This window comes from Sus scrofa, chromosome 4 (genome assembly GCF_054392235.1).
Source record: "Sus scrofa isolate SSC_HxYL_T2T_F1_AM1 chromosome 4, Sscrofa_HxYL_maternal_Yorkshire_Landrace_v2.0, whole genome shotgun sequence".
In the NCBI taxonomy this organism is placed as follows: domain Eukaryota; kingdom Metazoa; phylum Chordata; class Mammalia; order Artiodactyla; family Suidae; genus Sus; species Sus scrofa.
In genome coordinates, this window is record NC_139386.1 from 10,552,598 (window position 1) to 11,706,030 (window position 1,153,433).

A 1,153,433-nucleotide genomic window follows, 5' to 3' on the forward strand; every position below is an offset into this window, starting at 1 on the left:
TTGGAGGGTAAACAACTCCCCCAGGTGATTCTAATGCACACCAGAGCTGAGAACCACTGCTCTAAGCCCAGGGTGCTTAGCTGTTCTGGAACCACCTGGATGAGCCCTGGAGGGCTTGTGAAACCCCAGGGTGCCGGGCCCCACCCCTAGGTGCCTGAGTGGGTAGCTCAGGGATGGAGTGGGGACTTTTCCTAATCAGTTCTCAGGTGATGCGGGCACTGTTGATCCCAGGACGAGGCTTTGTGATTGCTGCTCTGAGCGCTTGCCCACTGCAGACCGACGCCCGCTCTTTGATGAGCACAGGGCTTCATAAAGATTGGAAAGTGAGTGTCCAAGGATGGGGGACATGCTTTCCTCGCCACAGTCCCCACCATGCCCTATTGCTCACGGGCAGGTGCCAGTGGCTGGACTTGGCAGGTAAGGTATCGGTATCTCTTCCTTTCTCAGCCACCCATTCCTTATTCAGTGAATCTCTCTCCAGCACCCATCACGTTCTGGGTACTGTCCTAAGGGCTGGGACCTCAGCCCTGGATGAGACACAGTGTCTGCCCTGGAGGACACGGTACAGAAAGGGAAATAGTACTTTCCCACACGCTCCTTCTTTTCTCTGGTGTGGGTTTCAGGCCATCAGTGGCCTCCTGGTCTGTGGTGAAAGGAACATCCTCACATAGAAGTGAATGAAGAAGTGGATTCAAGGGAGCTGCCATTGTGGCTAAGTGGCAACAGACCCAACTAGTATCCATTTGGACATGGGTTCAATCCCTGACCTCGCTCAGTGGGTTAAAGGATCTGGCGTGGCTGTGGCTGTGGTGTAGGCTGGCAGCTATAGCTCTGATTCAACTCTTAGCCTGGGAAATTCCATATGCCATGGATGTGGCCCTAAAAAGCAATAAATAAATAAATAAATAAAAAGACTGAGAGATAGTACATCAAAATGTTAAGAAAGAATATTTGACCCTGGAAAGGGCACTACGGGTGAGTTTTGCTTTCTTATACTTTTCGCTCTTGATTTTTCTATAAAGAACATGTGTTACTTTTCATATGTGAAAAATAACTCACAGAGTTCCCTGGTGGCCTAGCAGTTAGGGATCCTGCATTGTCACTGCTGTGGCCTGGGTTTGGTCCCTGGCCTGGGAACTTGCACAAGCTGCGGCATGGCCGCCCCCCAAAAAACTCGTATAAACCTCTCTTCCCTGTGTGTGTATGCACGTGGGTGTGTGGGCGTGTGTGTCTGTATGTGTGCATGAGCGTGTGCCGGTGAACACACCTATGCTTGTGGACCAGAGTAGAGATGTGTTAAAGCTTAAAGAAACGACTTATATTAAACTGAGGGTGGTTTTATTTCAATGTGATCAGAGGGGGCCCATTTGACGTCCCACAGAACATGTCACTGATACCAGATCACACCTCCTCGTAACTTTTTCTGCACAATGAAAGTTGACCCATTTACACAGCAATTCCCCCGTCAGTAACTGTTTAACAGCCCTGGCCCTGAAACAACTCCCCCCGCTGCCCAACTTCTGTCCAGGATTTGGGCTTTTAGGAGAATGACAAGGGCCGGCTCCCCCTCCACCCGCCGCCACCGCATGATCCCAGGGAGTCTGCAGGATTTTCACTGGGCTCTCTTGCGCTTAGTGGTAATTGTCACTTTCCAACAGGCCAGTGACAAGTCAGGCGTGTCCGGTGATTCCTGGGAGGGGTGGAGAGGGCTCAGGGCAAGCTGTGCCTGCTTCAGGGGCATTGATGCTGCCTGCCATGCGCTGTGTGCCAGCACAGGCAAAATCTCTCCTGCAGATGTGCTTTAGTTTGGGCAGTTCCAAGACTCTATAGAGTCTGGGGGGGGGGGACTTCCTACAGCGCCCCCGAGATCTTCTTTGGTTGCTTTTCTCCACGCTCTGGAAGATGCCATGTTTCACACAGGCAGAGCCACAGCTGCCACTTAGCGGGTATCTTCCAGGTGAAATTGTACCTGTGCTCCGCCCTCAGTCTCCACAACAGCCCCGCGGCGTGGATGTATCACCCCATTTTATGGGACAAGGAAACGCGAGAGGCTGACTACGTTCCCGAGGGCCTGTGGCTGATGAGAACTAAAATCAGGGTTCAAATTCGGATCTCTCCACCTCCACCCTGAACTTTGTCATGATGCCATGCTCTTTTCTCAGAAACACAAATTAAGGTTTAACAAAAATATCAGTACTCCGCCACATTATTCCATACTCGTTCCTTTGACTTTCAATTGTTAAAGCATCCCTTACGTAAACTGGATGCTCACAAGAAGTTACGGCGCCCCTTTGCCCTGATTCTGACATTCGGGTTCATTTGTGGGGTTTTCGTTTTGTTTTGTTTTATGGTCTTTTGTCTTTTTAGGGCTGCACCCGTGGCATATGGAAGTTCCCAGGCTAGGGGTCTAATTGGAGCTGTAGCTGCCAGCCTACACCACAGCCACAGCAAGGCGGGATCCAAGCCCTGTCTGTGACCTACACCACAGCTCATGGCAACCCCACTGAGCGAGGCCAGGGATCAAACCTGCGTCCTCATGAAAACTAGTCGGGTTCATTAACCACTGACCCATGACAGGAACTCTTCCCCCCTATTTTTTTAAGGCAGGTGAAATTCTGATAACCTGTAGTTAATTGTTTTGATTTTTTATTTTTTAACTGAGATATAGTTGACATACAATATATAGTTATCCTTTTTTTTTTTTTTTTTTTTTTTTTTTTGTCTTTTGTCTTTTCGTTGTTGTTGTTGTTGCTATTTCTTGGGCCGCTCCCGTGGCATATGGAGGTTCCCAGGCTAGGGGTTGAATCGGAGCTATAGCCACCGGCCTACGCCAGAGCCACAGCAACGCGGGATCCAAGCCGCATCTGCAACCTACACCACAGCTCACGGCAACGCCGGATCGTTAACCCACTGAGCAAGGGCAGGGACCGAACCCGCAACCTCATGGTTCCTAGTCGGATTCGTTAACCACTGCGCCACGACGGGAACTCCTAGTTATCCATTTTAAAGTGAACAATTCAGTGGCATGTGTGGTGCGCAACCACCACCTTGGTTAGTTCCAGAAGATTTTCCTCACCCCTAAAGAAGCCTCCTATCGATTAAGAAGTTAGCCCCATTCGCTCCTCCTCCTGGCCCCTGGAAACCATCACTCACTAGCCCTGGTTCTGCATGCCCGGGTTAGGATGCCCGCTCCAGCCTGAAGGTAGGTCTCTCCACATCCCTGAGCAGGATTCTCCAGCCTGAAGGGGCTGCCTGAGCCACCTGCAAGCTCCCTTCCAAGTGGCCTCAAACCCTTCCAGGACAAGAACCTCTGGAGGGCTCCAGTTTTGAGTGTCCTCCCTTAAGTCTGTTGGTTCTGGGTGGCCGGAGGTCGAGGGATGCCGATGACCAGGTGAGTAGACTATCACTGAATTTGCTTTTCTCCGGGTTGAATGTGGTATCTGCTTAAGTGCAGAATCCTAAGCAGCAGGACAAAAACAGACACCCTGTGTCTCTGGACTTCTACCTTCTGTTACCTCCTACAGGAAATAGCATTCACTCTGGGGAAAAGGCACATGCTCAGCAGGAAAACACACACACACACACATTTTTTTGGCTGTGCCCTTGGCATTCAGAAGTTCCCGGGGGCAGGAATAGAACCCATGCCACCGCAGTGACAGTGCCAGGTCCTTAACCTGCTGAGCCACCAAGGAACTCCAGGGAAACATATTTACAATTTTTTTTTTCTCTTTATGGCCGTACCTGTGGCATATGGAACTTCCTGGGCTTGGGGTCAAATCAGACCTGCAGCTGGGACTACGCCAGAGCCACAGCAACACAAGATCCGAGACACATCTGCAACCTACACTGCACCTGGTGGCAATGCCGGATCGTTTTACCCACTAAGCAAGGCCAGGGGTTGAACCCGAATCCTCATGAACACTAGTCGGATTCTTAATCTGCTGAGCAACAATGGGAACTCTAGGAAACATATTTTTAAAGGACTTTTGCATATGTGGTGAAAGAGCTACTTTGCTTAAAAGATGCATGGACTTCACAAAAAGATAGGATTCCAAGATTGAAACTAAAAAGTACGTGATGTCGTCCAGCTTATAGAGCAGTGAAAATTCATTATCTCATGTAGCCTTCTCAACATCAGAAAGTAACATTATGAGTCCCATTTTACAGACAAGGAAATGAAAGCAGTCAGAAGTTAAATGACTTGCCCAGGGTTGCACAGCTAGAAATGGCAGGCAGGACTTCCTGACTCCAAAATCCTTGCTCTTCTTAGGATGCTGGGTGTTACGGATTGAATGTGTCTGCCCCAAATTCCTATGTTGAAACCCAGTCCCTCATATGATAGTATTGGGAGGTGGATGGAGCCTTTGGGAGGTAATTAGGTCCCTGAGAGTAGAGCCTTCATAAATGGGATTAATGTCTGTTTAAAAGCACCCCATAGAGCTCCCACCCCTCTTCTGTCCTGTGAGGACACAGTGATGTAGGCTGCCTGTGAACCAGATCGTGGGCCCCCACCAGACACCAAATCTGCCAGCACCTTGATCTTGAACTTCCCAGCTTCCGAAACCCTAAGAAGCCAGTGTTTATTGTTTAAGCCACCCTCTCTGTGCATTTGATGACAACAGCCAAACAGACTGAGTCTGGGGCTTCTACCTGCTGTTGTCAGGATTGATACCCCAGGGAAACAGAGCTTTTCCAGGCATTATCCCTAGCTTTCCCTCTCCTTGAATTTGTCGGATCCATGAGGACCTGACTGAATGAGCCAGGGTCAGAGGGCAGAACCATCCTCTCAGCCTCCCTAGAGCCAGTGTGGAGACCTCTCATCTCAGGCATCTTTGAATACAGTGGAGTGCAAGGGGAGTGTGGTCCAGTCCCTGCCCACACCCTCACCTTACACTTCCTGCTTCCTAGCCCGAACCCTCTGTTATAATCACACCAAACTGTTGCCAAGCATGCCAGAAAGTTCCTACCCCCATGCCTTTAACAATTATCGTGATGATAACTACAACGGCGATAGCTCTCTCCTGGCTCCTACTAATGTCCTGGGTTCCACACATGTGCTATTTCATTCGCCTGTTCTCCCCTCTCCCCACCTAATGATGTGGTTAAGGTCAATCCCATTTCACAGATAAGCAAACTGAGGCACAGTGAGGTTAAGTGCTGGGCTTTGAGCCAGACAATCTGGGTTCATGCCCAGCTCTACCGCTATCTAATTAGTCTGACCTTGGGCAAATTCCATCTCTCTCCCAGCTCCAGTATCTTGCAAAACACTGAGCGTGATGAACCTGCCTCATGGGGCTGTGGTGAGAATTAAATTAGACGGGCCCAGCGTTTGGCACCTGGTCAGCATTTCAAAAATGTTCCGAATTATTCATGCCCACTTTGTAGGCAGCCAAGAAAGCAACTAAACTCAGCTCAGCTGTGTCTGACTCCAAACCCTTTCCCTGCATCTCCTCACGTTCATAGTTCAAGACCCAGCTGTCCCACCCCTCCCCAGTTCACCCTCCACCCGCTGGAGGGTGGGGTAGGGAGGAAAGGCATCTGTTCCCCTCTGTAGGAATGAGCTTCCAGGTGATTCTAATGCCCCTCCAAACTTCTAGAAGGGTTTTCTGATCTGCTGTCCTCTCTTGGTTCCCTCCCTTCCAGGTTGAGTAACCCCCCCTTTCTCCTGTCTCCTCTGCACGCTGTCATCTGTGCTGCTTTCCTGCAGCTACGGAATCACATGGCACCCCATCTCCCCCCAGGACCGGGAGCCCCTTGGAGGTCCTGGTGAAATCCTCTCATCTCAGCTCCTAGCAGAGGGCTTTAGAGGGGGCGCATTAAGAAACGAGTCATAATGAGGTAAGTCGGCCCTCGATATTATTGGGTCACTGCTCAGTCCCCCAGTTCCCCACCACATCCAGGATAGGTGGAGGTGCAGGGTAAAAAGACAATAGACGCTTTTGAGACAACTCTTGATGTCCTTCTAGAAGTCAAGGGAAAGACACTTTCAAGAACATTGTCTATATTCTTAGGAAAAACTTGGCTGAATTTCAAGACAGTGATAGGAGGGGGTCGAGGAACAAGGCAGAGAAGAGGAGAATCGGTTTCCCAGGCATGATGTCTTCTCACGTGGAGAAAAACGCTTTCTTTGCCCTTGTAGACAAGGGGAAATGCGGGGGTCTCATAATACCTGAAACTATAATCTCAGTGAGGAGCATTTTGCGGGGGAATTTCCGTTCTAGAAGTCCTTGGCGAGCCTCTTACAGCGCAGACACCCCCATTCTCTCCACGGCCTGCTTTATTTTTCCTCCGAGCACTTGGCCCCGCAAGGCACATCCGATATTTGTTTATCGCTTGTCATCACCCCACCCCACCACTCTCCGCAGGGATTTTGTTTGGATTCCCAGCTGTGTCCCCAGGGCCTGAACCTGCCCTGGCACTTAGTAGGCCCTCAAAGAGTGTCTGTTTAGGGCTGAATGCATGTTTTGAATGCCCACGCTCTCACCGCCCCCCCGCGGCCAGGTGGGCCGGGCGGGGATCTGCATCCGACCTCCTTCCCCACGTACAGGTGAGGGGCAAGGGGACCCAGGTCCAGGAACCTGGCTGGCCTGAAGGTCCGGGGCACTCGAGCTGGAGCGGGAGCCCTGCCAAAACGGGCTGTGACCTTGGGCCATCCCCGCGCTTCTCAGCGCTGGAGTTTCCTCGTCTACGCGGGGAGGGCGCTCAGCCCCCCAGCGCACCCCTCGCGGCAGCCCGCCCGCCTGCCTGCCGCGACTGGCCCAAGGTCACCCCGGCCCTGGGCCGCAGCGCCCTGGCCCCGGAGGGCGCCGGGGGTCGGCGCCGGGCCCCCCGCGCCCCCCGCCCCGGCCGCGGGCTTTCGGGGTGGGGGCGGGCGCGGGGCGGTCCCGGGGCGCTGCGCGCGCTGACGCCGGGCCCCGCGATGCGGCGGCGGGGCCGGGGCGCGGGGGGAGGCGGCGTCGGCGGGCGTCCTCCTTTTGTGCGAGCGCCGGCGGCTCGGCTTCTCGAAGGTAAACGGCGTTTCCTCTTCCTCCTCGTTGCGTCTCTTCCTTTTATAGTTATTTCTCGCCTGGCACTCGCCGGGGCCGCTGCTGCTGCTGCTGCTGCCGCCGCGGCGGGGGCCGCTCGCAAACCTGTGGCGGTGACGTGAGACCCGCCAACCCGGAAACGGCGGCGGCGGCGGCGGCACCCGAGGCTCCAAGGCTCCGAGGCTCCTGCGCTCCAGCGCCCGCGGCCACTCTGCCCTCGCCGCTCGCCCCGGCCGCCAGGTATGTGCTTGGGGCTCCGCCGGCGCCGCCGCCCGGTTCGCCCGCTCGCGCCCTGGGAGCCGATCCGCACCCGGGGAGGGCGTGGGGTGTGGGGCGCGCGCGTGATGGGTGCGGGGAGAGGTGGGGGTGCGATCCGGGCCGCGCGGGGTGCCCTGCGGTTGGAGATGGGGGCGCCGCAGGGGGGAAGGCCCCCCGGACTGGGAGGGGGCCCGGAGGATGCGGCTCGGGTGGGTTGGGGCGGGAGGATGCGAGGGGTGCACGCCGCGGGGCCGCCGCCCGGGTCCACCCAGCTGCGGGGAGCGCGCAGCGGCTCCCCGCGCCAGGAGGGAGGTGGTTGCCCAGCGTGGCTGCGCCCTCTCGGACCCCTCCTGTGCGCCAGGTGGAAGCGCAGGGTCTCACCCTGGGCGCCCCCTACGCCATCCCGGCTAAGTTCCACTGGGGGCTTGCAAGGCCAGTCTCTTAAAATTGAGGAACTGGAGGGAGTGAGCAAAATCTCCAATGGCTTCAAGACTTCCTCCTGGGGCAACCACCCGCCTATGTTTAAAGAACATTTCCTCTTTACCCTTTATCTTTTCATCATCTTTTTCTTTTTCTTTTTTTTCTTTTCTTTTTTTTTTTTTTTTTTTTTTGGTGGAAGTTCAGTGTTAACGGGAGGATGCCCTTGCAAACTGCAGGGTTTTCCTGGGGCTGCGTACACGCACCGTGGGTCTCGAACCTCTGTGAGCTGTGTAGGGGGTGGGAGGAAAGAGGAACCGAGGACTTCCCTTACCGGAGCCCCAGGGGCGGGGGTAGGGGGGTGGGGGGGTGGGATCTTTGATCCTCACCCCACCGGGGCCAGCGAGGGGGAGGGGTTGAGCGGGAAAGAGATCCCCCCCCCGCCCCGCAGAGGAGTGTCACGTGCATTTGCACCTATGTTTTAAGTCCTGGCGCTGCCACTTACTAGCTGTGTGACCTTGGGCAAGTCGCTTGCCCTCTCTGAGTCTTCCGCGGCGGAGTGTAAAATGGGTTGCTTTGAGTTGGGCTGTAGAAAGTGAGCGTGGATTTCCTGGCCTGGAGAGGATGCAGTGATGGGAAGTGTCATTATCAGTCACCTTTAGTTTCAGCATTTCCCCCCCACCCCACCCCCAGGGAGGCCTGGGCACTTGGGAGGCTCTCCATAGCTATTTGTGAAATGATTAGGTGGATGGTGAATTTTGAGACGTGAGTGGGTGGGTGTGTCCATATTTTGGTTTCCTTGCCCTGTAACATCCATTCTGCAATCCCCAGACAGCCACATCTTGCCACCTGGGATATATATATATATATATATATATATATACACACACACATATATATATATATAAAATATGTAATCTTCCTCCTTTCTGAAGAGGATTAGCTCGTGAAAATCATTGACTCCTTGTGAAAAGGAGCTTAAACTCTGACTTCCAGCCTCTCCTAATTCTTGGAAGATTGCGTTTGGTGAAAATGAAAAGGAGGCGTGGTTTTGATTGCCACCACCAGATGCCTGGCTGGGGCAGGCTGCCAGGGCTGCCAGCTGGGCGGGGGGGTTCCTGTAAACGTTGAGGAAGCTGGGGGAGTGGTAGGTTTTCTCCTTGCTCCACCTACAGAGGTGGTCAGCTGGCCTGAGCTTTCTTCCCAGGGAGGCATGTTGTAATTTGCATGTCTGCATCCTGGCTAAACTTTAGGTTTGGGGCAGGGCAGAGTGTGTGAGTGATGGAGGAGGCTGGTATGGCTTCATGCACATGGGTGCTTGGAAATGGCCTTCAGATCAAGGCCCACTATGCGTTTCTGCACATCACTTTGGGAGATTTTCGGGTAATTTTGCTTTCTCTGACAGCCAGCCGCCTTCTCCTTTCTCAGCTCCCAAAGGCCTGTGTGCACCTCTCTTAGGATCCTTCGCTGTGCTTTCTTTTTTTTCTCCCCTCACATCTGGAGGGCAGCCTGAGTGCTACTCTTATTTTCAGAGGCAACAGCAGGCACCTGTTGGGGGGGAGGCAGCTGTAGTTAAACAGGCGTTGGTTCATATTTAAGATGTAGAGTGACCATAGTACCTCCAAAGGAGAGATTTTTATTCTCATCTTATGACTTTGAGAAAGTGCAGGACTTGGCCCAAGAACCTCAGCCAATTCAGCAGCTTCAAGGTCTTCACTCAAGTCGTCCGTCTACAAGACTCTCCCGCTCTTCCCTGTGGACTGTGCTCCCTTCTGAATGGCTTTTGTTTCCTCTGGCACCTGGCAGGCTGGCTGGCATATGCCGGATACACAGTGCGTGGATTTTTTTTTTTTTTTTTTTTTGACAGAAAGAACAAAAGAGTGATGGTTTTCCCTTTGCTCTTTATGGAGATACAGTCTGTCTCCACCTCAAGGTCAGTGCACTGGCCTGTAGGTGACCTTGAAACTGTTCTCTGGTGGTTCCTCCCAAGTGCATCCTGATTCCTCCTCGTGGAACCCCAGCCTCTGACAGCTCAGGACCCAGAGCCCATGACAGGAGGCACTCCTGAGGGACACCGGTGCCAGGAGGTTGTGGCCTCACACTCAGCACCTCCTTGATTGAAGGAGGTCCTGTGGCTTCTGTGGTCTGGGACATGGCAGGCTCCAGCAAAACCGTCTTCCAGCGGGCATTGTGGAGTCAGTCTTGTATCAGTGAATCATTTAAAATCTGTACACTTTAGCCTGACAAGTATCCATGTGGATGCGGGTTTGATCCCTGGCCTCGCTCAGTGGGTTAAGGATCTGGCGTTGCCATGAGCTGTGGTGTAGGTCACAGATATGGCTCAGATCCAGTGTTGCTGTGGCTGTGACCTGGGCTGGCAGCTGTAGCTCTGATTTGACCCCTAGCCTGGGAACTTTCATAGGCCACGGGTACAGCCCTTAAAGGAAAAAAAAAAAAAAAAAAAAGGAAAAGAAAAAAAAAATCAGTACACTTTAGCTACATGCTGGCATGAAGCCTCAGAGAGGTCATGACCTTCTCGGAACTTTCTTTTCCAATCTGTGACCAGGCAAAATAATGCCTGCCGCATCCCATCCAGTTCCCTGGGCTTCCGAGCATGAGGGCAGGACCCATATCCTCACCTCACTTTCTGCTCTTAGCGCCCCAGTGCCTGTTAGCGGGTTTCTTCACCTTTCAGAGCCTCACGGTTCTCATTTGGAAAACCCGCCGGTGTCTCAGGGGTTGTTTTGCTCACTGCCCTGATGTGAGTCACGCTGCTAGCCCAGGCCCCCAGCGTCAGTAACGACCGCCTGTGTCCTCACCTAGAGCAAGCGAGAGTGCCCGGCCCGTCTCTCCTTTTCAGTTTGAATTGGAGCTTCTGGAGAGAGAAGTAACTGGAGCGCAGAGGGTCGGGGATGGGGGCTGATTTTATTCTTCTTCTCTGGGACACTTGATAAAGGTCTGAGGGGAGTTCCTGCTGTGGCACAACAGGAATGGCAGCGTCACCCCAGGACACGGGTTCGATCCCCAGCCTGGCACAGTGGGCTAAAGGATTTGGTATGGCTTTGTGGCTTGGATCTGATCCCTGGCCTGGGAAGTCTGTATGCCATTGGGGTGGCCAAAAAAAGGGGGGGAATCGCTGATGAAGGAACAGTCGTCCTGATGCTGTTTTTCACCTGTCCCTGAGGGTGTAAGCTCTTCTCAGGACTCTCTCTCATAAAGTCAGCCCTTTGTATGCCAGTGACACTCCCTTTGCATCGTCTCACAACCTTCCTATCCACTCCTTCCAGATTTCACCCGAGACTTGACTCCCCCCCAGGTTCTCAAATGGACAGAGTTCCTGTTGCCTGGGTGAAACTTTGGGAGTCTGATCTTCGATGTTCTTAAACGGGGTTCTTAAACGGGGGATGGTTGGCCTCACCAGGTTGAAAGGAAGATAATAACTTTGTAGCCAAGGATGCATGAGGTTAAGGGCAATTGTATTTTCCCTTCTTGTCTCTTCTGCTTCAGAGGAAGCGTGGGTATGGGTTTGGGGGCCAGACTGTCTGGCTTTCCATCCTGGTTCTGCTGCTTACCAGTTCTGGGACCCTGGGCAAGATACTTCCTCTCTCTCTGGGCCTTCTTCACTTTTTTTTTTTTTTTTTTTTTTTTTTTTGTCTTTTAAGGGCCGCACCCGCGGCACATGGAGGTTCCCAGGCTAGGGGTCGAATCAGAGCTGTTGCCGCCAGCCTGCACCCCAGCCACAGCAACACCAGATCTGAGCCACATCTGCCACCTACACTGCAGCTCACAGCAATGCTGGATCCTTAACCCACTGAGCAAGGCCAGGGAGCGAACGCACAACCTCATGGATCCTAGTCGGATTCATTTCCACTGCGCCATGACGGGAACTCCCTTCCTCACCTTTCAAGTGAGAAATTGGCACCAGCAGAGGTTGCTGTGACAATCAATGCAGAGGTGGTATGGGGAGCCTCCCGGCACAGTGCATGGCACATAGTAGGTGCTCAGCAAATCTCAGTTTCCCCCCCTCCCCGCCCCCTCCCCGCCCGGGCTCTTTCTGTCCCAGCCTCCATCCCAGTATACTGTCCCTCCGTTAACAGAGCTCTGCTTCCTATGAGGGATCAAGCCCTTGGTTGGCAGCTTCTTCCTAGATTCAAGTTCAAGCCACCACGCTTTCCCAAACCGCTAGTGGACCGGCCTCAGAGTGGTGCTTCCACTGAATAGAGAGATCCCGGTACCAGAGCTTGTCAAGGAGAGTAAACTGGGGAGTCATTGAGTTTACGTTTTGTCCCATTGATTTTTTTTTTTCTTCCTCCTTTCCAAAGACTCACTAGCTGCCATCTGCTCCAGGGGAAGGAGACATCATGTTCATAAATACATAAATAATCGAAGGCAACGAGGAGATTTGTTTAAAGAAGCGATGCTGAGAATGATTTTTATAAATATTTAAGATAATCTAAAACCATTAGAGGAATTGCAGGGTTTATTAAAAAAACTGAAAGCGTGTTTTGGAAGGGTTCCTTTTCTTTCCAAGCTTGAATAAATGTCAAGAGTAGGAAATCAGGGAAGAGCATTTTTCTGAGCAGGGACACAGGGCCTGGAAGGGGCAGGTGGGCCTCTGGTCTGTTTGTCTTTGCTGTTGGGTGTTGGCAGCTGTGCAGCCATCCGTTTATGGGGGCTGATGGGTGGGGAGCCCAAGGGCAGCCAACTCCCCAGAACTGAGGGGATTGCCTCACAGTTCTGAAGCTGCCTGAGCTTCCCTGAGACTCGGGGCCAGTGGCACATGCCAGGAATCACCCTGGGGGCTGAACATTTCATCTCACAGCTTGCTTGTGAGAGTCAGTGGCAGGCTTCTGGAAGGTTCCTAAGGTGGAGGTCTTTTGGTTCATGACAGGCTACATTTTCCTGAGCCCTGCTAAGGCCTGCAGGTTGGGAGGCATCTAGGTGTCAAAGTGAAGAATGTGTGGTAGGGGGCACATCAGAGCTGGGGGGCATCTTGGAACACCTCCCAGTTGGAAGTGTGCCCCAAATCCCTCATGGATTCCCTTGCAGCTTCTGAGTCGGAGGCCTGGGGTGGACTGAGAGCCTGCCTTTCTAACAGTGTCCCACTCGATGCTCTGGCTTGTGGACCACATTTTGAGTAGGGGGTGCCTGGAGGTCCCCACTCCCCTCATTCATTTGGGACCCCAACTGACACTGAGGATGCAAATTAGAATATGACCTGGAGGCTCCCGGCAGCTGATGGCTTAGTCAGCAGGGGGGAGAGGGAGAGGCAGACAGGCCCCAAATGACATGATAAGAAGGTGGTGGGAGCATGAAGGATTGGTGGAGAAAAAAGCCCGGCTTTACCGCCTGGGAGGCGCCCCACAGGGCCTGTGGGTGCTCTGAGCAATTAGGTGGGGGTGGGCGAGGGAGGGAAGGTAGGCAAGGTAGGCAGGCAGGGTGAGCAGGCTGGGCCTGCCCACGTGCTGGGGTCTGGAAGGACAGAGCAGGAACCTCTTGCTCAGAGTTGCAGGCATCCTGTGCTGTTAAGCGAACAGACGAGGGAACTGACATCCAGACAGGGAACCGTTCTTGCCCAAGAGGCAAAGTCAGGGCCGGAACCTGGGTCTTCTGGTCCTGGAGCCAGGCTTTTCACACGGCCCCCGGAGCCCCTCCCTGTGAGCGCCTCGGGGCTACCTGACTGCAAGGCTCTGAGGCCAAGGGGATGCTGGAGGCTGGACGCCCTTCCCGGGCCCAAAGGTACCTCTACCATGACCTTCCTTTGGCAGGGGACCAAGCCCTGTAACCCGCAGGGACAAAGAAGGCCCAACACAGGAAAAGTGAGGACTTTGAAGTCACATAGCCCGTCGGAGGCTAGTAGTCTCCTCTCCCCCCCCCAATCCTCAGCCTCTGATTAGGAGGCCGGGGGACAGAGTGCAGTCCTGCGGAGACTTAAGGGTGGGGAGAAGCTTGGGCAGCCTGAGGAAGGAGAACTCCATCCTTGACTCATTTGCTTAGTGGAATCTCGTGGGAACGCCTCTGTCTGGCCCCCTTGGAGCTCTTTGGACTTTAAACCCAGTGTCCACCCAGCAAATGCTGTCGGACTGGGGCGCTGAAGGTGCCCTGGTCCTACCACTCAGTAGCTGTGAGACGTCGCCCAAGTCACAGCACCTGGCTGAGCCAGAACCATCCCGAGTGAAGCAGGGCTGATAATGCCTGCCTCTCCCGATTGGAGAACTAAGTGAGATAATGTGTGTCCCAGATGCTAGGCTAGCCCCTTGCAGAAACACTCCAAAAATACCCACGCCCCTCTTCCCAAGGACAAAGGCACCTCCGGGCGGGAACTGATGTGTCTCGTGCTGATTTCAGAGTGCGACGTGGGGTTACGGATCGGAAGGGAGGGAGGGTAGGCATTTCTGTAAGATAACTTGAAACTGCTGCCGAGCCTTTGTGTAAAACTGAACGCTGGGGTTGGCCCCTCTGGGTTCTGCTTGGAACGATGAAGAGAATGATGTACCTTCGGGCCTGGTACCTCCTGGGTCACATGGGATCCCCTCGCTGGGGAGCCTTCTGCAGGTTGCCCACCTCCCGCCGCCTTCGCAGTGCCTGTGTTGCAACTTTGTTGTGGCTCCGAAGTCAGAAACCGGATGAATCTGCCTGGTGTAGGGCCGGACATCTCACCGATGCCCAAGAATCCGTGTTCCCCCGTCCACTCAGCCTCAGGGTCTGGGATGCACAGAGGAGGAGCGTGTAGACCAGGGGGGTGGGGGGTGGGGGCTGTGTACCCGCCTGGCCCCAGCTTTGCTCAAACCCAGAGTTGAAGTAAAATCCAGAAGACAGTGAGGAAGTGAAACTCAGGCAATAACATCCTAAGATGTCTGCCCTGCTGCCTTGAACTCGAGTTCTGTGTCCTGCCCTGAGCTCCGGAGGTGCCAGAGACCAGCCCCTGGGCACACACAGATCAAACTGGCAGTGAACAGAGGCTGAGGGATATTTCACAGACCTTTCTGAACAGGGCTTCATAGCTGTCGAGGGCTCAGCTCCTTTGGAGGAAACAGATCCACCCTCTCTGCAACGACAGGTACCCCGTGAGAACCCACTGTGCGCTGGCCTGGTGATGGATCCACAAGAGGAATAAATGCTAAGTGTCCCCCTGCCACCCCCACGAGTCCCTAAGGGCTAGCCACTTGAGAAGGAAGGATTGGGGTTGTTCCCTCAGGCTCACCCAAGCCCAGCCCCGCTAGGCCTGTTCTTGTCACGTAGAAATTGGAGAAGTGCTCCAGTGCTGTTTGAAGGTTGTGGGACAGTAGGGAGAGTCACCAGGCACCAGAGGACAGAGTGGCAGGTGACTGAAGGGGCGGCGGGAGCAGGGCTTGGGCAGCGGTTGTGGCCCAGACAGAGGCCTCCCTAATCACAAGGCGCTCGTAAATGTCATATTGTAGGTTTTTGTGATGGGGGTTTTGGGGGTCTCCTTTGTAATAACTTCCCTTACTGAGCACGGACGATGCATGTGTCCTTTGCAGTTACGTTCTCGGTAACCCTGTGAGGCAGGTCGTGTTATCCTCAACTTACAGATGAGGAAACGGAGAACAGTTAGAGGCTAGTAAAAATCAGGCTTGGGGGAATTCGTGTCGTGGCTCAGTGGGTTACAAACCTGACTAGCATCCGTGAGGATGCAGGTTCGATCCCTGACCTGGCTCAGTGGGCTAAGGATCTGATGCTGCCTTAAGCAGTGGTATCGGCCATAGACATGGCTTGGATACCGTTTTGCTGTAGGCTGGCAGCTGCAACTCCAATTCGACCCCTAGCCCAGGAACTTCCATATGCCGAGGGTGCAGCCCTAAAAAGCAAAAAAAAAAAAAAAAAAAAAGCAGGACTTGACGGTACTGCGCCAGCTTCAACGCCCACCTCTCTCTACTACCTCTTCCAAGTGCATCTCGAATATAACTCGAAAAATCTCCAAAGCCAAAAACGAAAAAGGAGTTCCCATCATGGCACAGCGGAAATAATTCTGACGAGGAACCATGAGGTCGTGGGTTCGATCCGTGGCCTTGCTCAGTGGGTTAAGGATCTGGCATTGCTGTGAGCTGTGGTGTAGGTTGCAGACGCGGCTTGGATCCCGCATTGCTGTGGCTGTGGTGTAGGCCAGCGGCTACAGCTCTGATTAGACCCCTAGCCTGGGAAGCTCCATGTGCTGCAGGTACAGCCCTCAAAAGACAAAAGACAAAAACAGAAGAAAAACCTCCAAAGGGAGTTGTGTACCAGCGAGCAGGCACTGCTCCTGCTGGATGCTGCTAGAAGACAGTGGTGGTTCTCTAAGTGGGCATCTCGCTCTGATGGGCACCTCGGCCATCATCACCACCGAGAGGTACCCTGTGAACGCATCAGCCAAGGGAGTTCCGAATTTATAAATTACTCTTGCAGATAGATGACTTGGGCCCATTAGGGTGGTAAGGTTCTTGGTAAATTCATTGTGAAACTGGCTTGTGCTATTAATACACCCCTGGGTGCATTTGGTGTTAGGATGTGTGGCACAAGCATTGTCTGCATTACTCTGCCTGCACACCGCCCCAGAGGAAAATCTGGAGGAAGGAAGTGTGCTAGGAAGGAAGTGTGCTAGGTGTTGAATTGGAGCTGCAGCTGCCAGCCTACAGCACAGCAACACCAGATCCGAGCTGCATCTGCAACCTGTGCTGCAGCTTGGGGCACCACTGGATCCTTAACCCACTGAGCGAGGCCAGGAGTCGAACCGGCGTCCTCATGGAGACTACGTTGGTCCTTAACCCACTGAGCCCCAGGGGGAGCTCCAAGGGTCCACCCTTTTAACCAGCATTCTCAAGTGATTCTGATGCAGTGGTCCCCGTCACCCACCTAGAGGAACGCCCGCATAGCATCTTTTGGCCGTGTGCCATCTGTGTCTAATTCCGGGTGTGCCTGGGGGCGGGGCAGCTGGCGTAAGGTGGGAAGGTGTTAAAGGTCATCTAGTCCTATCCTTTCTGGTCTTTTTCAGGCCACAGCCCCCACAGGAAATAGAATTTGTAAGGCGTGGGTTGGGGGATGGGCAGTAAAAGAGGAAGCATCTCTGAGCTGGAGGTGACTGACCCCAGGGCCACCTGCCCAGAGCGTTGAGGAGGTCCGTATCTCAACACAATGTGACCTTCCCACTTGGGAAGCGCTGATTCTTACCCCAGGTGGGACCTTGCTCAGACGGCCCGGATTGGTGATGTGGGGTGCCCAGATCACCCGGGCAAAGTCGTCTAGGCCACTCATGGAAAGAATGAGCACCCAGCCAGGGAGGTGAAGGGCCTACTAAGGACCAGCTCATGGCCCAATGAGAATTTCTTGTGACCAGAGGGCCTGTCCTTGGCAGGTGGGTTATTGAGAAAGGCCACCATGAGGTGGCCTTGCTGGCACTCCCCAGCCTCGGAGGCCCGGTTTCCTGTTCTTATCCGAAACTGATTTTCTACTAGTTCCCAACAGACAGACACATCCTTCAAGACCCAAAAGCACCAAAGGAGAAGAAACCTTACACAGCAGTCACATCTCAGCTGTGATGCCCAGAAGTCAGCACAGCAGGCACAGCTGGAGGGCAAAATGACTCGGAACTTGCACATGCGTGGTTTGTGTGTGTGATGCGGTGCAGTAACGTGTGTGTAAATTTTGAAGCATGAACAGTAGTGTATAGCGTCCAGTAAGGTACAATGTACGGTATCCAGAAAATAAAACAAGGACAAATGCAATGGGCAAAGGACACTTTTATTAAAGTCTTCTTAATTTGGAGCTCCCTGGTGGCTCAGTGGGTTAAGGAGCCAGCGTTATCACTGCTGTGGCTCAGGTTCAATCCCTGGCTTGGGAACTTCTGCATGCTCAGTGGCCAAACAATATTTTTTCTTAATTAAAAAAAAGCATTTGGGGAGTTCCCATTGGGGTGCTGCAGAAATGAATCCAGCTAGCACCCATGAGGATGAGGGTTCGATCCCTGGCCTTGCTCAGTGCGTTAAGGATCTGGCATTGCTGTGGCTATGGTGTAGGTCACAGATGCAGCTCGGATCTGGTGTTGCTGTGGCTGTGGTGTAGGCTGGCAACTGTAGCTCTGATTCGACCCCTAGCCTGTGGAACTTCCATATGCCGCAGGAACGGCCCTAAAAAGAAAAAAAAGCATTTGGCCCTTCGAATGTAGTTGAATTTGGCTAAGTTAAATGAGCGAGCTCGGGGTCTTGAGGACATTGTGGTGCATTGAGGGCACCTTGAGTGTGTGTGGTTGCATTCCATATATTCCATATGTCTGGCTAGTCATTCCTGCTTGATTGTGACCAACTCCGGAGAGAGTTTTGGGGGTTCCAGCTCCTTGTGAGAGACCCAGAGGGCTGGAAGGCACAGCCTCTCTTGGCCTAGTGAGGCCTGACTCTTTTCTTTTTTTTTTTTGGTCTTTTTAAGGCCTCACCCGCGGCATATAGAAGTTCCCAGGCTAGGGGTCGAATCAGAGCTGCAGCTGCTGGCCTACACCACAGCCGCAGCAACACAGGATCTGAGCCCTGTCTGGACCCACACCACAGCTTGGGGCAATGCCGGATCCCTAACCCACTGAGTGAGGCCAGGGCTCGAACCCAGTTCCTCATGGGCCCCTCAGTGGGTTCCTTACCACTGAGCCATGACGGAAACTCCCTACTGTTTTTTTGAATAAAAGCCATCTCTTTGATCACAGCAGCTCCTAAATTGAAGACTTTTACGACTGTCCTTGTTTCTGCCCATCTCCCATCTGGGGTTGGGTGCCCCAGCACAGAGGAGATTTGAGAGGGCCTCCTGGGCCCCTGGGGGACTCCTGCCTCTGGAGAGGACCCTGCCCCCCCCCCCCCCCCGCCCGGGGAACTGTCTGTTTCTCAAGCCTTGTTTCTCAAAGTTTCAGCGGCGAAAGGCAGGGGAAGTGTAGAAAAACGAATTTGCATCCTTGTGACTGCGCCCTGGCCCTCGCCCTCTTGGAGGCAAATGCAGAGTAGAACCAGAGGTGTGACTTTGGACGGTCCTCCAGCCCCTTCCCCCAGGGACCCCCCACCCCCAGAATCATGGCTGGGAACGTCGTGGGAAAGTGCTTCTCTCCAGCTAAACTGACCTTTGTCTCAGGACCTGGGGTAGTTAACACCCAAAGAAAAGGCACCTGATCTTTTGTTCTTGAGTGGTCATGTTACATGGGGCAAGAGGGAAGGTGTTTGATTTCACCTTGGAACTTGTTCTCCTACCTGTTATGGAGCAGCCACTCCGACAGGGAAGGTTGAAGGGCAACTGAGAGACACCTGCTGGTGTGCAGAGACCAGAATGTTCCATAGGCGCTCGCTCCAGAGAAAACCCAGCGGGTGCCCTGGTTCCCCCCACCCCCCTGGGTGCCTGGGAGTCCAGTCATCCCCGGAAAGCACCCGAGTTTTCTTGCTGGTGGCCAGCTGGGTCCTTGATCAACCCTTCTGGGCAATCATGGCAATTTTTGTCAAGAGCCATGCAGATCTTTGTAAGCTTTGACCCAGTGACCCCACTTTGGGAACGCTCTCTCAGGGAAACAATAGAAAATCCGGACAAAATGTTGTACGGAGGTGGTCAGCTCAGCTTTTTTGGCAATAGCAAAATAAATTGGAGATACCCAAAGCCTCTGACCATAACCAAAGACCTGAATCATTTCTGCTGTAGCTGCTAAGGGGAAGGCCAGGGAGGCTGGGTGAAGCTGAGCAAAGGCAGTTGTTTATTGGGGAAAAGGTGAGAGGGAAATACACCCCGAAATCGTGTCAGAGTTGTGGCCAGGGGACCAGAATATGGTTGTCTTTCTTTTCCCTTCTCTGGTTTATACCTTTTCTGTGATGTGGTTATGGCACTTCTACTGGAAGAGGAATTCTTTCCTCTCTTTTCTGCTAAGAAACCAAGTGCTCGGCTGTTTCCAGGGAAAGCGAGAAAACCAACGTTGAGCTCCCTTTCTGCATGGCGCTCGAGAAAACAGACCAGTTCCTAAAACAAAGGCCTAGGTCCCAGTGCTCCTTGGCCAGTTAATAGGAATATAAGAGGACAGCTCGCAAAATCCTCCAGTATAATAGCCGCCGTGGATCAGACCCCCAGACCCGGGCAGAAGGCATTATTGTTGCCATTTATTAATACTAATAATAATGGGGTCATGGGGGAGGGGGAGTCAGGGAGAAGTCACGTGACTCTCTCCACTCTCAGCGCTGTCTCCCAGAGCTGCTGATGGGGTTCAGGGTGTTTAGAGACCCCAGTACCAGGACCTCTTTTCAAGTCATTTGGAGATTATTTTCTGGGAAAGCTAAGGTGAGGGACAGCTACCAGGGCACAGCAGCAAATTGTTTTCCATGTGGGTGATGTTGTCTTTGTAAGTGGGAAGCAGACGTGTAGTCTGGTTTAGATGGAGGGGGTACTGCCCTGGTGTGTGCTCAGTGGCAGATCTGGAACCTTCTGTCCGCGGGTGGGCATCTGAGCTTCCGTCACTTTGGGAGGGCAAATTTCCAGACTGTCTCTGTGGTATTTAAAATGCTATTGTCGGGAGGTCCCATTGTGGCTCAGTGGTAACAAACCTGACTCCTATCCGTGAGGTTGTGGGTTCGATCCCTGGCCTCGCTCAGTGGGTTAAGGATCCAGCACTGCCGTGAGCTGTGGTGTAGGTCACAGATACGGCTTGGACCCAGCATTGCTGTGGCTGTGGTGTAGGCCGGCAGCTGAAGCTCCAATTCAACCCCAGCCTGGGAACCTCCATATGCTGTGGGCGCGGCCCTAAAAAGACTAACTAACCAACTAAATAAAATGTTGTCTCTCAAGTCCTGTGTTTGTCCTGCAGCTCACTTGTCCCCTTTGCCTTCATTTTGGAGCAGTTCTGATTCAAAACTCCTCAACCAGTTTTTAAAAGGAGGCACAAAAAAAGGTGCCAGGGACTTTGGTGCCAAAGGTAGGTTTGAGGAAGAAGCGTATGAATTAATTTTCAGCTTTAGGTGGAAAATTGAATTTGCCGTATTTTATTCTTTTTTTGGCCACTCCTGCGGCATGTGGAAGTTCCCGGGCCAGGGGTTGAACCCTCGCCGTAGCAGTGACCACACCAGATCCCTAACCCACTGAGCCACAAGGGAACTTCTGAAGTTGCAGGGGGATGTGTTTGAACTTCTTTCTACACAGCCGTTTATTTATTTACTTGTCCTTTTTCTTTTTTCTTTCTTTTTAGGGCTGCACCGTGGCATATGGAAACTCACATCAGAGCTACAGCTGCTGGCCTACACCACAGCCACAGCAATGCAGGATCCGAGCCGTGTCCATGACCTACACCACAGCTCATGGCAATGCCGGATCCCTAACCTACTGAGCGAGGCCAGGAATTGAACCTGTGTCCTCATGGATAGATACTACTCAGGCTTGTTACCACTGAGCCCTGACAGGAACTCCAAATAGCCATTTATTGAGGGTCAAGAAAAGCCCTTGTTTTCCTCATTCCCGGTCTCCTCCGCTCTCCTGTTGGGCCTCAAGCCCGGGGCCCTCTGCTCCGAGGCACCTTCTGGAGGAAATGACAGGCAGTTGTGCGGAAAGAATGGAGCAGGGAAGCTCCAGCCACCTGCCGAGTCACACCTGCTCCCCCCACCTGCCCCCACAGGGTCCGGGGAGGGAAGTGCAGCCCAGAACAGAGTGGGAAAGCTGCTGGTGAGAGAGGTTTCTGCCTGGGCACATTATCTCATTTAATCTCCCTCGCCCTCTGCGGGGACGTGTCATTGTCGTCAAGGGTGGCTCAGGTGTCAAGCAGTTTCAGTAAAAGGTTTCAGCTGCTCCCCAGCCAGGAAACCTTGCCTCTGCTGGGTGTGTGTGACCAGTCCTGCCAGCTGCTCCACGTCCCCTCGCTCCTCTCTGGAGGAGGGGTCATGAAGCATCCTTACAGGAGGGGGACGTCGGGGAAAGGCCTGTCGCCTCCGTGGTCCCTCTGCCTTCCCCGAGGGGTGTGGCTGCGGCCTGGGCGGCAGGGGTCTGTTCTAGGTCTTCCTCCCTGGCCCCCACGCCTCTCTCAGAGCCTGAGGCAAGCCCTCTGTTGGAGAAGAGTTGAGAACTAACTCTAGGAACAGGCATCCATGGGTAGATGAGCTGGGAGGAGGCGCTGGCCTGGTTCGAGCCCAGCTGAGTGTTGTCAGCGCTGAAGTAGCCATGAGCTTCCTGGCGCTCTGTTCTGCTTCACGGTGACAAACACTATGTCTTGAAACTTAAGAGAAAAAAGAAAAAAAAAAAAAAAAAAGAAAGGAAGAGAAAAAAAGTCAGAAAGGGGCTTCTATGACAGAACGTAAAGTCTAATGACAACACCTTACATCCGTAGAGTGCTGTGTGTTTATGCTGTGGCCTTATTCCAGTAAACATCCCCAAGCCCCGGGCTTGGCTTCTCTCTCTTTGAGGTCTGTAGGTCAAGCTCACAGCAGGCCTTGCTCTGAGAGTGCTTGGAGAATGAATGCGCAATTTTTCTTTCTTTTTTTTTTTTTTCTTTTTTCCGAAAATTGAAGCCCAGAGAGGTTGAGCGATTTGCTTTAAGGCTGCACAGCCAGCGAGGGCCGGAGTTGGGACTTAGTCCTGGCTCTTCTTCAAGTTCCCTTGGTGGCCTCCTCGCAGATGCACATCAGGCTGGCAGAGGAATTCAGATGCCAAGAGACACCCCTGTTGAATGACCAGGGCGTTTACTGAGACCTCATTCCCCCTTTATTCTGAAGGCTGGTATCCTGGTCGTCTCGGTCAGCCTGCTCTTGTGGCCACATGCACTGTCCTCCCTAACCCCTTGCCTGCTGAAGCATTTTCTCCTTTGTATGACACTCTTGGGTCTCCTCCAAAGCTCCTGGAAGCCCCCTGGGGCCATATTCTTGAGTAGCTGAAAGTCAGGGTGCAGCCTGTGGCTGCTGCCGTAGCAGCTGGAGCGGAAGGAGGCCAATGCTGGTCCCCGAGCGAGGCCTGGCTGTCTGCTGGGTGGTCTCAGGTCACGTCTCCTCTGGGCCATCACACATTCATGTTCCAGCCTCTGCTGTTTTCATCTGTAGACATGGTCATTCGTGCATCAGACACGTCCCATAGCCCCTGTGCATGCCGGGTACAGTACGGGGGCTTCTGGTCGTCACAGTAAATGCTGGCTTATCCCTTCAGCCGGCTCTGGGTCGTGTCTTACTTGGGTCCTGTGCACCTCCAGGCTCCGAGGTTTGGGGGGCATTGGGGAGGCTTCCCTGAGAAGGCCTTCTGCACCCCTCTGCCTGCTCCCTTTTGGGGTGCAGGGGGGGACCCTGTGCTCAGTGTTTTTCTTCTTCTTCTCCTGTTCCTCTTCCCCTCCCCTTGCTCCCCTTTCCCTCCTCCCCTCCCCCTCTGTTTTCCATTTTCAGCAAGCTTGAATTAAGCATGAGCTGTTGCCCAGGTTTGGGTTGAATGTCCCGATAGAAAGATTAGCAGCATGCCAGCCCCAGTCCCAGAAGGTCCTCGACTGTGGGAGGAGATGGATTTAGACACCAACAGGGAGTTCCCATCGTGGCTCAGTGGGTTAAGAACCCCACATGGTGTCTGTGAGGATGCGGGCTTGATCCCTGGCCTCCCTCCGTGGGTTAAGGATCCAGCCTTTGCCGTGAGCTGCGGTATAGGTCACAGGTGTGTCTCGGACCCTGTGTTGCCATGGCTGTGGCACAGGCCTGCAGCTGCAGCTCTGCTTCAGCCGCTAGCCTGGGAACTTCCCTATACAGCAGGTGTGGCCTTAAAAGAAAAAAAAAAAAAAGAAGAAGTCATTATATTAATATGCAAAGTCTTAAGGTTTATGAAATTTTAAAAGTTGCAAAATAAGGATATTCATGGTTTAAGGGGCACAACCCCATGTAGTAAAAGTATCAAGAAATGCGTGACAGTGATTAATCCCAAATTTAAGATAGTGTGTACCTCTAGGGAACTGGGAGACAAAATAGTGTTGGGGTGGGATACCCAAGGAACCTAGTAGTTTGCGTTCGCTGTATTTTTGTTGTTGTTGTTCCTTTAGTTGGGTGGTGGGCACCAGAGGCAGTTTCATTATTCTTTACATATTTTTTTGTGTATCTGCAATATTGCAGAGTAAAATTAAAAAAAAAAAAAGTAGGAATTCCCATTGTGGCTCAGCAGGTTAAAAACCCAACTAGTATCTGTGAGGATGTGGGTTCAATCCCTGACCTTGCTCAGTGGGTTTAAGGATCTGGCATTGCCACAATCTGTGGCATCGGTCACAGATGTGATGCACATCTGGCTTGGCTGTGGCTCTGGCTGTAGCCGGCAGCTGCAGCTCCAATTTGACCCCTAGTCTGGGAATTTCCATATGCTATGGATGTAGCCCTAAAATAAACTAATTAAATAAAAATAAAGTTGTAGGCAAGAGGTTTTGGGGGAGACTGGCCGAGGAGGGTCTGCAGCCAGATATGGGGAAATTTCTCTGCACATCTAGCCAAGCACAGGGCTTGGCCAGGCTCATGCACTCAGGACATCTTCAACTCTGCCCTGAGGGGCTGGGGCAGGCTTTATACAGAAGGTCACAGCTGGAAGTGAATTTTGAAGGCCCAGTGTTGGGAACAGCATTTCAGAAAGAGGGAACAGCATCTGCAAAAGCCGGCAGGCAGGCCAGCGTTCAAGGAACTCCGTGCGAATGGGTGCATTGGCCCAGCTCTGGAGTGGTCCTTCAGTGTATTTGGCTCTTGATCATGTGTGCTCAGAACGGCTCAGAATCCAGGTTGATTTAGAGTTGTCTTGGGATGGGTTCCACTCGGTGTGAAACCAAGTCAATTTCCCAAGAACATTTTGATGTTCATCAGGGCCTTGGCTTTGTGAGACATCGGTCCCAGCCCAGCTTCAAGTGCAGAAAGCCTCGGTAAACTGAGGCTCTGATAAAGGAGTTGGACCAGTGGAGAGCCAACGCTGGCCAGAAAGATCATCTCGTACAGACAAAGAGCCAAGGTGCCATTGTCTGACTCTCAAGACTCTTGGGAAACTGCTCTGTGGTCCAAGGGAGGAGGAGACAGGAGGCAGAAGGGCCAGTCTCTGTTTAGCGGTTTGGGGGATCATGTACATTCAAGATCGTTTTCTTTGAAAACATTGCAAAGCCAACGAAACTCTCGGGGGAGCCGGATTAAAGCAGTGAGGGGGAATTTCATCCGCACTTAATCAAAGACATTGACTGTTTTCTGGGCCTCGCTGGTTACCCTCTGTTGTTGTCTTTAATTGTGGAAACTTGGCGATGAGGGTTTCATGAAGGCTGGCCCAGGGCGTCACCCCCTCGTCCTCCCACTTTGATCTCTGGGAAGTCATTGGCTTTCTGGGGGACCCTTGGGGGCTCCTGGCCATCTCTGCCACTCACGTTCAGACTTGCACCCAAATTAAGAGGAGAGGTAATTCTCCACACCCCAGGTCCCTGCCTGGCTGGAGGAAGGACAGAGTTTGTGGACAGCTGTCACTGACAGGGAAGGGAGCTTCGCCAGTGTCTGGTGCAGTGGCCAGAGGAGGAGACTGAAGCCTCCTGATGAGAGTGAACGTTCTGGAAGCGGTGGCTTCAGCTTCTGAGCTTCGTTACGTACATCTTTTTTTTTTTTTTTCCCCTTCTTTTTTGGCCGCCCCGTGGCATGTGGAGTTCCCCAGCCAGCGATCAGATCTGAGTTATAGTTGCGACCTAAGCCACAGCTGTGGCAACACTGGATTCTTGACCCATTGTGCCGGGCCGGGGATTGAACCTGCGACTCAGTGCTCCCAAGACGCTGCCAATCCTGATGCACCCCAGTGGGAACTCCCATTCTGTGTGTCTTTTAATCTCCTTAAGGCTGTTCCTGATGAACCTGCAAGTCCACAGGATTTTTAAATGCAATCCTGACGAGCTGTGTGACAGCCTCGTGGCAGGAGGGGGCGGCGAAACCCTCCTGTCCAGAGGAACTTAGCATAGATCTCCCACTGGGGACCAATTAATTCTGCAGGAAGTTATGGTTTACATTTTGTCCTGGAAACTCGGGCGCTGTGCACATTCATGCATCTTGGCCCTGAGAGCATCCTCCTTGCAAGTTTTGTTTAATTGCAGTCATGGTTGAAAACTCCCAGCGTTGTTTCCCCCTGATTTCATTAGTCAGTCCTTACCCACATTTCATCTGCTTTCTCTTAAACACTTTTTTGGGGGTCTGTGTTTATAAACCCTGAGTAAACACAAATCCTTGACTTTAATTAGGAAGCCAGCAGCGGCCAGTAAAGGAGGCTCCTTCTGCGTATTTCTCTCTCTTGTACTGTGGCTGTTGAAAGAGTACGTTGGTGTTCCCTGGTCTCTCAGTGGGTTAAGGATCTGATGTTGTTACTGCTGGGGTGCAGGTTCAATCCCTGGCCGGGGAACTTCATGCCACAGGAGTGGCTGAAAAAAAAAAAAAAGAAAAAGAAGAGTAAGTGAAGGCAGGGACCTCCCCAGTAGCTAGTTGACTGACCTCAGGGTGAAGAACCGTGTGGTCTTTCCACCTCCCAAGGTATCAGGTGCCCTGAGTCAGCTTCAGTTACAGTAACCTTGCCTGTAATAGATCACTGGCCATGACCTCTGATTCATTCATTCATTCACTGACCACAGGGGCATCCCATTTTATAATACTGTTTCCCCATCAGACCTTAGAGGGCAGTGATTTTTGCCTGTGTTCATTCCTGCTTCTCTGCTCCTAGACTAGCACCTACTGTGGGTGTTCAGTAAATATTTGCTTCATGAATCAATCAGTACCCATTATTAGGGATCTACTTCTCAGTTTTAATCACAGGCTCCAGCCTCCTTGTATCTTTAAAAAAATGTCTCGGGAGGGTTTAGAAGACATGAGGTGCCAATGGGAACTTGATCAGAGGACGGTGGATGGAGCTCTGTGGCCGCTGGAGAGATGGTGAGCCAGAAGCTGGCCAGGGTGTCGAATGCATATGGAAATTGGTGCGAAGAGATCGGGGTTAGAGGCACAGCTAGTTGTACGAGCAAGGACGTCTTGGGCAGGTCACCTGAGCTCCTTGCTTGCCCTGTCCCCTCAGTTTCCATTTCCCTGATGGCCACTCTGCCCTCCTGGTGGTTCCCATGGGTACCTCCTCAAGGCATTCATCTGATCCCACTGTGTCAGGCACCACGCTGGGCTCTGAGGTACAGCGGTGTAGGAGGTAGCGGATTCCCTTTTCCATCTAAGCCAGGGGGGTTAGATGGAGGGCCAGACAGTGATGATACAGGAAGCTGGGGTGGGGGGACATGCTGGGGTGGGTGACATGGAACCCAGCCTGAGAAATCAAGGAGGGCTTCCCAGAGGAAGTGGCATCCAGGAGGGTAGAGAGGGGCTGCATCTTCCTACTTTTTGGATTCCTAGCTTTCAGCAGAGCACGTGTAGCAGGTGTTCGGGGAATGCATGGTGACCGAGAGAATGCGTGTAACAGTGTTTTTATAAACCAGGAAGTGTAGGATGAGTGGCAGGTGTTAGGATTATGATTTGTGGACGGTAGAGGAGGGACAAACTTTATCTCCCACTTTCCTGAGGACCAGCTGTTGCCAGGAGCTAGGGTCTGCCTAAGGGCACAGATAGCCCTGTGACATGTCTGTCTCTGCCTTTTGTCCTCACCCCAACCTCACCCCTGCTCGGGGAAGGAGACTGCCCAGAGCTGGTTATTTTAAACCAACTCAGGAGCCAGCAGCCCCTCCTAACGGGATGCAGATTTGGACATTCTGACTTTGTGCTCAGGACCACGGTCCTAAGGCTGGTGGCAGACTAAGGAGGTAGCTCATCGTGTGTGTGTGTTGTGTAAACAGAGTGAGGCCCCACAATTGCTAAGAAAGCTCTGCAGCTCATATTGAAATCACTAACCTCTAACCCCTCACTATAGTTGCCATCCCCAAAGCAAACCTTGCTCTTTTTTTTTTTGGCTTTTCAGGGCCACATCTGTGGCACATGGAAGTTCCCAGGCCAGGGGTCGAATTGGAGCCATAGCTGCTGGCCTACACCACAGCTACAGCAATGCGGGATCCAGGCCGCATCTGTGACCTACACCACAGCTCATGGCAACGCTGGATCCTTAACCCACTGAGCGCAGACAGGGATTGGACCTGCATCCTCATGGATGCTAGTTGGGTTTATAACCTGTTGAGCCACAACAGGAATTCCAACTGATTCATCTTTGTAACCCTAGAGCCCAGCATGGGGCCTGGCAAATCAGAGTCTTGGGACAGTTCGCGGAATGAATGAATGATCTCCAGTTAATGCCCATTAAGTTATCCAGGGTACAGCTGAAGCCTCGTATCTTCAGAGGGCAGAGAGAGGGATGTTTCCGGAAATGACCTTTCGCTACTTGCTTGACGTGTTTTGCAATAACAGGGCTTGAACTTCTGCTCGACACTTGCTCTCTGTGGCGAGAGATGAAGAAACACTTCCTTTGTTCACACTTGGCTCTGGGGCTGTGTAGCTGGGCAGAGGCCTCGCTCACTTCCGCTGCCCTGGGAGCCCCTGGGTCTGCCTTGTGGACCAGGCATGGTGAGATAGGTCTCGTGGAGGTGGAGTCACCTAACTCCACAGTTGAGTGAATTGGGCATTTTCTATATTTTGGGGTGCTCAGCATTCTACTTACTTTCCTGTTTGGGGGCATCCCCAAGATGTAAGTCTTGAGAGAAGCAGAGCTCTACCTCTCAGTACAGAAGCTAAGGTGGACCAGATGTGCATTTTTCCCACCTCCAGCTGCTTGGGCCCTGGTCTATGGCATCCATGCAGGCCCACAACTTAGATTCCGGCTTGAGCGCTGCAACAATGGAGCTCAGTTGGAGCTTCCTCAGAGTCAAAGAGTATCCCACGAACATCATGTGACATGACCTTGGCCACGTCTCCCCTCTGCCCAGTCTTCCCTGGTTCCTTATCCCAGCCTGGTTCCCAGAGTGGCTGATGATTCTGGGAGTTTCCCATTATTTTCTCATCCAATTCCCTTTTTTCTTTTCTGCTGTCTGTGATTAGCAACCCTGACTGACAGTACCTCCGAGGTCAGAGTAAGGCACCCAGTCCCTAAGGTGGACCCAACATGGTGAGATGGGTGAGCTCACTCTGGATGCTTCCCTTCTCCTGCCTCCCTTTTTGGGGTGTCAGTGCCACCTAGCCTGATCTCTGGTCCACTGCAGTGCAGGTCCATAAACATCAGGTCACCTACTCTGTGTCAGGCATTGTTCTTGGAAGGACAGGGATGCAGATCAGGTGCCTCCAGTGCAAAGGTGGAGATGGACACATGGGTGGGTCTTTCTGCCCAGGCTGGTGGAAGAAGAGGGGCAGGCAAAGCCACTGCCATTGCACAAGACACTCTTGACCTTGATGAGAACCTGCAAAGAAGAGGTGATACTGGAGCTGATGGTAGGGTGCAAGGAGTGAGCTAGCAGACTACGCTGACAGAAGAAGGTGTTTCTGCTCTGTTTCTGCTCAGAGCATCCGAGCCAGGGAGATAATAGGTGTTACAGGCAGGGAGAGGGTGGTGGCTGGTCAGTTAGGAAGGGAAGGCAGGATGACCTGGATGCCAGTGGTCAGCAAATGTCTTCTATAAAGAACCAGATGGTAGATTTCTAGGTTTTATAGGCCAGGTGGTCTCTGTCACAACGGCTCTACTCTGCCATCGGGCTGCCCAAGCATCCTGAGACAATCCATGAGTGAGTGGGTGTGACCATGTTCCAATAAAACTTTATTGATAGAAGCAGGTGGTGGACCTGATTTAGCCCACCGTAGTTCGTTTTGCCAATCCCCGGTTGTACACTATGCTAGAATTTGTACTTTGTGTTGAAGATTATAGCAAATAGATGTACTTCTGATTTTTTTTTTTTTTTTTTTTTTGTCCTTTTGCCATTTCTTGGGCCACTGCCACAGCATATGGAGATTCCCAGGCTAGGGGTCTAATCGGAGCTGTAGCCACCGGCCTACGCCAGAGCCACAGCAACGCGGGATCCGAGCTGTGTCTGAGATCCACACCACAGCTCACAGCAACGCTGGATCCTTAACGCACTGAGCAAGGTCAGGGATCGAACCCGCAACCTCATGGTTCCTAGTCGGATTTGTTAACCACTGAGCCATGACGGGAACTCCTACTTCTGATTGGTGATAGCAGTAAACTCAAGCCAGCTCAGCTAGGGAAAGGAATTTATGAATACATGCAACTGAAACATCCAGGGGTATGGCAAGCTTTAGGTGCAGTTTGATCTGGGCACTGGCCCATTTCTCTGCTGTTCTCTCAGCTCTGCCCTCCCGGGTGAACATCCTCCTCAGGCTTCCTCCCTCGTGGGTGGCAATGAGGCCGCAGCTATTCCAGCCTTCACGTCTAATTCTCTTCCACAATTCTCATTGGACCACCTTAGGTCACGTGCACACCCTGGAGCCAATCCCCATGGCCAGGAGAATGCGTGCTGATTGGCTTAGGCTTGGGTTCCTGCCTCCTTGTATTGCCCACTGTGACAAAGGAATTAGGACCCCTGGGGCTGCTTGCCTAGGCCAGCTGGGAGCTGCCTGCAAAGAGAGATAGTTCTGCCAGACTGTGTGCCCTCTACCCAGCAGGACAGGGCGGAACGAGGCCACTCATGAGAGGGTTGGAAGAAGAGCAGTGCAGAAATGTACCATTTCTAGAAAAATCACTATGGTGACATTGGGGAGAAGAGCCAGCCTAGAGGCAGGGACACCTTGGGAAGTGTTTCTGAGACCGGTAGTAAGGCAGTGGGACTGGGTGTTGAAAAGAGAGAATGAATTTGAGAACAGTTTGGGAAATGGAATGGCTAGCACGTGTGATTAGTTTACTGTGTGTGAAGTGGATAATGGAGAGGGAGGAAGAAAGACATAGTTGTCGAGGAATCCCCGTTTCTATTAGTTTGGTCACTCGTAGAGCTAGATGAGGGACACGTTTGTAAGGGACAATGTGGAGTTCTTGTAAGGAGCGTGATGAGTTCCGAGGCTGCCTTTCTTTTTTTGGTCTTTTTAGGGCTGCACCCGAGGCATATGGAGGTTCCCAAGCTAGAGGTCGAATCGGAGCTGTAGCCGCTGGCCACAGTCATAGCCATGCCAGATCCAAGCCACGTCTGTGACCTACACCACAGCTCACGGCAATACCAGATGCTTAACCCACTGAGTGAGGCCAGGGATCAAACCTGCAACCTCATGAACACTAGTCAGATTCGTTCCTGCTGAGCCACCATGGGAACTCCCGTGGCTGCCTTAATGTCATCCCAGCCTTGCCTGCCAGAAGAGCCCCACCTTTGACCTGCAGAATTTAGGGACAACCAAGAAAAGCTGTGTTCCCATCGAGGAAAGGTTGTTCTCCCTCCTTGCTCTGTATTCCTCTTTGCTCTGGCTGCCAGGAAGCTCAGAGCCAGATTCATGTTTAATCACAGCAGCTGTAACCTGTCCTTAGGTGCAGTCTATCTGCTTTACTTCCATTGTCATTGCCCCCTTTCAAAGGTATTGGTCTGGGAGTTCCCATTGTGAGTCAGCAGGTTATGAACCCGACTAGTATCGATGAGGTTGCAGGTTCGATCCCTGGCCTTGCTCAGTATGTTAAGGATCTGGCATTGCCACAAACTGTGGTGTAGGTTGCAGCTATGGCTCAGATCTGGCATTGCTGTGGCTGTGGTGTAGGCCGGCAGCTGTAGCTCTGATTCAACCCTGAGCCTGGAATTTCCATATGCCACAGATGCAGCCCTAAAAAGAAAAGAAGAAAAAAAAAAGTGTTGGTCTGAATTAAATTCCTCTAGTCTGTGCCAAGCTTGTCCTTTGCACATGTACATACATAGACATACTCATATACACAGATATAGCATTCACTGAATGCGTGTGTTTTCTATATAAATGTATGTATAAATAGCGTAAAACATGAATATATGTGCATGTGCATGTATGTGAAAATAAGTATATCTTGATGCCAATTGCATGCTACAAATAAAACACATGTTTCTGTACATGTAACATGCACGTACAGTGTATGCAGACAGCTGCATGTATATCCACGTGTTTACTGCATACCTGCTTTGTGCCCACACTGAGCTAGGCATGCAGGGAGCACAGCCTAGTAGAAGAGACTGAAAAGAAAACACCATTGTCATTTGCTGGGAAGGGCCCTGACCTTGGTGAGGACCAGGCAGAGCGGTGACGCTTGGCAGGGTTACCGGAAGGCGTGAAGGGTGAGCGGTCACCAGGCCGCCGTGCTCTGGGCGCAGCCCGCCACCCGCGCAGAGCCCAGCCCTGGCTGCTTTGATGAGGACAACCTGCCTGCTGAGCAACTGACTCCCACTGGCTCCTTACATACTGATTTAGGCGCGTGCCAAAACCAGAGAGCATCTGGGAACTAGCCTTAGGTTCTTTTAAAGTAATCCATGAGATGGAAATTTCAGAACACCGGGAGACTCCTACCTATGCAGACATGAAACTTCTCCTCTTCTTTAGAATTGATAAGGGGGTTGGGGGTGTGCAGTGGGTGGAAACTAAAGGCATTTCTGCTCCTCTCCCCATCCCCTTCCTCTTCTGGAACTTGACTAGGTGTCCAGGTCTTCTTTCCAGGAGTTATCATTCTCTGGCCCCCTTCCCTCCTCAGTTTTGAAGCCAAAATGAGGACCCTTTCAGTTTGTTTATGCCGCATGTGCGGCCCTAGGACAGGGCTCCCCAGGGCTGCTTCCAGACAGGTCACCCGCTGCCCACATCCCGCACTGGCTGGTTTTTGTTTTTGTTTTTGTTAACAGCTTTATTGAGGTATATGGTAGACACAGTCATGACCTGCCAAAGATGACCGTGTCCCCATCGCCAGAACTGGTGAATACTCACCTTCCATGGCAAAAGGAACTTGGCTGATATGACTGAGTTAAGGGTCCTTTTTTTTTAGGGCCGTACCCGAGGCACATGGAAGTTCCCAGGCTAGGGGTCCAGTTGGAGCTGTAGCTGCCAGCCTACACCACAGCCACAGCTATGCCAGATCCGAGCCACATCTGCAACCTACACCACAGCTCATGGCAATGCTGGATTCTTAACCCACTGAGCGGGGCCAGGAATTGAACCTGTATCCTCATGGATGCTAGTCAGGTTTGTTACCGCTGCGCCACAACGGGAACTCGAGGTAAGCATCTTGAGATGGGAGATCATCTTGAAAGAGGGAGATGGAGGGGTAGAGTCAGAGAAGGAGGTCTGATGATGGAAGCAGAGCGTCTGAGTCGGAGATCTGAGGATGCTAACAGTGCTGGCTTTGAAGCTGGAGGAGGGGCCAGGAACCAAGGCATGCTGGCCTCCACCAGGAAGGGAGAACAGGTTCCCCCCTCGCGCCTCTGGAGGGAGTCTGGTTCTGCTGATGCCTTGATCTCAACCCAGGGAAGCCCAGTCTGGATTTCTGATCTCCAGAATTGCAAGACAATACATTTGTGTTATGTTAAGCCACTAAATTTGTGGTAATTTGTTACAGCAGCCATAGGAAACTGAGGCAAGGTATACTTAATGCATCATCAAGATCTTCCCATGTCACGTGTACAATTCAGTGATTTTTTTGTCACTGTACCAGTGGTGCAGCGATGGCCATAAGATGGTTTTTAGAACATTTTTGCACCCCATTGAGTGTCCCTTCCTGTCCATTTACAGACACCCTCTGTCCTCAGCTCCAGGTAACCACTAATCTACTTTTTGTCTCCATAAATTCTTCTGTAAACTTGCCTTTGGGGCATCTCATATAAGTGGAATATATGATTTCCTATGTCTGGCTTCTTTTACTGGGCATAATGTTTTTGAGGTTCATCCATGTTGTTGAGTGTGTTAGCACTTCGTTCCTTTTTTCCTTTTTTTTTTTCCTTTTTTTCTTTTTAGGGCCACGCCTGTGGCGTATGGAGGTTCCTAGGCTAGGAGTTGAATCGGAGCTATAGCTACAGCCACAGTGACGCCAGATCTGAGCCTCGTCTGCCACCTACACCACACAGGTCATGACAACGCTAGATCCTTAACCCACTGAGGGAGGCCAGGGATCAAACCTGCATCCTCATGGTTACTAGTCAGATTCATTTCCACTGAGCCACTATGGGAACTCCTTGTTCCTTTTTTTCTTAATTTTTTAAAAATTATGGTTGATTTACAATGTTGTAAATCTGCTATGCAGCAAAGTGACCAGTCATACATATAAATATATAAGTAAACACACACACATTCCCTTTCTTATTTTATCTTCCATCATGGTCTATCCCAAGAGACTAGATACAGTCCCCTGTACTTTACAAGTAGAACCTCGTTGCTTATTCATTCTAAAGGCAATAGTTTGCATGGACTCACCCCTAAACTCCCAGTCCATTCTACTCCCTCCATCTTCCCCCTTGGCAACCACAAGTCTATTCTCTATGTCTATGAGTCTGTTTCTGTTTTGTAGATAGATTCATTTGTGCCACATTTTATATTCCACATATAAGTGATATGGTATTTTTCTCTTTCTGACTTACTTCACTTAGTATGAGAATCTTTAATTGCATCCATGTTGCTGCAAGGTGGCATTATTTCATTCTTTTTTATGACTGAGTTGTATTCCATTTGTATATATATACCGCATCTTAATCCATTCATCTGTCGATGGACATTTAGGTTGTTGCCATGTCTTGGCTATCGTGGGTAACTCCTTCGTTCTTTTTTACTGTAGAAATAGATTCTGTTGTGTGGCTGTATCACATTCTCTCTCCACTCAGCAGCTGGTGTTCATCTGTATTGTTTTGTTTGGGACTATTATGATAAATACTGCTACGAGCATTCGTGTGCAAGCTTTTGTGTGAACATGGATTTTCATTTCTCCTGGTTATAAACCTGGGCGTAGTCTTTTTGGGGTTGTGCGGATTTTTATATTTAACTTTTTAAACTGCCAAATTGTTTTCCAAAGTGGTTGCACTATTTTTCATTCCTACCGGCCCTTTATGAGGGGTCCCCTCTGACCCCAGCATAAGCCCCACAACTCATGAAATTATTGTTCACAGTCTATTGGGGTTCTCGATTCGTGATCCTTGACCCATCCTACGTTCTGTTATCCTCAGGTGTGTTTTGGGCATTTGCTAAAATTTGGGGTTTCCCACTGGGTGAGACCTGACGTTGATACTTTTATTTATTTATTTATTTGTCTTCTCTGGGGCCGCACCCGTGGCATATGGAGGTCCCCAGGCTAGGGGTTGAATCGGAGCCATAGCTGCTGGCTTACACCACAGCCACAGCAACTCGGGATCCGAGCTGTGTCTGCAACTTACATCACAGCTCACGGCAACGCCGGATCCTTAACCCACTGAGTGAGGCCAGGGATTGAACTCACAACCTCATGGTTCCTAGTCGGATTCATTAACCACTGAGCCACACCGAGAACTCCGATGTTGGTACTTTTAATAGAAGCAATGAGGTAGAAAGCTCAGGTCATCTAGACACAGGTAAGTCAAAGGGTTAGCTCGCTATGCGTTTCTACTTTACCCCATAGCATCCCCACCCGGTTCCAGCTTCTGCTTATGAGGTCTTCTCTCCGCTCCCCCCCACCCCACGTCTGAGCCTGTCTAGACTCCTCACTGGGCGGGGGTGGGGTGGGGTGGGGTGGGGTGTTGGGCCCTGGGGAGCACTGAAGGTTAGGTCTATAGTTAGATGTCAGCCCAGAAGGAGTTGGGGGAGGGGAGGCAGGCTGGACAGAAATGAGATCCAGCCGGAAAGCCTCATCATCCAGGCTGGGCTTGGTGGGCAGGCAGGCTCCTCTTGTTTTCTCAGTGACAGCGGTAACCAGGACACAAGCTTAATTTCGGACAGAGACAGGTCAAGGAATCTTGCGGGCATCACACCTTCTGCGTGAGAAAGGGCTGCGTAAGACTTTAGTGACTTTAAATTCCATTGGGTCCCACGAGGTAAAAAGTGAGTCATTTTATGGTGACCATTAGAGGTGGTCAGGCCTCGGCAGAGAAACTTGACTGTGGGGCTTCGAGGCCAGACCTGGGTGACCAGGTTGTAGAGAGCTGGACCCTGGAGCTGACAGGGACTTGGCGGTGGGGGAGATCTGGCCAGTGAGCAGAGGGTCCCCAGGCAGGAAGGCAGCCACTTAGGACCTGACTGTGCCAAAGCGGGTATGGGTGAGTTGGCATTGGCCGGGCTGGGCTGAGTGAGTTGGTGAGAATCGTGCCGCGTGAGTTGAAGAGTTGATGGGCAGCGGGAGCGGGGAAAACGTAGCAAATTTAAGGTGATGACCTGGGTCAGCAGAGTGGCCAAGCCCTAAAGTAGAGCTTGAGGGACTCCAGCGCTGTTCCGTGGATGACGTTTCTGCCATCTTTTGAAGATAAACCGAGGCTCAGAGAGGTTAAGCGCCTTGTCCAAGGTCACACAGTGAGTGAAAAGAGCAGCCAGAAATTCAAACTCCAGGCTGTTTCTGAAATCACTGTGCCCTTGCAGGATGCTTTCTCTTTACAGATGAATGGAATATACACGGTCCAGGGGAGGGTAGACACTTTTACAGAGCATCCCCGCCCCCACCTCGCCATCCCCCACTGCCTGGGCCCACATTAGGAAGTAGAGACTGCTTCTCATTGCACAACCAGCAGCTGTTATTGTCTGTGTTGCACACCCCCCGCCCCCCGCCGGCCCTCCCCTTTGGTGTTGTTTATGGGCAGCAGAGAGGGTGAGAAACCACACAAAGTCTAAGGCCTGGAAAGCTCCAGCAGCTCTGCCGGGAAACAGAGACTGCATTTTTCAGACACCCAGTGTGATGTGGTGCAAAGAGCGAAAGATGCATGCAGAACTTCTCCAGGGCTCCCACAGTTACGTGAGCAGGTATGAATGAGTGATGTGCTAAAGTGAAATGGAGATAAGATTATCGTTTATACATTGTCACGGGGGTGGGGGGAGGTGAGCCGCAGAAAGCAGAGAACCCTGCGGCACTTGTCCTGGCTTCTCTGCCTCCTGGCTGTGTGACCAGGGTGTCATTTCCCTTCTTGGAATCTCAGTTTCCACTTCTGTAAAATGGGAAGGTGGCACTGGAGGTTCTCTAAAGCGCCTCTTGAATGACCTCTCTGTATAGTGTTTTATAAGTGCTGTCAGTTTAGATTCAGTGTCAAGAGGAGTTTTGTCCACAGACTGTTTTCTATGGTTTTGGATGAAATTTTCACAGCTGGCTGATTTTTTAGATAAAATGGGGATGGGGCCGGGTGGGGGGGACTTTAATGTACATAACAAAGGCTTGACTCAGAGCCTCCCTTTGGCCTCAGGGGGTTTCTGAAAGCTTTTGGGAGGGCCTTGCTTGTCCTCTGCGGGGGAGGCGGGAGGCGGTGGCATTTATGCGTTCTTTCAACATTGACTTAAGCCCTGTGAAGACTGGGGGCTCTGACCCCAGCAGACAGGATGTGGGTTACAGAGCACGAGTGGTCACCCTTGTCCTTGAAGAGCTTAGGGGGTCAGTGGGGTGATTCGAGAGCACTGTTCATAGCTGGTGGCGTAGGTCTGCGTGGCTGGACCAGAGGTGCTCGGGCCTGTGATGGCAGCCTTGTGAGCTGCATTAAAGGAACTTGCATCATCACAGAAGGGGCCACTGCAGGATCTCTGTGTTGGAAGAGGTACCCAGGGGCAGCAAGGGAGATGGAGGGCAAGAGACCAGAGTCCGGGGGTCCAGTGAGAGTGATGCTGTGTTTGCAGGAAGCGGAGGGTACGGGGCCTAGAGCCAGCCTCCCAGGTGCCATCCGCAAGCCACCAAGTCACATGAAATGGCAGCCAGGGCAGGAAATGGGGCCTGGAAGCAACCGGCATCTTCTCATGCACCCACTGAGGAAATGTACCAGTCAGTGCTCTGGGCCGCAAGTGACAGAAACCAAACTCAAGCTGGCTTAGGTTTGAAAAAGGTTGACATTTACTGGGTTATGCTGGCTAGGTTTTGTCTCCCTCTGTCTCTTGGCTTTGCCTTTCCCCCTCCTTGTTTCTCAGGTGGCCTCTCCCTGTTGGATGGCAAGAGGCTGCCAGCACCTTAGATGCAGGCTTTCAACTCTTATGTCAACAACCACATGGGGGGAAAAGCATACCCTTTCCTGGTGGCTGCAGTCATAGTGCCAGAGAAGGTTCTTATTGGCCAGTTAGGGTCACATGACCATTCTCAACCCTCAAGAGGGCTCTTATTGGCTAGTTTTGGTCACATGCTTGTTTTGCTTTTTTTGTTTTGTTTTTTGCTTTTTAGTGCCTCACCTGTGGCATATGGATGTTCCCAGGCTAGGGGGTCTAATCGGAGTTGTAGCTGCTGGCCTACGCCACAGCCACAGCAAGAGGGATCCGAGCCATGTCTGTGACCTGCACTACAGCTCACGGCAACCCCAGATCCTTAACCCACTGAGTGGGGCCAGGGATGGAACCTGTCTTCATGGATACTGGTCGGATGCATCACATCGGGAACATCCCACGTGCTTGTTCTTGAAGCAGCCATTGATTCTGGATTCTATGCTTTGACAGCTCCTGGAGCACATTGTGCATGTGTGTGGGGGGGGGGGGGTTGTCAGGGGCAGCCCCAGAGGACACTGGTGCCATTCCCAGAGGGGCCGAAGCCTGGACAGAGCAGGGCCCCAGAGGTTTCGTTTTGCCTGGTCAGGGAGGCTTCTGTGGCATTGGTGGCCTGAACTTGGATGGAGTGGGAGGCCCAGCGGGAGGAGGGGGCTGTGGTTCCATGGCCTGTCCTAGGTACCACGGCCACAGGGCTCGGGCCCTCCTTCCCTCCCTCTAGCAAACATTCATCAAGGTGCTTATTCCTCTTCTGAATCTCTCAGTATGTTACTTGCCTTCTTCACACCCCTTAGCTGACACCCATCAGAGTACTTTCTGGATGCTTCCACCGTGTCTGGTGTTGATCCTTCCCTAGCTGGATGCTGGGGGAGGACTGGGAGCTCTGGGGGAGGGCGGCTCCAGATCGAAGCCCTTTCCCGCCCGGTATGAGTGATTTCCAGAGGGCCTCCTGCAGAGCGCATGTGCCATTGATTTCTGTGGAGGTCCGTGGAGAAAGGCAAGGGCAATTGCTGTTGGCAGTTTTCTCTGCGCGCCCTCCGCTGGGCTGTGTGGTTATTCACAGCCTCTGCCCCTTCCTCTGGGGCTTGATGAGGCCACCTCAGCCCACCCTTACTCTCTTTGCACCTAAATTCTTTGTTGTTGTTCTTCCTGTGAGCGATTCAGGTTTATTTCACTTTAATTAAGGAAGTCTGGAGGTCCCATTGTGGCTCTGTGGAAATGAATCTGACTCGCATCCATGAGGATGCAGGTTTGATCCCTGGCCTCTCTCAGTAGGTTAAGTAAGGATGCGGTGTTGCCGTGAGCACTGGCGTAGCCAGCGGCTGCAGCTCTGATTGGACCCCTAGCCTGGGAACCTCCATGTATCTTGGGTGTGGCCCTAAAAAGACTAAATAAATAGAAAAGGAAGTCTAGAATGAGGAATAGAAAGAGTTACTTCTTGTTTATTGTTCTGGGGGACCCGGAGATTGGGGGGGGAATGACATGGTGCTTCCAGCCACATGGTAAGTCACCTGGTCCTCCAGGGTGGCGCGGGCACCCAAGAGGACAGGACAGGCCAGGGGCGGTGGGGTGGGTCAGCTGGCCCAGGGTGGCCTTGAGAAGAGAAAGGAGGCACAAGGGCACACAGTTTGGAGGCTTCTGTGGGCCTGAATCTGGAGTGTGGAGCAGGTGATGGGAGGGGTGGGGCTGCCACCGGAGAAATCCCTGCCAGCTGTTAGTACCCCCCCTGCCCCTGCCCCCCGGCCAGGCTGCCCAAGGTGCCTGCCGATCCACTCCTTTGGATAATCCACACTTAATAATCCTCACCACATACCTAAGTGCTAAATGTCACCATTCCCCGCTTTACAGCCGAGGAAGCTGAGCCCAGAGAGGTTAAGACATGTGTCCAGGATCGCCCAGCTCCTCAGTGGCCAGGGGATGTCAGGCTCCAAAGTTGTGCTAAAAGCACCCCGCTGTGTAGTATCTAAGGGGCGTTCTTAGAAACCCTGGGGACTGTTTTGAGGATGCGCAGGGCCCTATAAATTCGAGCCTGAGGAGATGAGTGAGCGTTTACCCCGAAGGTCAGAGCCTGCATCTTGGCTGTGGGCGGGAGGGAAAAGGGCGTGGGTAAAGGTGCACAGGGTGGGGGGGAGCACAACCTGGGGCATCAGAAAGGGAGTGAAGCCGGGAGCCCAGAGTTCCTGTCCCAGCCCTGCCCCAGCATCGTGGGGCTTGGTGAGTCATACCGTCTCTAGATGCTGGTTTCCTTTTCGGTGAAATGAGTGTAACGACCATAATAATAGCATTTATTGTGGGTTTCCTCTGTGCCGGGTCCAGCCCTGCGACACGAGGGCGGAGAGGTGTGTGGAGCAGGGCTTCTGCCCTGGGCTGCTCGGGGCTCTTGGGGTGGAAGGACCCTCCCCCACCGATGCCACACGTGAGACGTGGGACGCGTTGGTCCTGGTGAACCGGAAACGCCTTCTCGGCCAGTTGGGGCACAAGGGGGGAGCAAGTTGAGTCCCGGCTCTGGTTTGAGGGTGCAGCCGCCATCTGCCTGTTGTCCCTGCAGCCAGACGGAGGGACTTGTAAACAAGGGGACTTCTTCCCCAGCCCTAGGGCTGCCGTAGATAGATAGTCCCCACTGTGGCTGGTCATCAGAGCCACCTTCCCAGGCCCTCAGATGACAAATACCAAGTCCCAGCCAAGCAGTGTAGGCACCTGGGAGCTTTCGGCAAATAGATTCCCAGTCTGGGAAATGGTGTTTCTAGAAAGCTCCCCATAGTCCCCACTGTGGCTGGTCATCAGAGCCACCTTCCCAGGCCCTCAGATGACAAATACCAAGTCCCAGCCAAGCAGTGTAGGCACCTGGGAGCTTTCGGCAAATAGATTCCCAGTCTGGGAAATGGTGTTTCTAGAAAGCTCCCCACGTGGTTCCGAAGCTCAGCCTGCTTCTCCTGGGACCCGCTGCCCATTCCTGCCAAGGAGATGGATTCATTAAAGCCGAGGGAGAGCTTCCAGGAAACTGGATGCCTCAGGGGCTTCGCAGCTGCTCCTGGTTCCCAGCTCATTACTGTGTGCAACCCTTGTGAGAGGCAGCAAGGGTGGCATTCTCTGTAGACATGCAGGATGTGGGCTGTCCCCTCCTTCCCTTGCCCCTGGGCACCAGTGACCAGCCTGGGGTGCACCTGAGCACTGCGGGGGCACCTGGGCTTCCTCTGGGCATTGCCTCTTCCTGCTCTGGGAAGGGCCTGGGTCCCTGCCCGCGGGACTGTTGAAGGCCACGTTCGGGTGACCTAACGCAGTGTCTCCCAGTGCAGCTCAGCGACACCCAGCCCCAGGCCGTTTAGAACCCGCACTTGAACCTCACAGGGATATTGGAGATCTGGCCGAGATGATGCTCTTGCCCTCTGTTTGGTCCAAAATCAAGTCTTTCTCACATTTTTACATAGACTTGGTTTCTCTGCGTCTACGGAAACCTTGTTTCTTGAAGTTCTACTGTGGGCCGGCCACTTTCTGAACATTGTCTCATAGTAAATTTGGAAGGATTACAGATGGAGAAACAAGCTTCCCTAAGGAGTTGTGACACGCTTTCAAATGACTGAGTCCAGATCCGGACAAAGGTCAGTCTGCCTCCGGCGCTCATGCCTGTGCACAGAGATGGACCGCAGTTCCCATTATGTAAAAACAGAGCCGAGCTGTTCCATACCAAAACTGCGAGCCACGTGGGGCTGTTTACGTAGAATTGAAGCTTACGTACAATTCAGTCTCGGTTCTCCTGCTAGAGTTGAGGTGCTCCAAAGCCATGTGGATCTGGTGCTACCATATTGGGCAGTGTCGATATAGACCCATCTCCATCACTGCAGAAGGTTCTGTCATCATGGCACAGACAGGGCTCTGGGCTGGGCTTGGTTGACAGAGGATGGTTAGAGGAGGGGACGTGGGGAGCAGGCCGTCTCACTTGTTGGCATCGGTTGGCCCTCTGTCCTGGATTGCTTGAGACTGCAGAGTTTCCCAGGACTTGGCACCTGCTTTGCTAAAGCTGGGAAATTCTCTGGCAACTTGAGTCGAGGTGGTCCCTCTGCTCTCTGCCCAGTGTCCGTGTCGATGTCACGCCTGTGCTCAGGTCCAAGACACAGAGTAGAACAGAGAGTTGCTCAGAGGTCAGGGAGGCGTCTAGCACCTGAGTGACGTCATCATTCAGGTAAGGTGGGAGGAGTGCTCAGAGAAAGGGGAGCATCAGGTACCGCATATCCTTGACGTCTCCTGGAAGCAGGGACACCTGAGCTGAGGGCGGACCCCTGGGACGCAGTTAACCAGCTGAAGGAGTTGGGAGTGGGCGGAAGCTGAGAGACCAGCCCTGGGCGGTTGGGAGTCGGTAGCTCCAGAGCTGGTTCGGACTGCCGCGATCCTGCTGTCTTCGCTGCAGGCAAGTTCCTTTCTTTCCATGCTCCAGATTCTCTCACCTACAAAACCAGGCAGGTAGACCAGACAACCCCAAATAACATTTCGTACCTCCCCAGGGTCACTTTTTCAAGGAAATCAGGAGATGTCTTTAAGGTGACACAGCCCTGCACTGACAAGGTGTTTGATAACTGGTTCTCTGCTATTTCAGAAACACTGTCTTTACCTTGCTTGTCTGTTAATGAAGCCTCTTGCCGTTTCTCCAGTTGGAAAAGGGCAGGGCCAGGGTGAGCCCACACGGTTGAGGTTTCACTGAGATGGGCTTGAGTCTGGCTATTTCCTTCCTCCTTTATTTATTTTTTTAATTGAAATATAGTTGATATACTCTGTTACGTTAATTTCTGCTGCATAGCAAAGTGATTCCATTATATGCATGTGTATTCTTTTTCGTATTTTTTTCATTATGATTAATCACAGGGTATTGAATATAGTTCCTTGTGCTAAACAGTAGGACCTTGATGTTTATGCATGTATGATAGTTTGCACCTGCTAATCCCAAACTTCTGGTCCTTTCCTCCCTCTCCCTCCCCCTTGGCAACAAGTCTGTTCTCCATGTCTGCCTCCTTCACCTTCTTAATAAATTTTGTTTTTTGGTCTTTTTGCCTTTTTCAAGGGCTGCACCCACGGCATATGGAGGTTCCCAGGCTAGGGGTCTAATCGGAGCTATAGCTGCTGGCCTACACCACAGCCACAGCAATGCAGGATCCTCAACCCACTGAGCAAGGCCAGGGATCGAACCTGCAACCTTGTGGTTCCTAGTCGGATTCGTTAACCACTGAGCCATGACGGGAACTCCAGATTTTTTTTTTTTTTTTTCATTTTAGGGCCACACCAGCAGCATATAGAGGTACTCAGGGGTCAAATTGGAGCTGCAGCTGCCGGCCAGCGCCACAGCAACATGGGATCTGAGCTGCATCTGTGACCTACACCACGGCTCACAGCAACACCGGATCCTTAACCAGCTGAGCGAGGCCAGGGATCAAACCCGCATCCTCATGGATACTAGTCAGGTTCATTACTACTGAGCCATGATGGGAACTCTTTGATTAGATTTCTTAACTCAGTGGTGTGCTGAGCTTTGGCATAAGAAGAAAAAGGCTGCTTATTAAAGTACACAGTAATAATGTTATTAGTTCAAAGAAATGATTGGTTAAAGCTTTAAACTCTTTCGAATCTTTACCAATATATATCTCTTACCTTCCCCTAAAGTACAGAGAATTTCTTAAGGTCAAAGGCAAATTTATCACTTGGACATAGGGTTGCAAGTAGTACAGCTTCATTGAAAACATGGTAAAATATAGAAGCAGTAGATCATGATATTCTGGGAAAACGTAAGATGCGGTTACATCTTAGCTGAACTCAGCTCGTACAAGGCGAATGGTTAAGCAAAATGTAGAAACTGTATTTTGGATTTTTATCCTGCTTGAGAATTTGACCCTAGAAATGGTCCCTTGTTCCAGGAGAGAAGGGATGTAGCAGGCAGTGATAATAGTGATATTATAGTGATATTATCAATAATGATCATATTGCCAACTATGATCTTTGAACGAGAACGGTCCAGTTCACTAGCAGTAGCTCCCCAAATCCCAGGCCCTGGATCTGGGAAAAGGTGAGCCCCAGAGCTTTGTCAGAGTCCTTCCGCTTAGAGGGTTACCTTCTCAGGCAAGAGGGTGTGTGCATCAGAGAAGCTCTCCCACCGGCACGCTTTCTGTTCTTGCACTTCGAACATGATTGAGGTTTTTTTTACAAAGATTCGTGGTGATCCTGTGTTGTCATCTGGTACAAAGCAGCATATGATGAAGTGTCAAGTTTGGGTCACGGGACTTGAGAGGGCAGTGGGATTGATGAGAGCGGCAATAGTTACCTTAACACTGTTGTCCACAGTTGTTTATCTCCTTATTTACGTATTTATTTTTGTTTTCTAATTTCTGATTCTGAAGATTCCGGGCTGCGCCGTGACCCTCTCCTTTGGGTCTCCTTGGTCAGGGTCACACTGTGTTGCAGTGACCAGTCCACACTCTCCTTGGAGCCTGAGATCCCTTTGGGATGGGAACTCTGCCCTCATCTCCATCTCCCTGGCACCTTCGGAGCTGCCTGGCATGTGGCGGGCGTGACATTCTCTTGAGCAAACCAAGCCATCACTAGCCTACGGCCCACGTGTGATCGCTTTGTTGTTTTAGTTGTCAGGGCTGCTGTAAAAAATGCCACAGACTGGGAGCTTATCAACAACAGGCATTTATTTCCCACCATTCTGGAGGCTGAAAAATCTGAGATCGGGGTGCCAGCGTGGTCGCCTAAGAGCCCTCCTTGCGTTGTGTGCTCATGGAGTGAGGGAGCTCTCTGGGCTCTGGCCTATAAGGGCACTAATCCTGTTCATGAGAGCTCTACCCTCATGACCTCCCGAAGGCCCCACCTCTTAAAACCATCACGTTGGGGGCCTAGGATTCCAACGTGTGAATTTGGAGGGCACCCGAACATTCAGACCCACGGCACCTGTTGTTAATGTGTAATGTACGTGTAACGAAGCCCACATACCTCATGGTTACTTTTGCACGTGTGTTGGTTTAAAACCTGACGTGGGAGTTCCCGTGGTGGCTCAGTGCTTAACGAATCTGACAAGGAACCATGAGGTTGCGGGTTCGATCCCTGGCCTCGCTCAGTGGGTTAAGGATCCGGCGTTGTGTAGGTGGCAGACGTGGCTTGGATCCCGAGTTGCTGTGACTGTGGTGTAGGCCAGAGGCTACAGTTCCAATTCAACCCCTAGCAGGGGAAGCTCCATATTCCGAGGGTGCAGCCCTAAAAAGACAAAAATAAATAAATAAATAAAATCTGAAATGGCAGACGCTTGGAGACAGATGGGAGAGGGGAGTGAAGGGAGCTTGCCCCGGTGTGGGCCATGGAAGGTCTCCTGGTAACAGTGTGAATCCTGGACCAAGCACAGCAGATCTTCCAGCCTCGCTGGTGCATGTCTCCCGTGTTGAACATGAACTCCCGACAGGTGAGGTCTGGGTAATTCATCCAAGCAGGGCCACAGAGGTTTGGAAATGTCCTTAATAAAACCTCCTCATCTTGGAGTTCCCGTCATGGCTCGGCGATTAGCAAACCTAATGAGCATCCATGAAGATGCGGGTTCGATCCCCGGCCTTGCTCAGTGGGTTAAGGATCCGGTGTTGCCATGAGCTGTGGTGTAGGTCACAGATGTGGCTCGGAACCCACATTGCTGTGGCTGTGGTATAGGCCAGCGGCCACAGCTCCAATTCGACCCCTGGCCTGGGACCCTCCATATGCCGCAGGTGTGCCCTAAAAGACAAAAACAAACCAAAAAGCCCTCCTCATCTTATGAAAGTGTATTTCTTTTTTTTCAAACACAGTTTGGTTAGAGCTGAGGGGTAACATGAACCTATAGGAAAGTCGCCTTTCCTAATTGAGGCTCAGGGAGGCAGTGGTAGGGAAAAAGTTGGATTAGGAGAGCACTTTGAACTAATTGCAGTGTTAGCATTTCCAAGTGACTGTGGAAACAGCTGAGTGTTCACAAGTAGTGTCTGCAGGGCCCCCTTGAATGTGCAGATAAGCTAGTTACCTGTGCAGTGATCACACTGAATATTTTCTCACGAGTTTATAAAAGGAATTGAGGAGTTCCCGTTGTGGCTCAGTGGTTAACGAACCTGACTAGTATCCAGAAGTACGCGGATTCCATCCCTGGCCTTGCTCAGTGGGCGAAGGATCCTGCACCACATGAGCTGTGGTGTAGGTCGCAGACGCGGCTCAGATACTGAGTTGCTGTGGCTGTGGTGTAGACCGGCAGCTATAGCTCCAATTTGACCCCTAGCCTGGGACCCTCCATATGCCGTAGATGCGGCCCTAAAAAGACAAAAAATTAAAAAAAAATTTTAAAAAGAATTGATGTTCTTTACAGTCTATTTTCATAAGTTTGGTAAACATTGCCCTGGTAATTTTTTTTTACATTCTTGCTAAGTCCTCCGAATAATATAAATTCCAGCCTAAGTTAGAAGGATCATTGCATTGTAAATCAACTATAATAGAAAAGTAAAAATCTTAAAAAAGAATTATCGTGAATTCTGAATAACAACTACCGTGGTAATTAGCTAACATTGGTTGAGTGTTTAGCATGTTTTAGCCACTGTTCTGGGGGAGATTTTTATTAAATAAGTCATTAGGAGTTGGACGTATTACAGAGCTCTTGTAATTGAACAGGGTTATGGGTATATATGTTTATAATTTTATTAATAGGGAGAGAATGAATCACGGCTAGGAAAAAACAGCAGGTGATAAATAAGCCAATAAAATTGTAAGATGAATTCACTAAGGAGCAGGAGTAATTATTTGAATTATTATTTTTTGGTTTAATTAACATATATTAAGTGTCTTCTGGGTAACAGGCCCTGTTAGGTACTTTCACATTTGCTGTTTTATTTAATTACGATGCCTTCTTCACGTCCAGATAAGATTTCCCATGGGCTTCCTTTGACTAATGAGTTATCCTACCTGATGTGTCTCAGTCCCATTTGTGCCCTACAGTCACCTGGGGATCTTTAGAAAACGACAGTGCTGGTGTTTCATCCTTAGAGAGTGTTTAATTGTGCGGGCTCGGGACCCAGCAGCAGTGTTTTTGAAGATTTTCCTCCCTCCCCTGGTGAAGTCTGGTTGAGCTGGGGTGAGAATCACTGGGCTAGGCTGTTTGAGATGCTCTTTCTCTGGCAGAAAAGCATTGCCTTCAACTCTTCAGCGATAAGCTATTCTTGCAAACTTGGGGGAGTTGGCTGTGCCAGGTGGATATGAGTAAAACACCTGTTTTCCTTTGTCTGTTTCCTATTAATTGGGACGTGGGAAGTGTCAGAATAAGTATTGAATGAAGCAGCCTGGAAAAAGTTGCCCTCAGTGTCTGAGACCCGGAATTTCTGGGTGCCCTTATTTGTTACCTGGGTTTTGCTCTGGGGTGGTTTCAGAAACATCATGCCAGGGACCTGCATATTTTTTTTTTTTTCTTTAAGAAAAAAGGGACTCTATTTAAGGAACTTCTACACTAAAGGTAATTCCTTTAGATGAAATGCATTCATTTGTACAGAGTATAGATCTGTGAATAAAAATGTTTAAGAGGCTATGGGAATTATGAAGAATTTTTTTTTTCTTTTTGTTTGGGGCCACACCTGTGGCATATGGAAGTTCCTAGGCTAGGGGTCAACCTGGAACTGCAGCTGCTGCCAGATCCGAGCCGCATCTGTGACCTACACCGAAGCTCATGGCAACACTGGATCCTTAACCCACTGAGCAAGGCCAGGGGTCGAACCCACATTCTCATGGATACTAGTCGGGTTCTTAACCTACTGAGCCTCAATGGGAACTCCTTTTTTTCTCTTTTTTCTTTTTTTAACGGCCACACCTGCAGCATATGGAAGTTCCTGTGCCAGGGATTGAACCTGAGCCACAACTCTGGCAACCCCAGATCCTTAACCCACTGCACCGGGCTGGCGATCAAACCTGCACCTCTGCAGCAACCTGAGCTGCTGCAGTGAGATTCTTAACCCATTGCACCATGACGGGAACTCCCTGGGTGCATTTTTGAGGACCAGGTTCTGGGGACACCAGGATAACCAAAACAGTGTCAGCCCTCGGTTGGCTTAAAGTGTCCTGGGGGAGACAGTTCCAGCATTTCTTCAGCGAGGTCTGGGGCTGGGTGGAGGAGGTTGTTGGTCAAGTGACTGACTGTGTGTGAGCCCTGGGTGTTGTCGTTGTTGTTATTTTTAGAAACAAATGACAAGCAGAGGACAGCTCCCTCCATGAGTCACTGCCCAGTCACTCCCGAAGGGAAAAGAAAGAGGAACGAGGGCCCACGTGGGCTGGTTGGGACTTCCCTTGTGGCCTGGAGTGGCTCTGGGACTTGGCCAGGCTGGTGAAAGGGCTGTCAGGGGAAGAGGAGCATCTGGGCTCTCAGAGGACCACAGAGTCAGCTCTTAGGGCTGGGAGGGCCCTCAAGAGGTCACCAGGTCCAGGCAGGTTACCCCTGCAACCCACCTGCCTGCACATCCTGCATCTCTCTTCCCGCCTCTTGTGCTCGACCTCGTGAACCAGCAATTTGGCCTGCGGGCCTTTGCCTGTGCTGCCAGTTCTGCTTGGATCTCCCCTGCTGGGCAGATTCTAACTTGTCTTTTAGTCCTCAGCTTCAAAATCACCTTCTTAGGAAGTCTTTTTTTGTTTTGTTTTGTTTTTGGTCTTTTCTGGGGCCGCACCCGTGGCATATGGAGGTTCCCAGGCTAGGGGTCCAGTCGGAGCTGTAGCTGCCAGCCTATGCCAGAGCCACAGCAATGCAGGATCCAAGCCGCGCCTGCGAACTACACCACAGCTCACAGCAATACTGGATCCTTAACCCACCGAGTGAGGCCAGGGATGGAACTTGCAACCTCATGGTTCCTATTCGGATTCGTTAACCACTGAGCCACGCTGGGAACTCTGGGGAAGTCTTTCTTATACCCATCACTCTCCATCTCCTGCTGAATTAATTAAGACCCTTTTCTGTGAGTGTCCAGCACCTGTATTCACCCCTGTTGTAAGTCTTTTTCTTACTCCATTGTAATTGCCTGTCTGCCTGTAATTGCCCCTCTAATTGATGAGAACCCTTTGTGGCTGAGACAGTTTAATTCCTGGAATTATTCCCATGGCCACATGCTTGGCACAGTAGATAATTCTTGAAGGAATGTCCTCATTTGACAGCAGAGGCTGCAGGAGCTCGGAGAGGTTCGGTGACTGGCCCAAAGTCACACAGTTCTGGGAGACTGAGAAGGGACCGGAGCCCATGCTGTGAGTCTAAAGAGGACACAAAATCAGATCCAGTTTCTAGAGCCATAGTCTGGGTTCTCTCTGCCCATCTAGAGGGAGAAAGTCACCCTTGTCTTGAGATGACTGCTTTCCTTCTTGGAGAGACATATTTCTATCTTCTGGGTTTGTCTCTTAAGTGGTGAAAAGACCAGCCTACTTCTTGTTCTCGAAATAAAATCAGAAGAGTTTTGTGAGAGTAAGTATGCTTTTTGTTAATTTCTAGGACTTTTTCCCAGGGCCCTAAAATTTTTCCCAAGTGTAGAGCTTGTCCTGTTTTCTGTGTTGTAAGTCTGGTCAAAGAATCAGAAAGGAAGGAAAAAATCCTTTGTGTGGCTGGAAGACATAGCGAGCGGAATCGGGAGAACTGTCCTTTTCCCGTGTGTACACCTGTGCTTGGTGGTGTGTGTCATGTGGTATGTGCACCTGTGTTCCATGGTGTGTGTTCTGTGCTGTTCCTGTGTGTGCACCTGTGCTTGGTGGTGTGTGGTGTGTGCACCTGTGCTCCGTGGTGTGTGTTGTGTGCTATTCCTGTGTGTGCACCTGTGCTCCATGGTATGTGTTGTGTGTTGTTCCTGTGTGTGCACCTGTGCTCCATGGTATGTGTTGTGTGTTGTTCCTGTGTGTGCACCTGTGCTCCATGGTGTGTGTTGTGTGCTGTTTCCGTGTGTGCACCTGTGCTCGGTGGTGAGTGTTGTGTGGTGTGTGCACCTGTGCTCCATGGTGTGTGTTGTGTGTTCTTCCTGTGTGTGCACCTGTGCTCGGTGGTGTGTGGTGTGTGCACCTGTGCTCCATGGTGTGTGTTGTGTGGCGTGTGGGGCATGTGCACACGTGTGAAGTCTTTGCTTGTGAATATACTTAGGTGGTTCTTAAATTGAAATCTCTTTTTCTTTGGCCACTGAGCAGTTTTGTGATTATTCTTGAAAAGGCAATTTTAAACCTCACTCAGAAAACCTGTTCCGGCAAACTGGGGGCTGCTGGCTGAGCAGCAGGAGTGGTTGACAAGATGGGCTGATAACGCTCTCCCACGACAATTGGGCATGGCCCCCAAGCCTTTTGTGAATAAACTGGGGCTGGTTAAGTGGCTTCCGGTAGTCTCAGCACCTGATGAAAAGCAGAGAAAACACTAAGGCAGCTAAAGATTTAATCAGAATAAAGACCAGAAAGCGACATTCTTTACCTCTCCCAGACAATAATAAGAGTCTCTAGACACTGCAGACCTTGCTCCGGTCTTCACACTAAGTGCTGGTGAATGGGTTTGAATGGGATATTGTCTGCCTATGGTTTTATGAAGGCTCCTTTTGATTCATAAGTTTTTGTCACTCTGAGAGATTTTGAGGGTGAAAAGGATGGGGTAACGTACATGCTTGTTTTCCTTTCTCTGTGGTGTAGAAACCTAAACCAGGAAGTGATTCAGGGTTAGAGTGACTAAGACCCGTTCAGATTCAAGTTTGAGCCGAGCGTTTTGCTGAGACCAAGACTCGCTGCTGTAACCCAGAGTCCAGCATCCTTCGTCTTAGAATTCTGAGCCTGAAAGGACAGCCTGGCCCCACCCTCCCACCCCCACCCCGGACAGTGTGGCTCAGCCAGGCTGTGCCTTAGTCAGAGACGAGTTTGATTTGGGTTTGTTCTTTATTTACTTGCTGTGCACCCTTCAGCAAGTTACTTAACTTCTCTGAATCTCCATTTCCTTTTTTTTTTTCTTTTTTTAAATCTCTGTTTCCTCATTTGTAATATATAAGACTATTTTGAACATTAAATGAGGAAAATGTTTGTGAAACACGCTCTGTAAACTCTAGTGGCCTGGGGAAATGCTGTTTAGATCGAAATGCTATTGGACAGAAATGCTGCATTGGGTCGTTATTCCTGGGACAGGAAAAGATAATGGTGTTAGGATTAACTGGGGGCTTTTTATCTTCTGGGGACTTGTGAGGTGCTTAATCCTTGCTTTAACTCTCTTTTACAGGGGAAGAAACTGAGGCCTGGAGTTTGAGTCATTCACTCAACGTTACCAAGTTGGTAAGTAACAGAGCTGAATTTGACCGTGGCTGTCTGCCTTCAGAACTAAGAGCTTCATCTGAATTATCTTAAGCTTTGCAACAGCCCTAGAAAGGTGAGGTTCAAAGAAGAGAAGTAACTTGTTCAAGTTCATTCCCCTGATAAGGGGTTGTCTTAGTCCACCCAGGCCGTCGTAACCGAGTGCCATAGACTGGGTGACATAGAAGCAGTGGAAATTTAATTCCTGTGGTTCTGGAGGCTGGGAAGTGTGAGATCAAGATGCTGTCAGATTTGGTGTCTGGTAAAGGCCAATTTCCTGGTTCTTTGTGCTATTACCTCACATGCGGAAGGGCAAGGGAGCTCTGTGGGGTTTGTCAGGGCACTAGTCCCACCCAGGAGGGCTCCACCCACATGACCTAATCCCCTCCCAAAGGCCCCATGTCCTAATGCCATCATATTGGGGGTTAGGTTCCAACATATGAATTTGAGGGAGACACACACAGTCCACCGTAGGGGTTGAGTCAGTATTCTTATCCAGCAGCCTGGCCTGAGAGCCTTTCATCAGAAAGGGAGATCCATGAGCGTCAAAAATGAAGAGAAATCACAACAAAATGGTTATGTGAGCTCAAGATATGACAGCATATGGGGCTTCTGCATCCAGGTGGAGACTGTAGAGTCTGGGATTTAAGGTTTCAAGGCCACAATGGGTTTCAAAATGGAACCTGGGCTCAAGGGGGAACTGAACACAGGAGCCTTAAACATTACATGTCTTCATGAAAAGGGGCTAGAAAAACTCCATTACTTTGAGAAACAGAGAGGAAGCTTGTTTTGAAAGAAAGAAGTCACCAGCAAGAAATTTAAAACCTGGGGCTGTACCAGATGTGGCTGTGGAATCTATGTTGTTATGGCCGTGAGATATGAGACCCCCTGCAGCTGAGAAATTAACATAAAAACTGGTCATCTATTGTGGAAATCCCTAGCACAAACACATAATCACTGCACAGGGATGCTTCAATAACCCATACCTAACAGGAGGCCTACAGGATGAACTACCTCCTCTGAAGATGAGTTCACAATCAAATCATATGGACTATTCAGGAAATGAATGGCTTTGAGTTGAAAGTAATAGAACCATCTAAAAGAGATGTTAAAATAGTATATTTTATTGATTAAATGATTAAAGATGATACAAAGATGTAACAAAAGAAGGAAAAAGAATAAGTTGATTGGAAGAGCAGTCACATGGAAATGGGAAATGGTCACTGAAATTAAAATCCAACAAAAAGATTAACTGACAGAGTGAAAGAGAGAATTAGTGAACTGGAAGATAATAAGAGTTTACATTTGTGAAGACCTTAGTATGTGCCATATATATATACTGTTCTGTGTCCTTGCACTAAGTTATTTAATCCTCGGAACAAAATTAAAAGGAAGGTATTACCCATTTGTATTTGACAGATCAAGAAACTAAGGCATAGTCATTTAAGCCACTTGCCCAAGGTCATTGAGCTTATAATGATGGAGCTGTCTAGCATAGCTGTCCAGCATAGCTGAGAGTCTGTGCTTGCAGTTATTACACTGAAGAAAAATCAAAGAATAAGCACTACGTGATAAAGAGGTGGGAATATGGTAGAGAGGCATGGAGGAAAGAGAGAGAGGGTACTTCTAGTCTCAACAGAGGGACTAGAGGGGGCCGTATGAGAAGACATAATGTTTAGCCCTCTCTTCAGATCACCTCCTATCCTTAGGTTCCAAGAATTTGTGGTCAAATCACAAGTTTGTGACTCTTAGCAGGGGCAGAAATATTCTAAGGAGGGTAGCAGAGCCTCAGTTTCCTCTGTAGAATGCATTGACAGGCTGATGTTTGCCAAGGGTCTCAGGTGGGGGGGCGGGGGTAGGGGGAAGAAACCCTGATTTGTGGCATTTGCTGATTTCTATGGTATAAATATTTCCGCCGTGACCAACTTCAAGCTGTCCACATGATGTCGCTGAACACAGGCTTGGGAAAAGACGTGCACAGTTGGCTCTTTTGAGCCAGGCCGAACCAGCTCCAGCACACCAGTAGCTCTGAGGCTCGGACGTTCCTTCTGTTTTAAGCTCTGATCGCTGGGTTGTGTATCTAAGGAGCGGAATTTTCCGTAATACGTGTGACATCACAGGGGCAGGAGGAGATGATGGGACAAGAGTGGAGTCTGTCCCCCTTTCTTTCCTTGAATTGAAAAAAAGGGAAAACATTTCGTGAGTGGGCGGAGAGACTGGCATACTTACGACGCTCTTGATGCCAGTGAAAGTGAGTCCTAGTTCTTAGAAGGCAATTCAGCAGCATCTGCCAGCATTTTGGGTGCATGTACCCTTTGACCTCGCAATTCCCCTTCAAGGATTTGATCCTAGCAATCTTATTTTTCCTCTAGTTACACATGTGTGTGAAGGTATGTGTAATGTATGTTCATTGCAGCATAATTTATAATAGCAAGACCCTGGATGCAACTGACATAAATGCATGTCAGGAATGGGTTGATTGAAGGAATTCTGGTATATCCTTGCAAGAGAATTCTGGGCCACTGTTTAAAATAGTTGGTTGTATATCCCAAGAAGGAAAGAAGGAATCATCTCCACAATATAGTCTCTTTTTTTTTGGTCTTTTTAGGGCTGCCCCTGTGGCATATGGAGATTCCAAGGCTAGGGGTCGAATGTGAGCTGTAGCCACCACGCCATAGACACAGCCATGCGGGATCTGAGCCACGTCTGCAACCTACACCACAGCTCACGGCAACACCAGATACTTAACCCACCGATCAAGGCCAGGGATCAAACCTGCATCCTCCTGAATACTAGTCAGGTTGGTTTCCACTGAGCCGCCATGGAAAACGCCTATTCTTCTTCTTTTTTTTTTTTTTAAATTATTTATTTAATTAATTTATTTATTTATCTTTTTGCCATTTCTTGGGCCGCTCCCGCGGCATATGGAGGTTCCCAGGCTAGGGGTTGAATCGGAGCTGTAGCCCCCGGCCTACGCCAGAGCCACAGCAACGGGGGATCCGAGCCGCGTCCACAACCTACACCACAGCTCACGGCAACGCCAGATCGTTAACCCACTGAGCAAGGGCAGGGACCGAACCCGCAACCTCATGGTTCCTAGTCGGATTCGTTAACCACAGCGCCACGATGGGAACTCCCCCCCCCTTTTTTTTTTTTAATTGAAGTGTTTTTTTATTGTTGACATATAACCTTATATTAGTTCCAGGAACATAACATAATGACTGGGATGTATTGTGAAATGACCACAAGACGTCTAGTTAATTAATACGCATCCCCACACAGTTGCAAATTCTTTTTCTTGCAATGAGCACTTTTGAGATTTACTCTCTTAGCACCTTTACAAATGGACACAGTTTTATTAACTGTGGTCACCACACTGTACATTTCATGCCTGTGACATTTATTTTAGAACTGGAAGTTTGTACATTTGACCCTCTTTAACTTGCTTCCCCCAACCCCCAACCCTGGCAATCACCAGTCTGTTCTCTGCATCTATGCTTAGGGATTTGTTTTTGTTTTTTAAATTCCACATAAAAGTGAGATAATACGGTATTTGTCCTTCCCGGATTTATTTCACTTAGCATAATGCCCTCAAGGTCGATCCTTGTTGTGGCAAATGGCAGGATGTCCTTCTTTTTTATTGCTGAATAACAGTCCACTGTGTGTGTATATATATATATATATATATATATATATATATATATATATAGTGATATATATAACAGTCCACTGTGTGTGTGTATGTATATATATATATATATATATATATATATAGTGATATTTATATATGTCACATTTTCTTTATCCATTCATTCCAGGATACGTTTTTAAGTTTTTTAAAAAAATGCTATATGCAGAAAAAGTGTTTGTGGTATGCTCCCTCCCACGTGCGGGAGGAAAAAAAGGCGAGGGGCGGGGGATTAGTGCTTTATGCAATCCACACACATACACGCTCGATTCCATATAGACTTTGCTGGAAGGACACTGAAAAAGACAGTGATTGTGGGCAGTACTGTTTAACTCTTGAGGAAAAGCCTAGGCAGTGGTAGGTCTGGGTGGGTGGAAGATATCTTACTGAATATCCTCTTTTTTTAAATTTTTTAAGCATAAGCATATGGTGTATATTTGTTGGTAAAAACAAACTAACCAAGGAGTTCCCGTCTTGGCTCAGTGGTTAATGAATCTGACTAGGAACCATGAGGCTGTGGGTTCGATCCCTGGCCTTGCTCAGTGGGTTAAGGATCCGGCGTTGCCGTGAGCTGTGGTGGAGGTTGCAGATGTGGCTCAGTTCCCGCATTGCTGTGGCTGTGGCGTAGGCCGGCGGCTACAGCTTCGATTCGATCCCTAGCCTGGGAACCTCCATATGCCGCAGGAGTGGCCCTAGAAAAGGCAAAAAGACGAAAAGAACAACAAAAAAAACCCCAAACTAACCAAAACTTCACTTTGGGAGCTTTCCACATGGAAGCCCTATTATTATTATTATTATTATTTTCTTAGTTGCTCCGGGGCACGGGGACTTCCTGGGCCAGAGATCAGATCCAAGCCACACTTGTGACCTACACCGCAGCTGTGGCAATGCAAGATCCCTGAACCCACTGTGCCGGGCTGGGTATCAAACCTGTATTCTGGCACTGCAGAGCCTCCACTGATCCCATAGCCCCACAGTGGGAACTCCTTATTTTTAGAGGAGATTGGCAGGTCTCTGTGGGGTTGCTGATCCCCAGCATCTATCGAGCACATGCTAAGTGCCAGGCACCTGCCCACATTGTCATCCGCTGCAGGTCTCTCCATTGCCTGATGCTGCCTGGACCCTACTGGCAGCCTGGTCAGCATGAGATGAACAATAATCCTATTTGCAGGAAGGCGGGGGGGTGTCTTTGTGTGAAGTCATGTGGCAAACAAGTAGGGGAAGTGGAATTCAACAGCAATCTTAAAAGCGCTTTGGGAAGACAGGGGACCCAGCTGCTGCTTAGAAATCCCAGTTGTCCCGAAGGCATCTCAAGCCTCTCCCTCCTGCCACTCGTCGCTGGCATCTCTCTTGGGACCACATGGAAGTGTTGTCTCGGTGTGAATGTTTCCAGCTCTAAGGTTCTTTGCTCTGGAGAGCCGGAGCTGTGTTTCTGGGCTGGATGGATGAATCACGGGTGTGTTTAGAAACCACAGGGGCAAGGAGAATTTGTCCTGCCATGTCCTCCTTTTTTGGCCTTATCTTTTCTTCACCACTCTCTCTTGTTGAGTTCGCATCATCAGAGATCTAAGCAACATTAGCTCTGTTCACTTAAAAAGAGTGACCTTCGGGGCCTTTCTTAGCAAAATAGATGTTCCCAGAGATGCTTTTAGTGTTGCCCTTGTTGTTTTCCGCAATCAGCCACTTTTCTAACCCACCGGGAAATGTTTTATGGAACCGGAGGCTTGTTTTCTTTTCTCTCTCTCTTTTATCATTTAGTAGTAAATTCAGTAAACAGGTGATTCATTTTGAGAGGGCCGTTGTTAGGATGTTTTGTGATTCGATCAACAGTAATTCAAATGGGCAGGAAGACTAGAGTGAAAACTTGAGTTCACAGACTCAGAATCGAAGAAGCTGACCTATTATTTAAGAGTGTAACACCATCTGGGACACTGGGATGAAATTCTTGCAAGGGAGGGCTGTCTGCCCCTGCTCTTGGCTGTTGCTGTTTTGTGGGTCCATTCAGAGAGCATCCTTGAGCGCTTTAAGTATCACTGCCCATTGTGCAGTGTGCGATGTAGTGGTTTTAGTTTACTGTGAGATGACTGTATATCGACAGTACTATCTCTGCTCCCCTAACAGTAATTCTATCTTCGCTGCCTGAATGAAGATACAGAGTAGGTTGAAGTGCTATTTCTTGCGTGAGGCCTGTCCTGACTCCTCCCTGTGCTCCCATGGCTCTGTGTAGCACTTAATTATAGCAATTATTTTATTGGCTTTAAATAATTGTAATTGTTTGTAGCTCTCTCCACCTCAGACCGAGTGCCAGGAGACATGGCTTGGATCATCTTGCTTCCTCTGTGCATATAAACCGGCATGCAGCTTATGTCACAGCACTTCCAGTTTCATGAGTTAGGATTCTTTTGATGCTGTAATAGAAGCCCAACCTGAACTGGCTTCCACAGTAAGGGGATTTGCTGGTTTATGCAGCTGCAAAGTCCAGGGATGGAACTTAAGGCATGGAAGCTTAAATGGTGGTGCTAAGGCTTACACAGGTTTTCTTCATCTCTCAGTGCTGCCTGCTGTTTCTTTTCAGATTGTGGTGGCAAGTTATCTGTCAGCAGTTCTAGAGCAGAAAAAAAGGCCACTTTCCCACCAGTTCAGTGAAAGTCTCAGAATTGAGTCTCGAAGTCGCTGATTGGGCTTCCTGGGTAACATGCCTGCTCTGATTGGTCTTCCCTGTGTAACATGCCTCTTCCTAACCAATCCCGTGGCCAAGTGAATGCAATGATCCTATTGGACCCCTCGGGTCAAATGCCTGCCCCCTGAAAAAGCTTGAGTAGGGTCTGCACCTCCCAGAGCCCAAGGACTGAGAATGGGAGGGAAGGCAGACCTTCCCCAAGAAAATCTGGGACCCATTTGTGAATGGACGGTAGACAAGAGCAAGGAAGTCCGATAAAGTAGCTTTTTAATCAGTGTTTACTCAGTGAATGAATTAACAGATGAATGAGCAAACAAGTGCTGCTGATGATTGTGTGAGCTGGTTATACAATACTCAGAGTGGGGTTTTAACAGATGGAGCCTTTGCAGAGAAGAAGATAAAAGAGAGCATTGAAATCAAGTCATATAAGGGTGACAATAAATTAGCTGAGATGTTTAACAAGAAATAGGAGACATAGGATAGTGTTTCCAAATGTCTGAAGGGCATTCATGGGGATGGAACATTTGCTGGATTCCTGCTTTGTGTCATAAGTGCTGAACTAGATGCTCTAATTGCCATCACCCTATTTTGATTTTCATTTTATTTTTATTAGACCACCAATTTATGTTCATTATAGAAAATGCATCAATTCCCATTGTGGCTCAGTGGAAATGAACCTGACAAGTATCCATGAGGATGAGGGTTCGATCTGTGGCCTTGCTCAGTGGGTTAAGGACCCAGCCTTGCCTTGAGCTGCGGTGTAGGTCACAAATGTGGCTTGGATCTGGCATGGCTATGGCTGTGGCCAGCAGCTGAAACTCCAATTTGACCCCTAGTCCAAGAACTTCCATATGCCGCATGTGCGGCCCTAAAAAAAAAAAAAAAAAAAAATCACAGAAAAGAAAAAAAAGATCTTCCATAGTCTACTTAGGGCTAATTGTTATTAATATTTTGATATATATTCTTTCAATCCTTTCTCCCTGCTTTTAGATGCATTAAAAAATTCTTATTCAATCTTGATAGTTGTTTTTGTCAGAGACAAACTGTGGCTTAGAGAGTTTAGGAACTTGTCTGACTGAGGTCCCAGGCCTAGGCATTAGAATTCTAGGGCCAGAATTTGGTCCACATCTATCACCCTCAGAACCCCCCTCTTATTCCCTGGTCTTTGATTTACCTGCTGCCTAACCAGCAATCTGTGTAGTAACTAATAAGATTTTTTTTTAATGGTTCTATTCTGAATCTTGATTTTTATCATTCTTGGTTTATCCATGCACTCATCTTTTTTTGTGTACTCAGAAAATATTTCATTGGGTGCTTTGTGGGTGCTGGGGGTAGCTCGGTGAACGGGGCAAGGACCCTGCCCCTCCTGGAGCTGACAGTCTGGCTGAGTTCCACATCACTGTAAATAGCTAAATCCACAGCCTCTAGGGATGTGCAGATCTGGGATCCTGTCAACTACACCAGTCTCGCTCCTCTTTCAGGAGCAACCAGCAAAGCAATCCTGTTCTCAGGTTGACTCCCTCCATAATAGTGAGAGGGCTGCCAGCAGGGCTTCTGTATTGTCCAACACCAGGAGACACCACATAGAATACACATGCTCCAGGAAGTACAGAAGCACCATAGCCAGAAAGCTCGTCAACCTGGTTTTATATATGCCCGCTGCCCAAGACCCCTTTCCTAGAGGGAGTGTGTTTGTGCTGAAGGATGGGAGGTTTAGGGTGTGTGTTATAGGTCTGCACCCTCCCAGGGCTCTGCCCACTGATCCAGGGTGTGGCACAGCATGGTGTGCATATGACGACCCTGTCTGCTGAACTCCAGATCACAACCCATGGCGTGAAGCAAGCTTAGCTCAACAGGAGGGAAATATACGTTCCTTGCATATGGCCTACCCTAGGTACTCTCCATGGCTCCCCTTGCCCGGGAAGATGGGCATTATTATCCTCGTTTTACAGGAAAGGAAGCTGAAGCTCATTGGGAGCTGTGACTTGACCTCAGGCCTATCTGGTGGCCACAAATCCTACAAGCTTCCTCTTGATGCTCTTCTGACCTGGACACGTCTGGGGAGTGGGATCTGAAAGGTTCTGGGAGTTCCTGTCATGGCTCAGCGGAAACAAATCTTGACTAGGATCCAGGAGAAGGCAGGTTCGATCCCTAGCCTCGCTCAGTGGATTAAGGATCCGGCATTGCGAGGAGCTGCGGTGTAGGTCATAGACTCGGCTTGGGTCTGGTGTGGTTGTGGCTGGCAGGGACAGCTCCGATTCGACCCCTAGCCTGGGAACCTCCATATATCAAGGGTGCGGGCCTAAAAAGACAAAATAAAAATAAATAAAAGCTTCCGAATTTGGGTGATCTGATAAGTTTCATTCCATTCATTTATTTTAAATGCCTGGGTCCAGAAAGTCGGTCAGACCCTGGGGTATGGGATGGATGACTAAGGCCAGTGAGGGCCCCTGCTCCCAGGGAACTTGATGCCTGAGTTAAGTCAGTGGAAGAGCAATGATGTTTCTGCACAGTCCTTTGCTCAGGGATTCATTCAGCCTTGCAGGAGGATGTGTTAGGATGCTTTGAGGTGCAAGGGACAGAAAACCCAGTTCAAAGTGGATAATTGAAACTGACAGCGCTGAACCTAGCTAGAACACAGATTGGGACTTAAACCCACAGTTTTAAATTAGAATTACCCTGTGTCTGGACTCACCAAGATTCAGGTTCTTTATGCGTCCATGCAGGAGGAATTCAGCAAGAGACAAAGTGATTGGCAAGAATCAGATTTATCAGGATAGGATGCTTGTGAGAGATGCAAGCGGGCAGGAAAGGAAGCTTTGGCCTAGGATCCTGTGGGCTACAGATTTTATCATCCAAGGGGACTGGGAGTGGGCTTCCTTTCTGGGAGTAGTATCTCCTCCTTAGCATCCAGTAAGGCGTGTATTCAAATCAGCTGCAGGGCCCTCTTGGCGTTCTTGTCCTTGGTCTGAATCGGAAATCAGGCCTCATCCCATCCCCCACCCAATGACCTGAGGCAATTTTCGCACCTCCGCTTGTTAAGCAAGCCTGCTTTTTCTTTTCTTTTTTTGTTTGTCTTTTTGCCTTATCTAGGGTTGCTCCCTGGGGCATATGAAGGGTCCCAGGTTAGGGGTCTAATCGGAGCTGTAGCCTCAGGCCTACGTCAGAGCCATAGCAATTGGGGATCCAAGCCACATCTGCAACCTACACCACAGCTCACGGCAACGCCCGATTCTTAACCCACTGAGTCAATGCCAGGGATCGAATCTGAAACCTCATGGTTCTTATTCGGATTCATTAACTACTGAGCCGCAATGGAACTCCAAGCCTGCCTTTTCTTGAACTTGCAGGGGTCTCCCAGCATCCCCCATGTTTCCCTCTTTATCTGTGATCCCCTATTGTGACTTCTACAACCACCTGTGCCTACTCTGGTCCTATCAGAAGCAGTTGAGTGGTTCGTATAATCAAACATTGGTGAGGCGGGGTAGGCTTCAGGCACTCGGATTGGGCTCTAGCTTCATTTCTTTATGATTCTCTTGGCTCTGCACCTCTGTTGGCTGTTCTCAGGGCAACTCCCTTCATAATAGCGAGAGGGCTGGCAGCAGGGCTTCTGTGTTGTCCAACAGCAGGAGACACCACATAAAATACATATGTTCCAAGAAGTACAGAGGAGAGCAGCCCAGTGTGGTGGCCTGGCTGCTGGTACCTCTCAGACCTCAGCTTGCTTGTTCACATCCAGGGGAGAGAGAGTTACTGTCTCTCCCCAGAGCCAATGAACAAAATTTCTGAGCTTGCTTTGGATTGGATCATCTCAGGACACACCTCTGTCTGTCAACCAATCATGGTGATTGGCTTAGACCATTCCAGACCCACCCCTGGAACTGGAGAGGAGGTCTGAATGAATGATGCTGCTTGATGGGAGAGGAGTGGAGTAGATATTGAAGAGGCAACTACTGTTGGTAAGTGGAAGCGGTTTAGGATTTGGCTATAGAAGGATGAATAAGGTGTTGCCCTTCTCTTAAAAAGTTTATGTTCTGGAGTTCCCGTCGTGGCGCAGTGGTTAACGAATCTGACTAGGAACCATGAGGTTGCGGGTTCGGTCCCTGCCCTTGCTCAGTGGGTTAACGATCTGGCGTTGCCGTGAGCTGTGGTGTAGGTTGCAGACGCGGCTCGGATCCCGAGTTGCTGTGGCTCTGGCGTAGGCCGGTGGCTACAGCTCCGATTCGACCCCTAGCCTGGGAACCTCCATATGCCGCGGGCGCGGCCCAAGAAATAGCAACAACAACAACAACAACAAAAAAGACAAAAGACAAAAAAAAAAAAAAAAAGTTTATGTTCTAATGAGCTTCCTGAGATTTTGACAGTGATCAGAGGAAGGGACATTTAGTTTTTCGGTGTTTTTTTTTTTTTTTTTTTTTTTCTTTTTTTCTTTTTTTGGCTGCCCAGTGGCACATGGTGTTCCCAGGCCAGGGATCAGATCCACACTGCAGGTACAACCTACACCACAGCTGTGGCCATGCCAAACCCACTGTGCGGGGCTGGGGATTGAACCTGTGTCCCCGCGCTCCCAAGACACAGCTGATCTCCTTGCGCCACAGTGGGAACTCTTAGATTTGTGGACTTCTAAGCACATTATGTGTTTTCTCAGTTCTGATAATGGCCTTGTCAAGTAGGTATTTCCATTGTACAGATGAGAAAACAGGTTCAGAGCGGTTAATTGGCTTACTGGCTGTCACCCACCTCGGAGGGGAGCGAGGTGCTTTGAGGCTTGGATCCCGCATTTCTTCCTCTCCTTTTTGTGATAGTCATAGAGAAAATAGATTGTTCACAGAGACTCTTCTAAGCTTCGCCTAACGATTCCTCTACAATAAACAGGGCCTTGGGAGTAGTTATTGCTTTTCATTTCGGGCTTTTATTAGAGGGATCCTGCCTGCTTTTTTCTTCAGCTAACTCTAGATGGGAGGGAAAACTCCTCTCCCTGATCCGGATAAGCAGCAGATAATTGAAGGAGCTTCTGAGAAAAGCAGAACCGCTGTCAGCTCACAATGCATTAGAAGCGATGCTTGCATTCAGATAATTTTACAAAAACGATTTCTCTCTCCTTTTGACTTTGCTGCCTGAGGCTTCCATTTGGTTTTAAAGGAATAGAGTAACTATTATGTAATCGTACACAATGCTTCTTTGCCCTGAGCCCGAGTTAACCCGAACGTTCACAACACAGAGTACATTTTTTGGTAAAGTGTTTATGTAAAGCCAGTGTGGTTCCTAAATTAAACTACCAGAACAAGGGCAGACATGCTGGATTTTCTGGTTTCCTCCAGACTCTGCAGAGACACAGCATCCAACGGAGCAGGAGATGATTTGCAGAAAATGACTTGTGTGCGGTGACAAAATATCTACATTCGGGGAGTTCCCGCTGTGGCTCAGTGGAAACAAACCCAACTAGTATCCATGAGCATGCGGGTTCAATCCCTGGCCTCGATCAGTGGGGGGAGGATCCGGTGTTGCCGTGAGCTGTGGTGTACGTTGCAGACGTGGCTCGGATCTGGTGTGGCTGTGGCTGTGGCGTAGGCCAGCAGCTGTAGCTCTGATTTGACCCCTAGCCTGGGAACCTCCATATACTGTAGGTGCGGCCATAGAAAAGCAAAAAATAAATAAAATTTTTTTTTAAATGTCATGGTGCCTGCACCCAGCAGGCATGTCTCATGCTTTGCTGCCAGGTGCAAGACCCTGGTCTGTTCATAGGTCTCCTGACCTCATGTCCACCCCGCCTGTTGTAATTTCATCCTGGGAGAAGGGACATCAAATGACGGGCGGTGACGCCTTAACCCATGAGGTTTGCAACTTAGATTCTGTGCTTTTCGAGTTCTTTTGTCTGCTTTTTTTCTTTTCTTTTAAGGTTACTACCGATGGTAATTAATTTACCTGTCCACAATTCCTTTAAGTTGTCTCTTAGGTCTTGGGTCTTGGGGATCAAGAGCTGAACAAATAGTCTCAGTTATGAATGGCTTTTGGTGGCCCTCCTCGGACCAGAGCTCCTCTCCATCTGTCCACACCGGCATCATTTTGGGGTTCTGATTTAATGGGCCTGGCAAACTTGTGAAAGAGGGGATGAGGTCTGAAGGTAAAATGCATAGGTGTCAGTGTTGGGTAAAAGCCAGAAAAACGGGGTTGCTGGGCTCATCTGGTTGACCCTGGAGGGTGCCCACTGTGGCTGTTATTAGGGCTGATATTTAGGGGTTATTCGTTCCCATGCCTCACCTCGCTCACTCGAATGGGATAAACACTCCTGTCATTGAGGTGGCAGGATTCATGGAACCTGGAAGCCGGCCAGCGTGTGTGTGTGTGTGTGTGTGTGTGTGTGTGCGTAGGCATGGACATATATGTACGTATAGATATGAATCTTGCTGCCTCAGGGACAGTGGTTTTCAAACTTGTCTGCAGTGTAGAATCACCTGGGGATCTTTTAAAATTCCAAAGCCAGGGCCACACACCAGATGAATTAATTCACTGATTCTGGGGCTGGGACACAAGCACTGGTAGTTTTTAAGCTTTCCAGGGGATTTTAATATGCAGACTAGTTTAGGGACCACTGGCATATGAGAATTACAGTAATAACATCACCATCATCATCCTTTGAAGATGAGGAGGGGTCGTGACAATGGCAGTGGTACTGGCCCCCGTTATCTTCTACCAACTGCTGCCTATATTCCAGGGAGTGTCCTTGGGTGTCTAACAAACAGGATCACATCTAATCTGCACAACAGCCCCGCCAGATGACTCTGTAGGTGGTTGGAGAAGGAAAGGAGCAGATCATGTCTTTGAAACCCGTGTCAGCTACAGAGTTTGCTTAATCGAGAGTGTCAGGTAACGTCTAGAAAGATGGAGTCATTGGGATCCTCATGCTGATCCCAGCATGACCACCGTGGTCATCATTGGGGTTGAGATTTAGGGGTTATTTGTTACCACACCATAACCTGGCCCATCCTGATGGATGCAACCATCCTTTTAATCACCACAGTGGATTTAGGAGTTGATATGCAAAAACATGTCTTGCAAAGTTATAAATTGAGGGTGAATTTATTTTGGCTTGTGGCTTGGAAAGAGAATTGAGTGTAGTAAGCCAGGCTATTAATCTTGGGTTCGTGAATTCATCCATCAAAATCAGTTCAAGGAATCAGGTGAAATAAAGTAATAAAACATTACCTTCTGTTTTTGTAGCGCTTTTCTCAATGGGGTATTTAGCGCTCTGTAAACCTCATACCATTGCTAGTCTTTCTGACACATCCTAGAAGGACCATCAGGTCTAAGTAGAGCTATGTGGTACTGCAAGGTAAAAATAGGAGCAAATTCATGTTGAAATCCTTATTGAACATCCATAGTGATGCTTGATTGGAGTCCTGAAGGGTAGTTTGGATGGGAAGTAGGTGAGTGGTGGGAAGGGTGTTTGTAGCAGAGGGAACAGCATGAGCAAATCTGGCACTTTGCCACAAGCTTCAGTATAGGTGTCTAATGTGGCTCGGATCTGGTGTGGCTGTGGCTGTGGTGTAGGCCTGCAGCTATAGCTCTGACTCCACCCCTAGCTTGGGAACGTCCATATGCCACAGGTGCAGCTGGAAGAAGAAAAAAAGAAGAGAAAAAAAAGTTAAAAAAAAAAAAAAGGTAAAATGTTGGATTAAAGGTGAATTCCAAGGTTCCTTCCAAGTCTAAATTTGGGTGATTCATTCAGAAACTCTGATGCAGGCACTCATTCTTAAAAGTGGCTTATTAGGTGAAAATGCTAAATAAATGATGAAATGGACACCACATACATTTCCCCAAGTCTGTGGGTTCAAACAAGACCACTGCCGGGGCAAGGTAGCATGCTCTACTCTGTCTTCCTTTGTGTGTTAGAACTAAGGGAGCTGGAGTTCCTGTTGGGGCTGAGTGGTAACGAACCCAACTGGTATCCACGAGGACTCGGGTTTGATCCATGGCCTTGCTCATTGGGTTAAGGATCCCGAGTTGCCTTGAGCTGTGGTGTAGGTCCCAGATGCAGCTTGGATCTGGCGTTGCTGTGGCTGTGACCCCTGGGAACTTCCATATGCCTTGGGTGGGGCCCTAAAAAAAAAAAAAAAAAAAGAAGAAGAAGAAAAAACCGAGGAAGTGTTGCTTTCTCATTCAGCCTGTGTTCTAACACGAAATCGGCACCAGGATTTTAGAGGGGAACCTAAGTATACCAGTTAAGCTGCTTCTTAATTTGGACCATATTGGTTTCCTCTTGGAAAGATTTCCTTCTTGTTTTTTTTTTTAAACCTTATGCAATATCTTTTCTTCTATAGCACTCACACTCAAAACTGAGAATCTAAAATCTTTCCCTACTCTTTTTTTTTGGCTGCAGCTTGCAAAAGTTCCCAAACCAAGGATCGAACCCATGCCATGGCAGTGACCTCAGCCACAGCCCTTAACCTGCTGAGCTACCAGGGAACTCCCTCTTTCCATACTCTTAGCTCCTGTTTGACTTATCCCCATAGTACTATCTGAAGCTCTGTATTTCAACTATTGGGACTTTGTCATTGTGGCTGCCTTGGGGAGGGCTTGAATCTCACCTCCTTGTGCTACTTATCTGATTCCCTGGTTCCAGGACAGTGGACACACTGGGGATTCAAGAATACATGTAAAGCCCAGGCTGGGTTAACTCAGGCTGGACCGCTGCCATCTCTTTGGCCAGCTGCAACTGTTTGAGTGCACGCCTGGTGCCAGGCACCGTGCCCAGCTCTGTGCTGGCACTGGGGATGCAGTGGTGTCAAAACAGCATGGCTTTGGCCCTCGTGGAGCTCACAGGGTTCAAGGTACACAAATCACCAGACAGTTACAACTGTGTTATGTGCTGGCCACAAGAAACACCAGATCGTGACACCTCTCCCAGCAAGGGGTCTGACCTGCTGTGCTCAAAGTTCAAATGCATGGCCATGATGAAGAGCTCAGACCAGCAGTGGGAGGCTGCAGGCATTCAGAATAGTGTGTGATCCCACATGCAAGATGGGACCAGGGGAAGGGTTCACGATTAAGCCCACAAACAGCACTAGGGTTCCGGTGATTTGATAAAGTTCAGGACAAGGCTGTCCCCGGATATCTCCTCCCTGCCCCCTCCCCTCTGACGCCCCCAAACCAAAAGGAATGATTCTTTCCCTTTAATTTCCCAGGCTGTTTGTCTATATCAGTTTCTCTGGCGGTTGTGTTGCTTTGTATTATAATCAGGTAGGGTGTGTTTCATCCTTCCCCCCGCCCCCGCCACCCCATGGAAGGCTGTTTCAGGTGCTCTGTGTTCCCCCATCCCTGTGTGTGACCCTGGATGTGAATGTTGACCCATTGGTTCATGAGAAGCCCTATGGTTTACCAGTTAACCTTAGTATATAGGCCTCGTTCTTCTTGCATCTATAGCCACAGATGAAAAGAAGGCTCAGAACTGGTGAGAACAGTAGCAGGTAACACCCCTAAAAGCCCCTTAAGGCTCAAAGCCACCCAAGCTTCTGTTGACTGAGGCAGTCAGAGGGGAACTTCTATCAACTTGAGAATAGTTTGATATTAGCTTGTAATTAAAAGTTCAAAATAGAAAAAAAAAAAAAAAGGAGTTCCCGTCGTGGCGCAGTGGTTAACGAATCCGACTAGGAACCATGAGGTTGCGGGTTCGGTCCCTGCCCTTGCTCAGTGGGTTAACGATCTGGCGTTGCTGTGAGCTGTGGTGTAGGTTGCAGACGCGGCTCAGATCCTGCGTTGCTGTGGCTCTGGCGTAGGCTGGTGGCTACAGCTCCGATTCGACCCCTAGCCTGGGAACCTCCATATGCCGCGGGAGCGGCCCAAGAAATGCCAAAAAGACCAAAAAAAAAAAAAAAAAAAAAAAAAAAAAAAAAAAAAAAAAAAAAAAAAAAATAGGAGTTCCTGCTGTGGTTCGATGGGATGGGTAGCATCTTGGGAGCACTGGAATGAAGGTTCGATCCCTGGCCCGGCACCACACATTGAGGATCTGGCATTGCTGCAGCTGTAGCCTAAGTGGCAACTGTAGCTCAGATCTGATCCCCTGGCCTCGGAACTCCATATGCTGCAGGGCAGCCAAAAAAAGAAGAAAAAAAAAATGTTCAAAATAGGAATTCCTGTTGTGGCTCAGCAGGTTAAGGACCCACTGTTGTCTCTCTGAGGATGTGGATTTGGTCCCTGCCCTTGCTCAGTGGGTTAAGGATCCCCTGTTGCCACAAGCTGTGGTGTAGGTCAAAGATGCAGCTCGCATCTGGCGTTGCTGTGGCTGTGGCTCTGATTCCACCTGTGGCCTGGGAACTTCCATATGCTGTAGGTGTGACCATAAAAAGAAAGTTCGGAATAAATTGGTTTTTCTCTTCTGCATTGTGGCACCTAGTTTTCTTTCTGCCCATGTGATCCTGCTTCCATTCACAGAGTAACTAACCCCCAAGAGCCTGTGTTCCCTTCTGCCCCTCTGGCCCTTCCTCACCCTCTCCTTCAGCTTCTCCCCCATCTCCCTAGGCCACTTCTTCCACTTCTCCTTCATTTTTTTCCTCTCTACATGCTTCTCTTGTCGATTGCCATCTATTGTTCAGGAGTTCCCCTTGTGGCTCAGCAGAAATGAACTTGACTAGGATCCGTGAGGATCCCCAGCCTCGCTCAGTGGGTTAAAGATCCAGTGTTCAAAGTTCCCATCGTGGTGCAGCGGAAACGAATCCGACTAGTATCCATGAGGTTGCGGGTTCCATCCCTGGCCTGCATCAGTGGGTTAAGGATCTGGCATTGCCGAGAGCTGTGGTGTAGGTTGCAGATGCAGCTCAGATCTGGCGTTGCTGTGGCTGTGGTGTAGGCTGGCAGCTGTAGCTCCGATTAGACCCCTAGCCTGGGAACCTCCATATGCCTTGGGTGCGGCCCTAAAAAGGCAAAAATAAATAAATAAATAAAAGATCCAGTGTTGCCATGAGCTGCAGTGTAGATCACAGATGCTGGTTGGATCTGGTGTTGCTGTGTTGTGGTATAGGCCGACAGCTGCAGCTCCGATTCCACCCCTAGCCTTGGAACTTCATACGCTGTACCTGCAGCCCTAAATAAAATAAAATAGTTCAAAAAATTGAAAATAAAATGATTCCTTCCCTTCTCTCATTGGGTTGTCAGTGAATTTTAACTTCTCTGATCCCAACTGCCATTTCCCTGTGAGGGCAGCTATGTGTTATGAATGGCATTCTATTTTATACATATACTTTTGGACTTGGCTCTTTTAACTCAATATTCACAAATTTTCTTTCTTTTTTAAGGGTTTGTACTATATTTTATTTTATTTCATTATAGCTGATTTATAGTGTTGTGCCAATTTTTGCTGTACAGCAGGATGACCCAGTCACATATATATACACATTCTTTTTCTCGTACTCTTTTCCATCATGTTCTGTCCCAAGAGGTTGGATGGAGTTCCCTGTGCCATGCAGGATGTCATTGCTTAATCAATTCTAAATGTAATAGTTTGCATTTACCAACGTCAAACTCCCTGTCCCAATCCCTCCCCCTCCCTCTCCCCCTTGGCAACCATGAGTCTGTTCTCCAGGTCTGTGAATCTGATTTTCTTTTGGAAATAGGTTCATTTGTGCCATATTTTAGATTGCACATGTGAGTAGTAGTCACAAATTTTCTTTTTTTTTTTTTTTTTTGTCTTTTTGTCCTTTTTAGGGCTGCACCCAAGGCATATGGAGGTTCCCAGGCTAGGGGTCTAATTGGAGCTGTTGCTACTGGCCTATGCCACCACCACAGCAACTCCAGATCCGAGCCGTGTCTGCGACCTACACCACAGCTCACGACAACTCTGGATCCTGAACCCGCTGAGCGAGGCCAGGGATTAAACCCACAACCTCATGGTTCCTAGTCAGATATGTTTCTGCTGTGCCACAATGGGAACTCCCAGTAGTCACAAATTTTCAATCAACAGATGTTAGTTGAGCTCCAGTTATGAGCCAGGCATCACTCTAGTCACGGGATGGACAGATGAGTGGAGAAAGTGGACCTACATCTGTGTTGTTCTGGTGCTTCTGCCTGGTTTACAGAGGTCCCAATAAATACAGTGCAGATTCTGTTATGGAAAAAAGAGTTAATGAAGCTTGGGGTTATTTATAGAATATTTTCTCATGTTGTTACCATCTTTCAGTATGCCTAGGGGTTGCTTATTATCCTTGATGTCAATGGATTATGATTTATTTAGAACTTTAGGAATATAAACTTTATATCTGCAGAGGCTTCTGAGTCATTGAGAGCAGACGTTTCACTTTTGAATGAGGAAACAGATCTAGAAAAAGGAGACGACTTGCTCAGAGGTATACAGCCCTTAAGTGGCAAGACAGGAGCTTTTAAATTTTAATTAAACTGGTTGGCTTTCATTCCAAAGAGTTTTCTCCCAAACCTGACTATGCTGTTTCCCCATCTCAGAAAATTTAATTTGTTTATGGTTTTTATTATATAAATAAGGCTAATATGGGTAACTTCATGCAGATACTGTCTTAATGAAAGTGGCAAGTTAATGAATAGTAACAATAATAATAAAGAATAGAAAAGACTTTTTTTTTTTTTTTCCGTCTTTTTGCCATTTCTTGGGCTGCTCCTGCAGCATATGGAGGTTCCCAGGCTAGGGGTTGAATTGGAGCTGTAGCCACTGGCCTACGCCAGAGCCACAGCAACACGGGGTCTGAGCCGAGTCTGCAACCTACACCACAGCTCACGGCAATACCGGATCCTTAACCCACTGAGCAAGGCCAGGGTTCCTAGTCAGATTCGTTAACCACTGAGCCACGACGGGAACTCCAGAAAAGACTACTATTTATTGAGCATTTACATTTACCAGGCATGGTGCTAAGTGCTTTACTTGAAATAACTTAACTTGGGCCATGAATACCATGACTTTCCTATTTTTTACAGATGAGAGAATAAAGGGATCCAGACGCTTAGTTCCAGAGCCTGACCTCTTAGCTGCTGTGATATACAGCCTTCCTAGTCTGAATACTAAAACAGCAAATTTCAAAAGCCAAGATAATCTGTAATGTACATTTTTCTTACCATTTAAGAGTTTATCGGAGTTTGTGTCGTGGCTCAGTGGAAACGAATCTGACTAGCATCCATGAGGACACAGGTTTGATCCCTGGCCTCACTCAGTGGGTTAAGGATCCGGCGTTGCTGTGAGCTGTGGTGTAGGTCCCAGATGCGGCTCAGATCTGGTGTGGCTGTGGCATGTGTAGGCCAGTGGCTACAGCTCTGATTGGACCCTTAGCTAGGGAACTCCATATAGCTCCATGTGCTGCGGGGGGCGGCCTAAAAAGACCAAAAAAAAAAAAAAAAAGAGTTTGTCAAGATCATGGACATATTAGGTTAAACTGTATGTAATTGTTGTTTTGCGAGTAAGAGGTGGTTGAGTATTAGCGCTCTCATATATTCCGTCTGTTATTGTAGTTAACCTCATGATAACAGTGATTTAGGTGGTTATTGTACCTATTTGCTAGGTGAGTAGTCTAGTAATTTAGATGGAGCTTTGGACATTGAGTGATTTAATTAATGTTTGCAGAGAGAAAGGGCTGGGAAGCAAGGAAGGTGATTCATGCAGCTCGGAGACCTGGGGCCAAATCCTGGCTCGGTCCCTGAGTAGCTTTGTGACCTCCAGCAAAATACTTAAATTCTTTGGACCTCACCTAAGTTTACTCACCTGAAAATGGAAAGCAATAAAATCTTTCTCATGCTGTCATTATGAGGATTGAATTATAAAATGCATGGAAATCATTTTGTTCAAAACCAGCCTAAATGAAGCCATTGATCAGAGATGCTGGTCTTAGTTGTTTTTTCTGTTATTATCGTATTTCAAACCAAACCTCTTTATCTTTGCCTTGACCATGGTGTTTTGGGAAAACATAGACAAAGTCTTTTTTTTTTTTTTTTTTTTTTTAATTGAAGTATGGTTGATTTAGGAGTTCCTGTCGTGGCTCATTGGTTAATGAGTCTGACTAGGAACCATGGGGTGGCAGGTTTGATCCCTGGCCTCACTCATTGGGTTAAGGATCCAGTGTTGCTATGAGCTGTGTGTAGGTCGCAGATTCGGCTTGGACCCAGCATTGCTGTGGCTGTGGTGTAGGCCAGCGGCTACAGCTCCGATCAGACCCCTAACTTGGAAACCTCCATATGCCGTGGGTGTGGCCATAGAAAACACACACACACAAAGTATAGTTGATTTACAATGTTGTGTTTTAGGTGTATAGCAAAGAGATTCTGGCATATATATATCTATCTCTCTATAGACACACACATATGTGTTCTTTTTCAGATTCTTTTCCATTATAAGTTATAAAATATTGAATATAGTTCTCTGTGCAATACAGTAGGTCTTGTTGTTTATCTGTGTTACACGTAGTGGTGTGTATCTGTTCCAAACCCTCAATTTATCCCTCTCCCCCTCTGCTTTCCCCTTTGGTAACCGTAAGTTCTCACGAAACCTCTTTTTTTGAAAATTTATTTATTTTACTTTTTATGGCCATACTCATGGCATATGGAAATTTCCAGGCTAGGGGTCAAATTGCAGCTGTAGCTGCCAACCTACACCACAGCCACAGCAACGAGGGATCCAAGCTGCATCTGTGACCTGTACCGCAATCACAGCAGCGCCAGATCCTTAACCCACTGAGCAAGGCCAGGAATTGAACCCATGTCCTCATGGATACTAATTGGGTTGTTACTACTGAGCCATGATGGGAATTCCAGGAAATCTTTCTTAAATGGCATCTATAAAATAGTGATCCTTGACACAATTAGGGATTCTCTTTCTTTACAGGTAGTTTTTGTCCGCCTCCGACAGGGTACCATACAAGGGGGGTGGAGCCACAGCTTGACCTCTCTTTGGGTTTCTGGGTGGTGGTAGGGGGAGGCCCAGGCATGGTTGGCCCACCCAGCCCTTCCTCTTCCTTCCACTCCTCCGGTGCCATCATTGATTTTATAGCATCTTTTCCCTGCCTTCAGTGGCCCCCCTCTCCCTTTGCCTGTGCATCTTGTTCAGGTGGCACAGCCGCCATGGGGGTGGGCAGGTGGGCCAGGCGGCGGGAGCCCTGGAACACTGACGCGTCCTGCTGGAGTGGCATCAGGTGGGCAGGAGGAGGCCCTTCCTCATAGAGGATGTGACTCTCAGGGCTGAAAAATCCCAAGAGGCTTCCGAACCCCTCAGGGGCCTGATAGAGCTGTTTGTGGGAAACTCCCTCTTGCCCTCTTGAGTTTTTTCTGCAGCCAGCTCTTCCCTCACTGGGGTGGTGGGCTTTGGGCAGCAAACTGCTTCTACCATCCATCAACTCCATGGACCTGCCCATCCCTCTTGGGAAAAACCTGGCCTCAGGACAGGGCTTGGGAAGGAGACGTGAGGCGCGCAGAAAGTATTTCTTTTCCTCTTTTTACCTTAAAGCCTTGGCAAGAAAACATGCTCTTTATTTCTGTCGCCTGTATTAGCAGCAGATTCCCCAACTGAACTCCAAGGCATCGTTCTGGCTTCGTCATACTTCAGCTTTTCTGGCTGCAGACAATTTTGCTTCTCTGGTTGATGCGGACTCTTAATAACTCCAGGTGGTGAATGGGCGGTGGGGAGTTGAGCTCTGCAGAAATACAGCTCCGCGCAATACAAACACGGAGGGGGAAACGGGAAGCTTGTCAAGAGGGAAGTGCTGTATTAAAACACGTTACCTTTATTGACATTGAGGAAACCTCCCCTTGAGCTCAACACTGCGAGACTTGTTTAATACTTGATGGTGTAGCTACACAGGCCAGTCCCTATGTCTTATGGAGCCATTAACAGCAAGGTAGCTGGTACCTTTAAGAAAGGTGATTAAGTTATGAGATGAAACACAGAAGGCAACAATTCCGAATGTGAACCATTTTTATTAAAATATATGCAGGAGTTCCCGTCGTGGCGCAGTGGAAACGAATCCTACTAGGAACCTTGAGGTTGCCGGTTCTATCCCTGGCCTCGCTCAGTGGGTTCAGGATCCAGCGTTGCTATGAGCTGTGGTGTGGGTCGCAGACTCGGCTCAGATCTGGCATTGCTGTGGCTGTGGCTGTGGCAGGCAGCAACAGCTCCGATTAGACCCCAGCCTGGGAACCTCCATGTGCCGCAGGTGTGGCCCTAAAAATACAAAAGACAAAAAAAAAAAAATTAAAAAAAAATAAAATATATGCATTATAGGTGTTTTCTTCATGGCTCAGCTGTTAACAAATGTGACTAGGATCCACAAGGGTGTGGGTTCAATCCCTGGCCTCGTTCAGTGGGTTAAGGATTGGGCGTTGCCGTGAGCTGTGATGTAGGTTGCAGGTACAGCTTGGATCCTGAGTTGCTGTGGCTGTGGTGTAGGCTGGCAGCTGTAGCTCCGATTGGACCCCTACCCTGGGAACCTCCATATGCTGCAGGTGCAGCCCTGAAAAGCAAATATATATATATTTATGCGTTATATTTATACAGATATAGACAAAAAAAAACATTCGGAAGTGTAGCCACATGTTGGGACAGTGTGGGAGGTTGGATCATGGGTGTTTATATTTTCTTCCTTTCACTCATCTGTATTTTCTTTTTCTTTTTTTGCTTTTTTTGCTTTTTAGGGCCACACCCATAGCATATGGAAGTTCCTCGGCTAGGGGTCAAATTGGAGCTGCAGCCAGCCTATACCACAGCCACAGCAACATGGGATCCAAGCTGCATCTGCGACCTACACCACAGCTCACAGCAACACTGGATCTTTAACCCACTGAGTGAGGCCAGGGATGGAACTTACATCCTCACAGATACCAGTCAGATTCGCTTCTGCCGAGCCACGATGGGAACTCCCTGCTCATCTGTATTTTCAATTTTTCTTCTGCAATCAATGTGTATTATTCATATAATTAGAATAAAAGTAAGGTAGCCAGGGCTTGGGACCTCTCTTTTTTGCCCTTTCATTCCACATATCTATTGAGGCTCTCCCAGGATCTGGGTGGGCACAATGACAGATGTAAGGGTGGGCATGAGACCCCCAGCCTCTGCTTCCACTGAGCTGATGTTTTCTTGAGAGGCTATTTTTTTTTTTTTTTTTGGCTGCTCTTATGACGTGCCTTCTGGGGCCAGGGATCAAACCTGCACCATAGCAGTGACAATGTCGGATTCTTAATCCGCTAAGCCACTCAGAAACTCTGAGAGGCTTTTAAAATTTAAAATACTCTTTGTGCTCAAAAAAAAAAAAAAAAAAAAGTACAGGTTATGATTAGTGCTGTGGAGGGAAAAAGCCAGCCACACCCTAGGGAATGATGGAACAGAGGCAGGGGGAATGGTGACCCTTAAACCTGGAGGCTGAGAAAAAGCCACATGAAGAAGCTGGAAACATATTTGAGGCACAGGGAAGGGTCAGCAAGTGCAAGGCAGTGTGAGTCTTCTCCTTTCCTGCAGGTCACTCAGAGGGCTGGTGAAACTTGATCTGCCCACTTGTGAGAAAGGAGTTTTGCTTAGAAATGTGAAGAGGCTCACAGATACACCTTGTAGCTCTGGGAGGAATATGGCCATAAGGACAACTTTATGGCCCCTGACAGACTGATTAACGTTTTGCTAAATAATAGGAACGTGTTAGGTTTAAGCTCTTGGCTTTGTACTTTGGTTCTTTTTAGAGCAGGAGCTCTGATGGCGTCTTTCATGCTGCCCAGGCTTCCTTTCCCCGTCCTCTTCTGCATTCACTGATCTCACTTACTGGGTGCTCATCCGTAAGGCATGACCCTGGAGTCTTAGTCTTCAGCCTTGGCTGTGGTGGAAATATTTGGGAAGGTGCCTCTTTGTTCAAGGATTCCATCTTCATTCATTCCTCAAAGAGGAGGAAGAAAGTAGTTGAGAACAGCTCCTGGATGTTAGATTGAAGACTTAAGACTGGATACAGAGGCAACAAAACCTATAATCGGGGGGCTTAAACATAATCGAATGGTATGTTTGAGCTAACACAGCTGTTCACAGTGTCCTCTCTGAGTACAACTGGGTCATCCAATTCAAGCACCATCACAATGCCCCGATCCAGTCGTTACAATGCACAGAACAGAGGCTGAAGCCATAATTTTTCTGATAGCGAGAAGCCAAGAGAACAGGTCTATAATAGTGGTGATAGTCAATAATGACATAGTGCTTTGGGGTTTGGAACATATTTTCTGATACAGTATTTCTGAGAGCATCACAACATTTCTGTGAAGTACGTTTCCATGTCCATGGCACAGTTGGGAAATGGAAGGTTAGCAAGATGGAGCAGGTGCCCTGCTTCCCTCTGGCAGATTCGGGCTCTAAACTCAGCACATGTGCTGTCACCTGGTGGGTGCGCTCAGAAACGAAGGAAAATACTGGGAGTTCAGGTCGCACAGGGGAAGGACCCAGACTGAAAATAATTATTGAACTTAACGTGTGCTGAGTTTTGTCCCAAATTCTGTACACATTTTATGGAAACGAATTTTTACAACAAACCTGTGGGGAAACTGAGGCTCTGAGAGGTTAACCTGTGGAGGTTCTAGAACAGACTTCAAACCCTGGTGGGGCTAAACCCATGCTTCTGGAAGCTTTCTGCTTTGTGGTCCTCTGCTTTGCAAGATTGCATTGCTCACAGAATGAATGAGTGGACAAAGAAACAAATGGATTCGATGGGTTAGGACTTGAAAACCAGCTTCCATGGAGACTCAGACATCAGGATTCCCATGGTTGATAGGTTCCTTTCAACAGCTCTGCCATTTCTCCATGCAATACAGTTGCTCAAGCCTCAGTCATGAGAATTGTACTTCACTGGCCCTTGAGGCTACGCTTTTCCAACACCCTTCACCTAAAGGCTCTCTTTCCTGACTCAGCTCATCCCTTGCAAAATGCCCAGAGCCAAAGGAGTCTAGGGTTAACCAGATGTGCAGGTTGGGGACCTTTAGCAACTAAAGGAACCTGAGCTATGTCAGCATGATGAAATATGCTGCAGCCATTAAAATGATAAATGTGACTGTAGAAAAATGAAACAAGTTTTGGGAAATAGTTGCACAAATCTGAAGATACCAGTTGAAGCAATGTGCATTTACAGGGATCAAGGTTGGAAGAGAGAGTTCCCTTTGTGGCTCATTGGTTAACGAGCCCAACTAGGAACCATGAGGTTGTGGGTTCAATCCCTGGCCTTGATCATGGGCTAAGGATCTGGCGTTGCAGTGAGCTGTGGTGCAGACTGCAGGTGTGGCTCAGCTCCCACGTTGCTGTGGTTGTGGCGTAGGTGAGCAGCTGGAGCTTCGATTTGACCTTTAGCCTGGGAACTTCCACATTCTGCAGGTGCAGCCCTAAAAAAAAGCAAAAAAGGTTGAAAGAGAACAGGAATGAAAACTGTGTAAAAGTTTTGGGATTGGATTGTTTCACCATCCTACCTATTAATCGTAGGAAGGAACCTCAGGGTCATGCCCATGGCTCCTTTCCTTGGATTCAACTAGCCACAAACTCCTGTAGATTTCACATCAGTAAATATCTTAATTCTGGCTCCCGTTCTTCCTTTTCACTGCCAGTTTCCCAGAACAGGCTCTTATTATCTCTCACCTAGACCCCACAACAGCTTCACTGGTCTGCTGGCCTTCTCTTTCCCACCTAGTCCATAGAACATTGTGGTCAGAGTGATCTTGATATAAAAGGCATCTGATTATGTCTCTCCCTTACTTGGAAGCTTCTACTTATTTGTGGTTGCCTTCAAGAGGCAAGTTCAAACACCTTTTTTTTTGACCACACCTGCGGCATGCACGCAGAAATTCCCCAGCCAGGGACTGAACATGCGCCACAGCAGTGACAACGTGGGATCTTTAACCCATTGAGCCACCAGGGAAATCCTCAAAACACCTTAGCAAGGTATATCAGGAGATCCTTTACAATCTCCCCGCCCCCGACCCCAGTCTTACCCCCAGCCTGCCGTGAACTCCCTTCCTCTATCCATGTGCCTTTTCTTCGTTGCTTTCTCTCCCCCCCCCACCCCCCCGTCTCTTCAAGACCAAGCTCATCCTCTCTGAAGCCTTCACAGCCATTCCAGAGAGGATTAGTTCCGACACCTTCCTGGATTACAGTGAATCATGTTGTGTTGTAATGTGAGGTTGCACTCCTTCGTTTCACTAAATTTTGAGTCCCTCCAGAGCAGGCACCACATGGCTTACTGTCCTTCTGTCCACCTTAACCCCTCAGCATGGTGCCTGGGACATGGTAGAGGGGCAAAAATGTGGACTGAACGACTCAATGACTGAGTTTGTAAAAATCCCAAGAGGAAATGCAAGTAAAGGGCTTAGAGTGCCTGGCACATCCTAGGGACTCCAAAAAGTGTTAGCAAGCCACAGTCATTAAGTCATGATTGGAGCCTAGTGCACTTATGCAGACATCTTTTTTTTTTTTTTTTCATCCTTCTGCTTGTTTTTTCAAAATAAAGCTTTGACCTCAGCTGAAATGTGATTACATTTTTGCAGAATGATGAAGCAAGGACCGTGGAAGAATAAATTCAGCACTTCTTTTAGGGTCTTGTTTTCTGTTCTCTCTTCGAGGACATCCCACATGGGGGAGTGGTAGAACTTCCTGGTGGGTTCTTACTCAGGCCAGGAACAGGTCTAGGCCTGATGAGGAGAAAGGTGCCTCTGAGAGGGGCAGTCCATCCTCCTCAAAGGACTCATCTCCTGTACAGTTGTCACTCATCAGATGGACTCTTTCCGTGGCTGGACTGTAAGCACCTCCAGGCCAGTAACATGTCTGTGCTGCTTCCCAGAAATCAGTTAGGCCAGTGGATGAAAGTTGCTGGGCATCGGATTTCTGATCAGGGTGGAGGGAGAGATTCCTCAGTATTAGAGGAGGCTGACCATTGCAATAATGAGCTCCTTGTAACTGGAGATATTCGAGCTAAACTGGGTGTTCATGTGCTGACTGTATCACAGAAAAGATTTCTATTCTCCGTGGGAGATTAAGTTACAGGTGTGTGGTTGCTCATAGCCCATCGCTAAGGGATTCAGTAGGTGTTTTAACTCTTACTCTGTTTCAGAGAGAGGACAGAGTCAAGGTTATTTAAGAGTGGGCGTCAGTGTGTCAAACAAATGGACCAGAGTTCTTGGATTGTGAAGACTGTTCTATCAGCATCAGCGTTTGCAAAACCTCAGCACCCTATGTTAAATTGAAATTGATGGAGATTATAATGGATATAGCGTAGGACCCCCCAAATCGTCATTAAGTATGGTAATTAGGGTAAAAGTCTGAGGCCTAGGGCTCTTGCTCTTAGTGTATACCTTGAAAAAGCCACCTACTCTCTCCAAATAATATGCCAATGTCATTTATCTCCATGTAACTCAAGAAGAGGACAGAAGGCTAAAATAATGTTGAGGACTGTCCTCTATTTGGAGCAAGGAGTGATTTCTTGGCTACATGTGGTAAGGCCCAGATGGTTACTAGAGTCTTACCTTTTAACTGAAACAAGAGGGTTCATAATCATCCATAGTCTTCCTGAAATTATGTGTAAATTTGTGTGCCTATGTGCATTTTCCTGGAGAGAAGAGCCCATACTTTTATGGGCTTTTCAGTGGGGCTCTTGACTCCAAAATGCTTGGAACCATTTACCTCTAGGTAAAGATCGGCTCTGCAGTCAAATTGAAAATATCCTTGGGAGAGGTAACATTGCAATCACTTACATTTTAGTGTTGATGAAAAAAATCTGAGTTTCATAACAGGATTAGGATGAGCTAGCTAGATGGGATGTTCTGGCTTTGGTTTTGTTTTCTTTTTAATGTAAAGAGGGAGCGTTTATGTTTAGAGTGAAAGGGGAATTAGGGCAAAATGAAGAAGCTGCGCCCTCTGCCACATCTAAATTCTCAGTCCAGCAGACCCCAGAACAAAGTCTCATTTATCTGAAAGAGCTATGCGTGGCACGGTACAAGTCTCAAGTGGCGCCCAATTTCTGTTCTCAGACGGATCCTTTAACACCTCCCAAAGGCGTCTCCATCACAGGTGATAACGGTGTACCTCTAGGATCTGGGGAGCCTGCCAAACACATCTGCCGTGTCTGGAAGTGTGAGGCTCAGTACCTGGCGGAGGGGGCAAGGAGCGCCCACCAGCCCAGCCGTTCCACGCGTGGGGGGCGGGGGCTGGGTTCAGCACAGAGTCCTGATCCGCGAGTCTGTGGTTCCAGTTCCTGCCATTTCCGAGCTCGCTGACCTGAGACAGGTTACCGTCACCTCTGAACCTCACTTTTCCAAGTGTAGGATGAGAAGGCTGCAAGACCCGGACCCACCCAGATGCCATCTTCGCGCGAAGGTGCTGCCCCTTTAAGGAGGGCGGGGAGCGGAGGAGGTGGCCGCGCCCCCTTCCTCTCCGCCCCTAGCCCTCCGGACCACCTGTCTCCAGCCTCGCCCCGCCCCCTTGTGGAGGGACGGGGGAAGGGGGGCGGGGAAGGAAGATTGAGGATTTACCTTGCGGGGCGGGCGCGCGGCGCATGCGCACGGCCGGACAGGTCCGTGGCGCCCTCACTTCCTGGCATTCCCCCCTCCCCCTCCTCGCCGTTACCCTGTACATCCGGGTCACTTGCCCTCCCCGCTCAGAGCAGCCGCTGCCGCCGCCGCCTGGCTCGTCGCGGCTCCGCCACAGGGGCAGGTGCGGAGGGGCTCCCGGTCCGGCCGCCGCCGCTGCCCCGCTCCGGGCCCGGGGCTCCCCCTAGCGCCGCTGAGGAGCCGCCGTCGCGGCTCGAGGAGGACAGAGGAGCGGGGCTGAGAGAGCCTGGAGGTTCGAACGGAGCGTGAGTGCTTTATTTTTTCACCCTTTCCTCTCTCCCCTCACAGCTCTCGCTTTGCTGCTCCGCGACCCCATTTTGGCGGAGAGGCGGCTGCGGTGGGGCGGACGCCGGCGCGGGGCTTCCTCTTTTCCCGGCGCGGGGGCCCGCCCCGGCGCCCACCCGCGGTGCTGCGGCTGTACCTCCGCCGGTGCCCCCGGCCCTCCCCCCGCGTCCCCGGCCTCCCCGGCGCTCATTCATTCGGATCTTCCTTTCTTCCGCCCCTTCCTGCCCCTCGCATCTCCGCGCGCGTGCTCGCTGTCCCCTCCTACCCCCGAATCCTGCCTCTGCCCGTGACCTTTGGCTCCCGGGCTCTTCCCGTCCCGTGTCGGCGTGCGCCCCCCACCCGCAGCTCCCATCTCCCACCTCCCTCTCCTCCTAGCGGCCTCCTTCCCCCTCTCCCCGTGCTCGTCCCCTGATCCACACCCCCTTCTCCCTCGGACTCTGCCACGCCTCGTCCGGACTCGCCGGACACCCGGCCCTCCTGGTCACTCTCGTGGAAGTTGGTCTCCCCCGCCCCCCCGCCACCTGTGCGGCCTGACCGTCCAACTTATGGACTGCTTTGACCTCTTTACTCCCCGCATTTAAAGTCCAGATTCTCAGTCCTAGGGTGTGGTCGTAGTGTGTTTCCACAACACACAGTTTCTACTATAATTACCCAAATCTTTGACTGTCAAACTGTGTGAAAGTGGCAATTGCTGTGTGCGTGCGTGTGTGTGTTCGTGTTCCTCATGGCTATTCTGGGTCCTGCCAATTATTTTCGCCCCCCACCCCACCCCAGGGGTATCTATGATGGTTTAATTTGCCCTGAATGTAAAATTTGGCAGAAAGTTGTTACTCTTTCGCCTCCTCCACAGTCCTCCTCGCGTGGTTCCATGACTGATTTGCAACGTAACCTGTTAGTACTGTTTGTTGCTGAGACTTTTTCTCAGCTCATCTGTCAACAACAGTTACTGAGTGTCTCCCGGTGTGCAGAATACTGATGAAATGCTGAATTCTTGCAGTACCACAAAGTGCCATTCTGGATCAGGCAAAGATTAGGGGCATTTGTTTATACTTCTCCTCTCCTGTAAATTTATTGAGATTGCCATGTTTTTATTCCTTAATACGTAATGTGAAAAATGTACATCAGTCAATTTTGCATTTTTACGGTCTTGCCATTTGGAAGATTGGCATTCCAGAGGAGTGTTTCATATAGCTAAAGGAATGTCAATCTCTTGAGTGTTGAGGGACTTATTGCAAATCATTTTAGACTAATGTACGTCAAGAAAAATAAACCGATCCCTTTAATTCTTTAATTGTACTTAATAATAGAAACAGAAGCTTTGTGTCTGAACACCTTGGTAATTGCAGCTTATTTGGTAGCCTGCTTGTAAAGTGTTGCAGTTAACTAACACTGCCTGATTCAGCTTTCCTAAAATGAAATGACAGCACTTTTTTTTTTTCATGTGACATTGGTAGTCCATAATAATGAACTACAAAGAAGATTTTTAGTCCCGAAGTACACCTACCTGGGTATCGGTGTGATACAGTTGCTATCAATATTAACAGCAGTTTCCTAACATCCCTTTTTTCTAGGAAAGTAGGTACTAAAAAAGGTGCTTGGCTCTTTGTCCCCTTTTAGGTTTTGGATAACGATGTTACATAGTAAGATTACTTAACTCATAGTCAAGATTGCATGTTTTTGGCAGAACAGTTTTGCTAGGTTTGTTTATTTATTTATTTATTTATTTATTTATTTATTTATTTATTTATTTATTTATTTTGCCTTTTAGGGCCACACCAGCGGCATATGGAAGTTCCCAGGCTAGGCATTGAATTGGAGCTACAGCTGCTGGCCTACATCACAGCTGCAGCAAGGCAGAATCAGAGCCGCCTTTGTGACCTACACCACAGCTCACAGCAATGCCGGATCCCTGACCCACTGAGGCCAGGGATCCAACCTGAATCCTCGTGCATACTAGTCAGTATATTTTTTTAATTGTTTAAAATTTAACAGTATGTAGCTACTTGAGGGAAACTCTTGTTTTCTAAAATGCAGGACAGGGAATTTCCGGCGTAGGCTGGCAGCTATAGCTTCGATTCAACCCCTAGCCTGGGAACTTCCATATGCCTCAGGTCCAGGCCTAAAAAGCGGGATCATAACATGAACTGTGAACTTTGGATTATTTGATAATTAGAAGCTAGATTTTTCTCTCCTAAGAAAGTAGTTAATCAAAGGGAGGCATGATTAGTAAACAAATCCTAATCACTCCCAGCAAAAATAAAATTTCAGATAGTGGGTAAAACTAAGTAAATGTAGTTTATTTCTGATAGATTACAGGGGACATTTAACATAATTAAGTTTAAAATTTATTTCTCTGAACTTTCCCTCCCAAAATGGATAAAAAATTATATTAGTGTCACTATTGAGATTATTTGACTCATATTTGAAATGGTCATTTACCTTTACTTAGTAGGTAATTGAGCAGTAGAGAGATGCTTATTTAATCCTAGTCTCTTTGGGGAAAATATTGAACTGTCATTACATGAAGTGACTTAATTCATTAAACATTGATGCACTCAACTGTTAGAGCCTATAATTTGCCCTTTCTCTTTTTAAGGAAAACAAAATTATAAAATTTTGAAATATGTAACCAAATTGTTAGTGGCATGGCCACTGTTAACTCTTGGTCTCTCCTTTGCTGCTGTTGTTGCTGGGTAGTTTAGCATAGTGCCTGTCTGGTGCACAGTGGATAGTCCATAAATGTTTTGACTAATTGAATGAATGACAAGGTCAGGAGAGTTAGACTATAGCATTATTTTGTAATTATGTGGCAAAAGTTTTGGAGAAAGATGTTGATTGCTCTCAGCTGCAGTAATCTCAGCTTGTACATTTTGAAGATTGCTCTGTTTGATTGCTTAAACTGCTTTGAAAGTAAAATAGACATTTTGTCTTATACTTTAGTTCACTGAATGGATTTGTTCACTTAGGATGAGTATTTGGTATGTGTATCTTGTCCATATTCATGAACAGTGGTCAATTCATATAATTTCTTGTGTATTTAAAGTTTCCAAAAGTCAGCATAAAAATTCTCGAATGTGTGAGCTCATCCTATATTATGATCCGTTCACTAAATTACGTTAATTTTTCAAGGAATACTTTTTCATACTGCAGGAATGGAAGGAAGAACCAATAATGTGGCGACAGTTAAGTAATATTTCAGTGGTTGTGATGTAACTAACACTTAGCAAGGGTGTACTACTTGCTACTTCCCAGGCAGGGTTGTAAGACGTTTCTTTAATCTTTACATCGCCCTAATACTAATGGGTGTTGGTATTTCCATTTCACTGGGAAACTAGGGTTAAGTAACTAAAGTGACACGGCTACTAAGGGATTGAACTGGGTCTTGGCTCTTAATTATTACGCTGTGATAGTGAACACCTCTATGTCAAGTTCTCTGTGTCCATTAAGTTAGTTTTATGATAACCCTGTAAGGTGTAGGTCAATTCCTAGTTAATTCTTACTGAACATGAGGAAAGTAGGGCTCGTTGAGCTTAGGTAACTTGTTCAAGTGCATGCCCAAATAGGATGAAGAAAGCTCATATTTAACCCTGGGCCTCCATGGCCTTTACTAAAATTCTACTGCAAAGTACTAATTTGAGGTCCTATATTTTATATTGTATATTTAGTAGGTTTATTTAAAACAGCAAATCTCAGGACTTTTTGAGCCGCCACACAGGATGGATGATGTTCGCCTTTCTGTACTCTCCTTGAGCATATCCGGGATTATAATTTCCTGCTCACTGGCTGTAGCTTCACCCCTTTCCCACTCGTGCAAGTATATTGGAATGCAAATGAGTGGTATTTGTAAAACTTTTTAAACAGGGAAATCATTCTTAGAATTTTGATTCTTTAAATAAACGCGTTTCTTATCACATGTCCCACATCCTGATTGCGGTACCATGGGTGAGAGTGGCTGTTTTCAAAGATCTTAGGTGATTTTGTGTAAATAGAAGACCTAATGCAAAATAAACTTATTTTCAAAATTAACTTATTTTGAAAAGATGATGTCCAGTGGTACTGTTGTATGTAGCTTTTAATCCTGTACAGCTATTTCTGCCATGCAGGTAATCTGTACTTGGTGCCCTGTGTCTGGCCTGTGTTAAATTGAGACTGATACACTTTTCACTGTGTCTGTATAGACTGTGCCTAAAAACCCTTCTTCCAGTCATAAATTGGCATATTCTCAGATAATCCAAATTACACTGAGTTGTACAGTCAAACAATTTCAGTAAACACTGGAAAAATATGACATATTCCCAGATATTATTATTTGGGATTATTTATGTCATCTCTCTGTTCTTATTGAGGATAATGGAGACTTGCAGGCACTCATTTAAATGAAATCTGAGATTGACTAGGTTTTAAAGTGGACTCTTGTAGTTTGTTGACTTGTGCTTTTCTTGAGAGATTCTACTTGTAAAATTTTAGTTTGTATTGACAAAAACATTGCATTTAAGCCCTGTTTTGCTCTTGTCTGATAGTGTGAAGATTCTCAGATAAGATAGGAATAATACTACCTCTACTATTTGCTGCTGTGTTCTACTCTTGTGAAATTTTTGTATTAATTTTAATACAGCATAATAGGAAATGAAAAAGGTACTTTATTTTATTTATTTATTTCGTTTTTAAGGCCACACCTGCAGCATATGAAGATTCCCAGCCTAGGGGTCTAAACAGAGCTGTACCTGCCAGCCTGTGCCACAGCCACACAGGATCTGAGTGATATCTGCGACCTACACCATGGCTCGAGGCAATGCTGGATCCTTAACTGGATGAGCAAGGACAGGGATTGAACCTGTGTCCTCATGGATGCTAGTCAGAGTCATTAACCACTGAGCCATGATGGGAACTCCAGAATGTACTTTTATTGAAGTAATGCATTTCTAAGTCAAATGGTCATTAATTTTGTTTGTTTGTTTGTTTTGATCATCTTTTTCTTTGGCACCTGGCGAAATCCTTGGCATGTGATTGCCATTAATTACTCAGTTAGTGAGCACATAAGCAGGGTTATATGAAGATGAATAAAATATGGGAGTTCCTGTTGTGGTGTAGCGGAAATGACTCCACCTAGTATCCATGAGGATATGGGTTTGATCCCTGGCCTCGATCAGTGGGTTAAGGATTTGGTGTTGCTGTGAGCTGTGGTGTAGGTTGCAGACGTGGCTGGGATCTGGCACTGCTGTGGCTGTGGTGTCGGCTGACAGCTGTAGCTCCGGTTAGACCCCTAGCCTGTAAACTTCCATATGCTGCAAGTGCTGCCCTAAAAAAAACAAGCAAAAAAAGGTGAATAGAGTATTAGTGGTCCCTTTTTACAGTACAAGACAAGAGAGAGGAAAAAGAGTATTAATTCAGCAGGAACCTAATCTTATTTTACGATAAATGCACATGTTGTAGTGCCATCTAAACTAAGATCTGAAGAGTGAACCAGTAGTCATTTGGACGAAAGGGAGGATGCATAGGCACAGGAGGAGGGAGAGGCCAAAGTTTGGAGATAAGAGGGGTCTTGTACATCTTAGAAATAGTCAGTCACTGGTTCTGTACGGCTGTAATGTAGGTGAGAAAGGAGGTGTGGGAAAAAGGTAGACAATAAGTAAGCTCTAAGGCTGTCTGTGTGTCTCGTATTAATTCACATCATATGGGACTGAAGACTAGGGGGAGCCAGTATAGGATTTTAAAGAGGGAGAGCGTGAAATAATGATTTATCTTTTCAAAAGATTGCTCTGATATCTTTTGGAGAATGGATTGAAGGTGAAGTAAGCAAGTTAAGCTGTTGCTCTAGTCCAGGAAAGAACTGATAGTGATCAGTGCTCTGCTATTGACAGTGGAGGGTTGATGTTAAATCTATGAGTTGATGATTTTTTTTTTTTTTTTGTCTTTTTTTAGGGCCGTACCTGTGGCATATGGAGGTTCCCAGGCTAGGGGTGGAATCAGTGCTGTAGCCACCGGCCTGTGTCACACCTCACAGCAACACAAGATCCTTAACCTGCAAGGCCAGGCATCGAACCTGTAACCTCATGGTTCCTAGTCGGATTTATTAACCACTGAGCCATGACAGGAACTCCTATGAGTTGATGATTTATTGGATCTGAGCTCCATTGAGCCAGTAACTCTGTGTCCAGTGGTAAAGCAGAGCAGGCATTTCCCCCAGAGTTCTTGCTACCACTTTTTCATGTGAAGAGATGCTATTGGGGCTAAGGCAATGCAGATAGAGTTTCATAGATGCCTTTTCAGTTGGCTGTCTCTATTGTTAGTCACTGAGTATGAGGTGACCCACCCCAAAGTAGGAATATCAGGCTGGAACTCATGAGGCGTCCATGAGTCAGGCTTTCAGTTTCCATAAGAGCAAGCTAATAGCTGCTTAACAAAAGGAGTGTGCTGGTTAGAAGTGTCTGGGAGGCAGAGTCCACAATGCCTAGGGGCACCTCCAGGTGGTGCCTTTGTCAGGGGCTCCAGTCAGTAAAATCATGAGTCATGGAGATTTAGAACTAGAAATGGTTATTAGGGTTGTGGGGCCCCAAAAGTACTAGCACGTTTCTCCACGCAGCCCTTCCTGATTGGGAGACTCCCCTTTGGTGCTTACAGGATGGGGATGTACAGCCACACTCACCTAAGTTGCTGCTATACCTGAGGATGGGTGTTGAGGCAGCAGCGGGAGGACAGCGAAATCGCCCAAAGTCACTTCATGTCCCTTCTCTACTGTAAGTCCTGCCCAAACCCTATTAGCCGAATCTGGATGTCCCTCCCTTCATGGGACCAGATAGGGTGACAGCCTGGGTGCCTATATCCAAGAGAGCCGTATTCAAGAGTCCCTCTCTGAAGTTTGCTGGGGAGCCTCTGAGGGGCATGTGCGGCCTTCAGTCCCTCTTGGGGGTCAGGGAGACCTCGGCCCAATCCCTTATCATTTTTCTCTGTAAAGCAGAAGAGTTTGGGAATAGAAGTAGAGGCTGATGGGAAGGGGCGCAGAGGGAGAGAGCACCTCTGTACTGTGTGCACTTTTGGTCCTTCCCTTGTAATTCAGCCAAGGGAACTTCTAATACTTTTGGTTCATCTAAAGCTCAATATTGTCAGCAGGTCATCCTTACTTACAGTCTGTTTTGGCTTTGGGGCCTCTGGCTCAGCAGTCACAACCTTTCACCTGGAAATACAGAGCTTGTTTCCATTGTCATGACACATCCCTTCCTCTGCTAGCCCAGGGGAGAATGAATAACAACCAAGTCACCATTTTAATGCCTGATTTCAATCCATCCCACTTTTCATTGCTCAGTTTCTAAACATTAATGCAACTCCTTTCATTAACAGGACAGTGGGGATCCTTATTCCCCTGTCTGTCCACCCATCATTAGCGTGACTCCTATCCCAGTGCTCTTCTCCTTTCCCAGAACTCTGCCCTCAGGGGCCTTTATCCTCTGCTAGAAAGTCGTGGCTCTGTCAGTATCCTACTCTTGTTGCCAAAACTGTCCAGAACCATGATGATCTGAGATCTTTCCGTACTTGCAAGCTAATAAGTTCCCCAGCCACATTTTCGTGGATGCTGGTAGAAGACAGGAGACTCCCGTGTGAGAGATGAAGGACCGTTTATTCCTCTCAGTAATAACAATATCTGGAGTATAGGATTTGTACTACTTTCCTGATCCTCAGGCACCTATAGTGGGCCATGTTATTGGAGAGAAGCCCTTGGGTTTCGGGAACCCAAGTCCTTTGTAGTGAGTGGTAAGCATGCCTGTCCTTTACTCTAGAGGGATATATTATATTATACTGGACAGTAAGCATGACTGTACTTTGCTCCAGAGGGAGACATCGTTTTTATCTTTCAAGACTGTCTGCTACATGGATGTCCTTGAAAATATAGTCTAGAGCAGAGGGCACTTGGTATCTCTGCTTGCAGCACATTTTAAAAAAAGGCCTATAAAGACTTGTTTCTCAACATATATAAATTTTACTTAAATAAATCTGACTTTAAAAAGGTAGCTGGCATGTTGTAAGAGCACAATACATATTGTTATTGGTGTTCATTTCCTTGCTCTGTTTTCTTTTTTTTTCATTCTTTTTTCCCCTTGCTCTGTTTTAAAGGGCAGATGTCTATGCAATGACTGGTATAATTTTGGGATTAATTTTCTTCAAGGCAAGTTAGTAACTAATAATGCTTACTCAAAGAGTAATGTCTAACATGTTCAGATGCCTTTTGATTTGGGGGAAAAAAATCATATGTGCCCTTTTAAGAGTTTCAGTAACATTAAAGTGAAATATGGGAAAACAACCTTGTTGATTGATTACTTTGCTTTTGTTTCTATCAGACTATATTGCTGTACTTAAAATTCTGGCAAATTCTAACAAAACAATATCAATTAAGCACAGTGTTTTTTGTTTTGGGGGGATTTTTTTTTTGGCTGTGCCCAAAGCATATAAAAATTCCAAGACCAGGGATCAAACCCATGCCACAGCAGCAACCCAGGCCGCTGCAGTAGCAACATCAGATCATTAGCCCACTTCATTCACCATAAGAGAACTCCTTAAGCAGTGTTTTAAAGTGAGGCTTCTTTTTCATTAGATGCTGAGACAGTATAGATTTAAGGGAGTAAGAGGCTAGTGTAGTTAGTTAGAGGGGGGTTTAAACTTGCATTTTATTTTATTTTATTTTATTTTTTTTAGGTGTAGGGCTCCATTTTATCAACTTGCATTTTCCCTTTCTTTCTTTCTTTGGTCTTTTATGGCCAATCCCGAGGCATATGTAGGTTACCAGGCTAAGGGTCAAATCAAAGCTATAGCCGCCGGCCTACACCACAGCCAAAGAAACGCAAGATCCAAGCCACGTCTGCATTCTACACCACAGCTCATGAAAACTCCTTAACCCACTGAAAGCTGACTTTACTTGCTGAAGATTGTTCCATTTGAACTTCTTTTGACTTAAATATTTAATGTGTTCTGCTATTAAGCAAATATATTTACCAAGTTGTTTTTGTTTATTTATTTTCTTTTTTTGCCTTGTTTGGCTGCACCCATGGCATATGGAAGTTCCCGGGTCAGGGATTGAATCTGAGCCACAGCTGTGGCAACATCAGATCCTTAACCCACTGCACCAACTTGAACTCCCCAAGTTGTTTTTAAAAGTACAGAGAAGTCAGCTTCATTTATTCCATTCATTCACGTTAAAGTGTACATGAAGTTAGCCTTGGAAATGTAAAACAATCTTTTCGCTATGGTGGTGCTAGTTCTGAGTTGATAGTAAAAGTGGGTTAAATGGAGGGCTGAAGCATTTTGGAAATAATCTTTAGTAAGTGGGACTTCTTATATTAAAATGTGACTATAGTTAAGCTAAAGCCTTCTTTTTTATTTATAGAACAGTATGTTGAAGCAATAGTCAAAATATGTAGCCTGGGATTGGCAACCCTCTGAAATGGGTGTGCCTAAGTTCCATTATAGTATGTGTCATGGTGACAACTGGCTAGTGTTCTGTCTTTGGTATGTGTCACTGACCCTTTCTTAGTAGCCTATTAGCATATTTAATGTGTATCTTTTAAGAACTTCATTTTCCCTTCTTTTCAGTGTTTTTTCTTTATAAGCAACTGTTAGAAAGTTTATATTGTTGTATTGAAATCAAATTTAACTTTTTTTTTTTTTTTTTTTTTGGTCTTTTTGCCTTTTCTAGGGCTGCTCCCACAGCATATGGAGGTTCCCAGGCTAGGGGTCCAATCAGAGCTGTAGCCGCTGGCCTACACCACAGCCACAGCAACCTGGGATCTAAGCCGTTGTCTGCAACCTACACCACAGCCCACGGCCACGCCGGATCGTTAACCCACTGAGCAAGGGCAGGGATCGAAACCGCAACCTCATGGTTCCTAGTCGGATTCGTTAACCCCTGTGCCACGACGGGAACTCCCCAAATTTAACTTTTAAACCATTCTCAATTTGCCTAGTTTGAGTAAGTAGATAGCATATGCATTTAATTAATTTTTAAAAATATTTAAGTACTTTGAAATTGTTCCTAGTTGAGGTATACAAGCAGAATTTTTTGTGAAGTCCTTTTACTACCTCTGGTCTCTCAGACACCTTCTAGGATCTTAGTTGGGCCTCACAAGTAAGAGATGAAAGAACAGGTTTTGAAAAAGTATGACTGGTTTACGGTATTATAGGAAACTGCCCTCAAGTCATAGAGTAAGGTAAACAGGTGCTTTCAGGCAGTTCATCCCAGGCCCTTTTTTCCCTGGTAGCAAGGTCACATTGCACATCAAGGCTTCTTAACTCATGGCCTGTGCCTCATCTTCATATACATTCTTTTCCCTAATCTGTAAACTGGGGACCCTAAATAACCTTTTCACAAGTTAGTTGAGGATACTGGAAAAGAGATTGCTAGGAACTGTTCATGATTTGGATAGTATTGAATAAATTTAAATATTTAATACATTCTGATATTTCATAAATACCTTTGCCAAGTTGTTTTTGAAAGTTCAGAGAAGTTGGCTTTATTTATTGCATTCATTTGGGTTAGATATGCATGAATTACCTTTAATCCCCCTTCTCTGTAGGTATGACCTTGCTGGATTCCAATCCAAAGAGTTCCAGAACAGGCTTTGGATGATTCTGCTTTTTTTTAGTCTCTGGCATAGGAATACATAATAAATACATAATATCCATATGTGTGTATGCTTATATAGCTTTATTCCTATTAAAATTTTGTATAGCAAGATCATATAATTAATGTGGAAGAAGAAGGTGACATTTTTTTTTTCTTTCTTTTTTTTTTTTTTTTTTATTTTCCCACTGTACAGCAAGGGGGTCAGGTTATCCTTACATGTATACATTGCAATTACAGTTTTTCCCCCACCCTTTCTTCTGTTGCAACATGAGTATCTAGACATAGTTCTCAATGCTATTCAGCGGGATCTCCTTGTAAATCTATTCTAGGTTGTGTCTGATAAGCCCAAGCTCCCGATCCCTCCCACTCCCCCCCCCTCCCATCAGGCAACCACAGGTCTCTTCTCCAAGTCCATGATTTTCTTTTCTGAGGAGATATTCATTTGTGCTGGATATTAGATTCCAGTCATAAGTGATATCATATGGTATTTGTCTTTGTCTTTCTGGCTCATTTCACTCAGGATGAGATTCTCTAGTTCCATCCATGTTGCTGCAAATGGCATTATGTCATCCTTTTTTATGGCTGAGTAGTATTCCATTGTGTATATATACCACCTCTTCCAAATCCAATCATCTGTCGATGGACATTTGGATTGTTTCCATGTCCTGGCTATTGTGAATAGTGCTGCAATGAACATGCGGGTGCATGTGTCTCTTTTAAGTAGAGCTTTGTCCGGATAGATGCCCAAGAGTGGGATTGCAGGGTCATATGGGAGTTCTATGTATAGATATCTAAGGTATCTCCAAACTGTTCTCCATAGTGGCTGTACCAGTTTACATTCCCACCAGCAGTGCAGGAGGGTTCCCTTTTCTCCACAGCCCCTCCAGCACTTGTTATTTGTGGATTTATTAATGATGGCCATTCTGACTTGTGTGAGGTGGTATCTCATGGTAGTTTTGATTTGCATTTCTCTTATAATCAGCGATGTTGAGCATTTTTTCATGTGTTTGTTGGCCATCTGTATATCTTCTTTGGAGAAATGTCTATTCAGGTCTTTTGCCCATTTTTCCATTGATTGATTGGTTTTTTTTGCTGTTGAGTTGTATAAGTTGCTTATATATTCTAGAGATTAAGCCCTTGTCAGTTGCATCATTTGAAACTATTTTCTCCCATTCTGTAAGTTGTCTTTTTGTTTTCTTTTGGGTTTCCTTTGCTGTGCAAAAGCTTTTCAGTTTGATGAGGTCCCATGGGTTTATTTTTGCTCTAATTTCTATTGCTTTGGGAGACTGACCTGAGAAAATATTCATGATGTGGATGTCAGAGAGTGTTTTGCCTATGTTTTCTTCTAGGAGTTTGATGGTGTCCTGTCGTATATTTAAGTCTTTCAGCCATTTGGAGTTTCTTTTTGTGCATGGTGTGAGGCTGTGTTCTAGTTTCATTGCTTTGCATGCAGCTGTCCAGGTTTCCCAGCAATGCTTGCTGAATAGACTTTCCTTTTCCCATTTTATGTTCTTGCCTCCCTTGTCAAAGATTAATTGACCATAGGTGTCAGGGTTTATTTCCGGATTCTCTGTTCTGTTCCATTGGTCTGTCTGTCTGTTTTGATACCAGTACCACACTGTTTTGATGACTGTGGCTTTGTAGTATTTCTTGAAGTCTGGGAGACATTTTTTTTTTTAATCTTAGTAAAGATGTGGGGCTAGTAGCTAACTTGGTCAAATAGATGTACTCCCATGACTCTAATACTCACCAGAAAAGTAGAAAGTAAAAATCACCTTAGAGTCCTGATAATGGAGATAAGGGTTACCATGTGTATGCTGTTCTAATATATATTTTCTTTTAATACAGTTTGGTTATGTGACTGAATTTTAACTTTATTTATTTTTTATTTTTGGTCTTTTTTGGTCTTTTCTAGGGCTGCACCTGTGGCATATGGAGGGTCCCAGGCTAGGGGTTCAGTTGGAGCTGTAGCTGCCACGCCACAGCAACTTGGGATCTGAGCCATGTCTGTGACCTACACCACAGCTCACGGCAACACCAGATCCTTAACCCACTGAATGAGGCCAGGGATTGAACCCGCAACCTCATGGTTCCTAGTCAAATTCGTTAACCGCTGAGCCATGATGGGAACTCCTGAATTTTAACTTGGACATCTAGGAGGAAAAAAAAACAAAAAACAAAAAACAGTAATTCCTTTAGTGAAAATAACTCTGTGGCATGTGGAAGAGCCAGGGATTGAACCCGAGCCACAGCAGTGGTAATACCAGATCTTTAACCCACTGTGCCTCAAAGGAATTCTCTCCACTCTTTTAAATACAGTTTTACTAACGTATACATATCATAGAATTCACCCATTTTAAATAATTCAGTGGTTTTTAGGAAATTACTGAATTTGAACATTCACTGAATTTACTGGACCATAGTCCAGTTTTGAAAAATTACCATCAACCCAATAAGTTTCCTATTCCCTATTATACTTTATCTTCATATCTACTCCAGCCTCAGGTAACCACTTACAGTGGTTATCCATGGTTTCAACCTTGTCAGCCTTTCAATGGAAAGTTCCAGAAATAATGCATAAATTCAAAATGTGTGTGCTATTGTAACATGAAATCTTGTGCCTGTTCTGGTCCATCCTGCCTTCCCTTTGTCCTGCATATCCTGCTCCTTAGACACTTAGTAGTCAATGTCTGGGCAGTTAGATTGACTGTCATGATGTGACAGTGCTTCTACTACACAGGTAACCCTTCTTTTACTTAGTAATGGCCCCTAGAATGCAAAAGTGGTGATGGCAATTTGGGCAACTGAAGGGAAGCTGCTGTGTGCTTCCTCTAAGTGAAAGGGTGAAAGTTCTTGACTTAATAAGGTAAGAAAAAATATCCTATTCTGGGGTTGCTAAGATCTAGAGAACAGATCTGTCTATGAAATTGTGAAGAAGCAAAAAGCAGTTTGGGCTAGTTTTGTTGTCACACCTCAAACCACAGTGCATGATAAGAACTCAGTTAAGATGGAAAAGGCGTTAAATTTGTACAATAGGATTTTTTTTTTTTTTTTGGTCTTTTTGCCATTTCTTGGACCGCTCCTGCGGCATATGGAGGTTCCCAGGCTAGGGGTCGAATCGGAGCTGTAGCTGCCAGCCTACGCCAGAGCCACAGCAACGCAGGGATCCGAGCCATGTCTGCGACCTACACTACAGCTCACGGCAACGCCGGATCATTAACCCACTGAGCGAGGCCAGGAATAGAACCCGCAACCTCATGGTTCCTACTTGGATTCATTAACCACTGTGCCACGACGGGAACTCCTATTATTCGTCTCTTAATGGTGCCTAATTTACAAGTTAAATGTTATCAGAGGTATGTATGTATAGAAAAAACACAGTGTTTAGGTTTTGGCACTACCTACAGTTTCAGGCATCCCCTGGAAGTCTTCAGACATACCCCCTTGGATAAGGGAGGACTACACTACCTACTTTCTATCTCTGTAGATTTTCCTCTGTTGGACATTTCTGACAAATGGATTCATACACTATGTGGGTTTTTTTGGGTGTGTGTGGCTCCCTTCACTTAACATGTTTTTGAGGTTCATTGATGATGTTGAGTGAAGTTGATCCTTGAACAGTGCAGGGTTAGGAGATGCTAGCCCTCTGCACAGTTGAAAATCCGTGTGTACCTTTCCAGTCTGCCCTCTGTATCTGCAGTTCTGCATTTTCTCAGGCTTAGCAACCTCTGATCTTGTAGTTCTTGCTCTGTTTTTTATATATATATATATACATATATATATATACATATATACATACACACACACATATATATATATACACACACACACACACACACACACACATATATATATATTTTTTTTTTTTTTTGGTCTTTTTTGCCTTTTTGCCTTTTTCTAGGGCCGCTCCCGTGGCATGTGGAGGTTCCCAGACTAGGGTCGAGTCAAAGCTGTAGCCACTGGCCTACACCAGAGCCACAGCAACTAGGGATCTGAGCTGCATCTTCAACCTACACCACAGCTCATGGCAACACCGGATCCTTGGCCCACTGAGCAAGGCCAGGGATCGAACCCGCAACCTCATGGTTCCTAGTCGGATTCATTAACTACTGAGCCATGGCGGGAACTCCTCTGTTATATATTAATTGAAGAAAAATCCATGTGTAAGTGGAACTATGCAGTTCAAATCCATGTTATTTAGTGGTCAATTGTATAACAATATTTTGTTCATTTTAATTCCTGAGTAGTATTCCATGATACAGATATACTACATTTTGTTTATCCATTCACCAGTTTATGGACATGTAAAAATTTTTTTTATTAGAGTTGGTTTATAATGTTCTGTCAAAGATGCATGGTTTGCACCTATTTTCTCCCAGTCAGCTTGTCTTTGTATTTTCTTTCCTTTTTTGCTTTTAGGGCCGCACCCCTGGTATATGGAGGTTCCCAGGCTAGGGGTTGAATCGGAGCTACAGCTGCCTGCCCACACCGCAGCCACAGCAACTCAGGATCTGGGCCTCATCTGAGCGCTACACCACAGCTCATGGCAATGCTAGATCCTTAACCTACTGAGCGAGGCCAGGGATCGTATCTCCAACCTCATGGTTCCTAGTAGGATTCGTTTCTGCTGCACCACAGTGGGAACTCCTCTTTTTATTTTCTTAATGGTCTTTCTTGAGTTGCAGGGTTTTTGGATTTTGATTCAAAAATGCAGTTTTATCTCTTTTTTCTTTTTTTCTTTTTACGACCGTACCTGTGGCTGGGGGCCAAATCAGAGCTGCAACTTCAAGCCTACGCCATAGCAGAAGTATTGCTGGATCCTTCAGCTGCTGAGTGAGGCCAGGGATGGGACCTGCATCTTCACAGAGACTGTTGGGTTCTCAACCCACTGAGCCACAGTGGGAACTCCTCTTGTTTACTTTTAAGGATTGTGTTTTTGGTGGTGTGTCCAAGAAATCTTTATCCAATCTAAGGTCATGTGATTTATGTCTTTGTTTTCTTCTAAAGTTTTATAGTTTTAGGAGTTCCCGTCGTGGCGCAGTGGTTGGTGAATCCGACTGGGAGCTGTGGGGTTGTGGGTTTAATCCCTGGCCTCACTCAGTGGCTTGGGGATCCGGTGTTGCCGTGAGCTGTGGTGTGGGTTGCAGAGGCAGCTTGGATTCCGCGTTGCTGTGGCTCTAGTGTAGGCCCGTGGGTGCAGCTCCGTTTGGACCCCTAGCCTGGGAACCTCCATATGCCGTGGGTAGCTGCCCTAGAAAAAAAGGCAAAAAGACCAATAAATAAATAAATAAAGTTTTATAGTTTTAGCTCTTATATTTAGTTCTTCGATCTATTATTAATTAACCTTCATATATATTGTGAGGTACAGTTCTAAGTTCTTCTTTTTATGTATCAATATCCAGATTCTCAGCCTCATTTAAGAGACAGTCCTTTCCCTCACTGAATTGCCTTGGTGTTTTTGTTGATAATCAGTTGACCATAGATAGATGGGTGTATTTCTGGGCTCCCACTTCTAAATATCTATCCTTCTGCCAGAACCACATATTTTGATTACTGTAGCTTTTCATATCATATTTTTAATAATGCAAATAGCATTCTTTTCTTATAAAAATAGATGTTCATATTTATAAAAATGGACACTATATAGAAAAGTAAAAGAAGAAAGCAAAAAAATCACCATCTAGGTAGTCCCTGTTTTGGTGAACATGTTTCCAGAGGTCTCTGCACATACATGCGTGTTATGTGAGTGTACATGCACCCTCCTCACTTATACATAAAGACACGTCAGTGTTTGCCCACGCTCCTTGTTCTCGTGTGCTTTTTGAGTGAATGCGTCTATTGTCAACTTTAAGAGAGAACTGATTATTTTTCTTTCTTCAGGCACTTCTGTAATTCTTTGAGTTTTACTGATATATACTTCTGAAAAGAGTGAAGATTCTTTGGATTAAACTCTAAGGCTGTTTTCTTGGTAGCATGTTAAGTGGAATTTATTTCTCACTTCATCTGCTGAAAGATGACTTTAAATTTTTTAATGTGTGCTGTGTGAATGGATGGCAAATTATATATGAAAACTTAAAATTAATCCCCCAATCCAGTTTTAAGTATTTCCATAAATTGCGAGTATTGCATAAACTTTTTGGCACTTGTGATAATGAGTGTGGAGCCAATAAATGAATATATGTATTTGTATGATAGTTTCATTTGCAGTCATGTGAGAACTGATCCCCACTGCAAGCTAGTTTTTACCGTGTTAATAAAGAGATAGCATCGTTTGCTCTTTTCTGCTTTGAGAACTCACTCTCAGAGCCCTGATGAAGCTGGATCCTAAGATACTTTCAGTAGCCATCAGGGAACTGTGACCAAACTCTCAAACACTTCTCATCTGAGTGTAGGTCACATTCCATGATCAGAAACTCTTCTGACATTCACATGTCCCTTGTAGTATGATTTTTTATAATGACTACATGGTTTAAAATTACATTTAGAGGAGTTCCCGTCGTGGCGCAGTGGTTAACGAATCTGACTAGGAACCATGAGGTTGCAGGTTTGGTCCCTGCCCTTGCTCAGTGGGTTAAGGGTCTGGCGTTGCCGTGAGCTGTGGTGTAGGTCGCAGACGTGGCTCGGATCCCGCGTTGCTGTGGCTCTGGCGTAGGCCGGTGGCTACAGCTCCGATTCGACCCCTAGCCTGGGAACCTCCATATGCCGCGGGAGCGGCCCAAGAAATAGCAAAAAGACCAAAAAAAAAAATAATAATAACATTTAGAGATGTAACAGATAGAGGAGGGCATATAGATTTTGCCTAATTTTTAAAGGTTGACGTTTAATTTCTGGCAGCAGGGAGCCATGAAAGGTTTTTGCCTTTGGGGAATAGTGTAGAGAGACAAGTTTCAGAAAGCATTGGTTTAGTGGAAGTTTGGTGTTTGAAAAAAAAACATGCTTCAATTGTATGAAACTGGATTGCTCAGCCGAATTTATATAAAAGAGGTGTTTTTGTACGTGATTTTAAAAAGTTGAAACTTAAAGTTTGAGATGACACGTGGATTCCACAGAATGGAAAGCAGTTAGCAGTGGCTAACTCTGGTGGGATTTTCAATTTTTCTAATTTGCTTTTGGTGGAAATTTTAGAAAAAAATGTTAGCTATATTATGAAATAAGCTTTAAAATGGAACTCTTGGGAGTTCCCCTTGTGGCACAATGGAAGTTAATCCAACTTCTCTCCACAAGGATGCAGGGTTGATCCCTGGCCTAGCTCAGTGGGTCAGGGATCCCATGTTGCTGTGGTTGTGACATAGGCCGGCAGCTACAGCTCTGATTAGACCCCTAGCCTGGAAACTTCCATATGCTGCTGGTGTGGTCCTAAAAAGCAATAAATAAATAATAAATGGAACTCATTTATTCTGAGTTTGGCCCAGAGTCAATAGATGAGTATTTCTGAAGTGACTTGTAAGAATGCCATGCAGGTCTTAACAGAAGAAGGAGCCAGAAAATGGGTCTTGTGACTTCTGACACCTACCCCATCTGTTGGCATACAAAGATTCAGAAAGTTAGAGTTTTTGAACTGAGTTGTTGGAAATTGGAAAAGAGTTTTTGAACCAAGTTGTTGGTGTACTGGGAGCTTCTCATGCACACCCCCCACCCTGGAGTGCTCTCCCTCCCCAGTACAGGAGACACTTGGAGAGCCTGCTGTGTAACACTTTGGTTTGGGGGACACAGTGGGTTGATGCCTGTCACGTTCATGCCTGGTGAAAGAGGCTGTCTGCTCTGGCAGCACAGAAAAACGAGGTTCCTGTGTGGGTGACTGCCCATCCTTCTAGCAGTCTTTGGGGCAAACGGTTCATGTTTCCCTGGACCTGATGATGGTCACTAGTGAGGGAAAGCCCGTAGAAGCAGGGTGGTGTGGGGTGGAGGCGGGCAGAAATAAATGGCTGAGTTCCTAAGAGAGATGCTGAGTTCTCCACCAGGGGAATTGCAGTGATAGATCTCAGTGGGCTGGCGCAGCTGAGAGTGTCCCAGGACCCTGAAAGCAGTTTGTCCCTTGCACCACCCCCTCCCTTTTTTGGCTACACCTGTAGCATGTGGAAGTTCCTAGGCTAGGAATCCAGTAGGCACCAGAAGAAAACTCCTCAAAGCAGTGCCTGACAGATCACTTTTGAGCCAGGAGAGTGCCCATGCCCTACGGAGACCCTTAATTGCCTCCCCCAGGGGTACTAGGGTGGAAGAGGGGGGTGTGTGGGGGGCAGACCACAGTCCCCTGGTACTGCTAGTGGGATGAGGGAGAAGCTGGATCCCGGAATGAAAAATTTTTCTAAACTGGATCTACCAATTTCTAATCGTAGGTAGTTTTTATGTGACCAAAGTCATAGGCTTGCCTAAATAAAAGTTCAGGGACATTAACTATCACCGAAGAGTAACTTAAAATGACAGTGCTATACAAAAAGTGGCGTTATGGTTACATCCCGCAGATGCTGTCTGCTTTTTCAGGTTAGTGGTTACTGTTGTTTTTCTAATAAGAAAAATATCAGTGAAAACAAATTTTTACAAGAAGAATGTGTCCATTGAGGAGTTTTGTTGTGGATAAAATGACATCAAATTTGGGACCAGGCAGATCTGTGCTTGAGTCATATCAACCCCTTAGCATTGACATGAGGTAAATAAACCAATTTTTGAGGTTCATTTACCTCATTTACTTTTTATAAAAAGCATAGCATCACCTGCTTTCTAATGTTTTATAAAGAGATTATGGGAGTTCCCATTGTGGTGCAATGGTTAACGAGTCCGACTGGGAACCATGGGGTTGCGGGTTAGGTCCCTGAGCTTGCTCAGTGGGTTGATGATCCGGCGTTGCCGTGGGCTGTGGTGTAGGTTGCAGATGCGACTCGGATCCCGCGTTGCTGTGGCTCTGACGTAGGCCGGTGGCTGCAGCTCCGATTGGACCCCTAGCCTGGGAACCTCCATGTGCCGCGGGAGCGGCCCAGGAAATAGCAAAAAGACCAAAAAAAAAAAAAAAAAAAAAAAAAAAAGATTATGGTCTCTAGCAAAATGCATGGTATATAGTAGGTATTCAGAAATATTAATAGCCCTCTTTCCTCCTTAAAGCAAATATTTCCTGTATTTTTAAAAGTCTTAACATGTGTTTTACTTCCTCTAAATGTGTTTCTTTAAAATATCAAGTGGGATATATATGACTACAGGATACTTACTATCAAGGATGTAAGAACTGTGAGCTTTTTAGTATAGTGAAAATTAACCTTCAATTTGAATTGTGAAAAGTTTTTAGACAGAACGAAAAGTAGTTTTACTTACATGTTCATTTTTAGTGAGGAAACATGAAATACGGGTCTAAAGAGAAGGTAGGAGTTCCTGTCGTGGCGCAGTGGTTAACGAATCCGACTAGGAACCATGAGGTTGCAGGTTCGGTCCCTGCCCTTGCTCAGTGGGTTGGGGATCCGGCGTTGCCGTGAGCTGTGGTGTAGGTTGCAGACACAGCTCGGATCCCACGTTGCTGTGGCCCTGGCGTAGGCCAGTGGCTACAGTTCCGATTTGACCCCTAGCCTGGAAACCTCCATATGCCGCGGGAGTGGCCCAAAGAAATAGCAAAAAGACCAAAAAAAAAAAAATAAATAAATAAATAAAAAATAAAGAGAAGGTAGACCTAGGTGGAGCATCTTTTCCTTACTATTCTTGGGGCAGTTTGGTTTATATAAAAGAAAAAGACAGCATCTTATTGCAGAGAGAACACTTTGTGAAAACCAATATTGCTACGGAGGTGCGAGTGTGATTCCCAGCCCTGAGCAGTGGGTTAAAGATCTGGCATTGACACAGTTGCAGCTCAGATTTAATCCCTGGCCCAGGAAACTCCATATACCTCAGGTGCGGCCATTAAAAAAAAAAAAAAAAAGCCTTTTTTAGGCAAAGGAACTATTTTTCTTTTCTGGGTTAATGGATGTGCTGATATAAATCCCCCCCCCCAATTGTTTTACTTAATTTAAAGCATATGAAGAATGTTTTTGGAAATTGTTAGTGGTGGTGATGTTTTTAAACATACAGGACAAATTCAAACATCATTACTTCTCTAGCTTTCTCTGGTGCTGTCCTCTTGCATAATTCAGTTACTCCTTCATCCATTTCCCTGTAGCAGTTTATCCACAAACTCTAGTGTAGCATTGTGTTTAATTACACTGTATGGTAGTAATTTGTTTATGTGTCTTCTTATAGACTGTGAACTTTTGGAGAGCAGGTCTTATATTACTCAGCATCTTATGCTCTGCCTTTAACGTGTCATCTGGTGTTGGAAGGCCTCTACTAATCATTGTTGAATTGCCATTAGGAAACACTTTAGCACATTTTTTTAAAAAGATTATGTGATAAAACATTTTTAATAGTTAAAGCATCTATTTATAGCTACTCAAGCAAATAGTTGTGCAATAATATTACATATCAGACATACAGTATCTCTCCAAAGTGGTTATCTATGCTTGTTGCAGTTGAGTTATTTTGTTAGCCTGGAAAAACCATTATCTTTAAAACTGTCGTGTAAAGATATTTAGCATATTTTATTTACAGTCTTTTTATAAATTTAAATTTTAATAGGGGAAATGACACATTTTTCCTGAGTTTTATCAGTTACCTACTACTTTTTCATTGATCTCATTTTCAAACAAATCCTTTTAGCAGAATGGCCAATAATTCCTTTTTTTTTTTTTTTTTTTTTTGTAGTTTTCTAGGGCCGCACTTGCGGCATATGGAGGTTCCCAGGCTAGGGGTCTAATCAGAGCTGTAGCCACCAGCCAACGCCAGGGCGACAGCAATGCGGGATCCAAGCCGTGTCTTCAACCTACACCACAGCTCATGGCAACGCTGGATCCTCAACCCACTGAGTAAGGCCAGGGATCGAACCCACAACCTCATGGTTCCTAGTTGGATTCGCTAACCACTGAGCCGCTGTGGGAACTCCAGCAGAATGGCCAGTAATTCTAAATAATCGTATTTATTCCAGTGTCCTTAAATCATTTATCTAGTTGTTTGCTAAATCCATTCATTCACCGTATTCACACTGGAGACTGTGATGTGTCAGGCATGGTGCTTTCGTGCAGGGAATACAATAACAGTGAACAAGCTTTCAGTCCTGGGAAAGAGCCAAGCACATGGGGCCCATGAAAAGATATTTAATTATCTTGAAATATACCTTCCCTCACACTGAATTTTCTCTAAATTTCTATCATAATTATAGTCAGTAACTGTTCTAGTATGGACAGAATTGTTGAAGACTTGTTACTTTCTACATATGCACGTATTTCACAGGAAATCATTAATTAACCTCTTCAAGGGTGAAGATTGCCTTATTTCTTTCTATATCCATGGCTGGAGACATAGTAAAGATTTTAATAATGATTGTTGAATTGACAAACAGAAGCCCTATAACCCTCTGGTGCTGCTTAAACTCTTTAGACCTTGAAAACTACAAGAATGGTAGTAATAGCACTTACGCAGAGGGAGAGCTGTAGGCTTAATGTGACAGGTTAAGACCTGGGAAAAGAGCCAGGCAATGGCTTGTTATTTGTAAGCAACACAAATTACCTCTTATGCAGATTTTGCAATTCTTAATTTTTAATGTTATGTTAACTGAGATTAAGAAGTTTTAAGAGCAGGATGTGTACATTTGATTTTTATTGGTGGTTCCTAGTTTTCTTTTGCATAGATTTGCTTTTTCATTCTAGTCTTATGGAATAAGGCTTTTTTTTTTTTTAATTGCGAAGATGACTAAAAATATAACCATCTGCATTTTGAAATTAGTGATATTATAGTTCAGGCTCAAAAGTTTGAGGACATGTTGCACTTAGATACTTACTTTTTTAGAGCATTATAGTATTTGGCACTTTGGTGTTGCTGCTAAACACTTGTTTATTACTTATTCCAGCAGTAGGAAAAAGGCTGGAGCAAATTAAGATGTGGACTTAGGTTAGCTTCGGGACTTTGGATTTTCCAACTGTGGACTTGTCTTAATGTTTCCGTTACTGTGAAGTATAATTTTCAGAAGTACTCTGTGAAGTGCCACAGTTGTAGAAAGGGACGTTAGTGAATGCACTTTATATTCTTTGCTTCCAAATGGGGTCATTTTCTTTTTGCTAATGTGAGTTAGATATATTGATGTTTATGTATTTTTGCATATGTTAGATCTCTAATAGTCACTGTAATTAAAAGTGAGAAATCACATGGTTTTTAACACCCTTTGTTGTATAGCTTATAATATGGAGTTGTTTTTTGTTGGTTTTTTTTTGGTCTTTTGTCTTTTTAGGGCCACACCCGTGGCATATGGAGGTTCCCAGGCTAGGGGTCAAGTCAGAGCTGTAGCCACTGGCCTACGTCACAGCCACAGCTCACAGCAACACCAGATCCTTAACCCACTGAGCAAGGTCAGGGATCAAACCTGTATCCTCATGAATGCTAGTCAGATTGATTTCCGCTGAGCCATGATGGGAACTCCCTATAAAGCATTCTGTATTGTCAGTATCTTCATTTCTTATTATATTTTAAAGAGACAACCAGACAGCTTAGGAAAAAATATATTTATAGGTATGGTTTATGTAACAACAACAACAGCTTCCATTTATAGGTATTAGGGACTGTTTTAAGTGTTAAATTTAAGCATATATTCATTTATTCCTCACAAGAACCCAAAAAGAAGTAGGTATCACTGTTTGTTATCCTCTCTCCAGATGAACAAATAAAGGCAGAGATTAATTGGTCCAGTGCTAAGCCTGACAAGTCTGGCTCCAGTGTTCATGCTATAAATGGTACATTTTGTAAACCAGCACTGGTTCACAAACCATTGCCAGTCTACAAAAGAACTTGGATTTGTATTTTGCAAGTCTTTTAAAGACAACTTTTTTTTTTTTTTTTTTTTTTTTTGGTATTCTGAGTTTTTTTCCTTTGTATATTAGATTTCTGGATTTTTTTCCTTTGGACCATCATGGATGGAAGACTTAAAAACAAGTGTCTTTGCCCAGAGAGCTTGAAGACTCTGAGTAGGCTATGCAGGAAATTCTATTCAGTACTCTAGAAGTGACCCATATTCAAAGAATATGCCTTGGTCTTCATAAAAGGATTAGCTAATGAATGTGTTGTTATATTGCATTATATTATATATTATATTATTGTATAGCTCAATCAAGGATTTTGCTGAATTGAGCAACTTCTCTTTCTGATTTTATTTTATGATGGAGAAAAGAGGGCCTTTACTGTAAGCACTTTAGGAAGAGGCAAGGCTTATCTGGAAAGTTTTTGCTGTGTTTACTCATCATTTTGAAAGTGGAGCAGATTCCTAAAAGTCAAGTTACTAAATTGTACCATTCACCTTTGTGGTTTGCATGTGTATTTTTATCAGTTTCTTTAACAGTGATAGACGAAAACATGCTTTTTTTGGGGGGGTCACCATAAGCATGACATGCAGATTAAGACTTCACTGCATCATTTTACCTGAACCATGTTTTAAAGTGCTTCAGCACTTCTTCCTGTTGATCACCTATGGAATTGTTTAGGAGGAAAGAAAAGATTTCCAAAAAAAGAGGGAAGAGAAAAAACACACCTTAGTCTTTGTTTTCTTTTGAATGTACCTTCTCTGTCCCCAGTCTCCCTTAACCCAAGCACCAGAGCATGGGCTAACCTCTCCTGCTAGCCTTTGATTGCTTGCTCATTTGGCATGAAGATTTAGTATTTGATTTATGTAAAATATATGAAAGGATATGTAAGTTATAAATCATTAATAAGCGTATTCATTAATAAGCTTAAGCTCAGCACTAATTAAGATCTAGGAAACTACTTTGTTCCTTCCCTGTACAATTTCCCTGCCTCCCCCAAGGGAAAATACTCTCCTGAATTTTGAGATGATCGCTTTTATAACTTAAAAGTCTATGTCTCTAAGTAATATATATTTTAGTCATGACTTTTTTGAGTTATGTAAAAAAACCATTGCATCTTTTGAGACTTTTAATGAATTCATTGTTTCTAAAAATCTTCCTTTTGCTTCTAGGTGGCTGTGGTTCATTTGGGCTACTTTATAAGTTTTCATTGTGTGAAAAAGCTAAAATTTATTCTCTTGTCAATGAAGGTTTAGGTTGTTTTCAGTGTTCTGTTATTTTGTTTCCCTCTGTAGCAGATAATGTTGCTTTGAGCATGCTGGTACCTTTCCTCTGGTATCCATATACAAGTGTCTTTAGGTGTATATATCTGAGAGTAGAGTTGTTGGATTCTAGGGTATGCAATATTCACTTGAACAAGGTAACTCCAAATTTTTCTAAAATGATTGTAACAATTTATAATCCCACATATTGGGTGTCTAAGAGTACCTACCGATACACATTTTTGTCAACACTTAATGTTGGGTTTCTTAACTTTTACTAATCTGATGGGTGTAAAATGATATTTCATATGGTTTTAGCTAAGTGTGGAGGCTGAGTGTTTGCCTTTCATGTTTCCATGTTTCTTTTTCTTGAACTGTCTCTTCTTGACTTTTTCTTTTTTTTTTTTTTTTTTTTGTCTTTTTGTCTTTTTGTCATTTCTTGGGCCGCTCTTGTGGCATATGGAGGTTCCCAGGCTAGGGGTCTAATCGGAGCTGTAGCCGCCAGCCTACACCAGAGCCACAGCAACGCGGGATCCAAGCTGCGTCTGCGACCTACACCACAGCTCACGGCAACGCCGGATCCTTAACCCAGTGAGCAAGGCCAGGGATCGAACCCGCAACTTCATGGTTCTTAGTCGGATTCGTTAACCACTGCGCCACAACAGGAACTCCCTCCATTGATTTCTTTGTCTTATTCCTACTGAGTTTAGCAGTTCTTTGTATACTAGATATTAACTCTTTTTTTGTTACATATGTTGCCAGTATCTTCCCGCAGCCCAGTGGTTTATATATTCAGTTTCTTTAAAGTGTCTCGATAGAAAATTTTGATATTACTTATGATCAGATTAATCAGATCAGTCTTTTGTGGTTAATGCTTTTTAATATTTTATTAAAATTAATCATTCCTTCCCATTGTTCAGATCGTAAAGAATCATTCTTGTATTTTCTTCTGAAAGTTGGAGTTTTGCCTTTCAATTTAAAGTCTTTAATCCCATGAGAATTGATTTGTGTATAGTATAGGATAGAGATTTTATTATTTTTTTCCTATATGAATAATCAGTTACTCCAGCTCCATTTATGCAGCAGTCCCTTCTCCCCAGTGATCTGCAGTGTGGTCCCTTAGCATTTACTTGCTCTCCATAAAAGTATGTATTTGTCCTTGGACCATGCATTCTGCTTTTGGACTGCATGCTGTTTCATTTGCCAGCGTATGTTAATACTGTTCTGTCTTAATTACTGTGGTTTTATTTTATATATTGATAATCTGATTGGGCAAATTTGTTTTATTTGATTCCTTGAACATTTTGGCTGTTCTTGAGTTTTTGCTTTTTCATATAAAGTTTAGAATCTGCTTATTAAGTTTTATAAAAGAATCTTTTGGGGAGTTCCCGTCATGGCTCAGTGATTAACGAATCTGAGGTTGTGAGTTCGAACCCTGGCCTTGCCCAGGCGTTGCCATGAGCTGTGGTATGGGTCGCAGATGCGGCTCAGATCCCGCATTGCTGTGACTCTGGCGTGGGCCGGGCGGCTACAGCTCTGATTGGACCCCTAGCCTGGGAACCTCCATATGCTGCGGGAGTGGCCCAAGAAATGGCAAAAAAAAAAAAAAAAAGAATCTTTTGGGGATTTTGGTTGGAAATGCATTTAATATTTATGTGAGTTTTTGAGAGAATTGACTTTTTTTTACAGTATTGAGTCTTATTTATGAACATGATGTCTTTACATTTATAGCTTTCTGTTAAGTTTTATGATTTTTTTTCTGTGCAGATATTGCGAGGCTTTTGTTACAGATTTATTTCTAGTTTATTTCTTTTTGCTATTGTAAATTGTGTCTGTGGGAAAAATTATCTTTTGTACTTTTTACTTGAAAATAGAAATCCAGTTGAGATTTTCATATTGATGATAATATGCAGTTACCTTGCCAAACTCATGAATTGTTTTTCCTTAAAAATTTTTAACTTTTCATCTCTTTCTCTTGACTTTTAACATTGTTGAAAGTAGTACTGGTGGACATGTTGTCTCACTTAGATTATAAAGGGAGTGTTTCTAACAGTTTTTTCGTGAAGAATTATGTTTATTATAGGCTTTTGGTAGAGGTAGATACCTTTTTATCCTTTCTATTCTTATTTCGCTAAGTTTTTTTTTTTAATACAAGTAGTATAGCTTTCATGAAAAGCTCTTTCTGCATCTTTGACCTGTTCATATGGGTTTTTTTCTCTTTAATCTGTTAATGTGAAAAACAGTTTCCAGGTTTTCTAACCCAACTTTGCATTTCTGAAATGAGTCAGAGTTGGTCCTCATTTGTTTTTTAAACTTTTAAATTCAGAGTAGGACTAGGAGTGGTGAGAATGGTGGTGGTGGGAGGGTAAAGGTGCTGAAGCAGGTCAAGAAGCTAGAAAAGATAGTCATTTCAGTGCTAAAACAGTGATTTATGCTAATTCTGGAGCATATTTATACTCAGGATGTATAACTAAGTAGGTATTTATTTGATCTTTTCTAAAATTGACCCTGGAGAAGGTAATATTTTCCTTATATATAGAATTGTAGAAGCTTTATTTTTCTTGTTATTACTTCTCTTTTATGTACCATTCCTTTAAAATTAAATCATGTATGTAAATGTCATGAGATTTTGAACACATGGAGTAAATTAAATGAACAACACTAAAAACTCTTATCTTTTCTTTTTAAGCAAGCATTTATTTTCCAGAATTTGAGTTTATGGAACTGCAAAATAGGATGTGTATTTGTTATAGAATATATCTTAAGCCTACGAAATCTTTAGGTTGGCATGATTGCAGCACCTGGTGTCCAAATGCATGTTAGAGTATGTTTATTGCTGCATATTTTCTAAAATATGCCTGAGTTTAGATATTAGAGAAATCCCATTGTAGAAAGTTTGGTGATTAGGGCAAGACATTGACAGTAGCCAGGAGATCTAGAAGAAGGTTCTGTGCACTGTTCTAATGCCTGGTGATCATCTTTATCAAGCCTTTGCCCCAGGCTTTCCAGTTATTGATTGCTTTTTTTAGGAATTATTTTTAATTCTACAGAGGAAGCTAGTGGGGAAGTAGTATTTATTTTACAGAAAGTTAATTTTTAAAAAGGAGTACCGTAACTGTTACGGCTTTAACAGTTTCCTAAAAAATAGTTGTTTCTCTTTTTCCCTGCCCCTCCCAGCTTCCCTGTCTCCCTTTTCTCCTCTCCCCACAACCCCTTGTGACTCTGAGCAAGCTGCTTCTCCCTTTAAAGCCTCATCGAGGAAAAGAGGCAAATAATTTCAGTCTCATTAGTTAGTCTTCAATGAAGTTAAATCTTAACAAAGTGCTTAGCGATGTCTGAAACACAGAAAGTGAAATGGCAGCCTAGAAGAGACAATTTTAAGAGACCATATCTAACTTTATCATGTACATTTATATTGGGTGTCTGATCTAAGATGTTCAGACATGACTGTGACCCTCTTAAAAATAAGTAAAGCCTTAGAAAAGTGAGGAAGGATTAGTTTTACAAATGTGGAGGAAAAATAGTCGACCTCCTTAGTAAGTAGTTCAGTAAGACACACATACATGCACACTTTTGAAACAGTGAAGTTCATGTCTAGGATGCATAGTGCTGAACGCAGTATAGATTGGAACATACCTTTGTATAAAGCAATTTGGTATTAGGTATCAAGACCTAATAATATCTTAAAATTTTTAAAATTATTTCTGTGAGACTCTGTTGGTCATAGCCAGGATAATTATCTACATTGTACTCTGCATGAAGGTGCCACATCTATCTATCAGGCACAAGGTAGAAATGTCACTTCTGGGATCATGGGTGGATTTAGGGATCAGGCTCTTCTGGCCACATTTTGAGCAGTGGTTGCCTGATTTATAAAGCCACAACAGCACCTGTGGCATGCCTGGGGTCAGAAGCACTCATACTCCCTGGCCACACTGGTGCGTGTAAGTGTCTTGTCTGGACTGAACTGAAGCCATCCCCTGAGGTTTTTTTTTTTTTTTTTATCACTTACCTAACCCCTTAGAGGATGATTCTCAAACTCTCCCTTCCTCCCCACTTGGCACGACCTAATGTGGTAGATCTGAGAAGTTTGGAGCAAGCCTGCCTGGCATTGTCTTAGGCATGTTTGTGCCTTGATGTCCAGAGGTTATGTTTGTTAGTATGCAAGAGCGTGACTCATGAGCAGAGATCCATGTATGCATAGCCAGGGCTATTGCTTGCTGGGCTTCTTGAACCCCAACCCTGGCAGAACTACCTTGTACAATACAATACAATAACCAGGTTGTACAGTAAAATACTAGTTCATAGTATGAGGAAGGGATAATTTTTTCTAACCTGCACAAAGTCTTTATGCGCTTTTGGAAGCCCTGGATATAGCAGATCCCTCAGTAGGGAAAAAAAATGTGATATACCTAAATGTTAGGATGGGACATAATGATTTTGGAAGAATTTTTAATGATACATATGATTTGTTTTTTTTGTTTTTTTGTTTTTTTTGTTTTTTGTCTTTTTGCTATTTCATTGGGCCGCTCCCGCAGCATATGGAGGTTCCCAGGCTAGGGGTCCAATTGGAGCCGTAGCCACCGGCCTACGCCAGAGCCACAGCAACGCGGGATCTGAGCCACGTCTGCAACCTACACCACAGGTCACGGCAACGCCAGATCGTTAACCCGCTGAGCAAGGCCAGGGACCAAACCTGCAACCTCATGGTTCCTAGTCGGATTCGTTAACCACTGCGCCAGGACAGGAACTCCTGATACATATGATTTGAATGAGAAACAAGATACATATAAAGAAAGGGTGTTCAATTGTATAAAAGTGTGCATAGAAGAAACAGAAGGAAATGAAATAAATTGTTGCAAGTAGTCAGCTTTGGCTGTGGGATTACAGGTAGTGATTTTTTTTCTTTTTCTTTTCTCTATTTTATTCAGTGAGAGTGCTTTGCTCTTCTAATAAAAGGGAAAATGAAAATTATAAGAAGTTCCTAGAAATGACAAAAACAAAGTCATGTTCTGAGGACCCAGAGTTACTATTCAACTGTTATTGTAAATTTACTTCTTACTGGAAAAAATACAACTTTTTTAGACTAATGACAAATAGTGATAATTTATGCCTTCAGGAGCATGGATTTACAACAGAGGTTAAGAATTTCCTGGGAGTTCCCGTCGTGGTGCAGTGGTTAATGAATCCAACTAAGAACCATGAGGTTGCGGGTTCGATCCCTGCCCTTGCTCAGCGGGTTAAGGATCTGGCGTTGCCTTGAGCTGTGGTGTAGGTCGCAGACATGGCTCAGATCCCGTGTTGCTGTGGCTCTGGCATGGGCCGGTGGCTACAGCTCCGATTGGACCCCTAGCCTGGGAACCTCCATATGCTGTAGAAGCAGCCCTAGAAATGGCAAAAAGACAAAAATAAATACATAAATAAATAAATAAAAATAATTTCCTTAGAGAGCCAGTTTTAAAGTGGGAAAATATACTTGATATTCAAGATATGTAATAGAGCATTATGCAGTCATATAAAGTATTAGTTATTACATAATTTCAAGGTTGATTGTATATTAACTATACCTTGACAGTTTATCTATATAAAAAATGTATTTCTTGGTATAGCACAGAGGAAGGCTCTTAATGTAACCTTTACTCTTTCTTATTATAAAGCCAGTTTTATGGTAGTATTATGGTGTAGGATGACATGCAAGCTTCAAATTTGTATTCAGGTATTTGAGTTCTGGTTTGTCTTAGACATGAATATTTTTAAGTGTTCTTTACTTGAGATAGAATGTTAAAATAGATATGTATGTATTATTGTAATTTTAATATTAAATAAGAAAAGTAGTGACCATGTTCAATAAAATTGGCATTTCTATTGATCTTTACACAATCTTAGAGATTTTTACTATTTTACAAATAAAGGAAACTGATGCTCAGATTACATTTTACAAATAATAATTCAGGAGTTCCTGTTGCGGCTCAGTGGGTTAAGAATCCCACATGGTGTTTGTGAGGATGTGGGTTCAATCCTGGCCTCGCTTAGTAGGTTAAGGATCCAGTTGCCACAAGCTTCAGTGTAGGTTGCAGATGCAACTCAGATCTAGCGTGGCTGTGGCTGTGGCATAGGCCTGCAGCTATAACTCCCATTAGACCTCTGGCCCGGGAATTTCCGTATGCCGCAGGTGCAGCCATAAAAAGAAAGCAAAAAGAAAAGAATAAGTGGATATTCAGCCCAAGTTTATCTCATTCTAGAACGAGTGTTCTAAACCGTTTTGCTTATATTTCCTTTTTATTAAGGTAATTTTTTTATAGATGTGTTTGTTTTACTTTCTCTTATAAATTACCATGATAATCTTTTCCTTTTAATGTGATTTTAAGTATATTTACATGAATTATTCAAGCATTTTGGGTTTCCCTTATTTTTTTATATGACTGACTCTGTCTTTCCATGTTGAATTTCTTACAGTGCTTCAAATTGTTCCTTTAAAGACAAGTAAAATAATTTTTGAGAATTAGTTGTAAGAAATTAAACTCTCTAGAATGTATAGGACAAGAAGTTTGTATCTCAGTTTTCTGTGGGATTATTTCAGCTCTTTTATTAAAGTTTTCTTTCTTCATCACGTACTTTTTACATTGCTCACGTGGACTGTTCTCTTTGTACCTTCTGCCTCCTTTTCCTTCTTGTCCAAATCCTGTTCCTTCTACAGAATTTATCTCAGCTGCCAGAGCTTCATAAAATCTTTTCCTAATACTTAATTTCCATGCTGTACTCTTATTGAAATTTCTTAATTGCCACAGACTTATGTAAATATTTCTGATGATACTTCATTTTTACCTTGAATATTTTAATTGCTCCAGTAAGGCTAGATATTTTTAGAGAGCACAGTTTTTTTCATCATGGTATCTTCTAGGTATCTGTTTTGGTGCTCTACTCGCAAATAGATTTTCTGAGAAATACTTCATAATTTTTTACATTTGTATACAATTGGACCTATCCTGATTTCTGTTTTCTTCCCCCTCGCCCTATAGCTAGCTATACCAGTTCCACAGTTTTAATTACTAATGAGTAGGATGTGTCCCTCTCACATGATTTTCTTTCAAAGATATTTGTAGACCTGCATGGTCCTTTTTTCACAAATGGATACGTAACAACAGTTTCAAGTTCTCAAATTAAAACTTACTCATATACTTGTTGGAAATATGTAAAAATGTCCTTTTATATTATCATCTCATCTGGGAATGCGGTAGGCCTTTAATTTGAAGTGCTCTTTTCTGTTTCTACGATGGCTTTTTAAATTGCTTTCTGTATGTTAAGGGGAACTTAGATTGAATTCAGCTAGAGTTTATCACGTGCTCAAATGAAGGAGGAATGCAATCTAGGTTGAGAAGGTTGCATCTCATTTTTCCATGGGATTATTTCAGCATGACTTATTAAATAAAATTTTCTTTAATGCAGTTAGATTTATGTACCATCATTCAAAATACGGCAAGGCTGTAAATATGGTTGACAGAACGCTCTGAAGTCATAACTTGTATGTTTTATGTTTTGCTGGAGGCAAAGGAATTTTAATACTTGAAGAACCTTTAGGTTTATAGATTTTAGACACTTGGATTATCTAATTTACATATTGTCTAATATTCACTACTTACGACCTGACATTTGATTTCTAAGGATGAAAGCAATTACGGTGTTTTATTGCCTCTTGACTTATTAAGAGTTAGACAGGTGGAGTTCCCACTGTGGTGCAATGGGTTAAGGATCCAGCATTCTCTGGCCTGGGAACTTCCACATGTCATGGATGTGGCAAAAAAAAAATTAAAAAATAAAAAGAATTAAATAGAAACGATAGAGCTTTTCCCCATGGTTTTATTCAAGTGGCACTGGGTTTTCTCCTGTAGTTTATCCAGGTGGCCGGCCAAGCCACTTGTTTTATTTCTGGGTGACTGCAGTGAGCCTCACGGAAGGAAGTTTTTCTTTGTCAGAGAAAGCAAAACTGTTTACTCATTCCATTTGTAGTAGCACTGATCCAAGAGAAGCTTTTGAGGAAAACTAGAGTGGTTAAACTTTGAACATAAATAGTTCCCATTCATCTCCTAACTGATAGAGATAAGTAAAAGATTAGGGATTAATAATATATCAATTATAGTCAGCACAGAGTTCTAGAGCAGAAACTGCACACTGATGGTTCACCAACCATATATAGCCCTCAGACTGTTTCTTTTGGCCTACTGAGTATTTCCAAATTTATTTACTTAGTTGATAACATCTAAAAATTGTTTTACATGAATATCCAGCACTAAATCACCTGCATTTTTACCATGGCATGTTAATAGCACTGGCACTCTATAGATTAAGCCCCAGTTAGCACTTCTGACATGGTGTCAGCATTTAACTTTGCAACCGCTGTTCTAGAGTCTCTTGAATACAGAAGTAGTAGTAGATCTAATACAGCTAATACTGATGAACCTTTAACCCTGAGTAAATAGTAGGTAGAATAGTAGGCATGAAGATTTTAGGTAGTGAGAGTTTGAGTGAATATGAAATGTATGAGAAAGAGTAGTGGCAGAAGAATCCAAGGATTTTACTTGATCGCTGTAAGGATAGAGGTACCATCAACTGAGACAGGGGAGATTGCTGGTAGGTCAGATTTGGGGAGTGAGATGAGGAGTGCAGTTTTGAACATGTTAAGCTTGAGGTATCTATTAGAGCATCCTACTGGAGATACTGAATAGGCAGTGCTATGAGAACGTGGAGTTGGAGAGATATGTCTAGACTGGATAAATAAATTTGAGATCTATAGATGATGTAGAAAATCAGGAGATGGAGTGAGATCCCAAAGGGAGTGGAGGACCTCGGACTGAGCCGTGGAGCATGTCAGTATTCAGGGGTTTGAGAGAAGAGACGTTCAGCATCCGGTGAGGTGGGACAGAAAGGAAGGGGTGTGGTGTCCTGAAGGACAAGTGTCTTGTCCTGGTTTTACCCCCAAAGCAGAGCCTGAAACAGGGATTTTTTAAGCAGGTGATTTGTTTGGGGAAATGTTAAGAAGCAGAAGTCAGAGAACTGGGGCAAGAGAAACAGAAAAGAAGGAAAGTCAGTCTAGGGTGTATTATTGACCTGGTCACTCCTGTGAGCAGTTGGGGCATGATGCTGAGGAAGCCCTCGGATAAGACATGAAAAATATGCCTCCTGTGGGAAGAAGAGGGTATTTATCTACCAGATAGCCTACCCGCATTGGTCATGGGTTGCCTATAGACACTCTCACACTTCCAGGTTCGTTACAACTCAGGATGGCTGAAGAGGTCCTGTAGGCATCTCTTGCTGCAAAGCCTTTGAGCAGGAAGTGAGCCCCACCAGTGCAGCTCGCAACTAAGGGGAGCTGCCTCAGCCGAATGAAAATATGAGACACGGCACAAGAGGCGTCCCCTACAGCCCACCGTCTAGCACCCTCCACCAAGTGCTTGCCACGTTTAGTCCAGCCTGCTACACAGCTGGTCACTAGTCTCTACATTAGACTTAGAGTAGGAGGGTTTGGAATAAAAATGTTCATTATTTCAGTCCTCTACTCATTCTAGATTTTCTTTACTCTCAGCCAGCACATCAACAGATTGCAGCGTTTTCCTGGTAGAGTGACCCAGATCTTCTTCCCCAAGTGATCAGTACCTGTAGTTGCTGTATCCTTGTCAAGGCCTAGTTGTTGCCACTGCCCATTTACAATTGTTACTGCACTTGGCAGCCTCAGTCGAATCCCCTAGGTCCTCCGTATTCTTTCTCCTGTCTCTCTTGTGTAGCAGCAGCTCTTAAGTCCTTGTGTTAGGATCAGTTTGCAGGACCCTCCTGTCGTTTCCGCCCCCCCACGCCATTTGACCGTTGCTTCAGAATGCTTCCTGTGTCTTCTGGCAGAAGCTCCTCCCCTTCTCCCCCAGAATCAGAATCAGAATTTTTAATCCGTTGGAGCCTTATGTTGCTAATCTTGTTTTTGTTTTTAATCTGTCAGAGATACAGTGCCACATTTCAGCCTTGGGAAGACTGTCAGATCACTTACCACTTGGAAGACAGTGCTCAGTTCCCTCAAGATGTTACCAATCTTTTTCTGTTATCTTTTCTTTTTTTTGTCATTTTAGGACCACACTCTCAGGATATGGAAGTTCCCAGGCTAGGGGTCGAATTGGAACTGTAGCTGCTGACCTACACCACAGCCACAGCAGCACCATATCCAAACCATGTCTGCGACCTACACCACAGCGCATGGCAACACTGGATCCTTAACCCATTGAGTGAGGCCAGGGATCGAACCTGCGTCTTTGTGGATACTTGTCAGATTCGTTTCTGCTGAGCCAAGACAGGAACTCCAAGATGTTACCAATCTTTTATACACAGAAATTGTATATTTGTTAAATTCAGAACTCTTGGATTATATAGAAAAAACAACTAGGGAAAGAAATTTTCACACGAAGATGACTAGTTACACCAGTCAGTATTTCTCCTTATTCTGTGTGAACTAAGCTAATTTGTTATACTGGCTAAAGTGCTTAGTTGCTCATTCTGAAAATTTCATTTTGCTTAGAACTGTTTCAGCCTTTGAAATAGTAAAACCAGTCCTAGGGAGCACTTTGTGGTTCACTTGAGTTTTGCCAAATGTGCCTCCGGCTTATAAAGATAAACTTCCAGTGTCTATTTCTACTGTCATAGAAAATAAGGATCTTAGGAGTAAAACCGAGTTTTAATATATTGATATTGAATTAATTAAACTATGATAAGAATATAGAAATGTGCCTCTTTTGATAATTTTACAAAAATAAAGAGGAATTACTATTTTTCCCTTTGTTATCTGAATAAAGAATTACTAATCTTTTTCTCTTGTTATCTCCTGTTTCATAAGCTATGATAACAACTGTGTGCTTTTCTTGTTTCACCTATTAGTTTTTGACTATCTTGAGGGTGACAGGGTATTGTATCACCCTCAAGATACAATGTGTTCCAGGGTTTAACATAATAGCGCCTTACTCTTGGTAAGCCTTCTTTAGTTGTCGAGTTAACGCATGGCTGAGGGATAGATAGTGGCTTATGCACGTGATATGTGATAGCATTGAGGAACTTTGTTAGTTTTAATAAAAATTAAAACTTGTTTTAAACTATAATAATGTTTTAGACTTTCTTCCTTTTTTCTTTCTTTAAACAGATAGAGGGACAAGAACAGAATCACCAGCACTGGCTGAAGGTAAATATGTCTTTGGGGGAAATGATTACTCAAATACAAATAAAAAGTGAATGATTTGAATAAAAACTACATTGGCTAAACATAATTAAAGGAAAATGTTCTGTACGTAAAATTGAACTGCTAAAAATATCTGTAGGAAATAGCCGATGTGTTTACTCTCTGGCTTAGAATAGGAAGTAATATAAATTAATTAGAACTTTTTTTTTACAGCTTCCTTTCAATAGGAGAGGTATGTGTTTTTCTTTGAATTCCTTTTTTAAGCGATTTTAGCTGTCACCAGTATAGTTGATCAGGAAAGATTTAAGTCATAATTCTAGTTTGTTTGTTTGTTTGTTTTAAAGCTAGAAGGAAAGGAAAGGCACTTGCACATTTTTTTTTAAATAGGAATCCTACCTATAATGGGTTTTGGTCCCTTTAGAAAGTCTTAAAAATAAAGAACACAACAACAACAAAAAGATATTATTAAAGGATCCTGAGTACCTAACAGTTTATAATCCTATAATTGTTTTAATTACAAGTTAATAGGTATTAGAAAATGTAAGTTTTCTTATAGACGTGCTTTGTGTTCTTCAAGTGAAAATGGTCAGCTTAAAAAATCTCTGTGTTCTTTCTAATAATAAACAGAGATAGATTTACATTTCAAAACTTCCCTGTCATTTTATTAGAACTGATAATTACAGTTATCCTGATGGTTCATTGGAATTGTAATCACCTCACCTATCCTGTTTGTCATAGTGCAGGAATTTTCAACCATTTTTTGTGCCATGATTCTAATAGTGATCTATGGTTTCATGAAGTAAAATACACAGGATTACAAAGGACTAGTTATATTGAAATATAATTAACATATTAAAAATACAGTTTTTCGATAGAGTAATGTATATGCTTCTCACATTAGAGAATAAGGTTTAGCAACAATTCTGCTAAATACTGTAATTTTAAATAATGCTGAGTTTGCTTTGGGGGGGGGTGTTCTTTAGAGCTGCACCCTCGGCATATGGAAGTTCCCTGGCTGGATTAAGAACTTCTGTTAGTGGAAAGTTCTACAACATATTCGATTAAGTATAGTTTTTTTATGTTCTGAATAACTTATCTTAAAGAAGTAGAGGCATGCATCTGTTCCTTAAGAAATATCCTAACTGAAATACCTTTGAAGAAACTTCTTTTTGCTGATGTAAAAATCACAGAAAGAACAACATGCTCTATAGAAAAGAGGGTGAAAGATAAGTGTTAAGCCTTGGAGAATGCCTGCCTTCAAAGAACTCACATTCTAGTTCAAGGAACATGAACTTTTGAGATGCCAAAAGTTTTAACAAGAGAAATGTCATAATTAATTGCCATGGAAAGATGTAAATAGTAAGTGCTGTGACACTTGTGTTATGGGAATACACAAGAAGGTCAAGACTTGTAAAAAGTCACCAAGCGTTTTCCACTTACTTCGCTAGTTTGAGCTATATATGACAATATGCCACCCTAAGCTAGGAGGAGCCCGGAATGTGCACTCAATTCGAATGTTTGTTCAGCACCTTGTAGCTGATTACTAATAAAGGGAATGGCAGTGGCACTGACGTTTGGTTGATGACAAAAATAACCTTCATATTTGTTTTGAAGGGCACATGGTGGGGTATCTGACTTTTGCAGGGGGTTGGTTTGTATTTTTGTTTTTGGTTGTGATCCTGACTGATGCCATATTTTAAAGATGTTCTTAAAAGCTGCACTGTCAGCATCATTAGTATAAGCCCCACTTTTAAAAACTTATTTGCTCCTTTTGCCCAAGTCACTAAGTTTCTCTAGTCTTCAATTCCCCTTTATAAAATTAAATAATTGAGCTAGATCTGTGGTAAAAATATTCAAAGTAGTTAGGCGTGATTTGACCTTGGTTTTATATAGGTATTGTCCTTATATATGCACTGCAAAACTTTGAAAGCTATAATTATTAGGTAGCATACTTACTTTAAAAAGTTTATATGGTATACACATACTGCATTTTGGTCTTCATGGTTTCAAAAATGCATTTAAAATTTATATGCTCCACTATACTAAGAAAACAGTAGATTGTCTTTTATTTTTTTGTAAATCAGTATTTTTGTTTGTTTTTGGGTAAATCAGCTTTTATAATGGTATTTAGTGAAAGAAATCAGACTATGTCATTTGAATATAATTATGGAGTATACTTGGTGGGTTTTTTGTTTTGGTTTGATTTGGTTTTTTTTTTTTTTTTTGGTCTTTTTTAAGGTTGCACCTGCAGCATATGGAGGTTCCCAAATTGGGGGTCCAATCAGAGCTATAGCTGCTGGCCTGCGCCACAGCCACAGCAACTCAGGGCCTAGGCTGCGTCTGCGGCCTACACCACAGCGCATGGCAACGCCACATCCTTAACCCACTGAGCGAGGCCAGGGATCCAGCCCACATCCTCATGGATACTAGTCGGGTTCATTAACCACTGAGCCACGACGGGAACTCCCTGGAGTATACTTGTTAAATTTACTTAAGGAGTCTGTCTACTCTAACTGAACTAAAATACTGATATTATGACATAAATAATACTGATGTAGGCATTCCCATTGTGACTCAGCAGATAAAGGACCTGACTGTATCCATGAGAATGCAGGTTCCATTGCTGGCCTCACTCAGTGGGTTAAGGATCTGATATTGCTGCAACCTGCAGTGTAAGTCGAAGCTCTGGCTTGGATTTGGCGTGGCTGTGGCATAGGCCAGCAGCTGCAGCTCTGATTTGACCCCTGGCTTGGGAGTTTCCATTATGCCTCATCTGCGGCCCTGGAAGAAAAAAAAAAAAATCTGACATAAATAATGATGTAATTAAAATATATAAGCAGTTATATTACCACCTCTTCTGAAAGATCAAAATGTAATGAATAACCTCTGTCAGAGTCATTTTTAGCATTGTTAAGAGATGCTGGTTTATAAATTTAGAAAAACAAAGTATGTATTTTAAAACTCATATTATCAAGAAGATAAAATTTATATTTTGTTTTGTATTGTTTATGATGAGCCTGGTGGAGTTATATGCAAGAGAATGATTTTAAGTTCAAGAATAAGGAAAACATTTAAATTTAAAATTCCTTTTAAATTTCTTTAGTGTGCTAGGCTCAAACAGAAAGACTTGATAAGGTAGAGTAATATTTAAGTACATTTCTTAGTTAGCATCTGTTATCTTTTCTAATCATTTTTTTCCTTAAAATTTTTTTCTTTGAGAGCTTTATTCCTAATTTAGAAATTTTACTGCTAGTATTGAATTAATTTCTTCCAGAAACACTTGAAATTTTTCTTAACTCCTTTTGGGTCAATTATGTGAACTTTTATTTATGACTAAGAAGCAGTATGGCAGAATGGTTAAGAGAACTGTTGGGAGCCAAATTTTTCCCAGTGAGAATTCCAGCTTCGCTGTTTACTAGTTGTTGCCCTTGAACAAATTATTTAATCTTTCTGACCTTCAAGTTGCTCAGAGATAAAATGAGGATTGTGGTGTGCTAATCAGCCACATAAAATAGTTGAGATTTTATGAGATATAATACTTCAGCATAGAATGTGGATCACAGTTAAGCCCTCTCTCATTCATTGACTTTTACTTTCATTTTGTACTTAGAAGCGTCCAGGGTCTTCTGCAAGTGCTTTGGATATAAAAGTTAAGTTAGGAGTTCCCGTCGTGGTGCAGTGGTTAACGAATCTGACTAGGAACCATGAAGTTGCGGGTTCGGTCCCTGCCCTTGCTCAGTGGGTTAACGATCCGGTGTTGCTGTGAGCTGTGGTGTAGGTTGCAGACACGGCTCGGATCCCGCGTTGCTGTGGCTCTGGTGTAGGCCGGCGGCTACAGCTCCGATTGGACCCCTAGCCTGGGAACCTCCATGTGCTGTGGGAGCGGCCCAAAGAAATAGCAAAAAGACAAAAAAAAAAAACCCAAAAAAACCCAAAACAAACAAACAAACAAAAAAAGTTAAATTATAGTCACTCAGGGAAAAATGATTCTATTGCCCTTAGTTCCTTTAGTCTATAATGTTTAAGAAGGTCCTTATGATGAATATTTCATAAATAAACCCTTCTAAGTTTTACTCTCTTTCAGAAGCTAAATCCTCATAATTATTAGACAGGAAATAACTTGTAATTTTTTGCATATGTGAGAATATGTATATAGTCTGATGCATAGATTTCTCTTACCTCAATATATATTTTAAACTACTTCAGATGTTTAATGAATTGTCAAGCAGCACAGGGATTGTTTGTTTAGTTTGGTTCCAGCAAGCTAGTGAGAACTGAGACCAATGAGAAGTTAACAAGTGAGTTAATTTCAGTATAATACAAGTTTTATTTGACTCCTGAGGGTGGGGATTCATGTTGGAGTAATTTTGTATCATTATAGACTATTAGCTGAAGTTTCTAAAAGAGTTTTAAAAACTTGACTCAAGTCTAAAAATTTGTCATTTGAAAACAAAATGACTTATTCTTTGGGTGTAGTCATTCAGAGTAAAGTAAGTAGAGGCCAGGTGACTATTTGTCATAGACAGATGTAGAGTGACAACTAAGTAACATCTTACTAAGGTTACATGGTCAAACTTGAGCCTTCCTCCTTAATGTGTGTCTCAGTTTGGGCTGCTGTAACAAAATACCATTAAGCTGGGTGGCTTAAAAACAACAGAAATGTATTTCTATGCTCGAAGTCCAAGGCCAGCATGGATGATGATTGAATATAAAGCCATTATGCTTGATGTTTTTCACTACTCATAGTGACTTTTTTTTTTTTCTTTTTACCTTTTCAAGGGCCGCACCTGTGGCATATGGAGGTTCCCAGGCTAGGGGGTCGAATTGGAGCTGTAGCCACCAGCCTGCACCACAGCCGGAGCAAAATGGGATCTGAGCCACATCTGCGACCTACAACACAGCTCACAGCAACACTGGATCCTTAAACCACTGAGCGAGGCCAGGGATCATGGTCCCTAGTCGGATTTGTTAAACACTGAGCCAAGATGGGAATTCCACGCATAGTGACTATTAATGTTAAGAAGAAACCCCAGTTCACCAAAGGAACCAAAAAAACCCATGGGAATTCTCACTTCAGAGAGTACTTTATCTTTTATTTTTTTATATATATGTATTTTTTTCATTACTCAATGAATTTATTACATTTATAGTTGTACAGTGATCCTCACAATCCACTTTTATAGGATTTCCATCCCACAATCCCAGCGCATCCCCCCATGCCCCAAACTCTCTCCTTTGGAGACCATAAGTTTTTCATAGTCTGTGAGTCAGTATCTGTTTTGCAAAGAAGTTCATTCTGTCCTTTTTTCAGATTCCACATGCCAGTGAAAGCATTTGATGTTGGTGTCTCATTGTCTGACTGATTTCACTTAGCATGATAATCTCTAGGTCCATCCATGTTGTTAAAAATGCTGGTATTTTGTTCCTTTTAATGGCTGAGTAATATTCCATTGTGTATATGTACCATGTCTTCTTGATCCACTCCTCTGTTGAAGGACATTTAGGTTGTTTCCATGTCTTCGCTGTTGCAGATAGGGCCACAATGAACATCAGAGTACATGTGTCTTCGTGAGTCATGGTTTTCCCTGGATAGATGCTCAGGAGTGGGATTGCTGGATCACATGGTAGTTCTGTGTTTAGTTTTCTGAGGCATCTCCATACTGTTGTCCACAGTGGTTGCCCCAATTTACAATCCCCCCAACAGTGTCATAGGGTTCCTTTTTCTCCATACCCTCTCCAGCACTTATTATTTGTAGACTTTTTGATGATGGCCCTTCCGGCTGGTGTAAGGTGGTACCATTTCTCTATAATGAGTAATGTTGACATCTTTTCATGTGTTTTTTGGCCATCTTTGTTTTGGAGAACAAAGAAGACATACGTCTGTATGTCTGTTTAGATCTTCTACCCATTTCTTGATGGGGTTGTTTGTTTTTTTTTTGGTATGGAGCTGCAGAAGGTGTTTATAAATGCTGGAGATGAATCCCTTGTCAGTTGATTCACCTGCAAAGATTTTCTCCCATTCTGTGGGTTGTCTTTTCATTTTGTTTAGGGTTTCCTTTGCTGTGCAGTAACTTTTAAGTTTAATTAGGTTCCACTTGTTTATTTTTGTTTTTACTGTCATTACTCTAAGAGGTTATCTGAGAAGATGTTGTTGTCATTTATGTCAAAGAGTGTTTGGCCTATGTTTTCCTCTAAGAGTTTTATAGTGTCTGGTCTTATTTCTAGGTCTTTAATCCATTTGGAGTTTTTTTTTTGTGTGTGTATGGTGTTAGGGAGTATTCTAATTTCATTCTTTTCCATGTGGCTGTCCAGTTTTCCCAGCACTACTTATTGAACAGGCTGTCTTTTCTCCATTGTATATTCTTGCCTCCTTTGTCATAGATTAGTTGGCTGTAGGTGCGTGGGTTTAATTCTGGGCTTTTTTTTTTTTTGTCTTTTTGCCATTTTCTTGGGCCACTCCTGCGGCATATGGAGGTTCCCAGGCTAGGGGTTGAATTGGACCTGTAGCCACTGGCCTACACCAGAGCCACAGCAACGCGGGATCTGAGCCATGTCTACGACCTACACCACTGCTCACGGCAACACCGGATCCTTAACGCACTGAGAAAGGCCTCATGGTTCCTAGTTGGATTCATTAACCACTGAGCCATGACAGGAACTTCTAATTCTGGGCTTTCTATCCTGTTCCACTGATCTATATTTGTCTTTGTGCCAGTACCGTACCATTTTGAGGATTGTTGCTTTGTAGTATAGTCTGAAGTCCAGGAGCCTGATTCCTCCAGCTCCATTTTTCTTTTTCAGGATATCTTTGGCTATTCTGGGTCTTTTGTGCTTCCAAACAAACTGTAAAATATTTTGATCGAGTTCTGTGAAAAATGTACTTGGTAATTTGATAGGGATTGCATTGAATGTGTAGATTGAGAATACTTTATCTTTTAACTCAAATTACCAGGGAAAGAAAGTAGAAGAACAGTTTTTAATAACTTCTTAACTGTTTCAATCATACTATGGTAACTAGAATTGAGGATTATTCCTATGTGCCAAATCCTGACAGATTTCCTTGAGCTTAGAAGTCTCCTGCTTTCCTCTGTCCTGCTTCCTGCTCTGAAATCTCTGAGGGGAAAGAGTGATGGCAGGTACAAATGTTATCCTTCCGCTACTGTGAGGACTCCTTACCTATGAGAGAGGCCCAACTTCCTTGCCCTTTCTGCTGTAGTTTGATGACTGGGGGAGAAATCAGAGGCTCTCATTCCTGGAGAGTGAGGTGGAATGTTTACATGTAGCAGAGAAGAACCTTCTTGTAGCCCTTAATCTCCATGCCCCCAAAAATGTATATTAAAAAGCACTATTTCTGAGGATGGCTGTTGGGTTTTAGGATCAGGATTTGAAGGCTTTTGGCTCTCATTGCTGTAATGTGTAAGAACATTAGAAATACCAGTGAAGATTAGTTCAGTGGTGATGAAGAGTATTGTGGGAAAATATCATTGCTGTCTAGGCCAGCTTTAATGTGTTAGCAGTAAACCTTTGCCCATCAACCTTACCTTTGATGGAGTTTCTTAACTTTTGTTAAGCTTGCATTTGAATTATTCCTTAGTGGCTAACAAATTCATAAGCTTACTCCCTACTTTATAAAGATGCAGTTGTTTTATTTGACCTAAAGCTACACCTTTTATGGGATACACTTAGTTTAGGTTTGTATTTCTTTGATGAGGAAGCTTTTTCTACTTGATTTTTTTTTTTAAACATGTTTTTATTTTTATTTGTCTTTTTGCCATTTCTTAGGCCACTCCTGTGGCATATGGAGGTTCCCAGGCTAGGGGTCAAATCGGAGCTGTAGTCGCCAGCCTACACCACAGCCACAGCAACGTCAGATCCGAGCTGCATCTGCAACCTACACCACAGCTCACAGCAATGCCGGATCCATAACCCACTGAGCAAGGCCAGGGATCGAACCCACAACCTCATGGTTCCTAGTCGGATTCGTTGACCACTGCGCCACGATGGGAACTCCTGTCTTTTGTTTTTTTAAGGCTGCTGTTGCGGCATTTGGAAGTTCCCAGGCTAGGGATTCAGTCGGAGCTGTTGCTGCCAGCCTATGCCGTAACCACAGCAAAGCCAGAGCCAAGCTGCATTTGCGACCTGCACTGTAGCTCACAGCAATGTTGGATCCTTAACCCACTGAATGAGGCCAGGAATCAAACCTGCTGAGTCACAGTGGGAACTCCTTTACTTGACTTTTGATTCATTCATTAATTTAGCTAATGTTTACTGATTAGTGACTGTATGGTAGGATGTCTACCAGAGACTAGAATTTCAAAGATGAAAAAGATGTTTGGAAGACCTTCCTCATAAAACTCATCAAGAAACTGATTTGTTCTGTCTTTTATAAACTGTTTTATAGAATAGAAAGCCAATATATAAATATATATGTAAAATATTGAAATCAGAGGATAAAACCAGACAGGAATGGAGAGAAAAATTATTGGTCAGTTTTATGGAATAATCCAAAGTGAAATATTAGTAAACCAAATTTAGAAATATATATATATATAAAACATATAATTTAGGTGTCTGTGTATGTATATTTAATTTAGGTATATATATGTGTGTATATATGTATCTTATTTATTTATTTATTTTGGCTGCACCTGTAGCATATCAAAGTTCACAGGCCAGGGATCAAACTTGAGCCACAGCAGCGACCCAGCCACTGCAGTGGCAATGCTGGGTCCTTAACCCACAGTGCCACAAGAGAACTCTCAGAATATATGTTTCTTTAAATGACCAAATAGACCTGATCCCAGAAATGCAAGGATGATTTAGAACTAGAAAATGTATTTTTATAATCTACCATACTCATAGATGAAATGAAAAAATGCTTGATATTTTATAAAGATGGCAATTTGCCTCAATTATGTTATATATTTTAATGCAAAATCAAATCATAAATCCCATCAGGTTTTTTTTTTGGTAGAACTTGACAATCACATGAGTGAATAAAGGCCAAGAATTGCTAAGGCAATTTTGAAGATGAAGCATTACTTAAACAATAAGCACAGGGCATAAAGACATGATTAAAAATGGATTATGAGAGGAGGGAGTGGGATGGAGTGGGAGTTTGGGTTAATAGATGCAAACTATTGCATTTGGAGTAGATAAGCAATGAGGTCTTGCTGTGTAGCACAGGGGAACTATATCTGAGTACTTGTGATAGAACATGATGGAGGATAATGTGAGAAAAAGAATGTATCTCTATATATGTATGACTGGGTCACTTTGCTGTACAGTAGAAATTGATAGAACATTGTAAATCAACTATAGCAGAAAAAATAAACATCTTAAAAAAACCCAAAAACAAAACAGAAAAACCAAATTGCAGTTTGCAACCCAGTGGTGAGATTGGGGAATATTTAACAGATACTCAACAATTTCTTTAAAATGAAAAAAAATATATAGGAAAAAATGGACTGCGTGTGACAAACGGCACCATAAACATAAGTTAAGACATATTACAGACAAGGAGAAAGTATTTGCCATGTACACAAGCATCAAAAGATTGGTATTCAGAACTCCTATTTAGAAGTCCTAAAGCCCTGTTGGGAAAAAAACTGAGTGGTGCATCTGTTGAAGTCAGGTCAAGTTAGGAAAACATACTATGAGTATTTCAAAGGGAGTTTAATATGGAGGGTTGGTTATAAAGAAGAACGAAAGGGAGGAGGGGAGGAATAGAGGAGCAGAAAAGATGGGGTGTAGCTCCTACTACCACTCAACTGGACCCACAGACTTCCCCCTCTAATTAGGGCATTGGCTGCCCGAACCACCCTGTCTGAAGTGCTCCTACAGCAACTGCCGGTCTGTCCTGGCTAGAAAAAGTCTGTTTCTCTCTTTCCCCAACCTTATTCTCTCCCTTTAGTCCTCTTATTGAAATAACCTAATAGGAACCCAGCTGGCAAGGACTTCTTGGGAGTGTCACTTACAGATTCCAGGCCCTAGCAGTATGGGGTGGTGTTTCCAAAGGTAGGTGTGGGGCTGAGAGACAGTGGACAAAAAATAAAAGGCATAGGTAACAAAGAAATAGGCATTTTTATTGGTAATCAAGAAAATGCAAATTAAAACATCACATATTCTACAATCTAAAAATTAAAGCTTGAGGTTTTGGAGGAGAGGAGAGAGGAAATCTTTTCCTAGTGTAACAGTGAATTGGTAGAGGTACTTTGGAGAGCAGTTTGGCACAGTCATAATAGCGTTACAGGTGCCCTCTAGTTTTTAAATAGCTGTTCTGTGGAAACTCTTGTGCATGGGCACAGGTATATGTAGTGTGTATAAAGAATAATTTGTTCATAGAGAAAAAATGACAATTTTTTATCCTTCAGAAGAGAAATGAATAAATAAACTGGTTTCTTTGAATAGTGGAATTGTATGACATCTAAAATGACAGAACATGGATAATTCTCAAAGCAGCATTGAGTGAGCAAAGTGAATTTTAAAGGAATGTGGACAGTACATCATTTATGCGAATTGAGAAGCAAACAGTACTATATTGTTTATGAATACATACCTTGGCAGTAAAGATTTTAAAATACACTTGGAAGGGAAGCATGACTTGAAGACACTGAGAACCTTAGGAGATGGCGGGGTCAGGGGAAGAGAGGAAAGAAGAAAGGGGAGAGGGAGGTTGGGAGATTAACTGTACTGAGTGGCATCTGAAGAAAACATGGCAAAAAGTTATTACTGGGGATAGAGTATTGAATATGATATTTTTAAATGTTGGAATTATTTCCCAATAAAGAATTAAGAATCAGCTCCTCTGGGAAGCCTTTGGTTACGTGTTCCCTTTCCTCTATGTTCAGAGTCATTTGCCTGCTTTTGTTTGAAAGCATGCCATACTGTCTTGTCTGGGTTCTTCCAGTTGCATGTAGATTCAGTGCTGTATATTCAGAATGTCACAATGATTGGCAGACAGGAGCTAAGGAAAGATTGTTTGATTTAACACAGCAGCAGCCACCACTAGGCACTGTAAACACTAGATACAGAAGTACTGAAGGTTTTATGGTAAGGTTTTTATTTAATAGACCGTCATGCACCTGAATTCAGGGTTTTTTTTGTTGGGCATCTTTGAATAAGTCACATGTCTTCTGAGCATCAGTGACTACATTTTTTAATTTTTCAAATTATTGATACATACAAAAAGATGTATACATTTATGTGAATGTAAAAGCTTAGAAATACAAGACTCCCATGAAGCCACCAAAAATGGAGGGACTAAAGTACTCCCTAAGCCCTGAAATTTCCCAGTCCTATGGCCCTGCCCCTTGCCAGAGATAACCAGTTTCTTAAATTTTGTGTTTATCATTATTTTGCATTTTAAATATGTATATTTTGCATGTAGAGATGTATATGATTTTTTCATTGATTTCAAAATAATGCTAAGTCTTAAGAAAGATTCAGAATATTGTTTTGGTTCAATGGTCTTTTTTTTTTTGGTCTTTTTGCCTTTTCTTGGGCCTCTCTCCCTCGGCATATGGAGGTTCCCAGGCTAGGGGTCTAATCAGAGCTACAGCTGCCGGCCTACACCACAGCCACAGCAACGCAGGATCCAAGCCGCCTCTGCAACCTACACCACAGCTCACGGCAACGCCGGATCACCAACCCACTGAGCAAGGGCAGGGATCAAACCCGCAACCTCATGGTTCCTAGTCGGATTCACCAACCACTGCGCCACGACGGGAACTCCCTTTTTTTTTTTTTTAAGAGAAGCCTTCTTAATGAATCCTTGTAAAACAGGTAATTTTGAGTTTGGGTCCCTCCCCACCTCTGTATTTCCATCACTTACATTCTGTACACTCCTAAATTACTAAACTGAGAATTTTGTACTAGCCATTCTCATAACGTATTGCCTGTACCTGAATGCAGGACATTAGAGCTGGAAGCATTTTTTTCTGCTTTCTTTTTCTAAATTTGCAACTCAGGCAGCTAATTTGCCTTGGTGGTTTAATTTTTAATGGCTAGATGGATGGAAGAGTGTGAGTGCTAGGAATCTCTGAATCAGACTCAAAGATGCCATGACAGTCTGTAATACTCTTTATTGTGGTTCACTCCCATTTAAGGTGCAGTACTGGTTTCCTAATTTATGATAGTCATTGCACATAGCTAGGCATCCTAGTGAGGCTTTTATTTAAAAATAGCTTAAGTAAGATTTTTCATTTTAAAATACTAAATTTAAGTGTATCCACTAGATGTCAGCATTAGGAAAGATGTAACATTTGTAGAATCATAGAAGCAATGTGAGAGATTCACACTAACAAGTAAACTAACTTATGTAAAGCCACATATTTTGTGATAGAGTCAAAACTACAAGTCTCCCAATTTGCATCTCAATGTTTGTTTATGTCACATTTCTTTATGGCAAGTAACTTAATTCCATGCTTACTAGACTTACAAAATATATTGATCTTGACATGTGCTAGGGATTCATGTTGAGGTTTTCATACTACTATGATGATATTGTAGCTGGGCACCCACGAATACCTGAATCCTGCTTCCCCTTTCAAAAGTCCTTACATTTTGCAAAGTAAGAAGAATAGAAGAATTACTTTATTCAGAGCTACACTAATCCCTTGTTGGTGATAGATTAGATAGTCTTGGTAAAGTTAAGGATTAAGCTACTTTCTCTACATTCCTCTGTATAAGTCAGATTTCAACCAGGAATATAGAAACCTTACTAGCTATTTTAAAACAGGAAATTTAATGTATGGATTTAATTGCACAAATGTTGGAAGCCTGAGCAAAAAGAGGATAATGTGTTTTTACTCATAACAGTTCTGACACCAGTTCTGGACTGTTTTCCAACCCCACCTCTGACTCCAAATGTGCGGGGTTTTTTTTCCCCACACCAGTCAATTTTCCAACTCTCCAGACACCAACTAGGAATCTTACAATTCATTGATTCTACTACGTGGGGTGAGTACAGACCCCACCGGTTAAGTAAGGCTTTAGTCCCACAAGACTACCTGCATTCTGGATGCCAGGCGCAGGTCCCATGCCTCCTTTACTTCTGACCAGCCAGCTATGAATTGGAGGTTCCCATGACCCCCTCCTCAGGTTCGGTAATCTGCTCTAATAGCTCACAGAACTCCGGGAAACACTTTACTTACTCCTTCCAGCTCATTATAAAGAATACAAGTGAATAGCCAGATGTACATAGTACATAGGGTGAGGTCTGGAAGTATCCTGAGCATAAGAGCTTCTCTCCCCATGGAGCTGGGCTGGGCCACCCTTCCAGCATGTGGATGCATTTACCAAGCTGGAAGCTCCTCATACCCTTTAATGGTTTGTTTGGGTTTTTTGGGTTTTTGTTTGTTTGTTTGTTTTTTAGTGGAGGCTTCACTGTGTAGGCATGACAGATGGTAAATCATTGGCTGCTGGTGATCAACTCAATCTGCAGTCCTTTTCCCTCCCTTGAGGTGAAGAGATGGGGTTGAAAGTTCCAACCCTTCAGACATGCCTTGGCCTTTATGGTAACCGCGCCCATCTTCAAGGCTTGGCAAGAGTCACCTAACAAAAACAAGAGGCTCCAGCTATCCAGGAAATCCCATGAGATTTAGGATCTCTGTGTTAGGAACCAGGGATAAAAATCAAGTATATATTTCTTATTATATCACATGATATAACTTAGATATTGGTGGTGACCAGAAATAGTCATCACTTCTAAAGCTGGAGGAACAAAGGACAAGAGGTGGATTAAGCAGAACTTAGGTACTAGAAGGAAGAAGACTGGAAGCTTAGACCTCTGAAGGGGGCCAGGCACTGCACTGTTGCTAGGAGTTCCGCAAGAAGCTGCATCTTGGAGCCATAGCTGGCTTTTGCTCACAGGAAATGCTGACAGGACTTGAAAAACAGAAAGAAGGACTTTCTTTCTTCCCACCTTCCAATTTCCTTGTAGTAACTTCCGTTGATGGAATATAATGAGAAATCAGCTGACAAAGTGGTCTAGAAAATATGCTTAACAGCTTCTTTGTCCCCATATCACAAAACAGATTATAGAAGGATAGGCTTAGGGGTGTGAGAAATAGGAAAATTACCATCACAGTCCACCTCTTTGACTCCTTGGCATTAATTTATCCATGTTGACTTAAGTACAATAGCAGTGTTTTCATACTTCCCCTGAGAGTTTTTGTTCTTGAATACCTCATGCTCTAGGGGTACAGGCAGGAGGGAAAGCAAGCTCTGTGAACCTAGAGTCCCAGAGAAAACGCTGTTTCTGCTTTGCAAGTTCAGTGGAAGCAGGTGTCAGGGGTGAGTGGAAGTCCTGGGAACTCAGGTTCTGCATAAGGCTCAAAAAAGATCAGAAAACAGAAGGGCAAGAGCAGAAGGGGAATCTTGGTTATGCCATTTAATGAACAGGTATTTGTGGCCAATCATTGCATTGTGTTAGAACAGAAAATTCTGGTGGTAGCTTATTTTGTTGGAAAGAAAGGAGGGGAGGAAAGTGGAGAAGTAGGTGCAAAGTTAGGGTGTGATGTGTGTTTGCAGTGCAATTGGGAGAGCAGATAGCATATCAGGATGATTGTTACAGACTTGCCTGAGTTGTTTATTTCTCTCTATTATGCTGACACTCAGCTATTAGAAGTTTTCAGCTTCCTACATAAAATTAGTATGTTTGATACCATTAACTGACTGCTGTGTTCCTAATGTGAGTTGCAGCCATGTCAGAAGCTAAGAAGGAATTGTGATTATACCTTTCCTTTAAATTATTGTGTACCTAACCAATCCTTCAAAGAAATACTATTGGATCCCACCTATTTCCAGTCATTAAGTAAATTCATAAGGTATCGAATATTTATTCTGACCTGTGTTGAATATTGTCTTGATGTGCTTGTATCAGAGGTACACCAAATGTACATTTGGCCAATAATCAATATTCAGCTAAAGCCAAAGATGAAAATCATAGGCTAAACTTCTGAGATACATTAATAAATCTGAAAATGATCAAAATTTAATTATTATGTTATTATAATAATTTTTTGAAAGTTTAACATATTGAAAATTTTTTCATTCTTGCACTGTTGTCAGCCTCTAGATGAGTTCTGGAGTCACCACTGCTGTTCATTTGCAATATTAAATGGAATTTGGCTTTCAAATGGTTATGTTGCAGTTTAGGAGCAGTTCTACAAACCAGACTGTGCTTCGTGCAGTGTTTGAAGAAAATGGTGCCTGAATTATTTTCAGAGGCAGACATGCTAAGTGAGATTGTTGAGATCTTTTGAATTATTTTGAAGTTTCTACTATTTTAGCCTGAACTTCCTGCTTTATGTAATCACTTGAGAAATGCTTATCCTTAACTTTGAGACCTAAAAACGTGGCCCTGGAGGTCAGTAACTGGCTTTCGGGATGGCAAAGCCGTGTGAGTTCCTCCTTCACCTTTTCACTCACCCACAGCATTTTCTGTCTAGTAGATTGATCAGAAGAATCTTTTTAGCATGTGTCATAAAATATTTCTGTAATTGCTCTCTGAGAGCACATCAGTTGGATTCTTTCTGCAGCAGATTCTAGGTGAATTACTTTCTCTGAAAGATATTAGTGATTTTCTTTCTTTTTTTTTGTTTTGCTGTTGGCATTATTGTCTTCAGAGTAGAATATTAATACTTTTTATGCTAAAGTGGATTTTTAAGCATGTAATAACTACTTGGTTAAATACATGACAAAGTGATTCCGAATCTTTTCTGTGTCTCGTAGTTTATCTTTGGAAGGAGAATTATTAAAGCACTTCACTGTTTTTTTGCTTATGCAAAATACTACATTTTGTTATATTACATTGTGTTACAGTTTCTGAATACGCAACTAAAGAGTGTGAACATAAGCATAAACCTGGGATTCTTTAATTACTACTGGCCTTCATCATATGTGTTCCATTGCCAGTGAACATTGTATCATATTTTTCATTACTCATTTCCTACTCTGTTGATACTGCTTCAGAGTCATGGTACATGTATGAGAACCAGAACTTTCTTGGTAGACAAGTAACGCAAAAGCATAGTTGAATTCCAGATTAATCCACCATCTTGTCAGTTTTAAAGACTTTCAGTTTTTCTATGGGTCTGAATGTCTCTAAGGTAAATAGCTTATTTAATTCTCAGTAATATTTTATGCATAACAGAATGTAATTCAGGGAGTTCCTGTTGTGGCTCAGCAGGTTAAGAACACAACCTAGTGTCTGTGAGGTTGTGTTCGATCCCTGGCCTCTCTCAGTGGGTTAAGGATCCGGTGTTGTTGCAAGCTGCAGCATAGGTCACAGATGTGGCTTGGATGTGGTGTTGCAGTGGCTATGTAGTGTAGGCCAACAGCTGCAGCTCCAATTCAACACCTAGCCTGAGAACTTCTATATGCTGCAGTTTCGGCCCTAAAAAAGGAAAAAGAAAAAAAAAAGAATGTAATTCAAAAAAAAGAATGTATGGTATTATGTTTACTAGAAGACCTTCTTGCCTAGGATTCAGAACTTGGATAAATGTAAGAAATTCTTTGTCATCAAGACTAAAAACAGCTGGTTTCCAGGGACTGTTTGGTTTTTTTTTTTTTCACATTCACATTTTTAGTCACCATAAATTGGAAACAGTAGGTTTGTATTAAAAGTATTCTTGTGAAATCTATTGTTTTGAAGTTTTATTAAGAGAGAACAAAGTATGTTTTGGTATCTTCTTTTTCCTGTAACACTTCATATTTCTTTGCATTCTTTATTCAGTTACCTGGTTGAAGGTGATCATGGATATTGGCTTGATTTTAGAGTTTGTCCTTTTAAAATTTTGAAGAGGCAGAATTGACACTCTGCTTTTTTTTTTTTTTCATTTTCTAGGGCTGCACACAAGGCATATAGAAGTTCCCAGGCTAGGGGTCTAATCGGAGCTGTAGCCGCCAGCTGACGCCAGAGCCACAGCAACTCGGGATCCGAGTCACATATGCGACCTAAACCACAGGTCATGGCAACACTGGATCCTTAACCCACTGAGCAAGGCCAGGGATCGATCATGCAACCTCATGGTTCCTAGTCGGATTCGTTGACCACTGCGCCACGACGGGAATTCTGACACTCTGCTTTTAAATTTTTCTCAGAAGATTCTTGGAGGACATATGGACTAAAGGAAATTAAAATTTAAACCCACATTTTAAAACTTACTTTCTTTAATTTTGCGAGTGCTCTACAGGATCAGAATTATGATGTAGGCTAGTTTCCATTCTTATTTGTGTTTCGGAGCAGTATTTATGGCAGTGGGAGGATGGAATGTTGTTCCCAAGTTATCTTGGCAAATTGTAATTTTCTTAATATTCACAGCGTTTGTCATTTTGTTTCCTTAAGAGTTAACATTTCAGAAGTTTTTAATCATATATAAGATTAATGGCTTTTACTGGGGCAGGGAAGGACTGTCTTCAGTTACTTGACTGGAAAGGCAGTGAGCTCTTCCTAAATTCTCAGACTTTTTTTTCCCCCAACTCAGAGCCTTCAGTTGTCAGTATTTATTTTGGTCTTCTCTCCTCCTTGGAATGCTCCTGTAATCTTACAAAGTTTTATTTTCTGTGTGTATGTTTTTTTTTTTCATTTATTTATTTTTGTCTTTTTAGGATTGCTCCTGCAGCATATGGAAGTTCCCAGGCTGGGGGTTGAATCAGAGCTGTAGCCGCTGGCCTACCACAGCCACAGCAATGCTAGATCCGAGCCACATCTGTGACCACCACAGCTCATGGCAACACCAGATCCTTAACCCGGTGAGCGAGGCCAAGGATCAAATCTGCATCCTCTTGGATACTAGCTGGGTTTGTTACCTCTGAGCCACAACGGGAACTCCTGTGTGTGGGGGGGGGTTGTTTGTTTTTGCTTATTAGGGTTGCACCCTCGGCATATGGAGGTTCCCAGGCTAGGGGCTAATTGGAGCTACAGCTGCTGGCCTACACCACGGCCACAGCAATGCAGAATCCAAGCTGCATCTGTGACCTACACCACAGCTCACGGCAATGCCAGATCTTTAACCTAACCTACCGAGTGAGGTCAGGGATTGAACCGGCAACCTCATGGTGCCTGGTTGGATTCGTTTCCACTCTCCCACAAGGGGAGCTCCGTGTGTGTGTGTGTTTTTAATCATGCAGTTATTCAACAAATATTTATTACTGCTTACAACAACCCAGGCATTGCTCTGGGTGCTGGGGATAGAACAGTGTATAGACCAAAGCTCCTGTCTCCTCAAAGTTGACGTTGTAGTAGAAGACAGAGTAAACTGATAAGCAGAGGAATGAATATGTGCCACTTGGAGATAAGCATTGGTTTGGTAGAGGGTAGTGAGGAAGTGGTGTCATGGATGGACTGGGGAAGGGCGCGCTCCCTGAGGTGGTCTCACTGAAGCCCCAACCTGCATGAAGTGCAGTAGCTTGTCATTTAAAGGTCTGTGGACGGAGCATCCCAAGCCCAGGAAAAGCAGCTACAGAGGCTCCCAGGAGAGAGAACTCTTGCTGAGCTAAAGAAGCTGCAACAGGCTGCTGTGGAGCATGAGGGGCAAGGAGACCAGAGTGAGTTAGGCACAGACCATGTGGGGTTTTGTGAGACCTGCTAAGGAGTTTGGATTTTATTCTGATCGTGTGAGTAAGCCATTGCGTGTTTTTGCGTGGAGAAAGGATTTATATAAATATAAAAATATTTATATTTTTAAAATATTGCTTTGCCTCTTCTAATGAGAGTCTGTAGTAGGAGGCAAAGGTAGAAGCAGTTAGGAGGCATTTGAAGTAATCCTGAAAAGAGGTGATGGTGGCAAGAACCACGCTGGTATTGCAGTAAAGGAGGTGAGACAGGGCATCCTTGAAGCTAATGAGAAAGGTGAATTGAAGAGGGAGGAGTGTCAGTTACGTCAGATGCTTCTGATGGGTAAAGTAGAATGGGGGCTCTTTTTTTTTTTTTTTTTTTTAATGGTTTTTATTTTTTCCATCAGAGCTGGTTTACAATGTTCTGTCAGTTTTCTACTATACAGCAAGGTGACCCAGTCAGACATACATGTATACATTCTTTTTCTCACATTATCATGCTCCATCATAAGTGGCTAGATACAGTTCCCAGTGCTCTACAGCGGGATCTCGTTGCTTATCCATTCCAAAGGATGGGGACTTTAGAACTGACCATTGGAAATCACCATGGGTGTTGTTGGATGACCTTGCCAGAGCACTTTGGTGGTAGGGATTGGGCAAAAGCCAGGTGGAGGGGGCTTAACAGAGGGTGGAAGGAGAGGAATAAAAGACAATGAGCACAGGCAATTCTTAAGGGGTCTTGCTGCACAGAGAAGCAGGGAATAGGGTGGGAGCCGGGAACTCCTGTGCCGTGCAGTTGTGTTTCTAGTGGCTTCTGTTATTCTAATTAAGGAAACGTCTTTTCAGATGTTTTGTGGGAAAATGGTGTGATGTGTTTATTAAGTGCCTCTGTGAGCTCAGAAATACATTCCACAGACCAGGGCCAGCAAGAATGTGTTCCTTTCCAGATAAGCCAACAGCTTTGAAACAAAGTAACCTAAGAGCACATAGTCACAAGGTTCTACCAGAAATATCACACGCACTTGAAGTAAACTATATGTGACTTCTGTGTATTAAATGTTTATTTGGTAAATATTTATAATATTTAGTTTAAATCCAAGGATTACAATAAAAAGTAAATCTTTAGCTTTTTCCTCCCAAATTCTGATTGCAAGTTTATTATTCTAAATTATAATATTTATTATTTACTTTGAAATAGTATCTCTAAAATATATCATTATTTGGGACCAAGTGTTATATAATCTGGAAAATCTCTTATATATTTTGTATCATAATATATTTTTGTATCAGAATAGTAATATTCATCTGAAATTTAGAAATCATACTAGGCAGAACTCTTTAAATGAAAATGACAGAAGCCCCACTCAGCTGAAAGGTAAAAAAATTGATTCAAAGAAATTAGGATATCTTATAACCAGATGTAAAAATCTAGCAACTAAACTGAGGGAAATGGCAGCTGAAACTCAGAAACAAATGGAATCAAAAATTAAGGATGTTAGGACACTTTCTGTGACTCTCCACTGCCTGTTGGCTTCCTGTTTTTGTGACAGAGTGGCTCACTCTAGGGCAGAGGATGAGGCTGCCACACGCTGCAAAGCGTCTCATGCAGAGGTGCTGCTGCTGGCTGCAGATCCTCGGTCAGTCGGGTTGCTCTAGCGAGGGCCATACTGATAGATTTATTGCTGGGAACTGTACCCTTTTGCTTGTATTACCCCATTTAATGATTTCATGAACCCTCTGCAGTGGATATTATAATTATTATACACATTTTTCGATGAGAAGATGGAAGTATGGAGAAGTTAAGAAACTTGACTAAAGTCACAAGGAGATGGCAGAGCTAGGGAGTTTGAATCCATGTGGTCTGGTACCTACCAGAACGGACAAGTAGCCCTTATGACGTATGCCATGTGTCATATTTGTTGAAATCAGACACTGAGGGAATGGAGAGGGTTTGTTTTGGTTTTGGCTGAAGAGTTAAACTATGCAAGACAACAAGGAAATGGTTTAAATTTTTTTGTGTATTATTGTAAAAAGCTATGACAACTGTGATAATATTATAACTGTTTTCAGACCTTTGAAAAATTCCATGAGTTTTTGTTCAAAGAAACACACATGACATGGGTTGCCTCCACAGCATCTTTCTTGTGTGTTTTGTGGGATAGAGGTGCCTTCTCCATTAGACTGCATTTTTACCACATCAGCGGCTCTCAGCTTGGGGCGATTCTGCCCCTGAGGAGACATTTAGTGACATCCAGAATCGTTTCTGATTGTCACACCTTGTGTGGTGGGTTACTCCCAGCATCTAGTGTGTAGAGGCCCAGAATGCTGCTGAAGATCTTACAGTGTGAGGTAGACGCCTCTCAACAGAACAGTCACCCAGCCCCAATGTTAGTTAGTAGTGCTGAAGTTGAGAAACCTGTATTAGATAAACTGGGCCATTTTCTAATTAAGAGTCAGTGTTTGGGATGAAAAGGTAAAAAAAATTTTGAGTCTTTGAGGACTTGTGAAGAGGCAATAGGTAAGACCAAGTATGATACAGGGTGCGGGGTGTTAGGGTCCCATTAGGCTGGGATGCCTTGAAAGAAGGACTAAATAGTGGAAGAAATTTGCAGGAGAGGTAGGAAAATGGACCAGACAAACTTGACTAGTTACATCATTTTCTCTGAAGTTCAACTGTGTGCATCCAAGTGCAAAGGTAAGGACACTTAAATCCTTCCCTCCTGTACCTGATGGGGGTCTCAGAGGACGAATTTAAGACAGCATTTCAACAATATTCTTAACGAAAGTGGCCTAAATATGGGTTTTATGACTTCCTCTGCTTTATAACATTGAAATTCATTGTCAGATTGAAGACTCTGTTTTGTATTAAAAGAAATAGAGCCATTATTATTTTTTAAGTTATTTTGTGATTTGGGGGGATATAGTAATAGCCAACATTTTTATTGAATGCTTTCTATGTGGCGTACATGGTGCTATTTTTTTTTTTTTTTTTTTTTTTTTGGTCTTTTTGCCTTTTCTAGGGCTGCTCCCATGGCATATGGGGGTTCCCAGGCTAGGAGTCTAATCAGAGCTGTAGCTGCCAGCCTACACCAGAACCACAGCAACGCGGGATCTGAGCCGAGTCTGCAACCTACACCACATGGCAACACCAGATCCTTAACCCACTGAGCAAGGCCAGGGATTGAACCCGCAACCTCATGGTTTCTAGTCGGATTCATTAACCACTGTGCCATGACGGGAACTCCCTACATGGTGCTATTAAGTCAGTATTTTATCTCATTGAACTCTCATTATGACCTTTTAACATGATTACTATGAAATGTGTGTTTTATTGGTGGAAGAGAAGACTCCCAGAGAGGTTATCTAGCATTCTCAAGGGCAAACAGCTATTTATCTAGAGTTGGAATTTTAGTTTGATTCCATGACTAATAAACTCTTGTAACACCAAATAGTGTGCTGCCTTTTCCTCAAAGACAATTACAGCCCTTTCTCACACTGATTTTCCATCTGTGATTGGAGTTTGATACCACTAGGTAATCCTTTGTATATTTGGTCTTAGTTCTTGTTAGTGAGAGAATTTATATAGGTTTGGAAACAGATATTCTGTGTATGTGTGTATATTTGAAAACTCTTAAAAATTGAAGCTGTGAAATATTCTTTTTTTCCCAAATGGTTCCTTTAAAAATTTATTGAATAAATTTAGTAACCAATTTGATGCAATTATTTGGATGTGATAATTTTGGGAAAATGCTTATGTTTTCCTTATATATGAAAGTTTGGAATTATTACACTTTTTATAGTGTATAAGAATAATTAAAATGAAATATTTCCCTTTTAGTTTTAATCTCAGCTAATCCACCTGTATAAAATGTTATAGAAAATCTTTGCAGTGAAATTCTGTGTAATGGAGATTTAAATATCAAAAATAAGATAGATCCCTACCTCTCCCATAGGGAACATATTGATTTAAAAGAGAGGTGATCATTTAGTATTAACCATATTTGTGAATAAATTAGGTTGCTTTTAACATTTCTAAGAAGTATGTGTCAGTCCCTCAGATTTTGATCTTTAAAGCAAATAACTCTTATACATAAACTGTTATTTCCTCTTTGGGAAGCTTAAAGTTAGGAACATTGGCCGTTGTCCGGAGAGTAGGTGGCAGAAGGGGGCCAGCACAGGTGGCCAGAAGTGCTCACTCTTTTCAGACTTCTTGTAATAGGGGTGAGTGATAAACTATTTTCTTTCATTGATTAAAAAAAATATATTATTACTTTAGTATTTTGTTTCATTTATACTTAACCAGCAGTTCCATGTTTGGATAAAAAGTATGGAGGTTGGGTGAGGGCCTGGGGTACCTGTGATGTCATAGTCTGCCTTCTCTGTAGTTATTGCAACTGCAGGGTTTGAGCCTTGTTTCCTGTTTCCTGGATGTTCCTGACCCCCCCCTTCCACCTTCATCCTCACTGAGTCATGGCAAATTCTTGGGCAAGATTTATACCAATGCATTATTTTTCTTTTACAAACTTAGAAGTTGTGATAATTGATGGCTTTGTGTGTGTTTGCTATGTTAACTTCTAAGTTACATACCATGCGTACAGTTGATATTGTTGAATGATCAGCTTGTGAGTTAAATAATAAAAGGTTTGATTCATCTCAGGAGTATAGAAGATGTGAAAAATACTGGGTTTTGTGTGGTAACAATTTTTAAATGGGTCGTTAATTGATATCTCCCTTTAGTCTTTAATGGTTAAGTGTGGTTTGAATATTGTCTTTCTTATATTCCTGATAGGATTTGATTCCTCAAAGAAGGAAACTATCCCTATTATTTAAAAATTATAATCTCAGTATTTACTTATTTGAGAAGTCTATTTTTGATGTTAATTTAAATTGAGAATATATTCCTCAAACATTTTAAATGAGTAACACTAGCATAGATATTAATCAAACGTAACTATTGCAAGTTTTATGTAAAAATCGAATCTTTTTTTCTAATTTTGCCGTATGTAACTTTTTTGATATGTGGAAAAGAGAGACAAGAGCTGTAAACTCAGAGCCAAATGTGCTTTTGTTGTTCCAAATTTTCAATGTCAGGAGCATATAAACCTGCACCTGTTGGTAATTATGAGCAAGCCAGCCTTTGCCGAATCCCAGGCCTCTGCTTAAAATTTTTTTACTGGAACTAAATGATGTTGCCATTTTTATTTTTAGGTTTGCTGGCATGGGTAATCTCATTAAGGTGCTAACCAGGGACATAGACCACAATGCAGCACATTTTTTCTTGGACTTTGAAAGTAAGTCTCTTAGCCCTTCACAGCTGGTGTATAATGGTAAAGGTGGAAGATTAATTATACTCACACCACAGTGAAGGCCAGCCAGGATATTTGTTAATAAAATATGGGGATCAAACAGTTTTGCATGACTTTTTCCTTAATTGTAGGCAAACATCACCATCATATGTATAATTCTTTAGTTTCTCCATTTGCTAAAATCATGTTGAGTCTGTAGCCAGTGCTGTCCTTTCATTAGTCCATGAAGCAAGTAGCCTTATGATGAACATTCTAATAGTATGCCTTAGTGACTATGCCCGCCAATCCGTTTGCTTATAATCCTGATAATTTTATAAAAAATCAGTTGTGCTGCATATCCAGAATCAATACTTTAAATAACCTCCACAAATTATTGATAACCCAAATTTGGTTAGAAATATATGAGTTATTTAATGGTATATAGGAAATAGCTTAATATTCTCCTATTTTAAGATGAAATGCAAAGGTGAGCTGTGGCCAAAACTCTTAATATTCGGCTTTGAAATAAATTGTTGTTCAATGCAATACTAAACAAGATTACATGTGAGTAATTCCTGATCAGAAGTTTCTTTTTCAGAATACTAGCACTATTGGAATACTTAAAGAATTTTTCATTATAAGGCCATTAATGAAACTTGTTTTGGGAGAATTTTGAGAAGAATTAGAACAACAGTTATGCCATTGTGTACAGGAAAACTGCATTTCACCTCTAGGTCCTCCATATCAGCACCTTGAGAACCTGGTTTGCTGTCTGCCAGAGCGCAGTCTGGGTAACCTGAAGGACGAATTCATGGCCTAATGAACATTTTCCCTGTTACAATTTTTTTTTTTTTAAAGTAAATTTCAGATGTTCTTTTTTATAAAGGGATATTTTCTCTTTTCTCATTCTTGTCTTGACAGGTACCTTAACATGGGGAATCTTCTTAAAGTTTTGACATGCACAGACCTTGAGCAGGGGCCAAATTTTTTCCTTGATTTTGAAAGTGAGAAGATGATTTTATATCTATTTCTCTTTGCCTGCAGTAGACTGCGTTTGTCTTGCACTAAATGAATGTTTCCACTTTGCCATCTTCTTAACTTTTGCTTTGCATGACTGAGCTATGAATTGTTTGAGTAAAATTTCTGGTGCCTTCTAGAACTGGAAGTCATATTTTATAAATTAAATTGTGATAAAATGTTTTTACTTGAATTTTTGTAAGAGATTCAGATCTCTTGGACATTATTTTATAATTTGAGATTGCTAATGAAAACATTTGAGATTCTTGAATGAAAACATTTTTATGAAAAAATTTTGGTGGAAAGGACAAGTGCTACTTCAAGACTTGTTAAATAGAAGCAGTATTTCAGGAAAAATGTATTGCAGTTGAGAAAAATTGACTAGGTTTCAATTACTCTATGTACCTATTGAAGTATTTTAAATATAAAATCTGTTCATGAAGGCCATTCAAAGCTCAGTAATTTGGGCATAATATTAAAAGGTAAGTGTGAACCTTAATTATTTAATCTTTGCAAATAATTAATTTGAAAAGTTAAATTCATTATATGTATTTTTTTCAGGAATTCATTTTTTCTAACTAAATAAAAAGAAAAATAATGGGTTCACAGACCTTTAAGTAATTTGCCTTCTGTTTGTTTTATGTTGCATGACCTATTGTAATATGGTCTAAGAGTGGCAGGTAAGTGTCATTGACCCCCGTGCATGTTGAAAAGCTGTTGCTTTTTTGGCTGTCAGTGTTGCTTTAGCTTGTCTGGTTGTCAAATTGAGAACAATGATATTACGTTGGTGTTTTAGTGTGAATGTTGCTATTTTAACCGATGATTAGAAAATTGTTAGGAAAGGGTGAAGAGATAGCCTTTAGTTTGTAAGTCATGTGATCCCTTGCATTTTTTATCTGAGATTAAACCATTTGAATAGTTTTTGAAATGCTTAAAATTTAATACCTTTTCTGGTTTTTAAAACAAACAAATCCCTGAAAACAAATCCCTAAAGAGACATTACATTTTTCCATCAACTTCAATTTAGTTTATATGATATTATATAGTGTATTCTATTTTAAGAATAATTTGTATTTTTTCTAAAGAACTAGGCCATATGAGCACATTAATTTGTAACATCTCCATTTGATGGGATAATTTGTGGTCTCTGATGTTTTTCTACTTTTACTACATTCCTGTAACTGTTTGGTTACAGTCTGGGTACTGCATGCAGGCTAGCAGAGTAGTGATGTCAGTATGGGGACCATACTGTTTGGTATTTAGGGGAAGATGTTATTGAATGAATATTAGTTTTCTTGACCCTTCTCAACAATTTAACAATGCTGTTTTAAATGCATGTTTAGCATGGATTTTAATCAGCTTGGGGATGTTGAGCAGATTGCTTACTTGATGATTATTCTTTCAGATGAGGCAACTTACATTAGAGCTATATTTTAGTTTATTTGCATCTGTTTCAAACTTGCTCTTGTATATTTTTCTGCTATTCTGTCTCCTTTTTACTCTTTGTCTCAAATTCCTTACATTTGCAGAATCTTGGCTTTGATACAGTCAAGATCTTGTTCAAGACTTGGCACTTGATCTTTTTATAAACCTAGCATTATGTTGTGGTCAAGTGAGAGGCATGAGTTTACTGTCGTTTTAAAAATATTACTTGGTCTTGATTTTCTAATCTGTGGGAGTTTGGATCATTCTCCTTAAAATTTAAATAGCTGGTTTAGTAGCAGGAAAAGGCTAAAATGGCTAACAACAGTAATAACCAACAACAAAGAACTACATATAAAGTATTTAACTTCTTAAAGGCAGATATACATTTGAAAATATTTGTTACTTATATCAGCCAGTGTAGAACTTTTGATGTACTGGTTTACTGTAAATGAAATTTTGTGAAAACAAACTGCAAACTAGGCCAGAATTTGTCCGTAGTTAATTCTTAGATTTTTAAATGTTTTCTTTTGACTCTAACAGAGTCCTTTTAATCAATTTTTATCTCCTATCCATTTGCATATTTGTCTCCTTTTTAGAGATATGCATTTGTTAATGTATTTTATCATTAGGCTACTGTAGTGACCTCTTGGAACTGTTCCTCTCTTTAAACTCTTACACCAGGTTCAGATTTGCCACACAGTTGATTTGCCAGTTCATTATGATTACTGAGAATAAAGTAATATTCTTTTCTTAAACAGTATTTAGTACTTCATTGTTTTATTTCTAGAACAGTAACATTAAGGTTATTAGAATACTTTAGTTTTGCTATTCCCACCATTCTAGTTAAGTCTAGTTCAGTGCATCTCCATGGTTGGGCTATAGAAACTATAGAAATAACTTCATACTAGATAGATACACTGGCATTTCGCATCAAGCTGTATGAAAAGTAACTGTTCTAGTGCTTTTAAAGCGTGGTTTGAGGAAATCCTGTAGTTTATAAGATGAGGACTGTCTTTAAAGTAGACCATTATCCCCTCCTGTGCGTGCGCACGCGCGCACACACACACACACACACACACACACACACACACACACACACACTGGTTTTCACTTCCGTTCAGCTTGCCTACTCTGTGCCAGCCAGTAGGTACTGGGGATGCAAAGATAGCTAAGATGCACCCCTTCCCTTTGGAGAGCTCTCAATCCAGCAGATTAGGTAGAAATGCAGGCTAATTATTTACATAGTTTATATTATTCAAGTGTAGGTCAAGAAGGGGGGTAATTTATCTTAGCTATGGGTAGATTGGGCATGGTGGCAGACATTCCTAGGGTGACATTTGAGTTGGATTGTGGAGGATGAATTTAGGAAAGAATGTAGAAAGAAGAAACAACATATAAAAAACCTTAAGGTGTGAAATGACATTCTGTGTTCAGTGAAACATAATGTTATCTATTCAAAGTACTAGAAAGAGGATCTTTTTCTTAAAACAAATTTTACCTGTATGATTTTAAGAATAATTGTTAATTAAGATGTAAACCCAGGGAGTTCCCATTGTGGCCCACTGGTAATGAGCCCAACTAGTATCCATGAGGATGCCGGTTCCATCCTTGGCCTCAGTCAGCAGGTTAGGGATCTGGCGTTGCCATGAGCTGTGTTATATAGGTCACAGATGCAGCTCAGATCTGGCATTGCCGTGGCTGTGGCGTCCGCTGGTGGCTACAGCTCCAATTAGACCCCTAGCCTGGGAATTTCCATATGCTGCCCTTCTGGCCTTAAACAGGAGAAGAAAAAAAAAAGATGTAAACCCAGAATTGCCCCATAAAATTTGGTGGCAGTTATGTTGATGACAGCATTCAAAAAGCACTGAACCTGTACAGCCTCTTTACCTAACTGCTATGTTTGTTAGTTCACTAAATTATTTTGTAGAAGAAAAGAGACTGACTTATGTCACTTCCCAGCATTAGCATAGTGCTTTGTAATCCCAGAAGTTCAGTCTTCAGTAGGTCACCTTGATTTACTTAGCTCTGGGTAGATCAAAATAAGTGGAGGTGGTTGTCTGTGAGAAATAGAATCCTGCCTTCTCTGATTTTTTTGTTATAATACCTCTCCATTTAGTCATACATTTCCTCTGATTCTTGTGTCTTTTGTGTTACCTGTTCCTCCTGCCCCCCCCCCATTTTAAAAAACTATTGATAATATCCAATCTCTTAGTCTAACTTCGTTTTTCCACTTTATCTCTTGTATATTTTCAATTGCTTTTGTCCTGTACTTTGAAATATCTATTCCGGTGGCACTTTCTTACATTTATTTTTCTAAAGTGATGTAGGATTATATCTGTTTAGAGATTAAAATGAGTAATAGCCTTCTTTAACTCATGCTCCTTCAGAAGTACTTATTATGGAAAATCTAGGTGCTGAGTTTACATGCTGTTAAGTGGTGTGTACAATACGTTGAGGGCCCTGCCTCGATGTAACTTGCGGAGATCAAATTTTTAAATATTTACTGAATAAATGAATGCAAGATTAAAGCAGAAAGACCCCTTGTCACAATTAAAACTTTTATGTCACTTTTCAATTTTTTTTCCTTTTGTAGCTGATCTTTGCCTCCTTTTGTACCAAAATTGCTAAAATTATTTTCAGTGATTCTTCTGTAGGAAACTGGTATGAAATTATAAGTAAAATAATTAATTTTACCTTTAGTAAGAGCAACTGAAGCACACTTCAGTTTCCCTTGAACAGCTTTTAAAACTAAGCTCGATGAATAATCACTATACCTACTCTTGATAGAAGATGCGTTTTGCAATCAAATGAATGTCCTTTTGTTAGTTAGCTAAGTGATACATTTTTCCTCGAGTGATAAAATTTTTCATTTTTTGCTATGAAAAATCAAAGTGACAAGTCTTGGTTGCATTATATGATACCATTTTTGGAAAAAAATGCTTTGTTTTATACAGTCTTCTCCCCTCCTTAGTATTTCACCCTTTTGCATGACTTGCTCTCAGTAAAGTAGTGCTTACCTGTCTGCTCTTTTCTGTTTGTCTTCATTTCTACAGCAGTCTTCAGCAGCTTTCAAAATTATAAATGTGACTTTCCTGTGACAGTCTAAAAAATGTTTAATAAGTGTGGTGCTGGGTATTTTTTCTGCCCTTAGGGGAAACTGGAATCTTCTCCTTTATTTTTAAATTTCTTGGTACTTACTAAACCTTTAATAATTATTAACCACTTCCAAGGTCTATTTAAGTCTACTTGATAATATTTCTTTTGTGTGTAATTCTCAGTGTCATATTTTTCTGTTAATAACTAGTCACCACACCCAAAAAACAGTTTATTTAGTATTCTCAAACTTCACAAATATCTCTTAACATATAATAGTCAAAATATTGTCCTTTGTCATGAATTCCCACTTCATGAATTCAAACTATGATATGTGTCTACTATTGATGTTATGTCTATAGTTTCACGATTCCATATGAAAAAATATAAAATTGCTGTCTTTTGCATGTAAACTGTTTTTCTCTGCTGCATCTGGTGTAAGTATAAAAGTTGTTAAGGTGTACTTTTTTTTTAGAGTGTGTCTAACCATGACTTTGGAGACTATGGTCTGGCTAAATGTGAAAAAATATTACTGCTAAATGACAGGCTCTGATTTTTAAGAAATCATTTAGCTACAATATCAGTATTTGCTCCTAGTCATACTTTTGTAGCTTTGGACACAGAGTCTTTTTAATTTTCAGTTGATTCCTCTTGTGTAATTGTTTTGTCATAGCATTTTCATTTAAAAAATAGCTGATTTCTTAAAGAGAATTTGAAAAATAAGGGAACAGATATGAGAACACACATTCTTAAGTTGGCTTTTGCATGTGAATGTTACTTATTGTTGCTGTAGTACTGTCTTAAGTATGTTAAAATTAAAATTTAGTATTGTAATTGTTGCTTTAAAAATGTAAATGATATATTTTTGACTATTTGGCAAGTTTAATAGATGGAATTGAATTATGACTTGCCCCAAGTGCAAAATAAAGTTGCAGACATCTGAACGCCTAGTTTGATGTGTGAACTAAGTTTTTAAAAATTTTCTAGGGAAGGGAATCAAAAGAGCCTTGTATATTTGTGGAGAGGTGGAGTCTATACAGAGAAGTCTAGGTACTAGTTTTATGTGATTGGTAAACAGAGATTTATCAGAAATATTCTTAATTCATATTATAAATTTAGTCTCTTTCCCCTACCTCCACAGTTCAAGAGAAAATTTTAGCATGGAAGAATTCTGACACCACAAATGCTGTCTAAAACATATGGAAATCAAAATATTGATCATTTTAAGTGCTTTATGCCTTATCTGTAGTATTGAATGGGGTCTTGTTGGAAAGATTTATGGAAAAACTCGGTTTCTTCATAGATCATCCGTTTGTCTCAACAAAATTTATTGACTACAAAGGATTTATCCTTAGAGAAGCAAATTACCAGGGTGTTAAAAATAGGGTTTTTGTCACTTTGAGACTAACAGAGAGAAATCCAAATTTAGTCATCTAGTAACCCATGTTCTGTGGCTAACACCGCAGGTGATGGAAATGCCCATATGTTTGTGTTCCCCATTATGCTTTTTATAAGTTTAATTCTCCCTTCATTTTTCCTCTCTCACTCAGTCCCAAATATGTATAGCAACTCAGTTTTTGCTTTAGTATTTCCACGTTTCAGTGATAGTATCATACCTTAAAGCTTCTAGTTTTCAGCAGCCTAGTAATTCTGGAGCAGTTTCATAATCAGAACTCCTCTGCACAGGAATCTGTACCTTTTGTTCATCAGCAGAGAAGTTCATTGCTACAGAATATAAAGCAGTTTCTAGGAAAGGGGAGCATCTAAAAATCCTTTTAAAAAAGCTTCTAATTTATTATATCAAAACTCAATCATTAAAATAAACTTTTTCAGAAAATAGCTTGTCTTAAGAGATGAACAAGATATATTAGTAGGCCTTTCATTTCTGTTGCATTAAAATAGATCATTACTCAGGCATTTACAGTCATTACACCTAGTGATGAGTGTAGTACAAACAGTGATTATGAGCACTCGGTTTAAATTTTGATTTATAATTCTCAAGTTTATTTAATATACCACATTATAACTTATAACCTAAAATAAACAGTAATATTTGGTGTTCCTTGCCTCTTTGTGATATTTATCAACTTAAGGCTAATTATTCAAGTGCAGAACTATGGAAAAACTATCAGTCTTTCTAAGAAGTGCAAAGTTAGCATGTGGCAAAATAGTCAATGTTAGTCATCCTTAGAAAACTGGATTATTCATTGCTCAGAGTTATTATACATGTACTTAAAAAAAAATCACGTGACTGTCAATTTTCTTGTGCTTTCCTGCTGTTTAGATGCCCAGCCTACAGAATCTGAGAAGGAAATTTATAATCAGGTGAATGTAGTGCTAAAAGATGCAGAGGGCATCTTGGAGGACTTGCAGTCATATAGAGGAGCTGGCCATGAAATACGAGAGGTAAAGCATCTTTATACATTTTCCAGTAAACTCAAAATTACTACGCTCCTCTTCTTTTAATCCTTTGTTTTCTGTACTTGTCTATTGCATCTTGAGTATTGTGTTTAAAGAATGGTCACTTGCACTATTTCAAAAGTGGTTACAGTGATGTAAGTGTAAAAGGAAAACAAGGTTCTATAAATATGTAAATTATGTGTATTTAAAGAAAGTTTTATTTTTTGGTTTACTGTCATCACACCTGAAATTTACAGTATCCGTTGGGGGGTGGGGTGAGACTGCTCGTCATAGTGATCGTGGAGGGAGGTGAGCACATCAAACTGTGCGTGGCTTTTCTGCTTTTCTGTTCCTCCCAAGCTTCCTAGGAGAACGCTGAAACCATCCATGCGGGCTGGACCCCCTCACTCTGTCTAATGACTTTACACCACAGAGCATATGTTTGGTGTGGTCTCTCTCCGCTTGCTTTTCTCCCAAACCTCTGAACTTTTCCAGGTTTCCATCCATTTCTTCTGTTTTTTCAAAAGAAGCTGTGTCCCCGCTTCTTACCAAGACTAACTTCTCTAAGTTTATTCTTCCACTCTTTTCTGGAACTTTACACTTCTAATGTCTTTCTCTTAATTACATTCTTTTTTTTTTTTTTTTTGTCCTTTTGCTTTTTCTAGGGCTGCTCCCGCTGTGTATGGAGGTTCCCAGGCTAGGGGTCGGGACCTGTAGCCACCGGCCTACGCCAGAGCCACAGCAATGGATATCCGAGCCATGTCTGTGACCTACACCACAGCTCATGGCAACACTGGATCCTTAACCCACTGAGCGAAGCCAGGAATCGAACCCACAACCTCATGGTTCCTAGTCAGATTTGTTAACCACTGCGCCACGAAGGGAACTCCTTAATTACATCTTCTTTATGTTTTTCTTTTATTGACTCCTTCTCCTTAGCACGTACACATACTCAGGTGTCCTGTACTACCTGAAGAAACTCCCTGGCCTCTGAACCTTATCTCTTTTTTTTTCTCATTACCACAGTTCTTGAAGGCATAGCTCACACTTTGTTGCTTCATTTTTTCCCACCCTTGTGTTTCTGTGTCTCTTCTCTATAACTTAATAGTGTAGAGGTTATCAAGGATTGATCTCTTGGGTTTACATTCCATATCTAACTTGTCTCCTCTAATGACATTTGGAGTACTAGTGAAGGAAGAATTAAGTGTAGACACCTGAAGATGACAATTCAGTAAGTGTTTTGGACCAAGGGGCCAGAGGTTTGGGTGATAGACTGGATGTTTAATGTGGAGGAGAAAGAGGAGTTAGAAACCATGGTTTCTAGTTAGATTAGCAGTTGGTGGTGTCAGCAATAGGGATTTTTTTTTTTTTTTGGTCTTTTTAGGGCCTCACCTGAAGCACATGGAGGTTCCCAGGCTAGGGGTCAAATTAGAGCTACAGCTGCTGGTCTATACCACAGCTACAGCCACACCAGATCCCAGCCGCATCTGTGATCTACACCACAGCTCACGGCAACACCGGATTCTTAAACCACTGAGTGAGGCCAGGGATCAAACCCACAACCTCATGGTTCCTAGTCGGATTCGTTTACCCTGCGCCACAACAGGAGCTGCTAATAGGGAATTTATAGATGGTGTAAATTCTGTGTTTTACCTCTCCTGCACTGGACTGCTTGTGTCCCAGATGTTTCTTGCACGTGTATAAGTTCCTTGCCTTTGTTTTTGTCTGGAATATGCCCTTCTTTTTTCTTTTCCTGTTCAATTCATACCTTTTCTTCAAATCTCAATAATACTCTTTTTCGCTGCACTCTTTTGCCCTGGCACTTTGCTCATGTTTCTTTTATGATAGCCATCACTTAAAAAAATTTGATATTTGATGTTTATATCTTCACTGCTGCAGCTTTAGCTTGAGGAGGGTACATAAACTTGGTTTTTACCTACTTTTGTGTTATCAGCTCCTAGTACAGTGCAATAAGCAGTTAGTAGCTGTTGAAGAAATAAATGAAAGAGCTTTAGACTAATCTTGCCAGTGTCTTTAGCTTGAGTAAAACCTTAAGATTTCAGTAAGTGAAGGCATGTAACCATTTCTTTGAAATTCTTAATTTCTCTAGAGAGAGAAACAAGTACTTTCCGATAATGTTTTGATATATCCAGAAGTGTTAACATTTTTGAAATGAGTCATACTACCTACTCCATGACAGACCCACTATTGACGCTTTACTGAGTGCCCTTTCACATGTTAAGCTACGGTGGGTACTGTTCCAGAAGTGCTATCTAACAGCAGTAAAACCCATCTGAGAGAAGAAAGACTCAGAATTCTGTAAGGCGAACCATAAAATACTACAATAAAAGAGGAGTAAATGTGTTCAGTTCTAAATGTAAGCAAGGCAAGGCCAGGGAAATAGTTAACTTCATTCAGTTATGAAAATCAGTGACATTTGCTAGAGCATTTTAATATTATGAGAATGGGTTGATGTCTAGAAAATCACTTTTAGATCCTTGCAAGAAAGGTTGGATAGGCTTCTGAAGAGAAGAAAATAAATTTAAAAATTGTGTCTATTTGTTTATTTCCCAAATAGTAAAACATGAATTTTTACTACTTCATGTAAAACCATTGAGACTGGGCTTGAGGCTAAAAGGGTTTTTTGTTTTTTTTTTCCTTCATATACATCAGGATAATATCAAAGTCTCTTTCAAATATTCATATTAATGTGAAATAAGGATTGTTACATCTTGTAATGTGAGGTTTTCTTTAACATTGCACTATTTCTAGGTAGTCATATAAATAGGATTCATTTCAGACTCTTATTTATATTTTAAAAAATCAAGAAAATTTGAATATAGTGGCAAGCTTGTAAAGCAGATTGCTTAAATAATGTTTAGCCCATTTTTTAAGTTTGTAGCTTAAAGTTTGTTTACTTGACATGTCTTCTCCATCTATCTGGTTTCAATTTTATTTTGCTTTCTTATTTTTTGATTTTTGTGGATGGAGTCAGTGCTAGCGTCTTGGAAAGAATCTAAGCCTGCCATTACATCTTTTGATAATGTTATAAACAGGTATTGGCTGTGCATTTCATATCTTTCAAATGGTGTGTTTAGCTCATTCGAAGATGTTAGAGAAAGCAAATCAGGTCGTGGGGAAAAAAAGGATCAAGAAAAGTATCCATAAGCAACAGGAAGGCGAAAGCAAGGAAATATATTTCTTTGGGAGTAACCCTCTCTATTTACAAATGATTGCCTGATGGTTTGGATGTCTGAGGAAAGAAAGAAAGAGCCTGTTCATGTTGATATTAGAGTCTCTAGATTATGTGTTATTTTCTCCACTTTCCCATTTGAAACTGGTTTTTCACCTTATTCAAGAAATCCTAGATTCCAGAACAGAATTTTAGTTAATAGGGAGGGAATAAGCCATAATTTCTAAATCACAGTTTACAGGTTGATTTAGGGTCTGAAGTGTTCGATAACTTTTTTAAAGCTAGTTTGGACCGACCCTGGAATTTGAATTACTGAGAGTACATCAGCCTTTTCCAAGAGTCAAGATCTTATTTCACTTACTGCCTTGCTTTTTTGGTTTCCTTTTATTCCACTAAAATAATCCTTAAACAAAGAATTTCTAAGAAAGCCTATCTGTGATATGGGAAACAATATAAAATGGTTTCTTTTGTGGCTCTAAAAGGTATCAAGGCATATAATATAAACATATTTCGTGTTTGTTTTTATTCCATTCGATCCATAGCCATTGCAACGGTAACAAAGAATGTGTTGTAATAGGTTTAAAGTATCCATGGAGTTGAGAGGGCCACTCTCAGCATTCATGGGTCCATTATTCTGAATTTCATAGATTATACTAGGGTTTCCTGTGTTTGCTGAAACCTGTATTTTAAATAATGTGAAAATAGTACTATTGTGATTTTTAAAAATCTAACTATTTTTATTCTTTGGATTTTGAAGGCAATCCAACATCCAGCAGATGAGAAGTTGCAAGAGAAGGCATGGGGTGCAGTTGTTCCACTAGTAGGCAAATTAAAGAAATTTTACGAATTTTCTCAGAGGTTAGGTAAGTTGAAAGTTTTTGTCATTATGACTTCCCTAGTGAAAAAAAGCAATTATTGATACTAGAAGTTACTTATAATACTTTGTTTACATTGCTGAATGTATATATTATGTAGTAAAGCTTGTTAGACTATAAGATTATAGTCATCCCTTTTGACCACATGCTCTTGAGTATTTTCTCAATCAGTTATATCTTCCATAGGGAAATCTCTGATGCTTTGCAGCCTGAAAGGTCCCGTTACTATCATGAGAAAATCACCTGGTAGACTTTCTCTTCAGTTCTGTAGCAGATCCTTCCCTTATGTGGGAACTCGTCCTTGGGCTTCTGGGTTATTTAGATTTTTATGTTCTGAAGCTCATTGCTGATGACGAGAAGTTCATGTACCTAAAACTGTACAGGATGAGAAATAGGAAGCTAGTGTTGTACGTGAAATTATCTAGGGAGTTATTACGTAACAAGAATTCAGAACCATTTGTTTTTTCCCTTACATGGGAAAAATTACTCAGAAATCAAAATTGTGCCTTTAATATAATGACTAAGCAAAATTGGGGTTCTTGGAGAAGGAGGAGGTAGATGAGGTGAGATTTAGCCATTTGGCTGCTAGTGTAATTTGAAAGAGGTGAATTAGAAGAGCTTGACTCTGTAAAGTTGGGATTGTAGGGGAGGAAAGGTATGGATAGGCATCAGAAATTTCAAACATTTGAATTTAAGTTTTTGACAAATTTTTTCATATAGTTTTGATTTTTGAATCGTAGTAATAATAGGTGTTTTGAGTACATACGTTTAATGGGAAAACCAGTACTTGAAGTCAGGGTCTCAAGCTAAATTTAGACCTGAGATGTTAGTGTGTGTGTGTGTGTGTGAAATCTTTTGGTTGCTTTGGAAAAATCAGTAGCTTAGGCAACAGTTGATGAGTTAATCTGCCCCTCAGTTGGTAAAGCTAAACGGCAGGCCGACTCTGCGCCCCTTAGTTAGGGCACATGCTTTCTAGATTGCAGTAGGTTCCTACTGCATCCTGTTCTTTTATATTTTTCTCTCTTTATATTATATTAACTACTTAGCCATTTGTGTTTGCAACCTCTGCTTTAAAATTGAAATTCTTTTTTTTTTTTTCTTCCCCAAATGGCCGCACCTGCCACGTATGACAGTTCCCGGGTCAGGGATTGAATGCAAGCCTCAGTTGTGGCAATGCCAGATCCTTTAACCCACTGCATCAGGCCGGAGAATCTCAAACCCATGCCTCTGCATTGGCCCAAGCTGCCACAGTCAGATTCTTAACCCACTATGCCACAGCAGGGACTCCGAAGTTTTGGGGTTTTTTTTTTATGCCCATTTAAAAAAAAAAAATTTTTTTTTGCTATTTTTCCTTAGATGCAGTGCACACTAATGCTAAGACAGGTAATAGTTAAGATAGAAGTGTCAGTGTAAATTATCCTCTTTTTTTTTGTTTTGTTTTGGTTTTGTTTTGTTTGGTCTTTTTAGGGCCGCACCCGCAGCATATGGAAGTTCCAGGCTAGGGGTTGAACTGGAGCTGTAGCCACTGGCCTATACCACACCACAGCAACACCAAATCCGAGCTGTGTCTGTGACCTATACCACCACTCACAGCAACACTGGATCCTTAACCCACTGAGCAAGGCCAGGGATCAAACCTGCAACCTCATGGATACTAGTCAGATTCTTTTCTGCTGGGCCACAACAGGAACTCCTTGATTATCCGTTTCTTGCTAGAAATAAGAGTTATAAATTATTTTCTCCAAGCATGACAATCAGTTCTTTCAATCAAGAATTTATGATATCTATAGCTTTAGCTTTGTAACCTCAGAGAGCCTAGGATTTTTCATCTTGGTTATCTTCAATTCTACTTATTTAGAGTTTTTCTTGTGTTGCTCGTTCCTACCTGCTTTTGAAGTTAAATTGCTTTAGATATTGAAGCTTATCTTTGTCTTTTATCATTTGCCAGTAGGAAAAAAAAAAAAAAAAAGAATTGTAAAATAGGCCAAACTAGTCAGACATGTTTTTCTCATATTTTGACTGTTGGAGTTAAATCAGGCTAGTGGTGTGTGTTTAAACACAGGTGTTCTGTTTCATTTCAACAGAGGATATATTAACATAGGTAATAGCAAAAAGCTATCTGTTTTTATTGTCGTGTGAGAGCCTTGAATCTTCATTGTTGTAGTTGAGGGGTTTTTGTAAAGGCATGAGCAACGTACAAATTGAAAATTTGGTGGTTTACTCCTCATCTCTTGGCCATAGTAACCTCGTTCATAATTTCCAGTTTTCTTGCTGACAGGAAACAATATCCTTGTTTGCCTATGATAGGAACTCAGTGTTGAATGAGTAAGTGGTGGATTAATGAAAACATACGTCTGATATATCACATATGTGCTTGGTATTAAGAAGAAGCAGTAATAATGGATTTTAGGCTTTGGAGGCATAATGGCCTGTGTTTGAATTCTGGTGTTTGCTATTAGGAGCTGTGTGGTCTTGGTTACATCATTTAAATTCTCTGAGCTTTGGTATCCTGTCTGGACCTCCAGTCAGTTGAGCTCTCTGCTTTAAGTCCACTTAACCTTTTCGTCTCTTTTCTTCCTACCTCACTGTTGAGCCAGAGATGAGGATAAACACCACAAACAGCACACAGAGCATCTCACAGCCGTGCAGATGCATGCGGCCCTTCAGACTCCCACAGAGAGTGTGGCTTGGCTGGAGCTCTACAAGTAAACCATGGGGTGTCTGCAGAAGGGGGACCCTGATCCCTTGCTAGTTTGCATATTTATAGAAGGGCAGGGAAGGGCTCACTTGACTAATGTGGAAGGTACTGAACTTTGCCAACATAGTTGAACCTTGCTGGCATGGGAACCATCCTGTCCTTGCTTGTTTCAGCCTGAGGCCTTCCCAGTTGAGGCAGCTACCTGAGGGAAGGTTGTGGGATCTGCTTTGTGTATCAGTCTTCCTCCTGTTCCAGGGGCTTCTGGGGGCCACCTCCAGGGGTCATAATGAATGAGTCTATCCAGCACGTTGACACCTTTTCACTAGGCTAAATGTATCAAAATCTACTCAAAAAGTTCTAAAGTGCCCATAATAATTTGGTCTTATCTCTTGGCTGTCTGAAATTCCCCACAGTCTATATCCTTTGGGTTCTCTGCTGAGGATTCAAGGGCTGGTCTTTGACAGTGATGGGTGACAACTGGTGAGAATAAAATGATCTTATCGCTAAAGGAGGCTTCTCTTCCTAGTCATCCAGTCGATCTGCTTTGTGGACTAATCTGTCTTTATTTCTCCCACTCAGTCTCTTCCTTACAGTCTTCCTACGTAGCTTTGGCTTCTGCCCTGGTCAACAGCTAAATTCTTCCAGAATTTAGGGCTTATGTAGCCCACTCATTTCCTCCTTGCCATATACCTTTTATAAGAATCATAACCACATGGTTTTGTTTTAGGAGCTTCATCAGAGATGCCAATCCCAGGAGTTCTTTTATGGCTTAGCAGGGTAAGGATCCAATGTTGTCACTGCAGTGACTCTGGTTGCTGCTTGGCACAGGTTCAGTCCCTGGTAGGGGAACTTCCGCATGCCTGAGTGTGGCCAGTAAAGAGAGAGACCAATCCCTGTGTCATCTCTTCTTTGACCTCCCTTTCTGAGCCACTTTTGGAACCCTGTCTCTGATTCTCATTTTGTTACAGGGCATTATAGTACTGAATTAGCAAAGGCCCCCAGCCTAATCTAGCTGCTTCAAAGGCAAATAAGCAGTGTATCATCTGGAGTTTCTCTTTTCTGGTAGCTCTGCCATTGAGGACTTTAGCCATTCAGGACAAAAGTTCTCCCCCTGTGGTCATTGGCCATCTCAACTCAGCCGCACGACACGACTCCACCCTTTGAGGTGGGTGTGGGAAATGTCTCCCATTCCCCAGGGTGGTAGAGCACTTTGAATGCTGAAGTTAAACCTGAGTCTTGATAAAATCCCTCAGACTTTATTTTCCCCTTACATTAATGTTGACGCATCAATTGAATATTGGGAAAAGTAAACCATTTTTCAAAACAGCCAAAAATTTTTTTCTTCTTTATTGACCATCATGTCCACTCTTGCACTTCTGTAAGCCAGCCATACTCCCATAGTCTGTAGTTTGTTTTTAAGTGGAGTTTTTTTCTTTTTTGTCTTTTTGTATTTTGTTGTTGTTGTTGTTGCTATTTCTTGGGCCGCTCCCGCCGCATATGGAGGTTCCCAGGCTAGGGGTCGAATCGGAGCTGTAGCCACCGGCCTACGCCAGAGCCACAGCAACGCGGGATCCGAGCCGCGTCTGCAACCTACACCACAGCTCACGGCAACGCCGGATCGTTAACCCACTGAGCAAGGGCAAGGACCGAACCCGCAACCTCATGGTTCCTAGTCGGATTCGTTAACCACTGCGCCACGACAGGAACTCCCTTAAGTGGAGTTTTTAAATGCTACTCTGATGATGTCATTACCCTGCCTAAAAAGTTTCTCCAGGGATGTTAGGATAACAAGGCCAGGGTGCTTCATGTGGCGCACAGACGACGTGCATATTGCTTTAGTCTTAGGTTATGCTCCTTTTTTTTTTTTTCTTTCTTTTTTCTTTTTCGGCTACACCCAAGGCACATGGAAGTTCCTGGGCCCGGGATCGAATCCAGGCTGCAGACGCCTGACCCTTAACCTGCTGCACCACAGCAGGAACTCTTGCCTCTCTGTTCCACCTGTGTTGGTCCTCTTGCAGTTTCTCTTCTGTGTCGTGCTCTTCTCAGTTCAGGATCTGTCTCCACTGTTTGCAGACTCTCGCTCATCCTTAGTGCACAGTCCAGTCTCAGCCCGGATGTCATGCATTCAGGGAGATCATTTCCTGAAGTCTTCAACTAGGTGAGGTCCTATTTTTGTACATTTTCATGGTGCCAGATGGTACTTCTCAGCATAGCTCCCAACTGGAATAAGTTGTCTTCCCTCTGTGTAATTAGGCTCTCTGTGGGGCGTAGGGTGTGTCCTCTTCATCTTTGTTTCCCCAGTGCCTGGCACATATTAGACCACCAATACATCTTCTGACTTTCTATTTAAAAAAAAAAAAGATAACTATCATTTAGAGTTACTGTGTGGATTACAAATAATGCCTTTGAAGTGTTCAGCTCAGTACCTGACACATAAAGAGTACTTACTATTGGAGTAATCAATAAATTAATCTTCTATAAGGTTACAGAAGCCTAGTTAGAATGTCGCTTTAGGGAGTTCCCATCGTGGCGCAGTGGTTAACGAATCCAACTAGGAACCATGAGGTTGCAGGTTCGGTCCCTGGCCTTGCTCAGTGGGTTAAGGGTCCGGTGTTGCCGTGAGCTGTGGTGTAGGTCGCAGGCGTGGCTTGGATCCCGTGTTGCTGTGGCTCTGGTGTAGGCCGGTGGCTACAGGTCCAATTCGACTCCTAGCCTGGGAACCTCCATATGCCGCGGGAGCAGCCCTAGAAAAGGCAAAAAGACAAAAAAAAGAATGTCGCTTTATTTGAGAAGCAGTTTATTGGTGGAAAGAATGGGGCTGCGAAATCAGAAACACCTGGCATTTATGAGCTATATCCTTGGGGGTCTAGCTTCTTTGAAATTCAGTTATCCATCTGTAATGCTTATGCCAGAGTTAATGATGAAGGTTAAATGACCGACTGGGTTAAATGCACGATATGGATGTTGTTTTGTAATTGGGTCTTCATAAACGGTAGAGTTAGGTTTTTTTTAGATTAAAGGTTGATGATCTAACGTAAATTTGTTATTAATAAATATTAATCTGGCATTCATTAATGTCAGATCACCATCTAATTCTGTTAAGTTCTTGTTTTCTCTGAGTAGAATCTATCATTGTTTACTGATTCTGTAATCTGTAACTGAATTAGTTTGATATCTGTGTTTAGTTCTTTGAAGTGAAATATCAGTATTTCACTTTTTAAACATAGCATTTATTAACTTGGCATTTCAAAAATATCAGTTGTTTCAAAGGGGGACAAGTTTTATTTATATAATGAGTTAGAATATTTATATTATGGTTCTGAGATACCAAGCTCTAAAACACTCAGGAAGCTGGTTATTAAACTAAATATTTGGTTTCATTTAGTGGCTGAGAGAAAGCACTTGGTGTTTATAAATAAACAGCATGTTCAAAGTATGCCAAGTAATTCGTTCATATCCATTTACAGATTTGCTCCTGTGGTCACAGTGCCACTGAAGAAGTTACTTAGCTGTAGGTGGCAGTTACCATGTCGTAAAAATTAACAGTGTGTAGAATGTGAATGTGTGAGAACTGTCCTTTGGTCCTGGTATTTCATTCAGATTGACATTCTGCATGATTCTGAATTGGGGTTTACAGAAACCAAGTTAGTCTCTTCAGGGTTTTTGTTCTGGTAAACAGTATTCAGTTTGAGTGTTTAGATAATCTGATTTTTAAAGAGTCCTTACTTTTATAGGAATTGAAATCAAAACATTTTAAAATTGCTCACTTTTTAATAAACAAATATCAGAGAGATGCAAACACTCTTTTAATTTTTTTTCTTTTAGAAGCAGCCTTAAGAGGTCTTCTGGGAGCCTTGACAAGTACCCCATACTCTCCCACCCAGCATCTAGAGCGAGAGCAGGCTCTTGCTAAACAGTTCGCAGAAATTCTTCATTTTACACTCCGGTTTGATGAACTCAAGGTAGGGTTGTTCTGCTGGTCCTCGTTGTTACGTAAATTGTGAGTCTTTCCAAGAGCACTAGAAGGAAATGCCTGGAGACCTTGTTAAAAAGTGTTTAAATGCTGTCTACTGGTCCTTAGCAAAAATTTGAAAACTAGATGTAAAAATTAATACAGGTCTTAGAGTTCCCATTGTAGCTCACTGGGTTAAGAATCCAGCTTGTATCCATGAGGATGCCGGTTTGATCCCTGGCCCCACTCAGTGGGTTAAGGGTCCAGCATTGCCATGAGCTGTGGTGTAGGCCGGCAGCTCTAGCTCCAATTTGGCCCCTAGCCAGGGAACTTCCATATGCCGCAGCTGCAGCTGTAAAAAGAAAAAAAAAATTATACAGGACTTTTGATATATTCATAGCAACCAGCAAATTACCCAGTATTCAGTTTTTATTTAATTTTTGTTTAAGAATCATCTCTGGAAGTTCCCTTGTGGAGCAGCGGGCTAACCATCCAGCGTTGTCACTGCAGTGGTTGGTGTCACCACTGTAGCATGGGTTTGATCCCTGGCTCGGGAACTTTGAGATGCCACAGGCACAGCCCCCCAGAATTTAAAAAATAAAAATCATCTCTGAAACAACAGTATTGACCTTTTGTAATTTTTTATTTTTATTTTTTGTCTTTTTTTGCTATTTCTTGGGCCGCTCGCACGGCATATGGAGGTTCCCAGGCTAGGGGTCAAATCAGAGCTATAGCCACCGGCCTACGCCAGAGCCACAGCAATGCAGGATCCGAGCCGCGTCTGCGACCTACACCACAGGTCACGGCAATGCTGGATCCTTAACCCGCTGAGCAAGGCCAGGGACCGAACCTGCAACCTCATGGTTCCTAGTCAGATTTGTTAACCACTGCGCCACTACAGGAACTCCAGACCTTTCGTAATTTTTTAATGCTCATCCCCAGTTTTTCTCAATATTCTTCTAAATAAAAATGTTAAGATATTTTTTCTCTATTTCTTCCACTCCCCCCTTCCCCCTCTCCCTTCCTCTCTCCCTCTTTCTTTCTCCCCCACCCTCCCCCATCCCCATCTGTCTACCTATAAATGTCCTTTTTGTTTTTTTGTTTTTGTTTTTTGGGGGGGATTGTTTTGTTTTGTTTTTGTTTTTTAGAGCCCCACCTGCAGCATATGGAAGTTCCCAGGCTAGGGGTCAAATCAGAGCTGCAGCTGCCGGCCTACACCACAGCCCCAGCAACTTGGGATCCGAGCTGTGTCTGTGACCTATGCACAGCTCCCAGCAACACCAGATCCTTAACCCCCTGAGCCAGGAATCAAACCTGCAACCTCATGGTTCCTAGTTGGGTTCGTTAACTGCTGAGCCACGAAAGGGAACTCCTGAATGTCCTTTTGTTACAAGGAGTCAGTAAAGAAAGAAGGATCAGATGGCACATCAGGAGACCTGAGTTCTAGGCTCTACCACAATAACCAATTTTGAGGAAGGTCCTTTGACTTTCTAGGGTCTCAAGTACCTTGCCTAGAAAACGGAAAACATTACGTCATGGACAACTGTTCTCTTTTGTTACTTTGAGCACAAATGATTTGTGTATAAAATAGACTATTTGACGATTGTCCTGATGACCATACACACACGTGCGGCACACACACATGTGCGCGCAAACACATACACTCTTTTATTATAACAACCCCAAATGAGCGCCTGCCCATTCCTCTTTGTCTTTATTTGGTAATACTATTTTTTGGTTAACAATCTTTCTGTATATTACGTTAAATTAATGAGAAGAAGGGAAGTATATTGTGACTGAAAAACAGTCTGCACAGTCTTCCATGTTCTGTAATGACTGAGGACAGCATGCAAAGAGTCATCTTGGATAATAACAATTTTAGTTCTTAAAATGGTATTAGAAATTGGGGCATGTCAGTTAGTTAAAACTGTATTTAGGAGATCTTTCACTTAATCTTTATACTATCACTATAGTACGTAACACATTTTTCTTTCACAAATATCTTTTTTAGATGACAAATCCTGCCATACAGAATGATTTCAGCTATTATAGAAGAACATTGAGTCGTATGAGGATTAATAATGTTCCAGTAAGTTAATACTTTGAATTAGGGGGTCATAATAATAATTCAACTCTCAGTTTGTTCAGTTTAATCTTTTATTTGCTCATTCGTTCACTCATTCAGATAAAGCCAAAACTAGTAGGAAAATAATTATAGGCAACCACAGCTGTAGGAAGAAAGAGCAAAATGTAGCAAACCATATGGTATTTACCCATTTTTTTCACCCATTTCCTTATCCCACAACTACTTCAGTAAAATTGCTTTTTGTCTGTATAACATTGATACTTACAAATTATTCTCTTTGTGTTCTCATTTTAATTAACTGCACAAAAATTGTGTCGATTTGTGCTTATGAGTTTTTTGTCTCCATAATCTTAGAATGGGGGAATCCTGGAGAAAAATTGCCCTGGGATGAGAGAAATACTAGCATTGGCAGGAAGGGAGTCGTGCGGTCTTGCTCTTGGATCACGTCTGTGTCTGCTCTGACTGTTGGAGAGAATGGCTTCTCTGCCTGCTGCTTGGCGAGCCGAGCACTTCTTCTGGTTCCTTTAGGCTTATTAGCCCTTTGACTTCTCACCTTAAGCTGTTGAATACCCTTTTCTACCTCGGAGATGCCAAATGCCATAAGTAAAACCATAAATAGGAAGAAAATATTTAAATATCTGTCTTCTTCCCTAGATAGTTTCAAGACCATTGTACTAATTGGTATGAAAGACAGGAGATTGCTAGGATCAGCCCTTACCTCAAGTAGATAATTTAATAAAGAAATAGTACATAATTATGTAAGGAGTGTTAAATGGGCTAAGAGGTTAAAAAAAAAAAAAAAAAAACCCAAAGGAGACCATTGAATAACTATTTTGTGAGGTGGTTGCTCTAAGACAGGCCTGGATTGGAGGAGAGATTTCTTTTCCATGAACATCTGGTATATGCATTAGTTTGGTTTTGCGTAGACAAGTTCCTGCCATGAGGCTGACCTTCTCTGTCTTTTTATACTCACCATGTGAAATAGAATAAAATACCCAGTCTTCTGCTGCAGCCATCCTGGCATCACTCAAGGCCAAGCCCCTTGGTGTCATCTTTGTACTGCCTTTTATTCTCAATCATTAGAAGTAAATCCAGTCATTGTCAAGTGAGATCTCTCAGATCTCTTCACCACCGCCCATTTCATCTCTTGGTACTTCTGTCCCAGTTGCGGTCACAATTCCCACTCGCTTTTCGGCAGCTATGGTGTAACTGTGCAGAACTTCCTTTCTGACATACGTCTCTGTCTTCTTGGTACCGTCTGCCCACTGCTGTTAGTTGCCTTTATTTAGAAGATGAACTTTATTGTTACCCTTTCTTCCAACACTGTAACTGGCTCCCTGGTGCAGGTAGAAGAAAAAAACTTAAACTAGCATTTAAGGTGCTCTAGAGTCTGACCCCAGCTTTACTTTCCAGCCCTCTTTCACGAGTGGCTGCCCCTTATTATGCTGGCTAACACTGAATTACACTCTCCCAAGTCGTTTGAAAGCATTTTCTTCCTACCAGCTGGATGGAATTCTTACGTACCTGCCCATCGTCACCTGCAAAAGCCTGACTCTTCCATGAGTCCATTTTAGTTTCTTCCGGTTCAACTTAGTCTTTCCCTGACCCGCCCCCTTTTCTGTCATTGCCTCTTTGCTTGTTCTTGTGGTTGCTCAGTGGATACTTAGTGCTCCTCATGTAGCCAGGTACAATGTCAGGGCCACCCTTCTGACTTCCACAGCATGAGGAGTGATCCCTTGTAGACACAGTAGGCAACCCATCAAGGTTTTTTTTTAATTGCTTAATATTTAAAATATTTTTAAAGAAGTTAATCTTTAAAAATTTTTCTTAATATTTTTAATCTATTTTTTAAAAGTATTTAAGTTTTATGTGCACGTGAGGGTCTATAAGAGTGTTTATTAGATTAATTTAACAAGCATTAGATAGGCATCCTGCCTTGGTCCTTTTATATTATTTAATAGCTTATGAACTGATACCAGGTGTCTTTATTTTCCGTACAGGCAGAAGGAGAAAATGAAGTAAATAATGAATTGGCAAATCGAATGTCTTTGTTTTATGCTGAGGCAACCCCAATGCTGAAAACCTTAAGTGATGCCACAACAAAATTTGTATCAGAGGTAAGCCTTGCTGGGAAGTTACTCCTTGTGTTGTTACTCTTCTGCCCATTTCAAGATGGGATCGCACTGCGTCCCCTGACTTTAAATGCCGTCCAAGCTGGTGGACTCGAGTGTGCGCTGAATCTCCTCTGCCCTGGGCCCCCGTGTGCACATCTGCTGCCTGTTCGCAGTCGCCCTTTGGATGTATGGTCAACACCTCAATGGCATCACGACCAAAGTCTGAATTGTTTTTCTCAACTCTGCCTTTTCTCCAGCCTTCCCTTGTAACACTGGACTAGTAAACAACTTCAAGGCTATCATCCTGTCTTTGTCTCACCTCCTATATCCATCCCATCATGCAGTCTTATTGGCTCTTCCTACTGAATACCTGAAGCTAAAAATGTCACTCTTTGCTACCCCTTACTACCTCTCTAGATGAGCCCACCACCTCTCACCTGGACTACTGCATTTGTGCTCTGACGATTCTTATTTCTTCCGTGTGTTTGGTTTGGTTTGGTTTGGGGATTTTTTTTTGTTGTTTTGTTTTTGTCTTTTTGCTGCGGGCCGCTTCCCGCAGCATATGGAGGTTCCCAGGCTAGGGGTCTAATTAGAGCTGTAGCCACCAGCCAACGCCACAGCCACAGTAATGCGGGATCCGAGCCGAGTCTGCAACCTACACCACAGCTCACGGCAACACCGGATCCTTAACCCACTGAGTGAGGCCAGGGATCGAACCTGCAACCTTATGGTTCCTAGTTGGGTTCCTTAACTACTGCGCCACGACGGGAACTCCTTCTTCTGTTCTTGACCCACTGCAGGCCTTTCGCCAAAGAGCAGCCAAGTAATCTTAGAAATAAACCACATTCCCTTCCTCCTCTGGTTAAAATGTTTGTAGTGACTTCCCAGTGCACTTAGGATCGAACCCAAGTACCTTGTGGCTCATGGGGCGTTATCTGCACGTTGTGGTTGTTTCCCCAGCCCTAGGATGCAAGTGGCTTCTTGGGCGAAGGGTGGATCTTGGCTGCCTTGCTCATAGCTGTGTCCTCAGAGCTTAGAACAGTATCTTGACGCTAGTGCATTTTATCACAAAGTTAAGAGTAGGAACCAGATTTTAAATTAAAAATTTTTATGTTGTGCTAGATTTTAAATTTTTCTTAGGTAATAACGGTTTTTCACTTTGACTTTTTTTGTTCTCCGTACATTTTTACAGAATAAAAATTTACCGATAGAAAACACCACAGATTGTCTAAGCACCATGGCTAGTGTGTGCAGAGTCATGCTTGAAACGCCGTGAGTATTTGCTAATCCTCTTCTCATTAACAGTCCTGTTGAAATGATCACAGCTATGAACAAGTCATATTTGGAAAGTGGAAATCAAGTATATCTCAAGTACATAATGCTAACATACGAACAAAATTAAACTAATTTGACAGTTTAATGTAAGTTCTGGTTAAGAGTAAAGTATCATTGGTGTTCAGGTGCCTCAGACCAGTCATAGACTTGGAGTTTTCCGGAGGGGAGTCCGTGGTGCTTTTCTGGGAGCAGGGACGAGCTCTGAAGCTCTTCTGCTTATGCCTCTTGCAAACATTCTCATTCTCTTTTCGTAGAGAACTTTGCCTTATTGCCAGAGGGCTAGCATTATTCTCCGTATCCCCTTCTCTCAATTTTAGTTCTGTTGTCTTCCCCCCTCCCCAACCCTAACCTGAATTCTGTTCAGGGTTTCTCCTCTCTCTCGAGCCGTTTATAATGTGTACCACAGTATTTTCTGGCTGGATTTTCCTGTCAGTAGGCAGAAAGAATTCCTCCTGTGTTCATGAATAACATATGGTTTTACAAGATAACTGTAGTTTTTGTGGTGCTTTTTATTTTTAAAAGCACTGTTACAAATCTGTCTCATTGGAAGACGTTGTAGATGTAAGAGAGCAGCTATTCCTCCTCCTCCTCCTCCTCCTCCTCCTCCTCCTCCTCCTCCTCCTCCTCCTCCTCATTGTAGGGAGGAAGGTCCTGGGAAATGAAGGGACTTCCGCACAGTGGCTGACCCCACACATGTGCTTGGATGTCACCATTCTGATTCTTGACTCTTTCCGCTGTGCCATGCTGCCTTCTAGGAGACAAGAGTCCTTTTTCCCAAGTGAGAGAAGAATGTGATTGAAATTTAGGAAATTTAAGTCCAGTAATACAGTGATGTGTGTAGATCAAGTTAGCCCCTGAGTAGCAAATGTACTTGCTCTGTTAAGCTCGTGGCTTCTTTCATCACATTGATGATGACAGCCTTTCAAAGCACCACCCCCAGACTTTTGCTTTGGGGCTACTTTTGATTTCTCTGAAACTGTCTGATCTCTGCTGAGCAAAAGCGGTCATAGACCAAGGGGCATATCGAGACAGGAACAGTATGCAGGTGGTAACTGCTCCACTCCCCGCATTGCTCTGGGAATCTCAGTGCAGAGAAGATGGAGGTATAACGTGAGTGTCCCTTTTAGGTCTCGGTGGGAGACAACTGTGAGCATTGGTCAGCTCCTGAGTTGGTGCTGCGCCTCATCCATGCATGTCTTTTCTGCCCTTCAGGGAATACAGAAGCAGGTTCACCAATGAGGAGACAGTGTCATTCTGCTTGAGGGTAATGGTGGGCGTCATAATACTCTACGACCACGTACATCCAGTGGGAGCATTTGCCAAAACTTCCAAAATTGATGTAAGTGACACTGTAATTCCCAGTCACTTCTGCAAAGAGCTGACAAGCTGCACTCTGTCACGGAATTGAGTGATAATGGTGGATTTCGGTCCCCTCTCCTCTCCTCTCCCAGTATTTCTCATAGCCTGTATACAGACGGAGGAGAATGGTTGAAGGATAATTGTACTGTTTTTAAGAGTATCTCCTTGTAGGGAAACCTCAGTACCCATAAGTCGTACTTCTGCATATTTGGCAATATATGTACATAAATTTTTTTTATTCTGTCCTTTCATTCCTTTGGCCAAAGGCCATTTTAAATAAAGATTTACTTCCAAATGTATATTAAAAACTAGTAGAGGTGCCCCAGTGAAAAAAGCTGAAGACTCCATATTTTCCTTCCTCCCCCACAGTCATAATCATTTGTGGCTGTAGCCCGGGGTTTCTCTACTTTGTAATTTCTCTCCTTACACGCTCACATCTGGTTCTTGAGAATTACAACCAGTACTTGCTGAGAACCGTTTCCCTTTCACAGCTAGTTCAGGCTCTTCGCAGTTCTTGTGTAGATTACTGATTACTAGCCAGTCTTCTTGCCTTCATTCATATGTAAATAGAAAAAAAGTCACAATTCATTGAGTGATTACTGTTTCCCAGGAATTTTTTTTTTTTTTTCTTTTTACAGCCGCACTTGCAGCACATGGAAGTTCCTGGTCTAGGGGGAAAGTCTGAGCTGCAGTTGCTGGCCGACACCACAGCCACAGCAACATCAGACCCAAGCCACAGCTGCAAACTGCACCGCCACTTGCAGCTGCACTGGATCCTTAACCCCCTGAACGAGGCCAGGGATCCAACCCTCATCCTCAAAGAGACTGTATTCGGTTCTTAACCCTCTGAGCCACAGCAGGAACCTCCCTGTCCCAGGAATTTTAGCAATTTCTCTCATTTAACTCTGAAAATACTCCTAGGATGTAGATGTTATTTCCCGTATACGAATAGAGACATAAAGTTTAGAGAAATTTGTGATATAATTGTTAGTGACTAACACACCAGGATTTAAACCCACATCCCTGTGGTTTCCAAAGCCTGTGGTATTTTTACTGTGCTCTGCTTTTTCACAGTAATCAGGCTCAGCTTCCTGGAGTCCCATGGCTGTGGAGCTGGCTTAGGTTTTACTCTTTTGAGAAAGAATGTTAGATTAAAAAATGGATATGTTACCTTTTCTGTTTCCTTTTCTTCTTAGATGAAAGGTTGTATCAAAGTTCTTAAGGACCAGCCACCTAATAGCGTAGAAGGTCTTCTCAATGCTCTCAGGTGTGTATGTGTACAGGTACATGTATATAGAAAAACGTCTGTAAGAAAATGCTTCAAATGTGAATCGCACAAAGGATGTGAGTATAAATGTTCAAGTTAGATGTGTGAAGGTCTCATTTTACTTACTGATAATCTTGCTTTCCAGTATCGGTTACTATATTTTTATAGTGTGTGTGTGTGTTCGCACGCGCGCGTGTGCATACCAAGGAAAATAGCTTCATTTATTTGCTAAAGAGTTTGGCTTTCACTTGTTGCCCCTCTTGAAGCAGGGGTTGCTTATTTTTTAATAAAAGTAGTTATAAATAAAATTCAGAAAACAGGAAAATTTTAAAAATAAGGAAGTAATAAAACTTCCCTATTTTGAAATAAACCACTTTTAACATTTTGGTTATATCCTTCCAGAGTTTTTTTTAACACTTGTATGTAGTCATAGCTCTATATAATAGTTATCGTTTTATAAAATAATATCATACAGACTCTTTTATAACTGCCCTTTTCCCTTAAAATAGTATAATTACATTTCTGTGTTCATAAGGCAGATTTCTTATTTTTGTGCATTTCCCGTAATAATAGTAGTCCGTCATTATTCGATGTCTTATCAGCCTAGGCTTTTTTTTTTTTACTTTTTTAGGCCACATCCACGACATGTCTAAGTTCCTAGGCTAGGGGTCAAATCAGAGCTACAGCTGCCCCCATGCGCCACAGCCACAGCAACGTGGGATCTGTGTGACCTACATCACAGTTCATGTAACATGGATACTGGTTGGGTTCATTTCCGCTGTGGCACAGTGGGAACTCCTCAGCTTCACTGATTTCATTAGTAAAGCTCCTAAAAATCCTGATACATTTTAAAATGAAAATCTCAGTACATTGTAACACCTTAACTACAGAGATTTAATTGGTAGTATAATTTCCCTAAATAAAAGATGATTTACGGACTTCCTGACATTGCTCAGTGGTTAATGAATCTGACTAGGAGCCATGAGGTTGCAGGTTCGGTCCCTGGCCTCTCTCAGTGGATTAAGGATCTGGCGTTGCCCTGAGCTGTGGTGTAGGTTGCAGACACGGCTGGATCCCAGGTTGCTATGGGTCTGGCGTTGGCCGGCGGCTACAGCTCTGATAAGACCCTTAGCCTGGGAACCTCCATGTGCCGCAGGTGAGGCCCTAGAAAAGACAAAAAGACCCCTCCCCCCAAAAAGATAATTTGTTCGTTACTTGATTATTTTGTGTTTGAACACAAAAATTATATGAACACAGAAATATTTATTTACTGACTTTTTGAAGTGCTAAGCCATCTTTGCTTCTAATTCCAGTGCATTGTAGTTCGCTTAATAGAGTAAAATGATTTCCAGTTGAGTATTATGTTCCCAACTTGTTTTATGAGCAAAACAGATTATTACTCTGTTTGAATACTTACTTAGTCACACCTGGTACGTCCTAAAGCAAAATCTAGGCTGTGTCGTTTCAACTGCATGGAACCATGAAATTATTTTATTAAGATGATCAAAAGTGGAGTTCCTATCATGGCGCTGCTGAAACAAATCCGACTAGGAACCATGAGGTTGCACGTTCGATCCCTGGCCTTGCTCAGTGTGTGTTGCCGTGAGCTGTGGTGTAGGTCACAGATGTGGCTTGGATCCTGCATTGCTGCGGCTGTGGTATAGGCTGGCAGCTTTAGCTCCAATTGGACCCCTAGCCTGGGAACTTCCTTAGGCTGCGAGTGCGGCCCTAAAAACCAAAAAAAAAAAGATAATCAAAAGTATTCTGTAAGCATTGACCACCCAAACAAAGGAGATCTATTTAAATGAACAGCAGAATGATTAAGGAATATAACAACAACAAAAATCCCTATAACATCAGCCATAAGCCTATCATAAATCTTAAGTTTATAGGAATTTTTTATTCTGAAGGTTTTTCATTGGTTTTACCAATGTTTATGATATTGTGACTCTTTCCTACCTTTTCCCTGTCTGAGGAGTCCTGTATCCCAGTCAGCCTGAGTTTTCTCCCAAGCCCTTTTCATTCTGATTGATTAGACTTGCAAAGTTAGCAAGTGACGGGAAATCTTTTTTTAGAGTAAGAGGTGATAGAGGTCTTAGGGGTTTGTTTTGTTTCGTTTTGTTTTTTTGCTTTTTAGGGCCGCACCCAAGGCACATGGAGGTTCCAAGGCTAAGGGTGGAATCGGAGCTGCAGCTGCCCGTCTACACCACAGCTCATGGCAATGCTGGATCCTTAACCCACTGAGCAGATACTAGTTTGTTAACCACTGAGCCAGGACGGGAACTCCCTAGGGTTTTTTAGTATTACATATTTCTTTACTCTGTGGAGGGACTATGCTTCAAACATTAATTTAAAAACACAGAGTGTACTTTTGGAGTTCCCATTGTGGCACAGTGATTAACAAATCCGACTAGGAACCATGAGGTTTCAGGTTTGATCCCTGGCCTTGCTCAGTGGGTTAAGGATCCGGTGTTGCCGTGAGCTGTGGTGTAGGTTGCAGACTCAGCTCGGATCCCGAGTTGCTGTGGCTATGGTGTAGGCTGGTGGCTACAACTCTGATTAGACCCCTAGCCTGGGAACCTCCATATGCTGCGGGAGCGGCCCTAGAAAAGGCAAAGACCAAAACAAACAAACAAACAAACAAACAGAGTGTACTTTTATTTTTCAAAGTGTAAAAGTAGTTTGGTGTGAGGCAAAGGAGGGCAGTGGCAGTGAGTGAGGGGGGTTGGAGTCTCCTACACGGTGGCCTGCCTTTGAGGGAAGGGGAAGAAAAGCGCCATGACGCAAGAGCTTCCAGTCCGTTTTTAGTTTTCTTTCCAAATGTATAATAGAAATCAGAAAAGAAATGTTTGTTGCAGAGATAACTCAGCTCTTGAACTATTTTTTATTCATAATGAAACATATTGTGTCTGCTGCTTTTTCACCTGGGAAGTTTTGTGAGGTTAACCAGTATACTTGCTGGTATGTAGTAGTGTTATAATGAGTAACTTTTTAAAACTCACAATTTAAGCTGTAGGTTTACAATGCAGTTTCATGTCTGTGACTTTATTGAATCTCTCTCACATCTCAGTGAGGTACGTGGTGGGTTTGGGGTGCTAGGGGTGGCTTCATCCTGCAGTGGTTACCGTAAGCTCTTGAGAGACTTAAAAATTATATAGCTAATAAATGTTGGAATCTATTTTCAAATTTAGGATTTTATTCTAGAAATCCCATGTACCTGATGCTACATCGTTGAGCCGTAGGTTTACTGTGAGGTTGGACTTTAGTGTGCTTTGGCATCATCTGGATGGAAAGGGAAGAGGCAGGTTCCCAGCTTACCACCTCTGGAGAGTCTTTTCACAGGGTCCTGGGGGGCTCAGGCATCTCATCTTAGAAGCCAGCACCCTGTCTGATGTAGATAATCCTGGTACTTTGAGAAACACTGCTCAAACTAAACCAGCCTAGTCCTGAATAGGCTTCACTCAGGATAAAGATATTGTTAAGAAAGTATTTCGGAATCCCCAGTGCTGTGCTAGTGTTATTACTACCTCTAGAAAGTGCAACACATTTTTTGCTGCATTATTTTCTTTTTTCGTGAATAGCTAATTTATTAGCGATGCTCACTCTGTCATTTTCCTTAGAGCCAAGTTTTAAAGGAGTATAATTGCACACATATATACACTGCTTATTTTGAATGCTTTTCTGTGGCAGTGATACACTACCTCCAAGTTACAGTGTGTGATCATAAGGAAGCAGCGAGTCATGTGTACATGTTATAAGTGAAGAAATGGAACCAGGTGCTTTCAGTATTAGAGGACAAAAGCTAGAGCTATGAATTCAGGTTTATTGCTAGATAATTGTCTTCTTAAGTTTAAGAGTAAAGGTAAATGATAGTTGCTTTTCTGCAATAGAGAAGTCATGTGCACTTGGAAAAGGACTTTGTGGGTTTTGTTTTTAGATGGTTTTGCCTTTTTTTTTTTTTTTTTTTTCAGGGCCGCACTCATGGCATATGGAGGTTTCCCAGGCTAGGGGGTCAAATCAGAGCTGCAGCTGCTGGCCTACATACACCACAGCCACGGCAATGTGGGATCCGAGCTGAGTCTGCGACCTTCACCATAGCTCATGGCAACACTGGATTCTTAACCCACTGAGTGAGGCCAGGGATCAAACCTGCATCCTTGTGGATACTAGTTGAGTTCCTTACTGCTGAGCCACAGTCAGAACGTCCCCTTTTCTTGATGAGCGTATGATGATGTGGCATGCCTCTGGATTGGCTCCATCCAAAAGGATGTGAGAAGGGCTGAAGCTCCTGATCATGTCCCGCAGAGGGAGCAAGAGCTCGGGTCTGGGCAGAGGAAAACGCTCACTGCTTATGGACTGGCCTGGCCCCTGCTGAGCAGTAATGATTCACTCTGCATAGACATGTGCTTGTCCATGTTACGTGGCTCTTCCCACTGTCCAGTTGTGTAAGGGAGATGGAAACAGCAGAAATGAAGAGAAGGATGCTGAAAATTCTTATTTCCTGACATCAGTAGGATTATATGTAGCTATATGTACACTCTGTCTGCACTTGGGAAGTAAAGCAGAAAGATCAAGTCTGCTACATCACCTACCACCTAGGGTGAAAATATTCCCTTAGGGAATTTCTTTCAGCCTGGCTGCTTAGCTTCTTGTCTTCCTTCCGCAGATACTCATTGAGCACCTGTTATGTTCCAGGCTGAGGTCTGTTCAATGATATGAGAGCAGTATGGAAGTGACTTAGTAAATTATAGAGAAGATGTATTAGGTACTTGATAAGCATATGTTGTCACTTTACCTCTCCAAAGATTTTACTTAAGCTTAGGTACTTTCTGCAGTTTTTACTTCTATTTGAAATGGACCTAACAAAAATTGAGTTTAAATTTCTTTACATGGAGACACTGTGTGTATTCCTTAATGTTCATAAAACATTTTTCTTTCTCTTTCTCTCTTTTCTTTTTTTAATTGCTGCACCTGTGGCATATGAAAGTTCCTGGGCTGGGGATTGAATCCAAGCCACAGCTTCAACCTGTGCTGCAAGTGCAGCAACACTGGATCCTTTAACCCACTGTGCTGGGCCAGGGACCAAACCTGTGCCTCTGCAGCAACCTGAGCTGCTGCAGTTGGATTCTTAACCCACTGTGCCACAACAGGAACTCCAAAGAGACACTTAAATACTGTATGAGGAATGCTTGTAAGCCAAATTAACTGATCAGCATTAAAGTTCTTTCTGAATTATCTCGGTAATGTATCCCACATTCAGGCATTGAGCATCTATCTCCATTACTCCTAATCTGGTCCATGCCTTGGTCACGGGCTCCCTGGTTGGTCCCTCTGCTGCTTCTTCTCCCTTAACAGCCAGAGTGGAATCACATATCGCTCCCCTGCTCAACATCCTCCACTGGCTTTTGTTGCCCTCAAATTAATCTCCAAATTCTGCACTCTGGCCTGTCTCTAGGATCTGGTCTCTAAGGCCCCGGCCAGTACTTTTCTCCTTTGCTCCTGATACCCCGTCTGTAGTTTTAGTGTATTATTATTCTCTTGCTGATAGGTTGTAAACTCCTAGAACAGTGCCTGACACATATTAGGCCTGCTTATTGAATTTCTGCTATTAAAAAGAATCCTATATGGAGTTGCCGTCGTGGCTCGGTGGTTAACAAATCCGACTAGGAACCATGAGGTTTCAAGTTCAATCCCTGGCCTTGCTCAGTGGGTTAAGGATCCGGCATTGCCCTGAGCTGTGGTGTAGGTCGCAGACGTGGTTCGGATCCCGCGTTGCTGTGGCTCTGGTGTAGGCCAGCGGATACAGCTCCGATTCGACCCCTAGCCTGGGAACCTCCATATGCGGCGGGAGCGGCCCAAGAAGTGGCAAAAAGACAAAATAATAATAATAAAATAAATAAAAAGAATCCTATGGTGCATCTTCTTATAAAATAATAATCACTCTTAGTGATTCTTTTTTAGGTTCTTAATTTGCATTTACATACTTATAACAACAACAACAAAAAGGGAGTTCCCGTCATAGCTCAGGGGAAACGAATCCAGCTAGGATCAATGAGGATGTGGATTTGATCTCTGACCTTGCTCATTGAGTTGAGATCCGGCCTTGCTGTGAGCTTGGTGTAGGTTGCAGGCGAGACTCGGATCCCGAATTGCCATGGCTGTGGTGTAGGCCGGCAGCTGCAGCTCTGATTCGACCCCTAGCCTGGGAACTTCCATATGCCATGAGTGTGGCGCTAAAAAGCCAAAAAATATGTGCACACACACACACACACACACATACACCTACTTATAACAAAACACGTTTGCCTAGAACTAAGGTACTTAGGGAGTTGAAACATTTTGGGATATGAAAGAACTGTAGCAGTTGAACTGTCTTTGAATACAGAATAGAACAGGGGTTGTAAAGAGCCAGAGAACAGGCAAAAATTTAGGTTTCGTAGGCCACGTGGTCTGTCACAGCTATTCAGCTCTGCTGTTGTAGCAAGGAGGTAACCATAGACAATGTTCAAATGACTCCGTATGGCTCTGTTCCAGTAAAACATTACATATAAACACTGAAATTTGAATTTCATATAATTTCCACATTAACATGAAATACTGTTTTGTTTTGTTTTTTTACTTTTTTTCCCAACCATTTAAAAATGTAAAATAATGTTTAGCTCACAAGCCATACAAAAATAGGTGGTGGGTTGTTTGATCCACAGGCTATAATTTGCCAACCTGATAGAGGGCAACAATTATTTTCCTCTGAGTGGGAAGTTACAGCTAATTGTTTACTTTACAGTTTAACCAGAGCATTTTAGTAGGTAGTTCTATAGTTAAACTGCCGTTAACTATTCTGTTTAAAAGTGGGGGCATAAGCTGGCAGGACCTGGACAGGGTTAAAGCTGGAATGAAAAGGCCTGATTTTGTGAGAGGAGGTTGCCTGGCCAGTTGCTTCCTTACCATAATGATAGAACCTGATTCGGGTTATGTTTGTTTTTTAACTCCCTAAAACTGATGTTTTTTCCACTTTCAGGTACACAACAAAACATTTGAATGATGAGACTACCTCCAAGCAGATTAAATCCATGCTGCAATAACAGTTCTGGGCTAAGCACCTGCTGTAGACAGAAGACAGTATTCTGCAGTGACTGAGAATGCACAGTTTTTAGTGATTGCAATTACGATCTCATTTACTCTTGCTTTTTCTTTCTTTCCTCTGTTCCTCTTCCCTCTTTTTTAATCATGTTCTTGTTCTTAAGACTTCTTTTCTGTGCCAAAATCAGTAAAGTTATACTCTGAAGGGATCTTCTCCTTTCAAACAGGCCATCTAAGGCAGCTAATTACGCATTGCATTGGGATCTCTACTGAGAAAACTTCTGTGACTTGAACTAAATATTTTTAAATGTGGATTTTTTTTGAAAACTAATATTTAATATTGCTTCTCCTGCATGGCGAAACTGCCTATTCTGCTATTTAAAAACCCTCAATGGCTTTATTTTCTACTGCCGCTTTTTTCATGTGCAGCCAAAATGAAAAAAGTTTAAATTAACTGTGTTGTACAAATGGTACCCAACACAAACTTTTTTTAAAATTAGTAAGACTTTTGTTTAAAGTTTTAAGTTTGCATTTTGACTTTTTTTGTAAGGATGTATGTTGTGTGTTTAACCTTTATTAACTAACGTTAAAAACTGTGATGTGTGCGTAGAATATTACGTATGCATGTTCATGTTTAAAGAATGGCTGTTGATGATAAAATAAAAATCAGCTTTCATTTTTCTAAGTGTGGCTTGGTTTACCAGTGCTTCTAGAGCTTTCCCCGTGTATGTTTTATAGAGTGTATATACACACACTGCATTATTTTCCCTTCTTTGAGGAGAGAGCTGGGTGTTTTCTTTTTTCTCTTTTGGCTTTTTAGGGCTGCACCTGCAGCATGTGGAAGTTCCCAGGCCAGGGGTCCAATTGGAGCTACAGCTCACGGCAACGCAGGGTCCCCAACCCACTGAGGGAGGCCGGGGATTGCATCTGAGTCCTCATGGATGCTGGTCAGGTTTGTTAACCGTTGAGCCATGTCAGGAACTCCTTTTCTTTCTTTTATTTTAGTTGCTTTTAAATCTTGCGAAGTGCAGTAAGACTAGTGATCTTGTTTATTACTTGGCTTTTATTCTTGATTTACTCTTGTATGGATATAGTAACAGAAGAAAAACTACACTCTGCTTGATGGGCAGATCCCAGGAGTGAGAAACTAGCAACTTGATACAAAGAGTTAGGAGAAAAGAACAGTCCTTAATACGGGGAGGAGAGTGAGTATAAGAAGTCCTTCCCAGGAGAAATGGAAGGCCATGATGTCACTAGTGGTAGGAAACTGACATGCTTAGGATTTTGTGAATATAAAACCTAAATCATGAAATCTGAATGTCCTGATTGGGAGATTGTCTAGTCCAGCCGTGCTGGTTTAATACGAGTATCTGACCTGTAATACAGTCAGGGGTTAACTATGGGGGAAAATCCATCAGAACCTGGCTTAGTGCCCTCTTGGTGGAAGCCCTGCCGACCTCTCTGGCCTCTGTCTCGCTCTCCGACTCCATACTCTACTCCTTGCCAGGCTCAGCTGCCTGCTCCTCAGGCAGTTTCCTGCGTGTCACACTTCAGGACCGGCTCTGGCTGGGCCCTGAGCTGTCATTCCCTTCCTCACATCCATCCCACATGTGGCAGCTCTTATCTCTCAAGGACCAGCTTGTGTCATCTCCTTGATGAAGCCTTTGGGATAACTTGAGCCACCTCCTTCTAGCCACCTTCTAATAAGAGGGTCGTAATGGGTTAAATAGTTCCCCCTGCAAAGCCGTGTGCCCTGGCACCTGGAAACGTGACCTCATTTGGAAAAAGGGTATTTGCAGCTGAAATTAAGTCAAGGATCTGGAGATAAGATCGTCCTGGATTACATGGGGCCCTAAACTCAATATGGGAAAAGAAGGGAAAGCAGACACAGCAGAGGGCCATGTGAAGATGGAGGCGCTATTGGACAAGGAGCCAAGGGTTGCTGGCGGCACCGGAAGCTGGGGACAGGCACAGAACATTCTCCCTCAGAGCCTCCTGGAGGCAGCAACCCCACCAACACCTTGGTCTCAGACTTAAAGCTAACAGGACTGTGAGGATAAATTTTTGTTCTAAGCCATCCATCCAGTTTGGGGTGGTTTGTCCAGTGCTCTAAAAATCTAATTACAAGTATGTCATCCAACACCTCGGCTGTTGGCACTGGATCTCTTTTCCAATACCATGTGAACTTGAGAGAGGAGCCATGACTGAGGCTCAGTGTCGCAAGGATCTTGCCTGGTACCTGAATTTAAATGGGTGCCAGTGCGAATGTTTGAACAGAGTGAAGGAATGTAAGTTGAAGGAGACAGAGCAACACTGATGCCACCTTTGTAGGTACCATAGCTCGCGATCTGCACTTTGGAGCCTAAGTGGAAAGATCTCCCCGCCTCTGATCGGGGCTTAGCAAACTTGTCTGTGAGCCAGGCCTCCCGCCACCTGTTTTGTACAGCCTGTGGATTAAGAACAGTTTTTGCATTTTTCAAAGGTTGTCAAAAGTCAAGATAATATTTTGTAGCATGTGTAAAATACATGAAATTGAAGTTTCAGTGACCATAAATAAAATTTTATTGGAACACAGCCTCACTCATTTGTTTATTATTTTTGGCTACTTTTTGCACTAGAGCAGCAGAATGGAATTCTTGTGACAGTGGCCATATGGTCCTCAGAGGCTAAAATATTTACTATCTGGCCCTTTCCAGAAAGAATTTACTGATCTCTAGTTACTAGAGCAGCTTCTTTGAGAACCACAGTGCTGCAGTGTGATACAAGGAGCCATCTCTGCTGCAGGAAATGGAGTTAATTAGGTCTAATATTTGTCATTCAAAGAGCCAAAGAGAATCGCCTCCCAGACCTGATCTATTCATGTCTGTCCTCAGAACAGATGGTGAGGCTGGCCATGGGCTCATCAGGAAAGAGGATCGAGCATCCTTGTTCCTGGTGGCGTGGGGGGTGGGGGATGCTCCTCCAGGGGGCACTTGGCAGTGACAGGCTGCAAGAGGGGCAGGGTGTGGAGGGTGGACCTCAGGACAGTCCCTGTGGAGGAAAGAGTTCCCTGTGCAAGTTCTGGTCCCCTTCCTGCCCTTCATTGACTTCATGACTTCCCTGGGCCCCCTTTTCCCCATTTGTAAATCTCCATGGTCCCACCTCAGACCTGGATATAGCTGCTAAGGTAACACTGGCTTCCAGGATGTGCCCCCACAAGCTTCTGTAAAGTCCCGAGAAAGGAGAGCCGCTCAGGATGGCCAAAGGTGCCTATGCATAGAGAATGGGCGTCCTTCAGACCCCCACACCACGAGGCAGCCCAGATGCCAGATCTGCTGCTGGCCCCAAGTGCACAGCTCTTGGGGTGCCTGACTCAGATTTCGGACAAGGATCATCCTGTGAGCATTGATGGGTAGACGCTCCAAGGGCCCTGCAAAGGGAGGAAACCACTGTATGTAAGCGTGCTATTCAAAGGGCACAAACACCGGCGCCAAAACACTGTTACCCCTGTTTTACAGATGGGGAAATGTGCTCAGAGAGGTTAAGAAATGCCCACGGAAGTTCCTGTCGTGGCGCAGTGGTTAACGAATCCGACTAGGAACCATGAGGTTGCGGGTTCGGTCCCTGTCGTTACTCAGTGGGTTAACGATCCGGCGTTGCCGTGAGCTGTGGTGTAGGCTGCAGACACGGCTCGGATCCTGCGTTGCTGTGGCCCTGGTGTAGGCCGGCGGCTACAGCTCTGATTGGACCCCTAGCCTGGGAACCTCCATATGTCGTGGGAGCGGCCCAAGAAATAGCAAAAAAAGACAAAAAAGAAAAAAAAAATGCCCACGGTCACAAAGCTACAGCCAGAGCCACCGTTCAGTCTAAATCTACTGGTTTCAGAACCCGCGCTCTGTTACATTATTTTTCTCCATCTTTAATGATGATGATAGAACCCTCATTTTCTAGGACTAGTTTAATTAGATTGTTGGTTCCAATTATGACCACCTCTAATTTCAGGCAAAATTACTTTTCAAGAAAGTTGAACTTAAAAACGTATGTGTTATGGAACAGCATTTATTACTGGGTTCACCAGACCGCAAGAGAGAAGCCTGTCGTTGCCAGTGGACGTCCATTCCCTCCCCTGCAAAAGGCAAGGTTCTTGCTGGGAGAGAAGATTTGCCAATTTGTGTAACGGGGTTCAGAGCAGGGAGGGTGCATGGGGGGAAGGGAGGTGGGAGGGATTATGGAGAAGCAGGTTGGAGGGGTGGTCGGAGGGCCTGGGGCGGCTGCAGGAGGTGAGGGGATGGGAAAGGAAAGTGGGTTTAATGCCCTTTAAGACACGTGAGTTAAACATTAATCCCTTTTAAATTGCTTGCCGCTCACTGATTGATTATTAAAAAGGCATCTCTGAGCCATTAAGAGCATGATACGAAAAGACTTGATTGATCTGCTGGACTGCACAACTCCGGCGAGAGTGGAGAGCATCTGTGTTTTTGGTTTCACCACAAGGAGGAGCCCGTGTCCGTCTCTCCAGACAGAACTGAAGATGCTTAAATTTGGTCCAAGTGTGACACGGGTGCCTTTTTTCCAGAATAGAGCTTTGCAGGGCTTGGTGTGAGGTCTGCAAAGATCCCCTTGCCTAAAACCTCACTTCTCATGTTACAGAGAAGGTTTAATGGCTTGCACATGATATGCTATGGGGTTTTTTGGTCTTTTTATGGTCACTCCTGCAGCTTATGGAAGCTCCCAGGCTAGGTGTCAGAATCGGAGTGGCCACTGCCAGCCTACACCACAAACCACAGCAACTCAGGATCTTAGCTGCATCTGCTCACAGAAAAGCCCCTAACCCACTAACCACCCTTAACCCACTGAGCGAGGCCAAAGACGGAACCTGCATCCTTGTGGATGTCGGTTTGTAAGCTGTTGAGCCACAATGGGAACTCCTGTATTACGTTTTTTTCAAAGCAAGTTTATGAAACTCAAGTTACCAAGTTTTTCTGCAAGATAATTTATATGAATGTGTGGAAGAAATACTGAAAGGGTTGGAATGTCAATATTAGTTATTTCCAAGGAACGAAATTAAGGAGATTCAAATGTTCTTTTTGTCTTTCTGAAACTTTTTTACAGTGACCATTGCTTTGATGGTTAGATAGGTTTTATCAGTAGAGGAAAACTTATCGAGTGATCCTGCTGCGAGTGGGCCAGACCAGTGGCCTGTCTGCCTGTGAGTGCTTCTTCCTGAGGTGGGTTTCTGTGTGGGTGCGCCCTGCTGAGAAGAGCACAGACCTGGGACTGTGACATGTCCTCAGGCTCTCTCTCTCTCTCTCTCTCTCTCACACACACACACACACACACACACACACACACGCACGCATACACACTCCCCCCGCTGCTCACACAAACACGCACAGCCCTTGACCACAGTGGAATCCCTGAACCATGCAGCTGGGTGACACCTGAACAGTTAGACCCATCGCTCTCATTTTATAGACGGAAAACTGAGGCTGAAGGAGAGCCACAGGGAGCTGGAAATGAGGGGAGGTAGCCCAAGTCCTTTGCGAACCTGGAGCAAGGTTTGGCGGCTTCTTCCAGAATTAACAGCAATATCACACAATCATAGCCAAGAGCCAGGCACTGTTCTGAGCACTTTATGTCCAATTTTTAAAATCTCCACTACAATCCTATGAACTGGGGATTCTTATCAGCCCGTTTTCCCGGGTGGGGGTGGGTGGCTACAGGCGAAGGAAAAGGGGGTACGTGCCCAGAGTTACACAGCTGTCGGTGGTGGAGCCCCGGCTGTTCTGGAACCTGCCTCTACTGCCTCTCAAGGAAGAATCCTGATCCGAGGTAGGACCCTAACCTAACGGGTGCCCCTGCAGATCTGGATGGGTGACTAAAGTCTGGGGGCCTGTCTTGACGTGGGGGGAGGGTGTGCAAGCCGGCTGTGGTCCCCTGTGGCCGCTGGAGGGGCAGCTGCAAACTGGTCCTGGGCCCTGCGTGGAGGCGGCCCTGGGCCAGCAGCTCCCGGGGTCAGGATGGCTGGGACCCTCCAGGAGGGAGAGGGAGGCACCCTCTCAGGCACTGGCCTGGAGGGCCGCAGGGCCAGGGTACGCCAGCAGCTGCAGGCCGGCGAGGGACACATAGAGTGCGGACAGCTGTGGCACCACGTCAGGGTCCCAGGCGAGTTGGTGGCCGGGCCCCCCCAGCTGCAGCCCACAGCTCTCCACCAGGCTCCGGGTGAGGACCGCGTCCTCACTCTGCAGGGACGAGAGGACTTGCGGTGGGAGGAAAACTGTTGTTTCCTCCGTGCAGTTAAAATTCGGCTCCAAGATGCTGGCGACCTGCAAGGAGCCACCAGGATGAAGAGACAGGCTTCCCAAGCCCCGGGGCCTCGCTCCCTGCAGAACTGTGGTTCCATGTAACACCCCCACATGTGCCCTTCCCTGTGTCCCTGGAGGCAGTAGTTGCCAACCACCAGTGCCCCCGCCTCTGCAGATGCTGTTCTGCCTGGATCCTGCCCCCCCCATCTTTTCATCTGTTAATCCATGAACCATGTAGGGGGGGTCACCGCTCTGGGTAACGCCCCTGAGCCTGTCTCAGTGCCGCCACAGCCACGGGCACAAGCTGAATCAGGCGCTGTCTGCATCACCTTGACCAGCCTGTGGGGATGGGGCCGCCTTGCCCACCTCTGTTCTCAGGCCCTGGCAGAGGGCCAGGCACAGGTAGGAGCCCAACACAACCAGTGAATAAACCCGGGCAGGATGGAATGCAGCCCACGGGCCTGGGTGCACAGAGGTCAGAGCCCAGCACACGCTGCTCCCACACTCCACCCTGGGCACTCACCAGCTCCAGCTGTTGTGGCAGGATCCCCTTCTCTAGGTACTGGACCAGCAGGCAATGTTGGGTGTCACCCAGCGCTAAGGAGAGACGGGAGGTGAGGGCACCGAGGGTCTGGGGCACCTGTGACCCTCCTGCTGGGCCCTGGAAGCCCCGAGAGGAAAGGCTGGGATACCCGAGACCTGAGGTGGGGAGAAGTCGTGCTAGGTATCTCTGGGCCCTCTTTCCAGAGGAGGTTCTGGAAGGCAGGAAGTGCTCTGTGGTTTGCAGTAAGAGCACTCTGTCCCCTCAGTTTTCCTAAAACGCCATCCTTTAAGGGTGCCTGGTAGGCTTCGCCTACAAAGGGCTTTCGTGTGTATTAGCTTCTCTGCAGGCCCAGTGGCTCTCTGAGCTGGTTCCTATGCAGGATACGGCGACCTCCCCCAGGCTACTCATGGCAGAACCGCAACGAGAACCCAACCCAGACAGTGTCCTTCTCAGACCCCCCGCCCCGCCCCCAGGAGTCCTCTTACCTACGAGCGCTCCGAGAAGGCACAGGACGGCCCTGCCTTTCAAGGGGGAAAGGCTGCCTGAGGGGTCCCGGAGGGCACTTAGGACGAGGCCCCCAGGGCCATCCAGCTGTCCCAGCACCCCGGTGTCCAGGGCCTGTTCCACCTGCAGGGGAGCAGTGAGAAGGACATGGAGAGGCAGCTGTGGGCCCCCCTCTGCCCTCTGTCCACACACTCCACCACCCCAGCTCCCGTCCCCACACCCTGTAGGGCTGGGAAGAGCCTGGCTTCAATGCCAACACTGACCCAAGGCTCAGGCTTCACGGAGCAAAAGCCCAGGGAAGTTCTGACACAATAGCTGGCACAGGCAGCACCCACTCACCCCAGGGCCATCTGAGGTTGTGCCCCACCAAGACCCAGAGCACATCCTGTTCCTGCCTCTCAGCCCCCTAGCCCAGCCCTCTCTGTCCTGGGTGCCAGCCCCCAGCCCGGGTCTGGCCAATGGGCGGGCCCCTCACCATATCCTCGAGCTCCTGCAGTGCCCGAGGGTCCTGGAGCAGCTCTCGGAGGGCGCCCAGCAGCGGGAGCCGCAGCTCCAGGGGCAGCGTGGCCAGGTTGCGCAGCTGGGCCCCTGCCCACATCTGCAGGTCTCGGAAGTCGGGCTTCTCTTCCAGGCTCCTGACAGTTAGGCCTGCAGGAGAGGGATTGGCATCTGCTGGCTCCTGTGCCCAGGCTCCCTGCCCAGTGCCAGCCAGGCCCCCATGTCCTGAGCCTGTCACAGACCTGGCCTCAGGCAGAGCACGCCTTTTCGTGCTCACCTCTCCTCCCACCCTCCCCCCTTCCCTTCTTTCCTTCTGGAAGCATTTACCCAGCACCTACCACAGGACAGCCACGCACGTCTCTCCTTGCCCATCCTCACTCTCCTCGTCCTCTGCCTCTGCCCCTCCCCTGTCACCCTGCCCAAGGCTGATGCTTCGGCTCCAAGAACGGCCACTTCTCTGCCTGAGGACCTGCTCTGCGTCTGTTCCTCGGACCCCCAGGCTGAGCCCCGCCTTCGCCCAATGGCCCTACTGGGACAGCTAAGCCCGGGCTTCTCAGGCCACTTCACAGGTGGGAGGGTGGATCTGGCAGAGTGGCCAGGTGCCCCTTTCTTCCCACTCCCATCCTGTTAACAATACAAGCTCTCTTGAGACCCTTCCAGGCGCCAAACGCAGTCCAGACATCATCCCTGATCTTCCCGGCCTGGTAAGACAAGTGCCCCCCCCAACACCCTGTTGTGGGTGGGAAACCAATGCAGGTGTGCGGTGGACCGGGGTGTGGGGGTGTGACTCCCACGCTTGCCATCCTTCTCCCCACGGCCTGGTCCTGGTTTTTCCAGGTCATCTCCATCCCAGGGAGACAGCACACGGCCCTCCCTCCCCCGCGAGGGAACTGCGTGACCACCTGGTAGAGGGAAGGGACCCCAACCACGGTGTCAGGGCAGTCTCTGTGGGAAGCAGTGCTTTCTGGCTGGTGTGTGGGCCAGGGCGGGGTCACTCACTTCTGTTGGTGTCTCTGCAGGGCTTGCTTTCAGGCAGGTGCCGAACAGCTGTGCGGAGCATGGGTGGGAAAAGTGAAAGTGAAAAGCCCCTGGCCCCTGATGAGCAGGAGCACCCCTGGTCCACGTGATTCTCTGCGCTAATTAGATGACACCACCCCGCCTCTGGTCAAGTGCCCCGACCTCGCCGCCAGGGCCAGTGGGGCACAGGCTGGGTCGTAAGCCCCTCCTTACAGCCGCCTCAGCAGCCTCTAGGAAAGGCAGGTCCCTTTAGGAGCTTCCTGCTGGCTGACTGCTCAGGCCCACAGGGAATGAGCCTCCCTTTCTTCCTCCTGCCCCTCTCCCAGCCCGGCCAGAGGGAGAGTCGCGTCCCCGCTGTGCTGCCCCCCAGCCCCGCGCACCCCAGCGATCGTCCTCCATCACCAGCTGCAGCACCCTGTATGCCAGGACGGTGCCCTGTGGGATGGTCACCATCTTCTCTTTGGCTACGGTGCCCTGGCCCCGGAGCTGGGAAGGAAGAGGGAGAACAGGGCAAGTCCGCAAGGGATTCCAGGACCTGCAGGGAAGAGCCTTAGGGGAGACAGGAGCAGGGGATGGAGGGGGTGACAGCCGGGAGCGACTGCAAGGCTCTCTCTTGTTGACCAGGAACTGCTGGGGTTGCAGGGGAGAGGAAGCTCCAAAGGCAGGGGACTGGGGACGCTTGGGCACAGCAAGGACAACATTCTGCAAAATGTGTTGCACTTGAGAGATTTCCAAAACTCCAAGGACTTCTGGGGTCAAAGCAATACACATGGGCACAGTAAAAGCTCTAAAAGGTCCCACCATAAAGAGCTGAGTTTTATTTTGCCTTACTAAGCACTGTCCAGAGTTTGGAGTGTTCACTTTGGAAAGGGCTGAGATGGAATCCTGGGGCATTGCAGCTGGAGAACCCCCAAGTGATCTCCCTGTCATTCTCTCTCACTCGGCAGGTGGAAACATAGGTGCAGAGGGGCAGCCAAGGGAGGGGGGTGCCCCTGGCAGCTGGGACTCCTGATGTGGGGCCAGGGGTGGCACTGTTATCACCCTGCTCCCACAGTGTTGCTACTAAAAAGCAGCAGTAATAGAATTGGTGTTCCTGCTGTGGCACAGTGGTAACAAATCCAACTAGTATCCCTGAGAATGTGGGTTCCATCCCTGGCCTCCCTCAGTGGGTCAGGGGTCTGGCATTGCCATGAGCTGTGGTGTAGGTCACAGCTGTGGCTTGGATCCCACGTTGCTGTGGCTGTGATGTAGGCTGGCAGCTGTGGCTCCGATTTGACCCCTAGCCTGGGGACGTTCATATAGAATGAACCTCTCCTTTTCACCTGGCACATGGCTGCCCTGAATACCATGAATCTCAGTTCCTTTGCCACTAGATGTGACCATTGAGCCAAGTTCTGGTCAGTGGGGTGCAAACAGAAGGGGTATGTGCAAGTCCTTTTCTCCCTCCTATTGGCTGGACTGTGGACGTGATAACTGGAGCCAGAGCAGCCATCTTGGTCCATGCGGCAGAAGCCATCAATTGAGGATGGCAGAGTGAAAAATTAGAAAGAGCTAGGTCTCTGATAACAATGATCTCCCAGGGCAGCCCTTGGGTCCCATCTGGACCTTTTTGTAAGAGAGATCCTTTTCTTATTTGGAAGGACTGTCACTCTGGGTTTTTCATTTCTCACCGCGAGGGTGACTGTCTTGGTTTTCCTAAGATTCTCCTGGTTTTCTTGCTGAAAGTCCTATGTCCTGGGAAGGCCCTGGTCTCAGACAAACTGGGAAGGGGAAGGTTGGTCACCCCACACTGAACCCAATTCCATGGCACACCTGCAGCCTCCATACAATAAGAGATCAACCATAAATATTTAATCACACCCCCCCTTATCACTCCCTATCGCTTTCCCACAACTGAAAAGTGGGTGAGTCTGCCTGCTTTTTTTTTTAGGGCCACACCTGAATCATATCAAAGTTCCCAGGCCAGGGGTCGAATCGGAGCTGCACCTGCGGCCTGCACCACAGCCTAAGCAACATGGGATCAGAGCTGCACCTGCGGCCTGCACCACAGCCTAAGCAACATGGGATCAGAGCTGCCTCTGTGACCTACACCACAGCTCATGGCAATGCCAGATCCTTAACCCACTGAGTGAGGCCAGAGATCAAACCCGCAACCTCACGGATGCTACTTGGTTTCTTAGCTGGCTGAACCGCAATGGGAACTCCGAGTCTGCATACTTGACACCTGCTCAGATAACCCACAATCACAAAGCCACTCAGCTGTGTTCAGAGGCGGGGCTGCAGTTTCACCAGCTTGATTGAACACAAGGGCATTGGGACAGAAAGGCCCAGGTTTTGCCCCCCCCCCCGCCATTCACCAGCTGTGTGTTCCCCAACAAGGAGCTTAACCTCCTTGAACCCCAGTTTCCACACCTAGAAAACCTGACACATGATACCTACCAGACCGAACCACCAGGAGGAAGGGTGAGAGCATTTTGCACAGTGCTCTCACTCTGGACAGTATTCAGCATGGTGGCCGGGAGACTGGCCTACAGGTGACGAGTACGCACCTGCACTCCTGGGGATGGTGAAAGGTGGGGCCCAGAAGTGATGCTGTGAGTGCAACTTGATTTGTGGGAGATGCAAGCCCCAGAGTCCTAAAATGCCAGTGCGGGGCCCAGCCTTCCTGCATCACAGTGGGGACCAGAGATCCGTGGGTGCTGAATGACCGAAGAACAGAGCTGGTGAGGTGCAGGTTTGAAGGTGGGGGGAAGGAAAACAGGGTCCTTTTTTTTTGGCAGCACCTGCAGCATGTGGAAGTTCCCAGGCCAGGGGTCAAATCCACACCACTGCAATGATCTGAGCCGCTTCGGTGACAACACTGGATCCTTAACCCACTGTACCACAGGGGAACTCCCAAGAAAACAGTATTAGAACCTAGTAGATCTCAGGCACTTTTCTCACATTGCTACTTAATCCGCACACTGATTCTGCAGCCCCGAGAAGTCAAATTCCGAGGGTCAAGCGACCTACTCAAGACCACACAACCAGCCAGAGGCAGAGCTAGAGATTCATACCCAGACATGCCTGGGTCCAAAACTGATGCGAAACCCTCTACCTCATGATACCGTCCCTGACAGCACAGAAGAATCACCTGGGAACGTTCAAGAATACCAGCGACTGGTCCTCGTCCAGACCAGGTAAAACTCTGTGTGTGTGACTGGGTTTTGGTATTTTAAAAAACCTAAACAGGAGTTGCCGTCGTGGCGCAGTGGTTAACAAATCTGACTAGGAACCATGAGGTTGCAGGTTCAATCCCTGGCCTCACTCAGTGGGTTAAGGAACCAGCGTTGCCGTGAGCTGTGGTGTAGATGGCAGATGCAGCTCAGATCCTGAGTTGCTGTGCCTGTGGTGTAGGCCGCCAGCTGTAGCTCCAATGAGACCCCTAGCCTGGGAACCTCTATGTGCCGGGGGGGGACCCTAAAAAGACAAAAAAAAAAAAAACCCAAAAAGGAGGTGATTCTAATGCAGGGTTGAGAACCACGACACAAGACTCAAGCGCCCGGGGACCTCCACTCCTGGTGCACGTGGGTCTTCAGTGGGGCAGCTCTTTGGCTGGCATTCGGGTGGCGGGGTGGGGCTCCTGGCGGGGTGGGGCTCCTCGGTGGCTCTCAGCACCCCCGCACCCTGAATGTGGCCCCCCTGTACCTTGAGAAGGCCCAGCCCGAGGAAGGACAGCTGCCCTGCTCCCTCTGCTCCGCTGAGGCTCTGAAGCGTGGTGGCCTCCATAACCTCCACGGCCTCCGTCACCACGTACAGGCTCTCCCGCTTCTGGCTCAGCAAATCCTTGAGGAACCAGGGCCTCGGAGTCCTCAGTTTCCTGCGGGGTGGTGGGGATGGGGGGCGTGAGAGAAGAGGCAGACTGGTGGGGGGGTGTCTCCAGGGTCCCCAGGGTCCAGGGCCTTTTGAAGGAGGCAGCCTGGGGTCTGTGCGGGTGTAGGTGGCGGGAGGGGACAGCGGGCAGCTGGCCTGCACGCAGGGACGGGAGTTCCCGGTCAGGTCGGGGAGGCTGGGAAGGGAGAGACTAAGGGAACTCCGAGACATCCGTGTCCCACAAGGTTTGAAACAGCCAAACCAGGGGCCCTCCTCGGGCTTTCCGCCAGCCCGACTGGGCAAAAGGCCCATGTCCCTTGGCTCATGTGGTGTTTACAATTTTTGAGATAATATTCAAACTGGTGGGTATCACCCCAAAACAAGAGACGATTTCTAACGTCCCTTGAAACCCAGTGCCACGGAGCGCACATTCCCGCCTGGCAACCGTCAGGTGCAGCTGAGCGGCAGCTGCGGGCTTCAGGCAGGCATGTGTGTCCCCTAGTTTGCCGCAGTCCCCGCCGCTCCCTGTGGCCTCACGCCTGGCAGCGACCACACTTCTGTTTCTTTTCTTGGCCTTAAAAGTTGAGATCCCCGACCTCACACGGGCCCTTCCCACCGCCCGCTGTCTCTTCCCTCGGCCTCTGGGTTCCTGCTCATCCCTGCTCATCCCCCATCCCAGCCCACCCCGTGCAATGGCCTCACTGGAGGCCTCAAGCTGGCAGGAGCCTCGGGCTTTGCTCTCCTGTCCCCCATGCTCCCCTCCAGCCCGGGCTGGGGTGTGGGGGACTACGCCTACAGAGAGGACAGCCCAGCCCGCCTGGTTGATGTGCCCTGGCAGCTCTTACCTCGTCTCCACCAGAGTCTCCCAGGTGCTGGGGGACACCCTGAGAGTCTGCACAGCCAGGGCAGAGCTGCGGGTCGCCACGCCGCCCCCGGTCACATTCCCCAGCAGCCCGCTGGTGCCCATGCTCATGGCCCCCATCATGGCTGCTGCCACCGTCTCCTGGATGTGGATGGGTTCACTCCGGCTCACCTCTGTGGGGACAGAGGTCCAGGCTGGAGTCAGGGAGGGAGGGAGGTGGGGATGAGCCTGGCTAAGCCTCAGCCTCGGGCTCCAGTTTGGCCTCCACCACTTAGTGGCTGGTGTGACCCTGTGCAAGAAGCCACTTAACGCTTGGTGCCTCAGTTTCCCCATCTGTAAAAGGGACAGAAGAAGGACAGGGTCTTCCCCCAAGGGTGGTTTTCAGCATTAACGGAGGAATTGCTGACGTGGCCCCTGGCACAGAGCAAGTGCTTTATCCATGCCAGCCACTGTGGCATCTAAAAGTATTATGACGATTACTCATCACACAGCGGGGACAGGAGGAAGAAAATGGCTCCTCCTTCCCCGACACGGAAGGCGCATGGTGCTTGGGGTGCCCACGGCGAGGCTCCAGGCCAGGCAGACCGGGGCGGGGGGTGTCCTCTGTGTGCCTGGGTGGCGGGTGTCAGCTTTCTCAGCCACGGGATCTGTCCCCTCTGCTCTGCCGCCTGCCAGCCCCGCCTGAAGATACCTGGGATGGGGGAGCCAGGCTCTAAGGCATCCATGAGGGAGAAGTCCGTGGCGATGAGGGGGTCCCAAGGGCAAAGGTGGTGCCTGTGCTTCTTCCTCACCAGGCAGAAGAGGCGCAGGCGCAGGGCACTGGCCAGGCTGGTCACAGGCACCAGTTCATCTTTCCTGCCCAGCTCTCTGACCAAGCTCTTGGTGTCCCTCGAGAACAGGGATGACATGTTCCTGGAGGGGTGAGAAGGGCGGGTGTCATCCGGGGCTGTGGATGGGGGGCCTCGGTGAAGGCTGCCAGCTGGCTGAGCTTCTAACACTGAGGATGGGGGGCCCTGGACAGACTGGGTTCTAAGGTCAGGACATAGGCGGGAATCACAGGTGGTCGAAACCCCTAGAACTACTCCTCCAATCACTCCCCACCTGCCTGCCTGGGACCCCAAGAAACGCCAGGACCAAGGACCCCTGGGTTTTAGATCAGCTGTTTCCTTGGGGGCATTACTCTGCGCCTTGGTTTCCTCATTTTCCAAGTGGAAGTTCGTACACATTTACATAAAATATTTATAGATTGCTATTACCTATAATAATACCTCCTCTGTGGGATTTGACCAGGACTAATGTGTTGTTTGTAAAGCACTTGGACCAGAGCTGGCTTATGCCCATAGGCTGTGACCCTTTGTGGTCTGGCCCCTCCTCCTTTTCCCAGTTGAGCCCCAGACACCCTCTTAAGAGGGGGGAGAAGGAAAGGGGATGGAGCGGGCCGGGAGCAGGGATTTCTCTCCTCTCCCTCCGCCTGACGCACAGAATTGGCTCTTTTCGCAGAGGCATCCAAGAGGGAACTCGAACTCCCCTCCCCCTCGCTCCCTCCCCCGGGGTTCCGCTCAGGCAGAGTTTTTTGTTCTTACTCTTTGATGTACCTGGACTTGGGAGTGGGCACCCTACTGCAGAGGGGGCCGGAGAGCCATAGAGGGTGTGTGAGCAGGGCAGCGACAGGGCACACCCGTGCGTGTTTCAGCAGCGGCGCCCAGTCGGCCGCGAGCACTGTCCAGTGTGGAAGGGGGAGCCGGGAGGAGCTGATACCTTTATCCGGGGGTGCGAAGGGCCTGTCTGGGGGCCGGGGGTAGGGAAGGAGGGAAGTGAGGGGCCCACGTCTCCACCAGGCATGGTGCCTAGGGCCCACAAAAAAGTTTTAATTTATTTAAAATCAGAAGAAACTTTTCTCTCTAAGAAAACGTCATAGTACGTAACTTGAGTATAGCTGTCTGTTTACCAACACGCTTAAGGCCAGAGAGAAACTTACAGATGGTTGGGAGTGGGACAATACGGTCCTAAACGGTAACTTTGAACATTTTGATGGAGGAAGGGGCCGGGAAAGGGGACCACGCGTTGGGGAAACGCGAGGCAAAGGAGTGGCCCCCGACGGCTCTGCGTTGGACCTGCAGGGGGCGCCAGAAGCACGAGGGCGACGAGGCCCTCGAGGCGGGTGGTGAGGAATTCGGGTTGGGACCGTTGAGAGGACACGCGCGGGGGGGGGGGGGGGCTGGGGGCACAGCTTGAGGTTCGGGCTGCCGCAAGCGGGGACTCAGCCCCATGGCGCGCGAGGGAGACAGAGACACGCTCTCCAAGGAAAGGGATCCGGAGCAGGGAAGGGCGGGGAGAGGGCGAGGGACCCGGGGCCAGACCGCCTCCGAGGGGCCGCGGGGGGCGCCCTCGCCCTCAACCCCAGCCATCGCTCCATCAATCACCCCAGTCCCTGGCCTCCCCAGTCTCTACCTGAGACTCCGGGCCGGCTGTCCCCCGGGGCCGTGGTGGGATGCAAGGCCTGGCTCCCAGGCTGTGCCCCACGGAGGGACTCTCTTGGACCCTGCTTAGGGCCACAGGGTTGCCAGTCCTGTCCCTGCCCAAGGGTCGTGGCCCCTGGAGGGCGGGGTCTCTCCCCCTACCTCTGACCCTGACCCTGACTCGTGGTGGTTCTCCAGCTTTCACCAAGGGCCTTTAGACGTAGGCTAATATTTATGCTTTGTTTTCCTGTAGTTTAAAGAATCACATTGCCCCGAAAGGGTTTTTTTTACACCTCAGATACCCCCCCCAGACACCACTTTGAACTCTCTTTGTTGCTTGTTTTTGTAACTAGCTGTTATCTTTCATTTTTAAAAGGCTGCAAGGAGGTGTAATTCACACCCCATTCAATTCATCCATTGAGAGTGTCCAATTCAACTGCTTTCAGGGTAGACACAGAATTGTAGAACCCTCGCATCAATCTTAGAGGACTATTGATGACCCCCTAAAACCACTCCGCCCAACTGGTGTACTTTTCGGATTTGCCTGTTGTAGTTATTTCATCTAAGTGGACCGATACAATATGCGGTCTCTTAAATAATAAGCTTACTCGGCTGTAGGCATTACGGGTGAGCTTACACCGGGGGAGGTGAGAATTTCCAGCCCCTCTTCCTCTACATCCATCACACACGAGCCCCATTCCTCATCTCTCAGTCGCGCAGCATCACAATTCTCTTTGTTCTTGCCTACGATTGTGACCATGTAAACTCTTCTAAGCTGTTCATAAACTGTAATTCTTTTTCCTTTCCTGTAGAATTTTGGTAGGGAAACTGAGCAGGGCCCTGTGGGCCTCCTGGGCACACAAGCATTTCTGTGCCCCCATGTCTTATTTTTGGAGAAGGGGCTTGGATTGGCCTCCCTGACCTTCCCGAGTTCCAAAAAGTTGTTAATTTGGGGGGGGGGATGTGGAGATGGGGAAGAGTCTTCTGGAGTCAATAGTGCAGCCTTGGGGGCAGGGTCCCGGCTCCTCCTCAGGGAACACCAATGGCAACTGGGTTCTTCTGCAGCATTAACCCCCCAACAAAGGGATGTTAATGGAGCAGCCTTCCTTCCGGAAGGATCACCAGCTTTGCAAAACAGGGAAAGCCTGCATCTACCCCATCCTTCTCTGAGGCCCGATTTGTCACTCCCAAACTCCAAAACCAGCTCCCAATCCCTCCCCAAAGTGGGCCCCGTCTTTAAGGCCATAGACTGCTGTGGCCCCCTTTGCCCCGCAAACAATAAGGCATCTTTCTCTCCTTCACCCAAAACTCCACCTCCGCACTGTTCTCTTTGGCAGTGACGGACAGAGGCCAACTTTGGGCAGCGATGGTTGCTCATTGTCCCTTTTTCGTTTCCTGTTCTGTTTTTTATGTATTTATGTCCCAATCCAAACGCTGCCAAATGCTTACGTCTCCTCCTCTCATGCCCAGATTCAGGGTATAATCTCTCTGGAGCCTTCCTTTCCGTTCAGAGGGCGCCGCCCTGCTCTGGTTCTCAGTGTCGTCCAGGGAGCCCCTTCTCTCTTCCACAGTAAACCTCCTTTCCCGGGGGCCAATGTCTGCCTTGTGTTTCCCTCTCTCACTTTGGTGTATCAAGTCCTTTACATCTTCTGAAGAGGGGAACACAGGCGGTAATTTATTTTATTTATTTTTTGCCCCCCCCTTTTAAGGACCCCTCCCAAGGCATGTGGAGGTTCCCAGGCTAAGGGTCAAATCAGAGCTGTAGCTGCCGGCCTACACCACAGCCACAACAACGCAGGATCCGAGCCCCACCTGCAACCTACGTCACTACAGCTCTTGGCAACAGCAGATCCTTAACCCACTGAGTGAGGCCAGGGCTCAAACCTGGATCCTCATGGATGCTAGTCAGTTTTGTTTCCCCGACGAGCCACGATGGGAACTCCCTTGGGGAGTAATTTAAAAAAAAAAAAAAAAAAAGTAAAAAAACTTTGTTTGAAAATGCCCTTCTATCTTCAAAGACAATACAGACTTTTAGATTGGAAATAATTTTTCATCAAAGTTTAGGAAGATATGCTCCATTGCTTTTCGTTTGCTGCGTGGTTATATTTTAAAGTCATTCTCATATCTGATCTTTTGTAAATAACCTTTGTTTTCCCCCCTGGATTTTCTCTTTGTCCCACATGTTCTGAGGTTTGTTTGTTTGTTTTTTGTCTGTGCCAGTGGCATGTGGGCCAGGGAGCGACAATTTGGATCCTTAACCTGCTGAGCCACCAGAGAACTCCCCCAAAATGTGTTTTGGTAGGGGCCCATTTTCATGTATTTGTCTTAGGCGCTCAATGGGCTCTTTAAATCTGGAAATTCGTATTCTAGTTATGGTGTATTTGTGTGTGTGTGTGATATGTATTCTCTTTTTTTGGGGGGTGAGGGGGACTTATTTTATCCAAAGGTTAGGTTTCCTAAACTGCTCTTTTAGATTTCTTTAAGAAAAACTTTATATTTTTAATTCAAAAAGTTTTATTATATTTATAGTTGTACAACCATCATCGCAACCTAAGTTTTCAGCATTTCCATCCCAAGCCCCCAGCCCATCTCTCCCCCTCACCAACCTGTCTCTTTTGGTAACCATAAGTTTTTCAAACTCTGTGAGTCAGTTTCTGTCCTGCAAATAAATTCATTGCATCCTTTTTTTAGATTCCACATGTAAGTGATAGCATATGATGTTTGTGTCTCAGTGTCTAACTTCACTTAGCACGATAATTTCTAGGTCCCTCCATGTTGCTGCAAATGCCATTATTTCATTCCTTTTTATGGCTGAGTAATATTCCATCGTGTATTATGTACCTCATCTTCTTTATCCACTTCTCCATCTAGATTTCTTTTCTTCCTTATAGTTTATCTGGCGGCTTTTTGCTCTACTTTTTGGGAAATTTCCTCAGTTTTTTAGCCTCTAATACTTTTACTGAATTTTCATTTCTACTATAATAGTTTTAATCTCTTTCTTTCTTTTTTTTGGCAGGGCCTATGGCATACAAAAATTCCCTGGGGTGTACAGGTGTTTCAGAGGTAGAGATCTTGCCTGGAACTCGGGAGGCCTGGGTTCGATTCCCTGTCGGTGAGGCAGCACTGTCTCCTTGAAGGTCCCGTTGTGGCTTAGTGGTAAAGGACCTGACTCACATCCCTGAGGATGTGGATTCCATTCCTGGCCTCACTCAGTGGATTAAGGCGTTGCTGTGAGCTGTGGTGTAGGTGACAAAACACGGCTTGGATATGGTGTTGCTGTGGCTGTGGTGTAGGCTGGCAGTTGTGGCTATGATTCCACCCCTAGCCTGGGAACTTCCATATGCTGCAAGTTTGCGCCCCCCCCAAAAAATCCTCTTAGTATTGCAATATTTTTACTCTCATTTTTTTTCTGAGGATGTTAATTTTTTAATTTATTTAATTTTTTTTGCTTCTTTTTTGGGGGGGGTTGCCATACCTGCGGCATATGGAGGTTCCCAGGCTAGGTGTCTAATCAGGGCTACAGCTGCCAGCCAGCACCAGAGCCACAGCAACGCCAAATCCAAGCCGCGTCTGCGACCTACACCACAGCTCATGGCAACGCCCGGATCCTTAACCCACTGAGTGAGGCTGGGGATGGAACCCGCAACTTCAGGGTTCCTAGTCAGACTCGTTTCTACTGCGCCACGACATTTACTCCAATTTTTTTTTTTTAATACAGCATATATACTTCCTTCCTTCTGCATGGCCCTCCCAGTTGCTTTTTGTTTGGTCTTATCTCTTTCTCAGATGTCGAATGGTGCTTGTCCGCACCCGTTTTGGAGCGGGGCATCAAAAATCAGATGGAAGCCCTAAGCAGGGGGGTGGTGGTTATTAACAACGAGCTTCACTAGAGGGCGGTAGTGCTCAACTTGGTTGCCAATTAGAATCAGCTGGGGAGCGTCTGAACCCCCTCCCCCTCACTGCAAAACAATCAAATCAGAGTTGTCGCGGTGGGGCTCTGGCAGCAGCATTTTTAAAAGCAGACCCTTGATTTCCGTGTAGCCTCAAAGCCGAGAACCTGTGCCGTGCGTTTCCTTAGGGAAACTGAGGCCCTTATCAGGAGGTTTTTCTCTTAGGCTTAGTTCTCCCCAGGAAGAATCTTCTAGTCTCCTGCCTGCTACGGAAGCGCTGGGAGAAGGGAGTCAATTTGGAAAGACCACGGTTACAACTCCCAGCTCGGAGAGAAGGTGGGGAAACAGGTGCGGGCTGTCATGGGAGGGGGAGGTGACGCGGAACTTTCTATGAGAAGGGCTCTCTCAGGGCCCTTCTGCGCCCCACCAGGGACCGAGGAGACTTCTGGAGGGTATCCTTTTGTCGTTTTGTGGGACGGAATGAGACAAGGGAGGACTGTTAAGCGCCCAGAGTTAATTATCACCCGCTAAACAAATCTAAAAACCCCAAGGGCCTATCAACAGGGGAGAAAACAAAAAATATGAGTCACACAAGATCTTTGTGGGCTCTTAACCCAAGGGCATCGTTAAAAAAAAAACCCTGTCCCCTCATCTGCTTGGTTGAGACCTTGGAAAGGAGGGGAGATGGGATGGGGGAGGGGAGGGGAAGACTGACCGTGGCCTCTGGGAAGAGGGGCGCAGCACTGAACACCAGGCCGCGTCTGGGGGGGAGCACAGGGCTGGCAATGCCAATAACCACCTCTGTGGCTGGGTTTTCCCGAGGGAGGGCCTTGCCCTGGCCTGACTCTCCTCTTGTCCCCCAGGCAGCCAGGTGACCTCACTCCTGGAAGCTGGGACTCCTGAGCCCCTCCCCCAGCACAGACTGACCTCTCTGAAGACTGGGTGTTAAGCAAATCCACACCAATGGGTTGGAGACCAGGAGTTCCCATCATGGCACAGTGGAAACGAATCTGACTAGCGTCCAAGAGGACCCAAGTTTGATCCTTGGCCTCGATTAGTGGGTTAATTATTAAGGACGTGCAAATCAAACCTACAATGAGGTACTACCTCACACTTGTCAGAATGGTCATCATTAATAAGTCTACCAATGGAGGAGTTCCTGTCATGGCCCAGTGGAAACGAATCTGACTAGGAACCATGAGGTTTCAGGTTCCGTCCCTGGTCCTGCTCAGTGGGTTAAGGATCTGGCATGGCTGTGGCTAGCAGCTGTGGCTTCCCTAGCCTGGGAACGTCTATACGCTGCTGGTGTGGCCCAAAAAAGCAAAAAAATAAGTCTGCAAATAACAAATGCTAGCGAGAGTGTGGAGAAAAGGGAACCCCCCTACACTGTTGGTGGGAATGTAAATTGGTACAACCACTATGGAAAACAGTATAGAGGTTCCTCAGAAAACTAAATATAGAGCTACCATATGATCCAGCAATCCCACTCCTGGGCATATATCCCTATAAAACTATAATTCATAAAGATACATGCACCTCTATATTCATAGCAGCACTATTCTCAATAGCCAAGACATGGAAATAACCTAAATGTCCATTGACAGATGAATGGATTAAGAAGATACAGTGGAATACTATTCAGCCATAAAAAAGAATGAAACAATGCCACTTTGCAGCAACACGGTTGCCACTAGAGATTCTCCTACTAAGTGAAGTGAGTCAGAAAGGGAAAGACAAATACCATATGATATCACTTAAATGTGGAATCTAAGATATGGCACAAATGAACCCATCTAAAAAACGGAAACAGACTCACAGACATAGAGAACAGACTTGTGGATGCCAAGGGAGGGAGTGGGCTGGAGTGGGAGTTTGGGGTTAGGAGATGCAAACTATTCCATTTAGAATGGATAAGCAATAAAGTCCTACTGTAGGGCACAGGGAACTATATCCAATCTCTTGGGAATAGACCATGATAATATAAGCCAGGGAATGTATATATAAATGGCTCACTTTCCTGTACAGCAGACAGTGACACAACCATTGTAAATCAATTATACCTAAAAAAAAAAGTTAAAAATATATATCCCTTAGCCTTACATGCTTAAATGTTATTATCAGGCATTCTCCTTTATTAATGGAAACTTCAGTAAGAACTAGTACTTTTCTTTGGGGTCAAATTGGGAAAAGAAAACACAACAACACTCCCAAGCAAAAACACTTGTACTCATTTCCCAAACCAATCCTGAGCATTTCCGTCTCTGGCCATAGGATCTTTTTATTCATCCCAGTTTCCCAGGTAGAACTTACCAGACTCTGTTACTTGGTCTTGTCGTGAAAAGATTCCACGTGAGTCAGTTCCCGTCCAATCTTCAGACTCTTGCTGTCCAGCAGAGTTTCTCCGACAGACTGCAGAGAACAGATAAATTGGACTCTGATCCCTGTTTCTCTCCGCTGCTAGGTGCCTGACTCAGTTTCCAACCTGGAATCCAAGAGAAGCAAGCGTGTGATGGGCTCTCCTCCCTTCCTGGAGACCCGGGTGGGAGCTGAGTCCTGGATTGTGGAACCTCAGGCTCTTAAGTCGTTCTCGGCCAGAAGTCGATGGAGGAGATTCAGGCAACGTTCACTTATATATTTGCGGGGCTGACTCTGAGCAAGGTAGATCTCTTGAAGCAATGTTTTCCCAACACAAAAAGAACTGGCTGAACAGGTCTTTGATTCTTGGATTTCCAGTCACCAAGATTACCTTACCTCGCCCACATTTTATCCTTTTTTTTTTAAAGGGCTGAACCCTCGGCATGCAGAAGTTCCCAGGTAAGGGGTCAAATAGGAGCTAAGGCCACCGGACTACGCCACAGCCACAGCAACGCCAGATCTGAGCTCGTTTGTGACCAACACCATAGTTCAAGGCAATGCCAGATTCTTAACCCACTGAGAAAGGCCAGGGATCGAGCTTGCATCCTGACATTTCAGAGTCAGATTTGAGTCCACTGAGCCACAATGGGAACGCCTAAATGTTTGTTTGTTTGTTAGTTTATTAAGGGCCTCGTTTTGTCTTAAATGTGCTGAATGTCAAATGAAACCCTGCATCAGCAAGAACTGTAGACATAAACCTCAGGAAAGACAGATACCGTAGGAAGCAGTGCCCTGGGGAGGGCCTCTGACCCTGACGCAGAGAGGTGTGCGACAGGGGCCTACACCACAGCCTCAGCACCTCGGGATCCGAGCCACATCTGTGTCCTTTTTTTAGATTCCACATGTAGTGATGGCATTTGATGTTGGTGTCTCATTGACTGAAGGACTTCACCTAGCATTTAGGTCCATCCATGTCTGCAGGTGGGTTTTTGTTTGTTTGTTTGTTTGTTTCCTTTTCTAGGGCCGCTGCCTTGGCACATGGAGGTTCCCAGGCTAGGGGTCCTATTGGAGCTGTAGCCACCGGCCTATGCCAGAGCCACAGCAACACAGGGATCCGAGCCTCATCTGTGACCCACCCCACAGCTCACGGCAACGCCGGATCCTCAACCCACTTAGCGAGGCCAGGGATCGAACCCGCAACCTCATGGTTCCTAGTCGGATTCGTTAGCCACTGAGCCACGACGGGAACTCCCTGACCGATCTTAAAACACGACAGTCAGAACAGCTCTGCACTCCCACGTGGCCACAACATCAGTTGGATAACCAAAGCCGTGGGCCTGAGTTTGGCACTTTCGAATACAGCGTCTCACTAGACCCTAGGAACTTTCTCAAACGGAATGGCGCATGGTCAGAGGTACCCTGTGCCCAGGCCTGCCGGGCACGTGGGCGTCGACCCTCTCTTGGCAAAGACGGTCCACCCGTCAAGTCCTCTTTGGTTCCCTCTCCCCTCCACCAAAGAAAATGACCTCAAGACCTTCTAGAAATAAAAGCCCCTTAACCCAACCCTCGCCCCCCACTCCGCCCCGATCTTGATTCGGCAGACGAGCCACCCCCTTATTTCTCCAGATCGGGTGCTGCCTCCCCCTGGTCTCCCAATCCCAGTCCCGACCCCGCGCGTTCTCCTCCGGGCGTCCACCCTCCCTCCCCTCCTTGTACTCGATAGGTTTCCTTTCCGGGAGGTGGCCGGACCCGAGGGGCCGCCGAGAGTTCGTGGGCCGTTTCCCGTTTCTGAGATGGGTCAAAGAGAAGGAAAATTGGAGGCATTTTCAGAAACTCCGACAAAATATAGAAAGGAGTTTCTCAGACTCACCCGAGCCTGTAACCTCACTTGGAATGACATCGATTATATTCTATTAAAAGTTATTTTCTCTCTATTCCTCAATGAATTTATTACACTTATAGTTGTGCCATGATCCTCACAATCCGGTTTTGCAGGGTTTTCATCCCACACCCCCAGTGCATCCCCCAAACCGTCTCCTGTGGAAACCAGAGGTTTTTCAAAGTCTGTGAGTCAGTACCTGTTCTGCAAAGAAGTTCATTGTGTCCCTTTTCCAGATGCCACATGCCAGTGAAAGCATTGGATGTTGGTGTCTCATTGTCTGCCTGACTTCGCTTAGCATGATGATGTCTAGGTCCATCGTTGTTGCTAAAAATGCCGGTATTGTGTACCTCTTAACACCTGCGTCCTATTCCACTGTGTATAGATGTACCACATCTTCTTGATCCACTCCTCTGTCGATGGACCTTTAGGCTCTTTCCATGTCTTGGCTCTTGCAGATGGTGCTGCAGTGAACCTTGGAGCACATGTGTCTTTGTGAGTCGTGGTTTTCTCTGGATGGATGCTCAGGAGTGGTGAATTAGACTTTCTGATGAGGACCCTGGGACCCGCATGTTATCTTTCCCCTCAGCTTTATCGAGCTATTAATGACCTATAGTGTGGAAGTTTAAGGTGTCCAGTGTGTTGATTCGATGCATGTATGTATTGGAGAAAGGTGACCACAGTTGGGTCAGTTCACACGCCCATCCCCTCACGCAATTACCCTCTTGGTGATAGCACTCGAGATCTACACTCTGAACAACTTGGAGTGTGTGATGCAGTAGTGCCGATGCCAGCTGACATTAGATTCCCAGAACGTATTCATCCTATAACTAGTAGCCTGTGCCCTCTGGCCGGCATCTCCCCGTTTCCTCCATACCCCCAGCCCTGGGCCACCACCGTCTACTCTGTTTGTGAGTTTGCTGTATTGATCTTGCACGTACAAGCGAGTGGAGATGCCCTGTCTGCATCTGGCCTGTCTCACGTAGCATAGCGCCCTTGAGCTCCGTCTGGCGCTGTGCAAAAGCGACCTGGAACGTGCGTGATCCATGAGCCCCTTGGGCTGGGGCTCGGCAGACGCTCCCGTGCAAGCTAATGTTAACATTATGCACTGTGCCTTCATAAGGAGCGGACGTCGGGGCCCCCCCTTCCCCGCCCCCGCCTGTAGGTTTGCCTTCGTGATGCCCTTGGTGTCTTACTCTCTGGGAAGCGCCTCCCTCGCCCGTCCGTTCCCAACCCTGCCCCCTTCCTGGGCGATTTCCAAATTCCAGTAAGAAATGTGCGGAGGTCTGCGTCTTAGCATCCAAGGTCAAGTGCTCGTCGGGTGCCGGGGTCCAGCCCCAGCACCCAGGAGACGACGAACAGGAGGAGGGACTACAAACAGGCGCGGAAATAATTGGAGCTAACTCCCTCAGCAAGCGCTGCAGATGACCCGTTTATTGAATGGAGAGCATCAGCTTTTATACGTTTTACTCTTACGCATGATTATACAAACAACAATATATGTTAATTTGTTATTCCAAACTCTTCTTTTAGATTTAGATTTTAAATAAAGATGACGTACAAACTGTACTTTTATTCTTAGACAATAAGTAAATGGCAAGCAGAGTAATAGGTATCTGATTTTTACTTTAACAATGATTTGGTATAAGGTGATAAATATTCTTGCCTATGCTACCTATTGTGCTCCTCTAGCAGGCATGAATAGCCATTGGTGGGGAGTGGGGTATTCACACGTGGCTTGCTTTCGAGGTCAGGCTGACCTCAAACCATTAGCAGGTTGTGCGAACATAAACTGTCTTAAATAAACCTTATCTATTATAAAGATCTTTGTTAATTATAAAATCTATATATCAAAAGAATCTTGCCAATGATAATAATAATTTCCACCTGCTGGGTCCCAACAGGTAGTGTTTATAATAGAAAAAAATATGTCTTGTCTTAGAGTATCCACAATTGTTGGGCCATGGGCAACACCCAAACCACCCCCTCATCTGTCTCCATGGGGAGGGACCAGAGTTGAACAACGATATCCAGGCCTACGTGGCAGTTCTGCATAATATTTACTATTACTCCTCTGAAGAGAAACCTCCCATTCTTAGGAAAGTTCTTTATGCATGGTTCAATTGTTTTCAACCTATTTGACAAGGGCTAGGTTTATAAGTAGGTAACGGCCCATACTTGGGTGGAAGCTCAGAAATTTGAGAAAGTTCCCATATTATGAGCCAAGAATGACTGACAACACACATAAGCGTCAGACAGAAAAGAGGCGCAAGAATAGAAGAGGAAATCATATTTCAAAAATTTTCACTAAACAGGATCAGCTGGGGGATTCGTCGAAACTGCTTTGCAGCTTCAGTTTCTTCAGCCTCTGCTGTAGCTTTGCTTACTGTTAGGCCGCACGCAGGATTATTCTACTTAGCCACTTTGTGGCTCCCAGCAGTCGGGGGGCAGGAGCCCAGGAAGGAGGTGGAGTGGAGACGGTCCCGTAAATGGAGACACACGGGGTCGTGATGTCATAACCTCCAGGGAGAAGAGAGTTTGTGGGAGGGAACAGTCAAGCAGGTGTTCGTTGGTGACGTTTGGGGTGACATATGGGGGCTGAATTCCTAGGAGGACAGACTGCTTGAGGTGGGGGCTGAGGGGTGGGTGCCAGGGATGGAGTGTGGACACAGGGCGTAGAAGAGTTAAGGAAGCGTCTGTGGGGGGGGAATGGGTGGAGGAGGGGGACGGGGTGCGGGGGCGGGGGGCACCTGGGTGAGGGGTCTATGGCAGAGACCTGATGTTGCTGTCAGGTCGCGGGGAAGGGTTCAGGAGGCCTGGAGAGGATGAGGATATTTATCTTCAGCTCTGGGGAGAAGGTCTTACTGCCCTTATGACGGATGGGAAGGCTGTGTAAGGACAAATGCAAGTGAAAAATAAGAGACTTATTCCTCCCCGTTGAAACTAAGGGAAGAGATGTCCCTGCCTTCCTTTTCCTTAGAACCTTTATTTTAGAAAACTTGGGTAAAAGCGTGAACACTCTCCTCTCCTTGAAATGTGTATACGTCCTTTTGGAAACTCCGCTTTGGGGTTCCCGCTGTGGTGCAGTGGGTGAAGGATCCAGCTGCAGGGGTTCTCGTTGTGGCGCAGCGGGGGCGAATCCGACGAGCAACCATGAGGTGGCGGGTCTGATCCCTGGCCTTGCTCAGTGGGTTAAGGATCCGGTGTTTCCGTGAGCTGTGGTGTAGGTCACAGTCGCGGCTCAGATCTGGCACTGCTGTGGCTGCGGTCTACACCGGGAGCTCTAGCTCCGATTGGACCCCTAGCCTGGGAACCTCCAGGTGCTGCAGGTGTGGCCCTAAAAAGACAAGGGGAAAAAAAAAAAAAGGGAATTCAAGTGGAGCGGCTCAGGTCGCTGTGGAGGCACAGGTTTGATCTCCAACCCAACACCGTGGGTGAAGTGATCCACTGTTAGCGCAGCGGCAGCTGGGATTCAATCCCTGGCCCGGGATCGTCCATGTGCCACAGGCGCATCCCTCAAAGGACAAGGAACAGACAGAAACCCTTGGGCTCAGGGCCCAGGGGCGTGTGTCTCAAGGACCTGAGACCCATTCTTTGAAAATGTCAGCACCGGGAGAATTAGCACCCCTCCCAGTTTCTGTGGAAGGGCAGGTGCCTAAAGTCAGCACACACCTTCTTCCAAGGTACAAATCTGCCTCCTCTTGTGAACGAGCGAAGTTTTGTTTTTCTTCTGGGTAAAGGCAGTTAGCTGACAGGTGGTCACCGTAGTTGGTAGATAAGATCAGGATAAAGTATGTGGGATCCATGGTGCCAGGGAGTGTTCTCATGGGAGGACTAGGTATCATTTATCTTGAGAATGTGGGGAGTTCCGTTGTGGCGCTGTGGAAATGAATCCGACTAGTAAGCCTGAGGTAGGGGGTTCGATCCCTGGTCTTGCTTGGTGGGTTTAAGGAGCAGTGTTGCCATGAACCATGGTGTAGGTCGCGGATGCAGCTCGGATCTGGCGTTGCTGTGGCTTCATTTCGACCCCTAGGCTGAGAATCTCCAGTCACCATATGGGTGTCGGTAAAAAGCAACAAAGAAAAGAAAAGAAAAGATGTTGTGTGTGATGGGTTGTAACTGCGGGGTTATGTATGAAAGGGGGCGATTTCTTTCTGTCTTTGCCGTCTTTGTGGATTGATTTCTTGTGACACATGCGCCACATTCCGGTTTAAGGCTTATCGAATGATAGCATCATTTCTCCGCTGCCTCCATGGGCAGAATTTTCTGGTTTGGGGGATTTTAACTACGTTTCCCCAACAGCTGAAATTCACTGAGGGAGTCCTTTTTTTTCCGGATTCAAGGCGGGTGCTATGGCAACTGATGGCTCTCTTCTGCACCTGATTTTCCTTTTTGCTTTGCGATTAGGATTCAGTTAATTCACACATGTTCAATGCCAGATCCTTAACCCACAGAGCGAGGCCAGGGTTCGAAGTCGCGTCCTCACGGTTCCTAGTTGGATTCGTTTCCGCTGAGCCACGATGGGAATGCCAAATGTTTGTTTGTTTGTTTGTTTATTAAGGGCCTCATTTTGTCTTAAATGTGCTGAATGTCAAATGAAACCCTGCATCAGCAAGAACTGTAGACATAAACCTCAGGAAAGACAGATACCGTAGGAAGCAGTGCCCTGGGGAGGGCCTCTGACCCTGACGCAGAGAGGTGTGCGACAGGAGTGCACATTCCATTTTTTTATTGTGTATGTTTGACTTTGGGGGCCGTACCGGTGGCACATGGAGGCTCCCAGGCCAGGGGTTGAAGCAGAGCTGTAGCCACCGGCCTACGCCACAGCCTCAGCCATGCAGGATCCAAGGCGCCTCCGCGACCTACACCACCGCTCACTGCAACACCGAATCCTTAACCCACTGAGCAAGGCCAGGGATGGAGCCTGCATCCTCAGGGATCCTGGTCAGGTTCCTTTCTGCTGAGCCATGATGGGCACTCCAGGAGTGAACCTTCTAAGCTAGCCTGCCTGTCAGGTACTCTGCATGGATCGTGTGATGCAGCCTTGCAATAATCTTCATTGTTCATTAAACAGTTGTTTTCCTTCGTGGGCACACCTGTGGCGGCCTATGGACGTTCCCAGGCTCGGGGCTGAATCAGAGCTGCAGCTGCAGGCCTACACCACAGCCTCAGCACCTCGGGATCCGAGCCACATCTGTGTCCTTTTTTTTAGATTCCACATGTAGTGATGGCATTTGATGTCGGTGTCTCATTGACTGAAGGACTTCACCTAGCATCTAGGTCCATCCATGTCTGCAGGTGGGTTTTTGTTTGTTTGTTTGTTTGTTTGTTTCCTTTTCTAGGGCCGCTCCCGTGGCACATGGAGGTTCCCAGGCCAGGGGTCCTATCGGAGCTGTAGCCACCGGCCACCGCCAGAGCCACAGCAACACAGGGATCCGAGCCTCATCTGTGACCCACCCCACAGCTCACGGCAACGCCGGATCCTCAACCCACTTAGCGAGGCCAGGGATCGAACCCGCAACCTCATGGTTCCTAGTCGGATTCGTTAGCCACTGAGCCACGACGGGAACTCCCTGAACCATCTTAAAACACGACAGTCAGCACAGCTCTGCACTCCCACGTGGCCACAACATCAGTTGGATAACCAAAGCCGTGGGCCTGAGTTTGGCATTTTCGAATACAGCGTCTCATTAGACCCTAGGAACTTTCTCGAACGGAATGGCGCATGGTCGGAGGTATCCCGTGCCCAGGCCTGCCGGGCACGTGGGCATCGACCTTCTCTTGGCAAAGACGGTCCACCCGTCAAGTCCTCTTTGGTTCCCTCTCCCCTCCACCAAAGAAAATGACCTCAAGACCTTCTAGAAATAAAAGCCCCTTAACCCAACCCTCGCCCCCCACTCCGCCCCGATCTTGATCCGGCAGACGAGCCACCCCCTTATTTCTCCAGATCGGGTGCTGCCTCCCCCTGGTCTCCCAATCCCAGTCCCGACCCGAGCGTTCTCCTCCGGGCGTCCACCCTCCCTCCCCTCCTTGTACTCGATAGGTTTCCTTTCCGGGAGGTGGCCGGACCCGAGGGGCCGCCGAGAGTTCGTGGGCCGTTTCCCGTTTCTGAGATGGGTCAAAGAGAAGGAAAATTGGAGGCATTTTCAGAAACTCCGACAAAATATAGAAAGGAGTTTCTCAGACTCACCCGAGCCTGTAACCTCACTTGGAATGACATCGATTATATTATTATTATTTTTTTTTTCCCACTGTACAGCAAGGGGGTCAGGTTATCCTTACATGTATACATTCCAATTACAGTTTTCCCCCCACCCTTTCTTCTGTTGCAACATGAGTATCTAGACATAGTTCTCAATGCTATTCAGTGGGATCTCCTTGTAAATCTATTCTAGGTTGTGTCTGATAAGCCCAAGCTCCCGATCCCTCCCACTCCCTCCCCCTCCCATCAGGCAACCACAAGTCTCTTCTCCAAGTCCATGATTTTCTTTTCTGAGGAGATATTCATTTGTGCTGGATATTAGATTCCAGTCATAAGTGATATCATATGGTATTTGTCTTTGTCTTTCTGGCTCATTTCACTCAGGATGAGATTCTCTAGTTCCATCCATGTTGCTGCAAATGGCATTATGTCATCCTTTTTTATGGCTGAGTAGTATTCCATTGTGTATATATACCACCTCTTCCGAATCCAATCATCTGTCGATGGACATTGGGTTGTTTCCATGTCTTGGCTATTGTGAATAGTGCTGCAATGAACATGCGGGTGCATGTGTCTCTTTTAAGTAGAGCTTTGTCCGGATAGATGCCCAAGAGTGGGATTGCAGGGTCATATGGAAGTTCTATGTATAGGTTTCTAAGGTATCTCCAAACTGTTCTCCATAGTGGCTGTACCAGTTTACATTCCCACCAGCAGTGCAGGAGGGTTCCCTTTTCTCCACAGCCCCTCCAGCACTTGTTATTTGTGGATTTATGAATGATGGCCATTCTGACTGGTGTGAGGTGGTATCTCATGGTAGTTTTGATTTGCATTTCTCTTATAATCAGCGATGTTGAGCATTTTTTCATGTGTTTGTTGGCCATCTGTATATCTTCTTTGGAGAAATGTCTATTCAGGTCTTTTGCCCATTTTTCCATTGATTGATTGGTTTTTTTACTGTTGGGTTGTGTAAGTTGTTTATATATTCTAGAGATTAAGCCCTTGTCAGTTGCATCATTTGAAACTATTTTCTCCCATTCTGTAAGTTGTCTTTTTGTTTTCTTTTTGGTTTCCTTTGCTGTGCAAAAGCTTTTCAGTTTGATGAGGTCCCATGGGTTTATTTTTGCTCTAATTTCTATTGCTTTGGGAGACTGACCTGAGAAAATATTCATAATGTTGATGTCAGAGAGTGTTTTGCCTATGTTTTCTTCTAAGAGTTTGATGGTGTCCTGTCGTATATTTAAGTCTTTCAGCCATTCGGAGTTTATTTTTGTGCATGGTGTGAGGGTGTGTTCTAGTTTCATTGCTTTGCATGCAGCTGTCCAGGTTTCCCAGCAATGCTTGCTGAATAGACTTTCTTTTTCCCATTTTATGTTCTTGCCTCCCTTGTCAAAGAGTAATTGACCATAGGTGTCAGGGTTTATTTCCGGATTCTCTGTTCTGTTCCATTCTCTGTCTGTCTGTTTTGATACCAGTACCACACTGTTTTGATGACTGTGGCTTTGTAGTATTTCTTGAAGTCTGGGAGAGAGGTATGCCTCCTGCTTGGTTTTTGTTTCTCAGGATTGCTTTGGCGATTCTGGGTCTTTTGTGGTCCCATATAAATGTTTGGATTGTTTGTTCTAGTTCTGTGAAAAATGTCCTGGGTAATTTGATAGGGATTGCATTGAATCTGTAGATTGCTTTGGGTAGTATGGCCATTTTTACAATATTGATTTTCCCAATCCAGGAACATGGAATATCTTTCCATTTCTTTACATCTTCTTTGATTTATTTGATTAAAGTTTTATAGTTCTCGGCGTATAGGTCCTTTACCTCCTTGGTCAGGTGTATTCCGAGGTATTTGATTTTGTGAGGTACAATTTTAAAAGGTATCGTATTTTTGTATTCCTTTTCTAATGTTTCATTGCTGGTATACAGAAATGCAACTGACTTCTGAATGTTAATCTTATATCCTGCCACTTTGCTGAATTTATTAATCAGTTCAAGGAGTTTTGGGGTTGAGTCCTTAGGGTTTTCTATGTATAGTATCATGTCATCTGCATACAGTGACAGTTTGATCTCTTCTCTTCCTATATGGATGCCTTTTATTTCTTTTGTTTGTCTAATTGCTGTGGCTAGGACTTCCAAAACTATGTTGAAGAGCAGTGGTGAGAGTGGGCATCCCTGTCTTGTTCCAGATTTGAGTGAGAAGGCTTTCAGTTTTTCCCCATTGAGGATTATATTTGCTGTGGGTTTATCATAAATGGCTTTGATTATATTCAGGAATGTTCCCTCTATACCCACTTTGGCGAGGGTCTTGATCATGAATGGATGTTGAACTTTGTCAAATGCTTTTTCTGTGTCTATTGAGATGATTATATGGTTTTTGACTTTTTTTTTTTGTTAATGTGGTGTATGATGCTGATTGATTTGCGTATGTTGAACCATCCTTGTGAACCTGGGATGAACCCAACCTGGTCATGGTGTATAATTTTTTGGATATGTTGTTGGATTCGGTTGGCTAAGATTTTGTTGAGAAATTTTGCATCTATATTCATCAATGATATTGGGCGATAGTTTTCTTTTTTGGTGGTACCTCTGTCTGGTTTTGGAATGAGGGTGATGGTGGCCTCATAGAATGTCTTTGGGAGTATTCCTTCTTCTTCAACCTTTTGAAAGAGTTTAAGGAGGATGGGCACCAATTCCTCTTTATGTGTTTGATAAAATTCACCTGTGAAGCCATCCGGTCCTGGACTTTTATTTGTAGGGAGTGATTTTATGACCTCTTCAATTTCATTTCTAGTGATCGGTCTGTTCAGCTGGTCTGTTTCTGCTTGATTCAGTTTTGGCAGGCTGTAAGATTCTAGAAAATTGTCCATTTCTTCCAGATTGTCCAACTTGTTGCCATACAGTTGTTCATAGTATTCTCTTATGGTTTTTTGTATTTCTGCTGTATCCGTTGTGATTTCTCCTTTTTCATTTCTAATTTTGGTGATTTGGGTTCTTTCTCTCCTCTTTTTAGTGAGTCTGGCCAGGGGTTTGTCAATTTTGTTCACCTTTTCAAAGAACCAGCTCTTGGTTTTATTAATTTTCTCTATTGTTTTTTGAGTCTCTATTTTATTGATTTCTTCTTTGCTCTTTATAATTTCCTTCCTTCTGCTGACTTTAGGATTTTTTTGTTCTTCTTTTTCTAATTCGTTTAGGTGGAGGGTTAAGTTGTCAATTTGGGATCTTTCTTCTTTTTTGAGAAAGGCCTGTATTGCTATAAATTTCCCTCTGAGCACTGCTTTCGCAGCATCCCATAGATTTGGAGAGGTTGTGTCTTCATTATCATTTGTTTCAAGGTAGTTTTTAATTTCCTTCTTGATTTCCTCATTGACCCATTGGTTTTTTAGTCTCCATGTAGTAGGTTTTTTCTCTTTGCTTTTCCCATGGTGGACTTCTAATTTCATGGCATTGTGGTCAGAGAAGATACTTGAGATTATTTCTACGCTCCTAAATTTATTGAGATTCTCTTTGTGTCCCAATATGTGGTCGATTCTTGAGAATGTTCCATGAGCATTTGAGAAGAATGTGTATTCTGATTTTTTTGGATGTAGTGTCCTGAAGATATCAGTGAAGTCTAACTTTTCTATTGTTTCCTTTAGGATCTCTGTTGCTTTATTGGTTTTCTGTCTAGAGGATCTGTCCATTGATGTGAGGGGGGTATTTAGGTCTCCTACTATGATTGTATTCTCATCAATATCTCCCTTTATGTCTGTTAATATTTGTTGTATGTATCTGGGTGCTCCTATATTTGGGGCATATATGTTGATGATAGTAACATCCTCTCCTTGGATGGATCCCTTAATCATTAAATAGTGTCCTTCTTTGTCTCTCTTTATGTCTTTTGTTTTAAAGTCTATTTTGTCTGATATGAGCGTTGCGACTCCTGCTTTTCTGTCATGTCTGTTGGCGTGAAATATTTTTCCCCACCCTTTCACTTTCAATCTATATGTATCTTTTGTCCTAAGGTGAGTTTCTTGTAGGCAGCATATTGAAGGTTTTTGCCTTTTTATCCACTCAGCCACTCTGTGTCTTTTGATTGGGGCATTCAGCCCATTGACATTTAAGGTGATAATTGATAGATGATTATTTATTGCCATTGGAACCTCGTGTTCCAGTTGATTCTATGGTTCTCCATTCTTCCTTTCTTTTTTTTTTTTTTTTTGATTGGATGGTCTCCTGTTATTATCTGCTTGGGTGTATTATTTTTTTCATTTTTTGCAAATGAAATATTTGGTTTTGGCTTGTGGTTGCCCTGTTTTTTAAGTATGCTAACCCCTTCCCATAATTGTGTGTTTTAGCCTGATGGTCCTGTAAGTTCAAACACTTCATTACTATATTAAAATTAAGAAGAGAGACATACAAACAAACAAACAAAAAGGTTTATTTACTTCCTAACATCCCTTGCCCACATTTTATGGTTTTGATGACTCTTTTTTATTTTTTTCTTTTTAATTTTATTTTGTTTGAAGCATGTTCATGATTAAATCTGTATGCTGGCTTATTTGAGTGACTGCTCTCTGATTGCAGTTTCCTCAGTCCTAGTTCTTCCTCTTCTTCTTCTTTTTTTTTTTTTTTTATCTTTTTCTTTTCTTTTTTCTTCCCTTTCCTTCCTTTCTTTTTGGTTTAGAGAAGCCCTTTCAATATTTCCTTTAACCTGGGTTTTGTGTTGCTGTATTCTTTAAGTTTTTGTTGGAAAAAATTTTTATTTCCCCTTCTATTTTAAATGATATTCTTGCTGGATAGAGTATTCTAGGTTGCATATTTTTTCCTTTGAGCACTTTAAATATCTCTTGCCATTCCCTCCTGGCCTGTAGTGTTTCTGTAGAGAAATCAGCTGATATTCTTATGGGGGTTCCCTTGTAGGTAACATTCTGTTTTTCTCTTGCTGCCTTTAGGATCCTCTCTTTATCACTAACTTTTGCCATTTTTATTATGATGTGTCTTGGTGTGGGTCTGTTTGGGTTCAGTTTGTTTGGGGCCCTCTGTGCTTCTTGTATCTTGAACCCAGTATCCTTTAGAGTTGGGAAGTTTCCAGCGATAATTTCTTCAAATATATTTTCCATTCCCTTATCTTTTTCTACTCCTTCTGGAATTCCTATTATGCGCAGATTGGCCCGCTTTATATTATCCCATAGGTCTCTTATATTGCTTTCCAGTTTTTTGATTCGGTTTTCTGTCTGTTGACCGGATTGAGTGATTTCCATTATTCTATCTTCCATATCACTGATTCGTTCTTCCGCATTATTCATTCTGGTTTTTACTGCCCCTAGTTCAGTTTGCATCTCTGCAAATGAATGTTGTAGTTTTTCTTGGCTCCTCCTTATATTTTCTAGTTCCTTTCTGAGGGTATCTGCATTACTGTTCATATCTTCTCTTAATTCCTTCAGTCTTTTCACTATTTCTCTTTTGAACTCCAGGTCTGTCTGACTGCAGAGATCTGTTTCATTGTTGAGCTCCGTCTGGCGCTGTGCAAAGGCGACCTGGAACGTGCGTGATCCATGAGCCCCTTGGGCTGGGGCTCGGCAGACGCTCCCGTGCAAGCTAATGTTAACATTATGCACTGTGCCTTCATAAGGAGCGGACGTCGGGGCCCCCCCTTCCCCGCCCCCGCCTGTAGGTTTGCCTTCGTGATGCCCTCGGTGTCTTACTCTCTGGGAAGCGCCTCCCTCGCCCGTCCGTTCCCAACCCTGCCCCCTTCCTGGGCGATTTCCAAATTCCAGTATGAAATGTGCGGAGGTCTGCGTCTTAGCATCCAAGGTCAAATGCTCGTGGGGGGGGGGGAAGCAGCCCAGGAAGGAGGTGGATGCGGTAAATGGAGACACACGGGGTGTTGATGTCATAACCTCCAGGGAGAAGAGAGTTCGTGGGAGGGAACAGTCCAGCAGGTGTTCATTGGTGACGTTTGGGGTGACACATGGGGGCTGAATTCCTAGGAGGACAGACTGCTTGAGGTGGGGGCTGAGGGGTGGTGCCAGGGATGGAGTGTGGACACAGGGTGCAGAAGAGTTAAGGAAGCGTCTGTGGGGGGGGAATGGGTGGAGGAGGGGGACGGGGTGCGGGGGCGGGGGGCACCTGGGTGAGGGGTCTATGGCAGAGACCTGATGTTGCTGTCAGGTCGCGGGGAAGGGTTCAGGAGGCCTGGAGAGGATGAGGATATTTATCTTCAGCTCTGGGGAGAAGGTCTTACTGCCCTTATGACGGATGGGAAGGCTGTGTAAGGACAAATGCAAGTGAAAAATAAGAGACTTATTCCTCCCCGTTGAAACTAAGGGAAGAGATGTCCCTGCCTTCCTTTTCCTTAGAACCTTTATTTTCGAGAACTTGGGTAAAAGCGTGAACACTCTCCTCTCCTTGAAATGTGTATACGTCCTTTTGGAAACTCCGCTTTGGGGCTCCCGCTGTGGTGCAGTGGGTGAAGGATCCAGCTGCAGGGGTTCTCGTTGTGGCGCAGCGGGGGCGAATCCGACGAGCAACCATGAGGTGGCGGGTCTGATCCCTGGCCTTGCTCAGTGGGTTAAGGATCCGGTGTTTCCGTGAGCTGTGGTGTAGGTCACAGTCGCGGCTCAGATCTGGCACTGCTGTGGCTGCGGTCTACACCGGGAGCTCTAGCTCCGATTGGACCCCTAGCCTGGGAACATCCAGGTGCTGCAGGTGTGGCCCTAAAAAGCCAAAGGGGGAAAAAAAAAAAAGGGAATTCGAGTGGAGCGGCTCAGGTCTCTGTGGAGGCACAGGTTTGATCTCCAACCCAACACCGTGGGTGAAGTGATCCACTGTTAGCGCAGCGGCAGCTGGGATTCAATCCCTGGCCCGGGATCGTCCATGTGCCACAGGCGCATCCCTCAAAGGACAAGGAACAGACAGAAACCCTTGGGCTCAGGGCCCAGGGGCGTGTGTCTCAAGGACCTGAGACCCATTCTTTGAAAATGTCAGCATCGGGAGAATTAGCACCCCTCCCAGTTTCTGTGGAAGGGCAGGTGCCTAAAGTCAGCGCACACCTTGTTCCAAGGTACAAATCTGCCTCCTGTGAACGAGCGAAGTTTTGTTTTTCTTCTGGGTAAAGCCAATTAGCTGTCAAGTGGTCACCGCAGTTACCAGGTGAAGTCAGGATAAAGTATGTGGGATCCGTGGTGCCAGGGAGTGTTCTCATGGGAGGACTAGGTATCATTTATCTTGAGAATGTGGGGAGTCCCATTGTGGCGCTGTGGAAATGAATCCGACTAGTAAGCCTGAGGCAGTGGGTTCGATCCCTGGTCTTGCTTGGTGGGTTTAAGGAGCAGTGTTGCCGTGAACCATGGTGTAGGTCGCGGATGCAGCTCGGATCTGGCGTTGCTGTGGCTTCATTTCGACCCCTAGGCTGAGACTCTCCAGTCACCATATGGGTGTCGGTAAAAAGCAACAAAGAAAAGAAAAGAAAAGATGTTGTGTGTGATGGGTTGTAACTGCGGGGTTATGCATGAAAGGGGGCGATTTCTTTCTTTCTGCGCCGTCTCAGTGGATTGATTGCTTGTGACACATGTGCCACATTCCGGTTTAATGCTTATCGAAGGATAGCATCATTTCTCCGCTGCCTCCATGGGCAGAATTTTCTGGTTTGGGGGATTTTAACTACGTTTCCCCAACAGCTGAAATTCACTGAGGGAGTCCGTGTTTTTCCGGATTCAAGGCGGGTGCTATGGCAACTGATGGCTCTCTTCTGCACCTGATTTTCCTTTTTGCTTTGCAGTTCGGATTCAGTTATTCACTCAGGTTCAAGGTTTCCTGCCGTGGGCCCTGGTGCTGTTTGGTCCCTTCACCCTGAAGCCCTCAAAGTGAAACAGCAAGCGTGCCCCGTTCGCCCCCTCGTGGTCAAGCCCTGACGTGCAGGCATTTTTGGGAGGTTAACCTTTCATCTCATTTAAATCAGTTCACACTTTCCAACACTTTACAAAACATGGTATCGTTAAAAATGAGCATCCATTTTTTTCTTCCCTAAATCAAAAGTGCCGTATCTTTCCCCATGGCCCTGAATAGCCCTACCTTCTCCTTAGAGTCTGACCTCTGTCACAGCCTCAGCACAGACTCTGACCTCTGTCTCCAGTGTGACTCCCATCCTCGGCCCCACGGGGCGGTAGAGAGCGGCTTTGGGCTGGGCTGGCCTTGCCCCAGGAGCAGAGTCCACTGAGCCTCTGACCCTGTTTCTTCCAGGTGAGGAGCATCCTGGAGCCCAACTTCAGGAGCCGCTGCAGCCTTCCCTTCAGCCTGGAGCCCGAGCTCCTCGCCCAGCTGCATGGGGAAGGGGTGGCCATCACCTTTGCCCTGCTGGAGGAGTGTGGCCTGCGGGTGGAGCCCGGCAGCCCCAAGGTGACCTGGGACCTGGAGGCCAAGAAGCCCCTGTGTGCCCTGTAGGCGGCCCTCTCGGGGCTGCAGCAGCCCGTTGGGGCCTGAGCCCCCCCTGGGGCGTTCCATCCAGAGGCCTGGCCCCCCAGTCTATGCTATGAGCGTCGTGGGTGCTCAGGCACCCGAGGCCAAGCCTCTCTGTCCTTCCAGTTCAGGTGGGCAGGGACCAACGAAGACTCCAGGGGACGTGCAGGGGTGATGGGAACACTCTGCATCTTCTTTACGTATTTTTTAATGTTACTCAACGAATTTCTTACCTTTATAGCTGTACAATGGTCGTCACAACCCAAATTTATAGCATTTCCGTCCTAACTCCCCAGCACGTCCTCCCTCCCCCCGAACTGTCTCCTTTGGAAACCATAAGTTTTTCAAAGTCTGTGAGTCAGCATCTGTTCTGCAAAGAAGTTCACTGTGTCCTTTTTTCAGATTCCACATGTCCGTGAGAGCAGTGCATGTTGGTGTCTCACTGTATGGCTGACTTCCCTTTGCATGATAATGTCTAGGTCCATCCATGTTGCTAAAAATGCTGGTATTTCATTCCTTTTAATGGCTGAGTCGTATTCCATTGTGTATATGCACCACATCTTCTTGATCCACTCCTCTGTCGATGGACATTTAGGCTGTTTCCATGTCTTGGCTCTTGCAGATGGTGCTGCAATGAACCTTTGAGTACATGTGTCTTTTCGAGTCATGGTTTTCTCTGGATGGAGGCCCAGGAGTGGGATTGCTGGGAAACACCCTACATGGTGCTAGAGCTTTATGCATTTTGACGAACTCAACAAGTAGTATGCTGAAGAGTGAGGCTTTTACTGTACATAAATTTTACTTCAAAGAAATGTCAAGGAATATTGATCTCTAGTTAATAATTTGCTTTCCTTCTTTTCTTTTCTTTTTTTTTTTTTTTTTTTTGCCTTTTATCTTTTTTAGGGCTGTAACTGTGGCATATGGAGGTTCCCAGGCTAGGGGTCGAATCGGAGCTACAGCTGCCAGCCTACAGCACAGCCCCAGCAACGCAGGATCTGAGCCGAGTCTGCGACCTACGCTTCAGCTCACACCACCACCAGATCCTTAACCCACTGAGCAAGGCCAGGGATTGAACCCACATCCTCATGAATACTAGTCAGGTTCATTGCCACTGAGCCACAATGGGAACTCCTCTCTGCATTCTTGGGAAAACTTGTTTTAGCCGTGTTTTTTTTGAGTATAGCCGTCCTGCTGGGTATGAGTTGGTTATCTCGTGGTTTTCATTTGTGGTGTGCGGATGGCTTATGACATTGAGTGTCTTCTCAAAATCCCATTGCTTCTTCATATACTTTGGAATAATGTCTATTTGTGTCTTCTGCCCTTTTAAGGATGTGATGATGGTTTGACTGTGTAGAGTCATGTAGAGCAACAGTGGGTCAGGGATCTGACTCAACCAGGTTGACGTTTCCGGCTCGTGCCCCTGGGTTCTGGCAGTGCTGTGCTTTGAGGAGCAGTGACTGGCAGTCAGGCCTGTGTGGGGGGATCTGCTGGTAACCTTGGGGCATACTGCATTGGGAAAGTCTGTGAGATTTCCAGTGAGAGTGTCCAATAGGTAGCTCGAAATAATGGTTTCGCAGCTGCGAAGTTGGTTTGATGGTGAGAGTTACTGCGCTATAAATGGTAACTGGAGGCATGGGCTTAGATGAGTAAGATGGGCTCCAGAGGCGGTTTGTGGAAGAATTGTTCTTTCTTCTTCTTCTCCTTTTTTTTTTTTTTTTTTTTGCTTTTCAGGACCTCATGTGCGGCATATGGAAATTCCCAGGCTAGGGGTCAAGTGGGAGCTGCAGCTGTCAGCTCACGGCAACGCCAGATCCTTAAGCCATTGATTGAGGCCTGGGGTCGAACTTGCATCCTCGTGGATACTGGTCGAGTTTGTTACCGCTGAGCCACAACGGGAGCTCCCGGAAGAATGGTTTCTGAGACTGAGTCTGAGGCTCCTCAGCCTTTGGGGGCAGTTGTAGAAGTTGAGCCAGGAAAGGAGACTAAGATAAGGTGGTCTGGTAGGCAGAATCTTTAGCCGTGGTCCCCAAGATCCCACGCCCTTGTCCCCAGGTCCTCTGACCTCACTCCTGTGATGGTGTGTTTTGCATGGCGCAGCTGGTCTTCAAGCACGGAGCTATCCTGATGGGTCTCACCTAATCAAATACGTCCCGAAAAGCAGGGAATTTCCTTCAGCCGATGTCAGAAGAATTCAGAGCAGTTCCCGGCATGAGATGGACTCCATGTGGCGGCGGGACCTCAGTCCTGCAGCCTCAAGGAGCTGGATTCTGCAGCAACCTGCACGAGCTGGGAAACAGATTCTTCCCAGAGCCTCCAGAACCTTGACTTAAGCCGTGTGAGACTCTCAGCAGAGACTGGGCCAGGCATGTCTGGAATTCTGATCTAGGGACCATGAAGTTAAGAGATAAATCTTGTTGTAAGTGGCGAAGCCTGTGCTATTTTGTTGAACAACAAGGGAAATTGCCACCGTTATGGAAGGAGTGGTTTTCTTTCTTCAATTTTTTTTTTTTGGGGGGTATCACTGATGTGCAGTGTGGTGTTAGCTTCACGTGTACGTGGAACGAGGGGTTTTCAGGGAGAAAATGGCTGAAAGATTTAAATGCCGCCGAGAAACAACAGCAACAACAGCAGCAATGAAAGGAAGTAAACATGCCCGTTGGAGCTGAAGACGTAGACGTCATTCGGAGAGTTCACAACATCTGTTTGTGTGGCAGGAAGCCCATCGCTGTGGGCCGAGGAGGATGGGAGGTGAATTCTTGGAGGTGGCAAGTGTGGACATGGCTCAAACTCCCTCCCTGCGGGCGGGGGACGGAGGTGGTTACAAGGCAGTTAAGTAACTCGAGGGGGTGATGAGGTTGGATGAGAGCTTGGTCTTCGTGTGCGTGTGATTACAAACTGATGGGAAGGAAGTTCCCGTTGTGGCGCAGCAGAAACGAATCCGACTAGGAACCATGAGATTGCGGGTTCGATCCCTGGCCTCGCTCAGTGGGCACTGCCAGGAGCTGTGTGTGGTGTAGTTTGCGGAGGCGGCTGGGATCTGGCGTTGCTGTGGCTGTGGTCTAGGCAGGCAGAAACAGCTCCGATTAGACCCCTAGCCTGGGAACCTCCATATGCCGCAAGTAGGGCCCTAAAAACAAACAAACAAACAAAACAAAACAAAACAAAACAAAACCCAAACTGATGGGAAATATCTGTAACGGGGGAGAGGTTGAAGGTACAGGTGAGAGGAGTTCCCGTCGTGGCACAGTGGTTGGTGAGTCTGACTGGGAACCATGAAGTTGCGGGTTGGATCCCTGACCTTGCTCAGTGGGTTGACGATCTGGCATTGCTGTGAGCTGTGGTGTGGGTTGCGGGCGGGGCTCGGATCCCGTGTTGCTGTGGCTCAGGCGTGGGCCAGCGGCTGCGAGGCCAGCCTGGGAGCCTCCTTATGCCGGGGGAGCGCCCAAGAAATGGCAAAAAGTCAAAAAGTCAAAAAAAAAAAAAAAAAAAAAAAAGGACACTTCTCCAGGTGATTCTAATGCAGGGTTGAGAACCACGACACAAGACCCAAGCGCCCGGGAACTCCACTCCTGGTGCACGTGGGTCTTCAGTGGGGCAGCTCTTTGGCCGGCATTCGGGTGGCGGGGTGGGGCTCCTCGGTGGCTCTCAGCACCCCCGCACCCTGAATGTGGCCCCCCTGTACCTTGAGAAGGCCCAGCCCGAGGAAGGACAGCTGCCCTGCTCCCTCTGCTCCGCTGAGGCTCTGAAGCGTGGTGGCCTCCATAACCTCCACGGCCTCCGTCACCACGTACAGGCTCTCCCGCTTCTGGCTCAGCAGATCCCTGAGGAACAAGGGCCTCGGAGTCCTCAGTTTCCTGCGGGGGGGTGGGGATGGGGGGCGTGAGAGAAGAGGCAGACTGGTGGGGGGGTGTCTCCAGGGTCCCCAGGAGGCAGCCTGGGGTCTGTGCGGGTGTAGGTGGCGGGAGGGGACAGCGGGCAGCTGGCCTGCTCGCAGGGACGGGAGTTCCTGGTCAGGTCGGGGAGGCTGGGAAGGGAGGGACTAAGGGAACTCCGAGACATCCGTGTCCCACAAGGTTTGAAACAGCCAAACCAGGGGCCCTCCTCGGGCTTTCCGCCAGCCCGACTGGGCAAAAGGCCCATGTCCCTTGGCTCATGTGGTGTTTACAATTTTTGAGATAATATTCAAACTGGTGGGTATCACCCCAAAACAAGAGACGATTTCTAACGTCCCTTGAAACCCAGTGCCACGGAGCGCACATTCCCGCCTGGCAACCGTCAGGTGCAGCTGAGCGGCAGCTGCGGGCTTCAGGCAGGCATGTGTGTCCCCTAGTTTGCCGCAGTCCCCGCCGCTCCCTGTGGCCTCACGCCTGGCAGCGACCACACTTCTGTTTCTTTTCCTGGCCTTAAAAGCACACTTCTGTTTCTTTTCTTGGCCTTAAAAGTTGAGATCCCCGACCTCACACGGGCCCTTCCCACCGCCCGCTGTCTCTTCCCTCGGCCTCTGGGTTCCTGCTCATCCCTGCTCATCCCCCATCCCAGCCCACCCCGTGCAATGGCCTCACTGGAGGCCTCAAGCTGGCAGGAGCCTCGGGCTTTGCTCTCCTGCCCCCCATGCTCCCCTCCAGCCCGGGCTGGGGGGTGGGGGACTCCGCCTACAGAGAGGACAGCCCAGCCCGCCTGGTTGATGTGCCCTGGCAGCTCTTACCTCGTCTCCACCAGAGTCTCCCAGGTGCTGGGGGACACCCTGAGAGTCTGCACAGCCAGGGCAGAGCTGCGGGTCGCCACGCCGCCCCCGGTCACATTCCCCAGCAGCCCGCTGGTGCCCATGCTCATGGCCCCCATCATGGCTGCTGCCACCGTCTCCTGGATGTGGATGGGTTCACTCCGGCTCACCTCTGTGGGGACAGAGGTCCAGGCTGGAGTCAGGGAGGGAGGGAGGTGGGGATGAGCCTGGCTAAGCCTCAGCCTCGGGCTCCAGTTTGGCCTCCACCACTTAGTGGCTGGTGTGACCCTGTGCAAGAAGCCACTTAACGCTTGGTGCCTCAGTTTCCCCATCTGTAAAAGGGACAGAAGAAGGACAGGGTCTTCCCCCAAGGGTGGTTTTCAGCATTAACGGAGGAATTGCTGACGTGGCCCCTGGCACAGAGCAAGTGCTTTATCCATGCCAGCCACTGTGGCATCTAAAAGTATTATGACGATTACTCATCACACAGCGGGGACAGGAGGAAGAAAATGGCTCCTCCTTCCCCGACACGGAAGGCGCATGGTGCTTGGGGTGCCCACGGCGAGGCTCCAGGCCAGGCAGACCGGGGCTGGGGGTGTCCTCTGTGTGCCTGGGTGGCGGGTGTCAGCTTTCTCAGCCACGGGATCTGTCCCCTCTGCTCTGCCGCCTGCCAGCCCCGCCTGAAGATACCTGGGATGGGGGAGCCAGGCTCTAAGGCATCCATGAGGGAGAAGTCCGTGGCGATGAGGGGGTCCCAAGGGCAAAGGTGGTGCCTGTGCTTCTTCCTCACCAGGCAGAAGAGGCGCAGGCGCAGGGCACTGGCCAGGCTGGTCACAGGCACCAGTTCATCTTTCCTGCCCAGCTCTCTGACCAAGCTCTTGGTGTCCCTCGAGAACAGGGATGACATGTTCCTGGAGGGGTGAGAAGGGCGGGTGTCATCCGGGGCTGTGGATGGGGGGCCTCGGTGAAGGCTGCCAGCTGGCTGAGCTTCTAACACTGAGGATGGGGGGCCCTGGACAGACTGGGTTCTAAGGTCAGGACATAGGCGGGAATCACAGGTGGTCGAAACCCCTAGAACTACTCCTCCAATCACTCCCCACCTGCCTGCCTGGGACCCCAAGAAACGCCAGGACCAAGGACCCCTGGGTTTTAGATCAGCTGTTTCCTTGGGGGCATTACTCTGCGCCTTGGTTTCCTCATTTTCCAAGTGGAAGTTCGTACACATTTACATAAAATATTTATAGATTGCTATTACCTATAATAATACCTCCTCTGTGGGATTTGACCAGGACTAATGTGTTGTTTGTAAAGCACTTGGACCAGAGCTGGCTTATGCCCATAGGCTGTGACCCTTTGTGGTCTGGCCCCTCCTCCTTTTCCCAGTTGAGCCCCAGACACCCTCTTAAGAGGGGGGGAAGGAAAGGGGATGGAGCGGGCCGGGAGCAGGGATTTCTCTCCTCTCCCTCCGCCTGACGCACAGAATTGGCTTTTTTCGCAGAGGCATCCAAGAGGGAACTCGAACTCCCCTCCCCCTCGCTCCCTCCCCCGGGGTTCCGCTCAGGCAGAGTTTTTTGTTCTTACTCCTTGATGTACCTGGACTTGGCAGTGGGCACCCTACTGCAGAGGGGGCCGGAGAGCCATAGAGGGTGTGTGAGCAGGGCAGCGACAGGGCACACCCGTGCGTGTTTCAGCAGCGGCGCCCAGGCGGCCGCGAGCACTGTCCAGTGTGGAAGGGGGAGCCGGGAGGAGCTGATACCTTTATCCGGGGGTGCGAAGGGCCTGTCTGGGGGCCGGGGGTAGGGAAGGAGGGAAGTGAGGGGCCCACTTCTCCACCAGGCATGGTGCCTAGGGTCCACAAAAAAGTTTTAATTTATTTAAAATCAGAAGAAGCTTTTCTCTCTAAGAAAACGTCATAGTACATAACTTGAGTATAGCTGTCTGTTTACCAACACGCTGAAGGCCAGAGAGAAACTTGCAGATGGTTGGGAGTGGGACAATACGGTCCTAAACGGTAACTTTGAACATTGTTGGAGGAAGGGGCCGGGAAAGGGGACCACGCGTTGGGGAAACGCGAGGCAAAGGAGTGGCCCCCGACGGCTCTGCGTTGGACCTGCAGGGGGCGCCAGAAGCACGAGGGCGACGAGGCCCTCGAGGCGGGTGGTGAGGAATTCGGGTTGGGACCGTTGAGAGGACACGCGCGGGGGGGGGGGGGCACAGCTTGAGGTTCGGGCTGCCGCAAGCGGGGACTCAGCCCCATGGCGCGCGAGGGAGACAGAGAGGCGCTCTCCAAGGAAAGGGATCAGGAGCAGGGAAGCGCGGGGAGAGGGCGAGGGACCCGGGGCCAGACCGCCTCCGAGGGGCCGCGGGGGGCGCCCTCGCCCTCAACCCCAGCCATCGCTCCATCAATCACCCCAGTCCCTGGCCTCCCCAGTCTCTACCTGAGACTCCGGGCCGGCTGTCCCCCGGGCCGTGGTGGGATGCAAGGCCTGGCTCCCAGGCTGTGCCCCACGGAGGGACTCTCTTGGACCCTGCTTAGGGCCACAGGGTTGCCAGTCCTGTCCCTGCCCAAGGGTCGTGGCCCCTGGAGGGCGGGGTCTCTCACCCCTACCTCTGACCCTGACCCTGACTCGTGGTGGTTCTCCAGCTTTCAACAAGGGCGTTTAGACGTAGGCTAATATTTATGCTTTGTTTTCCTGTAGTTTAAAGAATCACATTGCCCCGAAAGGGTTTTTTTTACACCTCAGATACCCCCCCCAGACACCACTTTGAACTCTCTTTGTTGCTTGTTTTTGTAACTAGCTGTTATCTTTCATTTTTAAAAGGCTGCAATGAGGTGTAATTCACACCCCATTCAATTCCTCCATTGAGAGTGTCCAATTCAACTGCTTTCAGGGTAGAGACAGAATTGTAGAGCCCTCGCATCAATCTTAGAGGACTATTGATGACCCCCTAAAACCACTCCGCCCAACTGGTGTACTTTTCGGATTTGCCTGTTGTAGTTATTTCATCTAAGTGGACCGATACAATATGCGGTCTCTTAAATAATAAGCTTACTCGGCTGTAGGCATTACGGGTGAGCTTACACCGGGGGAGGTGAGAATTTCCAGCCCCTCTTCCTCTACATCCATCACACACGAGCCCCATTCCTCATCTCTCAGTCGCGCAGCATCACAATTCTCTTTGTTCTTGCCTACGATTGTGACCATGTAAACTCTTTAAGCTGTTCATAAACTGTAATTCTTTTTCCTTTCCTGTAGAATTTTGGTAGGGAAACTGAGCAGGGCCCTGTGGGCCTCCTGGGCACACAAGCATTTCTGTGCCCCCATGTCTTATTTTTGGAGAAGGGGCTTCAGCCTCCCTGACCTTCCCCGAGTTCCGAAAAGTTGTTAATAAGACTCTTCTGGAGTCAATAGTGCAGCCTTGGGGGCAGGGTCCCGGCTCCTCCTCAGGGAACACCAATGGCAACTGAGTTCTGCAGCATTAACCCCCCAACAAAGGGATGTTAATGGAGCAGCCTTCCTTCCGGAAGGATCACTGGCTTTGAAAAACAGGGAAAGCCTGCATCTACCCCATCCTTCTCTGAGGCCCGATTTGTCACTCCCAAACTCCAAAACCAGCTCCCAATCTCTCCCCAAAGCGGGCCCCGTCTTTAAGGCCGTAGACTGCTGTGGCCCCCTTTGCCCCGCAAACAATAAGGCATCTTTCTCTCCTTCACCCAAAACTCCACCTCCGCACTGTTCTCTTTGGCAGTGACGGACAGAGGCCAACTTTGGGCAGCGATGGTTGCTCATTGTCCCTTTTTCGTTTCCTGTTCTGTTTTTTATGTATTTATGTCCCAATCCAAACGCTGCCAAATGCTTACGTCTCCTCCTCTCATGCCCAGATTCAGGGTATAATCTCTCTGGAGCCTTCCTTTCCGTTCAGAGGGCGCCGCCCTGCTCTGGTTCTCAGTGTCGTCCAGGGAGCCCCTTCTCTCTTCCACAGTAAACCTCCTTTCCCGGGGGCCAATGTCTGCCTTGTGTTTCCCTCTCTCACTTTGGTGTATCAAGTCCTTTACATCTTCTGAAGAGGGGAACACAGGCGGTAATTTATTTTATTTATTTTTTGCCCCCCCCTTTTAAGGACCCCTCCCAAGGCATGTGGAGGTTCCCAGGCTAAGGGTCAAATCAGAGCTGTAGCTGCCGGCCTACACCACAGCCACAACAACGCAGGATCCGAGCCCCACCTGCAACCTACGTCACTACAGCTCTTGGCAACAGCAGATCCTTAACCCACTGAGTGAGGCCAGGGCTCAAACCTGGATCCTCATGGATGCTAGTCAGTTTTGTTTCCCCGACGAGCCACGATGGGAACTCCCTTGGGGAGTAATTTAAAAAAAAAAAAAAAAAAAGTAAAAAAACTTTGTTTGAAAATGCCCTTCTATCTTCAAAGACAATACAGACTTTTAGATTGGAAATAATTTTTCATCAAAGTTTAGGAAGATATGCTCCATTGCTTTTCGTTTGCTGCGTGGTTATATTTTAAAGTCATTCTCATATCTGATCTTTTGTAAATAACCTTTGTTTTCCCCCCTGGATTTTCTCTTTGTCCCACATGTTCTGAGGTTTGTTTGTTTGTTTTTTGTCTGTGCCAGTGGCATGTGGGCCAGGGAGCGACAATTTGGATCCTTAACCTGCTGAGCCACCAGAGAACTCCCCCAAAATGTGTTTTGGTAGGGGCCCATTTTCATGTATTTGTCTTAGGCGCTCAATGGGCTCTTTAAATCTGGAAATTCGTATTCTAGTTATGGTGTATTTGTGTGTGTGTGTGATATGTATTCTCTTTTTTTGGGGGGTGAGGGGGACTTATTTTATCCAAAGGTTAGGTTTCCTAAACTGCTCTTTTAGATTTCTTTAAGAAAAACTTTATATTTTTAATTCAAAAAGTTTTATTATATTTATAGTTGTACAACCATCATCGCAACCTAAGTTTTCAGCATTTCCATCCCAAGCCCCCAGCCCATCTCTCCCCCTCACCAACCTGTCTCTTTTGGTAACCATAAGTTTTTCAAACTCTGTGAGTCAGTTTCTGTCCTGCAAATAAATTCATTGCATCCTTTTTTTAGATTCCACATGTAAGTGATAGCATATGATGTTTGTGTCTCAGTGTCTAACTTCACTTAGCACGATAATTTCTAGGTCCCTCCATGTTGCTGCAAATGCCATTATTTCATTCCTTTTTATGGCTGAGTAATATTCCATCGTGTATTATGTACCTCATCTTCTTTATCCACTTCTCCATCTAGATTTCTTTTCTTCCTTATAGTTTATCTGGCGGCTTTTTGCTCTACTTTTTGGGAAATTTCCTCAGTTTTTTAGCCTCTAATACTTTTACTGAATTTTCATTTCTACTATAATAGTTTTAATCTCTTTCTTTCTTTTTTTTGGCAGGGCCTATGGCATACAAAAATTCCCTGGGGTGTACAGGTGTTTCAGAGGTAGAGATCTTGCCTGGAACTCGGGAGGCCTGGGTTCGATTCCCTGTCGGTGAGGCAGCACTGTCTCCTTGAAGGTCCCGTTGTGGCTTAGTGGTAAAGGACCTGACTCACATCCCTGAGGATGTGGATTCCATTCCTGGCCTCACTCAGTGGATTAAGGCGTTGCTGTGAGCTGTGGTGTAGGTGACAAAACACGGCTTGGATATGGTGTTGCTGTGGCTGTGGTGTAGGCTGGCAGTTGTGGCTATGATTCCACCCCTAGCCTGGGAACTTCCATATGCTGCAAGTTTGCGCCCCCCCCAAAAAATCCTCTTAGTATTGCAATATTTTTACTCTCATTTTTTTTCTGAGGATGTTAATTTTTTAATTTATTTAATTTTTTTTGCTTCTTTTTTGGGGGGGGTTGCCATACCTGCGGCATATGGAGGTTCCCAGGCTAGGTGTCTAATCAGGGCTACAGCTGCCAGCCAGCACCAGAGCCACAGCAACGCCAAATCCAAGCCGCGTCTGCGACCTACACCACAGCTCATGGCAACGCCCGGATCCTTAACCCACTGAGTGAGGCTGGGGATGGAACCCGCAACTTCAGGGTTCCTAGTCAGACTCGTTTCTACTGCGCCACGACATTTACTCCAATTTTTTTTTTTTAATACAGCATATATACTTCCTTCCTTCTGCATGGCCCTCCCAGTTGCTTTTTGTTTGGTCTTATCTCTTTCTCAGATGTCGAATGGTGCTTGTCCGCACCCGTTTTGGAGCGGGGCATCAAAAATCAGATGGAAGCCCTAAGCAGGGGGGTGGTGGTTATTAACAACGAGCTTCACTAGAGGGCAGTAGTGCTCAACTTGGTTGCCAATTAGAATCAGCTGGGGAGCGTCTGAACCCCCTCCCCCTCACTGCAAAACAATCAAATCAGAGTTGTCGCGGTGGGGCTCTGGCAGCAGCATTTTTAAAAGCAGACCCTTGATTTCCGTGTAGCCTCAAAGCCGAGAACCTGTGCCGTGCGTTTCCTTAGGGAAACTGAGGCCCTTATCAGGAGGTTTTTCTCTTAGGCTTAGTTCTCCCCAGGAAGAATCTTCTAGTCTCCTGCCTGCTACGGAAGCGCTGGGAGAAGGGAGTCAATTTGGAAAGACCACGGTTACAACTCCCAGCTCGGAGAGAAGGTGGGGAAACAGGTGCGGGCTGTCATGGGAGGGGGAGGTGACGCGGAACTTTCTATGAGAAGGGCTCTCTCAGGGCCCTTCTGCGCCCCACCAGGGACCGAGGAGACTTCTGGAGGGTATCCTTTTGTCGTTTTGTGGGACGGAATGAGACAAGGGAGGACTGTTAAGCGCCCAGAGTTAATTATCACCCGCTAAACAAATCTAAAAACCCCAAGGGCCTATCAACAGGGGAGAAAACAAAAAATATGAGTCACACAAGATCTTTGTGGGCTCTTAACCCAAGGGCATCGTTAAAAAAAAAACCCTGTCCCCTCATCTGCTTGGTTGAGACCTTGGAAAGGAGGGGAGATGGGATGGGGGAGGGGAGGGGAAGACTGACCGTGGCCTCTGGGAAGAGGGGCGCAGCACTGAACACCAGGCCGCGTCTGGGGGGGAGCACAGGGCTGGCAATGCCAATAACCACCTCTGTGGCTGGGTTTTCCCGAGGGAGGGCCTTGCCCTGGCCTGACTCTCCTCTTGTCCCCCAGGCAGCCAGGTGACCTCACTCCTGGAAGCTGGGACTCCTGAGCCCCTCCCCCAGCACAGACTGACCTCTCTGAAGACTGGGTGTTAAGCAAATCCACACCAATGGGTTGGAGACCAGGAGTTCCCATCATGGCACAGTGGAAACGAATCTGACTAGCGTCCAAGAGGACCCAAGTTTGATCCTTGGCCTCGATTAGTGGGTTAATTATTAAGGACGTGCAAATCAAACCTACAATGAGGTACTACCTCACACTTGTCAGAATGGTCATCATTAATAAGTCTACCAATGGAGGAGTTCCTGTCATGGCCCAGTGGAAACGAATCTGACTAGGAACCATGAGGTTTCAGGTTCCGTCCCTGGTCCTGCTCAGTGGGTTAAGGATCTGGCATGGCTGTGGCTAGCAGCTGTGGCTTCCCTAGCCTGGGAACGTCTATACGCTGCTGGTGTGGCCCAAAAAAGCAAAAAAATAAGTCTGCAAATAACAAATGCTAGCGAGAGTGTGGAGAAAAGGGAACCCCCCTACACTGTTGGTGGGAATGTAAATTGGTACAACCACTATGGAAAACAGTATAGAGGTTCCTCAGAAAACTAAATATAGAGCTACCATATGATCCAGCAATCCCACTCCTGGGCATATATCCCTATAAAACTATAATTCATAAAGATACATGCACCTCTATATTCATAGCAGCACTATTCTCAATAGCCAAGACATGGAAATAACCTAAATGTCCATTGACAGATGAATGGATTAAGAAGATACAGTGGAATACTATTCAGCCATAAAAAAGAATGAAACAATGCCACTTTGCAGCAACACGGTTGCCACTAGAGATTCTCCTACTAAGTGAAGTGAGTCAGAAAGGGAAAGACAAATACCATATGATATCACTTAAATGTGGAATCTAAGATATGGCACAAATGAACCCATCTAAAAAACGGAAACAGACTCACAGACATAGAGAACAGACTTGTGGATGCCAAGGGAGGGAGTGGGCTGGAGTGGGAGTTTGGGGTTAGGAGATGCAAACTATTCCATTTAGAATGGATAAGCAATAAAGTCCTACTGTAGGGCACAGGGAACTATATCCAATCTCTTGGGAATAGACCATGATAATATAAGCCAGGGAATGTATATATAAATGGCTCACTTTCCTGTACAGCAGACAGTGACACAACCATTGTAAATCAATTATACCTAAAAAAAAAAGTTAAAAATATATATCCCTTAGCCTTACATGCTTAAATGTTATTATCAGGCATTCTCCTTTATTAATGGAAACTTCAGTAAGAACTAGTACTTTTCTTTGGGGTCAAATTGGGAAAAGAAAACACAACAACACTCCCAAGCAAAAACACTTGTACTCATTTCCCAAACCAATCCTGAGCATTTCCGTCTCTGGCCATAGGATCTTTTTATTCATCCCAGTTTCCCAGGTAGAACTTACCAGACTCTGTTACTTGGTCTTGTCGTGAAAAGATTCCACGTGAGTCAGTTCCCGTCCAATCTTCAGACTCTTGCTGTCCAGCAGAGTTTCTCCGACAGACTGCAGAGAACAGATAAATTGGACTCTGATCCCTGTTTCTCTCCGCTGCTAGGTGCCTGACTCAGTTTCCAACCTGGAATCCAAGAGAAGCAAGCGTGTGATGGGCTCTCCTCCCTTCCTGGAGACCCGGGTGGGAGCTGAGTCCTGGATTGTGGAACCTCAGGCTCTTAAGTCGTTCTCGGCCAGAAGTCGATGGAGGAGATTCAGGCAACGTTCACTTATATATTTGCGGGGCTGACTCTGAGCAAGGTAGATCTCTTGAAGCAATGTTTTCCCAACACAAAAAGAACTGGCTGAACAGGTCTTTGATTCTTGGATTTCCAGTCACCAAGATTACCTTACCTCGCCCACATTTTATCCTTTTTTTTTTAAAGGGCTGAACCCTCGGCATGCAGAAGTTCCCAGGTAAGGGGTCAAATAGGAGCTAAGGCCACCGGACTACGCCACAGCCACAGCAACGCCAGATCTGAGCTCGTTTGTGACCAACACCATAGTTCAAGGCAATGCCAGATTCTTAACCCACTGAGAAAGGCCAGGGATCGAGCTTGCATCCTGACATTTCAGAGTCAGATTTGAGTCCACTGAGCCACAATGGGAACGCCTAAATGTTTGTTTGTTTGTTAGTTTATTAAGGGCCTCGTTTTGTCTTAAATGTGCTGAATGTCAAATGAAACCCTGCATCAGCAAGAACTGTAGACATAAACCTCAGGAAAGACAGATACCGTAGGAAGCAGTGCCCTGGGGAGGGCCTCTGACCCTGACGCAGAGAGGTGTGCGACAGGGGCCTACACCACAGCCTCAGCACCTCGGGATCCGAGCCACATCTGTGTCCTTTTTTTAGATTCCACATGTAGTGATGGCATTTGATGTCGGTGTCTCATTGACTGAAGGACTTCACCTAGCATTTAGGTCCATCCATGTCTGCAGGTGGGTTTTTGTTTGTTTGTTTGTTTGTTTCCTTTTCTAGGGCCGCTGCCTTGGCACATGGAGGTTCCCAGGCTAGGGGTCCTATTGGAGCTGTAGCCACCGGCCTATGCCAGAGCCACAGCAACACAGGGATCCGAGCCTCATCTGTGACCCACCCCACAGCTCACGGCAACGCCGGATCCTCAACCCACTTAGCGAGGCCAGGGATCGAACCCGCAACCTCATGGTTCCTAGTCGGATTCGTTAGCCACTGAGCCACGACGGGAACTCCCTGACCGATCTTAAAACACGACAGTCAGAACAGCTCTGCACTCCCACGTGGCCACAACATCAGTTGGATAACCAAAGCCGTGGGCCTGAGTTTGGCACTTTCGAATACAGCGTCTCACTAGACCCTAGGAACTTTCTCAAACGGAATGGCGCATGGTCAGAGGTACCCTGTGCCCAGGCCTGCCGGGCACGTGGGCGTCGACCCTCTCTTGGCAAAGACGGTCCACCCGTCAAGTCCTCCTTGGTTCCCTCTCCCCTCCACCAAAGAAAATGACCTCAAGACCTTCTAGAAATAAAAGCCCCTTAACCCAACCCTCGCCCCCCACTCCGCCCCGATCTTGATTCGGCAGACGAGCCACCCCCTTATTTCTCCAGATCGGGTGCTGCCTCCCCCTGGTCTCCCAATCCCAGTCCCGACCCCGCGCGTTCTCCTCCGGGCGTCCACCCTCCCTCCCCTCCTTGTACTCGATAGGTTTCCTTTCCGGGAGGTGGCCGGACCCGAGGGGCCGCCGAGAGTTCGTGGGCCGTTTCCCGTTTCTGAGATGGGTCAAAGAGAAGGAAAATTGGAGGCATTTTCAGAAACTCCGACAAAATATAGAAAGGAGTTTCTCAGACTCACCCGAGCCTGTAACCTCACTTGGAATGACATCGATTATATTCTATTAAAAGTTATTTTCTCTCTATTCCTCAATGAATTTATTACACTTATAGTTGTGCCATGATCCTCACAATCCGGTTTTGCAGGGTTTTCATCCCACACCCCCAGTGCATCCCCCAAACCGTCTCCTGTGGAAACCAGAGGTTTTTCAAAGTCTGTGAGTCAGTACCTGTTCTGCAAAGAAGTTCATTGTGTCCCTTTTCCAGATGCCACATGCCAGTGAAAGCATTGGATGTTGGTGTCTCATTGTCTGCCTGACTTCGCTTAGCATGATGATGTCTAGGTCCATCGTTGTTGCTAAAAATGCCGGTATTGTGTACCTCTTAACACCTGCGTCCTATTCCACTGTGTATAGATGTACCACATCTTCTTGATCCACTCCTCTGTCGATGGACCTTTAGGCTCTTTCCATGTCTTGGCTCTTGCAGATGGTGCTGCAGTGAACCTTGGAGCACATGTGTCTTTGTGAGTCGTGGTTTTCTCTGGATGGATGCTCAGGAGTGGTGAATTAGACTTTCTGATGAGGACCCTGGGACCCGCATGTTATCTTTCCCCTCAGCTTTATCGAGCTATTAATGACCTATAGTGTGGAAGTTTAAGGTGTCCAGTGTGTTGATTCGATGCATGTATGTATTGGAGAAAGGTGACCACAGTTGGGTCAGTTCACACGCCCATCCCCTCACGCAATTACCCTCTTGGTGATAGCACTCGAGATCTACACTCTGAACAACTTGGAGTGTGTGATGCAGTAGTGCCGATGCCAGCTGACATTAGATTCCCAGAACGTATTCATCCTATAACTAGTAGCCTGTGCCCTCTGGCCGGCATCTCCCCGTTTCCTCCATACCCCCAGCCCTGGGCCACCACCGTCTACTCTGTTTGTGAGTTTGCTGTATTGATCTTGCACGTACAAGCGAGTGGAGATGCCCTGTCTGCATCTGGCCTGTCTCACGTAGCATAGCGCCCTTGAGCTCCGTCTGGCGCTGTGCAAAAGCGACCTGGAACGTGCGTGATCCATGAGCCCCTTGGGCTGGGGCTCGGCAGACGCTCCCGTGCAAGCTAATGTTAACATTATGCACTGTGCCTTCATAAGGAGCGGACGTCGGGGCCCCCCCTTCCCCGCCCCCGCCTGTAGGTTTGCCTTCGTGATGCCCTTGGTGTCTTACTCTCTGGGAAGCGCCTCCCTCGCCCGTCCGTTCCCAACCCTGCCCCCTTCCTGGGCGATTTCCAAATTCCAGTAAGAAATGTGCGGAGGTCTGCGTCTTAGCATCCAAGGTCAAGTGCTCGTCGGGTGCCGGGGTCCAGCCCCAGCACCCAGGAGACGACGAACAGGAGGAGGGACTACAAACAGGCGCGGAAATAATTGGAGCTAACTCCCTCAGCAAGCGCTGCAGATGACCCGTTTATTGAATGGAGAGCATCAGCTTTTATACGTTTTACTCTTACGCATGATTATACAAACAACAATATATGTTAATTTGTTATTCCAAACTCTTCTTTTAGATTTAGATTTTAAATAAAGATGACGTACAAACTGTACTTTTATTCTTAGACAATAAGTAAATGGCAAGCAGAGTAATAGGTATCTGATTTTTACTTTAACAATGATTTGGTATAAGGTGATAAATATTCTTGCCTATGCTACCTATTGTGCTCCTCTAGCAGGCATGAATAGCCATTGGTGGGGAGTGGGGTATTCACACGTGGCTTGCTTTCGAGGTCAGGCTGACCTCAAACCATTAGCAGGTTGTGCGAACATAAACTGTCTTAAATAAACCTTATCTATTATAAAGATCTTTGTTAATTATAAAATCTATATATCAAAAGAATCTTGCCAATGATAATAATAATTTCCACCTGCTGGGTCCCAACAGGTAGTGTTTATAATAGAAAAAAATATGTCTTGTCTTAGAGTATCCACAATTGTTGGGCCATGGGCAACACCCAAACCACCCCCTCATCTGTCTCCATGGGGAGGGACCAGAGTTGAACAACGATATCCAGGCCTACGTGGCAGTTCTGCATAATATTTACTATTACTCCTCTGAAGAGAAACCTCCCATTCTTAGGAAAGTTCTTTATGCATGGTTCAATTGTTTTCAACCTATTTGACAAGGGCTAGGTTTATAAGTAGGTAACGGCCCATACTTGGGTGGAAGCTCAGAAATTTGAGAAAGTTCCCATATTATGAGCCAAGAATGACTGACAACACACATAAGCGTCAGACAGAAAAGAGGCGCAAGAATAGAAGAGGAAATCATATTTCAAAAATTTTCACTAAACAGGATCAGCTGGGGGATTCGTCGAAACTGCTTTGCAGCTTCAGTTTCTTCAGCCTCTGCTGTAGCTTTGCTTACTGTTAGGCCGCACGCAGGATTATTCTACTTAGCCACTTTGTGGCTCCCAGCAGTCGGGGGGCAGGAGCCCAGGAAGGAGGTGGAGTGGAGACGGTCCCGTAAATGGAGACACACGGGGTCGTGATGTCATAACCTCCAGGGAGAAGAGAGTTTGTGGGAGGGAACAGTCAAGCAGGTGTTCGTTGGTGACGTTTGGGGTGACATATGGGGGCTGAATTCCTAGGAGGACAGACTGCTTGAGGTGGGGGCTGAGGGGTGGGTGCCAGGGATGGAGTGTGGACACAGGGCGTAGAAGAGTTAAGGAAGCGTCTGTGGGGGGGGAATGGGTGGAGGAGGGGGACGGGGTGCGGGGGCGGGGGGCACCTGGGTGAGGGGTCTATGGCAGAGACCTGATGTTGCTGTCAGGTCGCGGGGAAGGGTTCAGGAGGCCTGGAGAGGATGAGGATATTTATCTTCAGCTCTGGGGAGAAGGTCTTACTGCCCTTATGACGGATGGGAAGGCTGTGTAAGGACAAATGCAAGTGAAAAATAAGAGACTTATTCCTCCCCGTTGAAACTAAGGGAAGAGATGTCCCTGCCTTCCTTTTCCTTAGAACCTTTATTTCAGAAAACTTGGGTAAAAGCGTGAACACTCTCCTCTCCTTGAAATGTGTATACGTCCTTTTGGAAACTCCGCTTTGGGGTTCCCGCTGTGGTGCAGTGGGTGAAGGATCCAGCTGCAGGGGTTCTCGTTGTGGCGCAGCGGGGGCGAATCCGACGAGCAACCATGAGGTGGCGGGTCTGATCCCTGGCCTTGCTCAGTGGGTTAAGGATCCGGTGTTTCCGTGAGCTGTGGTGTAGGTCACAGTCGCGGCTCAGATCTGGCACTGCTGTGGCTGCGGTCTACACCGGGAGCTCTAGCTCCGATTGGACCCCTAGCCTGGGAACCTCCAGGTGCTGCAGGTGTGGCCCTAAAAAGACAAGGGGAAAAAAAAAAAAGGGAATTCAAGTGGAGCGGCTCAGGTCGCTGTGGAGGCACAGGTTTGATCTCCAACCCAACACCGTGGGTGAAGTGATCCACTGTTAGCGCAGCGGCAGCTGGGATTCAATCCCTGGCCCGGGATCGTCCATGTGCCACAGGCGCATCCCTCAAAGGACAAGGAACAGACAGAAACCCTTGGGCTCAGGGCCCAGGGGCGTGTGTCTCAAGGACCTGAGACCCATTCTTTGAAAATGTCAGCACCGGGAGAATTAGCACCCCTCCCAGTTTCTGTGGAAGGGCAGGTGCCTAAAGTCAGCACACACCTTCTTCCAAGGTACAAATCTGCCTCCTCTTGTGAACGAGCGAAGTTTTGTTTTTCTTCTGGGTAAAGGCAGTTAGCTGACAGGTGGTCACCGTAGTTGGTAGATAAGATCAGGATAAAGTATGTGGGATCCATGGTGCCAGGGAGTGTTCTCATGGGAGGACTAGGTATCATTTATCTTGAGAATGTGGGGAGTTCCGTTGTGGCGCTGTGGAAATGAATCCGACTAGTAAGCCTGAGGTAGGGGGTTCGATCCCTGGTCTTGCTTGGTGGGTTTAAGGAGCAGTGTTGCCATGAACCATGGTGTAGGTCGCGGATGCAGCTCGGATCTGGCGTTGCTGTGGCTTCATTTCGACCCCTAGGCTGAGAATCTCCAGTCACCATATGGGTGTCGGTAAAAAGCAACAAAGAAAAGAAAAGAAAAGATGTTGTGTGTGATGGGTTGTAACTGCGGGGTTATGTATGAAAGGGGGCGATTTCTTTCTGTCTTTGCCGTCTTTGTGGATTGATTTCTTGTGACACATGCGCCACATTCCGGTTTAAGGCTTATCGAATGATAGCATCATTTCTCCGCTGCCTCCATGGGCAGAATTTTCTGGTTTGGGGGATTTTAACTACGTTTCCCCAACAGCTGAAATTCACTGAGGGAGTCCTTTTTTTTCCGGATTCAAGGCGGGTGCTATGGCAACTGATGGCTCTCTTCTGCACCTGATTTTCCTTTTTGCTTTGCGATTAGGATTCAGTTAATTCACACATGTTCAATGCCAGATCCTTAACCCACAGAGCGAGGCCAGGGTTCGAAGTCGCGTCCTCACGGTTCCTAGTTGGATTCGTTTCCGCTGAGCCACGATGGGAATGCCAAATGTTTGTTTGTTTGTTTGTTTATTAAGGGCCTCATTTTGTCTTAAATGTGCTGAATGTCAAATGAAACCCTGCATCAGCAAGAACTGTAGACATAAACCTCAGGAAAGACAGATACCGTAGGAAGCAGTGCCCTGGGGAGGGCCTCTGACCCTGACGCAGAGAGGTGTGCGACAGGAGTGCACATTCCATTTTTTTATTGTGTATGTTTGACTTTGGGGGCCGTACCGGTGGCACATGGAGGCTCCCAGGCCAGGGGTTGAAGCAGAGCTGTAGCCACCGGCCTACGCCACAGCCTCAGCCATGCAGGATCCAAGGCGCCTCCGCGACCTACACCACCGCTCACTGCAACACCGAATCCTTAACCCACTGAGCAAGGCCAGGGATGGAGCCTGCATCCTCAGGGATCCTGGTCAGGTTCCTTTCTGCTGAGCCATGATGGGCACTCCAGGAGTGAACCTTCTAAGCTAGCCTGCCTGTCAGGTACTCTGCATGGATCGTGTGATGCAGCCTTGCAATAATCTTCATTGTTCATTAAACAGTTGTTTTCCTTCGTGGGCACACCTGTGGCGGCCTATGGACGTTCCCAGGCTCGGGGCTGAATCAGAGCTGCAGCTGCAGGCCTACACCACAGCCTCAGCACCTCGGGATCCGAGCCACATCTGTGTCCTTTTTTTTAGATTCCACATGTAGTGATGGCATTTGATGTCGGTGTCTCATTGACTGAAGGACTTCACCTAGCATCTAGGTCCATCCATGTCTGCAGGTGGGTTTTTGTTTGTTTGTTTGTTTGTTTGTTTCCTTTTCTAGGGCCGCTCCCGTGGCACATGGAGGTTCCCAGGCCAGGGGTCCTATCGGAGCTGTAGCCACCGGCCACCGCCAGAGCCACAGCAACACAGGGATCCGAGCCTCATCTGTGACCCACCCCACAGCTCACGGCAACGCCGGATCCTCAACCCACTTAGCGAGGCCAGGGATCGAACCCGCAACCTCATGGTTCCTAGTCGGATTCGTTAGCCACTGAGCCACGACGGGAACTCCCTGAACCATCTTAAAACACGACAGTCAGCACAGCTCTGCACTCCCACGTGGCCACAACATCAGTTGGATAACCAAAGCCGTGGGCCTGAGTTTGGCATTTTCGAATACAGCGTCTCATTAGACCCTAGGAACTTTCTCGAACGGAATGGCGCATGGTCGGAGGTATCCCGTGCCCAGGCCTGCCGGGCACGTGGGCATCGACCTTCTCTTGGCAAAGACGGTCCACCCGTCAAGTCCTCTTTGGTTCCCTCTCCCCTCCACCAAAGAAAATGACCTCAAGACCTTCTAGAAATAAAAGCCCCTTAACCCAACCCTCGCCCCCCACTCCGCCCCCATCTTGATCCGGCAGACGAGCCACCCCCTTATTTCTCCAGATCGGGTGCTGCCTCCCCCTGGTCTCCCAATCCCAGTCCCGACCCCGAGCGTTCTCCTCCGGGCGTCCACCCTCCCTCCCCTCCTTGTACTCGATAGGTTTCCTTTCCGGGAGGTGGCCGGACCCGAGGGGCCGCCGAGAGTTCGTGGGCCGTTTCCCGTTTCTGAGATGGGTCAAAGAGAAGGAAAATTGGGGGCATTTTCAGAAACTCCGACAAAATATAGAAAGGAGTTTCTCAGACTCACCCGAGCCTGTAACCTCACTTGGAATGACATCGATTATATTATTATTATTTTTTTTTTCCCACTGTACAGCAAGGGGGTCAGGTTATCCTTACATGTATACATTCCAATTACAGTTTTCCCCCCACCCTTTCTTCTGTTGCAACATGAGTATCTAGACATAGTTCTCAATGCTATTCAGTGGGATCTCCTTGTAAATCTATTCTAGGTTGTGTCTGATAAGCCCAAGCTCCCGATCCCTCCCACTCCCTCCCCCTCCCATCAGGCAACCACAAGTCTCTTCTCCAAGTCCATGATTTTCTTTTCTGAGGAGATATTCATTTGTGCTGGATATTAGATTCCAGTCATAAGTGATATCATATGGTATTTGTCTTTGTCTTTCTGGCTCATTTCACTCAGGATGAGATTCTCTAGTTCCATCCATGTTGCTGCAAATGGCATTATGTCATCCTTTTTTATGGCTGAGTAGTATTCCATTGTGTATATATACCACCTCTTCCGAATCCAATCATCTGTCGATGGACATTGGGTTGTTTCCATGTCTTGGCTATTGTGAATAGTGCTGCAATGAACATGCGGGTGCATGTGTCTCTTTTAAGTAGAGCTTTGTCCGGATAGATGCCCAAGAGTGGGATTGCAGGGTCATATGGAAGTTCTATGTATAGGTTTCTAAGGTATCTCCAAACTGTTCTCCATAGTGGCTGTACCAGTTTACATTCCCACCAGCAGTGCAGGAGGGTTCCCTTTTCTCCACAGCCCCTCCAGCACTTGTTATTTGTGGATTTATGAATGATGGCCATTCTGACTGGTGTGAGGTGGTATCTCATGGTAGTTTTGATTTGCATTTCTCTTATAATCAGCGATGTTGAGCATTTTTTCATGTGTTTGTTGGCCATCTGTATATCTTCTTTGGAGAAATGTCTATTCAGGTCTTTTGCCCATTTTTCCATTGATTGATTGGTTTTTTTACTGTTGGGTTGTGTAAGTTGTTTATATATTCTAGAGATTAAGCCCTTGTCAGTTGCATCATTTGAAACTATTTTCTCCCATTCTGTAAGTTGTCTTTTTGTTTTCTTTTTGGTTTCCTTTGCTGTGCAAAAGCTTTTCAGTTTGATGAGGTCCCATGGGTTTATTTTTGCTCTAATTTCTATTGCTTTGGGAGACTGACCTGAGAAAATATTCATAATGTTGATGTCAGAGAGTGTTTTGCCTATGTTTTCTTCTAAGAGTTTGATGGTGTCCTGTCGTATATTTAAGTCTTTCAGCCATTCGGAGTTTATTTTTGTGCATGGTGTGAGGGTGTGTTCTAGTTTCATTGCTTTGCATGCAGCTGTCCAGGTTTCCCAGCAATGCTTGCTGAATAGACTTTCTTTTTCCCATTTTATGTTCTTGCCTCCCTTGTCAAAGAGTAATTGACCATAGGTGTCAGGGTTTATTTCCGGATTCTCTGTTCTGTTCCATTCTCTGTCTGTCTGTTTTGATACCAGTACCACACTGTTTTGATGACTGTGGCTTTGTAGTATTTCTTGAAGTCTGGGAGAGAGGTATGCCTCCTGCTTGGTTTTTGTTTCTCAGGATTGCTTTGGCGATTCTGGGTCTTTTGTGGTCCCATATAAATGTTTGGATTGTTTGTTCTAGTTCTGTGAAAAATGTCCTGGGTAATTTGATAGGGATTGCATTGAATCTGTAGATTGCTTTGGGTAGTATGGCCATTTTTACAATATTGATTTTCCCAATCCAGGAACATGGAATATCTTTCCATTTCTTTACATCTTCTTTGATTTATTTGATTAAAGTTTTATAGTTCTCGGCGTATAGGTCCTTTACCTCCTTGGTCAGGTGTATTCCGAGGTATTTGATTTTGTGAGGTACAATTTTAAAAGGTATCGTATTTTTGTATTCCTTTTCTAATGTTTCATTGCTGGTATACAGAAATGCAACTGACTTCTGAATGTTAATCTTATATCCTGCCACTTTGCTGAATTTATTAATCAGTTCAAGGAGTTTTGGGGTTGAGTCCTTAGGGTTTTCTATGTATAGTATCATGTCATCTGCATACAGTGACAGTTTGATCTCTTCTCTTCCTATATGGATGCCTTTTATTTCTTTTGTTTGTCTAATTGCTGTGGCTAGGACTTCCAAAACTATGTTGAAGAGCAGTGGTGAGAGTGGGCATCCCTGTCTTGTTCCAGATTTGAGTGAGAAGGCTTTCAGTTTTTCCCCATTGAGGATTATATTTGCTGTGGGTTTATCATAAATGGCTTTGATTATATTCAGGAATGTTCCCTCTATACCCACTTTGGCGAGGGTCTTGATCATGAATGGATGTTGAACTTTGTCAAATGCTTTTTCTGTGTCTATTGAGATGATTATATGGTTTTTGACTTTTTTTTTTTGTTAATGTGGTGTATGATGCTGATTGATTTGCGTATGTTGAACCATCCTTGTGAACCTGGGATGAACCCAACCTGGTCATGGTGTATAATTTTTTGGATATGTTGTTGGATTCGGTTGGCTAAGATTTTGTTGAGAAATTTTGCATCTATATTCATCAATGATATTGGGCGATAGTTTTCTTTTTTGGTGGTACCTCTGTCTGGTTTTGGAATGAGGGTGATGGTGGCCTCATAGAATGTCTTTGGGAGTATTCCTTCTTCTTCAACCTTTTGAAAGAGTTTAAGGAGGATGGGCACCAATTCCTCTTTATGTGTTTGATAAAATTCACCTGTGAAGCCATCCGGTCCTGGACTTTTATTTGTAGGGAGTGATTTTATGACCTCTTCAATTTCATTTCTAGTGATCGGTCTGTTCAGCTGGTCTGTTTCTGCTTGATTCAGTTTTGGCAGGCTGTAAGATTCTAGAAAATTGTCCATTTCTTCCAGATTGTCCAACTTGTTGCCATACAGTTGTTCATAGTATTCTCTTATGGTTTTTTGTATTTCTGCTGTATCCGTTGTGATTTCTCCTTTTTCATTTCTAATTTTGGTGATTTGGGTTCTTTCTCTCCTCTTTTTAGTGAGTCTGGCCAGGGGTTTGTCAATTTTGTTCACCTTTTCAAAGAACCAGCTCTTGGTTTTATTAATTTTCTCTATTGTTTTTTGAGTCTCTATTTTATTGATTTCTTCTTTGCTCTTTATAATTTCCTTCCTTCTGCTGACTTTAGGATTTTTTTGTTCTTCTTTTTCTAATTCGTTTAGGTGGAGGGTTAAGTTGTCAATTTGGGATCTTTCTTCTTTTTTGAGAAAGGCCTGTATTGCTATAAATTTCCCTCTGAGCACTGCTTTCGCAGCATCCCATAGATTTGGAGAGGTTGTGTCTTCATTATCATTTGTTTCAAGGTAGTTTTTAATTTCCTTCTTGATTTCCTCATTGACCCATTGGTTTTTTAGTCTCCATGTAGTAGGTTTTTTCTCTTTGCTTTTCCCATGGTGGACTTCTAATTTCATGGCATTGTGGTCAGAGAAGATACTTGAGATTATTTCTACGCTCCTAAATTTATTGAGATTCTCTTTGTGTCCCAATATGTGGTCGATTCTTGAGAATGTTCCATGAGCATTTGAGAAGAATGTGTATTCTGATTTTTTTGGATGTAGTGTCCTGAAGATATCAGTGAAGTCTAACTTTTCTATTGTTTCCTTTAGGATCTCTGTTGCTTTATTGGTTTTCTGTCTAGAGGATCTGTCCATTGATGTGAGGGGGGTATTTAGGTCTCCTACTATGATTGTATTCTCATCAATATCTCCCTTTATGTCTGTTAATATTTGTTGTATGTATCTGGGTGCTCCTATATTTGGGGCATATATGTTGATGATAGTAACATCCTCTCCTTGGATGGATCCCTTAATCATTAAATAGTGTCCTTCTTTGTCTCTCTTTATGTCTTTTGTTTTAAAGTCTATTTTGTCTGATATGAGCGTTGCGACTCCTGCTTTTCTGTCATGTCTGTTGGCGTGAAATATTTTTCCCCACCCTTTCACTTTCAATCTATATGTATCTTTTGTCCTAAGGTGAGTTTCTTGTAGGCAGCATATTGAAGGTTTTTGCCTTTTTATCCACTCAGCCACTCTGTGTCTTTTGATTGGGGCATTCAGCCCATTGACATTTAAGGTGATAATTGATAGATGATTATTTATTGCCATTGGAACCTCGTGTTCCAGTTGATTCTATGGTTCTCCATTCTTCCTTTCTTTTTTTTTTTTTTTTTGATTGGATGGTCTCCTGTTATTATCTGCTTGGGTGTATTATTTTTTTCATTTTTTGCAAATGAAATATTTGGTTTTGGCTTGTGGTTGCCCTGTTTTTTAAGTATGCTAACCCCTTCCCATAATTGTGTGTTTTAGCCTGATGGTCCTGTAAGTTCAAACACTTCATTACTATATTAAAATTAAGAAGAGAGACATACAAACAAACAAACAAAAAGGTTTATTTACTTCCTAACATCCCTTGCCCACATTTTATGGTTTTGATGACTCTTTTTTATTTTTTTCTTTTTAATTTTATTTTGTTTGAAGCATGTTCATGATTAAATCTGTATGCTGGCTTATTTGAGTGACTGCTCTCTGATTGCAGTTTCCTCAGTCCTAGTTCTTCCTCTTCTTCTTCTTTTTTTTTTTTTTTTATCTTTTTCTTTTCTTTTTTCTTCCCTTTCCTTCCTTTCTTTTTGGTTTAGAGAAGCCCTTTCAATATTTCCTTTAACCTGGGTTTTGTGTTGCTGTATTCTTTAAGTTTTTGTTGGAAAAAATTTTTATTTCCCCTTCTATTTTAAATGATATTCTTGCTGGATAGAGTATTCTAGGTTGCATATTTTTTCCTTTGAGCACTTTAAATATCTCTTGCCATTCCCTCCTGGCCTGTAGTGTTTCTGTAGAGAAATCAGCTGATATTCTTATGGGGGTTCCCTTGTAGGTAACATTCTGTTTTTCTCTTGCTGCCTTTAGGATCCTCTCTTTATCACTAACTTTTGCCATTTTTATTATGATGTGTCTTGGTGTGGGTCTGTTTGGGTTCAGTTTGTTTGGGGCCCTCTGTGCTTCTTGTATCTTGAACCCAGTATCCTTTAGAGTTGGGAAGTTTCCAGCGATAATTTCTTCAAATATATTTTCCATTCCCTTATCTTTTTCTACTCCTTCTGGAATTCCTATTATGCGCAGATTGGCCCGCTTTATATTATCCCATAGGTCTCTTATATTGCTTTCCAGTTTTTTGATTCGGTTTTCTGTCTGTTGACCGGATTGAGTGATTTCCATTATTCTATCTTCCATATCACTGATTCGTTCTTCCGCATTATTCATTCTGGTTTTTACTGCCCCTAGTTCAGTTTGCATCTCTGCAAATGAATGTTGTAGTTTTTCTTGGCTCCTCCTTATATTTTCTAGTTCCTTTCTGAGGGTATCTGCATTACTGTTCATATCTTCTCTTAATTCCTTCAGTCTTTTCACTATTTCTCTTTTGAACTCCAGGTCTGTCTGACTGCAGAGATCTGTTTCATTGTTGAGCTCCGTCTGGCGCTGTGCAAAGGCGACCTGGAACGTGCGTGATCCATGAGCCCCTTGGGCTGGGGCTCGGCAGACGCTCCCGTGCAAGCTAATGTTAACATTATACACTGTGCCTTCATAAGGAGCGGACGTCGGGGCCCCCCCTTCCCCGCCCCCGCCTGTAGGTTTGCCTTCGTGATGCCCTTGGTGTCTTACTCTCTGGGAAGCGCCTCCCTCGCCCGTCCGTTCCCAACCCTGCCCCCTTCCTGGGCGATTTCCAAATTCCAGTATGAAATGTGCGGAGGTCTGCGTCTTAGCATCCAAGGTCAAATGCTCGTGGGGGGGGGGAAGCAGCCCAGGAAGGAGGTGGATGCGGTAAATGGAGACACACGGGGTGTTGATGTCATAACCTCCAGGGAGAAGAGAGTTCGTGGGAGGGAACAGTCCAGCAGGTGTTCATTGGTGACGTTTGGGGTGACATATGGGGGCTGAATTCCTAGGAGGACAGACTGCTTGAGGTGGGGGCTGAGGGGTGGTGCCAGGGATGGAGTGTGGACACAGGGTGCAGAAGAGTTAAGGAAGCGTCTGTGGGGGGGGAATGGGTGGAGGAGGGGGACGGGGTGCGGGGGCGGGGGGCACCTGGGTGAGGGGTCTATGGCAGAGACCTGATGTTGCTGTCAGGTCGCGGGGAAGGGTTCAGGAGGCCTGGAGAGGATGAGGATATTTATCTTCAGCTCTGGGGAGAAGGTCTTACTGCCCTTATGACGGATGGGAAGGCTGTGTAAGGACAAATGCAAGTGAAAAATAAGAGACTTATTCCTCCCCGTTGAAACTAAGGGAAGAGATGTCCCTGCCTTCCTTTTCCTTAGAACCTTTATTTTCGAGAACTTGGGTAAAAGCGTGAACACTCTCCTCTCCTTGAAATGTGTATACGTCCTTTTGGAAACTCCGCTTTGGGGCTCCCGCTGTGGTGCAGTGGGTGAAGGATCCAGCTGCAGGGGTTCTCGTTGTGGCGCAGCGGGGGCGAATCCGACGAGCAACCATGAGGTGGCGGGTCTGATCCCTGGCCTTGCTCAGTGGGTTAAGGATCCGGTGTTTCCGTGAGCTGTGGTGTAGGTCACAGTCGCGGCTCAGATCTGGCACTGCTGTGGCTGCGGTCTACACCGGGAGCTCTAGCTCCGATTGGACCCCTAGCCTGGGAACATCCAGGTGCTGCAGGTGTGGCCCTAAAAAGCCAAAGGGGGAAAAAAAAAAAAGGGAATTCGAGTGGAGCGGCTCAGGTCTCTGTGGAGGCACAGGTTTGATCTCCAACCCAACACCGTGGGTGAAGTGATCCACTGTTAGCGCAGCGGCAGCTGGGATTCAATCCCTGGCCCGGGATCGTCCATATGCCACAGGCGCATCCCTCAAAGGACAAGGAACAGACAGAAACCCTTGGGCTCAGGGCCCAGGGGCGTGTGTCTCAAGGACCTGAGACCCATTCTTTGAAAATGTCAGCATCGGGAGAATTAGCACCCCTCCCAGTTTCTGTGGAAGGGCAGGTGCCTAAAGTCAGCGCACACCTTGTTCCAAGGTACAAATCTGCCTCCTGTGAACGAGCGAAGTTTTGTTTTTCTTCTGGGTAAAGCCAATTAGCTGTCAAGTGGTCACCGCAGTTACCAGGTGAAGTCAGGATAAAGTATGTGGGATCCGTGGTGCCAGGGAGTGTTCTCATGGGAGGACTAGGTATCATTTATCTTGAGAATGTGGGGAGTCCCATTGTGGCGCTGTGGAAATGAATCCGACTAGTAAGCCTGAGGCAGTGGGTTCGATCCCTGGTCTTGCTTGGTGGGTTTAAGGAGCAGTGTTGCCGTGAACCATGGTGTAGGTCGCGGATGCAGCTCGGATCTGGCGTTGCTGTGGCTTCATTTCGACCCCTAGGCTGAGACTCTCCAGTCACCATATGGGTGTCGGTAAAAAGCAACAAAGAAAAGAAAAGAAAAGATGTTGTGTGTGATGGGTTGTAACTGCGGGGTTATGCATGAAAGGGGGCGATTTCTTTCTTTCTGCGCCGTCTCAGTGGATTGATTGCTTGTGACACATGTGCCACATTCCGGTTTAATGCTTATCGAAGGATAGCATTATTTCTCCGCTGCCTCCATGGGCAGAATTTTCTGGTTTGGGGGATTTTAACTACGTTTCCCCAACAGCTGAAATTCACTGAGGGAGTCCGTGTTTTTCCGGATTCAAGGCGGGTGCTATGGCAACTGATGGCTCTCTTCTGCACCTGATTTTCCTTTTTGCTTTGCAGTTCGGATTCAGTTATTCACTCAGGTTCAAGGTTTCCTGCCGTGGGCCCTGGTGCTGTTTGGTCCCTTCACCCTGAAGCCCTCAAAGTGAAACAGCAAGCGTGCCCCGTTCGCCCCCTCGTGGTCAAGCCCTGACGTGCAGGCATTTTTGGGAGGTTAACCTTTCATCTCATTTAAATCAGTTCACACTTTCCAACACTTTACAAAACATGGTATCGTTAAAAATGAGCATCCATTTTTTTCTTCCCTAAATCAAAAGTGCCGTATCTTTCCCCATGGCCCTGAATAGCCCTACCTTCTCCTTAGAGTCTGACCTCTGTCACAGCCTCAGCACAGACTCTGACCTCTGTCTCCAGTGTGACTCCCATCCTCGGCCCCACGGGGCGGTAGAGAGCGGCTTTGGGCTGGGCTGGCCTTGCCCCAGGAGCAGAGTCCACTGAGCCTCTGACCCTGTTTCTTCCAGGTGAGGAGCATCCTGGAGCCCAACTTCAGGAGCCGCTGCAGCCTTCCCTTCAGCCTGGAGCCCGAGCTCCTCGCCCAGCTGCATGGGGAAGGGGTGGCCATCACCTTTGCCCTGCTGGAGGAGTGTGGCCTGCGGGTGGAGCCCGGCAGCCCCAAGGTGACCTGGGACCTGGAGGCCAAGAAGCCCCTGTGTGCCCTGTAGGCGGCCCTCTCGGGGCTGCAGCAGCCCGTTGGGGCCTGAGCCCCCCCTGGGGCGTTCCATCCAGAGGCCTGGCCCCCCAGTCTATGCTATGAGCGTCGTGGGTGCTCAGGCACCCGAGGCCAAGCCTCTCTGTCCTTCCAGTTCAGGTGGGCAGGGACCAACGAAGACTCCAGGGGACGTGCAGGGGTGATGGGAACACTCTGCATCTTCTTTACGTATTTTTTAATGTTACTCAACGAATTTCTTACCTTTATAGCTGTACAATGGTCGTCACAACCCAAATTTATAGCATTTCCGTCCTAACTCCCCAGCACGTCCTCCCTCCCCCCGAACTGTCTCCTTTGGAAACCATAAGTTTTTCAAAGTCTGTGAGTCAGCATCTGTTCTGCAAAGAAGTTCACTGTGTCCTTTTTTCAGATTCCACATGTCCGTGAGAGCAGTGCATGTTGGTGTCTCACTGTATGGCTGACTTCCCTTTGCATGATAATGTCTAGGTCCATCCATGTTGCTAAAAATGCTGGTATTTCATTCCTTTTAATGGCTGAGTCGTATTCCATTGTGTATATGCACCACATCTTCTTGATCCACTCCTCTGTCGATGGACATTTAGGCTGTTTCCATGTCTTGGCTCTTGCAGATGGTGCTGCAATGAACCTTTGAGTACATGTGTCTTTTCGAGTCATGGTTTTCTCTGGATGGAGGCCCAGGAGTGGGATTGCTGGGAAACACCCTACATGGTGCTAGAGCTTTATGCATTTTGACGAACTCAACAAGTAGTATGCTGAAGAGTGAGGCTTTTACTGTACATAAATTTTACTTCAAAGAAATGTCAAGGAATATTGATCTCTAGTTAATAATTTGCTTTCTTTTCTTTTCTTTTTTTTGCCTTTTTTCTTTTTTAGGGCCGTAACTGCGGCATATGGAGGTTCCCAGGCTAAGGGTTGAATCGGAGCTACAGCTGCCAGCCTACAGCACAGCCCCAGCAACGCAGGATCTGAGCCGAGTCTGCGACCTACGCTACAGCTCACACCACCACCAGATCCTTAACCCACTGAGCAAGGCCAGGGATGGAACCCACATCCTCATGAATACTAGTCAGGTTCATTGCCACTGAGCCACAATGGGAACTCCTCTCTGCATTCTTGGGAAAACTTGTTACAGCTGTTTTTTTGAGTATAGCCGTCCTGCTGGGTATGAGTTGGTTTTTTTGTGGTTTTCATTTGCAGTTTGGGGATGGCTTATGACATTGAGTATCTTCTCCAAATCCCATTGCTCCTTCATATACTTTGGAATAATGTCTACTTGTGTCTTCTGCCCTTTTAAGGATGTGATGATGGTTTGACTATGTAGAGTCATGTAGAGCAACAGTGGGTCAGGGATCTGACTCAACCGGGTTGACGTTTCCGGCTCGTGCCCCTGGGTCCTGGCAGTGCTGTGCTTTGAGGAGCAGTGACTGGCAGTCAGGCCTTGGGGGGGGATCTGCTGGTAACCTTGGGGCATACTGCATTGGAAAAGTCTGTGAGATTTCCAGTGAGAGTGTCAAAGAGGTAGCTTGAAATAATGGTTTCGCAGCTGCGAAGTTGGTTTGATGGTGAGAGTTACTGCGCTATAAATGGTAACTGGAGGCATGGGCTTAGATGAGTAAGATGGGCTCCAGAGGCGGTTTGTGGAAGTATTGTTTCTTTCTTTCTTTTTCGTCCCCCTTTTTTTTTTTTCCGCTCTTAAGGGCCTCATGTGCGGCATATGGAAATTCCCAGGCTAGGGGTCAAGTGGGAGCTGCAGCTGTCAGCCTAAACCACAGCCACATCCACACCAGATCTGAGCTGCACCTGAAACCTACACCACAGCTCACGGCAACGCCAGATCCTTAACCCACTGATCGAGGCCTGGGGTCAAACTTGCATCCTCGTGGATACTGGTCGAGTTTGTTACCGCTGAGCCACAACGGGAGCTCCCGGAAGAATGGTTTCTGAGACTGAGTCTGAGGCTCCTCAGCCTTTGGGGGCAGTTGTAGAAGTTGAGCCAGGAAAGGAGACTAAGATAAGGTGGTCTGGTAGGCAGAATCTTTAGCCGTGGTCCCCAAGATCCCACGCCCTTGTCCCCAGGTCCTCTGACCTCACTCCTGTGATGGTGTGTTTTGCATGGCGCAGCTGGTCTTCAAGCACGGAGCTATCCTGATGGGTCTCACCTAATCAAATACGTCCCGAAAAGCAGGGAATTTCCTTCAGCCGATGTCAGAAGAATTCAGAGCAGTTCCCGGCATGAGATGGACTCCATGTGGCGGCGGGACCTCAGTCCTGCAGCCTCAAGGAGCTGGATTCTGCAGCAACCTGCACGAGCTGGGAAACAGATTCTTCCCAGAGCCTCCAGAACCTTGACTTAAGCCGTGTGAGACTCTCAGCAGAGACTGGGCCAGGCATGTCTGGAATTCTGATCTAGGGACCATGAAGTTAAGAGATAAATCTTGTTGTAAGTGGCGAAGCCTGTGCTATTTTGTTGAACAACAAGGGAAATTGCCACCGTTATGGAAGGAGTGGTTTTCTTTCTTCAATTTTTTTTTTTTGGGGGGTATCACTGATGTGCAGTGTGGTGTTAGCTTCACGTGTACGTGGAACGAGGGGTTTTCAGGGAGAAAATGGCTGAAAGATTTAAATGCCGCCGAGAAACAACAGCAACAACAGCAGCAATGAAAGGAAGTAAACATGCCCGTTGGAGCTGAAGACGTAGACGTCATTCGGAGAGTTCACAACATCTGTTTGTGTGGCAGGAAGCCCATCGCTGTGGGCCGAGGAGGATGGGAGGTGAATTCTTGGAGGTGGCAAGTGTGGACATGGCTCAAACTCCCTCCCTGCGGGCGGGGGACGGAGGTGGTTACAAGGCAGTTAAGTAACTCGAGGGGGTGATGAGGTTGGATGAGAGCTTGGTCTTCGTGTGCGTGTGATTACAAACTGATGGGAAGGAAGTTCCCGTTGTGGCGCAGCAGAAACGAATCCGACTAGGAACCATGAGATTGCGGGTTCGATCCCTGGCCTCGCTCAGTGGGCACTGCCAGGAGCTGTGTGTGGTGTAGTTTGCGGAGGCGGCTGGGATCTGGCGTTGCTGTGGCTGTGGTCTAGGCAGGCAGAAACAGCTCCGATTAGACCCCTAGCCTGGGAACCTCCATATGCCGCAAGTAGGGCCCTAAAAACAAACAAACAAACAAAACAAAACAAAACAAAACAAAACCCAAACTGATGGGAAATATCTGTAACGGGGGAGAGGTTGAAGGTACAGGTGAGAGGAGTTCCCGTCGTGGCACAGTGGTTGGTGAGTCTGACTGGGAACCATGAAGTTGCGGGTTGGATCCCTGACCTTGCTCAGTGGGTTGACGATCTGGCATTGCTGTGAGCTGTGGTGTGGGTTGCGGGCGGGGCTCGGATCCCGTGTTGCTGTGGCTCAGGCGTGGGCCAGCGGCTGCGAGGCCAGCCTGGGAGCCTCCTTATGCCGGGGGAGCGCCCAAGAAATGGCAAAAAGTCAAAAAGTCAAAAAAAAAAAAAAAAAAAAAAAGGACACTTCTCCAGGTGATTCTAATGCAGGGTTGAGAACCACGACACAAGACCCAAGCGCCCGGGAACTCCACTCCTGGTGCACGTGGGTCTTCAGTGGGGCAGCTCTTTGGCCGGCATTCGGGTGGCGGGGTGGGGCTCCTCGGTGGCTCTCAGCACCCCCGCACCCTGAATGTGGCCCCCCTGTACCTTGAGAAGGCCCAGCCCGAGGAAGGACAGCTGCCCTGCTCCCTCTGCTCCGCTGAGGCTCTGAAGCGTGGTGGCCTCCATAACCTCCACGGCCTCCGTCACCACGTACAGGCTCTCCCGCTTCTGGCTCAGCAGATCCCTGAGGAACAAGGGCCTCGGAGTCCTCAGTTTCCTGCGGGGGGGTGGGGATGGGGGGCGTGAGAGAAGAGGCAGACTGGTGGGGGGGTGTCTCCAGGGTCCCCAGGGGCCAGGGCCTTTTGAAGGAGGCAGCCTGGGGTCTGTGCGGGTGTAGGTGGCGGGAGGGGACAGCGGGCAGCTGGCCTGCTCGCAGGGACGGGAGTTCCTGGTCAGGTCGGGGAGGCTGGGAAGGGAGGGACTAAGGGAACTCCGAGACATCCGTGTCCCACAAGGTTTGAAACAGCCAAACCAGGGGCCCTCCTCGGGCTTTCCGCCAGCCCGACTGGGCAAAAGGCCCATGTCCCTTGGCTCATGTGGTGTTTACAATTTTTGAGATAATATTCAAACTGGTGGGTATCACCCCAAAACAAGAGACGATTTCTAACGTCCCTTGAAACCCAGTGCCACGGAGCGCACATTCCCGCCTGGCAACCGTCAGGTGCAGCTGAGCGGCAGCTGCGGGCTTCAGGCAGGCATGTGTGTCCCCTAGTTTGCCGCAGTCCCCGCCGCTCCCTGTGGCCTCACGCCTGGCAGCGACCACACTTCTGTTTCTTTTCCTGGCCTTAAAAGCACACTTCTGTTTCTTTTCTTGGCCTTAAAAGTTGAGATCCCCGACCTCACACGGGCCCTTCCCACCGCCCGCTGTCTCTTCCCTCGGCCTCTGGGTTCCTGCTCATCCCTGCTCATCCCCCATCCCAGCCCACCCCGTGCAATGGCCTCACTGGAGGCCTCAAGCTGGCAGGAGCCTCGGGCTTTGCTCTCCTGCCCCCCATGCTCCCCTCCAGCCCGGGCTGGGGGGTGGGGGACTCCACCTACAGAGAGGACAGCCCAGCCCGCCTGGTTGATGTGCCCTGGCAGCTCTTACCTCGTCTCCACCAGAGTCTCCCAGGTGCTGGGGGACACCCTGAGAGTCTGCACAGCCAGGGCAGAGCTGCGGGTCGCCACGCCGCCCCCGGTCACATTCCCCAGCAGCCCGCTGGTGCCCATGCTCATGGCCCCCATCATGGCTGCTGCCACCGTCTCCTGGATGTGGATGGGTTCACTCCGGCTCACCTCTGTGGGGACAGAGGTCCAGGCTGGAGTCAGGGAGGGAGGGAGGTGGGGATGAGCCTGGCTAAGCCTCAGCCTCGGGCTCCAGTTTGGCCTCCACCACTTAGTGGCTGGTGTGACCCTGTGCAAGAAGCCACTTAACGCTTGGTGCCTCAGTTTCCCCATCTGTAAAAGGGACAGAAGAAGGACAGGGTCTTCCCCCAAGGGTGGTTTTCAGCATTAACGGAGGAATTGCTGACGTGGCCCCTGGCACAGAGCAAGTGCTTTATCCATGCCAGCCACTGTGGCATCTAAAAGTATTATGACGATTACTCATCACACAGCGGGGACAGGAGGAAGAAAATGGCTCCTCCTTCCCCGACACGGAAGGCGCATGGTGCTTGGGGTGCCCACGGCGAGGCTCCAGGCCAGGCAGACCGGGGCTGGGGGTGTCCTCTGTGTGCCTGGGTGGCGGGTGTCAGCTTTCTCAGCCACGGGATCTGTCCCCTCTGCTCTGCCGCCTGCCAGCCCCGCCTGAAGATACCTGGGATGGGGGAGCCAGGCTCTAAGGCATCCATGAGGGAGAAGTCCGTGGCGATGAGGGGGTCCCAAGGGCAAAGGTGGTGCCTGTGCTTCTTCCTCACCAGGCAGAAGAGGCGCAGGTGCAGGGCACTGGCCAGGCTGTTCACAGGCACCAGTTCATCTTTCCTGCCCAGCTCTCTGACCAAGCTCTTGGTGTCCCTCGAGAACAGGGATGACATGTTCCTGGAGGGGTGAGAAGGGCGGGTGTCATCCGGGGCTGTGGATGGGGGGCCTCGGTGAAGGCTGCCAGCTGGCTGAGCTTCTAACACTGAGGATGGGGGGCCCTGGACAGACTGGGTTCTAAGGTCAGGACATAGGCGGGAATCACAGGTGGTCGAAACCCCTAGAACTACTCCTCCAATCACTCCCCACCTGCCTGCCTGGGACCCCAAGAAACGCCAGGACCAAGGACCCCTGGGTTTTAGATCAGCTGTTTCCTTGGGGGCATTACTCTGCGCCTTGGTTTCCTCATTTTCCAAGTGGAAGTTCGTACACATTTACATAAAATATTTATAGATTGCTATTACCTATAATAATACCTCCTCTGTGGGATTTGACCAGGACTAATGTGTTGTTTGTAAAGCACTTGGACCAGAGCTGGCTTATGCCCATAGGCTGTGACCCTTTGTGGTCTGGCCCCTCCTCCTTTTCCCAGTTGAGCCCCAGACACCCTCTTAAGAGGGGGCAAGGAAAGGGGATGGAGCGGGCCGGGAGCAGGGATTTCTCTCCTCTCCCTCCGCCTGACGCACAGAATTGGCTCTTTTCGCAGAGGCATCCAAGAGGGAACTCGAACTCCCCTCCCCCTCGCTCCCTCCCCCGGGGTTCCGCTCAGGCAGAGTTTTTTGTTCTTACTCCTTGATGTACCTGGACTTGGCAGTGGGCACCCTACTGCAGAGGGGGCCGGAGAGCCATAGAGGGTGTGTGAGCAGGGCAGCGACAGGGCACACCCGTGCGTGTTTCAGCAGCGGCGCCCAGGCGGCCGCGAGCACTGTCCAGTGTGGAAGGGGGAGCCGGGAGGAGCTGATACCTTTATCCGGGGGTGCGAAGGGCCTGTCTGGGGGCCGGGGGTAGGGAAGGAGGGAAGTGAGGGGCCCACTTCTCCACCAGGCATGGTGCCTAGGGTCCACAAAAAAGTTTTAATTTATTTAAAATCAGAAGAAGCTTTTCTCTCTAAGAAAACGTCATAGTACATAACTTGAGTATAGCTGTCTGTTTACCAACACGCTGAAGGCCAGAGAGAAACTTGCAGATGGTTGGGAGTGGGACAATACGGTCCTAAACGGTAACTTTGAACATTGTTGGAGGAAGGGGCCGGGAAAGGGGACCACGCGTTGGGGAAACGCGAGGCAAAGGAGTGGCCCCCGACGGCTCTGCGTTGGACCTGCAGGGGGCGCCAGAAGCACGAGGGCGACGAGGCCCTCGAGGCGGGTGGTGAGGAATTCGGGTTGGGACCGTTGAGAGGACACGCGCGGGGGGGGGGGGGCACAGCTTGAGGTTCGGGCTGCCGCAAGCGGGGACTCAGCCCCATGGCGCGCGAGGGAGACAGAGACGCGCTCTCCAAGGAAAGGGATCCGGAGCAGGGAAGGGCGGGGAGAGGGCGAGGGACCCGGGGCCAGACCGCCTCCGAGGGGCCGCGGGGGGCGCCCTCGCCCTCAACCCCAGCCATCGCTCCATCAATCACCCCAGTCCCTGGCCTCCCCAGTCTCTACCTGAGACTCCGGGCCGGCTGTCCCCCGGGCCGTGGTGGGATGCAAGGCCTGGCTCCCAGGCTGTGCCCCACGGAGGGACTCTCTTGGACCCTGCTTAGGGCCACAGGGTTGCCAGTCCTGTCCCTGCCCAAGGGTCGTGGCCCCTGGAGGGCGGGGTCTCTCACCCCTACCTCTGACCCTGACCCTGACTCGTGGTGGTTCTCCAGCTTTCAACAAGGGCGTTTAGACGTAGGCTAATATTTATGCTTTGTTTTCCTGTAGTTTAAAGAATCACATTGCCCCGAAAGGGTTTTTTTTACACCTCAGATAACCCCCCCCCCCCAGACACCACTTTGAACTCTCTTTGTTGCTTGTTTTTGTAACTAGCTGTTATCTTTCATTTTTAAAAGGCTGCAATGAGGTGTAATTCACACCCCATTCAATTCCTCCATTGAGAGTGTCCAATTCAACTGCTTTCAGGGTAGAGACAGAATTGTAGAGCCCTCGCATCAATCTTAGAGGACTATTGATGACCCCCTAAAACCACTCCCCCCAACTGGTGTACTTTTCGGATTTGCCTGTTGTAGTTATTTCATCTAAGTGGACCGATACAATATGCGGTCTCTTAAATAATAAGCTTACTCGGCTGTAGGCATTACGGGTGAGCTTACACCGGGGGAGGTGAGAATTTCCAGCCCCTCTTCCTCTACATCCATCACACACGAGCCCCATTCCTCATCTCTCAGTCGCGCAGCATCACAATTCTCTTTGTTCTTGCCTACGATTGTGACCATGTAAACTCTTCTAAGCTGTTCATAAACTGTAATTCTTTTTCCTTTCCTGTAGAATTTTGGTAGGGAAACTGAGCAGGGCCCTGTGGGCCTCCTGGGCACACAAGCATTTCTGTGCCCCCATGTCTTATTTTTGGAGAAGGGGCTTGGATTGGCCTCCCTGACCTTCCCGAGTTCCAAAAAGTTGTTAATTTGGGGGGGGGGATGTGGAGATGGGGAAGAGTCTTCTGGAGTCAATAGTGCAGCCTTGGGGGCAGGGTCCCGGCTCCTCCTCAGGGAACACCAATGGCAACTGGGTTCTTCTGCAGCATTAACCCCCCAACAAAGGGATGTTAATGGAGCAGCCTTCCTTCCGGAAGGATCACCAGCTTTGCAAAACATGGAAAGCCTGCATCTACCCCATCCTTCTCTGAGGCCCGATTTGTCACTCCCAAACTCCAAAACCAGCTCCCAATCCCTCCCCAAAGTGGGCCCCGTCTTTAAGGCCATAGACTGCTGTGGCCCCCTTTGCCCCGCAAACAATAAGGCATCTTTCTCTCCTTCACCCAAAACTCCACCTCCGCACTGTTCTCTTTGGCAGTGGCGGACAGAGGCCAGCTTTGGGCAACGATGGTTGCTCATTGTCCCTTTTTCGTTTCCTGTTCTGTTTTTTATGTATTTATGTCCCAATCCAAACGCTGCCAAATGCTTATGTCTCCTCCTCTCATGCCCAGATTCAGGGCATAATCTCTCCGGAGCCTTCCTTTCCGTTCAGAGGGCGCCGCCCTGCTCTGGTTCTCAGTGTCGTCCAGGGAGCCCCTTCTCTCTTCCACAGTAAACCTCCTTTCCCGGGGGCCAATGTCTGCCTTGTGTTTCCCTCTCTCACTTTGGTGTATCAAGTCCTTTACATCTTCTGAAGAGGGGAACACAGGCGGTAATTTATTTTATTTATTTTTTGCCCCCTCCCCCCTTTAAGGACCCCTCCCAAGGCATGTGGAGGTTCCCAGGCTAAGGGTCAAATCAGAGCTGTAGCTGCCGGCCTACACCACAGCCACAACAACGCAGGATCCGAGCCCCACCTGCAACCTACGTCTTACAGCTCATGGCAACAGCAGATCCTTAACCCACTGAGTGAGGCCGGGGATGGAACCCGCAACTTCAGGGTTCCTAGTCAGACTCGATTCTACTGTGACACGACAGGAACTCCAATTTTTTTTTTTAATATAGCATATATACTTCCTTCCTTCTGCATGGCCCTCCCAGTTGCTTTTTGTTTGGTCTTATCTCTTTCTCAGATGTCGAATGATGCTTGTCTGCACCCGTTTTGGAGCAGGGCATCAAAAATCAGATGGAAGCCCTAAGCAGGGTGGTGGTTATTAACAACGAGCTTCACTAGAGGGCAGTAGTGCTCAACTTGGTTGCCAATTAGAATCAGCTGGGGAGCGTTTGAACCCCCTCCCCCTCACTGCAAAACAATCAAATCAGAGTTGTCGCGGTGGGGCTCTGGCAGCAGCATTTTTAAAAGCAGACCCTTGATTTCCGTGTAGCCTCAAAGCCGAGAACCTGTGCCGTGCGTTTCCTTAGGGAAACTGAGGCCCTTATCAGGAGGTTTTTCTCTTAGGCTTAGTTCTCCCCAGGAAGAATCTTCTAGTCTCCTGCCTGCTACGGAAGCGCTGGGAGAAGGGAGTCAATTTGGAAAGACCACGGTTAACAACTCCCAGCTCGGAGAGAAGGTGGGGAAACAGGTGCGGGCTGTCATGGGAGGGCGAGGTGACGCGGAACTTTCTATGAGAGAAGGGCTCTCTCAGGGCCGTTCTGCGCCCCACCTGGGACCGAGGAGACTTCTGGAGCGTATCCTTTTGTCGTTTTGTGGGACGGAACGAGACAAGGGAGGACTGTTAAGCGCCCAGAGTTAATTATCACCCGCTAAACAAATCTAAAAACCCCAAGGGCCTGTCAACAGGGGAGAAAACAAAAAATATGAGTCACACAAGATCTTTGTGGGCTCTTAACCCAAGGGCATCATTTAAAAAAAAAAAAAAATCCTGTCCCTCATCTGCTTGGTTGAGACCTTGGAAAGGAGGGGAGATGGGATGGGGGAGGGGAGGGGAAGACTGACCGTGGCCTCTGGGAAGAGGGGCGCAGCACTGAACACCAGGCAGCGTCTGGGGGGGAGCACAGGGCTGGAAATGCCAATAACCACCCCTGTGGCTGGGTTTTCCCGAGGGAGGGCCTTGCCCTGGCCTGACTCTCCTCTTGTCCCCCAGGCAGCCAGGTGACCTCACTCCTGGAAGCTGGGACTCCTGAGCCCCTCCCCCAGCACAGACTGACCTCTCTGAAGACTCCTGTTCAGCAAATCCACACCCCCGGGACAACGTGTTGGAGACCAGGCCCGGCATCCAGGACTTCTCAGGCCCCAGGTGAGTCCTCTGCCTCCTCATGCCACGATGCGGTGGTCATAGGCCATAGAAACGGGCCCCAGGAGTTCCCGTCCTGGCACAGTGGAAACGAATCTGACTGGCATCCATGAGGACCCAAGTTCGATCCCTGGCCTTGCTCAGTGGGTTAAGGATCCGGGGTTGCCGTGAGCTGTGGTGTAGGCTGGCATCTGTAGCTTGGATTCGACCTGGGAACCTCCATATGCCGTGGGTTCAGCCCTAAAGAGAGAAAAGAAAAGAAATGGGCCCCAAATAATTTGCAGTGGAAGAAAAACAGGTCTCAGTTCAGGTGGTGGAGAAGAAGGAAAAACTTGGAGACCCCCTGTCTTTGTGCAGATAGAGGATTCTGACAGAGCCGCTGATGCTGAGGACGAGCAAGGTGAATAAGAAAGAGCATCTGTGCAAACCCCATAGGAAAGAAAGATGAGAATCTGTTCAGGTAGAACAGTGAGCTTAAAGCCAAGAACACAGGATTTAAATATCTTGTATTTCAGCAAAATAATCTCCATAAAGCAAAGCCTCAAAGATAAGATGAGGGGTTCCCACCATGATGCAGTGGGTTAAGAATCTGACTGCAGCGGCTCTGGTCGATGGGGAGGCGTGGGTTCGATCCCTGGGCCAGTGCAGTAGATTAAAGGATCCGGCATTGTTGTGGCTTGGATTCAGTCCATGGACCCAGGGAACTTCTGTATGCTGCCAGCGGGGCCGTAAAATTTAAAAAAAAGAAAAAAAGAGATGAAACAATAGAATTAAGTGAACAGGGAGATTGCAAAGCTAAGGCAGCAAATTGAATTTCAGAATGACAGTTTCTGAACTACTAAGTTAGAAAAGGAATAGATAGGGTTCCCATTGTGGCTCAGTGGTAACCAACCCAGCTAGCATCCATGAGGACACAGGTTTGATCCCTGCCCCGCTCAGTGGGTTAAGGATCCTGCATTGCCGTGAACTGTGGTGTTGGCCGAAGATGCAGCTCAGATCCCTCAGTGCTGTGGCTGTGGTGTAGGCCGGCAGCTGTAGCTCTGATTCCACCCCTAGCCTGGGAACCTCCATTTGCCACATGTTCGGCCTTAAAAAGGAAAAAAAAAAAAAAAAAGACAGAAAGAAAAATGAAAAGCAATGGAATTAAAGACAGAGGGAAGGCTGCCATGATCAGAGAAGGCGGAGGGGGAAGGGACAGATTATAGGGATCAGACAGAATGGGCTTGGAGGACCCACAGGACAGCGGGGGACTGAAGCAGAGAATGCATAACATGTTCACTGCTAGGAGCAAACCTTCCTTAAATGAAGAAAGAATTGACTCCCCAGCGCAAGAGGCACAGTCAGAAGAACTCTCGGGGCGACTGACGGACACACAGGTGTAATTCTGTGTGTGGGGCTAACTTTTCTTTGGAAACAAATTCCGGACATTCGAAAGCATTTCAAGAGTAAGAAAGGACTCTTGTTTTAAGTATTTTACCACATTTCCTTGGTCCCTTATTTCCTTATCCATCCATCGGTTTGCCTTATTTTCAGATGCATTTCAAAGTCCGTCACAGACCTCAGCACCCTTCACCTCGAACAGTGCAGAGTGTGTGTTCAGGAGAGTGCAGTGTGTGTTTACATTGCTTTGAAGTAAAATGAACATGCAGACAAGGGCGGGTTAATGCCCTGTCGAGACCAGCTCAGCGGAGGGGCTGAAGAACGGGTGCTGTGAAACTGAAGAAAAAAGTTAACAGAAAATAAGACACAGAGACATTAATATTTACTCAATGAATTTATTACATTTATAGTTGTACAATGATCCTCACAATCCAATTTTATAGGATTTCCATCCTGCAATCCCAGCGCATCCCCCACCTCCCTGAACTGTCTCCTTTGAAGTCTGTGAGTCAGTACCTGTTCTGCAAAGAAGTTCATTGTGTCCTTTTTTCAGATTCCCCATGTCAGTGAAAGCATTGGATGTTGGTGTGTCATTGTCTGCCTGACTTCCCTTAGCGTGATGATGTCTAGGTCCATCCATGTTGCTAAAAATGCCGGTATTGCGTTCCTCTTAACGCCTGCGTCCTATTCCACTGTGTATAGATGTACCACATCTTCTTGATCCACTCCTCTGTCGATGGACCTTTAGGCTGTTTCCGTGTCTTGGCTCTTGCAGATGGTGCTGCAGTGAACCTTGGAGCGCATGTGTCTTTGCGAGTCGTGGTTTTCTCTGGATAGATGCCCAGGAGTGGGCTTGCTGGATCAAATGGTAGTTCTATGTTTAGTTTTCTGAGGAATCTCCATACTGCTTTCCACAGTGGTTGCACCAATTGACAATCCCCCCAACAGTGTACTAGGGTTCCTTTTTCTCCACACCCTCTCCAGCACTTAGTGTTTGTGGACTTTTGGATGATGGCCGTTCTGGCTGGTGTAGATGGTACCTCATTGTGGTTTTTGATTTGCATTTCTCTAATAATGAGTGATGTTGAACTTTTTTTTTTTTTTTTTTTTTTTTTTGGTCTTCTTAGAGCCACACTCGTGGCACATGGAGGTTCCCAGGCTAGGGGGCAAATCAGAGCTGTAGCCGCTGGCCTATGCCACAGCAACACGGGATCTGAGCCAAGTCTGTGACCTACACCACAGCTCATGGCAACGTTGGATCCTTCACCCACTGAGCAAGGCCAGGGATCGAACCCACAACCTCATGGTTCCTCGTCGGATTTGTTTCTGCTATGCCACGACGGGAACTCCTTGAACATCTTTTCATGTGTTTTTTGGCCATCCGTATGCCTTCTTTGGAGAATCGTCTGTTTAGATCTTCTGCCCATTTTTTGATGGGGTTGTTTGTTTTTTTGGTATTGAGCGGAAAGAGGTATTTATAAATTTTGGAGATGAATCCCTTGTCAGTTGCTTCATTGGCAAATATTTTCTCCCATTCTGTGGGTTGTCTTTTCGTTTTGTTTAGGGTTTCCTTTGCTGTGCAGAAACTTTTAAGTTTAATTAGGTCTCTCTCTTTTCTTTCTTTTTTTTTTTTTTTCTATTTTTCGTCTTTTTGCCGTTTCTTGGGCCGCTCCCGCGGCATATGGAGGTCCCCAGGCTAGGGGTCTAATCGGAGCTGTAGCCACCGGCCTACACCAGAGCCACAGCAACACGGGATCTGAGCCGAGTCTGTGACCTACACCACAGCTCACGGCAACGCCGGCTCCTTAACCCGCTGAGCAAGGGCGGGGATTGAACCCGCAACCTCATGGTTCCTAGTCGGATTTGTTAACCACTGTGCCACGACGGGAACTCCAGGTCCCATTTGCTTATTTTTGTTTTTACTGTCATGACTCTCAAGAGGTGGATCTGAGAAGATGTTGCTGTGGTTTATGTCAGAGAATGTTTGGCCTATGTTTTCCTCTAAGAGGTTTATAGTATCTGGCCTTATATCTAGGTCTTTAATCCATTTTGAGTTTATTTTTGTGTATGGTGTTAGGGAGTGTTCTAATTTTATTCTTTTCAGAGACATTTATCTTAACTAAAGGTGGGAACCAGGGGACTCAAGGTCTCAGGGACCAAGAGCGCCACCTCAAGAAACCAGACTGCTTTTATTCTGCTCTTCAGGATTCCATCAAGCGAGGAGGGGGCTATAGGTGCAGGATATAGGGGTTTTTTTTAATTATTATTTTAAAAGTCACATAGCCAGTAGTTGGTTAAACTTTTATTCTGACTTTTAGGCATTTAACCGTCAGTAGCATTCAGGAAGCTTGGCGGCAGCTCTCTCTGCATAGCATCTAGAGAATCACCGTTGTGCTTCTGCAGAGGTTGTGCCTATCTGCAGCAGCCCGGCATGCCTAGGTTGGCACCTCAATTCTCCTTGCTGATGCATATCCAGCTAACGACCCCTCATAAACCCCTTGGGGTCACGAGGCTCGTCTTCCTCTTATTCTTAAGAGGACGCATTCTGCCGTTTCCTATCTGCACAGGTCCAGCGTGCCTAGGCCAACACATTTTGCCCTCATTCAGCTGACCCTATGAATAACTTTGTTCTTAAGCTTAAGGCATTTACCAGCACAGCGACTGTTTTTCAAGCAGGACTATGGGGTAAAGTAAAGCAGGACAAGATGGAGTTTTCAGCAGAGAAAACAGAAGCAGAGAGGCTAAGACGAGATTGTAGAAACATGTCTCCCGAGAGTGCACTAGGTGCTATTTTGATGCTCTTTGTTGGGTTTTGACAAATGCTTAAAGTTCTCGCAAGATGCAGAGTGTTCCCATCACCCCAGCACGTCCCCTGGAGTCTTCGTTGGTCCCTGCCCACCTGAACTGGAAGGACAGAGAGGCGTGGCCTCGGGTGCCCGAGCACCCAGGATGCTCATAGCACAGACTAGGGGGCCAGGCCTCTGGATGGAACGCCCCAGGGGGGGCTCAGGCCACAACGAGCTGCTGCAGCCCCGAGAGGGCCGCGTACAGGGCACACAGGGGCTTCTTGACCTCCAGGTCCCAGGTCGCCTTGAGGTTGCCGGGCTCCACCCGCAGGCCACACTCCTCCAGCAGGGCAAAGGTGATGGCCACCCCTTCCTCCTGCAGCTGGGCGAGGAGCTCGGGCTGCAGGCGGACGGGGATGCTCCAGGGGTATCTGAAGTTGGGCTCCAGGATGCTCCTCACCTGGAAGGAACGGGGTCAGAGGGTGCAGGTCAGCCTTTGAGATCAGGAGACAAGACTTTGTGTCCCAAGAGCCAGGGGCCTCTCAGGGTCATGGAAGAGGCAAAGTGATGGAGTCAGGGGGACCAGGAGTCCCAGCCTGTCCTGGGATCAGTGGGACCCTGGACGGGTGACTGGCGATCACTGAGCACGGGCGCCTCAGCTGCTCAATGGCGATGCCAACATTGACCTTGCAGAACAGTGGTCTCTGGAGCCTTATGTTTTCATGTGTACAATTGGTGCGTGTGTGTGCTACGTCTGTATACACCTATGGACACATATGCTTCTGTACAGAGATGGGAAGAACAATTTGTAGATGGCAACTGTGTGAGAACAGTAGGGCTGTTGCTCGGATCCCCTGAGTTCCCCCAGCTTTTATTCCTGTGTGGCCTTTGAGAACTGGGCGCCCTCTGCGGAGACGTCCGTGGAGACGCAGGCCCTCCTGAGGCCAACTCGCACCCACAGGACCTTCCCCCCAGAGGGCGAGGCAGCCAGGGAGTTCCCAGCGGCCACACGGGCTCCCGTGCCCCCCGCCCCACCAGCAGAACCTCATGCCCCCTCTTTCCTTAGGATGACTTCTACTCCTGGTCCCTGCGCCCCCCAGCCGGTACCCCGCCCCTCAACACGGGCCCCTGGGCATTGATTTCTCACCAGCTCCCGCTGCTGGAGCAAGATCCTCTTCTCCATGGACCAGGCCAGCAGCTCATGTTGAGTGTCACTCAGCGCTGGGGACAGGGGACATTTGGGGAGACAGAGTGATGAGTCCGAGTTCCCTTGCCCACTGTGAATGCGGAGACCCTACGTGAGGGGAACTCTGAGGCAGAGGAGTAGAACCTATTAGATTGGAAGGTCGAGGTCTCTCCTCTCGGGAAGGTCTCCAGGATGCTACGAAACGTGGGGCAGAGGGTGGGGTTCCAGGCTGGAGCCTGGAATCTTCCACAGCCAGTGATGTGTTAGATGAACTTGGGCCAGTCTTTCTAGGCTCCAGGCTGGTTCTGTGTCACATGGCGAATGTATCTCACTGAGCCCCCGCCCCGACCTTGGAGACAGGTGGGACATGAGGATGAAGGTCATGCTACTGGAAGGGGTTTAGAGAGGTGGCATCTAACCCTCTCCTCTTGAGTCCAGAGGCCAAACTTGTGCCGTTCCCACAGTTCCCTCAAATGGCTCTTACCCACTATGGCCTCAAGGAGGTACATGATGTGGGACCTTGACTGGAGCCATGGATTCCTTGGGTCCTCTTGCATCTTACTTAGGAAGGTGCCACCAGAGCTGTCCACAGGGCCCAAGGGGTCCCGATCCAGCTGTAGGAGGTGGTATTATTAGTGATACAACAACAGCAGCAGCAGCGATGTTGTCACACAATTGTGCCAGTGTCTTTTGAGTCTAGAAATGATTAACCAGGGCGGGAGGGGGAGGGCTCTTCACGCCCCCCAGGAGACTCCCAGCAGCCTCAGTGTGTGTGTGCCGTGCACTTGGGACCTGGTCATGGTGCCTGGTCCAGTGTTCAGGATCCCTGACCCTCTCCTCCCCCGTGCATCTTGGCAGCCGGATCTCCCAAGCCTGCCCTCTTGACGACTTTGATCAGCTTTGGCAGCGTGGGAGCCCCTCACCATGTCCATGAGGTCCTGCAGGGTCCCTCGGTCCTTGAGCTTCAGGTTCTTGAGGATAGTATGGAAAACATCATTCTGACTGTCCTTCGAGAGCTGGGCCAGTGCCTCCGTTTCCCAGGAAATCTCCTCTTGTAGGTACTGGAAATCTGTCCTCAGGCATCAACATCAACCAGAAAATGGGGACAGTTTTTAGAACATTCGGAGGGTGAGAAGCCAGGGACCTCCATCTCGTTAACCTGCCAACTAGAAGCATCTCCGCAGATGCCATGCGTGAACCCTGGGGCGGCAGCCATCCTGATAGGCTAAAGATGGGCGATCCAGAGCTGGGAAGGGGGCAGGGGTAGGGAGGGAGGAGAGGAGATTCTGGAAGGAGGTCCTGGGACGTGCAAGAAATTGACCAGGTTCTCATTCCTGGGACACAACTAGAGTAACGTGGATCCTGGCGCTGGGCTCTAGAGCTGAGACTCGAAGGAGCTCTGGACTCAGTTTCCTCATCTGTTGAGTGGGAATGTCAGGAGGATTAAGTGAGTTCACATATGTAACATGCTTGGGGAGCATCTGGCACATGGGAATACGCCTTCTTATCATGTAACTGCCTGTATCATCCATGGCCACACAGAACTAGCCAAGGAATGGAGCTGGGGGTGGGGGTGGGGTCTCCGCTTCTCCTAGGAGCCATCAGGTGAACGGAAGGTCCAGAGAGAAGGGCGTTTCTGATGGGCTCACAGCTGTATCCCCACAGCTCAGAACAATGCCTGGGGCCCAATAAATCCGCAGCGTGTTGGCTGCGTGCACGAATGAAGGAATGAACGAATAGGGCTGAAGAAAGCCTCAGTTTGGAAGGAGAGCTCAGTTTTGGACGTTGTGCGCAAACCACCTTTTGGGTCCTTGGCTGGGCAGTTTCCCACCCCGAAGCCCCAGGTGCCCACCTATCAAAGACTCACCTTGGGATTTGGGCAGGTCGATTCTTCCTGGAAAGAGAGTCCCTGGTGGTTGTCTTGGCCCTCATCCTCCGGTTGACTTTTGAGCCATCCTGGAGCTTCCTGCCTTCCCACCGCTTCCTCCCTCTTGCTTAACGCCTTCCTGCCCCCATCCCTGGCCATCCCTCCACCTCCCCGGCCTTCCCGGACCCTTCCCACGCCACAGAAACGAGGGCCAGGCCCTGGGGCAGTGGCGGCAAAGGCAGGGGCTATCTGCCCCACCCTCCAGACAGGTGCCCTCCCTGAGCACCCCACCCCCAGCCCCAGCAAGCACACACTCACCCACTGGAAGGATGGGGCCTCTTCGGGTGTCTAGAAGAGAAATTAAATCCCCCACCAAGAGTTAGCCTCTGAAGGCACTGAGTCCCTGACCCTCCCCACTATCCTCCACCCCTGCCCTTTGCCCCCCCCCGGGGTCAGGCCTAGTGCCTTGGGCGAGGGCAGCTAAGGCAGTCACATGGGAGTTTGGTTCTGACCAACAGATTCCACTTTCCTGGCTCTAAAATCACGCACTCACCTGATAGCACCAATGTTCTCTCTTGGAATTCTATTAGAGGGAGAAATGGACGTATTTATTATTATTCTCCCCACCAACCCTCCCTTCTAACCCCTCAGCCCCCTTCAGGTGCCATGCTGCTTGGAGACCCTCCCCCCCCCCGTGACTCTATTTCAGTGTTCAGAGGGGAGAGGCGGCTGTCCCTGTGGCCAGGGGCCTGTGTCAGGGTCAAGGGCAGGGGAGACAAGGAGGTGGTGCAGGCGCCCCGCTGGGGAATCGTTCCTGTGGGTCTGAGCCCCTTGCACGGACTTTTTTTTTTTTTTTTTTTGGTCTTTTTGCTATTTCTTGGGCCGCTCCCGCGACATATGGAAATTCCCAGGCTAGGGGTCCAATCAGAGCTGTAGCCACCGGCCTACGCCAGAGCCACAGCATCGCGGGATCCGAGCTGTGTCTGTAACCTACACCACAGCTCACGGCAATGCCGGATGCTTAACCCACTGAGCAAGGGCAGCGACCGAACCCGCAACCTCATGGTTCCTAGTTGGATTCGTTAACCACTGCGCCACAATGGGGACTCCCCCTTGCAGGGATTTATCAGCAACAGGGGTCAGAGTTGAGCAGGACCTGAGGTCTTTGAGGCAGAGCCCCTGCCCAGCTCTGGACTCACCGTCCGGGAAGGTCTCCTGCCTCTCATCGGGGATGAGGAGAATGTCTGGATGGGGAAGAAGCCGGGTGGGGAGAGCGCAGGTCACTCCCGTGGGTCCTTCCACGTCCCTTCACCGACAGCCCCGCCCCCAACACCTTTCCTGGGGCGGCGCAGCTTTCCTCAGTGTGGCCCCGGGACCCCTGGCGTTGTGGGAACCACCTGCACTGCAGCATCCCTGACCTCCCTCTGTCTCCTGAGTCAGACTCGAGAGAGAGACCCGGGACCTGCATGTTAAGGAAGCACCTTGCTTGATGGACGTGTTCTCTGACGTCAGAGTTTCTATGGACAGGGTCTCGTGAGTGGAGACGCCGTAGACGATGGCGTCATGACATCCAGGGAGAAGAGCCTTCCCAGGAGGGAATAACGGAGGGTCGGTGGCGGACGTGGTGCCATACGTGGACTGGATTCCTTGCAGGACTGACTGCGGGGGGTTGGGGTGCAGGTGCCAGGGAGGGAGTGCAGACACGAGGTGTAGAAGAGTCTTAAGGAGGCTTCTGTGAGGGGCGAGTGGGTGGGAGGAGGGGACACTGAGGGGTCTGTGGGATGGCAAGACCGGATCTTGCAGTCAGGTCATGGGAGGATCCAGATGAGCAGGGCGGGGGGGGGGGGAATGAGGCTAAGCTTGTGTCCGTCCCTTTGCTGGACCCCGACCCCCCTCCCGTCAGCTCTGCAGAGAAGGATGAGAAGGCTGCCACTCACATCCTAATTGTCTCCAAAGGTACACAGCAGGGGCGATGGAAAATTTTCTTTTTTTCTTTGTCTTTCCTAGGGCCGCCCTAGGGCCGCCCTAGACATATGGAGGTTCCCAGGCTAGGGGTCTAATGGGAGCTGTAGATGCCGGCCTACACCACAGCCACAGCAATGTGGGATCCGAGCCGGGTCTGTGACCCCCTGAGCGAGGCCGGGGATGGAACCTGCAACCTCATGGTTCCTACTTGTATTCGTTAACTGCTGCGCCACGACAGGAACTCCAAGAAAATTCTTTACTTACTATATTCCTTTCTGAATTCTTATGTTGGTTGAATTGATTCCGGTAAGCCTAGTGTTTCCTGCACAGGCAAGACCTACCTATTAATTCCCTTCAGCCTTAGACCTTAATTGGGCAGAGAAGCCCCTCATGCCCCCTAGTGGCCAGGACATGACTTGCAGGCAGGGCTCTCAAGGCTCGTCTTTCTTCCTGAGTCCAACTGCCTTCTGTTCACACTTGCTAACATTTAGAAAGCATATTTTTGAAAACGGGGCTCCTTTTCATCCCCTCCTAAGTAAATTGCACTTTGTCATTCACCCCGATCTTAGTTAGCGCTCCCATCTCCTGGTGTCCTCAGCACAGCCTCTGGTCTCTCTCTGAACTGGCTGTGAATTCCATCCTCCTCTCTGTTCCCAGTAGGGCTGGCCTTTTCCCAGCAGCCGAAGTCCTCTGACCCCACAAGACTGGGGAATTAGTCCCATTGTATTGCCGCAGACAGGAGGTAACTGATGCCAGGGCCCTCCCTCGGCAAGAGGTGGCAGTGAGGATGCTGTAGGGAGCAGCGAGTGTGTGTGTGTGTGTGTGTGTGTGTGTGTGTGTGTGTGAGAGAGAGAGAGAGAAAGAGAGAGAGTGGGGGGGGGTGGCTGGGTGGTGAGGGCAGCCTCTCGTCTTCAAGGAGCTGGACCTTGGCTGTAGCAGGATGACCTCTGGCTGGGCCTCAGCGTTTGGGAGGGGAGAGGCCAAGGGTGTGTCCTGTGCTCACTGCTCCACCTGGTGTGTGGTTGATGCTTGGTGCCAGTGGTCTGCTGACGTGGTGGCGTCAGGACCCAAAGCGAGTGTGTGTGCTGGGGCCGTGCATTTGGAGGCTCGTGAGGGAAGGAGAGATAGAAAATCCTGCATTAGGTTTTTATGCCTGCAGTTTTGTTTGTGATGTCCCCCTGGCTTATGGGCTTAACTGGGGTTCTAGGAAGCCTGGGGAGGGCTCTGGGGCTTCCAGGGGTGAGCTGCTGAGAGTGGCAGGACCTTGAATGCGTGGAGATGGCCAGGTCAGGGCGCACTTTGCTCAGGGCCAAGGATCCTCTGCACCGTGCACCCCTCTGGTCCGTCTCCGTGTGCGAGACTCTGTCTCCCTACGGCAGCCTTTCAGTCTTGCGGGCTTGGAGGGGGCTGGGGGCGCCTGAGAAATCTCGCTGCTCCTCTCCCTCCACCGGGAGAGCAGCCAAGGCTGCCTGTGGCTGGTCTCTCCCCTCTGCCTCCTGCAGGCTCTGCTCACCCCAGCCGGGCTCCTGGAAAACCAGCTGCTTCTTCTTATAGGCCATCACCGTGCCGGAGGGCAGCATCAGTGTCGTGTCTCTCACTCTGCCTCCCTCCACTTTGCTCTGGGGAGAGAAACCATGCGACTGGGTAGATCACGCACGTGATTGAAAGCGCAGATGGAAGCAGAGCTCCCCCAGCCCTCGCCGCCCTCGCCGCCCCCCGACTCTGATGTCCGGTCGCCCTCCTTTTTCCTGTTCTCTCTTATTTTCCTTCGCACCTCCCAATGTCATGTTTATACCGCGAGGGTTTGATTTCCCTCCGGATTTAAGTGTGTCGACGTTCCTTTCTCCTTCGGGTGACGAGGGTGTTGTTTTCCTGTCTCCCCCCCCCCACCTCTCCTTCCCTCATCCTCCTAAAATACTCGCATCTCAGCGTCTGTCTCATTCTCCCGGAACTGCCGGGGAGACCGCTTCTCCCCACTTCAGATCTTCGCTTTCCTTTTTCTTTTTAGGGCCGCACACGTGGCATATGGAGGCTCCCAGGCTAGGGGTCTAATTGGAGCTGTTGCTGCCGGCCTACGCCAGAGCCACAGCAACGCCAGATCCAAGCCACGTCTGTGACCCACCCCACAGCTCACGGCAGTGCCGGATCCATAATCCACTGAGCAAGGGCAGGGATGGAACCCGCAACCTCATGATTCCTAGTTGGGTTAACCACTGAGCCTTGCCGGGAACTCCCAGACCTTTTCTTTAGCAGTTAATTAACATGATGCTTGTGTCCTCTGTGCCTTGTATTTATCTTCCCTGGGGATGTGGGAATACATGTTTTTGAGAATATCTGATGACGTCTTTATTTTACTCTCACACTTGATCGTTGTGTTGGCTGGACACAATTCTAAGCTGGGATTCGACCTTTTTTTTCTTTTTTAGAAATAACTATGATTTTCCTCGTGAGTTACGAATAAAAATTCACATTTTATTCCATGGTGTGTTATCTGGGATGACCCATTAATCTAGGCCTCCTGTTGGTCCTTTTGTCTGAAAATGCATCTCGCATGTCTCATAACTTTTCTTGGATTATTTCTTGGATTTTATGTTATTGCATCTCTGTTCCCTCTTTCTGGAATGCTTATTATCCAGACATTGGGTCACCTGGACTAACCTGCTACATTTAAAAATTAATAAGCTCTTCTCACTTTGCTTACATTTTGGGGAAGTTTCTTGCGCTTTATCTTCTTATTTCTCCAATTTAAAAAAAAAAAATTAAGGAGTTCCCATTGTGGCGCAGCAGAAATGAATCCACCTAGGAACCATGAGGTTGTGGGTTCGACCCCCTGGCCTTGCTCAGTGGGTTAAGGATCCGGCGTTGCCATGAGCTGTGGTGTAGGTTGCAGACACAGCTCAGATCTGGTGTTGCTGTGGCTGTGGTGTAGGCCGGCAGCTACAGCTCCAATTAGACCCCTAGCCTTGGAGCCTCCATATGCCATGGGTACGGCCCTAAAAAGACAAAAAAAAAAAAATAAAAAAAAAAAATTAAGCTCCTCCTTTCCAGTCCAGTATGTAAGGAGCTTGGGTGTGGTTATTCTGTTCTGATAGGAAGTGAAAAGTTGCACAAACTTTATGGAGGATACTAGTCTGGGTTCTCCAGAAAAACAGACTCAGCCTGCTATCTCTCTATCATGTATCCATCTGTCTGTCTGACTCCTCAGCCGTCCAGCTGTGGATCCACCTACCCTTCCCGTTCTCCATCTGGATGTATTAGAAAGAACGGCCTCACCCACCTGTAGAGGCTGAAAAGTCCCAGGAGACCCAAGAGAGCTGATGGTGTAGTTCTGATCGGAATCCAAAGGCCTACGACCCAGGAGAGCCAGTGGTGTGATTTATAGTTCGAGTCAGAGTGCGATGTCAGGCGGAGACTGTCCCAGCTCAGGGACAGTCGGGCGGAGCGTGAACTCGGTCTCCCCCTGCTTTGGTTGTATTCAGACCTTCTGTGGACTGCGTGAGACCTGCCCCCGCTACGGAGGACAGCCTGCTCTGCCCCTTCCAACCCCATCCAGAAACACCCTCAGAGATACACCTGGAGTAACGTTTGACTCCGTAAATGGACCCCCCCCCCCGGGACCAGTCAAGGCTGACATAGGAAATTGACTACCGTGTTGCGTAATTACTATATCCTAGGAGAACCCGAATGACAATTAACATGGATTATCATAAACGTTCATGTAGATGTTATTATTTTAATTTTATGGATAAGGGAACCATTTCCCAGAAACATGAAGAATGTCCTCGGGCAGCCTCGGGAGTAACTGGCTCCCCAGAATTCAATTCTGCACTTCGATCCACTAGGATGCCTACCATCCTCAAGTGCCCAGGACAGTCCAGTGTAGACCAATGGCACGGGGGCGCCCATGTCGTGCAACACAAGCCGAGCCAAAGAGAATCGGTGCCGCCATGAACCGGGGTGACAGGCACGCTGTCTAACAAAGTCATAGCCCAGGAGGTGACCTTTAGAAACTCGCTGGGTGTGAGCAGCTGCCCTAGGTGAGAGGACGTAAGGCTTTCTCCTCCTCTCGTCACCAAGCCCAGTCCTCCAGCCCAAGCAGATGGAAACCCAAAGCTGGACATGGAAATATCCTGCAAGCTGGAGTACTGTTTTCTTTGTTTCAAGCTTCTTTACCCACTGGATTTGGAATCGAATGACCAGGTTCCTCCCCCAGGACAAATTAACAAATTAACCAATTTTGGGAAAGTCAGTTCCTATCTCAGGTTTTGTTTTTGTTTTTTCTTTTTAGTTGCTAAATCTCTCAAATGAGGACAAATTGCTTGAAATACATTGTGGACAAAAGCATATTAATTATAACACACACACGCACACCTCTATATCCCTGAGTTATTGTTGACTGTGAATAAATTAATTAGGTTATATTGATTAGTTGATTAATTTAAATCAAGTTAAAAAATTATAGTTGGCCGTGGAGAGGGAGTTGTGTGCATCGTATGTGCGTGAACATGTTTAAATCTGAATCCATAAACTTTCTGCTCTGAACATCACAGTATTTAGGGTATTTTAACCGCCAAGGTTTGGTTTTGTATTCATGATCCCGTGTTTCCTCCAGCCTTGAACCCAACCGTACATGAATACAGTACAGCAGTCACACTTTAGGAGTTTCCAGAATCGATCATTTGTCCCAAGCAGCATATATAATCTCAACTAGTTACATCTCGTTCCTATTTTCTCAATATTGACTCGTCCCAAATACTGATGATGAGAAATGGGAAATACTGACCCCATTCATCCCGACCCCTGAAGACAGGCCCTAATAGGGTCCAGAGCCCCTGGGCAGGGAGGCGGGGCTGTGCCCCTGGTGCCCCCCCCCACCTTTGGGACAGCTCGTACCTGGACATAGGTGGTCCAAGGGAGAAGGAATTTCCCCAGCGCGGTTATGCTGCTCTTGTCCTGCAGCACAGTTCCGTTGATAAGCTCCACAGCCTCTGTCACCACATAGAGGTTTTGCCCTGCATCCCGATACTTCACCAGCTTTTTCTCCAGCACTTTCCTGGGGGTGTAAAGGGAGGAGAAGGGTCAGAGAGGGAAAGAGATGGCTTCTCAGATGACTCCCCTCCTCAGGACCTAGCGGGGGTGCAGAGCCTTTGGTGGCCTCAGGGGTGGGAAGGTGCTGGCTTCAAGGTTAAGAAGATGTCCTTGAGGGAGTGGCTCTTGTGGCTCACCCGTGAGGATGCAGGTTCGATCCCTGGCCCTGCTCAGTGGGTCAAGGATCCGGTGTTGCCGGGAGCTGTGGTGTAGGTCGAAGACGCAGATTCAGCCCTAGCCTGGGAGCTTCCATATGTCTCGAGTTGTGGCCCTAAAAACAAACCCTGAAATGCCTGGTGGAGGCCGCGTTCTCTGAGGGAGGCCTGGGTGAGAGGATCCATGCCATATTGTTGAAGGCATCTGCGTTCCTAAGACGTTAGTTATGTTAGGGGGCAGTTGATGGATTTCCAGCCCTAGGGCCTCTCGCCGGAAGAGTCGAGAAGTAGACAACTCCAGAACAGCCCTTAGGGGATCCTTCTGTCACAGCCAGAACCTCATGTCCGTCATCGTCCAGAGGCACCGTCGGGGTGAGAAGTGGAGCAGACGGAGAAAGCACAGGAGCTGGGGAGGATTCTGGATGATTTTTCTTGCCGAGCACAGGGGGGTGTTTACAGATCGACTGTCCTCAGTGGGAGTGTGGGTCAGGCTGACTGAAGATGTAGGGTGGGTGGGAGATGTGAGAGCTCTCAAGTACTGAAGGAAAATTTCTTTCTTTTTTTTTTTGTTCTTTTTAGGGCTGTACCTGTGGCATATGGAGGTTCCCAGGCTAGCGGTCTAATCAGAGCTGGAACTGCTGGCCTCCGCCACAGCCACAGCAATGCGGAGTCTGAGCTGCATCTGCAACCTACACTGCAGCTCACGGCAAGGCTGGATCCTTGACCCACTGAGCGAGGCCAGGGATTGAACCCGCAACCCCATGGTTCCTATTTGGGTTCATTTCTGCTGCGCCACGACGGGAACTCCTGAAGGTGAATTTCATCTCCATTTCGGTTCTGAGTCTCATCTCTTATTCCCTCAAGGCCCCCGCTGGGGTTGGTGCCCTGGGTGACAGCCCCTGGGGTACTGAGAGAGCCTCGGTTTGTTTTTTAGTGGAGGGGGTCTCTGAGGATCCAGGGCTGGGCTTTCCCATTGCCTTGGTGTGAAGGTCAAGCCACTTAAGATGTGTCTAAGGCTGTGTCATCTGGCATCTGCTTCCCTCCCAAGCCTCATGATCTTTTCCATTTTTCGTTTTTCTTTGTTCGGATGCACCCATGGCATATGGAAGTTCCTGGGCCGGGGGTCACATTGCAGCCATAGTTGGAGGCCCACACCACAGCTTGCAGCAACACCAGATCCTGAACCCGCTGAGCAAGGCCAGGAATCGAACCCACATCCTCGCGGGCACTATGTAGGGTGCTTAACACACTGAGCCACAGTGAGAGCTCCCCCCAGCCTTGTTTTCTAAACCCTCCACCCTGGCTGGCCAAGCTGCAGCCTCACCGCCCCTTCCCCATCATGAAAACACCCACCTCTGACTTGCCTCATGGCCTTTGAACCCCTGCTCTGGGTCCCTTTCTTCCTGCCAGCTGCTTTTATGCTTCAGTCATTGCCCCACAGAGACACCTAAACAGACCCCCTCCCTCCAGCGTCTCTCAGCTCCTCCTGTCTTGTCTTCAGAGCTTCCATCACACTCTCTACGTACCTTTGTAGCTAAACACCACAGGCTCTGCATCCCATTTATTAAAACTATCTAACGACTTTTTCTTTTCTGTATTTAAAGCATTGACCTCAGAACTTATGTCTTTGACTTGAAACGAGCCAATAAAATGTATCCTGGAAATTGTCTCTTTAATTACTGAAAGAAATATCAAGAGGAAAAAAATTTTTTTTGATGGTCAACATATAATAGCACAGTAATGGGGAATTACTGTTTTAATAAATACACATTGGCTATGAACAGTTAGTTGAATGAGTGAGTGAATATTCAAGAAAGCAGCATAATCCGGAGGTCATTTCTGAGACTCCGTCACAAAGTCCCCTGGATGCCTCTTTGCCCATGAGGGGGGCCCTGGGGCACTCTGACCCAATTTCCCCCCCATTTTCTCACCTCTTCTGGAGGCCTTCCCACGTGGTGGGGGGGATGGCAACAGACCGAAACTCAAGGGAGGATCCATGGGACTGAGCAGCTTCCCCCAGCACACTCACTTCTAGCCCAGCAGTCACATCCATGTGCACGCTCTCCATCGCAATTACTTTGTCTTTGAAGTGGAACGGTCCTGTCACCACAGTTTCTGGGGACAGAAACAGGGACCTTGGGTTTAGCCAGGAATTCACTCTGGAGCAGCTGGTGTGGGAAATGGGATACTCTAAGCCCTGTTTTATCCCCGCCTTCCTCCTCCTTGTGTAAATCTCTCAGTGGGGAAGCCAGCGAATCAAGGTTTTAAGTGAAAAGTACTCCTGAGACAGACATTAGAATCTGTCCAGGGTTTGGACAACAAGGGATAACATCACTCTTACCCTAAGAAATGATGACATCATTTGAACACTGGTCCAAGACACCCATGCCATCGTCTTTCCAGGCACAGCATCAGCCCCAGGAGACAGCGCCAGGAGCAGAAAATCTTTGGGAGCTGGAGCCAGACAGGCTTGGCTTGGATTCTAGTTTGACCACTTCCCAGGTATGTAACTTTGAATAAATTATTTTGTTTGCATCTATCCTTCTGCATATGGGGATAATATTCCTAACTCAAAAGGCTGTTGTGAGTGTTAAATTGTTCTAATAAATGGCTGGGTTCAGATTATTAGTTGATTCGCAAACAGTCGGAACTCCTTGCCCTGTGCCTTCAGGCTGGTTTGAGAGCTAAAAGGCAAGGCTAGTTTGAGAGCTTCCTGTGCGGGTGTCTAAGGGATTCTCGGGTGCTGCACTGCCTCTCTCTGAGCACCCCTGTTTTTCATTTCTTGGCTCCTTCACCACTGGTTGACAATACCTGGGACTAGAGAACTTGGTTCCAGGATGTCCATGAGAGAGCATTCCGCTGAAACATCAGGTTTTTCCCAGAACTCTGTGCGAGTCTTCCTCTTCTTCCGTAATAGTGCAAACTGCCGGAATTTGTTGGTGTCCAGCGGGGATTTGACAGGCTTCAGGTCTTTGTCTCCAAGCTCTTTGACCAGATTCTTGCTAACACGCTCAAACAGGGAGGCCATCTTGCTAGGAGTGCATAGAAGGGGAGCGCACAGTTCACTTGGGAGGGAAAAGAAAGTGGGCAACTTCTCACAGGTCCTTGATGTTTTTCCCCAAGAAAAGGACACACACATAGGAAACGAATTTAGGTTTTTAACCAGACACAGAAAGACAGTGCAGGATCTCATTTGTATGTGGAATCAGGGGCTGGAGGGATGGGGGAAGTGGGGTGATATTGGTCAAAGAGATCAAAGTTTCACTTATACTAGATGAAAAAATTCTGGAGATCCAATGTACAGAATGGTGGCCATAATTAACGGTACTGTACCATGTACGTGAAATATGCTAAGAGGACATAGCCTAAGTGTTACCACACACACACACACACACACACACACAAGGTAGTGTGTGACGTGATGGATATGTTTATCAGTTTGAGCGTGGTGACCATTTGACAGTGTATATATGCGTATCAAAATGTCCAATTGTAAACCTGAAATATATGCAGTGTTTATTTGCCATGTATACCTCAATAAATCTGGGAAAAAAATATTATTTGCCTTTTTGTCTTTTCTAGGGCCACACCCGCAGCATATGGAGGTTCCCAGGCTAGGGTCCAATCAGCACTGTCGCCGCCAGCCTATGCCAAGCCACAGCAATGCCAGATCCGAGCTGCATCTGCCACCTACACCACAGCTCATGGCAATGCCGGATCCTTGACCCACTGAGCGAGGCCAGGGAGTGAACCTGCTACCTCATGGTTCCAAGTCGGATTTGCTAACCACTGAGCCAGGATGGGAACGCCTGAAAAAAACATTACAAGGCTGTATAAAAATAACAACAAAAAAGAAATAACCTGCAGGTATTTGTATAGATTGACACTTAGAGCTGATAACTGCCCTGGTGATCAAAGCGTTTGAGTTATCTGTGCATACGTGGTGATTGAAGCCAATGTAGTATAGATGAAAATATGAATAAATTTTTTTTTTGTCCTTTTTAGAGTTGCACTTGCAGCATATGGAAGTTCCCAGTCCAGGGGGCGAATCGCAGCTGCAGACGCCTGCTTAAGCCACAGCCACAGTAACACCAGATCTGAGCCACGTCTGTGACCTACACCACAGCTCACAGCAGTGCCAGATCCCCAACCCACTGAGCGAGGCCTGGGATGCAACCTGCGTCCCCATGGATACTAGTTGGGTTTGCTACTGCTGAGCCACCATGGGAACTCCTGAAGAAATATTTAATAGCCGGGTAAACAGAAATGTGAAGAGCATTTTGCAGACCACACGGAATGAGAGCGACTCATTGGAACTGCTCTCTCTGGGCAAACAGGAATAAGGTTTCCCAGTTATCTAGAATTCAGTTTTTGAACATTCATCGAGTGTTGAATAGAGACAATTTTCAGCAGTTTGTGTAAAATCCCTGAAATGACTTTGAGTTCTATCTGGTGTGGCCAAAGGGATCAGTAGACGTCAGAGGGTAACCAGAAGCAAAGCTGTTCTCTACGACTGGACCTGGATAAAGATCTAGCAAATAAATCCCTTAGGAGTTCCCTTGTGGTACGGTGGGTTAAGGATCTGGCATTATCACTGTAGCCACTCAGGCCACTGCCATGGCGTGGCTTTGACCTCTGGCCTAGGAACTTCCGCATGCCATGAGCCAGGCTTAAAAAAAGAGAGACGGATACCTATGGTCAATTAATCTTTTAACAAAGGAGGCAAGACTATAAAATGGGGAAAAAGCAGTCTCTTCTGCAGGTGGTACTAGGAAAACTGGACATCTGCATGTCAGTCAGTGAGACTAGAACACACCTTACAAAAATAAACTCAAAATGGCTTAAAGACTTAAACATAACACAAGGCACCATAAAACTAGAAGAGAACATAGGCAAAATATTCTCTGACAGCAACCATACAGTTGTTTCCTTAGGTCAATCTCCTGAGGCAATAGAAAAAAACAAAACAAAACAAATGGGACCTAGTCAAACTTACGCTTCTGCACAGCAAAGGAAACTATACAAAAATGAAGAGATGGAATTCCCGTCATGGCTCAGTGGTTAATGAATCCGACTAGGAACCACGAGGCTGCAGGTTCAATCCCTGGCCTCGCTCAGTGGGTTAAGGATCCGCATTGCCTTGAGCTGTGGTATAGGTTGCAAACGCAGTTTGGGTCCCGAGTTGCTGTGGCTATGGTGTAGGCCGGTGGCTATAGCACCTCCGATTGGACCCTAGCCTGGGAACCTCCATATGCTGCGGGTGTGGCCCTAGAAAAGACAAAAAGCCAAAAAAAAAAAAAAATGGCAGAAGACCTAAATATACATTTCTCCAAAGAAGACGTATTGATGGTCAGTAGGCATATGAAAAAATGCTCAACATCACTAATTATTAAAGACATGCAAATCAGACCTACAATGAGGTACCACCTCACACTGGTCAGAATGGTCATCATTAATAAGCCTACAAATGGAGGAGTTCCCATCGTGGCGCAGCAGAAACGAATCTGACTAGGAGCCATGAGGTTTCGGGTTCCATCCCTGGCCCTGCTCAGTGGGTTAAGGGTCCGGCGTTGCTGTGGGCTGTGATGTAGGTAAAAGACGCAGCTCAGATCTGGGGTGGCTGTGACTGTGGCCAGCAGCTGTGGCTTCCCTAGCCTGGGAATCTCCATATGCCATGGGTGTGGCCCAAAAAAGCGAAAAAATAAGTCTGCAAATAACAAATGCTAGCAGGGGTGTGGAGAAAAGGGAACCCCCCTACGCTGTTGGTGGGAATGTAAATTGGTACAACCACTATGGAAAACAGTATAGAGGTACCTCAGAAAACTAAATATAGAACTACCATATGATCCAGCAATCCCACTCCTGGGCATATATCCCTATAAAACTATAATTCATAAAGGTACATGCACCTCTATGTTCATAGCATAACTCTTCTCAATAGCCAAGACATGGAAATAACCTAAATGTCCATTGACAGATGAATGGATTAAGAAGATATGGTACATGTATACAATGGAATACTACTCAGCCATAAAAAAGAATGAAACGGATGCCACTTTGCAGCAACACGGTTGCCACTAGAGATTCTCCTACTAAGTGAAGTGAGTCAGAAAGGGAAAGACAAATACCATATGATATCACTTAAATGTGGAATCTAAGAGATGGCACAAATGAACCCATCTAACAAACAGAAGCAGACTCACAGACATAGAGAACAGACTTGTGGTTGCCAAGGGAGGGAGTGGGATGGAGTGGGAGTTTGGGGTTAGGAGATGCCAACTATTCCATTTAGAATGGATGAGCAATAAAATCCTACTGTATAGCAGAGGGAACTATATCCAATCTCTTGGGAATAGACCATGATAATATAAGCAAGGGAATGTGTATCTAAGTGGCTCACTTTCCTGTACAGCAGACATTGGCGCAACATTGTAAATCAATTAAAAGTTTAAAAAATATATCCCTGGAGTTCCCATTGTGGCGCAGTGGTTAACGAATCCGACTGGGAACCATGAGGTTTCAGGTTCGATCCCTGGCCTTGCTCAGTGGGTTAAGGATCCAGCGTTGCCGTGAGCTGTGGTGTAGGTTACAGACGCGGCTTGGATCCCTTGTTGCTGTGGCTCTGGCATAGGCTGGCAGCTACAGCTCCAAAACAGCCCCTAGCTTGGGAACCTCCACATGCTGTGGGTGCAGCCCTAGAAAAGGCAAACAGACCAAAAAAAAAAAAAAAAAAAGAAAAAGAAAAAAAAAGAAAAGAAAACAAACAAACAAACAAAATATATATATCCCTTAGCCTTACATGCTTAAATGTTGTTATCAGGCATTCTCCTTTATTAATGAAAACTCCAGGAAGAACTAATACTTTCTTTTGGGGTCACATTAGGAAAAAAACACAACTACATTCCCAAACAAAAACACTTGTACTCATTTCACAAATCAATCCTGAACATTTCCGTCTCTGGCCATAGGACCTTTTTTTTTTTTTGCCTTTTCTAAAGCCGCACTCATGGCATATGGAGGTTCGCAGGCTAGGGGTCTAATTGGAACTGTAGACGCCGACCTACGCCGAGGCACAGCAACGCAGGATCTGAGCCGCGTCTGCAACCTACACCACAGCTCATGGCAATGCTGGATTTTTTTTTTTTTTTTTTTAGATTTTGAAGACCTACCTAGATGAAGGTAGGTCTTTATTTATTTATTTAAATTTTCCCACTGTACAGCAAGGGGATCAAGTTATCCTTACACGTATACATTTTTTTCCCCACCCTTTGTTCTGTTGCAACATGAGTATCTAGACAAAGTTCTTAATGCTATCCAGCAGGATCTACTTGTAAATCTATTCTAAGTTGTGTCTGATAGCAATGCTGGATCTTTAACCCACTGAGTGAGGCCAGGGATTGAATCCCCAACCTCATGGTTCCTAGTCGGATTCATTAACCGCTGCGCCATGACGGGAACTCCCATAGGATCTTTTTATTCGTCCCAGTTTCCCAGGTAGAACTTACCAGACCCTGTTATTTGGTCTTGCAGCGAAAAGATTCCACGAGAGTCAGTTCCCGTCCAATCTTCAGATTCTTGTTGTCCAGCAGAGTTTCTCAGACAGACTGCAGAGAACAGATAAATGGGACTCTGATCACTGTTTCTCTCCGCTGCTGGGTCTTTTTTTTTTTTTTTTTTAAAGGGCCACACCCTTGGCGCACGGAAGTTGCCAGGCGAGGGGTCAAATCAGAGCTGTAGCTACCGGCCTACACCACAGCCACAGCAACTTGGGAGCCAAGCTGAGTCTGTGACCTGCACCATAGCTCACGGCAACGACGGATTCTTAACCTGCTGAGCGAGGCCAGGGATCGAACTCGCATCTTCACGGTTCCTAGTTGGATTCGTTTCTTCTGAGCCACGATGGGAACTCCTAAAATTTTATTTTTCTGCCTTTTTTTTTTTTTAAGGGCCAGGGGTGTGTGTCTCAAGGACCTGAGACCCATTCTTTGAAAATGTCAACACTGGGAGAATTAGCACCCCTCCCAGTTTCTGTGGAAGGGCAGGTGCCTAAAGTCAGTGCACACCTTGTTCCAAGGTACAAATCTACCTCCTCTTGTGGACGAGCGAAGTTTGTTTTTCTTCTGGGTAAAGGCAGTTAGCTGACAGGTGGTCACCGCAGTTAGTAGATAAGGTCAGGATAAAGTATGTGGGATCCATGGTGCTAGGGAGTGTTCTCATGGGAGGACTAGGTATCATTTATCTTGAAAATGTGGGGAGTTCCGTTGTGGCGCTGTGGAAATGAATCCGACTAGTAAGCCTGAGGTAGGGGGTTCGATCCCTGGTCTTGCTTGGTGGGTTTAAGGCGTGGTGTTGCCATGAACCATGGTGTAGGTCGGGGATGCAGCTTGGATCTGGCGTTGCTGTGGCTCTGATTTGACCCCTCGCCTGGGAATCTGCATCCGCCACAGATGTGGCTGTAGAAAGCAAAGAAAGAAAAGATGTTGTGTGTGATGGGTTGTAACTGCGGGGTTATGTATGAAAGGGGGCGATTTCTTTCTGTCTTCGCCGTCTCAGTGGATTGCTTGCTCTTGACACATGCGCCACATTCTGGTTTAAGGCTTATCGAAGGATAGCATTATTTCTCCGCTGCCTCCATGGGCAGATTTTTCTGGTTTGGGGATTTTAACTACGTTTCCCCAACAGCTGAAATTCACTGAGGGAGTCCGTTTTTTTCCGGTTTCACGGCGCGTGCTATGGCAACTGATTGCTCTCTTCTGCACCTGATTTTCCTTTTTGCTTTGCGATTAGGATTCAGTTAATTCACACAGGTTCAATGCCAGATCCTTAACCCACAGAGCGAGGCCAGGGTTCGAAGTCGCGTCCTCACGGTTCCTAGTTGGATTCGTTTCCGCTGAGCCACGACGGGAACGCCTAAAATGTTTGTTTGTTTGTTTGTTTGTTTATTAAGGGCCTAGTTTTGTCTTAAATGTGCTGAATGTCAAATGAAACCCTGCATCAGCAAGAAATGTAGACATAAACCTCAGGAAAGACAGATACCGTAGCAAGCAGTGCCCTGGGGAGGGCCTCTGACCCTGACGCAGAGAGGTGTGTGACAGGAGTGCACATTCCATTTTTTTTATTGTTTATTTTTGTCTTTGGGGGCCATACCGGTGGCATATGGAAGCTCCCAGGCTAGGGGTTGAATCAGAGCTGTAGCCGCCAGCCTTCCCCACAGCCTCAGCAACGCAGGATCCAAGGCGCCTCCGCGACCTACACCACCGCTCACTGCAACACCGAATCCTTAACCCACTGAGCAAGGCCAGGGATGGAGCCTGCATCCTCAGGGATCCTAGTCAGGTTCCTTTCTGCTGAGCCGTGATGGGCACTCCAGGAGTGAACCTTCTAAGCTAGCCTGCCTGTCAGGTACTCTGCCTGGATCGTGTGATGCAGCCTTGCAATAATCTTCATTGTTCATTAAACAGTTGTTTTCCTTCATGGGCACACCTGTGGCGGCCTATGGACGTTCCCAGGCTCGGGGCTGAATCAGAGCTGCAGCTGCAGGCCTACACCACAGCCTCAGCACCTCGGGATCCAAGCCACATCTGTGTCCTTTTTTTAGATTCCACATGTAGTGATGGCATTTGATGTTGGTGTCTCATTGACTGAAGGATTTTACTTAGCATAATAATTTCTAGGTCCATCCATGTCTGCAGGTGGTTTTTTTTTTTTTTTTTTTCTTTTCTAGGGCCGCTGCCGTGGCACATGGAGGTTCCCAGGCTAGGGGTCCAACTGGAGCTGTAGCCACCGTCCTATGCCAGAGCCACAGCAACGCAGGGATCCGAGCCTCGTCTGTGACCCACCCCACAGCTCACGGCAACGCCGGATCCTTAACCCACTTAGCGAGGCGAGGGATCGAACCTGCAGCCTCATGGTTCCTAGATGGATTTCTTGACCATTGAGCGACGATGGGAACTCCTGCAGGTGTTTTTTGTAAAATACTGGAACTGATGCTCCAGACAGCAGCGCTCCTTTCAGTGGGCAGTGTGCACAGTGAAGGAAGGGTTTTTAGCTGTAAGGGCCTTTCTCTATAGGAAGACTGACTCCCGAATATACCAAGGGAAATGCGAGAGACACACCGATTGTCCAGGCCCAGACACCTTTGTTCCCCCAGACCTAACTCGTTAAACTTTAACTGATAAAACAATCCGGCCAAGAAACAGCCTCCTCGGCCAAAAAAAAAATATTTCCATACTTAGCCTCCGTATATATACAAGCCCCCGCCCCCAACGACGACCCTTGACACAGTAGTAGCCTGGCCTTGTGCTAAGACCGACTGCTGCCCGTCTTTGTCTCATGAAGGTGACTCGGCTCTGTTGAGACCCTCTCCACTAGTCAGTCCCCCCGCCCCCACTGCCCCTTCGTTTTCCTTACATTTTTGTTCTTAAATCAGGAACCCCCCCCCCCCTTGTTTGTCCCTTTCTCTTCCTCTCCATTTCTCTCCCAGGTTCGGGGAGCACAGACGCCCTCGGAGCTCACTTTCTTGCCCGGGCTTTCCGGGCCTCCTCGAGAGGACGCCCTGTGCTTCGTGAGTGGTGCAAGCCCCCAATCCTGGGCTTTATCGGTGATCTGTGTACCCCTCAGACTGCGTGAGGCCTTTCACTCATTTCCTAGTTGTCCTCCGTTTTTGATCCCCGGACCAGAGGTCCTGGCCACTCGACGGCTCTGCAGGCACCACGATCCTCTGACCCCAGCCCAGGTAAGTTCCGGGACGGTGCTCTGACGGCGCCTTACACCCCTGCCCTTTCCCGGGTCCCCGGGGGACCCTCGGGCCACCCTGTGGGTAGAGACAGGGGACGCCCTGCTTGCCCACAGCGGTCAGACATGTGCCCTGCTGAGACTGTGGGTGCCGATCCCCGCTCCCAGCAGGACCGCACTTTATTTACCATGGGGTCAAACCAGTCCATCCCAAGGGATTCGCCTCTGGCTTGTGTTCTAAAAACCCTAAAACCTTTACTGCTGACTGATCTTAAAACACAACAGTCAGAACAGCTCTGCACTCCCACGAGGCCACAACATCAGTTGGATAACCAAAGCCATGGGCCTGAGTTTGGCACTTTCGAATACAGCGTCTCATTAGACCCTAGAAACTTTCTCAAACGGAATGGCACATGGTCAGAGGTACCCTGTGCCCAGGCCTGCCGGGCACGTGGGCGTCGACCCTCTCTTGGCAAAGACGGTCCACCCGTCAAGTCCTCCTTGGTTCCCTCTCCCCTCCACCAAAGAAAATGACCTCAAGACCTTCTAGAAATAAAAGCCCCTTAACCCAATCCTCGCCCCCCACTCCACCCCGATCTTGACCCGGCAGACGAGCCACCCCCTTATTTCTCCAGATCGGGTGCTGCCTCCCCCTGGTCTCCCAATCCCAGTCCCGACCCCGCGCGTTCTCCTCTGGGCGTCCACCCTCCCTCCCCTCCTTGTACTCGATAGGTTTCCTTTCCGGGAGGTGGCCGGACCCGAGGGGCCGCCGAGAGTTCGTGGGCCGTTTCCCGTTTCTGAGATGGGTCAAAGAGAAGGAAAATTGGGGGCATTTTCAGAAACTCCGACAAAATATAGAAAGGAGTTTCTCAGACTCACCCGAGCCTATAACCTCACTTGGAACGACATCGATTATATTCTATTAAAAGTTATTTTCTCTCTATTCCTCAATGAATTTATTACACTTATAGTTTGCCATGATCCTCACAATCCGGTTTTGCAGGGTTTTCATCCCACACCCCAGCGCATCCCCCAAACCGTCTCCTGTGGAAACCAGAGGTTTTTCAAAGTCTGTGAGTCAGTACCTGTTCTGCAAAGAAGTTCGTTGTGTCCCTTTTCCAGGGACACATGCCACATGCCAGTGAAAGCATTGGACGTTGGCGTCTCATTGTCTGCCTGACTTCCCTTAGCGTGATGATGTCTAGGTCCATCCATGTTGCTAAAAATGCCGGCATTGCGTTCCTTTTGATGGCCGAGTCCTATTCCACTGTGCATATGTACCACATCTTCTTGATCCACTCCTCTGTCGATGGACATTTGGGCTGTTTCCGTGTCTTGGCTCTTGCAGATGCGAGGAGCATCAGAGTACATGTGTCTTTGCGCGTCGTGGTTTTCTCTGGGTGGATGCCCAGGAGTGGGATTGCTGGATCAAAGGGTGGTTCTATGTTTAGTTGTCTGAGGCCTCTCCATACTGTTGTCCACAGTGGTTGCCCCAATTTACAATCCCCCCAACAGTGTCACAGGGTTCCTTTTTTCCAGACCCTCTCCAGCACTTAGTGTTTGTAGACTTTTGGATGATGGCCCTTCTGGCTGGTGTGAGGTGGTACCTCATGGTGGTTTTGACTGGCATTTCTCTCATGGTGAGTGATGTTGAACATCTTTCCATGTGCTTTTTGGCCGCCTGTATGTCTTCCTTGGAGAACTGTCTGTTGAGATCTTCTGCCCATGTTTTGAAGGGGTTGTTTGGTTTTGTACCATCTCTTCTTTATCAGTTCCTCTGTTGATGGCTCTTTAGGTTGCTTCCATGTCTTGGCTGCTGTAAATAGTGCTGCTGTGACCTTTGCTGTGCATGTTATCTTTCTGAATTGTTTTCTCTCAAGTGTAAATCTTTTTGTTGTTGTTGTTGTTCTTTTGTCCTTTTAAGGCCGCACCTGCGGCATATGGAGGTTCCCAGGATAAGCGTCTAATTGGAGCTGTTGCCCCAGGCCTAGGCCAGAGCCACAGTAAGGCAAGGATCCAAGCCTCGTCTGTGACCTACACCACAGCTCATAGCAACGCTGGGTCCTTAACCCACCGAGCGAGGCCAGGGATCGAACCCGCAACCTTGGGGTTCCTAGTCCGATTCGTTTCCACTGCACCACAACGGCAACTCCAAGTGTAAATCTTTTTGAAAAGTCCCTGCTCAGTGAGGCCTTCCTTCCCTGTCGGACTGCAGGGGCCACCATCACCTCTACCCCTGCAACTGACTTTTTACCATCCTTCTCCTTCTGTCAGGCCCTCCAGTTGATGATAGTATTGAGTCCCTCCCAGGCCTTTAGAGCACTCTTGGGATGGGGTTTGGGAGACACCCTGGCCGTCCGTTTGACCCCAAGTGGTGGGCAGAGTTGAGCAGGGCCCGAGGTCTAGGCAGAGCACCTGCCCGGCTCTGGCACTCACCTTTTGGAAAGGCTGTCTGAGTATCGTCATGTGGGATGAGGAGAATGGAGGGGGAGGAAGCCAGGTCAGGAGAGCCCAGGTCATTACTGTCCCTAGGGCCACCCCCCCCCCCCGCCCCCGGCTCCAGGTTTCCCCTTCCAGGTCAGGGGGGCAGCCTTCCTCAGTGAGGCCCTGAGACCCCTTGATTCAGAACCACCTGTTCAACTTCAGAATCCCTGACCTCACTCTGTCTCCTGAATTAGACTCTCTTTCTTTTTTTCTTTCATATATATTTTTAATTACTCAAATAAATTTATCACATCTGTAGTTGTATAATGATCATAACAATCTAATTTCACAGGATTTCCATCCCACACCCCAGCGCATCCCCCCACCCCCGAACTGTCTCCTCTGGAGACCATAAGTTTTTCAATGTCTGTGAGTCAGTACCTGTTCTGCAAAGAAGTTCAGTCTGTCCATTTTCTTAGATTCCACATGCCAGTGAAAGCATTGGATGTTGGTGTGTCGTTGTCTGCCTGACTTTGCTTAGCATGATGATGTCTAGGTCCATCCATGTTGCTGAAAATGCCGGTATTGTGTTCCTCTTAATAGCTGAGTAATATTCCACTGTGTATAGAGGTACCACATCTTCTTGACCCACTCCTCTGTCGATGGACCTTTAGGCTCTTTCCATGTCTTGGCTCTTGCAGATGGTGCTGCAGTGAACCTTGGAGCACATGTGTCTTTGCGAGTCGTGGTTTTCTATGAATGGATGCTCAGGAATGGTGAATTAGACTTTCTGATGAGGACCCTGGGACCTGCATTTTATCTTTCCCCTCAGCTTTATCGAGCTATTAATGACCTATAGTGTGGAAGTTTAAGGTGTCCAGAGTGATGACTTGATGCATGTATATATTGCAAAAAGTTGACCACAGTTGGGTCAGTTCACACGCCCATCCCCTCACGCAATTACCATCTTGGTGATAACACTTAAGATCTACACTCTGGGAGTTCCCGTCGTGGCGCAGTGGTTAATGAATCCGACTAGGAACCATGAGGTTGCGGGTTCGGTCCCTGGCCTTGCTCAGTGGGTTAAATATCCGGCGTTGCCATGAGCTGTGGTGTAGGTTGCAGACGCGGCTCGGATCCCATGTTGGTGTGGCTCTGGCGTAGGCTGGCAGCTACAGCTCCAATTAGACCCCTAGCCTGGGAACCTCCATATGCCGCAGGAGCGGCCCAAGAAATAGCAAAAAAAAAAAAAAAAAAAAAAAAAAAAAAGATCTACACTCTGAACAACTTGGAGTGTGTGATGCAGTAGTGCCGATGCCAGCTGACATTAGATTCCCGGAACGTCTTCATCCTATAACTAGAAGCCTGTGCCCTCTGGCTGGCATCTCCCCGTTTCCTCCATACCCCCAGCCCTGGGCCACCACCGTCTACTCTGTTTGTGAGTTTGCTGTTTTGATCTTGCACGTACAAGCGAGTGGAGATGCTCTGTCTGCATCTGACCGGTCTCACGTAGCATAGCGCCCTTGAGCTCCGTCTGGCGCTGTGCAAAAGCGACCTGGAACGTGCGTGATCCATGAGCCCCTTGGGCTGGGGCTCGGCAGACGCTCCCGTGCAAGCTAATGTTAACATTATGCACTGTGCCTTCATAAGGAGCGGACGTCGGGGCCCCCCCTTCCCCGCCCCCGCCTGTAGGTTTGCCTTCGTGATGCCCTTGGTGTCTTACTCTCTGGGAAGCGCCTCCCTCGCCCGTCCGTTCCCAACCCTGCCCCCTTCCTGGGCGATTTCCAAATTCCAGTAAGAAATGTGCGGAGGTCTGCGTCTTAGCATCCAAGGTCAAATGCTCGGGGGGGGGGGGGGGGGGGCAGGAGCCCGGGAAGGAGGTGGAGTGGAGACGGTCCCGTAAATGGAGACACACGGGGTCGTGATGTCGTAACCTCCAGGGAGAAGAGAATTTGTGGGAGGGAACAGTCCAGCAGGTGTTCGTTGGTGACGTTTGGGGTGACATATGGGGGCTGAATTCCTAGGAGGACAGACTGCTTGAGGTGGGGGCTGAGGGGTGGGTGCCAGGGATGGAGTGTGGACACAGGGTGCAGAAGAGTTAAGGAAGCGTCTGTGTGGGGGGAATGGGTGGAGGAGGGGGACGGGGTGGGGGGGCGGGGGGCACCTGGGTGAGGGGTCTATGGCAGAGACCTGATGTTGCTGTCAGGTCGCGGGGAAGGGTTCAGAAGGCCTGGAGAGGATGAGGATATTTATCTTCAGCTCTGGGGAGAAGGTCTTACTGCCCTTATGACGGATGGGAAGGCTGTGTAAGGACAAATGCAAGTGAAAAATAAGAGACTTATTCCTCCCCGTTGAAACTAAGGGAAGAGATGTCCCTGCCTTCCTTTTCCTTAGAACCTTTATTTTCGAAAACTTGGGTAAAGCGTGAACACTCTCCTCTCCTTGAAATGTATATACGTCCTTTTGAAAACTCAGCTTTGGCGTTCCCGCTGTGGTGCAGTGGGTGAAGGATCCAGCTGCAGGAGTTCTCGTTGTGGCGCAGCGGAGGCGAATCCGACGAGCAACCATGAGGTGGCGGGTCTGATCCCTGGCCTTGCTCAGTGGGTTAAGGATCCAGTGTTTCCGTGAGCTGTGGTGTAGGTCACAGTTGCGGCTCAGATCTGGCACTGCTGTGGCTGCGGTCTACACCGGGAGCTCTAGCTCCGATTGGACCCCTAGCCTGGGAACCTCCATGTGCTGCAGGTGTGGCCCTAAAAAGACAAAGGGAAAAAAACAAAAAGGGAATTCGAGTGGCTCAGGTCGCTGTGGAGGCACAGGTTTGATCTCCAACCCAACACCGTGGGTTAAATGATCCACTGTTAGCGCAGCGGCAGCTGGGATTCAATCCCTGGCCCGGGATCGTCCATGTGCCACAGGCGCATCCCTCAAAGGACAAGGAACAGACAGAAACCCTTGGGCTCAGGGCCCAGGGGCGTGTGTCTCAAGGACCTGAGACCCATTCTTTGAAAATGTCAGCATCGGGAGAATTGGCACCCCTCCCAGTTTCTGTGGAAGGGCAGGTGCCTAAAGTCAGCGCACACCTTCTTCCAAGGTACAAATCTGCCTCCTCTTGTGAACGAGCGAAGTTTTTTTTTTCTTCTGGGTAAAGGCAGTTAGCTGACAGGTGGTCACCGTAGTTGGTAGATAAGATCAGGATAAAGTATGTGGGATCCATGGTGCCAGGGAGTGTTCTCATGGGAGGACTAGGTATCATTTATCTTGAAAATGTGGGGAGTTCCGTTGTGGGGCTGCGGAAATGAATCCGACTAGTAAGCCTGAGGTAGGGGGTTCGATCCCTGGTCTTGCTTGGTGGGTTTAAGGAGCAGTGTTGCCATGAACCATGGTGTAGGTCGCGGATGCAGCTCAGACCCGGCGTGGCTGTGGCTCTGGTGTAGGCTGGCCGCTGTGGCTGCAATTCGACCCCTCGCCTGGGAATCTCCATCCGCCACAGGGGTGGCCGTAAAAAGCAAAAGAAGAAAAGAAAAAGAAAGGAAAAGATGTTGTGTGTGATGGGTTGTAACTGCGGGGTTATGTATGAAAGGGGGCGATTTCTTTCTGTCTGCGCTGTCTCAGTGGATTGATTTCTTGTGACACATGCGCCACATTCCGGTTTAATGCTTATCGAATGATAGCATTGTTTCTCAGCTGCCTCCATGGGCAGATTTTTCTGGTTTGGGGGGTTTTAACTACGTTTCCCCAACAGCTGAAATTCACTGAGGGAGTCCGTGTTTTTCTGGTTTCACAGCGCATGTTATGGCAACTGATTGATCTCTTCTGCACCTGATTTTCCTTTTTCCTTTGCAGTTCGGATTCAGTTATTCACTCAGGTTCAAGGTTTCCTGCCCTGGGCCTGGTGCTGTTTGGTCCCATCACCCTGAAGGCCTCAACATGAAACAGCAAGCGTGCCCCGTTCGCCCCCTAGTGGTCATGTCCTGACGTGCAGGCATTTTGGGGAGGTTAACCTTTCATCTCATTTAAATCAGTTCACACTTTCCAACACGTTACAAAACATGGTATCGTTAAAAATGAGCATCCATTTTTTTCTTCCCTAAATCAAAAGTGCCGTATCATTCCCCATGGCTCTGAATAGCCCTACCTTCTCCTTAGAGTCTGACCTCTGTCACAGCCTCAGCACAGACTCTGACCTCTGTCTCCAGTGTGACTCCCATCCTCGGCCCCACGGGGCGGTAGAGAGCGGCTTTGGGCTGGGCTGGTCTTGCCCCAGGAACAGAGTCCACTGAGCCTCTGACCCTGTTTCATCCAGGTGAGGAGCATCCTGGAGCCCAACTTCAGGAGCCGCTGCAGCCTTCCCTTCAGCCTGGAGCCCAAGCTCCTCGCCCAGCTGCAGGAGGAAGGGGTGGCCATCACCTTTGCCCTGCTGGAGGAGTGTGGCCTGCGGGTGGAGCCCGGCAGCCCCAAGGTGACCTGGGACCTGGAGGCCAAGAAGCCCCTGTACGCGGTCCTCTTGGGGCTGCAGCAGCCCATTGGGGCCTGAGTCCCCGCAGGGTGTTCAGTCCAGAGGCCTGGCCCCCTAGTCTGTGCTATGAGCATCCTGGGTGCTCAGGCACCCGAGGCCAAGCCTCTCTGTCCTTCCAGTTCAGGTGGGCAGGGACCAACGAAGACTCCAGGGGACGTGCAGGGGTGATGGGAACACTCTGCATCTTCTTTACGTATTTTTTAATGTTACTCAACGAATTTCTTACCTTTATAGCTGTACAATGGTCGTCACAACCCAAATTTATAGCATTTCCGTCCTAACTCCCCAGCACGTCCTCCCTCCCCCCGAACTGTCTCCTTTGGAAACCATAAGTTTTTCAAAGTCTGTGAGTCAGCATCTGTTCTGCAAAGAAGTTCACTGTGTCCTTTTTTCAGATTCCACATGTCAGTGAGAGCAGTGGATGTTGGTGTCTCACTGTATGGCTGACTTCTCTTAGCATGATAATGTCTAGGTCCATCCATGTTGCTAAAAATGCTGGTATTTCATTCCTTTTAATGGCTGAGTCGTATTCCATTGTGTATATGTACCACATCTTCTTGATCCACTCCTCTGTCGATGGACATTTAGGCTGTTTCCATGTCTTGGCTCTTGCAGATGGTGCTGCAATGAACCTTTGAGTACATGTGTCTTTTCGAGTCATGGTTTTCTCTGGATGGATGCCCAGGAGTGGGATTGCTGGGAAACACCCTACATGGTGCTAGAGCTTTATGCATTTTGACGAACTCAACAAGTAGTATGCTGAAGAGTGAGGCTTTTACTGTACATAAATTTTACTTCAAAGAAATGTCAAGGAATATTGATCTCTAGTTAATAATTTGCTTTCTTTTCTTTTCTTTTTTTTGCCTTTTTTCTTTTTTAGGGCCGTAACTGCGGCATATGGAGGTTCCCAGGCTAAGGGTTGAATCGGAGCTACAGCTGCCAGCCTACAGCACAGCCCCAGCAACGCAGGATCTGAGCCGAGTCTGCGACCTACGCTACAGCTCACACCACCACCAGATCCTTAACCCACTGAGCAAGGCCAGGGATGGAACCCACATCCTCATGAATACTAGTCAGGTTCATTGCCACTGAGCCACAATGGGAACTCCTCTCTGCATTCTTGGGAAAACTTGTTACAGCTGTTTTTTTGAGTATAGCCGTCCTGCTGGGTATGAGTTGGTTTTTTTGTGGTTTTCATTTGCAGTTTGGGGATGGCTTATGACATTGAGTATCTTCTCCAAATCCCATTGCTCCTTCATATACTTTGGAATAATGTCTACTTGTGTCTTCTGCCCTTTTAAGGATGTGATGATGGTTTGACTATGTAGAGTCATGTAGAGCAACAGTGGGTCAGGGATCTGACTCAACCGGGTTGACGTTTCCGGCTCGTGCCCCTGGGTCCTGGCAGTGCTGTGCTTTGAGGAGCAGTGACTGGCAGTCAGGCCTGTGGGGGGGGATCTGCTGGTAACCTTGGGGCATACTGCATTGGAAAAGTCTGTGAGATTTCCAGTGAGAGTGTCAAAGAGGTAGCTTGAAATAATGGTTTCGCAGCTGCGAAGTTGGTTTGATGGTGAGAGTTACTGCGCTATAAATGGTAACTGGAGGCATGGGCTTAGATGAGTAAGATGGGCTCCAGAGGCGGTTTGTGGAAGTATTGTTTCTTTCTTTCTTTTTCGTCCCTTTTTTTTTTTTTTCCCGCTCTTAAGGGCCTCATGTGCGGCATATGGAAATTCCCAGGCTAGGGGTCAAGTGGGAGCTGCAGCTGTCAGCCTAAACCACAGCCACATCCACACCAGATCTGAGCTGCACCTGAAACCTACACCACAGCTCACGGCAACGCCAGATCCTTAACCCACTGATCGAGGCCTGGGGTCAAACTTGCATCCTCGTGGATACTGGTCGAGTTTGTTACCGCTGAGCCACAACGGAAGCTCCCGGAAGAATGGTTTCTGAGACTGAGCCTGAGGCTCCTCAGCCTTTGGGGGCAGTTGTAGAAGTTGAGCCAGGAAAGGAGACTAAGATAAGGTGGTCTGGTAGGCAGAATCTTTAGCCATGGTCCCCAAGATCCCACGCCCTTGTCCCCAGGTCCTCTGACCTCACTCCTGTGATGGTGTGTTTTGCATGGCGCAGCTGGTCTTCAAGCACGGAGCTATCCTGATGGGTCTCACCTAATCAAATACATCCCGAAAAGCAGGGAATTTCCTTCAGCCGATGTCAGAGGAATTCAGAGCAGTTCCCAGCATGAGATGGACTCCATGTGGCAGCGGGACCTCAGTCCTGCAGCCTCAAGGAGCTGGATTCTGCAGCAACCTGCATGAGCTGGGAAACAGATTCATCCCAGAGCCTCCAGAACCTTGACTTAAGCCGTGTGGGACTCTCAGCAGAGACCGGGCCAGGCATGTCTGGAATTCTGATCTAGGGACCATGAAGTTAAGAGATAAATCTTGTTGTAAGTGGCGAAGCCTGTGCTGATTTGTTGAACAACAAGGGAAATTGCCACCGTTATGGAAGGAGTGGTTTTCTTTCTTCAATTTTTTTTTTTTTTTGGGGGGGTATCACTGATGTGCAGTGTGGTGTTAGCTTCACGTGTACGTGGAACGAGGGGTTTTCAGGGAGAAAATGGCTGAAAGATTTAAATGCCGCCGAGAAACAACAGCAACAACAGCAGCAATGAAAGGAGGTAAACATGCCCGTTGGAGCTGAAGACGTAGACGTCATTCGGAGAGTTCACAACATCTGTTTGTGTGGCGGGAAGTCCATCGCTGTGGGCCGAGGAGGATGGGAGGTGAATTCTTGGAGGTGGCAAGTGTGGACATGGCTCAAACTCCCTCCCTGCGGGCGGGGGACGGAGGTGGTTACAAGGCAGTTAAGTAACTCGAGGGGGTGATGAGGTTGGATGAGAGCTTTGTCTTCGTGTGCGTGTGATTACAAACTGATGGGAAGGAAGTTCCCGTCGTGGCTCAGCAGAAACGAATCCGAATAGGAACCATGAGATTGCGGGTTCGATCCCTGGCCTCGCTCAGTGGGCACTGCCAGGAGCTGTGTGTGGTGTAGGTCGCGGAGGCGGCTGGGATCTGGCGTTGCTGTGGCTGTGGTCTAGGCAGGCAGAAACAGCTCCGATTAGACCCCTAGCCTGGGAACCTCCATATGCCGCAAGTACGGCCCTAAAAAAAAAAACCAAAACCAAACCCAAACTGATGGGAAACATCTGTAACGGGGGAGAGGTTGAAGGTACAGCTGAGAGGAGTTCCCGTCGTGGCACAGTGGTTGGAGAGTCCGACTGGGAACCATGAGGTTTCGGGTTGGAGCCCTGACCTTGCTCAGTGGGTTGACGATCTGGCATTGCTGTGAGCTGTGGTGTGGGTTGCGGGCGCGGCTCGGATCCCGTGTTGCTGTGGCTCAGGCGTGGGCCAGCGGCTGCGAGGTCAGCCTGGGAGCCTCCATATGCCGCAGGAGCGGCCCAAGAAATGGCAAAAAGACAAAAAAAAAAAAAAAAAAGTGCAGGTGAGAGAAGGGATCCCTGTGATGACTCATTTTATGATTTTTTCCCTTCCTCTTTTGTAAATTGAGTTTTTAAACGAGATGATTTCTAGGTATTTCTAAGGCCCTCCTGTGATTATTGTCTTTACTTAAAAAAAAAAACCTATTAAAAAAGGAGTTCTGGTCGTGGCTCAGCGGTTAGTGAACCTGACTAGCATCCGTGAGGACATGGGTTCCATCCCTGGGCTTGGCCATGGGAGGGGGATCCGGGCGTTGCCGTGAGCTGTGGCGTAGGCCAGTGGCTGCAGCTCTGATTGGACCCCTAGTTTGGGAACCGCCATATGCCAAAGGTGTGGCCCTAGAAAGACAAAAGACCAAAAAAAAAAAAAAATTATTAAAAAACATTTTTTGGCTGCGCCTGAGGCTTTAGGAAATTCCCCGGCCAGGAATGGAACCTGTGCCACAGCAGCGACCCCTAGTGGCTGCATTGACAGTGCAGCTCCTTAACCTGCCTGCCACCAGGGATCTCCGTCTTTACCTTTTGCTGCTCCCCCCCGTTTTTTTTTTTGCTTTTTAGGGATGCATGCGTGGCATATGCAAATTCCCAGGCTAGGGGTTGAATCAGAGCTGTAGCTGCCGGCCTGTGCCCACAGCCTCAGCAACACAGGATAGGAGCTGCGTCTTTGATCTACACCACAGCTCACAGCAATGCTGGATCCCTAACCCACTGAGCAAGGCTGGGACAGAATCTGCCTCCTCATGAATACTAGTTGGATCATAACGGGAACTCCCACTAAACTCTGATTCTTGCTTTGGCCCTTACAAATCTTTGGGAACTTCGTTTTGTTCAAGTCAAGCTTTTCATACCCTCTTGATCATTGCTTTCTCTCCAAAGCATTCCAAGGATTGAGCAGGGCTCTGTTCCCTCCCAGTGCTCTAGGGGAGTGTTCCTGTCTCTCCTGGCTCCTGGTGGATGCTTATAGTCTTTGATGTTTCTTGGCCTGTGGCTGTATCACTCTAGCCTCTGCCTGTTTTCACACGGCTTCTTCCTTGTGTGTCTTTGTCTCCGTGTCTTTTCTTATAAGGACATGGGCATATTGGATTTAGGGTCCTCCCTCATCCAGGATGATGTCTTTAATAAGCTTAACTAATTACATCTGCAAAGATTCTGCTTCTCAAATAAGGGCACATTCTGGGGGTCCAGGTGCAGTGAATTTCTAAATGAGCTTTCCTGACTTTAGGGGGCACATGGGAGCTTATTCTGTGAAGGGGTGTGTGTCTGTACTAAGTGGGGGAGATTGGCAGCTGACTCAGGAGATGGGGTGCATCCCCCCCCAGTAAGGCCATTTCAAACACTGCCCTGGACGTGCACACGCAAAATCTGAGCTGCTGCAGATGGCGCTTGTAGGCTGCCACTTGAGGAGCCCTTCATGGCCCAGAGTAACAAATTTGCCCCAGGCAAAATTTATCTCCCAATTAAAAGTCAGTGGGAACTCTGGCTGCTGGTGGCGGTACCAGCTAGAAGGAGGTGTGCTTGAAGGCAGCAGGTAGAACACCGAAGACGATTCCAGGCACTAGGAGGTAGGAACTTAAAAAGGGAATTTACTTAATTATGGTTTAAATGGATCCCAGGAATACCTCGCAACACATTTTTTTAAAGTTTTACTGATATATGGGATCACATCTTCGTGGTTCAGCTCCTGAGTGGCACTAACTGGCAATATTCTCATGCATTTCCAATTTATGCCAGGAGGTGGCAGCATTGTCAAGCAGCTGGAAGCTTGCTGGTCCTTTATTTGCTCTGGAACCTGCTGTTAAATTAAAGGCTGCTCTTGAGTTAAAGGATCTCCGTTCTCCTGCCTGCCCTCCCCCATTTCTCCCTTCCTCCCAGCTTGCTCCCTGCTGGGTTTACGGGGAATGGGCTGGGAGAAATGGATTGAAGGCCGAGGGCGTCAACACTCATTTCGTTTTATACCCTCAGAATGGAATCTCCCTCTTAAACCCAATGGTGGTATTAATGCCCCCCTTAAAAAATCTCTGAGAAGTTAAGACCTGAATTATGGGGAACTTTGCACTATTTTCAGTGTTTCAGAGAAGCTGTGACTTGGTAAAATGTCAACTGCTTGTGCAGGATTGCTGCAAATTCTGTGATGAATCTGATGGTTTCATGCTGAGCAGAAGCCCAGGTTGAGAGTTTTAAATGTCTTTTGAGAAACAGGGAAATATTGTTTCTAGATAAATGCAGCCAGGCAATAACACTCTTTCAAAGTCCTGGAGCCTTGGTCAGCACCTAGGAAAGCAGGAGTGGTGAAAATCGTGGGATTCGCCGTCTCGTTGAACCTGGAGATAGTCTTCAAATATCTAGAGGGCTGCGGTGATTGGTCAGCAGGGGCAGCTGCAAGGATCTGGGTTTGCAGAGTTCCCACCGGGGCTCAGCAGGTTAAGAACCTGACATCCTCCTGTCCGTGAGGATGTGGGTTCGATCCCTGGCCTTGCTCAGGTTAAGGGTTGAGGATCTAACATTGCCGTGAGCTGTGTGTAGGTCACAGGTGTGGCTCGGATCCCTCGTTGCTGAGGCTGTGGCGTAGGCCAGGGGCTGCAGCTCTGATTCAGCCCTTAGCTGGGGAACTTCCATATGCCACAGATGGGGCTGTTAAAAAAAAAAAAAAAATTCCCATCATGGTGCTGTGGAAACCAATCCAACTAGCAACCATGAGGTTTTGGGTTCGATTCCCTGGCCTCACTCAGTGGGTTAAGGATCTGGTGTTGCCATGAGCTGAGGTGTAGGTCACCGATGTGGCTCGGATCCTGTGTTGCTGTGGCTGTGGTGTAGGCTGGCGGCTACAGCTCTGATTAGACCCCTAGCCTGGGAACCTCCACATGCTGCGGGTGCCGTCCTAAAAAAGAAAAGAAAAGAAAAAGAATCTGGGTTTGCGAGTTGGACAGATCACTAGCTTGGTGACCTCTGGTAGCTAATTCAGATTCTCCAAGCTTCATTTTTTCTCATTTTACTGAGCTGCTGTTAGAGCAAATTAAATAAGGTGCACAGGAACCTGCCACAGCATCCAGTGCACAGCCGATACTCCATGGATTTCCTCGGATGAATTGAAATAATACCAGGGGTAACATGAGGTTTTAGAGGCCCGCTCTGTGCTTGGTATTGTGGCCCGAGGGAGACTCAAAGGCCGCCAGTGTGGAGAAGAGAAACACGTGCTTCTCTGCTTTGGGACCTTTAAATGACTGCTTAAGGAGTTTCCGCTCTGGTGTGGTGGGATCTGCAGTTTCCCTGACGTGCTGGACGCACGTTCGATCCTGGCCCAACTCAGTGGGTTAAGGATCTGGTGTTGCCTCACAGCTTCAACTTGGATCTGATCCCTGGACTGGGAACTCCGTAGGGTGTGGGGTGGCCAAAGAAGAAAAAAAAAATTACTTTCTAAAATTTTTATATACTTTTGGATAATGGAGCATACTTAAAGCTCTCCCCTCCTTTGGGAGGGCTGGGCCAGAGGTAACTGGGAGCCTGAGGCTAGACACTGCTTTTCTTGCACTGTGTCCCAGAGGCGGTAGAGAAAACCACAGTTGTTGGAAAGCAGACTCTGTGATTGTCTATGTGGAATCAGAGAGTGGATATGTGGATACGTATGACTGGGTCACTTTGCTGTACAGCAGAATTTATCACAGCTTTGTAGATTTTTGTTTGTTTTTAGGACTGCACCTGTGGCATATGGAGGTTCCCAGGCTAGGGGTCGAATCGGAGCTACAGCTGCCAACCTACACCACAGGAACAGCAGTGCCAGATCCTTAACCCACCGAGTGAGGCGGGGGGTCGAACCCGAGTCCTTATGGATACTAGTCGGGTTTGTTACTGCTGAGCCGCAACAGGAACTCCCTTTCTACTCTTTTGATAATTTCTAGTAGCTCCTTGTTGATAATTATGCTGTCTGATGGTTCTTTGTTAAAAAGTCTTTTGGGTTGGTGAGTTATGCTCCGTTTCCGTGTGTGACTCTGTCTGTGTGTACAGGCTTCCATATGACATTAGGAACAAGCGTGTCATCAGATGGGCTGTTACGTATGCTGTCCTGAGTGTACACAGGATGACAGGTGTGGGGGACACACAGTGAACAAGACCCCCTTCAAGGCATTTATATTTTATAAGCCGTCATTTCATAAAAGGAGGAGGAAGACTGTATTGCTTTGTAACAAGTTACTCCAGAACAGAGTGGCTTAAAGTAGCAAACATCTAATGTGTATTTGTTTCCCTGTTCTTTTGAGTCAGGAGATTGGGAGTGGCCTTAGCTGGAAGGTTTGGGCTTGCGGTCTTGCCTGTGATTGCCGTCCAATGTTGGCTGAGGCCCCGGTCCTCAGAAGGCTTACCTGGGCTGGAGAATCTGTTTCGAAGGTCCTCTTGCATGGACGGCTGTTGGCAGGAGGCGTTCCTTTCCGAGCGGGCCCCTCCTCAGATGGCTTGAGGGTCCTTGCAGCGTGGCAGGTGGCTTCCCCCAGAGTGAATGGTGAGAGAGAAAGAAGTGGGGGGAGAGCTTCCATGCCTTATGTGGCCTAATCACACCCTGCAAATTCTGCCAGAGTGTATGGGTTAGAAGTTAGTCCCTAAGCTCGGTTCCCACTTGTGTCCCATCTCTTGTGGACTTATTTTAAAACCATCATGTAGATATATAACTATGTTTTTATCTGTCTACCAACGTCATGAATCCCTCAAGATGTGGAAGCAGGCCCTTGTGCCTACATTTTCTTTCTTTTTGTTTGTTTTTGTGTTTTGTCTTTTTAGGGCTGCACCCACTGCATATAGAGGTTCCCAGGCTAGGGGTCTAATTGGAGCTGCAGCTGCCAGCCTGCACCACAGCCACAGCAATGCCAGATCCGAGCTGCATCTGTGACCTAGACCACAGCTCATGGCAATGCTGGATCCTTAACCCACTGAACAAGGCCAGGGATCAAACCCACAAACTCATGGTTCCGAGTTGGATGCATTTCTGCTGCGCCACGATGGGAACTCCCCATGCCTACATTTTCATTCATTCCTTCATTCAATCATTCTTTTTTGTTGTTGTTGTTACTCAATGAATTTATCACATCTGTAGTTGTTTAATGATCATCACAATCCAGTTTCACAGGATTTCCATCCCACAACCCAAGCACATCCCCCACCCCCCAAACTGTCTCCTCCGGAGACCATACGTTTTTCAAAGTCTGTGAGTCAGTACCTGTTCTGCAAAGAAGTTCATTGTGTCCTTTTCTCAGATTCCACGTGTCAGTGAAAGCATTTGACGTTGGTGTCTCACTGTATGGCTGACTTCCCTTAGCATGATAATTTCTAGGTCCGTCCATGTTCCTAAAAATGCTGGTATTCTGTTCATTTTAATGGCTGAGTAATATTCCACTGTTCATTCTGCAAGTGTTCATTGAGCAGCCTCTACTTGCTGGCAGTCCCAGCATTGAAAATAACTCTTTGTGTCTTCACTGGGATTCTGGAAAGAATAAAAGTATGCTCTGCTTGGTTAAAAATTTGAAGACCTGGAGTTTCCATTGTGGCTCAGCAGGTTAAGGACCCAACATTGTCTCTGTGAGGATGTGGGTTCGATCCCTGGCCTCATCCAGTGGGTTAAGGATCCTGGCATTGCTGCAAGCTGCAGTGCAGGTCCCGCAGAGGCGGCTCAGATCTGGCATTGCTGTGGTTGTGGTGTAGGCCTGCAGCTGCAGCTCTGATCCGCTCACCCAGAAACGTCCATATGCTGCAGGTAAAAAACACTTGAAGACCTACCTTCTAGAGGAACCAAGAAATAGACCACCTGGAGTTCCCGTTGTGGCTCAGTGGTAAGGAAACCAGGTGGTATCCATGAGGACGCGGATTTGACCCTTATCCTGGGAACTTCCACATGTGAGGGAGAGGCCCTAAAAAGACAAAAAGGAAAAAAACGAAACCGACCATCCAAGCGAGATGAGGGTGCACTCCAACCAACTGCAAATTAAGAGTGCCAATGTGCTCCGTTCAAGTGTATTTTGGGTGGCTTTTTATTTTGGAAATCCTTCTGCTTGTGCAACGGTTGCCTAGCAACCAGAGCTTTGTTCTCAGATCACTGGGGAGCCGTGGAGCAGAGTTGCTCGGGAGCATTGAAGTTCTTCCCAGGCACCAGAGAAAGTCTGGGTGCTCAGCCCTGCTGGTTACATGGAGATGGGGAGCCCCCGGGGGAGTGGCGTTTGCCTGGGGTGGGGGCAGGGTGTGCGAACGCGGCTGGTATTTCTCCTTATGGACAGCTCAGAATGACACTGTTCACATCTAGGAAAGGATAACACTTATCTTCAAATGTCCTTGGCAGGCGCTTCAGCAGCACTTGTACTGAGACAGGAATGACACGGGAACAACAGCGCCACTTACTGGCCAGCAAGCTCCTCACATCTGTGAACATTCCACAGTGGTTTTTTTTGTTATTTTGTTTCGTTTTAGGCTTTTTATGCCTTCCTGAGGCATATGAAGGTTCCCAGGCTAGGGGTCGAGTCAGAGCTGCAGCTGCGGCCTACACAACAGCCACAGCAACGCCAGATCCCAGCCACGTCTGCGACCTATACCACAGCTTATGGCAGTGCCAGATCCTTAACCTGCTGAGCGAGGCCAGGGATCAAACCCACATCTTCATGCATACTAGTCGGATTCGCTTCCGCTGCACTGCAATGGGAACTCCCCATTCCACAGTTCCATAATTTGAAGCTATCGATTTCAGAGGTGCTGGCACACAGGTGATGCAAATCCAGTGACTTCCCCAAATTTGCGCTGGCCCCAAACCAGAAAACCTTATTTTCCTTTTTTTTTTTTTATATATGTCTTGAAATAAATGAAATGCAGTCAGTGTCTCCTGAGCACATGCTGTATGCAAGGCTCTGGATTAAGTGCTGTTGAGGTGCAAAAAGTAGTAACGTTTGGCTCTTCTCCTGCATTCGTTCAATGGATACACATTTTCAACGGGTGCAGTTTGCCAGGTCCTCTGCTTGGCGCTGGGAGTAGAGACATAAGGTGATATGGCTCCTGTCCTCAGGGTATTACATGCCGGTGGGGCTCATGACCTAGTGGGAAAGACAAAAACTCCTGTGGCTTTCCTGGGGAAGAAGGAAAAAGAGCTTCAATCAGGGAAACAGGGTCTCTCGACAGCTAACCAGGAGACCCTGACCTGCCCAAATCTGTATCTCTAGATTGTTGCTGTGAGCCCAGCCCTTGAGGTGTGGACTCTCATGTAAAAGCGTTGTTTACAAGCTGCCCCAGCCCGAGGAGTCCAGGTGGGCTTTAGGAAATAAAACAAAACTCTTAACTCCTTCCCTCCCAGTGATTCTGTCTTTACAGCATCACCTCTTTCTAAGACCTCCCTCTTACTCTAGGAGGGCTCCGAAATTCCTCACTGAGCCTGCAAAGGGGAGGCGTTGAAGGCTTGTGAATCTGGGGTGGAAATGATCAGCAGTCTTTTTTTTTCTTTTCTTTTTTTCTTTTTAGGGCCGCAGCTGTGGCATATGGAGGTTCCCAGGCTAGGGGTCGAATCAGAGCTATTTCGGCCTGCCTAGAACACAGCCACAGCAACGCCAGATCCAAGCATCGTCTGCAGCCTATACCACACACAGCTCATGGCAACACTGGATCCTTAACCCACCGAGCAAAGCCAGGGGTCGAACCCTCGTCCTCATGGATACTAGTCAGATTCGTTTCTGCTGAGCCACGGCGGGAACTCCATTGTTATTAATCTTTACATGTGAATCTGGGGTTTTTAGCCTATAAAGTGGGTCATGAGCACCCTCCTATTTGTCCTCACCACATCCATGAAGGCACCTGATGTATATGTTGGGAAAAGCATATATTTTGATGTTTGGGGAACTTGGGCTTCTGTTCTGGCTTCTGCCAATTTACTGGCTTCGCTATCTTTGTAATAGTTACATTGCATTATAATAGTGCCTTAGAATAGTTAGATTGTTGAGTGCCTTTTATGTTGAAGTGTTTAAACATTTTTTTTAATTAAAGTACATTTGATTTACAATGTTCTGTCAATTCCTGCTGTACAACATAGGGACCCACTCATACATATTTGTACATTCTTTTTCTCATATCATCCCCTTTCAAGTTCTAGCACAAGAGATTGGATAGTTCTCTGTCCTATACGGTACGACCTCATTGCTTCTCCATTCTAAATGTAGTAGTTTGTACCTACTAACCCCAAACTCTTCGTCCATCCCACTCCCTCCCCCCTCTCCCCTGCTCAGCAACCACAAATCTGTTCTCCATGTCTGTGAGTCTGTTTCTGTTCTGTAGATGGGTTCATTTGTGCCATATTTTAGATTCCATTTACAAGTGACATCATATGGTATTTGTCTTTCTCTCTCTGACTGACTTCACTTAGCATGAGAGTCTCTGGTTCCATCCACGTTGCTGCAAATAGCATTATTTTGTTCTTTTTTCTGGCTGAGTAGTATTCCATTGTGTATTTGTACCACATCTTCTTAATCCATTCATCTGCTGATAGACATTTGGGCTGTTTCCATGTCTTGGCTGTTGTGAATAGTGCTGCAATGAACATAGGGGTGCACGTGTTATTTCAAGAGAAGTTTTGTCCAGATAAATGCCCAAGAGTGGGATTGTTTGGTCATTTGGTAGTTCTATATTTAGTTTTCTGAGGAACCTCCATACTATTTTCCGTAGTGGTTGTACCAATTTACATTCCCACCAACAGTGTAGGAGGGTTCCCTTTTCTCCACACCCTCTCCAGCATTTGTTATTTGTGGACTTAATGATGGCCTTTCTGACTGGTGCGAGGTGGTACCTCATTGTAGTTTTGATTTGCATTTCTCTAATAATTAATGATGTTGAGCATTTTTTCATGTGCCTGTTGGCCATCTGTATATCTTCTTTGGAGGAATGTTTGTTCAGATCTCCTGCCCATTTTTCAATTGGGTTGTTGTTTTGCTCTTGAGTTGTAGAAGTTGTTTGTATATTTTAGAGATTAAGCCCGTGTCAGGAGCATCATTTGAAACTATTTCTCCCATTCCATAGGTTTTTTTTTTTTTTGTCTTTTTGCCATTTCTTGGGCCGCTCTCGCAGCATATGGAGGTTCTCAGGCTAGGGGTCCAATTGGAGCTGTAGCCACCGGCCAATACCAGAGCCACAGCAACGCAGGATCCGAGCCGCAACCTACACCAAGCTCACAGCAACGCCAGATCCTTAACCCACTGAGCAAGGCAAGGGATCGAACCCACAACCTCATGGTTCCTAGTTGGATTCGTTAACCAGTGCGCCTTGACGGGAACTCCGTAGGTTGTCTTTCTGTTCTTTTCGTGGTTCTCTTTGCTGTGCAAAATCTTGTAAGTTTGATTAGGTTCCACTGGTTTATTTTTGTTTTTCTTTCTGTTGCCTTAGGAGACTGACCTAAGAAAACATTTGTCTGGTTGATGTCAGAGAATGTTTTGCCTATGTTCTCTTCTAGGAGTTTGATGGTGTCTTGTTTATGTTTAAGTCTTTAAGACATTTTGAGTTTATTTTTGTGCATGGTTTGAGTGTGTGTTGCAGTTTCATTAATTTACATGTAGCTGTCCATTTTCCCCATCACCACTTGCTGAAGAGACGGTCTTTTCCCCATTTTGTATTCTTGCTTCTTTTGTTGAAGATTAATTGACCATAGGTGTCTGGGTTTATTTCTAGATTCTCTATTCTGTTCCATTGGTCTGTATGTCTGTTTTTGTACCAATACCACACTGTCTTGATTACTATAGCTTTGTAGTATTGTCTGAAGCCTGGGAGAGTTATACCTCTTGCTTGGTTTTTGTTCCTCAGCATTGCTTTGGCAATTCTTGATCTTTTATAGTTCCATATACATTTTTGGATTTTTTGGTCTAGTTCTGTGAAATGTCATGGGTGATTTGATAAGGATTGCATTAAATCTGTAGATTGCTTTGGGTAATATGACCATTTTAACAATATCAATTCTTCCAATCCAGGAGCATGGAATATTTTTCCATTTCTCTGAATCTTCTATTTCCTTGATTAATGTTTTATAGTTCTTACCATATAAGTCTTCCACCTCCTTGGTCAGGTTTATTCCTAAGTATTTAATCTTTTTGGGTGCAATTTTAAAAGATATTGGATTTTTATATTCCTTTTCTAAATATTTCATTGTTAGTATACAGAAATGCGGCTGATTTCTGAATGCTAATCTTGTATCTTGATACTTTGCTGAATTCATTGATCAGTTCGAGTAGTTTTTATGTGGCATCCTTAGGGTTTTCTATATATAGTGTCATGTCGTATGCATAGAGTGACAATTTTACCCTTCTAGTTTGGATACCTTCTATTTCTTCCATTTGTCTGATTGCTATGGTTAGAACTTCTAATACTATGTTGAATAAACGTGGTGAGAGTGGGCATACTTGTCTGACTCCAGATTTTAGTGGGAATGCTTTTAGCTTTTCTCCATTGAGAATTCTATTGGCTGTGGGTTTGTCATAAAAAGCTTTTATTATGTTGAGATATGTTCCCTCTCTACCCACTTTGGTAAAAGTTTTTTTTTTTTTATCATGAATGGATGTTGGATTTTGTCAGATGCTTTTTCTGCATCTATTGAGATGATCACGTGGTTTTTTACTTTTCTTTTGTTAATGTGGTATATGACATTAATTGATTTATGCATGTTGAACCATCCTTGTGAACTTTGGATGAATCCCACTTGGTCATGATGTATGATCTTTTTTATACATTGTTGGATTTGGTTGACTGAAATTTTGTTGAGAATTTTTGCATCTATATTCATCTAAGATATTGGCCTATAATTTTCTTTTTTGGTAGTATCTTTTTCTGGTTTTGGTATTAGGGTGATGGTGTCTTCATAGAAAGTCTTTAGGATTATTTCTTCTTCTTCAAACTTTTGGAAAAATTTAAGAAGGATGGGTATAAGTTCTTCTTTGTATGTTTGGTAGAATTCACCTTGAAGCCATCTAGTCCTGGACTTTTGTTTGTAGGGAGAGTTTTTATTAAATACTCAATTTCATTTCTAGTGATAGGTCTTTTCAGTTGATCTGTTTCTGCTTGATTCAGTTTTGGTGGGCTGTAAGTCTCTAGAAACTTGTCTATTTCTTCTAGGTTTTTCAAATTGTTGGTATGATTGTTCATAGTATTCTCTTATGATTTTTGGTATTTCTGCAGTATCCATTGAGATTTCTCTATTTTCATTTTTTATTTTGCTTATTTGCATTCTTTCTTTCTTCTTCTTGGTGAGTCTGGCCAGAGATTTTTCTTTCTTTTTTTTTTATAATTTTTTTTTTTATTTTCCCACTGTACAGCAAGGGGGTCAGGTTATCCTTACATGTATACATTACAATTACATTTCCCCCCCCCCTTTCTTCTGTTGCAACATGAGTATCTAGACAAAGTTCTCAATGCTATTCAGCAGGATCTCCTTGTAAATCTATTCTAAGTTGTGTCTGATAAGCCCAAGCTCCCGATCCCTCCCACTCCCTCCCCCTTCCATCAGGCAGCCACAAGTCTCTTCTCCAAGTCCATGATTTTCTTTTCTGTGGAGATGTTCATTTGTGCTGGATATTAGATTCCAGTTATAAATGATATCATATGGTATTTGTCTTTGTCTTTCTGGCTCATTTCACTCAGTATGAGATTCTCTAGTTCCATCCATGTTGCTACAAATGGCATTATGTCATTCTTTTTTATGGCTGAGTAGTATTCCATTGTGTGCCAGAGATTTTTCAATTTTGTTTACCCTTTCAAAGAACCAGCTATTGGCTTTATTGTTTTTTTTTCCTATTGTTTTTTGAATCTCTATTTTATTGATTTCCTCTCTGATCTTTATGATTTCCCTCTTTCTGCTGACTTTAGGATTTGTTTGTTCTTCTTTTTCTAATTCTTTAGGAAGTAGGTCAAGTTGTTGATTTAATATTCTTTTTTGAGGAAGGCCTGTATGACTATGAACTTTCCTCTAAGAACTGCTTTTGTGGCATCCCATAGATTTTTAATGGTTGTTTTTTTTTTTTTTTTTTTTTTTTTTTTTTTTTTGTCTTTTTGCCATTTCTTGGCCGCTCCCTTGGCATATGGAGGTTCCCAGGCTAGGGGTCCAATCGGAGCTATAGCCACTGGCCATAGCCACAGCCAGAGCCACAGCAACATGGGATCTGAGCCACGTCTGTGACCTACACCACAGCTCATGGCAATGCCGGATTGTTAACCCACTGAGCAAAGGCAGGGATTGAACCCACAACCTCATGGTTCCTAGTCGGATTTGCTAACCACTGCACCACGATGGGAACTCCTAATGGTTGTATTTTCGTTATCATATGTCTTGAGGTATTTTTTAATTTTCCTTTTGATTTCCTCGTTGACCCATTGTTTTTTTAGTAGCCTGTTGTTTAGTCTCCATGTAATCAATCTTTTCTCATTTCTTCCTATAGTTGATTTCTAGTTTCATGCCATTGTGGTCAGAGAAGACACTTGAAATAATTTCTATACTCTTAAATTTGTTCAGGTTAGTTTTGTGTCCTAGGATGTGGTCAGTTCTTGAGAATGTTCCATGCACAATCGAATGTATATTCTGCATTTTTTTTGGATATAATATCCTGAAAATATCAATGAAGCCTACCTTTTCAGTTATGTCATTTAGGATCTCTGTTGCCTTATTGATTTTCTGTCTAGAGGATCTGTCCATTGATGTGAGTGGGGTATTAAAGTCTCCTACTATTATTGTATTCCCATCTATTTTTTCCTTTTATACCTGTTAGTATTTGTTGTATGTATTTGGATGCTCCTATATTAGGGACATACATATTGACAAGTGTAGTAGCCTCTTCTTGAATGGATCCTTTTGTCATTAAATACTGTCTTCTCTCTCTGCTTTGCCCTCCTCAGTCTGGCAGCTGTGCTTTTCTCCGAGGCTTTGAGGTCTCTTTGTCTCTGCTGATCTCCTGGTCAGTTAGGTGGCTTCCCAGGGTGCAGATTCCTTTCCTCTGTCTCAGCTCCCTCTCAGGAGTGCTGGTCCCATCTTGATTCCTGTTTTTTTTCCCTCTTCTCTCTGTCTCTCTCTGTTTTTCTTCCCCAGTGATGTGGAGGGTTTCTTGTCCTTTTTGGAAGTTTAAGGTCTTCTGCCAGCATTCGGTAGATATTCTGTATGACTTGTTCTAGATGGTTTTTTTGATGTGTTTCTGGGAGAAGGTAAGTGCCCTGTCTTACTGCTCCACTGTATTGATTAGGAAGCCCCAAGGCTTAGTCATTCATGAGCCACCTTTAAGGCTCTTGCAATATATATATATTTTTTTTTGGCTTCTCTGCACCTGCAGTATATAGAAGTTCCCAGGTCAGGGATGGAATTTGAGATGCAGCTGTCACCTGTTCCACAGCTGCAGCAATGCCACATCCTTAACCTACTGCACAAGGCTGGGGATTGAACCCACACCTTAGTTGTGACCTGAGCTGCTGCAGAGACAACACCAGATCCTTAACCTACTGCACCACTGGGAACTCCAGCTTTTGCCATATTCTTAAAAAAGGGGGCTATTCTTTAATTTATAATGACACCCTTCTTTTACATGAGATATGAACAAAAAATTTTTATGTCACTACCTTAGATGAAAAATCAGTATCACTTGCCATATAGAGATGACATCCACATAGTGAAAATGAAACATTATTAGATTCTCTCTTGCTGGCCGGTCTCTGAGCATGTAATAGGTTCTGTCTTTAGAACGAGTCATGCCCTTTGGGAAACACTGATTGGCTGGCTGCCTGGATAGATGGATGAATGGAAACAGACTTTCTGTTTCTTCATTAAATAGAGATTTATGGAGGCTCTGCTCCATGACAGGCACTGGATTGTCTCTGGCATCACAGTGATCATGGACCAGACGAGGTCTGGGATCACATGGCACTTTGATCCAGCATCTCATGTGAAGCAGAGGAGCCAGCCTTGATCCTGAGAGAGCAGGTTTTGATGGAGCAAGAGCTGGGGTAAGCGGACGACTTGAAAAGATGCACAGTGGAAAGGTTGTTGGTGATTGAGGCCCATCCCCAGCAGCTGCAGACTCTCCCTGCCCCTCTGGGGTGTGGTGTCAGTCCCAGCACCTGCCCCCCCCACCCCGCCGCCAACAGCCTGACCTCAGCTGGGATGGGGTGTGCGAGCTGCTTCCTGTGATGTATTTGGAACCATCGCTTAGTAATATAACGGTCTGTTGCAAACATCTTTACTTAGCATTTAGTGAGAGCCCGACCTTTTCCCACCCAAGGCCGTTACTTCTATCAGTGGCTCTGTGTGTGCTCTTAGCCAGAATACCCTCCCGCCCCAGTCAGGAGCAATAGATCATGAGCTCCATCATTTATGGCCTATAAATTAGAGGGTGGCTGGCAGAGCTGGCTTCTGTGCCTGGCTGCCTGCTCCATAAGATACACAGTGTCACCCTTTTATCGGGGGATCGTGGGGGCAGGCTGTTTGGTCTCCTTCTGATCCCCCTGAAAGACAGTATTTACTGGCTCTGGAAATACCTTCACCGCATGTTTATTTCTTTGAGACACTCTGCCCCAGGCTCCTTGGCTCCCTGTTCTTGTCTCTGTCCCGAGCTGTCTGGGCATTTCAAGGCTTGGGTGGTATGCTGTCCACATTTCCAGGGCTCCTCGGAGGCAGCAGAATCCGCTTTTTCAAAGTGCACCACACCCGGAGCGTTTGGGGTTTCGTAATGGCAAAGAGCGGCTGTCTGCCGCGCGCTGGAGGTTGCATTCCTCAGACAGCGTGTTCCTCCCTCTCCACCGAGGCCACAGAGCTCCATTGACGGCCGGGACCGTCCCATCCCTGCTCCTCGAGAGACTTGGCGCCACTCTAGGGGCCCTGGCCTCCCCACGGGCGGCCGTCACATCGCCTGGGAGGACAGACGGGGGGCTGTGGAATCGCACATCTCAGGATGAGCCTTGACCGTGCAGCGAGGTGGCTCTCAAAGACATCTCAGATTTCAGAGTAGCCCACTGTCTCCGTATTTGGAAGGGGAAGCATTATGGTGGAAGCCGTCCTGAGACGCCTCGGTTTAGCCCCAGAATTAACTCATGAGGATCCGGGAGGGGCGGGGAGCAGCAGGGAGGGAGGCTGTTGCAGTCATGGGACGGCAGAGTTGGAAGGTGACTTAGAGGCCGTGTGGGCCAAGAATACCCACCCTGTCTATTTTGACAAGCGCCCATCCAGCTGCAGTCTGAGTAGGTCGGCCCTGCCAGGTTCCCAGCCTCGCCAGGCATCTTCTGGGGTCAGCTGGAGCCTCTGGGCCTCATCTTCACCTCCCCCATGCCCAGCGCTCAGGACCCCTGCTCTCTTCTAAGCTGGAGAGTGTCTGGAACCCTGGCTGAGTTCAACGAAATGAAAGTTCAGGTCCCCGTTGGGTTGTTCTTCTCCCTATCTTTTTTTTTTTTTCCCTTTCTTTTTTGGCCGCCCGTGTGGCACATGGAGCTCCTGGCCCAGGGATGGATCGGATCTGACCTCAGTGGCGACCTAAGCCACAGCTGCGGCAACGGCAGATCCTTAACCTACCGTGCTGGGCTGGGATCGAACCTGCGTCTCAGGGCTCCCATGCCACAGTGGGAACTCCCTCTTCCCCATCTTTGCCCGGCTGTCAGGTAAGTGGGGTGAGGCCCCTGACCCCAGGCACCCACCCCTCCCTCACCCTCTCTTAGACACTTGCCTGCCCCGCCTTATGCCTTATCCAGGCAAGACCGAGTCTCCCCCCCCCCCACCTCCCCCCGCCCCAGGGCTGGCGGCCTTGTCCCTGAGCCTCACACCTGGGATTCCTATGAGGGCCGACCTGCTCCCAGTGTCATGTGCGGTGCTGCTGTCTCTCCCCGGCCGGTGGAAGCCGAGCTGCTCCAGAGTCAGGCTGCTGGGCTAGCTGCCTTCGTAGGGCTTGTCACTCAGCCCAGGCACAAAATGTTCAATTTCAAATACTACCTCCATCTGTTTCATCCAGCTGAACCTACTCCGCGTATCCCTAAGCACCTCCCCGAAAAGTGAGAATCAATCTCCCAAAGTGGGAAACTTATTTAACAATAAAATGTGTCCTGTACTACAAGCCAGACCCTTTCTTACATACATGACATGCGTGAGGTCCCCAAAGCCTAGGAGGTGGGTGACATTATTACTGCTACTGCTACGATTTTATTCCTGTGTTCAGAACACAGGCACTATAGCTGGACCACCCGGCTTGAGACCCCAGCTCTGCCGCTTTCTAGTGTGGGGCCTTGAAAAACACGCATAGCCTCTTTTTTTGGCTTGATTTTCGCACCCAGAGAATGGGACTACTGATGTCCACTTCCAAGGGTTGTGATGTGTGTAAAGCATTAAGACGGTGCCTCACGGGGCCCAGAGATCTTGAGTCACATGCCCAGCAACACACAGGAAATGGTAAAGTTGGGACTGGTGGTAAAAAGGCCCTCCAGTGTGAGGCCGCCCCTGCCTCTGCCTGTCACTGCCGCCTTTCTCAGCCTTGAAACCAAGAGATTAACCTGGGTGATGCCTTAGCTTGTTGCACTTTTTTGCCGTCGTAAATGCCTTGCTTTCATCCATTTTGAACTTGTCCCCTTTCATCAGTAAAGACCATGTTATCAACCTGCTGGTCAGGCAAAAGCAGCGCCTCTTGGTCTCGCGTTTAAGAGAGTGGCATTGGTTTGGGGCACACTCACATCTGGGATCCGCCTCTGCGTCGTCCCAGCTGGGTGACCTCGGGCACGTCAGCAGACCTCTTTCTCCATCTGTTTTCTCATCCGTAAAAGAAGGAGACTGAAATGTACCCCTACAGGGCGGCGTCCGCCTCTTGTGGACCTCTTTACACTTTACTCTCATTTAGAAAGTGGGACGATTAGATCTGCTTGTAAGGACTCGAGCGAGAACCTCCCCCCGCCACACACACACACACACACACACGCCGGCTGGTACAGAGCAGCTTCTCCTTCTCTGTGGATGCTACTAGCTAGCATCATCATCCTTAAGATGTCTTGTGCAAACGGAAACAAGCATTTGCTTGTGTTCCTCTAGATGGAGGCTTTCTGCTAAGCCATCCACGCCCTCCCCTCCCCTCCCGGACATTTGCGTGACTGTGGGAGACGGCTGCCCAGCCTCCGTGCACAGCGTATGGCCGCGAAGTGGATTTGCCCTCTGCCAGCAGATAACGAGTCTCTAGGGGGCCTCAAACCCGTGACCTTGCCTTCATTAGCCATGTGAACTGGCTGGCCCAGTCTGCCCTTGGTAATAATTCTTGCCAGGTCACATAGCATATCTTTACCCCATGAGCCTTGGGTTAATACCACCCTTTGACCTTATTCGCTTAAAAGGTAACAAAGCAACAGAAGCATCCATTCATTTATCCAGCCGCCGTTTATCAAGGGAGAGTCTTGAGTTTCTTAGTTCACTGTGACTCGGTGCCTGCTGCCAACTCCTTCAGGCTGCCGCCTTCTTCCCCAGATAAGAACGAAGTCAGGTAGCTGGGTTTCCCGGTACTGGGGTCATTCACCACCTTTTCTCTTCTTTCCACACCCAGTCGAGTCAGGCACTCACTTTAAAAGGGCTTTGAGTCGATGACTCTGAGAAAAAGCCCAGGACCCAGAATCCCTTTCCTTTAGGATCCCATTAGCGGGCTGATGGGTGACGTCCGTGTGAGGGAGCCAAGCGCAAGAAACCCCGCTGACAAATGCAGAACACATGTTCGCTGGTGTCGGATGGGGCACTTCCTTGACATACGCAGGTCTGCTTAATTCAGTTCAGTCCGGCAAGATTTGGGAAAGTGCCCAAATGCTTGCTCACTCAATGATCCATTCATTCATTCATTAAACATTTTTTGCAGCGTTGTATACAAGCACCATCCTGTACTGCACACAAAAGAAATCTATAGCGCTTATCCTGCCTGCATCCTCATGGGAGATACGATTTGCATTTGCAAAACACCCAGAAAAGAGTACCATGCAGAGGGGAGAAAAAAAAAAATACTTCATTTCGCATCCAGGCACCCATTCACTTAACACGTCCTTATTATTCACTTAACAAAGACGTATTCATTAGCGACTGTGTGTCAGGTGTTGGATGCTGATACCAGAAATGAGCAGCAAATACATCATTTCTACAAATTCAGCAAATTCACCATGGACCCTTGGGAGACCTTCTTAGATGGGGACACTGCAATTAATCTCAGATCTCAGATAAGAGAAGGAGAAGGTTATGCCAAAGCAGGAACGGGGCATTCCAGAGGAATCGGCATATGAAACCGTTCTCCGACTTTGTGTGTGAAGAGGAATTTCATCCGTGTCGTACCTTACGCAGTAGGTGAGGTGTGGTCCAGATTTCCACCTGGCAGTGCTGAGTTGGGGCCAGGAGTGGGCCATGTCTTAGCAGGAAAGCCACTGGCTGCACGGCCAGTGACAAGTGCCTGGTCCCCTCTTAACTCCAGTGCCCTCCTGTTTCGGATCCTGTGGCACCTGTCATCTGCGTGTATGCAGGCCACCCTTTTTGGCTGGGACCCGAATTGCCTGGAGCTCTGAGTCCTGGTGAACCTTGGAATGTCGTCCTGGCCCTTTTCCCCTTTTAGGGTTCAGAGAGGTTTCCCAGAGGCCGGGCTTAGGAGGGTGGCATCTGCTTTCTTCTGCTTCTCTCCCCAGACTCATCTTTAATTCCCCGGGGGCCGCAGAGGCCCGCTTGTCCTCTTGGAAGACCCAGAGTGTTTTTCTCCTGGCTAAGGAGGGTCCCTGAAGTAAGCAGCACCCCCTCTTTATCCAGGCCTCACTGGCTGAATGTGTCTGTGGGCCTCTGGGCTCTTGAGGAGCTGCTGATGCTCAGCCCAGAAGCGGTAGAGAGCTGCGCCCACCTCCGCCTGGATCACGTGGGAACAGGTCCCCTGTGGACAGGTGGTGGTCCCCGAGGCTGCCTTCCTAGTGCTTCCACACCGCAGAAGACCCTTAGAACCTTGAAGTGGCCCTCGTATATTAGGGGGATGTTTCCAGGGACCGAGGGGGAGGAACGTGGTTTAACATGGAAACTGTTTGCTTAGAGAGCCCTACATGCGTAATGGTGTGTGTGACGGCGGAAGGAAGGAAGGAAGGAAGGAAGAATGAAGGCAGGGGGTGGGGGAAGGGAAGGAGGCGAGGAGGCTGGGGGAGGGGAAAGGGATACCAGCCTAGCTGCGGCTCCCTCCCGTCTCCTGGTCCCCACACTCCCCTCGAGGTGAGCGGCAGCCTCCTCCGCTGTCTGACTGCACCCGTGAGCCCGTGAGATCAGGGCTGTCTTGACGTTGGTCACGGGGAGCAAGACCGTTAGCCTCAGGGATTGATCGCAGGTCAGAGCCCGGCACGTTGGGGACCTATCGCAGAAGCCCTTGAAGCTTCGTGATGAACAAGGCACCAGGTACCGCAAAGGGAGATGCTTGGGCTGGGAGCGGCGTGGCACAGGGGGCAGAGCCCGGGCTGGGGGCGCAGCGCGAGGCCGAGCACATCCAGGATCTAGACTCATGGCCCATGTCCCTGGGCAGGTTGCTTCTCCCGGGCCTCGGTTTCCTATCTGTAAAAGGAGGGGGCCGGCCAGAGGACTTTCTTGGGTTTTGGGGCAGAGGTCAGTTCTTTTCCGTGCTCCCCTTACTCTGCTCACCGCCAGCAGCAACACCCTCGTATTCTACTGCATCCGTGGCCCTTGGCGGGATCAGCGATGGCAGGTCACGTCGACGCCACCTTCCTTGCTTCCTTCAATGTCCCTCCGCTTTACATCTGAAGTGCGGCACGGAGCCCTGGGACCCTGGCTGGGTGCAGGCTCGAGCCTCACCTCCCTCTCTGCCGACACCAGGTGCATCTCCTCTCACCCTTTCAGGGCATCTCTGAGAAATGAGGCAGAGAACCTCCACCAACCTGGAATGTTAAAATCTACTTCTACAATCAGGTTATACAGGAGTTTCTGCTGTGGTGCGGTGGGTTAAGAATCCAGAGTCTTGGGTTGCTGAAGGCCCAGTGTGGTGGGGTAAAGGATCCAGTGTTGCTGCAGCTCGGATTCGGTCTCTGGCCTGGGAACTTCCATAGTGTGGCCATAAATTATTATCATTATTTTGTCGTTTTAGGGCCACACCCGCAGCATGTGGAAGTTCCCAGGTTAGGGGTCGAATTGGAGCTGTAGCTGCTGGCCTCCACCATAGCCATAGCAATGCCAGATCCGAGCCGAGACTTACACTACAGCTCACGGCAATGCTGGATCCTTAACCCACTGAGCGAGGCCAGGAATCGAACCTGTGTCCTCATGGATACTAGTCAGATTTGTTTCTGCTGAGCCACGATGGGAATTCCAAAATTTTTTTTAATTAAAAAAAAATCAAACAATATGCAAAGACCCAGAGTCATCATGAGAGGCTCCTTAGTCACAACTGATTTCAAATATTAAGTGTATGTTCAAGCCAACATGGCTCAGCTTCTGAGCAGAATGTGCAATGCATTTAAACTTTAAGCCAAGGCCAGAAACTTCAAAAAAACGTTCTTCTCCCAGGGGGCTAACTGGGGCTCCGGTGTCAGGCGTCTGTGATCACCTACTCATCCTCTCCTGCCACTTGGCCTACTTCCTTTGCAAACTCTGAAAACCTCTTCACTCGATTTCTTCTTCCTGCCAGACCACAGATTTCCGGGATGCCGAGCTCTTCTGGAAGCCTCAGGACTTTCCCTGCTGTGGAGCCTTGGTGGGCAAGGGGCAAGCTTGGGGGGTGATGATTTTTGAGGCTGGGCTGGATCAGGAGGGGCTGGGGTGGAGTTGGGAGAAGGCACCAAACCTGGAGAAGAGATTCTTTAAAAATTTTTTTAAAAAAAAATTATAGTTGATTTACAATGTTCTGTCAATTTCTGCTGTACAGCAAAGTGACCTAGTTATACATATGTATGTGTGTAAATACATATACACATATACACATTCGTTTCCTCTTATTCTATCATGTTCTATCAGAAGCGATTGGATATAGTTCCCTGTGCTATACAGTACGACCTCATTGCTTCTCCATTCTAAATGTAGTACTTTGTGCCTACTAACCCCAAACTCCTCGTCCATCCCACTCCCTCCCCCTCCTCCTCCCCCTTGGCAACCACAAGTCTGTTCTCTATGTCTATGAGTCTGTTTCTGTTCTATAGATAGGTTCATTTATGCCATATTTTGGATTCCAGATATGTGATATCATATAGTATTTGTCTTTCTCTTTCTGACTTACTTCACTTAGTAGGAGAATCTCTAGTTGCATCCATGTTGCTGCAAATGGCATTATTTTGTTCTTTTTTCTGGCTGAGTAGTATTCCATCATATGTATATACCACATCTTCTTAATCCATTCATCTGTTGATGGACATTTAGGTTGTTTCCATGTCTTGGCTATTGTGAATAGTGCTGCAGTGAACATAGGGGTGCATGTATCTTTTTGAAGGAAAGTTTTGTCATATATATGCTGGGTCATATGGTAGTTCTATATTTAGTTTTCTGAGGAACCTCCATACTGGTTGCTCCAGTTTACATTCTCACCAACAGTGTAGGAGGGTTCCCTTTTCTCCACATCCTGGAGAAGAGATTCTTGACTCAAGAGTGGGAGGAAGGCTGGAGTTCTCATTGTGCTTTAGTGGTTAACGGCTTTGACTAGCATCCACGAGGATGCAGGTTCGATCTCTGGCCTTGCTCAGTGGGTTAAGGATCTGGCGTTGCCATGAGCTGTGGTATAGGTTGCAGACGTGGCTTGGATCCTGCGTTGCTGATTCCCTTAGCCTGGGAACCGCCATATGCTGTGGGGGTGGCCCTAAAAAGCAAAAAAATAAAAAAGTAAAAAAAGAGTGGGAGGAAAGGATGCTGGGGGTCCAACAAGCCAAAGGGAGAAACTCGCCAGGCGAGACATTTCAAAGCAGGGTCCTCCTGCAGGCAGGTCTCCTGTGGGCACAGCTCGGCAGGTTTTCTGTCGGGTCCCTGATGAGTTTCAACACTCAGTGCACGCTGGCTGCGCCCAGGGCGCAGGGGAAGCGGAGATGCGCGAAACTGGCTGGATGCTGGGGCAGGAGCTGGGAGTTCCGAGAGTGGGGGCGTTGGCACCTCATGCTAGTGTGGGGTCTGGAAAAGGGGGGCTTTGAGGCAGTGCCCTAGAAAAGGAGCAGCACTTCTTCCGAAAGGAATCATGCAAAAGGGCAATAGAGGCTTTTGAGAGAAAATTGTTCTTCCAGATTAAAAACAAACCCCCCCCCAAAATTTTCCCCAAAGTTACGGGCTTTTAAAATGAAAAGATAAATTTGTTCAACATTCACATGTCTGGGTAGTTAATAAGCACCAAATGTGGTCTAGGGTTGATCTACCTAAAAAATGTCACCTGGGGAGTTTCTGCTGTGGCTCAGCGGGTAAGAGAACCCAACTAGTATCCATGAGGACGAGGGTTCGATCCCTGGCCTCGCTCAGTGGGTTAAGGATCCGGCGTTGCCATGAGCTGTGGTGTAGGTCGCAGACATGGCCCGGACCTGGTGTTGGCTGTGGCTGTGGTGTAGGCCCGCAGCTGCAGCTCTGATTGAATCCCTAGCCCTGTGCTGCAGGTGTGGCCCAAAAAAGGAGAAATAAAGAGTCCCCCAAGGGTGCTTGCTAAACATTTGGGTTTGCAGCGTCTTCGCTGGACCCGGGAAGTCAGTGATTCTGAAGTACATGGAAGACTTAGAACCAGCCGTGAAGCTGATCCGGTTCAGTGGAAAGAAAAAAAGCCCAGGAGAGGGTTATCTTGAATGCAAGTTGGCTCCTAAGTGGAGGAGGCTTCTGGCTCACTACTGGCTGGGAATGGAGGGGCTTTTGACCTTGAAAAGCTCTCTCTTTCTGATAGCATCTCTGAAAACAACCAGCCCAGCACCTGCCGCACACAGTAGGTGCTCTGGGCAAGTGCGAGCCCCGCGGGTTCCAGGGGAACCCTTGGCCTGATTTCCAGCTGTGCCCAGTGCTGCAGGGCGGCGCCTCCTCAGCAGCTGGCCTGCATCCTTCCCCACGCTGTGCGGCCTGCCTTGCCTGTGCTCTGCAAGCATCCCTGGCCCCCTCCAAGGCCCCCGGTAGATAGGCCTCCCCTTGAAGGACCGAGCTGCGCCGAGAGATGATTTTCTTCTGCTCCTCAGCTGGGCCCAGCTGTTTCCAGTGCCCGAAGGACCCTTCTCTTCCCGTTTCTCATTTGTTCCGGGATAAAGCCCAGAGCTTGCTTCAAGGTTTCTGGACCACCCAGGACTTTGGGCCTCCTAGGAAGAGGCCCTGGAAAGGTTCTTGGCTCTGGAGGTCCTCGTGTAGGGGGGACGGGAGGGTCACGTTGGTAGTGGGACAATGCCTGGGGAGAGCGCTGGCCCAGGGTGGCTGGGGTTTGGATCCTGGCTGTGCCGCATTGATCCTTGGGTATCAACCCTGCATCTAGACTATGGGCATGAGAAAATGCAATGAAAGCAGTCATGTGCATGCAGCATCTTAGCTCTGTCTGCCCCCTTGGGAAGGATGGCAGGGTACAGCTCATCACCACGCTGAAAACTGCACAATTAGGTGATGACCCCGAGTGGGAGAGAGTCCCCAGGAAGGGCAAGAGGGCGCTTTCCTTCTCACGAGGACTTGTGCATCCGCGAGTCCCTCCTCCCTGAAAATCTCTCCCTCCTTCCTTCTTTCCCCCAGTCCCTCCGGGTCAGCTCTCTGCCTTCACTCCCACCAAGCCTTCATGCTGTGGTTCTACCAGGCCTGTCTTGTTATCCTTTGACCGTGTTTGGGGTGGAATGAACGCTGTAGCTCCTGTACGTCTCTTTTGCAGCTGCAGCTGCAGGTGCGCCGGGGGGCGGGGGGAGGGGAATTGGGGTGGAGAGTTTCTGTACTCATTTTGACCACCGTTATTGCATAGTTTCAGCATTAACAAAGGCTACAGTTTTCTTCTTACCAAGACACCCTCCCAGGAAAAGATAGGAGGGACGAACCCCATGCCCTGGTCTCATACAGTTTCCCACCAGCACCTGCAGTCAACACGGACTGGCCAGCCGTCGTTATTGTTGGTAGCAGTAGTAGTTGCAGCGGTATTTCCAGTGGGCATGTGAAGGTTCTGATCTCATTTTTCCAGCCCTCCAGAAGGGTGGTGCGTCGATGTGCGGGTGACAAGGTGCCCTGGAGCGGAGGACAGACTCTTAGCCAGGGGGTCCCTGACTCTCACGGGTAGGGGTGGGAGCACTGCTGGGTGGAGCTCAGGTTATCAGCAGACCAGGGTAACAGAAACCAAAATATTATCTCTGGAAAACATACAGTATCTGGGTTGTCAGTCCCAACCTCTAACCGCAATGAGAAGTCAAGTACTTAGAAATGGACAGTGGCCTGTGTCCACCTGAATACCTTTAATTAAAGTGCGGACATGCTGGAGCCTTTAAATCATCAGCTTCTGGGGAGAAGGAGAGAGGGCTCTGTCTTTTTAATGGAAAGAGTCATGCAACTGCTGAGCACCTCCTGTGTGCCTTTGCAACCCAAACTTGAAATCATTATTTTAATGATGGACGAGTGAGGCTCAGAGTGGTTAAGAAACGTACCCAAAGACACACAGTAATGTTTAGAGACAGGATTCAAACCCCAGGCCCGGTGCTTTATCTGCTCTATGACCCTGGGTTTCAAAAGGGACACAGTATAAGGAAATTAGGCTTATGTTCTTACTCAAATCTGGATTGTTTTTCTATTGTTGCTGTGAAAAATTGCCACAAGTGTCTGATGAGATCATAAATTTGTTCTTTACTTTTTTGGCCCGCCAGTGGCATATGGGGTTCCCAGGCCAGGGATCACATCTGAACAGCAGTTGTGATCTACACTGCAGCTATGGCAATGCAGGATCCTTTAACCCACTGTGCTGGGCTGGGGATCGAACCTGCATCCTGGCGCTGCAGAGACGCTGCCGATCCTGTTGTGCCACAATGGGAGCTCCATATTCTCTTATAGTTCTGGAGGCCAGAAGGCTGAAGTGAATCTTAAGTGGTTAAAGTTAAGGTCTCAGCGGGCTTCTCTTCCTTCCAGAGGCTTCCTTGCGTTTCCCAGCTCCTAGAGGCTTCCCACATTCCTTGACTCCTGGCCAAGGAATCACATCCCATGTTCTCCCTCTGCTTCCATCATCTCATCAACTTCTCTGATTCCGCCCTTCCTGCCTTCCTTTAAGGACCCTCGTGATTACACTGGACCCTCTCAGATAATCCAGGCTGTTCTCGTCGCCTTCAGATCCTAAACTTCGTCACATCTTCAGAGTCTCTTTTGCCACAGAAAGTTACAAATTCCAGGGTTGAGGTCATGGACATCTTGGGGACGACTCTTCTGCCTATCACGACATCCCAGTAATGTTTTAAATCAGTGCAAAAATCTCCAGGTAGTCACTCCCCCAGCCCCCTTCAAAACCTATAATCTGTGCCATTCAGTAGTTACTAGGTTAGACTAGAGACCTCAGGACTTGTCATAGGCTAATATGCCTACATTTATTAGCGCTTACCATGACTCTTAGCTACAACCTCGCTTAATCCTCGTCAGCCTTATGGGCTCAGTACTGTTACGATCTGCGTTCTCCAGGTGAGGACAATAACAGCACAGAGAGGTTCAGCAACTGGCCCCAGATCACACAGGAAGTGGCAGACTGGAACCCTGCTGACTGGTCTCAGAGCCTCCCATGGCTGTGAGCTCCAGGAGGACAGATCCTGAGTCTCTCTCTTTTTTTTTTTTTTTTTTTTTTTTTTAAAGACTCCACCCATGGCAAATGGAAGTTCCCGGGGCCAGGGATTGAATCTGAACTGCAGCTGCGGCAGTGCCAGATCCTTAACCCACTGCCCTGGGCCAGGATCAAACCTGTGCCTCTGCATCAACCTGAGCCGCTGCAGTTGAATTCTTAATGCACCGCACCCCAGCGGGAACTCCCTGAGTCTGTTTTACAGACTGTTGTATCCTCTGTGTGTGTCCACACAGTGCCTGACCACAGTAGGCACTCAAGAAACATGCTATATGAATGAAAGCGTTAACACACCCCAAACCAAATGACTCTGTAGTGTCTCTGCACTGGGGTCATTAGGCAAGCAAAGAGAGATCAGGCCTCGTAGACAGACTGAATGTCCATCTCAAGAATTAAATCAGCGGTGCTTTTGCTCACCTTGCCAGTAAGCAGGAAATTAACCCTTTTCTCTTTTACTGGGAGTTTCCATTATCTGCACATGGCGGTTAATGCAGAATCTAGTAGGATGCTCCCCTGAGGGGGAGGTCAGGGTCAAGGCGCTTGGGGGGTATCAAGGGTACCTTGATCTCTCCTCTTCCTCATCCTTGCCTTTGCCAACTGCTTGCTCGGCGATGCTGCCTCTCCCCCGCCCTCCTTCCTGACTGGAGGCAGCTGTCAGGCCCACATCTGTCTGCTTGGCTGCAGTCGGAGCCCAAGAATCATATTAGTGTCAGTGCTTGTATGAAACCAAGCCCAAGAGATTGGGGCTCTAAGCTCACTTTCTGTCTGAGAACCTCCCAGCCTCCCAGATCCGGGGCTCTCAACGGGTCATCTACGTGAAGAGAGACCAAAACACGTCCCATTGGCAGGCCACAGCCAAAGCCTCAGATGTGGCAACATTTTGGGCTGGATCTTGTGAAAGTGGATGGGTGGTCTCATACGGGGGTCCTGGCGGGGTTGGGGAGCAGTGGGGGGGACCCTCACTTCAAACCACTTCTCCCTGGGGGGGGGGGGTCTTGAGGACTCCTTGGGACTCCTTGTCCTCCAGGACCGGCGTCGCCTGGCCAGCCTTCCTCCCTTCCTCCCGTTTGAGGAGGGTAGTTAATCACTCCCTTTTATTACCCTGAGTCTAGAACTTCCTAGGACATCGAGAGACGACACTGGCACTTGGAGGCATAACTGCCCACTTAATTGCTACTGAAAACATTGCTGTGAAATGAGCTGCCAGTGTTCCTCTGCTTGGTGGCAAAGCTGTGACCTTTGGTGGGCCTGGGTCTCCCCTCACTAGCCGCCTGCGAGCTTGGGACTTGTGAGTCCCAATTTACACACCAACATACCAACTTGCCTTTTTGCTATAAGATGGCTTATATCACATCCAGTACCCCTTGCACTCAAATGGGTTCAGACTCCTGTATTCCCTGGTGATGTTTGATGCTGAATTCCTTGTGGCTATGGGGGTGTTAGAGTATTTAATGGGGATGGGGCAAGATGAAGGCACTTGGGGCGGGTGGGGGGGTGGGGGGCGTTAGGCGGGTCTGGGTTCCAAAGTTTATGCGCTCTGGTGATATCACCCACGTCCAGCAGATGGCGATGTTACTACATGCAAGCGGGGTTTTGGACATTGGCTTCAAACTGCCCCCTCCTTCCTTTCTAGAAAAAAAATAAGCAAGCTGTTCCCCCCTCTCCTTGGAAAATGGGGAGAGAGCTTTCTAAAAGGATGTATACTTCTAAGCTTTCGATAGGATATAAAATGAATTTGAAAGAAATTATATCATCTTCTTAGGCTTACACTGCCTCTTCCCCCTGCTGGATTCCTGGATCGCCATGGCTCCGCCCTCCCCCTCCCCCTCCCTGCTTCCTCCCCTTCCTCTCTCTCCCCCCCAATTTCCTTCCTTCCATCCGTCCTTCCTTCCTTCCTTCTTTCCTTCCATTGGCTTTATTCACTTAACACATGGAATTTTAAAACAATGTGATGCAAATTAGGAAAGATTACATTTATATTGTTAACTGCACATACAATTCCATGTCCAAAAATGAGTAAGGGAAAATATAAAACTAGAAGGAAATAGGCAAAAAATGTGAACAGTGGTTTCTTCTGTGGCTAGGAGGAATTTTCCTGTTTTTTTTTTAATTTTAATTTTATCGATTTTATTTTTTTCAGTATTTGTACTTTATTGATTTTATTTCTAAAATGATGGTAGAGCAAAATGGATTTATTTTGGTGTACAATTCTGTGACTTGCAGCATATGTATGAACTTGCCCAACCACCATAGCGCTCCTTTCTCGCCTCCTTTCACCCTCACCAGCCCCTCTGAGCCTTTCCCCAGTCCACCTTTCTGCCCATTCCTTCCTACTCTCCTCACCTGGCTTCTCCTTCTCTAAATGCCTCTATTTCAGATTTTTTTTTTTTTTTTAAAAGAACTCTGTCCCCTAGTGATCTCATCCACTCCCATAATTGCTGTCAATCACCTTCATGACAAATGGCTCCCAGACTGTAACCCAATCCCGATGTCTAGGTTCCACTCTGGATCGATTTGCTTGTGTACCTCTTGGACTCACTTGGATGCCCCCTAGGTGATGCCAGCACTGCGTGTCACAAACCAAACCCGTTTCTCTTCTTGGTTTGGGTATGCCTCTGTTGCACCCCAGACCTCTGTTGATGGTGACACTGGAAACCTGGCTTTCGAGCTAGAACCTCAGAGGCATGTGTAGGCTGTCCTTGCATTTTGCGTCCGCCAGTGACCATACCTGGTGGGTCAGGTGCCTTGATCCATTCCCTGGTCTCCATCCTCATTCTTGCTCTCTTATTTGTTTATTTGTTTATTATTTAAAAATGTTTGTGGTTGCACTGTGGCATATGGAAGTTCCTAGACCAGGGATTGATTGAATCTGAGTCACAGCTGTGACCTGTGCCATAGCCGCAGCAATGCTGGATCTTTAACCCATTGCATGGGGCCGGGGATCTAACCCGCACCTCTGCATTAACCCGAGCTGCTCTGGTTGGATTCTGAGCCCCCTGTGCCATAGCGGGAACTCCCATCTTCATTCTCCTTTGCTCCAGACGGGGCTCTTACCACATCTTGCGTGGGTTCACTTGGAAAACCTCCAAACTGGTCTCTTGTCCCTAGTTTCTCTTCTTTTCTGTCCCTGCTTCCCATTGCTAGCACAGGCTGGAGTTAAACCAGATGTGATCATGTTTCAACCTCTGCCAGAGCCGCAGGGTGGTGGTCAAAGGTTTCATGGGGCCAAGCCTTCGAAATGGCCCCATGAAACCTGGTCAGCCTCAGCTTCCTCTGCTGCCTGAGTCCAGCATGGAGCTTCAGCTCCGTGACACTGGTCGGGACACTCCAGCTCCACTGTGCTCTGAGGAACCCTCGCCCATTCTTCCACCTGGTGTGTTGACAGTAACTAGGTTGAATAATAACCATCAGGAGAATCACCTTCTCTCTGCACCTGTTCTCCACTCCCTTGGGGACACTGAATTGCTCTTTCTTTGGGGGTCTCCTCACTGCCGACTGTTGCGTGGTGGGGGTTACTCCTCAGGAGAGAGGGTCAGAATCTAGAGGACCTTGATCATAGCAGGAACAGTCAGAAAATAACAGAATGAGATTAAGACTGAACGCGACATGGAATGAGAAACCGGGAGGGAGGCAAAGGTTTAAAAACCAGGGGCGATGGCGGTGAGCTATCATGGAATGAACACTTTTTTAAAGGAGGTTAAATTTTATTGATTTACAGTGTTGTGTTAGTTTCAGGTGTACAGCAGTGTGAACTGGTTACGCATAAACATGTATCCATTCCTTTGCAGGCCCTTTTCCCGTGTAGGCTGCTGCGGAGTATTGACCAGACGTCCCTGTGCCACACAGTAGGTCCTTGTTACTCACCGTTCTATACGTGGTAGTGTGTGTATGTCATCCCAACCTCCCATTTTATCCCTCCTGCCAACATTTTCCCTTTGGTGGCCGTCATTTTGGTTTTGAAATCTTTGATTCTGGTTCTGTTTTGTGAACAAGTTACCCTGAAACATTCTTCATTGGATTCCACATATTAGTGATTTCAAATGATATTTGTCTTTCTCTAACTTACTTCAACTTAGTATGGGAATCTCTAAGTCTGTCCACGCTGCTGCAAATGGCATTATTTCCTTCTTTTTTATGGCTGTAATGATACTCCTCCGTGTTTATGTACACATCTTCTGTATCCACGCTTCTGCTGATGGACATTTGGGTTGCTTCCATGTCTTGGCTGTTGTAAACAGTGCTGCAGTGAACATTGGGGTGCGTGTCTCTTTTTGAATTATGGTTTTCTTTGGATAGATGCCCAGGAGTGGGATTGCTCAATCATATAGTAGTCCTCTATTTAGTTTTTAAAGGAATTGCTGTACTGTTTTCCATAGTGGTTGCACCAGTTTACATTCTCACCAACCCAAAAGGGTTCCCTTTTCTCCCACCCTCTCCAGCATTTGTTGTTTGTAGACTTTTTGATGACAGTCACTCTGACTGGTGAGAGATGATACCTCATTGTGGTTTTTTTTTTTTTTTTTTTGTCTTTTTTTTGGTCTTTTTTTTGCCATTTCTAGGGCTGCATCCGTGGCATATGGAGGTTCCCAGGCTAGGGGTCAAATTGGAGCTGTTGCTGTTGGCCTACGCCAGAGCCACAGCAACGTGGGATCCCAGCTGTGTCTGCAACCTACACCACAGCTCATGGCAACGCCGGATCCTCAACCCACTGAGCAAGGCCAGGGATCGAACCCACAACCTCATGGTTCCTAGTTGGATTCATTAACCACTGAGCCATGACGGGAACTCCCCTCATTGTGGTTTTGATTTGCAAACTCAATAATTAGTGATGTTGAGCATCTTTTCATGTGCTTTTTGGCCATCTGTCTGTCTTTTGAGAAATGTCTGTTTAGATCTTCTGACCTTTTAAAAATTTTTTTATTATAGTTGATTTACAGTGTTCTATCAATTTCTGCTATACAGAAAGTGACAGTTATACATGTATATACATTCTTTTTCTCATATTATCTTCCATCATGCTCCATCACAAGTGATTGGATATAGTTCCCTGTGCAATACAGCAGGATCTTCTGACCTTTTTTGGGATTGGGTTCTTAGGTATTTTTGGATATTGAGCTGCATGCGTTGTTTGTATATTTTGGAGATTAATCCCTTAGTCTCTTTGTTTGCAAAGATTTTCTCCCATTCTGTGGATTGTCTTTTCATTTCATTTATGGTTTCCTTTGCTGTGCAAAATCTTTTAAGTTTAATTAGGTCCCATTTTGAACACTTCTTCAGTGCCCCAGAAGTTGTATTATTTAGCTTCACAATAATCATAAAAATCTAATTTTCAGATTAAGAAGGTGACGTTCAAAGAATCTGAGTAACCCAGCCCACGGGACACAATTGGTGTTAGAGCCACTTTTGTGTGAGTCTGAAACCTCATGCTTCCCAGTGAAGGAACTTTCTGGAAGTTCTGACTGAACTCTGGAGGGAGTACTTTCTTTTTTTTTTTTAAATTTTAATTTTTATTAAAATTGAGAAAGTTGAATTATAGTTGATTTAAAGTGTGATCATTTCTGTTGTACAGCAGCGTGATTTGGTGATACATAGACACACACCCATTCTTTGTCAGATCCTTTTCCCGTGTAGGTTATCACAGAATATTACGCAGAGCTCCCTGTGCTCTACAGCAGGCCCCCCTTGACCATCCACTCCGTACATGATAATGGCGTGCATTTGCCAGTCCCAGTCCCCCACCCCCCCTTCCCCTTTGGTAACCCCAGGTCTCTTCTCTGTCTGTGGGTCTGTTTCGTTGATAGGCTCACTTGTGCCACATTTCAGATTCCGCCTAGAAGTGATGTCTGTGATATTCGTCTTTCTCTGTCTGACTTACGTCACTCAGTATGATCATCTTTAGGATGGAGGGAGAACTTTCTAGGTCAGAATGTGTCTTTCCTTGGGGGTGTCCACGGGGCCGAGCAGAGCAGACCCGGCAGTGGTCCTTTGCTCATGGTTTGCATCCTCCGTGGTTGCCGGCATCCAGAGGAAGGAAGCCTCTTCAGCACAAACCCTGTAAAACTCCGGACAGTCAGGAAAGATGAGAAAACCAGCTCATTGGGGCGAGAGTGGTTGCCTGCTGCTGGGGCCAGAGTTTCCTTCCTAGGCTGACCCAGTACCAGCTGGGAAAAGAGAGCAGAGGAACAGGGTCCAGAAGCAGGACCATCGCCTGGTCTTTTTTTTTTTTTTTTTTTTTTTGTCTTTTTAGGGCTGCACTCTCGGCATATGGATGTTCCCAGGCTAGGGGTTGAATCGGAGTTACAGCTGCCAGCCTACACCACAGCCACAGCAACGCGGGATCCGAGGTGTGTCTGTGACCTACACGGCAGCTCGCGGCAACGCCAGATCCTTAACCCACTGAGCGAGGCCGGGGATCAAACCCTCATCGTCATGGATACTAGTTGGGTCATTTACTGCTGAGCTGCGCTGGGAACTCCCCCTCCTGGTCTTACCGGAGTCACTCCTGGCAGGTGGCGTGGGTTGCCAGAACTCCGGGCCCACCTGCTCTCAAGCGCTGGGATCAGTAAACCCATCCAAGCCAAGAAGGCAGGAAGACGGAGCGTAGAAAACCTTCTGTGCTGGGGTTCGGGAGACGTGGATTCCGGCTCCAGCCCTCGCGAGCCCTGGGGTTTGAGCCAAGACCTTAACCTCTCTGGGCCTCAGAGGCCCTCTGTTCAAACGGGGGTCACGGTGCCCACCCCCGCTCATGAGGACTGAGTGAGAACGCACTCTTTGTAATCTCCAGTCTCAACACCTGCGAACTCCTTGAGGACCGAAAACTGCCTTCTTCTCCATAATCCTCCTCCGTAAAACCAAAGAAACAGTTACGGTGAAGGGCTTCACGGCGCTTACACAGTTTTCTTGCGGGACCCCGACCGCCGCACTCTTCTGGGTTGAGTAGTGACTTCATGATTCTGTTCGTTTGGCCCCTGATGTTTGCTGATCACTTACTGTGTACCTGGCCATGTGCAAGGGTTTGGTTGACAATGATGAGAAAAGCCAAGACAGCCTTCATCATCCGGAGATCCAGGTATTAGTGGGACGTACCCATTACGTAGATACACACACGCACACGTACAAATTGAGTTCCAAGAAGAAAAACAAAAAAAAAAAGGAAAAATGGATGAATGTGTTGGGAGGAGGGGCCCAAGTTGGTTTGTGGAGAATGGGCTAGAAGGTGTCTCCGAGGTGGGGCATGGCCGACGAAGCCTGAAGGCTGAGTAAGGAGCTGGCCAAAGAGTGGGGATGGGGTGGGGGGGTGGGGTTCCAAGTAAAATCCTATTTTTTTTTTTAGAATTGCACCTGTAGCATATGGAATTTCCTGGGTCAGGGATTGAATCTGAGCTGCAGCTGTGACCTACACCACAGCTGCAGCGATGCCAGATCCTTTAACCTACTGCGCTGGACCAAGGATCAAACCAGCACCTCTGTTGAGAGCCGAGCTACTGCCATGGATTTTAACCCACTGTGCCACAGTGGGAACTCCCCAAAATCCATCTTCAGGTAAATGTTTGGATTCCATTGGAGGGATCAGTTCTGCCACTACATTTTATTAAGAGAGTTTTGAAGCAAGGGCTCCAAAAGGAATTGCCGCGTCAGGCTCCCGGCCACAGGCAAGCTGGAAGCGGAGATTTTCAAGTCATTGCATAAGGACTGCACATCAGTACAACTGATGTCAAGGTCCCCCAGGGGTCCCCGGAGAGGGGGTTGTCTGCCGAGGGTCTTGGGGCCATGTGCAGGAGCTGCCACTAACAAAGAGACTTCTGTTCTCGCCAGCCCACCCTCCACCCTGGCTCCAGGGCACAGCTGCTCATTTGACCCCTCCTTCTGCCGCATCTGTGCAAAGACCCCCACTCCAAATTACTTCAATGGCAGGAGGCGGCTGGGAACAGCTGGGAGCTGTTGTTAGCTTCTGGCAACGTCCTGGAATTTCTTCCTTGTGGATCCTGTGCCCCTGAGCTGCTGGGGGCCCCTGACTTGACCTGAAGTTGAACTTTGCTGGAGGGTCCAGGGCTAGGAGCTGCCTCCATGTCGGCTCTGATAGCAGCATGAAATTACACAATCTTTCTGAGAAGGGCCGAGGCTGCCTTTCCCGCCATTCCTGGGATGGGCAGACTCTCAGAGGCCCCGGGGTCTGCAAATCCATTCATGTTTTCCAGGGGCAGGATGGTGCAGGAGAGAGCCACCAGATAAGACACTGGCTTTTGTTCACGAACACCCGGAGGAGGTCCTGCAGCAGATAGCAGACCTCCTGGCGGGGACGAGGCGGAGAGGGGTGGCTTCAGATAAGATGCTGGTTGAAGAGAATGGCTGTTTTCAAGGGTGGAGGTGCAAAGCATCCGTTAATGAGTGTATCTAGGGGTGAACTTCTCATTCACAAAATTGGGGAGATGCTGCAATTCTGGTCTTGGAAACCCTTCTTTTTAAGCACAAGGAAACGAGTCCAAGAGAGGGGAAGCGATTTTCCTAGATCACGGAGCAAGTCAGAGGTAAAGCCCTGTGTAGAAGGCGCAGCCTCTGCCATGGAACCCACTGCTTTTCCCACTGTGTACCGGATGCCCCTGAACCCCTGCCTCCCACGACTTCATCTTGCCCTCCTGTGGTCTCTGTGTGCATTTATTCATTCATCGACTAAGCCTTCCATCGATTCATGCCTGCCTTTATGTGTTCACGCATCAGCATTTATTAAGAATACAAAGAGGGCCATGACAGCGCTTCGAAGGGTGGATGGTGGAATGGAGCAGACACCCGTGAGAGCAGAGCGGCGGTACCAGCCACGCAGCGTCGGGGAGGGAGGGGGGATGCGGAAGGCACAGGGGAAGATGGCTCTCAGCTGTGCCTTATGGGAGGAAAAGGATTGCATGTGTTGAAGAAAACAAATGCTTTAGTACTAACCCCCCAGAGGCAGCATGAGGGATGGAGAGAAGTTATATCTTGGCCCCAAAGTGATTGATGAGTTAAAGCAATCAATTCACCTGTCAATAGACACTTTGTGTATATACACATGAAGCAATATACACTTCGTGTCTCTGGGGGCTGTCCCTGGTGCTGGGCCCTCTGGGGATGTCAGGATGGAAAGACACCTCCTTTTCCTTGAGCAGCTTGCCGTCTAATGAGGGGAAAAAAAATAACACAATAAAGAGAAGAACTGGAGGTTCCCTGGCGGCTCAGTGGGTTAAGGACTCAGCTTTGTCACTGCTGTGGCTCAGGCCACTGCTTTGGTGAGGTTCCCATCCCCGGTCCTGCATGCTGTGGGCTTGGCCAAAATAAAATGAAATAATAAAAGGAAGAACTAACAGTGACCTTGAGCTTGTGAGCCTGGTTGGTTCGCCTTGCTCAGCCTTTTACCTGCGTAGTATTTCAGGGCTTTGATTTCCTCACCTATGAAATGGTGAAACTGGACCTGCCTTCCTGTCCTAGTGAAAAGGAGAGGGCAGTGTCCAGTCTTTCTTTTTTTCTTTTTTCTTTTTGTTGTCTTTTAGGGCCACGGGTGTGGCATATGGAAGTTCCCAGGCTAGGGGTCGAATCGGAGCTGCAACTGCCGGCCTATACCACAGCTGCAGCAGGGCGGGATCTGAGCTGTGTCTGCAACCTACACCATAGCTCACGGCAACGCCGGATCCTTAACCCACTGAACAAGGCCAGGGATCAAACCTGCGTGCTCATGGATGCTAGTCAGATTTGTTTCCATTGAGCCACGATGGGAACTCCCTATAATTTCTTTTCCTTTTTTTTTTTTTTTTTTCCTGCAGAAGGATCAAGTGCAAACACCTGCCATTTAAGTGAATCAAGTCTTTTACAGCTTGCTCACAACGAACTCAAGTATAGCATAGTGATTTAGAGTGTGGGCTTTCGGAGTTCCTATCCTGGCATGGTGGAAACATAATCCAACTAGGAACTGTGAGGTTGTGGGTTCGATTCCTGGCCTCACTCAGTGGGTTAAGGGCCTGGCATTGCCATGAGCTGTGGTGTCATCACAGACACGGCTTGGATCTGGCATTGCTGTGGCTTAGGCACAGGCCAGCAGCTGCAGCTCTGATTAGACCCCTAGCCTGGGAACTTCCATATGCTGTGGGTGCAGCCCTAAAAAGCAAAAAAAAAAAAAAAAAAAAAAAAAAAAAAAAAAAAAGTGTGGGCTTTCCATCGATCTTACCTCTGCCACTTACCAGCTGTGTGATCTTGGACAAGTTACTTAACCTCTCTGTGCCTCAGTAGTCTCCCCTCCATACGTTGGGATGATTATACTCCATACCTCACAGGGTTATTTTGAGGGTTAAATGCGATGATACATGTAAAGCACTTAGGATTAAATGAGATAATACATGTAATAAGCTTATTATATGTATTATCTAGCATAGCAAGTCCTTGATCAGTATTCCCATTGCAGAAATCTCCATCCTAACCAAATCCATCTCTGTTAGTGGCCTTGAGTGTGTTTTGACTTTCTTACTGCTGATTTCAGATGCTTCTTGCACCGGCATGGAATGGCTTCTCTTTCCTTTTGCCTGTATCCAAATCCTCTTTATGGTTAAAAGTCAAGGAACTCAGTGAAAGGCCTGGACCCAGGCAGACCCCCACTGCTGCTCTGGTTCTGTAAAGGGGGGAGATCACTTGGCCTCTGGGTTCCAGCTCCCCCCTCTGTGACGTGCAGATATATGTATACTTAATTGAGGTATAGTAGAGTGACAATATTGTGTTAGTTTTAGGTATACAGCCACGTGACTCAGGTGTAGATACATATATACATTTTCCAGATTATTTTCCATCATAGGTTATATAAAACATTGACTCTAGTTCCCTGTGCTCTACAGTAAATCTTTGTTGAATATCTAGTTTATGTATGATAGTTTGTATCTATTAATCTCATACTCCCAAGTTCCCCCACCTCTTTCCTCTTTGGTAACTGTAAATTTGTTTTCAGTGTCTGTGAGTCTGTTCTGTTTTGTGTATAGATTCATGTGTATTATTTTTTAGATTCCACGTATAAGTGATACCACAGAATAGTTGTCCTTCCTCTGACTTAGTTCACTTAGTATAATCTCTAAGTCCATCTGTGTTGCTGCAAATAGGATATTTCATTTTTTATGGCTGAGTAATATTCCATTGTGTATATATCTTAACCTAATCGTCTGTTGATGGACACTCCTATGTTCATAGCAACGTTATTCAAAATAGCCCAAGTCACAGAAGTGGAGACATTTATTCAGACCTGCTGGAGTTGTTGAACGGGAAATCCTCAAACTTTGGCAGGTGGCCAGTGCTTAATACATGATAGATATTATGAAGCGAGGTCTTGCCAGTCCTTCCTGCCTGAACTTCCCCCAAACTCTTCTAGTAATTAGTATTTTTTTTAATTAAAAAAATTTTTAAATTGGAGTTCCCTTCGTGGTTCAGTGGTTAATGTACCCGACAAGGGTCCATGAGGATGCAGTTTCGATCCCTGGCCTCACTCAGTGGGTTAAGGATCCTGCTTTGCCGTGAGCTGTGGTGTAGGTCGCAGACCTGGCTTGGATCCCACGCTGGGGCTGTGGTGTAGGCTGGCAGCTATAGCTCGGATTGGACCCCTAGCCTGGGAACCTCCTCCATATGCCGCAAGTGCAGCCCTAAAAAGAAAAAAAAATGTATAGTTGATTTTCAATGTTGTGCCAATTTCTGCTGTACAGCAAAGTGACCCAGTCATACATTTATATACATTCTTATTCTCATATTACCTCCCATCATGGTCTGTCCCCAGAGATTGGCTATAGTTCCTTGTGCTGCACAGTAGGACCTCATTGCTTATCCATCCTAATCCCAAACTCCCAGTTCCTCCCCCTCCCGTTCCCCTCCCTCTTGGCATTTCTAGTAATTACCGATTCTAACATTTATCTCGTTAGTCACGGACCATGTACGACTTGTATCATCTCCCCCTCCTCCCCTTGGAATTATTAGGGACTCTTATGGCCACTTGGCTTTTCAAACACACCTAGTATCCTCCTCACTGCAGTGGCAGCTCCTTGAGGGAAGACCTGCAAAGACATTCCTAACTTGACCATAGTTTATCCAAGGGTCCTGCAGTTTATCCAGGAGCTGGATGCAGGGCTCAAATTTTCCAGCAGCCCATTGGCTCTCTGTGGTGGTACCTCGGCTTGGCGCAGCCAGGGCTTCAAGGTCCCAGCTCTCTCATAAGTTGCTGTCTCTTTTCATCTTTATCTTGTGTGGGATTCTCTCCCTCCCTGGCTTTGGACTTTTCCCAGCTGCCCCGTTGACCTGTGTGAGGCTGAGGCCGTCCATGGGTCCAGAGCCTGGGCCAGAGCAGATAAGGGCTCCTTCTTAGAAGCTGCCGTGTGATCGTTGTGTGCCTCCTCCTCCTCCTCCCTTTCTTTGTGAAAACTCGAGCCTTGCATTTGTGTTCCAAGAAACGTTTCAACGGTCCCAGGCCCTGGGTGTGGCCTCACCTGAGATAAGGCCTGGGTGCAGGCTCTAAGGAAGGAAGAAGGTAGAGCCAAGATCAGCAGGAAGGTTTCCCAGGCAGGGCCCCCACCTCCGGCAGTGATGGCCCTTGAGACTGGCTGGCCTGCGAGGAGGGACTGCTGGCACTGCCCAGGCCTCCTCTCCTGTCCGAGGCATGCACTGTACCTGGAGAGGTGCTGGGCTATTACACCTGCGGGGAAGCACTGGGCCAATGATGACAGTTCCCTAAGGCCTCAGCCGTGGAGCCACGTGGCTGAGGCTGTGGCTACTGGAGCAGCTGGGCCTTGGATAAAGTCTGATACTGGACATGTCACTCAAGTGGACCTCAGTTTCCTGCCTAGAAATTAAATGTGTTGGATCAGTGTTTGTCTGTCTGTCTATCTATCTATCTATCTATCTATCTATCATCATCTATCTATCTATCTATCTATCTATCTATCTATCTATCTATCTATCCTTTTATGGCCTCATCTGTGGCATATAGACGTTCCTGGGTTAGGGGTTGAATTGGAGCTGCAGCTGCCGGCCTACGCCACAGCCACGGCAGCCCAGATCTGAGCCACGTCTACAGCTTGTGGCAACAACAGATCCTTAAGCCACTGAGTGAGGCCAGGGATTGAACCCTCGCCCTCCCAGGCTCTGTGTTGGGTCCTTAACATGCTGAACCACAATGGGAACTCCTGTATCAGTGTTTTAGACATTAAAAAAAAAAAAAAACAGCGTGTTTTATATGCTTCTCCAAAAGAATCATATGCATCTTCCAAGTTTATAAAGCAGTAAAAAGAGCAGCTCTTTTCCTGCCGTTGACTGCTACCACGTGCCGTGCACCCGAGACACATCTGTGCACACCTGGATTTCCCCCCAGTACAGTTGAAACCCCCCTGGGCTAGTTCCTCTCCACGGTCTGTTCCAGGTCTGCCAGGATGCTTCAGTGATTCAGAATCCCTGTCAGTGGAGATGGCAGCGCAGTGCCTGTGTACAGGGACAAGGGTCACAGTGTTTAACCATCTTGACCGTGATAAACTGATCAGAGAGGATGCTGGTGAGTGACCTGGTTGGATGTCAGTCATGTTTTTGTGTTGGAATCATATGGACAGTGATTTCTAAGAACCTTCAGATTCATTTGAATAAAAATTGGGGCTTATTTTTTTGAACACTGTCCAGAGGAAAGAGGTGAATGCACGCCCCCTAACAACCCTAAGTCAGACACTAAAGCCTTCCTTCTGGACCTTTGGTCGGGTGGGTGGTGTCAGGGAGGAGTGGGCAGAATGAGAAGGGACTCAAGCTGACCCCCAACATCAGGCAAGAATCCCACCGGGGCTGCGCCATAAACACTCCTCCTGGGATGGGTTTCATGCTAGCAGTCCCTGGAATAGGTACGTGTTGCTTTCCTAGGGCTGCTTTAATAAATTACCCCAAGTGTACTGGCTTGAGAAAAAATCCTAGAAGTTTCTTCTCTCCTAGTTCTGGAGGCCAGAATCCGAAATCAAGGTGTCGGCAGGGCCATATGCTCTCAGAAGGCTCTGGGCAAGGCTCTGTAGTTGATGAAGACTCCAGGCGTTCCTTGGCTTATGGCCAGATAGGTGCAGTCTCTACCTTTGTCTTCATACCATTGTCTCTTTTCCCTGTTTCTTCCTGATGGCTCTTACAAAGACACCTATTAGTGGATTCACAGCCTACCTGGATAATTCAGGGCGATCTCAAGAGCTTTAACTTAATTACATGTGTGAAGATTTTGTTTTCAAATAAGGTCACGTTGATAGTTTCTTGGTTTTTTTGTTTTGTTTTTTTCTTTTTATGGCCGCGCTTGCGGTATATGGAAGTTCCCAGACTAACAGTTGAATCAGAGCTGCAGCTGAGGCCTATGCCACAGCCACGACAATGTTGAATTTGAGCCCACTGAGTGAGGCCAGGGATTGAACCTGCATCGTTGCGGACACTGTGTCGGGTTCTTAACCCTCCGAGCCACAGTGGGCACACCACATTGATAGGTTTTGGAAATTAGGCTATGGATCTGTCTTTTGGTGGGGGAGCCACCATTCAACCCACTGTAAGGTGTTAGTAACCCTGTGTAGAGATGAGGACACCCACGTCCAGTGCACGGAGGTATTTTGCCCATGGTGCCCCAGCCGGTGGGTAGCAGCGCTGGGCTGGGACTTGCCCTCAGGTTTGCTTTGTGCAACATCATGGAACATCAGAGAATGCAGGACCATCCTGAGCCATCCGGCTTGCAAGACTCCATCTGGCCCATAGAGGGCGATCAACATCACTCTGTTAGGGAGGTGGTTATTGATCTTGAGGCCTTGACTTGAACGGCGAGGGGGCTGGCAACTCATCCATCTGCCTCTGTATTCCTAGCAAAGTGCAGAAAAAGGCAGAACAATGAAATTTAATGCCTCTAAGGCACTGTGCTCATATGTCCATGTACCTTTATAGTGTCTCCAGCCTGGGGTTCGTGGTAGTGCACAGGTGCGTGGACAAGGGCCGCACGGGAAGGCAGAACTGCCGCAGACCCGGTGCCTGCCGCCCTGCCCTCCTTGCTCACAGTCTACCTAAGTGACTTCGGCTCAGTCACTCTGCCTCGCTTCCCAAAGATGTAAGATGGGCTTTCATAATACTCTTCCCACAGATCCTACGGGGCGTGTCTGTGTTTTGTTGATTTGGATGGGGTGGGGGTGGGGGGTCCTGCCTGAAGGCAGCAGGAAGCAAAAGTTAAACTGTCCAAGCCCTTCCGAGCCCGTGGGTTTTAGGACACATTTTAGTCTGCTTTCTACCTCCAGATGCAAGCGCATATTGTAACTGTGAGGGCGACGTGAAGCAAAGGACAATCACGCTCTTTTACTTAGATCAGAGCAAGGAACTCTGCTTACACTTCGATGGGAGGGAGACAAAGATCTCTTTGTGATGTCAGGGGATCTATTTCATGGGAATGGGGCCCGCCAGCGACTTCTCAGAGGAGGCTTTGGGAACCAGGAGGGAGGACCGTGGGGTACAGAGGGCAGGAATTAAGGGGGAGGAAACATCTTGACGCAAAGAGACTTTCCCAAAGTTGACGGCTCTCTGACTTTACAGTGGTTGACCCGGGAGTACGAGCCGGCCTCGGTGTCAACCGAACGGGGGCCAGGTTCATGCTCGTCTGCAGGCGTGGAGGTCTTTCTGCCTCCACCCATCCGACCTGTCTGAGCTCTCACTTTAAAGACCCGGCCGGAGTTCCTCCCCTGTCACTGACCAGTTGTCGACTTCGTAGGAGTTGCCTCACCATGCCAGGTCCCCCGGCTGTCACAGCCATGCTAGTAGCCACTCCCGAGGTGGCGTGTGAGATGGGCTGGATCAAAGCATGGCAAACTTCCGGCACAGTGCTTGCTTGGCCCACGGCAAGCGTCCAGAGGTTTTGACTTGTACGTGGGACGTCTTGCCATCCTCCTGTGTGACAGTTGGGAAAAGCTCCAGGTTGGGGCAGGAGCATCCCAGTGTGATGTAAGGACAGATGTGCTCTTGTGTTTCAAAATGAAGGCAATCTGAAATTTTTTTTTTTTTTTTAAATCCTTAAGTCCCGGCGAGGCTTGGTGCCGTACCAGAAAGTCCTTGTTTTCTGTGACCGTGGGTCTTGGGCCAGGTGTTGGAATGCCCCCACTCACCCCCCCCCCCGCCCCGGACTTCCTTCTACTGACTGCCTGCAGACAGGCCAGCTCCCAGGCATCTGAAACACCCCTCAGAAAGCAGGAATTTGCAAATCCGTTCCAAGCTGGAAGTGACTTTCATGGGATGGGGCCGCCCCGGCTCTGTGACTCTGTAACGAATTCCCCCAGTCCTGGCGGCTCTCCCGGAGCCTGGGACCTGATCAATGGATGAAAGGACTCGGGTCAGATTCAGGAGAAGGCCGTGTCTGGAATCTGGTGTGTGAGCTCCCAGCATGTGGAAACCTCAAGTCCTCAAGTTTCTTTATGATTTTCCGTATTCTTTTCTGGCAGCTCTTTTTAGGGAAGGACAATGTACCACCCTCCAAGTCAAAAGAAATTAAGTTTAGACTAGAAAAAATCAGAGATGCAACTTAGCAGCACACCTTCATTTTTCGGGGACCCACATCGATGGAAATGAACAGAATTGCCTGCTACACGTTTCTGTGCATGTGTTTGGACATCGATGGCTGTAAAGGTGGCCTGAAAAGAGGAGCAGTGCCCTCTGGATCCCAACACTGGCTTCTCGCATGAGCTGGGGATCCTGACTCGTTATGGAACTTGGAGCAGGCCTCCTAAATTCTCAGGAAGTCACTTTCCCTATTTCTAAAAGGAGTTGGCTTCAGAGTTTCCTTCCCTATTTACAATTCTTTGATGTATTTTCCAGCGTTAGGTAGAATTCACCGTTGCTGGATGCATTGTGAGAGTCTCTGCTGTTTGCAGGGTGCTTCCTCGCCTCATTGGTTGTTTGGAAGCTTCAGAGGAGCGTGGCAGAGAGGTGGTGTTACCCCAGCGTATAGATTAGGAAACAGGCTCGGGTCAGTTGAGTGTCAAGGCCAGATGACACTTTTGGCTGGTCAACGCGGGAGGTGAGACAAAGTCTCAGATCTCCTGAGATCCATCTCTTCCAGATATGAGAGTTCTTCCCAGTCGTGGCATGGAAATTGCTGGCAGAGCCAGAAACCATATCTAACCATGGCTGGTCTCTGCCAGAGGCAAAATCCTGCTCCCTTGGCTCTTTTGAATAGTGGTCGCCAGCCACCCCAGGGGGTCTCCTTAGGTTCTCTTTTGGGGTCCAGTTTATAATCAGACACGCCACGTGATAAAAACGCGGGTTTCCAACATGGGTCTTATGACCAGGTGTGCTGGTGGGAGAGAGCTCCAGGATGGACGCAGGGCAGGCGGGCGTCTCTTCTCTACCATTAACTGGCGGCTCCTGTATCTCCCCTTTCACATCTTTAAAATGGGCAGTACAATGTCCCCTGTGTAGGACGCTCCTGCCTGAATTCTCCCGCCTTCTTTATCGCTTCTTAATCATTTGTAAATGGAACACTCGGCAGTCATTAAAGGGATGTCATGTAGGAACACTGGACGCGTGAAAGACGGTTGCGGTATGTTGCTATAGGAAACAAATGACACGAAGTAGTATACATATATTTTTTTAATTGTTAAATTTTTATGGCTCCACCCGCAGCACATGGATGTTCCCGGGCCAGGAATTGAATCCGAGCAGCAGCTGCGGCAGTGGGTTCAAACCTGCACCTCTGCAGCGACCCGAGCCACTGCAGTCGGATTCCTAACCCGCTGGGTCACAGCGGGAACTCCTAAAGTAGCGTATTTTGTGTGAACTCTTTTGGCATGAAGATGTAAAGCAAGGCACGCAGTGACAAGAGGCAGATTATCACACACCAGGGCTGGTTATGGTTTTGGGATTCCTGGGGCTACCAGTGCTTTCCACCTCTCTTGACTTTTCTGCCTTTCCTTAGACGTATATACATTGACTCTGTGTTCACATGGTAATTCATTCATTGTTGTTTTTTTTTTTTTTTTTTTCTTTTCTTTGAAAGGTGACCAGGTGAGGATTCTCTTTGGGGAGAAACTCGGATAAACAATTTGCTTCCAGGGAGTTGTTGAATAAGACCCATTTCCCCCCAGTTTTCCAAACAGACCCAAATTGTGTCATCCCCAGTCATGGCTAATTAACCCTCTTTCTGTTCAGTGAAGACAGCCGCTCTCAGCTGCCCATGGGTCAGTGGGAGAGAGGATGCGGCAGCCAAGCGCAGTTGGAGCCCGGGCGCCGCATCTGCTGCTGGCCTTTGCCAAACAGCTGTGCTCTGAGCAAGCCGCGTGATGACACTCAACCTGCAGGAAATGTGGGTCGTGAAGCTGGTCTGCAGGCTGGGGGACAAAGGGCGGACGGTTCTACTCCAGCAGGTGGGCCGGCCCGGGGAGAAGGGGCTCGAGCCATGCAGAAAGAATGTCTGTTGCTCTTAGTAATGAGCGAGGGTGGCCCAGCTGTTGGATAAGACCCTGGGCAGGATGCTGTTGCAATTTGGCCGAGAACCCACAGTCCCTGGGCTCCAGGCTTTCAACACAGAGAATCCTGAGGGGCGTTTTCCCCCCAGCTTTCTGGTAGAGCTGGAGAGAGAAAGAGCGGAAAAAATGGCACACGTACATGCAGAGCCATCAGTTACACACGTAGAGGCATCAGCTAAGCCCACATAGTCCTGCTCTTGGGTGTATCTCAGTCTCAGTTGCTTCAGTCTTGTCAGGAACTGAGAAGGGGAACTTTCTTTGCTCTTAGAACCAGTAGCTCTCAGCGTAGAAAATGAAATAACTTTGTTTCATACGTGACTGCATGTTTTTATTTTAATCTTTGTATTTAAGTGCATTTCCTTTTCTGGTTGCATTCTGTTCTGTGGCAAGCGCTACAGGCTTTCCACGTCGGAAAGTAAGAGCGTTCTTTTAAAAGTACATGGATGCAGGTAAAATGGAGGCATTTGGTACGTGATTAATAATACAGTTAGAACAGGGAAGTGGCCAAAAGCTTCAAAGCACGATGCAAACCACTGAAATGTGGGCATCCTTATTCCTCGCTGGCCTGGGGGGTTGAGAGGTCTGGGGCTTTGCTGGCTCACCTGCTAGTCGGTTGGATGTAAGTCCGTAGCTGTCCAACTTGTCTGTCCATTGGAATCACCTGGGGAGGGGGTGGGGCCGGCTTCAAAAACTACCGCTGAGCTTGTATCTCCTCCCCAGAGATTCTGCTTGAGCAGATCTGGGGAACGGCCTGGGTTTTGGAGGCTGTGAAAGATCCCCAGGTGATCCTAATGTCAGGCGGTGGACCCACCGCTCCAAGCAAAGGCTTTGATTTCCCCGGGACTTAGTTTCCTTGCCTGTGATACTGGGTTGTTTATCTCATAGCCAGGATCTGCCCTGCCCCCCACATTCTTAAACATGCAGGCCAAGAGCTTCCAGTGAGGGGTTCAACACTTGCTTGCTGAAAAGGGTCACTGGATAGTGGGATGACATTGACTGGTCCTCAGTGCCTTTAACTCAGCTTTCGTCTCTGCAAATGAATTTTCTAATTTTTCTTGGCTCCTCCTGATAGTTTTTAGTTCCTGTCTAAAGTCATCTGTATTACTGTTGCGATCCGCTGTTAATTCCTTCAGTATTTGCATTACCTCTTTACAGAAATTGACAGAATATTGTAAATCAATTACACTTTAATTTTTAAAAAGACATGAGGTTCTAGGAGAAGAAAATATCAGGTCTAGTTGGGGCTGTTGGTGCAAAAGGAAGAAGGTGGAACAGAAGATGGAGGGGAAAGGGGTGCCTCGCAGGACCTCATTTCTCCAAGCCAGCTTGGCTGAGAGTTCGTATTTTCCGATGGGAGCGGAGTGGGGGTGGGGAAGATCTAGTGAGATCTGGATCTAGGAGCTGGGGTGGCCGTGGGCTAGAGGGAAGACCTCAGACAAGTCACTTCACCACTTTGGTCCTCAGTTTCTCCCTCTGGAAGGTGAGGAGGTGGACTGATGGGTCTGTAAGTTTCTCTCCATTGAGCCCCGAGTGACCGTGACCGACTAAAACTTCCCATCCCCCACCCCACCTAGCCTTTCTTGGCTTTTTGCCAGCAGAGTCCCCAGTGGGTCGGTAGATGGCGCTAGAGACCTTTGCATTCGGCGTTTAGGGTTGCTTGACCCACCTGATTTCATCCTCTCACCCTGGCAAGGCTGGGATGGTTTTTCTGGCTGAGCTCAACAGCTGCTGTCCGAGTGCAATCATTTGTGAGCCACAAAGGGGCAAAATTGAAAGGAAAAGCATTTCTTTGCCCCACTAGGGCCCAGCACAATAAGACCAAGCTGGTGCTTGGAGCCCATCACCTCTTTCCTGTCTCCCTGGGGTGAGACTTCACCTGTGTCTGATATTTGGTAGATGTTACTTCCGTGATGAATGCATAAGGAAGCCTGGGCGTGCTTAAGACTTTGGGGGGAAGGGAGGAACCTGGGCCATTTTTAAAACCAATTTCTGGGACGGACCTCAATTTGGATGTGCCATACTCCGTCTCCATGAGTGAAGCATGGAGCTGTCTTCTACAGTCCAAGAGTTTTGCTGGCACGTAGGTAGGTGATTACATTGCAGTGCAATAAACACGGCAGCAGTGGGGGCCCAAAGGACACGTGGCCTAGAGTGTAACACAGATCTTCAACAGCAGGGACTTGTATCTGGAGACGGAGAGAGAGAATTGTTTTTCTGAGTTTTCTGCTCATAACGAGAGTGGTGGATTAATGCACCAAATGCTTCTAGAACCTAAAATGATTTTCATAGAGGGGATGCTTGGAACTGATATGCTAGGTGTAGTTACTGGGATGTTATCCCACCAGCTGGAGACCCCGTTCCGCCTCTGGGGGAAGAGGCTGGGAGGGCAAGGAGATGGGGCACAGGCGGTCTGGGAGAAACGGAGGCGGGTGAAGAGCCCCAAGTGCCTGGTGACTTAAAGCTGCCACGTGGTAACTCGGTTGGCTTCCCTGTGACTTCCAGGGTCAGTCTGCTGTGATAAACTTGACCAGCGCGCGCATTGATCTAGGATACGCTTTATCTTGGAAGTTACAGAAACTTCCAAAGAGCAGCCAGGGGACCGAGGAGCCCCGAGCTGGGCTCTCCGTTGCGCCTGGTATACACAGTGCTGCCTCCGCTTCTCGGAGTTTATGATGTTTATGAAGATCCCCAACAGCTGGCTTCAAACCCAGCCCCTCCGAGAACCGTTTCCAGGACTCTGAAGCCCGCATTTCAGCTTCAGGAACGGCGAGACAGTAAGTTGAAAGATCTCATTTTCGTTATCTTCGCAGGAATCACCATAGCTGCCATTAATTCAGTGCCTTCCAAGTGCCAGATGGTGGGTGAGGGAGTTTTCACTTAGTGCGCAGAAATCTCAAGCTAAACCCGCCAGGTCCTACTCTTCCACCTGCCCGAGTGGAGACGTGGAGCACGAGAGGGGCACTAGGTTGCCCTTGGCTCCCGTTGCTGGAAGGCAATGGGGCTGGAATTCGAACGAGGGCGCCCACTTAGCCCAGTTTGCCGGGCGCTTTCCCAGCGTTTTAAGATGAAAAGCCCTGTGTCCCAGGAACGACCATGGTCCTGGGCAGCCGGGAGGGTTGGGTAGCCTACTATGCAGGTGCATTGGGTTCTTGCTGTATAGAGCCATGTAGATGCTGAGAAGCGTCCTGGGCTCCCCTTTCGGCACCCAGCGGTACGTGGTTGAGCTCCCCCTAGAAGCCCCCTTCATGATGTGCTGTGCTCCTCCTTGTCTGTCCCCGAGTGCCAGCTCAGGGCTTGTCCCCTCCCAGCTGTTTCCTGGCCCCTGCATTGCCTGCTTGCTCTTGCTTTCAGTCCGTCCTCCACCACCATCTGCCTGGAGCTTCCCCCCAGTCCCCAGTCCATGGCTGGCTAAAACCATCTGAAGACTTGGACTTGAGTTACAGCTGAGCCACCTCCTGGCTCTGCCCCAGGGATCCCTGGAGCCTTTGCTGTCTCATCCAAGACGGGATGTCAGCTGTACTCACCCCAAGACACTGCCGTATAGTTTAACATAAACGCAGGGTAGGAAGTTGCTCTTGACCCCGAAAGGCATTGCACACACTGGCTGTTGTTACTGTCACTGTGGTCCTACTTTCCCTGCATAACCCTGGAGCTCAGTGGCAGCGTGGCCTCTCCAGGCTGGGAAGGTTTGGGTACCTGCTGGCCGGACTTGTGTGTCTTGGGTTTCTTCTCCACATTTTGTGGATTTCAAATCAGGGTTTTGTGAGTGCCCGAGAAATTGGTTTGTGAAAGGCGTAGTCTTGTATCTGGCCCGGCGGTGAGCTGAAAAGGAGATTGGAACATTGAGGCCTTCAAGTCAGCCCTCTAGACCCAGGCCTGGGAACACTGGCTCACGGTGTTGTCAATAAGTATCCGGGGGCACAAGCGAATCAGTGCACGAATGTGACAGAGAACCTGCTGAATAAGTGATGGGGAGACATCAGAATGGGCGGTGGCTTTGCTTTGTGAGGCCAGGAGTAGTCAGTGCAACAAACAGGTTGATTTCTTATAAACGTTTTTTTTTTGTGTGTGTGTGTGTGTCTTTTTAGGGCTGCATCCATAGCATATGGAGGTGCCCTGGCTAGGGGTCGAATTGGAACTGTAGCTGCCCACCTACACCACAGCCACAGCCATGCCAGATCTGAGCCACATCTGCGACCTACGCCACAGCTCACGGCAACGCCAGATCCTTAACCCACTGAGCGAGGCCAGGGATTGAACCTATGTCCTCATGGATGCTAGTCAGATTCGTTTCCGCAGAGCCATGACAGGAACTCCTCTCATAAACCCTTTAAATCTTTCTAGAACCAGAGGGCTTGTGAAGAAACACATTAAATAAGGAGTGTCATAATTGTCCTTTTCTTCTCTGCTTTAGTTCTTTTCACTCTATGCCATGGTCACATCCCCGCCGTGACCTCATTCCTCTTGTCACCAACTAAGCACAGGTAGGAGCTGTGTGTACCATGTCTCCTTTAGAAGTATTGAAGTAGGTTATTTTCCCCTCCTCTCTAGACCAGTCCAGAGCACGGCATTTTCAGTTATTTGTGTTATTTCATCATATATCACTGGTTACTTCTCAGTGTCCCTGGCTGGTTTCTTTTTTCTGCTCACATGTCTTAGATGAGAAAGCCCAGGGCTCCATGCTTAGGCCCCCTCTCTCTACCCACCCTCCTTCCCTTGGTGGTTGGGCTCCTTCAGTCTTTTGGCTTCAGTTGTTATTTATATCCCATGACTCTCAAATTTGTATTCGACTGCCTACAGGGCATTCTCACTTATATTTTTATTTTTTTTTTAGGGCTGCACCTGAGACATATGCAAGTTCCCAGGCTAGGGGTTGAATTGGAGCTACACCATGGCCACAGCAACATGGGATCTGAACTGTATCTGTGACCTGTGCTGCAGCTTGCAGCAATGCAGGATCCTTAAGACGCTAAGCGAGGCCAGGGATCGAATTCTCATCCTCATGGACACCATGTCAGGTTCTTAACCCGCTAGGTCAGAACAGGAACTCCTCACTTGCATTTTTTTTTTTTATTACTCAAATGAATTTATCACATCTGTACTCACTTGCGTTTTAAATAGACATTTAAACACAACATGTCCCAAACTGCACTCTGGGGCTGCACCTCGCCTGCCTACCCTGCCCCCCAAACCTGCGTGTCCTGCGGTCGGTCATTCTCATCTCCGTTGAGGGCAGCCCCATCCTTCCCTTCAGGCCACAAACCTTGGGGACATTTTTTACTCCTCTTTATCTCTCATTCCCACTTCAAGTCTTCCAGAAACTCTTTAGTTCAACTTTGAACTGCCTTATTTCCTGGATACCAAGATTCAGATTATGTCATTAAAAAAATTTTTTTTTTTTTCCTGGCTGTACTGCAGCATATGGAAGTTCCCAGGCCAGGGATTGAATCCGAGCTGCAGCTGCGACCTACGCCACAGCTGCAGCAATGCCAGATCCCTTCACCAGCTGTGCTGGACCAGAGATGGAAGCTGCTGCCGTTGATCCCGCCTGCGGGGGACTCAAGCGGCTGCAGTCGGATTCTTCACCCACTGTGCCAGAGTGGGAACTCCGTCTGCTACCTTTTAATGTCTCCAGATCAGGAATGTGTCCCACAACCTGGCATCTTCAATTCAAGGAGACATGGTAGGTCAAGAATGTGGCCATTTCACAGCCCTCTGCTGTTAATACCGGCGTCACCATCATTTCTCACTTGCATGACTCTCACAGCTCCTGGATTGGTTCCCCTGCCTTGCCTTTGGTAAGATATTGTCTGTTCTCAAATGATAGCTGGGTGACGCCTTTAAAACATAAATTAGAAACCTTCCAATGACTTTCTGTCTCGTGAAGGAAAAAAGCTGGTGTCCGCCTGGCACCTGGCCGCTCTTTCATCCTTCTCTATTCACTCCCCCCACCCCCCGCCCCAGCTTCTCAGCCACACTAGCTTCACTGCTGTTCCTCCAGAAGTTCAGACATGCTTCCACCTTTGGGCCTTTGCAGTGAACGTTCCTGCTTCTTAGAGCTCGCTTCCCTCAGTTATCTGTCTCTTTCAACTCCTTTATCTCTTTCAAGTTTCGCTCAAACACTGGTTTATCAATGAGGTTGACTTTGACTCTGTAATTAAAATTGCAGCCCATCTCACACCCACCCCAGAGCGTATCTGCAGTCTCTGCTCTCTTATTCTCAGAGCACTTTCTAGCATGCTTCCCAGGGCACTTATTCATACCTACCTTCCATTCCCGGGAGGGAAGCTGCACCAGGGCAAGAATTATTCTGTCTGCTTTACTTACTGGTACCAAGCATGTAGATGAGGGGCTTCTCTGTATTTGTTGAATCAAATTCAACAAAAGCAGCAGCCAGCAGAGAACCCAAAGTCGAGCCTGCAGCCTTGTCTGAGACCCTGGTGTCGTTTCAGGGATGACAACAAACGGTTTCCCCTCCCTTCCTTCAAAATAAGACCCCCAGAGCCGAGGCCGTTCCCGAGAGCGTGGTGGGGAAAGGGTGGGAGAGATGGCTTGTGGAAAAGAGCAGCGTCGGCATCTTCGGTACCCTTAGGTGGGTCGGAAGCTGGGTGGCCACGGGTGACTGTCATTAATCATCCTCTTCGCACCACCTCAGTGTAAGTGACGGCTTTTGTCTGCATCTCCTGCTTCCAGGGCCATGATGTATGGCCCGGGAAGAGTCTTGGGCACTAATAGTTGGAAAACCCGGAAAGATAAATGCTCACGTCCTGGGCCTGTGAAGGAGGAGTTAATCATGATCAAGGCTGGAGGGATGTGCAAACCGGCATTGGCCTTGACCTCCCAAGTCTGGTCGGGCTGTTGTCCCCATGCAGGGTCCTGGTGACCGTTATCCTGGCAGAGGAGATGGCACGTAGGCATGGCTCTGTGAGAAGTCATCGGTTGCAAGGCTGTCTGAGACATCAGCTTGAGAAGAGAACCGATGAGGACACAGGTGTAAGACAGGCAGTGAGATTCGGAACGCTGCCTCCAGGCAGCGTCTTCCTCCTCGTGTCCCCTCTTTGCCACCTCGACAGAAGGCTCCAGGCGGGAGCGTGTTACATGGACAGAGATGAGGACGTGCATCACGAGTTTCATTTTGCCGTTTCCCACACTCTCTGGCAAATTCTTCTTCGTTTTCTCAGTGATTTGTAAAGTGAGCCTCTCTTGTAGCCGGGCAGAAGTTTAGATATCACCAAGGGCTTTAACTCGTATTAGCTAATATGATCCTCTCAATGCTGTAAGGTTGGAGAGGGTATAATTATCTCTCTTTTCCAGTTGAAAAAAGCCCCCTAAAATTCTGAGCACTCGAGCCGTTCGTCAGAGGTCACAAGGCTAGTAAACATCAAAGATGAAATAAAAAATCAGCTTCTTATTTCCTGGCCCTTTAAAATGCCAAGAATCTCTTAGGCACTCGTATCGAATTCGTTGACATTAAAATCCAGTAAGCAATGATAACCTCCCAAGGAAAGAACACAGAGGAAGGGCCTCAAGACAGGGGGTGCCTGGAGCAGCTGAATCCTGAGTTAACACGTCTTCATTCATTCATTCATTCATTCCAAAGGGTGTTTTGAGCACCAGCTTTGTGCTGGGCGCTGTTCTAGGTATTTGAATCCTAGGTCCCATGGCACCTGACTACAGAAACATCTTTGTGACGTGAGAAAAAGGACCTTTCAAGTCCTGGAAAATCGGACCACCCCACATGGGTATTCACTGTGGTCAGTGCACAAACCCTAGAGCATCTGTGATTCCCAGGAAAAAGCCACGCCTTTGTTCCTGCTGTTCCCGCTGCATGCTGTGCTCCTGCCTCAACGGATACTCGTCTACCTCTGCTCCTTGTTGAAGCCTTGACTCAAACATTGTCCCTGGATGAAAACCGCCTGGACACCTCACCTCTTCCCGGAGAGTTGATGGTCATCAGTTCTTTGAACTCTGCAGATCCCGTCACGCACTTGCATTTCTTCCTCACGTTGGTTGACGTGTCCATCTGTCTGTCTCTACCAGCCTCTGAGCCTCTTGAAGGAAGAGAGCATCCATTCAGAAAATTTTGTAGACTGTCCAAAAAAAAAATACAAGCAATCTGGAGAAACCATCAGTAACATTTCCGAGTGTTTCGTTATATTATTGTCTGATGTATACTTAAGTATATTATTTTTCAAAATCTGAGATCAGATGGCTTTATTTTCTCTCTTCTAGCAAAGATGAATCCCCCCCTATACTTTAATGCTTTTGAAACTGGGACATATTTCACAACCCGCATTCCATGGTTATTAACATCATAGTGTTTATCAACACCCAGATTTGATACTAAATGGACGGTGCATTTAAAATTTTTACCGTCCCTGCTGTACAGCACGGGGAACTATGTCCAGTCCCTTGTGATGGAATGCGATGGAGGATAATGTGGGAAAAAGAGTGTATGTATGTATGGACGACTGGGTCCCTTTGCTGTACAGTGGAAATGGATAGAACACTGTAAACAAACTATAATGGAAAAATAAACTTAAAAAATAAATACAGCAAAAAAAAATTGTTACCATCTGGAATTGAGAGCATATGATGTGTGCATGTGTGAGTGTGTGTGTGTGTATACTGTACTTTCTCAAATACACGTGTATATGTAGAGTTTTCTCAAGTACACATGTACAGGTGTATGTGATATTCTGTGACGCGTGTTGACCATATAGTATGATGTGGTGAGCACTTTCCCATGATGGTGAATAGTCCTTGGAAATATAACTTTTAATGGCTGCCTGTAGTTAAATGTATGGATGGATATCTGGAATCTAATGTACAGCACAGATAAACCTTTCCACAGAAAGGAAACTCATGGACTTGGAGAACAGACTTGGTGGTTGCCAAGGGGGAAGGGGAGGCAGTGGGATGGACTGGGAATCTGGGGTTAATAGATGCAGACTATTGCCTTTGGAGAGGATAAGCAATGAGATCCTGCTGGATGGCACAGAGCTGTATCTAGTCACTTATGATGGAGCATGATAATGTGAGAAAAAGAATGTATACGTGTATGTGTGAATGGATCACTTTGCTGGATACTAGAAAATTGACAGAACACTGTAAACTAACCAGTGTAATGGAAAAAGTAATCATTTAAAAACGTGTATGGATGAGTCACACACTTTAGACATTTTTTTGATTTTAATTTTTTAATGGAAGCATAGTTGATTTATAATGTCGTGTTGATTTTTGCTATATGCCAAAATGATTGTTACACACACACACACACATATGTATACATATGCTTTATATTCTTTTCCATTATGGTTTGTCAGGACATTGAATAGAGTTCTCTGTGCCCATATTGTTTGATTATCATTGGCCCTTTAAGCTGCCTCTGGTTTTTCGCTAGTATACGTGTGTAATTCTGTTTGAACATCCACGCACGTATATCTGGTTATATCCTTCAGATAAACCCCAGAAGTAGCATAACTAGTCCAAAGCAAACATCTTTTTATTAGCCACAGAACAGATTGTCTGAGCAACTCCTATCCAGTCCCCACCGGCCTTGTTCTACCGCAGTTCTACCTTTGAGGAGCACAGAGAGACAGAGAGATGGTAGTTCTAGGCCCCTCGGTGGCTGCCTCAGGGCACGCAAACCTTGTTTTGCAAAAGGTATGTCAGCAATTTTAAGAAACACATCAGGTCTTTTATAAAAGACAAAATAAGTAAGCTTTAAGCAAAACCCTTGCACAGTGACTGTATCTTTGAACCCAAGTTATTTGAGTTTGCAATATGCTACAGGCTCAGACTTGGGTTTGCATCCTGAGTCCTTGACTCCTCAGTACCACATGTTCAAAACTACCCAGAACTCTAAGGTCGGGCGGGTTTGAGACTAATCCATCCAGACTGGCTTGGACCAAGGAAAAAAATCATCAGATGAGAGAGCAGCTTTTGTGAAAGCATGTTCTAGTTCAGCTTTTAAACTTGCATTAGGAGTTCTTGTTGTGGCTCAGTGGGTTAAGAACCCAACTAGTATCTATGAGGTTGCAGGTTCAATCTCCAGCCTTGCTCAGTGGCATTGCTGCAAGCTATGGTTTAGGTTTCGGATGTAGCCTGGGTCTGGTGTTGCTGTGGCTGTGGTGCAGGCCAGCAGCTGCAGCTCTGATTTGACCCCCAGCCTGGGGACTTCCATATGCTGCAGGTGTGGCCCTAAAAAACAAAGACAAAAATGAAGCATGAATTAAACACCTTCTCTATGTTGGCACCTTGTTGGTTCTGGAAACATCGTGATGACCAAGATCCAGTCCTTACCTTCAAGAGGCTCAGAGACTAGTAGGGGCGTCAGACTGGTAAATACATGAGTTCAGTAAAGTCTCAACAGTCGTTTTGTCGGGTTTACAGATAACAGCAAGAGCAAAGGGGAGGAAAAGTTAATTGCACGTGGGAGAAGGGGATGGTCGGGAAAGATTCAGAGTGAAACTTGAGCGGAGTCTGGAAAGATGCTGAAAAAATTGTGATTTTTTTTTTTTCTCCTTTCATTGCTAGTACCAAACACTCCCATTTTAATTTTTTTACTCAAGGTCCAATTATGTCGAGGGAGGATACCTTTGTATTCTTCATCACATCAAACCCTGGCCTGAGGGGAAAGGCGGGCAGTGGAGGCCTTTTGGGGCTTGGTCAACAAGAGTGATCTCAGGCAGATCGCAGAGGCTGGGATGACACTGACAGAGTTCCCGCTGTGGTGCAACGGGATCAGTGGCATCTCTGCAGGGGCCTTTTGCAGGATACAGGCTCAATCCCTGGTCTGGCACGGTGAGTTAAGGATCCGGTGCTGCAGTTGTGGTGTAGGTCACAGCGGTGGCTCGGATCTGATCCCTGGCCCAGGAACGCCATGTGCCGTGGGGCGGTCAACCAAGAAAGAAAGGAAAAAAAAAAAAAAAAAAAAAGAATGGCTCCCTTCTTGTAGGATGGCAAGAGAGCTCCTTCCCCAACATATTTGCTTCCTGTAATTATTCAGTTTTGCTAAGAAGGCAGAAAGGGAAGGAGAAACTTTCTGGAAGGTGCCCCTGAGGTGTGGGAGCAGGTGTGAATGGTAGGCTGAGCAGGCACTAGGGGATCGCACCCGGTAGTTTAGTAGGACGTTGGTGAGACCTTCCTCATTCAGAGGTCACTTACTTGGCTGTGTTGACTGTGTGACAAACCTTTGAGAACCAGGAAATGGCGGGGGGGGGGAGGGAGGGGACTCCAGTCTCAAAGCCAAAAATCAGAAAAGGCCGTGGAGTAAAGCAAAGTGCTTTCTTTCTGGCTGAGGCACAAAACCTATTTTTTCTTACTTAAGAAACTGTTCTAACATGGCAATCTAGTTTCCCAAGACATAGCTGATTAGATATAGAAAATTAAAAGCATGAAGAGGAGGGGGCTGCAAGGTTCAGCTCAAGCAAGCTTCGTAAAATCCAGAGACCCTGCTGATCAACCAGGAAAAAGCAGCGAAAACTCTGTAAGTGCCCATCTTAGGGCATTTCATGGCGCTCGTGGTCACTAACGCCCTTGGCTGTTGGAGTGATGACCTTGGTCACTGAACAGGGCAAAAATTACCCTTGGTGCCCTCAATTCATACAAGCAGGAGAGGCAAGACGCTTCCTCCCAAGATAGTTAAGGTATTTAATTCGTATTTAAAAGGCCTTTTGGAAAAGAATAATTTGGAAAATCCACCATCCTTTTCTGGTTCTCCTAACTCTGCCCACACTTTTGAAAACAGTCCCTCATGGAACTTTCTTCTCTTTCTCCTATGAGCATGATATCCGTCTTACGGCACTACTCTAGCTTATGCAGATGTCACAGGACTTGGTCTAATGTCTCAGTTCAAGTTCACGGAAACTGTCCAGAAGGCTACTTTTGCAGCTGAACTTTCAACCAGTTTGAGAGCTTCTGTGCTGAGGTTTCAGTTGTCTCTGAATCTATTATATTGAGCGTTGTACAACCTGTGCTAAATGCCCCAGCAAATCGAGCATCCTTCCCCTTTTATTTTTTATTTTAAATATGCTTTATTGAGGTATAATGTCAATGCCAGGAAATGTGTCTGTTCAAATGTTCCATTTGGGGAGTTCTGAAAAACGTACCTGTTCCATCCATCGTGGTAGTCAAGACATTACATCTCCATCGCTGCAAAAGATTTCCCGGAGCCCCTTCCTCCTCAGTCCCAGTGCCAGGCAACTGCCCGTGTGCTTTTTCTCACGTCGGTTACCTCTGTCTTTGCTAGTGATTCATATTAATAAAATCACAAAGTATTCTTTCATGGTTTGTCTTCTCTCGCTTAGGATAATGTCTTGGAGTCGATTCCATTCTGTTGAAGGTATCAGTAGTTCATTCTTTGTTACTGCTTTGTGTTGATTGATTTACCTATGGATGGGCATTTGGGTTCTTTCTGGCTTTTTCCTCGTGTAAAGAAAGCTCATATTCTGTGCAAGTTTTTGAGTGAACATGGTTTCATTTCTGTTGGCTAAACATCTAAGCATGGAACTGTTGGGTTGTATGGTCAGTGTATGTTTAACTTTTTAGTAACGTGCCAGCTAGTTCTTCAAAATGATTGTGTCATTTTGCACACTCTCTCACCAGCAAGGTGTGAGAATCTCAGTTCCTTACCAGCACTTAGCATTGTCAGTCTCCTTAATTTTAGGCATTGTCATGTAATAGTGTAATAGTGTCCATTGTCACATTAATTTGCATTTCCATGATAATGGATACTTTTGAGCATTTTAAAAAATGTGCTTATTAGTCATTTGTATATTTGCTTTTGTGAAGCCTATCTGTTCAAGTGTTTTGCTCTCACCCCCACCAATGTGGCTGATTTGTTTATTGTTAAATTGCACATTTCTTTATATATTTCTGAATACAAATCCATCATATATATGTTGTGAGTATTTTTTTCTAGGCTTGTCTTTTCATTTTTTTCCAATGGTGTCTTTAAAAAGCAGGAATTTAAAATTTTGATGGAGTCTAATTTATCAAAATTTCCCCTTATGCCTTGTTTTTTTTCCCTAAGAAATCTTTGCCTAACCCAATGCTGCAGAGTTTTTCTCTTATGTGTTCTTCTAAAAGTTTTATAATTTTAGTGTTGCTTTAAGTCTATAATCTATTTCAAATTAATTTTTTGTGAGTAGTATATGGTGAGTGTTGAGGGTGATTTTTCCCCAGATGAATATCCGGTTATTCTAGCACCATTTGTTGAAAAAGACGATTCTTTTACCATTGAATTATCATGGCTTCTTGGTCAAACACTAATTACCCAGCTCAAGGATCTATTTATTTATTCCCTTCTCCTCCTCCTCTGATGAGTTCTAGGTCTATTCTAATGCCAGCAACTGTCTCAATTACTGTAAATTTATAATAATTCTTGAGCTTTGATATTGCTGGTCTCTGTGTTATTTTTCAAGATGGTTTTGACTATTCCAGGTGCTTTGAAGTTTTTTATAAAGAATCAGGTTGTCAGTTTCTGCACACACAAAAAATGCCTGCTAGGCTTAAGACTGGAATTGTGTGAATCTATTGATCAATTTTGGAAGAATGGCCATTTTTAACAATATTGAAGCTTTCAATCCATGAAAATCAGCACATATTTCTCTTTATTTAGATCCTTTTAAAATTATAATCGTCAATGTACAGGTCTTGTGAGTAGTTTAACTTTATTCCTACATGTTTCATGTTTATGATACTCTTGTAAATGGTATTTTTAAAAACTTTACCTACCGCTGGTATATAGAAGTAAATTATTACCATTTTCTTTTTTTAAAGCTTTTTTTTTTTTTTTTTTTTTGCCACGCCCATGGCATATGGAAGTTCCAAAGGCTGGAGTTTGAACCCGTACCAACCATAGCGGCAACCCGAGCCTCCGCAGTGACAATGCAGGATCCTTAACCCACTGTGCCACAAGGGAGCTCCAGTAATTATTTTCTTAATGTGACCTCCTACCCCGTGACCTTTCTAAACTCCCTTATTAATTCCAGTACATTTTGGTTTTTTTAGATCCTTTTAAGATTTTTATTTTGTGAATAATCAGGCCATCAGTAAATAAAGATAGTTTTACTTCTCCCTTCCTAATAGTTTTGCCTTTTGTTTCTTTCTTTACCTGTGACCCCTAGTAAAGTTTTTTTTTTTTTTTTTTTTGCCTTTTCTAGGGCCACTTCTGCGGCATATGGAGGTTCCCAGGCTAGGGGTCAAATCAGAGCCGTAGCCACGGGCCTACACCAGAGCCACAGCAACGCAGGATCCGAGCCGCTTCTGCAACCCACACCACAGCTCACGGCAATGCCGGGTCCTTAACCCACTGAGCAAGGCCAGGGATGGAACCCACAACCTCATGGTTCCTAGTTGGATTCATTAACCACTCCGCCATGACAGGAACTCCTCTAGTAAAGTTTTGATTAAAAGTGGTGAGAGTAGATATTTTTGCCATGTTTCCAGATAGAGACAAACATTCATCCATTCATTATCACGTATGATGTTAGGGTAAGTTTTTCACAGATGTTCTTTATCTGCTTGAGGAATTTCCTTCCAATCTTTGTTTGTCGAGAGTTTTTATCACCCATGGGTGTTGACTTTTGTTAAATACTTTTTCTGTGCTGATGAGTTGGCCATACTTCTTTTCCCTCTTTAGTCTATTGATGTGGGGACTGGAATTGATTAATTTTGAATTCCTAGGATTGGCTGTTGGTACATCCTGTTTTAAATTCCTACAGGGTCCTGACCCCTCTTTAATGTAGCTGTAAGAATGGTTATTGTTGGGATCTTACAGTTGCACACATGACATGGAATAGACCAGGCTGAGTTAGGTACAGCTTCTCATCATCCCCGTAGCACCCTATTACTTTACATTGCTGAAAAGAGGATGAAATTATCCTGGCATGATTATTGTATTACAGGAGGATGGTAAGTGAAATTCCCATAATCACTGTCCTCTTTTTCCTTCGTCTCTTCCCTCGCCAGATTCGAATGTTCTAAGAGCTGAGACTTGGTTTCATTTCTGTAACCCTGGTGCCAAATACAAGACAACGTGAACAATGAAGAGGTGCTTTGCTGCTCTTATCTCGGATCCTCTCTAAACCCTGCTAGGTTACCTTTCTTAGCCCACTTAAGAGATCCCAGACCCCTGAGACGGTAGGCGCAAATCCATGACTTGAAGCTTATTCTCTTTCCTTCTTGTTCCAGAATCTCTTACATGGTAGGCTATTAAATGATTAATTGTTGGCTGATTGGCTGAATGAGTAAATGAATGAATGAATGAAAGTAACCCCCCCCCTTTTTTTTCATGAATGGAATAGGTCCACCTAATGAGAGAAAAAAAAAAAAAAAAAAAAAAAAAAAAAGCTTGGAGCCTGGCCTGTTGGCAGCGTGTGAGGGAGGGGGACAGGAAAGGGCAGGGAGTTCTTGCTAAAAAAGAGAAAAGGAAGTAGAAACTATAAATTTACTTGACAGGGTTGCATCTCTGCGGCTTAGACGTTGGGCACTTCATCTTGGCATGATTATTATATAACAGGAGGATGGAGAAATGCCCGGAAAGTATTGCTTCCTATTACATAACTCTCACTGTGTGCCCGACAGCATTTCTGATAATGAGAGAAGAGAGCGTCTGCCCCTGTCCGGGTGAAAGGCTTTCGAGCTCCTTACGGTGGAATCAGCCTGGTCTCCAGCCGTTTGGAGCGTTAGAGCAGCCACTGGTTTCCTCAGACAGCCTCAGGCTGTCTCCCTGGTCCCTTGTCTCTGTACCTCCTTCCCCAGGAAATGGGTTATATCCACATTCCTTATAATCACCTCTAAGATCTTCTAAATATGTGGTCCTGCCAAACCCAAAGAGGGACTTCTGGGGGAGAACGCCCTTACATGCTTGGGTTTATGTTACTAGGTCAGATTAGCCCCAGCCGAGTTCATTGGCTGTGAACGTTCTTCTTCTTCTTCACAGTTTAGTGTTTTGGTAAATGAGACATTGGAACAGTCTTCGAATAGTTCCTACTTGTCTGGTTTCATGTTTCAAAACGCTGTATGATACAATAAGCATTACCTGGTGGCTCTGCCATGGCCTCTTAGCAGATGGCTCTGAGTTGAGCCATCGTGAAGTCAGTTAGGGTCACCCTTCGGAGCACCCGAACCCATTGGTCTCTGCACCTGCGCCACTGCCTGTTGACCTACAGAGCGTGTGGTCGTTGCCCAGCAGTTGTCCTGTGTCAGTATATCGAAGCAGATGATCGCGGCTGGAATCCTCCATTGTCCTTGCCCTTGATGCAGTTAGTTCTCTAGCAATTTCCGGCGGCTCTACCATCTCTAAAATCTCTCTGGAATCCAACCACTTCTTACTCTTCGCCCTGCGACCTCCACCTGCCAGCCACCTCCGTGCTTTTCCTCCTTTGCTTTTGCAGCTCCGGCACTGGCTTACCAAGCAGTGACTGGAGTGAATATTTTCCAGCTTGGAAAGTAAAGCGTGTCGTATGGCTGCTAAAAATCCTCCCAACACTTTCTGTCGCAGATTAGAAGATCCCACGCCCTCTGCATGCCCTTAAAGCCCGAAGGCTCTGGTTCTGCTCACCCCCTTGACAGTATCTTCTACAGCTCTTGTTCCAGACCTGCCGGCCTTCTTTCTGTTTCCCAAACACCTTTTGTCTTAGGCTCTCTGTTCTGGCTCTTCCTGCTGCTTGGAAGATTCTGTCTCAGGATCCTGGCATGAGTGGTTCATCAGTCCTGGTCTCACCTCAAATTTCTTCTTCTCCTGTGCTTCCCAGTCTAAAGTCGCCTCTCATTTTCTCTCTGGATTATTAATTGTACTGCCTTATTTATTCATAGAACCTGCCTTGGTCTCCAGACTTTTTGTTCATCTCCATTTATTTCCATGCTTATTGTGGATCTCAGGAACTGACCATCCCAGGGGCGGGCAAACTGCTGTTGGGCAAATGGATCCTGCTTGTTTTTGTGCATAAAGTTTTATTGGAACCCAGCCATGCCCATTTGTTTACATATTTCATTTTTTACTTTTTTTAGGACATTTTTGGTATATCATTTACTCTGATTTTTTTGTTGTCTTTTTGTCTTTTTAGGGCCACACTCGTGGCATATAGAGGTTGCCAGGCTAGGGGTCCAATGAGAGCTGTAGCCACCAGCCTACACCGCAGCCACAGCAATGCGGGATCCCAGCCGCACCTGCGACCTACACCACAGCTCACAGCAATGCTGGATCCTTAACCCACCAAGCAAGGCCAGGGATCAAACCCGCAACCTCATGGTTCCTAGTCAGATTCTGTTTCCGCTGCGCCATGACGGGAACTCCTGTTTACGTATTTCTAGTGGCTGCTTTGGCTCCGTAAGTACAGATTTGGAGTTGTGACAGACACTTCAGCCTTCAAAGCCTAAAATACTTTCGGGCCCTCCCCAGGAAGCGTCTGCGGACGCTGCTCTGTCTCCCTGCCTGTCTTGTTCACTGCTGATTCCCTGCCTGTTCCAGGCACGTGGTGGTGTTCAATAAATATTCATCAAATGGGTTTAAGGAGTGAGGGAACACAGGACGTTGTGACTAGGTTTGCCTCTAGGCGGGTATGTCTTTTGAGTCCATACATCTTGCAGGCAAATGAACTCATAGGGCCATTTGTGTGTATGTATGCATATGCGTGTTTGAGTGTCTGGGAACAAGAAGGCAGGGAGGCCAAATGAGGCAGGTTTTGCATCCATACAGACCATCATTCCGAACCTGGCTCTGTCGCTTAGTATGACTTTGGAAAAAATATTCAACCTCTTACGCTTCAGTTTCTTCATCATAAAAAAGGAGAAAGTGGAGTTCCCTGGTGGCTCAGTGGGTTACTGACCCAGCGTTGTTGCTGCTGAGGCTCATGTCACTGCTGTGGCACAGGTTTGATCCCTGGACCAGGAACGTCAGCATGCCTTGGGTTTGGCCAAAAATAAATAAATAAATAAAAAATAAAATAAAAAAATAAAAAATACAAAAGGATGACGTGATGCCTACCTTTTGGGATAACACCGGCTGACTTTAGATGCACAGCCAAGGTCATGGAGTGCATAGCAGACTGCACTTAGCTTCCTTGAAGGAGTTTGAAAGGATGTCGTGGGAGGGGTCTGAAGTACAGCAGCAGCATTTCGGCAGTTCAGTCAGCTGACCCGGTGGACGTGCATCAAGTGCCTCCCGCCTCCCAGGCCCTACGCTGTGTTCCAGGAAGGTAGACGCTATCCAAGAAGAGCTTCATAGCGCTCAAGTTCATAGGCACCCAACCTGACAAGGTCCAGTGCTACACGCCGGGAAGTGCGGAGCCAAACAAGACGCCATCCCCTTCAGAACTTCCAATCTTAGAAGAGGTCAGCGGAGTTGACCTGCCACAGCTTAGCCGTAGAAGGTTGTTAAGAACCACAAGAGATACGTAGATGCCAAAGAAGATCTAGAGAAAGGGATAGGAGCACATCAAATTTATTTTGAGGTTTGAACAGAGAGGCTTACAGAATGGGCAACCTTTTTTTTCTTTCTTTTTTAAAAATTTTAATGGGGTATAGTTGACTTACAATATTAGTGTCAGGTGTACAGCAAAGTGAATCAGTGGTACACATATTCATTCTTTTTTTCCCATATAGGATTTTACTGAGTAGACCTCCCTGTGCTGTATGGTAGGTTCTTGATAGTTTTCTGTTTCATATATAGTAGTAATATATATGATTATATATAATATATACTCATATGTAATAAAAACAGTCAGTATTTTATGACTCTGTATGTGTTAATCCCATCCTCCGAATTTATCCCTTCCCCCAGTGGTTTCTCCTTTGGTAATCGTAAGGTTGATTTCAAAATCTGTGAGTTTGTTTCTGCTTTATAAATTCTTTTGTGTCATTTAAAAAATTAAATTCCACATATAAGTGATATGTGATATTTGACTTCACTTAGTATGATAATCATTAGGTCAATCCATGTTGCTGCCTATGGCTCATTCTTTTTTTTATGGCTGAGTAATATTCCATCTGTACTACATCTCCACATCTTCTTTATCCAGTCTTCCATTGACGGCGATTTAGGTTGCTTCCATGTCCTGGCTACTGTAAGCAGTGTCAGCTTTTGTTCTTTAGATGATCTCCAGTACCTCAAGATTTTATTTTTAATGGACTATTTTTGTATATCATTTATTCTGATTTTTTTTTTTTGGTCTTTTTAGGGCCGCACCATGGCTTATGGAGGCTCCCAGGCCAGGGGTCCAATTGGAGCTGTAGCTGCCAGCCTGCGCCAGAGCCACAGCAATATTGGATCCGAGCTGCATCTGCAACCTGCACCACAGCTCACGGCAACACTGGATCCTTAACCCACTGAGCGAGGCCAGGGATCAAACCCGTGTCCTCATGGATGGTAGTTGGGTTCGTTAACCTCTGAGCCATGACAGAAACTCCTGTACTGATATTTTAAATCCTACACTTTTGTCCTCAATTAGGTGAGCAATATATCTTTAATGAAAATAATCATACACAAGTCTAGTTTTCTTGTAGCTTGAGGGCAAGATAGGCAAATGTGATTCCTGGTAGCACACTCATTTTTTAGGAAGAAGTCTTAGGGAATTTCTGTAGAAAGAAATCTGAGAGATTGGTTTTGGGTGTTAGTTCATTAGTCACCTTGTGGCTCAGTTAGGCAGACCCATCTCCACCTGTGTCTTTCACCCCAGGTTTTGTGTCTTAACTGAGGGACCAGTATGAGCGTGGCCATAGAGGCGACTGAAGAAACCTCTTCTTTCCGTCTCTTTCCTTTGCGAACATATTAAATTACCTGTAGACCCAGTGCTAGGACCTGAAGGTCCAGAGATGAACAGCTGGTATTTTATAACTCTGAGTTCTGTGCTCATTGAATACGATGAACATTTCTTAGAAGCGAAAAACTAAGAAAACTACACAAACCAAGCCCCTCTCATCTCTCAGCCATACACAGAGCACAAGCCCTGCCTGAGACCTCAGGTGTCGGAAACACAATCAAACACAATCCCTGTCCTCGAGGAGCTTACAGTTTTGTAGGGACATTGATTGGCGAATACGCGCCGTGAATTTGTGTTATGATTGCGAGTCAGTATCTTGTAGTTCCTATGTTGAAATCCCAGGTCTACCCCTGATGATCTGTTTGACCACAGGCAGGTTATTTAATCTTTCACCTCCTCAGTTTCTTCATCTGTAAGATGGAGCTAATAATAGCGACGGACCCATAGTATTGTGGAAAGGTGTGCATGAGTACAGCAGGGCTTAGCACATAGTGGGTGATCATCACTGCTGCTGTGATGACAGAAAACCACGCGGAACTGAAGGAATGTCACGCAGAGGGTAGGATGTGCAACCGTGGCTTCTCCACTTTTCAGAAAGGACCTTTCCTAGACTTTCCCCTTGTGATCTAAGAGTGATGTGGCCTCACCTGTACTGGATTGAGCCTCTGGGGTGTCTATTCACCTGTGCTTCCTCATTTTCCCTTTTCCTCATTGGATTTCTCAGTCCAGTGAGTCTGGCGTATTTCCGACGTTGCCTAAGGGGGGCATCTCTAGCAGCTATTTAACAAGTTGAACTTTTAAACTGTCATTCCGTTTTCATTAACTGAGTTCCTGGAACCTAACGTTTCCCTCAGAGAGGGAGAAGGTCACAGGTAACATTCTATACTCGCTTGGCATATTCAACTCATGGAGTAACATCATAGGGTGTTAGCCTCAGTCATCCTGAAAGAAGCCATGGGAAGAAGTGATGCTTTTTATGCCCGGCGCAACTGGCTACAATGTATTTCTAGCAAGCCATGGTTAGAGAAGAGAAAGTGTCTTCTTTCACTGGCTTGCAGCTAGGTACCAAGTCTTACAGAAGTCATTGAGTATAATGTGGTGAATGGGACATTTTATGTCTCCTGCCTTTGCCGTAATGCAAAGAGAAGTCTGTCTAGTCCTTATTGTTTGGGGGCGGGGGTTCAAACAATTTAATAACCCCTGTCTCAGGAGTTCCCATTGTGGCTCAGTGGAAATGAATCTGACTAGTACCCATGAGGATGGAGGTTCGATCCCTGGCCTCGATCAGTGGGTTACGGATCCAGAGTTGCCGTGAGAGCTATGGTGTAGGTCACTGAAGCGGCTCGGATCTGGCATTGCTGTGGCTGTGGTGTAGGCCAGTGGCTGCAGCTCCAATTCGACCCCTAGCCTGGGAATCTCCATATGCCACGGAGGCGACCCTAAAAAACTAAACTAACAAAAAACCCCCCCAAAATCCCCTCCTGTCTTGAATTCATAACTTTGCACTTCAGTTCATTCCAATCCAATTCATTTCAGTTCAGTTCAGTTTAACTCATTTTTTATCGATGACCTAACCTGATCCGCTTTGAGACTGGTCCAGTTTGAGGCCGGGCAAAGGTGCCTTTGAGGGCTTTCCAGGGGCTTGAATCAGGTAGAGGAGTTTTCTTTTCCCTGGCCAAACACTTTGGGTTACAGGAACTAGAAACCCAACTCCAGAAATTTTAGGAGGAAAAATTAGTTGGGGGGGAGGGCAGCATGTATTAAAGTCAGCCACAGATAAGCGGAGCAGTCCCAGAACTCACTCTCCCCCAGTGTTACCGCTCTTTCCTGCATCCTCATCACCTCCTACACCTGCTGTAAAGGTCCACTTTTTCCGTCACCGTAGAGGCTTTGTCCCATGGGTCTCTACTTGTAAAGTACTAGGTAAGTGCTCTGATTGGCTCATTTTATGTCAGCTGCAGCCAGCCAGTCCAACTCCTAAAAGGACTGAATTGACTGTCTTTTACAATTATCCTGTAGACTGCGCTGGCACTCACATGTCACTTTCAAATGGGAAAGAGGCGAGGTTCCCAGGTAACTTCTGACTATAATGAATTACTTGTCTGATTAAAAAAACAAGGCATATTCACGCTAGAAAAATCAGAGAATGAAATTTTAAAAGCACAAAGAAGTGCACTCTCCAGAAACAACTGCAAAGGTAGTTTTAAAACCCTTTTTATTTTGGAATAATTTCAGATTTACAGAAAATTGCAAAAATAATATGGAGTCTTTCTTTAGACCCTTTACTTCACTTCCTCTAATGCATAATCATGGTGCATTTGTCCCACTAAGAAATGAAAATAGGAGTTCCCATCGATACTAACAAATCTGACTAGTATCGATGAGGATTCAGGTTTGATCCCTGGCCTCGCTCAATGGGTTAAGGATCTGGCGTTGACATGAGCCGTGGTGTAGGTCACAGACACAGCTTGGATCTGGCATTGCTGTGGCTGTGGTGTAGGTTGGCAGCTACAGCTCCAATTGGACCCCCAGCCTGGGCACCTCCATGTGCCATGGGTGAGGCCCTAAAAAGACAAAAAAGAAAAAAGTACAGTTCTGTTAACTCACTCAAGACTTTATTTGTATTTCAACAGTCTTCCTCCCTTCCTTCCTTCCTTCCTTCCTTTTGCTTTTTAGGGCTGCAGGTGCAGCATGTGGAAGTTCCCAGGCTAGGGGTCGAATTGGAGCTGCAGCTGCTGGCCTATGCCACAGCAACGCCGGATTCGAGCCGAGTCTGCGACGTACATCATAGCTCATGCAATGCCGGATCCTTAACCCGCTGAGTGAGCCGAGGAATGGAACCTGCATCCTCACGGATACTAGCTGGGCTTGTTACTGCCGAGCTACAACAGGAACTTCCAGCATGACTTATTTTTTTTATCAAGTTTCCCCACTTTAAGTTAACCATCTCTCTGTTCCCATACTCTGTTCTTTGGAAATGAGTCACTAAGCCCAGCTGGCTCTCAAGGAGGAATTAAGCTCCACCTCCTATTGTGGGGATGAGCTCCACAAATCAGCAAAGGCAGTTTTTAATACAGATTTTTCTGGACCAAAAAGGAATCACACTGGATGTGCTTTTTCTATAATCTGCTGCTCTCCTCTTAATAATAGAGTCTGAATGGACTTCAACATCAAATATTCCTCTAGGGCATGGCTTCAAATATGCCTCTTGGGCATGGCTTTTCACAGTTCGGTATTTAGCTGTCTGGATATATCAGAATTTAACTCATTTGTTGGTCTGGGCATTTAAATTGTCTCCAGTTGTTTTTCCTGGGTATTATGAAAATCGCTGTCGTTAACATCCTTCAGGTGATGTCTTTGTACAGTTATAGTTTTCAAGGTAAAAATCTAATTAAAATAAATGTATCAAAGCATCTGCGTGTTTAAAAATTTGGGAGTGTGTGTTGTCCAGTTGCCCCCTTTGGAAAGTAATGTCATCGTTACCTGCTCCGTTTGGCTGCTTCCTCATGAGCTTCTCTGGAGGGAGTCAGGCAGGGAGGATGTGCTGGGCAGATGTGGGCTGGGCTGCCATTGTTAAAGGCAGCTTAAAACAGAGGAGTTGAAGGTGAAGGTTAAACCTTGTTGCTCGTTTTCCAAGCCTGAGATCATTTATTAATGCTGAGGGCAGTACCACAACTGATTTACACATTTTAAAAAGTCTTATTTATTTATTTTTTGTCTTTTTGCCTTTTTCTAGGGCCACACCTGCAGCATATGGAGGTTCCCAGGCCAGGGGCCCAATCAGCTGTAGCCACCCACCTGTGCCAGAGCCACAGCAACGCCAGATCCGAGCCATGTCTGCAAGCTACACCACAGCTCATGGCAACACCAGATCCTTAACCCACTGAGCGAGGCCAGGGATCGAACCCGCAACCGCATGGTTCCTAGTCGGATTCGTTAACCACTGAGCCACAACGGGAACTCCAAAAAGTCTTATTTAGGAGTTCCCATTGTGGTGCGGTGCCTTAAGAATCTGACATGGGCAGCTTGGGCTATGCTGCAGAGGCAAAGGTTCTATCCCCGGACCAGTGCAGCGGGTTAAAGGATCCAGCATTGCCGTAGCTGCAGCATGGGTCACAGCTGTAGCTTGGATTCAGTCACTGGCCTGGGAACTTCCGTATGCTGTGGGTGCGGTCAAATAAATAAATAAGTCTTATTTAAGTATGCATTGCAGAGGGAAGAATTAAGAGGGTGAGAATAACAAACACACTACTATCTAAAATAGATGATTAACAAGGCGCTACTGTTTAGCACAGGAAAATCGACTCGATGGTTTGCAATAACCTATATGGGAAAAAAGAATGGATATGTTTATATGACCGATTCGCTTTGTTGTACACCTGACGCTAATACAACATTGTAAGTCAACTATATTCCAATAAAATTAAGTAAAAAAAATACAAGCAATTAAAATTTAAAATAAAAAATTATAAGTTGCATAAAACAAATTTCACTATTATAAAAATATAAGATGGAGAGTGTGTATATATATGTATATACACACTATCCATCTGTCTATAGTTATTAGGAATGGGAAAATCAATTTCTTCTGCTGAGCATCTGTGCCCAAATATTCTATTGCCAGTGTCTTGAAAGTCTACCCTGAATCCCTTCCAGATAATCCCCCCTTTCCCTGGGGGTAGTAACTATTATTCTGTCTTTAATGGTAATCACTTCCTTGCGGGATCTTTATTTTTAAAGTTATAAATAAGATGCACGCTCATGGCAAGATAAACACCATGACAGTTTGCAAAGTGAGCGTTTAGGCTTTCTTTCAGCAGCCATCCTCTTCCCAGGGATAGCGGCTATTCAGTGTGGTTTAGAATATCCTTCTAGGTCAGTGCTAGCCACTGGGACTTCCAGCAATGATGACATGTTCTATTTCAGCACCGTTCAATGCACTGTTTAATGCAGTAGGAACAAGGCACATGTTAATAACGAGCATCTGAAATGTGCCTCGTGTGACTGAAGAACTGAATTTTACTTTTTTCCCCCCTTTTTTTAGGGCCACACCTGTGGCATGTGGAAGTTCCCAGGCTAGGGGTCGAATCAGAGTTGCATCTGCCAGCCTTTGCCACAGCCACATGGCATCCGAGCCGCGTCTGTGACCTGCACCACAGCTCACTACAATGCCGGATCCTTAACTCACTGAGCGAGGCCAGGGATCAAACCTGCATCCTCATGGATACGAGTCGGGTTCATTACTGCTGAGCCACAATAGGAACTCCCTACATTTTACTTCGTCTTAGGTAATTTAAGTTTGGGAGGGGCATGTGTCTAGTGGGTACCATATTGGACCACACTCTCACCTGCTGACATACGGGATCCTCTCAGCATCTTACACGTGAGTACATATGCATCTTAGTGAGATGAAGCATTAACCCCGGGTCTTCCAGCCTGCGGTTACGGAGGCCCTTTCTTGACGTCATGCCTAACACCCTCTCCACACCGCCATTCTAGACAGAACACCACTACAAAGGCCAGCTGTGCATGTGATTTTTTTTTTAAAACATGTGTCTCAGCCAGAATTTGAGCTGCCCCTTTCAAGGTTCTGTGTGGTTTGGTTTCCAAAAGAGCGGGGTGAGTGGGATGCTTCCTTCCCCCAGTGTCCTTTTTTCCCTCTGGTTCTATGTTTCTATAAGCTTTTTCTATTTCTTCTGTGTTTTGGAATGCGAAATTTTGTATGGGCTCGTTTATGCCGAAAGTGATCTTAGTTTTAAAATCATCATAATCTCTCTTTTTCTTTTGAGACAGAAAACAAAATGAGTGCCATGCCTGTTTGAGTGTGAATTAAATGGCGCATTTGAAAATCATGGCTCATGACCGTTTAATTAACTGTCCTCATGTCACATTGAAAGAACTTGGACAAGGAATCACTAGATGTGACCTCCTGGTCTCACTGTGGCCCTGGTAGCATGTAGGGATTATCTGAACAATAACTTGGTGAATTACAGATGCATCATCTAATACACTTAGGGGGAAGGTGTAATTTGGTGCGTAATTCCTGTTGCTCTTATCACACAATCAAAATTGTCTCCTCATTGGACAAGAAGGCCGAGGTGGTGTAATACTTGCCTTGGTAAATTTAGCCTTTTGCAAAATCACTTGCCCAGAGCAGGTCCTGCAATTTGAGTTCAATGGAAAGAAAGAGGAAGAGAAGGAAGGAAAGAAGGAGGAAGAAAGTTCGGGACAAAGGAAGGAAACAGCACTTTAGTTACCAATTACTTACTTTCCATACCTTATATCTATTCCTTCTGACAACTGGGTAAGAGAGAAACTGTTGAAGCACCTGTGACCAGAGAGGTCCAGTAACTTTCTGAAGGCCACACAGCTGGCAAGCAGCGGAGTTTTTGTTCTTGAGGCGACTCGTAAAGCTAGAATCCAGACTCCCAAATGATTGTGCTCATTGCAAAGGTTGTGAGGGACTGTGAAATCAGCATCTTTACTGAGTACCTGGGCCCCAAGGGAAGTCCCAGATGACTTGAGAAAGACAAAGGCCTTGGATCAGTTCTCGCCTGTAGCCCTTTCTCTTCCTGACATTAAGCCGGTTTCAAGCCAGGTTCCTGGGCTGCCATTCTCATGCATATGGATTTAGAGGGTAGTCGCTTTCCCAGCAGGGCCTAGGGAAGTGTATTAATTTCACAGAGGGCCCCTCGGCAATAGAGGGACGTCCTCTGAACCATTTAATCTCATCTTTTGTCTGAGGTGAGAATGGGCATCATCTCCCCCACCCCCCATCACATTCTTTGTTGGCGAAGATCAGGCCCGGAGGGGAGAGGGTGCTGGCCCACCAAGCTTGGGAAAGGCCAAAAAGGAGGGCTTTGCGGGAGGTGACCCAGCCTTGGGGTCCCCTGAACTCTGAGGCCTAATCCCCTGTAATGACCTGTGTCGGAGGGAGTCTTTGTGAAGCTGATGAAAGGAAGTGGGCCTGGGGAGGGGTCTGCCCTTCTCGCCCACAGTTCTCAGAGGGGCTTGGGTGGCTTCTAATGAGGAGGTGGGGCGAGGATGCTTTTAGCTGGAGGACTGCGGGGCCGTCACATAAATGGGATGCCTAGAGAGGCTTCAGGATTCCCCTAGTTTCAAGTTTAGCCCCCACTGTCCATGCCTTTGGGACCCCCCTCCCCCATCCTTTCCTTTGCAGGAAGCTGCTGGGACTTGACACTTCCATCCCCAAGCCTGTAATGGGGTCTCAAGGGTCTCAGCCCAGATCAAGAAGGGATCAGGAATCAGGGACTTGTTGAGCAAAATTAAAAAAATGTTGAATATAGAAAAGAGCAGATCTCTCAAGATCATGTAATAATGTATGCGATGGAGAACCCTGTCACCCTGGGGTTCACAGCCGCACAGAATCTTGTCAAGGCTGAGGTCTCTGGGTCTGTAGTGAGAATCAGAGATAAAAAGCATCAGACGAGGAGGCTCTTATTAAGTGGTGGCCACTGGGATGAATGCAAGCAATCAGCTCGTCTACTCCCACACGTCTTGGATGAAGACAGTGAGTCCCAGAGAGGGGAAGTGACGTGGGGAAGGTTGCACAGCAAATGAATAGCAGAGCAGAGATGGAAACACTTTGGGCACTAAATTCAAAAGGAGCCCTATGATCAAAGCCCATCTTTATTTTAAAAACTGGATTTGCGGTGCGTGCAAATCGGGAGGTAGGATCACAGGCGTGGGAGAGATGTAAACAAATGACTACATGTTCCCTTTGGAAGATTGCGATCGTATTTCTGGATGGTGTTTTCCTTGGAGCAGAAATGAAAAGCCTTAAGTTTTAAACCCAAGAGCTGACATGCTGGGTAGTTATTACTGCTTGAGCATGGGGCATGGCAAGGATGAGTTCTGTTTCTGGGAAAGAAGGAAAAAAGAAACAGGAAGAAAGCTTCAGTGACAGCGAGAAGGGAGCTGTCTGTTCTTGGAGTCTGAGGCCACCAAAGTCAAAGATCTCCAGTTTGATTAGAAATAATTTGATATGGTTTCTTTAATTGAATTAGGGGCTGGTTTGATGAGGGTGGGGGGGTTCTTAACATTTTGTATAGTGAGTCAGATACTTTGCTCAGTCCAGGGTTGCCAGAGACTTTTTTTTTCCTTTTTAGGGCTGCACCTGCGGCATATGGAAGTTCCCAGGCTAGAGGTCGAATTAGAGCTACAGCTGCCAGCCACAGCCACAGCATCACAGGATCCAAGCTGCATCTGCAACCTGCACCACAGCTCATAGCAATGCTGGATCCTTAACCTACTGAGCGAGGCCAGGGATCGAAGCCATGTCCTCATGGATACTCGTTGGGGTTGTTACTGCTGAGCTATAGTGGGAACTCCAAGAGAGGCGTTTTTTATACTGGCATTTTTCAGATGAAGAAATCAAGGCTCAGAGGAACCTTGCCAAGTGCCTTAGCTCCGGAAGAGGCCATGGTGGGCACTGAACAGAAGTCTTCTGACCTTGTATGGAGCATTCTTTGTGCTCACCTCAAGAATGCTCTAGAGTGAAGTCAGTCACGCTGCTTCTTGCTTTGGGGTTTTGAGTGGAAAGTAGGGTTTATCCTGTGCTTGTAGATAACAACACAGGTTGGGACTGACTGATTTTCCTTTCCATGCAACCATCCTAGCCAGTCCTCTCTCTCATTCAAGTCAGGGCAGGCTTTGCCTACATACGATGGCCGGTACCTATTCTTCAGGCAGCCCTTTTGGCATGTATGTCCCCTTAATTTCGCCATAATAATGGAGATTCTTTTTTGCTCCCAATTCCTGAGATTGTGCTTCCTGCTTTTTTTCCTTCTTCCTATCACTGGGCTTTAGTTTACTTAGTCTTTTTTTTTCTTTTTAGGGCCACATCTGTGGCATATGGAGGTTCCCAGGCTAGGGGTTGAATTGGGCTGTGCCTACGCCACAGCCACAGCAACGCCAGATCTGAGCCAAATCTGCAAACTACGCCACAGCTCATGGCAATGCCGGATCCTTAACCCACTGAGCAAGGCCAGGGATCAAACTCACATCCTCATGGATGCTAGTCAGATTTGTTTCCGCTGAGCCACGGCCTAAATTCCAGCTTACTCAGTCTTTAGCGACACTGTTGGCTGCCACTACCCAATGGCCATGACGCTCTCTTTGTTGCTAACAGAACTCTGCTTTTGCTCAGCTCTACACCCTCTATGGCCATCGAGGGAGGCTGGCCTCAGCACCAGCCCCAGGCTTAGAGAATGACTCCTGATTGGTCTACGCCAGTTATCACAGGACCCATCCCGAGACTGGTGTAGGCATGTCGTCGTTTTGGCTAATGAGACATGAGTGGATGGTGTCTCGGGGCCCTCTGGAAAGGTTTTCCTCCTTTTCAGAAAGGACCTTCCGGGGGCTCTGCTGCTGCTCCTTGCAACACCAATTTGCCTCCCTAAGACGACTGGAACTGCAGCCATCATGGTGGGGGCCATAAGGGGTGTGAGCCCGAGGAGAAGATGCTGAGCATGGCAGCATGGAAGGGTGGAGGTAATCTGTGTCCTTTATGAAGTTACTGAGTCACTGGGTTAATTAACCCTGTTAACACCCCCTCCTCCAGGCGATCCCTTAATATTTGACTGCTTGGATTTTTTTCTTTCCAGTGGATTTTTTTTTTTCAAGTATTAACACGTAGCTCAAAGCATCGCCCCTGAAAAGTTACAACATCCCCCAAATCTGTCTTTTCCCAGCTCCTTCCTAGAACTGTGCTTCTGACATCCCCCACTCTGTGGTTCCTGACATCCCTCTTCTCAGGAGCGTAGCCCTGAGAGGTTCAAGGTCTCAGGAGAGGAGCTGGGAATAGGGCGGGGGGCATGGGGAGGGGTGTCCTGAAAAAGTACTGTCCTTCTACATCTTGTCTTTCAAAAAAATTTTTTATATTAGATTGTAGTTGACTTACAATGTCGTGTTAGTTTCAGGTGAGCAAGGTGATTCAGATACACATGTACAGATATCCATTCTGTTTCAGATTCTTTTCCCGTATAGGTTATTATGGAATATTGAATAGGTTTCCCTGTGCTGTGCAGTAGGTCCTTGTTGGTTATCTGTTTTATATGTAGGGGCGCGTGTGTTAATCCCAAACTCTTGGTTTATCCCTCCCATTTTTCACCTTTGGTAACCATAAGCTTGTTTTCCAAGTCTGTGAGTCTGTTTCTATTTTATAAATAAGTTCATTTGTATCATTTTGAAAGCTTCTCCATATAAGTGATATCATGTGATATTTGTCTTTCTTTGCCTGACTGACTTCGCATACGATGATTAATCTCTAGGTCTGTCCATGTTGCTGCAAATGGCATTCTTTTTTATGGCTAATGTTTCAGTTATATCTTCTTTAGCCACTCCTCTGTTCATGGACATTTTGGTTGTTTCCATGTCTTGGCTATTGTAAATAATGCTGCAATGAACACTGGGGTGCATGTAGCCTTTTTAAATTATAATTTTTTTCTCCAGATATATGCCCACAAATGAGATTACTGTATCATATGGGAGTTCGATTTTGAGTTTTGTATTAAACCTCTGTACTGTTGTCCATGGTGGCTGCAGCAGTTTACACTCCCACCAACGGGACATGGGGGTACCCTTTTCTCCACACCCTCTCCAGTGTTTATTGTTTATAGGCTTTTTGATGATGGCCATTCTGACTGTACACCTTGTCTTAGGTCTCTCAGTTCTGACTCCCCTCACCTCTTGATTTAGTGTCTTTTAATTTTTAAAATTGCTCTTTTTAGAAAGTGGATCTAGGGCAGAGAACATCATGACCCCTGCTATTTCCTGCCTGCTGTTCCTCTGAGGAAACGCTTCCCTGGAATTGCCGCAAATCCTATAGACTGTAGCCCCATCTCCCTTCCCCCACGTATCTGGCTGCCCTGTCCTATTACCAGCTGTCTCTATGGTCAGAGCTGCCTACCCTCTCCGTGCGTGCCTTTTCTACCAGATGCTTCTGGCTCTTGCCACCCAACCTTCATTTGCATACGAGGGCCGAGCATGACCCTGCCAAGCCCATCCAACTGAAGCAATAGGCTGTTATGGATTGAATGATACCCTCCAACCCCCACATTTGTGTACGGAAGCACGAACCCCCAGTGCGGCTGTATTCGGAGAGAGGGCCTTTAAAGAGGTGATTAGGTTAAATGAGGGCATAAGGGTGGGGATTTAATCCAATATGATGATGTGCTTATAAGAAGAGGTGGAAACCCCAGGGATGCACACACAGAGATAAAAGGCCATGTGAGGACATAGCAAGAAGATGGCCATCTGCCGGCCAGGGAGAGACATCCCGGGAGAAACCAGCCCTGCCAACACCTTGACCGTGACCTTCCAGTCTCTAGGACTGTGAGAAAATAGATTTCTGTTGTTTAAGCCTCCTAGCCTGTGGTATTTTGTTAGGGCAGCCCTAGCAAACGAATACCTATGTTATGCCTCATAGCCCAGAGCTGATACGCAGCGGTTGCTGCTAGAGTACTGAATTCCTTCCTTCCTTTGCCCTTTCATTCTATTCGCTCATCCATCAGAAAGGTAGGATAACATCAAGTGGAATCCCCCAGCGTGTGCTCCACTGAATACTAGCCTGCAAGATACTCTGTGACGAATGGGCTCTGAGGTCATAGAGAGGTAAGACAGCTCCTTGCAAAGTGGTCATACGCACTGTGATATTAAAGACTCTGAGAAGTCCTGCAGGAGAGAAACCTGTCTCAGGTTATTGCAGCAGGCATTTTTCAACACCGACATTCCACTCTGTAGCCCTTTATTGACTAACCTCTGCTAATATCCACGGGGCCTGTGGTGAGAAGAATGCTGATCTTGGGTTTCAAAGCAAAGCCTTGACGTTGGACCCTTCTGCCCCTTCCTTGGTGAACTGAAGTTTTCTCATTTGCAAAATGAGGCCAGTAGTCACTATCTAACATATCATTTTGAGGATCCAAAAGAGCATCTATGTCAAGGGCCAACACAGAAACATTCTGTTCTTGTTCCTTACCCTCTTCTCTCTTTCATTCATTTGTTTATTCAGACACTCAGTAAGTACGTTTATTGAGTGCCGACGTGTACGATTCTTGCTGGATGGAAATAGTGAGTTTCTTGATGCTCTTGCTTCTCTGAGCTGTGCTTTGGCCTTAAAGACCTGGAAGAGCTCAAACTACACCTCTTGCAACTCTTGTCCTCCTTCTGTGTTTTTTAATAAACGATGACATGTGATTCCAGGCCTCCCCTGATTTCATGCTGGCCACTGGGAAGGCAGGCTCGCTGCATCTTATTAAGTGTGTAGGTTCTGTGTGGGCCCCTGGCTTTGTGGAGAGTGAAACTCAAAATCTCTGGTGGTGCAGCAAGCTGCCAGGTGAACCCACACCCATCATCCAGGCCAGGTCTGTTTGATCACGGTTGGAAATATATGGCGAGGCAGCTCTGCTGTGGGTCTTTCAGCTTGAAATTCTCGAAAGCCCAAGGCCTTCTGTAGCTTTCATTTGGGCATCTGTGAGTAGATAAAGCTCTGAATGAATCGTAATGCAGTGTGAATTCTACCGAGTCAGAAATTACCAGCAGAGCCAGGCTTGCCGAGTAAATTCTTGGTGAGAGGCTCTGTGTTAAACTCTCCACTTACACCGCCTTATTGAACCTTCTCGAATGACCCAGTTATTATCCCCATTTTATAGGTGAGGAAACTGAGGCATAGGGAAGCTAATTTGCTCCAGCCACATTAGAAAGTAGTGGATCCAGAATTTTAAGGTGGGCAGTCCACCTCCAGAGCACAGGCTCCTAACTGCTGTAGTTTTCTCAGTTCAACTAACGATGACCTCAAGTTTACAGGTGTCAATAGTGAGGCCCAGGGAAGTGAAATTATTTGACCAAATCCCACAGCTAGTAAATGGCAGAGCCAAAACCTGATCCCGGGTACCTCTGGCTCCAAAGTGTTCATATTTTTTAGAGTTCCTGTTGTGGCCCAGCGGTAGCAAATTCAAGGTTCCATGAGGATGTGGGTTCCATCCCTGGCTTCACTCAGTGGGCTAAGGGTCCAGCATTGCCATGAGCTGTAGGTTGCAGATGTGGCTCAGATCCCGTATTGCTGTGGCTGTAGTGTAGGCTGGCATCTGTAGCTCGGATTCGACCCCTAGCCTGGGAACTTCCATATGCTGCACGTACAGCCCTTAAAAAAGCAAAAAAAAAAAAAAAGCAAAAAAAAAAAAAAAAAAAGGCAGAGAAATAACTGAAGTGTTCATACTTTTTACTGTGGACCAACTCCCCAGCCTCACCCTGTTTCATGTAATGCTACACGTGTAATCCAGAGTAGCTGGTTGCAGCGAAACAACCGCATGTACTATGTTTTGTTAGTTTCCCTTCTGCAGATGAGTTGAAGTAACTTGCTAAGAACACAGAGCTGTATGTGCAAGGGGCCCCTACTGTGTTGGCCTCTAGTTTGAAAAACTCTTCCTTCTACCCTTCCCTTTGCTAAATCTTTCTTATCACTCAGATCTCAGCTCAAGTGCCGCTTTCTTAGGATGGCTTCTCTGGTCCTCCAAACTGGTTCAGTAGCCTCACTCTGGAGATTTTTAGGGCAATCTTTAATTATATTTTCTACTTTTTTTAATTTTTGCTTTTTAAGGCTGCATCCAAGGCATATGGAAGTTCCCAGGCTAGGGGTTGAATCGGAACTTGTAGCTGCTGGCCACACCACCACCAGATCCAAGCTGCATCTGACATACACCAGAGCTCATGGCAACACCGAATCCTTGACCCACTGAGCGAGGCCAGGGATTGAACCCGCATCCTCATGGATACTAGTTGGATTCGTTGACCACTGAGCCACAACAGGAACTCCCTCTTTTCCACTTTTTAATGATCAATTTGTGTGATTATTTTATAAATACCCACCTGCCCTTAATTGTCCACACTCTGAGGCCAGAGTCCACATCAGTGGTACTCAGCAATGTTTTTAGTGTTTCACCCAGTGTTTGACCCATAGCTGAAAAATGGTAGCTATTGATGTATACACTAATATATATCTATATATCCGTATATGTTGGTACATATAAATGATAGTGTTATATATGTGCATATGCATGCATATACATATATACATTACAGCCATTAGGTCCATCCAGTTCCTTCTCATTAGTGTATCAGTCATAGAGATGTCAATTAGCAGCATGATTATCGAAGCTCCGATTATTTGTTCTTATCAGACATCGCGCATCAATCACCATCCTCTCTTCTGCGGAGACACAAGGATCCTCCTCAAGGCACTGGACTTGATCCAACAAGTGGCCATCCGAAGTGGGGAACCCATTCTCAGATATTAGGAATAGTTGTATAACCATAGTTTCCTGCAACTGAAATCACCTGAAGAATTAAACAACACTGACACTTGGGGTCCTTTTCTAGAAATTCTGATGAATTGGTGGTGATGTTGACAGGCTAAGAACCACTGGCAAACCAGACGGTGTCTATTCTGATTGGTTTTTGTCAGGATTCTGTGTTTTCTTGTGTTGTACAAGTTCTGTTTACATTCTTTTACCTGCAGTGTATAGCATCTCTACAAGGGAAGATTGGGTGTTGAGGATACAAAAATCATGGAAAGATTGGTCTCAGTTTTCCCATAGCTCTCACCTGAATGAAGGAGACAGGCAAGCACGAAGAACTCTTTTTTTTTTTTTAGGGCCACATCTGTGGCATATGGAGGTCGCCAGGCTAGGGGTCCAATTGGAGCTGTAGCCACCGGCCTACGCCACAGCCACAGCAACTCGGGATCCAAGCCACATCTGCAGCCTATACCACAGCTCATGGCAACGCCAGATCCTTAACCCACTGAGCAAGGGCAGGGATCGAACCCGAAACCTCATGGTTCCTAGTTGGATTCGTTAACCACTGTGCCACGACGGGAACTCCCAAAGAACTCTTAAATGAAGAGCTGGTTATGTGTTAATTTATTGATGCATGAGAGCACTAGGGAAAGTGAGTCAGAGGAGGAAAGAAGTTCTACCTGAAAGGATCTGGGAAAACTTTTTGAAGGAGTTTGGGATTAAACTTGGAAGACAGGTGGGCTGGAAAGTGGTGGCAAATCCACACTGTGGATGAATTTGAATACCAGGCAAAGCCACATGGAAGTGAGGGAAATAACACAGTTTTCAGAGTTGATTGATCCTTAGCAAGTAAACTGGCCGGAAGGCAGAGGATGCATTGGAGAAGGATGATGGGAACTAGAGGGTTGGTGCAGAGTCTAGCCTGATTTATAACGGTGGACACGGGCTCCGTCAAATATATTCATGACAGTGAATCAGAGGTGGAATGGGATTTTGGCCATATGGGAGAAATATTGAATACTACTCAAAGAAATATTGAATACTACTCTATGAGAATTAATTGTATACTTGCTGTAGTTGTTTTGTATTCTACTGTGAGCTCCTTGGAGAAAGATTTGCATTCCTAATCTGGGGCAGGTACTGTGTCAAATATTTTACATCTGTCTTCTCATTAATCTTCATAATATTTCCACAGAGTCATTTCCGTTTTATGGATGAGGATTGTCTTGTTTTTTTCCACTTTATGGAAGAGGATCCTGAAGTTAGAAATACATTAAAGAACGTTCCCAAGGTTACACACCAGTAAGTGGCAGGTTTAGGATCCAAGTACAGAGTGTTTTGCCCCAGAGCACAAGCAGTGACCCGTGATAATTCTGTCTTACCTGTTGCTCTATTCCAGTGGTTCTCAGAAAGGGACATTTTGTACCCTCTCCCCCAATTTCTAGCCATTTCTTGAGGTGATTTTGTTGTCCCACTGGACTGGGGGTTGCTACTAATATTTAGTGGGTAGGGGCCAGGGATGCTGCTAAAAATCCTGCAATGCATAAGAGAGTTTGCAGCCCATCGCCCCCCAAGAAAGAATTATCTGGTCCCAAATGTCAGTAGTGCTGAGGTTGAGAAATCTGTTCTCTTCCCAGGGCCTAGCTCAGTGCCTGGTACCTAGGAAGCTCACTCTGCATGCTCGTTGACTGAAATCAAACTACTGAATATATTCTTTTTTGTATATATTTAAATTTATGTGAATATAGCTCTTTAAAAACATGCATTCTTTAATCCTGATGTAGGCTCCTGATCACAGAAATTTCACTGTGTGTGTTATCTTTATATCCTGTCAAATCTGTAACTTTGGGGCTATGTTTCTAATTTATCCTATTCCAAGTCTTATCTCCTGTAATTATGCTGTCTCCTGGCTTGGCCCTTGTCCCACGGATAGGAATTTCATTTTAAATCCTCCAGTTGCTGTACTGACTTAGGAAAGATTTGGGGGTTTGGGGAGTGTTTTTCTTTCTTGTTCCTACCCCATCCTGTTGGAATTCATTGCATCACCCTGTACTTTTCTCGCTTGATTACATGGTATGGGCTAGCCGAGGGGCTTAGCATTCACTTTGGAGGAGGGGCTGCCTGCTCTGGCCCACCAGAGAAACTCCCTGAATAATCAGATCCATGTCAGAGCCTACTGAATGAAGTGGTTGCGGCTGGAAACCTCGGTCCCCATCCAGAAGACAACAGTTTCCTGAACCTGGGTGATGTGGGCTCAGAAAGTTCTATGCCGTGTTGTAAACCAAATGGGCTTTGCAAATCCAACCTGATGACGTTACCCTGTATTAGATTTCCAGCCGACAGCTGTTGCTCTGTGTTCTCCTCCCCCCAACCCCTGATAGGCTCTGGGATTTAAAAAAGAAAAAAAAGATAGCCACTTAAGAGCTTTGCTCATTTCCCCAATTCCTAAATTCCACATTTTCAGTCCCTTCTGTCATCACTGCTTTTGGCACAGCTGCAGTTAGAAAGGGGGGTACCTCATCGCACGGCCCGTTTGAGCGCTAGGATCATCTTAAGGAAGGAGCTGAGGAGGAGGGGTCATTTAGGTCTGCATCTTGATGAGAGGTCACTTAGCTTCTCCAGTAAACCCCAAAGTCTGATCCAGCCGGACTCACCAAAGATGCACAAGAACAAACCAGTGAGCATGGAGGGTCCTTACCATCTGCTCATACCTACGTTGTCGCTTCCATTTGACCTTCGTGAGCCTTTCAGTGGTTGAACACTATTGTGTATCATCCATCTACTGGTTCAGAAGGGCAAGTGTGACCAGCAGCTGAACAGTTAAGGAAATCCCTTTGAACCCTCTCCCACCCATCGCTCCAGATGTGATTTTGCTTGATAAGCGATGCTGCTATCAGTTAGGCTGCATTGCACTATAAACAGTAGGGAAACACACAAACAACTAGCTGAAAAGTTCAGAGACAAAGCTTCAGTCTCAGGCAGTGTCATCACCAGTGAGAGTTTTTCTCCTCCATCTTTCTATGTGGTTTCACCTGAGTCTGCTTCTTTCTTGTTCCCAAGCTGCATACCAACAGTTTTTGGAGTGAGATGACTTCTTGTCTCATCCCTCAGATGTGAAAACTACTTTTCCCTGAGATTTCTCGGCCTAAGTCTTGAGATTCATTCTGAATGGGCTAAGGCTGCAGAATTTCCGTGAATCAACTTTCCGGCTAGAGCCTGGAATGGGCTGATTGGCTTGGTCTTAAGTTATGAACTCTGCTCTGAGAAAGCAGATGGAAGTCAGACCATTAGCAAGGAGGCTGGTGGACAGTAAAGACATCGTCAACCCATGTCCGTTAGGAGATTGATGCTTGGTCCTCTTGGCATTTGAATGTCACCAGTCTATTCAAATAATGGATTGATCTACTGCCTTCCTTTGTATTTGAGGAGCTCCCTTCCCAAATTCCTGTCTCAATGAAATCCATTCACTGTGGCTGTCTGCATGGCCATTGGCCAAAAAATCTAGACCTAATTCTTTTTAACAAGGCAGAAAGTGCGATAGGATTTTGATGACAATCTTAACTGTAAAGCTATTATTGTTCAGTGAAATATTACTGAAAATGCGTCCATAAATGTACTCACTCCATTCATTTATTCTAAAATCTCTTTATTTAAAAATTTTTTTTCATTTATTTATATATGTATATTTTTCTACTGTACAGCATGGTGACCCAGTTACACATACATGTACCCATTCTTTTTTCTCACATTACGTGTTCTATCATAAGTGACTAGACAGAGTTCCCAGTGCTACACAGCAGGATCCCATTGCTAATCCATCCCGAAGGCTCCATTCTGCATCTATTTACCCCAAGCTCCCAGTCCCTCCCCCTCCCTCCCCCTCCCCCTTGGCAACCACAAGTCTATTCTCCAAGTCCATGATTTTCTTGTCTGTGGAAAGGTTCCTTTGTGCCATATATTAGATTCTAGTTATAAGTGATATCATATGGTATTTGTCTTTCTCTTTCCGACTTCCTTCACTCAGGATGAGATTCTCTAGTTCCATCCGTGTTGCTGCAAATGGCATTATTTCGTTCTTTTTTATGGCCGAGTAGTATTCCATTGTGTATCTGTACCACATCTTCCTAATCCAGTCATCTATCAGTGGACATTTGGGTTGATTCCATGTCTTGGCTATTGTGAATAGTGCTGCAATGAACATGTGGGTGCATGTGTCTTTTTTAAGGAAAGTTTTGTCTGGATATATGCCCAAGAGTGGGATTGCTGTGTCACATGGTAGTTTTATGTATAGTTTTCTAAGATACCTCCATACTGTTCTCCATAGTGGTTGTACCAGCTTACATTCCCAGCAACAGTGCAGGAGGGTTCCCTTTTCTCCACACCCCCTCCAGCATTTGTTCTTTGTGGACTTATGAATGATGGCCATTCTGACTGGTGTGAGGTGGTATCTCATGGTAGTTTTGATTTGCATTTCTCTAATAATCAGTGATGTTGAGCATTGTTTCAAGTGCTTGTCGGCCCCAAATCTCTCTTTTTTATCTATCATATCAGCATAAAACATACATTAACTATCCTCCACATGCCAGTTACTGTGCAAAGTACTAAGATGTAAGGATAAACAACATGCTAATCTCAAGGAGTTCCAAATGAAGTAAGAGTAGTACGTGAATAATTAACAGTCATAGATATATTTTTATCAACTAAGAAAGAAGTTTTTCAAAATAGCTCCTTACCTAAACTCCAAATCATTGTGTTTTTGTTTTTGTTTTTTAGGGCTGTACCTGTGGCATATGGAGGCTAGGGGTCGAGTTGGAGCTGCAGCTGGCAGCCTACCCCGAAGCCACAGCAACGTGGGATCCCAGCCGTGTCTTTGACCTACACCACAAATCACAGCAGCGCTGGATCCTTAACCCACTGAGTGAGGCCAGGGATCAAACCAGCATCTTCATGGGTCCTAGTCAGTATCCTTAAGCACTGAGCCATGAAGGGAACTCCTCATTGTGTTTTTTGTGTATTGTGAGTCCATTTCTACTTTCCCCCTACTTTCCTAGTATAAATGTCCTCAACTTGTCACTATTCCTCACCATACTTATGACTACTGTATTTCTTTTCACTCCTGAAGGTCAATTTTCCCTCTACTCCTATGACTCCACAAGACTAGTTAAAAAAAACCCCCAAAACTGCAGTTAGTTGCATGTGTACTTGGGGTTGCCTTCATAAACATATGGTAGATGACCAGAATAGCATGGATACTTTCTTTTTTCTTTTCTTTTTTTCTTTTTATTACTCAATGAATTTATTACATTTGTAGTTGTGCAATGATAATCACAATCCAATTTTATAGGATTTCCATCCCACAACCCAAGTGCATCCACCCACCCCCCTAACTGTCTCCTTTGGAGACCGTAAGTTTTTCAAAGTCTGTGAGTCAGTATCTGTTCTGCAAAGAAGTTCATTGTGTCCTTTTTTCAGATTCTACATGTCAGTGAAAGCATTTGATGTTGGTGTCTCATTGTATGGCTGACTTCACTCAGCATGATAATATCTAGGTCCATCCATGTTGCTAAAAATGCCAGTATTTCGTTCCTTTTAATGGCTGAGTAATATTCCATTGTGTATACGTACCATATCTTCTTGATCTACTCCTCTGTCAATGGACATTTAGGTTGTTTCCATAACATGGATACTTTCTATATAGTTTCTCAATTTCACTGTGGCAAAGACCTCTTAAGCAAGGAGTTTTGGATTCTGCTATTGCTAGGAAAGTCACACCTATATTTTTCTTTGATTGAATTTAGATTTTTATTTTTTTGTGTCTTCTTCTTCTATTTTTTTTTTTTTTTGGGCCCTACCTGTGACATATGGAGGTTCCCAGTCTATGGGTGTTATCAGAGCTGTCGCTACTAGCTTACACCACAGCCAAAGCAATGTGGGATCTGAGCCGCATCTACGACCTACACCACAGCTCATGGCAACACTGGATCCTTAACCCACTGAGCAAGGCCAGGGATCAAACCCGCAACCTCATGGTTACTAGTTGGATTCATTTTCCCCTGTGCCACAACGGGAACTCTGAAGTATGTAGAAATAAATTTAATGAAATAGTTGCAAGACCTTTAAAAAAATGAAAGCAACTCTTTGCTTCCTTTCTCTTCAAGAAGAAATGTTCAATGAAGAAATGCTCTAAGAGTCGCACAGGGATATACCCGCACAGGGAAAAGGGAATGAGCTTTGGAGTCTTAAATTGGGACCCTTGATTTGCTCTGCTGCCCTGATTCCTAATGTCCTTCCGCCATAGATTCTTCTTCAGTCAAATGGGACCACAGTTCCTACTGCAGGTAGGGGAGTTTCACATCTGACCCGTGGAGAGCACTCAGCACAGCGCTGGGGGTGGGGCCGGCGTGGGAGGGCTTCATTTCCTCCCTCCATGTCTCCTTTCTTCTTTCTTTCTTTCTTTTGACCACAATCATTAACTGTCTGTATAAGAAAGGGTCTTGGGGGTGAAGAAGATTTGGGCAGGGATGTTTAGCATATTTTTTTTTTAACTGTGATGTTAATCCTTTTTTTCTTTTTTAAAAAATTATGGTTTGATTTACACTCAATTTCTGCTGTACAGGGAAGTGATCCAGTTATACATACATATATATATATATACACATTGTTTTTCTCATACTGTCCTCCATCGTGTTCCATCACAAGTGACTGGATGTAATTCCCTGTGCTGTGCAGGCGAACCTCATTGCTTATCCACTCCAAAAGCAATAGTTTGCATCTACTAACCCCATTGCTGCTATTTAGCTTCTAATGTAGATGACTCTATAGTCTTTTTTTAAAAAGTTTGGAAGCAAATACACAGCCAGTATAATTTTTATCATTCATTAGGTATGTTGCCATGAAAATGAATACAGCAAATGGTGTGCTCTTATCTTAAGCAAAGTGACATGTTCTGAACACATAGAGCTAATGAAGCTCTCAGCATTTTAGTTTGACCTTAGTGGTTTGTACTGGGAGTGAACCAACAAAGAAGTAGCTATTGTCATCAAAGGTAATGAAAAAAGAACAGTATTTATTCAGTGGCCTCTATGAGCTGGAGACTGTGCTATGTGCTTTCTGCCCTCACATAAAGTTTTTAATCCTTCCTAATAAAGTACCCCCGATGCTTGGACCTCAATGTCAAGAGAAGAATGAGGATTTGCTGTTGGCTTTGCGAGCTTTTCTCTTTCATCACTGGCATCTTTTAGCAGTTGTTGTGGGAAATCTCTCCAAAAAGCCAGGCAGAACAGTTGGTAATGCTTCACACATAATGGGCCAATTTGCAGATGAGGTTACAGTTTGCTTCTGACAGCGATTCTGAGCGCTGCAAACCTTTCCTTTTGCCTGTTTTCCTTATCTAGACTTCCATGTAACGTTCAGTATACAACAATCTGAATTTGTAACAATTTCTAAAAAAAGATTCACAAAATACCTTACTTTTACAAGCTCTCATTTCAACATCATTTTCGAAGTTACTACAAGGGAGACAGTTTCCATGCCTTTGGCTTTTGCTAAAGTTCTGTGGCTTTTGCCACAGGAGCATTCTCCTAAACACATTTTTTGTTTTTTTTGTTTTTTTGTTTTTTTCTGATCATATCATTTCTTTTTTTGCGCCCCCCACCTTTTTCCCTTAGGGCTGTACCTGCAGCATATTGAAGTTCCCGGGCTAGGGGTCGAATGGGAGCTGCAGCTGCCGGCCTACGCCACAGTCGCAGCAACGCCAGATCCGAGCCACATCTGCGACCTACACTGCTCCACATCTTGCAGCATCTTGGGTCCTTAACCCACGGAGTGAGGCCAGGGATCCAACCCGCATCCTTGTGGATACTAGTCAGGTTCTTAACCTGCTGAACCAGGACGGGAACTCCTGATCACTGATTTCCAGCTGCCCTGCTACAAGAGCCAGTGATGTTTGGTGTACTAAGTTACTAGACACTGTTTTCAGTGCTTGATGTGTATGATTGCCTTTGATCTTAATAACCGCTCTGGAAGTAGGAAGTTTTCGTGAATTTATCTTTCGATTTAGAAACTAAGGCAACAAAACGTTCAGTGTTTTGCCCATACCTCTTAAGTGGCGGAGCTCGGAATCAAATCCAGGCAGAGCTCATCCACTCAAGAGCGTATGCTTGGGACCACTGCCCATTGTTCTCACTCTGACATTTGTGCAAGAGTTTCCTAAGCGGTTTGGCTGCATCCAGTCTTGACCTTCTAGGAATCTTCATCCTGCAGCTTGTTCAAAACTTTGGATCATATCATCCTCTTGCTTGAAACTCCCAATGGCTTTCCTTTGTCTTAAGTATAAAGTCCAAACTCTTTTTTTTTTCTTCTCCTTTTGTCTTTTTAGGGCTGCATCTGCGGCATATAGAGGTTCCCAGATCAGGGGTCTGATTGGAGCTATAGCTACCAGCCTATACCACAGCCACAGCAATGCCAGATCCGAGCCACATCTGCGACCTACACCACAGCCTATGGCAATGCCAGATCCTTAATCCACTGAGGGAGGCCAGGGATCAATCCCACAACCCCATTGGAGCCTAGTCGGATTTGTTTCTGCTGTGCCACAATGGGAACTCCTGAAGTCCAAACTCTTTATCACAGCTCACAGGATTCTGTACGGTCTGGCCTTGCCCACCCTCCAGCCTCATCTTGCTACGGTCGGTCTTACTCTTCTGAGCCCCGTTAGGTATCTGATCATGTAGTGGACTATGGAGTTCTCTGCCCTCTCACAAAGACCCTTGCAAAAGCAGCCTTCTACCTTTTTCCCCACCTTGTATTCTTTATTTTTATTTTTATGGCCACATCCGCGGCATGTGGAAGTTCCTGGGCCAGGGACTGAATCTGAGCCTCAGCCGCCACATATGCCACAGCCGTGTGGCAACGCTGGATCATTTAACCCCCTGCACTGGGGCTTGGGATCAAACCTGCACCTCGGCAGTGACCTGAGCTGCTGCAGTCGGATTCTTAACCCACGGCACTGCATCGGGAGCGCCTCTCCTTGTATTCTTCTGTTCTGAGTTTTGGATCTTGCTGCTGGACTGGGGCATCAGGGTCGCCTTCCCTCTTTGTTTTTCCCCCTTCCTGGTTCTCCTTTTCATCTCCTCGCAGGCTTCTTTCCCGCTTCCTTTTGCACCGGTCCTCGTTCGTTCCTTCTCAACTTACACATCCTCCTTGATTAAGCAGACCTATGCCCTACATGAGTGCTGCTGGGGATTATTGCCAAAAATCATTCTCGGACTCAGGCTGGGCTTCAGACCCTTAGGTTTGATGGACTTCCAGAGGTATCTTCTAGAAACGTGCCCATGGACTTCAATTTCGACATGTCAGAAACTGTGTCTGTTACCGTCTCTTGTAAACTGCCAATGGCTCCTACAGTCCCACAGTAAATTTTTTTCCCATCCACCCAGTCCCTATACCTGAAACCTGGAGGCTCGCTTTACCATTTCTCTTTCTTTTGCCAGGACTTTGCGTCCTCTCAAATCAATCTTTAACGTGTCTATTGAAAGCGCTTTGTCTTCTCCACTCCTATTTTCTTTGACCTGCTTTAGACAAGTATAATCTCTCACCTGAAATATTGCAAAAGCCGTCCAAATGGTTTGCCTTCTGGTTCCTTCCCTATACTTTCCCTAGTGTGGGTCACATCACGGGGCCCGCTTCAGTGTGGTCAGTATCTCTGAGAGATGCAGGAAACTAACTAGACTAGAAGTGGTTTTGATAGACTGTCAGTAACTTGGGGATATAAATTCCCTAACCTAGTCCTGGCTACTAGTTCTGGTCCTACAATTTCTTTTCTTCTCTCCTTCTCCTCCTCCTTCTTTTCTTTTCTTTTTTTCTTTTTTTTTTTTTTTTGGCTGTGTCTGTGGCATGTGGAAATTCCCAGGCCAGGAATTGACGCCGCACCATGGCAACCACCCAGGCTGCTGCAGAGACAATGCTGGATCCTTAACCTGCTGCACCACAAGGAAACTCCAGAATCTTACAGTTTCTGTCGAGTATGACAACAATCGTGGAAAACGCATCAGGGACAATAGCGGCCACCACCACCTTCTTAAAACAATCTCCAACATTTACGGCACCCTGAGTGTAAACTGGGCCCGGCTCAAACTTTGCATACATTTTATTAATCTATACAGTCATCTGAAAGGGACCGTCCGTGTAGCAGCGGATTAAGAAAAATCCATACCGCTCTTCTGGAGTTACCGCTGTGGGGCAGTGGAATGAGTGGCATCTCTGGAGTGCTGGGACGTGGGTTTGATCCCCTCCCAGCACATTGGGTTAAGGATCTGGTGTTGCTACAGCTGCGGCTGGGGTCTGATCCCTGGCTTAGGAACTCCATATGCCCTGGGGCAGCCAAAATAGGAAAAAAAGTCCATACCCTTTTGTCAGAACCCAGGTTCTCGTTGAGACCCACCCCTGGTGGTGTGATTGTCAGTCAGGTGTCCTGCCCTCCCCTGGCAAGGGGTGGTTACTTGACTCAAGCAGAGCCGATCAGTGTACTTTCTTTGGGACTTAAATCTTAAAGAAGGACACAAGAATGGAGCAGATTTTGAGGGCTCCTTTGTCCTCTTGGTGGCCCTTGAGTGAGACAGTTTAGTTGTCTTTTCAGCCAGGCCCTCAGCCCCATTCTGATTCCTGTCCTGCAGCAAGTTGTGTTTCCAAGCTTGTCTTTCCAGCCTCTAGCTTTTTGTCCATCCTATGAGCTGCCTACATATCCTGCCAATGAATGCTTCCTCATTTTCTTCCTCCTCCTCCCCTTCCTCCTCTTTCTTTGACCTAAATTAGCTAAAGTGGGTTTCAGTTGCCTATAATCAGAGAACCCCAACACCTTTTGTTTTAGAGGTTGGAATATTGGGGTCTATCTGTAACTTAATGACTGAATCTGGACAAAAAGGCTATATCATAATTTATACCCTAGTATTCTTTTTTTTTTTTTTTTGGCTGTTTTTTAGGGCTGCACCCATGGCATATGGAGGTTCCCAGGCTAGCGGTCTAATTGGAGCTACAGCTCAGCTGACGTCTGCCACAGCCACAGCAACTCGGGGTCCGAGCCGCATCTGTGACCTACACCACAGCTCACGGCAACGCCGGATCCTTAACCCATTTAGTGAGGCCAGGGGTCAAACCTATGTCCTCATGGATACTAGTTGGGTTTGTTACCTCTGAGCCACAATGGGAACTCCTAGTTTAGTATTCTTTATAATATAGTGTTTCAAGAATTATTCTTTGGCCCAGAGCTCCTTAGTTTGAATATTTGGTTCCACTACATATTTATCGATGAGATTTTTGGGTAAGTCACTTAATCTCTTTCTGCCTGTTTTCTCATCCGTGAAGTGGGGATAATAATAGCATGTACCCTGTAGGTTTGTTCTTTAGATTATATTGCTTAACACGGCACCTGTAAGAACATACAGTACCTGGCGCATGGAGAGAGAGAGAAATGTTATGACTGCTGTTTTATTTCTACCACAGCCACTGGCCGCTTCAGAGTAGTGTTGGCGTTTCATTTAGCTTGTTTTTCCAACCCTGGTAAAGAATATTTTAATTGTATCATCTAAGTCTCTCTCTCTCTTTTTTTGTCTTTTTAGGGCTGCACCTGCGGCATATGCAAGTTCCCGGGCTGGGATTGAATGGGAGCTGCAGCCACAGCAATGCAGGATCCGAGCCACGTCTGCGACCTACACCACAGCGCACAGCAATGCGGGATCCTCAAGTTTTTCTTGTAAAGGAAGTCCATTTCAGATACCCAGTGTTCTCCTTTAGTGAGGAAGGGTACTTGTGTCTTGGTAGCTGATAGTTTATTCTCTCTCTCCTCATTCTGGAAAAAAAAATTATTAAAAAGGACTGTTATTTTCTTCTTTTTTTCTCCTAACCCATGAAACGGACATTAAAGTGCAGTGTTTGCCAAGAGGACCAGTTGGTTCCATTCAGGGGCACGTTCTGAATTGTTCCTTTTTGACGGGGGAACAATTCATCTCATTTTGTTTATGTAGCACCTCCCGAGGGTGCATTTCTAACTGGTTCACAAAAGGCTCGTTCTCCCTGGAACACACTTGTCCTTCAGGGTTCCCAGGGACTGGAGATCATGTGTGCAAATAAAATAAACTCACCCCGCAGGCCAGTCATTTAGATTAATAAAGAGCTATGTTTATACAACTCCATTAACAAAATTCTACATGGCAGGTTGAACCCAATTTTCTCCGACTGCACAACCATTTCTAAACAAGACTTGATGAAGAATGGCTAGTTTCGGGTACACAAAGCGAGGAGAAAGCCTTTTCAGAGTCCTTGGACCCCAGAGATGATTTCTCTGACCCCTGTTTCTCAAGAGATCCTTCAGAAGTTGAAACAGCTTGGATCTGGAAGATTCTGTCTCTATAAGAAGTAACTCAGACCCCTCCATCCATCCATTCATCCTCTCATCCTTCCATCATGCATCCATTCATGCGTTTATTTAGAAGTCTCTCTCTCAGGTTTGTAAGGGTACCAGCATCCCAGCATCCCAGCTCTTTTGCTTACCTCCAGCTCCTCCAATAGGAGATCCAGGCAGGGAAATAGCATATCAGGGGTGAGAGATACCTGTATTAACACCACCAGCTTTGATCTGGATCCTCCATAACCATGAGAGACAGGTAGCACGTAGTTTAAAATAGCTTCTAAAAGAATGGAGACCTGAAGCAGTTATGTGACTTGACCAAAGGAAAGGAAGCCCCCATCTATTGGGTACCTATTATGTGTCAGACACGATGTGAAAGGTATTCATACTCATAATTTTATTGCATTTCCTAGAAAACAGTGAGAAGTGTGTGTGTGTGTGTCTCCATTTGATAGATGCAGAAGCAGAGGCACAGAAAGATACAGAATTGCTCATGTCGCTAGGAAGCAAGATGCTGAACAAGATGTATGGTCTTCCTATGGCCTCAAGCTGCCTCCTCAGAGACACCCCCCCCCCCCCGCCCCGACCCCGTCAAGGTTAAGGCCCCCACCCTCTGCCAACCCCAGTCCCTCTGTGACATCCTGGCTTTCTTCCCCTTTTCTTCCAGTTTCAAGAGGAAGGGTCAGGAAGGAAAACCACAGCATCAACACCAATGGCCGGGAAGGGCTCGGGTGGGAGAAGGGTCCGTGGGAGCGTGTGGTCAGGTGAAGATAACATTTTTCCGCAGGGCTGGGGGCCCAGGGAACCCTCACTCCCCCGGGCTGCCTGTCCTGCGGACATTTCCTGACCAGTGCTGGCTCAGTCTCTCTCTCCTCCTTTAGACCCTGACTCACCAGTGATGGAGCTTTCTGCTCCGAGACATCTTCTCAAACACTTGCTAGAGTCGGTTCTCTTTTCACGCCTGTACTGGCGCTCAGGATTTCCTTTCTTTTCCGCACACCTGCCTCGGTTGAGTTCCCATCTCTAGGTGATTGCAGATCTGTGCTTCCTGCCCCTGCCTGCGTCTTGAGTGCCGCTCCTCCCTGATGGAGGTGCCCCATGGTCCTCTGCCTCTGGAGGTTCCCACTCTTGCATCCTATTCTCTACATCTATGGTCCTCTGGTCAAAATGGTTGGAGGTGGAGTTCCCATCGTGGCTCAGCGGTTAACAAACCCGACTAGCATCCATGAGGACGTGGGTTCAATCCCTGGCCTCGCTCAGTGGGTTAAGGATCTGGTGTTGCCGTGAGCTGTGGTATAGTTTGCAGACGTGGCTCGGATCCCGCGTTGCTGTGGCTGTGGCATAGGCCGGTGGCTACAGCTCCAATTGGACCCCTAGCCTGGCAACCTCCATATGCCACAGGTATGGCCCTAAAAAGAAAAAAAAGGACAAAGCGGATGAGGGTAGTTATCAATTCACTTATTCCACAGGCTCCCCCTCCCCTTTTTAGAGTGCCTCCTTGAGTATTAGACAATATGCTGAATACTGGCACACAAAACAGAAAACAAAGCCCCAATATTCGTAAAGCTTCCAGCCCACAGTAGTATAGAGGGTGTGTGTGTGTGTGTGGCCAGCCAACAGGCAGCATTAGCTTTCTCTTTCCCAAGTGCTTATTCCTCCACTATAACTACCTTCTCCTGCCAGTCGTATTTCTGCACATTTGTCATCCCCTTCAGCGTCTGAACTCCCAGAGGCTGTCTTATTTGTCCCTGTGGCCCTGCCTGTTCTAGCCAGCTGGTCCAGCACAGAGTTGGCGCTCAATAAATGTTGCTTGACTCAGTGAATGAATACAGAGGCGAAGGTGTGAATGAGTAGAAACCCCATCCCTTACTCACGGCCGAAGTGAAACAACCTACCCTCTAACTAACTAATATTACTAGTGGTATTGCTTTAATCTTAGGTGTGTCTTAAACATTTGTATCTTAAACAAGCCATGAAACCAGTTCCTTGGAGGAAAGGAAGCATTGGTCATGTATTTTAAGGGTTTATCCTTAGGCGAGGCACTGTCTCTACATGCTGTGAAATCTAATTTCATCTTGCCATGGATCCTAGGAGGTAGTATTATCATCCTTTGGAGGTAAAGATGCTAAAGCTTAGCATTAAGGTATAACCTATAGCAGGCAGCAAAGCTGGGCTTCATCTATGAGCCTGTCTTAATTCAGTGCTTGAGTGTTTTCAAAGCCACCTCACAATATTTCTAGTTCATTAAAAGCTGAAATTTTTGGAGTTCCCTCTGTGGCGCAGTGGGATTGGCAGCATCTCTGCAGCTCTGGGTGCAGGTTTGATCCCCTGCCCGGCATAGTGGGTTAAGGATCTGGTGTCGCCACAGTGCTGTGGTGTAGATTGCAACTGTGGCTCAGAGCTGATCCCTGGCTTGGGAACTGCCTATGCCTTGGGGCAGCAGAAAAAGAAAAAAAAAAAAAAAAAAAAGCAAAAAAGAACGAGATTTTAAAAGCTGAAATTTGCATCTGGCTGAGAATTCAATCATCATTTTACTGATTGTCATTCCATTTTTGTGTCATAACAGGTCCTTGAACTGTCCTTGTGAAGGAGAGTGCAGGCCTGTGAGACTTGAGTTTATTATGTCTATGTTTTCACATGTTTAGAAAATACATTTCCTGTGGAACGAGGCAGACTTTTCAGCTCTTTCTGGTGGAACTGTGTGTTCCTAAGGATGCTGCTGCTCCATCTGCAACCAAGGGATGTCGGCCCTCCCCCCTCCCGCCCCGCAAGCTCCAATCTGCCTGTGGCCACCGTCAATAAAGCCCTTTAAGCAGATCTGTACATTCGGGGGCCGGCTGGCGAGGCACGTGCCATGAAGCACCCCCTCCCCGATAATCAGACTCTTGTAAGCTGCACTGAATGAGATTCTTTCTCCCAGGAGAAGTATATGTTTGTTTGTTGGCATGGTCCTAATGACTTAAAGAAAAATGCCGGAAACCAGTCCTGCGCTCTTCCCTGAAAGAAACATTGGCCCTTTGTTCAAGAAATGCATTTGCCGAACAGCTTCTGAGTCAGTCCTTGGAATTCCTACATGGTTTATAGGTCTTTGTAAGCTCCCGGCATTGAGGAACCAAGGGTTTTTTTTTTTTTTTTTTGCTTTTGCTTTTTTTCTCCCCAATGAATCCAACATTGTATTGAACACACTCTGACTCAATTTTGATAAAACCAACAACTCACACAGCCAACGGGAGTGGAAAGAGGAGGAACCTGAATTCGCTACTGTTGTAGGCGCTTTAGTGTTGAAGGGTTAGCAATGTGAGCATGGAGGCTGGAGCCCCGATATTTTCCGACGTCCCCTTTGTTTGGGAATGGCATCGGATCTGTTTTAGTAACTGCAGTGCTACTCAGATCCACAGCGTTTCAGAGTACTTTCCATGGCGCCGTTAAACTGCCTACCTTTTGATTTTTGCAACAGGCCCGTGATTTTGACATTCGGAGAGGCAACCTGGTATAGCCTAGCGCGTTGAGGGTCTGTGTGGTCGATGGGGGTGGTTGTAAACCGGCTTCCTCGACTTCTCGCTGTGATGGAGGCAGAGTTCTTCATCGCTCTGACGCTTCACTTTCCTCTCTCTCTAAAAGGGGAACCTGTAGCTATTTATCCTACATGCTTGTGATGAGGGTTATGTAGGATGAGGGTCGTTGCCTAACACGATCACATCGGAGGTGTTTCACAAGGAACTACCTCGCACCTCCTTCTCCTGCTTTGAAAGGCAAGGACCCTGAGTGGCGGAAAAATTAGTAGACAAGGTATATTATTTTGCTAATGCTGCCATAGCAAGCTGCAGACGGGGTGGCTAAGGGAGTAGAAGTTTTTCTTCACAGTTCTGCAGGTAGAAGTCCAAGATCAAGGTGTTGGCAGGCTTGGTTTCTCCTGAGGCCTCTCTCCGTGGCTTGTGGGGGGTTCTCTCTTCCCTCTCTTCTTACATGGCTTTCCCTTTATATGTCTGGGTCCTAAATTCTTATAGGGACACGAGGCAGCATGGATGGGGAAGAACCCCAATTACCTCTTTTAAACTTAATTACCCCCTTAAAGACCACCCTCCCCATCTCCAAATACAGCTGCAATCTGAAGCAGTAGGGGTTAGGACTTCAGCATATGCATTTGGGGGGACAAAATCAGCCCGTTAACACAAGAACATTCTGGTTGGCCCCAGTGCAAACACTCTGGCTGATGCCGCAAATGAAAGAGCAGTGAATTCCCGCTCGCTCTCCCTTCTCCAGATTCTCCGAGGGAGCAGCAATGCAAGCTGGCCCTTGACTGTTCTCCCCCAGGTTTCCTTTGGCCTAACTCCCATCCCGGGCCTCATCACCCCGACTCGGTACAAAGCCCCTCGAGGCCAGACTGTGTCTGCCACGTTGTGACTCATGTTTTCCCACGGTGGATACATGAGAAATACTTAAGGGTTTGTTCATCTTGTTCACCATGTATCTGGAATATGTAGCATGTATGCCTATAATATATCAGGGTTCTCAGGAAAAGTTCATGCATTCTTTCAGCAAACTTTTTTTTTTTTTTCGTAGCTTCCTTTATTTTTTTATTTTTTTATTTTCCCACTGTACAGCAAGGGGGTCAGGTTGTCCTTACATGTATACATTACAATTACATTTTCCCCCCACCCTTTGTTCTGTTGCAACATGAGTATCTAGACAAAGTTCTCAATGCTACTCAGCAGGATCTCCTTGTAAATCTATTCTAAGTTGTGTCTGATAAGCCCAAGCTCCCGATCCCTCCCACTCCCTCCCCCTCCCATCAGGCAGCCACAAGTCTCTTCTCCAAGTCCATGATTTTCTTTTCTGAGGAGATGTTCATTTGTGCTGGATATTAGATTCCAGTTATAAGTGATATCATATGGTATTTGTCTTTGTCTTTCTGGCTCATTTCACTCAGTATGAGATTCTCTAGCTCCATCCATGTTGCTGCAAATGGCATTATGTCATTCTTTTTTATGGATGAGTAGTATTCCATTGTGTATATATACCACATCTTCCGAATCCAATCATCTGTTGATGGACATTTGGGTTGTTTCCATGTCTTGGCTATTGTGAATAGTCAGCAAACATTTAAAAAATTTTTTGGTAGCACCTGTGGCATATGGAAGTTCCCAGGCCAGGGATCAAATCTGAGCTGTGGCTGCGAACTGCGTCACAGCTGTGGCAACCCCTGTTCCTTAACCCACTATGTCAGGGCAGCGATTGAACCCATGCCTCCATAGCAACCCAAGCCGCTGCAGTAGGATCCTTCACCCACAGTGCCACAGCGGGACCTCCAACAAACATGTACTGAGCATGAATAATAGAGTCATTGCTCTTGAGGGTTTCAGAGTCTCCTGGTGAATACAGACTAATCAAAATCATTTCAGGTTAATAAACATAATTCATTGAAGTGTGGCAGAGGTAGAGAGAGCTGTAGGAGGGTTGGAGTTTGGGAGGAGGGGCAGATGGTCTAGGAAGGCTGGTACGCTGGAGTCTTGCTAGCGAAATTCTGGTCCACGGATCAGCATCATGACATCACCTGGGAACTTGTTATCAATGCAGACGCTCAGGCTCAAGACCAGACTCTGGAAGCCGCATCTGCTCTGTTTCTGGATGCGCAGTTCAGACATTGAAAACTAACGTGCCGACAAGGGGTAGGATAGAAATGAATACAGTAAGTGAGTGTAAGAAAAATCATATAGTTCTTAGTCTATATTTTATGTCCCCTGACTTTCCCTAGAGCTGTGGGATGGCAGAGACTGATGGCGACAAAAAGTAAATGCTCCCTCTTCCATACTCGAGTTACTGTCAGAGATGGTTTTGCAGCTGGAGTTTGTATTTCTCTGCCCACCTAGCATCTAGTGGGACCATGTGACTAGTTCTGCCCCATGAGGTATGTAAATAAGGGATATATGCCCCTCTGGGCCTGGGCTTTTAAGAAGCAGATTGGATTTTTTTTTTTTTAACTCTCTCATTCCCCATTTTCTGGCTGAACGCCAAATCTGAAAGCCTGAGGGAATGGCAGAATCGAAGATGGAAGGAGCGTGGGTCCTTAAATGACCATCTAAAGGAAAGCCATCATCATCAGCAACTGCTGTAAGACCATGAAATAAATATTTATTGCATTAGGCTGCGGACATTTGAGGGTGTTAATTACAGCAGCTAGTGTTACCCTAATGCACATGGGACAGGATATTTACTATGAAAACAATGCAATGACAAATGGAAATGACATTGAGTGTTGATGAGGCAATGGGGAGGGGGTGGGGGCTGTGGTGGACAGGAGCCACTTGCCCTATATAAGGAGACAGGCGTTATCAGATCTATCTGATCGCTCCCTTGTATACATAGAGGCTCAGTGTAGTCGGAACTTCCAATTCTTTTTTTTCCCATTTTTTGGCTGTACCCGTGGCACATGGAAGGTCCCAGGCCAGGGATAGAATCCAAACCACTCTGTGACCTATGCCACAGCCGTGGCAATGCTGGATCCTTAACCCACTGTGGCACAGTGAGAGCTCCAGAACTTCCAATTTTTACATTTGGGCTCACTTTAAAAATATTGGTGCCAAATAAAACATATCTATGGGCTCAATCTGTCACGCTGGTAGTCAGATTGCATACTCTAGACTAACTGGTAGCTATCAACGAGGCCACCTCTATCATTTGGCGGATGAGAAAGCTATGAGAGCTTCTGGAATAAAGCACCGTGGTTTTGCTTGTGTGATGGATCAAAGTGGAGGAGTGAGGCTGGTGTTCCGGCCACCAGGGCTGCAGGAAGTTTATTGTTACTACCCCTGCTACTGTCCCTTGTACCAGTGTTGGCCCAGCAGTGGCTGCTGCAGTATAGCTGGTGTTACTGCTTTGTTCCCATTGGGTCATTGTATCCCTTTCACTTAACCCTTCCAGCACCCTGTGAGGTATGATCAACGCTGTCACCTGACCAGAGGAAAAAAGAGGCCCAGAGAAGTGGTTTGCTGAAGGTCACTTTGCTCATAGTTCCAGAGTCGAGTCATTCGAGCTTTCCTCCTTGAGCCTAAGGAGCATTCTGGGCCACTGTACATTGTCCAGCCAAGGCCACACTGAACACATCAGAGATGCTTAGGTTCAGCATGTTATAATGAAGAAGGCCACCTTGACCCATCAGCCTGGTGCCAGGCTCCATTCTTTTTTTTTTTTTTTTTTTTTTTTTTTTGCTATTTCTTGGGCCACTCCCGTGGCATATGGAGGATCCCAGGCTAGGGGTCCAATCGGAGCTGTAGCCACCGGCCTACGCCAGAGCCACAGCAACGCGGGATCCGAGCTCACGGCAACGCCGGATCGTTAACCCACTGAGCAAGGGCAGGGACCGAACCCGCAACCTCATGGTTCCTAGTCGGATTCGTTAACCACTGTGCCATGACGGGAACTCCCAGGCTCCATTCTTTATTTGACGGGGGCTTTGTTGAGTGTGGGAAGAATGCATTTGAGGTGAGGCCAAGAGGAATCCATTCTTCGCCCCTTTTATCCTACACCTGGACAGAAGGGTATGGTATTTAGCATCTAGGCTGGTGGGGTTATGTTCCCTCTTTGTGGCTTAGCAGATGCTAAGATGATGGGGGGAGCGGCGAGCATCTGTGAAGCTATGGGTATCTCTGTCTGGGTCTTTGCGATTGTGTAGTTACTTTGCCCCTTGAGCCTCTGTTTCCTCAGTTATCAAATGGAGAAACTAGAATGGTACCCAGAGTGGAGCCTAATCACGAGATCAGGGAGAGAGTAGATGGTGAGGGCTGTGCTAGGCACAGAGTAGGTCCGCAGGAAATGTCAATCCAATGAGCCAGCGGTGCTGAAAGCATTTTGTTGACGGAGTTGAATGAGCTGTACACATACAAGCAATAACCATTCTCCACGGGCTGGGGCATCTGCCAGCTCGCCCATGAATCTGTCCCCAAACTACCAGGCCTGGGTGGCGCACGCCTTTCTGGATGCCCAGAGGCCGGCTCTGCAAAGAGGAGCAAACAACACCATCTATTCACAGTCTCGCAGGCTCCTCGTGCCAGAGCCCACGAGGGGCTTGGATTCAGAAAGCTATTGAAGGGAAGCCACAAAGACACGTTTTTCTCCCCTGTGGCCTGGAGAGAGGACAGAGCCGCCGAGGCACAAGAAGAGGGTTGTTTTGCATCGGCCGGCAGCCGGCAAATTCTGTCAAAGCCGCCGAAGGAGAGAAGTCGTCAAAATGCCCAGGACAGACAGGAGCCCTGGCGCAGGCAGGAGATAAAAGATAAGGAGGGCAGCCGCCCGGGCACACAGGCCCCCTTCTCTGAGCCCTGGCAGCCACGCTCTCGCCATTGTTTGGCCCTGCGGGCTGTGATGACGGAGGCTTTCTGATTTTCCTTCTTAAAGAAAGATTTCACGTCAGAGGAAAGAGAGTTTGTGTTGTGTGCAAAGCGCCTGCCAAGGGAAAAATCTTTGGTGCTTAAAATAGCGAGGCCCGCATTCAAACTGGCCCTTTGTCCCTGGCAGTGGAGAGGGTGGGCGGGCGGGGTGGGAGGCCCGCTCCCTTTCGGGTCTGGCCCCCTTCTTGGCTTTGCTGCTCTGCTGTCGCTCTTGCTGCCCTTCTGCTGGTGCTTCGGTGGCCGTGCCTGCTTCGATCCAGGCTCTCCTCCGTCCCCTGAGGCCGCGGCCCCCCCCATCTCTGTGAGCGTCCTTTGCCCTCCGTGCTTTGGTCGGCAGAGCCCCCTTTGCTGCTGTCTGGAAGGCAGAATGCCCTTCTCCCCTCCCCTGGCATGTCCAGCGGGCATGTCAGTTCAACACAGGCACGGTGGATCTTAGCGTCGTAAACCCCTAGGCCCTGCATCAGAAGCATCCCCTGAGTTCTGACCTTGGGGGCATTAAAGGAGGCAGCCCAGGGTAGTGAAGGAACCCGGGGTGGCGGTGGAGGGGGTATCTTAAGTCTGAATGTGCGACTACCCTACAATCTTCCGTGTCGGAAAACTGGGGAGGGGGCTGTTGAAAGTTGCAGACGGAGGAACTAACGACTTCTTCCCAAGTAACTCCTTGGAAGTGATGGTCCTGCCCCTGTCATTTCTCCTCCTAGGCTGGCTGTCCGTGTCGGTTTGGGTGGAATCGGTGTAGAGGTGGTGGTACCCAAACCAGCTCAGTGCCGGTGATTTCCAACCAGCATCTTTTGAAGGCACACTGTGTGCATCGCCATCAAGCGCTGAGCAACAGCAAGCTGCGGATGCTCGTCGGCGAGAGCTGGAGGTAATTTCAGCCTCCTAGACCCCAAAGCAGCATCTCAGCCCTGAGAGACAGGCAGGTGGAACCTCGGTGACTGTCCATTGAGGGACAGTGAGAACGCCTTTTTCCCAGGGCGCAGGGAGTTTTGGTACCCTGTCCATGTCTGGTCCACAGAGGGCCAAGGCCCTCGAGGGTGAGTCGGAAGCAGGGTGGCGAAGCAGGGGCCCACCCAGGCTGGTGTAGAACTCAGCATGAGCATTTTCTTTCTTCCTTAATTTCTTTTCTTTCTTTCTTTTTTTCCTAAAGGAGGATCAGCTCTAAGTTGTAATCTCAGGGTGGACATTGACATCATCCTCTTGGACGGGAGCAGGTAGAGGAGGTGAGGAAGGGGCAGGGCGGGTCCAGGACCTAACTCATGGCAGCGCAGGGCATTCTGCACTGTGGTCAGAAGGCAGTGGGTCATTCTGCGTGGGTAGAACACAGCAGAGGTGGCGAGGGAGGACTGAAGCCAGGGTGTCCAGAGCTTGGCGGCTGATGAGTAAATCGGAGTGCCTTTCCTTTCTTTCCTTATGCCTAAGCCTCACCTGAAACTCTTCTGGCGAATCACCCTCGCTGTCAGCCTGGTGGTGTTTTAGGACGTGAACTTTTAGTTGAGGCTTTTGTTGTTTTCATGCTTAATAAATCTTTTAAATTATAACCAAGTCCCTTTGGTTAAAAAATTTAACCAGGGCAAAACGTAGTATCCTTTATCCCCAAAATAACTACTGTTAAATTTTCCTTAGCGGTTTTTCAGGAACTTTTATGTATATATCAGTGTGCGTCTGTTTTCCTTCTTTTCAAAAGCCATCATATTATAAATGTTCCTCTGTCTTCTGTGCTTCATTAAATAAAATAATGAAGAGCTCTCTCCCATCAGCATATAGAAATCTACCTCAATCTTTTTTAACAGCTGCCCGGCCCTCTGTAATTTAGTCTATTAGTTTCAGTAATTTTCAATTAATCACATTACATCAGTGAAAATCAGGATACATGCATCTTTACAAATATATCTGCACAAAGAATTTCATAAAGTAGAAGTATTGAGTGAAATAGTATTAAGCATTATTATTATTATTATTTTTGGAGAGTTATTGCTAAGTTGCCCTACAAGAATAGTGTCTTTAACAGTGAATACCTGTTTGCCACATACTCATCAATGCTGGGTATTATCAGATTTCTAAGATATTTTCTGATATAATGATTGAAAACTTGTACCTCATTGTTTTAATGTACATTTTTTCCTGCATGAGTGAGATTGAGTCTTGTTCATGAGTATTAACCTTTCCAATGTATTCTTCTCTCAAGTGACTTCAACTCTAGTTTTCTGTTGGACTTTGTATCTAGTTTTTATTGATTTTTAAGCCTACATGGTGGTGGGCAGCCGTTAAGGGGGTGCTCGATGATTTTCACTTCCTGTTCTCCATGACCTTGTGTAATCCACTCCTCCTGAGTCTAAGCTGGACTTATTGACTCACTTGCAAAGAACACAGCACAGCAAAAGTGATAGGATCTCCGAGTTCCTGCTGTGGCTTAGTGGGTTAAGGACCCGACTAATATCAATGAGGGCGTGGGTTTGATCACTGGCCTCACTCAGTGGGTTCAGGATGCGGCATTGCTGCAAGCTGTGGCACAGGTCACAGACTCCGCTTGGATTTGGTGTTGCTGTGGCTGTGGCATAAGGCCGATAGCTGCAGCTCTGATTCGACCGTGGGTCTGGGAACGTCCATAGGCCACAGATGCGGCCCTAAAAAGAAAATAAAAAGAATAGGCTCTCACTTCTGATATTAGATTGTGGAAAGAAAAAGACTTCGATTTTGAGTGCTCTTTTCTAATTGCTGGCATGCTTTCTACCTCTTTCCGTATCGGAGCCCAGTAGCAATGGAAAGTAGTCCAGGGAGTCCTGAAGTAGAGGTCATGGGCATGAGACCATGGAGGATGAGAGACAATATGGGGAAAATGCAGGCAACCCAGCTACAACCAGGACCAACTGCCTCCTATCCTGGGAGAGGATGCTACCGCCGCAGTCAAGCCTTTGGATGACAGCAGCCCAGCTGGCACGTTGACTGCAACCTCATGAAAGACCTTGAACTAGACCCATCCAGCTAAGTAGCTCCCAAATTTCTGACCTGCAGAAACTGTGAGATAATAAATGCTTGTTTTGAGCCACTGAGATTTAGGGGCAATTTGTTCAACACCAATACATTAATAATACATATGTATTTCAAATATTTTCCCAGAAAATCTATGGTTTTTTTGTTTGTTTTGTTTTGATTCACAGTGATTTTTGTGGTGCCGGAATTTGAAATTTTTATGACTTCAAATTGATTGACCTATTCACCTGTAACTTCTAGTGTGTTCAATGAAATTAAGCTGATAATCTTCTAATTTGATAAAGGTTTCTTGATTAACATTTTTTATTGAAGTATAGTTGATTTGCAATGTTATATTAGTTTTGGGTGCACTGCATAGTTATATTGAATATTGAATCACTGCAAGTGATTCAATATTTTGATAGTTTATCCTTCAAGTTACTATAAAATATTGGTTATATTCCCTGTGGTTACACCCTTGTATTTTATTTATTTTACACTTAGTAGTTTGTATCTCTTAATCCCTTCTCATCTTCCTCTGTCCCCACCCCTCTCCCAAAGGGTAACCACTAGTTTATTCTCTGTACTTTTAATTAGAACATGAATTTGTGCATGTTCGAGAAAACTATTGAGAAAAATTGCTTGTTACAGTTTTCTAATGGAAAACTGTAAAGATTGATCATAGTTTTTTTATTTTCCGATGTATTTCATCGTAGGGGAGATCAATTTTACATACAGTTTTGCATCATCCTTTTTGCAGTCAGTAATTCTACTTGCTGCTACTTATGTTTTCATCATAGGTTAGACACTGTGTTATCTTTTAACATGTACATTTCTTTTAGTCCTTACAAAAACTCTGTAGGACAGACACTGTTCTTATTATTTTAGAGATCAGGGAACTGACACTCAGAGAATATAGTTTGTTGGAGATTTAGGTTTGGTAGGTGAGTCAGAATATACATGCAGATCTGTTTGATGCCAGGGCTGTTATGGGCGGAATTGCGTTCAGCCCTCCCCCTCCCCCTCCCCCACCGCCCCGCTCCCAAATTCACCTGCTGAAGTCTTCAGAATGTGACTCTATTTGGAGCTAGGCTTCTAAAGAGGTAATTACGGTTAAAGGGAGTCACTGGGGTGGATCCTAATCCAGTATGACTGGAGTCCTTATAGGAAAAGGAAATTTGGACAGAGAGGGAAGACTGTGAGGGCAGTAAGAGGAAGGCCACTTATAAGACAAAAGACAACTCTGCCAGCACCTTGACCTCAGACTGACAACGTGAAGAAATGGCCTCTAGAGTTGTGAGAACATACATTTCTGTTGCTTAAGCACCTAGTCTGTGGTATTTGTTTGGCAGCCTTGGAAAACTAATACAAAGGCTAAAGTGCCTAACTCTTAGGATATGTTGCCTCTTAACATTTAGAGTATTTTGGAAGCATTTTTAATTTTTTTGATATCATTAAAATTCTTTGAAACTGTCATTTGACTCACTAGATAATATTACTTCCAATAGATCTGCCAGAGTTAATTTGACTCTCCTCTCTGGCTGGACATTTGAAGGGCTTCGATTGCTTTGAATTTTTAATAATGGTGTAATGAATTGTCTGTATTATAGAAATCTTCTCATTTCTGTTTTATGTTTCTAGAAGGAGAATTACTTGGTCCAGGGACCTACTGGTATACACAGAGAACTATACCCAATATTTTGTGATAACCTATAAGGGAAAAGAATGTGAAATGAATATATATATATATATATATAAAACACAACATTGTAAATCATCTACACTTTAATTTTAAAAAAAGGCCAATTGAAGAGATAGTCTGGCTACTTTAGCCATCCCAGCCAAGGTCTCAGACGTAGAAGTGAGCCCTGTCAAGAAAAGCTGAGCCAAAAAAAGAAAAGAGATACAAATGAACTTATTTCCAAAATAGAAAGGGACTTACAGACATAGAGAACAAATTTATGGTTACCAAAGGGGAAAGAAGGAGAAGGACAAATTAGGAGTTTTGCGATTACAAACAGATACACACTACTATATATAAAATAAACAACCAAGGCCCTACTGTATAGCACTGGGAAGTGTACTCAGTACTTTTTAATAATGTGTAATGGGAAAGAACCTGAAAAAGAATATCTATATCTACACACACACACACAAAAGTGAATCACTTTGCTGTGCACCTGAAACTAACACAACACTGTAAGTCAACTATACTTCAATTTATTATTTTTTTTTAATTAATTTTTTTTGGTCTTTTTGCCATTTCTTGGGCAATTTGATACCATAGTGGAGAATCCAGGAAAGGAAGGGAGTCAAACAGACCTGCAGTCAACCCCTGGCCCTTCTCTTCTTCTCTGTGTGGCCTTAGCAAGGGAATGAGCCACTCTAGATCCCAGATTCCTCATGTGTTGTTGTGAAGATTAAACCAGTAAATGAATATAAAGTGCCTCATACAATTCATATATGCTCATCTAAAAAAGAGAATAAATGCATCTTGCCGGGGTAAAGACTTACTTACCTAAAATTACCAATACTCCCCGGATATGGATGGTGAGGTTTTGGATCCAGGCTGAAATAAAACCCCTTTCTTTGTTTTTTGGTTTTTATTTTTTTTGCTTTTTAGGGCCGCACCCTTAGCACATGGACGTTCCCAGGCTAGGGGTCAGATCAGAGCTGTAGCTGCCTAACTACACCACAGCCACAGCAATGCAGGATCTGAGCTGCATCTGTGACCTGCACCACAGCTCACGGCAATGCCCACTGAGCGAGGCCAGGGATCGAACCTACATCCTCATGGATACTAGTCAGGTTTTTTACTGCTGAGCCACAGTGGGAACTCCAAACCCCTTACTCTGAATAGATGAATAGGACTTATTTTGAGACTGGCACTGTCCTAGATAATTTTATATTTAGTATTTTCCATAATCCTAAGAAATTTTTTGAATAGGTACTATTATCTTCATTTCACAGATGAGGAAGCCAACCCTCAAAGAGGCTAAATAACCTGCCGTAGGGTCACGGGGACACTAAATGGCCTAATCAGGATTTGAACCCAGCTCTGTCCGATTCCAGGTTCCATGTGCTTTTCCTTCTTTGTGTTGCTCCCGACTATTAAGACAACACCCCTGAGTGCGATATACCTACATATTCCGTGTAAAGGTGTATACTAAATTCATCATTTATGCTTCAGTTCTTTTATTATCCATTTTGCCTAGATTTCCCCTTTCACACAGAATCTTGCTTTGTTCATCAAGTTGAGGTCGAGTAAGTCAGGCAGAAGTTAGAATGATTTAACTTTTGTGCACATAAGGCTCTAGAATAGCTGGTTATAAATTTCTTCCTATCCCTTCCCCCCTGAACCCTCTTTGGAAAATAAAAGGGCTGCAACCTGATCCTATCTCTTGCTCTTTGATTCTCATTGCATTCTTTTTGGATTAAAGGTGTCCAGTTTCCTTGGGAGGAATAAAAGATGGCCATCTAAGTGACAAGGGTACAAGCCCCTTCAATAAACTCCATAATGGGAGTGTTTATGAGATGTATTTCCACCTCACTGAGCTTTTTATTTCACTGAGATTCTGTCATCCACCCAAGCAGGTGAAGAAAATGGGGAAATTATGGCAGAGGAAAGAAGGGCTTTAGGGAACTTGAAAGAGAAAACCAAAAGAAGCTGTCCCATATTTGTTTACTTCTGAGGTCTAACAAGCCATCCGACCAGTAACAAAATGGCAAACATTTTTACTTGTGATGATCAGTGTGCGTGTAAAAGAGGTCAGTTACTAAGAGAAATAGCCAGTTTATTTAGTCATTCATTTCATCATTCATTTATGCATCGCTGTTCATTTTTTCATTCAGTAGCTTGAGCATCTATATTCGAAGTCCTGTCTTGGGAGTTCCTGTTGTGGTGCAGTGGAACCGAATCCAACTAGGAACCATGACGTTGAGGGTTTGATCCCTGGCCTCGCTCAGTGGGTTAAGGATCCGGCATTGCCGTGAGCCGTGGTGTAGGTCACAGATGTGGCTCGGATCCCGAGTTGCTTTGGCTGTGGTGTAGGCTGGTGGCTACAGCTCTGATTAGACCCCAAGCCTAGGAACCTCCACTATGGGTGTGGCCCTCAAAAAGACAAAAAAAAAAAAAAAAAAAAAAAAAAAGAGTCCTGTCTTTAACATGAACAGGACTTGTATTTGACCAATTAATCAAGAAGATTTTAAAGGACGGGAATTATTTTTAAAAAGTACATTTTTTTTTTTGAGCACTGGGCAGGTCTAAGTGCTTTGCATAAAGTAATTAATCTTCTAGGCAACTCCATGTGATTTGTATTACTGATGAGAAAGCGAGGAACAGAGAGGTTGAGAATTTCTTTTTCTTTTTTTTTGTCCTTTTGCCTTTTCTGGGGCCGCTCCTGTGGCATATGGAGGTTCCCAGGCTAGGGGTTGAATCGGAGCTGTAGCCACCGGCCTACGCCACAGCCACAGCAACACAGGATCCAAGCCTCGTCTGCAACCTACACTACAGCTCATGGCAACGCCGGATCCTTAACCCACTTAGCAAGGCCAGGGATCGAACCCGCAACCTCATGGTTCCTAGTCGGATTCGTTAACCACTGAGCCACAACGGGAACTCCATAAAAAAAAAGTACATTTATTTTGGAGTTCCCTGATGGCTCAGTGGGTTAAGGACCTGGCATTGTCACTGCTGTGGAGCAGGTTTGATCCCTGGCCCAGGAGCTTCTGTATACTATGGGTTCAGCCAAAACCAAACAGACACAGTAAAAATTTTGTCTGTTTTTACTTAAAACTTATGTCTGTATATTCATTCACCCGTCTTTGGATACAATCATTTATGTATTGGTTTTCATCTTTCTTGCAAAAAAAAAAAAAAAAAAAGACACTCAACATTATTCATGTTTCTAGTTCTATTTTCTCTAAAGTGGATCAGGAGCTTAAAGATACTTTTGAAGCAATTTGATTTCAGACAGCTAACTTTTTACAATTTCCTCCTCCCCCACATTTTATGGTTGTTTAGTCCATAATTAATTCAGCAAAAATTTAAAAACCAATATGACTTTATCAATTTTTTTCTAAAGGTTTCAGGGAAACAATCATTTAAAAAAATTCAGATTCTTTTTTTAATACTGAGATTGAATCAGGCTTACAGATTCATTTATGATGAATTTTTGAGATGCTGACACCCCTATGATATGAGTTAATATTAATAAAATATGAGCTAACTTTGAGGGCTAGTGCTGTGCCAGGTAGTACTCTGTTCAGTGATTGACCTAAATTCACGTATTAATCATTACAGTCAGCTTGTAAGGCCAGTGGTATTATTACCCCCACTTCCCAGGGGAGAAAATGACATGAACTGGTTCAAGAAAGCCACACTGATGACTCTTAGTAAGAATATAACCCAATGGTGAGTACAGAAGTGTGTGATATGATAGCATGTAGCCTACTAGCTGTAGCCTTGTGGGGGGCGAGGGCGGGGGGGTGGGGTGGGGGGGGAACTCCAAGGTGTTATCTAGACAAACTCCCAGACTTGCCCAGGGGGATGGAGTCTGAGTTGCCCCCAGAAACAACTTGCTTGATGACACACCTTTATCAGCTGCCTTCCCTTCTCTCCCACTTCCTCACTCCCCTGTTGGTATTTCCTGGTCAGGCCCAGCTCTGTAATTGGGAAGGTCTAATGCAAGCTGAAACTGTAGGGCCCCTTGTTGGAAAATGACAATGAATTTCAAGATGCTGAGGGCAGAGCATTAAGCCAAGCACAGACCCCTTCCGAGACCGGCCCTGAGGGACCGCACAGGTTCCTGTGAAGCTGTGAAGCTGGGGCGGGAGTTGGTGATGCCTCTTCTAGCAACTGCTTGTACTTTTTCTGCATTGGGATTTGCATCTGGGGGAACCCAACCTAAGTCACAGGGATATTCCACAAATACCTCAAAATGAAGACGACTGCATTTTTATCAGTTTAATGCTTCACCCACATTTATAGTATTTCCCCTAATTTTTGGATTATATATCCTTTGGTTATTTCTACATGGCAGTGGTTTTGTGATTTTCTGTAAGGAGAATGGAAAGATACTTCAGCCTTTCCTCTAACGTGATCGCACAAGTTAAAAAAAAATATGGAAATCTTAAAAAAAGTTTTGACTTTTTTTCTTTTTAGAATTTTATGGCTGCACCTGTGGCATATGGAAGTTCCCTAGCAAGGGATAGAATCCGGATACTTTAACCCACTGGGCTGGGCCAGGGATGGAACCCACTCCTCTGCAGCGACCTGAGCTGCTGCGGTTGGATTCTTAACCCACTGTGCCACAGGGGGAACTCCTTGCCTTTTCTTCATTGTCCATTATGAATAATGCCCTGTGAATTTTTAGGATGGTTATCAAGTTTTGTGAAATCCTCACCGTGTCCTCCCTACAGAGAGCAATCAGATTTCAGGACGTTTCTTGTGCGCTGTCTAACCTCAAAGGCTCTTTTTGTTCGTGTTCTGGTGCTGCCGTAACACATTATCCTAAAGGTAGTGACTTAAAACCATACAAATGTATTCAAGTTCTTAGGTCAGAAGTCCCATACGGAGATGACTAGTGTAAAAATCAAGGTGTCAGCAGGATTGCACTTGTTTCTGAAAGCTTGAGGGCTGAGTCCACATTCTTGCCTTTTCCAGCTTCTAGAGGTGCCTCGCATGCCTTGGCTGGTAGCCCCCTTACTCTCCCTTTAAAGCTCAAGTTGTTTTGTAATTGAATTTTCCTCACGTCCACTCTTCTGCCTTCTTCTCCATTGTTAAGAGCCCAGGTAGTTGGATTGAGTCCACCTAGATCATCCAGGATAATATCCCCATCTCAAGGTCTGTGCCCTTAACCTCATCTGCCCAAACCCCTTGTGCCATGGAAGGTAACATATTCACAGATTCCAGGGATAAAAGAGGCATCTTTGGGGGGATGGGAGCCACTTTTCTGCCTACAACGCTCTTTTCACTAATGACGTGATTAACAGATTTGTCCTCTCTTTCTCTTTCTTCTTCTTCTTTTTTCTTTTTAAGGCCACACCTGCGGCATGTGGAAGTTCCTGGCTAGGGGTCCTGGCAATTTACTTCCTGAAGTCAGAATAATTTCTATCGATTTTATCAACCTTCTGTATTGCGTTTGTTCCATATTCCATTTTTTATCTGCACTTTCTCTCCATAATTTAATGTATAAAGGTGACACAAGATGCTTTTCGTCGTATTCATATCAGGAGTCTCTCATTTCTGACTTCTTTAATAGTTATACAATGTTGCTCCCTTTTGCTGATTAAGTGACATTTCCACCCTTACCTGCCCCAAAGCTATTCTGGAAATGCTGGCAGCCACAGCAATGTGATCGGCATGAAGGAACGGAGAACAGGAGGGAAGAGTTTTCTAACTGATTCAGAGAAAATATCTTATTTTCTGCCAACTTTACAAAAATGTGTGACCCTGTGAACACAGTGCTAGAAGCCTGCCCGAGGCCTTCTTTAGCTGAAGGAAACTACCGTTCTTTAGACATTTACATATGTCTTGGGCACTGGGAGGGAATGAAATGAAGAACGCAGCCTGCAAGTGTCCAGAAAGACTTGACAGAGGAAACCTAAGCTTAAACCCAGTCTTGAAGGACCAGTGCGATTTAGCTAAGCACAGAAAGAAAGGAAAAGTCTTCTAAGCCAACGTCATGATCGGCTTTGGCACAGAAGCGTGAGCGGGCATGGCCTGTTCTAGAACGTGCCAGTGACTCAGGGTGGGTGGAAGGGAAGGGGGAGAGGGAGAAGATTCAGCAGATACGAGAGGCTTGAGAACACCACAGGCTTTATCCCGAGGGCAGGGGGCGCCCACCAAAGAGCTGTAAGCAGATGACAGAGGTGTAGATCTCTGCCTCTGGTTTTCTTGGGTGGCGGGGCTGCCTTGAAGAGAATCAGATGGGAGAACAAAAGTGACTGCTTCAAACTTTTTTTTTTTCCAAACAAAACCGTAGCTACTATCCCATTAGATCAGGAGAACTTCCTGTGATGATAGTTCTTTATCCGTACTGTCCAATATGGCAGCCCCAGGGGCTATTGAGTGTTGGAAATGTGACAAGTGTTGAGTGACTACATTTTAAATTTCATTTAACTTTAATTAAAAAAATTTAAATAGTCACACACATGGCTAATGGCTACCATATGGAAGAGCATAGCCCTAGACCCTCAAAGAAAGCCTCTGAGATTGACAGGCTCATCAGTCCAAGCTTAATGAGAAATTTCAAATTTTAAGGACTCTCTAGACTTTGAGGAGGACTCTAGGCAGGACAAACATTGGTGGATGTCAACTAAATGGAACTTAGGATCTGGACAGGACTTTGTACTAAGGAAATATTCGAGATGTGCAAAAACCCCAAAAATAGCTGTGTTGCAATACTGGTTGTAAACAACACAAATATGCAAATGTACAAGACTGATTAAGAAAATGCATTCATGCAATGGAATAGATCCCATCTATGCAACGGGATGATATAAATAATGCAAAAGCATATTTATTTTAATAGAAAGATGTGCAAAAAGCATATTACAAAATGGTTATAAATTTTTTTAATGAAAATACGCTTATGGAAAGATTTAAAAGTACATGCATAAAATGCATGTATTGAGTGGTTATCTCTGAGTTTAGAGCCATTACATCATTTTTGTCTTCCTTTTTTTTTTTTTTTTTTTGGCTTACTGATATTATCACATTTTTTTGCAATATGTATATATTGCTTTTATAAGCAGAAAAATGAGAAAATAATAAAATAGCTGATTTTAGATACTTACAAAAGTGAAATAAGTAGCAAAATCTACTTGGTTCAGAGAGTAGATCTCCCAGTTGGTGAGGGATAGAGGAGGCAGGAAAGGCTTCTCATCAAAGATGAACTTGGAAGGAGGAGGAAAGTAGGGCCAGAAGAAGGGAACAAACATTCCTTGAGCACTTGGTGCTGAGTGTTTACATAAGTTATCTATTTTAACCTACCAGATAAGGTAGGTACCCTCATCATCCTATTTTACAGATGAGGAAATCGAGACTCTTCTAGGTTAAGTGACCCTGTAAATAAAACCGGAAACCTTAATGACAGAAGACTGGGATTTGAGCCATGGCTTTCGTGCTTACTAGCTATTATTAGCTTTTGTTAGTGGGGGAATTTCATAACTTGTGGGCTCTCATTCATATATTGGTTTGTGTAATACCTGTGTTTGTGTAATGTCTGTACAATGACTAGACTAGGAGCTCCATGCAGCAGGGATTATGTGTGTTTAGTTCACTGTATCTATAGCCTTCAGCGAAGAACCTGGCACGCAGCAGGCTCTCAATTAATGTATCGGACTGAATGAAGGTGTGAAGTTATAGCAGGCATCGTGAACTCCTGACCGGTTTACCTCATAAAGTGTCAGGAGAGGCTCAAATGAGATAATAGGCCTGACAGGACTTTGTAAACTGTAGAATCATGTTTGCAGGTCAGGGGCTTTGAATTTTGCAGATTTTTCTTTTATTGCCTTTTTTTTTTTCAAGCCGAACGAATTTGGAATTGCTGATGATACTCCTGCAAAGGAGATTTAATCTAGAAATTCTTGGAATGTAGCAAGAAAACACCAAGCAATTAATTTGTTCCTAAACTGAGTTCTTAAAGAGATTTTTCTTTTCTTGTCTTTTTGCTATTTCTTTGGGCAGCTCCCACGGCATATGGAGGTTCCCAGGCTAGGGGTCAAATCGGAGCTGTAGCCACTGGCCTACGCCAGAGCCACAGCAACGCGGGATCCGAGCCTCGTCTGCAACCTACACCACAGCTCAGGGCAACGCCGGATCGTTAACCCACTGAGCAAGGGCAGGGACCGAACCCGCAACCTCATGGTTCCTAGTTGGATTCGTTAACCACTGCGCCACGACGGGAACTCCTTAAAGAGATTTTTCGATGCCTAATGGGAACATCAGAATATGCTAAACACATATTATTAATGTATATTTTTCAAAATGTTTCTGGACCATCTCTTATTTTAGCCAAATGATGAGATAAGTTGAGACCCGGGAGGTGAAACCTATGTGTTATTAGTTGCATAATCACTAATCATCATCTCCTCACCCAGATATTGGGAAATGTTGATTATGCTCTTGCTGTGGTCAAGTTGAAGGAGAGCTTTTGCAGGACTGGATGAGAGTGAAAGAACAATTGGATGTGTCCTTGGTTCCCAGAGGATGCTGTTGATCAAATTGCTAATCACATTCAGAAAAACCATCATTTTATTTATTTTTTCCTGTCGTGGCAGTAAGAACATCACCCTGGTGTCGAATGAACTTGGTCTGAACGTGACTTTCACTTTTGACTTTTGACTTTGGATAATGCTTCTTGCCTGCTGACAGCCTGGGTTTCTGCAATTTGTAAAATAGGAACAATGATGCTGACCCTCCAGGACTGTTAGGAGGGATTAAATGAAATCATGTGTGCAGCTTGCCTGGTGGAGTGCTTGGCTCCAGACACCTTAGTTAATGTAAATTACCTTCTTTGTCTACTTTCCAAACTCATGGTTGGCAATGAACAGACGTTTCTGAACAGAAACTTGTCCTTCTGAATATCAGGGTATGGAATTATGGAAGTGAAGTGATTTTTATGGGTGGAAAAATGGCTTCTGTACCTGGAGGTGGAGGAAACAGACCATAGATGAGACCCCGTTGTTTCCAGCAACAGAAAGAACCCAATCAAGTCTCAGGATCCTGGATGGCCAGAGCAGTGGAAGCCATTGCTCTGGAAAACCGAACGCAGTGAGGAGAAGGGACCCACCCAAGGTCTCACGACTGAGTTCACAGTACATTTAAGGAAGCCTTTTTAAGATTGTGAGGGACATTGAGAAAGAAAGCTTCCTGGAGTGAATTCAGGTTAGTTTCACGTCTGAGCCTCTGGGACAGTAAGCCCCCTCTGAATCTTATCTGTTTAGCTTGGTGGATCAGCCAGTTGATGATACCTCCCTCCCCTCCCCACCCCCACCTGATGTGTACAGGAAATGCAAAATCAAACTTTAGAGAGTTAGGAAGGGCAAGCTTTCCAAAACCAAAGAGGTGAGGGAGACATGCTGACTGCTGTCCTGAGACATCTGGGTTGCTGTCCATCTCCTAGAAATCATTCTGGAACCAATGGACAGGTAGGCCACTGGTTTTTTTTTTTTTTTTTCTTTAAGGTGTTTTTTTTTTTTTTTTTTTTTTTTTCTTTAAGGTGTTTTTTGGTTTTTAAATTCACTCATTCGTTCACTCGCCGGAAGCTCACTGAGCCCAGGCAATGAATCAGATACTTTGTTAAGTGTGGAATTTACAGAGACGAACAAACACCTCCCTTCTCTAGGAACATCACGGGCTTTTTCTAGATCTTTCCTCCTTTCTTGCAGTCTTCCCAGGTCTCTTACGCTGAGCTTTGGGAGGCGCCCAGGCTGAGGCCGCACTGCCCACCTCTTAACAGTTAGGACTGACCTAACAGAGAGCTGGAAGACACACTGAGAGTCCTCTGGCTCCTCCCATCAGTTGTCCTGTTACTTGGATGTGCCCAGGTCTATAGGTACCTTCTTTTCTCCTTCTTGCTTCCACTCTTGTGTCTGCACCACGAAAGCAGGGCTTAGCACCACTCTTTACTCTGTAATCCCTCAAATAAACTCCATCCTTACTGAGTTTTTCACTTTTTTTTTTTTTTTTTTTTTTTGTCTTTTTGCTATTCGTTTGGGCCGCTCCCACGGCATATGAAGATTCCCAGGCTAGGGGTCAAATCGGAGCTGTAGCCACCGGCCTACGCCAGAGCCACAGCAACGCGGGATCCGAGCCGCGTCTGCAACCTACACCACAGCTCACGGCAATGCCGGATCGTTAACCCACTGAGCAAGGGCAGGGACCGAACCCGCAACCTCATGGTTCCTAGTCGGATTCGTTAACCACTGCGCCACGACGGGAACTCCCGAGTTTTTCACTTTTAGCTGGCTCTTGTGAACGCAGAGGGGAAGGTTTGGTTGCATTGCACATCACCCAGTTAATTGATAAAATTCTTGCAGTGGTCCATGCCCTTTCCCATAAAATCTCTTCCCTTGGCTACACACGCTGAGTGTCTCCCTCTCTCTTACCTTCTGTCTCCATCATCTTTCCTGCACACCCTTTCTCCTCAAGTTCATTGGGTCCAGCCCTTTTCCTGCCATCTCATCTCCAAAGTATAGTATAATTTTGGGATACAAAATATTTTTGAAAGAAATTTTAAAAAGTCCAAATAAATGAGAAAATATGTCATGTTTTTGGATTGGAAGACTTAATATTCTTAATTTATTTTTATTTATTTAAAAATTATTTATTTATTTTTTTTGTCTTTTTGCCTTTTCTAGGGCTACTCCTGCAGCATACGGAGGTTCCCGGGCTAGGGGTCTAATCGGAGCTGTAGCCACTGGCCTATGCCAGAGCCACAGCAACCCCAGATCCGAGCCATGTCTGCGACCTACACCACAGCTCACGGCAACGCTGGATCCTTAACCCACTGAGCAAGGCCAGGGATCGAACCCTCAACCTTGTAGTTCTTAGTTGGATTCGTTAACCACTGAGCCACGACGGGAACTCCGACTTAATATTCTTAAGATGGCAGTGCTCTCCAACTTGATCTGTGGGTTAAATATACTCCCTGTCAGAACCTCAGCGGGCTTCTTTGTGGAAACTGACAAGCTGATCTGAAAATTTATCTGGAATTTTAAGGGATCTTGAATTAAACAATCCTGAAAAATAAGGACAAAGTTGGAAGACTCATAATTCCTCATTTCAAAACTTACTAAAGGAGCTCCCGCTGTGGCACAATGGGATTGGCAGCATCTCTGCAGCACCATGATGCAGGTTCAATCCCCGGCCAGGCACAGTGGGTTAAAGGATCTGGCATTGCCACAGCAGCAGCATGGGTCCCAGCTGCGGCTGGGATCTGATCCTGGCCTGGAAATCCATGACATGGGGAGGCCAAAAAAGAAAAATAAAAAAATCTTTCTAAAAAGCAGCAGTGATCAGAATGAGATGGAACTGGCATAAATGCAGACATGTAGATCAGTGGAATAAAACTGAGAGTTCAGAAATAAACCTATGTTATTTGATAAACATTCTGTTTAATTGATTTTTTTTTTTTGTCTTTTTGCTATTTCTTGGGCCGCTCCCGCGGCATATGGAGGTTCCCAGGCTAGGGGTCCAATCAGAGCTGTAGCCACCGGCCTACGCCACAGCCACAGCAACGTGGGATCCGAGCTGCGTCTGCGACCTACACCACAGCTCACGGCAAAGCCGGATCGTTAACCCACTGAGCAAGGGCAGGGACCGAACCCACAACCTCATGGTTCCTAGTCGGATTCGTTGACCACTGCACCATGACGGGACTCTGATTAATTGATTTTCAATGAGGATGCCCAGATCATTCAATGGGGATAAAAAATAGTCTGTTACAGGAAAACTGAAGAGCCACATGCAAAAAAATTACATTGAACCTTTATCCCACACCATACACAAAAACCAACTCAAAATATCTTTTTTTTTTTTCATTTTTCTGCATGATTTTAATACACTCAGGGACAGATATTTTCCCTCTTGAGTAACATTCCTCTAGCACAATAATGTATGGGAGAATAAAATATATTAATTGAGCCTACTTAATAACGCTGATTGCTAGTACCTATCTGTTTTTGTATAGATATTTAGCAATTTCTTATAATGGATTCTTCCGCCTTTACTCCATACCCCAGAGAATGTCTTTTGATGGTAATTTATTGGAATATTTGATTGGTTAAATAATTTCGTATGTCAGACAATTTTGTAAATAACATGTTTTTCCCCCAAAGAATCAAGTTAAGGATGGAAACCTTCTCAAAATTAGCCAGAGTTATAATTATCATCTAATTCAAAATATCTTAAATACCCAAATGTAAGAACTAAAATTATAAAGCTCTTAGAAGAAAATGTAGAGATAAATGTGTATGACTTCTGATCTGGCAGTGGATTCTTAGGTATGATATTGAAAGTATGAGCAAAGACGTGTGGTTGCCAAGGGGGAAGGGGAGGGTGTGGGATGGACTGGGAGTTTGGGGTGAGTAGATGCAAACTGTTACATTTAGAATGGAAAGTAAAGAGGTCCTGCTGTATATAGCTCTGAGAGGAACTATATCCAATCACTTGTGATAGAACATGATAGAAGATAATATGAGAAGAAGAATGTGTGTATATATTTGTGGGTCACTTTGTTCTACAGCAGAAGTTGACAGAACATTGTAAATAAACTATAATAAAATAATGAAAAAATAGGAGATCTCACTGGGGCTCAGGGAAAACTCTGACTAGCATCCATAAGGATGCAGGTTTGATTCCTGGCCTTGTTCAGTGGGTTAAGGACCCGACATTGCCGTGATCTGTGGGGTAGGTCGCAGACATGGCTCAGATGCTGTGTTGCTGTGGCAGCTGCAGCTCTGATTTGATCCCTAGCCTGGGAACCTCCATAAAAATAAAAATAAAATAAAAGCTCTTTCTCAGACGGCTACAGTCGTGTGGGTCTCAGCCCACTGGGTTTTCACAGCTAGATGTTTGGAGGGGCTTGTCTCTCAGTTGCAGGTCTTAAAAGTTGGGGTGCCCCACGTGGGGTTCAAACCCTTCCCCCTTCAGGGAGACGCTCCGGATTTTGAGTCACCCTCCGGATGCTGGGTCACAATGCGAGGGACGGGGTTTATGGCAATTTTGTGTCCCAGCCTCTCCTGCCTGCTTCTCTCCTTTGCCTGATGCATAGTAGTTGGTCAGACAGTTTTTCGGATTTTTTTCTTTTCAGAAGTTGTTTTATAGGCAGCTGCAGATTTGCTGTGTCTCTGAAAAGGGATGAGCCCAGGATTCTCTCTCTTAAACTGGCTCTGAAGTGTTTTAAATAGAGAGCCCAAACAGACAAATGCCTCTGACGGCTGTGTAGAGGATGGATCTACACTGAGCAGGGGTGAGAAGCGTGGTGTCAGCCCAGCTCTGGGGCTTTTGTAGGTTGTCCTAAAGTAGGTCAGGAGGTCAGTAGTTTAAAGGAGAACAAACACATAGAATCATGAAATAATTAATCTTGGTAACTGAGAGTAGGTGATATTTCCGTGGGTGAGGATGACTTGGTCTGAAATTAGAAACAAAAGATGGACGGGGTAGTGATCTTGAGAAGTCTGTCATGTAGCAAGCTGGAGGTGTCAAATGGCCAGCTGACCATAGAGCATAGGTGAGACGTGGGTGCTGGAAATGCAGACTTTGAAGACATGAGCATAGAAGGACAAGAGTAGATGCTATGAACCAAGCAGGGTGCCTATGGAGAGAAGAAAAGTATGCCAAGGATTTCATTCTAGTATTTAAAAAGTCGAAAGAGGAGAAGAAGGTCATGCCTCCTAACAGAGAGGAGTGACCAGCAGGAAATGAGGCTGCAAAAGAGCTGTGAGGAGTCAAATAGTCCAGTGCAGCAGAGGGTCCACTTAGAGGAGGGTGGGAAAATGTTCACGGTCTTGGTGATGCTGTGGCCCCTGGAGACCTTCCGAGGAGTAGTTCCAGTGGACTGGTGGGGGCAGAGGGAGAGTGTCGTAGCCTTGGGAGTGAATGGGAGGTGAGAAATTGGGCTGGCAAGTGAAGAAAACTTTCTGGAGCTTTCTAGAAGAAAAGTAGACTAGGAAAAAATAGCAATTGTTTGGAAAGGAATGTTAGATCCAGAATGTTTACTTTTTTTTTTTTTTTTTTTTTTTTTTTTTTTTTTTTTTTTTTTTTTTTTTTTAGGGCTACACCCACAGCATATGGAGGTTCCCAGGCTAGGTGTCCAGTCGGAGCTGTAGCTGTCACAGCCACAGCAACTCCAGATCTAAGCCACATCTTTGACCTACACCATAGCTCATGGCAACCTACTGAGTGAGGCCAGGGATCGAACCTACATCCTCAGGGATGCTAGTCATATTTGTTTCCGATGAGCCACGATGGAAACTCCCAGAGTGTTTACATTTTAATATGAGAGGCATTTAATTCTCTCTATAGGCTTATGGGAGAGAGCCCCTGTGGAATGGAAGACCTGGAAAACCAAAGGAGGAGCCAGAAAGAAGGGGAGCAACAGAAACCATGAGGGGTGCAGGGGTGGCCATGCAGAGGAGGGCCTCCACCTCGTATTCTGTGCTAGGCTGAGTAATGACCCCCAAATGTCTAGTTCTAGTGCCCGGGATCCATGCATATTACCTTCTATGGCAGAAGGGACTTTGTGGATATGATTAAATCAAGTGGATCTTTAAAGAGGAGGTTATCCTGGATATTCTGGGTGGGCCTTAAATGTAATCATAAGTATCCCTTTAAGAAGGAGACCAAGGGAGAATTGATTATGGAAGAAGAGAAGGCAGTGTGTGCACATCAGCAGAGACTGGGGTGATGTGGTCATAAACCAGTGGATGCCGGCGGCCACCAGAAGCCAAAGGAGCCAAAGAATTGATCCTTGTCTGGCTTCTCCAGGGGGAAGTACCTCTGCCAATGTCTTCATTGTAGCCCTGTAAGACTCATTTTGGACTTCTGACCTCTGGAACTGTACAAAAATACATTTGTGTCATTGTAAGCCACTGAGTTTGCGATAACTTTCATATCAGCAGTAGGAAATGAATAATACTGATAGGTGTATTCATAGGAGGTAGGAGAAGATTTAGGAATGCAAACAGTTAGTTTGGGGGGAGGCTGGTCAGGGATTCATGTCATCTGTACCCATGGCCTCAATTCTTTGTTGGGTTAGGAAGCCAGGTTATGTGCTTGGATGGTGAGGAGTAAATAGGGGAGTTGCAGGGTCTTGGAAGTAAATGGCAGAGGTTGCTTGAACTAGCTGAAGTAAAGGAATTGACTGGTGACCTTGATTCTTGAAAGTTTCAGGTGTTGACGACAACACCCTTGAAGTCTGGCCGTGGAAACGGGGTGTTGCTTCACGGCTCGGTGATGCTCTTAGCTCAGTCACCCCATTAGAAGACCCACTTGATTCCATCAAGAAAGCGACTGTGAGTTTAACTTGGGTTTCGGGTTCTGCCAGGTTGGGGGATGTGTAGACATAGGGTGGTGAGTAGATAGTGGTTCCTGGTGACCCTCCTGATTGTGAGAAGGGGAGAGGGGAGGAGGGGAAGCCGCTCCTGAAAATACTTCTGGGTCAGGTGGTTTTATTTCTTTTTCTTTTTAAAAAAATTTTTTGGAGTTCCCGTCATGGCTCCGCAGAAACGAATCTGACTGGAAACCATGAGGTTGCAGGTTCTATCCCTGGCCTTGCTCAGTGGGTTGAGGATCCGGCATTGCTGTGAGCTGTGGTGCAGGTTGCAGATGTGGCTCGGACTGGCATTGCTGTGGCTGTGGTGCAGGCCGGCAGCTGTAGCTCCGATTCAAGCCCTAGCCTGGGAACCTCCATATGCCTCGGGTGTGGCCCTAAAAAAGCAAAAAAAAAAAAAATTATTATAATTGATTTACAATGTTTTACCAATTTCTGCTGTGCAGCAAAGTGACCCAGTTATACACACACACACACATTCTTTTTCTCATATCTTCCATCATGTTCCATCACAAGTGATTGGATATAGTTCCCTGTGCTGTACAGCAGGACCTCATTGCTTATGCACTGCAAATGCCATAGTTTGCATCTGTTAACCCTAAACTCCCAGTCCATCCCTCCCCCTTGGCAACCTCAAGTCTGTTCTCCACGTCCATGAGTTTCTTTTCTGTGGAAAGGTTCACTTGTGCCATTTATTAGATTCCAGATATAAGTGATACCATATGGTATTTGTCTTTCTCTTTCGGCTGGGTCAGGTTTAATTTGAGGAGGCAGACGAGGAAGAGTGGGCATTCAGTGGACAGGTTAAAGGGAAATGAGGTTCGGGGGCGGGGTGGGGAGCAGTGGAAACGTGTGAGGGAGGAGAGAGTGCTGGGTGGGGGACAGTGAGGCAGTGGGGATGCCAGAACAGAAGACACCACTGATAAGGCTTGTGCCTTGGGAGGCAGACAGACACCATGGGGAAAAGAGGTGACTTGGATGCACAGCCTGTCCTAAGGCTCCAGGTGGTCGTGTGGGGTCAGGCTTCGGGACAGGCATGGTGGAGACCTCTCCCAGCAAATGGGGATGGGGGCGGGGGAGGGGGGTAAAGTGGTAATAGAGTCCCGTCTAGCTGGAGGGTTCTGAGTGTGGGATTCCCAGCCCCACTGTGTCTGCTTGTACAGGGTTTCAGGGTTGGCTCAAAGCCCACCCTGCACTGGGTGGAGCTCAGAGCAGACCCTGGTCCCCTGTGTCCCATGGCCAAATGCTTTGTGCCCAGTGTCCTCTCCTCCTGAACAATTACAAACCTTCCTCGCTCCAGGCAGTTTTATGTCTTCATGTCTTTACATGTGCTATTTGTTCCTGTCACCACTGGCTTTGCTAACCTGCACTGCCTGGTGAATTCCAAACCTAGTTTGACTGCTGTCTCCTCCAGGAAGGCTTCCCTGATGTTCTCCACCGCCGCTGGAGGGGTGCTTACTGTCCTTTGCGGCGGTCATCTTAGTACATGGAATTGGGGTCTTCTCTTGGTCAACATTTTTTCTTCTCTCTCTCTCTCTTTTTTTTTTTTTTTTGTCTTTTTGCCATTTCTTGGGCCGCACCCACGGCATATGGAGGTTCCCAGGCTAGGGGGTCGAATCGGAGCCATAGCTGCCAGTCTACACCAGACCCACAGCAACGTGGGATCCGAGCCGCATCTACGACCTACACCACAGCTCACGGCAACGCCGGATCCTTAACCCACTGAGCAAGGGCAGGGACCGAACCCGCAACCTCATGTTTCCTAGTCGGATTCGTTAACCACTGCGCCATGACGGGAACTCCTTTTCTTCTCTTTCACTAGACCCAAAGTTCACTGTGTCTTGGTTGCCTGTGTATTCTCACGGCTCAGGAGAGAAGATTGGAAAACAAATGGAAGTAAACATTGAGGGCTGCTGAAGTGAAGGAGTCATTCTTTTTTTTTTTTTTTTTTTTTTTTTTTTAGGGCTGCACACCCAGCCTATGGGAGTTCCCAGGCTAGGGGTTGAATCGGACCTGCAGCTGCCGGCCTACACCACAGCCACAGCAACTTGGGATTTGAGCCTGGTCTGTGACCTACACCACAGCTCACAGCAGCGCTGGATCTTTAACCCGCCAAGCAAGGCCAGGGATCGAACCCATATTCTAACGGATACTAGTTGGGTTCTTAACCCACTGAACCACAACGGCAACTCTGTTTGAAGGAGTCGTTCTAATCAGGGAGATAATTGGGGATATGAGTTCGTGGCATATAGAAGCTCCAACTATGTTTTAGTCCTTCTTGGTTGAGTTAATTTGTTCTCTGAAACCAGTTGCTTAAAATCTCACCATCCCAAGCAAAAAGGAGATTGGATCTACCACAGACCAGCCCTAACCGATCACTGGGAAACTTGCGTTTTTGAGTGGAATCGCCTGTGTCCTCACCCACCCCAAAGCCCGAGCCTGTTGCTCCTTAGCTTGTTTATCTGCATCTCTGTCATTGGACCGGCCGCCTTCCCTGCTCCTTCATCCTTTCTCCCTCCTAGATCCTGCCGCCTATTTTCCCAGGCACGAAAGACTACAGTCTGGGGAGAGGCCGAAACGCTTTGTGAACCTCATGTCGAATCTCATAGTTTCAGAAAACCCAGATGCAGTTTGAAATTACAGTTAAGAGCCCATGGAAAAGAAATGACACCAGCAGCTGAAAGCCCCGCCCCCACTGCCACCTTCAACCCTGTCGTCTCCCGTCCCTGCTCCCCACCCCCTCTTCGGCTCTTCAGAACAAAATTTGTTCCCTGGCGAAACCTGAGCCTTGCACAAGAGTGCACACCACAGAGTGGGGCGTTGATTTGGCTCATCCCAGGCCAGCAGCTGCTGCATGGGGGGGGGGGATGGGGGTGCGAGACGCTTGAAGAGCCTCTGGAAGGTCCTCAGGAGAGTTGCTGTTGGAGGGTCCTTGGGGGCTGCCCCCTCCCGTTTTGCGCAATCTATCTTTAGAGAACTGCAAGTTCATTTCTCAGAAGGGCCCCAGGGCTGAGAGGACTTCTAAACGGACAAACCACTTCCTGCAATCTTTAACTGAATTGGGGCTGGGGGGGGGGTGTGACCCTTGGAGGGGGGGGCTCATTCAGACTTGTCCACCCTCAGGTCTTTGCACAGCCCACCCCTGGCTCCAGGCCAAGAGGGGCCCCAGGATACGGATTGGGTGTCACCACCGAAAGGGCAACCTTGCCTCAGGGGCTGGTCACTCAGGGGACTCTGAACAGGGGGGACAGGAGCCTGTCTGGATACCCCATTTCAGGTCAGACCCTCCTGCACTTCGTCTCTGAGACCAAACGGTCTGTTTCCCCCCCTCCCCCCCCCACCGAGGCAGGCGTCCGAAGGCTGTTCCAGAAAGGAATGGCTTAAGCCTGGTGAGTGCCAGGCACTGAACAGGCTCTCGTTAGGCCAAGATCCCCAAAGGGTACTTTGAAACCGCTTGGTGCAGTGGAGAAAAAGAACCTTCAAGCATAAGGAGACCCCGGTTCAGATCTTGTCTCCACTGCTTAGCATCTGTGTGACCTTGGGCAGGTGGCAGCTCTTCTGAAGCTTAGCACCTTGCAGTTTATATCAGTAACTACCCTGGATGATTGCTCTGAGGTTTGCCTGAGATCACCTATGTGTAATTCTCATGTCAGTGCTGGACATGTGCAATACAGTCAACAAATGCTTCTTCTCCCTCCCTCCAAAGTAAGAATAATACCTAAAGCTACTTTTGGGAGTTTGCTAAGTGCCAGGCCTTCGCACGATGCATCCCTGGTCTCACTTGATGACTGCAGTTGACGGTGTGAGATGGTCATGTTATCACTGCAGCTTTCTGCGTCTCCAGATGGGGCAGTGGCAGTGTCTCGATGGGATTCTGGCTGTAACCACAAAGTCCTTTGCCTCTCTCTCTGCCGCTACTCATCCTGCCTTTCTGGATGCCTCTTCTTCAGCTGCCTGGAGCAACTCTCCATGGCGTCAGGGACCCGAGAGCTTCCCACTTAGCATCCCACTGTCCTTCCTTTCTTGTCCCCATCACTTTCATAACAAGGGCCACATCATCCAGGTGACTGTGGGCCAGTGAGTTAGGTCCATGTTGGAGTCTGGGAGCAGGGCTGCCAAATTCACAAAAAAAATTACAGGACACGCACTTAGAGTCTAATCTCAAATAAAGAGTAAAAAGTGGTAGATGTATATCCTAAGTACTGCCTGGGATATACTCATGCTAAACATTATTTGTTGTTTATTTGAAATTCAAATGTAACTGGGCAGCCCTCTCTGGGAGGAGATACTTGGGGGTAGAAGCAACACTGGTTTTGGGGCGGAGGACCTTTGTATGGTCAGGTCACTCAAGATGGCTGTTCTCTTGCTCTCTCTACATCTCCTGCCTGACCAGGCCCTGCTTCACTCACAGGGCTGTCTGATCCTCTTAAGTATAGGGCTTAATCAGTCACAACACGCCAGGCCCCACCCCAGCTGTGGTCTCCTTGGTAACTGACGAGCCCAAACGGACGTCAAGTCCCCCTATAAAAACTGTAGCCTCCTTCCCCGCGGAGCGAAGGCTGTTACTGTGTCCTGTGCGCCAGCTGCAGTAGATGGTGAGGTTTTGCTCCAAGGTCTTTTGCTTCGGGCTTGTAAGATCCGCCTGTCCAATAAGCCATGGATGGCTATGGCACTATCTCTGGGTTCGCGCCTCCGTCTCGTGGCTGGGCAACCACAAGGCTTGCAGCCCTACAACCTCGGATGCGAGCTGAGCTCTGCCAGCAGCTCTCTCTTCTGAGGAGAGTCGCCTTCTCTGCCTGAACTTCAGCATCGTCTTTTTTTTTTTTTAAAGGGCATAAGACTCTTTCCTTGCACTCTTAAGTTATCGTGCTGGTTAGTGACTAAACAGTCGTCTCCTGTTGGTTATTCTATTTTCAGTCAATGATTTCCACACGTGTTTTTAGTATTTATTCATTGTCTTTTTAGGGCCGCACCTGTGGCATATGGAGGTTCCCAGGCTAGGGGTCCAAATGGAGTTTTCATGGCCGGCCTACACCATGGCCACAGCAACGCAGAAGCCGAGCCGTGTCTGTGGCCTACACCACAGCTCACGGCAATGCCGGATCCTTAACCCACTGAGTGAGGCCAGGGATCCAACCAGTGGCCTCATGGATACTAGTCAGGTTCATTTACCGCTGAGCCACGACGGGAACTCTCCCATGTGTGTTTTTAACTGAATGATCTGTGCTGAGGGGTGGAGACAGGGTTCATGAGACATCATGATCCTGGCCTTTGCATCGTGATCTGGTTGGAGGCTTGTAGGCAGGTGGACAAATAACTGCCTCTGAGTTTGCTGGACTGAGTGCATGGATGGACTGCCGGACAGTCTGGGTCAGGCTGGGACAGGCGCCTCAGCTCTGCATGAGGGACTCGGAGAAAGCGTCCCAAGGGGATGGTGCCTAATCTGGGGCTTGAATGAGGCCACCTGTTCTCTAGGTAACCCAGTCTCTCCTTCTACATAGTCAAAAATGACAGTTAACGCAGTATTGCTGCTTCATATGAGCATTGATTAGCATGCTGTGCTTCACACATGCTGCTTAGTTAAGCCTCTGAGTATCATTATTCCCATTGTGCAGATGAGAAGGCTGAGGCTCAGAGGGGCCAAGGAATTTTTCCAAATCACATAGCTGGGATGTGGTAGAGGGAGAACCAGACCTGTGGCTTCTTACCACCTAGGAGTTCATGAAGCTTTCCAGCCTACCCTGAACACCAGCTAAGAATAAGGAGAAAATAAAATGCCTGTGGAAAAAGCAGCAAGGTGGTGCTTTGGAGGCCAAGCTGCGTTTTAGAGCCAGCCTTAGAAATTCAGCATTCCCCAGGCCCCTTTCCTCCAGCGTGGCAAGGTGGAGACAGGTGCCCATGGCCTTGTGTAATGAAAGGTTATCTGATGACACTGGTTATTTGATCACAAAGCCCTCTGATGGTTCCCGTCGAGCCAGAACCTTGGCAATGCAGAAAATGGATCCGATTTCAAAACTGACCTTTTCTGAGTACCCAGCACTGATGGAGAAGGAGCTAGAATTGCTCCTCAAAGACTATTCTCGCTGCAATTCACAGGGCTGTGGAGGGGTGGCAGGTGCGGAGATGTGGCAGGAGCCCAATACCCAAGGAGCTTCCACAGTTTCTGAAGACAGGTGCCTGGCATCCATCTTATATGGAGGGGCTGCTACGTGATGGTGATTGCTCTTGTCTTAGTCTTATTCTCGTGTCATTCCCTCTCTTTTGGACACACGCACATATGTTACAGACACAAATACACATACACCGTAATGCATGGAACACCCACTTCAAATTGGGAGAAATGGTTTTTGACTTTATGAGCATGAAACAATCATATCCCACGTGTTAGGCACGTTGTGTTTAATAGCATTTGCAAGTGCATCAGTGGTTTCTTAGCTCCTTCATTTGTTGAGTCTCAAATTGTTTCCTTCAACAAATACGTGTTAAAAAAAAAAAAAAGATGGAGTTCCTGTCGTGGCTCAGCAGTAACAAACCTGACTAGTGTCTGTGAGAATTTGGGTTCGATCCCTGGCCTCGCTCAGTGGGTTAAGGATCCCGCATTGCTATGAGCTGTGGTGTAGGTTGCATACGTGGCTTGGATCTGGCGTGGCTGTGGCTGTGGCTGAGGTGTAGGCTGGCAGCTGTAGCTCTGATTCGACCCTTAGGTTGGGAACCTCCATATGCTGTGGGTGCGGCTCTAAAAAGACCAAAAGAAAAAAAATCCAACGAAGACGTGTGATAAGCCACCTATCTGTGCTATGATATGGCAGGTGCTGGAAGATGGGACTAGTGATGCCTGGAGTTCACATCATCAGTGTCAAACGCCAAGGGACAGTAGGACCTGGTGGCCTGGCAGGTACTGAGACATTGCAGCCACCTCCACCTGCATTTAGATCTGGGCTCTGCCACTCCCTTGCTGTGCGTCCTTGGGTAATAAATTTAACCCTTTGGCCCCCAGTTTTCACATGTGTAATCTGGGGCTAATGAGAACTATTTTATTCGTTTCCTAGGACAACCTTTTGCCTACACATTGGCATCATACCCATTTTATAGATGACAGATAGGGCTCAGAGAGGTTGGCTGTATTGCTTACGTTCACACAACGAGTGAGTAATAGAGCTGAGTGTGGAACCCTGGTCTTCCATTTCCAAGTGTAGTATTTTTTTTTTCCCTGTTCCTCCTCAATTCATTTTTTTAGCCCAGATGATGAGTCACTCCCTCTCAGCTCTTCAGCAAAACATTTCTTTATTCTGGTAGCATTATCAGCTACAAACAGACCCTGTTGGGTCTGTGTATGTTGAGCTTTCAAAAGGAAACCGCCACTACAACAAACGTCACCATTTTTGAAGGGGAACACAGCCCTGGTGGAACTTTACGGGAACCTTCCCCAGTGGCTGAGAAGAGTCCTTGGACTTGAGGGGCTGCAGGCTCCACCCTCTCCCAACCATAGAGCATCAGCTCCTAGAGAGTCCCAGTTTGGTCCTTGATGTTTTTCTCTTTCTGCAACACACCTCCTGTAACCAGAACCCTTTTTGGGCTTTCTGCTTAAAAGTACGATTCTAGCCATCTTCAGCCTATGTGTAGGTGATCTCAGAAAGCTGGACCCCTGCCTCCGAATACCTGTGTCTACACGGAAGACTGAGAAAGCGGCCAGCCCTGAAGGGCCCACTGTGCTTGTGGGGGTGAGAAAACACGCCTGCATTTGGAGCCCCTCTTTTTACCGCACCTCTTAGGGCGGAAGTGCGCATGCGCGCACCCCCACATGCGCACGTCGTGGGGGGTGAGCTTGTGGGGTGGCAGTTAAGGGTGGATGTCCCTCCCTCCATTCTGAACCAGGCCTTCCTGTTGTACAGTGCATGGTACATACTGACCACACTTGGACTCAAAGGGATTCAGAGTCATTTTCTGGTCCAACAGTCTGATAATTTGGGTCCATTTTCCTAAACTCCCATCAACAGATTGAAGTGCAAAGCTTCCTATGGAGGTGGATTTTTAATAGTAGCTGTGGTTACTTGTCTGGGAGAAACTAAAGCTGTCTCCACGTCTGGGTTGATAATTGAGGTGTCCAGTAGAAATAGTTTGACTTTGAAGAAAAATTAGCATTCCCTTGCATATCTAATCCATAAAAATATCTTTATATGGTAATATAGTAAAAATGTTACAGGTAAGACTGAGCTTTTCCCACAGGAAATCGTTATTGACATTTTGGTGCACATCCTTCTGGACTTTACGTCTTTGTAGACATAAAGGCTTTGTAGTACCTTGGTGTGTATGAGACTGGGACGTGGGCTCTGTGTAGCTCAGATCTAGTGACTTTTCTCTAGACCTGCTAGACATCTCCATTCTGGCAACTTTCACTGGGGGGAGGGAGAAAGGAAGTGGATTCAGGGGGAACCCAGAGGAGAACCCTAGCCAGGTCCCATCCCGACAGGAAAATTAAGTTGGTATTTTTGCTTTGTAGTGACCCAAATCCTTGCGGATTGTCCCTCATGGCAGTTTTCCATTCTTTCGTTTGTTCTGTCAGAGATGGTCCAGAGTCTCATCTGTATTCTTGGGGTTGCAGGGCAGTTTGGAAGCCATTCTTCACAGCTGCTGAATTTGAAGGATGGAGGCATGGCGGAGGGTCCTTCTGACCTTGGATAGGTAACATTTCTGTCGATTCAGTCATTTTTTAGGGGATGTAATGATCGCTGATCTGCTTGACTCTTGAGGTCACGGAAGAGATAACATGAAATGGTAAAGGTGAAATCTTACCGTAGATGTTACACGTCGATTTAAGCGACAGCTGTAGCATGATGTTGAAAAACATGAGCTCTGGAGCCACGTCTTTTGGAAGGCATGATTTTAAGTCCTTTTGAGACTGAAATGTGTGAAGGGCCAAAGAGAAGGATTCCAGTTCTGGGCAGAAGGGGGCACTCTTGCACTTTCTGTAGACCAACCCGGTGTAGGGAGGGGACAAAGTCTTACTCCTATTGTCCTGTTTAATCCTTGAGTCACTCTAGGGGTGGTGGGTTACATCGTGTCCATTCTCGACTCCCCAAAATGCAAACGGCCCAGGGTTGGGTTGATTTTCCCAGTGTTTTTTTTTTCCGCAGGACCGATAGAAGCCGATATCTGGCCCAGCTGGCAGGGGAAGAATCCAGCACAACAACCATCAGATGGTGGAAAGAGCACCAGGGGCCAAATTGCCACCTGATTTCTGCATGGTCTGTGTGTGTTGACCTGCAGCACTGCAGTAGCAATATCCTACTGCCTTCCACCAGCAGCAGAAGAGATGGTGGTGGACTCTGGGTTCCTGGAGATACATTTTTAAGGCCCCAGCCGGCTCGGCAATGACAGCCAGTTCCAATCATGCTGCTCTGTTGTGTGGGTGGGTAGTTATGGGAAACCCTCACTGAAGGAATACACCCATTTAGCCTCATCTCTCTTCTTGTTGTGAATATCAGAAGCCTTGATGACAGAAATGAAAAATGGGTGAAACACTTTTGGCATTTGGGGTTTCCAGAAAGTGCAGCCAGACTTCTCTGTAGAATAAGACAAGGAGTTCCCCAGTGTTAATAATTCTCTCAACTTTGTTTAATTGCTGCTCCCACCTCTTTCTCTCTCTCTCTCTCTGTGTGTGTGTGTGTGTATAATTGTTTTCCTGAATTACTTGGGAGTAAATTTAGGACAAGATGCCCTTTACCCCTAAATACCTTTGTACGTTTTCTAAAAACAAACACAGTCATTCACAAAACCACGGCATCATGATCAAAACGAGGAAATTAACATTAATACAACTATTATCTAACCTATAGACCTTGTCTAGATTCACCAGTTATCCTCATGATCTTCTGCAAAAGAAAACAGTGGGTCACGCTTTGAATTTGCGTCTCCTGAGCCTCTTTTCCTGTGGACCCGCTCATCAATCTTCCATGCCTGTGACGGTTTAGAAAAGTGCAGGTCAGGTTTTTTGTAGAATGTTCCTCAATCCGAGTTTCTTCAGCATCTCCTCATGATGAGATTCAGGTTATGCATTTTCAGCTGAACTACCGTAGAAGTGATGCGATGCCTTTTTCTCTGCATTAAGTCAGAAGGCGTGTGATGTCAATTTCTCCCCTTGCTGGTGATGCTGACTTTGATTAAGGGGGTGTCTGCCAGGTTTCTCTACTATCAAGTTACTGCCTTTCTTATTAATTGGTATCTTATCAAAAGATACTAGACGTAAACTTTGTTATTTGTCACACCTTAAGGCCACTATTTTTATTATGCAGCATCAATGATTCTTGCCGGACTTATTATTATAATGGTTGCCAAGTGCTGTTTTTGTTTCCATCATTCTCTCTACATTTGTTAGCTAGACTTCCCTTCTGTATTTACTTACTTAAAAGACTGGTCCACAGTGGTCCAAATCCTTGAGCACAGTAATACGAGATGGTAATCAGGTGCTGAGGTTGTGCCTTGGGGTTTGTAAAGAATGTTTGCATCCATTTGTCCCGCTCGTTCCTAAAAGCTAGTCAGTGTGGAAGTTAACAGGATCCTTCTGTTACAAAGGAGGAACCTGAGGCCTGAGAGAGGGGCCCTTGAATCATCACATGTGTTGCTCTGGAAGGTCAGGATTTGGTTTCGTGAGCTCCCTAAGGATAGGGAGGTATGTTAGTGACATTTAGATGTTGGCAACACTCAGAGCGGAAGGGACTCGGTATTGGTTGATGATATGAATGGGTGAATGAATGACCAAGAAAGCATTCTGTTTGTCCAGATCCGTCTGCTTCCTTTTTGTGATTTGTGGCACTCTTTTCCTCCCTGTACAGCAAAGCCTAATGCTGGAACCTCCTGGGGAAAGGCAGCCAGGCACCACGCACAGAGCTAGATCTTTCCCGACGGCTGTGAGAATGGTTAAGAAATGGAACAGCCTGAGCCTTGGCAAGTCCAAGAGGGGGGGATGGAGGCTTGAACCAGATGGAAGGCGCACAGAGGGTAATGCTGCTGGATCCCCAGATTTTTCTAGTATAGCTCGCCCCTGGCGACAGGTCAGGCCAGGCCACAGCCCCAGGGAGGGAGGGCGGCAGACAGACTCATCATTTCCACCCCGGTCCCAAATCGAAACCCCACCAACCAAGCAAGACGAGAGGTTTCCACCAGTTCCCAGTGAAACCTGGTGGTTTTACGGTTTCCACCTGAACTCTGGTGAAGCCTGAGGTCCTGAACCCTGTTTGCTTGTTCAAGCCTTTGGCCACAAAGGCAGCTCGGGGTGGGTCCCCAGTGAAATGGCATCAAAGCCCAAATAAAAATAATTCTGAAATGTCACCAGGAACCCGACCCTAGAGTATCAGGGAGGCTTGGCCACCAGGTTGCATTAGGAGGAAGGACGGGCCTTTGGAAAGTTGATTCCTTGAGGTTTTTACTTTTTAGCCTTTGCATTTTTATGGGGGTGGCTGGAAAGCACACATTCTGATTTTACGACTGAAGACTCTGCTATCTTCTTCAGTTGAGGCCTCAATTATCTATATTTCATATACAAAGTATTAGCTCAGATGAGGGCTTGACAGCTTTAGAGCTATAATGAATGAAATGGGCCGGAGATAAATAACAGTAAGTGAGGGGACCTGGGGGCACGGGGGACCAGCTACCTGATATATGCAGAGAGCCACTAATAAGCTCCAGCTACCTTGGAATCCAGGCTTGGTATTGCCAGATAGACTCGGTGGGGCCAAATACACTTTTATAGAGAAGCAAAGAATACAATTTTTTTGGGTGTGTGCCATATCCTGCAATTACATAAGAAAATTTTTTTTTAAAGCTGTATAGTTCAAACCAAACGTACGTTGTCAGTTGGATTTCAGCCTGTGAGCCACAGGTTAATCCCAGGCCTGGCCCATCTCTAAATGACTTTCTTGATTCAGAATCATGATTCTTATCTGGCTGGTTGCCATTCATGACCTCTAACCTCACCTTCTCATCCTTACTTGTTAGAATTTGGGGGAGAGTGTGGCACAGGCCACAGGGCAGGGTTTTCTCTGAGCGTGTTCAGGGTCTTTCTCCCCCCTGGTTTCAGGCCTTCAGAGCAACAAACAGCAGTTCCTTCTGTCAAAGAGGCTGGTGACCCTGCTCAAAATGAACTGACCGATCGCCTTGAGAGTCCCCCCACCCCCAGTCTATGCCATCACTGAAATAATGTGTGCTCACTCTGTCGTGATTTAAAAAAAAAAAGATCGCATTCCATAAAGCATTACGGGTGGCCAGCTCAGAGGGCTAGAGCATGTACTAATGGCACCCGGGAACAGACTAGCCCTTTACCCTTCTGCGTTCTGAGGGCATTGACTGCACAGAGCTAGTGGTCCTTGGAATCTGCCTCTTTTTGGTCACAAGGAAGTTTGAAGAAAGGAAGAGGGAAGGACTCAAAGTCATTTCATCTGTAGGAAAATAAACTACAAATTGTCACTTTTTTTTTTTTAGGGCCACACCTGTGGCAAATGGAAGTTCCTGGGTTAGGGGTCGAATTGGAGCTGCAATTGCTGGCCTACACCACAGCTCCTGGCACATCAGATCCAAGCTGCTTCTGTGACCTACACCACAGCTCACAGCAACACCGGATCCTTAACCCACTGAGCGAGGCCAGGATGGAACCTGAATCCTCGTGGATACTGGTCAGGTTCTTAACCTGCTGAGCTACCCTGGGAACTCTCACCTTAACTCTTGGTGGGCGATTTGAATGATTTAAACCATGTTGTTAAGCACACAGGCTCTGGGCCTCCCTGCCCTCCCCACCCCTCTCAGGCCAGGATGGGGTGGCCTGTAGGTCTTCTGACTTGACTCAGAAGCTTGTAGGGGCCTCCAGAGGAGGAGGATCTACTATCTGGAGAACCTGAGGGTGTTCTCACTCCAGAGTGAGCCTGGTGCTGAATGGTCGGATTCTGCAGAACAGCAGCGGCTACCCTTGCATTTATTCTAAAAGCCCAAATCCTTCCAATCAGCTGCAGAACCCTACCTGTTCCGGCCCGTGTCTCTCAGACACCATCTCCCCTCTCCCTTCTCTTGTCCCTCGCTTCTCCCACCCTGACATCTTCTCTTGTCCCTTGAACTCACTGGGAGCACCCAGACTTTTGACCTTTGCTTGTCCTCCAGATGGTCACGTAACTGGCACCCTTTCTTTTCTTCAAGGCTTGGCTCAGATGCCATCTTTTCATACCCCGAACCCCATTTAAAATTGCAATGGGAGTTCCTGTCGTGGCACGGTGGAAACCAATCCAACTAGGAGCCATGAGGACCCAGGTTGGATTCCTGGCCTTGCTCAGTGGATTAAGGATCTGGTGCCGCTGTGAGCTGTGCTGTAGGTCGCAGATGTAGCTCAGATCCTGCGTTGCTATGGCTGCAGCGTAGGCTAGAAGCTGTAGCTCTGATTAGACCCCTAGCCTGGGAACCTCCATGTGCTGCAGGTGTGGCCCCTAAAAGACAAAAAAAAAAAAAAAAAAATTGCAATGCACACTTCCCCTCCCCCGTCACTCTGTACTTACTCTGCTTTTATCCATTGCACTTATCACCTTCCAACACACTTTTAATTTACTAATTTACTCTTGTTCATTCTGTGTCCCTTCACTGGCAGAGGAGTCCACCAGGGTAGCATTCTTCGCTTGGTTTACTGACATATTAGTACCTAGGATGGTGGGCACCCACTTAGCACTTGTTGAATGAATGAATGGACTGGACTGTCCTGCTGGACTGGTCCAATGGGGTGTGGAGCTGAGGCCAGCAACAATACAAAAATACAACCAAGAGCTTCCTGCCCTGCTCCTCGGGGGTGGGCCATTCTCAGGGGCGAGCAGCCCATTTACCTTCTGATGAGAAACCCCCCTTGAAGGAAGGAGGTTATGTAACCCCGAAGCTTTTCCTAATCAGTTGTACCCTGGGAGGGTGAGGAAACTCGACTGCTCAGAAGAGAGTCTCCCACCTAAATTTCTCCAGCTTCCTGTTCTAGGAATGATTAGCCACAGAAGTCGGAGAGAAACCAACGGAAAAACAAGTTTCCTCCAATCTCCCTCTGCACCTTGAGCATTGAGGTTTATGAAGATTACGGTAAAGCTTATCCAAGAGAACGGCGACCGCTGCCCCGGCTCCTTCCCCCAGTTGGTGGTGATGCAAGGGCCTGGGCTGAAAGGAGGGCACTGGGGTATCCGGAGTGGGGGACCTCAAAACAAATGCATCTTGAAAAAAATGTGAGCTGCTCTGAACGATCCAGCCTAGCAGCTTCCTGAAAAGGAACCACATTTTGTTGGTTTCCCATCCCCTAAGCCTCCTTCTCCTTTCCAGCTCTCTTCCTGTACCCTCCACCCCCCAGAAAAGAGAATTGCCTTGTTTCCAGGCTAGGGTCTGTTGCAAAGAGATAGTCTGGGGACTAGGATCCGAAGGCAGGCACACACTTGGAAGCGGATCCTTGCCGAGGTTCCTGCGTTCCACATCTGCTTGGGACGTCGAACAGCCGTGTTGAGGGCGGCCCACTGGGGTTGAGGTTGTGGCAGGCTTTCAAATGAAGGGAAAATTTAGTGCTCAGGGTGTGGCCTAGGTGCAGACAATAACAAATGCTTTCACGTGCTTGCTGGTTGGCCAACGCGCAGCACCTGTTCAGGAACTGAGTGGTTTGGCAACTGAGGATTTACCAGTTCACGAGCAGAAGAGAGGATTTTGTGACTTTCCTGTGTTTTTTTTTTTTTTTTTTCTTTTGAGATTTTCAGCTAGCTTCCGTGTTGAATCTGGAGAGTTGGACCTGAAGGTCCCTGGCATGTAATTTAGGGGAAAATTTCGGGAACTTTCTGTGTATTGTTCTTGGTTTCCTAATATTTGTATAATTAGTTGTAATCTTTTTTTTCCTCCCTTTTAGGGCGGCACCTGCAGCATACGGAGGTTCCCAGGCTAGGGGTCGAATCAGAGCTATAGCTGCTGGCCTACCCCACAGCCACAGCAACGTGGGCTCTGAGCTGAGTTTGTAAACTACACCATAGCTCATAGCAATGCTGGATCCTTAACCGACTGAGCAAGGCCGGGGATTGAACCCGAATCTTCATGGATACCAGTCGGGTTCATTACCATTGAGCCACGTTGGGAACTCCAGTTGTAATCCTTTTATTTTCTTAAATTTTTAAAAAGTCTTGCTCTCCATGTTATATATGGAAAAATGTATATGATACTTGACATTCGTTTTCATTTATTCTAAGTGGGGGCATTTTTATTCTTTGAAAAAAAAGAGCGAGAACTTCCTCTTGCTCAACAACACAAGACATATTAGGCATTTAGTTGGGGGGAGTCTCTTGGATAAACAGTATTTGAAAATGAGGTGCAATATTGTGATTTATAGGAAAAACATATGTATTTGATCACTCAGATGACCAAAATATATTTCTCACATATATTTGGTCTTCACCTGCAGTTCCTGGCTCTTAAAACCATTGAAATATCCCGGGCCGTAAGAGCAATGTCTTGTGTTGTAATATTTGGTGTTTTGTCCTTGGTTGCCTGAAAACTTCAGAACCATGAAGCTGAAACAGGTGTCTTGATATTCATAACAATCCCCTTCCCACCACTGCTGGGTTTATGTTAGTAGGTGGCTTTGGGAAAGCACTTAAGGATGGGAGCTGGTTGCCAGAGGAACCAGCTATGAATAGGGGTGTGTGTTGGGCCACTAGAATGGCTGTTCGTTTGCTCTCTCTCCATCTCCTTGCTCCCTGCACATCTCCAGCTTCACCTAAAATCTTTTCACGTGATTATCCAATCCTCTTACTCATAGGGCTTCTTCAGTAACTACCTGCATGCTTGCCCTCACCCCAGCTGCTGGTTTCTCTGGTAACTGATGAGCCAACCTGATATCAATTCTTCCATAAGTGGTAGCCTCCTTCGCCGCTGCCGCGTCCTGTCTGTTGTCTGCGGTATACGGTGGGGTCTCACTCCAGGACTTGTTTCAGACTTGTAAGCTTCTCCTGGCCAGTAAACCATTGATGTTTTTGTCACTGAATCAGGGCTCTTTCTTGGTTCTGGTGGCTGGGCAACTACAAGGCTTGCAGGCCTGTGGTGCAGCCCAACACGGGGGGTTTGGAACTCTCAGTCGTGTGCCCTGTGCAAGGTCAGGGATCAAACCCGCAACCTCATGGTTCCTAGTTGGATTCGTTAACCACTGAGCCATGACGGGAACTCCATAAGTAAACTTCTCAGTGAAAAAACCTTGCATAAATAACATCAGAAAAGCATACAAAGCATGAAAGTGCAGCATGATTTCAAAAATAAACACTCCGCGGTGCTTAGCCACTAAATCCAGGACCAGCATGGGGGGCATTCCTGTTACGGCTCCGTGGAAACGAATCCCACTAGGATCCATGAGGATGCAGGCTCCATCCCTGGCCTTGCTCAGTGGGTTAAGGATCCTACGTTGCCACGAGCTGTGGTGTAGGTCACAAATGCAGCTTGGATCGCATGTGGCTGTGGCTGTGGCTATGGCTGTGGCTGGCAGCTACAGTTCTGATTCAAGCTTGAGCCTAGGAACTTCCATATGCTGCAGGTTCGACCCTAAAAACAAAAACCAAAAAAACAAAAAGGCAAAAAAAAAAAAGCAGTATGTGACCAGACCTCCAGATGACTCCTGCTCTCCATCCATCACTCCATCCCCCAGGAGAACCACTACCCTGACTTCTAATTGTGTTTGTTTTGAACTTTCTGTAAATGGAATCATAGAACATATACTTTTTGCATCTGGCCTCTTTTGCTCAACGTTCTGTTTGTGAGAATAAGTCATGTGGTTGTATGGAGCAAAGGTTTGTCCATCCTCCTTATTGTATGAATATTATTTCATTGTATGAATATAAAATTTTTTAATCTATTCTGTTGAAAACATTTGTTTCTTGTGTATGCAGTTATGAACATGTCATGCTACCGACATTCTTGTTCACATTCTTTGGGACACTTATGTACTCATTTTTATTTGCTTTATACCTAAGAGTGAAAAATGCATCAGAGGATACATATGTGTTTGACTTAGGGAGATATCACCAAGTGGGTTTCTAAAGTGGTACCTAGTTGTAGCCCTGCCAGCAGAACCGGAATGTTCTGATGGCGCCACATCCTCACTAATGCGTCTGATGAGCATGTAATGCTATCACATGGTAGTTTTAATTTACATTGTCCCGATGACTGGTGATTTTGATCACCTCTTCATGTGTCTATTAGTCACTTGGGTATCCTTTTTTGGTGAAGTGCCTATTTAATATTTTACTCATTTTTCAAACTCTATTACTTGGCTTTTACTTATTGATTGAAGGAGTTCTTGACAAAATCCAGAATTGAGTCCTTTGTCCAGCGCATGAATTTCAAATATCTCCTCCCACATCGTGGCTTGCCTCCTTAGACTCTTTCTTTTGATGAAAAGATTTAAAATGTTTATTGGTCAGACTTGTCCTATGTGGTTAGTTGTTTGTGTTTTTGTTCTATGTAAGAAGTTTTTGTCTGCTGAAGGTATCAGTATGTTCCTCGAGGGTATTTTGTAGAAGCACCACTGTTGTACCATTTTCCATCTAGATCTATAATCCATCTGAGATTTTTGTGTCTATTGCAAAATAGGGAATTAGGATGATTATAGCAACATTTATTAAAGGGGCCATTCTTTCTCCACTTAACTGCAGTGTCACCTTTGTTGGGAAAGACTACGTGTGTGATTTTCTGTTTCCTTGGTCTACTTGTCCATCTTCGTGCTGCCGTAATTACCCATAGTGCCATATAAATCTTGATACCTGGTAATATAATTCCTCTAACTGCTCTTCCTTCCAGATGGACTTGGCTTTTTCTGACCCTTTTCATTTCTCCTAAATGAAAATCAGCTGGTTAATATTCACAAAAAAACCGTGGTTTGGATAGGGATTGCAAAAAATATATATGTTGATTTGGAAGAACTTGATATCTTTATATATTGAGTTTTCAGGTCCATAACCATGGTCTATCATCCCTCTGTTTGCTTAGGTCTTTTTACATTTCTTTAAATAGTATCTTGCCGTTTTCAGTTTAGAAGTCCTCCATATCTTTAGTCAGTTTTACTGCCAGATATATGGTTTGATTTTTCATCAATGGTATTTTAAAGTTTTTAATCATTAAAAATCATTTATTAATTTGAGTAGGTTGTTGAATCTTATGGATTTTTAATGTACACGATCACATCATCAATGAATGATATTTTTTATTTCTACCTTATCACTCTTATGTCATCCATTTCATTTTCTTGCTTTATTACACTGGCTAGGGCTTCCAGTACAGTGTTGAATAGAACTATTGATATCAATTGAAATAGATCTTTGTCTCATTTTCAGTTTTGGGGGGATATATTTCAGTATCCCATCATTAATATGATGTTTGCTGTGGGTTTTTTTTCAGACCATAAATATAGAGATACTTGTAGGTTTTTTCGTAAATGCTCTCCATCAGACTAAGAAAGGTCTTTGGTATTTCTAGTTTACCAAGTTTTTAAAAATAATTTTATCCTCTATAAAGATGACTGCATGATTTTTCTCATTTTATCAAGCTAGTACATATTATTGATTATCTACATCAACTGCATTTCTGGAGTAAGTAAATTTGGTTGTAACATAGTTTTCATTATTTATGATTTTGAAATAATTTAGGATTTTTCTTCTGTGTTCTTGAGAGATAATTATCCATAATATTATATTGTCTTAGTATTCTTGTTAGGTTTGAAAATTGAGTTATAATGGTCTTATAAAATAAGTTTGAAATTGTTTTCTCATTTTTTTTCTGGAAGAGTTTCTACTGGTTTTTTCTGGAAGAGTTTCTACTGGTGTTCTTCTTTAAGTATCAAAGAATTCAGAAGTGATCATCAGGACTTATAGATTTCTTTGTGAAAATATTTTAAATTATAAATTCAATTCAGTATAGTATTCACATTTTCTATTTTATTATATACCTGTTTTGGTAATTTGTATTCTTTAGAAATTGGTTAATTTGTCTAAATTTTAAAACTTATTGACACAAAATAATTTTTTTATTATATTGCATTTTAATATCTTTAGATATAAAGTAGTAAAGAACTGAGAATTTGGGGTTAATAGATGCAAACTATTGCCTTTGGAATGGATAAGCAATGAGATCCTGCTATATAGCACTGGGAACTATGTCTAGTCACTTATGATGAGGCATGATAATATGAGAAAAAAGAATGAATGCATGTATGTGTGACTGGGTCACCTTGCTGTACAGTAGAAAATTGACAGAACACTGTAAACCAGCTATAATGGAAAAAATAAAAATCTTAAAAAAAAAAGTAGTATCTATAGTTTCACTTCTTATATTGGTTATTTTCCCTATGTTTCTCTCATTATAGATTCATCAGTTTATTAGTTTTTTCAAAGAATCAACTTTTTTTTTTTTTTTTTTTTTGTTTTTTTTTGTTTTTAGGCCTGCACTTGCGGCATGTGGAAGTTCCCAAGTAAGGGGTCAAATCAGAGCTGCAGCTGCTGGCCTATGCCACAGCCACAGCAACGTGGGATCCGAGCCTTGCCTGTGACCTACATCACAGCTCACAGCAATGCTGGATCCTTAACCCACTGAGTGAGGCCAGGGATCAAACCCACATCCTCATGGATACTAGTTGTGTTTGTAATCCATTGAGCCACAGCAGAAACTCCAGCAAAAAATCAACTTTTGAATTTATTGATTTCTCTAGTCCATGTTTGTTTTTATTTCATTAATTCTGTCTGGATTATTTTCTTCCTTTTGTTTTCTTTGGGTTTAATTTGTTGTGTTCAAAATTTAAACTTGTTGAGGTGAATAGATTATTTTTCAGCTATCCTTTTCTAACATATACTTTAGCTAGAGGCCACACAAGTTTAAAAATGTCAAATTTTTAATAGGACTCATTTAATGTATTTTCTAATATCCAATCTGATTTATCACTGAATGTGTTATTTAGCAGTTCTTGTCTAATTTTCAAATATCTTAAGAATTTTCTAGTTGTCTATTATGGAATTTTATATCCAGTGCCATCATAAAATATATTTCAAATGATTTAATTCCTTTGAATTGTATTGGAGCTTGCTTTATAGCGTAGTGTATGGTCAATATTGGTAAATGTTCCATATACACTTGAAAATTGTGTAATCGTCAACAATACCTTTTTCTTCCTGTTGTAGAATTTCATTTACATTTATGTATTACTTTCTCACTATTGCCATATATATCTTATGCTGTTTTGGGTTTTTTTTTTTAACATTTTTTTTTTTTTTTGGTCCCTCTGTACCTCAACCTGAGTGACTTCTACTGACACCTCTTCTGGTTCACTCATCCTTTTTGGAGGTGTATGCAATCCATTGTATCCATTTATTGAATTTCCAATTTTAGTTGTATTTTTTTTTTTTACTTCTAGAATTTCCATTTGATTCTTTCTTGAAGATGCTAATTATTTAATTGTGTTCTGCATCCTGGCATCTATTGTAAAAGTTCATGTCTATTAAACCCAATAAGTGGGTCCATAGTATTTCAGGTGTTTTTATTGTCAGTTTCTTTTTTCCTCAGTCCTGTTTCTTTCTTCTTCTTCTTAGTCATTATTAAGTGAATGCTGGACATTATATGTATATAAAATATAGACACTCTGATTGTATCACCATATTGAATGTGGCATTTCCTTCTTCTTGAGCTGCTTGGCAAAATTAATAATGGACTTGGCAATGTCATCCATGGTAGGAAGATGACACCTCGGTCAATACTGGCGATACAGAGAGATAAATGAATGTTACATGTACATATTTCTTCCCTTCCTTTCTTTGCTTCTCCATTGCTGCAACCCTGGATTGGACCTTAGTGTGTCTTATCAAGAGCACTGACCAATTTTTCCCATTTCTCTTCTCTTAATTCATTGCAACCTGGCCATAGCCACTTGATTAAGATTTGCAGAATTCCTCTTGTTACATCCCTTTTTTTATACAAAGCTTTCAATAACTGATTCCAGAGAACTGAGATCCAGCAAGAAAAGACCAGTGGATTTTTCCCTTCCAGAGGATTTCCAAGTGTAAGAGAGAGCAAAGAAAAGACAAAATTGGGAGCTGGCCAAATGTCCCAACATTGCAGTTTTGTTTCCAGTATGATTGTGAATGGTAGTTCACCCTTATTTACTGATGACTGACTGTTTTTCCAATAAGAGAATATTCTCATAAGCAAATTCTCTTTTGGTATAAAATTTCACTTCTTTGTTACAGTGAGCATTATTTATTAGTTATTCTAAATGGAAAGATTTTTTTATTAAAATGTAGATATCATAATCATTCCTAATTGTACAAATTGTCTAGGGTTTAGCAGTATTCAGTGGTTGCATATAATATCTCAGTTTTGAAGTATCCTTGCCCCCAAGTAAAGGGAAGAGTCACACCATAGGAAGTAAATAATTCAAGGTAACTTTTTTCTTCTAATAAAAACACGTTCCTCTCTTCACCTCTATGAGTACAGATTTGATACTGTGTGTAAATGTGCCTTGTAAACTCTATAAAGTGCAATAAAAATGAAAGCTATTTTGCTTAATAATTAACATTAATGCTAGCAAAATATTGTCCTCTGTTAAAATGGAAATGCTCTTGGGAGACGAAGACATTAAACCAATTATGTGTGACTTGATGAGAAATATTTCATCAGCAACTTCCCCGAGCAATAAATGAAGTGGTGTGGAGGAGAGACGGAATGCATGAGAGAGGGAGGAAGAGCAAATGTGAGATGGACAGGAGGGAAAACTACAGTCCTGTACACCTGGAGCATGTCCTAGGGAAGGAGGCACTCGTAGAAAGTAAGAGGCAGGACACGTAAGCAGGAAGGAAGTCATGTTGGGCTTTTTGGCCATTGTAAGGAGTTTGTTTGATAGTATAAAAGCAATGGTGAATGATATTTTTTTATTTTTGATTTTTGTCTTTTTAGGGCCACACCTGTGGCACATGGAGCTTCCCAGGCTCAGGGGTCTAATCAGAGGTGTAGCTGTTGGCCTACACCACAGCTCACAGCAACACCAGATCCTTATGCCACTGAACAAGGCCAGGGATCGAACTCGCAACCTCATGGTTCCTAGTCAGATTCGTTTCCTCTGTGCCACGACGGGAATGATGGGTTTTAGGTAGGGGCCTTTTAGGAGCAGTGAAAGGGAATCAGAGTGACCCAAATGGAGATTGTTTTATTTTATTTTTGGGATAAAATTGTCACTGTTTTGGTCAAAGTTAAAATTTCTTCCTTCAAAATTAAGAAGACCTAGGTGGGGGTCCAAGGTTCAAATAGAATAATATATAAACCTTCCAGCCTGGTGTCTGTTATATAAAAGGCTTTCAGCAAAAGCCAGCTTTGAGGCTGGCCATGATGAAGCAACTTGGGCTACTTTGACAGCCTGTGACATTTCACCTCTCATCCCTCAGGGATATAGGGCAAACTAGATTTTTAGAGACCATTATCTCTCTTTTTTCTTTTTTTCTCTCTCTCTCTCTCTCTCTCTTTTTTTTTTTTTTTTTTTTTTTTAGGACTGCAGGTGAGTCATAAGGAAGTTCCCAGGCTAGGGGTCGATTGGAACTACAAATGCCGTCCTACACCACAGCCACAGCTTTGTGCTGTATTTTAGATTCCACCTATAAGTGATATCATACGGTATTTGTCTTTCTCTTTCTGACTTCAGTTAGTATGAGAATCTCTAGTTACATCCATATTGCTGCAAATGGCATTGTTCTTTTTTCTGGCTGAGCAGTATTCCATTGTGTATGTGCACCACATCTTCTTAATCCATTCATCTGTTGATGGACATTTACGTTGCTTCCAGGTCCTGGCTATTGTGAATAGTGCTGCAATGAATATAGGGATGCATGTATCATTTTGAATTATAGTTTTGTCCAGATATATGCCCAGCAGTGAGATTGCTGGAACATATGGTAGTTCTGTATTTAGTTTTTGAGGAATGTCCATATTGTTTTCCGTAGTTGTACCAATTTCCATTTCCATCAACAGTGTAGGAGGGTTCCGTTTTCTCCACACCCTCTCCAGCATTTGTAATCTGTAGACTTGTTAATGTGGGAACATGGATATTTTAATCCATTCATTATGGATGAAAAAAACTGAGGCTCATCTAGGTTAAGACAGAGCCCACATTTACATAGATAGGAATAAATCAAACTGGAATTCCATCTGATAGAGAAGGAATCTATATTCTTTCCCTTTAAGATCCATTTGGATGCTAGAAAAGATTTCTATGCCGAAGAGTGGGATTTGCCTATAGTTATTCACATTTCGATGTGGGGGTGAGGAGTTAATATCCTATCATTATTTTTGCATTGTTCCTTTTGAATTTGACTAAAGCCACTGGGACTCTCTGTGCCTCAGTTTTCTGATCTCCAAAAAGACACGGTGGGATGAGATGAGTAATTTTTAACTGTTAATGTAGAAGCCTAGGTCACCTTCCCAGGATCTCAGAGGCTGATAGAGGAATAGGAGCGCAGAGAGGGGAGGTCACAGAAAAAAGCTGAATACACTTACTACACAGGAGCCCACAGGAAGGGCTCATACGTCAGCAAGCTTATCTTCTTTTATCTCATTTATGTATTGGACTTCTGGGTTTGAAGAAAGGGTTTCATGGCTATTGAAGTAAAAGGGAGGCCGACAACTAGTCTACACTACCTGGTCTGCCCTCTTCAACTTTGTTATGCTCCAAAGTCAGGTCAACAAATCTGAATTGACAAGCTTTAGGTCTCAAAGGCTCCAACAATGAAAACATGCGGCTGCCAATGGACTCATTTATATGAACAAAGAACGAAGCAGTGAGGAGGCAGAGAACACGGGAGAATCGTGTTGTCCGCTGGCTCTCAGTCAATCTGCTGAAAATCCATTTGCCAAAAGGCAGTTCACAGAGTTCCCATCATGGCGCAGTGGAAAGGAATCCAACCAGGAACTATGAGGTTTAGGAGTCGATCGCTGGCCTCGCTCAGTGGGTTAAAGATCCTGCATTGCTGTGGCTGTGGCATAGGCCGGCAGCTATAGCTCTGATTAGACCCCTAGCCTGGGAACCTCCATATGCCACGGTGTGGCCCTAAAAGGGAAAAAAAAAAAAAAAAAAAAAAAAAAAAAAAAGGCAGTTCACCCAAACACCAATTCCCTGTAAATTTATTCAGTGAAAATAATTTTGCTGAAAGATCAACTAGCTTAATTCCCTGAAAACTGCCAAAGATCTAAGCCAGTTTGCTGCAACAGTCCTAGCAAGGGCAGCTGATTTTTCTTAAGGACTATCGCCATGTAGAGGCAGGGTTAGGGAGGAGAGGGGTTGGGGAAGGACGTAAGTCCGCAAAAATAGCCAAATTGGTAAAATTAAAGTCTCATCTTTAGAATACGAAATGTTGAGTATTTGAAGTGTTCGGAGAAAAATGCAAAATGGTAGAGAAGCTGACATTCAAATTGGATGGATTAACAAATCCATATAAAAAATGTGCAGTGACATTTGGAGTTTTATTTTATTCTTGCCTATTATAATGCTACTATGAACAGTCACATACAAGAGTTTTGTTTTGTTTTTTTTTTTTAGATGCCTGCTTTCATTCCTCTTGGACAATGCTTAGGGGTGCAATTGCTGGCCATATGGTAAGTTTACTTTAACTTTTTAAGATCTCATCAAATTGCTTTCCAATGGGGTTGTACCATTCTATATTTCGCCAGTAATGTATGAGCATTCCAGTGTTTCCACATCCTTGCCAGCACTTGTTATTATCTGTCTTTTAGATTCCAACCGTCCTACTGGGTATGAAATGGTACCTTGTTATGATTTATATTTCCTAATGAGTAATGATGTTGAACATTTTCTCATGTGCTTATTGGTCATTTGTTTGTTTTCTTTGGATGAATGTCTATTCAAATACTTGCCCATTTTTTTAAGTTGGGTTGTTTGTCTAGTTACTACTGAGTTGTAAACTTTTCTACATTCCTGATCGAGATGCCTTATCAGATACATGATTTACAATTTTCTCCCATTATGTGCATGTCTTCTCACTTTTTGGATGATGTCTTTTGACTTACAAAAGTTTTAAATTTAAATTTAAAATTTTACTGATTTTTAACAATTTACATTTAAAAATTTTGAATTTAAATTTTACTGATGAAGTTTAAACTTTACAATTTTACTAATTTTTCTTCTTTCATTGCTTGTGATTTTGTGTTGTGGCTAAGAAATCATTGCCCTGCCAAAGATCATGAAGATTTTTCTGTGGTGATTTTCTTTCCTTTGTAGTTTTAGATCTGACACTTTGGTCTTTGCTCAGTTTTGAGTCTGTATTTGTGAATGGTGTGGGGTAGGTGTTCAAATTAATCTTTCTGGAGGTGCCTATTTCAGTGTACCAGTAACATTTGCTGAGAGAATTTATTCCTTATTGACTTTTCTTGGTATTTTTGTTGAAAATAGGTTGACTGCAAATGTAGGGGTTTGTTTTTGGGCCCTCAATTCCATTGAGTTATATGTCTCTTCTTATGCCAGGACCTCACTGACCACAGAGTTTATATGGTTTGTCCAAGGTCACAGAGCCAGTAAATGACGCCAGCTGACTAGTCTCTTTAATGACACATGCTATGGTTATAAAGAAAATCAGACAAATATGCTAGACTGATACTGGTTAAGTGTGTTTAAATGACGTTTTGGAGACTGATGATCCCACTCTGATCTGAATGTGCACAAGCCGTCTGGAGCAACTAACTTTTTGAGAAGCAGTGGAAGGCCCTAAGAGCAGGATATTTGTTTCTCTTATTAAAGAAGAGTGGGAGTTTGCCAATACGTGGCAGGGGCAAGGAGAGGTCCAGCGTTTCACAGGAGAGGAGCTGCACAGACAAGGGCAGAGAGATGCAGAAATCACCATCACCTTCAAAGAGCAGTGAGAAGTCCTGAGCAAAGCTGTGCAGGGTTGGATGGGCGAGGAGTGGGCAGCTGTGCTCTAGAGGCTGAGTGGAGCCAGGAGCCAGGCTCTCAAGGGCCCAGACCAAGATTTCAGAACCAGAGCACCATTTTCGAGCGCGATCCGTTTCGACTGAACAGCACTGTCCCAAGACAGTGGCCAGGAGACTAATCTGGCAACAGCAGGGAAGGAGGTAGGAGGCGGGGGCAACGTGGCTCTAATTTGTTACTTTGACTACAAGTGAACTGGAGGCAATAGAATGTTCCTGTTTTGGGGACATGATGAAGCAAATTGTGTACAGGACTTAGAGGTGGGCCCAGAGCACTTCCTTTCCTAACTTCACTGAGCACTGGATGTGTATCTGGACTAATTGCATTCTCTCCCTGAAGGTGGTTTTTTGGAACAGTGATAAAGTGCCTGGCTCTTAGGAGAGGCTCAGTGTAAGGTAGCTGTATGACATTATCTTCAAATACCTCCTGTTTACCTGGATTGAAAATATGTGAGGTGTGTGTGCACATGTGTTTGTTTTAATAGTTTTATTGGACTGTAATTTCAGCATCATAAAATTCACCCATTATAAGTGTTCAGTTTAATTATTTTAGTAAATTTATAGAGTTGGGCAACCATCAGCACAATCCATTTTTAGAACATTTCCATTACGCTAAGAAGTTCACTCGTGTCTGTTTGCAGGTAACTTCTGCCTCCACTTCTAGCCATAAGCAGCCATGATCTATCTATTTGCTATCTGTACAAATTTGCCTTTCATAGATGTTTCTTACAGATGGAATGGGTAGTCATTCTAGACATTTTATGTAAATAATATGTACAGTCTTTTGCATCTGGCTTCTTAAACTTAGCTTAATATTATTAAGGTTCTTAACCTGTCTATAGTCACCATAGATTGTTGCTTTTCACTGCTGAGTGGTATTCCATCTTGTGGATAGATGACATTTTATAAATGCATTCCCCAGTTGATGGGCATTTGCACATAAAGTTTTTTTTTTTTTTTGCACAACGTGGTGGGTTTGCTACTTGATTCAAACTATCAGAACTTTCAGATTAACTAAGACTTATTTTCCTTTGATTAAATATTTTGTAGAAAGCGAATAACCATGCAGCAAAGACCATATCAGTGATATAAAGGGGGGAGTTTGTTGTATATTGTATCTAGCAATCTTTTTGTCTGTCCGTCTATCTCTATCTATCTATCTATCTATCCATCTATCTATCATCAATCTATCATCAATATAGCTATCAAAAAATCATCAGTGTCTATTTTAGCCTTGAAGAGCAAAGGAGGAGGGAGTTTCCATTGTGGCTCAGTGGTTATGAACCTGACTAGTATCCATGATCATGTAGGTTTGATCCCTGGCCTTGATCAGTAGGTTAAGGATCCAGCATTGCTGTGGTTGTGGTGTAGGCTGGCAGCTACAGCTCTGATTCGACCCCTAGCCTAGGAACTTCCGTATGCTGCTGGTACGGCCCTAAAAAAAGACAAAAAAAAAAAAAAAGAGCAAAGGAATAAAACAAGCATTCCCACCTCTAGGTCTTAAATTCCTGAAACAAAATTCTTTTAGTTTTATATAACTACTGCTGAATAATTCAATTTCATTTATTTTACCGTAGCTACTAACCAGCATAGTGATCTTGTTTACCTTAGGAATATTTTTAACAATGAGGCTGGAGACCAAAAACATATTTGATGCTAAAGCAAGTTGGAAATGAAATCTACCAGGATTCTTCCATTTTTCATACTTCAGGCTGATGACATTTTGACTGTAAGAAAAAGCCTGTTCCCATCCAGTTACTTTCAGGCGTGGCTTCCCAGGGTCATGGAAGTTTCAGCCTTTGCCTGGAGAAAAATTGTTCCTCTGCTCTCATCCCCATCAGAACTCCCGGTGCTGGGATTCTGAATTCAGAACCCCGGGTTCTGAATTTCCTGTTCACTTGTCTGATTCATTCGTCAAGTCTTTACTTTTCAGGGGTCTACTTTCTAATTTTTGTGAACCTAACCCCTTGTGTAGAGGCAGTAGATGCTCATTACGTTTTCCTGGGTAAATGAATGTGTGTTAAATAAACTGTTCAGAATTTTGAGATTTTTTTTTTTTTTTTTTTTTTTTTTTTTGCAAGCGGCGGCTATTTTGAATGTATTCTAGGTGGGTTGAAGAGAAAGGGACCACTTCCTGATCCCGCTTATATCATTTCCAAAAATTTCAGTTATTGGGAAGAAACACCACGTAGTTCCTTTCATTTGCTCAAGTGAGTTCAGTGGGAACCAGCTACTTCTCACCCACCAGCTTTCTGTGCTCCAAGAATCTAGAGCCCTAAATAGCCTCTCTTTTGTGCACTGGAGTTCTAAAACTGGCATCCGCTTTTCCCTTCAGCTCTAAAACGTTGCCTTCATATCCATTTCATGTGAGGCTTGGTCTCTTGAGGAGAACCTGAAAGAGAAGCCAGTTTTAGACACAGTGATGGCAGCATCCTCCTTGCTTGCCTGCATTCTGACCTACACCCAAATCCCCATGGCCTCTGTGCCCTTCTTCACAGTGAAACCAGAGCAGTCTCTTCAAAGCCCAAATCTCGTGATGCCATACCCGACTCGGAACTCTCTCCAGTAGCCTTCCTCCACTCCAAAGTCTAAACGCATAGCTCCATCACAGCCCCTTGCTAACATGCCCCCTGCCCCCTTCTCTAGTGTCATTTCTGGTCCCTCACCCCTTCTCTTGTGTCTTTGCCCCATCAATACTTAGCATCAGGGGATGTTTTCAGTTACAAGTGGGAGGAGATGCGGATAACGCTGATCACTGAAGATAAACAGTGTTAATAGTGAGGAGAAGCTGCCATATGTCCCCGAGAAAACCAAAGATGGGAGAGCGGACTCTTGTGGCCACAGTTCCCTTGGACCTCTTGGAACATGCTGTCTTTGTTCTCAATTGTTAACGACCTCACCTTTCTCAAATAGTGCTGTGATCCCAGCTCTGCGGGGAAATAAGTTGTGATGGGCCCCCTGACAAATGGCATATTGGGGCACCACAAAGCTCTTTCCAAAGGGATATTCTAAGGAAAAATTTGACTCTCTGCACTTTTCAGGTTTCTTGCTGATGCTGGATCTCTTGACTGGCTAACCGTCCCTCCTTTCAGGACGAGTGCAGATCCTCAAGCTTTTCCAGGATGTGTATCCCTCCATCTACAAGTCCTTCTCCTGCCTTCTTGATCTGTGACTCCGTTCACATTCAGTGACTCCCTGGAAGCTTTGTCTGACTGCGCTTAATTCCCTGCACTTCTGTGCTAACAGAGCAGCCTTCCATGGCTGAGGATCTATTAGGAGTGAAGTGTTGACTTTATAATTCTGACATTCCGTCTCCATTTATTGCTTGACATGCTTCCAGTAAAACAGATCTCTCTGTCATAAATGGGTCTATTTGCCCTGAAATACAGTTTTTACAGACAAGGTAGGATGAATACTTAATTACTCCTCTCTAATTACTGATTTGCACAGGAAGATGTTACTTTAATAACCACTTCAAATGCTGACAAATTTTTGTTCCTAGTTTTCTCTCTCTCTCTCTCTCTTTTTTGAGTATCCTTGTGGATGCATGGCTTTCATAGGTCCAATGCATTTCAATCTGCTCTAATCGCTATTTCTTTCAGGGCTCGAATCATCACAATTTTGGGCAGCATGAGCTCCTTCTGGCTGGTTTTTGTGTCCTTTCAACATACCCAATTACTATTTGAAAGCATCTCTGCTTTTGAACACGACAGCATGTTCCAGGCTCACCTTGTACTTTCCCTAATCCAGTCCTGAAAGCAACTAGTTCTCTAAGAAATCCTGATTTTATAGAGCAAAATCTGAGTGTATGATTATAGCTACTTTGGTGACATCATTGGCAGGCCATTTCAGTGGACTGACTAAGGGAGATAATATGGAATTAATAAAACCACTCATTCCTTTAACCATTTTCACTTCAATTTCAATGTGAGCTTTAGAGCTAATTTTTGATTTTATAACCAGATCTTTTATTCTCATTGACCATCGTTCATAATTCCTCATTTGCTTTATCGTATGACACGAAGAGAATAGTTTCAAAATAGCAATATCAGTTTTATCACTAACATACAGTAGTCAGGTTTCATTTCAGTTACTCTGTAGTTCTTTTTGTCCATGGAACGTATCCCATAAAGGATGTTTGATCAAAGTACTGTGGTCGAAGCGTCTTGGGGGAAAAAATAATCGTTTCTCTGTGTGGTTATGTTACTAAATTGATAAATGGTTAGGTTTTTTTGGTCTTGGTTTATTTCAGTTTTTAGAAAGGCTTTTAAAAATTAGCTTTACTTTTAATAGTTATGAACGTACATCAGTCCAAGGGCATGACAGCGTAGAAAGGCAAACACAAAGGAGTTCTGCATCCGTCTTTTCCCTCCATACCTTCTCCAATGCGTTTCCCATAAGGGGACCATTTTTGTTAGTTTCTTGTTTGTTTCTTGTATTCTTTTGTTGTTGTTTTTTGCCAATGTGTGAAACATGCGGATTCTTATTTTCTTCTCTTAGACAAGAGGAAACATGTAACTATTCTACACTCATTCCTGTTTTCACGTAGCAGTACACCCTGGTGACCTCTCCATTATTACTCCACAGAGATTGTCCTCATTCTTTATTAAGTCCACAGAGTCCTCCATTGGGCGGAGGTACCATGTCTTATTTAACCACACCTGATGGCCGGACACTTCAGTTGTTTTTGATGTTTTGACTTTCAAACAACACTACCATTAATGGCCTTTCGCATATTTCATTTCATGCTTTATCGAGTGTTCTGCAGAATTAGAATAGAAGCAGAATTAATGCATCAAAGCGTAAATGAAATGTAACTTTGGTAGATACCGCCAAAACCTCTGAAGTTTTATCTCTTTGCATTGTTGGCTCCCCAAACTGATTCAAAATGAAAGAAGAAATGAATTTATTTTCTCAAAGATATGTTGAAAACAGGCATTTCAATATTTTAAAATATGAGGTTGCTTTAATTTTTTTTTTAATTTATCATTCTTCTCCCTTTAAAAAAATAAAACGCAAACAAAAGTAAACTCAGATATGCCGAAATACATCACACCCCTTGACGATAATGATGGAAATAATTAACCACAATATTAATGAGAGGCAGTTGTGTTCCAGTGCTTGATTAAATGGTAGGGGCACTGGAGTGGGTTTGCCCTTCTGGAGCTTACATTCCGATTGAGTTGCTGATATAGATGTTCATACTAGTTTCCTTGTAGTTGTGATAAGGCTTGCAAGAAGAAATAAAGGGTGAGATAAACACATTGTAACAGGAGGACACGTCCTATTTCTGGGTGATGTTTGTGCTGAGACCTGAAAGATAAGTGATGAGAAGTGAGGGAAGTTGTGAAGCGGGTGGAGGGAAGGGGCACAGGAATCATCCATAGACTGTAGAATGTGTAGCTTCTGAGGTCAGGAAGGAGGTGGTGGCAGGTAACAAAACAAGGTCGATGCAGGTGGAACACAGAGAACCAGGGTCAGGGGTGTGTGTTGCTGCTGAAGAGAGATAGTCAGGAGGTAGCTTTTTAAGCATCACCAGGGAGGCACCACATGTTCTGAATCTTTTGCTTTTTCCCACCATGTCTAGGATACAGCTGGGTACAGAGTTGGAAAGTACTAAGGCATTTCTGAGTTAACTGGGATGGATCATTTGCGCATCGATTTCTTAGGTTAAGATTTGGACTCTTAAGAGAGAATGGAATCATTAGGAGGGCGCTTGTGTCCAAGAACTATTACTCTTTCATACCATCTGAAGTCTGTAGACAGACACATACGAAAACAGACATGGCTCCATTTGAAGAGAACTGGAGCTGGGAGACCTTAGGTCATCTATGGCGATGTTCTGTAACACCTGTTTAGTTTGTGAAGCATCAGGAAGTTACAGGGCACCCCACCCACCACTGTGATCTTTCAAGGAATTGTCCCATCTCATCCTCACAGCAGTCCTAGGAGGTAAATACTAAACAGATGTACTCTGTCTTTTTGTATCCTTAGCAAGATGGACTCCAATAAAGAGAACTACCACCTTCTTCACCTCCCCCAGGAATAAATAAGTACATTTCGTAGGAAAGAAACCAAACCAACCAAACAAAAATACTATTCTGGTTAAGGTGTGAAGGTTTCATAACAATTCAGGGAGGATAAGCTCTTCCAGGAGATGTGTGCTTTGGTGTTTTATTATCACCATCCCCAGCACTCCTGCTATGAGATGAAGCTAAGGAACACTTACTAGATGGTTCCAGTATGTGTGGGACACCATGCTAAGCATTTCTAATGGATTAAATCACTTAATATTCATAACAGTAAGAACTGTTGTTATTCTCACATGGAAATAATGGAACTTGATCACATCATGGCAAAAGGATGCCAAGCACAGGTCTAAACGTGTGCCCAACAAAAACTTTTTTTTTTTTTTTGCTTTTTAGGGCTGCACCCATGGCATATGGAAGTGCCCAGGCTAGGGGTGGAATCAGAGCTGCAGCTGCCAGCCTATGCCACAGCCGCAGCAATGTGGGATCTGAGTGGAGTCTGCGCCCTATACCACCGTGCACAGCAACACCGATCCCAACCCACTGAGTGAGGCCAGGGATCAAATATGCATCCTCACGAATCCTAGTCAGGTTCGTTACTGCTGAGTCGCAACAGGAACTCCCCCAAATAACTTACTTAACACTAATAACAACAACATGAGTTTCGGGACTATGGCTGTCTGTCTTACAGATGAGAGAACTGAGTTTCACAGTTAATAAGCAGGGCTGGCATTTGGACTCAGATAATTTTAACCATGGTCTTGGCCTTCACTGCACTGGCGCCATAGACATTGTGGGGTGGAGAAGGGTTATGCTTGCCTCTTTGTTTCAATGTGTGAGCGCCTGGGTTCTGGTCACCTTATTGCTTTGAGGTCAGTCTCCCCACTTTGGCATCTGTGCTCCCTACTTGGCTGGGTTGCTCTGAGGATCAATGGAGGTAAAGTGAAAGTCTGTAGCATTTGGTTGAGCATTTAAGAGGTCCTGAGCTGAGTTCTGTCCTATCTCTGGCGTCTGCTCTGTGTGACCTCATCCAAACAGGTGGCACTCTCTGGACTCTTATTTGGGACTAAGTCCAAGCTCATACTGCTTGCTACATGACAGGCCAATAAGTTGAAAGATTGTCGGGGCAGGGAATAGTGACTTTATTAGGAAAGTCAGTAGATGGAGAAGAGAGTGGACTAGGGACCCAAAGAACCCTTTTACCTGAGTTGGAATTCAGTCTTTTATACTAAAAGGGGAGAGGGTGTGGCTGATTGTTGCGAACTTCTTAGTGCTGGAATCCTTTGTTCTTGCAGCTGTCCCTGGTGGTCTGGTCACAGTGTTCCTATGAACCTCCAACAAAACAAATGCTCTTCTCTGTCCCACAACTTTTTCTCTCTATGGGAAAGGAAAAGTGTTAACACCTTTAAAGGTCGGGGACTTGAGAATGAGCCATCCTGTATATTTCTGGCTGTAGACAAGATTCTTTTATAAAAGGTACAGAACTCGCATGGCTGAGCACAGGCAGCAGAGCACAGGGTTGGAGCTAAAGGAATAGATCCAGTATGGAACCAGGTTCCTTCTTCTGTTACATACTTGCTTCTTTCTTCTGTCAGCAACACTCCATGGGATTATTGTTAGTAGCTAACCGCTATGATTTGCTGTTTATGTGGTTTCATGTTCTTTTCATGCCTATTTTATGAGATAGGTGCTATTTGACAGATAAGATGGAGAAATTTAAGAAACTTACCAAGGCTCTCTCCTAGTACATGCAGGAGCCAGGATATTAACCCAGGCAGGGTACCTCACACTTGCTCCACAAACACCAACATCTTTGAAACCAGGCACTTCCAGGTTTGAATCCAAGCTTTGCCACATGCCAGATGTGTGTCAGAACAGTCACTTAACTTCGCTGAGCCTCAGTTTGCACATCTGTAGCACAGTGGTCACTGGGAGGACTGACACAGATCCTCCATGCAAATGCTTAGGCTGACAGCCTGGTGTGTAATGAGCGGGTAACAAGCGTTAGTCTCCTTCGGGTGGGGATGTGGGGGAGATAAATTGCTCCTCGAAGGCTGACACAGGGAGAAGTGCCTCCCTCAGTCCACCAAATGAGACTTGGAAGAATTAAACCGGGCCTCTTTCGTCGATCATCTTGTAGTTTCCCCAACTGGATGCAGAATTGCCGCACTATATCATAGAGTCATTACATTCGTCCCTGCATAGGGCCGGAGGAATACGTTGTGTATCTTTGCTGTTAAAATGGGGTTTATCTAATCAAAATCAAGGAGTTCTGCAAACAGCCGATGGTGTTTTAATTCCTGCAGGCTGTGTTTAATCAGAACAGTTGCCCATGCGCCTACCGATTGTGTTTCTTTTGGATCAAATTCTCCACTTAATGTGCCGTAGGATTGCACATTGACCGGAGTCGATGGCAGACAAGTCTGGGAGGGTGCGACCCTTTGCTGGGAGCTGAGTGGTTGCAGTTTTCACAGCTAGTTATCTCAGCTGGTATTCTTTCTATTTAAATAAATCCTTAATGGATAGGAGACCATTGTTCTGTCTTTTCCCCATTGATTTGGACGTGTGTGAATTCATTCGACTCTGATGTATTAGGGCTTACGATGAGCCAGGCAGCCTAGGTACGGGGTAATACAGTGACCATGCTGAAGAGCTGGCTCCTAGTGTTTAGGGGGAAAAAAGATCCCAGGATGTGGAAGGTTAAGGATAATGCAGTGAGTCACAAAGTTCTTGGAAACTTGAAATTAAAAGCTCTTATGATTTATGAGCCAAAGGAGAGTCTGGGGAGGATGGAGTTGGCCTTGACCTGGGATGAAGTTCTTATCGCTCCATTTTCTGGCTGTGTGCCCTTGGGCAGTTCCCAACTGTATTCAGCTTCTAGGGCTTCAGTTGCAGGTTTGGGATGACAATGCTTACTTCAAAGAGTTGGGAAGCTCTAAGGAGATGAAGTATGCAAACTGCAAATGTTAATGTTGCAATATTTGTCTTTATTTCTATTAGTATCAATACCTGGGTGATGCTGGGCAAGTTACTGAATTCTGGAGGAAGATTACTTAAATTTGCAAGAAGATGTACTACTTATTTCATTTGTTACCGTGTACTCATTACTGTCCTAATGTTATCTGAATGATCTAATTTGATTCTTTTTTATTTTTATTTTTATTTTTTGCTTTTTAGGGCTGCACCCATGGCATGTTTAAATTCCCAGGCTAGGGGCTGAATTGGAGCTGTAGCTGCCAGCCTACACCATGGCCACAGCAACGCCAAATCCGAGCTGCATCTGCAACCTACACCACAGCTCATGGCAATGCCAGATCCTTAGCCCACTGAGTGAGGCCAGGGATTCAACTCTCATCCTCATGGATACTAGTTGGATTCGTTACCACTGAGCCACAACGGGAACTCCCTCATCTGATGCTGAGAAAGAAAATATTGCCTGTCAGTCATCAGCCGTCACAGCCACTTCTGAAGGTGAGCCTAGCCTGAGGAAACTCAGGAAGGAAACAAAGAATACCCAGCAGCCATCAGACTGCAGCCACTCCCAATGGGGAGCTCCTGGTGTGTAAAAGCACAGACTACTGGCCACAGAGAGCTGAGGTGCATCTCAAAGGAATGGTTTCAGTGAACCCAGACCTTGCATCTTCCCGGACCTAGAATGGTGCTAAATTCCTTACCTGGAGATACCTGGTTTTCTTTTATTAAAGTAATCTTTTGTTCTGACCACCTGTCCTTTATTGCAAAACTTCTGTATATCCTAGCTCCCCCCTTGCCTCATCAGATCAGTCTCAGAATTATCTGAAATGCTACCTCCTGGGCTTAAGTCCTCAGTTTTGCCCACTGAATAAAAACGTAACTCTCAACTTTTAGGTTGTGCATATTTTTTAGTTGACAGTTCTCGGAAAATAACAACAGGAATGAATACTAGTTTTAAGTCTATTTTTTAGCTGGAGACGCTGAGGTACAGAGGCTAAGTGACTTTCCTAATATAATGCTATTAGTACATGGCAAAGCCAGGATTTGAACCCTGGCAGCTGGCTCCAGAGGGCTTTAGTCTAACCAGTATGCTGTAATCTCCCTGATATATAATGAGAATGGAGTATACAAGGCCCATTACCCTGGTCTGGTGCTTCAGATAAAAACAGTTATTTTATCTGACTCTTTAGGAAAGCCATGGCAAGTATTGTGATCTCACCACTTGACAGATGTGGAAATCGAAGTTCAAAAAGTTAGCTGATCTGCCCAAGGTCACAAAGGTGATGTACAATAGAGTGCGACATGCATTTTTCTTTTTCTTTTACTTTTGGCACATTGAAATAGTCCACAAATTATTTGACATATTGCATTTCAGTTGATTTTTACCGTATCATGCAGTCATTAAAAAAACCCCACAGGGAGTTCCCGTCGTGGCGCAGTGGTTAACGAATCCGACTAGGAACCATGAGGTTGCGGGTTCGGTCCCTGCCCTTGCTCAGTGGGTTAACGATCTGGCGTTGCCGTGAGCTGTGGTGTAGGTTGCAGACGCGGCTCGGATCCTGCGTTGCTGTGGCTCTGGCGTAGGCTGGTGGCTGCAGCTCCGATTCAGCCCCTAGCCTGGGAACCTCCATATGCCGCAGGAGCGGCCCAAGAAATAGCAAAAAAAAAAAAAAAAAACCCCACAAGTCATGTAAACTACGTAATGTTGTAGCTTTCCCCTTACTGTTGTTGGACTTTTTGGCCTTCACTTAGCTGGGGAAATGGTGTTACTTTTGCTGTCATTAACAGCAAGGCTTCCTTAGAATAGATGAATTCCTACAAGTAGAGTAACTGGGTCAAAAGTTGTGAACTCTTGACTATTATCCAGTTGCTCTTTCCGACATGTGAATGACCTGATGAAGATTCGTTGAAAGTTGAATGGAAGAGGAAGGCATTTATCCCAGCAGTGAATCCCTTCTGTATCAGTCTGGGTGTGGTCAAGAAAATAGGACCATTCATTACAAGTTAGTTAGGGAAAAGAGTTCAATAGAGAAATCAGGGCTTACATGATGAGTGTGGGGTGAGTGGGTGGGTGAGGGTCTAGAAGGCTGCAACCAGAGATGGGAGAAACTATCACCTCGGACTTCAGCCCACAGCACTGGAGCTGGTGAAGTTGGAGCTTACAGAGATGTCCAGGAAATTATCACAACTGGTCACTGCGATCGCAAAGTGGAAAATCATGGAAAGGTCCAAAAAGTTCCCACCTTTGACCACTAGAGCCTCTGGCTTCTGCTTCACTTGTGCCTTCCAGATCCCTCATGACTTCTTCCCTTTGGCAAACTTGAACTCTGAACTTCACAGGGAGGAGGATTCTGAGAAACACAGCCCACGCCTTGGAAGGGAGTAGTGGGTGCTGAGCTGAGCATTGACCATCCACGACACCTTCTCTTTATAACTCAGCAGAACGCGATGGAACCGTTTATGATGCTTTGCCAGTATGAAAAAGATGAAATGATTATCTTATTTAATTTGCATTTTTAAAATCATGACTATTTATTTATTTATTTCTACAGCCACACCTGCAGCATATGACGTTCCCAGGCTAGGGGTTGAATTGGAGCTGCAGCCTTGACCCACTGAAGGAGGCCAGGCATCAAAACCACATCCTCATAGAGACAACATTGTGTCCTTAAGCAGCTGCACCAGCACAGAACTCCTAAATTGTGACTGTAAGTGAAAGTAGAGTGGATTTACAGTATTACATTGATTTCAAGTATACAAAATAGAGATTCAATGTTTTTATAGATTATACTTTGTTTAAAGTTATTATAAATATTGGCTATAGTGCCCGTGCTCTAGAGTATATCCCTGTAGCTTGTTTTATACATAGCAGTTTGTGCCTCTTAATCTCCAGCTCTGCTTGCCTCTCCCTCCAAACATCATCCCACTGATAAGCAAGAGTTTGTTATCCGTCTGTTTCTGTTTTGTTGTATCATATATAAACATGTTCATTCGTTTTATTTTTTTAGATTCCAAAGATAACATATAGTGGTTGTCTTTCTCTGACTTACTTCACTAAAACCCAAACAGTCTGATTAAAAAAGTGCCTACCTGAATAGAGGTACTGATGGCCAACAGACACGTGAAAAGATGTGCAGCATTGCTAATCATCAGGAAAGGCAAGTCAAAACCACAGTGAGATATCACGTCATACCTGTCAGAATGGCTGTCATCAAATACCAACAAATATCGGCAAGAATGTGGAGAAAAGGGAGCTCTAGGACACTGTTGGTAGGAATGTAACGTGATGCATCCACAGTGGAAGATGTTTGAAGGTTCCTCAAAAAATTAAAAAATAGAACTACCATATGATCCAGCAATTCCACTCTGAGCATATATCTGAAAGAAACACAAACGCTATTCAAAAAGATACAACGCACTCCAGTGTTCATAGAAACATTATTTACAGTAGCTAAGATATGGAAGCAACCTAAGTATTTATCAACAAATGAATGGATAAAGAAAATATGGTGTGTGTGTATGTATATATATGTATATAATATATATACACACACATAAATATACACACACATGTATACATATATGAAATTTTGCCTTTTGCAGCAGCATGGATGGACCTGAAAGGCATTATGCTTAGTGAAATTATGACTTTTAGAAAGGTACTCATTGGCCCCCTATTTATTCACCAAAATATTCCTGAGTACCTAGTATAAATCAGTTATGAATTAGGGCTTTGAGGAAACTCTGGTGAGTAAGGCTGGGATGTTTCTGCTTTCATATTCCAGGCAAGAAGATTATAAAAAAGCAAGAAGTAAAGGCAAAAGACAATTTCAGAGAGTAATAGATATTACAGGGAGAAACTGTAGAGGATTTTGCAGTGGGCGAAAGAGATGACTGCATATCCTGTCACTGGATCTGAGTTTCTGGAGATTATTTGATACCATAGGGTGGGGGTTTTTGTTTGTCTTCGACTGGGTTCCTCAACTCTGTAGAAATAGAAGTTACCTTGTAGAAAGCGGTTCATAATGCAATTAATTAATTCCCGCCCGTAGAATTGCAGATGGTGTCAGGTGCGAAGCAAGCAACGGATGTATCGCCTTGTCGATACGGAGTGTATTTGCCAGTTTGACACCAGCTTGTAAATCCATTTCCGCATTCCTTAGCTGAATATCTGCCTGTGGCACTTGACCTCTGCTGAACTGGTTGTAACATCTCGCTGCGGTTACCTCGTTCGTTATCGAGTTAAACGAAATCTTTGCTCTCTGTTCATTTTACATGTGTATGAGAGTCGTGATTCTATCTTCTGTTAAAATGCGTAACAGTTGGGGACATACAGGAACAAGATAATTTCAGATAGGATGAAGTATCATCAAGACAACAAGGCACCTCTTGTTCTGGAGGGTGACTGTGAGGAGAGCGGGGCGATGCTGATTTGATGGGGTGTCAGGAAAGGCCCTGTCGAGGAGGTGGCGTTGGCGGTGAGAGCTGAGCGGATAAGGGAGGGCAGGGTGTTCCGTGGCAGAAGGCATGGCTTGTGCACATGTCCTGAGACAAGGATTAGCTGTCATATTCAAAGACCAATTGCAGTGAATGGAAGGTGGATGGCAGGAGAGGTGACAAAAAAGGCCAGTGGGGGCCAGATTATCTTGGGCCTTTTAGGCGCTGACGAGGAAATAGAGTTTTACTCTAAGTGCCCTGAGAAACTGTGTGGTTTTACTCAGTGACTTGCGACCTTCTGATTTGTATTAGAGAATGGAGTTGTATATTTTCTTCTATGAGAGCCCTGTTCTCATTTTCTTCCTCAAATTATTATTAAACCTGACATTTTAGTGAACTTATCAAGTCTTATCAGAGTAAAAAAAATCACTTTATTTTGATTAATCATTGTAAACAAATATAGTCACGAAGGCTACACATCATCATTGTATAAAACAAGAAATGTTACCAGAAGAAATAAAAAGACATTTAGCTTTTAGAAACATGAAGCATTGATCATGTTGTGTTTTTTTGTTTCTATTTGATCTCAGGGTGTTGGAAACCTCATGCCAGGCAAGATAATTTATAAATCTTCTAAGCTGACTGATCTACTAACATGTAGAGATTTATTAAGTTTCTCTGTAGCATCTGCTCATTGGGCTATGGCGGCTAGTAGGTAATGCCTGCAAGCAGCAGGTGCCAGCGACACCTGAGGCTTCTGCCCCAAACCCAGTTCATTTCAGGTCACACATCTGCTCTTCCTTCCTCTAAAAGACCCTCAGTGGAAAGGCTCTTCCGGCCTGGCAGTCCCAGGGGTCGGCGGTAATCTGCACCCCGCTCCCCTCAAGAAGGGACACACCTGGGAAGAAATTAACCAGTGGAAAGAAAGCCTGTACAAAGAAAGGAAGAGGAAATTCGGCGGTGGCCAGAGGTCTGTATGCTAGGAAGCAGAAAATGGACAGGTTTCCCCCCAAGGCTTGCTGTGAACTAAAGTTCTCTTCTTGCGCTTCAGGGGAGCTGGTTGCCCCTCAGATGGGGACATGAGGTCGGAGAAAGTCCTCTGTTTCGGGTGGATCCTACTTCATCTTATCAGGGATGAGAACAGCCAGTGGAAAAGGGACTGACCCTCTCTTTATTTTTTCCCCTTAGGGCTGCACCTGTGACACACGGAAGTTCCTGGGCTAGGGGTCAAAACGGAGCTGCAGCTGCTGGCCTACACCAGATCTGAGCCGCATCAGCCACGTCCACCACAGTTTGTGGTAATCCCGGATCCTTAACCCACTGAGCGAGGCCAGGGCTCAAACCCACATCCTCATGGACACTAGTTGGGTTCTTAACCTGCTGAGCACCAAGGGGAACTCCTGACCTTCTATTAATAGAATCTCTGGGGTCCAACTTTCTCTGGATGAATGCAGTGTGGGAAATAGCTCCACGGGCCATCTCTCTGGATGATCTTTCTTTGTTCAGGCAAGACTTTCTGTGTAAAGTTTTGGCATTGGGGGAACTTGGGAATCATTGAAACATAATTGATGATGACAAGACCTTATGGTCAAGACTTGATCCTAATGATAAAAAGCTGTGACTTAACTATTCTAACATAGAGGTTAAGGGCCTGGGATTGGGCAGTCAGATGGACTTGAGCTTCGCCGTGTAGTAGATGCGTGATTTCAGGCAAGTTAATTAGCTTCCCTGAACTTCGATCTCCCCATTTGTAAAATGGTGATGATAATAGGGTCTGCTGCATAGAACTGAAGTAATTTGAGGACGAGAAAGCACACCTTCTGTGCTTAGTGCAATGGCGGAAGAACCTAGTCTGCACTCCTGTAGGGAAAAGGAATGAAGTCCTTGGAAATCAGCAAGGTTTATGTAACCCCATCTAGGAGAGAGGAGCCCAGAATAGGGTGCACGAGGACATTCCCTGGACATGGGTTTTACTGGGGTGGGAGCAGAATGAATTCTTCAGGAGGAGCAAAATAGAACTACAAATCCCATGCATTGCTCTGATTGGCTCTGCATTAAGTTTCTTTCTAGTTGCTGATTCAGTATCCCAGGAATTTTCACGCAGGTTAAAGTCAGCAACTGGAGAGTGAACTCAGGTAATCTGGGCACTGGAAATAGTATTCCCCATCCTAAAGGAATTTATTGGCTGAAAGTGAACAAGGGGACATTATTCCCTTGAACATACAGGTCAGCGCCTCTCTGCAAGATATTCGAGACCTAGAATTAAAGTGGATCCCACCAAAGATACTTGCCTTTCTCTTCACCCATGTTTGTTACTTGAAAACTAATTAATTGGCTGCTTGGAACTTGGGACTTGAGTTGCAACTTGAGTTGCTAAACTAGGCTAGTGACCATATGTCCTGGTTCTTGCAGGACAGGCCTGGGGCATGCATGGTACCCCTGAGTAATTATTCGCAGAACTACCTTTCATTCTGAACTCTGTCTTGGTTAGGTGATTAATTATGTAGTCACTCTACCCTTAACACATGGGATTTGGCCCCAGCCTGGGGGAACTCATTCACTGTGTTTCTGGATGTCAGTGTGAGTGGACACATGTTCCTTTTAGTGATATTTCCCTTCTTTTTTGGTCAATTGGGATTACATTGTATTTAAAGCTTTGAAATGCTATCTGGTTGGGTAAGGGCCATTCAATAAAGAGTAGCAAGTATTGGCGTTTCCTGGTGGTGCAGCGAGTTTAAGGATCCAGCCTTTCACTGCTGTGGCATGGATCACAGCTGTGGCATGGGTTCAATCCCTGGCCCTGGAACTTCTGCAAAAAAGGAAAATAGAGAGAGTAGCAAGAATTATTATTTTTGTTGTCGTGGTTGTCCTCATCTTCTGTGGGGATAAAGATTTCTGCTGATGAAAGGGCCTGCATTTTGTAGAACCGCCAATTAACCAAAATGTTTCCTTTTCTACAGGAGGGAAAAAAATAATTTTGGATGCCGACTCCAAGCCAGGCTCTGTGCTTGATATTCTCTATGCATTTCAGCTCAACAGTGTTTTTAAATTCATGTTTCTAGACAAGGCGTTTTCTCCTCTGAGTTGCAGTTCTGGCTCGGGCACTTGTTAACTGGGTAACGTCCTGCAGATCACTGACCCCCGTGGACCTCATTTTTCTCTTTTGGAGAAGTTTGTCAAAGTGAGAGTTCATGTACAACTGAGGTGCTCGGAGAGTGGGTTCAGAATAAGGATTGTAATTAAGAAAAGCAGTCATTGTATGGTTTCTCTTGTTGGCTGAAGAACGAGTGTTTACAGAATAGGCTTTGAGATCATGCTGCTTGGCCCCCACGGCCACCTTCAATGTGTAAGAGGACTTCCCACTCCAGCCCTGCCTGTGAATCATAACCAGGGGCAGGGGCTTGACCACAGAGCCCAACACCACCCCTGGACTCTAGCATTTGGGATTCAGAAGCCGGTCAAGAGTGAGAAGTGGTTTTTCTGCTGGCTGCTCTGTTGTTGCTTTGTTTTCTCTCTCGAGCACATGACAGGATCTGGCGGAGGTAGTGGTCAGGGGCGTATGATGGAGGAAGTAACCTTTTCTCTCATTGGGGGAGCTCTGCCCCATTGAAAGATGAAGTGCAACTTCACACGCTGGGCTGGAAAGGACAGCGTGTGAGCCAACAAAAGTGTTCTTATTTTTTTGTCAATGAAAACTCAGTAAACCGCAGGAAGAGATGACAGCACTTTCCCCCACTTCATTCACATGAATGATAATGAACTCCATTGTAGAGCGAGCCTTCGGACATTATCTGATGCCGCTGTTTCTGCTGGTCAGAATTTGCCTGTCCCACATGACTCAGCCTCACACAGCCTCTTTCCCAGTGGGCGACTCTGGCTGCTTAGCATTCTGCAGATTCTCAGCTCTGGCCTGGAGAGCCCGCCACTCAAAATGAGCATATGGCCAAGAGGGTCCCAGACCTTCTGACATGGGAAACAGTTCCAGGGGGCATTTGGATGACAATGGGCTTTTTCTTAGGGTTTTTAAATGGACACTGGCTTTTTGGCAAATGAAATTCACACACACACACACACACTCCTCAGTGACTATAATTTCCAGTGAACTAGAATTTATAAAAATAGTTCTGTAGGGTTAAGGGAAATAGCCATGTTTAAGTACATACCATGCTGTAGACTCCAGGTAGACAGTTCCCAAATGCTGTCTTGCTAACGCCTCACCTAACCCGTCAAGGTAGGTGTTATTCCTACTCTATTGGTGGGAAGACCAAAGTTCAGACAGGTTAAATTATTGGCCTCAGATGATTACAAAGAAAAAGGGTGGGTCAGGAAGACGATACCATTTGAAAAGCAATTACTTGTCAGCTGCAGTGGCGGGCAGGCCATAGATAGTTAGTTCCCTACTGAATTCTTATACTAACTTTATGAGGGAAGCAGTATCCTCATTTATAGATGAAAAATCAGAGTTCCAAGATGGTAGATGGTACTGTTTTGTGTCGCAGCCAGGATTGGGAACATGTTTTATCCACATCATGAGGCCATGTGATTCCAATTTTAAGAGCCGGAGGCTGTTCACAAGCAAACAGGCTTATCTCAGGCATATGATCAAAAAGGGAAGCTGGCTGGAGCTGACTTAGCACAAGCTCCCCTATCTATGTCAAGGGCCCTGTTCGATCTTTACTCTCTAGCAATCTTTGAGGACGTACTGTGTGCAAAGCATCACAGACGGTAATGGTGTTCCAAACAATGATTTTAATGCTTGTGTAACCAAACAACATGCATATACGTTCACTGAGGCAGTAAGCAAAGTGATGCCGTTTAAAAGAATTGAAGAATAATATGATGTTAGTTTCAAGTGTACAGCATAGTGATTCAGTATTTTTATACTGACGATATGCCATTAAAAGCTACTGCAAAATAATGGATTCCTGTGCTGTGCAATATATCCTTGTTGCTTTGCTTAGCTAATTTATACACAGCAGTTTGTATAAATCCAACAAATAAATAAATAAATTAGTGTACCCCAATCCCATACTCCAGTCTTGCCCTTTTCCCTTTCTCTCTTCCCTGGTAACCAGTAGTTTGTTTTCTATATCTGAATATATATATATATATATATAATTTTTTTTTTTTTTTTTAGGGCTGCACCTGCAGCATATGGAAATTCCTAGCCTAGGGGTTGAATCAGAGCTACAGCTGCCAGCCACAGCCACAGCAACACTGGATCCCAGCCATGTCTGTGACCTACACCACAGCTCACAGCAACGCTGGATCCTTAACCCAATGAGTGAGGCCAGGGATGGAACTCGAAATCTCATGGTTACTAGTCGGATTCGTTTCCACTGCACTACAACGTGAACTCCCTGAAAACATTTAAAAAATTAAAAAACTTAAAAAATTTAAGTCTGTTTCTTTCATTTGTTTCATTTTTCAGATTCCACATATAAGTGATATCATAAAATATTTGTATCTCTTTGTCTGACTTATTTCACTAAACATAATATTCTCTAGGCCCATTGCTGCAAATGGCTGAATTGCATTCTTTTTTATAGTTGAGTAATATTCCCCCCCCATCTTCCTTATCCATTTGTCTTTTGATGGACACTTAAGTTACTTCCATGTCTTAGCTCTCGTAAATAGTACTGCTATGAACATTGGGGCATATCTTTTCAAATTAGTGTTTTTATTTTTTCTGGATATAGGCCCAAGAAGTGAAATTGTTGGATCGTATGAAATAATATAATTTTAAAAGCACTTCAGAAACAAGGAATTGTTGGTTAGTGGACATGTGCTTGATAAGATCCTCCATACTCATCAAGCATTTCAGGGATTGGTACTTCTGTCTTTTTACTTGGAAAATGTTCTTATTAGCAATGGTTGAATTTCCAAATACAGAGTGTAACACCCTCTATCCAATACCAACCCAGGGTCAGTACCATACTCTATGTACTATCTCTAGTTTTTACGACAACCCTGAGATGAGGTGTTATTTTCCACATTTTATAAGACAAGAACCTGAGACTGAGAGAGATGAAGCAACTTGAAATATCAAGTCTTCACCTAGAAATGGATGGAGCTAAGACTGTGAGTTCAGTTCTGTTTCAGAGGCTGGGAGATTTCTACTCCTTCAGTCCACCGGTGTGTGCAAAATGTAGCTTACAGCTCAAGTTTTTGAACCTCCTTATTAGGCTTTGTTTTTTTAAAAAAAACCCTTAAAGCACTTTGCAGTCGTCTCAAACATAAGCCCTAGGATCTGGGGGCCTAGGTATTAGTCAGCTAGTGACTATTTTTATTTTATTTACAATTTTAGATTGTGACCCCATTAAAGACTGCAACCATGTGCCTTCTCTGTCTATGCTTTTTCTTCCTCTCTAGGAGCCCAGGGTGCCTCACAACGGGTAGGTACTCAGGAAATATTTATTGAGTGTAACCTGACTTTTACTCAATTCTTTTTTTTCCCCCCTAAAAGAAGACTAGAAGCAGCCACCAAGAAGGGAGAAACAGTCAAGATAGCAAGATGTGGCAATTAACTAGAAGGAAACAAAAAGAGAAAAACTCTTAAAAGTAGATGTACAATTTCAAAAGCATAAACATTGGGTTATTTGAGGCTGGGGAGATAACCCCAGTTCATGTCAGTAATCTCCATCACGCTCCTCCTGGCCTTTTTCCACAGTCCAGCCCTTGAGAAAGGATGCTATTTGTTCAGCACACAGGATAAACTGAGGAGGTTGCTCACTGCAGAGCTGACCACCCTTGGGTCCAGCCAACTCCACCCTGCCCACCCCCCGAGGACTGAGGGGAGTTACCATCTTGGCACAAGTGTCCCGTGGGCCCCAGCACATTGGTTAGGAAGCACCAACTTAGAAAGTTCCACACGACAATATAATGAGGGGTGACGTCTTTTGCTTCTGTCGCCCCTAAAAGCAGTTGCTGCGTTGAACAGAATGATGACTCGGCATTTTCCAGAAAAGCGAGTACTTGGCATCCTTTGTTCCAGAAGACAGGGCAGGGCATAACCATGTGAGAAATGCTGTGAAAAGGCAGCTAAAGAAACAGTGAGGTGGACTTGCCAGGCCTCCCTGCTAACCAGTGGCAAAACTGGGGGAAGGCACATTTTCTTTTCTTTTTTTTTTTTTTTCAGTTAAATGGTACACTGCAGTTCTTCTGCTTGGGAGGGTCACATTGAGTGACCAAAGCTGCCAGATGTTTCCAGCAGATAGACCACGGTGAAGAGTGTGCCATGCAGACACCCGGGGTTTATTTCTGTGTGCTGAGAGGTGGAAAGGAGGGGCCAAGAAGTATTGCAAGCTGCATGGTCTGGGTTCTATTTTAGATTTGCCATGAGACGGTGCTGTTTTGTGATCGCTTACGTTCTCTTTTAATCTAAAAATTTTCATTGATATTTCCAGTGGCAAAATTAGAGGAGACCTGTGTGCGTATGTGTGGTTTCTCTGCTGGGGAGTAACTTGGAAACCATTGCAAGCTGATGATAGCAGCCGTTACAATTTGACTAGTCTGGCGTGAATTTTTCCCAAAGATATGCAACACTGATCATCCGAGGACGACTCACTTACCGAAAAAAAAAAAAAATTAAATTTTTTAAAAAAAGGAAAGAAAAAACTGATCTTGAAGGAAAGGGAAGGGCTGAAGCAAGCCTGCAAGGTTTTTTTTTTTTTTTTTTTTTTTTTTTTTTAATGGCCCAAATTTCCTTCTGCAAGAGCTACCTTCTTGAAAGTGATACAGAAGGGCTGAGGTTCTATTTTTTTTTTTCTTTCTTTCTTTCTTTTTTTTTTTTTTTTTTTTAAAAAGCATGGTCTTGGGAAATTGCAAAAGCTGAACAGAAAGTATGAAATCTGGAAGTTTAAAAAAGGCACACAACCTCTCCAAAGTGGCCAAAAAAAAAAAAAATGATACTGAGAAGCAGAGGATATTCGCTCTCTTGTAATTGTTCCAAATCTCACTCCTTTAGTCCACTGTTCTTTTCCTTATGACCTTAAGAAATAAGAAAGCTTGCCAATTATTGACCCAGGAACTTTCTCATAAATGCTCCTTGGGTATCATGAGAATTTTTCTTGTAATTTATCATGAATAACAAAGGTCCAGAGAGAACTGCCCTGAGAAGAGCCAGTCACATGGTCGTATCACTTGATGTGCCGGAGATGCTGGCGGATGTAACTGAGTGGGGTTGCAGACAGGTTCACTCTGGGGCATGTGGAAGCTGTCCGGCTTCATCCAGGTGTCACGTGCCGAGCAAAGTCACCTGAGGTTACCTCGGTTTTATTTCCGGAATGGGCTTTTCTGGAGGACCCGAGTGGACCCCTCACTGGTCTAGATCCAGAGTCAGTTGCTAACTCTGCTGTTTTAGTAGCTGCATGGCCTCAGACATCGCTTTAGGTCTCTGCTCCTCAGAATTTCTCAGATGTAAAATGGAAATGCATGACAGCTGGCTACCTCATTTGGTGGTTGCGAAAATTAAATGAGGAAATAGAGGCAAAGTATTTGGCATGCAGTGAATGCTGTTATTGTTCTTTTTCTGCTTTTAGTAGACCCAGTAGCTATGTGGAGGTCGATAAGTGTTTTGTTTTTGTTTTTGTTTTGATGGCCACACCTGTGGTTGTTTCTGGGCTAGGAGTCGAATTGGAGGGGCAGCTGCCAGTCTACACCACAGCCACAGCAGTGCCAGATCTGAGCTCCATCTGTGACCTACACCACAGCTCATAGCAACACTGGATCCTTTAACCCACTGAGTGAGGCCAGGGATCAAACCTGCATCCTCATGGATACTTGGTTGGATTCTTGACCTGCTGAGCCATGACAGGAACTCCGAGGTTGATAGGTTTTTAAGCCAAGAATACATGAATACCTACTGTGAGCAGGATGTGCACACTGACTCAAGGGGATGGGAGGATGCTGGGGGCTCACACTTGTTCATTGTCTACTGGGTGTCAGGCACTGTGCTAGACCCTCTCCTGCATGTCATGTTTAATTCTTAGGGTAGCCTGTGAGTGGGAGTTATCACTCACTCTCTCTCTCTCTCTCTCTCTCTCTCTCTCTCTCTCATTCACTCACTCTCTCCTCTCTCTCATCCTCTTTCATGGATTAGGAAACAGGTTTAGGGAGTTTCTTACCTTCCTCCAGTTCTGCAGCCAAGCAAGTGGCTGCTTGGGAAAGACATTCAACTTTCCCTCTAGTTTATTGTGCAACTGACCAAGTTCACAATCTCAGACATGTATTTTAGGAAGTTCCCTACAGATGGACGCTATCTAATTGCTTTCATTCTTAACAATGGCTGGATCATAGGTTTTCTGATGTGCTGATTAACTGTGACCCCACTTGTAGCTCTCTTCTGCCTGAAGACAGTGTTTGTCCCCCAGCCTTTATGACATCAAGAGCAGAAAGCTGCCTTTTGAGGCCTCTGCCCTGCATGCAAGGCAGAGAGACAAAGAGATGGTGAACAAGGCTCTTGGCTGAAAGCATTTAGATTTAGCCAAGTTCTTTTTCAAGTTTTCCAAGCCTTCCTTCCCTTGACACCTCTGTGCCTTTGCATGAGCTCATTCCTCTGTTTTACAGAGTCCTGCTCATCATCCTTCTATGTTCTGCTTGACTGTTTTTTTTTTCTTTCTATGTCAAGGCATTTTTTCATTCACAGGTAGAATGAAGCATTTCCTTCTTTTTCTTATATCTTAGCAGTTCTTGCAATGCAGTAAGTCTGATTGGTTCCCAGCCTGCTCCATTATGCTGGGAGATTCTTGAGGAATTGCGTCTTTTTCCTTTTAGTATCCAGTGCCTGGCAGGCACAAAAATTGGTATATTAATACTAGTAATTAGTGAATCAAAAGAGGCCCGCACTGGCCTCTGAATCATTGTGGTGTGTCTGAGAGCAGTGTTATCCTCTTAAGGGGCTAACCGTTTATGCCCACTTTCCCGGCCTTTGCCTGGTCTCAGCATCCTTGCTGTTACTCTTCTGTGGTCCAGGCCATCTCCGAATACCTCTCCCTGATGACTCTTTTGGTCCAAACTCTACCTCGACTGTTTATTTCTATTTTCTGCCTGGGACCCTTGGAAATCCTGCTTGAACTGGCTTGGCACTTGCCTCCCAGAGTGAATTGTTTAAAAAATAATCAGCGCGAGATACAAGTTGCTCAGATTACCGGCATTTGAGGAAGAGATACACATGCGTGCCAAAGCGAGAAACCATTCACGAAGCTGGGGGTGGGGGAGGGGATAGCAGTTGCAAAGGATATGCAAGCCACTTCCCTTTCTCCGGTGACTAGAAACTCTGGCAAAAGTTATCAGAACCATCATCTCTCTGATCATTCCTTTATCTGTGCGTTCATTCATTTGTCCTGTGGAGCCCAGATTACTGAAGGAGCCTCTCATGGTCTCTCTCCCTCTCTTTTGGCTCCTGTCTAGATTATCATCTAATGCAGCACAGACCATGACCTTTCTTCTTCTTCTTCTTCTTTTTCTTCTTCTTTTTTTTTTTTTTTTTGTCTTTTTAGGGCCGCACCTGCAGTGTATGAAAGTTCCCAGGCTAGGGGTCCAATCAGAGCTGCATCTGCTGGCCCACATCACAGCCATGGCAACATGGGATCCGAGCTGTGTCAGCACCTTACACCACAGCTCATGGCAGTGGTGACTCCTTAACTCCCTGAGCAAGGCCAAGGATCGAACCCCTGTCCTCATGGATACTAGTCAGGTTTGTTGCTGCTGAGCCACAATGGGAACTCTGACTATGATTTTTCTACGGTTTCCCATTATACACAAGATAAAAGGAAAAGCTCCTTGGCATGGCATCTAAGATCGGTGATCTAGTCTCTGCTACTGGAGCCCTCTCATCTCCTGGAGCTCTAAACCTGGCCCCAGCAATATTGGACTCTTAAGAACACCTACGAAATGCCAGTTTATTTTGTCTCCAGGCTTTTTTTTTTTTTTTTTTTTTTTGTCTTTTTACCTTTTCTAGGGCTACTCCTGCGGCATATGGAGGTTCCCAGGCTAGGGGTCTAATCGGAGCTCTAGCCACCAGCCTACGCCAGAGCTACAGCAACGCCAGATCCGAGCCACGTCTGTGACCTACACCACAGCTCACAGCAACGCCGGATCCTTAACCCACTGAGCAAGGGCAGGGATTGAACCCGCAACCTCATGGTTCCTAGTCGGATTCGTTAACCACTGAGCCACGACGGGAACTCCATTGTCTCCAGGCTTTTCTGTGTGCTGCTCTGTCTTCTTGATTTCTTTCTGTTCTTCTCTTACTTAGTTTTCAAAACTCATCTCAGCTTTATCTCCACTGTAAGGTTTTCTCTGATACTTCCAATCTAAAGGCGCTATGAGCCACTTGCAGCAACATGGATACAACTAGAGAGTCTCATACAAAGTGAAGTAAGTCAGAAAGAGAAAGGCAAATACCATATGATATCACTCATATGTGGCATCTAAAATGTGGCACCCATGAACCTATGTACAGAATAGAAACAGACTCAAGACATGAAGAATAGACTCGTGGTTGCCAAGTGGGAGAGGCGGGGTGAGAGGTGGGTTGGGAGTTTGGGGTTAGTAGATGCAAACAATTACATTTGGAGTGGATAAGCAATGAAGTCCTGCTGTATAGCACAGGGAACTATATCTAGTCTCTTGGGATAGACCATGATGGAAGATAACATGAGAAAAAGAATGTATAAATATGCACAATTGGGTGACTTTGCTGTATAGAAGAAATTGACACAACATTGTAAATCAACTATACTCTAATTAAAAAAAAACAAAGGAGCTATGAGTCCTTTTCTCCACTCTAGTATTGAAGGCACAGACCCGTCATCGCTCTGACCCTATTGGGCTGAATGTGCTTGACATTTATCTTTCTCCCTACTTGTCTGTGAACTTCTCACAGTCAAAGCCCATATATTCATCCTTACAAGAGCAGTTCACGATGACGTATAGTAGGCACTAAATAAATGCATATTGGATGAGTGCATTAGTTGTATGTTGCATGCTAGGGCATTTGAATATTACCCTGAATCCAAATAGAATCATTCATAGGTTTTAAGCGATGTTAGTGTCAGGGTTGGGGTAGTGCTTAAGGATAGAATGGAGAATGGAAGTGGTTGGACCATACTGGAGACAAAGAATCAAGCCCGTCTTCTCACCCTCATCTCTAGCTCCCTCATCTCTTCTCCATCCATCCTGGAGACTGTCACCTCATGAACCTCTTTTTTTTCCCCTTCTTTTTATGGCTGCACCTGCAGCATATGGGATTTCTTGGGCTAGGGGTCAGATAAGGGGCCTACACCACAGCCATGGAAACACTGGATCCGAGTGGCATCTGCGACCTACACCATAGCTTGCAGCAAGGCCAGATCCTTAACTCAATGGAGGAGGCAAGGGATCAAGCCTGCATCCTCATGGACATTATGTTGGGTTCTTAACCCACTGTACCACCATGAGAACATCATCTCATGAACTTCTTTCCTCCTTCAAGACACAGATAATACATCATCTCCTCTCAGGAGCTGTCTCTGACCTATTTTCATAGTACTTTGTAATGCTCTCAATTGTAATATCTCTAATATTTATTGAGCATTTGATTATGTACTGAGCACTTTGCACTTAAAAAATTAATCATCACAGTGGCCCAGTGAGACCCTATTATGACACTTTGACACTTGAGTTGCAGCTGAAGCCCAGAGAGGTTAACTCACTTGCTCAAATTACCCAGCTAGGAATAGTGGATGACATGTGAGTGCAGGTCTGATTCAGAGTCACTGCACTTCCCTATGACAATATCTGTATCATGGGTTCTTTCTCTGCCCACATCTCATATTGTTGGAGAACACCAGACACAAACCCATTGGCTTTAACTTAGTTCTGTACCTCCAACCAGTATGTTGGTTGGCATGCTGACATTGGGAGACCTCAGGATTGTTTGTAGTGTTTTCCGTCTAGTTTCCTCTGGGTAATGCTGGTGACCCCCATTCTTTGTTTCTTTTCTTTGTGTCCCTAAAGACTCTTTCATGAAGCTCGGTTTTCAGCTGTCTTGGATCACTTTCTCTCTTCCTTTGATGTTTTGATTTGAATTCTTCCTCCATTTCCCCCATTGCCCCATGAAGCTGTTGTCCCTGTTTTTTGACGAGTTGGTGCCCTCCGCTTCCAGGGACCCATTGTTCTGACATGGTGAACTGTGATCCCCACTTCAAAGCGCCATTGCCAGTTCTGATAGCAGGTCCGCACCTCCCAGCTGCACCTTTCCCAAAAGGTCATGCCCTTCAACTTGAAGAAGAGAGGAGAGGATTAACTGGGTCTTTAATTCTTTCAATTCTCTTACCCTGGGCTTGTGTTATGATGGAAGGTTAGGTTGAATTAGGTTCAGATTCTGCCTCTCTTGCTTCTCAGCTGTGAAACGTCTATGAAATGGGAGCACCGATGCCTGCTTTGCTGAGCCATGGGGAGGCTTCAGTGTGGTAATGGTATGCAGGCTCTTTGTTCAGTCCCTGGTGCATAGTCCTGCTGAATGCTAACCATTTCCTTTCCCTTCATAAAATCACCACCGAGGGGCCTCATGATCAGCTACTTTGTGTAAATCAGCCCAGTTGGGTAGAGGCTCGTGGGCTTGATGGTGATTCGGGTAAAATGAATTTTCCACCTATTTACCATATAACCAGACACTGGATAGGCGTTTCGGTATATGTCTTGTCGCATGATCTTATCACAAGAAGTTGATATAGGTCTTTTGTAAACGGTCAGATAGTAAACCTTTTAGGCCTTTCAGGCATGGGGTCTCTCACACGTCTCCTTAACCCTGTCTTTGTAATGTGAAAACAGCATAAATAGTATATAAACCAGTGAGTATAGTTCTGTTTTGCTAAACTTTTACTTGCAAAAAATGTCGTGAGTCAGATTTGGTGCACTGGTCAAAGTTTACTGACCCCATTTCTAAAATGTTTGTGGCCAATTCTCACTCTCCCATATTGTAGCTGCCACCCTTCCCCCCCAACCAAAGATAGTGCATTCATCCAGTGGCTTCATTAGCCTTCATGCAGTTGTCTCTGCTCTCTAGGTAGGCAGGTGGCAAACATGATGGCATTTAGTAATGGAGGCCCTCTGACCCAACATGGTAATGCTGGCACATCATCCTTTGTGCCTCAAGGACCACCTCCTGCTTCTGAGCAGGTCCTCCCTCCCACTCTGGCCAGAGTCCCCTTTTCTGTTTCACTCCAGTTGGGAAGACACAACCTTCTTCCACTTGGCATCCTCTTGATTTCCCTCCATTCTATGAGAATGTTTACTCTCTGATTTCCTCCTAGAATTACCTTCTCTGTCCCTATCACATATAAGAATAGTTGATTCTGGAGTTCCCATGTGCTGCAGCAGGTTAAGGACCCAGTGTTGTCACGGAAGTAGTTCAGGTTGCTGCCATGGCATGGGTTCAGTCCCTGGCCTGGGAACTTTTCAATGCCATGGGTGTGGCCCCCTCCCCCCAATAGCTGATTCTAAGGCAGAAATTTGAGATTCTGTTTTTGGAATTGGACAGATTGGGTTCGAGTTCTGGCTTTTTCCTACTTAATAGCCATGTGACCGTGTGAAAGTTATGTAAACTCTCTAAACCCTAGTTTTTAAAAATTTATGAAGTAAGGGCAACAGTCGTACCCACCTCATAGGAAAGCAAGTACCCTCAGCTCTTTGCGTGACCCATAGGAAGGATTCATTCATTCATTCATCCATTCCCCCATCTGGTATCTACTGAATATCTAAAATGTGCCAGTCACTGAATGTCAGCCTTTATGATAACAGCAATGGTCACTCATTGTGTCAATAGCAGGACCAAGGCTAAAGTCAGATCTACCAAACTTCCCATGCTTCTTACTCAATAATGACTTTGAGCATCAGTCGTTTTAGGAAATTTATGACTTTTCATCAGTATTACAGTTTTTGGTGCACCCTTTCCACCCAATCTCTTTTTTCACATCAAAGTCCTTTGTAGGCTCCATAGTACTTCCCAACTCACAAAAAATTCAAGCTTGGTAAATATTCACCAAATGAATGGATTTGGTGAGCAAACCAGTATCAAGTAGATTTTTAAAAAATAATGTAAAATTCTGCAAAGGACTTATGTAGTTTTTGCTCATTCCTACCCTCTCTCTGACCATTGATATTTCTCCTATTTTTCCTTTTTTGCCTTGAGATTGATCTTTTCAATCATTTCTCACAAGTACCCAAATTCTATCCAGAACTCTCATTGCTTTCCAGTCTGTGATGGTCAGACCACACTTCGCACGCCATGCATTTGAATATTCAGTGGCTTAGGTTGCTGCCAAGCCTAATTTTCCCAATGTCCCTTGCTGTCTCTCTCATTGCTTTTGACAGGAGCCAGGCTCACCACAACATATTCGGCCTGTCAGGAAGGCTGAAGAAGTTGCCCCAGACCCAAATTTTTGGTGGCTGAGTTGGTATCCTTTGCCTTACAAAGCCTTTAATTGAAAATAACACAGGGATTCTAACTTGTTTAAAATGTGTCCAAGTCCTGGGATTCATTGAACCGAACCCAAGACCCAAGACCTATCATCCCTAGAGAAACACAACATTAGAGGGGACAGAGCTTAGGGTGGAAAGACCTGTAGGAATGCAGAGGTCTGTAAAAGGGCTCCAACACATTCTATGAGGTTTGGCAGAAACCAGAACTCTTGTAGCCAGACACGTTCTGCATGAAGTTTAAACTGATCTGACATTATGGCAGGGGATGTCCTTGCTCTCAAGGTTTATTAATTCATGATTCACTCGTTAGGGTTGTGTTTTGTGTAAGGTGTCCAAGATATCTAATGATTCCTAGTGAGTGCTGCTGAAGCTTTACTTTCTCACTCTCTCTCTCCTTCATATTCATGGCCAAGGTCAAACAGCAAATGAATCTGGTGTGTCTTGGAAGTCAAATCAGGGGACAAGATATACATTTTGCAAGATCTTTTCCCCACACTCTCTAAAGCAATTCCTGTAACCATCTATTTTAGATATTCAATTAAGTCCTTCATGTTAGGCTCAGATATCATGTGCAGTGGAACTGTCAAAAACATTATTTTTCATTTAAAAATTATTTGAATGGTGTCAACAAAGACGCTATTCTGAAGTTCAGCTCCTTACGTTCTCAGGGACCTATGCTGCACTCTGAGAAGGTCTTATTTTGGTGAACATCCCATTATGACACCAATAACCTTAGTTGGAATGTTCAGAGTTATTCTTGACTCTTCCCTCTCAATAGCTAACCAATCTCCAAGACATAACGGATTCTACTCATTCATATTATTTGACTGCATTCATTTCCCCCAAACACATAGTTCCGACCCTTGTCATTTCTCTTCTAGAGGATCACCACAGTTAGCTGTCTAGTCTCCTTGCTCTCAGTCTTGTCCTTTTCATTCCACCAATCAACAGTCATGGTGATCCATCCAAAGCATACACTTTTTCATGTCGGTCGGTTGCTTAATCAGTCTCAGTGGTTTCCCTTTTCTCTTAGGATAATGCCCAAGTAGCAATCACAACCTACATGTCCAGCATCACTTGGTCTATGTTTTCTTTTACTCCGGCATCACTTTCATTCTTTAGGAATCTACCACATTGAACTCGTGGCTCTGTTCAAGACAAACCATGCTCTTTTTACATGCTGTGCCTTTAATTTGATTCTCTGCCCATCTGAATGGTTCTATTGACTGTCTTCCAATAGCCTTATTCATTCTTCAGGACCCTGAACCCTGCGTAGCTACCACTTCTTCCAAGAAGCCTTATGTAAACCTGGATTATGAACTCCTCCTCTTTGCTTCCTGCAACATCTTTTTTTTTTTGGTCTTTTTGTATTTTTAGGGCCACACCCATGGCATATTCCCAGGCTAGGGGTCCAATCAGAGCTGTAGCTGCCGTCCTACACCACAGCCATAGCATAGCCATAGCATCACAGGATCCGAGCCATGTCTGTGATCTACACCACAGCTCACGGCAATGCCAGATCCTTAACCCACTGAGCAAGGCTAGGGATTGAACTCGAGTCCTCAAGGATGCTAGTCGGGTTTGTTAAGTGCTGAGCCACAATGGGAACTCCAACGCTTCCTGCAATATCTCGATCTTACTCCTATCAGAGCACTTATACAATATTGTAATTACCTGTTTCCCTTTTCATTTAAGCAACTAGAATATACGTTCCCTGAAAGCAGGACCATGGGATGGTCACCATTGTATTTCCAATGCCCTAGAAGGAGTCTGAGGAGGGAATGATTTATTCTGTCTTTTACCTCCCTTGCCATGTATGTTCAAGGTATAGCAGATGGATTCCCTTTTTTGAACACACTAAGCTTATTTATTTCATGTCTCTAACTTTGTTCTAGATGTTTCCTTAGCCAGAAATGGCTTTCCCCCTCCTCTTCTTTCTCTGTATTGATGAAAATAGATTGTCACATGGTAAATGTAAGAGGATTAAAAGAGGAGCTGCTTAGCATAGTTACTTCCATATGGTGAGCGTTAAAAAAATACTGCTGATTGACATGGCGCACTGCACCTAGCAGGAACTGAGTAAGTATTTGCTCAATATGCAGGAGGGAGAATTTCCTTTTTTTGTGGATAGTGAGAAAACAGTCCTGAGGCTTAACTCTGGCTAAAGATTTGGAAGCAGTGCTTCTCTGTTAGAGATGTTTTGAGTTCTCAGTGAAATAAATGTCCAAAGGGCCACTTTAGTTGTTCCTTTGAGGCAGACCTTTAAGCCAAGATTTCACCACCACTCCCAAACCAGCCCTTTATCAGGCATGTTTCAAACACATACAAATCCAAATCTCTTTAATTTTCAATGTTGGTATCCTTTCCAACTAAAGCAAACAGTAGCTATAGTTGATACACAGATTTTGAGAAGCATTGGTATAGGGGCCAGAAAATAGGATTTGGAGGATGGGCCTAGATTAAGGTGCTAGTTCTGTTCCTCATTATCTGAGCACCCCAAGACAAGGGAACCAGCATCTCTCAATATCCTTTTCCTTATGTACAAAATGGAGTGAATAATATTTACCATGTCATGTTTTTATGCTAAATCAAATGAGATCACTCTATGAGAAAGTGCCTAGCTCAGTCCTGGGCACATAGCAGATAAATGCTAGTGCCATGGAAGGGCACTCACTGGCCTTTCTTTTGAAAAACCTATGACTAGAAGTTGTACAATGCATTTGGGGGCTGACTTTTCAAAGACGGGGGAGTGCTGTCAGGTCAAAGTGTGATATGACCCAAGCTTTGAAGAGCGAGTAAAGATGCTCCAGGTGATGGGCTTGGAAGGTCCTGATGCAGCTAGGAGGTATCATGGCTATTTATCCAAAACTGGGTTCATTGGACTTGGAAGGTCCTGATGCAACTAGGAGGTACCATGGCTATTTATCCAAAACTAGGTTCATTGAAAACGAAGTTGGGGAGTACCAAGAATTATTTCTCAGTATTCCATATTTACACATATAGAAAATGGGTATGCTCTGGCAAGTGTCTGATCATTTGTGGTGCAGTCTGTCTCCATACCCCTCACCTGCCCCCATTCCTGGGACAGAGGGCTCCCTGGAGGTGGCTATTTCCAACAATCATGGTTGGATTTCAGGTTAATTTGGCTCCAGCTGAATTTCAATTTAATTATTCAGCAAAGATGAGCCCTGTTATTCCTCTGTTTTCGTTATTCTGATTATTCCTGCTAGAACTAGGCATGATCCTCTCCAAGAACCCTCAACCACGTTATGATTCTTTATGTAAATGCTCCTCTCCTGCTCTAAATGGCATCCAGCCCCATGTCTGACAGATCGCTTGTATAATAAATGATAAATGACTCACAAAGCTATACTTGAATGGAAACATGTAGCTACAATTTTCACCAATCATCAATAACTATGTTGAGAGTCTCGTGCACTTCAAATTAAAAACTTTATGGATGTATGGAGTTGCTTTTGTGGCTCAGCGGTTAACAAACCCAACTAAGATCCATGAGGATGTGGGTTCGATCCCTGGCCTTACTCAGTGGATTAAGGATCTGATGTTGCTGTGAGCTGTGGTGTAGGTCACAGACACGGCTTGGATCTGGCGTTGCTGTGGCCGTGGTGTAGGCCAGCAGCTGTAGCTCTGTTTTGACCCCTAGCCTGGGAACCTCCATATACCATGGATGCAGCCCTAAAAAAAGCAAACAAACAAAAAACTTGACATCATTATCTGGATAATGACTTGCAAGCCCCATGAGGGCAGTGTTGGTGACTGCCGCGGTCATCACTGCATCCTCAGTGCTTTGCTTAGCCCTGTACTCGCACATAGTAGGAACAGGGTGCATGTTTCTTTAATCTGTGTGCGTGAACTAAAACTGCAAATGCAATAAAGAGCTGTGAGATAGGTCTGAAAAGGATGTAATGTTGGTGCAATATTTAGTATCCTGGAGCACATTCTCGCTTCTGGAAAAGAGATTTCCTCTCCAGTTTAAATGTCCTGAATTGTATGTAGCCACATTGCCACCTTCATAGGCTGAGGGATTGCTGGACCATAAGCACAATTCCAAATGGAGAGACATTCCTGGCACCCGGAGGAACGCCTGCGAAAGTCAGAGAGACTTTCTCCAAATGGACCAGATTTATAGGGTGAGAAAGATGTGTGAATCTAGGCCAGAGGCCAAGGTTCCTCATTTAGTCTGTCATTGGCAAGGGAAGACCTTAACGAGATCTAAAAACAACTGGCTTCTGCATACCTGCCCTTGAAGGACACTTAGCCCAGAAACCTCCGTACACAGCCTTTCTGCTACACTACCCTGGGAGGGCATAGGCTAGTCCCTCGGTGTCCTAGAAGGAACACGTGCATTATTAGAGTGGCTTCAACTGCTTCTCCCTTTGGCTGTACAATGAGGAGGGTGGGGCCCTCTGATGTCCAACACAGCTGTGATGGAGTGTCCAGAGACTGAAACTCACATCCTAAGTGCAAGACTCAGCTCAGCCACTCTGCTTCCTGGCTGCGGTTTACTAGTGGGCAGTTCCATTCTGTATGGTCCAAGGGTATGGTTCCATTCCTCCTTCTGCCAGAAAGCAGGTCTTCCTTTGGACACTGCAATCGATCTAGAATGTGAACGCCCCGCTGCACTGTGAGCTCGCTGAGGGCAGGGGCTGCACTGTGTGTGCCCCGTACCCGTGGTGCAGGGTTCAGAGCAGATGCTCAGTGCAGGTTAGGGAAGGAATGAACTTCATCTCTGTTCTAGGCGCTCCGGTGGGTGTTGGTGACTGCCTGTCCAAGGATGTCCTCTAGATGGCAAACTCAGCTCAATTTTGAATGGGAGTCAGAGCCTCTGGCTGGGCGATGCCCTGGCAGGGAATAGTTTGTTGGAAATCCAGTTTCATCCAGTGCACATGGAATCTTCAGAAGGTTGGGAGACTTCTGGAATGCCAGCCGGTCAGGATGAATCTCTTCTTTTCCAGGGAGACGATGGGTGTGGGTTTGTCATCTCCCGGCTCCCACCAGTGTTTTCTGATCAAGGGAAATGGTACTTCAGAGGAGGGGAAGGTGGGGATGAAGCCAGCCTTTCTTCATAGGCACTGTTGAGTGACTTCATGTGTATTTTCTCATCTAATTCTCACAATGATCCTACAGTCTGCGTAGTGAGTGTTATTATTTCCCCTTTATAAATGATGACGCAGAGACCCGGAGACGTTAAATCATCTTATCAAAGTAGCGTAGCTTTTTTAGAAGCCCAGGGTTGCTAAGTTATGTCATGCCAATGTCTCGACCACTTTCCCCTCCCTGTTTAACTAGGGAAAGAAAAGATTGAAAAATCAAGGGTGAGGTGGCTTTCCCCTTGTGGCTTGGTGGGTGAAGGGCCTGATGTTGTTTCTATGAAGATACCGGTTTGAGTCCTGGCCTCGCTCGGTAGATTAAGGATCTGGCATTGCTGTGGCTGTGGTGTAGGTTCACGGATGCGACTCAGATTCAACCCCTGGCCCAGGAACTTCCATATGCCACAGCCGGAGCCATAAAAAACAGAGATGTGATAGCTTTAATTAAGTATGCAGATGTAGGGGGAGACGGTAAGAATCCTCAGCTCTAGGCAGTGATGCCTACTCTAGCCTAAGAAAATGACCAGTATCTCAGGTCCTGGCAAGACAGGGCTTTATATGTCTGTGGAATTCTGTCACAGCTTCCAGGGAGCCTTTATTAAAGAGCTGCAGAAGTTTTAGTTGCTTCTGCCTTCAAGAATTCTTGTCTGAAACGAGGCTAGTTTTCTCCCCAAACAGATGTCTAATTCTCTCTCTCTCTCTCCTACTCTGGCATTGGATGGTGCTTTTGGGAGAAAGGTGAATGGGAAAATTCATCACTCGTTTATATCACAGATACGATTGAACTCCCATTATGGTTTGAACCATGTTTTGTTAGGCATAATAATCCTTACAAAGTTGAAGCATATGGAAGCCTTGCCTTCGTCAAAGGAGACATTAAGATATGAGAAAAAAAAATTAGAATTTGAGGTAGAAAATACCCAGGGTCTTGGTCATATTTCTGAATTTGAGAGGAATTACATATTCTCAGGGGAATCTGGGAGGGCTTCATGGAGGTGGTGAGCTGGGGCCTTGAAGACTGTGTAGGCTAAGTGGGACTACTTGAAGGTCATGAAGAGAAGTAGTGGTATGTAAAAGCCAATAAATGTTAAAAACCAATATATTTAGATGGGGAACAATGAGTTTGAGTTCTGTAATTCCCCCTGCATAAAGAAATGGGGAGTTACAGTCAGAGGAGAGGGATTGTCTTCAGATTGGAAAGGTCTTATACACCACATTCACTTCCCATTTTGATTCTATATCTGTTTGTCCTTTTTCTGTAAAGTTTTGCTTTATACAGTTGATGTTATGTTGTAGGGTATATGCAAATTTAGAATTATTACATCTGGCAAATTGACCTTGTATCATAAAATATGTCTCTTTATTTCTCATAATGCTTCTAAACTTAGAGTCTGTATTATGCGGTTATAGCTATACTAGAGTTCTTTGATGAGTTTTCACATAGATCATCTTTTCAAACCATTTGAATGTTAACATTTCTGTGTCCCTATATTTACGGTATATCACATGTAAGCAACATACAGGATTTTTTCCCCCTAGTCTGATAGTGTGGTTCTTTCAATTAGAGGATTTGGCATTAAATGTAATTGCTTATATATTTGTGCATTAAATGTAATTACTTATATATCTGTGCTTTTAAATCTTCTTGTTTATTTTCTATTTGACTCACTTGTTTTAAATTTTTTTTCTTTCCTGCTTTACCTAGGAACGTGCAAATATCCCTATTTCCCCTCTTTACTTAGTTATCCTTCAAGCAGTTATGCTAGAGATTAAAAGATGTATTATAGATTTATTACATTTACCATAAGTTAATATTTTTACTCCCCCCCCATTAATGCTAGGGCTTTGGACATTTTACGTTAATTTATGCTCTCTTTCTTTTTTGTGGTTTACATTTATTATAACTTTGCATACATTTTAAGCCATAGAGTTTTAATTTTTGGTACAGTCTATATTCATGTTAGTCTCTCCAACATATTTGCCATTTTCTATTACCCTTCATTTCTTTCTCCATTTCTGTGATTCCCTCTAAGATCATTTTCCTTATACTTAAGCATGTCTCTTTCTCTGAAGATTTCTGGAGACAAATTATTTCTTTTCGTTTATCTAGGACTGTTTTCATGTTGGCTTTACTTTGAAGGTTATTTTCTCTGAGTACAGAATTCTACGTTTGTGTTAGTTTTTTGTCTTCCAGTCCTTCGCAGATATTCTTCCTTTGCCTTCTTGCTTCTGTTGTTTCTGTTAAGCAGGTCTGAAGTCTTATTGTTTCTCATTTGAAGTAAGTGTTTTTTTTTTTTTTTTTCTTTCTGTATTTAATTTGCATGTCTGTGTGTGATTTTCTTTTGTTTGACTGTAATAGGCTTAGATGTGATTTCTTTTGAATTTATCCTGCTTAGGTTGCTTACTATCTTTTTAAAAAAATTGTCAGCCATTTTTTTCTCTTTAAATAAATATTCTTTCACATTCTTTCTTCAATTATATATATATGACTTTATACCTTATCATTCATATATATATATATATATATATAGAGAGAGAGAGAGAGAGAGAGAGAGAGAGAGAGATGGATGCAATATGTATAGATCTATCATTTTATCTTACCCTCTTTATGCATTTTACATATTTGTTTACTCTCTTTGCTTCAGCCTATGTATTTTCTACTGATCTATTTTCCATTTGACTAATCCTTTCTTCTGCTGCACCTAATTTGCTGCTAAGGCTACCTATTGAGTTCTTAATTTCTGTTATTGCATTTTTCAGTTCTAATATTCCTCTTTGAATTTTTGTTGTTTAATTTCTTTGATGAAATTGCCAATTTTGTTACCCATTTTTTAATGTATCAATCATAATCAGAAACAACATTTGGGTCATGCAGCAGGCCGGCAGCACTGAAAGTTCCACCCCTTCCTCCGCCCATGTACATTGGGTGTATAATCCCCTCCCTCTTCAGTGTGGGTGGTACCATGGATATCAGCATATCACTCCCTGATTAGATTCTGTTATGTAACAAATGTGATGACACAGTAACTTCTGTGATAAGACTTCTTCATAGCACATGGAAGAGAGACTCTTCTGCTATCTTGAAGGAAGTAAGCTGCAGTTTGTGAAATGGTCACATGGTGAGGACCTGAGGGTGGCTTTTAAGAGCGGAGCAGGAGTTCCCATCGTGGCTCAGTGGTTAATGAATCCGACTAGGAACCACTAGGTTGTGGGTTTGATCCCTGGCCTTGCTCAGTGGGTTAAGGATCTGTTGTTGCCATGAGCTATGGTGTAGGTCGCAGACACTGCTCAGATCCTGTGTTGCTGTGGCTCTGGTGTAGGCCAGCGTCTACAGCTCCAATTCGACCCCTAGCCTGGGAACCTCCTATGCTGTGGGGAGCAGCCCTAGAAAAGGCAAAAAGACAAAAAAAAAAAAAAAAAAAAAAAAAAAGAGCTGAGCAGCCAACGAGAAAATGGGACCCTCAGTCCTTCCAGTAATTCGAGGGAGCTTGGATGAGGATCCTAAACCCCAGATAAGAATGAAGCTCATTGATTTGTGCCTTGTGAGGTCCTGAGCGGAGAACTCAGCTATACTGTGCATGGACTTTCGACCTTTAGAAACTGTGAGATAATGTTTAAGTCTCTGAATGTGGGTGGTTTGTTAGACAGCAAGAGAAAATGAATACAGGTCCCTGATGGGTCTATTTCTGCCTCTTTTTACATTCATCTTGGTTTTGGGTTATGTTTGTAATTTTTGTATTGAAGGCCTGGCAGTGCATGCGAAAAATTGTGGAGGCTCTTGATGTTGTTCTTTTCCTTTGTGGGAACAGTCATTCTATTCTTGAATCAGCATCTAAGGTAGCAGCAAATCATCATAATCCAGTCACTAGTGAGACTCATTCAAGTCTTGGTTGCAGTGTTTGTACAGCTATATCTGAATTTGTATTTGCCCCTATTCTTTGTGTAGCCCTCTTAAGTTTACAAACTAAAAGCTGAGGTGTTCCCAGGGCTTTCCTTCAAAGGAGGCACCAAGCTGCTTTGGACCCCTCAAGATCTTGGTGAATGTTTGTGACCCCAAATTCATATGTTGAAGCCTAATTATCCAGTGTGGTGGTATTTGGGAGTAGGGACTTTGGGAGGTAGTTAGGTCTTGGGAGTAGAGCCCTAGTGAATGGAGTTAGTGCCCTTTTAAGAAGAGACAAAAAAGAAATGATACCTTTCTTCATGTGAGGATACAGCAAGAAGGTATGTATCTGAAAACCAGAAAGAGGGTCCTTACTGTGAATCAAATCCATTGGCAACTTAACCTTGGACTTCCAGCCTTCAGAATTGTGGGAATAAATTTCTTGTTGTTTAAGCCACTCAATCTACGATTTTTTAAAAATAGCAGCCCAAAGTGATTAAGATTTCTGGTATTGGCAAAAATTCTGCTCTGTTTTGCAATGGCTTATTTACATGTACACTTGGCTTCCTGCCTCCTTTAGCAATTGGTATTTTTCTACCATGCCCTACATTTCCCTCTGAGCCCTCACTAGCAGAATCTTTGACATTCATTGTTCTACTAACAGTGTGTTCAAGTCAATGGATCCCTTTTCTATGATGCTCCTCAAAATTATTCCAACTTCTGCCCATTGCCAAATTCCTAAGCCACTTTCATATTTTTAAGTATGTGTTATAGGAGCACTCTACTTCCAGGTACAAAAATTTGTTTTCGTCAGAGCTCATCCAGAGAAGTGGAAGTAGCAGGAAATAAACCTTAAGAGATTCACTGCAGTGAATTGGCTGACGTGATTGTAGGTGCTGGCTAAGCAAGTCCAAAGTTCACAGGGCAGGCCATCAGAGAGGGCAGACTGGAAATTTTGGACATGGACTGGAACTTCTGTCCACATGTGGAATTTTTCCTTCTCTCGAGGAAGCTCCAACACCACTTTTCATTCAACCAATTGAATCTAAGAAAATTTCCCTTACTTAAAGTCAACTGACCAGGAATTTTAGTCACATCTACAAAATACTTTCATTATGACACCTACATTAGTTTTATACGGAATAACTGAGGGCTGCAGGCTAGCCAAGTTATACATCCAAAAGACTATCAGAACTGGATATGAACTTGTCCTGCTTTTGCAAATATTTATCCTAGTTTCTCTTCTTTCTTTCTTTCTTTCTTTTTTTGCCTTTTCTAGGGCCACTCCCACGGCATATGGAGGTTCCCAGGCTAGGGGTCAGAGCCATAGCCACCGTAGCCACCAACCTACACCAGGGCCACAGCAACTTGGGATCCGAGCCGTGTCTATGACCTACACCCAGCTCACGGTAACGCCGGATCCTTAACCCACTGAGCAAGGCCAGGGATCGAACCCGCAACCTCATGGTTCCTAGTCGGATTCGTTAACCACTGAGCCACGACGGGAACTCCCTAGTTTCTCTTCTTGATCAAATATCTTCAACTCTTTAAGTGTCGCCTCTTCAGTGTCTACTACCCTTGCCCTCCATTAATTGCTTAGAAAGTAATTTCTTTCTCTATTATGCTCTTCATATGCTATTCTCTTACACCATTTACTGTGTTTTCTTATAATGAGGTCTACAGTTATTTACCCACGTACTGGACTCTGAGCCCTGGAATGCATATTCTATGTCTGATACTGAGCTGATGCTCTGTAAATGTCATTTAAATGTTTACTGATCTGTACTGAAATAGAAGGTGTGTTTTTATCTGTTTGCTTTAAAATCATAATCGAAGGAAGTGAACTTACTTGTGAAGCCTTATTTGAGCGGGGCACTTAATTATGCAAACATACAGTGAGAGAGACACAGCCACTGTGCTGAGAGCATGGATAGCGGAAACTTTTACAACTTTATCAGGAGTGCCACTCTCTGGATCAGTGGTCTGCAAAGTTGACCTTGGCAGAGGTGGAGGTGAACACTTGTGCCTGGGGATCCCATGGCTTTTTAAAAGAGGAGGAACAACAAACCGGCTCCTTCTGTCTGAGATTCTAATTAAGAGAGAATTGTTAGAGTGAAGCTGGGTGGGCTCTTTGAAGATCTAGTTGTAGGAAAACAGCAATAAAATTTTCCTTAAGGATGGCAAAAGCTAGGCTGATAGCCTGGATCTAAATCACCTTGGAGGTGAGCTGGTCCCCTCCCACCATGGTGAGTGATGTCAGAATCTCTTCCAAATTCAGCCCTCTTGACCAGAGTCATGCTCTGGATAACAGGAGCTGAACATGGTGATAAACTGAACACTGGAAACCCTTTGGATAATATTGCCCCTGAAGAAGTAAAATAGTTTTCCTTTGAAGAACAGTAGTGCTGTGAGCAAGGAGCTTGACCAGTGAGGGCGTGTTGCTGTGGTGGCCAGCGTTCCATGACAACAACCTAGAACAATAAGGTCTGGCCAGTGGCAGCTGGTTAGAATTTGTCACCTTGCTTACTCTGATATAACTTATTTTTACAGTTTATTTTTATAATTTATTTTTTTTACAGTTTCCTGTATAACTGATACACAAAAAGAAGCGCATGTATTTAAGGTAGACAGTTTGATGAGTTTGGACATATGTGTGGACCTGTGAAACCATCATCCTGTCCATGATGATGGTTTCCTGTGTCTCTTTGATTTCTGGTAAGAACACTCAACAGACCTACCCTTTTTTCAAAATTTTAGGTACATGATACACTGTGGTTGACCATAGGCATGATGCTCTATGGCAGATCTTCAGAACTAATTTTGGAAGAACTATCTTTTTGGGCAATGTGTGCTCTGGGTTTGGGTGCAGTTTAGTGGAAGAAGAGTCCCAAGGGAAATGACTTCTTACTGGGAGGTGAGGGATCATGCCTATATAAATTATGTAACTGAGGTGGGTCGAACTTGTCATGTCAGTTTGAGATGGAGTTGGTGACTAGAGAAGTGAATGGACATGTATATTATCCCCCGGCTGCAAAATTTGACAGGGTCAATATGGCGTCAGAAAGACCAGGATTAGGAATCTGATCCCAACACTTATTCCCTGTATAAAGGTGAGCAGTGATTTAACCTCTCTGAGCAACTGTTTCCATTTCTGTCACATGTGGATGTCATATCTATCGCAGAAGATGGCTTTTTATGAGACAGCACAGGCCCCCTGATTCCCACGTAGACCTGTCCCCACTTTTTGCTGTATGTCATTGTCATATGGAAACCATTCACAGACCACTGTCTTTCAAATCCTGCTCCACATGTAACGGTAGATCCAATAAAAGACTCTTCGCTGCCAGTATGCACAGGAATGTGTTCTCCACCCAGAACTGAGCGTGAGAATATCACTCTTACGCATTTTCTACAAAGTTCTATTTCCTCTCTACAGCTAAAGATTGTCCTCCTCTGTCAAATGGAGACAGTACTTGGGATCAAAATAGGATGAAAATTCAGAAGGAAACAAAACAAACTGAAGAGAAAGTTCTCTCAAAAGGAAGTGAAAATACAGGAGGCTCTAGATTGCTCAGGATTGTGGTTTTAGGTCCTAGAAGACCTATTCTTACACCTTGCCTTTTTATGTATTTATTTTAACAGGGGAAGGGCTGGTGGGAATTTGCTGCACAAAATCATTTTTGAATGGTACTGAATTTACTGTGTAGATAGCCATTAAATTTATATCCTGTGGTCCTGATGGTTCATTTTGGCTGCTTCTGTAATGTAAGCTCCAAGAGGGAAAGGGCTGGAGTTTACCTTGTGGTGGTTTTTTGTTGTTGTTGTTGTTGTTTGCCACACTTGTGGCACATGGAAGTTCCCAGGCCAGGTATTGAACCTGAGCCGCAGCTGTGACCTACACCACAATCGAGGCAATGCCACATCCTCAACCCACTGCACCACAGCAGGAACTCCTGGAGTTTATCTTGTTGATTCCTAATCAATTCATTGTCTCACTCACTCATTCATTCAAAAATACTTATTTGTGATCCTGCTCTTTTATAGGACTGTGCTACAGGGAAAGACATAAAATATTCTGCCTTAGTAGAACTTTCCTTCTAACATTGGAGGCAGATAACATTAATACTTTCTGATATTATTTCTTAACATATAGGGGGTTATGGATGATTTGGGGATGTTATCCTTTAGAGATGTCAGGGAAAAAGTAAGCAACTTAAAGAAAGACACATGCGCACAAAACATGCAAGACGGAGGGTACATGAAACACAAAATTTTGAGACTGAGAAAAGCTTGTCGCAATAATCTCATGAGTTAGATATTATTATTGAGCTCGTTTTAACAGATAAGGAACGTGAGGTCAAGAAAGTTTAAACAATCTGACTGAGGCTGCTTGGCTAATATGAAACAGAAGATATATTGCTTGTATATGGCTGCATGACAGCTTACCCCCAAATGTAGCAGCTTAAAACAGCAAATTAATTATCACACCATTTCATGGGTAAGCAGTCTTGGTACAGCTTAGCTGGTGCCTCTGGTTGAAGATCTCTGATGGGTTGCAGATAAGCTGTTGACTGGGCTGCAGTCTCATCTGAAGGGTTGACTGTGAGGCTGGGGAATTCACCTCTAAGCTCATGGTTGTTAGCAGGCCTCAGTCTCTTTCTTTGTGGGCCTCTCCACAGGGTGGACTCATGATACAGGAAGAGAGATCTGAGAGAGAGTGAGAGAGAGCAGTATCAAGAGATCATGGTTGTATGCAGGAGAGAGAGGGAGAGAAAGACAGAGAGACTAAGCTGGAAGTCACTTTTTGTAACCTGATCTCAGAAGTGACACCCTATCACTTTTGCTGCATACTCTTTGCTGGATGTGAGCCCCTAAACTCAGTGCACCTCCAGGAGGAGGACAAAGACATGAATTCCAGCTGGTGAGGCTTCTTGAAAGCTGCCATCTTGGAAGCTGCCTACTACAGCCAGCAATCAAACTCATGTGGTCAGAGTGCATCTCATACTAGCTAATTCTTACACTTTACAGACTGTCTAATGTCCTGATCTTACAGGGTCACCCCTCTCTCAGAATTCCTTCATGCATCCATGACACATCCTAGCACTAAAGACATCCCAGTCCATCTCCCATGAACCTGCCCAAAATGTCTCTTAACTCTCTAACAAAACACAACTAGACTCGACACTGTCAGGTGAACTTCTCTAACATGTCCTGATGTCTGGTAAAAGTGTTATAATAATAGCTAGCAAGACCCAGATATTCTTTGATCCTGGAAGAGTCCCTGTATTTTCTCACTACCATGTTTTTGCCCTTGCCATCAGTTCCTCCCTGAATCCCTTTGAAATTTCTCTCCCCACTATTTGTGCAGGTTCTTTCTATGGCAAAGCTCCTGCTCACCTCTGGTTCCTTTTGGGTGATGTCTCTGATTTCTACCACTGTCTGTGCCGGGATTGATCTCCTTTTCCCTTACTGTAATGTGGTCATTCTTGTCTCCTTTTTAGATCATTCATAGTCTTCCTCTTGTTTGAATTACGGGACCATTTGTCTGCTCCTGATAAATTCCTAGGATGCAGAGACTGTGTCCTTGAAGAGCAAGGTGGGGACAGTTGTATCTGTAAGACAGTATTTGCTTCATGGGCTGTTGTGAGGATTAAATGAGTCTCACTCACTGGATAGACTCAATAAAAGGGTGATATATATGTATTTTTTTGTCTCTTTGCCTTTTCTTGGGCCACTCCCGTGGCATATGGAGGTTCCTAGGCTAGGGGTCTAATTGGAGCTGTAGCCACTGGCCTACGCCAGAGCCACAACAACGCGGGATCCGAGCCAGGTCTGCAGCCTATATCACAGCTCACAGCAATGCCAGATCCTTAACCCACTGAACGAGGCCAGGGATCAAACCCGCAACCTCATGGTTCCTAGTCGGATTTGTTAACCACTGAGCCATGACGGGAACTCCAGGTGATCTTTTCATTGATAACAAAACCAAGGCAAACCAGTCTCATACTGACCTCTTTACTTGTTCTGCTCAGGTCTTTAACCTGAAATTTCTCCAGGGACTTTGCTGCTTACATTTCTCCTGTTATTTAGTGCCTTTTAATTTTATTAAGCTGGATGTCTCTGAGTTTCTTTGGGCATGTTTTGTCTCACTTCATTTTCTTCTGGAGCCAATTCTCTTACACTAGAAGCGGTCTCAGTCAGGGTAGGTGAAGTTATGGTGTAGTAACAAGTTGCAATAGCTGAAGACAATAAAAATATGTAGTTTTTACTCACATTACATGTCTATTAGGAATAGGCTCCATGTTGTTCTCCAGAACCCAGGCTGACAAAATTGATATCCCCTAGAATATTGAAAGGAAACATATAGAGGATGAAAGAAATGCATCAGGTTTTGTAGCAGTAATCAAGTACTGTAGACTGGAAGAAACAAATATTACTTCTACTCACATATTTTGGCAAAACCCAAATATGTGGCCTGTGATGGATTTAACTGCACCCCCCTGAAATATATGAAACTTGTGAATATGATCTTATTTGGAAATAGGTTCTCTGCAGATGTAATCAAGTTAAGATGAGGTCATAATCAATTAGAGTGATCCCTCACCCAATATCAATGGTGTTTTTTGTTTGTTTGTTTGTTTTGCTTTTTAGGGCCATACCAGTGGCATATGGAAATTCCCAGGCTAGGGGTCGAATCGGAGCTACGGCTGCAGTCTATACCACAGCCACAGCCATATGGTATCCAAGCCACTGAGTGAGCCCACTGAGTGAGGCCAGGGATCATGGATACTAGTTTCTGCTGTGCCACAATGGGAACTCCTCAGTTGTGTTCTTATAACAAGAGGAGAAAACCCAGGCACAGACACATGAAGGAAGAAGGCCAGATGAAGCTGGAGGCACAGATTGCACTGCTGCAGCTGCAAGCCAAGGAATGCCAAGGATTCCTCGAATTTTAATACTAATCAAAGGCATTTCAATGTCATTATAACTACCAGAAGCTAGGAAGAGGCAAGAAAGGATTCTCTTCTAAACGTTTCAGAGGGAGCAGGGCCCTGATGACACCTTGATTTTGAACTTGTAGCTTCCAGAACTGTGAGATAGTAAATTTCTGCTCTTTTAAGCCATCCACTTTGTGGTACTTTGTTACAGCAGCCCTGGGAAACTAATAAGTGTCCTTAGCCAAACACAGAGAGATCAGGAAGTTCAGTCTTCAGTGAGCCTGATAAAGAGGAGGGCTACCCAGCAGCACTAATGGCTACAAAAAGAAGCATCATTACAAAGTAAATTTTACTGAATATTTTATGAATCTCATCACGACATGTAGCAAAATCTTGTCAAAATATCTACCTGAGATGGAACTTAAATTCCTGTGGTGATATTTTAAAATATATACAAATATCAGATCATTATGTTGTACACCTGCAACTCATGTTATAATGTTATAATGTCAATTATACCTCAGTTAAAAAACCTATGTGTTTATGTATGTGTGTACGTATGTATGTATGTCTCTATCTATGAAATGTCTCTTTTCCTGTGTTTTTCCTAGCAACTACTCTTTCCTTCTGTTTATATTCTGCAAATAAATCCCTTTTATTTTTCTTGCAATTGAACTCTCACCTCTTTCAGTTAAATAAAAGCCCAGTGATGAGCCAGACATGAGCCCCGCGTTCCTCTAACTGGAATAATCCTCCTTTTGGAGGGTCTTACACTAACACAAGCATGGGACACTGGCCAAGGGTTGCTTTGGTCCTTCCAACAGCAATCACAGGACTTGATTTTACTACCTGTACATGTTCACAGTACATTTCTACTTTCTGGTAACTTTAGGTCTTCGATTGCATCACCTGCACTCATGAGTTGAGGCTGCAGTACAGCAGAGACTTTTCTAGCTATGCATTCCCATTGCTTTGAATATTACTGGCACATGGTGCCAGTTGGGCTAAATTATTGGATAATTTCTATTTCATATTATTGGTGTAGTGCCTTGCCTGAAGGTATAAACGCCAGCTAATGAGTTTTTGCTGTAGGCAAACCTATTCTAGTAGTAGATGTGCATCAAATCATGTTGTAGGGTAGGATTGTACTTTATTGACAGTAAGAATGGTGTCCTCTTTGTCTTCTCCTTGGTTTGCTAAAATTATAAAAAAGATCTTGCTATTCTGATTTCCCGCAACAAGACAGGTAGGAGCACATCGAGGAGCTGTGATCTGAAGTCAGGTCTCATATCGGCTGAAGGAGGATCCGAGGCGAGGTGGCAAGGATACTGGACAGAATGTTCTACCTGTCTCCTCTCTAGTTCCTTCAGCACACATAATGTTATTAGCACATCTTTAATTGAAGGCCTAGCCCCATAGCACAGAATGCTTTTATTCTCCAGGTAGCATATGATCCATAAATATTTCATATGTACTCAGCAATCACAAGTCATTGCTTCTTCCCAGCAGGTCAAGTCGCATAAATTAGTTAATGTTTGCCTTGGATTAATATTTATTACATTACCATTTACATTAAATTATATTAAAATATTAATTTAAGCATACATTGAGCAAATTCAATTCCCAACTATGGGATATTTGCAACGTGTTTGTTGAGTAATTAGACTTTTATAAATCATTACAAACTGTCCCTTTATATATGGCCAGAGAGGCCAAAGGCACCCTTTGAGGAAAACAAGTTATATTTCCTAAAGGTGATTTTGACCTTTTGGTGCATATTTGAAGTAAAAGATGTAATCACAAACACGTGCACTGCTTTCTTTGAAAACATCAATAATGTAACCCAAAGATTGGGCTGTATATAAGCAGTAGTGTACACACACACACACACACACACACACACACACGAATTCTACGTTTCCTATTTATATATTGAGTACTTAAATATGCTAGGCCTTGCTCTAGGTAGTTCACATGATTTTCATATTTAATACTTATTATTCCCCTTAAGGTAGGATTGATAATTTTATTTTGTAGATGAGGAAACTAAACTCTGGAAACTTTAAGTAATTTGGTAAAAGATAATTAATGGTGAATGATTACTAGAGACACTTGATTTTTCGTGAAAGTTTCTCTAACTCCACAGCCCTTACTTTTAAGCACTAAATAATAAAGCCTCCAGTGTAAAGTGTTCTTAGCATTTATTCTCAAGAATTTGTGGAGTTCCCGTCGTCGCGCAGTGGTTAACGAATCCGACTAGGAACCATGAGGTTGCGGGTTCGGTCCCTGCCCTTGCTCAGTGGGTTAAGGATCTGGCGTTGCCGTGAGCTGTGGTGTAGGTTGCAGACGCAGCCCGGATCCTGCGTTGCTGTGGCTGTGGTGTAGGCCAGCGGCTATAGCTCCGATTGGACCCCTAGCCTGGGAACCTCCATATGCCGCAGGTGCGACCCTAGAAAAGGCAAAAAAACAGAAAAAAAAAAAAAAGAATTTGTAAAATCCTCTCAGGAGGGAACCTTAGCAGTCTTGTCTAACATCACCATGTTACAGAGAAAAAACTGGAAGCTTAGCACATTAGGCATATTTCACCTGAAACAACTGAAAAGTCCTACCCTAAATGCGATTCTTAACCTATCCAGGACAGGGGCTATGTGTTTTCTATCTTAAATTGCCCAAGACTAATACAACTCCTAGTGAATTAATGAATGGAATTACTCCCTACTGTTAATTCTTAGGTGTTTTCCCCATCACATTCAGGGCAGAATCCTGGCTTTTTGTGCCATCAGTACAGACGTCCTTGATCTGTCCTGCTGGGCGGTCCAGCTGATCTCCCATATTTGAGGAACAGGTGCTGCATGCTCCAGCCGGGGTGAGCTGACTGATGGGAGCTCCCAGAGCATGCAGTGCTTGCCCCCGTCTCTGACTTTGTCCAAGCTCTGATTGGCTGTCTGGATGCTCCCTTCCTCCTCATGCTGGCTCATTGGAGTCTCAAACTCCCGGAAATGTTCTCAGTGTTTGTGTGGTGTCTTTGCTGTCTCAGTCTCGGTGTTTCCATACTGTAGGGCAAGTGAAACCATTTAACTGAGAGTTTGTAGGGGGCAGAGCCCAGGACTTAGCCGCAGGCATGGTAAATGTAAATTCTACTTACTGAGTGTCTAACCAAGTGTCAATCCCTTTACCTAAATGATCTCATTTTATTCTCTTAAAATCATGAGAAGGATGTGCCTAATTTTGGACATTTTGTGTATATGAACACCATCTTTATATCCTCAAATCCATTGATTCGAAGCTTGGACTCTTCCTTTAATTAGAATAATAACATTAACATTTATGTATTGGGAGTTCCCGTTGTGGCTCAGTGGGTTAAGAACCAACATAGTGTCAGTGAGGATGCAGGTTGGATCCCTGGCCTCGCTCAGTGGTTTAAGGACCTGGTGTTGCCGTTGAGCTGTGGCATAGGTTGCAGACATGGCTCAGATCCCGCATTGCTGTGGCTGTGGCATAGGCTGGCAGCCACAGCTCTGATTTGACCCCTAGCCTGGGAATTTCCACATACCGCAGGTATGGCCATAAAAAGAAAAAAAATGTATATATTGAAGTTGCCTGTAATTTTCAAGTGTTTGGATAACTTTTCTTCTGCCTTTTAGAAAAAGTGTCCTATTAGATGATCACTAATACTTGTTAAATTTAATTTAGAAGTGAGAAGAAAATGCCTTTTACTGGGAGTTTGGGGTTAGTAGATGCAAACTATTGCATTTGGAATGGATAAGCAATGAGGTCTTGCCTGTCTTGCCTTATAGCACAGGGAACTATATCCAGTCACTTGTGATGGAACCTGATGGAAGATAATATGAAAAAAATAATGTGTACATATGTATAACAGGGTCACTTTGCTGTACAGCAGAGATTGACAGACCATTGTAAATCAACTATAATAAAAATTATAGAAAGAAGATGTCTTTTAAAAAGCCCCCAAATACATTTATTTTATACCGTATTTAATTTAAATATACTTAAAAACTAAGCTTATGTCTTTATTCAACCTGTTTTCAAAGTTGAATAAGTATTTACCAAATAATGAGAATTAAAAGGAGAGAAAAAACAAACACAAAAAAATCAAAGCTAAATGTATTTTTAATTAATTCATACTAAACATCATGCTAATGTATTCTTGTTCATTCCACTGAAAAGAATTTTTTTTTTTTTTGGCCATTCCCATGTCATGTGGAAGTTCTGAGACCAGAGATCAAACCTGTGTCATAGCAGTGACCTGAGCCATAGCAGAGTGACAACCCTGGGTCCTTAACCTACTATGCCACAAGGAAACTCCTTAAAAGATTCTTAAGTAGGAAGATACTTTAAACATCAAACTCTTGGAGTTGTAGTGCAGCGGAAATCAATCTGACTAGCATCCATGGGGATGCTGCTTCAATCCCTGGCCTCACTCAGTGGGTCAGAGATCCGGCATTACCATGGGCTGTGGTATAGACTGCAGATGTGACTCGGATCCCATGTTGCTGTGGCTGTGGTACAGGCCAGCAGCTGCAGTTCTGATGCAACCCTTAGTCTGGGAACTTCTGTATGCCACAGGTGCGGCATTAAAAAGCAAAAAAAAAAAAAAAGAAGTCAAACTCTTTCCCTATGAAATGTTTAATTGAGCACCTAGTAAGTGCCCACCACTATGTTAACCCTGATATTTTGGAAAGGCTGGGTTGAGGAAAGTGTTAAACAAAGAATACGCTATAGGCGAAAGCCTTTTTGTAGTGTAAGCAGTAAAAAAATTCCAAAATAAAGCTGACAATCAAAGCTGGAAATGAAAAGCAAAGAAAGGCAGGTTTTTTTTTTTTTTTTTGAGTATTTACTAGGTGATTACCATTTTACACACTTTAGGACATTCAGCTCTTATAACAATGCTATGAAGTTGGCTGTTATGGGTTGAATCACGTCTCCTCAAAAAGATGTGTTGAAGTCTTACCCCCCAATATGTCAGAATGTGACCTATTTTGGCCCAGGGTCTTTACAGGGGTGATCACGTGAAAATTATGTCATTAGGGTGGGCTGTAATCCAGTTTGACCTCTGTGGGTTTTTTGGTATTTATTTATTTAGAATATATATTTTTAAAATTTTGTCTTTATTTTACCCCTTATGTGTATCTCTTCCTCTTTTTTATTTTTTTTATTTTTATTTTTTTTATTTTTATTTTTTGGTCTTTTTAGTGCTGCCCTTGCAGTATATGGAAGCTCCCAGGCTAGGGGTTGAATCAGAGCTGTAGCTGCCGGCCTATACCATAGCCACAGCCACACCAGATCCGAGCTGTGTCTGTGATCTGCACCACAGCTCATGGCAATGTCGGACCCTTAACCCACTGAGCGAGGCCAGGGATCAAACCCATGTCCTCATGGATACTCGTCGGGTTTGTTATCACTGAGCCATGATGGGAAGTCCTGTTTTTAAAAAAATTTGATTGGAGTATAGTGGGCATCCACTGTTGTGCCAGTTTCAGGTACACAGCAAAGTAAATCAGGTTGCCAGGAGTGAAGAGAATCATGCAGGAAAGTCTCCCTCATAGCCCGCAGAGGGAATCAGCCCTACTGAGGCCTTCATCTTGGACATCTAGACCCCAGAACCATGAGACAACACATTTCTGTTTTCTGGTTTTTTTTTTTTTGTCTTTTTGCCTTTTCTAGGGCCGCACCTGTGGCATATGGAGGTTCCCAGGCTAGGGGTCTAATTGGAGCTGCAGCCGCTGGCCTATGCCACAGCCACAGCCACACCAGATCCGAGCCACGTCTGCGACCTACACCACAGCTCATGGCAATGCCAGATCCTTAACCCACTGAGTGAGGCCAGGGATCGAACCCACAACCTCTTGGTTCCTAGTCAGATTCATTAACCACTGCACCATGACGGGAACTCCCACATTTCTGGTTTTAAGCTGCCCAGTTTACGGTTCTTTGCATGGCAGCCCTCGGAAACCAATCCATTGGCATTTTGATCCCTGTTTTTTATATGACTGAAACTGAAACTCAGTCACGGTAATATGATCCAGATGGGACAAAGCCTGGGCTGGAACAGTGACTTTAGAAACCCCCAGATATTGGCTCTTAGCTATAAAGGATGCTGAGAAAGTAGGATAAGCAAGAAACCATCCGAGTTGAATCAATGAAGAGGAAGGGGCAGTCCCAGGAGGAACGAATGTCCAGGGAGCTTGTATTGCTTCAGTCACTTCTGTTTCTCCCCACATGGCTGATTAAACCCAGTCTGATCATGAGTATTGCCTTTCACTTAGAGAATTTTCCTTTTCCTGGGTCACAAATTGACCCTTTTCCATGTTCCTGGGGATTCTCTATGTCAAAGGGAATTTGAGCTGCTTATTCAAATGTGTCTGATTTGCACGGGGCGTCTGCCTGAAGGATGACAGTACAAACCTGATGGGACCACCTCCAATTAATCACAGTGATTGGTAAGTCAGGTTTAACCTTCCCCGAGTTTCACAGAGCACGTCATGATCACATCTATTGATTACTGCTCAGAGGATGCTGCGGCTCAAAAGGCTCCAGGTAAGACAAGGGAACAGAGCCTTTGTTCTCGTTGCTACCAGAGAGTTCCATCCCTTTAAGGAAGTGCTTATTCCAGACATTCTGTTGAGAAGACAGATACCTATTATACTCCAGCCAGATAATGTTGAAGTTAGGTTGTTGTTTCAGCATGATCTTTGGGCCACTTAGACAATATCTTAGATCAAATACGTTACAAATACGTATATATGTTAGTAATGTATCCTAGGCATTGTGATGGCTGCCACCTGATTGGCTTCTTCTGTCTTGCTTGCCCTCTGTCTATAGCAGGTGGCATAGAGCCATGTATGTAGCAGAACCTCTATCAATATTTGTTGAATAAATGGAAGAGGCCAGGGTTTGGAATCACATAGGTTGAGTTTAAATTTGAACTCCTGGTAGTCTGAAAGGCACTGGGCTACGTATGGGGGAAATTGAGATGGGCAGATCTAATTCCTGTCTTCAGAAGCTCATAATCAGGGTGGGGGTGCAAGTGAGGAGACAGAAGACTAATACAGTAACAGATCTCGAGGGGTCCCTACGTAAGCTCAGAGAGAGCATTTTAGCAAGTCACCTTCGCTGGGAAGGAACTTGGGTGAGAGATACCAACTGGAACCTCAGTTGTACCCGACAGAGCTGGGCTCAGAAGAGGAATTCCTTTTCTAGGCCTTCTGCTTAGAAGCAGACATGATCACATTGCCCATGAGAGAAGGCGTGTTTATGGGTCGGCTCATTCACTGCTGAGAAGGCCCCATGAGAAAAGCCGATGCCCTGGGACTCCCTGGCAGCCACTGGCATGTTTTGCTCTAAGTCCTTATCATGAGCACTGCTGTCTATAATTATACCCAGTCTCTGTAGGGTACTGTGTGGGCACCTCAGTGATCAGCTGGCTGGTTTAGTTTTTCCACAAGCATTTATTGCTTACCTACTGTAGGTCAGGCTCTTATAGTTGGGTCCTAGTGGAAGACACAGAAAAACACACTCCCTGCTCTTAAGACTCATTGTGCAGAGTCAATAGCCATTAGTACATGTATAGTTACATAGATAATAGTCTCTCATAGGAACATAGAGAGGAGTAGTTTATGAAGAAAGATGGAACCACAGCTTAAATGAACCCTAATGAATCTAATGAATGGCTATAAACAATAGAATCTGCAGTTGATGTAAACTTATGGTGTCCTTAAAAATAAGGAGTGATGTATAAATAATTTGGAAAATGCCCTGTTGTAACAATAGGTTAACAGTTACATATTGAATATTTTAACCAGGAAAAACAAGAATCAAAGCAAAATAAGAAAATATAAATGAAAATTTGGAAGGATTTACACAGATATGGAAACAAAATCATTTCTTCGTGTGTGAGACTGCTTTCGCTTTTTTTCTTCTTTTTGGTATTTTCTAAAGTGTATAAAACTAGCATTTATAATTTTAAAAATTGGCAAAACCACCCATCAGCTCTTTAAAAAAATGTCCTGTTGCTACAAGTTATTTCTAATTTATAGCATTGTAAGTGTGAGGTGTGAGTGGGGTTGTTTTTGAAGTGAATGGAATGAATGATGGGAATCCACTGATCCATGACAATCCCTATTAGATAGAAACCTCATTAGATACAGATGAGACCAAACCCAGGCTGCAGAATGCGCCAGGATTGTCTCCCAAGAGCAATTGCCAAACCTGAAATGTTAAGGAAAAAAATTAGTCAAGGTGGAAAAAGAAGTGATAAAATCTGCTGTATCAATTGAATCATAATCTGTTTTTCTCTTTCTTGATCAGTCTCTTTCTTTCTTCTCCCCTCCTTCCTTTCTGCCTTCTTTTCTCTTTCCCCAGTTTAACTAGAGGGCATAAAATATTTCAGGATTTAACAGGATGCTAGGTACCAGGATTTATTCACATTTAACTGACACCTGGACATTATCTAAAAAACCTTTTCTTCTGTTCCCTTACTATCATAAGAGGTTAAAAAGGGTCTCAATATCTGTGGAAAACATGGCTAATTCACATTGTCCATGCTCTGCTCCCCCATGATTCCTGCTGTTTGGCATTCACATTATTTATGGCTCGAAGACTGATATGAAAATACATTTTTCAGATTGGTACAGTGTTCCTCCCCTGTTTACTTTCTTCTGGATTTCAGGCTATATTGGTGGGATGGTGACAAGGTCAATGAGTCAAGGTATCCTTGGGGGAAGAAGGGCTTTCCTGGGTGAAGGAAAGAGCTATGGAGAGGCAGGTTGGGCTTGGAGCTCCGCTCTTCTGACTTTTAGCTGAATGGGCCCATGACATAGTGTCGACTAGACTGTTAGCTTCTTAAGGTCAAGGATGATGTCATTCATTCATTCATTCATTCATATATACCTATTTAGCTCTTAGCATGATGCTTGACACATGATATATACTGGATGAATGAATACATAAATACACCTTTGGCATTTTACAAGTGTTTAGTACCAAGTAAATGCCAACATTTTCACAAGACTTTATTGGCCAGAATTCTAATTGCTTAAAATGTATGAAAATTGAATAAGTGACTTTTTATGCCATATTTAATAGGATCAGTCTTAAATTTGATGTACTGATGATGGTGATTTATTTATTCATGTACATGTTTGTGTGTTTTAACATGGATTGGGTGCCACTTTAACATCCCTCTTTATGTTGGGGGTTGTGGAGATAACTATTACAATTTTTAATCACTTCCTATCATGTGCAAGGAGGTTCACTAACTCTTGGATTCTTTTCATCCCTCACTCACTTTTGCACAGAAAAGGAGGACGTGTTTAATCTGATTGGTTACTTTTGAATGCCTCCATAAGACCCCCTTGTACTCAAAGCATTGTGGCAAATAATGATGCTATATGGAGTCTCTGGAAGGCCTCCAAAGACAAATCACAGAGCAAATCCACCAAGGGCTTTGGAGTAAAGCCTTGCCCACCTGGCTAATAACTATTCTTTTGATAAAAACTCATTGAGTTGCTACTGAGGCCTGGTAGAAACTAAATATTTGACCATGAACCAAAGAGAAACTACTCATCATGAACTTGGTTATCTGACCCACTAAGACATAGGGTTGGTTGTGTGAAGTAGCAATCCATTATTAAGAGGAAATGGGAGATAACAGCCTGGACTGGAAGAGGTCAGGAAGTCACAGTAAATTGTATGAGCAGCTAGATTAGCATTCTCAGACACCTATATTGATGTACTGTTGCCCCATCCCCTGGATTTTTGGTTTTAGAAGAGTTCCCTATGATCAATTAAACTTGATTACTGAGATTTGCAGCTTTTGCTAATGATGAAGTAGTTGATTGGACTAAACTTCTGTAGATAACAGTGATACAATATGGAAAAAATTATATATATATATATAGCTATTTGATGGTACTGGAGAACAAACTAAAAGAGGTGAAAAATGCAGAGAGGAGGAAAGAGTTCAGAGCTAACAGAAGAGCCAGATAGGTCGGAGAGATATTCTGGAAGGTAGTGCACATAAAATATGCACATAAAAATTTTCCCAGTCCTTAGCAGTTTGCTAAATAACACGTGTATTAATGGGAGACGATCCCAGTGAACCTAGTGAAAAAGCTATAGCTGTAGTTGAAAACCCTACACAAGGATTTTAGCTTCTGTAAACTGTAAGGGAAATGTTTGGAATTTGAATCCAGCCTGATTAATTGCTTGCTGGAACAAATGCAGAGACAGTGTATGAAGTGTGACATTCAATAAAATAAGAGAATGTGACTCATAGTCCAGAAAAATCATTCAGTAGAGTTAAGGTGAGGGTTTGGGTTAGGGCTTGGGTTTGTATTTGTGTTTATGTTAGTAGTAGGGTTAGGGTAGGATTAGGACTAATGTTAGAGTGAATGTGAGGCTTGGGATGAGGGTGATGGTGAGTGTGAGGTTTTAGTGCTATAAATTTCCCTCTTAGCACTGCTTTAGCTGTGTGCCACAAATTTTGATATGTAATATTTTAATTTTCATTTAGATCAATGGATTTTTAAATTTCCCTTGAGATTTCCTCTTTAACTCAAGGATTATTTTTAAGTGTATTGTTAGTTTATTAGATTGGTAAAATGATAACACTGTGATATCTATCTATCCATCCATCCTCTATTATCTTTCTATCATCTATCTATCTATCTATCTATCTATCTATCTATCTATCTATCTATCTATCTATCTATCTATCTGTAATTTATCACAGACTACTGATGTTGTCATTTTACTAGTTTGCGTAAAATATAAAAACATTGCCCACCTTTTTGTCCCTTGGATATTTTTCTGTTATCTTTCTATTATTGGTTTCTGTTGGAGTCTATTGTGGTCAGAGGATAATTCTGTATGATCTCTATTTTTAAAAAACCGTTGAGATTTGTTTTGTAGCCTAGGATGTAATCTATTTTGGCAAATATTCTATGGGCACTGGAAAAAACTGTATTCTGCTCTTGCTAGGTCAAATGTTGTATATAAATGTCAATTAGATTCTGTTAGAGGTATTTTTTGAATTCTTCTATGTCTTGATGATTTTCTGTCTAGTTCTATCAATTGTTGAAAGGGGAGTGTTGAAGTATTCAATTTACATACATACATATGTATGTATGTATGTGTGTATACACATGTACTTTTGTTTTGTTTTAGGCCACACCTGCAGCACATGGAAGTTTCTGGGCCAGGCGTCAAATCAGAGCTCCAGCTATGGTCTTTGCCACAGCCACCACAACAGCAGATCTGAGCAGCATCTGTGATCTATGCTGCAGCTTGTGGCAATGCCAGATCCTTAACCCACTGAGCAAGGCCAAGGATTGAACCTGCATCTTCCAAGAGACAGTGTTGGGCCACAATGAGAACCACTCCAGTATAATTTTTGATTTGTCTATTTCTTATTTTAGTTCTAAAAGTTTTTGCTTTTCATATTTTTCAGTTCTGTTGTTTAGTCTGTACATTTTAAGATTGCTATGTCTCCTTAGAGAATTGGCCTTTTTTTCTTTATGCAATGTCCCACTCTGTCAATGATAATTTTTTGTTCCAAAGTCTACTTTGTTGTATATTGATATTGTTGCTCCTACTTTTTTAAAAGTTTGTATAATATGTCTTTTTCTATCCTTTTACTATTTATATTTGAAGTGACTTTCTCATGGCTTGCCTATTAGGTGTGTCTTTTTTTTTTTTTTTTTTTTTGGTCTTTTTGACTTTTCTAGGGCTGGTTTCCATGTCATATGGAGGTTCCCAGGCTAGGGGTCAAATCGGAGCTGTAGCCACTGGCCTATGCCAGAGCCACAGAAATGCGGGATTCGAGCTGCATCTGCAACCTACACCACAGCCAATGGCAACGCCAGATCCCCAACCCACTGAGCATAGGCCGGGGATTGAACCCACAACCTCATGGTTCCTAGTCACATTCGTTAACCACTGTGCCACAACAGGAACTCCAGGTGTGTCATGTTTTTAATCCACTCTGCTAATCACTGTCTTTTAACTGGCATATTTGTATCATTTAAATTTAATGTAATTATTGATAAGTTAGGGCTTATGTGTGCTGTTTTTTTTGACTTCTGTTTTTTCCTCAGTTTTTAATTTTCCTCTTTTCTTTTCTTACCTCCTATGGATTACTTGATTACATGTATATTTTTTAGAATTCCATTTTGAGTTATAGTGTTTTTGAGTGTATGTCTGTGTGGTTTTTTTAGTGGTTACTCTAGGTATTTTGTTTTATAATACACCATGTATACATATACATAGCCACTAAAATATAAATATATAATACATCATAGTCTATTTTGAGAGCTTGGACTTCTAGGTTAGAGGTTTAGGCTTCTTTGAAGGGGAAATAATGTTTTCCAGTTTTATTATTCTTTTATTTGTCTTTTCAGTAAGCCAGGTTTCATAGGCCCACTCAATAGATAAGGATCCCTATGTTTAATATCAAGTTCAAATGTCTAACATTATCCAATTTGTTAACAGCCCTAAAAAGAAAAAAGAAAAAAAAGCAGATAATACATTTTTTGAGTGGATAAATGACTCGGCACCAAATTTCTGATTTCTTGACTAACAGAGGTCTGAGAGATTTCATAGTTCTGGGCAGAGAAACTAGAGGCACTTCTTTTCTGCCAAAATTGCAGAACTTCTCCCACTTTTCATAAACAACCCTTGGGAGACCTTGACAAGCACAATGGTCTAATGGAAAATTATTTACCAGTGCTCCCTCCTCTTCTGCAGATGCTTACAGTTGTTTTATAAGGTCTTTGACATTTAGAAACATGAAAACATACTCTAATTTAGTGCTAATGTGACACCACCGCATTTCAACAGTAACCAAATATAGACAACTATGAAAGTCATCTCAAGGTCAAGTGCATCACCATCCCTTGACTCAATCCCAGGGGATGCGGTTTCTCTATAGTAAATTTTACTCGTTGAAAGGGCTGAGATATGAGGGTCCAGAAAAACTGTATATTGTAAACTCTATTAGATGAATCCCTATTTTTCACTATGACCTGCGCTTTGGGGAAATACTTATAAAAGTCAGCAGTTCTCATCAAGCCTTCCTGTTAGTGGCATACTCTGCCTCTGAAGAGGGTCCCAGTAGTAGTAAGCACGGGACCCAGGTTAAAGGAAGTATGAGGCAGTGTTTGACTTTCCCATGTCCAGTGGTCCTTACCTCAATCCCCCCTTGTCTACCTTCTTCCTTGGTCATTGCCATGGCCAAAGTCTTCTCCAAATCTGGAACTCCAATCCCACTCTCCATCCTCTACTTTAAGCTCTTTTATGCCACTGCTTCCTCTGTCTATCGTTTAGACCTCCAGAGCCTGGATCTTCTGTCTTCTTCCAGTATCACCCTGCTTCTTGCTTCACACCGCTTGCTGTCTGGCTTAGCTAAAGTATGTCACTGTGGCCCAGCATTTCACTCATGTTTTCATGAATAGCCTTTAATTGTTCCCTTGTCTGAATGTAAAACCCAACCTTGCACCAACTTAACCTCTCGATTTCTCACTTCAATAGCTAGATAGCTGAATTCTGATAGCAACATCCAGCTTACCATGGATATTTGATGTCATTACAAATTCAGAGCCTCAATTGGCTTTCAATGCTTTCAGCCAGTTCTACATTTCTCCATGGTGCATACTGTCTTCCACTCCTGAAAAAGCTATTTTTTTTTTGGTCTTTTTAGGGCTGCACCTGCAGCATACGGGGGTTCCCAGGCTAGGGGTCAAATCAGAGTTGTAGCTGCTGGACTACACCACAGCCACAGCAGCACTGGATCTGAGCTGCATCTGCGACCTGCACCACAGCTCATGGCAACACCGGATCCTTAACCTACTGAGCGAGGCCAAGGATTGAACCCAAGTCCTCATGGATACTAGTCAGGTTCGTTAACCGCTGACCCATGATGGGAACTCCCTGCAGAAGCTGTTTTAATCTTTCATGTCTCCAACTTACCACCACTCTTCTCAGACTCAGCACATTCAACTTCACTGGGAAAAAAAAAATCAAGGCCAAAAGTGGGATTTTCATCAGTTCCCTTGTTTGACATTTGTACACTCATCTTTATATAATCCACTCCCTTCTCTTTCGGAGCTCAGTGAATGTGATGAAATTACTTCTGACCCAGGTATTCACATTAGAATGTATTCTGGATCTCATACCATTCTGCTTCCGTAATCTCATACCGTTATGATTCTTTTGTGGATCACATAGATCCATAGTCTCATACTCCACTAAAGACTTCTTTTTAAAATTTGTGTTTTATGGCTTTTCCACTTTCCCCTCAGAATAGAAATATACACACATTCGAAAACAAGCAAGCAAACTAAAAAATTAAAATCTTAACTTTTGGCTATTACTTATGTTTTTATTTTCCCCTTTAGCCAATTTTCTTGAAATATCAGTCTCCTTTTAAGGTCCTCATTTTCTAGAAATTTCTCTTCTATGGCATTAACTGTAATTTGGCTTCTATTCCTACTATATCACTAAAGCCCTCTTTCTAAGGATACCAGTGGGCTGAGTGAGCTGAGTATTTCTCCCTAAACAGCTGATTCTTTCTGAGTGTTATTTTATTTTTATTTTGTCTTTTATCTATTTAGGGCTGCACCCCTGGCATATGGAAGTTCTCTGGCTAGCAGGTAGAATTGGAGCCACAGCTGCCAACCTATGCCACAGCCACAACACCAGATCTGAGCCACATCTGCCACCTATACCACAGCTCATGGCAATGCCAGATCCTTAACTCACTGAGCGAGGCCAGGGATTGAACCCGCATCCTCATGGATGCTAGTTGGGTTTGTTAACCACTGAGCAACCATGGGAACTCCATTTTTTTTTTTTTTTTTTAGTCTTTTTAGGGCCGCATCTTCTGGCATATGAAAGTTCCCAGGCTGGGGTCAAATCAGAGCTACAGCTTCAGGCCTTTGCTACAGCCACACCAACCAGGGATCTGAGCCACGTCTGTGACCTACACCATACATAGATCATGGCAATGCTGGATTCTTAACCCGTTGAACGTGGCCAGGGATCCAGCCTGCATCCTCATGGATTCTAGTTGGGTTTGTCACTGCTGAGCTACAATGGGAACACCTCCTCTGCCTTTTTTTTTAAAGGACATAAACATTTACTAACTTAGCACTACACATTTTAAGAAAGGGTATATACATTAGTCATTTTGATAGATATTCCACAAAAATTCTTCAGGGAGTTTATGCAGTTTATAATGCAAACAAGCCATGATTTAGGAGTGCCTAATACAGTGTTACAAAAATTTTAATTTTGCCACATGATAGGTAACATTTGCATCTCCGTATACTTTTGATCTGCATTTATTTTGTAAGGGAGAGGTGGGGCGTTTTTTCATATGTCTAAGTGCCATTTATACTTTTTCCTGAAAAATATTCAATTTTTTTCAGTGTGGGTCTTTTAGGTCTTTAATAGCTTTCTCATTGAATTTTAGGGGATCTTCAGGGAAATTAGATGTTTGTCTCATATGACTTCCCAAATAGCATTTTTTTCACTGTAGCAGTTTCCTCCTTGAAACCTTCCACTTGTCTGCTGAGGCCCATTCTCTCTTAGCTTTCTACTCCCTCATTGGCCCTTTCTCTCCAGAATCCTCTGCAGGCTCCTGCAACTTTGCGTATTGGGATTTTCTGGGGCTTTATTTGTAGCCCACTCCTCCCCTTTCCATCTTTTAGAATGAGCACATTAATCATATCCGGTCATGTGGGTCAGTGGTCACTCATATGCTGATGGACAGACCTTATTAAGCTTCAGAATGACATCACCACCTTCCTACAGTTTAGCTGGTTATCTTCATGGGATATCCTCCAGGCATCTCAAACCCAACTGGTCCATACGAGAACTTACCATCCCCAGCCTCTCCTTTCCTTCCGCCAATGCTCCCATCCCTAGCCACGTATCGCTAAGCCCTTGTACATCAAATTGATGTGAATATCATCAGTACTAATCCAGCCAGAAATCCATGGGTCTTTTCAGATGTCTTCTTTTCCTTTCTTTCCCAAATTCTAATAGTCTCAGGTCTTCTTGATTTAGATGTTCATAGTAATTCCTTCCTTCAATTTCTAAAATCCCCTTTTTTCAAAAAAAGTTCAGGTAGTTCCCGTCGTGGCGCAGTGGAAATGAATCTGACTGAGGTTGCGGGTTCGATCCCTGGCCTCACTCAGTGGGTTAAGGATCCGGCGTTGCCATGTGCTGTGGTGTGGGATGCAGAGTAGCTCAGATCCCACGTTGCTGTAGCTGTGGTGTAGTCCAGAGCTATAAGTCCTATCAGACCCCTAGCCTGGGAACCTCTAGATGCTGCAGGTGTGGCCCTAAAAAGCCAAAAAAAAAAAAAAGTCCAAATTCTTATTTTTTTTACTCGAATTATTGCAAATGTGGCTACCCCTCTCTCTTCTTGCTCCTTTGATTTCTCTTCTACAAGGTGAGCTTCCCCAAATCTGCTTTAGCCCTCTCCTGCTTAAAACCTTACCATGGTTTCTATAGATTTTAAGAAGAAACCTCATTTTAGCTCACAATGTTCTTGTGGTAGGTGAACGAATGTCCTCCAGAGACACCTATGTCCTCGTCTTTGGGAACTTTGGATGTTACTTGTATAGCAACGTGGACTTTGTAAACATGACAGCTAAGGATATTGAGATGGGGAGCCTGTGCTGGATTACCCATGTGGGCCCTAAATGTAATCGCAAGTGTCCTTAAACTGGGGAGGCAGAGGGATATTTGAATACAGAAGAGAAGACGGTGATGTGACCAAGGAATCCTGGTGGCTTTAGAAACTAGGAGAGTCAAGAAATGGATTTTCCACTAGCGCCCCCACATGGAAACAGCTCTGCTCACATCTTGGTTTTAGCCTTGGGAGATACATTTTGGTAATATGACCTCCAGAACAGTAAGAGAATAAAACTTTTGTCATTTTAAGCCACTAAATTTGGTAATTTGTTATAGAAATGGTAGAAATCTAGGACAGTCCTTTTCATTCTTAGTTCTTGCCCCTTTATTCCATAAATCCACCAGTCCAGCCATACTGATTTCTTTCTATCCCTGAGAACATATGTGCTTTTAAGCACATATGTGTGGAAAGTTATCTGCTTTGTGTGGGAAGTTACTTCTACTAAGGGTTTTTCTTAATTTTATCCAAATAAACTTTATTCATCTTTAGAAGTCATCTCAAAAGTCAGTTTTCTTAGGAAGCATTTTCTTACCCCCAAGCTGATTTTTTATTTTATTTTATTGTCTCTTTTTGTTTTTTGTCTTTTCAGGGCCACACCTGAGGCATATGGAAGTTCCCAGTCTAGGAGCTGAATCGGAGTTGCAGCTGCTGGCCTACTCCACAGCCACAGAAATGCCAGATCGAAGCTGCATCTGAGATCTACATCACAGCTCATGGCAATGCCGGATACTTAACCCGCTGAGAGAGGCCAGGGATCGAACCTGCATCCTCTTGGATACTAGTTAAGTTCATTACGGCTGAGCCACGACAGGAACTCCCCCAAGCTGATTTAAATTCTCTTGATCTGTGTTCCCAGGGAGGCACCTACCTGCACTCTGTAATTACTGACTTGCCTTTCTGGCTCCCCTGTTAGCCTAGGACTCCTCAAAAGTAGGTGGTGTATCTTAGCTGGGCTTGTAACTTCTGTGCTGGTTGCTGCATAGCTTGGCACATATCTGACCCTTAGTGATGCTTGTTGAGAAAAGAAATCAAACATAATTGAGCTGGGCGTCTGCTAATGCTGTTCTTTATTTCTGTCGCAAACTTCCCTTTTGTCCAAGGAGACAAACTGGGAGTAGAAAAGTCCCTTTCAGGAAGGATGCACTCACCTACCTGCTTCCTTGTTTATCACTTTTGCAGGTGGTTGTGCTGCCATGAGATGTGGTTAAAACAGGGGATGTCTTGAATGATGGTGAGCTACTATAGAACTGCATGCATATTATTGGTGTGTAGGTGGGGTTATGCAAGAACTCTTTGGGGCTGGGATCAGGAGACCCCAGTTCTAGTTGTGAAATTTGACACAGACCTACTATCAACTCACTTATATGAAAATGGTCTCTTTGTTCCTTATAGCCTGTTATTTTAATCTTTGGGTAGAATATACTATTTCTTGAAGACTTAAGACTTAGTTTATATTTATTCCTTTTATTCGCTAGACTAGACATTTGGATGAAATGAAACATTCACATTTCCCCCAATTACTTTAATAAGGATAGCACAGCTGCTTCCTTGTTTATAAGATTTTCTACTGGCTCCTTCCATTTCCAATAAAGCTCATCTTCCAGCTTTTTTCACTTCCCTAATGGTTTTCAGAAGTTCTTTGCCTTTATATCCTGGGAACTTAGAGAATTTAGAGAAAATGCTTCATGCCTGGTTTCCTTAGTTTGCATAGCTTTCTCCCTTCTTTCTTCCTGTGTCTCCTATATTCCCTGGCACACGCGTCCAAGGGAAGAACTTATCCCTTAGAAGCCTTGAATTGCCTTTGGTGTTATTATTACTGTGGTTTATTATCAGTGTTTTATTTCTTCTGTATCCCTATAGCTGTGTTGTGGTGGGCAGTCTCCAAGATTGTTTCCAGTAGTTCTTGCCTCTTGGTCTTCACGACCTTGTGAAATCACCTCCCCTTGCGTGTAGGGTGGACATAGTGACTTACTTCTAATGAGCAGGAGTGGTGGGTTCCTGCTTCTAAGATTAGGTTACAAGGGGACTGTGGCTTCCCTCTTGTTTGCCTCTCTCTGTATCTTGCTCATTGGCTTCTTCTGCAGGGAGCCAGGTGCCATGCTGTAAGCTGCCCTATGTGACATGCGCGCCAGGAACTGATGTCACTGGCCAATAGCCAGTGAGCCCCTGAGACTTGCTAACAGCCAGAGAGGAAGTTTGGAAATGAATCCTTTTCTAGTCGAGCCTTGAGTTGACCTCAGCCTGGGCGTAATTTCTGACCCACAAAAAGTGTGAGATAATAGCTGTTTGTTGTTTCAAACCACTAAGATTTTAAGCACTATTTTATGTGCAGTTGACTACGAATATGTGTATGCTGCCATACTTAACAGTGGGTGCAATCGTACACAGGGGTCTCCTGTTAGAACCTTTTTACCTAGCTCATTTATTTTTTCTGGAGCCAGAGTTATAACTGAAATAGAAAAAGCCTTCAGAAGGAGACAAAAGGCTCAGAATCTATCTAGACTTCATCCTGCCACCAACGAGATAGTCATGGTTTCCTCACCTGGAAAATAAACCGGTTGTTAAGATTGGCTGCACATTGGAATCATCTGGGAAACCTTACAAATAACTGAATATTATGGAGTTCCCGTCGTGGCTCAGTGGGAATGAATCTGACTAGCATCCATAAGGACGCAGGTTTGATCCCTGGCCTCATACAGTGGGTTAAGGATCTGGCATTGTTGTGAGCTGTAGCGTAGGTTACAGACGCGGCTCCGATCTGGCGTGGCTGTGGCTGTGGCAGGCAGCTGCAGCTCCGATTTGACCCCTAGCCTGGGAGTCTCCATATGCTGCGGGTGCAGCCCTAAAAAGCGGAAAAAAAAAATACTGATATTAGGTCCTACCCCTAGACATTCTGACTTATTGTTTTAAAATATGACTTGGCGATGAAACTTAAACATTTCTCTAGGTGATTCTATCTAAAATGCAGCAGATTGGGAACTATGGCTCTGGACCAGTGATTCCCAAATTGTGGTCCCCTTCCCAGTAGATCAGCAGTATCCTGCGAACTTGTTAGAAATGTGAACCTCACGCCCTTCTTCATATCTATTGATTCAGAGACCCTGAGATGGGGCCCAGCATCCTGTGTGAAACAAACCCCGCCAGGGATTCTGATGTAGTCTAAAGTTTGAGGACCATTGCTCAGTCTAGATGATTCCCAAGGTTCTCTCAGATCAAAAGTGCACACGTCCATGTTTTCCTGCTCTTGGGCTCCGTATCAGTCTCTCCCAGCCTAATCCTAGTCACTTAAAGCACATGGCCCGTCCCCTTTGTAGTTGTATGTTCCCATTACTCTGAACTTGAAGATATGAGTCCCCCTTCTCCTCTGGCCACCACATTAGTTTCACCTTCATGCCTTCTTCCCAGGGGTAAGGTGATGGTTATTTACCTATTTCCCTATCTCCAGGTGTCCTCTATTCCCCCTTCTTCTGAGATGGTATTAGAGCCCAGGTAATCTTTTTTTTTTAAAGTATAGTTGATTTACAATGTTGTGCCAATTTATGCTTGTATAGCAAACTGACCCAGTCATACATACATCTATATGTATGTATGTATAATGTATGTACACACACACACACACAAACACACCTTATCTTCCATCATGGTCTAGCCAAAGAGATCAGGTATAAGCCCATGAAATCTTACTCAACTGCTCAGATCTTCATCACTCTTTTCCTGTCCCCGAAAAGGACAATCCTTTATTCTAGATCGCACCTGCAGCCAGTTCAAAATAGAAGTCAGCTAATTACCTCATTCCTTTTACTCTACGGCTTTTTCCAACCCCTTCTATTCACTGGACCTGTGAACACATTCCCAAAGCTGGTCCTTACTTTTTTCCTGGCGAAACAGCACGGTTGAAAATCCTTTGATCATCTATCCCAGGACCTATTTTCCTTACATGGAGCCGTCTATCCTGGTATTCTTCATCACCTGAATGGCAGTGGAATGGGGCACCCAACCCAATACCTCTGCACTGTTTCAGCCTCTGGAGAGATGCTTGCTGTAGCAACAGGTGTCCTTCCACTGGCTGGTTTCTGCTACCTCCCCGTATTATGGAGTCTTCTCTTTGCAAGGTACCGATTTGCAGTGCTTCCTAGCCTCCAGGTACAGATTAAATGCAATTACACTATTTATTACTGTATAATCATTATTTACCTCAGGCTTTCCAAACAATAAACCCTAAATTGCATTCCCCAAAGGTCAAGAGCAATTTTTCTTATCCTTGCAATGTATTTAAAGACTTTGTATGGAACAAAATGCATGTGCATGAGGAGTGAATTTGGAAACTAACTGGTCATTTTGAAATGCAAGTTGGCTAAATTCTTGATTTTTAAAAAAATTCCATCTGGTCCCTGGATTTGCATGAAGTCTGCTGTAGGGAAACCTGCTGGACAACAATAGTGGTACATGTTTTATTATCAAGTTTAGAACATCTAGTTTTTAATTTTATTTTTATTATAGTTGATTTACATTGTGTCTATTTCTGCTGTACAGAATATTGACCCAGTCATACACACACACACACACACACTCTTCTTCTCATACAGTCTTCCATCATGGTCTAGCCCAAGAGATTGGATATAGTTCCCTGTGCTGTACAGTAGGACCTCATTGCTTATCCATTCTAAATGTCCAAACTCCCCATCTATCCCACTTCCTCCCTGATCCCCCTTGGCAACCACAAGGCTGTTTTCTGTATTTGTGAGTCTGTTTCTGTTTTGTAGATAAGATCATCTGTGTCTTATTTTAGATTTCATATGTAAGTAATATCTGGTATTTGTCTTTCTGTTACATCACCTAGTATGAGACTCTCTAGTTGCATCCATGGTCCTGCGAATGGCATTATTTTTTTCTCTTTAATGACCGAGCAGTATTCCATTGTGTATATGCCCCACATCTTCTTAATCCATTCGTCTGTAGATGTTTACGTTGTTTCCTTGTCCTGGCCATTGTGAAAAATGCCGCGGTGAATATTGGGCTGCATGTATCTTTTTGAATTGTAGTTTTGTCTGGATGTATGCCCAGGAGTGGGATTGCTGGATCATATGGTAGTTCTATATTTACTTTTCTGAGGACCCTCCATACTGTCTTCCATGTTGGTTGCACCAATTTACTTTCCCACCAGCAGTGAAGGAGGGTTCCCTTTTCTCCACACCCTCTCCAACATTTGTTATTTGTTGACTTGTTAATGATGGCCATTCTGACTGGTATGAGGTGGTACCTCATTATAGTTTTAATTTGCATTTCTCTAATAATCAGTGATGCTGAGCATTTTTTTCATGTGCCTACTGGCCATCCACATGTCTTCTTTGCAAAAATGTCTGTTTAGGTCTTCTGCCCATTTTTCAATTGGGTAACATGTTTAGTCAGCTCAGGCTGCTATAACAAAATTTCAGACTGGATGGCTTGAACAATGGGCAATTATTTCTCACAGTTCTGGAGGTTGGGAGGTCCAGGATCTTTTCCTGGTTGCAGATGGCCACCTTGCTGTTTCCTCACATGGTATCAGAGCTCTGATCACTCTTTCTCCTGTAGTGAGGACACTAATCCCATTACAGAGGGTCCCGCCCTTCTGATCTCCCAAAGGCTCCACCTACACATACCGTCAAGTTGGGTTGTAAATAGCATTCCCATCACCTTGGGTTATAAGTTGGGCCTTGACACATGCATTTTTGGAGGGATACAAACACCCTGGAATAGATGAGACTGAGGAGGCCCAACTAGGTGAAATGGCATGAAGGGAGAAGCCTTAGAGACAGAACTTCCATGCCCAGTTGCCTTAGAGCAAGCTGAGCTCTAAGCTCCTGGTGAGAGCAAGCTCTGTTTCTTCTAGGCTCTGTAGAGGGATTGAGACGAGTTTCAAAGAGAGGTCCTGTGCTGAAAAAGGAAATACTGAATTTAGGATAAGAAGGACTTGGAGTTCCCTGGTGGCCTAGTGGGTCATAAGGACCTGGCATTGTCACTGCTGTGGCTTAGGTGACTGCCGTGGTGCGAGTTTGATCCCTGGCCCGGGAACTTCTGCATGCTGTAAGTGTGGGGGGAAAAAGAATAAGAAGGACTTGTGCTTAGGTTTCCTCAGGCCTCCAGCTGGAGGATCCCTTGGGGCTGGGACGGCAGATATGGAACAGGTGTGCCACCCTAGCTCCTATCTCATATCTCTGACAGTCACCACAAAAATTCACTTTTCTCTCAATCTCTATGTAGCCTGAGAACCATTTCCATCCCCATTCTCTAGTTATTATTATTGTTGTTGTTGTTTCTTTTTTGGCTGCCCCGTGGCATATGGAAGTTCCTGAGCCGGGGATTGACTCTCAGCCACAGCTGTGACCTATGCCACAGCTGCAGCAACACTGGATCCTTAACCCACTGTACCAGGCCAGGGATTAAACCTGCATCCTCATGCTGCAGAGACGCCACGGATCCTGTTAAGCCACAGCAGCAACTCCTCTAGTTATTACTATGTAACGATCAGTAAATCAGGATTTGAAAAATGAAACACTGGTTTCTGAACCAACCCTGACACACAATTCTTTATAAACATTTGTTCCAAGTTCTTCCCTCTTGGTTCCTTGGAGGGCTGCTCTGGTCGCTTCCATTTGCTTCTGGAATGGATGGCCTCAACTGGCCTTGCACCCTTCACCTCACGGCCTCCCGACTTTCCCACCATCATACACCCTCACCCCCAGTTTTGAGGATGGAAAAAGTTCATTCCCTCGGGGTGACTCACTATTCTCTTAACATCTCTCCGCGGTCTAACAGCACATCTGCCCCAGTGATGGAGGCACTCTTTGCCTCTCTCAACGTTGCTTTCTTGTGGATACTAATGAACAGGGAAAGGAAGGGGCATATGCCACAGCACAGCCAAACATCAAAATCACTACGCTGAGTGAAAGAAGCAGATTAAGAAAAAACAGTACCTACCGTCTGATTCCATGTTTACAAAGCCCTGAGAAATGCAAGCCAATCTCTGATGAGGAGAAACCAGATCACCGATGGCCTGGGGGCGGGGGCGGGGAGGGGGAGCCAGGAGTACAGACAGGGGAGGGAGGGGTCGTAAAAGGGAACCGAGGAAACTTCCGGGGCTGATGGTCATGATGGAGCTGGATACTTTCACAGGTGCATACATTTGTCAAAATTTAACGAATTGTCTAAACCCTTTGGGTTTTGCTTTAAAGCTCTGTTAAGCAAGATAGAGCCACATTTCAGCCAGCACTATTTTTCCCCGTTACGGAGGCAAAAGTATTCCAAATATTTTACCCAATACTCCATGAAATATGAGATTTTCCATTCTGGCTATTGGGAAGGGGAATTATTCTTGGCCCTTGTCAGCTGTGGGGAATGAGTCCCCCTCTCCCTCCCCCACTGGCCTCAGGGATTCTCCTCCTGCCTGTGCTCATTGATGCTCGCCTAATGACATGGGCGACTCCGTGGAAACCTCCAGAGCTCTGTCTCTGCAAGTCTCCCTGCTCCAGTTCTCTCTCCTCCAAATTCCGGCCATACTCGTCCTCGCAGTCTCAGCCGCATCACCTCTGCTCAGTGAGACCCCCCGGGATCCCCTTGGCTTCCTCTCTCTGTGTCAAGCCCTGGAAACTCTTTGTGGGCAGTAGGCAGGGACAGTGGTAGGGCTGGCCTCATTCTCCTCTCTTCTCTCACAGATCACTCTCCTTTATTGCCTTATTTCAGTGTCTTAAAAGATGCTGTTTCATGTGTATGTTGGTTTCTTAGATGTTTCAGGTGTGGGTGCGTGTGGGGGGCTCTGGTCCCTGTTACTCCAACTTGGACTAGAAACATCCATCTCTTTTCCCTTTGGATTGATAAAATGGTTGGGATCCTTTGAAAAGGTATTTCTTTTGAATTCTGCTCCTTGAAATTGCCTTTAGATAGCAGTCTCTGAGATACTTTCTCCTTTCCCGTCCTTGTTGGTTAGAGAAGAACATTGGGGCGTTGCACTAAAAATTTCCCTTCTCTTATAACTGATGGTATAAGGCAATGTTCTCAAGCTGGAAGCCTGTAGACCAAATCTAACCCAAGGCTCTGTGTGTGTGTATTTTTTGCCTACACGGTGCTTTTAAAAAACTGAATTATTTTCCGGCATTAAAGCACTGGAATTTTCCCTTGGATGTCTGGATTTCTGGCTTCTCTGGAAAAGTCTCTGGCTTCTCTGGAAGACCTGACATCTTTGGCTTGTGTTCCTACATGGTACCATTTGTCTAAACACATTAGCAGCTGTCGCTTTTTGAAAGGCTACACACTTTCCACCTTGACACAGGCCTCCTCAGGCACCCACCCTTCAATTCTGTTGCTTGACTGGTCCCAAGGGGCCAGAGGATGTGTGGCCCCCGGGGTGGAGGTCAAGAGCATAAGCTCTGGAGTTCAAGGGGTGCCGGTCCAAGTGCCTCCTCTGCATTTTGGTGACTCGGCTGTAGTGCTTTTCTTGCCTGCATTCTCCTGACATTACAGAAGTGGTTCTCGATTCTTCTATGCTCCGTATTATCCTCTTCTCGCTTACAGATTCTGGCTGTGCTGCCCCAGGGGTTTTGCTGTGTGTCTAGTCTGTACTTTGGCGTCTAATCCCATGACCAGCTGTTCTCCCTTTTACAGCTCTCACATCCAGACTTCCTTTCCAAAGGCTTTCTGATGGATTCAATAAATCATTAGTATTCCTTTTGGGCAAAAGCTTTGTACAAAGAGAACTCAGGAGCCAGAAGCCACTATAGATGACTATTCATGGGTCAAGTGCCTATTTTTGGGTCAATCAGCTTTGTTCACAGTATCGAGAATTGGATGATTGGCTTTCTTCAGAAAAGACTGTGGCTTGCCAGGTCTTTAGAGTGGGATAGATTTCTCTATGCTACCATGTCTAATTCCCTTTGAATGCTTCCTAGGACATGGAAAATGGTCAAACACTAACTTTACAATAAGAATGATCACAAAAGTAATAATAGTTACACTGACAAGAGCTACCCTTTTGTCAAGCATTTACAATATTCCGGGTATCATTTTAAGCATTTTACACAAGTTAGCTCATTTTATCCCACTAATAACTCTAGTAATTAAGGACTTTTTTTTTTTTTAAATGAAAACACTCAGAGAGGTTGAGTGGCATTCCCAGGCTCGTGTTGGGGCTAGGAATGAAATTCAGCACAGGCGAGGTCAGTTTCAAACACTTTTTGCAATGAGAGAGAAAGCCAAGGACCATCAACAGGGGTGTCTTAGCCGGAACGAGACTGTGGGGTAGGATTTATCTTCGTGTTGTGGAGGCCTCTCAGGGGACCTGGGGAGGGCCTAGATTCAAAAATGGAAAGGGCAAGCAGGGCATTCAGTGGAATCGAAGTGGCTCCCAAGGAACGCAGTAGTTTTGCATCATGGAAACAGCACAGCTTCTGGTACCAACAGTCCAGGGTCCCAGCCCTGCCATTTACTCGTTACACAACCTTATGAGAGCCACTTAACCTCCGTGAACCTCAGCTTCCTGTCCTCAAAATAGAGAGAACACTGTCCTGCCACAGTGTTACAAGGCTCACTTAAGGTGGCCTACGTGAAAGTGTATCAGAGCGTTCAGTAGCAATAAAACAATGGTTTACTTTGAGGGGCTGTTTGGAGGGTAAGATGTCAATTTCCTGGGCCATAGAAGACACCCACTAAACCATGACAGGGTTCCTCAGTTGCACAAAAGTGCGTTTACTTCATCTTTTAAGTTCTCTCTTGACTTGAGAAACCTGTGAGTCTCTCTCTATTCACTTAATGGAAGATCTTTCTTGTCTGAAGTCATGAAAGATTTGGGCCACCTCATATTCTGCCTGTGTTATAACATCTCCCTTTTGGAGTTCCCACTGTGGCTCAGCAGGTTAGGAACCTGACAGAGTGTCCCTGAGGATGCAGGTTAAATCCTTGGCCTCGTTCAGTGGGTTAAGGATCTGGTGTGGCCGTGAGCTGTGGTGTAGGTCGCAGATGCAGTTTGGATCTGGTGTTGGCTGTGGCTGTGGCGTAGGCCGGCAGCTGTAGCTCTGATTTGACCCCAAGCCTGGGAACTTCCATATGCCACAGGTTATGGAAAAAGAAAAAAAAAAAAAAAAAAAAGCTCTCAGTAAATGATAAAAGAGTTCCACAATCCTGTATCGATAATTCCTAAACATAAAAGGCTCTGATATGGAAAGTTTGGTGCCAAAAAGAATTTGGGGGCATCTGACCTGAAATGAAATGAGGCTACTTCTCTTATTACGCCAGTTAGAGTCGATATTGGGGTTCTGTGAAATACACAATATGGAGCTCGTCATGTCTCTAAGGCCTGAAGCTTTCTGAATTCTGAAACTCCCCTGGCCTCAAGCGTTTTGGATAAGAGTCTGTGGATTGGTATTATTGTCATTATTATCTCATATCTGCTTCCCTCTTGCATCCCTGCAGAAGTAGCAGCCTGCCTTATTCAGCTTGTTTTCTCCAACGGTTAGCATAAATGCCTGGAACGTGGTTGGTGATTTATAAATGTTTACTGATTAAAACGAATGGATGATAGGGTCTTGGTGATGAAGGAAATACAAACGGAGCCCCAGACCTAGAGATTCTCATACTAAGTGAAGTTAGTCAGATGGTGAAAGACAAACATCGTATGATATCACTTCTATGTGGAATCTAAATAAAGGATACAAATGATCTTGTTTGCAGAACGAAAACAGACTCACAGACTTTGAAAACAAACTTATGGTTACCAAAGGGGACAGGTGGAGGCGGGAAAGGACTGGGGGTTTGGGATTGGCATACGCACACTGATAGATATGGAATGATTGGCCAGTGGGCACCTGCTGTACAGCACAGCGAACTCTGCTCAATATTCTGTGATCATCTATATGGGAAAAGAATGAATATATGTATTTGTATAATGGAGTCACTTTCTTGTACAGCAGAAATTCTCACAACATTGTAAATCTACTATACATCAATAAAAGCATTAAAAAAATGGAGTCCCAGAGACTGGGAAAGGAAGAATATGCATTGCGCCCCCCCCTTTCTTTTCTTAGGTTTTTTTTTTTTTTTTTTTTTTTTTTTTTTTTTTTTTTAAAGTATTCTGAGCCTCTCGAAGGCCTGCATCATTAACCGGTGGAGTGGGGAGGAAGGGCTGGAAGCAGCCCCAGAATCCTGAAAAGGCTGCTGGAGGAGCGGGGCTGGCAGCAGTGCCTGCTTCGCGATTCTATCAAGGAGCACAATTGCCTTTTTTGGAGGGCTGGCTCAGACACAGCTAGTGTTACAAGCTTTGCAACCATAATGCAAGGAAAAGCTGGGAAAATCCCACAAAGTGAAATCGTATCTGCTTGTGGTCAAGTCAGGGCTCCAAATTTGGACAGTGGAATTTGGTGGGAAAATGGGAAATGCATCAGGGGTGACATAGTGAACCTAAGATTTATCACTACGGCAAGCGGCTCTTTCCAGAGAAACCAGCAAGTTGTGGTAAGGCTTCTGTGAAGGAGGAGAGAGGGGGAGGGACCCGCAGCTTGCTGCCGATGTGATCAACCTGTTAAAATCTTTGAACAAATGGAAAAAATCAAAGTTTTTTCCATGATACCTTTTTAGATCACTACACACCAGGATATATACGAACATTTAAAAGGCATGAAACCGATTGATTAGAACATAAAATACGAGAGGCCGTCGAAGCAGTTGGACTAGGTGCCAAAATTGTATGATGCCAAGCTTCTATTTAAATCTGTTTGAACGTATCCCAGTGAGAGTTTCCAGAGGCCAACTCAAGCCAGGGCTGGCTCTTAATTGACCTCCCAGGGGCATTTGAGGTAAGCGAGGCCATCAGAAACCTGAGACGTAGACCAGCTGGTTCCCTTCAGCTTGTGATGTTGGATTTATCAGGTAGCCACGCTGAGCCTCAGTTTTTAATCTGTAGAATGGATTTAATCTGTAGAATGGCCTCTTGCACTACTTCTTTAGGGGCACATGTGATCGTGCATAGGAAAGGCTGCTCTCAAAGGCTCTTCAGACATTGTAGCCAAGAGGAATCTGGGGAAGCCAATATCAATATAATCCATCCTTTGGGGTAGGAATGTCCTCCTGGCTCGTGTGTCATTAAGCCAGAGGCTGGCAGCTCAGGTGCTGGCTGAACATTGTTTGCAGCATTTAAGAATAAAATGCTGGATTTCTGGTTTGTGTCGGAAGATTGGAGGCTCTGGAAACACTGGTCATCATTCCCACATAGCAACACACAGACTCAGTGTCCAGAAGAGAATGAGGGGGATGGAACAAGGCCTTTGGAGACCCCCTGAGTGCATGGCAGTGTGTCACAGAGATCCCAAGCCGGCTGGTTTCCTCCTTCCTCCCTCCCTCCGTCACATCAGCTGCTTAGCCCACGAGGGCATTTGAGACTTTGGCCCTTGCTTTAAGCTACTTGAAAACCTCAGTTAAGATGCTAATGACCTTGGAGAAAGTTAAAACATCAAGCAATTATGAAGCCCAACCATCCTAATTGAAATCAACTGGATGAAAAATCTGGCAATTGAGCTAGGCTAGTCACAGACAAAGGAGGGAACAGAAAACCCACATTCTACCTGGGAACTAAAATGGGCTGAAGGTCATTTACTTTTGCCAGTGGGCCATTGGGGAGTCTAACCAGTAGCTGCAGATTGTTCGCTGGGCAGCAAATAGCCCACACCAGCTAGGCCTGGGCCCAATAAGAAACTATTTTATACTATCCTTATACCAGGATCTTGTTTGAGAATTGAAGGACAGTTAGTGATGTTAACCCACAGAAGCCTGTCATTCACTGTTGCCGTCTACATGAACTCACACCTCTGGTTTCATATCTCCCCTGACCCATGTGTCTTTTCCCAGCCCTCCTTCCTGCAAAAACTGTTTTTTTTTTTTTTTTTTTTGGCTTTTTAGGGCTGCACTTGAAGCATATGGATGGTTCCAGGCTAGGGGTAGAATCAGAACTGGAGCCACTGGCCTGCACCACAGCCACACCAATGCCAGAGCTCAGCTGCGTCTGCGACCTACACCACTCACGGTAACTCCGGATCCTTAACCCACTGAGCAAGGCCAGGGATTGAACCTGTGTCCTTATGGGTACTAGTCAGATTTGTTTCCGCTGAGCCACGATGGGAACTCTGTTCCTGCAAAAACTTCAGAGGTTCTAAGCCATTTTTGTCTCATGCATCTCTTTGCTATTCAGTGGACCTCTTTTGAGGATATTTTTATTATTTAAAAATGTGTGTATTTTTTTACTCTACCTGCAGTGTATGGAAGTTCCCAGGCCAGGGATCAAATCTGAGCCACATCTACGACCTACACTACAGCTGTGGCCATACCGGATCCTTAACCCACTCCACTGGGCTGTGGATTGAACCCATACTTCAACAGCATCATGAGCCATTGCAGAGACAATGAGCAGGATCCTTAACCTACTGTGCCATGGCAGAAACTCCTAGGATGGCATTTTTAAATGAATAAAATACTATTTATTGTATTTTAATAAACATGAAATAATATGTATTATGTTCAAATACACATTGTACAATTCAAAACAAACCATTTTATTTATTTATTTATTTATTTATGTTGCACACTGCCATCTGTCTTTTTTTTTTTTTTTTGAGGTCACACTTAGCTTTATTTTTTATTTTTTATTTATTTTTTATTAAAAAAAATTTTTTTTCCCACTGTACAGCAGGGGATCACGTTATCCTTACATGTATACATTTTTTTCCCCCACCCTTTGTTCTGTTGCAACATGAGTATCTAGACATAGTTCTCAATGCTACTCAGCAGGATCTCCTTGTAAATCTATTCTAAGTTGTGTCTGATAACCCCAAGCACCCGATCCCTCCCACTCCCTCCCTCTCCCGTCGGGCAGCCACAAGTCTCTTCTCCAAGTCCATGATTTTCTTTTCTGTGGAGATGTTCATTTGTGCTGGATATTAGATTCCAGTTATAAGTGATATCATGTGGTACTTGTCTTTCTGACTCATTTCACTCAGGATGGGAGTCTCTAGTTCCATCCATGTTGATGCAAATGGCATTATGTCATCCTTTTTTATGGCTGAGTAGTATTCCATTGTGTATATATACCACATCTTCCGAATCCAATCATCTGTTGACGGACATTTGGGTTGTTTCCATGTCCTGACTATTGTGAATAGTGCTGCAATGAATATGCGGGTGCATGTGTCTCTTTTAAGTAGAGTTTTGTCTGGATAGATGCCTAAGAGTGCGATTGTGGGGTCATATGGAAGTTCTATGTATAGATTTCTAAGGTATCTCCAAACTGTTCTCCATAGTGGCTGTACCAGTTTACATTCCCACCAGCAGTGCAGGAGGGTTCCCTTTTCTCCACAGCCCCTCCAGCACTTGTTATTTGTCGATTTATTAATGACGGCCATTCTGACTGGGGTGAGGTGATATTTCATGGTAGTTTTGATTTGCATTTCTCTTATAATCAGCGATGTTGAGCATTTTTTCATGTGTTTGCTGGCCATCTGTATATCTTCCTTGGAGAACAGTCTATTCAGGTTTTTTGCCCATTTTTCCATTGGTTGATTGGCTCTTTTGCTGTCGAGTTGTAAACGTTGATTATATATTCTAGAGATTAAGCCCTCGTCCGTTGCATCATTTGAAACTATTTTCTCCCATTCTGTAAGTTGTCTTTTTGTTTTCTTTTGGGTTTCCTTTGCTGTGCAAAAGCTTTTCAGTTTGATGAGGTCCCACTGGTTTATTTTTGTTCTTATTTCTATTGCTTTGGGAGACTGACCTGAGAAAATATTCATGATGTTGATGTCAGAGAGTGTTTTGCCTATGTTTTCTTCTAGGAGTTTGATGGTGTCCTGTCGTATATTTAAGTCTTTCAGCCATTTGGAGTTTATTTTTGTGCATGGTGTGAGGGTGTGTTCTAGTTTCATTGCTTTGCATGTTGCTGTCCAGGTTTCCCAGCAATGCTTGCTGAATAGACTTTCTTTTTCCCATTTTATGTTCTTGCCTCCCTTGTCAAAGATTAATTGACCATAGGTGTCAGGGTTTATTTCCAGGTTCTCTATTCTGTTCCATGGGTCTGTCTGTCTGTTTTGATACCAGTACCATCCTGTTTTGATGACTGTGGCTTTGTAATATTTCTTGAAGTCTGGGAGAGGTATGCCTCCTTCTTGGTTTTTGTTTCTCAGGATTGCTTTGGCGATTCTGGGTCTTTTGTGGTTCCATGTAAATGTTTGGTTTGTTTGTTCTAGTTCTGTGAAAAATGTCCTGGGTAATTTGCTAGGGATTGCATTGAATCTGTAGATTGCTTTGGGTAATATGGCCATTTTTACAATATTGATTTTTCCAATCCATGAACATGGAATATCTTTCCATTTCTTTACGTCTTCTTTGATTTCTTTGATTAAAGTTTTAAAGTTCTTGGCGTATAGGTCCTTTACCTCCTTGGTCAGGTGTATTATGAGGTATTTGATTTTGTGAGGTGCAATTTTAAAAGGTATCGTATTTTTGTATTCCTTTTCTAATGTTTCATTGCTGGTATACAGAAATGCGACTGACTTCTGAATGTTAATCTTATATCCTGCTACTTTGCTGAATTTGTTAATCAGTTCAAGTAGTTTTTGGGTTGAGTCCTTAGGGTTTTCTATGTAAAACCATTATATTTAAATAGAGCCACCAAACTATTGAAAAAGCATGTGGTTATAGAAGTATGTGGGCTTCCCTAACATATCAGATAAGATCTAGCAGCAAGTTTAATAACTGCTATAACTTCAAAGTGATAACGGGTATAAATGGCACTTTGTGGTGTTTACAGTGGCGGTGTGATATGAAAATACCTGGGATTTCCACTGATGATAGAGTTACTGTTAATAGTACTGTGGTTTGTTGCCTATATTCAAATTTGAGCGAAATGCCAGATTTCAATTAGCGATGAATACAAATGAAGATGTAGTAATTTTCCTAGCCAATTACACGGCTCTCCTAAATTCGCTCTCTAGACCCTCCTTTTATGCCTGAGAGGTAAAGATGTGTCAGTGTTCATGCCGAGCTCTTCTACTTCTGCTACTAGGACCTTGGCCATGGGTCTTGATGGTGCTTTTCTTACCTCTGTGGTTAACAGTCACATCACTATCTGTGCTGTGATTATGATACAGTCACTGTCTGTGCTGACATTATGATACAGTTGCTGCATCACAGCAGCACAGTTGTGCTGATACTCTCAGGGGTATCTGGGCTGGGATACCCCCTACCCTGTGCAGTTGACCAGCTGCATATGGTCTGTTTCAGTAGGACTTAGCACTGGCTTTACATGCTTCAGATGTGCAGGATGGGCACTCACCAAGCTTCAGAGCTCACCACTGAATGAGGCGCTGAGTATTTAAATCATCTGGCTGAGTGTGTTCAGAGACCCTCACATGAGAAGCCTGGCTCTGGCTTGGTGGTGAGTGTGAAGAAGGTTCATTGTCCAACAGGCATCCTTGAGCCTGAACTGAGAATCAGAAATTCTGGGCATGCCTAGTATGCAGATGGTATGAAACAGCAGGTGCTCTTTTTCTTTCTTTCTTTCTTATTTATTTATTTATTTATTTATTTATTTATTTATTTATTTATTTATTTATTGTGTGTGTGGAGTAAAGAAGGGAGATGGTGTGTGTGAACTGTCCTGGCCTGTTTGAGGGAGAACTGGACATCATGGTGTCCTTTGCAGAAATCAGTTCCTGTGCCAACCTCAAGTCCTGTGCAGAAGCCCTGACCTAGTCTGCCTTGCCTGCTGGGACAGGGTACCAGAGACAGGGCAGCTTAAACCACAAACATTGATTTCTTTTTTTTATTTTTTATTTTTATTTTTTAGGGCTGCACCTGCAGCATATGGAAGTTGCCAGGCTAGGGATGGAATCGGAGCTATAGCGTCAGCCGACATTACAGCCACAGCAACTCAGGATCTAAGCTACACCACAGCTCACAGCAACACCGGATCCTTCACCCACTGAGTGAGGCCAAGGATCGAATCTGCATCCTCATGGATATTAGTTGGATTTGTTTCTGCTGCACCATAACGGCAACTGCAAACCTGGATTTCTTATAGTTGAGAGTCTGGGAAATCCATGATCCGGATGCCAGGATGGCTGAGTTCCGGTGGGAGCTCTCTTCTTGGCTTACAGATGGCTGCCTTCTTGCTCTATCCTCACATGACAGAGGGAAAGGGGGAGGAGAGAGAGGAGGAGGGGGAGGGGAGGGAGAGGGAAAGAGGGAGAATCTTTGCAAAAATTATTTATTTTAAAAAGATTAAAAAAAAATTTATGGCCTCACCTGTGGCATATGGCAGTTCCCGGGCCAGGGGGCCAGATGTTGAACCCCATGCTGTAGCTACGGCAAAGCCTGATCCTTTAACCCACCGTGCCAGGCCAGGGATCAAACCAGCACCTCTGCACTGACTGGAGCTGCTGTAGTCAGATTCTTAACCCATTGCTCCATGGTGGCAACTCCTTTTGTGTCTTTTTACAAAGGCATTGATCCCACACCTCAAGGCTCCACCTCCCAAGGCCCCACCGCCACACACCATCACACTGGGGGTTCGGGCTTCAACCTACACGTTTTGGGAGGACACAAACATTCAGCCTGCAGCAGGCACCCGGGAAGAAGTGATGGGATCTCTCCTTAAAGCACGCTGTGAGACAATGGGATACAATGTCAATGTCCAGTGTTCTCACTTCTGGAAAAGAAGCCGAGGAAGGCAAGGGCTGGCTACCAACAGAGGCTGGGTGCCATATATTTCTGATGCATTTTCATGCTTGTATTTTCCCTGTTTATTTCTCATTCCAGCTCAGTGGGGTAGGTATTTTTCAAGCCTATTTTACAACTAGATAAATGAGGAGACATGAAATAACCTGCTTGAAGCTCCCAGCCAGTAAGTGGTGGGAACTGTGAATAGAGTAGGGTAGGACAATATATTTTTTTTTGCTTGGTGATCCACTTGTGTGGGGCACACAGCCTTCCCCGGGCACTTTGAACGCTGGCAGCTTCAGGAGCATTCGAAGCTGTACCCCTGTCATGGCCATTACTGCTGTCTCCCAGAACACTGGCAGCAGATGCAATGCTGAGGTTTCCTCAGTTGGTTCTGCATCCAGCAGCAAGATAAGGGCACGTGTAGGGGGTGGAAGAACACGGCAATGCTGAGTGCAATGGAGATAGATGGACATGGTCAAGGGTAGGGGGAGGCACTTTTGCTGGGGTCTCTTAGTCATGAAGAGTGACATTCTCAATGGAGGTGAAGTATTGTGCAAGCCAGGAAGGCAGTGGAGTGAGCCATGAGCTGTTAGCACTCCCCCAGTCTCACCTGTGCCCCTGGGATAGGGGAGGCCGGGAGAAATTGGAGCTGCATTAATTTAGAGCCCCTACTACATGGAAGACCCTACGTGAAGCACTTTCGCCTGCAGTACTGATTTTTATCTTAGGCCAAACTTGCAAGGAAGGAATGATAGCTCCCAATTTACAGACAAGGAAACTGTGATTCAGAAAAATCAGGTACATAATCCAGGATTAAGAATCTGTTAGGGATTAGGGAGTGGGGTGGACTGAGAATCTGAGGTTAATGCATGCAAACTCTTGCATTTGGAGTGGATAAGCAATGTGATCCATTAGAACTATATCCAGTCACTTCTGATGGAACATGATGGAGGATAATGTGAAAAAAAGAATATATATATGTGTGTGTGTATATATATATATAATGTATATATGTGTGTATATATATATATGTGTGTGTATATATATATGTATATATGTGTGTGTGTATATATATATATCACTTTGCTGTACAGTAGAAATTGACAGAACACTGTAACTCAACTATAATGGAAAAAACAAAAATCATTAAAAAAAACCCCTGGGGGAATGATGGTTTTCCCGATTTAGGTATGCTGTAAACATTCAGACTCAATCTGTATGGCTGGGGTTTTGCATATTCCTGTGGGTATATTTGGAGCAGGTAAGGATGGCCCCATATTTCTTTTTATGTTTGCTCTTGGTAATATTTATCAACGTCCCATGGCGCTCACTATTCTTGGCAATGGGGAAAATAACAGTTAATAGATAAGTTCCTGTCCCTATGGAGCTAATCTTCTGTTGCAACTGGAAAGTAAATACGTAAAGTGCACGTAATGGTTAATTTTATGTATCAATTAGCTAGGTCATGGTACCCAGTTTTTGGTCAAATGCTAGTCTAGATGTTACTGTGAACGCTTTTTAGATTTGCTTAACATTTAAGTAGTAGACGTTTTGTAAAGCAGATCACCCGCCATAAGGTGGGTGAGCCTCATCTAATCAGTTGAAGGCTTCAAGAGAAAAGAATGAGATCTCACAAAGAAGAAGGGATTCTGCTTGCACACCACCTTCGGACTTTAGTCTGCACCATCAGCTCTTTCCTGGGTCTCCTGCCTGTCAGCCTCCTCTGCAGATTTCAGACTTTTCAGCTCCCATAATTTCTTGAGCCAGTTTGTTAAAATCTCTCTTCTGTCTGTCTGTCTGTCTATCTACCTACCTATCTAATCTATCTTTCTATCTGATTTACATCCTTTTGGTTCTGGTTCTCTGAAACACTGTCTGGGGGCTATTAAAGTGATATGAAGACAAGGCAGAATTATGGGATGGGTGAGTGATACTTCAGAAAGAGCCTTCAGAAAGGCTTTTTGAATTCAGTAGCATTTGAGCAGAAATCTGAATGAAATAAGAACAAGCCTATGAATGCTTAGAAGACAGAATAGCAAACACAAATGGCTGAGTGAGTGTGTGCTTGGTGTCCAGGAAACAGCAAGGTGGCTATGTGGCTGGGGCAGCTTGTGCCAGGTGGCCAATGATTGGTGATGGGCGCTGTGGTCACAGAAGTAGATGTGTTCAAGGGCCTTGATTTTTACTCCAAGTGTGATGGGAAACCACAGGACAGGTCTGAACAAGGTGGTGACATGAGCTGACCTTTCTGGCTACTTTGTGAAGAATAGACTAAAGGAAGGAACATGGAAGCAGAGAATCAGATGGGAAGCTGCTGGGTACCAGGTGAGAAGTGATGGTCCCTTGGACTAGAGCAGGGCCTCTAAAGCTCAGAACTATTGGCATTTTGGACTGAATGATTCTTTTACCAGGACTGTCCTGTGCCCCGTAGGGGGCTTAACAGCATCCCTGGATGCCTTTCTTATTCCTTCCGCCCAGAGTGACAACCCAAAATGTTTCCAGACATTGCCAAATATCACCCAGCTGTAAATCTCCTCTAGTTGAGAACCACTGGACCAGGATGTTGGATTTGGAGGTGTCTCAGAAGGAGCTGGATTTGAGTAGTACTTCCCTTAAAACTAAACAACTCTCATACTTATTGCTATTTTTCCTTGGATTAAACAAAATCATCTCAATTTAGAAATTTTTGAAATTGTAAAGAATCAAGAAAATCACCCATAAACCATTACCTCGAGGCAGCATTGTTCAGTGAATTAGGTGAGTGATTTAAATTTTTTTTCCTAATTTCTAATACGTTTCACTCAAAATTGTAATTTAAATGGATTTATCTTTAGATAGGAATAGTAATCTTGCGAAAAATATTTCACCTATCTTTCCCAGTTGTTTCCCTCATTTCTTTTCTTTTTTTTTTTTTGTGTTTCAGCAAAGCATTTTTATTTTTATTTTCCCACTGTACAGCAAGGGGGTCAGGTTATCCTTACATGTATACATTACAATTACAGTTTTTCCCCCACCCTTTCTTCTGTTGCAACATGAGTATCTAGACAGTTCTCAATGCTATTCAGCAGGATCTCCTTGTAAATCTAAGTTGTGTCTGATAAGCCCCCTCATTTCTTATTCATTTCCTCCCTGTCCTCTTTGTTTTTCCTTTGGACAGTTTCCCTTTTCCTCTTCAAGCCCCCCTCTCCACCCTGTTTCTTTAGACGCTTCTATTTGAGGCCCTCAGCCATCCCACACAACTTCAGTTTGGTTCTGATTTAGAGCAATGAAGATAAAATATGAATGGGCTTAGGAAATGATCTTCCACTTTCATAAAAGAAAAAAAAAAAAAGTAACATTACTGCCAGGTCACCCAGAACAAGTTCCAATTCCCAAGCGCCAGGGAAGAATTTTCAAAGTAAAAAATCAATGGCTATGAAATTACACATTAGTCCAGGGGAGAGTTCTCTGTCTGTTTTCCCAGCGAACATCCATCTTGCTATAGTAATAGTGGCACAGACAATTTGCTGCAGTGAAGTTGATCTATAAGTGTTTTAATTAAAGTTCTGACAGCCAATTGAAGCCTTTTTTATTTTTGGGATGTATGGTATCAATCTTCTTCTGTCCGTGAGCAACTGTGCCTGGGAGTTTAATCCATTAGGGAGGTGTAAGTTCATGTTCCTGGATGCATGAACTGATCGGAGAGGAAGGGACATCCATGGTTTTCTTTTAGTTTTAAACTCCCCAAGCTCAACGTTCCCTAAAGGTATCTCTTAATAAATGTTTGTTGGCTTTGATGCAGATTGCTTGGAGGCCGTGGTAGAGGAGATGAGAATTGAATTTAGTCATTCTAGGTCTGTTTGCTGGCATTGTCTCTTATAAGCCATGGGCTCTTGGGCATGGTGCTCACACCTTCAAGTTTCACTCTTCTCAATCAATTACCTTGCCCATAGGATCATTTTGCATTTGGCATCTCTATCGCTGCCATTGTTTAACCGCTATTCTCTGGTTACACAATTGATGAATTTGGGGATGGAATGATCTGAAATAAAGGATAACACATATACTTTAGTGACATAACTAAGAGTTCATCAACAATTCTACGTAAACCATAGATTCAATACTACGAGTGCCAGTTTTGGCTTTCTGTGAAAATGTCCACTTAGTCTTCTCTGTTTCAATCACTGACAGTTTTCCTTGTTCCGAGTGGGGACACGAGACCGGAATGGCTATTGCGTGTGTGTTTAGACTCTCATCTTTCTCTTCTGCCAAGCTTTTGACATGGCTTAGCCTCCAACAAGAATCACACCCATTCCCAACTGGCCTCTGATTCTGGAAGCCGTGATAATTTCAATTTCCACCTTCTGGGGAGGCCTGGACCACACGATGTGTTGTCCTCCCAGCAAACAAGCTACCATAGGCATCAACTACAGGGCAGGGAAGTGGCTTTTGACTGGTCTGTAACCAGCCACTGTGTCTTTCTTCTTTGACTTAGCTACGGCCTTGGCTAAAGTACAGCTTCCTGTTCCCACTGAATCTTAAGTTTCTCTCTATTCAATTGTCTTTTCCATGCTTCAAGAAGATGGCATGAAATCATACATGGGAATTGGCCATGTCAGCTGTAAAACATTTTCTGCTTCTAAAACTATAAAATTATTATTAACCCATTGTTTGCTTCATGGCATTGTTCTCAGTAGAAAAAGGGAGCATGAGATGATGGGAAGGATTCAGGCCCATCCTGTCACAGCAGGGAGGGTTGAAATCAAGATAAAGAAATTAGATGCTTAAGGCAGAGATTGAGTTTTTATTTTTATTTTTTTATTATCCCCATTTTATTTTATTCTTTTGCCTTTTCTGGAGGTTTAAGTTCTTCTGCCAGCATTCAGTTGATGACCTGTGTGAGTTGTTTTGCATGTAGATGTGTTTTTTTGATGTGTTTGCGGGAGAGGGCAAGCTGTGTCCTCTTCTGCCAACTTGCTTCCTTCTATTTTTTTTTTAAGATTTTAATTTTTTCCATTATAGTTGATTTACAGTTTCTGTCAATTTCTACTGTACAGCAAAGTGACCCAGTCATACATATACATATATATATTATTTTTTCACGTTATCCTCCATCATGTTCCATCACAAGTGACTGGATACAGTTCTCTGTGCTGCAGAGTAGGATCTCATTGCTTACCTACTCCAGATGCAATAGTTGGCATCCATTAACCCCAAACTCCCAGTCTATGACAGATTTTATGTTAGGCAGAGGGGATATAGAGAAACTAATCTCGGGACCTGTCCTTGAGGTGATCCAAATTTAGAAAAGGAGATAGAGCACACTTAATGAAAAAAAAAATTAAAGAGTCTGTTCCAAGTGAGACATAGTACCATGGGAGACCCAAGGGCGGCAAAATGGACTTTGCTGTAATGAGAGACAGTGCATGGCAAGGCTTCTGAGAGGTGATGTAAGAACATAAAGCTCCACTGACGTGGACTAGTCTCTTTGGCTCAGGATTTGAATAGTGCTTGGTATACATTAGGCACTCAAAAATTTGTTGAATGAATACATGACTGATTTTGAACTGTGAACTGAAAAAAAAAGTACACAGAGGCAACTGACTTGGGGTAAAAGAGTAGTTTAGAACAAGGCATTTCTGCCTACTGTGTAGGGCCTTAGACTTTTCTAGCACCTGCTAGGTGGGGCTTTTCCTCCCCTGAGCAATTGCATCTCTCTAGGCTGCTCTGTTCTTACCCCAAGGGTTTGTTCCAAAGATTGTGCCAACTCTGATTATATCAATCTGTTTCAAACACTTGTTATCATTCCCTAGTTTGGGTTTCTGGAAGGTTGAATTCTGACAAGGATTAAAGGAAGTAGGAAGAAGTTAGCTGCTATTCCAGTGTCACCAAGGGCGTTAGCTAGGCACCGGCAAAAATCTGACATTCCTGATGGTTACTATAGTTCAAAATCTTGCAAGCAAATTTTTGCACAACCAAAGAGAGCCAAGCTGATGGTCACTGCCCCACTGAGAACTGGCTACATTTTTGGCTGTTGATGTTAAAAGCAAAATTCAAATCGACGCTTAATAAATCTTTGTTGAATAAGTGAATATTGCTTATTTGTTGCTCTACAGTTTCAGATATTTTTGGTAAGGATGGAGTGGAGAGTGGTAGTGCATTATCACTGAACACTAATGTGTGTGCCAAGAAGCAGTGGCTCTGGAATAAACGATGCAGGATGGGCAGTCTGGAGAGTTGCTTGAAGTTCAAAGTTTCCCAGGATATGAATTTGGGGTGAACACTTTGACTCGAGGAAGCTAGATGGCCTCACTCTCTAAACAGAAGTTCCTTCAAGCTCCAAGATTCCATGATTCCACCATCATCAGTTCCATGTGCACAACTCTTGTCAAAGGCAGTGAGATTTTTTTGGTTTTTAAGGGATGGATGCATTCACATTTGCATTTCAATTCCCAAATAATGGAAACCCAGATAATTAGAACTGGTCTAGAGAGTCCATCTGTGTATGCACGGGTAAGCAGAGATGGGAAGTGATTACCCAGGATCATGGAGGAGGTTTGGACATGCCTAGAACCTTGAGTTTCTGACCCTTGGTCCAAGAAATTCTTTAGATTTTCACCGTAACAATAATCAATAATAGTGGCATTGTGTTGAGGAGGTCACACTGAAGTGTACGGAGGTCAATGGCTTGTCTAAATGATGTATTGGTCTCTGTGACCTTGAATGAATTGATTGTAGGTTGTGGAGATCTATCAGTCTGGTTTTCCTACAGTCATTTCACTGTGCATCATGAGATTAGCTCACCTTGAATGTTGGGTGTATGTCTATGGCATCCAGAAGACCAGGAATAACCAAACACAGGCTTTTCATGCTGAACTGGGTCTCCAGGAGCATTTATGTAGCCAGTGCCCACACCATGGCCAGATCTGACATGGGCCACTCACACCGCAAATTCCCCTTATTCTCATCTCAGGGAAAGCTGTGATTCAGGACACAGAAAATAAAGTGTAAATCAAAGAAATTTCCCCCCCGCCCCGGGGTTTGGGTAGAATTGACATAAGATCCTGTGCTTGTCTATGGTTGAGATAACTGGGCATATTACCCAGTCTCTCTGAGAGCAACTCAAGTTGAAGTAATTTAGAGAATCCAAGGTCATTTTTGGATTTGTTGATGTCCAATGGGGGACATGGGCGGTTCTTGAACATCTCAAGGCTAATTATGTATCTGCATTGGCTATAATCCTATGTAAAGTTTCAGATCACCTAATGGATGAATAGAGATGGAGGCAAAGAAGGAGGTTTTATGAAATAAAGGAACTGTTACTCAAGGAGTCTGTGCATACACATGCACCGTCTGTCAATTTGGAGAAAGCCAGAAGGACCTGGGTTTTCAGTCAAGGGCTGTGCTCACTTTATTTAACTAAATTCAATAAGTGACAGACACAATAATCTATAATGGGAAGATGGAGGAAGGAGACATTCAATCGAGTTGGCAGTGGCATTTTAGAAAGTCATCTTACAAGGCGTGGATTAGACTAGTTTCTTATAATGGTTAGGTATATAGGCTGGGAGTTAAAGATGAATTCTGAATGACTTTGAAAACACCTGACCTGAGTTTTTTCTTATCCATAAAATAAAAATGATGATGTCGATACCTCTGATTGTGAGGATTAGTAAACTAATCTAGGTTGCATGCATAGTGTGGTACTTCACATAGATCAAGTACTCAATAAATGTTAACCATCCTCAGTGTTCCGAATTTATCTGATGCGATGACTTTCAAAACAATTTTGCCACCTTGCTCGGCAGACTACCTTCAGATGGACGGCTATATGCTGCTTTTTAAGCTACTGTCTCTCAGCTCCAAATCCATAATTCCATCTTCTGCTCTGCGATGTTAGCATTTGACATCTGCAAATTCTTTCTCCTTTGCTGTTGGCTCCCTGTTAGTTTCTCCCCCAAGGGGCACTTGAGAGAAACCAGAAGTCAGGAGGGGAGCATGGGGACCTGCTTCTTTCTCTTTGCTGCTGTTCTTCTCTGTGCTACCCCAGCAACTGCCCTCCACCCCAGGAGTAGCAGGTAATTCCAGGGTCCAGTCTCTTTCCACACATTCGTAGTTTCACTGCACTCCTTAGGGGAAGCCTGGCAGCATTTCTTCCTTACAGGACTGAAATTTAGTTCTAGAGGACTCTTCCTCTAAGCTCCTGAAGGGAAGAAGCAGCCAGGCAGGATGCTCTCTTCAGAGGATCTGAATCCTAGCTCCTAGTGGCTGAATCCTGCAGCCACTTCTCTGAGCTGCTGGTTTCTGATAACCCCAGCGTCTTCCCATAAATCAGTCTGAATATAGCTGCTCACTGCCACATTTTCATTGTATTAACATTCTTATTTTTATTTGTCAATCCACTAATAACTTTTTTGGGGGGCCGTGTCCAAGGCATGTGGAAATTGGAAGGAAGTTTGTGGGCCAGGGATTGAACCCATGGTACAGAGGTGACGAGCCACCGCACTAACAATGCCGAATCCTTAACTGCTAGGCCACCAGGGAACTCCCTGCAATAACTTTTTAACCAACTCCCCGTATTCATTTTCTCTGTTAAAATCTGTTTTCCCAACTGGGGCCTGATACAGAGTAACAGCACACCTAGAAAGAACTTTTGACTTTCCCCATGAAACGGGCCATGCTATCTCACTGCTTTCTGGCCCGGGTCTAATGAGCTCAATCTCTGCCACTGTCCCTTCCTTTCTTCCCATAACAAGGTCTCTGCCATTTTTTTTCTGTTGGAGTTTTTTCAAAGTTGATGAGTTAAGAGTCTTTTACCATTTCAGGCGATTATGAAGCATATTTCTTGTCCTGGATCAGCCTGATAGATTAGCCAGAGAAAGACAAAAATAAAGCCACTATCCTTTGGAGGTCTCATGAGTGGTGTTTCTCAACAAGTTGTTTTAAGCTTGGCTCCAGATCTCAGCAAACTGATCTTGGCTGTTCTTAATTTTTCCCTCTGTGAATTATAGAGGAATATAACAACACAGGACTCTTTCTGTTTTAAGGGACAAAAGTCTAGTTTGGTCTCTCTGAATGAAAAGAGAGACTTTGTGCCTAAAAAGTTTAGGCCCTCTGGTCCAGGCATAGCTGGACCTTATCATCAGGAATTTGCGTCTCATAGACACACAGTAAACTGAGCAGGGAGAAGAATCTCTGATTGGCGCAACCTCAGGCACATTAGTGAGGCTACGGGAGGATTGGCACATCACATGGAAATCAAGGTGTTGTGTCTAGAATAAAAGGAATAGATTCTGAGCAGGCAAATACAGCAAATGTCACCTACCACAGTATTGGTACAACTGGGTGTCAACACTGAGGCTTGGGAGATTTTTTTCTGGAAGATGCAATGCTTCACTTTCCCAGTAATGGCCACCTCTCTACACACATCCTTGTGTCCAGGGCAAGCCGCCTTGATGCTGGACACAGGAGTAAGTCCCTGAGATGACCCACCTGCCTGTTCTCTCACTCTCTGAGGGACTTTCTTTCCTTTTTTATTTCTCCTTCTGGAAAAACAATATGGTGAACGGGCTGATGGCCTGGGCTCTGACGCTAAATAGCCTATGTTTGAATCATGGCACCATTCTTAAAAAAAAAAACAAAAAAAACAAAAAAAAACAACTCTTTTGGCTACACCCATGAGATATGGAAGTTCCTGGACCAGGGATGGAACCCGCACCACAGCAGCAACCCAAGCTGGAGGACACCAGATTCTTAACCTGCTGCACCACAAGGGAACTCCATGGCACCGTTCTTATTAGTACCGAGACTTTGAGCAGGTTGCTCAGCCTTTTACATATCTGGATAATGGTACTTTTCTTTATCTTATCTACTTTTCTTTATCAAATACTACACTAATATCTTTACCATGAAGATGAAATAATTGTAAGTGCTCCAGCAGTGCCAGATATATGGTAAGTGATCAGTAGGTATTATTATGATTCTTATCCTCCTGCTGAAGCCCCTTCTAGAAAGCTAAACCACTGGTGGGCCGGACTGATCTTGTGGATGCTTTACTGGAACCATCCTCCTGTCTTCCTTAACATCCCCCAGACTTGGTCCCATCGGTCCTCTTTCCTCTTGGGAATACAGGCATTCTAATGAAGCATGTGAGTTTGGAAGGCAGGCCTCCCTGGGAATAAGTCCTGGAATTACCGGAAGGAATCAAAATACCAACCACGGTCATGGATGTCAGCCCTCACACGGAGGGCAGCATCTTGGAGACCCTCTGATGCACCGTGTGTTAATCACTGAATTACTGTGTCATGGGTGGGCCAGGTGTCCTGGTTTAGGGAACTAGGTGTGTGTGTGTATGCTGGGTTTAAATGCAGGAAGCACTTAAGGGCACTGCTACTTACCAGCCAGAATGGAAATACCCCAATATTCTAACAATTGGTAGGGCTCTCTCCGTGCATGCCTCCTGGTAAGAAATCCTGACTCCGTCACCTACTCATTCTGTGATCTTGGAGGTCCCTTACCTACCAAAGCCTCAGTCTGCACAGCATTTAGCATCACATGGGTTAGCATACAGGAGGTGCCCAATAATATGAGTGCCCAACAATACCTACTCTCGTTACTGTAGATTCCTCCATTCTCTGCCTCCATGTTTGTTCCAGCTTGGATTTTGAAAAATTTATTTGTTTTTTAATTTAACTATAGTTGACTGACAATTTTTGTGCCAATTTTGGCTGTGGGTTCCAGCTTGGATTTAAATCCTGTGTGTCCATTGACATTTTGGTACCAGGTATCCTGATTTCTGCCTTCAGCTGAGGAGATATTCTTCAGTAAGGATGGCCATCGAGGCTTCAGAAATAGAAGCTTACACTTAGCTTCTCAAATGTGGGTTTCATTCCTCCTCTCAGATTATTAACGTGCTCTGGCATTCAGATCCTCCTTCCCCTCCACGGTGCCCTGGCACAGACTTCGCAAGGTTCAAGCCAGGTCTGCATCACACTCTCAGATAAATCTCTGGCTTTGTCACACTGTCGAGCTGCTAATAAAGAGAGCGGGCGAGCATTGTAGCAGGGCTTTCTTTGGTCAGAGAGCCCTAATGGTGTGTCAGGATTATATAATTCACCCTCCTAGGGAATCCAAAAGAAAGATAAATTGTTTGGTTGGGAGAAATTAACCGTGGATTGATCCTATCTGTTTTAATTTAGCAGAGGATGGCTTAGACCCCTCCGAGGAGCAGATGGGCTATTGATCTAACAATAGGATAATCAGAGCGTCAAAGCTGGGTGAGGGTGAGGGTGGGGGTGGGGAGACTCTGGAGCACTTGGGGCTTTGCCAGGGTGGCCTTCTTGGAAGGAAAGTTATCCCTTAATTGAGCAAATGCCCATGCTTGCTAACGCCTCTTACTAGGGCAAGTGCCCCCGAGGTCCGGACCTGGCATGGGCTCAGAGGTCTCGCGCAAAGAGGCCACCTCTTAGGCTGGGTTTGCTGGCAGAGAGATGCAACTTGGCAGTGGAAGAAGGATAAACTGTGGGGGAGGGGATGTGGGGGGCTACCCCTGGGAAGACACTGTAGAAAGATGGAGACAGACAGAGGAGAGCTGGAAATTAGAGTCGGCTGGTAGAACTCAGGGACTGCAGGGTCTCTCTTTTCTGCCCGCCTTTTCTTTAAAGATGTGTCTGGGCCCCTCCCCCTGTCTCTTTATTTCTGCCTCATCTCTGGGATTACACCCCCAGGCCCCTGCAGCTGCACTGATGCTGTGGTCGGCCTGGAGGGGCTGTGATTACCCCGAGGAGCCAGGCTGAAGCTATGTCTCCAGCTGGGTCCGGGGCCCAGGCTGAGCAGGGTCACGCTGTCCCATGATCCTTGGTTTGTGACTAAGATTTCTCCTGCTGCTTCGGGAAGCTCCCAGATGGGTCAGGCAAGGTTCTTGGGCTGCCGCAGGGACTGCAGTGTCAGGACACCCTGACTCGTGAGCCCGCTGAAAACCCAGCCAAGGCCTGAGCATCAGAGGGCAAAGAGAGACATGTGGCCCCAGAGAAAGGGCAGATGATTCAGAAAGCGACACTTGGGGAGTGGAGTTTTACAAGCTTCCTGTGCCGAACTGGCCAGACCCTGGGTTTCCTTATTCTAATGACCCCTTTTTGGAGGATGGGAAGGATGGTGATAGGGGTGGAGTAGGCATAGGTGGTTGTAGAAGTCCCAGTAAGGGGCCATAGATAGAGAGGGAAACTTAGGGGACTTTGGGAGATCACTGTGAGTTAATAACTGCTCAAGGAGATCCCGTCGTGGCGCAGCAGAAACGAATCCGACTAGGAACCATGAGATTGAAGGTTTGACCCCTGGCCTCGCTCAGTGGGTTAAGGATCTGGCATTGCCGTGGGCTGTGGTGTAGGTCACAGATGCGGCCCGGATCCCGAGTTCCTGTGGCTCTGGTGTAGGCTGGCAGCTGTAGCTCCGATTGGACCCCTAGCCTGGGAACCTCCATATGCCGTGGGAGCAGCCTGAAAAAAGACAAAAAAACCCCCCCAAAACCCCATCCTGCTCAAGAGGGCCATCAGAAGGCAGGCTTGCCTGACTAATGGAGGCCCGAGTTATGCCTCAGGTTGTTGGGTGGGGGATGCGGTGAGGTCTGCATTGGGGTTCAGACCAAGGGCAGGAGTTGAAGCACCACCCTCTGCTGATTTGAATAAGCACCTGACCGTCCTAGTCTGACCCTATAGGGTCAAATACTCTCTTAGCGGTACCCCTGGGTTTCCTTACTCCAAAGACCCCTTTTTGGGGGATGGGAAGGATAGCAGGTCCAAAGAGCTGTGATCAGCTCTGGGTGATCGTTGATCAGACATCTGGATTCTGGGGAAAATGCAGGAACCTCACTGGGCTCATGAAACTTGCATCCTAGTGCGGAGAGAATGGCGAAAGAAAAACATATCTGACGTGTTGAGTGCTGGGAAGATTCTTTTTTTTTTTTTTGAGATCCTAATATATAAGATTTTTGATCTTCATCTGAATATCAAAACGAAACTTTAAAATTAAGCATAGATGCTTTATATCATTAAGCTCTAAGTACTATATATCATTCTAGCTCAGGTCAGTTGAAGGGGCAGTTTTATAAATTTGTCTTTTCTGTTTTTTATTTTATCTATTTATTTATTTTGCTTTTTAGGGTCACACCTGTGGCATATGAAAGTTCCCAGGCTAGGGGCTGAATCAGAGCTACAGCTACTGGCGTACACCACAGCCACAGCAATGCCAGATCCAAGCCGCGTCTGTGACCTACACCACAACTCACGGCAACACCGGATTCTTAACCCACTGAGCAAGGCCAGGGATTGAATACACATCCTCATGGATCCTAGTTGGGTTCGTTGACCGCTGAGTCATGAAGGGAGAGTTCCTCTTTTCTGTTTTTTAATTCAATTTTATAGGTGGGAAAAAAGAGACAAGACAAGCCTATATACTCAGTCTGGATTTTTCACACAGCAAAGCCAGCTTCTGCTTCCATTTTCTCTGTGCATTTGAAGGAAAATAGGATTTTTTGAAGCCTGAAATGATAATGATTTCTTTTTTTCCATCTCAGAGAGATATCAACTGAAGGAACAGTGAGATTCTTGCCATAGTGGGAAAATAATAAAGTATATTAATAGCTGAACAAATGGATCTTGCTGGGAAATATTTTAGACTTTCAATGGTCCCACAGAGACAAAATATTCCTTAATTCTAAAGACTTTTTTTTTCTCTTTTGGATTTTTTAACAAAAAGACTAAACACGCCTTTCAATTAAAATGGCCCAATTCCTTGAAGTTAAGCTGTTCAAACCCCAGTGTAACCGAGGCCCTGAATACATGGAACACTGAAGCCCACACACTGGTGTCTTTTGCTAAGAACCCTCGGTTGACCTCTCTCTGCTTTCCCTCCCTTTTCTTTTTCTCCTTTTTTTTTGGCTGCACCTATAGCATGTGGAAGTTCCGGGGCCAGGAATCAAACCCATACTATAGCAGTGAGCCACTGTGGTGACAATGCCAGGTCCTTAACCCCCTGAGCCACAGGGGAGCTCCTCCCTCCATTTTCACCAAGCTCACTGGGGCTCAGGGCTGTCAATCTGTGGTTGTAAAAGCCATGATTCTTAAGCAAACAAGGTGAGTGGGAGAATGAAGACAGACTGTTTTTCCTCTGTCTGCATGACTTAATAGTGAAGGGGAGTTCTTGCGGCTCAGCAGTAATGAACCTGACTAGTATCCATGAGGATGCCCTGCTTAGTGGGTTAAGGATCCAACACTGCCAAAAACTGTGGTATGGGTCTCAGATGTGGCTCGGATCTGGCATTGCTATGGCTGTGGGGTAGGCCAGCAGCTGTAGCTTCGATTCTACCCTTAGCCTGGGAACTTGCATATGCTGGGGGCGTGGCCCTAAAAATAAAACAAAAAACAAATAGGGACGGGGATCTCCTACCTGAGATTTCCAAACTACTTAATCTGAGGGAAAATAGAAATCAGGCCCGTTAACAACCGCAGAACTTTGCATAAGGGTTTCATGTGGGATGGGGTGATCTAAAGACAGCTTGGTGCAGGGGAAATACAGATTTTGGACACGACAAGCCTGGTTTGAGTTCTGGCCCCAAACTGGCTTGCTGTGTGACTTTAAGCTGTCTGACCCTGAACAGTGTATCAGTCAGAGGTCTCCTGAGGAATAGAATCAATAAGATACATATTCTGTTAAGAGAAGTCCTACAGGAGTTCCCGTCGTGGCTCAGTGGTTGACGAATCTGACTAGGAACTATGAGGTTGCGGGTTCAATCCCTGGCTTTGCTCAGTGGCTTAAGGATCCAGCGTTGCTGTGAGCTGTGGTGTAGGTCACAGATGTGGCTCGGATCCCGTGTTGCTGTGGTTGCGGTGTAGGCTGGCAGCTACAGCTCCAATTTGATCCCTAGCCTGGGAACCTCCATGCGCCCCAGGTGTGGCCCTAAAAAAGACAAAAAAAAAAAAAAAAAAAAAAAAAAAGGAAAAAAAAAAGAAAATTAATGCAATCACATAAAACAGGTAATAGTGGCTAGAACATAAAAAAGTTAGTTATTACTCACTCTGGATCTCAGTTTCCTGAGTCGTGGAAGGAAGTTATCACTATGCAGCTCAGGTTGTTTTAATGTCATGAAATAGTGCAGTGTTTTGTAAATAGTAATGTGCTAAGCAAAATGGAGCCTAATTTAGCCCCTGTAATGCTTTTAAGTTTAAACTTTCCCATTTAGAAAGTTTGATTTTTTCCCCACTAATTTAATCCCTATTCAATTAATTAAAAGAAAAATAACCTTTAAATAGGCCCCGATCTATTTTAACATTTATTACTGGTGGTTTGGCATTGAGAGACTTCAGAAGGATTTTCATTAAAAATGTTATGCAAAAATCAATACAATGCATTAAAACAATTATGAAAATATGACAAATGAGCAAAACAGCTCATTATTTATTAGTAGAGCTGATGGCTATGGGAACCTTACTGGGAACACTTAGAGGTAGACTTCAGGAATAATTCAATGCAATCTAATCATTCATTTGAATTATTCATTGAGCGACTACTACATATCAAGTACTGCACTAGAGCAGGAGAGGTTAACATTTAAATTTCTCTGCCTTCAAGTAATTCTCAATTTAAAAGGAAGTTTTTTTTTTCAATGTCTTTTTTCTTTTTACGGCCTTACCTGGAGCACACGGAAGTTCCCAGGCTCGGGGTTGAATTGGAACTGCAGCTTCAGGCCTGTGCCACAGCCATGGCAACAGCAGATCTGAGCTGCACCTGTGACCTATGCCACAGCTTGCAGCAATGCCAGATCCTTTAGCCCACCGAGTGAGGTCAGGGATCGAACATGCATCCTCACGAAGACAACATCAGGTCCTTAGCCTGCTGAGCCACCATGGGAACTCCAAGAGGGAGATGTTATAACAAGGCAGAACATGAGGTGGCCCGAGTTTTTCTATGACACTGGAGAAGAAAGATCTTCCATTGAGTGAATAGGAATAGAATTGTAGATTCTAATCAGTAAGTCAGAGGAGAACTTAAAAGAATGAACCAGACTCACCTTTTGTGCAATTAAAAATTCTGTCCATAATAGCATTCCTTCATATATCAATTTATTTGCTTACTTATGCCACACCTCCTGAGTGACTGCTGTACATCACAGATGTAGGAGGAAGAGAGGTTAATAGAACCTTGTGTCAGGGTTCTCTAGAGGAACGGAACTGACCGGCTGGATGTATACACACACACACATACACATCTCAATATATATATATAGGAGAGAGAGAGATTGATTTTAAGTAATTGGCTCACAAGATTGTGGAGGCTGGCAAGTCCAAAACTGGCAGAGTAGGCCTGCAGGCTGGAAACCTAGGAAAGAGTTTGTGGTTCAAGTCCAAAGACAAAATTCCTTCTTGTTCCAGGAGGTCAGTCTTTGCTCTTGAGGCCTTCAGCTGATTGGATGAGGCCCTCCCACATAATGGAAGGTTCTTGGCATTGCTGAAAGTCTATTGATTTAAGAGTTATATCATCAAAAATACACCTCACAGAAACATCTAGAATAATGTTGGCCCACATACGGGTACCAGAACCTAGCCAGTTTGACTCACACAATTAACCATTACAGACATCAATCTTGCCCCTGAGGGCCTCACACCATTGAGTGAGAGACGTAAGTGAAAAAAGTTACTGCTCTGTGTAATTATTGTTAGTGATAGAAGACAATTCCAGGCACCACTGGCAGCGTGAGGAGGGGACAGCTAATCTAACCTGAGGGTATCAAGGAGGACTTCTCAGAAAGTGGACATGCAGGCTGGATCCTGAAAGTTGAGATGCATGAAGACTTGGCCAGCTGGGGAAGAGAATGGCATATGACAAAACACAGGAGTTGGAAAGGAGAAACACACACACACACACACACACACTCACACACATTTCTATAATTACAGATTGAACGTTGAAAGTTCTCGAAGACAGTCTGGCTGTTGTGACTGACCATTATTTTATTTGTATTTATGACTGAAGTTCTAGCAGCGGCTATATGTTCTCCTATAAAGTTCAGGTCTTATGTGCTGAAATTGCTCTATTGAGAATTTCTTTTCCCCAGTCCTTACATTCCTATCATTAGCAATACCTTCCTTTTGTTGATTTTCTTCCAGTATGAATTCCATTTCAAATAATAGGACATCTTTTGATGAATATGTGCCTAATGCTATACAAACCATATATCTAAATCTCCTCAAACACTACAGAGTGGATAATTTTATGTCCAAATGAAAAGTGAGAAGATGGATAATTTCAGATGTGTTAATTACCTGCCCATAGTCACCTAGGTATCAAATGGAAAAAAACAAGATTTGAATTTAGGATTTTCTTGCTCTATTTTGCCTACTCTAGAAGGTCATGAGAAAAATGGCTACTGGATCCAGGCCATTAGCCAAAATGAAAGAAACAGGTGTGTGTAAATGCACATATACCTGTGTGATAGGTGGGGATGCTGGTGAATTATAGAGCTCATGACTTATCCAAAAGGGCAGGTGCTGCTTGGCTTCAGCCAAATGTTATCTCTGGGAAAGCACTCCCTGCACTGATAGAGTTCCAGTTTTCAAAACAAACACACAAAACAAAGCACTGGAGTTCTATTTGTTTTTTTTTTAATCAAATCTATTTATTGTTAAGTACTGGCTCCAATATATAAAACACCACATGGGCCAAATAAAACACATCTAGTGGCTGGGACTTTCCCATGAGTCCCCAGTTTTTGACTCTTGCTCTGTACTATTATTCCTCCCAAGATGTAAATATTTCTAACCCATTAGCATTGAAGCACCTCAGAGTGTTTAAATATGTAGGAATAATATTTGTGAAGCTCAATGGGGTCTCGTGACTTTCACAGTGATCACGTGAGGCAGACGGGGAAGTGATCGTTGCCCTCCTGCTGTCCTTAAAGCACCTGGGGATAAAGCGAATTAGCAGACTTGTCCTAGGACACTCACCACGGAAGAAGGATCCACATTTTCCAGCCTAACGCCATCCCCATTATGTCACATAACTTTCTTCAACATGGTTCAACCGGTATGAAGTTTCAATTATGTAAGAAGCTTAAATTCTAGAGGTCTCCTTCCCAGCATTGCGTCTTTGTTAACTGTACTATCTGTGCACTTGAAATTATGTTAAGTGGGTAGATCTTATGTTAAGATTCTTACAACACACACACACTCACACTTGAATGCGCGCACACGCACATGCACGTGCAAACACATGGACACACACACACACACGAAAGAATTCAACCAAACAAGTGTCTAGAGTGAAAGGGAAAAAAGTCAATGGTGTGTCATAGGCTGGTGTTTGAGGAAATTAGAGGAATAGAAACACAGACAGAAATGGACAAGGATCAGAGCTAAGTTGGGAGCTAAGTCGGCTAATCAGACCCCTTAAAAAGCTGTGGAGTGTGAAACGTCCAGACCCCAGGCCAGAGCCCCTCGGAAATGGCCATCAGTTCAGGGGTCTGATGGAATCTCCTTGCTTACACTGGTATTGGAGTTGGAAGTAATCTTATGAGTTCTAATGATTCATTCATTAAACACACAATTACCAAGAGCCTACCGTGTTCCAGGTGCCCTGTGGCTTTCCTCCTCTCTCCTCTCCGCCCACCCCAAAGTGAGACCTATAAGTCATGGCCTGGGAACTTGGTAAAGTGACGAATGATTGGTTATATTTGAGAACATAAACCACTTTTTGTTCTGTTTTTCCTTTTTTCTTTTTACAGCCACATCTGTGGCATATGGAAGCTCCTGGGCTAGGGGTTAAATTGGAGCTGCAGCTGAGCCCTACGCCACAGCCACAACACCACCAGACCCGAGCCGCAGCTGTGACCTACACCACAGCTTGTGGCAACGCCAGATCCTTAATCCACTGAGTGAGGCCAGGGATTGAACCTGCATCCTCACAAAGACAATGTCGGGTATTTAACAGGAATTCCTGTGTTTGTTCTAATTATGGAAGTCATTGGGAGGGAGGGAGTGGGGAGATGGGAACTGGGTACTGAAAACACCCGACCCTCCTGCTTTAGGAGACAATGGTACCCCCAGCAGCTTTCCACTGACTCCTTTAGGCCAATATGAAATAGATGAGAATTTAAAAATCTGAATAATTTGTGAATTGTGTATTGTAGTGTTAATTGGCATACATGCACCTCTCTGCCTTCTGTAAACTACAGTACGATAGGACACAGCCTGAGGCATTATCCTGTGATGCAGTACAGGCTCTGCTGTTTGATGGGATTCTGGACCTCTTAGAAAAGGGAGGGCTTTGATCAACAAAGTCATATTGGTGTCTTCTATTTGCCAGCTACAGTGGTCAGCCTTGGGGCTACAGAAGGGACAAGATTTCTCCCTGCCCTCGAGGATGCTGGGAGGGATGACAAATCTGTAAGATGGACTTTCAGCACTGTAGAATAAGTGATGGCTGGGACCCCTGGGGCTCATGGGCATAATGGGAGCTTCCTGGAGCCTGGTGGGTCAGGGAATGCTCTAGGAGGAGGGAGCTCTGGATGTTGGACATGGCAGCGGTAATCATCCGAAGCCTTAGTTGGGGGAACATGCACCTTGGGGACTGCTTTAAGGTAATGTTGGGCCTGTGGACAGTGACACATGTGGAAACCGGGCAGGATCCTGGGCTAGGGCACGGCGACACTGCGGAAACACACAGGAAGTAGACAGAGGCGGAGGAAAGGAGCTGGACCCTGCCTGGACAGGGAGCTTTGGGGGAGGGTGGCATTCAGATGCACTCAGACATGACAGCTGAGGAACAGCAAATGAGAAAAGGACCTGAGGGTGAGGTAAAGGGCCGCCAAGAAACCGAGCAGGGACTAGAGCCCACAAAGAGCACAACCCAGAGCAGCCACGCAAAAATTAGACAGCTGGTTCCAGTGTCAGCATCTCCAGGACTCGATTCCGAGGAAGGAAGCGTGTCCTCCTTGTGTCCTTCCCAGGAAGATAGGACGAGAGTTAATCCCTTGCTAAGATCACAGGAGACTGGTGGGAACAGCTGGCTGGCATGGGCTGTCACACGGGCAGGAGTTAGAGGACATTTCCTGTGGACAAGTTACCTAACATTCTCATGAGTGATTCTAGGCTGTGTCATCTCAAGTGACCTCAGGTGATATCAAATGGCTTCGCAGAGGAAACTTTTTCTTCTGATTTTTTTGCCACATGCCATGAGCTATTCATGAGCCGCAATATCCCAGATCTGTTTTATGTAAACATTTTTATGTATAAATAGTTAATATGTCAAATGACAACCCAAGTCATTATGAAAGGTGATCTCCTGGGCTGATGGTGGCTTTGGCTTTTTTCCATTTATGACAGAGAGATGCAAAGCCAGCCAGTGTTTCCTCTTCATGTCTCATGGCAGAGGAATGTTCTATGGGAAATATACAGAGAAAATATTAAAAACAGTAAAGGATTGTGGTATGGAGGGGCCAGGGGATGCAAAAAATACATAATAAATGCTGCCCACTGTTCTCCACACAAATCGTAATTTTTTTCCACATTCTTGGACATCTTTCTCAGTGTTGGTGGTTGGAATTTATTTAGTTGGGAAGCTATTAAGGCAGCTCCAGGTAATTGGAAAGCCTCTCCTAGAAAATATAATTGAAACAAACAACTTTAATATTTGTTTAAAAGTTGAAACAAATTTAGGGTTACCAAAGGGGAAAGGAGAGGGAGAGAGGGATAAATTAGGAGCTTGGGATTCACAGATACAAACTACAATGTACCAAATAGATAAACAAGATCCTACTGTATAGCACAGGGAACTATAGTCAATATCTTAAAATAAACTATAATGGAAAATCATATGAAAAAGAATATACACGTATATGTATAACAAAATCACTTTGCTGTTTGCAAGAAACTAACAGCATTGTAAATCAACTGTACTTCAGTTTTTTTTTTTTTCCTTTTTATGGCTGCACCTGTTACAAATGGACGTTCCCAGGCTAGGGGTTGAATTGCAGCTGCCAGCCTATGCCACAGCAGGAGCAACACAGGGTCCAAGCCGCATCTGTGACCTACGCCTCAGCTCGTGGCAATGCGGGATCTTTAACACACTGAACGAGGCCAGGGATCAAACCTTCATCCCCATGGATACCAGTCAGGTTCTTAACCCACTGACCCACAATAGGAACTCTTCTACTTCAGTTAAACACAAACAAATCCCCAACAAAATAAAACATTCTCCACTTGCAGCCAGATGGTAAGTTTTGGCCCCAAATCTGATTCTATAACCTCCCCCATTTACAATCTTTGTACGGTTCTCTACAGCCCTGGAGATAAAATCCAGGATTATTTTTTTTTTCTTCTTTTCTCTCTCTCTTTTTTTTTAAATTACTCAATGAATTTATTACATTATAGTTGTACAGTGATCATCAGAATTCTTTATATGCTTAACAAAGTCTTGTATCTGCCTCTCCAGACCCATCTCTGCCACATCCCCTCTTTTCCATGTTTCAGCCCTTCTGGGCTTTTCTTCAGTACCTCAGATGGGTCACACACCCTTTCCTATCACATAACCTTCACACTTTCTTTTTTCCTTCTACCTGGAAAGCTCTGCTCCCCACTCCCCTTTTCCTTTGTCTGGCTTCTCATCCCTTGGGTAATCTTGACTATTGAGCTGGCTCTATGATTATGTATCCCACAGAACTCTGACCTTCTCTCTCCTGATACTCACATGTTATTTCTTGTTCAGTGTATGTCTTCCCTAAATGGATTGTAAGTTCCAGGCTCGGGGCTATAGGTTTAGTGCTTAGCACATTGCAGTTGCTCAGTAAGTACTGAAGGAATGCATATTTAAATGGAGATATTGCAAAATTAGCTAGGTAAATGCATAATATAGATCCTAGAATGTAGCAAACATTTAATAAAAGTAGCTCATACAACATCGTATTTGCTATTAATTTTATTGAAGTATCGTTGTCTGCAGTGTTAATTTCTGCTGTATAGCAAAGCAATTCAGCCATATACATACACACATCCATTCCCATATGGGTTGTCACGGAACCCTGAGTGCTCTACAGCAGGTCCCCTTTGATCATCCATTCCAGATACAAAAGTGTACATTTGCCAATCCCAACCCTCTAATCCAACCCTCCCCCGATCCTTCCCCTTTGATAACCATACGTTTGTTTTCTATGTCTGTGAGTCTGTTTCTGTTTTGTAAATAAGTTCATTTGTATCATTTTTTAAAGATTCCACATATAAATGATATCATGATATTTTTCTTTCCCTCTCTGACTTAAGTATGATAATTTCTAGGTCCATCCATGTTGCTGCAAATAGCATTATTTCATCTTTTTTATGGCTGAGTAATATTCCATTGTATATATGTACCACATCTTTATTCATCTGTCAGCAGACACTTGGATTGCTTCCATGTCTTTGCTATTGTAAATAGTGCTGCCATGAACATGTATCGTCTTGAATTATGGTTCTCTCTGGATATATGCCCAGGAGTGGAATTGCTGGGTCATATGGTAGTTCTATTTTTAGTTTTTTAAGAAACCTCCATGCTGTTTTCTATACTAGCTGCACCAATTTACATTCCCACCAGCAGTGGAGGGTTCCCTTTTCTCCATACCTTTTCCAGCATTTATTGTCTGTAGACTTTTTGATGATGGCTATTCTGACCAGTGTGAGGTGATACCTCATTGTAGTTTTGATTTGAATTTCTCTAATAATTAGTGATGTTGAGCATCTTTTCTTATGCTTTTTGGCCATCTGTACATATACCATACTTCAATCTCAAATTTATAATACAGAATAGAAAATGGAACCTTGATTTCCCTATTAAAAAAATGTCATTTCCAACCCACTTCCTCATTTGCAGTTCTAACTTAAAGGTCAATGCTTGTTGTTTCAGTTTTCCAAACTTAGTAGAGTGTAGTCCTCTTTTTGTTGTAGGCTTTCCAGGAATTAGACTTGCCTTCTGAGAAAAGAAATGATCTACCTTTAAATAGAATTCAATAAATTGCTTGGTCCAGGTCAGGTTGACCAGACTCCCTAGCAGGCATGAGAAATCGCCTCATTGGCCAAAACTATGGAAGAGACAAGTGAGGGCTATTGGCCCAAGAAGGTGTTGAGTCCATGGGGTTAGGGTTAAGTTGAACAGACAGAGGGGTGGTACAATCTTTGAAGCAGACACATGTATAATTTACACATAGCTGGATGGGTCTGGCTCCCATCGCTTCTAGCAAAACATCTTTTCTGACCTGGCTTATGATTGTTTAATTGCTCCACGAAGTCTGGTTTCCCTCACACTTGACAAATGTGAAATCTGCAGGCAAACAATGGATCAGTTAACCCAGGCTCCACCAGTATTGTAAAGACTTGTGATGTGTATTAAGAACAGGAGACATCTGAAATAAGAACAGTGGGACAATAAAATCTTACATTTATTCAGCACTTTTTAGTTTATATATACATATCTATCATCTATCATCTATCTATCTTCTCCTGTAATCTGTACAAAATCTAAGCAAATTAGGACCGTATAGTCTAAGAGTGCTTAGATGGTACTCCTGTACTCCATATGGGCGATGGAGTTTGTGTAGTTCAGGAGAAGATAATGGAATAAATTTGTCACGGGAGAAGAAACATTTAAAAGGAGTCTGAAGGTCTGGCGTCTAGTGCTGCTTTAAATTTTTTTCAGCTGGGTTGCTCTCAAAGATCATTTCACTTTTCTTTCTTTTTTTTTTCTTCCTTCCTTCCTTCCTGCCTTCCTCTGTCCATCTTTCTTTCTCCCTCTCTCTTTCTTTGCTTTTTAGGGCTGCAGGTGTGTCATATGGACGTTCCTGGGCTAGGGGTCAAATTGGGGCTGCAGCTGCAGGCCTAAGCCACAGCGACTTGGGATCAGAGTTGCATCTGTGACCTACACCACAGCTCAAGGCAATGCTGGCTCTTTAACCCACTGAGCTGAATGAAGCCAGGTATTGAACCCGCATCCTCATAGATACCAGTGGGGTTTGTTACCCCTGAGCCACAACAGGGAACTCCCATTTCACCACTCTGAACTTTGATTTCCTCACCTAAAGTGAGGATTATAATATCTTCCCTGATGACCTGATAGGGCCATTTTGGGATTTAATAAGTTAATAAATAGAAATTATTTATCACTGTAAGTTAATAGTCTGAAATATTGTTTTTTTGTTATTATAAATGTTAGAGGATATGTAATATAATGACAATTATTATTTTTTAATATAAATAATAAGAAAATAATATAATCATTGGTGTTGACTAATAACAATCATTAATATTATGCAGGAGAAAGAGAAAGGGCTGGCTTACTCCTTCCTTCCCTCCTTCCTAATTTCCTTCTTTCATTTTCAAAGCACGATCACATTCGTTTGATCTTGGCAACAGCCTTGGGAGAGAGAAATAGTAGTTACTCTCATCCTCATTTTTTAGATGAAGAAAATGAGACCCAGATTTGAGTGATTTGCCCCAGATCCCAGAAAGTGGCCGTGGCTGAATTGCAATGAGTATATAAATCTCTGACTCCTGGTCCAGGTCCCTTCCCAGTAATCGCATTGCTCCTTAGGGGTTAGAATTACAGCTTACTGGCAGTTAGGTTCTAAAGGGAGCCCTCACTGGGGCATTGAGTAGACTCAGGAAGGACCTGGATCTCTGTGGGTTTGCATTTAAGGGCGTGATGTATTCCTGGACCACAGTGTCACCCTGAGAAGTCTGATGTCTTCCCACCATGAGGTCCTCTGGCGCTGAGAAAGGCTTAGGGAACCAGATCCAAAGAGGCGCCTCATCACTACTGAGGGGATACGTTCTTAGGGGGATGGAGGGCAGACCTATCTGCATCATGAGAGCACACACTTAGAAGCACTTCCTATGTTCTAGGACCTGCTCTGAACCACTGTACATGCGTGATATCATTTAATCTTCATCGCAATTATGAAATACATGCACTTAGCTATCCCCATTTTTCAGATTTGAGAATTCAGGCAGAAGAGCTTCATTGATTTGTCACAAATCTTTCAGTTAGAGTTCATTGGGGCTGGGATTTGCATCCAGAAAATCTGGGTTCAGTGTTAATAAGAGTGTAGCCAACGAGCCCAGCTGCCTGTACAGTTAAGTACACATGTACACGTGTGTTTGCATTGTTTTCTGGTATGTTTGAATTAAGTGAGTTTAATATGTTTATAATGTAACCTTTTAGTCAATCCTCTTATTTCTTGTTTTAAAGCCCCAGCTTTGGGAATTTTTAATCTCTCAAGGTAATTTCTCAGTAATGATTCCCATTAAATGGCAGAGACAGCCTCTTTTTTTGTCCCCCCCATAGGGCTGCAGGTGAGGCATAGGGAAGTTCCTGGGCTAGGGGGTCGAATCAGAGCTACAGCTGCAGGCCTATGCCACAGCCATAGCAACGCCAGATCCTAGCCACGTCTGTGACCTACACCACAGCTTACGGCAATGCTGGATCCTTAATCTACTGAGCAGGGCCAGGGAATGTACCCGCATCCTTCTCGATACTAGTTGGGTTCATTTCCACTGAGCCTCAAAGGGAACTCCAACATCCTATTTGTCTTCATAACACTTTCAGATCCCCAGCTCCATGCCTGCCCCTTAGTATAGTCTCCTGCATGAAATATTTGCTGAATTCATTTATGGCTTTTTCTCTACTATCATTTTTTGCAGTCTTTTTCGAAATATACATGGATATATTTCTTAGAAACCTTCTGTGCTTATAAAAAGCTTGATGAGAAGGAAACTTGTCTCCCTTGAAACAGTTATTTTATTGATCTCTGAAATTATGGTTGTATTAGTATTACTCCCTGCACCTGGGTATTTGGGAACATAGCAGAGTATTATTAATGTCTTCAGGAGAGTCAATAAATGTTTGATCATCTCACATTTCTGGTTCCCAATTTATTTTCTCATCTGGAAAATAAGAAAAATGAGACAGCATTTCACTTGCCAGCATTAAAATTTCATGATCTGACTCAGATCACTTAGGTTTTTCCAAACACCCTGATATTTGGCAGCGCAGTCTCAGCTGTCTGGATATCAAATTGGCTTTCCCAATTTTTATTTACATTACTGAAGAAGTTGCTAAGAGGGGCATAGAGGGTGACTTTTTGCCCGGATGGTCTTCCTCAGGAAATGAAAGTCATCCATCAGGAACTGGGTTTGACTTCACTTCCCTTGGAAGGTCCAGGCTTCTCTTATCATCTCTCCCAATTCCTCCCCGAATTTTCCATGTCGAGTATGTTTCTCATCACCATGGGTCCCATTGCACCCCGAATGTGTCTCTTTTGTTGGACTTCTATCTTTGATTTGTAGTTGTTTATTTAAACTCTTTCCTTCAGTCTGTGATCCCTTGGAAAAGGGTATATTTCTTCCTCTTGAGGTTGCTAAAGCTCACCACTTTTATTTCTTAATAAAGAAGCCTGCATGGAATAAAGCGGAGCCAAGAGAGGGAGAGAAGTGTGTGTGGACAGCATCATTTGTTTTTCTTTTTAGGGCCACACCTGTGGCACATGGAAGTTCCTGAGCCAGGAGTCTAATCAGAGCTGCAGCTGCCAGCCTATACCACAGCTACAGCAATGCCAGATCTGAGCCGCATCTGGGACCTACAGAGCAGCTTGCAACAATGCCAGATCATTAACCCACTGAATAAGGCCAGGGATCAAACGTGCATCCTTATGGAGACTGTGTCAGCTTCTTAACCTGAGGAACCACAGCAGGAACTCCAAAAGCATCATTTGATTACTTGAATCCAGCTGTTTCTGACGCTAGATATTTCTGGACTCTTCATTCAGTTGATTATGCCAAAACATCCCTCTCCCTTTCCTTCGTTCTAGACTCAGTTGGATTTTCATCACTTGCAACTGAAAGATTCATTGTGTCTGACCTCCAGGGGTCTTGTTTACGGGTAGAGAGAAAGTGTAACTGAACCATTGTGAGAGTTCAATGTGCAGGGCGCTGCTGCAAGCGTTCAGCCGAGGTCTCCTGAGCTACCGAGTCTTAGTACCCGAACTGTGGTCCATAGATCAGCAGCATCAACATCACCTGGGGATTTGCTGGACCTGCAGCCCCCATCTCAGCCCTATGGATGGGAACTTGCATATTAACAAATTCTGCAGGTGATTTATTTTTACATTAAAGTCTGAGAGGCGCTGCTATAAAGGACAAAGGGTCATGGTTCGTGCTCACCCCAGGAAGAATTGTGGGAAACAGGAGTGGGGCAGAGAGTTTCCAGGCAGACAGAGCAGTCGTAAGAGAAACCAGAGCGGCAGCCACTTGGGACCTGAGGTGAGCAGGAAATGGCGGGAAAGGAGGCTGAATAAGCAGATCAGATGAGGTTGGTAATGAGTCACAGGAGGCCCTTTATAACAGCGACATGTTATTTGGAGGGTCTTCAGGGCAACCCGATGACTTTAGTGACCGGAAATCCATGGTGGGGGAGGAATTTACTATACGGCTCTCTTAACAGCCTTCTCTCGGAGGAATGATTCACTTGCTGGCTTTACCGTCACTGTAGTTAGAAAACCTTACAAATGACCATTGATCTTCCAAACACAAGCTGCCCATATTACAACCTCAGTAGTCAAATGTCTTCTTTTCCAGATTGCCAGGGTTTGCCTCTGAATGGCTAGTCTTGAATTGATTCAGAGGATTAATGGTAAATCTTACGCCTTCCCCTTAAAACGGCTTCTGATGGAGTTCTGATGTTCTCAGCAGTCAGGTACCACCATCCCTGAGTCATGCTCCACCATCTCCCAAAGATTTGGTTTGGCAGAAAATGTCTCTTCGTACTTTCCTTCATGCACATCTCTTGGAGTCTGTGGCAAGATGGGCGAAGATGGAAATTAGAATAAAGCTGTGGCTAAAAAATGAAGCAAGATGAGATTACATTAAATTTATGACATGACAGGGCAGGCTCATTTTGCTGAGTGAATAATGGTTAATCACTGTTTGAATCAGAAACTATTTACTGGCTGGTTCTCATAAATCAGGGTTGGGGAGTAGAAATATTTATCATGGGCGAATGTCATGTGACTTTAATACAGCCAAATATTTTAATAAGGTTGAAGATTCTCAGACAGAAAGGTTTTAAATGGTAGCAGATTTCAAGGCATTAAGAGAGGAACCAAAAGATTTTTGAAGCCAAAAGCACAGCCCTTTAAACACTGAACTTTAACACTCACTCTGCTGTCCGCCCGACCTGGTTCCTCCAGCCTCCTCTGCCCTCGGCTGTTGCGATGTGGCCAGATTTATGGTACCTCAGTCATTTTTTTTTCTTGACTACTCTTTCCATTTTATACAAGCTCTTAACTGTAATTTATGAGAGTGAAGGATACATTCTAAATGTGAACACTTTTACACCGGTTGGGGTGGGTCAAATGAAGGAGGCTGCTCGATGTAGAGGAAGAAGTACCGGCTGATGAACTGGCTAGAGTCATCAGATTTAACTTCAGTCCTAAAACTTGCTGTGTGACCTTGAGCAAGTCACTGCTCGTCTCTGGTCTTCATCCATAAAATAAAGGGGTTACGCTATCAAGCTCACCCTCTGCCCCTGCTCAGATGAGCTCATCTCAAGGACATGACTTGTACCCATCATCTGTGTACGTACCAAATACATAGACTTTTGGGGGAAAAGATTGGCAGTAAAAGGGAAGCGTAATCATGGGTCTCACTGGAAGGGCCAGTGTGGGGTTGGGGTACATTTCTTAAAAGATGGGGTGTATTCCATGTATTCAGTTGCTAATGGGAAATGATCTGGCAGAAGGCGACTTTATGTAGGGAGAAGATAGTTGTTAGTGTATGAGCTTCTGAGGAGGAAGGAGATGGGACCCCCTTGTAAGAGGATCAATGGTGCTGCACGGGAGAGGCAGCTCATCTCTTAGGGTGGGAAGAGGGTTGGAGAGGATGGCTTGGATGGCTTTTGAGGATTTGTAGCAGAGAAACTGAAAATGTTCTGGTGGCTTTTGTAAAAATTAAGGTGTAGTTGATTGACAATGCGGTGCCAATTTCTGCTGTACAGCAAAGTGACCCAGGTGTACATACATATATGTGTGTATATATATATATATATACACATTCTTCTTCTCATATTATCTTCCAACATGTTGTATCCCAAGAGATTAGATATAGTTCCCTATGCTGTGTAGTCAGACCTCATTGCTTATCCATCCTAAATGTAATAGTTTGCATCTACTAACCCCAAGCTCCCAGTCTATTCCACTCCCTCCATCTTCCCCCTTGGCAACCACAAGTCTGTTCTCTATGTCTGTGACTCTGTTTCTGTTTTGTGGAAAGGTTCATCTGTGCCATATTTTAGATTCCATGTACAAGTGGTATATATGGTGTTTGTTTTTTTGTCTTACTTCACTTACTATGAGACTCTCTAGTTGCATTCAGGTTGCTGCAAATGGCATCATTTTGTTCTTTTTTATGGCTGAGTGGTATTGCATTGTATATATATACCACACCCTCTTAATCCATTCATCTGTTGATGGACATTTAGTTCATTTCCATGTTTTGGCTCTTGTCAATAGTGCTGCAATGAATATGCTTTTGTTTCCTCTTCTGAGAAACCAGATGCCAGGTCATCTGCTAATAGTGCAATGGGACAGAGGGTGGAGTATGGAGTTCTGAAGAATAGAGAAGTTTTGAAATTAATTGTGAAAAGTTGGTGAAAATGTTAGCAAGCATAAATATTTTTAGTGTCCAGTTGGTATGATGATTATTAATTTACAGTTGTGTCTTGGTGTTCCCTGGTGCCTCAGCCAGTTAAGGATTTGGCATTGTTACTGCTGTGGCTCTGGTGACTGCTGTGGCACAGGTTCAGACCCTGGCCTTGGAATTTCTGCGTGCCACTGGCATGGCCAAAACAATATATGTGTTCATTGGGAAGTTCTGCCGGTGGGAAATCCCAGCAGGAGATCAGAGGCAAGAAGGATGTAGTGTTCATTCCACTGACTCCTTCTTTGTAGAGGCTGCCAGAGTTTCACCTGTATCTCTCACCTGAAGGTCATGGATCCTGCCAGGTAGCCTTGTCTCTGGGATTGAGTAGCTCCTTCTCCTTTATCACCTCTCAGGCCTTGGGAGGGATCAGTTCACCTTGGTTGTTACTAGTCCTAGTTTTCCAAGATCCTTTGTGGGTTTCTCAATACACTGCTTACAGCTTTGTAAATAGTATCTGTGTTATATATTTTTCTGGAATAACCCAATTTGTTTGCTATATGTTTCTTTCTGGGACCTTGATTGAAATAGCCTATTAACTCTTTCTCAGAGTTCCCATTGTGGCCCAGTGGGTTAAGGACCCAGTGTTGTCTCTGTGAGGATGCAGGTTTGATCACTGGTGTTGTAGTGGGTTGAGGATCTGGTATTGCTGCAAGCTGTGGTATAAGTCACAGATGCAGCTCAGATCTGGTGTTGCCGTGGTTGTGACATAGGCTGGCATCTGCAACTCCAGTTCGACCCCTGGCCCAGGAAGGAACTGCCATATGCCACAGGTGTGGCCATTTAGAAAAAAACTTTCTTCCCAGTAATGCTCAAGTACTCATATATAGATAGAGAAATGTGTTCAAGAATTGAGTCTTTGTAGTTAAATATAAAAAAAGGGGGCAAATGAGAAAGGAGGAACAGAAGAACTTGGAATATTTTTTTCCAGAGTTATTGAAATGATCGGTCATATGAACTGTCTAGGGCAGGAAGTGAACTGCTCCTGGTTTAGGTCAGTGAGGGCAATTTACAGTGTTTCAATGTTGGAAAATAGGAGAAATATAAAGAGGTGATTGTGAAGATGGAGAAGAAGAAGTTGTGATCGGATCAGTGGCTGAGTCAGTAACTTCAGAGGTAGAACATGGTTAGGAAATAACCATAACCTGGCAGTCGGGTGCTGATAACCTGGGAGTTAGTGGTAGGGGTGGGGAAAGCTGAAGGTGAGAAGTAAGTTCAAGTTGTTGAGAAGCCAAGTTATGGGATAACTCATCTGTGTTGTCACTGAAGTTGCAAATGACAAGGTTGTGCTGAGTTTGAGGGAAACACTCTGAGTCAGAATCCAGATTCTTTTAAAATTTTTTTTAAATTAAATTTTCTTTAAAAATTTTTTGTACAATTTTTAATGGTTACTTTACAGTCAGAGTCATTACAAAATATTGGCTGTATTCCCTGTGTTGTATCATGCATCTTTGAACCTATCCTATACCCAACAGTTTGTGCTACCCATTCTCTCACCCCTACATTGTACCCCCCAGCACACTCACTGGTAACCACCAGCTTGCTCTCTGTATCTGTGAGTCTGCTTCTTTTTTGTTATAGTCACTAGTTTTTTTTGTATTTTTCAGATTCCACATGTAAGGGATATCATACAGTATTTATCTTTCTCTGTCTGACTCATTTCACTTAGCCTAATGCCCTTCAAGTCCATCCATGTTCCTGCAAGTGGCAAAATTATTTTATTTTATTTTATTTTCCCACTGTACAGCAAGGGGATCAAGTTATCCTTACATGTACACATTACATTTACATGTTTTTCCCCCACCCTTTGTTCTGTTGCAACATGAGTATCTAGACAAAGTTCTCAAAAACTGCTTGAACTGATTAACAAATTCAGCAAGGTAGCAGGATATAAGATTAACATTCAGAAGTCAGTCACATTTCTGTATACCAGCAATGAAATATTAGAAAAGGAATACAAAAATATGATACCTTTTAAAATTGCACCTCACAAAATCAAATACCTCGGAATACACCTGACCAAGGAGGTAAAGGACCTATATGCTGAGAACTATAAAACTTTAATCAAAGAAATCAAAGAAGATGTAAAGAAATGGAAAGATATTCCATGTTCATGGATTGGAAAAGTCAATATTGTAAAAATGGCCATACTACCCAAAGCAATCTACAGATTCAATGCAATCCCTATCAAATTACCCATGACATTTTTGACAGAATTAGAACAAACAATCCAAGTGGCAAAATTTTATTCTTTTCTATGGCTGAGTAATATTCCATTGTGTTTATCTATACCACATCTTCTTTATCTATTCATCTGGTTTTTATTATTATTATTTTTAACAATTCATCTGTTGGTGGACACTTAGGTTGCATCCACATCTTATAAGCCAGATCCTTTAGTGAATGAGACCAGAGGTTCAGTAAAAGAAAGTAGTGGGCAAGAATGGTTGAAGCAGATTATCTTGAGCATTAAATGAACTGAGCCATCAGAAAAGAGACAAGAAGCCCCAAAGTGAACAGAGATGAGTAGATTCACTTGCTTCATGTCTTTGTTCAAACAAAAATGGCTGTTGAGAAAACTCTAGGAGCAGCGATGTCTTGAGAGGAGAGGGACGGTTCTGTTAAGGAAAGAAAAGGGAATGAATGACCTGAGAAGATGTATACGTTACAGAGGAGTGTTCTTATTATGGAGCTGCATTTCCAGAGGGCAGAGCAGACATGTGGAGGGAGTAAGGAGCTCTGGGCTGGGGGCCACGGCCAGCCTTGGAATTCAAAGGCATGGCTTCAACTTGGAACTTTTACATATGGAGACTGGTAATCGAGGCCAGGTGGGATTTTTCCTCATGGCGTGTTTGTGGAGGATGCGCATTAGGCACCCTGGATGGAGGGCCAGCATCACCAGGCTGGAGAAGCTCTCTGTGGTCTCAATATCCAGGGCTTGTGGAAATGTGGGTGTCAGGTTGACCCCTCTTCTGGTTTGTGCTATTTCACATCCCGGGATTCAAATCCTGTCAGCACATCTGCTTTGGGATAATGTATTCCTGTACCTGTTCATTGGCTCAGTCCTTTATTTGATGACTGTACTAGGTAAGAATCAACAGGTAATTCACTCATTAGGTAGAAGTTGTAGGAAGCTTGCTAATGATTCAATGAAACAAAACCAAACCCTTACACAATTGCTCCCACTCTGTTCCAGCCGCATTGGCTTGCTTTCTGCTACTGGAACTAACAATCCAGTTTGTTTACTTTTTGGGCTTTTAGCATTGTATGTTTTCTTTCCCTGGAATGTTCTTCCTTCCAAGTCTGTGCGTGACTCACTCCTTGACTTTAGATAAAATTTTTGCTAGTATCACCTCCTCAGGGATTCCTTCCTCTACCTATTAACCCCCCACCCCTTTTTGTTTCTCTTACAATGCTTTATTTTTCTTTGCTTTTTTATTTTCTAATTTTTTTTATCAGTTAACCTTTATTTTGAATTTGCGCAAATGGTTTCAAACTTCAAAATAACTCTTTGTTGATTTTAGCTGAGTCAAATGGAACAGTTTGATTCTTTGCATATATCTAGCACGATCAACAAATCTCTACTTAAACATGTAGATATAAATACAGGATTTGCCTTTTTTTTTTTTTGTCTTTTTAGGGCCGCACCCATAGCACATGGAAATTCCCAGGCTAGGGGTCGAATCAGAACTATAGCTACCGGCCTACACCACAGCCGCAGTGATGCGGAATCTGAGCCACATCCGTGACCTACACCACAGCTCATGGCCATGCTGGATCCTTAACCCACTGAGCGAGGCCAGGGGTCGAACCCGAGTCCTTATGGAACTAGTTGTGTTCATTACTTCTGAGCCGGGACAGGAACTCCAGGATTTGCTTTTTAAATATATGTATTGGCTTAGTTTAAAATTTTTTTCTACTGGCGTATAGTTGATTTACAGTGTTGTATTAGGTTTAGATTTACAGCAAAGTGAATCAGTTGTGTATATACATATATCTATTCTTTTTTCCCCCATATAAATTATTACAAAACATTGAATAGGCCTCCCTATGCTGTATAGTACATCCCTGTTCGTTATCCCCTTATTGTCTGTCTCGCCCACCAGAGTGTATGCTCTGTGAGGACAGGAAATTTTGTCTTATTGGTTTTTTTACCCACAATGCCTAGGAGAGTCCTGCGCTACAGTAGGTACTCAATACATGTTCATTGTTGCTCTGTGCATGAAGGAACACACTGGAGCTCTTTTCTGCGGTACCGAGTCACTTCCTCCACAGGTGTCCACCTTTGCTTGATCACCTGTGAGGGATTTATCATGATGATTTTTGTATTGGGTGGGATGTTTGATAAGATCTGAGTTTTCTTTCCACTCTGGTCTCCTTTGATTATTCCTTTGTCCATTTATTACGATTATTTCTTGGGCAACTGGAGACAATTGTACAAAGTGAAAAGGAGGCTTAAGAAATTGGTCATTTTTTTCATGAAACCTCTCATCCAACACAAAAGCCATGACTTGCTTGAGCCACTGGTGCACCATCAAAGGTGAGGGGTGAAGAGTCTTGTTAAGTGCCTTGTGGCATTTCTGATATTGCTGCTCCTGTGAGCACTGTGACTATAGCCTCTGCCTCCTGCCTGCTACCTCCTAGACATGAGTCAGGCCACCATCAACCACCAGCAGACTGCAAATGCACTAAAGAGCCCTGTCAACCCCATGTAAACCAAACACGAGTCATCCCAACTGAGTTCAGCTCAAATTCCTGAACCACAGGATCATGGCCAAAAAAAAAAGATTATTGTTTTAAGTTATAAATATTTGGGCTGGTTTATTACACAGCAAAAGCAAACTGATACAAGTATAAGTGAATTAATTATTTTTTAAGGAGTGGAAGAAACCCAAGGCAGCAAGAGACCACCAGGAAAGGATGGGATTTATCAATACCAATTTTATTTTATGTTATGTTATTTTATTTTTTTAATTTTATTTTTATTATTTATTTATTTGTTTATTTATTTTATGCTTTTTAGGGCTGCAGGCACAGCACATGGAGATTCCCAGGCTAGGGGTCGAATCAGAGCTGCAGCTGCTGGTCTGTGCTACAGTGCAGCTGCATCTGCAACCTACACCACAGCTCATGGCAATGCCAGATCCTTAACCCACTGAGTGAGGCCAGGGATCAAACACACAACCTCATGATGACTAGTCAGATTAGCTTCCACTGCACAACAGTGTGAACTCCCTCAATACCAATTTTAAATAATTTGCACAAGAACCATCCTGCCTTTCTCTAGTTAAGGATAAATTAGCCAGTCTGGACCCATTTTTTTTTTTTTGGGTGGGGGGAGTAAAGCTCCTGGATAGAATAAACTAGGACACGTTTATTTTATTTTATTTTTTTGTCTTTTTAGGGCTGCACTGGTGGAGTACAGAAGTTAGATTTGGGGACATTTATGCAGCAAATGAGGTTTCTGTTCATGACTGGTTGCCAGGGTAGATGACAAGTACCATAATGGTTACATGCCCCCGCTGAAACTAGAACATAGGCCACTGGGCTTAGAAAAGGCCACATGTCAACAACTTCCTATTTTTCTCCATTCTAAGATAAAATCTTTCAAGTTATATATCACCCTGGAAAGGCCACCTGTCTAGAATTGCTTAGGCTTGGGAAAGAGGTTTTTAGGTCAGATGTATGACTCTTATTCCACTTGAACTTTATTTTTTTCCTCTCCTCTTGAGATCTGAAACTCAATGGTCTTTGTCACAATTCATGATCCCAGGAAAATCTGAAAAACACTATAATATCATAACCCAGGAGCAGCACCTCTAAGTGGAGGATTTCTCTATCTGGAGCTCTGAAAAGCACACACAAGAGAAAGCCAGGTAATCCTCAGTGGATAGGGGGACAGAGAGGATTTCTAGTTGTGCTCTTCCAGAGGTGATTTCTTTTGGAACTGCAGCTACCGCGCTCTGAGAACCGCCCATTCCCCAGTGCACAGGAAAGGGTGGTCCATGCCAGCCCCTTAGGAACTGCAAACCCACTCTTGCAGCCCCAGGTAATTGGGTCAGTGGTAGATGCTGCCTTGGGATGGCTTGCCAGGTTCTCTCCCTTGGGAGCTTACATTCCCTTGGGAGGCAAAATGCTGGCCAGTCCTTGCTGGTCACTTGACATAAAGTGCTGAGGGATGGCTACCTTCTTTGAGAACTGAGATGCAGAAAAAGATGATTGGCAAGAGGAGGATAAACATGCTATGTGTTAAGTCACTGCAGTCTGAGGTTGTTTATGACTGCAGATCATATTTTTTCACTAATGCAGATAAAGGAAATATATCATCAAGTAAATTGAGGACATTTGTACCTTGCAACCCAACAATTCCGTTGCTAGACATATACTCAAGGGAAAACCTTATATATTTGCAAAGGCAAAGGAATGAGATTTTAAAAAGAAGAAAACTTAATGTGTATCAATGGAAGAATGAATACATAAATTGTGATACAAATGGATCACTATGCAGCAGTTAAAAATAAATGAAATAAAGGTATATCTGTCACCATAGGTAAGTGTCAAAAATGTAATATTAAGTGGAATAAGTTATAGAAAGATACACCTAAAAGTTAAATTTGTTTTAAAATATGAGGAACAATTATAGCGTAATATTCAACTTGAGGAGTTCTCATTGTGGCACAGCAGAAATGAATCCGATTAGGAGCCATGAGATGGTGAGTTTGATCCCTGGCCTCGCTCAGTGGATTAAGGATCCAGCATTGCTGTGAGCTGTGGTGTAGATTTCAGACGTGGCTGAGATCTGATGTGGCTATGGCTGTGGCTGTGGTACAGCTGTAACTTTGATTGGACCCCTAGCCTGGGAACCTCCATATGCCATGGGTGTAGCCCTAAAAAGCAAAAAAAAAAAAAAAAAAATTGATAAAAATCAGGTCCATGATGACATTTGATGTCTTTCACACCTTAAAAAATGAACAAGATATTTTTAGATTCCATGTTTAAGTGCTATCATGCAATATTTGTCATTCTCTGAATTATTTCACTTAGCATAATGCCCTCCACTTAGCAAAAGTCTATCCATGTTGCTGCAAATGGTATTATTTCATTCTTTTCATGGCTGAGTAGTATTTCATTGTATATATGTATATATATAAATATATATACCACATCTTTAACCACTCATCTGTTGATGGACACTTAGGTTGCTTTCATATCTTGGCAATTGTAAATAATGCTTCTATGAATAGTGGGGTGCATGTAAATACGACAAACTAGTGAATATAGCAAAAAAAGAAGCAGACACAGATATAGAGAATAAGCCAGTGGTTACCAGTGTTTTGGGGAGGATATCGGGTAGGGGAGTGGGAGGTACAAACTATTGGGTGTAAGATAGGCTACAAGGATGCATTGTACAACACGGGGAATATAGCCAATACCTTGAAATAACTGTAAATAGAGTGTGACTTTTAAAAATTGTATTAAAAAAGTGGCTGAAAAACTATTTATAATACCACCTTTTCTATCCCAAAATAGAATTCAGAGATGTATCTATAATGTTTATTTAAACATATTAGACACATAGTAAAATATTTAAAGTATAAAATATAATTATATAATATAAATCACTGAAATGCCCTATCTATAGAATAAAGAGGTAAGAATAGCTTTAGTTAAAAAAAAAAAAAAAAGATAAAGCCCCATTACCTATACGTTCTGTACTTAAGGACACCATTGTTGGATTTGGGTCAATTCTTAGCCACTCTATTTCTTTAGCCGTAGTCTAAATAATTATTAGAAGCAAGGAGTTTGGTTCCATAGTCAGAAAGAGAGGTTCAGGCTCAACTAATAGTTTTTACTGAAAATTTCCTTACCCTCTCAGAGTTTAATTATTTTATCACTTTCTCACAGAATAAATTGAAGATTATGTATTGACAGAAATGTAATTAAATATTATACATTTTATGTAAAATGGCACAGTGGCTGGTATACATGTTTAATATACTGTAGGTATAATTTACATCAATTTTTTCTCCACATTTATAATAGAAGTATTTTCTCATGTATTAAAAACTCTTCATTCATAGCAATTTAAAGACTGAAAAAAATGTTATTAAATATTACACAGATTACTTCTTTTGAGCACTTTAATTTCAAACCTGTATTTGTCTCTATAAATTACTCCTGAAGACACATTTTTTTTGGTGCCAGTAGTTTTTTCCACAGTTAATATTATGTTTGTAGAAAATCATGACTAAAATAAGAATTAATGGGTCAAATGGCACTTATGCTTCTGATGCAGAGTTTTCAAATTGCTCTGTAATAGTACTGTGCATTTTATAGGCTGGGTGACTCTAAGTAAATGATAAGAAAGTATCTTTAGCCCTCCTTTTTTTCTTCATCTTAAAAGGAGGTTTAAAATAATAGCTAGGAATTCCCATCATGACTGTGGTAACGAACCTGACTAGTATCCATGAGGATGTGGGTTCGATCCCTGGCCTCACTTAGTGGGTTAAAGGATGTGGCATTGGCATTGCTGTGAGCTGTGGTGTACGTTGCAGTCGTGGCTTGGATCCTGCGTCACTGTGGCTGTGGTGTAGGCCGGCAGCTATAGCTCCCATTAGACCCCTAGCCTGGGAACTTCCATATGCTACATGTGTGGCCCTAAAAATACAAAAAGTAAAATAAAATAAAAGCTATATCACAGCATAAGTATGAGGTCAAAATGGTACAATATAGGCAAAGCACTTACGACTGCCCCCTAGATGTAGTTAGTACTCAATAAATATTTATTTTATTAGTACCATACTCTGAATAGCAGTATGCATCTCTTACCCCACCTCTTAGCTAATATACAACAATGTAATTTCAGTACTATTTTAACTTGTATTTATCTGATCACAACATAAATTAAATATTTTTTTCATTATATTGGTCAACCGGAATTATTTTATGTACATTTTTGTGAATTGTCATATCTATTCCACCAATGAGGCCTTATGGTTTCTTATTGATTTCTGTCTGCTCTTTGTCTTGTGAACCTATTAACACTTTGTTGGCAATATTCATATAAATACTTTTTTCCCTGGCATATAGTTTAGACTTTTTTCCCTTAAAATAACTTTTCAAATACTTACAGGAAATAGAATTATGTGGAAGCAAATTTTATTTCTCAAGGGCAATTACATTCTAATTTCCAAAGTCTGGGCCAGAGTCCAGACTCTTACCGGACTTCGTTCTTTCCATTCCCTTGTTTCTCTCTTCCATGATTTTGTTTCTTTCATTCATTGGTATTTCATTAATGGACCACACTGTCATTTCTCTGAAGGAGACTAGAAATCCCTTTATTACTACACTAGGATTTGAACGTAAGAGACTCCTCTTGGTTCCTTCTTCTGAGATTTGTTTCACTTCCTCCCCCCAGTACCATAAGTTTGTGCTTCATTCACAACTGGCTTATAGTGCAAAGGTGGCTGACACCCCAGACACTTGGTGTAGGCTCAGTATGGCTGCTTTAAGGTCCTGTAGGGTGAATACCCAGGATCAATGCACACACCTCTGATTTAATTCATGAGGTTTAGGGTGATGTGAGACCAATATTATGATCCTGGTAGGATCCTGCCTAGAGATGGAAGTGTGGGAGCGTAGAGGTAAGGCTCTGGAACTGTATTAGTTTCTTGTTGCTGCTGTAATAAATTACTACAAAGTTGTGTCTTGAAATGACCCAAATTTATTGTCTTACGGTTCTATCGTAAGATACAATACAGGAGGGCAAGAGCCTAAACTACGTTTCATGTGGCTAAAATCAAAGTGTTGAGAGGATTGTGTTCTCTCTGAAGGCTCTGGGGAAGAATCCCTTGCCTTGTCTTTTCCAGCTTCCAGAAGCTGCCTGCATTCTTTGGTCTGTGGTCCTTTCCTCCATCCTCGCATCCAGAAGCAAATCATCTTCAAGTGACCGCCGCTTCCATCTTCCCATCCCGTTGAACAAAATTCCGATTATCACTGAAAAGTGAATATATTACCCAAGGAGTCTGTTCAATAAGTTTCAAATATACATGATTGTACTGCAGTACTCCTCAATGCCATAGTATTTATCCATAGTTTTCAGCTTATGTCAATATGCGGAAGTAGTGTTAACTCAGTGAAAGAAATGATGAGAGGATTTACTTTTCTAAGAAAAATTATACATTCTATTAGTACTTTGTTCCAGACACCTTTTGTGCCCTATTTTTAACCCTCCCAAAGTGCTCTGGAAGATGTCTTTTTCTTCATGCTATAGATGGGAAAATGGAGGCTCAGAAGGAATTGCCCAAGATCTTTGCATAAAGAAGCCAAATTAGATTAGAGATCATTCTTGATTTTAAAGCTGTGCTCTTTCCACTATAGCACATTTCTGTTCTCAACATAGATCAAGAAAGTTTCATTTCACTCTAAGCAACCTGAGGCTCACTTAAGAAGCCTATCTAGCAAAAGGCATATTTAAAACTAGAGCTAAAATCTTCTCATTCTTAACTCTGACACTTTCACTGTGTCATCATGGACATTATGTACACAAGGAGGAAGTTGAACTTGTATAATCTACTTGATAATGAACATTAAAGAGTTAAAAAAGAGAAATTGTATCTTCTGCAGCCAAAAATGGGAAAAATCATGAAATTACTTTTCATTATTGTTCGTCCCAATGCAAAAGAGGAGAGAAGTAAGATATACTATGTTCCTGCAAAACAGAAAGAAATTTTAGAAGGCAATTTATTTATCAATTTTCCCAAGTATATGGAAGAAATAAAACCTTCCTAAGAACCAGTTGGTGAGGGATTCAACTAGGTGATTTCTGGTAGAAATTGAGGATAAACATCTTGATGCAAATTACTGATAACCAACCCCCCCCAACTACTCTGAGATAAATCAAGTCTAATATGCAGGGATTTAACAGCAAAATCCAAGGGAAGAAAACTTTGTCCCAGGTTTGGACAAAGTTAGATCTTTTATTCCTACCCAGTTAAGGCTCACACCAGCTCTCTGTTAGTGAAATAATATCAGGATATCTCATATACAGCCTGTAGTATATTTTATACAGGTATGCTTAGGTTAAGAATACAGTAAATGGCACATATTTTTCATTTTAGAGTGAGGGCTCATTTGTGCATGATATGATCCACTGCTGGCTTCATAAAGTCACAGCTTAAAAATTCCCTTTGTGTACTGAAACATTATCATCATCACCCTAGTCATCATCCTTTATATTATCCTATTATGTTATCAAAGTTTGCAAGGAAATGTGAAAAATGCTCTTTTTTTGTTTTTTAACTCATTGAATTTTATTACATTTATAGTTGTACAATCATCACAACCCAGTATTATAGCATTTCCATCCCAAACTCCCAGCCCATCCTCTCACCCCCAACCTGTCTCCTTTGGAAACCATAAGTTTTTCAAAGTCTGTGAGTCAGTATCTGTTCTGCAAAGAAGTTCGTTGTATCCTTTTTTTAGACTCCACACGTAAGTGATAGCATGTGCCGTTGGTGTGTCTAACTTCTATTAGCATGATAATTTCTAGGTCCATCCATGTTTCTGCAGATGCTATTATTTCATTCCTTTGTATGGCTGAGTAATATTTCGTTGTGTATAGGTACCACATTGTCTTTATCCACTCCTTTGTCAATTGACATTTAGGTTACTTCCATGTCTTGGTTATTGATATAGTGCTGCAATGAACATCGGAGTGTGGGTATCTTTTTGAGTCATGGTTTTCTCTGGATAGATGCCCAGGAATGGGATTGCTGGATCAAATGGTAATTCTATTTTTAGTTTTTTGAGGAATCTCCACACTCAAACATAAAATGCACCAATTTACATTCCCACCAACAGTGTAATAGCATTCCCTTTTCTTTACACCCTCTCCAGCATTTATTGTTTGTAGAATTTTCGATGATGGCATTCTGGCTAGTATAAGGTGGTACCTTATAGTGGTTTTGATTTGTCTTTCTCAAATAATTAGTGATGTTGAATATCTTTTCATGTGTTTCTTTGGCCATCTGTATGTCTTCTTTGGAGAATTGTCTGTTTAGATCTTCTGTGCATTTTTGATGGGGTTGTTTGTTTTTTTGTTTTGTTTTGTTTTGTTTTGTTTTTGCTATTGAGCTGTAAGAGGTGTTTATAAATTTTGGAGATTAACCCCTTGTCAGTGGCTTCATTTGCAAATATTTTTTCCTATTCTGTGGGTTGTTTTTAAATTTTGTTTAGGGTTTGCTTCGCTGTGCAAAAACTTTTAAGTTTAATTAGGTCCCATTTGGTTATCTTTGTTTTTATTGTCATTACTCTAGGAGGTAGATTTGAGAAGATATTGCTGCGCTTTATGTCAGAGAGTGTTTGGCCTATGTTTTCCTCTAAGGGTTTTATAGTATCTGGTCTTATATCTAGGTCTTTAATCCATTTTGGGTTTATTTTTGTGTATGGTGTTAGGAAGTATTAATTTCATTCTTTTACATGTAGCTGTCCAGTTTTCCCAGCACCACTTATTGAAGGGACTGTCTTTTCTCTTTTGTATATTCTTGCCTCCTTCATCATAGATTAGTTGACGTAGGTGCGTGGATTTAATTCTGGGCTTTCTATCCTGTTTTACTGATCTATATGTCAGTTTTTATGCCAGTACCATATAGTTTTGATGACTGTAGCTTTGTAGTATAGTCTGGAGTCAGGGAACCCAATTCCTTCAGCTCTTTTTCTTTCTCAGGATGTCATTGGCTATTCTGAGTCTTGTGCCTCCAAACAAACTTTAAAATGTTTTGTTCAAGTTCTGTGAAAAATGTCCTTGGTCATTTGATAGGGATTGCATTGAATATGTAGATTGCCTTGGGTAGTATAGTCATTTTGACAATATTGATTCTTCCAATCCTAGAGCATGCTGTCTTTCCATCTGTTTGTGTTATCTTTGATTTCTTTCATCACCATCTTATAGTTTTCACAGTGCAGGTCTTTTGTCTCTTTAGGTAGGATTATTCCTAGGAACTTTATTCTTTTTCATGCAATGGTAAGTGGATTGTTTCCCTAATTTCTCTGTCTAATCTTTTGTTTTTAGCATATAGAAATGCAGTCGATTTCTGTGTAGTAATTTTGTATCCTGCAACTTTACAAATTCATTGATGAGCTCTAACAGTTTTCTGGTAGTGTCTAGGATTTTCTAGGTATAGTATCATGTGATCTGTAAACCGTGATAGTTTTACTTCTTCCTTTCCAATTTTGATTCATTTTATTTCTTTTTTCTTCTCTGACTGCTGTGGCTAGGACTTCCAAAACTATGTTGAATAGTAGTGGCAAGAGAAGACATCCTTGTCTTGTTCCTTATCTTAGAGGGAATTCTTTCAGCTTTTCACCATTGAGAATGATGTTAGCTGTGGGTTTGTCATATATGGCCTTTAACATGTTGAGGTAGATTCCCTCTATGCTCACTTTTTGGAGGTTTTTTATTTTTTTAAACAGAAATGGGTGTTGGATTTTGTCAAAGGTTTTTTTCTGCCTCTTTTGAGAGATCATACGGTTTTTATTCTTCAGTTTGTTAATGTGGTGTATCACACTGATTAATTTGCAGACATTGAAAAATCCTTGCATCCCTGGGCTAAATCCCACTTGATCATGGTGTATAATCCTTTTAATGTATTATTGGATTCAATTTAAGGGTATTTCATTGAGGATTTTTGCATCTATGTTCATCAGTGATATTGTCCTATAATTTTCTCTTTTTTTGTGGTAAGTTTGTCTGGTTTCAGTACCACAGTGATGGTGGGCTCATAGAAGGAGTTTGGGAGAATTCCTTTCACTGCAGTTTTTGGGAATATTTTTGGAAGGATAGGCATTAGCTCTTCTCTAAATGTCTGATAGAATTCACCTGTGAGGCCGTCTGGTCCTGCACTTTTTTCGTTGGAAGGTTTTTTTTTTTTTTTTTTTTTTTTTTTTTTTGTCTTTTGTCCTTTTAGGGCTGCACCCATGGCATATGGAGGTTCTCAGGCTAGGGGTCTAATCGGAGCTGTTACCCTGGCCTACACCAGAGCCACAGCAATATTAGATGTGAGCCACATCTGTGACCTACACCACAGCTCACGTCAATGCTGGATCCTCAACCCACTGAGTGAGGCCAGGGATGGAACCTGCAACCTCATGGTTCCTAGTCGGATTTGTTTCTGCTGTGCCGTGATGGGAACTCCCTGTTGGAAGTTTTTTAATCACAGTTTCAATTTCATTACTTGTGATTTGTCCATTTACCATTTCTTTTTTTCTTTCTTTTTTTTTTTGTCTTTTTGCCTTTTCTAGGGCTGCTCCCACAGCATATGGAGGTTCCCAGACTAGGGGTCTAATCAGAGCTGTAGCTGCCGGCCTATGCCAGAGTGACAGCAACTTGGAATCCGAGCTGCATCTGTGACCTACACCACAGCTTATGGCAATGCCGGATCCTTAACCCACTGAGCAAGGGCAGGGATTGAACCCGCAACCTCATGGTTCCTAGTCAGATTTGATAACCACTGAGCCATCATGGGAACTCCCATTTACCTTTTCTATTTTGTCTTGGTTTAGTCTTGGAAGATTGTACTTTTCTAGGAATTTGTCCATTTCTTCTAGGTTGTCTGTTTTATTGGAATATAGTTGCTTATAGTAGTCTCTTAGGATCTTTTGTATTTCTATGATGTCCATTGTAACTTCTTTTTCATTTTTAATTTTATTGATTTGAATCCTTTCTCTTTTTTTCTTGATAAGTCTGGCAAAGTGTTATCAATTTTGTTGATCTTATCAAAGAACCACCTTTTGGTTTCATTAATTTCTTCTATGGTTTTCTTCATTTCTATTTCATTTATTTCTGTTCTGATCTTTATGATTTCTTCTGTTAACTTTAGGTCTTGTATGTTCTCTCTATGGTTACTTTAGGTGTAAAGTTAGGTTTGTTTATTTGAGCTTCTTCTTTTTCCTGAGGTAGGCTTGTATTTCTGTAAACTTCTGTCTTAGAACTACTTTTGCTGTATCCCATAGGTTTTGGATTGTTGTGTCTTTGTTGTCATTTGCTTCTAGGTATTTATTAATTTCCTCTTTGATTTCTTCAGTGATCCATTGGTTGTTTAGTAGCATGTTGTTTAGTCTCCATGTGTTTGGGGTTTCTTTTGTGTTTTTTTTCTTGTTGTTGATTTCCAGTTGTATAGCATTTTGGTTGGAAAAGATGCTTGATATGATCTCAATTTTCTTAAATTTACTGAGGCTCGATTTGTTGCCCAGAATGTGATCAGTCCTAGAGAATGTTCCATGTGCACTTGAGAAGAATGTGTATTTTGCTGCTTTTGGATGGACTGTTCTATAAATATCTACTAAGTCCCTCTGGTCTAATGCATCATTTAGGGCTTATGTTTCCTGTTGATTTTCTGTCTGGATGATCTGCCCATTGCTGTAAGTGGGGTGTTAAAGTTCCTGCTATTATTGTGTTATTGTCAATTTCTTCCTTAAGGTTGTCAGCAGTTACCTTATATATTGAGGTGATCCAATCTTGGGTGCATATATATTTACAACTTTTACATCTTCTTCTTGGATTGATCCTTTGATCATTATGTAATGTCCTTCTTTGTCTTTTACAATATTCTTTATTTTAAGGTCTATTTTGTCTGATAGGAGTATTGCTACTCAAGCTTTCTTTTGATTCCTGTTTGCATGGGATGTTTTCTTCCATCCTCTCACTTTCAGTTTGCACGTGTGCCTGGAACTGAAGTGGGTCTCCTGAAGTCAGCATATGTATGGGTCTTGCCTTTGTATCCATTCAGCCAGTCTGTGTATTTTGGTTGGGGTATTTAGTCCATTTACATTTACAGTAATTATTGATAGTTATGTTCTTATTCCCATTTTATTAACTATTTTGGGTTTGTTTTTGTTGCTCTTTTTTCTTCCTTTCTTCTTTCATTCTCTTCTCTTGTGGTTTGAGGACTGTCTTTAGTGTTGTTTTTCAGTTGCTTTTTCTTAATTGTGTGTGTATCTATTGTAGATTTGTGGTTTGCAGTTACGCTGAAGTTTTGATATAGGAGTCTGTATATATACAGAATTGTTTTAATTTGTTGGTCTCTTAATTGCCAGTGCATCTCCACTGTCCTGCATTTGTACCCTCCTCTTCTCATGATTTCTGATTTTGGTAGCATATTTGTGTGTGGATGATTACCTACCTTACTATATGTATGCCTTTACTGGTGAGCCTTGTCATTTGTAGTATTTTTATTTCTAGTTGTGGCCTTTTCTTTTCCACCCAGAGACATTCCTTTAGTATTTGTTGTAAAGCTGGTTTAGTGGTGCTGAATTCTCTTGGCTTTTGCTTGTCCATAAGCTTTTGATTTCTCCTTCAAATCTGAATGAGAGTCTTGCTGGGTAAAGTAATCTTGGTTGGAGGTTTTTTCCTTTCATCACTTTAAGTATATCATGCCACTCCCTTCTGGCCTGCAGTTTCTGCTGAAAAATCTGCTGATAACCTTATCAGGGTTGCCTTGTATGTTATTTGTGTCTTTTCCCTAGCTGCTTTCCATATTTTCTCTTTGTCTTTAATTTTGGTCAGTTTGATTAATATGTCTTGGGCTCTTCCTCCTTGGGTTGATTTTATATGATACTTGTTGCACTTCTTGGATTTGAGTGAGTGATTCCTTTCCCATGTTAGGGAAGTTTCTGGCTATTACCACTTCAGATATTTTTTCTGGACCTTTCTCTCTCTCTTTTCCATCTGGCACCCTATAATACAGATGTTGGTGTGTTTAACAGTGTCTCAGAGTTCTCTTAGACTGTCTTCATTTGTTTTCAATCTTTTTTCTCTTTTCTATTCCACATCAGTGATTTCCACTATTCTGTCCTACACCTTGCTTATTTGTTCTTCTGCCTCCTGTTTTGTGCTGTTGGTTGCTTCTAATGAATTTTTTATTTTGGTTATTGTATTTTGCATCTGTGCCTGCTTAATCCTTAAATCTTGTATTTCTTTGCTCAGTGTTTCTTGTAATTTATCAATCTATGCCTCCAGTTTATTTCCAAGGTCTTGAATCATCTTCACTATCATCAGTCCAAAGTCTTTTTCATGGAGGTGTATAGTCTCCAGATCACTTATCTGTTTTTATGGGTTTTTTTGTTGCTCCCTTATAAGAGTAATAGTTCTCTGCCTTTTTATTTTTGTATAGATTTTTGGTGTGGTCTCCTTTTTTCAGGCAATAGAGTTGTAGCCTCTCTTGCTTCTGATGTCTGCCCCCGCCCCCATAGCTGATGTTAGTATGTAGCTTTCTGTAGGTTTCCTGATGGAAGGGACTGCTGCCTGCCTACTGATAGTTGGAGCTGATTCTTCTCCCTCTGGTGGGTGGGGCTTTGCCTCTGGGTGAGATGGGAAGCAGCTGTGTGCCTTGGGGTCTTTAGGCAGCTTGTTGGTGGATGGTGTGGCTGTGATCCCACCCAGATTATTGTTTGGCTTGGGACTTCTCAGCCCTGATGGTTGGGGCTAGAGTTTTCCAAAATGGCCACCTCTATAGGAGCACATGCTGATGATTATTCCCCAAACCTTTGCCTCCAATGTCCTTCCCCCACAACAAGCCACTGTCACCCCCTGTTTTCCCAGCAGATCCTCCAATAACTGCAGTCACGTCTGACCCAGGTTTCTGTGGAGTCTCTGCTTTTCCCTGGGACCTAGTGGACATGAAACCTTGTGTGTATCTTTCAAGAATGGGGTCTCCATTTCCTCCAGTCCTATGGGACTCCTGCACACAAGCCCCACTGGCCTTCAATGCCAAATGCTCCTGGGGCTCCTTCTCCCAATGCCAGATCCTCAGGCATGGGGACCTGATGTGGGGCTCAGAACTCTTACCCCTGAAGGTGAGTCTCTGTAATATAGTTACTTTCCAGTCTGTGGGCTGCCTACCTGGTGCCTAGGGGATTGCTTATATCATGTAATCACCCCTCCTACCATCTGGATGTGGCCTCCTCTTTGTTTTCTGGAGTAGGGTATCTTTTTTGATGGTTTGCAGTCTATTTGGTTGAAGGTTGTTCAGCAATTGGTTGTAATTTTGTTGCTTTTATGATAGAAGGTGAGCTCCAGTCCTTCTACTCCACCATCTTAATCCCATCTCCAAAAATGCTTTTCTTATAATTTTTCATTCTCTCCATATTATGAGGGGTTATGATTGTCCTTATTTCTCAGCTAGAATGGATAAGATAAGTACATTTCTAAGGTCACACAGGTAGGAAATAGCAGTTAGGATTTGGACCTTCATTGGACTAACTGTAGGGTCACTGCTTGTCAATAGAGTGGATATATGACAGTTTACTTATCTAGCCTTGATACAACAAGTGATTGAATATTTTTGTGAAAGGGGTTCACCTTTGCTTTGATAACCACTCCAGTTCCACACTATCTTCTTGTTCTCTAAACACATCAAGCTTGCCTCCTGCCACAGGGGCTTTGCACTTATTCTCCTTTCTGCAGGAACTGTCTACCCTACTATATGCAGCCATAGTTTGGTCCCTCATTGCATTCATTTGTTTGTTTGTTTTTTGTCTTTTCAGGGATGTGCCTGAGGCATATGGAGGTTCCCAGGCTAGGGGTCATCTCAGAGCTGTAGCCGCTGGCCTATGCCACAGCCACAGCAACACCAGATCTGAGCTGCATCTGTGACCTACACAACAGCTCATGGCAATGCTGGATCCTTAACCCATTGAGCAAGGCCAGGGATCAAACCTGCATCCTCATGGATGCTGGTCAGATTCGTTTCCACTGAGCCATGAGGGGAACTCCTCATTTCTTTGTTAATCACTTCCTTTGAGATGTCTGCCCTGGCCTCTCCCTTCGTTGTCTCTTTTCTGGCTCATTTTCTTTCTAGCACTTATGAATAGTTGGTATTATTGTATACTTAAGTATGTATTTTTATTTTTCTTACTAAAAATCAATTTCCATGAGAATGTAATTTTGGTTTCCCTTACTTAGCTTTGCTTCCCTAGTGCTCCAAAATCCATCTGCCTCAGTAAAAGAAGCTGACTGATATTTGTCTAGTGAATGGATAATGGAAGCCTTTTCTCTATTTTAAAGTGTTCGATATGATGATTGGAATCAATATGTTGATAGGTATGGACAATAGAAGTTTCTTTATACATTCTGTGCAGTTACATTTCAAAAAAGTAAGTAAGGACTGGTTTAAATTTCCACGAGCAATAGAGGAATCTGCCCCATTCACTCTTCCCGAGACTGACTGGACCTGACCCAACTGTGATAGTCAAGATCACCATATCCTGAGCTAGCAAACTCAGACATGCACCCCATCCCTCCAGAAGTCTGTCCTAAGGTAGCCATTGGTTTTTCTATGTCAGAAGATGTTACAGGTTACACTCACTGCTTCTTATTTATACTTTTCCTTGTCATTTCCTACCTTCTCCAGGGAGGAAATGCTGGGCATTATAATTAGTTCTGGGGAAGGGTTTGGAGTGGAACTGAGATGATAGAATAAGCTCTGTGCTGGTTTAAAGCCTGAACTTTTTGACGGGGAGCTAGGATTTAAGTCCTGCCCTGCCCTTCCAGTTCTGCATCTGGAAATATGAGATAATCACCCAGTGTCCACTTCACAGATTGCTGTGCGGTAGAAATGCAGTCATGTGTGATGTTTGTAGTACCATGATAGGTTCATGGTAGGCCTGCAATTTACCTTAAAGCGGCGTAATCAACACCCACTCCACAGAAACACTGAGCAATTTCTTTGGTCCCAGCCTGTTCTCTGATGGTGTCCAGGATGGGAAGATGCTATAATCTTGCTTTGCTGCAAAGTTGGCAGGAAGGGCAGGAGGCCAGTGGTGTCACTGTCCTGGTCACTGCTTGTAATGGGGCAAGCACATTGGAAGAGTGACAGATCTATGGGAAACGAGAAGTCAGTGAGGCCTGACATCTAAAAAGGACCTCAAGAAGGGACAGAGAGGAAATGGGGTGTCAGCTGTGGTGCTGAGTAGGTTGTCTTTTAATAGAGCCATATTCCAGGAAAGAGCTTCTTGAGTAAGGAAGTTCCCCGAACCCAAGCCCTGAAACATTTCAGCAGCAGGTTTTGAAAGCAGCTTTCTTTGGCTGGTTGTGATAGCTCGTGTTGTAATGTCTCTTCAGTTAGTTTTAGAAGGCTGCATTTCTTTGGAAAAAAATTTGACTAATATTTATTAAGAACTTCCTCTAGGCCATATGAATATCAAACATTTTTAATGAATTCATTCACTGAAGAGATACTTCCTGCATGTCAGCCATGTCCCAGGCATTGACCTGAGTGGGAATATAGCAATGAAGCAAAGACAACATCCGTACCATCATAATAGAGCCTACTTCCCAGAGCACCCAACCTGCAACTGGTATACATCTGAAGATAAAATTTTAAAAATAATGCTTATATAATCATAGAGATCTTTCCAAATTAGGACAGATAAAAATGTGTTGTCTGAAGCCACATTGGATTTCCAACAGATCTATGTATTGCAATTTATTTAACCATTGTCTTGTTAATGAAAAGTGGATTGTTTTTAGTCTCTCGTTATCACTAACAGCATCACAGCTACCATCCTTGAAGAATATGTCTTTGCACACCATTCTGGATGTTTACTGCATTCCAGAGCATCCTCCCTCTTCCATTAGAAAGGGGTTGTGTGGGCTCTTAGAGTCATCTTCTTTGATAGACGTTCCCAGATGCCTTTTTCATTTTGAATTATCTTTGTCATGTACAGTCCTAGCTGAAACTATTCCATTATAAATGTTATTTTTTAGACAAAGACTACACCCACATGTCTCCTTGAGACAGGTTCTTTCCACCTTTGGTTCTCTGGGACAATGACTTATAATTCTTAAAATCCTCTCCCTCTCTTTAAGAGTGTCTTCTCCCATGGAAAATTTTGTAACATAAACCTTGACATTTCGTGTTACTATGTTATGAATGAGATTCTCTTACATGATACATTCTAACTGGTTGTTAGTTGTTTGTTGTCTTCAGCAATCTTACCGTTGTCTGCTAACTCTAATAGTTATTCAGTTGATTCTTTTGGGTTTTCTGGATACATAGTCATAGTACATATAAATAATGCTAATATCCCTTCTTCCTTTCATCTTAGGGTTTGACTTATTCTTTCCCTAAGTCAATCTTGGCCAGTGATATTGGGGCAGAGCAGAGATAGCAGCAGTAGGGTAAGTAGCATCAACTTGATTTTATCTGTGCGAAGAGATGCGATGTATAAACTGGAATCCATGTAAAACTGGAGGACATGGGATTTCTACCAACATCCCCAAACCATAAATTATTTCAAGGTTTAGAGCAGCTTGGATGACTTGAAAAATGTCCTTTACATTAAAGATGACTTTGGCAAGTTGTAAGGCTGCAAGTTATCTGGCAAGTTTGTGGCCCCCACTATGTGTTTTGCATAATTCTATTAGCAGGCTTTTCATAGCATATTGCAGTCATTTGTTCAGTTGTCATTCATTTTTTTTTTCAGTCATCATCTGCCGCTCAATTGTACAGTGAGCTCCTTGAGGGCAGGCATTTGTTTTTTTCCTCTCCATACGCCCAGTTACTAGCAGAATGTCTGAAAGTGTTGATTCTTGACATGTGCTTGCTAATGAATTATTAAATTGCCAAATGTGTGAATGAAGATGCATAGACAAGGTCATGCATTTTTGTTGGATGTTGAATGAATGAGCAAATAGAGTCATGACTCCACTGGGTTTCTCATGCCCCCAAATGGAAGGACTAAATGAAAATGAGGCTGAGACCTTACTTCTTCTTCCTTGGGTTCAGAGTTGAGGAAGTCAGTGGGTCAAATGAGCTGGCTTAGTTCCTCTGTCAGACTTCCTTTCTTCTTTTGGGATGGATGGTTTGGTAGAGACTTGATTTAGCAAGAATGTCTCCTTTACATTTTGCTCAGGAACAGCTTGTACTTCTGGAGGCTGAATCAGGCATGGACTCTTTTCCTTTTTTTTTTTTTCTTTTTCCTTTTAAAGAACCCTAAGCAGGTTTTTGCAGATTTGATTCACTAACAGTACTGTTGATCTGAAACTACTAGTCTCTTTAGGGAAAAATATCAGCTTTATTCAGGAACGGAGCATCAGCTGTGGAGGTGGTGAGTCTAAAAAGACCCCTCTCCTACCATTCAAAGCTCATCATGTAATGATTTTGCAATTACTTGACTCTCTGTGGATAGTTTACACACACACAGAATTTCATGCTTAGATTTCCTATGAATTCCGTCAAACAGTAGATTTACCTGATTTCATGTAATTTTTAAATTTTTTTCCACCAGAGAGGCCAAGTCATTGAGCCCCTTTAACACGTTGCAGATTCAGCCTCCCACCTTGAGATAATGAATATAGATTCTATCTTTTATGCCAAGTGTGACTGACGACTAACAGCCGTGTTATGTTGTGGAGTGCTGTGTTTTGAAAGATGCTGAGGTTGTATCTGGGACTAAGTGCAAAACAGTTCTGCTGTGGTTGTGGGAAGGGGGAAAGTGTGGCTCATATACCCTGTGTTTATTTATATTTTATGTTCTAACACTTGAGGACAGGAATGTTTCCCGGATCAAAATCACCCCTCTCTCAGTCTTTTGGCCACTTTGGTCCACAACATTGTCATTCATCTCAGAACCTTTGCAGCATGTGCTGCCTGACCCATTTAATCATCCCAGTTTTCTGAGGGTTTTAGTGATCTGGTCAAGCATGTTTCATCTCCCCAAGTGGATGGTGTCAGAAGTGGACTTCCACTGGAAGCTGTACATGGGCTCCAGATGCCTCAGAGAATCCCCACTTTGCCATCTAATGGTGTATTTCCTGAAGCAAGTTATCTAGACTCTCTAAGACCTGGTTTATTTTCTCACATAATTATGAAGATTAGATGAGATAATATAGGTGTTTAGTCCAGCATAGGCTCACCAAGATCCTACCATTATCATGGTCACCTTGAAGGAATGTAATGACCTCCAGCCTTGCAAGTGTTGATGGCAGTTTGTTTGAATGGCATTTGGAAACAAAGAGGAAAGACTGTCCAGGAGAGGGTGCTTTAGCTCATGTCTTTGATTAGTCTGGTTCATTGTATGAGGCCATGGGTAAAGTGGCAGGTCAAGTTGTGTTGACTGGTTCTGCTGGTGCAGTTGTCCCAGTGGAGAGGGAATGTGTCTGGCCAAGTTCTGTTAAACACTGGATACCTTACCTCTTTTACATTTGCTGACTTCTTCTCTTATACAGGAAGAAAATAGTCTGATGATGGGGACGTGAGTGTTCTGGCCACCGTGACAATTATTTGTACTTTACTAAATTTGAGAGAACAGATTGACGATGAAAGGTTAAAGTTATAGTTCCCATAATGGTAATTTCTTGTTACAAATTAATCCGTTGTCATTCTAGTGCTCTCACAAACTAGGCTGAAGCAGGGCTGTGAGTGATGGCGCTTGTTTAACAAAATAAACCTACAAAGATGACCAGACTTTGAACTATGGTAACTTTATTAAAATGCTAAATGCAACACTGTGAGGTATTATGTAGGGCAGACTGTTGCATTTTTCCCCTTCGTGTATCCAGCGTAGCCATTGGCAGAGTTCACTGAGATTCTTTTCTTGGAATGTCTACAGGTCAAAACTCCATGAGGTCATGGACTGTGAATTTGCTGTCTCTGTGCGTTTACTTTCTCCCTCTGGAATATGTCCCTCCTACCTTCTCCCCAAAGCATGGGAGGGTATGAGAATCAAAATTAATAATGGATCCAGTGTTCCCAGGATACTTTGGAAATACAGCGGTGAAATAAGATGGATAAGATCTTGCTTTTATGAAGCTTATTTTCTAAGGGAGTGGATCTGGAAGTACTTTGCATTGTCTAGAATGTTCTACAAATGTAGCTCTTATTAGAACTCATCTTTCATGAGTCAGTTCAAATGTTGCCTCTCTGATGCCATCTGTGACTCGGCTAGGGAAACTGAAATCCTTTCTGTGCTTTCACAAAACCTCATACTTTTTTTGAATAGAACAAGCAAAAGCAAGCTCCACAGTTTGTCTATTTATGTGTCTGTCTTCGCCATTCCTTTCTAATTTCATTAAAGGCAAGAACATTGTCTGGTTCTTATTAAATCATTGGTGTCCAGCACAGTTCTTGGAAACATAGTAGACACTCTCATATGTTTGCAGTGCAGTTTAAGAATGCGATTTCAGGAGTTCCCATGGTGGCGCAGTGGTTAACGAATCTGACTAGGAACCATGAGGTTGCGGGTTTGGTCCCTGCCCTTGCTCAGTGGGTTAACGATCCGGTGTTGCCGTATGAGCTGTGGTGTAGGTTGCAGACGCGGCTCAGATCTCGTGTTGCTGTGGCTCTGGCGTAGGCCAGCAGCTACAGCTCCGATTTGACTCCTAGCCTGGGAACCTCCATATGCCGCGGGAGCGGCCCAAGAAATAGCAAAAAGACAAAAAAAAAAAAAAAAAAAAAAAAAGTGCGATTTCAGTCCCATTATGGCCAATGACCAAACCATTTTCAAATCAGGCCGACCAATCATCATTGGACTCACAGGATTTTACATAAAGAATACATACTAAATGAAATACTATTTAATATACCTGAATAAGCACTCAGTTACCCTCAGTAGAGGGCCCTCTGCTCAGTGATGTAGATGACTTAGAATTGAGGACAATGTGGAATTTCTTCTGCTCTCACCTGCACACCATCACTCACACACTCAATTCCAATATGAGGACTAGGATATTCATTTGTTTCTAGACAAAGTCAAAAGGTCAGGCTCTAAGAAGACCCCTGTGTTCCAAGATCCACCTTGCCAGATAGAATGAGTGGAAGAGAGAAAAGAGAATAACTAACCAACCATGAGTGGCCAGCACTGTCTTAGGTCTGAGGCAGCAAGCTTAAAAGAGCAGCAGCCACAAGTGCTATGATTTTAAAAGCCATCCCACACAACTACAATTGCTCACTGTTGATGGCTCTGATATTCACTTGTCAGCTTAGCCAAACATTCTCGCCAGTGCCAGATCCCTCTAAATGAACCACTTGAGATCCTCTCAGTGTTGACTCTTTCTGGATAGTTGGTCACTCATTTTAGTCAAGCCACAGTCATGGCCACCAGTTTGGGGTGGGCTCCTGCTAACTTCACATGGCCTCACCCGAGAGTACCTCACCCCATTGCCCAATTGTACCTCTTGCTCCTGCCTCTGGGTTCCTTTTGAAACCAGAAATTCTGTGGAACACAAGGCTGGAGGAAAAAATTCTTCCCCCAGCCACTTCCTGTTCTAGGATGCAATTGTTCATACAGCCTCTCCCAGCACAGTCCCCAGAGATCGATCCATCAGTTGTGCTTGAGACCAAATAGGGGCCAGCTCTATAATAGTTTCATTGGCTCGCCCTCCTTTCCTGTCTTAAGCTTTGGGGAGCTATGAAAGAAGCAAGTCTAGCTTGGGAAGAGAAAGCTAGATTATGCTCCCTCTAGAGATGGTTCATTAATTAATGATGAGACCAATATTTAATGGAATTCCCAAACTTCTCCGCATATTAGAATCACCTGGGGAATCTTTAAAAACCTTCTAAAGCCTAAGCCTACCCCCCAGGCTCTTTCAATCACAGTCTATGGGAGTGAGACAAAGACAGTGATACTTTTTTTTTGAAGCTCTCTAGTGGTTCCAATGTGCAGAAAAACTAAGGAACCACTGAGTTAAATGATAGCAGAAATAAACCAAAATAATCCACAGCAAATTTTAATCAAAGTATTATTCAAAAATTAAAAGACTATAAGCTCGTCATCTTTGTATATGATGTAAGGGGAAATACACAGAGCATTGACGTAAAACACATTAGAAAGGGGAAAAGGAGCATAGGTTTCTGCAAAAAGCCTTGAGCTGCTGCACGATAATATCTATCATCTGGTGTCTGCTCAAGGTGACCATTGGCATGGAAAAAGGAAGGGCTGATTGAGAAATCTAAGTGCCTTAGGATATCTGTGGCTTTCTTTAACATTTGGAAATGCCCATTCTGACTCACCTCCTGTACTTGGCATTCAGGAAAGACATCTTCATTAAAAATCAGCTGATAAGATCTTTTGGCCAGGTCATCTGCTTTCAAGTCTCCATGGCAGCCAGCTGTGCTAAAGAAGACATTTTAAAGCTACATGCTTAAGAAAAAAAAAGAGGGAGAAGTAAAATAGCGAGTTTGATATTTTCTATTTGTGGACAGGTGGGGCTGGGAGGAGGAAAGGTCATGTTATCTACCCCACTGCCTTTGTGGAACTTTGAACCTAACCAGAATTTATCTAGTGATTAATGCTTCAGATGCAAAGAATTAACCCTATTCAGAGATTTCACTAGTGATTGAGCTTTGAAATCAACACGGGAGAGAAAAGAAGTTGGGCTTAAAATGCAGGGCTCGAATGTAGATTGTTTTTTTTGTTTGTTTGTTTGTTTTTTTTTTGCTTTTTGGGGCCCCACCTGAGGCATATGGACGTTCCCAGGCTAGGGGTCAAATCAGAGTTGCAGCTGCTGGCCTACACCACAGCCACAGCAATGCAGGATACGAACCTCGTCTGTGACCTACACCACAGCTCACAGAAACCCTGAATCCTTAACCCACTGAGCAAGGCCAGGGATTGAACTTGCAACCTCATGGTTACTAGTCAGATGTGTTTCCACAGTGCCACGGTGGGAACTCTCTAGATTTTTTTTCTATTTACTATTTTATTCTACTTATTGCAAATTTGTGCAAAATTATTTTAGAAAATTTGAGCCTGTGTCATCATTTAAGAAAAATGGCCAAAGAGTACATTCAATAGGATTATTTGGGAGATTTCCCATCGTGGCTTAGCACTAACGAATCCGACTAGGATCCATGAGAATGCAGGTATGATCCCTTGTCTTGCTCAGTGGGTTAAGGATCTGGTGTTGCCGTGAGCTCTGGTGTAGGTTGCAGACTTGGCTTGGATCCCATCTTGCTGTGGCTGTGGCATAGGCAAGCAGCTGTAGCTCCGATTGGACCCCTAGCCTGGGAACCTCTATATGCCACGGGTGTGGCCCTAAAAAGCAAAAACAAAAACAAAAACACCCAAAGAAAGGATTATTTGAAAGACTCCTTGGAACAGTGGGGATGAATCAGCCCAGTACCTGGTACCCCGAAGCAATGGTTCATTCTCTCTTCCCTCTTTGCCACTCTTTCGCCTATTCCTGGGACTCCTAAGAGTGACTTGATGAAGTTGCAAGGTTGTCTTGGGACAATATGATCCTTGCACAACTAAATAGGGAATGATGCCTGTTTTTCATGTTGCTCGAAGGAATGCCTCAGCTTTATAACTGGTCTGTGCAGTAGGGTGTAGTGAGAAGAGCACAGGGCCTGGCACAAATGTTTCTGAATCCATGAGTGAAAGTGTATTGTATTGGGGCCGAAGAGATGCAGAGTCACGTTCAATGCCTGGGAAGCTGTGAGACATTGCGTGAGTCACTGCTGCTCTCCAGGTAACATTTTCCTCATCTGAAAGTCAAGACAGTTGGAGAAAATTCTCTCCACTTCATTCAGATCCATAATTGTGAGAGATTTTTTACGTGCGAGCACCCTGATCCCTCCAGCTGCACCTGTTCCTCCCTCAGTGGGATGCTCATCATTGTTATCTTGCATCTAGGTGCTTGATCCCTGGTTGAGACATGGCAAGAGAGGAGGTTCTCCAAACAGGCTTTGGAGCCAACCTGCCTCAGCAGAATATCCGGTCTTTGACTTTGTGGGGCTGTGACCTTACCTTATGTTTTGTGCCTCAGTTTTCTCATCTGTCAAATGGGGGTGATGCTGATAATTTGTCTTTGCCTTCACTGGTCATTAGGATAATGAAGTAGGTCACCCCTTAGGAGGCACATGGCAGGCTCTGTACGTGTCAACCCTCCATCCTGGGTGGTATCTTTCGGTCTCTAGCACTGAGTCCGGTGTGTGGTGAATACGAACCAGCAGATGTTTGTTGGACATAAGAATGATTCACTTAAAAACAGGCTTGTGGCCTATGTGCACTTTATGCAAAAGATGTGATTTTTGATATGAAAGAGTTGTTCAGGTAACTGAGACCCAGGAATTCCTGGCAATCCTGAAAACTCATGAGTTTGGAAGCCCTGTTGGGGGGGCAAGGGTTTTTTATCTGACAACCTGTCATGCTACTGTTTGGACTGAGTCGGTGGATAAAGAAATGGAACGGAATGTGGACTCCTGGCTGTTCCACGTGGGTTCTTTATCGGGCTGGTTTTGCGAAGAGGAAAAGTGCACATCTTCAGGAGGTTGGAACTGTGGGGGGGGGATCTCTTTCCTGAATGGGACATGCAATCCTTCTCCTCACTCCCAGCCCTTTTCTCCCAGTTCATTTGCTCACCAGCTATTCAGATCGCTGTGTCCATTTCCAGGCTAAACATGGGGGCTCATGAATATGTACCATTTGGAGGGGTTAAGTCAAGTGGTTTCATGGTGATATAATTCACAAACCGTGTAATTCACACATTGAATATGTACAGCCCAGTGCATTTAGTGTATTCACAGAGTTGTGCCACCATCACCATCATTAGTTTAAGAACATTTTTAACCCCCTCCAAGGAATCCCTGGGCTCCTTAGCAGTGGCTCCCTGAGTTATGCAATGGCTGTGCAATCAACTTTTCTTTTCTTTTCTTTGTCTTTTAGGGCTGCACTCATGGCACATGCAGGTTCCCAGGCTAGGGGTCGGAGAGGAGCTGTAGCTGCCAGTCTATACCACAGCCACAGCAACGTGGGATCTGAGCTGTGTCCGTGACCTGCACCGCAGCTCACAGCAATGCCGGATCCTTAACCCACTGAGCAAGGCCAGGGATCGAACCTGCGTCCTCATGGATGCTAGTCAGATTTTGTTTCTGCTGAGCCACAATGGGAACTTCCAACTTTTCTAATCCTTCTATACAGGGTTCCGGAATGCAAACCCTCCGTAAGTCATCCAATCTTTATCAAAACAGGTATTCTAGGTTCCAGTGATGGGAGACAGCCAAGGGGGAGAAGCATGGGATCCCAGCTTTCAGGGACCTTATGTTCTGGACTAGGGTCTACAGAGGGGCCCCACATGAAGCAAAACAAACCCTGCATTAGTAACAGAAAAGAGAGGGGAGGCGTATTTGTTACATTCCTACTATGTGTCAGGCTCTCTGCCAGCTCACTCTGCTTGTAAGAGGTGTTCTGGCATCTGGCTGACTTCAAAGCCTGTCTTCTTAAAAGGAAAGTGTGACAGATAAAAACTCAGTTGAATAAGACTACTAGAAGTTTCACTTCAGCCAGCTGTGCAAATCCCTGGATTTGCTGGATCCCAAGGCCAGCTGCCTCCTAAAACATTACTTCCTGTTGTTTCAAGCAAAAATATAAACAACCCCAAGACCTTTGGCCATCAGTCTCCAATATAAAGGCTTTTCTGCCCTGGAGACAGTCGGCTTAACCAATGACATCTTTGTTTGTGAAATTATGGGGGTGGGAGCGGGGAGCGGAGAGTCAAGGGGTAATAAAGTGACTTACATTTCTCTCTTTGCCTGCCATAATCCCGAGGATTTGAATTCTCCAACAAATCAAATTCAGTTTGAGTTTGAACCTTCTTACATGAAAAGCCAGGTTTAAAAATAGCTATTCATGCTCCGATGATTGTAAACAAACATTGGAGTATGGAGTCGACTGAAGGGCAACAGACATTACATAGCCCTGCAGGAATGTGGAATTTAATATAAACGGAGTAACTTTCATACATATGTGCTGTGTCTTTGCTCTGTACTGCCAGCACAGTTCTTCGGGGGAAAGAATCACCATAAAATGTTAGAGCCGAAAAGGGCTTTGTTAGAAATCATGCAGACTCACTGCTTTGTTGTGAAAACGGGGGAACTGATAGCAAGAAAAGGGCAGTGATTGCATAGCTAGTCAGTGACAGAGACAGGGGGAAAATGTAGTTCTCCAGTCTCTCTTGTGATGTTTTAAAAATATGGAAAAATGCATCGAAACACCTGTGAGCTTATTTCCTGATTCATTGAGACGCCACATAGGACAGTTCAGGGCAATGGGTTTGGGATCGAGGGACCTGAACTTAAATCTCAGTTCTGCTATTGACCATATGGTGAATCTGAACAAGCTGATTAGCTTTTCTAAGCTTTCGTTTACAGTTTTGGGGGGAAAAATCATGGTATCTTCTGTATCACATTGTTGGAATGGTTAAATGGGATAAGGAAGTACATTTTATAGCTCATATTTGATATTTAATAAATGTCCTCCTCCTTCTCACTGTTGCTTTTCTCTTCCTTCAGGATGCTTTACATGCCTTTTCACATGTCTTGGAGTCCTTAAGTGGATCCAATGGTACTTTCTGAGAACAGGGATGCCTCCTTCTGCAATGCAGGTCGGGAATGAGCTTACATCCTAAATGTTGTTGCTCCCATTTGTTGGGTAACTCCTGCATTCCAGGAACTTTATACGTGATGTCTGACCTTCATCACATCATTGAAAACTAGTTCTTATTTTTGCCACTTCATGGTTGAAGAAAGTGATGTTTCCAGAGGATAAATAGCTCAGTTTCCCATGACTTGAATTCAGGTCCTCCAAGCCCATATGCTCCTTTCTGCACTGATGCTGACTCCCTAAGGCTATGATTACAGACCTGTTGATTGTAAAAATATTATTTACCATAAGGAGTTCCCATTGTGGCTCAGTGGGTAATGAACCCAACTAGTATCCATGAGGATGCGGGTTTGATTCCTGGCCGTGCTCGGTGGGTTGAGGATTGGGTGTTGCCATGAGCTTCAGTGTAGGTTGCAGATACGGCTTGGATTGGCATTGCTGTGGCTGGGGTTTAGGCCAGCAACTATAGCTCCGATTTGACCCCAAGCCTGGATGCTTTCATATGCCGCAGGTTTGGCCCGAAGAAAAAAGCATTCATAAAAAAATGAAAATATTCACCATAATATCCTGGAAAGGTTTAAGGTTAGGAAAAAGTATCAATCTTTGAAACTGAGTGCAGAATTCAAACCACATCTCTGTAATCTATGAACTCTATGGCTTTGGGAATGTTACTTGAATTCCCTTTGCTTTCTATTCCTCACTTATAGCAGATTGATAATAATAATTACATCAACAACACAGATAATGAAAACTGGGGAGCGATGATTGAATGAAAGATGGTGTGTACAGCATTCTTAGTGCAGGACTGGAGATAAATGTCACTCATTTATGCTGTAACCTTGCCCTTTGCACACTTGGCCCATGAAGATTAGCTGATGGTTCTTGCAAAGACTGCGTGAATGAGGAGCCTTTTATATTGTCCCTTGCAATATTGGTCTTGTTTTGCCCACCACCTGCTTCTGTAATAAATACAGCTAAGATGTTGACATTGGAGAAGGAAATTTTGAGGGCTCAATTCATCTTCTTTCCTAGAGATTTTCTAGGCAATTTTCTTTTTTTAAATCCAGGTCACCTGGTTCATGTCCCTCAGACTTGTGGATTGATTTGGCAGAGCAATAAGAGAGCTACAATGTGGACACTTGGGAATGGCCCCTTAAGGGGTGGGGGTGGGGAGGTTGCTGCAACAGACATCAGTTGCTATGTCACTCGAAACTTCTATGAAAACCACCCTCACTGATAAATTAGTATCAGAGTTTAGGGCTATAAAATAAACAATAACAAAAATGAAACTATTTCCTCCAATGAGTCATATTTATGTGGACAATGGGTCATATGATTCTTTATATTTTTTTTCTGTTCTCCCTGGGTTCTAGGAATATCAGAACTAAGTATGTAGCTATTGTATCCTCCTTAACTGAACTGTATGGATGCAGAATTTTCTCTGCTCTTATAGTGAATTTCACACACACACACACACACACACACACACACACACGCCTTGTTTGAAAGTTTTCAACCTGATTGCTTTTATTATAAGCTGTCTCAAACAACTCCCTGCCAGGAATATAGAAGTACATGTGGGATAGATAAACAGCCATTTCATGATTCTGAAGCCTGGGATACCTAATTCAAGGAGAGAAAGTTTAAAAATCGGAAGATAAAAGAGGATGTTGCAGAGGCATGGATTCGATCCCCTGCCCTGTGCTGTGGGTTAAAGGATCCAGCATTGCCACAGCTATAGATCAGATACAGTGCCTGGCCTGGAAACTGCCCATATGCCTTGGATGCAGCCATGAAAAGAAAAAAAAGGAAAAGAGAAATAACTATGATGAAAAAGCATTGATATAACTAAGGTAAAACCTAAAAGAAGTCACAGACTTCTCTGCAAGTGCTCATTAAGGGGAAGGTACTCTAATGATTACGATGACCATTAATAATAGTAACACACGCAGTCTCCATCCTGTCAGTTTACTTGGTACAGAACTCTCCCATAAAGTATTCGTCCCTTGCTTTTCTGTTATCCATCAACTCAGAGAGGCAGGAATAGGAGGAGAGATCTGGAATCAAGGCAAGTTCTGCGAGGTCAGAGTCCTTGTAATTCTTAGGGTTCTACCTCCAGGGCCATGCTTGACACATGCTCTAAAAATATTTCTGGAATGGATGGATGGTAATGACGGCTTAACTTGTGTGTTCATTATGTAGCAGACATTGTACTCACGGATTTACATAGATTATTATGGTTAACCTTTACAACAGTCTTTTGAGTAAAGAATTTATAAGATTATTACTACCTTTTACAGATGAAGAAATTGAAGCGCAAATAGATTAAGTAACTTGTTATTAAGTATATGGCAGGATCCACACTCTTGGTGCAGGGTAGAATGAAGGAATAAAGAATAAATGAATAAAGAAATAAATAATTTATTTCCCCTGTGGCGCCAGGTATAAATTGATTGGGAATGTCAAAGGCTGTTGATCAACTGGACCCATACCAGTGACAAAGAATTCCTTACTGTATGTGGTCCTCAGTAGATAGCGAGTGACCCAGTGATGGGAATTCCTACAGACAGAGGTGTTCCTCGGTGGGGGAGGGGGGTGTCAGAAATAAAAACTGAATTGTCCAAAAAAGCCCAATGCATCAAATTTCATTCAACATCTCCTTTATCAACTGAGACTTTTATGACTCTTCCATACATGCAACAATCTTTGCCTGTAGGTTTCTTCGGTGCAATACCTACCGATAAGCTTTTTAAGTCCATTCTTTTATGCTGTTGTCACCATCTCTGTAAAACTAGGAAATCTGAGAGAAAGCTGAAATTCATCTCAAGAGTTAAGAATCTTATATAATTCTTTTATCCAGGGACCCATAAAAAGCATTACAATTTAAGAGACTAATATAAAAATGAGTGTAATTTCACCTGGCTTGAGATTCCTTTGCATTCTGTGGCTCCATTTTAATTTTAGTACCACTTAACTTTGCAGTGTTTAATTGGAGCGCTGAATACTGATCACTGCAGCCTGGGGGTTTACAATAGACCAGCTCCCTTTATAAATACCGCTCAGCCTCCATGGCCTCCTCCTCTGCGACGCGGGGAGCAAAACATCATTTAGAGGAAGAAGGGTGATTCAGATTCTTGCCATTCCCGTGGTGGTTTGAGGGACATTGTTTGCAGTGAACAAATAGAATTCATAGCGACCCTGCAAGAACTCCCATCTTGTCACCTTGCTTTAGTGCCTGTGTCATCAGTAACCCAACAGAATGTATTGTGTAAAATGTATCCTACTCTCTCAGATCCCCAAACCATCTGGCAATTCTTTCGTCTATTGCTTTTGCGAATGGCAGGCTGGCTCATGAGTAAATTGCTATGGAGGAAAGAAACTGACAATAGCGAATACTCCTTGATCATTTGCTTTATTAAATGAGATAATACAGGTGAGCCTGGTGTACAGCAGGGAGTGGAATTCACAGCAGAATGGATGCTGAGGCATGTTTGAGTCTTTCATAAGATTAAGCACAAGGATGAATAGTTCCCCACTGAACTGTACGGACCTTCCCTGTTCAAAGTTTTGTGACAAGTTTGATTTGTTGCAAGGTGATAGGGTTAAACTGTCTGCCCTAATGACCTTTAATTTATAAGGAATACAGGTGCCATTTTTCCCCAGCCATGTCTTTCTGACACTAGAAAAAGCCGCATATGAAATTAGAGGGTTTCCCTAACACTGAGATGTGAACCTGATTTATTTCTTCACAACGTATTTCCTTAAAGTGAGCCTAGATTCCTTCAGGTACCTAACTTGCTTACAGGGAGGTAAGGTCTTTTGACATTTTCTAGGGAAAGACACTATATGGGATGCAAATGGGGTGCCGGTAGAGCATTTCCTACCCACCTGACTCAGGCAAGCTGTTCATTCTGCAGGTTCCCTCAAATGAAGGGAAGCACAACATGCACTGAACAGAAAGAAAGCTTCCCTGGGTTAGTCCACTATTGACAAGTCAAGGTTCTGAACAGAAACCTTCATAGGGGAGCTGCCATGGCAAATTATATGGGGTACATGTTCTGCAGTCAGGAAAAAACTAGGTTTGAGTTTGAGGTTTGTCCGATTATTAGTGTGATGGTTCTTTTTTTTTTTATTATTATTTTCCCACTGTACAGCAAGGGGGTCAGGTTATCCTTACATGTATACATTACAATTACAGTTTTTCCCCCACCCTTTCTTCTGTTGCAACATGAGTATCTAGACAAAGTTCTCAATGCTACTCAGCAGGATCTCCTTGTAAATCTATTCTAAGTTGTGTCTGATAAGCCCAAGCTCCCGATCCCTCCCACTCCCTCCCCCTCCCATCAGGCAGCCACAAGTCTCTTCTCCAAGTCCATGATTTTCTTTTCTGAGGAGATGTTCATTTGTGCTGGATATTAGATTCCCGTTATAAGTGATATCATATGGTATTTGTCTTTGTCTTTCTGGCTCATTTCACTCATTATGAGATTCTCTAGTTCCATCCATGTTGCTGCAAATGGCATTATATCATTCTTTTTTATGGCTGAGTAGTATTCCATTGTGTATATATACCACATATTCCGAATCCAATCATCTGTTGACGGACATTTGGGTTGTTTCCATGTCTTGGCTATTGTGAATAGTGCTGCAATGAACATGCGGGTGCATGTGTCTCTTTTAAGTAGAGTTTTGTCCGGATAGATGCCCAAAAGTGGGATTGCGGGGTCATATGGAAGTTGTATGTATAGATTTCTAAGGTATCTCCAAACTGTTCTCCATAGTGGCTGTACCAGTTTACATTCCCACCAACAGTGCAGGAGGGTTCCCTTTTCTCCACAGCCCCTCCAGCACTTGTTATTTGTCGATTTATTAATGATGGCCATTCTGACTGGTGTGAGGTGATATCTCATGGTAGTTTTGATTTGCATTTCTCTTATAATCAGCGATGTTGAGCATTTTTTCATGTGTTTGTTGGCCATCTGTATATCTTCTTTGGAGAAATGTCTATTCAGGTCTTTTGCCCATTTTTCCATTGATTGATTGGTTTTTTTGCTGTTGGGTTGTATAAGTTGTTTATATATTCTAGAGATTAAGCCCTTGTCAGTTGCATCATTTGAAACTATTTTCTCCCATTCTGTAAGTTGTCTTTTTGTTTTCTTTTTGGTTTCCTTTGCTGTGCAAAAGCTTTTCAGTTTGATGAGGTCCTATGGGTTTATTTTTGCTCTAGTTTCTATTGCTTTGGGAGACTGACCTGAGAAAATATTCATAATGTTGATGTCAGAGAGTGTTTTGCCTATGTTTTCTTCTAGGAGTTTGATGGTGTCCTGTCGTATATTTAAGTCTTTCAGCCATTTGGAGTTTATTTTTGTGCATGGTGTGAGGGTGTGTTCTAGTTTCACTGCTTTGCATGTTGCTGTCCAGGTTTCCCAGCAATGCTTGCTGAATGGACTTTCTTTTTCCCATTTGATGTTCTTGCCTCCCTTGTCAAAGATTAATTGACCATAGGTGTCAGGGTTTATTTGCGGATTCTCTGTTCTGTTCCATTGGTCTGTCTGTCTGTTTTGGTACCAGTACCACACTGTTTTGATGACTGTGGCTTTGTAGTATTTCTTGAAGTCTGGGAGAGTTATGCCTCCTGCTTGGTTTTTGTTTCTCAGGAGTGTGATGGTTCTTAAGCAACTCTATCAACTTGTCTTGGCTTCCCTTCCCTTTGGTCTAAATGGCAGGTGATATTACCTGTGCTGTGTGGTCCTATAAAGAGTAAATGACTTAGCTCATGTGTAGTAGATGCTATTTGGTGCCCTGCATGACTCTGTGGCATGGATGGGTTCCCATCCTTTAGCTCTTGTGACATTTGGGTGCCAGTAGTTCATTAGTACCCTGCTGATGGGAACTGCCTTTCTGGAAATTTCTGGGGTGCTCACCTCTCTTCCTGAGTTTGGAGTAGCTTTTTACCTTTTAGTCACTTTCAGCCTTTTAACTTTTAGTCACCTTACTGACATGGGAGTTCAAAATGTCTCGGAGTACTCTATGATGCCATTCATACTTCAGAGCACCCTCTGGGATCAGAAAGAGGTTGTACCACCACTGAACTCACATCTTTGCTTGACTTTTCCCATCGCCTGTCCTGAGGGCACTGCTAATAAATTATTACCCTAATAATATGTATCTCAGACTCTTCTATGGGACCTGGCTGAGATGGCTTGTAAATATCTGCCATAAAGCAGGTGCTTGAAGATGGCTAGTTCCTCTCTCCTCTGTCTCTTTTTCCCAGATAATGATTTCTGAGTACTAGATTTGTTTTGCCTGGGAAAAAAATTACTATAAAATAATGGAAAGTTTAAAAAAATTTAGTGAATAAAATATACTTTAAAAAATAGAAAGTCAGGCAACAGATACTGTCAAGTTATTTACTCTACAAATAATAAAAGGTTTGTATCCAATATAAAAAACTACAAGAGAAAGAAAAAAGAGTGAAAAACAGTGGAGAGTACAGTCCATTGATTCACAGAAGAGGAAACTAGAATGGCCAATACATACAAGAAAAAAATTTAATCTCAGTGGGGAAAAATGAGACTTTGAACCCATTCCATAGGCAAGATGAAATGTCTGATAATATTAGTGTTGGCAAAAATGTGAAGCAAACATAGACTCATATTTGCTGGTGGGAACGTTCATTAGCATCACTGTTTTGGATTGCAATTTCGCGGTATCTAGTAAGTTTGAGGATATGCATATTTTAGAACTCATCAATTATGCTTTCAGGAATTTACCATTCATAACTGTCATCCATATACAAGACTGTTCCTGGCAACATTATTTGTTAAAGCAAAAGCAAACAAACTAACAAAACTGGAAAACAACCTAATGTTTGTTATCAGGAGGATGAATAAAGCAGATTTAGCATATTTAAAGAATGAATGCCAGAAAGCCCTAAGAGTGGGTGCAACTAGCATGATAGATATTCATAGGAAAATCTGGGAGACAGTGTTGAGCAAAGAGCATAAGCTGCAGAAAGATATTACCGGGTTGATGCTAATAATTAATTTTTTAACTCTTTTTACGTCAGAAAGAGAAAGACAAATACCATATGATATCACTTATAACTGGAATCTAATATACAGCACAAATGAACATTTCCACAGAAAAGAAAATCATGGACTTGGAGAATAGACTTGTGGCTGCCCCAGGGGGAGAGGGAGGGAGTGGGAGGGATCAGGAGCTTGGGGTTAACAGATGCAAACTATTGCCCTTGGAATGGATTTACAATGAGATCCTGTTGTGTAGCATTGAGAACTCTTTCTAGATACTTATATTGTAACACAACAATGGGAGGAAAAATTATGTATACATGTATATGTAACTTGGTTCCCATGCTGTACAGTAGAAAAGAATTAAAAAATTTAAAAAAATAATTTTGTAACTCAAAAAAGTTCTCTACATTTCTTCTTCTGAATACTTTTAAATGTAAAATTATTCACACATAGACTCGAAGATAGAGACTAACCTTACAAGATATTAACCTAGAAGTAGGAAGAATCATCAGACTGAAGTTGGGAGAGATGCAGGTTTTAAGTGCATCTCTAATGTTTTCATTCTTTAGGATTCTGAAACAAAAATAAGAAAATGTTAAAATGTACTGTATCTGCCTATGTATGTTATACATATAAGAATGTTTGTCATTTTTAAGTTTCTTCTCTATGTTTGAAATATTAAGGAAAAAGAATGCCATTTCCTTGGTCTGTTTGAGCATTGTAGGCTCATAATAACATGGCAATATTTTAATCTGCTTGCTCACATCCTATGCTTGATTTCAGGGTTGGGTGTGCTAAGCCTCCCACCTATCTGTGGCCTTTTCAAGTCTTTGAGAATAGACTTGTGGTTGCAAAGGGGGAGGGGGGAGGAAGTAGGATGGGCGGGGAGTTTAGGGTTGATAGGTGCAAACTATTACATTGAGAATGGATGGGCAATGAGATCCCACTGTATGGCATAGGGAACTCTATCCAGTCTCTTGGGACAGACGATGATGGAAGATACTATGAGAAAAAGAATGTATGAGGTGCACCCGCATGTTCATTGCAGCACTATTCACAATAGCCAGGACATGGAAACAATCCAAATGTCCATTGACAGATGATTGGATTCGGAAGAGGTGGTATATATACACAATGGAATACTACTCAGCCATAAAAAAGGATGACATAATGCCATTTGCAGCAACATGGATGGAACTAGAGAATCTCATAATGAGTGAAATGAGCCAGAAAGACAAAGACAAATACCATATGATATCACTTATAACGGGAATCTAATATCCAGCACAAATGAACATCTCCTCAGAAAAGAAAATCATGGACTTGGAGAAGAGACTTGTGGTTGCCTGATGGGAGGGGGAGGGAGTGGGAGGGATCGGGAGCTTGGGCTTATCAGACACAACCTAGAATAGATTTATAAGGAGATCCTGCTGAATAGCATTGAGAACTATGTCTAGATACTCATGTTGCAACAGAAGAAAGGGTGGGGGAAAAAACTGTAACTGCAATGTATACATCTAAGGATGACCTGACCCCCTTGCTGTACAGTGGGAAAATAATAAAAAAAAAAAAAAAAAAAAAGAATGTATGAGGGTCACTATGCCGTATAGCAGAAATTGACATAACACTATAAATCAACTATATGCTAATAATAATAATAATAATAATAATAATAATAAAGACCTAGCTTAAGTCCTGCCTCTTCCAGGCAACTTTCTGGATGATCATTGCCAGGTTTGGTCAGATTCCTTAATGACAGCTGTTGTACCCCTGTTTGACCAATGACATGATTTGCTTGTATATTATTGCTTTCAGTGCTTCAAATGTTTAAATATTGTCTAAAAGTATTATCTATATTTAATTTGGAAAGGTAGAGACCTTCTCCTATGCTTCTTATAAAATTATCTCATAAATAGCTCCCTATAGTTGTCATAAGTTATGTCTAGAACACATTTAACTTGGAGTTCCCTGGTGGCTCGGTGGGTTAAGGATCTGGTGTTGTCATTGCTGTGGCTTGGGGTCCCTGCTGTAGCATGGGTTTTATCCCTGGCCCTGGAACTTCCACATGCCATGGGCACAGCCCCCCCAACAAAATTTAACACATTTCATTCAGGAAATTAATTTTTAATAATTAGAATTAGTTAATTCAGCATTTTTGGACCGTGGTTTTTGTGCTAGTAGCTGAGAATCCAGAGAAAAAGATGCAAGGATCCTGTCAGAGATCTCATGGCTAAATTAAACTGTAGCATAGATGTCTGTTTCTTGTCATATTCATTCACTATGTAACCAACAGATAATCATTGAGCAGAACTCTGGACCAGTTACTCTGACAACAAGGGAATGAAAAAACAAGTCAGGCATATTTTTCTTGTATGTATGATTGAGCCTGTCTTGAACTAAAAATAGTCTCAGGTCTGACAAAAGACTTCCAGGCTGTGTCTGGTACAAAAAGCCATTTGGAGATTTAGCTTGTAAATGGAATGTAATTTTCAGAACATGTGAATGACACAAGGATTGCCATGTGTCTTGAGACCGCCCCAGAAAATCCTGGAACTGTGGTTGTAGTAAATATATATATTTATATGTATTAGGTGGATCTGATTTCCTCTCCTGTTTGCTCACCGTTGAGCAATTTATTTTCAGTGAATCAATTATTTAGTAACACCAGTGAACAACCATTTTTGATAACTTTTCATCAAAAACATATTTTCCTTTTTAAGTACAACCCCTGAAACAACAGCGTTAATGAATTCTTGCCTTTTTTAATTAAGAGCCCCCAGACATCTACAGCTGATCCTCTCAAGAAGTATGAGGACACCCAGGTAAGTTTTCCTGTCCCTATATGATCAAGCGAGTGTCCGTAAGTGGGGGTGACATGGACGAGGCCACACACAGGAGCTGAGAGGAGAACCAGGGACTTCTGACTCTTAGACAAAAACTCTTTGCACTCTTGAGTCTACATATCAGAAATCCCAGATAGAGGGAATTGAGAGCAGGATTTCTCAACCTTGATACGCTACCTTCTGCGCCAAATGATTCTTCGTTGCAGAGGAAGGGGGCTGTCTTGTAGACCAGTGTAGAACCCTGTGGAATAGTTTGGCAGCAGCCTTGGCCTCTACCCACTAGATGCCAGTTGTACACCCCCACAAGTCATGACACTCAAAAATGTCTCCCAAAGTGGCCCAATGTCACCTGGTAGGCAAGATCACCTTCTATTTGATAACCACTGAGCATTACTCAATAGCATGTTTTTTTTTTTTTTTTTTTAATGCCCATACAAGGATAGTGCCAAGCTCAAAAAATCAGTGTTAAAAAAATCCTGAGTAGGAAGGGAGAAGGAGTGCAGATCTCAGTGCCACTGCGGTAGACGTGGATCACGTAATGGGCTCTGACATTTGAGTAGACATGATGTCCACAACTTCCAGCTTGATCACTAACCCCCAAGTCCTCTTTTGCTTTCTTTTCATTCTGCAGCAAACCTGGGGAGCATGTTTGAAAGGTCAAGGAGCTGAGAGATGGGGGAATCTTAGATTCCTGAGTGACTGAGGGGTACAGAGCCCTGGGCAAACTGAATGGGACTGACAAGAATGAGAAATAAATCTTCACTGTGTTAAAGACACCAAAATTTGGGGGTTGTTTATCACAGTGGTTAGCACACTCCGAGCCTTAGAATGTTTATAGTTTAATTGTCTCCCTTTTAATTTTTACCAAGGTGGTGCATGTACATAATACAGGGCAAATAATAATAAAACTTTTTAGCAACACTCTCCTTTTCCACAAATGCTTTCTGGAAGTTGGGGACGGAACCTTTCTACTCCTTTCCACCACACCGTCCCCTGCATTCTGCTTGCATGTGTGTTCTCTGATGATCTGTGCCAGTATTTTCCCCTGCTAAGCCAGGTAATGTAAACTTGCTGCATCCTTATGTGACCTTTATTTTCCTGGTCAGCAACTCTCTCTGGTTCTATAGCATTTCTCTACATTGCCTTGGTTTTACTATGGTCTTATTATGATATATATATTTTAATATATCTCTGTATATTACATATATATTTATTTCTGGAAGGTCAGAAAATCTCTGCTATAAGCCTACTAATAAGCTCAAAAAATCAGTTTTTTTAAAAAAATATTCTTCAGACCTCTCCCCAAAAGCCTTTTGATTTTGCAGGACATTGTATTACATGGAGTTATTTCTTTTTAGAGCAGTTACACAGCTACCCTCCTTATTAGTTCTCTTCATTTCTTTTCCCATATGGAATCTCCTATTTCATGGATCCCACATGCTTCTTTCTCTGCAGTCATGTGAACTTTAACTAGAGCGCATCCTCAAGTAGCTTTTTCTGGAGATAGATGTGCGAAGAACAGCATTTTTGAGATCTTGCGCATGTGAGATATCGTGTACCTATTTATTCTTCTCCCACATTTGCCCGAGAGCTTGAATGTCTACATTACAGACTTCTTAAAAACTTAGACTTTTGATCATTTATCCATCACCTTCTATTTTATAGTATAGCTATTGAGAAATTCACTGTTGTTCTCATTCTTTTAAAATTATTTAGATAATTACATTTTAAAGATCTTATATATTTTAAAAATTGAAGTATAGTTGATTTACAATGTTGTATTAGTTTCAGGTGTACAGCAAAGTGATTCACTTTTACGTACATGTACACATATACACATATGTATGTGCATGTGTGTGTATATACATATACATATAATATATGTATATAAATATGTTCAGATTCTATTCCATCATAAGTTATTACAAGATATTGAATATAATTCCCTGTGCTATAGAGTAGGTCCTTATTGTTTATCTGTTTTATATATAGTAGTGTGTATCTGTTAATCTCAAACCTAATTTATTCTTCCCACCTTTCCTCTTTGGTAACCATAAATTTTCTAGGTCTGTGAGTCTATTTCTGTTTTCTAAATAAATTCCTTTGTATCATGTTCCACATATAAGTGATAACATGATCTTTGTCTTTCTCTGTCTGACTGACTTCACTTAATATGTTAATCTCTAGGTCCATCCATGTTGTTGCGAATGGCATGATTTTCTTTTTCATGGCTGAGTAATATTTCACCACACACACACACACACACACACACCCCACCCCCCACCCCATATGTTCTTTATCCATTTCTCTGTTGATGGACATTTAGATTGCTTCCATATCTTGGCTATTGTAAATAGTGCTGCTCTGAACATTGGGGTGCATGTATATTTTTTACATTTCTTTTTTTTTTCTTTTTTTTTTTTTTTTTGCTATTTCTTGGGCCGCTCCTGCGGCATATGGAGGTTCCCAGGCTAGGGGTCGAATCGGAGCTATAGCCACCAGCCTACGCCAGAGCCACAGCAACGCAGGATCCGAGCCGCATCTGCAACCTACATCACAGCTCATGGCAACGCCGGATCGTTAACCCACTGAGCAAGGTCAGGGATCGAACCCGCAACCTCATGGTTCCTAGTCAGGTTCGTTAACCACTGCGCCACGACAGGAACTCCACATGTATATTTTTCAGTTTTTGTCTTTTCCAGATATATGCCCATGAGTGGGATTGTTAGATCACATAGTGGTTCTATATCTAGTTTTTTAACAAACCTCCATATTGTTCTCCACAGTGGCTACACCAATTTACATTCCCACCAACAATGTATGAGGGTTCCCTTTTCTGCACACCCTCTCCAGCATTCATTGTTTTGTAGACTTTTAGTGATGGCCTTTCTGATCTGTGTGAGATGATACTTCATTGTAGTTTTGATGTGCTTTTTTTTTTTTCTTTTTTTGCTTTTAAGTGCTGCACTGGCAGCATATGGAGTTTCCCAGGCTAGGGGTCAAATCAGAGCTGCAGCTGCCAGCCTACACCACATCCACAGCAACGTGGGATCCGAGCTGCGTCTGTGACCTACACCACAGCTCATGGCAATGCTGGATCCTTAACCCACAGAGCAAGGCCAGGGATTGAACCTGCATCCTCATGGATGCTAATCAGATTCATTAACTACTGAGCCATAATGGGAACTCCTGCATTTCTCTAATAATTAGCAACGTTGAGCATTTTTTCATGTGCCTGTTGGCTCTATGTATTTATTCTTTGGAGAAATATCTTGGTAGGTCTTCTGCCAATTTTGTGATTTTTTTGGTATTGAGTTGTATGAGCTATTTGTATATTTTATAGATTGATCCCTTGCAGCATCATTTACAAATATTTTCTCCCTGAAATAGCCAAAACAATCTTGAGAAAGAAGAACAGAGCTGGAGAAATCAGCCTTCCTGACTTCAGACTATACTACAAAGCTAGAGTCATCAAAAGAGTATGGTATTGGCACAAAAACAGAAACATAGGTCAATGGAACAGGATAGGAAGCCCAGAAATAAACCCACACGCTTATCGTCAATTAATCTATGACAAAGAAAGCAAGAATATACAATGAAGAAAAGGTAATCTCTTTAGTAAGTAGCGTTGGGAAAACTGAACAAGCTACATATAAAAGAATGAAATTCTCTAATCCATATACAAAAATAAAGTCAAAATGGATTAAAGACCTAAATGTAAGACTGGATATATAAAACTCCTAGAGGAAAACATAAGCAAAACACTCTTTGACATAAATTGTAGCAATATTTCTTGGACTGTCTCCTAGAGTAATAGAAATAAAAGCGAACATAAAGAAATGGGACCTAATTAAACTTATTCTAATTCTTGATGTTCATATCTGCTGTGCCTTTTTTCCTCTGGATTTTCATGTTTTTCAATTTCAGGGAATTTTCTTGCATTTTAAAGAATTTCCTAGTTACCATTTTCTCTCTTCTTTCTTTCCAGAACTCATTTTCATGGAGTGTTGACCTTTCTCACAAAACCTCTATTTAAACATTTTCCTCCTCTTTCTTTCTCCTTTTGTTCTACACTCCTATAAATTCATTTGATTTTATTTTACAACTCCCCTATTCATTTATTTTGACTGTGATGTTATTAATTTCTAAGACCGCTTCATTTTTCTCTGAGTTTTCCTTGTCAGAGGCAGGTTGTTCTTATTGCAAGGAGCCAGTATATTCTACACTATTATCTCCAGATATTCCACTGAAATTTCACAGATAAGTCGTTAAACTTTCATTTAAGACCCTATTTAAATCATCACATAAGCCTGGCTGTGTCTGGTGGTCTTGAATCCAGTGTGATCCTTCTTGGATTCAGTTATAAACCCCTGGTGTAGAGGAGGGTCTTATAGTTTTTACTGGGCTTGATTCAGCCTTTCCTAAAGACAGTATTGCTGTCTTTAGACCAGCACCCAACTCCCCAGGCCTTCCGTCATTGCTGGTGCTTCTAAATGCTGACGTTTAGGGATTCCTCACACAAAACTGGCTCACTTCTGGGTAGTATTTTCATCTGTAGACACTTAGGTTGGAACTTTCTCTGATCTGCTGAGTCAGATACTAACTCTCTACCCACTTTCACTTTTTCAGAATGTAACTGAAATCGCTGATATGCTGATACTTCCTCTCTTGATTCATTTGTCTTGTATTCCTTGTCATGCATTTGCTTTTATGCTGGCTGGATTTTGTGTGGAATAAGTGATAAATGTCTGTGGTCTATTCACCATTTTTCACCTGAAGCCTCCCTCAGGATAGTAACTTCTTTGATTTACTTTGTAATGTAAAGAAGATCATAAAAAAGGATTTTTGATGGTTAGGATATGTTTTAGATTCTTTAAGTCCTCATGAATTTTGCTGAGATTTCCCTCTTCATCAACCTGTAGGAGACAACTGGCTTGTCCAAATCACCTCGAGTAAACAAGATATTCACACCAAAGACTGTGAAGCCAGGCCACCTCCAGGGGTGTGTGACCTGTGTGGTCACAGACAGGTCTGCTCTCAGAAGGGTCCTGTGCTCCCTTTAATGCTCTGTTGTCCCTGTCTTAAAAGTCCTAATATTTTATGGGGACCCACAGGGACCCATATTTTTTTATTGTGGTGGGCCCTGCAAATTATGAAACTGATCTTTCTTTGAAGTGTAAATACTCTGATGTCTAAATATAATTTGCAGGATCACGCTGTCTTGGGACTATCAGCTCCATCTTTCCTTTTATAAATTCTCTGCCCGCCTAGCCATGCAGCTGCTGTTGGCTTATTACCCAGGATGGGTAGCTTACTGCCTTCTTAGCAATTTTTTTCTCTCTGGACTTCTCTGACAGAACATTCTTTCTTCCTCTGAAATGAAATACATCATATCTGTGCTCATTCCATGTTTTTCTATGAATAATTTGGTCATTTATATGTGTCACTAAACAAATGTGTATTTGCCTTGGTTATAAAAGAATGAAAACCGTGAAAATACTGGAAAATGATGGAAAGCATAAAAGATAATGACCAGTAATCCCTCTACTTAGAAATAACCATTAATAACCTGTTACCATGTGCATTTCTTTTCTATCTTTTTCTGTGCATGTAGAGTAATAAAAACAATGCTAAGGATGATAGATGGCTTATTTAGTGCTTATAATGTTATAGGAATTGTGCTAAGTGTTTTAAATGAGTTATTGCCCTCAGCAGATAGACAGGTGTAATTAGAGAGATAGGGATGAATGTTAAGATGGGAATGTGTACCCAGTTTTTTGGTTTGTTTTGCTTAACATTATATTGTGAGCACTTGTACTTATAAATATGAGAGAGTTTAAGACAAAATGTGCTTACTACATGGACAGATAATGAAGAAGGGTCATTTCATTCCTTTTGCAGAGAGTGTCAAGAGGTGTGACCTTGGGTAAGTCATTTTTCCTTTTAAAGATTCAGTTTCTTCTTGGGTAAAATACTCATAAGAATATCTACCCTATGTACTTCACAGGATGACAGGATCAGAAACAACAGCAATAATAAATCGCTGCCCCTGAAACTCTATTACGTGTCTGATTTTCACACATTTTGTCCTTATGATGATTTTACCAATTGCATAAAGTGGGTGAAGTCTTGTTTTCCTTATGGGGATACTGAGCCTTAAAGATATTATGTGGCTTTTCCAAGGTCACGTGGGAGCAGGTGGTCAGCTGGGTGATAATCTGAGAGCCCATATACCTCCACTGCTCTGTGCTGTACCAAGCCCGTGGAATTCTGAACGTGGGGGAGCCACTCCCCCTTCACAGGGCTATCATGACTTAGCAGCACACAGTTGCTCTTCTCATTTTCTAGGATTAACTGTTCAAAATTTTCATTCCTCAGAAGAACCCCTTCTTGTTCACGTTTGGTTCTGTAATATGTGTCACTTGATGCAAGAACTCTGGAACTCCATTTAAGCAGCATCCGCAGAGAGGTGAACTTACTCAGATGTACCTCTGACCATTCAGGATTTCCAACTTTTAAAAAGCCGAGGGAGGAAAAGAATACATTGTAACTTTTGCCGGGATGTCACTTATTTATCTCTTGCCACAACCTCAATTTTCTTGACCTGTCTCTCAAAATCCATAATGAAATGTGACTTGAGTGACTAATTATGTGAGGCTCTAGTGGAGGCAGAGAGTTAACTCCTTGATTTTCCCTCTTGCTTCTGCCTTCAGAAAGTGTAGAGATCTCTTTTCTCTTAAAAAACCAAATCTTCATTCAATCCTTGTACTTTGTCAAGTCATTATTATGGCTTTGGTGTCTGAAGTTTTCCAGTGAGAGCTTTGAGCTTTCTTAACTCCCTAGGCTGTACTCAGCCTTACTTTGGCCATCGAAAAGGGAGAAGTCACATAGACCAGCCCTGAGTGGAAGTCTAAGAATGAATGCAAGGTTCTGCTATCTTCCATTCTCTCTGTCCCCAGATCATCATGTCCCTGACAGGCGATGTTCCCTCAGTTTTTGTCCCGGGATGAGGAAGACAGGATCAGAACCACAGTTCATGAGTTTCAGCAGGGATGAGAAACCTTTACTATTCTAAGCCACTGAGATGGTTTTGGGCTTATTTGTTACTATGCATGGCTTATACCATTGCTGATTGATACAAAAGGTTTAATCTATGATTTTTCTCTCATTTGATCATTTGTCATTATTAAAGCCCTTAGAATACTTGTGAGGGTGCACTGTGGGATGCTCTATGCTATAAAAAATGGTTTGTGACCTTGGCAACCCACTAGAATAATCTGAGGAAGTTCTGTCTGTTTGGTTTAATATGGATCCCCTGGCTGAATTCTGGATTAACTGAATTCAAATCCCTGAGTGTAGATCAAAGCAGTGGTATTTTAAGAAGCTTTTTAGGAGCTTGTAAAGTGCAGCCAGGAGTAAGGTCAGTTACTTTTGAGAGAAAGAAGTCTCCGAATCCTTCAGGAATAAAGGTGGTCACTGAGAAAGATCTTCTACTTGACAGAAAAGGGGTAGAGAAGGAAACTTCCAGAGAAAAGGAAAAACAAAAATACTTACTACCTATACTGTACACCTGAAGCGAATATAGTATTGTAAATAAAGCGTACTTCAATTAAAAAAAAAAGAAAAGAAAAAGACTCCAACCACAACTGAAGAAAGGAGAAGAAGTTCTCTGTTCTTAAGTCAGTTTCATAGAAAGAGATGTTCTGAATTCACCTGGGGCAACTGACATATAGTAAAGAAAGTGATGGATTTCAGGTAAGTAGGAAGTAGAGTCCCTCAGAAATCCATCCTAATCTGATTATGAAGGATCCCCATGACATCAAGAAAGACCAAAAGAAAAGATTTTCTGTATGTTCAACCATTACAGTACAGCTAGGATATACCCACAAGGAACTGGTAGAATAGAGGAGAAAAGTAGATTTCCAGTTTCATGTATCATCCATTATGTCAATATTATTTTATGTTAAAGATTAATTGTATAATTTTGGATTAAAGCACATGCTGTGGATTTCCAGTTTTTCCAGCAGAGTTGGGAAAGAGGTGAGTAGGGTATTCCAACTTTTGGTTTTCCATGAATATTACTATTTTCAAAAAATGCATATAGAAATCCACTAACATTAGTATTACCAGTTTTTTGAGAGTATTACCAGTTTTTTGAGACGAAGGAATTGTGACACATAGAGTGACTATAAAATTCATCCTCTTCTTACAAAGAGGATAGCAATAAAGTTGGGAAGATAAGATGGCCCTAGCAAATAAAACTGTATAGACTCTTTCTCTTGACTAAATTATATCCATCCATCCACCATGACAACATTTATTGAGCACTTAATATTCATTCATTTAATTCATTCAGTCAACATTTATCGAGGGTGAACCTCACTCCAGGCACTAATGCCAGTTAAAAAAGTCCCAATCTGCTTATCCCTGGAGATGTTGTGAAAATCAAATAAGCTAATGTAGATATAAAGGATATATGTATACTTTGACATGTTATTAAGACATGAAGGATTATTATTATCCAATCTTTAATATTACTGCTTTGTAATCCAATGTTCTGATATTTTTCAGCCCATTGACAGTTACAAATATTTCCCAGGACTCCACAATCCTGCAATTAAGAAACTGGAAACATTCATAAATATACAAGTTGACTAATTAGTCCCTAATTAGTTAGCAGATTGGGTATTGTAATCACCCTAAGATATATTGGTTAATGTCATGGAATAGAAAGAAGCGTTTTGCTACATTATATTATGTCAAAATTTGCATAAAGATTTCATTAAAATACTTAATGGGACCTGCCAGTTCTGAACCATGGCCAACCAGCCAGTCGTTTATGATATCTTACTGGTCTCTGACAATTTGGACATCACATTAACAAGTGATATTTCAATTCAGTCAAAACTGGAGCATTTTCAACACCTGTCATATTCCCAGATTTTTATTGACCACTCAATGAAGACATATAAACATTATTAGTTTCTCTTGCCTTTGAAGAGAATAAAGCACAGAGAGGTCAAGAAACTAGCCCAAGGTCATTCAGGTGGACCTTAGGTTGACTGGATTTTGCTTGGCTTTAAAATCCTTCATTTCTAGACCTCTGCTCATCACAACTGCCTGAAAAGTTCCAAGAATTAGATGATAGTTCTGCTGTCATTTTCACTTTCACTACGTTATGGTAGATTTAGAAGCTCTTACATTTGTTTGTTTTAATCCAACATCTCTGTGGCTCCCCATACAATAAAGAGGAGTTCATGGTTTCCTGACAGATGCTTTTCAATTTCTTGAGATTGACTTAGTTGTTCTTCCCTTCGAACTCTCGCATTTATTGGTTCATTCCTCTCTGGTAGTATCTCAAGATATTGGAGTGAACCATTGATATCTAAAGTATGTTAAAGCCTGGAAAATGCTTTGTTTTTAGCCGCTATTGATTTATGAAACTTGAATAATCACTGGCTCAACAGAACTCCTCCCAAAGAAAAACCTTTTCCTTGTAATTTATTATGAAATGTCAGTGGAGCTGCTGCCTGAGGCCTCTGGCTTCTAAGGTGGTGGTACCACTGTGTTGCTTATTTTCTTTAGGATTTGGTTCTTGGGTTTTCACACTTGGAATCTGGTGTGTTCGTGATATGCACCCATGCTACCCAAATTAGATGTGACTAATGCACATACTAGGATGCCTATGATTAATTTAAAATATTTTTAAAAAATTGATTTATTTTTAATTGTTATTTCCCCAATACAATCTTTTTTTCTATTGTACAGCATGGTGACCCAGTTACACATACATGTACACGTTCTATTTTCTCACATTATCTTGCTCCATCGTAAGTGACTAGACATGGTTCCCAGTGCTACACAGCAGGATCTCATTGCTAATGCATTCCAAAGGCAATAGTTTGCATCTACTAACCCCAAGCTCCCAATCCACCCCACTCCCTCCCCCTCCCCCTCGACAACCACAAGTCTTTTCTCCAAGTCCATGATTTTCTTTTCTGTGGAAAGGTTCATAAAAATAAAATTGGCCTGACGGTATAGGATTCTTGAGTCTTCTGGTGAACATGTTTCTTGCTGAAACAGCAAGCCAGATGAATCTGGGGTCTCCTTAACACACTTAGGGCATCTCAGTGGCTCTTAGCATCAAACTATGTACCCTGAATATAACCCTCTTCAAAATAAAAAGATACTATTAAGGGGGACTGAATATTTAAACTTCTGATCAAAAGTCTCTTCCTTTGGACTGTGTAGGAAACTCTCAATTATTGCTCTTGGTTCTTTGTGACCTTTCATTGACACTGTGCTGGTGATAATAAGGAAAGTCAAGCTAGGACAATCTTGAATTTCTCTCATTCTTTATCGGGTCTACTTTCCTTTAGAACCTTGCTTTTCACTTCCATTTTAGTACATTAATATTTTACTTGCTATTGGTCTTTGAACTGATTTTGGATTTCTCAGCTCTACCCTTGGTTTCCTCAGGACTAGATCTTAGACTGACAATGTCAGTCAACCTTCCTGACCTTGTCTTATCTTTCTGGCCTTGACCCAGCTTCCCCTAAATGACCTAAATAACTGGTGCTGCCCCTGATTCCTCCTAGTTAGGTAGCAGTGGAGGTGACATTCATTTCCTTTCTTCTCCCAAGAGTCCTCTCGTAGCAGACCCATTTTATTTAAGCAGTCTTTCTTCATATACATTTAGGACTTTGATTTTCACTGTATTTTTGTATAGTTAAGAGGATAGTTGATTAGGTTATCAAGATCTGCCTTCTGTCTTTGCCCTGGGAGATGAGTCAGTTGCACAGAGTCTTCTAAAGATATCTGATCTCATGCATTACATGTTGATTTTCCTTGGCTCTATCTCAGAGTTTAGGGATGTCTTATTTTTGCCCTTATGCCATTGAATAATTAGAACATTACCTTTGAGGACATTAATTACACTTTGAAGCATTTTCATGCCCATTTTTCACATCTCCTCCCCAAAGGCCCATGAGGTAGAAGTTACCATGGAGAAAATAGCTCATTTTGGCAATTTTTTGGATTTCCCCTTACATCTGTGCTTTCATGACTTGGCTGGAAAAATCAGAGTAACGGACAGAGCCAGCTAGTGTCTCTAGACAAGGAGATTGGGGGAAAGCAAAAGAAGCGTAAAAACAAAACTGACATTACCAGAAGCCTAATTTACAAAAGGATGAAAGTTGGGCGCACAGTAGGGCCCTGCACATGTTGCGTCAGACTCAGAAAGACAGCCTCTTGGCCAAAGCATGTAAAGTCAGAACCTTTGCCAAGAGGCCCCTCAAATGAGGCTTTGGATACACAAAAAGCACTGCTGGTGAGCCACTGGCACATTGCTGTGTTTTCTAGGTCACTGGAAATGCTTTCTCAGACCTGTTCCTAGAAAGAAAGATGAATCATTCTTCAACAGCAAAGACCTGGCTTTGATGTGACTGTTGTGAGGTCACCTGTCCTGACCACTTAGGCATCACTCCTGGGACCCCACTGGGCCACTGATGTATCCTCCTCCTCTTACTGCTTCTTTCATTGCAGGTGGCATTTACCCCAATCTGGGCCCCCAGCTCAGCTGTAGCGGTTGACAGTGACCTTTGGGGTGGGAGGTCAGAGAATCCTGCTGCCTCCCAAGGGAGCCAGTGCTCCATCCTTCTCTAAAGCTCTGTATGGCTGACTAGTCTTTCTGCTTCTGGCTTCCCTTCTCCCTTATTTACAAACATATTGTTTAAAAAAATTGACAGACAGCGTCCTTGATCACACCATGTCCTTGTTGAGAAACATTCTGTGGCTTTCCATTGTCTGTAGCTGCCAGAATTCTGGGTATGGCAGCCTTGGCTTCTCATGATCTAGCATGTAAATTAGGCTTCTAGCATGAGCTAACATAGCATGGGGCCAGAGTATCTCTTTTGGAAAATATTGTTCCTTGTTATGTGTGATGCTACTTGCATGTGAACCTCTTTTCTCTTGCCTGCCTTTAAGCCTCTGGAGGATAAAGTCCACCTCTGCCTGTCTGCCCAAATCTGATACTTCTCTCAGCACCAACCAGAGCACCCAACTCAGAGCAGATGCTCAGCGAATATTGACTGCATGCAGTAAAGAATGAATGCGTTTCATGAGTAACAATTTTAGTCTGCGCAAAGCAGTGAACCTAGTGTTGACTGTATAGCCTGGGTGATTGCCTTTTTTTTTTTTTTTTTTTGAGTATGCTTTTATTTGGAGAATTTTATTTTATTTTATTTTATTTTATTTTATTTTATTTGTCTTTTTGTCTTTTAGGGCCTTACCCGCAACATATGGAGGTTCCCAGGCTAGGGGTCCAATCAGAACTGTAGTCACTGACCTACACCACAGCCACGGCAACGCGGGATCCAAGCCACATCTGTGATCTACACCACAGCTCACGGCAACACTGGATCTTTAACCCACTGAGCAAGGCCAGGGATCAAACCCACATCCTCGTGGATGCTAGTTGGGTTTGCTCACTGCTGAGCCATGATGGGAACTCTGAGAATTTTATTTTAAAAAGCAGAAAAGTATGAAGAATAGTAACAAAGTATCATGCATCCATGATCCCAATGAAACACTGGTAACGTGGGTTGTTTTTTTTTTTTTTTTCATATTTGCCTCAGATTTGTTTTTTCTTTTTTTCTAGGGCCACACCCATGGCGTATGGAAATTCCCAAACTAGGGGTCGAATTGGAGCTACAGCTGCTGGCCTATACCACAGCCACAGCAACGCCAGATCTGAGCCTCGTCTGAGACCTACACCACAGCTCACGGCAGTGCTGGATCCTTAACCCAATGAGCAAGGCCAGGATCGAACCTGCAACCTCATGGTTCCTAGACAGATTTGTTTCTGTGGCACCATGATGGGAACTCCTGCCTCAGATTTTTAATGAAAGAAATAAAACATTTCAGATTAACATAACCCTTTGTTTTACATCCCATTCCTAGTCTGCTTCCTCTCTTTTCAGAGATAAATACTAGTATGAACCTTCTATGAATGCATTTTGTGTCTTCTTATACTTTTTTCTTTTTTTAGGGCCTCATCTGCAGCATATGGAAATTCCTGGGCTAGGAGTTGAATTGGAGCTGCAGCTGAGGCCTAGGCCACAGCCACAGCAACACCAGATCTGAGCCACATCTGCAACCTACGCCGCAGCTTGTGGCAATGCCAAGCCTTATCCACTGAGCAAGGCCAGGGATCGAACCCGCATCCTCTTGGACACTATGTCAGGTTCTTCACCCACTGAACCACAGTGGGAACTCCTTTTCTTATCCTTTTATATACAAAGATATGTATCAGCCGACACAGACCAGGAGTTAACAAACTATGGCCCATGGGACACATCCAACCCATGGCCTGTTTCTCTAAAGACAGCAAACTAAGAAAGTATTTTACATTTTAAATAGTGGTAAGAAAAAGCCAACAACCAAGATAATAATATGTGACAGGCATCAAATGTAAAATATTACTGTTTGTCTTTTGCCAAAAAAGTTTGCCAACCCATGATATATAATAATGGCTTTGTTTTAAGTTATAAAGGAGTGTTATATCCTACAATCATTCCGAAGCTCGTTTTAATATTCAGCCCCATATTTCTTGAGTTCCATGTTTGTTCACATACACATCTATTTTAATCCTTTTAATGGCTGCCTGATATTCTATCATATTAACATAGCACACTTTTTTTTTTTTGGTATTCATTCCCCTGCTAGATGGGCAGTTACGCTGGTTATACCCTTTTCACTATTAAAAAGTCAAGAAATATTATGTACCTTGTGTAAATGAAAATTTCTCAAGGGCTCCATCCTTGGCTGCATGATCACTGGCTTAGAGGGGATGTGCATTCTTAAGAGGTGGAACAGAACCAAAGTATTCTTGGCAGTCATTATAAATATTTCAGCACTCATCTTCACTTTGAGATAGATTCTTAATTCCTGCGAGCTTCCACTCTCTCATTGTCCCACCAAGTGGGAAAGATGGCCCTTGCCCTAATGGCCTTAGGTATTCTACTGCCTTCAGGTGACAGACAAAACATCGGAAGCCAAAGCCCTTTCAAAAGCTGAAAAGTGCAAGTCAACTAAGAGTGCTGTGACTTTAAAGAGGTTACCTGCAAGCACATCAAGGAAGAGTCTTGGCAGCCTGAATAGAAATGACACGGGCAGAAGGCACTCTCCGGGGGACTTTGTCAAAAGGATGCTGAACGACCTTCCACTTCAAACGACGACGTCTGGTGACAGGTGTTCTGCTCTGTGGCAACTTAGTTCCCCGCAAGACCCCCGCTCCCCAGGTGCTGTCAGTGAACACAGTGGTCGGGCACCCTTTCCTTCTAGGTCTATACCTCCAGGCACAGACACGGGCGGACGGGACCCCCGTGAGGCCGTTGCGATTGCCCCGAAGAAGCATGGATTGAGCACTTACTGTATTGAGCGACTCATCCTGAGCCAGGGGCTGAGACCGAGCAGGGGAAAGGAGCACACAAGAAAGAGACACAAATGAGAAAGGGTCCTTGTTCCGAGTTGCTGGTGGTCTAGCGTGGATAAATCTTCCACATCAGGTCAAGGTGTTGGGGTCTGCTCAGGGTTTCTGAGGCTTCTCCTCCTTCACAAAACCATGTGTCTTCCCAGCGTGCGTGTGTGTGTGTGTGTGTGTGTGTGTCTGCACATTGTGCTCCAGCCCCACAGAATGCTTTAGTTTACTCAATACTCCGTGGTAGCATTCTCTCCTGTTGGGTATGTTATCCCTCTGCCTTATTTTCTTTTCTTTTCTTTTTTTTTTTTTTGTCTTTTTGCTATTTCTTTGGGCCGCTCCTGTGGCATATGGAGGTTCCCAGGCTAGGGGTCGAATCGGAGCTGTTGCTGTGCCAGAGCCACAGCAACGCGGGATCCGAGCCGCATCTGCAACCTACACCACAGCTCATGGCAACGCCAGATCGTTAACCCACTGAGCAAGGGCAGGGACCGAACCCGCAACCTCATGGTTCTTAGTCGGATTCATTAACCACTGCGCCACGACGGGAACTCCTGCCTTATTTTCTTTTTTGCCTGTTGTCAGTCCTTGGAGAAGCCGTCCCTCACCCCCCCTTCAAACCTATACCCATGTACACTGATGACTCTGGCAGACAGGGTCTGGTCTCTCTCATCCCTGTTTCTGTAGCTCCTGTGCTAATGTTTCTCATGAACAGGCATCTCATCATGTTATCATGGTCTGCTTATTGTCCAGTTTTCTCCAGTCCACTGGGAGGTCTTTGAGTCCGGAAAAGGAGTCACTCCTCTCAGGACCCAGCACTTCTTTGCTAAATGAAACTCCTATTTCTTTGGGATCACCTTGGGGAGAGGCTGGTCAAGAGCTGGTCAGTTTTCCTAAGGCAATGTTTGATTAGAAGAGGGAAGAAGGAGGGAGTTCCCATTGTGGCTCAACAGTAAGGAACCCGACTAGTAACCATGAGGACGTGGGTTCGATCCCTGGTTCCGCTCAGTGGGTTAAGGATCTGCTGTTGCTGTGAGCTGTGGTGTAGGTTGTCAGTTGCAGCTCAGATTCTACCACTAACCTGGGAACTTCCATATGCCTCGGGGGTGGCCCTAAAAAAAAAAAAGTTGAAGGAGAGGCAGAGAGATGGGTAAAGCTGTTGGGACATAGAGCTGCGGGATCAGCTGTGATAAGGAGGAAAAGTTCAGATGAGGCCTGTAGGGACCAGATTGTAGAGATGAGTGCGTATCTCTAGTGGTTTCTATAACATGGCTTTTAGGGATAGGCAAAAGGAAGAGCAAAAACAGACATCTTGGATGTTATTCCAAACCTCATTGAGAGGAATGGAATTATGATCGGAGATTTCTGCGCTGGATACCAGGCTTCTCCACTTGGAAGGCTGAAAGTGGGTGCATGAAAAGACAACCAGCTCAGAAATCCAGAGATGTGAGTGCTAGGCTGGCAAACACCATGTGATCTGAACTCATCAGCTCTCTCCTTGAACCTCAGCTCAGTCATCTGTTAGCTAAAGGGGCAGGATTAGATCTGGATGGGTACATCTATGGCACACATGTCCTTTCTCCCTTCCCCCTTGTCCTTGACAGACATTATTAATTGATTTTGGTCCTGTTTCACTGAACCTCCTTCCAGGAAGCCACTACCAGCCGATCAGAGATGGAGCCTGGTGATCTTAACCAAGATTTCTTAAAGCTCTCCTACCCTGTAAATCTCAAGAAAAATAAGGAGAGCTTTTGTGATGAGAAAATCACCCTGATTCTCTTTACCTTTCTTTGCTAGCATGATGACGCTTCTATGACATGCTACTCCAGCCCCAGACCAGAGTCACAGAGGGAAGGCAGGCAGCAGCACCACCAGGGACTCACGGGTGTCTTTTTGTCATCAGCTAAGATGCTTGATCTGGCTTCATTTGGCACATGGCACTGATACTTAATTCAGAAATCATCTCAATCGCCAGCAGCTAACAAAAACCAAACAGCACAATTAAACACAAACCAACAAAACAAAGTCAACCCACCCTCCAAAATGCAGAACTCATTCCTTCTAAAGGACATAATCAACTCGAAATTTGACATTTTTACTAGTGCTAATAAAGAAGGGAAAAGATACCTTGTAGGTTTTCTAGTATTCATATGAAGTAATAGGTTTGGTCACTATAATTTTATTTCTCTTTGGAGTTTCTGCATTTAGTATAGCCTATCACCTGCTCTGAGAAATGTTTACACATCATGAAGCTGCAAAGAGTAGAGGCAACAGAGACCAGGCCAGTGTTCTAATTTAGACTCAACTTTCCCCTGGCAACAATGCTCCCCAGGAAAGCACTGGCCATTTTTCTAGCACTTTCACAAATAATTGACCCCCATGATTATTGAAGAAGAGAGAGCGAAGAGATTGTGTCCATGTTAGGGGAAAAACAGTTCCCTATTCATGCAGAAAAGTTGTTGAGGATTTAATGATGTGCCACCCTTTGGGAACACACACATGAACCAGACCAAAGCCCATTGACCAGTCCAGTGGGGAGAAGAAGAGTTGAAGTTCAGTTGGCACACGCCAGCATGACTGTGTTGGTTACTTCCAGCCACCATCAGTTAGGATGAGTTAGGATTCCTGCCACACCAGCTGGTTAAGTCTTTTCAATATTCCACCTGCATGTCTGCTAGCCATCATTGCCCAAGTAGCAAGCACTATCAAAGAGGTAAGAACAGTGTGTTCTGAGAGCAGGATGCCCAGTTCTGGCAATTTCTAGAGAAAACAAGAGAGAGGGGGACTGTGGAAGATGAGGAGGGTTTCATCAGCTGGTAAGGATGGAAGGACATTCTGAGAAAAGAAAATAGGAGGTCTGCAAGCTGCACGTCGGATCTCATAGAGCCTTTGGTGAACTGGGTGGAATTTATCGTGGCTACATTATGTGCATTTGTTTGTGTTAGCAAATCATTGTCACGAGGGAGGGACCATGCCTCTGGTTGCACCCTCACTTCATCCTACACCTGCAGTATAGATGCTTCTGACTAAATTTTTGTTAAGTGGGCGATCGAATGCATGAGGAGATGCAGCCAGGGAAGATTGGGCACTGGGTATTGAGGGACCCCACTTGCCACTTTAAAGGACTTTTCAAATATGTTATCCTGCAGGTAACAGGGAGCATTTGGAAGTTACTGGTGGGTTAGTGAAACTAGAGGCAGCGAACAATGAGGACATCGATGTAGGGATTCATCAGCTTGTCATTTCGGAGAAAAGACAATAGGATGTACAGCTGGCAGGGACATGACCTCCAGTGTCAGCTGCCCCTTCATATCCTTGGCTTCTGTCTTAGCTATGTTGAAGTCCAAGGCGTGCCCAGCTGGTTCATGTCTCCCTTCTGTACCTGTTTAGTTTCTTCTCACTGACATGTTCTCCCCATCCTCCCCTTCTCATCAATGTGAACTTCTTACTTGTGTCTCATAACTCAGCTCAAATCTCTTGTCACCTTGTAAGGCATTTATGAACTCGTACCTCTTTTTCCCAGCCCAGCAGTGCTGGTGGAATTAGAATTTCCTTGAGTCCTCATGGTACCCAATACAGCTTTCTTCCCTGGCATCAACTTACGGACATTATTCATTTTTCTGGATTCTTCATTTCGTGACCAGTTTTAGAACACGCACTGTGTCATACACGAATGTGTAACCGGCTTCTGTAGAAAGCATGGTGCTTGGCCTTAGCAAGTACTCAGTCATGAGTAATATGTTTAAAAAATTAGTTGAATTGTAAAGAGATAACTAACAAGTTGGTAAATGGAACATTTTCATGGGAGGTTGCCTACCTACAGAAGGGCTGTCCAGCTGCTAATGGTAGAGCCAGAAAGCAGTGGATGGCTGCAATCTGACTTAGGTAAAATATATAACAAGCCAAGTAGCCTGAGGCAATGGAATCTCTTTCTTATGCCCAGATATAAATGATTAGCCTGCGTTATACGTGGCATCGAAAGAGCTTCTTTTGGATTGAGAGCACCTTTTGAAAAGGAGCTGTAAGCCTAGCGATTTTGGAGAGTGTGAGAGACCCAGCATGCATTTTTGTTACTTAGTTTAAAGGATGTTTGGTTGGACCATCTTATTTCAGTTCAGAATACTTCTCTATACCATATAGGAAGCAGTGACTCAAGAGGACCAAGGAAGGAGATTTCACACACCTTTATTCTTTTTCTTTTTTTATAGCTGCACCCACAGCATATGGAAGTTCCCAGCCTAGTGGTTGAATCAGAGATGTAGCTGCCAGCCTACACTAGAGCCACAGCAGTGTGGATCTGAGCTGCATCTGTATCCAACCTTGCAGCTCTCAACAACACCAGATCCTTAACCCACTGAGCGAGGCCAGGGATTGAACCTGTGTCCTCAAGCACACTATGTTGGGTTCTTAACCCACTGAGCCACAACAGGAACTCCACCTTGTTTTTTTTTTCTTTTTTTTTGCCTCATGGCCCTTCTCATGCATCCATTCTCCTTTGTATTTCTCTTGTTTTGCAAAGATTGGAGGACATTTTCCAATATTCTTCTCTTTCAGAAAGGGTGGGAACACAAGGCATGAAGTGTGCCTTTCCCTTGGCATTGCTGTAGAGAGCACTAATTGCTCATAGAAATCTTTCCACATGAACCTGGATGCAAGTTAAAATCTTTCCTGGCAACCATTCTCAATCAGAGGTTGCCTAAAAAACGATCTCCGTTCTCTATTTTGCAGCCTTAAGGCTCTAGGAGATCCCCGCTAAATATTAGATTGACTCCTACAAAATTACCATTTTTTGGTAATAATTAAAAATGTTCAGGAGTTCCCATCGTGGCTCAGTGGGTTAAGAACCTGACATGGTGTCCGTGAGGATGCAAGTTCAATCCCTGGCCTCGCTCAGTGGGTTAAGCATCCAGTGTTGCCGCAAACGGTGGTATAGGTTGCAGATGTGGCTCAGATCTGGTGTTGCTATGGCTGTGGTGTTGGCCAGCGGCTCCCGTTTGACTCCTAGCCTGGGAACTTCCCCACAGGTGTGGTCCTAAAAATAAAAAAAGGGAAAAAAAAGGTCAAATATTGGGGATTTCATACATGTCAATGCAGAGAAATTTGATAGCTCGATCTGACAACCCAGAGTTTTTTTTTTCTGAGGTGCATGCAGGCCTTGATTTATATTTCATTATTTTCTTTACGTGTTCCTTTTCTCTTTTTAGAGGGTGGAGGGTCAGACCCGTGTTCTACTGGCCCTTTGCTCCATGACTTGGAGCAGAACATACCCCTTCCTTTTCCTATTCACATTCTGGGTAATAGCAATTCTTCCACTCAGTCGTCCCAGCCAGAGAACCCTCTGAGTCCATAAGGCTTCATTTAAAGGTCCTGTCTGGGAGTTCCCAACATCGCTCAGCAGAAACAAATCTGACAAGTATCCATAAAGACACAGGTTCCATCCCTGGCCTTGCTCAGTGGGTCAAGGATCTGGCATTGCTGAGAGCTGTGGTGTAGGTCATGGACACGGCTCAGATCTGGCATTGCTGTGGCTGTGGCATAGTCCAGCGGCTACAGCTCCAATTAGACTCCTAGCCTGGGAACCTCTATATGTTGCAGGTGCAGCCCTAAAAAGACGAATAAGTAAGTAAATTCCTGTCTGGGTGCTGTGGGAGATTTAGCATAGACCTTGCCTCCCAGGAGGCTCCAATGACAAGACAAGACAGGCAGTGTTCATAGGAACTTATCAAGTGTGTTTCCTACAAAGTTTTGTCCTCATTCTAGCTCCCCAAAGATGGCTCTCCTAAGACCATCAAGGAAATTGATCCATTTCCTCCAGGAAACGGAGTCCAGAGTTTGAACTGAAATGACAAGTCTCAAATTCAAGTTTTGGAGCAGCTACTGCATATCTGTATAATCCGGAGTCGCGTGTAAATGTGCTGTGTCTTCCTTTACTCATTGTCAGCCTGTAATAATGAAAACGTCCATGGTGGGGCTGAGATAAGGATTTGATGAGAAAACGTGCCAGAGGTGCCTAGAATGGTGACTGGCTGATGGCAAGAGTGCCACAAGTTGTGTTTACTCCTACAGGGTTTTTGATACGTTTGTGATATTTAGTGACATTTAAAGGGCTCTACAAACTGGCTACCACAAATACCTATTTGATGTAAAGAGAGAAGATTGACTGCTCAGGTATGCTTCAAATAAAAGCAAACTCATGAATGGTTCTTTCCGGAAGACAAGGGGTGGGCGAGGGAGGTTTGTGTTCCCGTGAGGGGTGGAAATTTTGTTCCCAGTGTGGGAATTCCTAGACGTTGTCTGTGCCTGACCCACCCCCACTCCACCACCTGTTCAATTTAATAATTTAACAAGAGGGAGTGCAGAAGAGGTCCCTGGAAATATTTCCTTGTTTTTGCCCAGTTATAATGTTATGTCTGGTAGCCCTGTTCACTGGAGAGCTATCAGGGATTACTGCCAATATTGAAACATAAAGAGGGAGAAACTGCAAAGTGTTACCTGAAAGGGCTAGGAATTTAATTAGGCGTGATTTGGTCTGCTAAAATGACACTCGTTAGGGTAAATAAATAAACTAATAAGGAGTCGAGTTGAAGCTGGTAGCTGTTTTACAGGGTAAAATATGAAATGCAAAATTCTACTCTTAAAATATAAGTGTAGAACAGGTCAGCGATGTAAGAAACAGACACACAGTTTTAAATTGTGTCGTGTGTTATGGAGGCACCTTCACTTTACCTCAATCTTCACAGCAATCCTCCAAGGCAGGCGTCGTTATCTTCATTTTGGAAGAGATGAATTGCTTTTTAAAATCTATGTGGTTAGTGAAAGAGAAGCTAAAATGCCACCTCTGAATTTGGAGGGATTTCAATCAAGATCTCACTTGGTTATGTCCCATGCAGGAAAGAATGGGGTTCAGCCGACGTCCCCAGGTAAACTCAGAACACTGGGCATCCCAGAGCTCAATCTTCCTACAAAAGTGATTTCACATCCAAACATTCCCCAATAATTTCTCTTAGGATAAATAATCACATTCGGACTCTGAAGCCCCATTTAAATTGATTCTCTTCACTTGATTCTCATCGGAAACTCTGAAGCAGCAGCGTGTGTGTTGTGGGGGGAGAAGAGGAAAGTGATGTGTCCCTGAGTGTGCACATGTGTGTTCATGCATGCCCATAGGTGTGTTTTGAGGTTGACGGTGGAGCGGTGTGTGTGCGTTTTGCAGGGCATGAGGTTGAGATGGGGGGATGAGGGGGTGGGCGAGGGGGGTTCGTGTTCCTGTGAGTGGCAGAAACTTTGTTCCTGGTGTGGGAATTCCAAAACATTGTCTGTGTCTTACCCGCCCCCACTCCACCACCTGTTCCAAAAATCCTAATGACCCCCTCCTCTCAGGAGTTGTAACTGAGAAGCTTTAAGTCTGAGAAATTTTAGTGAACTTGGAGGGCTTCCGAGAGGTAAAATGAGTAAACATGATGTCACTTTTTGATCCCTGTGATTGAGATGTAAGACTTGGGAAACCTAGCCGTAGAAAATCTAAAAGGAGGGGAATATTCTCCAGGTTGGGTCTCATTTAGTAGGCACCAAAAAGATGCAGGGCTGGCATTTTCTCACCGAAGAGGCTGCACTTCACTGAAAATTGTGAACTCTCAGAGTCAGCAAATTTGCTACAACACATTGTTATATTAGTTTTATATGCTGTGAAACAAATTACTGCAAATCTGTAGGCTCAAAACAACACCCATTTATTGTCCACAGTTTCTGTGGGTCAGGGGTCCAGGCATCACTCAGCCGGGTCCTCTGTGCAGCATCTCACAAAGCTGCAATGAAGGTGTTATCTGGGATGCCTTCTCTTCTGGATCTTGGGGTCCTCTTCCAAGCTCATATAAGTTATTGATAGATTTCTGTTCCTTGTGGTTGTAGGAGTGAGGCTTTCAGCTTCTAGACTAGACAGCATCATTCTTCGCAGGAAATTCACAACAGGTTGTTTGCTTCTTCAAGGTCTGCAGGAGAGGGTCTCTCCCGCTTCAAGCGTGTTCCTCCACTTTTTTTAAAAAGCTCACTTGATATCCTGGTAAGACTACCCAAGGTCATCTCCTTTTTGGTGAATTCAGAGTCTACCGATTAGAGAGCTCAATTACATCTGCAAAATTTCTTCTTCTTTACCATATTCTATTGCAAGAATAATACAGATTATATACTCTGCCCCATTCAAAGATAGGAAATTACATACAAGTATAGATATCAGGGCATGGAGATCTTAGAATTTTGCCTGCCACACCACCAGTGGATTCCAAAACAAGGTGTATGTATCTATATATATATATATATATAATATATATATATATTCAAGTTATACATGATCCATCAAGTGTAGGGGACAAATGTTAGAACCCCAATTTATAATTACTTTTCATTTCATCCATTTTATTTTTATTTTTTGTGTGACTTATGATAAATACAACCTATTAGAAAAAAAGTAGTAGATGTATGTAATTTATAACTATCTTTTGAAAAGCGATTTCTTTTTTCTCAATGAAAAAACAATGAAAAATTTGGGAGGCTGCTGATTTAAATAGGTGGCCTAATAACCTAGTGTGACATTGTTTTTGAGTTTTGAAAATTGACATGTCAAACCAGATATATCTGTATTAAAGGCATCACAAATCTTTAGTTGTTTCTTTTCTTGACTTTTAGTATGCCTTGTCATTTTTTGTCACAAACCAGACATGATATATTGGGCAATGCTTTGTGTTAATCTGGTGAGGCACTGAGCTGTATGTGATGTCTGCTGCAGTTGTTAGAGACTTCCCATTCCTAAAGGAAGTCCTTCCTCTGTCTCCTCTGTTGTTTTTGGGCTTCCCTAAGGACTCCTCCTCTGATAGGATCTGTGTCTTGCAGTTCTTTCAGCTGTAATTTGCAGTTATTATGCTGGAGTCCTGGTGTTATGGGGGTAAGGTGTGTGAAGCGGAGGGTTATATAATCTTATTATTCCAGATCAGTCTTGTGGAGATCCTGTCCCTCCAGGCAGTGACCTTAGCTTCCTTCTTCCCCACACTTTGGTGACACAGGAAGTCCGGAGGATGTTGGAGTCAGAGAAATGGCTTCTTCCATGAGGGTTAAGGCTCTGGAAAATCTTTTCCCTTGAAGAGTAAGCTTTTGTTATGGAGAAGATTCTGTGGCTATTTCACAATTTTACTCTTCACTCTGCCAGACACTCAAGGAGATCCTTCTTGACTCTTTACCATGAGAACCTCGTATGTTTCCTAGTGATAAAATCCATAAAAATTGTGGTCCTCAGGAACTTCTCACTGTCAAAATAGTCCATACTCAGGCTTCAGGGATTTGTCATAACTACCATTGAAATGTCCCTACCAGTTTATAGTCCCATGAGCTTCTGCTCCTGGTAAAGAGGTTTTGTCTGTGACTCTAGATTTCCCTGTCTCCTCAGATTTGGGAGGTGGTAGTTTGCCCTGTGATCTCAGTCCTCTGAAGGGTCCATGAAAAGTCCTAGATTTTTAGTTTATTCAGCTTTTTCTTGCTATAAGAATGGAAATGATGGAGTGGAAACCATTAATTCCACTGCTTTTCTTTTATGCTTTTCTTATTTAATATGGAAACAAATCTGGAAGCAGAGAGATCCAGGTTGGACTTCCATCTCCACGACTTATGTATTCTTACCTTGAGAAGCTAGGTCAATCTTAGCACTGTGGGAGGATTACTTACAGGTACATAGGTAAGTATGGCCTAGGAGTTAGCACTGAGTGCTCAGGGTTGTTGGAAGTGACCTCAAGGCTACTCCAAATCTCCACTGCTTGCTTGACTCTCCTCTGTATTATCCCCACTAAGTGGCTGTCTAGCCTCTGCTTGAAAACCTTCGATGACGTGGAATTTACCAGCTTCCAGAGACCCTCTGGATAGTCCATGAGAGCGTACACAAGGACTAGTGTGCATCAAAGTGCAGTGTGAGATCTCTGGACCTTTTTTCCGGGGCTGGAGTGGGCCATGATGGGGGGTAAGATGCTTTTCACAAGCAGGTTGCGGGAAGGTTCATAAAGGGTTTAAGCTGCATTTTGAGGGGGACATAATCTTCCAACCTTCGCTCATGAGGCTGAGAGGCATTTGGGGAAAAGTAGTAGAATGACAGGAAAGGACCTAGAAATGAAACCAGAGGGGAGGAGGAGGGAGGATGGGCACTCTGTTGAGAGAGGGTTGACTGTGGGATTATATATGTTCTGGATTCCCAAGGAGAAGACCTAAGGAGAGGCTGCTTTGAAATCCTTTTCTACGAGTTAGTTTGAAATGAGAAATATTTATTCTTGGTACTTCCACACCCCTATGGCAGATACTCTTAGTTGCCAGCTCAGTACCTGCTATCTCCTTTCTTGCTAAACAAAACTGTGGTTTTCATGTGGTTTTAACTTGGAGCGTTTGCTCCAAGCCATGCAGCAGATCATAATTGGTCTAAGACTAAGCCAGTTGGGAAGATCCTATCATGTTCCCCTGTTCCCAGTAACCCTTGCAGTTAGAGATTCCATGTGAGGGAGTCTGGTATGAGGTATAAGAGGAAGATGACAAAAAGAAAACTCCTGATTTCCAAATAAATAGTACACATGCTCCTGTCACTTTTTCCCTGCCACTTCTCTCTGCCTAGAAGGAGGATCTGGTGCTGGGACCAGCAGTAATCACCTTGCAAATGTCTGATTCCCAAATGCTTATCAAGTTAGAAAATGAAACTCTAATTAAACTCACTCTTAATAAGGGGCTTTGCTTATATCTTAGAGCTTTTCTAACCAATATCTCATAATTCATCTTTTTAATTTTCTTCTTTCCCTCATTCTACATAATCTTCAATTTTTTTTTTTTTCTCCTGAAGAGCAACAGCAGGAGAGAGAATATCTGATCACTCTCATTTAGGCACACTGGTAGGAATTTACATGTTATCTGGAAGCCACCACCCGTAGAGTAGAAATGCAAAGTTTCCTTCTATGATATGCAAATTGGGTTTTATTATGAGAAGGGGGAGCAGAGAGAGAGAGAGAAAGAGGGCAAGCTACTGACACTCATTGGGAAGCAGGACTTAAAAGACAATAAACAACTTAGCTAAAGGCCCCAGTGTAGAGTCCATAGCTATAGTGGTGCCAAGGTGTAAGACTTTCTAAATCTTATAATTATATAAGATTTTTTTTTTCATTTTTAAAAGGTTTATTGAAATGTAGTTAATTTACAAGGTTATGATAATTTCTGCTGTGCAATAAAGTGATTCACTTATACATGTACACACATCCATTCTGTTTCATATTCTTTTCCCGCATAGATGATCACAGACTATTGGGCCGAGTTCTCTGTGCTATACAGCAGGTCCCCGTTGGCCAATCAGTGTGCATATGCCAATCCCAAACCCCCAGTTCATCCCTCTCCCCTCCAACCTTTCCCCTTTGGCAACCATAAAGTTTTTTTTTTTTTTTTTTTTGTTTTTTTGTCTTTGAATCTGTTTCTGTTCTGCAAATAAGTTCACTTGTATCCTCTTTTTTTTTTTTTTAATTTAGATTCCGCACATAAGTGATATCATATGATGTTTGTCTTTCACTGTCTGACTGCCTTTACTTAGTATGATAATTTCTAGGTCCATCCATGTTGCTGCAAATGGCATTATTTCATTTTTTTTGGCTGAGGAATATTCTGTGGTATATATGCAGCACATCATCTTCATCCGTGGCTCTGTTGATGGACATTTAGGTTGCTTCCATGTTTTCACTGTTGGGAAGAGTGCTGCCGTGAACATTGGGGAGCATATATCTTTTCGGATTATGCTTTTCTCTGGATAGGTGACTGGGAGTGGGACTGCTGGATCATGTGCTAGTTCTATTTTCAGTTTTTGAGGAACCTTTATTCTATTTTCCGTAGTGGTCATACCAGATATAAGACTTTTGAAAGAGCCATAATAAGGCTTGCAACTGGGAAATGAGCAGGAGCCCCCCCCCCGCCTTTCTGGCACCACGGATGAGCTTGCACAATGCCGCTGACCTCACCCTTTGGATTCCCAAGGGGCAGAAGTTCTCCAGAAACTCATTTCTGGCTCTGAATTCTTGCTGTTTCTGAACTTGTTTACTTTACAAATTCTGCTGCCTTCATGAAGGGAGTACCTCTCTTTCCATTGAGCAAGAGTTGTAGAAATAAGCCTCTATCCATAATTTTCAGAAATAAAACAAGAAGAAAAAAAAAATAACAGAACTTATCCGGAGAATTTGAGTATCTGGCTTTACTGTTGGACAGGGGAGCCTGAGGTGTTACCTTTGCAACATATACGACATTGGAGTAAGAGAAATATTTAATCTGGGGATAAGTATCAGGTGATGAGGGGAATCTGGCATTTTGGACATCTTGTGGGAGCCGAAATCAATGGGATATAAAAAAGGAAGAGTTAATCTTGAGGATCTCTTAGGGATGGTAGACAAAAGGGTGCAGAATGCTGTGATAGCATTAAATTATTTTCTTTCTTTTTTTTTTTTTTTTTTTTTTTTTGTCTTTTTGCTATTTCTTTGGGCCACTCCCGCGGCACATGGAGGTTCCCAGGCTAGGGGTCAAATCGGAGCTGTAGCCACCGGCCTACGCCAGAGCCACAGCAACCACAGCAACGCAGGATCCGAGCCGCGTCTGCAACCTACACCACAGCTCACGGCAACGCTGGATCGTTAACCCACTGAGCAAGGGCAGGGACCAAACCCGCAACCTCATGGTTCCTAGTCGGATTCGTTAACCACTGCACCACGACGGGAACTCCTAAATTATTTTCTTAAATTCTGTGAGCAGTACGAGCTGCAGTTAGGGGGGATTTTTGAGCAATTGCGGAGTCCTATGATCCTCCCCTAAATGATGGTGAAGGGACAGTCAAGGCTGAGGGTGTGGGGTTTCCTTAAATTAGGGAGCAGGAAAGTCCTTAATTTTTTGTTTTAACCACCCATCAAGTTGCTCTGTTCACCTTTAGCTCTCCTCTTTCCTCATTTTTCCCTCTTAGGTTCTTTCTACTTCTCTTCCCTTTGGAAGAAAAAGAACAATCCCCTCATTTTCGCTACAGTGGCTCAGCTTTGGTGTCCTTTTTTCCCAAAGACTTAATCTGTGTTGACATGCTTAAGGTGCTACTAGATAAAAGTTTGTTTTTGTTCATTTGTTTGTTGTTGTTGTTGTTGTTTTTAGCAATGCCTTTATTGAGGCATAATTCACATTCCATACAATTCTCCTATTAACAGTGCACAATCCAATGCTTCTTTTGGTATATTCAAGGGTTGCGCAACTGTCATCTCAGTCTAATTTTAGAACACTTCAAACATGTCGTCTTCCTATTTTCTCTCCAGAGTTGGGAAAAGGAATGCTGAATGTCAGGCATAATTACATATGGTAGCAGTTATTGCACTGCATACACACAGACACACATGCATATGCATGTATTTGTTGTTGTTTTTCTTAGAACATTTAAATTTCTGTTAGCAAATTGGTAATGGAGGAAGGAAGGAAAGACTGAAGAAAAAAGAAAAGTGAGTTGATGGAAATATAATTTCTAAATGTCCTGGAAGATATCTTGCAGTTTCTCATGAAGGTAGCAGTGTGATTTGACCTTGGACAGATTTTGCACAGTGTGTTTTTGTTTGGTGATGATTTAAATCAACTTTACATAAAAATATCGAATGGCTATTGTATTTGTGGTTGGTTTACACAAGTCATAATATTCTCTCCTTTCCTACATGACCCTGGTAAAATATTTTTAAATGGTGACTGGTGCTCATTGTTTAGCTTCCATGAGTACATTTCACAAGGGAAATGAATAGGTTAGTGGGTTATGAATGGTGTCTAGCTATACGAGGCCTGCAGTGCTCCAGTGCAGAAATTACGGCCTAGGTTTGCATGGAGCAGATGTAAAAGACAAGGCTGCTTTTGACTTAATTTTGAGCACATGTACAAGTACTTAGCAGACCATGAAGCTGAATAGGCTTTTGTCAACCTTTCAGAAAAAGGGGAAGATGAAAGAAAAAGAGAACTCATATTGAGTGTCCTGAGGGCAACAATTTCAGAACTATCGCCAAGTCAGATCTTCAAGCTATACAAGCCCTGGGCCGTAGCAACAGTTGCCCAGAGAGCATCCTACCAGAGCTTCTGATCCTGCTTCCTCTCCCCTCTTTCCCTTTCCTCATATTGTGATGCAAAGAACCAATCTTGGTAGCCAGTTTCTGCCTCCATCCCTTACAAGCTTTGCCACCTGGCACAACCTATCTCTATGAACTCGAGCTTGTTTACTCGACAGAAAATAGGAATAATAATGAGAGAGCTAAGAACATGACTGCAAATATTATAGATATTATACCTCGAGTATCTGTATATCACACACAATAAATAGTAGCCTTAGATCTCATGTTGGCAGTATCCCAATAGTTAATAACCAGTTTATTCACTAGCCAAACTGAAATGGGGGTCAGATAAGTTAAATGGTGGCTCTTTCTGCAACAAAAATGCATGTGTTACGTGTTTTTTTTTTTTGTTTTTTTGTCTTTTTTGCCATTTCTTGGGCCGCTCCCGTGGCATATGGAGGTTCCCAGGCTAGGGGTTGAATCGGAGCCTACGCCAGAGCCTACGCCAGAGCCACAGCAATGTGGGATCCGAGCCGCATCTGCAACCTACACCACAGCTCACGGCAACGCTGGATCATTAACCCACTGAGCAAGGGCAGGGACTGAACCCGCAACCTCATGGTTCCCAGTCGGATTCGTTAACCACTGCGCCACGATGGGAACTCCTGTTGCATGTTTTTTAAAGAACTATGTCCATTAAGGGCAAAACAGTTTGAAATTGAATGCTACAGTTATTAAAAGAAATGTAAAACTTGGCTTTCTGGACTGATTTGTTTGCCCAGGGGTCAGAATAACAAGACTATTTTAGTTTGTTTGGGGTGGGGCAGGCAGAAGAATGGGGACCAAAGATTTAAAAAATAAGGAAAAGAAATAGCATGTTTAACAACCAAATTAATGGCCAGTTTCCAGTTCAATGAATTCCATCATTTCAGTAAAGCACTCTAATTAGTTCATGTTGAAAGTCATATTGCCTGACAGGGTTTGAGGTTTTAAATGTGTTTATTTGTAATTTGTCATGTATTTTAATTTTTTCCCATTATTCTAGGCAGCTCTTTAGTGAGCACCTGCCTCTCACCTCTAGGGTTTATGATTCTTTGGGGGGGAAAAAAAGTCTACAAATAAGCGATGTGCCTAAAACAAAGACACCAAAAGACTTGAGTTGATGCTATCTGGTTCCATAACCCTAGCCTCAGTGCACCTTCTGATGGTAACAAGACCGTGTCCTTTGATGGTAACATCCACGAGGTCTCCTGCATGTGTGGGATGAAAACCTCTTGAAACCGAAGAACTGAGCCTGGTGGGTTGGTTTGTCCGCATCATGTAACTTCTCAGGGTATAGTCAAAGCGGATATCTGATCATTAACAGAAATAACAAGAGTCAGGGAACCCAAGCCAGATGGAATATGCAAGAGCTTCTGCAAGTGTGCGTGTGTGTACGTGTGTGATCTTGCACCTGTTAGGTAAGCAACCATCTACCCCAGCCAGATGGAGCCTCTTGTTAACAGACTTCTTTAGCCACAGAGGAGTGCCAGGGTCTCCCTTGCATTTTTTTCTAGTTTTGTGTTGCCATTCTTGCATAGTTTCAAATACTAGCGTACTTTTGGCCTGCGAGACACCTGCTACAATGGCATACCTGAGTAGTTAAGGGACGTTTCATGGAAGGTGAAGGATGAAAGTGAGTGTACTTAATTCTGGAGCACGGCACTCAGTGTTATTTTTTGTTTTCTTTTGTCCTCAGCAAGGCCTGAGGACAAAAGATATAGTCATGGAGACTGAATCAGATCCTCCAGAAATTCCTGATAGAAAGATAAAACCCATCATCCCCAGAATTGTAAAAATATTTACTCACGTGTCAATTGCTTCTCCAACTTTCTGAATCAGGACTCACCGTTTTGTAACTCGGGTCCAGCCTAACTTAAATTTCAATGAATGTCTTCATTTAAGGAGGAGGAAGTGGAGGAGGAGGGGAAGGGAAGGCGGAGGAGGAATAGAGTCTAGTTTCTTATGTGGGGACCCTAGTGATTGTTGCCAGTTGTCATGGTAACTTTCCTCCTGGTGATCAGTCAGCCACTATCGCTTCAATTTTTATTCCAACAAAGACAAGGCTCCTTCAGTCAGACACACACCAGATAAATGCTTTTTTTCTCAGTGTAAACGGATGGCCAATCGTTTCCATCATTCAGAGGCATCCTCTATTTAAACGGCCTTCTCTGAATTTGTTTATTCCTTGGTAAGGACCATGGCAACCGCATCTAGAATTTATTTTTTCAGAGTAATATTGAACTGTTAGAACACCAGGAGTCACTAGAAATAAAGGAGCAATTTAGAACCAAGTCTTAATGCTTTGTCAAGAAGATGAAGTCCAGCTGAGCAGTTGAATAGCAAGTTGCAGAGAACACAGCAGAGCAAATCTTTCCTGCCTTCCTAGCACTGTTCCTGGATGCGTGTAATTGGGGCCAGGCCCTGTCCCCTTCTGGGGCTCACTTTGCTAATTAGTAAAGTAGGAAGGCTGGACTCCAGGGTTTCAAGAGCCTTTTGATGTTTCAGAAGGAGGCTCTTAGGAAGGTGTATGCATAGGCTCTTGAAAGCAGGTGAAAACAAAAAAAGGAATGGGCAGCAGACCTATGACCATCATATTGGGAGGACTCTCCACAAGGCAGTGGGCATGGGTTTTATTTTATGTGTGACCTTGTGACAAAATTGTGGTGTGATAAACACATTGTGGATTTTAACATGTCTCTATGTGGGAGATTTTGTCTCCTACCTCTTCAGTGGAGAGTGAGATAACACTTTGGGCTATTAAGATGTTTAGGAGAGGAGCTCCCACTGTGGTGCTTGGGGATTGGTGGTGTCTCCGCAGCACCAGGACGCAGGTTCAATCCCTGGCCCAGCATGGTGGGTTAAAGGATTCAGTGTTGTTGAAGCTGTGGCCTCGGTCGCAACTTCAGTTCCCTGGCCTGGGAATGCCATGGCCACGGGGTGGCCAAAAAAGAAAAAAGGAAAAGAAAAATAAAGATGTTTAGGAGATACGATAATGCTCCCTCCATGACAACTTTCTCTTTTCTTTTTAACCTCTTCTTCTCAGCACTTTGGGGACACTGGGGGACATAAATAACGCCCCTAGCCTCCCCAACCTGCCAAACAGAAGGCTGCAGGCTGCCCTTGGAGAATTTGGATCGGACCATCTAAATCCCAAATTCTCTCGTGGGGATTTTACTGGAATCAAGGCCGAGTCATTCAAATAGTATTTTATTTCATCCCGGCTTCTGCCTCCTCTTGGTCCTATTCTGTCTTGCTCAGGAGGACTCCTTTCAAAGTGAACTAGGGATGTACAAACTCATTCAGCTTTTTTTTTTTTTTTTTGTGGGTAAAACATTCAGGACACTTTACTATCTCAGTCTTTAGGGAATCTTTGAATGATGTACCTTGCTCTTCTGAAGGTTCACATATTATCCTTATTTCATTCAACCAGCTATCGCGTTTCTGTGAGGCACAACCTGGAGTTTGAAAGAAGTGAATCGTATTCAAACTAGTCTACAGCAAAGCCAGATACCATAGTGATGAAATCAAAGAGACCCAAGAATTGACATGTTAAAACTTGGTGACACTTTTCCAGCCATACCCCACTTGGATCAGTTTCTTCATCTGTAACACAAGCAGGTTGTATTATATGCTCTGTCCCTTCCTACCTAGCCCTAGCCTTCTGGGGATTTTTTTTTTTTTTTTTTAAGAAAGATACATTAAGAAAAGCAATGTAATTTAAGATATATTTAGTTTTATTGTCTTTTACATGATCAGTCTAATTATCTCTAGATTGTTTTGAATCTCCAAAGACATTGGCTCAAAGTGTTGTCTTTTTTCTAATGCTCTGTACTGGGGGTGTTCTGGACACCGACCGGTTGTAAAATCCCAGAATGACCCATCGGAGGTGTTTGTTGGCTATTGGGGTATCCTTACTTACTGCTGTATCCTGGCTTCTGACTGGTAGAAACACATAGTCCCACAAAAGCAAAGGAGAATGAAACCGTCTGCTTGGTGAAAGTGGCTCCATCACCCCAAATGTTCAAGGCTTTTCAGTAAATCTTGCAGCTGACAACCAAACCCAAAGCTGGTTTCCGTTTCGTTGTCTAAATACAAACTTCAGACTCTGACTTGAGAACGCCTGGATCTGAAAAAATAGAGTCTCTGTGTTACCCAGATGGCCCTCATGGAGGAACTATGGCGTGGCCTACATCGCAGTCTTTGGTAAAATGAAATATACGAGAGCAAGGGCCACTTAACCTTTTCAGTAAAGTGACCCTACCTTAAGTTTAAAAAATGGTTCAGTGGATTCTAGACTTTCCACATGTAATTTACTGCTCCTTTTCCTGTCATGAATAATGAATAAAGAAAAGACTAGAGTAAAGCAGAAAAGATGTACCCTTCTCTATGGCAGTGGGCCAAGGAGAGATGGGAGTCCCCCTCCCCCAAAATCATAGGCTTGGAATTTGACAAACATGGGCTGGAGTCCCTGTCCCATCATTTATTAATGGTACAACGTCGAGTTATATGCTCTTTTTGTATGATCTTAATCATTTTATTTCCCAAGGTCTAATTTTTCCACATCTGAAATGCAAAGAATGTATTTCCTATCTTGGAAGGTTCTTGTGAAAATGAAATAAGGTCACATATATGAACTGCTCAGTTAAGCAACTGGCGTATAGTACTTTCTCAACACATAATAGCTGTTTTTATCATGATTTAGCGAGGCATGCCACTGCTCAGGACCTCAATAATCTCACCTAAAAAAGAGATGATTCATCGTTCACAGAGGTCCTTCCTAAAGCTAAAACAACTATGGTAGAACTTCCCACACTTATTTGGCCACAGAAACTTTAAAAAATGATAAAGTACTAACAGGACCAATTGCCATTCTTGAGGACATAAATATTTGATGAATAACAAACACCGAATCATGTTCAAATGTGTTGAAACCAGCGATCATCACCTACTGGCTACACATTTATGCACTTGGCCTTGCCCTGATGATTTCCAGTGTCCCATAGCCAAGCATCTCAGGCAAATTCTTTTTCTTCCATGAGAGAGCCTGCCACTTCTCATAGTATAATGTCAATTTTAGTTATAGACATGCATCTAGCTGCTTGTGTTCTTTAAAAAAATACAGGTAACTTGTATTTGAGAAGAAAAACTTGCTAGCTTCAATTTGTGTGTGTGTGTGTGTAAAACATCTATTAACAGTGTACCTCAGCACCTAACAGGTCCAGCTTCACATCCTGTTTCACCCAAAGAAGTGTTTTTCAAACTTTTGAGACAGACACTCATAGCAAGAAATGCATTGTGCCTTGCAAATGCGTGCACGCGCACGCGCACACACGCACAATTGGAATAAAGTATTTCATGATATAATGCCCTCTTCTAAAGCTAAGCTCTCTATTTTTCATTCTATTCTATTCTATTCTATTCTATTCTATTCTATTCTATTCTATTCTATTCTATTCTAATCTTAAAGTACTGCTGATCAAAGCCCACTACTTTGATTTCCAGACTCACTAATGGGTGGTGCCCCCAGTTTGAAAAGGACCTAGGGATTAAGCTAGGAAATGCATGGTGTTTGTGGCTCTCCTTTACCCAGGTGGGGGTACTTCTTAGGTTACACTTCAAGTGTATTTGAAATGGAACCTTCTCTAACCTCCAAAAAGCCTCTGGAGGGGCCATTACCTTGGAAGGGTCATATTGCTCAGCTGATGAGAGGCAGCTGCAGACTCCTAGGCTCAGAGAAGGGAGGAGCCCAAGGGAGCCTACAGTTGTCTTAGGGAAAAGCTCAGGGGCAGTAGGAAGAGGGTTTGGGGGCTACACCTACTCCCTTGGGGCTCAGGAGGACTGCTGCAGGGTGTCCCCTTCCATAAGACTCACAAGACTTCCAGTCAGCCCTCCTAGTACCCAACCTCGTCCCCCACTTCTCTGCTCCTGGCAACCAGCCCACAGCTTTCCTTTGCCCAAACTTTCCACATGCTCATGACTGGGCTTAAAAATAGTGCTCTGTCAGAGTTCCCGTCGTGGTTCAGTGGTAAATGAATCCGACTAGGAACCATGAGGTTGCGGGTTTGATCCCTGGCCTTACTCGGTAGGTTAAGGATCTGGCGTTGCTGTGGCTCTGGTGTAGGCTGGCAGCTACAGCTCCGATTAGACCCCTAGCCTGGGAACCTACTTGTGCCATGGGTGCGGCCCTGGAAAAAGACAAAAAGACCAAAAAAAAAAAAAAAAAAAAAAAAAACCCCAAAAAACCAGTGCTCTGTCTCTCTTTCCCCTTCTAAGGTCAAAAGCCTGCTTCCTATTGATCCGTTATACCTTGCCTTGAAAATTCCTTACCAGCCCCCAATATCAACATCAACCCCCCCCATACCAGGGCTGAAATAGATGTTTCATTTCTGCCTGAGGCATCCTTTTTCTTAACTTGTTGCATTGTATTTAATTATTTTTCTTTTTCATAAACTGTAAACTCCTCCCAGAGGTCAGGGACCTATCTCTTTGTCATTGTTTTATCCCTGCTTCCTAGCACGTGCCTTCACCTATTATCCTGTCCACAATCTGTGTTGAATAAGTGAAGTCATGAATAAAACATACTTATTTTATAAAGTGCTTACTATGGGCCGATGGCGCTTATTAGGAGCCATCTGCCTTCAACCTTATCACCTCATTCAATCATTATAACTAAGCTGTGCGGTGGCGACAGAAGATAAACGGAACGTTGCTTGTAGCTTAAGAAACCGAGGTTCAGGGAGGTGAGGAGGCTTTTCTGAGGTTGCACAGCTGGCTGGTTGTAGAAGGGCGAGCCTCGAGGCTTTGAATTCTATGCACACACAGCACCATTCGCGCACACAGGGCTCTCCCAGTCAGCCCTATTGTCACACATGACCTTCAGAGGTGGCAGCAAAGGTCTCACTGATCTGTCCTCATCAGGAGCCTTAGGGGGACACTGACACACAAGCTTGGGTTCAAGACCGGACCGTTTTCCTGAGAATGGAAATTACATCCCCTGAGAATTCTAGAAGACACTGATTTCAGAGGCATTGCCGAAAAAATGTCTTCTTCCCATCTGGTTCACCCTGACATCTGATTGCATCGAATTTGGAGTAAGAGTTACCTGCAAACATTAAGGAGACGAAGGGCGTCTGTGTTGACACGCATCCTGCATCCGAAAAGTTCAGATACATAAAGAGATGCTTTTGTATAATTCATATTATTTACTAGAACGATTTTACTGGTCCTCTGAACATCGTTGTGCTTTTCTACTATAAATATGCATTCAGACCCTTTCCAAACCACTAGTCATTTGCCCAGCGGGCCATAAAAGCAATGTATCATGTAACCATGCATTGGGATGAAATTTCAAAAGCTCTCCATTTAGGCAGCAGGCCTTAGTGGGTTTGGGGAGCTGTAACATTATCCATTTAATTATACATTTGGACACACTGAAAAAAAAAAACCTGTATTATTTACACAATTGCCTATAATATTCTCTCCAAGCTGTTAGACCTGAGTCAGAAACCATTAGAATGCTAATCAAGAGGAGAATATGAAATATATTTCCTTGGTGCAACTGCAGCACATTTTGTAGACACTTTTATTTCAGCTACAAGTTTTTTTTTTTTTTTTCCCCTTTCCCTAGACCTTCTATCTGAAGAGCCCTCCCATAGCCTTGGGTATAGGGGGTACTACCTAGACTGCTAATTTGGTAACATAACATAATCTGCCTATATTGGCTCTATTTCTCAAAGTCAATGTCTTGCACCAGGCATGGCACCTCATATTTGAGAAGAGCAAAACTGTTGGAATGGGCAAGTTATTATATTTGAGGGGGAAAAGTTGCTCAAGGACATGATCCTGCCGGGGATAAACATCGTGTTAAATAGTCTCATTTAGATGAACGACTTGAGAGATGTCTAGAATGTCTCTCTCTGGATCCCAGGCATTCTAGAACGCAGTACAGCAGAGGCAGGTGTGTGCAAGAAAGCCCAAGGGTCTACAAAGGTCTATATTTCTTTCTCAATATTTTTGGGCAGCTACAGAGTTCCATGTACTCGAGGGTTGCAGGCAACACAGAGGCAACGAGAAATAGTACTTGTTTTATAAAGCTATAACCTTTATTGCTTTAAAATTATTTTTATTCTAGTTGATTTACAATTTCTGTCAATTTCTTCTGTACAGCAAAGTGACACAGGTATACATATATACACATTCTTTTATCTCACATTATCTTCCAGCACGTTCCATCGCAAGTGAGTACATATAGTTCCCTGTGCTATACAGCAGGATTTCATTGCTTATCCCCTCCAAATGCTGTAGTTTGCATCTACTAACCCCAAACTCACAGTCCATCCCCATCCCTCCTCCTCGGCAACCACAAGCCTGTAGAACTACAGTCTTTAGAGTGGAGGCGGATATCGAAGTAGAAAATTATGCACATTGATTAAGACTCTGACAAAAGAACCGAGACACTAGTGGCATTGCCCAAGCCCAGAAGTTTTTGGACGAGGTCTTTCTTTTTCTTTTTTTTCGCCCCAGAATGTCCTCAGGGCCTCTCAGGGAAGCTTCCTGTCTCTCTTGCCTGCATCCTGCCCACCTTGGCCAGTCATTATCTTGCTTGAGTCATGGGTCCCCCCCACCCCTTTGCTCAAGACACGTTATTGTTACATGGCTGTGCATGCGGCTTCAGCTTTCCCCCCACCACCCTGTCTTCTCCACTCTGAATACTCAGCTTTGACTTTTCTGTACTCCTCACTCCCCCTGTAAAGGATTTTTTTTTTTTTTTTTTTGCCATACCCATGGCATATGGAAGTTCTCAGACCAGAGATCAAATCTGATCGGCAGCTGCAACCTACGTCATAGCTGTGGCAACGTAGGACCCTTAACCCACTTCACTGGGATCAAACCTGTGCCACAGCAGGGACCCAAGCTGCTGCAGAGACAACTCCAGATCCTTAACCCTCTGTGCCAGTGGGAACTACAAGGATTCTTTTTTTTAAAAAAATTATTTTTTTAAAGATTATTATTTTTTCCATTATAGTTGATTACCAAGGATTCTTAAGTTAAGCTTGTTAAAATATCACATGAGGTCAGAGAACTCAGAAACCTCTGCTTCTAGTGTCTGATTTATCTCCTCTAAGCAGTGGTAACTTAGATAGACTTCCAATGGCCATGCATTTGCGTAATTGATAGAATATCCTTTTTTTTTATTTCACTGATGTTTTCCATATTCTGTTGATACATATCATCTTGATACACTGGCGGATAACATTTAGGAAGCTGCTTTATCAAAGCACAGTGCCCTTCTGTGGAATCCTTGGAATACAGAAGGAGACCTGGGAGTTCCCGTCGGGGCGCAGTGGTTAACGAATCCGACTAGGAACCATGAGGTTGCGGGTTCGGTCCCTGCCCTTGCTCAGTGGGTTAACGATCCGGCGTTGCCGTGAGCTGTGGTGTAGGTTGCAGACGTGGCTCGGATCCCACGTTGCTGTGGCTCTGGCGTAGGCCGGTGGCTACAGCTCCGATTAGACCCCTAGCCTGGGAACCTCCATATGCCGAGGGAGCGGCCCAAGAAATAGCAACAACAACAACAAAAGACAAAAAAAGACAAAAAAAAAAAAAAAGGAGACCTGGACCATGGAAGATAATATCAGAAACCTGTCTTCCCACCTCTACCACAACTGGAATTGTCATGGGGCTGGGAGACCCAGCAATAGTGCTCTCAGCAAAATGTGCTGAACTTGGGAGAATGGCAAGTGTGGACTCACGGTCGGTCACAAAGAGGTCATCGGATTTGGGAGGAATATACTATATATTTTAATCCCTTTAACGTGAATGAAAAGAGATTTGCTGTTTTACATTAACCACGGGGGATCATGGATCTGTCCTTCCTGGAAACGTCTTTGAACTCAAGTGCTTCTTGCCGACATTGACATTTGCTTTTGTGGGTATTTTAGAGCTTTGAAAATCAATGCATAGATGGTTAAATTGATCCTTCCTTTCAACTGCAAAATAGATCCTACCCTTCCATAAGCATATGATATCGTGGAAATCACTCAAGAACTTCTCTAGGATTCAGGCCTTGCTTCTATATCATAGGAATAGTAATAACTGCCTTGCAGAGCAGAATTAAATGCGGTGACTTCAGTAAAATACCAAGTCCAGTTCTTGAATATAGTAGGCCTCATATACAGGGCATTGCTATAAGTAGGCTTTGCTTATCAGGTAGGATCTAGTTCACAAAATTCTATTGCCAACCATAGGAGATAATTTTGCTATCCAGTAGTTTTCTTTTAATTCCGCTCCAAAGGAAAGAAGGAGGGAAGGTAGGAGGCAAGGAAAGAAGGGAGAAAGGGAAACAAAGAAGGTGTTAGATAACAATGAGAACAGGGAAAATATTTCAAAGTGTGTGAAAGGTCACATTTCTTTGCACAGACATCTGTTCTGCCCATCTCTTGGTCTCACAGGCCAGGCTGGCTGTGCTGTAGGGATCAGAGCTTCAGTGTTTATTTGTGCAGTCCTCAACGTTAGCTGGCAGCTGCTCCAGTGCAGGAATTTTATGGCAGGAAATATAAAGTGCTGTTGGATCCGGGTGCTTTACAGTCCCGGGTAGCATTGTTCTTTCTGAAGAAAAAAATATGAAAGAAAGAAAAAAAGGAAGAGGGTGACAATCAGCTAAGGACTATTAAGCTTCATGGCCTTGATCTTATCATATTGCATCTACTCTTACCAGTTCTTAATGACTACAATGTAATAACATCTTTAAAATTTATTGAGACAATTAGAAGCAAATAGTTCTTTTGACCCTCAGCTCTTTCAAAGTCGCATGATGCTACGAGAGAAAGTGGAGCCAGGAGGCAAAAGTCCTTTTCAAGGTGTTTGTAGTTTAATGTGCATTTTAGATTCCTGAGTGCCACGTGGAAAATGGAGTTAGATGGTAGGTCGAAGACACCAGAATTCTGGTCTCAGCTTTTCCTTTAATTTGTGAACGGTCTTGGTTTAAGGCTGTGGATTATCTGCCCTGACCTTAATATGCTTATATGCAAAATGGGAATGCATCCATCTCTAAAATCCTTTTTTTGGACCAAAAATAAAGAACTCTCTTGGGTGATTGAAAACAAATGCTTTGCTTTGGTTTGCTCCCTACACTCTTGACTTCATCCTTTATGGGACACTGCTGAGTCCACAGCACTGGCTAGATTGGTAGTGGACCATGTGACTTTTGCCCATGTCCAAGCCACAGCCTACAGGACAACAAAACTGAGCACCCAACTGAAAGCAGATCAGGAGGCCAGTGTCCTTGAGCCTGCATGAGTCAGTCCGAGCTGGGGAGTCTGTGACTAGGAAAATGACAGGCAGGGCTGACTCACTTGGAAGCTGAAGCCCAAAGCCTCAAGGTCAATTCAGGATCGAGACAGAGAGTGTAGTTCCTAAAACGCTGTTATGGCACAGCTGGCTGTATTGAGTGTCTCAGAGAGCAGGTAGGAAAAAGCCAGGAGAGATGCTATTACTGCAATTTTAGGAAAACCTTGAGACACATTCATGTATGAATGTTTGTGTGCGCGCGCGCACACACACACACACGCATTATTTCAGGGCCACTTAATTTAGGCATGAGGGCTCTGAAGTTATACTGCCTGAATTTAAATTCTAGCTCTGTGACCTTAGGTAAGTCATTTAACCTCTCTGGGCCTCAGTTTTCCCACAAGTGACATGGAATGGGAGCTAATAGTACCACTGATCCTGTGAGATCGTACATAAAGTTCTTAGCATAATTCCTGGACCATACTAATAGCTTGAAAATTCTGTGCCTGTTCTATTCATTATTTATTTTTATTTATTTATTAATTATTTATTTTCATCTATTATTGTTTAATTTATTTACATTTACATTTACCTCTACAATAAACCCCTTGTCCTTGAGGTAACACCAACAGGCCTTTCTTTCTTTGCAATTAATAAGTCTTGTGTTAACTGAGATAAACTCCTATTCTTTCAGTACAAAGAATTTTATGGCAGGGCATGCTGTCTGTCTGTCTCTCTACTCCTCCAGCTTTGAAAAATGTTATTTCCTCTGTCAAAAGAAATGATCCTTATACTTCAAAGCTGATCTTTCCTTCTCCATGAGACTTTCATTGATTACCGTTTTCATTGATTTTCATCTCTGCTGAATTTTGTCTGCATCCACATAAGACTTTCTAGAGTCATATCTGAGAGCTCTTCCAACCACCATAGCACGTAATTGATGCTCTTTGGATTGTGGTGGTCATAATAGTTCATGCTTAAATCCACTCTCCCCCAACAAAGTATAAGCTTTTTGAGGGTCAGGGCTGTGCTTCTTATTTATTTATTTCCCAAAGTGTCTAATATAATCCTGGAATTACCAAAGGAATTTAATAAATTGATATTATTGGAAAAACTTGGGTAAACCATGACAATTTCCTCGATAAAGCGGTTCTTCCATTCCTGACGTCACCTTTGGCGAGCTCATCCAGCAATTTCACAGTAGTTATTTAATAGTGGAAGACTTGAAAGTAAACAAGTTTAAAGAAACCCAAGTGCATCTGGTTCTCCTATTAGATGTGCAGTTAATGACCTGCTCCAGGTTGGGCAAATCATGTCTCCTTTCTGAACCTGTTTGAACAGGGACTAATTGAAGCTGATAAATGTTTTGACCTCTACTTTTTCTGCCATATTGGCCCCACAGTCCGTGAAAGACTATGACTGATTTCCTAGGATTCGTTCTCTTGTAAAACGCTTTCACAGGTTTTCTTTGTGCATAGAACTTTAGAGCAGTCCCAGAGGCAATGTAAATATGATGGTTAAATTGAGGGCTTTTGAGTCTCAGACCTGGGTTTGAAGTCCAGCTCTGCTTACCTACTAGCTGATTTTCAGCAAGTGACTGAACTTCTTTGATTCTCAGGAATAAAACTACCTGTGATCATTGGTATGAGGAACAGAGACAATGATATAATTAAGCACAAGCACTTAGAATATCATGGTAAAAGACAGAGCTTGGACCAAAACCTGAACTTCTCTCTCACACCCACATGGCTGAGCATCAGCCATCCCTCACTGGCCACTGTGTTTTAGGGAAGATTTTGCTTTCTACCTGGTTGTATTGGTGAAGGGTAGACAAAGCTGCTCCTTAAAAACTTTGCTTGTTGAACGTGGGGACTAAGAGATGCTGGGGAGGCAATAGTTGGGGGAGAGGGAAGCTCTGCCTGAGACCAGATATAGACAAATGGTAAAGCATCACTGACAGCCTTGGTCTTTGTAATTAGCCTTTACTGAATGTAATGCCTCTGTTGTACTCACAGTCTACGGCCTTGGAAATGACTCTCACAGGGTCTATTGGAAGTCAGCTTATGCAAATGAACAAGCTATGGACCAACTTTGTAGCCCTGAGTAGATTTTCCCATGTCTATAATTCTCTATTTCCTTACATATGGAATGAGGATGATAATAATTACCCACCTCATAGGAACTTACATAATGTAATGAATACGGCTCCTAGTGAGAGCTCAGAAAATACTATCTTTTATTATTATTATTATATCCATGTAATACAATAGCTTTGAATGAAGAGGGATGACTAACCTCCAGGAGAGGACAGGGAGGAGCTGGAGGCCAGATGCCTGTGAAAAGCCATCCTGGGCTGGGGAAACAGCACGTGTGAAGTTTGGAGAGACGGAAGAGCTGGGGGTTGAGGGATCTCTAAGAGTTTCATACACTGGAGCTTAGGCTGGACACGTGCTGAGGATATGGAAGGAAAGAGACAGAAAAAGTAGGGCAGGAGCACATCAGGCTTTGGTTGACAGGTTTCCTTTTTCTGTCTTTTTTTTTTTTTTTTTTTTAAGGGCCGCACCTGCAGCATATGGAGGCTCCCAGGCTAGGTAGCAGTTGAATCTGAGCTGTAGCTGCCAGCCTACACCACAGCCACAGCAACGGGGCACCTGAGCCTCATCTGCGACCTACACCACAGCTCACGGCAACGCCGGATCTTTAACCCATTGAGTGAGGTAAAGGATCGAACCTGAGTCCTCATGGATACTAGTTGGGTTCATTAATCACTGAGCCATGAGGGGAACTCTGACAGATTTTTTAAATTACATCTATTCCTTCTGCTTATACCAATACTTATACCAGCCTTCAGTTTCTCAAGCAGCCCCTGACTTGTGGTCCGCTGCTTGATGGGTCACTTAAACTCTCTGAGGCTGAGTCCACCTGGCAATAACATATTCTGCTTCTTTATGGGGTTGTTGCCCCAAAACTGTATGTTAAGAGCACATGTAGGAGTGTCCGTTGTGGCACAGCAGTAACAAACCCTACTAATATCCATGAGGATGTGGGTTCAATCCTTGGCCTCGCTCAGTGGGTTAAAGATCTGGAGTTGTGGTGCAGGTTGTAGATGCAGCTTGGATCCTGTGTAGCTGTGGCTGTGGTATAGGTCGGCAGCTGCAGCTCCGATTTGACCCCTAGCCTGGGAACTGCCATATGTCACAGGTGTGGCCCTAAAAAGACCAAAAAAAAAAAAAAAAAAAAAGCACACGTAGATTGTAGATGCTATGTAAGTACATATATCTAATTAAATGTTGCTTTATGATGCTATGTATTATATTAAAAACAAAATGCATCTTGTCATCTAGATATTTGATGGCTATAATAGACACAGATATTTGAAATGTAATAGTAATAACAAAACCACTACAATAGCAACCATCTTTTGAGCATTTAGCAATGCCCTGGAAATAAGCCCTTTATAAATACGGTCCCATTTAATCCTCACAACAACTCCATTCGATAAATACTTCTGTTACCACTTTATTTATTTATTTTTTGTCTTTGCTATCTCTTTGGGCCGCTCCTGCGGCATATGGAGGTTCCCAGGCTAGGGGTCGAATCGGAGCTGTAGCCCCTGGCCTACGCCAGAGCCAAAGCAATGCGGGATCCGAGCCGCGTCTGCAAACTGCACCACAGCTCACGGCAACGCCGGATCATTAACCCACTGAGCAAGGGCAGGGACTGAACCCGCCACCTCATGGTTCCTAGTCGGATTATTCGCTAACCACTGCACCACGACGGGAACTCCTGTTCCCACTTTATAGATGAGATGACTGAAACTTGGGATGGTGGAGAAAACTGCCTATAGCCACACAATTCTCAAATTCACAAATAATGCAGGATTTGAATCTGGGCCTCACCTGAGTCTTTTGGCTTAGTTATTGTAAAGGAAGCAGAAAGATTGGGAACCTGGATGTTCTGAAAAAAAAAAATGTGGAAAACATCTATGTAAATATAGGGAGAGGTATAATGCCAGAGGGGGCACATTCAGTCTAGCAACTAGATACTTGTAAAAGGAATCATTAGTAACTGGTAGCTTGATTAAATTCTATCTTGTCTATTTTTCTTTTATCCTTCACCCCTTCATAGCCTTCGTTATTGGCTTTAGAATAGAGCATAGAAATAAGAAAAGAGAGAGATCCTATTATATTCACAAGAATATAGATGCATGATTCCTATGTTACCAGGGAGAAAATGGAACTTAGAATAGGAGCCTCTCAAGGTCACGTGGTTTGGCCAGTGACTGAGATCGGATCTGAACCCTGCTTCCAAGCCTCTTTGCAGTACAGTGTGCTCTTTCCTCAAGACATCATCACCAACAGCCCCATTCTTGTGGCTAAGTACCTGTGTTTCTCCAATTCCCCAATTTTCATTCGAAAATAACACTTGGCTCCACTAAACTGAACGCTGAAACCACCATTTCCCAGATGGGAGAGTTAAATTCATTACAAAATGCTTAAAACTCATTTCAGGTATGCTCAGCTACCAACCCAGGTGCTGAAGTGAGATACCTATGATCATCTCTTTATTGTTTGCTCGTCTCTTGGAGCTCTCCCCTTGTTGCCTCCCCTCCCTGCCCCCCACTTCTTCTCCTCCCTCCCCTCCCCCCTCCCGCCTACCATCAGGAATTCACATCATGGAGGCTCCTCTGTGGCAGCGTGGGCGAGCATCTCAATTTCCAAACAGCTGGCGGGTTTCAATCAATGAGCCTCTATACGCATCCCTCCTGGGGCTCAGGGGTGGTGGTGGGGATAGCTGGATTCAGGATGCACAGCCAGCAATAAGCAGCCAAAGGGTCTCCGCATCCTTTATTCATGAAAACCTAGGCTTCCAAGGCTGGGCTGGGCAGAGAGAAACATGAAAGTAAAGCCTTACTCAGCTACCAGGGCTGACAAGCAAGCATGGTATAGGGCAGGAAAGTCTGCTACTTCTGTCACAACCAAAATTCTAGTTAGTGACTGCAAGAGGCCCGAATCCAAACAGATTTGCAGAGCAATCAGGGCAAGAACTGGGTGTCTGAAGCAGGTGAAATATATCTTTTCTAAAAGAGAAGTTAATAAGTTCTTTTCTTTGAAGAGTGTTTTATAATCAACAAAATGCAATCATACGTGGAGAGGTGGTTAAAAATCAAGGACTCTGTAGCCAAACTGCTGTGTTCAAATCTGGCTCTTCCCAAGGATAAGCTCAGTGAACCTGGGCAAGATACTTAAGCTTTTAGTGTGTCAGTTTCCTGGGGATGATAAACCCTACCACCTTCCTCTTAGGACTCTTGCAAAGATTAAATAAGCCTATGCATATGAACTGTTTAGAATGTGTCTGCTACATGGAAATGCCTCCTAAGTGTTTGCTATTATGATTTCATTTGTTCTTTGCAAAGGGCCTGCAAAGAAAGTCCAGTAGACATTACTAAAACTGTGAGTAATTGTTAGCCAAATCCAATTCACCTGCCTTCACTAATCATCGTCGTCTACAAAAGACTTGCATGCTCTCCAAGCAGCGGGCAGCCTAAGCAATGTTTGCCTGAATTTTACAGCAACTTGGCGTCAGCTGGTCTAGTTCAATCTGAGCTGGTTAAGACTGAGCATGCTCAAGTGTCAGCGTGATGCCCTCTTGATGGCAGAGAGCCTCAGATGGTGCTAAGAGCCTCCATTTTTGAAGGTGCAGAGGCCTGTAGCTTAGTTACAGGACATTGGTCACTGCACCTTTTCCCAGTCACCTCTCCCTGAGTTCCCCATGGCTCGGATCACCCATACATATGCTTTATCCCATAAATAACCCAAGGTCCTTGCCTTCAGGGAGGTGGATCTGAGACTAGTCTTTCCGTCTCCTGAACTGGCTGCCTTGTGAATAGACTCTTTTTGCTGCAAATCTCGCCATCTCAGCATTTTGGCTTGCTCTGAATCAGGCACAAGGAACCTGTGCCTGAGGTTCAGCAATATTACCTCCGTCGGAAGGAATGGAAGCTCAAAGTGGTTAAGAAGATTATTTAGGAGTATGCCAGTAGTAAGTTGGAGAGGTAAGGTTAAAACCTGCCTTCAATGCTTTTCTTTAGTAATTCATTAATCCGTGTTTTAAATTCCTTCACTCAGTGCGAATTGAACCCTTGCTATGTGTGAGCCACACACACTGTTAGGGACACAGAGATATATCTTGACCGAGGTATATCCTGAAAGCTATTGGGGGGCCCTGGTTACTGCCTGATAAAAGCACTGGCTTGAGGAAAGCTGAAAGTGGTTTTGGCGGTGGGGATGGGGTTAAGTTTTCAGCTAAGATCAGGCTCACACTACAAAGCTAGGGTTTTGCAAGGTTTCAGTGATGGAACAGCTAGAAGTCATGAAGTTTTGCTCTTCCTTGGAAACACCACGAACTATTGATCTATTCTATTCATGAAGGAGACGTGATCAAATTCCTATTATACTTGGAAAGTCAAGCAGTAACATTTCATGCTCAGGAGCTGAACTCTCCAGATTCAAAACCCATTCCATCTTTTACTGGCCATTGGATTCGGAGTCTATTAATGAATCCCTCTGAGTCTGTTGGCAGCTTTTTGATTTTTTAAAATTTTGGGTTTTTTTTTTTTTTAGTTCTGCACCCCTGGCATATGGAAGTTCCCAGACTAGGGGTCGAGTCAGCTACACTGCCAGCCTACACCACAGCCACAGCAATGCCAGATCTGAGCAGCATCTGCGACCTACACCACAGCTCACGGCAACGCCAGATCCTTAACCCACTGGGTGAGTCCAGGGATCGAACCCACAACCTCATGGATACTAGTCGGTTTCATTACTGCTGAGCCACAACGGGAAGTCCTGTTTACAGCTCTTTTAACAGCGGATATTGGTCAGACCTCCTACTGAGGGAGAACAAGATGATTTAGCGTTTTCCAATAGTATTTGAGCACTGTATCCTTTTTCCTGAGAACACCAATGGACAGCTTGTAGAGAGCCTGCAAGACACCTGCAGAGAAAATGACCCTGCTCTTTTGAGTTTTCAAAAGTTTGTTTTTAATTTTTCCTCGCGGCTGTGCCTGAGAAGGAGTGTGGGCAGGGACGTAGGGCTTTGATGGGGCTGCAACTTGACCCTGCCCAGTCATGGGTTAAACAAGCTGCTGTTTAGAAATCTTTGGGGCCTCTTACTGGGTGTGTATTCTAAAATCAGCTCTCTGATGAAGTTTTAAAAAAGAGTTTATTTAATGCATATGATGTGTTTAATACTGTTCTAGTCATTGAGGAAACATGCGATTAAGCCAGATAAGGCCTACCCTCTCATGGAACTTACACCTTAGTGGAGTGACAGAAAACAAACCCACAGACAATTTAAAGCAGTGATATATACCATGAAGGCTGGGCGATACTACCACATAGTAATAATACTGCATAATAATACTGCTGAAACTGACAGCGCTTAGGACTTGAACCCAGCCTAAACCCAGACTGGGACTTGAACCCAGGTTTTTCAAATTAGAACCACTCACCTGGTGTCTGGACTCCCTGAGGTTCAGGTTCTTTGTGCCTCAGCACAGAAGGAATCCAGTGAGAGACAAAGTGATAAGGGAAAAATAGATGTATTAAGATAAAATGCTTGTGAGAGATGCAAGCTTCGGGCAAGGAGCCTCTGCCCTGAGGCTTAGGTGGGCTACAGTTTTATAAACCAGGGGGAGTGGGGGAGGGAAGAGACCACCTCCTCCTCCTCTTTCTTCCAGTAGTAGCTCCTCCTTGGTATCTGCTAAGAGAGTATTTGGTCCTACAAGGTCAAACTAGGACTGCCCTGGTGCTTATTCAAGTCAGCAGAAGGGTGGTCCTTTACCTCCTGCCCTTGGTCTGAACCTGAATGCAGATGTCACCCCATCTCCCACCCAATGACCTGAGGCAGAGCTCATGCCTCCAGGAGTCAATCAAGCCTGCCTTGTTCTGATGGCCCCGCCAAGTGATCACCAACCTGCCGTGATCTCCCAAAGCTCCCCAGGCCTCCCTCTCCATCCGTGGTCCCCCATGGGGCCCCCACAACCACCCGTGCAACTGTCCTACTCCGTCTCTCTCACTACTACAGCTACTACGACCAAAATGGTATGGATAGTGATAATTAAAGAGAAGAGAGGCTTCAGTTTGTAATAGGCACCCGTGTGAGCTGCATTCATTTACTTGTCACAAGGTTTTTTTTTTTTTGTTTTTTTTTTTAATGGGCACGTTTAACATCTCTTAGGCTAGTGCTATGGGGCCTAGGGTTTGGAAAACAAATGCTCCTCATTTCAGGCCAATAAGCTTCAAGCACACCTTTCAGCCCGCCTGCCCCTACCCTCTGTAGCATCCAGGTCAAGAGTCCAAGTGGAAGCCCACATACCATGTGTCTAAATATTTAAGTGTTACAAATCAAGCTAATAAACTTTTAAATCTATCCTCCTCGCTTGACAAATATATTGTCATAACAATCTGGAAGGCTAGGTTTGGATGTAGAACTCGCAGAGCCTTGGGTTTTTGTGCTACAAGGAGGTGGCCCCGGGAGCGGGGCATGTTGGCTCCTGAGACCCTCCTTCCTTCTCAACCCACAAACAATAAGAGGCTTTGCTCGAAAGATGTGGGCCCCAGTCCACCCCCACGAAGAGTCATCACTTGAAACCTCTTGGCATGGACTTGGGTAGTGTGGATGAGAAATTCCGGGGTTCTGGGTACCCAGCAGACAAAGAAACATCAGGTGCAGATAGGATGACGAATGACGAAGGAACCTTAAAATTACTTCCAACCCTGCCATTTCATGGTTCATTTTTTAGTGCTGGAATGTGGATGACCTGAAACCTGAAAAATATTGATAACATGCTCCACGTGGACAAGGTGTTTGGTCTAGAAAGCGGTGTGCCTTGTGGAAAATTCTAAACAATGGCATAGGAAACCCAGAATTGGGAACAATTGTATAAACATGTCTTGACGATAGTATTATTAATTGATTGCCCTAGAATCCAAACAAATGTCAAATCTCAGCGCAGGTAAGAGGAACCAAGTTCAGAATTATATGGGCAAAACATTTTCCTTCCTTGGACTTCAGTTTCCCAAGTGAAAATATTAAGTTTTGGATTCTGAGTTGCTTTCTAGCACATTCTTTGATGATTTTAAGACATGATGCTCAAGAGCTTTTCCCTTAATAGAAGGCAAAGATATTTAGTAAGGGGAAGGGTCTGAACAATGAGCTGTTTATCAAGAGCAATAATTACATATTATGTTCCAGTCCTTTTACAGCCTACGTAAAAGGTTTTTGAATGCATTATCTCATTGAATTTTCTTCCCTGGCCTGTGATGCTGGTATCTTTTCCTGCATTTGCCGCTGAAAAAAATGAAGCTGAGAGAAGCTAAGTGAATTACCCACAACCTCTCCACTTCGAAGGGTCAGAGCTGGGTCTCAAATCCATACACAGCCTTTAATTTTCATTTTTTAGGGGTTTCAAACCCTTGCATTCAGGAAAGAAGGCCTTGCAGGTGTGAAATCCATTCTATCTGAAGGAAGGGGGATACAAAGTAGCAAGCATAAGCTTAGCTCTTACGACTTGTCAACTTAAGGAGGACCTTTATTTCAGACGGGAAAGCATTACTGCAGCTGCTATCAGGCCGACACACACACACACACACACACACACACACGTGCCCTCACTGCAGCATTGTCTCATTTTGCCCGAGACACCCAGGCTCTGGAATAATGCAGCCAGTGGGACACTTGCCTGGCGCGTATGTTGCCGAAGGCATAAAAGCTTGAGAGCGTGTTTCTGAGCACCGCTTCTGTTTCCATCCGTTAAACAGATTGTGTGAGCCGCCAGGCCTGAAGCCCGCAGCATTTTACCTGTGCAACGCGAAAGGCTGAGCCTGGATGGAGAAGAGAAGGAGGCGCCGCTCTGCGGAATGCTCTCCGCGGCGCATGCTCGGCGAGATTTCGTGCCGGAGAACACAAACTACTCCGTTAATTAAATAGCAAAGGTGAGTGGTGAAAGGGAAAGAGGGGAGGTGGTGTATGAAAAACTACACATGCGGAGCCCTACAAAAAAAGCAAACCTCAATGGAGATTCCCTGGAATGAATCAAATGAAAGACAGCAAGTCAAAACAAGGGAACAGTGCTGAATTCATCAAATGGAAACACATTTAGGGATAAGATCTTGCTTGTGTTAACCCCCAAACCGTGGTGGACAGTGATGTATCAGGCCCCCAAAACAGTTTCTGGGTGGCCAAGCCCTGTGGTGCATTTCCATCTCTGTATGATGGTGGGTCAGTTAACTTCTAAGTCTTAGTTTCTTTGTCTGGAATGTGGGCGTGACTATGCCTACCACTCAGGGGTTTTTTGGTGACACGTGTGTTACAGGTTCTATCTGAACTGGCCTACATCAGCATTTGGAAGGTAGATGTTGAACCGGACTCTGGTAGCTGCCATAGGCGGATGGCCACCATCATTAATTTACATGTCCGCCTCCCACGCATACCACAGAATCCTCATTCAATGTTGAGTGCACTTGTTACAACCTTTAAAATCAAACTTAATGGGGCAGAGTTTACATACAATAAACCATTCAGTTCAAATGTAAAGTTCAATGAGTTTCAAGGACTCTAGACTTTCATGTAATTGCCACTACCATCAAGAAAGGGAAGATTTCTCATATCCTAAATTGTCCTCTGCTGTCTCTTTGTGATCCCCAACCCTCAATGTCCAGCCCAAGCAAGTATTGATTTGCTTTCTGTCGCTACGCGTATTTCACATTGTTGATTTCCTTCCTTTTCATGTACTTTGCCTTTAATTGGCTCTTCTACATATACAGCCTTTTAATATGTGAGTTTAGGTAGCGATTTTTGTGCTTTCTTTTCTGCTATAGCTGCATCTCAAAAATTTGTTATGTTTTAATTTTCATCCAGTTTAAACTATTTTATAATTTCCCTTTTTATTTAAAAAATTTCCCTGTATTTATCTTTTTATTACATTTATGAAATTGAGATATCATTGCATATAATAATCTTATTTCATTTTGAATCTACGGTTTATTCAGTAGTGTTTTGGTGACGTGGGAAATTTAGCAGTGTACTATTTATGTGGGAAATTTCAAGTTATCTTTCTGTTAACAATTTCAGTTTTAATTCTGTTATGGTCAGAGCATGCCAGCTTTATTTCAGTTGCTTAAAATTTGAGACTTCTTTTATGGTTAAGGGCATCGTGATAAAAACGTGTGTATTTTTTAAAAAATTGTTAAGAGGGTAGATCTCATGTGAACTTTTCCTATCGCAAGAAACCCCAAAAGACAAATTGGCAAATACCATTTATATTTACCCATATGTTCATCATATTTGGCACTCTTCATTCTTTTGTGTTGATCTAGCTTTCCTTTTGGTATTATTTCCATTCTTCCTTTATTTATTTTTTTATTTCTTTATTTTTTTTTTTTTTTAGTGCTAGGCCTTATCTGTGGGCAGAAAACTCTTACAACCTTTATCTAAAAATGTCTTTATTTTTACCTGAGTTTTAAAAATTATTTTTTCTGGATATAGAATTATTGGTTGCCTGTGTTTTTCTTTCAGCAATTTAAAAGCCATAAGCCATTTTTTCTGGTTTACATAGTGTCAGCCAGTCTCATCTCTTATTATTTCTGTTCCTCTATAAATAACGACTCCTTCGTTTATAGAATATTTTGAGATTCTATTACTCTTTTTTGCAATTTGGTTACGGTTCGTCATGGTGTCATTTAAAAGTTCAGCCGTTACTTCCTCAAATACTTTCTCTGTTCTCTCCCCTCATGAGCTTGTATGTTATTCTACGCTGCTTTATATTCTCCCACAAATCACTAAAGTCATGTTCACTTTTTTCCTCTGTGTATTACATTCTGAATAGTATGTAGCTATATCTTTGAGTTAACTAGCCTTCTGTTCTTCACTGTCTAATCTGCCATCTCATTTAGTGAAATTTGCATTCCAAATGTTATCTTTTTTATTTTCCCAAGTTTCACTTGGATTCTTTTTATATCCTCCATTTCTTTCTTCACTGTGTTTATATTTTTCTTTAAATTGTAGAGCATATTGAATGTGTACTTTATAATGGCTACTTCAAGTCCTTGTCTGTTAATTCTATTACCTCTGTCTTTTCTGGGTATGTCTCTACTGACGGATTTTTTTTTTTTTTTCTCTTCAGATGGGTCCATTGTCTTGCTTCTTGGCCTGTCTGATAGTTTCTTGAGTGGATACTGATATCATATATTTTGTGGTGTTGAGCACTGAATTTTTTTGTTGTTTTATTTTAAAGAGGGCTTTCATTTTGTTCTGCCAGGTGGTTAAGTTATTTGGGGATTAACTTCATCCTTTTATGCCTCATTTTAAGTTTTATTGTAAGATACCTTTTATTCTGGGCTGCTTTCCTTTTATTCCTGGCTGCTAAGTCAGATCCTTCTGTGAATATTTCCAAATGCTCCTGTTTTTTTTCCCCCCCTGGAGAACTCTTCACTGTGACTGGTTAGAACTTGAACATCTCCTATCCCTGTCTAATATGATTCAGCTTACAGTTTCCTAGTCACTCTTTTTTTTTTTTTTTGGAGCACAAAAAAGTTGAATGTTTTAATTCTTACAATTACAAATATCAAGTGTTTACATAATTTAACTGATTCAGTTTGGGTTATTATTACAAAGTGAAATTGTATAAATTCATTAGGTTGACAGAATCCAAAGCCATTTCATTATCTACTTAATTGTTCTTTCTCTAATTTCACACTTGCCAAGTGTCATTCTGATTTTAATTTGCCTTTTTATTCTTTCACAATTTTTTAAATTATTATTTCCCCAATACATTTTTTTTCTACTGTACAGCATGCTGACCCAGCTACACATACGTATTCTATTTTCTCACATTATCATGCTCCATCATAAGTGACTAGACAGTTCTCAGTGCTACACAGCAGGATCTCATTGTTAATCCATTACAAAGGCAATAGTTTGCATCTATTAACCCCAAACTCCCAATCCACCCCACTCCCTGTCCCTAGCTCTTGGCAACCACAAGTCTATTCTCCAAGTCTATGATTTTCTTTTCCCTGCCATATATTAGATTCCAGTGATATCATATGGTGTTTATTTGTCTTTCTTTTTCTGACTTAATTCACTCAGGATGAGAGTCTCTAGTTCCATCCATGCTGCTGCAAATGGCTGATTTTGTTGTTTTTTTTATGGTTGAGTAGTATTATTCTATTGTGTCTATATATCACATCTTCCTAATCCAATCATCTATCGATGGACATTTGGGTTTCCATGTCTCCTAGTCACCCTTTGCTTGGCTTCTCTGAGCCTTGATTTGGTATTTAGTAGTAGATTCCAGAGAGCCTTTATGGACAGGTCTGATGCTTCAAAAAACTCTTCCCCACCTCTCTAGTCGCATCTGCGACCTACACCACAGCCCATGGCAACGCCAGATCCTCAACCCACTGAGCAAGGCCGGGGATCGAACCTGAAACCTCATGGTTCCTAGGCGGAGTCACTTCTGCTGCGCCACGACGGGAACTCCACTCTGATGAATTCTAAATATCCTATAGCCCTAACTTTTCTCTCTTCTCTCGAACTCCAAACTGGGTGTTTCCACTTGAATGTTCTACAGGTATTTCAATCTTAATTATGTCCAAAATGATCTTGTTCTTCTTTTTTTTTTTTTTTGTCTTTTTAGGGCCGCACCTGTGGTATATGGAGGTTCCCAGGCTAGGGGTCAAATCGGAGCTGTTTCTGCCAGCCTAAGCTAGAGCCACAGCAATGCCAGATCCGAGCTGTGTCTGCGACCTACACCACAGCTCACGGCAATGCTGGATCCTCAACCCACTGAGCGAGGCCAGGGATCGAACCTGCAACCTCATGGTTCCTAGTCGGATTCGTTTCTGCTGTGCCACAACAGGAACTCCTGTTTTTTTTAATCATGTATTTGGTAAAGTCCAGAATTCTCAGCATAGCATACAAAATCTTTCCATATCTTGTCTCTGGTTCAACATTATTTCTCATATCTCCTCTGCCCTGGAGTGATGTGCTCTCATACCTCCCAACCCTCCGTAAGATTTTACAACTTCATTTATTCTATTCATTTTTCACATATTAATTCTTTCAACCTCCTGTGATGGAAGTTTTCTGGCTTCTCCAGTTGCATTCTCCAGGCTTTGCACCTGCTCTGTGCCCAGGACACTTTTCTGCAGGGTTTAGTCCAGGAATGTGTCTCTCCTAAATTTGTATGTTGAAGCCTCAGTTCTCAATGTCATTATATTTGAAGATAGGGCTTTTAGAAGGTAATGAGGGCTAAACGATGCCGAAAGGAAGGGATCCCAGCTGGACAGACATCATGGCCATGCAAGAAGAGAGCTTACTCTCTCCATGTACACACACAGAGGAAAGACTGTGCGGGCACATGGTAAGAAGGTGGCCGTGTGCAAGCCAGGGAGAGAGGTCTCACTAGACACTGGCCCCTCTTGACACCTTGATCTCAGACTTCCAGTATCCAGAACTTCAAGAAAATAAATTCCAATTGTTTGTCCCTCCATCTCTGGGATGCTGTTAAGGCAGTTTTTAGCTAAGTAATACAGGAGCAGACTAATACTAATATATATATATATATATATATATATAATATATTCTTCAAAGGAAGCACACATCTGAATCAAGCTCCATAATTGAAAGTATGTGGATGTATGTGTATATACACACATAGTGTATATGCTTGGCACACTAGACATTGCGATAAATAAGACAGGCATGCTTCCTGTCATCATATAGTTCAGGGTATGGTAGATATATAGTCAGATGTTTGTGAATTTTCCTCACTTGCTTCACCCAGTTCTATATTTATGGGGATCAGGAAAGAGAAATCAGAAGGTCGTTAGCAACAGAAATACTGAGTTTCACCAAGAGTACTGCCACTTACTGTATGAGGTCCTCAGCTATAAAACGAATTAAACGAGATTGTGTATATTCACTGAACACATACTTACTGAGTGTTTGCAAATGCTGAACTAAAAGATACAGAACACTGAGCAGAAACTGAAATAGCATTCCTCCTCGTTGAAAATCTAACCAGGTAATTAGCAAAGACTATATTAAGAACTCAATTCATTTTTCCTATTATAATACCTTTATAAATGTTATTTATCTTAAGACTTACATGTGTCTTTCCCTCTGTTCTCATAATTTGGAGCTTCCCCTCCATCCTCAAAGTCATATATCATTTTCATTCATTCTTTCTTTCTTTCTTTCTTTTTTTTTTTTGTCTTTTTGCTATTTCTCTGGGCTGCTCCCACGGCATATGGAGGTTCCCAGGTTAGGGGTCGAATTTGGAGCTGTAGCCACCGGCCTACGCCAGAGCCACAGCAACGTGGGATCCGAGCCACGTCTGCAACCTACACCACAGCTCACGGCAATGCCGGATCATTAACCCACTGAGCAAGGGCAGGGATGGAACCCGCAACCTCATGGTTCCTAGTCGGATTCGTTAACCACTGTGCCACGACGGGAACTCCCATTTTCATTATTTCTGTATCTGATAGTCTGTATAGTTCCTGGTGCATTCTCAGTGAATGAATGAGTGAAGGAGTTAAGGTATCTTAATAAACACTGTTACTCTATGGGCTGTTTCTACAGATAGTGCTACAGCTATCCATGCATAAAACTTTTCCCAAGACTCTTGCCAAGTGAACCAGATATGCGTTTATTACCTTTTTTGAGTACGTGGCCTTGTCTTAACCCTTAGTCACTGTTGAGAACTATCCTCTTCAAATGGGGAGAATTGCCTGAGGGGTCAAGGGAGATTAAAAAAACCTTCTGCACCATGTATATGACCCAGTCTAGAACTTGGCACATAGTTCAGACTCCATAAATGGTTGATGAATTGATTCTGCATAAGAGACTATCATTTGGAACCTTTATATAGCTACCCAACTCCCTTAACTTGGAGGTCTAGAAAGGTTAATTGTTCAAGTTCATCAGCTATAGTAGAAGCAGGGCTATAGACCAAGTGTCTTTATCTCTATCCCTTAACAGGCACATTACTGAAGGAAAGCTATTCTCTCTGCAGAATGTCAGCAGGGAGTTAGGCACTCCAGCACCTACTACAGTCATTAAGCCAAAGAAACATGTGCTCTGGGGGTGTCATAGTTATGCAGCTTCTAAAATGAGCAGCCCTTTCTGAACACACGCCAACAGCAATGGAGGAGAAGACCAAGCTGTCCATCCCCAATAGACGCCAGACATTCATTGACTTAGGGTGGTTTGATTCAGGGTTTTTATTTTTTATTTTTTGACTTTGTGTGACATTTAGTAGAAAAGTTAGTAGAAACTGTACTTCAAATTTTGAAACTTGATTTACTCCCCCTACCCACTAGGCTAGGTCGATAATCTAATTGATCCAGCACGCAAGTGATGCTGGGTGGTGACAGTGAGCCGAATTTCCCAGTCAGCCCCGTGATGGTGAAGGTAGACAACTGGTCCACTGACAGCCATCCAGTACGTGGACAGCAAGTCTGCTTGTCACTTTGGTGCCGTGGTGGATCAATTACACAAGACCTTCAGCACTTCTTTGCAAAGTAAGCATCGTATTAGATGGTTTTACCCAATGGTAGGCTAGCATAGGGGCTCGGAGCACATTTAAGGTAGGCTAGGCTAAGCTATGGTGTTTGCTAGGTTAGGTATATTAGATGCACTTTCCGTTTGGGATATTTTCATTTATGATGGGTTTATCAGATTCTAATCCCATTGTGGGCTGAGGGGATCTGTAGTTAGTTTTCCTGGTGAGGCTTTGGCTGGCCCAAATGCTTTAGAAATGGAATATGGATCTTAGAGTAAAGCAGATCGGGGTCCTATACTGTTTAACCAGGACAAGTAGCTTACCTTCTCTAAGCCTGGCTTACCTTCTGCATGATAAGAAACCTCCTCCTCTTTCACAATTTTGTGTAAGTACAGCATTTAGAAAAAATTCTTAGTAAATGCAATGACCCCATGACTGCCCTCCAAACAAAAGATAGGCCCAAATGAACGTATTTGCAGAACAGAAACAGACTCATAGACTCTGAAAAACTCACCATTACCGAAGGGGGAGGGATGGTCTGGGGGGTTGGGATGGGCAAATGCACATTCGGGTATGTGGAATGATTGGCCAGCGGGGACCTGCTGTGTAGCACAGAGAATTCGGCCCAATGTTCTGTGATCATCTATGTAGGAAAAGCACCTGAGGAAGAGTGGATGTATGTAGACACATAACTGAATCACTTTGTGTATAGCAGAACTTATCACAACATTGTAATTCAACTTTATTTCAATAAAATGTTAAAAAATGAAAATAACAAGATAGGCTCAGAATTATGTTGAGGAAGGTAGACAATTCAACACAATAGCTAAGATTTAGGAGTCAGGCAGATCGTGGGTTCGAATCCCTATTTTGCCATTTGCAATTTTGAGGCTTGGGGAAGTTAGCCTCTCCATAGAAGTCAGAACTGACCAAGTTATACTGCTCCAGCCTGCCATGATACATTTCCCAGATCCCTTTTCAGGACTGAAAAAATTTTTCCAACTGCTGGGATGGCTCTCAGCTCAGAGTCTTCTGCAGGAACCCCTTGGCTGAGAGCTGCCTCACCTAATATCCCAACTTCTGCCCAGGGCAGCTTTCATTCAGTGACTAATTGATTTGGGGGCTTAAAGTCCCAGCCCCCCCCCCTCCAACTTGGGCCAACGGTAAGAGGCAGGGCAGCTTCCGAGCATCCCATGGAGCCACTTGAGCCCTGTGGGGACCGTACTATAGCTCATCTTCTCTCACTGCCCAATTCTGGTTCTTTCCCACTAAGGGATTTTTAATGCCTCCCCGCTAATTTACCTTCTTTTGTTTACACACACACACACACACACACACACACACATTTTAGCCCTCAAACCTAAAAGAGCTGTACAAAATCCCACTGGCTTCAAGAAGTTTTTAATGGTAAAATATTTACAGAATAACATTACAAGACATTTTAGATAGTATATGCACTATGACAGTAATTATATAAATGCGAGTTTATATGGATTCTTGTCCCAGTGGGTGTTTATTCTGACAGCTCTTCCCAGTATATGTTCTATATGCCAATCGCAGTCTCAGATCATCTTCCCAGGGGGGAGAATTTGCAACAGATCTGCAGGTAACCAAAACATCCCTGAATCGAGGTGGCTAAATAAAATGAGTATTGACACAATTCAGCAGAAGGCTTTTTTCCACATGGTCACTTGGTAATTTAGGCTGATCAAGTCTGTATCTTTTTTTTTTTCTTTCTCATTTTGAAAAGTTTTATTAAAGTTTAGTTGATTTAGGTGTTCCTGTTGTGCCTCAGTGGAAATGAATCTGACTAGTATCCGTGAGGACTCGGGTTTGATCCCTGGCCTTGCTCGGTGGCTTAAGGATCTGGCGTTGACATGAGTGATCATGTAGGTTGCAGACGTGGCTTGAATCTGGCGATGCTGTGGCTGTGGTGTAGGCCGGCGGCTGTAGCTCCAATTTGACCCCTAGCCTGGGAACCTCCATATGCCGTGGATGTGGCCCTGAAAAAAATAAAAATTGAGCGATGGTAACTTACCCTTTCAGGCATTTAAGGAACTTGTCTTTAGAAAAACAAAAGGCAGTGCTTTTTGGAGATGACTTTAAATACACTTTGCTCTCTGGTTAATGCTGCCCTCTTTTGAAATTTTCTTCTCAAAGTTTGACACCAAGAGGACTCCTCAAGCAAGGGAGGTGCGTGTTGAATCATAAGCCCCTAGCTTGTGATTCCACTGTTCACACCAATGGCTTTTGGGGCCAGGGGCCATGCACCCTATGAGGGAAACAGTTCAAAGGCAAGGATGCTTATGCCCAATACAAAGAAGACGATGAGGAGTTCCCATGGTGGCTTAGGGGGTTAAGAACCTGACTAGTATCCACGAGGATGCGGGTGAAGAATCCAACATTGCTGCAATCTGTGGGGTGGATCACAGATGCGGCTTGAATCTGGGGTGGATGTGGCTGTGGCACAGGGCTGCAGCTGCAGAAGCCTGAGAAATTCCATGTGCTGCAGGTGCTACCCTAAAAAAAAAAAAATAGTGATGATATGATGAAAGGAAAAGAGAAAGGAGAAGGGAGGGGAGAGAAAGGGAGACAGGAGGAGAGGTGAGGAGGAGAAGAAATAGGAGAGGAGGGAGGGAGGAGGGGGAGAAGAGGACCATGGGAATTGAATATGCAAATGCCCTAGTTAGTTAGGTTGTCCCAGGGAATTTCAGTGGAAAAAAATGAAAACATTATAAGCCTGAATGACTTTGTATTATAGGTGTTGTTCCTTTCTTTCCCTAAAAAGAAAGTGGCTTTGCTTTTATTTTGACTATCGAAGTATTCACAAGGAAAGAGAAGTAATTTTTAAAAATTTATAAGTTGGTTTTAAAATTTAAAAAAGAAGAAGAAAAAAATAAGCTCTCCTAGTTCTGTTGCTCTGAGGTGGCCGTTGCTCAGTCCTCTCGTGCCCTGTTTAGCTCTTCAGATTTTGTTTACCAAGCTGTGGGCACCTTGAGGTTAGGGGCTGTGTTTTAGTTCAGTGGTTAGAACAGTGTCTTACACAATGTCGATGATACACTTTTTTTTATTACACACAATAGACGGTATGCTTTTTTTGTTGTTGAGAGAGAGAATGAAAATACATCCTTGTAAGTGTAAATTGTATTTTATAAAAACGAGGCATTCCCGTCATGGCTCAGTGGTAGCGAATCCAACTAGGAACCACGAGGTTGCGGGTTCGAACCCTGGCCTCACGCAGTGGGTTAAGGATCCCACGTTGCTGTTGCCGTGAGCTGTGGTGCAGGTAGCAGAAGTGGCTCTGATCCCGCATTGCTGTGGCTGTGGCGTGGGCTGGCAGCTACAGCTCTGACTGGACCCCTAGCCTGGGAACCTCCACATGCCAAGGGTGTGGCCCTAAAAAGACCAAAAAAAAAAAAAATGAGATCACATTATAGCTAGAATATTGCAACCTGGCCTTTTTCACTTAATAATATAATGCATATGATTTCGCTATGTCAATCAGTGAACATGTACCTCATTTGTTAGATATTCCAGAATAGTCTACATTTTGCCTCCAAGGACATATAATCCTTTATTAAAACAATCTTTCATTAATGTGTATTAAAAATTCCACTTTTCACTTTTAAAAACAATATTGCAAGAAATATTTTTGAAAATACTTTTGCTGTCATCTGATTTCCTTGGGATAAACTGTTAGAAGTGGAAGTGCAGGATATAAATCCCATAGTCTTAACGGTGTTTAATTCAGATTGTCAATAGCATTTCAAAAAGATTTGACCCGTTTACTTTTCCACCAGCTCTATACGAATGTATATTTCAACACTTTTGATAAAAAAATTTGGCATTGCCAATCTTTTAAAATATGCATTTCTAGAACTGTGACAATAATGAACTCTGTTTTTAATCTGTTGTCCTTTCATCTTTTCTTCCTTCTTGTTATTTGCATTGCCTCCTTTTGTTATTACTTTTGTATCCTTTGACCTTTGAAAATCTACCCCTATGTCTTTCCGTTCTGATTTTAAGAGTTCTCTTTATATTGGGAACATTAATCTTTAAGTTATCTTATATATTGCAAATACTTCTTCTTTCTGCCCTTTGCTTTTGAGTTCTGTTTTTAACAGTGGTAATGGCGATAGGCATGCCGCTGGTGTTAGTTTTTGTGTGGCTGTTGGTGATGTTGCTTGGTGGTGGATGGTGGTGGTTTGGGGTAACGACCATTGGATCATTTTCCCTTAAGTTTAAATTCTACCTGTATTTACTGTTACAGCTTCTGCCTTTGATACCATTCCAACAAACAAAAAACAAACACAAAAACATTGCTATGGCAAAATGATACATTTTTAAAAGAGTATATGTTGTCCTAATGCTCTTATGATTGCATTCATACACCTACACTCATAGGCATTTTCATCTTTATCTGGAATTAATTTGATATAAAGCGCATAATAGCGTTAAATGCTCGGAAGCCTGTCACTTAAATGAAAAGATGAGCCTGACTGTGTTGTTCCCAGCTGGGGAGAGTGGTGTCCCCATTGTGAGATTAGAGAGGCAGTGGCTCCTGCAGGGTGCTATAGGGAAGTGAGTAGTTAGGGCTGGTGGATTTAGGGATAAACAACCCCATCCAAAAATGGGCAGAAGATCTAAACAGACAATTCTCCAAAGAAGACATACAGATGGCTAAAAAAACACATGAAAAGATGTTCAGTATCACTCATTATTAGAGAGATGCAAATCAAAACCACTCTGAGGTACCACCTTACACCAGCCAGAAGGGCCATCATCCAAAAGTCTACAAACAATAAGTGCTGGAAAGGGTGTGGAGAAAAAGGAACCCTAGTACACTGTGGGTGGGATTGTCAATTGGTGCAACCACTGTGGAAAGCAGTATGGAGATTCCTCAGAAAACTAAACATAGAACTACCATTTGATCCAGCAATCCCACTCCTGGGCATCTATCCAGAGAAAACCAAGACTCGCAAAGACACATGTACTCCAATGTTCATTGCAGCACTATTTACAATAGCCAAGACATGGAAACAACCTAAATGTCCATCGACAGAGGAGTGGGTCCAGAAGATGTGGTACATATACACAATGGAATATTACTCAGCCATTAAAAAGAATGAAATACCAGCATTTTTGCAACATGGATGGACCTAGAAACTATCATGCTAAGTGAAGTCAGCCGTACAATGAGACACCAACATCAAATGCTTTCACTAACATGTGGAATCTGAAAAAAGGACAGACAGAACTTCTTTGCAGAACAGATGCTGACTCACAGACACTGAAGAACTTATGGTCTCCAGAGGAGACAGTTTGGGGGGTGGGGGGATGTGCTTGGGCTGTGGGATGGAAATCCTGTGAAATCAGATTGTTATGATCATTATACAACTACAGATGTGATTAAATTCATTTGAGTAATAAAAAAAATGAAAAAAAAGTGCTCTGGCATCTGCATGAGGGAGGTTATTTGCAGAAAATTGCTGTGGACTGACTCTCCAAGTGTGTTTCCTGGAATGAATCAGTTCCTGATACGCTGTCTTTCCAGAGCTGGAAATTTGTCACTGATTGATTGGCTTGAAAAAGGAAGTTCCCTGAGGGGAGTTGTCCTTGATCAATGCAGCAGGTTTAAAAGCAGTCTTGGTGGTTACCTGTTACCATGGCTATGGACAAAATCGGTCTTTTCTTATGATTGCAGGAACTTTGACAATTGTCAGTTGGAATCTATTTTTTCCCTAAGTGATGCGAAGGGAGGGGAGATTTTGATTATGTTTTTCTGCATTTTTAAAAATTGTAGTTGATTTACAGTGTTGTGTTGACTTCTGCTGTATAGGATAGTGACCCAGGCACTCATATTGGTGCATCCTTTTGCTCATACTATCTTCCATCATGTTATATGTGTTTCTTTCTTTCTGCAATGTGATTTCCTCGAGGTTAGGGAGCATGCGTCCTCTTCCTTTTTCTCCTAGCCCCAGACAGAGTGCTAGAACAGGAAATGTTCTGTAAGTATCTTTAACACACAAGTCGCTCATATTCATTGAATGCCAAGATATGTGAGTCATTCTGCTAAGCACCACAGATATTGAAAATTAAAGAGCCATGTCTGATCTCTGCACGTACAAAGATTCCTACAGTCCAGGGCCACAACAAATTAAACAACAAATTAAATACTAGATTCCAGTTGATTGTGGTGTGGCCCATGGTGGAAAAATACAGTAGGCTTTGGAAACACATAGCCTGGAGCCTAAATTTTCGGGAGAAAGGTTAGAAAGCTGAAAAGCTGAGACTCAAGGGATGATTAGGAACCTGCCAAGCAGAAGGGACAGCATAATGTTAGCGAAAATGATCACGAATCTTTGAGAAACTGGACGATCGGCCAACTAGATCTTAACATGTAAAGCAGGGTGTGTGATAGAGCTGAGGAGATGAGATGGTTAGATCATAAAAGGTATTACTGGCTACATACTGAATGATAGTGAACATGCCACAAAGAGCTCTAGATGTCAAGGAGGCTGTTTGAGAGCATTGAGCAGGGAAATGCAAAAAATTGCACCGTCATATTTTAGAGTAGCCGGAAGACTTGTTATCTAGCTCCAAGAACTAAGATGGAAGAGTCACAGGACATATATTCTGGCTTTGGAGCATCAGGAACCCTAGAGTCATTGACCACATTGCAACAGATTTCATCTTGCCTAATGCCATCACGTTTGTGATCTCTTGGGGTTCTATGAGGATGTAAGGGGAGAGTGTTATTGTCCCATTGGGATGACAGAGAGGCTGCATCTCTGGCTGGTTCAGACATATGGCCAAGGTTAATTAAGTGCTGTGTTGCTTTTGTAGCTGAGGCATTCCCAGACATCTGGCTTTCTGTTGTGGTGCATTGCCTTTTCCACAGCGTTTATTGGGTGAACTTTCAAAGGCCCGTGCAAAGCCAGGTCGTTCCATGAAACACTGATTCCTTTTTCTAGTTCAGCCCTCAAAATGACACACTCCCTCCTCCCTGACTGCCCAAGCTGTTCTTAATAATACTTGCACCATGTTACCAATTATGGCAACTTATGGATGAGAAGCAACCCTACATGGTGTGCTGGAAGGGGGCTCTGAAAGGATGCCACTGTCTTAGAAGTCTTCCCAAATTTGCCTCCCATAATTACAAAGCATTTTGCACTTACATTTCTATTTGTTTGGATGAGAAAAAGCAATATCTACAAGAAGAGTCATCTCTCAGATTTTATCACCTCCCAGTCCAAGCTGGGGATGCTTTTTCCACCCACGGTAGAAGCCAGGCAATCCAAGACTTGAAGACACTCATAGTTTGATAAATGAGAAAGCTGGAAAGGACCCTAGGTATCTTATTAGATTTCCACATTCTATAGCTAGAGCAATCGAAAGTCTGAAAGTGAACGTGACAAGTCTAGGGGGGCCAGAGGTTACTGGAGCCTGGGTAATGACTCTACTCTTGGTGTCCTGCCCCCCAGGCCTTATTATCCCTAATGCCAGGCTAGGGTTATAGTAGAGCTAGCACTCAACATGTGTCAGGCACTGTCCTAACTGTTAACAGACAGTAAATACTCATAAGAACACACGGAGGGAGGAAATACAATTATTTCACATGTGAAGCACAAAAATAGAGTTTCTGAAATCTATAAAGCTGGCAAATGTCAGAGGTGGGGTATGATCCTGGGAAGGCCAAGCTCTCAACCATCCTAGTGGACTACCTTCGAGAAGAAGCCTGACAGTTCTGTTCAGGTGGGAGAGATACAGAAAGTTCAAGAACAGCAAGAAAGGAAGGGCGTATCCAAAATACAATCTAGGCTGACTTTTTGATTTTTGTAAAAAGGCTCTAATCTGTCAAAACACTTGAAGGACCATATGATTCTTAATATACCCCTGCTTGTGCCTTGAAGAGAGCGAGCAAAGCCCACAAATTGACCAGAGGACTAAACACAAGCCAAATGAGTGCCATAGCTGCTGAAAAAAATTTAAGCATGCTCTGGCAGAATTAATAGAGATGGAGTGTACAACTCAAGGGAGGTTATGATTCCAATAACACAGCCCACTTTGGAGACATTGTTTCAAGTGTAAGTGGCCTCAAGTGTGTATTGGTCAAGATGGACTGGAGTTCCCATCGTGGCTCAGCGGAAACGAATCCGACTAGGAACCATGAGGTTGTGGGTTTGATCCCTGGCCTCACTGAATGGGTTAAGGATCCAGCGTTGCCGTGAGCTGTGGTGTAGATCGCAGACGTGGCTCAGATCTGATGTTGCTGTGGTGTAGGCCAGCAGCTACAGCTCTGCTTCAACCCCTAGCCTGGGAACTTCCATATGCTGCAGGTGCGGCCTTAAAAAGCAAAAAAAAAAAAGATGGGGACAGGGTCTGGGATTTGCTTCCAATCAGGAATGGTGGAGGAATTTCTATGCTTAACACAGGGAAAAGAGAATGTAGGTGTGTGGGTCCTATAATCCATCCTTGAAGAGCAATTGCACAAAGAATAAATGCTTCCTGCCTTGCTCCAACAGGACTAAGCAGCATATTTCACTTTAATAATTGAAACTGTTATGCAAAATAGAATGGGAGGACTCATAGAACAATCAAATAGTAAAGTTCCATGTCTTTTGGTATATTCAGCAGAAGCTAGAAATCTCCCAGGAATTATTTTAGGGATGGCACATGGTGAGATGGGTGAAAAGAGAAAGTATGTTTGGCTAACATGATCCCTAGTTGTCTTTGAAATTTTACGAATTTGAGAAATCTTTTGCCAATGTGATGTCTTCAAAATTGCTTCCCAGTTACCAAATATATATTACCGTAAACCAAAGATGCCTAATAAAGAGTAGTTTTGCTTTCCAGGATGGAAAGCATGATGCCTACTTTTGATGATTCATTTAATTAACCACCACTAACTCCTAGACCTAAGACAGCTTCTGCAGATGATTGGGTTTCACTTTGTGGGTGGCAAAAAAAAAAAAAAGAAAAACTAGCCTAAAGCAAAATGTGGTGAAAACTAATGGAATGACTTTTTTTTTTTTTTTTTTGCTGCTCTGCTGTCTTGGGAGGAGAATCCTCTCTCGTCTGTTCTGGTGCAATAGACGCAGACGTGAGTTATGATTATGGTCTCTGTGTCATGGTTTCTGTGTCACCAAGACGTGCTCTGTTTATTACTGCACTTAGGAAGCTTTTGAGTATCGGCCACATAAAGTCTCTCTCCCTGGATTCTATTACCACACCCTTCAGTTCTTCCAGGAAGCTGAAACTGTAGAATTGCATCTCTGGGGAGAGCGAGCTCTCAGCCTCTTTCTTTCCTGGTTGGGCAGTCCATGGGGAAAAGTTTGGGATGTATCATGAAAGCAGGAGTGACTCCCAGAGGATCTTCTGATTTCTCCCTGACCTCCTGGCACATTTGAGCAGTTTAGATGCCTGGAGCAGAGGGGACTAGTTCAAAATCATAGAAGACATTCAAGACCTGGACTTCCAATCTCATTCATTCACAGTTCGGTGGATGAGCTCTTCTGGAATCCAGCCAACCTTCTGTAGACGTTCTAAGCATGTATAAGACCAGTGAAGGAAATAGGTGGTGACCAGCTTCCCTGAGGCACCTACCCTGTGAAGGATGGAATGCTCCAGTTTCCATAAGGTACAGGCAGTGAAGGTATCTTTGGGGCGGGGGGTAAAATGGAAGATAGTTGGAATTCCTGTTATTGCTCAGCAGGTTACTAACCCAACTAGTATCTGTGAGGATGCAGGTTCCATCCCTGGCCTCACTCAGGGGGTTAAGGATCCCGGCCTTGCTTCAAGGTGTGGCATAGTTTAGAGATGCGGCTCAGATCCCGCATTGCTGTGGCTGTGGTGTAGGCCTGCAGCTGCAGCTCTGATTCAACGCCTAGCCCAGGAACTTCCATACGCTGTGGGTGTGGCTGTAGAAAGAAAAAAATGAGATGAAAGGCTGAAAGTCATTCTGATTCTGTCAAAGCTCCTGAAAGATGTTCTGGCCTCTACTCTTCTCTCCCTTAGGAAGGAAGACAGACACAAGGGCTTCCCAAAGTAAGTACGTGGAACCTCTGTTTCGTCAGCTATAGAAATGGGGCTGACCTTAGGGACTGTTGTCAGGGTAGAATGGAGCAGCCAGCCCTGCTCCCAGCCCAGGGGGCCCCTCAGTGCCCTCCCTTCTTCCTGTCCACCTTAGAGATGGGGAGCCACATCTCCAAAGGTTGGTTGTGGTTCTCTCTGCCCGGCGGTGGGGTTGGAATTAGGGGCAGGCATTTTGGGAGATGGGGAGCTGACCCAGATTCTGATCTCTTCCTTATGAATTTTAAAAAGCTCCTGATGGACAAGGATCCAGTGAAATCCCTTATTTTCCTTACGGTGGCTCCACATGGCATTGAAAGGAAAGTCAAAATCCTCACCCAGTGCCTGGTTCCCTCTTCCATCTTGCTTCTCTTGCTCTGCTGCTCTGGCTGCGTGGAGCGAGGACCAAAAGTCCTCTCCACACTCCCTCTGTGGGCTTAATTAGCACGAGTGGAGTAGTTCATTAAAGTTAAAATTCTCAAGATTATTTGCCTCCCTGCTAAATTATTCAACAATTAAAGCAATGGTAGCACCCAGTGCTGGTAGGGCTCCGTGAAATTAATGCACTGATGTACTATTGGTTGGTGGGTGTCTGGGAATTGTTTTGTGATTGCAGTTGGCATATGCATCAAAAACCACAGCAAAGATCAGATCCTTTGCTCTCGTAATGTTCCTCATGAGAATTTATCCTAAAGAAAGAAGCGAATTGAAATAAAAAGGCCATATGAATAGAAATTATCTTTGTAAATTTACATATAATGGCAAAAACATTGAAACATTTGAAGGGTCCAACTCAATAAATTGTGGTTTCTCCATTCAGCAAAACATTATGAACACGTAAATACAATAATTATAAACATAATGGTACAATAGTTACAAAATAACATTAAAAGAAATATTAAATAGTATATGCACTATGGCAATAATTATATAAATATGAATTTGTGTGGACAAGAATAGTGGGGACATAGGGAAAATAAAAATTATTGTATTAGGTTATGGCATTTTGCTAGTTTAAAAATCAAACGTATGCTGATTACTTATATCCAAAGCGAACGTGTTTTTTAAAAAGCAGTGAGTGATAAATTAATAAGAAAATGTTATTTATTAGAAACACATTTTAAGTACTACTTAGAGTTTTCAGATTTCTACTTGGGAAAAAAATCTTGTTTCTTATTGAAATAGGAAAATGAGATTTTTTTATTGTTTTTTATATGGGAGATAAAAGTTTCATTTATTTTATTTCTCTCTATGCTTTTCTCTATATTTTCCTTTCAATCAAAAATATCCTGTCCCCAAACTTCACTTCTAATTACTCTTTGTTGTTTTCTACAAATGCCTGTCCTCCAAGAAACATTCTGAAGCCCTTCTCAGTTACTATTCCATTGATTTATTCACAGGAGATAAAATTAAATAAAAAAATCTTGAATACTTATCTATCAGCGGTCATTTGGAATTTAAGATTTTCATTTGAGGAAGTTCTTGTCATGGCACAGCGGAAACGAATCCGACTAGGAACCATGAGGTTGTGGGTTCAATCCCTGTTCTTGCTCATTGGGTTGAGGATTCGGTGTTTCTGTGAGCTGTGGTGTAGGTTGCAGATGTGGCTGGGATCTGAGGTTGCTGTGGCTGTGGTGTGGGCCGGTGGCTACAGATCTAATTAGACCCCTAGCTTGGGGAACCTCCATATGCCGAGGGTGTGGCTGTAAAAAGACAAAAAGGCAAAAAAGATATTCATTGGAGAACAAGTCTGTTTTTGAAAGGCACTGGCAAGAAGGAAAATGATAAAAATCTGGTTTTTCTTTATATTCTTCTCTTTTTTCATGAAATGATGATTTGTTCTGGCCACAGTTCTGGTGGGGCATTTGTCTAATTAAACTATGGTTCTCGTGATATTTAAGCCAGTGGCTGCATGAATTGCCTTTATTGCACTGGAATTGAGCTTTAGCATTTTTCCAATATCTGGTGAAAATATCCATTCACATAAACAGAAACTCCATAATAGCTACATGTGGAAGTTCTGAGGTAATGTCTCCTTTCTCAAAAAAGCTTCAATTTAGAATTTTCCAGAGTGACCCATGAAGCCGTCTGAGATTCTCCATTCCCATTGGGTCAGATGAACTTGTGAGAGCAGACAGGGAAGGTGTTGAATGACTGCCATGTTCCAATCAGTGCAAAGCTTTGAGTCTCTGGTTCACAAAAGGATTCCCAGTCACAGATGGAAAAGAAAATAACAAGGGCCCTAGGAAGAGACAAATGGAATTGCATTTCTTGAGTGTCTACAATGTGCCAAATCTATACATAGGGTTCTTTCTTTTCTTTCTTTTTTTTTTTTTTTTTTGACTTTTTCGGGCCACATCCATGTATAAGGAAGTTTCCAGACTAAGGGTCGAATTGGAGCTTCAGCAATGCCAGATCCTTAACCCACTGAGCAAGGCCAGGGATCAAAGCTGCATCCTCGTGGATACTAGTTGGGTTTGTTACTGCCGAGTCATGACGGTAACTCCCATACACAGGGTTTCTAATATCACCTTTCATTCGTAAAAGAGCTAGATGGTTTCTCAAGGGCTATTAGTCTGTTTTATAGGAGAGCCTGGGACCAGGAAGGGCACTTATCCAGAGTGTGCTAACCTGCAGGATATAAGCAAGCCAAAATGTGCCCAGTCCTGAAAACATGGCCATATTCCATCAGTTGTCCCATGAGTTCCAACCCAAAGATCTTCCTAAAACAGCAAGACCGTCTCCATGGCATGCTATGAATGCCCTAAAGATAGTTGTGTCTTATTCTTTGTTGTAACCCTACAGCTAAATGCTTTTCATTTTTGTCCAATGAAACTTAACAACTTACTAGTTAAATCAATGCATTTGTGTTTTCATCTCATTCTCCAATGAAACATTTGACTGACTTTGCTTGCCATCCAATTCATATATTGTTACATAGTTCTTCATGAGTCTATGCCTCAATTTCACAGTTTTGTTAGAAGATCTAGGAGTTCTTATTGTGGGTGTCCTCGTGGGTTGAAGACCTGATGTAATCACCTTGAGGTGTGGGTTTGAACCTGGCTTCACTCAGTGGGTTAAGGATCCAGCATTGCTGCAAGATGTGGCATAGGTTGCAGATGCTCAGATCCAGTGTTGCTGTGGCTGTAGCATAGCCTGCAGCTGAAGCTCTGATTTGACTCCTAGCCTGAGAACTTCCGTATGCTTCCCGTGTGGCCATAAAAAGAAAAAAAAAACCCCAAAACCCCACTAGATGCCAGAAACAGTGATATTAGCATTTTGCCTGCCCTTTTTTTCCCCAAATTCCAATGTATTTATCAAATTCTGAATGAATATTTGCTGATTGACACATCAGTACATCAAAAAATATATTGATTTGCAAGAGGGCCTCTTAACATTTATATTAGAACAGTATCTTCAATATAAGATAAGACCCTTTATCCATCCATATCTGACTCGCTCCCTCCACTGGCTCCTTCCCTGAAGACCTTATCCAGGTACAGTATTTCAAGACTTTGCTCATCCTTTTTCATCTTCCTGGTGAATTATTTTCATCTTTCAAGTTCTGTAAATTGTCTCTGGATACAGTCTTGGGCAGTCACATTCACTTTGATTCTCAGCACTAGTATTACAAAAAGATCTCTAAAAACATGACATCATTCCCTGAAATAGTAGGTCACGTGTTTGTTCTCAAGAATCAATACATACGGCAATGATTTTCCACATCATGGACACTTTTCTTAGTTGCTGTGTACCTTCCGAAAGTGATGTACCTTCGGACCACACCGTTGTCTACTGTTTCAGTATGACGGTCCCACAGAATTCTCGGGGCAACATGATGTGGTAGAAGATTTGCCACATGCTCTCAGATGGCAGAGTCAATCCACAAGAAAACTCACATTTATATTTTTGTGGTACTTTGACCACAGTTGGGGGATGTGGGGACGTTTCTGGTAGCCGTCTCTTCTGCAAGTTCCTGCAGAGCTTGGTTTTGCATGTGCCAGGGAATGTCACTGCTCCCTTCTGCGTGATCTCATTGTTTCCAGCTTATATAGTCAGATGGCTCTTGGGTACATCCAGTAAAAATGCCAACCACAAAAAATGAGCAGTTGCTGTTTATAAAGTCCACACATTGTTACATAATCCAGATGACAGCACAAATGCGAGATGCTGTTCATATTCAGCTTTAACTGTAGTTTTAACACTTGCAGTCAGCAAATGTGTTGCTGGGGTGTCCGGTTTTACATTAGGAAAACTCCTAGTAGACGTGGAAACTTTATGAGCTGGGTCTGTTACACTGAAATTTTATTGTGCCTGTTACTGGCTGAGGTACCAAGGGGCAGTGAATTAGAGGTGTATGAAGAACCAGAGTGAGTTCTCCACAAAGCCTTGGCTGGGTTCTGCTGTCGTTCAGTGTGCTGAGGTATTTCGATGTGTGTTTATTATGGCACAGTTTCAGCTTCAAAATATGAAGCCGAATATATCTACTCTTGGGTCATTTATAGAAATAACTTTCATCTCTCAAGGAATACATCACCATATTTAGACAACCATTGAAATATGGTAAGAAAAAAACAAACAAAATGCATTAAACACTAAAATAACCACACATTCTTTGCTTTTTTGAAACTTAGGTTGTCTTATAACACCAATACCTCTGTCTCTGCATTTATCCATAGCTTATATAGTTTTATCGGAAAGAAATGTCTTTGGATTGAAGTAACAGGAAATTTGACTGCTAGTGGGTTTCTCCTATAACAAGAAACTTGGAGGTCGTGCTGGCTCAATGGCTCAGTTATGTTGAAGTTCAACAGTGATTTCCTTGGCTTCTCTCTAATAGGCTCAGGTGGCTACCGTAACTCCAGACATCATATTTAAGTTAAAATGATGGGAAGGAACAATCACGGCTTTCTTTTTTTTTATCAGGAAAATGATCTTTTTTTGAAAGCCCTAGAAAGCCACCTATCTTTCACAAAAGTTTGAGTCAGAGCTACCCTGGTGGCAAAAACAAACAGCATAAGATATAAAGACCGGCTTTGACCAATAATGGTTAATCATCCAGGAATGAGTACATCATGATTCAGAACAAAATCTAGGTGCTTTTGGCAGAGAAAGAAGGTGTCCTGGGCACAGGGTAGACATGTGACAATGTCTGCCAAAATACCTGGCAGGTCCAGCTCAAGTCTCTTTTCCTCTTGGTTTCCTCCTTATCTTTGTTCCTCCTTCTTGCTTCTGTTCATCAGAACTGGTCAATCAATTTCTCAGTGAATCTGGAAGTAGTGTCCAAGCCATAAAATTAATACTGAATTATTTATAAAAATGATATACATTTAAGGCTGGGAAAAGAAGGCAGTAAAACAAAGTGAATTCTAGAGTAAGGTCTTTGGAGTTAGGTAGAATAATTTTTGAATCCTCGTGTGGTAGATTTAGCTTCCTTAAATGTCAAATTTATGACAGCAATAATAATAATCAATTGAGAAAGTGGTATTAGGATTAAATGCATGTAAAATGCTTATAAAAGTACCCAGCCCATGGTAAAGCCCTCAAATGTTAGCTATAGTGGAGTAGTTATTGTTCAAGACTTGAAGACTATTTCGATGTCCTAGTTTTAAACAAATTTTAAAAAATATTTAGAGTTATGTATCTTAGTTTAGAGCTATGTTAAATGCCTTGGATTGTTGTGCCTCAAATAAATGTTTTAGTTTATTGAATTAACACCCACGGTAGGCATCATGGGAGCCTAAGATCAGGTGTTGGAGAGTCAATGATGAAATGGTTAAGTTTAACAGTTTAAAAAACATATATAAATAACACATACATAGTAAGGCATCCATACATAAGGTGGTTCATTTGGTTGTTTGTCATGTTAGAGTGGTTTGATATGATATAAGAAAGGTCAGCTGTGTTTCAAACCCAATTTCACACCCAGCATTGTTGCCTAGAAAATTTAAGAGAACCGCTTAGACTATATTGTCTGACCAATTAAAAAGTCTTACCTAATATTTTTTATGCTTTAAAAGAGTTTCTATTTGCATAGACTGCAATGTTGACGCTCCATGTCTGTAGATTTGGTACTACAGAATTATAGAATATCACCTCCAGTAACAGATGCCAGAAAGCCCTTCATATAAGGAATAAATATAATAAAGATGATAAAAATGATAATATGTGACCAATGTTTATCAGGTGAATGAGCCACGTTCAAAAGTTCTTTTATCTGTGCAAAGTTCTTTGCTTGTATTAGTTCATTGAGTGCTGATGTCAACTCTATGAGTTCTGGTATTCTCCCATTTCAGAGGTGAGAAAAACCAATATTCAGAAAGAATAATAACTTGTCCAAGGTTACACATCTAGTAAATGCTGTAATGAAATGCAAACCAGGTTTATGTCACCCTGACCTTAAGGTCTTATCTCCAGTGATATTTGGACTCCTCTTCTTATTGTTTACCAATTACTTCACATATTAGTATTCGTTCAGTAAATAAATACATCAAATAAGTCATGGTAGGAGACGTTCTAATGGAATATGTTCCCTCCTGGTCACTATTTTACTAAAGCCATGGAACTGTGTTTCTTTTATTTTTACAAGACTTAAGAAGGGAGACACAAATTGGTATGTCTCTGATGAGATCATTTATTTTCTAAAGTGGACCTGGTTCCCCACTTTTATCTCTCCATTTAAATTTCGCAGTGTAAGTAACAGGTGCTCTTACTGACTATTTAACAATCAATACTAACCAAAAATTAGGTTTAGTAAAAGAAAACCATGTCCTACACCGTGACCAGCTCTCTCTGGGACTTTATGATTCCTAAATGCTTCTATGGTCACCTCATTTAAAATGTCCAGTGATTGCACTGTCCATTCATCCACCCAAAGGGAAAGGAGAGGACTAATTTTGATGGTAACCCATATGATATTCCAGTTTTCAGCAACTGAGCTTCCCTGGAAGTTGAACCAACTTTAACTAACAGAAGATAGAATTAAGGAAAAAATGTTAAGAAATTTGTGATGCTGCTAAGGAACCCATGCTTTTGGTGTTTACAATCCGTAGAAATGAGAGGTTATGGGAGTTCCTGCTGTGGCACAGCAGGTTAAGAATCTGGTGTTGTCTCTGCAGTGGAGTGGACTTGATCCCCCCCAGCTCCCATGTTGCTGCAACTGTGGTGTAGGTTGCAGCTGCAGCTTGGATTCAGTCCCTGGCCTGGGAACCTGCCTATGCCAAGGGAGCAACCAAAAGGAAAAAAAAAAAAAAAAAAAAAAAAAAGAGAGAGAGTGAGAGAGGTTATAGGGTTATAGAGTCACACCTGGTTCTACCAAGTTCCCCAAGTAAACAGCTCTTTATTCTGTATATCCATTTCATTTTTCCATGAGTACCTAAAATCCAGCGTGTTCCCAAACCGAGCCAATCACTTTCGACCTCCTTCCCAACTCTCCCTGTAAACAAATGCTCCTTTTTGCCATCGTACTCTTCGCACTGATGAGCATTTCTATCCAACCCATTTCCCAAGCCAGATATCTGAAAGTTACCCTTGACTCTATTCCCTCCCTTCCTACAATCTAACCAAATCTTGAAAAATCTAGAAGTAATAATTTGCACATCTCTATTCTTGCCACCCACCCGGCACTGCCTTGGTTCCGACCACCATCCTTTGTCAACTTCACTTGAATTATTGCAATGGCTTATTGTCTCCAGTGTCGAGTGTCCTCTTTCAAGCTGTTCTGTAAACTCTAGCAAGTGATCTTTGGTTTAACGAGGCTGATAGTGTTGCTTGCCTGCTTATCAGTCTTCAGGGATTTCCCTTGACTTCAGCAAGAGTTCTAATTCCTTGGCAGGAGCTGACTACCAGTGGTCTCTACGCACCACCTCCTCCCCATGCCAGGCAGGCTTCGGTCGGGAAGGCTGCGTGGTTCTTCCAGCCGGTCCTGGTCTCCATCACTCAGTGACCTGCACGTGGTATTCTTACTTCCTGGAAACACTTGCTTCCCTTCACAGCCTCCTGAGTGAGTAACTTTTCAGGATTCAGCTGAAAAACGACTTGCTCTTGGAAGCCTTTCCTGATTTCTAGCCTTCCCGCTATCTCACTGCTCACCCTCTTCGAAGAACTCTGTATTTATTACTCACATTACATCCTGCGGTCTGCCCTAGAGCCCAGCATACAGTAATTGTTCAATAAATCCTTATTGAAGACATGGCATGCTGATTGGAAAAAGGAAATTGGGAGCATTTGCTGAATTACTTCAGCAAATTACTTTGCTTCAATTATTCTGCTATTTTGGGGGGAAGCCTGTGTGTGTGTGTATGTGCGTGTGTGTGTTTAACTTGAGTGATTAGAGTTATTACTGTCAATCTTTGCTTATCTAGGCTTGGATGAATAAACGAAGCTCTCGCAGATGCCAGAAGACTCAGAGCAACTTTCAGCTTTTGAGGCATTCAGACCACTTGTATTCGTTTTCTGCTGTGTGACCAATTACCACAAAATCAGTGGCTTGACACAATACCCATTAATTAGCTTACAGTTCTCTAGGTCAGAAGTCCAGCATGACATGGCTGGGTTCTCTGCCCAGGGTATTGGAAGGTTGAAATTAAGATGTCAGTTAGATTGAATTTTCATCTTTAAGCTCTAGGGGAAAAAAAAAATCCTCTTCCAATTTCATTCTTGTTGTTGGCAGAATTCAATTCTTTATGATTGTAGAACTCAAGTTCCTGTTTCCTTGATGGCTGTCAGCTCTCAGCTTGTAGAAGCCTTTAGCATTTTTTTTTTTTTTTTGCCATGTAGCCCCTTCCATCTTCAAGCCAGTAATGGTATGTCAAATTATCCACATGCTTTGAATCCCTGACTTTCTTTCCTACTGCCTGCTGGAGAAAACTCCCTGCTTTAAAGGGCTCATGTGCTGAGGTCAGGCCCACCCTCCAACTCTCTCTGTCCTAATAAGGTCAATTGATATGGTTCCTGAATTACCTCTGCAAAGCAACCTTCACAGCAATACCTATATTAGCATTTGGTTGAATAAATGAGAGGTGTGAGTACATCAGGGCCCCGGAGGCTTGGGGCCACTTTAGAATTCTGCCTGCTGCACTCACAGATTGTACAAAAAAATGAAAATAAGTGAAAACCAAATAGAATATCTACAGCACAGTTTAGTGCTGAGAACTGGGTTTGGGTGGAGGGAGACAGGCTGTAATTTTGAAGGGAAACTTGGCTTCCTGATACCAAATTTGATGTTATACCTTGCGAAACTTGTCCAGTGCAAACATCAGTCAATGTAAATTGGAGGCTGGGTTTTAGCTTCAGCTCCCCATTCTGTGGCTTCCTCATTCTCTCTGATTGGCCCTGGACATGTGTTTTACCAAATTCCTCTCTTTCTATTTTCATCATTACTGTCATTGTTATCATTTTTATTGCTACCATTCATGGAACCCATTTTCCGTACCAATGTGTTGTGTGTCTTTTGCTATGTAATTCCTTCTACAAGTCTTATGGTGCCCATTTTATTAATTCACTTAAGACCATTCAGCATATAGTTGCTGAGGCTTCAGTTGTTTGACTTTAAAGTCCATTATTTCATTTCAACATTGTGCCTGTGTCTTTTGAGACTGTGATAAACCAAATTCATTCAGGAGCAAGGATTGGAACTCAGCTTCTTAGAACTTCAAAGCTCATCCTCCAGACCCTTCATAGGCAGAGTCAGTACTTGAAATTTGAGACGTCCCACCTGCCTTCTGAGAGAGTGGCCCGTGTGGGCAAATGACACATCCCACATCTATTTCCTCTGTCGTGATGAGTTGATTGTGAACTAAGTGACCAAATCATCTTAATAAAATTGGCCTTTAAATGCTGAATCGTCAACTTGAGTGAATCAGGATCATGTGCCCTGTAAGACTGTCTTCTTTCTTTTTTAAATCGAGTTTCACTTGAACGTTCTCAGTGCAGTGTAACAATAGGATGCTCTGTTTCAAGAGTTAGTCAGACCCAGCTGCTATGAAAATAATATGTTTGAGAAAATTGACTTGACATTTGATGGCCTTACAATGCTTCTGACAGGATATAATCAACTCATTAGGGAGCAACAGAAGCCTTCCTTGTATAGCTGCGTATTTCTGGGCATGACCACATAGTCCCTCCAAGTTGGGTGGGTGAGCTCTTGGGGCAAACTGGGGCTCTGTTGCCTTCGGGCCAGCCGTCAAAGTGACCGAATTTACTCTCTCTTCCTCTGTCCTCTGCCCTTGATCTGATGAATGGGAAACATTACTTTCTTAAAGCCAATATTTTTTTTCTTTTCCTTTTCCTCCCCTTACATCTAAATTTATAACAAAGGCTTGGATTTGAAAAAGATTCTCTCAGCCTTCCTTCTCAGGAACAGCTGGGACGGCTCTCTTGGGAAAGTGATTAGAAGCAGGAAGTGGCAATCGGGATGCTGGATTTCAGTTCCCAGGCCTCTCCTGAGTGCTCTGTGGGACGCTGAAGGACGCATTGTAACCTCTTTGCTTAGTTCCGGGCTTCCAACTTCCTGCTGCTTTTGCCAGTGTTATTCCCCAAACAGGCAGAATGGAGGGACAGGAAGACCTCCGACTTCAGAGTCGAAATCTCAGCTGCCCAGGACTGAGGAAGAGATCAAATTTCTTTTGGCCACAGTTTTACATCTGTAAAATGGGGACCAGTGATAACCACCTTGACAAGCCCTTGTGAGTGTCAGATGAGGTCACACATAGAACAGGGTTCTTGGCACATATCCCAAATTCTACACTGGATTTGTTTTCCTGGCACTTTTGGCAATGTCTTTAAGTCTCTATTGGATCAGTCAGTAAATATGTGCTTGACATTACGTTTTTAAAAAATGCCTTATAATAAATTAACCATATTAAATATTAAATTGAATCATCACAATGATGGTGATTTTTGTCCATTTCATGACTTTTAGCGTACAAAGCTTGTTCTTAAGGCGCTTCTCAATTTCACACTGGTTTGATTCACTGATTTATAAATGTCCAGCAGAAGAAGAATGATGTCTTGTCATCACTGTGTCCTGAGTATCTAGAATTCCAAGGACATAGAAGACATTCCTTAGGGAATGGGCTAAATTCGTTGTGCATCAACAAATAACTCCTTTTCACTTCCTTGGCTTTTACCTTCTTTGTGCAAACAGAAGCTGCTGGAACATAGCTATCCCGCCCAGAGAGCTGCCTCAGGTTCCAGACTGATTCATCTTTCAATTATCTACTCAGTCTACATATGCGGGTTCCATGCATCTTTGTAAAACTGATGAATTTTGAAGAGCGAACTCATCATCTCTTCCCTAGAATCTTTTCGTGTTCCTGAATTTCCTCAGCAATTTCCAAAGTAGAAACATGGAAGGCATCCTTGATTCATCCTTTTTCCTCACCCAACTTCCCACAGTGTCCAATGAATTCAGTTACCTAAATATTCATTGAATATGGACATTTATTCATTCCACAATTATTCATTGAACACCTGGTATGTATTAGGTACTGTGGCACTTTGCTACTTCCAACACTGTCTTCATTTATGCTTTCATTACATTTCACCTGGATTAATATTTTTTGAGTGACTGTGGCTATTTAAAGGGCTCAGACTAGATAAGCACGGATTAGTTGGATTAGTTGACGAGAAAAACAGTCAGACTAGATCAAACTGTTCATTCTTTTATCATAAGTTGACATCTTTGATTTATAATTAGAACCACATTTGATTCTAATCTATTTATATGGAATCAGTGGTGGGGAAAAAATACACACGGACAGTGAGTGAGAGAGAAAGTTAAAATACACCCGGTTGCCTTACAGTGATTAGAATGGGACAGTTACTCAAAGTATTTTCTACTCATTACAGGCACCAAAACAACCAGATGAATTGGTATAGATTTCCATCTATTCAGTCTGGAAACTTCCATTCTGTTTATTGCAGCAGATAATGTTAGGGTCATTCTTTCCTTTAAACTGTGGTGGAAACATTCATATCTACTCTCTCCAGGTTTATGTTTCTTTCTAAAAATGAGGTAGGTGCTCAAGGACCTTATGTTGAAAGTAATAACAGTGCCTAGAAATAGCCCATTCCTGTGAATTAGGAGTGTGATATAGTAATAAATTGCCCCTATGAGTAACAAGAGACATTACTGTCTTTTGGTGGTGGGTGTATGACAAGGAACAAGTCACTTAAGCCCTCTGAGCCTCAGTTCTGCCTTCTGTAAACTGGGGCTAACTGCCTGTCTTCTTTACAATATGATTCCTAGGATTATGTATTATCAGTGAAAACATTTGAAGGTTATAAGCACTTTACATGAAAAGTCGATATGTCTTTTCTGAGTGCTCTAGTTAGGTCTGTAAATTCAGGCCTCTAGTTAATTTCTCAAATGATGTTTCCTTCCTTTGTTTAATGGAATAATAATTCCTTGAAAATTTGTGATAAAAATTAAGTGAGAAGCTCAATAATTGTTAGTCTGTCAATATTCTCTACTTATAAGATTTGTCATTATGAATGTGACTGGTCAAAATATCAATTGCAAATTTTAGTACTGTTTCTCTTCTTTTAGCCTATGTAGTCTAAATTTAAACAAAGCTAGCATTATTAGAAATAATTGTAGTTCTGTTCGCTTTGTTGGCTCTGCAGAATGTGTTTATTGAACAGATCATTAATTAGTGACAATTTTCCATTTGATTTTGGAGTCAGTTGAAAAGTAGACCTAATAGTTAAGATATATAAAGTGAACTGTCAGCTTTATTATTGATAGATCTATTGGCTTAGGTGCATGAGCAAGTAACTTTGATAGTTCACTCTTGAAATGGAATTACTCAATCACAGACATAAGCAGACAATCTAAAGACTGTCTTTAGTCATCTGTGGGAAATCCCCAAGTAAACTTGGGCACAAAGGGTAGTGCAAAACATGTTTTTCCTTGTGGGCAGATGGCTTTCAATAAAAGAGAGATGAGGTCAAGGGTCTGAAACATATATATCCAACCATTTATCTCAAGTTGATCTACATTCAGTACCTTACAGTAGAAATTCTATCACATGTTTTTGTAGAAATTGACAAGATGATTCTAAAATGTACAGAAAACTCTCAAGGACTTAAAATTGCCAACAAAACTTTGGAGAAGGATAAAGAGGATTTATACCACCTAATTTCAAGATTCACTATAAAGCTACAATAATTCTGAGACTGCAGTGCTGGTGACATAAGGATAGACTTTTACATGAATGGTCAATAAACTTATGACAAAGTTGTGAATCCAATTCAGTTGGGAAAGGAAGGCCATGTGGAACCACAAAAGACCTTGAATTTCCAAAACAGTCTTTTTTTTTTTGTCTTTTTGCTATTTCTTGGGCTGCTCCCACGGCATATGGAGGTTCCCAGGCTAGGGGTCGAATTGGAGCTGTAGCCGCCGGCCTACGCCAGAGCCACAGCAACGCGGCATCCGAGCCGCATCTGCAACCTACACCACAGCTCATGGAAACGCGGGATCGTTAACCCACTGAGCAAGGGCAAGGACTGAACCCGCAACCTCCTGGTTCCTAGTCGGATTCGTTAACCACTGCGCCACGATGGGAACTCCTCCAAAACAGTCTTGAGAAAAAAGGACAAGTCTGGAAGTATCACCCTCTCAATCTTAAGACTGTACTACAAAGCTACGATAGTCAAAACAGCATGCTACTGGCACAAAATAGACATGTAGATCAAGGGAACAGAATAGAGACCCAGAATAATGAACTGATGTTCAATTAACCTATGACATAGGAGGCAAGAGTATATAATGGAGAAAAGACAGTCTCTTCAATAAGTGCTGCTGGAAAAACTGGACAAGTATATGTGAAACAATGAAATTAGAATCTTTTCTTACACCATGTACAAAAATAAACTCAAAGAATTGAAGACCTTAAAGTAAGACCTGAAACCATAAAGCTGCTAAAAGAGAACATAGGAGGAGCATTCTTTGACATAAATTGTAGTAATCTATGTATATTTTTGGATCTGTCTCCTAAAGAAAAGGAAATAAAAAAAATATAGACAAATGGGACCTAATTAAACTTAAAAGCTTTTGCGTAGCAAAGGAAACCATAGACAATATGAAAAGATAACCTACTGAATGGGAGAAAATATTTGCAAATGATAGGAGCAAGAGGGGTTAATATCCAGAATATGTAACAGCTCATAAAACTCAATAACAAAATAAACAAACAACCCAACCAAAAAATGGGCAGAAGACGTGAATAGACAATTTTCCAAAGAAGAAAACACAGATGGATGACAGGCATTTGAAAAAAAGTACAACATCACTAATCATCAGAGAAAGGTAAATCAAAGCCACAATGAAATAATGCCTCAAACCTGTCAGAATGGCTATCGTCAAAAAGTCTACAAATAGCAAATGTTGGTGAGGATATGGAGAAAAGGGTAGCCTCGTATAATGTTTAAAGGAATGTAAATTGGTGCAGCCACTATGGAAAGCAATATGGAGGTTCCTCTCAAAACTAAAAATAGAATAAAAATCTAGCAATTCCCCTCCAGGTTATGTATCTGAAAAAAAATGAGCACACTAATTTGAAAAGATATACACAGCCCAATGTTGATAGCAGCACTGTTTACAATAGAGAAGCTTTAGACACAACCCGAGAGTCAAATGGATAAAGAAGATGTAGTATATAAATACAATGGACTATTACTCAGTTATAATAAAGGATGAAATTCTGCCACTTGTAGCAGTGTGGAGTATCTAATGATACTTCCAGATCTTCTAGAGAAGATTATACTGAGTGATATAAGTCATAGAAAGACAAATACTGTATGATATAACTTATATGAAGAATCTGAAAATATCTTGTTTATTTTTATGTATTTATGTATTTGTTTATTTGGCTGCACCCATGGCATATGTAAATTCCCTAGCCAGGAATCAAACCTGTGCCACAGAAGTGACCTGAGCTGCTGCAGTGACAATGCCAATGCCAGATCCTTAACCTGCTGTGTCACAAGAAAACTCTTTGTTTACTTTTTAAGGTGTGAAATATTTCAAATGGCACCATGGATTCATTACTTGATTTTTGTCAAGTTTAGAATTACGCCGAATTTGTTCCTCACATATTAAAATAAATTTAAATTTTAGCTGTATCTTTCTATAACTTGTTTCACTCAGTATTATATTTCTGTTACTTATCTATGGTGACAGATATACCTCTTCATTTAACTTCTGCATAGGGATCCATTTGTGTCACAATTTACGTGTTCAGTCTTCCATTGATGAACTCTGGGTTTTTTCTTTTTCTTTATCTCATTTCTGTTCCTTTTGCAAATAGATAAGGTTTTCCCTTGCGTATATATCTAGAATGGAATTGTTGGATTATGAAGTATACATGCCCTCAATTTACGTGATGGTACATTTTTCTCCTGTCTGTATTAGTGAGAAAATACAAGCTGCAGTAATGAATAACCTTAGATTGCAGTGGTTTAGCACCTAGCATGCTTCTCCTCTTCTGATCGTCTTTGCATCTCTATTCTCAAAGAAGGTAATTGTCCCTTCGCACTTTATGTGGGGTGAAAGAAGCCACTCACAAAAAACCACATAATGTATGTTTCCCTTTACACGAAATAGCAAGAATAAACAAGTCTGTAAAGACAGAAAGTAGATTAGTTGTTTCCTAGAGCTGACAGAAGGGATAATTGAGAATGATGACTGATGGTCATAGTGTTTCTTATTGGGGTGACAAAATGTTTTAAAATTAGTTTGTGGTGATGCTGTACAACTTTGTGAATATACTAAAAGTCGCTTAATTTTACACTTTAAATGAACTTAATGTGTGGTATATAAATTGTAGCTGAACAAAACTGTTAATAATCAACCCTGAGGAAAAGATAATTCAGGAGTTCTTGCTGTGGCGCAACCAAATCGATGACGTCTCTGAAGCACCAGGACGCAGGTTTGATTCCCAGCCCAGGACAGTGGGTCAAAGGGTCCTGTGTTGCTGCACTGTGGTGTAGGTCATAACGGTGGCTCAGATCTGATCCCTGGCTTGGGAACTCCATATACTGTGGGGCAGCCAAAGAGAAAAATAAAAGATATTCATATTAGTTTACTCACAAGGAAAGTAAGGCCATATAAAGCCCAGTGTGTTGAGCCAGAATTCCAGTGAGACCCTAGCGGATTTCAAAACCCATGCTTTGTGACCATATATCTCATTTGAAGAAATGGATCTTACGCAAATCCCATTGCTTAATGGTAACAAATGGCAGGATCCAGAATGGCAAGTGATGCCCAGGAAGGCAACCACAGGGCATGTCCGTGGCACACTGAATCTCGAGTCCTTAATGAGAAGCCACGGGATGGAGGAGGGAGTTCAGGAAGCGCTTAATAATCCTTCAACTTAATTTGAATGTTTGTCGTCGTCTTAAGGAGGCTGTGAAGGTGATGACCCTGCATTTTATCCCCAGCCGAGAAATAAGGAACTAGATCCTCAGATTTTCTTTCCTCTTTCAAAAAAATTGAAGTACAGTTGATTTAAAATGCTGTGTTAGTTTTAGGTGTACTGCAAAGTGATTCAGTTATACATACCTATATATCTGTTTGGTTTTTTTTTTCAGATTCTTTTCCCTTATAGGTTATTACAAAATATTGAGTACGCTTCCCTGTGCTCTACAGTAGGTCCTTGTTGGTTATCTGTTTGATATTTGGCAGCATGTATCTGCTAATCCTAAACTCCTAATTTACCCCTCCCTCCTTCCCCCTGGGTGATGATAAATTTATTTTCTATGCTTGTGGGTCTGCTTCCGTTTTGTATATAAGTTCATTTGTATCACTTTTTTAGATTCCACAAATAAGCAATATCATATAATATTTGTCTTTCTCTATCTGGCCTCACTTAGTGTGATACTCTCCAGGTTCGTCCATGTTGCTGCCAATGGGATTATTTCATTCTGTTTTATGGCTGAGTAATATTTCATTGCATAAATATACCACATCTTCTTTATTGATTCATCTGTTGATGACTTTTAGGAAGCTTCCATGTCTTAGCTATTGTAAATAGTACTGCAGTGAACATTGGGGTACACATATCTTTTCAAAGTATAGTTTTCTCTGGATGTACACCCAGAGTGGGGTTGCTGGATCATATGGTAATTCTGTTTTTAGTTTTTAAAGGAATCTCCATACTGGTCTCCATAGTGGCTCTACCAATTTACGTTCCCACCAACAGTGTAGGAAGATTCCTTTTTCTCCATACATCAGAGAGTTTTTCTCTTTTTTTTTTTAATTTAATTTTAATTTTTTTGGCTGTGCCCCGCTGTGGCAATGCTGGATCTTTTTTTTTTTGTTTTGTTTTGTTTTTTTTAGGGCAGCACCCATGGCATATGGAAGTTCCCAGGCTAGGAGTTGAATTGGAGCTGTAGCTTCAGGTCTACACCACAGCCATAGCAATGCAGGATCCAAACCATGTCTTGGACCTACACCACAGCTCACAGCAGTGCCGGATCCTTAACCCACTGAGTGAGGCCTGGGATCGAACCCAAATCCTCATGGATCCTAGTCAGGTTTGTTAACTGCTGAGCTACAAAGGGAACTCTCAATGCTGGATCTTTAATCCAGGAACTTTAATCCAGAAAACCTAACTCTGGTTTTCTCAAAGTCACATCATTAGCAAGTGTTTGGACATTATACATTAAATACTATAGTTTTAGGGTTTTCCCATTTTCTCTCTGCAACACATGGTATGGAGACTGTACCTCTTTATCATAGCAGAGTTTACTCATATTTATTACAATTAACTACCTAAATGAAAACATAACTCTAATCGAGTTGTTTCTCATAACAAGCCACAATATATCATGTTTTATTTCCTTATAGAAGGGTGACCTTCAAATGGTGCAAGTGACTAAATAGGTAAACAGATTTAAGCTATTATAAGGACAGTAAAGATAGCCGGAATGTTCCATGACACAGACCCTGTAACAACTCTCTTCATCAAGAATGTTCTGCATTCACAAGCTTATTGTCCTCTATTTCTGAGCATGAGTGTTTAAAAATAGATCCTCATTAAGTCTGTAAAGACTCGCCCTTCAAGTATTAAGGTCTCAGATGTTCTTGGCACATACTGTTCTCGTGACGTAGACAAGAGTTGGGTGTGCCAGGCAGGTCAGCCAGTGGACCGTTCTGGCAGGCTGGTTGCCCTTGTTGGGTGAAATGAGAGAAGAAGATTGGTGTCAGAAGCCTGCAGATAGGATTTATAATCTCAGGGAAATTGCTGTGCCTGCTGAAGCCCTCAGAAGAGGAGCCCGTGCTGAGAGAGGTCACTTTCACTTCTCGTGTCTCATTTGCCCTGGGTAATTTTGGAGACGCATATTGCTATCTTGATTTTAAAGACAAGGAAACCGAAAGCCAATGACGTTACAGAGCTTGGTCAATCTTGCAGAGATATCAGTGGCAGCCTTAGCTATTGAACCCAAGTCTGTCGAAAACTGCAGACGGTGTTCTGAATGGCTCCATGGCCTCCCCCACTGCCTCCTGAATGCTATGACCTCAGCAGTGTCCTGGGTCCCAACACTCTGAGCAACAACTGGATCACTATCCAGATAAGAGTACATCTTTTTTTTTTTTTTTTTTTTTTTTCTCCCATTTTTGGCTGCCCCACAGCATACGGAGTTCCCAGGCCAGGGACTGGATCAGAGCTGCAGTTGCAGTTGTGACCTAAAGTTGCAGCAACGCTGGAGGATCTTTTTCTTTTTCTTTTTTTCTTTCTTTCTTTCTTTCTTTTTTTTTTTTTTTTTTAGGGCCGCACCCGTGGCATATGGAGGTTCCCAGGCTAGGGGTTGAATCGGAGCTGCAGCTGCCCGCATACACCACAGCCACAGCAATGCTGGATCCAAGCCGTGTCTGTCACCTACACCACAGCTCACAACAATGCTGGAGCCTTAACCCACTGAGCGAGGCGAGGGATCAAACTAGCATCCTGGTGCCCAATCCCATTGCAACACAGTAGAACCTCCCAGAAGCACATCATTTATCTTGCTATCTCAAGCTATCTTGTCTTCAAAGGAAATAGCCTTGAAAAAGCGGGAAACAGACAAAGTTCCGTCTCTGCCTCTAACCACATGTAGCCTTGGGAGAGAAAGTCAGTCCCTCTCTCGGAACTTTGATCCTTTCATCTTCTGACGTGGATCTGCTAGTCTTTCCCTGCTAATGTCACGAGGTTATTGTGAGGACTAAAGAGAGTCTCAGATGCGGAGGGAAGGTCAAAACAGGGGCTGTCCTTGATTCATTCAGATCCATGACTCGACACTGACTCAGACACATCTGGGGGTTGGCGGTGATGACCACTTCTCCAATCCCCGCTCGGTGCTTTGTTTCCTCCTGTGATCCCATTTCCTGCCCCGTGGCCACCACATGGCAAGTGCTTCAGCTCTACTCCCTGTTGCAGTGTGAGAGGGCAGACAGCCAACTAGCAGTGTTGGACGCTGACAGACTAATTCTAGGTCATTAACAATCGACAATCCAAACGTCACAAGTGCTTTTGCCTTGAAATTCTTCTTATAAAACGGGGGCTCGTGATCTGGAGTCCCATTCATGTATGGGCTCAGAGAGCTTGTGAAGCACCTGAAATTGCATGAAAAATTGTCTATGTCCCTATGTGACTTTTTCTGGGTAGGGGCGTGAGTTTCTGTCAGAGTCTTAAAAGATCCACTATAAACCTTTGTTCTCGGAGATGCAGTTTCACCACCATGTGACAGCCACCTAAATGGACCCTCCATCTCCTCCAGCGGTTGCTACTGTCTCCAGACCAATATCCAGCGTATCACTGAGTCCTGATGTCTGATGTCACCTAAAGCCGAATTTCCTCCAGGTCCCCTTTTGTGGTTGAGACTTTCATCATCCATTCTCAGGAGTACTGGAATCTTTGAAAGGGTCTTCCTGACTCTCCTTTGTTCCCTCTGAACCATCTTCTTCAGTTGCGTCACAGAGACCTTTCCAAAACACATGTGTAACCTGGTGCTTCCTGGATTCAATTGTCTTTCTAGTATCTCAGTGCCAAGCCTGACCTCCTTACACTTCATCATGGCCTTCAAGGCCCCCAACTTCCCGGCTTCATTCAGCTTTTTAGCCATATCTCTCCCCACCTCTCGTCTGCGGGCCGTAGGAACTCTGTGCCAGGTAATTTCATACAGTTCTATGCTGATTTTGCTGTTTCCTCTGTCTAGGATGCCCTCTACCTTATGCAGCTAACAAACTCCTTCTCAGTCTTCAGGACCCAGCATCACAATGTCGTCTCCATCATGAAGCCTTCTCTTTATCCCCACAACTTCCCTGCCCTAGAATAGTGGGTCACTCCTTCCTCCATGTCCCAAATCTCATCTCTCTCTCTTTTTTTTTTTTTTTTGGCTGCCCCACTGTATATGGAATTTCTAGGCCAGGGATCAGACCTGAACTGCGGCTGCAGTCTATGCTGCAGAGGAAGCAATGCTGAATCCTTTTATCCCACTGTGCAGAGCCAGGGATCGAACCTGTGTCCTGGGGCTACAGAGACGCCTGCAGGTCCTGTTGTGCCACAGTAGGGACTCCCCAGATCTCATCTCTTATATGAGTGTTTCTACCAGGTTGTGTTTCCTTAATTCCGTGGAAACTTCTTCTGCTGTTGTGCTCAGTCTTTCACATTGTCAGAGGTCAGGATGAGCAAGACCAGTCTTCGGCAATAAAAAACTCACAGTGCTATATAGTTTGTAAATAAACATTTGTTGAATAAAAAAAACCAATAGTTTCATAATTAGTGTTGAAATAGGCAACACTGTAGACAACAGGGAGTGGGACCTGGGGTCAGTGTGAAGATTTCACCATGCTTGACAAGTCACATCTCCCATTGGTTACTGCTTTGATCTGTAAAATGGGAGTAGAAGGTCAATAATCATGTATTGCAAATAATTGGATCATTGGATATGGGCTAGTGTATTGGAAAGAGCGTCAAGTTAGGAGTTAGGAACCCTAGGTCTTAATATCAGCCCTGCTATCGACACCTTTTGCGTTGGCCAAATTGGCTCTTGTCTACGGGTCTCCGTGTTCTTAGCAAGATAATATTGAATCAGAGTATCTTTGAGATCACTTCCAGCACTAACATTTTATGAGTCTAAGGAAACAAACTGTCACTCTACATTCTGGGCTGGTTTCCTGACCCTGCTTGTCAAAGAGAAATGGAGCTATGAAAACGACCACACCTCAATAAAAATACATATCTTTTTATTCCAGGGCCCTTAGTCAGGAGGCAGTGGGGAAATAACATTTGGTGGTATTGATTGGGGATTCTATAAGGTTTCACAATTGCGTGAAACTCTGGAATTTGTGTCTCACTTCCCAGAAGAGCTTTTATGAGACTCTCCTGAGTCAAAGATCCCCTGTATAGACCATCCAGGATTATGACTCAAGCTTGGTAAGTTAATAGGAGGGTCAAGAAGCCCAAAGGCCATGGCAGGAATCAAGATCTTTAATCTGGCTGAGGTCCTTAGAGAATATAAGCATGAATCAAGTGTCCTCTTAAAGAGGATGGGCAGAGGGTAATATTTATCTTTCATGATGATAAAGCAGCTTAGTATTCATGGTTTAGCAAGAGGATACTAGACCTGTTTCAACTACCTCTGTCAGTTCTCTTTGGGCAGTCATATGATCTCCCTGGGCCTTAGTTTCCCCATCTGCATAATGGGAACAGCCTTCCTTTAACATCTTTCTGTTGTTGATAGAAACAGATGCATCTTTGCATGTGAAGGTGCTTTGTAGATTGTGAGATGAAAGTGACTCTGGAAGGGTTGGTGATAATAGGAAAACGTAAAAGAAAATTATATCCTTAACTCTTGACTCATTATATTCCTCAATTTGATTGGCTTTTCTGCTGAAAGTGACCAATTTGGAACTTATACTCAAGTTGCTTGGTCTCTGAAGGAGGCACAGAATGCTAGAATCCGGACTATTTAGACCTGAAGTTATAGTGACTACTAAGCCTCAGCATGTAATAGTGGAAGTGTGATAGTGGAAGGGAGAAATGGTCAAGTCAGTTAACAAATACAGTTTACATTTCATCAGACACTGATTCCAGACGAATGTCAAAACAAATTTTTTTTTTCTTTTTAGGGGTGCAGCTGCGGCATATGGAAATTTGGGGGCTGGGGGTCAAATCAGAGCTGCAGCTGCTGGTCTACATCACAACCACAGCAACACTGGCTCCAAGCTGCATCTGCGACCTACACCGTAGCTTGCAGCAATGCCAGATCCTTAACCAATTGAGTGAGGCCAGGGATTGAACACCCACATTGTGATGGATGCTATGTCTGCTTTTTAACCCACCAAGCCACAATGGGAGGTCCAAAAACAATTTTTTTTTAAGATTTTATTTTTATTTTATTTACTTATTTTTTTATTTTTATTTTTTTTTGTCTTTTTAGGGCTGCATCTGTAGCATATGGAGGTTCCCAGGCTAGGGGTCGAATCGGAGCTGTAGCCACTGGCCTACACCACAGCCACAGCAACGCCAAGTCTCATCTGTAACCTACACCTCAGCTCATGGCAACGCTGGATCCTTAGCCCACTGAGCGAGGCTGGGGATCAAACCTGTGTCCTCATGGATGGCAGTCAGATTCATTTCTGCTGAGCCGCCACGGGAACCCCCCAAACAAATATTTATTCACCTGTGGTTCGAGTGATATATTTCAAACTCATATGAAATTACAGGTAGTAGGAACTAGTCCATTCAGCTTCCCACCCCCACCCTCACCTGACCTAACTCCTATGCTTCTAGTCGTGCACCTGTATGAGTTTCCTAGAGCTACAATGACACATTATACACACAGAGCGGCTTAAACAGTAGAACCTTATTATCTCACAATTCCGGAGGCCAGAGTCCAAGATGAGGTGTTACCAGGGCCGTACTCCCCCTGGGGGTTCCAGGGAAGGATCTGCACAGACCTCTGTGCTAGCTTTTGGTAGCTCTTAGGTTTGTGGTGGTATAACCCTAACGCCTGGCCTGGCGCTCTCTTCCCAATGTGTGTGTCTACAATTTCCCTTTTTGTAAGGCCACTAGTCTTTTTGGGTCGGAGACCTACCCAACTTCAGGATGACCTCACCTTAACTAACTACGTCTGTAACAACCCTATTACCAAATGAGGTCACAGGCTGAGGGTCTGGGCATTGGGACTTTCACATACGAAATGTATTTGGGAGGGGGAGGCGGCACAGTTCCACCTGTAAAATGAGAAACAGTTTTTTTTCTGTCAAAGGAGAAAACACTTTTTCCTTGGATTTTCTCTCATCTCCACCTCCCAATCGACTTAGGTGCCTGGTCTCTTTCACCCCTTCAAACTCTCTCCTGGTTTCCCTCCTCCTCTCTGGCCTTGAACTTAGAGAATAAGTTCATTGGAATTTCTGTGAAATAGGATGAGCAATGTGCCATGAATCCTATCAATAGAGAGATGGAGAGAATGAAGAGTTATTTGAGGTGGACGGGTGTCAGGATGGAGGACATATAGTTGGCAGCGTTGGCTTTCTATCAGGACATTTCCAGTGATTTAATATGATAAAAATGTCTTCGTTCTTCCTCCATATGGATTTACGTGGCTCCCTTCTATAAATCTCCTTAGGCAGGGGGAGAAGGGTAGACACCATATCCTACAACATTTTCACCACTTTCGTCTATCTTCCCATGCTGGAGAATTGAGGAAGAGACTCACCCGTATTTATTTCAGCATAGGTCAGTGGTTTTCAAGTAGGGTTGATTTTGTCTCCTAGAAGACATCTGGTTATATGTGGAGCAATCTTGACTGTCTTAACTGAGGAGGAGTTGCATTTAGTGTGTATAGGCTGGTGATGCTTTTAAACATTCTACAATGCACAGGCACGTCCCATCTCTATCTCCTAAAGCCAGCAGGTGCAAGATTGGGAAACTTTGGCCTTGGTGCATGATTTTGTCTTTTAGAATGACTCTGAGCAAGAGTTCCAAATGTCTCTCTGCTTAGCTGGGGTCTTCTGGCTATCGATCCTCTTAGTATTTGATCTTTCAATCCCTTGTAGGGACCACTAAGAACCTTCAGGACTCAGACCCACTTGGTATCTACCATTGTGCACATTTTTCTATTGTCTTCATGTATAAGAGGTGAGACTAGAACTTGTCACTCTCTAGGTCCTTGTTGGTTCTGAAGCCAGTGAGTTTCTAGCTTCAGAAAGAAGGCTACGTTCTACCATTGTATTTTGGAATCCAATAATCACACCATCATCTTTCTACAGATAGGTCTGTAATATTTTGAAAGGTCGATCATCTTTAAGGGGGTGATACCATCAAGTCTGTAAGTGTAACACTTTGTGAGTTACCTATTACTTATTGACATGAAGATTACTCAGATTCAGTTTAAAGAAGCTGAGTAGTAGTTAAGTCAAATCTTCTGGCAACCCCTCAGAAATCAGACTGGCCTGGAGGAAGAATGGTTTCTTCTTGTCATACAGAAACTCACTATTTTGGATGATGGTGACGGTAAGAGCGGTAACTATTGAGGTCTTTTTATGTGCCAGACATAGTTACATATACTCCCTCCTTTAATCACCACCACAAATCCATGTGGAAAGTACTGTTCTCATGCCCAGGACACGGAGGTCAGTAACGGTCATGACATATTTGTGGTTACATGGCTAGTAAGTGACAAAGCATAATTTTAGCTCAGGTTTATGTGACTTTAGAATCTCAAACTATAGGTGAGAATTCAGTTAATGAATTTAGTGTATATCAAAGAATGGTTTAAAATAGAAAAAAATTAGAAAGTGATGAAAAAGTATAATAATAAAGAAATGCATAAAGAAATTATGAAATATATCCCTACTATATACTACAGTGCAGCTGTTGAACCTTATGTTTTGAATAACAATAAAAATAAGAATATAGACCGAGGACTTACATTCCAGGCATGTGAAAATTACCATGATATATTGATAAATGAAACAAGCAGGATGGAGGCAAAAATGTACGGTGTGATTTCAGTTTTTAAGAAATGATTACCTGCTTATGACACATATCCTACATACTAAGACTGTATGTGGAAAGTACTTGCACAGTATATGCGCCAAAGGAGTTAATAGTTATGTCCGAATGATAGGAGGCTAGGTCATTTTTATTGATGTTTTTCCTGTAGTTACCAAACTTAACCTTGGGTACCTTTTTGTAATTAGACGAAATGTTTCATGTACATGAGTGTCTACCTGGATACCTATCTCCAAGTCTGTATGGATATTTCTACTCGGGGAACTTTGTGCATGACTACTGAAGTGAAATATTTTTGTTTTCTATTTGGCAGTCATTTCCCTTTTCCCTCTTCTTAGTGATTACTCAGATCTATGCACCTTTCAATTAGCCCATTTACCTTTGGGGAAGTTACCCCCCCCCAGTTCCATGGGGGGATTTCTCATTGATCTTAACAAGTTAGAGTAATTTCTCCTCTTTGCAGAGTGATTGGTGTAGGTAATATAGACCAATGCCAATCTGCTCTGGGGATTACCAGATAGGATTTGGGTCCAAGTTGAGCATATGTGACCCAATTAAAGCCAATTAGATGAAAGAAGAGGATTCGAATGGGAATCTGGGAAGGAATGTTGCTTATCATTCTAGACAGCTGCTGAAAGAGAAGTTTCTTCTTCTGGAAGGCATGGTGTTTGAGTATGAACCATAGTACTTCTCCAGGCACTTCATTAAGGGGTTGACCTACCTTTGGATGAAAGTAGACCCACAGAGGCGGGAGAATCATGCATGTACACACACACACATAGGTAAACATACAATACACACAAGTCCTTGATGATATTGTTAAAGCTCTCAATCATACCAACCCTGAATTGATCTTATTTTTGGGCTTTTAACTATGCAAATAAAATTTGATTTCCTATATCTTTTAAGTCAGTTTGAGTTGGGTTTTCTCTCATTGGAAACAAAATGAGTCCAATGCAATAGTTAGAAAGTTGGAAACTCAAAACACAAGCCAAGAAACAAGCCTCAGTTGAGGTGTTTTATAAAATGAACGGCCTCTATGCTATTGTTAATGCTATCATTTCCAGAATACCACATTGGGGCAACATCTAAATTGGTAACTTGGATATTCAGTACAGTGACATAACAGTCATGACTTTGACACAAAGTCAGTTTTCAATATCTTGTTTCCATTTTTATGCCTTTTCTAATTGAGAGACGGGCCTAGTTGAATAAAGGCAGGGGAGGTACATTTTTAGGCATCTTCCCCCCCCCATAAAAGGTACTTTAACCCAATCTTATTTTATTTTATAACAATACACTATGGTGGTGATTAAAACCTTTTTTTTTATAGATATGAAAACCATGGTGCAAATAAATTATATAATTTTTTCAGTATCCAAGACTGGACTTGCATTCCTCCTTGCACCGTAATCAACATGTCCTAGTTTTACCACATTGTTTCAATCGAGGGGGAAAGTATCCACTGCTTCCAAGAAAGTAATTATAGTCCTTTTATGTTTGTCTAATATCCAAACATAAAAGGAAGGATACTAGGAATATTAAGTGCATCTACCTTAATATTCCTGAATTAATTTTTAATCCCTGTAGAATTTGCTCCTCTTTAAATTGCTGCTTTTGATATTTTAAAAAGTTTGGTCTTTTAAATAGAATATAAACACTTAAAATCAACTCATTACAGACCTATATTGAAATTCCGGCTCTGACACTTAATAGTTGTGTATCTTTGCCAAGTCATCTGCCCTCATTGGGTTTCTCATTTCCCTACAATGGAAAAGTCAAAATAATAATACTGTCAATATTGTGAAAGGTAAAAAAAAAAATAGTTTGGAAATACCCAGCCCAGGGCTTGACATAGGAAAAGTTGTCAATGAGTGTGTAAAGGAACTATAAAAATAACAGTGGAGATAAAAAAAATATAGAGTTTTGATTGTTCAAAAGAGGTAAGCCTCAGTCTCCTCAATGTGTATATTAATCTTAACTACTTTAGGTGGTTATGGTCATTTTTGCCTGAAGTAATTTGAGATTCTGTAGGATACAAGGTTCCATGGAAAATTCCAGTGTCCTAATACTAATTTCATAATATTGCAACATAAAATATGAAACCAGTTGGAATGGATGGAAAGTTCCTAGGAAATCTAGTGTCTTTTTTTTTTTTTTTTTCCACTTTTGAATTCATTTGCTTTAAACAAAGCACTAACCATATGCCTGGAATACTATTTCTGTCTCCCTCTCTATATTTGAAGCATGATAGTCTTTGGAAACTTTTTGGATTTTTGAATGTATAATTTCTTTGATCTATTGTTTATAGTGTCAAAAATGCTCATGCCTGCTGTATATTATTATTTAAATGTTTCATGCTTTTATCCAACGGCTTTGTTATCTAAGAGATATTAATCGAATACTCAATTGCTCAGAGTATTCTGAAAGGAAAAAAAAGGTGAACTGTGAATGATACCCATTTGTGTGGATGTTATTTTTGCTTCCTCTGTTTGGAACATCTGCAGCCACTCTGCAACTATAACAGATGTCGGCCCGAAGAAGAAGCCAGCACACTTGGGAGGCTAAACCGAGAGAATGGTGGAGAAATGCAACCAAACCCGTTGTATTACACCAACTCTGAAACCGACTTTATCTCTGGATTCCTATTCCCATGAGCTTCATGAACTGTTTCTGTATTATGCCGACTAAGCTCAGTTTGATTTTCTCTTATTTGTAGCCTGAGATGTTTTAATTGGTATACCTCCTCTTATCTCTTGTGCAAGACACTAAGTTCCTGAAGAAGGGGGAATGCTTTATGAGTCCCTTCACTGATGGACACAGTTTTGAATCTGGGCACCACGAATTTGAATCAAGATATTTCAGATTCCGGGGTTCCCGTTGTGGTTCAGCAGTTACGAAGCCGACTAATATCCATGAGGGTGTGGGTTGGCTCCGTGGCCCTGCTCAGTGGGTTAAGGACCTGGTGTTGTTGTGAGCTGTGGTGTAGGTTGCAGATGTGGCTTGGATTCTGTGTTGTTGTGGCTGTGGTGTAGGCTGGCAGCTGGAGCTCTGATTAGACTCCTAGCCTGGGAACTTCCATATGCCACGGGTGTCGCCCTAAATATATGTATTTATATTTTTTCTGATTTCATAGACCATGACAACATATATCATCATTAACACAATAAACCATCATTAACAAAATGATTCTTAGTGTTTTTAGGGTCATGTACCTTTCAACTTCTGATAAAAACTATGGGCTATATCCCCAAGAAAGATAAATACGCAAACACACACAGGCTTCTGTGTGTAACAAACAAAATATTCACGTGGAATTTCAGGGTTTCATAAACCTCTGAAGCTATGCATGCGGTCAAGGACCACTGCTGAGAATTCCACTCTGGGTGAAAACTTTGGTCTAGAAATGTACATTTCCTCACTCTCCACTTCTTTGAAACCCACCTAAAATGAAACCCTCCAAACCGATGTAAAAAGGGCACTGCTTTTGCTTACCAGTTAGTGGCAACAGTATTTACACACATCCCCTGGTGTTCATTTGAGAGACATTCGATTAATTTAGTGCCCAATTCTAATGAAATAAGTTCTTTAGAAAAGGAAGGCAATCTTCAAAATTCGAAATGACAAGGGTTGTAGGGATACTTAGTTTTCTCATAAGTTCTGAAAATAATAATAATCATATAACAATGAATATTTGTATAGTGGGCTTCAGTTTTCAGAGCCTTTGTCTCTGATTTATTCCACTCACAACAACCTTGCGAGTAAGAGTGGACGTTTGTTGATTTATGACTGTCCAGCATCCATTAATTTGAGGGACCTAAGCAGCCCCCACTTGGTACAATCTCAGTGGGACTATAAATCACTGTCCACTGCCCTCCTAATAGAGGACTAGAGGCTCTGGGAGGCAGTGCAGTCTCCTCCCTCTGGACTTTCTCTTACTGCTTCAGAGAAGCCAAAGGGTTTGTAATCTGCGCTTCGTTGCTTAGCTTCTTTCTCCTACAATTTTGCCTGTTGTGTCGGGTGACTCACAGCAGGAAAAAAGGGCCTGACTCCTTCCTTCCAGGTGAGGCCCCCGCTAAGGTGGTAGGATGCTCTTGTTACCTTGATCCTCTTCTGATGTTTCATCCTGGTTTTTGCCTTGTTTCTAAGCCTGCTGGTCTATCAGTTTACTTTGTGACATCTTTGACTACACTCCCATAAATTCCCTTTTTAAGCTAACTAGATTTAGACTGAGCTGCTGCCAGGAAAGAACATCAACAATGGAGATAACATAGCACTGCTTAAATCTCCATATTGCATATGAGAATGTAGAGCTGCAATTAAACAGTAAGAAGTGAAGCCAGACCTTTAAGTCTTAGAGTGTTTTGCTATTTCTATTGCTCTTTTAGGTAGCTCTTTTTTAAAAAAATAAATACATGCATATATATATATATATATGTGTGTGTGTGTGTGTGTGTGCATGTGTATGTATATATATACACATATATAAGTGTGTGTGTGTGTGTATCTGTATCATTTGGGTGTTCCTGGTGTCCAAGTAAGGATGGAACAGAATTCCACCTTGAACTCTAAGTTAAAATTAAGTTCAGCTGAACGAACCTAAAAATCCAAAACAAGAGTGTTTTAAACAAGACCCCACGTTTCCCCCTCTTTCTCATGTAAACTAAATCTAGAAGTAAGGACTGGTTTAGCTTTGGGAAAAGTTGTCAGGCAGAGCCAAACTTCTTCTAGTCAACCTTCCAATATCCCTAAGATAAGGCTTTTGTCCTTATAACCCAAGGTAGCCTGACATTATATGTGTCCCCTGGTCTAGGGGAGAGGAGAGAACTGGGAAGGAACCTGTGCATATCCCTTTAAAAGACTTACTGGCAATACCTATCAGCCTCTGAGTTTATACTTCCTTGCTGAAACCTCAGTCATGTCACATCCCTGGCTGCAAAGGAGTCCTAGAATGAAATTTTTAACTGGGCAAAAAGAGTCCCAGACAAAATCGAAGATTAAAAAAATTTAATTTCCACTGATGATTTTACATATAAAATCATAATGTGCACCATGATTAAGTTTCTCAAACTAAATACATGTCTATAAGCAACATCCAAATCATTGAACAGAACATTATCAGCATTAAAATGACAAGAATTCTTTTCATTAAAAAAAGAAGGAAATTGAGAGTTCCTGTAATGGGTTAAGAATTCGACTGTAGTGACTCTGGTTGCTGTGGAAGGCATGGGTTTGATCCTCTCCTGGTGCAGGGGCTAAAGAGTCAGTGTAGGTTGCAGCTGTGGCTCAGATTCAGTCCCTGGCCTGGGAACTTCCAGATGCTGTGGGTGTGGCGAAAGATCGTGAGAAAGAAAAAGAGAGAGAGGAAGGAAGGAAGGAAGAAGAAAAAGAAAGAAAAGAAAGAAAGAAAAAGAAAGAAAAAGAGAAAAGAAGGGAATAATACTTGGTAGCAACTAGTAGTCTCTGTCATAAAACCCAAACCACACTGAATCACAGTAATGTGCTGAATATTTGACTTAAGCAAATATTTCTCCCTCTAACTGAGTCACTATCCAATCAGTGTTTTCATCATAGCCTCCCTGGTGGCAGCTTGGTGACCAGCACAGGAAGAGATGCTCAGTAAATTAAATGTATTTTGAATAATTGATTGAACAAATGAACTTCTCAAACTCCCTCAAAGCTGAAATATTGAATTAACCAATTTATACCTGAATTTACAGGAAACATTCCATAAAATGTTTGATCTTGTACAGGAAGGGAAGGTCAAAAGTTACATCAAATTTGAACTAATGGATATTTCCTTGTGGTTCCTGCTGAGTAATTAGTTACTAAGTTTTAGGCACTAAGCATTTTATATACATTGTCTTATTTATTTGCACAGCAAGTTAGGGAGTATTATCTATGTTAAAAACTGAGGCTCAAGGAGTTCCCATTGTGGCTCAGTGGGTTAAGGACCCTTTTAGTATCCATGAGGATATGGGTTCAATCCTTGGGGTTGCCACGTAGGCATGCTATCGCCACAGCAACGCCAGATCTGAGCCACATCTGTGACCTACACCACACCTTGTAGCAAGGCCAGATCCTTAACTCACTGAGCCTAAGTGAGGCCAAGGATTGAACCCATAGCCACATGGGTACTAGTTGGAATCTTAACCTGCTGAGATGTCACATCCTCTAGGAATTCTGGCCTGTCCCTCTATTAATTTCTTACCTTTGTGTCGTTCCATCTTTTGTTGACTCTCATCAGGGCACCTCTCAGCTTTTTTTTGTGATGCTAGTCCCTTAGAAATAACTGTTGGATGGTTGAATGAAGGGAGTTGTGGAGCTATTCAAGGCAATCCCAAATCTTGTGTGTCTATCTAACTCTATCATACGCAGCATCACTTTAGAGCCCTTTGTCAGTAAGCGGAAGCCCTGTCATAGCATATAGAATCCAGGGTGGGCTTTATTGCCTCCAGAGTAGTATTCACCCATCTGGCTTTGCCATAGAACGTGGCTCTCCTCTATGCCATGAAACATTTTCTTTTGCCGTGCACCTCTTCATCTTGACATGAAGGCCACAGAACACTTCTTTGTGTCTTTTGTCATGATGCTTGGTTGTCATTGCATTCCATTTACAAGTCTTCCTTCTCGAGGCACTGGACCTCTACTTGGTGGGACCCATCAGAACTAGTGGGGTGTGTCACCGTAGGGCACCAGTTGTTTGGTCACTTCAGGTGTTGGAGATCTGGACACGGAAGAAGTGTGTCCTGTGGGGGAAAGTCCAGGGCAAGGTGCCGGGAGAGGATCCCTGGTCCCCTGAAGTATTTCCATCTTTAGTTCTTTGGATTCTCTGAGCTGCATAGGCTAGGATTTGATTTGATGTTAAGGGTAGGTGAACTCAATAAATAAAGGTGATTTTCTACTCTTATTGTTTCATTTCCAGCACGGCCCCAATCCAGACGTGGCAGAGGCCATTTATTGTGGATGCAAAGCTGTGACTAGGGCAGCCTGAACAGCCTGATATACGTGCTTTGTCTCAGCTTTTATAGGGCAGCTGTTTCTCTGAGGATCAAGCTCAGGTATCAGGAGTGTGAATTATGAGTCCTAATCAACTTGGTCATGCTTTGTGGCCTGGGAAAAGCCAGAGTGTTTCCCTTTTATGATTGGAGAGTGCACTTTTTGCAGCCTGTGGAGCAATTAGCCAATCTTTGAAATGGATACCCTGTAAACGCAGCGGGTCCTTGGAGAGCCCCTGCGACAGGTTATTGTGGGAGGAGAGGCCATAAGGTGGTCCCACAACTGCTTTAGCACTCACGAAATGGCCTGCAAGTCAGGGGAAAAACTGACTGTAAGAGAAAGAAGATAAAACTTCCAGACAGAAACCTCAGCACATCCATGGCTGTTCTTTCCTCCATGAAATCATCAAAGTGTCAAAGAGATTCTAGTCATGGTTCAAAAGAACCATTTTTTTTTCTTTATTCTGAAAGTTCATCTATTTCTCTGGTTATAACATTGATTTTGTCAGGGCCCAGCATTACATCTGTGTAAAACAAGAGGGTCTCCTGAAAGAGTTGAGGAAGACCAGGAATCAAATATCCCTCGTGTCTAAATAAGATACTGAGCCAAGGTGAAGTAGGACCGCCAACCTTGGTGTAATTATTTCTCCCCTGTGTATTTTTAAAAAAATTATTGAGATGAAATTTAACATAAAATTAACCATTTTAAGCCATTGTAACATAAAATTAATCATGTAAAGATTTTTTTTTTTGTTGGAGTGCAGTTGACATACAATGTTGTGTTAATTTCAGGTGTCTAGCAAGATGACTCCGTTCTACATATACATAGAGCTATTCCTTTTAAAATTCTTTTCCCATGTAGGTTACTACGCAGTGTTGAGTAGAGTTCCCTGTGCTGTGTAGTAGATCCTTGTTGGTTATCTATTTTATATATAGTAGTGTGTATCTGTTAATCCCAGTCTCCTAATTCCCCCTCCCCTGCCACGTTTCCCCTTCAGAAACCATAAGTTTGATTTTGAAATAACTCGAATAAATTTTTTTGTATAATTTTTGTTAGAGTCTACATATTAGTGATCTTATATGATATTTGTCTTTCTCTGTCTGACTTATTTCACTTAGTATGATAATCTCTAGGTCCATCCACATTGCTACAGATGGCATTATTTTGTTCTTTTTCATGGCTTAGTAATATTCACATTACTCCCTTTTCTCCATATCCTCTCCAGTATTTATTGTTTGTTGACATTTTGATGATGGCCATTCTGTCTGGTGTGAGGTGATACCTCATTGCAGTTTTTATTTATATTTCTCTAATAGTTAGTGATGTTGAGCATCTTTTCATGTGCTTTTTGGCCATCTGTGTCTTCTTTGGAGAAATGTCTATTTAGATATTCTGACCATTTTTGAAATAGACTGTTGGTTTTTTGATATAAAGCTGTATGAGACGTTTTTATATTTTGGAGATTAATCCTTTCCCTTGTTGGTCACTTCATTTGCAAAGATTTTCTCCCAATCTGTGGGTTGTCTTTTCATTTTTTAAATGGTTTCCTTTGCAAAAGCTTTTAATTGAGTCACATTTGTCTATTTTTGTTTTTATTTTTATTGCTGTAGTAGGTTGATCCATAAAAATATTGCTGTGATTTATGTCAAAGAGTGTTCTATGTTTTCCTCTAAGAGTTTTATAGTATCCAGCCTTCTCTTTAGGTCTTTAATCCATTTTGAATTTATTTTTGTTAATAGTGTAAGAGAATGTTCTAAAATTCATTCTTTTATGTGTAGCTGTGCAGTTTTCCTAACACCACTTATTGAAGATACTGTCTTTTGTCCACTTTTCTTGCCTCCTTTGCCGTAGATTAATTTGGCCATGTGTGCATGGATTTATTTCTGGGCTTTCTATACTGTTTCATAGATTTATATGTCTGTTTTTGTGCCCGTACTATACTGTTTTGGTGACTATATCTTTGTAGTATAGTCTGAAGTCAGGGAGCCTGATTCCTCCAGTTCTTGTTTTTCTTTCTCAAGATTGCTTTGGCTCTTTGGGGTCTTTTGTGTTTCCATTCAAATTTAAAACTTTTTTCTAGTTCTCTGAACAGTGCCATGGGTAATTTGATAGGGATTGCATTGAATGTGTAGATTGCTTTGGGTATCAAAAATTAACCATTTTAAAGTGAGCAATTCAGTGGTGCTTAGTATATTCATATTGCTGTGAAACCGTCATGTCTATCAAGTTGAAAAATATGTTCTTTCAAGCTCTTGGCAACCACCAACCTGGATTCTGTTTCTATGGACTTACCTATTCTGGATATTTCATATATAAATTGAATCACAATGTGACCTTTTGTGTCTGACATCCTCCCTTGTATATATTTAAGGAATCAGTATTAAATTAGATGACTTCATGTCAGGTGAAAAGATAACTTAGTTTCAGGGCTCTGGTTCCCGAAGGCTGCAAATTATCACTTATTTGTTATGGGTACTAAAAATATAAAAAAAAAAATCCATTAAAAACCAAGTTTTACCGTCTTTAATAAATAGGACTGTTACCTGCCCAATTTCCAAGCTTAAATATTCGCCTTGATTCCTCCCTCTCCTTCAGCTCCAACATTCAATTAACTATCAATTCTTCTCTCCAAATCCTTAGAGATTCTTTATTGTACTAATGTTTTTTAATACACTGCCATTTAAAAAAATTTCAAGACTCTGTCATTTCCTTTCTGGGCCACCAAAACAACCTTCTAATTGGTTTCTAACTTCAATCTTCACTTCCTCTAACCCACTTTCCAACAGGAGCTTATGGGTACTCTTTAACAGCAACAAAAATAGCAACACCAACACCCACACACCCCCACACACACACTCTCTCTCTCTCATCACCCTATTAAAAACCTTCAAAGTTTTTTCTGCCTTCAAAATAAATCTGACCTGTATGACCTGGCCAGCACATAACTCTGTAATTATCTCTCTCCATTCTCAATCTCTCTCTCTCTCTTTTTTTTACTGTGTTAAAATATAATTATTCCTCTATTCAATATTTTATATTGGCTACACATTTTCCCCTGATTTTTTACAATATTGTTTTTAAGAATCCAAATAATAATGTCCCTCTCCTACCCTGTCTCTTTTTTCTCTCTCATTGGAGAGAGAAGCAATTGACAATGAGTTACGGACTGGATAAAAGCTAATAGTTTTGAAGGTTTCATTTTATTTTTTTATTTTTTATTTTTAAATTAGTGAATTTTATTACATTTATAGTTGTGCAGTGATTGAAGGTTTCATTTTATAATTTGACTCAATATTTTGTCTTCCCTATGTTACATCTATTTTGAATTTCTTTAAGGTCTTGTTTTTTGGAGCTTAGAGCCTTAGTTTTTACTACTTCCTTTCCTGAAATGCCCCTTTCCTTAACCCTTCTTTACCTACATATCCCTTGCATTTAATTTCAGGGCTTAGCTTAGATGCTACTTTTTCTAGGAAGTCTTTCCTACCCTTTCCTCCAGTCCAGCACCTAGAATTTGGCAGCCTCCTCGGCTCACATTAGCACTCTGGAATCAGACCTAGTTTGGTACTTGTCTCTTCCATGTTTTAGACAAGATTTGAAGATAAGAATCATTGTTTCTTTATTATTGATCCCCCAGTGCCTAATGTTAAGACCTGGTATTGTTTATTGATGGATCACGTAAAGCTTAATTGACTCATCCTGAGAGGCCAGAGACCAAAGATTCACTATATAAGGCCATGTAATATTATATTATTCTTGATCAGTTGGAGGAAATAATGCTCATCCAGCATTAAATGTCAGAAATCTCTTGCTCAGCTGGTCTGGAAGAAGCAAAGTCTGAGTAGTAAAGCTTTTGTCACTGTTTCCATTGAGACTATTATCCTTGAACCCAGAAATCTTTCCCTGCACATGCAATTATCTTTCCTCCTTGTGAGAAATTTGTGAGACTCAAGAGTTGACTTAATCACATCCTGGACCAGTTTCCTGACCTCAGTTTGTGAAATGGAAGAAGAGAACTAAATGCAAAAGGAAATTCATCACATGAAGCTAGCTTGAGCCAGAACAGGCTGGCAGTTAAGTAAGTCTGTGTGTCTGTGTGGTCACTGAATCAGCCACTGGTCATTGAGTTGGGGTTTGGAAGACCATCTAACAGGACCGAGGCTGATTGATTTTACTGGCCATCCCCACAGCCTCAAACATTTGTTGGATTTCTCTTCACAGATTTGCCCCCCATGCAGAACTGGTCACTCTCACATTTGTTCTAAAATAGCACACAGTGCCAACAACTGCTATGGCATCGCCCCATGGTCTGTACGTAGGGATATATCAGTCTCTCTTTGAGGATGGGCATTGCTTCTCAAACTCTTTATCTCTTGTATGTAGCACAGAACACTGTACTGATTAGGTACTTAAATCAGTAACTTTAATAGCACTGAATAGTTACTTCTTTTTTTTTTTTTTTTTGGTCTTTTTGCCATTTCTAGGGCCACTCCCGTGGCATATGGAGGTTCTCAGGCTAGGAGTCGAATCGGAGCTGCAGCCGCCAGCCTACGCCAGGGCCACAGCAACGTGGGATCCGAGCCGCATCTGCAACCTACACCACAGCTCACGGCAACACCAGATCATTAACCCACTGAGCAAGGGCAGGAACCGAACCCACAACCTCATGGTTTCTAGTTGGATTTGCCTACCACTGAGCCACGACGGGAACTCCTAAATAGTTATTTCTTAAGAATAAAATTGTGTCTGATTCTTTTCTCTGGCGCTATTATAGTTTTTTGAAACTCAGTTGTTGGTATTATTATATAAACTAATAAATTCACCCTTATTCAGAAGCATAATAGTATTACTGATAACACGCTCTCTTCCAAACTCTTGAGTGTTGAATTGTGCTCCTGTATCAGAGATGGTCTTAGGACCCGTGGGCATGGTTTTACTTGCCCATTGGTATTCTATATTCTGTGTTCTCAAAACTCCACTAGGGAGTATATGTTATTATGAACAACTCAACACAAAACATACATTTATTGTGAAATCATATGTGCCTCATCTATCAAATTCTAGTTGTCTGATAAAAATGTTTTGAAGTGAAATTAAAGACTGGCTACCCTAACAATGACTGGAATGCAGTGTGTCTATTCTACTTGACCACAGCCAGACCTGGCATCTGGGGGCCTTCTTTGCAGGGGACCTTGTATGGACTCAGTTGTGCCTTGCAGCAAAGACCACTTCTTTGTGGCAGTGATTCCATTTTCTTGGAAAAGTTAAAGATGCCTCTCAGCTCAGGGTTCCATCGTTGAGAGGCAAGGAGCTTTATTCTCCTTGTGGGAATCTGAGAATGTCAATCAGAGAATGTCCTATCCAGTCAGTTCAGAGGAAGACTAAGATCTTCCCACATTATTTACTCTGACTCGCTTTCCCAGAGGATCTGTCCAGTTATTTTAGTGAGTCATGAAAAATCCCTAGAGGTATCATACTTCTTTGAGTTTTGTGCTTTTTCCCCCTCCTCTGGAGAAAATTAAGGTGGAGGGTGGAGGAAAAGTGATGATGATTTTAAAAGAGCAGAATGTTCTAGGACAAAAGTGGCAAAAGATCTAGTCATACAATCATCAAACTATGTCACTTAGTGGACTCAGGCAAATCATTTAACCTCTAAGAGCCTTAGTTTCTTCAGCAAACTCAGGGAAATTGTGCCTGACTTTTTCTTTCTCTTAAAGGCTCAGAATGAAAACCAGGGATGCTATTTGCTAAACTATGTATAGGCCATGATGAAAGATAATATAAGAAAGGGAGTGTATATATATATATATATATATATATGCATGACTGGGTCACTTTGATGTACAGCAGAAATTGGCACAACATTAAAAATCAACTATAATAAAAAACATTTTTAAAAATTAAAAAATATTTTAATATATTTTTGTGTATATTTTATTTTTTTATTTTTTATTTTTTTTGAATTTCAATGTTTAATTTATTTCAAGAGGCAAGATGCACTTAAAGATAGAGCATTTAGGTTGATCTTAGATTTCATTCTACATCAGTTAATTCAAATTTTCTCTAGATGATGCCATTCAAGTTCTTGCCAGATGATAGGTTTTCATATTTTATTTTTTTAATTTTTTTTGTGTATATTTTAAATGATGAAATGTTGTGAAATAACTCACAAAGAATGGAGTTCATCTTCTTTGCGGTGCACTTAGCTTAGTGAGACCACTGAATCTGCCCAGATGGGGAAAACCTTTTAGGGCTCTTCTTGGTCCTAATTATGAACGGTGGTCCTGCCTAGAAGGGCTTAGGAAGAGCGTGTCTTCCTCACACCCTCTTGTGTGTGAATGCTTGTGTCTCTCCCAAATCCATATACTGAAATCCTAACCCCCAACGGGATGGTGTCAGGAGGCGGGTTAGGACGTGAGGATGAACCCTCTGTTAGTGGATTTGTATCCTTATAAAAGACCTCAGAGAGCTCCCGCCTCACTTCTGCCACATGGGGACATAGCAAAAAGAAGCCTGTCTAGGAACAAGGAAGCAGGGGCCCTCACCCGACACCATACCTGCCAGAATCTGTCAGCACCTTGATCTTGGACTTCCTAGTCTCCAGAACTATGAGAAAATTCTGTTGTGTATAAGCTGCTCGGTCTATGGTCTTTTGTTGTGGCAGCCTGAATAGGCTAACGAGCTAATCCAGCCTTCTACCTCCTTCTTGGTTCCAGATAGGCAACTATAAAACATATCTATGCCATTTAATGGGTTTCACCCTAATTCTTATTTTCAGTTTTACACAAGCCATGGCTTCGCTTGTGTATTAGGGAGAGAACTCTTTAATTTTAGAAGATACTCTGTGTTATCTCTGTGTCTTAGTTTCTTTACCTGTTGGATTGGGTCAACAATTATCAAACTCCTTACCTTAAAGGGAAGTTGTGAGGTCACATGGTAAGATGCTTTGAGAAATGGGAAGCATCCATTCAAGGTGAATCATTTCTCTCTTTTACCTTCTCTTTTGGCACAGCACTGTGCCGGGCAACGATGAGACATACGGTAAAGTGGTTGTTGGATGACCTGAATGGTTCAAATTTCAAATGTTAGATTCAAATGACCATTGTGACTTTCTACAGATGAACAAGGCAGGTTTATTTCTCTGCAAAGATTAAAGAAGGAAAGCTCTATTATATGTATCTATTGTATATGTAATATATAAGTGTATATTTCTTGTCCTTGGATGAGACCAGTACTCTCTCTCTTTTTTTTTATTTTTTTAAAATATTTTAGTGGACTATAGTTGACTTACAATGTGGTATTCATTCCAGGTGTACAGCAACGTGAATCAGTTATACATACACATATATCCATTCCTTTTTCCCACATAGGTTATTACAAACTACTGAGTAGATTTCCCTGTGCTATACAGTAGGTCCTTGTTAATTGTCTATTTTATATACAGTAGTCTGTATATATGTTTTCTTTTAAATCAGTGACAGTCTTCTTCTGGATACACAGGGCAATGGACAGTATTTGAGTTACAGTAGATATATAGCAGATTTCTTGACCTGGCACTACTGGCATTTGGGGTTGCATGTGTCTTTGAAGGGGGCTAGTCGTGTGCCCTCCCAATGTGTAGCCACATCACTGGCTTTCATCCACTATTCCAGTAGCAACTTGGAGAACTAAGTTATGAAAACCAAAAATATCTCCAGACATTGGCACATGTCCCCCTGGGGACAAAACAATTCTCACCAGCTGATCTTTTCTCAAGAGTAATTCTTTAATTGAAAAAATATGTAAATGAATGGATGAATCAATGAATGTAAAGAAAGGAAAAAGAAAACAGACTTGGCAGAGTTGCTGTACTTCATCAAAATAACAAAGTTTCTTATAATCTTTGTTTTTTTCATATTCGAAGTTAACAAGAGAAACAGAAAAAAATACATGCACGTATATGTGTATGCATCCTGCCCCCAGAGACAACATACTTACTGAGCCACAATTTCAGGGGTCTTTTTGTTGTTATTATTTTCTTTTTTGGCTGCACCTGCAGCATATGGAAGTTCGGGCGGACCAGGGATTGAATCTGAGCCTCATCGGTGACCTATGCCACAGCTGTGGCAATGCTGGATCCTTAACCTGCTGCACCACAGCAGGAATTCCAATTTCAGGGATCTTAATATCCCTAATTACAGTCCTGGGAATATAGGTTGAGATGCTAAAATAACAGAGAAATCCACTGTTCACTATTAGTTGGTTGATTGAGTCATTTGTGTAACAACTATTTATGATCACCCACTAGGTCTGGACTAGGCACAGTTTAGTGGATTGAAACACACGAATAGCTATCTATAATATGAGATGATACAACACACACAGCTATAATAGAATTAAGAACAATATTGCTATGTGTACACTGTCTCAGGGTGTGGGTGGTTTTGGAAGGATTCTCTGAGGAACATGAGACGTATCCCATAGTTAATCATTTGTACACGTTCTCCTAGCTGTGTGTATGCCCAAACAATTGCTTGTTTATGTAATTCTATAAACTTTTTAAAGTGCCAAGCCTTTTCCATTTATTGGTTCTCTTTTCCGATACGAATGAGCTTGGTTGTTTGAGACATGACAGGAAGGCTGTTTAAAAGGCATTGTGCTTGGTGTGCCATGTGCTGTGACAATGAACAACACAGACACAGTCCTCCAGAGAACATAGCCTGTAAGGCAAAGTTGTAGGTTTTTGTCCTTCACTCACTTCATGTACATCCTTAGGTGAGTAACTTGATCTCTCTAAGTCTCTGTTTCCTCAGCTGTAAAATTAGGAGATAGGATGAGATGATTTCAGTGTGTTAGCATCTGACCTTCTACTATTCCCTACAATTATATATCCCCCACAGCTCTTATATCACTAAATTCTCAACAAAAGTCAATTGCTCTTTGGTTTAAGGAAAGAAGATGGATGGGAAACACATCTTGTCATGGGCTCAGGTTCTTGAGAACTGGTACCACCTTGGTGAAGACATCCTTGCCTGTTGGATGTATTATTGGAAAGAAAGGGAACTGAGAGGAAATGAGAAATAAGGAATGGCATTGTCCACTTCTGGAAACACTTGTGTGAGTGCTGAGGCTCACATCTGGGAGCGTTATTTCGGCCTTACAAGATTCCTTTTCGGCGTGGGATGTGTAACTAAACGTTCTTTCTCCAAGGGATGTGAACTAAAGAGATCATCCTCATAGGATGATTTATTCCTAAATCCTTTTTCTACCCATCATAGAATGTGATTGTTTTCTCCTCTGATGACAATTTACTTACCACTAATAGTAATAGAAGGTATCTACAATAGTCGCAAACCACAGTTATAGTTCTTTTCCTGGATACTTATGAATTCTTCAAGCTGCTGTGTATGTAGTGTCTCATTTTCCTCCCAGTGACAAGATGATGTAGGTTGGGTGAAGGTTATCCTTTCCACTTTTTATAGAGAAAACTGAGGTTCAGAGAGGCTTGTTAACTCACCTAAATTTGCACAGATAAAAGAAGTTTCAGAGGCATGATCCCACCACATTTGTTTCTATAGAACTATATAAAAGTGAGTAAGAAGATATTTGCTCCACATATGCTAACCAAAGGACTCTACAAAATGCATAAAGAATACTCCATAAGTAAAAGGCCATTCAGTAGTAAATCATGGGCAAACAGCTTGAACGAGAATTTCACTAAAAGTGTATAATATCCAAATGACCAGTAAACTCATGAAAGGCTGCTCAGCTTCATCAGTCATTGGAAAATGAAAATTTTGATTACAATGCAATATCACAGTGTCACTGTACCTTTATCAGAAGGGTTCAAATGTAAAAGATGGAACTCTTCAGAACATGTTGAACAATAGGTATGCTAGCTAGTAGGAACTAACCAATAAAAACAATGATACTAATTAATAGCAAGAATAGCGAGTAAACTTATTGAGCAACAGGAACTCTGTACACTATTTGTGGGAGTATATATTGTCACAACCACTTTGGAAAAGTGACGATATTGACTAAAGTTGGATATTTTCGTTCCCTATGACTCAGTAATTCTAGTCCTAGGTATCCAAAAGAGAAGTGTACACATGTTGACAGAAAATCATATGCAAGAATGTTTTCATTAGTACTATTTATCATAATCCAGAACTGAAGTAATCTAAACATTAATCCGCAGAGGGATAAATAAACCAATTGTGATCTAGTCACATAATGGAATATTATACAGCAATGACAATGAAGGGTAGCACTGCAGCTTACAACAGTAATTTATCTTATAAACATGGAGCTTAGTGAAAGAAGCCCTAAGCAAAAGAGTACTTGTAGTACCCTTATTGGTATTAGAAATAAGGATAGGGAGTTCCTGCTGTGGCGTTGCGGAAACAAATCCAACTAGTATCCATGAAGACATGGGTTCAATCCCCGGCCTTGCTCAGTGGGTCGGGGATCTGGCATTGCCATAAGCTGTGGTGTAGGTGGCAGAATGGCTCAGATCCCATGTTGCTGTGGCCATGCTGTCAGCAGGCAGCTGTAGCTCTAATTCATCCCCTAGCCTGGGAACTTCCACATACTGTGAGTGAGGGCCCAAAAAGCAAAAAAAAAAAAAAAAAAAGAAAAAGAAAATGTTCAATTTCATGATATGAATTCTGGTTCCACAGTTGTGTCAGTTTGTGAAAATCCACTGGGCTGTACATTTATGATGTGCACACTGTTCTCTACATATGCTATTGTCCAATGACATTTTACTAAGCTGAATAAATGGAGCTCTGGAGTCATTAGGACTGAAGAACTATCTCTGTATGCCAGGAAGAGAGAGAACTCCATGGAAAAGCTCAAACAAATTTGAGAGTAGCTGGTGTAAGACCATCTAAGAGAGGAAATGAAGAAGAATGGAAATGAGAATATTGGTGTGTGAACGCACAATTGGCCACCTGCTCAGACGAAGGAAAAAAGCTCTATGTGTTCTAAGGAAATGGCCGAAGTTCCAACAACAGTTCATACTCAGTTGTTGAGCTGGAATTCTAATCAGTCTTTTTATTCCACAGCTCATGCCCCTTCAACTATAGCATCTCAGCAGGCAGTATTTTACTTCAGCCCTGGAACAGTAAAGAAGAGGAAAAACAGAAGGAGCTAGAAGGGTAGACGTCATCAAGAAACAATCTAAAATATTGGCTAAAGGTCTGCCTTTCGCCATAAACTCCATGAGGAGGTGATCCTTATCGATCCTGTTAGCGATTCTTTACCCAAGAAAAGTTCTTTCATGGAAAGAGTGAGTGAATGAATGAATGGAGAGGAAAAAGAAAACAGCCTTGGGAGAGATGTCAGACCGTCAAACTAACACAGTCTCTTATGGTCTTTGGTTTTCATATTCTAAGTGAAGAAACAGAAAAAAAATATACGCTATGTATAAAATATACAGTAAATATACAACGTGTGTGTGTGTGTGTGTGTGTAAACCTCTCCAGCGCATCCACACATAGACTTACTTGGCTTGCAACGTTAGGGATCTCAGTATCCCTAATTACAGCTTATATTGCAGGCTACACAGAAGCACTGCTGATTCCAGCCCTGGCATGACTCCTGTTCAAACTTACTTCCCAGAAATCTTAGGCAGCTTGCCATGGTAAGGAAACAATTTACGTCAGATTTTGAGCAGGGGACTCTGTCGAGGGTGGGGAGGAAGGCGGGGGCGAATAAAGGTGGTAAGAGTGAGGCTTTTCATGGAGAGGCTACAGCTGATCACTCTTTCCCTGGTCCAGGAGAAGGACAAAGCAGTCATTATTCCTCTCTGGCTCACGAGGGCCTCCACAGCTCCGCTCTGAACGCCAAGGACCGCTTGAAGATTCCCTTGGGGATAGGGAATGAGTCTGGCTCTGATGCTAAAGAATTTTCCTCTCCTTTGCTGGCTCTCTTGATGGTTTGCCACAGTTGAAAAGGTTTCTTTTTTTAATTCATTATGGATGGTCTCTAATGTTCTCGTTAGTTCATGCACTGGTATTGAAATGACCTCAGAAATTATATTGAGGCTAATTCATTTGTATTTTTTCATTGTGGCATATGTTGTTGGCTCTACCTCGTGTTCAACTACTCTTCCTTTCTCCTTGCTAACTGCACTCACGTGATTTTTTTTTCTTGTTTTGGACTGGGAGCATTATGTCCACACCCAAGCTAATAAATTTTATTGGTGTAAGCCAATCATGATAATCTCATTTTCACTCTTCACACATTCTTGGAAGCCCTGAGATACCTTAGCTTTGACCAAAGAGGCCTAAGAAAATGAATTTTTTTTCTGCAGAATTCTTCAAGAGGTTTTGATTTTCTCATAAGGAGGGACGGATACACTGCAATGTCCTTTCTCATCTAGCCTTGACTTTGTGACATTTGCCACCTTGTGACCATGAGGATAATGGCAAAAAGCTGTAGACTTTATTGGCTAATTGACCTGCCCCCCCTTGACTCTTGTTTAACTATTGGTCGGAATGGAAATTGGTACAGTCGCTCTGGAAAACAGCATGGAGTTTCCTCAAGAAATTAAAAATAGAACTAAAATATGATCCAGCAGTTCCACATTCCACACCTGGATGTTTATCCAAAGAAAATGAAAACATTAATCTGAAAAGATATATTCCCTTCGGTGTTCATAGCAGCATTATTTATTGTAGCTTCCAAGATACGGAAGCCACCTAAGTGTCCAGGGACAGATGAATGGATGAAGAAGATCTGTATCTCTATCTCTCCCAAGCACTGTATGTTTTCACTTGCAGTAGCATCTTAAAAAGAGAAAAGCAAACAAAACAGATACAGGCTCACAGACACCGAGAGCAAACTAGTGGTTGCCAGAAAGAAGGTAGGGTACGGGATGGATGGAATAGGTGGAGGGGATTAAGAGTTACAAATTACCAGTTATAAAGTAGGTACATCACAGGGTTGTAGTGTACAGCACGGGCAATATAGTCAATAACTTTGTATGGTGCACAATCTATAAAAATAGTTGCACTATTGTACACCTAAAACAAATATACTGTAAGTGAACTATACAAGTTTAAAAATACAAATTCAACTGTACAAACTTAAAACATATAATAAGTCACTGTCCTTGTGCACTTGGGATGAATCCCACTTTGTCGTGGTGTAGGATCTTTTTGTTTAAGTGTTGTTGGATTTGGTTGGCTAAAACTTTGTTGAGAATTTTTGCATCTATATTTGTCAGAGATACTGGCCTATGATTGTCCTTTTTGGTAGTACCTTCACTTTTGGTATTAGGGTGACGGTGGCTTCATAGAATGTCTTTGGGAGGATTCCTTCTTCTTCAAACTTTTGGAAAATTTTAAGAAGGATGGGCATAAGTTCTTCTTTGTATGTTTGGTAGAATTCACCTGTGAAACTATCTGGTCCTGGACTTTTGTTTGTGGGTAGTGTTTCTATTACATATTCAATTTCATTTCTAGTGATCAGTCTGTTCAAATGATATATTTCTTCTTAATTCAGTTCTGGCAGGCTGTATGTCTCTAGAAAGATGTCCATTTTGTCCAGATGGTCAAATTTTTTGGCACATAATTGTTCATAGAATTCTCTTATGGTTTTTTATCTTTCTGCAGTATCACTTGAGATTTCTCCTTTTGTCTTTTCTTATTTTGTTTTTTTTTTTTTGTGTTCTCTCTCTTCTTTTTGGTGAGTCTAGCCAGAGGTTTGTCAATTTTGTTTACCCTTTCAAAGAACCAGCTCTTAGTTTTATTGATTTTTTTTCCACTGTTTTTTGAATCTCTATTTTATTGATTACCTCTCTGATCTTTTGATTTCCTTCCTTCTGCTGACTTTAGGTTTTGTTTGTTCTTCATTTTCTAATTCTTTTATGTGGTAGGTTAAGCTGTTGATTTGAGATTTTTCTTCTTTTTTTGGGAATACCTGTATCGCTATGAACTTCCCTCTAAGAGGCAGTTACTCCTTCGTCAGTGCTCTGGCCCTGCCAAAGGATGATTCTATAGTCTTCTGTGCAATAATGCCTATGAAATTCGCATTAGCTTAGGAATAATGATCATCATTCTTATCACCATCACCAACTTCTAGGAAACATTTTTGGGACCTAAGATTAGGACTTAGAAAATTTATTAGATTTGATGCACATACATGAATTGTTATGTTTTTTTTTTCCATCAATGTACTTGCAATAATGAATGATAATGAAAATATAAGGATTTTAAGACATGACTTAAAATCACATGCCATGACTTTGACTTTAACATTTCTTCACACCTCATGTTTTGTTTTAGAAATTTATGCAAAATTTGCCTTCTATTTTACAAAATATCTATTTATGTCTTATTAGAAAACAATCAATTTGTCTCCAGGTCTTAAAAAAATATTAATGTTCTAGAAAGATGAGTCATACTCGCCTTTTGTCTTCACTTTTACTTTTCACATTGAGTGAATTCACTCCTTGGTGAATCCTTGGATTCATAGATATTATTCTGAAGTGGAACAAAGATGAAAGTAAGAAGAATGCAGTGTACTGATTCCTGTAGAACACTTGTTCAAAGAGAGGATAAAGGGAGAGAAGCCAAGAGGGAGGATGAGACCACTCAGAGGTTATAGAAACTGAGGGAGGGCACCATCAGTTCAGAACTCAGACCTCTTGTGAACTTTGAAAGAACAGTTTCTACAATGCTATGGAAATAAACGATCCTGTGGGTTAAAGAGTGAGTGGAAAGATTTTTAGATTTGACTAAAATTAAAAATTTCTCCATGATACTGTCCTCCAAGTCCATCCATGTTGCTGCAAATGGAAACATTTCATTCTTTTTTATGGCTGAGTAGTATTCCACTGTGTTTATGTATGTATGTATGTATGTATGTATGTATATATATGTTCAGTTCTTCATCCATTCATCTACTGATGGGCACTTAAGTTGCTTCCTTGGAAACTGTAAATAATGCTGCTGTGAACATTGGGGTACATGTATTATGCGAAGTGAAATTAGAGAAACATGAATACTGTATGATAACACACACGTGGACTGTAAAAAAATGAAACAAACTAGTGAATATAGCAAAAACAAAACAGATTCACATATCTAGAAAACAAACTAGGGGTTACCAGTGGGGAGAGGAGCAAGATAAGGATAGAGCACTAAGAGGTACAGACTGTTGTGTATAAAATTAACTACAAGGATGTATTGTGCAACATGGGGAATATAGCCAATATTTTATAATAACCATATATGGGATATAACCTTTAAAAATGGGGAATCACTGGATTGTACCCCCGTAACTTATGTTGTACGTCAACTGTAATAATAAGAAAGACTTTCTCCACGATGAAAAGATAAGGGTCAATAAGGGAGGGACAATAATGAGATGAGTGCAAGAAAGAATGAAGCAGAAGAAGGTGGGAGCAAGACAGAGAATGGAGGCGAGAGACAGAGACAGGATTAAAAGCAAAAACACTTCTCTATGGCAAAAAAATATCACACACTTTAAGGAGCAAATGAAAGATGAAGAAAAACATTGGCAGCACCTATTAAACGGTTTCAAAATCCATTAACATTGAGAGATCTAACACCTAAATAAAGGAAATCCATTGGGTTGTCCTTTTAATATTTTATGAAAGTAGTAGGCAAATCATTTAATTAATGCTTTAAAGGAAGATATATAGGAGGCAGAGGCATTCTGGATGTGCCGCTCCTGCTGGCGGAATTGAACGTACATGGGGTTGCCCTGGGCCTGGTCTGGACCTCTGGATGCTCTGTCTTTCCAGTCAATCAAGAAGCAGTTTGAATCATGGCGAGTCAGCAATATTATCAGATACTGACTTTAGGCAACACTTCATCTGGGAAGTTCCCAAAGAGAGTCAAATCAATAAATAGTTTATTGCACAAAAGCCTCACAACATCTTTTAAAAGCTGTTTTTGGTACCTGTAGAGAAAAGTTGAGCCCAGGTTTCAGGGGATAGAAAGATAAGGATTTGATTCTCAGTTATAGCAATAATTAGAACAATTTTCTCATTTTCTCTGGACCTCAGTGTTTTATTTCGTTGCAAAGCGGTAATGATTTTAAAGATTGCTGTGGGGGATTAAGTGGGAATTCCTGGCACTCCAAATATGGGAGTCCCCATCACTAGGTCATCAAAAGCCTGGGATTGCTGCTTCTTCCTTATCCTGCGCTACTGACCTTGGCCGGATTTCCACCTCCATGCAAACCACATGGATCTATCAATATATCTTCCCTCTGAATGTCCAGTTTTAATCCAATAGATGAACTAACAACTGTTCTTTTGAGATCCGAGGATGTACACTGTTATTTGGTTGCGTGTGGGTGATTTCCAAGTTTCCTGAGGACCTTATCTCTAATGTCATGTCTTAGGAAGGGCTACTCTGGAAAATACTGTTTATCACTCAGAGACTGTTTTTCATTTCTGTCAGGTGCCTTTCCTTCCCTTGTTTCATATTTTATTTATTCAGCACATTCTTGTGGGATACCTATGATGTGCCAAGCACTATATAAAGGGTTGGGATTCACATGTTAATAAGACCTGGTTCAGAAGATGAGGGGTGAGGAAGACTGACATTTCATTCAAAAATGTGGTCAGGGGAGTTCCCATGGTGGTGCAGTGGAAGCAAATCCGACTAGGAACCATGAGGATGCAGGTTCGATTCCTGGCCTCGCTCAGGGTTAAGGATCCGGTGTTGCTGTGAACTGTGGTATAGCTCCCAGATGCGGCTCGGATCCCCCGTTGCTGTGGCTGTGTTGTAGACTGGCAGCTATAGCTCTGATTGGTTCTCCTAGCCTGGGAACCTCCATATGCTGTGGGTACAGCCCTAAAAAAAAAAAAAAAAATGTGATCAGTGTTACAATTATATCGGACATTTTTTATGTCCTTCTCTGCATCACAGTATCTCCTTGAGAAATAGTTAGGGGAAAGTCCACTTTCCTATTAGCATGTTTCCAGAAAGAAACTCCCACTTCCAGGAGAGAAATGAGTTAGGACAGGAACATTTTTGCCTTTTTGGAGCCACTGTCCTCACAAAACAAGGGCCTGATCTGAGTGTGAGATTTGGACACAGCCCTGGCTTGCTTTTCTTTCTCCTTTTTGGAGGAGGCCTACCCTTGTCCAGATTCTACAGGGAGAAAGGTTTACTGTGATGGAGACAGTGGTGCTAAGAGTAGTTGGCAAACTTATTCTGACCCAAGATTAAAGCACTTCCTCGAATTCAGCTTCAGAGTCATGAAACTTTGTTTCGTGTTCATTATTGCCCATCTCCCTGCTGCTTATTCTTTTCTTCAGGTACTGCCTGTGCTGTTCTCTCTGTGTCAAGCCATTCATGTTTGCTTTTTATGTTATTTAAATATCCTACATCCTTGCTGATTTTCTGTCTGCTTATTTATTGTATCAGAACTTGAGTGAGAAATGTGCTAATTTCTGCCAAACGACTGTGACTTTGTCTATTTTTCTTTTTCGTTCTGTTAATATTCACTGTATGTACTTTAAAGCTGTTTTAGATGGACATAAATTTAGAACTGGCACATTTTCTAATAGGTTGATCCTTTTATTATCAAAAACTGTACTTTATCTGTAGTAGTGTTTCTTGCTTTGAAATAACTATGTCAAATATTAGTATGTAGCAAACTTCTTTTATTAATTTTTACATTGTATAAATATTTCCCACCTTTTACTTTCAAACAGTCTATGTCCTTGTATTTAAGGTATTTGTTTCTTAATAAAAATATAGTCAATTTATTTTTAAGTTATACTATTAGTCTTTTTTTTTTTTTTTTCTTTTTGGTGGTCTTTTTGTCTTTTTAGAGCCGCGCCCGTGGCATATGGAGGTTTCCAGGCTAGGGCTCTAATCAGAGCTACAGCTGCTGGCCTACACCACAGCCACAGCCACAGCCATGTGGGATCTGAGCTGCATCTGTGACCTATACCACCGCTCATGGCAATGCCGGATCTTTAACCCACTGAGCGAGGCCAGGGATTGAACCTGCAACCTTGCGGTTACTGGTAGGTTTCTTTAACCACTGAGCCATGACGGGAACTCTAGTCTTTGTTCTTTTAATTGAAATATTTAGCCAACTTACATTTAAAGTAACTACTAATATATTTCTATTTATATGTACCATTTATCTATTTCTATCTACTTAGCTTACTTTTTCAATTTTTGGCCTTTACTCAGAAATAATTTTTTATTATTTAATTTTTCCTTTTATTGTTTTACTATCTCTATGTTCTGTCATTGTCCTAGAGAATTCGACTCCATTGACCCTGTCCCACCTTATTGCGCTATTATTGTCGTGTATTTTAATTCTACGTGTATTCTCTCTATATTTCATAGTTCTTGAAACATTATTTATAAACTCAACATTCATTTAGACTTACCTACTTGTTTACCATTTCAGCTGTTTTTCATTCCTTACAGTTTCCCTAAGCTCCTATCACTTTTCTTCTGCCCTAAACTCTCCCTTTATTAATCCCTTTAGTGTAGGACTGAACATGGTAAATTCTTTTATATTTTGCCTTTTAAAATATCTTTACATTTCACTTTTATTTCTGAGGAATATTTTCACCAAATGTAGAATTCTAGGGTAGTAGTTATTTTATTCTACACTTTGAATATGTCATTTCAATTTTTTTCTGTCTCCCATCTTTTGTCTTATGCAGTCATCTATCACTATGGCTAGTGTTGATGCCTATTTGAAATATCTATCAATTTATCTGTCCATCCATCCTTTTCGTACCTAGGGTGAGGAACTAACACACCCTAGACTCCCCATCCCAGGCTGGAGGTGAGGGTGATGGTGCAACACCCTATGGCTCTGTGCAGTTAAGCTCTTATTCTGTCCTTTTTCTTTTTTCTTTTTTTTGTCTTTTTGCCATTTCTTGGGCTGCTCCTATGGCTTATGGAAGTTCCCAGGCAAGGGGTCAAATTGGAGCTGTAGCCACAGCCTACGCCAGAGCCACAGCAACGCAGGATCTGAGCCGCATCTGCAACCAACACCACAGCTCACAGCAACGCCGGATCCTTAACCCACTGAGCATAGGCTGGGGATTGAACCCTCAACCTCATGGTTCCTAGTCAGATTCGTTAACCACTGAGCCATGACAGGAACTCCATATTCTGTCATTTTCACTTCAACCCTTTTACATCCTCAAGTGAAACCTCCCATGCTCCTCATTTGGTCTCCCATGACTTTATCTAGATTTACAATCTGCCCACAGTTTAGTTCCCATTGTGGCTCAGTGGTAAAGAATCCAGTTAGTATCCATGAGGATGCGGGTTTGATCCCTGGCCTCTATCAGGGGTTAAGGATCTGGTGTTGCCATGAGCTGTGGTATAAGTCGCAGATGTGGCTTGGACCTGGCATTGCTGTGGCTGTGGTGTAGGCCAGCAGCTGCAGCTCTGATCTGACCCCTAGCCTGGGAACTTCCATATGCCACAAGTGCACCTCTAGATAAACAAACCAAAATCCAAAACCAACCAAACAAAAAGAACCCAAACCCCATAATATGCCAACAAAAGTTTTGAAGAAACTACATAATTAACATTAAAATACAACTGATGGCTTTAGACTTACTGAGTAATTTTTAAAATTTTTCTTTAGTTTTCTCTTTTTTCCCAAATATTGTATATTGAACATTTGTTACATTTACAACCAATTTTGTTTTGTTTTTAAAGTGTAGTGAAAATTATTACCTTGAAACATACCCTGAAAGTCTGTTTAGTGATAAAGTACCTGAGTTGGAATTAAGTACCAAAAGTATTTTGTCTTAAAAAAAATAAGTAATCAGTCCTTTCTTACCACTTCGTAGTTTTCCTATGTGTCTCAGAATTAATATGTTGTGCTTTTTATTTCAATGTTGTATTTAAATCAGGTCTGAAGTCTTTCAAGCATCTGCTAAATTAATCACACGATGTATCACTTTAGGCATCCTTAGGATAGACACAGCTTGTTTATTTCAAGTGAGGTCATCAAATAATATACATTTGTTTTTGCCTTTCTCCTCCTCCTTCAGGTCGATGGAGCACCATGGACATTCTCTGAAGGCTGCTAGCCAGGAGACTCAAGAAGAAATTGTTAAAAAGGAGAACTATCCAAACATTGTCCTCTCCCTTTGCAGCCTCAACAGGAAAGAAAACTCATAGGTAAGTAATAATAGGTACTCTGTGTGTTGGAACACTCTTAAGAAGGGTATTGTCTGGACTGAGGAGTTGCGGCTTTGGCTACACACTTAGTGAACCGAGGTCTGCGAGGTTCAAGTTCAGAGAAATGGATTTCTGCCACTGCAGACTCATTAGAGCTGATGCTATCACAGTGCTAAAAGGAAAACCTTATGTTCACCTCCGGGCTGCCAAGTGTCCAGCTGCCATCCGCATCAGCACTAGCAAAGAATGCTCTGAATTTGGGCTAGCGCAAACATAGCCAGAGCCAGGTTAGTCAATGAGCCTAATCATGATAATGCTAATAATAGCAAACCTTTATTGAGCCCTAACTGTGAGCCAGGACTGCTGAGAGCAGTCTGTGTGCATCGCCCCGTGTAATCCTCACTGCTCTAGTCATGAAGCTGTTAGGAGGACTGTTTTGCATGTAAGAAATGAGGCTCGGACAGGTGAAGTCATTTGTCTGTGATCACTGAGCTGGAGAGCAGTGGACCTGGATTTTGCACTCAGATCTGCTGAATGCTGTTGCCCAGAACCCTACTGTGTGACTTTTCTACCTCTGAAGTCCAGTCTCTCTGCAGGGTGCTTGGGATGTGACTCAGAGCCTATCATCCCACGTACTTTTGCTCTGGCCCTACCAGTTCAGACTCCACTCTCTGCACATTCTAAGATTCTTTCATTTTGCTCATTTCTTGTGCCTTTAAGGTACTTTTCCTTTCTCCTGGTAGACCGTGTCTATCATCCACATCATCCATTCATTCTCCGTGTAGATGTCACATCCTTTGTGAATCCTTTCTCAGCTCTCTCCTCCCAACTCTTGACCTCCCAAAGTGTTCCCTCAACCCCCAAGTTCATATTTTAGCCTAGAGGTCAGCAAACCAGGGCCAAATCTGGCCCGCTGACTGGTTTTGCCTTGCCCTGAGCTAAAAATAGTCTTTGTATTTAAAATAAATTTTTAAGAAATCTTTTCAGGGTCACACCCACGCATATGGAAGTTCCCAGGCCAGGGGTTGAATCCGAGCTGTAGCCACTGGCCTACGCCACAGCCAGAGCAATGCCAGATCTGAGCCATGTCTGCAGCCTACACCACAGCTCTTGGCACTACTGGATCCTTTACCCACTGAGCGAGGCCAGGGATCGAACCTGTGTCCTCATGGATACGCGTTGCCACTGAGCCACAATGGGAACTCCTAGTCTTTGTATTTTCAAATATTTGGAGGAAAAAAATCACAAGAAGGAGAATATATTGTGGCTCATGAAACGTAGATGGAGTACAAACTTCAGTGGACATAAAGTTTTATGGGTCTGTCGTCATACTCACTTTTGGACATTTTTTTTGATGGCTGCCTTCATCATACAATGGAAGAGTTGAGTTGTTGCCACAAAGACAGGGCCCGATGTCTACAATATTTGCTGTCTGGCTCTCTCCATAGAAACAGTTTGCGGACTCCTGCACTGGAGTCCTATCAAGTGGTGTGTCAAAACCGTGAGCACCCGTGTGTTACTGATTATTCTATGGCTTGTGCCCCGCACAGGGCCTTTCTCTTAGTAGACAATCATTTAACAAGCATATGAATAAAAGTTAAATGAACATGAAGGACAGATTCCACACCAAGAATCAGGATGCTTGGACTCCACTGTCATTTCTATCTCTGTTACCTGGCAGAACACTCAAAGTAGGGTAATTTGATAAACATTTTTTTTTTTTCCAAAAGAGGACAGTAATTCAGAGCTGGAAGCAGCAAACAGATTGCCATGTATTAACTGGAAGGGCCCAGAGCTGGGCGCAGTTTCAGGATTCCAGAAAGATAAAGTCACGTAGAGTTAGCCTCTTTGGAGGACCTGTAGCATCTGTAGAGAATCACTGCACCTGACAGCATCTTCTCAGGGAAGAAGCCAAGAAAAAGTGCCCTGATCTCATTCTCTTCCCTCTTCCTACCTTCTGCTCGCTCTCCCTGCGGGTGGAAACTATCCAGTCACTGGAGCCTTGTCAATGCCATGCATGGAGATTGACCCCTGGAAAAGCAGAGGATGGAGAAGATAGAAATCTGGAGGGACAAAGGGAAGAAGACATCCGACACAGGAGGTCTTTGGGACAAATCCCATCTGTTCCTCAGGCTTTAATTTCTTCATCTATGAAATGGACAAGTTGGATTATACTTATGATAATAACAACTAAAACCGCAGCAACACTGATAGAAGTTATTTGTTGAGCCCTTATCATGAGCCATATCTTCATTTGTCAAATAGTCTTCAGAATCAATATTATCCCCATTGGACAAACGAGAAAACTGAGGCCCAGAGAAGTGTGGGATGTTCCTTCACAGACTTGATAAATTGCCCTCTTTGAAAAATATACTTTCCTGAGGTCCCTCCATCATTTTTATTTACCATAACTCTAGTCCAGTTGCACTGTTTGGGGCAATAGCTGTTTGGGATTTCTGCTGTCTTTAAAATTAAGCTTGGTACTAACTCGTCAGCCTTGGGTTCCTTGATCAGCTCTTCTGGATTCACTTAGTTTACATAGCCGTCCTTGATCTCACATCATTTCCTGTGGACACCAATTCCAGCCAGGATCTCCCCTGAAAGATCAGAAGTTCCAAGAAAACATGCCCCCCCACCCCCCACCTCTGCCCCACTCCTATCCCCTAGGCCCTTTCTTGTTCTATCCTAGTAAGACTCAGATTCATTCCCTGGCCTGGGAAATCTATATGCCATGGGTGCAGCTACTAAGAAAACAAAAAATTGGCTCTGAAACTCTTGAAAGGTCCAAGGGGCTTGTCTTAGGCCAGCACATCAACGGGAGATGGAGGGAGACAGGAATGACTCCTTTGGTCAGTTTTAGGAAGAGGGATCCTAGAGGAGAGAATGGGAAGCCAAAGCTTTAATTAGGGAAGGGGAGCAGTCACAGGCCTTGAGGTCTATGGCAGAAAGGGGTTGAGCCCTGGACCTGGCACGGGGGGTGGGTGGGGTGGGCAGCCCTCAGGGCAGGGCTGATACCAGGACTGGAGCCCCTGGGCAGCTTTCTCCCCCTTTCATTAGGCCCCGATGTATAAGCCAGCAGGGAGATGTGTTAACTCTGTGCAGGGATTCCCAAGAAGCTTTCCCCCTTTCCCAGAAGGAGAAAGGACGAAGGGGACCCTGTTGGTGGCAAGAAAAGGAGGTGGTTGAAGTGCGTTCCATGATCCTTTGGCCTTTTAAACCTGAAGATGACGAGTTAAATAATTTTGATGCAGAGACCTTGCCCACCATTCTAACGAGCCCTAGGAGCTGGCACAGAAAGTGAATAATAATAAATTAATTCCCGAGAATTCCATTTTTTGTGCTCAATTATTAATGGTATTACAGTGTTATTAATGGTGTCAATTATTAACGGCATGAATAATTAAGAAATCACATCCATGCGATGATGTACAAGGGTTCCAGTGTTGAACAAATTGCCCAGGATAAATAAACAAACATACCAGGGCTCAGACCTACAACATTCATGTTTCTTGGAAAAACTTGGTACATCTGGCATCAGACTAATTATATTAATGAGATCTCTGTTTCCAGGGTTCCTGCCTCAGTCCTGTACTAGGCTATAACAAGAAAGGGCCTAGGAGATGGGGGTGGGGGGGCAGGTGCTCATTCTAGGGAGGAGCGGATACCCAGGTGAAGGGGAAGGTGAGCAGCCATCCTCCGTCGGTCAGTGCCCTCGGGGTCTGCTCAGGTGTGCCGAGCACTGCCTCAATCTGGTATCACAGCCTGCTCTGTTAGGATGACCAAGTCTTTGTTTCCTTTTTTTTTTTTTTTTTTTTTGGTCTTTTTAGGTCTGCATCCACAGCACATGGAAGTTTCCAGGCTAGGGGTCGAATCAGGGCTGCAGCTGCTGGCCTGCGCCACAGCCACAATAACTTGGGATCGGAGCCTTGTCTGTGTCCTACGCCACAGCTCACGGCGACCCTGGATCATTAAGCCACTGAGCAAGGCCACGGGATCCTCATGGATCCTAGCTGGGTTCCTTAACTGCTGAGCCACGAAGGGAACTCTCTCACTTGGTTTCTTGATATTGAAAGTCTGGCATCACAGGATAGGTCTCTGGGCTGGAGTCTGAGTGAGCCCATGGGCACATCCTTACAAGAAGAGACGTTTGCCTTCACTGTCCCAGAAGGCTGACCCTTTGTCATGTTTTGGGGGCATTGTCTGGAACAATGGAGCACAAGGAGTCCACTCTTCTTCCCCTCCCCCACACCAGCTGAGCTGCCTGTAGCTGCCCACTAAGCCCACTGGGATCTTCTGATAAGAAAATTAAGGTGATGTATTTTTCCAATGAATTTTCATCACACTCCATACTTTTCTAATGGTGCTCTCCACATCCTAGGATGTGTTATAGCTGTTGTGGGAATTTGTCTTTCTCTCTCTCCTGGACATGTGAGCCTCAAGCCCCATGCAGTGACTGGCACATTTGTGTGTGAAGAAATGAGCAAATGAATGGTACACTGCTACCTATGCTACCCTCTCTCGTATGCCTATTAAATTTAAGAGGGGTTAAACATACCTGAAAACCTTGTAACATCAAAAATCTAGGTTCTTTTCCCCCCTCCCCCTGAAATCCAAAGATGCCTTTTGCTTAACTTTTAGGTTTGTTTGTGCATTCATAGATATGTTAAATCATAGATGCAAAGTCATTTTAGGAATGATTCCTATGAGGGGTTAAACCTAGAAATACTGTGCCTCTGTCCAAACATAGTCTAATCCCGTTTTTGCTATAAGCTGGAATGCGTCAAAATCGCTATTCTAAATGGTACTGAGGTTTTTCTGACAAAGAGACATAACCAAATATTATCTCCAGCAGATGCTTTTGACTAACCTTCTCTTGGTGGATTGAATGGTTAGTTTTTTAGGATCTCTGAACAATCTTCCCTGTGCACACCAGAGTCTTTTTCTCTTGTGTCCTTGGAGGTATGTATAAATAGATTCCATCATGTGCTCGAGAATGCAAACTGTGGCTGTTTTTCCATCTCTCTGACCTTGTTTAACCCTCCTTCTGGATTTAGTCTTCCTGATTAACCAGAGAGGGAAAATTCAGAGTCTCACCTGGCTGCTTTGGTGAAGGGTACTGAACCCCTGTGATGGAACGCATCTCTTCCCTGATGAAACGTATCAACTATCAATTAGTTCATTCAGCTGACCAGGGATCCATCTGCATCAGATGATATTAAATGTTACAGGAAAAGGAAACACCTGGGACTCAGAGGCCCATGCATTTGAAACTCTTTGCCTTCCTGCCACTGAGGTTTGAAATTGAGGACTGCTCTAAATTAAGTTTAAAACTCAGCTCCAGCTAAAAGTGTTAGGTCTTCGATTAGCAGGTATCATCATCTGACGTATTAAATGTTGATTCATTTCTGTGTTTATTGTCTGTCTCCCTCCAATATAAGTTCTACATGGTTAGGGATTTTTGTGACGAGTACCTAGGACAGCAGTTTTTCGTTGTTGTTGAGGGAATGATGGATTTCTGAATGTTCAGACTCATAAAATCTCAGGTGGAAGGGATTCTCAAAGTCATCTGGTCTAACTTGCATTCTGTACCCTTTTAAACAGTCATCACCTTAAACGTATACCATTCCAAGCAAAGGGGCTCATTACCTCCCAGGATGGCAACCCAATTATTTGGGTTTGTGGTATAGAATTAATTTACTTACAGGGAACTTTTTCCAAAAAGTCACAACTGTTTTGTACTTGTTACAACGGAAGGAGACTTACAACTATACCCGCGTAGAGTTAGTACTTTTCGTAAAGTCAAATGCCACTCTTCACAAACATTTATTAAATCTCTTCTATACTCTAGGCTCTTTGCTTACAGTAATTCATGTACTAGGGCAATGAGGTAATCTCCAGTTTATCCACTTTCCAGATGAGCTAACTGAGCTTCAGGGAGGGTCTTAGAAAGCACTGGGCTGGGAGTTCCCGTCGTGGCGCAGTGGTTAATGAATCTGACTAGGAACCATGAGGTTGTGGGTTCGGTCCCTGCCCTTGCTCAGTGGGTTGAGGATCCGGCGTTGCCGTGAGCTGTGGTGTAGGTTGCAGACGTGGCTCGGATCCTGCGTTGCTGTGGCTCTGGTGTAGGCCGGTGGCTACAGCTCCGATTGGACCCCTAGCTGGGAACCTCCATATGCCGCGGGAGCAGCCCAAGAAATAGCAAAAAGACAAAAAAAAAAAAAAAAAAAAAAAAAGCGGTGGGCTAAAAAGTGTCAGAGAATTCGGTTCTGAAAGCAGGTCTTCTTAGTATTATTATGCCCATCGCTCAAATAATGCATCATACTGCAGAACACTTACATAGCTCACCAAATGCTGTAACAGGCTCATCTTTTTTTTTTTTCTTAATTTTAGAAAAAGCATATAGAAACTCCAGGGCCAGGGACTGAATCCAAGCCACAGCTGCGACCTGAGCCACAGTTGTGGCAATGCTGGATCCTTTAACCCACTGTATCAGGCTGGGGATTGAACCCACGCCTCCCTCTGCAGCAACTCAAGCCACAGCTGTCAGACTTCTACCCCATTGTGTCATGGTGGGAATTCCATCTATCTTAGTCAAGATTTATGGGCACCCCATAAGTAGGGGAGGCATTATTCACTCTGAAACTAGAGCTCGAGAGGCAATAAATAGCTTCAAACAAGTCTGCTGGAAACAGAGCTCATCATTTTTACACTAACACCATACCACTACACACACAAAAAAATTGATCCTCCTACTCCATCAAAAATATTGATATTTAGGAGGTCCTGTTGTGGTCAGCGGAAATGAATCTGACTAGTATCCATAAGGATGCGGGTTCGATCCCTGGCCTCGCTCGGTGGGTTATTAAGTGCATTGCTGTGGCTGTGGTGTAGGCTGGCGGCTACAGCTCCAATTCGACCCCTAGCCTGGGAACCTCTATATGCTGTGGGGACTGCCCTAAAAAGACCAAAACCAAAAAAAAATTATATTTATTCCAATCATTTAATAAACACATTCTTATTGTATTCTCATCATAAGCCATGGCTGGAACTGAAGGAGAAAATGTGAACAAAGCATAGACCCTGTGTGCTATGGGTTCATGGTCTTGGTGGAGAGAAAGGGGCATTCATGGAAAGGTTAGGAACAGCATGGAAGGAGGAGTTAGGTGTCAAGCTTGCTTTGGGAAACCAGGGTGGGTGTTTGATCCTGCTAGTTTTTGCATTTAGTTGTGAACACATCTTTCCTCCCTTGGAGATTGTTTATATTAGCAGGCAAGAATGGTGCCTGGGACATTTTGACATCCTTTTAGCAGATGGCAGAGAACACACACACACACACACACACACACACACTTCAGATGACCTGGAAAAGTTAAAGGCTGTCTCTAGAAGTCCATTGTGCAGATTTAAAGGGACAGCTGGAATAAAAAAGAAAGCTGCTTTCCATTCGTACCCTTTGGCATCCATTGTGATCAACCAAATTTGCTTGTATTGATGGATATAGTGCTTAGGGTGCCTACTGCCTCTATAAAAGCTCGCTGGACAAATGCTGAACGTTATTTTTGCCTTTTTTCCTAAAAGGGAAAATCCTCTTGGAATTTCCTTGGGTCAATGGAAATAGGTAGTGACGTGGTCTTTGGTAAAAGTGAAGCAGTGTAAAGTGAACTTTCAAAAGGGTGGGGTACTTCTAATCCAGGATACACAATTTTGAATCTTGCTTTGTTATTTAGGGTTATAACATGAACACTTCCTCATAGTCAAAAAAAAAGTGTAACTATTTCATGGCTGTATAATGATCCATTCAATGAAGGTGCTTCCCCAGTGATTTTGGGGGTGTTTTGCGTTGCTTCGGGTAATTTACATCTCACACTCGAGAATGATTGCATATGCAACCGTATAAGGCAGCTGGAGCAAGTGAAAGTTGAGTTCTAATTCTTTTTTTCATAAAGCATTGAATTAAGTGACTATCACTGTTCACCCAGGGGAATGGACCTGAAAATTAGATTTCCAAGAAACCTGGGCTTCTTTCAAACAATAGGCTGATTGTCCCACTGGAATTAACTTCTTCAGAATGATGTTCGGAAATAGGAGGAGGCTGTGTCTTGCTCAGAGCAGGGCTCTCAGCTTTCCAGTCAGCTCTGCTACAGCTCCCGTGAAGATATCAGAGATGCTGTGGGTTTCACAGCGAATAAATCCTTTGAATTATTTTGATCCAGGATAGATCGTGCATGTGACCTAAGAAAATACTTCCCCCAGGAGTCATCGGATATATCCTGCATCATTGAGCCCCAGGACCTGCATTGTTTCATTAGGGCTGTAGAGCAACCTGGACTAGTGAGTAAGAAAAACCTCATTGACTCATTAACCCATTTAGCAGATGAGGAAACTGAAGCCCAGACCTTTTCCAAACTCAATCTACTGTTATATAGTGGTGCCTGCGGCCCAGAACCGAGGCTTTCTTTATCCTAATCTCTCCATTCATATATGTATATACACATATATATTATGTATTATTCATATGTAATATAAAATATTGACGCTATTTGCAGTCATCTGCTATTTATGTATACAGATATAAAATCTTGACACTGTTTGTGGTCATCTGGGGTTGGAATGGTTTGCTTGGGTAATGAAGGCCCTGGAATATGATGTGGTCTGATTTCACTAGTATTGCATGTTCTACAATTCTTCAAATTCTTGAATTTCAAGCCAGAGCTGTGCATTTAGCAATTAGGGAAACTCAGTGAAGTAGAGGCTCCCTGAGGGAGAGAGCTTTATTCAAAGTGCTTTTCAGAATATACAGCCTTCCCTTCCCTTGATGAATAAATGCTGTGCTCCAAGCATTCCATCATTCAAACATGGAGCAAATGATCCTAAGGCACCAGCTGAAACTAGTAAGGAGGGGAAAACACTTGGAGGGATTTATAAGTCTTTGTATTTAAACTTCTTCGACCTCTTGTCTCAGAGAAAACATTCCCAAGACTCGATTTGACTCCTTTGCTGCCTGCTGTTTTATTTTCTGTTCGGGTTAGAGTTGCTAAGACATCCCGGCTGCCTCCGCTGGGAGAGGTAGCGGGTTATGGGAATCATCAGAAGCCGAGTTAGTTGGGGAATAGCTGCGGAGCTATTGCCTTCGTCCTGTGGGCACGAGCGCCGGATTCCGCCCTGTAATCCATTCCTTGTGTTGCGAGGCTGAGTCTGATTTGAGCGGTGGGTGTAACCAGAGACCTTTGCCCCCAGCTTCATTGCAAGCGGCTGTGGACAACGAGATCCACTGGAGGGCTGACGAGGGGTCCTCTTGGAATGAACGTAATCCAAAACCCATCACAGAGTTTTATTAGAACCAGGGACGGTGACACCACTCTTGGTCATGACTCCAAAGAAGCTAAAGAAAACCCACAGGCTTCGGGTAGTAATGCAAAGCTATTGCCAGAGCCAAAGGCTCATATCAAATTTTTTTTTTTTCCTCTCTGACTGAGGGCAGAAGAAAAATACTGGTATTGTTGAATTGGGGACACTTATTTTGGCTTTTTTTTTTTCCTTTTTCAACTCCTCTGGAAAATGTGATCATAAACTTCTCTAAAGTAGAGCATCTTCTGCTGGTTTAAATCTGACACACATCACCCAGTATAACTCAAGATGCTTATGAGCACACAGTAGAACTTGGTCTTAGCTTAACTTGCTTCATTTTTGGCAGTACCCACTTATTTTTTTGTAAGGAAGAAGACATTCCCTTAAGAATTAATGGAAAGAGCTGTAGCCTGAGAGTCAAGAGACATCGGTACAAACCTCGCTTTTCTCAGTTATCAGGATGCCACTCCAGGAAAAATTCTTAACTTCTCCAAGCCTTAGAGTTAGTGAATGTTGTCACAAAAAATCTTGTGGGTGGGGGACCATCATTTCCATTTTACAGATGAGAAAACAATGTTGCTGAGAGAAATTCCATACAAACACCAAAAATGGAGCTCATAGGGTACGGAGCTAGACTCTGAAACCTCATCACTAAACCTCAGTGGCAACGCTGAGTCCACTTGGCAGCGTTTTCCTCCCTAAACTCGGATGCGTTTCGTCTAGGTGGCACCATTCACAGGTCATCCTTCCGTCGGTTCCTCTCCAACCATGTGCCTTGTCAGAATTTGAACAGAATCAACACGAGCCTTTTGTTTTTTGAGTTTTACTGAAGTACAGTCGACTTACAAAGTTGTGATCATTTCTGCCGTACAACACGGTGGTTCAGCTACGCATGCACACACATGCATTCTCTTTCAGACTCCTTTCCTGTCTGGATCCTCATAGAACACTGGTAGAGTTCCCTGTGCCATGCAGCAGATTCCCATTGGCCAGTCATTCCATCTTCCTCAGTGTGCAGAGGCCAGTCCCAACCCCCCAGTCCATCCCTCCCTACCCCCACCTGTCCCCTTTGGTAACCATAAGTTTGTCAAAGTCAGTGGTTCTGCTTCTGTTCTGCAAATAAATTCATTTGTATCCTTTTTTTTTTTTTTTAAGATTCCACATACAAGTGATAACATATGATGCTTGTGGTTCACTGTCTGACTACCTTCACTCAGTATGATAATCTCGAGGTCCATCCATGATGCTGCAAATGGCATTATTTCATTGGTTTTTTGTGGCCGAATAATTCTCCATATATGTACCACATCTTTATCCATTCCTCAGTTGATGGACATATAGGTTGCTTCCTTATCTTGGCTATTGTAAATAGTGTTGCAGTGAACACTGGGGTACATGTATCTTTTCAAATTGTGGTTTTCTCCGGAGAGATGCCAGGAAAGGGATGGCTGGATCACATGGTGGTTCTATTTTTACTTTTTTTTTTTTTTTGTGGAAACGTGGAACCTCCATACTTTCTTCCATAACAGTTATACCAATTTACCTTCCCACCAACAACATGAACCTTTTCTTGACAGAAAGACAACCTGATCTGATTCTGAACCCCAGTTCGCTTTCGACTTATGTTCTTGTAGTTTTTGACCTGATCTGGCATCACATGCTCTCTGTGAACCATGGATGGAGGAATTATTTGCTGTTCAGCATATGAGAGCGCTCATAATCCTTTCTCCAGAAACGTGTGACTTTTTGGCCCATCCCAAATAACCTGCCAGAATCATCCTATGTATGATACTGTAATACAGTTTTTACTTTATCAAAAACATTTTCACTTTTATGTTCAAGTCAACTAGATTTCGAACTCAAAGAGGTCAGATGCTTGGTTTTCTTAAGTGTGTTGGTTGAGTTTAATCAGGAACATGAATTGATTCTATGGCTTTTTTTTTTCTCCCAAATCCGAGCAAATAAATATTCACATGGGATACCTACAGACAAAGCCACTTAAACAGATTCATATTCACACTTAAAAATGTTTAATGAGCTCCTCCCCCATACAAGCCGCTCTACTAGACAGGGAACCATCCACATTCGGTCTCTGCCCTCATGAAGCTTTCTGGCCAGCTGGGAAGATGTGTTTGTGCAAATAAGGACAAGGGCACTGGGGGGTAATGAAGTGTGGTGTGTTCTCTGTGGGCATGTCTTTAATCAGTGTGGCAGAGATTGCTGCAAAGACCTTCTGAGGAGTGTAGCATTTAAGCCGAAATGTAAAGGATGGTCAGAAATTAATTAGGTAAACTGGGGGTGGGGAGAAAGATCATTCGAAGCAGAAGTAGCCAGTGTGATGGGATAATCCATGGCAGCTTTATGAAGACAAAAGATAAAAGTTATATCATGGATTGTGATATGAGGCTGAAGGGATGGTTCAAGAATTTGGACCTACCGAAGGTTAATGAAAGTCACTTGAAAGTTTGGAGTGACTGTATCAGATCTGAGCTTAAAAGAACATCAGCAATTCCATGAGAAGAATGCATTTGAAGGGGGAGAAGAATGGATTTGAAAAGACTAGTAAGGATGCAGCTATAACAGAGCCACGTATGCTGGTGGCCTTGACAAGGATGCGAAGGGAACAGCAAAAGAGGGTAGAAAGAAGTGGATGGATTTGAGAAATATTTAGGGAGTAGAATTTATCAGTTGTTGATAATTTATTCTGTGTGAGATGATAGAAAAAAAAAAGATTCAGGATTCAGTTGCAGGTTTCTGATTTTAACAGCTGTTGGCTAATGGGGAAACACATATTATCCGTATGGACAACTAGGGTGGGATGGTCATAAGAAGTATACTATTTATGGAGCATTTACTACGAACCAGAGACTTTTCTGAGTGTTTTATATACGTCTACTCGTGTAATTTTTTTCATGGCTCTAAAGTATATGCATTTATGAATAATTCATATATTTAACTCATGGTCCTATAGCTGGTACATGGTAGGACTGGTACTTTAACACAAATGGTCTGATCCCAGAAGCCTTGATGTCACTCATTACTCTATTTGAGGGTCCACGTGGGAAGGTTGAATAGACAGTGCAATGTACCGTTCTGAAGCTCAGAAGCCAAGGCGGAGCAAGAGATAAATTAGGGAGCCTTTGCAGTAGTCATGATAGGATCTAATATCTCAAAGGTTTTCACACAATACATGTTTATTTTTGCTCACGCAGAACCCAGTATGCATGTTCCAGTCTGAAAGTTCTCATAGGCTGTTCCCCTCTAAGTGTTGACTCCAAGATCTAGGCTTCTTCCAACCCATGGCGTCACCACTCCACAGGGGTCCTTAACCACTTCTTGGAGTCCTTGGCTGGTTTCTGTGTGTTCAACTAGCTGATGAATTAAGAGAGAGAGAGGAGGATTTCTCAGGATGTGTTGAGGGGCCAGGTCCAGAAGTTGTGTGCACGATTTCTATCAAAACGATCGTGGCCAAAGCATTCATGGGGCCACAACTAGCCACGTATGTTTAGCTGTGTGCTCAGAGGAGAATGAAGAGATTTTTCACAAATACATAGATGGTGATTGAACCAAAAGGGGTGAATAGACTCACCTAGTGAATGACTGTAGAATTAGAGAGATGGCCTGTGTCAGGTATCTGACAAGTGATAATGATGATGATTAATAATAACTAAAACTTTCAGAGCACTTTACTGTGTTCCAAGCACATTTACATATGTTAATTCATGCACTCCTTGCAAAAGCCCTTTTATGTAATTCCATTATATATATGTGTGTATATATATGTACATACCTATATATAACACATATACACATACACACAAAGCTGCAAAGATAGTAAATAACTCTCTCAAGGTCACAGAGCTTATAAGTGACAGAACAAGCATTTGAATGCAGGCAATCTGCCTCCAGAGTCTGTGAGTTTAACCTATGTCATATGCTACATAATTACTCTCTTCAAATACTTGAAAAATGTCACATTAATATGTAAGTATCTTTGCTATGGATTCCCAAGGGATAGGACTTGAACTAACAAATGGAATTTAAATGATGATAGATTTCAGGCACAAAGCAGCTAGCTCTTTCTAACAGGGCTGTCTGAAAGGAAAGAAGCTGCGCCCTGAGATAGTGAGCTCAGTGGAGGTACCCAAGCATGAGAGGAACAAACCCTTGGCGAGGAAATTGCAGAGAGGTCTCAAGCATCCACTGAGTGCTTGGGAGAGATAACATTTATGTTATATTCTTCTCCCACCGACGAAAGCTATGAACATTTATAAGTGTGGATTGGCCAGTTTTCTCCCTGTGCGTATATAACCCTGGAACCCATCTAAGTTCTGCATTAACCACGTACAATAAATGTAATGCCTGGATCTTCCAAGTATTGGATGGATCTCTGAAAGTAGGAGGAGAAAGGAAAGAACCCATAAAAGAAGGATCAGCCCCTGCCTTTAAAGTTCTTACAATTTACTTAGACAAAGCACACATAGATGTATCAGCCTTGGGAACCACCGGAGAGCAATTGATTTAGACCCTAGACTGGAAGGGACTGAGGAGGGACCGAGAAGTTTGGCTCAGGTGTATTATGTCTCTGCTCCAAAGGCCTTTGCACTTGTCACTGTCAAGTTAGTTCTACAACTTTACCGTGTATCAGCACCCCTTGAAGAGCTTGCAAAACCAGCCTCAGGCTGCCTGATTCAGTACGTTTGGGTTGGGGCCCGAGGATTTGCATTTCTCGCAAGTTCTAAGGTGATGCTGATGCTGGTCAAAGTCTCACACGCTGGGACTCACGGCTCTAATGCAAGCCTTCCTGCTCCAAACCATAATCCTCTATTTCTGTGTCTCACTCGCCTTCGCAGTGTGCCCTCCTGAAACGGGACCATCTTGTTTGTATTTCCAGGGTCTGACCCACTGTTTGTCTCTCAATAAACTTGTGTTGAGTAAATAATTGGCAAGAAATATGTGGCTTCCTAGACATACAAAGAAGGAAAGAAACCCTAAGAGTCAGCTGGGTGGGGATTGAATCCTATGGCCTCTCCTACAGATTTGGAACCGTGACTCATGCAGCGAGGTGTCTGAACTGAGCAGCAGCGCTCTCCACACACAAACAGCTCCATTTCCTAATTGCACAGGGCAGTCCTCAAGAGAGCCTCAGAATCGTTTCTTCCCACCTCTTTCTGGTCATGTATCTTCCGTTGCCCTCAAGCTACTTCATGGAAGCAAAACAGTCTTTCTTATACACAGAGAGCCGTGTTCCCCCTCCTGAAGCCCATTCCCTTTGGACCGGCTTTGGCTGAACTTTGCAGTCTTCACGGAAGAGGGAACCCTTTCCCACTGTTCTCCAAGAGAGCAGCCCCTTTGAAGTCACAGCTGGCTTGACTAAACTCATTTCCTCTACCCACAATGTGCTTCTGATGCAATGTTGGCTGACGCGGCCTCTTGCCGGCTCCCGCTATTGAACCAGACCCAAGTGCAATGTTGAATGTGAGTGTTTGGCTTGGCTTAAATTTGGCCAAATCATCTGTACTTTGTTTCGTTTGAAAGCCCTGCTTCTCTATCTCTCTCTCTCCCTCTCTCGCGACTAGTTCATTCCAGATGTTTTTGATTTGTTCTTTTGTGGTCGGCTCCACCCAGTTCCTAAAGCAGTAAATCATTTTCATGCTCCTTCCAAAATCTAAGGAACGAAAGTGCTCAATTAGAGAGAGAACCTGATTATAGGTTTCCTAGAGCTTACCCTTGGGGACGGCTGCTCTCCTCAGGAAATACCTTTCAAAGGTAGGAGCAAACGTCGTGTGATTGAGAACATTTGAAGGCGGCTTTTGACTTTTTAGCCTTTGGAATAAGAGTAGACATAACGTTGATGTGCTAATAGTATGAATACCCAAAGTCATCCCTTGTTTCAAGGCCTGATATAATTGCTGTTCTTGTTTGCAGTCCTTCTGTTACTCAAGTGAAGAAGTTCCCATTGTGAGAACCTATATGTGATTGATAAAATAGAGGAAATATAACATTCATGGCCTCTCCTCTCTCCTGTCATCTTTTACGCTTCCCAGCATGCTGATTGTGGTGATGAAGGTCGGGGTAGACAGGCCGCAAGACGGGAGAAATGTTTGCTTTGTCATTATGACCAAGAGCAAAGAACTTCTCCTTGGAGGAAACCATGGATCTGCTAGGCTAGCAAGGGAATTTAGAGAGAAAAGTGAGGGAAGTCCTTCAGTTTCGAAAGAGAGTTTTGGACACTTTTGAGAGTAGAGATGAAAGATAGAGGGCAGCTGACTATATGCAAGATGAGAAAAAAAGTGGACGATTTTAAGAAATTTTGTGTTATGAATATATGCTTTGGTGACTTTTTAAGTGACGTTAGCACTTCTAGTTCTTTTTTTTCTTTCTTTTTTTTTTTTTTTTGAGGGGATGTGGGTTTTCTTTTGGATTTGACACTATCATGAGACCTACTTTTCAGATTACACCTATTAAAACAGTGCTACTTATTTTGTTATTTCATCCTGCCATTCATCTACATTATTGTCTGACACCAATAGACCTTTAGAGCCACACAAATGCTTTTTTTTTTTTTTTTGAGGCAGGGGGAAAGAGGGTCTTTCTAGTTACTCACAGCACAATGCATATAGTTAGGTTAGTGACTTAACCTCTCTGAACCATTTCTGAGAAGTGCGTGTATTAATATCCAACTTGTGGGAACACGATAAAGATTAAATGAGATCATTTAAACTGCCTTCATTTAGTTAAATTTGTAACTGGTGTGTTGAGCCACCAGGCCTCATGGGAAGTAACCAAAACACAGCTTCAATTTTGTCTTCAGCTTTAACTGTGTTTTTTAATGAGGGGCAGCTACATAGGCCAGTGGTTGAGAGTTTTGGCGATTGCATCCTTTTGGGAATATTCTTGGATAATAGAAACTAAGTCACTTTGTATATCCAAAACAGATGAGTCAGAAATGCTCAGTGGATAATGGACCTCTTCCCTCACTCCACGTGCTCGGGTTGCGGCAACTTCAGGGGGCCGGCCTATGTGTGGGCGAATGAGGAGGAGGTATGTTGAACCCTTTCTTTGCCCCTCCCTTCCTCCCCTCCTCCCCTCTCATCTAACGTGTGCTTTCCTCGTCTCTTAAGCTGAAGTTGATGTCCTCTTCTGGGTTAAATACAAGGGGAGAATGGGACGAGATGGGAGAAAATTCTGAGTGGGTCAGTTGCACGTTTGCTTGTTCTCTGAACCTGGCGGATGGGTTCAGCTCTTTCTCTGATGGGCACCTCCGTGGATTCCTTGGAGGCGCTCATGCTGGACTTTATGTGGGACTCCATGGGTCTGGGCCGTGCCAGGATGTTTGGCCAGGGTGCTCCCGATCCCCACTTAACTCTACTCCACATATACTCTACGGAGCACCCTGCCTTCTGGCCATATCCCCCTTTGGTAAGATAGCTCTTGAAATGGCTGATCTTTCCAATGAGATTCCACATCAGGAGACTGCAAGAAAATGGTTTTAATTAAATTGAGTTCCTCAGGTTTGTCCTAATTAACATATAGATAGAGATGTGGTATGATTGAATGTTCTATAAATATTTGCTGAATTAAAGAAAATGAGTACCCACGAGCTCTGACTTCGCCACGAATTGGCTGTGTTATCTCCGGTGAAGGAAGCCTCACCTCAAAAGACAATTTCTTTTTTATCAAGGGGAGATTTTGCTGATATCGCCTCTAAACCCTTTTAGCTTTCAAAGCCCCACAATTTTGTAATTCTACACAAGGATTTTTCTCCTGATAATAGGTTCACATGTGTACCTTCTCTGATCAAGCAGATGGCAAGGCGAATGTGGATCTGGACTGTGTTATCTGGGTGTTTATAGGTGTTAGTTAATAAAATTGGTTTCACATTGCAACCCAAGTGTTCTGGATCAGAGCGGGAATGATGGATCAAGGGCGATGCCAAGAATGCTACTATTGGGTAACCTTTCTGATGGTTGGTGTTTTGGGTGATTAGGAATCTGTTAAAGGGCCTATTATCCCTACAGCGTGGTGTTTGGAGTCTGCTCTTTGATTTCTCTTCTAGAGACTATAGTCTGTGAAATTTGTGCGGCTCTGCAAATAGGGTTTGGCAATTGACAAGTCTCATATAGAAGGGTCATCCATGAAAGCTCAAATGAGGGAGTGGTCCCTTTCCCTGTGGGGTTCAGGAGAGCTTTCACAGAGGAGAGGAACTGAGCTGAGTCTTAGAAAATGGTTAAGTATTTATGAGGCAGAAAGAGGAGAAAGAAAGATTACCTTAGGTAGGAGGAGGAGGAATCATTAATCATCTACCCTCTCCTATGGGATCTGCAATAACTGAGAATCAGAGATTCAAATATCAGCTTCAGCAATATATAGTAACAGTAAAAATGCACTTACCTTAGGATGCAGTAATTCTCCTCTAAGATATGTACCCTAGAGAAACTTTCCCACATGTTCATAAGGAAACATATCACAAAATATTCATAGCAGCCTGTCTATAATAATGAAATATGGGGAACAACCTAAATATCCATCACTGTATATATCACAGTATATTAATTCTTGGAAATACAATAATCAGTTAGGATGAATGTGCTAGCAGCACATCTATCAACATCAGTAAACCCTGACAACATAATATGGAGTAAAATATTTTATTCAGGTTAAAAAAAGGAACTTTTAATGTGAATACGTTAAGATGACACTATTCAGAGATAAAGTATGCAGATAAGCAAAACAAATTAAATGCATATATATATATATATATATATATATATATATATATATTTTTTTTTTTTTTTTTTTGGTCTGCCTGCAGCAGATGGAGTTCCTGGGCCAGGGATCAGAGCCAAGCCTATGCCACAGCTGTGGCAACATCTGATCCTTTAATCCACTGTGCTGGACCAGGGATCCCACCTGTGTCCTGGCGCCAAAGAGATGCTGCTGATCCCATTGTGCCACAGTGGGAATTCCAAGCAAAATAAAATTTGATGTTTAAGGAATACATAAGTAGGATAAATATACAAAGATTCAGGGAATGATAAACACAAAGTTCAGTGGTCATTCTCTCTGCAATAGGGCCTGTATGGGAGAAAAATGGGAATAAGAAAGAGTATCCAGAGAATTGCAATTGTATGGAGAGTATTTTAGCTCTTAAGCCAAGTGGTAGGAGTATTTTCTCTTTGTTCTTGAGCATTGTCTGAATTTGTTGACTATCTGGAATATACATCCCATAGCCACATGCATACACCCATATAATCCTTTTTTTTAAGTAAACTTTATGACTGGCAAATGTACATTGGGCTATGTGGTTTGGGCTCAAACCAAAATGGGCTCCCAGTGTTTCCTCCTAAATTGACTTGGTCCACTGGGTGCAGAACAGAGAATCCCTGCTGCAGTGACCTTATCATAGGACAGCGGCCACAGAGATGAGAGGCTGCACTACTTGTTCCTCTGGCCATTAATCTTCCTTGGACAGAGGCATGAGTGAGAGGGGAAGAAAAGGTAACAAACTTTTCCTCAATATTTCCATGTGTGCAGGAGTTCCTGTTTTAGGGACTCCTAAATAGGGAGGGTTAGGGTTAGGGTTAAGGCCTCGCCCTTCCTATTTTATTTTTTATCTTTATTTTTAACACTTTTGCGGGAGTACAGTTGGCTTACAATGTTGTGTTAGTTTCAGGTGTACAACCAAGTGAATCAGTTACGCCTATCTCCGTTCTTTTTCAGATTCTGTATCCACGCAGGTTACTTCAGAGCACTGGGCAGATCTCCCTATGCTATACCGCAGGTCTTTGCTACTCCTCTATTCCGTATATGGTGGTATGTGTATGTTAATTCCAGTCTCCTAATTTATCCCTCCTCCCAGTGTTTCCCCTTTGGTAACTGTAAGTTTGGTTTCAACATCTTTGAGTCTGTTTCCATTTTGTGAATAAGTTCTTTTATGTCATTTTTATTAGATTCTGCATATGAACAATCTCATGTGATATTTGTCTTTTCTCTGTCTGACTTCACTTCGTATGATAATTCCTAGGTCCATCCATGTTGCTGCAAATGGCATGTTTTCGTTCTTTTATTACAGCTGACTAATATTCCATTGTATATATGTACCACATCTTCTTTATCCATTCCTCTGTTGATGCACATTTAGGTTGTCCATTTAGGTTCCATGTCTTGGCTGTTGTAAATAGTGCTGCAGTGAGCATTGGAGTGCATGAATCTTTCCAAATTATGGTTTTTCTCTGGATATATACTCAGGAGTGCGGTTGCTAGATCATATGGTAGTTCTATATTTAGTTTTTTTAAGGAACCTCCATACTGTTCTCCACAGTGGCCCACAACTTTACATTCCCACCCATAGTATAGGAGGGTTCCCTTTTCTCCCCATCCTCTCCAGCATTTATTGTTTGTAGACTTTTCGATGGCAGTCATTCTGACTGGTGTAAGGCGATACCTCATTGTAGATTTGATTTGCATTTCTCTAATTATTAGTGATGTTGAACAACATGTGGTTTTTGGCTTTCTGTCTGTCTTCTTTGAAGAAATGTCTATTTAGATCTTCTGACCATTTTCTGATAGGGTTTTCTTTTTTAATGTATATAAAGCTGTACGAGATGTTTGTATATTTTAGCAATTAATCCCTTGTTGGTACATTCATTTGCAAAGATTTTCTCCCATTCTGCGGCTTGTCTTTTCATTTTTAAAATGGTTTTCTTTGCTGTGTAAAAAGCTTTTAAGTTTAATTAGGTCCAACTTGTTTGTTTTTGTTTTTGTCATTACTCTTGGAGGTGTATCAAAAAAGATATAGCTGTGATTTATGTCAAAGAGTATTTTGTGTTTTCCTATAAGCGTTTTATAGTATCTGGTCTTATACTTTGGCCTTTAATTCATGTTTTAATTTATACTTGTGCATATTTTAATGCCTGGAACCTTTAATTTCTACCTATGCTATTTAATGTATAAAAAGGTTTTGTTAATATCAAAATGCATCCAAATTATCCATAGCTGCCTTACTTCTATAACCTATGGCTTTGGTTAACATAGTCAGACTTACAAAGAGTTGCAGAATTCTTTTTGGACGGGTAAGGGCAGCAAATACCCTTTGAGTGACCATCATGAGCAATCCTTGTAGCCTCAGGAACTTATGATGCTCTGCTTTGCTTTTCTGAAGAAGCATCTCCAGTTGCCCACAGACTGTGAAACAGGAGAACCTGCTTAGACCACCCAGGTCTGTCTGGGTAGCCAGTGCACCACAGCTTTCTTGAGAAAGATTAATGGAGAATTAAGAAAAACCTGGCAATTTTCTAATTCTTTTAGGCACTGTTTCCATATAAGGCTTTCAAGACACAACATCTTTCCCCTAAATTCTGACCCCTGTAGAGCGCGTTGGGATTCTATAACTGAAAAAATGGCCAGGATGCCTGGAGAGTAGAGTCTGAAGGGGAGTGAGTGTTGGGAGCTGGAAGCTCTTTCCCATTATGTGGTTCTATTAGGTCCCAATGTCAAGAGCACAGAGCCAGTTAATAGTCAGGGATGAGCTATTGGTTGAAATCATCAGGGAACTGCCCAGTTACCACGATGTACCCTGAACAGGTTCCTGAAAACAGTAAGTAGGGTGGAAGTCAGGGATCATAACCATTAACCCACCTCCCAAGATTCTCAGAAGGAGGGACAAATTAGGGCAGCAAGATAAATAAAACAGTTGTGTGGATTACAAAGGATCACTTTAGTACCATTTGATTTGTGACAGGATAAATTCACAAATTTTTCATCAAGCTAGACCAAAAAAAAAAAAAAAAAAAAAGAAAGAAAGAAAGAAAAAAGGAGATTCCACACACTTTATTTGGGAAAAGCCTGCCATGACTCATTAATTTATAAGCCTATTCACATATTTCAGTCTAGAAGCAACTCTAAGAAAGCCAACCAGTCATAGGCGAAGAGGCAGGTCATAGAAGCTTGGAGTTAGACATGGAGGACTCCACATGGGGTTCCCAACCAAGATAGTTCTTTGCCTTTGGGAAGAAAGTTTCTTAATGTCTATAAGTCATACTTATAATCATAAGACCACTGATGGTAAAGGCATTAAATGAGATGACATATATCTCATATATATATATATATATATGGATAAGATATACATATGAAAGGCTAGAATGGGTCATCCCCAATCATCTTTTCCCCATAAATGGTACTCCTAGACAAGACTTCAAAGCTGAGTCAAATTTCTCCAGTCACCCAGCTCTGTCTGAGAATTCTAGTCATGTGTACCTGGAGAGGACTTTCTCATGGCATTTTTGTATTTCTGCTGCTAGTCTTAACCAGAAGCCAAGGAGGAAAATCATTACACTATTTCAGAAATTCTTACTCGGTTTTACTTTCCTTCTCGTGGTAGGCGGACTTGGGTTACTCTTCTGAACACATCTGCCCTGAATTTGCATGTATAATGAAAATGATTCTCTGTTAAAATGTTTTTGTTTTGTTTAAATTTCTATTTCAAAATATTTTGTTGTGGTTAGGATACATGCTTTCCTAAGAGGAACTCCCCTATGAAAAAAACATGGATCACTCAAAGTGGGTGGCTGCTAAAGAACAGCAGACTGGAGACCCCACTGTATTTATAATTCCAGAAATTCCCTGCTGTTGGGAGGAAATGGCCCATTATCATTTAAACAAAATGTTTACTGAAGTGTCGACACACACACACACACACACACCCACACACACACACACGAATCTTAAATGTACAAATTAATGGATTTTTTTTACATTTGTTAAAAAAATATTTTCAACAAAATATTTTTTACATTTGTAAAAAAATATTTTCAACAAAATATATTTTACATTTGTAAAAAAAAATATTTTCAACAAAATATAAAATATTTTCAACACCCCCAAGAGATCCCTCATGCTGCTTCCTAGGTTGATATCCACACTGTTCCTCTCCCGTCCCAAATTAGCTAAAGGATATTCCAACTTCTGTTAGCAAACTTTAGTTTCTCCTATTCTTGATTTATATAATTATGCAGTGTGTACCTTTTCATTTGCTTATTTTATGTTTTAGGGCCACACCCACAGCATATGGAAGTTCTCAGGATAGACGTTGAATCACAGCTGCAGCTGCCAGCTGTCACAGCCACAGCCACATAGTATTCGAGCCATGTCTGTGACCTACACCACAGCTCATGGCATTGCCGAATCCTTAACCCACTGAGGGAGGTCAGGGATTGAACTGGCGTCCTCATGGATACTAGTTGGGTTTGTAACTCGCTGAGCCACAGTGGGAACTCCCAGTAGTGTACCTTTTTGTGCCTAGCTTCTTTCACTCATGCATTGCTGTGTGTGTGTGAGATTCAATTGTGATATTTCTGGCAGTAGATTTTTCTTTTATTGTTGTATAATATTCCACTTTATTAATACTCTGCCATTTATGTATCCACTCTAGATACACATCTGAGTTGTGCTAGGTTTTATTATGAAGAATAAAACTGCCATGGGATTCTTATCCTTCTCATTTGGTAGACAAATATATTCATATCTCTCTCCCAAGGAAGGGGGTTGCAGAGTCATAGAGTAGAAGTATATTTAGCTTTAAAAGTTGGTGGCTTATCAGACACAACCTAGAATAGATTTATAAGGAGATCCTGCTGAATAGCATTGAGAACTATGTCTAGATACTCATGTCGCAACAGAAGAAAGGGTGGGGGAAAAAACTGTAACTGCAATGTATACATCTAAGGATGACCTGACCCCCTTGCTGTACAGTGGGAAAAAAAAAAAAAAAAAAAAAAAAAAAGTTGGTGGTTTCAAAAGGCTTTCTGTAGTCATGATTCTCTTGCAAGAGTAAAAAGTAGACTTTTTCTGAGAAAGGAAGTGGGAGAGAGATTGGACCAGACCTTTATGGGATGCATATGACGCCATTTCTCGGATTTTCTTCTGTGTAAGGTGAGGGAATTTTTGTTCTTAAGGAAAAGTAGCCAAGGGAGGAAGACTGGTCTTTCTCTCTTCCCATTGCTGCTTCTCCTTGCTTGCTGCCTCTCCATAAAGATAAAGGTCACAGCCTGTAGATGGGGATGAAGATATCAGGTGAAATCACAGCGGTAAACTGAAACTAATCCTGATGTCTTCATACTGAATCAAACGGCAAAAAGAGTCAGTGTTATTTTTTTTCTTCGGTGTACTGAGGGAAAGAAGGAAAACGACAAGATTAGTAACAGAAATTAGTGATTAAACTGCCTAATTACACCACTGTGTCACTTTATCTAAAAGCACAGAATGTATGATATTAAAGACAGTTCTAGCAATAATGAGTAACTATTTTTTTTAAACTCTTGGATTTTAAAAAAATTATTCAATGAATTTTATTGCAGTTATAGGTGTACAACAATCGTCACAACCAAATTTTATGAGAGTACCTTCTTTAGAAGAAAAACTATTTCTTGAGGATTCAACTTCCAAAGCTGTATCACAAAAAGTCATAACAAACACTACAATTTACTCTCTGGAATTTCTCGTTGCCTTGTAAAAGGAAAAACAGCTTCAGTTAGCCTCTTCTTAGGAGCCAGGTTGTCTCTTACCATGACACTACAAATCACTACCTTGTTAATTATTCACATATGTTCTTATTCAAGGCTTGATGAGTTTGAGCCATGAATATTTACACATGACAGTCCATCCCAGTCATTCCAAATTTCTCTTAGGATCAGCAATATGAGCACATTGTCAGCTGCAAGCTTTAGAAGGCATTTAAAATGAAGGCTTGGGGGTATTTTTAAATTATTTGACTCTATGCCCCAGTTAAGTGGGGATCTGTCAACAACCTGGCTTGTGATCCGTGCAAGCGTATCAGACAGATAATTCAGGTCCCTTCAGGAAAAGCTCCATAAAACGTCTTGTGATGTGAAGTCAGGCATGTCACTCTTCCTCGCTGATGCTCAGCCTCTTCGTCTGCCAGAAGTGGAGGTTAGAGGAGATCATCTCTAAAGGCACCTGCCAGCCTAATATTCGATGACTTTATAACTTTCATTTAGCAGCGTGATTATTTTATGAGTGGATCTCGGGGACCCAAATCATCAATATCGATCAAAGGAGGCTAATTGGTTCACTTAAACAAATATTGAATGATCACTCTTGGGCTGACACTGTCGAAAGAAGTCAATGAAAAGATGTTGGATAAATAAATGAATGCACAGATGACGACGACACTACAAAACCAAACAGATGGCTTTGAAACAGTTACCATTAATATATGGGGCTGAGTGAAACAGTTGTAAGAGAACTATAAGTCTCAGCCAGTGTCTGAGTGGCTGCTAAAAGGTCAGATGCCATCTGATTACAGTCATCGGGTAGGATGGCAGGAAAGTACATCAGACCAGAAGATCTCAGGACACACCCTGACCCTGTCACCAACCAGCTTTGGGACACGGGAAAAATCACCCACTCCCTTTGACTCTGACTCTTTAACTATCAAGGTGTTAGCAAAATTTCATAGTTTAGCTACCCAGAACACTCTTTCTTAGTGTCAGTTGAAGAGTTAATAAACTGTGAAGATAAAGTTACTTTACTACGTGAAAAGAGCTCTTCAAGTGTTCGTTGCTATTACTGTTAATAAGCAACATAATGTAAAGACGGGGAAGTCGGTACTTCATTAGGGTGGGAAAACGTCAGGGAAGGCTCGACGTGTGTGACATTTGACACAACAGACGCCTTTTCAGCTCATCCCATTTTTTTAGTATAAGTGGGCACATATTCAAGAGCGCGACACAAATGGAGCGTGTATTACATGCCAGCAGCTTGCTAGATTTTAATGATGCCCTAATACTCATATGTGGTTCTTGACCTTGAGACGTTCACAATCCGTGGCGTTTGTAAATGTTTACTGGAAACTTTCTGTGCCAGGCATTGCTAGGGGCCAACAATCATAGTGGTGAATGTGGAAGGCACTGATTTTTGTCTTGAAGAGCTTATATCCAGGCATGAAAGGGAGGCCTTGAAGCAAACTGTTTCAACACAGTGCCACACGTATGTGACAAGGGCCTTGTGAGTTGCTGTGGGAACACCCAGAAGGTCTGCTTACTTCAGACCAACAGGGCGAGATAGGGGAGGTGTGGTATAGTGTGGACCTGTGCTTCTTGAAAGCTGACATGCATAAGCAGCACCTGTGGATCTGGTTCAACGACAAGATCTGAACCAATGGGGATGGATTTGGGTCTGAGAGTCCGCATTTCTTACAAGCCCCAGCGGGGGCTCCTCAATGGCCTTCACTTTGGGTAGCATGGGGTGCCTTAGTGTTGGGTCTAGTACTGGGTAGAGTTCTGTGAGTAGCACAGGTTTAAAAGTAGATCACTCAGGGAGTTCCCATTGTGGCGCAGTGGTTAACGAATCCGACTAAGAACCATGAGGTTGCGGTGTTCGATCCCTGGCCTTGCTCAGTAGGTTAAGGATCCGGCGTTGCTGTGAGCTGTGGGGTAGGCCGGTGGCTACAGCTCCGATTCCACCCCTAGCCTGGGAACCTCCATATACCTCGGGAGCAGCCAAGAAATAGCAAAAAGATAAAAATAAAAAGTAGATCACTCATTAAATTTCTGTGATATGACCTAACTCAGCTGATCTTTCTCCTCGGAGAAACACCCACAAAACAAAATAATAAAACAACCTTCTTAGTTCCCTTTGATCGGTTCTCAAGTGCTACCAAGAAGCAGCCTCATTAGGGAGGTCTAACCTCTGGCCAGACTAAGTGGGTCAGTGGGGAGGCCAGAGCTGGACACTACAGTTTGCATGTGTCTGTAATAAAAATGCAGGAGAGACAGAGGCTGGTGAGGTCTGTTTTCTGTTTCTACTCAGGTCTGTCATCCCCTTCATAGGTGATGGGGCCAGTTCCCCTTTTGCTTGTTACATAAGATTTGGATGAACAAATATAATCCATATTTCTGATTTGCTCCAGCTTTGTTTTAAAATTCCTTCTATGGGGTTCCTGTCGTGGCTCAGCGGTTAACAAATCCGACTAGCATTCATGAGGACGCAGGTTCCGTCCCTGGCCTTGCTTAGTGGGTTAAGGATCCGGTGTTGCCCTGAGCCATGGTGTAGGTCACAGATGCGGCTCGCATCTGGCATTGCTGTGACTGTGCTGTAGGCCGGAGGCTACAACTCCAATTCGACCCCTAGCCTGGGAACCTCCATATGCTTCAGGTGCGGCCCTAAAAAGACAAAAAAAAAAAAAATTCCTTATATATTACAGATCCCAAGTAGCCCCCTGGCTGGCCCGCCCATTAATCCAATGGCCTGGTGCAGATAGATGGGTTAGGATCCAGTGTTCGCCACAGCTGTGGCGCAGGTCACAGCTGAGACCTGGATTCTGACCTTGGCCCAGGACCTTCCATATGTTGCAGGTGTGCCCAAAAAAAAAAAAAAAAAAGTCGTGAAGACAAATAATTACAATCTGTTGTGACAAATATTGTGTGAATGATTTCTGGTTGTCACCTAGCAGTGGTCAAAGAGAAACAAGGTGAAGCCAAGGGGGAGGTCACGCAGGCCACCAGGGTGCTATGGGGGCTGGGTTAGATTTAAAGGGACGTCTAACAGCAAATGGCACATGTCTCGACCACATCAAGTATGAGCAAAGCTGTAGTGCAATATTATTGTTGATGTTTCCTTTCAGCCGTATCATCTTGGGCTGTGATTTTATAGACTGTGCCTGTGAAATAGGAAAGCTACTGATGAAATTCTAAAAAGGAAGTCACTTACTGCTTTCCTCCAGAGAATCTATTGATTTCTTTTTTTTTTTTTAAAAAGGGAGGCCATATTCTGCTGCTTGAAATGTAATAGCTAGTTCCTCCAGGGTGTCGTTCAAGTTCAGAATGAGACTCACTTGGAATCCTTTGTCTAGTGTATCTGTATTAGACTATGTGAGAATACGTCCCCTATTTTTATTTACCTAGTTGACTTGGCCTGTTGATGCGTTCATAGAACTAATATACCCCAGATACCTAGAAAGAAGTAGGATGTGGTCTTTGAAATAGGTTTTTGTGCCACCTTCCCAAGTAGTGCCTTTTAAATCGGTCAAGAGAACATGAACGTGTGTGTTCATAAGGTACCTCACATTTTGATCAGAACAATAGAAGATGGTCATCACTTTAAGCTCCCTTCACCTCCTCCAGTCCTCTCTCAGTGAATGGTGCCTCCTCTCAGGTGCTCACCTGAACGGGAAAGCCAGGACATACCCTCTCCCTGCTCTCTCTCTCTCTCTCTCTCTTACTTTCTGGGTTAAGGCCAGTATTAGCTGATTGGCTGGCCATTCCTGTGCACTTGTCTTGATGACCTACCCTCATGCCACCTTCGTCTCTCATTGGATTACTAAAATTATTCTTTTTTTAATTATAAAAATTTTGAATAGTCAAAAATTAGAGTGTAATAAACATCCATATACTTCCCATCCTGTTACTAACAAACGTTAACCTTTTTATATATGCTTCAGTCTTTGACAAAACCGAATATAAATTTAGTTAGAATTCCTTTCCGTCTATTCCTTTCCTCTCTTCCCTCCTTCATCAGAGACAAGCCACTACCAATTTATGTTTTTAAAAATATTTATTATACAAGCATGTATTATAAATAGGCTTTGATAGTTGATATGTTAAACTCGTTGTGATATCAAGCTGTAGACACCATCTTACAATATACCACTCTATTTTTCTTTTATCTTTTATTGCTTCTGCTGATACATATAGATTTATGATCCCTTTTGTAATAGCTATTGTATTCTTTTTAAAAAGCCACAATGCACTTTTAGGTTCTTTTAGGTTGTTTTTCTTTCTCTCTCTCTTTTTTCTTTTTCTTTTTGCTGGTATAAATGATGCTACAGTAGACAATTTTCTAGGGATCTCCTTTGGTTGATGTATGAGAATTTCTCTAGATTATATCCCTAAATATGGGATGTCTGAACTCTCAACAAGTGCATTTCCAAGCTGAAAAAAAATGTTGTTTATCTTTGTAGGACTATATACATATAATACATAGATTCATTATATATATCTTATATGTATATCATAATATATTATATATATATAATGTAGGAATATATATATTCCATCCCTTTCCTTCCTTCCTTCCTTTCTTTCTTCTATCTAATCTAAAAATCTATCTAGAGAGATAGAAATTTTAAGGAATTGGCTCTCGTTATCGAGGGGATTGACAAATCTGAAATCTATACAGCAAGGTGGCAGGCTGGAGATTCAGGTAAGAAATTACATTGCAGCCTTAAATTCAAAGGCTAGAAACTCAAGTAGAATTTTTATTTTGCAGTCTGGAGACAGAATTCCTTCCCTGATAAAACTGAGTCTTCACTCTTAAACCTTCACCCACTGGGGGAGGTCCACCCACAGGATGGAAGATAATCTGCTAATTAAATCTACTGATTTAAATGTGACACATCTAAAAAATATCTTCACCACAACAATTACATTGGTATTTAACCAAACAAATGGGAACTAAATCTAGCCAATTTAAGACATAAAGTTAGAACCATTACAACATTCTTTGCTATTTTTTGTTGATTTTTTTTTGCTTGCTGTTTTCTTTTTCAAAAATTTTATAATTTTACTTGAAAGAAAAAAAGAATTGTGGAATATATTGTAGAATAAAGTTTGTAAGAGAATTATTTTTCTTAAAACTAAGAATTGAATTTGAATATGACTTCCCTAAAGATAACAATGCTAGTGACTTTAAGATCTCTTATTTATTAAACAAACACTTTATTCAAATTTATTGAAAAATCAAACATTTTTGGGTTTTTTGTAGTGGGTTTAAGAGTATTCTTTGAATACTCATCTTTTATTTGTTTTTCAGATTTCAGATGTTATCACTCAGTGTTTGGCTTGTGTTAAACATTTGTTTACGGTTTTAATTCAAAATTTAAAAATTTTGATGTAATAATTTTATCAGTGTTTTCTTTTATGACTTGTATTTTTAATGTCTTGTTCAGGAAATCCTTTCCCCTCCCAACTTCATATAGGAATTATCCTGTGTTTTTTGACAAAAATTATATGAAAAGTATATAAAATATACTTTTCAAAAATTATATGAAAAGTATATAAAATATACTTTTTCACATTTGGGTCTTTAATTACATCTTGCAGCAGTATGGTACATTTGTTACAATTAATGAGCAAATATTAACACATTTTTTCACTCAAGTCAAGTCCGTACTTTATTCACTTTTCCTTAGTTTTTACCTAGTGTCCTTTGCTTACTAGTCATTTATAAAGTTGATGTTGCGCAAATGTTTTTCTTACTCTGTGGCTTGTCTTGTTCACATATCCCCTGTCTTTGTATCTTTACACCTGCCTGTACCTCTGTCTGGAATGGTATCTCACTTCCAGCTGCTGTAATATAATACCATAAATTGAGTGGCTTTATTAACAAATGTTTATTTCCCATAGGCTGGAGGCTGGAAAACTCACGATCAGGTGACCCCACAATTGGATACTTGGTGGGGGCATCTTCTTGGTTTACAGAAGGCAACTCGCTTGCTGTGTCCTCCCATAATAGACAGACAGACAGACAGACAGACAGAGGGAGAGAGTACGCCGTGATGCAAGCTTTCATATCTTCTCTTATAAAGAGAAGAGTTCCCATCATGGCTCAGGGGTAACCAGACTGACAAGTATCCATGAAGATACAGGTTCGATCCCTGAATGCACTCAGTGGGTTAAGGATCCGGCATTGCTGTGGCTGTGGTGTATTCTGGCAGCTGTAGCTCTGATTCGACCCCTAACCTGGGAACTTCCATATGCCGTGGGTGCGGCCCTAAAAAAATCAAAAAAGGCACTAGTCCTCTTCATAAGGGTTCCTGCCTCACCACCTAATCACTTCTCAAAGGCCCTGCCTCCTAATTCTATCACACTGAGGGCTAAGATTTCAACATTAGAGTCAGCGGTGGGGAGCACAGGTATGTGGTCCTTAACAAATGGCTTTGCTTCCCTAAATTCTTACCTTGAAACCATAGGATCTGTGCCTAGACGTTGCCTTCTCCATAAAGCCTTTCTGGACCTCCCTTCATGGTAATAGTTTCCCCTCCTTTCTACCATTGCGATTATTCCTCCCAAAGCAAGTATCTGTCTGTGTTGTTATTGTCTATTTACTTACTCTTCTTCTTTTCCACTTGGTCTTCAGATGTTTGGAGGCAGGGACTGTGCCTCTTCTCCTTGTAGCTCTGGTGTTTAGCATGGGGTCTGGCACATAATAGATGCTCATCAGATGTTGCCTGAAACAGTCATTATATGAGTCATTATATGAATGGGTCTTGCCTTGAAAAACAAATGTAATTCATTTGGATCAATCAAAGAACAATTGAGCTCAAGCGATATTGACTCCTTAGGTAAAGGGACGTAGAATAGGTGGACATCATGTCTGAAGGTATGGGAATGAGGGGGCCAAACTGGAGGGAGAGATTTTGGTTCACTAACGTGTATAAGATAACTGAAAATCTTGGTTTAGAAAGGCAACTTGAAAATGTAAAGCAAGGGGAGAAATGTAGCAGCATTTTACAACGAGAAACAGCTGGACCTAATGGCAGACTTGTTTCGGTGGAAAAGAGAAGATCATTTAATAATAATGCTGGTATTACCATTATTTTAGCGCTTGCAAAGATGCCATCAAACATCAACCTCTCACATTGCTGGTGGGAGCATAAATTGCCACCAACTTTCCACAAAATACTTGGGCGCTGTTTCTCAAAAGCCTTCACATTCTAACACCATTTGACCCACTATTTCTATGTCTAGGAATGCATCCCAAGGAAATAATCAGAAATGGTAATAAATATTTATGAACAAATATGTGCATTATTTATGAGAGCAAGAAACTGGAAACCACCTAAAAATCTAGTCCTAGGAAAATGATTATGGAAATCATGATATACACGTGAAGGAAGAGAATGCATTCATTAGCAATTATATTTATAATGCCTGTTAATGATAATGAAAATACTCATGATATAGCATTAAGTAAGGAAGGTAGATTATAAAATTATATTATCTCAATTATAGAGAGAAAAATGCTTAGGACAAGGCTAAAAGAAAACATGTCTAAAATATTAATGATGGTTGCTTCTGGGTAGAGAGGTGATTTTCTTCCCCGCTTCACTGAATATGTCTGTAATTTCTGAATTTTTTTAACCTTAAGTATTAGTTTGATGACCCGGAGGGGATTTTAAATTCATTGTTAATGGCGTATTTTGGAAGTAGAGACAGTTTTACACTCAAATCCGAATGCTGCCTCCTCCGTAAAATCGCATGTCTTCTAAATCAAAAAATAATAACCCCCTCTTCTTATCCTTTCCCTCATTTATTAATTTACCCATCAGCAGTCTGTATATTCTACTCAGTGCTTCAAAGAGGATGCATGACACATATTCTCTGCCTTAAAAGAGCCATCTTTATGGGACAGGTAAGCATGTACTAAACAGAGTGATTTAAAAAATGCGCAACTCCCAGCAGATGTGTTTATATGGTCACTTGGGAGCACAGAGGAGGGAGCGACTGACTTCACTTGCCTGAGGAGATCGCATTGGAAGTGGCTTGCACAAGTTTCAGTGGTGCTCATTTGTTAAAGAATAAGCCATGGAAATATAGGGATTGGTGATTGTCAGTAGCAGGAGGTACAAAGACTACGGCTGGGGAGAAATTAGTCTAATTGGATTGGGGTAGGTGATGTATAGACCTGTGCTGGGGCTTTATGGTTTAGGAGCCATTGAAGGCTTGATGTAGCAGGAATTGGCATGACCTCTTTCTTATTGTTTAATGTTAGTTTTCCTTTCAGCACAGTCCAGGGGCTGACACGTCATTGTTGATGTACTTGGTGTTCAATAAATGTTGGAGGAGGATTCCGACTTTGGTCAGGGCCAAGCGTCTGAGGTGGGCGGAGGTCTCTTGTATTTTGGAATTAGAAACTGGAACATGGCAGATAGCGTAGCTCAGTGTTTCTCAATACTTTGTCATTGTGGGCCCCCTAAGAATCCTTGTTGGACTCCTCTCGTCTTCTCCATGGAATTTTAAAACCACAGATGTGCTGTATATTTGTCTATGAATATATGATTTTTTTTTCTTATGGAGATTCCCAGGCTAGGGGTTGAATTGGAGTTGCAGCTGCCTGCCTACGCCACAGCTGCAGTAAAGCCAGATCTGAGCCACATCTGTGACCTACACCACTGCTTTTGGCAGTGCAGGATCCTTAACCCCACTGAGCGAGGCCAGGGATCAGATCTGTTGGGTTCTTAACCCAATGAGCCACCCTGTTTTTTTTGTTTTGTTTTTTTTTTTTAATGTATGCTTATCTGTGCTTTATACATAAAAAGATGAGGGTTTTTTTTTTTTTTTTTTCCCCACTTCCCTTTCTCTAACACAGTTTTTGTCCCCTTGGTAGTGGTATCCCCTTTGGAGAGGACATGAGTTAGAACCTTCCTAAAAATTGTTTAACTGTGGTAAAACATACATAACATAAATGGTACCATCTTAATCATTTTTCGTGTGCAGTTCAGTCCTGTTCAGTTCATTTACATTGTTGGTCATCCAATCTCTTCACGTTGCAAAACTGAAATTCTCTATCTATTAATCAATATCCCATCCCCCGCTCACCTTGGGACCACCCTTCTACTTTCTGTCTCTGTGAACCTGAGCCCTGTGGGCACCTCATCCAAGTGGAATAAATAGTATTTGTCTTTTTTGTGACTGGCTTATTTTGCTTGGTATAATGTCCTTACGTTTCATTAATGTTATAGCATATATCAGGATTTCCTTTCTTTTTAAGGCTAAATCATATTCAGTTGTACGTCTCTACAACATTTTATGGATCTATTCACCTGTCAATGGATACTTAACATTGCTTTTGCCTTTTGGCAATTGTGAATTATGCTGCCATGAACACGAGGGTGCAACTATCTCTTTGAGACCCTGCTTTAAATTCCTTTGCAATATACCCAGAATGGAGTTGCTAGATCCTATGATAATTCAATGTTTAATTTTTTGAGGAACTCCACAGCTGTTTCAAATAATGGTTTTATTATTTGACATTCCCACCAAGAATGCCCAAGAGTTCCAATTTCTCCACATTCTCTCCCACATTTGTTATTTTCTGTTTTTTTGGATAGTAGCCATCTTATTGAGTGTGAAATGATTGATATCTCATTGTGGCTTTGATTTACATTTCTGTGATAATTAGTGATTATTGTTGTCTGTTTGTGTATCTCCTTTGGAAAAATTTCTGGTGAAGCCCTTTGCCCATTTTTAATCGAGTTATTTATTTTTGTTGTTAAATTGTAGGAGTTCTTAATATAGTCTGGGTAATAACTGCTTATCAAATACATGATTTGCAAGTATTTTCTTCCGTTCCAGAAAATTGATGTTATGTGTATTTTACCACTCTGTTGATTGCACGCTTTGATAGGATTAGAGCTTGATTGTTGATTGGCTTGATGTTTAGGTTTTTTCCATGGCCTTTTACATTCTTTTCCTGCTTCTTCTTCCTGTGGTACCTAGGAGATTGGCATCTGGATGGTGTTATCCTAGGCCTGGGCAGACTTTGAGGCCCAACCATATATTTGGGATTTTGGCAGTGATGTCTTAGGAACATCTTCAGTAGAGGATCCTATGGCTTTATGCATCGTTCAGGGAAAGGTGGACCCTATTGGCTCATTCAACCCAAGCAGAGCATGATGGGAAGGGCAACTCACACCACTAGACAGAGGAGTTTAAAACAACAAGAAATGAAAATAAGCATGAGAAGATTAGAAGCAGAAGGACGTAGACTGTGAGCAGACATTCTAAATATTCCTGTTTTCATCCCACTTGTTAATGCCTGGGCCGATTAGCTGTCCTCATGAGGCGCTTTCTGCCTTGTCTGTATAATTTTGTCAACCTGTCTGTCACATTGGTGTTTTTAGCTGGATATCCAGGCAACTTCTCTGAGGTTTCCTTTTCACCTAGAGATGTGGTCAGGATCAACCTTTGGGGTGGTCTCCGGGAGGCGCAGCTCTAGTCGAAGTCCAGCCTGAAATGCAATACCTCTCAAGAAGTGAAAAAGCCTTGACTTTCAGTCTCAATTTACGTATCAACCCATCACCTCGTATAAGGATTAAACTTCTTGTAAGAGGAGGGTACTTCTCTGCTATTCCCTTGAGAGGGTAATGCATTTAAAAATCTTTCTGATGCCATGATCATAAGATTAATGCTGTAATCCAGTTTGTTATCTGTCTGCTGTGTCTCCTTGTGTTGAGCACAAGTCAATAGAGCTTCACTTCTCTAATTGAAATCAGGATGATGATGGAGTCTGTGCACGGACCTGAAAGGTGGCTGCCATATCCGTTGGGAATTAATCCTCTGGAAGTGAGGCCAACCTAATTACTCTGCTCAGAAATACTGGGCTTGCATCAGCTTCTTCAGTATACAGCCATGGAAAAGAGGCCCATGTCCCGTTTGGCAAATCTTTTCTTGAATTTCTTTAAACTCACCTAACATGTCATTGTGAAACCTTTTCATTGGAAAGTGCTGTTTCTTAGGTTTTCTACATTTTTATGGGAAGGTATTCTTAATTTAAATGAAAAGGCCAATTTTTCAGTCACATAGTTAACTTTTTATGTCCTCAATGTGTCACACTCAGGTGTTATTTATAGATGTTATGCCTTTGACACTCAAACATAATGTTTCTTAGAAATGCTATTGGGAGAAATGCTATTAGGAGAAATCTTCTGAGAGGGTGTAGGTCCTCTCAAAAGAAATCCTGTAGTTTCACCCAAATTATTGCAACAACAACAAAAACAATATGCTGAGTGTATATCGTGACTCAGGCACTGCCCTAAGCACGTCTCAAATATTTTCTCAGTTTATATTTGCAATAATCATTTGAAGTCGATGCCATTAGTATTTCCTCTACGTATTTTTTTAAAAGAAGCATTGAATTTTTTTTCCTTTTTATGGTTGCTCCTGCAGCATATGAGATTTCTAAGGCCAGGGGTTGAATCAGAGCTTCAGCTGAGGCCTATGCCACAGCCACAGCAACACCAGATCCAAGCTGCATCTGCAACCTTTGCCACAGCTTGCAGCAACACCAGATCCTTAACCCACTTGGTAAGGCTAGGGATCAACCTACGTCCTCATGGATAGTATCTTGGGTCCTTCACCTGTTGAGCCACACATGATGGAAACTCCCAAGATTTTAAGTTGCTGTCTGATGTCACACAACCAGTAAGTCTTGGAACTGTATTTGAAGCAGGCAGTCCAGCTACAGAATTGGATTGTCATTATAGGATACAGGATACTCATCAGCTTTGAATTTCAGATAAGCAATACATTTTTTTTTGGTAAAAATACAGCTCAAATATTGCAGGAGACATTCAGATACTAAAAACAATTACTTGTTTATTTGAAACTCAAACTTGACTGAGTATATCATGTGGGGTGTTAGATTTGTTTCATTTTTGTTAAAGCTGGCAGTCCTATTTCGAACCCATGCTCTTTTTTGGGGGGATATATTTGATGTAATATTACATAAGTCTCAGGTGTACAGCATAGTGATTTGAAGTTTTTAAAAGTTGTACTCCGTTTATGGTTGTTATAAACTGTTGACTAGATTCCCAGGGTTGTAGAATATATCCTTGTAGCTTATTTATTTATTTTATGCATAATAGTAGGTTCCTTTTAATCCCCTACCCCTTTATTGCCTCTCCCACCCACTTCCCTCTCCCCACTGGGAACCACTGCTTTGTTCCCTATATCCATGAGTCTGTTTTTTCCTTTTGGTTATATTTACTAGTTTGTTGTGTTTCTTAGGTTCCATGTTTAAGTGATATCACAGTATGTGTCCTTCTCTGTCTGCCTTATTTCATTTAGCATCATAACCACCAAGTCCATTCATGTTGCTGCACATGGCAAATTTTCATTCTTTTTTATAGCCCATGTTCTTCAGCGATGCTGCTATAGAGCTACTATGTCTGAGCAGTGAGGGGAAAATGTATTACGTAGAGTCCTACGGCTGGTTAATGATGGAGATAAGCTCCTCCTCTCCCTCTCCCATCCTAGAGAGAGTGAGTCCCTCCGCTGTCTCGTCATTTCCCATCCCAGGTTATGATGCTTGGTGGAATGCTCTTTTTGGTATAGCATAAAACGTGCTGCAAAGACCGTAGGGTCTTTGCTCAGGCAGAGATATCCATGTGCACTATTCATGCAAAATGTCAGTGGTTATTATGGGCACACATTTGGAACACAGAGGGCCTAACATTTAGGGGAGGGGTACAAATTTATCATTCAACAATTATAATATTTCCTCATTCATATATAGGTATATTTATTATTTCTGTGGTCCTTTGAAGTGTTCAATGTGTTGCTGAAGTCATTAAGTAAATGATGATGAAATCACAACTAGCATAGAGGTTCCAACACAGAATGTTGCTTAGTAAAGACTTCAGCTTCATTTAATTCTTTTCTCTGTGCATAAACTATAGTGCCTGAGACATCTGCATTCCTATCCCGGCTGGGCCATGGAGAAGCCTTGGGTGAGCTTCTCTGCATTTTCATTCTGTCCTCTGTAAAGTGAAAAAATGGTCTTGGGTGTTTCCCTCCTAATGGTCCTTTTGTCCTTGATATTGTACGGTCCTGGACCTGAGAAAGATGGGTTCAGGTGTTTCATTACTGATTTTTGTCACTCGTATTGTGATGCCGATCTAGGATTTATCTTGTGTGAGTCAGTTCTTGAATTAAACACTCATTCCTATATTGGCTGCTTACACTGACAGTTAGGCCAATTTGTCCTCTCTTTGGACCTGAATGGTACCTCATAATTCTAGCATCTTTCCTCCAGAATTCAGCACAATTCTGGTCAACTGAAGGTAAATGCAATCTCTTCTGTGGCATGATTGATTATGTAATCGCGTGTAGGTACCAACCAGCTGAAGGATCTATGCAGTCTGGCTCAAATCCACTTTTCTTTTCGTGCTCTCTTATCACCACTCAACATAGTGATTCAGTCACATCAAATGACTTCTCACCTAAATCTGTTGTGCAGCTCCTTGCCTTTGTAGGAGGGCTTCGTCTTCCTTAGTTAGCAGTGGGAGCTACCATGTTGAAGGTTCTCACTACATGCCAGGCATTCTTGTACATCAACTCATCCAGTTATCTCAACAGCCCATTGAGACAGGTGATGTTCTTGTTCCCACTTTGCCGAAGTGGACACTGAGGTATGGAGAGATTAAACCACTCCTCTGAAGTTGTACAGTTGGTAAATGGCAGCACCAGTATTCCAACCCAGGCAACCTAGTTCTGAATTTCATGCTTTTAGCTACTGCCACAGACTGCCTCAGTTACATATATTTCTACCCATCTGTGAGGCCGAATAAAGGCTTCCCAAGATGTCTTCATCATAATCCCCCAAACCTGTGAGTAGGTCACCTTCCATGGCAAAAGGGACCTTTCCGCTGTCATCAAGTTAAGGATCGTGAGATGGGAAGAGTGCCCGAATGATTCAGGTGGGTCCAGTGTCAGTCATCACAAATACGGCAGGAGGGTGAGATCTAAAGAGATGTGTCCTTGGAATCAGGGGTATCATCACAGAGGGATTTGTAGATGCTATGCTGTTGAATCTCAAAGTGGAGAAAGGGGTCACAAGCCAAAGAATGCGGCCTCTAGAAGCTGAAAAGGGCAAGGAGAAAGACTCTCCCTAGGAGGCTCCAGAGAGATTACAGCTCTGCTGACACCGTGACTTGAGACTTCCGACACTCAGAGCTATGCAGGCGTACATTTGTGTTGTTTTTAAGGTGCAGAGTTTGTGGCAATTTGTTAATAGCAGCCATAGGAATTGAAGAGACGGTGCTCTATGACCCAACTGAAATGATTCTTCTCCTGAATTCCTGAATCAGGTAGAGTTGACTGCTCCTCCTCTGGCTCTGCCGTACATTGTTCTTCATCATCTTATTTATTATACTTCATCACCTTTATTTATTATATTTATTGGCTTATGTATCAATGTCTTATGCACGTTGATGAATTATTCATTTTTGATTCCTCATCCTGTCCTGCTGCCTGGTATATAAACATAATCTATGAGGTGTTTGTGGACTGGCTGGCTATTTAAATAGCCCAGAGAATGAACAGGGTCCAAGGGTCATAATGAGAGCAGCTTGGAAACAGTAGCACAGAGAGTAACAGCTTTGATGCAGAAAGACCTGTGTTGCTGACTAGCTGTGTGACACAGCAACAGTGTCCTGATTCCCCTGAGCATCAGATATGGGACTACAGTGTCTACTTTATATGGTAGTTGTTATAAAATATTAGATAAGAAAATATAGAGTCACCTGTTAAGCTCATCACTTAATAATTACCTTATCTGGAGTTCCCATTGTGGCTCAGCAGGTTAAGAACTTGATGTAGTGTCCGTGAGGATGCAGGTTCAATCCCTGGCCTTGCTCAGTGGGTTAAGGATCTGTCATTGCTGCAAGCTGTGGTGTAGCTCACAGATGTGGCTTGGATTCTGCGTTGCTGGGGCTGTGGCTCGGATTCTGCATTGCTAGAGCTCTGATTTGAACCCTAGCCCAGGCACCTCCATATGCCATGGATGGGGCCGTAAGAAGAAAAACATTGCCTTATCTTCCTCTGTGTGAAGGGAAACTTGGTTTGGCGCCCCGGTGTGTTGTAACACTGGGCAGTTTCCCTCATTACCATGTCAGCTCATATAGCATCAGTATAGCATCAGCCACTTAAGAGGTTCTCTTTGAAAGCTGAATGCATGTTACAGAGAGTAGCAGTCACTACTCTTAGAAAACACATACCGTGAGTGGCTAGTGCATGGCTTGACTTTTTCTTCTTTGGCAAGCAAGGATGAGAGTCATAATTTAAAGCCTGAGGGTAATATTGCATTTGGAAAAGTAGACACATCACATTTGTTCCAAGACTGTGTAAGCAGCAGGATTTGTTTCAGTTTGAGGGACAAGCTAGAAAAATTCAATGGCATTTCCGTGCCCATGGTTCTGGCAGCCCTGACAGTCTTCAGGAATGTCTGTGGTTCAAAGGCATGGCAGATCTGTGGTTCTGGACCCTCCCCACTGACTTCCCTAATCTCAGCTCCACGTCTTACTTGTCTCTTTAGAAATGTGGGAACATGAACTCGGTGTGTGGACCAGGGTGGCCTGTCATTGCTCTGTGCCCTTTCCCAGGCTACCTGGGGAGAATAGACATATCAAAAAAAACAATAAGGACAAAAGAAAAAAATCAATGAGGACAAGAGGAAGCAGTGACTTTTTCAGAACAAAAAAGAGAAGGCACAAGTTGGCCAGAAAGGAGAAACAGCAAAGGGGAAGAGGAGGTAAGAGGCGAGAGTTTCCTTTTGAATGAACCCATGGAGCTGCCGTTGCTACTTCTCTGTTCCTCTTTGGTGTCTGCACTTTCACCTCTGCCTGCCTGGTACAACCACCCAGTCACCTCAACAGCTTAACTCCAGCCCATTCCTCAGCAATAAGCTCAGGACTGGGGTCTTCTCTGACCACAATGCTGGGTTTAGGACTTCCTCCATAGTGTCCCCTTTGCCCCTGTGCTACCTCAGCTCATTGCTTCACAGTTGAGTACACTTTGTAGATATGCCTGTCTTCTCCAAGGAACCATGGACAACTTGGGGAGAAGGGTGCATTATCACCTTCAATGTCGAATGACTAAATGCTCTAATTCTAACACACCTGCTGGAATGAATCACTCGGGGATTTTACCAACACCACCAATGCATGTTCTCCTATCTTGGAATTACTATTTAGCATAGCCTAGGGGGTTAACTGCTGGAGAGCTAGTGTACCAGACCCTGAAGAGAATGAAATATCAACACCAGTCTGTCAACATGTATTTCTTGGAGTAGGTCATTCATTTATTCATAAACCAACTCATTCTTTCAATAAAACTTTATTAAGAACCCATGGTTTGTAACTCATTCTGTCTATTCATTTTTTCACTCAACATTTTTTTTTTATTGTCTGTTCCATGTTCAAACTGTGGATATGTTGGTGAAAATAACAGGAGTGCTTCCCCAGTGGGAATCAGATAGCATATTGGAGAAGATGGACAATGCAAATGTAAAGGCACAAATGTAAAATTATGCCTTGTGATAAGTGCTTTGGAGGAAATGAAAAAGGTGCAGTTACAGGAAATAAAAACGGAAGGCTGGTCAGAGAAGATGTCTCAGAGGAGGTGGCAATTAAACCAGGCATTCTCCCAGAAACTGAACTCGGGAGGAACTGAGAGGCTGGCAGGCAATATGCCTGGAACCCTACAGTGGAATACTTCTTGCTGAGGAAGTTGCAGAAAATAGCAGTGGATGGAGAACCAGGAATGGATTACCAGGAAAGCTTTCCCTGAGGAAGTAGTGTTTCAACTGACTCCTGGAGAATGAGAAGGCATTTTTGAAACCTTCCAGGCGAGGAGATCAACATTGGGTCTTAACTTCTCTCAATTCTGGCACTTCCACCCTCCAGTTCATGCTGAAAGAAAGATCATTCTAAACCTAATTAATCCCCTAATTAATAGCTTAGGTAGTTCCCCATCCTCTCTCCAGGAAATACCCGGTGAACAATGGAACATGGCATATTTCCCAACCTGGTCCCCACATCAACAGTGGCCCCCTCCTTGTCTGCAAACTTTAGCAGTGAATTCTCAGATGGACTCCTTCACACACTGATTGTTATCCCGAGTTATTCCATCTGTTTTGTCCAGCTCCAACTTCCAGGCTTCTGCTCTAAGGTCCAGATCAGCTGACCTGAGTGACACCTGCCCCCATCATTCCCCTTGCCCTACCTCACACCTGGAGAGAGCAAATCCTTTCTTTTTGTCCTTCAGCAGCTTCTTGAACTTCACCGTATTTTGGAAGTTGTCTCACTGGACTATAATTATCTTGTGGTCTATCTTCTTTCTTAGAGCGTGTGCTTCACGAAGACGAGAATATTGTCTTCGTGATCTTTGTACTCCCAGGCCTAGAAAGCCCAGTGATTATATTGCAATTAATGGTCTCTTACTAAGTGGATGAGTGGAGAGAAGGGAAATGACTTATTGGTGAATTTGCATAGTAACTGTTTAGCTTAAAGGATGTAGGCTGGCACAAAGAAGAAATGGACATTAAGAAAGACAAAAGAGACTATACTTAATCCTGTGAGGAATGTACCAGAACGTAGGAAGCATGGGTTCCAAATTTCCGATTTTCTGAATTCATGAGAGTCATCAAGGAGAAACAGAATTAACTATTAGCCATGTATGTCCATGGATAAATCCAGGAATTAGCTACAGTGGCCCTCTCTAATTGTTATATAGAGAAAGCCAGTTGTATAATTTTGAATTTTCTAAAAGCCACATTAAAAAGGTAAAAACAAACAGGTTGATTTAATTTTAATTATATATTTAACATCCCATATTCAAAATATTATAATTTCCACATGTAAAATATCAAGATATTTTAATTTTAAGATTCTTGCTGTGAGTCCTCAAAATCTGGTGTGTATTTTGTACTTAAGAAAAGTCTCACTTTGGACCAGCTATATTTCCAGTGATCGATAGTCACATGGGGCTTGTGGCTTCCACATAAGAAAGCTCAGAGCTAGAGCTCATTTGGGTATTTCCAAAAAGGAAAATTTTTTTTCTTTTAAATTATTATTTGCCTTTTTATTTTCATGGCATAGACAAGAAAATGAATATTTGCTCAAGTAGAGGATTTACTGATCATTTTACACAATTTCATCAAGTTGGTTTATATATGCAATTCAGTGTCTTTGGAACTTGTTTTGCCCAGCAGGTGGGGTTGGGAAAAGTAGGGAGAAAATGGAGAGAAGGAATTAAAATTCCTTTTCACAGACACTTATGAGAAAAGTATAAATTTGTAAGGCTTTCTTAAACAAAAGTCACCAAGAGCCTTAAGAATGTTCATACCTATTGTTTGACATAAGAATCTTACTTTGAGGCATCAACCATCAGGAAACTTTTGGAAACGCAGATGGAGGTTGAGGCATCAAGATTTTCATTACCATTTCTTTACACAGATTCATAACTGGAAATGACTTAAAGTCCAGCATTATTGGGTAGGACAACTATGGTATATATGAATAATGAAGTATTGTGTTGCTGCTAAAATTTATGTGTGGGAATGTTTTTGATGGGATGGGAAACTGATAGAATGGTAATCAAAAGCATAGGAAAAACATGGTATATTAAACATTAAACTCTATGAAAGGTGCATGGAAAGACTGGAAGGAAACATCCAGTGTAATGATATCTCCATAGTGGAATTTTGAGTGACTCATCTTTTCCTTCTGTTTTGATGAGTTTTACAATTTTTATCCCAAGGACTGTACACTAGGTCCACAAGCAAGCAAAGAGAAACATGGAGACTATGGAACCTTGTTCGCTTTCTCTCAACCATTATCACTTTAGCAAGGAACACTTCCCCATACCTTCTTTCCCCTCCACACACGTATGTTCTCCCTCTCTGGCTTTGGGCAAGAAGGGAGAGAGAGGAGCTTAAGGGAGGGGCAGCTGAAAGCAGCTAAGTGATGGGGCATTTTCCTGGAAAAGAGGATGGAAGACCAGCCTTCTTGTCTTGTATTTCTGATGCTGACTGGGAAACCTCATCATCCCCCTGGGTTCCAGTTCCTCATCTCTCATTGGCATGAGTCCTTAGCCCCTTCTAACTCTCCACGATGAGTCCTTGACCAAAACCTTTACACCTAACATGTTTTCTCTCTTCCCCACATCTTTTCAGTTCTGGCTTTTCAGATTTTACATGTTAATTCTACAAATGGTAACTAGCTATATGATGGACTCCCCCCTCCCCCCATCTCTAAAGTCTTTCTAATACCAAATCCCGAAATTGCCCCAGATGTCACACCTTCAGTTCAGGAAGCTTCTCTGGTTTAACGTATTTTTAGAATACCGCCTATCTCTTAGGTCAGTAGCAGGAAAGAGGACCTTGGATCCGTTTTAGAAACTGTGATACGGAAGAACATTGCATTGAGAGATGAACAGCCCTGTTTTGGAGATATGGAGTTCAAAGCTAGAAAACCTCTCCCCATATCTCCTCTGCAGGAGTCACTTTTTGGTGGCGGTGAGGAAGGTAACAGTGTTGATGAGCAGTGGTCTGTAGATCCCTAGTGATCTCAGGCTCCTTCTCTGAAGGATTATGCAAAAGCAGTATCTGCAAACGTAGCTCCAGAATGGGGCCTCGTCTGGTTCCTACTGGGCATCATTTTATGATGCCTGTTTTAGGAGATGGGTTTTGCCTTTACATTATAGACTTCATGTCTACATTTCCGCTCTGCAGGTTAAGTTCAAGCACACAATTTGACAAACTAGTCTCTGAAATGCTCAGAGCCTTATGATAGCTCCGTTACTTCACCTGGTACCTAGTATGCGGTAGATTCTTCATATGTATTATTGACCAGTACTGTTCTTAGATGGATAAATACCTACAAATGATTGAAATTCTGGTCTCTCAAAAAATTATGGGGTATAAGATGATTAAATCTCGATGTCACTATCGGTTTCCTGAGCTTTTGCTCCGTGAACTTCTTTTATTAAATTATTTACTCACTTATGAATATTCATTCACCAAATGTTTTGGAGGTATTGTACTAGTTACTACTTTTTAAAAAATTATTTATTTATTTACTTATTTTAATTGTTATTTTCCCAATACCATTTTTTTCTACTGTACAGCATGGTGACCCAGTTACACATACATGTACATGTTCTATATTTTAACTCATATCAATTAGCAGCAGAAACTTTCGGGCTTAGAACATTTGAGATTCAAAGTCAAGTTCTGCCTCTTACCACTTGCCTGAACTTGTGCATGTTAATCTCTCTCAGACTAAGTTCTCTTTTCTGTAAAATGGGGATAACACACACGTCACAAGCTCATTATGAGTATCCCATGAAATCATCTCTTCAAATCACTGTTTCTGCAATGAACATTATTTTTTTAAAATCTATATTTAAAGCATGTAGGGATTGTAAAACAATTTTCACAGATGTGACCTCTTGTCATGCTTGCATCTCCCTGGTGAGAAGATGCATTATTTTCTTTTTTCCTCCTTTTTCTTTTTATGGCTGCACCTGTGGCATGTGGAAGTTCCCAGGCTAGGGGTCAACTCGAAGCTGCAGCTGCCAGCCTACGCCACAGCCACAGCCACGGCAGATCCTCAACTCACTGACCAAGACCAGGGATTGAAGCCACATCCTCATGGACACTATGTTGAGTTCTTAAACCACCGAGCCACAACGGGAACTCCAGATGCGTTATTTTCAGGTTTTGCATCTGGGGAATTGCATGAATGGTCTAGGGGAAATAAATTTGGGGACATGGGGGCCAAGAAAACATTGGTCTCTTGAAATACCCTCTTGATGCTGTGATGATGTGTATGGTTCTTAGTGAGGTGTGTGTGGGGTAACAGGTGCAGAGGTCTTTTGCAGAGTGATATTTCAGAAGTAGCAACACTCTAGATACGGCTTGATGAAGGAGGGAGCTGACATTTGAACATTTACTTTGTACCATAGCCTTCATTATCATCACCACAATCCTCCACCACTAGACACATTAATGAATGCGGAAATATAGGCTCATAGGTGTTTATTTGTACAAGATTTTCCCAGCTCCCAAGTGGCAAAGCTGTGCTTTAGATTCAGGTGTGTATGGTTGAGAAACTCAGCTCGAGCAGAAAATCTGAAATTGCTAGTCAGAGATGTTATAACAAATGCAGATAACATCTACTGAACACTTACTATCGTCCAGGAAATTTCTAAGACTTTTATACATGTTAGCTCATTTAATTCTCATCAAACTCTGATATATAATGTTATATTTTTCATGCTATAGGTGAGGCAACAAAGGTGAAAGTTCCTAACGTACTTTCTCAACATCACATGAATAAGAAATAATGGTGATGAGATTCAACCCAGGCAATCTGATTCTGGGATCCTCTAACTTCACTCTCATAGAATATTTTTAGAAGCCACACCTCAAATAGGGGGGAAGATTTATGACCTTCAAAAAGTATAAGTAAATACTGGCTTAAAGACTCTATTATTTGAAACACAATGGCTCACTGCAATTTTTCATATTTGATTAGAAGTGAGAATAGGAAAATTTGCATTTGGGGGCAACTATGAAACTATGGCTTGATTTGAGTACCCGTATTCTGATCAGCCTTTGCCTTCATCTAATTTTTATGGTTATTATTGGAGGGAAATATGCTCATAGTTGCTGGCTGCAGCCGTTTGGCTGTGCATTTGGAAGGTTTAAAATATGTTCATTTATCTCCATCTGATGATGGTCAGCAAAGCTGTGGGCAATTCATCTTGTTGATCTTCTTCTCTGATTTCACTTGTCTCGTCCACTATCCTACTTCTTAAAATCCTCCTTGCTTTTTATTTTTCTTTCCATTTTGATTTATTATGCTTGCTGAAAGGCAGCTTTAAAGAGGAAAAAGAACCATAGATTTGTGAATGTTTGAATGGGTGAGTGGGCAAGATTGCTATGTTCGGTTGTATAGGTGGAGGACTGCACAACTCTAGGAGACATCATTTGCATGGTCTACGATGTGAATAATACTCCCTAGAGTTGTGCAGTGGGTGTTCATGTAACTGAAGGAATATTGATGCGTATGTGGTTAAGATGGCATTCATGTATGAACATGTCTGTGTATGAATATGTGACTAATGTATCTAAGAATTCCTATTGTGTATGTGTGAATTTGTATGTGTGTTTGCATCTGTGTCTAAGTATGGGTTTTGATGCTGGAGTGGAAGAAATGGGTCAGGGGAGATTGAATACTTTGGTTTCCATAAGATATGTGAGTTTCCAGAAAGAAGTTTCTTTTTGAAGTGTCACTGAAGTATGATATACAGTAGGCTGCATTGACAAAGTGCCAAATAAAAGCTGTGGGTGATTATTCAAAATTCCTCCATTTTTTTCTCCCAATTAATGCGCCTCTCTTTAGCCTGAATAGCATGATTTAATTTTCTCCAGTACAACAGAATATTTGACAGGAATTGCAGTTCTGACCTTTACTTTAGCTTTATAAACTTGTTTCTTTGACATAGCTGCTCTTCCTCACCTGTAAAAATAAATAACCCAAACATATATGTGTATGTATGTGTGTGCAGGTGTATGTGTGTATACATAATTTTCTTGTAACTCAGAGAATTCTGTAAAATTGAATCTGAAGATTTGATAAAAGTATTCTTTTAAAAAAATTATTATGATAATCATTGATTTAAAATGTTGTAGTAACTTCATGTTTATAACAAAGTGAATTAGTTATACCTAGATCCATTCTTTCTTTTTTTTTTAAAGATAACTAACAAGGACCTACTCTATAGCACAGGGAGGTCTACGCAATGTTCTATAATAACTTCTATGGGAAAAAAGATATTTTTAATTTCAACAATTCATACAGCCATATATGAATGAAGTGTATATGAATGAAGTGTATATGAATGAAGTGTAATATATATATACACTTCTCTTCCATATTAATATGTTATTAATTCTGTTCATGCATTCTTCAGTAAACATTTATTGAGCACGTACATACTTCCAGGCATTATGGTAGCTGTTTGGAATGCTTGTATTCTCAGAGTGTTTACTGACTATCAGAGGAGACATGTACGTTAACAAACAAAACAAAACCTATGGGAAGACAAATTTGTGACTTTAACACACTCACATTCTAACTGGGAGAAGAGGCTATAAAGAAAGCACAGGAATCCTGATGGGATAACTACTGCTTTTGACATATTTTGGGGGAACAACTCATTTTACCTGGGAGTGCGGGTACCAAAGTTTTTAAGGAAAAGACAACTTTTTGTTGTATTGTGTTTTGTTTCACTGAGGTATATTTTACAACTAAGGGAATTTACCCATTGTGTCTATTCCATGTTGTTTTGTAAATTTATTGAGTAGTGTAACCATGACTACAATCTAGTTCTAGAGTATTTCCATTTCTCCAGAAAGTTCCCTGATGCTTTGGTGGTGGTAGGCAGTCTCCACTCCAAACCCATTACACACTCATCTGCTTCCTATCTTGACAGACTTGCATTTTATGGGCACCTTGGATAAATGGAATCATACAATACCTAGGTTTTTTGTGCAAGTCTAACTTCTTTCATTTAGCATAATGTTTGGACGTCCATCCTTCTTGTGGAATACAGCGGTGGTTTGTTGCTTTTATTGTGGACTAACATTCCATTGCATGATTATACCACATTTCACTTATTCACTCCCCAGTTGATGGACATTTGGATTGCTTTCAGTTTGGGGGGATCATGGATAATACTGCTATGAGCATTTGTGTACAAGTCTTTGGCAGGACATAAGCTTTTACTAATATTGGGTCGTTATCTAAGAGTAGAAAGAGTAGAATTACTGGATCATTTGGTAATTTTTTAACAGCTCTAATGGAGCTCTGATTTGTATATAAAGTTCACCCTTTTCAAGCACACAATTAAACACATTTTAAATTTAGCTTTTTAAGAAACTGTCAAATTATTTTCCAAAGAGGCTGTCCCATTTTACATTCCCACTAGTAATTTATGAGATTTTCAATTTCTCCACTTCCTTGTCAATACATGGTATTGTCAGCCTTTTTTTCCTTGGAACATATAATTTTTTATTTGTTTTATTTTGCTTATTTTTAAAATTAAAAAATAAACTACAGTTGATTTTCAATGTTGCGTCAATTTCTACTGTACAGCAAAGTGACAGTTATGCATATACATACTTTCTTTTTTACGTTCTTTTCCATCATGGTCTATCTCAGGAGATTGGATAAGTTCCCTGTGTTGTACAGTAGGACCTTATTGTTTATCCATTTTAAATGTAATAGATTGCATCCACTAACCCCAAACTCCCAGCCCATTCCTCTCTCTGTCCCTTCCCCTCCCCCCTGGCAATCACAAGTCTGTTCTCTATGCCTGTGAGTCTGTTTCTGTTTTGTAGGTAGGTTCATTTGTGCTATGTTTTAGATTCTACATATAAGTGATATTATATGGTATTTGTCTTTCTCTTTCTGACTTACTTCACTTAGTATGAAAATCTCTAGTTGCATCCAGGTTGTTGTGAATGGTATTATTTTGTTCTTTTTTATGGTGAATAGTATTCCATTGTATATACATACCACATCTTCTTAATCCATTTATCTGTCAGTGGACATTTAGGTTGTTTCCATGTCATGGGCATTACAAATAGTGCTGCTAGGAACATAGGGATGTATGTGGTTTTTGTTGTTTTTTTTTGAATTATAGTGTTGCCCAAATTATTCCCAGAGTGGGATTGCTAGATCATATGATAATTCTATTTTTAGTTTTCTGAGGAACCCCCACACTCTTTTCCATAGTGGTTGCATCTCTTTACATTCCCATCAACAGTGTAGAAAGATTCCCTTTTCTCCATACCCTCTCCATAATTTGCTATTTGTAGATTTTTTTAGTGATGGCCATTCTGTATTGTCAGCCTTTTGATGACAGGCATTCTAGGGGATATATAGGAATATTTTTACTGTGGTTTTAATTTTCATTTCTTATTTACCAATGATCTCTATTATATTTCTATGTGCTCACTGTCCATTTGTATAACATCTTTAGTAAAGCATCTCTTCATATATTTTACGCTTTAAAAATTTGCAGTGTTAGTCTAATTTTTGAGTTGAAAAAGTTCTCTCTTTGTTATGAATATACATGACTTCTCAGAGATATTATTTGCAAATATATCTGTCTAACTTAGTTACATTAAAAAAAAAACCTGTTTGGCATTATTGATAAATTTGAATCTATTCATACATCTCATATCATTTAGCAATTCTACCCATAGTTATATATGCAACAGAAATGTGTGCACATATGGACCAAAAGATAGAGAAATGTGTTTTTGTGGCTGAACTATTTGTGTTAGCTCCAAAATGGGAAGAGTGCAAATGTCCATCCTCAGTAGGGTAGATGAATGCATTTTGCTTTGTTCATAAAATTTAACTGCACAGCCGTGGGATGCAGGCATCATGAGTGGATAAAGCAAGTAAGTGGATAAATCCCACAAAAGGGTGCTGAATACAAAGGGCTAGGTATAGAAGATTTAACTATAAAATTCAATTTACAAAAATTTCAAAGGCTGTCCAGACAGATAGATGGTGTTAGAAGTCATGTAACTGTTACACTGGGGAGAGGAATGAGTAATGATCTGAAATGGGTGAGAAAGGGGCTTTGGATGGCTGGCAGTAAACTATTTTCTTTTTTATCAAATGATGGTTACATAAATGTGTCCATTTGTGAAAATGTATTATATTTGGTGCTCACAGTTTGTGAACTCTTCCCCTGTAGGTTATGCTTTGATAAAAAGATTTTAGAAAAGAGAAAGGGACATGCACTCTGGTTCCAGATTGGGTACAAATTCTGGCTCTATTACTCCCTAATTGTAGGACCTTGGCTAAGTTACATAATGATGTTCCAGTCTCCTCATTCGTAAAAGGATAATGATAATAGGATCTACTTCCTAGGTTGTTGTGAGAACTACATCACTCAGTCGAAGCATTAAGAGTACTTCTATCTCAGTCAAAGCATTAAGAGTACTTCTATCTAATGTGTGCTTGGTAAACATGGGCTACTGCAGTTATTATGCCCTGAATGTTTCCTTCTTTTTTGTTTTTTGTTTTTTTGCTTTTTAGGGCTGCACTTGCAGCACATGGAGGTTCCCAGGCTAGGGGTTGAATCATAGCTGTAGCTGCCAGCCTATGCCACAGCCACAGCAACGCCAGAGCCGAGCCATGTCTGTAACCTACACCAAAGCTCACGGCAACGCCGGATCCTTAACCCACTGAGGGAGGCCAGGGATTGAACCTGCATCCTCATGGATGCTAGTCAGATTCGTTCCTGCTGAGCCACAGTGGGATCTAGGATTCACCCCAATGCTCCACTCATCTCACTCTGCATACCCTCTTGGATCATGTCATTCTTTCTCATGTTTCCCCTCCACCATTTACTGCTGGTTTCTCAATCCTTCTGAGACATCTCCAAATACTCAGTGGCGTCTTTGACAACCCCAGATCAATCACCTGAATTCCATGCTTCACTTTGAAACCAGCCTTTTCCTTTTTGTCTTCCATTCTTCTCACCATCCTTTGCCAGTGCTGTACAATTGCAATGGTACTAAAATCGAATCGTTCTGGGGTCAAATCCTGGTTTTATTTATCGTAGCTGTGAGACTGTAGGGAACTCAGTTCATCCTTACACACTTGCATTTCTTCTTATTTAATATAAGGAAGATAATATAACCTACCTAAGTCTGGTTGAAAGCACAGAATTTTATCAAGCTTGATGTTAGGGTCAATTTTATTAAGCTTGAGTTAGGGTCTGGAACATGGTAGGCCTTCAGTTGACATTCACTCGTTTTTGTTATCATGCTATTATATTTATTCATCTCTATTCCCATAATTGAACCACATGTATTTCTTGGACAGTGTTCCTCTCCCGAAGAGGAGGTACTTTATTGCCTTAATGCAGAGGTTTGGACTGTACGACTTCATTAGCTCCTTTTTAGACTTGGGAGTCTTGGTGCGGAGAAACACTTCCTTCTTTGTAAGGGAGGTCAGGGAAAGGGCCATACAGTGTTTTCCCCAATGAAATAACAGTTACAGTGGGAGATCCAGTCCCTCAAGGAGGTTGACTCTTATTTTTAGCTCAGCTCAAAGAACTGTAGCTTATTTTAGGCAGTCCTGGAACTTCCTACAGCAATCTGAGAGATGGATGTCCTGGCTGCAGATATGCACAGATATTCCAAGTGAAAGAAAGCCATGTGTTCTAGAGGAGAGAGATGATACTCATCACCAAGCAATGAGAAGTGTTTTTTGTTTTTTTTTTAAGGGCTGCACCTGCAGCATATGGAAGGTCCCAGGCCAGGGGTCACATCGGAGCTGCAGCTGCCAGCCTATGCCACAGCCACAGCAACATGGGATCCAAGCCATGCCTGCCACCTATAGTACAGCTCATGGCAATGCCAGATCCTTAACCCACTTAGTGAGGCCAGGGATTGAATCCACATCCGCATGGACACTAGATGGGTTCTTTCCACTGAGCCACAATGGGAACGCCAAGAGATATGTTTTAATTCAAAATAATTTGGCTTTTGGGGGGGAGCATTTGGCCACTAAAAGTTCTATGATTCATTAAATAAAATATATGTATGTGTGTGTATATGTGTGTGCATGTGTGTGTGTATAAATAAATAAATAAATATATATATATTTGATAGAGGCCTGGGTTCCAACTTCCCCCCACCAGTTATTAGCTGTTTAACATTAAGTACCACAGCTAATCTTTCCAAGCCTCAATTTCCTAATTGGTGCAATGCGAATAATGAGTCCCATTACAAAGTGTTAGTGTGAAAATTAAGAGAGATAAGAAAGACAAGATGCCTGTCACATAACAGGTGCTCAGTGCATGTGGGATCCTTTCCTCCCAGGGGTTAGTGGCCTCTGGTGTGGCCCCATGGAATTTCACTGGCTGCACGGCTGCAACATGACCTTGGACACAGTACTGAACAGGGAGGGACATGGAATTCAAAGCGAGTCCATTCTCTAGACGCGACAATTAAGTGTCCTAGGCTGGCAGCTCAGAGCTGTGAATCGATTTCTTTTGCCATCTATTCCTGCTCTGATTAGGCCTTCACAGGTTGTTCCAGTCCTTGTAAAAGGGTCCCTGCCTCTTTCTACATCTGGATCCTGTTCATGTGAAAGACCACGGGCAGCATATTGGAAAGAGCAGAGTGTTCAATGGCCTCAGATTCAGAATTTTAGATACTGAGTCCTGTTCACCATAAAGTCTAAATTTATATTTTAGGACAGATTCTCTGGTTCTGCAGGTCATTTTGTGTTGAATTTTGCTCATTAACCCAAATCTGTTTACTTGCATTTCATTCAATAAATTCTTGGAGTTCCCATCGTGGCACAGTGGAAATGAGTCCGACTGGGAACCATGAGGTTTCGGGTTTGATCCCTGGCCTAGCTCAGTGGGTTAAAGATCTGGTTTTTCCGTGCGCTGTGGTGTAGGTTGCAGATGCGGCTCGGATCTGGCATTGCTGTGGCTGTGGTGTAGGCTGGCAGCAACAGCTCCCATTAGACCCCTAGCCTGGGAGCCTTCCTATGCCATGGGTGTGGCCCTAAAAGGACAAAAGACAAAAAAAAAAATAAATATAAATAAATAAATTCTTTTGCCCTAAGCTACCTTATAGTACCCTGTGCTAGTTGTTTAACTGTAACATTTCTTTAAAGATGAATAGAAAGTAAAAAACAAAATCTGAAACCAGATATCTGGTTTTGAATATCTAAAGTTTTAAACCCTACGTTAGTAAAAAGGAACATAAATGAATCAAACAATTACCTGGGAACACCATTTGCAACATACTTGGCAGACAAATAATATCGTATACGAAGGTCTCTTACACATTAATGAAAGGAAGATTATCAATGAACAGAATACTAGATGAGATATGAACTAGTAATTATAAAAAATTAACATAGCAAGTAAACTTAAGAAAAATTGAGAAGACTCACTAATAGTTAAAGAAATTTAAATGAACTCAGCCGTAGCATACATCCGTGATATTGTCCTGGGGACCACATAGATAACGCAGTTAAGAGATGCTAATGGGAAGGTCTTTGGATCCGCAGAGGCAGAGGCTGGGTTGGGAAGAATGGCAGTTTGACACTGAATCTCTCATATCATCTTTTTTATTATAATGTACTATCATGGGTTTGGTCCAGACAACTGATGGTAGCAATATCTTGCCAGAAATATAGATTAGATCAAAAGAGATATGAAGAATTTAATCATACCTTCTCTCCTCCAGTGCTACCTGGCACATGGCAGATGTCTGGCTATAGAACCAATTAGTAAAATGTCATGTAAATCTCAGATTAGTAAGATATGAACTCCTCTCACAAAATGGACCAGCATAAAACAAAGTGGGCTTAGTGACAGAAAGAGAAATGGTTGGATAAATAGAAAACAAACTTTTTCTTTTTCTTTTTGTCTTTTTAGGGCTGTACCCACGGCATAGGGACGTTTCCAGGCTAGAGGTCAAATTGGAGCTGTAGCCGCCAGCCTATGCCATAGCCACAGCCACATCCACACAGGATCTGAGCTGCATCTGTGACCTTCACCGCAGCTCATAGCAACACCAGATCCTTAACCCATTGAGTGAGGCCGGGGATCGAATCCACATCCTCATGGATCCTAGTTGGGGTCATTAACACTGAGCCACGATGGGAGCTCCAGAGAACACTGACTGAGCCTAAGGGACCTAAGGGACCTGGCTGAGAATCTTACTCTGCTAAGAATTGCAGTTACTTTATCCTTAGACATAGTTATCCTTATTTAAACACGGAGAAAATGAGGCTCTGAGAGGTTAAACCACTTGCCCAAGGTCTCAGAGCAAGGAAGAACAGAGCAGGGATTTCCAATACCTGGATTTTTAAGCCCACCAACCCATACCAGTAGAGTGGAGCAGTAAGCCAAGTTTTATGTTCAGCTTTAAATTATTCTTCCAACTCTCTGTGCTTCAAGGTTTAAAAAATAATCCTGATATCGTTTTAAGGAAAATTATATTTAAATCTGTACTTTTGGCATATAACTCATGGTTTTTAAAATCACCTGGCAAAAAGTCACAGTTTGTAGCAGCAGAAACAGTCGCCTCCTGCTCCCGGTAACATTTCTGCAAGCAGAAACTATTTGCCGAGTGTAAAAAAAATGTTCTGATTTGAAGCTAGAATCTTCAGTTGTTTTTTTTTTTTTCTTTTTTAAGAGTGACAAAAATTCCATGGGATAAGTCAATGTGCATTTGAAACATCTGAATTTTAAAGTAGAACATTTTAAACTTTCATCTTGACATCTTGAAAAACATAGTTCGCAGCTTTGAGAATGTTCTCCATTTATTACAGCGTATGTTAGGTTACACTGCCCATATTGAGCTGTAATCATCCTGAGCCGTGTTCTCATAGAGAATTTTGTGTTGAAGAGGATTCTTCATTACTATGATAAAAAGCTATTTACAAGAATCCCGGTGGATAACATTGCCATTGGGACCTTGATGGCAAGGAGAAGGACCGAGCCAAGGAAGCTCATTCTTTAGTGGAGGAAGATTTGAGTCAGGCAGACGCCTATCTAGTATATTTTTTCCTGGGGTCTCTGGGTCTCTGCCCTGCTGATAAACCATACGTTCTTTTCTTTCCTTTTCTTTTTTTTTTTTTTTAGGGCCACATGTGTGGCATCTGGCAGTTCCCCGGCTAAGGGTGGAACTGGAGTTATAGCTGCTGGCCTACACCACACCCACAGCAGTGCAGGATCCGAGCCACGGCTGTGACCTACACAATAGCTCAGGGCAATGCCAGACCCTTTAACCCACAGAGCGAGGCCAGGGGTCAAACCTGCATCCTCATGGATCCTAGTGGGGTTCGTTACCGCTGAGCCGCAACGGGAACTCCCACGTGTCGTTTTCTAGCAAATGTCATCTTCCACAGGCGTGGCTCTGAACGACCACCGTAGTTTTACCCTGCGGCCCTATTTTCCCAACACTGCCGGTCCGTATGGGCTGCAGAACCAAGCGTGCGCGCATCATCCCCTCCCAATATCAAACACGGTCTCCCGACGCAGGATTTAAAACTGAAATTCAAAGGTGTTAGATTCTGCTCATCACGTGAGAGAAGCACGTGAACTTGGGAGCGGAGGATGACCATCTCTTGTCAGACATCCAGAAAAAGGAAAAAACAGTTTCTAGAAAAGAAAGAATACAGGAAATGTAAACAAAACATGAGCTGAAGTGTGACGTCATGGGGGGGACTTAACTTTTCTGACAGATTTCCGTTTCTAGGTTTTCATCTTTTCTGACTGTGTTTCCTTCCTTTGGGCTCCTATCTCCTTTTCATAGATTCTACCTTTCCCAGTTTTTCCGCTTACGTTCATTTGTGTAGGGTTTTTAAAAAATTTATTTAATTTATTATGGTAATTATTCTTAGTTTTACTTGCTGTCCAAAGAGCCTTGATTAAAACCTCAAGCTGTCAACCACATGGAGCCAGCAGAGGCTGTCATTCCAGGGCCAGGCCATGTGTCATATGGTTCTAGAAAGTCAGTCAACCAGGAAGTCAGTTTCCAACTTCAAGGCAGCACAACTGACTGCTCTAAGCCTCTGGCAGAGCAGAGACCAAGAGTCAGAGGAGAGCAAATCAAGCTGAAGGCCAAAGGGAAGAAGGCCAGGGAATTGTTGACGTGGCTTATTTCCCAGGGTCATGTGAAGTCAGTGAGACAATATACATAAAAATGTTTTCTTTATTGTAAAGCCTGAGATAGCGTAGTGGTTTGGGGCATAGATTCTAACCTCCCTGAGTTTATTTTATTTATTTTTTAGAGCTAAAATTGCATATAGACTTTTTTCCCCTTTATTTTATTTTATTGTTATTGTTAAAGTATAGTTGATCTACAGTGTTTCTTCAAGTTCGTTTGTACAGCAAAGTGACCCAGTCACACACATTTCCCTGTGCTGTCTGGACGGTAGGGCCTTCATTGCCCATCCATTCCAGATACAAGAGTTTAAATCTGGGCTCTGCATCTGTCTGGCAAGGTGACCTTGGGTAGTTAAACTTTGCCTCCGTTCCTTTGATCTGTACATTGGAAATAGTAAAGATAGTTCCTACTTTGTTGGGTGATTTTGTGGATTAAATGAGTTCGTATATGTAACGTGTTTGGAAGAGCTCCTGGAACGTGGGAAGTGTTGTTAAGTCTATGTTAGTGTTTGTCATTAGTGTTGATGTAACTGTGTTGTTGACCTTGACTGTCATGCAGACATTGTGATGCTTGTTTTATAAGTAACCATAGCATTCTATATTATGGTCTATAGAACGCACTGTATGTGACATAGATTTCTCTTGAGCTAAGGTTTTATGGCATTGAAAAATAAATACAAAAGCATTTATTAAGCTCTTATCTTATGCCAGTCAGTGTACATACATCATTTAGTTTAGCCAACACTCACATGCCCATGCTGCCTTAATTCTTATCTCCATATTCCACGTGAAGACATTGAGGAGGAGGAAAGGTTGAATAGCTTAGTCAAAATTTCAAAGGTGAGATATGGCAGGATTACCCTCAGGTCTACATCCAAGACCAACTGCCTTCAAGTTGGCAAGTCTCATGCTTAAATCTCAGTGCAGAACCATATATAAGGTCATAAAATAAAACTTTATAACGGAGCCTTCTCTTTCTCAAAGTCAAAGCAATTTCTCCTGCAAGGATTCCTCTAAGTAGGCCATACCCTGCATCTGGCTTCTCTTTTCTCTCTACCTGGGGATGAGCCAAACAATACGGAACAAAATGATTTAAAGTCCTGAAGAAACGTGGCTGAGCTTGAAAGGGGGTTGTAGCCGCATGAGAGGATCCAGGAGGGCTGGGTAATGCTCAAGATATAAGGCAGATTTGGGAGCATGGGAGAGTTTCACAAACTCTTGCTATAACCGAATAGCTTTTGATAATTGCTGGAAAGGCTTATCTGATTAAGAGAGGAGCTGTGGGAGTTGGGAAGACATGTAACACCGTCTTTCATATCCTCCAGGACTCTGAACACTATGCAGACCCACCATTCATAATGCAAAACATAACTGCATTCCTAATGGAAAACAAATTTGGGTTGATAGAGCAAAACATTGTTATAATTTAACAGGCATGGATCAATTGATCCTAGAATATTTTTCCCAGTAATATCACACCCTGTGTGTTACCACTTAATCATAAGAAGTCTACCCTTTGGATGCCCTTTGCATCTCCTTTTGTGGGAAGAATGGGCCTCAATGCCCAGTTGAGTTCTGGTGGTTCAACTGCTCAACCAAGTCAAGTCATGAGATCAAGGGATAGCTTTGGGAATTCTTCATCTTCTTCACTGCTGCTCTTCACATGTTGCCCAGAAAAGCCTATACTCAAAGGAGAACCAGTGTATTGTCCATGAAAATGCAGCTTCTAACCAATTTTCCACTCAGGTTTTTTGAACCATCTCTCAGAAAACAAAAGCAACCTTCCTTTGCCATTTTTGCTGACCTTTGTCATGTGATTGCTCTCATTATGGCTGATTTCAAGGATTTAACACCTGACTAGCAGAATTCCCAGTGTGAGATGGCTCGAGTGCACCCGTGGCCCTCCTATGTCATGCCTGGGTAGAAAACCTGGAGCTAACATTACCAAAGATGAATGCAAAACTTTCTCTCTTCTAAGATGTTTGGACAGCTATGGGATGGAGCCATAGAACTGGTATTTCCCAGGCCAGCAAGATTTATTTCTGCTTTTTCCTCCAGCTTTATTGAGATGTAATTGACAGATAAAATCATGGTATTTTTAGAGTACACACCATTGATATATCTATATGTTGTGAAAGGATTCCTTCCATCAAGTTAATTAACATATCTGGAACATCCCATATTTACCTTTTTTTTGTTTGTTTGTTTTTCTTTTGGTGAGAACACAAGGTCTACTTTCATAGCAAATTTCAGTTACACCGTAAAGTATCATTAACTATAGTCACCACTTTCTACATTAGGTCTTCAGACCTGATTCATCTTATAACTAAAATTTGAACTCTTTTACAAACTGCTCTCTGTTTCTTCCACCCCTGTCGTATGGCTTATTTCATTCAGCATAATGCCCTCCAGGTTCACACGTGTTGTTGCAAATGGCAACACTTCCTTCTTTGTCAAGGCTAAATAATATTCCATTGCATGTATATGTATATATACATATACCATATTTTCTTCACTTACTCATCCACTGATGTACCCTTAGGTTGTTTCCTTACCTTGGATGCTGAGTAATGTTGCAATAAACAGCAATAAACACAGGAGTATGTATATCTCTTGGAGACAGTGATTTTATTTCATTTGGATATATACCCAGCAGTTAGATTGCTGGATCATGTCGTAGTTCTGTTTTTAATTTCTTGAGGAACTTCCCTACTGTGTTCTATGGTGGCTGTACAAGTTTACATCCCTGCCAGTAGTGTACAAGGGTTCCCTTTTCTCTGTATCCTCACCAGCATCTTTATCTGTTGTCTCTTTGATAATAGATCTCCTTACAGATGTGCGGTGAGATGCCATTGTGGTTTTGATTTGCATTTCTCCCATGATTAGCCATTTTGATCACCTTTTCATTTACTTGTTGGCCCTGTGTATATCCTCTTTGGAAACATGTCCACTGAGATGTTTTGCCAGTTTTTCATTGAGTTATTTATTTTTGCTATTAAGTACCTTCTTGTATATTTTAGATATTAATCTCTACTGAGTATGTGGTTTGCAAATATAAACTCCCATTTCATAGGCTGCCTTTTCATTTTAGTGATGGTTTTCATTGCTGTGCAAAAGCTTTTTAGCTTGATGTAACTTGTAAAAAAAAAATAAACCACTTGTTTATCTTTGCTTTTATTGCCTTTGCTTTTGGTGTCAAATGCAGAAAGTAATTGCCAATACCAATGTCAAGGAACTTTTTCCCAGGTTTTCTTTAGGAGTTTTGATGGCTTCAGGAGTTTCGTGGTTTACCTTTGATCCGTTTTGAGTTAATTTTTGTGGAGGGTATAATAAGATGGGGTCCGGTGTAAGATAGGGATCCAGTTTTGTTCTTTTGAATGTGGAGATACAGTTTCTCCAGCACCATTTATTGAAGAGACTCTGCTTTCTCCATCTTATATTTGTGGCACTTTCATTGACAATTAATCGACCATAGATTCATGAGTTTAGTTCTTTCTGAACTTTCCTAGCAGAGGTAAGAAAAATGAAAATTGTGGAATAAACAAATTATCCAATTTGTGGCTTCTTTCCCCTTTCCCTTTCCCTGAGTGGATCAGAAGTACCCATCACACTGTGAGAGGAAAACATTTATTTTTATATTCAACAAATATTTGTTGAGTTCTTTCATGTGTCGGATACAGGGCTAGGCATTGGTGGTGGAGTTATTGGCAAGAAGATGGGGCAATAGATGCACTCAGTGTCCTCCTGAATCCTAATCTCTAAAAGCTCATGACTGCAGCCATGACCACTAGACCCTATCCTGGAAACCTACCCCTCCTCATCTCCAGCTTCAGTCCCGCTTCCTCATTTTTGGGGTATTTATTTATTTATTTTATTTTTAAAATGATTTTTATTTTTTTCCATTATAGTTGGTTTACAGTCTTCTGTTAATTTTCTACTGTACATGTGTCTTCGTTTTTAACCTCCTTCTTGCCAACTGTTTTTGCTTCTCATTTAACAAAGATATATTGAGTATCTACTATGAGTGAGGCACTCTTCAAGGTGCTTAAAATGCATCAATGAACAAAATAAAGATTCCATATATTCTATTGGTTGTAGATGCCACCAGCTCATCAAGGCATCATTAAATCCTTAGCTTTCTCAAAATCCCGTGTCATATATAACCCCTTGCGTTTCCTCCACAAACACTTCCAGTCCCCTTTCTGGCTGATAAACACCTAATAATCCTTGAAGACTCAATTCAGTATCTTTTTCTCTATTAAGTCATTCCTGACTCCCTTCCGCCAAACAAAGCTAATGCCTCTTTTCTTTCTACTCCCATAGTGTCATCACAGATTTTCCTGTCTTTGTCCCGCTTAACCTGTAAGCTCTGGGTAGAAAGACATGATTGTTGTTGTTGTTGTATATATCAACATACTCTAGACACAAACTTAAGGGACAGAGAGAATGTGTACTGTTCCAAGGATCTAGTTAAGGCAATTTGTAATTACATGATTTAAGAATATGCTGCTTTAAAACATTCTTGTGTCTGTCTTGCTACATTTTAGGAGGGCTTCAAAAGTATAGTAGTCACACTTAGAGTTGGAGAGTATCTGAGAAATGTGGGACCATTGGGTCCATCCAACACCCTTCATTATAAATCTATTAGAAGCCCTAAGGGATATGCCATTGTTGAACTGGAAACAGAGAAGCAGCAGCCAGAGATAAAGGAGGAGGTGTGATCTCGAAGGCTCTGCGGAATGCATTCATTGAGTAAGCATTTGTCCCCATCCTTCCTGGACTAGATTACACTGTGTCCTGTCCTTATTCAGGATTGTTCAGGACAATGTGTTAAGTCATCTCTGAAATACCAGCACCTAGTATGATGCTGGCCCTCCGTGTTTGATGAATAAATGATACATTAGTTAAATAATAGTTTCAATAACCGTTTATTAAACCAACCAGCTATTTGCACATAATGACCAAATTACCACAGTGTCTTATTATCTAGGCACTACCACAGGCATTACAACCTGCTATTGCTGACGATAGTCAATTATTTAAGCAAATTTCAGATGCCAAAGAAAATGAGCTGCCATGGAGGAAATATGCTTACTACATGAAATATGAAATGAGGGGATATGTTTTACTTGATGTTTAAAGAAACCTTGACTATGATGAGGAGGCGTAATTTTTGTTGGACAAAAATCTTTCAATAGAAGAACAAAACGTTTATTGTCCAATAAAATATTTTTAAAAACAGCTTGGTTTTGAATCAAATGGAAAACACAACACTGTAAAATACAGTTTCCATGACCAAGTCAATGCATTCCAGCAAATATTTACTGAGTACTCACATGTCAGCTCCTGTGATATAAAGATTAATAAAACAGTCCCTTCCCTCCAAAGAGAGTTTTAGAATAATGCAGTTGCCCCTAGGGTTAGACGTGTTTAATTACTAGAAAGCTGAATGTGCAGCGGATTTAGGTTTTAATTTTTAAAGCATGTGCAACCTTAGCCAAGTCATTTACACTATGCACCCACAACATTTCTCCTAGCTGCCTATCTTGTGCCAGACACCAGACTGAGCTTCAACCTGAGAATCTAGGCAATGCTTGGAGCATAGTAGATACTCAGTAAATATTCGGTGGAGGTGTCAACGAGTGAATGAATGAATAAAGGTAGAACATCCAGCAGTGCACTGTTCCTGTTTATTTACAGTCAGGATTTGGTGGAAGGAGCATGATTAGAGAACAATTTAGAAAGCCTTATCTTGCTTAAGGGAAGGTCAGGGAAGACTTAAAAGAATTTTGGCCTAACCTGCATTTCAAAAATGCTAAAATTTCCAGGAAGTTTGGCCATTTCAGGGAGAGGAAGCAAAAGTCTGAAAGTGGTCTCTAAGACGTGTGAATCCTTTGGTTTGCTGGGCAACAGGGTGGGATACATGTGTAAGAGGGTGGGGCTGAACCAAGAAACAGGCGGAGCCAGTTGTGGAAGCTGTATCTCACCTTCATGTAGGCATTTGTTCAAAGCCACCTATGAGTGGTACAGCCACTCTGGCAAATAGTTCAGCAGTTGTAAGTTAAGCCTGCACAAACAGGAAGGCTCATTCCTATTTAACCAAGGATAAGGAGAAACATTGATTCATACATTGCTCCTTACATAGATGTTTCTAGCAGCTATATTGGTAATTGGCCCACACTGTCAACAACCCAAATGCTCTTCAAGGGAGAAGAGAGAAATTGTGTTACCTCCATGAGATGAAAGACTATTTACCAATAAAAAGAAATGAAATATTGATGAGCACAGCCACTGGAACAAATCTCATAGGTCAGTGAAAGAAGCCAGTTTCAGAAAGTTACACAATGTACGATACCAGGTATATTGACAGAAACACATCAGTTGGTGCCTGGGGGTCCAGGGGAGGGTTAGAAGGTGACCACAGAAGGAGAGCTTTGACGGAGTTGTTGAAGGCGCTGAAACTGTTTGTGACTGTGGCGGTGATTGCATGAATCTGTACATCAGTTAAAAATGAAAAGTTCTTTTACGCTATGTTAATTTAAAAATTAGAACGTGCTTACAGGGAGTGTTGTGGCTTAGTGGATTAAGAATCCAACTGGGGAGTTCCTGTCGTGGCGCAGTGGTTAACGAATCCGACTAGGAACCATGAGGTTGCGGGCTCGATCCCTGCCCTTGCTCAGTGGGTTAAGGATCCAGCGTTGCCGCGAGCTGTGGTGTAGGTTGCAGACGCAGCTTGGATCCCCCGTTGCTGTGGCTCTGGCGTAGGCCGGTGGCTACAGCTCCGATTCGACCCCTGGCCTGGGAACCTCCATATGCCGCGGGTGGGGCCCAAGAAATAGCAACAACAACAACAACAACAACAACAACAACAACAAAAAGACAAAAAAAAAAAAAAAAAAAGAATCCAACTGGTATCTATGAGGATGTGGGTTCAATCCCTGGCCTTGCTTTGTGGGTTAAGGATCTGGCATTGCCATGAGCTGTGGTTGTATGTTGCAGACGGGCTCGGATCTGGCGTTGCTGTGGCTGCGGTGTAGGCCAGCAGCTGCAGCTCTGATTCAACGCCTAGCCTGGGAACGTCCATGTGCCACAGGTGTGGCCATTAAAATAAAAATTTTTTTTAAGTGCTTACAAATGAGATGAAACCTATAAAAGGGCTCTTTTTTAAAATGCAAAGTTCCATACAGACAGTCATTTTTATTTCTTGAACGCACAGCATCTTGAGCTTAAGTTTCCCCAAGACCTAGAGTCCTTTTTCTTGTTGCCAGATAATATATTCCGTTTCTGACATGATGTTTCATTTAGAGTACTCACACCCTCCTCCTCCTTTTTTCTTTTTAAAAGTGATACGCATTGGACTGTGTGCTTCTCATTTGTAAATTTGTGGCTTGTAAACACCCTCTTGTGGGAAGTTTATAAGAGGTACCCATGTGTCCTGTGTTGGTGGGAAATGTTCAGACTTGGGACACGCACATGTTAACATATGACAAGGCCCTTTTTCTGTGCTTCAGCTGGATGGGGATTCATAGGAAAAAAGCCTGGAAATGAGAACGGAACTTCCCCTCAATGATCCTTTGACACTGGACTGGGTTAGGAAGAGACCCTGGTGGACTTGTTGACAATAATCTCTTGCCATGAACCCTGACGTTCCAATCCAGAGATGATGTGTGCTCCTGTGCTTTGGAAGAACCTCATTTACCTTCCATATAGTCTCAATTAAATGCTTGCAGAAAGGTAGAACAGCAAGAGACATTAACAGGGCATTTTTTTTTTTTTTTTGGTCTTTTTGCCTTTTTTTCTACAGCTGCTCTCACGGCATATGGAGGTTCCCAGGCTAGGGGTCTAATCGGAGCCGTAGCCACTGGTCTACACCACAGCCACAGCAACACAGGATCCGAGCCGCATCTGCAACCTCCACCACAGCTCACAGCAATGCTGGATCCTTAACCCACTGAGCGAGGCCAGGGATCGAACCTGCAACCTCATGGTTTCTAGTCGGATTTGTTAACCACTGCGCCACGACGGAAACTCCTACAGGTCATCTTTTTGCAGAGGAAGAAACCAAAGCCTAGAGGGGCTGTTTATTGCCCAAGGTTAGCTGTAGAGCAAGATGAAAACCCAGTTTACTCAAATGGCTGCTTGAGTACTTTCTGTTTATACGCTGCTTGTTGTCTCCTTAACTGTTTGCTTGTGTTTTTGGACTATCCTGGTTCTCTGGGGGTAATCCTTTTGCCTTTGTAAAATAGCCTTAAAAAAGTGATAGGAAGTGCACAGTTCATCAACTCCATGCTTCAGAGAAAGAAGAGAAATCTAAGTAGCTTTATTTTCCTTTTGTGGGCGATGGTGAGACAGTAGCTTACTATGAAAGTCGAGGGAGAAAAGCAGCTCAATCCTGATTTAATAATCACTGTTTCTTGCACACAGAGAAAATGCTGTTTTCCCTGATAGGGGGACAAGCCTAGGCTCTGACTTGGTCTTCGAAAAAGTGGAGATGATTTGCTTTGAGTCCTGCAAACGCCTTTGCCCCCAGCTTTGTTGCATTGCGAGGCCGTTTTCCAGATGTCTGTCATGAGTTGTGAGCCGTGGAGTTTGATGGGGCAGCTGGCCCAAGGGTCAGTCTGGTCTTTGACACAGGGCAGCTTGGAGATGCTATAGAAGGCAGGGGTCCATCAACTCCATATGGATCGTGGCTTTGACCCTAGCTTATACTATGTGACCTTGAGCAAGTCATTCCCTTTGTAAGCCTCACTTTCCCACTCTTCCCATATGGAAACCACAAAAGATTTGGACTAGATCAAAATGGACGATGGGCTACTCTTTCCCAATCGTGGGCCTCCATGGGCAGCACTAGATGACAATAGACTAGGTATGTCTCTCTGTGTCCTAGAATCTTCATTCATGGTGATACAACAGTGCTATAAAGGTTCATTGCAATTACTTATTTATATGTCATACTAACACATGGTTGATTCCACAGTATTCTTTGTAGCATGAAAGTTTAAACAAATAAAATTGGAGCTTGTGCTGGAACCAGGAATACTCTGACATCCTGCCTGACTTTTACCTGGAGGTGACTGAAACACCCTTCCTATGGCCTCACCTGGAACCCTGACACCAGCCCCCACTCACTGACGATTTTCCTGCTGTGTCTTCCGCTCTCTTCTCTGAGGGCTTTACCTACTAGAACTGATTCAGAATTTTGTATGGCTCTTTAGACAAAGCTATTTGGAGATCTATGTGAATAAAACAGACTGTCACCAGCATTAAATAACATTATGTTTAGAATGTGCTTCAAACAGGAACTGGCACATGGTTAATAGCCTATTATAATAATCATTATTATTACTGCAGCTATTATTAATAATTTTTTTGTCTTTTTTTTTAGGGCCACACCAGCAGCATATGGAAATTCCCAGGCTAGGGGGTGAATTGGAGCTGTAGCTGCTGGCCTACGCCACAGCCACAGCAACATGGGATCCAAGCCGCGTCTGTGACCTACACCACAGCTCGCGGCAACACCAGATCCTTAACCCACTGGGTGAGGCCAGAAACTGAACCTGAGTCCTCATAGATACTAGTTAGGCTTGTTACTACTGAGCCATGATGGGAACTCCATTATTAATAATTTAGAAAATAGCTCTACTGATTAGGGATTATTATTAAATGTATATTCATTAGCTTCTCTATCTCCTTGACAGTAACCAAGTCTATTGTAGCTTCCAGATCTGAATATTCATCCTCTGCTCTCTGAGGTAGGATGGGCCAAGCCCAGTTTCTTTTTTCTTTTTCTTTCTTTCTTTTTTTTTTTTTCAGGGCTGCACCTGAGACATATGGACGTTCCCAGGCTAGGAGTCAAATTGGAGCTGCAGCTGCTGGCCTACACCATAGCCACAGCAATGCCAGATCCAAGCTGCATCTGTAACCCATGCCATAGCTTGCAGCAATGCCAGATCCTTAACCTTTTGAAGGCCAGGGATCCAACCCACGTCCTCACGGATACTAGTTGGGTTCATCACCGCTGAGACATGACAGAAACTCCAAAGTCCACTTTCACTAGGACTGCTGTTTTATTATTTCTGGACTCTGCTGTTGGGAAGTATGTGAAGCCTTGTTGTCCAGGAATTTTTTTTTTTTTTTTTTTTGCAGTGGGAAATTTTCGTGTTATCGCTTTTATAACCCAAAAGAAAGAGAGAAAAAAAAAAGAGAGAGAAGAAAGAGAGGAAGGGGGAACAGTGGAAAGGAGAAAAGAATCCATATTGCCCTTTGAAATAGTCTAAGAAATACAGTCATTCTCAGAGGCTTTTTCTATGCCCCACTCAGTATAAAGCAGATCTTTCTGTTATTTTCTCATAGCTCCATGTACACGCCTCTCGTGCTTATAATACATTAATTGGGGTGAATTTGTTTTCCTACAGTAAAGCGTAATCTACATGATAGCAGGGGCTTACTTCTAACTCATTTTCTTTCCTTCCGCTTACCTGGCTGAGAGTAGGTGCTTAATAAATATTTGCTAAATGAATGATTCCTAACATGAGGTGAGAAGTGGAAATCATTTGAAGAAGCCCTATTTCATCTCCTAGAGAAGTTGTGTTGATGTCATTTTGAGACATCGAGGTGCAGGCGCCTGTACAAATCCCTCGCCTAAGCCTTTGGAGACTATGATGGTTAAATTTTATGCGCCAACTTGACTGGGCTAAGGGCTAACCAGGAAGTGGGTTGAACATTAATTTCTGGGTGTGTCTGTGAAGAGGTTGGCATTTGCATCGGTGGACTGAGCGAACCAGATGGCCCTCCCCCAGTGTGATGGGCCACGTTAATTCAGCCCTTCGTCACTTATTTATCCAGTCTGTTGAAAACCCAAATGGAACAAAAAGAGGAAGGAAGGTCAAATTCACTCTCGGACCAATTGCTGTGCTGGACCTATAATCATCTCCTGTTTTCATGCTTCTTGTTCTCAGGCCTTCAGATTCTACACCATCAGCTGGAATCTACACCATCAGCTCTCTGGCTCTCAGACCTTTGAACTGTATCATTGGCCTTGCTATTCCTGCAGATGGCAGATCATGGGACTTAGCTTCCATAATCTCATGAACCAGTACCGTAGAATACATCTCTTTATAATACAAAGATTTTTCTGCAGCACCCTAGCTGACAAAGACAGACCTTTAAAAATAATTAGCATTAAAATAGTTGCTCTTCATTTGGTCTTCTTCCTTACAGATGTTCTATTCTCTTCTTTTTCCACTCAAAATATAAATAGACTTTGAGGTTGACAGAGCTGGAAAGTAACCTCTGTGAAAGGTGGATGATGCTGAGCAAAGTAACCGTATCCTCTGTCTCCCTATGAAACAATCAGCAAATTCCACGTTTTCAAGTATTACTTTTGGAATCTATCATCTGCCTATCTACTACCTATTTATCTATCTACCTATCTCTCTCTCTATTTGCCTATCTATCATTATCTTTAAAAAAATGCAGCAATATGTTACTATTAGAGGTGAAGGGCAGGGCTGGTCTTCAGAGACCTAGTCACATTGTGGTTACTTTTGTCACATACTGTGATGCTGTTGCATATATTACATTAAACCTTTGTTCTGGCCCCACATGATATGTTTTGCTCCCATTTTAACATAACAAAACTGAGTCTTAGAACCAACAAGCAATGTGCCCTAGGTTCTTGGTTTAGTCTTTGTCTGCCTCCTAAAGATACTTGATGTTATTGAAATGGGAAAGGGAACAGATTTTTTTTTTGTCTTTTGTCTTTCTAGGGCCACATCCGTGGCATATGGAGGTTCCCAGGCTAAGGGTCTAATTGAAGCTGTTGCTGCGAGCCTTCACCGGAGCCACAGCAATGCCAGATCTGAGCCATGTCTTTGAACTACACTACAGCTCACGGCAATGCCAGATCCCCAACCCATTGAGGGAGGCCAGGGATCAAACCCGCAACCTCGTGGTTCCTAGTTGGATTCGTTTCTGCTGTGCCACGATGGGAACTTCCTAGATTTTTTTTAAAGTCGAAGGATCTACAAGAAACAAGGCATTAAGATGGGAAAGGACACGGTGCATCTAAAGAACCTGGAATTTCAGAGTTTTCATGGAGGAGTGCATCAGGAAGTGAAGGAAAATGGTACCATGGTGGGTACCAAGCACTGATCTGTGAATCTGAGCAATAAAACAGTGATGGAAAACTGGGAGCTATTAATACCACTCAGCTCTCTTTGGGAACAATAGGGTAAATTGCTTCTTCCTAAGAAAATACAGCCTTTCCTTTCAACCTTCAGCTGTGTAATTGATGATAGAAATAATTATCAAAGGGTTTAGAACTGGCTAAGATTCATAGACGTCTCTCTTAAAAAAAAAAAAAAAAGAATTCCATAGTAATCCATGCTATATCCAATCCCTGAGTGGATGTGATGCCAATTACTGCCACCTGCCCTGTCTTGTCTCAGTTACAACACCCCAGGGAGAGCTGCACTTAAGGCCCTGTCAAAAATGTCAGCTCTGCTTCTGGGGCCAGATGCAGTAACTTCCCTTGAAGACTGCTGGGGCTAGGTCCCACATGAAAAGCAGCATTAAATCTTTCCTTAGGCTAACCGGGGACTGCCAATCTAGCTCTCTGTTGTCAGCATACATAGGGAAGCTGATCATTTCCCTCCAAAAGGAATGTGCCAGATGCTGTGCCAGATGCTCTAGATAGGTTATTTCATTTAATCCCCAACACCTGAAAGTCTATTTATCACCATTCCCAATTTACACATGAGAATACTGAGGCTCAAGGTCACTGGTTTTATGTGGGTAAATAAGAACTTTTGCAAAATCATTCTCATCCCAACATCTCTTCTCCATCTCTCCCATTATAGATGGTAAGAATTTACTAGGATTTCATTTGCATTCTTTAATTGGAAACTAACTTTCCTTCTACTTTCTTCAAAATCACTTGTTTCCATCTCCTGCTCCCACCAAAAATCTAACGAAGAGTCTGACTGGCTTGAAACATGCACCACCATCTTGGTTTTTCACAGTGGTACCCATGGAAACAATATGAACACTATGGAATGTCTCTGTTGAGAGGGCCCCACCTGACAAATATAAAAACAAAAAAGGTATTGGCTATATTTGCAAGTTTCAGCCAAAAATGATGCTAAAAAAAGAATGCAAATGATTATTACTAGTTTCTAAGAGTGATGCAATTCTTTATGGCCATGAGCCCATATGCTTGATGAGCACTTTAAAGATTTCAAGTTATTTTTACTGGAATGTCATTAGATGTTCACAAGAGCCCCATTAGGCAAACAGATTAGGAAATATATCTGTCCATCTGTAAAATTCCTTATTCAGTGTCTCAAAGCTATAGGTAGCAGGTACAAATTTTGGTTCTAAATATTCTGAATATCGCCAGTGCTGTTTTCAAAGCTATACAGTTGCTTCCCAAAGCTTGCCTAATACTTAATTATTCAGTATTCATTCAAGTATTTATTCATCCATGTATTTTCTCAACAATGTCAATTTTTTTTTCCATTGGCCAGACATTATGCTAAGTGTATACGACAAAAAAAAAAAAAAAAAAGAAAAAAAATGGCTGACTTTTCTGTTACCAAATAACTCACAATCTTAACTGAAAAACAGGCATGTGCCTAATAATCATACTTTAGTAAAATAAATACAGCAGCCAAAGATTGAGATTGAGATCATCACAGGCAGTTTCAAAGGAGAGATGGAGTTTTGTTTAAATGTTTCACAGAAGCTGCTTCATGTGGATTATGACAGATGATAAGGTTTTGCCAGGTGGCTAAACACGTGAAAAGTGAGTCGTATTAATTTTGCCTAAAAGTCTATTGTATGTAATGAAAACAACAATGGCGTAAAAATATAATGATACCCAAATTGTAATTTAAAAAGTCATACTTGTGCTTTTTGCTGTCTCAGGAAAACTTTTAATTATATTAGGTCTTCCTTGAACCTACATTTGGCACATAGATGCCATGTTTTATCTAAAGGATTATCTTCTTTGTTCATCATTTAATCAAGGCTTTCTTTTCTGATTCTTAATATTAGGAAACATGAGTATTCTTTGCACATTGCAGGAGTAGTTGAATTTCACCCCAGGGAACTTAGGTGGTTCACATCTAATTTCTTGCATTAATCACATCGATCGATAAAGAAATCCTTCTGAAGGGCTTTGATTTACATTGGAAATAAAAGACTACATGCAATCATAAATAGAAACACAGACACATAGGATGGTAGTTCACGCCTTGCTGCATGAATTAGCCACGGTTCAGTCATTAGCTTTGACATAATTATTATTTAGCAGATAGCCATACAAACATGTTGGAGAATATGTAAAGATCAGATATCATCCTTTCCAGTGCCCTAGTCAGGGTTCAGAAACAAATCCCAACTGGGGCCAGACAGATACCTTAAGCGAAATAGCCCACGTGCACAGGAAAAGGAATGTCCCATCTAAGTGGCGTGGCTTCTAGTCAGCTACAGGGAATCGCTGCCATGTGCCATGCAACAAAGTGGGCTGTTGTGGCCAAGGCTTCTGATTCTTGTGAAAACAAGAAATTGATAAAACAGATTTTGATGGAAACCTATGAATATTTATATTTGAGTATATCATTCATTCATTCATTCATTCATTTAAAATAATGAGTTAAGCAGAACACAATATAGGCCTGGCTCTGGTCCACTCGCCATTGCTTAAGAATTCAGCTCCAAATGATGATGCCAAGTCATGCAGCGGCTGAATGACTGCCCACCATGGGGGAGTCAGCCTTAGGGCATCCTGAAAGGAGGACATCACTGACCAATCTGCTTTGGTTTTTGACTGTTCACCCTAATTCTGCTTTTATCTGGGTAGGGCCAAACGGAATATTTCCTAGGCATGCATCCCACAGACAGCCATGGCCCTTGACTGAACTATTGGTGCTATGGGGGAAGAACAGCTGAAACGGGAGCCAGAAGGGCCAGATCTAGTCTCATTGCTACACCTGCCAGGCATCCTCCACTTCTCCAGCTAGATAATGTGATGATGCCTTAAACATTCTCTGAGGTTTTGTCTAAAAGATGCGTTTTTCCATAAGTCGTAGTCATAGAAGCCTTGCTAAACACCAAATCATTTCAATCTGTGTCTTAGTACGAATAAACCCAAAATCCCATTCTTGCCCATTTTGGAGTCAGTGGAGTAGAAAAAGAAACCAATGGGATTATATATAGTTTAACTGACTATGCACACATAGCCTCTTTAACCAATAAAAAACGATGCAAGGATGTCATAACTCCTTAGTGTGAACTCTGGCGTTCCATTTACCTACAAACCATGAAATCTATAGTCTATTCCTCCAGGCTCATTTTCATCCTTCTGGGTTCCCTTCCAGATTAATCTGTATATTCTAGGAGATTAACTGTCCATGCTGACGCCAGGCCAGAGCTCTGGTTTCTTTTCCTGATTCCAGGACACGGAAGGCAGAAGGGGATTTAAAGTTCAGGAGCACAAAAGAAAATAGTGTGAAGGTGGTTGTGTGAATGAAATAAGTGAAAATGGTTAGAGCAGTGTCTGACACATAATACGTTTCAACGGATGTCACCGGTCATAAGTTCCTGGTAGCATAGATGCCCAGGTGATAGGCAACGGATGGTTTTTCTCCTGTCCAATCAGTGGTTTCAAGCATGTATTGATGAAGAAGGAATGTAAGTAGACTAAGACCTTCAGTGGGAAGCCACCCTCAGAGGAAAAGGGCTGTAAAACAGGGGCTTCCCTGATGACCTTCCCCCAAACACCCCATGGGCTCCAGTCCCGTGACACCACCTGGTAGCCACACATTCCCAAACTGAAAGACTGCTCCTCAGGACCCAGCAGTCAGCTCAGTACCATTGACTTTGTCTGGCTTTTATGGAGACCCACAGGGAGCAGTAAGTTCTCCTTCGTGCTCTCCTAACCTGGGTAACACCCCCCTATCATGATAGCACTCAGCCTGTTCAATCGTGTTATGTTTTTGCCTCTCCTCTATTATGAGTGCCGTCCAGAGCAGGGATCGCTGTGGTCCCCTTATACCCCAAGTTCTTTGCAAAGTGTCTGGCATATCTTGAGACACAGAAACTACTGACTCGATGAAAGGATAAAAAAAAAAAAAAATGGGGAGTTCCCATTGTGGCTCAGTGGGTTAAGAACCTGACTAGTATCCACGAGGATACAGGTTTGATCCCTGGCCTCACTCAGTGGGTTTAAGATCTGCGTTGCCACAAGGTGTGGCATAAGTCATTGCTGTGGCTGTCACATAGGCTGGCAGCTACAGATTCAACCTCTAACCTGGGAACATCCATATGCCACAGGTGTGGCCCCTAAAGGGGAAAAAAAAAAAAGAGTGGCTAAAATCCTGATGAAATTCCTATGAATGGATGAGAAAAGAAACCAGGAATGAGTTATACAAACTGTTGGCTCCAAGTGCACACTGCATTTTCTCCTTGGTTTTCCCTAGTGTAGAACAAAGGTTGGTTTAATCTAATCTTTTGAAGACGTGTCAAGTTCAGTAGCACGATGATTATTATAAATGTAAAAAGACACCGGCTTAACAGCTCACCATCAGCGACAAACACATTCCTGTGTTAATTTCATCTCCCCTTCAACTCGCGGCTGCTCAGCTTGGTCTCCCTTCTGCTGCTACTGCTGCTACGTCCTGATCTGGTCCAGGAATTCCTCTCATACTTGAGGTCCTTTCTCCTCCTCTCCAGTGTGCCCAATGCTACTTATTCTCTGAAGCTCAGCCTAATTCTCACTCTTCCCCAAAGTTGCCCTTTCCATCTGGCCTTCATTAATATTTCACTATTGCTGTAATTACCATAACACACTATTTTATATTTTTATTGTCTCCCTGACAATTTGTCCATGTCCTGTGAGGAAGACCCACATAATCTCTTCCCTTTCTCTCTCTTATATTGACAGTGATGACAAATTTCTAAGCAACTGGGCCAAATTTTAGAGCACAGGAGTTTTTTTTTTTTTTTTTCTTTATAAGGGACATCATAACAAGCATAAGCCTTAAATATTACTCATCTTTTATTTTCCTAAAGATCTGAAAATTATGTTTTCTAACTTCCGTCACACTCTAAAATAAATTTTAGATGTATCACATATTTGAGTAAAAATAATGAAATTATAAAAAGGGAACGCGTGCTAAAGTAAATATATTTAAGACACTGGTATTGGACAGGAAAAAGTAAAGAAAAAGATTGATAATGTATACGTAGAAAATAGTATTTTTGCCTATCATACTATCTATTGGCAAATGGTGCATAAGTGACATATGTGTCAGAAAAAATGATATCCTGGATACATAAACCATACTTATAGGTCAATAAGAAAAATGAACATATCAAAAGAAAATTGAGTAAATATATACACGATAAAGAATAAACACAATAATCAGATAAAGTTGTTCATACTGCCTAGTGAGCCAACTGAAAATTAAGTGAACCCTGAGATAAAACTGAAGACTGGGGGGAAATGACTGCCATGTTTGCAGAGGGTGAGTGGTGCTGTGTATCAAAAAGCCTCAGAATGGCTGCATACTCTCATCCAGAAATTCTCCTTACAGAGTGAAAATGGATGTGATTACCAGGGGAAGAATATTGCCAAGATTGTCATGGCTGCTTCCTTTTCTTTTTTAATAGCATATATTTTCATCCTAAGAAGAATTATCATGTATTTACAATAGAAAAGTACTCTGAAAACAACTAAAAATCCAAAGGGCCATTTAAAAAAAAAAATATATGGGCTAACACTTTTTTTTTTTTTGCTTTTTAGGGCCACACTGGTAGCATATGGAAGTTCCCACGCTGGGGGTTGAATTGGAGCTGCAGTTGCCAGCCTACGCCACAGCCACAGCTACGCCAGATCCGAGCTGCAAATGCAACCCTCAGCACAAATTATGGGAACACCAGATCCTTAACCTACTGAGCAAGGCCAGGAATTGAACCCACGTCCTCTTGGGTATTAATTGGGTTTGTCACTGCTGAGTCACAATGGGAACGCCTATAAGGTAAAGCTGTTAAATGTACCCTTCATTTATGGTCTGGGGTGAAAATAGAAGTTTTCTTTCTTTTTCAGTTTATATCATGAAAAATTACATCATCTTTTTTTTTTTTTTTGTCTTTTTGCCTTTTCTGGGGCCGCTCCCATGGCATATGGAGGTTCCCAGGCTAGGGGTCTGGAGCTGTAGCTGCCAGCCTACACCACAGCTACAGCAACTTGGGATCCGAGCCGCGTCTGCGACCTACACCACAGCTCACGGCAACGCTGGATCCTTAACCCACTGAGGAAGGGCAGGGATCGAACCCGCAACCTCATGGTTCCTAGTCGGATTCGTTAACCACTGCGTCACGACGGAAACTCCTGAATATCATCCTAATACACGTTAAGAGAAAGAACAAATTTTGTACAAAAACTGTTAGGGATCTTAAAATTATTATTATGGACTTGGATTGAATGATGGCGTCACTTCTCAGTTCTCTGGTTTGGGGCATTTTCCATAGTCCTTGGAGCTTTAATTTTTCTCATCAGTGACCAAGGTTTCTAATACCTACCTTTCAGGTTGGTTATGAGGTCACATTGAATTAACAAAGAATCTGGCTGAGTTCCTGATGGTTAATACATGGCCATCCCTCCATAAAATGAAACCCTTGGAGCAAGAGACAGTTTTAAATTGGTAAGTCAGTGAATATAAAGGTAGACACACGTGTGGATATGCCTGGACTCTTGTATGGAGGTGTCAGTCTGTGTGCTTATTAGCACGTGATGAGCGTGCTTGAAGTTGTTTTCTTTGGCTGTAGAAGGCAGAGCCTAGATTTTTCTCGCTGTTGGGTGGGGCTCTCGGATCTTGCGCCACTCCCAGTGTTGCACCCGCACCTTTGGCTGACATTCTGCTTGGTGTGTTCCCTCACTATTTCCTTACCAGGATCTCTAATGTGGGGCTAGGCATGGATGGGTGGTAGGACTGATGTTGGTTCTTAGCTTTGCACTCACAGCTCTGCTGACACAGAGCAGTGGGAAGCAAACAGGTGTGGGCACAAGAAGCTTCGATGCCTGTGTGCTGACTCTTTGCTCAGAAACTTTCCCAAGGAAGAAAACTCTCTGTAACCACTGGTACATTGTATCTCTTTTTAACGTTGTCACCTTACCCGCTCTGAATGAGCTTCGGATACTTAGAGCTTCTTGTGGCTTTGCCACATCTCCAGCACACATGCCCTCATCCCCTATCTGACTGGGGTTTTCTCAGATGTGCATGATAGATGCTAGGAGATTTGCTAACAGGTGGGGGGGAGGATCACCCCCAGGTGCTGTGGGGGCCCCCGCATGGCAGACAAAGGCGGTGGATCAGGGAGTCCCTGCCCCAGCTGCTTGTGCACTGAGGAGGGGACCAGGAACCAGTGGGGCCATTCAACATGGTATTTCCAGCACGTGACATAGAGAAGGTGTTGAGAACATGTTTGCCAGTCTCAAGGTAAGCCTTGCCTGGGAAACCTGCCAGGTAGTGTGCTGATGGTCAAGGCTGTAGGAGGAGGCTGTGCTCTTACTAAAACAGTTTGTAAAACCATCCCTTCTCCCTTGTGAAATAAAATCCCTGTCGGGGTTCTTACGTCCCTCCTCAAAGACCTCGAGGGCAGCCCTAAAGACACATGGATTTTTTTTTTTTTTGTCTTTTTGCTATTTCTTTGGGCCCCTCCCGCGGCATATGGAGGTTCCCAGGCTAGGGGTCGAATCGGAGCCGTAGCCGCCAGCCTACACCGGAGCCACAGCAAGGTGGGATCTGAGCCGTGTCTGCAACCTACACCACAGCTCACAGCAACGCCGGATCCCCAATCCATTGAGCAAGGCCAGGGATGGAACCCGCAACCTCATGGTTCCTAGTCGGATTCGTTAACCACTGCGCCACGACGGGAACTCCGAGAAACAGGGATTTATATATGATGTTGGAAGACGACTAACTTGGGCCTAAGTTGAGATGGGTCAGGTTCTCTAGGTTAAATTATTCATATAAAATCCTGACATATGGGAGTTCCTGCTGTGGCACAGTGGGTTAAGTATCTGACTGCAGTGGCTCGGGGTCCCTGCAGAGGTGAGGGTTTGATTCCCAGCCTGGCACAGCGGGTTAAAGGATCTGGTGTTGCTGCAATTGCAGCAGAGGTTTCAGCTGTGGCTCAGATTCAAACCCTGGCCTGGGAACTTCCATATATGCTGTAGGTATGGCCATGAAAAATTTAAAAGTAAAAAAATAAAATACTGACATATGGGAGGCCAAAAGGAGTACGAATTTTCAGCAGGGATCCCCCAGCAGCTCCCCTGCTGCCTCCTCTGTGAAACCACCCCTGATTTTCACAGGCAGCTTTTCCCCCATGTCTCAGATACAGGGGGCCCTCACGTGGACATCTGTCCCTTCGCCCCTCTCCTTAACTCAGGCGCCCCCATAACTGACTTGTTCTGGGCCTGGCCCAGGGCAAGTGCTCAAGGAACAAAAGTGTCTCTTTCATATTATAAAAAAGAGCTCTGGGTTGAGACGTGAGGTAGGGGGAGCGCTCCCAGACTCCGCTTCTCTCCAGCTCTCCAGGCAGAGGAGGGCAGGGGCCGTCTGGGCCCCTTGGTCTGGGTGGTGGCTTAGTGATTGGTCACCGGCTCCCATGGGGGCGGGAGGAGGAGCTGCAGGCATGGTGGCTCGTGGTCCTGGGCACAGAGCCTTGGTGGTGGAGGGCCCATCCCTGGGACACATTTGGTACTTGCTTGTCTTTGCCATTCACGTTTCTTTTCCTCCACGAGCTTCGAGGATGATCCTACCTTCTTCTCACCACGGCTGTCCCCTCATCACCTTGGCTTTGCTCTTTCCAGAGGAGGCCAGAACCGTTTTGATTGAACCATTACATGCTTTGGGGGTAATTCTGAGATACGCGAAAGAGATCGTTCCAGACGTCCCCTGAGAGATCGTGTGAACGATAAAGCAGCTTCCAGGGCATAGGAGGGGGGGAAGAGAGAGGATGGAAGTGAGACTCAGCTGGCCTCCACGCCTCCATCCACGCAGTTTCCTCCTCAAAGCAAAACACTCCCTGGTGACTTGGGGCGGACAGGAGCGAATTCTCCAAGCAGAAAATAGGGAGAGGAATGTGAGCAGCGGAGGACAGCCATCTGTCAAATGTCAACAGAAAGGCACAGACGCCCTTTCTTTTGGTCCATGGTGGTTCAGATTAAGTCCAGAGCTAGTGGAGAGGATGCCAATAACCACAAAAGCAATAATAATTGTCAGCATAAACTCAGCTACTGTAAACATTGCTTAATGGATCATGGACGTGCACTCACTTAAGAGACGCACTGTTATGTCCTATTTACTAATAAGGAATCTGGAACTTGGGGAGGTTAATTAAGTTGTCTGAGATGCTGTGGTTTGAAAATGGCGGCGTTGTAATCTACACCCATGTGGTCTGGCTGCAGACCACATTGTAGGACTTTTGCTGTAAGGGAATAGCAAATATACACTACTCTATAAAATAGATAATTAATAGGAACCTGCATGTATGGCACAGGGAAATCTACTCAAGAGTTTGTAATAGCCTACATGGGAAAAAATGATGGATATATGTGTATGTCTATCTGATTCGCTTTGCTGTACACCTGAAGCTAATACAACATTGTAAGTTAACTATACTCCAATAAAATAAAATAAAGCACGGGCACACATACGTGCACAGTTAAAAAACGAGCAACTCTTTTTATTGCTAAACTGGTCACACACATCTTCCATCATTTCATTTGATGGGAATAGTGGTGGAAACTGAGAAATTCAATGTCCCCACCAGTTTTTCAAATAACAACTTTATTGAGATGTATTTTACCTTTCATAAAATTTGCCCGTTTAAAGTATACGTTTTAGTGCTTTTTGGTATGTTTACAGAGTTTTGCCACTATGACTTCTACTTAATTACAGAACATTTTAATCACTCCCCCAAAGAAGGCCCTTCCCCATTAATAACTACGCCCTATTTCCCTCTTCCTTCAGACTCTGGTAACCACTAAGCTACTTTCTGTTTCTATGCAGTTACCTATTCTGGGCATGTCATATAAATGAAATCATACACATGTGGTCTTTTGTGACTGTTCTTTCACTTAGCGTGTTTCCAAGCTTTACCTACTTTGTAGGATGTATCAATACTTTATTCTTTTTTATGGCTGAATGATATTCTGTTGTAGGGATATACCATAATTTGTTCATAGATTCATCTGTTGATGGTAATTCTGGCTGCATTTTAACTACTGGGAATAATGCTATTATGAATATTCGCTATTAAGTTTTCATGTAGACATATGTTTTCATTTAGGATATATGCCTAGGAGTGGAATTACTGGTTATATGGTAATTCTATGTTTGACTTTTTGAGGAATTACCAAACTTTTCCACATTTTCATTCTCACCAGCAATATACAAAGGTTCCAGCTTTTCCACATCTTTGTTAACACTTGTTGGTTTCTGTTTTTTAAAAAATGTGTATAGCCATCCTAGTGGGTATGATCCTGCATTTCATTGTGATTTTCATCTTCCTAGTGAGCAATGGTATTGAGCATTTGTTCATGTGCTTACTGGTCATATATGTGTATCTTCTTTGGAGAAACGTCTATTCAAATTCTTTGCCCATTTTTAAAATGGCTCTCAGAGAGAAAAGAAAATGCAAATTTCAGCAAGTGAAAAATGACCTAAAATGTAAGAGTTCTCTATATAGTCTGAATACAAGTCTTTTATCAGATACATGATTTGAAAGTGTTTTCTCCCATTCTGTGGGTTGTCTTTGTACTTTCTTGACGATCTACTTAGAAGAACAAAAGATTTTACTTTTTTTTTTTTTTTGTCTTTTTTGTTGTTGTTGTTGTTGTTGCTATTTCTTTGGGCCGTTCCCGCAGCATATGGAGGTTCCCAGGCTAGGGGTTGAATTGGAGCTGTAGCCACCGGCCTATGCCAGAGCCACAGCAACGCGGGATCCGAGCCGCATCTGCAACCTATACCACAGCTCACGGCAACGCTGGATCGTTAACCCACTGAGCAAGGGCAGGGACCGAACCCGCGACCTCATGGTTCCTAGTCGGATTCGTTAACCACTGCGCCACGATGGGAACTCCAAAAGATTTTACTATTAATAAAGTCGAGTTAGTCCATATTTTTTCATTGCTGGTGCTTTAGGCGCCATGTATAGGAAACCATCATCTAATCCAAAGTCACGAAGATTGCCTCCTAGGTTTTCTTCTAGTTTTATGGTTTCAGCTTTTAAATTTAGTCCTATTAAGTTAGTCCACTTTAAATTAGTTACTATATATGGTGTGAGGTAGAAGCTTAGTTTTATTCTTTTACATGAGACTGTCCCAGGACCACTTGAAAATCCACCAGTTACTTTAAATCATACGGTTATTATTTTATAGATATTGTACTTAGCATATCTGAGTACCTTTTCATTTTCTACTTGCTTAAATTTGTCTTTTCTCTATAAGAGCCCAGAACCTATCAGTTTTGTTTACCACTGTTTTTACAATGACTAGGACAGTGCCAGTTATATATTATGTATTCAAATACTTGCTTAGTAACTTTTTGCATTATGTAAGGCTGTTAAATATGCACTCAAATTTCAACCAAATTAGAGCATTGTGCAGTATTTACCTGGTACCAATTGTGTCCCCTGCACTGTGACCTCCCCTCTGGCATCTCAGACGCAGCTAGTAGGAAGTCCCCCTGTGGCACAGTGGGCAAAGGATCCAGTGTTGCTGTAGCTGTGGTGCAGGTTGCCAACTGTGGCACAGGTTAGATCCCTGACCAGGGAACTTCTATATGCTCTGGTGTGGCAAAAAAAAAAAAAAAAAAAAAAAAAAGAGAGAGAAAAGAAAGAAAGAAAAAGCAGCCAATGGAAAGTGGAAGATTCTGTATCTCCAGGTATCAGATTTTCCTCAAAGAAGACCCCACACCTTGTCCTTTGCTAGATAGAACCACCTATTACTTCTTAAGAGTAGCAACAAAGATGTCTTCCACTGCATTTAGCAAAAAAGAAAAATTGAAGTAGAGCTTCAGGAGGTTGAAAAGGAGGGTGTTTTCTTGTGGTTCAGGGCTTAAGGATCCAGCATTGTCACAGCTGTGCCTCTGGTCCCTGCTGTGGTGCGGTTCGATCCTGGCCTGGAAACTTCCACGTGTCGCAGGTGAGGCCAAAAATGAAAAAAAAAAAAAAGAAAAAAGGAATAGAAATATATTTTTAATATACTTTTAATATACTTTTGTGATTTAGAGGTTCTCAAACAGGACAATATTTTTGTGGTTGCCGCAAGGATGCCTGTGAAGTAACATCCTTGTTGATAAATATTAGTGCCGTTAAAAAGAGCACGTGGACCAAATTCTAAGTCTTTGTTTTTGCCTTTTACAATTATATGACTTGGGCATTGGCACCTTTATTTCCTTATCTGAAAAGTGGGACAAAAATGACCTCTGCACAGAATAATTGGAAGATTAAAAGAGATACTGCCTTACTCTGTTCAGCTGCCATAATCAAGTACCATAAAACCAGATAGCTTATCAACAACAGGAATTTATTTCTCGAAGTTCTGGAGGCTGGGAAATCCAAGATCAAGGTGCTGGCAGACATGGTGTCTGGTGAGGGTCCGCGTTCCGGTTCATAGATGGTGCTTTCTTGTTTGTGTACCCACATGGTGGAAGGGGCAAGGGAGTCCTCTGGGTCCTTTGCTGTAAAATCCCTAATCCCATTACGAGGACAGAGCCAAAGGTCCCAACATCTAATTCCATTACCTTGGGCATTAGATTTTTAACTTATGAATTTTAGGAGACACATCCCTTCTACAGCAGATACCATATTCTGCAAATTCCCATTGTCAGGAATATATACATGTCTGCTTTCTCATCCAGTTAGTCTCAGAAGAGAGAGCAAGCAGCGAAAAATGTAAGAAGAAAGAAAATTATAAGAAGTGTCCTTTGAAAATGACCATGGGTTTGTTAATAATTAGTTTCTCTTACACTGTTCCAAATAGAATTCTACTGGTCAGAGAAATTTTCTAAATTGGTCTTTATTTTGTTTTATTCCCTATGTCCGGGCACTAGGCAGACATTTTTCATGGGCTTACTCAGCATTTAATAGCAAGATCAAGTTTCTCAAGCCTCTTTGTGTGTATAGGTCATGAACTCCTAAATCCTGCCTTCCTGTAAGCCGTGTGGTATATTGGAAACGAAGCTGAATTTGCATCTCATGTTTTCTATGTACGCGCTGTGTGACTTTGGACGAACTGCCACAATGCTCTGAGCTTCAATTTCTTTAGTTACAGCTTTGTTTTCAGTGGAATGTGGGTGAATCATAACATTTAAGGAAACACTGAGGAACCAGGACTTAAAATAGAATCAATGTAGCTCTTGGAATCTAAGGAGCCACTGGACATTTAAAAAAATTTTTTGGAAGGCTTCAACCCAGGCATCCAACACTTTCTCTGCCTCTGTATCACCTGGCTTCAGATTCAAATTCTCAAGGAAAAAAATATATGATTGGCCTAGCTTAGATCATGTGCCTACTCCATGCCTTTCTGACTGACAGATGTGCTACAACTTCAATAGAGGCTCGAGAACATGGACTATGCTCTTTTTTCCCAGGAGGAGTATTGCTGGATAGGGGCTTGACTATGGGAAAAGGAACCCAACCAACCCATGGTGATTTAGCAGAAAGAAGACTTCAGTAATAAGGAGCTTGACTTGACTTCTTTCCAGCTCTTCTTCTCTCTTACCAGTATCTCCAACTGCCAGCTCACTGTTACAGTTTATGTGATGTCAGCCTCCCAGGGAAACACAGCAGAGTAGAGAATGATGGAAAGTGGATCTGTGGGGCTAATGAAAAATATATGTAGCTTGTATGTATAAGGTCCCTGCAGCATTCTTCTCTCTTATTTTTTAAAAAAAGGCCTCATGATTACTCTGATCCCAGAAAAAAATAATTATGTACGCCATCCCTGGTTCAGGAAATTCCTGCTAACTTGGAAGTGGCCAAAGGCAGGAGCCAGCACGTTTCCCTCCTCTTCTTCCCTGGTGCCGCCTGGTCTCGGCAGGACCCAGCCCCAGCTGCGGGGTGCCCCCTCCTTGAGGAGCCTCATGGAGGCTGTGGGTGGCATTTCCTCCTACACTGGTGGCTCTGTGAGATCCTGCCAAGACTGAAGGAAGCCACTTCAAAGGACACCACCACACCACTGATAAATGGAATCAGAAGGGCCCTGCTTCAACCCAGACCGTCTCTAAGCACTTCTTACCAGGCCCCATTCTTGAGGGTGCATTCCTCTGCTAAGTGGATTTGGGTAATGATGGGAGACCTCCGTTTGTCAAGTACAAACCCATCTCTTAGAGTTAGGAATGTGGGGAGGTGAGACGCTTCATCTTGAAGGGGGAAAAAACATGGGGTTTCTGCCATGGCCTGTCTATACAGTTCCTAGTCTGCTAAATAAGGTTGGAATTCTTTTCAGTTTACTCTCAGGAAAAAAGATCATTTGTAATCTCCGAATGCATTAAAAATAGAGCAACTCAAGTTAAATTTACATTTTTCTGCCATAGGTTTTTAAGTGAATGTAATCACTGATTCCCTGGTTCAGGAAAATAGACTTGTGGTAAAGGAGTGTTTCTTTTTCTTTATTTTATTATTATTATTTTTTTATTTTCCCACTGTACAGCAAGGGGGTCAGGTTATCCTTACATGTATACATTTCAATTACAGTTTTTCCCCCACTCTTTCTTCTGTTGCAACATGAGTATCTTATTCTTTTTTCTTTCTTTTTTTTTTAGGATAGCTTGATACAATGAGGGAAATGTGGAAATGAGGCTCCCAACCTGGATAATTGTATCCGTTGAATTGGGCAAAGTCATTTCTCTTCTTGACCTCAGTTTCAACACTGGCAGAGAGAGTTGGGTAGGTAAGAAAATGATGATTCAAATCTACACTGTGGCCAAATATACCTAGAGGACTACTTGACAGCAGGTGTGATGGAAAGGGATTAGGTTTCTAGAAGGGGAGGCTTTGCACTGTGATGGGGTGGGTGCTGCAATCATTTGTGATTTAGCTTTTAAACTCCCTGAGTTGCGGATTCCAAGGTTTACATTGCATGTTACATTGTTTTACATTGCTTTCTTCTGTTTTAGTATTTTCATAGCAAGGAACCTGCGATAGGATTGTTTGTGTAACATGATTTGGCTTTTATCTCAAGGTGATAAAGTCATAGCATGCAGTGATGCAAGGAAAGTATGGAACTTTGCATTTAGGTTCAGATCCCCAAATTGCTACACCTGGCATGGATCTTCTTAAATGATGAACATTAAATAGCAATATTTACTTCATAAGCTTTCTCTGAAGAACAGGGGTAAAGATGTGAAAATACCTCTTGTGGAGAAGCACTCCGGCATTTACTAATGAAGACTCTTATTTTCTGTTCACATTTGTCTGCTGACACTCTAAGTTCTTGGGGAGAAGTCTAGGCTACAATGTGTTGATCTTGGCTGGCTGATGAGCCTGCTCTTGTGTGGCTTTCTTCTTTAGAGCAGTTAATACTGAATGTGCCCCTGAATGAACCACAGGGGCATTGTGCAAATTAGTTTCCTCCGGGTGGTCCGAGAAAGGATGGGAGCCACATTTGGGTCTTTAAAAAAATCCCAGTTAAAAGAAGTGGAAACAAAATTCCAAGGGTAAAATAAGAGAGGAAGCAATCAGGAGACAGAACTAAATCTGAAAGGAGCTTCGTGGCCAACTTTGTGACAACATTCCCTACTCTTAGTTGAAAACCAAAAAGCAGCAGAGTAACACAGACTCGAAAGCTACATTGCCTGGGTTTAAACTTTGACTTTTTATTTATTGACTGTGACTTTCAACAAGTTATTTAATTCATCCCTTCCTCAGTGTCCTCGCTTGAAAAATGGTGTTAATAATTATAGCAAAATTAAAGAGTTGTCATGCCACTTCTATACATCAATGAAATTTTTTAAATTGAGGTGGGGTTGATTTGCAATATTATATTGGTTTCAAGTGTACAACGTGATTCAATATTTTTATAGATTATACTCAATTTCATGTTGTTATAAAATAATGGGTATATTTCCCTGTGATAAACAATTTATCCTTATAGCTTATTTTATATGTAGTAGTTTGTATATTTTAACCCCATTATCCCTATTTTGCTCCTCCCCTTCTCCCCACTGACAACCACTAGTCTGTCTCTATAAGTGTTTGTTTTGTATGTATTATTTTTAATAAGTGATAACATACAGTATTTGTCTTTATCTATTTCACTAAGTGTAGTATACTCTAGGTCCATCCATATTATAAATGGCAGAATTTCATTATGGCTGAGTAGTATTCCATTGCGTGTGTGTATGTATCTCATGTCTTTATCCATGCATCTGTTAATGGACACTTAAGCTACTTTCATATCTTGGTTATTATAAATAATGCTTCTGTGAACATTAGGGTGCATGTGTCTTTTTGAATTAGTGTTTTCATTTTTTTTTTTTTTTTTTTGGATACTGACCCAAGAGTATGGTAGTCCTGTTTTTAGTTTTTTGAAGAATCTCCATACTGTTTTCCATAGTGGCTGCACTGATTTATGTTTCCACCAACAGTGGACGAGGGTTCCCTTTTCTCAGATTCTTACAGATAGGCTTTCTGATGATGGCCATTCTGCTGTGTCTGAGGTGCTCTCTCATAGTGGTTTTGATTTACATTTATCTGAGGATTAGTGACGTTGAGCATCATTTCATGTGCCTGTTGGCCATGTGTATCTGTTGTGTGGAATCATGTCTTTCCACTTCATAATCAGGTTAATATTATGTTTTATGAGCTGTTTATGTATTTTTTGATATTAACCCAATAGGTCATATCATTTGCACATATTTTCTCCCATTCAATGGGTTATTTTTTCATTGTATTGATGGTTTCCTTTGCTGTGCAAAGTCTTTTAAGTAGAGCCCCCCTTTTTTTTTTTACCTTTGATTTTGCTTCCCTTGCTGAGAAAATAGAGCCAAAAAAATATTGCTAAAATTTTTTATCAAAGAGTATTCTGCCTATGTTTCCTTCTAGGAGTTTTATAGTTTTAGTTTTAGGTCTTATATTTGTATCTTTAATATGTTTTATTTTTGTATAATAAAAATGTGAGAAAATGTTCTAATTTCATTCTTTTAAATATAGCTGTCCAGTTTGCATAGCACCACTTATTGAAGGGACTGTCTTTTCTCAATTGTATATTCTTGTCTCCTTTGTCATAGATTAATTGACCAAAATTACATGGATCTATGTGACTGTCTATTCTGTTCCATTGATCTATGTGTCTGTTTGTACTAGTACTCTGCTGTTTTGATGCTATACCTCTGTAGTATAGTCCGAAGGAAGTGACCATGATACTTCCAGCTTTGCTTTTATCCCTTGTTTTGGAAAATCAGAGTCTTTAGTGTTTCCATATAAATTTTAGGATTATTTGTTCTAATTCTGTAAAAAATGTCATAGGTATTTTGATAAGGATTTCAGTGAGTCTGTAGATTCCTTTGGGTATTAGTATGGACATTTTTAATAATGTTTAATTCTTTCAATCCATGTATTATGAATATTTTTCCATTTTTTGGTATGATCTCCAATTTCCTCCTTCAGTGTCTTAAAGTTTTCAGAGTATAGGTCTTTCACCTCTCTGGTTAAATTTATTCCTGGTATTCTGTTCCTTCTGATGTGATTTTAAATGGGATTGTTTACTTCCTTTCTCTCTCTGATAGTTCGCCATTAGTGGGTACAGGAAAACAACATATTTCTGTATATTAATCTTGTTTACTGCAACTTTACTGAACTCATAAGTTTTAGTAGTTTTTTGTGGATATTTTTGGGTTTTCTATATATAGTATCATGTCAACTGCAAATGATGACAGTTTTACTTCTTCCCTTCCAATTTGGATCCCTTTAATTTCTTGTCTGCTGTGGTTAGGACTCAATACTATATTAAATACAGGTGGCTAGAATGGGCATCCTTATCTTCTTTAGGATTTTGGAAGAAAAGTTTTCAGCTTTTCACTGTTGAGTATGCTCTCTCACAATGATGAGAGCATTTTATCATGAATGGATTTTGAGTTTTGCCAAATGCTCTGTCTGCATCTGTTGAGATGATAATGTGAGTTTTACCCTTCCTTTGGTTAATGCTGTGTATCACATTGATTGATTTGCAGATACTGAACCATCCTTGCATCTCTGGCATAAATCCCACTTCATGGTATATGATCCTTTTTATATATTGAATTTTATTTGTTTGCTATTTTTTGAGGATTTCTGCATCTATATTCACCAGATATATTGGCCTGTACTTTTCTTTTTTAAAAAAAATATTATCTTCATTTGGGTTTAGTATCAGGGTAATATTTTCCTCCCCTTCAATTTTTTGGAATAGTTTGAGAAGGCTACGTGTTCTCTCTTTATGTTGGGCAGAATTCTCTTGGGAAGCTGTCTGGTCTCAAATTTTTTTTTTCTGGGGTTTTTAAATTATAAATTTAACTTCACTACTGGCAATCGGTCTGTTTGGATTATCTGTTTCTTCCTGATTCAGTTTGGTATTCTGTATGTTTCTACAAATTTGTCCATTTCTTCTAGGTTGTTCAGTTTGTTGGCATACAACTATTTATAGTTTCTCTTAGGATTTTTTTCCCTGTATTTCTGTGATCCTGGTGATAGGGACTGGAAACTGTGGCTGAAGTATGTTTCACAAAGGAGGGTCTGAAAGGAACAATTCAGTTTAGGATGGTAATTGTCCAGGAAGTGGCAACTGTTTCTTCCTTTGGGATCTGCTTCACAGTTTCCATTCCCAGAAGGTTGTTGTTGGTACTCCATGCATGAAATGCTAGTTGTAGATCAGAAGAAAGATTCAAAATGTGAAAGAAAAGAAAAACATATTGACTCTCTTTACAAGTCTTGGAAGAAATTCTAGAAAATCTGCCTTTATCTCTTTGGCCAGAATTTCATCCCATGCCCTCTTCTACCCCCTTAGAGAGGATCAAAAATAGTCTTTTAGATGAGCACATTGTCACGTGATAGAGGTAACTTTTCAGCATTGCCATGTAATTCCCTTGTCACTATTCCCAAATGTCTCAGACCCATGTATGGAGACAGGTACACACTCTCTCTCCAGCTTTCAGAAGAAAAAAAAAAATCCCATAAAGTCTTACTGAAATGTATTACAGGTATAGAGATGTAAGAATCACAGACAAATCATTTGGCTATTTTGGCTTATGTCACTTTCCCCAACAACACTTTACTATGAACCCCCCCTATTCCTTCCAAAAACTTTTTATAAAGCCAGAGCTTCCAACTTGTGACTTTTCCTGCTGTACACAGACCTCTGGAACTGTCCAGTAAGTGGCAACTGTTTCTTCCTTGGGATCTGCTTCGCAGTTCCTGCCTGGTTCCCCCTCAGTTCTTTGAGGGACTCAAGTGACTGATCAGCTAGGTAGAAAGCTGGAGAACAAGAATAAGGACTGCAGCCATTTATCATGTGCTAGGAGCTTCTGTTAAATAACTAATTTTTATAACAACATATTGAAGAAGCTGTCATCTCATTATCACCAATGAGGGAATTCAGGCTCAAGCGACTGTAGTCAACAGCCCAAATCTTGTTTAAGCAGTGCCTGTATTATTTGTGGCTTCTACATGTATTCCCTTGTGCCTTCTTTCATTCAGTATTTCATTATGTTCTCATGAAAGCTCAATGAGAATATAAATGACAGGTTTGGATTACAACCAGGGTCAAACAGTCAAGAAAGTCCACTTCCTTCAGCTGTCTCTGAAGCTACAAGGGTTTCTAGATCTCTTATCATAAAAGCCTCCTCTTGACATGTGCTGGTTTGTCAATGCCATTCTGGAAATACTGCTCAGACTTGAACCTAATTCCTAGATGTGGAGGAAAAGCAAAACTAAATGAACCTCATTTAAGACATTCTGAATTGTGGATAGTCAGATCAAAGTGGAAAACGACTCTAATTTAAAAAGTTGAATTACTAGCAGCAAGTGCTGAGCCTAGCACAAGTTGAATATGGAGATTTTGCAAAAACTAGGGTTGCACAGTTTACTGATGAGTTTATTTAGCAGAATGTGAGAACTGTCTACAGACAACTGAAGGGTTGTCAGGTGGAGTGGATATTTGTGTTGTCTTTATTGCTATAATAACCTTCTACTAACAGTAATAACTTATTTATGGAACACTTTCTAAATATTACCTAAGTAAATGACTTGGAATATATTTTATCTTAAGTTTATTATTTTGGAATTACTAATTCTATAAAACACAAAAGGCTGCTGAGGTTTGGAGAGACAGGGACACTCTCAGAGTAAGTAGTAATAATGAGAATCAAGTCTGTAGCTCTGCTGACAAAACCCAAAGCAAAGAAATTACTGAATTTTGGACATTTTCATTTCTGTCCAGGGCCTCAGTTTCTCATCTGTAAAATAAGCATTTTGAATCCTGAGGTTTATATAAGCAGTGGTGTGCTAGAGCCCATGTGGACTCTGAGTGCTGATGGTTTTACTTTTGAAAAATTTGTGAGCAGTTTTTAAACATAGCCATCACTGACAAGTATACTATATAAAGTATGAATTTAACATGACATTAAAATATAAAATATCCCAATTCATCATTTTGTAACACTTGACTTCATTTGACTATTATTGATCCTCTTTAGGGTATTAATAGCTGTTGCATCTCTGTGGTGGAAATATTATGAAGTGGCTGTGCTACTTCCATCTTTTTCTAGCTTCTCATTCAGTGGGGTCATTTTGTAGCTTGATATCTGCCAGATTTGGGAGTATTTACACCATGAAAATTGGTAAATGCTACAAATTGAGGTTTGGTTCATTGTTTTATTGATTGTATTGGCTTATGTAACTGATGGAAAATATTCAAGTTAGAATGTCACACCTATAGGCATTACATTGGAGGTGCACAAAAAATAAGGAAATGTTCTAATGTCTGGAAACTATCGTCCAATTCAGAAAAGAAAGCACTCAATGTCTTTAATGAATGAAAGAAGTTACAACTTAGGACTTTGTTTTACTTTGTCTCCTTCATTAACACAAATGAATGTTGGTGGATATTTTTCATTGGTCAGGTGTGACCGTAGCTTAACTATAATGAAAAATTCAGTACAGTGAAAATATTCAGTAAAAATCAGTTGGCTATATGGAATGTATAATAAAGAATGCTATTTTATTAACTTGAGCTACATATCCTTTATAGAAATAGTGTATTGTGCACACACACACACGCTTTAAGTTTGTATATAAAGGTAAATATGATTATATATACACAGAGACATACACATAATATGCTGGAGAACTGGTTCTTAAATGTTTCCTGGCACCTATTTAAATTGCTTATAAGGCCTTCCTCATCTTTGATATTTTTAGGAGTCTAACCAGGACCAGAAGGTAGAGACCTCGAGAAGCCAAGCACTGTGAAAAACTAGGTCCCCGTCACTATGCTCATGACAAAGCCACTTCGCAGGGGAAAGGAGGATGTGGATGATGTTGGATGTTCTTCTTCCCCAATCAGAAAGGTTCACAGCAGCTAAAGAGGAGGACACTGGTGGGAAAGGTGAGTGGGCATTGTATTCCCAAGGCAGTAGCCGATGGCTCAGGAGACATAAGAACTTACCAAGAGTCTTATTCTTGATATCCCTACATAAATAGAAACTTTCTGGGTGGCTAGGGGCAGAATGCATAGCCTCTGGAGCCGATTTCTTTCACTTACGTGTATGCTTCCTCACTGGCTGTGCATTTCAGGTGTTTATGTATTAGCCTCTCAGGTGAGTCCTCTTGGGTCTGAGGAGTAGGTCTAGCTAAAAATGAGACTGCTCAAGAAATTGTTGATCGCCGTGCCTTTTGAAGGAACTCAATACAAATTCAATCTGCCCTCCCCTTTAGTTCCTCAAATTCTAGAACGGTGCAGAGATTATAAGAAAACCTTCTCTCAATATATTCTCTCTGAGGCATAGCCGCTCTCCACGGCTCCATCCATAAACACAGAGGGCTTGTCTCTTCATTAAGAGATGTCTTGCCATGTTATCTGTATGTTGAACTGCAGTGGTGTCCTTAGAACTTCAGGACCAGATTCAACTAAAGCAAACCAGTGAGTATGTTTTCTTTAACTTGGTCTTGATTCTCATGTAACATCAGTGAAAAGCCAAGTAGAGAGAATTTGAGTGTAAGGAAGCTAATTTCAATTTAAATGCCGACTGAAATGCTCCAGAAATGTTCTAAACCCATTACGTATACTCTCTATTCTAACCTTCACTATTCTATAAAGGAATAGACAGGCTGAGAGGTTAAGATGGATTACCTGATACCAAACCAAATACCTTTGTAGGTGGCAGACCCAAGATCTGAGCAGCTCATTCTTTCATATAAATCTTAGTGCCTCTTTGTAGAAAGCGTCTATTTGTAAATAGATATTTCAACATTTATCCATAGGATAAACATTCAACTGACATTTCGTAATTATTTCTAGGACTAGAGTATCATAGTGATGAATTAGAGGGCAAAGGAGTATTTTGAAAAAAAAAAAAAAGTGGAGATTGTTTTGGTTGTTTTTCACTGCTTCAAAGACTTAGGAAAAATAGAAACCCAAATGGAGAGGAAACAGACCCATTCTGAACTTGAACCCAGGTACACATGGTATATTCAGCTGTTAGAGACCCCAGCTCCCCACGCCCAGGCTTTCTCTCTAACCACTGTACCCCACAGCCTCCTTGCACACGTGACCATGTTCAGTTTCCTTCATTCATCATCCACTGTCTCTAAGCTCCTCCTGGTCTTCTGGTTCTTCTCACTCTTCATCCTTGCAGAAAACACAACACATTCTAGCCCTCGAACCCCTAATTTTAGTCCCTGTGGCCCCAAGAACAAGCATGAAGGCACTAGTTTCAATATTGTTTTCCTTATCTATTCTGAATTGGTGTCTCTAGAGCTGCTGTCACTGAGGGTATGACATATATACTCTGCCAAGATTTATAAGAATCATGACCTCACAAGAAGCCTAAGGAAGTGTTAGGCTTAAAATCATTCACCAGCATGTGGCAAATCTCCATAGCCCTCATAACTTCCTTATTTATAGATACCTGCTGCATTTTTTCCAAGGAGCCTTAGCTCTTAACATCCTGTAGAGTGATGTATGTGAACCTCTTATTAACTGAAAATTAGGAACTCAAAGTATTGCCTGGAGTTGAGAAACAAGTTCCAGAATTGCTGAAATGACTTTGCATATGCACACACACCACACCCCCATACTCTCTCTCTGGAATTCCGTAATGGAGTAAACACATTTTGATCTAATTAACAGTCTCAGAGATGATGGCATGTATATTGTACTGGTACAACCTATAAGTCATCCTAAATCTCTACGTTGGCAATACTCTATGTGCAAACTGTTCAGGACACTCTCCAAAGAGAATTGAGCAACCTTCTTTTAGAAGGATAGTGACAGCATTGATTTGCGCTTTATGTGCTTATAAGTGATGGAGACAGAAATCATTCTGAGTCATGTTCAGAAGGTATGTATACCTGCTGAGCTTTAAAAAGTGATGGTTTGTAAGTCGACTAGTTATTTTTCCTAAAGATACTTTTTAAAAGTTTTGAGACACAAAAGAAAAAAAATAAACAAAAAAGTCTCTCAAAGCAGTTACCCTTTCTTCTCTCCCTTGTGCATTTCAAAGAAGCTATTCAAAGCTAGTATATGCAAACTTATAACCCAGGACCATGCAACCAGCCCAACTATCAATTTATGTTCTTTTTTGGAAACAGCTTGTATTTTGCAAACCACTTTCCCTTTTAATTATTATAACAATGACTTAGAATAATGTTTCTCTTAACTCAGAGGCTATATTCTCATTACCCACTGCATGGCTGGTCCCTTTTTTTTCCCACCAGTATATGGCATTCTACAGCAGGTATGGGGTTTGTATCTTTCCAGGCCAGCCTGTCTGGAAAGAGCTTTATGGCAACACTACTGAATATTTTCTCCCCTCAGTCTCCATAAAATGGCCACTTTCTTGATTTCCACATCTGCCAAGCTGGAGGGGTGTCACCTTCTTTGGGTGGCTGCTAGGAGCAAATGAAATAGCTCTTGGCACATGCTTCTTTCTCTGTAACAATTATTAATTACTATTCTTGTCCTCATCTTCACTAGGGGGACTCCTGGGAGAAAGACAGTGGACTTTGATTAAGAAGGGCTTGTGCCCATCCCAGGGCTGCTGGTCAGTCTCTGGGCCTGTTTTCTCAATTGGGAAAAGACTTCTGAGTTGTGAGCCAGTCTCATGATCTTAGCATTGTTTATAGTTTTCACATAACCTAACATTTATTTGATTACTTTATGCATATTGAACACTGATCTAAATAATTTACGAATGTTTGTTTCATTTATATATCTTTAACGTGATATTTTAAGTTTTTGAAATCAAAGTAAATATTGCATTATCCCAGATGGCAGATGAGGAAGTGGAAACACACTGTGGATACCCAATTTTCCCAAAGTTTTGCAACAATTAAGAGGGGAACCAAGCAATTTGATCTCAGACTATGAAGCCTTGATGAATATCCTTCTCCACCACCAATTCAACTCACTGCAGTGGCCTCCTGGGCACCAGCATTCCCAGCATCAATTCCCCTGACTCAGTGGTGTTGACCATTCAGTACAGGCCCTGTAGCCATTTAAAACCATTTCCATGGTCACTACTGATTCAATTGCACTCATTTCTACCGACACTGCTTTCCTGCCTTTCTTCTCTTCATTACGCTTCCTCTGTTTCTTTTCCCCTCCAACAAAAATGTATTCCAGGAGATCTACTCAGGATTGAGGATTCCGAGAAGAATGAGAGAGTGTTGCTGATAAGAAACATGGCACAGTGGCATTGAAGTAGGAGGGCAAAGGTCAATTTGACACGGGAAAACTGTAATGTCACACATTAAGTTCCCTCGAGAGGCAGAGAGAATAAGAGAGAGAGTTGGAAACACAGAACACAGGCCCAGAAAGTCACATGTCCAAGCAGGGGCAGAGAGACAGGAAACAGAGTGGACAGAACCATAAACTCTCCCTGGGGAACTTTGGAGACAGCTTCCCAAAGGTGTTCCTATTTGAGCTGAATCTTGGAGAAAATTTTCATGTGAAAATATGGGAAGACCAAGGAAAAGGCCCTGTTTTGTGTCAGGCATGTAGCATTTAATTGGACTGGCCTTTGGGGATCTTATCTTGGGGGCACACTGGAGTAAATGGGAGTGGAAAGCTCTTGTTAAGAAATGATGAGTGAATTGTGGGGGTGAGAGGGCAGATGATTGGAAAGGAACAGATAGAAGAAAGATTTGTTGATGCAGCACTGGCAAGACTTAAGGATGGAAGAGGACAGGGGAAAGATGACTTTAGGAGTTCAAGGTCAGAGAAGATGGGGGTAAGGAGTCACAGTCTCTTATTTCTTCCTCTTCAGTTGTTGACATGAGTCCCCTCCAACCTAACTGCCTCCCTCCCTGCCTTCTTCACACCTGCCCAAGTTACACAGAAAACAGCATCTCCTGTGGGCAAAAAAAGCCCTGAGTCAGCAGATCCAGTCCCAATTCATCCCCTCTGTCTGCAGCCCTTTTGCAAAGATCCTCCAGCCCAACCATGCCTGGAGGCCTGGCCACTGTCTCTGGGTTGGTGACCTCCTCATTCTCTAGTTCTGCTCCTACCTGCTTTCTCTCTGTTCCACAAATCCCACCTGCAGGGTCCACAGACTACTTAACTTCCAAAAAATCACTGTCTTCTATGGAAGAGAGATCAAGAGATATTTGCTTTAGATTATGCTGAAATCAAAGTTCCCTTGTACTTTTGGTACATCAAGTAAACATGAAAAACATTCATTCACTCATAATGTATTCATTGAGCTGGCAGCATGCCAAATGGGTAAATGTAACGTCAACCTTGCCTCTGGGAATACAAGGATGGGCAAGGTCCCTGTGTCATGGGATGGGCACTATAGTATTAGAGAGGCAGATTGAGCAGGATAATGGAATAAGGATGGATGTAGTGATTGACAGGAAGGGAACATTCAGAATGCACTGCAGGAATATTTGGGGATAAGGGGGCAGGGGTGGACTTACTTGAAATAGGCTCATAAGGGAAGACTTCTTTGAGGAAGTGACACTTAAGATTATAAAGGCAGGAGTTCCCGTTGTGGCACCGTGGAACCAAATCTGACTAGGAACCATGAGATCTGGTGTGGGCTGGCAGCAATGGCTCCCATTAGACCCCTAGCCTGGCAACCTCCATATGCTGTGGGTGCAGCCCTAAAAGGAAAAAAAGACCAAAAAAAAATTATAAAGGCAAATGAGAAAGGAGCTACAACATGCAAAAACATAGGCGTAAAATGCTATGTAAATAATAAAGCATAAATCAATATTGACCAGGAATAAAGATAAACACGTAGCTATGCTTTTCATGTTCCTATAGAAAGCCAGTGAGGAAGTCATGAAATCTTGGGGATTTTACTCTGCCACATATGGAAGGGACCCTCCATTTCTAGGAAACCCATGCTCTCCCTGTATATAAAGGCACAAATGGGTCTACAGAAGAGTGCTACTCCAGGGGTATGAAGACAGAGACAGAAACTGTTTTAGGCTTTGTGGGCCACATGCTCAGTTGCAGCCACTTGATTCCACTATGGTAGCATGAAAGCAGCTGTGGATGGTGTATAAAGAAGGAACATGCCTGTTTGTTTATGAATGCTAAACTATGAATTTTCATGTCCCAAGAATTACTCTTTTAATATTTTTTCAGCCATTTAAAAACTTAAAATCTCCTCTTCACTCTCAGGCTTACAAAAACAGGCAGTGGGCTGTCTTTGGTCTGCGGGCCATTGTCTGGCGACCCTTACTCTTCGGCAAGGTGGTTCAAAGTGCAAACCCTTAAGCAGACAGTCGAGTTTGTTTCCAATCTACTCCATTTGCCAGTGCTGTATTTATGTGTCCAGGTCAAAGAGGAATTTACTTTGATCCTGCTTTGTTCTCTTATCTTTCTATCCTTCTCCTCTTAGTCAAGCTTCTTAAAAGAGTAACCTGTACTCCCCTCTCTGTAGCAAATTGTGTTTTACAGAAACGACTTCAATAATGCTGCTTGTCTCTGATGCTCTTCCAGAATCATGCCCCCTCCCTTAACTCCCATCGAGAAGTAGTACTGGTGTTCCCTCCCCTTGAAACTGAACAGCCTTTGTATTTCTTCAACTAATAGGATGCCACATCTATGATGCTAAGGGACTTACAAGCTGGATCATAAAAGGTAATACAGTTCCTGCCCGCCTCTTTAAGGACAGGTGCCTGTGGACCTGGAACTGCTATGCAAGACATATGACTATTCTTCTTCTCTTAAATGCTTTCATTAGACTTCTCCAGAGCAGATGTGGATACGGGAAAGAAAGAGCTGTCCCTGTGCGTTATGTGACAGCAGTGTAAGGAATATGTGGCAGAGAGCTGGGACCTTAGGCCAGGGATGGTAGCAAAAGCCATTTCATGGAAGACTTTAATAACAGGTTAAGGTTCACAGACCAGACCTGAGGGCAGTATGTGGCCATTGGAGAATTTCATGGGTAGGAGCACAATGCATAGGTTTTTGTTTCATAGGGACCTCTCTGATTGCAACGGTAAGGCTGGATTAGAAGGCAGCAACTAAGGTTTTGAGAGACCTGGTGAGAAGTCCCGGGTATAGTCTGAAGGACCACTTCATGAAAGGCAGTGGTAATGCACATGCGTAAAGGAACAGGACTGGAGAGATTCCAGAGACCACCTGGGAAGAAGAGCACTGCCTATGTAGCTAATGGGCAGAAGTCAAAACACCTGTATCTCCTACCACTGTCTTGTAACTGGAATAGATGCCTTGTATACAGCCAAGCCGCCCAGCCTTCCTTTTCATGACGTGTCTTTCTCTCCTGTCAATACGCAGTCTTGTTCCCATGAGGGTGGTTCATCTCTGTTCTCTTTAGCAGACAATGGGGAACTGTTCCTTGAAAGCAAGATGCCACAGATAAGCTCCCAGCTGGCCTTGCACGGTGAGAGGGCTCTGTGCCCCACCCCGTGTAGCACCTGCCTCTGGAGGCCGCAGACCTGGCCCCCTGAAAATACCCTGGGAACCCTGTCCCGAAGCCTCCTCTCAGCTGTTATCTTGACACAATCACCGTGTTCTGGGGTTTTAATCTGGGAGATTAAATCTTAACATGCCTGAGTGGAGAGATCACATCCTTGTAATTTTTCACCTCTATCATTTCTCAGCTGCCTTTCGTTTAACCTGCTGTATTGATGGCCCAACTGCAATTCAGAATAGTTAGAAAATGCCAATTTCAAAGGACAGCTCTTTCAAATTGCCACTCAGAGCAGCTTTCCAAGTGTGTGTAGTGAACTGTGGTAAAACTGATCATTTCAGTCAATTAGATTTTTAGGCTAGTTACTTTTTACGGTTCTGAAAAAGAGAAAGAAAGCATTTGAAAGCTAGAATCTATCAATTATAGTCTAAATGTAGATCAAAGAGGAAGATATACAAAAAGCCATATTTATACTTTTTTTTTTTTTTTTGTGGAGATGAACCTTGTTGAGGTCACTGGAATTCTATTATAGCGTGTTCATTTTACACGGAGTAGGAGTCACTTGAAAAAAAAAAAAAAGTGGGGGGGGTGACTACCAAAATCCTTTGAAGAGAAACTAGGGACAAAGAATTAAGAGATTGATATGGGAGAAGAGGAATGCCTCACCCAGGAAAGGGATGTTGTTTGTTATTACCTAATCGGGTGGATTTTTCCTGTAAGGATATTTTTGATTGTGGACTCAGAAAGTTCTAGATCTTGGAGTTATCGGAGACAGTTTGGGGGGTGGGGGGATGTGCTTGGGCTGTGGGATGGAAATCCTGTGAGATCAGATTGTTATGATCATTATACAACTATAGATGTGATAAATTCATTTGAGTAATGAAAATAAATACATACATAAATAAAAGACTGGAGAGGCTTTTTAGAAAAATAAATAAATAATTGAAATAGGCCCAGAGACTACTAGCTCAGAAAACGTAGAGTAGATATTTTGTGACTGTTCATTGCCTTTATCCCACCCAAGCCTGGATTATTATGTTTAGAGATTTTTTTTTAAAAAGTCCAATAAGAGATTGTGGTCTCCCTTTAGGCAACTGAAAAATCAAAACCATCACCCAGAGTAAAGTAAGATTAAAGACCAACAGAAAGACTCCAAATCTAATATATACTTTGCCGTTTCAAATTTAAAAACCCCTCAAAATATCTTCTCACATTAAAACAATGTCCTACGGACAGTGAAAAGAGGATGTAGGTCAGAATTGGATCGGAGCATCCAGCAGCACTAGCCTTATCGTATTTTTAACTGCTGGAGAATGCTCTGCTTTTAGACACGCCCTTGAGACTTGAGACCTTGTTTAGCCGACACCTTTTGCACAAAGCCATCTATGACCCCGTTCAGACCCTTGTAATCCCTTCCTGCTCTGGCCTCCTGTAGCAGTTGTCTACACCATTCACTTCCTGAAAATAATGCCACTAAGTCTCATATGATCGAGCCAGAGGAGCACCAGATTTCAATTAGCAGGTCTGGATTCTGCTCCTCTTATCACCACTTGCAGCCAAGCATCTTTGGGTCAGTATATCAGCCGGGGGAACACTGGCAAGACAGAGTCCACACTAGGGAGATGGAGAGAGGCAGTTTAACACACAGGTATGGGGAAAGTTAAGGCAAACACGAGCTGATGAGGCAGCCAAAGAGTAGCAACAGAAGACCACTAGAGGCAGCGGGCTTCAAGGGACACAGGGAGCTGGAGACAGTGGTTTATCTGCACAGCACGTGAAGCAGTCAGGCAGGAGCTAAACTACGGTGGCGGGTCTATGATGTGGATGACTGAACCAAAGAGGGAGCGTCTGTCTAGAAGGGATTTTGGAACTGACTTCAGAGGAGATGCAGCTACTGTCAGAGATACTGCCTGAAGCACAGCAAGAGGGAAGAAATTTCCCTGGCTTCTCCCCTTTGTCAGGTTTCCATTTTTCCACCTGTGTCACCCAATGACCACATTTAGCTGGAAGTCAATTGACAAGGACACCTCTCCGGTGCTACAGAGCAGTGAGTGGAGTCAGGGGATGGATTCGAGAGCAATGTGCAAATCGCTGGCACAGTAAGTCAGTACCTGGTGAACAGTTCTACCCTCCTCTGTCAAATTTTAAAGCAATGCCTTTCTAACGTACTTTTGAAGAGTATATCAGATTTTAATTGGCTGGTAGGGGGTAATTAAAACTGAGAATACTTTGGATAACTATTTTAAAGCTTTAAAATATTAGATAATAGAATTTCCACTTCAAGGGAAATAGTCACACATATGCATGCAGAGGTAGGTGCAAATGTTTATATCTCAATGTTTATAATACTGAAAGTTAGACGCAACCTGAAATAGATGTGATATTTTCAGGGCTTTAAAATATAAAGGACAATCTCAGCCTTCCAGGATTTCTTCTTCATGAAAGGCAGTTGGCCTAAGGCTCAGGAAAATAGGATAAAGTGCTACATGGATATTCAGGGGTGAGAGAATGGTGACTACTCATCCATCCTGTTTAGGCTTCTAGACAAATGTGTATATTATATGGAATATAGAGCTACTAGGAGGACTTTTAAAATATATTCAAATAAGAAAATTCTTCCAGATGAAAACAATAAATGAATCTGCTTTCGAATTTTTCAAGCTCGCACCAAAAAGAAACACAGGGGTGAGGAGGTTGGAGGCCTAGGTAGGACAGCAAGAGGTGACCTGAGCATAATGAGAATCCAAGTGACCTGTGAGGTCATTCCAGTTCTGGTTCTGATTCCAGTGGTGACCCTGTCCAGGCCTCCACTCCAATTTTCTGGCACAAATAATGAAAACCAGAGACAGCCCACATCCACTGTTGCTGGGCATTTTGCAAAGGAATGAACTGGCTTTCCCAGGATCTCAGGCCCTGTGTGGAACTCACCCCCAAGCCTGCTTACCCCCCCCCCCCGCCCCACAACTGTCAGACGCCATCATATGGGAATCATGCTTCTCTGAAGAGTTCAATTTAAATGCTTGGCTTTGCACTTAAGACATCCCCTTTGTCTACCCCCGAGGACCCTAAGAGCTTTATCTTTCATAGTCTTAAAATGCATTGTCCTTTGCAAAGGTCAGAACAAATTGTAAATTCTAGCTTTGTGGCTTTTGTTTGATCTTCTGCAATAAACTTAATCTCCCTGGTTAAGTGAGCAGCTTTGCTTGGTTTTTAGGTCATAGTAGATGTTTAATAAACTTTAGGCTTTTTTTTTTTTTTTTTTTAACTTTGATCCCATTCCTTCAGCCTACCCTTGAGGGTATAATTATAAAGGTATAGTTTACCTTGCCTACACAATATCTCATTTGTTCACCCCTTCCTGTCTTTGCTTATACTATTATTCTCTTTCACCTGGAATGTCCATTCTTGTCCTTCATTTGTCTTTCTCTGTGAAGACTTAGCTCATTAACTGAAATGGGAAAGGCATTAAAAAAAAAAAAAAATCCAAGAGCACCTATTCTGAACCTGAAGGCACCAAATCCTTTCAACTTTGAACTTCGTCATTTTAATTTGTTTGTGTCTTACCATCCATCTTCAGTGTTTTACCTCTAAGACCAAATAAAAAACAATGCTTATATTGAAAGAGAATGGACCTTGCAATTCAACAGACATGCCTGGGTTTGGGTTGCAGCACACAGTAAGTGTTTGAGACATTTGGGCTACATGCTGTTGAAGGGAGTGTTTCCTTTTCGGCAGGTTGGGACTATTTGCAGGCATGAAAGAAATATCCTAGACAAAGGAAGAACTATTCCAATGCCAGCCTCAAGCTGGAATGTTTTCTGGTCAGTTCCCTTTTCTTGCTTAGCAAGCACTGAGCTTCCTGTTTCTGGTTTGGACCTGAAGTGGAGGTTCCCAAATACCAACAGGAAGGTCATACTTGTGGTCTCCCGCCCTGGCTGAAACCCTGCTGAAACCTGAAGCACTGGAATTCCATGTGGGTGTCATTTTCCCAAGAGATTTCCAGCTGCACTTCCCAGATCAGAGATGGGTCACTGGATGCTATTAGATCCGTAACCATTCTTCCTCTTTTACTTTTCCTGAGATTCCATAATCATCTTGTCAAGTATGGGTTCCATACTTAAGAAGAGTTCCTGTGGGGAGTGGTGGGATTTTTAAATACCGGATGGAATCTCAACTTGAGTTGCATCAGATTTCTACATAGGAGCATGAGAAAAGGCAAGATTCGTCGATCCACCCATTTGTTCATTCACAAATATGGAATAGTCAGGATATACGAGTCATTGTCCTCAATGGTGGCGGGGGGGGGCTTCCTAACACTGCTTCTGAGAGTCCACTTCTATGAGCTATGGGGAGTCAGACATTCAAATGGGCAAATCAGATTTCTACTTGAACTCTTCAGTTCCACACAGGTTTATAAAGACCTTGGGCACACCAATTACCTATGGTGGTCCCAGGTGCAATAAAGAGGAATATTGTTGAGGGCTAACCATACCCTAGATGCATGTATTTTGGATATATGTTCTTAGGTAATTTTCACAACAATCCCATGGATAGAATCACCTCTATTGTATAGTTAATAAAGTAAAGTTTGGAGAGGTTTTCTAGCGTTCACAGAAAACGTAGTTTTCAAGTCAGTACTTGAACATTAATCTCCTGATGGACATTTGGATGGTTTCCAGTTTGGGGCTATCATAGAAAGTGATGTTATCTTGTCTTTTGTGTGCACATGCAACATTTCTACTTCATATAATACCTGGGAGTAGAATTGCTGGGTCATGAGCTATGCATATATTAAGCTGTAGTACATATTCCTAGTTGATATAGTTTTTTCTCTACATCATTTTTCTCTACATCATTTTTTTATAACTTGAATTTATAAAAGCAGAAAATTCTGTTTTGCAAAGACAAGGCAAAACAATATCTCCTATCCCACACACTTTTTTTTTTCTTCTGGACTTTAACCTTGATGTTTTCTTCAGCAAGTAGTGGAATCTAGCTCCTTCTCCTTGAACCTGAATGAACTTGAGTGGCTTCCTAGATGAGGGCTGTTCAATAGAATATTCTTCAATTATGGAAATATTCTATCTGTGTTGTCTGATACAATAACCACTAGCCACATCGGACACTTGAAATGTAGCCAGGATGACTGTAGAGCTGAATTTTAATTTAATGTAACTTAATTAATTTAAACTTAAGTGGACACACAGGTCTAGTGGCTATTGCACTGGGCAGTGCAGGCTTAGACCAATAGAGTACAGTGGAATTGTTGCTATGCGATTGCTGAAGCTAAACCATTAACATGCTGTGCACCCTGCCTGTTGTCTTGGAACACAGTCATTATGCTGTGAGGAATCTCAATTAATGGGGGAATCTCAAGCCGACTGCAGAAAGTCTCACATAGAGAAAAACCTAGGATTATGGATCATAGGCACAGCTGAACTCCCCAGCAGCCATCAAACCCAGCAAACCATCCTTGTGGGTGAAGCATCATGAAAATGGGATCTGCATCTCCCAGGTGAGCTGCTCTAGCTGATGCTGAGGAGTACAAACAAGCCATCCCTGCTGATCTCTGCCTAAATTGCAGATTCATAAGCCAATAATTGTTTTTGATTTTTTTCTGGTAAGTCACAAAATACAATCAGTTTATTAAAGTTTACGTATAGTCAGGAGATTGGGACAAGATAGTGGAGGATAAGGACTTAAGCTGAACAACCATCAGCAAGATAGATTGGAAACTACCAAAAAAGATATCCTACACCCAAAAAGAAGCCGCATGGACATGGTAGGAAATGCACTTTCATCGTGATACAAGCCTACACACGGTCAGGCTGTGCCTCTGGTTATGTGCATTTTAGATCTTTGTATTAGATTCTTCACAGCACTCATCTTTAACTGTCTGTTCTCTCATTTTACAATATTCTGAACTCTGGACCGATTTCAGAAATTATGCCCAGGATGATGGAATCTTTAGATTTTCCACATAATATGCAACACTTGCTGATAATCTTTTTTTTTTTTTTTTTTTCTTTTCCAGCCACACCCATGGCATGTGGAAGTTCCTGGGCCAGAGATCGAACCTGAGCACAACTACAGCCTACGCCACAGCTACGGCAACACCAGATCCTTAACCAACTGTGTGCTGGGCCAGGGATTGAACCCATGCTGCCACAGAGACAACACTGGATCCTTAACCTGCGGGGGCACAGTGGAAACTCCTCTGCTGATATTCTAAATCCCTTGACCATTTTGTGTATTTTCTGTGAGTTCAGCAATGAATTATGGTTTATCCAGGACTTACTTTTGCAAAGAAGGGGAGCACTTTCGGTGACTGAAGTCTTTTAGACTACCAAAGCAAGAAACAACAACAAAACAAGAAATAGAAGTTATTTTTAGAGCCACGAAATATTTCTTGAGCTGAAAAAAATCCCAGAATATACAAACTGAAATCTTACCATATACCATACTATAAAAATTTAAGAAAATAGAGACTGTGCAAACATATTTTGTGAACTTTTATAATGGAAAATTTTAGATGAATGAAAGTAATTCTAAATGTCTAATGTAGTGAGTCGTGGGTTAGGAAGACACAGATCATATCCAGAGGAACAAAAGTCAGCCTGATCTAGGGCTTTTCCAGAAAATCACGGAATCATGAAAGATAAACTTTATGATTCAAGATTTATATGATCAGGAGTTCCCACTGTGGCTCAGAGGGTTCTGAATACGACTAGTATCCATGAGAACATGTGTTTGATAGCTGGCCCCACTCAGCAGGTTAAGAATGTGCATTGCCATGAGCTGTGGTATAGGTCACAGAGACTGTTCAGATCTGGTGTTGCTGTGGCTGTGGCCAGCAGCTGCAGCTCCAATTGGACCCCTAGCCCAGGAACTTCCATTAGCCACAGGTATGGCCCTGAAAAGCAACAAAAGAAAGAAAAAGAATTCTATTATCAGTATGATGTTGTGTGTTAAAGCAATTGGAAGACATTCTCCAATATATTTGGATTCAGAAAGTCGATCTCATAAAGAACATGTCAAAATATATTCGAAGATAAATCACTAAATAATAGGATTTATCTTGATGTCCCATAGGCCCAGGTCTGAGGAACTACTCTGCTACTCTCTAGTTGAGACCTTAAGTCTCTCCGTTTTCTCATCTGTTCCCAGGTTGATGCTACTCTTACACTTTAATGAGCTATGTACATGCCCACTAAGCTAAGGCCTTTGAAGATAAAGGGAACGTTGGATGTTCTTTTGTTTTGCAACACCCATGTAATGCCCAGGACATCCTAAGTGGACAGTGGATGTAAGATGAACAACAGGTTATATGAGTTATTACCAATACACCTACCTGCTTGAAATACATGTTGGAAAGTGTTAAGAAAAATGACATTGTCTTGTTTCTTTAAAAAATATTGAAATAGACATAACACTGTTTAATCCGAAAAAGAAGATGGCAATAAATATAGAAACAAGTCATCGGGAGGAACAACCACGTGTATTAAGAAGATATGGGGATCCCTTTGCCTCATCTTATGGAAATACATTTGAAATCTTGACTACCAAGCATAATACTCTAGAAAATATCTATAATGCAACAAAAGAGGCTAAGAAACTTATCAAAAGCTATCTGAAGGAAACATCAACATCACTTTATTTCAGAAGTAAGTTTTATGAACTATCTACGGAATGCAATTTAAATTTTTTGAAAGCATAAGGAATGTGAACGTTTCTAAGGGGTTTTTACAAATACAGAACATTAGTACCAAACTTAATAAAGGCAACACAATAAAATGAAACTACAGATGGATTTCTCTAACAGATATTGATGCAAAATCCCTAAAATGTGTTAGCAGATAGAATTCAGCAGCTTATTAAAAGATTGAGAGATACTATTCAGGAGTAATCCATTGAAAAAATTCAAAATTTCAGTGTGTTTTTCCATATTAATTACAGGTCAAGGCAGAGAAGCATTATGTTTGACGATGTTGACAAGGTGCTTGAAAAAAGCCAGTATCATTCTTGAAAAACAAGTTTGATAAATATGGATGCATTGATATTTAATTAGCAACATGGCAATAGTGAAATACAAAAATGTTCCTATTAAGAAATAGAACAAGGAGTTCCTGTTGTGGTGCAGTGGAAACAAATCCAACTAGGAACCATGAGGTTGAGGAGGGTTCGATCCCTGGCCTCGCTCAGTGGGTTAAGGATCCTGCATTGCCCTGAGCTATGGTGTAGGTCATGGATTCAGCCCAGATCTGGCATGGCTGTGGCCATGGCATAGGCTGGTGGCTGTAGCTATGATTGGACCCCTAGCCTGGGAACCCCCATATGCTGAAGATGTGGGCCTAAAAAGCAACAAAAAAAAGAAAGAAAAGAAAAATAGAACAAAAATGTTGATTATCACTACTATTATCTAAAATTCTGTGGAAATTCTTTTCAATGAATTGAAGAAAGATAAGTGTGAGGTACTAAATTTCTAAAAAGAAATTTCAATTCAATTTACAAATACCTGGATAATTTCATAAACCTGGAAAACCCAAAGGAAATCAACTGGGAAAGTATAAATAATGCGAAAATTTAGTAAGGAGAATTCAGAAATTGATGTCTAAAACCCTGTTGGGCTTTACTAGTTCAAAAAAGATTTACTTAGGTTAAAGAAAGATCAATTGGGACTTTCCATCTTGGCGCAGAGGAAACGAATCCAACTAGGAACCATGAGGTTGCAGGTTCAATCCCTGGCCTCTCTCAGTGGGTTAAGGATCTGGTGTTGCCCTGAGCTGTGGTGTAGATCTCAGACACGGGTTGGAACTGGCGTTGCTGTGGCTCTGGCGTAGGCCAGCGGCTGCAGCTCTGATTAGACCCCTAGCAAGGGAACCTCCATATGCCACAAGTACGGCCCTTAAAAGACAAAAAACAAACAAAAAAACAACAACAAAAAAGATCAATTGAACAAAAATTAGAAAATAAATGCCCAGAAATAGAAGTAAGTAGAAATGTGCTAGATTTATCTGAGTAAACTTTAAGATGCTCTAATAGGATATAGAAGGATCTTCAAAACATTTAAACGTGATCCAAGAAACAAAAAATACAATTTGAATTAATGCCCAGTTCTAGTTAAGATAATGCAACATTGTAAAGATGCTCATTTACCCTGTGTAAATCTATAAACTGAATATGGCTCCAATAAAACTATCAGTGGAATTGTTTTATATAAATCCAGACATGTTAAATCTATAGTCAGGTAAAGATTAGGCAGGAAAATTTTGAAAAAAGAACAGTCCACATTTTTACATAGTATAAAACTTTCATAAGTAAGGGCTTACTACTTGTACATTAAATAGAGATAGCAGAGGAAAGCAGCAGAATCTTGAATGAAACAAATAAGATGGATATTTAGATTATGACAATAACAGCCCAAATCACTGTGTTAAAGGCAGAATAATCAAAAAATGATGTTGGGACAGCCCACTGAGAAAATAATTCTCATTTACATAAAGTGTGTCACTTCTACAAATTTATTACTAATTTAATTAATTTGTGATACTAATTTATTATATAAAATTATGATCTAAATAGATAAAATTTTTCAGTTAAGATAAAAAAAGATTTTTTCTTCTATTCTTGCAGCAGTCACCATTTCCTAAGCAACTCACAAAAGACTGATTTTTGTGAATTCACAGAATTCACAACAGGTTAATATAACTTCACAAAAATTTAAATTTCTCCTTGAGAAATACTCTGAACAAAATCAGTACAATATAAATAAGCTGGGACATATTTGCAGCAAATATGATAGATGAATATGAATAAGGTCCTTAAATAAATTTTTCTTATAAATCAATTAACATAAGACACTAGCTCAATATAATTATGGACAAAGGCACAGATAGTGCTCTAGAAAAAGAATACCATTTTTTAAAATTTAATTTTTTGGCCATGACCATGGCACATGGAAGTTCTTGGGTCAGGGATTGAATCTGCGCCACAGCAGCAACCCAAGCCACTGCAATGACAACCCCAGATCCTTAACCCCCCGTGCCACAGAACTTGTAGCAGTTTTTTTTAAAAACATAAAGATGTTTAACTTCCCTCAAAATTAGAAAAGCGTCAAAGAAAAAGAATGTTTATTTTATAGAGTTTATTTTATTGAGATACTTTTACCGCTAGTGAGACTATGTTAAGTAACCATTCTCTCTCCCACATTATTAGTGGGACTATTAATTGGCATAATCTTATTGGAGGACGATTTGACAGTATTTATCAATATTCTAAAAACATTATTTCTTTTTTTTAAATAAAATTTTAACTTTTTTTTTTTTTTTTTTGGCTTGGCAAACTGGGTTTTATTTACATCTTTTCACAGCCATGAGGGGTGGGGTTAAGTTTTATGATGCAGACACTCATGCTTTCCCTCCAAATGGATTAGAGACCTGTTTGTCAATTTTCTGCTGCACAGCAAGGTCACCCAATCACACATACATCTATACATTCTTTTTTCTCACATTATCATGCTCCATCACAAGCGACCAGACATAGTTCCCAGTGCTATATAGCAGGATCCCATTGTTTATCCATGCCAAAGGCTATAGTTTGCATCTATTAACCCCAAATTCCCAGTACTTCCTATTCCCCCCCCCACCTTGGCAACCTATATTAGATTCCAGATATAAGTGAAATCATATTGTATTTGTCTTTCTTTTTCTGACTTACTTCACTTAGTATGAGAGTCTCAGCTATAAAAAAAAAAAAAAGGAGTCTAATATCCAGCACAAATGAACATTCCCACAGAAAAGAAAATCTTGGACTTGGAGAATAGACTTGTGGCCGCCTGGGGGGAGAGGGAGGGAGTGGGAGGGATCTGGAGCTTGGGGTTATCAGATACAACTTGGAATGGATTTACAATGAGATCCTGCTGAGTAGCATTGAGAACTATGTCTAGATACTTATATTGTAACAGAACGAAGAGTGGAAAAAAAATGTACACATGTAAGTGTATCTTGGCTCCCATGCAGTACAGCGGAAAAATAAACAAATAAATTTAAAAAAAAGAATACTCAACACCCTCAATCTAAAGATGGAAAAGTTAAGGAATATAAGTGATATAAAAAAAAGAACAAAATAATGCCATTTGCAGCAACATGGATGGAACTAGAGACTCTCATAAAAACATAGTTTCTTTTAAAATGCATACATAGTCTAACCACTTTTCTTTCATCTTTCAGGCAATGAGCACATGTACAAAGGAATTATATACCATGACTTTTGTGGCCATGTTGGTTTTAAGAGCAAACATTTAGAACGTAGGTGAATATGTGCCAATGGGGAGATTGGGGAAGTGTATTATAGACAGACAGCGTATCTATAACGGAGACAACTTTGGATGTATTTGGATTAATCCCCACTACTGGAAAAATCACAAGATTCAGGGCAGGGTATTTCATTGAATCTAAAAAAAAAAGTGTATAAATGTACATAATACAATTGAGACAAATATCTTTTGACAGACACAGGTAACTAATTTTGCTCTAGAAAGGGGGATGAGGGTTGAAGGCAAAGTTTGTTATCACTCTACAGCCATTTTTATTGCTTGACATGTTTATTACATCCATGCCCTATATTTTTTTTTCTTCAAAACAAAAACTAGTTAAAAAAAAAAAAAGTTCAACTTCTTCACCTTAATCTCTCACTTTAGATTGCCACCCTATCAGAAATTCTATCAATCAGACTTGGGGAAAATTCCACTCTCTCTTTCAAAAGAAAAATCCCTGAAATCCCAGGGTCAGCACCTACGAATGAACTTCACATCGCAGCTCCTTGTTTTTTATTTGTGTGGGTCCCAAACTGAGCAGGTCTGTAAGGAATGCTGCCCCCCCCCCCATATAGAAACTTCTCTGTGCTTTGATGGGTCTTATCCCATTATATGCTCTAAAGATGCTTTACAAGTCTCTGATAGGCTTCTTATCTTATATGTGAAATTTTATCTAGATCGATTATCTATCTTATCTCCCTCTCTCTCTCTCTCTATCTGCCATGCTCATGGCATGAGGAAGTTCCCAGGCCAGGGATTAAACCTGCACCACTGCAGTGACCAGAGCCACAGCAGTGACAACACTGGATCCTTAGCCCACTAAACCACCAGGGAACTCTTAAAGAATTTTGATTTTTTTAATATGCAGTTGATCTTTTCTTTTGAAATTAACAGAGTTGATTTACAATGTTGTGCCAATTTCTGCTGTATAGCAATGACCAAATCACACATATATACATACATTCCTTTTCTTATATTATTTTTCCATCATGGTCTATCCGAAGAGATTGGATATAGTTCCTTGTGGTATCCAGCAGGACCTCATTGCTTATCTATTCTAAATGTAATAGTTTCCATTTACTAACCCTAGATTCCCTATCCATCCCACTCCTTCCCCTCCCCTCCTGGCAACAACCAAGTCTGTTCTTTATGCCTGCGAGTCTGCTTCTGTTTTGTAGACAAGTTCGTCTGTGCCATATTTTAGATTCCACATATAAGTGATATCATATGGTATTTGTCCTTCTCTTTCTGACTTATTTCACTTAGTATAAGAATCTCTAGTTGCATCGGTGTTGCTGCAAATAGAATTCTTTAGTTCTTTGTTATGGCTGAGCAGTATTGCATTGTATATACGCACCACTCTTCTTGATCCATTCATCTTTCGATAGACATCTAGGTTGTTTCCATGTCTTGGCTGTTTTGAATAATGCCGCCATGACCCTACAGGGGCATGTATCGTTTTGAATTTGTAGTTTCATCTGTATATATACGCAGGAGTGGGATTGCTGGATCAGATGGTGGTTCTATATTTAGTTTTCTGAGGAACCTCCATGCTGTTTTCCAGAGCAGTTGTGCCAATTTCTACTCCCACCTAATAGTGCAGGAGGGGGGAACTCCTAAAATTTTTAAAACCAAATTTAATGTAAGGCATGAAATGTATTCTTGTAGCCCTGCCATAATACTTACCATGAACCAGGCAGTGTTCTAAACATTTTACATATATAAAATTTATATATTTTCATATATATTTAATATATAATAGCATATATATTATATATAGTTACTCCATATTTACATATAACATGGAGTGTATATATTCCCACTCACCATCACCCCTTCCTGTCCTCACAGCCGTCTTTGACTAACCTCGATTGCTGAAGGGGCAGGACAAATAAACACAGCCCCGCTCATGGGTCACAATTTTTTTTTTTCTTCCTTTTTAGGGCCACACCCACAGCAAATGGAGGTTCCCACGCTAGGAGTCGAATCAGAGCTGCAGGACTGGCCTACACCACAGCCACAGCAATGCGGGATCTGAGGCATGTCTGCAACCTACACCACAGCTCATGGCAACGCTGAACCCTTAACCCACTGAATGAGGCCAGGGATTGAACCCACGTCCTCATGGATGCTAGTTGGGTTTGTAACCGCTAGGCCACAATGGGAACTCCCACAGTTTTATTTATAACCTAGAAGCCCTAGAGGACCCTTTTCCCCACCTTGCCACACTACTGCGTTTTCACTTTCCTCTTCTCCTAGAGGGCTGCAGACACTGTCTTGCTCTGCATACTCCTCCCCCAGCCTTACTGTTGGCTGATGACTTTGACTCTTATTCTCTTAGAAAAGGTTCCCGGGAGCTTGGTAGCTAACTTAAAACATCAAACTAGAAATACTGCATAATAGGGAGTGGTGGGGATGAAAGCTGCCTGCCAAGTTCAAAAAGCCCATGAGGAGGGTTAAATGGCACTGAGGTCGAGTTTTTCATGGCCATGAAGCCTGGTAGAGTCACATAGTGTCATCTTTTCAAGAGAATTGGAAAATCCATATTTTGATGTAAATTTTCCTGATTTTAAATATCTTGTGAAAATAACATTTCAGCAAACTAGAATGTACCTTGTAGACACCCTCGGTTCAGAACTCTATAGAGAAACATGAATCAAGGAGTCATTCATTATTTTAATGTAATTCAAAGAAAGCAACCAGATTTCTAAGAATAGTTTCAATTTAAGTTACCATTCGTTCTCAAGAATTTTCTCTTTAAACTTCTGGGATCGGTTCAGGGTCTCAGCAGGAATTTAGGATTATTTGAGACTTTAATAAAGAGACTATTTTTAAGGTTCCGGGTGTAGAGAAACCAGGGGAATAGTGAGGAGCTAAAAACAGGATTCTTGTCAACACTGATGAGGGCGATTAGGTGTTATTAGAGAACACGTATAAATTTGTACTATTGTGAGCAGACACTTTTTCTTCCAGAAACACAGTGAGTCTTAAAACCTCAGAACACATTAAAAGAATGAATATTTCTTACCTTGTTCTCCCGCCTCCCCCACTGGAAAAAACCCAACTGGAATCCAGTCAGAAAGCCCCCCCACCCCAGTAATGTGGTCTTTCCATGTTGACCTACAAGGGCCCAGAACAGGGTGGAGAAGCGTGGGGAGTGGACTTGAGGAGGAAGATGAAAGATCAAGCAGAAAGCCCACCATTGGTCTTATAAAATAGCTGCTATTACTACTCTCTCGTTGTCGTTGAGAAAACTGGGACAGACTTAATACACTACTCAACATAACAAACACTAACTGATGAGACAGGCTGCACTTCATGACTCCAAAGTCTAAAAACACTTTTCTGCACTGTTTCTTCACCACGAAATTCTCTAACATATGTAACATTTGAAAAAAAAAAAAAAATGGATCGCTTAATGAATTCAATATGCAATACATGAATTACTTCTTCAGAGGAATTGATTTAGCAGAAGGCTGCAGGTTTATACATTCAGAATATATTCACTGAATGTCCGTGGTGCTGTGCTCAGGGATGAATAGGACATGGTGTGCCTTCTCTCAGAGAGATAGGGCTTAGAATCCAGCACAAGACAGTATACAAACCATGTAAATGCCTAAGTAGATTCTTTTAAGTCGTCATAAGGGATGTAAGGAAAAGAGCCTAAATAAAGCGGTATTGTAGAATAAGAGGTCAGCCAAAGCTAGCCCACCGCCTGGTTTCGTATGGTCTGTGATCTAAGAATGGCTTTTATGTTTTTTCAACTGATGGAAAAACGTCACAAGCCGAATAATACTGTGGGACACATGAAAAAACAGGGAATTCAAATTTCACTGTCTATGAATAAAGTTTTATTGGCTCGCAGCCCTGCTCATATGTTTGCACGTTATCTATGGCTGCTTTCATGCTCCAGTGGCACAGTTTAGAAGTCGTTGCCACAGAGACCATATGGCCCGCAAAGTCCTAAGTATTTACTCTCTGGCCCTTTATAGAAAGTGACTGCTAGGGGTGGACCTATTTAAATGGGGTGGTCAGGAGAAGTATATTGAAATGAATGTGTATTATGACATGGAAGACAGAGAAAATGAACATGTATTAGGACATGGAAGACAGAGAAAGGGGCTTTATTCCACATGAAGTTGAGGTATCCTACAAATTTTTCTTTAAGAAATAGTCTAACAGCCATTCTTCCTGTTCTAGTGCAGCCCGAAAGGAAAATAAATGGCAGACTTGAGCCATCAACCATCCATAGGCCAAGTTTCCAAAATATAGACATTTTGGCTCCAACAGAAATATTTCCAAAAGGTTATATATGAAAACAAGGAGAGGAATTATTGTTATAACACCACGGGTGAGCTTTTTCAGCCAAAGATTGCATATGTTATTTTGATTTTAGACCATTGGATAGATTAATCAGAAGCCTCCATAGAAGTGTTTGAACCAAAGGAAACTTGTCCTTTCTGCCAAAACTCCGCTGAGTCATTAACAGAATATAATAAAGATTTGAGGAAAAGTTGTCATAAATTCTTTACAGGAGGAACATCCATCCAGAAACTTTTGCAAATTCCACCCATATTTTAGGTGGAGACTGGACTGGGCTGTTGTGCGATTTGAAGAGGTCTAAAGAAAACTTCTCTGTCATCTGACTAATGTTTAATAAGAATCAGTTCTCAAACTGAGCAAAGAGAAAGGAGAATGGGCCTCATGACTTTTTAGGGACTGCCACCTTTCAAGAGATTTTTTTTTTTAATTTTTTTTTTTTTTTTGGCTTTTTAGGGCCACTCCCACAGCATATGGAGGTTCCCAGGCTAGGCCTGGTCTAATCAGAACTACAGCTGCCGGCCTATGCCACAGCCACAGCCATGCCAGGTCCGAGCCACGTCTGTGAACTACACCACAGCTCATGGCAACACCGGATCTCTAACCCACTGAGTGAGGCCATGGATCGAAACCAAAACCTCATGGTACCTAGGTGGATTCGTTTCTGCTGCGCCAGGATGGGGACTCCTCAAGTACTTTTCATATGAGGTGAGAACACATGTAACCTTTACAACCTCTAATCTGTATAAAGAGGACATGGATGGGAAGATTGAGGTACCGAGAAGTAATTATTACCGTATCTCCTTTTACAGGTGGAGACAGTGATGCTCACCAAGTTTAAATATCTTGCTGAAATTCATATGCCTTATATATGAATGGCTGGAATCTGAATCCTCCATGAACAGTAATTCCAAGATTGCTTTAGTGACGATACACACACAGAGATACTGCCAATGTCTGTTTCTCAGCACATGGGAAAGTAAGTTTGACTAAAAAGCCTCTGCTTGGAAAGATTCATTAGGGCTGGATTAAAATCCTGGCTAACTAACCAGCATGAAAATTCAGTGAATTCTTTAACTTTTAGCATCTTCATCTGTAAAATAATTTTTAGCATGACTTATCACCCACCCACATGTATTGAGTTACCTTGTCTGACTTTTCAAAACCTACCTTTACCGAACATGTTCAAGCTAATTTCCTTAAGGCACAGTAAGTGTAACAAGTCAGAAATTAAAATACCAACACCAAAATAGAAAAAAAAAGTAGACAAAAAAGTTCCTGGAAGAAAAAAAAAAAAAGAAAAGAGGTCGACTATACTAATACAAAGAGGAAGAGGCGAGGAGGCTATGATGGCAGAGTAGGAGGATGCAAAACTCCCTCCCCCTGTGAACACATCCAAAATACATCTACGTGTGGAACAGCTCCCACTGAAAACTAACTGGAGGCTGTAGAGAAAGTTCTACATACGATCAGATAGGAAGGGAAGAGAAATGATCAGGTCTGGAATGGAATCTCTGAGAGGGACTGAGAGGAAGAGGGGGATTCCATGGGCAGAGACCCTCCCTGGGGAGTGAGCTGTTCTAGCCGCATGTTGGGCTTCCCAGCTCAGGAGTCCAACACAAGGAAGATGAGCCCACCTGGCTGGTGGAAGGGCCAGTGGAACTAACGGGAAGGCTAGAGGAAGCCTGGACGCTGCTCATGAGGAGTATGCACATGCTTGCTTGCTCCCAAAGCAGGGTGGAGAGGGTAGATTGAGAGCTGCCTCAGTAGCTTCTTGGTTTCCCCAACTGAGCCTGCCTTTGCCCCAGCCTAAGCTGGTTGACCACTCCGGCTCCAGTTGCTTCACAAAGCAGCTCCACACTGGGATGAGGGCTGCCACACAGAGGCCAGAGCTTGGCTATGAGACACAGAGTGGCTCAGGCCCAAAGCCATGTCTAAGCAGGGCGGGAGCAGCTATTACTGGTACTTACACTGGCAGCACATCAGAAGCAGCCCTGACCTCTGTTTGTGGCTGGACTACCATGGCCTGTGTCTGGACCCATGCTGAGAGCCTGCACAGGCCCTTCATACCTTGTGGTCCAGTCCCACATCAGGATGAGGGCAACAAAGGCTGAAGGGAGAGCTCAGTCGTGAAAGACAAAGGAAGCTCGGAGCCAACGTGGCATTTGAACAGGGTGGGAGCAGCCTTTACAGGTACTCACAGAGGCAGTGCATCAGAAGTGGTCCAGGTCTCTGCCCCTAGCCAAATTGCGACAGCCCATGCTCCAACCCACACTGAGAACCCATACCATCCATTTTATTCCAGAATTGTTCCCATTTGGAGCAAAGATGAAGGTGCTTGAGGCAGGAGAAAGCATACACTTCTTGTAAACAAAGCCAGCTCAGACTCAACCCTCAGGGCTTCTGCTCCATCAACATAGGACCATAGCCCTGATAGGGTCATGATGACTACTGAGTAGAGGGGCAAACCTGACCAGCCACTCCATTTCCAGCCTTGACCTCCTACCAACATGATAGCTGCCAGCACATGATGAGGAAAGATTTTATTTGTGTTCACATCAGGAACAGTTCTCCTACCAAAGCCACTGTGCACACAGAGATTATACAGGAATGCTCCCATATAAGGACAGTCCTTCAAGACTGCAATGTGTAAATGTTTCACCTAATTTCATAGAGACAGAGAAAGTTAAGCAATGTAAGACAGAGGAATTTGTCTCAATGGAAGAGCAAGAGAACCCCATAAATAAAAAACTAATGAAACAGAAATAAGCAGTTTTCCAGATAAGGAATTCAAACTTTAGTAGTAAAAATGCTAACTGAATTAGAGAAAATAATAGATGAACATTGGTGAGAATTTTAACAAGGAACTAGAACTTATAAAAAGAACAAGTCAAAACTTAAGAATAAAGTTAAAATGAAAAAATGCTGAAAGGAATTAATAGTAGACCAAGTGATATAGTATTCAAGTGTCTTGGAAGATAAAAATCACCTGATCAGAATGGCAAACAGAAAAACATAATTTGAAAAAAGCTAACAGTTTAAGGGACATCCAGCACAACATCAAGTGTTCCAGCATTTACATTATAGGGTCCCAGAAGAAGAGAGATAGAAGGGGTCAAAAATGTATTTTATGGAATTATAGTTGAAAACTTCCGAAACCTGAAGAAAGAAATAGATATCCTGGTACAGGAAGCACTGAGGTCCCCAAACAAGATGAACCAAACAGAACCACACCAAGACACATTGTAATTAAAAAAGCAAAAGTTAAAGAGAGAATTCTAAAGGCAACATGAGAAAAATGAAGTCACATACAAAGGAATCTTCTTAAGCTTATGAACTTTGAAGGCCAGAAGGGAGTAGCATGATACATTCAAAGTGCTGAAATGGATAAACCTGCAACCTAGAATACTCTACCCAGGAAATTCTATCATTTAGAATTGAAGGAGAGATAAGTAACTTCTCAGACTAGCAAAAACTGAGAGTTTATCAATACTAAACCTACCCTAAAATAAATGTTAAAGGCTCTTTTTTTTTTCTTCTCTAGGTAAAAAAAGTATCTTCCCTCAGTGAAAAAGTCTATATAAGAAGAAAGAATCTATAAAAAATAAAATCCCACTAGTAAAGTCTAAAATATTGTAACAGCTGAGAGTCAACTATTTAAATAAACTGGTATGAAGATTAAAAGACAGAAAATTGACAAAACTACCATAATCAGTAAAAAGATAAATGTGAAGATGTAAAATATGGCATCAATAAGACAAAATGCTAGGGAGGGATATAAAAACGTAGATCTTTTAGAATGTGTTTAAGCTTTAATACAAGTCAAAACTACAATGAGGTATTACCTCACAACAGTCATAATGGCCATCATCAGAAAGTCTACAAACAACAGATGCTGGAGAGGGTATAGAGAAAAGGGAAGCCTCCTATACTCTTGGGGAGAATGTAAGTTGATGCAACCACTGTGGAGAATGGTATGGAGACACCTAAAAAACTAAATATAGAACTACCATATGAACCAGCAACCCCACTCCTGGGCAAACTGTAATTCAAAAAGATATATGCACCTCAATATTCACTGCAACACTGTTTATAATAGCCAAGACATGGAAGCAACCTAAATGTCCATCAACAGAGGAATGGATAAAGATGTGGTACATATATATATAATGGAATATTACTCAGCCATAAAAAAGAATGAAATAATGCAATTTGCAGCAACATAGGATGGACCTAAAGATTTTCATACCAAGTGAAGTCAGTCAGAGAAAGACAAATAGCATATGATATCACATATATGTGGAATATAATGAAATGATACAAATTAACTTATTTATAATATAGAAACAGACTCAGTTTTTTCATTGTTTTATTGAAGTATAGTTGATTTACAAGGTTGTGATAATTTCTGATGTACAACAAAGTGATTCAGTTATACATATACACACATCCATTCTCTTTCAGATTATTTTCCCACAGAGATTATCACAGAATATTGGGTAGAGTTCTCTGTGCTATACAGCAGGTCCCCATTGGCCAATTGTTCCATATACTTCAGTGTGCATATGCCAGTCCCAATGCCCCCAGCCCACCCCAACTCCCACACCTGTCCCCTTTGGTAACCCTAAGTTTTTCAAAGTCTGTGAGTCTGTAACTGTGAAACAGACTCACAGTTTTTGAAAAAAAATTTATGGCTACTAAGTAGAAATGTGGAGGGGTGATAAATTAAGAGTTTGGGATTCATATATACACACTACTATATACAAAATACATAACCAATAAGGACTTACTGTATCGCCTAGGGAACTCTACTTAATACTCTGCAATAACTATTTGGGAAGAGAATCTGAAAAAGAATGGATACATGTATATGTGTAACTGAATCACTTTGCTGTACACCTGAAACTAACACGACATTGTAAATCAACTATACTCTAAAATAAAGTAAAAATTAAATTTTAAAAATCACCAACATAAAAAAGATAGCCTCATGTATATAAAGGAGTTTATTTTGTAATAAAGTATTTTTCAAATTTTAAAAATTCACATCAAAAAGAATTATCTACAAATGAACTTAACCAAGGAGGTGAAAGACCTATAATCTGAATAGATAAAACACTGATAAAGGAATTTGAAAATGATACAAAGAAATGCAAAGATATCCTGTGTCCTTGGACTGGAAGAATATTATTAAAATATCCATCCTGGGAGTTCCCGTCGTGGCGCAGTGGTTAATGAATCCGACTAGGAACCATGAGGTTGCGGGTTCGGTTCCTGCCCTTGCTCAGTGGGTTAACGATCCGGCATTGCCGTGAGCTGTGGTGTAGGTTGCAGACGCGGATCGGATCCCGCGTTGCTGTGGCTCTGGCGTAGGCCGGTGGCTGCGGCTCCGATTCAACCCCTAGCCTGGGAACCTCCATATGCTGCGGGAGTGGCCCAAGAAATAGCAACAACAACAACAACAAAAGACAAAAGACAAAAAAAAATAAAAATAAAAAAAAAATAAAATAAAATATCCATCCTACACAGCAATTAGACAAACAAAAGAAATAAAAGGCATCCATATAGGAAGAGGAGAGATAAAACTGTCACTGTATGCAGACGACATGATACTATACATAGAAAACCCTAAGGACTCAACCCCAAAACTACTTGAACTGATTAATAAATTCAGCAAAGTAGCAGGATATAAGATTAACATTCAGAAGTCAGTTGCATTTCTGTATACCAGCAATGAAATATTAGAAAAGAAATACAAAAATACGATACCTTTTAAAATTGTACCTCACAAAATCAATACCTCGGAATACACCTGACCAAGGAGGTAAAGGACCTATATGCCGAGAACTATAAAACCTTAATCAAAGAAATCAAAGAAGACGTAAAGAAATGGAAAGATATTCCATGTTCCTGGATTGGAAAAATCAATATTGTAAAAATGGCCATACTACCCAAAGCAATCTACAGATTCAATGCAATCCCTATCAAATTACCCATGACATTTTTCACAGAACTAAAACAAACAATCCAAACATTTATATGGAACAACAAAAGACCCAGCATCGCCAAAGCAATCCTGAGAAACAAAAACCAAGCAGGAGGCATCACTCTCCCAGACTTCAAGAAATACTACAAAGCCACAGTCATCAAAACAGTGTGGTACTGGTATCAAAACAAACAGACAGACCAATGGAACAGAATAGAGAACCCGGAAATAAACCCTGACACCTATGGTCAATTAATCTTTGACAAGGGAGGCAAGAACATCAAATGGGAAAAAGAAAGTCTATTCAGCAAGCATTGCTGGGAAACCTGGACAGCTGCATGCAAAGCAATGAAACTAGAACACACCCTCACACCATGCATGAAAATAAACTCAAAATGGCTGAAAGACTTAAATATATGACAGGACACCATCAAACTCCTAGAAGAAAACATAGGCAAAACACTCTCTGACATCAACATCATGAATATTTTCTCAGGTCAGTCTCCCAAAGCAATAGAAATTAGAGCAAAAATAAACCCATGGGACCTCATCAAACTGAAAAGCTTTTGCACAGCAAAGGAAACCAAAAAGAAAACAAAAAGACAACTTACAGAATGGGAGAAAATAGTTTCAAATGATGCAACTGACAAGGGCTTAATCTCTAGAATATATAAACAACTTATACAACCCAACAGCAAAAAAGCCAATCAATCAATGGAAAAATGGGCAAAAGACCTGAATAGACATTTCTCCAAAGAAGATATACAAATGGCCAGCAAACACATGAAAAAATGCTCAACATCGCTGATCATAAGAGAAATGCAAATCAAAACGACCATGAGATACCACCTCACACCAGTCAGAATGGCCATCATTAATAAATCCACAAATAACAAGTGCTGGAGGGGCTGTGGAGAAAAGGGAACCCTCCTGCACTGTTGGTGGGAATGTAAACTGGTACAGCCACTATGGAGAACAGTTTGGCGATACCTTAGAAATCTATACAAAGAACTTCCATATGACCCAGCAACCCCTCTCTTGTGCATATATCCGGACAAAACTCTGCTTAAGAGAGACACATGCACCTGCATGTTCATTGCAGTTCTATTCACAATAGCCAAGACATGGAAACAATCCAAATGTCCATCAACAGATGACTGGATTCGGAAGAGGTGGTATATATACACAATAGAATACTACTCAGCCATAAAAAAGAATGACATCATGCCATTTGCAGCAACATGGATGGAACTAGAGACTCTCATACTGAGTGAAATGAGTCAGAAAGACAAGTACCACATGATATCACTTATAACTGGAATCTAATATCCAGCACAAATGAACATCTCCTCAGAAAAGAAAATCACAGACTTGGAGAAAAGACTTGTGGCTGCCTGATGGGAGGGGGAGGGAGTGGGAGGGATCGGGAGCTTGGGCTTATCAGACACAACTTAGAATAGATTTACAATGAGATCCTGCTGAATAGCATTGAGAACTTTGTCTAGATACTCATGTTGCAACAGAACAAAGGGTGGGGGAAAAAATGTAATTGTAATGTATACATGTAAGGATAACTTGATCCCCTTGCTGTACAGTGGGAAAATTAAAAAAAAGAAAGAAAAAACAATATCCATCCTATCCAACACAATTTAAGATTTAATGCAATTCTTACCAAGGTACCTGTGGCATTTTTCACAGAATGAGAATAATCCTATATTTTATATGGAACCACAAAAGAATATGAATTGCCAAACCAATCTTGAAAAAAAGAACAAAGCTGGAAGTATCATGTTCCCTGACTTCATACTATACTATAAAGCTACAGTAATCTAAACAGCCTGACACTGGCAGAAAAACAGACTTAGGTCAGTGGAATAGAGGTCCAAGAAATAAGCCCACACATTATGGTCAATTAATCTATGACAAAGGAGACAATGAAGAAAGTCTCTTTAATAATTGATGCTGGGAAAAATGGACAGCTACATGTAAAAGAACAAAATTAGGACATTTCCTCACACTATACAAAAAGTAAACTCACATTTAGGTCTTTGATCCATTTTAAGACCAGAAACCAAAAACCTCTTGAAGACATTATAGGCAGTACACTCTTTAACAAAAATCAAAGCAAAGCACTTCTCTAAGGCAAAGGAAATAAAAGCCAAAACAATAAATATGACAATTAAAAGCTTCTGAACAGCAGAGGAATTATTGACAAAATGAACAGAAAACCTACTGAATAGGAAAAAAATTTTGCAAGTGATGTATTGATAATGAGTTAATATTTAAAACATACAAATAGCTCATCCAACTCATGTGAAAAAACAAACAACCCAATTAAAAAATAGGTGGACTTTCAGAAGAGAAATTTTTCCAGAGGACATGTGGATGGCTAATGGGTACATGAAAAATTGTTCAACATTGCTAATCACTGGGAAATGCAAATCAAACCAGAATGAGATATCGCCTCACACCTTTCTGAATGTCTATTACTAAAAAGTTTACAAATAACAAATGTTGGCAATGATGTGCAGAAAATAGAACCCTACTACACTGTTGGTGGGATCATAAATTGGTGCAGCCATGTGAAAAACAGTATGTCAGTTCCTCAAAAAAACAAAACTAGAACTACCATATACCCAGCAGTAGAATTGCTGGATCATATCCTAAGAAAATGAAAGCGCTAATCAAAAAAGATATGGGTACCCCAGTATTCATAGCAGCATTATTTACAGTAGTCATATATAGAAGCAAGTTAAGGGTCCATCAACAGAAGAGTAGAAAAAGAAGATATAGTGTATGTAATATTCACGCACACACACACATGCAGTGGAATATTACTCAGCCACAATAATGAAGTTCTGCAATTTGCAATAATGTCTATGAACTTAGCATTATGCTTAGTGAAATACTCAAAGACAAATTATATTATCACATATTATATATGTGGAATGTAAAATATAAAATGGAATGTAAAATAACAAAACAGAAATAGATATAGAGAAGAAACTAGTAGTTACCAGTAGGGACAGTGCAGGGGGAGGGGCAAAATAGGGGTATGGGATTAAGAGACACAAACTACTATGTATAAAATAAATAAGCATCAAGGATACAGTATACAGCACAGGAAAATATAGCTGTATTTTCCTAAAATTTTAAATTCTATGTTGTACACCTGCAACTAAAACAGTATTGTAAATAAACTATTCAATAGAACAAATTAAATAATTAAAATGAACAAAAGACCCAACACAAACAAACAAAATAGAGAAGATCAACCACATTTGTAATTAAGGAAATAGAAATTAAAGCAAATACAATTTGGGGGTTACCTGATGGGTAAAACTTTGCAAGATTAATACTAATAGTACCAGAAAATTGTCATGAATAGGCAGCACTCTTTTACAGTTGGGGACTGATACTGGTATTATTTCAAGCCAAAATCCCGATTTGGGTTTCCTCCCTTTTAGCATCTGCCCATTGAATGGTTGACTCAAGAAAACTGCTGTTGCCCAAGTACATATGTTGAGCCAAGGATTTTATCCCATTAAATTTAATTTTTTTTTTCTTTTTAGGGCCACACCCGCAGCATATGGAGGTTCCCAGGCTAGGGTTCGAATCAGAGCTATAGCTGCCAGCCTATGCCACAGCCATGCAAGATCTGAGCTGCGTCTGAAACAGCTCATGGCAATGCCCGGATCCTCAGCCCAGTGAGTGAGGCCAGGGATCGAACCCACAACCTCATGATTCGTTTCCGCTGCGCCACGACGGGAACTCCTAAATTTAATTTTAATTATCATATTAATCCTATCAAGTGAATGAAATATTCATCTGTTAACTTAAAAAAAAAAAAAACAACAACAACAGCATCTCAATGAGGTCAAGTAACTTATCCAAGATATCCTCCTCCAAGTAGGAGAATCTGTGTTTACCCGACACTACTGATTTGCTGACTATCCTGGGTAGATTGTCTCTACCTCTTCTAACATCCGCACTACTTTGCTATCCTGAGATCATATATTCTCCGTGGGCATGGAATAGTTTTACTCTGTCTCACCCTTGGTATCAAGCATGATTATTTCACATGAAGTTTTTATTGGAAAATATACATATTTGAGAGTAGCCTTTCTGTTTGTACCGTTGCTAATTTAGTTAAGAAAACTTATCTTCAGAGTCGATGTTAATCTTTACAGTATGGCAGGATAGTGCATCAAAATTACTTCACCCAAGATTGTCTTACCCTTTTTTGTCTTTTTTTCTTTTTAAAGCTTCATTGAAATACAGTTGATTCACAGGATTATGATAATTTCTGCTGTACAACAAAGTGATTCAGTTTTACATGTACATACATCCATTATTTTTTCAGATTCTACCTCAACATAAAAAGGCCATAAATGACAAACCCACAGCTAACATCATTCTCAATGGTGAAAAGCTGAAAGAATCCCCACTAAGATCAGGAACAAGACAAGGACGTCCACTCCTCGCACTTTTATTCAACATAGTTTTGGAAGTCATAGCCATGCAATCAAAGAAAAAGAAATAAAAAGAATTCAAATTGGAAAGAAAGAAGTACAACTATGATTGTTTGCAGATGACATGATACTATACCTATAAAATTCTTTTTTTTTTTTTTTTGTCTTTTTTTGCTATTTCTTGGGCTGCTCCCACGGCATATGGAGGTTCCCAGGCTAGGGGTCGAATTGGAGCTGTAGCCACTGGCCTACTCCAGAGCCACAGCAACGCAGGATCCAAGCCACGTCTGCAACCTACACCATAGCTCACGGCAACGCCGGATCGTTAACCCACGGAGCAAGGGCAGGGACCAAACCCGCAACCTCATGGTTCCTAGTCGGATTCGTTAACCACTGCGCCACGACGGGAACTCCTATACCTAGAAAATTCTAAAGATGCTACCCAGAAAACTGTTAGAGCTCATCAATGAATTTGGTAAAGTTTCAGGATTGCCTTACCTTAATAAATAATCAGGGAGAAATAAAACATGATTTCAGATAAAAATCTAGAGTGCTTATTTACCACAGATTATCATGGAAATAACCATTAGAAGAGGTATTTTAGCTAAAAAAAAATGTGACTTCAGAAGTAAATCATGTGATTCAAGAAACAATGGCACTGTATCAATACATATTACTTAAACTACGGAGGCCACAGCTATGGCTCCTGGGCCTCATGCTTCCCCCTGAAGCATAAGCCGGCTGACTCTCAGGTACCTGTGGCTGCCTGGGCTGCAAAAAGTGGGCCCCAGGTGCACAGTCTTAGGAACCCCTGCATCTGCAGCTCCCACACCAGATGTGCCTGGGCAGAGGCTGGCAGCAGGTGAATGGTGGGTGACTACACCTGCAGGGGACTTTGCCATCAGTCTGCCTGACCTGTGGAGGAAGATCCAGCAGCTCACCATCCCCTCCCTCTTCACCACCATTTAGGACACACTTCAGGGACTCATTTGGGGATTCCCAGCAACTTCCAGGAAGGAGGCATGGTCCTCTCTGATGCCAGCTCCATGCCGACCGTCTGCCACTGTGACTCTTCTCCCATAACCTTGCACTGCCTGGCACCCTCCAGAAAGGACTTAAAAGAGACTAAAGCCAGAGAGGGACCTGGGATCAACTGAAGAGAGGTCCCAGGAGGTGGTGCATTGGAAAAAGACCCTGTGAGATTGGAAATAGTTAATACTGGAGCAGTATGACTGTTAATGAAGCCAAAGAGAAATTTAAAAAGTCACGAGAGAGACCTTAATTAGAGACAGTTTACATTCAGATTACCTGTTAACAATCAGGTGGACCAACCAATATACAAAGTAACACCAGATGAGAAATTCAGATTGGATGTGAATCATTAAGTCCAAGTTTCAGCAATTTAACAGCATAGTGCATCTGATCTACTGCTTTGTTCAGGTGTGCAAGGGTAACTGGATGGGCTGGAAGCCCCCCCAGTGACACTGTTCACCTTCATCTGTTCAAAACACTCTACACATCAACACTGGCCTCACTGTATTAGTCAGTTTGTGCTGCCATAACAAAAACCCCAGAGACTAGGTAAATTAAACAAAGAAACTTATTTTCTCATGGATCTAGAGGCTGGCTGGTCCAACACCAAGGTCTGGCAGAGTTTGGCTTCTGGTGAAAATTCTCTTTGTTGTTTTGTAGCTACCTATCTTTTCCCCGAGGCCTTACGTGGAGAGAAAGTGAGCAAAAGAGAAAACTGGAGGAGGAGCTCTCATACTCCTGCATCTTCTTAGAAAATCATGGTTCTGTTCACCCCATGATCTCATTTAACTTTAATTACCTCCTAAAGAAACACATGAAAAAAATGTTCAACATCACTCATTATTAGAGAGATGCAAATCAAAACTACTCTGAGGTACTACCTTACACCAGCCAGAATGGCCATCATCTAAAAGTCTACAAACAATAAGTGCTGGAGAGAGTGTGGAGAAAAAGGAACCCTAGTACACTGTTGGTGGGATTGTAAATTGGTGAAACCACTGTGGAAAGCAGAATGGAGATGCCTCAGAAAACTAAACATAGAACTACTATTTGATCCAGCAAGCCCACTCCTGGGCATCTATCCAGAGAAAACCACAACTCGCAAAGACATATGTACTCCAAGGTTCATTGCAGCACTATTTACAATAGCCAAGACATGGAAACAACCTAAATGTCCATCGACAGAGGAGTGGATCCAGAAGATGTGGTACATATACACAATGGACTATTACTCAGACATCAAAAAGAACGAAATACCAGCAGTTTTTGCAACATGGATGGACCTAGAAACTATCATGCTAAGTGAAGTCAGCTGTACAATGAGACACCAACATCCGATGCTTTCACTGACATGTGGAATCTGAAAAAAGGACAGACTGAACTTCTTTGCAGAACAGATGCTGACTCACAGACACTGAAAAACTTACGGTCTCTGGAGGAGACAGTTTGGGGGGTGGGGGGATGTGCCTGGGCTGTGGGATGGAAATCCTGTGAAATCAGATTGTTATGATCATTATACAACTACAGATGTGATAAATTCATTTGAGTAATAAAAATTAAAAAAACCAAAAACCAAAAAACAAAACAAAACAAAAAGGACTCTATCCAGGTGCAGTCACATTGAGGGCTAGGGTTTCAACTTACAAATTTTGCTTACAACAGAATTTAGTCCATTAACAAATTTACCTTTATCATCTGGGGACTGCCTTTATTTATAGTACCAAAAGCTACTTGGAAGAATATAAATTTCAGCTGTCTATGAATGCAGCCATGTAAAAGAGCACCAAAACTTGAATGACCACGCTGGAATGCTTTCCAAGGACAGCTGAAGTCAATCTAATTTCAGTGCATGAAGTGGTAACTAGGTACTTAAACTTACCCCAAAGATTTTTCCCTGGGTGATTTTTTTTCCCTTCCTAAGGTGGGCTCTAGAAAGGCTATAGGAGTTGTTATCAGAATTACCTGCCTTTCCATTAGGTCAAAGTTCCTATCACAGGCAGTGGATCAAAAGATCTTCATAGGAGCACTGAAGATGTGGAAGGAATCAAGTTAGCATAAGCTTAACTCCAATTTTATATGCATGGCAACCAGAGTCTACTTTTGAACATTTTACATTTTGCATTCTTATGTACCTACAGGTTTTGTTAAACAAATCATGCTTGTGAGTATTTATCCTCATTTTTATACAGTTAACCAAATCCACCCAAAAAGAGGACCATGAAATCCTGTAATTTTTTTGTCTTTTTACTACCGTTATGAACTCTTTCGTGTGAATAAATATGACAACGTGAATGAATACTTTTATGTGAATGGACACTGTAATAAAAGGAGTGTGGTTTGAGAGTTATTTCAAACTTACGGTTTCCTTTGCTTTTTCTTTTTACAGCCACACCTGTGGCATATGGATGTTCCCTGGCTAGGGGTCGAATTGGAGCTGCACCTGCTGGCCTATGTGACCACAGACACAGCAACCCCAGAGCTCAGCTGCATCTGTGACCTATGCTGCAGCTTGCAGCAATGCCGGATACTTAACCCACTGAGCAAGGTCAGGGATCGAATTTGCCTCCTCTTGGACACTATGTTGCATTCTTAACATGCTGAGCCACAGCGAGAACTCTTAAACTTATTATTCCAACAAGAGATTTTCTCTTTTCCTTTCAGGCTACAGACAAGAATGGCATGCTGGGAGTTCCCATCATGGCACAGAGGTTAACGAATCCGACTAGGAACCATGAGGTTGTGGGCTTGATCCCTGGCCTTGCTTAGTGGGTTAAGGATCCGGCGTTGCCGTGAGCTGTGGTGTAGGTTGCAAACATGGCTCAGATCCCACGTTGCTGTGGCTCTGGTATAGGCCAGCAGCTACAGCTCTGATTCGACCCCTAGACTGGGAACCTCCATATGCCACGGGAGCGACCCAAGAAATGCCAAAAAAGACCAAAAAAAAAAAAAAAAAAAAAGAATGGCATGCTGTACAGGTGCAGCTTGATTGCAATAAGTAAAACTAAAGTAACACAGACTCTACCCTGTTGAAGTAGGTGGTCCCAACCTGTTGTCACATCTAAAGTGGTACTTAGTGGTAAATTGATAGCCTAGACATTTATTTATAAATGAGAAGAAATGAATGTACATCATGAAGGATTTAAATCAAATATCTGTTTGACTGGATAAATAGTACTTTTTTAAATTTAAGAGATATGGTAATAAAATGAAGTGGCAGAAATGCACTGAATAGAAAATAAGGAAACAATAAAAAGCATGAGTCTGCTATGCTTGGGTTTACTGTTTCCAACTGTTTTCAACTTTCTTTTTTTTAAAAAAATTTTTTATTACTCAGTGCATTTTATTACATTTATTATCATTGTACAATGATCATCACAACTAAATTTTACAGCATTTCCATTCCAAACCCTCAGTGCATCCCCCAACCCCCAACCTGTCTCATTTGGAAACCATAAGTTTTTTCAAGTCTGTGAGTCAGTATCTGTTTTGCAAAGTACACTGTGTCCTTTTTTTTTAGATTCCACATGTAAGTGGAAGTATTCGATGTGGGTGCTATTATCTGACTGACTTCACTTAGCATGATAATTTCTAAGTCCATCCATGTCAACTTTCTTCTTATGTCTTTTGATTGTTCATTAAGACAATTTTACAAAGAACAGTTACATGAATTGGAAAGAAATGGTGAATATAAAATAGAAGAGGGTCCTAAATAGAAGATAATGTAACTGTCAGCCAAAAAGATAAGAAAATGTGTAAATGCTGTTGACGCATAAGAAGCATGAGGGCATTTTCTAGGCATATGCTAGTCATGTAAAAATCAATAGCATTCCTATCTGCCAAAGTAACCAATTAAGAAACATAACCAGCAAACAGTTTGCATTGTGGACATCTACAAATCAGTAAGATAAAAGCAAACAACAAAGAGAAAAATGTGCAAAGGATATTAACCAGATATTCACAGATGAACAAATCTGTGTACACAATAAATATATGAAAATGTCCTCAAGCTCACTAGTAATCAGATAACTTCCAGTTAATGTAATAAGTTGTTTAATACCCATAACAGTGACAGTATTTTAAAAGGATTAAAGTAGCAAATATTGTTAAGGATGTCACTGTGTGGAACTCATCCACCTTTGGTGGGAGTGAAAAATGGTATAACTGGTTTGGAAACAATTCTGTTTTTTTCTATTTATATTACCTAAAGTAGTTCATTCACAGAAGCACAAGGACCCATGTTTAAAAATGTGTATTCTAGCAGTGCTTGTAATAATGTAAGCTGAGGAGTTCCCATCGTGGCTCAGTGGTTGGCGAATCCGACTATGAACCATGAGGTTGCGGGTTCGATCCCTGGCCTTGCTCAGTGGGTTGAGGATCTGGCGTTGCTGTGAGCTGTGGTGTAGGTTGCAGACGCGGCTTGGATCCTGCGTTGCTGTGGCTCTGGAGTAGGCTGGCCGCTACAGCTCCGATGGGACCCCTAGCCTGGGAACCTCCATATGCCGTGGGAGCGGCCCAAGAAATGGCAAAAAGACAAAAAAAAAAAAAAATGCGTGCTGAAAACAACCTAAATAGTCTTCACTGTAATACTATAACTACCGCTATTATAATTTATAGTGTTTTTATAGAAAGGAATACAGCAGTTAAAACAAATAAATAACTACATGTATTTGTAGGCTGTATTTCAGAGGCAGTGTTCACCCAGGAAAAAGCAAACACAAATTAAAGAATAATGTGTACCACATGATACAATGTAAATGCAATTTAAAAGAGGCGAAGTCATTTCATATACATAAGATCGGTATTAAAAAGGTCTGAGGAATGAGAAACACAAAATTGAGAATGAAGGTTGAGGAGAGCATGAAGAAGGGGGCAGTCTGGAAATCCAAACTTATCTGCTATGTTTTATAATTTAAATATGGCAAAATATTCAAATTTTGGTTCTGGCTACACAGGTATTATTATGTTATGTAATTCTATGCTTGTATGAATTATTTCATAATGAAAATGCTTTTTAAAAGGCAATTAGAACCGTGTTAGCCCAAAGAATTGTTAGCTGTTTCAATCTGTCCCCAAAGCCATAATTTTCCAATTTTTCAAAAATCTATTTACCAATTGAGAGTTTTTCCCCAGTGATCATATAGCAAACTATTGCTAGATGGAACTCCTATAACCAGCTTTCTAGGTCCAAAAGAATTCTGTGCAGCAAAATGCTGAATTTCTGTTTTAGGAATTGACTATATTCAGAGACACTCAAAGAAGAAGAGATTTTAAAAATTATCTAATGACTATTTTTAAAACTGTTTTACAGCAAAGTTTTGTTTTATTTTCAAATGAATTCTTACCCAAACTCCAATCTATAAAGCATATACAAATGGATCTGTTCTGCTCCACTAAACCCCTTCCTGGATAAAAGGAACCAGGGCTCCTTGGAAAAATGGCTAATTCCAGTCTGAGGCAGGGAACATATTTGATAAGCCTGGGACATCTTGTGCCATAGCAAGAACACACTCAAAGGTTAACGGTGTTATATGAAAAGGACACAGGAGACAATTTGAAGGTGCTCTCACTAGCCTAAGATGGGACATTTGGGAATCAAAAACAATAATGACTTCAATGCATTAAATACATCAAATAACCTCAGGATCTACAATTTGCTAATCACACCAAGAACGAAGACAAAACCAAAACAAAATCAACAATCCCCAGTGATGACCGCAGAAAGTGACTGAGCACAAACACTTCTCTGAAAATTTGTTAGGCAATGGATAAGATGCGAACAAACAAGAAACCCAGAAATCTGCTTCTTTACATGTTTTTTCCTGCCCTGCTAGGATTTGAAAATCACTGAAACAGGGCATCCTTCCACAGGACACTTAATCTCCTCTAAGAACGTCCTGCAATGGGCTGCTCTCATAGCTTCTGCCAGTGCTGGGGGTAGGGGTTGGGGGCCCAACCCCTGCTCTCTTGAGCTACCCATTAAAACCTTAACAGCATTACTTTAAAAAATTTTTTTTATTGGGGTATAGTTGATATACAACGTTGTATTAGCACCATGATTACAGCAAAGTGGATCAGCTATACATATATCCATTCTTTCCCCACCATAGGTTATTATAGAACATTGAGTAAACCGCCCTGCACTATACAGTAGGTTCTTGTTAATTATCTGTTTTATATATAGTAGTGTATATTAATCACATCCTCCCAATTCATTCTGCCCCCGCCATGCTTTCCCCTTTGGGAATCCTAAATTTAATTTTGAAATCGTTGAGTTTCTGTTTTATAAATAAGTTCTTGTGTATCACTTTTTAATAGATTACACATGTAAGTGTTATATGATACTTGTCTTTCTCTGTCTGGCTTACCTCACTTAATATGATAATCTCTAGGTCCATCCATGTTGCTGCAAATGGCATTATTTTATTCTTTTTTTTTATGGCTGAAGAATATTCCGTTGCATATATGTACCACATCTTTTTTATCCAATCCTCTGTCACTGGACATTTAAGTTGCTTCCATGTCTTGGCTATTGTAAATAGTGCAACAATGAACATTGGGGTGCATGTATCTTTTCAAATTATGGTTTTCTGCAGATATATGCCCAGGAGTGGGATTGCTGGATCATATGGTAGGTCTATATTTAGTTTTTAAGGAATCTCCATGATTCTCCGTAATGGTTGTAACAATTTACATTCCCACCAACAGTGTAGGAGGGTTCCCTTTTCTCCACACCTTGTTCAGCATTTGTCGTTTGCACACTTTTTGATGATGTTTTTTCTGACTGGTGTGTCAGCATTGCTTTTAAGAACACTTTCCCTCAAATAACTTTAAGGTTTGTGTTTCTACAGCTTGCATCCACTGGGTCCTTTTCTCCAATCAGGCATTAAAAATAAAGATCCCAGGAGTTCCCATCGTGGCTCAGTGGTGAACGAATCCTACTAAAAACCATGAGGTTGTGGGTTTGATCCCTGGCCTCGCTCAGTGGGTTAAGGATCCGGCATTGCCGTGAGCTGCGGTGTAGGTTGCAGATGTGGCTTGGATCCTGCGTTGCTGTGGCTCTGGTGTAGGGTGGCAGCTACACCTCCGATGGGACCCCTAGCCTGGGGACCTCCATGTGCTGTGGGAGCGGCCCAAGAAATGGCAAAAAGACAAAAAGACAAAAAAAAGAAAAAGAAAAAAGAAGACCCCAACCCTCTTCAAAATGACCACATTTTAAGTGTGGGCAGGCCTGTCAGGTGTCCACCTGTCAGAGCCTTGTTACACACCTCTAATTCCTTCCTTTAATGCTTGCTCATATGACACAGTTTTTGCTGCCTTTCCATCTGGGTCTATTGGATATACTATGGTTTATTTCATCTTTCCCTTAGTTATAAATGCACTGAGAATTAAAGATGAAACACCCCCCAGGTGGAACATAACCAATCTGCATGATGAGGAATTACTGGGAGTATCTGTTAACATATCCCATACGATCATTTGGCTAGATAACCAGGGCACAAAAAAGCAGCACGGTGCATAGAACTTTGTAGGTTTGTAAATCTGGTGCTACTCAGTAATCACTGCACAGCTTTAAAAAGTTACCAATAAGGAAGAAGAATGATTTCCCCCTCAGAAACTCATCATGGGTACTTTTCACACACATTGCAAGGGGATAAAAACCTGATGTTGGGAATAGGATTTCGTTTTGCTTCATGCCATGCAATTTGTGCCTGAGACTTAATGGCATGTAAGAGACACTGAGAACATAGCTCTCTCCTATATGTACTTTCTGAAAATAACCTGGCAGGCTCTTAGTGAAATAATTACCGTACTCTATTGCTTCATGAAAAATTGATTTGCTATATTTTCTTCTTAGTTTTTATATGAATAGAAAATAAGAACAAAATGTAATTGGGATGATTGCAGGGTGGCTGAATATTCTCATTTGGGGAAACTTTAAACTTTAGGTCAGTTTTGGAAAATGGCTCATGACTTGCAAAACTTTTCAAAACAACAGTAGGTATTCTGTTGTGTGGCTCTTTGATTTACAGTAAGCTCAGGAAAAATGAGATCCTTTTGGTCTGGGAAGGAAGTGAGAGCAAGGAATAAATGCATCTATGAAGGAGGCATCTTCTACATGCTAGCTATTACATTTATTGTTCTCATTATAGCATAAATAAAGGTCATCAGAAAAGGACCACTTAAGATATATTATGAGTCGTCATGGATTGTGCCCGTACTAATTTTTATACACTCTTTCTGATGCTTTCAAGTGTTTGAAATTATTCGATGTTATTTAAGTGTTGCATTTTTCTCAAAGCATCACTCTGCCTTAGGCAGTTAGAAAATGAGAAAGCATAGGCTTAGGAAAGACATAGCAACAGCAGGAGAAGCAGCAAATGGAGCATTTGAAGGGCTGAAGATTGAGAGGCTACAGTGTCACAGAACAAGCCTAACGATGAATGTTTCATTTATTCAGCAGCTTTTTAAAATTAAACGAATACTATGAGCCAGGTACTGTGCAAGCTGCAGGGTGTAATAATGAATAATGACTACATTTTTGTTTTTGTGTTCATGCAGTTTACCGTCTAGAGGGGAAGACTGACATTGAATGAATACATTATATAAAACATTAATTAACTGCTGTTGTCATACCTGACATGAAATGTACTTTAGATCTGTGATGAGAGGGAAAGACAAGGGCATTCATCTAATCCAGGGAAAAGGGTGACACCAGTCTCCTCTTGGGCAGCTGGAGTTCAACAGAGAACAGGGGCTCCTGAGGGGAGAGGGTAGGCATGTGGGTTATTTAGGGTAATTCTTCTTCAGCCAGAAAGCTAAATGCCCTGACACCAGCTTGGCAGATTCAAGGCAATGTGTCCAGAGCAGACTGAAAAACTTTTATAATTGATAAGAGACATAAAGTGAGGCTGCATGGACAGGAAAAATCAGATCACCCAGGGCTTTGCAAATGATGTAAAGTTTTGCCTTAGACACAATGCAGCCAATGAAGATCTTGGAGTAACGTGATTTCACCTTCAAGTTTAAAATGTCATTTTGGCTATTACAGATTGAAAGGAAAGATTTATTTTTATGTGTTGTTAGTTCTTTCTCTGTGGAGTGACCTGGGGCAAGTAGCTTCAGGTGTATCCACCGAGCCTCAGTGAGACCGCTGGCAGAATCGAGGAAAGAAATGAAATAATTCTGAAGACAAAACAGCTCTTTAAGTCTGTGACCTGAATTACCCTGACATTCTTACTTTGTTCCTGTGCCTCGGCAAATTTGATTTCCTTTAACTGTTAGCAATAACTCCTACGCCAGCTCTTAACATAATTTGCTCTTTAAGAACCACGTCTCAAAAGTGTGATTGTCAAAGGCAGTTATGAATTGGAAAGGAGGGAACAAAATTATCATTTATGCAGATAATGTGATTGTCTCCCTAGAAATTCTAAGCCTCACTTAAAAAAAAAAAAAAGAAAAAACAGTAAGAACTAAAAAGAGAGCCCAGAAAGAAGGCTAGGTACAAATAAATCTTCAAATAATCAAGAAATTTTCCACATAACAGCAATAACCAGGCAGGAAAAAAAGAGATAAAAGCAGTTTATAATAATAAAATACATGTGTAGTGGGTTGAATGGTGGCCCCTCAAAAGATATGTCTAACCAGAATCTGAGAATGTGACCTTATTTAGAAGAAATGTCACAACAACAACCCCCCCCAAAAAAAAAGTGTCACCGCAGGTAGATCTTGAGATGAGTTTACCTGGATTACCTGGTAGGCTCTAAATCCTATTACAAGTGTGTTTATAAGATAGAGACTCAAGGTGACATGAACAGAAAAGAGAGTGAGGCCATCTGAAGACAGAGACAGATATTAGAGTGATGCAGCCATAACCCAAACAATTCCTGGAGCCACCAGAAGCTGAGGGAGGCGGCAAGTCTTCTCCCATAGGGACTTCGGAGGGGGTGCATTCCTCTTGTCACCTCAATTTTGGCTTGGGGCTCGCAGAATAGATTTCTATTGTTTCAAGCTAATAAGACAGTAGTGATTTGTTGCATCAGCCACAGGAAACTAATACAACATCTAAGGCCCCTAACTCCTCTCCTGCTGTGTTCCTTATCCTGATAAAGGGAAAACCTCTTCTCTTTTTTTGAGCATAGGTCACCTGGCTGCTATCTCTGTGGCAAGGACTGAATGAACCAACGTGCAGCCAGAATTATTCTCCGTTCAGAACCTGATGCAAAGGGATGTGGGTTTGAGGACAGTTAAACTTGAAGAAAGAAAATCGCTTTCCAAATATGAGACCGTGCTTTAGTTCCTGTACAAGCACTTAAATTTGGATCTTTGGGTCTCTCCCTGCTGCAGTTCATACCACTGTATTTTCCATAAGGACTCGTGAGGGGAGAGAGATCATATGTTACCAAAACCGAGAAACACTTGTGTGTACGTATGTGTGTGGACAGAAAAAAAGAGTTTGAAGAGTTGCTTTGGAATCCTGCCACTGCTGCTTTTCCCCCCTCATTCTTGGCAACCTCGCTTGTGTCTCCTTAAGCCTCATATTGTTTATTTTGAGCTGGAGTTAATATCTTCTCCAATTTACCTTATAAAGTTAGTTTTAAAGATCAAGGGAATGGTATCAAAGATGATTTTGCAGACTATGAAATTTTAAAAAACAAAAATTAGTTAATATTACCGAGTATTTAGTTTCCAGTAGAACTTCAGTAACTCTTCATCAAATACATATAACTTGAAAAAATAAATAAATGCACCCCAATGTTCATTGCAGTGCTATGCGAAATAGCCAAGACATGGAAGTGGAAGCAACCTAAATGTCCACTGACAGAGGAATGAATGAAGATGTGGCACACATGCAATGGACTATTATTCAGTCATAAAAAGAGAAGGAAATAATGCCATTTGCAGCAACATGGCTGGACCCAGAAATGATCATACTGAGTGAAGTCACACAGAGAAAAACAAATATATGATATCACTTGTATGTGGAATCTTATAAAAATGATATGGAAAAACTTATTTATATAACAAACTCACAGATTTCAAAAACAATCTCATGGTTATCATGGTGAAACCAATGGTGGGAGGAAAAATTGTGAGGGTGGGAATAACATAAACACACTACTATATAAAATAGATGATTAAAGAGAACCTACTGTATAGCACAAGAAAATCTGCTCAGTGGTATGTAATAACCTACATGGGAAAAAACAATGGATATATTTACATGAGTGACTGATTCATGTTGCTGCACACCTGAAACTAATACAACACTGTAAGCTAACTCTACTCCAATAAAATTAAATTTAAATAAAATGCATAAATGTGAGGGTGGTTTTGTGAAGAGTTTGAAATCATGGACCGAAGTGTTCTCATGTGTTCTGTGAGAGAACTGTTCTAGGTCCGTGCTTCTCCAGCTGCCTCACCATGAAAATCATCTGGGGAACTTAAAAAACACACTCTCCAAAAAATCCAAAGAAAATTTCTTAGAAAGAGCCTTACAAAGAGTGTTTTTAATCACTCCTGCTAGTGTGAGCAGGCCAACACTGAGAAGCATTACACTCTATCACTGACGTTTCCGAAACTCAAGTTCAAGGTTGCCTTGGCTTTTTCGCTATTAACATTATTCCCATCCCTTCTGATTTTGCATAATGAAAATGTGGCTGTCTTGAAAAAAATCCCCAAATCACCTAAACAAAGAGTAAAAATGATGCCAACTACTCTGAATCCTCTGTCTTAAATGATTTTAAGCACCCAGATATTCTCAAATATCCAGGTGTTTTTCACTGTGGTTCACAAGACTTCTAACTGCATGGGTTCTGTTTTCATTTTTCATGTGAAATAAAGGAAAGAATGAAACAAAGAGCACCTCTTACGCTTCGGGAATTGTTGAGGCCATTCAACAGGTACAATTCTCAAAATCACCTTATGAGACATTATTAGACGCAATTTACAAAGGACTGGAGTTGAGGGAAACACAGGGGATTTCGCCGGAGAAGTCAGTTATAGGTTGTTGAATCTAAAGTCAAATCAAATATTGCCTGATGCAAAGAATCTGCATATTTACTCTCCACGACACTAGGTTCTGTATAGTGATGCTAAGAGAGAGTCTAGTGTTCCAGGAGACGAGAAAACGATCAAGAGGACAAACCCAGTTTATCTGGATCATTACAACAGGCTTAGCCTTCATCTATCCATTTCTTTATAATTCATATTTACCTCAAACCCCCCCCCCCATGATCCCCATCTATACTTCCTGATGTTTTTAAGAGGACTTCAAACATATGCTTCTATTAGACTTGTGATGCTTTGGAATGATCACAGGCTTTGTCATAAAAATCTAAATTAACTCTCTCTCCAAGATGATCTCCCGTGATACCTATCACCTCCTGCCCTTGTGTAATGTTTTCCCACAATGAATAGGGCTGATCCAACAGGACTAATAACTAATAGGACATTATAGAAATGACAGTTATGACTTTCAATGCTGGGGCATAAAAGGCTCCGTGTCTTCCTCCTATTCTTCTAAATTAAAGTATAGTTGATTTACAGTGTGGTGCCAATTTCTGCTGCACAGCATCATGACCCAGTCACTATACATACACACACACACACCTTCTTTTTCTCTTACTATCTTCCATCGTGTTCTGTCCCAAGAGACTGGATATAGTCCCCTGAGCTGTACAGTAGGATCACATTGCTTATCCATTCTAAACGTCATAGTTTGCATCTACCAACCCCAAACTCCCAGTCCACTCCCTCCCTCCTCTCTCCCCTTTGGTGGGATCACCTGCTTTGTGGTGAAGTCACCATCTATAATGAGTATTCTCAAGCATCCCTTTAGAGACCCACATGGTGAAGAATGGCGGTCTTCTGCTAGGAGTCAGCCCCTGCTCACTAGCCATCTGAGTGAACCATCTGGAAATGGATCCTTTAACCACAGCTGAGCCTTTGGATGACACTCCAAAACCTCTTAAGAGACCGAGCCAGGATGACCAAGCTAAGCCACCTCTGAATTCCTGAACCAAAGACTGTGAGAAAATACTTATCATTTTAGCTACTCCATGTTGGGGACACATTATGCTTTAACTTCTTTTCCTCTTTTCGTCACCTCTCCTTTCTATCTTGTCTTTCCTCCTTTTTTTCCTTCTCTCCATTCATTCTCCTTTGTTCTCATCCTTTGCTCTCTTTTCACCTGCTCCCCCTTTTCCTTTCCTGCTTTTTTGTCCTTCCAACCTTCCTCCCCTTCCTCTTTCCTCCTTCCCAATTCCCTTCCTCCCCGTCACAAAGTTATAATGAGTGCTTCTTTCATGCTGGGTGTCCCGGAGCTATAGAAAAAATAAGAACAAAACAAAACATATAGTTCTACTCTCAAAGGAGAGTTTAATGCTCATTGGCTTATGAACACAAAAACAGACCGTTTCTGTGCCATTTTGTACCTTGTATAATAAATTCACGAAGTGGGAGCTTGGGGAGGAAGTTATTTCCCTCTTAAGGAGTTAACAAAAGTTCACCAGAGGGATGGCGAGGGGCAGTGGAAGGACTCATCTGACCCAAGGTAAGAAAGAATCAGTTCTGGGAGCTGCTAGTCATAGCACTTTTGCCAAAGCACAAGTTATTAAGGATAGAGGAAGAGATTAAATGATCATTTAATCCAGGACTAAACAGTAAGGACCATGATACCATAAAAAGTGTAGATGTGAAATATTCACATCAAGTTCTCTGAGCCTTGGGTGGCTTTCCTATAAGGCACGGGCATAGTAGGCACCTCATAAGTCTGTGTGATGGAGAAAACACCTGATGGAAAACCTGACCTCTAGTAGGTGCTTGGTTGGTGCTTCCCTTCCTCCATAATCATACCTTTCAAACTTTAGATCTCAAATTGTCCTCTGAGGTCTACCTTCCATTCCAGGGTGTGGATAGACTAAGACTCTATGAGAGACATGATAATAAAGCCTCAAGACTTGTTTCTCCATCAATATATATTGAGATAAGTCTTTCCCCCCTTTCGTGGTTACCACTTGGGTAGCTGATAGATATCATTTGACTTTGTATCATTTAACGCTGGGGAGAAAATAGTTGGAAGAGGAAAGGGAAAGAAGCCTTTTGAGAAGTTTTTGCTCTAAGAGCCTCCCTTCCTGAGTGGTGTGATCCTGGATCTTTCTACAATTTAGTGCATCCAGAATGTTCATGCTGAAAGCATTTCCTCTGGATAGGGACGCCCCTGAGAGGAGTGAATTCCAGGTCAGTACATCCCTTCTTTATTAGAATTCACTCAAGTTGCATTTGAAGTCCGGTGTGACTGCCTAGCCTTTTGAACTTTTCGGAAGAGGAGGTGTTGCAGGAATACCAGAAATTCTTCAGTTTTCTTCTGTGAGATACCTATCTGTGCAAAAGAGTTTATATTTGTGTCTCATCTTTTCCTCAGATGCTGTTCCCAATTCTTCGTTTCGACTATTTTTACTCCAGTTTTTTTCCAGACCTGTCTTCTTCATCTTATGCCTGCTGAAGATTTTAGTTTTCTGGCTGTCAGCCACTTAGTCTCATTTGAAAGGAATCTAAAAATTCTGTACATGTCCCAATCAGGTGCAGAGTTCACGTGCTGAAGTTTTCCTTAGATTGTGTTGTTTTTCTCTTAGTCCTTGTGGGTGAGGACAGATGGAAAACCTAAGCTGAGGTTCACATGCTGGGTTTTGGGGGAGACCCGGCTGTGACAACTGTCACCTTGCTGGTTGCCTGCTTGCTTCAGCTAATTGGCTGGCTGGTGGGGAGGCATGGGGAATGAAGTTGCATCCATTCTGCACTGATGTACACAGTGTGAACTAGGGCTCATAAATTGTTGGACCAAAAAATAATATTAAAGATAATTATGGGCATTCCCACTGTGGCACAGTGGGCTAAGAATCTGACGGCAGCAGCTCGGGTCGCTGCGCAGCTGTGGGTTCCATCCTTGGACCAGTGCAGTGGGTTAAAGGATCCAGCATTGCCGCAGCTGTGGTGTAGGTTGCAGCTACAGCTTGGATTCAGTCCCTGGCCCGGCCATAATTTTTTTTTTTTTTAAAAGAGATAATTGTGTCTAATCCCTTCACTGTAAATGTTAAAAAAAAAAAAAAAAAAAAAGAGAGACGTAAAACACAGGCTAGGCTTATCCAAAATCTTACTTAGAAAGAAGCAGAGAAGGAATAAAACTTTTGGTTATTTTTGACTCCAATTTGGAACCAAATTCTTTGTAAGTGTGCAAAACAATGGGGTTTGGCAGAAAGAAAATAGATTTTGCAGTCAGACAGACATGGGCTTTGTATCTCAATTCCGCTCCCTCCTGGGGAGGTGACCTCGTTGACCGAGCTGTTGCATGGATTGCAGATAATTTCTGTACAACACTTTATACATTAGAGACCCTCAATAAAAGTTAGTTTGACCACTGATCAGGAGGAAAATGTCTGAAGAATAGTTTGGAGCGATATGCTGTAAAGCCAATATGCAGCCTAATAATCCATTTTGCTAATTGATTAGCAGAGTTATGTCTGGAAACCTTATAAATGCTTGTTGGAAATCCTTCCTGTGAGTTCTTACTTCCAAGCTGAGATGGATTCGTGGCTTGCCTACCCTGCACAATCAGATTGAACTAGGTTCAATCTTCCATCTTCGCACTATCTTCAGAGAGAAAGATCCTGGAACATGAATAGGGCCAACACTTTTCTTTCCCTTCAGAGAGAGTCCAGGCCACAGCCAAAATTTGGGGGATAAGAGCAATTTCTCAGGGTATCTTGATACCATGTAATTCTTCCCGCAAACGACTTGGTATTGGATGCCTAAGAAAATGAATTCCTCTTCCCCTTTGTCTTCCTCCACAAATCCTAAGATTCCACCTTTGATAGGACCTGCCTTTTCTTTTCTTTTCTTTTTTTTTTTTTTTTTTTTTTTTTGCTGCCCCGTGGCGTATGGAGCTCCCAGGTCAGGGATGAGATATGAGCCAGAGTAGTACCTTAAGCCACAGCTCAGTTGCAGCAACTCTGGATCCTTAACCCACTGTGCGGGGCTGGGGACCAAACCTGCATCCCAGCACTCCCAAGACATCATTGATCCTGTCGTGTCATGGCAGGAACTCCTATAGGCTCATTTTTGAGTTACAAAATAATCCCCTTTGCCCCTTGGGAAAAGATTAGTATCTTTTCTATTTTACAAATAAGAACATTCCCAGTACACCTCTGCATTATTAATCATTGACCCTCAATGCCTGTACTTACGTATTCTTTGTTTTGCCGTCATGCATGTGAGCCCACGTATTTGGTTAAGCGTCCGTGATCTGAATCCTAGTCGCCTCTTTGCTTCGCCTCCTGCATCCATCCCTCCACCTCACATTTCACACCACAACCATGATGAACTCCTCCCAGGGGACCTCAGCTCACCCTGCAGCTGGTGGTTGTGTGGATAAAATGAATTCAGGTATGCTAGTGCTTCAGATACTGACCAACTTGCAGTTAGATTATACGACGTCTTACCTTTTATTACTTTGTTCATGTTCCCTTTATCTAGAAATCCAGGTGACTCTTCTTCACCTTCTGCTTCTCACAGACCCTTCAAGACATGCTGTGTGCCACCTCTTTTGGTGGAACGTTCAATAACTCCATACAAACTGATTATCTGGCCTTGTGTGGTTTCACACTACTTCTTCGTTATTGTGGTCCTAGTACTCAGTGCACTTGTTTGTCACTGTCTATTATCATTTCTCACTTCCTCTCTGGATTCTAATACAGGCCTGTTTTTACTCTATGTCTTGTTCACACTCATGTGCTTGTATCTTTTTCACATTCATACACTGGTGACATCTCTAGTGCCCCTTAGGCAATGCCGAACAGAAACTCTCTGGCTTGAATCAAACCATCTTTTTTTTTTGTCTTTTTGCCTTTTCTAGGGCCACTCCCGCGGCATATGGAGGTTCCCAGGCTGGGGTCTAATTGGAGCTGTAGCCACTGGTCTGCACCAGAGCCACAGCAATGCGGGATCCGAGCCGCGTCTGCAACCTACACCACAGCTCATAGCAGCGCTGGATCGTTATCCCACTGAGCAAGGCCAGGGATCGAACCCGAAACCTCATGGTTCCTAGTTGGATTCGTTAACTACTGTGCCATGGCGGGAACTCCTCAAACCACCTTCTTATCACCAACTGAACTGGAAAGGCAATGAGAGAAAAAGACTGTGTCTCAGTCCCTTTAAGCTCATTTAGCCCAAGGTCTTGGCTTATGGGGCATTTGATCTTTCTTGGATTTCAGGCCCTAAATTAACTTTCCATCACAGGAACCCTCAAGAGTCAGACAGCCCCATGTCCCACAGGAGCTTCCGTGTGGCTCTCCTCAGGCATAGAGGCCATGGCCAGATATCCTGAAGTCCTCTCGTAAGCAGAACAAAATGCCCCCTGTTTCCTTCCCACTGGGAGGCAGAACGTTCATAGGTCTGTGCCCTCTCTTCCCTGCTTCTTTCACCAGAAGAAAGCAACATGCCTGAGGCCTCCTACTCTAAGCACTACTTCTGAGCCTTGTCACTGTGTAGTCACTTGACTTCCCCTGAAGGAGATTAATTAGCCGTGAAGCCAGCCTTTACCTAGGCTCCCTGATTTGGGTTCAGTCATGGTATTTGGGGACTAACTAGAGACGATGCAATAGATTCAGAACATATGTGGGCGCTCAGGAAATCCTCTGTAGAAGTCATCAATAATAACAATTAAGAAACCCTCAGCTTGCAGGCTGACATTAACATAATTATGTGGGTGATTTCAGCTGTAAACACAAGTGCACTTCCTGTTTGGGCTCCCACAACAATCTGTGAGCTACCCATCTAATTATTTCTTGTAAAAGATGTCAGGAATAACGAAATGCTTCAAACAGATTGACGAAAGGACTTGGACTTCAGGAAATGTGGAGAGTAGAGTAGATGCATGTTTACATAATTTTTTCTCCCCAGAACTTATCAGAAGGAGCGCAAAATGACAAAGGTAAAAATAAATAAATGAACAAGTAAAAGCATTGTTAACCCTGGATCTAAGGAATGGGTACCTCCCCATCACTAACATGGAAGAGTATTTTCCAGACATACTTCCACTTGAATCGAACAGAAAAAGAACATCACCTGATAAAACTAAGCCAAAGGAAGATCTGTCTCTGTTAAAAGGCAGAGTTGACTTCTAGCTCACCATTGTTTAACTTTGTGCCAGAAAGCAGTAGTCCATGACATCTGTCTAGAAGAATAAATAATTTTAAAGGCTGATAAAATTGTTATTGTTTGTATGTGAAGTGATCATTAACTTAGAAAAATTAAAATCTAGAATAGAATTTTAAGGAGACACATAAATGTAATTCACACAAAAGTATTTCTTGAAGACAGCAATATAAAGCTTTTAGTTCTCTATTAATACATATGTTTAATAATCTATGTGCTTAATATGAACCCAATAAAAATATCAATTGACTTTACTAGAAACAGATAGAAAAAGGGAGTTTCTGTTGTGGTCCAGTGTCTTAAGAACCCGATGCCTCTGGGAGGATGTGGGTTCAATCTCTGGCCTCGCCTAGTGGGTTAAGGATCTGGTGTTGCTGCAAGCTACAGCATGGGTTGCAGATGCAGCTCAGATCCAGTGTTGCCTTGGTTGTGGCTTAGGCTGCAACTGCAGCTCAGATTCGACTCTTAGCCCAGGAACTTCCATATACTGCAGGTGTGGCTGTAAAATGAAAAAAAAAAAAAAGAAGTAGGTAGAAAAGTAAGAATGGGTAATAATGGCAGAACAATGGTAATAGAATCTAAGACTAACAAACATTTAAATGTGCTGTAACAGCTATGACAAATTTATGTCTCATTCTGGTATATGTATTGTCAGAGAATTTTTCAATCACATGAAATAGAATATTTAATAAAAAGTGCTTGGACACTGATTAATCATTTGGGTTAAAACAAAAAAAGATTAAGCTATATCTTCTAGATCCCACTTACCCTGAATTAAACCTTTGAAATAAGATCACCACAATGGTATCATTAGAAAAATGGGGCAAGGACTTTATAAGAAAATGTCACCCAAATTCTTTAAAAGAAAAAAAAAATATATAAATTTGACTAGGTGATACTTTGAAAGGATTTCTTTGTGGTAAAGCTATAATCCAAGTCAAAAGATGAACAGAAAACCAGAGCCAGCCATTTGCAGCACATGAAGAGAAAAGAATAAACATTAGGATGCTTTAAAATTGATGTATGAAATCCCTTACAAATTACCACGAAATGACTCCAAACTCAAGAGCAAAACAGAAAAAATGGCACACATGGCAAGTCCACATATCCAAAGAAATATAAACAATCCATAAAAGTCACAAGCCTAGAAGGTGGCGTAGCCTCACCTCTTACCTCCCAACTAGTAGCTACTGCTTTTCACCATTGGATTGGCAAAATCAAGTAATTTGACAGTGCAGAATTTAGAATGGTTGTAAAAGCATAAATTGCTTTGGGGTCTGAGGAAGGCAATTGAGAACTATATTTGAAACCGAATACATTTTGATCAACGGTGTTATCGCCAGAAATTGATTCTACGAGTTAAATTTATAGGAGTTTGAAGTCATGGCTAAAAGAATGTATACTGTCATTCTATTGTGTAGAGTTACAGGAATACTGTCTTAATTAGATAAACTAAATCAACTGATAGATGTTAAGAACTCATTGCAACAGAAGTTCATTTCTCATGCATGTAGTCAAGACAGGTAATTCTCAATTGGGAGGGGACATTTTTCCAAATACTAATTCAGGGACGTGGCTCCATTCCACTTTGTAACTCCAACTGTCTTTAATACTGGACTTCTAAGATCTCTACAAAAGATGGGGAAATGTAGTTACATGTGTTATTCATCAAAAGACAACAAGGCTTATATAAATTTTGCCTCCATTCCCTTGGCCAGATATCAGTTGCATGACCGCACCCACTCATAAGGGAATCTAGAAAATGCAGCTGACTTGTCTGCTCAGAGGCAAAATAAACAGATATGGTAAACAACTCTCCAGCTTGATCCATAATTACTAATAAGAAACGAGTTAAAAAGATTCTATCATGGCTCTAAAATGAAATAACATATCTATGAGAAAAAGTGAGCTAGATTTGCATATAACAACGGAGAATAATCCTCAAGAGATATTTTTAACAACAACAACAAAAAAAAGGCAAAAATCATGAATGGCTAAAGAGGCAAGTACTTTAAAGGTAACCACAAAAATAGATAAATTGTTCTGTTTTACTTGCTAACCTGATGGCTGACAAAGAAACTGAAGTGATACAACATTAAGAATGAAGAGATTAAAGTGGTTTTAAGCATATGCTCCATAAGACTCCATAACACATTTATAAATCTATGGTAAATAACCAAAATGTCTTCCATAAGAAGCAGAAAATTTGAACAGGCCAATGATAATGATATTAGAGTGATTAAAGTTACACTCAGGAAAAAAAGATGTGTCATAGCAAAGTAGTTTGAGAGCTGAATTCTATCTAACCTTTAAAGAGCACACACTTGAAAAAAATACAATGCTATTTAAACAAAAATACAAAGGTCAGAAAGATTTGTGGGGTACATTTTCAAGGGTTAAAACATTTTCTGGGTGAATACACAAAATACATGAAAAAGAGATGTTTATGGAATTGGACTCTGTGAATTCAAACAGAAAAGGATAAAAACGACTGCTTTGTGTATCACCTTCGACTCCGGCAATTATTTTTTTCCCCACAATTTTGGAAACCATTTGCATGTAACATGTTTTAATTAAAAAAATAAGATAATGTGAACAAGATGATATTTATCCTTTCTCATTCAGAGCCCAGGGCCACGTGCTGGAGGAGGTGAGTCTGGAAGGCCTAGGTGTTCATGTGTGGGGGGGAGGTAATTCCATTAGCTCCCTTCTGATAACCATTCTACATCCTTCTTTCGTTACATAACCTGCATTTAGAGCTGGCCGTACTATCAAGCAGCTAAAAGACTACACATTCCTCCCTCCCTTTATATAAATTATGGCCATGTATCTAAGATGTTTCCATGTAAAATCAAGTTACATGTTTCGTGTCATTTTGGAGGATTTTTCTTAAAAGGAGGGGCATGTTTTCTTCTTACGTGTTCTCTGTTTTGCTGCTTTGAAAGAAGACATTGACAGCAGACAGCCACATGGCTACCTTGAATCATGTAAACCACATCATAAGGACAGGAGGTAGGAGAAGCCGGGCCCTGATTCTCATAGAATTGACACACAAAGCTTGGAATGGATAATTTTGGACTGTTCCTTAGAAGGAACTATCCTATCCTCCCCTACCCCAACCTCAACCCCAACCTACATTATCCTATCCTTTATAGAAAATCTGTTCTCTTCCTCAATTACCAGCGAAGTTGTCATGCTAAATCAGAGATCATATGGCCATGCGTTTTTTTTTTTTCTCCAACTCAGGTTTCAAAAGCAAGATCAGACGATGAAATTAAGTCTAGGTCAGGAGAGAATTTGAAAGAAATAACTCAGGAGTCAAGTTTGTAACATCAGATTTATTTTACCAGATAGTGAAGGTATATTCCATCCTGCTCACCACGTGACTGGTGATAAGGGATTTAGAAAACCTGAAAGAAGCTACTCCTTCCCCCAAAGATAGAAGATTCCATTGAGGAAAAGGGTTTCTGGAGTTCCTGTCATGACACAGTGGAAACAAATCTGACTACGAACCATGAGGTGGTGGGTTCAATCCCTGGCCTCGCTCAGTGGGTTAAGGATGTGGTGTAGGTCGCAGACGAGTCTCGGATCCCACATGGCTGTAGGCCGGCGGCTACAGCTCCGATTACACCCCTAGCCTGGGAACCTCCATATGCCACAGGTGCAGCTCTAAAAAAGACCAGAAAAAAAAAAAAAGAGAGAGAGAGAGAGAGAGAGAGAGAAAAGGGGGTTTCCACATGTTTTTAAAGAAAGACTATGCTTCTTCATGGCTTCCTCTTCACGTCAGGTATCTGACTGAATCTGGTCCACAAAGCAATAGCCAGCCTTCTCTCCCAGATTCTAAGACAAAGTGCCAGATAGAGCATGAGTAAGCAGCATATGAATGATGCATTGCCAGGACTAATTTGTGGAACAGTTGAAAAATCACTGAATATTTTCCTTGTACTGGCAATATTAATATTTAAAATAATATATCCTGGACTTTTCTACATTCCAGAAACTATGCTGAATGCTTGGACTATCTTTTTTTTATTTTTTGTCTTTTTGCCATTTCTTAGGCTGCTCTTGCGGCATATGGAGGTTCCCAGGCTGGGGGTGAATCAGAGCTGCATCCACCGGCCTATGCCACAGCCACAGCAACGCGGGGCCGAGCCGTGTCGTGTCTGCAGCCTACACCACAGCTCACAGCAACACCGGATACTTAACCCACTGAGCAAGGCCACGGATCAAACCCACAACCTCATGGTTCCTAGTTGGATTCTTTAACCACTGAGCCACGACGGGAACTCCCTATCTTACTGAATGTATATAATCGTAAGAGTTCTCTCTTACTCTTGTTACCCTCATTTGGGTTGTGGGTTATTGTGACATAAGGCTGGGCTAGAGACCTAACCCGAATCATATTAATGGATTTGCAGCAGAGGTAGGATTCAGGCATCAGCACCACCCCAAATCCTCACTTTTACGCTGTGTTGACCCCCACAACGTCCACACATAATGCATATATGTACAGGGGAGCTTAAGTCCGTGTGCAAAAGGAGGCAAAGGTCATGGTCAGAGATGCAAAATTCACTCACGAAATATTATCAGATTGGATCTGGTCTTCTATAAAAAGGGTGATTACAATAATTAAAACCCAAACAATGCAAGCTTAGGCTAACGTCTCACGGTCAAAGTAATCCATGACATTCACAGAGCAGAGGAGTGAAAATAAAGGAACACCATTTTTTTTGGTTGTTTTTTTGGTCGACCCACAGCATAGGGAGTTCCTGGGCTCAGGATCAAATCTGAGCCACAGGTACTGAGGCACAGCTGTGGCAATGCCGAATCCTTCACCCACTGCGCCACAGTGGAAATGCCAATAAACATCTTAATAGATAAAAAAAAAAAAGTTATAAAATTCCTAACAATTCATGGTTTTATAAAAAATCCAACAAATTCTCCATAAACTATTCTCTTAGTTTCCTATGGCTACTGTAATAAATTACCACAAGCTTTGTGGCCTAAAACCACACACGTTTTTAATCTTAGGCTTCTTTCTAGAGATCAGAAATCCAAAATGGGTCTCACTGAGCTAAAGCAAAGCTGAGCTGCTTTCTTTCAGGAGGCTCTAGGGGAGAGTCCATTTGCTTGCTTCTGGATTCTATGTCTGGGCTTGTGGCTCCCTTCCATATTCAAAGCCAAAAACAGCCAAGTGTTTCTCTCACATTGCATCACTCTGACACTCCTAACTCCCTCCTTCACTGCCATGACACTGGGGGCACCCACATGATCCAGAATAATCTCCCTAACTCAAATCAGAATCAGAGGAGTTGGGGAGATCTTAAATCCTACCCTTGCCATGTAATAATCATATTCACAGGTCTTGTGAATTAGGATCTGGACATCTTTGAGGGGAGTGGAATATCCTTATTCTGCTTATCATAGGCAGGAAATAAGGCAACTGCTTTAATATAGTATACATTTCTTAACACTGGAGTTCACTCTAGCCTAAGAAACACTGTAACATTATTTTGCTTTTAAGCAGAGATTTACAGATTCCTTAATCCAAAAGTTATTTATTTAACAATTTTTCTTTCTTCTAAAGAGGATATAAAGAATGATCTCTTTTTGCTATTGTTGGTTGTTGGCACTAACGTTGGTGAAAGAGCGATAGGAGGAGACATAGAGAAAAATGAGATGGGACGATGCAGCCTGGGTGAAGAAGTATTTAGTCTGAAATGCTGCAGGTATTCCATGCCAGATGACACAGATGTTTCCAGAACCAAGTCTACAGTCCAAGCATTGGAAAGCACAACACATACAATCTCAAGCTTGGGCTCAGCCCAGTTCAAACCAAAAGCCATTCCAGAACCTGAACTGTGGAAGCACTTCTTAAATATGTGTTGAATACATGAGATGAAGAAATACGTGAAGGAATGGATAGATTTGAAAAGCTGCTGCTTGAACCAATGAAACTTACCTGTTTCCTAGATGTATTAGTGTTATAGCCCGTGACTGGGCCTTCTGAGAAGAGATGAGCCACAAACCTATAATGTGTAGATAAAGCACTTGTACCAGCCTTATTAGGCCAAAAGGCAGTCACTGGAAGATGCTTGATATTTTTGTAGCCCTATAATTTACTGTGGCTGGAAACATTTGTCTTAAGTAGACACTGCTTCGTGGAAATTTTCCTGAAATACTGGCCAAACTCCTCTAACTCTGAGGATATGTTCCAGAAAAGTTGGGTTCCCGTCAAATTAAATCATAGGTTAAATACTGAACTAGAAAAAAAAAAATGCAATTTTGCAGGCAGACTGTGGTGGCTTCTACAATAACATAAAAATAACTCAGTGCGAAAGGAATCATCATATATTCTAAAATGGAAAAGGCAGGGTACTTTATGCCCTAATCATTTATATATAAAGGATATTCATATATATATAATATTTATTGTTTTATATGATTTGGGGAGATTTTGATGATCTTATTTTCTTATATTTATTTCATAACTTAAAATGAGAACATATATCTGTCATAAGTAAAATCCTATTACATTAAAATAAAATAATTACCTTTCTCTGAGCAATGCTTTGCCTTCAGAAGGCCTTATCCTAAAAGCTTAGGAATCACTGAATCAGGCAACACAATGGCATATGCCCTCTGAGCTTGCTCCAGCCACTACATTCTTTTGCCTTCTTCCAGAGAACATCACATATTTCTATGATCTCATGTTGAAATTGTCTCTCTACCCATCCAGTCCATGTGTCCTTTTTTTTTACTTTTTATTTATTTTATTATAGTCTAGTTGATTTACAGTGTTTCTTCAATTTCTGTTGTACAGCAAAGTGACCCAGTCACACACAATTCCCTGTGCTGTACAGTAGGGCTCCATTGCCCATTCATTCCAAATATAACTGTTTGTATCCCCAAACCCCAAACTACCTATATATCCCTCTCTATCCCCACTCCCCACTGGGAACCACCAGTCTGCTTTTCTTCGCCGTGATCTGTTTCTGTTTTGTAGATGGGACCCCATCTGCACCATATTTTAGATCCCACAATAGCTGAGACATGGAAACAATCTAAATGTCCATCAGTAGATGAATGGATTTAGAAGATGTGGTATATATATATACAATGGAATACTACTCAGCCATAAAAAAGAACAAAATAATGCCATTTTCAGCAACATGGATGGAACTAGAGACTCTCATACTAAGTAAAGTCAGAAAGAGAAAGACAAAGACCATATGATATCACTTATATCTGGAATCTAATATATGACACAAAAGAACCGTTCCATAGAAAAGAAACTCATGGACTTAGAGATCAGACTTGTGGTTGCCAAGGGGGAGGGGCAGGGAGGGGGATGGACTGGGAGTTTGGGGTTAATAGATGTAAACTATTGCATTTGGAGTGGATAAGCAATGAGATCCTGCTGTAGCATAGGTAACTATATCTTGTCACTTGTGATGGAACATAATGGAGGATAATGTGAGAAAAAGAATGTGTGCGTGTGCATGTGTGTGTGTGAGACTTGGTCACTTTGCTGTATAGTAGAATATTGACAGAACATTGTAAACCAACTATAATGGAAAAAATAAAAATCACGCACACACACAAAAGATGTGGTACATATACACAATGGAATACTACTCAGCCAATAAAAAAAGACAAACTAATGCCATTTGCAGCAACAGGGATGGAACTAGAGATTCTCATACTAAGTGAAGTAAGCCAGAGAGAAAAAGAGACAAATACCATATGATATCCATGGGTCCTCTGAGAGCAAAATTTTACAGATTTTTCTCTGCTCAGCACTCAAAGTAGTGCCATTAGCATAACTAGAATTGATATTTGCCTGTTTAAAGTATGAAAGAAGAGCTCTATCTTGCCCTCAGGCACCCCGTGAGAGCCCATTGGATTGCTGACTTTCTCTCTTAGAGGTATATAGCCACTGGTGTCAGATTCCTGGGTTTAATTCCCTGCTGTACTAGAAGGATCGTGTGGGACAAGTGACTTTTATCTACGGGGTCAGAGAAGAGAGGACAAACTCAAAGTGCATAACTGGAGAGGGATTTAATGTAAAAATTGTTAGCAAAGTGTGGGCTGAGAGTAAGAAAGGCACAAGGGATTGTGCAGAATCCCAGGGTTACTACTGGGCGGTTTCCTTTACCACCTAAAACCTGAAGGGACAAAGGGAGGAGGCAAAGAGAAGGGACCTGTGGTTGAGGGTCCCCAGGGTTGAGAGATGTAATGAGTCACATGACTCTACAGGGAGGGATGGAAGATACTTTCCCCTCCCTTGGGTCTCCAGCTGGGGTTTTCTCTTGCTTTGAACCCAGCTGGAAGTTCAAGGGCAAGGAAGCATGTAGAAGCATATTGGCCCACAGACGGAGAAGATGGCGCACAGGTCAGAGAGAGAGCATATGCCACTGGAAAAGCAAATAGAGGAAGTCTAGTGCATCCCCTCATCTCTGGCTGCTCATCCGTAAGAGTAGATTGAGCAATAATAGTACTTTTTCTCATAGAATTGTTAACACACATCAAGTGCTTTGAATAGTACCTGAAACATAGCACACACTCAATAAACATTAAATGTTAATATTGGTTTTCTCTGCTTACCAGGACCGCATGCTACCTATGTTCTGACACCTGCTTTCCAAAGTATTATTTGCCTTGAACTTACCTTTTTAGGAGTTCATCTGACCTTTGACCTCTGGATAATATCTTCATGTTGTGTGTGGGTGTGTGGTGTTTTTTTTTTTTTTTTTTTTTTTTGTCTTTTTGCCTTTTCTAGGGCTGCTCCTGTGGCACTTGGAGGTCCCCAGGCTAGGGGTCCAATCAGAGCTGTAGCCACCGGCCTACACCAGAGCCACAGCAACGCGGGATCCGAGCCACGTCTGCAACCTATACCACAGCTCACTGCAACGCCGGATCCTCAACCCACTGAGCGAGGCCAGGGATTGGAATCTGCAACCTCAACCCTAACCCCTAACCCTAACCATAGCCCTAAACCTAACCCCTAACCCTAACCTTAACCATCAGATTGTGGAGTAGAATTAGGCCTCTTGATTCCACTAGACTTTGGTGGACTCCTAACTGAGAGCTAGAATGGATCCGAGAGATGATATTTTAATGATTGCACTGCTCATTTTCTTGTGCACTGACTATATCTCTGGTACTAAACTGTGTATGTGATCTCTCTCAGTGCTGTGGCAGACACTGTTCTAAGTAACTCACAGAAGTTCTTGAAGTTAGTGGCAGAACTAGAACTCCAGTCCAGACCTTCTCCTGCCTCTGTAAGGCTTCTTATGATTGCGCCTGTATAATCTACAGGTTCCCCAGTTCTCTAGAGACCACGGAATGTTTCATGTTGCACAAGTCCTCCTCTCCCCTTTTCTTGTTCATTCTCTCTGTCACACAGTGTAATCTGGGTTATATATTTATAAAATGTCTATATTTAAGTAGGGGGTATTTTACATCAAAATATTATTGAGTCCAAGAGCAGACCCACACATATAGGGTCAAATTATTTTTTACAAAGGTGCAAAGGCAATTTGATGAAGGAAGAACAGTGTTTTGAACCTAAACATTTATATACCCAGATGCAAAAGGAAACCTCTATTAATTAAACATCATGAAAAAGTTAATTCACAATGAATTGCAGAGCTAAATGTAAAATTTCCATAAGAAAACTTGGAGGAAAATCATTGTCAACTAAGATTAGGCAAATAATTTCTGCACTATGACACCAAAAGCACAATCTATAGAATAAATGATAAATTGGACTTAATCGAACTTCAAAATGTATGCTCCTCTAAAATGGTGTTAGAAGATGAAGAGGGAAGCCATAGACTAGGAGATCATCTTTGCAAATCTAATAAAGGACTTGAAACTACAAAGAATTCTATGAACACATAAGAAAACAACCAAATGAAATATGGGCAAAAAATTTGGACACCAGCTCAGAAGATAATATAGATGGCAAATGATTACATAAAAAAATGTTTAACATCATTAGTCACTGGGAAAATGTATGTTAAGGTCACAATGAGGTACTATTACACATGTACTGAAATAAGACAAGCCATTAAACAAACAAACAAAACCAACCTGACACTTCCAAGGACAAGAGGATATGGAGCAATAGAAACTCATTGTGAATGTACAATCGAAAAGGTACATTGACTTTTGAAACCAATTTAAACCAATTTTTTATCAAGTTAAATATATACCACATATGACTTGGCCGTCTTACTCCTAGGAAAACACCCACATGAAATAAAAACTTATGTTTGCACAAAAACCTGTATGCACATGCTTATAAGGGCTTTATTCCTGTTTAACAGAATTTGGAAACAACCACAAAGCCATCGGTTGGCAAATGGATCCAAAACTTGGGGTATAATCATATAATGGACTATGACTCAACAGCAACAAATACAGAACTGCTGATACTCATGGCAATATAGCTAAATCTCAAAGGGCATTATTCTAAATGAAGTAAATTATATTCCAAAGGCTAAGTACTATATACTTCTGTTTATAAGGCATTTTTGCACAGGCACAACTATAGGGACAGAAAATAGATTGGTGAGATACAAACTACTGCATTTGGAATGGATAAGCAATGAGATGCTGCTGTGGAGCACAGGGGACTATATCTAGTCACTTGTGATGGAACATGATGGATGATAATGTGAGAAAGAGAATGTATATATATCTGTGACCGGGTCACTTTGCTATAGAGGAGAAAATTAACATAACACTGTAAACCAACTATCATGGAAAAAATAAAAATCATTAAAAAAAGAAAAAAGAAAAAATTATATATACTTAAACCTATGCATCAAATTTTTCTGCATGGCCTTAAATTGCTTAATTATTAAACAGTTAGTTTCATTTGAAAAAAAAAGAAAGAAAAAAAGAAAACAGGGAGTTCCCGTCGTGGTGCTGCGGAAACAAATCCAACCAGGAACCATGAAGTAAGTGGTGGGTTCGATCCCTGGCCTCGCTCAGTGGGTTAAGGATCCGGCATTGCCATGAGCTGTGGTGTAGGTCACAGATGTGGCTCAGATCCCATGTTGCTGTGGCTGTGGTGTAGGCCGGCAGCTACAGCTCCGATTAGACCCCTAGCCTTGGAAACTTTATATGCCGCAGGCAGCAAGTGCGGCCCTGAAAAGCCAAAAAGCCAAAAAGCCAAAAATAAATAAATAAATAAATAAATAAATAAATTGGTGATCAGGAATTAATTACAAGCAGCCATGGAGAAATTTGGGGTGGGGGGTGGTGGAACCCTTCTGTATCTTGATGGTAGTGGTATGTATATATCTGTTAAAACCCATAGACTGTAAAGTAAATGGCAATTTTTTTGCATGTAAATTATAGATTGATTTGAAACAATTGGAAAATAGTAAAGGGTGATATGCACATTGAATGAAATCCTCTCAAGAGAAGAAAGAAAAAAAACAGTGAAAAAGGAAAAGAAAAAAGAATGGTGATGAGAGGATGAGTAATCATGGATATTCAAGAAAGATCAGTCCATAGAGGCCAGTGAAGAAGAACCTCCCAACCCCTGCATTCCCAGCTTTGAGGCAGCCATACCAGTCAGTCTAGAGCTTTGAAATCTGTAATGATTAGAACCAAGGGGCTCTCCATTGCACCTTAAAGAATATTTTCAGGAGGAGGGGCGAGCCATCGCCCCTTATTTTAAATACCCTTTTACCTGTACTACCCTTGAGTTTCAAAGACAAGTTTTATTAAGAGAAAGTCATCCATGGTTCACAGATAGTTTCAAAACTGCTGAGCTCATCAAATTCTCTATTTTTTAGAAAGATTTAGAGATTTACCTACATCACCCTAAGTAGTTAGGAGTAGAACTGGCTCTGGAGCAAAAGAGGCAAACTCACATATCTATAGGACCAAATAACCTAAATGAATGATGTGGGTGGGGGGACACTGTAGCAAACAGGAGTGTCCATCCTTCTCGGGGGGCCTGACCGCCACCATGCAGATGTGTAGGTCCAGAGCTACCAGGGATTTGGAGTCATTTTTTTTCCCCAAAAAAGAAACCTGATATCTGGATTTTCTTATGAAAGCTTAGGAGATTTTTACAAGTTGTTGAGCAGTTCCATTTTTGTCCACACAGTCTGGATTAATCAAGCCCATCTGTCTGTTAGCCAGGACTGGCTACAAGCCCCTGGTGTGTAAGCCCAGGTCTGAACTAGACCCGAAGCCCACGCGGCTCTTCACATTTGATGGGCATTAACCTCGCTCGAGCTTGAGCTCTGAAACCACAGAAGTAAAAGGCAGATCTGTTCTTTATCCTTGGAACCATCTGGGCAAATACTCTCAACATCAAACGAAATGGCAGAGCTTCTGGATAGAGGAACTCCCTCATGGTGTGCCCTTTCCCCAGACATGCCTGAAGAGGCCACTTCTTCCACCCACCACCAGACACAGCCTACATGCCTTACACGGCAGCCTGCTCTAGACTGAAATGGCAAAGTTCTTGCCTATGGAGACTGTACATTATGTTTTCTCTTTGAATAGCAGTGCAGCATCCTGGAAAGGGTGAATGCTTGGGAATGAAACAACCACTCACCAGCTCCGTAACCTTGGACAATGGACCTCCAAAACTCTCCAAGCCCTTTTCCTCAATTATCAAATGAGGATGGTGCTACCTAAAAAATGGAATTGTGATAAATATGCAAACCATTCTATTTGGAATGGATGGCAATGGGACCCTACTTTACAGCACAAGGAAATGTGTGTGATTTGATCACTTTGTTGTACAACAGAACTTGATGAAATATTGTAGATCAACTATATTTTAATAATAAAATTAATTAAAAAACCATAATGGCCATTCTGACTGGTGTGAGGTGGTGTCTCATATAGTTAGCAACATGGATGAACCTAGAGACTCTCATACTAAGTGAAGTCAGAAAAAGACAAATACCCTATGATATCACTTATATCTGGAATTTAATATACAGGACAAATAAACCTTTCCACAAAAAAGAAACTCATGGACTTGGAGAACAGATCTGTGGTTGCCAAGGGGGAGGGGCAGGGAGGGGGGTGGACTGGGACTCTGGGGTTAATAGATGCAAACTATTGCCTTAGGGATGGATAAGCAATGAGATCCTGCTCTAGAGCACTGGGAATCATATCTAGTTACTTATGATGGAGGATAATATGAGAAAAAGAATGTATGTGTATGTGTGACTGGGTCATTGCTGTATCGTAGAAAAGTGACAGAACACTGTGAACCTATAATGGAAAAAATAAAACCCACTAAAAAAATAAAGATCCAATCACATAATATTTCAAGAACAGTGGCTTGTCACCTGTGGTTTTTCTTGTCATTGATATCATTACTTTCATTTTATTATTACAATAATAAATATTATCATAAATACTTGGGCCAGAGTCTGGGCTCTGACACTTACTAGCCCTGAACAACTGTAGGCAAGTCCCATGACCTCGCTGAGTCTGGTTACCTCCTCTAAAGAATGAGAAATAAAATAGCTCTTGTATAGTTCTTGTATAAAGCTCTTGCACATTCTTGTCAGTCTTCCTGTATCAGGGCGGGTGAGCGCAGTCTGTGGCCTAAGCTACCTCTCGATAGATACTTTTTATGAATATATCACTGTTGTTGATGTGTCTTTGTCAGTCTCACGCAACAGTGTCAATGATGTGCTTATGGCTTCTTCTCTGCAAGGGATCAAGCTGTGCAGTCCTTCTGCAGGAAGTTAGGACAATGTCCAAGCACTCATTTCCCAAATAAGAGAAATGTTGGCACCAGGCCTGGACATTCAACCTGCACTGGATGTCAGCGGAAGATCACTTTGGAGCATCTGTGTCTTTAATTTTGAAATGGAGCCAGTGTGTTTTTCTCGACCAAGATTCTGTGACTGGTAGAAAGATCCCTGGAGACCCCTTAATCTCTCAAAGATACTAAACTGAATCCATGCATAGATGTTCAGTTGAAACCTGAGGTTGGGATAAAGTCCATTTAAACTTTTAAAGCTCTCTGTGTGGGACTGGACAAAGCTCTTAAACATTTTATGGACCCCTAGACAGCTGCTTAAAGCAACTGTGGCTCCTGAGAGTCAGGCACAGCACTGAGTTGCGAAAACACAGCCTGAAAGATTCTGTCCATTCATTGAGCACTCAACCTGCCGCAGCCCCATGTCATCTCCTGCAGTTTTCTCTCATCTCCACGTGTCTTTTCATGAGACAACCCCTGGTCTCCCCAACTGGAATTTAGCCTCCCCCCGTCTCCCAAACAAGCCCTAACTTCCTGCAGAAGGACTGCACAGCTTGATCCCTTGCAGAGAAGCCATAAGCACATCATTGACACTGTTGCGTGAGACTGACAAAGACACATCAACAACAGTGATATATTCATAAAAAGTATTTATCGAGAGGTGGCTTAGGCCACAGATGGTGCCTAACCTAAGCACAGACTGTTCCAATGTCATGATAATCATTAACACGTATAAGATGACAGTCTTTTATTAAAGAAATATCCTTTCTATCTTCCACCTTAATTTTCCATACCATTCTATCAATTAAATGTATCATTGTTACATTAGCCTCTGCTTATAGATGAGGAAACTCAAGCTCAGAAAAGTTAAGTGACTTTCAAGGAAACACTATTCGAGAAAGGGACAGGGCTAAGTTATGACCCAGGCCTGGCTAATTTCAAAGCCAATGTTTAAGCTCCATGGTGAGTCAATATCCCTTAGGATGTGCCTAGAAGAGTAACTTTTTTCGGTAATGTCGAAGTAGCTTGGCTGTGGTTTATTATGGTCCTGTGATAACTGAGATGGAGTGCTCTTTCTTGGACTCAAATATGTAGATCCTGTGTTAGGGAGGTTGAATGGCTAGGATGGGGTCAAGGGGAAGTGATCCAGCTGACTTTCATGGCCTCTCTTTTAGAGATTTCTTTCCATAATTTCCACAATCACTGGCATTCTGCTACCCATAGACTCAGTCCTAGAAGATATGAGTCCCAAGTAAATATAACACAAGGCCTGTCTCCAACCTTCTCATAGTCTTACACAAAATCACAGAAAATAACTAATCATAAGGATAGATCATTGTAGAGAAAAAAATGTATATCTAGTGGAAACAGATGAGACAGCCAGCTTATTTTGCTGGTAGAGACCGTCAGTTGAGTACTTATATGAGCTTCATGTGTGTGTGTGTTTGTGTGTGTCATGCTACAGCTGGAAGTATTCCTTCCCTCCGACCCCCAGTGCCTGTCTCTCGTAAGCTCTCAGCAGCCTCTGTTGTAGCAGGGTTAGCCATTAAATTACTCATTTGGAAAATTTATAGGGAATACCTTCTGTGAAGAAGGCATTTGCCAGAGGTGAGGAATACAGAGGAAAAGGATCCAGCATCTTTGTCTTCAAAAAAGTTCTGGTCAAATAGAGTTGTCTCAGTTTGTACTGGTTTGACTAATTTTGGACAAAGTAATAAAATACTACAGGATGGGGAGACTGAAGCACAGAGAAAAGAATAACTCTACCATGGCTGCAGAGTTTACAAATCTGGGTCCAGAACATAAACTCAAGTCACCCCTCCTAATCCAATGCCATTGCCATCACACCATGCTGTCTCTTAGACATTCAACAGAGATCTGTTGGAAGGATGCATGGACTCGGCAACTCAGAGGCGAGGAGGCAGGAAAAGAGGAAGGAGAGGGAAGTGAGGTCATCTAAGCCTTTGAAGCTGAGCTTTTTGGCCCCTAAACCCAATGCAACAGGAAGCTACTGGACAGATGTCAGAAAAGTGACTAGGTTTTAAAGGCACAGGGTGGGGCTCCACTTTTATAGACAACTATATTGTTCAACAGTATATTTTTCACATCTTCATCAATATTATTACACTTTCATATGTGAGGATGTACTATTCATTGCATTAAATTTCAATTTTATGCTCCCCACTCCTGAAAAAGAAATTTTTTTGAGGAACTGGATAATAAACCTTTTGAGAACTACCAAAATGCAAACATCAAGAGAATAAGGGGCATTGAGGGAGGTGAGGGGAGATAATCTTCCTAATTTCCTCTGTACTGGGCACTCATACATTTCCTGAATGAATCATTTGGCTCCTCAGAAAAAAGAGATTTGGAAGGATGTCTGCAGCCCAGAGCTGTGCCAGTTCTGTGACCACCTCTTTTCATCTTGCAAGGAAAAAATTCCTTAGCACTTCATTGAGGGTGCAATGTTACTATTAAAAGAGGAACTGACAAGCCATTGAGTGAAGCACACTGAAGAGTTGGCTCCGCTCCCACAGAGCTCAAGCAAGCATTCTAAAAGATGTGGCTGAATAGATTACTCAACATCTGTATACTCACTAGAAGCAGCTCAGTGATTGTGGGAGATAATTTTGTACCACTGTGTTTTATTCTTGAATTAATTGATGTCTTAATCTTTTCCTTGTAGCTAGACAATAGCGTCACAGACCTTAAAGACCAACTGTTCACGATCTACATTTTATTCAAGGGAAAACTGAGAGTACCTGGAAAGGGACCATCATACCCTCAGATATTCAGAACGTTAGTGGCAGAGCTAGAATGTAGATTTCCTCACTCGTGCTTCAATAAACTGTATTTCCACCCCAAGAGCAGGGACCAAGACTCTCAATATTTTATATTTTCTCCCCTTTTCCATAGGACTTACTAGAGTGAGGAACCCACATTAAACACTCCACTAACTGATAGAAACATCCATGTTAAACTGTAGGTTGAAAGAAAACTTTGGGGATCACCTAGTCCAGCTCCCTTAATTTCCACATGATTGAACAGGGGTTTGGAAAGCAGAAATAAGTTGGACCAAGTCAGACAATCAATTAATGGCTGAGGTCTGCTTTATACCTAGAGTGTAGCATCTTGATCTTAAAACATGTATTGGCTGATAGATAATGGTTCTTTCATCACAACCCAAATGCTGGCTTATGATGTGTTTATCATTCCATAGTTGCTGCATAAAGAGAATGGAGAGTTCTGAGTCAAAAGCTTTTGATTTTCCTCCAAAGTGGTAATATCCCTGAATAAGCATCTTTGAATATATCAGACGGAACTTTCCACTAGCTTCTCTGGTTCTTTAATGTCTAAAATCTAATGGTATCCAGAGGTTGGTCACATAGCATAATAGAAAGATCACAGAAGAAGAAATAAGGTTACAAGATAATAACAGATTAAATGTTGGATACCTTGTTTGGGATATGCAGATGGAGATGTGTAGATAGCTAATAGGTACGTGAAAAGAGGTATCACCTCACACCAATCAGAATGGCTAGCATCAAAAAACAAAACAAAACAAAAAAAAAACAAAAAAACCCCACAAATAACAAGTGTCAGTGAGGATGTGGAGAAAAAGGAATCCTCATACACTCTTAGTGAGAATGTAAAATGGTGCAGCCACTGTGGAAAACAGTGTGGAGGTTTCTCAAAAAACTAAAATCGAGTTACCATATGATCCAACAATCCTACTCCTGGGTATCTATTTTAAAAAACCATTAATTCAAAAGGATACGTGCACCCCAGTGTACAGTGCAGCATTACTTACAATAGCCAAGACATGGAAGCAACCTGCGTGACCATAAATAGATGAATGGATAAAGAAAATGTGGTATAAATACACACAATGGCATACTAGTCAGCCATAAAAAAAGAATGAAATTTAGCCATCTGCAGCAATAGGGATGGGCTTGGAGGACATTATGCTGAGTGAAATAAGTCAGACAAGGACAAACGCTGTATGTTATCATTTATATGTGGAATCTAAAAAGTACAACAAAGTAGGAAATGAAACAAAAATGAAGCAGACTCACAGATGTAGAGAGCAAACTAGTGGTTACCAGGGGAGAAGGGGTGGCGATACAGGAATGCGGGAGTGGGAGATGCAACTATTGGGTGTAAGACAGGCTACAGGGATGTACTGCACAGCAGCAGGAATACAGTCTCTAGTTTTTTATAAAACAAGGAAATAATATTCTGATGGAGAAAATCTGAAGAATGGTTGAGGGATGTCTTAGTCAATTTGAGCTGCTATAACAAAATAGCATAAACTGAGTGGCTTAAACAAAAACCGTTTCACACAGTTCCGGAGGCTGGGAAGTCCGAGATGAAGCTGTTGGTAGACAGGTGTCTGGTGAGATATCATTTGCTGGCTTACAGACAGCTATCTTCTTGCTGTCGCCACAGGCAAAGAGAGAAAGAGAGCTTTGGTCCCTTCCTCTTCGCAGAAAGACTCTAACCTGCGAGTTTCCATCGTGATGCAGCAGAAACAAATCTGACTAGGAACCATGAGGTTGCGGGTTTGATCCCTGGCCTCGTTCAGTGGGTTAAAGATCCAGCATTGCCGTGAGCTGTGGTGTAGGTCGCAGATGCGGCTCTGATCTGATGTTGCTATGGCTGTGGTGTAGGCTGGCAGCTGTAGCTCCGATTTGACCCCTAGCCTGGGACTGGGAACCTCCACATGCCGCAAGTGCAGACATAAAAAGCAAAAAAAAAAGCAAAAAAAAAAAAGACAGACAGGCACTAACCCATCATTCCCTCCCACCACCACCACCCAGATCCAATGACTTCAGCTAAATCTAATTACTTCCCAAATTCCCCATATCCAAATGCTATCACATTGACAGCTAGGGTTTCAACATATGAATTTGGGGTGTGGGGCAGGACACAAGGTGGTAGTTTAGGAAGAATGGTGAGAACACATCTAGAAATAGACAAAGGAATCCTTGTATAGCACTGTGCAAGCAGCTGACATCATTAGAGTTTAAAGTGGAAAGGTGTGGGTTTATGTGGCTGTGGCCCCTTTTTTAGCTAGGATGCCTGAGCACCCAAGTGAAAATGTAGCCCAAGGCATGTATCTGGACAAAACTATAATTCAAAAGGATACATGCACCTCTATGTTCACTGCAGCACTATTTACAATAGCCAACACAGGCAAACAACCTAAATGTCCATCAACAGATGAATGGATACAGAAGATGTGGTAGGTATACACAATGGAATACTACTCAGCCATAAAAAAGCCAAAATAATGCCCTTTGCAGCAACATGGATGCAACTAGAGATTCTCACACTAGGTGAAGTAAGTCAGAAAGAGAAGGACAAATTCCATATGGTATCACTTATATACAGAATCTAAAATGTGGCACAAATGAATCTATCTACAGAACAGAAACAGACTCGCATACAAAGAGAACAGACTTGTGGTTGCTAATGGGGAGGAGGAGGGAGTGGGATGGATTGATTTTGGTGTTAATAGATGCAAACTATTGCATTTATAATGAATAAGCAATGAGTTCCTACAGTATAGCAGAGGGAACTATATCCAATCTCTGGGATAGACTATGATGGAAGATAGTAATAAAAAAAGAATGTACATATATGTATAACTGAGTCACTTTGCTGTACAGTAGAAATTGGCACAAGATTGTAAATCAACTATAATAATAATTTAAAAAAGAAATGTAGCCCAAAGATATTAAAGATTCACTGGAGATGTGCCTAGGAGCCTAGGCTGAATAGGACTTAAAGCCAAACTAAGAGAGGGAGAGGAATTTTTCTGGAGCAAAGGAAAATTTCAGAGACTTAGCAGATCCGATGAAGCTAAGGAGCAGGCTTGGTGGAAACATGGCAGAGAGAAATCTCAAAGGAGAAAGACAGAGTTATGGTCAAAGCCTGAAAGGCTGACATTTAAGATTTTTATATATGGGAAAACTCATTTTAGAAGTGGAGTGGTCCCAGTTGACGATAATAGAAAATGTTCCTGAAAAGGAATGGGACATGGTATCTGCCAGAATCGGGGAGGTGAAGGAAAGTTAAAATAAGAGTGTGTGATGAATTATCAGCATAGACGATGATGTTTCTTATAATGATATTAAAGATGTGGGAAAGGAGAGAAAGTCTGTGAGCTGCTTGAGGAAAGTCCAGTTGAATTACAGAGAGCTGTCAAGAGAGTAGCAGGGAGACGGATAGAGATGTAGCCAAAAAGAAGGGCAGGAAACCATTACACATGAATAGGACTCTGACTCCTCTATGCAAAGGGGACCTTGATGGCTACATTCAAGCCAATGTAAATCTGCCTTTTCTTTTTTTTTTTTTGGTCTTTTTTAGGGCCATGCTCGCAGAATATGGAGGTTCCCAGGCTAGGGGTCGAATCGGAGCTGTAGCTACCATAGCCACAGCAGCGCAGGATCTGAGCCGCGTCTGCGGCTTAAACCACAGCTCACAGCAATGCCAGATCCTTAACCCACTGAGCGAGGTCAGGGATCGAACCCGCAGCCTCATGGTTCCTAGTCGGATTTGTTAAACACTGAGCCATGATGGGAACTCCAAATCTTCCCTTGTTAAAGAGCTTGTTCAGAGGGCGGCCTGGAGCATAATTATATTGAATATCAATACAAATCTCTTCTCACGGTGGGACTGCACATCTTCTGGATGTGTGTTATCACTCTGAGTAGACATAGTGATAATACACAGTGTTTGTCTTTCCTCTAGATTTTAAACCCCAAAAGAGCAAAGCTGGCCACTTTCTTACTCCTTGTGTTGCAATAAATCCTTGTAGGTAGTGGAATAATGATACAAGGAAGCATGATAACAAATGACCTTTATCAAACTAGGCTCCTGGCACTTTTCTAATACACACTAACTCAAATATTCCATAGAATCCTGAATGAAGAAATATTAATTCTGGGCATAATACTTTATGAGTGGGAATCTTGCTTTAAGATAAAGATGCTGATCCATTGTGAGAAAAGCATTTGCACATCTACCCAAATTTGTGTCTGATACACATATATTTATGACCATGTTTTGGCTTTTTTTGTATATTTATAAATCTAGAAAGAAATATGAGAGGCATCTGAAATAATTTCCTATTGGTACCGATACAGAATTATAACTTGACTCTTTTTTTTTTCCCCAGTGTGAGAAATCATTTGTGATTGGGTAATAAAGACTAAGTCACTATAACTGTATTTTATTTTTCTTATTAAATAGGTATACAAAGGGAAACTTGAGGCGTTTTGAAGAGTCCTGCCTGCTGGGATAATCCTTGTACTAGATGGAAGAGTCAAGACCCATTGCTAGGCTAATGGAGCAGCTATGGTTTTTTATGTCCGTACAAGGTCACAGCTTGGCTATTATCAGCACAGAACTTATGCGCAGCGAGAAGCTGCACCTCTAATTTATTTTGGATACATCCTTGCCCTATTGGATGAAACTACTGACCGATGAACCCTCAGTTTTCTATATATACCCATGAAGAAGATACTATTTGGAAACCAGAGACCCTGTGCTTTATTTATTGTGAACCACGTTTATTGTTGCTCCATGCTGCCATAGAGGCACAGACTTAGCGGTGCTGGACTCGGGCAGCGTGTTGCAAAGGAGGATGATAAAACTTATTTCAAACCCCATTTATTGTCTAGAGTCTTGGAGTCTTTCCTCCTTGGCAAATTTGCTTTCCCCTGTAAAAGTCTCCATCCTTGAGACGTGCTTGAAATGAAACTCAGTTCTTGCTAGACTTGCAAAATTGCACCACAGGCGGGCAGAGCCCCGGGGAGAGGCCATCTCATCCATCAGACCCACTGGCTTTTGAAAGGGAGAGGCCTGAGCATAGTCAGGATGATGAATCCCAAAGGCTGGCAGCACTCAGGTTACAGCTACTGGAGAGGATGCCCCTGCACATGTGGTAAACTTGACACAGAGCAGTGCAGAACCTTGAGATGCAGACACGGATGCAGCGCACACACAGGTAGAATCCACATTGTCCTGTGCTGCCAGAGGCATAACACCTCATCTGAATGCAGGCAGGGAAAACTGAGGAAGATGGAGCCAGTGTAAGGAGCTGGGTATTTTAATAAGCAAACTTCTGCTTTGATGGCAGGGAAACGCAGCATCAAGAGGATCTTTGTGCCTGCTTCTCGTCTCCTTTCTACCTGTGACCCGGGTCAACCTACTGAGTCAATCGAACCAATCACGAGTGTCTGCGATGGGGGAGACACTGCGCTTGCTGCGAGGGTTATGCCTTGAGCAAGACAGACGTGGTCTCCGTAATCCTGGAGCAGAGTGCCCAGGATTGGGACGCATAAATGAACACCTACAGTGAGTGTATTCAGTGGTACAGGGCATCTCAATGAGGCAGTCAACAAGATACAACCGAGTCAATAAAACCTGAACACCTCTAGGAACATTTGCCTCTATGGTCCCCAGATTACAGGGCAGCCTGAATTAGTCTCCTAGGACTGCTCTAACAATGGATCCCAAGCTGGGTGTCTTATAATGACAGAATTTGTCACGTTTTTGGAGACTAGAAGTCTCTGCATTTGTCCCTTTCTGTGTAATGTCTCCAGTTCTCCTAAGGACCAGAGTCATTGGATTTAGGGCCTAAACCAATCCAGTCATCATAATGTAATTTCATCTCCAAGGACCTCATTTCCAAATAAGGGCCCATTTGGCAGTTGGAGTAAGACTTGAACATATCTTTTGGGGAGACACAATCTAACCCATTAATCAGCCTAAGACTGTGTTGTGTGTGTATGGGTTTTGACATTTTTCATTGTCTTTTTCCAGCTCTGGCTAGAACTTGGGGCCATTTACCTGGCCTGATGCTCAACCCTCTTAAAAGATTTGGAACTTGGCCCTCAATTACATCTGCTGTGTAAGTGTGTCCTCTTGAATGCTGTGAGTGGAGAGTCTTTAGTGGCTCCCTGGATGTTTGTGTCCTAGTCGGGTCCACCCAAGACCCTGGGTGGAGACCACACACTAACAAGCAAATAAGGGCAACGGACAAGCTCCCATGGGCTTAACAAATGACATTCAATGGAAATCAGTCCCTGAAGAAGAGGGTTTTGAAGGACCCTCTCTCCAGCCCCCCTTGAAGATAACCCCCGTTTTACCTAAAGGCCTATAACGCATACGGCCCTGTGAACTCCTGACTATTTAAAAATCTGCAGCATTATCTGGGGAGAGGACTCATCCCATTTGGTGGAGATGTGACCTGTTAACTATAACAATAACAACTACCAAATGTTACTATGGTAATGCACTAGGTAAGCAACATATTTGCCTGATGAACAAGGCTGCAGCCAATCAGAATGTTGTTTTCTAGGATTCGTTTCCACTGTCTTCCAGATTCCGCAGGTTGGACTGCCCAGTCTTCTCCAACATTAGCAAAATGCTCAAGGACTAACAATTCTATTTTCAGCTCCTATCTCTGAATTGCTCCCATGTAAACTTAAAAGCAAAACTACGCCCCAAGCCCCTTTATCACTTTGTAAAAGAATCCCAGTCACACCTAGCATTGGACTGGAATTCTTTTCATTGTAAGGAGAGGCGTCACTCAGCACAAAGAGTTATGGAATTCCTCTCTCTCTTTCCACCCCCCTTCTATCCTTCTCTCCCCCTCCTCTCTGTCTTTCAATCTCCATATATGAACAGAAGTTTTCCCTACATTTAAAGCCACTCTTGGAGTTCCCATCGTGGCTCTGTGGTTAACAAATCTGACTAGGAACCATGAGGTTGCGAGTTCGATTCGGGGCCTTGCTCAGTGGATTAAGGATCCAGCGTTGCTGTGAGCTGTGGTGTAGGTTGCAGATGTGGCTGGGATCCCGAGTGGCTGTGGCTCTGGCGTAGGCCAGTGGCTACAGCTCCGATTCGACCCCTAGCCTGGGAACCTCCATATGCCTCAGGAACGGCCCCAGAAAAGGCCAAAAAAAAAAAAAAAAAAAAAAGCCACTCCATCAGTCCTACTTGCAGTCTCTTCGAAGCTCACCTACATCAAGGGGGTGTTTTTTCTATACACAGGTATCCCTCACTTTTCAAAAGTTTGCTTTACGTCACTTTGCACTTACAAAAGACCTACGTCACCTGCCTTCTCTACCCAAAAGAGACTCAAAGAGACATTTCGCCTTCATAAAAAAATGAAAAAAGTGGTGATGGTATATAGTGTTTCTTTTGCAGGGAGCGTTATTGAGGCAGCATGTACTCAGAAAAGAGGAGCCCTCCAAGCTCCTTCTCCAATAACTACATCCAGCATCTCAGTAATAAGCCCGTATCATCTCTGAACCGTATCTGGAAGTATCTTTATTTTATCTTGATTTATGATGTGTATCTGTTAGTAAGATATGTCCTAAGGCACCAACTTCTTCACATTAGCTGTTTCGGCTTAGGAAAATTTCACAGGAATGTGGGGGATACCTATATCTTCACTCTACTGGCTGGTCTTTTGCTAAGAGGAATCTCCTACAAGTTGCTGAAAGAATAAACATTGTCTCCATCTCATTATCCTGAGATTGAAAGCCATTACCATTTGAAGGGTTTAATTTGCAGGCTTCAATTATTTTACTTTACAGCCTTTTACCATCCTCCCCCCAACAAGTTGTCACTTCCTATTAACAAGGAAAGGGACTTCAAAGGCCTCTATGGCATTGACTACTATTTTGGTAATTTGGGAGTTAAGCATTTAGAAAATACACTTTCACCAGACCCCATTTTAAGCAGCTGTGGAATATGAATGAAAAGCAAAGAAACATTTGACTCCAGCATTTTTTTTTTTTTTTTTTTTTTGTCAGTTGAACTTGGCAAACTGACATCCCTCGTCACTGCCTGGAAGGACGTTAACAGAAACAGATAACCCTTGCAGTTCTGGTGCATTGCAGGCTTCATGGCAACAGCAGAACATGTAACAATAACCCCTGTTTGGATGTACCAAGCCTCTTGGAGGAAGAGGGTTCTGTGGTCAGAAGAACAGTACACAAGAGTCCTTCTTTTTCTTCCTTCCTTCCTTCTTCTAAAGGGGCGCATATGGAAGTTCCCAGGCTGGCAGTGGAATCAGAGCTGCAGCTGCCAGCCTACACCACAGCCACAGCCATACCGAATCTGAGCCACATCTGTGACCTACAGAGCTGTTTGGCCAATGCCAGATCCTTAACTCATTGAGCGAGGCCAGGGATCGAACCCACATCTTTGAGGACACAAGGATGGGTTCTCAACCTGTTGAGCCACAACAGGAGCTCCTCAAGAGTTGTTCTTCATTTTGATTGCACACTGGAGTGGGAGAAGCTTTTAAGACACACTGATGTCCTAGCCTCACCCAGAGATTCTGACTGAATTGGTTTGGGGTGTTTGAAAACTCTCCAACATTTCTCCTGGGCATCTAAAGTGGAGAAACACTGGCATAGCACCGTGCTCCTCAAACTTTCACATCTGCATGGACCACCTGAGGACTATGTTAAAATGGAAGCTTTTGACTCAGTGGACCTGGGGAAGCCCCTGATATCCTTCTATCCTTTCTTCCTCCTATTTTTTTTTTTTGTTTGTTTTTTAGGGCCATCCCTGTGGCATATGGAAGTTCCTAGGCTAGGGGTTGAACTGGAGCTGCAGCTGCCAGCCTATGCCACAACCACAGCAATGCCAGATCCGAGCTACATCTGTGACCTACACCACAGCTCATGGCAATGCTGGATCCCTAACCCACTGAGCGAAGCCAGGATCAAGCCTGCACCCTCGTGGATACTATTTGGATTCATAACCTGCTAAGCCACAAAGGGAACTCAACATTCTGCATTCCTAACAGGCTTCCAGACAGTGCCCTTGCTAGGGTCGTAAGGACCACACTTGGAATGATGAGAGTGTGATGGAATTGGTGTTGTCTTGAAAATGACAAACCTGAGTCTGGGAATCAATCTGCTGTTTGGTTTTGTCTATTACTAAAATGAACTTTAATCCTGTATTATTCTATAGAGTGGAAATAAAACTTATTACATCTTAGGCATGAACAGAGTGAATATGGTATGAAAGCCAGTGGCCGCGGGCCAGGCACTCAGTAGCTATGTGCATGCTGCTTCTGTTTCACTTCCCTCCTCTCTACCTTCCCAAGCTCCTCCAACTTTCAAAAGACAAAAGCAAAGAGCCATTGTCTTGTTGTGGTTGCTATGGGGATGTCATGCTTTAGAGAAAGGGATAGAAGGTATTAGGAACCACAGTGGCTTATTGGCCATCAAACCCATGTGTCTTTAAAAAAAAAAAAAAAAAAAAAAAAAAAAAAAAGCCTTGAGATCGAAATTTTAAGAAGCCTTTGCATATTTTAAATATAAAATCTACATAGAAGCCAGCCTCCTTGTCTTTGATTATACTGATTTTCTTATGTAGAATGCCCTTTCTTACAAATCAGAGCCACTGAATGCATAGCTTCTGATCAAGTCATCTTTTAAAGGTAGCGAAAGGTTGCTATGCAGGTATTTTAAGGAGTGTTGAGTGTATGGGTTATAATAGTGGGTCCAAATCAACCAGGAATAGTGCCAAACCAACCTGGAAAGGATGCTTGAGGCCAGAATTGTAGCACCAGCTTGAGTGTGGACCACATGTTGCAGCAATGGGAAGATTGGAAGGATTTGTGTTTTTGAAACCTCAATCTGCTTGACTGTGGGTGGATTTCAAGAATGAGAATAGCAGGGAATGTCATTCAATCATTTGTCAATATTTATTCCTTGCTGATTGTGTGTGTGAAACACCCTATTTGATGGAGGAGGCATAAAATAAGACACGTATTCTTCCTGCCCTCATGAAACTTTCTTCTGACCAGTGAAACAGAGAGTAACCAGTGATTAATTAAATCTGAAGGAAAAATTCTGAGTGCCATGAGAACAAATAACAGAGGACCTGACCTCTTCGTTGAGGTCAAGAAAATCTGTTCTTAGAAAAGGTTCTTGGGAGTTCCTGTCGTGGCTCTGTGGTTAATGAAGCCGACTAGGAACCATGAGGTTGTGGGTTCGATCCCTGGCCTTGCTCAGTGGGTTAAGGATCCAGCATTGCCATGAGCTGTGGTGTAGGTTGCAGACGTGGCTTGGATCCCACGTTGCTGTGGCTCTGGCGTAGGCCAGTGGCTACAGCTCCCCGATTGGGCCCCTAGCCTGGGAACTTCCATATGCCACGAGAGCAACGCTAGAAAAGGCAAAAAGACAAAAAAACAAACAAAAAACTGTTTCTCAAGCTGAGATCTTAAAGGGTTCCACAAGCTCTCTGAAGATGTGGAAGATGGGGGGAGAAAGGGGGAGCTGTATTATTTACATCCCAACTCTCCCACTTACTAAGCGAGGGGTAGTAGGCAAGGCTGTAAAATGAGGATAATTATATGTCCTTTCAAGACAGCTGTGATGCTGAAGGCGTCAATGCATTGCTAGCAGCACAGTGCTTGGCCCGTAGTGAGGTTCAAAAGCAGTGGCTATCTAGTTCTGTTTTCCAGTCTCATGGACTGAGTGATTAATATGACTCTGTTGCAGAAACAGCCACTGCTCATGGAATATCCCTGGTCTCCCACTTCCCACTGTTTGCAGAGAAGCATGGCATATGCGCATGGAGGTATGTGGTATGACTGGCCAACAGGGGCCTGCTACAGAGCACAGGGAGCGCCACGCACTATCCTGCGATCATCTACATGGGAAAAGAATGGATGTGTGTACGTGTATAACTGAATTGCTTTGTTTTACAGCAGAAAATTTCACAACATTGTGAATCAACTAGACTTCGATAAAATTTGAAACATTGGCGAGGGCCACTTTCAGGTGGGTCTGCCTCCTCCTCCCCTCCCCCCCTCCACGGTGACCATATGGAGAATCTACCTGGGTCTCTGCATTCACAACCTGGGATGCAGCAGCACCCCTCCTCAAACTTCACCGCACATGTAGCCTGAATGATTAGTAAACTTGTTGCAATATGTTACCCTAATCAAAGAGACAGCTTACTTCAGCAGAACCTAGCCTATCCTTGCTGAAAGGAGTGCCCAACACCCAGAATTTGTCATACAGCATTATTTAAAGTAATGTAAGTCAGGAGCCTATTGCATCTATACAAGTATGAGAGAATAAATACCTTACAATTTAGAAGCTTAAACCCAATTGAAAGGTGTAACCCTTTCTTGCTTTTGCTCTCTGGACAATTCAGCTCTGATCAATCACATCAAATGTTGGGAAGAAAGGAAACATCTCCAGTTTAGAACAAATTGCTTTGCATTTTGTGATGCTTTTGTCTTTGCAATTTTGCTATGCTTGAAAGTGACTTGCAGCCTCACCCCCACTCTGACCTTCCACCCCACACATGTGCTAACATTTATCCATAGACTGGGCTTGCCCTGTATTTTTTTTTTTTTTTTTTTTCTTTAGGAATGGATTTGATGCTGTCTGCGCCCCGGGTCGGCACCTGGAGGGCTCTAGCTCTCCATCTTCAACCTTCTGTGCAGGAGAAGTTTTCTGCTTCTCTTCTCTTTGGTTTCTCAATTTGCCCAAGAGGCACCTCAGGACAGTGGGGGCAGTATAGGATGTGGGCTTGTTGCTATGGTGCTAGCCGGTGAGAGAACGTGCCTGCTTTCTTGAGAAAAATAAGGCCATAGGTGTGTGGTGCCAGCATCCGTCTCTATTCCCTCTGCATCCATCTTCGATGCCTGCCTTCCCTCGCCTCCTTTCCCATTGGTATGTTTGTGCTGTTTTAGGTGGATACAGACATATTCTTGTCAGGTTGGAAAGTCTTTCTTTGCAAAAATCTGCTGCAAACTGGATTTTCTATAAACTCCTTCTCCCTGTGTCTCCTGAGATTATGAAAGCAGCTCCAGCATAAACTTAAGCTCCAATGATGGTGCTTTGATGAGCTTCTGACAGTGTGTGTGTGTACATCTTTCTCTTCCTATAGAAATAATACTTTCTACAGATCTTCTCCAGTCGAAAAGATTTATGTATATCAACAGTCAAAAAAATCCAGTATCTTTTACCTTTGAATATAAATGATTTAACTTTTAAAAATTAATTTTAGGAGCTCCCATCATGGCTCAGCAGAAATGAATCTGACTAGCATCTATGAGGACATAGGTTTGATCCCTGGCCTCACTCAGTGGGTTAAGGATCTGGCATTGGCATGAGCTGTGGTGTAGGTCACAGACTCAGCTCGGATCGCACATTGCTGTGGCTGGCAACTGTAACTCCAATTTGACCCCTAGCTTGGGAACCTCGATATGATGTGGTTGCGGCCCTTAAAAAAAAGACAAAAAAAAAATTTTTGTATTGCCATATAATCAACTTATAAAGTTGTATTAGCTTCAAGTGTACAGCAGAATAAATCAGTTATACGTATACATACATCTGTTCCTTTTCAGATTCTTTTCCCATCTAAGTTATTACACAGGGTTGAGTAGATAGATTGCCCCGTGTTACATGTTAGGTCCTTCTTACCCATCTATTTTATGTAGTAGTGTGTATATGTCACTCCCAACCCCCTAATGCATCCCTCCCACCCACATTTCCCCTTGATGTACCTTTTTTTTTTTTTGTCTTTTTGCCATTTCTTGGGCCACTCCCACGGCATATGGAGGTTTCCAGGCTAGGGGTCGAATCTGAGCTGTAGCTGCTGGCCTATGCCAGAGCCACAACAACTTGGGATCCGAGCCATGTCTGCAACCTACACTAGAGCTCAAGGCAACGCCGGATCGTTAACCCACTGAGCAAGGCCAGGAATTGAACCCGCAACCTCATAGTTCCTAGTCGGATTCGTTAACAACTGAGCCATGATGGGAACTCCTTGATTTAACTTTTTAGGTTAGTATATTGGTATTTTTTAATTGAAAGAATATCTTGCAGCCAGATTGTAAAAGAAAATAGAGCTAGGCCATACAGCACTTGTTGAGTACCAGTTTTGGCTGGGCCACCAAGTGAGATGTGTTCATCCATTTGTTCATTCAGCAACTATTGAGTAAATTACTCTTGTATGTCTGATGCAGATCTAAGCCCAGGGATACAGCAGTGAACCAAAAAGTCTCCCTTTCAAGGAGCTGTCATTCTCCATTGGAGGCAAACTACAAATGAGTGGATCTTCAACTTTAGGAAGAACTCAAAGAACCAACTGTTAAAACACAGTTGGCTCATCTCCACACTCAGAGATTCTGCTTTCCCAGGGCTGGGATGGGGCTCAAGAATTTGCATTTCTGGTACGTTTCCTGCTTCCATGGACCACATTTGAGAACAGATATAAAGAAATAGACAGGTAAATGCCTAATATAAAGCCAGATCGTGCTAAATGCTAGGAAGAAAAATAGTGTAAGGAAAGGGAAGAGAGAGAATGATGCAATGCAGTGGGTGCTGATATTTTAGGTCAGAGCATGTGAAAAGGCTTTTTACCGGGCAGAGAGCTGACTGAAGCAAGAGAATAAAGTTTTGTAGGTTTCTTGCAAGAGCATCATGAAACCAGTGGCAGCACATGCAGAAGCCCGCACCCCCACTCCTGCTCCAGGAGGTGGGGTACGCTGACCTGGCTGCAGTTACCCCAGCCATGGTGCTCTTAGGGTGCCGCATGCGTCTCTCTATAACTGTACTTAACCCAATGTATGGTTAGATCTGCTGTGTGTCTTAGCATTTCATGGCAGTGTAACCAAATACGACTCTGAGAGGCTCTCCCAGAGCAGACCCCCCACTCCCCCACCTTATATCCTCCCCCCGCCTTTTTGCTTATGGAAAAACTTTAGTCAGGGAGTTCCTGTCGTGGCACAGTGGTTAACGAATCCGACTAGGAACCATGAGGTTGCGGGTTCGGTCCCTGCCCTTGCTCAGTGGGTTAAAGCTCCGGCGTTGCCGTGAGGTATGGTATAGGTTGCAGATGCGGCTGTGACCCCGAGTTGCTGTGGCTCTGGCGTAGGCCGTTAGCTACAGCTCCAATTAGACCCCTAGCCTGGGAACCTCCATATGCCATGGGAGCAGCCCAAGAAATGGCAAAAAGACAAAAAAAAAAAAAAAAAAAAAAAAAAAACTTTAGTCAAAGAATCAATTTAATCAGAGAAGTGAAAAAATACAGAGAAAAAGGAAAATAGTTAAGCAAGACAGAATAATGATACTTTAGCCATTCTACAAAGTCAGGGATCTTTAGTTCTTCCTCAAGGATGATAGGACAATATTCTGAGCCATGTCCTCAGAGCTGTGTGGCAGGTGCTCAAGCCCCCACCCAGTGGAAGAAGTTAACTGTATCTGCCCACAAGCATGTAGACTGTAGACCCCTAGACAGGTTGGAACCAGAAGGTTGATGACATTGACTCCCAAACACCTCACCAGCAACTCATCAAGAAAAAAGCCCTTGAGATGACCACACCCTGCTCCTCAAACACTGTAAGACTCCTCACTACCCACCCACCACCCCCCCCAAGGAGGGCACAGGCCTTGAGGCAGTAGCCTGCTGTGTTTTCTCTCTGCCTGGCAATTAAAGCTGCTTCTTCTATTTCCTCCAACTCCGTCTCCGCATTTTTATTTGGCATTGGTGTACAGAGGCAGCTGAGATTTTGGCAACAGCAAGAACAGTGCCACTTCTGTACTTGCAAACCCTCCCCCCCAACCCTCCAAATGAGAGGTTGCTCATTAAATGACCAAGGCACTGCACAACAATTAACTCATTTAACCCTCATAACAGCCACGCAAAGGTACGACCTGTTATCTCCATTTTGCAGACAAAGGAACTGAGCCACAGAAAAGTTAAATACTTTGCTTAGGATCATGGAGATAGGAAATAGCAGGACCGGGATTTGAGCCCAGCTCTCAGAGAAATTGGGTGGATGGGGAGGATGGATGAAATGACTGTTGAAATTGAGCCAAGAAGAGTTATCGGCGGGCTTCTGTATTTTAAGAACTGAAATGCAGATGTTTGCCCAGTAGGGGAGGAAGAATGCCATCGAAGAAGTCCAGGTGAGAGGAGGTGGAAGGGAGCCAAGTCTAGAAGGAATATGATCAGGTGTGTGGCAAAGAGACTTGCCCAGGCAGGTCCGGGGCTCCCTCCCTATGAAAGCAGGACGTGCCACTGGAAGCTGGAGGGCAGGAGAAAACGCACTCAGCAAACCCCTTCCTCTCAAGGGATCCTGACAAGTTGTGTTTTAATCTAATTAATACATTCAGGAAGTTGGGCCACGAGGAATGTGATTATTTAATTGTTTTGTTCAAAGAGTATGAAGAAGGCTATTAGTCTGGGGTCAGGACTTCAAGGTTCATTTCAGGTTATTACCTAGGAGGGTTTTGGAACCAGTGCAGCTGATTGATTCTTGCCCGCTGTTCCCCTCATTAATTTACAAAGATCCATTGTGTTGGTGCTAATGTGCAGAGGCTGGAATGAAATGTAAAACAGATTCAGACTGATAAGAACGGTTGCCTATCTGCTGTTCTATCTTGTTCCTTCCCCGACATTTTCCCTTATAAAGATTTTCAGGTACACGGATTTCCAGTCTGATTACAATTAACTCTTTTTCCACATGACAAATATTGTCTCCAATGATTAAGCGGTGAGCAGGAAGTAGCTCTTTGGCATTTCATTTCCATTCTAGTAAAAACCTTGCTGCTCCTATTATTCTCCCTATGACCCAGGAAAAGTCATCTAACCTTTCTTGCTTAGATTCCTCTTCTGGAAATCTAGATAATAAAATGCAAATCTGAACACCTTATGTACACACACACACACCCATTAACAGGTTGAAATGGCTCCCGTGGTCTGGAAAATAAGATTCAAGCTTGATGCTTCATAACCATCCACGACTGAGCCTCAACTTTCTTTCTAGCCTCATGTTCTGCCCCTGACCAGCATGTATTTTCTGAGCTATAGTATCACGTCGTGGTCTGGGTTTGCTCTGCTTTACTCTCTGGAAAGTGTTCCCCTACCTTCAAAGATTTGCCAAATACTTTTTTTGGTTTTTTGGTCTTTTTGCCTTTTCTGGGGCCGCTCCCGCGGCATATGGAGGTTCCTGGGCTAGGGGTCGAATCGGAGCTGTAGCCACCAGCCTATACCACAGCCACAGCAATGTGGGATCCAAGCCGCGTCTGCAACCTACACCACAGCTCATGGCAACGCCGGATCCTTAACCCACTGAGTGAGGCCAGGGATCAAACCCTCAACCTCATGGTTCCTAGTCGGATTCGTTAACCACTGAGCCACAACGGGAACTCCAGCCAAATCCTTCTTCTTCCTTCTTTCCCTTCCTTCTCCCCCCTCCTTTTTTTTGTCACCCCTTTTATGAAGGTTTTCTGGCTGCCACAGGCAAATTACTCCACAGCTTATGTGCCTTCTTGGTTCCTTTATTATCCCTTGGCACATGTTATTATAATTGTCTAATCTATTAGCATGATGTGTACAAGGGTGCCTGTATCAGTGTTTTTGTATCTGTCTATATCCTTGACTCCACTGTGAATCTGAGGGCACAGAAGATCACACCTCTGGCAGTACTCACAAGCTGACTGCAGTAACAGTAATTTAACATGTGTGGATTGAGAGAATACATGAGAAGAGAGTTGGCCTGTCTGACATCTTGGATTATGATGATCCAATCATATATTAAATGCTAAAACTCTACTTACACTCAAAACTACACAATCATGTGCTGATGTCAGGAATCACTTTGGCCAAATTCATGGCCAAATATATATATATGTGTGTGTGTGTATGTATGTGTGTGTGTGTGTGTATATATATATATATATATATAATATATATATAAATATGTTCCTTTCAGGTCTCTAGTTTCTTATCTGCAAGAGATGCTTTGCTTCTGTGATCCCTAGTAACTGCTATGATTTTTTTCACTCCAAACTATCCAATTCAGCAACTCACTAGCTTTCACTACTCTGGCTACGGTGGCCTCTGGCTACGACAAAGTGGTTTCTGATGATCTGATCACGTTCGTGACAAGTGGCCTTTCATTGCCTCTGTCTGGCCCCTGCTCTCCAGCTGCCTCCACTGGAAGGTTAGCTGAGAAAGAGGCGGGGAGGGATGAGGGGTCAAATCTGTTACTTTTTATAGAGGTGGAGTGAGAATAATTTCCTGTGAAAGCCGAGGACATTCTTTCATTAGTTTTTGCTTCCTGCTCTGGGTGAATTTTTTTTTTCTTTTTTTCCCTTTTGGAACTTGTATGGGCCAGCTTCCTGTGCCTGAGGCTGCTCAGAGATGGAGTTTTGCAAGACTGGCCCACCTACACCGCCGTGAGCCTGGGGATAGAGATGGACAAACCTAAGAGAGCCGCCTAAGCCATTCCAAATATTCTAGACACAAATTCCAAAGAGAGGCCTCCAAGAAGTGTTCTGGGAAGCAGCCAATCTTAGAATTTTAGGGTTCAGGAAGACTCGGGGAGGGGAATACGTTCCAACTTCCTGCCCTTGGATGTCAAGGCTAATCTTCCAAAAATTGCTTTTATACATTAGTCAGTGTACATTTGTTGAGAGATAGCTGTAAACAGCACACAGCTCTAGGTGTGGGATGGATCAGGCAATGGCCAGAAATACAACTCAAACAGACTTAAGTAGAAATGTATTGGTCCACATAAGAGTTAGGGTTGTTGAACTGCAGGCCAGGATGGATCCAGCAGTTCGGTATCTTTAGGAATCTACCTCTTTCTGTCTCACAACTGAAATGAGAATTAGCCTTTTTCTTATTCAGACTTTTCCTACTAGGTAACTACATGGCTGCTGGAAACTTCAGGCTTACATTCTCCCCCCCCCCCTCTTTTTTTTTTTTTTTTGCCTCTTTAGGGCAGCACCTCTGGCATATGGAGGATCCCAGGCTAGGGGTCGAATTGGAGCTGTAGCCACTGGCATACATCGCAGCCCCAGCACCGCCAGATCCAAGCCATGTCTGCGACCTACACCACAGCTCATGGCAACACCAGATTCTTAACCCACTGAGTGAGGCCAGGGATCGAACCTGCATCCTCATGGATGCTAGGCAGATTCATTTCCACTGAGCCACGAGGGGAATGGCCCATTCTCTCACTTTCAACCTCACTGAGAAAGCTCTTTCTCTTGTCCAGTCCTTCCAGAAAAAGTCCTATGCCTGCTTCTCATGAACACAGAATGGCTCTTGGGTTCCATCCTGAACTAGTCGCCATGGCTTTGCATGGCCAAATCTGATTCCTATGTCCAGCCCTATAGGAGAGGGGAGATTTGATAAGCTTTACCTTAATAACTTGACCTGAATCGGGAGGGGGCAAGAAGACCAAGTTCTACTGCTGGGAATACTACTAGGCAAGAAACAACATAACATATATCCATTTTAATAAGTGAAGAAATAAGCAAAATGATAGTAATTAATTTGCACAAATTCATAGAACTAGGAAGATTTATTTTAAAGGACCCTCAAATCCAGACTTGTAAGTTTGAGGCAAGTCCCCTTTTATGGTTCTAATGTTTGTATTCCTTGCTCAAACCTTCAACGTGCCTTTCAACTGTGTGAAAGGCAGCCTTCTACTATGGCCCCCAAAGGTGCCCACCCCGGGGTGTTCATGCATATATGTAATTTCCTCAATTGCAGTATGGGTTGAACCCAGTGACATGCTTCCAACCAAGAGAATATAGCAAAGGTACTAGGCTATTAATTATGTGACTTGACTACAAAAGATTGCTAATTCCATTTTGCTAGCAGGTTATCTTTCTCTTGCTGCCTTTGTTGAAACCAGCTGTTATGTTGGAGAGGCCCATGTGGCAGGAACTGAGGACAACCACGAGCTAACACCTAGTAAAAAAAAAATCATCTAACAGCTGCTGGAACTGAGGAATATATCCTTCTTTAATGGATTCCCCCGTGTGAAGGTTAATTTTCTGTGTCAACTTGACTGGACCATGGGGTGGCCTGACATTTAGTCAAATATTATTCCAGGTGTTCCTGGGAGGGTGTTTTGGTTGTGAAGAACACTGAAATCAGTACCTGGACTAAAGCAGATTGCCCTCCCTAATGGGCGTGAGCCTCATCCAATCAGTTGAAGGTCTTTCTAGAACAAAAACACTGACCCTCCCCACAGTGAGAAAGAATTCCTTCCTTGATGATGGCCTTCAGATGGACACATATGATTTTTTTTTTTCCTGCCTTCAGGCTTGAACTGACATGGTGGCACTTCCTACCTCTTGAACCTGGCAGTCTTTGGGTGGAGACCATCAGCTCTCCTGGGTCTCTGACCTTTGAACTCAGACTGTAACTAAACAAAGGGCCTTCCTGGGTCTCCAGGCTGCTGATGCACCCTGAAGATTTCAGGATTCGCCCACCTTCATAATCACAGGTGTCAGTTCCTTATAGTTAATCAATCTCTCTTTGACTCTCTTGTGTGTATGTATTTATACAATATACCCACACACACATATATATACACACTACATATATACATACATACACATGTATATACACATATATAACACATATACCCATATATAAACACACACACATCTATATCGATATCACACATATACACAAAGCCTGAAATAATTATATTTGATATTCATTTTTTGGACACCACACTTGCTCATTCTTCTTAATGATGAAGAGGAGGTTCAATGGCAATTTCGTCATCTCCTCCAACAGAGTAACCTCAGAGTGGAGCAGAAGAGCAGGTAAAACAAAGAGAGGAGCTGTGAACTGCTTCATGAATTCTTAGGTGTGTCCTTTTACTTAATGAGGTCAAGTTCTTTCTACTTAATATACTTCTGGAAGTATCAAACTGGTGATAAATGCCATTTCATTTTTTATGTCACAAACACTTGACCAGAAAAGAAAAAAAGATTTATGCGGAGCATCTCAAGTCAAATTCATAAATAATGTTTTAAAAGGTGAGTAGTTTCTATTCCACACAAATGGCAAATCCCTACATTATTCATTTTGGACTTGATCTTGTCTGAATTCTTATGTTTTTCTCTGGGTAGGAGGGGATAAAAAAACATTTCTTGTGCTTAAAAAAAAAAATCAATTGATTCCTCTGGGAATACGTGTCATGTGATGTTACCATGTTTCAAAAGACAGTCTCCAATAATATGTCTATTGATTCCCCTTATTTACCCTACTAATGGTCATTAGGCATGCTGGGTAAACAGATTTGAACTTCTCACTTGAAATTACTGGAAAAGGAGCACCAAGAATTCAGATTGCAAATCTGAGATGATAAGTCCAAGAAAAGAAAAAAATAAAAAAACATTGAAAATTCTTTAACTCCATAACTATAATTACTGGTCTAAATTCTACTTCTAAATTCATAGACTCAGCAGCTTTTGTTGATTCTGGAGGGGGAGGGGAGCGCAAATGTTTCAACCACTAAAACAATTTGCATTTACTTCATTCCAGACTACCTCAAGCGAGTGAACAAGACATAATAAGGGAACCAGAAACATGTGGGAACCTGGAGAAAGGCATTGAGGTTAGAGACTATTGAAAAGAACCGGCTGCTTAGCGATGGCTGGAATTCTACAAGGAATGGATGGAAATGTGAAACCTGGTGTCTTAGAGAAAAAGCCTGAATGTAAGTGACAAAAGATGTGAGTTGTTTTAGCTGAATTTTAGTTCTTACTAGCTCTGGCATGGGCCTCAGTATCCTCATGTATTTTAGACATATATACATAAAGAGGACACTTTCCATATTGGCTATGCATACCTCTGTAGATGCGTGTCAAAATCCTGAATGTGTATGGATTCTACATTCTGGGCGTACCATTGATGTTGAGCATTTAAACAAGACAATACTGACAGGCATTGTGCCTGAAATGCAATGACCTGTGTAGGGCCTGGGAGATGTGAGAAGCCAGATGTGAGCAGGGTGCTTGAAGATAAACAGAAAAATGCTCAAAATCCTACATGGACTGTGGGCACAAGGTAACACTGGGAATCAGGCCCACTGAGGCTTATGGGGTCTGTGCCAGGTGTAGACTAAGAACACATCACCTTCTTAAAGTAGGCAGGAGCTTCTCAGTCCTAGCCTACCAAGTCCATTGATAGATGAAGGGATGAAGAAGATGTGGTACATATATAAATGGAATACTACTCAGCCATAAAAAGGACAAAATAATGCCATTTGCAGCAACATGGATACAACTAGAGATTCTCATATTGAGTGAAGTAAGTCAGAGAAAGACAAATACCATATGATATCACTCATATGTGGAATCCAAAATATGGCACAAATGAACCTACTTACAAAACAGAAACAGACTCACAGACAGAGAACAGAGTTGTGGTTGCCAAGAGGAAGGGGGAGGAAGGATGGATGGGGAGTTTGGGGTTAGTAGATGCAAACAATTACACTTAGAATGGATAAGCAATGAAGTCCTGCTATATAGCACAGCAAACTATGTCCAGTCTCCTGGGATAGATCATGATAGAAGATGGACTGAAAAAAGGTGTGTGTGTGTATATGTATACATATATATGTATATATTCACTGTAAATCAATTATTTTAATAAAAAAGTAGCAAAAAAAAAAAAAAGAATCTCAGCCAGAACTGCCAACGCCTCCAATTATCCAAGCGAAGGTCTGAATATACATTTTCATGTGCTATAAACTAAATTTTACATTTAAAATTAGAGAAGAGATAGGAATGGAAAATTTCCAGTGAAAGAATGAGAGATAAAATGGGTGCAAATTACCTATTGAGTAAAACAGAGAAGACTGAAGGGGAAAATGAGACATTCTAAGTATAAAACATTGAATCTACCCTGCATCAAAACCAATAACAATTATAACAATAGAAGCCACCTGGCTTCCCTTTAAAATCTATCACATACAAGTGATCTCTACTTAACATATGCCACGTGCTCCCTTTGCTTCTGACACCTTCAATTGCCAAATACTCCTTGGACACAACAGACTTTTCATAGTACTTTGCTTTCTCAAACGCTCTTTCTTCTGCCTGAAATTCTCCTCCACAGACACCATAGCAGAACTAAGAATTTTTCTGTAAAATCCAACTCAGGTCTAACTGTTCCTATCACCCACTTTAAGGTTGCTGTGTAGACTTATTCACTTTGTGTTCCATATTCCCTTAGTTTTTTGCTCATATTCCCTTAAGAGCATTTGGTATGTTGAATTAAAAAGTGAGACATGCTTATTTCAAAAGACTCTGACCTTCTAGAAGTTAGGGAATACCTTTTCAACCTGTTACTCTTGCACACGGAATGTTTATTTTGACACCGCGGGTTCTCCAGAAATATTTGTCGAAAGAATAAATGACCGAGTACCATTTTCTACTTAAGGTATAGCATGCCGGAAAGAGTGCAGAGCACACAATCATAACTTTTCTTCAACCCGGTAAGGCCTGGGGCTGCAGAGAACCATGTAAACTGCAACTAGGGAAAAGCAGCCACTTGGGCAGAGATAAATACAAGCATACATGCTCCCTCTGTCTCTCACATACACATATATTTATCTATCCATTCATTCATCAGTAGACACTTACATTGTTTCCATATTTTAGCTACTGTGTATAGTGTTACAATTAACATGCGGATCCAAGTATCTATTGAGATACTGCTTTTACTTCCTTTGGATATACTCTCAGAGGTGGGATGGTACCAGCTCTGCGGCATAATGGACAGTGTGTGGGTCTTCTAACCTCCAGGTTTTTCTTACGGTGATCCCTTCACCTGTAGTAAAAGCACCCATAATCCTTGCATGACTCTATACAGGACCAATTAGTTGGATGCTATGTGTGTCTGCTTTATTTATAGGTATCTCAACATATTACATCATGCCCTTAACATATATTTTACTTATCTGTGATCTTGGCTTTGGTGAGCCACATTGTAAAAGATCTCAGCCAAAGATGTATGGTCTCTACCATACACGAAACCATGAGTTAAAGATGTTAACATGAGTCAAGGATGTTCTTTAATGGGCAACCTTGTGACTCACTTCATGGGGAGCCACTTTTCCTCCACTTATATTGTACCCTGCAGAATTATTTTTATTTGTTTTTTAATTTTTAAAGTTATGATGGCTAACCAAAGATGTATAAGGTAAGTTTTCAATGTGTTATAAAGTAGCTAAAAGAGCATCGGGTTGGATGTTGGTTTACGTACATGGCTGAAGAAATAGAGGGTAAAGGTGAGAAGGCAATTAGAAATTGGTGACAGTCCTTTGACATCAGGTGTCACGACATCACTACAGTCGGGAACAATCACTCATCAATTATTTTAACCATAGTTGGCAGAAATTCTGGATGGAGGTCGGCTTCAGCCGACTTCAGGGAACTGAAGAGAATCATTTCTGAAACCAGTAAGTGTTCCCATTTTCTAAGACATAACCAATCTCTCTCACAGTTTCCAAACTGCTCATATGGTCACTTGTTGAATAACGGTCCTAATGATCAATTCATGACTGGAGTATGAATAAACAATGAGAGTAGTAGATGGTCACTAAAGATTATGACTATACAGTTAATCTTCATAGGTTGCTGCTTGTGTGTATGAGTTTCAAGTCCTGGTGTGAGGGGATCTGATAATATCTGTAATAAAAGAGTCAACATTAGATTCTAGCTCCTTGACTAATCAGTTATTTGAATTCAATCCTGGCTTTTTTGCTTCATTGTTTTTAAGGTCCCACCTGTGAGAATTTACTTCCCTTGGGTACGTGAACCTCTGATTCTAAACAGGTAATTCCTGAAATGATGGTTTTTTGCCACTTGCCACTCATTTTGTATTAGGGAAGACTCTCATTAGAAAGCTCAGAAACAAAAGGAAAGCCAATGAAAGAGAGAGAAAGAAAGAGGGAGGGAGAATTTTGTGTGTAAATGGGAAGTTGTGAGACTCTGGAGGGTCTCAGGGGTAGGACATCTCTTGGACCTCTTCAAGGTGAAGGGCAGGATTGTCGGCAAAGGGGAGCTGAACAACGTGGAACCAGCATATATGCCTCTATACCTCTCTGATTATGTGACTCCTAGGACCCAAAGGACAACTAGAGTGGGAGTAAAAGTACATTTGCTCATGTTCTTTTCCAAAATATTATAATATTATTCAAGCACTAAAAAGAAGGAAATAATGGCATTTTCAGCAACATAGATCAACCTAGATATTATCATACTATGTGAAGTAAGCCAACGATAAATAAATCACGTGTATGTAGAATCTTAAAAATGTATACAAATGAATTTATTTACAAAACAGAAATAGACCGTAGACAACAAATTCATGGTTACCAAAGCAGTGGGGGGGGGGGGGAGATAAATTAGGAGATTGTGATTAAAATACACACACTACTATCTATAAAATAGATAACCATAGGGGAAATCACAAATGTCTCATGATCTCAGATGCCTTTGCACTCTTAAAAAGAACCATGTATACTACTATCAGTATACCAGTTTTATAGATACCAAAATCAAGGCACAGAAGTGAAATGATTTGCTTCAAGTTCTGGTGTTTAAGTGACAGAACCATGATTTGACCCCGGCAGTCTAGCTCCAGAGTAGGGTTCTTGACCATTTTTACCGCTTCCCAAAGAGAATACCATGTGTTAAAATTGTATACTATATTCTTGGAATTAGACTATTGTTTAATTTTTGTCCCCTTTGTATTCTGACTTACTTCCCTCCCTGCCTTAACTGCGGAGAAATTCAAAAGCCAGTGCTCACAGAGAATCTGACATCTTACAAAGATAATATTCTTCCTAAAATAATAATAATAATAATAATAATAATAATAATAATTAAATAAAGGACATGGTTGGAAAGTTTCTCTTTTCTTAAATACTAGAATCTAATTCTCTTGGTTCCCTTGTATCAGTCTGGAGATAGCATTTCCATTTGACCACATGTGAATTTCACCAAAATACCAAAGACTGAAATGAGAATGTAGCCCAGCGACATTCACTTATACAGAAAATAGGCAGAAATCAGCAAATGCCATGGGATGTAGTCAGAGGTCTCTGGCACAGACCCCCACGAAGCTTTCATCTGCTGGAAGCGCGTCACTCATCTTGGCATTTTGTGGGGAACCACAACTAAAGGGCCGAGGCACATTCCCATAAAATGGTTATCAGATGCAAGTCTGCAGTTTCTCAAAGAGCGCCCTGTGGCTTCGAATTAGCAGTTCACCACAGAGCTAAAGACAATTCCAGAGGCCTCCTTCTCCAACTCTCCTCAGAAAATAGGAAATTAGTCAAACATAGCTGTGGAGATAAGTAGTTCATTCCCTGCGACTGTGAGCTACACGAACTTACCAGAAATACTCTGTTGGAAAGAAGGGAATGTACAATTGGAGACAATTATAGGACAACCTTTAGCTCCCAATGACATTTGAGATATTAGGAAGAAAATGCATAAAATAGGAAGAGAGTTAGGAGAAAAATGGCCATGCTGTGCCCTCAGATACAAAGGAGGGAATGCAGACCTGGCAAGGTAACTTGATGTTCCTGAGATCATACAGACCCTGCCAATAAACAAGGCCTTTAAACACAACCCTCCTAACTCTAGATCCAAAGTTTCTTCTACAAGGCATAGAAGTGTGGTTGCTTGAAACTCACTTTTGCCACTAACCACATGAACCATCAGAATGGTGGGAATGTCCTTTAATATCTCAGAGATTTAGTTTTCTAACTAATATGTGTGTGGGGAGGCGGGAAGGGAGAAAGGGAGGGGGAGAGGAGGTGCTGGTGGGCAGAAGGACTGCAATATTTAAACAGGAAAGTTAGGGAAATCCTCACTGAGATGTTGACATTTGAATATGAAGGTGTGGAGGCATCTAGTGAATTGCAGAGAAAAAAAAAAATGTCAGGAAGACAGCAAAACGAAATATCCTATCAAGAGAGAAGAAATCAGATTCCTGACGAATTTTAGGAGGGGTAAGATGCCAACAAGGGCTAAATGGATGAGCCTGGAAAGAGTGATAGGAAAGGAAACTGGGAGAAGGGGGTACATCGTTTGCACCTCATTCTGCATGAGATGGGAACCATTGGAGGGTTTAGAGGAGGGGACTGATATGCTGTGATTTAGAAGTTGACAACACATAGAGTGGAAGGATGGAAATGAAGAAGGAGGGCATTGAAATCATGCAATGGACAGGTCATTGTTGATCATGGCAAGAACTCGGTAGAATGATGGAGAAGTGGCCATGAACTAAGTATAAAAAAATTGGAGGGGAAAAATTGGTGACAAAATGTGTAGTCTTTAAATAAAATTTTCTGTTAAAGGAAGAAGAAAGGTAGATGGAGGTTGGAGTGGATTCACAAGAGGATTTTCTCTTTTAAACTCAAGAAATATGTAGCATTAAATCTCTTAGATGAAGAATTTTGAAACTTTGAAAATTAAAGAAACATGCCCCAAATCATAGAGCTATGGGCCAACACAACCAGGACTTGGATCAGGCCTTCCTGTCTCCCCAGACTATTTGCAATCTTGGCAAAGTCATTTAACAATAAACACCTAAGAGAGATCAGGATAGTAAAGCAAGAAGATGCTGGGCTTATCTCCCCTCACAAACACGTCAAAATTACAATTACCTCTAGAGTCACTCTTGCTGAAATTAGCCTGGGGACTAGCAGAACAGCTCTTCTACCACCAAGACTGTAAAGAAAGATCTACACAGTCTGGTTGAAAGGGAGAAGCAATGGGATCAGGACCCATCCCCCCAGCAGGGGATGCAGAAAATGAGAAGAATAGCACAGGCTCCAAGAACCTCCTTGGGGAGCAATGTGTTTGAGTCACATATTAGGCACTTCAGCCAAGGGGTCCAACACTGGGCAGACAGGCCCCCTTAGCTGGTTTGAAAACCAGTGGGGTTTACCAGGGGACTCTAAGAAACTGAGACTTCACTCTTGAGGAGTGTGCACAGTGCAGAGGCAGCAGATTGAAAATTACCTGGGGCTCTGGCCATCTTGCCAGGACCACCCCAGTGTGACCCTCAGCCCACAATAGGTTCCTGCTCCAGCACTGATCCCCATTGGGTGGAAGCTGCTATTGCCAATGAGAGTGCACACACTTAGAGGGAATGGAGCCAGCTCAGACCCTGGCCCTGCCCCTGACTGGAGACAGCCATTATCAGCTCCTGTGCACTTGAACAGGCTCTAGAGGGAACAAAGCTAGTTCCATGGTGGAAACCAACATCACCAGAACCCTCATCCCTGTACATACTTAGGAGGGGCAGGGCCAGCTCAGTGGTGTGGCACCAATCCCTCAGTCACCAACCAACCCAGCCTCTCTAACCAAGGCACACACAGCAGGAGTTTGATGGAGCAGGGTAAAGTACAAAATTACAGCCCCAAGCCTGTAGTCACAGGCATACCTTTAACCAAGACAAAAACTGCCAACACTCCTGGGAGAAACTCAATTTGCTCAGGGTACCTGATACTACCCTTCAGCCCAGACTCCCAAAAGGGCAATGACTGCCACTGAGCATAGGAGGAGCCCTAGCTTGCACCTGGCTTTAGCTCTAACCATCTCTAGCCTTATCTACCACCAGGGCAGTGACTGCCAGCACACCTGAGGAGAAATATGATGCAGAATCACTTCAGACTCAGTTCTCTCACCACATCACTGGGCACTTGCAGACTGTACAGGGACATGCCTACATAGCGTTTTGCCTTCAAGAATAGAATAGGTAACTGTTTTACCTCATTTCATAGAGACCAAGAAAGTTAAACAATGCAAAGACAGAGGACTATATTAAAGGATCTACTTTAGCTGAACAAGAAATAAGAAGTTACAGGAAGGGAAAAATCCCACTAGTAAAGGCACACATGTTAATAAGGGCTGTGGATCAACCACGTAAATAAACTAGTATGAATGTTAAAGGAAAAAAGATAAAATCAACTATAACAACAATACAGTTAAGGGGTAGACATGCAGATGTAAAATACAACAAAAATACAAAACACGGTGGGGATGGAGTAACAAGAGTAGAGCTTTTAGAATGTGTTGGAATTTAAATGACTAAATTTAAAACAAGTAGATATATTGTAGATCAGCATATATTAACTACATAGTAACCACAAATCAAAAGAACTATGAAAGAAATGAAAAAAACTGGAGAGAAAGGAACACAAACATAACACAAGAGAAAACTATCAAATCACAAGGGAAGAGACTAAAAGAAAAGGAAAAACTATAAAAACTACCATACAACAAATAACAAGGTAATATTAAGCACATGCCTGTCAATAATCACTTTAAATATTATTGGACTAAATGTTCCCATCAGAAGATACTGACTGACTGATTTGATAGAAGAAAAAGACATATATTCGCTGCCCACAAGAGACTCCCTTCAGAGATAAAGACACACAGATACTGAAAGTGAGGGGATTGAAAAAGATATTCCATATAAATATCTGAAATATCTGAAAAGAAAAACTGGGCTACCAATATCCATATCAGACAAACTAGACTTTAAAACAAAGTATGTAATTAAAAAACAAAAAAGGATGTTATATAATGATAAAGGGATAAAAGAAGATGTAACCTCTTTAAACATATATGTGCCCAATACAGTAGAACCTAAACGTGTAAAGCAAATATTAAAGGAATATACATAAAAAAAATCCTCCTGACAAGCAAAAGTTCAGGAGCAGATGGATTCATAGCGCAATTTTATCAAACATATAAAGAAGAGTTAATACCTATCCTCAAAACATTCAAAAAAATTGAAGAGAAATTTCCCAAATTCATTCTACAAAGCCAGTTACCCTGATATTAAAGACACTAGAAACAACAAAGAAAATTACAATATTCCTGATGAATACAGATGCAAAAATCCTCAAAAAATGATTAGCAAACCAGATCTACAATATATAAAAAATAGGATTTATTCCAGGGATGAAAGGATGTTTCTATATTCAAAAAATCAATGTGATACAGCATTTTAACAAAAGGAAGGATAAAAATCATATAATCATTTAATAGATGCAGATAAAGCATTTGGGAAAATTAAAACCAGGATATAATTAAAAGCTATCAACAAAGTTGATATGGAGGGAATATTTCTCAAGACAATAAAGGCTATTTATGACAAACCTTCAGGTAACATCACACTCAATGGTGAAAAGCTGAGAGCTTTTCCTCTAAAATCAGGAATAAGACAAAGATGCCCACTCCCATCTTCTTTTTTTCTTTGCTTTTTATGTCCATGCCTGTGGCATATGGAAGTTCCTAGGCTAGGGGTCCAAACAGAGCTGTAGCCACTGGCCTACACCACAGCCCTATGGGATCCAAGCTGCATCTGCAAACTATACCACATCTCACAGCAGCACTGGATCCTTAGCACTCTGAGTGAGGCCAGGGACTGAACCTGCATCCTCATGGATACTGGTCAGATTTGTTTCTGATGAGCCACAATATACAGAAAACCCTAAAATCTCCACCAAAGAACCATTAGAACTACTAAATGAATTCAGTAAATGTACAGGATAAAGCATTAATATACAAAAATCAGTTGCTTTTCTATAAACTAATAATGAACTATCAGAAAGAAAAAGCAAATAGATGACTAATGACAACATTCCCAACTAATGACAACATATGTGTATAGCACAGGAAAATCTACTCAATAGTTTGTAATAACCTATATGGAAAAAAAGAATGGATATATTTATATGTATGACTGAGTCACTTTGTTGTACACCTAAAACTAATACAACATGGTAAGTCAACTCTACTCCAATTCGATTAAGTTTTTAAAAAAAGAGAAAGAAAATAATCCCATTTACAATCATATCAAAAAGGATAAAATACCTAGGTATAAATTTAGCCAAGGAGGTGAAAGATTTATGCTCTGAAAACTATAAGACCTTGAAGAAGGAAATGGAAGGTGATGCATAGTAATGGAAAGATATCCCATATTCATGGGTTTAAAAAATACTGTTAAAATTTCCATACACTCAAAGCAATCTACAGAGTCAGTACAATTTATATCACAATATCCATGACATTTTTCACAGAACTAGAACAAATAATCCTAAAATTTGTATGGAACCACAAAAGATTCCGAATTGCCAAAGAAATCTTGAAGAAAAATAATGAAGCTGGAGGTATCATGGTCCCTGACTTCAGACTACACTAAAAAGCTAAAGTTATCAAAATAGTATGGTACTGACACAAAAATGGACATGGATCAATGAAATGAAATAGAAATCCCAGAAATAAACCCACACACTTATTTATGGGCAATTAATGTACAACAAAGGAGACAGGAATATACACGAAGTGGAAAAGACATTCTCTTCAATAAGTGATGTTAAGAAAACTGGACAGCTACATATAAAAGATTGAAGTTAAGACATTTTCTCATACTATGTACAAAAATGAACTCAATATGAATTAAAGATAAAAGTAAGACTGGAAACCATAAAACTCCTAGAAAAAAATACAGGCAGTACATTCTTTGATTAGTCTTAGCAATGTATTTTTAAAAATCTATTCATGCATGGAAAACAAAAGCAAAATAAACAAATGGGACTTTATATGTTTTGCATAGTGAAGAAAACCATCTGCAAAATGAATAATCATTCTACTGAATGGGAGAAGACATTTGCAAATTATATGTCTGATGAGGAGTTAATATCAAAAAAATATATAAATGGCTCATAAAACTCAGTATCAAATAAACAAATCCAATTCAAAAATAGACATTTTTTTCCCGAAGAAAACATACACATGGCCAACAGACACACGAAAAGATGCTCAACGTCACTCATCATCCAAGAAGTACAAATCAAAACCTCAAAGAAAGATACAAGCACCCTTATGTTCATTGTGGCCCTATTCACAATAGCTAAGACATGGAAACAACCAAATGTCCATCAACAGATGAATGGATTAAGAAGATGTGATACAGATACACAATGGAATATGGTTACCTACCTACACACACAAAATATAGTCAAAAAAAGAATGGAGTTTTGCCATTTGCAACAATATGAATGGACCTGGAGAATATTGTACTTGGTAAGTCAGACAGGGAAAGACAAACACTGTATGTCTTCACTTACATATGGAATCTAAATAATTAAATGAATGAATATAAGAAAACAGAAACAGACTTAGATACAGAGAATAAATTAATGGTTACCAGTGGACAGAGAGGTTGGGGAGGGGCAAAATAGAGGAAGGGGAACTGAGAGGTACAAGTACTGGGTATAAAATAACATACAAGTATGTAACATAAAGCACAGAGCATATAGCCCAAATTTATAGTAACTCTAAATGGAGTCTATAATGTATAAAAGTATCAGACCACCATGTTGTACACCAGAAACTAACATTTGAAATCAACTATGCTTCAGCCAATAAATAAATAAATAAATGAGCGCTAGAAGTCCCTGAACCCTTGCATGGGCACTATAATGATAGAGATTTCACAAACCTGAGAACCTAATGAGTATAGGAACTGCAAAAGGACTTGAACGAGGATTTCTTCAAAGGCAGTTTGAATGAGATCATATGAGCAGAGCACCTAGCAGAATGAACAGGGTTCATCAAAGTTCTTGATAACTACTTGTTGGATAAATATTAACTTAGAGGCAATGCCTGTGAGATGTTTTGTCAACTGAGGCATTCAATTATTCATGTGTACATTCTTAGTTGTAATTCCCTTTCAAGCCTCTTAATAGAAAGAGAATGTAGAGGAAACCATGTCTTAAGCTCAGGCTTGACTAGGATCGCAGGCACATTCACCTGGTTTCAGTATAAATGCTTGTAAACAATAATTTGGAAGACTTTGTAAATGAGATGATGTCATAGTGGGTACATTCTCTGTGTGCCCCAAAAGGAAGTATGAAAAATTGCTGTTGGCCTGTGATAGAACTAGGTATTTTCCACTTAGAGAATTAAGTTCATTCTACATCTCATAATGTTAGTGCATTCTCCTAACTAAAGGGATTTTGCATGAGAGTAGGCAGCTGTACCTCTCCAGTTGCACCTTCTCAACCAACTCAGTTGATATTCATGTAGAACATAAGCTCCGATTTGGGGATAATTGCTAGATTAGCTAATAATAGAGGTCCCTTCTTCCTGCTTCTATTACTCCTTAAATAGCTATTCAGATTGTTAAATCCATTTTTATTCCAAACAGAATAACAAATTCCAGCAATTAGTGAACATTTTACAGTTCCTGACCTGTTTATAAGAGCATGTTTCTGCTGTACATATTATATGAAAAATCAGTAAGTAGAGCCTGCTTCATTAATTGCAGCTGCTTTTATGTATGCCAATTTTTAAAAACCACATGCACTAACTTAAAATGCAGTAGCTCAAAGGACAAAATAAAAAAAAATGTTTATTATTTACAGCCAAAGTTGAATAACTAAGGGAAATGACTAAAATTTGGCATGATATTTGGAGGAGAAAATTCAACCTCAGCAATTGGTTAAAAAGACAGTAGTCAGCTAGAGTTTTGATGATGTTTCTACATTCTATCAAGTAATCATTTAATAGTGCTTTGGGAAATGTTTCATTGTTACAAGCACAATGTCAAGATGTCTTTCCTTCCGTGAGTTACACATTTTAATACCAGTATTGAAATATGATTTGCATATAACAAAATTCCCTGAAAGTGAGCAGTTCAATGATTTTCAGTAAATCAATGCAGTTGTGTAGTCATCACCTAAATTCAGTATGAGAACACTTCCATCAACCTTTTGTCCCTGTGCAGCACATTTCACTCTCACCTTTGGCCACCAGTAACCACTGTTACAGGTTTCCAGAGATCTGCCTTTTCAAGAAATTTCATATAAATGTACCCATACCATATGCAGTCCTTTGTGCCTGGATTCTTCCACTTTGAACAATGTCTTTGATGTTCTTCCATATTGTAGCATGTATCAGTACTGCCTTCTTTTTATTGTTAAAAAATATTCCATTATACAGACATGCATTTTGAAAATTCATTCACCAGTTCATGGGCATTTGGATTGTTTCCACCTTTTGTCTACTATAAATAGTGCTGTTGTGAACAGTGTGACTCACTTTGGCCCAAAGCATTTCCCTGTAAATTTCAGTAATTGAAATGTACTTCCTGCTGGTGCTTTGGGTTCATCCATATGACTTGCCTTGGCCACTGGGATATTTACAAATGAGATATAAACAGACATGTGCGGGCATGGTTAGGTTTCTATCTTGCACCTCTGCTGTCACCATGAAGAGTTTTCTGTTAGTTCTTGCCTCTAAGCCTGGGCCTAGGCAAGAACACATGTGGGAAAGACCTGCATCCATACCACAGTGATGAGCCAAGCCCGGATTAACCATCATCCTGAAACAGAGCTGCCCTGTGGAGCCCAGTTAGAGCAGGTGATCCTAAATTTGATAGCAGAGGCATGATGGGTCATAGTTGCTTAAAGCCACTGAATTTTGAGGTGTTTCAGTATATAGCAGTGTCGTGGCAGAATACAGAAGCACATGCAATGTGTCTACCTCTTGCCTCACCAAACTGATTTCATACTATTCTCATTCTTATAGTTTTAGCCACTCTGACAGGCTTCTTCATGTGATTCAAACTTGTCACGTGACTAGTCTTCATCTATGCCATCGTCTCCACCTAGAAGATTGCTTCTCCTCTACCTTGTCTAACTGATCTCCAAGGAGACTTCCTATTTCAATATAAACATCTTTTCATACCAATCAAAATTACCCTATACCCTTAACATCAATGCATTTTTATTTATGTGAATATCTCAGCTGAAAAATAAAAAACAGAAAAACTAAATAAATCTATAGTGATTTAAAAAAAAGCTGTATACAGCTTTGCTGAGTAACAAGCTGCCTCAAAATCTAGTGGCTTAAAACCCTATTTTACTCTCATGACACTGTGGATAAACACTGTTGGCATGGTCCCTAGGATCACTGATGCAGTGTCAGCTACCACATCATCACCTGAGGATAGATAGTTTAAGATTCACCTGCCTGGCATATACAGATTTCAGCTGGGTTACATGTCTCCAGCAGGCTAACCTGAGCTTCTTCACATGTATGCAGTTCCCTGGCAGTGAGAAAGAGCAAGTTTCAGTGCACAAAGGGACTGCTTACATCACATCTTCTGGTGTTCCGTCAGTGAAAACAAGTCACATGACCAAGCCCAAAGTCAACGTGGGAGGGGATTACCCAAGGGCATGTGTGCAGAGAGTCATGGTAAAAAAAAAAAAAGAGGGGGGAGGATTATATGGAATGATTGGCTAACAGGGACCTGCTGAACAGCACAAGAGGACTCTACCCAGTATTCTGTGATAATCTATGTGGGAAAAGAATCTGAGAATGGATATGTGTATGTATGTGACTAGGTCACTTTGCTATACAGCAGAAATCACAACCTTGTAAGTTAACTATACCTCAATAAAATTTAGAAAATAATTAAAAAGGGGTGGGGGGATTATCACAGTTTTCCTTCTGGCCCCAATGATCTATGTCTTTTTAACTTGCAAAAATATTAACTCCCTAACAAGAGTCCCCAAATAGCATTCAATCATGGTATTTTATTTCAAGGTCAAAGTCTCTGACCTTGTAATCTGCATTGAGTCTAGCTACAGATGAAGCTTCTTGAGAGCAGTTCCTTGGCTATGATCCTTATTGATGCAGAGGCATGAGAACTAAAAAGACAAGTTATCTACCCCCAAATAACTAAGCACAATGGTGAGATAGAAACACACTGTGATACAATCACGCAAGAAAGGAATGAACAGGAGGCAAAAAGAATAGCTGCTGGTTTACAGAAATTATAAAGTTCAACCAGGTGCATGTTGTCAGGCTCCCCTATTCTGGTTGTGCATATTAGGACTGGCTCCTTAGACTACTATTTTCCTATGTGATTTGTTCTACCAACAATATTCTTATCTCTATCCCCTGAAATAGCATCTCTTACCTCAAAACAAACAAAAAACACAGCTTTTTTTCCCAACACATTAAAAAAAAAAAAAAAAAAAAGGAGTTCCGAGGAAGGTCCCTTTTCCTTTAATCTTAGATTGCGCAACTTTCTTAAAACCTTTTTGGGTTTGCTATGCATAGCACTGTATCCACTCTATCAGACAAAATCCACAAGCATACTTCCTTCTTGCACTAAGACTTGTTAGGGCTATTTCGGGATTATGCCTCAACAGGCAGATGCCGTTAAGATTCTTAGAAGCGGAGGCAGTGCGCACCGCAGTCCACTGGATCTGTCTCTTGCTTCAACACTGTTGGGAAGGAAGAGACGCATGGACACCCCTGGCTCCAGCCTCCGACTACCCTCCAACCTTTTTTCCAGTTGCAACTTTTGGAATCAACCACTCAACTATCTTCAGTCTCTGGGACCAGCCAGCACCATTTTTTGGACTTAACTCCTTATTACCGATCAACCATGAGCTCCCGGGTTCGTCGGAATTATTCCACCCAGGCGGAGGCCTTCATCAACCGTGTGATCAACATGCATCTGCAGGCCTCCCACGCCTACCTCTCTCTCTGGGCTTCTCTTTCAACCGCGGCGATGTGGCTCTGGAGGGCGTAAGCCACTTAACTCCGAGAATCGGCCGAGGAGAATCGCGAGGGCGAGGAGCATCTCTTGCAAAGGCAAAACCAGCGCGGTGGCCACGCCGTCTTCCAGGACGTGCCCGAAACCACCTCAAGATGCGTGGGGTAAAACCCAGGACGCTATGGAAGCTGCCATTCACTTGGAGAGGGGACTGAATCAGGCCCTTCTAGATCTGCATGCCCTCGGGGCTGCCCGCGCAGACCCCACCTCTGTGACTCCCTGGAGAACCACTTCCTGGATGAGGAGGCGAGGCTCCTCAGGAAGATGGGCGACCACCTGACCAACCTCCGCAAGCTCTCTGGTCCCCAGGCTGGGCTGGGCGAGTACCTCTTCGAAAGGCTCACATGCAGGCACGACTAGGAGCTTCTGGATCCCAGTAGCCCCTGAGGAGTTCCTCTGATGCCTGGGCTTCTGCCGGAAGCCCCTCTCTGCAGCCACAAGGCACCGTTTTCAACCACCCTGGAGCCCTCTCCCACATCTTGGACCAAATGCAAACAGTAAAGCTTTTTGCAGCAAGGAAAAAAAAAAAAAAAAAAAAAAAAAAAGATTCTTAGAAGCGGAGTTCCCATTGTGGCACAGTGGAAACGAATCTGACTAGTGAACATGAGGTTGTGGGTTTGATCCCTGGTCTTGCTCAGTGGGTTGAGGATCTGGCACTGTGCTATAGGTTGCAGACAGCTTGGATGCGGAGTGGCTGTGGCTGTCAGCTGTTGCTCCAATTCGACCCCTAGCCTGGGAACTTCCATATGCTGCAGGTGTGGCCCTAAAAAGCAAAAAGCAAAAAAAAAGAAGGATTCTTAGAAGCAGTTTTATCTATCTGATGAGGTCTATTAACCAGAATTTTAAATGTTTTAGATATAGTAACAAAATTGTATAGGTACATTCTTGATTTGATCTTTAATCTGAGGCAATTTTTTTACTTGAAAATGGGAAAATACCTCTCTTTTCCAACCCAGAATGCCTTGGTTACATTATCATCCCTCTAAACTATTTACAAAGTGACTAATTCTCTCTTTAGCTCACCTCTCTCTTCCAATATCTTACTATATGAACTAAAAGAAGCCAACTGATGCTTTCAACATTCTTTCTGGTAATTTCTTTTGCCATGTCTGCACATTAGGAATATTATTCTCTTCCAGTTAACTCAGATGACAGTTTGGCACTGCAACATAAAACAAATCAACTGTTTCCCAACTTCCTAAAAGCAGTGTCCTTAGCACTCCTCTAGACGCTACAAATTATTTTTCACCATTTTATGACTCTGAAAACAGTTTCCTCACCACTTTCCATCATCTGTCCATTGCCCAGTCCCAAAGCTCCTCACTCATATGTTAGATCTTTCTATGAAAACATCCCACTTCTAAGTTTCTATTTCTTTCTGCCGCACCCACAGCATATGGAGGTTCCCAGGCTAGGGGTCCAATCTGAGCTGCAGCCGCTGGACTACACCAGAGCCACAGCAACGGTGGATCCCAGCTGAGTCTGCGACCTACACCACAGCTCACAGCAATGCTGGATCCTTAACCCACTGAGCGAAGCCAGGGATCAAACCTGGGTGTCCTCATGGATGCTAGTCGGGTTTGTTAACCGCTGAGCCATGACAGGAACTCCTACATTTCTATGTCATTTAGCCTTTTCTACATAACAAACCACCCCAAAGCTTATGTTCAATTTGCTCATGATTCTTGTGGTCAGCAGTTTGGGCTGGGCTTAGCTGGGTAGGTATTTCCCAGTGTCATCTGGGTCAGTCACTGGCATCTCAACTGTAATTAGATAGTTTAAGCTCTCCTCATGCTTTTGCTTGCCCATGGGAGCTAGGTGCTGGCTGGGCCTCATATCTTTTGCAGATCTGCCCGGGCTTTCGTGTGGTGGCAGAATTCCCAGTGTCAAGAGAGGGAAAGCTCCAGTGCATGAGTGCTTTTACACCTCTGTGCACTGCAGGTTTGCTTGCATCCCATTGACCAAAGCTAATCACCTGGCCAAGCTCACAGTCAACAGAGAAAAGGAGGGGGGGGGGCACAGCTCACAAGGATGTGTACAGAGCAAAACACAATTCATTGGTAGCCATGACTCTACCAAGAAGCATTTACCTTTCTGCTTCTCCTTCTTCTTGTCTGAGGAGCCCATGGCATGGGGAAGTTCCCAGGCCAGGGATCAAACTCACACCACAGGAGTGACCCAAGCCACACCAGTGACAACATGGGGTCCCTAACTAAGCCACAGGGGAACTCCCCAAGAAGCATTTCTTGACAGCCTGAGACTAAATTATAATGCCTCATCTTCTGTCTTCTTAGCACCCCTGTACCTTTCCTTTAAAACATTTAATTAATTGTATAATTTGATATTTAACTTTCAATTCCCTAGCTAAATATATGCTTCTGGGACAAGGATTCTATTCTTGTTCACTCCACCATCTTTAGCACAAAAAAAGGGATGTTTGTGCATGGTAAGAACTTAAATGTTTGATGAATGAGTGATAAAATAAAAATAGTCCTAAGGGAAGCTCTAGTAGTCACAGTTTATTTTCTTGTACCACCCAATATATCTGAACTTAGTTGCACATTTGTTTACTTATTTATCTGTATCCTATTCTAGAGTTAGAAGTTCCATAATGTCGGGAACCCCCACCAAGTGTTTTTATAAAAATGCGTGAACAAACAATACACTCAGTAAGTCTTTAGAAGTGAGAAAAGAGTGAAAATAGTAATATTAACTATAAATATATTACTATGAGAATATACGTCTATATATCAATAGATTAATGATATAAGTATATTATATTATAATATTAATGATGTAAGTATAATACACTCATGCTCCATTTTGATAGGTGGTAGGACCAAAACTCAAAGGCCCCCAAACCAAACAACTCAAGACTCAGACAGGATATGGTCTTCCTTGGAATCTGAACCAGATTTACTTACCTCTCTGGGAAAATTTTTCATTATGAGGTGGGAAGAAGAGAGATGGGAAAGCTGTCCTGCAGTGGAATCACAAGTGCAAAGGGCATCTCTGTCCCTCGGGTCTTAGGAGGAACATGCGGGCAGATCACGACAGGCACGGAGACGTGGGCAAGATGAGCCTCCTTATGCAACAACAATGCTGACAGAGAGACAGGCCTTTCTCCTCCTCCCTAAACCCCTCACCAGTTGTGAGCAGGGCAAATTGTCTTGCTAACATCCATGATAGATGAACATTCCCATAGGATGGCAAAGCAGCTGGCAGTAACCCTCTGGCAACCTGGAAGTCATGTGATCAATGAGACGGCTAGAAAGTACAATGTGAATCCAGAGGAAGCTTATAGAGATTGACCAGCACATCTTTACATTTATTTCTTCTTCTTTTTCTTCTTTTTTTGCTTTTCAGGGCTGCATCCAAGGCATATGGAAGTTCCTGAGCTAGGGGTTGGAGCCGCACCTGCTAGCCTACACTACAGTCACAGCAACGCTGGATCCCCGACCCACTGAGGGAGGCCAGGGATGGAACCTGCATCCTCCTGGATACTAGTTAGGCTCCTTTCTGCTGCGCCACAACAGGAACTCCCTCCATTCATTTATTCTTTCATTAAAATTTTAATAGAGGAGTTCCTGTTGTGGCTCAGTGGTAACAAGTGGTGTAGTCACCCCTAGCCTGGGAACCTCCATATGCTGCGGATGCAGTTCTAAAAAGCAAAAAAAAATTTTAATTGAATACTTATTACTCTAGGTGCATAATCTATGTTGTGGAACTACTACGACTCGACTCTAAGGACAGCAGTGGTCTGTATGACAAAAATGCTGGCCACCGACTGAGCACATGAAAACCTTCTCAAAGGAGGATGCTTCTGTTCACCTGGTCCAGGTTTGCTTCACCCTCTCTTGCAAACCTTACCCCATGTACCAGAGTAAGCCTTTGGACGAACAGTTTTCAAGTAATCTGGTTCCAGCAGAGTTGCCAAATTCCAAACCCCTTTAATGATAAGACTTGTGCTCACACGTATTGGCGCCGCCTCCAGTACGCCAGCCTCGGTGCCAGGTACCCATCATACCTGCTCATCTGCCTTTTCAGCCCTGGAAGTGGCACTATTATGCCCAGAACACAGAGAAATGGAGGCTCAGGGGGGTAAAAGACCATCTCTGTGATAGAAAAATGATGGAACCTTTCATTCATGTAGCACATTCTGAGTGTCTATTATATTCCAGGCCCCAAGTTGGGCCTGTGCTTCAGGACAATTATTTTGCTTTCAGTCTGAGCTTTCTGCCAGGTCAGTCTAGTGACCAGAAAGGAGACAGGGGGCGGGGGGAGGGTGTAAAAAGGGAAAGTGGGGCTGGAGGATGTGAAAGACAAACACTCTGGGTTTGTCTGGGAACAGCTCCCATCCCGGCTCCTTTGAGCCCCTCCCAGGCCCCTCCCCGACCCCTCCTTCCATCCTGACCAGAACCTCACCTCCATGACCCAGGCAAGTGTTCTTTCTCGACCATCTCCCTTGAAAGGATAACAAAAGTGTTTTCACTGGCGCTGTTGTCATGTGATCAAAGCATAGCTCAGGAAATGGGGTCCCTCAAGAACTGTTTATCTAAAATCTCTTATTTCACCCGTTGGAGCGTTTTAAGAGAACATTCTGCATCTTCTCTCCCAAGGGCAAATATTTCAGTTACCTGTGTGCTGGGAGCCAGGCTGAGGCCACACATACTTTGCTTAGTAAAAGCAAACATCGCTCTTCTGTCAGAACATTTGTGCTCACGTTCGCTCCCCCACCCCCGGCCGGGCTCCGAGGCCAGGAGGCAGTCCTAATCTAGTCTCTCACAGGAAGTCTGAGGGCTTCAAGGCAGGCAAGATTTAAAGACCGAAAAACCCCCTCTACATCCAAGCTTAGGTGGGAGTGTTTTTTATTACTGATAAAAAACAGAGTCCCTTTTCTGGGTTATTCAGATGAGCCCAGAGTAAATATTTATCCTTTCAGCTAATGGGTCTGTTCTGAGCAGCTCTGGGACTCCCAGACAATCAAGCTGACGGATCACTTTTTGCTTCCCTTGGGCTGAGGGGAGAACGGGGCCAGCTTATTTGGCACTGGGAGCCCTTTTCCTGTGGCACGGCTGTCAGCATGTATGAGACATAACATCCCTCTTTGTGCCAGAATTGGGGGTGGGGTGGGGTGGGGTGGGGTGGGAAGCCCTGGCTGGACCTCCCAGCTCTACTGCTCTGAGAAGATTTAATAGGTATGCTGTCAGGGTTCTCCGGGTAAACAGCCGCCTACAGCTCTGAGAAGAAGAAAGATGGATGGTGGGGTCTCCACGCCCCACCTTGCTCTCAGGTTTGAATGCAGGACTTCAGTGGTTTGGGGGAATGTGGTGGTCACGACACTCACACCCCGAGACGCACACATGAAAATGTGCATATATGAGTAAATGAGAAGGATGCATATGGACACGCTACACAGTGAGATTTTGGAGGGCGGAGGCTGTTCCGTATTCATATTTGTGTTCTCATATTGCCTAGCAATGCCTGGCACAGACCGGACGATTAATACATCATTGAATGAATCCATGAATAACTATAACCATTTACTTAGCACTTAATAGATGCCAGGTGTTGAAGGAAGTGCCTCTTCAACGTTCTTGTGTAGTTTCCACGCCAGACCGTTACCTTTGGGGTTGTTGCTTTTCCCTTTCACAGAGAGGAAGAGTGAGGCTTGTCAAGGCAGTGTTTTTTCCAAGGCTAAGGTGAGTGATAATATGAGACACCTGACTTGAAGACAGCTGGTGCTCCTAACTCATCTACCCAAAGTACACACTCAAAATATTTCTACAAATGTCATAGTGAAGTCGCCAAGGTGCCAAAACACTCCCTGGAGGCTTTGATGAAGCAGTGTGTCTGTCTCAGACAATTCTGTCTTGTCCTTCGCCTCCAGCCCCCATGGTCAGGCCCTCAATAGAAGCATCAGCTTCAGAGCCAAGACTTTGCATTCCCAAGTAGTAGAGCAAGAACCTGGGAGTGAGGTCCCTTCCGACAGAAGAAATACTTTCCTGAAGAGGAAGCTGGCAGCATCCTTTTTCTATCACTGCCAAAGTAAAATGTCACAGACTTAGCATTTTAATGCAACACCCATTCATTACCTTGTGTTGTGCAGGTCGGGGGTCCCGGGCAGGCTAAGCTGGGCTCTTCTCAGGGCATCACAAGGAAGCAGGGAAGTGATGGGCCTGCTGCACTCTTACCTGGAGGAGAGAACTGGATTGGAGGAGAACCTGCTTTCAAGCTCGTTCAGGTGTCGTCAGAATTCGGTTCCTTGAAGGTGTTAGGATGAAAGTCCTCCTTTCCTTGCTGGCTGTCAGCCAGGGGACGGCTAGCTACTAAAAGCTGCTCACAGTCCTTCTCATGTGGCCCCTTCCCTCTTCAGACAAGCAAAAGCACATCCGTGCCTTCTCATGCTCGGAACCCTTCTGACGCCCTCTTCTGCGACCAGCTGAAGGCGGTTCTTGGCTTTTCAAAGTTCACGTGACTACATTGGAACCATCTGGATAACATCTCTTTAAGGCCAACGGTGCCATTCAAAATAACACAATTACAGGGTAATTCACAAGTTCTGGGCATTAGGGTGTGGAGTCCTGGGGGCTATACCTAGAAATCATTCCTGCCCTACTGCCCTGGATAAACACAGAGGGCAAGGACAGGAGACTTATAGGGAGATCAGGGGACCAAATCAGATCACGGCCAATTGTGAGGAAGAATCTGCCAAAGCAGAACGGAGGGATTGCATAAATACATCAACAATCAGGCAAAGCATCAGGACAGAGCCAGAAAAAAATAAGGGGGTGCTTAGCGGACTGGTGATAAAGGTGGATCTGACCACCTGCTGTTCAAAGTGAACACAAAGGAAGGAAACACACACCACGCATTGCTTGGGCACGTGAGAAGAGTTTACAGACACAGAATCCTTTCTGTTTTCCAGGCGCAACTCAAAGTCCCTTATAAGTGTGAATTCGTTTTATCTCCAGATGAGCATAGGTATTAGGACATCATTATTTCCATTTTACAGATGAGGGGCAAGTAGACAATGAAAACTACTAAACAATGCACAGCTTGTGATTGTTATAGACAGGCCAAGAGGGCAGAAGCCTGGATCCTGAGACAGTATAGTGATTACACTAGGTGTATCTGATATCATAGCCTTTTGGGGGTCTGGTCATACAAGAAAGGGCTAGGGAAAAAACTGGAAAAATTGGTGTCTGTGGGTCTGTGACATGGACTTAGGCCAACAGAGGTCAAAGGAGTCTGATGGAGCACTTGGGGTTTCATGTAAGACCATCAGGTGTCCAGACGCAACCGTCAAAGTATGAAGGTTGTGACCTTGGACAAGTCATTTTAGGTCTCTGACCCTCTTGTTGCCTCATTTATAAAACGGGGTTGATAACATCGGATTCTTAACCTTTAGAGGATTGTCATGTGGTCCAGTGGTGTGCAAATATCATGTTAGCGGGCTATTTAAACCTAAGATAGTACTACTTTCTATCTGATATGTGTTTATTTCTTCACAATCCTAGGATTTATGTGCCTTGTTAGGTAAGAATATTTTTTATATCCTTAGTCTTGCTTCTCACTCACCTATGAGTTTCATGTGAATCCTTAAAAAAACCACCACTGATTCTGTCTTCTTCATCGTCTGCCTTTGTTTCCCTTTACACACGTGAAGCCAACAGAAGATAGTGCCTTTAAGGAATTCCATCAGGAATTAGTGGAGGGCATTTTCATGTAGACTGAAGGGGAAAGAGAAAGTGAGTGCAGGAAAGAGTGGGAGCATGGTCTCAAAGTAGACATGTATTAATTAGGGTTCTCTAGAGAAACAAAGCAATAATATAGAGGAATTAACTCATGGAATTATGGAGGACAAGGAGTTTTGCAATCTGCCATCCGTAAGCTAGACACCCAGGAAAGCTAGTGCTATAATTCAGTCCCAGCACAAAGGTCTGAGACCGAGAAGAACCAATGTCTGGGAGCAGGAGAAGATGGAGTCCTAGTTTAAGCAGAGAGCAAATTTGTCCTTTCTCTCCATTTTTGGGCTCCACCCACATCAGTGTGACTTAGTCTGCTGATTCAAATGCAAATCTCTTCCAGAAACACATTCACAGACATCTCCAGAAATAATGTCTTACCAGCCATCTAGGCATTACTTAACCTAGTCAACGTCACACATAAAATTTACCATCACAAGGCAGAAGGGGCCAGAAAGGCTGAGTGAAGTCAGAGAGGCTCTTATTTTTCCCTGTAGATGGATAGAAAGGAGAATAGACTGGAGAACTGGAAAATTCAAGGGAAAAGGTGATGGTTTTGGAACCATCACCTGCTGCTTTGGAAAAAAAGAAAGGACATTGAGAGACACATGCTAAAGAATTATCAAGAAATACTTAGAACCTAGCTAAGAATGGGAACTATAAATTTGTTATGAAGTTAATTAGTATGATTATACAGTTTTCTTCCAGTAGGTCACAGCTGGGGAAGAGAAGCAAAAAAATCCCCAATGTTTGCTTGAAACTCAGCAAGAAACAAATATTTATTAGGCATCGACAATTCCTTCATTTATTTTTACAAAAATATTTAATGAATACCTACCATGTTCCAGAAACTGTTCTAGGCCTTAAGAATGGCAAGACAGAACAATTTCCTTTCCTAAGGGAGCTTGCAATTTTGTGTAAAGAAACAGCATGTGAAATAGGCAAATAATAGTTCCTGTTGTGGCTCAGTGGGTTAAGAACCCAACTAGTATCCATGAAGATAAGGGTTCCATCCCTGGCCTTGCTCAGCAGGTTAAGGATGTGGCATTGCCTTGAGCTGCAGCATAGGCCAGGGATGGAACCCTGGCAAATGCCAAATGCAGATCTGGCATTTCGGTGGCTGTGATAATAGGCTGGCAGCTGCAGCTCCCATTTGACCCCTAGCCTGGGAACTTTCATATGCTACAGATGCGGCCCTAAAAAGAAAAATAGGCAAATAGTTAATTAAGATAACTACAAGTTGTGTGATTTGTATGTCATCAACTATATGTGCACATATATATTTACATATGTACATCTATATATATATAGATCTATACATGTATATACTTATGTATCTGTATTAATGTGTGTGTGTATATATATAGGTATGTCTCCATCTATCTATCTCTAAAATCACATTGAATTACCACACTAGCTTGTTGAGCATCATTCACTCCTTTTCTAGATCAGGCTCAGAGAGATTAAAGATCTTGGTGAAGGTCATGTGGATAAGAAAGGTCAGAGTCAAGATTTGAACTCAAATGTTATGACCCTAGGGCAGTGCTCATTCTAAGGTTTCACTAAGCTGTATTACTGAGCCCCTGGCAGGGTGGAGAAGTGGGAGATAAGAGGGAAAGGGATGGATTGCTTGGTAATGATGAGAAAGAACCGGAAATGGTTGACAAGAAGGAACAAAATATTATGAAGCCAAACAGGGGAAAGAGGACTTGACTTGGACAACAGGAAGGGGGTTTGCAGTTTTCCTGGAGGATTTCTAGGATATCAAGAAAGGTGGAGCGATGGCAGATGGTAGGCTCTGGTCAAGTTCTGATGAGTATTCTTCTGGGAAAGTATTGTTTAGTTTTTCCTTGTGAGTTTCTGCTTTACGCTGGTGTTGCTCTTTCCTTGACACTAACAATTCATTTATTCCTAGTCAAGTTTCTGGGCCCCTCAGAGGGGTACACAGAAAATTTTAATAATTGGTTGAATTGATTCATTCAGATGGGCATAGTGCACCTAGCAAATGGTAAGTGCTCCAGCATATGGTAAGAGCTCCAAAAACATTGTTTTGCCGTTACTACCGTTGTTGCTTTCTTCCTCCAAGTAAGCTCATGACTTAAAAATCAAGAAGTCCTACCTTTGCAGGGAGGGAGGGGATCAGTGGTTTATTTACCTTTGGAACCAGCAATTTCCTAGGCTCTGAGGTATATACAATTAGAGAGAAGAGGATCCCTTTGTGATAATAAAACTCTCGACGAGGCATTTGATGAATACTCTTGAGATCACTTAATGAGATGAAACCACAGCCTCCTCAGTTTGGCTTCCTCTGACTTGAGAAGAGCGATGCTGTTTCTTTTCCCCTCAAAGACCTTCATGTTAACATTCAGACTCACTCAGCATCACCTGAGTCAGCATATCATTGTGAATGACAGTCTGGTTCAGTGAACAAGCGAAATGGTTTATTTATAAGCCTCTTTCCCAACTGGGATCCTGGGAAAACTGCTGTTCTCAGAAGTAAATAAAGGTCAGGATGCCTTAATATATACTCAGTGGAAAGTCTAGTGATGGTTCTTTCTTGATGAGTGAGAGGATGAATGCAGAACTATTCTTGGATACGTTGGCAAAAAATTCTAAGGGAGCATGTGCCATATGGAACTCTTCTCCTCTGTTCTTTTCTTATTCACTGCCCCTAGCTGACACTTTTGCTCTGTGGTCTGTTACAGTAGCTTCTTAGCTGATCTCTCTGCCTTCATGCTCTCTGCCCACTCCTACTCTATGTTACTCACTCAGGATAGATTTATATCCCTTAATCATAGTTCCTACCCTCTTCAGTTCCTCTCCCTCCCATAAGGCTTGAAGCATCAAATTAAAAACTATCATTAATTGATTTTTTTTGCCACAAGATGGACAACTTTACATATTCATGTTTGTCTGTCTATATTTGTACTTCAGTGCCTAGAATTTTTGAATTCTATATGCCCAGTACAATGATGGCATAAAGACTATTGATTGAATAAATAAATGATCCAATTTTATTTCAGTAGACTTTATGTGGTATGGATCACTTACCTCTTTCAGGAAACTGAATTTGATAATGGTTAAGTAAATTATCCAAGTTTATAGGAGAAAACCCATGCTTAAAATCCGGGCTTAGCAGATTTCAGAACTCTTTATTTTTGGCTTTTTAGGGCTGCACCCGCAGCATATGGAGGTTCCCAGGCTAGGGGTTTAATCTGAGCTACAGCTGCCGACCTGCACCACAGCTCACAGCAACGCTGGTTTCTTAACCCACCGAGCGAGGCCAGGGATCGAACCTGAAACCTCATGGCTCCTAGTCGGATTTGTTTCTGCTACACCATGACAGGAGCTCCCAGAATTCATTTTTTAAACCGATATTCAATTCTGGCTCAAACTGCTCTAATGAACCCCCCCCCCATAAGACCATCCTGTAGACAGCTAAAGTTATCCAGAAGACCCTGAGAATGTTAGCATGCCTTACTGCTTGGTTCTCACTTTATTCAATCCTACTCATCCTTAAAGTCTCATCACACTCGCCACTTTCTCCAAAAGCCAAGGCAGATAATCCTTATGATAGAGTCTGCTTTGAATTCTGCCACAAACTCATCCAAGATCATACTTTGATGCTAACTATTAGCATTCGTTGAGTTTAGGGAAAGGAGAGTCTCATTGAATTTTTATGTTCCCCTCAGAGACTGCTCAAGGGCTGGACATCAGAAACGGTCTTAGTAAATGTTTTTAACTTCATCAGATTCAATTTGATATCACCCCCCGTCAACTTCCGGCTTCTCTCATCAGCAGTCATAGCACCCCCCGTCAACTTCCGGCTTCTCTCATCAGCAGTCATAGCACCCCCCCCATCAACTTCCGGCTTCTCTTATCAGCAGTCATAGCACCCCCCCATCAACTTCCGGCTTCTCTCATCAGCAATCCTGGAGGCACATTTACCAGAAAGGACGTTCTCTAGTTTGAGAAAATGTCGTGAACTAGAGAGCATTTTGGACTAATCCCAAGGAGCAAAGTTCCTCGCTGCCTGGATGGAGGCTGAGAAAGGGATTTTTTTTTTTTTTTTTTCCTCTTGTGCTTCTGGGCATTTCTCCCAGACTCCCCTAATTTCTGACATTGAGCTTCTGGGAACACTGCGTGCCCACGTGCCTCTCCAACCCCCCACAAACATATCCACATACCCATTCCATGGAACTTTCTGGCACCCCACCTTGTGAGCAAGAATCTGAAAGTGGGGTGACATGGAGAAATGCACAGTGAAGCTCATCGGACAGTTTCTAGCATGGGTTCTGTGCTACTGAAAACAGGGCAGGAGAGTCATCCTTCTGAGAGAGAGAGAGAGAGACGTAGGAGATATTTCTGGTGCATTGATTTGGAAATCATCAAATAAAATCCTAAATGCCAAGGCCTGAAAACCTACCTCTACAGTCCTTTCCTTCCCTTTTAAGGCTGGCAGAACTGCAAGCTGGGATAACACCAAAGTATTTTTAGCAATGAGTATTGATTTTTTTTTTTTTTTTTTTGTCCTTGGAAGGGTACTAAATGCTTTTATAACCCCAAAACAACAAATGAAAAAAGCCAGCTGTGGCAAAATCTCATTTAAGGCAGCAGCATGATAATGATATTAAAATAATAATATGTTACACAGTATCTGAAGTTATAATACTTGAATCTTCTGGCATAAAGAATCTCCACTGAATGCTCTGCTCTCTGAATAATGCCTTTTGACTGAATGTTCTCTAGCAAAACTATTAGGTAAATAAGAAAATTTAAGATGTGTTGCCCTTACATGCTGGCAAGGCATAAACCGTCTGAGAGGGACAGTCATGAATAACTGACACTGGTGAAACCATCGGGAAAAGCTGAAAGTGTGTATATTTATTACAAACTTTCTTCATTCTCCAGACATTCTATCTGTATGAATACCATCATCATCCATGAATTGAAGTGGCTTGTCTTAAACCTTTGCTGCCCTGTCCCTGTGTAATACCAAGCACTAGACTAAATAGATTTTATGACTTCACTTGGTCTAGTTGAATAGTGAGCCTGGAAACTTCTTTTCTCTTTTTTCCCCATGGACTACATCCACCAGCAAAGCTCTCTTTGTGTCCAGCCTCAAAAAACATCCTATACCTGGCTCCTCACTTAGTGCCTTATTATGTAGAAGGTACTGTTTTAGCTTCTGCTTGGGTCTGTAACATAGATTCTGCATCATTCTCTTGCAAGTAGCACCGGCCCTTCTCTTCACTCCTGTTTTCCTTTCTCCCCATGAGAAGAAGTTTATTTAGTGGGGTCCCTACTTTAGTAAGGGGTTAATATTCATTATCTGCCCCTCCCACTTTATTTTGCAGAGGAGCTTGTTTTTGAGACTCACACCTTCTTGGTTCCTCCATGCTCTCATTTAACCTCTCATTGTGAGGAGGTCAGTGGTTTCACAGAGAGGTCTGTTCTTCAGGAATTACATTAGGAACCTTGATTCTGATAATAGCTCAAGTCATAGTCTGCAACTTAGTTTTATCCACAATAAACAGGCAAGTAAATCTCCACGTATTTCTGCATCAGTCCTCAATACAAAATCACACTGAATTATCATACTAATATGCGAGCCACTGTTCATTCTTATTTTGCAGTAGAGGCTCAGAGAGCTTAAAGATCTGTCTCAAGGTCACACACCTGTCAAAGGCAGAGCCAAGACTTGAATGCAAGCATGATGACCCCAGGGAAATTCATTCCATAGTTTTGCAAAGCTCTACTCTGGAGCTCTCTGGCAGGATGGGGAAGGGGGAGGTACGGGGACAGGGATCCATTTGTCCTCATGAGGGTGAACCAGAAATGGATGACCCAAAGCAGCAAAAGGCAATGAAGAAAGACAAAAAAGGGAAGGAGGGCCTGACTTGAAAAATAGGGGAGGGGGGTCAAGTGTTTTCAATTTTCCTAGAGGATACCCAGGATATTAAGAGAGGGGAGGAGATGGAAGTGAATAGACTTTGATCAAGCTTTTGTCAGTAATCTGGGAAAATATAGTCTAGCCCTTCCTTGTGAGCTTCTGCTTTGAGACTGTCTTCCTCTTTCCTTGGTGATGGCTATTCTCTTGGTCCTGGTTAAGTTTCTGGGTACATCACAGAAGAGCACATAGTAGGTCCTCCATACATTGCTGAATGAACTAGTTAAGGGAGTTCCCAGTGTGGCTCAGTGGAAATGAACCCGACTAGGATCCATGATCCCTGGCTTTTCTCAGTGGGTCAGGTATCTGGCGTTGCTGTGAGCTGTGGTGTAGGTTGAAGATGCAGCTAGGACCTGCTGTGGATGTGGCTGTGGCTGTGATATAGGCTGACAGCTGTAGCTCTAATATGACTTCTAGTCTGGGAACTTCCATATGCCACAAGTGTGGCCCTAAAAAAAAAAAAAGCAAAAAATTTATTCAGATATGCATAATCAACCTAGCAAATGGTAAGTTCTCCAGCATATGGTAAGGGCTCCATAATATTGGATATTATTTCTGTTGTTCTCAATCCACTAGATACAGCCAATATCCAAGTCCAAAAATCTTCTTTTTCAGAATTCCGCTTTGATCACCGAACTGCATCAATCTCCTAGTTACTCTCCAGAAATCTGGATCTTAGATTTAGAGGGGACGTAGGGAACCATCTTGGACCACACTCCATCTGATGGAAGAAGACTTTCTGAAATAAATGAAAAATCATCTCATTTCCAAGTCAGTATATCCAGCGAGGAAGATGCCAGAGCTTTTATTTATGTATCACTGCTCTCTTAGGGTGGGTTTCCCCACCCTGAATAGAAATCGATTTTGGTACATCACTCATTGGTCTTGGTTAACAAGTTTGGATCAACATAGATGGCATTTGTGCTTCCAGGGCTAAGTAATGTGGGTGAATTGATATAGAAAGAATTTGATATAACTTTTAGTCCAGTTTTGACTGACTCCAGAGTTTGTAATTTTTTTTTTTTTTTGTCTTTTTAAGAGCCTCACCTGCAGCATTTGGAGGTTCCCAGGCAAGGGGTAAAACAGGAGCTACAGCTGCCAGCCTATGCCACAGCCACAGCCACACCAGATCTGAGCCATGTCTGCAACCTACACCACAGCTCAAAGCAACGCTGGATCCTTAATCCACTGAGTAAGGCCAGCGATCGAACCTGGATTCTCGTGCATGCTAGTCAGATTTGTTTCCTCTGAGCCATGAACGGGAACTCCTGGCCTTTTCTTAAATCATAGAACACAGGCTTTACTAAATAGAAAATTCATGAAGGCAGGAATCATTTTCTAATGAAAATTTTCTCCCCAGGATGCCTAATGTAAAACCAAAACACAGAATTTAGGAAATAATTTTTGCATTTTTGGCAAAGCTTCGAATCACATTCCAAACCTGTCCAGATGTCTTCAAACATTGATTCCATCATTTGCCCCTTCTTCTGGTTTTATGCCATTTAATAAAGAGCTGTCTACATCTTACAGGATGGAGAGGCATTATGTCATCGTGACATAAGGCATGGATTCTGAAAGCTTGTTGCCTGCTTTTGAAACTTGGCTCCTCCGAGTTACCTTGGGCTCTAAACAATTTTTCTGTTGATAGGAAGAAACTAGTGACACTTCCTAGTGACAGTGTAATAGGTATGATCCACTTTATATAGCAGTCATTTTTATAACAAGTTCATAAGAGCCATTTTTATAACAAGCTCACAAGGCTGTAAGAGGAGACCTTGTCACATATATGGCTAACATCTAAGCAATATGAAGTTCTATCTTCCTTCTCTTCAAATATTCTAATGACTTCATCAAACTGGGAAATAAAACCTTAAGCTGTTCCGAGTGAACTTATGTGGGCTTCCTGGTATCCCCATTTGGTTTGGTGTGTTATAATCATGTATATTTTACATAATCTGTCCTAGAATTTTTCTTGGGATTAACAAAGGACTTCATCTCTTTGTTGGTTCTGTAATCTGCCTTTTTTCTCCTCTTTTCAGTATTCAGGGAAATACGCTTTCATTTCCATTTTTCTAAAACTTTTTCTTTCTACATGATTCTACAATAAGACTTGCAATGCCTCTGTACTCATATTAGTAAGATCTTCTGGTTCCTCGGAATGTCCTCTGTCTGCATCTGGAAACTTGAATGAATATAAAGAAGACAGGGCTTGCTCCCTAATTATCTTCTCACCGATTGCAGCCTTCAATTTCCTTTTAACTACATCTGTTCTATGCCTTTCAGTCTGAAAATTATTCACTTTGATTTAAACAACAGGTGCAAAAAAGCTAAGCAGCTCTGGTTTTCTCTGCCATCTGTTAACATGCCACCTGCCACAAGCGTTGGCCTCGCCTTGCCTTCTTTGTGTGTTCTTTCCTCTCAGTCAGAACTACGGATCGGGAGGTTACTCTGTGAACTTGCTCATTGCATTCCCACCTATCAGTGTTTCATTTCAAATTTTTAACAATATGGATGATGTGCAGCTTAGTTCTCTTAGTGCTTAGGCCTGTTTCTTTTTTTAAGAAAGAAGCTGTCCTATGCTGGCTGCTAAACAATTTTCAAACCTATACGGAATATTTTCTTACATCTTCCCCGTCTCTTGTGTGTTTCCAGTGATCAACTACAATGGTGGGCATATAGGGTGATCCATGTAATTTACTCTTCACACTTTTGATGTATGTACTTTTGAACGTGGAAGAGGCTCTATGACAATTATACTAATGCAATGATTGGGACGCTTCTGGACAAGTGGAATGAATGTATGTAAATTCTAGGTGTATACGGAGGTATTGGGAAGGTAGTCAGAGTAGTTTTTATACTGGAGAGAAATATGGGCACAATAAACTAGAGACCCAGACCCAGACTGATTAAGATCAGTAGCTTAGAATAAAAATGACGGTTACAGAACATCTTTGTCCACATATTACTGGAGCCAACCTCTGTTCTAGACGCTCTCAGGTCACAGAAACGCTATCCTCCAGAAATCTCTCACGCATTCCCGTTGTGGCTCAGCTGTTAACAAACCTGACTAGGATCCAGGAGGATGCAGGTTCGATCTCTGGCCTTGCCCAGTGGGTTAAGGATCCAGTGTTGCCGTGAGCTGTGGTGTAAGTTGCAAATGGGGCTTGGATCCTGAGTTGCGGTGGTTGTGGTGTAGGCTGGCAGTTACAGCTGTGATTTGACCCCTAGCCTGGGAACCTCCGCAGCCATAAATAGACAAAAAAAGAAAAAAGAAAAAGATAAAGAAATCTTTCAGAGGACACTGAATGCTCTTTGTTTTCAGGAGATGAAGGGGAGGGGGTGGGGGCAGGTAGAGAGATAAGGGAATAAGGATCCCAGCCTGAATTTGGTTCTCTGAGTCCCAGACTCCTCTCTCACAGGTGCATCTACCCAGGCACTTCCTAATGGCAGGAAAAATAATGCAGAGAGATGCCTGTGCCTGGAGTTCTGTTTCCTGCATGGAGGGCACTTCTGTTTTTCTTCAATGTCCTGGGTTTGGTGACTGACAAAACATAGGATAGTTCATGTGTGTGTTCAAGGTGGTGCAACGAGTTGGTTTTAATTTTGCCTCTTGTTACCAGGTTAGGATGCAATTTTGTGTCTTTGAGTAGAGCAGACCTGGGTTTGAAGGCTACCTCTGTGACATACGACTTCTGTGGTCCAGCTCTCTAATCCTCAATTTCTTCATCTACAAATGGGGAAAATAATCACTCCCTCATAATAGTATCATGAGACTTGATGAGGTAATGCCCCTAAAACTTGTAGCACACTATCCGACACAAAAATCTGATTTCGTTAGAAAGTAGCAGCTGTTATTGGCATTATTAGACCTTTCATGGTTAGTTTTTCTTGCCTTGCCATCCTGACACAGCTCCCCAGACCTCACAAATCTATGGACTCCAGGACTTTCAGAACTTGTTGGATCATCCAACCTAAACCTCTTGTTTTTATAGGCAGGGAACATGAGGAGTAGAAAGTTTAGATGCCTTGCTCTACATCACACTAGTTAAAATATTATTTGGGGGACAGAAAATAGGTGTACCGATTCCTAACCCAGTGATCGTTCTCACCTCTTATTCCCAAAGACCCCCCCCAATGAACTTTTATTGCCTGAAAGTTTAGACCCCCAGATGAAACATTGCCTTATTGCTCAATGCTGAACAAAGATGTTCAAAACACCAGGTTTTTGTTGATTCTGCAGCTATCAGCAACTAAATTCCCTGAGCAATTTAATTTCATTAATCCAGACAGAACCATGTCTAGGACTAAGATACAGGTGTAAAACCTCTTTCACCTACCTCTCATAACCATCCACAAGTAAAAATGAGAATGCACGTATTCCCAAAGTAGAAACAGGAAATTACACTCCACTTTGGCTATGAGATTACATCTATTGTAGTAATAAAATTGCCCACAGTGCTGTGATTTTTTTTTTTTTTTTGCTACAGTCTTATAGCCTTCACCTTGTACCCCTTCTCCTATCTGCCACACTCTGGAGAAAGCAGGCAATAAAAACTCCTAATTATTTTCCATATATTTTTATTCTTTTAGCAATTCCTATAATAAAAAGATAGCACCGTGGGACAAGTGGTTGCCATGGAAATGGACCAAGGCTAAACAGACTCTCATAGCATAGTGAGAGGCAAGAAGAGAGGAGGAGACCACAGCCCTCAGGAATCGGAAGACAGCTGCAGGTCATGCTGCTCTCCCAGCCCCATCTGCCCAGCTCTTTGAACCTGAGAGAGACATCGTACACTTGTCTATTTTAAGAGACCCTTTACACATGAGGGAAGGGCGTTAGGACACAGCCGTAGGTGTGTCTGACACCAAGAAAAACAGCCCACTGGATCTGGAGACACTAGAGCGTTTCTAAGAAATATAGTTTTCACTGAACTGCGGAATCTTTTCCCCAGGCTGGAGCAAAGCAACAGTGCTGTTAGTTCCAGCACGCTTCTAACTACCTGCCTGGTCAAGGACAGTCAGAAACTAGCAGATTAAATGCACCAGCTCTGTTTCGTATTGGTTAGCATGGTGGTTAATAAAGTTTCAGTCAGCCTTCCTTGGTTCAAATTCTAGTGTTCACTTGTCACTGGATATATCATCCTAAGCAAATTCTTCAGAGCCTCTGACCATCGGCGCCCTCACCTGCAAAACAATGACTCTGTGGCAACACAACTTTAACATCCCCCCAGACATGGTCACTTCGTGATAGATGAAACTTCTTCAGTGGTGCTCTTATCAGACCTACACACACCATCCTTTTTTGCATTATACTGACAATGTGCATAGGTTTGCATGACCTTCAATCTCCTAACCTCCAACCTCCCAGAGAACAGGAGCAACATCCGTGCTATCTGTGTATCCCCGAGGGAAGTATAAGGTCTGGAACATGGGTGTCTTCAATGTTTGTTCACTGAGTTGAATAGACCCTACCCAGTAGAAGATTCTTTTAGGATCTAAACCTTCTTGTACAAATTCCCTAGGAGTTCCCACTGGGGCCCACTGGGTTAAGAATCCAACTGCAGTGGCTTTGGTCACTGTGGAGGTGTGGGTTCTACCCCTGCCCCGGTGCAGTGGGTAAAGGATCGTTGTTACCAAAGCTGCAGTGTGGGTTGAAGCTGTGGCTCAGCTTCAGTCCCTGGCCCTGGAGCTTCCATAGGCTGCAGGTGTGGCCGTGGGAAAAAAAGAAAAAAAAAAAAATCCCTAAAGTCCAGAGGAAAATCTATCAGAACTCAGGCTCATATTAGGAAGTTAGAACCAAATAACCTGGATTTGCTTTGGCTCTTTCAGTTACTAGCTCTATGGTTTTGAGCCGTCCTTTTGCTATTCAAGTATTTATTCTTTTCTTTTTCTCTTTCCTTCTGTTTCTCCCCCCAGCCCTCTTTCTTTCAACATTCTCCTATGCATTTGGATCTATACTAGATGCTGGAGATAAACAAACAAATAAATAGACATAATTCCTACCCTCAACATTACGTGGACCGATAGGGATAGAGTAGGCACGGGTGGTTGTAGAAATCCCAACAGGAGATCACAGATAAAGAGGGAAACCTGGGAGATGTTGGGAGACCACTGTAGGTTCAAGAAAAGGCAGGGCTACTTAACTAGTGGAGGTGTGAAAATCGCCTCCGGTCATTGGCTGGGGGATAGGATGAGGCCTGATTTCAGATTCAGACCAAGGGCAAGAGTCTTAAGACAGCCCTTCAGCTGATTTGAATACACGCCTTACTGGATGTTAAGGAGGAGCTACTATTCCCAGAAAGGAAGAGATGGGCCTTTCCAAACCCCACTCCCCTTGGATGATAAAAACTGGCCCACCAGATCCTCAGGCAGAAGCTTCCTTGCCTGTCTGTTGCATCTCTCACAAGCGTCCTATCCTGATAAATCTGTTTCTTGCCTATCACTTTGTCTCTCCCTGAATTCCTTCTGTGCAGAGGCATAAAGAAGCTGAACTTTGGTGAGTCCAGACACAGGGCGAGTAATTCTATTTTTTTTTATTTTTAATTTTTTTTGTCTTTTTGCCATTTCTAGGGCCACACCTACAGCATATGGAGGTTGCCAGGCTAGGGGTCTCATCGGAGCTGTAGCTGTCAGCCTACACCACAGCCACAGCAACACCAGATCTGAGCCGCATCTGCAACCTACACCACAGCTCACAGCAATGCCGGATCCTTAACCCACTGAGCAAGGCCAGGGATCAAACCCGCAACCTCATGGTTCCTAGTTGGATTAACCACTGAGCCACGACAGGAACTCCCCCAAGTAATTCTAATTTAAAACTATGGGTTTAAGTCCCAATCTGGCTTTAGGCTGGGTTCGAGTCCCGGTACGTGGGTTCAAATCCCAATCTGTTTTCTGACTAGGTTCAGGCTGTGAGGGCTCTCAGTTTCAGACCTAGGCTGGACTAGTGTGATGTTTAATTGAGAAAAAGGAAGTAGAGCCAGTTATATAAGGGTGGGAGGGGCAGTGAAATGAGTTAGTGCTCAGATAAAATGTGAACAGTAATAACGTCTGAAGAGCTATAGGGATTTTAATTCCTCATCCTACTCTTAATGCTACAAGAGGGAGGTTTGATGTGCTTGTATGAGGATCAGAGAGCCCCACTGGAAAAACAGCCGTCTCCAGGCATCATAAAAGAGATTATAATCAGCTACAACTGTGAGACTCCTCTCAGCAACCACTCATTTGCCAGACAACTCTGTGAGCTGGTGAGTACATGGGGCTAGGTCTTGGAAGTCCAAAGAACAGGTCAATGTAATGAAGTGGTCAAAGAAAGGGCTAAGTTCGCTATGCAAGGACTGCTGAGGGAGGGCAATATAATAGCAAAAGGGAGCTACTACACCAGCTGAAGTCTAAGCAACTGCATTGTGAGAATGAATGACGTTCAAGTGTGAATCTACACACCTGTATCTCCAAGCCAACGCTGACGTCTGGGCTCCTTTTGCTCAGTGTGCTGTGGAGTAGGTTTGTGAGTGTGGGGTGTTGTAGGGAGTAGCGCAGGGACAGAGTGAACCTTGCAAAAGATGGAACTATGCTGTTAGGAGACTGCTGGGTATTACATCTTGCAACTTTGCCATATTTGCAAGTATGATGCCTACTCTGAACCAGCACTGGATAGGTCCTCTCCCAAACATCTCTCTTCATGTTCACTTCAGACAGAGAACAAAAGGAATGGTATATCACATTTGCATTCAAAAATAACTGCAATGCAGTGGAGACTGAGTTTTTTTTTAATTTTTTAATTTTATTTTTTGTCTTTTTGTCTTTTCTATGGCTGCACCTGAGGCACATGGAGATTCCCAGGCTAGCGGTCCAGTTGGAGCTGTAGCTGCTGGCCTACACCAGAGCCACAGCAACGTGGGATCTGAGTGGCATTTGCAACCCACACCACAGCTCATGGCAACGCCAGACCCTTAACCCACTGAGCAAGTTCAGGAATCGAACCTGCAACCTCATGTTTCCTAGTCTGGATTCGTTAACCACTGAGCCATGACGGGAACTCTGAGACTGTTTTTATATCCAAGGTAACACAGTCATTAAAAAGTAAAATTAAGACTGCTCTTTTGCTGGTTTCTAAGTCCAGTACCTTATCTCCCAGTCATGGATATAGATACACGTGTCATTTTTTTTTTAACCATTTGGATGGCTTTGGGCAGAAAGCTCAGTTTAAATTGGTGACCTTTCATTAATATCAATAAAGGCAGACCATCTTTTGTACAATTGTATGAATGTTTAAAATTCGGGGGGATGTTTTTATCCATAAATTGCTCTGGAGAGAGTGACAAAATAATCACTAAAATACGAGAAGGGCTTCTGGGGGCCCAGAACAAAACTGTTTCTTTATAAAATTATGTAAGTTTAAATAGTCACGTGTGGCTGGTAATGTCCTTATTTGGGATAATTTTAATCATGTCATCTTGACAGCATGTTTAAGGGTAAAGGACAGGAGAGTAGGAAGGGAGATTTAGAGGAAAGGAAGAGATGGAACTGAAAAATACCATCCTAGGATGTAGAAGCAGAAGAGAGAAATGGACTCTCTTAGATAAGACTCCACAAGACAGCAAAATGCCAAGAGGAAGGTATTCTGTTTTAACCATACCCAAATTTCCATCTGACTAGGTCACAATATATACTTCAAACTAAAAGTACTCACACCTGTACATCTACCTGACAAGTCAACATGCTAGGCGCTCTCCTTCCTGACCACCAAAAAATGGTCAGGAAGGACCATTGGATGGTTAGAACACCATCCAATTCACAGAATAACCAAAGCATCTCTGTGTTTAAAAGGACCAAAGAGATCATTGGAAACAACTTTATACCAGTGTAGGAATTGCCTTGCCCTGCTCCGAGTCATGGCCTTCTGCCCCAGCACTTGTAGGGAAACTGTAACACATCCAACGTATGGGTTTATCTGGAGACCCTGCAAGACCTTCCAGAAATAAGATGGGTTACAGAGCTGAGAAATGAAAGGGCCATATGAGAGTTCGGGAAAAATGTCTAGTTCAGAATTGAAGCATGGAAGAGCGGAAGCTGAGGAAAGTCTCACCTTAGATGGCTTCACAGATCTGTTTTCTAGTGCAGTGAGTCCCAGTTGGAACGCTGCCAAGGATAAGCTTTGCCACATCTTATCCAGTCAATGGAATTTGTTAATTCCACTGCTATAGCCGTCTGGTCTGGTAGACTAGATGCAATTGAAACTGGATGTTTCAATGCAGTTGGAAAACAAAATCTTTCAAAACACAAGAACATGAAAGAGGCTCCAGGACTTTCAGGAGGATGTAATCTAACATGCACATAATGGTGGATGGCAGAAAGAGGAAGAGGGAGAAAATATATTTGAAAAAATAATGGCTGCTTTTTCTCCCAAATTGATGCCAAATAGCACACAAATCCATGAATTTCAGGAACCTTAAAATAATTAAAAAAAAAAAAACCCCAAACCCTTAGACATATGGTAATTAAACCACTAGAAAAGAAAGAAAGATTTCCCACTGTGACTCAGCATAACAAACTCAACTATTATCCATGAGGATATGAGTTCAATCCCTGACCTTGCTCAGTGGGTTAAGGATCTGGCATTGCTGTGGATGTGGTGTAGGCCAGCAGCTGCAGCTCTGATTCAACCCCTAGCCTGGGAACTTGCATGCGCCATGGGTGCAGCCCTTAAAAAAAAAAAAAAAAAAAAATTAAAAAAAAGATAAAAAAGAAAATCTTAAAAGCAGAGAGAATTAAAAAATACAGTATAGGAAAAGAAAAGCAAAGGAACAAAACTAAATGAAACAAACCAACAATTAATAGCAAGAAGTCAGATTTAAACCCAACTACATCAATAATTGCATTATAAGGGAATGGCCTCAAAATGCTGAGCAAAAAGCAGACATTACCAAAAATTTTTTAAAGCAAGACTCAACTATATGCTGCAGAAGAGATATACTTTAAATATGAGTGCACAAGTAAACAGTAAAAGAAATTATACCATTAAGAGAAAGCTAGTGTGACTATATTAATATCAGAAAAAATAGATTCCAATAAAAAGGGTATTACTAGATAAATAGGATATTTTATATTTCTCAAATGGTGAATTTATCAAAAATATATAAAAATCCTAATTGTATATCCACCTAATAAGAGAAATTAAAAATATATGGAGATGAGTTTCTGCTGTTACATTAAGGATCCAGCATTGTCTCTGCGGTGGCATGGGTTCAATCCCCAGCCCATCCCAGTGGGTGAAGAATCTGGTGTTGCCACAGCTATGGTGTAGGTTGCAGCTACAATTCCGATTTGATCCCTGGCTGGTGAACTTCCATATGCCATGGGGGCCACCAAAAAAAAAAAAAAAAAAAAAAAGAAAAAGAAAACGGAAAAGTAATAGAACTAAAGGGATAAATAAGCTATACAGAAAAGATTTGTATATCATCAATCACACCAAAACGAAATATGTAAAAATATAATGAAACTACAGAGAAAAAGTAAATGTTTTAAAAGAAAAAACACATATGTGAAGAAGAAATCAAAGGAAAATTTTTAAGTATTTGAACTAGGTTGTAATGGAAACAAAACATCAAAATCTGTGTCATGAAACCAAAACAATATATATAAATTTATAGTTTATTGTATTTTTATATTAGAAAAGTTGAAAAGATATTGAAATCAATATCAAACCTATTTCCTTGGGCTAGAAAAAAAAAGAGCAAATTCAAGTCTAAAGCAAGTAAAATAAAATATAGATAACATGGAAATCAGTGAAACAGGAAATAGAAAAAATAAATTAACAAAGAAAATATTTTGAAAAGATTGCTAAAGTTGATTATCCTTAGCAAGTCTAATCAAAATATATCTTTAGGGAGTTCCCACTGTGGTACACTGGGTTAAGAATCTGACTGCAGCAGCTTGGGTTGCTGCAGAGGCATAGGTTCTTCCCTCAGCCCTGTGCGGTGGGTTAAAGGATCCAGTGTTGCCACAGCTGCAGCATAAGTCATACCTCTGGCTCAGATTCAGTCCTTGGCCCAGGAACTTCCATATGCTGGGGGTGTGGCCATAAAAAAACATTTAAAAATATATCTCTAGTTAACGTCCAGAATAAAAGAAATGTTAGAATCACAGATTCTACAGATATTAAAATTATAATGATAAAACATTTATGTCAACATTTTCAACAATTTAGATGAAACAGACAATTATTTGAAAGACATAAATTACCAAAATTGGCACGAGAAGAAATAGAAAATATATATTGTTTTTAGACCATAGGGAAACAATTCATAATTTTAAAATTTCTCACAGAAAAAAATCTAGTGTCCCTATTAAATTCAATCAATAGTGAAGTGTCTTAAAAATAAATAATAGTAGAGATACACAACTCTTTCAGAAAATAAACACTTTGCAGCTCATTATATGAGGCCAAAATCACCATGTTATCAAAACCAAACAATGATACTACATACACACAGAAAAAAATCCCCTACAAATATAATGTAAAAACATAATGTAAAATATAATAAAATATTACCAAATCATATATGACAACACATAAAAAGAAGCATGATCAAGTGGAGTTTAGCATCAAGCATGCAAGGTTGGTTTAATAATGACATATCAATCAGTGCAATTGGTATTTATAAAAACAGAAGCAGCAATGCATATGATTATTAGGTGCAGAAAAACCACTTGACCAAATTTAGTATTTGAGAAATCTAAGATTAAATGGGAATTCCTGCTATCTGGTACATATATTATTAAATAAATAACCTAGATAATATTTACTGGTAAAATATTTTTAAGATTTCTCAAAGACTAGGACAAAACAAGGATGTCCATTCTTACTACTTTTGTGCTGGAGATCCTAGAACTGCAATAAGGCAAGAAAATGATACAGATCCTACACAATTTGGACCAGAAGTAGAAAACTATCTTTCTGTTATGGGGGTGGGGAGGGTGGGGTGTAGAACATGATTGTGTACATAAAAAGTCATCAGAAATGTACTAAAACAATAAACTACAATAGTTAATAAGTGACTTCAACAACATTTCAGGATAGAGGATCAATATACAAAAGTAAATTTTTGTATATTGACCTTTTGTCCTGAAATTGAAAATTTTGAATATTTACATAGATATCAAAAGCACAAAATATTTATAAAAATTTTTAACATGATGTGTACAAAAATTCTACAAAGAAAATTTTAAACTATTTGTGAGACAAGTTGACTTGTGAAGTAAATTGAGTAAACATATTAAGAGGTATATCATGCTCATGGATTGGAAAACTCAATACTTTTAAGATGTCATTTCTTCCTAAATCTATATATTGAACAATCGCAATTAAATTTGGAGCAGAAATTTTTTGGTAAAAACTAGGCATTGTTTTAAATTTATATGGAAATTCAAAGATCCTAGAACCTAAAGCCACCTTGAAAAAGAAACATACCCAGGTGCACAGGCACTGAAATAACCCCTTAAATTTGACAGGTCCTGAGTTGAAGTTCTGACTCTGATATTCAAAACCTGTGTGTCATTTGGCAAATTATTTCACTTTTCTAAGGCTCAGTTTTGTCCCTATATAAAAGAACAGACATTCTATGATGCCACCATCATCCTAATTCCAAAACCAGACAAAGATAGCACCAAAAAAGACAACTATCAGCTAATATCTTTGATGAATATAGACACAAAAATTCTCAACAAAATTTTACCCGGTCAAATCCAACAACATATCGAAAAGATCATACACCATGACCAGGTGGGGTTCATCCCAGGTTCATAAGGATGTTTCAACATATGTAAATCAATCAACGTCACATCCCGCATTAACAAAAGAAAAGTCAAAAACCATATGATCATCTCAATAGATGCAGAAAAAGCATTTGAAAAAGTCCAACATCCATTCATGATCAAAACTCTTGCCAAAGTGGGCATAGAGGGAACATTCCTGAACATTAAGCCATTTATGACAAACCCACAGCAAATACAATACTCAATGGAGAAAAACTGAAAGTCTTCTCACTCAACATAGTTTTGGAAGTCCTAGCCATAGCAATTAGACATACAAAAGAAATAAAAGGCATCCAAATAGGATGAGAAGAGATAAAACTGTCACTGTATGCAGAAGACATGATACTATACATAGAAAACTCTAAGGATACAACCCAAAAACTACTTGAACTGATTAACAAATTCAGCAAAGTAGCAGGATATAAGATTAACATTCAGAAATCAGTCACATTTCTGTATACTAACAATGAAATATTAGAAAAGAAATACAAAAATACAATACCTTTTAAAATTGCACCCCAGAAAATCAAATACCTGGGAATACACCTGACCAAGGAGGTAAAGGACTTATATGCCGAGAGCTATAGAACATTAATCAAGGAAATTAAAGAAGATGTAAAGAAATGGAAAGATATTCCATGTTCATGGATTGGAAAAACTAATATTGTAAAAATGGCCATACTACCCAAAGCAATCTACAGATTCAGTGCAATCCCTATCAAATTACCCATGACATTTTTCACAGAACTAGAACAAACAATACAAACATTTATATGGAACAACAAAAGACCCAGAATTGCCAAAGCAATCCTGAGAAACAAAAACCAAGCAGGAGGCATAACTCTCCCAGACTTCAGGCAATATTACAAATCCACAGTCATCAAAATAGTGTGGTACTGGTATCAAAACAGACAGACGAATGGAACAAATTAGAGAGCCCAGAAATAAACCCTGACACCTCTGGTCAATTAATCTTTGACAAGGGAGGCAAGAGCATAAAATGGGAAAAAGAAAGTCTATTCAGCAAGCATTGCTGGGAAACCTGGACAGCTGCATGCAAAGCAATGAAAATAAAACACACCTCACACCATGCATGAAAATAAACTCAAAATGGCTGAAAGACTTAAATATAAGACAAGACACCATCAAACTCCTGGAAGAGAACATAGGCAAAACATTCTCTGACATCAACCTCATGAATATTTTCTCAGGTCAGTCTCCCAAGGCGATAGAAATAAGAGCAAAAATAAACCAATGGGACCTAATCAAACTGACAAGCTTTTGCACAGCAAAGGAAACCAAAAAGAAAACAAAAGGACAATACCTTTTGTCTTGGTATGAATGGGAGAAAATAGTTTCAAATGATGCAACTGACAAGGGCTTAATCTCTAGGATATACAAGCAACTTTTACAACGCAACAGCAAAAAAGCCAACTACCCAATGGAAAAATGGGCAAAAGACCTGAGTAGACATCTCTCCAAGGAAGATATACAGATGGCCAGCAAACACATGAAAAAATGCTCAACATCGCTGATTATAAGAGAAATGCAAATCAAAACGACCATGAGATACCACCTCACACCAGTCAGAATGGCCATCATTAATAAATCCACAAATAACAAGTGCTGGAGGGGCTGTGGAGAAAAGGGACCTCTCCTGCACTTTTGGTGGGAATGTAAGCTGGTACAGCCAATATGGAGAACAGTATCGAGATACCTTAGAAATCTATACATAGAACTACCACATGACCCAGCAATCCCACTCTTGGGCATATATCCGGACAAAACTCTCCTTAAAAAAGATACATGCACCTGTATGTTCATTGCAGCACTATTCACAATAGCCAAGACATGGGAACAACCCAAATGTCCATGGACAGATGATTGGATCAGGAAGATGTGGTGTGTGTGTGTGTGTATGTATATATATATGTATATATATATATGGCATATATACACAATGGAATACTACTCAGCTATAAAAAAGAATGACATAATGCCATTTGCAGCAACATGGATGGAACTAGAGACTCTCATACTGAGTGAAATAAGTCAGAAGGAGAAAAACAAATAGAGTATGATATCACTTATAACTGGAATCTAATATTCAGCACAAATGAACGTTTCCACAGAAAATAAAATCTGTGAATAGACTTGTGGCCGCCCTGGGGGAGAGGGAGAGAATGGGAGGGATCAGGAGCTTGGGGTTAACGGATGCAAACTAGTGCTCTTGGAATGGATTTACAATGAGATCCTGCTGTGTAGCATTGAGAACTCTGTCTAGATACTTACATCGCAACACAATGATGGGAGGAAAAAGTATGTATACGTGTGTGTAACTTGGTCCCCATGCTGCACAGTGGAAAAAATAAATAATAAAAAATGAACATCCATAATACTAAATGTAAGGTCCATTTGAGAAATAAATATAATAATCTATCATCTAGTATTATCCCAGGTACATGAGAGTCTCTCAATAACTATTAACCATTGTCAACATCTATTTTTCCCATCATCTTTAGACTTGGGAGAAATTCACTCTAAAATTAAGAAAGGAGAGTCAAAAGGAGGAGCAACACAATTTAATTTACATTTGTCTTGGAATCAGAAAACTCATGTTCTAGTCTATTTCTATAAAAATTATATTATGGTGTAGCAGGAAGCAACATGGCCCAGTAGGAAAAAGAGCTACTTTGCAGTCACAGAGATCTGGGTCTGAAGCCTGCCTTCACAGCATATAAACTATACACAACAGGTTATAAGATATACAATGTGTCCTTGAGCAAGCAGCTTAATATCTCTGAGCCTTACTTTTATCTCTAAAGTGCAAATAAATATAACTATCCTACAGAGCTGTCTGGTTAGAAGTGTCAGGTAGCACATACAAAGAAAGGGTCTGGCATTTAGCAAGCCATTAATAAATACTTAGCCCATCTCCTTTCCTTGGTACTTTCATTTTAGTAATATAGCTATCGGTACCTAAGCAAATTAGGGGAATTGATCTTCAAGGCAACTTTAAACTTTTTAATTCACCTAATTTTCAATAAGTTTACACTTGCAATAACAATTGTAGGTCTACCAAACTATGTATTTATCTAAATGAACCAAAAGTCCCTACAGAAACACAACCTAACCAAAAAAGCAAAAGTATAGATTCATTCAAATTAAAAAGATCTCTTGGCTCAAGCTCATCATTGCCTGGGTCGCTGTGTTTCTTGTTACTAAGGCTACAAGGGTTTGTTTACACAAGGAGCACATCTTTAACCATTTAAAAAAATAAGACATAGGGACAGAGTGTACTCCACCAAGAAAAAAAAAAAAAACCACCACCACAAGTTCATCTGGGAAGGCTGGATATGATAGACCCTTTAATTTCAAGAGTAGTATGGTCAAGGAGCTCAGTGAAGAGATGACTTAATTTTATATTTGGTTTGAAGATGAAAATCTCCACTTTCCTTCATCAGCTAAGGAACACAATGCAGAAATGTGGGTTTATAAGAGATGTTGGCAAAATATACCCAGTCGTTTTCTACTGTTGGGTTTTTTGCAGACTTAAACTGTCCTAGAAAAACAGAAAGGAAGAAAAAAAAAAAAAAAAAACACTTATTAGTTACCTATTCGAAGCCCCCAGATTGATGAGTAGAAATTGGCAGCCAGTGAGGGAGTATGGCTTGTCCACATTAATGGATACTGGAGGGAGAATGAGATCCATGGTCCTAGGCTCCTTTGATTATACTTCTCTTTTAAACATTTCATCCTGAGAGTAACTTCATGTAGAAACGATAAACCATGAACACATTGGAAATCAGATTTCCTCCCCTGCATATATAGATCCCATTTGCCCAATGGATGGGGCAGTAGATTTTCTCAGCAAGGGCACTGAGCTGGGTCCCTGAGGAAGCCAACTTAATATCACCCCTTGTAGCTTACATCTGCTTTCGGTTTCTTTGACTTAACACTTAATTTCCAAGGGTTACTCACACCTAGGTACGTTGCCACCACACACCATAGTCAAAATGTTGAAAACCACACATAAAGAGAAAAACTTACAAAGAGCCAGAGGGAAAAGAAACACTACATATAGGGAAATTGTAATTTGAATTAATACTCAAATAAGACAACTTGTCAGAAACCATGGCTACCAAAAGACAGTGAAATCAAAACAATTTTATGCAAAGGAAGATGGTAGGAATTTGTCCCAGGAAACTTGCACTGTCAGAAATACCAAAGGAAGTTCTTTGGGCAGAAAGTAAATAATACCAGATACAAATTTGGATCCTCAAAGAAGGAATGAAGGGCATTCAAAGAAGTAAACATTGGGGTAAAAATGGAAGACCGCTACCTCCCTTTTACATTATTTACTTGTACTTATGACTATTTCTTGTTGGAAATATACATATGTGTATAATAAGGAAAATTGTACTATATAAAATAGAAAGGGAGGAGTGAATAGACCTCTGTTATTGCAAGGTTTCTACATTTTATGTCAAATGACATGATATTAACACTGGGTAGAATGTGAAAGATTAAAGATACATATACCAATTCTTAAAGCAATCACTGAAAAATAATGTAAAGAAGTAAAGCTAAAAACACAATAGATACTTTAAATTACTTTCTCAAACTATTCAAATAATTCAAATTGGAAACTAAAAGAACATTGTAAATTACCTATACTCCAATAAAATTTATTTAAAAAACCCCAAAAACCAAATAATTTAAAAGCAGGCAAGAAAAAGGAACAATAATAACAACAATAGAAAGATGATGCAAACAGAAAACAGTAAACTGGTAGACAATTAATTATCAATAATTATAAATAACCATATCAATAATTATATTACATTGGAATATTTCAATATTCCAATGAAAGATACAAAATGCAGCAATTTCTTCTCAGATGTCCCTCCTAGAGTAATGTAAATAAAAATAAACAAATGGGACCTGATAAACTTAAAAGTTTTTGCACAGCAAAGGAAACCATAAATAAGACAAAAAGACAACCCACAGAATGGGAGAAAATATTTGTAAATGAAGCATTTGACAAGAGATTAATCTCCAAAATATACAACCTCCTACAGCTCAATATCAAAGAAACAAACAACCCAATAAAAAAATGGGCAGAAGATCTAAATACACATTTCTCCAAAGAAGACATACCGATGGCCAAAAGACACATGAAAAGATGTTCAACATCAATAATTATTAGAGAAATGCAAATAAAAACTTCTACGAATATATGGAATTCTATGAATATATGAATATGAAAATGCAAATAAAAACTTCTTCTTATACCAGCCATCATTAGCCATCATCAAAAAGTCTACAAAGAATAAAGGCTGGAGAGGGTGTGGAGAAAAGGGAATCCTATTACACTGTTTGTGAGAAGGTACACTGGTGCAACCACTATGGAAAACAGTATGGAGATTCCTCAAAAAACTAAAAAATAGAAGTACCAAACAATCCAGCAATCCCACTCCTGTGCATCTATCCAGAGAAAACCATAACTTGAAAAGATAAATGCACTCCAATGTTCATCACAAGTACTATTTACAACAGCCAAGACATGTAAGCAACCCAAATACCCACTGACAGAGGCATAGGTAAAGAAGATGTGGTATGTATACACAATGGAATATTACTCAGCCATAAAAAAGAATGAAATAATGCTATTTGCAGCAACCTAGAATACTATCCTACTAAGTGAAGTTAGTCAGATAGTGAAAGACAAACATCATATGATATTACCTGTATGTGGAATCTAAAAAAAAAATAAGATATAGATGAACTTATTTGCAGAACAGAAACGGATGTGAAAAGCTTGTTGTTACCAAAGTGTACAGGTAGGGGGATGGGAGGGATGGACTGGGTGTTTGGGATTGGCATATGCACACCGAGGCAGATGGAATGATTGGCCAACAGGGACCTGCTGTACAGACAACTCTACCCAGTGTTCTGTGATCATCTATGTAGGAAAAGAACTTGAGAGAGAATGTGTATATGTATGATTGGGTCAGTTTGCTGTACAGCAGAAATTACACAACCTTGTAAATCAACTAGATTTCAGTAAAAGTTTAAAAAATAATTACATTAAATGGTAAGTTACATATTCCAATGAAAAACTTTCAGACTGGATAAAAATGCATGATTCCACTATATACTACCTAGGAGAGAACCACTTTAAATTTAAGGACACCAGTTGCAAGTAAAAAGATCTTAAAAAGATAAGACTATAAAAACAATGTGGTTGGCAATCTCTGAGATGGCTGCCAAAGATCCTGCCTCCTATTCACACCCTCGTGTAATCTCCTCCTCTTGAGAGTGGCCTTCTCTTACTGACCTGCTTTTGATAAATATGGCAGACATCATAGACTCCATGATTAGGTTATAAAAACCCATGGGGCCTCTCTCTCCCTCTCCCTCCTTTCCTCTCCCCTACCCCAACTTTCTTCCCCTCCCCTTCTTTCTCTCTGTCTCATCAGCTTGCTCTGGGAAAGCCAGCTCCTTGTCATATCTTGAGGACACTCAGAACAAACCTTTCGAAAACCATATGACGAGAAATTAAGGCCCTCAGTTCCACAGGCCACGAAGAACTGAGATCTGCCAACAACCACTTGAGCGGGTAAAAGTGAATTTTTCAGCCCATGCCAAGCTTTAAGATGACTGTAGCCCTGGACAACAGCTTTGCTGCAACTTCATGAGAGACTCTGAAGCAGAATCACTCAGCTAATCTGCTTGGTTAATTCCCTACCCACAGAAGTGTGAGATGATAAATGTTTATTATTTTAAACAAATAGATATTGGGGTAGTTCCCAATGCATAATTATTACAAAGTAAGCTTGAGAAGGTTAGAGAGGCTATATATAAAATGCATACAGTAGGATAAAAGTTAGAGATGGAATCATGGTTAAAACCTAAATTATATTTTTAGGTACTGGCAGCAAATAATCGGAAAGTAGACCAAAACACCATCTCTGTTTATAATACTGTACCTGTCTGAATGCATTGTTCTTAAAATTATCGTTTCACCAAATATCTTAAATTGCAGGGGTAGAGCCCCTGACATGCCCCATTGAGTTCTTGCCTCTAGCTTCCCACCCCAGGTTACCAGTGAGAGCCTGTCACTCTGGGAAATTTCTGTGCTCTATCATCAATGATGGAATCCTCTTTGTAACTTGTCGGGGTAAAACAGCTCTAGTATCCTATTTTAGTATCAGTTTTTTCAGAATGTTCCCGGGGCAGAGTGAGGTCAACATTCCATGGGAAAAAAATTACTAAGGTGGTATTTGCTGGCAGGCGGTTTACCGGGAAGTGTGCTCAGGAATAACATTTGTGAGAATAGGGAAAGCATGTTTAGCAGAGGAAGAAGAGGAATTGTGATGCAGCCACAACAGAGCCCTCAGCTGACCCCACAGGGTGCTCTGAAGTATGCATGGCCGTTTAGCAACATCCCAAACTATGGCATGCGGACCACGACTGCACACCCCTGACCTAACCCGTCACTCGCAGTGAGTTGACATTGAAAAAAGGCCACCTTGGGCAAAGCAATTATCCTTCAGAGCAATTATCAGGAAGACTCATCAGGAACCTCTCAATCAATTTTCACCGCTCCTGGAGGCTGGGAGAATGTTTGTGTTTCTCCTGAAAGGGGTAGCAGGATGGCAGATCATAGAACCCACTACCACTGGTGCCGAGATCAGCTCAGCAGGATGGGGCTGAAGAACGGGTGCTGTGAAACTTAAGGAAAAAGTTAACACAAAACAAGACACAGAGACATTTATCTTAATTGAAGGTGGGAACCGGGGGACTCAAGGTCTCAGGGACCAAGAGCTCCGCCTCAAGAAACCACACTGCTTTTATTGTGTTCTTGGGGATTACGTCAAGTGAGGAGGGGGTGTTGTAGGTGCAGGATATAGGTTTTTTTTTTAAGTTATTTTAAAAGCCACATAGCTGGTTGCTGATTAAGCTTTCACTCTGACCTTTAGGCATTTAACAGTCATTAGCATTCAGGAAGCTTGGCGTCAGCTATCTATGCATAGCATTCTAGAGAATCTCCATTGTGCTTCTGCAGATGGTGTGCCTATCTGCAGCAAACCCAGTGTGCCTAGGTTTGCACCTTGGTTCCTTGATAATGCATATCCTGCTAAGGACCCCTCATAAATCCCTTGGGGCCACGAGGCTCCTCTTTCTCTTCTCCTAAGGGGACATATCATGCTGTGCAAACGGCAGCGTGACAATCTATCTGCACAGGTCCGGTGTGCCTAGACGCATTATGTCCTCATTCAGCTGACCCTATGAATATCTTATGCCTTTAGGTCTTTGTGCTTAGCTTAAGTCATTCACCAGCACTGAGACTGTTTTTCAAGCAGGAAGATGGGGTAAAGTAAAGCAGGACAAGACGGAGTTTTCAGCCAAGAGGCTAAGAAAATATTGTGGAAATATGTCTCATGACACACTGGTTAGGATGCTGCTGTAATAACTCAGTCCAGAGTTGATGAGATTAAAAAGGTAGCAGGGGACATGGAGAGAGGGGAGAAAAGATGGTTAAGAGATAAGACTTGATATGACTTCATAACAAGTACATACATATGGCAGATAAGGAGGCAATCAGGCTGTTTTTGCTGCTGAGGTTCCAACTATCTTTATTCCCATTGGAATATTTAACAAAGTACATACACTTTTTGGGAAATGGAGATAATCCCCACCAGAGAAAGTCAAGGGAGATTCCTAGACTGATAACCTCTCTTCTCTGAAGGCAATGGGTGAGGAAGCCATGGAAAAGATGGAAATTTTTGATGTGTTTAGAACATCATGCTTCATTACTCTTCCATACAGGAGAATTTAATGAAGAAAATACGGTTTGGGGTTTCTGTTGTGGCTCTGTGGATTAAGAACCCTACATAGTGTCTGTGAGGATGCAGGTTTGATCCCTGGCCTCGCTCGTTGGGTTCAGGATCCAGTGTTGCCACAAGTTGCAGCAGATGCGGCTGGGAACTGGTATTGCTGTGGCTGTGGTGTAGGCCTGCCACTGCAGCTCCAATTCGACCCCTAGCCCGGAAACTCCCATATGTCGCAGATGCAGCCCTAAAAAGAAAAAGAAAAAAGAAAAAATAGGGTTTGGGTTTTATATAGGTATATAGTTAACAATTATATTCAAACAATTGCGATTGTCTCGGATTTTCTCTAGAGGTATTGCACAACTCCTAAAGGAAAGTTAAATTTAATCCATGCTCTTTTTTCAGTTTTTTTTTTTTTGAGATGTAATTGATATACATCATGGTATAAGTTTTGCAGCATTATGGTTTGATTTACATATATTTTGAAATGGTTACCACAATAAGTTTAGTTAGCACCCATCATCTCATATAAGAGAAAGCAAAGAAGAAAAAAATATTATGATGAGAACTTTCCTAATTTCGTGTACATCATCCAGCAGTAACTATAATCATGCTCGAGTTTATATTCCTGGTATATAGTTATCTTGTAACTGTTACGCTATTTTTAAAATACGAAATAGATTTTATCACAGAACTTGGGATAGGGATGGTTAAATCATACAAATAATGGCAGAATGTCAAAACTCCCCAAAGGAAGGAAATTACTGTGTTAAGTTTCTAAAAAATGTAGAAAAGAGAAATGATTTTAATTAGTCTCATTTTCTTTTCATCGGAATAGACATGGAATTGGGAAGAGCATGAAATCACTGTTACTATGTGAGGTGTGAGTATCTTTGAGGCTTTAAGAACAATTTCCAAATATTAAAAATACGTGGACTTATACAAAGGGTCACTCTTTGACAAAATGAAGTCCAGTAATAGACACTGAATAGAGCTTAGAACCTTCTCTAGATTATAATTATTCAAAATAAGAGAAGATTCTTGGAGAGCATCATAACTACCTTTAGTATTTAAAGGATTAACTTGCATGACGGCAAGAAGACAGCAGGAATCAGTGTGTATGAGTGTGTACTATGAGCCATGCAGCTCATTTGCATATTTAGCTTATTTCCTCAATGTAGCTCGGAGGGTTCTTAATCCCATTTTACAAACAGGAAACTGAGGCAGAAAGATTAAGGATAACAGTCCAAGGTGGTACAGAGGCAGAATCAAACACACATGTCCTTTCCACATGAGAAATGCTTATATTCCTTCCTATTTCTGTTTGAGCAAGAAAGCTAAGAGCTAGAAGTAGAAACTATACCTATGCAGATTTGACTCACAGCCAGGGAATCCTTTCTGACAATCAGGGCAGTCCAAGCTGAAACCGTCTGCCCTGAATGTACTAATTTTGTGTGTAACATGGTGATTAATTACTATGTTCCACTTCTTTGTGTCTCTCTAAACAGTTCTTCATACTGCATCCATGGAAATCTTTCCAATTTGCAAACGTAACCACCCCATTCCCACGCTGCGACACGCACACCAGTACCTGCACTTCGAAAGACACTTTCTAATTCAACTTTCTTAAGTCATATGGTCAGAGGTCTCCAGGCCTGCAGCTGTCTATGTCTTCTCACTTAGAATTATTTATATGCATCCTCTATGTCCTCCTAAGCCCATGATTGGTGAGAATCCCTTCTAAAAAACAGTATTCTTTTAGAATGGATGAGCAACGAGGTCCTATTGTATAGCACAGGGAACTGTATCTGGTAAACGGGCACAACATTGTAGATCAACTATAATTTAATTTTAAAAATTATAGTGTTGGCAGAACACTGTAAATCAACTATAATGGAAAAAATAAAAATCGTAAAATTAAAAAAAATATAGTGTTTCATTCCTTTATATTTCACATTTATTGCTAGATATCTATTCTCTAAATATATGCATGTGTATGTATATATTCTTTTTCTTAGAATATTGTAAGTGCATTCTACTTGGTCTTTTTACAACCATATTTCAGTCCTTTAGCAGGGTTTTGCTCCCTACCCCACACATACTCATATAACCCCTCAGTCTTACCATTTCTTGGGAAAAAAAAAAATGACCTAACTTTGAAGTACCAATTCCAGCTTCTTTTTGCATGATGGTTTCTCTGTTCGTGGAGTAAGAGGCAGGAAGTGCTGGGGAACCAATGCCACCTAAGAGCAGTCTTGACCACTGACTCTTGGGATATAGTGGACATAACAGTATGATTTTATCTCTGAGGCACGTGCTCTACAATGCCTTCTTTGGTTCTCAGTAAGATTAAGCTCAGAGTGGAATCTTGATTGATACACATTTTGTTGGATGTTTTTCCTTTTTTTTTTTTTTTTAAATTCTTGCATTTGAGAACTTTCTAGGATTGTGTTCCAAAGAAACTAGCACTTGAAGCATTTGAATACAACTCTAGGATCTGCTGGCGGAGGCGGGGGTGGGTCTAACTTAAGACAATTGGTATCACAAGTGGTCCTAAGAATCAGGTCCTCAGAATGGGATTCCATGAAGGATCCCTTGCTGGCCAGATGTCACCAAGGACCCAAATTATCATAGTGAGTGGGGTGACAATAATGCCTGGCAGGCCATAGCCTCATAACACCTAACGTCATCACCCGTGGTGAACTCACGCAAGCTAAAGGTGGAAGAGGATGGATTGTCGTGTGCGATAGCTCTAGTAGTTAAGATATATGTGGACAATGGTAATTATTTCTTGAAAAGTTGGAACGGACTGCTCATTATTTATTATCAAAGCATAAAAAGAAATGGTGTCAGACTAAGATCAGGCTGCTACCATGTGAGTTTCCTAAGGCTCCCTGACAAAGTCCTGCAAACTAAAGGCTAAAACACAAGAAAAACTTATTTTCTCGGAGTTTTAGAGGCCAGAAGTCTAAAATCAAGTTGTTGGCAGGTCTCACTAGCTCCGTAGCACCTAGGAGAGAATCCTTCCCTCTGAAAGCTTCTGGTTGCTCCTATTGTTCCTTGACTTCTGGCTGCATAACTCTAATATCTGGTCTATCTTTCCATTGTTTTCTTCCCTGTGTCTCTCTGTGCCTTTCCTGTTCTTAGAAGGGCACCTGTCACTAGATTTAGGGCTCAACCTAAATCCAGTATGATTTCACTTCAAGGTCCTTACTTGAAATGCATCAGCAAAGACATTTATTCCATATAAGCTCTCACTGAGTTTCCAGGTAGACATGCTTTCGGGGGCTGCTATTCCATTCACAACAATACTAACTCAGGGCATGGAGGAAAAAATGCAACAGTATCTATGGCATTCTTTACAAAGATCTTTCTTTCTTTTTCTTCTTTTTTTTGCCTAAAGAGAAATTTTTTAATTCTCTGTGATTTTGTAATCACTGCACTGAATCCATAATAGAACCCTTCCCACAAATAAAGCACTGTATCCACATGGTTATATAAGTGAGTGCTCCCAAATATTTAAGACAAAAATCATTCTGGTCTTACTGCTAATAATTTCATTTATGAGATTAACAAAACCTTGAATCCAAAGTCAGACCAAAAATAGGAATTTACAGAGCACACTCACTTAGAAATGTGCACACCAAAAAAACCTTTTAAAAACTTTATAGGCAGCCCAAGGACAGATGATCTTGCACATCAGGATCTGATTGTGAACGGAGCAGAATTATAAAGAAGGCCGAGTTGAAAGCTACAGTAAGTATTCTACACTAAATTCTGTGCTCTATGATGGAAAGACTGGGTCCCTGAGACCTGGCCTGGGGACATCTGGATAGACGTGCCTGAGACCTTCCAATCCCTAGGCTCTGCAGAACCCTCCAGATGGCACACGTCTCCTTCCCCAGTGCTACTGATGAGCAGCCTCCACTTGCCTGTACATGACACAAAGACCATACTGGAAGGCACAAGACTCTAAAAATGATGCTTGTCTTCCTTAAGATCTGCCTCCATCTTCCCTCACCACTTCCAGCAGACCAGTCATTAGGGTGGAGTTTTAGTAGGATGACACCGAGGAATTACTGTTTCTGACTCAGGAGGAGAAAGATCATTTATCAATGGTTGTTCAAGATGCAGTTACATGTCTCAGCAGCAACCAAGGAAACATATTTGGGAATGGATTTTGAGACAACTGGAACAAGGCGTGTGGAATATAAGGCTGGATAAGGGACATTTTCCCATGATTCAGATTTTCTTTCTGGCAAGGATTCTTGAAATCTTCTTGAAGCTTGGGAAAATGCTTGTCTATAGTAAATGAGGCTGCAGGATTGCTTTACCAAAGTATTGAGAAAATGGTCAGAAGGCTCAGATGGGGCTGGGGGTGGGGGACACGTTAGAATGGATTTCCTGCAGAAGATCAGAGAATCTATCAGCTGACTTTGTTTCTCAGGAAGGACTGTGGGAAACTCTCTTTACCGAACTAGTAAGAAATGCAATAGTTGGAAAGTCTTGTGTGTCACTGAAACCTCCTAGCTTCTATCTTCTGTTGGCCAGATTTAAGGGAAAGAATGCTGCTACGATACCCATATACTAGTGCCAATGTGTGATAGAATTTTAGAAGAGCCAGCGGGGCAAGTGGCAGCACATTATCACTGGAGGTGAAAGTGAGCAAAAGTCCAAATAGCAGCCCCGGGTCCTGAGCTGCAAGGAACTGTAGTAATATCTAGAACACAGTGAGGTTTTTAGGGGTTAGGTAGATAGTCAGCTGACTGTGGTAATGTTTTATTTATGTAAACAAAAAAAATCAAAGGTGGATGAGCACAAGTCTGGTGTCATCCTGCAATGGAGAAACCATAATCTCTTCCTCAGTTCTTTTCCCAGAAATCATATACTTGCAGTCATACACTATGTAGATTTTTGTTTGTTTTGTTTTAGACAGGCTTCTTTTACTTAGCAATATGCTTTTGAGATTCTTCCGTGTCTCTTCATGATTTGATAGCTCTATTCTATTGAATCATATTTCACTGTCTGGATGTATTTATCCATTCTCTACTGAAAGACATCTTGGTTATTTCCAAGTTTTGGTAATTATGAACACAGCAGCTACACACATCTATATGCAAGTTTTGTGTGGACACAAGTTTTCAACTCCTGTGGGTAAATATCAAAGAAAGTGAATGCTGCATGTATGGTAAAGGTGTTTGGTTTTGTAAGAAACTGCCAAACTGTCTCTCAAAGTAACTCTACTATCCTGCATTCTCCCCAGCAATGAATGTGCGTTCCTGATGTTCCACCTCCTTACCAGCTTTTGGTGGTATCACTGTTCTGAATTTTGACCATCCTAATAGATGTGTAGTGGTTTCTTGGTGTTGTCTTAATTCACTCATGACATATGATGTAGAGCATCCTTGCATATTTTCATATTTTTATTTCCCATCTGTCTATTTTCTTTGGCAAGGTATCTGTTAAGGTTTTTGGTCCATTTTTAAAAATGGGTTTCTTGGTTTCCTATTATTAGAATTTCTTTGTATATTTTATATACAAACCTTTTATCAAATATGTGGTTTTGCAAATGTGGTTTATATTTTCATTCTCTTAACAGTATATTTTTTTCAGAGCAGAAGTTTTTAATTTTATTGTAACCCAATTTACTGATTTTTTTTCTTTCATGGGTTTTGCTTTGGTGTTGTATCTAAAAGCTCATTGCCAAAGGCAGTAGTTTGCAACTACTGCCTTTGGAATGGGTAAGCAATGAGATCCTGCTGTGTAGCACCGGGAACTACATCTAGTCACTTATGATGGATCATGACAATGTGAGAAAAAAGAATGTATACATGTATGTGTGACTGGGTCACCTTGCTGTACAGTATAAAATTGACAGAACACTGTAAACCAGCTATAAATGGAAAAAAATAAAAATCATTATAAAATAAAAATAAATTTAAAAAGCTCATTGCGAAACCAAAAGTCATCTAGACTTTATTCTGTGTTGCCTTCTATAAGTTTTATAGTTCTGTGTTTTACATTTAGGTCTATGATCCACTTTGAGTTAGTTCATTGTGTGTGTGTGTGTGTTCAGTTGTTTCAGTACCATTTGTTGAGAAAAATGTTCTTTTTCCATTGAGTTTCCTTTTCCCCGTTTTTAAAGATTGACTGCATATACTTGTGTGAGTCTATTTATGCAGTCTCTTCTATCCACTGAGTTGTTTTTCTATTATTTTGCCACTACTACACAGTCTTGACTGCTGTTGCTATACCCCATGAACACCGAGTAGAACCACTTAGCATAATCTTCAGAATAGGGAACTCTCAAAGAGTATTAGACTTAAAGTTATGAAGGGTATTACAAGATGAGGAAGCAGCATGAGCAAAGGCAGAGATATAAGATACACAAAAGTCAAAACAATAAACAAGTCCTGGGACAGTAAGCTCATTTGGGCAACAAGATGTATAATCTGTGAACTTAAAAGAACAGTTTCTTTTAGGTTTGGGGAGGAATATATAGATTCATCAGGAGACGTGCCGTCATAGCCACCCTCCTCTGGGGCTGCCCCTCCTCCAACACTGCTCTGTGGCATCCAGTAGCACCTGGAAGTCATGCTGAGGGAGAATGACCTTTGTCCTTCATTCCCCACCCCTGCGGACTCACCCCACCACACAGCACTAGATGGAGCTCTATGGAAGCACTTCTAGGGGTGGAGAGAGGACTGGAAGGGAGCAGTTAATGAGTTTGCAGGATTGGAATTTCTCAACTGGAACTGAGCATTGCTCCCTGGGACATAGCCCTACAGATGGCACCCACTGATGGATGGCCTATTTCTAGATCATTGACACCTCCAGTTTATACATAGAAACACCTAGACAGCTGGAATCACAAGAGTCTTGCTGAGGGCATGATGTGCCAGGGGAAGCATGGGCTCTGAAATTCACTCAGAAGACTTGGGGTGCAGTTCCAATTCTCCCGTGTAAAGCTGATTATATTTGGGCAAGGTCTTTTGCCCCTCGTAGACTTAACGTGCTCATCTCGAAAGCAGGGAAGATGATGAGTCTTCCTCTAGGTTGTGCTTGAGACTAAATGAGGTAGAGAATGCAAATCTAAAATATCTGGCACACAGGAAATAATCCATTGGGCTCTGTGTGAGCATGGGTGGGGTGGGGGAGATAAATATATATGGTAATTAGCCATGCTAGAAAATGCTAATGCACTCATCGATGCCTCCAATGCTTTTTAAATCCATCAAAGAAATGTTAGGCCTGACGGAACTGTAGAGTGAAGAGAATCAGAAAGGATAGTACCATGTTAACTAAAGTTTCAAATCCTCCAAGCACTGTTTTTTTTCATATACTCTTAATCTTAACCTCTTAGTCTTACAACAATTCTAGAAGATATTAACAGGAATACTAGTATTACAGCTGACATTTAAATAGCAGTGAGTTCCTAGCAATTTTCTAACTATTTTGTATGCACACATTTATTGAAGCTTCACAACTACCCTAAGATTGGTTCTATCATCATTCTTATTTTATGTACAATGTTAGAAGGTCATGCATAGGAGAAGTAATTTCACACTTGCACACAAGTATTCACTGGCACCCTGATTTCAGATTTCTAGCCTCCAGAACTGTGAGAAATAATTTCTGTTGCTTAAGCCACCAGTCTACAGTTTATTACAGCAGCCTCAACTGACCAAGACACAGACTAAGTGCAAAAATAAGATAAACAGTAAGCAATGGAGCAACTCCCATATGAAAATTATACTCATCTCCTCTGCACATTCAGAGAGGTAGGAGATTCATTTGAAGCCCTATGGAAGATGTATATGTATATATATACATATATTTTTTTTATTATTATAGTTGATTTATAGTGTTGTGCCAATTTCTGCTGTACATCAGTGACCCAGTCATATATATATATACACATATATACACACACACACACATATAAATATTCTTTTTATCATGCTATCCATCATGCTCTATCCCAGGAGATTATAGTTCCTTGGGCTGTATAGTATTTTTTTTTTTTAATCTTACAGTGGAGGGTCTGTCTAGCACTGATTAGGAATTTTGCATCCTAATCTAAGTTTACAGAAGAGGTTGGCATATGCACACTATGGTATATGGAATAACTGACCAACAGGGTCCTGCTGTAGCACACAGGCAACTCTACCCAATATTCTATAATAATCTATATGGGAAAATAATCTGAAAAAGAATGGATATGTTTATACGTATAATCGAATCACTCTGTGATATTGCCAAAATTATCACAATATTGTAAATCAATTATATTTCAAGAACTTAAAAAAAAAATGTTGGTATTTTATTCCCATTTGTTTTAGACCAGACAATTTTTTTATGGCAAGGTTCAGTAACTTGCGTCCCATAAATTTTGGATCACTTTCAAACCACAGTGAGAAAAAGGCAGAAGCCTTAAAATTGCACAGAGAGCATATTACGGGTGTTCTGAAGAACACGGCTGATTTAGAGGCAGCTTCAGGTCACTGGACAGATATAGAGTAAGGCTTCCTTAGTAAACTGAAAGGCAGCACTTAAGCCTTCACCCCAAGTTAGTTCTTATTTTCTCAGCATGATCCATGCTATTCCAGAAAAGTATGCAGTTCAGGGCAGGAGAATTCATGCTCACTTCTTCTCAAATACACTTTATTGTCCATTGTTTGTGAGGTCGTTTTAAGTCAAAAAGAATAGATGGAGTATGTGTGACAGAATGGTCTCTGCCAAAAATAATTTAAAGCTCAGCCAAGGAGCAAAATAATAGCAGTATCTTATGTTGGCCCAGTGCTGTGTATGGAGCACTTTATCCTAACTCGTCAGGACTTAATGATACTCTTAATGGCACTTTCAGGCTGCACGGAGAAGAAGGACAAGGGGAGGGATAGTGTGGGCACCTTGCTGTGGTCCTGTGTTTCAGCATATGACAGATGCCTATGGGTTGTTATAGCAGCAGTGCATGGTCACTAGAATTCCAGGCAACATATCCATATTCAGGAGTCAGGAGACTGACCTCAAAGAAGATTGGGGAACCCCTGGGAAAAAATACTAACCACAGTGTTAATAAGAGCCAACATTTACTCATTTACTAAATGATAAGAGATAAGCTGATACCTATTTTAATTCTGACAAAACCTGGTCAGTGTTATTACCATCCTTCCAATTTTGCTCAAGAGGAAACTGAAGCGTGGTAGGTTCAGGAATTAGTTCAATATCACACTGTGCCCCGTGGCTGAGATTTGAACCCAAGCCTCTAACTCCGAAGCTCATGGTCACGAGCACAATGTTGCACCAATGCCAACGTCTTGGATCCCAGAGATTCTAAACCATATACCACTTCAGGAGCATCAGACACCATATGTGATGGAATACAGAGATGAAGAAGATGCAGACCCTGCCTGTGGGAAAGAGATGCTTCACAGGGAGAGTCAGCCAAGACACCGTATAAGTATGGTAAATGGTATTATATGCTAAGACTGAGTGGAGAGTCAGCCAAGACACTGTATAAGTGCAGTGAATGGTTTCATATGCCAGGACGGAGTGGGCACAGAGCCAGCAGGACACCCCAGAAGGAGAAAGGAGACCAGCCTTTTCTAAGGAACTTACAGTTCCTTAGGCGTAGGGGCTGCCTCACCTTTAGAGTTCCTGAGATTTCTCTACAATGTCCAGGTCAGAGATGGCCTGACTCCCCAGCACAATCCATCAGGCTTTCTACACATAGCTCTTCTTGAACATTAGCTGCTATTGACCTATTCTCTATGAGGGTGTTTTTTTCCTCATAGAGAAAAAAAGGGTAAGGCTCGAAGAGCAAAGTGCAATAAACAGAACACAAAGGGAATGAAGATAGAGTGCTCTGAAAAGAAAGAGTGAGAAAGTATTGATTTTGTGTTTGGGGTAGCAGAGGTGTCTTCCCAAAGGAGATAACATTTAAATGGGATCTTAAAGAGTGAACCGAAAAGTGGCCAAGAGTAAGAAAATGGCATTTCAAAACAAGGGTCAGCCTAGGCAGTAATTCCCAAACGTGAATTATTTGGAGAACTTGTTACAAAATAAAATCTTAATTCCTGACCTTGAGATTCTAATTCACGTGACCTGGAGTTAGTCTGGGAGCTTGTGTTTGTAGCAAGTCCCTCAAAACTGTCTATGAGCTCCTTGACAAGTTATTCAGAAGTGAAGTCCCCGATACACATGTGTGAAAGGCTGGAAGGTATCAGAGAACAAGGAAGCATGTTCATGAAACTTTTGAGGGGACTGATTGAAAAGAAGAGGTGAGAGATATGGCAGAAAATGTGGGTGGGCACTCGACTGTGGGAGAGTCAGTGGAGTTCTCAGGCAAAGGGCCACTGTCCTCAGGAGGAATTTTTAGCAAGATACATCTGGTTGGATTTGGGGGAATGATTAGATTTGGACACCGAAAGGCAAGGAGAACATATAAGAAGACATTATAATAGTCTTATGAGAAGAGAGCCCTACTGGAGAAAGTGAGGGTGGAGAGAAAAGCATAGGTGCGGAAGACGCTTCTACGATGGAAGAGACAAGGTTATCATCCACCATTTGGACATAGTGTTCTTTGATAAGACATGACATTTATTTTTCATCACTGCCTGGGACTTGTGAAATATCTCTGTTGGAAAAAAACATTTTCTTCCATCTCACTTCCTACCCTATAAAGTCAAGAAAATCAAAGACATACTGAAATTGATTGTTTTGGGGGGGGGGCGGGGTTACATTTGTTCATCCAAAGGCAGCCTACGCAGTTCTTCAGACAATGGCAGACTTGACTGTAGACATCAGTCTGTTCCAACACTTTCCGGGAGAATCAGACAAATCTTGGGAAACAGAATGTTCCATATGTTGAAGACTGAGAAACACGAGTAGAGAAATTTGTGGCATTCATGAAAAATTTTAGTCACCTGTCCCCAAGCATTTTCTTCTTTAGCATATTTCTTCCATTCATCGATCGGGTGATATTTGCTCATTGAGATTCATATTTCAATTAATTTTGGTGCTGTACCCAAAACATCAGAGGGGGTATTTTTGAGGATGAATAATTACTAAAATGTAGGTTGTATGGGAAGAATGAAAGGAGTGGAGGGATTCATCCAACATGTTTCAAATGAAAGTCTAATTTTTACCTGTCTATAAATAGGTCCATACCCTTTAAATAGTCATTTTACTACTAGGAATTTATCTCAAGAACATAATTCTGAAGGAGAAAAAACAGTGAAAACCAAGGCCTTGCAGCAGCATTACATATGTAGCAAAAATCAAGACAAAAAAGGGAAGAAGAATCCCTAAATATTCCAAGCACAAAAATCTAAATATTTAGGTTATGCTAAATAACTGATGGCATAATTAATTTAACTTTTTTTTAACCAAAATTACAGCTGATCAAAGAAGGGAGCTTTTGTTTTTTGCTAGCTGTTTCATACTAGGAGTTAGTAAGTGGATGGCCCACTGCCTGTTTTTGTAAATAAAATTTTTTGAAACATAGCCATGCCCCTTCCTGTCCAGATCTCAAGCTACAGTGGGAGAGTTGAGTAGCTGCACCAAGACCATATGGGCTGAGAAGCCTAAAATATTCATTATCTTGCCCATTATAGAAAAAAAGTTTGCTGACTTCTGTTTTACACTGAAGTAGGAACATTTCTTAGATGTGTTTGCTATGAGCTCTCACAACAGAGTGAGATTCATGAGGAAAGACATGGCAGACACAAACCTGAGTGTTGGCTCTGCCACTTTCCAGGGTATGGCCCAGGGGATCGCACTTACTGTCAGAGTCTCAGTTTTCTGTTTTCTCATCTGTGAACTGAGAATCATTCCTTCCTTAGACTGTTGCTAAGGGGATCGGAGATTTATTTATAGGACACATAATCTGATGGCATAGACATGGGCACAACACAGTCCTAGATATCATCAGGACTTAGGGGTCAGACACACTGCGTTTACATCCCAGATCAACCTTTTTTTTTTTTTTTTTGGTCTTTTTGGGGCTGCACCCATGGCATATAGCCTCCAGCCTAGGCCACAGCCATGCCAGATCCAAGCCACGTCTGTGACCTACGCCACACCTCATGGCAACACCGGATCCTTAACCCACTGAGCAAAGCCAGGGATCGAACCTGCATCCTCATGGATGCCAGTCAGATTTGTTTCCACTGAGCCACGACGGGACCTCCTCAACCCCTTCTTAACTCTGTGACCTTGAGGAAGTTACTTATCTCTCCAAGCCTCCATCTACCCATGATGTAAAAGGAACACAGTGGTGAAATTCTCTTGGGGGTTCACTCCAAACATGAGAAACAAACATGAGAAAATGTTTGTAAAATATACAGCATAGTATTCAGCACCTCTGGCAGTAGTCTAGGATAGGTAGCTACTATCCTGATCCCTCTCTCAGCCCAGTTTCTATCCCATCATGCAAATATGATAATGATGCTCCTTAGCCTAAAGTCATGTGTCACTACTACCTTCTCAGTGAAGTCTGAACCCTTTAACCTTACAAACAGTCATCAAGACTAGTTCTTGCTACCCTCTGCAGTTTTATCTCACCTTGTCTCTGTCCTGTCTCCACCCATCTGCTCTGCAGGTACAACGTTTAGCATAGTTCAGCAGGCCCTTTTTATCCTGAGGGGTTCAATGTCTTTGGATGCAACCAGCCATAGATGGAAAATATTCAAAAAAAAATTCTAGAAAGTTGCAAAAAGCAAACCTTGAATTTGCGATGAACTGGGAAATATTTACGTAGTATTTATGTGGCATTAGGTGTTAGAAATAATCCAGAGACGATTTAAAGTGTGTAGGAGGGTGTGTATAGTTTATATGCAAATACTACACCATTTTATATAAAAGACTTAAGCACCTGCAAATTTTGATATCCATGGCAGTGCTGGACCCAGTCCCCTGTGGATATTGCTGAACCATTGCGTCTAAATAGCCCTGCAATAACCATTTTAATTTTTTCAAGTTAATGGATATTGAATGTGTTTGAATTTTTCAAACTTGACCATATTACTTAAAAAAAAATGCAAAACAACCTAACCCTCAGAGTTCCCGTTGTGGCTCAGCGGAAATGAACCTGACTAGCATCCATGAGAACACAGCTTCAATCCCTGGCCTCGCTCAGTGGGTTAAGGATCCAGCGTTGCTGTGGCTGTGGTGTAGGTCAGCGGCTATAGCTCTCATTCCACCCCTAGCCTGAGAAACTCCATATGCCATGGGTGCAGCCCTAAACACACATACACACACACAAACAAACAAACAAAAAAAACCACCTAAGCCTGATGGCATATGCTATGCACTGTTCTAAAAGCTATACCATACTCACTCATTTAGCTCTTACAACCTCCCTGTAGGGTAAGGAGACCTATTAGCCTCTTTTTGGAATTGAGGAAACCGAAGCACAAAGAGGTTGAATAGTCAAAGTTACATAAGTGGCAAGTAACACACCTAGGATTTAAATTCAAGCAACTGAGTACAGAATCTGCACCGTTAAACACGTTGTTCAAATTCCCCTTACCACAGAAATAGAACTGAAATTAGAGTTGACAGAATAATTTAAAAGACGGATCATTCAAAGTATGGCTGCAGCTGTAGAACAACTAAAACCTTCATGTATTTCTGGAAGGAGTGCAATTTGGTGCAACTACTCTGAAGCACTTCTTTATCAGCATCTATATGCTGACCCTAAGACTCAGCGGTTCCCAAGAGACTGGAATGCACAGGTCAACCAAAGGACATGAACAAAAACATTTACAGCAGCTTCCTTTTATAATAGCCCCCAAACGGAAACAATGCAAACGAATAGGTGAAAGAATAAATAAATCTATTGTGTTTGTATAATATTACCCATCCATATAATTGAATAAACTATGAATATGCACAAAAATAACATGAGTGACTTTCCCTAACATAGTAACGAGTAAAATAAGCCAACACAAAGCATGCATGTTATATGATTCCATTTGTATACATTTTAGGAACAGGCAAAATTAATCCATGTTAACTGAAGCCAAAAGGTGGTTACTTGGGTGTATGGATGGGGGAAGGGTAAAATGTTAGATTAGGTAGGGGCGTTAGAGCGCCTCCTTGCATCCTGGAAATCTTTTGCTTGAGCTAAGTAGTTACACAGGTACAGACATACAGAAAGCCTTCAATGTGCACTCTTAAAAAGTGTGCACATTAGTGTATACAGCTTATATCTCAAAATAAGTTCATGTAGGTCTTAGTACTGGAGACCTGTGAGATTGAACTGAGTAAGAAGAAACTGTTTCTCTCTCTCTCCATCTCTTTATTTCTCAAAACAAACCCTGTACCCTAACCCTCCCAGAAGATTCCAGGTTGTACTATATTTAGAGTAACATCAAATAGTGGACAGCTTCCCCAGCAGAAGAGCACAATTGGTCTGGAATTCTCAAACAGAATATATATATAAAATCCACAAAACACAAAACAAACAAAAAACAAAACAAAAAAACCCAGAAGCAGGTTCCTTCTGCTTGAAATAGTTAAGTAAGTAGATTTCCCTCTTTGCTGCTGCCAGCAACCAGTCAGGCAATTGTTGCTGGCCCAAGAGCGACGGGGTTGTGCAAAGCATCCAAGGATGGAGTCAGTGTTTCATGATCTGCCCCAAGCCACAAGCTCCTGCATTCAATCAATAAAAATCTTCCACAGATTTTTTTGATTTACTTTATGAAAGTAGCATTTCTATAAACCTCCTAGACAGATACAAGGAACAGCTTGATTCTGGCTTGAGGAACATCTTGCAAGTCAGTTCCCATTGTTCAGTTATTCTGGCTGATGAGCCAATGGTTTCACAGCTTGACAGGATGTATGTAGCTATATATTGACTTTGCGCTTAAGAGAACCTCAGGATTTGTTTCTCCATGAGGAAAATCTGGATTATACTGTGACCAAGAGCCAATGATTTTTGATTTATTGGTCTGTATCAGTTGACCGGGAGCAAAGAAGTCTGGAACTTTATCAGAGGACTTAAATGTTATACATCTCTCTTGCTGCTATTAAATATGTGATCTCAGAAAAGAAATCTCAAAACTTGATTTTAGCAAAGCCACACTTGAAAGCTTTCAGACAGCATGTCTTTATTGAGCATTTACTATGCACTTCAAAATGAGATATGAAAACCACAGCTAGTAGATGAGAAACTAAATTTGTCTAAGTGCCCATAATATTCTATCCCAGCAAAGACAGACTTTCAATGAAGATTTTCTGACCTTGGAAAAAACTCGCTAAGTCTCTACTTAATTACAGTTGCTTTTTTAAAGTGAAATAACAACATCTAAGGTCTAGTTACATCTCTGCTGTTAACTAGGTATATGACCTTGAGCTAATTACTTCAATGCTTTTTAGTCTCTTGATCTAAAGGATAAATCAATTGCACTAGTCTGTCTATCCAAAATGTTGTGAGTTTTTATCTACCATATTTAGCTCTAGAAATATGTCCCTTATTTCCTGCCATAGCACAAAAAGAACCACATTAAAACCAAAGACAGTTTCATTTGAACTAGAAATCTGTTGGGAAATTGTAATTCAAACCACTCAATCTATTCTTTTCCATAATAAGATTATTTAAAAATACTCACTCTCACAGAGGAGTTGTGATGAAAGATCTGAGATGTATAACTAAGGCCAGATTTTTAAAATTCAACCTAATTGAAGGGAGTAATGTGCAAAGAGACCTGAGAATGTTTCGGACAGAAAAGTATAAATTGTTCAAAGAACTGAGTAAATGAAGGTTCTAGTAGAAAAAGTCATGATTTTTTTTTTAATAATATGGAAGAAAAAAAAAAAGAGAGTTTTGAGCTTATGCTTTATAAGCTCATAGTTTTATGAAACAATTTTCACAAGAACCTCATACATCTGTGCTTTGTTACAGAATTATGAAGGTGGTAGTTAATCAACTGAGCAGAATCATCTCCTTCTGTATTTCTAGTGAGCAGCTCTTTTCCATTTCTCTCTAAAGCCTTAGGTCTGGGTCTCATCTACCTGAATTCATACAGCTGGAGTAGAAATCCAGGATTCTGGAGTTGCAAGAAAAAAAAAAATTCCTTCCTATTTGATAGAGACATAAATGGTATGTTTTCATCTATTCCAGTTCACGATTGAAATGATGGTAAAAAATGGCCTCTTCATGTTTCAGTTTAGTTTCGCAAGTATTGATTGAGCATATAGGATTTGTTAGTATAACTGCTATGTTTAGAGGATGAAGAGTTTTCACTTTAAGAACCTACTTGTAGTAGCACAGAGGATAGAATAAAATGAAGTAAATGTATCCTAAGCATTGGGACTACATCTCATGAACACCATAAGGGAGCAGAAACTAATAGTCCATGGAAGCCTCCCGGAAAGATGTGACTCACGAGAAGTAAGAGTGACTCAGGCAAAGACGTTTGAAAGGACAATCCTGAAAGGTGGCATGCAAGGGAATTATACTTGACATAGAGAAGTTAAATACCAGAATTAAGCAAATGAAATGAAATACTTGACATAGTTGCCTTCCCGCATGTCATCAGTCCTCTGATTTGGGCAACTTGTGGATTTTCAGCCCAGCGTCTTGAACTCTGAGACTGGTTTGTGCTCAAACGACATTTTTTTTTTTTCAAAGATTTTATGGGTCCTTACTGTATTTTCATGCATAAAGCACAGGATTGGGGTCCTTATAAGAAAGTGAACAAAAGCGATATAAATGGCAAGTGTTAACAAGTTCCCTGTGTGCGATATGTTTTCTTATTGAGGAAAGGGGGCCAGTCCTGTGTAGCCACACCCATCACAGAGTGTGAGCCTAACTTTGAATCTAGTAGCTTCTCCCAGCACAGGGCAATTCCCAGAAAGAGACTCATCTGTGAGCTATCAGTGATGAGCACATCTGGCAGATGGGGGAATAAGTGCCTCAGTCATGAAAGGGAATCTGGTTGGTGTACCACAGCTGTCATATGACTTAGCCCTATTAATCTACTTAAGGGTAGCCGATCTAATCCTAATAACATTTCAACCCTTGCTGAAATTATTTATTGAATCTGTTCTAGGACTGAAGTAACAATATCTTGTAAGACACTAAAGTTATTCCCCTGGCACTTGGAGCAGCCATCACATATCCATCCCTCATGTGCCTTTGAGGAGGGGAGGAAGAGAACGAATCAACCCCTATCACACACAGGGACATCAGCAACATGTGAAGCCATGGATCACTTTATTTTACATGGAAAGTAGCTTCTGATGTAAGGATCCCATCAAGATGGGACATGCATAATTACATCAGGAGATCTCCAACATCCCCTGATTATTGTCACCTCTCAACTCTCCTCCCTTGAAAATCTCCCCTCTAGTTACACTGCAAGGTGTTTTTCATGCCTTATCTAACTTAATCTCCAGAACAAACTTATCAGTTGAGTATTCTCATCCTCATTTTATAAATTAAGAAAACTAAGGCTCAGACAAATTTAGATCTATTATCCCCAAATACCAGAAAACAGAACTGGAACTTTCACACAGACGTCTAGCCCCAAAGCCATACAAAACCATTCCTTTATGGTAAACTGTCTCTGGGAGCTTCAAACTAAAAGGTACCTCTAAGGAGAAAAAAATGAATTCACTAATGAGGAAAAGAATTTTCCAGAAATCTCCTGGGACTGGAAAGAACTAATTATAAACCCAATTTCTTTAATATCTAAGCACTTTGGAAATGAGTTCCTGAGAAGGTGTCATAGTTCCCCAGAAAGTTATTTGGTACCAAAGAAATTCCAGGTGTTTCACTTTACTAAACTACTAGTTAGATTGCCAATAAATGAAAATATATAAATAAATTAACTAATAACACCTCCCTGTCCCTAAGAGGAATCTAATCTTCAGATAATTCATTGGAGGTAAACAGAGGGATAATTCTAAAACTTACTATTGAAATTAAAGTAACACTTAATTCCTTGAATTCTAGTAGTCTTTAAACTGGCCTAAAGGCAGGAAAAAAAAAATTCAAAACCAATCTTGGGAGTTCCTATTGTGGCTCAGTGGATTAAGAACCTGACTAGTATCCATGAGGAGGCGGGTTCAATCCCTTATCTCACTCAGTGAGCTAAGGATCCAGCATTGCTGCAGGCTGTGGCACAGGTTGTGAATGTGGCTGGGATCTGGCATTGCTGTGGCTGTGGCATAGCCCGGAGGCTATGTTTCTGCTTTGACCCCTAGCCTGGCATATGCTGCAGGTGTGGACCTAAAAAGACCAAAAAAAAAAAAAAAACCCCAAACAAACAGACAAAACCATAGGCTACCATAGGTGAAACCACTGGGAGAGGGAAGAATTGGGAGGGTGGAAATAACATACAGACACTACTGTATAAAATAGATGATTAAGAAGAATCTACTGTATAGAATAAGAAAATCTACTCAATAGTTTATAATAACCTATTTTATGGAAAAAAAAAGCAATAAATATATGTATGAATATGACTGAGTCACTTGCTGTACTCCGAAACCAATATAACATTCTCATCAACTATGCTCCAATAAAACTAAACAAAAACAACACACAAGCTTTTTAAAAAAGCAAGGAAATAGGCATAAATGAGGGTAATGATTTCTCATTCATGAAATGTTTACTGCTCAGGAAAAATCTGGGATTATAAGGAATATTATCTGAATAGCAACTATCAACTATTGGGACGTGATGCATAGAACCAAGATGCACACTGGAGGTGACAGTAAGAAAAAGGTCTCTGCTTTACAATCACAGGATCCTCTACCTTTCTGAAACTTAAGCTGATATGCAGAGCCCTTGCGTTTCTGCTTATAAACTGGAGAGGGAATGTTCGCATCACCCAACCACAGTTGGCTTTCCTTTGTATTTGAACATCTAGCCCCATGACTAGAGCTCTTGATGCATTTAACTGGTACAATATCATTTTGTCAGAGACGTTGATTTTTTGGTGTGACGAAAAGTATACAATCTTAAAGTCCGATATTTGGAACATTACTTAGCTTCTCTTGGCCTGAGCGTCCCTGTCACTGGAGGCAGAGGAAGAGCAGGAATCATCTACTTTATGGAAAGGTGGGGAGAACTCAGTGAAATTGTGCATGAGCCAGAGTTAGCGCTCTATTTTGCTTCTTCCTTCCCTTTTTCATGATGAAATTGTGCTCAGGATTTGTTATAATAATAGACCACATGTGAATGAACTTATTATATATGAATTAGGTAGGAAAAAGCAGAAAGTGAATATAGAAATAGTTTAATCATTCAGAGTTATGTTTTAAAATAACTTCCTCCAGAATACTGAGAAAAAATAATAGTGAAATGTATTATTTTTACAAGATTGAGATTGATAGAAGAAACAAATTTCATTGGAGAATATAAAATGTATACAAAGTACCCAGAGCAGGGAGTTCCTGCTGTGGCTGAGTGGGTTAAAAACCTGACATAGTATCCCTGAGGATGTGGGTTTGACCCCTGACCCCAGTGGGTTAAGGATCCAGCATTGCCACAAGCTGTGGTGTAGGCCCCAGCTGCAGCTCTGATTTGACCCCCTAGCCTGGGAACTTCCATAGGCCGCGGTTGCAGCCATAAAAAGAAAAAGAAAGTGCCCAGTGCAGAGCCTGAGTAGAGTAGGTGCTTAGTAAAATTTATTAGTAAATAGTAAGTCTTACTATGCATATAAATATACCCAACTTTTTCTAGATCAGTGGCTTCAGGGTATTTGAAATAGCCAGGATATTAATTCCCGGCTACTTACTAGAGGACTGAAATCACTCCTAGGTTCTCTCTTTTCAGCTCTTTTGGTTCTCCATCTTGACTACTTCTTGTATATGCCTCTTTGATCGGTGATTTAATTTTGTACGTATTACTTTAACATTTCATGCAATCATCCCTTTGAACAAGATTCCTGGCTTCTGCCATCACTTCACAACAGGTATATATTCATACAAGGCAGCTCATATCAGGACACTCTTTCCTTTCATGGGCATCCTGGTCAGTCCTCAGCTAGCCACTAACCTAATGGGGAAGATGCATTTGCCCTTAGGTGTTTCTTTGAAAAGAGCAGGATATTGAACTTGACAGAGACAAGAGAGGAGTGATTATCTACAGAGCACTGCCAGTCAGTGTAATGTCATTGTGGTAGACTGTATTGTGGCTCCTAATTCTAACCCCCTCCCTGTGATGAAAAAACACATCCAAGCTTTTTGCCATGTGACTTTGTAGCACTTCCCACCAGAGCTGGTAGAATATTTGTGCCCCCTCCAATGACGTCGGGCTAGGCCAAGAGGCCTGCTTTGGTCAGAGAGCTGTGAGCAGCCATGATGTGGGCAGATGCTTCACCTGTATGTCTGTGATTAGACGAGGCCTCCTGCACTTCTCCCTCCTCAGTAAAATGAGCATCCTGAGAGCAGCTGGCTCAAAAAGAGTGAGGAGGCAGTATCAACTACAGCTTGTTTTATAGTCAAGTCTTGAAAAAGTGAACAAAATGGTCTAAGACCACAAGACTGGTCATTTAGACCACTGCAGAAAGTCTTTCCCTTATCGAAACACTTTCTACTTTCAGATAGAAAACAGTACTCCATATACAAAGAGTAATTTTAAAAAAGAAAAAAAAATGATATATAATAATAGATTACTTCTGAAACTTTCAATGTGTTGACATATATTATCGGAAACTTTACAAAGTGACCTATGGTGGATTATTATTATTATAATTCCCATTTTTACAGCTGAAGAATCTTAGTCCTCCAATATTTAGTAATAGGTCCAAGGTCACAAACATGAGGAGCCTCTATGAACCCAAGTTGACATAAGTACCAGAGTTCTCAATCACTATGAATATGGCCTCATTTTCATCACCCGTCAAAGAGGACAATGTGGAGGTGATGTACCAAAAACGGAGTCCAAAGGGGAAATACGCGACCAGCTAGGCTGAGTGTATCCTTGTTATCAAGAAAACTGCAAGTGGGAGACTAAAGCGATAAAGGGGGAAGGAATCTCCAAATAATGCACGCCCCCTCCCCCTTAAAAGAGTCAGTGATAAATACCAGAAAAATCCAGAAAATGTGAACCAGTTCAGGCCAACATCAATCATGTAGGAGCTCTTGTGCTCTCTCTCTCTCTCTCCTGGGCTCTCACCAGTCCCGCAGGATCAGAACCCTGGATGCACAAAAAGCCACATACTAAAGAGAGAACAAATGAACCATGTGGCTCCCACAGCAGGAAGCTGAGCTGCAGCATGGCAGGCCTGTTATGGACAGGAAAGGTGGTAGCTGTCACTTTGATATTTACATTTTTCAGTATCCAAGAGATGAAACCCATTGATTAATGACGGAAAAGGCTTTTGTTACCCAAATAAATTTTACTCAGGTGCAGGATAAGCACTGTTGTTTTTTGATTATCTACCATGGGTTCTGCATGTTAAAATGAACAGACCCTTTAGACTATAAGTTTCCTGAAGGAAGGTACTATATGTTGTGTCTGCCAAACTCTATACCTTGTCCAGGCCCCTTACTGCCACTTGCCAATCTGCATAAAGTGATTCCCCTGTTAGGTCAGCCCTATTTAATACCCAGTGTACAATGATCAGAGAAGCCAGTCTATCAAGTAGACCTACTCATATTTAAATAAAAATTATGGAGTTCCCACTGTGGCTCACTGGGTTAAGGACCCAATGTCTCTGTGAGGATGAGGGTTCAATCCCTGGACTCACTCAGTGGGTCAGGGATCTGGTGTTGTGGCAAGCTGCCACCTGGTTTGTAGATGCGGCTCAGATCTGGTGTTGCTGTGGTGTAGACTGAGGCTGCAGCTCTAGTTCATCCCCTTGCCTAGAACTTCCGCATGCCACAGATGTGGCCATAAAGAGAAAAAAAATTAATAAAAAGTATTGATTATTGATTATATAGAGCAAATCAGTGGTTGATTATATACAGCAAACCCAGGTGATAGGAATGAATAAAATTAGGTATAATCTTTGTCCTTAAGGAGTACACATTCTTCTGGGGGAGAACTGTAGGTAGAAATTACAAGTCAGTGCATCATGTATTATCAAAGATATAATCAAGATACCAAGGGAGCCAATCACTTGATTAAAAAGTGGATCAACTGCCAGGCAGCTCAGTGAATGTTTAACAAAAAGAATATCTAAGCTGAGTTTTCCAGGTATGATGGTTGTACCAGGTGGACAAAAAGAGCTTTCCAAAACAGAGACAACATTTTCAAAGGAAAGATTTGTTCAACATAAATATATTAGAGGTGAAAATGTGATATATTCAAGGACTGTTAAGAGTCCTTGACCTTATGTCTGGGTCAGAGCATCTATAAGAGAAGAAGAGAAAGAGCTAGAAGGCAAGCAGCATCCTCAGGATGGTAGCCCTGCCCTGGTTGAGGAAAGGCTCCTTAGATACAGTCTTTCTTTGTCCAGGAAGAGTGCTCTCCTCCCTTACACATGCTGGAGAAAATGCAGTCAGGCACTGTGTGTACCCTCTTATCCGCTGTAATCCATTAATCGGGGGAGAGGTTATTGCATCAAAATTGGACAGGAAAGGTCTGATTTGATCCTCTGCATCTGCCCCCATAGTGCCTACCATTATGAGTATCTTGACTATTTCCAAGTTTCTTCTCATAATATGTTTTGCCACATATTATCGAATTCTTAAAAAATCAGGTTTAGAAGTAGAACAAGCCACACCATTTTCGCCAGTCCAGATTTAGCAGTGATGAAATCAAATAACACTATATTTGATTTGTACTTGGCCCCTCAGGTCCATTTCTCTAAGCAATTAGAACTAGTAAGAGTGGAGAAATTGCTGGAAATATTTATCCCTTATCCCATCACCTCTATTAACGCCAAGAGATCTGAACTGTGATTGTGAGTAAGATAGAGACATAGGAGACTTTTTTTAAAGGTGTCTAATCTGGTGAGATTTGCCAAAGCTACCCAATGAACTAGGTCATGAGGAAGTATTATTCGAGTGTATACTTTGAGTGAACGAGTCTTTTGCAGGTGGAGATAGAGTGGCATTCTAGACAGAGAGGACCAATAAGGAAAGGTGGAGATGATATGTGTTTGCAAGTAATGTGATGGGAATGAATCCTGCAGTGATGGAGAGTGAGTATATATAGAGAGGAATTGGGAAAGGTTGGAAAGGCTAAAAGGTTTGAAAAGTAGATTTGTCTGGGGAAAGGAAAGCATAGAAAACTAAAGGTTCAGGAGTTCCTGTTGTAGCTCAGTGGTTAACGAATCCGACTAGGAACCATGAGGTTGCGGGTTCGATCCCTGGCCTTGCTCAGTGGGTTAACGATCCGGCGTTGCCATGAGCTGTGGCATATGTCGCAGACGCGGCTAGGATCCCGCGTTGCTGTGGCTCTGGCATAGGCTGGTGGCTACAGCTCCGATTCGACCCCTAGCCTGGGAACCTCCAGATGCTGCAGGTGCAGCCCAAGAAATGGCAAAAAGAAGAAAAAAGAAAAAAAGAAAAAAAAAAAAAAGAAAACTAAAGGTTCATGTGCTTGGGGTCAGTAATGGGAAATTATTGAGGGGTTTTATAGAAATATTAACTTAATAAGATTTGTCAGTGTGAAATAGCCCCACCATATCAAATATCATGCTTTGAGTATTTGTGTATTTTTTGTTTGTATTATCAAGTTTGAACATAGGCAAGCCATGATATATTTGTATGTGTACCTGTGTATGTATTTGTGTGTGGGTGGTGTGTGTATGAAAGAGAGAGAATATGCATGCAAAAATAGCAAGATATTTATACACATTCATTATTTTAGCAAGAATGCCCAGGCTTAAACATTTAAAAAGTTATTTTCAGTCTCATTTGTTCTTAAAAGGAGGAACAAACTTTACCAGACTTGGGATTCTCCAAATGTTTTGAGCTATTTTTTTAAAATGCCTTGGGTTTGGCAGGTCTCAAAGCCAAAGTTTGCCAAGTCCTTTTTCCCTTAATTTTTAAACCCACATGTATTCCAAGGGAAACTTAATGCATATGTTTTTTATTCGTTTACACTTAACTCATCAAAAATGTTTTAAGGACATTTGAAATCCAACAAGCCTTCGGTCTTTATTATTAAAACTTAGAAATTGTAGTTAAATCCTGGAAACTCAAGATACGCATTGATTAGAAATTAGGACTCCACATCATGCACATGTACCTGACTAGATGCTATACCATTAATGAATAAATTAGAATCATGTTTTCATGTTTAGTTCTAAGTGTGGAAAGCTGATATGATCAATACTACATCTGTTTCCAAGTGGAGGCTTTTCATTGGACCTTTGAAAGCTTCTTGGCTTCACGTATGACCCGTGAAATACCTCTGTGACATAGACAAAGAGCAGTTTTAACTACTAAATGGTGCTTGAACCTATCATATTTACTTCATTGACATGTGTTAAGTACCTTGCTCAATAGTAAAACTATGAGTTGGGAATCAGAAGTTCCTGTTGTGGCTCAGAGGTGAATGAATCCGACTAGCATCCATTAGGATGTGGGTTCCATCCCTGGCCCCTCTCAGTGGGTTAAGGATCCAGCGTTACCATGAGCTGTGGTGTAGGTTGCAGACACGGCTCAGATCCTGCCTTGCTGTGGCTGTGGTGTAGGCCAGCAACCACAGCTCCAATTCGACCCCTAGCCTGGGAACCTCCATATGCCTCAGGTGCGGCCCTAAAAAGACAAAAAAAGAAAAAATTAAAATGAGTTGGGAATCACTCCCAAGTGGCCACCATGTTAATTTCTTGATAACAGGAACTGAACTTATCCCTGGAAGTGGGATAAGTCAAGAATTTAACATGGTGAGGACAGGGAATATGGGGTTAGCAAATGCAAACTATTACATTTATAATAGATAAGCAATGAGGTCCTATGGTACAGCACAGGGAATTATAGCCAATTTCTTGGGATAGAACAGGATGGAAGATAGTATGAGAAAAATGATCTATATACAAGTATGAATGGGTCAGTATGCCACACAGCAGAAATGGACACAACTTTGTAAATCAACTGTAGTAAAATTTTTAAAAAATTTAAAAAACTGAATTTGTGCAGGCAGAAATCAGCCAATGCTGTACAATTGGGTTTCTGATAACCTGGCTAATTCTCTACACGTGAGGATTCTTCCTTCTTATCAATATCTAAGGGCATTGATTTTTGTGTTTGATTTTTGATTAAAGAAGTGAATTTTGGAATATTTCATTTTTGGATTAAGGACAAAATCAAATGTCTTACCATTTTAACTACTCTGAGATGAGGGCACTGGGCTAGGTTAACGGTGCTCGACCCACAGCTTTTGACTTCAAGTGTTCTATGGAGTTAGGGGTGGGGTCGTGAGTTTTGTTTCAATATTTCATAGGACATGGAAAATGCGATCATTTTTTACTGCTTTAAAAAACATTAATGTCATCATGTATGTTTTGAATACTGTAAAAAAGAAAAGCAATGCATTAGCTTTTCGTAAATGGAGGTTGGTCATCAGAGGTTTTTTTTTTTTTAATGGAAGAATTCTGTATTGTGAAGTAAATAAAGCTGTTCATTGGTGGTAAGCGATGATGCAAACCATTGGGATTTTTAAGCCTCTTCCAGTTTTAAGGCTCATAAGTGCCATACTCCAATACTCAGAATATACTGGAGTTTTTATGTAGCCACTATTTCCTGAGGATCTGATTTGAGAGTTAATGCCATATGCTTTCCTATGCTCATTCCATGGAAAACATAAAAGTCAACTGTCTTAGAAAGTCCTTTACCCATCCACTACCAACTGATTTGACACACTGACGATGTGTTCTACCTCCTCTGTAAACTAGTGACTGGCGTCATTGGCATCTCAACACTCATAGCTATAAGCTTCTCTCTGCTGCTCATTTGCACTGTTGCTCCTCTCCATTGCTATCTACATACCAAGAGTCAGTTGTACCTGTTCCCAATTAATTACAGTTACTCATTTCAATGAAATATTATATAAAAGGATAAAATATGAATACAGAATGATTTATGCTTGATGCTAACAGAACTAAGCGAATCTTTTAGAGAGACTAAGTACAAATTTCTTTTTAAAAGACACTGAGTTATGCAATTTAAGTATGGGTAAAATAATTCTTTTTTTTACAGCTGCACCTGGAGCGTATAGAAGTTCCCAAGCTAGGGGTCAAATGGGATCTGCAGCTGCAGCCTACACCACAGCCAAGCCAATACCAGATCCGAGCTATGTCTGTGACCTATGCTGCAGCTTACAGCAATGCTAGATCCTTAACCCACTGAATGAGGCCAGGAATCAAACCCACATTCTCAGAGAGAAAATGCTGGGTCTTTAACCTGCAGAGCCACAATGCAAATTCTGGTAAAAGAATTTTAAAAGCCCCCCAAAACCATGATGAAACATCTAGAAAAGGTCTGTTATCCAACTCGTTACGAGTCTTCAAACTGGACCTTCATTTTAAATGAGCCAAAATAATAAATTGTATACCTACTCCTATAAGAAAAGCAACGTAAGATTCCTCTTAATAGATCTAACTTGCATGAGAAATACCTGGGTCTAAATAAAATTACTAACCAATAAATATATTTTATTAAGCTTCTGCTAAAGTGAAATGTTTAAGATATTCATGCATCATGTCTTATGATTTCCTCATACTTACTTTTTGATTATCCATCCAACTAGGATACTGATCTTGTAGGACAAGAGGACTTATATTGCAGTTTTTGTCCCCTCAACTGTGAGCCTGTATCATTACTAGCTTTCACATTTACAAGAACTAACCTTTTCTACTGTCTTTTGGATGTGTTCCTAGATGTCTCTCTTTCCTTTTACTGTAGCAGATACATCACTTTTAGACTCCAGGAGATATTTTTTCCAAATAGCCCATAAATTTCTTTTCCTAAGACACCCTCCAACCCATTATTATTTTGCTGTACTTCTACCATTTTCTCTTTGTCAGGACTTCTGGGTCATGTAAGCTTCTGATTGGGAAGGACTGCTAGCAATCTTAACTGAATCAAGAATCAGAGACAAAGGAATACAAATGTTTCAATAAACAATCATTGCAAAGTCATAGAGAGGATAAAGCATGATGGAAAAAAGAACTAGGAAACAATGAACCTAGTTTTGAATTTGAGTAATGCAACTGACAAGCTTTGTGACCTTGGGTAAATCATTTAAATTCATGAGCCTACATTTCTTCATTTGCAGATGATGGACTTTCTGGAAGGCCTTGTGATGGACTTTCTGGAAGGCCTTGTGATAAACTTTCAGGAATCTCTGTAGAAAACAAACAAATTAACAAATCAACTAAAAGAGGTTCTTCAACTATGACACCATGATTGGTTCTATAAGAAACAAATAACATGCTCTATAGACACTAATAACCCTGACCACCACAGACTAAACCGGAGAATAGGGTTTAAGTCAAGAGTCTAGACTGGCAAATGTCCCATGTGGAAAACTAGAGGGAAACTCTATCAAATAAGGATACCCTTTCCTTGGTGGTGACAAAGCTTTATTTGATCTTCTTTCTTGGAGATAATTGAGTGTGAGGCTGGAACAGGTTATGAGGAAAAAATGAGAGGCAAGAACAGCAGAGAAAAGGAGTTGACTTGAGGGCAACCAGATCAATGATGGTGCCATTTTCCCATCCCCGCCCCCGGCACACACTGATACCTAAGTCTTCAACTATTAGGACTCTTTTGGTTTACGTCCTTGTTGGGGGGAGGGGAAGAGACATTTCCTCTACTCTTCTAGTTTCTTCTAGCTGGTCTAAGAATGAAATTGACATGAGATAGATTATTAATAGAAAATCACACAGAAAATTCAGAATGTGTGTACGTGGGAGAAACCCAGGAAAACAGAATAACTTGCCAAAATGTCCAAAACCCTGACCTTAAATCCCATCTTCAGCTAAAGACAAGGGATGTGGAGGGTAGTGTTTGGGGCATCACAGTGGAGGAAGGCAATTCACATGGAGATGGAAAAGCAAATGTCCGGTAAACAGATTTTGCTGGGCCCTGAAGAGACAGTAAGACACAGCGTGGAAATGGGATCTCTAGGCTCTGCTAAGTTTCTCCCACCACACCTAGCCCATATTCTTTGCAGATATCTCTAAGGCTAGTTCTATTCCAGGAACAGCCTCTTTATGTAAATTCTTTTTTTTTTCCACGGCATATGGAAGTTCCCAGGTTAGGGATCGAATTGGAGCTATGGCTGCCAGCCTACGACACAGGGAGAGCAACAGAGGATCTGAACCTTGTCTGCGATCTACACCATAGCTCACAGCATTACTGGATCACCAACCTGCTGAGCGAGGCCAGGGATCGAACCCTCATCCTCATGGATACTAGTCAGATTTGTTTCCACTCCTCCATAATGGGAACTCCCTCTTTATTCTTTTAGGTAATTAGGGAGGAGGTCAAAGTGTCTTCCTGAGTCTTTCAGGGCTTGATTGTTTTCATATGCCAGAGACATTCGGGCATGGCAAGCTTTGCTCCCTTCTATCCTCATGCATCCTCAAAATAAACCCTTATCACCTTGCGTGATCTGGAGTGCCTTTGTTCCTTGCTCTGAAATCCCCCTCCTTTAAGTGCTAATGGGAAGATGAGATCATGTAGAGGGAGGGCAGCCAGGCAACTTAGAGAGGTGTGGAGAATTAAAGATAACTTCCGTCAGGTATCAAGCACAAGTCAGGTGATCAGTAAGTGATTGTTCACAGAATTCTATTAATGTAATATGTGTAACACCTGAGGGAAACTGGAAAGCATTGATAAACTTTAGGTGGGATAGGGAGGGAAGCAGCTTCTAACTGATCATAAGACACTTTTCTGCTGGAAAAAGTGTAAGACATCCCCAAGAAAGGAGAAATCTATACCCACTGAGATGTCTCCCACCCATTCTCCATTATCACCATCCTTATCGACGGTGGCAAGATCAGATAGCCCTACTCTGTACCAAAAAGGCACGGCTCATTTTCAGCTGAAGGCATACCGTCCATCAACATGAAGATTAGCTGTCGGGAGAGTTGATTTCCCTTGGAGTCACCCTCTCCAGAGCCCCAGCAGCAAGAGGGAGGGAGAATGGAAGGGATTGGTAGGAGAACAACAAGCAGCTCAGTGGGTGGGCAGGACGGAGCCTGGAGCTAAGACCTCAGTCACTGTAGAAGAACATCTTTGCTGAATGGAAAGCAGCCTCTGCGGGTGCTGGTTCTGACTCCTTTGGTTGCTTGGCACAATTTGTCCCTGGTGACAGGGATGCCAAACTTGAAGCTTGTTGTTATTATAGGAAATTGAGGGTCAGCTTTTATTGCCTTGCTAGTTTCCAAGAAATAAATCCTTTTTTTGGCAGCTAAAGAGAATAGTACTTCAACCAGAGTCTGCTTTAAGATAATTTGGAGGGCACCCTGCCTTGTGGGTTTATATCCTCATGCATGTATTCTCTGTCTACACTCTTCATTCTGCATCAGTCACTGTGCAGATGCACAGACCTGGTACACCCAGGACAAACTCATTCTCTCTAAGGCATATACGCACATACACACAGATTATAGATGTACATTTCTGATCAACACATAAATACCTAGGGATGGATACGCCAAATCTGACACATCTGCCCAGTCCCAACAGTTGTAACCGTTATGCTATGAAGCATGCTGCTTTTTCTTTGGAATCTAGAGGATTCCTCGAACAGCCAAACCAAGTTGTCATCTCTTCAGCGTGTGTCCCTAGGATGATGACGTGCCGGTCCAGGGAGCACAGAGTTCAGAGTCTGAGAGGGTGACTCACTCTTGGCTCCAGGCCAACTCTCATTCTCCTAGTGACTTGTCAACATGAGCCCTGGGACATAAATCACTCAATCGCCTGTCCACAGATACTCTTCACCTTCCTGACTTGTTTTGGATCCTGCCTTTTCTTCAGGAGATACCAACAGAAAAAACCCTTTTCCTCCTGATTCACATCAGGCACAACAGCCAAGCAGGTGGTAATGGTGAGTTAAGTAATAGTACACAGAGTACAACTTGTTTTCAAAAATAAATGGCTCTTCTTGGAAGGTACGATCTAATAGGACTGACAGAAATCAGAGTCAAATTCAAAGAAATCATTTTAATAGCAGTCAGCAAGCTGCCATTTTCCTCGAACTAGACTGCAAAGAATGCAGAGGCCCTACCCTCCCATTCCTCCTGGAACTAACACTGATACGTCTTACAGAAGAAAGCAAATAAATAACAATGGTCAATCCCAGCCTGTCCATATCAGATGCCACTGCCCATATTTCTCATATCTGATCTCATAAAGTCCTCTCAGTGAAGAATCAAAGAAGCCAGAGAATTCACATTTATCTTTCTGTTGAGAACAGTAAGAGTCCACAATCTTCAGTGATTTTTCCCAAGGTCAAAGAAAAAGTACTATGTACAAGGCTTAGCCCCACTGATTTTTCATTTATGCATTTAAGTCTACTTATATGCTTTATTTACTATGCTCCATGCCAAGAAAACTCTACAATGAATAAGACTATCAGAGTCCCTGCTTTCACTGGGCATCCAATGCAGGAAATATGCAATTAAACAGTAACAGTAAAATACAATATAGGGGGAGTGACTACGGAGGTGATAAAAGAATATTAGGACCCTATAATTGTGTCTGGAGAGAGGGATGGAGAGGAGAGAGGGATAATGTGGGGAAAGAAATGAGTTCTTGGACATTGTGATGCCTAAGGTAAGATCAGAAAAATCAGGGGGAATTATTGTGGCAGAAGTTGGAAGTTGAGGAGGAGAAAGGAAAAAGGAGCAACGATGTATGTGAAAGCGAAAGCAGATGTGTGAAGATGAGGACTTGAATCAAATGATGGCAGTCTGGAGGACCAGATAGTAGTTTGGGATGGATGGAGTGAAGTATGGGAAGGGATGGGTGGTTGGGGATGTGGCACAGAAGTAAGCAAGGCCTGAAGTATGGAATCTCATACCTCGGTAAAAGAACCACTTTCAGTAAAGGAGCTCGAATTGCTCCTTAAGGATAATGGAGGCCACTGAAAGTTTTACTGGCGTGCAACAGGTTGGAAAATGGCTTGTGAAGGATGAAAATTAGAGGCTGCAAGTCCAGTTGGAATCTGTTGAAGGGGCCCAAGATTTGGACTGAGGTAAGAGAGGTTTGAGAAAACTGGATGGATTCCAGTGGTATCAAGAAGTTATATACAGATGGCCAACAAACTCTTGAAACAATGCTCAAGGTCCCAGATTATTAGAGAAATGCAAAGCAAAACTACCATGAGATACCACCTCACACCGGTCAGAATGGCCATCATTCATAAGTCCACAAAGAACAAATGCTGGAGGGGGTGTGGAGAAAAGGGACCCCTTCTGCACTGTTGGTGGGAATATACGCTGGTGCAACCACTGTGGAGAACAGTATGGAGGTACCTTAGGAAACTATACATAGAACTACCATATGACCCAGTAATCCCACTCTTGGGCATATATACAGACAAAACTTTACTTAAAAAAGACACACACACCTGCATGTTCATTGCAGCACTATTCACAACAGCCAAGACATGGAATCAACCCAAATGCCCACTGATAGATGATTGGATTAGTCAGATGTGGTACAGATACACAATGGAATACTACTTGGCCATAAAAAAGAAAGAAATAATGCCATTTGCAGCAACACGGGTGGAACTTCATCCCAAGTGAAGTAAGTCAGAAAGACAAATACCATATGATATCACATATCTGGAATCTAATATGCGGCACAAAGGAAACTTTTCAAAGAAAAGAAAATCAGGGACTTGGCGAATAGACTTGTAGTTGGCAAGGGGGAAGGGGAAAGAGTGGGAGGGGAAGGGGGAGGGACTGGGAGGGACTGGGAACTTGGGGTAAATAGATGCAGAATGTTGCCTTCGGGATGGATTAGCAATGGGATCCTGCTGTGTAGCACTGGGAACTCTGTTTAGTCACTTATGATGGAACATATAATGTGAGAAAAAAGAATGTATACATGTATGTGTAACTGGGTCACCATGCTGTACAGTATAAAATATATATAAACGATAAAAATTTTAAAAATAAAAAAATAAATAAAAAAAAAAGTCCAACAGGATTTGTGGAAGGATGGCATTAGCGGATTGGCATAAAAGAGGTGGAGTCAAGACGACTCTGATATTTGTTGGGCTGTGTGGAGGGTGAGGTGGTTGCCTTACTATTTTCTCTACTCATTCAGTGGGTGGACATACTTCCTGATATCTGTGGGATATTGTGGCTTCTTTCTTTGATTACTCATGGTGCTCACTCCAGCTCTGACACTAAGGGTTACCGTTCCAATCAAAGGGACCTCTGAGTGGCATCCAGGACATCATTTCAGTCAACCTTAAATTGCTTGTGGATTGGACTTAAGGACAAAATATGCAGAAGAAATGTGCTTCCCCTGACCTGGGCTTTTGATGCATATTGAAAAGGTTTTGATCTGCATGTAAAAGTATTAGAGTCCATTTCCTTCTTAGTGCAATAACTCCCCAGTCAACTACCAAATTCTGGAAGCTGAAAAGCCACCCTGAACACTTGACCTGGACTCAAGATAGATTGTTTTAAATGTCAGAGCTAAGGAGGATTCTAAAACTCATCATGTCCCATCTATTCATGTAAATAAAGAGGAAGACCTAGAAAAAATGAAGTAAATTTCTCAACGTTTTCTGAAAAGTCAGTGAAAGGATCATCACCAAAAATCAGTGTTTTATTTTTTATTTACTAATGGCGGGGGGGGGGGTGTCGAATCGGAGCTGCAGCTGCCGGCCTACGCCACAGACACAGCCATGCAGGATCCAAGCCACATCTGCAACCTACACTGCAGCTCAGGGCAATGCCAGATCCTTAACCCACTGAGTGGGACCAGGAATCGAACCAGCATCCTCATGGATACTGGTCAGGTTCATTACTGCTAAGCCACAATGGGAACTCCACTCTTGTTATTCTTAAATTAACATCAAAGGATATCTATTATGTTTGCTGTGCACTAAGTATTATATTTAGCGTTACTGCATACTCTAAAAGGAAGGGTTTGATTTTTGCAATCAAAACTGAGGCTTCAGAAGTTTCCGCTGTTGTGCAATGGGTTAAGAATCCAACTGCAGTGGCTCAGGTCACTGTGGAGTTGCAGGTTCAATCCCCAGCCCCATTGCAGTGGGTTAAAAGAATCCTCTATTCATACACCTGTGGTGTAGATCACAGCTGCATCTTGAATTCAATCCCTGTCCTGGGAACTTCCATGTGCCGTGGGCGCCGACATGAAAACAAACAAACCAAAACCAAAACCAAACAAAAACCCTGAGGCTTAAAAGCCTAAGAAATTTGACAGCACAAAAACTGTCCTAGCCCTCAGCTGAATTCATATAACTTCAAATCCCATGTTCTTTCCACTATATCCTGCTGCCTCTCACAGTCTTCCTAAATAAGGAAAAGTTTCTAACGAAATGTTGCAGATTAGAGCTCCATTCCAGATAAAAGGCTCATGTGCTGCCAGGGAGAATCATTAACCCTTTCCTCTCAACAGTTTTAAATGGAAGCCTGACCACCCTGCAGGCAACCTGAGTATGTGCGACAAGTGTAAAATACCAAACCCCCTCACCAGTAGCGTCCTGTTTCATGTAATCTCTCAGTCTCTATAAGATTAAGAAAACTTAATCTTATAAAGCCTTATAAATTCATGCTGAGGACACAGCATGAATCTAAACCGACTTAAATTTTTTCATTATGAGAGCACACTGTAATTTATTATAACCTTTTCAGTTTATGGCCTTGCCTTTTGTATCTTTATTAGAGAAAACCTTTTTTTTTTCCCTAAGAGAAAAGGTTTAAAGTGGTCTCTCTGTTTTAGTCCATATGGTCCAGTTTGAGAGTAGACTCGTTATTCCTCCAAACACTTGAGCAATGTTGTTTGACAGACCAGCCACATGAAGCCCTAAGAGGGCTCCAGCCATTTTTGGCACCACTCAAATCTGTGACGTACTAGGGCTTCTCTCAATGGCCATTAGGAAAAAATTGACTGCTCATGATCAACAGCTGTTCCTCTAAATAAAACAATGCAGTTTATTCTTTTCTTTTTAGCATGCCGGAGTCCCATGCTGTGTGAGACCAACACTTGCACTTGGCATTCTATGGAACCTACTTAATCCTTGAAAACACATGGGAAATTCAGTCATTTGTTCACTTGTTCATTTGTGTGTGTGTTCATCTGTTCCCCCACCCACTTATCTTTGCATGTATTCACTCATTCATTTGCTTATTCCTTAATTTATTGTTGTAAAAGAGAGTTATCTATGCATGTAATTTGCCATTTTAACATTTTCAATGTATAGTTTAGTGGTATTAATTTCATTCACACTGTTGTGTAACCACCATCAGTATCTCTTTCTGTAACTCTTTTATCGTCTCAAATAGAAATTCTGTAACCATCATCTTTGCTTATTCTTTAATATTGTATTCAACAAACATTTATCAGGGACCTAAATTGGCAAAAGTTCTACCTGTGGGGATCTGGGAGGGTGTCAGTCTCAACCTTTTATGATTTGATATTGAGGAACTTAAATTCTTATAGGGATATATGTGCCCTGCAGAAGCCTAGAGTCTTCACCACAATTACCTGCTCAGAACTGCTATCCTCAGCAGTGCCTTGAACTTCAGGTAGCATTCCAGAGCAGACAGGACATAGTATAAATTTACTAATCTGGTTGGTACTCTGATTTTGCTTTAACTACCCCCCTAACCCTAGCTCCCAGCACCATTTTTATTTTTCTTTCTCTTTCCTTTCTTTCTTTCTTTCCTTCTTTCTATCTCACTTTTATAGTCCGATCAAGTAGAGAAGGGAGCAATTAAAAATTGGTTACTAACCAAAGCATCATCATCATCAACAAACACGACAATGAAACCACCTGCTCTACCAGGATGCAATCCTTAATCTTATAAATTTCCAGCACCTGGGCAACTTTAGCCCTTCTGGTTCTTAGTGAAAAGACTTTGTTACCACCTACTTGTAGATAAACTGAAAATCTGACGCAGAATCTCAGCTATCAAGCACCCCATTCTAGGTCTCCAACAGAATCATGGCAAAAAAATAAGAAAAATCTGGGCTGCCAGAGAGTGACTTTACAAAGGATGCAGTCGGGAGTTCCCGTCGTGGCGCAGTGGTTAACGAATCTGACTAGGAACCATGAGGTTGCGGGTTCGGTCCTTGCCCTTGCTCAGTGGGTTAACGATCCGGCGTTGCCGTGAGCTGTGGTGTAGGTTGCAGACGCGGCTTGGATCCCGCGTTGCTGTGGCTCTGGCGTAGGCCGGTGGCTACAGCTCCGATTCAACCCCTAGCCTGGGAACCTCCATATGCTGTGGGAGCGGCCCAAGAATAGCAACAACAACAACAACAACAACAAAGACAAAAGACAAAAAAAAAAAAAACCAAAGGATGCAGTCATTCTAAGTCAAGTACAGGAAATTCTTCTAGAGTCACAGGGAAATCATTACTCAAGACAGAAGGAAGATACTGCATCAAAGGTTGAACTACTGGTTTTAGAGGCAAACAAATGGCTGATTCACATCGGAGTCGGGCTACTGACTATATTTGTGTACATGGCCCATCAATCACATGACTTCCCTGAGCCTCAGTTTCTCCACCTGTAAAAATCAAAGAGTGGAAGTGATTAACAACTATCTGATGTAAGTGGATGTAGTAATGGTGAAAGCAGAGTAAAATGATCTTGTCTCCTATTTGTGGAATGATTTCCATGTGCTAGGAATTCTTCTAAGCATTTTGCTTGTATTTATTTATTTATCATAGCAAACATCATGAGGTGGTTACTGAGATCACCCCCATTTTTCAGACAAGGAACCATGGTACAGAAAGTTAAAGTAACTACCAAAAACCACTCAGCTAATATGTGACGGAGCATCATAGAAACCTGAATTCTGGCTCTAGATTCTTAGTCATACACATGACAGGAAAGAGTATTTCGCCAATTCTAAGAGTATTTTGCCAATACAAAGTGTTCTTCCTATTAGACTAAGGAAGTTGAATTCATGAAAGGACCACGACCCTTAGCGTTTGCTCCTACTTTCACTAGTATAATCTTTGTAAACTTACATTGTCTCTTCTTTCGGTTGAGGCAATGGTGTTCTAATTGTCCTCCCTGCCTCTAAATCCATCCTCCTCAAAGTGAAGGAGGGTCACTCCACTCTTCAAAATTCTTTAACGGTTCTTCCCCACACCTGCAACATCCAGCCACCCAACCCTGGCACTCACGGCTTTTAAGATCTGGCATCAACCTCTCCTTTAAAGCCAGTTCACCATCCAGCCATGCTGAAGTACTTATGGCCCCTTCAAATCTCCATGCACACTTGTTCCTCTGAATAATTTCTCCCCTCTTCTTTGACTCAATGACCCACCTATTCTTCCAAAGACATCCTGAACATGTTTTTTCTCCCCTGTCATCTTCTCTGACTCTCCTCCCTAAGTCTCATGTGTGTGTCCTCCTTTCCACAAATGTGTTCTAGACATTTCCCTGACACTTACCCTAATGAGTTGCAATGATCTGTCTACAGATCTAAGACCTTCTAATCTGTAAGCGCTTTAGGTTGAAGACTATTCTTACAGCCTTCCTGGGATATTTTTGATCGTAAGCAATTAAAAGTGATGCAAATTGTCTTGAAAAATCACTTACATTTAACTGAGAAGTCCAAGCATATAAATGGCTTCAAATATAGCTGGTTTTAAATTTTCTCACAGTGTAATCAAAATCAGATTCCAAATTTTTGTCTCTCCAGTTCTCACCTCCCCTTCACCTCAATCATATACATTTTTCAGATGGCTCTTTCCACATAGATATAAAATGAATTCCAGTAACTTCTAGGCTCACATCCAGGATCCTCAGGGGAAAAAAAAATCAGTTATCATTGATTTTAATTGGGTTGTGCTTTCAATGTATGAAGCTAAAAGAAAGAGGGATATACTAATTGGCTTAGACTTAAGTTACATGGTCCAATTTTCAGCAAAATGTGGATCCCCTCCAGAACCACTGAGATAGGAGAGGAATTGCATAGATCCCCAGAATAAGATTAGAATATTGTTACTGAAAAGATAAATGTGGGTTGAGCAGCATGTGTACACACATGCGCACACACCCACATCCACCCTACACAGAATGTTTTCTTAATTACACTGTCCATCAGGCTCAGTAAACGACAATGGAGAAGTAAGTGAATGTGTGTGTATCTGTTTACTGATGCATATGTACAAAGAACAAAGCACAAAGTAGAGACTTCTATGCCATTTTTCCCCCAGAAAGAAGATGCTATATTCATCAGACTATGCTCTGTTATCCTTTCTACTCATGGTTTGGCACTAAATGAGCAGTTCCAGATCTACTAATTAAATATACCATTTTCCTTCATGCAGAAGAATATTTGAAGCCTGCTTTCTCTTTTCAAAGGCAACTTATTATACTATATGATTCTCCCCATGAGTCATTGGGACTTGAGGTTATTGTAACTTAATAAAAATTAATAATTCAATGTTAACATACAGGGGAGGCTTTTTATTCTTGGTTTCTATTTCTTTCAACCACCCCATCTCATAGTTACCACATTTTATATTTCAGACTTCTTTTTTAGCTAATATCTAGTAGATTCCTCTACAGCATTCTTTTTTTATTATTATTAATTTTTTATTTTTTTCCCGCTGTACAGCATGGGGATCAAGTTATCCTTACATGTATACATTTTTCCCCCACCCTTTGTTCTGTTGCAACATGAGTATCTAGACATAGTTCTCAATGCTACTCAGCAGGATCTCCTTGTAAATCTATTCTAAGTTGTATCTGATAACCCCAAGCTCCCAATCCCTCCCACTCCCTCCCTCTCCCACCAGGCAGCCACAAGTGTATTCTCCAAGTCCATGATATTCTTTTCTGTGGAGATGTTCATTTGTGCTGGATATTAGATTCCAGTTATAAGTGATATCATATGGTATTTGTCTTTGTCTTTCTGACTCATTTCCTCAGGATGAGAGTCTCTAGTTCCATCCATGTTGCTGCAAATGGCATTATGTCATTCTTTTTTATGGCTGAGTAGTATTCCATTGTGCATATATACCACATCTTCCTAATCCAATCATCTGTGGATGGACATTTGGGTTGTTTCCATGTCCTGGCTATTGTGAATAGTGCTGCAATGAACATGCGGGTGCATGTGTCTCTTTTAAGCAGAGTTTTGTCCGGATATATGCCCAAGAGTGGGATTGCGGGGTCATATGGAAGTTCTATGTATAGATTTCTAAGGTATCTCCAAACTGTTCTCCATAGTGGCCCTTTATAGCATTCTTTACGTACATTATCTCTTTTTGTTTAATCATCACAACTCTGAAATAGACAAACTAACACATTCATTCATTCATGCATTCACTCATCCCACCTACGTGTATTTTAAAGGGCTATATACACTGCCCTTAGACATCAAAGAAACAATGACAAGCATCATATATTTCTTTGCCTTCAAGAAGCTTACAATCTGAGTGAGACAAACAAGAAAGCAAATAATACTATTAGAATACACAGAGTTTGCTTTGAGACCTCACTGATAGCCAAGTACTCCGGTCCAAGGGAATGAGGGGAGACCTGATGGAAGAAGTAAAACCTAATACAGTACTTTTCCTAAATAGTTTATGAATTAGGAGGGTCTGTGTCTGAGAGGCTACATGACACATGCAAGACTACACTGTTATAAAGTGACAGAACCGAGAGAGAAACTAATTTTTCAACATCCCATCCACCCCTTGCATATCAAATATTAATCTTTGAATAACAAGTTATTTGCCTAATTAAAAAGAATACATACACAATGGACTACTACTCAGCCATAAAAAAGAACAAAATAATGCCATTTGCAGCAACATGGATGTAACTAGAGACTCTCATACTAAGTAAGAAAGAGAAATACAAATACCATATGATATTACTTATATCTGGAGTCTAATATATGGCACAAATGAACCTTTCTACAGAAAAGAAATTCATGGACTTATAGAATAGACTTGTAGTTCCCAAGGGGGGGGATGGACTGGGAGTCTGGGGTTAATAAATGCAAACTCTTGCATTTGGAGAGGATAAGCAATGAGATCCTGCTGAATAGTACAGGGAACTATATCTGGTCACTTATGCTGAAGGATAATGTGGGAAAAAGAATGTATATATATCTGTACATATATATATATCTGTATATATATATTGCTGTACAGTAGAAATTGACAGAATACTATAAACCAACTATAATGGAAAAAATAAAAATTATATGAAAAGTAAGAAAGAAACAATGAGCAAAGGTATATAGACAATGGAGAGCTCATCAGAAATCCACCTACCAGCCTCCACCAGCACTCGCTGAAGGATAAATAGGATTTCACACGGTGAAACAGGCAGAGGATGTCATGAACAAAGGCAAAGGCTAGCAGGACAGCATACATAGCATACATTTAGGGGGCTCTGAGTTAACCTTTCTCTTAAGATGATTAATAAATATGAGGGTGAAAAAAGTTCGTTCATATTCAAAAAGCCAAACTTGAAAAGGTCTTGAAGACTGCACTAACATGTTCACATGGAATTCGGCAGATTCTGAGACACTGTTAAAGTTTTTAAGGCGGGGAGTGGCAAAATATTCCTTTGTTCTAAGAAAAAAGTAGGAGGCAGAGGAGATAATGGATTAAGATATGATTGATAGAGAGCTGACAGACCGTAAATAGATTTTATATATATACAATATATATATATATGGTGATCATAAATAGATTTTATATATATATATACATGGTATCTGATTTTTTTCCTCTATGATATTAAAACGATAACCACAGACTATTAAAGTATAAACAGATATTGAAATCTTAAATGTTTTCAAGTTTTTTCACTAATGATCATCTAAGCATAGACTCTTGATCCTGAAGTAGCTATTAACTGTTTTAGCTATTCCTCTGGATCCAAAGTGTGATCTTGTAAATATCTGGTAATAGAGCAAAGTGATTTTAGTAATCACATACACATTCCACTTTCACGAGTGTACGTACAATATACCCTAACGTCTATTACAAAGGAGGACTAAAGCATCAAACCAGTGACTGCACAGATTTTAGCTGTAGAGGGCAAGGTGAAAAATGCTGAGATAAGGGGTATATAGAGACCACAGAGTTGGTGCTTGGGTGACACATGAATTTGGCAAAATTGCAAATATTATGACTAAATGTCTGAAGTTTGAGAAAACAGTGATCCCATTTAGACCACCCAAAATTTAGTTATGTGTCTGTAACCTTGTGATTCAGTGAGTAGTGAGGACAGAACTGGAAAGAAAGGAGACTTCTAGTTCTAAAGCTAATATTCTTGAAACATCCTATGTCCTTTGAATCCTTTATGTAATAGCTGAGGAAGGCGGAAGCCAAAGTTACTTGAGTGTGTTAATACAGAGAGACCCAAAGGGACTGTAGAATGTCTGTCCTAGTTTCTCGATCACAGGAGACTACCTTTAAACAGATAAACACGATGTTGTCTTTATACCTCTATACATAAACCAGATAACTAACAAGGACCTATAGGATAGCCCAGGGAAATCTACTTAATACTGTGTCGTAACCTGTATGGGGAAAGAATCTAAAAAGAATGGATATATGTATGTGTATAGCTGATCCACTTTGCTGTACATCTGAAACTGACACAATTTGTAAGTCAGCTATACTCCAATACAATTTAAACATCAAGGGTTAATTGTAATATACTCCTGCAACTCACAGCTAAAGTCATGTTTTTTATATTCATTGGTATTGAGTGAAAGAATTCCTAAGAATGTTTAAGTACCTTTTTTCTTTCTTACCCCATTATGATTTATTTGAAAGCTCCTTGTCAAATGTTTGATATTCCATGTCCTGGCAGAGTGTTTTTTTTAACTTTAAGTTTCTTAAAGTTAGGAGCCTTATCTTTAATCTTATTTTTATGTATTCTGTGGCTTGGAGTAAGCCTTGAACCAATGAGTGTTCAACCTATATGTTGAATCTCACCTAAAGCCTTGCCAATCCTCTGTTTTTCGCAAATTATATGATTAACACATTCCTTCAATCATACACTCATTCAACAAATATTTATTCAATTCCTATTATATGCCAGATATAATCTAGCCTATCTCTAGTTTATGAATAATTTTGAATCAATACTGTCCTAGTAAATGAGATCCCACAGTGAAAAGGTACATATTGACGGCTAGAAAAATTTATTTACTCCAGAAGTAAAATGATAAATATCAAAATGTTGATAATACGGGAATTTTTTTTTTTTTTTGCTTATTTCCTCCTGGGTTTTTCATAATAAAGATCTATTATTTTTATTTTTTAATATTTTTTTTTGTCTTTTTGCCATTTCTTGGGCCTCTCCCGCGGCATATGGAGGTTCTCAGGCTAGGGGTCGAATCGGAGCTGTAGCCATCAGCCTACGCCAGAGCCACAACAATGCGGGATCCAAGCCGCATCTGCAACCTACACCACAGCTCACAGCAACGCCAGATCCTTAACCCACTGAGCAGGGCCAGGGATCGAACCCACCACCTCATGGTTCCTAGTCGGATTCGTTAACTATTGAGCCACGATGGGAACTCCGAGATCTATTATTTTCATAAGGAGGACAATGGATTATATGGGAAATACACTTGCTGTTGTAACTGTAAAAAGTTTTGGCATTCATTTAACATCCTTCTCCATCTTCCCCTGAAAACTTCCCTCTTGGCAAAAAGCCCTCAGGGTTATAGGTGTCATTTTATCCTTTTAATTTCTGGTTCTCCCTTTATTCCAAGACTAGAAATTTTCATTTTTTTAAAATAAAATTTTCTTTTTAAGAAGTAGCAAGTGCTGTATAGAAAGAGCCCTCATTCAGGAAGACCAGAAGTCATCTCTACTTTCTAGTAGTAACTTGGAGAAATTATTAAATCCCTTTCAGTTCTAGTTTCCTTATGAGTAAATCTGGGGTCAATAATTCCTTCATGATTCTTTGCAGAGGTGATTAAATTTAATAAAGTATGACAAAATGCCTGCCACATAATAGGAATATTCCAGAAAATAGTTTCCTTCTCATTCTACTTCCACAGTGGTATTGAAACTGAGGCCCAGACAAATTAAAATGTTTTCTGAACATCAGTGACTGAGCCAGACTTGAACTCATGGCTTTTTTTTTTTTTTTTTTTTTTTTTTTGCTTTTTAGAGCCTCACCTGAGGCATATGGAGGTTCCCAGGGGTGGGATCGAATGGGAGCTACAGCTGCTGACCTACACCACAGCTCATGGCAATGCCAGATCCTTAATCCACTGAGTAAGGCCAGAGATTGAACCCGAAACCTCATGGTTCTCTGCATCACGATGGGAACTCTGAACTCATGCCTTCTAACAGCAATTCAGCTGTCATCTATATCACGCTGATTTTTCTAATGCAATCAATTATTAGAAGCACCATGCATGGCATTTCCACTTCCCCTAGTCCTCATAGCTCTTATTCCTAAGACGTTTAAGCAGCACCAAACAAAGCACTTACTCCTTATCCTTTAATGATAATTCTGTTCATTTGACAATGGCCTTTTGAGCTGGCCAGGTTACGGCTTTATTGCCTCCCCACCCCACAAGGCTCAGGTACAGAAAGAAAAGAAGCCAACCCATAAGTCACAGAGACAAGAGCTCACTCTATTTAAGTTAATCCACCTTGTAGAACAAAAATGCTAAAGATCACATAACTCACAGTCACTTAATTCTTGGGCTGCTCTTCTTGCTCCCAGGACAAGTCCTTTCCAGCCTTCTCTCTCCTTGAGTAAGACTTAGGGATTTGATAGTGACACTACCTTAGGACACGAAGACGGACATAATCCTAAGCCATGTTTAGAATAAGAAGCAATGGTTGACTATAGCTGTGATGGCTTTACCAGGAAACAATACAGGCCCAAACTACAAAGGTATGTTTACTGGGGTTGACTAGTAGTTTTTTTCAGGGAGAAAAAACTGGGGATTGTTGTCAGAATCAATCAAATTATGTCTTATGTTATAAACTCTGAAATATAGTAATATGTATTTAAAGCTAGAAGGGCTCTGAGAACTTTCTTATCTGAACCTTCCATATTGTTGGGGGGAAAGTTGATAAGGAACATGTGAGGTCCAGACAAATTAAGATATTTTATCAAGGTCAGTGATTGAGCCAGGCTTGAACTTGTGCCAGTAAATACCAGCTTAGTCCTTCTGCCACACATGTCACACTGACTTTAATATTCGAGTCAGATATTAGAAACATCAAAAACAGCATTTGCATTTACTTTATGCCTCATAGCTCATATTATGGGCAGTTTCAATAGTATCAGAGCACTTATTGCTCTCCATACATTTTTTCACAAGTAATTAGTGATCCCTTATGCAACACACACTCACTGTGGAGAGGTGAATTTAACTGAGCAACAAAACATTCTTGCATTGAGGAACCAAAGAGATTTCTCAGTATGCAGATGACGGACTTATTTTTCACCTGGGGCTGAGCCAAAGGGCATTTTCAGTCATAATAAAGAATGACACAGAATGTCTCTGGCTCTCTCTGGAAGAGCGTTTGTAAGTATTTCCAGGAAGTTAGTCATAGCACTTGATAGTGGGTAGGAGCATCTTAAAAAGACAACTGCTTCCATCTTGGACTTTCGTGTTTACTTTAACATTCTGGAATCTGCCCAAGGAAGGGGTTTACTTTCCTTTGGATTTGGCCTCCTGACTGGATAAAAGGGGATTCCCAGTGACTCACCATATCAAATTTATCTTGAATTGTATAAGCCATGAGTAGAGGGGATGGGGAAAGCATTTGAAAAAGAGGTGACTAGAAAGAATCATAAGTAAACACATGAATAAATGGAAGAAAAGAGGTAACGTCCTAACCATTGAGAAAATATGTTTGTGTGACTTAACATTCTGCCTACACTGTAAACAGATGAATAAAGACAAATCATAATTTGTTATAGATTATGTAATCCAGGCCACAGGATCTATTTGTAACTACCACCGAATTATCACTGCCTAGTACCAGTCAGAATTCAACTCTACTTTCTCTACCCTGGGTAGCGTTTTATTTTGGATCAAAGTATAGTGTTTCAAAATGAAGAGACTTACATTGTTTGCAGACACTGCTAATTTGGCCAGTACTCTTTGTCTACCTGGGCTTCAGTTTCTTCCACTTTCAAATGGAAAAATAATGGGTTGGACCACATTATAAGGCAGAGAGATGCTGCAATAATCAACTAGCATTACACTTATGAAAGGAGTTGGTATGTGAAAACTGAGTCATATAAGCAATAGCAATTATTGTCATTATATATGTATACTTTCAGGTTTCCACCACCTACTAGAAATGTGCATATCAGGGTTTTCATTGGTTATATATTTGTATTATATATAACTATATATTTTATATGTATATATATATATATATATATATATATATATATATAGGGCCACACCCACAGCATATGGAAGTTCCCAGGCTAGGGGTCAAATCGGAGAAGCAGCTGCCAGCCTATGCCACAGCAACCCCTGATCTGAACTGCATCTGTGACCTACACCACAGCTCACAGCAACACCAGATCGTTAACCCCTTGAGCATGGCCAGGGGCTGAACCCATGTCCTCATGGATACTAGTCGGGTTGATTACCACTGAGCCACAATGGGAACTCCATTAATAGAAATTATCATCTCTGCCTTTAATCACACCCAGACTTTGTTATAGGATGCTTGGTAATGGAATTCACTGTGTAAGCCTCAGACTATCTACTAGAGTTTATGCTCCTTGAGAACAGGATTCATTCTGAATCCCTCATCATCTACTAGAGTGTAAACTTTTGTTTCCCTTCCGGATGCCCATCTTCTTGAAGGAATTTCTCCTTTCCTTCCTGGTACAGGGATGCTTATCAGGATGGCTTTTAAGAAAGGGCTTGAGCTCATTCTTCGCCTGCCCTCTGCAATTTAATTTTAGCCACGAGTGTTGATGGAAAGGTCACAGAGTTCAAGCCACTCTTCAGTGGAAATGAAACTGGAGAAGGGCAGAAGGCCAAAAATAAGGCCCTTTCTAAGCAGTGTCTGGGGACACAGACTTCGGCACTTCAAGGGCCCACTAGTCCTTCCCTTGCTCCGTCCTCACAGGGCCTTGAGGGTCCTGCTATAGAAAAGCAGAGTTGCCCTTTCCTGACGCCAACGTCAGCAGAAAAGAATGCGCCTCAAATAGCCTTGTTCGCTAATTGCTTATGGGTATCAGAGTCCTCAGGCTCCTCCTGTATTTACAATCAACACATCTCAAGAGGCCAGCTGGGGATGGCGAAGGAACAATGATTTTTTTCTTTTTAAAGGAAGGAATTGTATGAACTGCTAGTACTTGGACCATCTCTGGAATGCCTCCTTGTTCCTGTGAAGGAGGACTACTGGGCTAAGGAAGAAATTTTGTTCTCTGTTAAAGCCAGTATATATATACATATTTTTGGCTGCACCTGCAGCACATGGAAGCTCCTGGGGCAGAGACTGAATATGAGCTGCAGCTGCAACCTGCACCCCAGCTGTGGTAATACAGGATCTTGAAGCTTCTGTGCCCTAGCAGGAACTCCAATACATTCTTATATGTAGTTCCCTGAACTCTTTTTTGGAATCCATTTGTTAAAATCCTTGAGAGCAAAGACCGTCATATTTGTCTTATTTTAAACAGAAAGTGCTAGCCTACTACAGATTGTAGCTTAAATGTTTGCAATTATGATTAACATGGAAATGTATGTTGCAACAAATCTTTTTTTGCTTGATCTTCTAATCTGTGAGTACCCAAAAATCAGAAACGCCACCTTGAATTTCCAACCAATCTTGACATGCTTGCTTGAGCTGGTAGTTCAGTTTAGAAACTATTACTTCAATACTTTTGCAGTTTGGTAATAACTTAGTTTTCATTTACATTTTCTGTACATAGTACTGCGAATTTATGTACCTGCCCATTGCAATTAGGGTGATTATATACCATTCACCTCAACCAATGGCCTGACAACACCATGATGTGCACTATTCTAGCAGGCGATGGAAAACTGAGTGAAAGTCTAAGCTTCTTACCATGATAATACAGGGCCCTCTATGTACTGGCTCAACCCAGATCTCAAGAATTATCCTTGCTGCTTTCTCTCTCTCTCTTCGACCAATATCGATATTTTGCTTATAGTTTTCTCTACACACAAAGTATTTTCTGCCTCCCTGACTTCATTTGTATTGTTCCTTTCACTTGAGTTGACCTTTCTCCACTTCTTTTTTGTTGTTGTTGCTGCTGCTGTTTTGTTTTTTGGGTTTTTCTGGCAGCGCATGTGGCATGTAGAAGTTCCTGGTCCAGGGATCAAACCCATGCCACAGCAGCAACCTGAGTGGCTGCAGTGACTAAACAGGATCCCTAACCTGCTGGGCCACAAGGAAACTCCCTCTCTTCTTTATCAAACTGGATGGCTCTGGATCAACTTCAGGGATCTGCTGACATCACAAAGAATATCTCTCTAGCAATTCTCTTCCACTACTATCTTGTCCAGTCTGCTACCACTGAGCCACAATGGGAGCTCCTACTATCATATCTAAAGTGCCAACATAATTCCTGCCACTTAGTAGACTTTCAAATGACTGTTTATCATTTAAACTGAACTGAAAACACCTAGACCATTCCACTGCTTCCTTCGCCCCAGTCATCTAAGTCCTAAACAGCCGCAAAAGAATCACGTTAGCTGTTCTCACTCTTGGGAAACCTCTCATCAACCCAGACCCTTTTTTATCTTTATTTGCTTTTTAGGGCTGCACCTGAGGCATATAGAGGGTCCCAGGCTAGGAACTGAATCGGAGCTATAGCTGCTGGCCTACACCATAGCCATAGCAACAACAGATCTGAGCCGAGTCTGTGACCTACACCACAGCCGCAGCAATGCAGGATCTGAGCCACATCTGCAACCTACACCACAGCTCACAGCAATGCCAGATCCTTAACCCACTGAATGAGGCCAGGGATGAAACCTGCAGCCTCATGGTTCCTAGTCTGATTCATTTCTGCTGCACCATGACAGGAACTCCCTCTAGATTTTTAAATATTTATAATAATCTTAATTCTAGATGTTCCAGCGTAGTATAATGCATAGCTCGCCCTCTTGAAAGATTTCACATTCTTTGAGGTCTGGAAGAAATTCTATCTTCATGGTCTCGTGTCTCTACTGTATGAATCATTTCACATTCAGCCTATAACATTCATAACTACTTCCCAAAGGGTCCACACTTGCAAATGGTAGTGAGAAAGTAAGGTTGAGACTGAGGAAAGAACGTGCCCAAGACATCAGAATAGGAAGCGGCAGAGATGGGATGGGAACTCAGGCTTATGTGAGTCCAGATTGTGCTCTTTCCACTTCTGCCTTTCTGGAGAGTGGTAACCATTGAGCAAAGTCCTCAGTTGCCCTTGGTGTCACTGAAGAAGAAATCTGAGACTTTTGACCAGCACAGGAGCTGAGCCTACAGATATGTGGGACATGAAGGCCCTGCCAACCTAGAGAGCTAGAAACCAGAGCCAGCAGCAAACACACAAGAGTCCTCTTGTAAGCTCCTGATACGAAGCCCAGTGTCTCCCAGTTTCCCTTGGGATGGCTCACTCTATCTAAATGACCAAAATAGGAGTTCAACTTGTAAGTGCAGGTTGGGTTTCATTTGCAAATGGTAGAAGGGGAAAAAAAATGACATTGAGGAAGTTACCAATAGATTATCTTTATTCTATTTCTAGTCATTATTCTCAGATTCCCCCTTCCCAACATACTCTTAGAGATATAAGATTGGAGAGGGGGACTTGCTTTATGAAAACCAGGAATTCCTAAGCTGTGAAGAAAATATACACCTGCTATTAATGTCTATCATTCTCAAGATAATGTGCCAGAAAGCAGTCAACTTCTAAGAGATAGAGATATTACTTTATAAATATGTACATGAGTTTCTTGATAATTTTTATAGAACCAGTAGTTCTTTTCCATTATATTTAATGAATTATATAAGTTACAGGTATAAAATACAGTGATTCACAATTTTTGTTATACTAAGCCTATAAAACTTATGAAATATAGTTATTATAAAATATCAGCTATATTCCCTATGTTGTTCAATATACCCTTATAGCTTATTTCATTTTTGTCTTTTTAGGGCCACACCTGCTGCAGCATATGGAAGTTCCCAGGCTAGGGTCAAATCAAAGCTACATCAGCTAGCCTATACCACAGCAGCTCTGCATCTGAGACCTAGACCAGAGCTCACAGCAACACCAGATCCTTAACCCACTGAGCAAGGCCAGGGATCGAACCTGCATTACCATGGATACTAGTCAAGTTCATTACCACTGGGCCACAATGGAACACCCTTGTAGCTTATTCTATACTTAAGAGTTTGTACTTTTTAATCCCCTTCTTTATTGTCCCTCATCCCTTCCCCACCTGTAACCACCAGTTTGTTATGTCTGAGTCTGCTTCTTTTTCGCTGTATTCACTAGTTTGTTGTGTTTAGAGTCCACAGATAAGTGATATCAGACAGTATTTTTTGACTCATTTCACTTAGCATAATACCCTCCAAGTCCATCCATGTTGCTGCAAAGGGCAAAAAATTATTTTAAATTTGCCACTGTTAGATTTGTGAAAATAGTGTCTTAGTCAGCTTGGGCTGTTGACACAACCACAGACAGAGTGGCTCAAACAATAGACATGTTTTTCACAGTTCTGGAGGGTGGAAGTTCAAGATCAAGTGCCATAAGTTCCAGTTCCTGGTGAGGACATCTCCCAGGCTTATAGAGCGTCACCTTCTCGTTGGACCCTATATTGTGGAGAAGGGGATCTCGTCCCTCTTCCTAGTATATAGAAACTAATTCCATCATGAGGGCCCTGCCCGTATGACTTCATTTAAACCTCACTACCTCCCAAAGGCCCCACCTTCGAACACAATCACGGTGAGGTTTAGGGCCTCCATATATGCATGTTGAGGGTGGGGCACCTTCAGTCCACAATGCACAGCATGTGATTTGAAACCCTAGCTTTTGCTCTTCTAACACAGTCCTATTCCATAAGGTGAAGAGAAAATAGCACACAATGTTTAATTGTAAGTATTCACAGAAGCATGGAAGTCTTGTTTCATTATTCTAAAAAGCCTAAATATATTTGAAAAATCAAGGTGGTGAGAAACGCGTGTTTTATTCCTGATCCCAGTACTTACCAACCTCATGACTTTGAATAGGTTACAAACCTCTCTGAAGGGCAATGAAATCTTGGAAAGTATATATAACCAAAGATAGCAAAGGATTATAAAGAGGAATCCATGTGTCTTCAGTGATATAAATAAATAGATGGGGAGGGCTCTGTATTTCAGTAAGAAGTGTGAATGAGATGATGGAGTTTACAATTATTTGACAATCATCACAAGTAATCTGGGCGAGGAACATCGGTGGATGCGAACACTAAAGGATGGAAATGAGATGTAAAACAAGATTTTGCATAGACTCAAAGAATCTTGTCACAAGATATTAATTGCAAAAGTAATTGTTGAGAAAACTGGCTAATACCAAGTGACCAAAATTAAGGCCACCAGTAATGGAAGAGTCGGCATCATGTGGCACTTGATGGCAAGTGGTGAGAACGCAGTACCACTGCTGTGACATTCCAGCCAGAAATGATGGATGGCCTGGATCTAATCATGGACACTGGACAAACCCAAATGGAAAGACATTCTGCAAAATAACTGCTTAGTAATCTCTGAAAATGCCGAGATCGAGAACCCCAAGAAAAGCCTGAGTAACCTAATGCAGATTAAAGGAAGTCGGAGGTACGGGAAAACTTGGAACAACATGTGATACCAGACCAGATCCTTTCATCATAAAAACTATTGTTGGGACAACTGGTAACATTCAATGGGGTATCTGGATAACTGGAGATAATAGCAGTTCTTTGCACAGTCTTTTTAGATTTGAAATTGTTTCTAAGTGGGAAAAAAAAAAGTCACCCTGAATTCTGGAAATAACTCCACTTTATGACAAGAGGAAAACAAGTTCCAAATAGAATTGTGAATTGAAAATTAGATTTGGGATGATTTGAGAAACTTTAGTTACCATTGTTCTCTTTCAGAATAGAGGAAGATATTTTTGTTTTTGATAGATTGATGCTAGTGCTTGAAAAAATATCTCAAAAACTTAAAATGATCTGTTGCTTTGATCTTCTAAATCATGGTATTATTCAGAGGAAGCTGGAAAGCAAATGAAATTTTATTTGATCACGTACATGGTACATTTAATTATAGGCATTATTTAGGGGATACATGAAAGCATTCTGTTGGTATCTTTTGTTTCTTCCATGATAAGAACAAGGAAATTGTTTTGTGCATGGGGGAGAGGATATTTTTTTTTTCCAGAGGATAATGCAATTTAGAGGCTCTGTGTGTTTTAAGGGTTTCTCGGGGCTGATTAAAGCCATGCACTTGGATTGGAAAGCGAGTGCTCATCTGCGTAATAAATGTCCTTTCATTGCATGAAAGGAGGACTTCTTAAGTTAGAGGATTACACAAAGACAGGTGGCACCAAATCTATCATTGGGGAAAAGTTAACAGGGAAAGGCTTGGCATTTAGAGTTTGAGAGCCATTTCCAGACTTATTGAAAATTGGATTTTCTTGTGCTTTAATCTATCAAATTAAATACTTTCTTTGAAATGTGTATATATTAATCTCCATTGTATTCCAGTTACCTAGAGCAGTATCAATAAATAACTGATAAATGACTAGAAAACTGAATACATGAATAACAATTAGATGATTGAAATGAATGATTATCTCCTCAGTAATTATCAGTTCTACCCTTTCTTCCTAGACTTTCTAAAGCAGAAGTCAACAAACTACCATTCATGGACAAAATCTGGCTTGCTGTCTATTTTTGTAAATAAAGTTTTATTGGAACATGGCCATGCCCACCTATTTATGTATAGTCAATGGCTGCTTTCCTGATGCAATAGCAGAGTTGGGCACTTACAACAGACTCTAGGAACCATTAACCCTACAATGTTTATTTACCGTCTGACTCTTTACATGCAAATGTTGGTTGACTTCCCTTCTAGCAAATAATCAAGTGTTCAGTTTTTAAATAATGGTAAAGCCTAAGAGAGAGAGCCGGATAGTGTTTGCTTCCAGTTTATAATTCATAACAATTATTACAGATTCTTCGAGCCTCTTGAAGGTGACTCACAAGTAATAATCTTGCTGTTTGATCTTCATGATCTACATCAGGAAAACAATCCTCTCTGGGCATTACAAGATTAGGGGTTTGAAAGACATAACTGCTGACAAAGGTGTTAGAAGGACTAGAATGATCAAAATGAGATAGTTACAAGTTGGTGACTGCAGGAAACTACTACAACTACCTCTAATGCTGCAGAAGAAAGAACATGGTTCTACTTGGAGCTCACCACTGCCGACCACCAACACTGATGTTGGAATCTAGCTGCCTGAGTAGGAAGCCAGGATGGTTACCACTGTTGGAGATACCACCAAAAGATGGGAAAAACATACTTTTTCTTCCTCCCTCCTTCCAGATTCCCAGTTATGCCTCCCAATGATATAAACTAACAAGAAGCTGGCAAGGATGTCTGGCAGATGTAGTTTACAAACTGCTAGCCCCAAGAGTAGAAAGGAGGGAAAGGAATAATGACCATGAGGCTGAGGGACAACAGAAGCTCTCTGCCAAAGGCTCATGCTATTTAACTAGCTCGATCGTCAAGCTTATAGTCTCTCATCAGAAGAGCCTCTTCAGTAGCTGGGGTAGTGAAGGTGAGAAGAGGCACCAAAAAATGATGCAGGGAGAAGACACAGTGCCCATAAGGTCAAATAATTGAAAGAATATAAGAGGATTTGATACACTTTGAAAACATCATGGGAAGAGAGGAACACTACTTGCAGGAGCTAGAGAGGTAAAGTTGGATAGGGAAACATCATGAAGGACCCTAGGCTTGATGTAAGAAGTGGCTTCACTGTGAAATTTCACCAAGTTTTATCTGTTCTAGGCCTGACCTTCTTCATTAGAGGAATCAGATTCCTGATACCTAGGCCAAGGATCTATGAAAGGAACCTCAGGGACGTTTCCATTTTTACGACGATTCAGATTGATTAGCCATGGCTGCTCATCTGCAGGTAGATTGGAAGTGTCAAGGATTCTCACCAGCTCCAGGTTCATTGGGAAAGAGTGCCGTCATGCCTGCCATCCACACGGGAGTGGTACACTGTGTCGCAGGTTTGCTACCACGATGTATAATAATATAGGTACCTGGGACATTCTTTAGGAGTTTCTAAAGAAGCAAAAAGATTTATTGAGAATGAGTGCTATGACCAGGTAAGTCTTTTATAGTTTTGTAGAGGCTGCAATAGATTGTTACATCAGTCTCCAATTGTTCTTGGTGAAAAAAATGGTGATGACATGAATAAGAGTTGCTAAGAGAACAGGTTTTTGGCTGGTCTGACTCAGACATACTTCTGTGGGTTATGTGTTTCCCTGGTTCCATAGCATCTTGCCAGAGCTTGATATGTTGCTTTGGAACATAAAAATTCCTCAGGTAGTGAGACTTTCAGTCCACAAAGTCGTATGAGCAAGAAATGTACATTTTTTTTTATGTGTTAATTTCTATACTGTTTCATTTCAGTGTGCAGTTGTGGATAGGAAAACAAAACTAAGTCAGGGAAGATCACCACCTCATATTTTCCCCAGGTGGATTTTAGAACAACAGAGGCCAGGCGGCGTCTTGCAGGGGCTGATCTTATTTGGTATTTAGTGAGTCTTCCATTTTTGCTGTGCTGTATACAAATCCTCTGTAGGTCCTGGGTGTACACAGTGAATTAACTGGTTCTGTGCCACGCCAAGAAGTGGAAAATTTCTGGGAGGCTTTCTATACACACACACACTCACCTCTTTCTCTTCTTCCGGTTTCTTCTTGTCACCGTGGAGCCTCATCTGCTTATCCTCACAACTGTGCTTCCATAAACTTATCTGGTTTTCATCTACTTCCACTGAAGGGGCCAAAAAATACAGAACCTAGGGGACCCATAAACCTCTGCACTCTCATTAGTTCCCTTCAGCTCTTCTTCCCCATCCATGGAAGCTGGGAGGTACTGGCTATGTGGGGTGGGGTGAAAGGAAGGGTAAATGTAAAGCAATATTCTCACAATATTTGCTGCTTCTGCAGTGACTCAAGGACCTCCATGTGTTAATGTAGGAATTGGTACAAAAAGCCATAGGTTGATGAGTGTATTTTTTCAGCTCTCCCTAGGATTGTCTCTCCTTTCAAAAAAGGGTGTTTTTTCCATTACTTCTTTCTTTGGTTCTCCTCCACACCCACCCACCCACCCACACACAATAAGTAAATTAATGATTGAGGTAGGTCCTGCATTCTGTAGATGAGGAAGCAAATAAGCCAACGTGACCTAAAATTCAGAGCTGATTCATTTCAGAGTGAGTTGAGAACCAAGGCTTTATGGTGAGGTCTGGGCACTTACCTCTAGAGCTGTGCTTTTCCACCCATGGTGAACATGGAGAAAAATGGGCCAAATGACTCGCACTGACTTCACAAAAGACGATCCACCGATAACCAGAAGTACATCATTAACCATCAGGTTAGTTGTCTTTATTGGTCTCCACAGAAATGAAAATAAAGTCCACCTGACATGCTGCTACATACCCACCGGTATGGAAAAATCGAAAAGACTAAGTATGAAACAGGATGAAGGAGCAACTGGAACTCTCACATGTTGCTGGTAGGAATTGAAGAACTCTTTGGCAGTATTATATACATTTAAATCTATACTTACTGTATGATCTACCATTTCTATTCCTAGATATTTATACAATATAAATAAAAATATATGCCCACAAAAATGAGTGTTTATAACGTTCTGATTATAAGAGCCCCAAACTTGAAACAATCCTTCTGGTCATGAACAGGAGAATAGATAAAAATTGGGGCATATTCACACATACTGCAGAATATTTTTCAAAGTAACAAATTACACATACTTACAATAACATGACTGACTCTCAAAAATATTATGTGCAAAGCAGCTCACTCCCCCAACACACATCGTGTATAATTCCATTTATGTGGATCCCAAGAGCAGGAATACATAATCTATGGTGCTATCAGTCAGAAAGAGGTTACCTCTGGGCAGGGTGTGGAGCCGGGAAAAGACATGAGGGAACTTTCAGGCGATGAAAATGTTCCATATTTTGTTTCTGGTGGTGATGGCCAGATGTGCTCAGTTTGGTTGAATCAAATCAGTAAATGGTACACCAAACTTAGGATTTGTACATTTTACTCGGTATAAATCATACATACTGGAGTAAAAACATAGCAGAAATTAAGGAATAAGATAGTGGTGTTTAAAAAAAAAAATGTAAGGTCCGGAGGCAAACCTGGAGAGATTTACAAATGTGTCTTCTTTAACGTGTCCAAGCTGAGATTTTAATCAGATAAGCCCGGGCAGAAATGAGGAATCTGCCTGTTAATTAGCCTCCCCAGGTGATTCTGACACAGGTGTTCAGGGGACCACACTTTAAGAACTACTACTGCTAAGTTTGCTGCCAAGATGTATTTTTAACACTATTTTTAATGAGCTTTCCTTTGATTGCTAATTTTCCACTTCATGTTGTTGGGTAACTTCTTTCAACATCTCAGCACTGATACCGGTTTAAGACAATCCTGTCTTGTAGTCTCCATATCTGGATTGGTTTCTCTGGCTGATTAATTAGGTTTGATTATGTGAGCCCTCATAAAATATTTAAATCTCTTAATTAAAACACTGATGAGAATCAGAGTTCCCTTTAAGGCGGATATTTGCTTTCATCCAGAAACCTATGTACCTTTCCTATACATATTTTCTGTGCTTTTGCTCTTAAGCTGGAAAGTATGAATACAAAAACATTACCTTGTAGGCACAATGCCTGCCAAGAAATGTTGTTCACAATAGGTTTTTGATAAGTGGAGTTTGACAAATGAGATGCTTGGATTCGAATGGATAGTTCAAGGAAAAAAATAAAGCAGCACTTTGAGAGAGAATGAGCTTGAAAAGATTTCAAATAAATGAAGGCACTTGAGACTTTCTTTTTATATTATGTATTATGTCTGGCACAGTGTAGCTACTTTGTTTTCTCATAAAATCCCCATATTTAATTTATAAAGTAGGTATACATTATCCCCATTTCACAGATGAGGAAAGAGGCTTGGAGTGGTTTAGCAGCCAATAAATATTGCATTAGTCATATTTTTGAAATTTGTGAAGCAGAAATGAACCACCAAAATGATTTCAGAGGCTTAAAACAACCCACTTTTTTAAAGATAAGCCTTGGCTTGTTTCATATGTCTGCATAGTCAGAACCAAGGCTGAGAGAGAGACTGGACAGAACTAAGAGGTCCAGAGATCTCTGCTAGATCATCACATCTGTTCTCTCTTTGTTGGCAATGGATGAAACCATCCCTACAACGTCCCTTACAGGATATGGAGATGGAACACCTGTGCTGAGGACTGAATGTCCCTGTTCCTCCAAAAGTCATATCTTGAAATATAATCTCTAGTGTGATGGTATGAGGGGGTGGGGCCCTTGGAAGGTAATTGGGTCATCAGGGTGGAGCCCCTAGGAATGGAATTAGAGCCCTTCCGAGAGATCCTAGAGAGTGCTCCTCACCCTCTTTATGGGCCAGGTGAGGATTCAAGGAGAAAAATGACAGTCTGCAGCCTGGAAGAGGGTCCTCATCAGAGCCTGACCAGCTGGCACCCGGATCTCAGATGCTAGATCCCCAGGAGAAATCGCTTTCTGTTGCTTATAAGCCACTTGGTCTATAATATTCTATTAGAGAAGCATGAACTGACTAAAATACTTAAATAAAATACAATCTACCAACAGTGGTAACTGACAAAACCAAAATCCAGATTTATGTTTGTATGGCATTGAGGCCCTTCTTCCACTAAGATGAATCATTCTTTTATTCACTAATTAATAATTGCTTTTTGATCTCTTAGTAACATGTAGTGGCTAAGAAAGATGTGATTTGGGTCCAAAAAGAACTAATTCTGATCTTCCAATTATGAGCTATGGAAAAGCTAAAATTATTTTCTACCTCATAATGGAGATGAAATTTTAAATATTCATCCTGAAAATAATGACAGATGTACAAAATCCATTTTTGTGAGTGTGAGATCTTATATTCAAAGCCTGCTTCAGAGGACCCCTGGAAGCTTCATTTTTCTTTCTGATGCTTTCTCTGGTTTATATGGGTCCCAAATTTTAGGATTCTGGAGACTAAGAATATATTACCTAAGTAATTTTTGAAACTGATTTTGACATCTAAATACATTAAACAGGCTGCCATCAACTAGAATTACCATTTTATATCAAAAATAAAATAGGATAAATAACACATGTAAAATTTTCAGAATGCATAAAAATATCTAAGAAGCCACATGAAAATTTATTTTACATGTTGCTTTGCTTACAATTGTTTTCTTATTGCAAATTCTTCAGCTTGGAATGCTTCCTTTTAGTGTATTATAAAAAGTCTTCAGAGGTATGATGAAGATCAAATTTCCTAATATTGTTTCACACAATTTGGAATATTATGGGAAAACTGAGAGAAGCCAAAAATAGAATGTCTTACTACCTAAATTCCCTTCTACTGATTCACAAAGAAAGCAGGTCAAATGACTCATGAGAATGCAAAAAATTATTTAGTAGTGTGTTAGCATGTGGCCTAGATTCCCCCAAAATGGGTAGCCAGGAATATATCTGAAAAGGATGCTGGGATCTGAGAACACTTTGTCCTAGACAAAATTGATCTGAGGACCTGTGTATTAGAAGAGTGTCCTGCTGAATTCAAGAGCTGAGGGAAATGTTGGCTCAGGTTATCTTTAGATCTGATTCACTGAATTCAAAAAATTTTATTGAGTGCCTACTATATGTCTCATCTTATCCCTAAGCTCTGGGAATGTGACACTGCACAAGACTAGAATCTGATTTGTAGATTCTAGTGACGGCATAATAGCCTCTGCTGAGCACCAATGCTCATATGTGACTTCTAAGACAGTTTTCTAACAATTCTGTGAAATACCGCAGCGTACTCCAACCATGATTTTGCCAGCATTTCTTTCCTTATTCATTAATTTAGCAAAGGGCTAACAGCAGGACTACCAGGCAATGGTTAGATATTGCTTGTTTAAATCCTGCACTGTGACTTCACTGGATGTGACCTGCATAAAACTGACCCTGCCTCTCTTGCATTAAGATCCTTCCCTTAGCACCTCCATCTTCACTGTTGGTGGGAATGTAAATTGGTACAATCACTGTGGAAAACTGTATGGAGGTGCCTCAGAAAACTAAATATAGAACTACCATATGCTCCAGTAACCCCACTCCCGGGCATATCTTTCTAGCAGACCAGGCATATCTATCTGGCATAGCTGAACAAATCTTTCACTTAAAAAGATACATGATCCCCTATGTTCATTGCAGCACTGTTCACAATAGCCAAGACATGGAAACAACCAAAATGTCCTTCAACAGATGAAGATGTGGTGCATGTACACAATGGAATGCCACTCAGCCATAAACAAGAATGAAATAATGGCATTTGCAGCAACATGGATGCAACAAGAGACTCTCGTATTAAGTGAAGTCAGAAAGAGAAAGACAAATACCATATGATATCACTTATATCTGGAATCCAATACATGGCACAAATGAACCTATCTATAGAAAACAAACTTATGGACATGGAAAACAGATTTTTGGTTGCCAAGGGGGAGGGAGTGGGATGGACTGGAAGCTTGGGGTTACTATACATAAACTATTGCAGTGGATAAGCAATGATATCCTGCTGTAGCAGAATTATATCTAATCATTTGTGATGGATCGTGATGGAAGATAATGTGAGAAAAAGAATGTACGTATAACTGGGTCACTTTGCTGTACAACAGAAATTGACAGAACACTGTAAATCAACTATAATAAAAAAAAGAGGGAAAAAATCCCTCCCTTAGCAACTTCATATAAGGTTGTCCAAAGTTGATAAACAAGGCTCTGCAGGATCTGTCTTGTGACCAAACTCACATTAGTGCCACTTAGCATGCTCCAGACACACTAGACTTTTTTTTTTTTTTCCCCCAATTACTTCAACTGATCAAACATGTTCATCTCTGGATCCTTGCCTGTTTTCTTCTACCTATAATTCTCTTCCCTCCACTCTACATCTGGATTAAGTTCTAGTCATCATTTAGAGCTAAGCTAAATGCAGCTTCTTCATAGCTATTCTCCATGTCTCAACCTAATAGGAGATCCCCCTTCCTCCACTTTTATTTTCTAGCATCCTCCTTTTTTTTTTTTCTTTCCCCACTATGCCCTAACTATAGGCAATAGGCTTGAATTGAATTCATTCCATGGAACACTGGCTCCTGGTATCTAATATGAAAAAGTCCATATTAAGGAAAATTCAGCTTTGAATCATCATCATTAGTTCACACTGTAATGACTAAAGCTAATCTTTCCAAAAGCTTTTCTTCATGTCAGAAACTGGGACACATACATTAAATAGATTATTTCACTTAATCCCACAGTGATCTGATAAAGTAGGTATTATCATCATCACCATTTTACAAGTAGGAAAACCGAGGCTTGCAAAATTTCATTAGGTTGTTCAGTGCCTTGAAGCTAGGAAGGGAGGCAGCAAGGATTTGAGCCTGAAACCCGCATCCGTGTTCTTAACTATTGTACAGACAAAGTGATGCTCATCAGTCACAGTGGAGCATCAGGTCTAGACTGATGCTTTCAATTCTAAGCCTTCCTAGAGAGGGAAACTGGGGGTTCCTGACTCATGCCCTGACCTTCTCTGGTTGGCATAGGAACTGGAGAAGACTTTGATCTACAGGAGAATTCATCTCTGAAAAAGTAGAATTGAAGCAAGGTGAAAAGTGACATGGTCAGGAAGCAATAGGTAAACACACCCAATGATGGGACACCACAGACCCCAAAGCATCCCATTTCATGCTCTTACAGTCTCACCACTCGACAAATGATTTCTTCGGTAGAACCACTATTTGACTTGCTGTATTATGTAGCCATTGGCCATGAAATGGGGTTTTCTTCAGATTTCAGGACAATTATAATCTTTATTTCTTAGTCCGCTTTGACGCTCCCACACATGGAGAGTCCCTTTATTATTTCAATATTAATGTTATTGGATTAATATTTCAGTTGTTCCCTGTTGTCATTTATTTGATCCTCACAGCATTTACAGGGCAGGTGTTATCGTCACCACTTTCTAGATAAGGATACTGGAGACCCCAGATATTCAATGCCTTGTACAAGCTGGTACAGGCAGTGAGCGGCAGAGTGAAGGTTAGTTCTCTAAAATCACCCAGATCCTCCAAAGTGATGTCAAGGCTACTTCATCCTTATCTTATCTCTCAGGCTGCTTATTGGTATCTGGTGAGATATGCCCTGAATCTGACAGGCTAGAGGATCATTTGGGCCAAGGAGGGCAAGATTCTTCTCGTCCACACAGCACTTTCTATATATAAAACTGGCCTGGTTAGGCTGACAGGGCCAGGGTCATAATTTCTCAGGAAAATGGCAGACTAATGGAAGAAAGGTCATAAATATCATCAAATACAAAGGCTGACATTTACCAAGGACACTTGTTTCATCATAAAAATCTCAGGCCTTTTGGAGTCTTTTATTTAAGCCCCTGCAAGACATCCTGACTCCTTACCAAGGAGGAGGGAAAGGGAAGAATAACGAAGTGTGTATGTGTGGGGAGGGATGGGTGGGGATGGGTGGGGGTGGGGAAGAGATGGCAGATGAGAAGAGGAAGACCAAAGGGGACATTCCTGTGGTTTCAGGAGTAAATTGAGCCCCTAATTCTTTGTGACCAGTAGTAGGATTAAGAGTTCAAAAGAGCAGGTCATCCAAGGGTATGAGGTCAGGATGGGTCTTGCAGGGACGTGACCCAGGAAATGCTGGCAGGCTGGGCCCCCATACCTTCCCCAGCAGGCCTCCAATTAGGATTTAATGGCCAAATGTGGAATGCATTAGGAGTTCTGAGCAGAGAGCCTGTGTTCAAAGGAGCCGGATCTTTTTAGCTAAGTAGAAAAACATTCTTCCATGGTCAGTTTCCTCCTGAGCCTTGCTAATTCTGGGGGCAATGGTGACTTACAAAGATCATGTGCAAGGGGCCTAGGCATAACTCTCCTGTCTTCCCTGAAGGTGACATAGAATCAACAGAGACAGATCTACAGTTTCTGTCTGGTATTTGGGACAACGTGGGGAGTAGGAAGAGTTGTCCGACCTGGGTTTGTGGCTCTTGTAGCTGTGTATCCAACTAATGTTGCATTGATAGAAAAAGCAAATGCATCAGTAGATATGGATAGATGCAAGGGAGAGTTAAAACGTATGTTTACCTCTGTATGTATGTGCCCACTGTACACATGTAAGGATGCATGTAAGTATCTACCTATCTATATTTCCCAAAGTTTGTACTTACATGCTGCTTTGTCACAGAGAGGGATTCAAGCAACTGCTCAGGGTATATTATGCATGTGTGTATGTGTATGTATAAGTATGTATGGGTGTGTGAGTATAGAAGTAATATACAAACAGTACATGGTATATGTTATATGATGGTAATGTCTACACATATACAAGCACACTTTTAGTGTGCTTTATCATACTTTGCAAATATAGTGATTTTTACAAATTGAAGGTTTGAGGCAACCCAGGATTAAGTGAGGCTTCTGGCACCATTTTTCCAACAGCATTTGCTCACTTCATGTCTCTGTCACACACGGGTAATTCTTGCACTATTTCAAGCCTTTTCATGCTTGCAGTATTTGTTATGGTGACCTGTGATCAGTGATCTTTGATGTTAGTACTACGATGTACTAAAGGCTCAGAGGATGAATATTTTTAGCAAGAGGTTTTTTTTTTTTTTGTCTTTGTCTTTTCTAGGGCTGCACCCGCGGCATGTGGAGGTTCTCAGGCTAGGGGTCTAATCACCGGCCTATGCCAGAGCCACAGCAACGCGGGATCCGAGCCGTGTCTGTGACCTACACCACAGCTCATGGCAACGCCAGATCCTTACCCACTGAGCAAGGCCAGGGGTTGAACCCACAACCTCATGGTTCCTAGTCAGATTCGTTAACCACTGAGCCATGACGGGAACTACTTTAGCAAGGGTATTTTTAAATTAAAGTAGGTACATTGTTTTCTTTTTAGACAAAATGCTATTGCACACTAAATATAAGGTAGTGTAAACATAATCTATATATGCACTGGAAAGCAAAACTTTGTGTGACTTGCTTTATAAGGATGGTCTGTATCTGAACCTACAATATCCCTAAGGTATGCCTGCAATATATAGACAGATAATATATAGATATATTTTACAAAAGGGGGCTAGTTACACACTCCCAGCAATTTCAATGACAAGCGCTGGTCATCTTCCCCAAGCAACAGCTGTTCCTTGAGATCTCACTGTGGCTGGGCAGTGGGCTAGGTGCCAGTGGGCACTACATAGAACAAAGCAACCCTTCCATGGAAAAATTGCCTCCACCGAATGGTGCAGGACAGATGGCTACAGTTTGTTCTGGAACATAAACCCAAGTGTCAGACATGCAGGGGAGAACTGAAGCAAAATCATGGGTGGGTGAAGCCAGTGTACCCAGAACAATGCCTAGTTCATGCAGCATGAAGCCAGGCACACTATGTTGCTAAGGATCTCAGTCAGTGCCTTGCGCCTGGAGTCTTGCTCTGTGCCAACACTGAGAGTAGAGAAAGTGGGGTCCCTACTGTCCTGGTGGTCACAGAGACTTAGAAATATAAATAATTATAATCCAAGGCCAACGTGATGCTCTAATTAAGGCAAAGAAAGTGGAATAAAATAACCTCTTGAGAGTCTTAAGAGGCTTGTCAGAGTAAAGAAGGTAACAACCCAAATTTACCTTAATAGGTAAATAGATTCACTAGGCAGAAGACTGGTGGTTGGTGGGGGAGAGTTGGCAGTAGACAGCCTGGGAACATGGGGGTATTACAAACCCACACAGAGTTGGGGAAAGGAGGAACCTCCCAATGGCCAGAATATAAAATTCAGGCTATGTGAAACCCCTTTCCAGACTGGACAGTCCTTACACATCAGACCTAGTCACGAGCTTCTCCCCAGCCCTGCACACCAACCTGTAGGCACTCGGTAAATGTCAGTGGATGAAGGGATAACGCAGGGATCAGGCAAGTTATGGACACCTGGATTTTGCCCTTGATCATGGAAGTCATGGGAAAGCATGGGAAGTCGGAAACTGATGTAATTCAAATTTATATTTTTAGAAATGTCACTCTAGCTGCATCAGGACATAGCTGGGTTTTCAGAGATGCAGGGGGTAAAACCTGAGGCAAGGAGACTGGTTAGGAGATGCCTGAAGTGGTCCTGGCCCCACATGCTGGAGGCCTGGGTGTAGACAGTGGGTGGTGGAAACCATGGAGAAGGGGCAGACGCGAACCTTAGCGCCACCAACTCCTCAGATCTCCACCCACATCTGAATATTATGCTCCTTTCCTCCACTCTAAGAGAGCAAGGTCTTTCAACTTGGGGTCTTTGAAAGAACTATCAAGCTTCTGAGCACATTTGACTCATTCACAGGATTACACTAATGGGGTGCTCTAGGGCCTTGGATGGATGGGGTGCTTGGGCTTAACAGACACAGACTACTGCTGTGTAGCACTGGGAACTATGTCTAGTCACTTAGGATGGAGCATGATAATGTGAGAAAAAAGAATGTAAACATGTAAGTGTAACTGGGTCACCATGCTGTGCAGTAGAAAATTGACAGAACACTGTAAATCAGCTATAATGGAAAACAATAAAAATTATATAAAAAAAGAAAAACCATACAGTAACACATGTGGAATCTAAAATATGGCACAAATGAACCTATCTACAAATAGAAACAGACTCAAAGACATAGAGAACAGATGTGTGATGCCAAGGCAGGGGGTGGGGGGAGTGGGATGGACAAGGAGTTTGGGGTTGGTAGATGCAAACTATACATTCAGAATGAATAAGCAATGAGGTCCTGCTGTACAGCACAGGGAGCTACATCCAGTCTCCTGGGATAGAACATGATGGAAGACGATATGAGAAAAAGAATGTTTATGTATGTATGACTAGGTCATTATGCTGTATTGCAAAAATTGACACTGTAAATGAACTACACTCTAATAAAAACAAGTAAACAAACAACAAACCAACACTGGGTCTTACTGCAGCATGTTTAGGGTCTCGTCTCAGTTCCCAGCTCTTCTCCTTGGTAGCAGCCTGACTTTGGCCAAGTCCCTTATTCTAGTTTCCTGTTGCCTAAGATGGAAACAGTAACATCAGGAAGAAGTAGAGGGAAAAAAAATGCCTTGAAGAGCACATGATAGAGAGCAATAGCTGAGGAAAGGATTCATGCCTTTCCCTGGATACCATGCACTGAGACTTCTTCCAACCATTACTCTAAAGGAACCACCATGGCCAGGTGCCAGGCAACCTGATGTGGCATGCCTTTTCATTCAATATTATTAAGCTTAGCTATCACATGATAGGTATTATTAGGCTCTCCTCTTTTCAGAGGGAGAAAGTGATCATGTCTCTTTCCCACTAGATCATAAACTCCTGAAGGCATGGGTATGATCCTTGGGTTCATCTCAGTGAAATCTGTCTAGCACAACACAGGAGTCCAAAGTAAAGTTCTGAATTAATTAGAATAGGCCAATTAAATAAACTGCTCAATATTAAAAGGGGGTAGGAAAGGGGGTTCTGGGATTCCCATCCAGGCCTGTTTGACCCCAAACTCCACAGGCCTTCCATTGTACTACACTGTCTCATCTTAGAAGCAGGAAGAGACCCCTGGAACATCAAGTCCCAGCCCCCCCTTAACTTACTGAGATGAAACTAAGACCCAGACAGGAAGTGACTTATTCCAAGTGTCCCAAGACGTGAACACCATATCTGGCCTGACAATCCACGTCTCCTGGCTCCAATCTCTGTCTTTTCTTCCACCAACCATGAGCAAAAGTCCCCAGGTCAGGCAGACCCAAGCTCCCATCCATAGGCTTCTCTCTTTTGCAATCTATGATCTTGGACAGGCTGTTTCTCAAGGCTCAAGTTTCTCATCTGTACAATGGAGTTCATTAATAAGACTATGTATCAAATAAAGCTGCTGTGAAGATGCTAGGAGATAATCTAGTGCGAGTGTTTGGGACAATGTCTCAGCCACAGAAAGCAGTCTGTAAATGGTAGCAATCTTTCATTTATGGTTCCAGTGGCATAATTACTTTTTTCCAAGCCTTGGTTTTCCTGACCTCAAAGTGGTTCTTCGGAGGGTTAAGTGACATCGTAGTGCTTAAAATGGTACCTGGTAAATATTAGGCACCGATTCTATGCCCAGCTCTCCTCTGCTCAAGCTCCTCCGTGAGTATGCAGGAAACCTTAGCTGAAAACGCCAGTTCTCCTGTCAGGGAGACACTGCTTTGGGAAATATCCCCCATGTTCTCCTTACTTGCTACAAGTAATAAATCCTTCCTTCTCCTGATCTTTGCCTTGGCTGTGTCTTTTGGCTTGACATCCACCAGAAAGCAAACCCAGGTAACTAGATGAGCAGTGTTATGTCAAGTGATCTCCCTACAAATGAAATGGGGAGAAGCGTCTTTCACCCAAATTCTCAAGTATGTGTTGAACACACCTTAAGGAAGTCTGTCTTCACTCTAGTATTAGTCACGTGTATATAAACTGCTTCCCAACATCGATCATAATCTACTATAAGACAAAGATCATTAGTTGTCCCAATGCAGCCAGGCATGAAACCAACTGGCAGACAGCATCACATCACATACACACACAAAACATACTGAAGGCAGACTCAAGGACTTGCATCTGATCTTTCCCACTTCCTAATTTGTCATTTTGACCTACTTAACCTCTCCATACTTCAGTTTTCTCATCTGGGGAGTAAGATTATACATTTTCTGAGCTGCTGTGAATACCAGCTGACATCATCTCTAGAAAATATCCGGAACATAGTAAGTGTTGATTTAATATTGGTTCCCCTTTGCTCTTTCTTTTCCATTTCAACAAATACTTCCTCACGAAGCGGTCTCCTGCCTTTAAATAGCTAAGCTTCAGTTTCCTCATCTATGCAAAAAGCTAGTAATAGCTCTAAGATTTGTGGGGCCAATTAAAAAGAGGAATGTATAAAGTGCTCAGCAAAGTGCCTGATATATCTATAGGGAGCGGGAAAAGTTTTTGCAGTTATAGTGGTCAGATACTTAGGTTTTGCTGTTGCCCCCGTTCCTGTTATGAGTCGAGAGAATAAGGGAGAAAGCTGTCTGCCTAGAAGAGCCTCCTGTCTGTACTCCTTAACATCCCGTTAATCCAAAGCAGTGCGAGTGATTTTGCCTGTAAGGTACAGAGTACATGTCTCTTTAATCACATCTGCTTCTTAATGTCCTAATGGGCAGACTATCTGGAATCATTAATGTCTGCAATGTATTTTATGTTCCTGTTAGCAGAGGCCAAATGTGAGTGCATTTTTAACAAACCGAATCAACAAATATAATCATATCCACTCCAGAAATGTCCAAGCCATTATCCTGTTAAAAAACCATAAAACAGAATGTCATGCCTCGGAGAGTCAAAAGGTAGAAATTTGGGCTGCTGCCTCTTTAGCAAAAGAGAGGGTTATGTATTCAAAGTTCATGACTTGCAATGAAACTTTCTCCCATAGAAACATGCAGCGCAAAAAAAAAAAAAAAAAAAAAAAAAAAAGTCAACTTTTGGAGCAATTGAAATGTAAATGCAGGCTCATTTTTCTACTTTAGGGGGAGAGAGGACGCTCACAATGTAAACACGGTCCTTGAAGACAAAATATCTAAAAGGGAAATGAAATTTCTCATGAGAACATTTAGGCTGATGATGGTTTTCCCAAATACTCCACAGCAAAGGCCAGCGATGCATGTGAGCAGCAGTACTTTAAAAGATCAAGGTGATTCCACGAATGTAATTCTTTCAATTCGGGATGGAAAAGCCAGTACAGGAGACAAAGCTAAACCCTGCTGGTGATTTAGGGGGAAAATACACTTGGCTCTTTGAAGTCCGAAGTCCCCAGAAAATATTGCCTATGAAATCACTCCACTGGACATGGCCAATTAACAATGTTGATAACCCAGGTCAAAATCCCCAATCGCAATTCAAAATCCTAAAGGTGAAAAATGAAAATATTTTTGTCATTTAAGTCGGATTCATTTGATAACTCAATCTGACATGAGGGTGTTTACAGTATCTCTTTCAGAGTGAAATTTTTATGCCTTTCACTGAAGAAATATACTTGGTTACAGAAAACTGTCCCAGGTTGTCCTGGGTAGTTAAAACACACACACATACACAATTATGAATATTCCTAAAAAATTAAAAACTTTGAATTCGAAGAAAAATCTGGAACGATGGGCTTCGGATAAGGAATTGTGGTCTTCAAACAACATGTGTTTATATGTGCTCGAATGGCATGTGTTCAGAAATGGTTATTTTCTTATTGTGTACATTATCTTGTGGAATACTCACACAGCCAGCCATTTGAAATTGTTAGCTATTTAGCCCACATGCAGATGTAGACACTTGGGCTCAAAGCTAACAAAAATTTCTAAAAAGAGACGCTTAGTTCGAATGCCATGCCTTTTATCTTCATCTCCCATACTGCATAAATGCCTTTTAGTAGCACTCTATGAAACTCAAGAAATAAAAATGTCTTCCTTTTCTCTTTCCCAGAACTGTTGGTTATTACCTATATCAACTTTTTTTTTTTGTTTCAGTTTTTTGTTGTTATTTTTTAGCTGCAGCTATTAAAAATTTGCTACCAGTACAGGGTTATTTAAAAATAAAAGCTAGAGCTGGGGGCTTAGCACTAGGCAGCGGTATGATGGAAAACTGGCTAATTTTGGTGGGGTGGAGGAGGCGCTGATTTGCAGTGTTTGCTGATTTCTGGGCTATAAAGGCTCCTCCTATGTCTCACAGAATTCCTGGAGAGTTAGCAATTGATTAGCATCTGTTTACCAGGTTTCTGCTTATTCCTTTCCTCAACCATTTAAGGCTTCTTGGATGCTCAGGTATTATCCAAGTAGACCCCTCTGCAAACCCCAAACTCTCTCAACACTGTTTGAGGGCCAGTAGGAAGACTGTCCTGAGCTCTTATGTCCACATTTCATTTCCCAGTCCATGACACTGGATGGACTGGACCAATCTGCATGCCCTCTGGGGCATCATTATGACTGAGTTCCTCCTAGGGGAAAAGTGGGGCAGCCTTACCATCAGGTGAGTTCTCATTGTACTGGCCCTGCCACTCCTGGATAAGTTACCCTTCCATCTGCCCTATAGGCAAAATAGAGGAGATACTCTATAAGCAAAGCCAAGTACACATATTACCCTTCTTCTCCCCTCCTGCCATTTATTCTGTAAGAATTCACTGAGCACCTCTAGTGTGCCAGATGCCATGCCAAGCTCTTGGGACACGAAGCTGAATATTGCCTTGCCTGCCCCTCTAAGAAACACACATTCTAAACTGTTAAAGGGATTACAAGTGTGTTAATGGAGACAGTGCCCAGATTGGAGCACAGAACAGGAGTGTCTAGGGGGACACTCAAGGCTTCAAAAAAAAAATAGATGCTTGATCTGGATTTTGAATGAGGTGGCATGGTCTTTTCTGTGGATGACGGGGGTGGGGTGTAGAGCAGCAAGCAGACAAGACCTCCTTTACAGCAGGACCATGGAGGCATACACGTAAGCTCAGAGCGCCAAGGTCCTGTGTGAATAGACAGGCACGAAGAACAGGGAAACAATGTTTTCTGTCCTAAAAGTCTATTTTATACACAACCTATTGCAACTTAGTTGAAATCTGGGCATGTTTCTATCTCAGCATCTGGCATGCTGCCTGGCAGTTTTCAATAATTATTGAATAGAATAAATGATTATGAAAAATAGAGATGTAGTTCTTTGTCCCAACAAATCAAGGAGACTTTAAAAAGTAATAGGATATATAAAATCAATCCCAGACAGGAAAAAAAAATATGGACACTTCTGAAAAGCAGAAGTATTTAAAATCAACTGTGTGCTTGGAGCCTGAAAATTACAGTTTAGATTCCCACATTCCTTATTTGGGCAGAAAGTGCTTTATTTCCTAGGAAAGTCATGATGGATTTATGGAAAATTTTGTGCTGTTTGGTGAAAAAAGTCAAATCTAAATAACAGGAAAAAAAACCCATATTGTTAATAAGTGCCAACTTGGAAAAGCGACTGACACTTGGATAAGAATACATACCAGTTTTCCTGGGTTATCCTGTTATCTATCCTGGTAAAGTATGGGCAGCATCACCTTTCCCAATCGGAAATTTCACATTGGTAACAATAACTCCTTGTTAAAATTTCAATTAATGGAACACATAAAAGAAATATAGTATTCACAGCTCAGTATAGAAGGATATTCCTTAGAATGTTATTTGTACTATTTGAAAGTGAGAAACAGCCTAAATGTTCAGCAATGAAGAACTGCCTAAATGAAAAATGGGCATCCCGCTTGTGGACATTATGTTGCCATTAAAAACAATGACTTAGACCTATGCTTATAGAAGATGTACATATGCTACATTGTTCAACACTGATAAAAGCAGGTTTCATGATTTTACTCTTTTTCAATGAAAAAGAGAAAGGGAGAGAGAAATTTGAAGGCAGTCATAGCTATATTTAAAGTTCTGCTCCTCCATTTCAGAGTTGAAGAGATCAACCCAACTCATTTAACCTGTCTGATCATTGATTTCCCTTGCTTTATAAAATGAAGTGTTAAAAAAAAAAAATCGTTGCCTCTTGGTGCTGATCTGAGGAAACGCTATGTTTAACGCATGTTGACCTGGTGGTTTTCAACCAGGGACAATTCTGGTCCCCAGAGGCCATCTGGTCATGTCTAGAGATGTTGGTTGCTAGAGGTGATGGTGGAGAGGAAGTGGTCCCACTGGCATCTAATAGGGGGAGATGGGGAGCTGGGGAAGCTGCCATACATCTTATGATGTAAGCAAGACAGCCTCCACATCAAAGAACTCTCTGGCCCCAAATATAAGTCGTGCTGAAATTAAAAAAACTATTTTAGACATAAGTACTCAATAAATGTCTATGAATGCCACTTTTTTCCTGCACCTGTGGCAAATGGAAGTTCCCCAGCCAGGGACTGAATCTGAGCCCCAGCTGAGACCTCTGCCACAACACCGGGTCCTTAACCCATTGTGCTGGGCCTCTAAACCTTTCCTCCCTAGTGACCCAAGCTGCTGCTGCAGAGACTATGCTGGAATCTTTTTTTTTCTTTTTTTCTTTTTTTTTTTTATTATTTTCCCACTGTACAGCAAGGGGGTCAGGTCATCCTTAGATGTATACATTGCAGTTACAGTGAAGAAACTATGCTGGAATCTTAACCCACTGCATCACAGTGGGAACTTCTGAATACCACCATTAATATGCTAACAGTGTTGAGCTTTCTAGAGTGGGGTTCAGTGTGTATCCGTGCATGTCAGTGTGTTTTCATTGTATTTATCTTTATGTTGCATTACTGCCTGTGTTCCATAGAGACTACTTGAGTACTAAAACAGAAATTTCAACATTCATTTTCGATGTCAATTTTTTAAATGGCAATGACCATGGATAATAACTGGAAGCCCCTTGAAGTTGGAGACCAAATCTCATCTGCACAGGGCAGGATCTAGCACCAAAGAGGGGTTTGATGGTGCTTGCAGAGCCAAATTCAAATACACAAGGCAGTAGGGCTAAGAAAGGGAGAGGAAGCAAGCTTGTATGACTAGACAAATTTTTGCCCCTGCTTTAACAAAGTGGATAGGCTAATGCGTAATCAGTACATCACAAATATGTAAATTACTCTGCAAACATCCTGTCTGGAAAGAGTTTGTCAGCTAAACATTTGTCTGCTATGACGTGCTCTCATCAACTGCCATACCCACGTACTTGACAATTATACACATCATTTTTGGAGGCTGCAGAAGTTAAAATGTCTCCCAATAATGAACATCTTGAAGACATAATGTTTCTTGGTATTTTCCCCCTCATTCTACCCTGTTTTGTAGTGGTTTGATAGGATTTCAAATCAACTTGTTTATGACCAAAAAAATGAAGTTCTATTTATAAGTCATTGTTTTGATAGAAAAGTGAAATTATGTCAGTGGCTCAGTTGCTGAGTGGCCCTGCTGGGGAGCTTATCAATAGAACCGAGGAACTTGGGGTTAATAGATGCAGACTATTGCCTTTGGAATGGATTAGCAATGAGATCCTGCTGTGTAGCACTGGGAACTATGTCTAGTCACTTATGGTGGAGCACGATAATGTAAGAAAAAAGAATGTATACATATGTGTGTAACTGGGTCACCATGCTGTACAGTAGAAGATTGACAGAACACTGACAGAACACTGTAAACCAGCTATAATGAAAAAAAATCATATATATAAAGAACCTAGGAAGAATCAACTATCACCAGGGAATATTTAGACTGTAAATATCCAGCATTTATAAGGACAAACCAAGAGTGTTTGGTCTGGGCAAGGCGACTCTGATGACAAAATAGCTCTCCGAAGACCTTGGGGCATTAGCTTGAGCCTGGGCAAGGCATCTCTGCCTGGCAGTGCTGACAACCATGCAGTGGCCCCTCTAAGGCGATCATCTTGCAGGGCAACACCAGAGCTCTGTTCCCTAGCAACATCTTCAGCAACAAAGGACTTTCATTTTTTGTACAGGCAGCTGGACATCAGCTCTAGGCTGACTACACAGTCTCTCCTGAGAACCAACTCATAGAAAGGTAGGAGAGCTGAGTCAAACTAAATTTGGACTTTATTCCTTTTACCTCTCCTTGCCTGGAACAATAGCATAATTAACCCATAATGATGGGTTTGGAGTATGATTTCTTTATTGGCTTATTAAGAGACTGTATGTTATTGGCTTGTGAAATTATTATAATTCCTTCAGTGAACCTGTCTTAAATAGTGGCAAAGATAATCTCAGTCTCTGAATATAATTTCTCCCCAATCTTTCCAGTTCAACCATATTGTGCCATTTTCTTGCTGAATTATTGGTCCCAAAATATTAAAGAGAGAAAGAGAGAAACTGACTCAGTTCTTAGCCTGGAGAGTCTGTGAGTGCTAGCTTTTGAAAAGTTACATGAGATTGAAGGACACTTCCAAAATTCCACACCTTTACCTGTAAAATGGAGAGCATAACACTTAGGCCTCTGACAATCAAATGAAATGCTAAAATGCAATACATATCATTGACACTCAGTGAAAAGTAGTTGGCATCATCCTTTGTCTTTCCAAAAGAGGGTCCCTTTGCAAAATGCTGCAGTTTCACTGAGAATCAAGTTCACTTTTCGTCCTGTCCTAGGCAGGAACTGAACACATCTGTGATATAAGATTCACTGAAAGCCACCATGGTGTCATTGGTCTACAGTCACCTAGTAACAAAACTTCATTTTATCAGTTATCAACCAGTATTGCTTTTATGTTTTAATATCCATTATCCCTTTAAACGAGAAAGTACTATCAAAGCCGTATTTAGTGTTAGTTGAAACGTGAAAATGAACTGCCACAGCCAACTTGGGGGTGTGGTAAAGCTCCCCTTTTAAGTTATCATCCTTCTAAACTCCTCATAATCTCCTCCACTCCTACTCCAGAGATCTTTTTCTTTTTTAATGTGTTTCTCCTCATGCACCATTGAGAACCATACTTCGAATAATGCCAAAATACTTAGGTGGTCCCGAGGAATCCCTTTTTTTTTTTAAGCCTGGTTTCACAAGGTCGATCAAAGGAAGCCTTCACGGTTCCATCACTGAATAATCAATCAAGTCAAAAACAATTGATTGGCTCCAAGCCTGTCACCAACATATTGATCCACCCATTGAGGTCTGCTCAAAGACAATGAAGGTGATAAAATCCATGACTGCGCTGAGAAATGAGCAAATGAGGGACCCTGTGCTGATGGTTTCCTCCCTCTTAATTATCTTGTTATTTTGTAAATTGATTTTTAAGGCTGTTAACACATGAATCTGTATGCACCATGACATAAAGGAGACAACCGGGTCAAATTTTTCTTGTGGCCACTTGTTGTTGGTATGAGCATCAACACACTTGTTCATGTCTAGTGGTTTTAGCCATAAAACAGGAATCATACAGAACTTTTCCATGGAGAGGCTTACGGTGACCATGCAGAAAATGTAAAGCAGTAGTTGCAAAGGCCTGCAAACCAAATGACCTTGATATGGATCCCAACTCTGCAGCATCACTGATGTCAGATCTTAGGCAATTTACTCTCCTTATATCTCAGTTTTCTTACCTTTAAAACTGTTGTACAAACAGTAACTATCCCATAGAACCTTTATAAGTGATAGAATAAAAACCTACAAATTTTAGAGCATCATACTTTGAAAGCCTTCAGTAAAAACTAGATTTTTTTCTGCCTTTTGAAATTCTTTTCATTATCTCTTTCCTGTGTTCTTTGGTGTTATCTTTTCTATTTTATCTCACACATGTTGAGAAGCTACACTGGCTAAGGCAGCCATGGCTGGTTGTCCAGCAAAATCTGTTCTTTACTGCCCCCCTCCCTTCCACCTCCATATTATTTTGTGAGTAGATCATGAAAACTTGATCTATAAGTTGGAAAATGAAAGTGAAGGATGGCAGGACAGAAAGAAGAATTCTGATGATTATACGGTCACCATAGGAGTCCTGGGTCAAGCTGGAAAGATCATAGTCCTGGATCTCTGCTATAAGAATTCATAGCTGAGAATGAGAAACACTGTCATGTTTGATTGAAGGTACGTCTCATTGGGGTTGAGGAAAGGTCGTATGATCATACTAAGAAGTATCACTTTGGCATCATGGAATCAAGCGATTTCCACAATGCTGGCTAAAAAAAAAAAAATGCCTGTGGATAACAAATAGCCAGGATAATAATTTATTTGTGTGACTATCCTTGGCCCTTGTTCTCTAAGTCCACTGAATGAATATATAAATAAGAGAAAAAATAGAAAAAAGTGAATGAATATACTGTCTTCCAGCTCGATCTATTTCAAGACAATATAATTCAGCTTTTCTCCCTGGAGTCTCTAAAAATTAAATGTAAGTCCTATTTGTTTCATCAACATAAGATTGTTAGAAATAACACAGGGCTGAGAATCAAGGGGCCTGGATTCTGCTCTGATTCTTTGAACTATGCGACTTTGAGAATTCAATTCTTCTGAGCTTTAGTTTATTTCTCTGCACTAGGTCCATCACATATAGCCTGGAAAGTTGTTTACAGGGTCCCAAATATGTATCTTGAAATCTTAACATGTAGAACACATATAAGATACTATTATAACTAGTCCCATTGATGGTTTATGTTGACTCAGAGGTTCCATGGAAGAGAACCACCAAGGGGTGTTTCAGAAATGAAAAATCTGGTGATGCACCAGTTGGCAATACATTCTGAGACTGAGAATATGTATTCATGCGCTTAGGTCTGCCCTTCACACCTGCCCCCAACCCAATCCCTGCCCTCTGTGAGGAGACACAAGCCTGCTATTCATCATAGTCTTTGCATACCATCGAGAATGTGCTGCTGCTCCAGTCCATTGGAACAGGCGGCTGGTTGGCAAAGCCATCAGACACCTGTTGAGGGTGAGTCATCCCTATTCACAGGATGTGCCTCACTGCCTAGGGGTAGAGTGTTCAGCTGAGGATGAGATCCCTGGCTGGCCTGCTCTGGCGCAGCTGATGCTCTCATTCATTGGCAGCTTTTAGGCGAAACCAGAGAGCCATGGTCTAATTTCACTTGCTCCTCATCTTCTCTTTTGACAGATGGATGTTCGCAGTGGAGCTGTCATGCACATTCGTTCAGGCTCGGGAGCCTTACAAGGAATTATGTTGGGCTTGAAGGAAATCAACTATTTCATGGAAATTAAAATGAGTGGTGGCGACATTGATACGGTATCTCCTCGATTCTCTGACATTTTCTTCCAGCATACCCAGCTTTGCTAGCATGACTGCTTAGGTTAAGGTCTAGGCCATTATGTCCATTCCAGAACCAGCTGGTCTTGCAGATTAAATTCATTCCATAGTCAATAAACTCTTGATCCTAACTGGCACTTTTGTATTTGTTAAATTAATCCATGAATATTGAAGTTTTTGCAGGAATTGACTGGTCATCAGTATTGGGGTTTCTAGGACACTTTAAATAATTAAGGCCATCTCCCAGTTGCCTTTCCAGAATTTCTATTTAGAAGGGGTTTAGGAGCTACAACACATGGAAGGAGAAAGTGAGAGTCTTGAAAATAGTTTCCTCTGAGTTTTACAGACTATCGAGAGGTACACATTTCAAAAAATGGTGAATGTCTGATAACCACCCAAGTCCTTACTGTACAACCAGCACTGTCTTACTCTCTCTGCATGTTGAATTTACCGAAAGACAGAAACACAAATAAAACCGAAATTGAAAAATTAGCTTTGTGACTGACAAAGCAAGATTAGAGTAGGCAGTATAGTTTGGAACTGTACACAAAATGAAGCTTTCTTCTCTTTTCCTGCTGAGTTTAACTCACCAGCCCAGTCACGGATACAGTGGTGAAACATACAGGGTATTCACATGCAGTCCTCACTGGTCTCCCCATGGAGGAGAGCGTCTGGCCTGTAGGCAGGCAGGTCTGATAAAAGAAATCTAGAAGATCCACAAAGTGACTCTTTTCAAAAAGTTCCTATTTTATGACAGGTAATATATCAGAGGTGAAGAGAAGGGCAGACATTCTTCACTTAGCATCTGGAAGACGGCAGATGTCTAGGCTAGTGGTTTTGTTAGGAAAAAGCGAATATGGCTACTTCCTACAGTTCCCAGGATTAAATAAAATGGCAGGCATAGTAGGGGGAGTGAGAAAAGCCCTGGATTTGGAACCAGATGAAACTGAATTTGATGCCTAGCTCTATCATTTACAGCTTTGTTGCAATCTCTTTGTTTCTGCCTGCCTTGGTTCCTTTTCCAGGATGGAAGGGAGGGCACTGAGGATACAAAGCTACCTGCAGAACAGCAGAGTGAGAGACTCTGTCATTGAGAGTCCTGGCTCTGGAGCAAGAAGGACCTAATTTGATTAATCCTAGTTTCAGAGTTTCTTGAGCACCAAGTTTTACATGTGCACGATAGAGAATATATGGGAAGGACTCAAGGCAAAATAACTACTAAATAGCTAATTGCCATTAAAAATAAATAATAAAAAACAAAGAACTTCTGTTTAATTTTACTTAATCATTGCCAAGTTATGGAGCTTAGGGGATGAGATATGAGACACTATGATTTATGATTAAAAATGTGTATTTGGTCTTGTCCTTTTCTGGCAGAGAATACCTAAAACTCTTGAGTTTCTTCCATGATGAGAGTGACAGATGTCTTTTATTATGTTACTGAGGTGACTTTTGGAATACCCTTAGATGGGGGTTAAGGATGCCCTAAAGATGGGGGTTGGTCACCAGAGGAATCAACCGGGTGTTTAACAGGTTGGAATCTTCAATCCCGTTCTAACCTCTGGGGAGGGGAGAGGGGCTGGAAGCTGAAGTAACTGGTAATGACCAATGATTAATCAATCATGCCATATCGTGTAATTAAAACCTCCATAAAACCCTGAGGACAGGGCTCACAGATTTTCTGGGGTGGTAAAAACACAGAGGTGTAAGGAGACTGGAATACCTGGAAGGAAGCATCATTTCTCTAAGGCCATCCCATGGTCTGTTAGCTAAGGAAGTCACAGAAAGTTGACCAGATTCAAGGTAGGGAACCAAAGACTCTACCTGGGGGAGTGGCAAGGTTCTAGAAGAGCATGGAAATAGCGTTGCAAGCATTTTTGGAAACACACACTGTGTCACATGTGCGCATCTGAAGAACAAGGACACTGTCCTTCTTTCTGTCAATTGCTGGGGCCAAAAATCAAGTTATTGTGCTGGGTTGCTCTCTTATTTTCACATTCAATTAATCAGAAAATCCTGTCAGTTCAAAACACATCTCAGACCTGAGGTTGTCTTCATCTGAGGACAAACTTCCTCATTCAAGCTGCCATTCTCCCCTCCCTCCAAGACTGTAGTAGCTTCCCAACTGATCCTACATTTCTTTTGTTCCTACATTCCATTCTCTAAAAAGCAGCCCCATCATCATCTCAAGACATGATGCAGATCACATCCCTCCCTGCTGACAAAATCTCCAGTGACAACACGGATCCCTGTCTAGTTGATAACGGGAGCCATTCACCAGAACGATATAAAAATTCTAAATGTCAATGAATCTACTATCCTAAGTACAATACATGAAAAGCAAACACTGACAGAAATGATCTGGCAAGTCTCACTCAGGAACAAAAATTTCTACATAGCTCTCTGTCACTGATAGATCAGGCAGAGAGAAAGTATTAATGGCATATACCTTAAAGGGTTACGAGTAGGCTGAAATGCTCATCCCCTTAGCTAGGTGGATTTTCTCATCTGAATTGTTCTATCTATTGCATACTGCAAAAGATTGGGAAACACTGCCTTAGATTGTCTCTCAAACAATGACATGTGCCAGAATGTTCATTGCTGCTGCGTTTTGGGAGAGTGAACGTTTTAAAATAACCAAAATATCCTATTGTCAGTTGAGCGGGGAAAAAAAAAAAATCTACACAATGGATTACATATATATATATGAACAGTATAAATCTCACAAGTATAATATTGAGAAAAAAACAGTTGTAAGAAACATGCAATATATTATGATGAGAATGTTACATAGTTGCTACACAATACTATCATTATTCATGAATGTATACATATGCTTTAAAATATACAGAAAAAAGACAAGTACAACAACAAAAAATCACCAAATTCATGTTAGGGATTAGGTATAAGGAGGATGGAAGTAAAGAAAAGAGGAAGAAAATTATAGTAATGAGGTCATGAGGGAAATAACACGGATTTAGGTTGTTTTTTGTTTTATCTCTTATGAGGCAATGGTACAAAGGTTCTAATTATACTATTATTTTTACACATGAAAATTAAAAAGCAAAGTTTGAGCTCAGAGCTTATAAAAGCACACGCGCTCGCACACACATGTATACGGGCACACATCTCTAGTGGTTACCCATCATAAACTTTATTCTGGCTTGCAAAGCACCTCTACGACCACCTTTCAGACTCAATATGATATCGCTTTCCTGATGTTAGCTTATGCAGATCTTTTAATAGGTCAAGTTCATTCCTGCCTCTGAACATACTTGCTTTCCCTGGGAACTGTCTGCTTGACACCTTACCAATTAGATTTCAGCTTCCATGTCACCTAATTAAACCGCTTGCCTTGAACGCCCAAGCTCATGTAGTCATTTCACCCCAGGTTACTTCTCCTCAGTCTATACATTTACTGGAAATGTTTTACTTATTTTTTTCTTGCTTGAACTTCCCTTGTCTAGAACTTGAGTTCTGTGAGAGCAGAAACCTGATCTGCTTCCGTCCGATGGGTCTTCCTAGGACCTGGAAGAGGTCACCCCCATTAAAAGCAAATAATAAATGAGTTTTGAACTGCTCAATGAATGAAAAAAAACTACTGGAGGAGTTCCCCTGTGACTCGCGGGTTAAGAACGTGACAGTATCTGTGAGGATTCGGGTCCCATCTGTCAGTGGGTTAAGGATCCAGCATTGCTGGAAGTCGCGGACATAGGTCATAGATGCAGCTCGCATCCAGTGTTGCTGTGGCTGTGGTGTCGGCCAGCAGCTGCAGCTCCCATTCGACCCCTAGCCTAAAAATTTCCATCTGCCACAGGTGCAGCTTTAAAAAGAAAGAAAACTGCTGGAAAAATACCACTTGCTAGTATTGAGGTGTGTTTATGTTAGTTTCGTATTAAGAAAATTGAAGTATTTTTTTTTAAAAAAAGTTTAAATTCTAGGTGACAGTCTTGGCCCTGAGGCCTTATAAAAGTTGCTCGACTTCCGTCAACTTTTAATGTAAATTTCTCCGTGTAAAGAAAGGACACACAATATAAGAGTTGGTCAGTTTCAGTTTTATGCAGGGTCTTACTGAATATCATAGCGTGAAAGATAGCCTCTCAGTTGCCTCTGAAAGAACTGCTCTAAAGACGTCGTGGAAAAGCCATTTTAATTATGATTTTTGGCTAGGCCATGCATGCAGACAAGCACACATCTTGGGAAAAGATTACAGTTAATCACAAGGAACAGCTATCTCAAGTTAATACCTTCAGTGCTTTTCTATGTATGGGAAGATGCAAGAAGCTGGGTTTATTGGAATTCTTCCTGCGACACCCCTCTCTCTCTCTAAGGGACTTGTTTATTCGAAGCACAGCGTGTGCCATCCTGTTCTTCGTCCTGAATTCCCTGTGGAGCGCACTCTGTCAGAGCAGTGGGTCAGGACTTAAGCCGGGTAGGACTGGGGGTTTCACACATCATGGAAGCCTCTCCACCTGGACCATCCTAAGTCTCCCACGGAGCACACTGTCCTCTCGCTGTTGAAAGGTGAGTAGCACTCCTCGGAAAACCATCTGCTACTCAGATCATCCACCCTCTTTATTTTGGGGAAACGTGCCTCTGATTACTTGATCACTTTTATTTTTTCCTTTTAACGATTTTTATTTTTTCCATTATAGTTGGTTTACAGCGTTCTGTCAATTTTCTACTGTGCAGCAAAATGACCCAGTGGCACACACTTACAGATTCTTTTCCTCACATTATCCTCCATCATGCTCCATCACAAGTGACTGGATATAGTTCCCTGCGCAAATCTCCTTGCTTATCCATTCCAAGTGCAGTCATTTGCATCTATTAACCCCAGGATTCCCAGTCCATCCCACTCCCTTTCCCCTCCCGCCCTTGGCAACCACAAGTCTGTTATCCAAGTCCATGTGTTTCTTTCCTGTGGAAAGGTCCACTTGTGCTGTGTATTAGATTCCAGATATAAGTGATATCATATGGTATATATTTCTGACTTAGTGTGCTTTGATAACTTTTTTTCCCTCAATGTTTAGCAAAGTTAACTCTCATTTGAAATATGGAGGTCTTATCTTTAGGAAGGATTCTATACTGTGGAATTTTGAATCCTTTCTCTCTACAAAAAGGAGCAAATAACTGTAGTATAATGTACTCCTCTGCTTCCAAGCCATACTTTCAGACAAGTCATCTAAGCATCAAAGTTAATTTTATCCTCAAAACTGTGATAAAGAGTGGTTGAAGATCCTACATCCTGAGAGACTAAGAGTCTCTATCCTATAATAACATTTTAAGTAATTTTTCCTTAACAGCTAACCTCAGTCTTTCAAGTTAGTACTGTTCAGCCTCTGTGGACAAACTTCCTGGGTTTAGATAGTGTTGTTCTTATTAGTAGCTGTGTGACTTCAGGCAAGTACTTTAACCTCTCTGTGCAAAGTGGAGATGATAATGCTAGCATCCACATCACAGGACTTTTGTGAAGATTCAAAGAGCTACTGTAGGTAAGCACTTAGATCAATGCCCAGAGCATAGTAAACACCATGTGAATGTCAGCAATACATGTTCTTATTAACTATGGGACATTGGCTTTAACCTTTGTGCTAACAAGTAAGAGTTGGTCACCTTCACTCACAGTTTACATAAGATTCCAAACAACTTGACCAGACTTGGGGAGCGCGACATTCTCTGATAAGGTGTAGAAGCTGTGTGCCACCCCTTCCCCACACCTCGCCCTCTGCATCTCTTCCATCTGGATGCTCCTGAGTTATATCCTTTTATAACAAGCCAGAATCTAACGAGTAAATGGATTTTCTGAGTTCTGTGAGCTGCTCCAGCAAATTAATTGAACCCTAAGAGAAGATCGTGGAAACATCCGATTTATAGCCAGTGGATCAGAAGGGCATAGGTAACAACATCCTGGACTTGCAACTGAAGTGTGTGTGGAGGGACAATACCTTAGGACTGAACCCCTAACCTGTGGGATCTGATAGTGTCAGAAATGAGTTGAATTGGCAGACACTCAGCTGTTTTCCTGAGAATTCTTTGGTGGTGGTATAGGACTCTCTCCCCCCCACACACACACATACACCCCCCCCCACAGAAATTGGTGCCAACCCCCCCCCCCAAAAAAAAAGCCAGCCTTAGGATATTTCTTTACAATGCTGACAATATTTGAGTTACTAATTGGGATTGCATACTTGGTGGTAATTAATTCCTTGTACATAAATTTTCCAATGCATTTTCAATTACTTTGACTAGAGTGGCTAAGGACATTACAAATCTGGTCCTGAATTAACCCTCTACTCTCTCCTTTTCTCACTTCTCCCTTATACTCTGTGCAGTTCGACTATTCTTAGAAAATAATGTTTCCAGGTCATGGGAATTCCCCAGTAAAGTTGTATTGAACTCAATTGAAAGGCTGACATAATTATGGTATCAGACAACTGAGTTTTATCCTAGAAGCCCAACGACTTCTGACCTCTGAATCTTTACTAAGTTTTCCCTTTAAATCTAAAGCAATTTTATCTCTAAAATCAGACATGAATGGCAGTTAGCATAGAGAGAGAGAAATTTCTTATGGCTCTGTCCTAGTACCATGCATTCTCAAGTTTTTGCAGTTTTAATTATTTGCTCACACAATAGTGAACATTTATTATGTACATTAGCCTTGAGGTGGCACCACTGTGGGGAGAAAGAACACACAATCTTATTTCTCCTTGAGAATTTCAAAATCTAGTGGAAGTGATGGATAAAGAGAAAGAGAAAAGAAGATTTTAATGAAGGAAAAGAAGCAATATGGTGGAAATAAGAAATAAACACTGGTGGTTTATACAGAGAGTTCAGAGATCCAGAAGAGAGGGCAACTAATCCAGTTTGGGGTTAAAGTTGGAATATTAGTGCCACAGAATAGAGAAAGCTTCTCAGTAGAGCTGACACATGCTGAACGTCAAGGATGTGGGTGGAAGTCACCCATACCCACAGAGGTAATATTTCAGACCATTTATGTGTGAGAAGGCAACTCATGTCGTTACCTGCAATAGAAGGGTTGATCATTCTGTTTCCATCTTACAAAGGAGAAAAATATAGCTCATTATCCGTGGAGAAGTAACATTCTGATAATCCCTCTGGTTCAAATGCCCCGATTAACTAATGGACCATGGCGAGTCTCAAAGAAATGGATTTGCCATTGCGATGCCCCGACTTGGTTCCCTGACCCATGCTTTTAAGCAGAAGCCATTTAACTTCTTCCATCAGAAGTCATCCAGTGAGATGCTCTGGCCTCACTTCCCTTTCAGGGATAACTTCAGGACCCAGTAGAAGAGGAAGGAGCCTGGAAGCTCTGCCATGGGTCAACTTGGCTGATGGTTCTGTGTAATCAGGTCATTAAGCTTTAGTAACCAGACTCTTATAGTGAACCTGCGACTATGCCTCATGCTCAATTCATAGTGCAGCCTTCCTGCATTCAACTATTTATTCTACAAATATTTGTTGTCACTGACAATATGCCAGGTGTTCTACTAGGCATGATGGCTGCAGTGATAACTCTAAGTTATTCCCTGTCATTTAGGAAATCACAGTCTCTCCTCTATTCCTCTGAGCTTGATGCCCTGTCTCAGTTTCCTAGGCAGTTACGCTGCAGACTTTTCCAGACTCTGTTAAGATCTTCGTGAGGTCTCAAATACCATTCTAGGATTGTGATTCCTATGGCAAGATCTCTTCTACCTTCTGACAGAGCTCTAACCTTGCTTTTCACCCCTTTATTGCTGATCCTCTCTCTAGGAATTCTGGATTTCCTCCTTTTAGATGTATCCCAGAGCACTTATCTAGCTTCCAAGTGATGGTCTGCTTCAGACTGGTCCATCCTACCACAGACCAAAACCTCCTCTGGGGGCTCAAGATCATTGAGTTAATGGAGACCTGGGCTTATGATGTCATTTAACATCTACTTACTGAGCACCTGTGTCTGGCAGGTCAGTGCTTGTTACATACCTTGCAAAGCTATTTAAACTCACTTCACTTTCTCCAGCTGGAATATTAACACCTATCTCTTGGGTTGTTATTAGAAATAAGATTTTATACTTGTTAGGTTGGGTTCCCTAGAAGCAGAGCCTGAGACAAGGATTCATATACAAGTGATTGACTGATGGAGTGTTTTGGGGAAGGGGATGAGGAAAGAAGGATAGAGAAGGGGAAGGAGCTGTACGGGAAGTAGTTTCAGCTGACATATAAACTTAACCTAGTATTTTGGGAAGACCAAAAGCCTAAATTGCCCCACAGACTCTGTCTTGGACCCTCAAGTCAGGCCTTGATGCAAGTGGTGAGGAGGGAGACCACAACCTCAGAATCTCTGTGAAGTGGCTTCAGTAGTCCAAGGGGAAGCCTACGGAGAAATTGCAGCTTGAAGCTATGAGCGGAAACACCCACTGTACCTGGAGGATGGGTAACAAGCCCAACAGGTAAAAGGGACCCCAAGGGACCTAAGTAGAGCACCAACATCATTTTTTATAATAATCTTACTCTGAAGACAGAGGAAAACAGGTTATTGTAAATCAGTGAAACTGAAAGACATAAGCAGCTTTCAGTGCTGTCTGCCAAACAAGGGTGAAGAGAGGCTTCTTGGAGGATGATGTAACTCAATGGAGCTTCAAAGAGTAAGCAGGAGGGAGCAAGGCAAAGTCACATATCAAATGTGGTCCTTAAAGGCTCTGATCAAGATCATCCAAAACCAACTCCCTGATTTCACAGCCCCACCTGACAGCGAGCCAGGTCCAGTGAGGAAAAAGCAAGAACTTGCCTTCTGAGTGTCACCAAGGTGCAGCAGGGCAAAATCAAGATTCGATGTGGTGAAACCAGGGGGAGGTTCACTTCTTCCCAGGCAGTCATCCAAACACTCTGTTCACGCCGATACTCTTCCAGCAGGGCCCGGGAAGGCCATACCACAAATATGTAGATTGATATCAGCATGTGCTGGGAACAGTTCCAAGCTCAGCTTTCTGCAGTTTGTATAGATGCTCATGAGACACAAAGAAAAAGATATCGATTGGCTTGACCCCGAAGGAGGGAACACACATACTGTTCTTGTAGGGTGTTGCCACTTGATGTTGTCGAGGCCGCCCCCGAGGCAAATGCATGGACTGAATCCATCTGATGATTCAAAAGATGGGAATCAGAGACTACATATTTAAAACCCCGGCTCTTCGATGGATACAGTTAGGACACTTTTTAAAAGGAGAGCAAGAAGTAGAGAGATTAACTCCCATCTTCAATGCTACTGACTGGGGAAAAGGCATTGATTCATCCGTGAGATGGTTAATAGCAGGTGTCTTGTGTGACATATGCCAACAAATGAAGTTGTTTGGGGCCCTAATCCTTTTCCATCTGTTCCCTAACAGGGAGAGGAAACAGGAGAGGTTGTGAATAATTCTAGAACTTCAAGATCCTTGTCACCCTGGAATGTGGAAGTCCCACTTCCCCCTCACTGACCTGACAATCTCCCAAGGATCCTGGAGTTTTCTGGGAAGGTGTGTGATACCTCAGATATGGACACTTTCTCACCTGCTCTGATCTGTGCTGGTGAAACTTGCCAGATTCGAAAGGGGCCAGTGAGGTGTTAAGCATTTCTCTCAGGAGGGACATAATAGAAAAATCCTTCTGTTCCTCCTTTCCTCTGCTTACCTGGAGTTGTGCCCAGATTTTCTCTGGAAAGAAGCCTCCTGTACTAACCTGGGCAGAAGTATGGGGAAGAACTGAGCTTGAAAACTGGTGCAGAGAGAACAAGTTCAGCACATCCACTCAACAGGCATTTTCTGAGTGCATGTTATTTGCCAGACATGATGCTTTTTAATGAGTCTGAACTTCTGAGTATATTCTAGAACTTGGAAAGGGACCACTCATTAAAAATCCAATTTAAAAAGTATTTTGACAGCTTACGCTGGGCCCACCATTAGCTGAGAAGAGGCTCTAGAGGATTAGATCTTCTTGATAAGAAGGTGAAGTTGGTGTGAAGAACGCCAAACCCAAGTGCATAGCAGGTGGTGTCTGTGTTTCCAACTCTATAAGGTTGCCGAATCATATTAGATCATTTTAAAAGCGGGACATAAAAGGTAGTTTTTATTTTCTTCTTATGCTAAAATCTAAGCAATAGACAAGTAGACATATATATTGTAAATTGTTCTCAGGGTCTTCAGCAGGGAGGTTACTCTGAACTGAGCTACTGGGGTAATTTCTGAGCTGATCCTTGAAGAAGAGGTAAACCTTCAGCAGGTAACGAAGTAAATGTAGTTCAAAGGAGGGAAAGGATGTATATTTGCATCCTAAGGCTGCCTTAAAAAAACCACAAAATGAGGGGCTTAAAACAACAAGGCTTTATTTGCCCACATTTCAGGAGCTTCCAAGTCCAAAACCAAGGTATCATCCAAGCCATGGTCGCTCAAACCCTTCTTTGACTCTCTTTAGCCTCTGGTTGTCGTTGGCACCCCTGACAATTCTCGGCTTGTGGATCAATCACTTTAACCTCTGTCCCTCTGTCTCCCCCATCACATGGTATTTCCCTGTGGGTCTATATTAAAATCTCCCCCACCTTGTAACAGCATCAGTCGCTGGAGTAGGGATCACCCCAATCCAGTATGACTTTGTTTACCTCTTCAAAGACCCTATTCCAAATAAGATCACATTCCTAGGTAGTGGAATTTGAACATATTTGGGGGGTGGCACAATTCCACTTGTAACATGATGTGGATCAAATTCAAAAACAGGAAGGACAATGTACATTGAGAGGAGCAGTGAGTCAAGTCTAGACAGAGTAGAAAATGCGGCAGGTGAGTAGAGAGCAGTAACACCAGCACTGAATTGCAGTCTACAAACAAGAACCACCCGAGGAGCATCCAGCTGCATAAGACACATCTAGAATTAGGGACAGTCTATACATTTTATATATGTTCCCATCGTGAGATGACTGTAGTCTGGGCGGACAGTGCTCTCATGAACTGTGACACCTTGAGATGTAGGCTCTGGGAATGTAGATTATGCCTTTCCTCTCTGATCATTATGGAATGTCTAGAACCTCATTTCTGATGCACAGTGGGCACTAAATAAATACTGCTGAATAAATGAGTGGACATCTGCGACACAGACGAAGAAACCAATTTAGAGAGAAACTTGTTGAAGGAAGCAGATGGTGGCAGAGGGGGCACAAAACCTTGCTTACCTGACTCCAAAGCCCACATTCTACTGCCTGTTTCACTGGCTCTTTGATTACCTTCTTAACTCAGGAAAGCTCATTAGGTCTGACCATGGTGGTCTGTTCTCCCTTGTATGTTGAGGTCAGATAATATGTGGCATCTTGACTTCCTGAGACCACAAGGCTAGGGTGTTCATCAGGCATATGCCATTTGCCAGCGCAGTGGCCTTGATCTGGCTCCGCTCCCTCAAATGACATGCTTACTTTCTCCCACAGATGTTAGGCAGAGCCTAGAGGACACAGTGACATTTGGCTTCTGCAAAAGGCCATTGTAATTCTGCTGTCACAGGCATTGTCTTTCAGCCTTTTAATATCCATTCTAAATAGTGCCATAGCCTGACCCTGGGCTGCTGGAGATAAACACTGTTCAGCAAGATAGGTTTGCCCCCAGGTGTTCATTACCGAGTTAGGAGATAAAATGGAATTGGGGTTCATTAGGTAATAAAATCTCAAGATCGCAAAGAAATTTAAAGTTCATCTGATTTTATCTGTTTTAAACAATGCTTAAAGCACCACTCCCCCATCACCCCTGAACACACACACCTGCACTCACAGGATGGTCTGCGAGACTTTTCCAAATACTTAGCCCCCGCCACATAATCTTGGCCTTTGCATTTGAAGACAAGGATAGAATTCTTTTTGACTTAAAGAGTTTTTAGAAGAAGGGAAATTTAAGATTCAAAAAAAAAAAAAAAATTGAATGATAGGCAGATTTACCCAGATTTAACAGGGTAGCCAGAAAAGCCACAGATAAAAAGACAACAGGAGTTCCCACTATGCCACAATGGGATCAGCAGTATCTCTGGAGCACTGGGATGCAGGTTGATCCCTGGCCCAGCACATGGTGTTAAAGACATGGCCTTGCTACAGCTGCAGCATAGGTTGCAACTACAGCTCAGATCTGATTCCTGGCCTGGGAAGTCCATATGCCATGGAGTGGCCGAAAAAGAAAAAAGGCAACAGATTGTGTTCCTGTTCAGTGTAGATAGGGAAAGAGACAAATTAAGAAGAAAGAAATGGTCATTAGTTCCAAGCCCTGAAGAGGCATCCAATAAGATTTTACAAAGCAGCAGGAGGAGGAAGATGTTGGAGCTGATGAACAGTCTGCCCTTTCCTGGGTGCACCCCACCTTAGGTACCATTAACCCTTTAGCGCACCTTAGGGAGTTACCATTACATGTCAGCGCCCCGTTCAATACCTCGCTCGGGCCCCACATCAGAAAATCATCCACACCTGTTTTACCTGCAACTGACACGTGATCAACGAGAGCCTCTTGTTTTCTCTAATTTCAGTACACTGTTCCCTCATCATCAAACACCTCTCACCACCTCACTGCCCTCAATCCTGACGAGGCTCCCCATCCTCCCACTCCTAGACCACTGTAGTCATCTCCCTCTTGGACCCTAGGCTTCCCTTCTGACTTGATGACAGCCTGTTCTTTACATTGCTGCCAAACAAGTTCTTGAAAATATGTTAATATATTACACCATTTCTCAAAACTCCCAATAGCTTTCCAGCACAATTAGAATCAGCTCCATTATTCTTACCAAGGCCAACAAGACTCCCTGTTACACTCTAGCCCTGGTGTTCCCTCTTTTCTCCTTTCCTCCATCCTCCCTCTGCACCAGAGGCCCTCCTGCACTGCACACTGTGCTAACACTCCTGCATGGGGACTTTTGGGCTTGTGTATTCCAGGTGACATCGCACTTCCCCCCCATGTCCAAATGGTTCATTCCTATGCTTTGTTCAGATCTTACTCTACTATCATGGCATCACAGACTTTTCCTAAGCACCAAAAAATAAAAAAATAAAAAAAAATGAGAGTCTTTCCCCATCATTCTCTATCTCCTTGATTTTGCGCTATCTATCTTTGTAATGCTGAGCGTTACCCGCATCTATATATAATTTTCTTTTATCTCATTCCCTTAGGACATCAGCAAATGAGGACAGAATTATTATTCATTTTGCTCACTCATGAAACTTCTTTGCCCAGGACATACTCAGCAATTATTAGCACCAAGCAATTGCTTAGGGAAGAAGACTGCATTTAGGATGCAACATGCACATCCTGACTGTTTACCTTCAGTCTTAGGAGAGCATTTCTCTTTTGATGATGAGGAGGTTCCCAATAGCTATAAGACTTAGAGCCTTTCTTTTCAGGAAGCTCAGTGAAAAAAAAAACATGTATTTTCTCCCCAATTTGTTCCAGTGGAAATCCCATATTTGAGTACCACTGGACTGACGGGCCGTTTGCCAAGTCCGGAAACAATCTTTTGTGTTCAAAAGAGGAAATATGGCATGAGTTTGGTCTTTGGATCCCGGGACTTGCACATGCAAATAGGTATGGCCAAAAAAAAAAAAAAAATGAAATAAACTGATTACGTAGATCAGGATCTGCTTCCACCACTGGAATTGGGATTGGTCAATCCCCAAGGCATGTGGGTTTAGAATGGGAATGCTATGATCCCCCACCCCCCTCCAAAAAAAACAAAACAAAACAAAACAAAAAAACCCAGCACTGAAATGCTGCTACCGAGAGGCAATCCAGGTTTTAGGAGATCAAAAACTTAATTTAAGAAAATGAGTAGAAAACTGCAAATGCAATAGTAATTATAGGGCACTGAAGTGGCCTGTGTACGCAACAGGCCCTGAAACTTAAAATTGTAGCATCACGGCAAAGCCATTTTTGGGAAAGCAAAACGTGAAAAAGAAGAAAGCAGATGTTCTCACAAGGACACTGAGAGGAAAGAAAATATAGATTATCCACAGAGGAGCGGGTGAGAGGACGACCTGATTAGAGGCAAGGAGAGGGACGCCTGTCAATTAGACCTGACCAAGTTCCCCTCTCTTCAGTGGAACACATTTCCTGCTCAGTGCAGGAATTTTCAGAGTGATTTTGCAGCCAGCAAAAGAGGAATGTGGAATTTGGTCTTAAACTTTCTGTTCTGAACCATTGTCTGCAGCTTGCTCTGAAGAGACTGGTGGAAAGAACAGCTGTGTGTCCCTAGTACAGCTAATCCTTTTGGAAAGAAAAAGAAAAAAGTTACATAACATAAATGCGTTTAGCTCCATCCCTTTCCCCTCCATAATTTAAAACATCCCACAGATGCCAAGTATGGGTGGGGTGTGACGATTAATGGTGAGTCCTGCCCTATACAGCCAGCATCTCGTCACAAGAGGGGGGGGGTCTCACTTCCTGTGCCTGGATGTGCATCTTACTCCCTGAAGCACTGATGGGGCTGAACATGTCCCCATTCGCCACACAAATGGACTCAGGGCTCAAAGGCTGAGCAGTTCTGCCCTGGTGAGTTCATAATGCGTTGCATTAGTGCACTTATGTAAAAGTCAGTGACCATCCCTCCCAGCAGCTGCCAGCATATGCTTCGCAGGTTCCTGGGGGAGAAGCCAAGGAAAGGAATGTGCGTGGGTTGAGAATGAGGATCGCCCTGTGGACTGGCCCCTGCGATGATAAGGCCTGATGACCAGCATCTGTCACACTGGCCGAGTCTTTCTGAACTCCCCCCGATTACGGACAGTGGTGTCACGCACTCACTATAGAGGTCAGAGGTCATTTGGGTCAACTTCCTTTGGTACCCAAGAACAGTCGGGGGTGTCACAACAGTGATCCTGTGTATGACGTATCTATTAGGTGCTAGGCAACATGCTGGCTTTCCCGGAAATAGTTCCAATCCTCCAAACATCCCTCCTCCTAAGTAGCTATGATGACCCTACTTTTCAGCAAGGAAACAAAGTATCTGCCTAGAAGGCACCAGGAGCAGAAGAGCAGACATGGGATTCAACCCCTCAGCGATCTAACCCTTAAGCTCAGGAGTTCCACGAGTAACAGAGCCTAAGAATATACTACTGTGATTATCACCCTTGTTTATAACCAGGGAGCTCCACTAGGTGCCAGACACTATGTTATGCAGTGTGTGTGTTTACCCATGTGAAAGCAGTTACTTTGAAAAATTTGGTAATGTATCCAAGGTCATTGATCAATATGTGATCCTACATCTTTTTTCTTTTTAGGGCCACACCAGGCTAGATGTTGAATCCGAGCTGCAAAGGCTGGCCTAAGCCACAGCCACGCCAGATCAGAGCTGCGTCTGAGACATATTCCACAGCTGATGGCAACATTGGATTCTTACCCCCACTGAGCAAGGCCAGGGATCAACCCTGCATCCTCATGGATACTAGTTGGGTTTTTAACCCACTGAGCCACAGCAGGAACTCCTGAAGCCACGTCTTTGTGATGCTAGAGATTAGAAATTAAGTGCTTTGCTTATATTCACTCACAGGTGATGCTGAAAGCTCAGCATGATCCTGAGGACTTGATGATGTGGACAGCTGGGCTTGTCACGGCCAGCAGCCTGGCAGCCAGAGCCATAGGATTTGTCACAGGGAAGGTTAAGGGGGCATGTCCTCCCCAGAGGACCATTTTACACTTGCTTGATGATTCCAAAGTTGACTCTGAACTGGACCAGCGGCCCCCTAAACCATGCCACACCACGCCACAGCTACACATCATGAGCTTTGCTTACTCCATGGTGTTCAAGTAACCACAGCCCTTGGGTGGATGTGTAGCTGGTCCCACGCGCTGGCATCCTTTCCACTCTCTTGATTGTTAGCTCTTCTGTGGTGGCCCAAGAACACACTGCCTCAGCATTTAGTGCTGCAAGTGAACATTAGCCTCTCACATGTGCTGGCCAAGGAACGCTCAGCTCTGAACTTCGTGTTCATCCAGCTCAAGGCCAGCAGCTCTGTGAGGTCAATGGAGGACTCGCAGGACGCTCTGGGTCCCAGGAGTCCCCAGGGACACTCCAGAGAGAAACGTGACTTGATTTGAGGCAAAGAACCTCGGCCCGTGCCTTGGCAGTCAACTCCCTCAAAAGAGCTGGTCTGAGATAAAAATGGTATCCCACTTGAGAAACCCTTATGTTGGTCTGGTAAGGGCGAAAGTCCAGACATTCCAGAAGTTTGTGGAAGAAAAACTAGATTTTCAGCAACTTGAGGCTTGGGTTTCAAGTCTCCTTTCAAATGAGTCCAAGATGAAAGAACCCTACTAGCTAATTTTAGAGCAGATGGTTTTATACCCCCTGACTGATTCAAAGAAGAGGAAAGGGAATGACAAAAAAATGGAGAGCTTTACTTTAAAACCAACTTGGTCTAGGAAGCTGGTACACACTATGCTTCTATTCTTCAACACTCAAGGTAAAGCATTCCACGATTGGTACGATGGAGTAATTTTGCTATCTCAGATGAAAACAGAGACCTCCTGGATATGCCCAGTTAACTGATTAATGCAGAGACTGTGAAAAAAACCCTCTGTATCTTCAGATCTCTGTTCCCTCTTCTCCTGAACTGGAAGATGGAATCAGAGAAACTCAAGTGACAAAGGATCTTAGAAATCACCTCATTCCCTAATCCTTTAGAAGCACATATGTCTGAAGGTTACAGAATTTGTTCAAGGTCATTGCTGGTTTGGGGCCAAGACAGAACTGAAATTTAGATGTTCTGAACCAAATTCATTACTTTTGTTTTTCTTTTTTTTCTTCTTTAAACTAAACAGCTCTACCAATCCGTCTTTTTCAGGATTCCACGGCATTATTGGAAGAACATGTTTAATGAAGTCACCACCATGGAAGATGTGAAAACTTGGATTTTGAAGCACTGTGCCGATGGAAGCAGGATTTGCCACAAGCCACAAGATGAGAAGGATGGTAATACCACCTCAGCATTTGGGAGGTCTGGCTCTGCTTAAGCCCGGCCACTGCCTCTCAAGAAAACAGGACAGCAAGCCTCAGGCAATCTGAGAAAGAAAGAGCCACCAGCGGCTGCCCTCCGACTACCCTCTACCCTGACACTGTGCTGTTAGGGATGGAAAGAAATACAGTCCTACTCAGGCCTCCCTGGCTTGACTCTTTTGACTCTGAGCTTCCTTCATCTCTCTAGGGCTTAGAGTCTAGAGTCTCTGGAGATGACTGAGGGAAAGATATTTCCAAAGGCATGAGAATTGAGAATCAAAGAGGGGAGAGTGTACAGCCATTAAAAAAAGCAAAAAAAAAAAAAAATGAAATAATGCCATCTATAGCAACATGGATGGACCGGGAGATGATCCTGCTAAGTGAAGTCAGTGAGACAGAGAAAGACAAATACCATATGATATCACTTATATGTGGAATCTACAAATGAAAAAAGAATGACATAATGCCATTTGCAGCTACATGGATGGACCTAGAGATTATCATACTAAGTCAGAGAAAGGCAAATACCATGTGATATCACATATATATACAATCTAAAATATTGACACAAATGAACTTATCTATGAAAGAGACTCAGAGAACAGACCTGTGGTTGCCAAGGGGGAAGGGAGTGAGGAAGGGAAGGACTGGGAGTTTGAGATTAGCAGGTGCCAACTATTATGTATAGATGGATAAACAACAAGGCCCCACTGTATCGCACAATGATCAATACGCAATATCCTGTGATAAACCATAATGGAAAAGCATATGAATAAAAATGTACACATATAACTGAATCACTTTGCTGTGCGGCAGAAATTAACATCATAAATCAACTATGCTTCAAAACATAAATTTAAAATTTTTAAAAAGAGGAGAGTGTTTCTTTTTGCCTCCGCCTTTCATTATAAAATGGAAATCTGATCAGGAAACTCTCCATTAAAAAAAGTCCCTCAGTGCCTCACCCAGTGCACATGCATCATCTTTTTTTTTTTGGTCTTTTTGTCCTCTTTAGGGCCACACTTGCGGCATATGGAAGTCCCCAGTCCAGGGGTCTAATCTGAACTACAGTTGCTGGCCTATGCCACAGCTACAGCCATGCCAGATCCGAGCCACATCTGCAACCTACACCGCAGCTCACGGCAACCCTGGATCCCCAACCGAGCGAGGCCAGGGATAGAACCCACAATCCCAGGGTTCCTAGTCGGATTTGTTTCCACTGTGCCACAATGGGAATGCCTGCATCATCTTGATTCCTACAGGTTTACCTTCTGTTTTTCTCCCTCATGACCTTCCCCTCCCTCACTCCACCCCTCTGAACTTCATTCTGCCCCTCAAAACTGTATGTTGCTCAAAACCCCTGGGGAGGTCTTTCTCCTTCTACCTGGATACTCACCTTCTACCTCTCTCCCAACATCACTCCTACATCATGCAATCATCTATACATCACCTCTTCAGCAAGATCTTCCCTGACTACGGGGTCAGTGTTCTCTCCTTGGATCCCCAGGACACAGGTGTGCTTACCTTTGGCAGAACTTAAGACTCTGTTTTGCTATTACCTATTTAACTTACTTTCTCTTCAATATATCATCAACTCCATGAGCTCATTTATTCAATACATTCATGAACACCAATTCCCTGCAAAGGGAGTCAGCCAGTTGGGATGATGGTGCATTTAAATCCTGGGACACTGGATTCCCATCGTGGCTCAGTGCTAATGAACCCATAAGGATATGGGTTCAATCCCTGGCCTCACTCAATGGGTTAAGGATCTGGCATTGCCATGAGCTGTTCTGTAGATCACAGATATTGCTCGGATCTAATGTTGCTGTGGCTGTGGTGAAGGCCAGCAGCTGCAGCTCTGATTCGACCTCTAGCCTGGGAACTTCCATAAGCTGCACATGTGGCCCTAAACAGCTAAGTAAGTAAATAAATAAAATCCTGGGATACTGATGCCCAATCACGAATATAATTTCAAATCAACATCCAGGGATGAATTTCTATGATCAAGCCTTGGATTCCAATTCTCAGATTTACCTGGTTCCTTTTAATTACACACCGACTCTGTGCCAGTTTGGATTGAGTCAGACAATAGGGTATGAGGACTTTTTTTCACTATTAATATTACTCCTCAGTGTTAATACAGTTAGATATTTTTATGCAAATATTGGTTAAAATATCAAGTGTCAGAACTTCCCAAAGATAGAATAGCCTGCCTTGAGAAGGAGTGAGCTGCTAAGTCACTGGAAGTATACAAGTGAAGATGGATAACCATTTTTTGAGATATTGCACTGAGGGGTCCAGCCTTAATCACTTCTTTAAGTTAAAATAACGAAACAAATAAAACAGATTTCTATTATCTCACTTAGGATTTCATTTAGCCTCAAGTAACACGATGCCTGCCTAACAGCAACTTAAAGAAAAAAAAAAAAACCTTTAACATTTCAAGAAGTCCAAAATTAGGCAGTCCAGATAAATTGGCTCGTCAATGCTATCAAAGACTCAGGAAGTTTCTTCTTACCCTATAAGGATTAGTTAATAGTCCTTTTCCTCATGCTCATGATAAATGATAATGTTACTAGTGATGAAAGTATTGATACTTTGTAGCACTAACCACATGCCAAGAACTGTTCTAATTGCTTTTGCATATTTAACTCATAGTTATAAGAGGGCAGTAGGACCACAGCCCTTACATATGTGTTCCAGTCAACAAAAAAGGAGTATGTATGTGGAAGAGAATCTAGATGGACAAAAGAAACACTTCATCAGTATAAATATTTCCAGAAGCCCACTCCCAAGATGTCTGCTTTAGTTCCATTGGACAAGAGTCTCATATGACCATCCTTAGCTGCAAAGACGCTAAAGGAAAAGGGATTCTGAATGGAGGCTGGGTCCATGAAAAACTGGTTCGTCCACCTGAGTTAAGCCTTGTCACACCCATCATATCAAATGATCCCTTCAACAACGCTATACGCTCTATACCAAAGGAAATTAAGAACAGAGTTTTAAATAACTTGTCATTTAGGTATTAATTTCCAAAGCTGAGATGTGACTCCACCTACAGTGACCTCAGAAAATTTGCTTCCATTGCTTGTCACTACTACACAAGGCTACTGCTCTAGATTGGTTACAATGTCCCTCCCTCCCTGAAATTTGGTAACGGAGATGTGCTGGTCACCTTGAAATAGAAGACGGAGTAGAATTACACAGAGGAAAGCCCAGAGTCAGTTCTTTTCCTGCAATGGCTTTTCATGAATTTGCTGGATCCACCAAAGGTCTAATAAGGTGAGTGCTCAAAGCCACTTAGTCAGGCACAAGCTCAGGCTGGCATCGGAATTAAGAGCACTGTTTCTGCCAGCGCCAAGCGAGGCACAGATTCTCTAGCTGAAAGGTCATTCTCTGGGAAGAGGTGAGGTCTGTTCAACAGTGCATCGCACATATCAGGTGACAGAGTACCACTCATGCAGCCCAGTTTAACGTCATCCATAGCAGGTCCATGACCAAATGGGGATGCCCTTTCCTAGGCTGTCTCACCTGACCTCCCATGAGTGGCATAAGCACCAGGAAGATCCAGATCACTGGAAGATGGAGACATTTCCTTTTTGGCAGGGGCAGCTGGGCTATTCCTGCAGGATTTGTAGATGACAAGGCTAAAGGGGACATTGATGACTCTGTCTAAAATATTCTTGTTATCCTAGAACCACTCCTCCCCATGGGGAGGCAGCAGAGCACAGACAGGAGTAGAGGCGGGCTTGGATGGGAATCCCTGTTCCCCAACCCCCACACCCCAGCTGTGCTACCTGACCTCTCTCAACTCAGGGAGGTGTTTTAGAGAATTAAATAATGTCCTATCTAGGCGTCACTCAGCAAAGTGGTCAGCTGGCATAAAGTGAAGAATCAGGAAATGTGGGCTGCAAATCACTATTGACTGTTGTTGCTGTGGTTGTTGGTTGCATTATCATTTTTCAGAGGTCTTGAGTTTCTTATCATCTGGAGGACAAAATCCTGGAAAGATTCCCAGCTATTTCCAAGGTGAACTTGAGGTCCATGGATGTGGATTACAGAGCTGAGGCATCTAAACCAGTATACTGGTTGAAAACTGAAGCTGGAAGTCTTTTTGCAGACCTCTGAGGGCTCCTGGATACGTGAATACATGTCCGGAATCTAAACATCTTTAAAATTAATTATCTTTCTACTATAATGACCCAATAGAGGGAGAAACACTCAGGACCAGGTGGTAGGGACTCAAAAATCATGCCCTGGTCTGATCTATTTCTTTAAAAAAAAAAGGGGGGGGGGCTGTTGTCCCCACTGAGATGACCAAAAACATCAACCACTAACCTTTTTTAAACACTTAGCCACTCACTCTATGCTCTTCTCACATTCTAAACCTAAATATATCAGCACATGTGAGCCCTCACAGTTCCTTGATGTAGGCTCTATTATCTATTGAAGTTAAAGAGATGGAGACAGAAGTTGAACAACTGGTCCAAGAGTGCAAAGCCAGGTGTTGGGCTTAGTAAGGGGTGCTATAAATGGAGCCCTTCTCTCTGCTTTATTGCACTTTATTCTGAGGGGAGAAGCAGCAGACCTAAATGAGCCGCCCCTACTGATCACTCTCTTCTTTGTTCATTTCTCTCCGGCCATGTTGGCTTCTGGTCATTTCCTAGGACACCCCTAGTTTACTCCCACCCCCGGGTCTCTGCATTTCCTGTTTTCTCTATCCTGGAATGAACCCAGGGGTCCTACATAGGAGAGAGTGACTTCTGAGAGGATGTCATTTGTTAAGAAGACTCAAACTTTAAAATATAACAAAAACATGCGAAAAATTCTTGTGGGCAGTAGTATATTGTGTTTCTCTTGCCTATAATAATTAGGCAATAATTAGCTAAAATAAATAGTTTTCCTTATGGTTGAGCCAATACAATCCTATGTATGTATTCCAGAACGTTTATTATAAATGTTCATGAGGGACTATGTACAAGCCTGTTTTCTTCGTTCTCTCTTTTTTTGTTCCAGTGGCCATATCCACAACATGTCGAGGTTCCCAGGACAGGAACGCCACATCAGAGGATTCCCCCTGTGGCTCAGTGGTAATGAACCTGACTAGCAGCCATGAGGATGCAGGTTTGATCCCTGGCCTTGCTCAGTGGGTTAAGGATATTGGTGCTGCCGTGAGCTGTGGTGGAGGTGACAGATGCGGCTTGGGTCTGGCATTGCTATCGCTGTGGCACATGCTAGCAGTTATCACTCCAATTTGACCCCTAGCCTGGGGACTTTCATGCTATACATGTGGCTCCTAAAAACAGAAACAAACCGAAAAACCCCAAAACAGCAACAGCAAAAACAACAACAAAACAAAACCCACACCTCCACTGTAACCAGAGCCACAGCAGTGACAATGTCAGATCCTTAACCAGCTGAGCCATGAGGGAACTCCTGCAATGTGATTCTTTTAAAACTGGAATACATTTCTAGTTCTCAGCATCCCCACCCCTATCTCCCAGAGGGGAAATATATTTATAAGCATCTTCAAGGTTATCCATTCATCTTAGTCTGCCCAGGACAGTCTTAGTTTATGCCTATCCCTTGTGTAATTATTAAGAGAACCCTCTTTCACTCTCAAAAAGGTCTAAATTTAGAAAATACATAGTCACCCTATTTATAATGGGAATTTCTATCCCTACATCAGCTTCCAAAGTAGAGTGCCTCATTAGTTGAAATTCTTTCCAGATAGCTAGCACAGAAAAAGAAGAATATACCTACTTGTATCCAAGCCTGTGCTTTGCAGAAGTCTAGTTGGCTCTATCCTTAGGTGATTAGAAAAGTTTCCCGGCTCTGACACCTCTCTGCTCACCCCCACCTTCCAACAGCTATTCAACTCTTCTACCAGTTACTGCTTTCTTCCATGAAATTGATAATAACAGACTCACATTTACAAGTTTATTTTACACGTCTTTCCCTTTTACACATATGTTGTCTCCACATTGAGAAATAAGACTAAGAGCAAGGGTTGCCTACCTCTTTTTATTACCCATGGTGTCTAGTACAAAAACTAAGCATAAACTTGGGACACTATAAACAACTGATGGGAAAGACAAAATATAGGAAGGACAGAGAGATGAATGAAATGTGGAAACAGGGGAAGGAAGGAAGGAAAGGAGGGAAGGAAACTTCAAAATATATTTCTTACAACACCAGGACTAAAGGGAAACCAGCTAGTTCCTTGCAACATTGACTTGTCTTAATGCAAACAGATGCATTCCTAACCCTGATGATTTTCTGTGCTGCTGTGAGCAACATGCATTTCTAGACTGAAGGGTTGCAGGCAGGCTGGACTGTAATTGGATTCATCTCATATTAGCGACTTAAGAGAAGCAATGTGAATTTCTATTTGGAAAATCTTAGAAGCCCCCCAAATAAATAAAGGATGAAAGGCAATTTGTTTAAAAATAAGGAGTGCTTTCACCAGGGACTGCTTTCTCCATGAGCACTAAGTTCTTCAAGAACAGCTATGACACAGAGGCTCTTTTCTACACCAAAAACCTTACTGCTGCTTGAGTTGGTGCCTTCTTTTGACTAGTATAACAGAAATAAGGATTTTCCATCTTTTTATAAGCTTGATTTGCAAATAAGATGAATGTTTATCAGATGAAAAGTCTTAATTCCATGACAGTCTCAAGCATTTCCAATTAAAAAAAAAAAAGAATCCTTTCTCCATGTTGATGATTTGTATTTATTACAGGGTTCTATATTAAACCAACAAAACACAAAATTTTATAATTTACATGTGTTTATTTATACTATATGAAAAATGAAGAACGATTTAAGAAAGTAAAAGCGCTTAAACATTTTTCTCTTTACCCTTCAGTTATTTAATTGCTTCCTCATGTAACTTTGATCTATTCATATATATATTATATATATGAATTGCATTTATTATTTAATGAGTAGTTACTCTATGCAAATGATAGTATGAAAGAGCTGCAAAAGACTAAAAAGGCAAAATTCAACACTCCTTTATGATTAAAACACCCAGAAAATAGGAATCAAAGATCACTTCCCTCTACTTACTAAAGGGCATCTACAAAAAGCTTACAACTAACAGCATATGCAAGGATAAAAGAACGGATTTTTTTCCCTCTAAAATCAGGAAGAAGAAAGGGGTATCTTCTGTTACCACTTCTATTCAACACAGTGCCTTAGGTTCTAATGAGAGCAACTAGGCAAGAAATAGAGTCTCCAGATTAGAAAGGAAGAAGTAAAGGCATCTTAATGGTCTGATGAAATCGTCTTATAGAAAACCCCAAAGAATCCACTAAAAAATATTAGAATAAATGAGTTCAGCAAAGTTTCAAGATACAAGATTAACCCATATACAAAGGTTAATTGTATTTTTATACATTTGTAATGAGTGACACAAAAATAAAATTAGTAGAAAAATCAATTTACAAGAGCATCGAAAAGAATCACATATATAGAAATAAATTGTAAAAAAATAAGAGCAAAACTTACACTCTAAAAGCTACAAAACCTCATTGAAAGAAATGATAGAAACACTAAGTAATTGGAAAGGTATCCTGAATAGATGGATTGAAAAACTTAATATTGTTAAAACGGCAATACTCTCCAAAATGACCTACATATTCAATGCAATCGCTATTAGAATCCCAGCTGACTTCTTTGTATAAACTGATGAATGGCTTCTAAAACTCATATGGAATCACAAGGGCCCCAATAACCAAAGTAATCCAGAAAAGAACAATTAGGAGGATTCGCAATTTCCAATTTCAACACTTGCTATAAGACAAAACAGTGATCCTTGAGGAAGTGTGGTACTGTCACAAGACATAGATCAGCGGAACAGAACTGAGAATTCAAAAATGAACCGTCATGTCTGCAGTCAACAGATTTTCACCAAGGGTTCCGAAACCATTCAATGGGGGAGAAGAGTCTTTTCAGGGACCACTGGATAGGCCAACATGCAAGAATGAAGAGGGACCCCAACTTCACACCATACACAAAAATTAACTCCAAATGTATCAACACCTAAAGAGCAGAACTTAATCTGTAAACGTCTTTGAAGACGATATACGCTTACATCTTCATGACCTTAGGTGAGGCAGTGGTTACTTAGATACAACATCAAACGTGAAAGCAAGGAAAGAAAAGAATAGGAAATTGGACATCATTGACAACTCCAGAACAACTAAATCCTGCAAACATCACATAAGTGAGTGTGGAAGCTGATCTTTTTCCTTCATCAAGCTTGATGATAATTTCAGCCACTGCTTAACTGCAGCTTTGAGAGAGGCCTGAGACCAAGGACCTAGTGAAGCTGCACTAAGAATCCTGACCAGACAGTATTTATTTTTATTAATGATGCTTTTAAAAAATAGGCAAATGGGAGTTCTCGTCCTGGCTCAGTGGTTAGCAAACCTGACTAGTTTCCATGAGGTTGTGGGTTCGATCCCTGGCCTCAGTCAGTGGGTTAAGGATCCGGCGTTGCCGTGAGCTGTGGTGTAGGTTGCAGACGCGGGCTTGGATCCCGTGTTGCTATGGCTGTAGTGTAGGCCAGCAGCTACAGCTCTGATCTGACCCCTGGCCTGGGAACTTACATATGACGTAGGTGTGGCCTAAAAAAGAAAAAAAAAAGAGGTGAAGGATCCGAATAGACGTGCATTGATATACAAAGGGCTAATGAGCATAGAAAAGACGGTCAACGGCCTTAGCCATCAGGGAGCCATAAATCAAAATCACAAGCTACTACTTCAGATTCACTAGGATGGCCAAAATAATAACAACAATAATAACAAGAGCTAATAACAAGTTTGGAGAGAATGTAGAAAATTGGAGCTTCATATCCTGCTACTGGAAATACGAATAGTGCCATCATTTTAGAAAACTGTCTGGCAGGTCCCCAAAAAGTTAAATACAGAGTTACCATGTGACCCAACAATTCCATTTCCAGGTATGTATTCAAGACAAGAGACAACAAATGTGTACACGAAATCTTGTATATGAATGTCCATGTAATCTAATTCATTGCAGCCAAAACTAGAAAAACTCCAATGCCCATCAATAGATATGTGGATAAATAGAATGTGATATATTCATATAATGGAATACTGTTCAGTGACACGGATGAACCTTGAAAATGCTATGCTAAGTGAAGGAAGCCCACCATCACAGACCCCATATATATGATTACATTTTATGAAATACCCAGAAGAAGAAACTCTAGAGAGACACAAAGTAGGTTAATGGTTCTTGGGGCTGAGCAGAAGTAGTGGGCGGAGGTGAGGAATGGTAGTGACTACTAATTTTTTTTTTTTTTAACTTTCCGGAATGATGAAAATGGTTTAAAATTAATTGATGGCGGGGTTCCCATTCTGGCACAGCAGAAGTGAATCCAACTAGGAACCATGAGGCTGCAGGTTTGATCCGTGGCCTTGCTCAGTGGGTTAAGGATCCGGCGTTGCCGTGAGCTGTGGTGTAGGTTGTAGACACGGCTCGAATCTGATGTTGCTATGGCTCTGGTGTAGGCTGGCAGCAACAGCTCCAATTGGACCCCTAGCCTGGGACCCTCCATATGCCGCAATTGCATCCCTAAAAAGACAAAATAAGTAAAATTAATTGATGGTTAATAGCAGCGATAGTTACATGGCTCAGAATATTTAAAGAACTATTGAACTGCATACTTGAAATGTGTAAATTGTATGGTGTGTGAATTATATCTCAAAGCTCTCATAAAATAGACTACATTCCTTATGTGCTAAGAATTTGCATTACATAGAAGAGAAACACATTCGGCTGTTCTTAAATATAGCAAATAGTGGAGATATCATAAAGAACGAGAGACACAATGTCATGCTAACAAAATATGGGACCAAGATGTTAAAGATTTACAAAAAGCATAGATATGAACAAGTGATTCTCGAGGCTGAACCTCAGAGGCACAGAAGGAATTCTTGCATAAAAGAAAAGCAGGAATAGATGTAGAGCTATGAGGAAAGAGTTTGATTCAGACTTTGAGACCTTTGCTGACTTTTTCTTTCATTGGTTTTCAGGCGCTATGGCACATACTTTATAATCAAGTGACTTTGAAATAATCAAAATATATCTATACTTGAACACAGGAGACATACCCCCCCACACACATGTCATTTCTCTACTCTGGTGAATGGTGTTTCTATACTGTGTAAGAGGTACTAGAATTGGAGACTTGACAGCCAAAGACTTTACCCTCAAAGAGCCTTTAGTCTAGTGGAGAAGACCAGAAAGGCTGCCATTCAATGTTCTGTGATCAATAGCATGTGACGGCTGTGTGGACCTAAGCATCAAATCTGGACCTGGATACTGAAGACGATGCCCGAGATGATCACTGGGGGATGGATGGGTGATTGTTAGCCAGGAGGATGCAGGATGAACAGAGCCTGTTTTAGTACATTTGCAGAACTACTTCGAAGTCAGTTTGATTGCCATGGGCAAGGTATCTGGATGTAAGGAAAACACTAAAGTGGAGGTAACTCAAGGACAGAATATGAAACCAAAAACAGTATTGAAACAGTTCCTTAAATCATCCCAGCAAGGTGCAGGAGAAAAGAATTCATATACCCGGCTTCTAGTATCAGAATATCCTCTAATCAAACGTGAAGTGCCTTTTGGTCTCAATTTCCTTATATTTATTATGACTACTCAAACTTGTTACAACATCTCTTCAGTCTTACATTTTAGGGTCCTGCATATCTGCAAACAGTCCTCTGGCACAGACCTTTAAGATAGAAACCATATACCTTAAAAGCACACCGTTAAAACCATTGCCCCAAGAATGTCCGTTACTTATGAAACAAGTTGAAGAATGTGTAATTTGAAAACAAATCTAAGTCCACATTTCAAGAAACTTTGTTTATTCCTTTTCCTCTTCTTCCCACTCTGTAAGACATTTTGCCAAGCCTTCTAACCTTCTAACTCTTTGCTGCAGAAAATACAGGAGGCTCTGCTCTTATCCTAACTGCAGGACTTAGCTTCAAGTCCCAGGTACTGACTCTTCAAGTACATCCACATGAAGCCCAGCTCAAGCACATGCAGAATGGCTTACATGGTAGACTGTGTGTTGCACTGATGTTAGACACGGGACTTCCAGGTCAGATCACCTGTAGAACAACTGTATTGTGGTTGAAAAAATCACCCTCTCTTTCTCAGCCTAACTATACCTAGGACATAAATGAATGTATACATATACATGCATGCATATGTCTATATTAATTATGTCTTTTTAGTGTCTGATATTTTGATACCCTTGGGGCCATGCAGATGGTTGCCTCGTCGTGAGCTAGCCAATAACCAGGTTATGAGTGTGCCTTTCATATTCAATCCAACCAATCGAGAGCCCATCCTCTCATCCTTACCTAGCTCTTATACTCCAGGCCACCATCTGCCTGCCCCAATCACCCCAAGACCAGGTACCAGTCAACTAAGGACAGCCCCTACACTCCAAAGCCTGCTGAAATTATTCCTACCTGCTTACCTGGTCTCACGTAGCCATCTACTCCTGCAGAAGCCACAATAAAGGCTCTAGCCACAATTTCTCCCTCTCCCTCCTGATGGACCCCAATACTTCTTGGGGGGGCCCTCTCCTCTCTCCTGTCCAGGGCATGATGTGACCCCTTCCTCTTGAGATCTGCAAGTGTAAGAAATGATCTTTTCAGTGTTAGTCGCCTCCTGATCTATTGGCTTTGTCATACCTAAATAATAAAACATACCTTAAGACACATATATGCATAGTGATGCAAAAAAAAAAAAAAGGCTATGCTCTTTGGCTGCATTTTATGCAAGAATTTAAGGTTCAGTTTGGTTGATCCCATCACATCTTTATTCCCAGCTATTCATGAAACTTCCAGGCACTTGTGACAATTGACGTTTCATATTATAAGAAACAGTGGAAAGAGTTTAGTTGCATTCATCCCATTCAAGTATTTAACCATTCATTTATCCACTCTTGACTTTATTAAAATACTGATTGAAGCCCATTCTTAAGCACTGGCTTAAATTCTGAGAGTTTAGTAATAAGGAAGGAAATGGTGCTTTTCCTCTAGAAGCTTATAATCCAACAGGATTCAAAACCTGGCTTCATGCTTCTAAGTTGGGTGTTCACTGGAAAGTCACTTAAAATCTACTTGAAACAGGAGTTTCTCATGTGTGTAATTGACATAGAAATCCCCACCTCACATGGTGGTTGTGAAAATTAAATTATGCTGTGTACACACAGTGCTTATTCCCAAACCAGTCCTTTTCTGAATATCTTCCCTTTAATCATTCCATCATCTGGAGGCAAAGGAGAAAGAAACAGTCTTCCTTTTGCCTTGGTGGAGTTAAAAGGCTTCCATTCGCTTGTGGAACTTGTCAATTCATCACTTCTCTCAGAGTCTACTCCTTACTAAGCAAAACCTTAACCTGTAGTATATAGTCTATGAGATTTTTTTTTTTTTTCCTTTTTATGGCTGGCACCTGCAGCATATGGAAGTTCCCGAGCCAGGATTGAACTGGAGCTGCAGCTGTGGCCTACAACCCAGCAATGGCAACACTGGATCTGAGCCGAATCTGTGACCTATGCCATGGCTTGGGGCAATGCCAGATCCTCAACCCACTGATCAAGGCCAGAGATTGAACCCACAACTTTGAGGATGCTATGTTAGGTTTTAAACCCACTGAGCCAAAATGGGAACTCCAATGAGGTTCTTCATGATGAAAAGCCCTCTGAATAGTACAGGATTGTTCAACAAAAGCATTCCACTCTTTCAACAATCTCATTATCACCTCTTTTATCACACACATGCACACGCACACAGAGACACTCAACTTGGCACTGCAAAGCTTATAAATCTAAAAATTACTCTTAGTAACGTGTGTATGAGGTGTGTAGCCTCTGTTGGGAAGAAGAACTTTAAGGATTTCTTTGGCTGTCAACAGAGGGAAGAATGAATGTGAACACTGGCCAGTCTCCTGGTCTCCTCCACGGGCCAGTAGTCCTTCGGTGAATACCTCAAAAGGAGCACAGGAATGCATAGGTGATTAAACACCAGGCTTCACACACACATGAACCTGAGCTTCATCCAGTGCGATTATTTCCCCAGAAGCCCCATAAAAGAGTTTGAATCACCTCCTCCATTATACAGATGATATTTCCTCCAGTTGGATATAATAACTCCTGTCCCCTCAGCCAAATGGTTAGGTATCCAGATGACTGGGTAGAGAAGAAAGCCAAGATGCTATTGAACAGGCCACTTTTAATGGAGGGAACACCTTGGAAAGTATTACTTCAGATTCCTTTTAGAAAGAGGAGGTAGAACTTGGCCCATTAACAAAGGCAAAGAAAAGCTTCAGGGACTGAGGGAAATAAATCCCAAGTGCCTGGAAAGAGGAGTCCTGGTGAAGTTAAGAGCAGCTTAATTAACAATGTGTTCACAAGGAGTGACCCAGCTGAGTCACAGATGATGTGCCAATGGTGCTAGAACCCACCATACCACCCATATGGTGGCTGAACACACGTATGTAAATAATCAACTGACTCTTCCATGCATTTGGCCGGCTGGTTTTGGTTTTACATAGTTTTTCAGGACTGACTCATTTTTAAACATATAGGAACATCTGCAAACTGTGCAATGACCAAGAGAAACATTAAGAAGGTGAAGTTCCTTTCAAACACTAATTTAAAACAATAACTTAGAATACATGATGGAAGAGTACTAATGAGTTTCTTTTTTTTTTTTTTTTTTTTTTAAAGGTCAAAGACTTTTTTTTTTTTTTTTTTTTTTTTGGTATTTTCTTGCCTTTTCTAGAGCCGCACCTGCAGTATATTGAAGTTCCCAGGCTAGGGGTCTAATCGGAGCTGTAGCCACCGGCCTACACCAGAGCCACAACAACTCGAGATCTGAGCAGCGTCTGTGACCTACACCACAGCTTAAGACAATACCGGATCCTTAACCCACTGAGCAAGGGCAGGGATCGAACCTGCAACCTCATGGTTCCTAGTCGGATTCGTTAACCACTGAGCCACGATGGGAACTCCCCAATTTTTTATTTCTTTAAGCACACTGTAATGTATGGAATAAAGTGCATTTCAAACGTATTTTGAAATGTTTTCAGTTTTTACACCATGTAACTGTTTACGTAGCAAAATGACACCTTTTTGTTGTTTATTCTTAGATTTTTAAGTATGGAGAGCTGAGCTTATTATCCTAAACCAAATGACACCACCTATCCTTACAGGTGATGTTGGAGTTTAGTCTACCTGTTGCCCAATTCTCTGGTGCTCAGTCCCATTCTCTAGCTCATAGATACTCAACACAAAGCTTTCAATATATGCCATTAAATATTAGTATATCCTATAACATGTCTACTGCTTGACACGTGTTTCAATTTACATAAATGATATTACGTTAACTTGTCTTCTTTTTCTAACACTGTTGTGAGGATCTATCTGTGTGGCTAAGAACATTTAATCTGGGTTTCTTACTGACACCCTTAGTTTCTCAGTGGGCATCTATCACTTACATATTTCCTTAGGGATTAACCTGGGTTGGCTTCAGTTCCCTGCAACCAAAAATAACACTGAGCATCAGGACTGGAGTTCTCACTGTGGTGCAGCAGCTCAAGGATATAGCATTACCTCTGTGGCAGTGTGGGTTTGATACCCAGCCTGGTGCAGTGGGTTAAAGATGGGGTGTTGCCACGATTGTGGTGTAGCTTGCAGCTATAGCTTGGATTTGATCCCTGGCCCAGGAATCTCCATATGCCATGGGTGTGGCCCTAACAAATCAAAAAAAAAATTTTTAAAAAAGCTTCTATGGGGTTTCTAATGAGCATTTATTAAAAATTGTTTTGGAATATATGGGGTTGAGTTGGCTGTGTCACAAGGAAAACATACTAATTTTAGCTTATTATTGCCTCATTACTTCTCAAAATGACTGCACCTGTTGACTCTTCATCAACAGTTCATAAAAATCTTGTCCTAAGTTTTGATAGCAACTGACGGTCCCAACATTCCCATTCTTTGGGTATAAAGCGGTGCCTCATCAGGTCAACACTGCTTTGTCAAATAAGCACAAACATTATTATATATTCTTCAGACATTTCGATTTCAGTTTTTGTAAACTGCCTGGTCACTTTGCCCATTTGCTTATTGGCCTCCCGCTTGAGTCTGTTCATTATATTTTGGATACTAATTCCTTAATTTTAACATTAAAAATATCTTTTAACTTTAGAAATGATAACAAATGTTATCAATTGGTTAACATTACCCAAGATAGGAGGTCCTGCTGTGGCTCAGCAGTAACAATCCCGACTAGTATCCTTGAGGATGCAGTTTTGATCCCTGGCCTTGCTCATGGGTTAAGGATCCAGCATGGCCGTAAGCTGTGGTATAGGTTGCAGACGCAGCTCAGATCCAGCGTTGCTGGGGCGGCTGTGACTTTGGCCAGTAGCTGCGGTTCCAGTGCAACCCCTAGTCTGAGAACTTCCACATGCTGCAAGTGTGGCCCTAAAAAACAGACAAAAAAACTTTACCCAAGACATCCTTCTCAAATAGAGATCTGGAAATGTTTGTAATCATTCTACATATTTGTGGCTTATGCATTAGTCTTAGATTTTCATCACTCTTAAGTCATTTGGATATTCTCACACAAGGTCTATCAGATATATAGTTTATGTAATAAAAGCCAATATTTAGAAACATTGATGATATTCCAGGTACTTTTAAAAGCATTTCACAGGTACTAGCATATTTAGGTCTCCAAACTACCTCCAAACAAATGAGGTTAACAGTTATTATTCCCGTGTTACAAGAGAAAAGTGAAGCATCAAAAATTAAGTAATTTGCCCCACGTTACAGCCTGGAAGTGAAAAGTTCTAGATTTGAACCCATGGTATCGACGCTTCACAACTCGTGCTTTTCCATTTAGATTTTTACACCAGTGCAGGACATCTCTTCAAATCAACAGTCCTGCCTTCCATTCTTCTCTCCTCCCTCCCTCCCTTCCTCTTTTCCTTTTCTTTCATTTTTCTACAAATATTTAAACGTCCACTATGTACTGGATATAAGTTATAAGTTGTAAGCACACAGTTGTTATTTTAAGTCTGGATAATGTCATCAATAAATAGGGCAGGAAGCACCAAGGACCAAGCCCAGGAACACTCAACAGTATGATGGGGCCAAAGAGCAAAAGCTTCTTTGCACAGCCGGCTCTCGACTCTCCATACTCCGATTCCAGGTCCCCTTGGCCCTGAGTGTCCTCCCACCCAGAGGCCCCGCAGAATCTCAGTACATTATTACACATTCCTCCAGCAAAATGAGTCCACTGGCAGGCCCCCAGGAACACAGAGTCGTATATGAGGCTCCCCCAGCAGGCTGGACTGGCTCCAGCTGTGGTCACAGGTAGCCGCAGAGACAGGCATAAATGCAGGTCCTGGAGACTGGACCAAAGGCATGGTGGGTCGGGTGGGTGGAACCACAGGCATCCTACATAGGTGCCAACCAGTGACCTCTACCCAAATGGTGACAAAGGAAAAAAAAAAAAAAAAAAAAGGAGCATCATAAAAACAGAAGGATCCTTTTATCTCCCTGCCCCCATCTTCTCCCACAGAAATGCATGGCTAATTTTTCTGGATTCTTAGCTAGCTACTAGATAACACTCATTGTAACAGCTACCACTGCTTGGGCTAGCCGGAATAAGTTACAGACATTTTGCATTCTCTTTTGGCTTTAGGAAACCCTTGAAACCCAGGTGTGATCATTTCTGATTCAGAAACGGTGAGTTATGTACGTGCCTCATAAACTATGGAATCAGCACGCAGACTCAGACTTCCCTGGCATCAGTACTCGTGATTTGTCTCCTCAACACATCACTATTGATAATCATGTTAACAACAACAAAGCATATTTGTATTTCCTATGCATTGGGCACAGCATCAAGGGGTTTTGACAAATTTCCTCAGTTATCCTGACAGCAATCCTACCTGGGTCAAGGCTTTCCCACTCTATGATTTTTAAAATAATTATTCTTTTCTTCAACAGAGGATGGAACTACGTCTTTGATGTATAAGCAACTTACCCAAGTTCCTCAAGGAGTAAAACCCAGAGACGGAATCTGAAATCAGTGAAACGTGACCCTGGACCCCCAGCTCTTGATGCTCTTGTCTCCCCAGTGTGTGGACAGTCTTCGGCATCCCCATGGTTCAGCCTCCTCCCAGGGATAAATGCTGACAAATTTCCTAAGAGCACCTGAAAGCAGTATGCTTCTCAGGGCTCAGACTATATTTAAGATGTCATGGGAGCTTGAATTATCAAATGAATACATACATATGAGTTTGCCTTCAGAGAGCTGCGTCTCTTCTGAGAGAGACAAATGTCATATGATATCATATATGTGGAACCAAAAAAAAAAGTGATATGAATGCACTTCATTACAAAATAGAAATAGACACACAGACCTAGAAAACAAAGTTATGGTTACTAAAGCAGAGAGTGGGGCGGGGGAATAAATGAAGGGTTTAGGATTAACATACACAAACTACTATAAATAAACAAGGACTACTATAAGGCACAAAGAACTGTACTCAGCATCTTATAATAACCTATGGTGGAAAAGTATGTGAAATAACCTATAATGGAAAAGAATCACTTTGTGGTGTGATTGAAACTAACATAACATTGTAAATTAAATATACTTCAATAAAACCTAAAATCAATTTTAAAAAGGTGTATCTTTGAAGCTCTATGAGAGCTATAAACTCCTTGTCTGGTTTCTTTTTGCCTTTTTTTTTTTTTAAAGGGCTGCACCACAGCATATGGAGGTGCCCAGGATAGGGGTCAAATTGGAGCTGTAGCTGCCGGCCTACGCCGCAGCCATGTCAGATCCAAGCCACATCTGTGACCTACACCACAGCTCACAGCAAGGCTGGATCCTCAACCCACTGAGTGAGGCCAGGGATCAAACCTGCATCCTCACGGATGCTAGTCAGATTCGTTTCTACTGAGCCGGGATGAGAACACCTGGTTTCTTTTTGTGTCCCCTCAACATGCCTGAATTTGTGTCAGCATAGAGAAGTTAATAGCTAAGGATTAAAAAGGAGGAAAGAAAGAATGGGTTAATTTAAACGTGTTCCTCTTGAGGACAATTTCCAACCCTTTCTTCCAGGGAGGAAGAGCTGGAGGCGTCTCCATCTTCAATAACGACCACAGCCCTCCGCTAGCAGATGCTAGTTAAATGAGAGTTTAAAAGGATGACCACTCTGATCTAAACCTCCTGTTCTACCCCAAACGAATGATCTCCATCAAGAGGAAGATGAGTCTGTAAGGCACTTTCTGTGATTTTCAGATACAGTCCTTGGAGCCAGGCCAAGCCAACAAAAGATGGCTGGGGACACATGCTAGCTAGAATGTGGTCCATATGGAAGCCTCATTTCCTAGAAATGCATATGGAATCACTAGAAATTCTAAGACTTCAGGTGACGCCGTGAAACCAATTCATATAGCAGACACTCCTGTGTGTGCACACACATGTGCACACATCCACACACATATGGGAGTCTCATTTCCTATCAGAAAGATGAACTCTTCGCAAGTTCCCTCTCGTATTAACCATGACTTTCATTTTTCTTGTATGCGGAGGCTGTGACACAAGGGGTCTTGCTGACCCTGGAGGGACTACTCTTTCCAGGAACAGCAAATTCCTAGGGATAGTTAACCACCTGCCCAAAGAGCATGCCTTTCAAATGCAAACCAACCAAGCCAGAGCCATCCCCACAACTACCTCCCCTGCTGGACCCTCCCACCCCCACCACCATCTACCTGCCTGGATCACCCTGGGGCAGGCACGGCACCAAGACCTGGGAGAGCTTATATTCCAGGGTTCACCGCCATCATTCAAACCAGCTGAGCCTACGTCTGCTCACCCTGCCTTTCCCGTACCTTTCTGTGGAAACCACAAAATGAAAACCCATGTTTCCCTTTCTCCCTCTGCCCCCTGACCAACCCTGGTGTTCCCCCAAGGGGCCTCAGGCATGCACCTTTCTCTGAGGTTCTGTGAATACAACAAATTATCTTTTCAATGACGGTTAACTCCCGGTCTGCTGGACTCACCATACCCAAGCAGTAATTGTTCAAGTATTTATTCAAGTATTTATTAAAATCTCTGGACATAGTCATTCCGACCTTATTTTCCTAACAAGAAGGCAAGGACTATAGCATTGTTGAAAAAGGAAAAAACTTCCAAGATGTGTAGGAAGAATGTTAGCAAAGGCAGGGTAGAGTGTTAACTCTTACCTTGAGACAAGGAGACGCTGTACAGAGACACAGGTCAGGGGTCACTCCCACAGAAGAAAGGGGAAGGTACAGTGATGGTAAAAGCCTCCCTGCCTCATGAATTCAAGGTCCTTGGCACTTATAACTCCATTACTGATTGAGGTTTGCAAGATTAAGCCCAAGTTTCTTGCTCCATTGCTTTCAGAACTGGCTAAGATTTCTCCCGCAATATAAGTAAGTCTTCTAGGTAATTACGGCTTTTCTGTGAAGATAATGCCTTGCCATTTAGACAACAATTTAACTAGTCATGAATTGCTAAGTACTCACAGCAAAGTTTAAAGAAAGAACAATACCTAGGTACAAATTAAAAGGCTTCTGGACTACTGTCCCATTATTGTCAATAACCGCTTCGTCTAACTGGAATGTTTCCAAGAGCCAACGTCCCTGACACTTTTTCTTGGAATTAGCGGGTCACCAGGACTTTGCTTCCTGAAGAGATGGAGCATGAAAAGGTGTAAACATTGGCAGTTCCCATCATGGCACAGCAGAAACAAATCCAACTAGGAACCATGAGGTTGCAGTTTCAATCCCTGGCCTTGCTCAGTGGGTGGAGGCTCGGCGTTGCCATGAGCTGTGGTGTAGGTCACAGACACAGCTCAGATCTGGCGTTGCTGTGGCTCTGATATAGGCTGGCGGCAACAGCTCTGATTAGACCCCTAGCCTGGGAACCTCCATATGCTGCGGGTGCAGTCCTAAAAGGACAAAAATAAAAAATTTTTAAAAAAGTGCAAACATTGGAGTGTGGTGATTCGACTGTGAGTTCTAGCGTCACCCAGACATGGAATGGACTAGTGTGTGATTTGGGGCAACACACTTAATGTTTCTCAACCTCAACTTCCTTATCTATAAAAGGCGGATAAAAATAGTGGCCACTTCAGGGCATTGTTGTCGGAATTAAATAAGTTAATAGATGTGTTCAGAGCATTGGCTCAGTCTTTGGCCCCATGAATATTGACTTCCAGTCGATCTCACAACCAACCTGCCAGAAGGACCAAAGGAATGAGGGATTGAGGCTTCATACGTATTCTTATTTTCCATTTACTATCTTCTCCTTCAGAGCTTTATTCTTAGTAGCACTTTCTTCTATTTCCAAATATACTCTTCTATTTCTGTTTTCTACTCGAGACAAGTGTGACTCAAGCAGAATGATGGGCTGTGACCTCATATGTCAGGGGGAGAATTCATAACTTCCCTATATGCATTTAAAGTCCTACCAAGTTCTTTCAAAAATGGAAATCAATGTGTCCACCTGCTCAATTCCTTCTCAATGCTTCACTTGTGAACCTCGAGTTTTCATGTCGTTTAATTTGTACTGATTATTAATGCAATCCTAAGATGAATCAGGTCAGGGAAAGCTAGCTTATTAAACAGCTCTGTCTCACCGTCCACCTTTGAAACACTGCAAATCATGGAACCGAACAGTCTTTAAACAGACATGCACTGTGGTTTCCTCACATCTTCTTCTAAAGCCTTAGAAAATTACTATTAGTGTCATTCAAGCTGGGAAACTTCGTCATCATCTCTAAAGCTTATGGATATGTCCCAGGATGGGCAAAGAGAGAGAGTGCCTTCAACAGCTGGGAGAGGTTTTGTGGATTTCATAGTGGCTCGGAACGACTAACAAGGAAGTATTACACATGGCCTCTGGCAGAACAGATTATAAAATCCAGAGCCTTTTGTTATGAGCTGAGTAGAGTATTATTCATAATTGTTATTTGATTTGGTCTTCCCGTCTGTCTTCTCTTTAACAGAAGGCTTTTCTGCTTTGAAAAATTACAACATTTCAAGGTGCTCTATGTCTCTGATTAGATGCTACATAACCGGCATATATTACTCAAAAAAAGTAAAGCCCGCAAGAGGCCAGTAAAACCTGCAGTAGCAGATGGCATTTTCACCAACGGAGCCAGTTATTTTTTTTTCAGAGGGGGGTCTCCCCTCCTTTGAGGAAGGCCAGGCAATGTCCATCAGTCCCAGGACTTCTCATTCATTCAGCTGACATTCATTAATCCCCCAAGCATCCTGATGACGCCAGGAAAGCATCCAAACCCATCTGCGCCTGGCTCCAGCTTGTGTCGCCAGCCTCATCTCACACTGCGTCTCCCCCACAAACCCTGAAGTCCAGCCCTTTCCAGTTTTAATGTTTGCAGCTTCTACAGGTGACAAAGAATCCCAAGTAGCTGATGACATGGAAGAATAGGGGAATTTATCAATGCACTCATTTTCCTGAGACAGGCTTCAGGCTGGAGCCCAGGAGGGAGTCATTTGGCTGCTGGGTGAGACGGACTGGCTGCCTAGCAGATGCCTTTCCATAGCACTTTGCCGTTTTTCTGTGTTTTCCTGTGTGAACTCCGCATGGGGTGTATCAGTTACACGTTGCCACAAAAATGCCCGCTCTACCAACAACCACAAACCTCAGTGGCCTCTGACAATAAACATTTGTTTTGCTCCTGTGTTTGTGGGTTCAGAGGCTGGGGAGTGAGCATTGGTTCATTTCACCTGGGCCTGCAGACATGGGTTTCCTGGCTCTCGCCAGTCGCTCTTGTCTAGGCTCACATATAAATCTGGGATCATGACAGGCTGTTGGCTGGGCTAGTATGGCCTCAGTCAGAACAAGCAAAGCAACTTGGTTCTGCCCCACTTCTCCTTCATCCTCCTTCAGGCTAATCCAAGTATGTTCTCAACGTTGCAGAGCTACAAGAGCAACACAAGATCAGCCACACAAGTAGTTTCCAACCTGCACTTGTATCATGCATGCTAACACCCCACTGGCCAAACCAAGCCACATGGCCATGCGTAGAGTCACAGTCACTAAAAGTTATACAGCAAGTGGCAAGAATAGAGGAAGAGTCAAGGATGACCTGGGGACATTTTTGCAATCAATCTACCCTATGGGAACAATGAATTCCATACTGGTGTTTCAGAAGATCTCTCTTCTATTCCACTTGAATTCTTGGACAAAGTTATACAGTTTTTCTGCTCCAGGCTATTGCACTGATAGCCCTTACCCTAACTTTCCAGTTATGTCTCTAGCCTCTCCATCACCATGTCAGTCCCTGGAGGTACAGAGACAGGACATATACAGCAGTCTCTGAATTTAGGAAGAAAATAGTTTATTAGGGCAACGGACACTTACATAGCAGAGAGTTGGGTGATGCAAATAAAGACAGTAACATAATGCTTGGTCCATGGTAAGAAGGTGTGGAAGATTAGGCTGAGAGGCGTCCCACCCTCCAGTGTACCTCTACATTTACCAGATCAGCAATGGACAATTCTTGCTGTCTGGCAGGTTCCCATCTCAGGTAACTATAGCTCTCTGCTTCCCTGAGGGCCTCTTCCACATCAACAGAAGTTGGTGCCAATGCAAGCAGAAGAAACTTGAAAGCTCTAGGAATTTATTATCCAAGAGAAAATCCTTAACCAATGAGACAAGAGTCAATGGACTAAATATGGCAGCGTCCCATCCCTCACTGTGATACTTCTGAGTCATGTTCTGCAGAGTTTCTCAGTGAGACAGCAGTGGTCCCCAGCTACAGTCACTCATAAATGTCATGTTTATTTTTCTACTTTTCTCACCTCATTTTCTCCAATCACTTATTGGGCATCTTGTGGTCATTTCCCATATAAACTACTTGCCTCAAAAGTCCTTATCACAGGGTCTGGATTTCCAGAGAACCCTAACTAAGATAGAAGACAATACCTTTCATTTGCTATAATTACTATGAAATTCAATATGCAAAAGTAGAGAAATTCTCAGCATATATGAGGGGAGGGTTCTCAACCCTTGCCATTTTTTTAAGATGCTACTTATTTATGTTTTTCACCTGTGAACTTCACATATGCCTGAGTGGTTCCTATAGTGATGTCACTTGACAGAATTGAGCAAAGGAAGGAGGTGGAGAAAAGAGACACAAAAAAATCCTTTGTCTAAATAGTAGTCTGAGTAATAAACTTTGTAGTATAATATGAGGTATCTGTATATCAATGTCCAAAATTCTTTCAACAGGGATTACTTTCTTTAGGTAAGCATTGCCCCATCTCCATAGGTGCTTTTTGAAAGGTTCAGCTATGGACAACACAAGTAGCAATGTAGGATAGTGGAACATGCATCTTTGATGACAGAAGGATCTAAAATTAAGCCTTGGCCCTGCTCTTCACCAGCTCTGTGACTTTCAGCAAGCCAGAGTCTCAATTTCCTTACCTGCAAAATGGGATGATTAATCTTCATTATAATCTCTATTAGGTTTATAAACAGTGTTAAATAAAACCACAACCATAAACATCCAGGTACTAATATTTGGCATAATATATACTCATTAGGTTTCATCCATCTTTAATTTGGAGTCAGACACACAAGAGTTTGAATTTTAGTTCTACTACTAGATGGCTAGGGGATGATAGAGCAATACAGCATAGTGATTAATAGTGCATGTTTTGAAACCAGGTGAATTTAATTTAATGCTGCCTTAGATACGTTAAAATATGGCTTTCCTTAATATGAAAGGTTGCACAGATTGAGATGGTGGTTTAAAATCTTAGCTTCTAATAAATACTCAGTAAAAGTAAACTAGTATATAGCTTAGCTTCTTAATTGCCTTTATCAATTTTAAGCTTCTCATTTATAAAAAGTCAAATAATAACACCAATATCCTAAGGTTCAGTGGGAAGCCAATCACAGGAGAGGTTCAATCATCCAACATAGGAACTACCAGGAAAGTAAATTTTCAGTCATTGTTTGTTCTTGTGTTCATCACTGATTTTGGTTGTAAACCATGGGAAAAGATTATGGACAAATGAAGAGGAATACAAAGTTGTTGGAAGGTTAAAGGATATCTCACAGAACTGACGGGAAATGTAGAGACTCTGACTTGGAAAACGACAGGAATTAGAGTTGCGCAAGACCCAGCATCAGGACACACTGCACACTCACATTGGCCGGACAGTCAGGTGAAGGCACCCTCTCTAGCCTCAGAGCTATCCCATCTCCACAACTCCAGCCAGTGTCCCTATGATGACACTACCAGCAACGCTGCTGTAATGATCTGACCTTGACTGATTTATGGCTTTGGAAGCCAACTCTCTTTGGCTGACCTGGGTCACAACTTGCTTCCTGGTTGTGCTGGAAGGTTGCTTATGTAAGCCAACAGAAGGAAATGGGGTGAGAACCCCTTCTGTGCCAGATCATATACATAATAATATAGGGGTCAATCTCCACCAGGGATGTTTTTCAGAAAGGAGTTGGATAGTGAACAGCTAAAACATAAATTTCTACTATATTGCTTCTTCTAAAGTATGCCCTGAAACCAGGTCATTGATTTAGCTTTCTCCCAGTGAGAATGCTGGAAATGTAAAACAAAAATTAATCAAAGACATAGAAAGCATAGTGAAGCTTCAGAATGTATTCTGGAAACACAAAAGTCTGCCTCTGGAAAATGTAAAAAAGCCTATATTCTAGGAGTTAGGATGCTGGGGAGCTACAATGTTGAGATCAGGAGGACAGTGTACAAGTGCAAATCAAGACTTTCCAAACATCCCTAAGTCTCCTGCTAGGAGTGATCACTGGGAGAAAAGTCCTCATTTGACTCCATAAAACATGGTTTGAAGGGTTTTCTTTCAAGAGAACATAGGGAGGTAGTCAGTGGAGATGATAGAATGAAGAAACTTGAAGGACCTGCCAGGAGTTCAGGCCAAGAGACCTATGCCTTGGGTTTTGGTCAGAACTATGTGTCTATGAAATTCATCCTGAACACACACCACACACATTAAATTCTAGGTTTCTTGGCTGTTGTCCTCTATTGTAACCACTTCAAAACATCATACCACTCCCTAGAAGCTTTTCAAAGAGAGGTCAAGATCATAGTTTGGAGATACCTTAGAAATCTATACATAGACCTTCCATATGACCCCGCAATCCCACTCTTGGGCATCTATCCGGACAAAGCTCTACTTAAAAGAGACACATGCACCCGCATGTTCATTGCAGCACTATTCACAATAGCCAGGACATGGAAACAACCCAAATGTCCATCGACAGATGATTGGATTCGGAAGAGGTGGTATATATACACAATGGAATACTACTCAGCCATAAAAAAGGATGACATCATGCCATTTGCAGCAACATGGATGGAACTAGAGAATCTCATACTGAGTGAAATGAGCCAGAAAGACAAAGACAAATACCATATGATATCACTTATAACTGGAATCTAATATCCAGCACAAATGAACATCTCCTCAAAAAAGAAAATCATGGACTTGGAGAATACACTTGTGGTTGCCTGATGGGAGGGGGAGGGAGTGGGAGGGATCGGGAGCTTGGGCTTATCAGACACAACCTAGAATAGATTTACAAGGAGATCCTGCTGAATAGCATTGAGAACTATGTCTAGATACTCATGTCACAACAGAAGAAATGGTGGGGGAAAAACTGTAATTGCAATGTATACATGTAAGGATAACCTGACCCCCTTGCTGTACAGTGGGAAAAGAAAAAAAAAGAAAAAAAAAAAAAAGATCATAGAATACAAAAAGGAACGTGGCATTTGTCCACTGATGGTTCTCCATGCATAGAGAAGAGGGGCAGCATCCTTCGGTGAAAACAAAACATGTCTGGTTTCCAATCCTACCCCAGCTCTAGGACCTTGGGGTAGACTTCAGTTCCTCTGCCTCCTGCTACAGTTACAGCGATGATACCAGTCACTTTGCAGGAAATGGATAGGATTGCAGAGAAAGCATTTCAACTGCCTAAGGCATATATATGCCTACCAGTTTCTTCCAGGAATGGTAAATCATATAGCTATCTTTTTAATTTTACTTGTTTAGTGAATCTTGGGGTGCTTGAAATAATTCATGATCCTATCCCAACAAATGTGAAGATCCTGAATCTCTTTTCCCTTTCCCCTGTTTGACTTTTATTCCTCTTTCCTTTTGATCAGCCTATAGTACCTCTGTGTATTTTAAGGATGCCATCTTAAAATATTCCTGCAACAGTCCATACCTTATCACTAGGAGAGATCCAGAAATTTTCATGTAAATTAACAACTTAGAAAGGGGATGTTGGATTGAACCCCACTGGTAAAAGAGGTGTTTTTGTTGGGCACTGACTTAACCCACTGTTTTTATGTTTTGGGAAACTGTACTGATATAGTAACATCAATTACCATGCATAATTATGCTCAGAGATGGGCGCCAATAATCTCATCTTGGTTGGGGATATATACGATTTCTTCACGGATATCCAAGAGAATCGACTTGAGGAAACCCAGGGGCGATGTCTTTCCTCCATCAAAGGAGCGTTTGTCCCTCCCCTGATCCTTTCCCATCCCGAAGTCTGAGCTCCCTTCCACAGAGGGCTTTGCAAGCTGGGCAACTGACCAGAGCCTTTCAGCATCCCTAGCAAGGGACTAGATTTCAAATGCATTAGTTCTGTTCTCTTGGTGTTCCTGTTTATTGATCCCACTGAATATGTGATTTTATTATAAGTCAAATGGAAAAGTTTTATGAGAGGTAAATAACCAAAATTTGAATGATTTCACTGCTATTATTTCTGATGTCGTAAGTCACCTGGCCACTTAATAGGGTATTGTTTTTCCCTGAGGATAAGATGCAATCACAGATAGAAACTGAAGAAAAAAAATTTTAAGTTATAATTAACTTTAAATATTAAATATATTTAGGACTTGGGAGTATTCAGATATTCTCTGTGGGAAAACAGTGGCCCTTGATGGATCTTCTTACATCTGGATAAACAACAAGTTTTCTAAATAATTCTCTCACTCATTTAAAAAAAAAAGAGAGAGAGAAGGAAAAGGATGCAGTGCCCTAGCTGCAAGGCACTGTTCAGGCACTTCACCCATGCTGTCTCATTTAAACTCCAAAACAACCCAAAAGGAGACATTTTTAAAGAAAGAGTCAAGGCTCAGAGAGGTTAAGTGATGAGTCCATAGTCACACAGTTGTTAAGTGGAAAGCTGAGCATTCAGCTCAGGTTAGTCTCACCTCGCAGTCCAAGCTCCTCCCCTAAGAGAATTTTTTACAGACTGATACGCACCATGTGCAGAGGGATGCTCTAGATTCCCCCAAACCCCACAGCAGAGCAGCAAATAAATGAAAAATGCAGACTTCCAGGCATCCACAGCAAGCAGGAAATTATACTTTCCCATAAGCTGGGCTTGCCAAAGAGCATTTCGTGGGGGCCTGCCTGCCAGGGCCACTTGGGTGGTGTGTCCTCTGGCCCCCTCCCATCCCATAAAGGCACGATTTACTAAGGGTCTAGGATTCAGTCTCTTTATGCACCATGGTTGGAATCCAGAATGAAGGAGGCGTTTCGCAAGCAAGAGACTGCCAACAGCTTCCAGCCCCTGCATCTATAATTTTGTCTTTGCAATTTTTATTGAGGTATTTCAATGGAAAATAACCCCAGCACAGCATATTAGAAGGTTACGTGCAGAATCTCCTGCCCAGGGCTGGGTTGAGTGCTTACATGTATGCCTAACAGTCACAGTTCCAAAGAAACTCAAGGAGCAGTTCCATACCTGTGAGGGTTCCTTGTTACGCTGAAGCCATTGCAGGCGAGAGGCGGGAGGTGTGCCCCTCTCCAGCCCATAGCACTTTATATAGGTTGCTTTGAAGCCTTGGAAACTGGAAAATGAATCACCTTTATGACTTGGGTCACTTGTGCCAGAGTCGGGGCCTTCCTGAAAGAGGCCTTTCTCACCCAGAGGCAGCATCGTTGGCCCACTCCACATCCACAGTGGGAAAAGACTCACTTTTAATCAAGCATCCATCATACACAAGGCACTTGATCTAATTCCCACAATTCTGAGATAATCATCAAACATCTTTAGGCCTAAGAAATTAAAGTGGCTGTGGGGTCATTTGGCTACTTGAAATCGAAGTTAAGAATGGTTCCAAGGCATTCTGATCAGTCCACTGTTCTTCCTGATACATCACACTAACTTGACTCTGTTTCACAGGCTCACTTGCTCTTCTAAGGACTCATTGAATAAACATCACTTGAGTGCCTACTCCGCTGCATATGAAGCTAAGTGCTGAGATGCAGCAAAAAGCAAGACAGACTACAAAGCACTTAGGAGAGAGAGATAGTGAACAAAGAGAGTTGTGTACAGGGCTGAGGTAGTGCAACATTAAGTGTGTGTAGACACGCAGCAAAGACTCACACTAGGCTTCAGGTTGAGAGGGGTGACAGAACGATTCTCTGAATAAATGAGGTAGGAAAGATGGGTAGGAGTCAAACAGGTGGAGATGAGCAGTAAGGATAAAGGGGAATTCATCCCAGAGGGGGGAAAAAGCACCTGCAAAGTCCCCAAGGCCTTAAAGAGTTTGTTCTGTTCAAGATACTAGAGGAGGTTTAATTTGGTGGGACTGTCTCCTGATTGCTCCAAATTAGGTCAACTTTCCTAATAAATGTTACTTAATAGACTCATCTAAAGAAGAAAAAAAAAAAAAAGATGGACAGGGATTCAGATCAGAAGTTACTTTCATGAATGAGAATGTCCTTTTGTCTAGCATGGCTTCTGTGTGACGAGCATCCAAGACCAGGGAAAAGAGTGACGTCAAGCTCAAGGAAGCAGGGGACAATCTCCATCAAGTCCCTAGACAGGGGATGGAAACAAAAGCTCACTGCACCTTCCTCATGCACATCCCCCCAGTACCATTACTTTAGCTACCACATTGGTCCAACTCTTGGACTCTCCTTAACTCCAGCATGAATGACACGTGAAGGTCATTCTTTCACATATGCCTGTATATCAGGCATCCTAATGAATATGCATACCTACCCCAAAACCTAAAAGGAAGTTAACTGTCATCTGTGAACCATTCTTTAGACATCTAATATGAAGTTATCTTCATTCTGCCATTCCTGGGTCCCAGGAAGATGGTTAATTTTGCCTCTACTTTCCAGGGTTCCATTCTAGAAGGGAATTGGTAGGAAGGGAAGGAACATTTACTGGGCACCTACTGTGTAACAACCACTACTTTATTTCATCCTATAAGGCAGATGTAATCAAGCTCATTTTCGAATGAGAAAAATGAGTTTGAAAAGTACCTCATTTGTTTATAATTACACAATGAAAGCAAGAGCAAAAATTGAACCCAAGTTTTGTTCTGACCTCATGGATGGCTTTAGAACCAACAATGTTTAAAGGCGTTTCCTACATGTAACTGTCCAGCCTTGAAATCTAGCTGCATGTGGGTGGGATCCTCTTCCCTCCCTAGATGGCCTAGAGGTGAGTTGCCAGCCCCAGATCTGAAATTCATGTAAAATGGGTCAGGGATGTTTTAGCACATGACCCAAGTAGACTGAAAACATATAATGAAAACCCAGTTGGGCAATTTGACTTTCAGGACAACAAGAAATCTTCAGGGACAAGATCTTATTTTCAATTATACAATATCCCAATGGATAACTTCATTCACAATTACTTTTAAAAAGATAAGGAAAATGAGCACTACATGACAACATTCCCCAGGGAGAGACATCTCCTTTGTTTGCATAAACCATCAGGGTGAAGAGGAAAGACAGCAGGGCTCAGACCCAGTCAAACTTGGCTTTTGATTCTGCTTGTGCTATTTCCCAGATGAGTCATGAACACAGTGCTGAACTTTCCTGAGCTTCTGTTTGTTCTTTTGTGCATCGGTGATAAAAATATCAAAATGAGGTAATCAGAGTTTTTAAAAAGTAGCACGTTGTAGGCTAGCAAGCATTCAACTCATGCTTGTCTTGTCTTTCCCCTTCCAATAAATTCACCAAGTTTTCCACAGTCGGTATCAATTTAGGGTTTTACTGAGATCACTCCCATAATTTATTGGGCACCTACTGTGCTAATACTAGTGAAAATTTTTACTGTGATAATTCCCATAGTTATAATAATATCTAGTACTCCCACATTACGGTAACACTTGTGACATGTTTTCAAGTTTATTAATTTATTCAGACACGACAACAGCCATTTGATATAGGTACCGTCGCTTTACCTAAATTTTACAAAAGAGGGAACTAAGTCTGGAGAGGCAACATGACCTGAGCAGGGAGAAGAACAAGAACCCTGGGACCTCACTGCTGAGCTTGAATACCAGGGCTTATTCCATGAGCTCAGGCAAATTATATAATCACTCCATGACTCAGTTTGGAAACAGAACAGCAATGGGCTGTATTTCGCCACGTTGTGAAGATAAAAAAGTTAATACGGTTATGGGCATCCTTGGAACAATAAGTATTCAATCAATGTTGTATATTATTTTTCTCTGTGAAGTGTAATTACTACTTTGGTGTTGGGAGGATGAAATAAGGCGATACATAAATAAATACATAGAAAGTATTCAGACTCATGCCTGACATAGAGTAAGGGCCCAACAAGTATTACCTGCTATTATTGTCCCATACCACTCAGACAGTAGGTAGAAAATGTGGTTTTTGAATGACAGTGCTTGGAAGTTAAAGCTACTCTGGGTGAAGAAGGAGAGGATGCAGGAAATTAACCAATAGTGGAAGCCCTGTTGTGTGCCAAGCACAGTGCAATGGCCTTTGCAGGCTAGCGTATACTCTCCCCCCAGTCATCGTGTGAGAAAGGCACAGACCCATAAGAGATTTTGGAGGTTCAGATACATTTTCTCTTCAGTTTCTAGTTCTCAAAGGGAGGGAGAATTGAGTTGTTTTATTAACTTCCTGCAGTAAAACTGTATAAAGAGAGCTGATGAATTTCTACTCCACCTGCCTGCCTTACTCAGGGCTCCTCGTAACAGACACTTAGTTCCTTCCCCAGTCACTGAAACTGGGACAGGAAAACACAAGCTTCTTTTCAATGTAAATCCTGGCTTTGACTCCCTGATTGCAGTGCATCTGGGAGACAAACCTCCTGCTCTTTCTAGGAGACTCTGCTCAGGGTGAACTTCCATCAGAGGTTAGAAACTGGGCCAGGAGGGAACCTGGGAGTAAAAGGTGTTTTTGTCATAGGGAATCCATTGAAGCCAGGATTTTGTTGCTTTTGACAGGGAGCCTAATTAGCCTTTAACTCTTTAACCACAACGTCTTCTTGAAGTCCAGAGAGGAAATTAACCGCCAGCGCTCAGAACCACCTGGAAGAGATTAAAGTAATGTCCTCCCTTCACTAATCCCCTTTCAAGGCACAATAGCAAATATGCCTTATATTTAACAATCACGTTTCCCTGGAGCTAAGCATGGGTTTCAGTGAAAATAAATACTCTGTGATGTGTCTCCAAACGCTACCCTAAAATTGCAGACACAAAGTCCTGTGTCCTCAACCCTAGCAGAATGAACTGCATAATGGCAAGGGCTGGGATCAATACATAGGGCTTGAGGGTTGATGTGTTATCTGGGATTGAGAATTCATCTTTGCTTGAAAAACGCAAACTTGGTTAGGTGTGACGATCACTTCCCAAGTTTGGCTCGTTTCCAGTCTTGGGTGCTGGCTGCGACAGAGGCAGGGGTAAATACGAGGCAGAGAGGAAGTGGCACTGGTCAGTGACCTGGCAGCGTCATGGATCCAGTGCCCATTCGATGTCTGTTATCATGGTTACATTCATCTTGTTCACCACGTAGATCTGTAACGTATATTCATCATAGAATTTACCCATACATCCATGATTATAGTTTATTCACATGGGTAAATATACATTTGTATATAGAAATGTTTCTATGAACATCTATTTATAATTAGTGTGTGTGTGTGTATATGAGTATCATTTTTGGATGTGGGAAAGAGTTGTAGAGGTTAGTTGTTTATTTATAACCTCATGAAATCGCGGGTGAGGTCATTGTTTGCTAGAGCAAAAAAGGAAACTCAGTTCATCTGAGTCAAGGGGTTTGTCACATGCCGTCCCCAAAGGGCTGGGTTTCTGTAAAGGAGCTGCAGAAAAATAGGTATTTAGACACACTTTTGTCTTAATTGAAGTCCCAGTCATTTAAATTATTAATTTTGCAGTTGGGGCAAGGAATCTGCAACTGTATTATGGGGATGATGATGATAGCAACTACATTATAGGGATGTCATGGCAAAAGTCTTCCATGAATTTCAAGCATTTAGCACCAAGTTGGGAATAGAATAAGCGCTTAATGAATATGAGCTACTACTATATGTATCTCTCTTATTTCTCTACCACCATGATTATCAGCAACCTTGGAAGACTATGCTTGAGACAAGGTTGCATCATTTTTCTAAGAGACTTTTTAAAGCATTAATCTAGTCTAACATGCTCTAGTATGTATGTAAGGAAGGTTAAGTTCAGAAAGTGGAGGTGACTGTGTCAAGGTCATAGAAAGGCTGTGGTCGCTGGGAAGAGGAAGGATTTGGGCTGGTTGGTTTAAGCAAAGCTCAGTAGGACTGGTTAAAAGGTTATTGAATATAAAGGAACTGAATTTAGCCCATGTAGTGACACCAACCTCCCCAGGCTTTATTCCGCTCAGGTATAGAGGCAGACACAAAGCCCGCACATACACACACTCATATACACGCACATACTCACATCCTTACAAACACATACTCACATACACAAACAAGTACATATGCACTCACTGATTCACATGCAAACACGCACATACATACGTACACAATCTGAGTGTGGAGTCTTGGGAAGCAGTTAACTTTTCACTTCTACCTTACATGCTAAACTTTCAGGAGTATCAGTCATCAGATTTATCTTGTCTGACATGATGGGCCAACCCAACCCAACCCAACCAGTCAGTATGCTTGAGGACGCCCCTCCCCCACTCTACGCATGAGCTCTCACTGTATTAAGCTGTTTATAAATATTACTTCCTTTCATCCTGGTCAGGTGCATAGTAGCCACTTATGGTTTTTCTATAGGCAGGGAAACTCAAACTCATAAAATCTCAGGACTACTGACTGACCATACCAGGATTTACCATCAGTCTCGTGTCCCTCCAAATCCTATATTCTATTCCAGAATTCCTTAAATTGAGAGCTCGATCCACTAATTGATCAAGGATGCTCAGTTACATGGGTTTCAACCAGCATCTAAAAATAACAGAAAGAAGATGGAAGAAAAGACCTATATGTATGTACCACACATTGTAAGAGTTACATATCATTTTGTAGAACGTGTCTGCATATGCGTGTGTTGGTATGTTTGGGATAGGTAAGATCGACTTTGAACCCTAAGTCCCAATCAGAAAAGGGTGAAGGTTAGCACCTTGTTAATCTCTATTGCCAGGGGCAGTCTAGTCATTTTGCACCAACTTCCTGGGAACACTCCAGGCAGGATAAATTGGTTCTGCATGTGTGTTCCCAGAGCACATGCACATTCCTATCTTATAACCCTAATCAAATTGCACTCTGGTTTTCTCCCCAAAGGGTGTCCTTGTATGTGTGGATGCCTCCCTCCTGTGCCTTTCATCTCTCCCTCTCTACTCCTCATGCAGACCTTGGAGAGCTGGACACCCGATGAGTGTTTATGGCTTTGAATTTGATAGAATTGAAAACTGAGCTATTTAAGAGCTGAATGCTCTGGATTTTGCATCGCTTAGATTTTCCTCTTTGACAGCCTAATCTGAGATCATTCTACTCTTCCTTAGCACCTATAGCAATAACAGGTTGAAAAAGAAAGGAAGTTAGAGAAAAGGCAAAAGAGAAAGTAATGTTTAAATTTAATCCTTTGGATAAGACTCCAAAAGGAAAAGAAACTCAGAACCATTTACTAAATACGTTTTGGTATAAAGGAAATACAAATCCATTTTAGCCAAACCATCCCAAGCCCACCAACTGTCAAAAGGTAATAATTAATAGCAGAGTGTAAGGGGTTATATCCAGAGTAAGGACACTTGAGCTATTAAAGAGAAGGAAAAAAATGAGAATTTTCCATCCCCCCTTCCTGTGCTGTCCTTTGGCCAGCAAGGAAAGTCAGGCCAAACACCGCCTCCCGAGGCTAAAGAGGGTTTGCTTGTAATTTTTCAGCTGTTTATTGTTGTTGTATTACTCTCCATTTTCACACGCTTTGGAGGAAGGGAAGTGGAAATGCTGAGTTCTGAGTGTTCATTCTCATGAGAAGGAAGCCGCAATAGACCCTGACAGAGCCAGAAACCCCTAGGGCCATATTTCCCCTGCTCCATGTAGGAGGAACATGTTTGATGACCGGGTACATCTCAGATGAACAAGGAGTTCTTATTTTAATCAGTGTTGACCAACCAGCCTTTGGAAGTCAGCATTTTCTCATTCGCTTGCTGACATGAATGACATGGGGCAGACATGAATTCATTGTACAGACTCTTTCGAGTGTCGCTTATGCAGTTTGCTATTGTATATCATTGTTTTCAATTTTTTCTTCTTTTTTCTTTTTAGGGCTGCACCTGAAGCACTTGGAAGTTCCCAGACTATGAGTCAGATCAGAGCTACAGCTCCTGGCTGATGCTACAGGCACAGCCACACTAGATTTGAGACTCACCTGCAACCTATGCCACAGCTTGCGGCAACACCAGATCCTTAACTTACTGAGATAGGCCAGGGATCGGACTTGCATCATCATGGATTCTAGTCAGGTCCTTAACCTGCTAAGCCACAGTGGGAACTCCCTATATCTCTTTTTATTATTATAATCATCATCATTATCTTCACTCTATCCGTTCATCATCGAAGTTATTATTTAAGGAGCTCTGATTCTACTCTCAGGTTAGGTCTACAAGCTTTGTCAGAACTTAGAGGGTAACCCAGAGTCAGAGCAGAGGGAGGGGAGATCCCATGACTATAGAGTATGGGCAGGAATAGAAAAAGACATTTTAAGAAACACAATACTGGAAGTTTAGAGAATTGAATCAAAAAATTTTACATAAAGTTATACAGAAAGCATTTCATTCAAGTCTCAAATCCTTAATTATTCTCATCTATGGAGCTTGCTTCTTCTATAAGGAAAATGTGCTAGTCTAAATTAAATCTATGATGACCTTGGGGATGTAATGGTGTCAGAACACACCCTTCCTGGAGTTCCCGTCATGGATCAGTGGTTAACGAATCCAACTAGGAACCATGAGGTTGAGGGTTTGATCCCTGGCCTCGTTCAGTGGGTTAAGGATCTGGCATTGCCGTGAGCTGTGGTGTCAGTCGCCGACGTGGCTCGGATCCCGTGTTGCTGTGGCTCTGGCATAGGCCAGCGGCTACAGCGCTGATTAGGCCCCTAGTCTGGGAACCTCCACATGTGACCCTAGAAAAGACAAAAAAAAGACACACAAAAAACCCCCCCAAAAAAACCACACCCTTCCTTCCATCCCCCATTGCAATGAGTCACTCCCTCCTGGGCCAGGTTGACACGTTCCCTCATATCCTGACCATTTGTTGGTCCAGTCTCTACACTCTCTCATATACTTTTCCCCATATCTCCAGATAAGGGGGAGAAAGAAGGAAAAGGAAGAGTCCTCATGGCCATTGATAATGCGGAGGTTAGCAGTTAAACCATGTGCTAGCCAATCTTATGCAATATTTGAGATTATTAAAAATGATATTAGAATGATATCTTTGAATCAGGAAAGTGGCCCATGAGAAATTCGAGGAGAAAAGTAAGTTTCCAAATAGCTGTTTAACATGGTCTCATTATTGTAAGAGCAAACAACCACCCATCTACTTTATGTATATGTGTCAGTATGTGTGTGTCTTTAAAACATTAAGTATAATGTGAAAGCATATAACCTAGATGTTAAATTTGATGACCCTGGAAGAAGGGATTTGAATGGATGGAGTATAAAAGGGTACATAGTGTTATGTGGAAGCTGTGTGTTTGTGTGTGGGGGGGGGTGCTTGTGTGTGCTTAAGTTTAAAGGGGGTATAAAATTAGACCTCTAATTTCAACTAAACATACACATGTTTAGGAAAAATATTGGAAGTAATGCGTACACATAATAACCGCACTAGAATGGCAGTGTCTGGATGTTGGTTTTTTCCCCTTCATTTACCTTTTTGTTTCAAATACAGTTTTACTATTTTATTATCTATAGAGGAATGATAAATAAACCATATATAGATGAGAAAGAGATTTAACTAAGAGTTATACAATCGTAGACATACTCCTAACATGTCTAGGACTAGTGGGTCAGTTTACCCATTTGCACTACGACGTCTTGGGCTAAAGGATCCCCATATTTCCATTTTCTTGGGATGACTCCTAATTTTATGGTTGCAGCATATCAAAAGTCTTAGTGATAAATTCACTAAGATTAATTCTGTATTCCACTGAAAAATGCCCCCTGTATATCAAGGGAGAAAAAGTCATGGGCATGCTTGTTCATTGAAAATAAGATTGTTGCATGAACTATTTAAGATATTTCAGAGAAACACTCAGATTCTAGATGGCACCTACACCAAGTCTTTAAAAAAGACTTGCGGAACTGATTGGGTTGTGCATACCACAGATACAGAGGGACCCTCATTAAAATGGCATTGTCTTTGTCACAGACTATGGCAGCAGCTCTAATAGACACTAGAAAAAACATGTTGCTAACTCCTGGTATCGATGGCAAAGTAATTAAGCCTTTTGCATAATCTAGACAAATATGGATCTCACTATATTTCTGTTTGAACCCTCTTTTCTTCAGCAAATTTTACCGTGAAATGCAAAGGCCCTAGCATTCAATGATAGGAAAGTTAGAGTGAATTCCTTATAGTTTCCCAAACTCATCATACTTTGTCAAACCTCTGTGTTTCCATATATTTCTTACTCAGCCCATACCACTGTTCACACTCTTTTTTACAACTGGTAAACTTCCACCCTTTCATAAATAGGAAGGCAATAAAGCAGACAAACTTCTATTCATCCTTGCCTGCTTGAGGAAACATACCTTTGTCTTTAAGGCTCATCTGTTTCTCCATTCCCACCAAGTCCCTGCTCTTACTCTATCCCAGCATTTTGTTAGGGAACTACTGGCCCATTTCCTCACTCTGCTGGGAGCTCTTTGAGGAAAGAGACTCTATTTTCTCATTTCTAGATCAGTGCATAAAACACATTAGGTATTCAAGAATATGCTTTCAAAAGAACATGTGTATACATATCCATGTAATGAGATTAAATATTTATATATACACATATATGTACACAACAAAAGCAAAGTAACAAAACCCAAAAAGCCTCTGCAGACACTGACATCTCTGGAACACACTGAATATACTAGATATGTATTAGGTTAATTCAAAACTTCTTCCACAGCCTATACTAGCGAACTTTCTGCCCAAGAGGAATAGGGAAGGAGTTAAGTCCAGTTTTTAGAATAATGTTCTGCTTAATTGACTTTTACAAGACTCCTCAAAATCTGTCTGGAAAATCATGGCACTTAAAGTGCGTAATGCATGATTTTTCCCTGCCCCCCAAACTCATCCATCCGCAGTGTGAAACAACTCTTAGCCTTCACGATTTCCTCACAGTTTCATGGGCTTTGGGGAGAAGGCTTTCATGTCATTGTTAAGTCTCATCTTTACCTTCTTCCCCTCCAAGATTTCCGCAAGAACACGGGCTCTGCTAGTGTATTGGTGTCCATGACCTTTTTGTCCTGTGATGGGAGTTCCCCCAGACCGCATTGTTAGAGCCCTTCTCCCGCTGCAAACCAGATCATTCCCTCACCAGGCCAGGAAGAGAGAAGCACTGCAGGATGCCAGATTCAGTTCTCAAATCATTAGCAAGACAAAAAAAAAAAAAAAAGCTTCATAGAATTTTTGCTTTTATAACAAACTCAAAGTAATCGTTCTAGGGCATTGGTGATTCAGATTGGGAATGGAATTATTTCACGTAAATGAAAGTTAAAGTAAGATTAAATCTCTGGATAGCAGACCTGAAATTCAACCCTGTAGAGTGGGAACTGCTCTGTTCTCAACCAGAAAAGTAATGTGGAAACTAAAAAAGATTGCCAATTGTTGCATGCGTTCACGGTGGGGGGGGGAGGGGTGGAAATCAGTATTTTATTGTGATCATTTCAGTTTTTTCAAAAATATAAGCAACACTGAAAGCACAAATGTACAAATGTTCTCAACTCTTCGTGAATATTTTACCTTCACATATATTTAAATTTCAACTAATGTCAAAAGGAACAATGTTTATAGTAACATCACGCTAAAAATAAAGATGAGCAAAGGATAATGAAAACAAAAAATGAACAATGTCCTAGAACCAGACATGTGATTCACATACAAAACATTCTATAGATTTCAAACATTTCAGAAAAATAGGTGTCTGAGCCCAAGTTTCCTAGCATTCAGCATAAAGAGGCAAAATGTGATAAGTGTGAAAATATTGGTTCTTCGTAGATACAAGTAAACCAATTGCCCAGAAGAACCACACACACCTATTCCAGATACAGAGATTGGAGAGAAATCTCTCTCACCTCCTAGAGGGGACTATGTACCTGAGCCAGGTTTACAGTAATACCTACATATTGACAGAAGAAAGATGTTTGTAGTTTCTTCCCCATCAGGACATGGAAAAAAGCAAAATGCCAAAACATCATTTCTTAAGTAGCTTATTGTGACAGTGGAGAGTAGCTGGTGCTTAAAATTTTGCACACTGCTAGACCCACTGTCCTGTCCCCTTTGGTAAATTAATTTTAAAAAGTTTAATTAAAAAATGTCATAGGAAAAATAAGCTTTCTTTCATTTATTCACTCATTCATTAAACAAATAGTTATGAGCTCCTTCTCTGGTTCAAAATTTTGCAGAAGTCATTTTTTTCTCCTGGTCCTGTTTTTTCTCAAATTCAATTATCATAAGAATGCAAGGACTAGGAGCAAATTTGGAAACCTTTATTTCACAATATGTAAGATGCATAGGGTGGAATAGACAACACTCAAAACCTCTTCCAATTCAAACATTCTATGATGTTGAATGTTAAACAAAATAGCTGGCAAAAAAACTGAGTGAGTAGAACAAAGATGTGTCTTAAGAGTGGAATTGAATGGGATTTCCTTGAACAGAATCATAGTTTACAGAGAAAAGAAAGAGAAAAATGGCATAGTTCACCCTATTGCCTAGTCTATTCTACTGTTTCTAGTCAGTCCTCTTTGCAGATTTTGTCTCAGAAAGTAAATCTATGTCTAACATGACAGCTAGTGAAAAAGCCTAGGCCTTTTGGAGTCTCAGAGACCTGATGGGATTCCAGCCTTTTCATTTAATAAATGTGACCTTGGCAATTCAATCTCTGCATAATAACATATACCCCAATTGTATGACTGACTTACTATTCATAACTAGTGTTTAATGCAAGGGGTATTCTTAACAAACGTCTGTTTCCTCTTGAGAGTTTTTTCTTATAAATAAAAAAGCCGATGTATATCTAAGCTTTATTGTCCAACTACATTCTCTAAAGTTCCTTATAAAAAGCTAGAATAAACTGCAAAATTAAGAATACATGTAAACAAAGGGAAACCTCATGATTTTTCACAGCAAAGACCCTCGATTTTAGTTTCTGGAACTGTATTCCATGTTAGTTCCTTGAACAGTTTCCTGAGCAAAAATACGTGACAGAGACATTTTGACCTGAGTGATATCACTTTCAATAGAACAAAGATGTTTATATGCTTATAGTATTTTAGCATTTGATGCTGGGAGCAAAGTTTATAAGTTCTGAATATACATGAATCTCATAATTTCATTTGGCAGCATCTCCTTTGAAAAGGTGAACTTGATATGCTTTTGCATTTCATGCCCTTGGGTCTAGTTAAGGTGGTGTTCCTGAATGGGGCACATTTAAAATCAACTCTACGGAGTGCACAAGTTGGCTTTGTGTTCTTCTCCTCCTCCCCATCTTCCTCCTCCTCCTTCTCTTACTCCTCCTTGATTTTCCTTTCTTCACAGAAAAAATTTTCCCCCAATGGAAAGCCCTTTAAGGAACTTAAGAAGGGATAATGTTTATAAAGAAAAGTCAACAACCGAACAAATTAAAAATTTAAAATAACTTCATTGTAAATTAAAGACTTCTAAATAAAGGGAACTTCTAATACTAACAGTGATGAAATTAGTGAAAGTATAAAAATTATAACAGCCATGACTGTCCTACTGTGATGAAACTTGTACAGTGTTTAGCATGGAAAGCCAAAAACTCCTTAAGCAAACAGCAGGGAAACAAACATTAAGAGCTGAGAAGCCAATCATACTCTTTGACCCAAATAACAATGAATTTAGGAACTGCTTTTGTATATATTTGTGGAAGCTGCCAACTGTGTAACTAAAATTATGCCAGGCACTTGACCTGCAAAGTTTCATAAGGCAACACCTTTGTTTCAAAAAGTTTACACTCTAGTTTTTTGGGTTTTTTAAATAAGCAATTTAGCAGAAAGGGCCTAAGAGATTTTCACTACAGTGTTACTTCTAAGAGTAAAAATAAGTATTTTTTTTATTTATTTGGATACTAAACATCCAACAACATGAGACTACCTAAAGTCATCAGTTCCTAGAGAGGAGAATATAGAGATATTAAAATAATAAATGTGACCATGGGACAATGTAGAACTCACCATAAAAATATTAAGTAACATTGTATAAATATGTTTTTACTCATATAAACATGTGTTGAATGGAGCAAAGCTGTGAAATAAGAAAAAATAAGAACTTATGATGAATTTTTAAAAATTCAGTATATTTTACAAGTTGCAATATTTGAAGGGAATAACATTTTTAAAAAAATACAAACTAGTGAAAAAAATCTCATTTCTTATCTACTATTTCCTAACCGATAATAATTATATATAGATAACAAACTGAAGAATAAGAACATGATCATCACAATCGATCCAGAATAAGCTGACAAAATTTAACACTGATTTATGATAAAATCTCTCCAGACAGTGGGCATAAAGGGCATCAACTTCAACATAATAAAGGCCATTTATACAAGCCCACAGTTAATATCATATTCAACACTGAAAAGCTGAAAGCCTTTCTGCTAAGATCGGGAATAAGACAAGGATGGCCACTCTCATCACTTTTATTCAACATAGTTTTGGAAGTCCTAGCCATAGCAATCAGAAAAGAAAAATAAATAAAATGAATCCAAATTGAAATAGAGGAAGTAAAAACATTACTGCTTGCAGATGACATGATATTATACATAGAAAACCTAAAGATGCTACCAGAAAACTACTACAGGTCATCCATGAATTTGGTAAAGTTGCAGGATAAAAACTAACATTTAGAAGTCCGTTGCATTTCTATACACTAACAACAAAAGATCAAAGAAATTAAGGAAACAATCCCATTGACAAGTGCATCAAATAGTATACCCAGGAATAAACCAACCTAAGGAGGCAAAAGAACTATACTCTGAAAACTACAAGATGCTGATGAAAGAAATCAAAGATGAGACAAACAGATGGAAAGATATACCATGCTTTTGGTTTGGAAGAAATCAATATTGTCAAAATGACTATACAACCCAAGGCAATCTATAGATTCAGTGCAATCCCTATCAAATTACCAATGGCATTTTTTTTTTGGTCTTTTTGTCTTTTCTAGGGCCACTCCTGCGTCCTATGGAGGTTCCCAGGCTAGGGGGCTAATCCGATCTGTATTAGCCAGAGCCACAGCAATGCAGGATCTGAGCTGCGTCTGCAGCCTACACCACAGCTCACAGCAACGCCAGATCCTTAAGCCACTGAGTAAGGCCAGGGATTGAACCCGCAACCTCATGGTTCCTAGTCAGATTCATTAACCACTGAGCCACAACGGGAACTCCACCAATGGCATTTTTCATAGAACTAGAACAAAATATTTTAAAATTTGTTGGGAAACCACAAAAGACCTGGGATAGCCAAAGCAATCCTGAGAAAAAAAATGGAGCTGCAAGAATCAGGATCCCTAACTTCAGACTATACTACAAAGCTATAGTCATCAACACATTATGGTACTGGCACAAAAACAGAAATATAGATCAATGGAACAGGATAAGAAGCCCAGAAGTAAACTCACACCTATGGCCAACTCATTTATGACAAAGGAGGCAAGAATATACAATGGAGAAAAAAACTTTAATAAATGATTGTGGCAACTTTATCTAGTCACTTATGATGGAGCATGATAATTAAGAAAAAAGAATGTATGCATGTGTGCTGTACAGTAGAAAACTGAAAGAACACTATAAACCATCTATAATGGAAAAAATAAAAATCATTAAAAATAATAAAATGTAAAATTAGAAAAAATTTAAAAGTTTAAAAAATAATAAAATGGTGCTGGGAAAACTAGACAGATACATGTAAAAGAATGAAATTAGAACACTCCCTAACACCATACACAAATATAAACTCAAAATGTATTAAAGACCTAAATATAAGACTGGATACTATAAAACTCTTAGAGGAAAACAAAGGCCAAACACTGACATAAACTGCAGCAGTATCTTCTCAGATTCACCTCCTAGAGTAATGACAATAAAAACAAAAACTTAAAAATGGGACCTAATTCAACTTGAAAGTTTTTGCATAGCAAAGGAAATCCAAAACAAAATGAAAAGACAGCCCACAGAAGGGAAGAAAATATTTGCAAATGAAGCAACTGACAAGGAATTAATCTGTAAAAATGTATAAACACCTCCTGTAGCTTACTATAAAAAAAAAACCTCATCAAAAAATGGGCAGAAGATCTAAACAGATATTTCTCTAAACAGACATTTCTCCAAAGACGACATACAGATGGCCAAAAAGCACATGAAAAGATGCTCAACATCACTAATGAGAGAAATGCAATTAAAACTACTATGAGGTACCACCTCACACCAGTCAGAATAGCCATCACCAAAAAACATCTACAAATGATAAATGCTGGAAAGGTTGTGATGAAAAGGAAGCCTGTCACATGGTTGGTGGGAATGAAATTAATGCAATGAAAAAGATTATGGTGTTTCCTCAAAATACTAAAAATATCTTTACCATATGATCTTGCAATCCCACTCCTGGGCATCTATCCAGAGAAAACTATGACTCGAAAAGACACTTGTGACCCCAGTGTTCCTTGCAGCACTATATGCAATAGCCAAGACATGGAAACAACCTAGATGTCCATTGACAGAGGAGTAGATGGAGAAGTGGTACATACATGCAGTGGATTACTGGACCATAAACAAGTATAATGCCATTTGCTGCAACATGGACCTAGAGATCATCATACTAAGTGAGGTCAGACAAAGACATTATTTATATGTGGAATCTAAAAAATGATAAAAATAAACTTATTTAAAAAACAGAATCACAGACTTCACAAACAAACTTAAGGTTCTCAAAGGGGAAAGGTGAGGGGAGGGATAAATATAGGAGTTTGGGATTAACATACACACACATCTATATATAAAATAATAATCAACATGGGCCTAGTGTATACCACAGGGAGCTCTACTCAATATTCTGTAATAACCTTTATGGGAAAAGAGTCCAAAACAGAATGGATGGATGTATAACTGAATCACTTTGCTGTACACTTGAAACTAACACTATTGTAAATCAACTATACTCCAATATTAAAATAAAAATTAAACTTTAAAAAATGAAACATTGGGAAGTTTATTTTAAAAAAAATAGGTCATTTCAGGCTGTTTAGGATCTGACTGGTTGACAGAGTAACTTCAATTTAAAAGGTCAAATGTTACAACTGAAGAAAAATTATAGAGATACACAGAACTGGCATGTTATATAGTGATTTGGATTTTTATTTTTTGCATATATTTTTGTCCTACTTGAAAACTACTGCAATTTCTGCAGGAGTGTAATTTTCTAAAAATCATCTTTAAAAGCCATTTTTTGAAATATAAGCCAAAGATAGTTTAGGAGTATGAAGAGGCAGTAGATAGAACACAGATAAAAAACTGAACAAGTCATTTTATTTCTCTTAGGTTTCCATGTCTAGAAAAATGGGAGTGATGATATTTTCTGCCCGATTTTAAATGTGTTCTTTGGATAGTAACTAAAATATATATATTCATATATATGAACTAAAAAATATATATTCATATATATGAACTAAAAAATATATATTCATATATATGAACTAAAAAATATATATTCATATATATATATGAACACCAGTGTTTTGAGGTCACAGGGACACTAGAACAGGAAATCCAAAATCTTGCAAACACACTATAATCAGTGACAATATTCTGTCTCACTGTCCCTTAGCTAAGGAGCCACAGATATAAGGGGATTAAGACACACAATGAAGGTGATTTCAATGAAGACACTGAGAAAGAATTAGGTGTGTCCCTGGTAAGGTACACAACACAATGATAGAGACATCTGGCAGCAAACTGGATAGATCCTCCTAGGGTAAGCGTCCAAAAAAAGTAATACATTTATACTGCTCTGTATCACATGTTTATTGAAAATTATAAACTCATTTTTCTTTCCCACCACATAATGATGGTTTTAGGGACAAAATTACACCTTTATGTATCAGCTAATCTGAATTGTTTAATGCAGTCTTTGCCACATAGAAGCCTTCCAGTAAGTTTCTTTTGTGTGTGTGTGTGTGTGTTTAGAGCCACACTTGTGGCACATGGAAGTTCCCGGGCTAGGGGTTGAATCAGAGGTGTAGCTGCTGGCCTATGCCAGAGCCACATCAGATCCAAGCCTGCAACCTACACCACAGCTCATGGCAATGCTAGATCCTAAATCCACTGATGGAAGCCAGGGACTGAACCTGCATCCTCACGGATACTAGTCAGATCTGTTTCTGCTGAGCCACGAGAGGAACTCCAGTAAATGTTTCTTAAAAAAAGGGAAGGAAGGGAGTTCCCGTCGTGGCTCAGTGGTTAACGAATTCCACTAGGAACCATGAGGTTGTGGGTTCAATCCTTGGCCTTGCTCAGCGGGTTAAGGATCTGGCGTTGCCTTGAGCTGTGGTGTAGGTTGCAGATGTGGGTCAGATCCCGCGTTGCTGTGGCTCTGGATAGGCCGGTGGCTACAGCTCCGATTCGACCCCTAGCCTGGGAACCTCCATATGCTGCAGAAGCGGCCCTAGAAAAGGCAAAAAGACAAAACAAAACAAAAAAATGGGGGGGAAGAAGTTAAGGGAGAAAAGTGTGTGAAAAGAAAGGAGGTGAGGAGGAAGGGAGTGAGAAAGAAAGGATTAAGAAAGTCAGCCTCAGGCATTCTTCTTCCAGATTTGATCTATACAGAAAAAGAAGAGCAGCATGAGGTCATAGTGCAGCAGAAGGAAACTGAAATCATATTTCTGGCCACAGATATAGCAGATGCTATAGGCTGGGTGGTCAACATGACACTATGGGGGAAAATTCAAAGATAATTGACCTAAATCCCTATGGTTCCTGCATTATAGAGCGGAGGATGCTCATGAAGTTGTTTTTCCAAAGTGCAAGGAGATATCCAAGTAAGAGGGCTTATCACTGAAATAAATTTTCAGAGGGTAAAATATCTCCATTCCCTTATAGCCGGGAAACCTGTCTGCACCCAATGGAATGACTACATCTTTCCTTTTCAAGTCCCTTTCAATTTAATTTCTTTTTTTTTTTTCTTTTTTGTCTTTTTGCCTTTTCTAGGGCCACTCCTGCAGCACATGGAAGTTCCCAGCCTTGGAGTCGAATCGGAGCTGCAGCCACTAGCCTACACCAGATTGGAGCTGTAGCCTCCGGCCTACACCAGAGCCACAGCAATGTGGGATCCAAGCCGCATCTGTGACCTACACCACAGCTCAAGGCAACACCGGATCCTTAACCCACTGAGCAAGGCCAAGGGTTGAACCCGCAACCTCACGGTTCCTAGTTGAATTCCTTAACCACTGAGCCACGACAGGAATTCAATTTACTTTCTAATGTAAATTATCCACTACTCAAGGCAAACCCTTTGGTACATGGCTCAAGCAATGACTTCCTCCCATTCCTAAACAGCAAAATATCCTCATGACCCCTCCGCCAGCCTGCAATCACTTCCTGAACATCTCAGCATCTCAACAAGGCCACCTTCTGTTGTTCATTGTAGAGGAATGCCTCGCCTGGGATGCCTGATCTCTGACTCCCTTCTCCCTTAGGTAACCCACGAACTTCTCATTCATCAACACCATAGTCAACCTGCAATTTGTCAGAAAAGATTTCCTTAATTCACCAGCAAGATACCCTCCTTTCCTATTCTGAATATCTATAGAACTTAATAAATGTACGTTTTGTTTCCAATTCTATGCAATTATTGGGAGGATAAAGAAATTAAGGGCTTGTCATTTGTGACTTTGTATTTATTGACTGCTTCCCATCCCTATTCCTATGTTACATTGTCATGGGGATAAACTTTGCAGTAAAAATAGGTATAATGAAAATCTTTTAAGAAAACAAAGAAAACAAATAACAAGTGCTGGAGGGGCTGTGGAGAAAAGGGAAACCTGCACTGCTGGTGGGAATGGAAACTGGTACAGCCACTATGGAGAACAGTTTGGAGATACCTTAGAAATCTATACATAGAACTTCCATATGACCCTGCAATCCCACTCTTGGGCATCTATCCAGACAAAGCTCTACTTAAAAGAGACACATGCACCCGCATGTTCATTGCAGCACTATTCACAATAGCCAGGACATGGAAACAATCCAAATGTCCATCGACAGATGATTGGATTCGGAAGAGGTGGTATATATACACAATGGAATACTACTCAGCCATAAAAAAGAATGACATAATGCCATTTGCAGCAACATGGATGGAACTAGAGAATCTCATCCTGAGTGAAATGAGCCAGAAAGACAAAGACAAATACCATATGATATCACTTATAACTGGAATCTAATATCCAGCACAAATGAACATCTCCTCAGAAAAGAAAATCATGGACTTGGAGAAGAGACTTGCGGCTGCCTGATGGGAGGGGGAGGGAGTGGGAGGGATCGGGAGCTTGGGCTTATCAGACACAACTTAGAATAGATTTACAAGGAGATCCTGCTGAATAGCATTGAGAACTATGTCTAGATACTCATGTTGCAACAGAAGAAAGGGTGGGGGAAAAACTGTAATTGTAATGTATACATGTAAGGATAACCTGACCCCTTTGCTGTACAGTGGGAAAATAAAAAAAAAAAAAAAAGATTTAAGAGACATACATTAAATTAATATATAGACCTTCAAAAAAAAAAAAAAAAAAAAAGAAAGAAAACCAACAGCCTGCTTCAGCTGAGATGAGTTTATCACAGACTGCAACAGATCAACTTGAATATCTCAAGCCAGTGGCTGAATCTTGCCACCTGATATCTTCTTGGACAATGACTTTTACTGGGTAGAAATGTCACACCTGCTTGTATAACTTTGCACAGTTCCTATAATCCATGAATCATGCTATTGCTGCATTACTTCTAGGGGAAATAACTTGGGAAAGAGCATATGTTTTGGAAATTGTTAAAAAGGAAACTGTTGACATAAATATGTATAGGAGAAGATCAACATATGGAAATTTTCATGCCGAGTTTTCCCCCAGAGTAAATGAAGAGGAATGTCAAACCACAAGGAATCCTTTCCCAGAGCTTCTGAGAGTGAGAGCAAAAATCTTTAAAAAGGTACTTAATGGAATCATACTCGGAAATGACCAGATCATAATAAGGTCTAGCATCCAATTCTCTTTTTGAAATGCTTTGGAAACGTCAGCTGTCTGAGAAACTGAATATGACCTTGGCCTCCTTCAAGGTAAGACTATTCTGTGGGTCATTTCTCATATCATGACTGATTGAAAATAAGCATATTCCTCTTTCACCTCCTCACCTAGCCAGACACCTTCTTTCCCCCCCCTCCCCCGGGCCCAGACATTTCTTCCCTAAAGCTTGCTCTGCTGGTCCCTGCTTCCCCTGACCTCTTTTTTAAAACCTAAGTACTAGATGTTTGTAACACAAAAGTTTGCATTTACTGCAAACATCTTGCATTATGTTTGAATCGTATTCTTCCAGACTACCAGATTCCTAAAAGCGGAGATCAAATCGTACTTTCTATCTATTCGGCTCTCTCTTGGGCTCTTCTGTGGAGGCCTAAGAAACATAGATACTGATCACTTTTCAAAAGTCCACTCTTACGAAAGATGTACATCAGCACCTATTTTTACTAACCAAAGCGAACTTGAATATTTTTGCTTCTAAGAAAAAAAGGCAAAAACACAGAATAGTGTTAGCATTTGTTTCTCAGGAGCTGTGGTACAGGCAGTATGCACCCCGATCAGAGTGTGGCACTGCCAACCTACTTCCCCAGGAAAGACACTCAGTGTCTCAGCATTAAGTCGCCATAGCTTTGAACTGCAAATGTGAGCACCTGTGCTTTATCTTATTTTGTGCAAGATGTCTCTTAAGGTAGTTGCTCCTTTGGTTTACACATTTCAGCTTACAAAATGTTTCCTAGGAATGCGCTACTTTCAGATGGTGGGGGATACCTGTATTGGCAATAACTGCCGTAACAAGGTAGTTGATTTAATCATGAACTTTCTCAGGATAGAGACATCTTATTCAAAATGGAGAGAACTGCCATTTATCAAGCCCTGCTTTGACATTATGTTTCTTTTCATTGTACTATGTATTCCTAACAAAATTAATATATTTCCATTTGGTAGCTAAAGAAACAGACTCAAAGTTGGTGAGTTCTCTGTCCAAGAATAAGCTGCTGCTCTTACCAAGGTGGATCTGATGCTAGGATTACAACATGCATATGGGGAAAATTCACTCCCAGAAGTATTTTCTTTGTATCGGAGATAATAACCCCACAGAGCAAAGGAGATGACCACTAGGGGAAGTCTTACCTGGCCATTTTAACAGCAAGACAAATCTTGCCCCTTTCTGGGTGCTAAGAATCCCCCCGTAAGTGTTGATTATTCAAGGTAGACAGGGATGGGTGGCAGCAGGTCTCACTCTACTTGGACTAGTGGGTTCCTTATCTATTCTGGTCCTCCCTTCTAGTTTCTATAGGACTTGAACCTATGAGAAGGAAAAGTGGTTCTTATTCAATGGAAGATTGAAAATTGGTTCAAAGAACATTCCATCTTGAGAATGTTAACACATATGATAGTTTGTTTCTTGAATCCATCTCTAGTTTTCTTCCTTGCTTTTCTCTTCATTGTTCTAAACAGAGTTGTAGTCAGCTCAGCATTCCTGCCTTATCCAGAGCCTTGCCTGGGCCTGGCATGATGTTAAGCACTTAGAGGAAATAGATATGATGACATATACTCATGAATGCAAGGAACGTATCGCAGTGACTGATGTTGGGAGTTCAACTGAGAAAAAACAGTGACATACACATTCAGAGTCTATTCACTGCCCTAGAGTTAGTGCAGTGCAGAAGTCGGCAAGGGACATCCAACCAACAGCTTAGAAAAGGAGATAGAATATGAGCTAGATCTGGGGAAATGAGAAAAATGTTGATCACTGAGGATAGGGTCTAAGGCTCTTATGGGCAGAGAGAAAACATGAACAAAAATGAAGAGGTAGAAAAGCAGTAGGTGTTTTCAGGGAAACCCAAGCAAAGAAGTGTGGGGACAACACAGAGCTGGGTAATTGAAGTGTATTGTCGGCTGGGGACGGGGAATAGTATCTTAAAATGTTTGGACTCTATCTCCTAGGTCACAAAATTACTTTTCTTTATGAAGTAAAAACTTAATTTGGTGAGAGCTGAGCCTGAACGATGGTGAAAATACTGGACTCCTCGAGCAGGATCCAGATAATTCCTTTCTGTGGTGGTTTGTTCCACGCCTTGTGGGACATTTTGCAACATCCCTGGCTTCTACCTGCTAGATCCCAGCAGCACCTGCTACCTCATTTGTGACAGGCAAAAATGTCTCTGGACATAACCAAATGTCCCTGGGCACCAAAATTACTGCCAGGTGGGAGTCTTATCCTTAGATTCTATTTCGGCTATTCATCTTCATATCTCAACTCAAGCCTAGACTGCTAGGCCCTTTACTTGTCCAGAAAATGAGGGAGTTAGACAAGAAATTGATACGGACCTGCCGGTCCCACCAAAGTATTATTCCTGTCACTGAGACAAAAGGGAAGCGGCTCATGTCAGAAATAATTATTACTTCTTGAACAGTTGAAAAACAGAAGAGGAACAATATTTCACGATGTGAAATGTATGTAGAAGTCACCTTACAGTTATTCATAAGTAAAATTTTGTTGAAACCCAGCCAACAAACTGCCTCACGCACTCACTGCCCATGGGGGCTCTTGTACTACTATATACAGTGGAGTTGAGTAGTTGCCACAGAAACCATATGCTCTGTAGGATGGAAAATATTTACTATCTGGTTCTTTACAGGTTAAGTTTGCTGACTACTGACCTTTACTCATCCTTGAGCCCTCCCTTCCTCTCTTCTCAGAGCCCAGGGCCTTTATGCTACACTTTTGTTAGCTACATAACTCCCCTTATCTCAAGGTCTATTATTACTCCAAGCACCAGAGTTCATCTTCCCCAGCCCCAAATCATATCCAATCATTTATCCCCAACTTTCTTATGATCCAGTTGACAAAAACTATATAGTTAAGGTATACCATGCAATGTTTTCACATACCTACCCATACACTGTGAAATCAGTATACAGGTAGGAATATAAATTCCAGCTAATTAACATATCACCTCATATTCTTAATATCTTTTGGTACATGTGGTGGAAACACTTAAGATTTACTTTTGTCAAATTTGAAGTATGCAGTATTAAGTCAGTATTCTTACAGTCAGTCACCAGGCTATATGCTAGATCTCCAGAATTTATTTATTCTCCTAACTGAAGCTTTGTACCCTTTGGCCAACATCTCCCCATTTCCTCCACCCTCACCCCCCCCACCCTGCCTCTGGTGACTATCCTTCTACTCCCTGAATTCGATGAGTTTGGCTATTTGAGACTTTCCACATAAGTGAAGTCAAGAATTTCTCTTTCTCTGATTGACTTACTTCACTCAGCATAAGAGCTGCCAGGTTCATCCATGTTGTCACAAGTGGCAGGAATTCCTTTTTCTTTAAGGTTTTAAGAAAATATCTTCACACTCTATATCTGATAAAGAGTTAATCTCCAAAATAGCAAAAAATAAAAATAAAAAAAATAAAACACAGGCATAGCAGCTAAGCAGACAGTTTTCCAAACAGGGCTTACCAATCACTAACTGGTATATGAAAATGTATTCAACATCCCTAAGTCAGTAATTATCAGGGAAATGCAGATCAGAACCATTTTGAAGTAGAATGGATGTTATCAAAAAGTCAAGGCGAGTGGGGAGGAGGATGTACAGAAAAGGGGACCCTTAAACATCATTGGTGAGAATGTAAATTAGTATAGTCCATATATTACATATATGGAAAATGTGGTATATACCATCCCTTTATCTATGGATAGACACTTAGGTTGTTTCTATGTTTTGGCTATTGTCAACAATGTTGCAACGGATATAGGAGCGCAGATACCTAAGACACTGATTTCATTTCATTTACTAAGACAACATTTCAATGTTGCAATGAATATAGGAGTGCAGATACCTAAGACACTGATTTCATTTCACTTACTAAGACAACATTTCAATGTTGCAATGAATATAGGAGTGCAGATACCTACGACACTGATTTCATTTCACTTACTAAGACAACATTTCAATGTTGCAATGAATATAGGAGTGCAGATACCTAAGACACTGATTTCTATGTTTTGGCTATTGTCAACAATGTTGCAATGAATATAGGAATGCAGATACATAAGACACTGATTTCATTTACAAGTGGGATTGCTAGAACATACAGTAGCTCTAATTTTTTGAGGAGACTCTGTACTGTTTTCCAGATGACTATACTAACTTACATTTTCACCAATGATGTTTAAGGGTCCCCTTTTCTGTACATCCTCCTCCCTACTTGCCCTGTCTTTTTGATAACATCCATTCTACTTCAAAATGGTTCTGATCTGCATTTCCCTGATAATTAAGGACTCAGGGATGTTGAATACATTTTCATATACCAGTTAGTGATTGGTAAGCCTTCTTTGGAGAACTGTTTAGCTGCTGTGCCTATGTTTCCTTTTATTTTTTTATTTATTTTTTGCTATTTTGGAGATTAACTCCTTATGAGATGTAGAGCACAAAGATATTTTCTTCCCTTTTGTAGGTTGTTTCTTCACTGTGTTTTTTTTTTTTTTTTTTTTTCATTGCTGTGCAGATGCTCTTTCAGTCTGATACAAGCCCATCAGTCTATTTTTGCTTGTGGATCTTATTATGTCAATTACTAGACCAGCCAAAGAATGGAGGAGGAAGGAAAAGTTTCCCTTCCTTACAGTAGCTTTATAGTAAAGTTTGAAATCAGGTAGAGTGATACCACCAGCTTTGTTTCTCTGGTTCAACATTGTTAGCTGTTTGGCATCTTTTGCGATTTTATATGAAGTTATGAATATCTCCATTTCTGTGAAAAAAATTTATTGGAATTTTTGATAGGATTGCACTGAATCTGTAGGTCACATTGGGTTTTATAAACATTTTAACAATTCTTTCCAATCCATGAACATGAGATACCTGCCCATTGATTTGTATCTTAAATTTTTTAATTTTCAGTGTACATATTTTAGTTTTCAGTGTACATATTTCAGCTGCTTGGTTAAATTTAATCTTATTGTTTAATGGTTTTGTGAATGAGATTTTTTTTTTTTTTTTTGGAAATACAAGTGATTTGTGTATGCCGATTTTGTATCCAGCAACTTTACTGAATTTATCCGTTCTAATAGTTTCTTTGATGGGGGCTTTAGGATTTTGTATAAATATGATCTTGTTATTTGCACACAAATGAAGTTACTTCCTTCCTTTCTGATTTGGATGCTTTTATTTTCTTACCTGATTGCACTAGTGAGACTTCCAGTCATACGTTCAATGGAAGTACAGAAAGGAGGCATCCCTATCTTGATCTTAGAGGAAAAGCCTTTAACCTTTTACCAAGTATGATGCTGACTATGGGCTTGCCATATATGGCCTTTATAATGTGGGAGTAGTTTCCTTTTATACCTAATTTGCTGAGAATCTTTAGTATGAAAGGGGGTTTACCTTATCAAGTGTTTTCTCCAAGTCTTTCATTGTTTTCATCTGGAGTAGTTAAATGAAATAATTCTTAATGTTACAAGCTAATTGGCTGAGCATACAACTTCTAGGGCTCTCCTCATTTGTAAAACAGACATTCACCAGGAATACTTGGATAGCAGTGCAATGGAAAAGTCACACAAACCGAAGACCTGTATTGTTCTAAGTGCTTTATACCAATTAACCTGTTGATTCCTTTCAGCACCCCTATGAGGTGGGTGCAATTATTATTATCCTTATTTTTACAGGGGAAGAAAACTGAGGAGAAGGCCCAGAGAAGTTAAATAACTTGCTTGTGATTAAAAAGCTGGTAAGGGGCATAGCTCCACTTCAAATCCAGGCAGTCTGGTGCTAGAAGCCGCGCGTGCTTTTAATCACTACGCCTACTGTTCCTTGTGAGATGATAGTTAACAACAGGTGTTATGGAATCAGATAACATTTTCCCCTCCATGGGTGTGGCTTTGTGTAAATTACCAAATCCCCATTATCTTCACTTTCTTCATCTGTTAAAACATAATAGCAGTGCTTGATTTATCAGGCCCTTATGCCTAGTAAAGCAAGTAACACCTGTAAATAGCTTAGCAGGATGCCCAGTTATTGGTCCACACCCTGCAGGCCTACAAGCCCCATTCCTGCCCATCCTCAAGACCAAGAAAGAGCCCAGGGTCAGGGACAGAGACATCAATGGTTTAACAGATGGGGGATCTCACACATCTGAAGCATGGTCCTGGAGCAACACCCTAGCATGTGCTGTGGACAGAGGGCGGGACTTGGCTGCAGTCTTTGCTGCCAGGGTGGGGGCAGGGTGGGAGGTTAGCAATTACAGGGGAATTGACATCAGGTTGGCTCATCAGTTACCAGGGAAACCAGCAGAGGGTCTTGCTCTTCATAGCTCCTTTGATAAGCTATCCAGGATTAAGATGTTCTCATTAAAAGGTTAGAACAATCACTAGCGTGCCTGAGGCAAGTAGGTAGGAAGATCAGTCATGTGAGTAGGGTGTAGGTCAGTCAGGCACTGGTCCAGCAGGGGATGTAGAGAGAGCAAGAGAACAGCCATCTTGGGGGCCTGATCATACACTCCATCCCTTCACACCCTGCAGAACTCTTACCATCTTAGTCCACGCCTCTTCTGTAATATCCCTGGGATCGGGTCCACAGCGGGGCACGGCAACCAGATGCCAGGAATACATACAGACATGAGGAGCTAAAGGATATCTAGTATCCTAAGAGTAGTCATTCACCAGGATGTGGGCAAATTTTGGAGCTTTTTGAGAATTCATCCAAGTGTGCAATTTCTCTTAAGCACTTAAACACAGCTCATCCACAAAGCAGTCTTGGCGAAGCCATTTGGAGGTAGAGACATTTCATATTTTTAAGATACACACAGACACACATCTACATAGATACAGATCTGTTTTTCTACTAGAGTTTAAGAGGCCTCTCTTCTTTCTCTCTCAGGTGAAAATCCAGGTAGGTCATTTATATCTCAAAAGGCACAGGAAAGAGAAATACCAATTCCTTCCAGAAAAGTTTACTTCCTCTAAGAGCATATGCAACAATCAGTTTTAGAAAAAAAGATTCCCATTTTAGCCATTTTAAGGTTTTCCAGTGTCTAAATAAGCTCATTCCATTTTAACAAGCAACAGTAAGAAACAATAGTGCATGTTCACTCACACACATACCTCATTTTCAGAGGAGCACGAATCATGCTAATCTTCCCTTCAGCTATTGGCTCAGCCTCTGTGGCCTTAATATAGAAGGCAAGGACTAGCCCACAGGCATGGCCACTGCCTTTTTGTCCAACTTCTTTCTTTCCCCATTGTAATAGTGGCCAATATCTCTACAACAGCTTTAGGGGTGTCCATGAATTCTCTGTACTCTCTTGGGAGCCCCCATTCTTCAAAGACAGCCATCACAGGGCCCCACATACCAGTGGACAGGCACGTTGGGACTCCCAACAATTTTTGGAGACCTTAGTGGTTTCACGGAAGGGGGTCTTACACATCTGAAGGTCCGGAGACAGGAGGGAAAGGGGCAGGACACAAAAACTACATAAATGAAGAAGGGGCACAGGTGTTGCAATGTGATAAAAACTGGTTCGAACCAGTTGAAACCAAGATGGCTTTGAGAATAGTCCCAATCATTGACCTTTTTAGCTCATTATACCTTCACTGTAACACTAAAAATCATTCCTTACACCATGATAACGTGGAGGTGGGCAACAGAAGGCCAAAAAGTGGGCAGTGACCCAATTCCTGGGAAGTCCCCTCCCTTCCCCCAAATAGCAAGACTACCCCCACCCCACACACACACACACTTGTTAGTGTATGAAGTTACTTAGCCCGTAAAGACCTATGACCCCATCCCTAAGGAGACACGCTCTCTCCCTGAACCAGTCCACATTGTGCCTATGGAGTGTGTATCCTCTAAACAAACTTGCCTTCACTTCTCTTTGGCTTGTTCTCGAATGCTTACCTGCATGAAGCCAAGAAACTTCGCGCGGTGGTCCATCATATGGATTCCTGCAGGTCCCAGGACACGGCATCTCCTTTAGCAGAGCAAACCCCACCATGTGTGATGAAGGGCAGAAAAGGACCGAGCAACCGCCTTCCCTTCCGGCCTGGGGAAAGGGAGGTGACCACTTATAGGGGAAATGACGTCAGGTTGGCTCGTTGGTTACCAGGGAAACCAGCAGAGGAGGATGCCCCCCACCGCCCCTTGATCAGCTATCCAGGTGAAGATGGTCTGACCTAAAGGTTAGAATAATCATTAGCTGGGGCCTTGGGCAAATATGTAGGAAGGTTAGTTAAAGGAGGAGGATGTAGGTAAAAGTAAGCTCTGGTCTATCAAGGAATGTGCAGAGAACAGGAGAACAGCCATCTGGGCAGGAGCGGGGGTGGGGGGGGTTGTTAGACCAATACATGGAACACCCTTAATGCTTCTCTTACAATTTTAATTTTGCCAAAGATGTCATTTTAGGCAGAGTGAAACAGCAATATGAGATCATGCCTGAAAAATCTTCCTTGATGTCCTTTAAATCACTCCACATAGAAAAGCTATTTCACTCATTCATTAAACCAACTCTGAAACATTCACATGTGTTTAATGCACACATATGCCACCTCCTGATACAGAAGGTTGAAGGAATCCTCCAGTTCTGCCTTTTGGTTTATCTGCGCTTCTCAGTATAATCACTTTCTTTTGAGGTTTTGGATTTATATACACATTACAGCCACAGGCATGTAGGAGTGTATTTTTAGATCACTCTCTGAAAATGGAGCATCCACATTTGTAAAAATAAACTTGTGCAGGGCTAAATCTGGCATCAGTGAGTGTATGGGACGTGGGGGTGGACAACCCACCCTACCTTCTGGTCCTGACTGACAACCACGTCTTGCTCTCCCAGCCCTGATTTATTTGGATTCTTTCATTTTCTATTCTAGAATGAGTGATGCAGATCTCCGCAACTGACAAGTGTAGAGTTTGCTTTTAAATAATAAATGTCCAACTCCCCCTGGAAATTTGGCTCCTGACAAATGTTCTTGAAAACTTTTAGGACGTGCATGCATATTTCAAGGATGCCCCTTAGGAAACCTTAAGTGAAATCAGTACCATCACAGCAGAACTTCAGGCTGTGTGCTCACCAAGTACTTCTCACAGGAGGCTGGGACAGTAAATACAGGGAGCTGCTATACAACTATTTGACTCCTCAATAGATGGGGAGTGTTGCCCAAACTCAGTCTCTGTCCGTTTGTGCCAAATAGAAAGGCTGAGACAGAGTCTCCGGTGAAGGAGAAAAAAGAAAAAAAGAAAAAGAAAGCTACATTGCTTTGCCAGGCAAAGGAGAGAGCACAGCAGGCTAATGCCCTAAAGACTGTGCCCTCCTTTTGGGGAAAATAGGAGGTGGTTTTATAGTTTGGGAGTGGAAAATAGGGCCACTGAGAAGGATCAGGGTAGATGGAAGTTTATACTCTTCAAAGCTGGTATTTAGTGGCCCCAGGACTGGTTCTGGTGGTCCTCCTTTTTTCTGGAATGAAGAATGCTTCATCAAGTCCTTAACTTCTTCCATGTGTTGGGGGTTTTAGTTCTGCAGGAGACCTCAATGGTATTGTTATGCATATTCCTTGAGGAGGAACCAGGACACTGCCCCAAGGCTGCTCCACTGTTTCTTGACCGTTCCTCCCTTGTCTTTGCATCCCCTTCCTTCTCTGATCAGTAAGTGTTTGAACCTGTCCTTAGGAACTCAGGGAAGGTCATGGAGGCTGAATGTGGCCTTTCCTCAAGACAAGAAATGGGGGACAGAGATAGGCTTGTGTCTCCCAGTCCCACAGGGTCCTACTGGTAGTCAGGCGGATAAACATTTGCTCCCCATTTCCATCCCCCTTCCCCCCTGAATGCATCCACCCTGCCCAGAAGGATGTTCTCAGGGCTGCTGACTGTTGCCAGGGCAACTCTAGATGGATCCTTCATTATGGTACTATCAGCAGGTCCCCGTGGGGACTGGGTAGTGTGATGGGGTGACAGCTGTTTGGGTGGGAAAAGAGGGTGTTTGTTTTCTTTTTATCATTAGCACTATCTGTTCCCAGCCCCAAAGAGTCAAATTTGAAGCTCTGGAGAAATTCTCGATGTTGATAATGATCTGAGATGGACTGAGAAGAAGAGGCCTCTGGGATTACTAGGGAAAGAACTCATTGGAAGAAAGCTAAGCTTCCCAGGATAGGGATAAGGGGAGGAGTCCAGAAGAAAAGGGAGAGATGGGAAACAATTGTTATTCAGCTGCTAAAGGCCAAAAAAAAAAAGGCCCAAGGAGCCAATCCTTCAATTTGCCACCTAGGAAGATTCAGAATGGTGGGGGAGGAGAGGAGGGGGCTGGGTGAGATCCTTTGGAGTTCCCAACAATAGTAAAGGGAAATGGTTTTTTTCATCCAGTATCTTGGGAAAGGCTTAAGGCAGACAAGGACAGGGAAAGTTATTAGTAAACCTCTCTTGGAATTCATGGCATTGCCAGTGACACAGATCTGATATCTTCCATCTTAAACTCGGAGATGATCAAGCCCCATCGGAGAGGAGAGTCAGTCTGTGCTTTCCTAATGACAGCAGTCATTGTCACTTCTTTATATCCTGTTTTGCTTCTAAAGGTCTCAAAGTGCCTGTTTCTATTACTCCAGCCAGACTTCAAGTAGAAAAAAAAAAAAAAAAAAATCAAGGGAACAGATTGTGAAGCATTCCAGAGAGAAGGGGGATTTGGCAAGCCATCCTGTTTCAAAAAATGTGTTATCAAAAACACGCATTTGCCTTTCACCTTCCGTGTTGTTTTCTGATGAGCAGGTGTGGAAGGTTTCCTATCAGATTTGCCAGGAATGGAAGCCCAGGCTCAGGTGGTATTAACACCCCGCACAGTTTGCTAAACCTCTCTGAACCTCGGTTTGGATTTTTATCACCCCCTAAAATGGGAAGCCTATCACCCTTAGAGGAAGCTTCCGATGAGAATTAAATGCAGTGTAAGCGCCCAGCCAGTTCTAAGCACTTAGTTAACAGTTCCTATTATTTCTGTTAGATCTAGTGTCTCCCAAACATCAAGCTAAAATATTATGTTAAGAGGACTTAACAAAAGGTTTAGGAACGATTGGGAATAATTGATTCCATGCGGACTTGGAACTTGTTTTTACATTCGGAAGAGAAAAATGTTAGTTTATCAGGATCACTTAAATACCACCGCTGTTTCCTTTAAGAGATGAAGTTGGATAGGGCTCACATTGCAGGCATATTTCATCTACAGACCCCACATATGTGTGTTTTGCTCAGCAAGCAGCACATATGGAACCACTCTTTATGGAAAATGAGAGTGATGTCATCCGCTTAGCAATACCAGGATATGAATGCACACTCCCACAGTACTGTGGATTTACACAGCCACCAGTGTGTGCCGAGGAAGGGACACTATTTTAAGTGTTTCCGGAGTCATGTGCTTTGATTTTCTTCTGAGAAATCACTGGGTGGGTGTGATCTGATTTCCTCAGAGAGAAATGGGTGTGTGGGACTAGAAATAGTGTCTTCTCAGGGATGCTGAAGGAACTCGTTGAAAATGTTTCTCATATTTCAGAACAGAAAAGTGGAAAACAGAACAAATGTATTCCATTCCCTTTTATGCTGAGGAAAAGAGTCCCTCTGTCCTTTCAAGAGCCCCCAGTCCCAGGGAATCTGCTTAGACTTGCGATTCAGGCTGCATTCTTCCGTGGCATTGCTGAGCAGATTAGCCCTTAAAGAGGACTTTCGTGCTTCTCTGGTGATTTAGGTTGTTTTAAACGAGGATTTCAGGATGACATGGATGAAAGGCCGTCAGATAGTTGGGTGTGTTTTCTCCTTGAGAAAATATCTGTTTGTTTGTTTTTCTTTTCTTTGAGCAAATAATGAAAAAAAATTAAAGTTTTTTTCATGAAACTCTATTGGGATGGCTTAAATTCCATTCTTTGTAGCTAGGTACAATGCCCCTCATTAGCATTGATCTCTGCATAGAAAAAACCTGCCTGGTTGCTTGGAATTCAGGCTTCAGTCTATTAAGAACTAATCCCCATAAGCTGATAGGAATTGCCACCCGGGCCACACTGCGAGGTCAGCTTGGTGTAGCTGGGGCATCAATTGGTGGTCCCAGGATTGATGTCATCCAGAGGGTGGTTTCTTGGGGCAGAGCTTCTAAAAAGCGTTTGAATTGGAATGCCTTCCCCAGGAACGTGAACTTTCCTTTCCTCTTCAGACTCTCGCTCTCCCTAATAAAACTGTCCCTGGCTTTGGAATAATGTGAAATCATTTGCCCTGTTTCCAGAGATATTTCAGTCTGAAACTCTGAGACTGGATAGCACATCCAGTACAATTTAAGTAGGATGTGAATTCTTGTTCAAGTCCACCAAGTCTTGACTATGATCAAGGTGAACTTGGACATGTCCTATACCCCAAACCCTCAGTTTCTGTTTCTCTACCATTGGTTGTCTGCTACTCCGCTCCCTGTGTTCACTCTGGGATCCAGGCTCAAGAGCCCCTATCCAAACATAGCCAGTTCGTTACAGAGCAGAAAAGGACAAAGCAGAAACACCAGCTGCTCTTAAAACTGATAAATTAAGAGTATGGGATTATACACTATGATATATAAATTATATATATATATATATAAAGATAAATAGCAAGGAACTACTGTATATCTGAAAAAGAATATATATACATTTTTGTCTAAAAGAATATATATATGTGCGTGTGTATATGTGTGTGTATATATACACACATCTGAAACTAACACGATATTTAAATTAACTATGCATGCCACTTCCAATTACATTTCTTTAGCTGAGGAAAGTCACATGCATAAGTCTGACTTTTCTAGGAGGGAGCAAATATCCTCCCACAGAAAAGGGCAGTGAATATTTTGAATAATATACAATTAATAAAAAATTGTGAGCTTAGCAAAAACTAAGGTAGATGAGGATGTCAGTCTTTAATTAGAAAGTGAAAGAGATATAGGAAAGTGGTAAAGAAAAAAAATCCTGTTGTTTTTGCCTGCCCAATAGCCATTCCACCTTTCTTCTGATGACAGTTTCATGTTCCCTTTGAAAAGTATTTTGTCCTCTTTTGCAGTTCTGGCGAAACTACTCCTTTACATATTTTTCCTCCATCAGCCATGCACTTCTGGGCATATGAATCATGGTACCCAAGCAAACTCGATCATCTTGGGTATTTGTGGGAGACACAGAGATGCACCACCTAGATTCCCCTTCACATAAGGACCTGCTTCCCAGCTATGGGCAGTGACGTCAGCAGACAATCCGAGTTATCAGAAACTTCCTTAACTGTAGTCCTCTTCCATGTCCAAGATTATGTAATGAAGCAGGACCCTGGGAGGACCCCCAGAGTGACCCCCACTCATGTTCTCCACCTGCCTTTTTATCTATGGAAAAACTTTAGTTAATGAATCGATTTAATCAGAGAGATGAGAAAACACAAAGAAAAAGGAAAGCAGACAAGCAAGACAGAATAATCATAGTTTAGCCATTCAATAAAGTCAAGGACATTTAGTTAGTTCTTCTTCAAGGACTATAAATAATATTCTGAGCAACATGGATGGAACTAGAGACTCTCATCCTGAGTGAAGTAAGTCAAAAAGAGAAAGACAAATACCATATGATATCACTAATATCTGGAATCTAATATAAGGCACAAATGAACCTTTCCACAGAAAAGAAAATCATGGACTTGGAGAAGAGACTTGTGGTTGCCAAGGGGGAGGGGGAGGGAGTGGGATGGATTGGGAGTCTGGGGTCAATAGATGCAAACTATTGCCTTTGGAATGGATAAGCAATGAGATCCTGCAGTATAGCACTGGGAACTCTGTTTGGTCACTTATGATGGAGCATGGTAATGTGAGAAAAAGGAATGTATACATGTATATGTGACTGGGTCACCTTGCTGTATGGTAGAAAATTGTCAGAACACTGCAAACCAGATGTAATGGAAAAAATAAAAGTGATTAAATTAAAAAAAAAAGAAAAGAAAGATCCAATAGGAAATTAAAAAAAATATATTCTGAGCCATGTCCTCGGAGCTGTTTTGCAGGTGCTATAGCCCCCACTGGGTAGAAGAAGTCAACTGTATGCTACCCACAAACACATAGACCCCAGACTGGTTTGAACCAGAAGGTTGGTGGTGCTAACTCCCAATGACCTCACCACCAGCCAATCAGAAAAATATCCATGAACTGACCATGGCCTGCTTCTCAAACACTCTGACTCCTCACTATCCCCTCCAAGGGGGGCCGAGTCCCTGAGACACAAGACTGCTGTGTTCCCCTCTTTGCCTGGCAATGAAAGCTGCTTTTTCTGTTTCTTCCAACTCTGTCTTTGCATTTCTATTTGGCATCATGTACAGAGGCAGCCGGATATTCTGGCAGCAGTTATGCCTTTCCCCAGGAAACTCTGATATGGAACAAGGTGGAATTACAAAGACCTGGCCATTTCTACCCAACATGGGACACTGATGGGAAGTATTTACTCCACCTCTCCCCCTGGGTTTGCTGAAGTGTTGTTGGATCTGGATGGCAAATAAATTCTTTCTCTGTCCAATCCTACATGCTCTATCTTCCCTGAACAGGCATTGGCCCCCAGTAAGTAACTTGTGACTCAACTCTAGCTCAGTATTTGCTCTTGGAGAACCCAACTCATGATGGTTAATGTAGCAGGGAAGTAGAGGCAGTAGGAGAGCAATGCATCAGTGATTCTTTACCTCCACTGGAAATGAAACCTATTGGTAACAGCAGCAGAGTATTTGCCAGAGCTAGTCCACTGGCACCACCTAATAGAAAGAGGGGAAGGGAATATGATATTGAAGATGAAATTATTCTGTCTGCCAACATGTCCTTTCAGAGGTATGGCTTTTATCCTGTTAGCTATCACATATCTTCCCAATATATTCCTTTTTAATTAAATTAGCCAGCATTAGGTTCTTTTACTTGCAAGCAAACAACTCTGTCTTATATAGGAAGATTTAATATAAACTCCTTTTTTAATAAGACTGGATGAGAAAGGAAGATTAGAGATTAAATGGTAATAGGGCTGAAGAAGATGTTATTTTTAGCTTTATAGGGTGGGAGAAATATTAGTTTTCTTCACTGAGATGAAAAATCCACTACAGTGGACATTGTGGGTTGAAATGTGTATCCTGATTTATTCTTATGCTAAAGTCCTGACTCCCATTATCTCAGCATGTGATCCTATTTGGAAATAAAACTGTTGTAGATATAATTAGTTAGGATGAAGTCTTTAGCTAATTAATTTAGTGGGTCTCTAATTCAGTATGCTGGTGTCCTTATCGAAAGGGGAAACTGGACACAGACAAGAACATGGGGAGGGCATCATGAAGGCAGAGTTTGGGGTAACGCAACAGAAGCCAGGGAATATCAGTAATTGCCCACAAGCCAGCGGAAACTAGGAGTGAGGGCTGCACACAGATTATCTGTCAGTGCCCTCAGGAAACCAACCCAGCTAACACCTTGACCCTGGATTTCTTGACCCTGTGAGACAATACACTTGTATTGTTGTAGCCACCCAGCTTGAATACCTTGTTAGAGCAACACTTGAAAACTAAAAAACAATAGCATTGGTTGAAAATATAGGGGAGTGACCAATGCTTGGTGGAACAAAGTCTTGGAACAAATGGAAAATGTTAACATAATAAATAACAAAGAAAAGAAGAACAACTTTTCCTCTGAAAATCTGGTGAAGGAAGAAAGAACACAAAGACTATGGTTTGAATAAAGGGGCTTTGGGTGGGCTTTTTAAGAACATGGGTAAATGATTTTAGGTCAATGGTTTAACTCTGGGATATGCCTTAAAAAGTTTGGGGAACCCTAAAAGCACCCCTGTTACTCACAGAAACGTATCGATAGTGTAAAAGCAGCCCGTTACTCATTGAAACATACTCATAGAAACCGATCATGGTGATTTTATAAGCTGACTGACTGATGTAAACATTTAAAAAAATATGTTACTTTCCATCATGCTACTCCTTTTAAATTGAACATGGTTTAGTATGAGTGACGAAAAGCAAGGGTTCTGGACCTAGAATATATGAGTTGAATCTGGCATCATAATTTCCTGTTGTGACACTGGTTCTTTCTTAAGTTAACTTAAGAATTGTAGTGAATTCCTCATCTATAAAATGGAAAGAGTGATAGTATCTATCCTCAGGATTATTTTGAGATGAAAGGAAATACTGAAGACGATTGATTTAAAGAGGGAAAAATCTGCCTCTTGCCCATCTGCAAAATGAGAACTGTAATAGTATCTAATTTCTAAAATGATTATGAGGGGGAGTTCCCAGCGTGGTGCAGTGGAAACGAATCCGACTAGGAACCATGAGGTTGCGGGTTTGATCCCTGGCTTCGCTCAGTGGGTTGAGGATCCGGTGTTGCTGTGGTCTGTGGTGTAGGCCAGCAGCTATAGCTCCAATTAGACCCCTAGCCCCTAGGTGTGGCCCTAAAAAGACAAAAGACAAAAAATAAATAAATAAAATAAAATGAAATGAAATGATTATGAGGATTAAGTTCTATGAACCGAAACATATAAATCACATACAAAGAGCAGGGATTAGTACTTAATAGTGCTCAAAAATGCAAGCTATTACTATTTTTATTATATCTTCTAATATAACAATCCAATTAATATAAATTTTTCTGCAAAAATAAACACTTTTATTTGTTACCAATGTCTTCCTATCAGAGAAGCTGGAAAGTAGCATGAAAGAGATATATTTCAAGGAAGATATTTTTATATTCTCATTATTCTAATTTTAGTGTCTTCAGTGTTGATTTTTTAAAGATTTGACTTTTTACATTTAAAATAATAAAAAAACAATATACATAAAAAGGCACACCACATTGAGATGATAATTTTAGTTTCTCTGCCCTGAAATTTTTCTAGCTTTCATTTTGCTAGCTGATTATTTGCCTACTATGTAGTTTATGTTACTGCCCTGCTTCTATGGGTCAGTTATGACATTTGCTAACATTCTGCACAATTTCTGAATAATTGGCTTTTACAATAGTTTTCAATTTTGTAGTTTTATGCCATCTTAACTTTTTAAGATGTCATTTTACATTTATTAAAAAGAGATCTTCCGCCTTGTGAGCAGCCTTAAAGATGTGTTTGGAGCATGGAATTTCTCTTGAGGGCTACTGACATACCCAGGGAGTTCATTGTCACAGTGTCACAAGACAATGACATTAATAAACTTTATTTCTTTGTGCTAAGTCATCCCTACAGCAAGATACAACTTCCAGGAAAGTGACATTCATGAAACTATCAGCCTAGAATTTATTATTCTTGTTTTTATTTTTTATAATGATTTTTATTTTTTCTATTATAGCTGGTTTACAGTGTTCTGTCAATTTTCTACCATACAGCAAGGTGGCCCAGTCACATATACATGTATACATTCCTTTTTCTCACATTACCATGCTCCATCATAAGTGACCAAACAGAGTTCCCAGTGCTATACTGCAGGATCTCATTGCTTATCCATTCCAAAGGCAATAGTTTGCATCTATTGACCCCAGACTCCCAGTCCCTCCCACCCCCTCCCCCTCCCCCTTGGCAACCACAAGTCTCTTCTCCAAGTCCATGATTTTCTTTTCTGTGGAAAGGTTCATTTGTGCCATATGTTAGAATCCAGGTATGCAATATCATATGGTATTTGTTTTTCCTCTTTCTGACAAGCTTCACTTATATGAGAGTGCCTAGTTCCATCCATGTTGCTGCAAAATAGCATTATTTTGTTCTTTTTTATGGCTGAGTAGTATTCCATTGTGTATTTATACCACATCTTCTTAATCCAATCACCTGTCGATGGACATTTGGGTTGTTTCCATGTCTTGGCTATTGTGAATAGTGCTGCAATGAACATGTGGGTGCATGTGTCTTATTCTTGTTTTTAACATAGTTCCACAACACTGATGTCATTAGTGCATGGTACATAATAGCTGTTTAATTAAAAAAATTAGTAGAAGGATCATGGGGAGACACAGATCCCATTACTATAACTCACACGGCAGTTTTTCAAGACAAACCTTATTTACCAAAATGGCCTGAAATTGCTTTCCCTTACTTATTTCAAAGCCATGTTATAAATTTTACAAATAAGAAAATTGGTGGGATTTAAAGTGCATGTAAATTGAATTTATAATTGTATTCTCTAAAAACGTTTTTAAAAATTAGTGAAGTAGTTTTCTGTTTACATAATCAGTATATGGACTTCTATTTCCTATTGAATTTTAAGATCTAGTGGCAGATGATTTCTCCCATAATAATGAGGAAAATGGATAAATCATAAGTATTATACCTTGTTTCATTTTTAAAATTTTTTTGAAGTATAGTTGTCTTACAATGTTGTGATAATGTGTGCTGTACAGCAAAGTGATTCATTTAGACATACAAACACATCCGTTCTTTTTGAGATTTTTTTTCCTATATAGATTATCACAGAATATTGGGTAGAGTTCCTGGTGGTTTACAGCAGGACCCCATAAATCATTCCATATACCACAGGGTGCTTATGCCAATTCCAAACCCCAGGTCATCCCTCCCCCCACCTATCCCCTTTGGTATCCATAGGTTTTTTTTTCAGTCTGTGAATCTGCTTCTGTTCTTCAAAAAAGTTCCTTTGTATCCTTTTTTGGATTCCACATATAAATGAGGCCATATAATGTTTATCTTTCACAGCCTTACTTCACTTAGTGTGATAATCTCTAGGTCCATCCGTGTTGCCCCAAATGGCATTACTTCATACTTTTTATGGCTGAGTAATACTCCATTGCATATATAAATATCATATTTTTTTAATCATTGGAGAGTTGTGCCCACAGAAAAGGACTGGAAGAATAAATATGAACTTGGAAATATTCTCCTTTTGGTGGGATTTAATGACTGTTTTCCTCAGTGGGAATATTTGCAGAATCTAAGCATAGTCTGAAGATCAAACTTTTCTTAGACAGAGAAATACCAGTAAGAAAATTAATATTAGGTAATTATTCATTCTCATGTGAAAGGTTAGGACCTGGAGGAGCTACCTATGCCAAGTTTGTTTTCCTACACAGGATTTTTGCAGAGCGCCAAGGAAGCATGGGAATCAATAGTACTCCAAGCCAAAGTTCTACTAGATGTTTATGTCTTTAATAAAACAAAGGAAAGTTTTTGCCTTTGAAAGATTTGCTACCAGAGTAAACTGAGTTTGACTAGAGCTAAAAACCAATATAATTTTTTTCCTTTTTAGGGCTACACGTGCAGCATATGGATGTTTCCAGGTTAGGGGTTGAATCAGAGCTGCAGCTGCCAGCCTGCTTTACAGCCAGAGCAACATGGAATCTGAACAGCATCTGCAGACCTACACCATAGCTCACAGCAATGCTGAGCTGAGTGAGGTCCAGGGATTGAAACTTCATCATCATGGATGGGTTTATTATGGCTGAGCCATGATGGGACCTCCCTACAAACCAATATTGAATTAATTTACTTGCTGAATAAGTTAAGATATCTCAGTGATCTCAGCATGCCAGAGGAAAGGAATACCATCTAGGGGAGGTAATATCATCACTTTAGTCATTATGGTCTTCTTACAGACAGGGCTATACAGCAATAAAAATACTACGAAATATATGAGAAAAAATAGCCAATTAAAGCAGGCCAATATATGACTCATTAGAAATGCTTTAAAATAAGTACCTATATATTAAAGAAAAACAAGGAAACTATGAATCAAGAGTAATTCCAAACAATGAGCTGAAATTTCTAAAGTCAACCAAAGGAATATTCTAAAATAAAAACATATACCATCATAAATTGAGAACTCATTATTTTTAATAGCAGAAAGGAAAATTATTGAATATGTAGACAGATCAATAGAAATTATTTCAACTGAAGTAGGGAGAGAAAAAAGAAATAAGAAATTGGAACAGATTATAATGGAATCATGGGAAACTGTAAAATACTCTAACATATGTATAATTGGAATCTCAGAAGGATAAGAGAGAAGCAATATTGAAAAGATACTAATGAATAAGTTTAAAAACTGATGAATGATAACTTAGCGATTCAAGAAGGTAAGTGAACCCTAAGCAGGATATATAAAGAAAAATCACACATTGAGACCTTATAATTAAATTACTGAAGACTAAAGATAAAGACTCTAAAAAGCAACCATAGAAAAAGACATATTATATTCAACTGTCAGGAAAATTTTCAATAGAAACTATGACAACCAGAAGATACTAGAATAGCATTTCTAAAGTACTGAAAGGAAAAAAATCTGAGAATTCCATACTCAACAAAAATATTAAAAAATGAGGGTCAAGAGTGGCATTGGTCGTATAGTGGTGGGCACAGATACCTTCCAAAGATGAAGGTGAAATTAAAATATTTTTAGACAAGTTTCAGAGAACTTGTTGGCATCAGGCCCACAGTAGAAGAAATTCTGAAGAAGTTTTTTTTTTTTAATTGAAAGAAATGGTCTTATATAAGAACATGGAATTTCAGAAAAAAATGAAAACATTAGAGGAAGTGAATATATGGCTAAGTGTAAAATATTAGTCTTTAAATCAACAATAAAAACGATGTGCTCTAGATGTTATAACTGTAGAAATAAAATAAATGACAATAATAGAGGAGAGTGAATGGATTATATTGTTGTAATGGTCTTGTATAATTCAAAAATTGGTAGTGCTAATTTAAGATAGGCTGCAGTAAGTTAAGAATATGTGTTACAATCGAAGCACCACTGCAAATAATATAAAATGTACAAACAAAGAGCAAACAAAGAAAAAACCAGAATACTAATATTTCCTGATTAATACACAAATGTTAGAAAAAAGAGCAGCAAGGAAACAAACAAGGGCTTGAACAACTACAAAACAAATATTAAAATGATAGACTCAAGTTGATCCATATCAGTAATTACATTAAAGGTAAATTGTCTAGTCACACAATGGAAAGACAAAATTAGCACATTAGGAAAAATAAATATACTCCCCTAAGACCTGAGTCTGTGCTGTTTAGGGGGGACATACGTGACCGCTAAGAACATAGGCTAAAAGTAAAACGATAATAAAGATAATAATGATTGCAATAATAATGTGTTATAGCATGCAAACACTGGCCGAAAGAAAGCTGATGTGACTATATTAGTACCAGGAAAAATAGACATTGATGGAAGCATTAAAGAAATAAATAGGAATCTTTTATAAAGATAAAAAGGAATAGGAAGTCATCAATTGTATACATACCTAAATAGTTTCCATATATATATGTGTGTGCGTGTGTATGTGTATATATAAATATATATACACACAAAACTTTGAAAGATTTATAAACACATTGATAAAGTTACTTGGAAGAAGAAAGTATCAATTATTTTTATAGATTCAAGAATATATTTTTAAAGAGCAGACCATAGCTTATATAGGACATAGATTATTTTTTCTGAAAACCTTATTAACTGATTTGAACTGACATTTTTGCCCCAACAATATACCAAAAAAACTACAGAATACAATGTATTTTCAAGTATATATGGAATATTTACCAAAACAGACATTATACTAAGCAAAAAAGCAAATATACATAAATTTCAAAAGATTGAATCATGCAGTGACTGCCATGGGATTATCCGACCTCAATGAGATTAATAATGAAATAATATAACTAAAAAAATCCCCAAATCTCTGAGGAGCACTATGCCTTAAAGACATTGAAACTACAATTAAAAATTCCCCCCCAGGAGTTCCTGTTGTGGCTCAATGGTAACAAACCCAACTAGTATCTGGGTTCGAACCCTGGCCTCCCTCAGTGGGTTAAGGATCTGGCTTTGCCATGAGTTGTGGTGTAGGTTGCAGACGTGGCTCAGATCCCTCACTGCTGTGGCTGTGGTGTAGGCTGGCAGTCGCAGCTCCAGTGTGACCCCTTGCCTGGGAACTTCCAGTGCTATGGGTGTGGCCCTAAAAAAAAAAAATTCCACCAAACAAGCAAACCAACATACTAAAGTAAGAGAAAACAACTTCAGGACAGAAGAAATTATTTCCTTAGCATATTATATTATTATTATTTTTTTGGCTGCACCTGTGGAAGTTCCCCAGGCCAGGGATCAAACCCATGAAGCACTTGTGACCTGTGCCACAGCTGCGGCAATTCCGGATCCTTAACCCACTGTGCTATAAGGGAACATCCTCATTAAATATTCTCATAAGTATTAACATCCTCATTAAATAGTCTCATGAATATTCTCATAAGCATCTGCAAGAAAAATAGTACCAGTTTTACACAAATCTTTCAGATAGTGAAGAAGAGGGACACTAACTTACATTATGAAAAGAGTCTAACCCTAATTCTAAAAGCAGGAAAGGATATATCGAAAAATAAAATTGTAAGTCTATATTCCTCATAAACGTATAAGCAAAATCCTAAACAAAACATAAGCAGATCAAATTTAGAGATATTGTAAGAAGATATTATATCATGGCCAAGTGGGCTTTATTCTGGGATCACAATGCGGATTTATTTTTCAAAAAATTAGTCAAGCTAAAATTCTCGGAAATGAGGAATATAAGAGAGTTTCTTCTCAAAGTCAGAGATTAGTATAATTGCCAAGTGTACTGGTCCAAGCTGGGCCCTTGCATTTGCATTATGGCTCACCCACTTACTAACAGTGCCTTGTGCAAATTATATGAACTTTCTCTCAGTTCCTCTCATCTGAACAATGACAATAATAACATGATGTTTCTCATCAGAATTAAGCTAAACAAAAGTATTTGTAAGAATGCTCGATTCATAATAAATACACCATAGACAGTAGCTAATGCAGTGATGTTATTTTTACATGGTCAGCACTTAGGCCATTACCTAGAACATAGTAGATGCTAAATAAGTGTTTCATTAAGGAATGAATGAGCCCATACAGATGCAGTGTCTGCTAAATGCCCAGCATACTGGTATATGCAGAAGAATATAAAACTCCACTCTGTAAATCCATTTTTTGTCACTTCTTATGACTGCTTTAGACCAGATGATCTAAGAGCATCTGAAGACACAAGCTATCTCTGCCCAGAGTGGACTTCAGTCTGGAGAGTTGTGAGATGATTAAAAGGATGAAAGAAGGTCCTGAAGGTTGTGTGTGTGTGTGTGTGTGTGTGTGTGTGATCAGAAGCCAGGAAATTGGGTTCATTCTCTCTGTGTCACATCATGTAGCCAAGTAATATTATCTTGTTCTCCATCATGTTGGAATTATTTATGCTCTATTTGTTCCCAAAAGATGGTGAGCTCCTTAAGGATAAATTCATGTCTCATCCATTTTTAGGTCCTGTGCTTCACATGGTAATGCTACATAGTTGCCTTTGGTAAAAGACTTTTCAAAAACTAAACTTAGAGCCTCCATTCTTCATTTCTGAAAAATGCCTTCCAGCTCACCTTTAGGGATTATATTAAATGAGAGAGTCTACATTGAAGACCTCTAATCATCCCAAGGGCTACAGAAATGTGTGCTATTACTAGTCGGTTTATAAGAGAGCAAGCAACCAATACATATATAAAACACTTTAGAGTTACAAAGCATTTTTCATATCCATTGCCTAATCTAATCTTGGCTGACATCTAGACTTATAAAAAGGCATTATTATGCCAGTTTCTCAGAAGTTCCAGTTTAAAGCAACATTTTAGAAATTACGAAAAAAAGGCAGTTGCCTGGTGACTCAGTGGATTAAGGATCTGGCATTGTCACTGCTGTGGCACAGGTTTGATGCCTAGCTCAGGAAGTTCCACGTGCCACAGGCCTGGCCAAAACACACACACACACACAAATAAAAATATGCTTTATATGTATTTAGACACATTTGTTCTCAAATGAATTTTACAGTATTTCTTACATAATAAAATCATTTTTTTATAAAGTTAGAATATTTGCATACTAAAAAGTTTCATTTACCTGGGTCTAAATGTATACCTGTATTTATTTTTAAGTCTATAAAAAAAGTTTAGGAGTTCCCATTGTGCCTCAATGGGTTAAGAACCCAACTAGTATCCATGAGGATGCGGTTTTGATCCCTGGCCTCACTCAGTGGAATAAGGATCAGGTGCTTCTGCAAGCTGTTGTGTAGGTTGCAGATAAGGCTTGGATCTGATGCATTGCTGTGGCTGTGGCACAGGCCTGCAGCAACAGCTCCAATTCGAACCCTAGCCAAGAAAATTCCATTTGCCACAGATGTGGCTGTAAAAATAAATAAATAAAAAGCAAAGTTGAAAGTGAGTGCAAATTTGGTAGTTTAGACAAACTTGCATCCCATTTCTCATTTCTCTTATGATCCTGGGCAGATCAGAATCCCTACCTGTAAATTGAAGGAAATCTAGGTCCTAGAGTTATTTCGAGGATTAATTAAATAATGCTTGAAAGGCATTTATCATTGGACCTGGCAAATAACAAGTGTCTAATAAATAACAGCTTTTTTTATTATGTATATTAATAGATAGGTAAATTAATAATAATTAAAATATATTTGAATTAATAATAGTAAATGTAGGGAGTTGTTTGTGTCTTTTGTTAAGGAAACCACTGACAAAGCTTCAGTGTGATTTCTGGCTAGTGAATTATTCATGAGTGAGTTTGGCTTAGGGTTTGATAAATGACAGCATGTTGATCTAGTCTTTGATTCTAGCTTGTATTTATTTCTCATGCCTCCTATAAGAAATCACAACAAAAACTGAGTGGCTTAACACAATAAAAAAATTTTTTTTCATGGCATACGGAAATTCCCAGGCCAGGGATCAAAGCCTGAGACACCTGCAGTGGCAACTCCACAAGGGAACTCCACGAAATGTTTTATCTTATGGTTCTGGAAGTCAGATGTCTGAGATGGGTATTCCAGAACTAAAGTCAGTGTTTCCCAAGCCAGTGTTCCTTTCTGGAGCCCCCCCCCCCGGGGGGGGAATTCATTGTTTTGCCCTTTCAGCCTCTCAATACCACCCACATTCCTTGGCTTGTGGCCCCTTCCATCTTCAAAGATGCCAATGTTGCATCTCTGTGTGCTTTTCTTCCGTAGTCATATCTCCCGTGACCGCTCTTCTGTCTCCCTCTTCTACTTTTAAGTACTCTTGTGATTTGAGTGGCCACATCTGGATACTCTTCCTATTTTAGGGTCAGTTAATTAGCAACCTAATTCCATCTGCCTTTCATTTCCCATTGCTGTGTGATCTGAGGTTCTCACCATTTCCAAGGTTTAGGACATGGATATCCTGGCCAGAGGAAAGGACGTTATTCTCCCCAAATCATAGTAGGTTAGAGCGTGATGATCTATCCCACATCTGAATTTAGAAAAGGGTTACACTTTGAGTTTTGACTCTGATTTTGAGTTTTGATCTGATGTCTCCAATGGCCCCAGGTCCTGTTTTTACACAGCCCTGTGTTCCTACCAGCCTGGAGCTTCCAATAAACCTCGTCTCCAGAGCCAATCTTGTTTCTGGGGCTGTCATGTGAGATTAGGAAATCCAACCCAGCTCGAGAGGATAGCAGGGTTTGAGGACAGTTTAAAGTCCATGTCCAGAGCGCCCGTTGTTGCTCAGAGGTAACGAACCCAAGGAGTATCCATGAGGACGCAGGCTCGATCCCTGGCCCTGCTCCGTGGGTTAAGGATCCAGCCTTGCTGTGAGCTATAGTGTGGGTCACAGATGCAGCTCGGATGTGGCATCGCTGTGGCTGTGGCATAGGCCAGCAGCTGCAGCTCAGATTTTACCCCTAGTCTGGGAACTTCCATATGCCATGGGTGCGAATCTAAAAAAAATAAAAGTCCATGTCTTTTAATTTTTTTTTTGGGGGGGGGCTTCCTGTATTTTTCTTCTTTTCTGAAAACCACCTATAAAAGGTCAGGTGTTTACAGCATCCTCCAAAGCCTCACATCCAATGTCCTGGAAAGTCAGGAAAGCTTAGTGACGAAATAAAAATGTCAGAGGACACAGTGATGGTGAAGCTCGCCCTGACAGAGGAAGAAGCTGTGGTCTGTGCTTCTGCAAGACACAGCCAGCCCTGGGGCACCCCATCTGGACATGATAACATGAATACTCATGTATCAGGGGCCTCCTCTGTTCCAGGGGCTTTAGAGGTGACATCTCTAAGTATCATCACCATCATTTTTGAAGTAAATACATCTGAATTTTAAAGCGACTAAAGAATTTGTCCAGGAACACTCACCTTAATGTAGCAGAGTTGAGTCAAATCACAGCCTTTGATTTAAAAGGCGAAGATTTGTGTGCTTCTCCAAGCTCTCTCTCCCGCACCAGCCTTATGCTCATCACACAGACCCTGTCTTTCCAAGCAGAATGTGAGCCTTTGAGGAGCCGAATCACATCCTTTTCCTAGTTTGCACCACCCAGCCTTGTGCCCTGTGTGTTTGCTTATTTTATGAAGGTATGATTTAGTTAGGGCCCAGTGTGGGGGTCTTAACTGCACCAGCCTGCAGAAAAGCCCACATCCAAATGAGGCCATAGAAAGGCAACATCTACTTAGGAACTTGTGGAAAATGGGCCAGGGAAAAAAATTTTTTTTTTCTCTCGGAGCCATTTACATGATATTTGATTTGGCTTTCTGAGACATATTAATCAATCCTCCAAACTGCATTCAGGGCTCCACACCACTCATTTATGGTCAACTAGTGTTTATCTATGGAGACACTTGGGAGGGCAAGATGGAAAAATGCAGCTTTTCCGTGGAGGGCTTTAATTTAACCCCTCCCACTCAAGTTCATGTAAAACCATCTCAACTTGTAGGGATGCTCTAACCTTCCTAAAAGCCATGCACCTTAAAGCAACTCAACACACACCTATGGAGCTACTTGTACCTCTGAAGGGCCAAACCCTGCACTTAGCCCTCTCATTGTTTGAATATTAAACACCTGGCAGATGATCCATTCAGGAAATTCTATAGTCACCTGATATTCACATGTAGGACATGCACAGTGCTCCACACAGGCTAAAGCCTTTTCTAAGAATTACTGTTCAGTTTGCTAAGGAGTTTTCTTTTTCTTTCTTTCTTTTTTTTTTTTGGATGACTTTTGTATATCCTGGAGTATTTTTAATCATTTAAGGCAAAACTGTCCTTTAACAAATCATTCCCAACAAAGTCAGACTAGGAAAAAAAAAAACTAATCCTATAAATGCTTGAAAAAGTCAGTACTCACCATCATGCATGAGACATGTGACAAATATGCTAATAATTCAAAACGATGTTTTCTTTCTTTCTTTCTTTTCTTTTTTTTTTTTTTTTTTTTTTTGGCTTTAAGCAGTTTGGAGTTCATAGCAAAATTGAGGGAATGGTATAGAGATCTCCAATACGTCTTCCACCATACCTGCAAAGCTTCTCTCATTGTCAATATCTCCCACCAGGGTGGCACATTTGTTATAATTGACTAGTCTATATTGATACATCACACCAAGTCCCTAGTTCAATTAGGATTCACCTGGTGGTATATATTCTATGAGTTTAGGCGAATGTTATATTATCAGATAGGGTGTTTTCACTGCCCTAGAAATTGTCTCGGCTCCAGCTTTTCACCCATCCCCTTGGTAACCACTGATCTTTTTACTTGCTCCATAATTTTGCCTTTTCCAGAATGTCATATAGTTGGATCCATACAGTATGTTACTTTTCCAGATGGGCTTCTTTCACTTGATAAGTTGCATTTAAGGTTCCTTCATGTTCTTTAGGCTCAGCACTGAATATTTCTTTTTAGCCCTGAATAATATTCCATTGCCTGGATTTACCACAATTTATTTATCCATTCCTCTGTGACATCCTGGTTGTTTTCAAGATTGGGCAACTATGGATAAAGCTGCTATAAACATGACAGTGTAGGTTTTCCTGTGGACATAAATTTTCAACTCATTTAGTTAAATATCAAAAAGTGCTACTGCTGGATCGTATGGTAGGCATATGTTTAGTTTTGTGAGACTCTGACAAACTGTATTCCAAAGTGGCTCTACCATTCTGCATCCCACCAACAGTGAATGAAAGTTCCTGGTACTCCATATGCTTGTCAGCATTTGGTGTTGTCAGCTTGCTGGAGTTTGTCCATTCTAATAGGTGTGCACTGGCATCTCATTGTTGTTTTAATTTGCATATCCCTGATAATATGTGGTGTGGAACATTTTTCATGTACTTATTCGCCATCTGTATTTTTTCTTTGATGAGGCATCTACTAAGATCTTTGGCCCATTTATTAATCAAGTGTTTTTGTTTTTTTATCACTAAGTTTTAAGGGTTTGTGTATTTTCTAGCAGTCCTTACAAGATGTGTCTTTTGCAAATATTTTTTCCCAGTCTGTGACTTGCCCTCCTTGGTATTATGTTTTTTGCAGAACAAACGTTCTTAATTTTAAAAGAACAGCTTATCGGCTATTTGGTGCCTCTGGTGTTTTACCTAAAAAGCCGTCACCAAACCCAAGGTCACTTAGATTTTTTCCTATATTGTTTTCCGGAAGTTGTATAGTTTTGGATTTTACATTTAGATATATTATCCATTTTGACTTTTGTATGTTAACCTTTTATTCTGCAATCGTATTAGAATCGCTTGTAAATTCTAGGAGGGTTTTTTGGTGAATCTTTTATATTTTCTAGATGATTGTGTCATGTGCAAACAAAGATGGTTTTATTTTTTCCCTCCCAATCTATATACTTTTTATTATCAGGTTGAGGAAGTTTCCCTTTATTCTCAGTTTACTGAGAGCTCTTATCATGGGGAACGGGTATTTAATTTTGCCATATGTTTTTTCCTGCATCTATGATATGGTGATAAAACTTCTTTTTTAACCTACTGATGTGATGATTTATATGTGATGATTTATATTAACTGATTTTTTTGAAAGTCGAACCAGCATTTCTGGAATAAAACGCTTTTGATTGTGACGTGTAATATTTTTGTACATTGTTAGATTCATTTGTAATATTTTGTTAAAGATTTCTGCATATATGTTAATGAGAAATATTGATCTGTGGCTTGGTTTGTAGTTTCCTTTTCTTGTAAAAATTTTTGCCTGATTTTCGTATTAGGGTAAGGTTTGTAGAATGAGTTAGAATATATTCTTTCTATGACTATATTCCGAATGAGAAGGTAGAGAATTGGCATAATTTCTTTCTTAAATGTTTGGCAGAATTCACAGGGAATCTAGCTGGGCTTGGTGCATTCTGTTTGGGAAGACTATTAATTATTGTTTTATTTTCTCTAATAGATATTTGGGCCTGAGTAGAGCTTTTCAGATTGTCTATATGTTCTTGTTTGAGATTGTGTCTTTCAAAGAATTGGTCCATTTTACACAGGTTATCAACTTTGTGAGTGTAGAGTTGTTCGTGGTATTCCCTGATTATCTTTTTAATGTTCATATGATCTATAATGTTTCCTCTTTCATTTTTAAAATTAGTGATTTGTATTCTCTTTTTGTTTTTTTAGCAAGTCTTATTAGAGGCTTATTAATCAAAGATATAGCCTTTGGATTTGTAATTTTCCTTATTGTGTTCCTGTTTTCTAGTTCATTGATTTCTGCTCTAAATCTTATGTTTTCTCCTGCCTACTTTGGATTTGACTTGCTCCTTTCTTCTAATTTCCTAAGGAGGAAACTGAGATCATTGATTTAGATCTTTCTTCTTTTCCAGTATATGCATGCAATGCTATAAATTTCCCTTTAAGCACTATTTTTGCTGCATCCCACAAATTTTGATAAGTTGCGGGTTTTTTTCATTTTCATTTAATTTGAACAGATTTTAAGTTGTCTCTTGAGATTTTTTCTTTGATTTGTGTATTAGTGAGAAGTGTATTGTTTATTCTCCATGTATTTTAGGATTTTATATTTATCTTACTGTTATTGATTTGCAGTTTAATTCCATTCATGTCTAAGAGCAGACATTGCACTATTTTATATTCTTTTAAATGTCTTAAGGTGTATTTTATGGCTCAGAATGTGGTCTATTTTGGTAAATGTTTTATATGAGCTGAGAACAATGTGCTATTGTATGAGATAGTTTATAGGTGTCAATTATATCCAGTTGATTGATGGTGTTGTTGAGGTCAACTATGCCTTTACTGATTTTCTGCCTGCTGGATGTGTCCGTTTATGATGGAAGGATGCTGAAGTCTCCAACTATGATAGTAGATTCATCTATATTTCCTTGCAGTTTTATTAGCTTTTGCCTGACAGTTTGACTCTCACTAGTTCTTCATACACATGTTAAGAATAGTTACATTTTCTTGGAAAAATGACCCCTTTGTCATTATGCAAGTCCCTTCTTTATCCCTGATAACCTTCCTTGCCCTGGAATCTGCCCTTTCTGAAACTAATAAAGCTACTCTTGCTTTCTTTTGATTAGTATTAGAATGATACTCTTTTCTCCATCCATTTATTTTTCATTTAGGTATGTGTTTATATTTAAAATAAGTTTCTTGTAGAAAACTTGGTTGAGTCTTATTTGTTGACCTTCTCAGACAATATCTGACTTTTAATTGGTACATTTAGATCCCTGATGTCCAAAGTGATTATTGATGTAGTTGGATTAAAATATACCATATTTGTTACTATTTTCTATTTGTTGCCATGTTCTTGTCTCTGGTTTAAACACTTTTTAAAACCACCTTCAGGAGATCCCATATGGCTCAGCATGTTAGGAATGTGGCATTGTCACTGCTGTGGCATGGGTTTGATCCCTGGCCCTGGAACTTCTGCATGCCGTGACTGCAGCCAAAAAAATAAATAAGTGAAAAAAGAAAACCACCTCCTGAATGTGTAAAATTATATTGATAATATGAAATGTTGCCAATGAGATGGAGCAACTAGAACATATGTACTAAGAGTAAGATTAAACATTTGTACAACCACTTTGAAAATGTATTGATAATATCTGCAAAAGGTAAACAAGCATATACCCTGTGACTCAGCAACTCAATGCCTTTCTGAGATATAGGTATATAGATGATCTATGCACATTTCAAGGGGCTATTTTTACAAAAATACACTTTCATTTCTGCCAAAAAATTATCACCCATGACTTTATGATAAGCTTGAAGTGAAAAAACCTTATATTTACATCAAAAGTAGACTGGATTAAGGTCAATGGTAATTGAGGTCATAGCCCTTGGGTAGGGATAGGAAAGAGGTTTCTGGCGTGTGCTAATTTTTTTACACACGTTAACAACCTTATTTACATGAAAAACTCATTTGTTTTTGAAATTATTAACAAAAGAGAAGGAAAAACAGAAAAGATGTGAAGCAGCAGACATGCCCCATGGTTGTGCTTAGTGGGAAGGTGGATCTGTGGTTCCCTGGAATTGAAAGTTTTGTGTTTTTATAAATGAAAAAAAAAAAAAGTTCAATGCTCCCCGAAGCCTGTGCCTTTTCTGTTCTCCATACCCAGAAAAAGAGCAGTGAGAAGGAAAGCACCAGGAAACACTCTGAGTTCGAGCAGACAAACCAAGAGCAAATGTTCTTCACCTTCATCTGGTAGGTAGTTACATGAGGATATGCAGGTGAAAATACACTGAGGTACACATTCATTGCTTTTTATGATATGTGCATTTTACCTTAATAAAAATGAATTAAAATATATACGTACGAATCATACCTGGAAAATTGACTTCTAGACATAAACTCTTCATAAAGAATGGCATGGAACTCTTCCTTCCTTAAAAAAATGGCAGTATTCTCTATGAACACTGCTACTGGAAAGGCTCTCTAGAGAGAGAGTAGGGGGATGGGGAGGCGAGAATCCCTTCCTCTTGATACTTTCATGTTGTCTTGGGTTATGCTAAGTCTAAGGAGAAAAAAAAAAAAAAACCTGCATGCATTCAGGATAAAGGTGAAAATAATCCCCCCGCCCCACCAAAAGAGAAAGGCTTAGGCTCTCTTTGTAACCTCATGGTACTATGTCAATGCCTTTCAGGTGACACCTATTCATTCTTATTTATGGACTTGTTATGTCATGTCCCTACCATATCCTACAACTTAGGGCTTTTGGAATACAGAGATGTGGTGGCCACATCCAACTCATTTGCATCCTATGCATAGGATCCTGTAAGAATAGTTACATTTTCTTGGAAAAATGTCCCACCCTAACTGCCTAGACAATGCGCATTGGGTATATTAAACTCACTATCTCATTACTACCATCTATCTTCTGAGAGAGCTTGTGAATTACTCTGCTCAGGCAGATGTAAGAGAATATCACAAACTGAGTGGCTTAAACAACAACAAAATGATTTAGACAGTTCTGGAAGCTCGAAGTCTAAGATCAAGACGCTGGCAGAGTCGGTTTCTTGTAAGAACTTGCTTCTTGGCTTGCAGACAACCACCTTTTCACTGTGTACTCCTCTGGTCTCTTTTCTGCTTGAGAATAAAGAGAGAAAATAAAAGTGAGCGAGAGAGAGCGATCAATGGTGTTTCTTCTTATGAGGCCATCAGATCTATCAGATTTGGGTCCCACTCCTATGACCTTGTTTAACTTTAATGGTCTCCTTATCTTTAAACACAATCATATTGGGTATTGCGGTTTCAACGTAGAATTGGGGAGAGAGGGTACAGTTCAGTCCTTAATAGCTAAGAGGCTGAGCCTCTTTTCCAGGTCACCTCAGCTCCTGAATTCTCTACTCCTCTCGTCTTCATGACTGGTCCTGCCTGGACTTCCACCTCCAGTGTAGTAGTCCTCCTCCTGGCAACATGATCTGATCTCACATTCCTTCTTCCCTCGGTTTGCTTCTCCACCTGGTCTTCCTAGTCACTAATTCCTTGAAAGGAATCCTAATCGCGGAAGACTCCGCAAAGGATGCCAGCTCCAGAAGCCTTGGGCATTAACCTCACAGTACCCACAGCCTTTCTTCTTTGACACATGTGTTCCAGGGAAGTTTCATTCTCTAGGAAACTACTCAGTGAAAATCACAAAACTTATGAGAAAAATCAAGTTGGAGGAAGAACTCTCAAAATCCATGGAACTGCCTAACCAGAACACTAAAATAAAATAATAGCTAACGCTAATAAAAGTAATAACTAACACTAATAAAAAACACTGAAGTAAAAAAAAATAATGATCCAAATTGGAACAAAAAATGTACAGCTATATTTCTCTGCATCCCACAATTGTTGACAAGTTGTATTTTCATTTAGCTCAAAATATTTTTTTTTTTTTTGGTCTTTTTGCTATTTCTTTGGGCCGCTCCGGCGGCATATGGAGGTTCCCAGGCTAGGGGTCGAATCGGAGCTGTAGCCGCCGGCCTACGCCAGAGCCACAGCAACACAGGATCCCAGCTGCGTCTGCAACCTACACCACAGCTCACGGCAACGCCGGATCGTTAACCCACTGAGCAAGGGCAGGGACGGAACCCGCAACCTCATGGTTCCTAGTCGGATTCGTTAACCACTGCGCCACGACGGGAACTCCAAAATATTTTATTTATTTATTTATGTTTGTCTTTTTGCCATTTCTTGGGCTGCTCCTGCAGCATATGGAGGTTCCCAGGCTAGGGGTCCAATCTGAGCTGTAGCCTCCGGCCTACGCCAGAGCCACAGCAGCACGGGATCCGAGCCGCGTCTGCAACCTACACCACAGCTCATGGCAATGCCGGATCCTTAACCCACTGAGCAAGGGCAGGGATCGAACCCGCAACCTCATGGTTCCTAGTTGGATTCGTTAACCACTGAGCCACTACGGGAACTCCAGCTCAAAATATTTTAAAAATATTTGCATCTTGTATCATACTCAATCTTTGCAACCTTAAACATGGGGTTTAAGACTTGCCCTTAGAAACATAGGTACTTGGATATCATTTGCTTCTGATACAGAACAGAATGATCACAATTAAAAGTCTGATCCAAGGGAGTTCCTGTTGTGGCGAAGTAGAATCTAACTAGTATCCATGAGGATGCAGGTTTGCTCAGTGGGTTAAAGATCCTGAATTGCCATGAGCTGCAGTATAGGTCACAGACATGGCTTAGATCTGTCCTTGCTGTGGCTGTGGCATAGGCTGGCATCTGCAGCTCTGATTGAACCCCTAGCCTGGGAACTTCCATATGCTGCAGCTGTGGCCCTAAAAAGACAGAAAAAAAAAAAAGAGTCTGATCCAAGATGTAGCTTTCTTTTTAAAAAATTTTTTTCTTTTTTTCTTTTTTAAAGTTTTATTGAACTATAGTTGATTTACAATGTTGTGGTAATTTCTGCCATACTATAAAGTGATTCAGCTGTACATACACACAATCAGTTAATACACAATCAGGTAATTATACAATAACGCGATTCAGTTATACATATACACAATACATAAAACATTGATTTTTAACGTATTGTTTCAATGATCACAATTAAAAGTCTGATCCAAGATATAGCTATCTTCATTCATGCATTGTTTATTTAGGAGGAAATATCTATGCAATTCTCCCTTTGCACATGTGTTGCCCCCTGTTCCGTTAACACTATGCTAAGTTTACAGTTCTGTAAGCCATTCAATTAGCCAACCCTTGCACTAAAGAATGACTGTTCCATAGATTTTCAATTTTTATTTCAGATTTTACTCTCTAATTGTGAGATAAGTTTCCCTTGATTTCTTCAAAACATCTATGTATTGAAAAAGTTGTGTACCATCCAATAAAAATTGTACATTTTAATAATATTATCCCCCCTATCAGCCAATGGTTGGTCAGAGAATTCCTGCCAAAGGAATATTTGTTGCAGCTAAACAGAGCATGGTAATATTTGAAACCTTGCTCTCTAAAGATGCTCTTTGCCTCTTTCTCCTGTCTCAGTCATCAGAGCATGCTGCAGCAAAAAAATTAACTTTTCTCTTCCTGACAGGCAATTAAGACATGCATCCATTTCTAGACAGAAACTGAGACAAGGAATTTTAAGGTAAAAGGCAGGAGACAGTGCCCAAGATCCAGCAAGGATTCATGAGCTCTCTTATTCTCTTATTCATGTATTCAGTGAACATGTTTTGAGCATAAACAATTTATCAGGTGTTCAACAAAAGAGAGAGATTCACAGTGTGTCTTCAGTGCTTCCGCTTACATTATCGGCCTCAATTTTCACAGCGATTCTCTTTCATTCTATTTTGCAAGTGAGGAAGCTGAGCTCCTCTATAACTGAGACCACAGCTAAGAGGCCCTCGGGGTATTCCTTTCTGATTTTACTCACAATCACGGCATCAGGATTCTTGGTTCAGGGCCTTGTCAAGAGCAGCTCTCTCCTGCTCTTGCTTTAGGCAAGATTCCCCTTCTCTCTGACTGATGTCCTTTGGATTGTGGGGCTCTTCTAATCTCACTGAGTTTTGATGGGGCTTTTCCTTAACATGCTGCTTCTACAAGGGTCCTCTCAATTTGAACTAATATATCCAATTTGAGTCACACCCCATCCCCTAGTCTTGTTTAGGGTCAGAGAAATTGCAGCTGGTCTAAATTTAATGACCTGAGCTCCCAGTTTTCTAAAAGGTGATGTTGAGCATAGACACACAGTCACGTAGTAGGGAATCTACCAGTGTTAGCTTTCTTTCTTACTTAAGCAAAATTATGCAACAATAAAGCACTGTCATTTTGGGGACCTGCTCTGTATGAATCTAGCTTATATACTTATTTAGCAATCCCATGCCTCTCTTCTTGTATAATAAGGAATAAAAAAGATATGCAGGATCCCATCCTTAAAACATGACAAAGGATTTGGTGAGGGAGGTGGGGGGAAAGCTATATCCATGCCAAAAATTAATGCATGGTATAACGCAATATACACCGAATGCTCAATTAGAACACATGTTCTTAGAATAATTGGAGTCAGAAGAGCCAGGTGTCACTGTGAGTTGACTAGATCAGATAAAGCTTCTTGGAGGGCCTCAGAGGTTTGAGCTCGGCCCTGAGGTACAGTGCCTTAGGTTACAAATGGGGAAACTAGATAATTTAGTCCATTCTCTTCTCTTCTCTCTACCTCCACCACCACAGTTGTACATCATTTTTAAGTCCTCTGGTTCACACTTAGAGTTTGTCCTGTCTGAGACATAAGTTCACAAACTCCAGTTATACAGCCTCCAGCAATCATTTTATTTCCAAATAGTATGGAAACAGTCATTTTTCCTGGACCAAAGAAAAGGATTATAACCAAGAGAAACTTGCTATTCTTGGCTTTCCCCCCCCACTTCTGAGTACATCATATACGACCCTGCTCTTAAAGCTTCCACTGCTCTCAATCATCCACAGCCTTGAATCGCTGCAAACACATCTCAGTCACAGTCAGCCCAGTGGTCTTGGAGTCAACGTTACCACAAACTAATCTCTGCAGGCACTTTCTGACGGCCCTTTTGGGTTGTGTAAGTAATGAATCATCTTTGAAACTTCTAGGATTGGCCTTCTCCTCCAGTGCTCCTTGCAGACTTTTCTTCCCATTTGCCAAGGCTTCTGATAACAGGAAATGCAGCAAGGAGCCCCTTCAGTCTAAGGAAAGGCTTCTCCTATTTCCCTATGAAGCCCTTTTCTTCCTTCTCCCTTGGCATGTATTATATGCCAAGGTTCGTGGGAAATCTTTTCCAGAAAAATAAAGGCAGTGTGATGTGACTGAGATGAAGAATGCAACAGGCATGAGTGAACCTCTTCAGAAGGTGAGAAGAAGGCCAGTGTTTCCCCAGTAAACTCACTGTGTAGCTTCTCTGTGTTGTCAACTACATAAACCTTGACCTGTGCAACAGGTGCATTCTAGTTCACTGAGAAGAGGGTAATATTACATTGCTACAGAACTCCAATCTTGATTCAGCAAGAGACCTATACACATACAAATAATCGCAAAAGTAATGCTACTGATAATTATTTATACAATAGAAATGAAGCAGCTTAATTGATGTCACCAACAATCTCATGCAATTCGAAGGTTGTATGTTGTATGTATTTGTTTGTTTGTTTGTTTTTTGCTTTTTAGGGCTGCCCCTGTGGCATATGGAAATTCCCAGGTCAAATCGGAGCTGCAGCTACCAACCTATGCCACACCCACAGCAATGCCAGATCTGAGCCATGTCTGTGACCTACACCACAGCTCACAGCAACGCCAGATCCTTAATCCACTGAGTGAGGCCAAGGATTGAACCCACATCCTCATGGATACTAGTTGGGTTCGTTACTCCTGAGCCACCAGGGAACTCCTGATATCCCTATTTTAAAGATGAAAAAATTAGCCCTGAGAAGAGAAGGAAATTTTCCAAGGACACCCTTGTAGAATATAAGGCAGTGAGAAACTTTCCCCTCTAGATCATATCCCTACTGAGAGCAGGGGCTATGATCTTTCAGAAAAATCCTTTGAAGAGGTTAGCATGAGAATCTGGGATTCAACGCATCCTAATTGAAAATTTCAAATGCTTGCTCTGCCGGGTGATTTGCTGGCTGACTTTGGAAAAATGGCATAAATTCCCAGAGTCAGATTCCTCATCCACTGACTGGGGATTAAAATGACTGGTAAGGATTAAATGGGATCATATACTTGTAGAAGGCTTAGTCCAGCGTGGAGAAAGTAGTCATTAAACAGTCATCATGATTGGTTTATTTTCCTCATTTTCTTCCTCTTTTTCTGACTTATCCTCCTTCCCTTCTCCACTCTATTGTTACTTTTTTTTTTCATTCTATTGCTACTATTACTGCTCCGTAGCAACCTTGTGGAATAGGCACAGGGCTTGGAATTCAAGTTCCAGCTCTACGGCTTCTGAGCCTTCTTGGTGCTGCTGAACAAGGAGTTGGGGATTTATATTTCTGGGCTGAGTCTAATGACAATACCATCTTGGAAATGGCAGGGATGCTATATTAGACTGAGATAAATAGCCCATTTTTTCTCAGTCATTAATTACTTTCGAATGCAACCAGCCAGCCTCTAATTCATATATCTCTAAATCTGTATTAGATGAACAGGACTCCCATTTAGTCCTGATTAACATGAGGAGCTTGCTGTCTGGTTGGTTGATTTAGTTGGGAATCTTGCCTATAAGTCACATCCTCCCTCCTATTCAAACAGCGATATTGGTCATTTGTTTATCCAAACTACTGTTTCATTTCCAGTGTAATAGACCCAAGCAAACAGACTCGCAACTCAAAGAGTCTCATGGATTCAAATGGTATGCCTCCCTTCTAGGCATGTAGCAGTAACATTTCAGGACCTTAGAGTTGGATCATGGAGGAACTATGGCAGCCAGAATGGGTCTGTGATGCTGGCTATTTTCCCAAGCAACCCATTATCATCTTCTGGTAGTTGCCATGTCAGAGTCAAAAGGGTGAGAACTTGGGATGTGGGTGGATCTGTATTAGAGTCTTATCTGTATGATGGATAGGGATTACATTTACTCCTTATCTTTCAGTTTCTTCATTTTAAAAATGGGTTGGCAAGACCCGAGTTGATAGTTGTGCAAATTAGAAATGCTTTATACAGTGGGGCTGACATGCTATTTGTCACCTGGCACATGCTCGAGAAAATCTTACCTTCTATTACAATTAGCTAAATAACTTGTTTTCCATGGTGGTACAAAGGTGGCACTTTTTTTCCAACCAGATGTGGATCGTTCCAGCACCAAAAATGTGAGTTGAGGGCTGCTACCCGCTGCCAGACTCTGAGTCTCAGCATGGCCTTTCCAGCTCCTTGATGCAGCAGCTCTGCTTTCTTCTGCCCTGTAGAGCCCACTCTGTCACTGACAGCACTAGTTAGTCTGCAGGGTTTCCCATGCAAGCAGCCTGCCTGGCATTGGCTTCTTTGCCTCTCATGGACCAGTCATCTTGCAAAGTGTGAAGGCACAAGTTCCCAAGCTCAGTTATAGATTGGGAACTCTAAATGCAGTAATCCCAAGATTACTGCATTTAGAGTTAGCCCTCTTGTATTAGGGTTCTCCAGAGAAACAGGACCGACAGGAGATTAAAGAAATACATACATAATGCATTTATTTATTCATTTATTGATTATGAACAATTGGCTCACATGATTTTGGAGGCTAAGCATTCCAATAATGTGTCATCTGCGAGTCGGAGACCCAGAAATGTCGGTGGTGTAATTCAGCCCAGGTTCGATGGGGTGAGAACTAAGGAAGCCAATGGTGTAGATCCCCATCTGAGGGCAAGAAAAAGTGAGATATTTTCGCTCAAGCAGGAAAGAAAAGTTGGCCAGTTCTTCCTTCTTCACTCTTCTGCTTTGTTCAGGCCTTCAATAGATTAGATGATGCCCATTCACTGAAAGGAGGGCAATTTACTGAGTCCATGAAGCAAGTGCTAATCTTATCTGCAAACACCTTCACAGACACACCCAGAAATAATATTTAATCTGGAGGCTTGACCCAGTCAAATCAACATCTAAAATTAACTATCACACCCTGTTTTTTAGTGTTTACAAGCTTGCCACTAGAATAGCTGGGGCAATCCACATTCAAGCACGAGCTGTTTAACTATTTCCCATGTCACCCCTCCCCTTTGCCTCCTCCATGATCCTCAGGCCCTATTGATTAATCAATAGAGATCTATCAATCTCCCTTTCTTTTCTTATCTGCCTTCCTAGCCCTTTCAGTTATGGATGTTGAGGTTGGCAGACATATTAATAAGGAGACACATCCCAAAGATGAAAGAAGTTCAAGTCATTAGCTCTTCAGCTCACAGGCAAATCAGTGGATGCTCGTGGACATATCAGGGGAACTAGAATGTGGGTTTGGTCATCCAGACTCACGAGTGGGTCATATCAGAGTTCGGATTCTGACCCAGGCAGGACAACTGCTATGTTAACTTTTAAGGTCACAGAGATTTTGTGTACTGAAGAGGACTTCTAGGACTCATGTCTTTTGACACCTTAACCAATGACACAGCACTGTCTTAATTAGAGGTTAAATTGCAGCAGCATTAGGTATTGTGTTATAAAGCTCTGACTGTGTGCTGCATGCTATGGTCAGTACTTCAGAAGATTTACTTCATGAAGTAAGCTCTATGGAGTATGCATAATTAAATCCCTCTTAGATAATAAGAAGGCTGTCCAAGGAGGTTTACAAACATACCTCAAATCACCACCCCTAAGATGAAGAAAAATTATTGTCTGTTCTCTTGCCAAATTCAAAGAGATCTCTATACCCTCATGACTGAATATAAATAATTTAGTATAGCATTTGATACACAATACACTTTTTTTTTTTTGGTCTTTTTTTAGGGCCCCACCTACAGCATATGGAAGTTCCCAGGCTAGAGGTCAAAGCAGAGCTGCAGCTGCCTGCTTATACCACAGCCACAGCAACACCAGATCCGATCTGCATCTGCAACATGCACCACAGCTCATGGCAATGTCAGATCCTTAGTCCAGTGAGTGAGGTCAGGGATCAAACCTGAGTCTTCATGGATACTAGTTGGGTTCGTTACAGCTGAGCCACAACAGGAACTGCTACAATACATTTTTGATAAATGATTACTATCTCATGTAAGGCTAGTTGTATCTGAAAAGTCCACAAGGAAAAGTGGCTTGTCTTTTCCCCTCATTGTTGTCTCATATATGTCACATGGCCAACTGTAAATGCCTGCCCTGTTGATTTGATTTTGATGCTACCTAACTTTGAAATGGACACAAATACAAATTTAGTGTTGCCTTTGGGTATTAAGCAGTCAGCCCTGGAATGGAGAACAGTCACGATATGTGTTTAATACGTTAATGAGTAAGAAACAAGAGAAAAACTTCACTCAGGTTTGCTAGATCCAACCCCCACTAAACTATGGAATTCAGAGTTCAGAAGCTATAAATGAGGAAATAAAATGTGAAACAGAATAAAAATAAATACAACAAAACCAAAGAAGAATTCTTGGTTGAGTATTTCTGGAGTCTGAGACATTTAGCAAGCTTCACTAACCATGATACAAGTCTTGCTCCCAAAGCTTGAATAAATATGTTAGTACATTGTATTTCATGTCACTTTGCTGAGCTTATACCCAAGGTCATAAATGAAAATAAGATCAAAAGTGACAACTAGGCAATCTCAGTAAAGTTCAATGGGTTTGTTTGCCCTGTCAGTGAGCCTTCTTTCATAGGAGGCACTGAGTCTTTCCCTGGCTCTAAATGCTCCGAGTTTTATTCTTGGCCTTTGCTATATATGCCAAATTTAATTAACATGAGAAAGTGAACCAGCTTAGAAAGAGAGAGGGTGAACCTGGCAGATATTAGGTTAGCTGGACCCTACACCTTCCATCTTCCATGAATTATTTATACTGTTTGATCCCAGTTTTGAAAGAGAAAAATCTGAATATCTTTTTTTTAACTTTTATTGGGATAATCCAATAACTTAATTCTCAGCAGAGCAACGAATTCTGGGTGTTTTCAAGTGACACTTCTTTGTGTTGGAAAGAAACTTCTGTGTACAATGATCGAATGATGCAAATATGTACTCAGATTCAGACCAGAGTAATCAGAACCATTCCTAGTGTAACACTGAGTCATCGTCATTGGAGAACAGCAAAGTGAGCCTAAGCTTTGCAGTCATTAGAGACCTGGGATTCCATCCTGGCCTTGCCCCTAACGCACTGTGTGACCTTGAGAATCTAGTATTGAATTACCAGAGTCTTCGTTTCTGCTTTTGTTAAATAGGATAAGTGACAACCAACCCCCTGACCACTGCTGTGAAGATTTGATGAGCTAAGGGCCACATTGTATGTGCTCAATAAATGTTACTAGTTGTCATGACTAGTTTTGACTAGTTTCGCTCACCCGGCCTTTGGGTCAATAAAAGATGATGCTGTCTTCTGTACTACATGATGGGAAAAACAAGTGGAACAGAGCCAGTACCAGACTCACGGGAATCTATACATTAAATACAGCCCTCGTCTTGGCACACAGATCCTTGCCTGATCTGCTTCTCTTCCCCATCTTGTCTCTCTCCACATCACATACTTCCTTGGAAGTAGTCCCTTCCAACAAACTTATTCATATTTACTTTAAAATTTCTATTGAAGTATAGTTGCTCTACAATGTTGTGCCAATTTCTGCTGTCCAGCAAAGTGACCCAGTCCCACATACCTATACATTTTTTTCTCGTATTATCTTCCATCTTGTTCTGTCACAAGAGACCTTCCAACAAACTTAGAGATCTCAGAATTCTCCAGGTTTTCCCTGCCTGCCACACCCTTCACTATGCCCAGAACACCTTTCCCTCCTCAATTTCCTGAACGGGTTTTCTTTTGCCCTTCAAGGTGCCTTTTAAGTATCATTTGTTCCCCCCTAATTCTGACACTGCGCTTCTCTTTCTGGAATGAACGGGGGATTGCTTGTCCACTCTTCTCCATCCTCCCCAAACTGCAGGGCAAACCTCTATAGTATCTTCACAAACAGCTGTCATCCGTATCGACTTACTTTCTTTAGCAAGAGCAAACTGTGATCCCAGGGACAGAAGCATGACTTTTTATTTTGGTATTCTTAGCACCCAATAGTGGGCCTGACACTATTAGGAACAAAATAAATGTTGAATGACTGACTGAATAGATGCATCTTCCTGAAATAACCCTTTTTAGCATCCTTCATATACAAATGTGACCTCTAAGGATAGATACACAGAATAAAAATTATTTAAAAATATACAGCTCTCTAAAAATTTCATGACTGGATCTATTTATTTATCTATAATAATTGTACTCACCTCTTCCTAATATAAACAAAATGAATTAATTTCTTTTTATGGTTAAAAAAATTGAAAGCAATGAATTTTCCATGAGATGTAATTTTCAACTGCTTAAAAGCAAAAGGGCTCAAGCACATGTATTACTCTTTTCAATGATTCATCACTCAGTCCACAGAATCATGGGTAACTAGTACTATACCTGGAACTGGGTTAGGTGATGAAGAATAGTGCTATACAAGAGAGACATAGTCCTCCCCCCAACAATATATGTGTATGTACACACACACACACACACACACACACACACACACACACACACACACACACATATGTAAATTGGTGCAGCCACTATGCACCAATCTCTTGGTGAACAGTATGGAGGAATTTTCTTAAGAAACAAAAAACAGAGTTACCATAGGATCCAGCAATCTCACTCCTGGGCATCTATCTGGAAAAGATTAAAACTCTAATTTGAAAAGATACCTGTACCCCAACCTTCATAACAGCACTATAACCATGACATGGAAGCCACCAAAGTGTCCTAACAGATAACTGGTTTAAGAAGATATGATGTGTACACACACACACACACTCACACACACACCGTAATATTACTTGGCCATGAATAAGAATGCAATATCACCATTTGCAGCAACATGGATGAACCCAGAGATTATCACACTAGTGATAGATAAAGAGAGATATTATATGATATCCCTTATATTTGAAATCTGAAAAATAATACGAATGTATTTATTTACAAAACAGAAACAGACTCACATAGAAAACAAACTTTTGTTTGCCCTAAGGGAAAGGAGTGGGAAGGGATAAATTAGGAGTTTGGGGTTAAAAGATACACATTACTATATATAAAATAGATAAACAACCACACCAAAAAAAAAAAAAAAAAGACAAAGAGACAAAAGGAAGTTCTCTGTGGCACAGCAGGTTAAAGACTGGTTGTTGCTGCAGCTGTGGCACAGGGTACAACTGTGGTGTGGGTTTGATCCCTGGCCCAGGAACTTCCACATGCCACAGGTGCATCAAAAAGAAAAGAAAAATGAACAAACAAACAAACAAAAAACCCAAAGATAAACAACAAGGACCTCCTGCATAGCATAGGGAGCTATATTCAATATCTTGTAATAACCTATAATGGAAAAGAATCTGAGATATAATATAACATATGTCAGGATCGCTTTGTCATACATCTAAAACTAATCCACAAATTTGTAAATCAACTGTATTTCAATTAAAAAAATTTAACGATTGTGTAAAAATCAAACCGAGGTAAATGCATGGAAGGAAAATAGAAGAGTCTGAACTGAAGCTCTGCCCTCTTCAGAGAGGTACATGAGACTTCCGTGGAGTAGTGACAGTTCAGAGAAGTGTAGAACACTGAGAGAGATGCAGGCGGATGAGCGAGGAAGAGTGGCCATGAGAGACAGGGAGGGGTTATTGATTTTCAGCAGGAAGCAGCCTTAAAACGATCAAGGTGGTTTTCCAAACATACCTCTGCTGAAATCCAAATCCAAAGGAAACAAAACCAATTCCTTCCTTTTAAAGAAGCTGTCTGATTTCCATTAGTTTCTCTGCCTGCTTTTCATTAGATGAACTACCTAGAGCCCATCAGATATAATTGGATTTATTTGGAGCCCTAAGCACTTATAGAAAATCTGCATTTAGTAGAGTCTGATCAAATAAAGTGCCTTTATACTATATTATACTTTGTTCTGTTTATGCTAAAGAGGACAAGATGAATTCCTATAATGTAACCAAGAGATCTGGCATGTTGGCCTCTGTTTGGTTAATCTGTGAAGCCAGTCATGTGGATATGTCGGGCTAAATTCAGAGAAGTAACCAGGGAGCTGGCTCTACATTCAGGACAGAGGATGCTGCTAAAAGAGCCAAGTCATGAAAAGAGCATTGGATTTCAAATTATGTCATAAATTCTAGCCTCTGTTTCAGCAGGGGTCGGGAAGTAACTTCTTCTCCTTGATCCTCTGTGTCCTCAAAAATGTAGGAGTTTGATAACATGTTTTTCTGGTTCTCTTCTCATTCAACTAACACAGGTTATCACTCAACACTGGCAGGAAGTGGGACTAATTCTTCACAACGAGAGACAAATTTAATCATCCTAGGTGCTTGTAGACCAACTGCAGCCTCTCGAAAAAAAGTACAGCAAACTAGAATTCCTCAGGGTTGAATTTATCCTTACGGTAGGTTCTTCTGTGCTGTTCTTCCTAATGGGGAACTCATCTCATTCCAGGTACTTGGTTGGAAATGACGCTTTAAAAGAGATGAAGTGCTGTGACATTGACAGGTGTTATTGTTTAAAACATTCTAGGGTGCATATCTGTGGCTAATTAGCAAGACTCCTGCAAGTGTGATATGAACAGAACAGAATAAACCAGTACTCTCTCCGCCTTAATTGAATGTCAAGTTTGCATTAGTTTTATAGTAACAACACTAATTTTTTGGAGCATATGGAACTTGAACTCTTCCAAACCCCTAAAGTGGGAGACGTCATTGCAGGACCGAGCTGTTGACCCTGCTCTCTGCTTCCTCGTTATAGCTGGCGCATGTGTTTGAGGGTGTTGAAGTGGTGTTTCTGATGATTTCATCCAATATCTACTGACCTCTTCTAGCATTCTACCATATATACATTAAGCATGTCCAGTTTTGTTCATGTTTCCAAACCACCAAATCAGAGCTTTTACCTAAGGCATGCCTGTGCGTTAACCTCTGATAAGTGCGCCCCCAGGGCTGTAAATTTACCTAAGTGAGCCAAGGCCAATCCTGCTAGCTGCCGCCCAAAGAAACCAGTCTTATAATTCTACTGCACCGATTCTCTCTAGCTCTTCCCAGTTTGACATCTCACTCCCCTCTCTTGGGAATTCACCAGCATGGTGCTTTTCCCTTAATACAGGCTTGGATTGAGTTGATTTTTGATCAGAGTGGCCTGGCTTTCAGTTAGTACACAATAACTATAAAAAATGTCTAAACTCTGTTTGGATCCTCAAAACATTCGGGGGGCCTGGAGAAGATCTCTTTTAGGATTTGTGAACAAAAGCGTGATTGCAAGAGGAAAATTCTGCAATAGAAAAACGATTGGTTTCAAATCTCCTCTGCCAACCCCTCTGTGTGCCCACTAGCAAGTTACTCATGCTCGCTAGGCTTCAGTTTCTTTGGTTAAAAGAAATTAATAATATTGATGGCAAGCCTTGATGAAGGATTAGGACAAATGCTTCTCTTTGCAGCCATTCCTCTTTTTTTCTATTCTCTTTTCCCATCTCCTTTCCTTTATTCCTTTTTGCTTTCTCAGGCTTCTCTTTATATGCTTTGTCTTGTCCTTTGTTTGTTATGTCATTGTTTTCATTCTCTCTTTATTACTTTTACTAAGAACAATATTTTCCATCCCTCTAATGGTCATAATGGGTTATTTGAGCCTCCCCAGTATCATTTCCCCAGTTTTTCTCATTAAATACATTGTATACAGATTGGAGGGTTACCTTTTGCCATATTATTATGAAGAGAATTTCAATTAAGTTGCCTTGACTTCTCCCAGAAAAATGGCGAGTCAAGGGTCCAAGCTGGGCCAGTTAAATACTTTCTCCTTAAATGGAGTGGTACAAACACTGAACCATTCAATTCACCTTGATCCATCTCATCAATTCACCTTGAAGAGACCACCCATTCAATCCTTCCGGCAAGATTCCTAGACTGATTCTGGCGCTTTCCCCATTTGATTCTGAGGTTTTTCTTTTATTTCAGCCAGCCACCCCCTCTTCTCAACAAATTTCCCTTTTTGCTTACGTTAACCAGAGGGTGTTTATGTAGCTCACTTCTGGAAATTCCTCAATGATTCACCCCTTTCTTTTTCCCCAAAAGAGCCCCCAGCACCTCAAATGCAGCTACTCAACCCAAATATATAACCCAAAATACAAATGCAGAGGCATGCTTCACAGAAAAAAAGGGAATGTCAAATGGCATTTGACAAGCCTCAGGTAGCATGACAGCCTGCACGGCTCACAAAAGTGAGCTACAGTTGCTAGGGTAATGAAGAGAGAATAGTTCAGTATCATCCAAAGATCAAGGGAGAATCTGGCCAATGTCCAGTGTTCTTCTCAGAGCACAGTGGAGATGGGGTGAGGGAGTCCCTTCCTTGACTTTCCTGTTACCCAAGTTCATTTTCCACTGAAGCGGATTTGATCATGTGTAGGGTCTCCTGAGCTGCCTTCTACCAGAGGTGTTACTTACTAGTTTTACTTTCTACTGAAGCTCTATTCTGTGGGACCCTGTTCTTCCACGTGTACACACACACACACACACACACACACACACACACCCCTAACATTATTTTCCTTCTAACCCAAGAAAAATCCCAAGGATTCTGGAATCATGCACGTCCTCTCTGAAATTTGAGCCCATGCAGATCGAGCTTTTGACATCCACCTCTCCCTTGGGACATGACCATGGACTCCATTGAACTTGGGCTTCTCTTTGCAAGCATGGCTATCTCTGTATAAGGAGCATAGATTTTAACTAATTTTATTTTTAGTTTCACTGAGTTATATTATAGACCTATATACTTGTAATGGTCTGTAGAGGAGAATTTAAATGGGTTGTAAACCTAAGGAATAGATTGGATTGGAAAAAAATTCTTGGACAAACTCAAGAGCTTTTTAATTTAATTTTTTTTTCCCAGGCTAGGGACTGACCATGCACCACAGTTGCGACCTGCACCACAGCTGGGGCAGTGCTGGATCCTTAATCTGCTGTACCACCCAGGAAATTCCTCAAGAGTTCTTTTAGTCTCTGTTGTCCCCCCCACTCCCCAATTGAAAAGAAATAACATTTTCTGGTGCAAAAGAAGGAAACAGTATCTTTTTTTTCTTCCTGCTGACAATCACGTGAAGAACTTATTTTAGCCTATTTCATACAAGCAATAATGTAACTGCTCGATAGCCTCATTTCCCAAAATGGTCTAGAAAAACTGGAAAGATACATATATTGTGGTGATGGCATTACCATCACATCAGGATCTGATTTATCTGGGTGGACTGTTAATAGCTTCACACTTAGGACTCAAGTCAAAGGAATTTGCCTAGAAAAGACCCAGGGCTTTAAATATTCCCTCTGAAATGTAGACTGCTGAAGCAGATTCCAATCGTCATTTGTCTGCTTATTAGTTTAAAGCATCTATTGCACTGTAATTGCAGGAAGAAAAAGTTTGCAATCCACGTGGCATGTCCACCAGTCATGGGAGGGTATATTTCTCTCCAGAGAACAAATCACTGTTTTTTTTTTTTCTTTCTTTCTTTTCCTGCCTGGAGAAGCATATAGTGTGATGGGCTATAACCCCTAATAGATACAATACATCTTCTTACAAGAACTTACAAAAGAAATCAATGGTTTGTTTTATACCCACTGTCTCCCCAAATTCCCTCATATGTTTGCTTCGCCTGGCTTGGGCAACTTAAGAGCAACCACACTTCATAATAAAATGTTGGCTCATAAACATGGTCTTGGGCTAGAAACTTGGGTAGGGGCTCATTTATTTATAGCATTAATTGTGATCCCAGCACAAAGTAGGCTGGAAGAACGTCCAAAAAAGGAAAGAGAAAAAACCCAATAAAATTGATAAAGCACACATCCACACACAGTGTTGCTCTGTAAAAAGTATAATGGCATCATTGAATCTGGTCCCAAGGAGTGGAGTGTAGACAAATGAGATTTAACCTCAGTAATAATGAAGAACTTTGTAACAGTCAAAATTACCTAGTGATGGAAAGAGATGTCTTACAATCTTCTGAGTAAGTTCTTTCTCAAAAGAAAAAACATGGCAGAAAACAGATATTCCTGAACTTGAAGACAGAAGGAACCAGTCTACTGCATTGAGTAGCCAGGTGGACTTGAACAAATTACTTAGCCTCTTTGCCGCTGTTTTCTGTTCTGCAAATGAAGATAATATCTAAAATTGAGATTTTTTAAAGACAGAATAAACTTGGGTGTATTAAATGATAATATAATGCCTCAAACATGTTTGATATTCAATAAAGTTTAATTTCATCAGGGCCAAATGCTTAAGAATTGCTCAGTTGATGCCTAGTGTTCATTCCACCATCCCCTGGTGTATCCCCTGTATTGCTGAGAACAAAAGGCTAAAAACTACTTTTTCAGAGGCTTCTGGAGCTCAGGATCTGGATGCAACTTATACCCCACTTATTCAATGCACTCATGTATGTTTTGGAAGGCAAAATAGCAGCCAAGGGCATCTTCCCACAGTTTTGAAAAGTCTCCCTCTGACGAGCAAAGTGGTGGAGGAATCAGTGCCCATTTTCTAGTTTCATGGTGCTGAGAATCAGTCGTGATGGTGGGGAAGGATTCTGAACTCCAGGGTTCCCAGGTGGAGGTGCTGGCAGCTGCTTCCTGATCCTGGCTTCCCAGTAGCTGGGTCAGAGCATGGCGTTTTGTTCTTGAACTTGATTGCCATAAGTGCCCATCTCCCCCTCCTTCCTCACTTGAGAAGAATATCTATCACAGCAAGTGGGCTCTTCATTGCTCAGCATGTTCCTCAGATTGTTCCAAAAGTTTACTAGCAACTATTTTTGTTTTAAATCTCTTTCTTCGGGAAAACACCTATGGTGGTTTCTGTTTGTTGCCTCCAACTCCAAGAAAGGTATATAGTAAGTGTCCTAAGAGTGCACAGTTCCGAGAAGGATAACAACATTTCCAATGAAAAAGTAAGGAGAATTCAACAATAGGGCATAATCTCTTAAAGATCTGCAAATTTCATATGTTATCATGAAGAGAGTATTTTAAGTTAATTGTAAATTTGTAATCATTTGGCTTTATAGAGAAGCTTAGTATTACTAAGGTAAAATTACAAAGCATGTTATGAGTATTTACTTAAGAAAAATTTCATTTAAAAAGTATTCATATGATAAATACACTTTGAGGAGTATTCAAAGAAAATAGAGGAGGAGTTCCCGTCGTGACGCAGTGGTTAACAAATCCGACTAGAAACCATGAGGTTGCGGGTTCGGTCCCTGCCCTTGCTCAGTGGGTTAACGATCCGGCGTTGCCGTGAGCTGTGGTGTAGGTTGCAGAGGTGTCTCGGATCCTGTGTTGCTGTGGCTCTGGCGTAGGCTGGTGGCTACGGCTCCGATTTGACCCCTAGACTGGGAACCTCCATATGCCGCGAGAGCGGCTCAAAAAGACAAAAAGAAAAAAGAAAAAGAAAGAAAAGAAAATAGAGATGTTTATCTTGGAGCAAAGAGTTGAAGACAGCCTAATAGTGTCCACTGTGTGGAGAAAAATTGTGTAACTTCAGAGTAGAGAACCACAACTTCTGGGCAGTGGTTAGAAAAAATTGATTTGGTTCAATGTGACAAAAATGTTTCTAATGTCCTACAATGAAAAGGCTGCCTTCAAAGGAGATGAACATATTATTTAAATAAGGAACAAAGGGCTGTTTTCCAAGGACAAATTACAGAGCATTCTTAAGGAAGGAGCTGAATTAGGGGAAACTTGTGGTCTCTTCTAAATTTTGATATCCTGTGATTCTTTGATCATTTATATTGTGACTTCACAGTTCTACATTTAAAACTGATGTATGAAAATGACTTAAGCTCGAGTCTTCAGAAATATACCAATTACATAAACTGAAGCATAGATTAGTTTATTGACATTAGTGCAATTAACACACACTGTTTTTGCAACATATCTTTAAGTGTATATAGATGTGTGTGTGTAAGCATATGTACAAATACACACACATAGATAGAAACATGCGTACATATAGCTATAGATGGATATACATAGGCAATGAACACAATTGCTCTATATCTGAGTATTAGCCATTTATCTCATCAGTAATTTATCCTCTTACTCCTCTTTTAACCATTTGATATCAGGGTCTGGAAGATCCAACAGTGTAATATAATAATATAATATTATATGACATAACAATATAATATAAAGTTGCATTTGCTCATTGCCTACTAAAATAAAGGAACAAAGCAAATTGGGCAAATTGATCAGAGCAGTAATAAATTACACCTACATTGATGTTAAAATGTCTATCAAAAGATTATTTTAAAATCAATTTCTCTGAACCCCAAAGTTTGTTTTAATCCTGTGATCCCTACCTTGATGCTTATATATTTCACAGGGTGATAAAAATAAAATAAGAAAATCATAATGAATTTTGACTATAAGATGAAAGTGTATGGCTTCCAAGATTTTTCAAATATTCTTCTTCTTAGCTAGAAACGATGGAATGAATACTATCTTAGTAGGTCACTTCATATTAAAAGTATTTAAAATATAACTTTCGATTGGATAAATCCTAACTATCTGACTTGCAAATACATCATTCAAGAAATAGTTATTTCGGAGTTCCCTTCATAGCTCAGTGATAATGAACCTAACTAGCATCCACAAAGACGCAGGTTCGATCCCTGGCCTTGCTCAGTGGGTTAAAAATCCAGTGTTGCTGCGAGCTGTGGTGTAGGTTTCAGATTTAGCTCAGATTCCATGTTGCTGTGGCTGTGGCATAGGCTGGCAGCTACAGCTCTGATTCGACCCCTAGCCTGGGAACTTCTGCATGCCACAGGTGCAGCCCTGAAAAAAAAAAAAAAAAAAAAAAAAGTTATTTCATTGGAATTTGCTATCTCTACAAGTACAGAAAATGATAAGAACCAGTTCACTTTGTGGTGGCATAAATCATGTTTAGAAACTTCCTTGAGTTCTGAGAGGCTCTGGGAAACTTCAGATCATTTATTCCCTGTAATTACATTTCATCATATTTGCTTTTGGGTTTGTCTGTTAATAGAGTCTCTTGATCTGCTTAACTACCTCCTCTGTAATTAAACAGTCAGGGGAAGCATATGGATAATACTGTGTAATGATATAGTTTTAAAATTTAGAATGATTTAAAAGGAAATTTTAATCTTCTACAAAGTTTGACCTCAAACTGTTCTGGTTATGATGGTAGTGTTTTCAAATTTATCATTCCGCTGAAGGCTTCACACTTCACAAAGCTTACTTTGCAGCCAAGGAGTTTTAATTAACATTTGTTAATAACTAGAGGATACATTCCAATCTTTACATCTTATTCATAATTCTTGCTCACAACTGGAGAGGCTAACATTACAAGTGGAAGTGCCAAATGATTATGTGACTTTCCTAAAATCATATACCACATCGTTGTATAAAAATACCTTATGTTTCACATGCATAATATAGTTTGAATATCTCTTGGTCTATGAGAAATTGATGGTATAAGTCAGTTTTGCTGCCTAACGACAATCCCCAAATCTCAGTAGCTAAAACCACAAGCTCTTTCTTTTTTAAAAAATCAGATTACTTGTAATGGTTCCAACTCTACTTGCTTATGTTCTGTGTGTGGCAAAAGAGGGAATAGCTCACCTTACATGTCATGCCAGCAGCAGAAGACGTAAAATTAAACAAAGCTACACAGTCATATTTAAAACCTGAATGTGGGATGTATAGCATCCACTAATATTCTGACCACCAAAGCAAATCGGTGGAGCAGGAAATACTTTCCTTCCACAAGAAAAGGGGAGTGAATATTTATAAATGTTAATCCAGCACATAGCCCAAATGATGATTCTAGTCCCTGGCATGTGTGAATGCCCCCTATAATCTTATAAATGTTCTGAGATCTATAATCTAGCCCCACTGATGGTATTTGATCAAAAACTTCCTTTCTGCCAGGTAACAGTGGTTGCTCTCCTGCAGCAGCATAGAATGATACAGAGGAGACAGGAGACAGGGTTTCAAACTTCTGACCAGAGGCATGAGATGAAGTTGTAGCTCAAAAGGAATCCAGTTGTTTGATTGCGTTTAAGTTAATTCACTTCTTTAGACTTTGGGTTCCTGGTGTGTACCATTGTGCTAATAATGATAAATGCCTATCACAAAAGTAGCAGTGCAGTTTCCTGAGGTGCAGCATAGGAGAACAAGCACATGTGTAACCAGCAAAGCACTCTACATGTGCAGCTACTGATAAGAGGGTTTTTTTTTAAAAAAAAATTTGTTTGAATATAATTGATTTACTGTAGAGTCATTTTCTGCTGTACAGCATAGTGACCCAGTCATATATACACACACACACATATCTTCTTTTTCTCATACTAAATTCCATCATGTTCTATCCACAGAGATTGGTTACAGTTCCCTGTGCTGTACAGGAGGACCTCACTGAAGAGGGTTTTGATAAGGGGTAGGAGTACAAAGCTCAGAGAGGCAAGGCTAGACCCAGGTCATTTGAAGAGAGTGGGGAGGGGGAAGTGGATGAGGAAGGAAAAGATGATGCTAAACACAAGAGAGCAAGTTACAAATCCATCCACGTGCTGACCCTGAATCACACCCACTTTTCTTCTTTATTTTTTTTTTTTTTTTTTTTGTCTTTTTGCCATTTCTTGGGCCGCTCCTGCGGCATATGGAGGTTCCCTGGCTAGGGTTCGAATCAGAGCTGTAGCTGCCAGCCTACGCCAGAGCCACAGCAATGCAGGATCCGAGCCGCGTCTGCAACCTAACCACAGCTCACGGCAACGCCGGATCGTAACCCACTGAGCAAGGGCAGGGACCGAACCTGCAACCTCATGGTTCCTAGTTGGATTTGTTAACCACTGCGCCATGACGGGAACTCCACACCCACTTTTCTGATGCTGCGCACAGTAGAAGAAGAAAATGAATGCCCTCACATTGCTGTTCTTAAAAGCTCTCGCGAGCTTCCTCAGCTTTCTCTTCTTCTTCACTTGGAAAATACCAATGACATGGAAGACAGGAGGTATTTATGTGTATATGGTGGGTCTATGGCATAAAATCTGCAAGCTTCAGTTTTCTTATCTGCTAAATGGGGATAATCAACCCTACCTGACAAATTTTTTCTGAGATCATGTTCAGGAAATCGCTTGGCAGACCATGAGCACCACCTACACAAAATAATGCAATTTTACAGTCATTCACAAAATAAGAGACCTGGTTGGGGTGGGGGTCATTAAGAGCTTTTCCACTCGGAAGTTTTGTGATTTTATTTTTATTCGCTTAGATTTGGAAAGGATGTTAGACACCATAGAGTTCACACCTTTATTTCACAAGAGAGCAAAATATTCTAGTTCCACGATCTCAATTCTTTTCTTTTCTTGATGTATAATTGATATATAGCATTTTATTAGTTTCAAATGTACAACGTAATGGTTTGATATTTGTATATGGAGTGAAACAATCATCATAATTCTAGGTAACATCCTCCATCACAATACACAGTTACAAAAAAAAATTATTTTTGTGGTTTTCAGAGGCAAGGGTTAAGGGGCAGGTGAAATGGGTTGAGGGGGGTCAAAGGCACAACTCACACTCCTAGTTATGAAATAAATGAGTAGGAGTTCCTGTAGTGGCGCAGTGGTTAATGAATCCGACTAGGAACCATGAGGCTGTGGGTTCGATCCCTGGCCTTGCTCAGTGGGTTAAGGATCCGGCATTGCTGTGAGCTGTGGTGTAGGCTGCTGAAGTGGCTTGGATCCTGTGTTACTGTGGCTCTGGCATAGGCCAGCGGCTATGGCTCCAATTCAACCCCTAGCCTGGGAATCTCCATATGCCACAGCAGCGGCCCCCAAAATGGCAAAAAGACAATAAGTAAATAAATAAATAAGTCATGGGAATTTAATGTATAGCATGATGACTGTACTTAGTAATTCTGCATGATGTATTTGGAAGATGCTGAGAGAATGGATGATCTCAATTCTTCAAATGTAAAATAAGAATATAATTCCTAAAATGAGCTTTTTGTTTTTAAGTTTTTGTCTCAGCACATATGAGAAATAGTTTTGTTGTAATGTTGAGACTGCTGGTTTTATTCTGAATTCCTGCTGTAACTTATGATAGTTCCCTTTAACCTTCCATTCAGATCAAATCACTGAGCATGCGTGACCTCCTGCTACAGACTGTGCCACAGACCAATGCTTCCTAAGTCACCTGCATACTGGAAGCACCCAGGGAACTTCCAAATTCTGATTCCTGGGCCCTGCTGCTGTGGAGATTCTGATTTACTGTGTCTTAGGCAGAGTTTTCATGTTTCTGTGGGTCGTTTTATGCTCTTCTAGTGATTATATTGTAAAGCCAAGCTTGTGAACAATTTCCCTAGAGCTATCAAAATGACTCCTATCTTTAAGAAACACAATGTTTTTTGTTAGACAGATGTGGGAAAATGACCTACGGATACTTTATAATAAATAGAATTATGTTCAAGAGGAGCCTGATCTGAGAGTTCAGAGAACCCCCTAAAGGAAGTAAAGCCTGAACTTCATCTCAAACAAGAGTAAGGAATTCCTAGCTGCCCAGCTGAAAGAAGGGCTCTTTGGGAAAGGGAAAACAATGGTCAAACACAACAGTTGAAGTCATCACATCTATTTGAAGAATATCAGTAACAGGATATGTTCACACGTAGAGTCTGAGGTGGGGAATGTGGCTGGAGAGGAAGATAAAGAAGGAGGCAGGAATCAGATCAGGAAGGGGCCTGCTCCTGTCTGGACTTTATCCACTGAAAATGTAATGGAAGAATTTCTAAGCAACTGAATCCTTTCTTCTTAAAACCTCCCCCAACAAAGCCCACCCAGGTCTCCATGAAACTGCATTTTACTCTCTCTTGATCTGTTTTGGACCCCTCTAATCTTGTTTTTTTATGTGCAGCATCCATAAATCCTGGAGGAACTCTGAAAGGACACCTCATCTGAAAGGTATTGAAAGTTATTTGCTATCTCCCAAGTATTCCATTTATGAAAATGTCATGCTCTCGAGTCTCTGTTGACCTTATCCTTATTTCCACGATTCTAAGATGTCATTGATTATAAGAAACTGCTTTTTTTCTTTTTTCTGCCACACCCATGGCATATGGCAGTTCCGGGGTCCAATCAGAGCTGCAGCTGCAGCCTATGCCACCGCCATGGCAGCACTGGATCCAAGCCACATCTGCCACCTACACTGCAGCTCGGGGCAACGTCGGTTCCTTTACCCATTGAGGTAGCCAAGGATCAAATCCACATCCTCACAGACACTGTGGTGGGTTCTTAACCCACTGAGCCACAGCAAGAATCCTAAGAGACTGCTTTGATTTAATAAAATCTTTTTGTTGATAAAAAAGAAGGAAATGACCAGTGTTGCTGCATTAAGTATATTTCTCATTTGTAAGAGGCAAATTTAATTGTCAGAAAGACAATTACATAGAAATTTGGGAAACACTGAATGTTAGAATTAGATAAAGAGGGCAGATGGTAAGTTCCTTAAATGTTCTAATAATAAAAGCAAAGAAAATTCCGATCATTTTCCCTGAAAGAACCTTTTTTTTGGGGGGGGGTCTTTTTCTTTTCTAAGTTGATGTTTATATTTCCTCAAAAAAAAGATCTGAAAATCATAAAATGGTGTCTAGAGGAAAGGGATAAAAATGACACTTTGTTTTGGATAAACCATTCTTATCTAGACCTGCGATCAATGAATCAACTGAAAACCTAATGGTTATTGCGTGCAAATTATTAAAAGATGAGGCCTTTCTGATTTCTCTTGCTGCCAACTCCTCCTCACTCACGTGTTGCTGGCTATCCTAGGACAATGCATGTATTCTCTTCTTCCTCAAGGACCTACACTTCCCTTTGACTGGAGTACTTTTACCCCTGATCTTCATGCATCTAGTTCCTTCTCATCTCAGAGGTCTCAGTTCATGTCTCCACATCTGATCTGCCCACTTACGGCACTCCCAAACCTACACCAAATCACTCCTTTCACCTTGACCTCTACTGCCTCCAGAGACCTCATCTCCGTATGAATGTGCTCTTTCATTGTCAATCATCTGTTACTGCAGCCCTCCCAGAACGTAAGCCCCATAAAGGCAGTGATTTCATGTCTCTGCTTATCAATGTATTTCTAGGACTTAGCAGGTGCTCAATAAATGTGTACTGAATGAATGGATGAATAACACATTATCCATAACATATAACTTCTTACCAACACTGACACACTCATAACTCAAGCAACTAGAAGTCAATAAAATGAATGTCAAAAATGCTATGTCCAGGAGTTCCCATCGTGGTGCAGTGGTTAACGAATCCGACTAGGAACCATGAGGTTGCGGGTTCGGTCCCTGCCCTTGCTCAGTGGGTTAAGGATCCGGCGTTGCCGTGAGCTGTGGTGTAGGTTGCAGACGCGGCTTGGATCCCTCGTTGCTGTGGCTCTGGTGTAGGCCGGTGGCTACAGCTCCGATTCAACCCCTAGCCTGGGAACCTCCATTTGCCATATGCCGCAGGAGCGGCCCAAGAAATAGCAATAACAACAACAACAACAACAAAAAGACAAAAGACAAAAGAAAAAAAAAATGCTATGTCTGGGAGTTCCCATTGTGACTCCGTGGTTTAAGAACCCTAGGTAGTCTTTGTGAGGATGCACGTTTGATCCCTGGCTGCGCTCACTGGGTTAAGGATCCAGTGTTGCTCTGGCTGTGGTGTAGGCTGATAGCTCCCTATTCCACCCCTACCCAGCAACTTCCATATGCCACCCTAAAAACAATGCTATGCCTGTTACTGTAAATTGCTCTATTTATTCCTTTAGAAATTCCTTCTCTCTCTTCAGGATCAGCTTTTAATTTCGTTCCCTTCCTCTGGACTTTTGGGATGCAAGCCTAAAGCTATTTTTTGGTGTCATACTCACCCTGTGGCTCCAGGCTATTTTGGAGACAGAGCCTCAAATATTCTAGTTCTGGAATCTGGAGAACTAACTTGTGTCTCAGTGGTGGGGCAGGGAGAGAGAGAGAGAGAGAGAAACAAAATGAGAACAGAAGGGAGAGGATAGCTACCTAGAATGTACAACAAAATGTAAAGAATAACTGTAATATCAGCTAGGAAATAAAGCTTCATGAAAAGAGAGGTTCAGGTGTTTCATGAAATAAATCCTAAATAAAGGAAAGAATGCAGATGCTGCTTAATCTTGGCAAATGGACTATGTAGGTCAGAGAAACAACTTGCAAGAAATTTGTAAACACGTCTTAAAAAGTGAACTAGATGTTTCAAAAGGACATTGAACTTCTTTAGCTCTGCTCTCATTCTGACACAGCTTCTCCCTTTTGATCAATCATGGTTTTTCCTAGGTTTTCATTTCAATGCACATAAACAGGCCATGTATCTGGGTCAGCAAAATGGGTCACCATCCCCAGTGAGTTCCTGAGTCCTCAACACTTGGCAAAAACTCTGTAATGGTATCAGCTGCATCAAGCACAGGGCTCCACGTCAGCTGAAGGAGAGAGGGAAGAGAGGGCTGAGCCTGGAGGATGCATTTTACGGAAGAAGGTGTTTGAGGTTCAGAGAGACGGACAGTCAGTCCTGTAATTCTTAACTGTCTTAATCTCTCAGATGATGTTCTTTTCAAATTAATTCCCAAAATATTCCTTGCCAAAAAAAAATGCTTTTCATAATCGACTGTCACGATACCTGAAATTACATCCACCATTCTTGAGCATCATGGACTTTAATGTTACACGTCAACTTGCTAGTATGAGGAGACGTTTCCAGGCAGAGGAAGGCATCCGTGTTCACTATTCTGGTGCAGAGACTGGGGGATTCTGAGAGAACAGGGCAATGGACCGGTACATAATGATGGGAAAAGGAAATATCTAGGTTAATTGTCACTCGCCAGTGTTAATTATAATTCACCTTTGCTGAGCATTTGAAAGTGTTCTAAGTGCTCGTTTAACCCTTCCAATACCCCAGTGTGGTAGGTATTGCTATTATCACTATGATTATTATTGTCTGCATTTACAGATGAGAATACCGAGGAGCAGAAAGGTTAAATAACTGGTTCAGAGGACACATTCAGAAAGAAGTAGCCAGGATTCAAACCAAATCTGTTTGAACCAAATCTTCTCCAGGAGGACACACACATTGAGCCGTTATACTTGGAGGAAATGTGGAGGTTTGGGAGTGTGGATTCAAAGATACACGTAATCAAATGCTTCTAGAATCAGGGTCAGCTGATTAGAGGATACACTGACCTGAAAGTTCCCATTCATGGCTGACATTAGCTACAATATTTGCATCAAAGGGCCATCCCCAAAGATAAGAAACTCACTATTTTCTTTTTCATCTTTGTGCACTTTGACCAAATATAATAAGCCTTTGTACAATAAACTAAAACCTGACTCCCTAATTCTTCTCTCCATTGATCCTAATTTTGCTTGTCAGGGACCAAGACTAAGGTTAATGCATTCTGTGCTTGGACCTGTCATCTGAAATTAGTAACCATCCTATCCTATCTGTTTTCTCTCATCCAAGATTAACATTCTTATTTCCTGAAGTAGTTCTTTTATAAAATGAGTCTCTCCCCAGTATTGGAAGCTTTGGTAGGTGAAAGCATTCTGAGAAAAAAAAAAATGTTGGGACTCAAAAATATACAAAACATGAGAATATGTTCTTTAAAATCTGATCACCCACTTTGACTCAGAGGTAGAAGCCATGGCTTATTAGATGTGCATTAGGTAGTGTATTAACCAGGGCCAAATTTTTCTCGTTCACTTAACATTCCAAGTGGACTGTCCCTGGCTGGCATGGATGTTTCTTCATGCAGTGATTTGGGGACGCAGGTCCCTTCTGTCTTGTGATCTCCTATCCCATAGCACTGGTTTTTAGTGGCATTCAGACCATGGAATGAGGAAGATATCTTAGAGGAAGCAGAATTCTTTAAAAGTTTGCTGACCCAAGGTATATATCATTTCTGTTTACAGTCTACCAGCGAGAAGGAACATATGGTTAGGCTCAATTGCAAAAAAGGCTCACAAAGGTATAGGCATGGATTTGGGTGAAGAGCCAGCAATCTGCCCCGAGCAGTACCTGCAAGGTTAACAAATGAGACCTTGATTTGAATCCTAGTGTCCTCTTTGTCTAGGCATGTGCACATGGGCAAGCACTTAATAGCATTTAATTATCTGTAGTCTCCTTTGTTATTAATAGTATATCGTATCTTCCAGGGTTGTTGGAAGGATTAAATGAGATAGCACTGTTGAGGTTCTTAGCCTTATCTAATGAGTAGAAAGCACTAAATAAATATTGATTATTACTATCATCTATGCTCATTCTCTGACTGCCAGATCTTGGCATGGATCTCAGCAGACAATGGATCTTAGTAGATGTGTTTGAGCTGAACTGAGCTGAACTTCACAGTCGTTCCCAAGGTCAGCCAGACCCGTACAAGGAAGTAGAAGTAGGGGCAAGCCTGGTCCTTGTTCACTCTGATGCTAATAGGCTTACAGTCTGCTTTCGTTATAGCTCCACACCTCTGTGCCGCATTCATGTGATTTATGCCTTCTCCAGGGACACACAGTCACGAATCGAGGGCTGAAAACAAAAATCAAGAGCCGAATTGAAGAAGTCAGCCAGTCTAATAGGTACCCCAGTCTTGTTTCTCCAGCCTCCAGTGACTGGTGGTGGCCGTAACACTGGTATAAGCATCAACCTGACTGTTTGCTTGCTGAGCAGGGTGGCTCCCGGGAAACCTAAAGTGCTTTCCAGTGGCTCTTCTGTTTTATACACAGAAGCCTTATGCAGAATCCAACCAGAGGTGCCATAAATCTCCTGCTTCAAAAGGCAAAGCTGGGAGTTCCTGGCATGGTGCAGTGGAAATGAATCCGACTAGGAACCATGAGGCTGCGGGTTCAATCCCTGACCTTGCTCAGTGGGTTAAGGATCCAGCGTTGCCATGAGCTGCGGTGTAGGCCACAGATGCGGCTCGGATTTGGTGTTGCTGTGGCCCCAGCGCAGGCTGGTGGCTACAGCTTTGATTTGACCCCTAGCCTGGGAACCTCCACATGCCATGGGGCCCTAAAAGAACAAAACCAAAAAAAAAAAAAAAAAAAAAAAAAAAGGGCAAAGCTGAATCCAATCAGCCCAATTCAAAATGCTAGATGGACTCTTGGCTTTCTCAAACAATATCATCAGATAAAAATAATTATTTCCAGAATACATAAGAGGTCAACGTGCACAGTGCTCCAATGGGTTGCGACGACAAAGACTGGATTATTCACCACAATCTCTTCCTCCAGCGAATACCTTCTCCATGGGTTCCATCTCAATTGTTATTCTTTTTTTTTTTTTTTTTTTGTCTTTTTGCCATTTCTTGGGCTGCTCCTGTGGCATATGGAGGTTCCCAGGCTAGGAGTCGAATCGGAGCTGTAGCTGCCAGCCTATGCCAGAGCCACAGCAATGCAGGATCCGAGCTGCATCTGCGACCTACACCACAGCTCATGGCAATGCCGGATTGTTAACCCACTGAGCAAGGGCAGGGATTGAACTTGCAACCTCATGGTTCCTAGTCGGATTCGTTAACTACTGCACCAAGACGGGAACTCCTCAATTGCTATTCTTGCTAATTGTTCAAACAGTGAATTGGTAGCCACATTGTTGGTGAAATGTGGATGGATTAAAGTATGTGTTTCTTCATATTCTGGGGAGACGCTGGGGCACTGGGACACGCTAGAGCCAGGTGGTGGAATGGTCACATTGCAAAGCCAATCCAAATGCCAGAATGGATGATATAGTTGAGGCTTCTCTAGTTTCAGTTTTTAGATAACCCTCTTTTCAACCTCTGCTTCGATTTTTCTCCTGGTCCCATCCCTTCTTTCCTTTAGTGCTAAAAAATTAATTTCCCTTGGAAAATTCACTGGAATGAATTATTTAGTACTAGAAGACATAGCTCAATTATCTCATAGACAAACTGTCTTTCCCCCCAAAAGTTATCAGCGCAAGGGCATCGGAAGTGCCCTTAGCATCCTACTAGTACACAACAGTCTTTTAGGCTGAGCCCTTCCTTTTCAGTATGGTTTCTTTTCTACTTCTGTGTTCCTTTCTTTTTACCCTCTTCTTAGTGAGAATGAGAAAGATATGGATAGCAGCAGCCTGTAACTACCATCCTTGCATCACTTCCCATCTAGTCTGTTTATGTTTGAATTTTCTCACATTTCCTCTGGCAAGGAAGGAAGAGATTAAGAGCTGAATAAAACCCAGGAAAGACAATTTGGAACAACTCTCAAAACCTAGAGGCCAGCTGGAGGTGTAACAGTTGCACTTGCTCATTAAAACATCTCTCTTAGCTTCAACTTTTCTGTGCCTTGAAACCTATGTTTCTATCAGAGATGGATGGACAAAGGACACAGTGTTGGAAACTCATGGACTTTCCGGGGCCAGATCTGACATTTAGATGAGTTTGTGATGTATGCTGTAGGTCAGTTGCAAAGGAGTTAATCTCAAGGGCCATCATGTGTTCAAAAGAGCAATACTCTCAAGTTCAAGTCTTAACTGTCCCTTAGTGAACCATTACTCTTGGGACAAATCATCACCCTTCTAAAATTTCATGTTCATCTATAAAATGTGGCTCATAATAATTACTTTGCAGGCTGCTTGTGCAGTGGAATGTGTTAGAACATGGAAAGGGCCTTGTAAACTGTAAAAGAGGGCTATAAATAGCAAATGTACATTCAAGGAAAACAGTAGGAAAAGCAGCCTCAAGGTCAGGAACATCAACTGTGAAGGGAGAACAGAGAAGGGGGGAGAGAAGCCACCCTCCCCTCCTCAAGCTCCAGGCTCCAGGTTTTTGACCCTGTGTCCCCAATCCAAACCATGTCTCTGGCTATTACAGAGATGAGTCCTGGCTGGAGTGTGTTCACTAACAAAACTAAAGAGAAATTAGAGGAGGAAGGAGGCGGGTGGTGAATTGTTTTGACCATCTTTTTAAAATATGTATTGTATATATAGTGCCCGGGGTTAAATGCTGCCTTGATGGGGACTGCAGTGATCAAATGGAGGGGATCCTTATTGCGTTTGTAAGAAGCATAGTAAGATGGTGACAGATGTTCCAATGAATAAAGAAGACGCATATGTATGTGCAAAAGTAAGATGTTGGGAAGAAACAAATTTCCTATTCACTGGTGTAAGGAATATAGGTTGTAATTGATAAACGATTTTGTCTATTTGAGTGCTTCCACTTTGTTTGCCTATATTTTAATTTTTCATTACCGACTTTTTTTTTTTCTTTGTCTTTTTAGGGCCGCACCTGTGATATATGGAACTTCTCAGGCTAGGAGTTGTATCAGAGCTGTAGCTGATGGCCTACACCACTGCCACAGCAATGCCAGATCCGAGCCAGGTCTGCAACCTACACTGCAGCTCACGGGCAATGCTGGATCCTTAACCCACTGAGCGAGGCCAGGGATCGAACCTGCATCCTAATGGATACTATTCAGGTTTGTTACTGCTGAGCCACAATGGGAACTCCAGCAACATGTTTTTTTAAAACATGTTCTTATGCTGGTACCATGAGACAGTGATGTTGGTAAGCTGGTTCTCAAGAAAAAGAAGGTGGAAAAAGAAGAACAAAAGCAAAAGGAAAAGACAAATAAAGTCATGATTGTTTTTGTTGTTGTTGCACCAGATTTCCACGGTGTGCAGATTCTTATCATGTCCAGTTTTAAACCCATAGTTTGTTTATGAGTTCCATGTTGGGCTTTCCCTATCTGAGGCTTGGAATCAGTCATTTCTCCAAGAAGTCCTGGTAATTTTTATTGGATAATGGTATTTAGAAACCACTGCCTAGGTGCTAGATGTGCTCATTGCTACTGAGGTGTCTAGGCTCCTGAGAGATGAAAGTTAGAAAGATTTTAAGTATTTATTCCCAACGTATGCACATTTATATCTATCTATCTCTCTATCTGTATTAAAAATTATGAGATCATACTAATACTTTTGAATCCAATTCAACACCAATTGCTTTATTCTTGCCATCTCCATATTTGCAAAGCCTTTCTCTGACAGTGAGAAACTTGAGTCTCATTGTTCACAATATATTTGTAAATTTCTTAATCTTGGAACATAATAATGTTTCAATATTATATTAGCCTATATCCTTGTGAAAATAAATTTACTGATATATATATGTGTGTGTGTGTGTGTGTGTATGTATACAATTTTGTGAGTTATTATCAAATTTCTTGAATCAGTTTGAATTCCCACCTGCAATGTATGAAAGTACCTAGTTCCCAAAAGCATTGAAAATGATATACAGTGTTATGTTTTTTAGCATTTGCCAGTCTGATAGTGAAAATATGTTAGTATTTGTTATGAATGAGATAGAACATTTTTTTCATGTACTTAAGAGATATTTTTATATATTGTCTATGATTTGTGTGTTCATGTCCCCCCCATTTTTCTATCAAGTTTTTTTGTTCTTTGCCTCTCAGTGTTATAATCTTTTAGGCCTATCAGCTTCTTGTTTATAATATATGAGCAGAAAGACTTTTCCTGCTCCAAAGTCAAGAAGGCATTTATGAATGCCATACATTTTGTCTTCTAGTGTTTCAAAAATCCCATGTGTTTTCCGGTAAGCCATGATCAAACCTTATCTGGAGAAGTACAACAGGTATTTGTCTCATACCAAAGCATAAACTCTGGATTCTCATCTTTGATGGCAGGCACCTAGGCACACCATCCATGAGGGAGTCACCTCTACAATTCAATCTTTTATAGAAGGATCACCAACCCCAACACCCTGCATTTATCCTGGCCTCACCTCAATCTCTTTCCATTGGAATAGTCAGAGCAACAAGTAAGTCAGGTCATGCTACCCCTTCCTCAAACTGCCACAGCCACTACAGTCTTGCTTTCTTTGGCTTCACCAAGTTGCTTCTGCCTTAGGATCCTTGCATCGCATTCACTTTGCTTGGCAAGCTCTTTCCTCTAGATGTCATTTTAGCTCACTCTTTCTCTTGCTTCCACTGTCTCTCATATAATGTCTGGTCTTCTGCAACTACTCTATTAAACCTACCCATCCTTACCCCCTGTAAAAATACAAAAAACTTAATAATAAAAACCTCAATTAAATAGAGTTAGAAGACCAGAAGGGGGAGCTCTCATACCCAGCGATGATAGCAGAGTAGCAGAGCCCAACAGGAAGAAGAAAGATTCCTCTTCTTTCCTGGCAAGGATTCAGCCAATGATAAGCCAAGGAGCCTTTGTTTCTGATGCCCTCCCAACTTCCTTCTCCTCTCTATAAAAGTAGTCTCCTTCCCTTGTCATCAGAGGACTTGCGTGTGGCTTACCATGTTGCAAATTCTGAAATTTAGTTCTCTGCTGATACCAAATAAACCTGGCAGCCTATTGTTTCAAGTCAATATTCCATACTGTCCACCGAGTTTCCCTGTTTATTTTCCCTTTTCATTATCAGACACAGTGTTTATTTTCCTTGTTTCCTCATTTATTAGTGTCCATCTCCTTCTAGCACAGTTAAGGATTTATGAGGACAGAGGTGTTTGATTTTTTTCACTGTCAGTCCCTAAGCCTATCTATGTCAACACATCGCGCACAGCAGGTATGTGAGGAAGATATGTTGAAGAAAAAAAATGAGTAAATGAGTATATTGGTTTGTCTGGCTGCATTCTCAATACTGTAAGAATTTTCCAGAGAAAAGAACCTTTTTTTTTTTTTTTTTTGCCTTTTAGGGCTGCACCCTTGGCATATGGAAGTTCCCAGGCTAGGGGTCGAATCAGAGGTACAGCTGCTGGCCTACACCACAGCCACAGGAACACAGGATCCAAGTTGCATCTGTGACCTACAGCACGGTTCATGGCAATGCTGATCCCTGACCCACTGAGCGAGGCCAGGGATCAAACCTACATTCTCATGGATACTAGCCACTGTGCCGCAATGGGAACACCAAGAAATAGATTTTTTTTTTTTTTTGAGAGGAAAGAAATAGTTTAATTTGTTCTTTTTTTTTTAGCAGTCTCCTACATTTTATTTTATTTTATTTTATTTTATTTTTTTTCCCACTGTACAGCAAGGGGGTCAGGTTATCCTTAGATGTATACATTGCAGTTACAGTTTAAGAAATAGATTTTTGAAGAATTGGTGAAAATGTCTGTTTTGATTTAGAATCATACAATACGTAACTGAAAGAAGGCACGGGAATCATGTTGGTTGCTGCTGTCTGATTCGAAAGGAGGAACTGGGGCTGCAGAAGTGGAAAGACGTGCTTGTCCTCCTACATCCAATCCAGATTCCAGGCCTTGGGTCCAGTGATTCTCATCACAAATCTGGGAACTGCCACTAATGTCACTGTCTGCACCGGAACTAAAGAGGCAGAAGATCTGGATGATGTGGAGAAGAAATTTCAATTAATTTCATCCAGGCAGAAGACTCACTTGGTCAGGAAATGTGCCTAAAGCATATTTTCCAACTCATTTTCACCATGCTGATTTTGATCAAACAAGTATGAAAAATGATCCTTTTTTATTTCACTTTGGAGGCTTATTCATTATTTCCTAACAATGACATTCAGATACTATCTTTTTTCAAATACCCAAAAAACACTGTAGCAATTACTTTACTGAAATGCCCAGAAGAAATTCCACACATTTTTGCCACCATTAATGGCAAGAGAGGCACTATAGCTTATTTTCTGATTTTTCAACAATTATCTATCTAGAAAACCCCAAATCATTGCTTTAATTTACAAAGTTCTTTGCCAAATCAATCATTAATTAGTTGAGATAAATCAAACATTTATCTGAACAATTTGCTCAGGCTGGACCATCAGGGGTATGGAATTTATACATCGACTCAAAAAAATTTTTGTTTCATTTTTAATTCTTGACTCTAGATAAGGAACTTAATTGGTCCAAGTCTGAGCTGTCACATTTGTAAAATATATAGTTTTAAAAAATAATCATACATCACAGGAATTATTAAATATTTTCAATTGTTTAGAGTAGTGCTTGGCATATAATTGGGGTCCCTACTTGGGAAAGCTATTGTTATAATTCTTAGGTTACTTGTTATTATTTTGCTATTATTATTATTGGAAGTAGTAGTATCCTTTCTGAGTGTTCTAATGATACAGTATAATCAAGAAGGGTAAGATCTTTGTCCTCATGAGGCTTATAGATAGTAATTTTTAAAGGTTCTTTCTTTCTTTCCCTAGGATATATTTCACTTAAATATAAGCAAAGATGATGGAAGTAGTTTTATAAACATTCCTATCTTGACATTTTAAGAAAAAAAATCAATATTTGCTTCAAAGGTGTATGGTGAAAAGGAAGTTCCAAATATGTTCCATAGATTATTTTTGGAGTAGACAAATATTACAATTTAAAATTAATCAGAGTGAAAAATTCAATTGCTTTGTATAACATACATAAGGCCACTTGTTTACCCTTTAGCTGTCTTTATTGGTTAGACAAGACAGACAACCAAGTACATAGAGGGTCATGAATGCTTTGCAATGATTCAATAAAATTTGTCCAACAGAAACACTGATATACCCAGTTTTATTAATATATAAATCTAATATGAGGGCAGGTTCAAAGGATGCTTCTACAGAAAGGTAGTGATATTGCCAGGGCTGGTGAATACATGAGAAATTCAGGCACAAAATCATAAACTCTCCAAGGTGGATGACAACCTAGAGGTCTAATCCACCTATCCTAGTGCAGGAATCACATCCATAACATCAATCCCATTGACAAAGGGTACTCTGGGGTCTGCCTGGAATAGCTATTGAGAGAATAAAATTGTTGTAGTGTGGGGGAGGGGGTGGGGGAAGGGTGGCGTATAGATATATGCTGCTGCCCATGGTCCTGAAAATAGCTTTTGTTATGATATGTCTCATTCTAATAACCTGGGATAATGATGGCTCATGTCTGTCTTGGACCAACAACCTTGAACCAAGTGGGGGAAAGGCAGTGATGGGAGGGGTAAGAGAGAGGATAAAAGGAGAAAGAAGATAGAAGAGAGGAGGAAGGGATGTAGCCCTTCAAAAATAAAGTGAGAGTCCTTAATTTCTCAATCATGTTCAAGTAATTGCCGTTACCAATGAAAGAAAATGTTTTGTATTTTGCTCTGTTGGTTGATGTCACATATTAGGTTTCCTGGGAAGCAGATTCTGAGACAGAGGAAGCTTGCAAGATAGTTTAAACCATGCCCTTCGGGTAAATACCTTTCGATGGGAAAAGGAAGAAATAGAATTGAGAAGAAGTTATCAAGCTACAAAGCATTCTCAGAACCTTTAGGTGACTCCATGAGAAGGGCCGGAGTGAGGCTGGCCTTCCAGAATTCTTTAAAGTTGAGTCAGGCCTTTATAATCCCATACCTATCAGTCACTGAATCTGGGTTGTCCTGAGAAGGGACATGACCTTGGGTGAGGTGGCTTTCTAGAACTGAGGCAGTCCCTGAAATGACTTAGAGCTGGGTTTTAAACATGCAAGTTTTTCATTAAGGGGTGATCTGTGTGGTCCATCCCAGTGTGTACTGCAGGAGTCATGTGTCACATATCCCTCATCCCGTGTTTGCACACACGTATAATACCTCCTGAGAAAACTCATGACAGTATTACACATTGCTTTCCATAGGTACATTCTTCATCAGAATGAGTCAATAGCTTTCTCCTTGAAATTCCTCACTGTCCACCCTCACATGATTTATTCCTTATTCACATTTCATCCCATCAATGATTTGAAGGCAGCTGTGATGCTGCCTTCACATATCCAATTTTCTTTTTCCAGTATACCATCTTTGGCTCCATTAAAGTTTCTTGAGATGACAACAATTTTCTTTTTTTTCTTTTTTTTTTTTTTTTGCTTTTTAGGGCCACACTTGCAGCACAAGGAAGTTCCCAGGCTAGGGGTCAGATTGGAGCTGCAGCTGCTGGCCTACACCACAGCCATGGCAATGTGGGATCAGAGCCACATCTACAACCTACACCGCAGTTCATAGCAATGCCAGATCCTTAACCCACTGAGCAGGGCCAGGGATTATACCTGAGTCCTCATGCTTACCAGTCGGGTTTGTTACCACCGAGCCACAACGGGAACTCCTGTGTTGATTTCTTAACCCACTGAACTACAACGGGAACTACAATTGTTGTAGTATTCTTATTTTCAGAAGTCCTTCAAAAAATATCTAGAGCTACACTACCTATGAAAATACAATCACAAGGCCACTTGGAACACATTTTAGAAACTAAACAAATATTTTGGCATTCCTTAGAATTATACAGGGAAAAGAGTAGCAAAGAGTAACTAAAGAAAAGCAAGAAGGGGGGGATACATATGAGTATATCAAAAGAAAATTTTTAAAATGTATAATTTTAAGATCCAAGACTGTCTGTTTTGGGGTCTTCACTGTGATGCAGTAGGTTAAGAATCTAGCATTGTCGCTGCTTTGGTGCAGGTTCAAATCCCAGCCTGGTGCAGTGTATTAAGGATCAGGTTTTGCCGCAGATATGGCATAGATTGAAGCTGTGACCCAGATTTGATTTCTAGCCCAGGAATTTCTATATGCTTTGGGTGCAGCCAAAAACTAAAAAAATTAAAAAAGAATATCTGTTGGGCATAGTAAAAGATATAGCAAGGAGGGGATCTTTTGGGGGATGTCCACGCTTCTATTCAAAAAAGTTCTTTGAAACCAAACAATCCAATTTTTATTACTCAATTTGCTCCGTAAGAAGTGGGCCTCCAATATACTCACCTTCTTGTATATTCTATCACTGCACATCTGTGCCTGCATCACATTCTACCTCGAATCAAGCTGCTGACTTCTCACCTTGTATCTCCTTGTCCACTTACAACCTCACCTTACCCTTCAGATGAATGATTTGGTACCGACCTACTTTCCTCACCTATATTTAAAAAAAAATTAATTAAAGTATAGTTGATTTACAATATTCTGCCAATTTCTGCTGTACAGAAAAGTGACCCAGCAACAGATGTATACATATATACATTCTTTTTCTCATATTATCTCCCATCATGTTCTATCACGACTGATGAGATATAGTTTCCTGTGCTGTACAGTAGGACCTCATGGCTTATCCATTCTAAATGTCATAGTATCTACTAACCCCAAAGTCCTCGTCCATCCCACTCCCTTCCCCTTCCCCCTTGCCAACCACGGGTCTGTTCTCTACGTATGTGAGTCCGTTTCTGTAGATATAGGATCATCTCGCCATATTTTAGATTCCACAAAGAGGTCCTCACCTATAATTTAAATCGTTTAGACAATAAGTTCCAGGAAAGAGAAATTACACAGTTTGCTCACCACTTTATCCCTGGTGCCTAGGATGGTGCCTGGAATTAAGGAGATGCTTAATGAGTTTTAGCCAATCAGGTGGTGCCTCATGTAGCTGCTGACAAACATCTTCATCTTTGGACCTGCCCTTGGGACACTGTCTCAGATGATCCCATGAGCATAACTTTAACCAAGCCCATGTCATATGACATCCAGGCCAAAACACTGAGGCACTTTTCCTGTCTTTTCAGAGGAAGCCCCATCTGCCAGAATTCTCAGTCCTGGAGAACAAGTGGTTAACTCTGGGGAAGGGAGGAAGGAGAAGACAATAGGAAAGGTCTTCTTCTGGGGGCATCTGCTTCCCCAAAATGAAACATTTGGAAATTTTTTGAGTGCTTGGGAGGAGGGGCTTTAAAATGCAACATGTGAAGTGAGGTTATTTAAATTCTGATCTAACTGTGTGGCCTATCTTCATGCCTGCATTAAAATTGTTCAGGCTTTGACCATCCACCCCCGTCATTCTGTTTGGATTAGCGCGGGCTCCACTTGTGTGGTACGTTTTAATTTTGTCTGACACTGTGTTCCCATCCCATCCTCCCTCAAGTAGGTCTGGGGGAAAAATGTACTTAACTGAGAAGTCACAATCTCTGCTTTTTTATGCTTGCAAGGAAACTTGACAGGAAATGGATTTGCTTTGCCATATTTAGGATAGCTTGGAGTGCACATTCACCAAGAATTTTCCTCACGTTACATTTTCTCAGCAAACTCAGTGGCAGATGCAAAAATGAAGTGATCTCACAATCCGATCCCAGGACGCTTAGAGAGTATGATTAAAGCTTCCCGTTTGATGGCTGAGGGGGTTGATTCCTGGTGAGGGAAAAGGTTATTTGAGACCACACAGTGAACTACTGATGGTTTAAGAATCAGGGCTGGAAGGCAGGTCTCTTACCACTCTTAAGCATGAGATAATAGTTAAACTAAAACATACTCAATGGAGCCCTATAGTCCCACACTTTCGTTTTTTTTTTAACTCCATGGTCCCAATTCCCAATGCAGTGGCTAAAAACAGTATTTCTCCAGTTTTGTCACCTGGCTCCTAGTATATGTTGGGGGTGGGTTCAGGTAGCAATGTCGAGCACCTGGGCTAGAGGACTCATCACTGAGAGGGTGCTGGAGGGTCTATAAGAGTAGAGGTAAGATCAATTAGCCTAGACGTGTAGGACCCTCCTAGGATGCTCCTTTCTCTAACCTAGAGATTTTCTTCTTTTCTCCTTCTTTAACCAAAGAGTGAGGAGACCTGGGGCAACAGAGAAATAGTGAACAGTAACTCGCCCCTGACATTCTTTCCACTCTAGAGAAACAACAATGCACACATTTTACAGTGGAGTGGCGAGTGACAGAAGCTTCTACATGAACCAAGCTTTATCCAGGACCTTTTCCAGGACCAGACAAATATCTCAGTCTTGCTGTAAGGAAGAGAGTTTAAAGTAGATCAGAAGACAGGCAGAGGCATGCATTAGCTTGCTACAACTTGGGAGGTAGTAGAATGAAAGGAAGAAAGGCAAGGAAGAAGGAAAGGTGAGAATATTGTTTAAAAGAATGTTCTGGAATATTCCAGAGTCTGCCTTGATTTTCTACCCATGGTCTGTGGATAGGCCACACCTGCAGGCTTTGGTCCATCTCAGTCCCAGAAGCAATTCTAGGATAAGGGGAACATCAACTCCACTGCAATGGAGGGGTAGAAGGGTTGAAGTTAATTGGGACTTCTAAGCAGAAAGAAGATCCAAAGGTAAGGATGACTTAGCACAAGTCCAAATAGCGGCTTGTGCTATGCAATGGGAACTTGGTCTCCCTTTATCTTCCAAGTTATGCTGAATTACTCTGCATAAATAATAATATCTATATTAACCAGCTAATTCAGTTTGAGTGCCCTTTGACACACTAGGAAATGTGAATGTAGTATGCATTTTGTATGCATAATATTTAACCCCAACATCAACCTTGAAATGCAAATATTACCAACGGATATTCTATTGAAAAGGATAATGGAGACTCAAAAATGTATGTAGCCCTAGGTCACACGGCTGAGTAGCTGTAAGAGAATGATGTTTAAGAGCATGAACTCTGGAGAAAGAATACCTGGGTTCGTCTTCCCTTTGCTGCTTATTAGCTGGGGAGTTGGGACAAGCAGCCTCTAAACTAATTGATGCTTAATTTATCCCACCTCCTGGTAGTCATGGACTTGAATGATCCCTTCCCCTTGAATAACTTGCTTCTAACCAGTAGAATATAGAAAGATTGTATAGCTATCATTTGGGTGATCAGGATGCAAATACTGTGAATTCTGTCTTGTTAGAAAACTCTCTATTGCTGGCTTTGATGAAGCAAGTTGCCATGTGGGAGAACTGAGGCTGACCTATAGCCAACAGTCTATGTTATATAATAGGGAACTGAATTCTGAACTCTGCTGTGTGAGTTATCCTAGAAATAATTCCCTCCCTACTTAAGCCTTCAGATGAGATCCCATTCATAGAAGATACCTTGATGGCTGCCTTACGAGAAACTGCGAAGCAGAAAACCCAGATATGCCGTGTCCTGCGGCCTGACCCAAGAAAATGTGAGATAATACATATGTGTCATTTTCATATTTGGGGGTAATTTGTTGTATGACAACAGCGAGCCAACGGAGGGAGTGTGGGCAAGTTGCGTAACATCCCGTTGCCTCGGTTTATTATTATTTAAATAGAGATGCATATTCACGACAATTTCAGAAGATTGCTGGGAGGATTCTGGGAGATGATATATATATAAAGCCTGACATTTGGGAAATGGTTAAGTGTTATAAGTAGCAAAGCGGAGAGCCAAACCTGAGTCTGGCTGCTGCTGCAGCTCTTTTCCCTACAACACCTCTCTTGCCCTCTGCCCGGTCCGTCGTAAGAATCTTACCTTTAACATCTATTCACAACTCATTCACGGTTTTGGATGTTGTCGCTAACCACGTCCCTAAATGGACCTTGTTCCTGACTCAGCGTTATCCTCAGGTCCTAAATCCATTCTTGACCTTAAACCAAAAAAAAAGAATTGACTTTGCCACTTTACTGCCCCAAAACCTTTCTGGAGCCCCTGTTTTTCTCGACTTCTGGCTTCCTGTGCCCAGGTTAATTTACATTCAGTTTCCTGGGCCTCATTCCTGAGCTTAGAAGTATATATGAGATCTAAATGTGGAACCTGGAAAGACCGAAAGAAAGATAACTAAGGATGAGAAGATGTGTCTTCTTGTTTCATGTCTTCCTTAAGTAAGTTAACTCATCATTTCCTTTCGTTTTTTTGTACGATTTTTATTTTTTCTATTATAGTTGATTTACATATCGATGAATTTTAAACATCCCTCTGTCAGGAGTTCCCTTGTGGCACAGTGGGTTAAGGGTCCTGTATTGTCATTGCAGTGGCTCAGGTCACCGTTGTGGCACGAGTTGGAACTTCCACATGCTGTGGGCATCGTCAAGGAAAAAAATCCTTTACAACTAGTTTTTCCATAGTAATCCTTTTTTTTTTTTTTTTTTTTTTTTTAGCGAAGCTAATCCTCTCCTTCTTTCACCTGATGAGGGATTTTTGCAATATTAAATGTCCCTCCCTGAAGCTGCTTCAGCTTAGGCATGACTTTAAATATGGATAACCCATCCCCCTTACCACCCCGCTTCCTCCATAACCCACACTCCTTTCTCATGTAGAAAAATCTTTCTTCAAAATTCAAAAGGCCAAGGGGTCTTCCGAGGGAAGTTAAATCCCTTTATATTTTGCCAGAGAACTTTCCCACAAAGAGGAAATTCTACAAATACTCAGATGACATCACCAAGAAAAGGCCCTTGTTCCCCCAGGGCCCAGCCTCCCTGGAAGATGACAAGGGTTAGGGCTAGAGAAAGCCCGGGCTACTTGTCGGATTTGGCAAGCGGCAGCCAACAGCTGGTCAAGCCGGTTAATTAGCCCTGCGCTCTGCTCCCGTCCAGCCTTTACTGGCAAAGGCAGAGGCAAGCGGTTCTGGCCTGCTCTTCTCTTTCTATTAACAAAGCCCAGTGCCATCGGATTACCTTGGCCGGGGGCCAGGCCTGCTCGCCGTTTGCCTGCCTGCGCGTTACCATGGCGATGGCGATGCGCCTTTTGCCAAGGCAGCAGCTGGTGGATGGCTAGCGATTACCTGCCAAGCAGATTTACGAGCTCCAAAATGCAGACCTTTCTCTGATAAGTAACAGAAGAGGGAAGTTCCAGACTGAGACAAGGACGGAAGGGTCCCTGCACCTTTTGACCCATCCCTTCTATTTTAATTTGCGAACAAAAGATGATTATCCTCCACCGTTTGTCCAGATGCCCATCCGCTAAGCTCATAGGCCCATCTTGTCTCATCTTTTTCTTGCATCATCTTATTTGGAGGAGAGGCAATAAACAGTTTAGTCTTTGTCTTTGCTGCGAGAAACACGCTACCCGCCCTCAGCATCCTGCAGCAGGAGCAGCAGCGCCTCCCACACAGCCCAGTGCAGCGCTGGGCGGGAGGGAGGGGGCTCCAGCCATGAAAAGAATTTCCGGAAAGGAAAAAAAGCAGTGCCCCCTTTGATAGAATTATGAAAATTTAGTGGAAAGCATAGGATGATAATAGTTTTCACCTAAGAAGAGATTCCCAGGGAATTCTGGGTCCCTGAATTTTAGGATTTTTTTCTCTCCTTAAATTTTATGTGGAAAGCATTTATTAAACACTACCTGTATGTAGACTTTGTTTTTATTGACTTTCAAGCAACAGTCTTTTATTATTTCCATATGGATTCAATACTGGGACCATCTAGAATGAGTAAGCTTTCAAAAGGCAGACATGGGGAGGTGAGCAGGGCACTCTGGGCAGAGAAGGTGGGCTCATTCCGGGACAGAGGCAGGACTCAAGAGAGGAGTGTTTTGGATAGCTCAAGTGGGAGCTGTGCATGGGAGCAAGGAGAGCAGAAGCAGCAAGTTAGGGGCAGCAGGCTGGGTTTTCAATGTCTTAGAGAACTCGTCATTGAGGAACTTATATGCTGTTCTCCAGGCAATAGAGAGCTAATAAAGTTCTTAAGCCAGAGTAAAACAAGCAGTTATGCTTTAGGAATGAAACTCACTGCGCTGCATGCAGAATGGATGGGGGTGGAGCGGAGAGCGATGGAATAATGGGTGAAATGTATCAGGAAAAGGGCGCTTTCCTATCAAGGGATGAGGAAGTGGATGCAAGACCGGTTTCAGCAATGGTTCCATATTAACATCATGACAGCTGATGCAGAGGGGAGGCCTTTCAGGCCCTGGCTCCAGGCTCCAGGATAACTGCTCCATGTCTGTCCCTCTCTAGTGCACACATCTGTCTCAGCCACTGTCATTACCATTATCCCCACATCATCGCCATCATCAAGTCCCAGATGAAAAAAACTCAATTCTCAGATGTGTCTGGGATTACAGAGCAGGTAGAACAGGTAAAGCATTGTTTTGTAGTTTTAATTCAGAGCAGTCTGGTTCTAGTCTTTGGGTCCTAACTATTTTACCACACCACCTTCCAAATTCCATTCAAAATGAGATGAGATCCATTTCTGGGCCACCCAGTGCTTATAATCTAAGGCAGGGGTTGGTGAACAAACTTTTACTGTAAAGGGTCACATGGTAAATGTTTTAAGCCTCGTGGGCCATGCAATCTGTGTCGCAGATACGCTGCCATGGTCATAGACCGTGTGTAAACAAATGAGTGTAGATGTGTTTCAATAAAACTTTATTTACAAAAAAAAAAATTGGTAGCAGGGCACCTTTGGCTTATGAGATCTAGTTTGCCAGGCCCAGATCTAAGGTTAAAAAGGATAAGTTCTTCTTTGGGTGTAAAAATAGAAGCGCTAATATGGTAAATCACTGAATTAAATTAGCTTAAGAGACAGAAATTTAGATAAGGAGGAACCTTCTAGTTTATATCTCTCCAAGGACCCAAATCCTGGAGAGATGACCTGAGGATCTGTACTATCCAGGAAGGACAGAGGGTCATGGGGCATTAGGGCTAATATCAACATCTCTTAGAGAAAGCAGGTGAACTTTAAAAAAGTCTGCTTTCCCAGCAAAATCAACAGAGTAAACCTTACTGGATGTTCTCGGTTGGAATTATGTGAATGTTGGAATGAAATCACAGAGTGACAACTTCCGTAGTTATATGAACAACCTCCAGAGCAATGATAAATCTCCTGGGATCACTTGCCGAACCATTTGTAGATGTGTGTCTATGAGATCATCCTTTACTTTCCCCCACCTGGAGAGAAGGAGCAGGACTCCGTGGGTAAAGCCCACTGAGCCTTGGACTCAGCGAGACCTCCAGTTATTACCTCTGTTACACAGAACATGCAGCTTCCCCTCTCTTAGTTTGCATGTCTATAAAATGGAACAAAAATAACATCACTCTGTTGGGGGGTGGGAGGGTGTTGTTCTGAGAATGGTAAATATCAGTCATTGTCCTTGGAGTTCCCTAAGCAGGATAAGAGTGAAGGCTAAGTCCAGCCGTCTCTGAGAGAGGAGAGAGGGTAGTTGAGGGGTTGAGCTCATGGCCTCTGGAGACAGGCGCTGGCCTCTCCTTTTCTCTCCATTTGCAAATAAAAGTGACGGGGTGCCCCTCACTGAGCTATTGTGAGGATAAAAGAAGATGATGCTGATGATGCAGAGTTCAAAGGATGCCTGACCCATGGTAGGTGTCCTTTAAGTTTGAAATTTATGTAGATGGGCAAACTGAGGCCCAGAAGATGAAGTGACTTGTGCAAAGTCATGGTGCCTCTGGGAAGTGTGTATCTTGGAAATGAGAGAATGGTTGCAAAGTCAATCCTAAAATGTTACTGTTTTCTACCCAAAAATTGACAAAAGGAAATGTGTTATTCATGAAAAGCATTTCCGGAGGGCTGATCACATGCCAACAGCCCTCCAAGTGTTTTACGCTGACCTTCGCATTCGTCCTCTCAGCAGTTCTGTAAGGTGCCTGCCATGAAGAGCCCTGTTTTCGTCAGAGGAAATCGAGGCACTCGGAGGTTAAATTAACTTTCTCAGGGTGACATGGCAGTAAATGGCAGAGCTGGGGTTTGAACTCAGGCATTTCGCTGCACTGCCTCTCAAATAACCTTAGAAAGTGGAGACAGAGAATAGCAGAGGATAATGAGGAATGGCCAAGGTGAAGGAGGAGACGACCCCGTATTCTCAATCAAAAGGACTTTAGTGTGAAAAGTGTCCCGTTCAGTAAGGGTGTCAAATGATTTGGCTCTTCTTTTTTTGTTTTTATGTATTTTTGGTTTTTTAGGGCTACACCCACGGCATATGGAGGTTTCCAGGCTAGGGGTCGAATTGGAGGTACAGCTGCCTGCCTACACCACAGCTACGGCAACACCGAATCTCTAACCCCCCGAGCAAGGCCAGGGATTGAACCTGCATCCTCATGGATACTAGTCGGGTTCGTTTCCGCAGTACCACAATGGGAACTCCTGGCTTTTCTTATATGTACGTATAAAACTGAATCACTTCCCTGTACACCTGAAATTAACACAACTTTGTAAATCAACTATAGTTCAACTTTTTTAAAAAGTCCAAGAAAGAAAGAAAAGCAGAAATAAGCACTAAAAACCTCATTCAGCATGTGTTTAATATCCACCTCCTCAATAAAGGCTTAGCTACTCCTGTCTTCACCCCCACTGAACTGCCGTCGCCCTGTTACGGTTCATATCCTTCCCCCATCCAGACATCTGCTATAGCATCCATGGCACATTGTTAAGTCTCTATCGTCTTAAGTCCTTGAGCGTGTGGGGCTCTGTCTTATCTGTCTTTGTATTTTCCGGGCCCAGCACAGTACCTGGCACAGCATAAGCACCTGATCCATTTTCAGTGACTGAATAAACAAATCCGCTAAGAAATGAATGAGCCCTTTTTAGGAAGGAAGGAAAGAGGTACACGAGCCGTGATAAGACTCAAGGAAAATCCAGGATGACGTTGTAATGAACTCCTCAGCAGCCTAATGAAGCTCCTGCACGACTCCCACTGCAGCTGGATGTTGAAATGAAAGCCGCCATGAGCCCGAGTTCTGCTAAGAATAACACCTACGAGATAGCAGTGTTTAAAATAAGCCTGTCTCTGGAAAGGTTCCTGAGCCTTGTAATTTTACTTTTATAGTCGTGGCCTCAGTGTGTTTGACTTTTCAAATCCCCTCACTGAGATCCAAGGGTCTGTTTATAAAAGCCGTATCTGAAACTCTGTGAGGTACAAGTGGGATTTGCTCATCTCTGGACAAATTGGTCCCCTGGAGTGACATTACATTCTGCCCCTTATAGGGCGCTTCTGTTGGGTGGATAGAGAAGAGGAAGCAAACAGCATCATGCAGAGTTGGTCGTAAATATCTCCTGGGAACCGATGACCTCTCACAATAAAAATAACAGTAATAACAGCAATAATAACAGCCTGCAGCAGCTGTCATCCAAGCGGTACAAGCAAATAGAGACGTGGTACCAGAAACCAGATTAGCAGCTGAGCAGTGATTGGACATTTTCAGTGCAATGTTCTAAGCGGCAGACAGAAGCCAGGGACATTGGAAACAAGGTTGAAAAGCAAAAGAAACAGGTTATAACACAAAGGAAAAAGACTCAGGACCTATTTTAGGATCCAAGAAGGGCTACCAGGAGGTCAAGTTTATTGGATTCCAATGTGGTCTGGTTAAGCGATTGAGGACCCAACCAGAGCCCTGTCACCACAAAAACATTACGGTAGCTTTACAATGTGTTGACTTGGCTACGTTAACTTCAGTTTCCCAGACTTTGTTTTCCAGAATGCTGCTGCTTAGTGTGGTCCCAACAGAGAGTCTCACGCAGGATTTGAAGGGTGACAACACCATGTTGTAGACTTCACAGGGTGTCCCTTATCCAAGGGTTCACCTTGTCAACCTGAGGCCAGAGTTGGGCTCACAACTGCTCTGTCTTCCTCTGATTCCTTCCTAAGCTCATCCGTCTCTCCTGGACCAGATGTGTGTGTGTTGCTCTGTGATGGAAGATGCCAGCACTTTCTGCAGGACACACACCCCATCAAGGTCAGGGACAGTGAAAACGGACATGGATTTCAGCTCTTCTTTCTTGGGTTCCAGGTTGTGCTGGGGTTTGGGCTTGCCGTTTTGCCCCTCAACTTGATTTTCATTTCCCCTCCCCAATGCCTGCCTTGTGGACTTCAAGGTTTAGCATTAGATGCAAAGACAATAGCCTTATGGAGATTATTTCACCAGCTGCATGACTGGGCAAGGTCAAATCCCATCCCTGTAATCTACCCTTTATTGTATGCATATTTACAATACCTAGTGGTTCTGCTTCTCTGTTTGAACACTGACTGATACACACATCATCAGCTCAATGAAAAGAGCATGAGCTTTAACCAAAGAGATAAACTGAGTTCAAATCATACGCTTGCTGTTTGTTTTTAAATGTCCATGTGGATTCTCATCTTGATGTGCCTCAGGTTTTTCGTCTATAGCGTGAGGTAATTCTCACCTCATAGGGTGATGGCAAGAATTAGGAGAAATAGGAGTTCCTCTTGTTGCTCAGTGTTAGTGAAACCAAGGAGTATCCATGAGGACATAGGTTTGATCCCTGGCCTCATTCAGTGGGTTAAGGATCTGGTATTGCTGTGACCTGTGGTGTAGGTTGTAGACGTGGTTCAGATCCTGTGTTGTTGTGGCTGTTGTATAGGCCAGCAGTTGCAGTTGGCCTGGAACTTCCATATGCCAAGGGTGTGGCCCTAAAAAGCAAAAAGCAAAAAAAAAAAAAAAAAAAACCGAATTAGGAGAAATAAATATGCAATATGTAGAACTCTAGTTCAGAATAGGTGGCCAGTTATGATGGAGAAGGAAATAATTTGTTCTTCATGTAGGTGAAGTAACGTTTCCTCTCTCCTGTCCATCCAAAGCAGTTTTATTTGAGCAGTGGTACCTGATACTTGCTCGAAGGTTACCTGGTCATGAGTGGTCACAGCTACCCACTTCCAGGAAGTGATGGAGCTGGGGCTGGTTTGACTCAGGCCCTGCTTGCTTTTTCCCAAGTGAGTCACTGAGAGCAATTTCCTCCTCACTGCAGGGGGAAAAAAGCCTCCTGCAGAACCAGCTGAGCACATGTGGCACTGTTTCTAATCCTCAACCATTTCCACACGGCCCACTGGCTCCCCACCGGTTCCCCAGCCCAGACTCTTCTGCCTCCTCTTGCCTCTCGTGGTTGTGGCAATGAGGAGAGCCAGAGTTACTGTAAAAAAGAATGAAGGCCTTGCCAGACGGCGTCCTGACCAGCCCCTGGCGGAGGCCACCAGCAGCCTCTCAGCATGGAGACCGCTGTGGGGATCCAACCCCTGCCACTGGGGTCGGGTCGGGAACATGGACAGTTCCTTCAGCTTTGTGATAGGTGTTGGCAAAGCTAGCTCCTGATGACATTGATCAAAAAGCTCTCATGTATTTTTATGGATATCTTTGATTATATATAGTTTAAATATAGTTGATTAAATGTAGTTGATCATATACGGATTAAATATATAAGATTAAATATAGTTGATTTACAATGTGTTAGCTTCAGGTGCACAGCAAAAAGATTCAATTATACATATATGTATATATCTGTTCTTTTTAAGATTTTTTCCCTTATAGGTTATTATGAAATAGTTAGTTCCCTGTGCTACACAGTAGGTCTTTATTTTTTTTAAGTATTTTATATATAGTGTGCATCTGTTAGTCCCAAATTCCTAATTTATCTCTTCCCCTCCTGTGCTCTTTGGTAACCCTAAGTTTGTTTTCTATGTTTGTGGGTCTATTTCTGTTTTGAATACAAGTTTATCTGTATCTCTCTCCCTTTTTTTTTTTTTTTTTTTTTTTTTTTGGTCTTTTTGCCTTTTCTAGGGCTGCTCCCACGGCATATGGAGGTTCCCAGGCTAGGGGTCAAATCGGAGCCATAGCCGCTGGCCTACGCCAGAACCACAGCAACGCGGGATCCCAGCTACGTCTGCAGCCTACACCACAGCTCACAGCAAAGCCAGATCCTTAACCCACTGAGTAAGGCCAGGGATTGAACCCGCAACCTCATGGTTCCTAGTCAGATTCGTTAACCACTGCACCACAATGGGAACTCCCATCTGTATCATTTTTTTATCTTTATTTTTATTTTTTGCTTTTTAGGGCCACACCTGTGGCATATGGAGGTTCCCGGGCTAGGGGTCCAATCAGAGCTAAGGCTGCTGGCCTACGCCACAGCCACAGCATGCCAGATCTGAGCTGGGTCTGTGACCTACCGCACAGCTCATGGCAACACCGCATCCTTAACCTACTGAGCGAGGCCAGGGATCGAACCTGCAACTTCATGTTTCCTAGTCAGATTCGTTTCCACTGCACCACGACGGGAACTCCCTGTATCATTTTTTTATATTCCACATGTAAACTGTATCAAATGGTATTTTGCTTTTTCTCTCTGGCTTTATTTAACAAGATAGAAGGTACAGAGAATGAATTTGCAAATATCTCTCACCTTTAGTGGGTTATTTCATAGTCTGCACAATGGAAAACAACAGAAAAGGCATTGGGTTGATCATGGGAAGGTGGAGATTTCAGTTCTCATCTGTTGCCCACTGGAGGGGGAGTGTGGAAAGCCACTCATTTCCTCTAGCCTGTTTTCTCCTTTGCAACTCCACCTCCAAGGTCCATTTTGAACTCTGAGTATTAACATTTCAGCGTGAATAAACAGAAAAAGGACTAGACAATTTAGCAATAAATTCTTATGAATATGGTGCGCCACACAACTTGCAAGATTCTATAGAATGAATAAAAAGAAAGCTCAAATTTCTATCTTCAGAGGGCAGATAAGGATTAAACACTTATAGGGTTATTATACGACATCAAGGCAATCATAGAAAAGGTATCAAAGACAGAACACAATTAGTTACTATGTGATTTGTACAGAAAATATGTGCTGACACAGATCAAAGAAATTGAAAGAAAAAGCCAGGAAGTGAATCATGTTTATGAGTTTAAGAAATTGGTTTGTCTTTGGTTATTATACTATTGAGACAGAGAAAGAAAAGCAAAGGACTTAGAAATGAAACTAGAATCTTTTTCTCAAACTAGATAATTGGTCATGGCTAAGATTCCAGATGTCTCAAAGCCTCAGTTTTGCCATCTGCCATATGGGGATGGAAATTTGAGTTGAAACGATCTGATTTTTGGTTTGTTTGGTAATTCAAGCCAGATTACCTACCTTCATTTGATTTTAGTTTATAACAATGTGTCTACCCAACCCTGTTTGGAGTCTTACTGTTGAAATAGTTCCTTGACTACAAATCACACTTTCCCAACATGAGAGTTAACCTTTTTAAGGGCGGATCCTATGGTTTATGCTTATCTCGATTCGTCTCATTCCATTTGCCAAAGGGTCTCTGTATCCGTGGTCAGCGTTTAACAAAGTCAGTTGGCTGATAGGTTTGCACAATGCTGTTCAAAGCAATTGGGAGTATCACCCAGTTAGATACTTGGACCAATTCCCATACCCCCTGAAAGAGTACAACACTGAAAATTTATGCAAGGAGAGAAAAACGTGTGAAACTTTTCACTAAACTCTTTTCTCACAAAGCCAAGCACTTGGTGTCTTTTTTTTTTTTTTTTTGCAAGTCTTCAAAATGACAAAAAAGATTTCTCAGGCTGCTGGGAACAGATTGTCCCTTTGGCCCAAGTGGAAGGGGGGGGTGAGACGCTGACTGCTGAGTAAGAAACATGTCTGAAGTACACAGACATGATAGTTTCATTCCAACTTCAGGGGTTTGAAGAAGCTGATGGGCTTTTTATAGAATTATTGTTTTGGCCTTGTAAATTGGCAACTCTGTTTTCAATCAAGTGAGACCATTGTCTCTTGCAGTGCAATATTTCAAAAGGAAAAATTGGTACAGCAGAACTAGATGTGGGCATTTCAGCATCTCTCTCTCCTCTCTCTCCGGCTGTGCCTGCAGCATGCAGGAGTTCCCTGGCAAGGGATCTAACCTGAGCCACAGGGACACTGTTGAATCCTTAACCACTGAGCCACCAGGGAACTCTCTCAGCATCCTTCTCTTCACAGAGGCTTGACTTTATTGGGCAAAGCGTGTGATTCATCCAAAGATAACAGACACATACATATCTTGTAATTTGTCAAAGAAACTGACTTTTGATGTTTTGACTACAGAAAAGAGCATCCGATTTTACTCATCCTCTGGCTACTTGACAGAAGTACCGTCATGTAACTTGGCGAGATAAGTACCACCATGTAACATTGGTAACATCCTCATGATTACCGTAGCTTTCCTTTCCTCTGGAAAAGAGTTGTGGTTTAAAAAGCACTTTCAGGTTCTTTATGACTTTGGTTTTTGCTTGTTTGTCCATTTGTTTGTGTTTCTGATTTTCCCAAAGGCTACCTGCCAGCATTTTTCAGGTCTGGCTTCCCAACTGGATGCCTGCTAAGGGTCAGGGTAGGTCTTGTCCATTTTGATTTCTCACTCTGTGCCTGCTGCTTATTTTGCAAGCAGTAACTAGGTATTAAGAAGTTTTTTCCGAAGGGATTTTGACTCCCCCAAACAACCAAGAAAAATTGGCAAGGCGAGAAATAGTGTTACTTTATTAGCTGAGGCCAAAGGAGGCAACAGGTCTTGTCTGAGGGCCAGCATCTCCCCCACTGTCTCCTCCTTCTTTTTAGGTAGGAATGCTTTTATTTCACCTAAAGTCCCCTTCTTCCCTTGGGTATTCCCAGATCATCCTGACATTCTGTTTAGGGAACCTCTGCGAGGATATAATGGGGTAAAAGTCAGTGGTATATTTTCCTCTATCTTCTAAAATCATTCTGATGATACCTAATGAGACAAAAACTCAAAAGCTCCCAACACGGAAAACCATAAATCTCAAAATCTTGCAAGAATTTGAAAATAAACTTCAGCAACTAAGAATCCCAACTTGCGACTGTCACAGTAATTGCTGCGTGAAATAGAAGCGATCCACTAGTTAAAAGAGAGTGTGAAAATCTTTGCTGCCACCCTCTCATGCACGTAGCTATTTCTTTGGCAAGGACCAAAGATGTCACCTGACATCCCTCTGACGCTTACAATCTTCTGTCGCTCCCAATTATAAGGATTTTTGTGATGATATTGGTCCGCCCCCATAATCCAGGGTTGTCTCCATCTCAAGGTCAGCTGATTGACAAAAGAAATTCTATCCA

At 42.9% G+C, this 1,153,433-nt stretch overlaps 7 protein-coding genes, 1 long non-coding RNA gene and 1 pseudogene across 59 annotated transcripts; 3 read left to right on the forward strand and 6 right to left on the reverse strand.

Annotated features, from left to right (window-relative positions):
• The first annotated feature begins 6,952 nt into the window (after positions 1–6,952).
• On the forward strand, positions 6,953–176,420 carry CYRIB (CYFIP related Rac1 interactor B). Of its 41 annotated transcripts, none has more exons than XM_085020540.1 (15): positions 6,953–7,265; positions 50,895–50,947; positions 116,071–116,109; positions 116,320–116,338; positions 139,876–139,958; positions 140,874–140,956; positions 147,772–147,893; positions 151,838–151,943; positions 158,479–158,615; positions 160,617–160,694; positions 162,692–162,808; positions 163,998–164,077; positions 165,353–165,479; positions 166,696–166,766; positions 173,785–176,420. In XM_085020540.1, the coding sequence occupies exons 6-15, from the start codon at positions 140,884–140,886 to the stop codon at positions 173,846–173,848; spliced, it is 975 nt and encodes a 324-aa protein (XP_084876666.1). In that variant the 5' UTR covers positions 6,953–7,265; positions 50,895–50,947; positions 116,071–116,109; positions 116,320–116,338; positions 139,876–139,958; positions 140,874–140,883; the 3' UTR covers positions 173,849–176,420.
• A 3,022-nt stretch (positions 176,421–179,442) lies between these two features.
• Positions 179,443–189,590, reverse strand: LOC102165484 (gasdermin-A). The gene is made up of 10 exons (XM_085021662.1): positions 189,386–189,590; positions 188,099–188,319; positions 187,391–187,580; positions 186,381–186,552; positions 183,074–183,179; positions 182,676–182,723; positions 181,654–181,826; positions 181,160–181,301; positions 180,654–180,727; positions 179,443–180,151 (listed from the first exon to the last, which is right to left on the reverse strand). Exons 2-10 carry the CDS (start codon positions 188,313–188,315, stop codon positions 179,885–179,887), a joined length of 1,389 nt encoding a protein of 462 aa, XP_084877788.1. The 5' UTR covers positions 188,316–188,319; positions 189,386–189,590; the 3' UTR covers positions 179,443–179,884.
• Positions 189,591–216,119: 26,529 nt separating this feature from the next.
• LOC110260219 (gasdermin-D-like) lies at positions 216,120–226,296 on the reverse strand. 3 transcript variants are annotated; one of them, XM_085021664.1, is made up of 4 exons: positions 220,397–220,479; positions 218,033–218,253; positions 217,325–217,514; positions 216,120–216,473 (listed from the first exon to the last, which is right to left on the reverse strand). In XM_085021664.1, exons 1-4 carry the CDS (start codon positions 220,468–220,470, stop codon positions 216,206–216,208), a joined length of 753 nt encoding a protein of 250 aa, XP_084877790.1. In that variant the 5' UTR covers positions 220,471–220,479; the 3' UTR covers positions 216,120–216,205. The 3 variants fall into 3 exon arrangements, with proteins under 3 accessions (XP_084877790.1, XP_020944583.2, XP_084877791.1); XM_021088924.2 differs by lacking the exon at positions 220,397–220,479 and adding an exon at positions 225,956–226,296 and having other exon boundaries at positions 216,131–216,473; XM_085021665.1 differs by having other exon boundaries at positions 216,131–216,473; positions 220,426–220,509.
• A 19,750-nt stretch (positions 226,297–246,046) lies between these two features.
• LOC110260220 (gasdermin-D-like) lies at positions 246,047–248,504 on the reverse strand. The gene is made up of 3 exons (XM_021088925.2): positions 247,977–248,504; positions 247,269–247,458; positions 246,047–246,398 (listed from the first exon to the last, which is right to left on the reverse strand). The coding sequence occupies exons 1-3, from the start codon at positions 248,191–248,193 to the stop codon at positions 246,131–246,133; spliced, it is 675 nt and encodes a 224-aa protein (XP_020944584.1). The 5' UTR covers positions 248,194–248,504; the 3' UTR covers positions 246,047–246,130.
• Positions 248,505–251,955: 3,451 nt separating this feature from the next.
• LOC102167986 (uncharacterized) lies at positions 251,956–825,345 on the forward strand. Of its 6 annotated transcripts, none has more exons than XR_014843342.1 (8): positions 251,956–252,205; positions 252,740–252,892; positions 269,720–269,818; positions 432,183–432,238; positions 632,613–632,786; positions 701,444–701,573; positions 717,860–717,965; positions 720,645–720,737. XR_014843342.1 is itself a non-coding variant. In XM_085021666.1 (6 exons), exons 3-6 carry the CDS (start codon positions 269,666–269,668, stop codon positions 319,562–319,564), a joined length of 495 nt encoding a protein of 164 aa, XP_084877792.1. In that variant the 5' UTR covers positions 251,956–252,205; positions 252,740–252,892; positions 265,279–269,665; the 3' UTR covers positions 319,565–319,671. The 6 variants fall into 6 exon arrangements, 2 of the variants coding, with proteins under 2 accessions (XP_084877792.1, XP_084877794.1); XR_014843339.1 differs by lacking the exons at positions 251,956–252,205; positions 252,740–252,892; positions 269,720–269,818; positions 432,183–432,238 and adding exons at positions 433,451–433,729; positions 790,709–790,895; positions 813,844–814,010; positions 823,381–825,345; XR_014843341.1 differs by lacking the exons at positions 717,860–717,965; positions 720,645–720,737 and adding an exon at positions 790,709–792,963.
• On the reverse strand, positions 256,556–274,947 carry LOC100151870 (gasdermin-C). Of its 3 annotated transcripts, none has more exons than XM_013988038.3 (13): positions 274,822–274,947; positions 270,128–270,348; positions 269,248–269,431; positions 266,967–267,126; positions 263,587–263,692; positions 261,308–261,352; positions 260,662–260,691; positions 260,427–260,456; positions 260,109–260,135; positions 259,165–259,310; positions 258,726–258,855; positions 258,203–258,276; positions 256,556–257,515 (listed from the first exon to the last, which is right to left on the reverse strand). In XM_013988038.3, exons 2-13 carry the CDS (start codon positions 270,342–270,344, stop codon positions 257,276–257,278), a joined length of 1,389 nt encoding a protein of 462 aa, XP_013843492.1. In that variant the 5' UTR covers positions 270,345–270,348; positions 274,822–274,947; the 3' UTR covers positions 256,556–257,275. The 3 variants fall into 3 exon arrangements, with proteins under 3 accessions (XP_013843492.1, XP_013843493.1, XP_020944582.1); XM_013988039.3 differs by having other exon boundaries at positions 270,128–270,381; XM_021088923.2 differs by lacking the exon at positions 260,109–260,135.
• Positions 415,006–422,105, reverse strand: LOC146403669 (uncharacterized). Its single transcript, XR_014843352.1, has 2 exons — positions 422,029–422,105; positions 415,006–419,168 (listed from the first exon to the last, which is right to left on the reverse strand). It is a non-coding gene; the product is annotated as an uncharacterized LOC146403669 (long non-coding RNA).
• A 69,464-nt stretch (positions 825,346–894,809) lies between the features above and the next one.
• LOC100153870 (ferritin light chain pseudogene) lies at positions 894,810–895,340 on the forward strand (annotated as a pseudogene).
• A 12,249-nt stretch (positions 895,341–907,589) lies between these two features.
• Positions 907,590–1,077,505, reverse strand: LOC110260221 (uncharacterized). 3 transcript variants are annotated; one of them, XM_085021032.1, is made up of 3 exons: positions 1,077,359–1,077,494; positions 1,033,032–1,033,184; positions 907,590–909,417 (listed from the first exon to the last, which is right to left on the reverse strand). In XM_085021032.1, the coding sequence occupies exons 1-3, from the start codon at positions 1,077,453–1,077,455 to the stop codon at positions 909,332–909,334; spliced, it is 336 nt and encodes a 111-aa protein (XP_084877158.1). In that variant the 5' UTR covers positions 1,077,456–1,077,494; the 3' UTR covers positions 907,590–909,331. The 3 variants fall into 3 exon arrangements, 1 of the variants encoding a protein (XP_084877158.1); XR_002343082.2 differs by lacking the exon at positions 907,590–909,417 and adding an exon at positions 1,010,949–1,013,662 and having other exon boundaries at positions 1,077,359–1,077,501; XR_014842971.1 differs by lacking the exons at positions 907,590–909,417; positions 1,033,032–1,033,184 and adding an exon at positions 1,010,949–1,013,662 and having other exon boundaries at positions 1,077,359–1,077,505.
• Positions 1,077,506–1,153,433: the final 75,928 nt, after the last annotated feature.

What these genes read in the sequence shown, in the direction of transcription:
- CYRIB (XM_085020544.1), top strand. Translation starts at nt 140,884, where the DNA reads ATGGGGAATCTTCTTAAAGTTTTGACATGCACAGACCTTGAGCAGGGG. An exon ending in TCCGGTTTGATGAACTCAAG is followed by an intron (nt 158,616 to 160,616) that starts GTAGGGTTGTTC and finishes TATCTTTTTTAG; the next exon opens with ATGACAAATCCTGCCATACA. An exon ending in AGAGTCATGCTTGAAACGCC is followed by an intron (nt 164,078 to 165,352) that starts GTGAGTATTTGC and finishes TCTGCCCTTCAG; the next exon opens with GGAATACAGAAGCAGGTTCA.
- LOC102165484 (XM_085021662.1), bottom strand. Translation starts at nt 188,315, where the DNA reads ATGTCATCCCTGTTCTCGAGGGACACCAAGAGCTTGGTCAGAGAGCTG. An exon ending in TGCAGGAGCTCGAGGATATG is followed by an intron (nt 181,302 to 181,653) that starts GTGAGGGGCCCG and finishes GCTCCCCTGCAG; the next exon opens with GTGGAACAGGCCCTGGACAC. An exon ending in CCTTCTCGGAGCGCTCGTAG is followed by an intron (nt 180,728 to 181,159) that starts GTAAGAGGACTC and finishes GTCTCTCCTTAG; the next exon opens with CGCTGGGTGACACCCAACAT.
- LOC110260219 (XM_085021664.1), bottom strand. Translation starts at nt 220,470, where the DNA reads ATGGATGTAGAGGAAGAGGGGCTGGAAATTCTCACCTCCCCCGGTGTA. An exon ending in GCCTGGCTCCCCCATCCCAG is followed by an intron (nt 217,515 to 218,032) that starts GTATCTTCAGGC and finishes CTGTCCCCACAG; the next exon opens with AGGTGAGCCGGAGTGAACCC. An exon ending in GAGACTCTGGTGGAGACGAG is followed by an intron (nt 216,474 to 217,324) that starts GTAAGAGCTGCC and finishes ACCCCCCCGCAG; the next exon opens with GAAACTGAGGACTCCGAGGC.
- LOC110260220 (XM_021088925.2), bottom strand. Translation starts at nt 248,193, where the DNA reads ATGTCATCCCTGTTCTCGAGGGACACCAAGAGCTTGGTCAGAGAGCTG. An exon ending in GCCTGGCTCCCCCATCCCAG is followed by an intron (nt 247,459 to 247,976) that starts GTATCTTCAGGC and finishes CTGTCCCCACAG; the next exon opens with AGGTGAGCCGGAGTGAACCC. An exon ending in GAGACTCTGGTGGAGACGAG is followed by an intron (nt 246,399 to 247,268) that starts GTAAGAGCTGCC and finishes ACCCCCCCGCAG; the next exon opens with GAAACTGAGGACTCCGAGGC.
- LOC102167986 (XM_085021666.1), top strand. Translation starts at nt 269,666, where the DNA reads ATGATGACATCATTTGAACACTGGTCCAAGACACCCATGCCATCGTCT. An exon ending in CTAGTTTGACCACTTCCCAG is followed by an intron (nt 269,819 to 277,799) that starts GTATGTAACTTT and finishes TTTCTCTCCCAG; the next exon opens with GTTCGGGGAGCACAGACGCC. An exon ending in ATCCTCTGACCCCAGCCCAG is followed by an intron (nt 278,052 to 317,986) that starts GTAAGTTCCGGG and finishes ATTCCTTTGCAG; the next exon opens with GCCCTTTTCCCGTGTAGGCT.
- LOC100151870 (XM_013988038.3), bottom strand. Translation starts at nt 270,344, where the DNA reads ATGGCCTCCCTGTTTGAGCGTGTTAGCAAGAATCTGGTCAAAGAGCTT. An exon ending in CTTGGACCACCTATGTCCAG is followed by an intron (nt 263,693 to 266,966) that starts GTACGAGCTGTC and finishes TTCTCTCCCCAG; the next exon opens with AGCAAAGTGGAGGGAGGCAG. An exon ending in TGCAGGACCTCATGGACATG is followed by an intron (nt 258,856 to 259,164) that starts GTGAGGGGCTCC and finishes CACCTCCTACAG; the next exon opens with CTGGATCGGGACCCCTTGGG.
- LOC110260221 (XM_085021032.1), bottom strand. Translation starts at nt 1,077,455, where the DNA reads ATGGTGGGGTTTGCTCTGCTAAAGGAGATGCCGTGTCCTGGGACCTGC. An exon ending in AGTTTCTTGGCTTCATGCAG is followed by an intron (nt 1,033,185 to 1,077,358) that starts GTAAGCATTCGA and finishes TTACACTTGCAG; the next exon opens with ATCTCAAGAGGAAGGGGTCA. An exon ending in AGATGGCTACGTGAGACCAG is followed by an intron (nt 909,418 to 1,033,031) that starts GTAAGCAGGTAG and finishes CATTTATTTCAG; the next exon opens with AAAGTCTTCTTCCATCAGAT.